This window comes from Malaclemys terrapin, chromosome 5 (genome assembly GCF_027887155.1).
Source record: "Malaclemys terrapin pileata isolate rMalTer1 chromosome 5, rMalTer1.hap1, whole genome shotgun sequence".
NCBI lineage: Eukaryota > Metazoa > Chordata > Testudines > Emydidae > Malaclemys > Malaclemys terrapin.
Window position 1 is genome coordinate 70,534,160 of NC_071509.1, and position 1,153,433 is coordinate 71,687,592.

At 41.2% G+C, this 1,153,433-nt stretch overlaps 1 protein-coding gene and 1 pseudogene across 1 annotated transcript; both read right to left on the reverse strand.

Moving 5' to 3' along the window:
• Positions 1-41,666: 41,666 nt before the first annotated feature.
• On the reverse strand, positions 41,667-952,738 carry GALNTL6 (polypeptide N-acetylgalactosaminyltransferase like 6). Its single transcript, XM_054028868.1, has 16 exons — positions 951,355-952,738; positions 950,447-950,757; positions 590,623-590,731; positions 532,518-532,656; positions 476,071-476,237; positions 444,426-444,434; positions 332,768-332,788; positions 283,543-283,563; positions 173,433-173,570; positions 166,227-166,410; positions 121,210-121,327; positions 108,209-108,316; positions 88,320-88,541; positions 71,529-71,645; positions 52,950-53,099; positions 41,667-42,036 (listed from the first exon to the last, which is right to left on the reverse strand). The coding sequence occupies exons 2-16, from the start codon at positions 950,597-950,599 to the stop codon at positions 41,869-41,871; spliced, it is 1,824 nt and encodes a 607-aa protein (XP_053884843.1). The 5' UTR covers positions 950,600-950,757; positions 951,355-952,738; the 3' UTR covers positions 41,667-41,868.
• Positions 422,897-423,101, reverse strand: LOC128838764 (U2 spliceosomal RNA; annotated as a pseudogene).
• Positions 952,739-1,153,433: the final 200,695 nt, after the last annotated feature.

The following is a 1,153,433-nucleotide window of genomic DNA, read 5'->3' on the forward strand; positions in this document are numbered from 1 at the left end:
TATCCTTAAATTACTGTAATGTAACTTCTCCTTAAAGATTTTGTCTGGGAATTTAATAATCTTAGTCATCTTTGATTTCATTTAAAAGACCTGCTGTACTCCAATATATCTGCTTCCTTATATTCACAAGGACTAGAGAATTTTGCAACATTGCACTGTTATATTCTCACAATCCAAATCCCCATCAGGTTTCTCTCATTTAATTCTCTTCAAATGCTGGGAAGCAGTCTTTGTTGCAAGATCTGAGAGTTCAGTAAATAGTTAAGTTACTTGGCACGTCCCTTTAACAGAGATGAGCCAGCAGGGACCTAGAAACATGCTTTTGTTCTTGTGAATAGTTCCATATTATAGTTCAATAAGCAAAGGTGTGTCTATTTGTTGTATGCGTAGAGCCTCTTGTATGTGTATTGACCTCAGCAATCTTAACACACCTCTCAGGAAAAAAAAATAGCATTCTCTCAAGAAAATGGAACTTAAGTTAGCATATGTTCAGAGGTAATTTCTACACTCTTAAAGCATATATGTACAGTATATTTCTTTAAATTATTATGGCTGTCCAGTACACCAACACCCTCGGATGTCAACAGGAATGCCAGGTGTACTGCAACTTGGAGACAAGCACAGTAGGTGCCTTATCAGGGTGGCCTTGTAGACACTAACCTTAGTGCATCCCCATAACCACTGAGACACATGGCTAAGGGAAAGGGTGTTTTCCTAGGGCTGGTAAGAAAAGGAAAAGTTGTAGATACTCTAGATACAGAGGCTAAGGGCATAAGCGCTGACTCCGTGGGTGGTCTGGGGCTGGAGCACCTACGGGGAAATATTAATGGGTGTTCTGCACCCACTGGCAGCCAAGCTCCCTGCCTCCCTCGCTCTGAGCATGCCGTGTCCTCGCTCCTCCGCCTACCTCCCAGCATTTCCTACCCAGCCACCACCAAACAGCTGTTCGGCAGCATTAGCACTCTCCTGAAGGGGAAGTGGGGAGGAGCGGGAACGTGGCGCATTCAGGGGAGGAGGTGGGGAAGAGGCGGGTCCGGGGCGGGGATTTGGGGAAGGAGTTGGAATGGGGGCAGAGAACAGGTGGGGCCTCATGGAAGGGGTGGAGTGGGGTCGAGCACCCACGGGAAAGAGGGGAAGTCGGCGCCTATGGCTAAGGGTATGTTTTCACTAGCAATGTTAAAGTACTGCTGCGGCAGTGCTTTAACATGGCTGTGTAGTCACGGCACCAGCGCTGGGAGAGCGCTCTCCCAGTGCTGTAAAAACCCACCCCCGTGAGAGGAGTAGCTCCCAGCGCTAGAAGCGTGTTTTTTCACACCCCTGAGCAAGAAAGGTTCAGTGCTGTAAAATGGCAGTGTAGACAAGGGCTAAGATAGTTACAGTTCAAAGTGAGTGATAGCAGTTATTGTTTGAGCTCCTGGCATTGTCCAAAGCAAGAGTCAGGGCTCGTCAGGCCTAGTGCCTGGGGCGCCCTCTGCAGTCCAGGCTCTATTTCAGCAAGTAGGCACTTGCAGTGTTCCAGGCCAGGCTCAGTTAGTGTCTCTCATTGAACTCCCTATCCAACTGTTGCTTCCCAATAAGTCCCATAATGACCTGTATCCAGCTGTATCATCTGACAGCCACAGCCTGCTCCACATGTGGCTCTGTCCAGTCCACGTCCTCAGGCTTCTCTCCAGCTTCTTGCTGCCATGAGGCTCCCACTCCACTCCCGTCCCAAATGCAGTCAGCCACGTCCTGTTTCAAGATCTGTCTACTTACCTGGCCAAGGGAACTGCAGTTAGGATGGGGCTGATGGGAACTGTAGTTCTCTGCTTTGTTGATTCATCACAATTCACAAAAGTGCCCAAGAATTTAACTTTTGTAATCATACAGCCCTCACCATTACAAGGGTTGTCATCAGCAGTCGCATATTTAAAGGCTTTATAACTAAGCAGGGGTTCCCTTCTTTGACCTCGGAGGCAGACTCAATTTGGAAAAAAATCTCTTTAAAACAGTGTAACACTAGCTTGCTCTCATTCTTCCCCTATACAATACACAACCCTAGCTTTTGTCTCTCAGTCTCTGCCATTCTTAAAGTCACCGCCGCGTGTCCTGTAGAGGGACATCACGTCACCTCTTTGCCTGGGCAGGTGTGCCAGTTTGTGGGCAGCAGTCCTCGGACATTAACCAGGAGACGTAGTTTTACTAGCCAGGAGGAGAAGTGTGGCACAAGAATAAAAAAAGAGATTCCTCCAACTCAGGAAACAACCTTCACCACATGAGCACAGCCTTTAGTCCTTAGCAGGCAAACCCAGCATAACCCACTTAACTAATGGGAGCAATGCCTGCAATCCAATGGGTCCATGAAGCACAGGATAGTAAAATCACAGAATGTGAACAGTCCACCCTGAATGGCTTCATTTAAACTAACAAGGGAGTAGAAAAGCTGAAAAGAGAGTCTGGTTAAATAACTCTACTGCAAACAGTCTAATACTATAAAATCCCACCATCAGACCTTTCCCACAGAGACCTCCCCTCCTTCATTCAAGGACTAATTTCTAACACACACGAGGTGGTGGGCTCATTGCAACAGGTTATGGACTCCAGTGATAGGATGGAACGGAGGGGCACAAAGCAGTGATAGGGTGCAGATACCTCTGCAATCATTAAGGCTGAGTGTGACGCTGAGGTAGTAGCACCTACTCTAACCCTGGCAGGCTACTTTCAAAACAGGTGAGCTCTTGTTGCTATGGCAATTGGAGCTAAAGCCTGTACTCCAATCAGAAGGCCTGGGGCCTGGGTAGTGGTCCAGGAGTCACTGTTGCAAGTTGGACTGCAATTATATGAACCCCTGAACTCTATAGGGCTCACAGAAATATGGTAAATCCCACCATGGTTATAGGACACAGAGCTCCCACTGTGAGTTTTGCTTATTGAGGTCATATAGAAATATTATATATAGCACTTTCTGTCATCTTTAATTTCCAGGTTCAGAAACTCAAGTAGTAATTTTCTCCATGCTTGTAATAGTATCCATGGCTTCCTTGCGAGACCTAATTCCTAGCGCTCCCCTATCCCTCATCCATTCACGGTTCTCTAGAAGCCCATGCTTCTACTCCACAAAGCTATTATTTACAGCTGTTTTAGACTAAAGTTTCTGATCCTAAATAGATGGTGCTTTTCTGCACTACAGTATGCCCACTCAGCATCCCCACCCCTTCATATTGCTTACATTTTATGCTAGACTATGAAATATCTCTCACTCGCTCTTACTTTAGCTGATGCTAAAATTGTCAGTAATTGATCTGTCTTTGTGTTTATGGTTTTCACAAACTTACATTGATCCTTGGTACTTGAATCTTCAAAGAAGTGAAATGTCAGCAGTAGAGCAGATGTCTCCATCTGTCAAGCTTAAGTATTTTGTTTTTACTCTTTGGCACCTTGGGAACTTTCTCTGCATGCCTTTTTTTATGCAGCCAGAGGAACTGAGGGCCTCTCCCAATTTGCCTGTAAAGTTACATATGTTTTAAATAAAAATCAATGCACTCTATTATGTTGTTTACCTGCACTTTGTATTTCCCTTGATATAGGAGCTCAACCAAGTAATTTCTATTCATTAGCAATAAAATCATATACTGTAGTTGATTAGTTTTGCCTTCACCTTACAGTAACCATGTGTGATAGGGAGAGAGCCTCCATTGCTCAGGCTCTGTTTCATGACCCTGCAAGCCACATGTGGCCTTTTTGTCACACTTTGCACAGCCTTCCATCCCTTTGTCCATATTGATGTTCTTCAGTAGCAATTATTGCTGATAAGCTGCTGCATAAAGGTGATTTTGTATCAGACTCTGGAGATATTCAGGCTAGGGTTCTTTCTGATCGCCTCTAGGTGGTGGTCAATAATAAAGACCTAGCTCCAAGAATGTCACATTCTGGTTCCTGAAAGTTTCACACTTAACAATGAAGGTTTCAAATATATCTTCAGTGAGACTTACCCAAAGGACCTAACTCCATCTCTGTCTCCAACTATACAAATTTGGTGAAACTTATACTTATCTATACATGTATTGGGTGGCCCCATCTAGACAGTAACAAAACCAAAACCAAAACCCATTAGTTTCACAAGATTTTGCATTCAGAGTATTTGTTAGCCTTAGCTTCATTTAATTGCATCTTGACTAGTTGGGCTAATGTTTCATTGTTTAAAAACCTCTTCTTGAGGTTTTGGTATTTGTGTCATGCATATAACAGATCGATAAGTGTGTTTTTGTGGATTTTTACAGTAATACTAAATGGAAAACAGGCGTAGAAAGGAATCTAAAGAAATTAAAATAACATGTTAACAGTTGTAATGACTGTGCAATTAGAGTCTAAATTCCTGGCCCAGATATGTTGTTATTCAAAGGCCCCTGGAGTAAGGTAACTATTATTCAGCGGCCAACCTGAATCCCCTAATTACACTGATATGTAACTACTGGAAATGTTCAGTTGTCTTCTGGTAGGGTATTTCTAGGGATTTTGCTAGTGTAAGGTTTAACTTCTGTAGAAAGCTTGGAAGATTATTATTTTTAATGAATGTGTGGCTCAGTTTACCTACCTATTTTTGTACAGGGACTCAAAGGGTTAACTCCTGCTCAGAGTTCTCCACCCAGGCGACTAGGAAGAGAGGCAATGATCTAAAGCAGAGCCTGCTTAACTAAGCATGGAGAAGCTAAAAAGTCAGGTAAGATTCATGTGTACAGCCTTAATTACTTCAACCCATATCTGACTCCTGTGTTCCTGTTGATACATCATACATTTTTTCTGAAAAGTCTGAAGTGTGTCACTCCATACATTTTCTGGGTACTAAGCTCCCAAATACTTAGTCCTGCCATGAGTGCAGGGGACTGGACTAGATGACCTCTCGAAATCCTTTCCAGTCCTACAATTCTGTGATTCTAAAGAAAGAAGACTTTCAGGGAACCAAACCTGTCCCTGCTGCAGGAGCCGCAGTGTGAAACAGGGATGCTGATGCCTAGGGACCCAGTCTGAGAGTGGCAGAGTCACAGGACTCCCCCTTTAATGAAGTAGAGGCCCAGGACTTATCACCAGGAAGGGTCCACTCAGGAGAGATTGCAGAAGAGTACAAAGAGTATTGTGTTCTGTGATCTGTGACCCTTTCTGATTGGAATTTCTCAAACAGGATTTGTTTTAACTCATGGTATCATATACTACTTGCATAATCTTTCTAACCCCTTTTCTTAGCTCTCCTGCAAGAATTATCACTGTTGATGGTGTGAAAAATACCTTATAATACTTTCAGAAAAGCTAAGATGCAACTCTGTTTAAAAAATTGCGAGACTGTTCTATTTTGCACATCATGCCAAAATCAGTAACGGTAGAAGTTAAGAGCCAATAAGTTTTTAGTTGCATCTTTCTTTTATTTTGTTTTAAAAAAATCCCAACAAATTGGATAAAATTTCTGTCCCACATACCCTGGTCTTGATTTCATTAAAGCCTGCATTTAAGCCTTTGTTTTCACTGATTAAAAATCATGTTCTGGCATTAACTAATAGCCAAGATATTGTTATAACTGGTGCTGGATGTAATAAAAACAGTGACGAGATAAAATTACTCTTGACTTTAGTAAAATAAACTGTAAAACATTACAAAACAAATTCAGTTGAAAAGTGGGTAGGGCATGAAATATAGATCACTTCCCCAACACTCAGCAGCAGTGTGCCAAGTTCAGAGAGAGACAAGGTGAGTGAGGTAATATCTTTTATTGGACCAGCTTTCAAGCCTACACAGAGCTCTTCCTCAGGTCTGGGAAATGTACTCAGAGTGTCACAGCTAAATACAATGTGGAACAGATTGTTTAGCATAAATAGTTAACACATATTTCAAGGGACCATTCAAGTTGAAGTGGCCTGTTAATACCCTTCCAGCCATGGAGCTTGGGAGGAGAGGGTGGGGAGGAAAGGAAGGAAAAAAAGGTTCAGAGAGTAATACTTTTCAGCTCCCTAGCAATTTTTGACCTCTTTTTAAACTAGTGATGCTCTACCTCTCCCACTTAGGCCATGGCTACACTCAAGAGACCTTACAGTGGCACAGCTGTACTGATGCAGCTGCGCCACTTTAAGATGTCCCATTTAGCTGCTCTGTGCTGACAGGAGAGACCTCTCCCATCAACATAATTAAACCATCCCCAACGAGCGACAGTAGCTATGTCAGCAGGAGAGCGTCTCTTATCAACATAGCGCTGTCCACACTGGTGTTTCTATTGGTGTAAATTATATCACTCAGGGTCGTTTTTTTCACACCCCTGAGTGACATAACTTAGTCTGACAAAAGTGCTAGCATAGATATAGCCTTAGATTTGAGAAACAAATACTGCCATTACACTTTAAAGCAGGGGTCGGCAACCTTTCAGAAGTGGTGTGCCGAGTCTTCATTTATTCACTTTAATTTAAGGTTTCACGTGCCAGTAATACATTTTAATGTTTTTAGAAGGTCTCATTCTATAAGTCTTTAATATATAACTAAACTATTGTTGTATGTAAAGTAAATAAGGTTTTTAAAAGGTTTAAGAAGCTTCATTTAAAATTAAATTAAAATGCAGAGTCCCCCGGACCGGTGGCCAGGACCCAGGCAGTGTGAGTGCCACGGAAAATCAGCTCGCGTGCCGTCGTTGGCACGCGTGCCATAGGTTGTCTACCCCTGCTTTAAAGCCTACCTGATGACAAGGTCCTGTTACTGGGTGTCTCTATATTGAACATGGAATATACTGCAGCTAATGATGTGTTTTGGAGACATTTTTTTAAAACATTGATCTCCTTGAAGAATTGAAATACAGATAAGTTTGTTACAATAGAATTTCCACCTAGCTTTTTTAGCTGCTTTGATTGGAGGATCATGGAGAATGTCACTCACATCTTCAGACCAGACCATGTTACTCTAAAGGATCACCAGGCTCTGTTTTTCAGTTTTCCCAATTTCTTCCTTATCAATTGAATCTAATGTCAATTAGACCTGTCCAAGAGCAGCAGCTATCTGGATTTCCTCCTCTCAGTGAAATACACCACTCATTAGTCCCTCTGTGGCCCTTTCACAGAATGCAATGCAATGTTTCTTGACCTGCCAAACAGAGAAAGGAGAATGCAAATCAGACTGCCTGTTGAATTGTGGACCCTGTTGTCTCATGACAGGCTACTTTGCCTTACTGTATAAGGGGCAAATAGTATGCACCAAGGCAATTCTATCAAATAACCTAGAACAGACTCTGACAAGTCCAAGCCAATATAGGCATGAGATACCTGTTGCTGACCTTAAACAATCTTAGTTAATTCAGTAAACATATTGTTTCATTACACACCAGAAGGGAAATCCAAGTGTTTAACAATTCTTTACTACTTTCTCTGATGAAAACAGTAGACTTGTAGTTTCTAAGGGCAAGTCTACAGTACAGTACAGTGCTACATTGCTGCAGCTGCACTGATGCAACTGTGCCGCTTTAGGGTGTCTGGTGAAGACACACTATGCCGACAGGAGAGTGCTCTCCCATTGGCTTAATTACTCCATCTCAGAGAGAAGTGGAAGCTATGTTGGCAGGAGAGCATCTGCAGTTGACATAGTGCTGGTGTAGACAGCACAAAATTGCCACATTCCTTTGTATAGTGTGTTATCGCTTCCTATTTCCCTTCCTCAATAGGTCCCACCTTTATTGAATGGAGGCCTTCTGTTAGTGGGTGTTGTCCTGTGAACTGATATTTGTTTTTTTAAAAAACAAATAAACCTTTCAGTTGTGTGAGCAGGTGCTGTTTTCAATCAGTTCTACAAACATAGTGCGTACGCTGCAAAGTCCAAGTTCCCTTGGTAGGTTTAGTGACCCTCTTCCCCCATAAAAGGCAACTTATACCTACTCCTAGGAGTCATAAAACTTTGAGATAGCAACCTTTGCGGTCAGACTTTGCCCAACTGCTGCCTCTTAACCTGAACCTTCCTATTCTCCCGTCCAGCTTTCCAGACACCTTTTCTCCCCTCAATCTCTGCTTGATGTCCCTTTCAGGTTCCCTACTTTTGACTCTTTGACCTTCACACTTGTCCTTGCTTTCTTTTTTGTTGTCCCCCATACTTATTTGAGTCCTGGGCTCAATGGCCCCTCCCCTTAGGCTGCGGAGGAGCCTTTAGCCGTGGGCAGGCTTGTGCCTGTCCATTTCCTGGAACCCAACAGGTCCTTTTCTCCCCTCAAACTGTGTTGATTGGGTTATCATCAGTTCATTCCATTCAATTTTCATAAACTTTCAGGTTTTGAACCTCAGATTCTTTGAAAATTTGAGCTAGATGCCTGAGGCATGGGCCTCCTGCTACGTTTAAGTATAGTTCCTAATCTGTAGGCATCTTTATAGCCTTTTCCTGCCCATATAATTCATAGCTTCAGTTTTGGTTTCATTCATTGTATGACTTCAGATAGTCCCTTTTGGGGCCAAGTAAACTTGGTATAGAGACAGTTGTTTGTAAAATAGGATAAAATATAACCTGTAGAGAGGGACTTTTTGTGTGTGTCATAAGTGATGCTAATGATGTCTTATTCTTTGTGAATTTTGTTAGCCAATAGTTATAAGGCCATGCAAATAACAAAGGTGAGAGACATTAGCCTACTCTTGTAGCATGCTGTAAACTGAAAACATGTGAGCTTGAGTTATTAATCCCTGACTTGACAGAAAGGAAAATAACAAAGAATCTGTTAATTGGAAACGCTTATAGTCTATGGTCTGTAAAAGACCATGCACCTTTACAGAATGGTATGCTTCAACTGCTCAATAATAGTTAGATATATCACATATTTTGTATATATCTAGTCTCATCCATCAACAGATATTATGAAATCTAATCACAGCTACACATTTGAAACTGCTCAAATGGTCAAAACCTAATCTGAGTCCTAAAAATGTTGTTTGGTGAGCGTATTAACAAAAAACTGCACTAAAATTTAGCTGAAAACTTTCAATATATGTATACAGCACAAACAAGGATCTCAAACTGTTGGAACACTGCTCATATTAATTGCTGCTCTTTTGGTACCAGTAATTATTGTTTGTGATTAATTGTAGTGGCTTGTTGCTTCACCATTTGAAAATGCAAACCCTGTTGCCATATTAATAATGTTGTTTAACCTAGCTCTGTTGCTTTTCTTTATAATTTAATTAGGTAGTTTTCTAAGACCTGAAAAATACTCCTACTGTGCATCAGCTTATGCATTTTTTCATTGGTTGTATGGTAGTCTCATTTCCATATGCACAACTGTGCAATCAAACACTACACTGATAAGTGCCATATAAGAATCTAAAAGAAACCTGTGTAGTTCACCTATGTAGTTCTGGATTTGTGATAGAAAATCAAATTATTGTACCATGTATCCCCACCTTGATGGTGTCTCCCAGGGTAACAGAGTGGATATTCTTAGCTTAAGCCAAGCCTGGACTTCCTCTTCTTGTTTCGTTTTCTCCTCCATCCATTTTTGACAATCCTGTATTTCCCATGAAGGAATTATTACATCTTCAATCCTTTGAAAAAGATCTTGGGGAGGAAAGTCTTGATAAATGGTCACATGAGTCACCAGTTCAGAAAGGAGAGGGTTTCTTGCAGGGAGCAGAGACTCAGCAGCAGCATCAGGGCATGGGGGAAGAGGATAATTGGACCCCAACCACATGTAGCCAGTACTTTAGGGACACATGGCCCAAGGAGCATCTCTGTCCCTTCCACGAGCACTATACTGTTGACTGGAGCCCTCTGTGGAACTCCTGGGAGTATGGCTCTTTAAGGATAAACTCATTTGTAGTAACAGCACGGGGATGGAGCTAGCTGAACATCTTCTTTCCACTACCCCACCTGCAGAGACAGAAATTTGGAGGCACATGGGGCTGGCATCTTTACAGCGTAGGAGTCCTGATGTCAGCAGTTCTGGGTTCTGTGTGCTGTCTTGCAGTGTTGGGAGACAGACTTTGGAGTGGTAAGGGATATAACTGAGAGGGGTTAGGTTATGGGCTGACCAAGGTGATATCTCCAACAGCCTTGATTGCCGTAACATCAGAGTACAGGTTCCAGGATCAATGTGCCCTCTTGTACCTGACACCGGCAAGGATCTACCCTTACCCCCTGGGTGGTGGAAGTGGCCTGGGAGAAACCTAAGGACAAGGTGGCTTTCCAGCCTCCCCGTGCAGGGCCGCCCAGAGGATTCAGGGGGTCTGGGGCAAAGCAATTTCAGGGGCCCCTTCCATAAAAACAAAGTTGCAATACTATAGTAACATGTATTTGGAAATGTAAAAAATAATTAGTGAAATACATTCAAAAATTAATTTGTAATACTTTGAAAATACACTAAATACATTATTTAAAAACAGTAAATGCTTTAATGGTATGTATACATTTGCAATTACATAATGGGCTGTTGCTGGGTGATGGTGATGGTCGCTGCCTGGGGGTGGTGCTGCTGTTGCCCAGGACTGGGTGGGGAGCTGGGCTCTGGGTTGGGGGGGTGCCCGGCTCACAGGGGCTGGACTCAGGGCTGTGGGGAGATGGGGTCAGGGGGGTGTCCAGCTCGGAGCTGGGGGTCAGGGCTGTGGGGGGGGATGGGGTCGGGGGGTGCCCGGCTCAGAGGGGCTGGGCTCGGAGCTGGGGGGGGGATGGGGTCGGGGGGATCCAGTTCAGAGGTGCTGGGCTTGGAGCTGGGGGTCTGGGCTGTGGGGGGGGATGGGGTTGGGGGGTGCCCAGCTCAGAGGGGCTTACCCGCCCCCTTACCATCTGAGACGCCGGGGGATAGGGGAAGACGGAGGCAGGGAGCCTCCGACATACTCGTGGGGGCCCCTGTGGGGCCCGGGGCCTGGGGCAAATTGCCCCCCCATCTGGGCAGCCCTGTCCCCGTGGAACCAGTATCTTAAGGGAGGGAGCCTAAGGCAGAGTGGGTGGGTGGGGGGACAACTGTGTCAGAGTGTTGTTGAGATAGGTTTTTTGTTAAAATAATCTAGACTATAAACTCTTCAGGCTAGAGGCTGCCTCATACAGTGTGTTTGTGAAATGCCCAGCACAATAGGGACCTGATTTGACTGGGGTTTCTGGCTTGCACTGTGATATGACTAGTAATCACTACTTGCTAGGTAAAGAAATGATTGGGGATAGTCTACATGGAAAAGAGAAAGCAACCAAATGCAACATTGTAATTGAGCCTACCTGGCGGGGATGCTGAGAGTATCATGGTGCACCAAACTCCTTCAGGTATGTGGTAGTATGCTGAGTGTACGAGGCGCTCAAATGCAAACATGGAGGCACTTCAGATGGTAGGCACTTGGAGGTCCTACACCTGGTGGGCCCCTCCCCACTACGCACTCACCTGCATTGCTAGAAGGAAACAGTAGATCAGTTCCTGGAGGGCACAAAAGGAGAAAAGGATAACTCTGCCCCATGGTAGCTCCTCAGGCCTAGTTCCTAGAGTGCATTCCCTAGCCTAGTTCATCCCTTTGTTGAGGACAACTTACTAGTGGGGTAGATTCCAGTACCAGGGTTCAGTTCCATTAGCTGTGCTTTCTTTGTGAGCTCCTCTGCATTGTCCTTCAGTTGTCTCTTCATGCTTCAGGCTTGCAGGTTGCTTCCCTGTATCCTCCTTCAGTGGCTGCTGGCCCTCTGCCAGAATGAAATGCAAACCTCATCTCTTTGTCTTGGTGTTCTCTCAGTCTAGACATACTTACACACAAAATAATTTCTGCAGCTTGTGAAGGAAGAGAGAGAGATTGTTGTTTGAATTTTTAGTGCAGAAAAGGTCCTCAGACATACTGCAACGATGGGAGCCATATAAGGATTGAGCTAGACATCTACAAATCTAAAACCAGCTGTTTCACCTCATCTCCAAACCAAAAAATAACTAACCAAAGACAAATAAACCCTGCTTCCCCCATGGACACCATCACTTATTGTATCCCTCGCTCCCTAAGAAGCTAGGCATTGCAGTCTGCCTTGAAGGATCATGATATTTCAGACCAAGGGGAGGAGTCCCTCCATGAGAATATCCTGGTGGCAGCATCCTCCCTTTTATCTGAAGGGGATTCCATTGTGAACTCCTCTGTTGACTAAAGCTGTGGTATTAGCAAACAGGACAGAGAAGGTGATCCCTCAAGAGAGATGACTCTCAGGTGGGAGTCTCCAACACATTTAGGGAATTATAGGTCAAAAATCAACCTGTCAGCCAATGCAGAGCATGGAGCAGTGGTTCCCTATGTACCTAGCGCCATATACTGTCTACCAAGTGGACTGTTGCCTTCTTGACCAGCTCAGTTTCTAGATTTGTTTAAGGCGCACACATTGAGCATGTGGACTCATAGACTTTAAAGTCAGAAGAGACCATCATGATCATCAGATTGCAGGTCATCTAGATGGGAGGTGCTAAAGAGAGATGATTGGAAATTTTTGGTCAAAAAACAAGGTTTTCAACTAAATCAAAACATTTTGGAAAATGTGTCTAATTTTGATGAATATTGCTGCAGGAAAAAATATTTTGAAATGAACGAATTTGTTTTGGAAAATTTTTATTTCAGAATTCCAAAGTCGCCTTTCAACTTTTTCTTAATTTTTATATTATATTTACATCATTTCATAATATACACTACTACTGACAAGTCATTATAGGACAAAATAATTATTTAAAAAATAATAGAGTATTTCAACTAAAGAGCAGCTGCTACTTAGTAATGATTTAAACATTTTGTCTTCTTTTCTAGACAAAGTGTCTCTAGTTCATGTTGCAATGGAACCATTTAATACATTGACACAAAAGTTTTGGAATTCTGAAATGAAATTTTTCTGGAACTGGAATTTTTCAGAAATTCTGTTTTGCAGGAAATTTTGAAAATAGTTGGTTTTGGGCTACACAATGTGGGATAAAAAGAAAATTTGAATTTCCAAGGGTCAATCAGTTGCATTGCTAACATAATGGATTACAGTAATAGGGTCCTCATTATAAAGACATGCTTGCAAACTCAGGAAACACAAATGCTCTCTGGCATACCATCTCTTGGTATGCTGCAGTTTGCTCCTACCATCTCCCATGGCCTGTCTCCCCTCAGCCCCTTTGGAGTGGATTCCACAACCAAAGATACCAGGAGCACAGAGACTATCCTGAGTGCGGAGACTATAGCTATCCTTAGTCCTTGTGGGGGAAGCCTGGTGATGGTAGTGGTAGTACTCTTTGAAACTCCCCACCATCATCACTAGCACCTGTGAAAGGGCTAGGAATAGTCTGGTCCACAGCATTTAATATTGTTGCTCCTTTTGACCCGAGTGGCTTGTCAATTTTCAGAACCCTGAGGATGTTGCAGCTGGAAGTAGAAATTGATGGAGTCAATTCTTTTTCTTTAATGCAGTTTTGTTTATTTACAAAGAATGTACAAAGTCCCGTGTCTCCGAATGCAGAAGGAACCAAGAACAAAAGGGAGAGTTTCTTAGCTTACAGCCCCAAACTTCTTTAGACAACAGGCCCAAAAGCTCTCTCCCTGCCTAGCTTTTTCCAGGGTCAAACTGTGCAGAGACTACTCCTAAGTTTTCTTGTTTTTTTTTCCCTCTGCCTCTCTCTCTGTTCTGTCTGTGTCCTCAGTTTTTGTATGTTCTTTTATCAACCCCGACCCAAAACAATAGTCAGCCCAAAAGCTCCTGGGCAGCTTCACTCATACCTTTTTGTCTTAGGTGGGGTTGTGACCAAAAGCACCCCTGTATTCATACCCTACACACCATTCTAATAATCTTTGTACAAAACATGCCTTGTGCGGTATCATTTGAAAACTAGTCACTCTCTGGTCAATAATATTATGGTGAAATGTATGTAGCAATACTATATATAAAGTTATGAATTCCCCCTCTGTGATGTTATTAGAACATGTTTAGCAACTTTTGCCTAGGCAGGACTATCTGGTTTTGAACAGGTCCTACCAAACACAGGAATGTGTGTTTATTTCAGTTTTCATATACATAGTAAACAGGTGTGATGTTCCCCTGGTGTTATCTGGACCGGTGATCTGATAGGTCACTCCAATCCTCGACTCTGGGAGCCTTACCCTGCTCTTCTGTGAGAACCCCCACTCCCGGGCAGTTCATGCACAGCCTCTAGCATGTAAGCTGCTCCCAGCTACGTGAGTGAGCACTTTTGGCCAGCCACTGCTTGGATTGTGCAACTGAATGACACTAGCCAATATCGCCAGTCCCAGACAGGACTCTAGGAACCTCCGTCTTGCAGCTGGATGCTGCAAGCTTATATGAGTTTGTCAATTTAACAAATAAATTGATATGTACCAGGCTTGTTATCACAAGGGGAGTCTCTGACATGCTTCAAACCAAATGCACTGCTTTGGGTAGAATAAACAAATACATTTATTAACTACAAAAGATAGATTTTAAGTCAAAGCACAATAAGTCAGATTGGGTCAAATTAAATAAAAGCAAAATGCATTCTAAGCTGATCTTAACACTGTCAATGCCCTTACAAACTTAGATGCTTCTCACCACAGGCAGGCTGGTTGCCCTTCAGCCAGGCTCTCCCCGTTGATCAGTACTTCAGTCGCTTGGGGATGGTGTCTGTAGATGGAAGTGGAAGGGAGAGAGCATAGCAAACGTCTCTCCCTTTTATCATGTTCTTTCTTCCCCCTTGGCTTTGCACCCTCCCCCCTTCAGAGTCAGGTGAGCATTACCTCATCGTAGTCCCAAACTGACTAAGGGAAGGGTGCTGACTGGGTAATTCACTCGAGAGTCCAACAGATCCTTTGTCGCTGCCTAGGCCAGTGTCCTTTGTTCCTGTGAGGCTGGACTGGATTTGTCCCATACATACCCTGATGAGGTGTGAACTCCACCTTTGCTCCTAGAGAGTTTTGCCTGGGCTTGTTTTAAGCCATGAGGACACATTTTCAGCCTCATAACTATATACATGAAATTACAACCTATAATGTTGCTATAACAACAATGCTCAGTGCATCATGAGCCTTCCAAAGACACCCGACATGACAAACTTCATATTGGATACCACACAATCATAATATAAAGCTGAACATGGGGGTGCAGGGTGTTCCCCTGAGGTACAGAGTGTCACAGAAGGGTCCTCAAGACTGCAAGGGGAGATGTCAGGAAAGAGAACAATTTGCATTTTAGCAAACACAAGTGGGGGAAGAAAGAACATGGATCTTCCTTCATCACTAGATGCCATATTGCCTTCCTCACTGTTTGGATAAACTTTATTTGGAGGGGTAACCTTAGGAAGAATCCACTTCACAGGGTCACTGGACTATAAAGGAAAGGGGCAGAAAACCCCAAGATCCATACGTGCTGGAACTAGGGGTGCTGGGGGTGCAGTAGCACCCCCTGGCTTGAAATGGTTTCCATCATATACACGGTTTACAGTTTGGTTCAATGGCTCTTAGCATCTCCACTATACAAATTGTTCCAGCACCCCTGCAACTATCTCCCCACAAACACTGATGAGGTCCAGCACCAGCATCATTAGGCCTCTAGGAGTGATCCTGACCACAGAAAGGGTCAGTCACCATCTTGCTGGAAGACTGTGGGCGAGAAAAGCCATATTAAACAAAGCTGTGCACGAAAGCTTTGTCAGAAGCTGGGAATGGGTGACGGGATGGATCACTTGATTACCTGTTCTGTTCATTCCCTCTGGGGCACCTGGCGTTGGACACTGTCAGAAGACAGGATACTGGGCTAGATGGACTTTTGGTCTGACCCAATATGGCCGTTCTTATTAAGTTTTAGACGTTGACAAGTGTTTTCACTTTTATTGTCTTAAACCATTTCTAACTTTTGTCTCTTATTCTTGAAGTCACTTAAAATCCTATCTTATTTTATTTTAATCTGAACCAATCCAGAGCTGTGTTTAAACTGAACTGTTTAGTAATTACAGTTAAAATAACTAACATACTGTTGAATATTGACTCCATACTGGGGCAACAAACCTTAATATATGAACTGACTGGGAGAGGGCTGGATGGTGCAGAACACACATTTTTGGGAAAACCTGGGTTTGGGAGTGTGTTGGAGTCACCCTGCAAGTAGTAACCATGTCAGGAGGAAGACTGTGTGTGACTTGGTGTATTGTTCGCAAGCTGCTGGACAAGGGCTGCAGTTATACACAGACACTCAAGGTGTGACCTTCATGCTGTAGGCTGTTTGTAAGTGGCCTATGGCAGCAAAGCATTACGAGGCACCCAGGATTACAGGGAAGCTGGTGACACAACCCCTCACTGGTCTGGACTGCACCCAAAGTGTGACGGGTTGATGTTTAATGTTATGTTAATTGAACAGTAAGATCACACCTACCAACCTCAAAGGTTTAACCAAACCCATGAAAAGGTTTCATCCAGCTCATAACAATAATATGTAATATTACTTTCAACATAGCTTATCTTAAAGCCACCAAGCTAGGCTAAAATAAAATGACATTGGAAACCTTTTTAATGTTCCTGTCCTACTGTCTATATTTACATTCTGCATCCTGACCTGATAACGAGATATAAGGTAACAAATAGAAAACCAAGAACTTTTGAATTATGTTAGTCAACTTACCCTTTAGTCTTACTGAAAATGACTCACTGCCTTCCAAAATTATAGCTGTATGAATTTTGGGCTATGCTTACACTTGGAGCTAGCGGTGTGATTCCTAACTCACATAGACATATCTGTGCTAACTCTTCTCAAGCTAGTGCATTAAAAGTAGTAGTGTAGCTGTGGTAGCATAGGCAGAGGCTAGCTGCCCCAAATACAAACCTGCTTGGAATCTGTGGCTAGGTTATTATTTTAGCATGCTAGTTTGATGAGAACTAGCAAGCGTGTCTACACAAGCTGGGAATTACACCCCTAGTTCCATTCATATTGCTAATAATGTTATAATGGAACGTTTACAGTATAGGGATTTCTAGCCCCGTATCTAATAAGATTCTTGTTGGGTTTTGGACCAGGTCCCATGCTACCTATATTTTGAGTGACCACATACTCACTTTGGGCATGGCTACACTTGCAAATGTAGAGCGCTTTGAGTTAAACCAGCCTTTGGAGAGCACAATAGGGAAAGCGCTGCAGTCTGTCCACACTGACAGCTGCAAGCACACTGGCATGGCCACATTTGCGGCACTTGCAGTGGCATGGGAGCAGTACATTATGGGCAGCTATCCCATAGAGCACCTCTTCCCATTCTGGCACTGTGGCTTGTGGGAAGGACACAGCGGGTGCAGGGCATTCTGGGTCCTGTCCCAATGCTCCGTGGTGCATTGGTTTGCATCCCAGCAATGCCTGTGCTTCCATCCACATTTGGTGCAATCTTTCAATGTTTTTTGTACTGCACACTCTGTCTTCCCTTTCGGTCTGCGGGTATGGCCCCCGAACTGCTGAAAAATATGTTGACAAGTCTCACCAGCACGTCACATTTGGCAGTCGAGTTACTCCTTAAGATCCAAACTGACAGTGAGGACTCTGACGATTATATCATACAACACGAGATTGCTTGTGGCATTCATGGGGTATGTCTACACTATGGGATTAATCCGAATTCGAATTTTGGAAACAGATTGTATAAAGTCGAATGTATGCGGCCACACTAAGCACATTGATTCGGCGGTGTGCGTCCATGTACCGGGGCTAGCGTCGCTTTCCGGAGCATTGCACTGTGGGTAGTTATCCCATAGCTATCCCATAGTTCCCGCAGTCTCCCCCGCCCATTGGCATTCTGGGTTGAGATCCCAGTGCCTGATGGGGCAAAAAACATTGTCGCAGGTGGTTCTGGGTACAGCCTCACCCCTCCCTCCATGAAAGCAATGGCAGACAACCATTTCACGCCTTTTTTCCTGGGTAAACACTGCAGACTCCATACCACGGCAAGCATGGAGCCCGCTCAGCTCAAGACAGCAGTCATGAACATTGTAAACACCTCGCATGTTCTCATGCAGTTTATGCTGAACCAGGACCAGAAAAACGAGGAGAGGAGGAGGCGGCGACGGCGGCGCAGCAACAAGAGTGATGAGGACATGGACATGGACACAGAATTCTCTCAAACCGCGGGCCCCGGTGCTTTGGAGATCATGTTGTTAATGGGGCAGGTTCTATCCGTGAAACAGCCGATTCTGGGCCTGGGAAACAAGCACAGACTGGTGGGACCGCATAGTGTTGCAGGTGTGGGACGATTCCCAGTGGCTGCGAAACTTTTGCATGCGTAAGGGCACTTTCATGGAACTTTGTGACTTGCTGTCCCCTACCCTGAAGCGCCAGAATACCAAGATGAGAGCAGCCCTCACAGTTGAGAAGTGAGTGGCGATAGCCCTGTGGAAGCTTGCAACGTCAGACAGCTACCGGTCAGTCGGGAATCAATTTGGAGTGGGCAAATCTACTATGGGGGCTTCTGTGATGCAAGTAGCCAAAGCAATCACTGAGCTGCTGCTACGAAAGGTAGTGACTCTGGGAAATGTGCAGGTCATAGTGGATGGCTTTGCTGCAATGGGATTCCCTAACTGTGGTGGGGCGATAGATGGAACCCATATCCCTATCTTGGCACCGGAGCACCAGGGTACCCAGTACATAAACTGCAAGGGGTACTTTTCAATGGTGCTGCAAGCACTTGCAGATCACAAGGGACATTTCACCAACATCAACGTGGGCTGGCCGGGAAGGGTTCATGACGCTCGCGTCTTCAGGAACACTAATCTGTTTAAACGGCTGTAGCAAGGGACTTACTTCCTGGACCAGAAAATAACCATTGGGGATGTTGAAATGCCAATAGTTATTCTTGGGGACCCAGCCTACCCCTTAATGCCATGGCTCATGAAGCCATACACAGGCAGCCTGGACAGGAGTCAGGAGCTGTTCAACTACAGGCTGAGCAAGTGCAGAATGGTGGTAGAATGTGCATTTGGCCATTTAAAAAGTCGCTGGCAATCGTTACTGATTCGCTCAGACCTCAGCCAAACCAATATCCCCATTGTTATTGCTGCTTGCTGTGTGCTCCACAATCTCTGTGAAAGTGAGGGGGAGACCTTTATGGCAGGATGGGAGGCTGAGGCAAATCACCTGGCTGCTGATTACGCGCAGCCAGACACCAGGAAGCGCTGCGCATCAGAGAAGCTTTGAAAACCAGTTTCATGACTGGCCAGGCTACAGTGTGAAATTTCTGTTTGTTTCTCCTTCATGAAAACCCACCCCCTTTATTGACTCATTCTCTGTAAGGAACCCACCCTCACCCTTCCCCCAGCTTGCTTTCAAAGGAAATAAAGTCACTATCGTTTAAAAATCATTTATTCTTTATTAATTGATTATAAAAAGAGGGAGAGAACCCGGGTGGGGTTTGGGAGGAGGATCAGCGGGAAGGAAAAGGCCACTAAAAAAAGGTTAAAAAAATGACAGCCTTTTACTTGGGTTGTCCACTGGGGTGGAATGGGAGGGTGTATGGAGCCTCCCCCCCCCCATTCTTACACGTCTTGGTGAGGAGGCTATGGAACATGGTGAGGGAAGAGGGGGGTTATACAGGGGCTGTAGCGGCACTGTTATCCTGCTGCCATTCCTGAAGCTCCACCAGACGCCGGACGGCATGTCTGTTTGCTCACGCAGCAGCCCCAGCGTTGCATCCTGCCTCCTCTGATCTTCCTGCTGCCACCTCTCATCTCGAGCGTCTCTCCTCTCCTCATGTTGGTCCCTCCTGTCCTCACGTTGGTCCCTCATGTCCTCACGTTCACTGGCATCTTTCCTATATTTTGAAACCGTGTCCTTCCACTCATTCAGATGAGCTCTTTCACTGCGGGTGGATTCCATGATTTCCGCGAACATCTCGTCTCCCGTCTTCTTTTTCCAACGCCTTATCTGAGATAGCCTTCAGGATGGAGGAGGGAGGCTTGAAAAATTTGCAGCTGCTGGAGGAAGAGAAAAAAGGAGAGAATTGTTTTGAAAGATACATTTTACAGAACAATGCTTATACTCTTTCACGGTGACCAACACTATTCACATTACATAGCACATGTGATTTCTGTGCAAGGTCGCATTTTGCCTCTTAATATTGAGTGCCTGTGGCTTTGCTGCTAGAGATCACAGACGCTGGTCTGGGCAACAGAATTCAGCTTGCATGCGGCCATGGTAAGCCATTGTCTTTCAGCTTCTGTGCCCTCCTTTCCCACATACCAAGCAAAGCCCGTTGAGTGCTGCGGTTTTCCTGTTAACCTTCAGCAGCAGAAAACAAACTAACCCCCCCCCCCCCCCCGCAAATCCAATTCTCTGGATGATCGCTTTCTCCCTCCCCCCACTGCGTGGCTGGTATCAGGGAAGATCCCTGCTAGCCAAACGTGAAAAGCTCAGGGCCAATTTCCCCCCCCCGCCCTGTGCTTGGCTAACTGCAGGGAAGGATTTCTTTTCAGCCACAGGCAAACAGCCCAGTAGGAATGGCCACCTCTGTCCCCTTAATTAAATTCCCATATTTCAACCAGGTTACCATAAGCGATATCACTCTCCTGAGGATTACACAGCGAGATAAAGAATGGATGTTGTTTGAATGCAGCAAACACCGGGACCATACGCTGCCAGGCTTTGTCATGCAATGATACCAGATTACTTGCTACTAGCATGGCGTGGTCAAGTGTCCTACCATGGAGAACGGAATAAGGCTGCACTGCCCAGAAACCTTGTGGCCAGGCTTTTGGAGTACCTCCAGGAGAGCTTCATGGAGATGTCCCTGGAGGATTTCCGCTCCATCCCCCAGACATGTTAGACTTTTCCAGTAGCTGTACTGGCCGCGAATGCATCCCAAGTCCTCAGGGCAAAGTAATCATTAAAAAACGCTTGCTTTTAAAACAAGTTTTATATTTTAAAAGGTAAACTCACCTGAGGTCCCTTCCATGGGGTCATGGTCTTGGATACTGGCTTGGGAGGGTTGGGAGGGTACTTCAGTCAGTCTGAGAAAAAGATCCTGGCTGTTGGGGAGAACGGAGTGCTGGGTGCTCTCCGCAAGCTCATCGTCCTTCTCCTCCTCTTCCCCATCCGCAGAATCCTCAGGTGTAGCTGATGAGATTACCCCCACCTCGGAATCCACGGTCAGAGGTGGGGTAGTGGTGGCATGCAGCTCGGCGTAGAAGCAGCATGTCCGCGGCTCTGACCTGGAGCGACCGTTTGCCTCCTTTATTTTTTGATAGGCTTGTCTGAGCTCCTTGACTTTCACGCGGCACTGATCTGAGTCCCTATTGTGGCCTCTCTCCATCATGCCCTTGGAGATTTTTTCAAAAGTTTTGGCATTTCGTCTTTTCGAACGAAGTTCTGCTAGCACTGAATCCTCTCCCCATATAGCGATCAGGTCCAGTACCTCCCGTACGGTCCATGCTGGTGCTCTTTTTCGATTATCGGCCTGCATAGTTACCTGTGCTGATGAGCTCTCTGTGGTCACCTGTGCTCTCCATGCTGGGCAAACAGGAAATGAAATTCAAATGTTCGCGGGGCTTTTCCTGTCTACCTGGCCAGTGCATCCAAGTTCAGATTGCTGTCCAGAGCTGTCACAATGGTGCACTGTGGGATAGCTCCCGGAGGCCAATACCATCGAATTGCGGTCACACTAACCCTAATTCGAAATGACAATATCGATTTTGGCGCTACGCCGCTCGTCTGGGTGGAGTACAGAAATCGATTTTAAGAGCCATTTCAAAATAAATGGCTTCATTGTGTGGACGGGTGCAGGGTTAATTCGATTTAACGCTGCTAAATCCGAATTAAAGTCATAGTGTAGACCAGGCCATGGACATGCTCACCACTGTGGAACGCAGCTTTTGGGCTCAGGAAACAAGCACTGAGTGGTGGGATCACATCGTCATGCAATTCTGGGATGACGACAGTGGCTGCAGAACTTTTGGATGAGAAAAGCCACTTTCATGGGACTGTGTGATGAGCTTGCACCCACCCTGCGGCGCAAGGACACGAGATTGAGAGCTGCCCTGACGGTGGAGAAGCAGGTGGCTATTGCAATCTGGAAGCTGGCAACTCCAGACAGCTACCGATCGGTCACTAACCAGTTTGGAATGGGAAAGTCGAATAATTGGAATCATGTTGATGCAAGTTTGCAGGGCCATTAATCGCATCCTGCTCAGAAGAACCGTGACTCTGGGTAACGTGCATGACATTGTGGCTGGCTTTGCACAAATGGGTTTCCCTAACTGCAGAGGGGTGATAGATGGGATGCATATTCCAATTATGGCACCAGCCCACCTAGCCTCCGAGTACGTTAATCAGAAGGGGTATTTCTCTGTGGTTCTCCAGGTGCTTGTGGATCACTGTGGGCGTTTCTTTGACATTAATGCAGACTGGCCCGGAAAGATGCATCTTTCGGAACACTGGCCTGTTCAGGAAGGTAAGCCAGGACTTTTTCCCCAGACCAGGAGATCACCATAGCGTAAGGGAAGTCGAAATGCCCATTGTGATCCTTGGAGACCCCACTTACCCTTTAATGCTGTGGCTCATGAAACCCTACCCAGGGAGCCTTGACAGCAGCAAGGAGCGGTTCAACTACAGGCTGAGACGGAGCAGAATGACTGTGGAGTGTGCTTTTGGCCGTTTAAAGGGCTGCTGGCACACTCTGTATGGGAAGCTGGACCTTGCCGATGACAACATCCCCGCAGTTATATCCGCATAACATTTGTGAAGGGAAGGATGAAAGATTCACTCAGGCATGGAACTCGGAGGTTCAACACCTGGAAGATGAATTTGAACATCCAGAGAGCAGGGCTATTAGAGGGGCCCAGCACAGCGCTGCAAGGATTAGGGATGCCTTGAGGGAGCAATTTGAGGCTGAAAACCACCAGTAATGTTTGGTGCCCTGCACGAGAGTGAAGTGCAGTGGTTCCAGTGTTAGTAGGAATCTGTGTTTGCTACCCTGTTTGCAGTGCCTATTGCTTTCCTGGGCTAAGGTATCTTATTCTTTATTATTGCATAAAGTAAGTTTTCAAAGCCAAAAAATCCATTTATTGAAAAGAAACATAACTGCTTGGGAAACAGAAAGGACAAGGGGGTGGGGTAGGGAACAGTACAATCACAGATTTGCATATGTCCTGTTATCATACTCAGCCTTCCTGTCTGGAGTGCTGTGCAATGAGTGCTGCACTTCAGGATGGCTATAATGCATGGTGATGGGGGTTGAGTGCAGTGGGTATGGGTCACAGTTTTCAGGGCTGGATGGTGAAGCTACAGGTGTTGGAGGCAGCTGGTGGTGATAAGAACCCAGATGTTGGGGAAAGTGGGTTGGAGGTGACATAGGGGCACAAGGGAAAGAGTTTTGGGACAAGGGCTGCAGTGCGGGGCAGACGCGGTAGTGCTCCGCCTGCATGGCTGTGAGGGCCTGGATCATGTCTGCTTGGCGCTCCGTGATGCTTATCAGCTGATCCATGCTTTGCTGCTGGAGCTCCGCGCTTTTGTGTCGGTGCTCCTCATTCTGCTGGGGGATCCTCCTTTCACTCTCCCTCCACTCCTGAGCTTTTAGAGTCTTGTTAAATGACTGCTGCATTACTTCATGCAGCATGTCTTCTTTGCTTCTACGTGGCCTCTTCCTAATTATTTGGAGTCTTTCGGCTGGTGATAACACGGACCACAGGCGCCAACTTTCTCCGCCTCCGGTGGGTGCTGGCGTGCCCCCGCCCCGACTCCACCCTTTCCCTGCCCCTGTCCCACCCCCATTTCAACCCCTTCCCCAAAGTTCCTGCCCCAACTCTGCCCCCTCCCCGCCCCTATTGGACCCCTTCCCCAAATCCCTGCCCCGGCCCTGCCTCTTCCCTGAGTGCGCTGCATTCTCTCTCCCCCCCGCTCCTTCCCAGCCCCATGAAACAGCTGTTTTGTGGCACAAGCGCTGGGAGCTAGGGGGAAAAAGCTGGCACGAGGTGCTCTCAAGGGAGGAGGCGGGGGTAGAGTGTAGGCAGAGGTTAGCTGGGCGGGGGGGCAGGGAGCTGCCGATGGGTGCTAAGCACCACCAGTTTTCCCCCGTGGGTGCTCCAGCCCGGAGCCCCCATGGAGTCGGCGCCTATGACACAGACGGCTCAGATCTTAAGGTTGCATCTGTAAAGGCAAAATGCAACACTTAACAGAGGCAGCATTGTTCACATCAGACAGAGCAATGATTCCCCCGTATTTAAGGGCAAGCACAGTCTACACAATAGCATAATTTGCCTGTCCCAAAGCGAGTGCACACAACCCACGGGAGCCCCAAAATGGTGAGTAAGCACAGGGTCAAGGGGGACTGATTGTTTCACGGCCGTACTGTCCTCTGAGTTTCTGTGCATTGGGGAGAGCCAACAGCTGCAGGGAGCTCCTATACTTAACACTGTCCCCACATTTTCCACAGGAGTTCGTTCTGGAAGATATCTCGCTGCTGAGGGTGACCTGGGAATCAAGGGAGGGTCTTCTACTACAATGCGGCTTCCGCCCTGGCCCACATGCAGCTTGCCAGTGTGCAGCAATGGTCCCCCCGCCTCACACAGCACAGTGGTGCGGACATGTTAGTCTGACTGGGACAAGGACCACAGTGGCTCTCCCAAGAAACCTGCGCAAGTGCATTGCCCAACTTCTGGATGAGACCTTTAAAGAGATTGAGGTCGCTTACCGCAATGTGAGAGAGCACATCAATGCCCTATTCTGCATCTAGGCATGCATGCAGCCCTAGCCCTCCTCGCCCCAAGAGCCTGGACCGAATAACTTCCTTCCCAAAATAAAAGCTGCTTATCAGGAACCTCCTCTGGTGCTTGTCCTTCCCCAAGCATTGGCAGCCGTGACTGGCTACCTTCCTCCTGGCTTGAGAACAGCTCCTGGCTGCATGCATCAAGGGATGCCAGGGTGTCTTCCTCCTCCTCAGCACCCTCACTCCCACTTTCCTCCTCCTGCCTTGTTGAGCTGAGCTCTGAAGTGTCCATGGTGGTCCTTGGAGTGGAGGTCAGGTCTCCCCCAAGTATCGTGTCCAGCTCTTTGTAGAAACAGCAGGTCTCGGGGGCACCACCAGAGTGGTGGTTTGCTTCGCGGGCTTTGCGGTAGGCATTCCACAGCTCCTTCACTTTAACTCTGCACTGCAATCATGGTCATGGCCCCTTTCAATCGTGTCCCTTGATTTCTGCCCGAAGGTATCGTAACAATGGAGCGCAGCTGGGACTGGACAGCTTCCTCCCCCTAAACACTGATGAGGTCCAGCACCTTGTCATTGCTCCATACTGGGGATTGCCTGGCCCGTGGAGGCATGGTCACCTGGAAAGATTCACTGAGAGCACTCCACACCTGGCTGAGCAGACAGGAAGGAGATTTTCAAAATTCCCAGAGAATTTAAAAGGTGGGTCTGACGGTTGGTCACTTGAGTACAGGGCAGTAGAGTTCAAAGTGATGACCAGAGAAGCTAGAACAGGCATTGTGGGACACTTCTGGAGGCCGATCAGAGCGCATTAACTGACCAGGGCGTCCACACTGGTGCTGAGGCCCTCCAGCGGGGGTGCATCAAACGTTATTCCACTCGCTGAGGTGGATTACCAGGAGTGTTCTAGCCATGGCATCTGGGTGCTCTACTTGCCTTGCCAGTGTGGACGCGTCGTGAGTTAGGGTGCCTGGGTCTGCTTTAATGCGATCTAACTCGCAAGTGTAGCCATGCCCTTTGTGTCTTACCGCACACTGATTTTTAGCCTATGAAGTTGTGCAAAGAGGGACTGACCAACTTCATTTCTCATATGATCCAGAAGTACGGTGAGAAGAGGGGCATGTATTCCTCTTCCCTCCATCTTCAGACAGGCATGTGTTCCCCTTCCCACTCCAAGTCTCATCACCTTCCCCAGACATACCCTTATCTGCAAAATGCTTTCAAAAGCCTTTTTCCTAGAGTGTCCGCATCTGATACAATGTTCAGATAAGCCTGTCTTGTATTTTATACAAATGCTTTCCTTGGGCTGTGAATTCCTGACAATACTGAGGATAGAAACTTTAGTTATCCTATGTTCTACTTCAGGCTATGTTGTTTATCTTAAAACTGATTTCTAATTGTTTGGTGGTGGTTGGTTATTTTAGGTATCTAAACTGGCTTATTGTTCTTTTAATAATAACTGTGCTTTGTTGCCAGTTGTTCTCGTGCCAAGCATACCTCCTCTGAGCTTAACAACTCCAGTGTCCTTTGGGATCCAGGGCTAATTTTTGCAGCTGTCTTGCTATTCAGGAATTCTCTTCATTTAAAGCAGTGATTCAGGGATATTTGTTAAGCACTACACAATTGAACTGTCTAAAGGCTTAGGCCTAGATAACGTAGTTATTGGATTGGCTAAAATGACAGTTAAGATAATCAATTTTTTCCTCCTCAGCTGGCTGCTAATATTTTTAGTTGGGTTTTGATTACAGGCACTTTTTGTGCCTGGTCGAGAAGAGGCAATCAGTTATTTTAATGGATGCTTGTAGTCATTCTTGTCACCTATTATTTTTAAAGGGCTTGAAAACCAAAGCTTGCTTAATTGAAGCTTCAGAAGAGTCCTGCAATAAACAAATGCTACCCAAAACAAATGTGCCAAATTAATTCCTGGTGAAACGCCACTGACTTCAGTGGAATGTCAGGTATTAATTTATTTAACCACATCGCTGTGCAAGTGAAATGTGTGTGAGGATATACATATAAAAGAATAAAAAAATGGTAAAGAAACAAAAAGTATCATCCCTTGCCTGCCTGAAAGAAAATGAACACGTTAGCAAAAAAATACCTTGAAAAGACGATTAACTGTTGTCATCTACACAGTATGAGCTATCAATTGTTGCATTGCATGTTCAGATTGGTTCAGTAGGCAAAAAATTCTATTCCCAACAGAGAATGGTTACAATTTCTATTTTATAGATAGAAGTTGGAACAATTTACTGTCTGTTGAGATGATTTCTGTTTTTATTCATCTTCAGTTGCAATGGAGTTGAATAAGCATCTTCCAACCCAACTAATGAAGCAAGGACATGACAAGAATCATCATCTCTGTACTTAAATCATCATCATCATGTACTTAAATAGCTAAGTCAAGCAAAAATAATAAAAACACTGGGTAAAATCCCAGCTCCGTTGAAATCAATGGGAGCTTTGCCATTGACTACAGAAGGGCCAGGAATTCACCTAGAGCCTGTCTCAGCTTTCACAGAGAATATACATAGGTGTGACACCATTACTAGATCAGAATCAGACCCGCACTATCATTTTCAGCTCCTTTCTTTCTACTTTATAATGTATGGGCTAGTGTGTATGTATACAACTGCCCTCTATAAAATGTCAGATATATTGAAGTGTGTATGTCCATATCTCATTCTAGTGGCTGAGCCATTGAGGATATCAGCCCTAACATTGCCATAGCTAACAGATTCTCTTTCAGTGATATAGGCTTGTGTTTTTTGGAGCAGAAGATTCTGTGTTTTGTCCCTGTTGATGATCACAAAGCCCATGGGGTCATGGTGTGTGGAACTGCAAACAGTTATGAAATCCTGTGAAGCCATATAATTGTTATACCTGCTTACTCATGAAAAACTTTTCACGTTCTTCATCCACTTGACATAGCAGGTAATACTAGTATACTTTCTCAAATGTGGCCACTGTGGCTGCATGCGGCCACCTGAGCCCTTTCTTGTGGTCACAGCCATCTGGGATGTGATGGGGGTACACAAAGCAGTGGCCCCTCTTCCAGGGCCTACAGAAGGGCTTGGGACCTGCCCCTCTCTGGAGACACAAACGCTGGAGGTGCAGGCACCTGGTGAATTCCCCACTTTCCCGGGGTAGAGGAGGCAGGCTTTGGCCACAGGGCTTCAGGCTCAGTCCACACGGTGGCAGGTTCTGGTTCCAGGCTCCGCTGGGCCCCACTGTCTCCCTGCCCACCTCCCCATCCAGGGCTTAATTTGTGTCAGGGCTTGCCAGGGTTGAGTAAGTCTGCTGTGAAAAGTGATATTAACAAACATACAAATACCGTATCACTTTTCAGAGCAGAAGACTTACCATCTAGCACAGGGGTGGGCAAACTTTTTGGCCCAAGGGCCACATCTGGGTATGGACATTTTATGACGGGCCATGAATGCTCATGAAATTGGGGTTTGGGGTGCAGGAGGGGGTGAGGGCTCTGGCTGGGGGAAACAGGCTGTGGGGTGGGGCTGGAGGTTTGGGGGTGCAGGAAGGTGCTCCGGGCTGGGATTGAGAGATTTGGAGGGCAGAAGGGGGATCAGTGCTGGGGCAGAGGGGTTGGGGCATGGGAGGAGGTCAGGGGTGCAGGCTCTGGGCAGCGCTTACCTCAAACAGCTCCTAGAAGCAACGGCACTTCCCCCTCCTACGCGGAGGTGCGGCCAGGCAGCTCTGCACCCTGTCCCATCCACAGGTGCTGCCCCTGCAGCTCCCATTGGCGGTGGTTCCTGGCCAATGGGAGCTGTAGGGGCAGCACTTGGGGCGGGGGCAGCGTGTGGAGCCCTCTGGCTGCCCCTTCATGTAGGACCTGGAGCGGGAATATGCTGCTGCTTCCGGGAGCCATGCAGAGCAGGGCAAACCCCCGACCTCACTGGAGCAGGACAAGCCCCAGACTCTCCTCTGCGGTGGGAGCTCGAGGGCCAGATTAAAACGTCTGAAGGGCCGGATGTGGCCCCTGGGCTATAGTTTGCCCACCCCAATCTAGCAAGTCTGGGGGGGGGGGAAGCGCAGCCAAAAAAAGCAAAAGAAACAACAATAAAAAGACAGGAACATGCAAAGCACCTTATTTGTGTTTCTGTTCTGTTTAGGTCCAGTAAAGAATAGAGACAACTGTAAATTATTTTTATTACTGAGTCTGAAAACCCCCCTACATAAATAAATTACAATGATTTGGATGTATAATGTGCATATTTATTTGTTTTTCCTAAAGTTAATTAAGTATTTTAGGAAAAATTGTCAGTGCGGCCACCAGCAATAGTTGGTGGCCACACTTCGAGGCCACCAAAAATTTTGTTGTGAGAACCCCTGTAGCAATGTATACAACGCAAATTGAAAAAATAAATACTGTGATTTCTGAGAGGTATTTATTAATTCAAATCAAGATAATTTTTTGGAGACGGTACTTTAACAATCTTTTCCTTTTGTGTCCTATAACTTAATACAATTGAATATAAAACAGAAGGACAGGTGAACAATTTTTATTCCATATTTCAAGATCTGCATTACAGTCTAGTAATTTACAGGCATGTGCTCTCTGTAAATCCTTTAGGGTTGACACTGAAATGTTATTTTAATGCATTAAGTTTATCAAAGCTTCTACAGCCATGATTAATTAAGATCTAAGCCAACTATTTTAGTCTAGTTAGCACAGAATGTATGCTTACATTTTATTCTTTATAAAGTATATATTATTGGTCAGAGTCCAGTATATAATACCTTAAATGCACACACCTGAAAAATAACATTTCCCACAACTTCAGAAAGATTTAACAAAATACAGTAATAGTTTATTGTACTGTCAACTCCCATGGAATTAGACAACTTTGTCTTACCTGTTAATTGGTCGTAATTGATGTAGACTGCCAGTGGCTAGCATTGCCTACTTGCTGACTGGAGTTGGAATATGCAGATTTCTCTCAAGATATCCCCTCTCCCTTAAAAGTCAACTGGATACTTAAATCTCCAGAGAATATCTGTTTTGGTGATGTGAAATAGTAAACCTTGTGGGTACACTGAGGAGCAGTGTGGTGTACAGTCCTAGAAGAATGGAAGAAAAGGATCCTTGCAGGAAAGTGTGTCTAACTCACTGATATGTCTGGAAGAGGAGATGGCTGTTACGTAGGTCATTTTGATTGTAATAAAGTAAATGAAGCTTTCAGAGGTTCAAAGAGGGCTTTAAACCCTACACTGAGGCTCCATTTTGTCACTAGATGCCTGGTAAACTCAGTGGAGGTGCTAGACTACTTTAAGTAATTAAGGAATGGGATTGCCAAATTATCCAGATATCTGGTTAAGAATAGAGCTTTGAGGGCTGACGTTTGTATCCACATGGAAATGTATCAGTCCAAAGATGAACCCATCCTAAAGGAAATAATGAAAGGAATTTATAGAATTTTTGAGAGGATAGAAACCCCTGGACTCGAACCACTGGAAGAAAACTCCCCACACCGATCAATAGGTTCATATGGTCAAAGCTTTACTGGATGTGAAGAGAATCTCTATAATATTGGGGAATAGCCAAAAGAATCCCAATTAAACTCTGCCAACCTCTCAGTTATAAAGACTACCTTGGCAGGTTACAGATGGAGAACTGGACCCTTGTGGAGATACCTAGCTATGACATGGAGGGTTACACGGTAAGAAGGCAAGAAACCAAGATCTTGGAGGCCAGCCTTTGAAATTAGTCTGTGAGATCTGAGAGATCTCTTAGATTCCCCACAGGAGGTTTTCTTTCTTGGCCATCCTATGAGTTCTTTCAGTGGACAAAGCTTCCGTTCATGTAGGACAATTAGACATAACACACTTCGTAGAAATGGCATTGTGAAGTTCCCTGATAGCTTTATTCCAGTGATTTAGCTGCCAGCTCTGCAAATTCAGCTTGAGTTCTGGGAGTCAAGCTGAGTTCTTTCTTTCCTGTGCATCTGCAACAGCCACCATCTTGGCAGACAACTTGGGACATCCAGAACTAAAATCACGAGCAGCTACATCTTGAGCTAAGGATCTGTAAGTGGGGTTGTGACAGATTCCTATCCTCTGAAGATCAGCATAGAGCGGTACTTATAACACGCTCTTCAGTGCGTTATACAGAGTAACTTCAGTTACACTTATATAACACTTCAACATATTTTCACAGGTGCGTCTTATTGGAATTTAATACAATTCTGTTTATAATACACAAGATGGAAAAACATCCAACTCAGTCTCTCATAACTCTGTTGACTCCGCAAGGTTAATTTTGTCACTAAATTAAGCAGATATGACTCTGAATACACATAAGCAGACCTGTTAAGATGCTCTTTTTTTTTTAAACACACAGTCCCTTTTCAGAATGTAACTGTATTTTATGGAGGCAAGAGCACATAGAATACCTGCTGCTAGATGGTGCTGGGTCTTCGCCCTCCCTTAGTGAAGATATAAAGGTACCTGTCCTGCTAGACTGGGAACTTTTTCTCTGTCAGAGACAGACTCTGCAGAAAGATTGAGTTTGAAGGATGGGAGCCCTGAGCTCAACTGCTGTGGTGGGTTACTGGCTAGTGCAGCAGGTGGCACCATGTGAAGTTACCCTGTGGGCATAGGCCTGTGGTCCATGAAGCTGATGGCAAGCTGCCAGAAGCTGATCCAGTCATAGAGAGATCAAAGTGACTTTAGTCATATTACCTTGAAGAAACTTTCCTTTATCCTGCCAAGAGAAGGAAGACGGGGGACCATAGTTCCTGGCAAGCAGGAAGTGTGAAGGCTGGGAGACAAAGAAGGCAAAGGCAAAGGCAAAGCAGGAAATAGGGGGAAAAAAAAAGAGAATAGTTGGTGGTGTGGGGGTGCAAATGGTGGAAGTTTTGATGCTGGAGAAGGAAGACTGGGGATGAAGACACCAGCTGACCTTTAAAGGGCTAAAGAGAATGCCTAGGGAGAAACTTGCATAATCTTGCCTCTGGATAGCAAGTGGCAGTGCTACTTGGTAGTGATCTGGATTGGCGGCTCCTGGAAGGCCTGGGTACTGTTTTTTCTCCATCTAGAAAAGCCTGCAATGCAAACTGCTTTCAGAGATAAACCTTTTATTTTAAGTTGAGATGAGAGCATTGACCCCAGTGTCCTGCTTCAGTCTATTTGATTTGCAACACATACCCACAAAGTCAAAACTCAGTGCTGGCTTGGTCACCCAACAAATCACCACTTTAGTTTTACTTTTGATACATTTTGTCATTAGTGTATTTTGGACTCTACACTTGTTCTCGTCATTCTAAAAATGAACCTGTTGGAAAATACTGGTTACCCATCTGTTCCTGCAGATTAGTGATGGACTAGTTATAAAAGGTTTGACATGAATAAGCACCCAAAGTTTCCAGTGGTTGACCTTTGAAATAAAGGGAGGTCCTTCTCCCTATATTTCAAAGGTTAGCCTATCTATAATGCATAGGAGGAAAAAGCTATGAGATTATGGTGGACTTCAATTTGAGGGACATATGCTGGAGGTTTCATGCTGCCAGTAGTAAAATATCCTTGGAATTTCTAAATATTATAGCTGACAATTTTCAAACTCAAAAAAGTGTTTCATCCAACACAGAGAAATTCTATACAAGACTTCTTCTTGAAGGATAAAGAGGAACTGATCACAGAACTTAAAATTAATGGTAACTTAGGTACAAGTGATCATGACTTGATCATATTTATAAAGAATAAAGTCTAGGCCAGTGAGAGAGAGATACTTGGTGCTTTAAAAGGAACCATTTCACAAAGTTGAAAATAATTATGAGGCACATCAGCTGGGAACAATTTAATCAGAAAAATGTGAGTGATAATTGGGAATTGTCTAAGAACTCGTTACTTGATGCCCCAAAAGCCACAATCAAGGAAGAAAGCCATAACTTATCTGGTTAGAGGGGAAGTGAAGGCATCTATAATAATAATAATAATATATAACAAATGGAAGAAAGGGGAAGTTGATATTATTGAATATAAATCAGAAGCTAGGAATTGTAGAAAATTGATAAGGGAAACAAAGGGACACAAAGAGAGATTAATGACCAGCAGAGTTAAGGACGGTAAGGAGGAGATTTTTCAGGATATTTGAAATTTGTCCATTACAAGATGGAAATAGTAGAATTATCAATAATGCAGAAAAGGCATTATTGTGTGTAATGAATATTTCTGTTCTGTATTTGAGAAAAAACAGATGATGTAGTCATATTTTATGATAAAACTCTTTCAATTCTACTAGTATCTCAGGCAGATGTTAAATAGCAGCTACCAAAGGTTAGACATTTTAAAATCAGCCACTCTAGATAACTTGCTTCCAAGAGTTTTAAAAGAGCTTGCTAAGGAGCTTGCTGGACCATTAATGTTGATTTTTCAATAAGTCTTGGAATATTGAGGACATTCCAGAAGACTGGAAGAAAGCTAATGTTATGTCAATATTTTTAAGAAGGGTAAACAGGATGACCCAGAAATTACAGGCCTGGGCAAACTAATAATAGATCCTGGGCAAGATAATGGAGTCGCAGATACAGAACTTGATTGATAAATATCATTAATGCCAATTAACGTGGGTTTATGAAAAATAGATCCTGTTAAATTAACTTGGTATTTTTTTCCCCATGATATTGCAAGTTTGGTTGATAAAGGTAATAGAGTTGATATAATAGACTTCTATAAAGCATTTGATTTGGTATTGCGTGACATTTTTATATAATAGACTTCTATAAAGCATTTGATTTGGTATTGCGTGACATTTTTATTAAAAACCTAGAAGGATATAAAATTAACGTGTCACACTTTAAATGGATTAAAAGCTGGCTAACTGATAGTGTCAAAATGTGTAACTGTAAACATGGAATCGTCATCAAATGGGTGTGTTTATAGTGGGGTCCCACAGAGACTGGTTCTTGGCCATACACTAGTGAACATTCTTATTCTGGAGCTGGAAGAAAACTTAAAATCATCACTGATAAAATTTGCAGATGACAAAAAAATGGGGGAGTGGTAGATAATGAAGAGGACAGGTCACTGATACAGAGTAATCCAGATCATTTGGTAAGCTGGATGCAAGGAAACTATGTCTTTAAATAGGGCTAAATGTAAATCTATACATCTAGGAACAAAGATTATAGACCATACTTACATGATGGGGGACTCTATCCTGGGAAGCAGTGACTCTGAAAAGATATGGAGCTTGTGGTGGATAATCAGCTGAACATGAGCTCCCAGTATAACCCTGTGGCCAAAAGACTGCAATCCTGGGATGCATAAATAGGGGAATCTCAAGTAGAAGTAGAGAAGTTATTTTACCTCTGTATTTGGCACTGATGTAACTGCTTCTGGAATACTCTGTCCATTTCTGGTGCCCACAATTCAAGAAGGATGTTGATAAATTGGAGAGGGTTCAGAGAAGAGCCACAAGAATGATTAAAGGATTAGAAAACATGCCTTACTATAATAGGCTCAAAGAGCTCAGTCTATTTAGTTTAACAAAGACAAGGTTATGGGTTGACTTGATTACAGTCCATAAGTGCCCAGATGGGGAACAATTATTTAATAATGGACTCTTCAATCTAGCAGAGAAAGATACAATATGATCCAGTGGCTGGAAGTTGAAGTTAGCCAAATTCAGACTGGAAATAAGATATACATTTTTAATAGTGAGAATAATTAACCACTGGAACAGTTTACCAAGGGCCTTCGTGGATTCTCCATCACTGACAATTTTTAAATTGTTTGGATGTTTTTCTAAAAAAGGCAGCTCTAGGAATTTTTGGGGGGGTGGGGGCAGGAGGGGAGTTCTATGACCAGTGTTATACAGGATGTCAAACTAGATGATGACAATGGTCCTTTCTGGCCTTGGAATCCATGAATTTACTCCCTTCACATTCAGGGAGTATACAGGGCTTATGTGATCCATAGTCCTTACCTGTTCCGAGCTATCCGCTTCCTCCCTCCTTTTCCAACTAAATCAGCAAGACATAACCTCCTCACCATCCAGCTTCGCAAATTCCTCTGTGTAGGCTTGCGACTCATGATCTTCCTAATCTAGGTTTATTCCTGTCAATCACTTCTCTAGGCTAGCAACCTCAGTTTTACTGAATGAATCATGGGCCTAGCAGATCTCTGCTCTCTCTTGTAGCCCAGACCATTGTTTTATTTTAGTTTTAGTGTCATTTGGGATTTCCAGGCAAATTGTATCCTATATTGTACTGTACAAATGGGGATGCCCAGGGTTCAGAAGCAGACAGACTGGACATTTGTCGTCTGTGATTCTTTCAGCTGGGGAGTCATGGGCTCAACTTTTTTAAAAAAGGTTCAGGAATAGGACTGAGGTTACTGAGAATCAAGTTTTGTGTCCAATTGCAAATGTCTCTTAGATACTGGCATCACTTATCTAACACTGACTCATCACACCTCGCTTTACACCTCCCCCCATTATGCCAGCCTCAGTACCCAGTCTGCCTCTGCTTCTCTAACAACCATCACTGTGCCCCTTTCCCATGTCACTTGCAACACTTGGAACATCCTTGGCTCGTCCACAAGGCCATTTTACTTCTCCCCCTTCACATTCCCCCCCCACCACCCCAAAAAGATCCACTTCTACCAGGATGCCTACAAGTAGTAAATCATTAAACACATTTATGTACATAATTGAAAAAAAATAACCTGTTTCACTGTGCTCTGCACATACCATCACTGAATCACCCCATAGTCCTAGTGCTTTAGCCTGTCCTTTCTTCACTACCCTCATTCTATTGTCTTCATTCCATCATTGTTTGAAATTAGATTGTAAGCTCTTTGGGGCTAGAACTATTTTCTTATCTGCACAGGGGGATGCCAAGTACACTATTGAGCACTGTAAAATAAATATAAATATCTAAGATAGCTAGACAGATGTCACCAAAGGTCTCTGGCATACCTAACCATCATGGCAGAAAGCTCTTTGTTAAAGTACCATCCATGGAAGGAGATACTTTCTCTATTAAAATCACTCTGTCAGCCAATCAGCATGCAGAGTGCTGCCACACAATATTTGGAAGTTTCACTTCACTGGTTGATAGTACTGGTATTAGTGATGCCTCGCAAGCTTACTGTATGGAAGTAGTGCCAAAATATACACCTTCAACAGTGTCCTCTGAACAACACTGAACTTTGGGAAACACCTGAAATGTTTTTCAATTTATCTCTAGCTAAAAGTTAGTATCAATTTAACATTTTGAATGACAAAGTTGCTTTTTCCTGCTTAAATCATTTTCTTGGGTATTGTGCACACACAACACTCACAGAGGTAATACCACAAGGTTACAAATACTCCTCTACCACTGTTACAAGGAGGACAGAGTTGATTAAAAATAATGCCATCAGCTAGAGAGGTACCAAACTCTGATTCAGATCCAGAGTACAAGTTGTAATTAGAAAATACTGCATAGGGTAGAACAACTAAGGTAGCCATATTACTTACTCATTCAAAGTTTTTCCAGGTGAGGACTTTTGTTTGGGAACAAGAAGTCTGATGAACCTTTGACTGCTGTTTGCAGAGGTGCCAGGTATTCTTCCTGTTAAACCTGCATCTCCAAAAGCAGCCACTACCTTAAATATTATTGCAACTCCTCATTGGCCTATACTGTGAGATCATTTATGGAAACTCATTCTTTGTTTCAGAGAAGATGAGCTCTCAAAAATGATGTACAAAACCAATTCTGGGGTTTTTGTGCTCTTTGAACCAACAGATACAGCACAGATTTGTGGGCCAGCTAGGCAAGTCAGGTTTCCTAGTCCAGTCCTAGCCAGCCTCTACTTTGTGAGCAGTTCATGAGCTGTATATGTCTAGTACCCATCACCAAATTGCCTCAGGTCAGTTTTGCAGTTTGAAGGCTTTGAAGTGGTTTTTATAGCCACCTTGACTAATATTAAAATATATTTTTTTCTTTTTAATTTTCTGATTTAATGAGGATTTTGTATGTTCACATAAAATGCTGGATGACAGAGATATAGCATGGGTGGTAGCAGCTGTGCAAACCTCCTAATACTGCCCTGCTAACATGCCTCAACCCTGATCTGACTGGATAAGATGAAAGGGTAATGAAAGTCTCCGTCTTATTTAGTCTTCAGCTTCTGCTGAGACTGCCAACAAGAATGCAAACTGGCATCAATTGTGATGGGAACACCTGTCCTTTGTGAAAAGGACTGAGACCACTAAATTCATTTCACTGGCCTAGTTTGAACCTTTTGCTACTGGTTTTCCATGGCCCCAGAATTTCACTTAGGTCAATGGAATGTAAGCACATACTGGGTTAAGAAATGCATGTCCATTTTCTTTTAAACTGAGATATCTATCATGATGAACTCTTCTGAAGACTAAACATTTATTTCAATATTTAAGGAGCATTTTGTCTATAAACTGACCTTATTCAGATATAGAAATATGCATTACGTTATGCTATTAAACACCCTTTCTCATTGTATCAGAGTGGGATTGCTGAAAGCATTGTCTCAAAACAACCTGACCTTTTTGAAATCAGATCACTACTAATAAGAAGTGAAATCTTGTCACAACGTCAGGACTTTTTCAGCAAGATTACTTCTCTGACATGTCAATCACTCTGACAGATTAAAGAGCTGCTGATGCCTCCTGGAAACATTTGAAAATAATTCTGTTTAGAAATAGCTGTGCTGACATGACTTTATTTCGCCTCCCACCCCACCTTTGTTATTTTATGACTTGCGATATTTGCAGGAAAACAAGACCTTGCTTTCTTAAGAGTTTTAGGTGGACCTGTTGCTTATTCCACTTTCTCTAGTTAAGGTCCTATCCTTTGTTACATTATAATTTCTGCAGCAATTACTTTTGATGTCACAAATAGATCTAATAACCTTAAGTGAAGAATGAATAGCAGGAGCTGACAAACTCTTATAAAATAAAGATTTTATTTTCAGGACCATGTAAGCAGAATCTCTCCTCCCAAAAAACCTATGTTTTTAGAAACAGAAAAAATGTAGGGACAGTTCATCAGTTGGTGTAAACTGGCGTAACTCCATTGAAATTCATTATATGTAGAACTAACTCTAAATAGTGCTTTTTAAGAATTTTGTATAAGATATGGAGAAATGCAACATTTGATGTGATTTCATTTTTTTTTTTTTTAAACAAATGACATGTTTAGTGGGAGTTCTCAAAGGACCAAAGTCTGCCATTTTGGAGAGATGCATGCTGACGCTGAACAATTCAGCAGGTTCCCTGCATGCAATAAAGGAGGCAGAATTTATTTTTCATTCTGCCCTTTGAGCTGTGCAGAGTTTTTGGGGGTGGTGGTGGTGGAGGGGATATGGCTGTGGGAAGACTTGTAGAATTTCTACACATAAAATCACCATGGAACTCTATTGAGATCCATGGGAGGCTTTTCTAGGTATTCAAGGCAGGATTTGACTCTCAGTTTAACTTCATGCCTCAAAATCTCTCAGCTGCAGATGACAATTTATGACTAACTTAAGCTTTTTGGTGAAGGAGCCATTGTTTTGGCAGCCATGTCCCATTCTGAAGACCTATTATCACAACTGTGATTGTCTGACCTACGTCTGAGCTACACTTTTTGAATGAATTTTAACTTAAGTGTGGAGCTAGCTGTAAGTCTGCCACACTCTTAGACCCTTTTCCCTGCTGCACCATAGATTTGCTCAGCATAGCAGTAGCCAATAATGGTGGTGGGGAGCTGGGTATGGCTGCCCGATTCTGTGCTGTGACCAGCTGGTGGAAAGGTCCCTAGAGTCTAGCATGCTCCAGCCACTCCTCATTCTCAATCCTCCCTGGCTTCAATATGTTTCTCCCCCTTCCACCACAGAGGATGGGAGAGAGGTGGTGATAGAGGAGCCAGCTATGTTAACTCTAGATCTGTTAGAATTCTCCAATACCAATGGAATCTTCAGCGGGGCGGATGGAGCCAGTTTCTGCCCCCTTTGCCCTGGTTCTGGATATGCAAAGAGGATAGAAAGAGGAAAAGAATCTGGCTTTCAACTTTCAGTTGTATTTGGTGGGGATATGTGGTAGAAGTTTTGTCCCTTAGGACCATGTGCCTGAAATCTGGTCATTGATTTAAGCACTTTTTTTTTTCATTTTAGGGTGCCTTGTTCAAGACACACCACACACAATGGGCTCCCTGATAATTTCTCTGTGTGAAGTTGCACTGACCCTTTTCTTATAGAAACTGAAAACATTATCTGGAGCACCATTATGTTTTGTTAAAAGATCTCAATTTCAATTATGTGGAAGTTTGTTCATTGATAAATGATGGATTTTAGAAAAACTGCCAGATTTCACAAATATTGTCTAATTGCAAATAATGGGAAATTTTCCTGTGGCAGAGGTTAGTTTAGAGCAGTGGTTCCCAAACCTGTTCCGCCGCTCGTGCAGGGAAAGCCCCTGGAGAGCCGGCCGGTTTGTGTACCTGCTGCGTCCGCAGGTTTGGCCGATTGCGGCTCCCAGTGGCTGCGGTTCACTGCTCCAGGCCGCTCCCATTGGCATGGAGCAGTGAACCATGGCCACTGGGAGCCGCGATCGGCCGAACCTACGGACACGGCAGGTACACAAACCGGCCCGGCCTGCCAGGGGCTTTCCCTGCACGAGCGGCGGAACAGGTTTGGGAACCACTGGTTTAGAGCCAGAACAATATTGAGCACCTGGAAGAGGTATAGAATGTCTTTGCCAAAACAGCAGTCTAGTGCCCTTTAAGTATTTTAAACATCAGATGATTAGGATGCATTCATACACTGAATGCTATAAACTGTGCAATGCATTGTTTAGCCAAGTGTGCTGGAGCATTTAGAGCAGTTCTCCTTTCCCCCTTCTACCTCAGATGTACACTATTGATACCATGGCTTTGAGGGGTTTGGGCAAGTCCAAATAGATATCCTGGGAATTTCATTTTCACCTTTACACTTTAGACATCAATTTTTCTTCTATTTTCAAATCCTCTTTTCTCATGCTCAAGATGCAAATGAATTGTGCTATGAGTCCTGCAGCTGAGAGGGCTGACAGTCTGTAATGACCAGTCGGGGTCTAACTACAGGTAGCTATATAAAAAAAACCCCCAAAAACAAAAAAACCCTTTCTGATGAAAACTCAGATCATCAACCACCTCTCCTGGGCTCAGGTGTAAAAGACCCTAAGATTAAAATCTGGGGTCTTGTCTTCCAATTAATTCCAATGAGTCTTCAAATTAAGTCTGAACAGTAACATATTTAAAGACATAATGGGAATAGTTTAACTCTACAGACAGATTGCTCCTTGAACATTTGAAATAGATCTTTACTCACTTGCTGCAATTCTGCTGTTGTAGTTCATACAATTGATTTTTCAGGACATGCATCCTGAAGGCTCCAGATCTGACATGCTCCTCCAAAATGTGCCTATGACCTAAGGTTTGGAAGCCATAGTCGCAAACAGCACACAAGTGTGGATAACAGTCATCATCACAGATACAGCTGAAAGAGCAATAAACAAAACAAAATCACCTTCAACTATCAGGCTGGAGAGTTTAAATATGAACATTTTGGTTAGTTGGCCACATTTCTAGCAACATAAGACAAAGTTTTCAGATTAATTTCATACATATTTTTGAAAGTGACAAGTGCTATTACAGCCATCTCTTGTAGGCTTTAATGTCTGCATTCATGTTGCTTTCATCTGTTGGTTCAGGTTTCAAGTAAAACCAGGCCATTTAAATGTGCTCTTAATTTTAGAAAATCCAGAACTCTCTACTATGGCCCACATTGGTACTCATTGATTTCCACTGAGGAAGAACAGGCCTCTCTAAACAAATTTTTAACCCACTAACTCTCCCCCGACCGTGCCAAAAATATGTAAGAGCTGATGGGCACTATATGCCACAACGATAGTCAGTGCAAGAAAATTTTGTGGTGGGTTGGATAGTTTTGTTTATGCTACTAAAAGGCAAAAATACTTAACTTTTTTTGAATTTTATACTTGCTTTCATTTCCTAACTGCCCCATCCAGAAATTTACAACGCCTTAGCTGAAAACTGTGGCACAGTCACGGTTTTTTAAATGATTTCATCAAGTTATCTGCAAAAGAGCTAACTAGTTTTACAGGACTCCCCACCTCCTTGCAAAAAACAAAAACACTCCCCTCCCTAAATTCCTGCAGGATCCTGTAAACTGCACTGCAGGGAGCCAACACTTTTTAGCTGATGCCAGTGTACCAATGCTTATTTGGCTATAAGTCTCTATGATTTACAATAAACAATTAGCCTGTTACTCATGATGCCTCTTATGTCTCTGAATATTTTGATTTGATTTAAAGCAATTTTAGTTTTAATAAAAATACTGGAAAAGTAAATATAGATTTCCAGGGGAAATTCTTTCTGCAAACCTTGCATTGTGCTGCTATTATTGGTGCATATACCTGCTATTGAATGTCTTAAAGATTTAGTAGCCTTGTTAATCTTTTGGCCTTTAATTTAGATGAAGGCTATATTTGAATCAAGTTGATGAGTGTTAGGTAGGTTGTATCATATATCGAAATCTGATTTAATTGCTTTGATGGATTTATTTTTTTTCAAATGCTGAGGAGAAATGGGACTTTTGAAACCTTAGAAGTCTATTTCATGCTTCATTACAACATAATTCTAAACCCTTATATTTCTACCATTCCTATTTCGGTAATGAAAGGAATGTAATGGGGAAGTGTTTAAAATCATCATCAGCAATCTGAGGGTTAATCCCGCTTAACCTAACCTTTATTAAGAGAATGGCACCAGATCATATAGTTTGTCTGGAGTGCTGGGGACTGTTAGCATTCCACCAGTGGGGGTTAGTTCTTAACCTGTGATTTCTGCAGGTTCACATAGTAGTCATGCACACCATATACCCACCCCCAACTAATAGCATCCATTCATAACTACTCACTACAGCAGGATTTGACCTGAGAAACTCTAGAATTTTGTTTCAATTTATTAACTCAGAATGTTTTGAAAAGTTTTTTAAATAAAGTTTTCCCTTGGCCAGCAAGGGAATTGTCAGCCTGAAGTTCTCAGCAGCATCTGGTGAGGCTCTCAGCCAAGTTCTTCAGATACTGTACATCCACAATGACAGCCCATTGGCCTTTGCTGTGGCATTTGCTTAATCCTCAGAAAAGACTTCCTGGATCTAGGAAATTTAATTCCTGACTCCTTCGACCCAGATGCTGGCCAAAATGTAGTTTGCAATCTGTATGTAATCTGTATTTTTCCCTAGGAACTGGCCTTGCTGTTAAATTTTTCTAAAACAGTCATATTAATATGTTCAAAAATCCACTGCTGAGTTTCAGATAAAGGATCACATCTGTTCATGAAAATCTTCTTCTCAGCTGGGTTGCAATCTATGCAGCTGTTGCTTACCGGATGGAACAAAGTTTTGTCCTACAGGAATGAGAAAAAAAAATAGAATTAAGTAGTAAATACCAAGTGATTAAAAGTGTTCTCATTTTCTAGAACTTGGATTAACACAACCTTAGTTGAGATTATTTAATTTTCTATAGATATTCTCTGAGCAATAATCTGGAGTGAAAAACAAAGCTGTTATTGGGGAGATATAGATAGCTGAGTGATTTCTTAGGACAAAAAGTGTTTGTCTTTTACCTCAGAGAATAAAAGCACAGAGACAAATGGCAACAAGCAATGATCTAATTTCCTATCTTTCCATCTTCATGAGATTCTAAGAAAAGTCTGATGTGCTTTCTGTATACGTCTGATACAGACTCCATGTGGCATTGGTTGGACAAGTCACTTAAATGCTCTCCCTCACTGTCCCCACTTGTAAAAAGAAGATGATAATATTTGTTTCCCTGCCTTATGGAAGTTTTCTGCGTATTAATATTTGTTAAGTTGCTTAGAAAACAAAAAATGGATATTTATTATTAACTGGGAGTTTTGGTTAGCTGGAGTTTGGTAAAATCAGGACTGCACTGTAAATAATGCAAGCACGGTCCCTTACAATTTGATTTACATCTGTCTAAATTCCAGCTGCACCGCTTGTTAGAGAACACTGAAGACTAACACATTGAATCTGAATCTTAGGTAAGGAAGAAAATATCCACTGGGTGCTAATATTTGAGGGTTGGAAAATTCTAATGTATTTGGATTTTGTGTGGTGTGTGGCTGGTTAGATAGCTGAAAAGTTTCCGTTTACTCTAGCTGTTGAAATAACATGTTACACTTACTCTAGCTGTTGAAATAACATTTCAGATAATCCCTGGTAAACATATCCAGGTTTTTCCCTCTGTGCCAGGCATGAGCCTGCCAACATTTAATACTAATCCAGGATGTGAACACTTGCACAGCCACAGAGTAGAAGGCAAGAAAGAGAAGAAGAGACAAACAAGAAAAGGTTCCTGTAATTTAGTCTGACCTATTTCTGGTTTCAGTACCTGCAACAGACAGACCAAATTCAAAAGTGCAAGGCCCAGTTCTGTCCTTCTTGAGGCTTCTCACCTCACATATCATCACTACCCAAAGCTGGCAGCTGAATACAACTTTTTTCGACATATTTAAAGTAAAAATAATTTACAGAGACTCTGTCATTGCTGACAGGGCTAAATTGGACCATAGGCTTTATTCAGATCACTCATATGCAGGCTCCCACTTTGCTTTCCTCACCTCTGCCTGTCCATTGCATTTGTGTGAGCTGGCAGAATGTTTCAATTTGCAAGAATCCTGGTCTTTCAGGGCTAGGCTGTGCTATTAAAGCAGTGCCCTAAGGAAGGACAGATGCAGAGCCATGCTGCCCAATGAGAACATGAGACTCCCTTGTGCAGGTGTGCCCTTCTTTTTGAGGCTGATCAGCTCTAGCGGTCAGGGCTAAAGGGGTGTGGAAATTGCCCCTCCTTGCCCCCTCTGTGGCAGCAAGTGCTAGTGCCAAGCAGTCCCTGCACCCAGGAGAGTGCTGTGACTGTAACTGGCCCATGCTCTGGGGGCTAGGGAGAGGAAGACTCCCTACGTCCTTCCTAACCTTTTGCACAAGGGCCAACCACATTCTGGTCCTCTGTGCTTTGAGACATCAGGCTCCTAGGAAACTGAAATACCCTGGTTGTACACAAGCAGAAAACAACCTGTTCCAGCAGGAGAAATGTGCTATTCAAGAGCACTACTGCCTTCCCAAAGAAAGCCTGTGCACTTCTGGGTTAGTACCTGTAGTGCAAATTTTTGGATTCATTATGGTTGCTGCTTTCCTTTTACAAGTTTTTGTAATTAGAAAGCAGACAGTGTCCCTTTAAGAACAGTTTTTTATTACTCTGAAAAACTTCTTGGTTTCTTAAACAAATGTTTATCCATTGTCATCTCTAGTTTTCTCTGGCCTGAGGTTTAATTATTACTGGGTCATGGATTTCAATGGAAATGGAATCAGGACCATAAAGGGTAACAGTAGTTTGTGCTCTAAAGCATAATTTTCCACTTGCAGCCAGAGGAGCATAGGCATAAATCGTCCTTCACAGACAGCATAAAAAGCCACAAGAAATCCTCCTGTAGATTTCAGTTCTGTCAGGAAAGAGAAATGAGATTTTTTTCTCTGCATGTGGGCAACTCTGAATATTATTTTAGAAAGAAAACCTTTTCCATAAGATAATGGACATACTAGCAGGCCTGGACTGCTCAAGTAATTGGTTTGATGTCTCATTACCTTTCACTTCTTCTTTAACTACAGCCAAGGTCAGTAGTGACTGAAAGTCATTATCCTTGGATGTCTGCAGTAGTTTATTTAACAGGAGGTGGTAGTCTCAGCACAGTTTCTCTCAGACAGGTGTCCTCATGATAAAAACCACCATAAGAATGATACACCCATTAACAGTCTCAGAGAAGCAGCTAAGGGCCTAATGTGCATGGTGAGAGAATTCCTCTGACAGTTTGTCCCTGCACCTCTGTCAGGCAGTCAGAGCAAAATGCTCTTTGTACCTGCTTTCTGGCTAGAGAACTTTAGTTTCTGATGTTGTAAATCTAGCACCTTTCCTAATCACTACATTTAGAGTAAAATTATAGTATAATTAAATTGGTCTTTCACAACTGGTTTGTTTTTTTAACATCTACTAAATCCGTCCCTACTTAGTGTGACAGACCCAGACCAGTGGGGTACAGGAGTCTGGTAGAGGGCAAATATACTGGTCACTGGAGGAGTAGTTTTCTGTTCTCTGAGTGACCAGAGGAGGGGCTACACTAGAGTATTCAGAAACCTGCTAGAACCAGTTAAGGCAGGCAGGCTAATTAGGACACCTGGAGCCAATTAAGAAGCAGCTTCTAGAATCAATTAAGGCAGGCCAATCAGGGCACCTGGGTTTGGATTCATTATGGTTACTGTCAGTTTGTGGGGGGAGTGTGAGGAGCTGGGAGCAAGAGGCACAAGGAGCTGAGAGTGAGAGGGTGTGCTGCTGGAGGACTGAGGAGCACAAGCGTTATCAGACACCAGGAGGAAGGACCTGTGGTGAGAATAAGGAAGGTGTTTGGAGGAGGCCATGGGGAAGTAGCCCAGGGAGTTGTAGCTGTCATGCAGCTGTTATAGGAGGCACTATAGACAGCTGCAGTCCACAGGGCCCTGGGCTGGAACCCGGAGTAGAGGGAGGGCCTGGGTTCCCCCCAAACCTCCCAATTGACCTGGACTGTGGGTTCTCCCAGAGGGGAAGGTCTCTGGGCTGTTCCCCAACCCACATGGTGAATCTCTGAGACAAGAAAATCCGCCAATAAGTGCAGGACCCACCAAGATAGAGGAGGAACTTTGTCACACTGGTGTCAGGGGTGGGATCTTGGGGTGCACAGCACGGCGGAAGAAGGAGGGTGATTTAAACAAAAAAGGGAGAGGGTTTATTTTTTTTCACCACAATGGATGATGTCGTGCGGGCACTGATACAAGCTATGGCGGCCCAGCAGGAGGCTACCCGTGTCCAGGCAGCCGCCCAACAGGAGGCAGTGTGGCTGCAGCAAGAGACTAATCGCCTGCTGATGGACCAGGCTGCTCAAGACCGAGCTATGTTGCGAGAACTGGTAAACCAGGTAAAGTCCCTTACAGAGCTGAATCGCGGCCATGATGGGACGCGGCTCATACAGGCCAGCCATTGGCTGCAGAAAATGACACTGGAGGATGATGTAGAGGCATACCTTCTGGCCTTTGAGAGGACAGCCCTACGGGAGGACTGGCCTCGAGATCAGTGGTCTGGCATCCTTGCCTCATTCCTGTGTGGGGTGGCCCAGAAGGCCTATCATGATCTGCCTGAAGAAGCTGCAGCAGACTACCCCCAGCTGAAAGCAGAGATCCTGGCCAGATCTGGTGTAACAACAGCAGTGCGGGCCCAGCAGTATCACGGTTGGAGGTACCAGGAAGACAAAACCCCCCGGTCCCAATTGTATGAGCTCATCTATCTTGCATGAAAGTGGTTGCAAACAGAGTCCCGGAGTCCGGAAGAGATACTAGCGATTCTGGTCATCAACCGATACATGAGGGGACTACCACCAGACCTTCGTGCCTGGGTAAGGCAGAACGAACTCTCCACCTATCACGAGGTTGTCGCCCTGGTAGAGAGGCGAAGGACAGCGAGGAACTGACCCGAGCAATTAAGGAAGAGGCACCCCGGGTTAAACTAGCAGCACCAAGCCCTAAAGTTCGGGTGACTGGGCCACCAGGAGGGCCCAGGTGGAAAAAGAGAGAGGCTGAAGGCCCATTAGAGGCCACAAAGGGTTGGAGCACTGAGGGAGAAGAGGAGTGTGATGTTAGACTACCCAAACCAAGAGACCGGGGAACGCCTAGGGCTCCATACAGATGTATGCCTGGGGGGAGTGGGGACACATAGCTGCACAGTGTCCCAATGCTGAGGAGCCTATGCATTGTAACCTGGGGAACTGGGCAGATCCATGCTCCCTAATCCACCTTGTGGGGGTCTCACTAACCCCACATATGTATACCAGACCAGTGAAACTAAATGGGGTAGAGACCACAGCACTGGTTGATTCGGGGACTACTATCACGCTTATCTCAGGGAAGCTCGTGAAGCGTAGTCAGCTGCTGCAGGCTAAACGTACGGGGATAACGTGTGTCCATGGGACAGTTAGTTACTACCCCACCATCCCAGTAAAAATTGAGATCCAAGGGAACACTACTGAGATAGCAGCAGGTGTAGTCCCTAAACTCCCATACCCAGTGCTCATAGGGAGGGACTTCCCAGGGTTTGGAAACTTACTCCCACCCAGTAGGGGGATTGGAGAAAGATGGGGACCCTAAAATTGATGAGGCATCCACAGCAGACTGTCAACCCCCAATCTTCTCTGAAATATCTCCAGATTTGTTCTCCACTCCCAGACAGGGTAGAAAGACAAAAAGGGAAAGAAGGGCAGCTAAGGCCTTGGGAACCCGAATACTGACCCAAAGCCAGAGGGTCGCTCTTGTAGGTAGGCGGACCCGCGCAGCTGAAAAGGAGGCCACGCAGGAGGGAGAAGCACCTGATTCTGACCCCCACCCTAATGCTTCTGAACCAGTAGAGGCAAAAGAGACTGGGCTCCTAGATCTGGGGCAGAAGACCCAAGGTATGACAACATTAGGAAGGAAGTGACTGAAATAGATGGGGTCCCCGTGGAAGGAAAAACCCAGGGACCAGGACCCTACTTCATAATGAAGAAGGATCTCTTAAACTGGGTTGCACCAATACAGGGGCAGAAGGTACAGCAGATCCTAGTACCTCAAAAACACCAGAATGCTGTATTAAGTCTTGCTCATAGTCATCTTTTTGGGGGGCATTTGGGGGTAGAGAAGACCCTGGCACGAGTCCTACGACGGTTCTTCTGGCCTGGAGTACATGAAGAAGTGCGGCGGTACTGTACCTCCTGCCCGGAGCGTCAGTTGCACAGTCCCCGTCCCCGTCCCCACTTGAGGGCACCTTTAGTACACCTTCCCATCACAGAGGTCTCCTTCGAGCGAATAGCCATGGACCTAGTGGGACCCCGGAGAAGACAGCTCGGGGCCACTAATATATACTTGTTGTTTTGGACTATGCTACTCGCTACCCAGAAGCCGTCCCCCTGCGGATCACGGCCTCTAAAACTATAGCCAAAGAGCTGGTGGGGATCTTTGCCCGAATGGGGCTACCGAAGGAGATATTAACCGACCAAGGAACCCCATTTATGTCGAAGCTAATGAAGGACCTCTGTACGCTGCTCCATATACCTACCCTGAGAACTTCGGTCTATCATCCACAGACTGATGGGTTGGTAGAAAGGTTTAACCGAACCCTCAAGGCTATGATAAGGAAGGTGGTAAGTTGGGATGGGAAGGATTGGGACACCCTACTACCCTACCTTATGTTCACTATCCGGGAGGTACCACAGGCCTCAACTGGGTTTTCCCCCTTCGAGTTATTATACGGGCGTCACCCCCGTGGCATACTAGATATCGCCAAAGAGATCTGGGAAGAGGAACCCAACGAGGGGAGAAATATAATAGAGCATGTAATGCAGATGCAAGACCGGATAGCCCGGGTTACCCCTATTTATGGGAACATTTGGAGAAGGCACAGGAGGCCCAGAGAACCCATTACAATCGCCAGGCAAAAGTGCGACAGTTCCAACCAGGGGATTGGGTTATGGTGTTGGTACCCACGGTAGAAAGCAAGCTTCTGGCCCAATGGCAGGGTCCCTATGAGGTGGTTGAACCCGTGGGGGAAGTAACCTACAAGGTGCGGCAGCCAGGACGCAGAAAACAAGAACAGATTTATCACGTTAACCTTCTGAAACCCTGGCATGCAGAAGAGGCATGCACAACGGTTCAAAAAGACCTAACCCAGGAAAACAAGCCTTCCAAACAGGTGAGAGTGTCTCCCGATTTAACACCATACCAGAAGAATGAGGTGTCTGAGATGATCTTCCGGAACCAAGATGTGTTCTCGACAAAACCGGGTTGAACAACTGAGACATATCACCACATCGTCACAAACCCTGGGGCCAGAGTAACAATGAGGCCCTATCGGGTGCCAGCGGCAAAAAGGGAGGAAATAAAAGCAGAAGTAAAAAAAAATGCTGGAGTTGGGGATCATCAAAGAATCCCACAGTCAGTGGTCCAGCCCAATCATGCTGGTGCCCAAACGTGATGGCACCACAAGATTTTGCAAGGACTTACGGCGTCTAAACGAAGTATCCCAGTTCGATGCGTACCCCATACCTCACATAGATGAGCTAGTGGACCGTCTGGGTAATGCCCAGTACTTGACTACCCTACACTTGACAAAGGGGTATTGGCAGATTCCCCTTGCAGAAGACGCAAAGGAAAAGACTGCGTTCTCTACACCAGAGAGTCTTTTTTTCAATATACTGTCCTCCCTTTTGGACTACATGGGGCCCCAGCTACCTTCCAGCGCCTCATGGACAAGCTATTATGCCCGCATAACAGTTATGCTGCTGCCTACTTGGACGATGTGTGGTCATTCATACCCCAGACTGGGAAACCCACCTGGAGAAGGTGGAGGCAGTCCTCAGTACCTTCAGGCAAGCTGGCCTTACAGCAAACCCTGCCAAGTGCGCTGTAGGGTTTACAGAGGCCAAATATCTTGGCTACATCGTGGGGAAAAGGTCTGGTAATACCCCAAGTGAACAAGTTAGATGTCATCCGAAATTGGCCCCGACCAAGTCGCAAGAAACAAGTCCGGGCGTTCCTAGGTGTGGTGGGGTATTACCGTCAATTTATCCCCCACTTTGCCACAAGGGCAAGACCACTGACAGACCTAGTGAAAGCCCGTGGACTGATCTGGTGAGATGGTCTGACGCAGCAGAGGAAGCATTCACAGACCTACGGACTGCCCTCTGCAATAACCCCGTACTGATAGCCCCTGATTTCACCAAGGAGTTTATCCTGCAGACGGATGCATCGGAAGTAGGGTTGGGGGCCTTTCTATCACAGATAGTTGGGGAGGAGGAACACCCAATTCTATACCTCAGTCGGAAACTCCTTCCAAGGGAACAAAAATATGCAGTTGTGGAGAGAGAATGCCTTGCTGTAAAATGGGCCATGAAAACATTGCGCTACTATCTGCTCGGGCGCAGATTTGTCCTTGTGACCGACCATGCCCCTCTTCAATGGATGCAGCGGAACAAGGCGAAGAACACAAGGGTGACCAGATAGTTCTTATCCCTCCAACCTTTCTAGATCCGTGTGCAACACAGAGCAGGGAGCCGTCATGGCAACGCCGATGGCTTGTCACGTGTGCACTGTCTGGCGTCCCAAGCTGCCCAACCCCTTGGCATTGAGCGGGGGGGGGGGGGGGGAGAGATATGTGACAGACCCAGACCAGTGGGGTACAGGAGTCTGGTAGAGGGCAAATATACTGGTCACTGGATGAGTAGTTTTCTGTTCTCTGAGTGACCAGAGCAGGGGTTGCACTAGAGTAATCAGAAATCTGCTAGAACCAGTTAAGGCAGGCAGGCTAATTAGGACACCTGTAGCCAATTAAGAAGAAGCTTCTAGAATCAATTAAGACAGGCTAATCAGGGCACCTGGGTTTTAAAAAGGAGCTCACTTCAGTTTGTGGGGGGGAGTGTGAGGAGCTGGGAGCAAGAGGCACAAGGAGCTGAGAGTGAGAGGGTGTGCTGCTGGAGGACTGAGGAGCACCAGTGTTATCAGACACCAGGAGGAAGGTCCTGTGGTGAGAATAAGGAAGGTGTTTGGAGGAGGCCATGGGGAAGTAGCCCAGGGAGTTGTAGCTGTCATGCAGCTGTTATAGGAGGCACTATAGACAGCTGCAGTCCACAGAGCCCTGGGCTGGAACTTGGAATAGAGGGAGGGCCTGGGTTCCCCCCAAACCTCCCAATTGACCTGGACTGTGGGTTCTCCCAGAGGGGAAGGTCTCTGGGCTGTTCCCCAACCTACATGGTGAATCTCTGAGGCAAGAAAATCCGCCAATAAGCACAGGACCCACCAAGATACAGGAGGAACTTTGTCACATTAGATACTCATAGAAGCTCTACAAATGGCAATTAAGGAGTTAGAGTGGATAAATTGAATCATGCTTTATCAGACTCAAACCATCTGGAGTGATGCTAAAATAAAAATTGAGGGCAGGTCCCTTTACTGGAAGAAATGGAAAATGAGAGGGATTGGCTAATATGGCAACATGGCAAAATTTGCTTCATCTGAGCATTTTATAAGATTAATGACAAAAACTAGAGTACTTCACGTGACATGAGACGAATTAAAAATAAGAATTCCATGTGATCACTAAGAAGGTGGGGGGGTAGGCATGGGGTGGAACAGATTAACAGATGTGGTCTTTGTTTATGAAAAGGGGCTGTTTGTTGCCTACCTATAGATTATTATTCTTATGGATACTTTTGCACCATTAGTTTAAAATTAATAGACACTTAAAAAACAAACAAACAAAAAAAAAAAACGTACAGCCAGACCATGTTAGGAACATTTGCCAGCATAGTAATGTTGGTTAGAGGTGTGCTTTTTTTGAGACATTTACATGTCAGCAGAAGCCCTAGTGCAGATACAGTTATACCAGCATAGAAGTGCTTTTGGTGGTCTAGCTTATTCCTTCGGGGAACTAGTGTAAGCACTTTTTGCTGGTATAATTTGCATCTACATTTGGAGGGGTTTTGCTGGTATACTTACATTGGCAAAAGTTTCTAGTGTAGACCTGGCCTATACCTGATGTGAGGCAATCAAAAACTATTTAATACACAGTCAAGCTCAGCTGAGAAATCAGCTTAGACCTGAGTAAGGGGAATATATTTAACCATTAGTTTTGCAATGTCAGCAGATCCTTGAAGTTATGTAGCCAAACCAGAGGCACTTGTGTAGCTCTGGCAATTAAGAAGATAGACTGCTACCAGGTTTGTATTATGGTTAAGACTGTGTCAGCGCTTTCATCATAAAAAAAACATTTTCAAGGAATTTCTAATTCTGATGTAAACTTTTGGCTTGTCCTTAGAATTTTTATGAGATCTCATCCCTCTAGATAACAAAAACAAAGCAGTACAGGGGACTTAATGGAATGTACACTATAGTGTTTTTGAAAGTGATACTATTTCATTGGCTGTCTACTGGAGTCTGTCCACATCAGAAGTGATGAACCAGGTACAGAAGACAGCTCCAGAGCTGCATTTTGTCACATGTAACTGGTACACTAAGCACTAATGAAGTGTTAAAGTTCTTAAAGCTTCTTTCTAGCAGCTTGGATAGGCACAAAGATCAATTAGAAGTGGATCTGAAGCAGGAAAGAACTATTCTAGGGGTACAAAGTGAGATATTCAGCTGGTGTCCATTGGCATAGCTCCACTGACTTCAATGGTGCTCTGCTGATTTACACCAGCTGAGGAGCTGGCTCAGATACTGTAGCTGGATTACAGATGCTACCTCAGTTTCAAAGATATCACATTTCTGGAAAACCCTTTGACACGTCTCTGCTTGCAATGTAAATACTGGATTAAAATGCGAAGGTCAATAACGAGACACCCAAGGAAAATGTCAGTAGCTAAACTATTTCTAATGGTTATAGTTCAGTTTACTAGAATACATCATCTCAAACTAGAAAGTGCTACTGAGATATGTGCTGTAAAATCCAAGCCCTTATGCTCAGCTTGAGTAAATGTGGGAGCACGGGGGATGATGGTTCTGTGGAGGGATCCCTCAGCATTTCAAAGAAAACTGCACAGATTGCAACAATGAAAGGGTTAATCAAAGTCAGTAACTTGTTAATCTTATTTGAAATCCTGTTAATATTACTATGGCACTGTTTGCTCTGAACACAGTTTCCAGCACAACCACATATTTTTAGTGCTTTATAAAAATGGGTTGAAACAGCAGATCAGAGGGACACCTAAACTGTTTACCCTTGATTTGTAAACTCCCTCTTTTTTGTGGGCTTACAACAATGCTTTTAATGTTAATTTTTGTGTGTGATGTATCTGCCAAATATACTCTTTAAAGTATAGTAAAATATTAATGTTTAACTCATGAGCAGCATTTCTTGCTGCTGTCACACAGAATAAAAATATTCCCTGTGGTGCCTTAGGTGTCAAAATGGTAAAGCATCTTTCAAGGAATAAGGGGCTCACCCTGTGTTGGATCAAATCTGTATTAATTTAACTTTGACTTAAGTAGCTGCAAATGCACACAATGTGCATAAATGCCTACTGCATATTAAAAGAAACATGCTCTACAGAGATTCTCATTTAAGCTAAACTGGAATAAACCATAATGGTTTTTAAAACCAATGTCTTTTGACTGGACAAACACATTGTTCTCCAAATTCAGTACAGACTCAAGATAGTATGAATATCTGAAAATGACCCAAGGTGACTCCAACCTTCCTATAGCTCCAATGCTGGTTACCCTTCATGCCATGACAGTCATACAGTGTGACAGGGCTACTGTGCGAAATGGCATCGAAGCAGAATTTTCTGGTGTGAAGAGGTTCCCCGGGGCGGATGTCTTCTCTCCAACCAAAGGTAAAGAGCTACAAAAAAAAAAAAAAAAAAGGCAAGATGATACTATATGGCTGTTGAAAGACATTTAAAAATAAAAACCAAACCAGTGTATATGCCCTTCCTTTGCATGTTATGGAAAAGTATTAATTAGACACCAGTTGATGATATAGTGATTCAAAGTTCTGTTGGTTAAATGTGTGCATTAACAACACCACAGAACAAACATCAGAATGGAACAACTGCTAGTTCTTGGCAGAAAAAAAAATTCAGATTACACAAATATTAGTTATTCTCCCAGTTCTAAGAAGAGGGGGAGAGTTCCAGAGTTACTGACAAAAGAAATTAGTAAACCTTTGGAATCTCATATGTAGGCAGCATTTCAGAGAACACAGGTGCAAAATAGGGAGTTTAGAAGATCATCCTAGCTTAGCCTCATGCACACAGCATTTTTCTGACCTTCACTTAGAAATCACTGGGGTAGTATCTCAGTCAATTACATAGATAGATCATTCCCCTGCCGAATTTTTGTCATGTTTAACCTACAGTTTCTTTTATTTATATGGTATAATATCATTTCCTCTCTTTTGCCCCCTTTTCCCAAGTCAGACATTAAGTTCTATCCATCTCCCTCCTCTACAACTTGTGATCTACATGCAAATCATCAAAGCCCTTCTTCACGTGGTTCTGAGAGAGATTCTGGAGGTTTACAGTCAGTAACAGTGTCCTGCTCAATCAGACATCAGCTGCCTGATGTTACTGTGCAGCACCACAAAACGTTCATTCATAAGATGCAGGAGACAGGCCGGGCATCATCACATTTAAAGATCTGGCATTTTCCTTTCACGCGAGCCAATGTGTAATACAGGTCACAAGTTTTAGGTTTAATATATTGGTATTAGTTCTGCAGTACTGTACTAGCAGAGTTAATTTGAAAGCTGGTATATTTTATGGTGCCAACTCTTAGCTCTTTGAATAGCTGTCAATTTCCAGGTAGTCTCAGTTACACCTATGTAAATCCAGGCCATTGCAGTCAAGGAGATCAGAACTTGGCCCTGAGTACCTCTGTCTTAGGGTGCATATTTTAACCCTTTCATTGTTCTAGTCATCCTCTGAATTCTTTCTGAAAGTGATGCTCTGTTTAAAATGAAGTGTCGCAAATGATGCACTGTGCTCCAAGTGTGGCTGTATAGAGATGGCAAAGAGAGGAATTATTACCTTCCTTGGCCTGCAGGCAATCCCACTATATGTACAGCACAGCTCCCCCTCCACACCACTGCATCTCATTGTGAGCTCATGTTCTCTTTGTAATCTGCTGTCATTCCCTATTTGTTTCTGCATTACATGTTCTCTAGCCAGCATTTTCCTTGTTCGGCCCTGTGCTGTGCTTATTATTTCCACCTTCCCTCAGAGTATTGTTTTACATTTATCTACAGTAAAGGACCGTGGACAGCTTTAACATGGTTTTTAAACCAATCCTTGCTTTGTAAAAGGTTACATCATTTTCTCCATTTCTTTGTGCTTCTTGAACAAAGACTCCCATATCCCCTGCTGAGGTACCTTTTTATGTCATCAGCAGTGGGAGAAGCAGGATTTGTCACTGCAGAAGCAAGGCTGCTGCTTCACAAAAGTATAAGCCTTAAAAAAATTATCACTGTTAGTCTGCAAGCCAAGTTACAGTCCTGAGCTCAAAATAACCAACAATAGACATCAATGCAAAGCTGGGAATCCCAGCTTCCCAATGGTGTGGAACAGAGGTTCTGAAACTCTCTCACTCTGTTGACTATTTTGTAAGAGACAGAGCCTCTCATGGGCCATATTCTAATCTCTCACTGCTTAATTCTCAAAATATTTCATTCTGCATACCAGCAGGAAGGGCGCTACAGACACTGGTGATCTATGGACCTTGAGAACCGCTGCCATACAGAATGCATTGATACTCAAATTACCAGCTTGTGTCCTCATCTCCCGCCATTTCAATTATTGCATGATTTCTCTAGATGATGGCTTGGGGACTGATAGAGATAAATGTTGTGAACCATATTGTGACATTGTGCAGTCTATATGGTTTTATAAAAACTTGATAATAAGTCAATATAATGTAACAGATAGTTTTAGAGAAAATACGGTAATAAGTGAATGTAACGTAACTGGGATATGCCTCATGCAAAAGGACTCTTGTAAGGTATCATTACAAAGCTTATAATCTACTGAGTATGATCATCTGATTTGTATAAATGTACCACTCTTGTATCTAAAACTAGAAATATAAAATGTAACTCTGAGGGCCTATTGTAATTGTGTAAAGTGTGGACCATTAATGATGGTTTGGAATCTTGATGACTCCCATTGTCTGCAGATGGCTGTATTTACCTGTGAGTCTTCCTGTATCTATGTGTGCTGGCAAGTGAGTAATGAAGTCTTGCAGTGACATGTGATCATGTCACCTGAACTGGAATCCATCTTTAACCTGGTGCTTTTCCAGGGGGGGTGGGGGTGGAAAACCAGAGAGACAAAGAGTTCCCGCCTTATGCAAAAGATATATAAAGTGGGGAAGAGAACAGAGAGGGAGAGGCGCCATCATGAAGAATCCCCTAGCTACCACCTGAGCTACAACAAGAGCTGTACCAGGGGAAAGAATTGTGCCCAGGCCTGGAAGATGTCCAGTCTGAGAAAAACTTACTGAAGCATCTCTGAGGGTGAGATTATCTGTATTCAGTTTGATTAGGCATAGATTTGCGCATTTTATTTTATTTTGCTTGGTGACTTACTTTGTTCTGTCTGTTACTACTTTGAACCACTTAAATCCTACTGTCTGTATTTAATAAAATCACTTTTTATTTAGTAATTTACTCAGAGTATGTATTAATACCTGGGGGAGCAAACAACTGTGCATATCTCTCTATCAGTGTTATAGAGGGCGAACAATTTATGAGTTTGCCCTGCATAAGCTTTATGCAGGGTAAAACGGATTTATCTGGGTTTAGACCCCATTGGGAGTTGGGCATCTGAGTGCTAAAGACAAGCACACTACTGTGAGCTGTTTTCAGGTAAACTTGCAGCTTTGGGACAAGTGATTCAGACCCTGGGTCTGTGTTGGATCAGATGAGAGTGTCTGGCTCAGCAAGACAGGGTGCTGGAGTCCTGAGCTGGCAGGGAAAACGGGAGCAGGGGTAGTCTTTGCACATCGGGTGGCAGCTCCCAGGGGGGTTTCTGTGATCCAACCCGTCACACATATCCTGTCTGAAACCTGAGAATTCTAATTTTTTAACATACAGCTTTCATTTCCAGCCCTAGTGGTCTGAGCAATAGTGGACCTCAAACCTCCAGACTATCCGGGCTTTTTTTTCCTTTGTCTTCTCAAATTGTTGCCTTTTGAAACAATATCTACTCTTCTTTCTGCAAGTGCTGCTTCTCCCTGGTGTTGCCATAATAAAAGCAAACTCAGCAGGGACTGGAACTCTCTCTTAGAACTTCGCAGAAAAGGAGAAAATTAGATTGGAGGGAGGAGCAACTGCCCCAACACAAATATTAAAATCCTGTATTTACAGAGACAGTTCACTGGCATCCATCACTCTTTCATTCTTATCACTTTACACTGGCTCATCATTTTGTGATTTCAGACTATCCTCCACTGTCCTGGGAATTCTGCTTAGTTTGATATCAAGTCTGGTATTTTATACTCCAGCTAATGTGTGAAGATATTACATGGTAACAGTCTCAGTGATGAGCTCCATGACACTCCACTTGTTACTTCCCTCATAATTTGATCAGGGCTGGCTCCAGGGTTTTTGCCGCCCCAAGCGGCGCAAAAAAAAAAAAAAGCCGCGATTGGCTCTTCTCTGCATTCACTAAAGCTGTAATAGTGTCAAGACAGCTAGAGTTTGTTTGACACAAATGTCCTTTATAAACTCATGTTGCTTATCACTCATTGCCTTTTTCCTAGGGCTTGATCGTGTGTGGTATAGGAAACCTCTGGTGAATGCTTTCAACTCTCACTGAAGTTGGTGGAAACAGAGCACATAACATCTGAGGGCTGTGACTTGGATTACATGCCTATGTAAGGGACTAAGAGCTCCCCCATCCCAGTTTAGGCTGCTTGGATGTTTTTTCTGGGTGTTTAGGAGAAAGGAGATGTTGAGTGCCCACCTTCTGCCTGTCCCTTCTTCCCCAGAGCATATGATCAGGGAGGGTCCAGAGCCATGACTTTACTCTGCTATTTGCTAACCAGTACAGCTGAGCTTGGGCAGACAGGTGTAATTGCTGCTGGCACATCCCAGTTTACTTATGTCTGATCCCTCGCCCAGGGCTCTGCCTGAAATCAGAATCTAGCCCTTAGAAGTAAGAGATGGAAAAGACTTATTTACTCATCCAGACTGGCTCACTGCCAGAACAAACTTGTTTCCTACAACATATTCTTTGTGTTCCCTTTGTTTTTCCTTTCTGTTGAAGTTTCCTGGATCTTCATTTTTAAAACTCTGAAACTACAGAGTTGTACATCTGCAGTCCGCTGATCCCTCACTCCTCACCAGGAATTTAAAAACGACCACAAGCCTTTTGTCTGCAGTTTTGTCTTTGGAACCTTGGTATAGAAGGTCATCTTTTAGACTACTGAAGGCTGCATAAAGGTGTGCCAGCTAGAAGTGCTGCCATCTTTATTTCTTGCCCCCAATTACACGATGTGAGCGAAGTCATACAAAATATTATATCACTGTCTCCAGGCAGGGTCAGCATACATTAACTCCTGTTATACAGGTCAGATCTTGCCACTGATTTTTCTACTGAACTCTCCAAAAATTTCTATAGCAAGTTATCAAACTGGATCAATAGCAAATATGCTATTAAAAAAAGACATAGGTACAGTAATAAAATACTCGATACCCTAATCAACATTTTTGATTTCTATCGGCAAATACAGAAATCAGGATAAAGAGCTAGCAAAAATTAGAATCGTGTATTTACAACTCTGCTGGAGCACCCTTTTAACCAGGCCCATTTTCATGGATTTCTGACAAATCTCAAGGGAAATTACACATTTACATTCTCATTCCTTGTGAGACATTTCACTTGGAATATTTAAACTAGAAAATGTACTTAAAGCCTATTGCAGGTACCATTACTGCACTGGCAGTAAGATGGGCTAATGATCTAGCAGGTCTATTTCATCTTACATTTCTGTGATTCTTGGATTTTTTTTTTATTTCTCTAACTGGCAGATTTGAAAAAATGAGTAAAATGATTCCTACCCGTGTCATGGGATGCAGCCCCCATTGCCAGACTGGTGCCTCCTCCTGATCATGCTGGGGATTAGCTTGAGGCAGATGCCCACGTCCGTGGTCTGCACACCATCACTCTGTCTCTGCTCCTGCCTACGGCTCCCATGGATGGTAGGTGAACCTTCCCTTTTTGAAGGCTAGCCCTCCAGCTCCACCCCTTCCGCCTGGGCCCCTTCCCCCCACCCACTGGAGACCTGAGCCTGCAGCCAGAGGACCCCCCCGGGCTAGCCAGAGCCACCCCAGCCCCGCCTAGAGCTGAGCCCCCACGGGCTTCAGGGAAGAGGGGGAGCAAGGGTGGAGCCTCAGGACGGAGCATGGGCAGGATCACAGCTGGGTTAGGGGAGACTAAACCCTAAGCTCCCAGAACTGCAGTGTCCTCTTCTCAACAGCCTTCCGGCTACGTCGCCTCTGTGTTTGCCCCTTCTGGGAGGGGTATCTCTGTCCAACAGTCCAGCCACTTCCCCAGTGGTGAGTAAGGGGACCTGGGCCTGCCCACTACTCTAGGACCCAACCAGGGACCCTGTAAATAGTAGCCTCCTGCTGCTCCCCTGTAATCTCTGTCAATGCTGCTCTATTTTCCTAGGCTACTTCCCATCAGGGCACTCAGCTGATCAGTCCTAGGAGCCAACCACTACTTTGTCCAAGGTGCTTATGTTCTCTCTGCCCTCCAGGTACAGAGTCTTTACTCCCTGGACTCCCAGCAGCAACTGACCCTGCTCTTCCCTGCAGCTCTTTTTATATGTGCCTACTGGGTCCTGACTGGTTGTTCTTCGCAGCCCTTCTCCTATTGGTTGCTTCCTGTGCAGCCTTCCCAGGGCTACATTAACCCCTTTTTGGCCAGTGTGGGATGAAAGCCCCATCACGCCTTGCCACAAACACCTTGCAGGGTGGATGACTTTCCGTCAAGATTCTGAAGATCTCTTAGAAAGTATTCGAATCTTTAGCTTCATATGGTGCCTAAAATAATCCAGAAACCAGTATAATGTAAAGAACCACTAAGAATAATCAAATAAAAAGCTGCTCACCATTGCAACAGTAAGCACTAAGCCCCCCCCTCCACTGCAAATATTTCTGCATAATGAATCTTCTTTGCTTCTTCAAAATTGATTTTTTTTAAGTTTAAGAAGAAGAGGTTACTCACCCTGTGCAGTAATGGTGGTTCTTCAAGACATGTGTCCTCACGGGTGCTCCACTTCAGGTGCACATACACCCCATGTGCTTTTGATTGCAGATTTTCATTAGCAGCATCAGTTTGGTCTGTGCATGTACCCTAGACATCATCGTGCCCCATACCGAGGGAATATAGGGCTATGTGCAGGGCCGGCTCCAGGCACCAGCCGATCAAACACGTGCTTGGGGTGGCACCTTAGAAGGGGCGGCCAATGTTGCGGTGGCGGGGGACGCTCGTGCTGTTTTTGTTTTTGTCTTTTTTGTTCGGCGGGGCAGCACTCGAGGGTTTTTTTTGTTTGTTTGTTTCGGCAAGGCAGCGCGGGGGGTGTTTCGGCGGCGCAGCGCTGGAAGGGGCGCGGCGCGGCACTCCGGGGGTTTGGGAGGCACGGCGCTCGAGGAGGGGCGGGGGTTTGCCCGGGGCACGGCGCTCGAGAGAGGGTGGGGGTTTGCCCGGCCCAGCATGGCGCTCCAGGCGGGCGGGGATTTGGGTGGCCCGGCGCAGTGCTCCGGGGGTTTGGGCAGCCCGGCGAGGCACTCGGGGGGGTGGGGGGGAGTTGGCCGGCGCAGCCCGGCGAGGCACTCCGGGGGTTTGGCCAGCCCAGCAAGGCGCTCGGGGGGCGGGAGTTTGGCCGGCACGGCGCTCGGAGGGAGGGAGGGGTTTGGGTGGCCCAGCGCAGTGCTGGGGAGGGGGGCTTTGGGCGGCCTGGTATGGCGCTGGGGGTGGGGTGTTATGGCGGGGCGGCGCTCTTCTTTTTTGCCTGGGGCAGCAAAAAAGTTAGAGCCGGCCCTGGCTAAATGGGTGAACTGCCCTCAGTTTCTTCTCCACTGCCTAGTCTCACAAGAAACTCCAAAGCGGAGGGGAAGGAGGGTGGGTAGTAGAGCACACATCGGGACCCACATCTCAAAGAACCACAGTTCTGCACAGGGGGAGTACATTCTTCTTCAAGTAGTGTCCTTATGGGTGCTCCAAGTGCAAGTGACTCCTGAGCAGAACCCCCGAACGGAAGGAGGAGCTTCAGAATCTAGAATTACATCACCAGCTGCCACATCCAATCTAGAGGCATCGATTAGGGTATAGTGTCTTGAGACAGTATGTACAGAGGACTGTGTAGCAGTGCTGCAGATCTCAGTTATGGGGACTGTGATGCTGTATGGAATATGTAGGACACTTTATGATATTGTTGATACCAATATTATAAAATTGCAAGGAATCTGACCAGATATACCGTGTAAGATATCTGCCAAAATGTTACAAATTGCCAAGTATGATAATCATATTTATATGTTTGTATCACATTTGTATAATGAATTATAGATATGTATGGTATATCTGTATTTCCAAACTTGTGCTGTGTTTTTGGGTGACACCCCCAGACAGATTGGCATCAGCACTGCCTAGCCTGTTTGATGGCCCATCAAGTGTCATCTATTGTATAATGAACCTACTGAAAAGAACTAGGGGATACACCTTATGCATCAGCAAGGCATGTGGTATGCCTGTGGACAGAGAACCTAAGGCTTCCATGCCATGTGCTGTGAAGTTTGTCTTTGGGACAAAGGAAGTACAAGCCACATGGCAAAGGCAGCTGCAGCATCTCCATTTTGTCTTCAGTCCTGCTTCTTACCTCTGAAGTAACTTTTCTACAAACTGAAGCTCTGAACAAAGGACTGAATGACCCATCCACACTGTGGATGTGTTCCAGAGGGACTTTTAAGCCAGCAAACTCACCAATACTGCTAAGAACCTGATATATAGACTTCGAAGTCTGTGTGTGTGTGTGTGTGTGTGTGTGTGTGTGTGTGTGTATATATATATGTGTATTTATATATATATATCTATATAAATCATATATATATATGGTTGCATTACCATTTAACAACTCTCTTGTTCTTTCTTTTTTCTTTATAATAAACCTTTAGTTTTAGACACTAAAGGATTGACTGGCAGCATGGTGTTTTGGGTAAGATCCAACCGAATATTGACCTGGCAATGTGGCTGGCGCTTTGGGGCCAGAAGAACATTTTGTATAGTGAGCAGAGTTTTAAAATAACTTCTCATTGTAACAGAGGGTCCTGTGGCATCTTTAAGACTAACAGAAGTATTGGGAGCATAAGCTTTCATGGGATCATTGTACAGGATGAATTGTAGATCAAAATCCCTCACTTTCACAGACCTTGGGAGGCAGGCCAGTCCTCGCCCACAGACAACCCGCCAACCTTAAGCATATTCTCACCAGCAACCACGCACCACACCATAACAACTCTTGTTATATATGCCATCATGTGCCAGCAATGCCCCTCTGCTATGTACATTGGCCAAACTGGACAGTCACTACGCAAGAGGATAAATGGACACAAGTCAGATATCAGGAATGGCAATATACAAAAACCTGTAGGAGAACACTTCAACCTCCCTGGCCACACAATAGCAGATGTAAAGGTAGCCATCTTACATCAAAAAAAACTTCAGGACCGGACTCCAAAGAGAAACTGCTGAGCTCCAGTTCATTTGCAAATTTGACACCATCAGATCAGGATTAAACAAAGACTGTGAATGGCTATCCAACTACAGAAGCAGTTTCTCCTCCCTTGGTGTTCACACCTCAACTGCTAGCAGAGCGCCTCACCCTCCCTGATTGAACTAACCTCATTATCTCCATACTTGATTTATACCCTCCTCTGGAGATTTCCATTACTTGTATCTGAAGTGAGGTTCTTACCCATGAAAGCTTATGCTCCCAATACTTCTGTTAGTCTTAAAGGTGCCACAGGACCCTCTGTTGCTTTTTACAGATTCAGACTAACACGGCTACCCCTCTGATACTTCTCATTGTACTGGACCTAGGTGCTGATTGGGGGCCAGAGAACTGGAATACAATAAGTGGGATGTGTGATTATTCTTTTTTGCTTCTTGATAACCAGTGTGGGGATCAGAAGCACGGTTTGTGACTGGTTGGGTAATTTAACTTCCTTGTTACTCACCAATCTTGGGAGTATCTGCTCTCCTTTTTGCAGTCTGCCCTGACCTTGGCATTTTCAGTGAGGGTTCCCCCTGGGTCACAGGGATATTTTTAAGTATGGCTGTAAATGTATACTGTGATGAGCTTGTAGAATGAGTTAACACTCTGGGAGGAGGTTGAATGCTAGCAGAACTATAATACACAATAATACATCTGGAGATCCATTTTGAGTGTCTCTGGGTAGAAATAGTAGATCCTTTAGATCTGACTGCAAATGGAATGAACAATATAGGAGATTTCCTGAATGATTTAGTTCTATCTAGGTAGAAAATTAGCGCTCTCCAGACACTAGAATGTGGAAAGCAGTCTACAAAATGGAATTTAGATGGTTTTGGAAAGAAAAATGGTAGATGAATAGTCTGATTCAAATGAAATTCAGATGATACTTTAGGGGAATCTGGGGTGTGGCACAGGAAACCTTGTCTTTGTAGAATTGTGAAATGAGGGTCTGCCATTAAGGCTCCAATTTTGTCCACTCTTTGGGCTGATGAAATAGCCACTAAAAAGGCGGTCTTGATAGATAAGGTCTATAATGAGCAGGTTGCCATTGGTTTCATGAGATTTCTAAGAACCAGATTGAGGTCCCAAACCGAAGTAGGGACTTTCACCTGTGGAAAAGTGTTTCCCAAGCCCTTCATGAACCTTATAATTGTAGGATGAGCAAAGAGCGAGAACATCTCAATTGTGGAATGAAAAGCTGCTAATGCAGCTAAGTGAACCTTGAGAGAGCTGTCAACCATGTTTTCTTTAAATGCAACAGGTAGTCCAGAACCAGTGGAAGAGTGGCAGATTCAGGAACAATTTTCTGGTGGTCACACCACTCACAAAATCTTTTCCACTTTTGAAGGTAAGTAATTCTGGTAGACTCTTTTCTACTTTTTAGTAATATCTGCTGTTCCTCTGCAGAACAGGCTGACTCTAACTCATTGAACCATTGAAGAAGGATGCCTTGAGGTGAAGAGTTCTCAGATTGGGATGCAGCAGTCAACCAGTGTCCTGCAAGAGGAGTGGAGGAATGATTGGAGGATTTATTTCTGGACAGAGAGCTAGGTGAAGCAGGTAAGGAAACCATGCTGCCTTGACAACGTCAGGCCACTAGGATAATTCTGGCTTTGTCCTGTCTGATCATCTTCACCATGTGAGAATCAGAGGTATTGGGGGAAACGAATAAAACACCTTCCTGTCCATGGGAGGAAGAAGGTACTCCACCAATGAATTGCAGTAAACCGTCCCTTGAGCAGAAGAGGTGGCATTTTTTGTTTAAGGCTGTGAAGAAGAGGTCCAACTTGTGGGAACCCCCAAGTTTGAAATATGTCAGTAAGTATCTGAGAGGCCAACTCCCAATCCTAGTCTTGGGGAAAAGATCTGCGGAGAGCATCAGCAGTGATATTTTGCCTGCCAGGAAGATTCACTGCAGAATTCTTATGCAATCCCATATACAGCAGTTCCATAACTTTATTGCTTTGGTACAGAGTGAAGGGGACCCCTTCCCACCTCCACCAGTTGATGTAAAATATGCAGGCCATATTGTATGTCATGACTCTGATAGACTTGTCTTTGATGAGAAGCAGAAAATGAAGGCAGGCATTTCTGACCACCCTTTGCTCCAACAGGGTGATGTGGAGGGTGGTTTATTGGGGTGATCATCTGCCCTGTACAGTATGAATAGCAAGGTCTGCCCTCCCTCTCCCTCCATCCTAACAGATTGCAGTTACCGTTGGCACCAGTCGGAGGAAGGGAACTTCCATACCTACACTGTGATGATTTCTCCACCAGTTTGGGGAGTGTTTTCTCCACTGTTGGGGGAACTGATACCTGTTGGTATAAGCTGTGTCTGCTTGGTGAGTAAATTGTTCTGAGCCATCCCTGGAGACACTGAAGGCATAATCGGATATGATCTGTCACAAAAGTGCAAGAACATTATGGGACTCCAAAGTTGAAGACAGTTGTTGACTGAGGTTTGAGGGCTCATCTGAACAGACCTGCCAAGGTTTGATAGCCCTCAGCATCTATCCATGGGAAGAAATTCACTGGCTACCAGGGAATCCAAAGATGTCCCTATAAACTGTATATTTTGTACTGGAGTCAGGGTGAATAGTCCCACATTCAATTGCAGGCCCAAGTCCAGGAAAAGGCAAGTGTCCTCTGCATAGCAGAGAGCACCTCCACGTAAGACCAACTGTTGGGATATGAAAACAATACCATTGCCTGTCAATGCAAGTAGGTGGCCATTACCCTATAACCTTTGAGAACACCCTCTGAGCCAAGGAAAGGCCAAACACAGGAGCACTCGATATTGCAAGTGGTCCTAACCTATAACAAAATGCACATATCTTTTGTGAGATAGGTGACTTGCTATGTGGAAGTCTTCGTCATTGGCACAAGGAAATATTTTGTGTAGAAACCTCTTCTCTTTGTGCTGAGCAGGAACAGGTTCTGTCACTCAGGTAGAAAGAAGGGAGTTTATTTTCTGTCTTAATAAGAGCTCATGACAGGGATTGCTGAAGAGGGATGGAGAAGAGAGGTAAAGTGAATGGTGTAGACCATTATTACTTCTAGTACTAATTTGAGGCGATATGTTCCCAAGCTGGTTGAAAATGGAAGAGAGGTCTCCAAATGGGCGGGGAGGTGGGCAAATGATTGTAGCTGACAGTCCAGAGAAAGGGGAGGGTTTAAACGCTTGACTATCCCGTAAAAACTGATCATTAGAAGAAGCAGCAGCCTGCTGTGAACTAGTGTCAGATGCATAGGCGCTGACTCCGTGGGTGCTCTGGAGCACCCATGGGGAAAAATTAGTGGGTGCTCTGCACCCATCAGCAGCCAAGCTCCCCGCGCTGCCTCCCCGCCCCACCCCACCCCACTTCCTCCTCCGTCTCCTCCCCTAAGCGTGCCGTGTCCCAGCTCCTCCACCTACCTCCCAGTAGTTGCTGCCACCAAACCGCTGTAGCAAGCTCCGGGAGGGAGGGGGGAAGAACGGGAATGTGGAATGCTCAGGGGAGGAGGCAGGGAAGAGGTGGGGCCAGGGTGGGGATTTGGGGAAGGAGATAAATAGGGGCAGGGAGGGGGCGAAGTTGGGGCGGAGACTTTGGGGAAGGGGTTGGAATGAGGGCAGGAGGGGGAAGGGCTAGGGGCGGAGAGGGGTCGAGCACCCACCAGCGCCATTAGAAGTTGTCACCTATGGTCAGATGGATTAGAGTATTTCTTTCTCTGGAAACTCTTTTTTTTGGAAGTTCCATAGGTCTCTGAAACCCAGAAAAACCCAGAGAATTGTATTGGGCTGTTTGGGATCTACTAAATTTCCTTTTGTTCCACAGGAGGGTAGGTACCCAATGAATCCAATGTGGCTCTAAAGTCTTTTAGAGCATGGAGTGATGCGTTAGTATTCTTTTTGAACAACTTCAGTCCATCAAATGGGAGATCCTCTATTGTATTCTGGACCTCTCTGGGGAACCCAGATAATTGCAACCATTTAATTGTCCTGTGCATCACTTCTGCAGTGGAGATAGAACGAACTGAGGTATCTGCAGCATTTAAGGTCCTTGAAGGGCTGTCCTGGCCAGTAACAGTCCCTCAGCAACAATAGCCTGGAATTGTTTCCTTTGGTCTGGAGGAATGTGTTAAATAAAAGAATTAAACCTCATATAATTTGTGAAGTTGTACCTTGGCTATTAACACCTGGTAATTTGCAATGCGGAATTTTAGGGTTGTATATGAGTAAGATTTTCACCTTAGAAGGTCCAGGTGCTTCTGCCCTCACTCATATGGGGTGCACTTATGTCAGTGGTGTTTACTTCATTCATTCACCACATCAAGCACCAAAGAGTTGGTGGAGGGTAGGAGAACAGGAACTCAGTCCTAGGAGGGAACATAATATTTTTATTGGCTCTCTTACACAGAGGTGATATTAAGGTTTACCAAATTGTTTTCGCAGGTTCCAGGAGAGCCTCATTCAGAGGGCAGATGACTCTGGATGGAGTTGCAGAGTGGAGAATATCCAACCATTTGGGTTGTGATTCTTTGATTTGTTGAGAGGTATCTGTAGGGAGTCTGTCACCTGTTTGACAAGTTCTTGGAATTGCTGAAAATCATCATCCATAGAAAGAGAAGGATACATTACCACCTCATCAGGTGATGAGAACAAGATGGTAGTCTGAGGGGTAACTTCTTTGCCTGCCGTAGCCTCTTGATCCACAAACATATCCTGTTGAATGATGTGTTGGGAAGGAAAATTTTGTGCCTCCCTATCATTCTGATGAGGCAGGGTTGGGGGCCTGGAGAATTGTTGGTGATAACTGCCCCTGGGTCCCAATATGGCCATTGAGGTTTATATGGGGGTGAGGGTGGCAGCTAAGGTTGCTGCCACCAAGCAATATGTGCTCAGCTGAAGTAATCCCTGTTTCCTCCATGGCTCTTGATACTGGCAAGCAATGGAGACTCTGGATCAGCAGTCACCGATAAGTTCATTAGGTACCTCAAGTGTTGCGGTACTGCATGTAGTTGTGGCGCTGACTATAGTCACGGAGCCGAGCGGACAGTGTGCTTCTCCCTGACAGATGGTACCGAAGGCTTTGCGCACTCTGAGGTAGCTACTGATGTAGACAGGGGCTTGGTCACATGTGGAACTGAAGAGCCTGTTACAGGAGATACAGGAAGAGTCATTATGTCCGATAGTACTGCTTTTCTATGCCCATCTCTTCCAGACGGCACAAGTGCCTTCTTGGAACTAGGTTTTCTGTTAGAGCTACAGGGTATCTCTAACCCACCAGTACTGGAGAAACCCTTAGCCTCTGTGGTACTATGCCTCAAGGTGGAGGCTTCCAAATCCATTGATTTGCTTGGAGAGCAAAGTCTTTTCAAGGTGGACTCATTAAAAGGTGCGTTAGAGCTTCTCTTCTTTGGACATTTAGAGGAGGTCTCTGAAGCCTTCCCCTTTCTAGGGGAGTGCTAGGCCAAGGTCAATGGGGCACTAGGTACCCCCGGAGACTGATGTACAGGGGGTTCTACTGACCTGGCTCCACACCAGGTTGAAGGGAATGCTCCATCATTAACAGTCGCAGCTTGATTTCCTGTTTCTTTCTTGTCCTGGATTTGAGGGCTAAACAGAAGTTACATTTCAGCAGAACACGGGCCTCTCCTAAACAGAGAACACACGTAGCATGTCCGTCGCTGAATGGGATGGCCTCATGTCATGTGAGGTAGCGTTTAAAACACAGTGTACTGGGCATGCCACTCTCTGGGAGGAAGGGCTCCCATGAAGTCCTCCAAATAAAAGTCAACAAACTAATTAACTAACTAGAACTAAATGAATCTAATCTAATCGGAACTAACTAAAATTACCAAAGGCAAAGTAGCTGACATGCACTTGCTGCAGTCTCACTAAGGGACATCTCAGGCACAGATAGCTGAGAAGGAACTGAGGGCAGTTTGCCTGTGCAGCCCTATATAGCCTCGGTGTGGGGCACGAGGATTTCTAGGGTACATGCATAGGCTGAATGGATATCGCTAATGAAAATCTCTGGTCAAAGGTGCGTGGGGCTCACGTGCACCTGAAATGGAGCACCCATAGGGACACTATCTGAAGATGAAAAATAAGTTCCTCTTCAGATGAAAATTAGTTTGCATTTATGTTGCTTTAATTTTCTTTTAGAGATGATAATCCTCATAGTATTTATACTTTGAAACATTTCTTATTTTATTTAAGACTTTATGTTGAAAGGTGGATAAATTAATCACAACTATGTTCCCCACAATTGAAAGAATAACTTTTGGTTACAGTGTAATCTCATCTTGAAAAGAAACCTCCAATTTGTTATTTCAAAATAAAATAGACTGTACCATTTTAACCTTAGAATCATATTTACTTTTCACCTGAATTTTAAAAGTGATCAACTTTCCCCCTCTTCTGTTGGCCTAGTTTAATCTCTGAAAAGCTCCATCTTTATTGGTTTGGAGGATTGAAAATCTCCTAGAGTTAAAAATTCATTAACCTTTCTATCTTCCTTCACCCTGTATGGTGCTCTGCTTGTCTAGAGCTGCCCTCTGCTGATAAATGTTTGAACTACATATTTCAAATTTCAGCCAACCTATTGAAAAGTCGAGTGAAATGAATACAAACAACTTAGAGCTTGATTCTATAGGGTGCCGACCGCCTTCAAAATCCAGGGAGTCCAAGAGAGTTGGAGGTGCTCAGCACCACCCAAAATAGCAATCTGCCGCTTGGAGGACTGACCCCTAAATTATTAAATAAAAATATTTGTCCTATATACTTTACTTGAATTTATACACATTAAATATCTGCACTAGAACTTGCCATTTTTTTCTGAAGTTGTTAATCACTTACACTTATCTGACTGCTAAAGTTAGGGCTTCAATAGTCCTTTCCCAATGAAACCACACTGTTATTTCCAAGGACATATTCTCTTGCATTGTTCTGCATAATATTCTGTTGTATAAATGCATATATGATTACGTGTCAGCCATACAGGAATAATTTAGATGGTCTGTGAAGCATAGATCAGTCAGTTTAAAGAGACACCATTGTTCTGATTCTCTTCTTACATTGGTTTAACTTCATTTCCTTTGATGGAATTACTACTGATCATTAATTTTGGGGAGACTAGAATCAAACTCATAGTATTTTCTTAAATTAAATCTGCTTATAGTCACTCTAATATTCAGAAAATCCTGCAGTCATTTATTTCCAACTATCGCCTCCCTCCAAAAATTCTCTCACCTTCCTATTACCTCCCTCCCTTTCGACACAGGAATTTTATTTCAATGGGAGTTAGGTGCCTAAGCACCTTTGAGGATCGGGGCCTAGTTGTCTTCTTCAAAGATCAGTTCCATTCTCCTTCTCCACTATTCTTTCCATAGGCACCCTCCCCATCCCCCTCTGCCCTCCCGCCTGCTGGTGGGCTCTGCCAGTCAGCTCCTCCACCTCTCGCCCAGTGGTGATCAGTTGTTCAGTGGCATGCAGGAGGCGCTGGGGGGGAGAGGGGAGGAGCGGGGTCAGGAAGAGGCGGGGCTGGAGTCCAACACCCCTGGGGAAATCACAAAGTCGGCACCTCTGACTCTTTCCTCCAACAAACTCTCTCCCCTGTCACCAAGGTTTCTTGTGCCTTCTCCTGCATCCCCTCTATCCATCCTCTCCTGCTTCCTAACCTGACCTCTGATTCATAGATTATAAAGCCAGAACAGACCGTTGTGATCAACTGGTCTGATCTCCTGCATAACACAGGCCATAGGACTTCCCTGCATTAATTTCTGTTTGAACAAGAGCATCTCTTTTAGAAAAACATCCAATCTTAATTTAAAAAATATCCAGTAATGGAGAATCCACCACAAACCTTGGTAAATTGTTCCAATGGTTAATTCCATCACTGTTAAAAATGTGCACCTTATTTCTGGTCAAAATTTATCTATTTCAACTTCCAGCAATTGGATTTCTTTTAATACCTTTGTCCGGTAGATTGAAGAGCCTTATCAAATTTCTGTTCTCCATGTAAGTACTTACAGACTGCACTCAAATCAATCCTTAACCTCCTAGCCTCACTCTCATGTCTCCACTGCTCTCAACCTTCTCTCTCCCCTCGTCTGCCCCCCCCATTCTCAAAAAGCTATCCCTTTACCCTTACTCATTCAAGTATCATCCCAGCACCCTGCTTTCCTTCACTTCCAAACAGTAGGAGCAGAAGCAGCCAAAGGAGGGTTGTTGCACTGGGATGGGAGACGACAAAATGGGGCTCTGGCCAGGCCCACCCACCCACCGTAACAGAATCTCCCTGGATTCAGGACTGTGCAGGGATTATGAGCCAGGTGGTGCCTCCCCTCTTCCCTTCCCCTCCCCTCCCCCTCAGCATATGGCCTTGGAGAAAAATAGCAGAGAGCAGCTAGCCAGTAGGTAATGGTTGTAGTAGAAGCAGTCAAACCAGGGATCTTTCAGTGTTCAGAGAACTTTCTACAATTTTGACTGCACTCTCTCTGCCCTGTGCTGATTGGCTGTTTGCTCCAACCCTCTGCCTCCCTCACAGTCTCTTCCCCTCATTCTTATTACACCTGCCCCTTTTACCTCTTTCTCCTCTGACCTGTCCCCCTCACCCTCTGGCCTTTCCTTTCCATTTAGCTTTTCCTCTCTTAAGTAAACCCCCTACACCTCCCAAAAATATTGGGAACTAACACAATGTTTGTTGCCATCACATCACAATGTTTGTTCACCCTCCTAGTGTATTAGATCCATTCTCATGCCCCATGTCTGTCCTGTCTATTGAGACTGTATACTCATCAGGCCAGGGACTATCTACTAGTATAGTGCCTAGCATAATTATTGGTTGGCTCTTAGGTACTGTCCTAATAAACATGATTGATAATAAATTAATTAATGTACTTTATTTTATTTCCATCTCTTCCTTTCTGGCCTCTCTGAATCCACATGGTTACTATTGGAAACACATATTGCTTCCTTCTACCCCAAATTCATTTAAAACATAACTGCTAAGATCATTTTCTTGGCCATTGACCTGACCAATCTTTGAATCCACCATATGTGAAATCTTTTTATCTCATTTCCAGTCATTAGGGTTATTCAGCTGAAGGGACAAGAAGGAGACATGTCTGGTAGGCTCCTCTGCTCTTTTATAATATAGATGTGGATGTTTCATGACAAACATGTCCGCTTTCAGAAATGCTAAGAGCTAAATGAATCAAAGTCAACATTTTTGTGTAACTAAGCAAAAATCGGAAGCCTAAAGAACTTCTGGGCATAACTCCTCTTTCCATAAATGAAGCTGGGGAAAATAGCAAAAGAGATGACTAGTGGAAAACCTAAGGTAATATTAAGGTTTGCTTTGTAAAAGCTATTAAGGCCAACAATAGATTTTTAAAAAGTCCACACCGTGTTTAGACTTAGGAGGAGGAGAAAACCTCAGAAAAGTCTTTAGAATCTGGGGAAGAGAAGCAACAATTTTACACTGCATTTTTCTTTATGTCGTTAAAATACCTGTTCATGCGACCACGTCCGTTCTGAGCCGTCCTTCACACAAACATCTAGCCTCAGCTCCGTCCCTGTGGCCCCATGTTTACTGTCCACACAGAGATTGGCTGCCACATTTCGAATCTGCAAAACCAAGCAGCAACATTTCACATTATAGAGCAGGCTGCAGAATAGGATTTGTGAGGAAGAGGATGTTGAAATTTGACTCTGTGTTGGTTCAGTCAGAAATTAGAGATATGGCTATAAGCACATTGCTTATGTATCACCAATGGGATTTTCTATGTGGCAGAGAGGCTGAAGAGATTGTATCCGGGAAGTGATCTATTCCTTCCTCTGCACCAGTATTTGAAAAATTCTGTGAAGAAATTTCAGAGTAACAGCCGTGTTAGTCTGTATCCGCAAAAAGAAGAACAGGAGTACTTGTGGCACCTTAGAGACTAACAAATTTATTAGAGCATAAGCTTTCGTGGACTACAGCCCACTTCTTCAGATGCATATAGAATGGAACATATATTGAGGAGATATATATACACACATTCTATATGCATCCGAAGAAGTGGGCTGTAGTCCACGAAAGCTTATGCTCTAATAAATTTGTTAGTCTCTAAGGTGCCACAAGTACTCCTGTTCTTCTTTTTGTAAAGAAATTGAGATTCCGTTTTGTATTAGAATAGTTTTGGGCATATGGACTGGAATAAAAAAAATCTTGGGAGGACAAAGTTTAGTTTGATTGTTCCTCTCCTGCCAACAAAGCAAGCCCCAGATCAAGTTCATTCAGAGGAAACTCCTTCTGTTTGAACCTCTATCAGAATCCAGGGTGATATTTTTCTAAAGCTCAGACACACACAGTTCCAGTGCTTGTTTTTATTTTGACATTAAAATTGCTGCAGATAAGGTCAAATACTGGCATTTCATATGCAGAAGCTTAAAGAGCACTTAAATTTGCATTGAAAACATGTTTGGAGCTTTGCGCGTCCCGAATCCTGTTTATATGGATCCAGGGCCGACTCGAGGCACCAGCCCAGCAAGCAGATGCTTGGGGCGGCCAAGGGGAAGGGGCAGCACGTCGGGCTCTTCGGCGGCAATTCGGCGGAGGGTCCCTGTCCTTCTTGGAGGGAAGGACCTGCCGCCGAATTGCCGCCAAAGAAGAAAGCGGCGCGGTGGAGCTGCCACCGGAGTGCTGCCAATCGCAATTGCGATTGTGGCTTTTTTTTTTTTTCGCTGCTTGGGGCGGCAAAAACCCTGGAGCTGGTCCTGTATGGATTCTGAGGGCAATATGCAGTAGAACTTATTCTGAAAAGGAAAGTAACCTTTTGAGACTTAAGGTAATTTATTGTCAAGCAATAATTAGTACTGCAACTTCAGGACCATACACCATATACGTGGCACTGGTTCTGTTCTTGGAAGACACAAATACTGAAAAGCAATGTGGAAACTGCCAGTGATAATGAGAGAAGGTGCCAAGTTTATTCGGCATTACATGCATGAGCCTCCTTGAGTTACTTAACTGCACTATTTAAAAATCTCTTGCACAACCAAAGTCTGGAGCTAAATCTTTAGCTTTCCTTGTCTGACATATATATGTAAATTGAGAAATTAACACAAGTGCTCAGAATATCACATACACATTACACATGTATATAATAATACACTTTAAATGGGTGTACAATTTGGCACTCCTTTCAAGAACATCAAAAATGGAGAGTGAATAGAGCAACAATTAAGATCACACATTTGCAATTTTCAGTGAAAACTTTTGTAGATAGCTATGATTATTGCCATTGAAAGTTATGCCAATGGAAGCACAGTCACTTTCAAATGTTACGTACAAGTAGCACAGCCTTTTAATACAGAATAAAGCATTATTATTGACTCTCTCATATTGGAGGCAATGTAGTCTAGCTGAATGAGCTAAGAACTTTTGAATTCTAATCCTGGCTTTACCACTCAATTACTGTGTGACCTTAAACTAGAGCAGTGATACAAAGACCTCAGTGGTTCAGGAGCCAAATTAGCGATCAACATTACCCCCCCCCCCAAAAGTCACAGTAGTGGGAATCCATTGTTTCATTTACAATAGTGCTATATATTCATATTTGAATAGTATGATGGGAAATATTTAGTTTGTTTTATATATGTGTGTGTGTGTGTGTGTGTGTGTGTGTGTGTGTATATATATATATATATATATATATATATATATATATATATATATATATATATATATATATATATATATATATATATAAAGGGCTGTCAAACTATTAAAAAATCAATCATGATTAATAAATAGTCGTGATTAATCACAGTTTTAATTGCACTGTTAAACAATAATAGAATACCATTTATTTAAATATTTTTTTGATGTTTTCTACATTTTAAAATATATTGATTTAAATTACAACATACCCTTACTTCTACACAGCTGCTATGGGCTTGTGGTGTCTGGCACTCGGCTCAAGGCGGGCTCCATGCTGTTGCCATCCCACAGCCCTCTGGCCACTCCTGGCTCACCAGGGATGCAGTTTCAGATTTTGGTTTGGTGTGAGTGTGTGTGTGTGTGTGTGTGTGTGTGTGTGTGTTGGACAGGTGTGGGAGGAGGAAGTGTGTGTGTGTGTGTGTGTGTGTGTGTGTGTGTGTGTGTGTGTTGGGGGAGCACTGTCTCTAAGCAGAGCACTCATGAGCCTGAACACTTTTTCAGCCAGCCGCATCTGCTCTCAGCAGCACTCACTCCTGAGTCAGCAGCAGACAGGATCCCCCTGTTCCCTGACCCCCAGCTCAGCGGTGACAGCGTACATGGGCAGCGGGAGAGGAACATCCCAACATCAGCCTCCGCCCCCCCGCCACCCCCACTCTGCGCAGCAGACAGGAGGCAGGCTCCTGGTCCTAAGCAGGTTGGCCAGGGGTGGCTCCATGTGGGGAGGGAGAAAGGGGGAGCAGCAGTGGAGCAAGGCGTCGGGAGGAGGGGCATCCCTGCCCCGGAGGCACGCAACGGTGCACCCCTAAGCAGGGCACCCTAGGTGGTGGCTCCCCTTGCCACCCCTAAGGCTGGCCCTGTCCAGGGGGAGGGGATGAGGCAGGCGAGGGGATGAGGCAGGCAACGGGATGCCTCTCTCCCCAACCAGCCGCTGCTGAGTCCCATCTCCAGAGATGTGTGATTAATGCTCGTTTAAAAAAATAACACATTAATTTGTTTTGAGTTAATCACATGCGTTAACTGCGATTGACAGCCCTAGTGTATATATATTATTCTCACAGCAAAATAGACTTTCAGACTTTAAGGTCAGAAGGGACCACTATGATCATCTAGTCTGACTTCCCGCACAACGCAGGCCACAGAATCTCACCCACCCACTCCTGTAACAAACCCCTGACCTATGCCTGAGTTATTGAAGTCCTCAAATCGTGGTTTAAAGACCTCAAGGTGCAGAGAATCCTCCAGCAAGTGACCCATGCCCCACGCTGCAGAGGAAGGCAAAAAACCTCCAGGGCCTCTGCCAATCTGCCCTGGAGGAAAATTCCTTACCGACCCCAAATATGGCGATCAGCTAAACCCTGAGCATGTGGACAAGACTCACCAGGCAGCACCCAGGAAAGAATTCTCTGTAGTAACTCAGATCCCACCCCATCTAACGTCCCATCACAGACCATTGACTGACCAAGTATTATTATTTTATCGACTGCAATTGGTTAATAACATAGTACAAGCATTCTGACTGGTTAATAACTTTGATTAATAATTAAATCACACAGTGTTTTAATATCATGTGCTGCAAAGAGCTGCAAGAAAGACATTAAAGAGCCACTTGTGGCTCCCGAGCCTCAGTCTGAGTATCTCTGAACTAGACACTTAATTTCTCTGTTTCTCCCTCTGTAAAAAGGGGATGATAGTAACTACCTAGCTACCTTAGAATGGTGTTCTGAAGGTTAATTAGTTATTGTTTGTACAGTGCTATATGAGTGCTATGTTCAATTATTATAATGTTAGTTTCTAAGATGTCTGCAAGGGAAATAGTTGTCTAGTGTTATGTAATTTGTGACCATATTGAGAATCTGCATTCAGGTTCTGAACACAATTGATGACTCCCAGTCAGGCAAGAGCTAAGCAGCATATTTAGCTCTCTAAGAGGATGGAGGAAATCTCTCTCTCTCAGTTCCTGCAGGCAGCTCCAGGAGTAGCATTGATAGACTCTAAAGGGAGTCATGTCTAACTTGGAAGGATGATTGAGACCTAGACAAATAATTTGAAAGGGATAAAGAAGAAAATGGGCAGAACTCATCCCTTTAGCCCTTCTGTGATTTAAATTAGCAGAAAACCTTTGAAAAGAATTTAAAGAGAGCAAGATGATACTGGAGGATCTTGATTTCTCCAGGTCCCTTCTTGTGGAGGAAAAGGAAGGTATTAAGGCAGATCGAATTTATGCCAACCCAGCTGGGATCAGGAGTTGTCAACAGAATGCTAGCCATTAGTCAGTCAGTCAGAATCCTGTCATGTGTCTGGCTTTATCTGGTGGTAGGTAACAATTGTGGAGACAGGGAAATTATTCTGCAGCATATGGGAAAGGGTAGCTTCAATAATCACACAGTAATAACCACAGTAAAAGGAGTTTACAAAAACAAATAACCTCCACTTATGAAAAATGCTGCTCAAGCTAAGTGCATGGGAGACAGAGTTCATGTCAAATTTCCTTGAAATTACAATACAGAATTAGAGCCTGTTTTTCAAAGGTTCTGAGCTGTTTTCTTAATGTTCCGCTCTTCATATTATATACTCAAAGCATAGACACCAACTAAAACAGAGAGGCTATGAAACTAGAGTTAACAATAAAATAAATACTTATTTCAATGTTTCACTTTTAAAACCTTATGGTATTAATAGGGTTTTCATATTTTTGTCCGGCGAGGGAATTTTCTTATTCTATTCTTCTACATTTAAGGGATAGATTCAATCTATCATATACTGTTCTAGAGAGAGTTTTCCTTTTTAAAGTTCCCTTTAGCTCACTTCCTATCTGCCCAGTTCTCCCTGTTTCCCCTCTCCTCTTTCTACTAATGAAATGCTCTTCAGCATTTGTTTCTCTGTTCTCTGCATTGTTGTGTGTGTCCATCCCCTTCCCATATCTCATCCTTTCTTTGCTTCTATCTACCCTTCCAGTCAGAGAGCATTATTTTATTTCAGGTGGGGAGAAGGGTTTGATAATAAAAGTATTTCAGTCGGGCTCATACTCCTGCTTTGTGGTACTTCTATGCGGCCTTTGCCATTGTTAGAAACTGAATGGAGCCATTCAAACTGCTGTCAGAACGGCAGGGAATATTCTACAGAGAATCAACACCATGCTGCCTGCAAATCCTACAAGATTCTCTTGTATAACAGGGTAAGGAAAGCAGAAAGTCTCAGACAGCATGTAGCTTTGTTGTTGTTTTTTCTTGATTAAGGAAGCATGCATCTGAGTTCCCCATTTCCAATAACAGGCTAATATGCATTTCTAAGTTATTGGGCTTTGATTTAAAACTACAGAAAAAATTGCAAGTCTAAATTTTCAAAAAGTTTTCCTCAATTGTACATATGCAATTATTGAGCAGCCTCCTAAATACACAGATCCTAATACTCATACATACTCTAATATTCATACAGGGGGGTGGGAGGGATAGCTCAGTGGTTTGAGCATTGGCCTACTAAACCCAGGGTTGTGAGTTCAATCCTTGAGGGGGCCATTTAGGAAACTGGGGTAAAAATCTGTCTGGGGATTGGTCCTGCTTTGAGCTCCTCCTGAGGTCCTTTCCAATCCTGATATTCTATGATACATACAAAAGATAGAATGGTTACAGGCAAAGCCCATTTGTTCACCCCCAATTTCTATTACCTGTACACACAGCTGAGTATGCTTAAAAAAAAAAAAAAAAAAAAAAGCACTCAAGGGTTTTGTCTGGGAAAAAATATAGACACAGAAACGAATGCCTGATTGAGGCCCCTTTAGAAATCTGGCCTTTAAAATCCTCCATGTTAGAATTTGATGCAGTTGGAAACAATGCTGTCATCCAGAAAACACTGCAAACTTTGTATTTATGCCTTAATGTGCATCAAGATTCTGAAACACCATCACAGTGTCCGCTGGGACAAAAACACTAGTGAAGAGGGCTTAAATAGAGTTTATGCAGCATAATCTCAGAATGGCTACCAATGCTAGAGGAATGAAGGGGAGGATACTAAGAGTCAGGAGACTTGCAGGCCCTGGCTCTCCCTGCTTTCCTTGCTGCTCCTTCACTTGGGAAAAAGAAGGTATTGACGGAGAGGAACTTATGCTGCTGTAGGCTCCAGCTCCTTGTGCTTAAAGGGTATATCTACCCAGCAATAGAAGACCTGCAGCATGGCTGTGGCTGGCCCGGGTCAGCTGACTCAGGCTCACAGGGCTTTGGCTGTGGGACTAAATACTGCAGTGTAGACATTTGAGCTGGAGCTTGGGCTCCAAGACCCATGGGGGCAGAGGGGTAGAGCCACAAAGCCTGAGCTCCAGCCCAAGCCTGAATATCTACACTGCAATTTTTAGACCTGCGAGCCAGAGTCAATTGACCCGGGCCCTGAGACTTGGTGATGCAGGTTTTTCATTGCAATATAGACATACCCTAAGTGTCCAGGTCATAAAGAGCAGGCACTGGCTCCTCATGGGCCTAGCAGGGGGTCAGGTTTTCCTTGACCAGCTAACATGTTAAAGCTACAACTTGTCTTGTCTATAGTAGGATTTTAACAATTGTTAGCTAATATAGGTTAACAAGACACCTCTTTCCTAGCGTAGACAATACTTAGGAAGAATTTCGCTGAGAAGAAAGGGACTTGGCACTCTGGATTGCGAGGTCATTCAGTACATAGAGGGAATCATGGAAGGAGGGGCATGCCATGAAACAGAATCTGAAACATGGGCCGAAGTGGGATTGTGGAAAGCCTTAGAGGCAAGACGTTTAAGCCATGCAGGCGTTAAAAGTGAGGATGAGGTGGCATCATCCCTTGCTAAATCTTCTGTACCATGACTGTCTGAAACTAGGGATATTAGTATGTTAGCTATGCAAAAAACAATATCCTCCACCATAACTGATAAATGTACTTGCTTCTTGGGCACCTCCATAAAATGGGGGAATTGTAAATACAAAATATTTTTGGCAGAAAGTGTCAAAACTGTCAGTTCCACAACAAACTACTATTAGGTTATTTATCAAATATTAGACTATTCAGTTTTACAATCTAGAGTTTTGAATGTTTAAGTATTTCCCTATTTCTCTTAATCAATGAGAGGAATTACAATTACACTTTTCACCAAATCTCTTGGGTAGAGATATTTATAAAAAAAACCCTGCACTGTGTAGAGAAAGCTGACTCATGGGATCTTAAGCACTGGTGGAAGCCTGTGATTTAAGTAAGCATTGTGCTAGTCCAGGCTTTGAATGATTAAGATACATAAAGACCTGGTTGATAAACTTTAGGTTGCTAAAAATGTCTAAATATGTTGTGAAAGGTAAAGGCATATTTACTTCCTGGCTGTTGGAACAAGCCCAAATCAGTTTTGTAGAAGACTGTTCAATATTAAGGACATTTAAAACGGTGTTTCCTTTATATTGCAACCCCTTTCTTATACTGAAGAAGATTAAATAAGAATTTTTTTTTTTATCCTGGTTTGGGTGGTGGTGTCCGGGTTGGAAATGAGTGGATGAGGCAGAGGATGGAAGCAAGCAGACATGTTTTTCTTACTACGCACATTTGGATGTGCCAGTTAAAACCATGCTGATTTGCAAAAATGCTATTTTTTAAAACAAATTCTTTCCAAGAAGATTTGTTATTAAGGAAACCAAAATCTTTATACATTTTAAAAATTTGTCGTCCCTTTCATGAAAACCATCTATGTTTTCTAACCATAATTTTCACAAAATATTTCTCTAAAAGAGGCGGTTTCTTTTTCTGCCACTTTGCAGACTCCTGTCAGTACTCTGCCATGATTTGATTCACAGTCCTCTCAGGTCCTAGTTGAGTAGTTTCTCTTTGTCACTCCTTACATTCATCAAAGCTTACGGGAGTTTTAAATGGCTTGTGCACTCTGATAGCAGCTCCTATCAAGAAGAGAACAGAAACCGGAAATCACTGTTCTCTGAATCCCTAGGACAGAACTGCAGCGATGAATTAAGTAGCATGCAGGAGTCTATGCAGAAATTTAACAGCAGTCTTCTAAACTAGAGTCGGGGAACTTATTTGGAGACTGGGACGAGGCACAGAGTCAGGGAGAGACGGATGAGACAGCATAGTTCCACTGCATAATGCAGACACTTTTAAAAAGTGATCAGGAGTGCAGAGAGGCCATTCCCACTGTGTATTTGCTACAACATCCAAACATGGACAACAGATTTGTTGAGTATTTTTGCTAACTGATTAGCTGTGAAGAAACTCATGTGATGTTATTCATGGAGGGTGAGAGTGACAACGCACTACTGATCAGTTTGACTGGGGACATTACAAGACAGAGTGCATCTTCTGTAACTGCTCATCATGAAGACTCCGGTTGCTCCAAAACACAGGTTGACAGCCAACAGCTGTAGCACATTGTGCTAATTGCTGTTGCCACTAAGTGGCATCAAATTTTCCTGACAAGACCAAAACTAAGGGAGAGATTTTTTTAAAAAAGTGACTAAGGGATTTAGAAGCACATAATACATAGAAAGCCAATGGGATTTGTGCTCCTAACCCCCCTAAGCAGTTTTGAAAATCTTTTCTTAAATGCTTTCCCCACACGTGGTAAATTTAGAATTGATAATGTACAAAGTCAGTGTCTCTTATGTTTTAAAAAAATAATTACAGCATAATGACAGGGTAGTTAGTCACACCTTAAATTCCTTTATCTATTTTAAAAACCAACATGAAATTTTTTTCCCCTTTGAGGAAATTTGCATTAATTTATGTCAAAAAAGATGCTACTGAGATAAACAGAACTTCCAGTGCTAACAGAGTGACAATTCCTGCCTTTGATTAGTTAACAATACAGACAACTATATTACTAAACTAATGTCCCTTTTAAACATTGCAAGCAATGCTTAGCTTTCAGCTCTCCCATCTCATTGAGACAGAGTGAAACCCTGGCTTCACTGAAGTCAGTGGCAAAGCTCCCAGTGACTTCAGTGGAGCCATGATTTTACCCAGAATGCTTAAGTGTTCCCAGAGCCGGCTCTAACTTTTTTGCCGCCCCAAGCAACAAAAAGTGCCGCCCCACCGTAACACCCCCTCCGAGCGCCATGCCGCCGAAACACCCCCGCCCCCCCCGAGCGCCACCCGGCTGAAACAAAAACAACAACAAAAAACTTCAAGCACTACCCCACCGAACCAAAAAAAACCCAAAACACCAAAACCAAGCGTCCCCCACCACCCGAAGATTGGCCGCCCCTTACAAGGTGCCGCCCCAACCATGTGCTTGGTCGGCTGGTGTCTGGAGCTGGCCCTGAGTGTTCCTGAGGAAGGCAAGTGGTGTGGTGAGTCAGAAAGGGAGAGGCAGTCTCTAAGGCAAGTTGGATCTCAGTTTTGTGCATTGAAGGTCATGACAACATCTACTGCAAAATAAATATCAGTGCTCTTCTGAATGTGTAACCTTAATCTAAAAACAACTTTATGTGGTACTATGGAATAATACCAGTTTAATGACATTTAATAACTGCAAATGCATGTCTAGGATTCAGGAAATGACTGAAAAAGAGTTCTAAAATGAGCTGTTCAAGTTATCTCCGGTACATGAAATGAATGGCAAATCGTGTCAGAACTACTGCTCAATTTAATAATCTGTTCAAATGATATATTGCCCTTGAATAGCAAAGATGGTGCCCTGACTCTGTTGTCAAGGTCACGGCAATTCAATACAGCATCATAAGAGGCTTCCAATTGCTACCAATTTACAGAGTGCTTTTCACACAATGTGGTTTAGTGCCCTGAATATCATAGTGTCTCTCCTGGAGAACATTAGCTGCATTCACATGGGTGCAAAAATTGGAATGCCCCTGTTCACCCTCTGCCTTTTAAGTAAGCAGTACTTACACTGGCTTTACTACACTTATTAGTGTGAGAGCACAATATGTCCTTAGATAATCTTTCAGACATCAGAATCTACAGACTGTATGCCAAGCAACGAGCCTCCTTTCATATTAACTGATATGCAGTAACTTAAAAGGTCCTGTTCTTTGTGTGAAACATAAAAAGGAAAAGGCCAGGTTAAAAGAAGTCAAGCACAGCCTGAATGAAACACCGAGAAAGCAGGGGACTGTGAATCACAGGTTGACACTAACCTTGATGAGAGAATTTGAGTGGTGCAGAAACTGTGCAGTATGCAATATGGGGCTGGGTGAATGTTATATTGCTTTTGTACAACGTAAATATGGCTGACTGATGGACTGAGATTGACTCAAAGTCATTAAGGATATGAAGCGGACACTTCTAAAAAGTCATCTGTCTCTCTTTCAGAGAGAAGAGAGTTAGTCAGTCCTAAAACTTTGATGATTTTTCATATATGCTATTTGGTTTAATTTCAGAGTGTTTCACTTCTGGGATTTCCCATCACTGTTGTAAAGTGGTTCTATCAAATCCATGAATTCTCAATGGGGGCCAGAAAGGGGTGGGTTCAGGCTTATCATGAGCGCAATCTCAGACAGACTCACTGAATATTAAATAAGCCCTATAGCAGAACAGAGCCAAACCTTAACATTTAAGTTTGGAATCAGGAAAAGGGATGATTTTCCTGTAGGATTTTGAAAGCAGGACCCATAAAGTCCAGAACAAATTTACTCATGGTCACCATTTTACATAAGAACATAAGAATGGCCATACTGGGTCAGATCGAAGGTCCATCCAGACCAGTATCCTGTTTACTGACAGTGACCAAAGCCAGGTGTCCCAGAGGGAGTGAATCTAACAGGTAATGATCAAGTGATCTCTCTCCTGCCATCCATCTCCACCCTCTGACAAACAGAGGCTAGGAACACAATTCCTTACCCATCCTGGCTAATAGCCATTAATGGACTTAACCTCCATCAATGTATCTAGTTCTCTTTTACACCCTGTTATAGTTCTAGCCTTCACAACCTCCTCAGGCAAGGAGTTCCACAGGTTGACTGTGTGCTGTGTGAAGAAGAACTTCCTTTTATTTGTTTTAAACCTGCTGCCTATTCATTTCATTTGGTGGCCCCTAGTTCTTATATTATGGGAACAAATAAATAACTTTTCCTTATTCACTTTCTCCACACCACTCATGATTTTATATACCTCTATCATATCCCTCCTTAGTCTCCTCTTTTCCAAGCTGAAAAGTCCTAGCATCTTTAATCGCTCCTCATATGGGACCCATTCCAAAGCCCTAATCATTTTAGTTGCCTTTCTCTGAAGCTTTTCTAATGCCACTATATCTTTTTTGAGATGAGAAGACCATATCTGTATGCGGTATTCAAGATGTGGGCGTACCATGGATTTATATAAGGGCAATAAGATATTCTCTATCCCTTTTTTAATGATTCCTTAACATCTTGTTTGCTTTTTTGACTGCCGCTGCATACTGCGTGGATGTCTTCAGAGAACTATCCACGATGACTCCAAGATCTCTTTCCTCATTAGTTGTAGCTAAATTAGCCCCCATCATATTGTATGTATAGTTGGAGTTATTTTTTCCAATGTGCATTACTTTACATTTATCCACATTAAATTTCTTTTGCCATTTTGTTGCCCAAACCCTTAGTTTTATGAGATCTTTTTGAAGTTCTTCACAGTCTGCTTTAGTCTTAACTATCTTGAGCAGTTTAGTATCATCGCAAAATTTGCCACCTCACTGTTTACCCCTTTCTACAGATCATTTATGAATAAGTTGAATAGGATTGGTCCTAGGACTGATCCTTGGGGAACACCACTAGTTACCCCCTCTCCATTCTGAAAATTTACTGTTTATTCCTACCCTTTGTTCCCTGTCTTTTAACCAGTTCTCAATCCATGAAAAGGTCTTCCCTCTTATCCCATGACAACTTAATTTATGTAAGAGCTTTTGGTGAGGGATCTTGTCAAAGGCTTTCTGGAAATCTAAGTACACTATGTCCACATGTTTATTGGCCCCTTCAAAGAACTCTAATAGATTAGTAAAACATTATTTCCCTTTACTGAAACCATGTTGATTTTTGCCCAACAATTTATGTTCTTTTATGTGTCTGACAATTTTATTCTTTACTATTGTTTCAACTAATTTGCCCGGTACTGACATTAGACTTACCAGTCTGTAATTGCCAGGATCACCTCTAGAGCCCTTTTAAAATATTGGCGTTAAATACGTTCCCACAGACAAAGTTAAAAGTTTGAAATGATTGTAAATACACATAAGTACTTTGAATCTAAGTTTTAAAACTATAAAATCATTCTCATGACAAATCTCACCCACCCCAGCACCATTTTTTACTTAATTGGACAAGACTTCAAGTACCAGCACTGCGTGAAATTAAATTTCTTTTAAGAAAAAGGAGTGTTTATGCCCCATTTAATGGATAGTAGACATACACTTCAACTGGTAGCACAGACTTGGCAATCCAGGACATAATCACAAGGATCGAACTAAGCTCTTTTAATTTGCATTTTTACCATGGTAGCAGTAAAAATGGTATTGTCCTCCTGCCCAGATACAAAACTAATAGTAATATACTCAGTATATACTAAGTCTCTGCCATGTCCAGTATATACTAAGTCTCATGCCATTTTGTATGCATTTCAGAGCACAATACCAGATGGAGCACATACATAGGACAGTGGCACAATTAATTCCCAAAGATCAGGCAACATCAAGGGTGATAAGGAGTTGGTTTAATTTACTTCTTTTCTATCATGAATAGAGTTTGCCAAGACATTTACCAGTCAAATTCCCAGCAGATGTGTTTGCAAAAAGAAGGCAGAAGTTGCAAAAAGAAGGCTGCCCCCAGCATTCACTAGTTAGGTAAGATGTTGGAGCCAGAGATTGTCTGAGGACTTCATTGTTTACCCTGTCTCACACTGGCACAGGCAAACAGCTGTAAATCCTTTCCAAGTGCAAGGGGAGAAGGCAGTGAATGACAGTCCATCTTGGCACAGATGTCCTGTAAAAGATTCTTGATGTGCACAGCCAGTGAGGTTTTTCTGGCTGCTCGATTCTTCTAAAGTAATAAGGAGCAGTCTGTTTTCCTCCTTCCAATTTCTAATTATAACAGCCGTTGGCCTTTAAGTTTGCTCAAAGTCTCTGAAAGTGCTGATGAATTAATTAAAACTTTACAGGAATGGGAAAGTTTCAAAAAATCTAGAGTAGCAGGGAAAAAAACTTCAGCTTAGGTTAGTTTACAGATGGAACATATTTTTAGGGGGATGGGAGAGCCTTTGGTTCTCAGTTCCATTCTTTGGTGTCTGGAGGTATTTTTAATAGAAAAAATAGATACATATAATACAGTCCTATGATTCATTTTAAAAACACCTTAATATCATTGTGACGCTGGCAGACCAGGTGCCAGCTAATGCCAAGGCCCTCACTGAATACTCACAAATGCATAGTTGGAATCCAGTCTTGCTTACTGTGTGTTAGTATTATCAAAATAGATATTAGATGTTAAGTTGATAAAGATGTGTTTAGATTTTATGAAATGCTGGTAGAATGCTGCACGTATTTATCTCACTTATAATCTCTACAGCCCATGGTATAAAGTTATACTGAGTGTTTGCACCATAATCCTCTGTAACTGTGTAACTCACCAAACAGGAAAAGAAGCATTGATTAAGGTAAAGTGCTTGTCCATGGCCTACTGAAGGCAAATGACGTATTGTATAGCATCAAAAGAAAAGAGACGTTGAGATTGCATTTCTTAAATCCTTCCAGGAAGGAGAGACCAATGCATAACTCAGCCCATAACTTTGGACTCTGGAGTGGAAAGGATAAAAATCCCTGACAGGAGAAACTGAATCTTATTTCCATGTCTGGACTCTGAGGGGCAAAGATTCCTCAACATAAGCAAAGAGTTCTCCATTCTGCTTGGCAAGAGTTAGCCCTGAAAGACATTTAGAATTTACAGATTACTATAACTGTCACCATTTGAAATGTAGACTGAAACTTATTTGCTTGCTGTAAACTATAAATAATTCTCATTTCTTTTTCCTAGTTAATAAATCCTTAGTTAGTTTACTCTAGAATTGGCTACCAGCATGGTCTTTGGTATGAGATCCAAGTTCCAAGATCTGGGGTAAGTGACTGGTCTCCTGGGACCTGGAGCAACCAGAATATTTTGTGATTTTTCATGTAAGTGACCATTTATCACTAAGTCCAGCATGCCTGGGTGGCAAGATAGACTAGAGAGCCCAAGGGGTCTGTCTGTAACTCCATGGTAAGACTGCTATAGTGATTCAGGAGTTGACATTAATTACTGGGTTGGCGAAATTTAATGATAGAACATACCACCAGTTTGGGGTGTCTACCCTGTTTTTTGACAATCTGCCCTGAGCTTGGCATGCACAGTCGTGAGCCACTCCAGACAGTGTATCATGTAAGATGTGTATTAATAATTCTGTGTAAAGCATGAATATCTGAATCTCAAAGGTCTGGATATGGTCCTTCTCTGGAGCATTGAGTGAGGATTGTACAATTGGGCAAGGTAGGTATATATCACATGTTCAAAGTCCTGCAGTTGCAGAGGTGTGTCTGAGTGTGGGTGTTGATGGAGGGACATGGAGGAGTTATTGATCTTTGGTCTTTCCTGACTTCTTCTGTTAATTTTCTATTGCCTCTGGGTATAACCAGTTCACATGAAGTTTATGAAACAAAATGAGAAAAAACAAAAATGAGGGAATTCACTGTGTCAGGAGTTTGCATATATCAAGGCACTGGCACCATGAAGTAGTTTGAGGTACTGTAGCTGGGGGCTAAAATAAGAGTGCAAAGGCCCAAGGGACTGTAATCCGAAAGGTTATTTTTAAAGTCCTGCTACAAGATGTAAAAAAATTGGTTTAGTTTAAAATGTTCTCAAGAGAAAGGGACCAAAAACTGTCTGGATCTCCCCTCCGGAGACTATCCTGGCATAACAGGCATCCTCACAAAAAATCTTTGTTCCAATTTAAACACCTTCATTCCTTCAATTCATGTGTAAAATCTTATAATCTGAGAGCCCCAAGAAGTCCTCTAGCAAAACCAGGGAAGACCAGAATTGACATTACTGATACTTCTAAAGTTATTAAAAAAGACAGAAAAATATGTTAAAAAGTCAACCCTTCTTTACAAATCATAATTAAAAAGAAAAATATCTTTTGCAGCTCTCCTTTAAGATGGAAGATGTAAAAGGCCAGTGCAATTTTTCCAAAAAGACACACAAATTATATGCCTTTTCTACAGCCTATGTGTATTTATTTATTTCTAATACAACCTGTCACCACAAGGTGTGCATTATTAGGCTATTGATATAAAAGGAATAAATCTGAAGGCAGAATGCATCTGAGAAGTGCACCAGCAACCTGCTGACACATACCCCAGCATGACATGATAATATTAGAGTATGACTCCTTATTTCCTTCTTGTTTAAATTCCAGCTGTGATACCACTAACCAAAGCCAACTTGCAATCAGATCACAGATTGAGGCAAGATGGAGCAATTTTTTTAGGAAAAGAACCCCACTCATTTTTGCATATTTATATTTGCATGTGCAAATCTGACCAGACAACACACTATAGGTACCTAACTAATAGCTAATTTATGCATACAATTTGTAATTACACATATAAAAATGTGCACTGACCTCAAGCCTCCCTTGCTAAAAATCAGATTCTCAAAGCCATCCTGTAATATGCTGTAATGACTATCTGTTCCTTCTGAATCTCATGTCCTTGTTGCGCATGCACATCATGGTGCACAGAAGATTATAAGGGATTATACCAGGAACAGCCATAGACATCACCAGACATGTCAGTTTCTTATTTTAGTGGCTGTTTCATAGATCATTCCAATCACTACAAGCTCCCTTAATGACACCACTAGTAATAGGGGCTAAATCTCATTTCATAAGGGCTTTGTTATAATGTAAAAAGTTTCAGTAACTTTATATGAAATTCAGTGTTATACCAAATTGCTTTGCAATCAAGATGGAACATGCTGTTAAATTTGGTCTAGCTTAGGGTTACCATACGTCCGGATTTTCCCGGACATGTCTGGCTTTTTGGGCTCCAAATCCCGGTCTGGGGGGAAAGCCCAAAAAGCCGGACATGTCCGGGAAAATCGGGACATGCCGGGCTGGCCGTGCGGGTGCTCGGGGGCCGGGCCGGCGGCTTGGGGGCCGGGACAGGGGAGAGGGGCCGGGCCGGGGGCTCCGGGGCCGGGCCGGCGGTGTGGTGCCGGGCCGGGGGCTCCGGCAGGGCCGGGCCGGGGGCCGGGCCGGCGGTGCCAGGCCGGGCCGGCGGTGCCGGGCCGGGGGTTCGGGCCGGCGGTGCCAGGCCGGGCCGGGCCGGGGGTTCGGGCCGGCGGTGCCAGGCCGGGCCGGGCGTTCGGGCCGGCGGTGCCAGGCCGGGCCGGGGGACGGGCTGGCGGTGCCGGGGGCCGGGCTGGGGACCGGCGGTGCGGTGCCGGGGGTGCTCCCTTACCTGCTTCAGGCTTCCTGTGAATCAAATGTTCGCGGGAAGCAGGGGAGGGGGCAGAGACTTTGGGGGAAGGGGCGGAGTTGGGGCGGGGCTAGGGGCGGGGCCCCGTGGAGTGTCCTCCTTTGGGAGGCACAAAATATGGTAACCCTAGTCTAGCTTGGGTATTCCTTACCTCCCCCCAGGCAGCAGGTGGGGGCTCCACAGGAGGGTAATATTTAGGGACATCCCATGCCACTGCAGCCATGAACCACTTGAAGTCCTTGCACTTAAGGTGCTTGCGTAGCTCCTTCTGGGCTGAGATATCTCCTGTTGAGAGATGCCTGTACTCAGGCCGCCGCTGGTAAACATACTCTGCAAACTCATCCATCCATGTCTCCGCCACACGCTTCAGGTTCTGTGAAGCAGAAAGGAGAGAGTCATTAACCTGTCCATGCTTTGACTAGATGATATAATTGACACTGGAAGTAAAATAACCAACCCTGACTTGTAATCTTATCATGTTTTGGATGGTAGTGTATTAAATAAATGGTAAACCTCTTTGGAATTAAACACTGTTAGGAACATGATTTAATTAGATGGATGGCTTCATGCAGTTTGTTTTTTTTAGTACTTCAGTGCAATTGCTGAATGGGGATTTAATTAACCAGATACAGTAAAAATTCAGCTAATTATTTCAACTAGAATCTCACTGTGAAGCTCCCATTTATTTTACTTGATTGCTAATGTTGTTTTTCCATAGTTTTGATGCAGCTGAATTTTGAAATTGGAGTTTTGCTTTGTATAGTAAAATATTATACACAATCCAATTTTTCAACAATGCATTTCCTTCAGGGCCCCAAAATATCCCCAACCTTTCAGAGTGACATATCTGCAAAGACAGGCTTAGTAACAAGTGTGTAGGCTCTCTAGATACACACAACTAACTGGGCATTATTAATATATTCAGAAGGTAGGATGAATTCTGAATACACAACATTACATAAACTACTAATGCCTGTAACTAGTAATGCTGCATAGAAAGATGAGCTTAGGATAGTCAACAGAGCAATGAAGCCACTTCCTTTTCCTAGCACGGGTGTTTGCTCAAGTAGCTTGGAGGGGGTTGAAGACTGCTATTAGTAAATATCTCCAGTGACTGGAGATGGGATACCAGCTGGGGAGGGCTCTGAATTACTACAGAGAATTATTTCCTAGGTGTCTGGCTGGTGAGTCTCATCTACACGTTCAGGGTCTATTTGGGATTGGAAGAATTTTTCTCCCAGGTCAGATTGGCAGAGTCCCTGGGGTTTTTCATCTTCCTCTGCAGCATGAGAGACGGATTACTTGCGGGTTTAAACTAGAGTAAATGGTGGATTCTCTGTAACTTGAAGTCTTTGAACCACGATTTGAGGACTTCAGTAACTCAGCCAGAGGTTATGGGCCTATTACAGGAATGGGTGGGTGAGATTCATTGGCCTGCCATGTGCAGGAGGTCAGACTAGATGATCAGGAGGGTCCCTTCTGGCCTTAAAGTCTCTGAGTAAGTTGCTTCCCATAAAACAGGGGTCTCAAACTCAATTTACCTTAGGGACATGGCCAGTCCTCAAATCTTCCCAGTGGGCCAATAATGTCACTGAAGATGGTGTTCAGAAAAGAAAATGTTTATATTGTATTTTTTATTTCAAATTTCTTGGAAATAATAAAACTGTCATACAACTTTATACAGTCTTCACCTTCCAGAGAGTTTTTAGTGTTTGCCAGACACCTGGCAATGCTTCAGTTCTGTCAGTTTGTTGATGTTTGGCCTCAGTGACTGAGCAGTTGAATCCTTCAGGATTGCAGCAAGGTGTGCATCAGATAGTTGTGTTTGGTATTTTGACTTGTTTATATTCATTGTGGAAAAAAGTGAGGCTGCCTCCGTGGCCGACTCTGCATGGCAACTAATGATGGTATCTCTGTCCCTCTCCCCCAGCCAATGGGAGCTGCAGGGGGCGGCGCCTGCAGCAGATAGATCTGGCAGCATGGCTGCATGCATCTCTCCTCAGTGGGGAGGTTCTTGGGCTGCAGATGATCCGCGGGCCGGGACTTTGAGACCCCTGCTGTAAAAGAGTTCTGTCACAACAAAAGCCTTCCAAGTTTAGGCTGCATTACCTTTTCTGGATAGTTTCCACAGAGCTGGTGAGAGGATGATGTGGCCCCTCTGGACCTACATGGACTCCAACCACTCCCTGGTTCCAAGCCTGCTACTCCCCTCCTCTTGTTGTGCATGGATCACAATTGTGAAATATGGTGCTGCCTAGGCAATTCACTAGGGCTAGAATGCCACTGCCTATGCAACTGACTCCCTCATCTGTGTGGGGCAAGGGAGATTTGCATGTGAATGAGGCTCAATCCAGATTTTAATCTTGACTGTCAAAAAGCAGGACATTCAGAGTAGAGGCTGACCCCTTCAATGTACAGAGACCCTGCAGTATGCATGGGTTTGTGAGAGATCTTTAAATGCTACTTTAAATATTTTGCATTTTTTTTCATAAAACCCTCTGATCATGTTGGTGCATGACACCACCTGCTCCAGTACATTTAGATAGCCCAGGGATTAAGTATGTACTATTACAGTTTGTTCTGTCAGGGTCTAAAAGAAATACTATACAGACTTGCTGTCTAACTTCGCATCCTAAAATGCATAATAAAAGCCATGGACAAAGACTGGTAAGTTGAGGGCCAAACCACTGAAATGTTGAACACTTTCTGTGAGACGCTGAGTGCCCTAAATACACTCCATGGGTGTGGGTCTTTTGCCTATTGAGCACCTTATTTTCCATCCTGTTCTTTCTGCAATTTAAACTTTGCTTTTCTGTGATTCCATGTTGAGCAGTAGTCTTCATTCAGCTATTCCCTATGATGCCCAGGTCTTTTCCTTTGTTAGTTAGTTTAGAACCCAGTAAACAGTATGAGTAGTTCAAAATATTCCTTCCAGTGTGCATTAACTTGCATTTGTCAGCATTCATCATGTTGCCTATTCATCTGTCTTTGTTACATACCTCTTAAGTTTCTCTCAGTTTTCTTTAATCTTGACTAACTGGAATAATTTTATCTTCTGCAATTTTCATACCTTTGCCTCCTTTTTCATATAATTAATAATGTTAAACACCAGCCCTAGCATGAAACCTTGTGGTAACCTGGTGCTAATCTCCCATGATGAAAGCTGACCATTTATTCCTAATTTTTGCTTTGTGTTTTAGCCAGTTTCTCAGCCTATGACTACGCAATTTTTTTAAAACAACTTTGAGTGACAGACTTTGACAAAGACTTTTGTGAAAGTCCAAATAAAATACGTTACCTGATTCTCCTTTATCAATTGTTTTGACAGATTCAGAAAGAGGTCTTCTAAATTAAGGAGGCAACAGATAATTGATACAACCAAACCCCACAGAGTTCATATTCTCTATTCAGCATTGGGTATGATCTCAGTACATTCATCCCCCTTACATGCTAATGTGCATCTTCACAGATGCCCCTTTTTCCAGAAGTTTCTCTAATTGTTTTTCATTATCTTTTCCTGTCAAGTTAAAATCTGCACTTCCACAGCTGTCCAACACAAAACAAAACCACCATACACACATCACATTGGGTGACATTCTGACACTAAAGGAATCTTATAGCCTTGCTTGTAAAAACAAGATCCTCAAACCGTGTAATGTTCGGTTTATAGAATGCTAGAGCTGCAAAATGCTGATATGTTCTGTAATAAGACAGAGGACAATATACATCTGAAAATCAGCAACAGAAGGTAATGTATCCTTTCAGAATGGTCTCTGCATATTTGTGAGCCTGATTCCTATTCTGATTTGCTTTCAAGATTCATTTGAAAACCACTCTCCTGAATTTTATTAATTTAGTTTGCTTCAAGCTTCTGCACAAACCTAGATATCTCAGAACTAATAAGGCTTATCTGAATACAAAGACAGCGAGATACAGCACAAATGAAGTACACTCGGCTGGTGCTGTAAGATAAGTTACTGTGTGCTTTGTCTCTGTGAAGCAAACACATTAAAACCTGAAGAATGGGGCATGTGCAATTAAGGCAGTTTAAGAAATCACAACACTGAAGTCCCTGTTCTGAATGACTTATGCCCCACACAAGGTTGACTTTTGTTGCTATTTCATTGGAAACAAAGCAACACAATTCTCCTGGGTAATTTACATTAAATTAGCTTTCAGTGGTAAGGGAATGGAGTGTTGCCATGACAAAAGGAAATATACATCTGATATAAGAATGACAGCTACAAAGGCAATATGACTCTCTTTGAGATAACATTGTGACATGGAAATCTCCCAGCCATGTGAGAATACTATTTGCCCTTGCCTGTGTGGACAGAGCCAAACTAGGTTTTAACCACATTAATCAGAAGAGGCAAAACCATGAGTACTAGTCTAACCTTTACAGTAGCACATCATCCCCTCATGTATTCTGTTTATCCCACATGTTTTAATGGAAAACTATTTCAGATGTTTTACAGTTTTAAAAGTAGTAGGATACTATTTTTTAAAAATTATTCCATTCGATCATTGACTTAGTACCATGAGTCCTACTGTACAGGACACCAAGCAAGAGGAAACTGGTAAATAACTGTAGCAGTGGCTTTCCTCTTCAGTAGCAAATGTAGCTACTACCTCGGTTTCCCCCTTCCTTTGTAGAGTAGTCTAGATTTCTGACTTAACTAAATATACTCCAGCCCTTCTGAAGCAACAAATGTCCAACAAAATAAAATTCCAAAAGAAGTCCTTTAAACCTCCACTACTTGGTGCAGGGGCTCACAAATGGTCCTTCACCAAGACAAATCACCACCCTTCCATGCACGGACTGCCAATCAACCTTTACTATTTGGCTTTTTCACAGTCTTTTGGTGGAAAACCACAAGCAGTGAATTTCTTAAGAGGATCACCTAATCTTTTAAGGTCTTTCTCTACCCTCCCACCGAGCCTCTGGCTTTCTAGCCCACAACACCAACCTTTCCTCAGGGTACTTTACCCAACTCTGATTTTTATAAGACTCTTTTCCAGCTCTTTCCACCCGGCACCTTGTCTGGACAGACCCAACAGCTTGCCCTATTACCTTCCATTCTCTCTCTGAAATGGCAAAATCATATATCTCTGTCATTCTTCCCAGTATGCATTGCTTCCCAACCTATCGTTGCCCTGCTATAACAATAAACCCCAGAATACCTTGATTTTGGACTGAACCTGAAACAGGGCCAGAGCTTGATCTTGAACACCACTTAAATGGCCAGACACACCAATACATTTTAGAAATCTCTAAAAGTGCCTAAAGTAGCCTTTCCTTACATAATAATGTCCAACATTGAGATGCTCAAAATACTGACTTGGCCCAAACTTTGTAGGAGTGTGCAGTGGGACATTGGGACTCTTTAGCTGAACAAGCAGGATGGCAAGCTCATCATACTCATGAAATCATAGAATCATAGAATCATAGAATATCAGAGTTGGAAGGGACCTCAAGAGGTCATCTAGTCCAACCCCCTGCTCAAAGCAGGACCAATTCCCAGCTAAATCATCCCAGCCAGGGCTTTGTCAAGCCGGGCCTTAAAAACCTCCAAGGAAGGAGACTCCACCACCTCCCTAGGTAACGCATTCCAGTGTTTCACCACCCTCCTAGTGAAATAGTTTTTCCTGATATCCAACCTGGACCTCCCCCACCGCAACTTGAGACCATTGCTCCTTGTTCTGTCATCTGCCACCACTGAGAACAGCCGAGCTCCATCCTCTTTGGAACTCCCCTTCAGGTAGTTGAAGGCTGCTATCAAATCCCCCCTCATTCTTCTCTTCTGGAGACTAAACAATCCCAGTTCCCTCAGCCTCTCCTCATAAGTCATGTGCTCCAGACCCCTAATCATTTTTGTTGCCCTCCGCTGGACTCTTTCCAATTTTTCCACATCCTTCTTGTAGTGTGGGGCCCAAAACTGGACACAGTATTCCAGATGAATATCTGTAGTAGAAATCTTTCTACTGCTCATCAGAACCCCCAAAGAGCCTATCTATTAGCTATTCATATCACCAACATATCTGAGGACATAACAGGAATTTTAACATTCCTTCTGACATTCCTTGTTTGGTACTTAATAACTTTTAATATATAGTTACACCCTCTCATATGTAACCAATAGACAATTTTTGCACCAACTCAAAGGTTTTCAGATATCTGTTTTAAAGATATAGCACATAGAAAATAGATGTTAATGCTTTCTTATTACATTTTAGTTATAACCTGGCTTATCCAAGAGATTTCAAATTATATTAACTGAGGGGAGAGATCTTTTAGTGGGGAAGAGGCAACACTGGGCTTACAACTGAAAGTAGAATGCAACCTTAGCCATGGACCAGTTGTTACGTCACAATATTTAAACCATTTCCATTTAAAATACACAAAATCTCACAAAATACTGACTAGCTAGCTACAAAGCTTCAAACTAAAGAGGGTCTAGACTTTTTAGAGTAAGTGTAAGGAACTTTATTCCCTAGACTGAGTTCTCAGTAGGAAGCTCTTTCTGAAGTAGTTAATTACAATGTTCAAATAATACCAACCAGCTTCCTCATAGTTTGACTGCTCTGAAGGAGGTTTGTTGAATCAAGTCATCTTGAGCTCGTTATCTCTACACATGCTGACAATACAGGCTTAATAATTACCACACCCCTTTTTGTTTAAAGGAGTAAAGTCCAGTGCTGAAAAACACATTCAAGAAGCAATCAATCTTAATACGTTGACTTGAATGCAGTAATGTATGTTTGCTCTTATGAAGACTAGAATAAGCTCCCACCATATATTAAAAAAGTAACACAAACAGTTTATGTGTAAATGTTTATTAGGGTCTTATTCAAGCAAAAATGCACGAGCTTTGGAAAATGGTAGATTCTGGTTCTGTGGTTGACTAATATATTGGAAGTAAATTGGTCACGTGGCAGCTCTAAAAAACAAAAACAAAAACAAAAACAAAAAAAAAAACAACCCAAAGCTTTTCTGCAGCGAAGAGCTTTTTACAGCAGCCCAGCAGGAGGAGAACATACATCAATCAGCACCCCACTTTCAGTGCTTCTCTGGACTTTCTGACCCTTTGCTTATCTCACCTACAATGTTAGGCAAGCAGGAAATAATCCAACTCTAGACCGAAGTAACCCACGAGCATGGCTGCTGGTGGGAAACCATGAGACTTGGTTAAATCAACCTTTAAAAAAAAAAAAAAAAAAAAGAGAGAGAGAAAGATAGAGAGAGGAGTTAATGGTGGGAGGACTGGCTGGAAAAGGGGAGGGCAATAGGTGTTTTCTCCTCCAATGTGTTGTAGGGCTGGATTACTTGGGAATCATTCCCAGCCAAATGCATCCATTAAAAATGGGGGTTTTAGGAAGTTACAATTTTAAGATAGGCTCTTTTTATTACAACATTAGCATTGTTTCATGTACCATATGCTGGGTATTAACATGAGAAGACTCCATGGTTCTAAAACTAAATTCGATATTTTATTAAGAGAACTATCCTAGCTAATTGCATACAAACTGACCACCTGGTACCTTCTTCCCTCCTGCAACCTGTGTTTCTCCCTCCATGTTCCATGCAGGTTTCTACAAGCACTGATCTGGGGTTCAGGGTTTTTGCTGACAGGGACAAAATTTGCTTGTTCTATACCAAATTAAACACTCATTTACTATTTGTTAGACACACAAAAATGTTAAAGTATTTAAAACAAAAAATAAATTCACATAAATCATTACATCTCCCTTAGTTCCTCTCTCTCTATTTATAGAGTCTTTTAAATGGAAACTCTGTGTGACAGTCTCTCAAATGGCATCAAATATCTTTGTCAAGAAGAAGTGGTGGCATGGTAGATCTCGGGTCCTCAATTTCTATTTTACTGTGTGATCCTGTCTCCTACCATACAGACCTAGGGGAGAGGGAGTAAAGAATAGCAAAAGAAAGGAAAACAAAGCTTTTGTTTCTGGCTTGTAGGTCAGCTACTGGAAAAACACAGATACAGCACACAGCATTATTTTCAGCATGCCAAACCGATCACAGCAAAGTGTTTCTAGGTTAGATTTGACCTGGCTGGTTAAGCCAGATTCAATAAAGAAAGCAAATATAGAAAGATTAAAAAAAAGACATAGGAGAAATAAAATGAGGTTGGGAATTGACACGTCAGGTAAGGAAGCGACAAGAATCTTAGGTTTACATCTCAGGGCACAGCCACAAAGATAATAATGTCATCTGGGTCTCTCTCCTTGTCATGTCTGGTCAGAACAACTTTCTGGATAAGGATGAAGAAAGCTCAGTGGTGTCATGGTACATGCATATGTGCTTGTGTGTGATGGAGACAGTTGTGATCATAAAGCTGACTGATGTCTCCAAAAGTGTTGGCAATCTCACTCCAATGAAATTGAGCAATCAAAACAAAGTATCCAGTTGTCCCAGGTATGAACCTCATCTTGTTTTAATTACACTTTACTTTGTTGCTACAACTCTGACCTCACTAGGAGCCTTGAAAACCCTTAATCACCAGTTCTTTTAATTTATGCAAACTCACTTCAAATTGTTCTGTGACTCTGTTCTATGCTTTTTTTAAACAATATTTTTACATATCGTGTTTGTTAAGTTAAAATTACTTTCCCCGTTTCACTTTCTTTGGACAATTCAGGACTTCAACACAAGGTAGAGTTCAACACAGCCGCAGAGAGAGATAAATGTGCACTTTCTTACTCAATTGCTATTCTTGGTGGAATCTTTGGGACATTTTCAGTTTCTGTTTTTTTTTCTTTTGTGGCTGACAGATTGCTCTCTCCCACCAAATGCCCTATACCTCTTCATTAAACATGTTCAGGGGAGTCCTGTGTGACATTACAATTATGGTGATTCAGGCAACTCAGCTGGGCAAAAGCAGAGACTTTATTCTTGGGAATGGAATGACTGCTTAACAGCTGGGGGCTGCATAGCACAACAGGCTGGTAAAGATTCCAGGGAAACAAAGTTTAAATGGATCTGTCCCTAACAGGAATATTATAGTTTCCTGTTTTAGAGACAGGGATGGCATGCCAGATTGGAATGACAATATTTATGAGCAAGACAAAGAACCCTCATGGCGCATGAAACTACATGGTTCTATCCTATGGATTTTTTTTCAATTGACTTTTTAGACAGTTGTTAAATTATCATAAAAATACTATTTCTGCTCCCAATTTCTCCAGCTGTTATTAGGCAGAAAATGTTTTTTTTCCCCCTGGCTGTAAAGCAGTACAATGCTTTTATTATTTGTGCCATTTCACCTTTGTAACCCATTTTTTCTCCTTTGTGCCTACCTCATTCTCTGCACATACATCAGCCTTGATCCCCAATCCATGCACTTTGGGTTTGTCAATATTAAACTATTGTATCATATTTGAGTCCTGTAACCAGTTCCTGTTGCTCTATTGGCAATCTGAACATTTTCCAGGAAGCTAGCAGTCACAAGCAGGACCTCTTAAGCTGATTGCGTATCTTACTTATTACAATAGGCTTTTCTCTCATTGGCTATTTATCCTAGACTCTAGTTTTAGATTATTGTGTCAACAGTGTCAATCACTACAGTACACAGGCACTCCTTCACTCAGGGATTCTCTGCAGCTCTGAAATCAGTGCCTTGGAATAGAGTTGGAAGCCACAGTGCAGAATGAGAGATGCCGTATTTCAGATGGGAAATAAAACAGAGGACCTGACTGTTACATTCATTAAAAATCTCATGGCACTTTTTGCAAGAAAACAGATATTAATCCCTCTTCCATCCTAAATACCGTAGTAGTGCTGCTGCTGCAAAGTAGATGCCGTGTTTCTCTCCGGAAATGTTTGCATTTCACTCAGATAGAATTAGTGATAGATATTATTTGCATTACTGGAAGAGTAAGGAATTAGAAACTCAAGCTGCTTTCTGTATGCTGGTGAAAGTCACTTTGCCATGTGGCTTTACTGCCACTGCTATTAATAGCCTCTGTTATTTTTATTCACCCTTAGTTGCATGCTGTAATCACATCTTGCAATGAAAATCATGCAAGCACTATGCAGTGCATGCAGAGTTTGGATACAGACTGTTATTTACCCCTTCTACTCCCCATGCCATGAAGCCCTGTGACTCCTTAAAATAGGCAAATATTTTGATGCCCATTTTACAGAAGTGCATAATGAGCCACAATGAGGCTAAATGACTTACCACAGGTCACAGTGTTTGGAGTGGCAGAACTAGGAATAGAATCCAGGAATCCAAACTCCCAATATGTTTCTCTAGCTACTAGACAATGTTTCTTTGATAATCCAACAAATAAATCCCAAAAATCCATCAAATAAATGCTATTGCAAACTAGTTATCCTTCTGGATATAATATATTTATCATTTTTCTTTTTTTCCCCCCAAATGGTTAATAGACCATAAACTACCTGCTTATTCCTTTCCCCCCTTTAAAAACAAAACATTTTTGTTAGATTGAAGAAACAATATAAAAATACTGAGATTTTGATTGTTTTGTTTTTCTTGCATTCAAAAATTATCATGCAGATATTTATTCAAACTTCCTTCTTAAAACAATTGGCTCCTGGGTTGAGACTTTGATTCAGCTACTAATTAATTTTGACTATGGACTTATAAACATGTCTAAATGTTATAAGAGGTGTTATAATGACTGAGAGGGGAACTTAAGAGGGAAAAGTGTATTCTTATGATGTATATAATTGTGTTACTGCAAGAGGATAATGCCCCAAATGACCTGCGCATTCCAAGCTGATGTTTCTGTCATTGATGGTGACTGCTGGGTCACAATTGAAGTCTATTGCTGCTTGCTGTGCTAAAGGACTGAGTGACTGCAAAGCTACCTGTGCTGTCACCTTACACAGGAGCTGCCTCAGTCTCTTTTGTGAAGCCTGCTTTAAAAAAATACAAAAGGAGCCATCTGTCAGTTTGCATTGAGGTCAATGGATAATGTAACTTTACGGACTTGCTTCGTCTAACTCACTGATTCTACTTTGTCCTATAACATGGTTGGAAACTGACAAAAATGTTCAAGTGCTGTTTTCAGCAAACCGCAAACATTGTTCACAGCTAGAAAAAAAAATCATCATGCCTAACGCTCTGTATTTGGGAATCACAGCACAAGATGGTATGCCTACAGTATCTTGGTCTATAGAGCCCTTGAAAGCCACAGAAAAAGGCTGAGCAAGTGGTTCAGCTGGGAATCTGAACCCACCTTAATTCCTGCCTCTTGAACTGAACCCAAACTCTTGCAAGTTCCAATTCAGCAACATAGTGTAATGAGGCAAATGACATCATGCTGTGCCTGCTGGGTCAGAGGATCACTGGGCTCTGGGATCTCAACTCCTAGAATGCAGGGTGGAATTCAAGTTAAGGTTAGGATTCACCACATTTTTGGGTTAACATCTAAAGTTGATATTCACTGGGTTTGCCAATCCCTAGTTCAGAAAGACCTACACTAGTCTAATTCTCTGGAGAAGGTGCTAAAAGTCTGATTTAAAATGTTTGCAAATGAAAAAGATTGCTGTAGGCATGTATTGAAATTCTAAGGTCATGGAACGGCGAGTTTTTATTGATAGAACTCTTATGTTGTTTAGGGAATTATGAAGAGAAAAATCTATTAATATGGAGTTTACAAAACCTGTCTAATAAACTGGAATGTACCTATAAGAAATTGCTGATCTTATTTTAAAATCTGTTTTACCAGATAACAGTCTAGGAGCTGATGGCTTAGCTAGAATGCATAAAAATGGAGCAACGGTCCTGAATACCAAAGTAGTTAAAATAATGCAGAATCCAGAACTTCTATTTTGGGGCAGTGTCTTGTACAAGGTTTCAAGACTTCTTTTACTGAAAATTATTTCACATAAAACAATCAGACAAAAATAGTTATTAGTAGCTGTGATTTTGTGCTAAGATAGTAGGGTTTGGAATGAATGATAATCAGTTTGTGCTTCCTTAGGAAGTGGAATCACAGTTAATATCTGTACACCCATTAATCTTGCTCTATGTGCAATTACCAGTAAATTGGGACCTGACTGTGTTTGGCAGGCGGCAGTATCCTGAGGCATCTACAAAAAAGTATTTTTGATTTAGTAGTTCTCTCTTATTTTATTTATCAGAGTCTGCTTTATAAATGTGGCATTTATTTTTCCAGTTTGTTTTGCTCACTTTTTGAAAACATTCAGTGCCACATTGGTAAAATATTTGTTACATGGACGTTTCCTAGTTTATAGACCATGATTCAGCAAAAAAAGTATGTCTAGGCCTTGCAGGGCTTGATTGATAGTGTCAGAATGTGTGAAATGTGATCCTAAGAAAGAAGACAAATGACACCGTGATACATACTAAGGTGTATAGTATGATACACTAGTGATTGTTTACAGTCCTTACTGCCCAGAATGGATGGGATTTTGATAGGCCTGTTGTTGTATAGTAGAGACTGTCATCCTCATGCCAGTTTTTGAAAGAACATAAGAATGGACCTGCTGGATCAGACCAATGGTCCTGCTAGCTCAGTATCTTGTCTTCTGACAGCAGCCAGATGTGTCAGAGCAATTATCAAGTGATTCTTCCCCTGTCATCCAGTCCCAGCTTCTGGTAGTTGGAGGTTTAGAAACACCCAGAGCATGAGGTTGCATTCATGACCAACTTGGCTAATAGCCATTGTTGGACCTATCCTCCATGAATTTATCTAATTATTTTTTTAACCCAATTATAGTTTTGGCCCTTACAACAGCTCCTGGCAATGAGTTTCACAGGTTGATTGTATGTTGTGTGAAGAAGTGCTTGCTTGTGTGTGTTTTAAACCTACTGCCTATTCATTTCATTGGGTGACCACTGGTGTAATATGAAGGCAGGGCTGGCTCTAGGCACCAGCAAACCAAGCATGTGCTTGAGGCGGCACAATTTCAGGTGTAGCACTCCTGACACTTCGACAGCTGCGCTCCCAGAGGTTTTTTTTTTTTTGGGGGGGGGCGGCAAAAAACCTAGAGCTGGCCCTGTATGAAGGGATAAATAATACTTCCTTATTCACTTTCTCCAGACCATCATGATTTTATAGACCTCTATCATATCCCTTTTAGTAATCTCTTTTCTAAAATGAAAAGTCCCAAAAGTTTTTAATCTCTCCTCATATGGAAGCTGTTCCATATCCCTAATAATTTCTGTTGCCCTTCTCTGTATCTTTTCCAATTCTAATATCTTTTTTGAGAGGGGCAACCAGAACTGCATACAGATTTCAAAGTGTGGGTGCACCATGGATTTATAGAGTGGCAATATGATATTTTCAATCTTCTTATCTATCCCTTTCCTAATGGTTCCTAACATTGTTAGCTTTTTTGATTGCCATTGCACACTTAGTAGATGTTTTCAGAGAACTATCCAAGATAATTCCAAAGTCTCTTGCTTGAGTAGTAACAGCCAATTTAGACTCAATCATTTTGTATGTATAGTTGGGATTATGTTTTCCAATGTGCATTACTTTGCACTTATCAACATTGAATTTTATCTGCCATTTTGTTGCCCAGTCACCCAGTTTTGTGAGATCCCTTTGTAACTCTTTGCAGTCAGCTTTGGACTTAACTATCTTGAGTAATTTTGTATTGTCTGCAAACTTTACCACCTTATTGTTTACCCCCTTTTCCAGATCATTTATGAATATGTGGAACAGCGCAGGTCCTAGTACAGATTATTGCAGGACCCCACTATTTACCTTTTTCCATTGTGAAAATTGACAGTTTATTCCTACCCTTTGTTTCCTATCTTTTAACCAGTTACTGATCCACGGGAGGACCCTCCCTCTTATCCCATGACTGCTTACTTTGCTTAACAGCCTTTTGGTGTGGCACCTTGTCAAAGGCTTTGTGAAAGTCCAAGTACATTATATCGACTGCATCATTCTTGTCCACGTGCTTGTTGACCCCCTCAAAGAATTCTAGTAGATTGGTGAGGCATGATTTCAATTACAAAAGCTGTGTTGACTCTTCTCCGACATACTGTGTTCATCTATGTGTCTGATAAGTCTGTTCTTTATTATAGTTTCAACCAGTTTGTCTGGTACTAAAGTTAGGCTTTACTGACCTGTAATTGCCAGGACTGCTTCTGGAACTTTTTTTAAAAATAGGCGTTACATTAGCTACCCTCCAATCATCTGATATAGAGGCTGGTTTTTAAGAGATGGGTTACATACCACAGTTAGTAGTTCTGCAGTTTCATAGCTGATTTCTTTCACAACTCTTGGGTGAACACCATCTGGTCGTGGTGAGTTATTACTGTTTAATTTATCAATTTGTTCCAAAATCTCCTCTACTAACTCCTCAATCTGGGACAGTTCCTGAGATCTGGCACCTAAAAATATATCTAAATTGGTCAGATATCAAGTACTAGCGTGAGATTGTGTGCTGCACCTTGCAGAGGTGAGGTGCACACAGGTATTGTCCCAGAGGAGGAGAGATGACAAAGATGACTTTAAACCACCATTGTGCCCTCAGGATTCTGGGCAGGATTCTTAGATAGACGAGGGAGTTGCGCCAAGTTATGAATAAAGCTGGCTGAAAATTTTTCAATAATTTTTTTTATGAAAATGCCATATTTGTTGAAATCCAAATATTTAGAAAAACATATCAATTTTAACAAACACCCTTAAGGGAAAATATTTTAAAAATTCATTTTGGAAAATATTTGTTTTGGGATGATTCTGCAATTTTATTTCAAATGTTTTGTTAATTTCGATATTATTTTTATATTATTTTGTAACATATCAGTAATAGTAGTACTGCATAGAAAAACACTACTACTACTGATATGTCTTAACTATAGCTTCAGAGATTCCAATGCCAGAAGGGACCATCTAGTTTGATCGCCTGCATAACACTGGCCAAACAACTTCCCCCTTCCCTCAAAAACATTTCCTAGAGAATGTCATTTAAAAAGCACAACAAATCTTGATTTAAAAATGGTCAATGATGGCGAATACACACAATCCTTGGTAAATTGTTCCAATGGTTAATTACACTCACTGACGAAAACTTATGCCTTATTGCCAGTATGCATTTGTCTAGCTTCAACTTTGAGACATTGGATTGCATTATATCTTTCTCTGTTAGACAGAAGAACCCGTTATCACATATTTGTTCTCCACGTAGGTATTTGAAACCTCTAATCAAGTCACCCCTTAATGTTTTCTTTATTAAGCTAAATAGATTGAGATCTTTGAGTCTATCAACATAAGGCATGATTTCTAATCCTTGAATCATTCTTGGGGCTCTTCTCTGAACTCTCGCCAATTTATCAACATCTTTCTTGAATTGTGGACACCAGAATTGCCACAGTATTCCACCAGCCAATTATGGAGGTAAAATAACCTCTCTACTCCTACTCGAGAGTCCCCTGCATATGCATCCCAGGATCACATTAGCAGTTTTGATCAAACGATCACATTGGAAGCTCCCGTTCAGCTGATTACCTGCCGTGACCCCCAAGGCTTTTTCACAGCCACTGCTTCCCAGGATAGAGTTCCCCATTCTTAAGTATGGCCTACATTCTTTGCTCCTACATGTATACATTTACATTTAGCTGTATTAACACACAAGTTGTTTGCTTTTGTCCAATTTACCAAATGATCCTGATCACTTTCAATCAGTGTCATGTCCTCTTCATTATTTACCCACTTCCCTAATTTTTTTTTTGTCATCTACTAACTTTATCAATGATGATTTTTTTGTTGTCTTCCAGGTCATTGATAAAAATGCCCAAAACTGTAGGGCCAAGAACCATTCTCTGTGGACCCCAAGGAAAACACACCTGCTTGATTATGATTCATTATTTACAATTATATTTTGAGACTTATCAGCCAGTTTTTAACCTATACAATGTGTGTCATGTTAATTTTATTTTGTTCTAGTTTTTAATCAAAATATCATGTGGTACCAAGTCAAATGCCTTATAGAATTCTAAGTCTATTATATCAACACTATTACCTTTATCAATCAAACTTGTAATCAAATCAAAAAATGATTTCAAGTTAGTTTGACAGGATCTGTTGATTTGCATTAATTACATTATCTTCCTTTAATTCTTTATTAATCAAGTCCTGTATCAGCCTCTCCATTATCTTGCTTCGGATCAGTGTCAGACTGGCTGGCCTATAATTACCAGATCATTCCATTTACCCTTTTTAAAACTAAGCAAAACATTAGCTTTCTTCCAGTTTTCTGGAACTTCCTCAGTGCTCCAAGACTTATTGAGAAATCAACATTAACGGTCCAGTGAGCTCCTCAGACAGCTCTTTTAAAACTCTTGGAGAACAGCTGATATTTTATTTTTAAAATCATTAGTGGCAACTGCTACTTAATACTGATTGAAACCTCTTATCTTATTTTCTAGAACAGTGTGTCATTTTTGTTTTTTTTAATGAACGGTTTGACAATTTGACATTTTCCAAAACCAATTTTTTTTGGAAATTTGGTTTCATGGGAAATTTAAAAAATTGTTTTCATTTTGATTTGGAAATGAAACAACTTTTGAAACATTGAAGCTTCCCATGAAATGGAAATTCTGAGTTTTGAGCAGCTTTATTTATGGCAGTGCTGCCTATACACCTGCCCAGAAGTCATGTAATAACATGCAACATGGTTCTGACAAGCCCCCTTTTCCCCTCAAGCTCCAGTCTGCATGTCCTCCATGCTGATGCTTGAGAGATGCTTTTGTTGGGAAGCCTATGGCTGTCCTATGCAATACTTGCACTGGGAGGCTTTCACAGCCTAGTGGGTCAAGGCTTTTCACTGCAGCATAGTGGGTCAGGGCTATGCCTGTGTGTACTGTGCCTCCAGCATCTGCCATCCAGGGAAAAACCCATCTAGGCAATAAGTCAATGAGTTCCCCTAGGTTGCCAGTCAGCACCCTAGTTACATCTACTTCTGTGGGAGGGAGATGTGACAAACTGATAATTTCCTACAATACCCTGAATGAACTTTATTGAATAAGTTAAACCTTATTGAATTAGTTTTAACATATTTGGAGTTTGTTGCATTGAAAACATTTTTGTATTTCCATGGAAAAGGTAAATAGGAGAGCTGGGGGAAGGGTGCTGGACGATGACTAGACCAATTCACTCAGGTTATAACATCTCCAGAGAAGCCACTGGTGCACACATACTAGTTCAGACTGGACTCTCCAGAGACTGACAGAGAAAGAAAGGGTTTTTTGATAAATAGTCTTGCTTTAAATTGGGCCAGGGCTTCTTTCTGAGCTAGCAAATGGACAGGACCTCTGGTCCACGGAGGGCCCAAGTCCTTAGGGTAGGATTGGAAAGACTGGGCCTGCTAGAATCCATGGGATTAATTCTACTAAGTTTATTAGAAACTGTGCAGGGTTTTTTAATTGTTTTTAATATGTTTTCTCTGTTATGCTTTTTACCTTAAGAATAAAGTAGGCTTGCATAGCAAGTGCTGCGAGGTAACTTATAACTATTGACAATCACTCTGTTATCACTCTCGGAAGAGAAAGGAAGCAGATATCCTTGGGCAACCTATCAGTGAATGCAGAGAACTGTGCACCCTGGTTAAAAGGTTAAGGGGCACAGGTCTCCATCCAGAAAGGCAATGGCTTGGGAGTGGGGAGCTGGGAGTGGGTGACCTTGCTCAACCACCGTGGGGAAAATACAGATGCAATTGCCATGAACTGTGAGAACGATCTCACATGATCTTGAGCAGTTTTAAATGAAGTGTCTGAAGGAAAAACAAAACACACACAAAAACACCTGCAGCATCCAGATCATCTAGGTGTGTGCCCACTTAGTTAATAACTTCATATGATGAAGTTGATTCAGAATCATAGGGAGACTAGCTCAGTAAGGTGGGGCTTCCTTGTTCATTAAAGGACTACATATGATCTTGATAACCGCTTTAGTTTTGGACTGCCTCTCCAAACCTTTGTTTATCTTTTGGACTTGGATCAGTCAATGGGGATAAACTTATGCCCATGCTGAAGTGCTTTGCTGGATCAGGGGCCGAATGCTCTTCCTTGATTGACAGATTATCTAATTATTTAGATTGATATGAATGCTAAAAAGGGAGTAGGCCTATCCATACGTTCTAGGTGTCCTTGACTCAACTTAACATTACATCCTAAGAGCCGCAGTACTTTTTAGGATAACCTACTACAAGTAAGCCTGGAAGCTTAATGACTCAAATTCCCCTTCAAACAAATGCCTACTGAGAAGTTCCCCTAAATATCAAGCAATGTATTAGGATCCATTAGTCAAACAGAAAGGATGGGATGTTCCCCATTAGGGCGCCAGCTCTTTCCCCACAACATGCTTATCAGTTCTGAATGATGCCAGACAATCATCCTGTGCATGGGCAGGGACTCCATTCTGCATGATATGGAGAACTTTAATGTAATATTTCATAGCTACCTTATTACAAACAGAAAGGCAGAGGAAAGCACTATTTTGCCTAATGAATCCAGATTAGCCACCATGGCTGCAGAGGTTTTGCAGAAGCTAATTAACTGTTGAAATGAGCCATATGATAATATCTCAGATAGAAAGGATGGCATTCCACCGCTACAATTAACGTAGAGTAGAGAGCATTCTAGCCATCCAAATATTCTATTCTGTTTTAGTGCAATAGGGAGGAAGGAAACTCATGTTCAAATCTCCTTTTTTAAGGTGTTTGTCTAACTTCTCGTTGGATTCCAATAGCAAGAGACAATGTGAAAAGGACTTCTGGAAAGTCACCTTCCTGGAAAAACTGAGAGAATGGACAAGACGGAATTATTCTTAGTGGAGGCATAGATTTAACAGCATTTCCTACAGTACGTTCAAAGCATTTACTCTAGATTACAGTGGCTCTGGCTTATTTGTACACTACTTTACCAACTCACTCATGTTCCTTATTGCATCATATATTACAGCTCCCACTTGCTGTGCTTACTGCCAGCACACGTGCTCTTCCAGGGCAGTGCTTTCTCTCACACTTTAACTAGCTGAAAGGCAACTTGACTGTATGCAGTTAGCAAATAAGGTAGAATTCATTTTCTTGTCTCTCTTATTAGGCTTATGGTCTGCTAGGCTGTGGAATCATTATAGTGAGTGTAGTCCTGCAGCACAGAAGTCAAGAGCTTCTCCTCCTCAAAGCAAGAGACATATTTTTGATTCATACATATTTTCACTATTAAGAAAAAATATGATTCATAAGATGTTTCCTATGGTGATGGGCAAACACCAATATTTATGCCATTTTATGTTCTAAAAAGGGAAATAAAAATTAACCATCTAGTAAGATTTAAAATGGAAAAGATTAAGATTAAGGATTAATAAATACTAATATTTTGCCTGGAAGTCACAGCCCTTAGTTTCCTATTTTTGACATTCCTTGAACAAGCTCCTCATTTCTCTCAAGAAACTTATAGTTTTCATAGGTCCATTTCCTCTAGAGAAGGAAAACCTCATGGATATAGAGATGTTTAATCTCTTTGAAAGAGTATTGTGATCTCACGGTTCCCTTCTCTCTCATGGTAAGAAGGTGGTCATATTCCTTAAAGAGGTTACAACCAGTCACTTAAATCACTGCTGATCAATTCTTTTGTTCCAAAGAATATTCCTTTCGCAAGATGTAGGCTGCTGGATTAATTTGCTGACTGATCAAAATCCTGCCAAAAAATCAACCATTCAAATTCCCAGTGACTTGTCAGATTTTGCTTATAAAACCAAGACTGACAATCACAGTGAGTGTGTAAAAGGCAATCCTGTGCGTCAGATAATTCATATATTCTTTTGAATGAATGAGAAAGTAATATGCCTCTGTTCTGAAGCCTCTAACTTTGTTTTTTTACTGAGCACTGTTTTGTTCTTGGAAGCCTTGCCTTTAGAAGGTCGCTGATACAAAAGTAATAGCACATTATATATTCAGTCAGAGAAATTGAGAATGTGTTTGTTTTATTCTAAATAAAGAAATTGACCCACAAGGAGTAAAGGGACTGACAACTTAAAGACGGAAAATTTCAATTAGCAGCTACTCACACGTGCCAGGCTGGTTCCAGATGGAACTTTATAAGGGACATACTTTCTGTAAATGTGTCCAACTCTAGAACATGGAACATCAAACATGCCACCTCCACACATCCAAACCTGAGAAGGAAACAAACAGTGACAACTGAATGCCAGCAGAGAAGATAAAATCCTAAATCATTCTGCACTGATCCCTCTTCGTGACAGTCCTATTTCATTCTGAATGGCTAGGAATGAAAGATGACGGAAAATCCATGTTTTGATATGTTGGGTCTCACTACAAAGAGATCACATTATAAAAGAACAGCACAAACGATAAAGAATAGTAGCTACTGCGTCTACCAACAATGCTTTTTACAACATAAACAAGATTTCTTTATCCAAGAATTTCCAAATTCTTAATATTCTTAATTAAATTTACTAATTACATTCTTAATTCCAATAGGGCCAATTTTCAAAAGTGGTCTCATATTGGCCATATATGGTTAAACGTACAAATCAGGTGATAATTTAGAAGTTAAACTCAGGACCCTTGGCCTACAATCTATAGGATATAATCAGTACAAGGCTTGGTTCTTTACTAGGATGTACTTTTCTAAAGAAAAAATTAAACAGAAATATCAAACTAGATTATCTACCCAAATTCATATATATCCAGAAAGTGGCATGAGTCACTTATGTGTCATCTTTAGTGCAAGCTTCTTATATTGAAAGAAAGTGTGTCAACTGGAATATTAATTTTCAGTGTTTAAGGGCCTGATTTACAAAAGTGCTGAGCAACCACAAGTCCAGTAGAAATTAGCGGAAGCGTAAGTGCACAGCATCTCTGAAAATCAGACCACAGATGCATGTGCTACAGGATGATGAGCGATGAGCAATTTCACTCTTCACAAGGGCTTCAATGTTGCTTGTTTTTAACAGATGTTTCTGTCAGAGAGGAAGACTGTGAATCATGCAATAGTCACAGTGGAAACCAGCCCAGCAACTCTGATAAGATGTGACCTTATGTACTTCGGTGACATGAGAACTGGTGTACTTCAGTTTGTCAGCTAAACAGACCGCTAAGATAGTAGGTTGGCAAAATGGATCAACACACTTGTAGGATAAACATACTGATTTTAAAGAGTGTATTTTGACTTTCTACTAATAAGTCAGTGGGAGCATCAAAGACAACAGTATATAGGATAGCAGAACATATAAATAGATTTTAAAACTAATCACACTCTAAGAGTTCAAAATGCACCTGTAGACCTTGTGCTGGGACTATCACAATCATGCAGTAGTCTGCTGAATATGTCAAGTAGGAAAATCACTTTGCTTTTCACAACCCTGGGAAAACAACTTTCTTAGCTCTCTGAGTCTGCAAATTGTTCTGTAAGCAGAACACCCACTATTCTACACTAGTTCTGTACAGAGCACTTGCAGTCTCAGCTTTTTCAGCTTCCAAACTGTGAGATCATCAGCAAGCAAACCACCCCCATGTGCAGAAAGAGAAAGAGGAAACCATTAGCAAGAAGAAAAACAGAGTCTTTCAGACAGAGAACAGCAGCCACAGAGTAATACTGATTTATTCAGTTCTTGGAGGCTTGAAGAGCAAAAGATTTGTGGGTAAGATTCTTTTGTTATCTAGGTTAGTTAGAAAAAACTGTTTCTATATAGTGCAAAATTTCCATTAACCCTCCCCCCACCCCGCACACACGCACACACGCGCACACACGCACACACACACACTTTCATGGTAGATTATTTTAGGGAAATAGTCAAACTTTTGGAAAAGTTCTAGAGTAGAAGAACTTGACCTTTTAAGAGTTCTCCTATTCCCTAAACACTACTCTGCAGCATCTGCATTCTGTAATCAACTAGGAAAATGTATAAAGACACCTAGCTTCACTGAGAAGTCAAGCATGGTCACTCTCACAGTATGGTCTGTATTGACACTGTGTGGAAGCTGCAACAGTATACTTCATCAACATCTGGAGGGATCTCGCTCTGCAGACAATGAAGAACTCAGTAAGGATGCGTGAAAGATAAGACATAATATAATTAATATCAGAGTAAAAATAAAGACATGAAGCAACATCTCCCAGAATCTTGTCAGAGCTCCCATGTTGCAAGGTTCAGTCTCTGCATATGCATATCCACATGCAAAGGGCCCAGTCTCTGCCATCAGTGTGTTCTATACACATGAGGCAGAGGGCAAAATGTGCTTGTGGTCTAGGGAAAAGTAGAACACAATACATAGACAACAGCAGTGAAATGCTGGCCCTACCAATGTTCATGGGAATTTTGTCATTGATTTTAGTAGAGTCAGGAATTTACCCCAGAGAGGTTATGTTTTCACTGAAAAAACAGTGTGGGATGTGTGGAAACCAGATGCTTAACAACGGGAATATGTAGTGTACACCATCAGAAAAGGTAGCATAGTTAAGACACCTGTTGTTATACCCTTTGACTACTCTATAGATTTCTCCCAGAGAGCAGATTGCAAAAGTGCTCAGAGGAAGTCTAAGTAAAACGTCCCCAGCCCTACAGTGCACACAACCGCATGCATTCAAATTCATACAAGACCAAAAGGTACAACAAATTAGTGCTGGCAGACTAATGAGACAAATAGAGAACCCAGCAATAGTGCATGCTGATCGTCTCAGCATCATGATCACCTTAAGTTAGGACAGTAACAGGAAAAGTGAAGGTCTATGTAGACATGTAGAGCCAAGGTATAGGATAATGGTGATTTTGCTGGGTAGGGTGAACTCTGCAATGGGGAACACAGATTGTGTACAGCAACTGAATAAGGGAATAGTTACCACCACAGTGCTGTCCCTGTATGGTGTTCAGGGGCATCATCTTCTCTACCAGCTTCCAGCTAGCATGTGCCTGATAAATGTGAAGCCCCACCCACTGAAAATAATTACTTTTAGAACAGAGAAGGAGCATTCCCTCTCTAGTCTCACCTCCTATCCTGTAGCCTCCCGGTTGCTATGAAGATGAGGGTTCTCTTTTACTCAGCTGCAGCTCTAGCTCTCTCTCTGCTATTCAACTCCTTTCTCAACTTTCTGGCTACTGAAATGGAAATATTTCCACTACTCTACAACTCCCCTGTTTGTCATGTCTGAATCCATCTCACCAAGCCTTTTTCATCTTCCAGATCTTCTCTACTGCCTGCTGGCTGTTGTGTCTGTTTTTTTCCAGCTACAGCAGAAAATAAAAAAAGTGACCTGATTCTTGTCAGCTTCATGACTGCTCACAAAAGTCTGAAAAAACAATAGTTAAAACTGACAGGTTTTCACTCTGAGGCGGCTCGCCAGTTCACCTTGCTTGCACTGTTCTCCTCCTACAAGCCCTTTCTTAAAACATCTTCATCAAGGCCCTTAAACCCTTGCCTACGCATTCTCAACTCTCCTAACTTACTGAAAAGCAGTGCACAAACACACAAAAATCCATAAAGAAATAATGAAACTAACAACATGTGGTTAACTTCACCACTCCTTCATGTTCCATTATTCTCCTTCCTGACAATCCTTTGGTTGTATGTCATCTTGTCAAACTGTAAGCTCTTTGGAGTAGGGACCGTAGCTGACTGCAAATAACCTAGCATACCGAAGGCACTGTACAAGTAAGTTTAATATTATTTATTACTGTAATAGAGTAGCTGGCCCATTAGATGAAACTGGGCTCAGCTCTCCTGTTTCAGTCCAGATGATCCCAGCTTGGTCAATTCAAAGTTTGGGGCAGCACCTGGGGGGTCTATAAAAGGTCAGTCAGGAGTCAAACCAGAACTGAATCAGATGGGAGAAGAGAGTGGCCAGAGACAGAAGGTGGCTCCTGGGAGATGACTGAAGGTAGGAGAGGAGCAAGAGGAGTTTGCCAGCTGGTGTCTCTGAGCCAGGGTTGGAGAGGGCTGAAGTTAGGGGGAGCAGCAGAGGGAGGTTCCTGCTGGGTCTAAGATGGAGACAAGGGCCAGAGAGGACTGGAGGAAGGGGGAACAGAGGAGGGGCTTACCCACTGACATCTCCTTGCTGGAGAGCTGGACCCAGAGAAACAGCGAGAGGGCCAGGGGAAGTGAGGGATGCTCCCCTGGTAAGGATGCTCCCAGCAGAGAGGCTGCAGGACTTCCCGCTGGGAAAGGCAGGCTTGTGCCCTAGAAGGAAGGGTTGGAGTGGTCGTCCTGGCAAAGGGATGGAAGAGGACAGATAGGAGCCTAATTTGTGATGGAAGACACTGGGGTACGGTGAGATCAAGGACCATGTGCATGGGGTGATATGAACTATGTTTTGGGACTTTTGTTAGACTATTTTCACAAGGTTTTTGTAATCAACTAGTTTCCAGGAGCAGTATTGGTTAAGTAAGAGCCTAAAGTGGAGTCTTTTGGGTTAACCAAGAGGGAAACTGAGGCGAGGCGCTGCCCTGAGGCCACAAGGTAGTGCCCGGGAGGAAACCACTCATTTACAATTACTGTTAATTTTTATTGTGACAATGTTTCTAGGGCATGGGAAGACAATAAAAGGATTAAGTCTGGCCCTTGGAAAAGATGACAGATAAACTCAGTGGAAGGTCAGCTCCCTTTCACAGAGCATGTACATAATGTGAGGAAGCAGAAACCTATCTAGGTGCTTTATTACTGTAACATATGTAATGAGTATTGAAGTACACATATATTGCATCTTCTTGATGCTGTAGGAGATCAATAAAAAAAGAAAATAAAAGAAAAAGAATTAGGAAAAGGCTATCAGATACACTGAGGCAATAACAATTGGGAGGAAATAACACTTCATGTTAAGTTTTATATCTATCAAATAAAAGCCTAATTTGAAAGTGCTGTGCTGCACCTGAGGTGCATTTTGTAGCATAATTGGAATGAATCTCAGGCTGGCGTGCAGGACATTTAGCAGCTGTTCCTGTTTATCTTTTAGCTTCAGAATGGCTAAAGGAATTTTTATATTTTCTTGGGAAGATGAGTGCTGAGAAACTTGTCTTTAGAATGTGCATTTTTATGTCACCTGTGCTAAATGCTGTGAGAAATTGGAGAAACAACTTGAAATCTTCTGTTAAATATTGCAGACCTCTAGTGCACCATAAAAGGAATTCTGATGGCGTGGCGCTCCCAAATGCTGTCACAATGTTGATGTCTCTGTTTGCCTAACTAGCAAACAATAAAATTCTCAAGATCTCTAATGTCTCTTATAATAGCAATGAATGTGATCCGTAGCCAAGATAACACCCTCTCCCCCACAACAAAACAAGTCAATTTAATTTAGAAAGCTCAGAACAGGAGTATTTTATGATGCAGTGGTTCCCAAACTTTTTACTAAGTTGACTCACCAACAGCATTGTCTCTTTTTGGCAACCTGCCATTATATATATGCACCCTCCACTCTGGCACTGCAACCCTAATCCAGGTTGATGCAGAGGGAAGCCCCTGGAAAGGCAGGGAGGGGAGTGTTCCAGCCAGGCCAAACCTGGTGCTGTGGTACTGTGACCCCATGCACCAGGTTGCAAGGCCTGGAATGGGAGCTAGGCCCAGTCCTGCAGGACAGGAGCTGCCACTGAGGACTGAACGTGGAATGGGCTCACTTTCAACCCTCCCCTGCACTCTGGTTGAAGTGTGTTTGCCTAGGGCCCAGTGATGGGTTACTCTGGACCTGGATGTGGCAACCCATCTCGAACCTTCCTACCATCCATGGGTGAGTTGGCTCCTACCATTTGGGAAACACCGCACTAAATTATAGTTTATCAGCTCCTTCCTATGGAACATCACAGAACACTTCATAGAGAGGGTCAAAGAGAAAGGCATAAAGGCAAGCTTGAAAAGAGAGGATGCAGTGGTCTAGTGGTTAAGGCACTGGTCTGGGCCTTAGTTATATGAGTTCATTTCCTGGCTCTACCATAGCCTTCGAGAGACTTGGGCAAGTCCCTTAACTTCCTTGTGTCTCACCTCCCACTCTTTATCTTGTCTATGTAGATTGTAAGCAATTCAGTACAGGGACTATCCACTATGTGTAAGTACAGTGCCTAGCACAATGGGGCCAGAGTTTTGGTTGGAGTCTCCAGGTGCTACTGTAGTACAAATACATATAAAGGAAGGGACTCAAGGGCTTGGAGATGTGAATTGGAAAATGCAAGAGAACGAGTTTGATAGATGTGGTAGCACAAATAAAAGAGCAATCCTTCCAACGGCAGAGTGTCGTGGAGAAGGGACAAGGAGGAGCCCAAGACTGGAAGAGCACAGAAGGACGGGCAGATAATGGATGTCAATTAAGGGTATGGTGGAGTGACCCCAGAGCGACTTTTGAACATTCAGGAGTGACCAGAATTCTTCCTTGCAGCGTATTTTCTATTGCTTTGTGCAGTCCTAATTTTTTTTTGCAAGAATCATGTTAATTTATGAAAATGGAACAAAGAAAACATGAGAGAAATCTAATAATATAAATTTAATAACAACAAGGTAGTACATCGTGGGCCTAAAGGTACATGATTTGCAGTTGATGGTGTGGAAAAGGGAAGCGAAATGGTTACGTTGTACGTTCCTGTCTGCATCATGGGTTCTGTTGGAGAGGAGAGGGCCTAGGCATAGCTCACTCCTGAAGAAGCAGCGCTGTGCCTACTGTGTGAGGTGGCTCTCTTTCCTGAGCTAACCTGCATCAACAAGATGCAGTGTTAACAACTCTCGTGATCTGACCATGAATCTCATTAAGCTTAATATTCTTCTTAAAAGCCCAGTTCCTGGAGTCCTCCGATTTTGAGAGAATCTGAGCTTTCATGTCAATAAAAGAAAGTTTTTACCCCTATTATGTGGCGAGAAGCTGGAAAACATGACCCCTTAAAGGCTCAAAACAAGGAAACCAAATAAAGAGACCCCAATTTTATTATTTTTAAGCCAATATCATGAATTTTTGGAGCCTGACTCATTATTTTTGAAAGCTCAGGGTTTGGAAATACTGCAGAAGGCTCCAGTAAACACCACATGGCTGGACACTGCTCTGTGTCTCGCCACCTGCAAAGGGCCCATTTAACACAAACATACACCCCATGGAAACCCCGTCAAGATAACTGCCTTCATTTTCAGTTCTTGGAGCAATTGAGACTTTACAGATTTGAGCAACAACTTAACTGTTGAGATGTGAGACTGGCATTTTAAGTTGTTTATTGCATCGTGTGTAGTGAAAATATATATTTGCATGGCATTTGTAATTTGCTTTTTATTAAATATCTAACTGGAGTGCTATGAAAGTGTTAATTGGTAGTTTCACATAGAACAGATTACACTGAAGAATTTTTCTATAGAAAGACCTACCTCCAGTTACATTTCTGAACATACGGTTTATTGGACAATAATGGTTCCAACATAATCCTAGCTGTCTTATTTGATCAATGTGGATTGTGGATATAGAAATATTCCTTGTATATTTTGCAGCATTTGTGTGCAGTAAAGCCACAGGCATTGAAAACTCTCCAAAATTAACTAATTAGTATCACTAATTGTGACTAATTAAGTGCTTCCCAGGTGATGGGTTTGATGCCATGGATCAGATGATAGCATGCAGACCACCTGGTTCTTGGCTTAAAAGACTAAGAAGCAGCTCAGAGAGAGAAAGCCCTGCGGAGAGCAAGTTGGTTCCTGCAGGTGAGCCTAGGTCAGGGGAAAGGATGTGGCTAGAGATCCTGCTGGAGCTATTTACAATGATGGGCAGAAGCCTTAAGAGAACCAGAAGCCTTAGGAGGAGGAGGATTGAGGAAATGCCAGGCAGCAGGACCTGGGATTTGTGAAAGAACTTCACAGTCCAGCAGGAGGCCAAGAAATTGTAGAGCTAGAGAAAGATTTTAGTTCAGTGACATTTGGACTGTGAAGTTTTAATAAAGCAGATTCCGGATTACGAGAGTCTCTATGCAATTTTTAAGAAGTCCAAGAAGGGGAAACTGAGGCAGCAGTGAGATTCAATGCTTTCATAGTGCTAGTCTGAGTTATACCTTAGTCTAAGCAGTGGTGTTAATTCTTTGCTTTCATGTGCACTAAATTTGCTCACAAACTAATAGTTCTAAAATAGTGAAGGTATAATCATGAAATGTTAGTTTTATGATGTGTTTCAAATAAAAATCGTTGAAAGGATTGTACATGTACTGTACATTTCCAAGGCTGATTCTGGCCTATTCCAGCTAGTAAGAGGAACAGCTTCCTGGAAGCCCATTCCTAGCTCTATCTATACTAACTAAGGAAACTTTGCAAAAATCCTCTGACTATTCCTAACATTATTTCAGGGGGGCCAGAATTGGGATCTCTGCTGTAAATGGCCACTGGCTGCTGCCAGCATTTTAAACACTAGGTTGAAAGCCTGGCCTTAATAAAATCAGTGGGAGTTTTGCCATTCGGTTCAACTGGAGCCGAAATTCAGCCAGGGTCAGTTAGATCTGCTCTTAGCAGGGTTCGAGAACACAGTCCTTAAAACATCAACATCAGCCAATGACCGGTGTACACAGGAGTTCCCAATGTTGCTTCTGGAGCTGAACCAGTGTTAACTATGTTGGGAAGTTATTGCAAAAATTCCCTAGAATATATGAGGCTCCTGAATGGCAGGACACTACAGTAAAGCAGGGGAAAAGAAAGTGAGACAGTATGATATAGTGTATTGAATGCAGGCTTGGGAACCAGGAATTCCAGAATTCCAATAGTGAATCTATCACCAACTCACTTCCCTTTATGGTATCATTTAATTACTCTGTGCCTATGGTTCATTTAAAATGAAATTATTAGTACTTATTAGCTCACAGGGACACTGTATGGATTAGTGACTGTTTTTTTGAAAAAACTCAAATCACTATGGAATAGATTGTGATAGTCTTACTCATTATGAGTAGGTTTCAGAGTAGCAGCCGTGTTAGTCTGTATCCGCAAAAAGAACAGGAGTACTTGTGGCACCTTAGTCTCTAAGGTGCCACAAGTACTCCTGTTCATTATGAGTAGCATCTTATTCCACAAGTGGTCCCACTGAAATGAATAAGACCATTAGTAAAGTGCTACTTAATATAAACAAGAATATCACAATCTGGTCTTATATACGTGCTAGTTACTATTATTGGGTCCCATTATTGAGTTAGGCTAAATATACAGGGAAAACAGACATGGCTCTTAAAAAGACTGAAAATTATTGGGGGAAACACTTTTAAAACACAAAACACTATGCTGCCACTCGGCAAACAATTTTATGATTGTCTATATCCACATGTAGTGAGAGTTTGAGCAATTCACAAAGCCCAAAATCCTGGCATCATTGAAGTCTGTGAGTGCTTTCAATGAGGCCAGTATTTCACCCTAAAAATTTCCTTCACTCTGTGATTTAGGATGTCCAGTCATAGCTTACAGTGTTTTTTGCAAACACAGGAAATGCATTTGTCTTTTCTCTTATGAAGATTTTGGACATTTATTTTGGAAATGACTACCTCAAGGCTCTGTTCTACTAACAGATGTAAATATAGGAAACACAGCACTTTCCTACTTGTTATTGAAAAGACGCATTGTTAATCTGTCTAATTCCAGCAGTTCGCTAGTTTGAAAAACTTTATCACATGATGAAGAGTATCAGCAGGAGTCTCTATATCTTTTTAATTCAAAAATGATCTTGGGTTTATACTGTCAGAAAAACAAAATATATTATTTTTTATTAAAAAAATTAATCTGGAGACTGTTTTCTGAAGAGTTAATATGTATAAGACATAAGAGGCATGGTTCCCTCTCCCCCCAGAACCACCAATTATGCTGGTACACTCTGATTCTGAAATGGTGGTTAATCAACATGATATCAGAGCTGTGATAACTTTCGCCATCTGTGATGGTGTTACACGGAGACTGACACTAACAAAAGGGAACCATGTTGCCTCCTGCAAACCAAGAAACAAGTGTCAGGCAAACTTCAAAAAATCTGAGTGATTACAAAGCCTTATTCAAATTGATTTATAAATAATACATAGGGATCACTTCATCTGTCACTGAAATTAGAGATGGGCCTGAACCAAACCTCCAGATCTGAACATCCCAAAATATGGGAAAATTCAAATTTGACTCCATATCTTCAACTTTGTGACCTTTAACTGACATGTAGTCAAGTTTGAGGTGAAACCTGACAGTTGTTTAACAACACACAGCAATATTACAGAGCAGTTTGGGACAGGAAGTGCAAAGAATGCTGTATCTAGTTGACACTTAAGGGGAAACTGTAGGTAGACTAAACATAATTACTCAAACTGGAATTTGGCCAGGATACTCTCTGTACTCTCATTAAAGATCCCACAGAACTTTTGACAATCACAAATTGTCAGAATGTCAGGCTTAAATCTCATGCAACAGTTGGCATCTGTGGGACACATCACTCCCAGTAACGTCATGTTTCGCAGCTATTAGTTCAATACTGACTTCTAGGGAAAAATATTCCTGACTAAGGACCTGATCCAGCAAAACGTCTGTGTGCTGAAGTCAATGAGACAGGTTCAGTACCAAACACATACATCATTGCAATACGCAAATCTTTTATCCACATGCTGACTGGTCTTGACACTGCTTAGCTGTGAGGAAATCATAACCCTGAGATCATAGATGTAATAGAGAGAGACAGCAAATCAAATTAGTATACCAAGTAGTTTTAGAATTTTTATTTTCACTTGTTGGAATGTTTGAGGTTTGTTTTGTAGAATTCTTATTTATTCCTGCCCATAGAATATTTGTGTTGTAATAAATTATCCAATAATGCTCAAAAACTGACCAACTCCAAGGCTGCTTTTTGCTTTCAAGATTAATTGGGGCTTATTTTCCAATGTTCCCAATCATGAGTACTAATATGTCTACTCTACTGCGGTAAGTCAACCTAAGTTATGCAACTCAAGCTACACGAATAATGTAGCTGGAGTCGACGTAGCTTAGGTAGACTTACTGTAGTGTCTACACTGTGCTGGGTCGATGGAAGAGTGTCTCCCGTTGACTTACCTTACTCTTCTCGTTCAGGGTGGAGTACCAGGGTTGACCAGAGAGCAATCTGCGGTTAATTTGGTTGGTCTTCACTAGACCCGCTAAATTGACCCCTGGTGCATCAATCGCCGGAGCGTCGATCCAGCGGTAGTGTAGACATAGCCTCAGTTAATGACCTATATATCAAAAAGTATTTCTCTGTTGCTTTCTCTCTCTCTACTGATCTTATTTTTCCTTTCACTATTCCATGGAAAGCAGGAACCTTTCTGCTTTTGTTGAACATCCACAAACAGAAAGTTGTTATTCCTTCTAGCCAAATGCTACAAAATCCTGTTTAAAGTGTTTTTTTAATGCTAATAAGGAGGGACAGGGAACCTAAGGTCAATATACAGTAATGAGATGAATGAGGAGAGATGACTGAAATAGGACCCAGTGTGACATAGCTGTTTCCAAAAAATCTGTCGCTCGAACAAAACAGTCTGGGTCAATTTAGTATCTGAACTTCCAGTGCCGTTACCATGGTTTCTACACAAAGAGGAATGGACTGCATTCCAATTTTATTCTTCACAATGACAAACAACAGGAACATGGGAAATGGTCAAATAAAATCTTATGTGAGCCTGACAGAGATGTGACAGATACTACTGGAGTTTACATTTGTTTCTGAAATAACCTGACTATACAGAATGCAGATTGATGTATCCGAACAACCTGTCCATCCATTTATCTTGTGAGTTTCTCTTGCCCTCCAATCTCATTTTGCTCTCATATAAAATTGATTCAAACTAACATGATAGCAACACAGTTATGCAAGTCATTTAGCTGTTCCTGAGAATACCCATTAAAAACAGCCTAGCAGTTGGGAGTACAGACTTGCTAGGTTATCTTCTGTGCATTTAATTCAAGACTTTACTCTCTCCAGAATTGAAACTCAGATGTAGCTAGGTGTACAATGTAGTCTATGACTTATTTACTATATTTCTTCTGTTGTAAATTGGGGGTATGCTTTCTGGAAGTTTAGAATTAGACTGGGAAAATCCTGAAGCTAAATGTAAACTGTAATGTTGATACAACGAGGAGTCCTTGTGGCACCTTAGAGACTAACAAATTTATTTGGGCGTAAGCTTTCGTGGGCTAAAACCCACTTCATCAGATGCACGGAGTGGAAAATATAGTATATTCTCAATGTAGAATAGCCCACTTCCACCTTAATTAAATTGGCTCGTTAGCACTGACCCCCCACTTGGTAAGGCAACTTCCATCTTTTTCATATGCTGTGTATTTATACCTCTCTACTGTATTTTCCACTCCATGCATCTGATGAAGTGGGTTTTAGCCCACGAAAGCTTATGCCCAAATAAATTTGTTAGTCTCTAAGGTGCCACAAGGACTCCTTGTTGTTTTTGTTGATACAGACTACCATGGCTACCACTCTAAAACCTGTAATGTTGATGTGTCATTTGACTATTCCCTGAAACTCTAGCTGCAAGTAGAAAGTTATTATGGTGAAGAGGCTAAAAGGCAAAGTCTTTAATTCCTTGGGTACCTTATCTTAGAACATAATGCATTAAATTTTCTAAATTAGGTACATTTGCATACACATACTTAATATATGCAAGTAACTGATGTGCTTGTGGAAGTTAATATGGCTGCCAACTAGACATGGGCAAATAAGTGACTTACGCACACACAAAAATGCATGCACACACTCCGAGGAGATGTGTGCACATAACCTAGGCATATGCAAAAGCAAATATACAAGTAGCGGATCATGGGATATTGAAAATCTGGCCTGAAATATGCAATTATTTGACTTTTGTATGGCCTCAGGGATCTATGGCATGCATTTTCCACTGAAAGTAGTGGAAACTCCTTATAAAACAAAGGAATATTGTAGAATATGAGATCTGACTATGGAGCAACAGGCAGCATGAATAAAGGCAATGTGACGATAACAAAGCGCATCGCAAATCCGGGTTCAGATAACTAAAACCCAAACCTTTAGAGTCATACCAAACAAAATAAGTAAGTATTAAATGGCAGTGACTTGATGACTTACCTTAAAGGAGATTTCATACTGCTCTCCTCCCCATATTTCTAAGCCTGGATCATAGCCACCGAGCTCCCAAAACCACTCTCGGTCAACAGCAAACAGACCTCCAGCCATAACAGGAGACCTGAGGAATAATTAAAACAAATTGTAAATGACAGGCACCATCATGTCATGCTTGAAAAACTGAGAAGATCAACAATGTAGATTGACAGATAATGATGAGGCTGCTAGCAACTGTCAGTATAGGTTTGTGTGTGTGGGAGGGTGGTGGGGTGGGGATAGATGTCAGGTTGTTTTAAATTGCTGGAGAAAGGTGGATCCTAAATCAAAGTTTAGTGACTAATCTCTCAGAAATCATCATCTAGAGCTACTTTATCCTATGATGCTTAGATACTGCTGCAGTTGAGAGCTATTTTATGAAGAAGAATATAGCGTGTTAGAACATGGCAGACATCTTTTACAAAGAAGTTTATTATTAATCAATTCAGCTATATTTGCTAAATCAAGATTTATTATATTTTTTTTTGTAGGAAAAGGACTCAGGAAACATGCAAAAGTGCTTCATGTAATTCCCAGATTCCATATGTAGTTATGCCCTTTTGAACCTTCCCATTCCCTCCCCCCATTAATATGTGAGAAAAACAGGTCAGTTCATTTCAGTTTCACAATTGCTCTCTTAAAGAGAACAGAACAGTGAAGGGGCCTGGCTACAGAGCAGTGACAGTAGTTAGGGGCAAAACATCTGCTTGAAATTTGTCCCACATTAATAATTTACCTCTCAGGCGAATACCTCATTTTTTTTTTTTGGTGAATATTCACATGAATAAATTAACTGAATTTTCTTTAACTGTTTTCTCACCCCTTTGTGTTCACTTTCCATAGATGATAAAGCAAATGAGTTTACAGGAAGGAAGTTTTAAGTTAATATTAGAGAATATTCATGGAAAAGTGAGTTTTAAATTCACAAACATGAGTATTTGTAATGGAAATCTGACAGTAAGAGTTAACTCATCCAGTCAAGGAGCAGAGTTCCTGATTCTCCAGTATGTCTGAATGCATAGGCAGTCACAGGAAATCAGCAACGGCTCCCAGATTCTGGCTACTGGGTCATCGTGGAAGTTAGAGTAGAAGGGGGCCTTACTCTTACTTCTGTTATATGTGCAAGCTCAGAGCATCACCCAGCAGGGCATCACGTATAGCGGAACTCTGATCCATCACAATCCCCTCTTACTTCATTTTTCCACAGAGCACTTTTCCTCCCTCTTATGCCACGGCAGGAAGAGCTTTACAGTGGCAGAGCATTCCCCTACAAATGGTATTCTGAAAGCATAATAGAAAATAATTCTCTCCTCTATGTTAGAGATAATGAACAAAGGGATGGATAGATGTTTTATCTTTTGCTTCCACTAATCAGTTTGGTTTTGTGCAGTGTTAAATTCTTAAGATTAAATTACATTGTGTATTAATTATTCTGTAAATTATAAGAAGTTGTAGTGGGAAGCCCTCTTTTTTAAAAGACAAAAAGTAAGGTATTTCCCCAGACAACACATTTTTCAAAGTAGTTAGTAGCTCTTTTTGAAAAAAAGATTCAATAGTTAGCTGGTGAAGCCACATCCTATAACATACTCTGAATATGAATGGGCTTTTTACTTTTATTGACATTTTGTACCTCAAATATTGACTGTCTTTCCCACAAATGAATAAATCCAGTAAAATCCTATTAGGAACCTTCCTCTGGGGTTTTTCACTACTATAATACATTTTCAACTCCAACCAATAGTAATTCTAATTACAACAGGTCCCTTGTGACTTCAGGTTCAAAATAATCAAAACACCATGTCCACTTACAAAGTGGAACTTGCACGAAGGAAGCTTATAACTCTATCTTTACTAGCATGTGAAACGAAGCCTCAGAAAACCCTGGAGGGCGGGGGCACACAGGCTCTTTATGCTTTTATTCAAGTATCTTTGATGACCATTCCTCTGGACACAGTGAAAAAGGCAGCCTCCCCCCTCATGATTCAAAGAAGCCAGTCAGATTTCATTTGTCTAATTAGGGACTTCAAGTTGGGAAATAATTGGCAGGCATTTACTGTACAAACGATACTGTGCAACAAGAGCTTATATACAGACTTTACAACTATAACATAGGATAAAATCTGCTTGTTTCATAGATGCTGGTTCATTAAAGTTCACAACGTTTATTATAATTAGGCAAACTACTAAGAAAGAGACTGGAACAGCATAATTTTTGGCATTTATTCTTTAAAAATCAATATTTGAAGGACCGTGTGCTGTGGCTGGCAGTTGGAAGCTGTGAGCTTCAAAGGAAGGTTTGAAAGCTAGAAGCCTCTGGTAAGTGGCTGAGCCTTAATCAGTGGGCGGGGCATTCATACAGGCCAGGGCTTTATAAAGCAGCGCACAAGCGACCAGGGAGTTTTTGCGAACAGGGGCTGCTAACAGGGAGTTTCGCAAGGGAGTTGGGAAGGGAGCAGGATGGGGGCGAGGGTCCCTTGCCGGTTCTATCTGTTTTCTCTTTATTCCCCTTTGAACCTATAACCAACTACATTCAAAACTTCTTGCTTAAACAACCCTTTCAGCGGACAGGGGGCTGCAGACGGGAGTTTGACAGAGGGAGGCTTACGATGGTTAGGAAGACCCGCAACACCTGTGCCAGCACTGCTTCTGTCTCCTCCACCTGTGCCTGTAGCCAGACAGAGCGCCTGAGCATGGATGCTTCTACCCAGATCCTGGTGTGGTTTTGCAGAGACTGTAACTTGCAATTTCCACTTACTGATATCCAGGCTGGGGGGACCATCCAATGTGAGAGGTGCCTGCTGGTGGAATCTCTCAGGCTGCAGGTGGGGGAGCTACAGGAGAAGGTGGCTAGGTTGAGGAGCATCCGAATCCACGAGCAATTCCTCGACAGTGTCCATGTGGAGACATCTGAGGTAGCTGTCCCAGTACACAGGACTGCTGATACACCACTGGTGGAGGAGGAGATGGCTCAGGGTAGACACTGGCAGCTGGTTACTTCTGGCAGCAGGCAGTGTTCCACCCTTGCTCCGGACCCTCCTGCCGTGGTAATAGGTAACCGTTATGCTCTTCTTGATACAGGAAAGAAGGAATCACTCCCTACAGTAAAGGAGGAGAAGCCTCATACCCCTAAGGCTGGGAGGTCTGCTGCCACCACTGCGATAGGAAACGTAGGATAGTGGTGGTCGGAGACTCTCTGCTGAGGGGGACGGAGGCGCCCATCTGTCGCCCTGACATTTCATCTCGGAAGGTATGCTGCCTGCCCGGAGCCCGTATCCAAGACATTACGGAGGCATTGTCGAGGATTATCCAGCCCTCTGACTACTACCCCATGCTACTCATCCACGTGGGCACAAATGATACTGCGCGGTGTGACACTGAGCAGATCAAGAGTGACTACAGGGCTCTGGGAGTACGGATGAAGGAGTTTTGTGTGCTGGTGGTATTCTCTTCGATTCTTCCTGTCAAAGGTAGGGGCCCGGGCAGAGACAGATGCATCATGGAGGTGAATGCCTGGCTGCGAAGATGGTGTCGCCAGGAGGGCTTTGGCTTCCTAGACCACGGGATGCTATTTGAGGAAGGACTGCTAGGTAGAGATGGTGTTCACCTTTTGAGGAGAGGAAAGACCCTATTTGGACACAGACTGGCTAACCTAGTGAGGAGGGCTTTAAACTAGGTTCGACGGGGACAGGTGAGCAAAGCCCACAGGTAAGTGGGGAACATGGAGACCAGGGAGATGGGTTGGAAACGAGTGTGGGCTATATTGTCAGAGAGAAAGGAGGGTCAGGACAAAACTGGGAGGAAAGATCAAACCAGTATCTTAGATGCCTATATACAAATGCGAGAAGTATGGGGAATAAGCAGGAAGAATTGGAAGTGCTAATAAATAAATACAACTATGACATTGTTGGCATCACTGAAACTTGGTGGGATAATACACATGATTGGAATGTTGGTGTGGATGGGTACAGCTTGCTCAGGAAGGATAGACAGGGGAAAAAGGGAGGAGGTGTTGCCTTATATATTAAAAATGTACACACTTGGACTGAGGTAGAGATGGACATAGGAGACGGAAGTGTTGAGAGTCTCTGGGTTAGGCTAAAAGGGGTAAAAAACAAGGGAGATGTCATGCTAGGAGTCTACTACAGGCCACCTAACCAGGTGGAAGAGGTGGATGAGGCTTTTTTTAAGCAACTAACAAAATCATCCAAAGCCCAAGATTTGGTGGTGATGGGGGAGTTCAACTATCCGGATATATGTTGGGAAAATAACACAGCGGGGCACAGACTATCCAACAAATTCTTGGACTGCATTGGAGACAACTTTTTATTTCAGAAGGTTGAAAAAGCTACTGGGGGGAAGCTGTTCTAGACTTGATTTTAACAAATAGGGAGGAACTCGTTGAGAATTTGAAAGTAGAAGGCAGCCTGGGTGAAAGTGATCATGAAATCATAGAGTTTGCAATTCTAAGGATGGGTAGAAGGGAGAACAGCAAAATAGAGACAATGGATTTCAGGAAGGCAGATTTTGGTAAGCTCAGATAGCTGATAGGTAAGGTCCCATGGGAATCAAGACTGAGGGGAAAAACAACTGAGGAGAGTTGGCAGTTTTTCAAAGGGACACTATTAAGGGCCCAAAAGCAAGCTATTCCGCTGGTTAGGAAAGATAGAAAATGTGGCAAAAGACCACCTTGGCTTAACCATGAGATCTTGCATGATCTAAAAAATAAAAAGGAGTCATATAAAAAATGGAAACTAGGACAGATTACAAAGGATGAATATAGGCAAACAATACAGGAATGCAGGGGCAAGATTAGAAAGACAAAGGCACAAAATGAGCTCAAACTAGCTACGGGAATAAAGGGAAACAAGAAGACTTTTTATCAATACATTAGAAGCAAGAGGAAGACCAAAGACAGGGTAGGCCCACTGCTTAGTGAAGAGGGAGAAACAGTAACAGGAAACTTGGAAATGGCAGAGATGCTTAATGACTTCTTTGTTTCGGTCTTCACCGAGAAGTCTGAAGGAATGCCTAACATAGTGAATGCTAATGGGAAGGGGGTAGGTTTAGTAGATAAAATAAAAATCACTTAGAAAAGTTAGATGCCTGCAAGTCACCAGGGCCTGATGAAATGCATCCTAGAATACTCAAGGAGCTAATAGAGGAGGTATCTGAGCCTCTAGCTATTATCTTTGGAAAATCATGGGAGACGGGAGAGATTCCAGAAGACTGGAAAAGGGCAAATATAGTGCCCATCTATAAAAAGGGAAATAAAAACAACCCAGGAAACTACAGACCAGTTAGTTTAACTTCTGTGCCAGGGAAGATAATGGAGCAAGTAATTAAGGAAATCATCTGCAAACACTTGGAAGGTGGTAAGGTGATAGGGAACAGCCAGCATGGATTTGTGAAGAACAAATCATGTCAAACCAATCTGATAGCTTTCTTTGATAGGATAACGAGCCTTGTGGATAAGGGTGAAGCTGTGGATGTGGTATACCTAGACTTTAGTAAGGCATTTGATACAGTCTCGCATGATATTCTTATCGATAAACTAGGCAAATACAATTTAGATGGGGCTACTATAAGGTGGGTGCATAACTGGCTGGATAACCGTACTCAGAGAGTTGTTATTAATGGTTCCCAATCCTGCTGGAAAGGCATAACGAGTGGGGTACCGCAAGGGTCTGTTTTGGGACCGGCGCTGTTCAATATCTTCATCAACGACTTAGATATTGGCATAGAAAGTACGCTTATTAAGTTTGCGGATGATACCAAACTGGGAGGGATTGCAACTGCTTTGGAGGACAGGGTCATAATTCAAAATGATCTGGACAAATTGGAGAAATGGGCTGAGGTAAACAGGATGAAGTTTAACAAAGACAAATGCAAAGTGCTCCACCTAGGAAGGAAAAATCAGTTTCACACATACAGAATGGGAAGAGACTGCCTAGGAAGGAGTACGGCAGAAAGGGATCTAGGGGTTATAGTGGACCACAAGCTAAATATGAATCAACAGTGTGATGCTGTTGCAAAAAAAGCAAACATGATTCTGGGATGTATTAACAGGTGTGTTGTGAGCAAGACACGAGAAGTCATTCTTCCGCTCTACTCTGCTCTGGTTAGGCCTCAGCTGGAGTATTGTGTCCAGTTCTGGGCACCGCATTTTAAAAAAGTTGTGGAGAAATTGGAGAGGGTCCAGAGAAGAGCAACAAGAATGATTAAAGGTGTTGAGAAAATGACCTATGAAGGAAGGCTGAAAGAATTGGGTTTGTTTAGTTTGGAAAAGAGAAGACTGAGAGGGGACATGATAGCAGTTTTCAGGTATTTAAAAGGGTATCATAAGGAGGAGGGAGAAAACTTGTTCACCTTAGCCTCTAAGGATAGAACCAGAAGCAATGGGTTTAAACTGCAGCAAGGGAGGTCTAGGTTGGACATTAGGAAAAAGTTCCTAACTGTCAGGGTGGTTAAACACTGGAATAAATTGCCTAGGGAGGTTGTGGAATCTCCATCTCTGGAGATATTTAAGAGTAGGTTAGATAAATGTCTATCAGGGATGATCTAGACAGTATTTGGTCCTGCCATGCGGGCAGGGGACTGGACTCGATGACCTCTCGAGGTCCCTTCCAGTCCTAGAATCTAGGAATCTATAAATCTATGAATATTTCATGCCATTTGCTCTCTGATCATTACTCCACAGCATATCTTGATATTTGCTGCCTTGCAAAAAGATTTGATGGAAGAGGCCCGATAAGGACAGCTCTCTAGTTTTCACTGGAGTGGGACCAGCAATGTAGCAGTTAGAACATGATCACTTGGTACAGTGTGTGCCCCATTTCAGCAAGCAACTGCTAAAGAATGAGCTCTAAATTGTCTCCAGAATTGTCTCCTGAAGACAAAAGAGCCTGATCCCACAGCCCTTACTAATATGAAAAGTCCCTTTTGTAATCAGTAGGGTTACTCAGATGGTTAAAGGTGGCAGTATTGGACCGAGGAAAAGAGAATCTCTTGTCAACTGAAATTTTTCAGGCAGGACTGTCAGCTATGAAACTACATGTGTCTGTAGAATAAAGCTATTTAAATTAAATGTTTAATGAAACATTTCAAACAAATATAGTCCATATGCATCTGTGTTTGACAGGATTTTTTTAAAAACTGGCAGACACCTGGTGGACAGGAAGCAGAAACCTTACGGGGTCACTTGCAGGCATGAGATTAATTCCAGCCTGGCTTCCCCTTCCCCCCTTGAACAGATTTTCACAGAACATAGCGAGGCAGGGTTGTGGACTGTAAGCCTTTCTAATTCCTCAGGAGCAAGACAACAAACTCTATAAGAGTAGCTTCTTAGGAAACAGAAGAAGGGCAACCTTGCACACTCAGTCATTAGAGGGCTGAAGTTATAATCTGGACAATTTTTTTCCCTTCAACTGTAATTCCTGGAGTTTAAGCCAATTGGTATGGTTTCCTCTTACTGATTCCAATCATGACCCCTGGATGGACAGCGTTCATATGCAGTGGTGGGCTTGGTATAAACATCTAGATAGCTTAGTGTGCTAACTAATTTCACTATCAATGTGGGCATCTTTGCGGGACATCCCTAACATCATGCATTAGGCTTTCTTTTGTCTCCCATCTCTTCTGGGAGTAATTGTGATAATCTACACCCCAGGGGAGCGATCTGCTGAAACCCACTGTTCCATCTAAATATGTATATCATTAATGCATATGAAGTTATGAGAATTGTGTTGTATGATTGTCACTAAAATATGCTGTGGGTTTGGGAAGTGCCCAGAAACTAGCTCCCTAAAGACAATAACCAGGGGGATAATCAATGCCCGGGCAGGTGTCGAACCATCATCAACAGCCATTGTCCAGCAAGGGAGTTACAATTCAATGACTCACTTGCACAAGGCCACACTAGGAGAATTGCTCAACCTTGCCCGGTAATTCAGCAATGCCCACCAGACATGCCTGAACTTGTGTTCTCTGAGCACATAGACCAGGGATGGGCAAAATATGGCCCGTAGGCCGGATCCAGCCCGTCTAACATTTCTGTCTGGCCTGCCATGACTAACATTTCTGTCTGGCCTCCTCTGCCCCCTTGCAATTTCCGAGTCCGGGCTGCTAAAAGTCCTGCGGCACAGCAGGCTGCCTGCCAGCCGTGGCCCCACACCGCTCCCAGAAGCTGCTGCAGCGCTGCTGCTGGCAGGTCTCTGCGTGCCCCTGGCGGGGGGGAGGGAGACGGCTCCGCGCACTGCCCCCACCCCCAGCACCATCCTCACAGCTCCCATTGGCCAGAAACCAGCCAATGGGAGCTGCGGGGGTGGTGCTTGTGTGTTGGGCAGTACACGGAGACCCTCTGACCCTCTCCCCCCAAGGGGCGTGCAGAGACATGCCAGCAGCAGCTGGCCGCAGCCACTTCCAGGAGAGGCGTGGGGCCACAGCATGAAGGCAGCCTGCCTGATCTCTGCTGTGCCGCTGGCCGGGAGCCACCTGTGGTAAGCACCTCCCAGCCACAGCCTGCACCCATCACCCTCTCCTGCACCCCAACACTCTGCACCAGCCCCAAGCTCCCTCCTGCACCCAAACTCCCTCCCAGACCCTGCACCCCTCCATTAATATAGTAGAAATGTGCGGCTCGTGACTACTTACCAAAATTTGTGGAGTGGCCCCCAGTGAAAATGATTGCCCACCCCTAACAGACTAAGCGTATAAAACAGAACACAATGGCCATATGCTTGGCCTTCTCTCCTCCCCTGACCTATGCTGCAAACAACAAGAATGCTCGGAAGACTGAAGACTCCAACAGAGGAAACTGGCTCAAGTTTAAGAGACAAACCTGTATATTAAGGACTGTAAGATCCAGTGGGGTGAGAACATTGCTTGATCTTAATTCTGTCTAAGGTTTAGACTGCATGCTTAGATTTTCTTTTCTTTTGGTAACCACTCTGACTTTTTGCCTATCACTTAAAATCTTTCTTTTGTAATCATTACACTTGTTTTACTGTTTATCTTTAAAAAAATCTGCCTCTGGCATCATTCTATGCATTAAGTACCTGTAAAAAAATTATGTTTCATTGTGATTAGAATGGAACATAGGGCATTAATATAATATCACATGCCATATAGCACAGATGCTGGAGTCCAAGATTAGCAATGAAGTGGTTAACTTTCTTTCCAGGCCTCTTTCTGAAGCCTGGTATGTTTATAATTGTATCACATTGCATTCATTTAGAACACTTATTTTTTTCTGAGAGATGTTCACCAGTACCAGACATCTAACCAGAGCCTAACATCTCTTATTTTTTAAATCATATTTTTATACAAAAAAATCCTGCTCACTACTTTTGCTGATTTAATTTGGTTCTCACTACCATCAGAGACTTTTGTACAGTAATTCTTATATCCTCACTATGAATTGTTGCTTTAATGTTCATTCTCCCATTCTCTCCCTATTTGTGCATTAACAGTATTTGTAATTTATTAGTGAAAGTATTTTAGAGCCACTGTCAGACTTAGACAAACTTTAAAACAATTTATATTTTGTATAAAGCCTATTAAACAATCGTATACTACTTCATTATTTTATCCCCTCCCCCTTCCATTGCTAATCAGCCAAATTCTAGAGTACAAACAGGAACTCTTTTCTGATCAGTGACCTGACTGTGTGTGTGTGTGTGTCTAGCTATTGCATTAATATATCCTATCACCAGACATAACTAAGACTTGCATTTTATTTAGTCCCTAGTAAACCCAAATTGACTACCCAGAATTCTGCTGCTTACGGTCTCAATTCTGCACTGGGATCTCAAAGTTTAAGCATGTGCTTGCTGAATTGAGGCCCTAAAGAGGATCCACACACTTTTGCAGTGTCAGGGCCTATTTATTTTTCCTGGCTGTTTCATTCATGGATAACGTATCTGCCGCCTGTGACCATTCGTCACTATGGGAGAAATTCTCATGTCACACTTTGGATTGTGACATCACTGAACACAGTTTTCAGGATGCAAACTATAAAGGAGAGATCTTACTTATATAAACTTACTATTTGTAATTATAGATGATGGAAATATGATGATAATGTAACATGATTTAAAAATGTAACAATGAATTTTTATATTATCTAACAGTTTCTGTAACATACTAGTGTCTTCCATTATTTATAGCTCCACTCAGTCTAACCACCTTGCAATTTTCTTTCTCATACCATTATCTCAATAATTTGGGTAAATGCATTTTTTAAAGCTGCAGCTGTAACATTATGCCCATTTCAAGGGTATTCCCTATGTTTCAACCTGTAGCAAATTTTCAGTCCAATGAACTCTCTTGCCTCTTATTTCTTGACTTTGTACATTTCACAACAATAAGTTCCAGAGTGGAACATAACAAATATATTCTGAAAGTCAAGGCATAAATGGTGTCAGTGTCTGTTATATCTCCTGAGTGTATTTTGGAAACAATAACCTCAAAGAATTCTACAAGTTAATAGACTGTCACAAAGCATGTCAACTGTGCAAGGTAAGAAGCTGCCATAAATTCAGTGTGCTGCCAAGTCCCATAAATGAGGTTGGAAGATGCAATTTTGAGGAATTTAAGCAGCCTAAAACCTCCCATACTGACTCCCCATTTTTGATATTACATATAAATCACCTTTCTGTACATGGATGCAATTAGATAAGAAACACAAGGTCTGATTCTTATCACACTGACCTTACACTAGTGTAATTCCATCAACCGCAATGGAGTTACTGTCATGCCTAGCACTGCTTAATTCTAATTTGGCTCTTTCTATGCATCCTCATTATTGTTTCCTTCTCCTTCAATTTAATAGTTGAGTTCCATTCATTCTCACTCTAAAATAATGTTTATTTGTGAATTTCAACAGAAAAGATGCTGCTATAATAGCCTTGAAGAATGGATACCTCTAGGAACAGGATCTGGAAGGGATAGGCAGCAGCCACACAAACTTTCCTATAGTGCCCTTGCCACTGTGCCTCAGACTTGACCTGAAAGATACACCGCTAAGAGTGGGAAGGTAGCTCAGTTTCCATACCCATGTAATCAACGGCATCTCTACTAAGACTGCCAACACGAACTCATATTGGTGCCAGTTATGCCATAAACTTGCCTACTAGGAACAGAACTGAATAAACATGATAAAACTCTGCATTTATACAGTGACTTTCATCTAAGACTATTAAAGTACTTTAAAAACATCAATTAATTTAACCCATGATAGCTTTGTGAGCTGTTATTTCAAACTCACTGTACTTAATATTAAGTAAACATTAAATAAACATTGTGGTTACTTTGGCATTTCAATAAATACTTTGGAATTATAAATACTAAGAAACCAGGAATTCTCTTACATAACCTGTCACTTATATTCAGTAGAACACTGCTGCAATGTGTAAAAGTCAAGCTTAGGTTTCTTTAATTAGAATTTAATGAAAAACTAATTATACATATATATACAAACTCATGTATACACACACACACACAGTAAAAGCAATCAAAAAGCAAGCTTAAATATATGTACTCATATTCATATGCACGTGTATATATCCATATTTTTAAGGAACTGTAAAAGCAATAACTCAAAAAACTGTAACTGATCTAATATGAATGTCAGTCCATCCTCCTGCTCCACCAAAGGCAGAGAGTGTAAAGAAGAGAAGAAAGTCCTTGAGGTGTGAGTTATAAATATTTTAAAGCCTCGTTTTAACAAGGCTTCTTTGTATATTTTTCCTAGCATGGAGCCCACAGTGGATAAACTTTTAAGTTATGCTTTGAGTTGGTGTAAAAGATTCCTGACAAAGTCATACCTTGCAGTTGAACCACAATGAGAAATCTAAATACAAAGTATGGGGCATTAAAAAAAAAAATTAACAGAAATAGTCCTCTAAGTGAAAACTGTACCTGGACTTGGATCCTGGTTCTTCTTAATTTACAATATTTTTTTTTTAATCAAATGAAATCATTTGTCAAGGTTGTTCTCTGTGAAAATATCAACTTTGAAAATTAAAGAAAATTCCATTCGAGGCAAAATATTACACGCTGTCCAAAACTGAGAACGTACATTTAGGCCTCTTTTTGAAAGAGTTCAGTGTGAGACACGTCTGAAACTAAACAGCTATTTTTGGAAAAGATACAATCTTCCCCATCTTCTCAGAAGGAAAAATTATGTTAGATTTTGCTTAAAAAGCTGACTCAAGGTCAAAAAACCAGCAGAGAGATTCTGTGTATGCATTCTTCATAGCCACAGAATCTCAGAAACCTGGCAAGTTGCCCTTCTTTGTTCTTGTAAAAATCCAATTATTTACATTATGAAAGGGGACTCCATAGGTCAAATAGGAGGCACAAATGAGGGACATGGTGCAACTGTAAGTCTCTTCTCTATTCCCCGAGGGGTACATTGAGCTGGAATTTTAAAGCTAGGCCAATGTTCTGCTTCAGTACACATCTTGGTTTTTTTTAACAGGAATAAAGCTGTTCTAGCTAACAAGGGAGTCTATACGTATAACAAGTGATACTTTGTGCCAAACTGACATCTTAATTGAGATTAAACTTCTATCTTCAAATGAAAAGTAAGGCCAGCTATATATACTCTAGGTTATCCATACAGGTTGTACAGTAGCTCTAACACCACCTAACAAGTCCTAAGGAATAACGATAGTTCAATATATTCCATCAATATTTTCAAGCAAATGCACTAAGAATATATAGGGATAGTAGGGCAACAGAATTAATAAATATCTATCCTCTTTGTAGACTGTACATGAATAAACCAAAGAACTATCGTCCTTGTCCAAGGCCTACTTTTGTTTATGTTATCAGTAGTTTCATAAGCAAAGCAAAGAAACATTTTGAGATTCTCTGTTAAAGATGGCTGTAGTGGGCTAGCTTCGTATGACTTTTCTCAATTCCCAAGGACTCCATACTTAGTGTTCTTCTCCTTTGTTTCCCTAAAATGTTCGAAGATAAATTATTATAACAGGTTCAATCAGCATGGAGAGTTTATTATTGAGTCATTCTTAATTATCGGTTTATTCCTTTAAAAAATTCTAATACTACAAATGTAATACAGTAACTCCTCACTTAACGTTGTAGTTATGTTCCTGAAAAATGCGACTTTAAGTGAAACAATGTTAAGCGAATCCAATTTCCCCATAAGAATAAATGTAAATAAGGGGGTTAGGTTCCAGGGAAATTTTTTTCACCAGACAAAAGACTATATTTTATTTATTTATTCACACACACACACACACACACACACACACACACACACACACACACAGTATAAGTTTTAAACAAACAATTTAATACTGGTACACAGTGATGATGATTGTGAAATTTGGTTGAGGTGGAGGAGTCAGAGGGTGGGATATTTCCCTTACGGCTAAATGATGAACTAGCAATTGGCTGAGCCCTCAAGAGTTAACTCTCTCACTCTAAGTAAGGAGTTACTATATGTTATGAATTTATCCTTCAGATAAATACATGGACCAGATTCTGAGCTATGCCTCTCAGGAGGTGCAGCACAAGGGGAACAGCCCAAAAAAGTGACTTTACATTTTTATGTAAATGTGACTTTTCACCCCCAGAATTCTAGGCTGCTCCAGGGGCAAGCATGTCTTCTCCCAACATCTGTCAATGGGCTTCTCCATAGACCAAAAGACTATGAGCATAAAATATTCCAGGCACACCCCGTCCCACTGTGGCATACACCTTGCTGCTTCATAGACCAAAAGAATATGAGCACAAAGGGATCCAGCCATGCCCCCTCCTACTCCTGGCATATCCCTGTGCTGCAGACAGGCCAGCATAATGTTGCCTAAGCAAGATCTACATGACTCCAGTACTGAACGTATTCCCAGAGAGTTGTTTAAGATAGCTTGAAGGATCCTTTAGGGCAGTTAAAGCCACTGTAAAGGAGAGGCAGTGAAGCTAGGAATTTGGCCCTATTATTTTTCAGAGTACTGTCCATCCTTGATACTCTATTAGAAGAAATTCTCTGAAAGACAAACATTGAAGAGATTTGAATGACAAAACTCAAATATTCAATGAAATAGAAACACTTTCCCCTCCCCAACCTCCTCCTTCCCACAGTTTTCAGACCTAGCATCTCATTGCAAACCAAAGTTTTATGTGTGTGACAGTGAATATTATAGGGTGCAAACTTGTAAAGTCTATACTTAGTTGACCAAAGCAGAACAATGACAAGGGTTTTATTCCCGCCCACAATCATCTTGAATAATGAAGATTTTTAAAAAGTAGCCACACAGTTACAATATCATGCTCCTTTTCTTTAGAGAAATCCTTTTTAATGCTGCTGCTTGGCACACACTCTTGGATGGAATCAGCTTTTTCTTCAGGATCTCTTGAACATGCACACAGTGATACTGATTCAAGCAGACAGGGGCGTTACACTTTGCTAAGCAGATGAGACACACAGTTAATGATATGGCCTGTGATCTACCACGGAGGATGTCGATGAATATTATTCCTTTGATCAACCCATCCACAGTACTGTCAGCAACTGCACCCTCACTCCCCTTATATACACCTACTGCCCTAATGCAGGCTTCAGGGGAATGGGCATAAAAGGTAATTTTAATATTTTATTTACTCTAGTCTTTGGGGATTAATATGGAAGTCTGAAGCAGTTACATGGTGGCAAGGATGAAGACCAAAGCCTACCTAGCTTCATGTCTGTGCTACATAAAGGTGGTCATCCAGTTACCAGTGGATAGCAAGTTCCAGAGAATGCTGTAATTAGGTTGTGAAAAGGCAGCAAATATGATGAACTGAAGAGGCAGAAATGTGGCCAAAAGTAATTTGGGTTCCTGAAATGTGCTCTTGGCCTTATCCTTGCTATTTATTAAATCTCTATAATATACTATGTTACACTATAATGGAGGGTAATGGGGAAGCAGGCATACCCTATTATGGAGGGTAATGGGGAGGCAGGCACTTAACTATAATGAAATTAGATTCCTCCTTGCCTGCACCAGAAGCACAATGACATTTTCTTGTAAAAGCTGTGAAAGCAGTTTCTCAAAAATGGAATTGACAGAAAAACACTGGAATCCACTTCACAGTAAAGGATGAAGGAGCTGAAAGCTGATGAGATTGAGCACTTTGTTGTCCCATAGTAGTGTCTGCTTTTAATTCGATGTTGTAAAGATGGGCAGGCACTGCTGTGGAAACCAAAGGAAATGAACTTTCCTTTTTATCACTCCAGAAAAAGGGGAATTGCTTTCTCGTTCCTAGTGAATCAAAAGGAAACAAACACCCCCCCCCCCGATAATAAAAATAAAATGAAAGCCAGGCATAGGGACATCTCTCTACACTTGCATAGGCTCATTTGTCATATATTAAGAACCCAGGAAAATTTGTCTTAGCAATATTATATGTTAGAGAGACAGAATCCATATTTTGATCTATGTATAACACCACCTCTGAGAGTTAACTTCAGGATCCTGAGGTATTTCTGAAAGGCTTCCATTACCTTATTTTGTTCCTTCACTTAAATAATGATATCAAGTGTCTGATTTTTAGAATTTCGATGTGAATTTGTCATTCACTATAATAATATACAGTAACTGGTAACAAAACGTTCTGATGGCAAAAGAAAATCAAACAGCAGTTGCCATTAGAAAGTAAAAATTTACCAGCGGAGATACCACAGCTATCTCCTATTCTAAGTGTAGGGAAATAACACAGTGGTAGAGATACAATTGCTGCATTATTTATTGGTAACTGCTCACTTTTTAAATGTGACTGTGATGCTGTCTCACAGGTTGCCAGCAGGCTAATTCACTCACATGGTAATAGAAATCAAAGGAACATTAAAAGGTCATGGTGTGTTCAAACTAATTCACTTGTAAGTTATAACTGTAGTGTGAAACTTGGCTATCTCCTCTTGTTTATTTGCTCTTAGGCATGCCCGGTAGTAAATAACCCTAGATAAAAAAAGATATGTTAGTCTGAGAATGAGAATTTACTTAGGGTGTAGAACTTCATGAATACTAATGAAGGATACTTGAATTGTTTCCACTTAACCATCCCTATTATAATGAATGGTCAGCAATTACATTATATATATATATATATATATATATATATATATATATATATATATATATATATGAGAGAGAGAGAGATATGTATTATTATATATATATATAGATATAATCACTGTAACTGGATTACTTGTGTATGCATATGAAGTAGAATGTTAATTTCAAAGCAAGGTTTGTTTCGTGTTCAACACTGGACATTCACAGCTCAATTGGCTGCTGTTACTCATTAAAACCCACTTGGGTGGAGATACCTGTCAGCTTGTTTGCTGTGGGCAAGATCTATAAATACTGGTTTAAGGTAATAATCCTTCATCTCGGAACTGCTTGGATTCTGAGGGGGGAACCCATAGCAATTGACAGAGGTCCCCAAAACCATTGTGGGAAGCCCTGGGAGACTTATGGAAAACTAGCAGTTTACTACATCGCTGCTTACAAACTTTAATTGCTAGGACACTGTGACAGTGACTACTATAGATCTAAAATTCAGAATATAGTGATTCTGATTCCAAACCAAAAGATCTTGGGAAGTTGGGACTAGACCTTCAGATGGTGTGTGTGGTACACACGGACACACATGCTCTCTCCCTCTCTCTAGTGTGTACACACACACACACACACACTGCAATTGCATCTACATAGTTAAGTCAAGTGTGTTGGTCTAAGTGTCTTTTCAGATGGTAGAATCTAATGTAGCAAAGTAAAATAAGCAGGGTTATACTATGGATCTGGCCCCTGAAGACCAGATAATGATTAAGAGGAGTCTGCAATAATTTTCTGGCATGCTGGATAGCTCTGGCACAGGCTACTATGAAAATGAACTGAAATGAAGCATGTCAGTCTAAGAAATGACAAGAATAGCACCTATATGCTATATCATAACTGCCCTATATGTAGTGGAATATCTACAGCACATCCATAGTGAAATCTCTGCAAGGAATGTTGGGAACCGTAAACAATAATTAAGAAACCATACTACAAAATTATTATAGCTTATTAAACCTCAAAGCTCCATGTGTGTTCCTGTGTAGGAGCACAATGCAATGCTAGAATGCTATATAAATTCAGTAGTATTTGCAGAAAATATAATCTTTTTTATGATTTAGCTAGACAAATAATATATAGCTAAAATAAATATAGATTTCTTTTAGCAAATGTTTGAAGAGCAGGGAAAATTGTGGGCAACCTGTTATCCTGATTCATTTCCAACTAATCCATTAGTGAAAGCCCCATTACTTTTAAATGTAGACTTTAAAAAAAGACATTTAAAACTAGACTTTAAAAAAAAGCACTGACAAACATCCTGTACAAAGCAATCAAGCATTGGCAGGGAAATGGACTGGATGATAATAGGTCTTTTAAAACGGGCTTACAGGTTCTATAACTATTAGGAGATACAAAAAGAACAAGAAGAGAAAATGATTGTGTCGTAACAAATTGGCCAAGGAAACTCCAGTTTCCATCACTGTTAGAACTGGCTTTACAGTCACCAGTGCACTATAGGCTATACACCAGGTCTCCTCCTTCAAGGTCAAATCCTACATTATAACTGAGTGGCCCTCAATTTGAGTGCACAGTTGTTGAAAGGTAGGGCTCCGTAAGGGAGGGATACTCAGAGACAGCAGTTAAGAATGTTATTTTATAGATAACTCCAAATATGGTAGGTGTTTCTAACAGGGCACCGTAAGGAAATCTTTCTGATACTGGTGCAAAGATAGTAGTAATAGCTCTTGTAAAGTCCAGGGATCAATTAAAGCTGCACACACTTAAACCAAGTCTGAATGTAACTCCAGCTCTTTCTAATGCTTAGACTTCATGCAAGGCTTCAATCTGAGCCTCAGTTAGTTCAAAGTCGAAGTTTGGTACCAAGCCATCACACAGCATAAATGCAGGAAGTACAGATTGGCTTCATAGCTCAGAGTTTAACTCTTCTAGGCAGTCAAACTGCTCAGGCTACCCGACCCAATGATCATGGAACCTCAATTTAATCCTCCAGGCACTCACACCATCACCATTTTTACTTTTCAGCACCACATCCTTAGTGTTCCTATTGGTCAAAGTGTAGTAGGTTCTATAGTGACAACTGCATGGGTCAGAAGGTGTTGGAGTTAGGGGCTATTAGCTGAGGAAAAACTATGTTCCAGAAGGGCAAAATCCTTCTTCAGGACCCTAAAGGACTTCCTCTCTAAGGGGAACATTAAGTTCCAGGAGCTCATTCTACCCTTGTTAAGTTCCATTCCCAAACACCTATGGAATGGCAGTGGTGCAAGTAGATCTTTTTAACTTCTGGATTTTGGGAGGGGAGTTCTACCTTTCTGCACTTTTCCCTATACTTCTGAGGGCCGCAGACGCCTCTTGCTTTTTTGATTAGCTGCTAAAGTTTGCATATTTTTGCCTGCCACTGGAGACATCTATCTTTCTTTGTCTGGACAGGAGGCAGCTGGCTGAAAGACTTAGTCTCTCTCTTCCTTGATTGGGCAATACTGCAGGAAGTGAGTGCAGCAAACAACATATTAAGTTGCCCCACTCAGGAATCTCAAGACCTGGCTGAGGGGGCGGCGGAAGGGTTGCAACAGGAGAAAGGAGAGCAAGAGCTGTAAGAGGTTTTCAGTAAGTGAAAAATGTCAATAACCATTTTGGGGAAAAACTGAAAATGGTAAATTTGAACACATTAAAATTAAATCCTATACATTTATTTATTTATTTAAATCCTATTTATATTTTTTCACAAAATACATTTTTATTTTTGACCAGCTCTAGTATTGATTTGTAAATACTGGCTGATTGTTTTTAAATTTTCAGCTTCCTTGTTTGCAAATGTTTTACACATTGCTCACTAGTTAAGATTTGTTGGATCACATGGTTATGGTTTTGCTCCCTGAAGCTTATTAAGAAAGAGAGCACAGAATGTTGAATGCTAAAAAATGCATGTCAGGTACAAATTCATGCCATTTTTGGAATTAGCAGACATTTTCAAGAATACTTGGTGGATGTCTATATACTGTAAAGAACAAATGGCATGACCCCACAAATAGCAGCAGATTGAATTTAAGTAATTTATTCATTAACATATTTGCAAAACATTTATTTCAATATTCAATCAGCTATATGCATGCACATGCACACACACACACACACACATATATATATATTCAAGAAAACAAAATCAATGGAGGATTTAAAAAAAATTACACACACACAAAACTAAATGCAATGAAACCAATTGAAACGTGAAAAACAAAAGACAAATGTTGTGATAAGCTTTGACAGCATCCCTTTAAAATCTTTTCTAGGGTTGTGAAGTTATAAAGAAAAAGCTCTTATAATTAAATAAATCAAATAAGATACCCCCCCCCCCCGGAAAAAAAATCCTCCAACCCCCTGAACATGTTCACTAGCTAGTTTTTTCCCCTCAGAGCTGTAATTTACAAGGCAACCTCATAGTACTGCTGCAATTACAGAAGATGCTATTCCATTAACAACTAGTGTTGGGAGAAAGCAGAAAAAAAATAAACTAAAGAAGAAACAAAAAAAAATCCTGTGTATCATTAAACAACCCCATTCATAATGGTGTTTGCTGTTTCAGTGATGAGGTGTTCTCTCTTATTGGAGGCAGAAAAGCTATACAGTCAAAACGAAGTTGTCTTTTGCGGTCAACTGAAGTGGACTCTTGACAAGGCCATTCAATCACTTATGGATGTACCTATTCCTGGAGGGCAAGACCTCCATTGGCAGTAAGATACAATTGCTTGGCAATGAATAAGAGAGAAAGAGAGCCTGAGTGCATTTCCTTAGAAAAAGGATGAGTCTAGCAGAGGTCAGCATTTTGTCTCTGTTCTGTTCCCAGAACACAGACAACAACTTCAGGCAAATCTGACACAGCATGCTCTGTACTAGTAATTCGCTTCCCTTGTACATCATCCTTTCTGTACTTATACCCTTTAGATACCCTCCTCTTAGTCTGAGAATGGTTCACATACCTGCATTTCCCAAGGTGACAACTTGACACAGTCCAACTCCCCATGTAGAAAAAAAATATGAAATAACCTCTCTCTCCCTTTTCCACTATTGAGAAATTCACCTTGAGACTTGATTTCACTTCCTGCCAGATTTAATAGATTAGAAAGCAATGAACCAAAGGGAGCACCTCCTGTTTAGGTTCAGTTGCAGAGAGAATGCTGTAGGATAAGATTATAGTAAATGCAGAACACACTGATATCTACAGTAGAAACTTCTTCTGAAGCAATTATTGAAGAATAATGAAGGAACAGTGAAAATTGCCATCCTATTTTGGCTGCCCTAACTTCAGGAACACTGCAAGCACAAGATAAATGCCACTAGAGATCCACTTTTACAATAGTAAAAAGCTGATATGCTGCAGCAGTAGGTCTGTAGCTTGTGTGAGCGCATGAGAATTATTATTTGTTATGTGCACAAACAATAAGCTGTACATTACTCCAGGATATATAAATGCAACACCTACAATCTCTTGCTGCCATGAACACTGGCATCCCCACAATGAACATTACACAAATAAACCAATAATGATAATTTAATAGGCTCTCCAAAGCTCTTCAGACTAAAGTTCACCACACTATGTTGATGTATTCACATACGTGTGTGTATGTGCGTATTCAGACAAAAGACAAATAATGCAGTAATGAGTATGAATCATGTGCTTGACAAATAATGTATGTGAACGAGAAGCTGGTGTTTCTTAGGAAGTAGCAGTGTCAATTTATTTCATTTCCCCACACCTCTCTTTTCTGTATGAATAGTTGTCTTTAGCTTTGAAAGTACAGAAAAGTGGTTCATTGATGCAGCATAAACAATGCATACTCTAGGTGGAGATTAATGTAATATCTTTCTAATGTAATATATTTTGCTAAATAAAAAGTAATTATTCACTCCATTGTAGCACTTTTTGGATAGAAAAATAATATATTTTCAGGAAGATCACAGCTAGATTTGCCAATTCAAAGGATTACTTGAATGTAATTTCCCACACATTAGGCTTGAAAACATTTTGCTTAATATTCTAGAACAGTATTTTAATTCTTAATCTTTAAAAATAACATTTTAAAATAAAATGTTTCAAATTATGGCCATCTTGGTAGACTAACTGCAACACAGAAGGTGTAATTGCTATGCTGGGTTTTTCCCCCCTAGGAGACACATACTTGAGTGATTAAATGATTCAGGAAGATTCTTCCCCCACATATCATCTACTAAATTATATTCCTTGATCATGTTAAAGAGTTTAACAAATTGCTGAAGACTGTTCTTGATTCAGGAAAAGGCAATAAGAACAATAAACTGAAGCCCAGCGTGAATGGATCACAATATTAAATAAATCAAACTTCCTGTGTAAATTTTCAAAATACTACACACAAGGACAGGACTGGTACTTACATGCATACCAACATATCAAATGTTATCTTTTGATCAGTCCCTATTCAGTCAAACCTTCACCAAAAATATTTTTGGGACATTATCCATCAAAGTTTTATATTGCTAGTTCCTCCTCTCTTCTCTTCCCCTGCCCCACAAAGAGAAAAAAATATTTATTCAGGATAATGTAGCAGATGCCTCTTTCCCTTACTGAGGAGCCTTCTGGATTAAGTATCCTTCACCGTAACCCATTGCCAATAGGAAGGCTGAAGCATTTCTAGGGCTGGGTCCAGAGAGTAGTTTCTAGACTATAGGACCATTTCCAAGAAGCACAAGTTGTATGTTAGACACCCCACTGCTGCCTTACTCCCTACAGAACTGAAGAAATTTGGAGCATCCCCTTATGCGTTTACAGTTTCCATAGAAGTTAATGCAGAGATTGTTGATTTTGCGGGGCTGCCATAGAGTTTACAATCACTATGTTAGTAGTAAACTCCACATAACCTGAGGTAGCTGTGGAACATCAGGTTCCCTCAAAACTCTTACAGGGGTGTGTTGTAAGATCACTTTATGCACTCCTCCCACACAATCATTGAAAACAAACCTCACTCCATCCCCACCACACACTTCTTCCAAGAGACCACCACACTCTAAAATGAAGAATGTAAACTATCTGTAGAGTTTACATATTCTGAACTGACCACTATGGGACTGTAAGTTGTACAGGGATGGGGACTGAAGAAGATGCAGAGCTTCTACATTCTGTCCCGGTTCCGTGGGAGCTTATACTCCATACAGAGATCAGTGCAGAGATTAAACTCTGCAGGTGCTAGGATGGATCGTAGAACTTCTGCAAGTAAACAGAAAATCAAGACATGTCATGTGTACAACTGTGTCCATTATGTGACACTGCCATCTTAATAAAAACAGCAGATTTCCCCATTGAACAAAATTAGGCATATGGCATACTGGCACCCATACTTGTTAACTGCAGCTTGACTGAGTGAGTTGTGTAGTATGTCTAAGATTTTGTGAAGTCAACAGCCATCTCCCTGTTTATCATGTACCTGAAACTGAGATGCCTTTTCTGCAGTTGTTGCACTGACTTCTAGCACCTGACATTATATTTCACAGAAAGGGTCTAAACTATTGTAAGTATTATAGTCGTACCCAAGCACCCGATTGAGGATTATGGCCCATTATTCTAGGTTCTGTACATGCTCCCTGCCCTTAAAAAGCAACAGACAAAGGAAAGGACAGGAGTGGCTTTCACAACCAAAAAAAAAGATACAGTGCCCTTCCACCACTGCCAAAACCCCACCAGTGTGAGGAACACCCTTCCGTCTATGCTATGAATTACACAACATTAGCACCCCCAAATGAATATCATGACACAAATTCCACAAATAGGAAGAATGCTCAACTGCCACTGTTCATTCTTGAAAGTTCAGCGAATGCTGCCAAATATCAGAGCATCTAAAATTAAAATCTTAACCACCCCCAAAGGCCAAAGAGTGGAAGAGCCGATGAAACATTATGAAGTTCCATTGGCTGCTACCATTAACACATTAGCTCCTATATACTTCCTTCTTCTCACCGCCCGTACAGATCACCAGGATTCTCTGATGCTCTGTACTGGATGAAACATGATTCCATCTAAATTACCTCCAACACAAAGATTTCCTGAAATCGTACTGAATAATACAATGATCACCTTACAATAGACCACAGTGAATGTAGAATCCTGCAGCATTTACTGTGTACCTTATGAGATGTGCTGTAAGGACCTGTCCAAAGCCCACTGAAGTCAATGCAAGTCTTTACATTGTCTTCAATGGACTTTGGATCAGGTCTCTAAACTAGGCAAGGACTTCTGTTGAATCCCACTTCATTCACTGTGCACGTTCACTACATATTTTCACTGCACTATTAAGTTAGGAATGTACACATACACAGCCTATCTTTGTTCAAAACACTGCTCCCGAGTGTTAAAAATCAATATGCTGTACCTGCACAAAGTGTGATTTTCAAAGGATCGCTACTTGATCAAATCAAAAACAATTTTCACCAGAAGACTCCAGGACATTTCTCCTCAATGAGAGATACTTCCTTATCCAACTTCAGATTTCTTTCCCAGACACTTTGGCACCAGAATTATTAAAAAAACTCACAAAAATTAATACAGTTAAAGCTTTCAGTTATAAGGCCCAAAACAGAGTGAGAGAGGAATTGGGAGGCAAAGGAAAGGAGGAAAACATACAGTTTAAGAGGAGATTTGAACATAAAGGGAGTCAATGAGGCACAGGTAGGTTGATCAAGATGGGAATAGTTTCAGAAGGGCAGGCTTTTGATCCTAGCAGGGATAGAGAGGAATTGAGTACTCGAGGAATGGAGGAAGAGAGACTGGGTCTGTGAAGTGGGCAAGGATAAGTCAATGCAGAGGTTTAAAAATACACCTCTACCTCGATATAACGCTGTCCTCGGGAGCCAAAAAATCTTACTGCATTAGAGGTGAAACCGCGTTACATTGAACTTGCTTTGATCCGCCGGAGCGCGCAATCCCGCCCCTCCCGGAGCGCTGCTTTACCGCGTTATAGCCGAATTCGTGTTATATCGGGTCGCGTTATATCGGGGTAGAGGTGTAACTAAATGTTCAGATTATAGTATAGTTGGTTGGAACTAAAAGTTAGAGGCCACATCTCTGTAAATTAAGGTCTGACATAACTAATGTTACTCTTAATGGGTTAAAGTGGAGCACTTTCACCTTGACTTGCACTCAGCTATTTGCTGATATTACAAACAGTAAAAGTACATGAAATGGAAAGCAAGGACACAGCCATACAACCTTTTAAAAAAGGTCTCTCTCCCCAGCTCAGTTTTAATGAATTCAATTCATTACATATTGGTTCTGGAGAAAATTACACTGATCCAAGAAACAGTTTTACTCAGGAAATGAATAAGTCAATGCCAGAGTTATAACAAAAATCCATCCAAAATCTCTGCCACTAAATTTTAAAAAGATGAATTAATTCATACGCTGTTTTCCTACGTATATTGTACAAGAGACCAATTGGCTGAGATTTACAGAGGTACTATAGTTACTTCAGGGTTTTTTTTTTTTAATAGCCATAAAGACTTCATAACAAGGGAGTATTTCAGAAGCAAATGGGTTTTCTTATAATGACATAAAGCACGAAAGAATTAGTAAGAACATATATATAATACACCACTGCAGTAAGTCAGTATCAGGGATCATGAGGTCAGTGCTGCTAGAAGGCACAGTATAACTGCCCTCCTGACATTTTACAGTAGTTTATACAGGTGGTGAATGTTGAGATAAATATAAGAATATCTGCATTTAACTTTTATGCAAGTAATAATAAATGTAAGTAACAGGGATGATGCCTGGTGTTCTTGTGGCATTATTCTGACCTTCTGTATAGAAGATGATTATTTTTAATGAAAACTCAATTATGTGCTTTAAGGCTTGATTATAGAGTGAAGTTTTTTTGGTTATGGGAAAATGAGGGGAGACTCTGAAGTATTACTTTGATAGATTTTCAATCAAAAGCTTTAATTAAGATGGTTGAGGTAAGCGTCCCATGTTTGCCACATTTTAATTACTGTTGGAATAGTAATATGCTAGGGTTGCAACATATAGCACCAAAAGTTGTGTGTTTCTGTGCAAATGTGGGACAGTATACTTATTCGCAGAGGTGCTATAACCATGAATTATATTAGCCCAATATTAACAAAGAGCCAGGATCCTACAATTCACTGCATGAGGGTGCACTGGAGAGCTCCACTAACTTCAAAGTAGTCCTGCACCAGCGCAGCAATGTGCTCAAAGGTGGCGAATTGCAAGATGACTGCCAAAGAATGTAACATATAAAAAGAACAATGTGTGCAATTCATAATGTTTAATTTGTTTGTCAAACCAAGTATATCTGAGTGTCTTTGTTATTTCAAATTATTCAATTAATATTATTTTAAAATTTGTCTCTATGGACTAATAAGGCATATTAAAAATGTGAGTTGTGTGGCTTGTCATTGGTCAAATAAGTCACATGGTACAGCACTATTTCTGCTCCCCAACTGGATGAGCATGCACATAGGCATGAGAAGAAGGGGTGCAGGGGGTGCTGCAGCACCCCCAAATTTTACATGGTGTCCCAGCCGCTGGTCCCACACCTGGGGTTCTGGCTGCCAACCCCGCGCCTGGAGTCGTGGCTGCTGGTCCTGAGCCCGCCCCCAGCTGTGGCCCCAGCCTCGGCCTCCTTACCCCGGTCTGGGTCCCCCCTCCCGGAGACAGGGCCCTGCTTCTGGCCCCAATTCGGGGGAAGAGGGCACGGACAGGAGTAAGGGGGATGGCTTTCAGCATCTCCACTATTAAAAATGTTCCAGTGCCACCGAGCATGCATGCATTCCAGTGTGAATATTGACATGCATACATTTAAAATGTGTTTTCTGGGAATGCCCATGCAAGCACATTGAAATATGACTTCCATAAATATTTGGGCAATAAAATTAAACTGCTTGGACATCACTAAAAGTGAACACAAAAGAGGAGGTTGGAGTATTTTCCCTTTAAAAGTTTAATCCAAATGTTTGGGAAATTTTTTATATTATATATCTATTTACAACTAACTGATGGAAAATATTTTGGGTGATGCTTAATATTTTGTATGCCAAAAAGGCAACTTACTGTAGTGCACTGATTAATTAACAAAATGAGTTAAGAAGATATACTCTAGAAATATCATTGCTAGAAAAGATTGGGGCAAGGAGGCCTGGGAGGTGGGGTTTTAAATGGGAGTGGAAGTTGACTTCCGCCATGTGATTTCACGTGCATTAGAATTTAGCATACTATTGTATTATGCATTATGAAGTTTTATCTGAGATGCTTCATAACAAATATCATGGTGGCATGCCTAACAAACACAAATGGCAGCAAACCGCAGAAAGATAGTATGTTGAAGGCCCAGTGTTTATGGAACTAGCATCACCAGATAATCACAACATGAATGGCTGTAGTACTTTCAACTCCTTATCTGAAGGGAGAAATTTCCTTCCTGCAGGCCCCAGAGGTGATGTTGGGAGATACAGCAGAAGCCATAACTGCCCAAATCCAGTAGCCAGAAAGGGAGGATGTTTTTGTGGTTATCAGGAGCGCCGCCAGCTTTTCTGCCGCCCTAGGCGGCAGAAGGTCCTGCCCTGAAATGCCGCCCCCCACAGGGGCAGCAGAAGGTCCCGCCGCGGTCACTGACCCCCAAATTGTAGTGCCCTAGGCGACTGCCTAGGTCGCCTAATGGGTTGCGCCAACCCTGGTGGTTATAGCATTGGGCTGGGGCTTATGGGCTCCATTACTAGCTCTGCCACACACTTGCTGAGTCACACTGGGCAAGTTACTTACTCTGTGCCTCAGTTTCACACCCAAAATACAAATAATATTATTTCCCTACTTCCAAAGGAATAGGAATACATTCACTAATGTAGGAGAAGTAAAGAAAAAGTTTTAAATAAGACCACACTTAAGAGTTCCTTATGAGAAGTCAAACAAACAAACAAAAAGACATGCCCATGGAATTAATAAACAAAAGAACATTTCCTTGCTTAGGGATTTATTTCAATCTAGAGGAAAAATTGCAGCAAAGCATGTCCACGTTCTCTCAGAGTTTGGCTCAGATGCTCATCATAGCTATCATCCACAAAACCATTACAAAAACAAAAGTATTACAGAATAATCAAAGAAAAACTGTTTACTTGCTATGTTTTAGGAGACACCATCAGCAAACTCTGCTTCCTTCCAGGTCTCTCTCAGGTGTGGAGGAGGAAGATTTTATATATTCCCTGACCTTCCAACATGTCTTGCAAAAGGCTAGGGCTACAATATGACCATGAAGAAAGACTGTATTTCTCAGAAAACCTATTGTCTCCTGGATGTCAGAAAGAGACCAACTGTAAACTACTCTGAGTTGGCCTTGTCCCTCACTACTGAGGGAAGAAGGAAGTTCCAGCCCACTCACTTCACAGAGCTCAGACCCTGGACACTAAAAGTGGAATGGTATCTTCTTTAAAAATCCAGACCACTCCCTAAGACCACTTCTCCCCCAATGACCACATTCCCTGTCCCAATGGTACTTTTCAGGAGCAAATCTGGAACAGACTAGAGCTAGCTCCGAAGAACTCCCCCACAAGTATTAAAGGGCCTGCACATGCAATTAGCCCAACTCTGGATCAATTTCCAATTCCAAAATCTCAGTCCTAACTATTGATGCAATCATACTTACACCTGAAAGTGTATAAACTTGGAGTATAACCATGTTAAAAAAAAAAAGTTGAAGACGACCAGGAGCACACGGAGGCACCTCTCTCTTCTGCTCCCCACTCCTACTCAACTGGTTGCAGCTATTGTACCAACAAAGATCAACCAGGCACCAGGACACAGAATCCTTAATTCATCCCTCATAGGAAAAGACTGAGGATATTCAACTCCAATTCCAAGCAACAATGATAGGTAGAAAAAATAACTGAAGAATTTAGCCAATCCACAGAAGTGAGAAGCTTTTGAAATACCTTCAAGAATGAGATGTGAGACACAAATGCTAGTTTAGTCTGTGCCTCTCTGTTCTTACATCTGTTGGGGTGAAATCTTTGTTCAACTGAAGTCAATGGGAATTTTGTCATGAACTTCAATGACTTATCACTAGAGTTTTCTAATCCTGCCTTACAGTTTCCTCCACTGGCAATTTAAACAACAGTTCCAAGTATTCACCAAAATAATTAATAGATAATTGGGACATTTTTTTCTTCCTGATTTTAACTGTTGTTTGGCTAATTACCATCCCTAGAGACTCTTTGATTTAGCAGCAGCAGCAACACTGAATAATTTAAGCATATGGAAAAATCAAATGTGCAGAAAGGAAAGCGGTCATGAAATTCCCCTGATGTTCTCTTTTGGCCAACCAGTCTGCCAAACTGTCAGTCACGAATACTGCTTCGTCACAGTGATGAGCTGTCACAGCTGTTCACAACCACAGATTAACTCTTTCTTTCTCTGTCCCAACAAGAGTATCTCTAAAAGAATATGTTATTAGGATTAATTATCCATGTTGGAAAAACAGATAAAAGATGCCCCAAAGCCCTCTCTCTCTCTCATCCTCTTCTTTAAGTCAGAAGTATAAATAAATCAATTATCTATCTGGCACATTACAAGAAATCAATGCTTGAAGACAATACAAATAATAGACTGAGGGAGATGAATTCACTATTTAATATAAATGGACTTTGACCTTCTAGATAACACTAAAGTTTACTTAAAATGTACTTTATTTACTTAAACATATATCAAATTGACAATGAGGTCAGAAATCTCATAGCATGGCTTCAATATCAAAATCACTTTCACCAGTACCACTCTCCCTAACGTTTTTCCAGTTGCAAGATATTTTCACTGCAGTGTATTCACTGTCTTCAAAATGACCACCATGTTATATTTACAAAGCACATTTTTAGGATTTGTTTACTTACATTTCTTAATAATACAACATCTCTACTAAACGGTGGATTCTCTGTAACATGAAGTCTTTAAACCATGATTTCAGGACTTCAGTAACGCAGCCAGAGGCTAGGGGTCTGTTTCAGGAGAGGCTGAGGTTCTGTGGCCAGCAATGTGCAGGACATAAGACTAGGATGATCACGGTGGTCCTTTCTGACCTTAAACTTTATGAGGTTAAATGGGAACGATCAACTAGTTTAGGTTAAAAGTTTGCTCTTTCTTAAAAATGTGTATGGAGAATATGCTCTGAATTCTAAATATCCTTCTAAATGTAGTGCTGCAAGGCATTGAAATTAAATGTTAGATACTTCAGAAAGTTTCAAATAGTTAAGAAAACAAAACATTTGGTTAGATCGGATCTACCTAAAAATAGTTTGAGCTCCCATCTAGTAGCTAGACAAATGCTCTTCCCACAGCGGTGCTAATATTATCAATGTTGTTGTAAACAAGGAAGCAAACAAAAAGCTGTGTTAATTTCAAGCTTCATTAGAAACAGAAGGGAAAAAAATCAATGTTTGCTGAATGGAAATGGACACAATCATAGCAGAAGAAATGTTATTTTTAATCTTCTACAACAACATTTCAAAGGCATGGTGCTGAATATCTTGACTCACACTGTATATACTGCACTTACATTTCAGCAAGTATAGCCCACTATCATGGGTAGCATATTGATACACACAGCACTACAGTGATATGTAATAAATGTAATTGCTAAGGAGCAATCAGGATATCTTGCCTACCTTCCTTTTGTCCCCACTGGAAACCAACATCAGTACGATTCTATGGATTATCTGGCTGGACATTTTGTTAGAGCAGTTGTTTTTTATCATTCTCCTGGAACCTAATTATCATAGAATCGTAGGACTGGAAGGGACCTCAAGAGGTTATCTAGTCCAGTCCCCTGCACAGGGCCGGCTCCAGGCACCAGCTTACCAAGCAGGTGCTTGGGGTGGCCACTTCGGAGAGGGGCGGCACGTCCAGCTGTTCGGCGGCAATTCAGCGGACGGTCCCTCACTCCCGCTCGGAGTGAAGGACCTCCCGCCGAATTGCCACCGCAGATCGCGACTTTTTTGTTTTGTTTTGTTTTTTTGTTTGCTTGGGGCGGCCAAAACCCTGGAGCCGGCCCTGCCCCTGCACTCATGGCATGATTAAGTATTATCTTAATTATGTCACCTTTGTGACGTTGCTAAGTTCCACTGACCAATATAGAAAGAAGCCTTTTGAGACCTCCTCTATCTGGTTCTCTGACATGTCAGTGCATTGCTGCTGACAAGATTCCCAGGCTGACTCTAAATAGAAACTTCCACTTTTTTGGATTAGAATATTTATACCTTTTTCTATATTAAGCTATGACTAGTCAGTATAGATCAATGAATTTAAGGTCATTGGCTTAATCAGTCTGAATAAAGTCCCACTGAATAACCTATCTAGAGATGATTTGCACTTAAAATCTTTTCTTGCACTGTGCTTTGATTTTTTAAAAGTAGCATTTGAATTGAGACATTATTCCTTTTACCAGTAGATGGAGATATAAGTCCAGCAATTTCTCCAGAAAGCTGTTTTTTGGTGGTCTTTGCCATATTCCAACATTTGTACATATTATTTAACTAAGAGATTAGATTTCTCAAAAATAATTATCTAATAATAATAATAATCATTAGATGAGACAGATGACATTTGTCTACAATTGAAGACAATCAATCATTTTACCGGGCACAGCCATTTTTATATACTAGTCAAGTATCCCAGCTTTACCTTGGAATTTTTAAAGAAACTTTCATATTCAGAAAAATATTAATGAACTTCAAATAGTGCCAAGTTAAATAGGGGAAAGAAAAGTAGTTTTGAAAAAACTGGACCTTATGCCATCAAATTTCTTAAATGTGTGATCAATATTCTATTCATTTACAGAATTGTGATTAATGAAGGAATCACAGCATTATAGGATATATGACACCCACTGTCCTCAGCACCGTACTGTTAACAAGTTTCTGGTCTCTGTGCCATTAGGGGAAATGGGTAAAATTTTCAGAAGCGCATAATTCACTTAGGAGCCTGATGTTGACTGCAAATGGGAGGTAGGTTTTGAAATGACTTAGGTGATTTTGAAAATGTTACCCAATGCCATCAAGATGATCACAATGGTCCATTAATCTAGGAAAATGTTAATATTGGGATTAATATAAAAACAGCTATTGTAACAATAATATGTTGCATTTATAGCACCTTCAATTGGGAATCTCAAATCACTTTACAAACGTTAATTTAGCTTCCCGTGTGGTAGCTTAATATTATTATCCCTATGTGTCAAACTCAGGGTTTGTCTACATGGGAAAGTTCTAAAGGTATAAGATAAGGTGTGAATTTAAGACAGTGCAGATAACCCGGTATAACCCCCCATAAGGATGCTCTTATTCTGGTACAAGAAGGCTTTTTTTGGTTCAGCTTGTGGCTTAAGAAGGGGTTTAAGTGAAACCAAAAAAAGGACACTTTTATATTGGAATTAGAGCATTCTTATGGGGGATTATAGTGGTATAACTATATTGGTGTAACGATACCAGTATAACTGATAAAACTTTCCTGTGTGAACAAGCTCTTGAAGACAAAAGACTGTTCTTTCTCCCCTGAATTTGCTTTAAAAAGTCATGTAAAACATACTCAAATTCACTTCAAGCAGCTCTGCCACTGAAATCTGTTATTATCTGAGAGATAATCATCACAGAATTCTGCATCACTTAATACCCCCTTCCTCTCCCCCAAAAAAATCACATTGCCTGAGTTTTGTCCTGCTTTCCAGCTTTTTTAATCTTTTCTTTGGGTACCCAGTAAAGCTACTAAATGGCTTTTTATATATTCTAAATGGTTCAAGTGGAAGGATGTAGGCCACTGTTAAAATCTTCTGAGTCTTCTGCTCTCTCCCTCTGTTGCAGGTTTGTCACTGACCCTTCAGCCCCTAATTCACTGCACATCTCCATGTGTTTGTACTCACAGGAAAACAAAATTGCTATTTGCACTTGCACAAAAACGTCTTGAGCTGGTCTGCAAAATCAGCTAAATTGTCTGCTGTGTGGAGCCAAGAGAAAGGTGGGCGATGTGCTTTGCTCATTATTTGCTAGCTCTATCGGTGGCTAATTAACTTTGGGAACTAAAAACAAACAATGCCTTGCCAACATTGGAAGTAACAGTTACAACAATTAGACGATGAAAAAACACCAAAGATACTGATCTCAAAAAAAGATAATGGTAGCATTTTGTAAATGAAATAACACTCTCCAGTGAATGTGGGGGGCTTTCATGATAATTGGCATTTCACAGGTGCTTGAGGCACCTGGTCTTTGACTCTTGCATCACAATGCGTCTGAAATGTGCAGTTATCTTACAGCCACTATAACTATATCCTCAGAAATCTCACCTTATATGAAAGGAAAACACATCGCGGGGATGCTTACACTGCACATTAGGCCTGTGCTTGAGTGTCCACGCTGCATTGTAAACCTGGGTTTACAATTGGTGGACCTAGGTCTCACAGCCATGCGAAAGCAGCCATACCATGCTATGGAGACCTTCTGGCTCGGATCAGTGGCTTGACCTGTGGCTGTCTTCACACTGCAAAAGTCACTGAGTCACAGCAGGATATGGGCTCTGACCCACTCCTTAGCTTGTTGATCTGAATCAGACTAATTTGTGTGTGAATGGAAGGGGGACTTGGGCTCAAATCTGAGTCACAGTCTGGGTTTAGTGTGCAGTATAGACATACCCACTGTGTCTACGGATACATCAGAAGGTGATCTTGTCTATCCGTCCATTTTATTTCTAAGACATCTATCACATTGATATCCAACTGATATTCTCCAGATATTTTTAATAAAAGATTTTCATAAGCTTTCTTTTCTGTAGCCTGAGATAAAATCTTGGTCCTGGGGATAGCTTCAGGCGTTAAAGAAAAGGAGAGTAAAGCGGGCACAGCTCTCCTGCTAATGCTAAAAGCAGAAGGAGAGATCTCCTGGTTGGATAAAGAGTGTTTCTCTACAGCTCCCACTTCTTCACTCACGTGGTGAGAGCTTTCCCTTCCCATTTCCATTTACTGTAGCTGCTGGATACACATGCTTGTAGAGTGAAATAATGAAGGACTATGGATTGGAATCTAACTATAGCTCACACTCCCCCAAACCCCTTAACCCACTGAAAACATTCTTTGCAGGAGGCACACACGCATAAATGAAGAACACTGTTGCACTAACAATTAGATTATTTTACCACACCCATCAACCACATTGCATTAGTTGGTCCCCTTGCCACTCTCTCATCTTGTTTGATAGGTTATGTAACTAGATTGTAAGCTACTGGGACAGGGACCTTGTCTTCATATCTGTCTATAAAGTGCCAATCACAAAAGAAATACTAATATGCATTTAAACAAATAACCACATGGTTTATCTCAGTCATAGGTAAGAGAGCAGGCAACACTACTTGGCAGTATTAAGCTTTGTACTTTGCTAGAAATGTTTATACTTTCTCCTTGAATAATATACTGACTGTATGTGTGTATATTACAGGTCTGTCGCATCTTACGCGCATTTAACATGCGCAAATTCAGCTTTACGCAGTCGGCAAAAAAAAAAAAAAAGAGAAAAATAACAATTTAAATACTGTTCCTGTAGTGCAGGTGATTCCGCCTGCCATTACACTCAATGTAATTTTGACTATACGCGGTTTTCGCTTTACACGCTGACTGCAGAACGTAACCCCAGAGTAAGATGAGACAGACCAGTATATACACATTAGCTATCTAATTGATAGGCTCTATCTTCATAATCCATCTACTCACCTATAAAATTATATTGCACCCCATCAATATGTAATACAGGGTTTGATTTCTGTGTACAAGATTTGAGAAGTATTTTAAAAATACCTGACTTTAGAAGGAATTTGTATGCCCCAACAGTAAAATATTTGTTGTTCAGAAATACAGTATGTTTACTAGTCATTTCTGGCCTGGACATCTCTAACTTTGTTTATAAATCATCATCAGGAGAGACAAGGTGGGAAATTCATCTCTCTCACTAACAGATGTTGGTCCAATAAAAGATATTACCTTACCCACCATGTCTTTCTAATATCCTGGAACCAACACAGCTACACCACCTCTGCATACAGGAAGAAGTCATCTATATGTGGTATATAGAAATGAACTCAATGTAAGTTCACGCCAACACTTTCTTCTATTCTATTCTTTCATGTTCTTTTCTTATATTGCCCTCATCATCTTAGTATGTGAATGCCTTCTAGTATTGTGTTAAGCAATGTGACTACCATCTGTCACATGTGGTTCATTCCATCTCTCTACCTTTTCCCAAGAAAACGATATGTGCAGTCATAGAATCATAGAAGATCAGGTTTGGAAGAGACCTCAGGAGGTCATCTAGTCCAACCTCTACTCAAAGCAGGACCAACCCCACCGAAATCATCCCAGGCAGGGCTTTGTCAAGCCAGGTCTTAAAAACCTCTAAGGATGGAAATTCCACCTCCCTGTGTAACCCATTCCAGTGCTTCACCACGCTCCTCGTGAAATAGTTTTTCCTAGTATCCAACCTAGACCTTCCCCACTGCAACTTGAGACCACTGCTCCTTGTTCTGTCATCTGCCACCACTGGAACAGTCTAGTGCCATATTCTTTGGAATCCCCCTTCAGGTTGTTGAAGGCTGCTATCGAATCCCCCCCCGCCACGCTTCTCTTCTGCAGACTAACTAAGTCCAGTTCCCTCAGCCTCTCTTCGTAAGTCATGTGCCTCAGTTCCCTAATCATTTTCGTTGCCCTCCGTTGGACTCTCTCCAATTTGTCCACATCCTTTCTGTAGTGGGGGGCCCAAAACTGGATGCAATACTCCAGATGTGGCCTGACCAGTGTTGAATAAAGGGGAATAATCACTTCCCTTGATCTGCTCCTACTAACTCAGTCCAATATGCTGTGTAGGGTTTGGTCTGGTTTTGTTTATTTTTGTTGTTGGGCTTTTTGGTATTATTTTAATTTAATTAATTTTAGCCAAATATGTTCTGATATTGGATTGAGCAAACTTGAAGTAGTATACCTTGTAGCTGTAGTGGGAAGATGGTGTGGTTTGTGATGATCTTTAATTCCTATGGGAGTTCATTCCACAGTCTTGGACTGGCTTCCAAAAAGGCACTGCCTCCTGCACAAACGAGCTTGAGCCTTATGGTAGAGAATTTTTTCGCTTTAAGGTCCCAGAAGCAAAGACAAGGTTTTCATCTCAAGGCCAAAAGATCAAAAACATCAAGACACTTGATAACGGCATTGGCTAGACCAAGAGACTTCCTACACTAGACCAGAGCTCGGAGACCCGGGAAGCGTATTCAATTTGTTAGTGGAATTTTAGCAAGCGGCTCCTGCTTATCCCCTCCAGCACATGACTGATGTAAGCAAGATGTAAATCAGATATATGTTATCAGTTCAGAGTTCAGCATTGTAGAAATAAAATGATAATATAGCCAGAGAATAGGTTAGATCTACATCATGTTTGTAGATAATGGAAGAAATGATGACTTTTAGGAAATATGGAAGGCTAGGAGATTTACAAAGCACAGACTGATAAGCAACCTCTAGTGACAACATGTTGTGTAGACTCTAAGGAATATACGCTCACTCCGGCCAATACTGGCATTAATTTGCAACTATAAAACTTGCTAAACAATCTGGTTTGGAGGCTATCTATGCCTTAGTGGGGGTTCAGGCTGACATTGGCTCACACCACTTCTCCTTTGGGAGCTTCTACAGCACAAACACGAATGAGATGAAGATCTGTAAATCTGTAATTTTTTAAGAATGGCATTTTACCTGCACAGCTGGAATTTGGTGCAGAAACCGCTCCTAGGCTCTTATAAAGATAAACACCACTAAAAGCGAGAGATCTGTAATGAAGTTGTGATATTATCCTATGGCCCTTAAGAACCACAGGACTTGCTGACCATCATATTCTGGGCCAAAATTCTTGTGTCCCTTGAAAAGTATTTTAAGGGGAAAAAATAGCTCATCTTTTCTCTTAAACTGATAGTAAGCTTAATTTTCTTCACTGGAATTTTTTCAATGGGATTTCTTTTTTAATGATTTTGAAAGCAAAGTCATTTAAATCAATAGGATATTGACTGATTCAAATGGTTCACCCTAAGGTAGTAAGTAACCTGCTCTCTTACCGATTTTTTTTCTTTTAGAAGGAAATTCGGGTCCTTAAGAATTTTCCTCTGGACTTCTCCAATTTAAATGTGTTTATGATGGTCTAAGTAACCCATTCTATAAATATGCTGCTGTGTATAAGAGGAGCTGTGTAGTGTGGTACTTTGTAAATTAATGCAATACTTGTGGGAGGCAGCAGGTTGACAAATGTAGAAATTGGTGATTTCATTTGAGATATCCTTTGAATTTTTGTGTTAAAAATCCAAAACCCAAAGTGAAAGTGATATTTGGAGAATGTCAACTCCCATATATTGAAACCAAAGAAAATGTTTGCACAGCTCTAGTCATCTGAGACAGGCCATCAAGTAGCTGTGAGCAAGTTTTATAAGTACTGTTTTGGGAGGGATATGAACTACTTATTGGTGGTGTATTGAAAACTGCGTCAAAATTGTAGACTCTCTAAAAATTTCAGGGATTTTTCCTGGTCCTGCTTATAGGCCAAGGGGCTCTGTAGGGAAGCATCTGATCTGAGCCTAGCAGCAATTGGTCAGCACACAGCTGGCCTCGCATAAGGTGGGGTGAGTTGTGCTTCTATGATTTCGGGAGCAGCCTGATTTGTCTGTTTCTGTTTTGGGAGGCTTGTGTGTTATTCTGACTTCTAAGAAGTCAAGTAGTGTTACATTTCAACCTTCCAACAAGAGTATTTTATGTTTTTATCTAACTTCTCTGTGTATATGCCGTGAAACATAACGTGACCTAGAAGTGTTACCATCCAGTTCCCCTGGACTCTGAGGCCCAAATTGTTTGTTGGGGGTAACTCTAGAAAAGTCAGTGAAGTCACACCAGCAGAAGGTTTGGCCTTGATTAATTAATGCTGTGTTAATCTGAGGTGTAAAGTTCAACACATGCATCTGTCTCTTAGTCACTTATTTTTGGTGAAAATTTATTGGGTTATACAGAAACATTGTTCTGCACTCCCACAGGAGGTAGTGTCACATTACAGGGGGAGGGAATATGGGTGTGACATGGGTGTGCCAGTTTTTCCCTATGGGTGTGTCAGTTTTTCCATTTTTCATTACACAAATCTTATGATCTTCATAGCACCACAGGATTAGGAGAACACAAAAAGTTTTCAAAGTTATTGTTGACTGTCTTTGGTCTGCTGCCAACCACAGCTTAACTAAACCAGAAAATCTGGCCCTTAGTCTCATGGTCTGGAGGCTGTCTTTATGCAGTATACCCTGTGAATACCCAAGCATGGACTAAAACACAACAGAACTATGCTCAGATAGAAAAAGAAATATTGGCAATTGTTCCTGGTTGTGAGAGGCTTTATGAATATGTTTATGGGCAGAGATCAGTCATAGAAGACACAGACTATAAAGCAGCGGAAGCCATATTATAGAAATCATTGTCCAAAAGCACTGCCTAAACTTCAGAAAATGATCATAAAATTGCAAAAAGCATTTGTTAAATGTGAAATACAGGCCCGGTAAGGAGTTTCTGTGAGCTGACATGCTTTCAAGAAAACGTATAAATAGTGAAAGCAAGGAGCTTCAGGAAAAGGGTTGTGAAGTAAATATGACTCTATTTCTAAAATAAAATGTGTCAAGTTCAGACAAGACACTAACCTTACAATAGCTTGCAAGAGTAATTCTAGATGTAATTCAAAGAGAAGGTGACTGGCAATCTGCCAGACTCTCAGCTATGCCATCCACTCCAAGGTCGTATGTCATAACCAATCTGAAGGTCAGTCCCACAAGAGGAACCAAAGACATCAACACAAAGTCAAGGAAGTTACTGGTTTCCTTTCCTTGTGAACATCCAGAATGCAAATGAAATTATCTCTCTATATAGATGCCTCACCGCCCCAATAGTATCTGAGTGTCTCACAGTCTTTAATGTATTTAGCCTCATAACACACCTGTGAGGTATGGAAGTCTTAATATGCCTATTTTATAGATGGGGAACTGAGGCACAGAGAGGCTAAATGACCTGCCCAAGGAAGTCTGTAGTGGACTCACACTAAGATCTCCTAAGTCATAAGCTAATAACCTAACCACTGAACCATTCTTCTCTCTTATGATCTGAAAAATAACACTCTCATCCCATCCAGTAAAAAATTCCAGGAGCAAACAACCTGTTTGAAGGTGGCAGATCTACTTCAGCAGCTGATCAGGCCACTTCAGAAAGAACTACACTGAGGGCAATATGTAGTTCTAGGGCCACACAGGCATGGAGTTTCACAGGTGGCAGTCAGCAGTTCAGAGATCATAGCTATTGACAGATGTCCATTAAGGAGCAGAATAATCCTCTCAGCTGTCAGGACATGCAGATAATGTATTATTATTTATTATAACTTATTTGTATTCCAATAGCTTCTAGTAACACCCCTTTCACCTCCTCAATCATGGCTGAAGGCCCTGTTGTGCTAGGTGCTGTACAAATATATAGCAAAGAGTACCTGCTCTGAACAGCTACCCTGTCCTTCCTCCTATATATCTCTATATGTTTAATTTATTGGTTTTATTAGTTTGTGATTGCTAAGTGGTTGTTTTGAGTTGATATCGTAATTTATTGGATAGGACAAAAAATTAATTGTAACAGTAGCCACTGGTATCGATGGTTACTAATGCCTGCCAGGGGTAGGAACATTTTTAACACTAATCAATGTCATGTGATGGGTGCCAGGGAATAAAGAGCAGTCTCTTCCCAGCACTCTTGTGTGTCAAACCACTATTATATTTAGCAGATCCATTTATCTTAGCACAGAAGAGTTGGGAAGCCTGCATAAACAATGTTAGGAGTATAGAATGATCCCTAAGGATCACCATATATATGTTAGAGATGAGATTTTAAATTTCATTGGACAAACTGCTTTTTGGAGATGTACACTGGAGCTTCGATGGAAGAATTTAGCTTTTAGGGCTAAATCCTGGTCCAATGAAACCATGGAAGTTTTGCCATTGCCTTCAATGGGCGTGTAACGGAGCCCTCCTGGCTCCTCCACAAAACTCAGTTGGAGACCACTCAAAGTGTATGCACCAGTGCTCTTTTATTCTTGTGCCAGTTCCCACCACCTGCTATATACACTTTATACACTGTATTCAGGCCAACACCCTGGGGGACTGCTAGCTTCCCCAGCTAACAGGGATCTAGAGCCACACACTCCTCCCCTTCCTGTGTGTCCTCCCCTCTCCCCCCACGGCTTCCTCCCTGCCAGCTTTATACAGCCGGCTGGCTAATCAGGTCCGCAGGTGCTGAATGCTGAAGTAATCAGGGTGCGGTCTCCCCTGCCAGTCCCAACTAATTCCCCTTAATTGGAACAGGCCAACAGGGACCTGGCCAGGATCTCCTGGCCAGCACCCTGTTACAGGGCTGCACATTCAGGGTACATACACTGGCATCATAAAATCAACATAGTTTGGGGGATGGCCTCCTGGGTCACCCTCACATTTCCAAAGTCATAACCTTTATGCAAGTTTTAGTCAAAAGCCAATTTGTGATGAGCAAGTTACAAAGGAATGAAAGTGGGGGTGCCTGATCAAAAAGCTGAGAGATGCACTGCAGCTATGCTCCCAGTTCCTCTGTAATTAGGAAGGAAGCTGCTGCTTGAATGACAATGTGGATGCATGTACAGTAAGACATGCCCACACTTTTGTTTCAAATGGCTAGAAGAGTCCAGATTCTTCCCAGTCAGGTGGATTTTATACAGAAATACAGTGTCCAGTACGAAAATGCAACTGCCATATGTAATCAACTGCCAAATTGGATGATAGTAAAAACAAAAACAAAAAAAAGTAATTTAATTCCAAAGTTACCAGCTCAGCCGGCTATGGAGTTCAGCAAGCTGCCAAATACTGTCACAGCAAAAGCCTACCTGACAACAGTTCTGATTGTTAGTGTAGGGGCTACGCACACAATTTTCTCTGCTTGTGTCCACTGCAGCAATATTTTGATTGTGTGCAGTCAGAATGCAAGTCTCTTGTTCAAATAATATAGTGGCTGTGCTTTAGTTTTCAGTATTGTGGTCTGCTTTCTAACGTGCATCATGTCTTAGGCTGATGTGACCTTCTGTGCTAAGACACGCACTGTGCCAGCATCTTCAATGGGGGGAAAAAACAAACCAAAACAAAAAAGAAAAAAACACTACCACCACCACCACTATTTTTGAATCACATAGCTATTAACTGCTGGTATCTCACTAAAAAAGTTGGCAGTTTCTCAGTTCATTAAGAATCTGCCCAGATCGGAAACTGTTGGCAAGAAGTACACCTATTAGAATACCAATGGCAAAATATTTAGCCTAACAAAAAATAAAATCCCTACTGCTTACAAAATAGTAGCATGTTGTTGGTTGAATCTGCCTCTAATGTCAGTACATACATACCTAAAGGGAAACGGTTCAACTTCACTGCTACAAAGACTGTCTAGGTCAATTAACTTTCTGAAGGTCTAGGCATGAGGTTTGTAATGTTTACCTTATTTGTCATATGCTATGTATTAAAAGCATCAGATATTTTTAAGCCTGTGAAAATAAGTGGAGCAGAAGTTGTATTTTTTCTGCATAAAGAAAAGTAGTGCTGGCTTTGAAAGACAAAATAATAATCGCTAGCCAAAGCCAAACCACACTGCTTTTTAGGAATGGTTTGGTCCATTTTGTTCTCTGAAAGAAAGTACTTCTAAATGGAAGAACTGACCTAGCACAAAATGCCCAGGGTTGCCACCTGCCTAGGTTTTCACAGGGTTGTCCCTTTTTTGAGGTAGCTGTTCCAAGAAATCTAGAAGTCTTTCCAGGACATTAAAAGTCCTGTTTTTTGTCAGTAGAGTCACCTCTTGAGCACCTGCTAGTGGGATCCCTTCTTCCTTTTCCTCCTCTGTGGTGCTGCTGCTGCTCACCTCCGTCCTGGCTGCTCCTTAGCTTTCTGTCAGGAGCCATTAAGCAGCCATTGCTTCCTACCTGACTAATAAGCTGATGAAGAGAGCAAAAAGCGCTCATGTCAGCAGCTTCAGAGTGCCCTGCTCCTCACCATGGGGTGGCTGCTTCTGCTCAGCTGGGCCCTGCTCTGCCTCCTGGAGCCATCTCCTGTCTCCCACACCGCTGCCCCCTTCTATACTCCCCTTTCCTAGCTCAGAATGGCCCCTATTTTGTACCTCAGAGGTGGCAGCTCTATGGCACCTCATATTCTGCCTCCCAGTTTGTGATGTAAAGTAGTGGTCCCAGGTTCAATACCATTTTATAGCTACCATAGGTCTGATCCAATCCTCGGGAAATTAATAGAAAGACTCCCATTGCCTTCGGTAAACACTGGATCAAACCCGATATTGTCTACTGCAACCAAGAGAATTCAAATCACATCAGAGGTGCAAGTACTTTCTTGCACCTTGTGTAGTCATTTACATCTGTGATGAATGAAGGCAGTTAGTGTCATGCTACCATTCTGATTTAGTAACATTTTATGCAAACTTTGCACAGAGCTGTATAACTACACAAGATGTAAGACCTTGTTTGCACTGGAAAGTTGAACCACTTTAAATATACTGGTACAGCATAATCCCCTAGTGTGGACACAGCTGTATTGATTTAAAGGTGTTTATACTGGTATAGCTATTTCAATATGGGAAGGGGAATAAGATGTACTGTTATAAGACACTTTGTACCCATATAACTGTGTCCATACTTGGGCTTGTACCAATATAACTATATTTGCAAAAAACACACACGCCCCTCCTCCCCAACCAGGGCCGGCTCCAGGGTTTTGGTCGCCCCAAGCAGCCCAAAAAAAAAAAAAAAGAAGCCGCGATTGCCATCTGTGATGGCAATTCGGCGGAAGGTCCTTCGCTTCGAGTGGGAGTGAGGGACCGTCCGCCGAATTGCCGCCGAATAGCTGGACCTGCCACCCCCCTCCGGAGTGGCCGCCCCAAGCACCTGCTTGCCAAGCTGGTGCCTGGAGCCGGCCCTGTCCCCAACCATCATGTCTACACTTCAATACTGTGTAGAGTACACACAGCACAGGTATAAATAGCAATGTAGATGGTGAGGCACTACTTAGGCAAGTAAAGATACACATGAACACTAGGGCTACATCCTCACTACGGGGGTTGAGGGGGTCGATTTAAGATACGCAAATTCAGCTATGCGAATAGCGTAGCTGAATTCGACGTATCCGAGCCGACTTACCCCGCTGTGGGGACGGCGGCAAATCGACCTCTGCGGCTCCGCCGTCGACGGCGCTTATTCCTACCTGCGCTGGTGGAGTACAAGCATCAATTCGAGGATCGATTGGCGCGTCCCGACGAGACGCGATAATTCGATCCCCGAGAGATTGATTTCTACCCGCCGATTTAGGCGGGTAGTGAAGACGCAGCCTAGGATATGTACCCTACAGAGGCTGTCTACATACCCAAGATGTGCCTCCCATGTCTACACTGCAATTTTTAACATTGTAGTGTTCTGCCGACAGACAGATCCTTTCCCTCACCACAGTAAAAGGCTCTGGCAGTAGGTAAAGGTTCTGGCAGCTCTACAGATTACAGTATCTAAAGAAGATGCCTGCATAAAATATATGAATGATATTGTATTTTACTTGTCCTGTGCCTTTGTTACAGATTGTTTTGACATTACTAGACTACATATACCATGTAGGCTGTCCTTGTTTATGATGCCTCTTTATAAAAGACATTATACAAATATAATATTTTTAAAGATAGTGAATAAAAACAAGAGCTGTTTTCCACCCAATGCATTTTCTTTTAGTCTTAAATGCACACACCATTTCTCATCTTTCTTCAGTTACCAGATTTTAGCATTGTTTCGGATATAAACTTAAAAAACACATTAACTTTTGCTGAAGCAGACCGCATGTTGTTTAAATGGTATATTTACCCATGGAGAACTTTATTCTAACCCATCCCTTTGGAATCCAAAAAAAGTTCAAAAGTTTATACAAGACATCTAGGTGCCATTATTCTAAGGGTAATTTCTGCTATGCCATATTGTAGTGCTTATTTTTGCCATTTTATTGACTAGAGGAAAACAGTGAAAACCTGCCTATGACTTGCTGGTATAAAAGCTAGGGCTGCCTGGGGATGCATTAATTATTTCTTTGTTTTGAATGGAACACACAGATTTTAATGTCTCCCTTTTAATTCTCTTTTTTCCTCTCCTCTGAGAGTTGAGTACTGCAAAGCATTAGAAAAATGCAAGTGTTACAAAAAATAGCTCTGAACCAGAGCTGGAGGACTGCAATTGTTGGTGGTGGAAGCCATGTGTAAAGGTGGGGCTCAAAAGCTAAACTAGACTATTCGAAGTGCTAGGTGACTTGGGTCTGGAAGCAGGGAATAGGTATTTGGCAAGAAAAGATGACTGTTCAAGGGACATAGGAGGAATTGTGGGAAGGCATCAGAGGACTAGTGGCTTTTGAGCATTGTGTTGCAGCACTAGCCTACGTCCCCATTACAGAGTCATGGTCATGTTAGTAGCTAATAAATTGTGCTCGCTTTGACACTGTTGCACATGAGTGAGGGGACTTTGTGTGCAGACAGGATCAAGATAACTGGAACAATCTAGCTATAACACAAGTTAACTTTGCAGTGAAGATAAGCCCAAGGAATCAGCATCTTTTCCCCCAGGGACAGAACCTGTTAAATCCATGGAAACGGTGCTGCATTCTGCACGAACCAGACCCATTTTTTCAGGTAGCGCCAGGCTTTGAGACCAGAGAAAGATTTTTTTGACGTCTTTAAACTGTGAAAATCTGAATGGCGGCTCTAGATACAATGCTGAGTTTCAGTAATGGACAATGAGAGCATCAGAGTAAATCTCATTGCCAGCCCTGCTGGGTTGTGAACTGCATGAGTGATTCTGAAAGTTTAATGAACTAAGTCAGGTTTCTCTCTCTTCTCTCTCTGCTGATGAGGATAAATCCCATGTTGTCCTTACATGACAAGAATAAAATAAAATAAAAATAGATCCAGCTTTGTGGAGACTAGTAGGTCATTATTATGAATTATTTGATCCATATAGGGTGACCAGATGTCCCGATTTTATAGGGACAGTCCCGGTTTTTGGGTTTTTTTTCTTATATAGGATTCTATTACCCCCCACCCCCATCCCGATTTTTCACACTTGCTGTCTGGGCACCCTAGATCCATACAATACCAGGATCTGACACTGTTTTATCAGAGATTATTTACAAATCAGCTTGATACTGTTCTGCTTTGATAGGACTGTGTTTAAATTATAGCAATACATAGACAGTAGCAATACCATCCATCATAAATAGAGCCTTTGCTAGCAGAATGTGGACTCAGCTATTGGTGCAGCTATTGCATCAATCTTCAGCAAAGGAATCAAACTAAAAGTATGTTCAGAAAATATTCTGAGGAATAAGAAGAGAATAACTATAGTCACATTTATTTCTTGTCCTCTCCCAACTCTTCTTTTCTGTTAACTACAAGTATGTGTTTCTGCCTTGGTCTCTCTCTTACACACAAAGTCCTCTTCCCTGCCCTCCTCCCCCCATCCTGCCGACACATGCCAGAGGCAAGGAAGCTCTGTGCATCCAAGCACAACCTCTGCTATTTCATCACTTGTTACATTGACCTTTTCTCACTGTTCTGCCGTTTGTGGCTGTTTGCTTTTATTACCTTTAATTAGGACTAATTGGTCTAGAAAGCCCTGGGCTTGGTGTTTCTGTTATCACAGTTACCTTATTTGCTCTCTCTGGCTCTTGTTCCAACTCTTTCCTTTACTGCTACTTACTCAAAGGGGTCACTGGGATCAGACCTCTGGAGCTCTGGAGGAATCGGTATTCTTTTGTAGTACATTTCCCAGTCGAAGGCTCCTCGCATGGCATCCCCCGCCTGTGCCTCATAGCCAAAGTGATTGTGGTCAATGACATCGATCATGGGACACACAATGGTTTTGCGGTTTAGTGCAATCTGGTCTGAAAGATGAAAGCAGAAAATAGGAAATGGCATGTCTAGTCAAGCCATCTATCATATTACTGCAAAGCAAATCCCCCAGGTTTTTTGAAGTTTGAAGATTGCCTGCTTAGTTCCCTACGGCCCCCAAATCATTTCACTTTTCAAATCTGCATCAGGCCTTTATCTAAAGTGGACTTAATGCAGTTGGGCATTGATTAGAAGCAATTATAATTCTTTAAAGTGAGTCACATCCCAGTGAGACCCAGAGAAGTCCAGTCTGTCACTTTGCTACTCTGGGCTGTCCCCAATCTGTCAACAAAGGAACTAGCCAGCAAGTAAAATATAAAAACACTACTTGTTTAGTGTGAGGTCTGTACAGCAGGAACTTGAAGAGGAAATGATTTCCCATTTATTTGTGTTTCAGTGTATGACTACTGGACTTTGCAGTAATTCTGCATCTGCTGTTGTGGCATTTTAGTGTGAACCAGTTTCTAATTCAAATACTGAAAATTAAAGGTGAACTCCAAAGCCAGAAACAATAACATGCAAAGAAGTATTGCTCATTTCTATGAGGAATGAAGAAGACCCCAGTGTATTCTTTTCTCTCCCTCTCTCTTTTGAGAAATGTCAGTATGAGACTCAACTTCCCACCTTTCCTCATTTGAGGTTTGGAAAAGGGGCAGCTCTGAGATGACCAGTAGTGTGAAATGGTTACGTTTGGAAGTTTAGTAGTCTTTTCAAACTTATACCTCTAATGGTAAAAAACATGTTAATTATCTCACAAAAATCTGCAGGCCTCCTCTAGAAATCGGTAATGAGGTTTCCTGTTATTAGGATATAATTACTAAAAATAACAACATTGACTAGTGCGCCAGGTAGTAATATATTTAATTACCATCACCATGCCAGTTTTAATACCATCTCTTTTCAATGGCAGTCCTGGCAACAATCAACATGGGATTATGACCCTTTGGCCCTGATGCTCTCCTCTAGTTTCACAGATGGAAGGAAGCTAAAGCGTATGGGTTTGGGGGCATTGGGCAGATAGAGAGGTGGCTTACTAGCATGAGCCTATCCCTTCCAGGAACCTGCAGAAGCCTCTCCTTGTGAACAGATGGCAGGATTGGAACCCTCTGAGTCAGAAAAGGGCACAGATAGGCATGAAGAGAACTGGGTTAGAGTGGTGCTCACTCACCATGACATCATCTTCCTTCAAATCTGCAATACTGCCAAGTGTTGCACTGATCTATGGAACCCATTCCTCCTTCAAGAGCATTGTAGTGAGGTAGCCTGTCCCTCTAAAGCCTAGTGGCCTGCCCTATACATGTAGCCCTGTCTACCACACCTGGAATGAGGTGTACAGTTTAATTAGTAGAACCAGTTGGATAAGGAGGAGCTGATTCTCCTATAAAGAGGAACAGAACACTTCAGAGAATAGAGAAAGAAACATTACAGAGACTGCTAAGAGTGAGTAGGAAACCCTGAATCTTCAGGAAAAAAGACTCAAGGGAGGGGAGACCTCAGTGTGAAAGACAGAGTGAATGAGAAAGAGTTGCTGAAGATTTGAGGACTTGTGTTTTGGGATTAATTTTGTTATGTTAATAAACTCTGCTCCAAGGAGGGGTGTGTTGCACCAGAGAAAAGTTTGTCTCGTAGTTTCAGAGGCCCTGAGCTGAAGAAAAGTGGGGAAACTGAGGCAGGACTGCTGAAGAGTGATCTCAAGCCACAAGGACATGCTCAGGAGGCAGCCAGCCAGCCCATTTACAAGGCTCTTTCATGGCAGTATGGAACCATGTTATTCTATGTGCATGTGTCAGGAAGTACCGATTCTCCATTCAAATTCATCAGCCTTCTGCACTCTCTCTCTCTCTCTCTCTCTCACACACACACACACACACACACACACACACACACACTTGAAGAGGTACTGTAATGACTGCTGAGCTAAGATTGAAATCTAGTATAACTCCCTTTCCAACTGTTCATAATTCTCTCAAATTCCTTTTGGTCTGAAAATGTCTATATTCAGCTTTTGCCCAGAGGCCATTTCTTTTCGAAAGTTTCAACAAAATCTGTTCATTTTTAAATTGTGCATTTAAAAAAATGCACACAAAAAAAACCCAAACCAAAAAGTGTATGTGCCAATAATCAGAACATTTCATTGTTGCTATACTGCTGCTGTGGTGAGAGAGAAGGCCTGGTCTACATGAGAACATTGCACTGCTTTAACTAAAGGTACAAGGTGGGTCTCTTTCTCTCTCTAATATTCTGGGACCGACACCGCTACAACTACACTGTGTTAACTAAAGGTGTGACTTTGAACCGATCTGATTAAACCACAGCAAACAAATCCCGTGTGGACACTCATTTCAGTGTAAGAGTGGCTTATTTCTGATTACTGTAAATCAATTAGGAATCAGTTTAAGCTAACCCCAAATAAGCCACTCTTATTTTGTATTAAACGTTTCCATACATGGGCTTGCACCAGTTAAAACACAATTTGATGAGAAAGTTGCAACATTTTAAATGTCATAAAACCCTAAGTGATCATTCTTTTTTCAGCCCTAGTATTTGTGAGGTCTCAACCAGAGGAACTGTTCAGAAATAGGGTTAGGGCAGGCTGATAAACACAGAAAGCCTTCACACTAAAACACAGTTGAGTTTGTCTCACTGTGAGGACTTTTCAACATGCTTTGCAGATCCAATCAGACATAATAAGGGCAGCCTAGCTCGCCCTGTGGATGCAGCATCAGAGCAGTAAGTGCCAAATGTGCCATCTGCTTCACTAGAGGTTCATCTAGTGTCATTCAAAAAATGCAGGATGTGTTGAAAGAGCTACGAGGTGGATCCTTCAGTTAAAACTTACAAATAGGTATTTAGATCCACTATCAGATGCTGCTCCCATTTAAGCAACTAGAAATTTTTCATTTACTTTAAACGGAGTAAGACTGGTCCTGAAATGGTTTATTCCTCCTTTTAGGACGACATAGTGCAGGCTGCCCTTGAAACTTTTGTTGTTGTTGTTGTTGTTGTTGATCTTGTGTTTGCCTTGCTTTATTTTCAGTTTCAAGTTCCAGGTCTAATGGGTGATTCTTGGGTAGGGTTGCCAGGCATCCGTTTTTTGACCAGAATGCCCGGTTGAAAAGGGGCCCTGTTGGCTCTGCTGACCAGGCCATTAAAAGTCCGGTTGGCCGCCTGCAGCGGGGCAGATGGGGTGCCTGCGTGGCTCCCAGAAAGCTGCTGGCATCTTCCTCTGGCTCCTAGGCTTAGGGGTGGGCATGGGGGCTCCACGTGCTGCTTTTCTCCTCCAGTACTGGCTTTGCAGTTCCCATTGTCCGGGAACTACAGCCAATGGGAGCTGCGGGGGCAGCGCCTGCTGCAGACAGGGGTGGCCCCTGCACCTAGGACACAGAGGGAGATGCCGGCAGCTTCCTGGAAGTCACCTGAGGTAAGTGCTGCCCAGAGCCCCTCCTCCCCCCACACACAAACTGACTGCCCCAACCCAAAGCCTCCTCCTACACCCCAAACCCCTCATTTCTAGCCCCAACCCAGAGCCTGCACCCCAACCCCCTGCCCCAGCCTGGAGCCCCCTACCACACTCCAAACCCCTTGGTCCCAGCCCAGAGCCCGCTCCGGCACCCCAAGCCCCTCATCTCCAGCCCCAACCCAGAGCCCGCACCCCCAGCTGATGAAAATGAGCGAGTGTGGGGGGAGAGCGAGTGACAGAGGGAGGGGGATGGAATGAGCAAGGGGGGACCTCAGAGAAGGAGCGAGGCAAGGGGTGCAGCAAGGGTGTTTAGTTTTCTGGAAATAGAAAGTTGGCAACCCTATCCTTGGGTAGGGTTGCCAACTTTGTAATATTTAAAAACCAGACACACCAGCAGTAGTTCTTGAACCTCCCCTTCCCTTCTCTGTCTCTCCAAAGCCCAGCCCCTGCCCCATCCCTTCCCTGCCCCTTCCCCTTTAGGCCCCGCCCCATTCACTCCTCTTTCCCCCTCCCTCCATTGCTTATTGCTTTTCCCCTTTCCTGCTCTCCCTGCATGGGTTGGGAGGGTCTCACTGCAGAGCCAGAGCTGGGAGCTGCAGCCACCCGATGCAGGTAGGAGGTGGCCCTGGCTGAGTAGGGGCTGGCGCGGGTGGTGACTCGGCGCCTCCCTCCTTCCCTCCCCCCCACAGTAACTGGACTTTGGGTGTCCGGACCGGTCAGATCTACACCGTCAACTTGACTTTCTGGTCGAAAACTGGACACATGGCCAGCCTAGCCTTGGGCCTCAGTTTATCTCAATCCTAAGTTTTAGAATGCTCCTTGTTGACTCACTGGATGTTATTTCCATTGGACTTGACACCTAAGGAGAGGGGGACTCAATTCCAGGACTTGCTTCCTGTTTCAGTTTACCTTAGAAAGGAGCCAACTGTGGCCAGAAGATGACAGCTATCACCCCACTCCCCATAACACCAGAGTATAACCCAGACCGTCTCATTTGTCTGTATATTTGCCTGAGGAAACTGAGTTTGTGATTAAGCTGGGAATGTTTGGAGGAAAACCCAGTTAAAAGTTTTTCTCCCCTCAGAAGAGGGTTAAGAAGAAAAGCTGGGTTTGTAACTTTTGATTTTCCAGCTTACTGAAGTTAGCAAAGTAGAAGGTTTACATCACACATCTGCGGTTATTAAAAAATTAGGTCAGAAGCCTAAAGATTTTTGCACTAGTTGAGGGATGCACTGAGCAACATCCAGTTAACCCTTAAACCCCAACAACAGACAGAAGCAGTGCCGGCTCCAGACACCAGTGAAGGAAGCAGGTGCTTGGGGCAGCCAATACAAAGGGGTGGCACTCCATCCGGTGTCGGGGTGGCACTCCGTCCGGTATCGGGGAGGCACCTCCGGGTCTTCGGCGACGGGTCCCTCAGTCCCTCTCTTCTTCTTTGAGCTGCCGCCGAAGTGCCGCCGAAGAGGAAGAGAGGGAGTGAAGAACCCACCGCCAAATTGCCGCCAAAGAATGAAGCAGCGCGATTGGGCTACCGCCGATTGGCTTTTTTCTTTTCTGCTGGGGGCGGCAGAAAAGCTGGAGCTGGCCCTGGGCAGAAGACTTCCATCTGTGCTAGATAAGATGAGCACATCCAGCAGTTTCAGCAGTGACCTGACAGTGTAGCTTGTGGAAGTCTACTGGTCTCTCTGCTCCTTCATACGACCAGCAGCTTGAATTTTACATGAAGATGGTGGTGCTATTTAATAAAAGGTTAATGCTGATGCCGTGAATAAGGAAAAGTGATAACTAGGGAATAGACTGGATGCATAATTTGGGTACCCTAACAGGGGCACCATTTCAGATTTTGGTGAGGAGGGGGCAACTTGAACCGTGATTCCAGGGACTATATAGGCACCTGAAAGCTGTTTTTTTTCCAGATAATAGGGGGGATGCAATCAAAAATTATAACTCAAAGGGTGTGTGTATCAACTCAAAAAGTTTGAAAAGTGCACAGGGTGCAGGCAGGGGTGTGGTCCAGGGAGAGAGGTAGCTAGGGGCTGTGTGCAAAGAGTGGGTAGCTCAGGGTGCAGGCAGGGGGTAGCTAGGCACTGGGAGGGGTATAGCTCAGGGTACAGGGAGGGGCTGTGTCCGAGGAGGTGCTGCTGTGGGGCTGGCTATACACTCAGTCCCTAGTTGGCACAGTGGCAGCAACTCCGCAAAGCAGGAGCTGTGGTGAGGGGCACGCTTTGCTTGTTTAGCTACACAATGGGTGAGGGGGACACCCCAACATCAGGCCCCGCTGGCTCTGCGCAGGAGATCAGGATTCAGGCTCCCGGTCCCAAGCAGCGTTGCTAGCAGCCGCTCCATGTCAGGGACAAGGGGCAATGCTGTGGCTGCAGATGGCAACGGAGCAGGGCAGTGGGAGGAGAAGGGGCTGCATCTTTCCCCCCGCTGGGAACTTCACCCAAATATGGTAAAAAACTCGGGGTGGGGGAAGTGAGGGCAGATGCCTCCTCCTTCCTTCCCTAAATGGTGCCCCTGTAACCGTAGTCAGAAAGGATATGGTCTTCAATACCAACATAATCCACAAAATTTATCTGACAGTGATATTTAGGGAGACTGGTTATTGGCCTTCTGGGTTATGTTCCATAGTTTGGAAACAGAACTAGGTGTTTTGCTTCTTGAATATGTTTAATTAGCATGTTTTGCCACTAAACCAGTTCCAGCAGCAAAACTCAAGACATAATGACCATTCACTGGGGAAAGGGGAAACTGCCATCCTTATGAGAGATTCTTTTAATGAAAAAAAGAAAAAGGTTTCTTGTCTGTACTAAAGGAAGGAAGCACTCACCTTTGTCTGGCGGGGTGAGTAGTCAGGTGTGTAGGGAAGGGAGCATTGTTTCCTGACTTAAATCCTAGACTACTTACAACTGTTTCTCCCCAAGCCTTTGAGTAATGGAACTTCGCTGGTTCCAGCTAAAATCCAGCACAGCAGTCAATAGCAAATCATCCTTTCTGAGCTTCCTATTGTGAATGCAGTTATTGGATTTAACTCCAAAATCTGGGATATATTTACAACAAAAGCTGATTTAGTGGACCGTGGAAGACTAAGGAGTACAATAGCTGCATACCAAACATTCCTTAATGCTCTTAGGTTTACAGTACATTCCGTACCTAGTACTAGACTTAGAGGTCTCTTATTAAAAAAAATAAATTAAACTAGAGAAGAGCAGAACTATATTGCAGAAGTTATACTAGTCATCTCTGGAATAAAGAAGCACAGATTCCTGTGTTTTGCCAGACAAACAAGCTCTTTCTTATACTGACTTTTCAATTTCAAGGTAACCAGCATATATATATATATCTGTCCAATTATTCCAGCAAAAATCTGTGGCGTATTGTATACGAAGGTCTAGAAATCTCATGCTGTGCGTGGGATATCAGAATGGTCACAAGCCACCTGCAATACAATACTAATTAGTGCAAGGATCTGCTTATTTGGGGGGCACAAGTTTAATTCTTGTAAATATACTATGTGTTCTGACTTTAATGGCCAATTAATGTTCAAGCACTTACTAAGCAATGGAGGCAGCCAATTCACGTTGACTTCACAATGGGAGTCCAGGAACGTCAAGACTTCTCCTTTAGCCATCGAGGCTCCTAGCAATCTGGTCCGAATCAGCCCTTCTCGTTTCTTGGTGCGCACAATCCTCACTTTGGTAAAACGGGCCATGTACTCCTCCAACTTCTCTTTCAAGTGTTCTGGAAAGGAGGGGAAAAGGGTAGAGGTGTCAGCTATGGAGGGCCAAACTAAGAACGGACATGTGTGAAAACATGCAAACAGATACCACTATAAGCATTCAGTGCCCTTTTATTTCTTGTAATTTCAAATCCTTCAGTATCTGCCATAAACCCTTTCTGAGATGGTTCATAAATTGTAAATGATCTTTGTTTTAATACACAGAGGAAACCACTGACATTCTAGACCTTTTACTGCTACTTAGCTGCTTCTGGCAAGTTGCCATGCACCATATAATCATGGCCAAAACAACTGCAGAATGTTCACCCATTCTCTGGTTCCTGCAGCCCAAGGCCAGATGATCATCCTGACATATGGTTTTACAAACGATGCCCTTTCCAAGCGGGCTTTCTACTTGTATTAATTATGCAACATGATGCATGGAAAGCAATTTTTAAAAATTAAGTGTTAAATCAGCATGACTAAATTGTTTTTTATGAGCATGGGAGGGCAAATAAACTTGCAAGTGGCAACTGGCTAGGAGCTTGAAGAAAATGGATGGCTGACTTGCAAATAAAATTAAGCTGTAGAAGTTCAGCAATTGATATATTCTGTACTATTTTGTCTGTTTAGCCTGACTGTGTATGCATCACATAACAGCACATTTGGAATATATTTTCTTCTAATTAAAAATAAACAATAGAAGTGAAATCACCTCCTACAGTTTTGCCTCACCGTAAATAAATTACTGAAAATACTACAATAGGAAAAATAATTCACTGCCTATGATGAAACACTTCTGTTTGTCATGTTCATTCCTGCTCTGAATAAATTCAGTAACTATTTGGCAGGGAAAGGAGGAGGGAAAAGCTTGGCCTCCAATACTTAGCACTTTTGACGTGTTGTACTCAGGGCCATCCCTAGGAGGGTGTGGGGCCTGGACAAATCAGCCCCCGCTGGCTTGGGGTCTCCATTCTGCATCAATGGCTGGGCCGTCAGGACAGATTGGGCCCAGTGCTGGGCTGCCTGCTGCTGCTGGCAGTTGCCGGTGCTTACCACGGGGCTATTGTTGGCCATTGCACCATGGCGGCTCAGGGCTCCAGCTGGGTTGGGGGACTTGCTGCACTGAAACGCAGGCGGCCAAGCCGGGTGCTGTCTCCACTAACTGCCAATAAGAGGGCAGGCCCTGTGGAAGTGACAGATTCGTCTTCCAGGACCAACCGCACCGGCCAATCACCCCAGACAGCAGGGCCCCTCAAAGCGCGGGGCCTGGAGCGGTTGCTACGATTCGCCCTTCCCAAGAGACAGCTCTGGCTGTATTTACTGATGCTAGTGGATACAAGCTAGTGCGCATCAAAAATGACTCTATAAGGTTCTGATTGTTTGTCTTTGTTATGCTGTGAAATTTGGAATTCCTTTGGAATGTTGTTGTTCCCAATAGTTTCCATGGACTTTGGATCAGGCTCTATATTATTATAGATTGTAGGAAATTTGTTGTCAACTACAATCTCTTTGTTTTGGACTTATGCAGGTATTAAAGGCCTATTATTCAGCAGTGACCTCAAAATCTGAGGATGCTTCCTATTGTTTGAAGAAGCCTACATTGGCCATGTACAGGCTGGGTAATTGCATGCACAATGGAGTACTTAGATACACAGTCATCTTCTTTAAGTTCCATTAGCAAGGGAGTAAAATTTGCAGAAGCACATTCTCCAGTACATATCTCCTTTAAGCAATCCCTCACCTGGCTTCTATAACAAAGGATCTATGGATATAGTCTTTAGAGTTTGCTTTGGGCATGTAGGATTTTAATCTGAAGAATAATGCTTTACCAGATGTGGTATAAAAAGAGCATTTTTTCTTTATTCCTTATGCTCTAGGGGAAAAAAAAAACTAGGGACTTTTTCAGGTGTCTTTTTCCTTTGAACCACTGTTTCTTGGTAACTTAGGCAGCTGAATTAACATTAGAATATCAGCTACAACAAGTCTTGATCTTTTTATTTTACCTATTTTTATGGCGGAGAATGCCCTTAGCATTTAACAGCATTACTAGCTCAGTTCTGTAACCAGACAGCATTCAGATGTCTATCTTGTTCTTCAGCAAGTGTATTTTGTAGCACAGCTACAGCAATAGCAGAAGCATTAACAGCAAAAGCCTGTCCTTTCCACTGAGCTTCGGTTTGATATAAACATCATTCCTGGCTTTTAGGCACTAAACCCCACCAGTATTGTCACAATTCAGTGTGGCAAATATGCAGTACCACTAGGAGACTCTAGGTGAACTCTGGAAGTTGCAATACACCTGACAACACCAGAGTCCTTCCTATCCTACAGCACAAGCAGCAGGTGAGAGACAGAGCAGGAAATACAGGTGTGTGGCACTAGCCCCACTTAAGCAGAGTAAACAGCTGTCTGCACATGCTCCCTGCTGTCTCTGTTTCTGCTTTTGCAGACCCACAGGTTGGGGCTGGGGACATCTGAGCCTCAATGTCAGGAAGGAAGAATTGTGACTCTGGGGATGAGATGTCTAACCTGGAGGGGTAGGAGTCGGGGTGTGTATATTCTGAGCTTGAGACCATTCAGGTTTAGGGGGTAGCTCTGAGCTATGAAGAGGTTAGATAGGAAGAGGAAAGGCATTGGTTTGTAGGTGTTTCTGAGCAGGTGGAGGTTGAGATGGAGTGGTGCTGAACTAGCAGGAGAATGGACTGAGTGCAGGAGGTAACAGAGTCAATAGTGAATGAGGATGTGGGCAAACTGGTTGTGTGTGTGTATGTGGGTGGGTGGAGATGGTGGGATAAGATCTAGATTGGAGAAAGAGAGGCTGGTGCTAGGAGAGGATAATAAAAGGGATGGAAGAAGGATACATGCTGTTTTCTCCCACCCGGTCCTTGACTTTAAAGTGCCCCAGTTTTTCATTCTGAAAGAGGAGGAAAGAAGCTGCCTCCTTCCCCCTCACTTTGCAGATTGTCCCAATTTTTCACTTTGAAAGTATGATCAGCTTCCATTCAAAGGAGCAGGGATGTGTGCAGATTACTACCTACATCCCTAATACTTATCTTGGGCACCAGCTGCCACTAATCACACCTCTGGCAATACTCTCTTTACCTGCTCAAGAAGTACACGCTTATGATTTGTCAGCAAACCACCTAGATTCAGCATCATGACTCCTAAATTCAAAGTTATCCTTGAATCATTTTGTTTCCACTTGTAAGACCCTTTAAAGTGTATATTTACCCAACTCCTTGCTTGGCTTTTAGGAGCTCTTTTCATAGTTATTCTTTGAGCATAAGAATACAGAAAAAGGAAATAATACCTAAGAACAAAGGCACAGACATGCCTTACAGCAGGGTAAGAGAATTCTTTAAAGGGTTCTGAGCCAGAGTTTTCTATGTGGTAATTTTAATCACCCTATAGCATTAAGAAATGAAACAGCTTTAATGCTGTTGAGAATTGCAAATTTCCATGGTAAATCAAGCCAAAGTTAGTTGGTATAGTGCTTCTGTGAAATTCTGAAAATTTACCACAACTCAACGGTCATTTCACCCCCCACTTCCACCTAGAAGTCTAGTTAAACTTATTGTTATTTTTTTGTATGATACTATTGTTTAGGAATCCCAGTCTAGGATCTGGGTCCCATTGTTAGGTACTGTACAGACAAGTAGTAAGATGACAGCCCTGGCCCCAGGGTGCCCACAACCTACATGTCAGACAGGATGAAGTAGACACATGGTGAGGCTAATATTAAAGATGAGGTAACAATAAGATAAACAGAATAGCTGTTAGACTCATCTTACTCCTAGGTGGACTAACAATTTCTATTTGAGGACAATGTAGAATGAACACCTTCTCTTTAATTGACACAACTGCACTAGTAAGCAGCACAAGCAAATAAATCATTCATGAGTCTGACCATCACAGGGGAGAAAGGAAAAGACAGAAAGGGCAGTTGGGATTTGGAATAAGAGAGGAAGAACAAGGCATTCTTCCTTGTCCTCTGCAGGATCCTGGTTTAAATCCTCCGAGATTAAACAAAATTTCTTCTTTTGATTAACCCTGAAATTGTCTCTTGCCTTGGTTAAGTACAAATAGACACCCAGTACAAAGGACTTCATTCATGTTTTGGTAAACCAGAGTTTACCAAGCTTTTAAGAGGTGCCCCTCCCTTCAGGAAAATGAAACCAAATCACATCCTCTCTGCAGTGCTGCCATGCATTGGCAGTGGCCTAGCATCGTAATTTATACACTTTCCATCCCCATTCCCCCACATCCTCCAAAAAACCAAAACACCGCCTCAACCAAACCAAACCCAAACACTTTGGGAAATGCTGATGCAGCTCTTCATATTATGCAGTGCTTCAGTGTAGGCACTATTTACGCTGACAGGGGGGGTTCTCCCATCAGCATAGGCAATCCGCGTCCCAGAAGCAGTAGTTAGGTCAATGGAAGAATTCTTCTGTTGACCTAGTGCTGTCTTCATGGGGACTTAGGTTGGCTTAATTATGCCACTCGGGTGTAGATTTTTCACCCCCCCGAGCAACATAATTACGCTGACCTAATTTTTTAGTGTAGACCAGGCCTAGGTCAACAGAAGAATTCTTTTGACAATCTAGCACTGTCTACACCAGGGTTAGGTTGGCACAGCTATGTCTCTCAATCCTCACCCTTGCCAACCTAAGTTCCTAGTATAGATCAGCCGTATAGTACTTCTCCTTTCTTACCTCATTTGCTAAGCAATGAAAATGTTGGTGTTTATAGTATCTCCATTGACATCCGAGTTAGCAACCATTGAAATGAAACCTCAGAGCTAGGGTTTTAGGCTCCCTGCAAACTCATTCAAGCATCTCTGCATCAGTTGTGCTCTTCATATTTTGAAGGTTTTTTCCCCCACAAACATAACAGCCTGAGTGAAAGTGAAAGCTGAGACTGGAGAGATCTCCATGGAGAAGTCCCCATTCTCCCAACTAGCCCTTCATGCCTAGCAGGGACCACATCCCACACTTCGGGAAACATTGTGTTAAATAACTCAGCACACCTTTGAATATCAGGATCCAGTCTTCCTAAGTTAGTTTTATCCTTTTGAATAAGCCCATTTTTTGTCCTGTGACTTAGTAGTTTTATTAGGTTTTTAGAATGGCACAAAGAACACAAAAGAGTCAACTATACAAACAACATTTGTACTATTTACATAGTATTCTAAGTATGGCTTCACTTAGATTTGTACCTACAAAGTCATCCTACTTACTCAGAAAGTGAAAGTACTGAATGTCAGCGAATACTCATTTTTAAAGAGATCAGTTTGACTGATGCCATCAAAACACCAGAGCTCTTTCAAAAATTCGAGAAAATTATTGATTACTAAAGACATGTAAAGTGTCTAGACTGAGTAACCCCTGAGCAAATTAGGAAATTAAATCCATGTAAGCAATATTCTAATCCTAAACTTTGATACAGAAGAGAGTATCAATAACTACATCTAATACATGTCTAATTTTGAAATTTTACAAAGATGAAATATTTAGTATGTAATCCATAATCTCTTTACTACAAAAGCTGCATGCAGAACCCAGTTTCAACAATCTACTATAATATGGTTCAGAGAATGAAGATTTCTCAAAACAAAAAAAATCGGGTTCACAGATAATAATGCTCCTCAAGTTAAATCAGTATGAAAGTGCTTCCATACTGCATTTCCATTTTAAATGTATGTCTCAGGACACTCAGTTCCAGTCCTGCCAATCTCAGACACAATGAGACCTAACACAACAGATGGCCCTCACTGGGCCACTGCCCCAATATTTTCTAAGGTTATATAAATGCTAAATATAAAACCTTGATGGTCAGTCACCGACATATAAGTAACCAATGCACTTCTCAGAATGTTGGCAAGACAGTTGAGAAATCATGCTGCTGTTTCTGCAAGAGCCGCACTTAGTGGTTTGTTTTCAAGAATTGCCCCCACATAAAACACCTCACAACCTAGTGGTCATGAAGGTCAGTTCCTAGAAGAAAGGCAAAACTGTGAAAGCCCCTGTGTCTAAGGATCATTGAAAACTAGATAGTACAAGCATTTGAGAATATACTGTAGGGAATAACCCTGTTTTAGCAAAATCTCATCTAGTAGGTCTTTTCTGTTACTAATTTCTAGGAGTTTTGGCTTTTAACATCACATTTCTCCAGAATATCAAAATAAACTGCCCCTTTACCACAGAACTCCAGTTTGAGTTTCCCTTCATAGCAAAAGGGCAGGGGGAAATCTGATTTTTACCACACACATCTCAATTTAATTTTTATCACCAGCCTGATAGACTATTCGATTGCTGTAGATATCATCTTCCAAGAAAACCTCCTGTATACACATGCCCTCTGCATTATCCATATACATCGAGAAGCCAGTAAGCTGCATCTCCAAATACACACACACACGCTTCAGTGTCAAGGCAAAACCATAATTTCAGGAGAAATTCTCTAAAGAAATTCCAATGTGATGTGCAAAATAGAAAACAAAATGAAATGAAAGGCCTTTAAATCTCCGAGACAACACATTCAGGCCATTTATTGCCAGCAGAATCAGTTCAAGCAAGCTTGCCATGACAATAAAACACTGAGGTAGGATGGCTTCATTTATATGCAGCAATATTACATAAATTTCACTTTCAGAGGCAGGCATGAGAGAGACGCGAATATTTAAATTCTTCACTGAGCAATAAATGGGGCACCTCAGATGTAAAAAAAAGAGTCAGCACTCCTGTCACTAAAAATAGGGGGAAGATGCCTAATTCGTAATTTAAAAAGAAAAGATATAATTCTCTCTTTCTTTCACAGTGTTGATTAAATGAGGTAATAAATCATATGTCTGATACATGCCAGGCATCTGCCAGGGCAGGAGTTGGCGCAGAAGGTGACAAATAAAGAGTCATGCAGGAGCAAGAGTTTTATAGGCTGTCACTAGTATGACAAGTGATGATAAAGGGCAGCATTATGTCTCCACTGTTGATAGTCTATAAACAAATTCTCTATTGTAATTCTTTTGTGTGGGCTCTTTATCTTCATTTAAAACCTGGAGGAGTTTTTCTAAAAGAGCAGCGAAGAGAAAATTGTTTTGTCCTAGTAATTAAAGGTCTGCTCAAGCAGAATACCCAATTGCTAATTCAGTGTCCAAAAGTATACACTTTGAATTGATAGGGATGACAGAGGAGGATTTTTTTTTTTTTTTAAACGGACTTGTTGTTCTTCCCTCTTTGTGTGGCTAAAAGGTGTATGCTTTTTATTGATTCCTCCTGGTGGCAGATGTGCTAGGTGAGCAGAACCTTCTTCACCAAGACCCCCTACATTTCCCAGGAAAAGCATGGAGAGATTTTAGAAAAGACACCAAAGCTACAGATCTTACAGTACATTCTTCTTTCCCAGATTTAGGGACTAGTGTGGCTACAGTGCAGACACATGATGAGGCCAAGAAAAGAGGAAGTTACTCACCTTGTGGACTAGATGTGCTTGTGTCCCTGTGCTTCTGATCAGAGAACTTTGGTAACACTGTCTGTTTGGCCTGCACGTGCGCTGTCCCCCCACCTTGTGCTCTACCATGAGGCTAACTAGCACTGCACCAGTTAACCACCCTCGGTTCCTTCTCTACTGCAGAGTCATTGACAAGAACTCCAAAGTAGAGGGGAGGAGGGTGGGTTGTGGAGCACCCATAGGGACACACGTCTCAAAGAACCATTGTTACTGCACAAAGTAACTCCCTCTTTTTCTTTGAGTAGTGCCCCTATGGGTGCTCCACTGTAGATAACTTCCAAGCAGTGTTCCCAATGGAGGGCTGAGGCTTTGGAGTCAAGTCTGTTATGGATGATAATACTGAAGTGCCAAAGTTGGCGTTGGACGCAGAGTCGCCTGTAACCACAGTGTTCTGTGAAAGTATGTACAGATGCCCAGATGGCTGCTCTGCAGATTTCCAAAATAGGGATATTCTTGAGGAAGGCAACTGAAGCAGAAATTGACCTTGTGGCGTGTGTACGGATTTCAGATGGAAGAATGACCCTGAAAATCTCGTTGAATTGTTTAATGCAGCTCAAGAGTCTCTGTGCAGACATTGCTGTACCTTTTGATCTGTCCGCAATGGAAAGGAAATGCTTAGGAGAGTTTCTAAAGGTCTTTGTCCTGTCCAGGTAAAAGGCCAGAGCCCTTCAAACATCTAATGTGTATAGAATAGCCTCCCTGTTATATCAGTGAGGCTTAGGGTAAAAAGTTTATTATACCCTCGAGGAGTTGCTTTGTAGTTGCGTGCAAGAACACTGAGTATCCCTCTATTTGTTGATGGAAGGATGTTATGGCTGCTAGTGTACTTTGAATAAATTAAGATATAGTCCTGATTTCTTGATAATCAGCCTATAGTCTAGGACAGAGATGGGCAAACCACGGCCCGCAGGCCACATCTGGCCCGCGGGACCCTCCTGCCTGGCCCCTGAGCTCCTGCCCTGGGAGACTAGCCCCCGGCCCCTCCCCCCCAGCTCTCCCTTCCCTGCATCCTCAGTTCGCTCCGCCACCGGGGTTGTGAGCTCCTGGGGCAGCGCAGCTGCAGAGCCCAGCCTGACCCGGTGCTCTGTGCTGCGCAGTGGCGTGGCTGGCTCCAGCTGGGTGGTGCGGCTGCCTGTCCTGGTGCTTTGGGCAGTGCGGCTGTAGCGCCACCAGCGCTCCAGGCAATGTGGGAAGGGGGCAGAGAGGGGGGGGGGTTGGATAGAGGGCAGGGGAGTTCGGGGTGGTGGTCAGGGGGCAGGGGTGTGGATAGGGGGTGGTGTGGTCAGAGGGTGGGGAGCAGGGGGGTTGAATGTGGACAGGGGTTCCAGGGGGCAGTCAGGAATGACTAGGGGTTGGATGGGGCAGTGGGGGGCAGTCAGGGAGAAAGTGTGGTTGGATGGGGCAGGGGTCCCAGATTTGGGGGGGGGGGGGAGGTCAGGGGGTGAGAAGCAGGAGGGGTCGGATAGGGGGTGGGCCACGCCTGGCTGTTTGAGGAGGCACAGCCTCCGCTAACCTGCCCTCTGTACAATTTTGGAAACTCGATGCAGTTCTCAGGCTAAAAGTTTGGCCGGCCCTGGTCTATGATCATTGGGAGAGTAGCAGATGTCAGGGAAATTTGTCTAGAATTACACCAACCCTGAAACCTGGTCCACTTCTGCGGGTAAGTATGACTTTACTACACAGTGGGAAATTGGCTACAAACTTTCTGTACCTCCTCAGAGCAGGATCTTTCTGTGTTGGAACCATGAAGGAACCAGGCCTTGAGCCACAGTAGCCACAGGTTATGGTTGTGGCTGAGTGCGCGTCCTTGGTTGTGCAAGAGGAGGTTGTGAAGAAGGATCAGTGGACACTTCGCCAGCCATGACAGGTAAGGTTACTATGTCTGTCTCGGCCAGGTGGGAGCAATCAGTATGATGTTTGCGCTCTCTCTTTTTATTTTTAAACAGGACTTTTGATAATAGAGGGATTGGGAGAAAGGCATATAGCAGGCCCTTGTCCCACAAGAGAAGGAGAGTGTCCCCTAAGGAGTGTAGTCCGAGGCCTGCCCAGGAGCAGTAGAATGGACATTTCTTGTTCAGGTAAGTGGTGAATAAGTCTATAATTGGTGTCCCCCACCATCTGAATATCTCATGAAGTACTGCTGAGTTCATCTCCCATTTGTGGTCATGTGGAACTTGTGGCTGAGACTGTCCACTGTCGTGTTCTATACTCCTGGAAGGTAGGGTGCTGATATTGTGGCTCTGTGGGAAATGCACCAGTTCCACAGCTCTAGTGCTTCTGCACAGAGGGAGTGCGATCTGCCCCCCTCCCCAACGATATATGTAGTACATGCACCCTATGTTGTCTGTGATGACTCTTGTGTGTGTACACTTCTGATTAGCGGAAGTGAGCACAAGCATTCCTGACCGCTCTGAGTTTGAGGTTGATGTGAAGAGACATCTCCATGAGGTTGTTGAGATGTGCACCCCAATCTCTGAGGGATGCACCGGTGGTGAGAAATAACAATGGGAAAGGTTGGGAGAAGGGGATCACCATGCAGACATTTGATGGGTCCTTCACCAGTCCAGGGAGTGTTTGACTTTGGTGGACTATGAGAGGTTTGTCTAGACTGTCTCTGTTTGGCCTGTCAACCGAGCCGAACCATGTCTGGAGCCACCTCATGTAAAGCTTGGCATGAGTTATCATGAACATGCCCACAACCATGTGCCCCAGAAGTTAAAGACAGTGCTATTTGGAGGGCTGGTTTGTACTGACTCTGAGCATGGACAATTTGTGGAACCTGTGCTGTGGAAGGAGCACCCTTGCCTGTAATGAGTCAAGATCAGCTCCTATGATCTGTAGGTGGCATACAGGGGTTAACATCAATTTTTGGATGTTGATCTGTAGGCCCAGCTCCATGAACAAGTCTATAGTTGTTTGGTTGACTCGAAGGACATCAATGAATGAGCGGGCTCTGAGGAGACAATCATCCGGGGGGGGGGGGGGGGGGATCATGATCCCCTGCAGGGCCGGCTCCAGGAACCAGCTAAGGAAGCAGGTGCTTGGGGCAGCCAATACAAAGGGGCGGCATGTCCGGGTCTTTGGCGGCGGGTCCCTCAGTCCCTCTCTTCCTCTTTGAGCTGCTGCCGAAGTGCCGCCGAAGAGGAAGAGAGGGAGTGAAGGCCCTGCCGCTGAACTGCCACTGAAGAATGGAGCGACGCGATTGAGCTGCCGCCGAAGTGCTGCCGATCTGCTTCCCACCCCTCCCCCGCCGCTTGGGACGGCAGAAAACCTGGAGCCGGCCCTGCTCCCCTAGGAGCATGTTAGAGAGGACCTTGGAGAATACTCTCAGAACGGAGGAGATGCCAAAGGGGAGTACTCTATACTAGTAAGTGTCCTGGCCCAGGGTAAATCTGGGGAGTTGTCCATGGGAGTAAGCATCCTGCAGGTCAAGGGCTGAGAACCAATCTCCCTATTCCAAAGATGGAATAATCATTGCTAGTGTGACCATTTTGAATTTTTGACCTTTGACAAATTTATTCAGTGCTCAGAGGTCCAGTATGGATCTTCAACTTCCCTTCTTCTTGGGTATCAGGAAATAATGAGAGTAAAAACCTATCCCTCATAGATGGTGAGGATCAGGTCTATAGCTCCTAAGCAAAGAAGGTGATCTATTTCTTGTTGCAACACACTCTCATGAGAAGTGTCCCTGAAGAGGGAAGGGGAAGGGTGTTGAGGGGGAGGGAGGTGAAGTGGATGGAGTACCCATTGCAGAGGATTTCCAGAATCTATTTGTTGGATGTTATTCATTCCCAGATGATGTGGAATGAAGCAAAGCAGCACCCAAATGGATACAATGGGTTGATCAGTTGCAGTTAGTGTTGAGAGGAGTGGTCACTTGGTGCCCCAACCAAGATGTCAAAACTGATGTTTTGAGGTGAATGGTTGCGAAGAGGAAGACTGCGGGCCTGGTGGTTTGCATTTTGAAAACCTTGATTTTTTTTCCTTTGAGGCTTATAATAGCACTGAATTAGAGTGTGTGGCATGCAGGATTTATGCTGAGATTGAGGACTAAATTTTCTGTTTTGTCCAGGTATATAAATCCCTGATGACTGAAGAGTAGCTCTGGAATCTTTGAGTGTATAGAGGGATGCATCAGTCTTCTTGGCAAACAATTCGGCGTCCTTGAATGTTTCTTCACTTCCTTTAGGGAAGCTGGACAGGTGCAACCATGCCACTCACTGCATAACAGCTGTGGAGATGGATAGGGCTGCTGCGTCGACTGCATCAAGTGCTGACTGGAGTGCTGTCTTGGCCACCAGTTGTCCTTCATTAACAATGGCACGAAACTGTTCTCAGTGTGACTTTGGGAGCTGATCAATAAATGCGTTGAGCTTAGAGTAACTGATGTACAGTAGCTGTATTTTGCTGACAGAGCCTGAGAATTTCCAATTCTAAATTGCAGTGAGGCAGATGAATAGGTCTTTTTCCCACATAAGTCAAGGTGCTTCCAACCCCTGTCCCCATGGGTGGACTTCACCCAGTGTTGGCAACCTCAGGAGTTCAGTGCATCCATAACTATCAAATTAGGGAGGGGATGGGAAAAAAGAAATTCCATATCCTTGGCCGGGACATAATATTTCTTATTGATCCATTTTAAGGAAGGTGTGACTGATGCTGGAGTTGGCTTGGTTGGGTCCAGAAGGGCCTATTTGCTGGGAAGAGCTCTTCTGGAGGAAAAGGAGTACAAGATGTCCATGAGTTAATGATAGGGGTCTTACCTCTCAATAGGTATCTGCAAAGTGTCTGCCACCCATTTTGCCAAATCTTGAAATACCCTGAAGTTGTCTGCTGAAGACAGCAGAGAAGGCATCACTGCCTTGTCTGGAGAGGAGGAAGAAATGCTGGTCTATGGTGGGACCTCCTCCTCAAATCCGATTAGTGGTGCTAGAACTAGGGGTGCTCCTGCACCCCTTGGCTTGAAGCAACAATGACCACCACCAAATACATGGTTTCCATCATCAGCATGGCCCCTGTAAAAATTGTTCCACCACCCCTGAATCTGACCTCATGTTCTTCCATGATCTTTTTGAGAGGTTCAGAGGCTCTGGATACCGTGGCTGAGGGAGAGCACCTAAATGGCTCATGGTGGGCCACACTAGATGTTCGGTGTGGAGTCTGTACACTGCCCAGGATCCCAGTAGGGCCACTGGGGTGGTGGACGGGGTCATGGTGGTTGGGCTCATGGCTGGCCATACCACGATGGTTGAGGAGCAGAGGAAGGGTATGACTGAGGGGACCCAGATTGGTAGTGGGCACTATAAGGGATGGGAGACAACCTTCTCTTGTTTGCTCTCCAATTCTCCACTAGCAGAGATTCCTGTGTCCAACATAAACTCGGTACGAGGGCCGCAGTACCGAGCAGGGGAGACTCTGGTATCTCAACTATCGCGAGGTCCCTTGAGTGTCTGAACCCTTGTGCTGCTGTCATACTCGGTACCAATGGCGGTTGTTGGTGCTAGCTCAATGGTATTGAGGGGATCAGATCTGGTACATGCTGAGCGCTCTGAGGCTGGAGGGCATGTTGTTGATGGTGCTGATGTTAATGCCCGTACTGGCAGCATCTTCCCAGAGGTGGTGCAGTCTCTATCCTTACCTTTCCTTGTCGGTACTGTTGCTTCGGTACCTATGTCCATCACGTCCTTAGGTGCATCAATGGTACCTGTGCACCAGAACCTCGTGAGCTATGGGTGCCATGTTTGGATGGCCTTAGTGCCCTTGGAGCTCATGACACTGAATGTGCCGGAGATATTTTTGACTAGCCTGGAGCCCACTCTAAGGACTCATGGCTCTCTTTTTTAAAGCTTTACATGAGGCTGTTTTCTTCGACTCATAAACCTTAGATGTTGACCTTAGATGTGGGAAGATTCACACCATCTGGGTGACTCCTGGCCTGGGTCCAGGGGCAGCTGGAGGGCTATCTCCATGAGGAGGAGTTTTAGTCTCAATCCTTCTGAGATCTGGACTTTAATAGTTGGCAAAGACCACACTTTTGGAAAATGCATTTTTCCCTGAGACAACAGATGTAGCAGGAACATCTGCCTGCTACTGGGATGGCCTCTTTGCATGAGAGGCACCTCTTACATCCCAGTGAAGCGGGCATACTTTGCACTAGGGCAAACCCCAGACAAAGGGAAAAAAGGTTCTTTTTTTTTTTTTTTAAGAAAAAAACTAGAGGAACTCCAAGGCTATGTCTACACTACAGCTTGTCAGCAGAACTTATGCCATTCAGGGATGTGAATAAACCATAAGTTACAATGATGTAAGTGCTGGTGTGAACAGTGCTATGTTGGTGGGAGACCTCCCACCACCATAGCTTCTGCTGCTTGTGGAGGTGCTTTTATTATGCCGAAGGGAGAGGTCCCATCAGCCATAGAGTGTCTTCACAGACATGCTGCAACATTGTATGTTTAGACATGTCCTCAGACTAAGAAAGTTATTAACTATTTGAATTCCAGTAGGAATAACGATCCGATGAACAGACTGCTAATGGCTCCGTCTCTCGCTGGGGCGGTTGAGAAGGAACTGAGGTGGGCTCACCAGCGCAGCACTGGTTAGCCTCGTGGCAGAGCATGAGTGGGGGGCAGTGCATGTGCGAGCCTAACAGACACTGCTACCAAAGTTCTCTAATCAGCAGCGCAGGGATGCAAGCACACCTACAGTGGAGCAGCAACAGGGGCACTACTTGAAGAAGTAAAGGCGCTAGAGAGATGCCCGAGAAATTAAGTCCCCTGGCTCTGCCAGTCATACACATGGCATATTGTCTGTGATCTACTCAGCTTCTCCCCCACCAAACCTCTCTCCAAGACAGCACAGCCAGCTCCCACATTTCCTGTCATGGTATTATTGACAACTGGGTCACCAGCAGTGTTCATCTCACCTGAGGGCAACCATCGTGCTGGGAGGATTATTTAATGCTTCTCTGCACAACATTAGCTAACTCTGTTAATATGTTGATTTTATTTTAGTTAGAGAAGTATAATTTGAACTGATTTGACATTCATTGGGTGTGTTAAATGCAGGTTGAGCCAGGGAACCCCACTGTGTTGTAAAGTCTATGTTGGCCTATATACACCACCTGCTCCCCCTCTAAACAGAGGAGCATGTTGGGGGGCACATAGGGACATGACTGTGTGTGTGGTGCTCTGCTGATTTTGAGTCAGAAAATTAATCCCTAGGGGACTGTTCCAGTAGGTGCAAGTTAGAGCAGTCCTATGGCTGCTCTAACTTGAATTGAGGACTGTTTCAGCCCTTGACCAACCCTAGGATCAGGGAGGCAGAAAGGTGCCTTGAAGACCCCTTTTTCCTCTTCCATTAGCTGCAAAGTTTGTGAGCTCAGAGCAGTTAAAGACAGAGTTCAATACACACAATAAGGATTGTATACATTTACATAATTTATTGAGCTCCCGTTACTGAAAAGAGAATTGGAATACTATGAAAAACATAATATAACAGCTAAAATCCTGTTTTGCAAGCCGAAGTTAAATACAGAAATCAACAACTGTTCATTACATTTTAAACCCTTTTAGAAAGGTTACAAAGGGAATGTAAGCCGTTCTTCACTGAAAGTTTATTTCATGTCATACCTGTAATGAGAAACCTTGCCATTTTGTACTACCCATTTCTGCTCATTGTGCTGACTGGCAGTCTTATTTCATTGGTGTTCATGACTGACAGCAAATATGTCCCCAAAAAGAAAGACAGCGATGGGAAGAGAAATACTTGGAAAAATTGATTTAGCTTGTACTTTGTTACAATAACTTAGCAACATTCAAGCATATTATCCTTTAGTATAAACCCTTAGCCCTGTTTGTATCTATGCTTAGGGAAAGTCTTTGAGAATGACTGGGAAAATCCTCTCACCTTCTTTACTTTAAGCTTGCCTCTACCTTTCGCTGTGTATTTCCTGTTATGTATAGCAAACTACAAGCTATCTTTCTGAAGAGAGATAGTATATAAATATAAAATACTCTTCTAGTTCTGTTCATCCAGAAAGATCCAAAATTCCCTAACTACTGGTATACAAAGGAATCATTTTTCTCACAATAGCAATGGTAAATTGTGAAAAGCAGCCACCTCTACTCAGAATGAGGCACACAGCAACACTGCAAAACCACCTAGAACAGGACGTTGAGAATAAACTAACTGACAATTTTCTTTGCAATTAAGCATAACAATTACCTTAATTAGATTATGGGCAGGAGACCAGGACTAACCAGTGGTTGAAGCAGATCGGAACAGGATGTGGAGTTCTCACCACATAAGCCAGGGGGAAAGGAGAAGTGTGCTCCACTCTGTTCCAGTGGTGCTAGAACAATTTTTATAGTATGGGTAATGAAGGCAGGAAACCATGTATTTGGGTTACTACTACTACTTCAAGCCAGAGGGTGTGGTAGCACCCCTAGTTCTAGCACCTATGCTCTGTGTCCCTCCATGTTTTAACTTCTGGGGCTAATACCCCCTGTGACACAGGCAAAACAGGCACCAGCTCTGGCTAAGGCTGTAGGAGTCAGTTGAGCACTGACAGATGCATAGCTGGAAGCCAGACCTGTTCACCTGTATATTAGTATTGTTCAAGATAGGTCTGAGACTTGTAAGAATGTGTTTAGGGTTTAGATTCTATAAAATGCTTGTAAATTGCTGCACGCAATATTACTTGTACTGTCTGAACCCCATGCTATAAAGGTAATATGAAAATTTTGCATTATAGTTGTAAAAATGCCTGCAGTGAACTCAGACTGGAGGAGTGGTTCCCCCACCCATCAAGAAGGACTATCAAAACTAAATTGGCCATTGTAGGACAAAAACTTTGTTGATTGCTCCATCCACCCCTGAAGAAGTTACATGCAGGTGCAATCGTCACACAGGTTTGAATTCTGAGGGAAGGACATATAAAGATGCTCACAAGAAGAAATAGTTCTTTCTTTGTTGTTTGGACTCTTAGCTGCAGCCCTTGTAAGAAACAAGCAGGGTCAACCTGGGTTATCCTGAAAAGACATTCAGTGGACAGATTACTACAGCTTTGTCACCTTTTGGAACCTAGGATTGTAACTCATTTGTGCATATATGTTGCCTGCTTTAACCTGTAAATAATTCATTTCTTTTCTTAATTAATAAATCCTTAGTTAGTTTACTATAAGATTGGTTACCAGCATTGTCTTTGATGTGAGATCGAAGGTACAAATTGACCTGGAGTAAGAGACAGTCTCTTGGGACTGTGAGCAACCTGAATATTTTGTGATCTTTGGCTTAAGTGGCCATTTATCACTAAGTCCAGCTTGCCTCAGTGGCAGTATAGACTGGAGCGCCCAAGGGGACTGTCTGACTCCATAGTAAGATTGGTACAGTGATCCAGGAGTTCACATTGGTTACTGGGTTGGTGAAATCTAATTCTAGAATGTACCACCAGTTTGGGGTATCTGTTCTGCTCTTTGACACTGTGCCCTGAGGTTGGCACTCTCAGCATGACACCCCCAACAGGTGTAAGAATAGTACTGAAGACAAATGTATGGAAGCCCATTCAGCAATCATGGGTCTGCTGTGTGAGTGGCTGGTCCCCTAATTTACATGGGCTGCTAATTGCTTCAAAAGCCCTTGTGTCAGCTGGGAATCAGCAGGGCTTACAGAAACTCTGGCTGTTTGCCTTGTCCCGTGGCCATGACCCTTATGCCGCCACAAGGAGGGAAGTAGAATAGAAGGTGTTATGTTGGCTTTGTGTTGCTAAAGGATCCCCCTGTACCAGGAAATCATTCCAGGGCAGACTGCACTGGCTTTCAGATTTCCTTACACTAGTAGTGCAACAAAAGTGTCCCCCTAAGTCAGTGGAGGATCTGGGCTAATATACGGTTACAAGGAAAACTATATGTTAAGTGTGCCGTAACAAATAAATCTAAGGCTGCCCTACAGATAGTTCTTCTGGGCATAATTATACAGTACAAACCTGTCAAATAGATGACCTTGTTGCATTAAAATTTCATTCTTTTAACAATTCTGTTCATTACACAGGTATTTATACAGTAAACTGTCTCCAAGGAATGTAAGTCTGAGGTTTCTCCTAGGATACAACTAAATGAGGATACTGAGGACTGAAATAGAGAAAGCATCATTTTCTTTGATAGCAGTAAATTAGTCATAAATGCCATCCTTGTATTATCAGTGTAACATGACTGACTAAACTGCATCATGACAGCATTAATTGTTAACAATTATAAACTATACTTGACAATAACATGTCAACAAGGACAATTTCTACATATTTATAACACAGTGAAAAGTCTTGAAGATTTGAGACCTGTCATTACACTGACATTTTCTCTGTGTTGCCTGAAACTATCTGACATATTTTTAGTTCTTCCTCCAAAATATACCACTGGCTTCTATACTAGGCACTGTCATCTTAGAAAATTGTTTTCTCCAGCATTGCTCTTTTTAACCCCTCAAAAGCCCTAGACACAGTATGCAGGAGAACTTTTGCATGAAGGATAGGAACACAGGTACTTTCAAGGGTGAAAGGAGGTAATGCAGTTTATGTAATCCCTGCACCCTTTTTTTAAAAATTAGGGCTAGATTCGGATTCCTTTACTCTCACTGAACAACACCCTAGGTGCTACTAAACATGGATAAAGGTATCAGAATTCAGCTCTTAATATTCCACCTTGCAATGTATTCTGCTAACTTTCTGCCTAACAATAGACACATATGCTGCCATTTTTGTTGTCCATTCTATATACTAATCATAGTGAGGCAAAACCTTAAGTCCTTATTCAGCCTTTAGTCCTTTTACTCAGGCAACATTTCAGTAGAAGTTTTTCCTGAGTAAGGATTGGCTGTCTATGAGCAAAGAAATTCCTTATATGTTCTCTTTGAGCCCAGAACTGCCTGAGGTTCAGTTTAACCCTCCCCACCTGTCAATCCTTGTTCTAGAGCAGGGATACTCAGACTGAGGCTCAGGAGCCACAAGTGACTCTTTAATAAGTCTCTTGCAGCTCTTTGCAGCACATATTAAAACACTGTGTGATTTAATTATTAATCAAAGTTATTAACCAGTCAGGATGCTTTTACTATGTTATTAACCAATTGTAGAATACTTGGTCAGGCATTTTGCTGTGAGTATATATATGAATTCACATTACTGTGGCTCTTTTGGGTAATGCTGATCGCTAATTTGGCTCCTGAACCACTGACATCGAAGTATCACTGTTCTAGAGTTTGACATCAGGTCAAGAAGTTGCTTTGGCTTTACAATGACATAACAAAATGTGTTTCCTTCTAAGGTAGTTTCTAATGTAGGGTCCAATGCTGCATGGAGCTGAGCCCCTGCTCAAGATACTGTATAACTTCAACAGATCACAATCTGAGGATGCATAATACCTTGCAGCATGGACTCACCACCGCACTGCACGGCACCCTGAATTTCTAACCAATATAAATCCTAGAACTAAACACCAATTTTCAAGGATATTTAAGTTTACGGATATGTTGTATCTTTCTTATTTCTTCAATATCTTTCCTAAAATATAGCTCCCACATTTGGGAACAACACTTTGGTGGCCAGAAGGGGCACAAGCTTTGAGAAATTGTGCTCATTTCTTTTATTTCTGAATCCAAGCACCTCGTTAACTTTCTAGATTGCTTCCTGCTACTGTCCTGACTTTCTCTCTCTCATTTGTTGGTGTTCTAAGCCTTTCTTGATTAACTTTTTGCCATATGGGATTGTTCAGGGAAGGTGCATTCCCTCTTCTGATACTTGGACTCAGTTCTCATCAGCTAATGTTCTTACAATGTTGTGAGTGCATTAGCTAGTTGTTTGCTTGCGCACCCAGTCTGTAGTCATATTTCCATATCCTGTCACTTTTTTTGTGATGGCTGAACTTCCCACCATCCTGATTTCTCCCCCCTAAGCTTTCCCCTGCTTCTTCCCTGCAATTTGAAAATGTTAACTCTGCTTTAGGTATTGCCTTTCAAGTTACTGCTATATAATGAACCACAATGAAAGTAGCAGAGGCATGGGACACAGTGGGTTAATGTTCCTGAGAAAGTCTTTAGAAATCCACAACTGATGGCATTCCTCTAAAAACCTGCTCTAACTGTAACACAGGAAAATGATCTGCTCAAGATTAATTCAAGCAATCTTTCTTTGGTCATTTGCAGTGAAGAATTTGCCTTCTAGGCTGGGTATTTACAGGGGTTATATAGCTACAGAGCTAAACTGTTGTTCAAGATCAATGCTCTATTTGAGAAGAGGGAAAGGAAGCAAATAGCTATATAAAAGTATCTGTCTCTCAATTCACAAACTAATCTGCCATGATGTTGCTTCATGACATAATGAGGCAAACAAGGATGCATAATTAGGCATCAAGTAATGACAGTACGAGCAGTTAATCAAACAATAATTCCATAGTTTTTCCATGGATGGATGCTCAGCTCTTTTTTGAGAAAACAAGTGAGCTGCTGGGTAAATCAAGCTTGGGAAAAAAGAGACATTAAGTATTTTTTGTCTTTAGGATCTTTTCTTTCTTGTTTATCCAGCTGAACCAACCTGTCTTTTCATAATTCTCAGTTGCTAATATTGTTTTGGAGTGTCACTGATGTTCTTCATTCCTCCCATTAGTCTGGCGGGGACCCTCATTAAGGATAGGAATTTGAGAAGCAGAAAAACATTGAATTTTAAATTAACAGCTGAGGTCTGAAGTTTAAAAAAAAATTAACTACAGGGTCCAGTTCTGCTCCAAGTGAAGTAAACAGAAGTTTGCTGCTGACAACGAGAAACAAGATCAGACCCACAGTCATAATTTTCTAAATTTGTATATAACTTTTTAAAAATAAAAAGCCCCAGGAGATTGCATCAGGCTTTAGTCTTCGTCTTTTTTGCCATGTCCAAGAGCATAAAGCGTTAGAGTACTATCCTCTGGTTTTTATTTTATTTGGTGCAAAGGAAATTTTACTTTTAAATAGATTTACTAAAGAGCTTAGGCACTGAAAGCAGGGAGTAAGACTAGCATAGAAGCTTATTTTAAATTCCTATGGGTAGCTGTCTGTACCCTCCCTCTAGAATAGGTCTAAAAAAATGGATGGCTTCGGCCAAACCAAAACCCTACTTCCAAACACCACAAACATTTCTCAGGTCTGACCTTTGCTCTGAACTTTGTACTACCCCAGACTTTTCAAAAACTTCCACTAATAAAAGTTTCAGGGAGCTGTGCTGGGAATTGATTGTTAAAGGGCAATGCAGCTTCAACACAAATGTGGATGCTTGGCTAAACAGCAACCAGCAGAGCATGGCTAGCATGGACATGTTGCACTATTGGTTCTTACACTAGTACTGAGCCACTGGCTTCAATTACCCAAACTAGGAACAGCTCATGTTCCCAGGACTATACAATAAATACTGCACCTTTGTGAGAATCTTGTACTCACCTGTATATAGCCCCATAAATCACAAAAAGATATTTACAATCTTATGTTACTGAACCTCCATAAAGCAATCCTATGCACCTCAATACTAAAAGAGTACGGACAAACTGGAGAGTTCAGAGAACATCCACAAAAATGATTGGGGCCTGAAAGGATTGACTTAAGAGAAAATGTTAAAAGAGGCAAATGTGGTATTGTTTGGTAACTGACTGCAAAGGGAGGACATGATAATTGTTTACAAACATTTGAAGGATGTAAAACATGGAAACCAAAATGGAGAGAAATTATTTATGATGGTACCTGGCAGCATAAGTAGAAATGAAAAGATGACATTAACAAAGGGGAAAAACAAAGGAAAGACCTCTGGACCCATTAGACTACATAACCTGTCAAAATATTAGAAAAATGTTGGAAACACCATCACTTGGGATATTTGAAACTAAACTTAACAAAACACTAGCAAATGTGCCAGAGAACAATCCTTCATGGCCAGAGGGATGGACTAGATGATAAACATCTCTTCTTTTAATGATTCTATGAACTTTTAAAGGTTAAGTGATATGCAGTAAGTATCAGCATTTACCACCTTTCCTTCCTGAAGGCCTGGACTGGGTCATAAAAGATTCAAATATATAATCGCAGTTTAATTTCTGCTGGAGATTTGTCCACAAAACATGGCATTTTAAAAATCTTTGCTCAGAACTGGGCCAGCCTGGGTTAGTATGGATAACACATTGAGAGAACTGAAAGGGGTAGCACACATCATGCCTGTTTCTGGATACTAGAGCTAAAGTCCTTCATAGATTCTAAGGCCAGAAGGGACCATAGTGATCATCTAGTCTGACCTATTGCATAGCACAGGCCATAGAACTTCCCCAAAATAATTCCTAGCAGAGTTTTTAGAAAAATAGCCAATCGTAATTTAAAAATTGTCAGTGATGGAGAATCCACCGTGCCCCTTTGTAAATTGTTCCAATGGTTAATTATTCTCACCATTAAAAATGTACACTTTATTTCCCATCTGAATTTTTACAGCTTCAGCTTCCAGCTATTGGATTGTATTATACCTTTTTCTGCTAGAGTGAAGAACCTATTAAATATTTGTTCCCCATGTAGGTACTTATAGACTAGGGGTTTTCAAACTTCATTGCACTGCGACCCCCTTCTGACAAGAAAAATTACTACACGACCCCAGGAGAGGGGACAGAAGCCTGAGCCCCACTACTCCAGGTGTGGGGCCCAATGCCAAAGCCCAAGCCCCACCGCTCTGGGCGAGAAGGCCAAAGCCGAAGCCCAAAGGGTTCAGCCCCAGACAGGGGGCCTGTAACCTGAGCCTCACTGCCCAGGGCTGAAGCCCTTAGGTTTCGACCCCGGGCAGTGGTGCTCAAGCTTCAGCCCTGGGCCCCAGCAAGTCCAAGCCAGCCCTGGCAACCCCATTAAAATGAGGTCTTGACCCACAGTTTGAGAACCTCTGTTATAGACTAATCAAGTCACCCCTTAATCTTCTAGATTGAACTTCTTGAATCTATCATTATAGGGCATGTTTTCTAGTCCTTTAATCATTCTTTTGGCTCTTCTCTGAACCCTCTCCAGCTTATCAACATCCTTCTTGAATTGTGAGCACCAGAACTGGACACAGTATCCTGGCAGCGGTCACACCAGTACCAAATACAGAGGTAAAATAAGCTCTCTGCTCCTACTCAAGATTCCCCGGTTTATGCATTCCAGGATCGCATTCACCTTTTTTGGCCACAGCGTCACACTGGGTGCTCACATTTAGCTGAATATCCACTATGACCCCCAAATCTTTGGGGCCTGCAACACGGCCTGCATTCTTTGTTGCCAAATGTATACTGTTACATTAAGCCACATTAAAAAGCATATTTCCCTTGTTCCCAGTTTAACAACTGATCCAGATTGCTCTGAATTAGTGACCTGTGGTCTTCATTATTTACCATTCCCCCAACTTGTGTGTGATCATCAAACTTTATCAATGGTATTTTTATGATTTCTTCCAGGTCACTAATTAGAAAAAATGCTGAATAGTGTAGGTCGAAGAACCAATGCCTGTGGGACTCCACTGGAATCAATGACAATTCCCCATTTACAGTTACATTTTGAGACCTATCAGTTAGCCAGCTTGTAATCCATTAAATGTGTGCCATGTAAATTCTATATTGTTATAGCTTTTTAAATCAAATGTGATGCTGGGTGATCTCCTCAGCCAGCTCTTTTAAAACTCTTGAACGCAAGTTATCTGGACCTGCTGATTTAAAAATGTGCAACTTTAGTAGCTTCTGTTCAACATCCTCCAGAGATATTGGTGGAATGGAAAGAGTTATCTCTGGCTGATGAGACTGCATCACCTGTTTTTTCTCTTAAATATATAACAGAAATATTACTAAGAACCTCTGTCTTTACTGCATTATTATTTATAATACTACCATTTCTATGTATTAATGAACTATTGCCAGGATTCTTTTGCTTCTAATATATTTAAAAAACTTATTGTCCTTAACCCTGCTGGCCATAGAGCTCTCCTTCTGTCCCTTGGCTTCCCTTATCAATTTTCTACAATTTCTAACTTCTGGTTTATATTAATTACTATCAGCTTCCCCTCTCTTCCATATTTGTTGTATATTATTTTTTACAGCTGCCTTCACTTTCCCTCTAAACCGGGTTAGTTTAACTAGCGCAGCCTTTTTCATGGGATTGTGGCTTTTGAGGCATCTAGTAAAGCGTTCTTAAATGATCCCCAATTATCATTCAGATTTTTATGATTAATGTCTTTCTCCCAGCTGATTTGGCTCAGAATTCTTCTCAGCTTTGTGAAATTGGCCCTTTTAAAGCAAATATATATATTTATATTGCTTTAAAAGGTCCAAATTTTATTTCTCTCTCTCTCACTAGTCATGATCACTTGTATTTAAGTTACCATTAGTTTTAGTTCTATGATCACTTCCTGTTTATCTGTCAAGATGAGGTCTAATATATAACTCCCCCATGGGCTGCAACACCGAGTTAGGAAATTGTCATCTATAATGTATAGAAATTCTAAGGATGTCTTACTATTGGCAGTGAGAGACCTCCAGTATATGTATCACTCAAATTGAAATCCCCAATCCTGAAAACAGGCTTTCCCTCCCTGCTGTTCTATAAATTGTAGATAGGTGCACAAGGAAATGGTCATCCTATTCCCTAGTGTAATTTGGTGGTCTATAGCAGACATGAGGTGGTACCCCATTTTATGCTTTAATTGTTAGGACTTTGATCCACAAGGATTCCAGATTCTGAGTCACGAATAACTCAGAAGAAAATAAACAGCTAATGCCATTATTGACAAAGTGTCATTTCCCCTCCCCTTCTGCCCACTCAATCAGTCCTAAATAGGTTATAATTGATTTTTTAACATTCCAATTGTGGGAATTATCCGACCAGGTTTTAGTAATACCAATTAGATAGAATTTATGCTCAGAAATGAGCAATTCCAATTCCTCTTGTTTGTTACCCAGGCTCCTAGCATTAGGCCGTTCAAGAATTTCTTCTCTTCATATCCTTTGATTCCTTGATTAATTTTGTTCTCAACATCTCAAATTTGTGCTGAGTGCTCCCATCATCCCTATTTTTACCCTCTCCTTTTGTTGTTAGTTTTACCCTCTATCCAGCCTGTCCCCAAAGAGATTGGTCCCCCTTCTACCAAGGTGGAAGCCATCCAAATTATACAGATCCTTCTCCCCATAGAAGATGGGCCAATGTTTCACAACACCTAAGCCCTGCACCTTACACCACTTAGCCAGTGATTCACTTCCAGAATCTTCTGCCTTCCGTCTTCCTTTGCTTGTGGACAGGAAGGATCTCAGAGGAGTGCTTGGATATTCTTCTTCAGCATGCTTCCGAGTTCCCTGATAGCCCACAACACAGTGTCATTAGTGCCAACATGAGCTATCACCAATGGATCCTTGCCAGTAGAACTTCAGACGCCTATCCAATCTTAGAGTGACATCTCTTGTCCCTGCTCTGGGAAGACAGCACACTGTCCTGTTGTCCGCCTGTCCCTTGCAGAATGTTCTTTGAATTCTTCTGAATATTGACTCTCTACTAAGTATCATCTGTCTACCGTGACAATTGGAGAACTCTTTGCATGTAAGCTTGATTTTAGACTCAGACTCATAGACTTTAAGGTCAGAAGGGACCATTATGATCATCTGGTCTGACCCCCTTCATGATGCAGGCCACAAAGCCGTCCCTACCCTTTCCCTTGACTCTGCTGTTGAAATCCCCAAATCCTGTGGCTTAGAGACTTCAATTGGCAGAGAATCCTCCTGCCAGCGATCCCTGCCCCATGCTGCGGAGGAAGGCGAAAAACCTCCAGGGCCTCTGCCAATCTACCCTGGAGGAAAATTCCTTCCCGACCCCAAATATGGCGATCAGTAAAACCCCGAGCATGTAGGCAAGAGTCTCCAGCCTGCCCCTTGTTCGTCATTATACTATTTACCTGCCATGGCACGGTATTCCTTTGACTAAAATCATGTTTTTCCATTAAACCATTCCCTCCATAAACTTATCTAACTTAATCTTAAAACCAGACAGGTCCTTCGCCCCCACCGTTTCCCTCGGAAGGCTGTTCCAATATTTCACCCCTCTGACGGTCAGAAACCTTCGTCTAATTTCAAGCCTAAACTTCCCCACGGCCAGTTTATATCCATTCGTTCTCGTATCCACATTAGTACTAAGCTGGAATAGTTCCTCTCCCTCCCTGGTATTTATCCCTCTGATATATTTAAAGAGAGCAATCATATCCCCCCCCAGCCTTCGTTTGGTCAGGCTAAACAACCCGAGCTCCTCTAGTCTCCTTTCATACGACAGGTTTTCCATTCCTCTGATCATCCTAGTGGCCCTTCTCTGTACCCGTTCCAGTTTGAGTTCATCTTTTTAAACATGGGAGACCAGAACTGCACACAGTACTCCAAATGAGGTCTCCCCAGCGCCTTATACAACGGAAGCAGCACCTCTTTATATCTACTAGATATACCTCGCCTAATGCATCCCAAGACCGCATTGGCTTTTTTCACCGCCACGTCACATTGTCGACTCAGTCATCCTGCGGTCTACAAGGACCCCGAGGTCTTTCTCCTCCTCGGTTACTTCTAACCGATGCGTCCCCAGCTTGTAACTAAAATTGTTGTTAGTCATCCCTAAATGCATCACCTTACACTTTTCACTATTAAATTTCATCCTATTTCTGATACTCCAATTCACAAGGTCATTCAAGTCTTCCTGCAGAATATCCCTATCCTCCTCCGAATTGGCAATACCACCCAGCTTTGTGTCATCCGCAAACTTTATCAGCCCACTCCTACAATCGATTCCGAGGTCAGTAATAAATAGATTAAATAAAATGGGTCCCAAAACTGAACCTTGAGGAACCCCACTGGTGACCTCCCTCCAACCTGACAGTTCACCCTTCAATACGACCCGCTGCATTCTCCCCATTAACCAGTTCCTTATCCACCTCTGGATTTTCATATCGATCCCCATCTTTTTCAGTTTAACCAACAATTTCTTACAGGTTGGTCTAAGCTGTCGTCCACATGTGTCCTGTACATCTCAAGATCCAACAGGGCCAAGGGAAAGGAGAAAGGTATCTTCCATAGCTTTCACCCTGAGGACCTGATATCAATTTCAAACTTCTAGCTATGTGGAATTCCTGTTAGTTCTCCTTTCTATGATGACCACAGTATGCCTATCATCATATGTCTCCAGCCATGTAGAATACTGCCATGACCTCTTGCTTCTGATGGTTATGAAGTGCCAGACCTCCTCTCCGATTTCCTTTCTCACAGATTTATTTGTGATCAGCTCCATTCTTACTTGAACCTAAGGTACAGATAACTTCCCGAACCTGGATTTCTAGAAACTCCTCAGCTTCTCTGAGTCTTAGCAGAATCTCAACTTGCCCCTCCAGTCCAAGAATCTTTTCTTTCAGTACAGCCACCAACATGCACTTCGTACAGAGAAAGTCCCTTCTGACTTCAGGCAGGAAAGAACATGTGGCATCCAGTGCAGGTCACCACTTCTGTTCCACCTCTGCCCATCTTGATATCACATGTAGTGCAGAACATGGAAAGGAAGCCTCTCACATTCCCTCTCTCAACTCCCTCTGAAACTCCCATTAGCTGCTTTTGTTCACTCCTCCCATTTGCTTAGCAAGTGACTTTTTATACTAAGTCTTCGCTACTTAGCTCAGCTCAGGTCTGCCCCTCACCACCAGGCAGTGATTAACCACTCAGACTTTAACTATTTGGTCCTGCCATGAGGGCAGGGGACTGGACTCTATGACCTCTCAAGGTCCCTTCCAGTCCTAAAATCTACGAATCTATAAACAGCTGGGTAATCGAAGGCTAGTGCTTTGTGGCTGATAGAAAGGCACTGATCAAAGTTACAAGGACTAGAGCCTTGTAATCTTTAACAAGGCAAGGCACTGATCAAAGGTCCAAGGGCTTTTTCAGGACAGTGTCATGGAGGGCCACCCCTGTTGGCCCAGTGCAGGGTTGGTACCTCTGTCACTGTCTTCGGGACTCCCTATGGAGTCAGGTAATTGCAACAAGGAGGGCCCAGGACCCCTGGTGGGGCTGAACAAACAATCAGTCCATAGCCTCTAAGTGGGGCAGAACAAACAAACAATAGTCACACCTAGTGGCAAATGGGGGGTAGGAGAACCTGGGACCACCCTACTCCACCGGGTTCTGATCCAGGGCCCTATGAAGCTGGGAAACAACCCGTTAAGGATTTAAACATCGGCTTCTACTACATTCCCTGGGTTACTTCCTACCATAAGGCCCATCTAGGGAATCTCCATGGTTGTTATGCTCTCTACAGTGCAATGGTGTCACACCCAAACCTATAGTAGTGTCCAAAATGTAACACTAGATCCTCCTCTCCCAATTTTTTGGGAAATCTGGACTTGGATTTCACCCTGATGTAAACAGCACAGCTTCAGCCCATTTGTTTTTTTAAAAAAGGGGTTAAGAGTCTCATAGGAGTAGAAACTGAGAAAGCACATTTATTAAGTTCATGTTGTCACTCATTATTACTATTTCAGAGAAGAAAGTATGGTAAAATTGGACCAATGGCTCTTTAAAAGGTCTGGTTATATATGAAGTGAAAAATACAAACATCTGAAAGAACAGTGTCAGAGAATAAGCTGCACACTCCATCAAAGTGACCAGCTGATGTATATATTGCTAGTGTGACACTATCTTATTTTGAACATCTCACATGTTTCATGGTTCTTGAAGAGTAATCAAAGCCATTTCAAAATCAGACTGGTCATGTCTGCTTTAAAGTAACTCAGATGTCCTCTGAGATAGGTAAAATTGCATAATTTTAAAGGATAATCCATATACCTTTATTAATATAAGGACATATAAATTAAATTAAGGATATAGATCATAATTTACATTTACAATTAACAATCTTATAGTATGAAATATACCCTATCCAAGACTACATGTTTTAAGTAGCTATAGGGGATGTACATTTATTTTCTTGAAATTTTATTAGGTAACTCCATCAGGGTGTCAATGTGCCTGAAATGCCAGTCTTCACTGATCCAGGGGCTCCTAGTCTAGGGAAACTCAGCCCATCCCACAGGTCCTTGACCTAACATACGTCTGAAGCCTGATTACTCTCTCCCACCTTGTTCCAATCTTGCAGGGAATGGAATTTGTAACATTCAAAGCCCATTTATAACATACAATTTATAACCCTTCTTGCATTAGTCCAGTGTGCAGTTTTCCAGCCACCAGAGGCTAATCAACAGATGAGGAAGGAAAATAAAATAAAATAAAGGGAAGATGATCTTCAGTGCAAGTTATATACCTTTGGTTTTTACTTTTTGACTTCAAGCTAGTTGGTTTTAGTGCATCAAGGATTATTTGACCTCAGCAAGCTCCTGTCCTGATCACAAACTATGTGAGCATGTGTGGCTACTCTTATTAATGCCTTCTGAGGTACTTGTATTTGATGTCCTCCTGGCAAAAGTGGATCTGTTCATAGTGTTGAATAAGAACAAACATTAGCTAAACTCCCAGGACAGCCTTCACTGTTTCAAGACAGTTCCTTACAGCAGCCATTCTAATTTTGGATAGGGAATTACTGGGGGAGGAGGGAGAGGGGAGGAGTGAACCCAAAATAACAATTTTTAAAAAGTCACATTGATATTTGCATGGGAGTTTGAATGACCAAACTATGTGTAGCCATCACCATACTAACTGAAAGATCATATGAATACATATGATCAGTGGAGCAGCATTGGTTCCTTTTATTTTGTCTGGGAGTGCTTGAGTGCACTTTAGAACAAAGCCACTTGTACTGACAATACAAAATAGGCATAATGACACGGTAGAGCTTATTTCAGTAAATATAGTACTTCTACAGGGAACAAGTCCCTTAAGCGAATAGACTTTCTGAATCAACAGGACCGATCCCTTTCCAAGGAATAAAACACGAAGAGGAATACGTTTTGTTTCAATGCCAAAGCATGACACGTTGAAACAAATATTCTAAGAATTTTTTCCCCCAAAGAATAAAGCTGGCAAAAGATTTTCTCTGCCCTGTGCTTTTAACGGGTGCCCAGTCCAATCATTAGAGTGAACAGCAAGAGAAAGATCTGTAGCATTAAGGACTTAAATATGAAAGCAGAAAATATTCTCCAGATGAAGTTTTTTCCCCCCAACTGAGACACGTATGAATAGACAGATTTTATGCATGACCTCTCTTACCATTCACAATCGCACAGGCAACTTCCCCTTCCCATTTCCAATCATGTAACATCCCTGTGGCAACTATAGCAATTGCTTGCCTGAAAAAAGTAATAGGAAAATTTTTCGCTATTTTATATGTCAATCTGACAAGTGTTTTGTCCTGTCTGAAAATCTCAATCACACTCTGTTTTTTTGCCTTTTTTCCGTCTCCTCATCCCATTTGATCTGTTCCCCTCATGCGCCCCTCCCCCAACCCCCCGCCACAGGCATTTCATTTTGGCAGTGAAAAACCTGGATGCCTATAGAAGCATCTGTTAGCAAGGAGGAAGAACCAGTACATTGTGATCCACCAGCTCTTCCACATCAGCTGGAAGTGTTTTGCTGGTACCAATGGTCTATGGACCACAGTTTTAGAACTGCTGCTATATTGTAGATTTGTTCAAAAAACAAACAAAATCCCTTAGAGTCCAATTTTTAGAAGTGCTAAAACACTCAGATTCCATTATCTTTCATGAGAGCTTTAAGTGCTCAGCACCTTTGAAAACCAACTCGTTTTCTTACTACATTATTTATGGATCAATTTGTTTTTGCCAATTTCAAACCTTGCTTAACACAGCAGCTTGGAAGTCTGACTCAAGCTCAAATGCTTTTGAGTTCACATTTTGCTTAGGAGGCAGAAGGGGGAAAAAACAGTGAAGAGAGGACAAAAGAAGATAATAAGGTGAACAGTGGAGGATGTAGTGGTTAGAACTAAATAAGAGAAACTGAAAAAGAACAGAAGGGTGTAGAGAGAAAATGTTTAATAAAAAACACATACAATGTACTGTATGCCATAAATAGGGCCCACCTACTCTTACTGGACTCACATTTTACTGGAGAAAATGGAATTAAAAGGGGGCTTTTCTCTCAACTATATAGTTCGGATTTCGCTTAGCGGTGTGTTTTTTTAACTGGTTCTGTTTTGAGGGGGAAAACACCAGCAACTCATGATATTAAAATACAGGATAAACGAGTTTTCAAATGAACTAGGTTTGCAAAATCAAAATAAACAAAAAACCCAAACAAAAAACAAAAAAACAGTTTGAGAAGTTCAGAACAAGGAATGAATACATTTCCTACTGATGCATGGGGAATTAATCTGCCCAACTTGCTTTATACTAACAGGAATTACTTGTATAAATCCTTTACCCATTAAGAGGAAAGGACTCCCTTAGGGTGAAATTAATCCCAGCACAGAGAGCCACTAATGTGTATTATTCAAGACCTCTTTAAGCCAAGGTCTTTGCACAGGCATGAATTTTACCTTTGGGGAGTTGCAGTTGTTCATTCATATAGGAGGAATACTGTGTCACAATATTACTTCAGAAGGACGGCTGCATATTTGGGAAAGCTAGAAATTGGTAGCATATAACCTTTAAGTCTATTTCAATTTCCTTAGAACATGTTTATTTTTGAGTTTTCAAAATTGCTTATTCCAATAATCCTACAGTGTTTTTACTGTCTCTGCTATTGTAGCAAAGCTCTGCAGAATATTATGAAAACAACGAAGTCAGCAAGACAGTATTTTACCTAGTCCATCAATGTCAACATTAGCTCCACTCTAAGAACCTCTGTACACCAGTGCTATCTGTTTCATTAGACAACTGTGTGGGATGGGACCAAGGTGCTTGTTAGTATCATGTCATAAGACTAGGGTAGGTTTATCAAAACAGTTTATATATATATAAAACTCTGAAAATTTACTTTTGTTTCAAACAAATGCCTTTTTCAAGGACATTTTCGTGCTTTAATTCAGTGCAGATAATTTGTGGGAAAATCTGAACACCCAGAGCTAGATGGTGGCATTTATGTCCCTTCCTTGGGGTAGGGGCAGCTTTTTATTTATGAGGGTGGTAGACAGATAAGCAGCATTAGGATGGAGCAGATCACTCTTCCGGTGTGTTGGCCCTGCTACTTGGGTTGGTGAGGGAGCAGGCCCATTTCTTTTGGTCTCACCCTCACTCCCTTTTTCTGGGACTCGCTCCACCAGCAGAGCAGGGAGCACAAGGGCTGCTGCTGTGGGAAGCCTTGCATACTTTATTGATAGGTGGGGAGGAAGGATCTTCTTGCATTGCCCCTCAAGGGCTATTCTAACCCACAGAGTATAGTAGTAAGTGTTGGACATGTAACGAAAAACAATGCCTGCAAATAATTGCTTGAATTAAAAATGGAACCTGCTTTACCTGTGTTCATACCCCTCATATGTTCCTTTTTCATGAATAATCTACTAACAATTTACTTTGCAGAAAAAGCAAATTTTAAGCAAAAATTAGAGAATATTCAGAAAGAGAGAATGTTGAACTAGCAATTGCAAGTACGTGCACCTGACTAAGTTACATAACACGTGAACAGAAACAATACCCTCACATCTACATCTTCAGTCAAAACCAATCAATACAACTCGACTATCCAGTATTGAGTATTTGCAATCAACTTGCTCATAAACACATCAGACACAAAAACTGTTAATAAATATTGTTTGGTAAATGATTTTGAATAAGAAATAAATTTGAAAAAAAATTGGTCATATACACAATACACAAACCAAAAACGAAGGCACATTCATTGAACACATTATTTGTTCAGTTCTAATAGTGACATGTTGCTGAAAACATCAGCTGTACAAGAATAAATGAGCAAAGACATTGGTGGGATTAATGTAGCAAATAGTTTGACTAAATAATACAGGTCATATTGGATGACCTGAGCAGTCTTTTCTGGTCCTGCTAATTAGAACAGGTTTTTAAGCTTTCACTAAATCAGTTTGAAGGCTGTGGATGTATTTGTTTACACATGCAATTAAACGCTGGTTTTATCATCCCTAGATTTGATCTATACATGTTTAGAATGTACACATGCAGAATAAGTGCAACAGACTTTAAATAAGGATGCGCCAACAAAAGTTATTTGTTTCAATTTATTTTTCTAAGAGTTCATGTCAATCTGCCTATTTGTTTGAGGTCTCTGTACTTCTTTTCATCGTCTCAATCAAAATTTCAGTTCTTTCTGGACACAGGTATGCTCTAAAATCTGCCAAAGGGTTTTAGAAATCATTTAGAAATTCAGACATACTCTGCATATTCACACACACAGCAATACTCTACTTAAAACACATTTATGCAACATTGAAGGGATGTAACTAGAGATTGGCCAATATTAAAAAAGCATTTTACATTATTTAATATTATAAATGATTAAAAGCTGGTCTCAGGCTACTTTTCACCCTTTCACATCATGCCTCTAAAAGAAAAGCTGATTACTTACATGAAAATGGAGAATAGTTACTATTGGCAAGTATGGAAAATAGTGATGTTTATTCTAGGTTGTCTTTCATCACACATTTGACCTTGGGTCAAAAGTCCCTAAGTAAGTAAGGAGGCTACAGGCCAAATTTTTAAAGGTGTTTAGGTACCCACAAATCAGTTAATAGTGGGATTTTCAGAAATGACTAACTCCCATTGAAGTCAAAGCAATGGGAGTTAAGCACTTAAATATCTTTAAAAATCTGGCCCTCAGGCACTTTTGAAAATTTTACCTCTTGTGTAAATTTGTGAATTCTCTGGATAAGCAGGTAAAAGTGGGTAAAGCATTGGTACATGGTCTTGGCCACTCATCTTACATACTTTTCTATTGTCACTGTCATGGGGCAGCTGGTCTCTGTGGATAGGCTGAGCCCAGCTACCCTGGAGAGCCTAATCCAGCTAATTAAAAAGGACTGAGCTACATCTAGGTCTATAAAGGGCTGCTAGCAGGCAGCTGGAAGGACTGAGGCAGGCTGAGCCCAGGGAGGAAACGCCACACTGGAATGGAGCTAACCCCTGTGGTGGGTTCCTGGAGCAAGGGGCTCAGAGAAGCAGCACTGCAGCTGCTGCTCCAAAAGGGGAGCAGAGCTGACTGAGGCTGGGAGGCAGCCAGGAGCTGGAGTGCCAGACAGCTCTGGGTGGGGTAGCCCTGAAGCCTGGGGGCCAACAACTGAATTAAGACTAGTTTCTGTTTGGTTCATAATCCCTGGATACAAAATAAACCACCTTGACTGAGACTGGTTGTGGCAGCATATGATTTGGAACCAGGGAGAAGCAATGGCCATAGTGACAGTCACTTATGATGACAGCATATAAAGAACAACTCATTTCTTTATATAAATATTATAGCCTTCCAATATTCAATATCATTTAGCATTTTAAACCATTAGTATGAACTGAATCTATGTTTTGAGGAGTTATATTTTCTCTGAGACATTGTATTTGATATTTACTTACTTTTCATGTCATCTGAATGACTTGCCTCCTACTTGTTCATTGCATTTTTCCTTTAGTTGCCATATTAACACCTGCTGTGGAATCAGAACTGTCCACCAGGTAATATACAGTTGAAAACTACAGCTGCTGTTTCCACAAATCAAGGCTCAAGGGAACTATGTAGCACTTCATCCTCTGGTAGCAATTAAACTACTGTCCTAGAGACTAGAAAAATTCTCTAAACATAATCCAGAGCCTGAAAATGTTCTCACTGAAGCTAAAGTGTGAAGACTGTTTTTTAAAAAGACCTTCCTGATAGACTTATGAACTTTTCCCTGGCACAGTTCACCCCTGCAAGAATATCTTATGAAAGGCTGGTTTAGCTGCAGTTCCTTACATTAACAACTGCAGCCAAATGTAAACTACACCCTAGGCAGAAATGTTTTTCTAAATAATCTAAAATATTCTTTCACAGTTCATTCACATTTTGCAGAACATTCAGGGGTGAAAGTAACTCTTTAGACTTACCGGTTTGGGAGCTGGCTCCAGCACCCCCGGAAGGGGCAGGGCCTTGAGGTTCAGCAACCCCCAGCCAGCCCATCCATGCTCCCTGGCCCATGCTGTCCAGGGCTCCAGCGGCGGTTTAAAAGGCCCAGGGCTCCAGCCACCGCTGCCGGGCCCTTTTAAATCGTCAGCCCAGGGGCAGCTGCTCCTTTTGCCCGCCCCCTTTGGTGGCCGGGCGGGGGTGGGGGAGGAGGGGAATGATGTTAAAGTGCTTTAAGCAGGGTCCTTTGCCGCCATAGTGCTTTAACGTCGCTGCCCCTTTTGCGTCCCACCCCCCATTGGCAGCCCTGCCAGTAGGGACCCTACCAGCAGGGTTGCCAATGGGGGTGTGTTTGGCAGCAACGTTAAAGTGCTGCCACGGCAAAGGACCCTCCTTAAAGCGCTGCCTCTTTTGCCTCCCCTGTTGGTGGCCCTGCCGGTAGGGTCCGTACCAGCAGGGTTGCCAACTGGGAAAGGGCAGTGCGGCAGCGCTTTAATGTCACTGTCCCTTCCCCATTGGCTGCCCTGCTGGTACAAACCCTACCAGCAGGGCCATTTCTTAAGAATAAAAAAGCAACTTTGAGTCACTTGTAGAGAAGCTTTTATTTTCCCCACACCCACTACAGATTCCCTCTCTCTGTAAAGCAAGAAGCCTGAGTGTTACAAAAGTAGTCTCAATATTTTTTTAAACTTGAAAACTACCACACTGACTAATATTGCCTCATTGTTGACTTGTATTCCTATCAGTCTCTATCCATCTGTTGTCTCTTGTCTGATGCTTAGATTGTAAGCTCCTTTGGGGCAGGGATTATTCTTTTGTTCTGTGTTCAGAGAGCACCCAATGGGGTCCTGTCCCATGACTGGGGCTCCTGGGCACATAAAAAGTGATCAACATTCCTGAAGTAACTTTTCTATAACCTATACAAAATACATGATGGTGTGGTGTAGGCTAAAGATTATACTGACACTCATTTGGGATGACCTACATGATTCAGTAGTGGCTTTGTCTGTTGTGAGCAATACAGACATCCAAAATGGAAGCTGGTTAAAATCTTTATACCTGATTAGACTACTGTCTACTCCATATTGTGTCTCTTTATATGCAGATACATATGTAACATCCATGTGTTGCAACTCTGCTTCATCTAAAAGAACTTCTTCAAAACCAGGGATGAATCAAACAACGTCTGACTCAGACTAAACAAAGGAGTACTGATAATCTTGTAAGACATCCAGACTTGAGTAAAAATGTATTGTGAATGTGGTTTGAATCAGAAACACAGGATTTAGACACCACTAAACATTAGAAAAATTCAGTCCCAAATATAGATTTGGGCTTTGCAGCTCACATCCATCTCTAGCTCAGGAATGTTTAGAGCTAAATCTCCACACCTTTGGAGGTTCATCGCTTGTGAATCAAACAATTACAAATCAGTGCCCTGATCCTCAAAATGCTTATGCAAGTGCTTAACTTTAAGCACATGGCTAGTCTCACTGAAGTAAATAGAATTGCTTATATGTTTAAAGTTAAGTAGGTGTGTAGGTGGTTGTAGGAGTAAAATAAATGCATTATCACTGCTAGAAGAAAGCATTAAATCAAACTGCTGGTGTTAAGTTTTCAGAGATGTCTTTAAACAATTCTTTCCTCTGGTGAGAGCTGTATTATTTCATACTCTGCTACTCAGGCAAGTTTTAGATTAGAGAATTGGGTGAAAGACATGAGTCAGGTATCGATTCAACTTCACAGAGAAAAACCAGGACTCTCGAAAGCTCCCACAATGTCTGTAAAACAATTTGTAATGTAGTGTCTGTATTATTGCACTTAAATAGATGTAAGACACATACAGGGACGTGGATTGCTAATGCTTCTCAAAAGAAAAGAAATCAGATTTAAGTTCTTACAATAAGTAGAGTGCAAAGTGGTGCTATTGAGTAATAGAAAAATAAAATGTGACCACGAGAAATAGTTCTTTCAATCCACACAAGTTATTGTTATATAGTCAACATGTGGAATTCCTGATTAGACTGTCAACATCAGGAACTCATGTATAGTATTTAATTAAATACTAGAAGCTTCAATTTTATGACATTCAACTTCAAGCACCAAGGAGTGAGATAGCTGCCCTTTGACTCTATGCTTCCACTGAACATACACATTTCTTCCTTAATAAAGTAATTACATTTTGCCCACTAAGAAGAATTACTTTGCAGTGTAAGGAGAATGGTCAAAAGAAGAGATCTCAGAAAATAAGTACTTTCTCAGGCAAGATCCCAATGGAATTCATTAGCAGTTTTATCCAAGAATGGAAATCTCCACTGTGTAAAGTTTTGGTTCTTCAGGTTTGCTTCAGTTGAGGGTACCATCTACTTCTGATTCATGCAGAGACCCGCCTGCTGTTAATACTTCCAAGAATTATAATTGCAATAGTAGCAATAGGAGAATGGAACTGCAAATATGCAAGAAGAGTGTGGATATGGGATATAATAGTGCCAAAAAAGGCCCTAGTTTTCATCTCAAAGAGAATGAAAATTTGGATCAAACTACATGTGCACTAATGAACAACAAAACACTGTTTATTGCACCAGTTAATACAGTTACCCTTTTAACTGATAAAAGGTATGGATGGTAGTTGAGAATGTCTATGTTTTTTACATTATGAGATGTGCTGAGAAAATAGGTTCAAGGCATAATACATTATTTTTTCCTAATATGGCAGATGGCTGAAGATATAAGCCATAGATGACAAATAAAATCCAGGAGAGGTCAAAATGGTAGATGATAGTAAGATACATATCATCACTCCCATGCTCTGAGAATAACTTCCTTTCCTAAAACAATAATATACTCTCATAATTCAATTCATGCCAAATGACCCCCAAGTGTTAAAAAAAGGTCTGTATGAGAATCCTTTAACCATCTTCAAAATCTCTCTCTCTCTCTGTGGGAGGTAAAGGTGGAGCACTGCACAGCAGCTTAGAGCATAAAATGGAAAAGAATATTGACTCTGATACTGCAGGGTAATTTCAATAGGCAGGATGTGGTGAAATTTGACTGGAGCATATTAACAGTCCCAATCTTGTAAAAGTGCTATGGATCTTTAATGAGAATGAGTTGTTGGGATGTCAATTTTACTTATCTGAGAGAAGGCATTTTCAACAGAAGACTGACCCTATGCATCCAGTCTTTCTGAATGTTTGTGACTGCCATTTGCATCTCTCTATTTTGGAAAAATAAGCTGAATTGAAACAGTAATTTGGAAGTTACCTTTATGAAGAGAGATTTTAGATTTATTACTGTTTGTTCCAGATTTATCCAGTGTTTTACAAGGAGGAAAAGGGAAGCTAACTACACTTGAACTTAGTCTTCAGCCCTCTTCAAGTGTTCATTTTCCTTTAGTAGCTTTGTATAATTTTCCAAGCAATGTCAGATCTAACACTTTCTTGTCTTTTGATGATCATGCTCTAAGCAGCTTCCATTCTTCTGTAAAATGAATGTCTGAGTCTTTTGTTAACATCTATTCATCTTCCCCCTTCACTCTGGGGCCTAGCACTCCTTGCAGACAAGAGTTGTATTCTGAAATGTATTCACATTGGTTTCCGTTTGCATTTTCGTAAGCCCTATTGAAGTAATGTAGATTTTAGTGCCTTAGCACCAATACACTTTCTGAAGAATAAGATGAAATGAATTATTTTTAAATGCTGCAGAAAATACTGAAGAAAATACACCTTAAGTTACTAATAAATATAATTATTCTAAAAAAAAAAAATCACAGCAGCACCAGGAATTTTTAAAGGTAGAGGTTCGTATGAGAAACGTGCATATAATTGGGTTTTTTGTTATGATATCAAGATCAAATTTGTTTCTTTTCTGTTTTTCATATATGTTAAGTAAATTACAGATCAGCGCAGAACTCTATAAATATCCTGTCACTGTTGATGGTAATCGGTACTGTTTATCTCTATTTAAAATATTGTTGTAATAAGGTAGCTTTAAGGCTTTGATGGTCTTGAGCAAGTCCAGTCTCCAGCCAGAGACATGTTTCTGAACCTCCTACCTAGTAACAGTGCAGTGTTAGGACTACATCACTCTCAGTGTAATGGTGTAAAGTACATGTTGTGTAGATAAGGGGTTACATTATGGCACTGCATTCTAGCATTTAATTCCTGATTCTGTACTCTGATTATTACACAATTTCTCTCAGTCTCTGTTGGGTTTGAAAACAAATTAGGAGCTGTCTGTATCTTGCCTCAGTTGGCAGAGCAGCTCAGTCAATGTTTCTGCTCTATGAAACTCAAAGACAATTCAGAGAAGCATTAAGAAATATAAGCTACAGTGGCTCTGTAAACATTTTCCATAGTACTAGGTCAATTAAGAAATAAATAAATTTAACTCCCCCGTGACAGAATATACCCCTGTGTTTGCATCCTACAGACTATTGTAATAATATTCATACAAGGTATGCTTTCTGAAGTATCATTTAAAAACTAAATTTCCTGATAAATATTATCATGGCAAAATGCACGTAGCAGCATTATATGAAGTTAGAAACAAACTGAAATCATGACTAAAATTAGATTTTCCAGATAAATCTGGGGAGTGGGTCAAACCAGTTCCTCAGAGACAAAGGACAAGTTGACACCTCAGCTAGGCATATGGACCCAGGGCTGCCGAGAGCGGGTTCGGGCCCTGGTGAAAAAGTTTTTTTAGGCCCTCCAGCAAGGGTGGACTGGCTAAACAGGGCCAACGAGGGTGGGGGGGAAAGCCGGGCCCTGGGCCCCCTTCCGGACTGCCAGGCCCCAGTAATTTGTACCGGCTTCCCCCCACTCTCATCGGCCCTGTATGGACCATTACCTGCTAAATGGCTATTCCTCAGCAGGAAAGAGAGCAGAGGCAAAAAAAAAAAAAAAATCTAAATTTTTAGCAAAGAAACAGCATGGAGTTTCCTTCCACACAGACTGCCTGTCACCTTGCTCATAACTGGAAATGCTTCTCAAAGGGGGACCAGGACTATAAAATGAAGGGGCAGACACTCAAGACACCCCCTTCTGTCTGCCAATTACATTATCTGCACCCAGGGCTGGCTCCAGGGTTTTGGCTGCCCCAAGCAGCCAAAACAAAAAAAACAAACAGCCGTGATCGCAATCTGCGGCGGCAATTTGGAGGGAGGTCCTTTGCTCCCAAGCGGAGTGAGGGACCGTCCGCTGAATTGCCACCAAATACCTGGACGTGCCGCCCCTCTCCGGAGCGGGCACCCCAAGCACCTGCTTGACAAGCTGGTGCATGCAGCTGGCCCTGTCTGCACCTGAGAAGAAAACAGCCGTTGGACTTTGGAGGAGACCCAACCTGAGAGTTTGATCAGTAATCTGCTGGAGCATGTGGTGAGAAAGTTTTCTTTGCAACTAAAATAGTTTAAGATACTAGTAAACAGTTTCTTTATTTTTCTTATAACCATTTCTGACTTTTATGCCTCATTACTTGTACTCACTTAAAATCTATTTCTGTGTAGTTAAAAAACTTGTTTTACTGTTTTATGTAATCCAGTGTGTTAAACTTGGAGCATGTAGGTACTCTATTTAAAGTAATAAAATGGCATATTAGTCCCTTAAAGGAATAGTGGACTTAATATATTTGTACAGTCCAGGAGAGGGCTGGGTAGTAAGGACATACAATTCTGGAGAAGATCTGGGACTGGGGGTGTGTTGGTGTCACCAGGGCCGGCTCCAGGCACCAGCCGAGCAAGCTGGTGGTTGGGGTGGCAGCTTGTAGGAGGCAGCATTCCGCCCAATCCTAGGGTGGCCCGGCTGCTTTTTTTTTTTTTGTTCTGCTCCGGCCGCCCTGTAGGGGCGGCGGCGCGGAGGACGGGAGTTCCCTGCAGCAAGCCTGGCAGGGCAGCCCACGTCCTTCCCTCCCCGCCGACTGGAGCGGCGCGGAGCCCTCCCGGCAGGCAGCGCGGCGGGAGGGGCCGCATGGCAGCGCCCTGCTGAAGCCCTGGCCGCCCCCCTTCTCTCTCTCCCCCGCCCACTCCCTCCCCCCCGCTAGCTGGGGCACATCTGCAGCGCAGAGAGTCTCCCTGCACCTGCGCCGCAGGGGTTTTTTTTTTTTTTTTTTTTTTTTTTTCTTTGCCATTCTGGCCGCCCAGTTTTTTTGTTTTTTTTGTTTTTTTTGGCTTGGGGCAGCCAAAAAGCCAGAGCCTGCCCTGAGTGTCACCCTGCAGCATAACCAAGATTGGTAAAATTCAAGGTGTGGCTGAGTGGCTGCAGCACACACAGCCATAGCTGGGTGTGATTTACATGCTGGAGACTGTTTGTGAGCAGTCCAAGTTGGAGGATACAGCAGCAAGGCATTGTAAAGGTACAATAGAGAAGCTTTTGGGGTCAAACTCATCTTGGAGAGACTTATCAGAACCAATCCAAGTGTTAAAAAGGGTTCACGATTAGTTTGGTTTCATCTGAAGTTTGAGCCAATTCTTCTTTCCCCCTTTAAAAACATTACAAATGAACAATTTTGCCAATCTTTTATTATTTATCTTCAAAAGGTATTTAGGGACCTAACTCCTGTTGATTTCAGTGGCAGATAAGAGCCTAAGGCTTTGTCTACACTACAAAGTTAGAGTGATGTAAGCTGCCTGGCATCTGCCTAGTTGTGTACAAGTCTACACTTAAATTTGTCTCTGACCCATGTAAGTGTCCCATTATGGTGACCTAGTAACAACACCCCCGAGTGGCACTGAGTCATGGTCAATGTACAGAGGTTAACAAAGTGCAAATGTAGGCACAGCGTTACCTATGTCAACCTCAACAGTCCTCCAGGAGATACCCCACAATTCCTGACACTGATCGCTCTGGTCACCATTATGAACTCCACTGCCCAATGGTCACGTAGACCAGAAACCCCCGCCTTCCCCTTTAAAGTCCCATAGATTTATGAAGTTCCTGGCTTGGCAAACACACCTAGCAGCTCACCATCCTTGAGTGCAACTACCCAGCTAACCACGTTGGCTGCACACTTTAGACACTCCTGCCTGGAGTAGACGAGATATTGGATCTCCTGGGCTTGTAGGGAGAAGAGGCTGTGCAGGCACAGCTCTGAACCATCCAAAGAAATGTGGACATCTATGAGCAGGTTGTTTGGGGGATGCAGGAGAAAAGATATGACAGGGACCAGCAGCTGTGTCATGTGAAATCCAGGCCAGGCATATCAGAAGGCCAGGGAGCTGAGCTGCAAACTTGCTGTTTTTATAAAGAGCTGTAGGCCATACTCAGTGGAGACCCCACCACCACCCCTAAACCACTGTGGATAACTCTGAGGAGCCTGAGTCACAAGCCCCCTTCTCTGAACAGCAAGGAGGAGGAGAAATAGGAATACGACAGGCAAAGGTGACAAGGGGTCCACCTGTGTAGTGAGACAGGACCTGTTTTTGTATCCACCACAGTCCAGAATGGGCGAGCCTGATGCAGGGGAAGGAAGCTCAGGTAAGTGTGTAGATTAATTTTCATTACCGGGAAGGTACCCCCAAATTAACAGGACAGAGCTTTTAATTAATTTACCCATGTTAGAAGAGGAGGTAGAGGTACAACCAAGGGAGATAGAGTTGCCATCTGCTTTTCAGTCACCTCTAGATTTAGGTGGGCAGGTGGTGGTGGGGACTGCGGCACGTGGAGCAGTTTATGTACACAGTGAGGTCCCTTGAAAGATCTTGCTCTCCCCAAGGTTTCTAGGGATGGCTGCCTTATTTCATCCTCTGTGATAGGACACTTTCCCATGACATTCAGTGATAACTTAGACAGGCACCATTGCAGTAAACAGGCTAACAGCATACAGGCCCGGCTGGCTTCAAGACACCAGCACCAGCTTGTGCTCTCTGCCTTTGTTGCCCTCAGGAGACAGATATCAGCTAAAATCACTGCTTGTTGGATACAGTGCAAGTATTCAGTGCCATTGCCTTATACTGGAAGATTCATACAACTGAACAATTCTTTCCTTACTTCCCCTAACCTCCAAAGGGCTATACTCACCATGTCTGGTGCCATGACTGGCATATTGCACAAGCAATCCCAAGCAAAAATAATTGTATAGTGTTTAAAACTTTAGGGGATCAAGGGGAGTGATTTCTGCATCTTAAGTTTTGCTTTCCATAGTGAATAGGCTGACAATGATACCTCTATGTGTTCTATCTGCAGCTGCTGCCATTGTGGTCTTCAGGGTCTCCCCGTTCACACTCCCAGAGCACCTGAGTCCGATGAGAAGGAGAAATAAGAGGACTTGGGATGACATGTCCAATAAGATCCTGCAAGCATTGGACCATGAACACAGGGCCTGGAGGATGAACATAGACAGCCTGGACAAAGAAAGAATGGAGATGAGAAGGGCCCAGGAGTCCCAGCGTTAAAAGGAGAGGGAGATGCATCAGGATATAATGGGGCTTCTCAGGTAGCAAAGAGATGCTCAGACTCTGGTGGACCTGCAGGTTCTGCAAACCCAGGCTCACCTCCCTCTGCAGCCCATTGAGAACTGAATACCAGACCTCCCTAAACCACCTCCTCATCATTCCACATGGCATCAGGGATCGTTGCCCTACCTCTACCGCTTCACCCACTGAGTTCAAACTCAGAAGACAGCCGATCCACCTCCACCCACGTGGAACTATTCCCTCTTGCTTCACATACATTATACAGGGCACAGAGACAGCTATAACCATTGGATATTTTTCTCAGTGAGATCCAATGTTTTGAGTAAACAATGCCAATGTTGACCAAAAGCACATTCAACTATCATTCTGCACCTGCTGATCCTGTAATTGAATTGTTTCTTGATGCTGTTGAGGTGGCTGGTGTATGGCTTCATAAGGGAAGGAGAAGGGGTAGTCTGGGTCACCCAGGATCACTATTGGCATTTCAACTTTCCCAATGGTAATTTGCTAGTCCGGAAAGTTCTTTCTTGCAGCTTTCTGAAAAGTCCTATGTTCTTAAAGATGTGAGCATCATGCACCATTCCTGACCAGCCCACATTGATGTTGGTGAAATATCCTCAGCGGTCCACCAGCATTTGCATAACCATAGAAAAGTATCCCTTTCTGTTGATATACTCTGGGGCAAAGTGGTCTGGTGCCAAAACAGGGATATGCATGCTGTCTGTTGCCCCATCGCAGTTCAGGAGCCCCATTACTGCGAATCCATTCACTATTTCTTTCACTTTGCTGAGAATCACAGTCCTGCATAGCAGGAAATGATTAATAGCCCTGAACACTTCATTGACAACAGCCCCTGTTGTGGATTTCCCAACACCAAATTGATTTCCCACTAACTGGGAGTTTCCACAGTTCACTCACCACTTGCTTCTTCACTGTTAGTACAGCTCTCATTTTGGTGTCCCTGTGCTGGAGGGCTGAGGTGAGCTTGGCACACAGATTCAGGAATGTGGTCTTGCACATCTGAAAGTTCTGCAGCTACTACTTGTCATCTCAAGCGTGCATTATGATGCAATCCCACCAGTCAGTGCTCATTTCTTGGGCCCAGAAGCAGCCTTCCACCATCAGCAGCTACTTTATGAACACCACCAATAATTTTGAATCGGTTCTTGCTAAGTCCCATAGCAATCTGCCCTCCAAGAAATTGTCATGCTCACCACTGATTTGGTTCTTCTTATGGGTCTACATACATTGCAGGATCACGTGCCCTCTGCTTGCAGTGCTCATGACATTAGTGCCCGTCAGATACGGCAGACAGCAAGGAGACCTGTGCGGGTTTGTGGGATTTTGAAAAAAGGCACGAAAATTATGGGAGGACATTACGAGATAGAGAAGTTGCAAACTGGGAACTTCACCCCTTGCTCCCAGTCACCCCAAGAGACTTATTTCAGGGCCATCATCTATTGCCAAAACTTCCCAAATGACAGTGTGCTGGATGGAGGTGAGTTGCACACTGGGATACCTACCCATCATGCATAGCACTGTGCATCAATACAAGCACTTCTGGTGAGTACAGACAGCACTGACACAAGGAGACAAGTATGCACATGTATGTACAAGCAAAGGACTAACTGCAGTGGCTCTATGCAGACAAGTTATGTTGGCGTAAGTTTGTAATGTACAAATGGTCTAAATATCTTTGACGATCAGGGTCTTAATTTTTTTTTAACAGTCTGTGGGTGAAAACCTGTAATCCTTACTTAGGCAAAACTCCCATTGACTTCAAAGGGGGCTTTAACTCAGTAAAGGCTGCAATTTTTGGCATTAAATGGTAGGTAAGCATAAATATTATTCTACTCTTTTTAATCTAATGACCCTGCAATTCTGGTTACGTCTTACTAAAACCTCAAGATTCACAATGCAACTGAATATTTATTGCCACTTGCTCTTTATATGGTCACTTGCCATGACAAACCTATGGGATAAATCTATACTACTTTGTCCAGAAGGTACCAATATTCTATTTAAGAGTACAGAAACTGCCTTTCATGGGAATTCTCCTTGGGTGAGGGAGCCATGAGGCAAGGTACTGGAAGAGTCAGTTAAAGCAATGGCGATAAACTCAAATCCATTTAAAGTCCTAAATATGGAATTGTGTAGGTTAAACTGAGTGTGGATTACAAACTTTTATACAAACACAAAATCTGTGTCAATTATTGGAACCATTGCTATCTAAAAAATTATTGGCACCATTCTGAAGCTACTGCAATATTTCTGATAATATAGGCCCCAATTCAGCAATGAGATGCTTGTGTTTGCACCACTGGACCCACACAGTTCTCCAGGCTTCACTGGGGCCTGGGCACATCCCATTGCAGGATTGCGGGTCAAAAATACCATCTCCTGATTAGGAGTAAATTACTTAGTGTTTCTCATTCCAGCATATTATGATCCCCACTTTGAAGACAGAAAAACAGAAGCCCAGCCTGACTTACCTAAGGTCACAAATGAGTAAGAAACAGAATCCTGATCCTGCCAAAACCGATTATAGATCTTATTAAAAACCTTAAGATTCACAATAAAGTTCTCCATGTCCACTGACTGCAGGACAAGTAATAACTGGCTTAATTTTCAGTGAGAGATTTAGATAGAAACTTTTTCCTAATATGCTAACTATAAGGGTAGTTAACTATGGTCACAGGTTACCTATGGAGGCTGTTGAATTCCCATCATTGGGGTTTTTTAAGAACAGGTTAGACAAACACTTGTCACAGATGGCTAGTTATATTTGGTCCTAACATAATGGGGAAGATATACTAGATGACCTATTGAGGTCCCTTCCAGCCCTACATTTCTATAATTCTATGAGCTTAATTTAATTCACTCTGGTAGTCCCAATGACTTCAATGCAGCTACTAACAATGCATAAAGTTAAGCACGTTCATAAGTTTTTGCTAGATCAGATTTTTCTCTGCTCCGGTGTCACAAACTAACCATTGTATTTGTCACCTACCTAGTGTAACAAAATACTAGTAATTTTTTAAAAACTCTCATCTGGTACTGCTTTATAGCCAGGAGAATCCATTCAAAATACATTTTTTTAAATTTAAAATCAAATGCAGGTGCAAGTGAAAGAATCACTAAGCCTCCTGGGGTGAGTGGAATTTGCCACTTATTCCTAGAGTTTAATGAATGGAGTATGTAAATCCCATCTAAAATGAAGTGGTATAACAGAACGGGAGGTTGTTTTTTTTCCATTTGTGGATCTACCGAGGACTCAAAAGCTCAGCACACTATGTTGTCAAAAGTGTGCAGTAACATTAATCACAATTCTGTAAATATGCAGGATATGTAGAACAGTAAACTTCTCTAAATAAAGAAATATACTGCATCCAGCCTGCTTTCCTAGGCACTCCAACTGCAATATTTTTGTTACCAAGCAACAAAAGTATCCCAGTATACAAAACCCTAATGCTACTGGCAGAGTACACTTGTAGTAAGGCTTAATTCAACTTTTATTATCTCAGTTGCTGCATTAGCCGAGCATGTTCAACAGCAGATCAGGGATAATTAGAAGGGGAGTGGATGATTCTACAGAGCAATCGAATCCTGAAAAACAAATAAAGTATTGATTTTGAGGATTCCACTGACAGCCATTTAATAGGCATAGCTAATATCTGAATTGATATGAGTGTAATATAAATCATTGCTGAATGTGTCCGGGATATTGGCTGAGCAACTGATATTCAGCCTTCATGACAGTGCATCATACATGGTTATGAAACAAAATTAAACGAACAATGTGAAGGAAAATATTATGGTTGATACATATCTCACAAGCATGTAATTTTAGGTGTCAAAGGTACTGAAATACCTGGGAACTAATGTGGCAAATGAAGGAGACTATGGCCAGTTCATGTCAGAATGTCTTATATTAGGATTATTTATTGATTTAATAGAGCACTAGTCACATGCATTATGGTGTTTTAATGAAGGTTACAAATGGCTTTTTAAAGTTACTACACAGACAAACAAACATACATATAGGATGAAATTCTGCTCTCAGTTACACCAGTGCAAATACAGAGCAACTCCATTGAATGTAGTGGAGTTATTCTGGATTTACATTGTTTGTAAGTGAGTGAAGAATGTGTCTCATTCTGTAGAAATTGCTTCACTCAAGACTAAATACAGCTCTCTCTCTCTCTCTCTCTCTCAAGTGAAACATGGCAAAAGTTTAACAGCACATTACTCAACAGTTCAGAAAAGGATGCAAAGACTACCACGTCTAGTTTAAAGTACAGAGATGATTTTTAGTTAAGTAGAGCAGAATTACTGGAGATGGAATTTGTCCAAAATAGTAAATTGAATGCCCTTATTATTATAAATCTTAAAGAAATGGACCAGATTTTGAACCGATTTACACTGGTATAAATCCAGATTAATTCCACTGACTTCACGTCCTGAAGCCACATAGTTCCTTTGACTTCAGACAAGAAGTTACTTACACTGGTGTCAATAAGAGGAGATTCTGGTCCCATGAGCGCTCAGGACGTCACTCTTTTGCCTTTTCGGTATGGAGTGAAGAGAAAAACAACATCCAAGCACTTGTCAGTCTGTTCCTCAATATTAAGATTATGTAAACTTTTTTTCGTCTTACAGAATTCCTTCATTTCCTTTGCACTCCCATTCCCAACGAAACTATCTGTATTTTATTAACTCTTCCTCTAGACAAAGGGGACTAGACACAACTCCCTTTAGAGGTCTTATATCAACACATCACGCAATATTCTAAATAGCAATAGTGTAAAATAGTTTTAGAAAGGCCCTTTTCTCTGTTACTTATTTTGGGAATATATGATTATTTGGTAATGCTGACAGTGAAGAATAAAATACACTTGCACAAATGACCAAATTACAGTGACTTTGTCCTCACCCACAACTATTTCAGATTTGGGGACAATTTATACCTTCAAGTCAGTGGGACTGCTATAGGACATACTATGGCCCTTCAGTATGCCAACATTTTTATGGCTGACTTAGAACAACACTTCCTCAGCTCTCGTCCCCTTATGCCCCTACTCTACTTGCACTACATTGATGACATCATCTTCATCTGGACCCATGGGAAGGAGGCCCTTGAGGAATTCCACCAAGATTTCAACAATTTCCACCCTCCCATCAACCTCAGCCTGGACCAGTCCACACAAGAGGTCCACTTTCTAGACACTACAGTGCTAATAAGAGATGGTCACAAACACCACCCTATACTGGAAACCTACTGACCGCAATATTTACCTACATGCCTCCAGCTTTCATCCAGACCACATCACACGATCCATTGTCTATAGCCAGGCTCTAAGATACAACCCCATTTGCTCCGATCCCTCAGACAGAGACAAACACCTACAGAATTTCTATCAAGTGTTCTTAAAACTGCAATACCCACCTGGTGAAGTGAACAGATTGACAAAGTCAGTACGTGACCGAGAAGTCACCTACTACAAGACAGGCTCAACAAAGAAAGTAACAGAATGCCACTAGCCATCACCTACAGCCTTCAACTAAAACCTCTCCAGCACATCATCAAGGATCTATAACCTACCCTGAAAGACAATCCCCTCACTCTCACAGACCTTGGGAGACAGGCCAGTCCTCGCCTACAGACAGCCCCCCAACCTGAAGCAAATACTCACCAGCAACTACACACCACATAACAAAAACACCAACCCAGGAACCAAACCCTGCTACAAACCCCAGTGCCAACTCTGTCCACATATCTATTCAAGGGACACCATCAACCACACCATCCAGGGCTCGTTCAACTGCACATCTACCAATGTGATATATGCCATCATGTGCCAGCAATGCCCCTCTGCCATGTACATTGGACAAACCGGACAGTCTCTATGGAAAAGAATAAATGGACACAAATCTGACATCAGGAATCATAACATTCAAAAACTGGTAGGAGAACACTTCAGTCTCTCCGGTCACTCAGTAACAAACCTAAAAGTGGCAATTCTTCAACCAAAAAACCCTTCAAAAACAAACAGACTCCAACGTGAAGCTGCAGAACTGGAATTAATTTGCAAACTGGATCAGATTAGGCCTGAATAAAGACTGGGAGTGGTTGGGTCATTACAAAACCTAAACTTAATTTCCCCAATACTAATTTCTCCCTATTGTTACTCACACCTTCTTGTCAACTGTCTGTAATGGGCCACTCTCTTACCACTTCAAAAGTTATTTTTCCCTCGATATCCTGCTGTTAATTGATTTATCTTGTTAGACTGACCTCACACTTGGTAAAGCATCCCCCATCCTTTCATGTATTTATACCTGCTCCTGTATTTTTCACTTTATGCGTCTGATGAAGTGGGTTCTAGCCCACAAAAGCTTATGCCCAAATAAATTTGTTAGTCTCTAAGGTGCCACAAGGACTCCTCATTGTTTTTGCTGATACAGACTAACACGGCTACCACTCTGAAACAAATTACAGTGGTATACCTACAGAAAGTCTCGTATAGGCAGGATGTATTACTGGCTCCAAATAATGCTTACCCAGGATTACATATTGGATTACTGAAGGGGTGGGAGAGATACTTCTGTATGCACCCTTTCAGATAACACACACCATGCTATAATGTTTCTATTTTACGCCATACATAAATCTAGAGGTATTATTATGGACATTAGAAACTAATTTTTCCATCACTGCAATAGAAACAGAGAGTAAACAAAAATGAACAGAAAGGCTATATATGTTCAAACAAAGTGGATCCTGTAGTTCATGACAAGAACTCCATGTATACAAAACAATGAAAATCCATTGTGGTATAGAATCCAAGGCCAGAAGGAACCATTGTGATCATTTAGTGGGACCACACACCATAGCACTTTCCCCAAAATGGTTCCTAGAATAAGTCTTTTAGGGGAAAAAAATTAATCTTGATTTAAAAATGACCAGTGATGGAGAATCCACCACATCCCTGGGTAAATTGTTTCTATGGGTCCTTGCTGTTAAAGATGTATGCCTTATTTCCAGTCTCAATTTGTCTAGTTTTAACTTCCAGCCATTGGATTGTGTTATGCCTTTGCCTGCTACATTGAAGAGCCTGTTATCAAACATTTGTTCCCCATGTAGGTATACGTAAAACTGAGATCAAGTTACTATTTAAACTTCTCTTTAAGATAAATATATTGAGCTCCTCGAGTCTATCCCTATAAACATGTTTTCTAATCCTTTTATCATTTTCATGGCTCTTTCCCTATCCCTGTCACAATTTATCATCAACATCCTTCCTGAATTGTGGACACCAAAACCGGACAATGTATTCCAATAGTTGTCACTCCAATGCCAAATACAGAGGTAAAATAACCTCTCTACTCAGATTCAAGATTTCCCTATTTACACATGGTCTGTAGATTTTACCCCAGTGATTCTTGTACAACCCATTGTCTTCTGCAGGCTTGCAACTATAACTCATTGGAACTTAGTGAAACAATTATGTTGATACACAAGGAATAGATTCTAGTTCATTCACTCGAAGCTGTGTTGGCTCTCTAGGGCAAACAGGAGTAAGTAGATATGTGGCCACACAGGAAGCCATTTTTGTTTAGTAACATTTTAGACTACAACTGAAATTTAAGTTCTGCTTTTAAAACTATGTTATAAAGCATTGCTTACATTAGGCTGTTAACATCCAATGTCACAAGAAATAATAGTGCAATATAGGAAGTACCAAATTAATCCTGGCAACTGTTGTCTTGCAATATCCTTCTGTAGAAGCCAATGTTTCATACCAGTAATTTAATAAAGTCTATAAAGATTTGTTGTTTTTAATCCTTTGAGTCATAACCAAATTAAGTCATGTTGAATAGTTCAGTTTAGATAGCATTTCACAAAGAAGGGATCATTCCCTTATGCATTTCTCCTCATCCAGCCTAGTTTCTTATTTCTGTTTTAATGCCTGTTCTTTAGCTGCACTCTAATATTCACTTTTGTGATTAAAATTGGTGCTTTTCGGGACACTTTGAGACTCAAAAGACAGACAGTGGGTGCTGCTGAGTATCAGCTGCTGAGGATCTTGGCATAAAGGCAACGATAAATAACTGAGTCAGCTGATGCCTCATGGTTTATAGTGTTTTACATTGCTTGACATTTAATTTGGGTCATTCTTTTTATATATACACAACTAGGGCTGTCAAGTGATTAAAAAATCGTGACTAATCGCACTGTTAAACAATAATAGAATATCATTTATTTAAATTTTTTTGGATGTTTTCTACATTTTCAAATATATTGATTTCAATTACAACACAGAATACAAAGTGCACAGTGCTCACTTTATATTTATTTTTGATTACAAGCATTTGCACTGTAAAAAACAAAAGGAGCATTTTTCAATTCATCTACAAGTGCTGTAGAACAATCTCTTTATCATGAAAGTTGAACTTACAAATGTGAATTATGTAAAAACATGCATTCAAAAATAAAACAATGTAAAATTTTAGAGCCTGCAAGTCTATTCAGTCCTACTTCTTGTTCAGCTAATCGCTCAGACAAACAAGTTTGTTTACATTTGCAGGCAATAATGCGGCCCACTTTTTGTTTACAATGTCACATGAAAGTGAGAACAGGCACTCTCATTGCACGGTTGTAGCTAGCATCGCAAGATATTTACATGCCAGATGCACTAAAGATTCATATGTTCCTTCATGCTTCAACCACCATTCCAGGTGGTTATTGGTGTTATACCAATAGAATCTTATTAAGAGGGATAAGGCAAAGATGGGACATTTATTGTAAATATAATGATAAAGCAAAAGATAAAAGTAAACAACGTTGTTTTGACTACTTATTCCTATCACTACTTATTCCTTATATATATATATACACACACACACACACACACACACACACACACACACAATCATTCAGGTTCTGTATAGGTGTTATAGTTACCAGCCTAGAAGTTGCTCATGCCAAGTTACTGGCCAGGTTTCTTGGTCATGAGGATGGAGCAGAGTCTGTGTCAGGTGCACCTGATGCTCCTGGAGGTTGGCAGCAGAACCAGAGACTCAACATCCTCAGTCTTAGGAATTAATTCCTATAAGAATGAACTCTCATGTTAGTCTATGGGAGCTGTTTCATTTTGCTGTTGCTGACTCAATCAGCAGATGGCACATTCCTGGACACATTCCTAGGCACATTCCTGGTGGCTCCAAACTGTCCAAAGTTTGTGTTTCTCATCCTTCCAGGTGATGGGGTGGATCCCAGTTTACCCTCCGGGGATTGTCTGGTCATCCACTTGACACATTCTTCGGCCGATGGATACTCCCTTTCTAGGCTGGCACCTCCCTAACCATTCATGTACATCAAGCATTCATCAACATACATTCTATATCTTAAGCATATTTTAATTTACTGTCTCCACCACTTTCAGGGTGTGTGCTAATTAATTTGAGACTCCTGGCCCTTTAATCACAGAGGGTGGGGGTCTGTCCTAGGGGCCATTGCTGTTACAATGAAGTGAAAGTCACTTAACGGCTTATAGTGTTTGTTTACATTGTATCAATTACTTCAAGAACGAAGTCAATTAACTTGTTTGTAAGTTTTACACAGTAATAAAGTATCTTTCACAGGATAGATATAATCAATGGTTTCTACAGACAGTAGCTTACAAGTTTTAACAGAAGACCCAAGAGATTTTTGTACTTGGTGAAACTGTTAGATTTTAAAGTGTGGGGGACAAATTATGAGGGGGTCACTGTCACTTGGGGGAATCACTATTAGTACCTTCTTTAATATCCCTAAAAGGGGACAGGTGTACATGCTGATGACGGGTTCTATTCAATAACAATCCAAAGCAGCGTGGGACTGACGCATATTCATTGTCATTATCTGAGTCATATACCAACAGCAGAAGGTTGATTTTCTTTTTTGGTGGTTCAGGTTCTGTAGTTTTTGTATCGGAACGTTGCTTTTTTAAGACTTCTGAAAGGATGCTCCACATCTCGTCCCTGTCAGATTTTGGAAGGCACTTCAGATTCTTCAACCTTGGGTCGAGTACTGTAACTACTTAGTGTTTTGTAAATTCACACTAAAACTAAATGGCAGACATAATTGTGAGTATATGAAGTATTTGCAATGAAATCCAAACCTACCCTATTTTGGTATCATTACTAATTTGAACCTCTGACCAACAATGTCAAAAGCTTTGCTAAGGGATTTGGGAATGTGGCCCAATTTACAGATTTACATCAGTATGAGGTGAAATACAGTTGCAGTTTGAGATTCTTGTTCCATACTGTTCCTAAAAACCCAAAAGCAAAACTCAGGTTATGGGGGAAAGGAGATGAACCTGCATGGGTTGAAAGACTAAAACTGAAGAAATCATTCAGGTCAAATTGCAGAGTTTTGTGCAACTCCTGTAAGGATACACTCCTTTGAAACACCACAGTGAATCAATAATACAGCTTAAAGAATAAACAGCTCCTTAACTGTAGCTAGACGTTTGTGAAGTATCTCTCAAAATTTACTACTTTGGTAGAATTTCTCTGTATTCACTTATGCTTCTCCTAATCAGAAGTTTTGGGGAAAGAATATTAAGAAGTAAGGTGATGGAGCAAAGTGATTCAGAAATATTAATTATTTCATTAGGGTAAAATTGTTGAAATACTAATGACATTTATCATCTTACAATCATTCAATGCCATTTCTATGCTTTATCTGACCATTTCTTATATTGACTGGGCATTAAATGATACAAGATATTTTGACTTGGAAAAGGACTGCTAGATATATTTTCCCTGATGGTTTCAGATACTGTTACAGTTTCTCTAGCACTGACCGTTTTAACTGCTGCCTGTGGCACTGGAGTTTCATTTGTAATCTGTGAGCACTGGCAGCTGACATCACAGATTCAGTGACAACAAATACATCAAAAACAGAGCTTAAGCAACTCTTGCTTCTGAGTTATTCACTTTGCCAGAACTGGGCTATGCCCTATCCATTTTTGTTTTGTGCATTCTATGTTGTGTGCCTCATTAAAGAAGAAAAAAAACATAATGCATTCTAGGAGTTAAAAGATGTCTCAGTCTGTGAAGAGAACACTTGCAATAAGAAGAAATAGGAAAATCACTGATGTATTCTGTTTGGGTTATAAGGTTCTAGAAAAAGAATGAATCAGTTACTCAATAGTCATTTCACTCACCATTAGCTGGGCATGAATGTATAATAAGAGCCATACTATCCCTAAAAGGTACTGGAGCTACCAAGTAGCCTACATCATGGGAATAGTGCACTGCCAGGAGGGAGACCCATCCTGAATTCCTACTCTTATTTTCCTAAGGTTGGAAGTTTATGCTATTGCAGTATGTTTATCTGGGGGAAAGAATGATTATATGAATTACAAGAATTATTATGACTATAATTTGGTTTTCTTGCACATATAGGGGAGCAGATCATAAGCCATTGTAAATGGGCAGAGCTCTGTTGACTCCAATGGAGCCAACATCAGTTTACACCAGCTGAGGATCAAACCCTATAGCATTTTGAATTAATGTATGTGATAATGACTTATATATGTAAGAGCTTACCTACACAGGAAAATTGACTAGAATAGCTATTCTGAAACAGCTTCCCATGTGGAAACATTTATTCTAGAATACGAGTGTTCTCACACAGAGCTATTCCAGAATAGCTATTGCACTTTAAATTCATACCATTCTTTATTCTAGAGTAACTTCCCCATGTAAAGAAGACCCATTAGTTATTGTGGAAATCTTTTTAAATCTCTCCTCAAATGGAAGTCTTTCCATGCCTAGGTTCAGTTTGGTTGCCTCTCTCTGAGCCTTTCTACTATGTCCTTTTTTCAGACGGTGTGACCAAAAATGATAACCAAGATGAGGACTGCCATTGGTTTAGATAAAGCCCATATAATACTGGCAGCATTACTCTATCCCAATGGTTCTCAAACTGTGGGTCCGGATCCCAAAGTGGGTCATGATCCCATTTTGATGGAGTTGCCAGGGCCAGCATTAGACTTGCTGGGACTTGGGGCTGAAGCCGAAGCCGAAGCCTGAGTGCTTTCGCACAGGCAGCGGGGCTCAGGCTCTACCTCCCCTCCCCAAGGGTCATGTAGTAATTTTTGTTTTCAGAAGAGGCTGCGGTGCAACAAAGTTTGAGAACTGCTTCTCTATCCTTTTCTCAATCCAGACTATCATCAGTTTGCTTTTTTGATGGCCGCTATTCACTAAGCAAAGTTTTTCCTTAGGTCTTCTTCTTAAGTTACTGTTAATTTAGAACCTATGTGTACGAGTATGATTGAGGTCTATAAAATCATGGCTGGTGTGCAGAAAGTAAATAAGGAAGTGTTCTTTACTCTTTCTCATAACACAGCCCAAATGAAATTAATAGGCTGCACGTTTACAACAAAAGGAAGTATTTCTTCCCACAACGCACAGTCAAACTCTAGAACTCTTTGCCAGAGGATGTTGTGAAGGCTAAGACTATAACAGGGTTCAAAAAGAACTAGCTTAATTCATGGAGGATAGATCCATTAATGGCTATTAGCTAAGATGGGCAGGTCCCTAGCCTCCCAGAAGCTGGGAATGGGCAACAGGGGATGGATCACTGGATGATTAGAATCATAGAAGATTAGGGTTGGAAGAGACCTCAGGAGGCCATCTAGTCCATCCCCATGCTCAAAGCAGGACCACGACCAACTAAATCATCCCAGCCAGGGTTTTGTCAAGACAGGTTTTGTAAAAACTTCCAAAGATGGAGATTCCACCACCTCCCTAGATAACCCATTCCAGTGCTTCACCACCCTCCTAGTGAAGGAGTGTTTCCTAATATCCAACCTAGACCTCCCTCACTACAATTTGAGACCATTGCTCCTTGTTCTGTCATTTGCCGCCACTGAGAACAGCCTAGCTCCATCCTCTTTGGAACCACTGTTGAGGTATTTGAAGGCTGCTATCAAATCCCCCTTCACTCTTTTCTTCTGCAGACTAAACAAGCCCAGTTCCCTCAACCTCTCCTCGTAAGTCATGTGCCCCAACCCCCTGATCATTTTTGTTGCCCTCCGCTGGACTCTCCAATTTGTCCACATCCTTTCTGTAGTGGGGGACCCAAAACTGGACACAATACTCCAGATGTGGCCTCACCAGTGCCGAATAGAGGGGAATAATCACTTCCCTTGATCTGCTGGCAATGCTCCTACTAACGCAGCCCAATATACCGTTAGCCTTCTTGGCAACAAGGGCACACTGACTCATATCCAGCTTCTCATCCACTGTAATCCCCAGGTACTTTTTCTGCAGAACTGCTGCTTAGCCAGTCGGTCCCCAGCCTGTAACGGTGCATGGGATTCTTCCGTCCTAAGTGCAGGACTCTGCACTTGTCCTTGTTGAACCTCATCAGATTTCTTTTGGCCCAATCCTCCAATTTGTCTAGGTCACTCTGGAGCCTATCCCTACCCCCCAGTGTATCTACTCTCCCCCCAGCTTTGTGCCATCTGCGAACTTGCAGAGGGTGCAATCCACCCCATCATCCAGGTCATTAAAGATGTTGAACAGAACAGGTAATGGGTCTGGTTTTGTTCATTTCCTCTGAAGCACCTGGCATTGGCCACTGTTGGAAGACAGGATACTGGGCTAGATGGATCTTTGGTCTGACCCAGTATGGCCATTCTTATGAGTAGTTCACATTGTTCCTTCCAATGCATATTACCAGTGCTTGTTTACATGTAATTTTATTAGAAATCATGCTGCCCAATTACCTAGCTTTCTTAGCTTCTTTTAAAGAGCTTTATAGTACCCTAGATTTGAGTAACCTAAATAAATTTGTTCCCTCTGGAAAGTTTGCTGTCTTGCAGTTCAACCATCTTCCAGATCATTAATATATTAAATGATACCACTTCTACTTTGCTGGATTTAATTTCTACATATTACTTGAAAAGTGGAAAAGAAAAATCAAAACGAGTAACAAAACTGCATTTGCAAGGAAAAAGTAAAGCTGTCATATTTTAAAATAGATTTTTATAGAAGTTCCATATCCCTCATCAGAATGTTTTGTACTATGAAAACAATTTTCTTCTCTGGAAGAAGATACGACCCGTTTCATAGAGCTGTTAACATGACCTACACAGAGAGTTGTGCTGACATTTAGATTGAGATATAGCAGAGCTTCCATGGTGACATTGCTGAAGGTTGAACTTGGCATGTTAGATGATATATGTCTATATACTATAGTATTTGAAATGTCTTCTTGTAATAGAAATATCACCTTTAGCATCAGTGACAATTAAGGAACTGTTACTTTAATATGACCCACACATAATTATTTGGATATGATTTTTTTTCTATACTTTATCATGACATTTTGTATTTGCTAATATCTGGTATATGTCTGAGAGCAGTTAAAGGACTTTGATAGCATCTTTAATCCAGGGATTTCAAAACTTTTACCTCCTTCACAGGTTTAATTGGAATTTGTTAATCTTCTGAAATGCAGCTGCTTATAGGATGAAACAAACCAAACTACCATACAACAGTAGCTGAAAACAGAAAGCACCGGAAAAATCGAACAGTGATACATCCAGTTGATATAAATTGTGGTACGTACATTGGTAATTATCTGAACTGAAATTTGACAATGGAGTTAATGTACTTATTTTTAGAAAAAAAAGTTTCATGGGATATTTAATGGCCCCAAGCGTAAGACTCCTGGTTTTCAATATTACCCCAAAAATTTCACCATAAACACCACAATGCCTGCACCACCATACTGGTGCATTACTTGAATAGTGATGCATAGGGAAAAGTCATCCACTGAATCTCAATACCTCTTCTTGTATTGACTGTTTTTTGTAGGTCTCCCTTGTAAATATGGTCTTAGTCCAACCCAGGAATCTGCATGAGAAATGATGGCACCATAGCACAAGGTGGTGCAGATGTTAACCAAAATCTCAAATAAATTGATTCTTGTTATAAATTCTGAATAAACTTTTATGTTACCAATGTGACCCTGTAAATTGCTGCTCGAACACCATATAGTGCTTATGACAGGTACTTCCGAAGTTTTTGGCAGTATTCACTGCCATATGTGCCACAATATCTCGGTATAAGAACATGAGCCAAGGATGGATTGGCAGCACTTTGAATTATTTTTGTTGGTACAAGTTACAAATTTAATGTCAGTTTAACATAGCTCACTTTACCGTAACAGATATGACAACGCAAGCATTTTTCAAAATCAAAGCAAAAATTCAAGGCAAGGCAGACTAAGTCAATTCCAAGCAGTCTGACCCTGCGAAAGTCTCCAAAGATATGCTCATTAAAGGAATGAGAAGCATTTTGAGTGCTGTGATATATGGGTTATTTTTCAAGCAGTTTGTTTATCTCTAGCATACAAGTTAAGGTTGTTTGAAGATTAAAGCATGGCTCAGAGTACTGTCAGTTCTGCCCCAGCTAGTTAGATCATTGTATAACCATGTTTTCCTACTTTCCCAGGATCTCATAACAAGCCCTTATTTTTGAAGAAAAAGATTCTTCTCTGGTGGTGGGGTGAGCCTCATGATTGTTCTCCTTGTTGTGAATTTTGCCTCTTTTACCAAGAGAAGCTCAAATGCAAAGCAATATTAAGGGAGCTCGTTTGCAGTGTTTTTTATCTTCAGAACAGAAAAGGAGACTTATTTACTTTGACCTGTGCTAAAATGAAAAAGAAAATGACCTCCATGTCTCTGCTGCACACCTGTTTTTGGGTTCTTTTTGCTCGTTTAGTTCATGGGCAGAGGTTCATATGCAGACAAAGAGCCTTCAGAGTACACCACAGTGTCCGTCAGTGCTCCAATAAGCAGAATTTCTTATTCAAAACATTGTTGGATTAAAATCAGGAGAGACCTTATTAAAAAAAAAAACCCATACATTGAAAGAGAAATCAGCAACAACTCTTACTGGGAAGGGAATATAATTGTCTTTTCAGAAATTTCCTTTTGCAGTGACTTTATGTTCACTCCTCGTTCAAATTTGGCACTTCACACTCAAAGGCCAATGTTTCCCTACATGAATATGGACTGAAAAACTCCACACATTTCCACTGAGAGTTTCTTTCCAATTCTTCTTTTAAGGTGGGGGTGAGGGACAAATTTGCCCTTAAAAATGGCAAGAGGTTCAGCCCCTGAAAGATGTTTGTCTTCCAAGATCTACATAGATTATGACGGAGTCTCATGATACAAGGACCTACCATTTGAAAGGACTGTGCCACCACACTGCCACAAAGTATCTCTCATTCTCCCAAAAGAAGGATTCAATGGTTAAGGCCCAAGACAATGGAGCTCAATTCCCTGCTCTCCCATGCACTTCTTGTGTGATCTTGAGCAAGTCACTTAGTCTCTCTATGCCTCAGTTCCCCATCTGTAAAATGGAGACTGTAGTTCTTCCCTACATCACAAGGGTGTTGGGAGGATAAATACATTAAAAAGATTGTGAAGCACTGAGATTTACTGATGAAACTGCCATGTACATAATAGGCATTATTAACAATTCCACTGTAGCACGAAGATGTAGCATGTAGATGTGGTGTTTAGATGTTGCTTGTAATTATTAGAACTGGGAGCACTGGCTGTTGGGAGTCTGAAAGGACAGGAAACAGGAAGGAGGGGGAAGGAGTTGAGGAGGCTGAGTGACAGTTACAGAGGGTGCAGCAGCAGCTTAGTAAAGAGGTTTCTACTTTATTTTTAAAGTCCTGTGGAAGTTTGTTAGTACCTTGCCTGGTTGTTACAACAGTAGATAGGAAAAATGAGGTACAGGAAGGTGCCCACGGTACACATGCAGTGAACCAGCTGTGACATTGGCAGACCAGGTGCCAGTTCTTGCCAAGGCTTTAGACCTCAGCTGAGTCTGACAAATTCATTGCTGAAAAGAGTGTTTCATCTTGTGCCAGATTTATGTTACTAATTTACCTAGGGCATTAGGTGATTAGGCTGAGGCTGCAGGATTTTTAGGGGAGGAGATAACAGAGCACACCAAGTGTTTATTATTTTACTAATAAAGCTTTAAAATTTAAAGTAACAGTATTTAGTATGGTTAAGATGGGCATTGAGCTAACAATGTGTTTAGTCTTTATGAAATGCTTCTAAGTTACTGCATGAATTAATCTCACTTATAATTTCATCATCATATGCTATAAGGTAATATTTAAGTTTATGCTTTCTAAATGGAAAAAATGTTTGCTTTGAAACTGAATCCAAGCAGGAGGGATTGTCTCCTGCCCACCAAGAAGGCTCATCAAAACTAAATGAGCCATTTTGGGACATCATCATACAAAGACTTTGTTAATTGCCCCTTACACTCATGAAGAGGCCAGGGTCTGGTCTACACTATAGACCTATATCAATATAACTACGTTGCTCGGGTGTGAAAAATCCGCACCCCCGACTGATGCAGTTATACTGACTTAACCCTCCATATAGGACATGCTATGTTGGCGGGGGAGCTTCTCCTGTCAATTTAGCTACTGCCTCTCAGGGACGTGAATTAACAAAACCAACGGAAGAATTCTCCCCCATCAGTGAAGAGCATCTTCTCTAAAGCGCTACAGTGGCACAACTGCATCGGTGCAGCTGTGTTGATGCAGCAGTTTAAGGGTAGATATGCCCTACGTGGAAAAAAGCCTCATCCCATCAGCTTGAAGGAGGAAATAGCAGCTGATAAGAAACTTAAATCTTTTTTGCTGTTTGGACTCTCACAGGGTTGCAACTATGAAACAGAGGCAGAGATCTCCAGGGTCAACCTGGTTTAGCATTAAAAGACATTCAGAGCTGACAGATTACTACAACTCTATCACCTTTAGAAACCATAGACTAACTCATAGGTTTATGTAGGTTTGCTTGCTTTAGCCTTATAACAATTCACTTCTTGTCTTGGCTAATAAATCCTTAGGTGGTTCACTATAGGACTGTCTAGAACCTTTGCCTATGGCGAGAGATGTAAGGTACAAATTGACCTGAGGTAAGTGACCCGTCTCTTGGGACTGGGAGCAACCTGAATATTTTGTGATCTTTACTGTATAGCAACCATCTATCATTAAGTTCATCTTGCTGGGTGGCAATACGGACTGGAATGTCCAAGGGGATTGTCTGTAACTCCCTCCGCAATAAAACTGTTATAGTGCTTTAGGAGTTGACACTTGTTACTGGTGTGATGGTTGGAACCCCATTCTGGGGTCCCACTGACCCCACCATCTTGGGTTCCCCTTACTCTGTGCTGCTGTGACAGGCTCTTAAGCCCCCTTCTAGCGCGTGCACACACACACACACACTTACTTAGGGACACACCCAGCTATAGAATCACACAGAGTCTGCAATCAGCTCTGTGTGGGAGGACTCAGCTTGGAGATTGCCCAGCACTCAAGTGCACCCACCCTCTGAAGCGTAAACCCAAAATTATATTGTCTTGGGTTGTATAGAGATCTATACAGTGTAAGCTCATGACATTTGCCCTTCTCCCTCACTGTGAAGGAAGATATGCGCAGATTTTTGCTCCCCCCCAGCCAGTTATGAATTGCACAAACTGGGTTTTAGAACAAAAAACAAACAAAAAAAAAAACAAGTTTACAAAAGGTAAATTTTAAGTGATTATAAGGGATAGCAAACAGAACAAAGCAAATTACTCAGCAAATAAAAAAACCACACACACACAAACTAGGCTTAATACATTAAAGAAATTTGTTTCAAATAGTAATTTCTCAGCCTAAATGTTGTTTTATGCAGGTTACAGAGTTTCTTGAAGGTAAACTGCACCACTTGCAGCTTAAATCTCTAGGTAAACCCTTCACAAGCTGACCTTTCTTGCCTGGGCTCAACCCCTGCCTCCCCCAGCTTAGTTTCTTTGTTTCTTCAGGTGTTTTCAGCAGTCTTCTTTCTTGGGTGTGGAGGCATGGAGAAGAGCCATGATTAACTCATTCCACAGCCTTAAACAGGATTTACATATGGCAGGAATCCTTTGTTTCCTGGTTTGACCCACATCCCCTTCCAATGGAAAAATACCAGAAGTCCAAAATGATGTCCAGTACCAGGTGACAGGATCACTTGACCCTGCAGTGTCAAAGCAGCATACCAGGAAACTTCTCAGGAGAGAGGGAGGGAGGGAGATTAGTTTCTTCAAATTCCTATTGTCCTTCCTTATGGCCCATGCAAGCTGTTTGCCTGCTATCTGGTGGGTGTTCCCCAGCTGCAAGCACTTTTGTAATCGATACATAGTCCTAGGGTGACCAGATGTCCCGATTTTATAGGGACAGTCCCGATATTTGGGTTTTTTCTTATATTGGCTCCTATTACCTCCCATCCCCGTCCCGATTTTTCATACTTGCTATCTGGTCACCCTACATGCCCATATTCCTAACTTTAGATACAGAAATGATACATGTATAGAAACAGGATAATCACATTCAGTAAATCATAACCTTTCTAATGATCTCACATGACCCATCTTGCATAAAACATTAGTTATGCCATATTCACATCATAACAATATTTCTATGAAGCCTATGGGGTATAATGTCACAAATGCATTGGTGAAATTTAATTATAGAACATACCACCAGTTTGGTGTGTCTGACCTGCTTCTTGATAGTCTACCTTGAGATTGGCACTCATGGTCATGAGCCAATCCAGACCGCATGACACCAGCCACATCACTGAAAAGGTACACAGTATGCCCACTACAATATAGCAAAACTACAAGTGGCAGGGAAATTTCCAAAAATTTGGAATTATCTGAAATTTATTACTCTGGAGAATTCCATCAGGTCCCTGTGGCCCTGAGAGAGACCTTCCAGTTCACATCTGATTATCATTACCTTTTGACACACGGTTATGCCTTGTCCCAACTGTGTTAGTAATTCTATCACCATCTCTTTTCCGCCACAACACACACACAGTATGCGTCTAGCGTGATATGCATCAAAATTAGTCCTCAGGGTTCCCAATACCAATCTCTAAAAGAAAGCTTAGATTTCCAGCAAAATGTTATAGCATAGAGGGATCAGACAACACCTGAGGAATTATTCTACTTTAACTGGTGCTAAGTGCCAGAACCCTCAAACTACAGCCACATTTTCTCAGTGCAAAATTTAGTCATTTTGTCCATTCATACAGCAAGTGTTTGAGAGTAAGAGAAGGAAGGAGAAAGATGCCTAGGGTTATTAGGAAAAATATAGTTTGGAAACTATGACTTCCTTTGAGGTTACAAGATTTTTTAAAAATATATCTAGAGCAAGCGAGAGGGCAAGAGCAAAAGCGCATGAGTGCGCACACACTAATTTTTGCAGCTAGGATATGGAACACTTTAAAATACACCCCACACTTTACATATCTTCTTCACAAATCAATCCTAGGATCCCCCTTCCCTCAGCTTCCTCCCTCAACACACTGGGTACAGAGAACTGGGGATAGGCTCTCTGCAAAGCCTTTCGTCACTGTGAACACCAACCAGAGGAGATTAGTAGAACGAGAGAACACAGGACAGAATTTTTTTTCTTGGATTCATGTTATCCCAAGAATACAATTTAGTACAATTTTAATTGTTATAAATACACTTTACTAAATTGCACGAAGTGGGCTGAATTATTGCTGTGGCGAGGAGAACATACTTTTTATAAGCTTCACTAAAGAAGTTCAGAATATGCGGTTGCTGCTGAGTTTAACTTCAGTGAGGAAGAGACTGTAAACATTAAATCTGGGGGGTGACTGGATTAACACGAAGAGCAATTTGAAAGAGAAGGAGGTGACAAGAAACAGTATTAATATTGATTTATTTCACTCTGTATATCAATGAGGTGGAAGGAGGACTGGCAATAAAGTGATAAAATATGCTGGCAATACAACATGGGAGGGACGGTCAATGCAAACAAGAGTCAATAAAATAAATAAAATAATTGCAAACTGATTCTGCAACCCTTATTCATGCAGCAAGACATACTCAACCAAGTAGTCTCATTGACGTCCGTGAGTAAGTGCTGCTCAACAGGAGTAAGGTTTGGAGAATATGTTCCATAATGACTTGGATATAAATGAGGATGGTCAGATAAGTGGCTTATGCAGTTCAGTATATTGAAAACTAAAGTGATGTTTCAGTTGTAACAAAGCATGAGGGGGAAGGATAGCTCAGTGCTTTGAGCACTGACCTGCTAAACCCAGGATTGTGAGTTCAATCCTTGAGGGGGCCACTTAGGGATCTGGGGCAAAAATCAGTACTTGGTCCGGTTAGTGAAGGCAGGGGGCTGTGCTCGATGATCTTTCAGGGTCCCTTCCAGTTCTGAGATATTTATTATTAGAAGAACGTACTCTCAATGGTTATAGAATGTGAATAGGAGAAGAAGCAAGATTGAGGAGAAGCAAAACTCAAACAGTATGTAATAGCAGCAAAAAATAAAAATTCCAGGAGTGCAACGAGTTAACGAGACTTGGAAAAAAATGTTTAATATTGTATAAAGGATTCATGTGTGGAGATAGGAAGCATAAAATAACCAATGCATCAAGATCTTCCAACAACTGATTTACATGGGGGTACCCTAAACTCCAGGAAGTGATTAAGTCACTTCAAGAAGAACAGCCTTAACAAAAAAAACAAAAAACAAAAAAAAAAAAAACAGTACCTCTGATAGGGGAATTAATAGAATCAACAAGTTGTACCAGCCCCGTATTAAAGGCACTCCTGGAAACACTGTACTTATTTATTTCAATGTTTTTGCATCTAGTCCAAGCTCTAGGCAATTTATAACATTTAAAACTGAATGTTTCATACAAAAATTAAAAGACCTATAACTCAAAGACATAATCCAACCTAGGGATAGTAAGCAGCAATTTGAAATTAAGTCAAGTATTCAGGAATCTACGAAGACCTCTACATTTGCCTCTTGATGTCTCAGATCACCCCAGCTTTAGTGAGGCCACATTCTAACTTCTTGTGAACTGATCTTTTTCAATAATAAAAGAATATCTTAGAAATGGGGAAGATGCAGAAAGGGATAATTAAAATAAACTAAAAGGGTGAAAGACCTTTAGTCCAAAGAGTTGGAAAAGATGGGTCTGTATTCCAGGGGGAAGGGGGAGAGAGAAGGAGATCATGAGGGATCCAGATTAATAAGAAAATAGCTAGTGTAGATATCACTGCACAGAGCTATCTGAGCTAGGGTCTAATACAAGAACAGAAGGGCATGAATTTCAGATAAGAAAGGCCTGACCTAAAAGGAAAGTATGCAGAATTTATTTACACCAAGACATTAATATATGGAATAAACCACCACAGGCAGCAATAAAAGTATCTATTGTAAAATAATGTGCTTAAGGAAGAAGTCTGAAAACAACTGCCAGGTCAAAGGAGAGAAAAAGACCTAGATAGGCTTCCTGGCCTGATTCTGTCCTATGTTCTTACAATCTGTATAGGAAACATGGAGATTTTATTCAAAATAATAGCAGGTGTATAAAGCTAACTCTCAATAAATAATTAGGATTATACATTTCTTTATAAAAAACAACAAGGAGTCTGGTGGCACCTTAAAGACTAACAGATTTATTTGGGCATAAGCTTTCGTGAGTAAAAACCTCACTTCTTCGGATGCATCCGAAGAAGTGAGGTTTTTACTCACGAAAGCTTATGCCCAAATAAATCTGTTAGTCTTTAAGGTGCCACCAGACTCCTTGTTGTTTTTGTAGATACAGACTAACACGGCTACCCCCTGATACTTGACATTTCTTTATGACCCTGAAATATCTGAAATGGTGCATAAGCTGAAATGATTAATATCTTTAATACATTGCATTCCCAGACTGATAAATGCAACCCCCTCACTACTATCTAGATTCTGGGTAGGTGAACCAGCCCTCACAAAAACTGGTTCATTCCATACAGGAATAAAACTATTCCTGAATTAAACCTGAATCCTTTTAAAGGGTTGGATGAGGGACACTCTCCCCTGATAGACATTCCTGCCCTTCTCTAGATGAAGTATCTAGTCAGTTTTCCTTCCAACAGACTTCTTTTTCCATGAGGTGCCTCTTCCGCTTGCTTTTCCACAGCATTACTCTCCTTCTTTATATGATTCCTCCCATCTTCTCTACAGCAATCTCTTCTATGTTAAGCGCTCTGTGTGGTCATGAGCATCAAGCTATGATTTTGTTAGCACTGAGTTAACTATTGCGTGTTTTAGGTAGATGAGTTTGTCTGCATGAGTGTGTTTTACTGGCTAGACATAATTATACTGGTGAACCCCCTCATATGTACAGTGGGGGAGGCGCCTGGCTCTACTTCCAGCTGTGAGGAAATAGGGAAAGATCAGGGCTTCAAACTTCCTTGATGTAGGAATTGCACTGCTGAGCTGGCTCTGTATAAGGTGGAATGACCTTGTTTTACTCCCTTCCACGACAGCAGTATTCCTTCACTTGCTGCTGCTTTCTTATTGGTGAAGAGGCTTGATGTGTCCCTTTCTTCCCTTCACCCATCTGTCACTAGTTATGTGGGAAAGGTACAGTATATGGACATGTTTTTAGCAAGCTGAATTTACCACCTCTGAGGCACAAGCTTGGCAAAAGCTTCATCATATATCCAAGGTTTATGAATTGCACTAGCAAAAAAACTGATTAATGGTAACCTCACCATATTGCTTTTTTGCTGACCAAAAGATTGTTACAATTAGTTTAATATAAAGCATGGTTCAAAGCAAACAGTATAGGACCTTCCAAGAAACTAGGAAATTCATGATGTATATTACTTATTTCATCAGTCTTCTCAGAGTACTCTGGGCATGATTCTGGTATGTTTTACCCGGGTGCATAATGGAAGTAACTTCACAGTTGTCAAAGGAGTTACACATATGTAAAACTGGGGTGAGGTTTGAATCAGGCTGCTGTTCTTTCAGTTCTATCTGATTGCATTACATTTAAGCAAGAACTCTTCATAGCCAGTTGGCTGAGTGAAAATATCAGATGCAGAGAAAACAATGGTAGGGTGTTCTGCCCTTATGCGAGCCATTTCAAAATTCTATCTAAATATTAATATCAAACAGCATTTTAATTACCACCATTTAATGCCAGATCCTAATGGCTCCCCTCCCCAGATTTGTGCTAAGGAAGGCAATCAGATAAAGCTCCTGCTGTGTGTACTCACAGCTCTGTTCATGGGCCTGAAAAATACATATTTGCTGACTTTACAGAGGAAATCAGGGATTTTAATATTTATGATGCTGTGAATATACCACAGATTATTGCTATCCTCAAGTGCCTTCACACAACCTTAAAGAAATATATTCTCTTAGTATCAGGCAAATGCTGTAATACACTTTTTTGTATCTTAGCATTCCCACTCTCTCAAGTAGGTTGTACAGCCTGGAGGAGCAACCATTGAATTACAAGCTCAACGAGTTATCAACGGAATGTCTGAACCCCTTCTGTGCCTGCCACAAACCTGACACATACACGACAAATGAGCATTTAAGCCTTAAAGGTGACCTGAGTGGGGAGGGAAAAGAGGGGAAAAAATAGCTTGAGCCTTTGTTTTGCTTCCTTTGATGTTAAAGGTGGCCTGACCATGGTTGTTTTATTTTAACTTTTATTTAAAAGTTATGGTTATGCTGATTTTGTCGTCTTTCTGGCCATGAAAAATTCTATGATGGTGGCAGAACTAGTGAAATAATGTCATAACAAAAGTCAGAAGAGTGGAAGATGAGTGTCTGAGAGGAGAAGGGATTTGTAATCAGATTGATTAATGTTCTTCAGGTCAAATCCTTGGCCCCATTCTAGCCCCTTTATACTACTCTAAAATTTGCCAGGGACCAGGCTGGTTCCTAGCTGACCCCAAATTCCAGGGGCCACAAAGGTGACATACAATCCTTGACTTTTCCCACTGAGGGCCTCAGCCTCCACCAGCATAGAGAACAGAATGGGATCAAGAATAGAAGCATGGATCCTGTTAGGCAAGGCAGATCACCACTAATTTGGGCCACCAAGAAAAGCCTGTAAACTACATTTTAAAAATCAAGAATTCCCAGTGAGTTTGGACTGCGTGTGAATGTTTAACCAAGAAATAGGAGATGTGATTTGAAAATCACTTCTTTTGGCCAGGCATCCACCACTGATTCTCACCTTACCCTTCAAACTCCAATACAATACACACAGTCACACATTTTAATTCAAGGAGGTTGAACAAGTGCTAACAGACTGCATATACAACATAAATCTTTCACTACTGTATCCCTCATCAGCCCATACCCTCTCCTTAGTTTGTAATCCCACGCTGAATTAAATCTAATGTAGCTTCTATGGGCCAAATTCAGCTCTCAGCTATATTTATGTAAATTTTGGATAATTCCTTTGAGCCCCTCAGGGAACAGACATTTTATTTGACTATCAAGCTCCATAGCACTGTATAAATACAGCTAATGAAGATAGGGATTCACTATAGTAATTAAGAGGTTAGCCAGCATTCTATCTGTAATAATAAATAATAATAAGTCAATAGGTAATTACTAATAGTCTGTTGGAGTGGACATTTGGTTTATAGTAATGGCACTGTATTGGGATTCAGGAGTTCTATTTCTGGCTATGCCAGACTTCATATATGACCTTCAGCAAGTCACAGGTTCTCCGTGCCTCAATTCCCCAGCTCAAAAACAGGAATAATGATATTTTGCTACCCACAGGGATGTTGTGTGTATAAATTCATTAATGTCTGAGGTATTCAGATACAAAAGTGAAGAGGCCATAGAAAGCCTGTAAACAAATAAAATTCAGATTTTTAAAGGCCAGAAAGGAAAAAATACAATCATCTAGTCTGATCTCCTGCATAACACAGCCTATATAATTTCACTTAGTAATTCCTGCACTGAGCCCAAATAAGGGTAAGAATATCCTCTTTCCAAGAATTTGTAGACAAACCAATTTGGGATATCAGGCTTTGTAATAATATAAACTTCTTGCTATTTCCTTTTACTTTCATTATCTTAAATTCTAATCTAGTTCAGTTGAATTTAATGGTAAACTGAGTTCAACTGGCAATGGTTCAGACTTAGGCCTGGTCTACACTAACCCAATTCGAACTAAGGTACGCAACTTCAGCTACGTGAATAACATAGCTGAAGTCGACGTACCTTAGTACGAACTTACCGCGGTCCAGACGTAGCAGGCAGGCTCCCCCGTCGACTCCATGTACTCCTTGTGCCGAGCAGGATTACCGGAGTCGACGGGGAGCACTTCTGGGTTCGATGTATCGTGTCCAGACAAGACGCGATACATCGAACCCAGAAGTTCGATTGCCTGCCGCTGAACCAGCGCGTAAGTATAGACAAGCCCTGAGAGACTAAAGACCAAGTGGAGCAGAGTAAGCAGAAGAACAAATCTCCCCAAGGTTTCACCAATCTGTATCAACTGAGTTGTGGCATCCACATCTAGGGGGTCTCTCGGTCTATTCAGCCTAGTACCCTTGGCACCAACAAATGGTCATCTGACTTTTATGATGTGGACATCTGGAGTGAAATCCTAGCCCCAGTGGGAAATCCCCTCCCAATGAGAGTTTAGCCATTGACTTTAATGAGGTCAGGATTTCAGACATGTTCACTAGGAACCGGATTGAGAACACCAACTCATATCTGTTAGGCTAGCAAACTGCCATATCATAGTAACAGCTTTCAGTTGAAAAGTTCCATGTCCCATTATTTCTCAGGAAACACTGAGCATACATGAATGCAAGATGGCCTTCAAAGTTTTAAATGTCAGACTAGATGATCAACTATATACCACAGTCTATTAAATTTCACCCCAAAACAACAAGGAGTACTTGTGGCACCTTAGACTAACAAATGTATTTGGGCATCAGTTTTCGTGGGCTAAGGCCCACTTCATCAGATGCATGGAGTGAAAAATACAGTAAGCAGTATATAGATCACAGCACATGAAAATGCTGCGATCTATATACTGCTTACTGTATTTTTCACTCCATGCATCTGATGAAGTGGGTTTTAGCACATCAAAGCTTATGCCCAAATACATTTGTTAGTCTAAGGTGCCACAAGTACTCCTTGTTGTTTTTGCTGATAACACAGACAATGTGCCATAATACACTTTAGCTCTTGGAGCTGCATACACATCCAAAGAGTGTGTGGTATGACTAGACATCATTTTTCACCCAGTAAAAATAAATATTTAATGTATATGACCCAAATGTAAAGCTATGTAGATATTACAGCGATGGGGTACAGTACAAATGATTTAGCCAGACAAAAGTGTGCTTTGTTAATCTCTTGCAGCATTCTGATCAGCTCAGTCATCCCTCACCTTACCCAGGCCCTCTCCCCACATCTAGGCTTTCCCTTGCAGGTATTAAGCGTATAGACACGAGTCCCAATCCAACAGATTTCTTCAGTTCTATCAGTTTAGTCCTCCTCCTTAGGTAGTTGCAGGATGTATTACAGAGAGCAGCGGTCTCCAGAGCAGAGTTATTAGCTTTTCTTGTGAGGCATCTGGAAGTCACACATCCTGCCATGGCCTATTAGGGCATAGGCTGGAGGCAGAGAGAGAAGCAAACTTGCAGGTCAAGATGTTTCAAGGAGCAGAACTCTGCTCTAGAGGCAGCTTCTCCATAAGGTTAGCTTCTTGTGGATTGTCAGAACAGAGTACCTGTCTGAGGGACCTAAGGGGGCCTTGTCAGGCTTGAAGTCCTACTAGGAAAGGTTAAAACTCCCAGGAAACCTTGGAGGCATGATTGACATTCCCTCAATCCCCCATTTTCTCCCACTTCACTGCTCACCCCATATATAACTGGTCACTGTCTCTCTCGCTCTGACACTTACACAATTTTTTCCCCTTTCCCCTTGCACCTCCTACGGCTCCCTTCTCTTCCCTCATTACCCACTGCCTAAGAGGAGAAAAAGTCTAGATACTCCTCCACGACAAACCTATAGTTCATCAGAAAAATGTATGGTGTATACTTGCGTTACACTAGAAAGTTTTACCTTAAATATCTAGAATTAATTTTGAGTCAATACAATTAAGAGTGTTGAGACTGGAAAATTCATTGTGCTATAGCAGGAAACTATAAATTATAACTTCTAAAGGAAACTGATCTTACTTGCATGGAAAAAAAGCAAAGCAGGTCCAGAGCAAATAGGAGTTAGCAACTATTTTCAGATAACACATGATCTATGACAACATATGAGACTGAAAGCTTCTAAGGCAAGAGACAGAATCTTGGATTATTAAAAACATATGATAAATAAACTAAATATTAAACCACTAGTAAATTACTATAAAATTTTAAGTATTAGGTTTGCAGGTGGTTATACCTATTGTGAATTACAAGAGAAATCAGAAGCAGTTTTGAATTACCAACTATATACCCTGGGTTGGTGAGAGACATTTGTATTTGTGGGATAAAGAAAAAGGCTTAACTGTGAATTATTGTCTTTTGAATCACACTGATATTTCAGTAATTAAGTAATTGTTTAAGTTTATAACTTTAGAATTATTTTTGGCTTAACGTTTACTGACAGTCATGTAATTTTGAGTTGACTGATGCATTGATAAGGATGTGTTAAGGATCCATAGAGCCATACTAGTATGTAAATCACTTCCTTAGAGTAGTAAGTTGACAAATTTGTGATAAGAATTTATTATGATTGAACCTATTACTTCTTAGTAAAGTTTTAACAACCTGTTAAATTCCTTCATTTAAATTTTGTACTCCGTAACATGTATCCAACTTTTATTTCACTTTCCGTAAATTCCTAATTACATTTACATTCTATTTTGATTAAGAAACTGATACATTTATAAGAATTCTCAATTCGGTACATTAACAAAACCCAAAATTCAATCAACTTATGAGAAGCCTGATTAATTACAATTACTTAACTATTTCAGACTGTATCTTAATTGTCTCACTTTACAATACTGCACATTCTAGTATGGTGATTTTATAGTAGTATTTAAAATAAACATTCTTCTAGTGCACAGATAACCACTCTGGTACTGTTGCTTACAGATGATGTATGCGGTCAGTGAAATAAATAGTTTAGCAATGAATGGAGTGAAGCAAGACCTAGTTTTCATGAATACCACATTGCAATATCTTTATAGGTTACAACCTGCAAGCAACAAGCAAGGCTGGAAACAGCAGTATGTTATAGGGATGAGTTAGACTTTGTGCAAAGGATCCAAGGAACTGAACAGCTGCATTTCATTTAAGTGATTTTTAAGATTCAAATCTCTCTCAAACAGCATTTGTGCAATAGAACAGAAAACATTTCTACTTCATTATTTGTCAGAAATTTAAATGTGATTAGTTATGCTTGAGTACCAGCCATCACTTCTCAGAGAAGAGCCCCAAGAGCATCAGTAGCAGGCTCAAAGGTAGTTTACCGGTACTGGGAAAAGGCCACCTAAGGCTCTCTTCAATCAGAATGGTAACCCTGCTGAGTTGGCGGTTACTTGCATGTCTACTCCAATAACAAGAAAATTTATTGTCATTCTCTCTCTCTTCCTCCCCCCCCCTTCTTCTGCTATATTTTTAAGTGCTTTTCAAAAAAAAGTCTAGGAGTTGCGGATTGCAATTCTGGAGTGAAATATTTACTCATTTCAAAGAATCATTCTGCCAATTGATTATTGTTTTATAATCACTGAATTATACTAATTTCTGATGCATTCTTCCCAGGTTGAGTCTCTAGATGGATTAGAGCTGGCTATGCTGGCTTTCTGCCACCCCTCTTCCCCCTGCAGAAACCCTCAATGCAAGGGAAATGTGGGCAGCATGCCCCAGAAAAAGAGATGTGACGTGCTCCTCACTGGCAATTCCCAGCAGCCTGACCTATTCCTGGGGGGTGTAGTCGGGTGGGTCCAAATTAGGGTCGCCCTCAGAAAGTAAGGGGTGTGAGAGGAAATAGAGGGGCTGAGGCAGGAGGAGAGGATGCAGAAAGGAAAGAAGAGACTAAAAATGTTAAGAGCAGTTGTACAGAGTCTGTAGAGCACTAAACATTCCCAAGCTTGAGATAAGTAGCCTTTGTAGAGTACAGCTAGTCAGCTTCTTTCAAGTGGGGCAAATCCTTGGTTGCACCAAATTCAACGTGAGCTTTCCTGTTGATTTCAATGGGACCAGAAAGTGGTCCTGTGTGTTCAAAAAGATTTTCTTGTTCTCCAAGCCTGTTCTATCAATTCAAATATTCCCTGAGTTCATGCTAAAGGTGGTTGCGGCAACACATACATGCACCCAAAGAAAAGGAAAAATATATTTCCAAATATGTATATTTAGTAATTGATGTTAAGTTTAGTAAATAATTTTCACCATCTACAAGTAAAATTAGTAATGTTTATTCCTCTAAATCATATTTGAGACACCTATAGCAATTTCTGAGGATCTCATAGTGATTTATGAGCATTAGTAAATTAAGACTGAACACCTCATGAGGTACAGAAGAATTGTTTTATAGATGAGGAAACTAAGGCACAGAGAGGCACCATGGTCCCAAATATTAGATCATAAACTTATGACAGAGTCAAGAACAGAACCAAGATCTCCTGACTCCCACTCCTGTGCTTTAATCACAAGACCACCCTTTCCTCCCGGTTAGTAATAGCAGCCTTTTGTTTATATTAAACTAAACAATTCAAGTATCAGAGGGGTAGCCGTGTTAGTCTGAATCTGTAAAAAGCAACAGAGGGTCCTGTGGCACCTTTGAGACTAACAGAAGTACGGGGAGCATAAGCTTTCGTGGGTAAGAACCTCACTTCTTCAAGACATCTGAAGACATCTGAAGAAGTGAGGTTCTTACCCACGAAAGCTTATGCTCCCAGTACTTCTGTTAGTCTCAAAGGTGCCACAGGACCCTCTGTTGCTTTTTACAGATTCAGTTACCCATTAATGTATTTTCTTATAGTTTTATTGATTAAAATTTACTAAGTAATTTCCTGAAATATTACTTCTTAATAAAGTAGTAATTGTTTTACTGAGAATTTTTTTTTCTGTTAGTATAAGCCTGATGTTCTTTACTGACTTATGCCTGAGAGGCAGTATATAACTGGATTGGTTTGGGTTGAGAGTTCACCTCAGGAGTCTGTGAGGAGAGCAGATATGATGATATAAGCATTTTTAGTTTAGAATCTTTAAGGAAGACTTTTTTTTTAAAAATCAAAGAAAGTTTTTATCCAACATTCAATTTTCAGTGTTTTTTAATCTGTTTTTACTTTTTTCTAATACTTAATTTTTGGGCAAGTGGCAAAAATGAAAACATTCATTTTAAGGAGGTATTAATTCTGACACCCTAATAGCAATCATTTAAATGTCAACATACTTATTGTTTTGCTAATCAAGCACATGAGAAAGGAAAGGCATGATCTCATACTGAAGATTATGCATAATTGACTGAGTTTCATTTCATTTTGGCATCATGTGTAGGTGGAGCTTGGGATAGTACCACCATTTTTCTCTACAATGTGCTCCTATCCCTCGTCATCATCACTACTACTCCCCACTCTCAGGATTATTGTTCAGTGTCTTGTTTCATGTTCATTTGTTTTATCTTATTTAGATAGTAAACTCTTTCAAAAAGAGGCAACATACCTCATCTATGCGTGATCATTCAAATTCTTATTCTCAGGGGACCTAACTTTAGCTGAAGGGAATTGTGCATTGATTGCAATAGGAAGTGGTTTCAGCCAATGTGAGGTAACACAGACGTCAATAGGACGACTCACGTGAATAAGAATTTCTAGGATTGGGCCAACTGGCTGCTATGTAAATTAACTGACTACATTAATGTAAATAAATATATATATTTAAATAAAGTGAAAAACTTAAGGGAAAATTTGATCCCTAAAAGACAGTATTAAGGACAACTGCATCAAAGAACCCTACCTTGGTGTATCCGGTCAGCTCAAAGTGCCAGTGGCTAACCACAGATTTTATTTTAGATGTATTTCTTTATGTCACCAAATATGAACAATTTAGTGTGGACACAGATGGGTGGAAGACAGCAGAGAAGAAGAAAGTAGTGATAGCTGCAATTGGTACACAATCCCACGCAGTATTGTTAATGGGCCCGATTGTCCACTGCGCTATGCTAGTTTTATGTTGATGTAATTTCTTGGATTTCAGTGAGTTACAGTGTCATGATGTACAGATGAGTCAGACATCATCATTCGAGTCGGGGCCCTTCTCTTTGTTTCTTCTATAGCCTTCCTTCTCCTCTCAATCTGAGGTTTGTGCAGACCACTGAAAAGCAGGACAGGTTCTGCCTACTCTGGACCAGCTATCTTTGACAAACAGGACCCACCAAAGTCCACCTGACAGTCACAATAAATGTCTACTGTGTAATAAGCACACCTGAGATGTTGACTGTTTGCATGGAGTTAGAAAAATATTTGTATTGTACAATTTTCTTTGAAAAAAAAAAAAAGTGGGGATTTTTTTTTTTGCCCAAAGTTCCAAAATATTTTAAGAAACTGCTCTGGGCGTTATCCACTTTTTATGAGTTTTAAAACTAATTGTCCAGTTGTGTTTTATGACTAAAATGCCCGGACACAGGTAAATGCAAAATCATTAACAAATGCAAACTGAAAGTCAGTGACGGTGGTTGAGGCTCAGGTAGATGAACTATATTAAGTACCCACTTCCTCACTGGTTCCCAAAACCTAGGATCTAGTGCTCAACTGGATTTTCACTAAAGTACAAAACAGATTTTTTTCGCTCACCAGCAAATCTGAAAAAAAAAAAAATCATATTAGGTCGAACTAATTTTATCTTGACAAAAACAAATTCAATTAACGGAAGTGTTGAAATAGTCATTTTGAATTCATTTTTTTTAAATTGGAATTTGTTTTTAACCAAAACAATTCACTAAAATCTACAAATTGCTGAAACATTTTGGTGTTGTCTAATCTGCATTTTTCACCTAAAAAAGTTTTCTATGAAAATTTTCACCCAGCTCTAGTTAGACAGAAAGATGTTATGTACTTAAAGTACATTACACATTGATCAACGTATTCAATGCTTGGTTCATCTGAAATTGCCATAGTATAGAGTGTAATTTGATTTATTCAGTCACTTGTGCTGCTGAATGGTTTAGGTACTATGGAGAAAATGAACACAAAATCATATATGCCTCTTTAAACGGAGGAGGGCAGTCACATGTTTTTCTGCTCTTGGATCACTGCTGTGCAACATCTAATATGTACTGCCAGTACCATCCATATAATGCCTCTAAAATTCAGGTTAGTTTATAAAAGGGTGAATATGCCTTCTGGAGAGGAATAACAGTGGAAAATCTGAAATTTAGTGTTCAACCAAATAAGCATCAAGTTAGCACTGAGTTAATGAAGATTTCACAAAAACACTTTTAGATCAATGACTATGATGATCTTCAGTTTGACACTTGTCTGTGCTCCTTGTGCACCTATTTCACTTTATAATGGTCCTTGGGAGACTTTCGTTAATTATTTGATTATAAAGTCATTTAAAAAATAAAATATGCTCACATGGCTAAGTAGTAAAAGTTTAATTTAAAAGCAGCAGACCATGACATAATTTTAGTTTAAAATTAACCTCCTGGGCTGAGGCTAATTAAACTAACTTCTGGGTCACAATGTACACACTTCACTACTTAAAAATACTACTGAAAATTATAAATAGCTTAACACATTTTGCCTCTAGGCGGTTATATTTTATATACAAGAGCTCTGTTTATCAGAAGAGATTCACAGCATTCTGTGGTCTATTTGTCAGACAAGGTCCCTAAGAGTGGCTAATCTAATCTTTCAGTAACTGTTAGTCTCTGGAAGCCACCTTCTCCTATGGACTCTGAGCCACAGGGCAGAATGGAGGTGGGGAAATAAGGGGCCCGATTCTCCATGATCTTGCATGTTGTGTAATCATTAACACCAGCACAAAGTGAATGCCAAGTGGGTGTAAAATGCTACAAAATTAGAATGCTAATGTTTTACGTCTGCTTTGCACAGGTATCAGTGATTACACAAGGCACACGCGCACACACACAGAAAGGCCATCAGGCCCAGTGTCTCTATTTTTGTTGTCCTTTCCACTGGATTCAACAGGGCCCTTGCATGACTGGGAAAGGAAATTAAAAAAAACAAACAAACAAACCACAGAGCCAAATTAAGTGATATAGAGCAACACTAAAATACATGGTGGTGCAACAGTGAAGTGTATAGAGTATTATTTTTCTATGGCCAAAAAGGAGGCTGAAATTACAATTTTTGCCCTGTAGTGCACGAATGAGGCCTATCTATTGTGTTGTACACATTGCAGATGCATGGTAATTATGGAGTTGCTTGGTCATGACTCCATAATTAAAGTTCTGTTCTGAAATGTGTTTCAAGTAGGGCACACATTTCTGCTTCTCTATATGCATATCGCCTTTTAATATGAAATAAATGAATTGTTAGTTTCTATGCCCTTCACATTTTCTCTGCAGTTTATGTTTGCTTTCTTTCATACATTTTTGGTGTAAAGCATTTCAGACTGACCTGTGTCCAAAGTTTATACTTGGAAATTATCACTTTTGTTGACATATCTTTCAAAACATTTTTTCTGCACAAAAATTATTCCTCCCCCATTTTACCAATATCACAACAGCCATACCTCTGACTCCCCCTTTACCAAATTACCTTCTACAACCATGCCAAACTCCCACACAAACTTACTGGACCGGGAGCACACCCATACGCAAAACTCCAGCAGATATCTAATGTATATAAAATTTTTAGAAAAAATTAAATGTATAAATTTAAATATCTAAATCTAGAAATAAAAAAGACAAAGCAAAAGGAGGAGAGGGCAGTGGAGGGAGTGGGAGACTCCAGCATTTCATTTTCTTTCCCAAAGTATTTCATTATTTTTCCATCCTAGAATCAGCAGTTCATTCCAACCTACCCTGCTTACAAATCCATTTCTTGCCTACTCCCACTTCATTGCAAAAAAGAGAAATATCCAGCCAACATCTTGGTTGGGATAGAAAGCACTGTATATTTTTGCAGTGACATTATTAAAAATCTACAGTAGTGATGTAGTTAAAGGGGAGGAAGGACTACAATCAGGAGGTAAGGGGCAGTTTAAGGTTCTATTTTTCTCCTCCAGCCCCCACTTTGCTCTCCTCTCCCCTAACTTCTTAAGAAACTGACTTAAGTTCTTATATCCAAAAATGTAAGAGCCTACACCAAAATTTAGATTCAAAGCTGCTCTTCCCGAGTACCAGCTGGGTTTGGAGGTGAAATATGAATCCGCCATTTCCAAGTCCTACTCTTAGCATCCCAAACCTTCAGAAATACACCCATTTTTCCCTTCTTCTCCAATCCCTCTCCTGAAAAACCACCCTCCTCAGCCCATATCACTGAAGGAAACATCTGCAACATCCTAGGAGGTCCTGAGTTTTTCCCTCTACCACCCAGTCCCCATTATTCAGTTCATCCCCTCCTCCGCACACCATTCCAGTTTTCCCAGGAACAAAAACCTAAATCTCTCCTCAAAGGTTGCTTTGCTCCCCAACTCCTTCTGAGAAAGCTACAGGTATTAGGGAACACGTTTTATAATAAAATACCAACAACTTTTCTTTGTACTATAATTGCCATAATTATGAGCCCCAAGGGCCACAGGCTGGACACCCTTGCTCTATAGCATATAGAGTAGTAAAATAATGATCATTTTAACCCTAACCAAATATATTTTCTCCTCCGGAGGTTTTTAAGGGCTGGCTTGACAAAGCCCTGGCTGGGATGATTTAGTTGGGGTTGGCCCTGCTTTGAGCAAGGGGTTGGACTAGATGACCTCCTGACGTCTCTTCCAATCCTAATCTTCTATGATTCTATGGTATCTTGAAAAGATGATACAATAGAATATAATTAATGAGAACGTTCCTTGTCCCCTGACTGCCCCCTCCTGGGACCCCTGCCCCTAACTGCCCCCCAGGACTCCACCCCCATCTAAGCCTCCCTGCCTCTTTACCCCTGACTGCCCCAACCCTTATCCACACCCCCACCCCCAGACAGACCCCTGGGACTCCCACACCCCATCCAACCACTCCCCACCCCCTGACAGCCCCCCCCAGAACTCCCAACCCATCTAAACCCCTCTGCTCCCTGTCCCGACTGCTCCGATCCCTCTCCCCACTCCTGCCCCCTGACAGCTCCCCCCCAGAACTCCCAGCCCCCCACCCCCCCGCTCCTTGTCCCCTGACTGCCCCCTCCTGGGACCCCTGCTCCTAACTGCCCTCCAGAACCCCACCCCCTACCTAAGACTCCCTGTTCCTTGTCCCCTAACTGCCCCCTCCTAAGACCCCCCCCAACTGCCCCCCAGGACCCTACCCCCTACCTGTATCCTGACTGCCCAAAACTTTCTCCACTCCCCCCAAAAAGCCCCCCCCGTTTCTTGACTGCCCCCTCCAGAACCTCCCTGCCCCTTCTCCTGCCCCCCTTACCCTGCTGCTCAGAACATGGTGCTGGTCTCTGTGCGAGCCGGACACGTGGCTGCACTCCCCAGCACAACACACAACCCGGTCCCTGGCCCTGCACAGTGCTGCCGGACCGGGACACTGGGCTGCAGGGGAGGAGGAGCTGCCGGCTCAGAATGCAGGGAGGGGGGAGGGGGAGGAGGAGCTCCTCTACAGCTGCTCCGGAGTCCAGCCCGTGACTTTCCTGCAGCCCTCCCAGCCGCTCGCTCTGCTCTGCCGGGGAGGGGGGAAATCCCGGACATTTTGAGTGATTTACAAATTCCCCCCGGACGCTATTTTTAGCACAAAAAGGAGGACATGTCCGGGTAAATCCGGACAAATGGTAACCCTATATGAGAGAGCAATGCTGCTTGCTGCCTGGAAGTCAATGGCTCCACAAGAACCATAGAGAAGTCATGTAACTACGAAGTAGCTGCAAGTGCTCTAGTGGGTTCAACTTCCACTGCTGCCTGTAGCCAGTTGCAACTCCAAAGGTCTTGGAGTCTCCATCCTCGTTGACAGGGACAGCTCCAGGCACCAGCTTAACAAGCAGGTGCTTGGGGCGGCCAAGGAAGAGGGGCGGCACCTGCGGCAATTTGGGGGTGGCAGGTCCCTCTAGGAGCGAAGGACCTGCCGCCGATTGCGGCTTTTTTTTTTTTTTTTGCGCTTGGGGCGGCAGAAATGCCGGCCCTGCTTGTTGAGGATAGTGCATTCAATGTCTCACTGTGGATGAAATACTGGGGTATCAATTGTCCTTGGATACATTGAAAAAGTATGGGGGCAGGTGTTTGTGTATATATCTGTCACATTATCCACTACTTGAAATTTCTCCCTAGGCAAACAGTATGTTTAATACCAATAGCACATATGAAATATGCTAGGATGTTAATTTTAATCTCCAAGTAGCCCTTTGACTCCAGAAAAATCATTGGAATTAATAGTGGCTGGCAAGGATCGCACTCTCACAATCACTTGTCTAGCAACTTATCATGAATGAACACCAATCATTAACATACCTGACTGCCTAAGAATGAGAAGCAGCAGTCCAACAATGAGGCCAGTTTCCAAAAAGGGAGGCAACTGCATTGAACATTTCAAGATGCATGTACCTTACGCAACTGTGTATTTAACCTCAAATATAATAAGCTGAGATCCAACCTGGAGCTTCATCATGATGGAAGACAAAAAGGTAAAATCTTCAGTAAAGTAGTGCTGGGGACCAGAGGCAGATTAAGGTTTCCTGGGACTAGAGCAAGTGGGGGCCCCCTCCTCATCCCTTCTGCCTCCATCCCTACTCCCGCAGCCCTGCCCACAGCCACTTCCCTGCCTTTCTGCCCCTTCCCCGGGGCCTGCCCCTGTTCCACCCAGGGTGTCCCCCATTCTGCCCCCCCACTGCAGCCCCACAACCCCCTTTGCTTTCTGTTGCCCTGCACTGCGGCCCCAAGACCTAAGAAGCTCAGTCCCCGCACCAAGGCCCTGGGACCGCAGTGGGCAGTGAGCGCTCCTCCAATCCCATGGCCACAGCAGAGATCCGGGTGCTGGGACTTCCCTGCGCCTCCCCACGTTTCTATAGAGAACCAGGTTTGGGGTGCTGGGGCTTCTCCTGCTCTGTCCAGCGCATCTACGGGGATGGGGTCGGGGGCCACAGGGAGGATAGGGCTTCTCTCACCCTGCCCGCCCAGTGGCGGGGTCCCAAGCTTCCACTGCCTGGAGGTGAATTTTTTCCCTGGGGCCCCCACTTGGCTAGGACCTCTAGGCACATATGAAAGATGTCCTGTTGGCCCAATGGCTAATCCGTCATTGCTGGGAACTATCCACGGAACTGGAAGAGGCGGCCAATATTCATTAGGCCTAAGGTCTTATCCGTACCACAGCACTATGCCATATGATCCAGGACCTAAACGGTCCTGAAAATTTTAGGGGCAGCTTTCATATACCTTGCAAGGCAATCACTTCCACGAGACTACTGCTTTTTGACTATGGCAAGCGGTATTTGGCTCTTATGTTCAGCCCTAGTAAGGTGCCACAAGTACTCCTTGTTGTTTTTGCTGATACAGACTAACACGGCTCCCACTCTGAGCCCTAGTATTATTTCCTTTCTCCGCCACCCCAGAACTATTTGAACTAGCTATCACTTTAATTGTACAGGATCCAATTCTTACCTTCCATTCCATACTAAAAAGGAATGTATTAATAATTAAGAGTACTAAGAGAGCTCTTCAAATGTTTTTTTCCTGCACCCTGATCCATTATCAATTCTGTGAATGATTTCACTAAGCTCTGTATATGATTTTAAAAGGAAAAAAAATGGAAAGATTGATTGGTAAACAAGAGCTATCATCTATAGACTCATTATTCCTCATGCTCCAACCCTGCACTGCCCTTTAGAAGATAAATTTTCTCTCTGCTGTATAACTGCTGCTCCATGATTAATTACCAGCAGCCACATGCAAAATCCACCATGATGGATTGTCTGCAGGCATCAGCATAATTACCCACTATAACCATTGACAGTTCTTGTCACTTGAGCAGCCAACCATCAGGACACAGAACTGAAAAAATGCCTTGTAAAAGTGGGTAAAGAGAGGCAATTAGAAAAAAGCAAGACCCATCCAAAGTAGTTGGCATGGTCTCTTTGCTGTAGGGATCAACTCTTAGCTGACAGCTAAAGCTGTGCGAGTAATTCATAATGAATAATTTTCTCAAACGTAGTTTATTTTTCAGCTTGCAGACTGCACGAGCAGGCTGAAGTTTCTGCAGCTGTATTAATTTTTGATAGTTACACAACCATATTTTACAAGACTTTTAATTCTGTGATTTGCTCATGAACAGATAGTATCATAACTGACATACTTGAAATTTCAGTTAATGATCACAAAAAAGACTACATGGTATTGTTTCTGTTCCTTAATTGAATGAACAATTGTAATCTAATGGAGAGTTTGAATAAGTGCCTGGGCTTTGGCGCTTTCAGAGTGAGCAAGGATAGCAGTCTAAAGAGACGCAGAGTTCATAATTCTCTTTATCTTCTAACAAATTGTAAACCCTTTGACTTTGAGTCATACAGGCTTTAAGGCTTCATTCCTTGAAAAATTAGGCTGCAGTAGATTTAGGGTCTAAATCAATGCCCACTGAAATTAATGGAAAGACTCCTAGTGACTTGGTTTGGATTCTGTTTACTTTCCCCTTACTATTCCCATCACACTCCCACAAACAGAATGTACGTGTAGTCCTAGTGTCAGATTTTTTGCTTGCCTTGTTTAATTGCCTCTCTGCTGGACCCCTTACAAGGCATTTTGGGTATTCTGTTCCCTTGCTATGTCAAATGGTGTGCCATCCCATCTACAATATGCCATTTCCACTGTGAACAGTAATATATGCAGGCTTTTACTTCCCATGAACATTCATGGGAGTAAAATGCAATCACTTGAGTATTTGCAGAAAGTGAAGTCAAAAGGGCACAAACATAGCTGAAGGGAATTCTGGGGGGGGGGGGGGGGGAAGACCCTAGTATTACATTCTCCTATCCCTACTGACAACAATCCTCATAAATTATGGCAATGGTCAGAACAATTCTCTCTTCCATAGAGTTCAGTTTTCCAAAATATGGCCTATTATTTCCACTTCTAATTTTGGTTTGAAAATTGTAAAACAAAATTCTGGTTCCTGGTTTGAGACTGGAATGCAAGCAAAACAGAATATACAAATAGAGAGAGAGAGAGAGATTGCTAGAGAGAAAGTTAGTTGTATGCTTTCTATTTTTGACACAATACAATGTACCATATTCAATATTATATTGGCTGTGTGCCATGAGTCACAGACTGAGACTTAACCACAAAACTGTGCAAGGCTAAAATGAGACAGATGTTAAGGAAACAACAATGGAGTGCTTTTGGGTGCTTTTCTGTTAATCAAGGCCAGCCACAGAATGAAAAACTGTAACACAGGAATCACCTATTTAAAACAGTGTGAGTGATGACATTAGCCATCAAAATGTCTCCTGGTTTTTCTACAACTGTGGATGCAAAATTTCATCATACATAACACATTTATATCACAACATATGGATGTACCTCATCCAGTGCATCAAGTGCCCCTACAACAACTATGGGTGCATAGGCACTGATTTCTGCTCCCGTCAGTGGATGCTCGACCCCCCCCCCTGCCCTCGCCCCAACTCCACCCCTTCCATGAGGCCCCACCCTTGTCCCCATTCCAACCCCTTCCCCAAAGTCCCCACCCCAACTCCACCCCCTCCCTGTCCCTATTCCAACTCCTTCCCCTGTTTGGCAGCGGCTGGGGATGGGAAGTGCTGGGAGGTAAACAGAGGAACAGGGATGCAGCATGCTCGGGGGGGGGGGGGGGGGGGAGGGGAGGAGGGAGCTTGGCTGCCAGGAGGTGCAGAGCACTCAATTTTTCACCATGGGTGCTCCAGCCCCAGAGCACCCACAGAGTCGGAGCCTATGTATGCGTGGAACCAGACAATCACTATGCTCGAGTGAACTTTCACAGAAAAATAAGAAAAGACAAAAAGCACCTGTGGGCAAACACTTTTCACAAAGGGATCACTCAATATCTGACTGCTCAGTACTCACCTTCAAAGAAAACCAACACAACACCTTCAAAAGACAAGCCTAGGTACTTACATTAAAAACTCTGCTGGACATTAAAAACCATGGACTTAACAGAGACACTGGTGTTATAGCTCATTACAACAATTTGTAACACACCCTACCGCCTGCTAACCTGTAATTACCCACTTAAAATGAAGTGGTATCCTACAGCAGTGGTTCTCAGCCAGGGGTCCAGGGCCCATTGCAGGGTCACACGTAGGTTTCAGGGGGGCCGCCAAGCAGGGCCAGCATTAGATTTGCTGGGGCCCAGGGCAGAAAGCTTAAGCCCCATGGCATGGGGCTGAAGCCCAGGGCCCTAAGCCCCACCACCAGGGCTGAAGCCTGACAAGTTAGCTTCACAGGGCCCCATGTAGCATGGAGCCTGGGCAGTTTCCATTTGCTACCCCCTAGCTTTGGCCCTAGTTTTTACATGCAGAAAAACAGTTGTGGCAGAGGGAGGCTGTGGAATTTTTAATAGTATGTTGGGGATGGGGCTCAGAGAAAAAGATTGAGAACCCCTGTCCTACAGCATGTGTGAACCCCTTATGCCTACCAGTCTGTCTATCATGGGGTGCTCTACTCACTGCTGAAGTGCCTCCTTCTGGCCACATCTCGGGATTAGCTCTGCCAGGTTGATGGTCCTTCCTGCAGGGTCTTCCTCTTCCCAGGGTCTCCCTCTAGGATTCAAGGAGCTCCTTCAGGCCTCAGCCCTCCAGCCATGTCTCTATACTCCTCCCTTTCTAGGGTTCTGAAATCCCACTAGACAACCATCCTAGGGAGTCTATGCTCCATTGTCTCATCTATGCCACTTCCCCAGTGATTGTTAGGGGAACCTCAGCCCACCCACCCTTTTTTTGGTTCCAGTCCAGGGACCCTTTATGTGCAATTGTGTCTGCTTTCCTTCAGACCCTGTTGCTCTTTTCCCTGGACTCCTTTTTACAGCTTCTAGGTCCCCGCCCCTCTGGGTGTACCAGCTCAAACTCCCTCCTCCCAGGGAGTAACTGCAAAGTACTGACCGCCATAGCCTCAAACACCCTGTTCCTACTCCCAAAGAGTTGACTGCAGCCTACTTCCTCTACAGCCCCTTTCTTCTGGCTTTATGCCAGCTCCTCCTGTTCCTCCCCAGCTGGGCTCCATCTTCAATTAGTGCTTCAGGCCCTTGGTCTTCCCCAGGTGCAGTCTATCAAGTTAATCATCCTAATTTACCATCTCTGCCTTGTATGGGGTGAAACACTCCATCATGCTGTCTCACTTTGTATTTCGCTCAGACACTCTAGTTACTTTCTCTAGACTTAGGAAAAGCTTCATGAAGCTCAAGAGCATGTCCTTTCCACCAACAGAATTCGGTCCAATAAAAGATAGTACCTCACCAGGGCCAGCCTTAGGGAAAATGCTGCCCTGGGTGAACTTCCATTTGGAATCCCTGGATGGACACAGTATCCCCCATGGCCCATGTGGGCTCCCCACCTCCCTGCTCCCCTAACCCCTGCACTGTTCCCCCTTGTGCCCCAACCCCTGCACTGTGACCCCTTCACCCATAACATGCTGTGTCCCCTTTGCCCCTAACCCCTGCAACTCCCTTGTGCACCCCTAATCCCTATACTCCTGTTCTGAGCCTCTAACCCCTGCACTGTGTCCCTTTTGCCCCAACTCCTGCACTCCTAATCCCTGCCCCCCATTCCCCTAACCCCTGCACCCCACTCCTGTGCCCATGCAGGGAAACTGACCTGGATGTACAGAGCAGCTGGCATTGCTGCTTGCTCCCCCCGTTGAATGCTGCTCCCCATTGTGCACCCCTAGAGGGCTATGATGGAAGGAGCAATGTAAGGGCTCCCGGCATCCTGGTTACTTTCCCCACCTGGGCTGCATAAGGGCAGGGCAGGAGAGCAGCAGCTCCTGATGCTCACCTCACACCGCAGCCCAGGTGGGGAAAGTGTCCTGGACGCATGGAGCATTTGGCGTTGCTCATTATTCCTCCCCCACACACACACAACCTGAGGGGGACACAGAGCAACCGGTACGGGTGGGGGTGACAGCAGTATCTGTACATCACCGCTTCCCACCTCCACCCCAAGTTCCTCTGCCAGGAGGAAGCAACGATAAATCTGGGTGCCCTCCCAACATGGTGCTCCCCTGCCAGCCTGGAGCAGTTTCTGAGTCTACGATCTACACAATGGAAGAAGCCTTTTCTTTTTCTTTTTTTAAAACAAGCATTATTGAAGGGTTTTTCCTTTCCCCCCTAAAATAAATGACATCACTGCCTGACATAGTTGGCTAATCAGCACAGTAAGGCTGCAGCACTGAGCCAGTGACAGCTTGAAATTGCTAGGAATTCAGAAAGCAGTTCAGAATACTTTATCACACAAAGGCTAGCAGACATCTGATGAAGTTTCAAACCGAACTCTGGGACTTTTACTAAGAAAATGCCAACATTTATTAATCAATATCAAGTGTTTTTATTGCCATTCAATAGGGATATCCTAAACAAGAACAATTTTGAAGTATAATTATTCTGCTGACACAATAGATGAGGAAAGATTAAAATATTTAGATCACTGTAGCATGGCTCAGCAGTCAGGGTCAGGACTTGTCAAGACAGTATCATAATGCGACAATAACTAGGCTGCATAAAGCAGCCTAATTTTTATCTGAATGATACTGTTTCTCTACAAACCTTTGATCAAGCACAAAAATTGAAAATACTCATATCTGATTATATTTACCTACCAAATCATAAGCTTGCGTAATAATATGGAAAAGATTAGGCAGTGCAAGGAATTCTTCCTCCATTAAGTTAAATTTGTGTTTATGGAGGTTCTTGTATATTTGTGATGGAAGGTCTGATGACTGGTCCATAATTTTAAGCAAAGGAAAAATTGCTTGGAAGAGAAATTGATTTAAAAAAGAAAAATACCACAAAGACCTGAATATATTGGGTTCCAACCAGATACAAAAAAAATCGGTGCAATGAGGTCTTTAAATAAAGTAGAGAGGCATTAATCACCATTAAGAGTCATCTCTTAATAAATGTGATGCTGCCCAAACTCTCCTGTGTGCAGGTAGCTGGAAAAAACTTGTTTGGAGAGCAGGGGGAGCTACTCAAGATATTTGGATACTCAAGGTGTCCCAGTCATAGGGACTTAAGAGAGATCTCTGGCCACAGCAAGGAGTTGCTATTTAGACAGCAGCGTGATGCTGACTGGCAGACGAGGGGGTTTCTCATAGAGAGATAAGATTGTTTTCAAGGAATATGTAGGCAAATTTAGGCAATTCACTTTTCTTTTTTTCTCTCTGTAACAGAGATGAGACTCTATTATATAGTTTAGCTTATGAGAAGTGTAAATCTAGGTATGTTAAGCAAATTGTTTCTTTTGATGTAAATATTGTTGTCCCCTTTGAGCCAAGCAGCTAGACAAATATTTGGGATCCAATGGATTGTTCCAGTTAGGAGGAGAAATTGATGACAATCAGGTATTTCTCTGATGCAGTTTTGTTTATTTATGAATAATGTCCCATGCCTTTGCACGCAGAAGGAATCAATAGCAGGAAACAGCTTTTTTTGCTCTCAGCACCAAGAGCACTTTTCAGCTTGCCAAAAGCCTCTCCCCAGGTTTCTTCCAGCTACCATGTTTTCAACTGCTTCTTCAGGCTCTCTCTCTCTCTCTATCTTTCCCAGTTTTTTTTGGTCTGTTCTGCCTCCCCCCATGGCTACCCAAAAACAATACTTCACAAAAAGTGGGGGAGGTCCAGGTTGGATATTAGGAAACACTATTTCACTAGGAGGGTGGTGAAGCACTGGAATGCGTTACCTAGGGAGGTGGTGGAGTCTCCTTCCTTGGAGGTTTTTAAGGCCCGGCTTGACAAAGCCCTGGCTGGGATGATTTAGTTGGGAATTGGTCCTGCTTTGAGCAGGGGGTTGGACTAGATGACCTCTTGAGGTCCCTTCCAACCCTCATATTCTATGAAAAGCTCCTGGTTGGGTTCATATACTCCTTTTGTCTCAGGTGGGGGCTTATAGTTACAGTTATGTTATCTGAAAAGTGAGTTCACACTTGTCAATCTCAAGGGGGGTTTAACTCCACTCACCCGGCTCATATCAATATTCTCTGTTTTTAGACTTCTGGATGATATTATACAATTGTATCATGAAATTACTATGCCATGGAAAGCCTCTATGTATGTGAATCCAGCGTTGCGGACAGGACATGCACAAGGCACACTCCAGACTGAGGACAACAGGAAGGTGCTTCAGGTTAATTACAGTGTTTTGACCATTGACAACTTGCAAAAGAGTAACTGCATTCCAAGGGAAAAGAGATTTCCTCTTCTGTATGAGGGAGGGATTGTTTGGAACAGTAGAGGTACCAGGGACAGAATAAAGAAAGGTAGGCATTAGAAGCTAGGGAGTGTCACTGTGCCTCAGTGGATCGCAGCTGAGAATGTCAAATTCAGGACAAATTGCTGAGAAACAGGGCAGACTCGCCCCAAACTGGTGGTTATTCTATCCTTAGATATACCAAGCCAGTAACCAAAGTAAACTTCTGTATCACCACATTGGTTAACAAGAAATCAAAAATGCAGTCTCCTTAGGCATTCCAGCCCTTGGATCACCACTCAGCCACTGGACTTTATGGTGAGTGGTTACAGAAAACCAATTTCATCAGATATAGGGGCCTTCCAATCCTAAGGGATCAGCCACTTAGCCAGGTCAATATATAAATCTCAGATCATACCAAATGATCACACTGATGCCAATACTTTAATAACTAAAAACCAAAGTTTTAAATAATAAAAGCAGAGAAGAGAGTCAAAAATGGTTAATAGATCTTATACATACAAGTGATTTTCAGTGTTCATAGATCAGGATCATAGCAGTGATGGAATAAACTGCTAGCTTTCAAAAGTCGCTCTGGAATCACCCAAACAGATTGGGGGTCATCAGTCCTTGTTTATAGCTTCCTTGTTAGAAATCCAGTCCAGAGAAAAGAAGCGAGAAATGAAGACAAAATGGACATGTCTCAGGTGCCTTTTTATATCCTCTCCCATGTGCGTGGAAATTTACTGTCCCAAATGAAGTCCATAGCCCCTGTTTATGGAAAGTTACTGGCTCAAGATGGAGTCCAGCTTCATATGAGCATATCACATACCCTGGCGTGTTTTGCTGAATCACAAGGGATGGCCATTGGCCCCTCAGAGTCGAGATATGTGCAGGAAGACCTACTGATCAGGATGAGTTTCTTCAATGGCCCATTGTTAGAGTAAAGTGTTCTTAATTGGCCATCAACACATAGCAGTCTAGCCTCCACGTGAATTTATTTGGGAGGTGTCACCCAGGAATACAACCCATGCGTAAAATACAAGTACCTAGTCAATATTCATAACTTTAGATGCAAAGATGGTACATGCATATAAACTTAGCAAATCACAACTTTTCCATTGACACCTTATATAACATACTTTGTACAAGATCTGTTGCAATTGTATAATGGTGGTAGCAACAATGATACAAACAGTCATCTTTCTTATATACAGCATCACCAGGAGAAACACAGAAAGAGAAAGCACTGTGAAGAAGAGAGCAAGGTCACACATTTGAGGAAGAGACCTGCATGAGGGAGAATCATCCTAGAATGCAGAAGTTTGATGAGGCAAAGGACCCTGCCTGTCTTTCTGGACAAAGATGTTTCCCCTGCTCCTTAAGGGAGGAGTGAGTTCATAAGGAGCCATTGCAGTTAGCATGTTTATTATTTTATAGGATCTTTATTCTTTATATGATTTAGTAAAAGAGCAATAATATGTTAGACTTGTGCAAAGTGTCTTGTGTGTTTCATATACTTCACAACCACCACATTGCCTCCCAGAGAGAGTTTAAAAGTAAACCAGAAGGTTCACACCTTGTGGTGGGATTGGTGTGTTTAAGAGATGGGGGAGTCTGAAGGGTCAGTGCTGCACCCAGAGGGCTAGGTAGCTGGACTGAGAGTTCTAGATTTCAGAACAGAGTGTTAGGGCTAATCTACACTACCCGCTGGGATCGAGGGGTAGAAATCGATCTCTCGGGGATGGATTTATCGTGTCTCATCTAGACGGATAAATCAATCCCCGAATCAACGCGCTTGCTCCCACCTCGTCAGGAGGAGTAAGCGCCGTCGACGGGGGGATTTGCCACCGTCCTCACAGCGGGGTAAAATCGAAAAGGATATGCCAAATTCAGCTACGCTATTCACGTAGCTGAATTTGCGTATCTTAAATCGACTCCCCCCCCTTAGTGTAGACCTAGCCTTAGACACAGGTGCTCTGGGAGTGTGCCTAGGGACCCCAAGATTGAGGCACTAGGATCTGGACCCTGTTCAGGCCCTGAAACACTTGGGATCTAAGTATCCAGAGGCTTGGATTAACCTCACAGTAGTCTGGTGGCCAGCAGGGGATGTCTGACTAGATCAGTGACATATGGGTTTTACACAGATGTCACAAAGAGAAGATTACCCTGTAACAATGAGAGGAGTTGAAGAGTAAAGCATTTCTGAACCCTACATCCCCATCTCAGTTTCAATCAAAGGGCATGGGCAAAGGAAGTTGTTCAGCAGGGTGGTGGTAGTGGTGGGGGACAGAAGTAAGAAAATGACCCAAAAGACTATGAAGAGAGAATTGGCAGTGATATTGATTATAATGATGCTAATAAAAGTTCAAACACACATCACCCTGCAGATTTAGGGCCTGATCCTACAAATCCTCTCTCAGGCAAGTAGTCCCATTGATACTAAATATACACAAGGCCCATATGTTACATTCATACCAGCCAGATTGTAATTCCTTGAGCCTTAGTTGAAGAGACTATTACACTGTATATTATTACTTTAATAGTGGATACAAATTATTGAAGGTTATTTATGATGAAAGGTGCACAGTCCCTGGAGATACTGCGATAACATGATATGTGGGGCTGTACTGTGAACAGTAGAATACATTTCATAGTAATACACAGCATCTGTCTATTTGTACTTAAAGGTATTTAAAGTGGGAACAATTTGGGGAAGGTTGATGATTTACTTATTAACCTATTATATATGTATAATTAGAGTTCAGGAAAACATAAAAAGCACCTGGCCAAAGACTTTGGGAAATCTTGGCCTCAGTGAAGTGAATGGCAAAACTCAATTGACTTCACTATAGCGAGAATTTCACATTTGATGCCTTTGGCATAAATAAAAAAATACAAATGAACAAAAGCAAACAAAGCAATTTCCCCATATCAGAAAAGAGAATAAGGTTACCTCACCTCCCCCCCCCAACACTTGTGGTACTCTTCTCAGCATACAATATACCCACACAGATTTCAGTTCCCCCTAACATCTCCCAAATTTGGGCAAAGACATTTACAATTGAAGGGGTTGGAACGGATTAAAGCAATCATGTCAGACTGGTGGATTTAGGCTTTTGGCTGTAAGAACAATGATGACTATTTCTGGTGTGGCTTACTACAAATCTATTCTGATCACATACAAAAACGAAGACTCCTAGGATCTTCATTTCTATATTCTGTATCTTCATTTCTATATTCAGGCTACATCCACGGAGCAATCAGGAGTGTAATTTATAGCCTGTGTACCTAGCTATATTTAATCTAATTAACTAAAACAGCAGTGAGGATGGGGTAGAATGGGCTTCAGTGTGGGTTAGCAGTAGGAGTATGTACCCAAGGGGGGATTGTGTAGCCCACACTGAAAACTACACTGCTGCTCCCTCATTGCTATTTTTGGCGAGCCTAGCTAGATTAAAGCTAGTGCGGGTATATCTATGAGCTGTAAATTACACCCTCCCAGCTATAGTGTAGACATAGCTTAATACGGACATACAAACAGAGGTTAGGGGAGAAGAGCGCTATGCCCTTTTATTCTTATTTTATATGCATGTAAAAGAACTGAAAGGTTCTTCATTTTGTTTATTAAAACGTTGTCCTTGGTTTTTACACTGGAAATTCAAAAATCTTATGTGCAGTTTACTTTTCTGGAAGATTCTATGGATGACTTGAAAATCAGTAGGATTATATCACATCACACACATCATGCAGACATAACCCGATTAATAGAGAAGGAAAGTGACTTTTATTCAGATTGTCTAAAACTTTTTTGTTATTCAACTTTTCAATCTTTTTTACTCTTAGCTATTCAACTCAAACACCCTGTAAACAGATGAAAGAAAAGAGCAGCTTGTTAAAGATTCAACAATGTGACTCCTTGATTATGGTCAGAGAAAGCTCACAGTACACATCCAAGACTTCCAATGAGTTCTCCAGCAAAAACAGGGAAGAACAAACATCATTAGAGATATTTCTAAGGTAAGAAAACAAGAACACTAATAAATTATTATTATTAATAATACATATCCTGTCTGCCTATACTTCATGAAGAAGCAAGCAGGAGCGGCTCTATGTATTTTGCTACCCCAAGCACGGCAGTGAGGCAGCCTTTGGCGGCATGTCTGCGGGCGGTCCGCTGATAACGCAGATTCGGCGGCATGCCTGTGGGAGGTCCGCCGGTCCCGCGCCTTCAGTGTACCCACCGCCAAATTGCCGCCAAAGCCACGGGACCGGCGGACCTCCCGCAGGCATGCCACCGAAGGCAGCCTGACTGCCGCCCTCATGGCGACCGGCAGGCTGCCCCCCGTGGCTTGCCGTCCAGTCACGCGCTTGGTGCGCTGGTGCCTGGAGCCGCCCCTGGAAGCAAAAGAAGTTTCCTTTTTCCACAAGACTGAAAACTAAAGTGCATAATCAATACACTCAGGGAAATGAGATGTCTACCGCTTAACTACATTCAAAGACAAATATGTAGATTACAAAATTAGAGAGAATGCCAAATATAAAAAAATAAGTTCTCATATTCTGTACTGTACTAGCCCAATAAGAATTTCTACACACAGCTCTGCAGAGCATACAAACCCAGATCTTTTATCACTTAAAATGATCGTCCTGGGCAATTGAGTGTCATATTTTTAAGAATCTATTCTTAATGCAATTATTTCCTTAAGATAGTCAAATATATTAAATTCAACTTTAGTAGAAACTACTGAGCAGATTGTAAAATTTAATGATTAAATTTACTATTATTAAATTAAGAAGTGGTTTTAAATACTTCACAAGTCTTTACCTACCACACTAAACCTCCCTGCCATCTCTTCACAAATTGTCACTGTGATAAATGAGGGGGGGGGGGGGAAGAAGAGCTTCCTTTGATGGACAGCCAGCCAGCTGTAAAATCCCTCTTGGTAGCTGTTCTCTGCTTGCTTTACCTGTAAAGGGTTAAAAGTCCACCAGGTAAAGAAAAGGAAGTGGGCACCTGACCAAAAGAGCCAATGGGAAGGTAAAACTTTTTAAAAATTGGAAAAACTTTCCCTTTGTCTATTGTTCTCCAGAGAAGGAGACATGGAACAGAGGGATTCTTTGTATTTTGAGTTTCAGGCTCCTTTATACTCCCAGCCCATGGCTTTCTTCTGTTGGATCAAGGTTGCTATTTCTCTGGGTTTGTGGAATGTATGTGCCACGTCATCCTCTAGACCTTTTAGCACTGCTGGATGCAGGAGGGCACAATTAAAGCCTTTACCCATCAGGGAGTTTTTGACTTCAGCACATGCCATCCTTTCTTTCCACAACTGCGGAGAAAAATCTTGAACACCAATGTACGGGGCTTACTACTCACCACTGACATGCCTCCTCATAGCTCATCTGGGGATTAGCTCAACAGTTTAATGCCTGTTCCTGTCATCACTCAGCCATTATCTCAGTCTCACACTCCAGGACTCAGGATAGTCGTCTTCTTTGTGACTCGGCCTCCGGCCTCCTTCTGGGGTCTGTCAATGGTTATCTGGATAAGCTGTCTCTCTGCCATTCCAGGCAGTCCTCCATTCTATATCCAAGGTTGTGCCACTTCCCTAGTGGCTGGTAGAAAACCTGGTCTTACCATCTACTCCGGTTTCCAGCCCAGGGACCTTATGCTCCACAACTATGGTTTACTTGCTCCCAGACCTGGTTGTTATCTTCTTGGGCTCTGTCCTACTCCCTCCTTCTATCCTCTGGCACCTCTGGGTTTACCACCCATCCAGGCTTCCTCTGCTCCCTGTGGTTACTTTGCCCTTTGGGTTCTTACCAGAACCTGTCATCTCTAACAAACCTCCTTTCTGTCAGGAAATGACTAAAGACTATTTTCCCCTGCTATTCTCAGCTTTATCAAAGCCCCCCACCAGTTCCTACCCAGGTGAGCTTCATGCTTAATTAAGCATTTTTGAGCTCTGGGCTCCACTCCAGGTGCAGCCTATGAGGTTAACTGGCCCATCTAGCCAATGCTAACCCCTTCAGGACTGGTGTGGTGTGAACACCTCAGCACAACCAAAAACAAACAAGCAAACCAATTTTATTCTTGTGTTCTCACAGCTCTTGTATCCATGATGCTGCTAGGATTTTCACCTGATCTGTGAAGTTGTGAAGCCACAATACAACAGCTCTTGGCCAGTGCATGATGACACTGGTTGATTTTAATGATGTGATGGGTGTATTTGCATTCCAGATTTAAAATCTCAGGAAGTCATTTATCCAAAGCAGATTGTAGGTTGGGGCCTCCTGGAGACCGACAGGAGGTCTATGGAAGGAGCTATGTTCCTTCCATAGCTGTTTTTCTGTCACCTAGGCACTTTACCATTTTCACAACCTCTTGCTGGAATTGGGGCAAATTCAGATGAAGTTATAGCCTCCCACTCTCTAGATTAGAGATACTTTTCTCTGCCCCCTCCATTTTCTCCATTCATTCGTTAATTTTGCTTGCTATCTTTTCTACAAACTAACTGCAGTAACTAGAGGCAGTGCATCTGAGAATATTCTGCTGCTGCTGTCTGTTGTGAAGCAGGTCAAGGAGCACAAGAAGATGGTGGATCTTGCTGTGGAGAAGCAGCTGGGGGGTGTCCACATTCTATGCTTGAGATGCTTCTGCTAGCAGAGTACTGATTTAAGGCATTTGGAGTCTGGCCAGAGTGGAAAACAAAGTCATTTGAAAAAAAAACTTTGCTTTTAAAAAAAAACCCTTGACTCTATAAATGATATTGGTTTCATCATTCTATAACACTATCCATAAGGATTTGATGTAATGGAGTCCAAAACACAAGTTACACAATAGCCTAAAAGAAATTGATATTTCAACCTGGGTAAGCACATAAAGGAAACTTAGTATATCCTGATTCTACAGGTGAAAAATTCTGATTTTGTGGAGCTCAATATAAAAGTACAGAAGACAAATCAGCAGGTGCTGCTGCTCCAGGATCAGACCACAGCCAGATATAGAGCAACAAAACATGTGATCAGCATCTTGTAATCTTTGCTGATTGACTGCATTGGCAACTGTAAGCCAGAGTGTTTGCCTCTAAGAGGTCATTCCGTTGCGAGGGTGATGTGAAGACGGGGACCGAGCATGCTTTGTTGTACATCATCAGCATTTGACAACTTCTTTTCATGAGGATGAATAAATTGCAACTTTGTGATTTGTACTAATTTGGTTTGGGAAAGTAGCCAAAGTCAGATTTTTGCTTTCAATGGATTGCATAGAAAACCTCACTTTGTGAATTAAAGTTTATGACAGTTCCTTTGCAAATGCTAATGGAGTCTCTAACTAAAAAGTCAGACTGTCTTCTGAATTCAATCTTATAACAGAATCATATCAGGTGAAATAAGCAATGCCTCCCATCCTGCAAAAATAATTTTTTGTACTTAAAACTTTTGTTTTAATCTTTCATTTGGAACCCTGACTGTTTAAACCATATTAAAATGTCTATCTTGTTTGTTTTCTATATTGCTGAGTGATAAGAGCTAGTGTTCTCAATAAATGGAACAAATTACTAGAGAGCAAGACTGCTACAAATCTTCAGTAGCAATCTTTAAAAATCTGTTATAAAAAGCTTAACAAGGGGAAAAATTATTTGAGTATGACTTATGTACCTGCTGAGTTATCTGAAGCTGCTGGTCTTTCTGATAGCACTGGCTCATTAACAGATCCCTATACACAGAAGATAGTTTATAATGCGTTTTTTATTGAGCAAGAATTGACATGTAGGAATGGGAATTTACAAGGGTTCTTACTGACTGCATTAGCTGGATGTAACATTTTAATGGTAATACCAGGTACTGCATGGTTTCTTTTGTTTATGATGGAATTACAGCATAGTCATTGCAAAATTCTGAGCCTATTTACACCAGCATAAAACTGGAGAAACACAGATTGGTGGGAGAGACAAATGTGAGGGGGTGATGCTCACTGATAGATCAAAAATACCTAGAGAAACTAATTGTATGCCAACATAGTAATACACAGTTTTGGATTGGATTCCATAAGTGCTTGAGATTTTGTTAAGGCATGGTTCTGTTCTCAAAAATAACTGTATTGTGTCTCAGTCATTTTGACATCATATTTTCTCAGTTTAAAAGTTTAAGGAATTTTTGTTTAACTGATAGTCACCCTGAGAGCTGGACGTTAAGCTCTATTCTTTCATCTTCAAGAATCTGCACACAAAATTATGCTCTTAGTGGACCCCAGTATCTTTAATAGGGTTGTGCAGGTGTAAATTTAGATAGCATTTGATCCTGCATGTGGAATGTAGGGAGCAACTGCTGATGGCTCATGAGCCAGACTAGAATCCAATCTCACTCCAAGAGCTATGCTGGCTCAGCGGCGCTCAGAGGAATAATAATAATAAAAAAACACATTTTTTTTTTCTCTAAAGCAAGAAGTTGTGGCTTAGAATACACTCAGGGTAGATTTTGCTAATAGCACTTAACCCACAGCAAGGGATAGCAAGAAGCTGGACAACCCTATGAAGACCACCACAGGCATTTTGCCTCAGAGTACTCAAGGAGGCAGAATACTTCCCAGGGCTCTCTGGGGTAACTCATTCTGTGACAGCTCTTTTAGGAGTGTGTCATACTGCCACTCACTCCTCACATGTCTGGCCAATGATTGGAGGTTTCATATATTCCTTATCTCCTTTCAGGAGCATCTCAGTTGCAGTGCCTGTGCTTCTCCTTACTCCTGTCCCTGCTCCCATCCCATGGTGCAGACCTAGCCCACAATGCCATATTTCCCCAATAGCTGTACACAAAAGAACTGCATTTTGGGCAGACCTTGTAGTCCTTACTCAAGCAAACCACTATTGATTTTAGTGAATGTTTTGTCCAATTGTAACTCCTGCTTCACTAAGAACTTAGAAAGGACTTCAGGTTCTTTAACTGTAGACAACAACTGATCTTTTTTTTAGGCTATAACTAGTGTGTGACACTGGTAAACCAAGTTAAGCCAAGGCTGTAGGTGTTAGCTAAGAACTGGCACTCATACCTGGAAACTAAACCAGCTCATTTGTATGTTAGTTTTGTTCAAAATACGTATTAGTCTTATAAGAATGTATTTAGGGTTTAGACTCTATGCAAATGCTTGTAAATTGCTGCATGCATTAATCTTACTAGTAATGTCTGTATTCTATGCTACAAGGTAAAAGATAAGTTTGTTTTATAATTGTAAAAATGCCTACTCTGAACCTGTGAACTCAGATGGGAAGAGTGGCTCTCCCCACTCATCTAGGAGGGCTATCAAAAATGAAGAGGACCATCACAGGACAGAAGCTTTATTAATTGCCCCATCCATCCATGGAGAAGTCAGGTCAAGGCCTTCTGCACAATCAGTTTGAATGCTGAAAGAGGGAAATAGAAATAGCTAACATGATTTTTCATACCTTTGCTGTTTGGACTCTCAGGGGCTGGAGCTAAGAAACAAAAAGCAGAGATCTCTAGGGTCAACCTGGGTTAAGCCCTAAAAAAACATTCAATGCTGACAGATTACAACATCTCTGCCACCTTTTGAATCACAGACTGAATCTCATTTGTGCATATATGCTTGTTTTAACATGTAAATAACTCATTTCTTTTTTCCTAGATCATATATCTTTAGTAAGTTTATTATAGGGTGGGCTTCCTGCGTTGTCTTTTGTATGAGTTGTAAGGTATACATTGAACCGGGAGTAAGTGTCTGGTCTCTTGGGACTGGGAGCAACCTGAATATTTTGTGATTTCTGGTTTAAGTGACCATTTATCACCAAATTCGGCTTGCCTGGGTGGCAAGATAGACTGGACAGCCCACAGGGACTGTCTATGACTCAGTGATAAGACAGTTACAATGATCTTGGGGATCACATTTGTTACTGGTAGGGTGACCAGATGTCCTGATTTTATAGGGACAGTCCCGATATCTGGGGCTTTTTCTTATGTAGGCTCCTATTACCCCCGACCCCCTGTCCCGATTTTTCACACTTGCTATCTGTCAGCCTAGTTACTGGATTGGTGAAATCTAATTGTCAAACGTACCACTAGTTTGGGATGTGTGCCCTGCTTTTGACAGTCTGCCCTGAGCAGGGCCGGCTCCAGGCACCAGCCGACCAAGCATGTGCTTGGGGCGGCACCTTATAAGGGGTGGCCAATGTTGAGGTGGTGGTGGGCGCTCGCGGTGTTTTTGTTTTTGTTTGCGGGGCGGCGCTTGAGGGTTTTTTTTTTTGTTTCGGTGGTATGGCGTGGTGCTGGGGAGGGCGGGGGCTTCGGCAGTGCGGTGCTGGGGGGGGCAGGGGTTTGGGTGGGATGGCTCGGCGTGGCGCTCTGGGGGTTTGAGCGGCCCGGCGTGGCACGGTGCTCTGGGGGGGGCGGAGGTTTGGCTGGCCTGATGCGGCGCTCTGGGGGTTTGGGTGGCCCGGCGCAGCGCTCCAGGGGTTTGGGCGGCCCGGTGTGGCACTTGGGGGGTTGGCCGGCCTGGCCCGGCGCTCGGGAGGTTGGCCGGCCCGGCGTGGCGCTCCGAGGGTTTGGGCAGCCCGGCGAGGCGCTCGGGTGGGGGCGGGGGTTTGGGCGGCCTGGCGAGGCGCTCGGATGGGGGCGGGAGTTTTGGCGGCCCAGCGTGGCGCTCGGGGGTTTGAGTGGCCTGGCGCTCTGGGGGTTTTGGGCGACCCGGTGCTGGTGGGAGGGGAGCGGGGGTTTGGGCGGCCCAGAGTGGCAATTGGGGCGGGGGTTTGGGTGGCCCGGCGCAGCGCTGGGGGCGGGGGGTTGTCAGCGGTGCGGCACTCGGGGGGGGGGGTGTTACGGCGGGGCGGCGCTCTTCTTTTTTGTCTGGGGCGACAAAAAAGTTAGAGGCAGCCCTGGCCCTGAGGTTAGCACTCTTGCTCCTGAGCCACTCCAGACAATGTGACAGGTGAACGAACAGCATTCAAAGAGATGATTAGACCAAAATTAGAAATGTAAACAAAGAAAACCTTATAAAACCTTAGACCAACAGAACTGTTACCACAAACATATATAATCTAATGAAAGCAGCAACAAACATTGTCTGAACCCCACAAATTGTAGCATTAGGAACCTGAAAATGCAGCGGAATATAAACTAAAGTGCAAATGACTATTGATTTCCAGTGTCTAAGCTGACAGAAATGCAAAAAGTAAAAAGATTAGGCAAGAATATAGGTAAATTAATGTGTTTGTTTACAACATACTAAGTTGACAGTTTCTCATTCATTTTACATTGTTATGATGTGCATGGAAAACAAATTCTAGTCAGCTACTCCATTTTCTTTTGTTTACTATATTTATTTACTGATTTATAAAATACCCCCAATTAATAAACAGGAAAACAAGCCGCAGAAGAAATGGAAACTACATATGGGTTTAATTTTAACACGTATACTTTGAGAAGTTTAAGACATACTGCTCCTATATACAATATTTTCCATACTATTATAATCTCAAATTCATATTGCAGCATTTTGTCTGCCAGTAATTTATAATAAGAAAGAGAGAACTCCAGGCTTGTGCAGAATAGAAGATAAATTTGGAGTTAAGTGGTGTGCTTTATACCTAGGTACCATAGCGACTGTAAATTTCTGACAGGCCCAGATTAACCAAGGTGCACTTGGTGAACTTGCACAAGAACCCCATTTTAGTGGGGATTCTGACCACTGGGCAGCAAACAAAAAACTGAGTGGTTCTACGAGCCTGTGTGCCAATTCACAATGCCACCCACTCAAATTTGACCTGGCAGCCCATCTTCAGGTCCATGCCTTGCAACAACAGGAGCACATGAATGCGGGGCAGGCAATAGGAGTCAGTGGAGTTGGGCATCTGGGATTGGGAGGGGCAGCCTGGGATGGGAGTGGAACACTGAGCTTGGAGCAAGGAAAAGGGAGGGGGATGGGGTCATGCTGATAAGTGGCCAGGAAGCTCCTGGGACAGTGGGTGAAGGGCTAGGAGTGAGTGTGGAGTGTAGGAGGGCAGAGGCTGGGGGTCAGTGGAGGGGATGTTGGGGCTTGTGGTGAGTGGGATGTATGTCGGGCTGCAAGGATATGTGTGCGGACTGTCAGACTAAGTGGGGGCTAGTGGAAGGTTGTTAGGGTATATGTGAGGTGGGTGGGGCATTTGGGAGCATCTGTCGGTTGGTGCATTTGTGGCTGGGGTGTTTTGCTGAGTGGCTGTGCAGGAGCTCAGCGTACTGTTCATGCCACGCAGGCCTGGCAGCCAGTAGAGCAGAGCTATAGTTTAAGGAAGATGGGGTGGGTCCCCCAAATTCCATAGCACACAAGGCCCCACAATTCTTTAACCAGGGCCTGCCCTCTGACTATTATTTCACCTTCACTTACAGGTAAAGTGATAAAAAAAAAAAAGGAAGTGTTAGAGGCAGCAGGCTCCACTTGAGCTGCAACAGGAAAAGATGCAACAGCAGGAGCTGGGCCTGAAAGTCAACCTGCAGTTTCTGATGTAGCAGATGTTTTTTCCATGGTCTGTAATTTGCAGACTATTAAAGGGTGTCAGGTTTAGCATGTATATTTTGCACGAAATAATATTCTAGAGGACAGAACTGCATAAATTGGCCATAAGAAAATAAAATATTGCATGTATAGACGAGAATCTTTCTACCTACCTAAGAACTCGGATAGAAGTTTAAAGTGAAATTAGAGCACATTAAAATGCAATACATGGCTACGTAAATAAACATGATAAATGTGTGGAATCTACATTGTAACTAACAAATATTTTGTATGTATGCAACCCTACTGTGGAGAGAAAATAGGTCTAAATTTTTCCAGCATCAATACATTGCAAATGCCTTTAAGAAAAAGATAAAGAAAAAAAGAAAAAGTATGGAAAGCCACATTGCTCCTGGAACAAAGAGAGATAATAAGCTATGTGTTATGTTTGAATGAAACATAAATGCTTTTAAATTCAGCTCTTCAAGCTCTAACACTCAGGTACCAATCTGGACAATGGACTGTATGTTCTATTCAAAATGCAAATACAGCTTGTAAGCAATCTATATACAAAATCTTTACCTTGCTCAGTCCCTGCTTCTGCGCATATAAAACAATTGCTGAAGATGCCTATCACTAATAAATTAACAGTGCAAGTATGTTGAACAAGTTAAGTCTGAAGAAGCAGAAGGCTGCAAACTATTGCCAAAATGAGGTGTTTGTATTAAACATATTATTTGGCTTTGCTCTTACAAAGTGCTGCTATTGTCTTCCTTTTTTAACCTAATTTTTGCTGAAGTAACTTTTGATGCTATTTTCATGCAGGCCTCAGTCAGCTGGAAAGTAATAAATTTATTTCACTACAATATCTGAGTCTCCACAAGCAAGTTTTATAAATTGTAGCTCACCCTACACAAAGAAAATGAAACTTGGATAATAAAAGCTCTCATGTTAAAATATGCCATTGATAAAATTCTTATTTTTTCTAGCAAAGATGTAATTGGGGCCTTTATTTCTGGTCATTATCAGGACGTGACTATCACATGGAAAAATGCACTATAATGTGCATGTTACTTAAATAATGTTACAATAATTCGGGTAGCACTTGAGATGTGATGTGTTCTACAATTCTTGGCTGAAGCTGAAAAGATAAAGCCTTGCATGGATATTAGAATTAGTGTATATAATCACTTATTCTTTTTATTGAGTAACTACTTTGACTGTAGTGAGGTTCCAGGCAGGCACAGGGAATCCCCTGGGCAGATCTGATTGCATGACTGAGGTCTTTATCTAATCTATCTATTGGTTTTATACTGCTGCACATAATCATAGTATCTGAGCATCTTCAATGAAAATCAAAAGCAATAGTGAAGTCCCTATTGTACTTCATGGAGTCTCTGGCGTGTCTTCCTTTTTGGGCTCAAAACTCTGCTTTAGATAGGGTATTTTGTTCATTGGAGGGTTTTTTTGGTGGGGGATGGGGAAGGTTGTTAGGGATGCGAAATAGAAAGGGATGTTATATTGTGAGATTTCTCAAATTAAACAGCCATGACTTGGAAGAACTTACATAAATCTATAAATGTGCTAAAGATATAGGATTGTTTATATTTATCTAGTCATAGTTAAACTAATATATTTGAATACGTAAACTAGAAAAGATTAGAGAATAACCAAGACTGTCTCCAGAAGCAACAAGGAGTCTGGTGGCACCTTAAAGACTAACAGATTTATTTGGGCATAAGCTTTTGTGAGTAAAAACCTCACTTCTTCAGATGCATCCGAAGAAGTGAGGTTTTTACTGACGAAAGCTTATGCCCAAATAAATCTGTTAGTCTTTAAGGTGCCACCAGACTCCTTGTTGTTTTTGTAGATACAGACTAACACGGCTACCCCCTGATACTTGTCTCCAGAAGGTTATACCTCACCAGCTGCTGGTTCTTATTGAGGATACTGGGCCAGATCTTCACCTGGTATAAACCAACATAGGTCCATTGACTTCAATGGCATTATACTGATTTATACCAGCTGAGGATCTGGCCCATCAAACTCTAGTGGTAGACTAAGATTTTTGACAACTATCTGATAAAGTTGCATACCAGTGATTCACAACAAAGCCATATAGGAAAGGTTATATAGAATAAAAGTATCATTAGCTCACTGGACCGAAAAATGACTAAAAGACAAGAAGCCAATTGTACTTGTAAATACCACCTTAGTTCATGGCTGCGATAAAACGCTTCTTTTTACTGTTTCTAGAAATAGCTGGGCATTGTAAGAATCCCATTAGTGCAGCTACATTGGTCATCCTTAAAACTTGCCAATTCCTTTAATGAACAGTGGCTGAGATCACCTCTTGCCCTATAGATTGGCCATAGTAAGGGCAGTATAGGGAGTATAAACCCCCATCTTATTCCCAAACAGATTATTTGCCTCTTGGAAATAATTTTACTAAGTTTTAATTTAAAATAATTCATAAATCTTGTAGCATTCAATGAATCCAAATAGTAAGTATTCTGTAGAGAAGTATAAGGCCATATTGAAGATACTGAGATAAACTTATACATTAATGGAAGGTAAAATTGGCAAATTTTAAGGGTGGCCACTGCTATTAAACTGTAAGGAAAAGCAAATATGATTTTCAATAAAGTAGTTATATCGCCAAAATACTGTAAGTAACCTCCATTGCTCCAGGTCTAAAAGTAAGAGAATCTTTACTGTACTTATTCCTCCATGTTGAAGATTTAGCTTTAAGTCCAGCCTAAGAGGGAATGTCTCAGATTCTCCCCATCTTGTAATTTTCAATAATAGTTTTTAATGAGCAAATTCCTGCTTAAAAAAGTAAACCGGCAGAAATTAATGCTCTTGGGTATTATTGTTGGATAATAGGATTTCATGTGGGGATATTAAACCAAAATGGTATAAATAATTAATAATTAGGATAGTGATGGTAAAATCCAACTTTAAATTCAGACAGCATGTTGCTCAGTGGCTGGGAGAATAGGATTAATATAGGAAAAGCATATTATAGTAAGAAAGATAAGTCATGCTGTATTTCCATCTTCTTTCAGGTGATTCATTACAGTCATCAGACAACTAAGAGTTATAGATTGGATTTAAAACACATGGACATACTTGCCATATATCATAAAACTAATTGTTAATAGCTGGGCAATAAATGCGATGAAACTCATTTCTTTTACTTCAGAGACAAAAATAGCATTTTTGGTTTATAAAACATGATGAATCTGCACAGAGCAGCAGACTCTAGAGAGAAAGAAAAGAATGCAACATTAAGAAATAAGTGCGCTACACAGATTAAAAAAAAAGAAAGACACAGAACTGCCCATGTGACTTGTACTTGTCCTCCCTCCTAAAGTTGAGGAAGTTGGGAGATACATTGGACAAAGTGAGGAAAGTGGGCCAGGGTAAACATTTTCCATATTTTGCATAACTGTTATATGAAAACACCTCAAAATTTATAACCGTTATCTCCAGTGACTGGCACCATTCTTCAGCATAGGCCGGGCAAGAGCATGAAAATAATTTAGTGTGACATTGTGGTAAGCTTCTTTTGTGCAAAAATAAACTAAAGCTAAAATAAACTTTCTATAGTACTGTCTGTAGAAAAATCCCTCAGTTCTTTTAGATTCCATTTGTTTTACCACCTCTTTTCTATATCAAGCTGCAAAGATTTGTACTCTCTACTATGAGGTGATTTACTAAACAGTGCAATGCACTGGAACTTTGTTGTAGTTTTACTGTTTATTAGCATGCACATTAAACCCATTTATGTAGCAAGTACTGTATCTCTTAAAACTGCAGTGTAACTTAGGCCTGGTCTACATTAGAAAATTAAGTTGGCTTCACTACGTCACTCAGGGGTGTGAAAAATTCTTCCGTCGACCTAGCTACCACCTCCTAGGGAGGTGGATTACCTATGCCAACGGGAGAACCCCTTCCATCGGGATATGTACAGCCTACACTGAAGTGCAGTGCAGCTGTGCTGCTGAAGCATTTCAAGCGTAGACAATCTGCCATGTTGATGCTATGGGCACGAACTAAGAGATTACTGGTTTGCATTAATGTAGTCCTGTTTGAAGAGGACTACTTTAATGAGAACCAGAAACCTTTTAGTTCACCCCAGGCATCCATATGGGGGAGTTTTGTGTGCAGTGCTATTCATCCCCCGATAATCTGAACTGCATGGCACTGTAGACAAGCCCTTAAACTTGCCATAGGCACACTATAGGCTCTTATGGGTCGTCACTGAGATAATACATTGCTAAATCAATTAGAACCAAGAGCGAATGAATTTACATTCATTAGTAATTTGGAAAGTTCCCCTGGAATACACATTTTTCATAATTTTGGATCACACTTGACCTCACTAATTTTGTTTAACCAAGCCCATTAATCAAATACATCCAAGAGGCAGCTCACGATCTTTCAGAATTCAGAATTCAAATAGAAGCAGAAAGTCAAGGGCAGCACAAATTGATCCACATCACCTACCTTATTAAGGTTACAATGCTGACAATGCTTCCCTCATCTTACTCAGAATTGCGCCCCATCTGGCTACCATTGGCCTGCTATTTTAACAATTTAAAACAATTTACCATACTAATTCCCAACAAATTGCATAATAGTTTTTGTCTTTGCACAAAGATAATATATAGTACACTACACTCCCTATAAGATATGTTGGAGCTTTTTCTTCTTATGCAAAGTTATCATACTAAGGTTTTCTCTTTTAAGCACCTCTGAAAAAGGCAAAGGGCCAAATTCTTCCTGGGAGTATGTGGACTACAATTGTGTTACCCCAAGATGAGATGATCCAAACTGTTCACTTAACAATTTCTTAGCAATTTCTCTTTCTGTAGAAAGTTTCAGGTCATTAGACTACCGCTTACAGACTATATATTGATAACTCTTCATTCTCCATGTATCCTTGTAGAATTCTTTTCTCATATGATCAATAAGTTGAAAGTACAAATGGTGAACAGAAGAGATGAACAAAATATGAATCAAGAGAGGATGACTGTGACCAGTACAGCTGTTCTCCATGGACCTTACAAAGCAGCACACCCTGAAGCTTTTTAGTATTAGGGTTGGCAACATAGGGAAGTAGGACACAATTTTCAAAGTGATGCTTCTTAAGAAGGAAATCCCAGGAGGGGATGAAATAGATTCATTGCTACAACTTTTGTAGGAGTTTAGAGTTAATAGATGCTGAAGTATTGCTGTAGTGAAAAATATGCTGATTATATTTTAACAGTAAAATAAGGAAAAGAAAGACAATAAAATATAAAACAAGAACATTGCTCTGTGCATCACAGGAATAAGAGAAATGGATGACAGCACAATTTAGGGGCCTACCATATGCTATATAATATTGGTTGTGTGGCAAGGAATGATTAGCAGAGCAAGACAAAATACAAAGAGAACATGAGAAGGAGAGAATTAAAAAGCATTACTTAAAGAAAATAACACTGGTGAGACATCTTAACTTAAATTGAAAGCATAAAAAGTAATATAAAAGCAAACCTCAAGAAGATTAAGTTTGAAACAAATCCAGATTAAAGCAAGAAATTTATGAAGCCATCACAAGTCATCCCATTGTTCCTTAGCACAGTAGCTTGCACTGCAATGCCTATTCCAAAAAAACAGATAGGGAACTACATGTGTTATATAATACAATGTTATTTGTATACATTACGCAAGACATAGAAGTCTCAACTCACAATATGCTTTATTTTATTAGTCTCCACCTTGCCATTATTTTAATAGTGTTTTTGCTTTTCATTTCCTTGGTGGTTGTTTTTTTATTCTGACTTCCATTCAACTAAATGTTATCTTTGCATACAGTACTTCTAGCACTGCTATTGCTATAGTAAAAGGTGAAAGTTAACTGCCATGCATGCTCAGTGACTAATTTTCAAGCTAAAATAAACTAGCAGTTTAATATACATAAGAAACCGAGAGGCTATGTTGCAGACCTTGCACTGGGGCAGCATATTGTTGTGTTACCACAGGGCCACCTATGACTCCATCTCAATCTACCTCTTAGTCCTCTTGCTGCTCTGGGAAGGAGATATGCTGCACCAGGTCTCTCTCCAGTGCAGCAAATGCTCCTCAAGCAGCAGGACAGCTGCTTTGCTGAATGTTTTGTGGGCAGATGCAAGGCTCTGTTTGCTCCCTGCTCTTCCTCCCTCTCCTCTCCTGCTCTCATGCTGCTGCCACTGATGTGGATAGCAGGCACAGGATCATAAGGGAGTACCTTGTCTTCAAACACCAGTTTTTCTCATGCACAGCAAAACGTTTAAAATCCTTCTTCTATAATACTTAATGGTCTGCTTAAGGATGCAGTTTTGAACTTCAAATTTATAGCCTCTGAACTGATTTTCTTTGAACATTGCTTGATTTTTAATCTCAACAAGACCTACATGACAAGAAAAGTTTAAAGAATACAGATTGAGTAGACTTAAGTAGTGACATTTGGAAGAGGTACATGTATACTGATCTAGGAGGTTCTCACAGATTCATCCAAAACTTTTCAACATGGTCCATAATTTCTAATGGCCCAGTATTTGAGACGTCTGCAGCTTTAGTATGGCCCAGAACTTGAGGTTTAGTCAGAGTGAAAGTAAAATAAAAGACTTAGCGATACAGGGGTCCGACTCCAGGCCCCCGGAGGGGCGGGGCCTCGGGCGGAAGGGGCGGGGCTGCGGGGGGGTCAGCCTCCCTCAGCCGGCCCTTCTATGCTGACTAGCCTGTGCCATCTGGTGCTCCGGTGGCGATTTAAAGGGCCCAGGGCGTTTGCCCCCTTCTTCCCCCATCAGCGGCCGCCCCAAGCAAAAAAAAAAAAAAAAAAAAACCTGCGGCGCGGCTGGAGCCAGGGTGTGGGGGGAGAGGGAGGGAGCGGGCGGGAGAGAGACAGAAGGGGGGCGTCCAGGGCTTCAGCGGGGCGCTGCCACGTGGCTCCTCCCACTGCGCTGCCTGCCGGGAGGGCTCCGCACCTGCTGGGCTTGCTGCAGGGCGCTCCCATCCTCCACGCTACTGCCCCTTACCGGGAGGCTGGAGCGGAACAACAACAACAACAACAAAAAGCGGCTGTGCCGCCCTAGGATTGGTCGGAATGCCGCCTCCTACAAGCTGCCGCTCCAAGCACCAGCTTCTTCGGCTGGTGCCTGGAGCCGGCCCTGTCAGCGGCCCTGCCAGTAGGGTCCCTACGAGAAGGGGTGCTGACAAGGGAGAAGGGAAAAAGGGGCAGCAACGTTAAAGCGCTGCCGCTGCAGCACATTAACGGCAGCTGCATATGGGCCGGTATCAGTAGCCACTTTGTACCGGCCCACTTTCACCTCTGGGTTTAGTTAAGGCGGGCTGCATTTATGAAGCCTGAATTAGAGAAATCCCACATCAAGCAAATTGGATTGCGGGTGGGTGGGAAGAAGCTAGTATTTGTCCAATAGTAAGGTTGAGAAATCAAGCTCTCAAAATCAGGAAATTCCAAAAATTAATGTTTAAAGGTGCAGCCTTATCTTTTTCCTCTTTTGCATTTCCCTTAATATAAGCTCCTGTTGTAATACCGTATGGTACTTGTCAGATAATTCTAGGCCAAAGCTCGCATCGGTGCAGGTAGACACAATCCCACTGGCTCCATTTTAAATATCAGACTGCAAGCTCCTTGGGGTAAGGATCTGTCTTTGTATGCGTTTGCACAGCACTTACTGCCACGGTGACCAGATCCGGATTGAGGCCTCTATCTAAATTATTTTGTGTTTGGGATCTTGAATATGGCAATAAAACAAAGCAATCCCAAACAATATTTTTAAAGAGTTAGAATGAAAAAGATATTGCATAATATATTTAAACTTTTTTGTAAATAAAAGGAACAGCATATGGAATTACAATTTATGTGCCAAAGTGTATAGTCTCCTCCTAATATGTACACACAAAGTATTTTAACTCCCGTTAGTAATCACAGAAGAGCAAATTATGGACCCTATTTAAGTCTAATAGGATTTTAAAAGTATTAAACTAGTGTGATAGACCCAGACCAGTTGGGAACACCAGAGTAGCAGAAGGGAGATATACTGGTCACTGGATAAGTAGTTTTCTGTTCGCTGAGTGACTAGAGCAGGGGCTGCTCCAGGCTAATAGACCACCTGACTCCAATTAACCTGCTAAGAGTCAGGTGAGGCAGTTAAGCACCTGACTCTAAGGCCTGGTCTACACTACGAGTTTAGGTCAACTTTAGCAGTGTTAAATCGAATTAAGCCTGGACACGTTCACACGATGAAGCCCTTTCTTTCGCCTTAAAGGGCCCTTTAAACCAGTTTCTTTACTCCACCTCCGACGAGGGGATTAGTGATAAAATCGGCCTTAGTGGGTCGGAATTGGGGTAGTGTGGACGGAATTCGATGTTATTGGCCTCCGGGAGCTATCCCACAGTGCTTCATTGTGACCACTCTGGACAGCACTCTCAACTCAGATGCACTGACCAGGTAGACAGGAAAAGGCCCGCGAACGTTTGAATTTCATTTCCTGTTTGCTCATCGTGGAGAGCACAGGTGACCACGCAGAGCTCATCAGCACAGGTAACCGTGATGGAGTCCCAGGATCGCAAAAGAGCTCCATCATGGACCGAACGGGAGGTACGGGATCTGCTTGCCATATGGGGAGATGAATCAGTGCTAGCTGAACTCCAAAGCAGTAAACGAAATGGCAAAATATTAGAAAAGGTCTCAAAGGCCATGAAGGACAGAGGCCATAACAGGGAGCACAGCAGTGCCGCGTGAAAATTAAGGAGCTACGGCAAGCCTACCACAAAGCCAGAGAAGCAAACGGAAGGTCCGGGGCAGAGCCACAAACTTGCAGCTTCTATGCGGAGCTGCATGCCATTCTAGGGGGTGCAGCCACCACAACCCCAACCGTGTGCTATGACTACCTCACTGGAGAAACACACAGGGAAGCGGGTTCGGGGTTCGAGGAAGATGAGGATGGAGATAATGTAGATAGCTCACAGCAGCAAGGAAGCGGAGAAACCGGTTTCCCTAACAGCCAGGATATGTTTATCACCCTGGACCTGGAACCAGTAACCCCCGAACTCACCCAAGGCGTGCTCCCAGACCCTGAGGGCACACAGGGGACCTCTGGTGAGTGTACCTTTGTAAATATTACACATGGTTTAAAAGCAAGCGTGTTTAATGATTAATGATTAATTTGCCCTGGCAATCGCGGCTAGTACAGCTACTGGAAAAGTCTGTTAACGTGTATGGGGATGGAGCGGAAATCCTCCAGGGACATCTCCAGAAAGCTCTCCTTCATGTACTCCCAAAGCCTTTGCAAAAGGTTTCTGCGGAGGGCTGCCTTATCCCGTCCGCCATGGTAGGACACTTTACCATGCCAGGCCAGTAGCACGTAGTCTGGAATCATTGCATAACAAAGCATGGCAGCGTATGGTCCCGGTGTTTGCTGGCACGCAGACAACATCCATTCCTTATCTCTCTTTGTTATCCTCAGGAGCGTGATATCATTCACAGTCACCTGGTTGAAATGGGGCGATTTTATTAAGGGGACATTCAGAGGTGCCCGTTCCTGCTCTGCTGAACAGAAATGTTCCCCGCTGTTAGCCATGCGGTGAGGGGAGGGGTGAAGTGATCATCCCAGAGAATTGGGTGTGGGGGGTGAGTGAGGGGGGTTAGTTGGGTTTGTGCTGCATGTTAACCCGGAAACCGCAGCCCCTCCTTTTACATTGCAAACCCATTTTAAATGGCCAACCCAATTCATGCTTGATATGGGAAATGAGGGCGCTGCTGTTTGAAACCATTCCCACATGTTAAGAAGGTTTAAAAAGCCAAAAGACTGTGGCTTACCATGACTGCCTGCAAGCCGAAATCTGTTGCCTGGCACTGCGTGAGTGAGCTCTCACACCAAACCGGCAGGCCCTCACTATAAGAGGAAAAATGCGACCTTGTAACGAAAGCACGTGCTGTGTAATGTGAACAGCAAAATTTAACGTGAAAGAGTGTACCCATTGTTCTCTAAAATGTGTCTTTTTTAACCACCTCTCCCTTCTCCTCCACCAGCTGCAAATGTTTCTCCTTCACAGAGGCTAGTGAAGATTAGAAAGAGAAAATGGAGGACGCGGGACGATATGTTCACGGAGATCCAGATGTCCTCCCACGCTGACAGAGCACAGTAGAATGCGTGGAGGCAGTCAGTGTCAGACTACAGAAAAGCACAATATGAATGAGAGGAGAGGTGGTGGGCTGAATCGCGGTATGAACAGAGCAAGTTGCGGGCTGAAGATGATAGGTGGCGTCAGCCTGCAGACAGAAGGCAAGAGTCGATGCTCCGGCTGCTGGAGCATCAAACTGATATGCTCCAGCGTATGGCTGAGCTGCAGGAAAGGCAGCAGGAGCAGAGACCGCCGCTACAGCCCCTGTGTAACCAACAGTCCTCCTCCCCAAGTTCCATTGCCTCCTCACCCAGACGCCCAAGAACACGGTGCGGGGGCCTCCAGCCACCTAGTCACTCCACCCCAGATGATTGCCCGAGCATCGGAAGGCTGGCCTTCAATAAGTGTTAAAGTTTTAAAGTTTTAAACTGCAGTGTGTCTTTTTCCTTCCCTCCTCCCATACCCATCCCGGGCTACCTTGGCAATTATCCCCCTAGTTGTGTGATGAATTAATAAAGAATGCATGAATGTGAAGTAACAATGACTTTATTGCCTCTGCAAGTGGTGCTCGAAGTGGGGAGAGGAGGGTGTTGTGGTTGGTTTACAGGGAAGTAGAGTGAACCGGGTGGAGGGGGGGGGGCGGAGGGTTCATCAAGGAGAAACAAACAGAAGTTTCACACCGTAGCCTGGCCAGTCACAAAACTCGTTTTCAAAGCTTCTCTGATGCGCACCGCGCCCTGCTGTGCTCCTCTAACCGCCCTGGTGTCTGGCTGCGCGTAATCAGCGGCCAGGCGATTTGCCTCAACCTCCCACCCTGCCATAAATGTCTCCCCCTTACTCTCACAGATATTGTGGAGCGCACAGCAAGCAGCAATAACAATGGGCATATTCTTTTCGCTGAGGTCTGAGCGAGTCAGTAAGCTGCGCCAGCGCGCTTTTAAACATCCAAATGCACATTCCACCACCATTCGGCACTTGCTCAGCCTGTAGTTGAACAGGTCCTGACTCCTGTCCAGGCTGCCTGTGTATGGCTTCATAAGCCATGGCATTAAGGGGTAGGCTGGGTCCCCAAGGATCACGATAGGTATTTCAACATCCCCAACGGTTACTTTCTGGTCCGGGAAGAAAGTCCCTTCCTCCAGCTTTCGAAACAGAGCAGAGTTCCTGAAGACGCGAGCATCATGTACCTTTCCCGGCCATCCCACGTTGATGTTGGTGAAACGTCCCTTGTGATCCACCAGGTGCAGCAGCATTGAAAAGTACCCCTTGCGGTTTATGTATTAAGTGGCTTGGTGCTCCGGTGCCAAGATAGGGTTATGGGTTCCGTCTATGGCCCCACCACAGTTTGGGAATCCCATTGCAGCAAAGCCATCCACTATGGCCTGCACGTTTCCCAGAGTCACTACCCTTGATATCACCAGGTCTTTCATTGCCTTGGCAACTTGGATCACAGCAGCCCCCACAGTAGATTTGCCCAATCCAAATTGATTCCCAACTGACTGGTAGCTGTCTGGCATTGCAAGCTTCCACAGGGCTATTGCCACTCGCTTCTCAACTGTGAGGGCTGCTCTCATCCTGGTATTCTGGCGCTTCAGGGCAGGGGAAAGCAAGTCACAAAGTTCCATTAAAGTGCCCTTACGCATGCGAAAGTTTTGCAGCCACTGGGAATCGTCCCACACCTGCAGCACGATGCGGTCCCACCAGTCTGTGCTTGTTTCGTGGGCCCAGAATCGGCGTTCCACGGCATGAACCTGCCCCAGTATCGCCATGATTTCCACATTGCTGGGTCCTGTGCCTTGTGAGAGGTCTATGTCCATGTCAATTTCCTCATCACTCTCGTCGCCGCGCTGCAATCGCCTCCTCGTCTGGTCCTGGTTTTGCTTTGGCATGTCCTGGCTCTGCATATACTCCAGGACAATGCGCGTGGTGTTCATAGTGTTCATAATTGCCGCGGTGATCTGAGCGGGCTCCATGATCCCAGTGCTAGCTATGGCGCCTGGTCTGAAAAAAGGCGCGAAACTAGTATCTGACGGACCAGGGGAAGGAGGGAGGTAGGGGCGAGTGACGACATGGCGTACAGGTACAGGGAATTAAAATCAAGAAAGGTGGCTGTGCATCAGCGAGAAACACAAACAACTGTCACACAGAATGCCCCCCACCAAAGATTGAACTCAAAACCCTGGGTTTAGCAGGCCGTTGATTTCACGGAGGGAGGAGGAAGCTAATGAATACAGAACAAATCTATTTTTTACATCTTAAGCTGGCAGCCGACGGTGCAGCATGACTGATAGCCACTGCAGTACGATGACGACAGATACCAGTCATAATATACCATCTTCTAACAAAAGGCAAGGGGCTGCTGCTGTGTAGCAATGCAGCCCCAGGTCTGCCAGCACCCAGATCGCCCTCGGCCTCTTCTGAGTGCTTAGCAGAAAATACTGGGCGATTGGCAGAAAATAGCATACTACGACTGATAGCCATCATCATCAAGACAGTTTGATAGGACTGAGCATGTCTGCCCAGGTGCCTATGAGTGACAGCCACTGCAGTACGATCACGATGGATACAAGTCAGAATATACCATCTTCTACCAAAAGGCAAGGGGCTGGTGCAATGCAGCCCTACGGCTGCCAGCCCCACGGCTACCAGTCATGCTGCACCGTCTACCGCCAAAAGGCAGTTAGCTGCTGCTGCTGTGTAGCAATGCAGTACCATGTCTGCCGGCACTCAGATGACATATGGTGACGGTGAGCTGATCTGAGCGGGCTCCATGCTTGCCGTGTTATGTTGTCTGCACAGGTAACCCAGGTAAAAAGGCGCGAATCTATTGTCTGCCGGTGCTCTGATGGAGGGAGAGGGGCCTGACGACATGTACCCAGAACCCCCCGCGACACTGTTTTGCATCATTCAGGCATTGGGATCTCAACCCAGAATTCCAATGGGCGGCGGAGACTGCGGGAACTGTGGGATAGCTACCCATAGTGCAATGCTCCGGAGGTTGATGCTAGCCTCGGTCCTGTGGATGCAGTCCGCCGACTAGAGCACTTAGAGCATTTTATGTGGGGACACACACAATCGGCTGTATACAACCGATTTCTATAAAACCGTCTTCTATAAATTCGACCTAATTTCGTAGTGTAGACATACCCTAATTAAGGCCCCTCTGATGCTATAAAAGGGCTCACTCCAGTCAAGCCAGGGGGAGCTAGAGGAGAGGAAGTGAGTGTGAGGAGCTGGGAGCAAGAAGCACAAGGAGCTGAGAGTGAGAGGGTGTGCTGCTGGAGGACTGAGGAGCACAAGCGTTGTTAGATATCAGGAGGAAGGTCCAGTGGTGAGGACAAAGAAGGTGTTGGGACGAGGTCATGGGGAAGTAGCCCAGGGAGTTGTAGCTGTCATGCAGCTGTTACAGGAGGCACTATAGACAGCTGCAGTCCACAGGGCCCTGGGCTGGAACCCGGAGTAGAGGGTGGGCCCAGGTTCCCCCCATACCTCCCAACTCCTGATCAAACACAGGAGGAATTGACCTGGACTATAGCTTCTACCAGAGGGGAAGGTCTCTGGACTGTTTCCTGACCCACAGGGTGGATCTGTGAAGCGAGCAAATTCGCCAATAAGCGCAGGACCCACCAAGGTAGAGGAGGAACTTTGTCACACTAGAGAAATGGCTTTAAAGGGGTAATGTCCGTTTAACTTAAACTATAGCTGCCAGTACCACTAGAATTGCTCACTCTCTCTATATTGTCACATATAGACAAATAAATTTAATATTTGTTTTAACGTAATCTTATCATATGCTATAATATAAACATAGCCAATTCTAATTTAAAGAAACTAGAGTTTGTCACAATACCACCTGCTTTAGTAAGAAGGCAATTGATGTATCTTGAAAATATATCCATTAAAGCCAAGTGTACAGTACCTGAAATCACCCAAAATTTTCAAGATTATGTTAAAACAAGTAGTTTCTTTATAGAACATTGTTGGCACATTTTTGATTTCTTCATCCATTGTCAGGAATTCCCCACTACAAGAGACTATCTGTTCCAGGTTTCTTCCAGAGCTCTCTAAAGTAAGATTATACTGCAGCAAATGGAAAATATGGCATATATTTTTAGTGCAATGAGCATGGAATTATTTTAAGTAAACAACTCATAAACATCTTTAAGACAGATTAAGCAATGATCAAATTACTTTCAGCATGTTTCTTGAATCAAATGAAAACAAATTAAACCAAATGGAAGATAGAGAAGGTAAGTAATAATAGTAGTAATGCAGGGAGAAAGGATGCTCCGGAATAGTACTATTCTGGGACTTGGGAAACCTGGGTTCAATTTCCACAAACTTCCTGTATAACCTCAGACATGCCATTTACTTTCTCTGTGCTCCAATGCTCTATCTACAAAATAGGGATAGAAGTACTTCCCTCCCTCATAGGGGTGTGTGAGGATAAATACATTAAATACTGCTCAAATATTACAGTATTGGGTGTGTGTGTCACAAAAGTACTTAACGTAGATAGAGTGAAATGTACTGTCCTACCTGTAGAAGAGTATCTCAGGATTTTCTATAGTCAAAGTGCCTGTCACCATCTAAGTGCTTACCAAGTAAATGGAATCTGCCTAAGAATGCCCTTAATGGACTAAGCTGAATGTCCTACTCTTCTCCCTCCTTCTCTGGTTATAGGCAGCTCTGCTTGGTGGGTGGGGGTGTTATTCCTATTATGATACAAAAGCTTTATCAATGAGGAAGGTATTGCAGCATGCTTTAAACTTCTTCAGAATAAGAAACACTGATCAGACTAAGTTTTTTGTGGAAGCTTGTTTCAAGGCCAATCATAAACCAAGAATGTCTTATCTCTATCTCTCACATGGTTCATCCTTGGCCTGGTGAGCTGCATTTGTCCCTGAAGATATCAATTATATGGCAGGGTTATGGATGGAGAAGCAGTTGCTGATGTAGCTGAGCCTAGTCCTACTGATGTCTTTGAAGATCATCATCATTTTTCTGGATGGAATGTTGACAGCAGGATAGATTTTGCATGCAGTGAAGGGGTGGAGTTGTTGGGGAGGGGGAGTGTGACTGTGAGTGTATGTGTGCACCTTTAAGAAACAGCCATTTAGCCAAGAGTAGTCTACCTCACAGGAGTCTTTCAAGATTTATTGCTTGTAAAACAATTTGAGTCCCAAGAATGAACAGAGCTAAATGCAAACACATTTATTACCATTAAAATAAATAAGGATGTGATCCTAGAAAGTCACTGAGTTTTTTACCTAAATAAGGTCTTGCAAGATTAATTAAAAATATTAAGGCTGATTTCTGTTAACCCAAAACACTGAATATTAATAGGATTCCTCCAAACCTAGTTCCATGTAGCCTGCCAAGTGAATACTTCCAAATTGAATGGAACTATTTGTTTAAAACTATTTGTCAATATTTTATTCTAACAGCTGGATGGTTCATTCCCGAACAAGGTAGTGTAGCCTCTCTCTGTATTCCACATGGCAAAAATAACTATTATTTAATGGTACTAGTAGGCCATTGGTTATTCCTGAAGCATTTCTCAAGGATTAGTAAAATACAATATGATTAATAATCTACATTAACACAAGTATAGAGATAGCAAGTATTTATGTTAGTGAGAGAATCATATCAGAGGCTGCACTGTAGCGATTTGGTATAATGTAATTTCTGGAATTGAATGAAAAGAAATCAAGTTACAGTAAAGACAAGTGAATAGGGATGTGTGCAGAACCGAAGCAGTGTCAAGTCCAAGTAATGTCTCCTGCTAGCAAATCCATTAGTTTCATAACTAGAGCCCATGAGGATGCATATTAATATGGTGGTGGGAACATTAATTATGCGTGGCAATATTTATATAGCTAATATACTCATTTATATCACCAAACAACAACGTTCTGTTAGCTATTCATTTTGACTTAAGGCTAAAAGAAAAAGCTTTAGCAAAATAATATGCTTCAGAAAATCAGTTAGACATCACGGAATTTTGTGAAACTATCAGAAAGAGCTGACTCAGCTTCAGAACTGTAGGTTGCTTCATAACTGCAAAAGTTTTGCAGCCCTCTTTTCTTATAATGAACACCACCTCATTAACCAAATAACAAATACAGCCTAATTACAGGCACAGGCTTACATTATGAACTTCTCTGAGTCAGTTAATTGAAAACTTAATCTTCTGCGGGATGATCTTCCTTTACAAAGCCGATATGAGGAGGCATTTCACATGGTTTTATTATCTGAATCTTTTGTATCACCAGGGTAATTCAAAATTATCCTTCTTAGTTCATCAAATTACTTCTCTTTTATGAGTTAATATTTATTGAGGAAAACGAAACAAAAACAGTCTAAGAGTCAAATCCTGAGGAGTTACTGAGGGCTCTACTCTATAACCTCTTCTCATGGTGAACAGCAATTACTTGCACCAACAGTCCCATTGAAGTCCACTGGACAACAGGCCTAAGTGATACTTGACATCAGTAAGGGTTCTAGAATTGGACATTCAGTTTTCATTCAGACCTTACTGGGACACATTTCCAGGTGTATGGCACAAGTGTATAGCCCGATGTGAAAAAAATGGTTACTTCTGCTCTCTCCTGAAATAATTTTGTCTATTCATTTCAAGTAGAATCACACCCTTAGGGGTGTGCAGAGAAATTTAACTTTGACCCATTTGGGGGGGCATGTTCTGTGCCCCCACCCCAGCCCCGGAGGAGCTCTCTCTTCCCTTCCCCACACCCTGAGCAGGAGCTCACTCTTCCTTTCCCCGCCTCACAGGGACTGGAGGAGTTCTGTGCCCCGACTATTATTGGGAGGGCCCGTGCCCCTGCTTGCCATTCCTTGCACACGCCCCTGCACACACACCCTGATTTTCATGGAAGGCTTTATAAACCATGTGAGCCAAGCTGAAACTAAGAAGCTGAAGGCTTGGGAGACTACCAGCAGAAAGAGAATAGCTCTGAAGTGTTGGCATTAGTATGTACTTTTTTATCTCCTTAAATAGGAAATAAAAATTGTTGTTGACGCAGAAAAAAATAAAATGCAGCTGTGGGTAATGGTCAATTCCTAAATATGAAACCCATTCATATTCCCTGCATACCCCCTTTCTCCGTCAGCAGACAGCTGCTGGTCTTTGTGGTACAGCTGGAGGAAAGGGAATATTTTGATAAAAACATCCCCAGTGATTAAAAAAAGTTACAAAGGACAAGCATCTGTCCCTTCCTCCCTCCAATGTTTGTACCTACACGTATCCATGTTTTGAAGTGAAAGGCTTTTTCTCTTATCACCCTCTCATACTAGCCAGTCCCTGAAGACAGATAGGTATCATACAGGTCTTGCAACCTGTTTTATAGCTTCCGGAAAAGGAATAATATGTGCATTGATGGAAGACTTTAAAGCAGGAACAAGAAGAGAGAAAGATGGTGGAACATGACAACAATTCATGTCAAAGCCCAATCATCCTCCACTGAAGAGAGAGAGAAGCACAAACAACAGAAACAGAATATAGGCCACTCTATCTGATACTGAAGGCTCTTCTATGTATAGACTCTTTGTTAATTAGGAAAAATCTCATGATTTGCAGGGAGTACTAACATGGGATGAGATATAGTTAGAAGCTTTTAAGCACTTAACTCTCCAATCTATAGAAGCAGATTTTAAATTAGCTACTTCAAAACAAAATTCTGTGCATTAGTGAGGCTAAAAGAGGCAGGGGACTTATTTTTCTTCAGTGGGAATCACTTTCTAAAGCACTTTGCTAATCTTGACTTTAAAACATCATTACATCCTAGCCTATTTGTATTTAATTTTATTACATATTACTTGATTTCAGGCTTTCTGAAGTGACTCAACACTCAATGCATCAGATGTTGAGTCTTCATTTTAATTCTAATAAGTGGCTTTTGTTTGTAGCATTACATATATATAAACAATCTTTAAAATGCAAGTTCAAAATTGTACTTAATGGGCTAAGCTCTGTGCTGAATATTCTGGCCCATTGAACTCTAGGCAGAATTTGTCTCAATGACTAACAGTCTAATTCCTGGATTCTGAGCTCTCTGGGGCAGCAATCATCTTTGTGTTGTTTGCCTGTATAATGCCTAGTACAAAGGAATCCTGATCTCTGACTGAGGTTCTTCGGTGCTATTGGTACAGAATTAATAAATAACAGTCATTGCTAACAACTCTAAACAGTTATTTGTTGATATAACCCTCTCTTTGGTAACGGATCAAAAGCAGTCGAAAAGAGCTTGAGACAAGCTCTTGAAAACAAAATGCTTTTCTTGTTTTAAAAAAATTGTACTTTGGAAAAGAAATGGCACCGATCATTTTTATATTAATTCTCATGGCAAACTATGTGAACTTTCACAGCATGTATTTCTGATTTAGAGCTGTACAAATATTCTGGAAATTCTATATCTGCTTATTCAAAAAGTGTTGTGCTCATTCTGATCTCTTATCTGTCTGTACATTCAGTAATTGCTTGATGGTGCTCAAGGCAGATACTGCATACTTTCCACAATGTGCACCATGCACCACTGCATTACACACCATTTATGATCTTATTAGCTTCTATAGAAGCTATTATTTCTCTCATTTGTAAGAATAGTACTGAATTTTCCCAAGCAGAAACAAGTCTTGTAGCTCTTCATTTGCATTTCAGAGGCCTCATTTCTAGGCATTTACTGTACGTAAGTAAACAGAGATTTTAAATATTAAAAATACATTTGGTATTACATGACTGAAAACTTAAACACCTACAGTCCCCCATTACAGAATCTTTGAGTGTGAAATTAAAAAGTAAATTATAATATTCTGTCAGAATGAAGTTTGTCCAACACTGTCTTTGTTAAACTGTAAAGAACCTTATTTAAAAATGCAATCTTAAAAAGAAACACACTATGTACGTACTAAATTTCCCCTTCCTGTCCTTGTCCAAATAAATTAGATAAAAGTATGATTTCATCAGGTAAAATGTAAATCAAAGCAATTTTTTAATTAATAAAGAGGCAGCAACTAGAGGTGGTCAGAAATTTTCTGACAGAAAATGGCCTGTGAGAAAAATCAAACTTTTCCATGGGAAGATTCAAGATTGCCCCCCCCCCCCCCCCCAAAAAAAAAATCATTTTGAAATGACGGCTGGCTTGCAGGGACAAAGCAGAATTGAGGAGAGCCTTCTCGATGGGCAGCCAGGAAGCTGTAGCCAGGCGGGGGGAAAGCAGAGAAGCTGAGGCCTCTCCAGCAGCTGGGCGGTTGCGGGTGGGAGAGGTGGGAGGGTGCTGAATATTTAGATCTCTGGCAGCCTGCCTGGAAGCCTCTTGTTAATTTTGCTTTCTGCTTGCAGGGAGAAAGTGAAATTGACAAGCGCCTTCCAGGTGGGCAGCAGGGAAACTGAAAACATCAGTTTCAGTTCTCCGGAAATATAGTTTATTTGAAAATCCATTCCCATAAAAAAAATTCACATTTTTGACTTTTTGTCTCAATTTGGGACCAAAAAAAAAAAAAAGTGTACAAAATTGCATTTCCTACCCCCGGGAATGAATTTCAATTTTCTAGCCAGCTCCAACAGGAACATGTTCTTTACATCAAGTTAGTGTGTTGGGAGTTTATATTAAAGGATCCATATTCCCTCTTCCCTCATGTTTCCATAAATGTTAACATCTGACTTAGTCTAAACACAAGTCAATTCAGAATACGGTATGCTGAATTCATTCTACAATGCCTTCATCTCAGAATATATTTGGAATGTTAGATCACTAGGTATTTGAAAACCCAAACACAGACATATATAATCAACACATAGATTAATTGGTGCTCTGTAAAAACCTTAGATACAAAGTAAGAGTTGAGAATGGATCTTAACTTAAAGAGGAATACATTACAACTTAAGGTATTAAAACAGACACTTAAGGTCATACATGTCAATGCAAGCCATCTACATGGACTGAGGACAATATAGCTCTTTATTCACAAACATTCATTCCATTTTTAATTTTTTAAAAATTTGCTTTGACAGTGTTTGTGTTCCGTGTGTGAAGATATCCTAGCAAATAAGTATACTGGCAGGATGCCCGCCAAAGCAGTGAATTTGAACTGAATGTTTTCTATTAATATTCCAAAACATCAAGTTCAAACTCATAATCATAAGTATTTACATTGGAAATCTTATTCTAAGAGTTACCGTATATTTGCCTAATCAGGAAATAAAAAGTATACCATGTGACCTATGTCTCTATTCAAAACAACTTGAACATTGAATTTGGAATATTGACTACTCAAAGCAATACTCATATAAAGCAGTTTGTGAACAATTTTCAAGGGCAAAATTTGTTGGCATAAAGCATTCATGAAATAATTTTGAATAGTGAACAAATGATACAACTCAATCATCAGTGAAAAGGAGTTTATGCTAAATTTTCCAAATACACTGTTTGCAGCCAATTGTTTGTTCAGTTCTTTATTTCCCTATACATTATTTTAATTTAGGGTGGTTTTTTTTTTTTTTTGCATTTAGATTTAATTTTCCTGGTTCTGTAGTGTAATAATAAAAAGGAAAAAATAAGGAACTTTCCAATAATGTATACCTTTAAGCAGTATGTACTGTAAATTCTGTAAAAAAAACAAAACAAAACAAAAAACAAAAATGAAACAAACAAACAAACAAAAACAAAACAAAAAAAGCCAGTATGGTCTTCCATGTATAACCGTACACAAAACCATTCCACAAAAAGTTATTACTTGTTGAGATAGATCATAAAGCCTTTTAGTCATTACATTGAATTGTCTGTATCTCGAAATATATTCTAGCAGTACACTGTGCTGAAGCCTCAGAATGTGCCCAGTAGTGAAAACCTTGCTCTGTCAAAACTCCATTTGAGTTCATAGAAAAAGGAGAGCATGACTTGACCCAACACAAATAACAAAATACACATTAAAACATTACAAAAAGGTGGGGAGGGGCACACTGAGCCTTCAGTATACATTGCTGAAGGCTTGAGGCTGATGCACTTGCCCAAAAAGCTGCACTGTCATCTTAATCCAAACTTTCTGTATTGCAGAATAGAGCCCAACGTTGCAGAAATCTTCTTGCACACTCAGGTAAATGTTTTAAGCTGTTTTTGTTCAGATTTCTGGGAGGTGCTGCTGACCTTTGTAATTTTGCAGGAGAAAAATGAATCTTGATCTCTCAGACTCATGAAACAATAAGAACAAGACCATTTCTTGGTTATTTCAATGATACACTGTCAAAAACAAGGCTTATGAGTTTGAGGAATGTGCATTCATGCAGAATAGGGAAAAGGCCACATTTGCATTAAAATTAAAATTTTAATTGTTTTTTTTTATTGATGCTTGGTGGATCTGTAAAGAGCCATATTTAAGTAGAATGAAATTTCACAAATAATGTAGCTGTGTAAACAGTTTTAGTAATTACACACTGCTCCATCTCTCAGTAACATAAAGAAGAAAAGAAAGTGAGACTAGATTCATTTTAGAAACCCTGGAGAGTTCATCGTATCACGAAGGCCAAAGAAACTTATGTACCAAAATCTGTGCAAGGTAGGTTTGGTAGAGGTAAATAATCATAATCCATGTCATCAGTGTTTAAAAGGAAATAGGGAAACTGGCTTTCTTAGGGCAATCTACAGAAACTAATTGGTTTAGCATCTGGAGTATTGCTGTCCACCCAATTAATATTTGTTTTTTAAACAAAGGTGAAAAAAAATTCTGCAGTCACAACATATTCTCAGTGTTCTTATTTTCTACAATCATAGAGTTACTATACTTTTTTTTTTTTTTTTTTGGAACATCGGTCACTCTTCATGTTGGCCATGGAGGACCCCACAGGCATTCAAGGTATGTTTACCTTATTTGTCTTATCAGACAGAAGGTCAAGAGTTGATCATGCTCTGTAATTACCTATATGAGGAGATGATTTCTCCTCCACAATCAAGCAAAGGCATAACAGAACCTAAAGGCTAGAATTTGAAGCTAAACAAATTCTGTCAGTTTGAAAGTTTAACAGTGAGGGTAATTAATTATTAGAACAACTTACTTAAGCATATGGTGGATTCTCCATCAGTTGGAGTGTTTACATCAGATTGAATGCCAAGATTGGATTTTAAAATATATGCTCTAGCTCAACCATAAATTATGGGCTAAATGCAGGAATTACTAGGTGAAATGCTATGTTAAGGTCTGTGCTATGCAGGTCAGACTAAAATAGAACAATGATCCTTTCTTGTCTTAAAATCTATGAATAATTCATTATCCAAAGTTTAACCACTCTGGCCCAACAGACCCCCCACTTTCCTCTCTCTTGCTCTCACTAACATAGGATTGGGCTCACTGGGAGTCATGCTATACCATGTCCATGGAAGATGATGAGCTCTGAGGATGCCAAGTGAACTCCACAACAGACATGGGAGCTTTTAATCCAACCAATTTAAAGGAAGACAAAATGACAACCACTCCCCAAGATGCCTAAAGTTCATCCCACCCACTACAATAAAATGAATAAATAAAAAAATGATATATTTAAAAAACAAAGCAATGGCTCCTTCTGATACTTGGAGACAGCAATAGGAAAAAAAAAGGTCTCTGATACCACAAAGTCTTGTTCAATCTATTACAGAGGGGAAGTTGCATTAAGTCACTACACTTCTTGTAGCTTTCTGAAACTTGGAGCCACCCAATGTGAAGAAAAGCAAATTTCCGTGACCTGACCATTGTTAGGGGGCTTATTCCTTCACCCTCTCACTTCCCTGGTCCTTCTCGCATGAACAGAGAGCAACAATACCCAACGTCCAAAGACGCAAACGATTTGATGTTTATTGGGGTGAACTTCCAGCAAGCATGATTCCAGTTTCCTTCCTCAGTGTCCCCCTTCCCATCTCTGACACCACAGAGCCATCCCAGTTCCCATTACCCCCTTAGCAAAACATGATTCCAATTTCCCCACCCCCATTCCCTGTTCCCATTCCCCCCCTTACTTCCTGATTGACTGCAGACAATATAGTAAAACTTGAGTTCTGCTTAGCTATACCTTAACCAATCATTTTACTGAAATGTAACTAATCAATCCTAACATACTGTAACATGGTTATTTAACCAATATATTCCACCACCTTAATTAGTTTACATCCAGCAAAATTAATTATACAGCAGACAGAAACAATTACAGAACCAGCCAGAGACCATGCAAATAAACATACAAAACAATACAGAAGCGAGGATTTCACATCCCAGCTATTGATAAGTGAGTTCTTGCCAGACAGGATGCTATTAAACTAAGTTTCCTTTTACATCTTCTAGGTTCTTTCCTTTCTCTGGAGGTGATAGGAATATCAGGACAGGATTGTATTCCTAACAGCCCAATAGCACCTTATTTCCATGTGACTAGTTTGGAATGTGAGGATGTGACCGTTCACTTCTCAGCTTATGGTTGCCTCTGCTGCTTAGCCAAAGGCCTTACTTAGCCTAAGAACAAAGCCTCAGATTGTCCCTTACACATACAGAGAGTGATTTTGATTCTCTCTTTTATACCTCTATAACTAGCTAAGTAATAAGAATACATGTAAATTCTTAAAGTATAGGCCTTTACAGACAGGCCTGAATATCTATATCCTAACAACCATTCTGAAGATCCTAGAATACTCAAGGAGCTAATAGAGGAGGTATCTGAGCCTCTAGCTATTATCTTTGGAAAGTCATGGGAGATGGGAGAGATTCCAGAAGACTGGAAAAGGGCAAATATAGTGCCCATCTATAAAAAGGGAAATAAAAACAACCCAGGTAACTACAGACCAGTTAGTTTAACTTCTGTGCCAGGGAAGATAATGGAGCAAGTAATTAAGGAAATCGTCTGCCAACACTTGGAAGGTGGTAAGGTGATAGGGAATAGCCAGCATGGATTTGTGAAGAACAAATCATGTCAAACCAATCTGATAGCTTTCTTTGATAGGATAACGAGCCTTGTGGATAAGGGTGAAGCGGTGGATGTGGTATACCTAGACTTTAGTAAGGCATTTGATACGGTCTCGCATGATATTCTTATCGATAAACTAGGCAAATACAAATTAGATGGGGCTACTATAAGGTGGGTGCATAACTGGCTGGATAATCGTACTCAGAGAGTTGTTATTAATGGTTCCCAATCCTGCTGGAAAGGCGTAACGAGTGGGGTACCGCAGGGGTCTGTTTTGGGACCGGCTCTGTTCAATATCTTCATCAACGACTTAGATATTGGCATAGAAAGTACGCTTATTAAGTTTGCGGATGATACCAAACTGGGAGGGATTGCAACTACTTTGGAGGACAGGGTCATAATTCAAAATGATCTGGACAAATTGGAGAAATGGTCTGAGTTAAACAGGATGAAATTTAACAAAGACAAATGCAAAGTGCTCCACTTAGGAAGGAAAAATCAATTTCACACATACAGAATGGGAAAAGACTGTCTAGGAAGGAGTACGGCAGAAAGGGATCTAGGGGTTATAGTGGACCACAAGCTAAATATGAGTCAACAGTGTGATGCTGTTGCAAAAAAAGCAAACATGATTCTGGGATGCATTAACAGGTGTGTTGTGAGCAAGACACGAGAAGTCATTCCTCCGCTCTACTCTGCTCTGGTTAGGCCTCAGCTGGAGTATTGTGTCCAGTTCTGGGCGCCGCATTTTAAAAAAGATGTGGAGAAACTGGAAAGGGTCCAAAGAAGAGCAACAAGAATGATTAAAGGTCTTGAGAACATGACCTATGAAGGAAGGCTGAAAGAATTGGGTTTGTTTAGTTTGGAAAAGAGAAGACTGAGAGGGGACATGATAGCAGTTTTCAGGTATATAAAAGGGTGTCATAAGGAGGAGGGAGAGAACTTGTTCACCTTAGCCTCTAAGGATAGAACCAGAAACAATGGGTTTAAACTGCAGCAAGGGAGGTCTAGATTGGACATTAGGAAAAAGTTCCTAACTGTCAGGGTGGTTAAACACTGGAACAAATTGCCTAGGGAGGTTGTGGAATCTCCGTCTCTGGAGATATTTAAGAGTAGGTTAGATAAATGTCTATTAGGGATGGTCTAGGCAGTATTTGGTCCTGCCATGCGGGCAGGGGACTGGACTCGATGACCTCTCGAGGTCCCTTCCAGTCCTAGAATCTATGAATCTATGAATCTATAAGATATAGTGGGCGGTTGGACGGGAAAGGCCACAGATATCACTTACCACATACAATCAACCCTCAGTCATTGCACTTCCTCTCAAACAATACAGAAGATTTTAACAGTGCTTATTGTACAAATTCCTTTACTTATTTGTGTAAATAACATGTGCCAAATTCTGCTTTCACTTACATGGGTTCAACCCCACTGACATCAATAGGAGTTACACCTGTGTAACACAGATATATGGCCACTTATCTCTAAATAATTAAGAGCCAGATGATGCCTTTAAAGGCATAGATAGCTTCACTGGGGGTTGTGCTGGGCAGGGCACAATGCCTCCTTAAGATTATGGTGCACAGGAAAAAGGACAACTAGCATGAGCCCTTATGAAGGTGTAGTGTATACTCATCACTTCAGCCAAACAGGTTTGCTGACACAGCTGGGAAGGGAGTGGGGCCATCGCCTCACTTCCGTCCCTTCTTTAGGGAGTCCCATGAGGTGCAGATAAGAAACAGTCAGTAAGAAGAAGAGAACACAACGACTGCAATAGGGCCTGACTCATGCAGAGGAAGACTGGGGGGTGCCCCCTCTGTTGTTATTACTGATGTCCCAATCAAGGATCGGGCTCCACTGCACTAAGCACTCTACACCAGTGCTTCTCAAAGTCGGGCCGCCGCTTGTTCAGGGAAAGCCCCTGGTGGTCCGGGCCGGTTTGTTTACCTGCCGCCTCAGCAGCTTCGGCTGATCACAGCCCCCACTGGCCATGGTTCGCCGCTCAAGGCCAATGGGGGCTGCGGGAAGGGCGGCCAGCACGTCCCTCGGCCCGTGCCGCTTCCCACAGCCCCCATTGGCCTGGAGCGGTGAACTGCGGCCAGTGGAAGCCATGATCGGCCGAACCTGCGGACGCGGCAGGTAAACAAACCGGCCCAGACCGCCAGGGGCTTTCCCTGAACAAGCGGCGGCCCGACTTTGAGAAGCACTGATCTACACCACATATAATGAAAAGATGATCTCTGCCCCAAAGAACTTACAATCTAAGCATAAAACAAGAGCCAATAGGTGGATACAACAAACAGATGGGAAGAGCACAAGGGACTATTACACCAACTTCCCAACCACCACCAGCAAGTGCTTTGTAGGCATCACAACACGGGTGGGTTTCAAGGAGAGATTTAAAGGAATATCAGTTTAATGGCAAGATACCTAGTGCTCACTCACTATGGAGAATAATTATTAAATTCCATACCATGACTTGATGGGATATGTTATCAAGTGCACAGCTGTGAAAACATAGATCAGAACAAATGAGCAACTTACTCAGAAAACAGAAGACTCTCCCTATTTAGTGTGGAACAGCTGACAAATCAGTTGCTTTTCTATTCACTCTGGAGATTCCTCCTTTTTGTTTTCCTTCATACTGCTGAACTCCTTTCAATTCCTAGAGTGTAGCAGACCCACTTTCACTTCATGGACAAGCAGCCTTCTCTGAGATAGATGCCAGCTCTGCCCCCATTAAATCAGTCAGCAGGAGGTACCCATAAAGCAGATGGTTGTCACCTTCCTCCTCAGAGTTCAACCACACCCCGTCTGTGATATAGAGCTCCTGGACACTACCCCGCTGGCAGATGAAAGCACCTTACCTTTATACTTTCATGTTATTAATTACCTTCCTAGATTAGCAATGAAGATGTGTTTAATTAGCACATATAAGTGGGGACTACTTCAAGAGTAAAACCTTTGAGGGTTGATGCATTAGACAGTCTAATGGTGGAAAGTAAAGCTTAATGAAGCACAGTTAATCATAAGGGAATATTAATATTATCAGAGAATAACAAATAGAATGTAATATTAAGAATGAGTCTAATTACTTACACTTTTGCATTTTGAATATTAAAATTGTCAGGAAATCAATCCACGCTCCTTCTTCCTAGCATAAACATAGGATTTCCTTCTTTCATTCATATTTAATTTATTTATTTATTATTCCTTCCTTCTTCCTCCCTCATCCTCCTTTTTAAAAAAGGTCAGCAGACCTAATTAACTATGTTGTATTTATTTTCTAAATATAAGATTCTCTGCATCTTGTTCATGGCCACACTTTATACACCTTCTCTCACAATTTCATTACATTTGTCATTTTTATCATGTCATTTTATTCTCCACCCGCCAATCTGCCACAGCATACTCTCTCTAAAGGTCTAAATATAAACACGGAATATTCCTAATTCCTCCTGTGCCCCACCCTCAATCACATTTTGTTCAACTGTATGCTCATATAAGACTCTTTTGTAGTTTTCTGGCAGCACACCTTGTTTCTAAGACTCATACTTTCAAATCAAGATTTTTATTCCTCATATGACATTTACAAAAAAGTGTCCTTCACCATTTGTTTGGCAGTCAGATGCATTAATTATAATTTACTATCTACAGCCTTATTTTTACATTCTTAACGGTGTAAAATATAAATGCAAACTAAGTGACAAACACAGCTAAGCAAACAGCAGGGAACGTTCTCTGATAGTTATAATTTCTCTTATTAGCACTAAGATGTTAATGATTAGTTCATTTAATTCATCCAGCCAGTGATCTCAAGAACTAAGTCTTCTGGTTTCTAGTTTCAAATACTAATTTAAATGTAGTTAACTAAGGTTAGAAGCAGTATGGATGACTGGTAGGATTGGTAGTGCGGTACACAGACAGCTACAGCTAAGTCAAGGCCTGGAGGGATGTTGCAGAACACAAATTAACCCATCACAGAACTGAGGGGCTGCAATGTTTAATAGTAATTAAATGCTTGATTCTGTGAGCTACTGAGTACTCTGTAGGGTTGGGCTCTAAGAGTCTGAAGGCAAGTTAGAAAAAACAACTGCTTTTTAGGCGTTTAACTGAACTTCATGGAACTCAATCCTCCAAACTCTCCAGCAAGCAATCAAGTGACAACATATTCAAATAATGCCATATGAAGTTATAATTATTCCGTCTCACAAAACCACAAACTTTCTTTGAGCTCAGACATTGCAAGAATTACAAAGTAAAGACTTCACATAACTATTCTCACTTAATGCCAGAACAAAAAGCAGTTTTGACCTGGTAAAAAATCCATGTATCAAGAGCAAATATTGGGGTCAAAAACAACAAACCTGCATAGTTGTGATACCAGTTTCATCAGGAATATAGAATATAAGCTCTTTAGGGCATTAACTGTCCACACTACATGCTTGTACAGTACTTAGCAACTGATCCTCAACTGGGTCAAAGTAATGCTATCCAGGTTGCAAAGTCAAGCATTTAAAAGTTAAGAAACACTACTAAATTATAGTTTAATTCTGCTGCTTTGTGCATCCAACCTGTGCACTGAGTGAGACAGAGATCCTATGGAAATAATCATAATCCTAGCTTTTTTTAAGGTTAAAAGGTAAAAAAAACAATTCTATGTCTACAACCGCAGTGAATATCATATCATCTGCAGAGTGTGGACTCTGAGCCTTACGCACTGTAGCACAGACTGCTACCACTTGGGTTACTGGCAGCATGAGAAGGCTGTTATCAGTGATGGGGACGGGAGGAGGATAGGGGGATAGAGAGAATGGGCTTTTGGCACCATGTGCTGGGTCAGGATGAGTCCAACCTGACTCTCTTTCTTTCCCATCCTGGGAGGTGAGGGTCTCTTGTCCCTATGGGCTACTGGGTCCATGTGCTGAGTCCGGGTGGTTTATGAGTGCAGCCTGGCTCAGTTCTTTCCCCCATCACCCTGGGGAGAGGTGCCCCTGGGAAGGAGAGGGGAGGATACAAACCTGGGGCCTTATGCTTTGGAGGGGGATGAGTACAAAAGGCACTTGTCTCTTTCTCTTGAGCTCCTAGGGGTTGGTGAAGATCATGCCCCATGTAGTGGCCCCGGAGGGGGAATGGGAGGCTGGGCTCGTGTGCTGGTTGGGGATGGTGATGAAAGGATTGTGGGGGGCGAGAAACCTGTTTCTTTCCTCCCCCTTGCACTATAGCTGCTCTTGCAGATAACAGGTGTTCTGAGTGCAATGGCAGCTGCCCCAGCCTTGGAATGGTAATTTCAAAAAGTTGAAAAAATGTTTTGTCTCAATTTCAAGCATTTAAAATAAAATTAAAGGAAAGTTTGAAACAAAGTTGCCTCAAACAAAAAAAATATCATAAGGGGTCAAAGAAAAATGGGAATTTTTACACTGTATTTCTAAGGCAAATCTGAATGAAATTTCACAAGACAAAAGGAATGACTCTGCTCTACCTTGAGAGGATTCTCAGGGACAAATGTCAGAGGTCTGCTGTAAACAATAGACACACTCCTGCCCCCTAACAGCCCCCCCAGAACCCCAGACCCATCTAACCCCCCCTGCTCCCTGTCCCTGACTGTCCCAACCCCTCTCCACACCCCTGCCCCCGACAGCCCCGCCCCAAACTCCCGACCCATCCAACACCCCCCTCCCTGTCACCTGACCAGAGCCAGCTTTAAAGAGCCCAGGAATCGGGCTGCACTCCGGCCGGGGTTGCGGGGCTTGGGGCCGGGCTGGAGCCGGGGCTGGCGCTGCTGGGGCCCAGGCTGGGCTGGGCTGGGGGTGCTCGGCCGGCACCAGGCTGGCACCCTGGGGCCGGAACTGGGGCTGCTGCCCTGGGGCCCGAGCCAGGCCGGAGCCACTGGGGCTGCCGGGCGCCGCTCGGCCTGGGCCCGAGGGTGCCGATCGGCCAGGGCCGCGCCGCCCCAGAACTCTCCTCCTCGCGCCCCCCCGCCCCAGCTTACCTGCTGCTGCCTCCCGCTTGCCCCTGCTTCTTTTCAGACTTCCCGCGAAGATCTGATTCGCGGGAAGCAGGGGAGGGGGGAGGAGCAGGTGGGTGGAGCGTTCAGGGGAGTGGAGGAGGGGGAAGACAACTGCGGGGCTGGACAGCGTGGTAAGGCTGCAGGGGATGGGGGGAGCCGGGAAGGGGCTTTGGGTGCCCAGCGGCGCTTGGCCGCCGCTTTTCTGTCTATAAATAGCTGACTGGGGGGAAATCCTGGACATTTTTAGATTTTTAAAAATCCCCCCGGACGGCTATTTATAGACCAAAAAGCCGGACATGTCCGGGGAAATCCAGACATATGGTAGCCCTATTCTCCAGCAGAAAAGCCCCTCCATCAGTTAGGCTGTGTCTACAGTATGGAGTTATACAATAATAGCTATAGTGATGTATCTATGTTGGTATAGTCCCCACAGCATAGACATACCCTGAATGTATGAGATTCTAATCCAATATGAATGAACCAAGCAAGTCTACTGTGAAAAGTGATAGCTAGCTGGGAGGCTGTGAAAAGTAACAAACATTCAAATCTCACTTTTCACAGCAGACTTTCTAGTGCCTCAATCCACCCTTACTTCTGCGTTGCTCCTGACAGTAGGCGTTGCCTTAAGAGCTGGGCGGTGGAGAGCAGCGGCTAGCTGAGCCTCCAGCTCTGAAGGCAGCACCACTGCCAGCAGCAGCACAGAACTGTAGAAGTAAGTGTGGCAATGCCAGACCATGCCACCCTTTTGACATTTGACTTTGTGCTGGGAAAGTTTGAGAATTCCTGCCTTAACGGGTGCTACTAATATCTGCTCATGTTACGTCACTTGTTAATATCTCTGAAGAGTTTCGAAGGTAACAACTTAATTTGTACAACACCCCTGTGAGACTAGGATACATTGATGGTGAACAGCAACCATTGGCCCAGGGCCTATGCACAGGTCCACATACCAAAACAAGACACCTCATACAATCCACACATTTTGGAGTAAAGAGTTTCCATACAGTAGTTATGACAGAGTGGCATTTGAGCTCATAATATGCCAATGAGAAACTATGAGGGTGAGGTAGAGGAGCTGCTGATCCACTGCAGATCCAGAAGCATACAAAGGGAGGGTGCAGAAGGGTGTCTGGCACTATTCTCTTTTCTTCTTTAAATAGCTTCTCTTCTGTATGGTACTTGAGGATATTTTGATGTCTTATTCAAGAGCAAAACCAGGATAATACCTGAAAAACGTCCCTTATTATTGTAATTAAGTGTTCAAAACCCCACAAAAGTTTGAATATCTTACATTTTTTAAATTGCACATCACGATATTCAGAAACATGTCTTTCTTCTGTTGTATATAATGCACCTTTCTCTGAAGCATCTGCTGCTGGCCATTATTGAGGCAGGAAACTGGGCTAAATGGCCCCCTGCTGTGATCAGACATTGCATTTCCTGTGTTCCTATGTATCCATGAAGATTACACCCCTCAAACTGTATGTTATTCAGAGACTTATCCTGAGTGTGATGATTTTTTGGGGGGAAGGGAGGAATGACTACTTGGACTTCTGCTCCTAGGGAAACGCAATTAGCCATACTCATACTGCACTAGGTTATCCTGGTGTGAAGAATGCAGAAACTAATTACTGTATTGTAGGTCATCAAGTCCCCGCTGAGAAATTACTACACAGTTACCCGTGGAAGCTGCTGCTGAGATTTTTTTAAAACTCTTATGTATATCAACAGAATTGCAATTCTGGCAGTTATCCAGCAGGCTAATATAGCATTTTATTGACAGCATTTAGAATACAACAGGTTCTAATACTGTTGTGTCATAATCTTGTTTACTTATCTATAATATAATGGAAGCATCACATGGACTTTTTTGTCAGAAACAATGTCTTTTCATAAATCTAGTTATAAGTTGTGTAGTGCCACAAAATATCTAGCTGTTCCTTTGGATTCAGATTAAAACAGTATTATTGTCTCACATTAAATGGAGAGAACTGATTTGGAAGAAATCAGTCATAGACCACACTCATAATATGTAGGATTCAACTGAAGTAGACGGTTTTGGGCCTGTCTTCATCCAAACGCTATCTAAGCAATCTTTGTGTAGTAAATATATGCTTTCAGTGTTGTAGCCGTGCTGGTCCCAGGATATTAGAGATACAAGGTGGATGAGGCAATATCATTTATTGGATCAACTTGTGTTGGTAAAAGAGACAACATGTAAGATTGAAAGCTTGTGTCTTTCATCAACAGAAGTTGGTCCAATAAAAGACATTACCTCATCCACTTTGACTCTATAGTAAATACTAGTACTCAAATTATAAACAACGGAAACAAAATCTAATATAAAATTTGCTTTGGGGTTATGATCAGGAGCGCCGGCAGCCTTTTTGGCACCCTAGGCGGCGGAAGGTCCCGCCCCCAAAATGGCACCCCCGACAGTGGCAGCGGAAGGTCCCGCCCCCCAAAATACCGACGACGACCATGGTGGCCGGATGTTCGGCCGCCGCCGTCGCTGCCCCCAAATATCAGTGCCCTAAACGACCGCCTAGGTCGCCTAATGGGTTGCGCCAGCCCTGGTTATGATGAATATAAACAGTGATTATTGGTATTGGTAATATCTCCAATTAATTAGCTTTGTTTTAAAAAAATTCAGATAGAAAACAAAAAGGGGATATTTCACCTGCAAACCAAGATTAAGTGTGTTTACAGCATCCGGACCCAAAGGTTCAATCCAATGCCCAGGGACATCAATGGATTGGATTGGTCCCTCAACGACTTGTGCTATGAATAAGTGAGAGAGAGAGATTGCAATAGAGGCCGTTATTCTCTCTATTCTGATTGTACATTCAAATCCTGTATGTGTCCCATTACAGTTCTGTTAGGTAGCCTGAGGTATGACTGGTTTCAGAGTAGCAGCCGTGTTAGTCTGTATCCACAAAAAGAACAGGAGTACTTGTGGCACCTTAGAGACTAACAAATGTATTAGAACATAAGCTTTCGTGGGCTACAGCCCACTTCTTCGGATGCATATAGAATGGAACATATATTGAGGAGATATATATGTGTATATATATGTGTGTATATATATATCTCCTCAATATATGTTCCATTCTATATGCATCCAAAGAAGTGGGCTGTAGCCCACGAAAGCTTATGCTGTAATACATTTGTTAGTCTCTAAGGTGCCACAAGTACTCCTGTTCTTTTTGAGGTATGACTGTGCTCCCTCCCACTCCTATAATGAGTGCAATATTCACCAGCATATAGAAGCTGTTGTTCAAAATATAAAAACAAGAATTGGATAGTTTATTAACTTGCATTACTTATTTGGCTTTTCATAGGTCTTTTACAAAATACAATTTACCAGCAGTGAGGGTTTTCAGTGTTGTTTGCCTGACTGCAGCTTGATTCTCCTTGACTTTGTTAAGGAATGTAAAAAACAAAGAAGAAAATCTCCTTTCATTTTCATCATGCATTTGGAGTCATTTCTTCTGAGTATTCATTTCTAGGAATGCACAAAAATCTTCATAATGACAAAGTAAAAACATGACTCCAATGCATTTGAATTTCAAAGTTGCATACACTCTCCAGTCTTCCAGGTAAGTGAGTATGCCCATCTCAGAAACAAATAGCTTGTTAAATATGGCTGAGCAGCTGCCTGATTACCAATAGGAAACATCTAATTAATGTGCAGGAGAATCAAAAGGCAATTTATCTTACTCATTGCTCTTCCTGATAGTCATTCATACTATTTAAGGGCCTGATCCAGCAAGGTGCTGAGCATCCTCAACTCTCAAATGAGCACTTGCAATTGCAGTTGTGACCTTACAGGACACAGCCCTAGTTGGTACTATAACATGTGAAATTCAGTGTTTCTTTAGCATTAGGGGAGGATTTAAAGAGACAAAGCAAATCACTTTGAAGTCCAGGCCAACATTAATTGAGATCTCTGTAGAAAAGCACAGAACATGATTGTCTCAGTTAAGAGTGGTGTGCCAGCTTTGTCTGCATAAAGAAAATCCTTAGTGTCACTTAATGCCATCGTTACATACTTAGTTGCATTAAACACATTTGAGAAAAAAATCATGAAATGTTATAAAAATATATATTTCTCGGGAGACTAAACAACCCCTATGTACAGTATTTAGGCTTTTATTTTATTATGTATCTGAGACTGTAATGCTTCTTTATGAGTCAATCTAGCGAGTGTGGTAAATAGGCTTTATAGCTATTTTTAAAATACCTGCATCATGTATTTGAGGTATGTGAGCCAGGGGGCCATTTCACCCTAATAAGTTAATATGTGTTTCAGCACTTAAAAAAATTATTACGGACTGAACATATTAAAATACTATAAGGTAAAAGGGGCACTGCCAAATACCTTAGACCAAATGCTGCAACATTTTTTATCATTTTTATGTATTTTAAAAAATTAAGGATTTGAAGTATTTTAAAAACGGAGTTCATATTTCTGAGACATTAGCCACTTAACATAATAGTTGTAACATGGGTGCTACCCAGTGATTGTGTGTGTACATGAGCATGGGGGAGAGCATGTTTATATAAGATGGCTGGACCGACACAGTGAAATATAGCATGTGTAAGACAGGGGATCTTCTTGCATGAGTTCTTTCCCACCCCAGATATCTTTGTCTCTCTCTGGCATTGACCTGAAGAATTTGATTTTGATTTCTGCTCTTGCATAAATACCTTTAGCATACATTGTTCTCTGGCATTTGCTGCTCCAGAATATCAGTATATTTTATATAACATTTATATATTAATTCATCTACAGTATATAAGGAATGTATAATTGGTTATTAATTATTTAATCCTTAGTACTCTTTACTAAGGGACTGACGCAGAATAATTAAAACAAACCCTTTTCCAGTTCCAGTCTCTCTCTCGGCAGCTGTTGTAATTTATGGCAGCTTCTTCACAGCTGTCTATGGGCTACTCTGCAACCAAGACGAGCTCAGGGCACTCTAGCCATTCCCTCCGCCACCTGGAACAGATGAGCTGCAGCCATCTCCAATTCAGTTGGCAATGTAACCTGTCCATCATTCCCTTTCCCACAGCATTTGAAAGCTTATTATGTCTACTTTAAAATGAGGTTTGATATGGAGCTGTCATAAAAACAGGGATAAACAATGACACCATCAACATGTTAAAATGATCACTTTGAAATATCTGAATTTGTTTCTGTTAGTTTAATGGCTCTATGTATTATTTCAAAACATAAAATTGGATTTCTTTGTGAGCTCAAAGTGTCACAGTAACAATGTAAAGGGTAAAACAATGTCTAATACATTTGTACAGGTATCAATGAAATGTAATAGTGCTGGTGAAATTTCTAGTCAATCATCATCTTGTTCACTATTATGATCTTTGTTGGGTGTCCATGGGTAACCAGAGTCTTCATTGCTGTGGCATGTACACAGTTTTGTGCAGGGATGATTGTTTGGACTACAGACAGTTGATTGTGCAGTGACTCTTACTGGTACAGACACGAATAAGATCTTGCAGAAACTCAGGTGCCATTTGACCATTGAAGAATACAGGAAGTAGTTCATCAACATTTTTCTGTCCATGTTTCAATGGTGATCCAATATCTGGTTTACTTATGTGTGAAGACATCCAAATCTTTGTTTGTTAAAATGCTCTTTTGACATGTTCTTCAAAACTGTCCTGACAGGTGGAAGTTTGGTCAGTGACTTGTCCTTTCTGATGCCTAGACTGAGGTGCAAACTATTCTGGTTTCTGAGAGTCTTCTTTTCTTTCTCATTCTGGTCATACATCAATGCTAACCAACATTCTTGCAGCTGAAATTTCAGCTTGTCCATCATTCTCTCACAATTTGGCAAGCTCTCTTAAGTGGTAATCTCCCTTGGTTTTAACAACATTAAATACAGATCCCCCCTCCTCCCAATATCTAAGGAAGACACAGTCTGTTGATACATGTACAGCAGGAACTATGTTGCAGAAGTCAGGAATGAGTGCATCACAAATTGCATCCGCAGATACAAAGTGACACTTGTCAATTGTGCAGGTAATGATGCTTATTTCAATCCACATTACCTGTGTGTTTCGTTTTTGGAAAGTAATAAACAGAAAGGACCATAACATCTATATCAAGTGACCTAATTACTATGTATTCTTTGACACACAGAAACCCAGAGGAATTTTACAACTGATTGCTTGTTGGTTCCACATTTAGAGACTTTTTCCATAGAGGCACAGGGTGTCCACCAATCACCGGCTATTTCTTGCATCTAACCTTAGATTCTGCCCAGCAGTCTTTCTGAAGTTTTCACAGTTACTGCCATCATATCTGTCAAAATCTTTGATTACAGAATTAGCTTTGTCAAATTCTTTTAGGATCTGCATTAAGTACTCAGCAGCCAATTCATCAAATGTGTTGAATTTATCTCCGGACATCATTTGTATGGCATCTCTGATGTACACTGTGAATTCTTTCTTAGCTTATGGATTCTTTCAGTTTGAGCTTCCACCTGATGCCTTAATCCAGTTTTGTCTGTTCTTTTCATGGTTCCATCAGCATGGAAGAGGAACATAGTTACACCCAGTAGGACTTGAGCCTAAGAACAGTTGCCATTGAATCATCTTTGCATCTTTCTAAAGACAGGGATCTGTGGGAAACAATTTCTGGACTGGTAGCTGCTGTGATTGTCTCTTCCTTGCCAGACTTACATTTGGTCTTCTTGGTCATGTCAGCAAAATGTTTTGATGCCAGATTTCTTTACTGGGCTGAAGAGGCTACATGTCCCATCTCACAAATCTCTCCATTTGTTCTTCACCAACATCTGTTATTTTCAATAGTGACTCTTGCACATCTGATGATACATGCAGTCCAGTAGATACATCGATCAGCACCTCTGCATGTGATTCAGGGTCAAATGGGTTTGTCATATGGTTGCTGACATGATTGGTAAGAGCTGTAACTTGCTCTTCATCCCACTTAGTGCAGGCAAGGACTTGTTCTTCGACTTTGTCATCATTACTTCTTGTTAGGCCACTTTTTTCTCTCATAAATTTGCATATTCATAATATAAAGCTATGTATTGTCATGTCTAGCACCAATACCTACCTATGTGTTAGTGAATTAAAAAGCTAGTTTCTAGAATATTTCAAAGGCTAATAGTGCATGCACAAGCAACCACAAATTAAAACCTTCTACCCACAGACTAAATGCTACATTGTATGTACAAAAGCTTAAAAATGGAGAAGCATTACAGTAGGAATTCTAGTACATATATATCTACCCACTATGCAGTACAAACTATGAGTATGGTTCACAACCTTAAGTATGAGACTGTTCTGGTTCGCAAGTTTCAATTGACAATATAGGTAACTATTATAATCACTTGATATACTTTGACAATTCTTATATGCACCATGAAAACATTTCATGTTAGCATATTGCAAAATGTTGCTAGTTGCCTTTTGCCACATACTAAGCAACTTCTTTATTTCTGAAAAAAAAATCTTGCCCATGCAAATCCAATAAAAAATGTTTTAATACATTGTCATTTGGTAGCTTTGACCAATAAACACCATCATTAAGAGGTTGAAATTAACTTCAACTGTAGTCTGTCATGTTGCAGTGTTCCTGGAACTGTACAAAAAATGACACACACACTCATTTTGGATACCATTGTTTCACCCTCTTACAGCACCACTTGCCAGCTCCACATCATACCTCACCCAAGCGTACCTAAAATAAGCTTTCAAGTACTATACAATGCGGGTGTATGTAGTGTGGGCGCAAAAGCTCCAAAAATATGACCCTTTTTAGAAAATTGCTGCACATTTACAATATGCACCAGTACCCAGGGGACTGAGGAAGGTTGTATCCTGTGCTGGGGCAGCTCCCCCAGAAGCCCTGTTGGCCCCTTTATGGACCCCACACTCTATTAGAGCAGTGTGCTGGAGCTGGGACCAGAATTTGGCTCGGATGTTGGAAGTTCAGCTGGGAGAAGCCAGAGGCACACATGGCAGTGTGGAACTGGGTTCTCCATATGCTCCATCTCCCAGGAGCTAGAAACAATCCATCTTTAGCACAGTGCTCTCCAGTGGTCTGGCTCAAACATCAGAAAACTGTCCAGTCTCCAGTGTGGCTAATCGCTGTCCCCACCTGGGTATTCTCAAAAGTTATAAGGGTTAAATTGTTTTGTGTTGTTTTCTGTATTTGAGCAACATACTCTGATGATATTAAGGACTGTGTTCTGGCTTTGATTGCCAAAGACCATGTGGAAAAAGAACAGGAGTACTTGTGGCACCTTAGAGACTAACAAATTTATTTGAGCATAAGCTTTCGTGGGCTACATCCCACTTCTACGGATGCATAGAATGGAACATATATTGAAGAGATATATATACACACACACATACAGAGAGCATGAACAGGTGGGAGTAGTCTTACCAACTCTGAGAGGCCAATTAAGTAAGAGGAAAATAAAACCTTTTCAAGTGATAATCAAGATAGCCCAGTACAGATAGGTTGATAAGAAGTGCGAGAGTACTTACATAAGGAGATAGATTCAATGTTTGTAATGGCTCAGCCATTCCCAGTCTTTATTCAAACCTAAATTGATTGTATCTAATTTGCATATCAATTCGAGTTCTTTTCCATGGGTCCAGATGAAGATTTCATCAATGTAGCGCAAGTAGAGTAGGGGCGTTAGGGGATGATAGCTAAGGAAGCCTTGTTGTAAGTCAGCCATAAAAATGTTGGCATACTGTGGGGCCATGCGGGTACCCATTCAACATAACATTCAAAAACCAGTAGGAGAACACTTTAACCTGTCTGGTCACTCAATTGCAGACCTGCGGGTGGCAATTTTGCAATAGAAAAGCTTCAAAAACAGACTCCAACGAGAAACTGCTGAACTCGAATTGATATGCAAATTAGACACAATCAATTTAGGTTTGAATAAAGACTGGGAATGGCTGAGCCATTACAAACATTGAATCTATCTCCCTATGTAAGTACTCTTGCACTTCTTATCAACCTGTCTGTACTGGGCTATCTTGATTATCACTTCAAAAGATTGTTTTTTTTTCTCTTACTTAATTGGCCTCTCAGAGTTGGTAAGACAACTCCCACCTGTTCATGCTCTCTGTATGTGTGTGTGTATACATATATATATATCTCCTCAATATATGTTCCATTCTATGCATCCGAAGAATTGGGATGTAGCCCATGAAAGCTTATGCTCAAATAAATTTGTTAGTCTCTAAGGTGCCACAAGTACTCCTGTTCTTTTTGCGGATTTTCATAGATTCATAGATTATAGGACTGGAAGGGACCTCGAGAGGTCATCGAGTCCAGTCCCCTGCCCGCATGGCAGGACCAAATACTGTCTAGACCATCCCTGATAGACATTTATCTAACCTACTCTTAAATATCTCCAGAGACGGAGATTCCACAACCTCCCTAGGCAATTTGTTCCAGTGTTTAACCACCCCGACAGTTAGGAACTTTTTCCTAATGTCCAACCTAGACCTCCCTTGCTGCAGTTTAAACCCATTGTTTCTGGTTCTATCCTTAGAGGCTAAGGTGAACAAGTTCTCTCCCTCCTCCTTATGACACCCTTTCGGATACCTGAAAACTGCTATCATGTCCCCTCTCAGTCTTCTCTTTTCCAAACTAAACAAACCCAGTTCTTTCAGCCTTCCTTCATAGGTCATGTTCTCAAGACCTTTAATCATTCTTGTTGCTCTTCTTTGGACCCTTTCCAATTTCTCCACATCTTTTTTAAAATGCGGTGCCCGGAACTGGACACAATACTCCAGCTGAGGCCTAACCAGAGCAGAGTAGAGCGGAAGAATGACTTCTCGTGTCTTGCTCACAACACACCTGTTAATGCATCCCAGAATCAGGTTTGCTTTTTTTGCAACAGCATCACACTGTTGACTCATATTTAGCTTGTGGTCCACTATAACCCCTAGATCCCTTTCTGCTGTACTCCTTCCTAGACGGTCTTTTCCCATTCTGTATGTGTGAAATTGATTTTTCCTTCCTAAGTGGAGCACTTTGCATTTGTCTTTGTTAAACTTCATCCTGTTTAACTTAGACCATTTCTCCAATTTGTCCAGATCATTTTGAATTATGACCCTGTCCTCCAAAGTAGTTGCAATCCCTCCCAGTTTGGTATCATCCGCAAACTTAATAAGCGTACTTTCTATGCCAATATCTAAGTCGTTGATGAAGATATTGAACAGAGCCGGTCCCAAAACAGACCCCTGCGGAACCCCACTCGTTACGCCTTTCCAGCAGGATTGGGAACCATTAATAACAACTCTCTGAGTACGGTTATCCAGCCAGTTATGCACCCACCTTGTAGTAGCCCCATCTAATTTGTATTTGCCTAGTTTATCGATAAGAATATCATGCGAGACCGTATCAAATGCCTTACTAAAGTCTAGGTATACCACATCCACCGCTTCACCCTTATCCACAAGGCTCGTTATCCTATCAAAGAAAGCTATCAGATTGGTTTGACATGATTTGTTCTTCACAAATCCATGCTGGCTGTTCCCTATCACCTTACCACCTTCCAAGTGTTTGCAGATGATTTCCTTAATTACTTGCTCCATTATCTTCCCTGGCACAGAAGTTAAACTAACTGGTCTGTAGTTACCTGGGTTGTTTTTATTTCCCTTTTTATAGATGGGCACTATATTTGCCCTTTTCCAGTCTTCTGGAATCTCTCCCGTCTCCCATGACTTTCCAAAGATAATAGCTAGAGGCTCAGATACCTCCTCTATTAGCTCCTTGAGTATTCTAGGATGCATTTCATCAGGCCCGGGTGACTTGCAGGCATCTAACTTTTCTAAGTGATTTTTAACTTGTTCGTTTTTTATTTTATCCGCTAAACCTACCCCCTTCCCATTAGCATTCACTATGTTAGGCATTCCTTCAGACTTCTCGGTGAAGACCGAAACAAAGAAGTCATTAAGCATCTCTGCCATTTCCAAGTTTCCTGTTACTGTTTCTCCCTCTTCACTAAGCAGTGGGCCTACCCTGTCTTTGGTCTTCCTCTTGCTTCTAATGTATTGATAAAAAGTCTTCTTGTTTCCTTTTATTCCCGTAGCTAGTTTGAGCTCATTTTGTGCCTTTGCCTTTCTAATCTTGCCCCTGCATTCCTGTGTTGTTTGCCTATATTCATCCTTGGTAATCTGTCCTAGTTTCCATTTTTTATATGACTCCTTTTTATTTTTTAGATAGTGCAAGATCTCGTGGTTAAGCCAAGGTGGTCTTTTGCCACATTTTCTATCTTTCCTAACCAGCGGAATAGCTTGCTTTTGGGCCCTTAATAGTGTCCCTTTGAAAAACTGCCAACTCTCCTCAGTTGTTTTTCCCCTCAGTCTTGATTCCCATGGGACCTTACCTATCAGCTCTCTGAGCTTCCCAAAATCTGCCTTCCTGAAATCCATTGTCTCTATTTTGCTGTTCTCCCTTCTACCCTTCGTTAGAATTGCAAACTCTATGATTTCATGATCACTTTCACCCAGGCTGCCTTCTACTTTCACATTCTCAACAAGTTCCTCCCTATTTGTTAAAATCAAGTCTAGAACAGCTTCCCCCCAGTAGCTTTTTCAACCTTCTGAAATAAAAAGTTGTCTCCAATGCAGTCCAAGAATTTGTTGGATAGTCTGTGCCCCGCTGTGTTATTTTCCCAACATATATCCGGATAGTTGAAGTCCCCCATCACCACCAAATCTTGGGCTTTGGATGATTTTGTTAGTTGTTTGAAAAAAGCCTCATCCACCTCTTCCACCTGGTTAGGTGGCCTGTAGTAGACTCCTAGCATGACATCTCCCTTGTTTTTTGCCCCTTTAAGCCTAACCCAGAGACTCTCAACACTTCCGTCTCCTATGTCCATCTCTACCTCAGTCCAAGTGTGTACATTTTTAATATATAAGGCAACACCTCCTCCCTTTTTCCCCTGTCTATCCTTCCTGAGCAAGCTGTACCCATCCACACCAACATTCCAATCATGTGTATTATCCCACCAAGTTTCAGTGATGCCAACAATGTCATAGTTGTATTTATTTATTAGCACTTCCAGTTCTTCCTGCTTATTCCCCATACTTCTCGCATTTGTATATAGGCATCTAAGATACTGGTTTGATCTTTCCTCCCAGTTTTGTCCTGACCCTCCTTTCTCTCTGCCAATATAGCCCACACTCCCTCTTGTTTCCGACCCATCTCCCCGGTCTCCATGTTCCCCACTTACCTGTGGGCTTTGCTCACCTGTCCCCTACAGACTAACACGGCTGCTACTCTGAAAAAAGTCCATGTGGGTGGCTGGGTGTATGCACAGGCAATCTGACCGAGCAGCAGATCTTAAAGACATGCTGGTCAATTCAATGTCACTCAGCATGCTAGAGTGAAAGCTACAATACCCTCTGAAAGGCTTGGAAACCTGGAATGCTGGACTGAGATTATGGCTGCCAATTGGCCTTGTAGGTACAGAAGAAAGATGCAGGGAGCCTTCCACCATACAAAGAGAAGAACAGGAGTACTTGTGGCACCTTAGAGACTAACAGATTTATTAGAGCATAAGCTTTCGTGGACTACAGCCCACTTCTTCGGAAGTGGGCTGTAGTCCACGAAAGCTTATGCTCTAATAAATCTGTTAGTCTCTAAGGTGCCACAAGTACTCCTGTTCTTCTTTTTGCGGATACAGACTAACACGGCTGTTACTCTGAAACTTTCCACCATACATATATTTGGCATATGCACAGATCATAAATTGAGATCAAATCCAGAGATTTTTTTAGCTGTGAAAACTCCAGCCTTAGTTAAGAATATAAAAATTGTCATATCTCTTTCTATTGAAGATACTAACTCAGACAAGAGGGAATAAGAATTTTAGTTCTAATTACAGACTGTGAAATAAAAGGTATAGTAATATGAAGTAGGTTGTGAGTAAAGCTATGACAAGTTATTTTTAATTGTCCTGTTAACATATCATTGCTGTTGATGGTGTGGGTATAGTTGGATCATATCCAAGTACAATTGACATAGAATGTCATTAACTATTTTAATTAGAATCATTTTTATGTGGCAAGTCTAAAGTGCTTGAATGCACAGTAATCAGACTCCTCAAATAATAACTCTTGATAAGTCCTAAAGATTCAAGAACAGGGTGTATATTCTTTAAACTGTGTGTACATTCAAACTTTTATTAAGGAACCATAAAAAACAAATCACCAGGAATGCATTCACTCAATAATATTTACAAAATATGGAAAGTAATTGGTCCTTGCTACAATCAACATTGCTATAAAACATTGCTTATACTTCATTATAAGTGTATCTATTCCACTGAAGCTGGTGCTTTTCTCTCTCTTGACATTAATCAGGATTTAGTAATCTTTATTTTGGTGCTTCATTATCAAACACTATGACCTGTGAGTGTTAAGTTATACAAACTTCTTAATGAAGACACTGTAGCTTTCTCTTTAGACTGACTTTCATTCATCAACAAATGTTACTAAGGTTTTTTAAAAATACCTTGCGTTTATCAAGTGGACTTGTACAAAAGTAAAGAGTACTGTGTTATATTACCATGTTGTTATGACTGTTAAAATAAAATACAGCACAGTTACCTATGCAAAAGAAGCAAACTGGAAACAAACTGAATTAAAGCCCACAAGGTGCTGAAAAGTTAAAAAAAGAGAAAGGCACTTCAATAAGGAATTTATTTTTAAACCTTTCTTTCAATGTTACCGTGACTACTGAAATTGAATTGTTAGGCACTGAACAGTCTCTCAGTACGAATATTTGAGGAGGAATGTATACAGCAGTTGATTTCAAGAAAGCAGGATTACAAAATGTGACTCATCATAATCCTGTAATTTTCCTGCTAGCTAACAAGCAGCAGTTAAAATTTTGCAAAATTGCAGTGCAGTGTTTCTGGGAATAAAATGATGATGAGAGGATAAGAAAAAAATCTGACAAAAAATTGTGGTTAGCTTTCATTTGCTTGTTGGATGTAAAATATAGATGGTTATTACAAATCAAATGCAAAATAATAATAATAAAAAAAAAATGCTACAGCCTCTGCTATATCAGCTTTCAAGCTCTGGTCGTTAAAAATGAATCTCATGATTTTTGGCCGTGTTGTTTTGATGCATGAGATCTCATCATCATAACAATGAGAGCTTTAGTCTCTGAAAAGATTACTGACATTTCCTCATGGGTCAATTGCATTTTATTGCAAAGACATGAAATTAAAAGACTCTGATACACACATTATATGAGAGGATGTGGATATGTTAAACGATATCCATGTTTCAAAAGATAGCCCACACTTTCCATGTACAGAACTCAAAGGACAATGTTTTTCTTTAGGAAAAAAGAAAGAAGAATGAAAAACATTTAGGATGTTAAAATGGGTATATGACCCGAGAGGCTCTTTTGATGTTTACAAAAACAACAAGGAGTCTGGGGGCACCTTAAAGACTAACAGATTTATTTGGGCATAAGCATTCGTGGGTAAAAACCTCACTTCTTCAGATGCATAGAGTGAAAGTTACAGATGCAGGCATTATATACTGACACATGGAGAGCAGGGAGTTACTTCGCAAGTGGAGAACCAGTGTTGACAGGGCCAATTCAATCAGGGTGGATGTAGTCCACTCCCAATAATAGCTGAAGAAGTGTCAATTCCAGGAGAGGAAAAGCTGCTTCTGTAATGAGCCAGCCACTGCCAGTCCCTATTCAAACCCAGATTAATGATGTTAAATTTGCAAATGAATTTTAGTTCTGCTGTTTCTCTTTGAAGTCACCCACAACCACTTCAGATTTGGGGACAACTAATACCTTCAAGTCAGTGGCACTGCTATGGGTACCTGCATAGCCCCACAGTATGCCAACATTTTTATGGTTGACTTAGAACAACGCTTCCTCGGCTCTCGTCCCCTAGTGCCCCTCCTCTACTTGCGCTACATTGATGACATCTTCATCATACGGACCCATGCAAAGGAGGCCCTTGAAGAATTACACCTGGACTTCAACAATTTCCACCCCACTGTCAACCTCAGCCTGGACCAGTCCACACAAGAGATCCACTTCCTGGACACTACAGTGCAAATAAGTGATAGTCACATAAGCACCACCCTATACCGGAAACCTACTGACCGCTATACGTACCTACATGCCTCCAGCTTCCATCCAAGACACATCACACGATCCATTGTCTACAGCCAAGCCCTAAGATACAACCGAATTTGCTCCAACCCCTCAGACAGAGGCAAACACCTACAAGATCTTTATCAAGCATTCGTAAAACTACAATACCCACCTGGGAAGTGAGGAAACAGATTGACAGAGCAAGACGGGTACCCAGAAATCACCTACTACAGGACAGTCCCAACAAGGACAATAACAGAACACCACTGGTGATCACATACAGCCCCCAGCTAAAACCTCTCCAGCGCATTATCCATGATCTACAACCTATCCTGGAAAATGATCCCTGACTCTGACAGACCTTGGGAGGCAGGTCAGTCTTCGCTTACAGACAACCCCCCAACCTGAAACAAATACTCACCAGCAACTACACACCACACCACAGAAACACCAACCCAGGAATCAATCCCTGTAGCAAACCTCGTTGCCTACTCTGTCCCCATATCTACTCTGGCGACACCATCAGAGGACCCAACCACATCAAGGGCTCATTCACCTGCACATCTACTAATGTTATATATGCCATCATGTGCCAGCAATGCCCCTCTTCCATGTACATTGGCCAAACCGGACAGTCCCTCCGCAAAAGAATAAATGGATACAAATCGGACATCAGAAATGGTAACATACAAAAGCCAGTAAGTGAACATTTCAATCTCCCTGGTCATTCTATTACAGATTTAAAAGTCACTATCATTGAACAAAAAAACTTCAGAAACAGACTTCAAAGAGAAACAGCAGAACTAAAATTCATTTGCAAATTTAACACCATTAATCTGGGCTTGAATAGGGACTGGGAGTGGCTGGCTCATTACAGAAGCAGCTTTTCCTCTCCTGGAATTGACACCTCCTCATCTATTATTGGGAGTGGACTACATCCACCCTGATTGAATTGGCCCTGTCAACACTGGTTCTCCACTTGCGAAGTAACTCCCTGCTCTCCATGTGTCAGTATATAATGCCTGCATCTGTAACTTTCACTCTATGCATCTGAAGAAGTGAGGTTTTTACCCACGAAAGCTTATGCCCAAATAAATCTGTTAGTCTTTATGGTGCTACCAGACTCCTTGTTGTTTTTGTAGATACAGACTAACACGGCTACCCCCTGATCTTTTGATGTTTGGGGTAGTAGTAATATTGGTCTACAGATATGGGCCACATAGCACTGATAAAATATGCTTTGATAACTAGTTAACTAAGATTCTTTCCTTCTCTCTTCTGCTTTTCTTAGTGGCCAGCAACAGTAAAATAGGGATAGCTGAGGGTATATCTACACTACGAAATTAGGTCGAATTTATAGAAGCCGGTTTTATAGAAATCGGTTGTATACAGCTGATTGTGTGTGTCCCCACACAAAATGCTCTAAGTGCATTAAGTCGGCAGACTGCGTCCACAGTACTGAGGCTAGTGTCGACTTCCAGAGCGTTGCACTATGGGTAGCTATCCCACAGTTCCTGCAGTCTCCGCCGCCCATTGGAATTCTGGGTTGAGATCCCAATGCCTGAATGATGCAAAACTGTCACGGGGGGTTCTGGGTACATGTTGTCAGGCACCTCCCCCTCTGTCAGAGCAATGGCAGACAATCGATTCGTGCCTTTTTATCTGGGTTACCTGTGCAGACAACATACTACGGCAAGCATGGAGCCCGCTCAGCTCACCGTCACCATATGTCATCTGGGTGCCGGCAGACGTGGTACTGCATTGCTACACAGCAGCAACTAATTGCCTTTTGGCAGTAGACGGTGCAGTATGACTGGTAGCCTTCATTGGCGATCTGGGTGCTGGCAGATGTGGGGCTGGCAGACGTGGGGCTGCATTGCTACACAGCAGCAGCCCCTTGCTTTTTGGTAGAAGATGATATATTATGACTGGTATCCGTCGTCGTTGTACTGCCTTCTCAATGACGATGATGGCTCTCAGTTGTAGTATGCTATTTTCTGCCAAGCGCCCAGTATTTTCTGCCAAGCACCCAGAAGATGCCGAGGGCTATCAGTCATGCTGCACCGTCGGCTGCCAGCTTAAGATGTAAAAAAAAGATTTGTTCTATATTCATTTCCATCCCCCCACCCCTATGAAATCAACGGCCCGCTAAACCCAGGGTTTTCAGTTCAATCTTTGGGGGGGGCCATTCTGTGTGACAGTTGTTTGTGTTTCTCCCTGATGCACAGCCACCTTTGTTGATTTTAATTCCCTGTACCTGTACGCCATGTCGTCACTTGCCCCTCCCTCCGTCCATCAGATACTAGTTTCGCGCCTTTTTTCAGACCAGACGCCATAGCACTGGAATCATGGAGCCCGCTCAGATCACCGCGGCAATTATGAACAGTAAGAACACCACGCGCATTGTCCTGGAGTATATGCAGAGCTAGGACATGCCAAAGCAAAACCAGGACCAGCCGAGGAGGCGATTGCAGCGCGGCGATGAGAGTGATGAGGAAATTGACATGGACATAGACCTCTCACAAGGCACAGGCCCCAGCAATGTGCAAATCATGGTGTCACTGGGGCAGGTTCATGTCGTGGAACGCCGATTCTGGGCCCGCGAAACAAGCACAGACTGGTGGGACCGCATCGTGTTGCAGGTGTGGGACGATTCCCAGTGGCTGCGAAACTTTCGCATGCGTAAGGGCAATTTCATGGAACTTTGTGACTTGCTTTCCCCTGCCCTGAAGCGCCAGAATACCAGGATGAGAGCAGCCCTCACAGTTGAGAAGCGAGTGGTGATAGTCCTGTGGAAGCTTGCAACGCCAGACAGCTACTGGTCAGTCGGGAATCAATTTGGAGTGGGCAAATCTATTGTGGGGGCTGCTGTGATCCAAGTTGCCAGGGCAATCAAAGACCTGGTGAAATCAAGGGCAGCGACTCTGGGAAACGTGCAGGCCATAGTGGATGGCTTTGCTGCAATGGGATTCCCAAACTGTGGTGGGGCGATAGACGGAACCCATATCCCTATCTTGTCACCGGAGCACCAAGCAACTGAGTACATAAACCGCAAGGGGTACTTTTCAATGCTGCTGCAAGCCCTGGTGGATCACAAGGGACGTTTCACCAACATCAACGTGGAATAGCCGGGAAAGGTACATGATGCTCACGTCTTCAGGCACTCTGGTCTGTTTCGAAAGCTGGAGGAAGGGACTTTCTTCCCGGACCAGAAAATAACCGTTGGGGATGTTGAAATGCCTATCGTGATCCTTGGGGACCCAGCCTACCCCTTAATGCCATGGCTCATGAAGCCGTACACAGGCAGCCTGGACAGTAGTCAGGACCTGTTCAACTACAGGCTGAGCAAGTGCCGAATGGTGGTGGAATGTGCATTTGGACGTTTAAAAGCGTGCTGGCGCAGCTTACTGACTCGCTCACACCTCAGCGAAAAGAATATCCGCATTGTTATTGCTGCTTGCTGTGTGCTCCACAATATCTGTGAGAGTAAGGGGGAGACATTTACGGCAGGGTGGGAGGTTGAGGCAAATTGCCTGGCCGCTGATTACGCGCAGCTGGACATCAGGGTGGTCAGAAGAGCACAGCATGGCGCGGTGCGCATCAGAGAAACTTTGAAAACGAGTTTTGTGACTGGCCAGGCTATGGTGTGAAACTTCTGTTTGTTTATCCTTGATGAACCCTCCGCTCTCCCCGCCTCCCCGCCCCGGTTCACTCTACTTCCCTGTAAACCAACCCTCCTGCCCCCCGCTTGCAGAGGCAATAAAGTCATTGTTACTTCACATTCATGCATTCTTTATTAATTCATCACACAGCTTGGGGGATAATTGCCAAGGTAGCGCGGGATGGGTGGGGGGGGGGAAGGAAAAGGACACACTGCAGTTTAAAACTCTTATTGAAGGCCAGCCTTCTGATGCTCGGGCAATCATCTGGGGTGGAGTGACTGGGTGGCCAGAGGCCCCCCCACCGTGTTCTTGGGCGTCTGGGTGAGGAGGCAATGGGACTTGGGGAGGAGGGCTGTTGGTTACACAGGGGCTGTAGCGGAGGTCTCTGCTTCTGCTGCCTTTCCTGCAGCTCAACCATACCCTGGAGCATATCAGTTTGATGCTCCAGCAGCCGGAGCATCGACTCTTGCCTTCTGTCTGCAAGCTGACGCCACCTATCATCTTTAGCCCGCCACTTGCCCTGTTCATTCCGCGATTCAGCCCGCCACCTCTTTTCTCGTTCATATTGTGCTTTTCTGTAGTCTGACATTGACTGCCTCCATGTATTCTGCTGTGTTCTGTCAGCGTGGGAGGACATCTGGAGCTCCGAGAACATATCATCCCGAGTCCGCCGTTTTCTCCTTCTAATCTTCACTAGCCTCTGTGAAGGAGAAACATTTGCAGCTGGTGGAGGAGAAGGGAGAGGAGGTTAAAAAAAGACACATTTTAGAGAACAATGGATACACTCTTTCACGTTAAATTTTGCTATTCACATTACACAGCACATGTGCTTTCGTTACAAGGTTGCATTTTTCCTCTTATATTGATGGCCTGCCAGTTTGGTGTGAGAGATCACTCACGCAGTGCCAGGCAACAGATTTTGGCTTGCAGGCAGCCATGGTAAGCCACAGTCTTTTGGCTTTTTTAACCTTCTTAACATGTGGGAATGGTTTCAAACAGTAGCGCCCTCATTTCCCATACCAAGCACCCATTGGGTTGGCCATTTAAAATGGGTTTGCAATGTAAAAGGAGGGGCTGAGGTTTCCGGGTTAACATGCAGCGCAAACCCAACTAAATCCCCTCCCCCCCACCACACCCAATTCTTGGGGATGATCACTTCACCCCTCCCCCGCACCGCGTGGCTAACAGCGGGGAACATTTCTGTTCAGCCGAGCAGGAACGGGCACCTCTGAATGTCCCCTTAATAAAATCGCCCCATTTCAACCAGGTGACCATGAATGATATCACTCTCCTGAGGATAACAAAGAGTGATAAGGAATGGATGTTGTCTGCATGCCAGCAAACAGCAGGACCATATGCTGCCATGCTTTGTTATGCAATGATTCCAGACTACGTGCTACTGGCCTGGCGTGGTAAAGTGTCCTACCATGGCGGATGGGACAAGGCAGCCCTCCCCAGAAACCTTTTGCAAAGGCTTTGGGAGTACATGAAGGAGAGCTTTCTGGAGATGTCCCTGGAGGATTTCCGCTCCATCCCCATACACGTTAACAGACTTTTCCAGTAGCTGTACTGGCCGCGATTGCCAGGGCAAATTAATCATTAATCATTAAACACGCTTGCTTTTAAACCATGTGTAATATTTACAAAGGTACACTCACCAGAGGTCCCCTGTGTGCACTCAGGGTCTGGGAGCACGCCTTGGGTGAGTACGGGGGTTACTGGTTCCAGGTCCAGGGTGATAAACATATCCTGGCTGTTGGGGAAACTGGTTTCTCTGCTTCCTTGCTGCTGTGAGCTATCTACATTATCTTCATCCTCATCTTCCTCGTACCCCGAACCCGCTTCCCTGTGTGTTTCTCCATTGAAAGAGTCAAAGCATACGTTTGGGGTAGTGGTGGCTGCACCCCCTAGCATGGCATGCAGCTCCACGTAGAAGCGGCATGTTTGTGGCTCTGCCCCGGACCTTCCATTTGCCTCTCTGGCTTTGTGGTAGGCTTGCCTTAGCTCCTTAATTTTCACGCGGCACTGCTGTGCGTCCCTGTTATGGCCTCTGTCCTTCATGGCCTTGGAGACCTTTTCTAATATTTTGCCATTTTGTTTACTGCTGCGGAGTCCAGCTAGCACTGATTCATCTCCTCATATGGCAAGCAGATCCCGTACCTCCCGTTCGGTCCATGATGGAGCTCTTTTGTGATCCTGGGACTCCATCACGGTTACCTGTGCTGATGAGCTCTGCGTGGTCACCTGTGCTCTCCACGCTGGACAAACAGGAAATGAAATTCAAACGTTCGCGGGGCTTTTTCTGTCTACCTGGTCAGTGCACCTGAGTTGAGAGTGCTGTCCAGAGCGGTCACAATGAAGCACTGTAGGATAGCTCCCGGAGGCCAATAATGTCGAATTCCATTCACACTACCCTAGTTCCGACCCGCTAAGGCTGATTTTATCGCTAATCCTGCCGTTGGAGGTGGAGTAAAGAAACCGGTTTAAACCGGTTTAAAGGGCCCTTTAAGTCGAAAAAAGGGACTTAGCCGTGTGAACGTGTCCAGTCTTAATTCAATTTAACGCTGCTAAATTCGACCTAAACTCGTAGTGTAGACCAGGCCTCAGATTCAGTATTTGATAACTATGAATTTAAGAGGTGGGGTAGCTGGATTTCAGGCTGTGTTCATGCAGTTGATGCACAGCGTACTGCAGACCAAAGCTCTGTCTAAGAAGGGTGCATCATACCTGATGCCTGAAGGGCTGCACTCAGAGAGACTGGAGTGGGGACAGAGGTGCAGTTAGTTCTGTAACCGTAACAGTCTCTATGACAGAAAATTAAGTATAGAGCAGTCACTGTAAAAGAGTGAAATTTCAGTCATGTCAGCAATTTCTAAAACTCCTACAGTAAGTTGTTTATATTTGATATGGAAATACTTTTGTTTACCATACCAATAATATTACAAATGTGCATTTACATTCATGGTTTTATGAAGTGTAAACTTTAGCTTAGTCACCCTATTCAGATATGCTTCAGTCTATAGAGCTGAAGAAACAGCTCTGAAGAAACAAAGTCACTAAAGGTAGCAACTGAAAACCCAAGGAGCTGAAGAAGTGATGTTTTTTACCCATGAAAGCTTATGCCCAAATAAATCTATCTTTAAGGTGCTACCGGACTCCTTGTTGTTTTTGTGGATACAGACTAACATGACTACCCCTTGATACTTGACACCCTGCCAAGCTCTTTCAACAACTAACAATTAAACTTAGGAGAAAATAGATATCAGGTAACTGAATTGAACTGAAGAGCTCGGTAATAATTTGTGACCCCACAGCTGTCTAAAGACAAAAGCTCTGTGGTTGTTTAGGGCCAAACAATTAATGAAAATCTAAAGGAAATGCCGATTTATAATTCCAAGCATGTCGCCCCCAGGTCTTTTTCATAGATTCATAGATTATAGGACTGGAAGGGACCTCGAGAGGTCATCGAGTCCAGTCCCCTGCCCGCATGGCAGGACCAAATACTGTCTAGACCATCCCTGATAGACGTTTATCTAACCTACTCTTAAATATCTCCAGAGATGGAGATTCCACAACCTCCCTAGGCAATTTATTCCAGTGTTTAACCACCCTGACAGTTAGGAACTTTTTCCTAATGTCCAACCTAGACCTCCCTTGCTGCAGTTTAAACCCATTGCTTCTGGTTCTATCCTTAGAGGCTAAGGTGAACAAGTTTTCTCCCTCCTCCTTATGACACCCTTTTAAATACCTGAAAACTGCTATCATGTCCCCTCTCAGTCTTCTCTTTTCCAAACTAAACAAACCCAATTCTTTCAGCCTTCCTTCATAGGTCATGTTCTAAAGACCTTTAATCATTCTTGTTGCTCTTCTCTGGACCCTTTCCAATTTCTCCACATCTTTTTTAAAATGCGGTGCCCAGAACTGGACACAATACTCCAGCTGAGGCCTAACCAGAGCAGAGTAGAGCGGAAGAATGACTTCTCGTGTCTTGCTCACAACACACCTGTTAATACATCCCAGAATCATGTTTGCTTTTTTTGCAACAGCATCACACTGTTGATTCATATTTAGCTTGTGGTCCACTATAACCCCTAGATCCCTTTCTGCCATACTCCTTCCTAGACAGTCTCTTCCCATTCTGTATGTGTGAAACTGATTTTTTCTTCCTAAGTGGAGCACTTTGCATTTGTCTTTGTTAAACTTCATCCTGTTTAACTCAGACCATTTTTCCAATTTGTCCAGATCATTTTGAATTATGACCCTGTCCTCCAAAGCAGTTGCAATCCCTCCCAGTTTGGTATCATCCGCAAACTTAATAAGCGTACTTTCTATGCCAATATCTAAGTCGTTGATGAAGATATTGAACAGCGCCGGTCCCAAAACAGACCCCTGTGGTACCCCACTCGTTATGCCTTTCCAGCAGGATTGGGAACCATTAATAACAACTCTCTGAGTACGGTTATCCAGCCAGTTATGCACCCACCTTATAGTAGCCCCATCTAAATTGTATTTGCCTAGTTTATCGATAAGAATATCATGCGAGACTGTATCAAATGCCTTACTAAAGTCTAGGTATACCACATCCACAGCTTCACCCTTATCCACAAGGCTTGTTATCCTATCAAAGAAAGCTATCAGATTGGTTTGACATGATTTGTTCTTCACAAATCCATGCTGGCTGTTCCCTATCACCTTACCACCTTCCAAGTGTTTGCAGATGATTTCCTTAATTACTTGCTCCATTATCTTCCCTTGCACAGAAGTTAAACTAACTGGTCTGTAGTTTCCTGGGTTGTTTTTATTTCCCTTTTTATAGATGGGCACTATATTTGCTCTTTTCCAGTCTTCTGGAATCTCTCCCGTCTCCCATGATTTTCCAAAGATAATAGCTAGAGGCTCAGATACCTCCTCTATTAGCTCCTTGAGTATTCTAGGATGCATTCCATCAGGCCCTGGTGACTTGCAGGCATCTAACTTTTCTAAGTGATTTTTAACTTGTTCTTTTTTTATTTTATCTGCTAAACCTACCCCCTTCCCATTAGCATTCACTATGTTAGGCATTCCTTCAGACTTCTCGGTGAAGACCGAAACAAAGAAGTCATTAAGCATCTCTGCCATTTCCAAGTTTCCTGTTACTGTTTCTCCCTCTTCACTAAGCAGTGGGCCTACCCTGTCTTTGGTCTTCCTCTTGCTTCTAATGTATTGATAAAAAGTCTTGTTTCCCTTTATTCCCGTAGCTAGTTTGAGCTCATTTTGTGCCTTTGCCTTTCTAATCTTGCCCCTGCATTTCTGTGTTGTTTGCCTATATTCATCCTTTGTAATCTGTCCTAGTTTCCATTTTTTATATGACTCCTTTTTATTTTTTAGATCATGCAAGATCTCGTGGTTAAGCCAAGGTGGTCTTTTGTCACATTTTCTATCTTTCCTAACCAGCGGAATAGCTTGCTTTTGGGCCCTTAATAGTGTCCCTTTGAAAAACTGCGAGACAGTCCACACAGATTGTTTTAAGCCTTTTCATTTACTCCTGCATAACCACTTTTGCCAAGTTCTATAGCTCCTTGCTAGCATGAAGAACACGTTAGCCACAGATGATTACAATAAGTATTTTTCCTAAGAAACATTTAGAACTCTGACTGAAATATAATAGACTTTCTAAAAACCCATCAGGATCCTTCAGCTCTTCCAATCTGCGAAGTGATGATAACTTTGGCTGCTATGCTGTCACCTTATGTTGTCCAATTTAACTTGCTTCGCAAACTGGCAAAGACCTTCCTATATTCAGTCTTCGGTGATGTACAGTTGTTACACATTAGTTTTCTTGTTCAAAACAAACATTGTTGGATTCATCTCTATGTTCATCTAAAGTACATTTTCCATAAAAGAAAAATATTTATCTTTATAAGTAAGTGCTAGTTGCTTGGCCTTTGAAAGTTTTTTTCCCCAACCAGTTCACAAAATCATTTTTCTTATATTGATAAAATGCATCCAGACAATCACCTCTATTCTCTCGGGTTTGTTTAGATTATTTGACCTAGCAGGAGAGATTAACAGTGCACAGAAATTAAAGAACTGTCCATTACACAAGAGTAAGAGGTTCAAAGGACTTTAAAGTTCACTAAACTAATTGAGCCTGGCTTTCATTTATTTTCATGGACATTTGGATTATATGAAGTGGCATTTAGTAGTTCACTCCGAATAGAAAAGACGTTATTACACTTGTGCATTCTTCATTTATAACCACCTTGTCCAAATGCATTATCTAGTCTACTTAACATACTTTTTATCACTATTAAAAGCATGTCAGAAAAACATTAAAACCTTAAATACTATAGTGATTCAGCATAATATCTTTCAAGGAAGCCAGTTATTGTTTGTTTCAGGGATGTGGCATAATTACAACTCCCATAAAAACCATAATATCATAATTAAAAAGCCAGGCAGAAGGAATGCAAATCATAATCTTTCAGGAACAATTTAAATCGTTCTAATTCTCACTTTGCTAATCTGCAAACCCACGTCTCACAAAAATTCTGCAAGAGTCTCTATCAGAAAATGATTTTCTCAGGAACTAAAGAAAAGATAGTCATTCCAGGAAAACTGTGGGTGAAATGAAACAAAGCTTAGCACTACAATTGTCTTTGCCTTTCAAATGGCAGATTAAAGAAAAATGAAAGTCAAAATTAAAAGATTTTTCCATTCTCTCAAAAATCGCATGATCCAGTGGTAACAAGAACTAGAGCCTCAACTCAGTAGATACCTGTCTTTAAGGTATAATCACTTTATAAAAAGGATGAGTTCAGGACAATGATTTTGTACTTTTTATGTTTGTTTCTATCTAGTGACATTAGAGAAAGAGGTGCTTATTGACAAGTACACTCCTAACTAGATCATAAATTAGTGGAGACGGGAATATATACACTTATATAGTGTCATAAAAACAATAATATAAATGAAGTTTTATCCTATGCCCACTGCAACATGATAGTCCTGCAAATAAGGCCTAGGACTGGGAACTAGGCAATTTGGATTGTGTTCCTGGTTCTTCTACAAAATCCCTGTGGTCTTGAGCAAGTCACAAAACCTTTCTAGATACCAGTTTTTCTAGGGATAACATAACATAATACCAGGGCCGGCTCCAGCATTTCTGCCGCCCCAAGCAAAAAAAAAAAAAAAAAAAAGCCGCGATCGCAATTGCGATCGGCAGCGGCAATTGCAAAAAAAAAAAAGCCGCAATCGGCAGCAGCAGTTCAGCGGCAGGTCCTTTGCTCCTAGAGGGAGTGAGGGACCTGCCACCCACGAATTGCTGCAGGTGCTGCCCCTCTCTCTTGGCTGCCCCAAGCACCTGCTTGTTAAGCTGGTGCCTGGAGCCGGCCCTGCATAATACTACAGACCTACCTTGTTGTGTGGCTAATTCACTAATGTTGGGAGATGCTCAGACAGTACAGGACAAGCACGTTAGAAATGCCAACAAATTAAGATAGTATAGGTGGACTAGTTGCACCATCTATTAAGTGGCCTGACATGTCCCATTATAAGACCATGTTTTCAGTTACTTATAACTTTGCCAAACTTTTAAACACCTCGGCTGAAATTTTCCATGCTGGGTGTCTGCCTCTTATTTTATTTAATTTATTTTAGATTTAAAATAAAATTTCAGCTCAGATGGTTCAGTTATTTCTGAGAACAAGAGTAGGGGAAAATGCACTCTTTTCCCCACGTTAAAGAATTCTGGAGACCTTTTCCTTGAAAATCTCTACTGTCCCCATGCTTTGCAATAGACACTTGAATTTTGGCAGGAAGGGGGCTTTTATGCCTGTGATATGTCTATTGCTGTCCCAATGAAAATCCACCTAAATTTGACTAAATTATAAACCTTTGAAAATATCACAGTTCACACATGATGATATTAGAGAATTTGGTAGCTAAAAATCTAAGAAGATTGCGTCCTCACTGGGCACTGCACATTCCCTGCAATTGCAGCTCTGTGCTGTGCTAGATCCACCTGGACTGAGATCAGGAAGACATTCTCTTCTGTGTGCTCAATGCCCTGCATAGGACCCACACAAAATGGAGAAGGAAGTTTCCTGATCTGAATGCAGATGCGACAAAAATAAAGTATCAGAACAAGGAGCCTGGGGGGAAGATGCAAGGAGACACTGACAGTGAGGGTGAGAGGGAAAGTGGGAGTGGGAAACAGGGGGGACTGGATGGTTGGGCAAGGAGACTGGCAATGGCCACCAGGGAGGCACTGGGAGCAAGTAGATGGTGGGAAGAGGCTGGATAAGAAGCCAGGGGAAGACTAGGACTGATTGGGTAAGGAGATTGTTACAAGAAGTCATGAATGTGTGTGTGTGTGGGGGGGGGCGGGGGGGGGGTTAACACTGAAATTGGCTAAGGAACCTCAGAAGGGAGACAAGGTCTGGAATCTGAGTGGGGACAGTCAGCTGAAGTCCTGTGAGGGGGAGAATAATCGATTGGGGAAGGAGCAGTGAACACCTGCAAAACTAACTAATTTTCCTCCTTCAAATCCTCCTTTGCTATGAAGCCTACAAAAAGCTCAACAATGATTTAGGCTGCTGGTGTGTTGAGACCACTGCCTATATCATGCTGACCAATACTGTCTCGTTTCCTTGTACTCTGTTGTCTGTCTAAATCCATCAGTTGTCTCTTGTTCAGTACTTAGATTGTAAATGCCTTGGGTTAGAGACTCTGTTCTGTGTTTGTACAGCACCTAGAACATGGGGGTCCCGGTTTATGACTAGGGCTCATAGGTGCTATGGTAATATAGCCAACCGATGACAGCAGGATAGTAACTAAATAGACAGAGATGCATTACTTTAAAAAAAACCACACACAGCTATGTCCCATGTTCTTTGCATCAACATTTCCTAACTTTTAAGTGGTTGATTATGCCACCATAATGTTCTTTTAGGGGTTTTGGGGTGTAATTATTTATGATCTGAAGCAATGAGAGACATTGATTACTGTGACACAGTAAGCCTACTTCCTTTATAGCACTCATAGCAGATCTCCAAAACCCATGATTTTTATTATGTTTTATCCTAAAAACTACCTTGTGACTGGCTAGTTGGGACTATTTGGTGATGTTAACCAAAGCTGTGTAACGAAACTGGCACATGGCTCTATATAACTGTGACGTGCAGTCTATATGGTTTTATAAAAATATGGTAATGAGTGAATATAATGTAACTGGAATATGCTTTATACAAAAGGTCTCTTGTAAGGTATCATTACAAAGCTTATAATCTACTGAGTGTGATCATCCTATTTGTATAAATGTACCACTCTTGTATCTGGGACTAGAAATATGAAATATAACTCTGAGGGCCTACTGTAATTATGCAAAGTGAGGGCTATTAATGGGGGTTTGGAATTTTAATGGCTCCCATCAACAAAGACAATTGACTGGGGCTCTGTTTGCAAGCAAGCCTTCCTGTGAGTCAGGCTGGGAGGAATGAAGGCTTGGGGTCTTACATTGACATGTGATCATGTCACATGAACTGGAATCCATTTTTAACCTGGTGCTTTTCCAGTGGGGCGGGGAGGGTGGAAACCCAGAGAGAGACAAAGAATTCCCGTCTTATGCAAAAGATATATAAAGGGGTGGAACAGAACAAAGGGAGAGAGGAGCCATCATGAAGAATCCCCTAGCTACCACCTGAGCTGGTACAAGAGCTGTACCAGGGGAAAGAATTGTGCCCAGGCCTGGAAGGTGTCCAGTCTGAGGAAAAAACTTACTGAAGCATCTCTGAGGGTGAGATTATCTGTATTCAGTTTGATTAGACATAGATTTGAGCATTTTATTTTATTTTGCTTGGTGATTTACTTTGTTCTGTCTGTTACTACTTGGAACCACTTAAATCCTACTTTCTGTATTTCATAAAATCACTTTTTACTTATTAATGAGCTTAGAGTATGTATTAATACCTGGGGGAGCAAACAACTGTGTATATCTCTCTATCAGTGTTATAGAGGGCGAACAATTTATGTGTTTACCCTGCATAAGCTTTATACAGGGTAAAACGGATTTATTTGGGTTTAGACCCCATTGGGAGTTGGGCATCTGGGTGCTAAAGACAAGCACATTTCTGTGGGCTGTTTTCAGGTAAACCTGCAGCTTTGGGGCAAGTAATTCAGATCCTGGGTCTTTGTTGAAGAAGACGGGAGTGTCTGGCTCAGCAAGACAGGGTGCTGGAGTCCTGAGCTGGCAGGGAAAACAGGAGCAGAGGTAGTCTGGCACATCAGGTGGCAGCTCTCAGGGGGTTTCTGTGATCCAACCCTTCATGATAACATTATCAAAAAGACTAACGTGGCTCTATGATTATTATGCTCACCAGCCAGGAAGGAAGTAAAACAAGTAAAAAGGTTTCTCTCTTTTTCCAGCCAAAGTCAGGAATCCCTCTCCTTTCCTTGTCTCTTAACTCTTGTCTCTTCTTTTTGATCCCTGGTCCTGCTCACTGCTTTATTAAAGATAACATTTGTCAGAAACTGAATTAGGAAACCTAAACCATTTCTTGCATAGCTAGAAGCACTTTGTATTCCTCTAAAAACATTCTGGAGAGCCATGTCTGGCTTTGCAGAGGGGAGCAGGGATTTTCCTTTGAAGTCCTGTAGACACCTAGCATATTCTAATACCCTCTCAAGCCACCAATTGTGTAGTCAAAACCCATGACAGAATCAAACCCAGAGTGTTTTGGAATTAAACAGGATACTAAACACCAAGAGTGGATCATCTGTACAAGTTCTCTGCCACATCAGGAGATCAGTAAGGCCTTGAATGTGGTGCTGACTGCACCACAACAAAAGCATGTTCCCTATTCCCGATAGTGATAGCCAGGCCAAAGATCAGATCTGGAGAGAAATTACAATGAGTTAAACTCATGGTTGACATGAAGGTCATGGGAGCCTGGGTCATCATTAGAAATGTCATCTGCATAGACCATAAAGTTCCCCAGAATAATTAGCCATGGTGTTTATATTACTGGCATCGAACTAGCTCAGGTTATAAGCCTGTGGAGCAGCCAGGTGGCTTATACATGATCAGGATTCACATACTGGGTTTATCCCAGGATTCACATATCAAATGCATGAGCTCAAAGGAAGTCATTCTTGAAAGAGATCACCTTTTGCATCTGAGATCAAATGCAAAAAGGAAGGGCCAGTCACCCTCCCTAGGTGGGTTTTATGCTCATGATCTGAACTATCAATTAGCCAGCTGGAGTTAGTTGTATCCTCACAAAGCACAGATGAGACATCGAATCCAGTCTTGGTTATACAAGCAAAAACTTATGTCTAATCAGATCATGGATGTTGCTAGCATTATTTTTTACTAGTTTTGCATTAATTATATTTACCAGTGACTAAAACCACCTCATGATGATAAAAGCTTGTTAATTTTAGAGATCATAAACTAAGTGAGCATTTTACAGCTCTCTACTGTACATGTGCTAAATTATGTCATTCTGGAATCAAACAACCTTACTCTCTACTTAGTTATTAAAGCAATGAATGATCATTTTATGAGAGATAAGGTCACAAAAAGGGCTGCCAGAATGTCAGAGAGTCATGGAATCACTCAAGGATTATCTAAAAAACAAAACAAAAACAGTTTCTCTGGCAAATGCTCCCAATCACGAATTAGGATTTGCAATACAATACAGTATAGCAAATGGAGCATCTGGTTGGATTAGCCTTTGACATCTATTCTGTAGAGTGTGGTCAGATGCTTTCCATTCATGGGCCACCAGTTAAAAAGGCATCACAAAATAGATAATTGAATTGTTTTTAAAAAGTAGTATGATAAGGGGGTAAGAGAAAGAAACTGGATAGAATACTTTGAAGGAGATGAATAGCTATTTTTGTTTACTGCAGAAAAACTAAAGAGCAAATAATCAACTCTCAAGGCTTGTCTACATAGGGCAAAAGTCCTCAATAGCTGAAGTGCACTAGCTACTCTGCACTACTTCCCCATGTAGACACACCTACAGCACACTAAGGCCTGGTCTACACTAAAACGTTAGGTCAAAGGAAGCCACCTTAAGTCGACCTATTAATGTATGTGTCTACACTACCGGGTCCTTTATGCCAACCTGTAGCCTCTAATGTTGACATCTATAATCCACCTCTGAGAGAGGCGTAGCACTTAATTCAATTTTCATGGGTCGACTGTGAGGTACTACAGACACAGCATTATGTAATTCAACTTAATTGGCCTCCAGGTGGTGTCCCACAATGCTCATCTGTGACCGCTCTGGGACATCATTCTCAACTCTGCTGCACTGCAGCCAGGTACACAGGAAACAGCCCCTCCACTGCTAATGTTCCAGGAATTTTTGATTTCCGATTTCCCGTTTGATCAGCATTGGGAGCATGACAGTTTAAGCACTGCTGATCATGGAGACTACATGCCCCAAACGCGTTCCAGTCTGGTCTGCACAGGAGGTGGTGAATCTCATCGCTACGTGGGGAGAAGAGTCTGTGCAGACAGAGCTCCAATCCAGCAGACGAAATGCTGACATCTATGCAACAATTGCTCGTGGAATAGGGGAGAAGGGCTACATGAGGGGGACACAGTAGTGCCGTGTGAAAATAAAAGAACTTCACCAAGCGTACCAGAAGGCAAGGGAGGTAAACAGTTGTTCTGGTGCTGAACCCCACACATGCCTGTTCTACAACGAGCTGCATGCGATTCTTGGGGATGACCCTACCAGCACCCCCACAAGCAATATGGACACCTCACAGGTGTATGACTCTAGGGACAACAAGAATGATGATATGGTGGATGAGGAAGAGAATGGGAGACAAGTGAACGGTGGATCCATTCTCCCCAAGAGCCAGGACATATTTTTAACCCTGGAGCCCTGTGGGTTGCAGGACATTACGGTGGCCGACTGCGATGCCAGGGAAGGCAACTCTGGTGAGTATAGAGTTACAATCAAAGTCCAGTTAAACTTTAGTGGGCACACATGTTCAGTGGTATTGCACGTTTACTGTGAAGAAAAAGTGAGGTGCTGTGGTTCTCTGCTTACAAGAGACTGCTCCACCTACGCAGAGGGTGGTCCCCAGAAAAGACTCTTTATGTGGACTGGGATAGTCCAGGAATCCTCCATGGCTAGTTTCCTAGAGATACTCTGCAATCCTTTGCAGAAGGCTTCTGGGCAGGGCAGTCTTATTTCTTCCACCATGGTAGGACAATTTCCCATGCAACTCCTGAATTAATTCTGCTGGCATCATTGCAGTATACAGCACAGCAGGATAAGGACTGGGTCTATACCCAGACACTTGCAGCATCTCCTTCCTTTCCACCTCTGTTACCCACAGGAAACTGATATCACGTAGGGTCGTCTAGGGGGCACAGGGGAAGTTCTCATTAAAAGTTCTCTTACAAGAAAGAAAGAAAGAAAGAAAGAAAGAAAGAAAAAAAAAAAAAAAGGACACGTAGACCCACCTCACCCCCACACATTCCGGATCGCCAAACCACGCGGCCGCTAATGTGCCTTTATTGTGATTGGCATGGGTTGTCAAGTAATTTAAAGTGGCTGATAGAGAACTGGGAACCCATATGAAAGATTCCATAATTTGGGAATGAAAACGTTCCCCTTTGCCCCGTTCGTAAACAACTTCCCGTGATGCTATGGGGAATGGCCATTGTTCGACTAGCTATCTCTGCTCCCAACATTAGCCTGCCATAAACTTCATTAAAAGTGCAGTCACCCATGACCTGAGGGGTGGGGGGTACTCACCAGGGCTGAAGCAGCAAAACGGCACAGTGAACGGTTACAGATTCTGATTATGTTATCGCTTGCACCTAGTGTAATGAGGGTTTTTTATGGAAACATTTATTCATGTACAATGGCTCCTTTATTTTTTCCCATGACTGACAGCTGGAAATGTGTCCTTCGGTGTGTCATCAATACCTGAAAGCAGACTTTCGCTGATTAGAAGGAAGTGAGGACATGTTCACTAAGATAATGAAAGCCTCCAGGAGGAGCTGACACAGAGCTGAGAGCATGGGGGATTTCACTATCCGAGAAGTTAGACATGGATATGGAGAGCAGGAAAGCTTCCAATAAGCAAGCGCGTGCAGCACAGGATGAGATGCTTTGGATTATGAGGGACCAAGCAGATATATTGAGGCGTCTGGTTGAACTGCAGGAACAGAAGCAGGAGGGTAGAGTCCCTCTGCAGACCCTGGTGCACAGCCAGCCAGCATCGCCTGGCGCAGAATCACCCTCACACAAGCGTTCCCTGAGGTATGGGTGAAAAGTCCATTATCCCTTTCATTAACTCAGGGGAAGGGTACAAGGAACAGAAGGCGCCCATTCACAGACCTTTGATGGTCTGGAATGCGGTATTATGTTACACAGATGAAAATGTTTCTCCCTGTTCCAACTTTACAACCCCTTTTCCCCAAGGTTACCTTTTTTCTGTTCTCCCTCTTTACTTATGTTTGTTAAATAAAGTAAATGGATTCAAGAAATAAATGTTCTTTATTGAGTAAAAGCAGTGGGTTTGGGAAAGCACAGTGCAGACAAGCAGCTCACGTTGCTGTGACCCATTATTGAAACGGCTTTTCAAAGCCTTGCGGATATGCAGCGCCCCTTGCTGTGCTCTTCTTATTGTCCTGGTGTCTGGCTACTCAAAAATGGCTGCCCTGTGATCAGTCTCACCTGCCCACCCCTGGGAAAATTCCCCCCTTTTTTCACAGATATTATGGAGCACACAGCAGGCAGCTATAACCATGAGGATGTTCTCTTTGCTAAGGTCCAATCTTGTTAGTAAACTTCTCCGGCGCCTTTTGAAATGACCAAAGCACATTCAACCACCATTCTGTACTTGCTGAGCCTATAGTTGAACTGTTCCTTACTGTTGTCCAGATGGCCAGTGTATGGCTTCATAAGCCATGGGAGCAAGGGGTAGAGTGGGTCCCCCAGCATAACTATAGGTATCTCAACATCGTCGCCAGGTTCATTTTGTGGTCTGGAAAGAGTCCTGGATTTCAGTTGTTTGAACAGACCTGAGTTCCTAAAGATGCACGTATCATGAACCTTTCCTGACCATCCTATGCTGATGTAGTGAAATGCCCTGTGGTCCACCAGCGCTTGCAACACCATTGAAAAGTATCCGTTTCGATTTATGTACTCTTTGGTGAGGTGTTCTGGTGCCAAGATGGGGATAGGCATGCCATCTATTGCCCCACTGCAATTAGGAAACTCCATCATGGCAAAACCATCCACTATGTCCTGCACATTTCGCAGACTCGATTCATAGCAGAAGTCAATTAATGGCCCTGCACACTTGGAGCACAGCAGCTCCAAATTGATTCCCCACTGACTGGTAATTGTCTGGCGTTGCAAGCTTCTCCACTGTCAGAGCAGCTCTCATTTTTGTGTTGCTGAACTTCAAGGCAGGGGAAAGCTCTGCACAAAGTTCCTGGAAGGAATTCAAAAGTTCTGCACCCACTGCTCGTCATCCCATACCTGCAAAACGATGCGGTCCCACCAGTCAGTGCTTGTTTCACAGGACCAGAAACGGCACTGAACACAGTGCAGCTGCTCTGTGACTGCCAGCAACAACTGTGAATTGTTTTTTTCAATGGCTTGCAGCAGGGCTGCTTGCAGGACATCGCTATGTTCCATGTGGCAGACCCTACTTCGGCTCTGGAAATACTGCAGGAGAAGGCACGAGGTGTTTGAGTGCACAACTGAGCAGGGTCCATGCTTCTAGGGTTATGGCATATATGCGGAGATTTTAAGGCGCTAAATCCACTGGGTTGTTTGCTGTTGAGCACAGTGCATCATGGGATGCCGACGCACTGTCCCCATTCTCCCCTGTGACAATGTTTTGGTCCCATGAGGCATTGCACAAACTTCCCAAAACACACTATGGCAAGTTGACTTTGGGATAGCTACCCATGATGCACTGCTTTGTGCATCGATGCAGGCACTGCTAGTGAGGACGCACTCCATCGACACAATGAGCATGGTGTGGCCATGCACAACCAACTTAATTAATTCGGAGGCTCGAGGTCGAATTAGATAAAGTGGACTTAATTTTTATGGTAGATAAGCCCTAAGAGTGCCTTAGTGTGCACTATCTTAATGCACTTCAGAAGTGTATTAAGCTAAACCACCAGAGGGCACTTTTAGTGCACAGTAAGAGTGTCCACCGGGGAAGTTAGTGAGGAGTAGCTAGTGTGCTGTAAATTTACATCCTAGCTTATTGTGCACTAACTTCCCCATGCAGGCAAGCCTTCAGTTAAGCCAACCACCTGCCACAGCTTTAACCTCAGATCACTGCACCGTGGAAATTAATATTACCCTTAATCCTTTACAAACAGATGCCAGATATAAAGGAAAGATGCCAGCCCCAAATGAACAATTTGAAGGTAGTCTGCAAAAAACTTTAAAAACTATTTCTGAAGTAACATTTAAAATCTTTCAGAGAAATGCTGTCTGTTTTCCTGCCCTCCCCCTTCATACATACATGCATCCCTGCAAATACACCACTATATTCTGCTCTCAGTTACACCAATGTAAATGCTCTACAGACATTACAACTACTTCAGATTTTCTCCAGCATAAGTAGGAGCAGAATTAGGCTCACGTTCCTGGAACAGGTGGGAAGTTAGGAGAGGCCAGTTAGTGAAATAGTTCTGCTAAAGATTACTAAATAATATTTATTGAAAAATTTACACTGTTATAACATGCGGGAAAAACACCACACAACAGCCACTCACACGGTCATGTTCTCTTGTTATCATAATTTGATTTTGGAACAGCACCACAAAAGTCAATGTGCAACCATATTACAAGCTTTGTCATACTTCCTGTAATTCTGATTTCAGGCACCTGATTATACCATCATTGAAAAGTGAATTCAGGGTCCTGAGTTTAAAATACTCTTCATTTTGTATAAGGCTAGCACTGTATTATCAATCTCTTCTGTGGAAAGAATGAAAAATGTAGCTGGAAGCCCTACCCACATCTGTATGATAGCCAAGAACTCAGCTCCAAACTGCAAACTCTCACGGATACTCACAAGTACATATTAGCACTACTGCATTCCTGCTGCTGCAGGAAACACTGCTGAAATTCCAGAAAACCTCATAATTGCCTGCAAGTTAGATGTCTTGCTTGGTCTTACAAATGAATTCATTTGCAGAGCAGACACTGGTTTAAATTGTATTCAGTGAACTTAATAAGCTTAAACTGGAATTCTTTTCATGTTGTGCTGAAAGTCAATTTGCATAATTCATTCACATATTCTCAGCAACAATTTGCACTTTAAATAATACTAACTAGTAAATTAATTACATCATTTTAGAATCAACTGAAATGTAAACATACAGTTTACAGAATAAAGTGAATATCTGAACAGCATGAGAAATAATATATGAATGCCAACTTTAATTAATAAATGTTTATCCTTTGTCTATACTTAGACTTTGGAACAAGTCAGACTTTTATGAACCAGAGTGTTAAGATGAGCAGCAAGTTACAACAGTACAGCAATGTTCTACACTGAAGGTGATTTAGAGACTCAACAAAGCACAATCTCCAAAACACTATATTATATGAATACTAAATTGGAAGGATAACATTAATCTGAAGATTACTCTACAAATTACGTTCTGCTTCAGACTTCTTCCCTCACATTGGAGAATCACAGTGACCTGTGAAGCCAAATAACTACACAAAATGAAGTAGGCAGGCTGGAACCCCTATGGTGCAAGATTTGCTCAGCCAGAACCAACAAATAGCTCATGGCCTACATAGAAACAACCATAAAGCGAAAAAGCATTCCTCTTGGACACAACTGCATCAGCCAAATGACAGAATGGTGGTGATAAAGCAGTGAATCAACCCAGAATATCTACACATTTTTCCTGATCCAAGTGTGACCTCACACAGTTACCCCCTCAAGCTTACTTCACTGATAAAAAAAAAAAATCACTAAAATTATAGTGTACCTACCTATTTCTTTGCTAAACACAGACAACTGGGAACTTCTCCCAGGCCATTTGACTTGATGGAATTTTAATTTTCTCATCCTTCATGACACTCCAAGATAGCTGCATTCCACAGGAACACTGCAGCTGGAAAGACCTAGCTTAGAGAAAGCCTTATGTTTGACTGTGTTCATGCCCAAATGTACATCTTTTGAAAAAGTTTTTTATTGGTATAGTGCATGAGACATCACCACCTCCATCTAACTACTGAACATTTAAATGAACACACTTCTAGTCATGGTGGAATGGAGAATGGAAAGAAATAATATAAATTGTGTTACAGATGTTAACATATCTTTTTCATTTTTTACAACACTAGGCTAGAACATGAGCCTTAGAAATATGATGGCTAAAGAGAAGTTTATGAATGCTCGTTATATTATGAACATATGTAGAAATCTCAGGCTGCCAGAGAAAATTTACTCACTATTATCTGCTGATTGGACCAAATAAATGGAAACCTAAACCACATTGTTCCGGCTGGCTCCATCCTTTGACTAAGCCTCACTGTGTATCTCATTAAGTTACAGTATTATTTAAAAAATGGCACCATTCAGAAAGAATGATTGAAGAACTAATCCATTAAATGATGAGGGTTAGTCCCATTATATAGGGAAAGCATATTTTTAAAATGGTATTTGGCATTATGATGGTGTTTTGTGCTAAAACTGTAATGCCAGACAAAAAGAAAATGTATCTATCTGGAAACAAAGTGTTTGCCTTTCATGAACTGTGTGATGGAATTATCTGCTGTTAGATCAGCATATTAACATGAGGCAGTTAAGAACTGACTTGAAATCAAAAGATTGTGTGAAACCACCCTGAAAAGTGCAAATACAGGTGAATGAACTAATTAACTCCAATTCTCTATTCTGTGGTTTAAGTAGTACATTTTTTTTTTATTCTTTATGGGCCTGATCCAAAACTGATTGAAGTCAGTGGAAAGACTCCCCATTATTTCACCGGGTTTTGAACTGGCTATTTGCCCTTTGGTCTATTTACGATCATTAGAAGTATTATCAGCACTATCTTCTGTCATTTATAAAAGCTGATCTATGCCTACCCCATCATACGTCTTAAATAGTATTTAACTGAGTACAATTGCCGTATCTACTGTAACTAAAGAAGTTAAATTAAAATTACTGGGATCAAACACAGAATGAGAGAATTTTTTTTGGCGTACCTTTATAGCTGAAAAAAAAACAAACAAACGTGTCACTTAGGATAAGCAAGCTTCAGTGAAAAATGGAATTTTGATGAAATAATTGCATATGGGTTTGCTTAAAATAATTTTATTTTTGCTTTAGTGAAGAAGGCTTTAGAGCAGATTTCTTTATTATTAAACCTGTCTTTCTTTAAGAAGCTTAATTTGATCTTCCAACTACCTGCATTTGCTCAGCTGTTTTAGGTATTTTCTGTGTTGAATTTGTAGCTTTTTGCATAGAAGGCACATCCCATTTCCTCTTTATTATCTAGGTATATTTTTTTAAAATTAAAGTAATAATGGCACATTACGTTTTGTAATGATTCTTGCTAGTTCTCTTTCAAAATTAATGCACTTAAATGCCAGTCTAAAAATCTGGTAATACAGCACAGAATATAATTGCTTCCTTATAGCACCGTAATGCATAGAATCAAATAGAAAGAATTCCAATGAATGGTAGCCATCTACTTTACCTTATATTACAATGACTGCTTCATATAATTTCATTTCAACATAAAATAGAGAATTCTATTGTCTACTCTGCTGCCATTTCTCTTGATATTTGAAATATATTTAATTATACAAGGTCACATCTGAATAGGTAAGGCTCTCTGGAGAGAATGAAATTGAACTTTTCCATATCAGATCACTTCTCTCTCCAGAAATGAATTCTTTATTACCCTAAAATTACATGATATTATCCTGAAATGACATGATATGTCTTATTTCTCGTCTAGCACATTCCTGGAATTAGGCTGGAGTATAAAAGAAAACTAATGGTTCTGAGAATTGGCTGCTCCAAAGGGTGCACTCTTTCATTACTTACTCTTAATAACTGGCAGTCCACAGCAGGAAAAGCTGTAAGGAATAAGCCAGTTGCATTTAGAGATGGGAGTTATGGCCTTTTCTTTATGATGTAGCATAAAAAATTATGGCAAATTATAACAGCTGTTACGGATGTGTTAAACCTGCCAAAGTTCTGTTTGTGCTAAAAGGTTCCATTCCAAATTGTAAATTAAGAGAATTCTCCAATTGTTCACATACTGAAAGGCTTAGAAACACTGTTTGCAGAGAGATGTCACAATTAAAACAAATCATTATGGTGCAGAGAAATGGCACTAAAAAGCAATGCAGGCTTTTTTCCAAAATTTCCTTTAGACAGTAAACTTTTGTTCACTGCAACTGAGTAGATGAAGGTTTCAGAGTAGCAGCCGTGTTAGTCTGTATCCGCAAAAAGAACAGGAGTACTTGTGGCACCTTAGAGACTAACACATTTATTAGAGCATAAGCTTTCGAGGACTACAGCCCATGAAGAAGTGGGCTGTAGTCCACGAAAGCTTATGCTCTAATAAATTTGTTAGTCTCTAAGGTGCCACAAGTACTCCTGTTCTTTTTGAGTAGATGAAGTAAAATTTAAAGCATCAAGGATTTATAGCTGTAAATATTAGGAATTTGATGCATTTTCATCAGGAAGCCCTCATTTTCTTGTCTAATTATGCAAAATGAGTGCATGAATGTATGTCTGAATAAAATAAATGGCTATTCCCTTTTTTGCCATTGGAATTCATTGTTAGATAGTATTTATTATAATTCTATCAGGAAACAATTATATTGGTTCTGTATTACCAGATTTTTAGAACCAGAAGGGTAGCCGTGTTAGTCTGGATCTGTAAAAAGCAACAAAGTAAAAAGGTGCCACAGGACTCTTTGTTGCTTTTTACAGATTTTTAGATTGGCACTTAATTGTATTAAGTCTGAAAGAGAACTAGTAAGAATCAATACAGAATATAATTTATTATTACTGCTTCAGTTTTCCAAATTTATCTGTTGGGTCTTCCAGATTATGTGGAGAGGGTTTTTTTGTTTTGTTTTGTATTTGTTTTTTGTTTATTGGGGAGGGGGGGCGGGTTTGCATAGAAAGAAAAGAAGTTTCAAAACAAGAAATACCTAAAAAAGCTGCATATACACCCCCATCCTCAACAGGTGTATGCAGGCATGTATATGCCTGCAGGCACATCTATAGTGAAATCCCATTATAAGATTAATTTTGGAACCCCAGCTATGGTCATATATCTAAATGGTTACTGCATCCATATCCATAAAACAACCTTCCAAATCAATACATAAGTAAAATCTCCACCTTGCAAAGACAACTCAAATTCTAATAGGCATTTTTATGCCCCGAAAGGTCAAATGGTTTATAACTCTCTGTTTGACAGTCTCATCTTTTGTAAATTCATTGAGTGAAATGTTGGCCCCATTGAAATCAATAGGAATTTTAATGTTGACTTCAGTAGGGCCAGGATTTCATCCCATCCCTGCAGATAGGTGGCACATTAGAAAATACTTTTGTATCTTCTGTTGTACCTCTCATAGTAGGAAAGAAAATTAAAGTATCATTTCCAATTCTAACCTCACCACGCAATGCCTCATGAAGTAATATGAAAGAAGACAAAAAACGGAACCAACAGGCAGTATCTATCTATATTTCCAATTCAATTCATCACTAAAACCAAGATGCTAACATTTACAAACCAATTTTTATAATTATAAATAAATGGAATCTGGAAGAATTAACTGGGGAGATTTTTAGGCATACTGGAGGAAGTGGGTCTTGAGGGGAGATTTGAAAAGGTAATGACATCACTGATCTATTTAGGAAAGATGTTCCATGTGTAAGAGGCAGCATGGAAGAAGGCACAGAGGTGTTTGTATGAGAAGCAGATAGGTGGGCAAATGGTGCTAGTACCATTTTGTAAGCATGAAGAGCTGCAAAAACTGTAAATACTAACTACAGAAGCATAGGTTCTGTCTATTTTGTATGTTTGAAGATCGTTTTTGCGTACACTACTGTGATTAACTTGTTAGCTGACACTACAGCTGGTCACAAAATCAAGATTTTTCTCCATGGAAAATTGAGAGTTTCCAAAAGTAGTTTTCATCCACAAGGAGATAGGACAAGCAGAAATCTATAGCCAGCAGAGTTAAGAATACTTAGAAGGACTTTGTGAATATATTAGGAACAAAAAGAATTCTAACAAAGGTATTGGTCCAATATTAAATGGAAACAGTAGAATTGTCAATAACAATGCCAAAAAGGCAGACGTGTTCAATACATATTTCTGTTCTGTATTTGGGAAAAGCCAGGTGACGTAATCATATCATGGATAAAGATTAAATACTTTCTATTTCAACATTAACTCAGGAGGATATGAAACAGCAGCTAATAAAATTAGATATTTTAAAATCAGCAGGTCAGGATAACTTGTGTCTAAGAGTTTTAAGGAAGCAAACCCAAGAGCTCTCTGGATCATTAATGTTGATTTTCAATAAGTCTTGGAACACTGGAGAAGTTCCAGAGAACTGGAAGAGAGCTAATATTGTGCCAATATATTAAAAGGTTAAACGGGTGACCCAGGTAATTATAGGCCTGTCAGCCTGACATTGATCCCAGGCAAAATAATGGAGCAGATTATATGGAACTCAATTAATAAAGAATTAAAGGATGGTAATATAATTAATACCAATCAATTTGGGTTTATGGAAAATAGATCTTATCAAACTAACTTGATAACTTTTTTGATGAGCTTATAAGTTTCACTGATAAAGGTAATAGTGTGGATATAATATACTTAGACTTCTGTATGCCATTTCACTTGGTATCAAACATTTTGATCAAGAAACTAGAAAGATATAAAATAAACACAGCACACATTAAATGGTTTAAAGGCTGGTTGATAGATCTCAAAATGTCATTGTAAGCAGAGAATCATCATTCGGCGGGTGTGTTTCTGGGGTCCTGCAGGGATCAGTTGTTTGGCCTACAATACCTAACATTTTTATCGATGACCTGGAAGAGAATATAAAATCAATACTGATAAAGTTTACAGATGACACAACATTTGGGGGACATGGTAGATAATAGAGAACAGATCACTGATACAGAGCAAGCAAGATTGTTTGGTAAGCTGGGCATGAGTAAACCATGTGTGTTTTAATATAGCCAAATACAAAGTCATATAACTAGGAACATACTTACAGGTTTGGGGACCTTATTCTGGGAAGAATCTGAAAAAAGATTTGGGGGACCATGGTGGATAATCAGCTGAGCTTGTGCGCCTAGTGCAAAGCCATGGCCAAAAGGCCAATGTGATCATTGGATGTATAAAAAGGGGAATCTCGAGTAGGAATAGGGAGGTTATATTACCTCTGAAATTGCCACTGGTGCAACAGCTACTGGAACACTGTGTCTAGTTTTGGTGTCTACCCTTCAAGAAGGATATTTAACTGGAGAAGGTTCAGAGAAGAGCTACAAGGAGGATTGGATTGAAGGATGGTTAAAGAATTGGAAAACATGCCTTATAGACTGAGCTCCTTTAGCCTTTCATTATCAGCTTATCAAAGGGAAGGTTAAGGAGCAACTTATTCAGTGTCAATAAGCACCTTCATGGGGAATAAATATTTGATAATAGAGGGCTCCTCAACCTAACAGAGAAAGGTACAAAAAGATCCAAAGGCTGGATGTTGAAGCTAGGATGTCTATAATCATGGGGAGAGTTTTGAGAGACACTCTCAACTGCAGTGCCATAAGCAGAACAGGGCAGTCCCAGGGGTGACTCTAAACCCCCACACCTGCTCTTCTCCCCCCAAACACCCACCAAAGGCCCTGCCCCCTGTCCAGATCAGAGGCCAGAAATCTGAGCCAGGCAGCATGGGACGTCTGCTGCTCTGGCTAGTGCCATGGAGCAGACAGCCTTGGTGTTCTCTCAGCTCCTCCTCCTGATGCTGGTGCCCAGGGCTGAAGATACTTCTCAGCTCCCTATCTCCTTTGACTACTAGCACAGCTGGTAAGAGCCACACAGGCGGGGAGACCTGGTTCCAGAGCTGGCAGAGTCCTTGGAGAGTAGTGACCACAGTGGGAGACCATCCCGCCATTCAACCCCTAGCTACCCCCTGCCTGCACCCTGATCAGTTTTCAAACTTTGAGCTGACTTCCCCCCCTCCACCCCCCTTGAGTTATAATTTTTGGTTGTGCCCCTCCCCCAACCCAGACAGGCTGGGTAGCCTGCTGAGGTGAATCAGAAGGGGAGGTGGCACTCCCTCCCCAGACCCCACCATGAAGAACTTGTCTGAGCCCCACTGGGCCCTACCCCTCCCACCCCCGCAATATAGAAGTTAAACTATGCCTATGTCTATAATGCAATCACAGGGTGTGTGGTTGCAGCTTGAGTAGACATACCTGAGCTAACTTTAATTTAGCTAGTTCAGGTTCTGGAGCTGTCAAGTAGTGGCATGCAAGCACCAGTGTGGACTGTACAAGAGCACCAAGAACCTAGGGTTACTACTCATGGTGCTCACACACATTAAATGTGCACTGCTGCAGCTTCACTGTTCCAGATCTTGAATTAGCTCAGGTATGACTGAGCTGTAATTAAAGTCCTGTTATTTGAAATAAAGTGCAATTGCTTTTTTTAAACAGTGAAGGTAATTAACAATTGGAACAACTTGATAAGAGTTGCAGTGGGTTTGCTATCATTGGAAATTTTAAAATCAAGATTAGATGTTTTTCCTAAATGAATTGCTCTAACTCAAATAGGGATTAATTCAGTTAGTCCCATGGCCCGTGTTATGCAAGACATCAGATGAGATGATCACAATGATCCCTTTGGCATTATAATACATGAATTTTGAAATAAAATTTCTCACTTTGTTTCTAGAAATGACATTTTCAAATGAAAATACGTTGAAAAAGCAGTTCAAACATTAAAAGTTTTTTCCTCCTAGATTTTCACATACAAACATTTTCCTCCTTCTTCTGCAGGAAGGGGGAGGGGGGGGGGGGCTGGAATTAAAAGACAGAAGGAAAACATTTCCAAATTCAAAAACTGAAAGGAGATCCCCTCCACCCACTCCACCCCCCCTACCCCAAAACTGAAACAAAATTACATGTTCAATCAAAATGATAAAAAAATTGTATCTACAAGTGTCAGTACAAAGTCATAGGGCTGGAAGGAACTTTGAGAAGTCATGTAGTCCTGTGCTTGAGCAGGACCAAGTAAACCTAGAACATCCATGACAGGTGTTTGTCTGAAATCACCTGTTCTTTAAGTCTCTAGTGACAGGCATTCCACAACCACCCTGGAAGCTTGTTCCAGTGCTTACCTATCCTTATAGTTAGCAAGTTTTTCCTAATATCTAACCTAAATTTCCCTTGCTGCAGATTAAGCCCATTACTTCTTCTCCTACCATCAGTGGACATAAAAGACACGGATCTCTGTCCTCTTTGTAACAGTCCTTAAAATATTTGAAAATGTATCAGGTACCCCCCTCAGTCATCTTTTCCAAAGAATAAAAATGCCCAGCATTTTTAAAAGCTTTCCTTGTAGGTCAGGTTTTCTAAACCTTTCATCATTTTTGTTGTTGTCCTCTGGACTCTCTCCAATTTGTCCATATCTTTCTTAAAGTGTGGGGCTCCAAACTGGACACAGGCCTAATCAGTGTTGAGTAGAACAGGACAGTTGCCTCCTTTTCTTACATACAACACTCCTGTCAATACCTCCCAGAATGATATCAGCCTTTTCAGCAACTGCATCACATTGACTACTCATTCAATTTGTGCTGAAATAGATCTTGAGTTAATAGAGGGATAGCTTCCAAATCCACTTCAGCAGTCTACTGCCTAGCCAGCTATTCCCCATTTTGTAGTTGTGCATTTCATTTTTCCTTCCTAACTATAGTACTTTGCTCTTCTCATTACTGAATTTCATCTTTTTGATTTTATCCCAATTCTCCAATTTGGCAAGGTCATTTTGAATTCTAATCCTGTTCTCCAAAGAGTTAGCAACCTCTCCTATCTTGGTGTCATCTGCAAATTTTATAAGCACACTCTCCCTTCCATTATCCAAGTCATTAATGAAAATATTGACTAGTACCTGAACCAGGACAGGCCCCTGCAGAACCCCCCTAGATACATCCTTCCAGTTTGACAGCAAACTATTGATCACTACTGATTGAATTTTTTTCATTTTGAAGTTTCCAGTCAGAGAATCAGACTGGCTCAATGCAACTGACATCTTCCTACTGAAAAAGTCAATTTGAATGAAATCTCATTTTCTACAGGGAATATTTTTCATTCAAAAAATTTCAACCAGCTCCAGCTGAAACCTTTCCATCATATTATTACACTAGAGACTATTCTACTTCCTTTGGATAATGAGGACCAAATTCTGCTCTCATTTACATTCATACAAAACCAAAATAAATCCATTAAAGAATGAGGCAAGTATTATTATTTGCCTTTTAGTAGCACCCAAAGACACTAATAATTAGGGCCTCATCATGCTAGAAGCTTTAGGTAGCAAGCTCTTGAGGCAAGGACAGTGTATTCCTATATGTGTCTGTTGTGCCTTGGACATTTGAGGCATGACTGTAAACTAATAATACAAATAATGCCTGAATCTGTATGAGTTTGTAAGCCAATGAGAGTGCCTGAGTAGTCAAAGTATTTGCAGACTCCTAGTGCTGAGGAAATGCTGTACATTTTTTATATTAACAAATTTCTTGACAATACAAGGAATCATCTTATATATGTAGAAAGGGCATCAATTATACAAGATGAGAATACAGCAGAATTGAGTTAATAAAAATTATGAGTTATAGTAAGTGTATGCTGTAAAAGTTAGATCAGTTATTTGCTTTTAATTAGTTCACCCCAATTTCTCCTCTCTTCAATTTTTAATTTCTCTGATAACACCTTCTGTGCTTTTGCTATACAGTAGATTTTCTTGATCCTTTATCTAACTTTGAGCCCCGTCAGGCAACTGAATTCAATTTCAAATCTCAGTTAAGCCTAGTTCATGATATCTTTTGACATGTTATTCCATTTCAGCAGATCCAGAGCAAAGGCAAAAATGAACAAGTAAAGCCCAACACAACTGCCACTGCTTCGTAGAAATAAAAAGGGAGAAGACTTTTGAGGAATAGCTTGCCAATAATTTCTACTGTGGCAAAAGAGGGAGATGGTGAAGGGTGAAATACATACCATTCTGAAAAGTGCAATGTATGTTCTAAGCTTTCCTGGAGCTTTGAAAGAGAAACTGCTTTGGTTTAGTCTAATCTACCTAATTACAAACAGGAACAAGGTTCAATTTCTTCTCTTTAATAAAGCAAGGGTAAAACTGGAATAATCCCAGAGATGTATGTGGAGTGACTACAGATTCACACCTGTGAACAAGAGCAGAATTGGTCCAGAATCACTAAAATTTACAAAAGGGTTTCTTAAACTTAGTGCATTGACCATTTTATGGGAAATTATCATCATGACAGTCTGATGACATGGTTGGAGACACAAGAAATGTTGAACTACTCTTAAATTTAACCTCTTAATTTCCTTAAATAATATAATTTATCTTGCAAGACTTGCTCTTTTCCTGTTACATATTCAAATACTGATCACCCTTCCTGTGTCTCAAACTATATCACAAGACTGGATTTCCTGTTGGGAAGTTATAGTAAAGTGATAACTCGCTGAACTGGACTTGACCTTGCAGTCATGATGTTGGAAAAATTCCAATTAACATCAAAGGGAGTTAATACACACCAGTGCTTTAGGACTCAGCTATATTCCCAGATGAGAGAAACCAGCACTATTAATAGGGAAAGACATTGAAACTAGTATTTCTAAAGCTGGTTTTAAAATTCATTTTTAACGTATACATTGTGGGCCTCTATTCTGACATCAGTGGGACTCAGAGCAAGGGCCCATGTAGGAGTAGGCCCTAGAGTGTGATCCTTACCCAATAAAGTTACTGAAAGTTTTCAGTGGGAACAGTATTGAGCCCTTAATTAGTAAAGGCAAACTTCTGCTCCTAGTTCCACACAGCAGATCTCACCTCGACATTCTGCTCTTCCTTCTTGTATGAATCTCCCATCAACATGATTAATAGTTCCACAAACACACAGAGAGTAGACTATCCAAGTTGAGAACAAACACTGCAGATGTGAGAGCAGAATGTAATGGGTTTACCAACCCCATACTGAGCACAGGTAGAAGGAAGAAGAGAGTGAGCTTTCACTTCACAACTTTAGTTAGTTCATCATAACTTTCCTGAGTGTAGACAAGCCATTAGATACCCTAGTGATGAACACAGTATAGGAACCAAGACAAGTAGATTGTGGAGATAACACCAACTCTCTCAACCTTCCCTTCTTTTACTACATCACTGCTTCTTTCAAGTCTCTCCCTCTTTCTTACTTTTTAACTATGTCCCCAATTTGATATCAGAGTTAAATTAAATGTCTCGTTGGAGTTAATCTCTTAAAAATTAAAAAGGTAAGTAAAATGCAAGGAATTAAATGAAAGGTTTTTATCACAGAGAATGTGATCTGTGGGGTAAATATAATGTCGAAGGGATAGTGGATAAAAGAGTAATATTTGCCACAATGCTCCAGGCATTGTAAAAAAATTCTACAAGGAATTTTTTTTAGTTATCCTAGAATCATTTTTTAGTCAGCAAAATATCAGAGTGCATTTTTAAATTGCTAACTATTTCTGCAGCCAGTTTGCTCTTGCTGATCTATGAGATAATCTCTCTTTGAAGAAGTTCTCAACATACTAAGAGTATCTATACTATGGCTATTATATCAGCATATATACAGCACTGTAGCTATGCCAGCATAACCCATAATGTAGATGCAGCCTACACTGATGGAAGGGATTTTTCTATCAACGTAGAGATATCACGCCCCACCCCCTCCGAGCAACAGTAACTAGCTCAATGGAAGCATTCTTCCATTGACCTAGTTGCATCTACACAGGAGGTTAGACTGGCACAGATACATCATTTAGGGTGTGGATTTTTCACACCCCTGACCGACGTAGCTACGTCAACCTAAATTGTAAGTGTAGACCAGGTCATTATGAACCAGACCCTAAAAACAACTGCTAGAACAATAACAACCATTTAGCCAAAAGTGTGTATTTCCCTCTGAGAGAAATCTCACAGCACCATGCTCAATTCAGCCATTAATGTACCACTTTTATACATGGGGAAGGTGAATGGCTGTTAGTCCATCACCACACCACAGCCCATACTTATTTCTGTTGTTTTCTCCCACAGCCAGAGCTCTGATACTGTCCGAGTCTGTTCTCACAGTCCATCCTACTCGCTCCTCCTAGCTGGAACTCAGCCTTCTGGAACCAGCCTCCAGTGATGGCCAGCTTGTGTCGCTTCCCGCAGCTCCCATTGGCTGGAAACAGTGAACCGCGGACACTGGGAGCTGTGGGTGGCCATGCCTGCAGACGGTAATGTAAACACTGTCTCATGGCCCACCAGTGGAGCACCCTGACGGGCCACATGCAGGCTGCAGGTTGTCCACCACTGCTCTGGATCCCCCAAACATCTTAGGTTCAAACTCCATCCGAGTTTCCCCACAGGAGCTTCCTGCTCCCTGGACTTCTCTCTGTCACAGCTTACTTGGTCTTAGTCTTCCCTGCAAGAGCCCTTCTCGCTCCCTGCAGTCTCTCTCCACTTTCCTGCTCTGGGCTTTTCCATTCAGACTCAGGGCTGTTCAGGAGCTTTCTTGCTCCCTACCTGGCTCTTTCAACAACTGGGGCCTGTCAGCACTTAAACCTGTCTTCTTTTATCAACTGATTGGTCTCAGATGGTGCTTATCCTGTAATCAGGGCTGCCTTAGCTCCATGATCTCTAGTTCACAGTGCAAGCCACTCTGTTACACATGGGGATAAGTCTTGGAGACTTAGGCCCAGATACTGATAGCCTTACATTGTGTAACACCTTATTTCATGTGTTAATAAAAATAAATAAATAAGTATATGCTTTACTCTGTTTATATCCATCTGTTGTCTCTTGTCTGATACAGTACTTACATTGGAAGTTCTTTGGGGCAGGGACTTGCTTTGTACAACACCTAGCACAATGGGATCTTCATCTGTGACTAGGACTCCTAGGTGCTACAATAATACAAATAAATACATAAATAAATAATAATTAAGGCTAAGATCTAGTCATGGGTATTTTTAGTAAAATCATGGACTGGTCATGGGAAATAAACAAAAATTCACGGCCCGTGACCTGTCTATTACTTTTACTATAAACCCCCCTGATTAAATCTTAGCAGCTCCTGCGGCTCTGGGGCGCTGCTGCTCTGGATGGCCCTGGGACACCATTGCTCTGTGGGGCCCCAGGGATCAACAGCTGGTCCCTGCTACAGCAGTAGGGGCTGACTGCCCCCCTCCCCCCACCCATTACTCCAAGGCCCCTGGGGATCGCTGCTGCTTCAGTGGCCCCTGGGGCTAGTGGCACTGGCCACTGCTTGGGTGACTCCGAGGCCAGCTGCTCGGGCAGCCCTGGGGTCAACCGCACTGGCAGCTGCAGAAGTCATAGAGGTCCCAGAAAGTCAGGAAACTGTGACTTCTGTGACAGACTCGCAGCCTTAATCATAAAATAATAATTACTTCATTTGTAGAATTAGGTAGTATTCAATCTGAGTAAAGATATTAAAATCGGGCCATTATTGGGTTGGTAAGAGGCTGAGGTCTGCAGCAAGGTATCAAAATAACTCTGGGTACAAACGTCTATCTGTGATCTGCAGCAGGAGTGAACATTTGCAAATTGGAGCTAGAAGAACTACTGCCATGCTGTGACAAACTTTAAAAATGGTAATTCCTTCTTAATTTCTTTCTCTTTATAGAACAGTTACCAGGATATGTGTGTGCAAATAGTTGATTTTTCCTTTAACATCAGTCTGCTTTAACTGCCCAGTTCCCTCAGCGATGTTGCATTGTGATGTTTATGGCATCACAATTCAAACAGTGGAAGTGACTGAGCTGTCAAAATACCAGGCTACTGAAACGGTAAATGAGTCAGACAAAGGAACAGGTTGGTTTGAAAGACGACAATTTCTGTTCCTGCACATCTTGTCACAGTCATCATCAGCAATAAGAAAGTAACATGACAATTTAATGGAGGTTTAAATAAAATATTACATTTTGTAAAGTTTGCCAGAGCATAGTTGTGTTTTATTAAGAGAACAATGATATATAATTAGCTGATAAGTTGCAAGTACTTCCTTCTTCCCTAAGGGGGGAAAGGGTGGGGAGTCAAACCAACTTAAAATGTCTAAACAAGCCTTGAGAACATAAAGGTGTTGCACATCCTATGTCACAAGCACTATAAAATATTTTTAAAGTATCCAATACAAGTAAATCATTTTGCATTAAAGAGCTGTTTAATTCTCATTGTTTAACACTACATTGGAACTGACACTGCTACACAGAAAGGAAAGAGTGAAAGTAAGAACTTTTCTTCATTCTAGTTATCTAGAAAAACCAAGAAAACAAAAACAAATGCCCAACCCCAAACAGATTTTAGTTAGATTATTACAAAGAGGGTCTTCTAGTAATCCTACAGAAAGCAGAAATAACTGACTAAAACAATGCCCAATATTGCATGGGATTCCATTTGGGGAAAGGAAGGGAGAGAAGAGATATTCTGAGATCCATAGTTAAAGACACTCTGGTTTGCTGAGTTTTTACAGACAGAAGTGGCCTGAAAATAATTCCTCAGACCACCAAGTTTAGAGAAATTCTTGGAAAAGTGATGTGTTTGTAATATGTATAGAGGTGTTGCATCTCCAGTATCTCTGACTCAGAAATACTAGGAGAGAGATTTTTAATATTTCATGAAACTTTAAAGAGACCAGTGTCCGGGGTTGAAGTGGCAGGGAAACGAAAATCAGAGTCTTGACTGCATGCTTAGAATCATAGGCTACGGGCATATAATAAGGATGTCACTGAAACAATGCGCCTCTCAGGAAGGTATTAAAGCATGCGTTCACTCTGAAAAAACACCGGCAAAAACGATATTGTCGGGATCCATATATACTTTCCTCAATTGACTCCAATATCTAATTTGCTCAATTTACAAATGAAACATTTTCCATAATATTGCATATTCCATAATATTTCCAACATTGACCATAATATAATTAGATTTAACATCCCGATCGTGGGGAAAACACCACAGCAGCCCACCACAGTAGCAGTTAATTTCAGAAAAGGGAACTACACAAAAATGAGGAAGTTAAACAGAAATTAAAAGGTACAGGGCCAAAAGTGAAATCCCTGCAAGCTGCATGGAGGCTTTTTAAAGACATCATAATAGAGGCTCAACTTAAATGTATACCCCCAAATAAAAAAACATAGTAAGAGAACCAAAAAAGTGCCACTGTGGCTAAACAACAAAGTGAAAGAAGCAGTGAGAGGCAAAAAGTCATCTTTTAAAAAGTGGAAGTCAAATCTTATTGAGGAAAATAGAAAGGAGCATAAACTCTGGCAAATGAAATGTAAAAATATAATTAGGAAGGCTAAAAAAGAATTTGAAGAACAGCTAGCCAAAGACTCAAAAAGTAATAGCAAAAAATTTTTTAAGTAAGCCTGCTAAACAACCAGTGGGTCCACTGGACAATTGAGATGCTAAAGGAGCACTCAAGGATGATAAGACCATTGAGAAGAAACTAAATGAATTCTTTGCATTGGTCTTACAGCTGAGGATATGAGAGTGATTCCCAAACCTGAGCCATTCTTTTTAGGTGACAAATCTGGGAAATTGTTCCAGATTCAGATGTTTATAGAGGTGGTTTTGGAACAAACTGATAAATTAAACAGTAATAAGTCAGCAGGACCAGATGGCATTTATCCAAAAGTTCAGAAGAAACGAAATGTGAAATGGCAGAACTACTAACTGTGGTATGTAACCTATCATTTAAATCAGCTTCTGTATTAGATGACTGGCAGATAGCTAATGTGACACCAATTTTTTAAAATAGTTCCAGAGGTGATCCTGGCAATTACAGGCCAGTAAGCCTAACTTCAATACCAGGCAAACTGATTGAAACTATGATAAAGAACAGAGTTATCAGACACATTAACATGATTTGTTGGGGGAAGAGTCAACATGTTTTTTGTAAAGGGAAATCATGCCTCACCAATCTACTAGAATTTTTTGAGGGGGTCAACAAGCATGTGGACAAGCGTGATCCAGTGGATATAGTGAACGTAGATTTTCAGAAAGCCTTTGACATAGTCCCTCACCAAATGCTCTTAAGTAAAGTAAGATGTCATGGGATAAGAGGGAAGGCCCTCTCATGGAGCAGTAACTGCTTAAAAGATAGGAAACAAAGGGTAGGAATAAATGCTCCGTTTTCAGAATGGAGAGAGGTAAATAGTGGTGTACCCCAGGGGGCTGTACTGGGACCAGTACTATTTCCCATATTCATAAATGATCTGGAAAAAAGGGGTAAACAGTGAGGTGGCAACATTTGCAGATAACACAAAATTACTTGAGATAATTAAGTCCCAAGCAGACTGCGAAGAGTTACAAAGGGATCTCACAGACTGGGTGACTGGGCAACAAAATAGCAGATGAAATTCAATGTTGAGAAATGCAAAGTAATGCGCATTGGAAAACATAATCCAACTATACATATGAAATGATAGGGTCTAATTAGCTGTTACCACTCAAGAAATATCTTGGAGTCATTGTGGATGGTTCTCTGAAAACATCCATACATATACATTACATATGAAAACACAAAACTGCTTCCATTTAGATTGTGTGCTGTTATTTCATTTTCAGTTCAACCTCTAAAAGGCTTATTTCCTTCTGATGCTGTTCCAGTCACTCTCAGTGGGAAACAATAGAGTTTATATATTACTCATTCATTTAAAAACCCTGAGGCAGGACCCCTGTGGAGTTTCTTCAGTAATTGGTCTCCAGATGCTGGTGATGTATAGTGCTCTGAAAGTTCTTGAACATCATGAGAACACAATTCCATTGGCTTCAAAAGTTGCATGTGTTTAAAGAAACAGCAGATTGCTCATGCATGTTTTACAGTGCTCTTACAGTATCTAATTATTCAATATCTTACAAGTAGTGTGCTACAATTTACTAGTCTAACACAACAGTGTAACAGTTTGCAAACTAGGTAATTAGTCTATTATTGACTAAAAAGATATAGCATAACTGAGTACTCCATCCAGAAAAATCAGTATGTGTTAGAAATAAATGGTCAGGCGCCAGAATAAACATATTCTTAAATCTCATTTAATTCAGTGGGCTATTAGCATGTACCGAAGTGATCTGTTGAATCAGGGCTTTTAAGCAGGACAAAAAATCTTTTATTTAAGACTATAATGATTACATTCAATCTCCATTTTCACAAAATAATTTTGCAGAAGATAACTGAATTCTTTGTAGTATTTGTTTGATAAGATATTTACCAACATTTGTAGAGTTAACATTTTAAAATTTCCTTTTTATAAATTTTCCCTGAGTCTGACATATTTTTGTGTTCCTGTAATTAAACCATCCCTGTCACCAAAACATCAAATTTCACACAGTCTCATAACATCTCAAACATAGGCCATATTTTATACTTAAACATGGAAAGAGTTATTCCCTAACTTGAACTGAGATCTGCAAAGCAGAGCTGACATCTCTCCAGAATCACCAGCCACTCAGCTCTCCAACAGAATGGCTCTACTTGCTGTACTAGCCATTCTGACCTACCTCACTCCCGGGTTCCCAGCAACAGCCCGGGAACTCACTCCCGGGTTCCCACGTCAGCGACCTCCCTGCAATGTGACAACCTTCAACAGCAAGAGTCCCCGTCTGACAGACCCATTAAACCCTGTAGGGACGGAGCTGTCCTTTGGCAAACAACAGGATGTTCACTAGACTGAGAAGCTGTTGAAATAAAAGAGCTGCAATTCCAGAAAGCTTTAGCTGCAAGTCTCCCGTCTCTGCATTAGTCTGTCTCCTCAGTGCTCCCTCTTTGTAATGCAGGCCAGAAATGGTGCAGGGGAGTTGTAGACAAATTTGCCTGAAAAACACAGCTTACAAGTCACCGTGGTGGCAGCTTCTCTCTTTGGTAAGCCTGTTACCTGTTCTGACCAACCTCAGTAGGGCTTTTAGGCTCGGAGTACTAATATAGTCAATGGAGACTTGGTTAGAGGGCTACTCACATGAGCAAAGTTTAATGGGTGTTTGTATTTGATGGCATTTACTTTGGAGTTAACTATCCTGAGTAGTTTTGTATCATCTGCAAATTTTGCCATCTCACAGTTTACCCCTTTTTCCAGGTAATTTATGAATATGTTGAACAATAGTGGTCCTAGTACAGACCCCTGGGGGACAAGGTTCCAGATGTACTGGGGAAACTTCATTTCACCATTTGCACTAGAACTTTGCTGCTTATACATGGTAGAAACCAACAGATATGAGAATTGTTAATATCTCTGAGAGAGGCCGGTATGCCACTAATAAAAATGTGGTCATTAAACTCTCCCTTAAGAAATTATCTTTTAACATTAATATTTTTCATAATCACCACCCAGTCTTTAACCTTTCTTTTCAGAGAAAATGGTGTTTCAAGAGCTTCAGTTGTATCTAAATTCTATTGTTATTCTTGATCCCCATCTGTCTGATTTCAGACATGGCTGTTGTACCAAGCCAGTGATAGTATCTTATTGACAATCGGTTGTTAGTGAGGAATACAACAGAGGTAAGGTATCTGTGCTGATTATAAGACTGGCCATACTTGGTCAGACCAAAGGTCCATCCAGCCCAGTATCCTGTCTACTGACAGTGACCAATGCCAGGTGCCCCAGAGGCAGTGAACCTAACAGGTAATGATCAAATGATCTCTCTCCTGCCATCAATTATGTTACACCTAAGAGCAGTTTTTGCATCCACTGACCATATGGTTTTGCTGATTCACTTGTGGGCCTAAGTAGGGATGGTTGGGAAGTCTTATAATATTCCAGGGGTGGCCAAACTGCGGCTCTTGAGCCACGCGATTCTTTTACAGTTAAAGTGCAGCTTGCAGAGCCCCTCCCCACATTCACCACCTGCCAGATGGGGGTGGAGGGGGAAGCTCAGGACCTCTGCCTTGCAGTGGGGTGGTGCGGTAGGGGCTTCTGCCCAGAGGGGAAGGGGGTCTTGGGGCTTCAGCCCCATGGGGCATGTATGCCAGGGTTCAGGGGTTCAGCAGGAGCGGGGCTCTTGAACTTCTGAAGATTGTTGTATGTGGCTCGGAGGGTCAGTAAGTTTGGCCACCCCTGTACTATTCACTTTGTCTCTGAAAGGACTTAGGAGGGCAGTTATTTTCCTTAACAATAAGCTTCGACATATGGAAACCCATGTGGTTCCATTATGTCAATCTTCTTCTTCAAAGCAGACAGTCTCACAAGAGAAGATTGCAAGATGAAGTGGCACCAATGTATGGCTGATTCCCAACTGTGGAACTTCTCGTTGTCAAACTTGCCTACTGTGATATTTCTGCTATCCTAGTTCCTGACAGAGATGGAACATAGATAAGGCCTGGTCTACTCTAGAAAATTAAGTCATCTTAACTACATCACTCAGGGGTGAGGATTTTCCCCAGACCGGCATAGATAAACTGAATTCTTCCATCAACCTAGTTATTGCCTCCCATCAGCGTAGGTAATGTCTACACTGATGTGCTACAATGGTGCAGCTGTGCTACTGTAGTGTTTTAAATGTAGATCTATCCTAAGGATGCTGAAGCTCAATCCAGGTAAAATGATCCTGGCCCATATGGAAAAATGTATGGGGATTATGCCTATTCTCACTAGTGTGTACAAGTTCACCATTTGTTGGCACAGTTTGAAGCCAAGTAGTCACACTCAGTTCTTTAATGCTTCTGGATTCTCACCTAATAATGATGACTCGAGTGGTTTTGTTTTTGGAATTTTTGGTCATTTATAGTTTGCCAGGAAATTGAAGCAAATTGCTCTGAACCTTCACTAACATTTCTGCAAAAGAAATGTTAATTTTTCATGTTTAAATTGTAACTTCCCCAAATGGGAAGAGTCAAGAAATGGGTATTTTACCACCTATGAGAGGGATCTGAAACAATTTAATGGAATATGTGACATTCAGATTTCCTCAGATGTGGCATATATAGTAGAAACTTAAATCTGTTAAGCCATTCACTGTTTTAGTCTTTTGCAGCCTCTGCACTGCAAGTGAACATGGCCATATTTTCTGTTATATGTTACCACTTTAAGGCTCTGAATAGCTCTTAGATGTTCCTAACAGCACTTTATGCTCCATATCCACAGAGTTATTAGATCCGCCAAATTGGATATAGGAGATGGGAGGCTGTACCTTCTGCATTTACATCTATGAAAGTGTTTGGTAATTCAGATCATGATTTTAAATAAAAATTGAAGTTATTCCTTTAATCTTTCCTCTGCTTGCTTTGGAATGACACTCAGAAACTTTCTGCCGGGGGTCACAAAAATAACATTTATTTATTATTATGTGCCAGTACCCCACACAGATAGTGGCACTTCACTAAAATATACAACTTACATGGACAGCACTAGAAGTGAATTGCCCTACAATATCTGGTATATTAGATAGCACATAAGTTATTAAAACCTGAACTATAACTCACAAAAGTGAAGTTTGAAGAGATTATATTTATTTTTCTAGAGTAAGTCACTGTAGTACTATGAATCACCAATTTCAAATTTACAATTTAAGAGAAATGAACAAGTGAAAAATCCTAGGAGGACTGGAAACATGAAACAATTATTGCTATACGCAGCTTTACGGATTTCTGCTTTACAGACATTCTATCTCAAATTGCAGTGAATAAGGAGAATTTCCAAACGTATTGGCCAGAAAATGGATGTAAAGAGACAAAATATTGAACTATATGAAAAAAATGTGATCTATAACAGGGGTTCTCAATTTTTTTCTTTCTGAGCCCCCGCCCCCAACATGCTATAAAAACTCCATGGCCCACCTATGCCACAGTAACTGGTTTTCTGCATATAAAAGCCAGGGCCAGCATTAGGGACTAGCAAGTAGGGCAATGGTCTGGTGCCCCATGCCACAGGGGCCCCCACGAAGCTACATTGCTCAGGCTTTGGCTTCGGCTGCAGGTAATGGGGCTCAGGGCCCCAGGCTTCAGCCCGATGCAGTGAGGCTTCGGCTTTGTGCCCTGGGCCCCAGTGAGTCTAATGCTGACCATGCTTGGAGGACCCCCTCAAACTTACTCACGGCCCCACAGGGGGCGCCGAACCCCTGGTTGAGAACCACTGATATATGCTACATTTTTACATTAAGTGAGTTTAAACAGCATGGTGACTTTTGCATTAGAGGTTAATGGGGATTAATATTAGCTAGGAGAGTGACACTAGTTCATATTTTCCACAAATGAGGAAACTTTCATTGGAAAACAACAACATGGGGTGAAGTTTAGAGATCTCCTTATCTTTTTCAGTTATTTTGTGGGCTAAATGTTAATCACTTATTATGTGATTTTGATTTAATTTGGGTGTGATATTTTCGTACATTTTATGCTTTATTTTCTTTACATGAGAGACTCCTGCAAGTAATTACTGTAATAGAAGAGTGAGTTACAGAAAATTCATTCATATGGCTTGATCACAGAAGCTAACTGAGTATATAGGTATGTAGTGTTTATATTTCTTTCTCTTGCTCTAAGATGGAGAAAGTGTTAATCAAAGATACCAGAATGACTGAAATGGAAATAAAAGTCCTCACTACCTACAGGTCCTGTGTAGCTATAAGTAATGACAAACTTTTCCACACTGCACTTACAAAGTACATTACTCCTGATTTGTATGAACTTCCTTCAGCGATAAGAAAATAGTTTAGTACTCATGGACCATTCATTCCTTTAGTTCCCTGTTGAGAAGGCCAATCTGGGTGCAACCTGCAATTAGATGTAGTGGTGATGGTGGTATTTGGGATGTGGATTCTTTCCACTTGGATAAGAACTGAGACCACCAGCTTGTGCTGCATGACTTTTAGTAAAGGACTAAGCAATTGATGTTGATGAGAGAGTAGACTGAAGGAGTCAATCTCTTCATATCTTTTGTACAGTGATGATGTCAATATTTCACTAGTGGAAACCATGTGTCTTATAAGGGAATGAAAATATATAATGATATAATCCCTCAAGGAGGTAGATATTGCCAAAATATAGGTCAATGGGCATTTAAATTCCCGGTAAATATAGATTTAAAATACATGAACAATTTATGAGCAGCTCTGTTTAGGAATAGGAATCAACATGATGGCTATGCCGGAGTTCACAAATAAGTTTTAACATTTTGGTTTAACTGTTTCCCTCTACACAATGGACCAGATTCTAAGATGGTGTAAACTGGCATAGCTCCATTTAAGTTAGTTGAAGCAGTGTGGTCAAGTGGATTAGGCACTGGACTGGGATCAGGAGGCCTAGCATTTATTCTCTCTGTGCTACTTACTTATTGCGTGACTTTGGATAAGTCACTTCACTTCTCTGCCCCTCTCCTTCCCTTCTCATAGTTTGTCTGTCTGGTCCATTTAGACAATTAGATCCCTGGGGCAGGGGCAGTCTCTTACTGTGTGTATGTAACAGTGTCTAGCACAATGGGGCCCCTATCTTGGTTGAGGGCATCTATGCACTACAATAATACTAATAATTATGTACAAAAATACATTAAAAGAACGTAGAGTACAGGAGAGAGAGTCTCCCTGCTTTGCGTTCCTGGGGTTGGCTATCTGAAATGTCTCTTCCCAGCAAGTGCTGATCATCCACTGCATCCCTGGGGTGGAGCATGCTCAGTATAGATAGAATCTTGAGAGACTTTAGCTGCCTAATTATAGCAAGTGTCTACTGAGCATGTGTGAGCTGCAATTTTTGCATAGGCTCATAACATTGCCAAATTTGAGCACATTTTCAAAGGCACAACCCTAATACCAGCGCAATATCCCTGACAAATATCAAGCTTCTACTCCAAAGCATGGAGATGATAGATGAAACGGTGGTAAGATTTTTTTTAAATGGACAAAGTAATGAATTTTTTCCCTAATCTGATTCTCAGAAAAGGTTGAGCCACTTTTGCTGAAGATTTCCATACAAAATTCAGCATGAGACAGATATCAAGTGTGGGAAATTTTAGCTCAAGCAATTAAAGTCTGACAAAGCTACAAGCAACTGAAAATAGGGTCTTATAATGGAAAGTATGAGGCAGCTTTAAATATAGACAGCACCTGTAACAACTACAAAAACTTCATGTGAATGTAGCAAAAGGAAATGAATGTTAAGTTTGCCTCCAATCTTGCCTACTATTTTTGTTTTGTTTTTTGTTTTTGATGTCTCAGGTTTGGCCTGACTCAAATGGCCCAGAAAGGAAACTGTTTCAAAGGCCCTAAAAAATTTGAACCCTGATCATAGAACTGTTAACTCCACAAAGTTCTTCCACTCTCCTGGAGTCAATCAAAGGCCACATAACTTGTTTTTGGCCTCTCCTTTATCGCAACTGTGCTCATCAAATTAGGAAAGAGACATAAAACCATGAGACTAAGCGGATCATTCACAGAGTGGTAATAATCAATAATCAATAAATACATGCGGTGAATATAGTTCACAAGCAATACATAGGCTAAAGTGTACATGCAAGAAACACTGCAAAAAGTTTCAAATGATCAAATAAAAATAAAACAAAATAAAAGGAGTATGTCTGAAAAAAGATTTGTCTTATTTTGGGTGGTTGTTTTTTTTAACTATGAACAACATGGCCAGCTCTGCTAACAACAATAAATTATTTAAATCAAAAGCAGTCCACGTCTTCTTTTTAAATTCAATGCACAGTAATGATCATTGTGTACATAATTTCACAAACTAACTACTGAAAATGCACTCATGGGAAATAAAGTAGTAAAATAAATTCTGTGGGCCTATTAGGAGGTATTTGAAGCTTTTGAGAGCACTTCACTCCTATTGACAAAACCGGTTTTGAAAATAAGAATCTATATTATGTTTCATTCATATATTTCTCAAGGTTTGCAAAGATTGACTGAGGAAATAAAGTATAAGATAACTAATTTATTAATCTAATATCCACACATTGGCACTTAAAAGCAATGCAAAGCTATTTAATGACAAAATATATATTCACAAACACTCATCCTGTCTCACATGTAAGCTCATTAGCCATCACTTGGTTGTTAGAGTCAAGTGCTTATATTGGCAATGCTAATTTATTCTGTATTTTGAATTCCCATATGTTAAATAGGATAAAAAAATCTAGTACCACTGTAAGTGGACAGAAAAAACAATGGTTGGATTGAATGATTTAAGTCTGAATTAATTTATGTCCAATTTGGAAGGCAATATGTCTATGATTTAGTAATCCATTGTTACCTTCTTAAAAAAAGAAAAGAAAAATTAAAAAGACATATATGAAGTCTCAACATGGTACAATTAGTTAATATGCAATTTTGTTTTTCTAGTATTTGTCACTCATCTTCCCCTCTATTGTGGTCTTCTCCCACCTATTTCTATTGTGATCTCTATGGCATAACGCCTATCTTTTAATTTGTTTGTTCAGTACACAACATAAAAGAGTCACAATCCTGACAGGGTCTAGTGTAATGCAAATAATAAATATTACAACAGCAGCAACTATTTGCCTAGGGAGGTTATGGAATCTCCATAATTAGAGATTTTTAAGAGCAGGTTAGACAAACACCTGTCGGGAATGCTCTAGATCAGGGGTAGGCAATCTATGGCACATGTTCCGGAGGTGGCACACAAGCTGATTTTCACACTGCCAAGGTCCTGGCCATTGGTCCGGGGGGGCTCTTGCTTTTAATCTAATTTTAAATTAAGCTTCTTAAGTATTTTAAAAACCTTCTTTACTTTACATACAACAACAGTTTAGTTATATATTACAGACTTATAGAAAGTCTGTAATATATAAACATTAAAATGTATTGCTGGCAGGTGAAACCTTAAATTAGAGTGAATAAATGCAGACTCGGCACACCACTTCTGAAAGGTTGCTGACCCCTGCTCTAGATAATACGGAGTCCTTCCATAAGTGCAGGAGACTGGCCTAGATAACCTCTTAAGGTTCCTTCCAGTCCTACAAATCTATGATTCCATGAATTTTAAATTGTAATGGTAATTAAAATGTTAAATAGAATGTTTAACTACATAAATGTAATTAAATTTTGTAATCCCTGTGTAATTGTAAACAGGGAATAGGTTGTATTGAACGGCTGTATTTCCAGTGGGGTCCCACAGGGATCATTTATTGGTCCTATACTATTTTTGTCAATGAGCTGGAAGAAAATATAAAACCATCACTGATAAAGTTAGCAGATGACATAAAAACTGGAGGAATGGTAATTAATGAAGAGGACAGGTCACTGATTCAGAGCAATCTGGATTTCTGGGTACAAGCAAACCATATGCATTTTAATATGGCTAAACGTAAACGTATATATGTAGGAACAAAGAAGGCAGGCTATATTTACAGGATGAGGGACTCTATCCTGGGAAGCTGTAACTCTGAAAAAGTTTTGGGGGTTGAGGTGGATAGTATTCGTACAGTAGATTTCTTTTTGTACAAATCAGTGGAAAACATCTTACTGAATCAGAGGTCAGAGAGAGAAAAACTATAAAAATCGACAATTTCCAATTGTAGAAGCACTCATCTTTTATCACTGAACTTTAATTGAAAGATCTGGTTGGGTTGTGACCCTATAAGTAGATGGAATTTTTTCCCCTTCCCATTCCAGAGGATCAAAACAGAATCTAGAGTCAAACAGGAGATACTTGGTCAAATCCCAAAGTGATGACAATATGTAGTGAATGTATTACAGACATGCTTGATAAAGACATTCAGCCAGAACACTACTCCTGTCCCACAGAGAATCCACCAGAGAATAAACATAGAACCATCCCTGTCATTCCCAAAGTATGGCAAATCTACCTGACCCCAACAAAATCTTTCCTTTTCTGGAAAGTTGTTAAGTGAATCCAATTTCCCCATAAGAATTAATGTAAATAGGGGGGGATTAGGTTCCAGCGAATTGTTTTTCACCAGACAGAACACTAAGACAAATATTCCATCCTCTGACTTCACCACCTCAACCAAGCTTCACAATCATCATTGCTATGTACCAGTATTAAATTGTTTGTTTAAAACTTATAGTGTGTGTGTGTGTGTATTATATATATAAAATACACACACACACACACACACACACACACACACACACACACACACACACAGCAATGGTACAGAGCAATGATGATTGTGAAGCTTGGTTGAGGTAGCCATCCTGCAGCAAAAAATCTTCAGGACCAGACTTCAAAGAGAAACTGCTGAGCTTCACTTCATCTGCAAATTTGACACCATCAGCTCAGGATTAAACAAAGACTGTGAATGGCTAGCCAACTACAAAAGCAGTTTCTCCTCCCTTGGTGTTCACATCTCTACTGCTAGAAAAGGGCCTCATCCTCCTTGATTGAACTAACCTTGTTATCTCTCGCCTGACTCACTCTTGCTTGCATATTTATACCTGCCTCTGGAAATTTCCACTATATGCATTCGACGAAGTGGGTATTCACCCACGAAAGCTCATGCTCCAATACGTCTGTTAGTCTATAACGTGCCACAGGACTCTTTGCTGCTTTTACAGATCCAGACTAACATGGCTACCCCTCTGATACTTGGTTGAGGTGGTGAAGTCAGAGGATAGAATATTTCCCATGGAATGCCTTAGTGCTGAATCATGAACTAGCACTCATCTGAGCCCTCAAGGGTTAACACATTGTTGTTAATGTAGCCTCACATTCTACAAGGCAACACATGGAGGGAGGGGAGACAGCATGGCAGACAGAGACAGAGACACACACCCTGTGTGTGTGTGTGTGTGTGTGTGTGTGTGTGTGTTTGTGAGAGAGAGAGATGCACATTGCCCCTTTAAGTATGCTGACCCCACTCTAAGAACATTGCCTTTTTAAGTAGTTCAGCAATTTGAGACAGCAGCTGTTGCTAGCAAGCTCTCTCCATCCGATGGGGTAAGCAGGGGGCAGGAGCAGGGGGAAGAGGGACACCCTACCATTAGCACCCCTCTATCCCCCCTCACTCCCACATAGCAAGCTCCCAGGAGCAGCTCCAAGGCAGACAGCAGGAGCAGCACATGGCAGTGGGAGGGAGGGACAGCTGAACTGCTGGTAACTGGTAGCCTTCTGGGCGGCTGCCTTACAGGGAACTTAGGGAAGTGGGGAGCTGATGGGGGGGCTGCTGGTCCACCCTGTTTCCAAGCCCCCACCAGCCAGCTGCAACGGGCTGCTCTTTCTGCAAGTGGTGGACAAAGCGACGTTAGAAGGGAGCATTGCACAACTTTAAACGAGCATGTTCCCTAATTGATCAGCAACGTAACAATGAAACAATGTTAACTGGGACGACTTTAAGTGAGGAGTTACTGTACCTACTTTTTGACCACTACATATGTGGAAGGAACCAAAACTAGAATCAGAGGCAGATTTTCTTGAATGCAAATACCTTATAGTTTGGAGGGAAATCGGGGTTAGTGGGATGAGCAGAGCGAATAAATCACTTGATGCCTTAAAAATGTTTCAGAGCTTCCTTCGTCAACACCTTCAGGCCTGACTTGCTGTAAACTGGTGGCTCATTTTATTTTCAAATATATCTTCTTTGTAGCTTGGCCAAATCCCATATTTTCAGGACCTACAACATCACCTTCCACTCCCAACAGTTTGGCTGAAATTATTTTCTAATTGATCCTCAATAGTGTCCAATCAGGGTCTTACTCCCACAGTATTTGATACACTAAATCGTAACTGATTGCTGACTAATTCTTGCAGACTTTACTCTCCAACCAGTGTCCCGTGGTGAAAAGATGTGCTGTTGCATTTTGAGATTCAGACCCTCTGTGGTTTAATCAAAAGTGACCTTGGATACATGGTAAAAAAGACTATCTTTAGGCACTTTCAAATATCTGTTGTTGCTAGAACTACTGCAGACTACACGAGTGTGCTGATGTTATCAGAAAGCCAACCTCATGAGGTTCAAACACAAAGCAAAAGGAGCAGGCAGGCTGGCAGAGTTCAACAAACTGGTTTCTCCCCTGCCTTTGCGTGCATGTAATTCTCCCTCCCCATCCCAGATGTTTTTTGTGTCAATTAAATCATTTTGTGTCTGTTAAATCATTGAATTCACCGAAGAAAACTCCTTGTAGGACACAAAGGAATTTTAAAGGGTTAGGATTATAGTGTGTAAAATTACTTTATTCAGATTAAACTTTTGACAGTGAAGTAAATAATTATCTATTGTCTCACTGTCAGACAGATATCCTGTAAAAGTTTCTGGGCACTCTCAGCCCCCATGAGGTGAGTGTATGAGATGAAATACATGCTCTGCAGGAACTGAGTGTACTCAACACTTCTGAAAATCAGGCCAGCCATTTAGATGCCAAAATATGGACTTCTTAAATATCTAACTTTAGGCACTCACTTCTGAAAATGTTGACCTCAACTTAGATATTGTATAAACTAATACAGAATATTAGAAAGTTAAAACAATTCAGATGGAATCATGCAACTGTAAATTACTTTAATCTGATATGTCCAGTATAACATGGTTATTAGGAACAACAATAATAGAAAGATATGCTGAACAGGATCAGAGAGAAACAGAAATAAAATGAATAAATAAGGCACAAGTAAGACAACTTAGAAGAAGGGAGATGTAACTGTTTTAAACCTTTCAACTTGCACTATTATCCAGTTCCTTCCTTCCTTGAAAGCACATCGTCTCAAAGACAAAGTGCTATCAGAAAGGATCAAGAAAATGAACAAAAAAACAGCCCAATGCTTAGAGGAAAAACCAAAAATGATCAACAATGTAAAAAAGACAGGGCTATGCAAATCAGGAAAAGACAAAATATGTTTGAAGTACAATAAAAGACTTAAAAAATTCCAGGAAAAAAGACTTGCTAGAAATGCAAACACAACTGATAGTTTTTTTTCCCCAAAGTTTCTAAAGGACTGGAGTATACTAAGTAACGAAAGAGGAAATGGAAATTTTATAGGAAATAAAGTCCAAAATAATCACATTACTTAAAATATAATTTCAAAACTGAATTTTAAAAATGCTTTACAGATATTGACTGCTTTTCTAATCTTCCTAAATCCTTTCCAGGTCAGTCAGGGATGGTTGATATGTACATTTTGGCAATGAAATATCAATGCAAATTTAGCTTCTATCAGCCTACTTGCCAAGTGCCCCAAATTTGGCAGCGCTCTCCCTATTTTTAGCAGGAAGTTCTATTCTGTACCTGTAAATGAAATGTTCCAGTGCCCTATCCAAATCTGAATATTCATCTGTTGATGCTGTCACATTTCCTTAATAGGCAACAGCAGCTGCACATATGAGGTACTCTTGGTTGCATGAGGGAATGTGCTCCCTCCACTCCTAAGGCATTTGGCAGCATATACACCAGCAGATCCTGAACAATGACAGGAAATCCAGTAACAAATCCAGCCACTATTAGCTCTTTGCTAATCCCTCTTCTGCTGATACAGCTGTCATGAGCCTCCATCTTTGCTTCCTTACCATGCAATTCCTTCTCTGTCCCAACCAATCCTTTAATATAATACTTTATTGTTCATCTGTCTGCATTCATTAGCCCTCTTCTCTCCCCCAAAATCTGAAAGCCTCATAATGTGCTTGCAAGATAGATATTTTTGTCCCTATTTTACAGCTGGGAAAATGAAGGCACATACTGTAATTTAAAATTATTTGTTCAAGGTCAACACAAGGAATGAACAGAAGATAAGAACTCAGGGATCATGGCTCACGGGCCACTGCATAAACTGCTTACCATGCTTTTTTATCCTTAGCATTCACCTGGAGTTCCTCTTGAATGTACCCTTAGATTCCTTTGTGCTGGCTGCTATACGGTTATCAAAGAAGGGCATCAGGAATGTACTGAAACACCTAGTGCAAAAGATCCTGGAGCAGATTTAGGAGTATCTGAGAATGTGAGACAGGGAATTGAGTGGGTTGCTGATCTGGATGTGGGTAGGAATTAAGAAAAGATGAACAGCATTGAGGGAAAACAATGAGGAGTCCTTGTGGCACCTTAGAGAGTAACAAATTTATTTGGGCATAAGCTTTCATGGGCTAGAACCCACTTCATTGGATGCATGGAGTGGAAAATACAGTAGCAAGTGTATATATATATACACACACACACACACACACACACACAGAGAGGACATGAAAAGATGGGAGTTGCAGACTTGTGTTGTGAAAGAGAGAAAGGGCTAATGTGTTGGGTAGGAGAAAAGGAGGAAAATAACAGACATGGAATAAAGGAAAAGGCTCATATGAACTGAGAAATAAGAAGGAATTTAATGACTTCAATATTTTCAGGGCATTGCATACAGGCTTTTCTAAATACATTTTCGCCATCTGGATAAGTGGCCCCATTTCTGGATTAAGTTTTGGAAAGTATGAAATGGTGTCCAGCCAAAGTGGCTGTTAGGTAGTTGGAAGAAGATCTGGGTGAATATTGCAGGGAGGGGAATATTTGTGAACATGTTCTGTAAATCTGACTCACAATTTGTATTTGATTTTCAGCAAACATTCACATGAGCAGTTTTTGTTTTCACAAATGTTTGGGGAAGAGTGACAAGAGCAAACTGCATGTAAACTCTGCTATACACTTCTACTTTTATATCTTTTCTCTCCCTTAGTCAAGAAGGAACACATCCTAAAATCTGGGGCCCTTATACATAGTCAAGTATAATGTCCTTTCTTATGCAGTAGAGGAAAGGCATTAATGCCTGTCCCTCCACTCACAGCAGAACATAACCTTCTGGTGCATAGGGGAAAGAGGAGCAGGGTATGAGCTCCTGTGGCGGGGGTGGGGGCAGAGTCAACAAAATTATGTAAAAGAGCAAAAGAGAATACAAGAGGCAGAAAAAAAAAACAGCCAGAAAAATTAGTGTGTAAGTGGGGGAATAGACAGAAAGATAAAGATACTATGGCATCTGTGTCAGGTGTGAGGGGGTTTGCCCAGGGAGGGGTGGTTGCACTAATCCATTAAGCCACCTCATGAAGGTACGGCAACAAAAGTAGTTTGGGAAATGCTGATTAAAGAACTAGAAACAAGAAACACATGAAAAACAAAGACAAACAACTTTTCCTTTCTTCTTATAGTCTAGGTTAATTCATACTACAGCTACTAAGGACAGAGTCTGCGTTGTTAGATTTTACATAGTAGAGGCCAATTCCTTCGTTTTCTCACGCCCTGCTGACAAACCCGGATTTGTATATTAGCCTTCTATAATTATTTTTGAGGACTGATGGAAAAGGGAGTGGGGTTAAAGTTATGGTATGAAGTTTAATCGTGTCCAGACAAGTTAAGACATAACCCCTGTATCCCCCAAATCAGGAGATAAAACAATAATAAAATCATTGAAACCAAGTGGCCCATTACCAAAAATAACAGCACTCATCTCCTGGGTCATTGCTCTTGCAGACTAGGCAGGAATCCTCTGCAATTGGTTTATCTGCTTTGACACTAGAGTGTTTGTCTTAACAGGATGCCTTCTAAAACAAAGAAAATATTGGGCAATATGGTAATGGATTCCACTGAGAGAACAGTGTCTATTTACCTTAGAAAAAACATGCACACTCATTCTAAAGGGGAAGCCCGATAGAATAATAGCAGGACGGCTGTCAGCTGTGACCAGAAGGGTCACAAAAAGCTCTTTTGCATATAGGATCCTGAATGTAAGGTGGTTCTTCATTTTCTGCAACTGAAACAGAGAATAGCCTACTCTGGGTAGCCTTTGGGGAAATGCAAGCCTTCAGTATGCTGAGATGTGTGATTGCTAAGTTAGTGGTTTGCTATTTTTCTCTATACTTTAAATCTCTAAATAAAACTTTTAAGAAAGAATTACTGACTTGCTCCATCCCAGTGAAAAGTGAGCAGCAAAAGCCCCCTTACCGCGAGTGACTCAGAGAGGTACAAGTGGTACAGAAAATGTGACTATGTTCACTTGCAGTGCAGAGGCTCCAAAAGACTAAAAGAATATACTGTTTACTAAAAAGTATACGGATTTTATCTTGCTCTTAGCAAAAGCAGATGTCAATGCTATCATTCACATTTTGTGATATGATGACTTTGCCCTGAATATATTTGCATGCCAATATAATTGCTTCCTTTTTACTTCTACCTGGCTGGGTTCATTTGTGGCTTTCAAATGGTTCTTTTTTAGGTGTGGTAAAAAAGGCATGCACTTACTGTTGGAGTGGGTTCTAGCTAAACAATCCCCACGCATCTTACTTTGGAGAAGGTGTTGGATTCCCATATTGTGTGGTCTCTCGGGCTGAGACTAACTACAGGCTTTTGGTCTCAAGTACATATTGAGGAGAAGGCATGTGGATAAGAACACTAAAAATTATAACTATGTACTTGTTACACTGGTACTCAGAGTAATCTCCTTCCATCCTGAACGGGTCTGCTCACTGCTCTCTATTATTTGTACTGTGTGGTTTTGGAGCCCCAAAGATGGACCAGAACTCATTGGGCTAGGCACTGTACAAATATAGGGTAAGGCGGCTGCTGCCCTGTCCCAAGAAGTTTGCAATTTAAGTATAAGTCTAAACTATGCTTCTCCTGTTTCTAAAAAATCTGTTAAATATATTTCTTGAATTCATCCATCACTTTTGACACTCACAAAGTTACAGAAAAGATGTTTTCTTGCCCGGAATTTCTGTCAGGATGCAAATGGTGTTTCTAGATCACCACATTTTCATGTGAACTTGATTTCTTTCAATATATCTTCTTCGTGTTCTGTAAGTTTCTGGCATCCATCTCTATCAATCTTTATATATACTGAGGCAAAGAGAATGTATACAACATCATTTTAATAAAGACTACATTTTAAATCAATGACCAACATTTAGAATCATTTTGTTTCCTTTACATACAATCTTTTGTCTCCTTTACTGACCTCATCTTCTTTATTGATTTGAACCATTTTTCTTTATCTTAACCTCTTGCACAACCAGGGAGGATAAATAATGAGAAAGGCTTCAAGCAGATAAAGAAAAAGAGGTCAATGAAGGAGACAAAAGGGCTTAAAAGGACTGTAAATGTACTTTATTAATTAAAACACATAGCTCTTCCTCCATCTTTTTTTTAAAGAAACCAATGAGGAGCAACTCACACTTATGTACATTCCATCTTGTGGTGTGCATGATGCTGTCAGACCTCACAAACTAAGAAAGAGCAAACCTGGATATATGTGGATGGGAGACCTACAACGACCACCTGGAGTAGGTGCAGCAGGATGTGATGCAAATGATTTAGTATATTATTCTTTTCCCTTTGAGTCACTACATAACCAATGCCCCAGCACAGCATTTGAAGAGATAGGGTGCACAACGTCCATGGAAAGACCCCATGGATTTAATCGGATTTGGATCAACCCCATACTGCTTCCAGGGGTGCCATCATTTGATGTTGTACAAGACTAATGCCTTGCCCTCATGTGGTGTCTGAAGATCCTTTGACATTTTCAAAGCATGGGGGTGAATTCCTGGCATCTTAGTAATTACATTCTGTCTACAAAAACAACAAGGAGTCCGGTGGCATGTTGTTTTTGTGGCTAAAGACTAACACAGCTACTCCTCTGATATTTGATTCCATCTACAGAAAGCCTCCCTGCAGTTTATTTGCATATGGTACTCTTTACTTCCTGTCTTAAACTATTGTGAAGTGCTGCTGTTAAAGAGCTATCAGCCAGTAGGTGTGACATGATCCCCATATATCATTAGACTACCAGGTGTTCTGAGGAAGAACTATTTAATATTTGTTGTGCTTGGATGACAAGCTCTATAAATCTGCAAAAGTGTGTTACTTGTATATTTTTTTCCAGTAGTGCAGAGACTGGATATCATCTGCAAAGATCTAAAATATGTTGCAATTAGTGCGAGTTTATTTCCCTTGTAAATCTGCCTATTTACAACATCATTCTATTTTTTTTTAATAAAAAGCTGCACTTATACCACATCAACATTAAAAAGCATAGCTCTTCCTTATTGCATGGATGTTAGATACTTATTTTCCCCCCCCCCTTCTTAGGTATTTTCACATGCAGGGACTAAAGCATGTCTTCATTAGCTGTATTAACATTCATAGGCTGTAGTAAAATCTAACAGTGAAAAGGTCTCCCTACCCTACCTTCAGTTACACAATATAATACCCCAAGAATTTATATCTGTTAATGTCTTAATTATTACTAGTTTTCTTTCTTGTGGATATTGGAGTCATGTCAGTAAGAGAAGACAAAAAAACCCTGAATATAGGTATGTGAGAAATTTCCCCCTCCCCCAAACATTGGGCCAAAATCTAAGCTGGTGCAAATTGATGCAGCTCCATTGAAGTCAATAGATCCACATTAATTTACATCAAGTAAGGAGCAGGCCCTGTTGTTACAGAACATGGAGAATGCCATGCATTATTTTCCCATTATCCCTGTGTGCACACACTTGCCCAAGCCACAGGTAGGGCCAAATTCTGCTCTGAGTTACGCCAGGCTAAATCCAGGGAAAAAACTCCCACTGTGGAGTTATTTCACTGTTATATCTGGAAGCAGAAACTATGCAGCATATTGCTATGTTATATCTGACTTTGTTTCTTACAGTTTAATCTATTAAACGTTGTAAATGATTTATTAATAAAGCAATGTTTCACACGGTGCCCCATCTGAAGACTGCCAGGACTCATAAGATTATGTAATTACACAATTAGAGGTGTGTTTTTTTTAAATGTAAACAATTAATGGTTCAGAATTGGCTATTGTAGCCTATCAACTTTATATATATATATCGAGAGACTTGTTATAGTGAGAGACTTGGGTGAAACAGTAAAAGAGGGGAAAAAGCTTCTGAAACTGTGTATTCCCCCTTCCTTCTCCCCACCTACTCTCTCGCACCTATTAAAAAACAAAAATAAAAAAAACCCATAAATGCCTTAGTCCATATTTAAGCATCTACATAACTGGCCTGATTTTCAGAAGGGCTGAGGACCCATCAGCTCCTATTGACTTATTTATTAGAACAGCTGGATCACTGGTCCGATCCACTGTGCCTTTAGAATTCAGAATTTTTACTAATGTAATTGCCTCCTTCATGAGGACTCCACCCACTGCCCTCTGGGTAAGGGTGCCATATTCTGTGTAGTGGTCTTCAAACTTTAAGCAGGAGACAACGGTTTTAGTACTCTAGTGCAAACTCTATAAGAGGATAAGTCTGGTACCGGATTTAGAAATGCAATGTGCTTCCACTTGGAAAGAAGTCTCCACATACTAAGTGTGAGGCTTGTTTCCCTTGAAAATATTATGGGAAACACAAAGTAAAGGAAAATATTACTCTTTCTGACTTGAGTCAGAAAAAGCAAATTTAGATGATGAAAACAAAGATGATGAGCAATCTACCTTGAGAAGTTCTATGTAGGGATTTAGAGACTGAAAATTTTAAGTAAGACTTGATAAGCAAATGAAATGAACTTAAACTACTAAGCCAATTGCTTCGAGCATTTACTCAAAATAACTCCCAACACACTATTATAGGTTATCTAAGATATTTAAAGAAAGTCCTCAGTAGCCAAAAACCATTAAAACACTTAACAGTGCACAAACATTGGTCAGCTAGTAGTAGTAATAAGGATGAGAAAGGGCAGGTCCTCATCTGGTATATAGTATCACCATGACTCCATTGATTTCAGAATCTCAGTGTGTGTAAATATTAGTCTCATACAAAAACTACATTGAAAGAATGTTAAGGTTGCAAAGTGAAGCACTCAAAAGTTTGGAAATAACTAAGTTTGTCTTCTGTCCAAGCCTTTCGTCCCCTCAGGGAGGGTGCGCTCTCTCCTTGGAAAGGGTTAGGCAATTGCAACTATAAGCATTGCTCCAAGCTCTGCCTATAAAATATATTTACATTTCCACTCACCCATCTCCCTTCTTCATGTTTACATTAGGCTACCTGCGCTAAATATACCCCTGCTATAGCACCATTGATTTCAGCAGACTTACATTAAGAACAATATAGGTCCCTATAATACGTTTAACTGATTGCATTGGGGAAGCTGTCTGGAAGATCTCATAAGTCAGCAAGTTTCTCTGTCAACTTTATCAGGAGTAAGTCAGTTGGCTTGATGTTAAAAATGTGCTAATGGATTCTCAGAAGACAAGCTCTGCTCCTCCTCACAGAAGAAAAACAAAGTTTGTCTGGTGTGACTGATGTGCCAAAGGACAGCCCGAAACAGACCGATTGGCTATAGCAGCAGAACTATGCTTCTGGATTCAGCTAGTGGATAACATGTTATATCCATTATCTCTAGGATGAGTGTATGTTCTGTGCAGAATTTAATTAGTATCTGGGTAGCAGCTTAGAGGGGATGGACCAAAGATACTAGATCTTTTAGTTGGACTAGATGCCTCTTTCTCATGGCAACACTGTTCAATACATGCAATTTGGTGCATGGCAATGACCCGACATTTTTTGTTGATATTTAAGTTGTGCATAGCTTTGCAGTAGAAGGAAAGATAGAATAAAGAGGTTTAATTAGGTCTGATCCCTCATAGACTCATAGACTTTAAGGTCAGAAGGGACCATTATGATCATCTGGTCTGACCCCCTGCATGCTGCAGGCCACAAAACCCGTCCCTACCCTTTCCTTGACTCTGCTGATGAAGTCCCCAAATCCTGTGTCTTAGTGACTTCAATTGGCAGAGAACCCTCCTGCTAGAGATCCCTGCCCCATGCTGCGGAGGAAGGCGAAAAACCTCCAGGGCCTCAGCCAATCTACCCTGGAGGAAAATTCCTTCCCGACCCCAAATATGGTGATCAGTAAGACCCCGAGCATGTAGGCAAGAGTCTCCAGCCTAACCCTTGTTAGCCATTATACTGTTTGCCTACCATTGCTCGATATTCCTCAGCTAATATGTTTTACCATTATACCATTCCCTCCATAAACTTGTCTAACTTAATCTTAAAACCAGACAGGTCCCTCGCCCCCACCGTTTCCCTCGGAAGGCCATTCCAATATTTCACCCCTCTGACGGTCAGAAACCTAGTTTCCCTATTTACTGAAAACTAATTTGGGGCAAAACTGAAAATAGCAGTGGAGTTCAATTAGTTAATTTATTTGTTCAAGAAAGAATAAGAGTTGTTTTTCCTTCTATTCAGAATTTCTGTCCCAGAAAAGTACATTGATTATCCTAGCAAGGAAAACAGGGAATTGGGAAATGAAACTCAGCTGTTGAGGAACAGCAGGATAAAAATGACAAAGGGGCAGTGAAAGAAGAGTAGAGCATTTTCTGAGAGAGAGAGAGAGAGAGAGAGAGAGAGAGAGATTTAAATATGTCTTTGTTTCAATTTTTTAGTGTGTCTGGCTGAAAAAAGAATATAAAAGATTTAAAAATAAATAAATAAAATAAAAAAATCAGTAAAAGAAGGCTCTTGCTGAGGGAAGTTCTGCCTTTGGCTGCAGGCATCTCTGAAGCTACACTGAGCAGCTGGGAGAGAACTGCAGGCTAGCACTTTGATCCCTCACTGGAAACTGCTGCTTAGTTGGACAGGCCTGGGGCAGATTCGGATGTAGAATAGAACAGCCCCACAGAGTGCTATCATACCCAGAGTGCGTTCAGCCTCCCTCTCTTTGGAGCTGCTGCTCCTACGGCCAAAAACGGAGGAGAAAATAAAACATTGATGGAAAAGCACTGAAAATTACAAGTATTAAAACTGCCAAAATGGGAAGGGTTGCCTCTTCTGCTCTGCCCTCTAGAAAGTTCATTGGAGAGATAAAGAAGAGGGCATAGCCTAGGTAGCTAGACGATTCCAACATTTTGGAGATTCTGCTTAGATGTTATTTTTGGCTGCAGATTTGACACAGAAATTGCCATATAAGGTAAGAGCAGGGCTCTCTCTCAACAGAGAGTGTTCCACACAATTAAATGTTTTCTGCCATTCAAGCTGGAAAATGGCTACTAGTGCTACTGCCTACTACATTAATTTTATTGAGGAACTAGACAGTTGACAGGGGCTGACAGCCCATCTGATATTCTTCTAGCAGTATCTCAGTGGAACAGCTGATCTATGGTGAGCTGCTCTTTCTTACCTCAGATGTGATGACTCTCTTGTGCCAAAATTTTGGTACTTGTGGATACTGTTCCAGTAAAACAGTATTTCTACAACCACTGGGATCATTACTATGACTGAAAACATCTTGGGTCTTGTTTTTATCATCATAATTATTTTGTTGAGACAAAGATTTTTTTTTTAAAAAGTGCTGAAAATAATTGTATACTTTAAGTTTGTTTGGTGAACATTTTGTCATTTCTGTAAGGGCAATAGCACACTCCTGGTCACTTGAAGTTTTTCCATTGATTTAAATGAGCTGTGGATCAGAGGGCATTTTAGAGGATGCTAAGGTTCAGGCTGTTGAATTTGCTTAAATAAATGTACACTAGCAAAATATTTCAATCTTCAAGTTGTTTAATATGAGTGTCCCCCTTTACTATGGCAAGATGGAATATAATACCAACCAGGGAAGTGACAATCCTCAATTTGTCTCGCAAACTCAAATATTTATCTTAATCAATACAAATATCTGTTTAAAGTGTTAGAAGCTTGATTCATTCAGGTCTAATGAAAGAAAAATGGTTCAGTTCCCCTATGGCCCTGATAGTACAAGCTGGTACATCACTAGTAGTACGGACTCCATTGTAAGAGGACTAACCTGAATACAGCTTTCCTGATTAAGCAAATGGACAAAAAGACCAAAAGTTATATAGTCAATTCTACATGGTTTTTATCATTACTTTTGCCAGGAAGTTTGTACAGTATTAATACATTAAACCACAGACATGTAATATTTAGAATGCAGAATTGACACCCTTATTGATTAACTGATGATCAAGAGTTGCATGATTATTGAGTAGGAATGGTTTTCAAAGTCATCACAGTTCATTATTTAAATAGTAAAGGCCTAATCCTGAAAGATGCCCAGCCCTTTCTGAGTAGTGCTGAACATCTATTATTCCCAATGACTTAAAAATGAGTCAACATGCTCAGTAATGCTCAAGATCACATTCTTAGGGTCTAATCCTTCACCCATTGTAGTCAATTTCACTTTTGCCATTAACTTTAACATATGAAGGATCATATCAGAAGCAATACCCTGGTCCTGCTAACTCTTGTACATCTATAATGCCTCTGCTTCAATGGGAGTCAGCAGTGCTAAATACCTCACAGAATTGGGTCCTACTTATGAACATTTTAGAGGTAACATACTTGCAAGTGCAGTCCAGAAAGTACTTGAAAAAGCAGTCAGTGTCACTTGCTTTATAGGTCTCTCTTGGTCTAAAAGAGGAAAATATGCGTTCCAAGGAGAAAAGGACTACACTTTAATTGGATGACTAAATTTATTCAGAAGTTCTATGGAAGTCCCAGATTCTTCTCTGTGCCACAGAATTATTAGTCTTGAAGGACTCAAAGCATTCCTGAGTACTGCCCAAAAAACATCTGTAAAATGGTCTGTAATATGCAGAAAGAAATTACTGACATGAAAAACACTCAAAGAAAGAAGTACCCTTAAAGTATACACTGTTTTTTAAGTCCTTTTTTCTAAAAATTTAGTTCACAAATTTGTTTGATAAGATTATCTCTTTTGGTATGTTAATGGGAGAGGTATTTTTTTACAGAGGAATACAGAGCTAAGACAAATGGACTTAGAACATTCTGCCAGCAATGAATAACGGAAACTCAGCTGCCCAGAGGTTGAGCAGCTAATTGTTTATCTTCTCTTATTTATTGTTATAATTTTTCTTGTTCAGATTACACATTTGAGCCTGAAAAAGGCAACATATGAGGTACACCAAAGTAGTAATTTAAGACTGCTCTTCAAACACCACACTGTTATATGATGAGTTTACTGCACCTCTGATTGAGAGACAAAAAGCACTGACCAAAGTTCAGGCAACTCTAGGATTTTCCTCTTACTAAAACGAAGTGTTCATCACTAGTAAAGTACACTTTATATGTTGTATATCTTTAGACACTCTCCCGCACACATCGGTAATGTAATACACACAATTCAATGAACTTTCTACTGTATTTAGCCATCATATAAAAGCATTACACAACATTTCAATCACTGTCTACAACACAGGTTAATTACATAGGCTACGTTGCATATAGAATTAGCACTGGTGGCAAAAAGATCACCAGTGATGGACACAGAACATCCCAGCCAGACTGTCTAATGGATCTAGCTAGAGATCAATCCATGATGTGCCTGATCTGCAAGGAAACTACATCCCTCTGGGATTTGCCTTGAAGATGAGGAGGAGGAGCAGGGCAGGGATGAAGGGAGATGATGTGACAGATGAAATAACCTGAACTGTGAAATAACCAAGTTTCAAAGGAATGTGAAGAAGGGGCCCCCCCTCTCACAGTCTATTCCAAGTTCCCATCCCTTGCTTTGGGGTGGAAAACCCTCTCACAACCTTCTGGGAGGCAACAACGACAATCACTCAAACACAGAGCTCTACTCCAAAACTTTTAGCAGCATGGAGAGAAGAACCACAGTGCCATTAAATGGAATAGTTAATGAGAATATAATGAAATAAGAACATAAGAACGGCCATATTGGGTCAGACCAAAGGTCAATCTAGCCCAGTATCCTGTCTTCTGACAGTGGCCAATGCCAGGTGCCCCAGAAGGAATGAACAGAACAGGTAATCATCAAGTGATCCCATCCCCTGTCACACATTCCCAGCTTCTGGCAATAAATCCACAATGCTTAACATAAGAGCTCTTATTCCATCCAAATGACTCCAGGAGCTCCAGGTTAGGGCTTCTTTGGTCGGGGGCCAATTGATGCATGTCACACAATGAGAGCTTGTGGAAGCCATTCACACCCAGGCTGCTCCCTAAGTCCGTATCCTAATCCACAAGCTCAGCGTCAGAGTCTGCTTCATCCCTGCAAATGCAAAACATGTCTCTGTGCAAGATCCTTTCTAGAGTGACATTCCCATCCTTCAGTGGGAGGGGAGCTGGCAGAAGGTAGTAAGGGCGGCATTTCTGGTCAGTTCTGTAGCCAGCTAGGGCTTTGTGGGAAGGTTAGGAGGGACCTACTCTTTCTTCTCCTGCCCATTCCATAACCAATCAGAGCTCTAATTACAGGGTTGCCTTTAACAACGTTGCTGAAATATGGAGTGGGCAGGAGTTTCACAATATTTTTTTCTTTCTCTGTGCAACAGCTCTATGATCCCCCCCCTCTTAAACCAATGTGTTTAAATACACTTGATACTGTGTATACAAAACATTTAGATCTTCTCTCTTTGCCTCCCACCCCCAATGAATTTGTAGTGCTTTCTTTTTGTATATAGCTATATAACACAGAGACTAGACTATACCATGAATATTCAGCTCACCTGCATTTCAGGCAATGTAATGTTTATATTTCACAATTACAGAGTATTTTAGTTGCTGTCTTAGTACAGTCATTAGCAAAAATTATTCAAGCAACAGTCTGAAAACAGTAGAAAGAAAGAACTTCACCCCTGAAACCTCTCTCTTTTTTTTAAAAAAAGTAGAATATGATAGACAAATGTTTTTAATTACACAACAAGCTTCTTGTCTAAGTAGAAATATATAACATTTTCATGTTCTGAATACTAACAGCGCTTCTATTTTAATTAATTTCAATCAAATGATATACATAGAATAATAAAATCCTAGTGAAGAGAGGGAAATGAACAAAATTAGGAGAAAAATTAAAACAATGATGGGCAAAATCCTTAACTCCTTAATAATTTCTTTGGCCCAGACCCAGCATGTACTTTATTTCAAGCATGTGAGTAATCCTACTGAAACCAGCAGGGCTAATGCTGAAGGGCTTTGCTAGATCAGGGCCTTAGTCCTCACACGTACAAAACTCCTATTCAAGTTAATGGAAATTTTGCCTGAGTAAGAACAAAGTAAACACAGAATAAGTTTTTCAGGTTTTGGCCAAGTAGTTATTTGTGCAGGGGGAGGGGGAGATTTTCTTCACTCCTTTCTCAAAACCATATTTGTAAACCCAGATACATTGCCTGAACACACGTCTGGAAGACAGGAATTCCTGAGTTCTTATTCTAACCCTGACACTGACTATCCATGGCTACAGGGATGTGCCATGTGCCCAATTGCTAACTGCATGCCAACGTGTACTTAATTTAGAAGATTTGTACCTGTTAACCTAGAGATAGGTATATATCGGTATTAAATATGTACATGCATGTGCAAAACAGGTATTTATTTGCACACGGACAAATGTGAACTTTTCTGGGAACTAAAAGTTAGTTCAGCCACCTCTTCACTCTAATTTCAATATCTATAAAATGCAGATAATACTTACATTAGTGTAGGGTGGTTGTAGCTAGTGCTTGTACCTTGCTTTGAAGATTAAAAGATTGGCTGGGCACAAGTACACTTTTTACCTGGTGATGCCACCTACACACAAAGATGGTAGCAGTAGAGGTACCATAATAGCCATCAGAGTGGCATGTATTAAGGAAGAATCTTTACAGGGACAGTGACAGTGACAATGAGTTTACAGCTGCTTTGTTCTGGTACAACCAGACAGCCCATGATTTTTAATATTTAGGAGGTGATAAAGTTATTATATTTAAAAATCAGAATTGCTATATAAAGTTATACATTTAATTTCAAATTCTGTCTATAAACATTAAGAATTAATTTATCTAATATTTTAAAATGGAATTTAAATGTTAACATGCACCAGAAGAAAAACGGTCAGTTACGACTAATGGAATCTGTCCTTAACTTTTAACGGACTTTAATAAATTCCTGTAACTCTGGCCATTAAATGATAAATTAAAGCTTGGACTTTACATGATCGGTATGCACTGATACACACAAAGCAGCATGTACTTTCCCTACTCTTAATCATGAAAAATCTATACAGTTACCTACAACATGACCTCAAACTCAAGAAGATACCATGCATAGAATCTTTATTCTTTTGACCCCTTCATAAGTCATAAAAGCTTACTCTGACTTAATAAAACTATCATTTCATTTATTAGCTGTAGCAGAATCTATTTATTATAATAAATTGTGTGTTCGCTCTGATCTGTTTAAACCAGAAAAACTGACATCCAGTTTTTATACCTTATTCTTTTTATACTGTTCATCCTTAAAATAAGAATTTATGGAGATGTACATTCTACATTCTGTGGGTTTAATTTTGGTTTTCCTAATGAAAAGATACTGTTGAGGTACTTTTAACAATGTATTTTAAAAAGTGTGTATACATATTTTCTCACACTGCTTTTTTAAAAAAACTCTTCTTAGAAGCTTGAAATAGAAATCTGGTTTCTTTTTTCCTGGACCAATCCTGTGAAGTACTCTGCATCTTGCTGAACCAGGCCACAAATAATGAAATTATTTTCCTCCATCACACATACACACTATGGTTTGTGTTTTGTTCTGGTAGTTTCTAATGAGTACTGAGTTGCTGGCTTTTTTTTTAAATAAGTTTAAACAAAAACAAATTACCAGGTTCATAACTATGGCTGAGCAGAATTGCTTAGCTTTAGAGTATCCATATAAAAGACCCGTAAGAGCTTTTATACCGATAGCACTCCTGTTGAAAATGAGGACTGATCTCTCTTCAGCTCCCAGCCATGTATATTACTTTATGAAATTGAGGTTTATGCATTCTCAGAGCCTTTAAAAACTATTACATGTTAGCAGACAGCAGAATATCTGAGGCAAATGCAGTGCTCTTTGGCCTCTGCTTTGGTTTTAAATATACAACAAGCAGAGATCAACTTTCAAGGAGGGGATATAAAAATCAATGTGAAGAAGTAGTAGAAATGTTGTCTGGAATGATTTAATCTGAACAAATAAGGACACTTCAGAACATAATTCTAGGAGTTAGTTCAGAATTAGGGCTGTCAAGTGATTAAAAAAATTAATTGCATGATTATGTTAAACAATAATAGAATGCCATTAAATAAATATTTGTTGATGTTTTCCACATTTTCAAATATATTAATTTCAATTACAACACAGAATACAAAGTGTACAGTGCTCACTTTATTTTTTATTATAAATACTTGCACTGTAAAAAATAAAAAATAGTATTTTTCAATTCACCTCATAGAAGTACTGTAGTGCAATCTCTTTATCATGAAAATTTTGTAGCTGGCATGTAAATATCTTGCAATGCCAGCTACAAAACTGCCATACGAATGCCTGTTCTCACTTTCAGGTGACACTGTAAATAAGATGCGGGCAGCATTATCTCCCGTAAATGTAAACAAACTTGTTTCTCTTAGCAATCAGTTGCGCAAGAAGTTGGACTGAGTGGACTTGTAGGCTCTAAAGTTTTACATTGTTTTGTTTTTGAGTTCAGTTATGTAACCAAAAAAATTCTACATTTGTAAATTATGCTTTCACGATAAAAAGATTGCACTACAGTACTTGTATGAGGTGAATTGAAAAATACTATCATCATTTTTACAGTGCAAATATTTGTAATAAAAATAGCATAAAGTGAACACTGTACACTTTGTATTTTGTGTTGTAACTGAAATCAATATATTTGAAAATGCATAAAAACATCCAAAAGATTTATTTAATAGTATTCTATTATTGTTTAACAGTGGGATTAATCATGATTAATTTTAATTGTGATTAATTTTTTTGAGTTAATCACGTAGTTAACCAATTATTTGACAGCCCTATTCAGAATCAAATCATACCAAGCAATATTTCTATTTGGGGTGTGTGTTGGGAGGAAATTTTTAATAACTTTTTGCCACATATTTAATAAATCAGATGAACTAAATATATGTGGAGAATATGAAGCCAGGATGATTATGGGAGAATGGTACATTACCTATATGTCAGTTTCGTGTGTGTGTGTGAGAGAGAGAGAGAGAGAAAGAGACGGAAGAAAGGACCATCTCTGTCATTAACTATTCTATAGTGAGGATTGCAGCTTCACTTTTTAATGGAAAAAAAACAATCAATATTTAAAATATTTGCATTATAGTCATCAATAGCCTTTAAAAGAAATATTCCTCATTCTGTTTCTTCTCAGAGTTTTTCCTCTGTTGCACATTAAAATCCACAATGGAACTGTATATCTAAATATATGGGTACCATACTTGGTGTCTGTATTTTTTCACGTGTGCTGCAGTAATATTTACATATCTGCCAATATCACTGTGTGAGTTCTCTCCTAACAGGGACACATCTGAAGAAAGTTCAATGTTTCCAGCATGGTGGCACTGTTCCTAGAAGAACTGTCTTTGGGACAAGTTTTCCAGGTACAGTGGTCACAAAAGTCTCTTATACTTCGGGACACATTATTGGGGCAGCAGTGTCCCCCATTTTAATTTAGAGAATCTCTCTGAAACCAGCAGAATCTTTTAAAATGAAAGAAACTTAGTGTGACCGAAGCATGATGGAGAATGATGTTGTGAATATCAAAACACTCATCCTAACCACATATATCTCATTTAACATACTTGGAAGTTTTCAAACAGGAATCTAAAGCATCTTTAATTTTATATTATTTGGTTTACACATGCAGAGTTTACTCAGCACTGAATGCCAGCTTGAAAGTACACTATATCAAAGAGGTTCCCGGTAGAGATAGTGCTCTGGAATACACATTCATAGATTCAAGGCCAAAAGAGACCATTGTGATCATCTCATCTGACCTCCTATATAACAGGCCATACAACTTCCCCCAAAACAATTCCTAGAGCATATCTTTTAGACAAAAGATCCAATCTTGATTTAAAAATTGCAAGTGATGGAGAATCCACCATGTCCCCTCGTAAACTGTTCCAGTGGTTAGTTATTCTCTTTGTTAAACATTTACTACTCATTTAGCTTCAACTTCCAGCCTTTGCCTTGTATTATACCTTTCTCTGCTATGTTGAAGAGCCATTATTAAATATTTGTTCCCCATGTACGTACAGACTAATCATGTCACCCCTAACCTCTTTGTTAAGCCAAATTAATTTAACTCCTTGAATCTATCACTATGAGGTATGTTTTCTACTCCTTTAATCACTTTTATGTGTCTTCCCTGAACCCTATCCATTTTATCAACATATTCTTGCACTATGGACACCAGAACTTGACACAGTATTTCAGCAGCCATATCAGTAGTGCCAGAAGTAAAATAACCTCTCTGTTCCTACTTGAGATTCCCCTGTTTATGCATCAAATATCACATCAGCCCTTTTGGCCACAGTGTTGCCCTGGGAGCTCACGTTCATCTGAATATTCACCATGACACCCAAATCATTTCAGAGTCACTGCTTCCCAGGATACAGTCCCCCACCCTGTAAGCACGGCCCACATTTTTTGTTCCTGGGGGTATACATTTACTTTTAGCTGTATTAAAATACATATTGTTTGATTGTGCCCAGCTTAGCTAGTGATCCAGATCACTCTATATCAGAGACCTGTCCTCTTCGCTATTTACCTTTCCCTCAATTTCTGTGTCACTTGCAAACTTTAGTGATGATTTTATGTTTTCTTCCAGGTCTTTAGTAAAAACATTGAATAGGGTAAGAACTGATCCCCATGGAACTTCACTAGAAACACACTCACTTGATGATGATTATCCACTTACAATTGCATTTTGAGACCTATCAGTTAGTAAATTTTAAATCTATGTAAAGTGTGCTATGTTAATTTTATATTGTTCTGGGTTTTTTACTCAAAATGTAGTGTGGTGCCCAGTCAAATGTCTGACAGTGGTCTAAGTATCTGATATCAACACTATTACCTTTACCAATCAAACCTGTAATCTCATTAAAAAAATGATGTCAAACTAGTTGAACAGGATCCATTTTCCATAACCAATTTTGACTGGCATTAACCCTCCATCCCACACCACTTACCTAGCCAGAGGTTTACTTCCAGAATCTTCAGCCTGCTATTTTTCTTTGCTCATGGGATAGGAAGGATCTCAGAAAACATCACTTGGACATTCTTCTTCAGCATGCTTCTGAGTTGTCAGGATCCCAACAGGGGCAATTGGGACCACCGATCAGAGCAAGGGCAAACCTGAGCCTGGGAATAGCGGAGGACTTCATAGTCAGGTTCCAGGTCAGGGCCAATACCAAAAGTCAGAGTCTGAATAAGGAGGCAAAGTCCAAATCAAGCTGAGGTCAAAGCCAGGAATTCAGAAGCAAGGAGCAGGAATGGTTGTGACAGTTACAGTAGATCCACCCTGATGCCTGGATACTTCCTGAAATGCCTCTTGGATTTATATAGGGTGGGGAGCCAAGGAGGAGCCATGAGGATGCTGCCTGTGAGATTCCTTGAGGTGGGATTTCCCATGGTCTGTGTCCACAGTGGCTTGGGGGCAGTGGAGAGCAAGCTGGCTACAGCTGCTGCTCCTGGGTGCCAACCTGGAGATGTCAGCTGCCTGCTTGTTCTGAAGGCCTGGATTTTGACCTGGAAGGTCTTACATGAGTTCCCTGAAGTAAGCTATTATCTGCAAGATATCCAGCAGTACATTGTCATTAGTACAGATATGAACCATCACTAATGTATCCCTGTCCATCAACTTCAGAAACTATCCAATCTCAGAGTGACATCTTGTGTCTTGGCTCTGGGAATGCAGCACATTATAATGTTTTCCATCTTTCCCTTTCAGAATGTTCTTCCAATTCTTTTGAAGAGTGAATCCCCAACAAGGATTGTCTATCTTCCTTGGATTGTCACAGGACATTTGTTGGCAAGCTTGATTTTCTTACAGGTTGGGCTGAGCTGCCATCTACAGGTATGTTCTGTATATCTTTCTTTTCTCTTTCACTGGCTGAATCTTGAGAGGTATCTTCCACAGTTTCCACACTGAGGACCTGATATTGATTTGAATCTTCTAGCTGTATGGAATTCCTCCTGGTCCTCTTCACTCTTGTGGCTGCATGCTGCCCATCCTCATCTGTCTCCACCATGTAGAATGCTGCCATGATCTCTGGTGATCTTCCAGGCCTCCTGTCTGACTTCCTCTTCCCATAACTCCCTGGTGGCCAGCTGCATTCTTCCACAAACCTGGGGTACTTCTGTTTCCTGAACCTGGCGGTCTAGAAACACCTCAGCTTCCCTGACTCTCAGTAGTGTCACAACTTTCCCCTCCAACCCAAGAATACTTTCCTCCAGCACAGCTATTACCTTGCACTTCATGCACAAGAAGTCCCTTCTGGCTTCAGACAAGAGAGAAAAAATGGGGCATTCATGGAAGGCCATCTTGAAATTGCATATACTTGCTCAACTCCCTTCAAAACTCTTATCTTAGCTGCCTTTCTCTGTGAGTTTTGAGTTCTCCTAGCAAGTGACATTTTATACCAAATCCCCCTGCTTAGCTCAGCTCCACCCCTCACCATTGGGGAGCGAATAACTACTCAAAATTCAAATTAGCTGCCTGCACATTTCCAAGTACAGTTTAAGATGTTGTTTTTGACTTATGAAGACCTATATGTCACGAGACCTGCCTTAGAGACCACCTCTTTTATTGTGCCATATTGCTATGATGGATGCACGTAAGTTGGTTCTAAGCCTCTACTTGCAATTTGCTGCTCCATTGGTCTGAAAAGGCCTGAATCTGTTGACATTTAGGGTGCGCTGAGTATTCATGACATTCTGGGCCAGAATTGAGGGAGGCTGCAGTGCGGGTAGGAGTACTGATTTTTATTTCTTTATCTGCATGTTTAGTTCTGTATAATTTGGGCAAAGGTATTTGTAAAGGGGTATACAACACCAGTACCACCTATTGGTCAGGCTGGGGACAGCAGGTTGTCTCCCTTCTTGGCGTTCCCCCCCTTTACAGTCATAGTTCTGCTTTGTGGGGGTCTGTCCCTTCTTTTGTGGCTCAGTCCCTCCCCTTGCCAAGTCACATGTTCCAGTTCACACCTGTTTGGATGTACCAAGAGAAAGTCTGATCATGGAGAAGTCTTTCAGTTCTCACAAAGATTTTTGGGCGTTTACCCTAATCCAGGGACTTTGGAGTCTGGGCCCTTGAATAGCCAGGATCTTTCCCAGCTGGATTCTCCACTGAGGTAAAGACTCCCATTGTTTTAGCTGCCTACCACTGGGCCTTGGATCAGAGTTTTGGCCCAACTTCTCCACCAGGCTCCGATCCAGGGCCCAATGGTAGGCATCTAAGCTCTGCACCTGGGGGTGCTAAGCAGATGCCTCCCTTGGTCACTTCATACCTATAACCCATCCCCCTGCCCCAGAGTAAATTAAAGAACTGCAAATAAAGTTTCTGACCTTCACAATCAGTCACCAGTCTCTCCTTTGCAGTCCTCCTTTATCAGGTCAGTGTTGCCATGTGTCAGGCAATGAGAATTCTCGGGCAGTACATCCTCAGAGCAGAGGTCTGCTCCCTTCCACTGCCTGCCTCTCTCTGCACTGCTCTGCCCCTTTTAAACTCTGTCTCCAGCTTGTGCAGGCTTTGCAGGTGTGGCAGGACAAGGCCACCTTGGCCCAGAGCTACTCCTTAACCCCTTGACCTCTGGGGCGGGGCATATCCCATCACTGGGTTGAAGTTTAATTTTTGTGAATGAGCTCTTCTTATGAGGAGGAGGACTGCTATTTGCTGCTGCCGCTTTTGCCTTAGTCCAATTTTGTTATCTGATAGGGTGCCTAAAGAGCTTGAGAAAGGTTTTATTGTTATTTTTATTTCTATTTCTATTTCAACATACCAAAATAAACGATGCAGGTACTAAATTGTGTCCTTGGTAGCAATTTAGAACACCATCAATGGCAATATTAGAATATGAAACAAAGAATAATTCACTTGTACATTACATTGTAGGTGTTCGTTTGCCATGGCAGCATTAGAGCTGACAAACAGTATTTTCCTCTGTTAGAATTTAGCCTTCTCAGCTATTCACAAGACTTGGATTTAGATCGTATATGGAATCAAGATTGATTGAACTGAAAAGCCGCAAACTGATTATCCAAAACCTTACAAAGGAAACGTAGGCACACTGATAAATTTGTCATTCTTAAGCACTTCCATTATTATAAACAATAAAACCTGCTCTGATACGAGGCATTCACACTGATTCATCAAATGAATACATTGTCATGCACTGAGAAATGCATATTTGGCTCTTTTCAGGTTTATGTTAACAACAGACTTGTCACGAAAAGTCATTTGGGACACAAGCTCTCAGCTGTAGTTATTCCCACAACTGGGGACTTTTATGCTGCTCACAAATAATTATTCTAATGTACCTCAGTTTGTTCTTCTTTTGAAAGAGATAAGAGCTTTAAAACAATGTTTTTGGAAATGCCTCAGATATTTCAATAAAAAGTGGTCCTTACATAGAGAAAGATCATATTACATTGCAAGTCTGGGCTCTTTGTGTATGCATGTAAGGGACTACATACACGTATGTAAAAAAAAAAAAAAAAAAACAGGAGTACTTGTGGCACCTTAGAGACTAACAAATTTATTTGAGCATAAGCTTTCGTGGGCTACTTTTGCTCAAATAAATTTGTTAGTCTTTAAGGTGCCACAAGTACTCCTGGTTTGTCTTTTTTTTTTTTTTTTTTTGCGGATACAGACTAACACGGCTGCTACTCTGATACACATATGTAGTAGGCACACTAGCAGCTCCCTCTATCACAGCCTCCCTGGATTCAGAAATGTACCTGATAAACAACTGGAATGGGAAGAAATAATTGGTAGGAAGATCCCCCCAGTTCTAGCAATACAGCCAAGTGATCAGCTGTTCAGCTAATGTTTCTGTTAACTCAAGCCTGCAGGGAACCTTCAATCCACACAAAAAAGAATAATCCTCATGCCAAACCTGAACTGCAAATTAAGAGTTTGGTGCCATTTTAATTCTGTTTGACACAAATCAATCTACAGTCTCTCAGAAGGAGGGGGGAAAAAAAGGATCCATGTTTTATTTGCTGAGTTTTAGGGCAGGTCTACACAATGAGTTTAGGTTGACTTATTGCGATATCTACACCATGCTGGATCGACGGGAGAAACTCTACCACTGACTTACCTTATGCTTATCGTTCTAGTGGAGTACCAGAGTTGACGGGAGAGCGATCTGCAGTCAGTCAATTTAGCAGGTCTTCACTAGACCTACTAAATCGACCCCCGGTGAATCGATTGCTGTAGCATCTATCCATGATAAGTGTAGACATACTCTTAGGCCTGGTTTACACTACGAGTTTAGGTCAACCTTAGCAGCGTTAAATCGAATTAAGCCTGGACACGTCCACACGACGAAGCCCTTTTTTTTTTACTTAAAGGGCCCTTTAAACCAGTTTCTTTACTCCACCTCCGAGGAGGGGATTAGCGCTAAAATCGGCCTTTGCGGGTTGGATTTGGGGTAGTGTGGATGGAATTCGACGTTATTGGCCTCCGGGAGCTATCCCACAGTGCTTCATTGTGACCACTTTGGACAGCACTCTCAACTCAGATGCACTGACCAGGTAGAGAGGAAAAGCCCCGCAAACTTTTGAATTTCATTTCCTGTTTGCCCAGCGTGGAGAGCACAGGTGACCACGCAGAGCTCATCACCACAGGTAGCCATGATGGAGTCCCAGGATCGCAAAAGAGCTCCATCATGGACCGAACGGGAGGTACGGGATCTGCTCGCCATATGGGGAGATGAATCGGTGCTAGCTGAATTCCGTAGCAGTAAACGAAATGGCAAAATATTAGAAAAGGTCTCAAAGGCCATGAAGGACAGAGGCCATAACAGGGATGCACAGCAGTGCTGCGTGAAAATTAAGGAGCTAAGGCAAGCCTACCACAAAGCCAAAGAGGCAAACGGAAGGTCCGGGGCAGAACCGCAAACATGCCGCTTCTACGCAGAGCTGCATGAGATGCTAGGAGGTGCAGCCACCACTACCCCAACCGTGTGCTTTGACTCCATCAATGGAGAAACACGCAACAGGGAAGTGGGTTCGGGGTACGAGGAAGATGATGATGAAGACAATGAAGACAGCTCACAGCAAAGAAGCGGAGAAATCGGTTTCCCCAACAGCCAGGATATGTTTATCGCCCTGGACCTGGAACCAGTAACCCCTGAACTCACATGTTAAGAAGGTTAAAAAAGCCAAAAGACTGTGGCTTACCATGGCTGCCTGCAAGCCGAAATCTGTTGCCTGGCACTGCGTGAGTGATCTCTCACACCAAATCGGCAGGCCCTCAATATAAGAGGAAAAATGTGACCTTGTAACGAAAGCACGTGTGCTGTGTAATGTGAACAGCAAAATTTAACGTGAAAGAGTGTACCCATTGTTCTCTAAAATGTGTCTTTTTTAACTACCTCTCCCTTGTCCTCCACTAGCTGCAAATGTTTCTCCTTCACAGAGGCTAGTGAAGATTAGAAGGAGAAAACGGCAGACTCAGGATGATATGTTCTCGGAGCTCCAGATGTCCTCCCATGCTGACAGAGCACAGCAGAATGCGTGGAGGCAGTCAATGTCAGAGTGCAAAAAAGCACAATATGAACGAGAGGAGAAGTGGCGGGCTGAATCACTGGCTGAAGAGGATAGGTGGTGTCAGCTTGCTGACAGAAGGCAAGAGATGATGCTCTGGCTGCTGGAGCATCAAACTGATATGCTCCAGCGTATGGTTGAGCTGCAGGAAAGGCAGCAGAAGCAGAGACCACCGCTACAGCCCCTGTGTAACCAACAGCCCTCCTCCCCAAGTCCCATTGCCTCCTCACCCAGACGCCCAAGAACACGGTGGGGGGGCCTCCGGCCACCCAGTCACTCCACCCCAGATGATTGCCCGAGCATCAGAAGGCTGGCCTTCAATAAGTGTTAAAGTTTTAAACTGCAGTGTGTCCTTTTCCTTCCCTCCTCCCACACCCATCCTGGGCTACCTTGGCAATTATCCCTAGTTGTATGTAAACATGCAGTAAAGAATATGGCAGCCAAATAATAAACATACTTTGTACTTCTGATGTGCATAATGGCACTATAGGTAGGTAGGAGTAGAAACTAGAATCTGGCTCAAGACCCACAATTCACACCCATGTCTTATCATTAAAAGTGGTAGCTGCTGACAGTGACCTTGATTCTATATGCTTTGACACTGGTTCAGTGTCAACTCTGACGGACGAGCGCATGGGAGACTTATGCTACCCAAAAATGAGTAAACATTAAAGGAATACTAAAGTCAAAACAGAAAACGCAAAGCCTTCTCTGAAGTGCCTCCACTGGAAGAGTGCCATCTTTTAAATCACTAACCCCACTTTTCTGTAGCATTCTGGAACTAAATTAAATGCAGCTATGACAATTTACACTAAGCTGAGGTCCTGCCCAATGGTGTTTATTGGAAATACATTAGTGCAATGCTGATGTTAATCCAAAACTAAAGGATAGCACTTCTTATGGTATTCAGGAATTAAGATACCTGACTCACATCAATGTTACTGGGAAACAAGAAATTAAAGCATTGCACATGACATTGAAAATACATCTCTCTATGGGCCATTTTTTCTCATCTGAAGCCTGAGCCTCAATCATCAAGTTTCCTCCTCCCCAACAAGAAATAATTAAAACACTTTAATTTTTATTTTCTTGCTCTATACAAGCATGTTTATTATCATTAAGTGACAGTTCCTGAAACGTATTGCTGAGTCTAATATTGCCAGTCCTGTAGTGAAATCACTAAGTTAAATTGTTTATTGAAAACTAGCTTTTAAAAATTATCACATTATAATCTAAATATGAGTCAATTAATCCTATTTCAGTAATCCATTATGATTCTGCAAGGCCATCAAAATTCAATTAGACTTTACATCCATACACATTCAATAGATGTGTCAACCTAAAGTTCATAATTAGTAAGAGATGGAAATTGCCATCCTTTGTCTAGCCATAAAGATACTTATTGGATGCAGAGTCATCAAAAGCAGAAACCAACTGTTTAAAAGAGTCAATTATTTTGATTAATTCAAGTAGTCAGTGACTTCAAATTGAAAACCCAGAAGCCCTTTCATTACATTTCATTTAGGATTAGCAACATTTATGTTTGGGATACTTTATAAATGATGGCTGTTCATTACTCATTGGTATAATTAGACTGTATATAATTGTTCAAGTCAGATTTGACTAGTGCTATTTTAGGAAAGCTAAAACCTGCAGAGTAAATCTGAAAATGTTCAGCTATGACCTGTGACAGACCCAGACCAGTGGGGTACAGGAGTCTGGTAGAGGGCAAATATACTGGTCACTGGATGAGTAGTTTTCTGTTCCCTGAGTGACCAGAGCAGGGGCTGCACTAGAGTAATCAGGAACCGGCTAGAACCAGTTAAGGCAGGCAGGCTAATTAGGACATCTGGAGCCAATTAAGAAGAAGCTGCTAGAATCAATTAAGGCAGGCTAATCAGGGCACCTGGGTTTTAAAAGGAGCTCACTTCAGTTTATGGTGTGAGTGTGAGGAGCTGGGAGCAAGAGGCACAAGGAGCAGAGACTGAGAGGGTATGCTGCTGGAGGACTGAGGAGCACAAGTGTTATCAGACACCAGGAGAAAGGTCCTGTGGTGAGAATAAGGAAGGTGTTTGGAGGAGGCCATGGGGAAGTAGCCCAGGGAGTTGTAGCTGTCATGCAGCTGTTACACTATAGACAGCTGCAGTCCACAGGGCCCTGGGCTGGAAAGTGGAGTAGAGGGCGGGTTCCCTCCCAATTGACCCGGACTGTGGGTTCTTCCAGAGGGGAAGGTCTCTGGGCTGTTCCCCAACCCACATGGTAAATCTCTGAGGCAAGAAAATCCGCCAATTAGCACAGGACCCACCAAGATAGAGGAGGAACTTTGTCACAGACCACAAAGAAGAATATTAAATGACATGATTTGGAGCTCTATTACCTGTGACTTTTTTTCAGTTCATATTTTAAACTATAATAAAGGTATGGTACATAAAAGAAAAACACATAGCAATTGAAATACACCTTAAGACAAAGAGGACCATATTCTCTGCTTGTGAACACTGGCATAGCTCTGCTGTAGTCACTGAAGAGATATACAATCCAGTGTCTCACAAGTATGAAAACTAACCTTATTCTCTTGGGAACTTAATAGCGTGGAAGTGATATAAATAATCACATATGTTTGGAGATAGAACAGACTCTACTTGCAATGAGAACAGAGCCCGCACAAATCTTGTTTTGCTATTTCTCCTTGATTTACCTTCCGAACAAAAACAGAAAAACTGATTACTGTTATATTCAGAAGTTCAGATTTGATTCATGAGAAAATGTGGAATATGGCTTAGAACCATTGCTTAAAAAATAAATAACCATGACAAGGTGTGAAAAATCAAATAAATTAATGTAGCAACTAACACTTACAGTGGGATTACAAAAAAGTTATGAAAATACCTAGATTTCCTGCATCTTATTTTCACCTGTTATGAAATTTGTTTTAAATTAAAACACAAAGTAACAAGTTAACATTATCTATGGCCTTCAGAAAAAGTGATGAACATAGGCTCTTGTGACAGATATTGCAATCTCATGAAATATCTTTGGGTACCATATTGTATTAACTTATGTATCACTGTGGGCCAGGGATTGTATGCAATTCCAGTGGAGAGAGTTACCATGACTCCTCCAGGAACCAAAAATAATGGGAGAGATTAAGATGAACCACTCAAGATGTAAATGCCTCCAGAGAGGTACCATCCCCTGAGGAGGTTTGCATATACTGGTTCAGCAGGATTTTCCAGAGACCAACAGATAAAGAAAGGCTTTTGGCATAAAAAGGCTGTGTTTAAATTGACTCAGACCCTTCTTTATGATTCAACAAATGGACAAGATTGTCCAGTGGGACTTTGGCCTACAAGGGTCCCCATAAAACTGATAGGTGACTTTTTAGTGTGTGTGTAAATCTGTGTGTTTATTTAAAGATGTCTTGTAATTCTTTTACTTTAAAAATAAATGTCTGCTTAGAAAGAGCAGTGTGGTAACTTGTAACTGCAGGATCGGAGCTCTCAAAGAGAAAGTAAAGCACAGGTGCTGTTTCTTATGCAGACTGTGTAAGGGACCAGGGTGTAGTTGGTCTGGCCCAGCTGTCATAGCTGGGCTGAAGCCCATATGTCAAGGATGGTAATCAGTGAGCCAGAGTCAGAGGAATTGCTAGAGTCAAGTTCAATAAGCAAGACTCAGGGTCAAAGTCACACCAGGGTTGGAGACTGGAGATCAAAGGTAGTACCAGGCTAGATCAGGAGACAAGAGTCAGTGTCAGAGTCATGCTGAGATCAGAGGCTGGAGATCAGGGGAGGAGGTGAGGTCTGGAGTCAGAGCAGGGCCAAGGTCTGTGCAGTTGCCCCACATAACTTTCTGGGGGACCCTACAGAGTTAAATGGTGTGGTGAGCCAATCAGAGGGCCATGGAATACTCTGGGTCCCTTGGGCAGTACTGCCTGTGGGACCTGTACTCTACAGTGCTCCTTGGCTATGGCTCTGCATGGTCTCCTGATGGCACTGTGAGAACGACAGCCATCCCATGCACTGCAGACTTGGGTTGTAGTCATGGCATCCTTACTGACTGGCTTGCTAGGGACATCACAGTGTAAAGCAGGGGGCTGTCCAGCCTTAAAATCCCTGCTCTGAAGGGAGTGGGACAAGAGTCCCTGCCCAGAAACAGGTAATGGCTAGAGACCTGACTGGGCACTCCTGGACTAAACCATGTTGGGGGAGGAGGGAATACAGGTGCAGTTACCATGAAATTGTGACAACCCTGATTTTGAAAGGTACTTAGTGAGGCACAGGCACCCATCCACACTCTGCACCCTCCAGGATCAGCACCTACTACTTTCCTTCACATCTCATAACGAAACATAAATCACAAATACCATATGTGATTCACTGTTAACAATGAAAACTTTAGAGAATGAGGAAATAGATACTTGCTGTATATAATGGAATTTACTGGGGGGTGGGAGGGGCTGGGAAGAAGGAAGTGCTTTTTAAAAAGTGGGATTCCAGTAGTATCATTCACATCATAGCAGGGATATAACATACTGTTAAGACTAAAAATTTTATCCTGGATGCTTATTAGATGAATAGTCCTTACTGAATCCAGTGCCATACCATAAGTAATAACTCCTCACACGAGTAAGGGGTTCCAGAATCAGACACTACCATTTTAAAATGGTACTCAGCCTAGCCCATAATTTTTGCAGGCACAATCTTTCCTGTCTTTAACTGTGCCCACAATCAACTGCAGGCAAAAATGATAGGATTTAATCACAATCAGGTAAATACTATCATTTGTTCCCGCAATCAATTGCAGTTGCAAAATTAGAGGCACTCTTTCAAAATCAGACCATTTTAATGGTCTGTGATTGACATAACCAGGGCCCAGGTGTGATTTATCATAAGGCTGCTTGGGAAATGTGAAAGATGTACATTTTCTAGACTGTAATATTAATATTTTTCTTTTAAAAAATAGTTTTGGACTACCAAAACTGGGTTGGACAGATATATGAACACATTGGATATAACAAGGTAAAATCTTATTAGATATCTATAAGTATTTACTTGTAGTTAATATAATTTTCTTATTCCTACAGATAACAGATGGCAATTGCTGACAATTCAGCACTCATAGCCAATCATGCTCATTATACAAACACTTTCAGCAAAAATCTTGGGACTTATGTAAAACTAAATTAAATTTAAAAAGCAATTAGATGATAGCCATACAGAAATGGGTATATTAGTTTCTGCTACAAAAGTGCTAACTAAAGTCTCAAGCCATAAAATCCATATCTGGGCTCAGGTTTGTATTTCAATTCCCAGATCTCCAAAGATCAGGGTAGTTCATAAATGAAGCTTTGGTTCAGCCCAATTCTGGGAAAAACTTTAATTGTGAAATTTGGATATGAACTCAGTTCTGGATTTCAGACGCCCTCACAGTTCAGCCTTTGGTGCCAACTGGATCCTTTTTCACTTTATACCTGATAAAATGAAAGAATTGACTCCTTTTCCAAACGTCTTGTTGATTGCTGATTGCTGACTGCTAACTAGCTCAGCTCTAATGGTCTGGATTTCTGACTACACTGACAGAAAGGGATCAATCTAACACCTTTAGACTTTTGATGAGTTTTATCACATCATTTTTGATGTGTGAGTAAACTGGAAAAATAAATGAAAAAGTTGTTGGGTAAACCACTCAAATGCTGCTCTGCTTGGGAACCCATTGACATTACTTGCTTTAGAGGGTCTGAAATATGTTCAATGGCTTGTTTTAACCAATAATCCCCATTCAGTTCACCAGTTTGCCCTCCATCATAACTCCTAAGGGAGAGCTCACAAGATGGTTTTAGTGGGTCTTGACTAAAAAAATTTTTTCCAAAATGTTTTTGCAGGTTTTATTTAGAAGTTCAAATTAAATTTGGAGATGGCAATTATAGTTTTCTCCTATTTACACACATGCACACTGTAAAGAACACAGGCCGTCTCTGGTGTGAGTGACTTTGTTTGACCAAATGAATAACAGAAGTGAGTATTGCTGAGAGATACTTAAAGATACTTTTTAATTGTAGGCAAAGTGTTACTAGCATAAAGGCTATATACTTGTCCTAGCCATTACCCCACATCTTAATTATGACATTGGGAAAATATCCTAACTCATGGTCATGAGAACGTGTGGAAACATGTGAATGCATACCCTTGAATAAGTCATGAATGTTTAAACAATCAAAACTTATCACATGACTACTGCTGTTCTGTTTTCAAGAGACATCTATTTGCAGTTAGTAATGAATTGGGTTACAACATATACAGCCTAGCCTGGAAACTTTGATGCAACTCCAAGACCAAAGTGTCAAGTCATTGGTCTCTGATGACCTACACCGACATGCTGGGACCCCTACCTGGACAAGAGTATGCCTGAGACGGAGCAGAGGAATTACTGATCTCCAAAACAGATGCCAAGCATGTGGAGAAAAAGAGGGTGGGGGGCTCTCTTGCACCAACAAGATACCAGAAGCTGTATCCTGTTCTGTTCCCTAGACTGGCCACATGGTGGAGAAGTGAAGAGCTCTGACACTGATTAAGTCGAGCCAGAGGTGTAACCAAGAGAGAGGTAAAGCTCAAAATCCCAGTGCATACGAAAATGCAGATCATGTCTTATCAAAGATACTGGTCAATATCAATTTAAAGCCAAACTCGGACCAATCATGTGAGTTGGAGACATTAAAAAGAAGGTGGTCTGAAGAACCTTCTGTAGAGCAATTTGAGGATGCTCAAATCGCTCCAAAACCACTAATGTGTTTGTGCATGTATGTATCTGTGTGTGTGTGTGTTACTAACTGTTCCCCAAAGTACACACTAAACCTGTAAGTCTGTTTATTGAAACAATGAGGGATCCCTGGGTTAAATCAATGACATGTTAAAGCTTTTCTAAGGCTGGAGTTTAATAAATCATTTTGTGTTTTTGCCAGACTATCAGAGACCTATAGGCATTGTGTAACATGGGAAGAGAAATATATTAGACAAACCAAGTTTAATAGAACACTGGTCTACAATTTTTGAGAAGTCATCTGCTTCGGAGATAAAATGTGCTATTTATTATGTATTTTGATGTGCTGAATTCAAATATGACAATTAAAACAACTGGCTACTGTTTCTAAGATATTTAAGTTTTTACATTTTATGTCTATGTATATTATGTAAATAATAGAGTTTTAATCATAAATTGTAAACCTAGGTCTTTTCATGTGTTTATGGTTCCTTTACATGATAATATTTCACCTGTCCTATTTATGTAACACTTTAAAAATCAGCAAAAGGGTTATATAAATAAAATTTATTATGAAACAAAAGGCAAAAACCTATTCTGTACATAGTTTAGTCTTCTTTAGTGTCTACTCGGCGCTTCTTGGCTTGTCTCTTGTATTCATTAAATGGAGCATCTCTTGTCACTGTCCAGCAACAGTCTGCAAGCATTGATGGGCTCCATTTGCCCTGATAGCGTTTCTCCATTGTTGCAATGTCCTGGTGAAATCGCTCGCCATGCTCGTCACTCACTGCTCCGCAGTTCGGTGGAAAAAAATCTAGATGAGAGTGCAAAAAATGTATCTTTAGTGACATGTTGCAACCGAGGCTTTTGTATGCCTTGAGGAGGTTTTCCACCAACAACCTGTAGCTGTCTGCCTTGTTGTTTCCAAGAAAATTTATTGCCACTAACTGGAAGGCTTTCCATGCCGCGTCTTTTCCTTGCCATGCAGTGCATGGTCAAATGCATCATCTCGAAGTTCACGAATCTGAGGACCAAGAAAGACACCTTCCTTTATCCTAGCTTCACTTAACCTTGGAAATTTTCCACGGAGGTACTTGAAAGCTGCTTGTGTTTTGTCAATGGTCTTGACAAAGTTCTTCATCAGACCCAGCTTGATGTGTAAGGGTGGTAACAAAATCTTCCTTGATTCAACAAGTGGTGGATGCTAAAACTTTTCCTCCCAGGCTCCAATGACTGTCGGAGTGGCCAATCTTTCTTGATGTAGTGGGAATCTCTTGCACGACTATCCCATTCGTAGAAAAAACAGCAGTACTTTGTGTATCCAGTCTGCAGACCAAGCAAGAGAGCAACAACCTTCAAATCGCCACCAAGCTGCCACTGATGTTGGTCATAGTTTATACACCTCAAAAGTTGTTTCACGTTGTCATAGGTTTCCTTCATATGGATTGCATGACCAACTGGAATTGATGGCAAAACATTGCCATTATGCAGTAAAACAGCTTTAAGACTCGTCTTCGATGAATCAATGAACAGTCTCCACTCATCTGGATCGTGAACGATGTTGAGGGCTGCCATCACACCATCGATGTTGTTGCAGGCTACAAGGTCACCTTCTATGAAGAAGAATGGGACAAGATCCTTTTGACGGTCACGGAACATGGAAACCCTAACATCACCTGCCAGGAGATTCCACTGCTGTAGTCTGGAGCCCAACAGCTCTGCCTTACTCTTGGGTAGTTCCAAATCCCTGATAAGGTCATTCAGTTCCCCTTGTGTTATGAGGTGTGGTTCAGAGGAGGAGGATGGGAGAAAATGTGGGTCCTGTGACATTGATGGTTCAGGACCAGAAGTTTCATCCTCTTCCTCTTCCTCGTCTGACTCAAGTGAGAATGATTGATTCTGGTGCATCAGGAACCAGCAGTCCTTCTCCGTGGGGTACTGGGCATATAGCTGATGGAATGTTTGGATAATGCACCGTCCACTTTTTCTTCTTTGACACACCTTTCCCAACTGGAGGCACCATGCAGAAGTAACAATTGCTGGTATGATCTGTTGGCTTTCTCCAAATCATTGGCACTGCAAAAGGCATAGATTTCCTTTTCCTGTTCAACCACTGGCGAAGATTTGTTGCGCAAGTGTTGCAGCATATGTGTGGGGCCCACATCTTGTCCTGATCTCCAATTTTGCAGCCAAAATAAAGGGGATAGGCTTTCTTAACCATCGTGGTTATACTGCACTTTTGTGATGCAAAAGTCACTTCACCACAAACATAGCAGAAGTTATCTGCACTGTTGACAAAAGTACGAGGCACCTCTGCTCACTTTGTCTAAACAGAAATGTGTCCCTTTGCAAAAATCAAACACTGACAAATAAGAGCACGACACTGTATGATTTCTAGAGCTGATATAGGACAATTTGTTCAGCAGAGTGATGTAAGCTTCGTTATGATTGCATCATCCATGACTTCTAGGAATAACATGATGCAATTCATATCATGTATGATGCAATACCAGCTTCAGATTGCATCATTCATTGTTTTGCCTAAAAAGCAAGTACTGTCCAAACCCAGTCATAGATTTATTCATAGATCCAGTCAAAGATGTATTTTAGTCATTTCTGGTTTAAATTGAGATCCCTTCCCTTTATAACTCACTCATCCTCTGCCATTCCCAAGTCAAGGGTCGTATAGACTGACCCAATAGCATATCTTGAAAACTAGAGCCAATCAACAATTTTAACCATAATTTTCATTCTCAGTGACCCAGAATTAGTAAAGTTTGACTACATTTATTTCAGAAGCATTTTGGCTGTAGAGCAGTGTAATCTTTATGGTCAGCCAAGCTTAATGGGAGAGATGTAGCCAAAAGGAAGCTACCAGGAAAGCATTGTTCTTCCTTAAAATCAAGGTGAAGTAACAACTGCTGCTTTCAGCAAATTGAGTTAAATTAAATCTAACAATTTGATTGTGTTCCAGCTGCAATATCAAACTGACCATTGTAATGTATTTCTTGTAAATTAAGTCAGGAGAACTAAGTTCACCTTGCTAGTAAAATATTTCACTGAAACTTATGTTTGTTTTATAATTGCCAGCCTAATCTTTTAATTTTATACAATACACACTGAACTGGTTCATTTTCTAAATATTCAACGCAGACAAAGTTACCTATATTGGAGAAAAGATATAATCCTTTACAGTAATTCCTGAGTCCATTCTATATTTCAGTAATTTAAAATACAGCCCTATTATTCCAACAATGCACATAAACATATACATACATGTCTAAGAAACAGTATCAGCTAAAGTTATTTTGGATGCTGATTTTCATTTATTTAGCTATCTAATACACCTCTGGCATGGTTTATTCTCCATTGTCTAAAAGCCAAATGTTCAGTATTGCCTGAAATGTAAAATGGTGGAAAAGCTTTTACCTTTTCAATTTTGATAAATTGACTTTTTACTGATTTTGAATCCAATGGTTCTTCAGCAATTGAAGCCATCAGATCCTAAATGATGATGTATGTTTAAGTAATGCACCATGAAGCTTTGGCCTGAAGTAGTTCTCTAAAATTCTTCAACAGGCTCCTGCCAAGTTTTGATAAGACACTAAATAAGTATTGCTAGGTAAAAGCCTTGCTCATTAAACCCTAATGCTGTGGATTTTGAAGTGGAATTTCATTTTTTTTAAATGACCAATATGGCTTTTGGAATCTTTGTTGTACATTTTCCCTTCCAAGGAAATAATACACAATGTTTTCAAAGTGTGTGTAAAGCTAAACACTGCATTGTCAAAAGAGCATCTCTGTGCCATGGCTGCAGGTAGAACTCCTGAACATTTTTCTAATGGGCATCTGACTCAAGAGTGAAGGTTTTTCAAAGTAGCTGAAAGTCTTACTTCCTAATAGGCTGCTCTCTCTTCACAGCTGCTCTAATATCTTCATTAGACTCAGTGTATCGATTAAGTCGGAAAAGTTTAAAATTATAACCTGCCATCCGGGTGGCAATTTAAAGATTTGTGTGCATAGAATCCAATGGGGATGACAGCATAAAATGCCTCTTTTATTACAATGTCACAGTATTGCCAATGCCAAATATTTGAAAATCATGAGCTAGGCCTAAAAACTCATGTATTAAACTTGATGAGATTTTTATAAATATCAGAAATTTGGAAGTCTTTTCCTTGGCATCCTGGTTTCTGAACTTTTTGGGTATATTCATGTTATGTTTACACATTATTCTCTGCAACCATCAAGGCTAGAAGCTTACTTTTTTAAAATGAAAGCTGAGTTTCTCATGAATAACTTGACTCCAGGAGCTGCGGCGTTAAGAAAAAATACCCAACATCTACATACTCAGTATTTTTTAAACACTGAGGTCATGAATATAATTCTTTTCTCAGGGAGTGGGGGGATGGTATGGGGTATGATAAGGTGAACTTAGTAATGGCTTGAATCAAACAGTTGCAATGAAATAGTGTTGTGAATTAAGAGTCTATTGCTGTCTCCTAATATATGTAGAAGTCACTCATGTGCATGGAAATTAAATGTGTGCCTAGAGAAAACAGAACCCACTAAGACTTTAAAAAGGCATTGCTAGATCCTTTTTTTTTTTTTTTTTTTTGCTAAAAAGCACAGGGGAAAAAACAACAGTTTAGCAACTGAATACTGGAGGAAGAGAGGAGAGAACACAACAACGTTATTTAAATTTGCTTTCTTTTCCATCAAGAAATACCTAGAAGTAGTATTTTTCTATTTTGGAATTATCAGGATCATCAAACTTATCAATGTTTTGAACTACCACTTGCATGAAATTTTCTCTATTGACGGATACATTTGCTCATGAAGAAATCCATATCCTGCAATTTTAGATAAGTATGAAATCTCACAACCTCACTGTTCACTTTTGTTTCCAGATCATTAATAAATACATTAAACAACATGGGACTTACTTATTACTGAACCTTGAGGCACCTCAATGTTAACCTTTTGCCACGATGAAAATCGACATAAAATCCCATCTATTTTCTTCCTCCTAGCCAATTTTTGATCTAAGAGAGTAAGTTCCCCCGCACCCTATGAAAACTTAACTTCTTTAGTAGCTTCTTGTGCTAGACTTTGTAAAGGCCTTTCAGAACTCTACATAAATTATGCAAACTGGTTTTCTTTTATCTTCGTTCAGTAACTGATCTTGCATACCCTTATGCTTTAAGTATATCATTGCGAGTAGCCTTATTGATTTCAGTAGATAAGTTAAGCATGTGGGTATTTGCAGGATTGTATCAGCATAGGGATCTAGTTTTTTGATTGGCTCTTAATAATCATAATAAGAATTAGTGTTCTAATCACTTCCTTTTTAACTTCAAGTTTTTATTCAGATTGAAATCAGAGCCTAATGTTTTTAGCATCAAAACAACAAAAACAAAACTTTCAACTATACATTATGTTCATGCAAAAACTTCAGAATTCCAGAAAGGTTAAATACCACTCTCTCTTTCTCTCAAAAATAAACAAATATATATGTTGTTACCCAGAGCAACATATATGAGTGAAACAAGCCACTTGTTCCTTACAGACTTTTTTTCACTATATATAAAAACAATACAATTTTTGTATAAGCTATTCACATACACTAAGTGAACCTTAACTACCAACAGCGAACTTTGCACTTTTGCCTACTGATCCCCACTTTTGATACCAGATGCTGTAGTAATGCGTGTGGTTTCATTAATGAAGACAGTTACCTAATTCTATATTTGATGTTGAAAGTTAAGCTGCATTAGTAGTAAGTGTGAAAAACTTATCTAAAACAGGCAAGATATTTCAAGGGAAATAATATATACCAAATGAGAAAAACCTAGTTAATCAACTTTTTGGAATAAGAGGCAATGTACCTTAAATTGAGCTGTACAAGAAATGATAGTTATGCTCGAAGACAGAGGTTTTCAATCTGTTGTCTGCGGACCACCAGTGGTCCACGAGCTCCATTCAGATGGTCTGCGGATAGTTCCCTGTAAGGTGCGTGCCTGGGCAGCCACACACAAGAGAATGAAGGGCCACCCACCTAGTGGAGCCGCAAAGGCGTGGCTCCAATAATTAGGTGCCTGGACCTGGAGAAGATGCACATGTAAGGTGAGGTGGTGGGTTTGGGGGGGAATAGGAGGTAGGTGATAGGGGAAGTGGGGGCAGAAGAGGGGGTGGGAGGAATTTGGGATGTGGAGGGCTATGGTGGCCAGAGACAGAGGTGACGTTCCCCAGTTCCACGGCTGGGGCTGCCGGGGAGAGACAGCCCTCCTTCCCAGCGTCAGCTCTGTGGCTGCTGTGGCAGGGGAGAGACCCCTCTCCTTCCCAGCCCCAGCTCAGGGGCTGCTGTGGTATGGGAGAGAGGGCACATCCATCACATTAGAAAGGTAAGACTACCAATATTAAAAAAAAAAAAAAAAAGAGTTGTGTGCTTTTATTTGTAGAAAAAAAAGTTAATAATAAAATTTTTTATATAGTGCTTTTATCCAAAACACTTTACACTAGTTAGTTAACGGTACAAACAACATTTGGAAAGATCATTAAGTGGTCTGCTGAGACCTTCAGCAATTTTCAATTGGTCCACGAAAAAAAAAAAAGTTTGAGAACCACCACTCTAAGAAACATAACTTGTGGGAAAATATCTGAAGGGCTATACAAACATTAACACTTTTAAATTTAACAGATGCTCATGAAGGTAGCTCAAGATGTTTCAGATAATTTTTAAAAGGACAATGTCAAGCTGACAGAGCCAATATTTAGCCTACTCTAAATATAACATCATTAAAAACTTTGCGTGGGCCCGAAAAATCTATCATCCCTTCTAAGAGCTGCAATGATTACAGATTTACTGTATTAGATAAGGCCATTTTTCCAACCTGTCCTGTTACTTGCTTTCCTCACTGTCCAAAGCAATCTGATTCTAGAGAGGAAGATTAAAAATACACAATGCGTCTATTCAACGTGCAATGCTTTACATGGGAGAACAAATCTCTCTGGATCTTTGCAGTAATCAGCTTATACCCTGAAGTGGGATTTTTAATTTACCCTTTCCATTACCTTGGTTTGCATAGCTTTGAACATTATTAATGCCAAATACTATGGCTAATTTTATGACTATGACTTCTTGTGGTACTGATGCCAACTATGCTGCTGTTGGGCTTATCACTAATAAGTTTAATGACTAGATTTGTTTGCAATGTATTAATCAGAGCAAAGAAATACACAACACTTCACTCAACCCTGCCTGCTCCCTAAGAGAAAATTTATATTTGAATAACTTATTTCTCCAATTGTGTGGCAGTATAAGATTGAAAAATTACTGATACTGGGGTAATTTCAGGCTAACCAGCAGCTGGCTAGAATATTGCCAGCGAAGGTCCAGTTCTGGGCAGTGATGAGCACCTCACTACCTCCCACTAACTTTGCTGGAACTGTGTGCACTAAGTGCTTTGTAGGGTTGGGTCTTTAGTAAGTATCTAATTCTGTCAACACTTAAACCTCTTTTTCACACTCTCGGGGTTTTTAGCCTGTGGGCCAACAGCTCTATACAGATGAATAATTTGTACATAAGGCCCTAATCAAGCAAAATGCATAAAGTTAAAGCATGTGCATAGTCCCATTTAAGTCAAGGGGAAGTGACAACAGTCTGCAATGCCTACAAGTCATGCCTACAATCATACAAAATCCACAAGCTTACAAAATTAATTCTGACAAGCCTAAATTCTATTAAAATTGGGGATGGGAAAACCCACTGGTGCTTTGGGCTTTGCAAAACCTATGATTTCTGAAACTTTTTAAAAAAATGTGTTTTGAATTTTACAAAATAATTCCTACCTTTAATTTAAACCCTTGGTTTCGGAGGAAAAATTTAATGAAAAACAAATAGAAAATCATGTTTTCCTTTAAAAAGAATGGAGTAACTTAAGGGCAGGAAATGTTTTGTAAAACTCTAAAGGCTCAGCAAAACCCCAAACTATATATTCTAAACATTTAACTGAATTAATTAGAAACTTGTTCTATGCAAATAATAGAGCTTCATGCTTGAAATGAACTCTTTCTTAGGTTTCTTTTGTGGACCTAACAGAGAATAAAATAAACTTACAAAAATGTACAGGATTCTTATTTTGCCAGAAACAATGTAAACTCAAAACCTCAAAAAATTCAATTTATCATAATCGAGAATCCACCTAAATGAAAACTGCCTAGCAATTAATTGTGATTACACAATCCTTTTATAGAGGAGAATATTTGTATGTACAAATACTGAAAAATAGAACAATTGTATTTTAAAAATGATGCTATACACAATTATTGCTTTCCAGAGCACTTCTCAATTCATGAGTGACATTTGAATAGAAATATCAGAAAGCAGATAAGTCTCCCTCAAGTTAGTTAGATGCTATGGTTTGCTGAATGGAGAAGGCAATGGAAGACATTTGTACAACTTGCTAGCTATCCATTTGAATTAAGCAACTAAGAATGGACTGCTGCACATGAAAATTATTTCATTCATGTCTGAGGACAGTAGCACATAAGACACAAGAAAGCACTGATCTCCCCTAGCTTTTCAGGATTTAAATGTCAAGCATAGTAATTTGTTCTCCATTACCATTTGCAAAGAGTTTTTGAATAAATTTCTTTATTAAATACTTCATCAGTTAATGTTTATCTGTTTATTTGCTTAAATATATTTATGTTGAGAAATTCCATATCAAAGATATCTATTCTAAAGATTCTTCACAGCACATCCCAACATTCTGACCGTCCTTTCTATATTTTGTTGGCTTGCAAAACACAGAAAATATGGGGACGCTGGGCTGCAATTATTATAGCTATGTCTACACTACAGGGCCTACGCAAGCATAGCCTTCAATGTAGATGCAGTTCAGGTGTGCCACAGAAGGAGTTCTGCTGGTGCATGAACACCACTTCCCTGAATGACATTAGCTACATTGACAGAAGCACACTTCTGTCAGCATAGTTGTGTCCACACTGGAGGGTTTTGTTGGCAGGGTGTGTACGTTTTTTTTTTATTTCACAGCCCTGACTGAAAAAAGCTCTGTCAGTATAAATTTTTAAGTATAGACCAAGCCTATGAAATACTGGTGAGAAGTGAGCTGGAGAAACATAATATCTGCTTGCAGTGAATGACCAAATGATTTTGTTTTTAATTTTGAGAAACGGAATGGTAGATAGACATCCACCTTCTGATGCTAAAAACTAAAGCCTCTAGCAAGCATTAAAGCATACACTTTCACTGAATTGGGGCAAAAATATATTCCTAAATTACCTGCACAAAATATTTAATTCCATATGAAAAGCAGGTAATTGCATGTTAATTTGAAATTTCCATTCATGCAAGTGCATCTTTCATGCATAACAGTATGTGTTTTCATGCTAAACTGAGGGATGCAATTATGAAAAAACAGTCCCCAAATGTGTACGTCTTCAGAGTTCATGAACATAGTGGCACTGTCAAGTTGTGCAGCAAATTTAAGAACTCCAGCCAGAGTAGTAAATGTTCTACTAAATAAATTGTTCGGTATCTTCTGAGATATTTGTCTGCTGCTGTGTATGTATCTGGGGAAACAATTAAAAAAGAAAACTGACAAATGTTGTCAAAAGAATACTCATGGAACAGATACTATGATAAGTGCAAAGCCCTTATCAACACATCTGTTATTTGAAGATTTCACTCACCAACAACTTCAAAGATGATCACTGGGTTTTTTTGGTTATAAAAAGCAGCTTTTGTTTCTTCTATTTGAATCAAACATACTTTAAAGTATTTCAGAGAAAATTTTAAAGCAGAAACCCATTGCCAAAATATTGTAAACAGCAGCCACCACCAGGTATCACCACAGTCTTCTAAGGTCTTGGAGTGGGAGCCAACAGTCAGCCTTGGGAAGACAAGCTGTGTTGTTAGTTTTCATTACACAAGGTTCTCTGTAGAGGCAGTGCTCGCTGGACAGTTTGATCTGTGTTTTGGTCTCTGATTAGAGTCAATTCCTTGCTTTGTGGGAATCAGAACTGGAAGGGACCTCGAGAGGTCATCTAGTCCAGTCCCCTGCACTCATGGCAGGATTAAGTATTATCTGACTATGCCTGACAGGTGTTTATCTAACCTGCTCTTAAAAATCTCCAATGATGGAAATTCCACAACTTCCCTAGGCAATTTATTCCAGTGCTTAAACACCCTGACAGGAAGTTTTTCCTAATGTTCAGCCTAAACTGCCCTTGCTGCATTTTAAGCCCATTGCTTCTTGTCCTATCCTCAGATAAAGAGAAATATGTTTCTCCCTACTCCTTGTAGCAACCTTTTATGGACTTGAAAACGTATTATATACCCTCTCAATCTTCTCTTCTCCAGACTAAACAAATCCAATGTTTTTCAATGTTCCCTCATAGGTCATGTTTTCTAGACCTTTAATCATTTTTGTTGCTCTTCTTTGGACTTCCTCCAAGTTGTCCACATCTTTCCTGAAACGTGGGGGCCCAGACCAGGACACAATACTCCAGCTGAGGCCTTATCAGCGTGGAGTAGATTGGAAGAATTACTTCTCATGTCTTGCTTACAACACTCCTGCTAATATATCCCAAAATGCTGTTTGCTTTTTTAGCAACAGTTACACTGTTGACATATATTTAGCTGTAATCCACTATGACCCCCATTTCCCATTCTGCAGTACTCCTTCCTAGGCAATCATTTCCCATTTTCTTTGTGTGCGCAACTGATTGTTCCTTCCTAAGTGGTGTACTGTGTATTAGTCCTTATTGTATTTTATCCTATGGGGCACTGGTGTTAGGCTGAGACTCCTGAATGAACGGATGCCCTACGAGCTCTTTGACCATCTTCATTTCAGGGCTGGTTTTGTGTGTGAATAAAACAAGTTACATGTAGAATATACCTAGACTCTGCATCACTGATTTTTAACTCAGCTGGGAAGCCAACCTTCCAGATACCCACCACCCTTTGACAGAGGCAATGCTGATGTTGAAATAGAACACTGGTGTCAGAAGGAGCAACAGAAGCAAAACATAGTATAAAGTATTTCAGACAATTTAGAAGCAGAATTCCATTGGCAAAACATTATAAACATTCAGCTGCCCAGTTTTTAAAACATGAAATGATGTAAAACTTTCTAATCAAGTAAATTAAAACACTATGGAAATTTGCAGGCACACTTTTAAGCATAAGTGCATTCCTAATCATTAATGTAATTTTTAGTACCTTTTCAAATCATTACAGCATTGGTCATAGGTGTGGTAAAAGGGTTTACATATTTTTTTCTTTAAAAAAAAAATCACCAGTTGTACAGTACTTAAGCATACAATCCTCCCCACCCTCAAATGGACTGGTAGGTTACTGTTGGGTAAAACTGCGCTGTTGTGCCATGAAGGAACATATGTAGAATATAACAGCTTACAACTGAAGGTTTGAGGATGCTATTAGTTTTTGCAAGATGTACTGTACTTTATGTTCTTCGGAAGGAAACTGACTTTTTTTTAAAATGACGTATATAAAGAGTCTTGTTGCTGATGACTTACCGTCAAGCTTGTCTATGATGATCCATCTGATGGGAATGTTCATAAAATGTAGCTTCCCTTCATAAGGGAAATCTCTCTTATGATATTCAAAATCTCTTTCAAACTAAAATCAAAATTACATACTGATTTGTTTAAGAGAAATGGGCATTACTTAAGTAATAATTCATAATTCAAAGTATAGCAGCATTGTTAGTGTCATTATATATTAAAAAGTTGCTGATGCTTCATGGAAAAATTTGGAAAAAATCATCATGTTTAGGAAAACAAGTTATACTTAGAATATACCCAGACTCTGTGTCATATTTTGTGAATTTCTTCATTGACCTTTATTACTTTTGGTAAGGAATTATGTATCCTAATTGGGGCCTCTGAATATGGGATTTTTGCATGAAAACAAAATCTGATTTTTACAAACAGTTGAACTCTTATGAACTGTTTCTGCTCCTGTTTTTTATTCCGCACATGAAGTAAAATTATTTTCATGTTGTCATTTCCATAGCAACTACTTGTAAAGTCAAAGAAGATTATTTTTTCAGGTGGGGAATAAAGAGAAGAAGATAAACTCTTACCAGTACAGATCTCCTGCATCTGATTTTACCCTTGGCAGCTTTAATCTACCTAGCACAGGTAAGAATAGTAGTCACAGTGGCACTCAAACTAACTGCCAGGGACCCTGGATCCACACTCAGGTTGCTAGCCCATGCTGAAGCCCCTGCTACCATATCTTCATTACTATTGTTGCACAATGTTTTAGATTGCTAGCTATTTCAAAGAAAGCATGGTTATGCCAAGGGACGGCTCTATGTTTTTTGCTGCCCCAAACACAGCAGTCAGGCAGCCTTCGGCGGCATGCCTGCAGGCGGTCAGCAGTCACGTGGATTCGGCCGCGTTTCTGTGGGTGATCTGCCAGTCCCGTGCCTTCAGCATACCTTCCGCCGAATTGCCACCGAAACCGTGGGACCGGTGGACCTCCCGCAGGCACGCCGCCGAAGACCGCCTGACTGCCACCCTCCCAGTGACCGGGAGGCCGCCCCCTGTGGCTTGCCGCCCCAGGCACGCTCTTGCTGCGCTGGTGCCTGGAGCCACCCCTGGTTATGCCCAATAGTGCTAAAAATCATACCCTCACTTTGTAGTAAAGACATACCCTTGAGCTGGAGGTATAATTTCCGGCTTGGTTAGATGTTTATGCGCTAGCTCAATAGTTAAAAACAGAACCGCAGTCTTGGATGGGCTAACTGCCCCAAATTTAATGGTTTTTATCTTTATCTAATTTGTGTGTTATTCTTTCATTCCAACATCAATGCATCACCTGCACCTAAAATGTAATTACTAAACATTTAGCTTCCTGGCATTACCAGCACATTGTCATATACTGATGAGCTAATCCCTTCTCTAAACAGTCAAAATGTATAATGCAAGCATATCTTAGACAAACGTTAAACAAAGTAAAGGCAGACCAATTGGTGCAGAAAGTAGTCAGATGATCAGGCAGGTTGGCTAGCACCAATCAGCTTTGTCGCTGCATTTTTTGTTGAACATGACCTTGCCTTTTACTTTTTCCTTGAAACTGAGATCGCATCCCTATCTTAGCATATAGTCTTGTCAGAATACAAAGTGCAGATGATCTGTATCTCAATCAAATTTGCATGTCATGAATACATGTATAGAAATGTTCCAAATCTGAGGACTGATGTCATTTTTATGTTTTTAATAACCATAATTCAATTTTATTGGATTATTCATTTGGAAGGAAACTAATTAACTTTAAATGTAGTGTGTCTTTGAAAAAAATGTGTTTTATAGGTTGGGAAGGATATGAGGATATGATCCAGAGCTCTAAGTCATTATGGGGTAGTGAAGAATTTAATGCAAGTGAAGAGACATGGCAGCAATGGTAAATTAAATTCTGTATTTATTCTGATCACACACATTGGAGAGATCCTAAGGGGGCTACCTAACAGTCTCTTGTACGACTTTAACCCTGTTTTGGAAGGACAGGCATAGTATGTCCAGGTTAAATCTTTACTCCTTCTTGGAGGACTTAGAATGAAGAATGAGGACTTCATCAAATAGCATATGTTGTAAACTGTGGACTAATATTTAGAGACTAAGTATGCTGGTACTAGAAAGTACCTGTTGCATGCATGCATATATGATTACAATGACTATCATCATTTCAGTTACTCTAGTATTAGAGGCCTCACATGGGGATCAGGGCCCTGTTCTGCTACGAACTACGTGGGGCAACAGCCCATTTCGAAAGATGATGGTGCAAGCACCAAAGAAATTCAGTTACTATGTATCATGCTGCAGCATCACGAGTGGTTAAAAAATCCAATTCTTTAGCAAGAGTCCTTGCCACAGATAATGCTGGCATAAAGTGCAGGACAGATGAAGTTGGTGCATTACTAGTGCTTAAGGCTTGCTGCATTTTTCTCTTTGCGTTCCTTTCTCTCAGCCACCGGCTCCCTGGACAGCCCTCCACTGTGGCCACATCTTCCCAGCTTGAAGTGTCAATGTTGGACATTTTTAGCTAGGAACTATAGATGTATATAATTAAAATGATTGGCAAACTGTAGATAAACATATAACTGGAGCAAGGGGGGCAGGAGGATGAGGAAACCAGTAAAACAATCCCATTTAGATAAATAATAGTGTCAAAACAATAAACTGAATAAGGTCCTAATTCAGCAAAGCACTTAAGCATATGCTTATATTCCATGCCTACAGTACTTTGCTGGATCAGGGCCTAAATTGCTATTGGTAAAAATTACTTTTAATCTCTCTCTATATATTCTATTTGATGTTCAGGGAAATACGATATTTAATTTCAATTTATGGGAGAGATGAGATTATTTGTCAAACGAATCTGAAAAAGATGCACTGCTTTTAAAAAAAAAAGACTACAGTATCTCATCATTATAGACTTGGAAACACATTTTCGCAAGTGCACATCTCCTACTGTGGTTATTCATCAAGTGACATTTAGTTGCGATCATGTTGCTTCCAAAGTCCTTGTCTTACACATTCAGGTACTTGGATTTATTGTTTCTATGTCCAGGCTAACAGGCAATATTGTGGGTGAAATAACAATGACTAAACATTATTCTACATGTAAGGAGATGTGATGTTGATACAACTAGATACGGTTGACAACAAGTCAATGATGGGAGGGTGTGCAACTGCTGAAGAAAATTCTAATTTTAACATTAAAGTTTCAAATGTTCCACTAAAATCATTGTAGAATCACTATCTGAGGAAAAAAAGTGGAGCTGGAATAACTCATAACCACAAGGGTGTGCAGGCTTGTGTTTTAGTGGCTATGTTCTTGATTAGAAATGTCCAGATTCTCTCAAAGGATTCAAAAGGAGATGCTTGAGAGTTCATGAAGGGCCAGCTACAGCATTTTGGAGAGGAAATAATTTTTGTCCCATGTGCTTCTTAAACCCAGGATCATAACATATCCATGAGGCATGGATAAAAAGAACAGTGAGAGAGGCTGAAAGGGAAAGAATTTTGCTAACTTTTTGACTGTGTGTAACTGGAATGTCAACACAAAGTGTTTAGCAAACTTACAAAAATAGTTGGATTGTTTATTTATGAAACATGAACAACAAATAAAAAATATGTTTAATTTTAGTCCACGCCAGAAGGAACTGATGTTGCTTCTACCTTGTCTCAATTTATCCTTAACCTTGGCAATCAAATTATATGCACATTGAACTAGTAATAATATATGAATTATTTTATAGAAAGGCTCCACACTCCCTGCCAACCAACTCTCCTGCTACATATGCACTTACTATGTATTTTGAAATGTCTGTTTGTGTTGTAGCCTACTTTCTTTTCTTTTAAAAGCTTAGATGAATGAAGATCATTCTGCTAGCAAAGTATAATTTATCAATATTTTTCTGGACTAGAAGTCACAGATGATTATCACTAACTTTCCATTTCAGGGGACCTGGACTGAAATATAGATAAGGCCACAAATGGAAATAAAGCTGGAGGACAGCTGTTGCTTATCCCTAGTGGCTTTGTAGCCCATATAACCATTTCGCACAATCATGCCCAGGAGATACCTAGGGATGGAATAGTGAAGGGTTTATGCCCAAGGGGCACTGACAGAGCAGAGAAGAGAAATGTAAGCTACATTATGTTATAGATGTAAGCCTTTAAATATGGAGTGATGTGTGTTTTCACTGTACTCAAGCCCCCACCCAACCAATCATAATGTAAAAGGGGAAACTCAAAGGTATCAGCAAGTGGCTCAGAAGAAAAAAAAAATTAGCATCAGGAGGCAATAGGGATTCAGAAAGAGAGGGCAAGTGGTAATTATGTGAGAAACAGCATTTGCTTGTCGCATCTTTGGCTCTAGAGTCAGTCTGGCTCCCTTTTCATTAGCATTAAGATTTAATAGGTGTGATGTTATATGATTGAATATGACCATTTATATCATTGATATTGCCACTGTTATACAATTGCAACAGCTCTTGTACAAAATATGTCACATAAGGTATCAATGGAAAAGTTATGAATTGCTAAGTATGATTATCCTGTTTATATGCACGTATCATTTTTTGTATCAGAAGTTATAAATATTGGCCATATACAGGCATCATATATATGTGCAGTATTCCTGGGTGACACCTACTAAGTAAAATGTACATTGAGGCCAGACAGCTGTACTGATGACCCATCAAAGACACTTAGCTCTCACAATGAGCAACAGAAGAAACCCATTTCACCCAGATAGCTCTTCCTGTGGGAGTCTCAGCAAAAGTATGGGCAATGGCTACCCCCTGTGAGTGATCAAGCCATGTAAGGATATGTGATATGCTCATGTGACCCTGGACTCCATCTTGAGCCAGTAAACTTTCTACAAACTGGGATATGAGCTTTGTTTTGAGACAGTACATTTCCAGGCGCATGGCAGAGGACATAAAGGACCCCTGAGATATCTCCATTTTGCCTTTTTTCAGCCCTGATTCTCTGGACTGTGGATTTACAACTAAAAGGAGCATTTTGAACTATGGACTGAGGAACTTCCAATCTCTTGGAAGTTACCAGACATACTTTATAAGACAGCAATCTATTCCATCACTGCTAAAAACCTGATATAAGGACTTTGCAATTATTTCTATGCATTTGATCTGTTAACCATTATTAACTCTCTTCTTTTCTTTGATTATTAAACCTTTAGTTTCTAGTTACTAAAGGATTGACTTCTGCATGATTATTGGGTAAAATCTGGGCTATATATTGACCTGGCTAAGTGGCTGATGTCTTGGGATTAGAAGACCCTATAGTTGATTATATTGGTTTTCAGTAACCACACATGATATAGTCCGGTATCTGGGTGGTGAGACAAGGGCTAGAATTCCTAGGGAGACTGCATTTTTGACTTCCTGTTTACCAGTGTGGTAAGACAGAAGTTTACTGTTGTTACTTACTTGTTAGTTGTATAATATAATGAGAAAACAACCCGTTTGGGGTGAGTCTGCCCTATTTCTCAGCAGTTTGTCCTGAATTTGGCTTTCTGAGCTGTGACCCACTGAAGCATGGTGACAATGGGTGAGGGAAAAATATCTTGATTATCCACAGCAATTAAAGGTAGAATCTCCAAAATCAGTTTAACTGTCCAATTTAACATGTGTTGCCACAGCAGCTCACATGAAAAACAAGAATTATATCCTTTATTCTTTGCTGTTTGTGCCTGACATGAGTGAATCAATACTGTCCTTGCATTATTTTTGAGAATGCATTATGCTATATAGGCCAAGAATAGACAACCTACTCAAAGAAAATTCAACAGAGAATCAATAGAGAGTATATGAAATTAATTACTGATGAATGATTGGTTATAGTTAGAGCTGGGTGAAATTTTTTCAGTCAAAACTTATTTTTATTTATTTAAACCCCTCCCCGCCCCAAATGTAGATTCAGTGAGTTTGTTTCAACAGGATTTAAATGAAACATTTCAATTTCTCATTTCAAAATGCCCATTTCAAAATTTCCTTTCATCTTATTAAAAACAATAAAAATATGGTCAAAATAAAAACAAAACATTTCAGTTTTGTTGAAACAAAATGTGTTTTTCAAACCGAAAGACAATTTTCTCAACATTTTGATTCACTGAAAATTTCAAAAAAATTCATTTTGACCCCAAATATTTTTTTTGAATTGCCAGTAAACTGAAAAGTACATTATTTTTGCAGCTCTCATATATACCGTCAGCACCTTATATATACACACACTATTCCCATATTGCATCTGTCAAAAAATTAAAGATTAACAAATATGGAATTAGGGTGAATAAAAAAAATAAATAAAAAGAAGTGTAGCAATAACTCCCGTGGAATAGCACATTTAAAATTATGAATGAGAGGGCCCCACACATGGGGAGTAATTGGGCTGAATCAAAAATACTACATTTAATTAAAGTTCATTATTAATACTATGAATTATATTATGGTAGTACCTAGAGGTCCAGAGTAAGAGAGAGTAGAGTCCCTGACCCAAATAGTTTACATCCCAAACAGATAAAATGGACTAAGGATGAGACAAATACAAATATTATTATCCCCATACTTTACAAATGAGAAAAAGATTCAGAAAGATTAAGCCACTTGCCACACGTCGTACAGGAATTGTATGGAAGAGTCTGGAACTGAACCAAGGTTTCTTGAATCCTAGTCCAGTGCCATAACCACATATCCTCTCTATATTGTTCACCATTCCTCATAAATTAATCTGCTAAAAAAAAAAAAAAAAAAAAAAGTCCCCAACAGACCTAGTTTTAACCCTTTGTCCTTTCCCATGTCAGACTTGGATACTCCATTTAATGTATGCTATCCACAGTACTTCCTTGAGCCAAAATTCCAATAAATCTATGTTATGCACAACATAAAAAATCATAGCCCAGGGCAAATAAGACAACCATTTTGTATGTGTCACTAAAGGTAACACCTGATCTCCAGTTGCATACCAATGTGGAAATTCAATTATAGACTCCTTCTGATATTTATATTTAGCTCAAACTGTGCACTTGCAGTTTATGACATCAGCATTACTACCTGAATTATAGTCTTGTATTCAAATCAGAGATCACATATCACACTTGATAATAAGGGCAGATCTTACAGTGTTTGTACAAATCTCTTCACACTACAAAGAGAGGGCTTATATTCAGTTCAGCACTGTTATCAGGGCATAAATATTCAGGAATGTTGAATCAGTTCATATATCTTCATACTTTAAATATGCAGATATACATTTCATTAGTCAGTAAACTGAACCACGTCAGAACAAAATACATTTCACTTCCATTTTTCCTCTTGAAACATCTTTTTTTAATTAAATTTTTGCATTTAAGTTAGAATTATTTGCACAAGCTGAATTTGAATTTACTTCTTCTAGCCACCTTTGCTTTTTTCTGAATATTCTCATTCAGTTTAGAACACAGAAGTTATATAAGTGACTCCTTTCTTTGCTTTATAATAAAGTGTCAAACACACAAATGTTCTGGGGAGTACTACAGCCATAACAAGATTATTTGAATTTCTATGGACTTTGTTGTGTGCATGCGAACAGAAAGAATCAAAGTGTCACATCATTCCTACAAAATGACCTCTTTACAACAGAGAAGAAAATAAAATGAAAAGGAGCAAATAAAGTTCTCAACAGGCATGAATAACCATGCTAATCTTACACACAGATCAACTGGAGTGCTTCAGTGTAATTTCACTTAAGATTTATTCTGGGGCCAAAACAAGGATGGATTTTAATTAAGATCACTGATATGAGATGGTTATGAAATAATTTCCTCTGGAGAGTTCTCCAGACAAGAGATGTCTCACTGAGATTTGAAGGCTGTTTATCAAGCACATTTGTCTGTAAATCTATTGCATGCCAATAACTATAATTTCCACTGGTCATCCAGTCACAACAGGCTTCTTGTCAATTCAGATGAAACTTTGTAAGAAAAAAAATCTCTCTTTTGAGATACCTAATATTTCCAGAGGCACCTTAGGAGATAAAAGACAGCTTGCATTTTTAAACTTTCTATTTTCATCAATATACTAGAGCAATATAACCGAGAATTAATGTATACAAGAATGACAAGACTTTTTTTTATAAATATTAAATGAAACTTACAAATTTCATTACTTCAGAAATCTATGATAACTGAATCCAATTCAGAAAATTTCAGACCAACTAGAACTTTGTGGATCAGAAATTTCTCACAGGGAGTGATGTTTCTGAGCTTTGCACTCCATTATTAATGGTCTATTTTAGACTAAGAAAAAATAACAGGTAGGGAAAAACTGGTGGACATAAATGTTTTGTTGCAGTTTAGTCAACTCTTTGTACTATACTAGCTATGCGCGTTTGTGTACCACTCCACTCCACTAAACAGAATGTCAGACTCTTTAAGTGTCACCATGTAGTGACTGGCCTACAGAGAATGTATGGACCTAATACTACTAACAACCAATATTCCTTGACCTCAAAAGGCGTCTTTTTGGGGGGCTGGAGTTGCTGGGTTTTATCTCCACTTCTGCATATTAGTAGTTTCAGTAGTGTTCATGGTAATTTGTGGGTATAGCTTTTGTACAACCTCCCTCCAGCCAATCAGATAGTACTCAAACAGCAGAGGCATTAGCAAGTGATAAGGAAAAGAGATCAGGTGGGGATAATGCCAGAGAAAATATACCGGAATCACAAAAGCACAAGAAAAGTTGTGTTACTAGGTGCCAGATCATAACCCATGTTCCATTGTATTGTTCTGTAACTACAGAGGTCTACACAGAGCTGAATTGGGTGGGACAGTCCTGAAATGCAGAATGACTCTGGGACAGTATTTGTCCTGGAGTTCCTGTGGTGCTCCTCTGCGCCTGCCTGGGGCTCAGGGGTGGGGCCAGCCTCTTCCGGGTGGGCAGGGTGAAGTGGGCCTTAGCCCCTCTTGCCACAAGGCCCTCCTCCAGCTCTTCCTGTTTCCTCTGAGCCCCCACCCCCTGGGCAGGACAGAAGCCAGAGTCAGGCAGTAGTAAGAGCCACTCAGGCAGCCCAGGCCACTGTGGGGAGCTCAACCCTAGCCCCTCCACCTGCCCTAGGCAGTGTGCCCCAGGGGACAGGGACACGGGTGCTCCTAGGCACCCTGGCCTGGTGTGGCCAAGGGGCAGAGCTTTGGGGAAGAGAAGGAGCAGAGACAGGGCCCTGCATGTGTCCCACTTTTGCCGTCTAAATAGGTGGTCACCTTAACACAACCTGAGGGGGGGAAATTCTGTGTTCCATGACTGCCTACCTTTTCCCATCTCTCCAGAGTCAGACATATACTTGCAGGGCGAGCTGAGAGCTGGAGGACAAGTTGGGCCATATATCTAAACAACTGTTTGCTGAGTTGTACAGGGACAGCAGGTTATCAGTGCCACATGTTGTGGATTTTCCATCCATTAAAATCTTTAAATGAAATTGGATGTATTTCTAAATGATATGCTGTAGCTCAGCCAGAAGTTATGGGCTAGATGCAGGGATTGCTTGGTGAAGGGCTATGGTTTGTGCAATCCAAGAGGTCAAATGAGGTCCCTTCTAGCCTTATAATCTTTGAATCTCCCCCACTAAAACCAGTAAAATATTATATGTTGTTTTCTTCAACTATAGAAGACCCTTTCCAACCCCTCTCTCCTCCAGGAATATAATTCAGTGCCTATGCAGAGAGAGTGGGAGCAGGCATGGTTGAGAGATGCTTAGAGAGCAGTGCACTTGCATGGGATCTCTGCTTGCTCAGGCTTCTTTGAGAGTCCAGACTATGAGTTCATACTTCTGGGAGCTTAGTTTATCCACGACAGGAGGAGGAAACGGTGAGTTGACTCTCACCCAATTCTACTGATCATAGACCAGGGGTCGGCAACATTTCAGAAGTGTTGTGCCGAGTCTTCATTTATTCACTCTAATTTGAGTGAATATTAACTCTAAATGCCAGTCATACATTTGAACGTTTTTAGAAGGTCTCTAAGTCTATAATATATAACTAAACTATTATTGTATGTAAAGTAAATAAGGTTTTTAAAATGTTTAAGAAGCTTCATTTAAAATTAAATTAAACTGCAGAGCCCCCCCGGACCAGTGGCCAGGACCTGGGCAGTGTGAGTGCCACTAAAAATCAGCTTGCATGCCGCCTTCAGCACATGTGCCATAGGTTGCCGACCCCGTCATAGACATTTTAAATCTGACGCTTAAACCTTTCAGTCATCTCCCCTCTCCTGATAAACCAGTCTAGTACTAAGATTATTGTATTTATTAAATAAAGAAAAAGTGTAAAATATACTATTCTGTCATTTGGGGCTCTGAGCAATTTTTCTGCCTTTCTATTGTTGCACTACTTGTCTCCCTTCAATTCATGTGGCTTGCTTCCAGTGATATTCTCCCTATTTCTATTTTCTTTGGCTTCAGACCTTGCACACAGTTAAATCTTGCACAGTACTTATACTAGAATCAGTGCCATAAATGTTCCAAATAAACGAAAAGCCATGGTCCCTGCCTTAAAAATCCCACAATCTAATACATGGTGGACATAATACAGTTGAGTAATTTCGTGCATGAAGGTTCTCTAGAAGAAATGCATGTTAAGGAAAGATCTACTGGTGGGAAGGGAGAGAGACCAGTTGGTGGATGTGAAAGAGGAGGCTGTTCTAAGTATAAGGTTTGGGGTGGTGGGGAGAGGGAGATTAAAGGGACATAGTGACAACATGCAGTAAGAGGCTAATATTTATTATTGTATTGCAGTAGCTCCTACAGTCCCCGGCTCCTTTGTGCTAGGTGATATACACATGTAACTAAAACATGATACATGCCCTGGAGAGTTTATAATTAAGAATAAGATGGGACACAACAGATGAATTAAAAAAAAGCAAAACAGAAACATAAGATACCAGGGAGAGGAGTATAATCAGCATGATAGGCAGGAGTCACAACGCACCAAAAATTGCTGAGCATTTAGTAGTCAACCAAGAGAAGTGAGTTTTAAAGGAGGACAAAGTAGTGAATTTGTGGATTTTTATACCAAAATCCTTTATTAAGCCATTTTCATTAGCAAAAAAGACAAAATATTTGTCTGGCCCAGGTGTGTAGCATTGCTCAAAAATCTGTTTTATTTTCCTCTCTGTGACTGGGTGCTGGGCAAGAAATGCTTAATCAGCCCCCCGCCACACCCGTTCCAATGAAGAGGAGTAGATTGGAGCTGGCTGAATAGGCCTGTGCCTGCCTGGCAACTAGAACAGCTACCAGCCTAATCAGCCAGGAGCTATAAAAGGGCAGGGGGGCAGGGTAAAAGGAGAGGCCAGAGGCTGAGAGGGACTAGTGGCTCTGGTTTTCTGCTTGTGAAGCCTGGCTCCAAAATCCTGTATATAGATAGTAAGGTGATGGTGGGAAATAGATCCAGTAACTCCTCACTTAACGTTGTAGTTATGTTCCTGAAAAATGTGACTTTAAGCAAAACAATGTTAAGCGAATCCAATTTCCCCATAAGAATTAATGTAAATGGGGGGGAGGGCGTTAGGTTCAAATAAAGGATATATCAGATATTAAACTGATAAGAACAGATACTACACTTGACCAGAGCTCAGAGAGCCGAGAAGTGATCCAGGGAAATTTTTTTTGCTAGACAAAAGGCATTATACATTTAAAACAAGCAATTTAATACAGGTATTAAACAGGCTGGCAGCCCCCCATCAGCTCCCCTACGTGCCACCACAGCGCCTCCCGCGAGGCTGCGCGCAGCATCCTTGCTCCTCCCCCCATCCTCCTGAATGCCGCAAGACAGCCGATTGCCACAGGCAGGGGGAACAGGGGGAAGGTGCTGATCCGCGGGGTCCACCGGTGGGCGGGAGGCGCTGGGATGAGGTGTAGGGGAGCTGATAGGAGGGCTGTCAGTCATGGACAAAGCAGGTGGCCAAACGACATTATAGGAGAGCATGTTTGTTATGTCCCTTCTCCATTACAGAAGAAACAACGTTAAGCAAGAGGTTGTTAATTGGGGACTTACTGTATAAATAAAATACACTGGTGATTGCATCAATCTGAGGCATCCCTGACTGGTTTGTAAGGGCAGTAGGGGCCCAGCTGCACCTCGCTAGACTCTTCAAGGTGATTCTTACAATACATCTTGCTTCGTGGCCAGGTACAGGTGTCTCCTTTACTTTTGCTATTCAAATATCCCTTCTCGGTACATAAATATAAAAAAGTATCATGATAGACACATTTGTCAGCACTGTCAAAACAGATGACTGTTCTGTAGCAGAGATGGTATTTGCAGCAATATGCAGGATTCCTCTCTAAAAACGTTGATTTGGCACCTATTGGAAATGGGCCACATGCCATCTTCACAGAGAAGTACAAGTGTACACCACCAAATTATCATGTTACATACCAGTTGTGAGTCAAGAACAGGATTCTTAAGTGAGAACATGCACGTGCTGTCAAATTTCTATTTATACACTTCTGGTTAAAGCAATCTGCCACTGCTAATTCTGCTCGGAGCCAAATTAACCTTCCAGGTGTGAAAAGTTAATTCTGTAGAGACACAAAGGAATATTTTACCTTATTTCAGTTACAAATAATGATGTATGGAGAAGGAACAAGAATTATATTATCCTTAGCAGTGCTGTAAAGAGTTCCTTTGTCCTCAAAGTGAGCTGCAAATAAATGTTATTTGTAAAATGGGGAAAATGAGGCAGATAGTAAGTGACTTTTCAAAACCACTGAGGGAATACACTTTGAGGATAGGAGCTAGAAAGGAGGAGTTTTTAACTCCCACTTCTGTGCTCATAATATACAAACTATCTTTCTCTCATTCTATATCGTGGATGGTTGTGGTTGCTAAAATTAGAGATGCCAGGTTCCATTGCAACACCTTGTGGCATGCATGTATATGTACGGTTGCAGAAAAAATGGAATTAAGCTTAATTGATTTTTACCTTAAAAGTAATAGCTCAGATTATCAGAGTTTAGTCATGCCATTAGGTGTTGAAAATGCTCCTGCAATTACACACCCAATGTGCATGCACAGTTATTGTGATTGTGCATGCACACTTACTCAGAGTAAGTGAATTAACTAAAAGCAATAAGAAGAGGTTCATAAACACATTAGGAACAAGAGAAAGATGAAGGAAAGTGTGGGTCATCTACTTAATGGGGGAAGAGAGCTAATAATGGATGGTATCAAGAGAGCTGAGGTGTTTAATGCCTATTTTGTGTCAGTCTTCACTAAAAGACAAATTGTGACCAGATACTTAACAAGTAATACCAACAGCAAGGGTGAAGGAACATAAGCCAAAATAGGGAAAGAATGGGTTATAGAATATTTAGATAGGTTAGATGTATTCAAATGAGCCAGGCCTGATGAAACGCACCACAGGGACATGTCTATACTGCAACTAGACACCCATAGCTAGCCCATGCCATCCGACTCATGCCAGGCTCGAGGGGCTGTTTCATTGCTGTGTACATGTCTGGGCTTGGGTTAGAGCCCTGGATATAGGACGCTGTGAGGTGGGAGGGTCTCAGAGCCTGGCAGTCTACACAGCAATGAAACAGCCCTGCAGCTCAACCCCGAGTCAGCTGACATTGGCCAGCCACGGGTTTTTCTTTGCTGTGTCAACATACTCTAGGGTGCTGCTTAAGAAACAAGCTGAAACAATCTCAGAACTGTTAGTGGTTATCTTTGATAACTTATGGAGGAAATCCCAGAGGACTGGAGAAGGGCAAATATATAGCTATCTTTACAGAGGGGAATAAAGATGACCCAGGGAATTCTAGATCAGTCAGCCTTATTTAGATATCTGGAAAGATACAGGAACAAATGATTAAACAATTAATTTGTAAGCATCTAGAAGATCATAAGTAATAGCTAGCATTGATTTGTCAAGAAGAAATTATGCCAAGCCAACCTAATTTCCTCCTTTAATAGGATTACTGGCCTAGCTAATAGGGGAAGCTGTAGACATGATGCATCTTGATTTTAGTAAGGCTTTTGACACAGTGCCATATGACATTCTCATAGGGAAATATAGTCTAGATAAAGCTACAAAAGTGGGTGCAAAACTGTACTCAAAGGGTAGTTATCAATGGTTCGCTATCAAACTGAGAAGACAGATTTAGTGGGATTCAGCAGGGACCTGGCCTGAGTCCATTACTAGTCAATATTTGCCAATAATGACTTGGATAATGGAATGCAGAGTGTGCTTATAAAATTTATAGATGATGCTAAATTGGGAGGGTTTGCTAGCACTTGAGGACAGGATTAGGATTCAAAATAACCTTGACAAATTAGAAATAAAATTGATTGATTACACAGAAACAAGGTGTGTTTTAGATCCCTGACTGGGTGAGCATGACTCCTACAATTCTCACATTTAAAATTTGAAAAATTAACTTTTGTAAATATTTAATATTTTCTTAAAAGTTCACCATCTCTATGAAGATGCTTGCCAGTTAACTTTTTTGCTAGAAAATTCAGAGAGCAAACACAAAGAGGTGCATGAACATAATCCTCACAACATTGGAATAAATATTAATTTTTATAGTATTTGTCCAGCTCATTTGTAGAGCTGGGTTAGTACTAAACTGAGCTATGGAAAGGCTGTAAAGCTAAAGTCAGAAGCTTTAAGAGTTTAGGCATAATCTGTTCTTTACTACCTGGAACTCATCATACTCTTTATCATCATCAAAGTATGGTACCTTAATCCAAATCCTTAATCCATTTTGCCATTTAAACTGAAGAAAGCAGATAACTGTAGTCACAATAGTTTCTATTAAATATTTTAGCACAAATTTGCCATAAATTATGTAGTCTACATTTGCCTACTTACAAAAATATGAGAACTTGGTATGAGATGACTATTCTGCTTAAGGTATTAAGAGAAAGATACACTAGATACTAACACAAAGTTCAATTCCTATTTTTTTCAGAAGCATAACATATGGCACGAGCACACAGCTTCACACTTAGCTCCAGTGCAAGGTATCCTTAGGTTTCCTCACACATGCGCTCCTTCTACTCCTCTAGCAGCAGATGATCTTCTCTGAATAGTAGGACTGAGTAGTCTTTCCATTGGGTCTCACTGCTGTAGTTCACTTCAATTTTAATTTTGTTCCTAGGTACTTACACACAATGATCTCTGTGACAAGTAATATGTGCCAGTAATGTGGAGTACTCCAAGAAATAGGAAGTTCAGGCAAAAAAGCGGTCACCCAGCTGTTGCACCAAAGAGGAAGAATGGGTCACCTCACTCCCTTACTCACAAGAGAATCTACAAACCAAGAACGACACAATAAGGTAGCTATCTGACTCCCCTTGAATATCTGATTATGAAAAAACAGATTGTCAAAAATAGAAGCAACAGCTAACACAAGGTGACAGTGGGAGTTAGAGTCATTATGGAAGAGGAAGAAAGCCACAGTAGTCCTAGAGGAATTAATATAAGCAAGAAGGGCCAATTAGCCAGAAGCTGCACCTGGAGGGAAGCTAGGCATCTATGAGACTTAATTAGGATGAAGATCACCTGGGCAGAAACAGGCAGGGCTTCTATAAAGCCAGGGAGCTGGCAACAGAGCTCTAGGGCTGCAATGAGAAAGTCTGCAGTCATATTCTCGGATACAAGGGTGGAGAGTAGGAGCCTGTAATAGGAGTGTAGGAAGCAATCTAAGGAAGGAACAGTAAAGGCTGAGAGAACAGACCATAATTGTTGATTCGAGGACCCCTGGATTGGAACCTGGTGTAGAGGGTGGGCCAGGGTTCCCTACAAGCCACTTTGGAAGTGGCACAGTCGACATGGCGACTGTGTGGAGAGACATTGGTGGGAACCCTGAATGGGAGAATGATTGCGACTTGGCTGGAGGACTAAGCCATGAAGAAGAGGCACTGCAGCTTCTGAACAGTGAGTGGGGGGCCACAGAGCAAGTGATTGAGGCAACAGACAATGACTGCTGGACAGGGCATGGGCAGTGGCGAGCTAATTCCCCATATGAGCCAAGATGAGGGGCCATCAGAGCTGTGTAGAGAGTGGTGCCCTGCCACAGGCCTGCTTATCTCAAATGTTGTACAAGTTCAGAAAAGCTTCAGATGAGGATACTTTTTTATACTTATCTGAATTGAACCTCCCAAGCTTCTGGACTTTGCCTATTACTAATATAATTGTTTACAATTTGCAATCATTTTATGGCCAAAATTTAAAGTGTCCATTAATTTTGTATTTGGTATCGGTTTTTGAAGTCCATTTTGAGATATGGGGGGATGATTTTCAGAAGTGCTGAGCAAAACCATTCTAACTGAAATCAATGGAGCCACTGAAAATCAGGCCCTAGATTTCTAAAGTTGGACACCTGAATCTGAGATACCCCAAATTACTGGACACTTACAAACAATTAGGTCCATATCTCTACTTCATAAATCACTAGCAGAGCACTTAAAGCATTATCTGTGATTTACTCCTTTTAGTGGTCAGTGTCCATGGCTTCTTTCCAAGATTTATGCTTCATTTTCCATCAAAACTGCATTTGAGAGTAAGCAATCTCAAACGGCTTTTGCAATTGAAAACAAAAGTTCTAAAACTTAATAGTGCTCAGGAGAATTCACTGCTCAGTAGAATTAACACAAGATGGTAACCAGGATATCAGTTCCCACATATAACCTTGGTTCCACAGGGCACAACTCTTAAAGCAACAATAATGTAATTATATTTTTATATTGCAGTAGTTATGGTATAATGGCAATGACCTATATAATTAAAGTTGACATGCAAATTCCATCATAATTTTTCCTTTTTCTATCTCTTGTGTTTGGGGGGGGAAATCTTTTTGGGAATTTTCCCCCGGCAGCAATCTCAACCCAGAAATGATTATTTTTTTAAGTTTCAACCAAAATCAGTCACTTGAGTTGTGAATGTGTGTAAAATTTCCAAATTGGAAATGTGTACATATCACTCCGTGTAACAGCTGACATCTTGCTCAAATATAACTTGTTTCTAGGTATAAATCAGATGAAAGGTACAAGCCAAATTCATAGGATTTGTCAGACCACTTATTATTATGTGTAAGTGCATCCATTTAGGCATCTTTTGGGAAGGCAACTTTAACAGGGAAAAAGGGCATTAGTACTAAAGTGATATTTAGAAAGGTACCATACTGTGCATTTTAGTTTTCAAAAATCTCATAAGTTATGTAGTCTGTTGCACAAACAGATATGTTAGTGAAGTAACTGACCTGTTCCTCTCGCTCTTCCCCTTGGTTTTGTGGCTTCTGACAATGGGACCAATGCAATGGGTTTTAATATGAAGATGCTCAGAGTTTAAAATGACTTGTCTAATGGGCAAGGAAATCTATTGGGAGTGAATCAGAAGAGCAGGGTTCTCTTATCTTACTTCTGAGACTGACTTCTGTGACCTTGGCTAAGTCATTTACCCTTTCTGTGCCTCCGTCTTCCCAGCTATGAAAAGGGAATAAAAGCACCCTCTTATCTCTATAATAGGAGGATTGTGAGGGTTAGCTATATACTATTTAAACTGATATTTGAAAACATAAATCACTATCTTAATAGTATTAATAATTTCCTCCTACAGCACCAGAGTTTACTCAGTCCATTGTTTACAGAGACAAATACAAGCATATATAGTTTATTATAAAGACTTTTCAGACAAGTTCCTAAAAACTTAAGCTCTGACTACACCGAGCCGAAGTTAAAGAGCCTGTGCTGCATATTGTAAAAATGTGTTTGCCCCAATGTTATTGTTCAAAATTTCCCCTTTCCCCATAAACTGCAGTTTCTTAGGTGCCAGTTAGCAGCTGCCCTCTACCACAGAGGCAGTTGTAGTCCAGTAGTTCTATATATATAATCATCATGAACCACTTCATGAGAAGTGCTGTGTAAGTGTAATATTCTATTACCAAATACTCTGCTTAATTGAAACATGCTGAATTGGGACAGTCACTTTACTAAGATATCCCCCAGGAAACTGATTTAGCTAATGATACTGAATGGCAATAACCATTGCTTAAACAGGACACTATTAGCACAAATTCAACATAATGGGGATGAATTTAGATAGTGTTAAGTGGTGTTTAACCAACTGATAAATTGGTATGAATGTGTAATCTCTTGTCTTTTAATACACAAGTTGCCAAATAAATTTTAAGGGATATATATTCCTGCAGAGAAGGTGTTAATCAAAGACAACTGGATTCATAAGGCTTTAACCAAGTATCTAGAAAAGAAAGGGAAAAAAACAACAACTAAGGAAGCTTCCAGATGACTTTCTCTGTTGCCAAAAACAACAGACAAGACATCTAGTAAAGACTACTGCATGTATGGCAACATGAGAAGAGAGAGAGAGAGAGAGAGACACCAGTTGCTGACATCTCTCCTCTCCTCAAATGTTTTATGCCTATTTAAAAAAAAAAACCAAAACACTTGACATACGAACTGGAGATTTTAGACCACACGGGAAACTTTTAAGGGGAATGATAAATCTACTTTATATTTTATAAGGAAAACCTTAACTGTATGTCTCATGGTTTAGCATTTTTATATATATTTACCACATGTAATAATTCTCTGCTAGCAAAGATGGGAGCTTTGTCTCTCTTTGTTCCTCCAATGCCTTATATGAAGTTACTCATCCACACAGCTCAAAAAAATCAGTCCCCTAGAATAGATACTGGAAACTGAATATAATTAAAATGGTGAGGCACTAAAATATGAAATGACAGTAATGCTCATAAAAGAAATGCCACATTTACACATATTAAACATTAATATAAAAATTCTATGGCATTGTTGTCATAGAACCTGTCAAGCGCATGAATAATCCTGCATTCTCGTGTATCCGTTTATCATCTTCAGCCTTCTGAGTCACCATGACTTTAGAATAAATGGTGCTTTCTATATGGACCAAAGCATTTATCACTTGTGTAGTGTCATTCCACATATTTTTACAGCTGCAAACAGAACTATAGGTATTGATTTTGTAAAGTTCACACTAGATGTAATCATAAGCATGGAAATTAAAAGACTGATAAAATCTAAGCAGTGTAAAGTAATGAATAAAAATATAGTGCAACTGTAGCCTATAGAAACCAGATGAAATAATGGGTAGATGACCTTGAACTGTATTGTCATATTAACTTCTGTAGGCTGAGGAAGTTTATATGGTCCTCTCCAACGAGGACCTCTCACAGAGAGCCAAATCAGAGTGATTAATTACAATCTAGGTTTTTGTCATGTCAACAAATGAGGGTAATAAATACACATGTCATGAGGAGAGAGGTGGAGAATCTGGGGAAAGGGGTGAAACAGGATAAAGGTTCCAAATAAGAAAGTCATGCACTTAATTCAGGAATGTGTACATCTTGATGGTTCGTTTTTTCCCCTAAGGGATGGGTGTTTTCTTGTTTAATTCAATTCTAGTAGGGAACACACTTTCTTTAAGGAGGGATATGAATGAGAGGGTGGTAGCTTGGTGAAGAGATAGTAAAGACATGCATTGTTTAAAAGAGGGCACAGGGGCAAGAAAATGAACGTGAGATGGAGGTTGGTATCACTGGAAGAGTGGGGGATGGTGAGGAGACTCGGATGAAGATGTAGACGAGAGCTACATGTAAGATAAGAATAGAAAGCTATGAGTCCTTCCAGCTGAGAAACGTTCCTTCAACCAACCTATCCTTTTTCTGATTGCTTTGATACCTGGGCCAATGGAAGCCTGCTGAATATCCTCGATTCTATTTCCACTGACTTCAATAGGATTAAGATAGGGCCCTTTGGTGACAAATGCTCTGTCACAGGGCAGACATATCTCATCAAGATGGTTAAAATAGATTGGCTACAAAATTCTGCCAGCATTTTTTTGGGTGGGAGGGAAGGGAGAGGACTCTGTCTTCTGTTGAGGAAGGCACATGACATTTCATTTGATTGCATCAATTGACACTTGTAAGACGATAAATCAGCTATCATGAAATTCCAGTACCTTTTCTTTCTGCTCCTCTGATGTATAGTCTAGTGTGGAAAAACTACTTCGCTTAAAAAAGTGTTTTTCACCTCCATGCCCATAGTCTTGGGAAGTGACAAATGGAACATTTTAAATGAATGAAACAGATAGAAATATGAAAACTGTCTTGTTTGATTTCATAAAGATGTAAAAGTAGAAATAATGGCCCCCTCTATAGTGCTACAGCCAGAGGTGAAAGGAAGCCAGTACAGCGTACTGGTAAGAAAGTGGCTGCCGGTATGGGCCAATACACAGCCGACATTAAAGGGCTGCCCGGCAGTGCTTTAAGGACCCTACCAGAAGGGCTGCCGACCGGGGGGGGAAAGGGGCAGCTGTCCTGGGTCCCAGCCACCGACCTCTCTGCAGTCGCCGGCCCCGGACTCCCGGGGCTCCGCAGCTGCTCCCAGCTGTGGTCCCAGCCAGGGGCGGTGAGGGGCGCAGACAGGAGCAAGGGGAGGCATGCAGCTCAGCACCACAACCCTAAAAATTGTTCCAGCAACACTGGCCTGCCCCTTCCACCCAAGGTCCCGCCCCTTCTGGGGGCCCGGAGCACCCTCCCACACACACCTTGCCCGGGAGCCCTGCATACCAGTAAGAGATTTAAGTTACTTTCACCCCTGATTACAGCAGATGTGGGCACATTACTTCCAAGAGGAAGATCTAAGCAATAACCCTAACAATGCTCCAGGTTTTAGGTTACAACCTGGTGCTAAAGACGAGAACAATATACAGTATCTTTTCTATTTTAAAATACTCCTCTTGTAAACTATTTTTCATAGTGTGTGTGTGTATATATATATATATATATATATATATATATAAAGGGTCTGGATCTAAAAGGTGCAGAGTTGAATGGGAGATGTACTTATGACTTCTTGGGACCAGGCCTGTGACCCATAAGAAATATATATTTGAAATGCAGCTATACAAAACCAAAAGCACCCTAGAATAGAGGTATTTATGGAATTGGGGCACAAATTCAGAAGACAGTCTAAAAACACAGAATCAGGAATTAGAACACTGATCTGATTTAGCACAGCAAAATGTGTCTTTCTGGAATGCTGGAGTTAAATCTCAGAAATCTCTCAAAAAAGTCTGAGTTGTATGACTATGCCCATTTCTGCAGATCTGATAAGCATGTGCATGGTGATCTGTATTTTGGGTTCTTACTCAAATCAAACCAAGGTTTACCTATTGCTAAGTGGGTTTATAAGGTAAATAAGACGATACTGCAGGTTCACAAGGAAGAAATTGTATTTAGTGCTACTGTGCCAGGTTAGAAAGCATATCAGGCAATTTCACAGGAAGTCAGGCCCAATGCACCATTTAACTGATGACAAGATATCAAAGCCTTTGTGTAAAGCTAATATATGGTCTACTGTGGATGCCAGGCTTAAAAAAATAATCAGTCAATGGCATGCATCTATTCAGAAATAAAGTATTCTGGTAGTTTGAAGCTACCTCTAAGAAGGCACACTTCATAGAACTCAAAGAAATTATTTTAAAAAACTGATTAATCAAGACTTTGGAATAGTCAGAAAACAGAACCCAGACATGCATCAGCCCAATGACTGGTTCAGATCACCAACCCATCCAGCTAATCAAGGCAATTAACAAAATTCAGCTTAAGTGCTACAGCTATTGCACCAGCACACTACCATTTCCAACTTAATTGGAAGAAAGAAAATATCCACATCCAAGCTAGAATCTCTCAGATAGTATCGGGCTGACACAAACATGAGAATGGCAGCAGTCAGCTGTTGGTCTTGTGACTTCCCATTTGACATGTGACATCACAGCAATGGAAAAAAAAATATTTTAGAGGGCAGAGCATTTGGAAACTGACATACCAGACTTCAGTTGTCACCAATGGCATGGCACCTAAAACAGCTTCTAGTCAAATTTCATTTCCAGAGCACACCTGGCATAAAGTAGAGACATGAAAGGCTGACAAGAAGGCTTTTCAAATAATTTCTAAAAATGTCATTTAGTTTTTTTCAAAAAAAGTGGCAAAACTAAATCAGACACCATTTTCTTAGTAATTACATGGGGAAGCATGTAATCACCGTAGCCTCCTGAAACGGAGAGAATGGTAGGCTTGCTCTGGGCAGTGTTCCACTGTTGCTTTTGTTAATGTACTAATGAGCCATTTTCACACTAGAGCCAACCTGGCATCAACAGTTACAATAAATTTACTGCAAGAACACTGCTGTTTGTAATTAGCTCTTCATTACACAATCAGGCTGATGTAGAGAAACTGTCTTATGATTTGCTCAGCAAGTGAAGCAATATAATTACACCTCACTTGAAATCAACAAATTAGACTGCTATTTGCAATTGACTATATTATGTATTATTAGCACTCCAGCAATTGCAGGCCTGTTTCAGCCTTTAGCACTTAAATAAAGTAAGCCTAATTAAAGTACAGAATATTTTTGAATTTGCAATATCAGCTGCATAATAGTCACTATTTTTGCAATTAAAGAAGGAGCCAAGATTTATGTGTCGCATATTCTTCACAAGTTTAAGTCTTGGTCATGCTAATATCTAATGATACATGTAGGAATCACACAGATTAACATTTTATTACATATTATGAATGAGAAAAGGGAAAACGTTTACTTTGTAGCAATTTATTGTCTAGCCAGACACAGAGGACTTCAATAAATTCAGATTAAGAGGAAAAGGCATCTGTGAACTATCTGTTCAATTTCATTTTTCCTGACAGAAAGATGCTTTACTAATCTTTAACCATTGTGACATTTCCCAGGTATTTTCCTTTTGTTTTGGATTTCTGGCTTTGTGCCAGGATTTCTGCCTTAAAGTAAGGTCAATGAGGAGACAAATGAGCTATTTGAAAGTTACAAAAGCGTTTTGAACAAAACAAAAATAGTGAACAGCAATGGTCCAAGAAAGAATTAATCCACATACATGAGCACTCACCTTCTTCTCATGGCACAATTACTGGGAAATTGGAGAGATGCTGTTATATGATACACCTCTACCCCGATATAACATGACCCAATATAACACAAATTTGGATATAACGTGGTAAAGCAGTGCTCTGCGGGGAGGGAGAGGCGGGGCTGCGCACTCCAGTGGATCAAAGCAAGTTTGATATAACGCGGTTTCACCTATAACGCAGTAAGATTTTTTGGCTCCAGAGGACAGCGTTATATCAGGGTAGAGGTATATTAGTAAGTTGAATGCCACAGAAAATATTTTACTGAAGGGGTGACTTTTTTTTTAAATTGTGTATGTAAAATTATGAGAGACTTAAAATGAACATGGGGGGGGAGAGAGAGAGAGAGAAAATACAATGATGGTTACAAAGATCTTCATATAAAAATTCATGGTTGAAAGGGCAAAAAATATAAACATCCACATAATGCTGCTGGAAAGTTCACTCACTCATGTTGCTTCATATACTCTTCATTCTTTTTAATTCAGCACAGAAGAGAATATTGAATTTTAACAAATTAATCTGGAAGGAAAAGCCTTGAAGCATAAAACAAAAGGCTAACTTTCTTCTGAAGTAAAAAGATTAGATAAAACGTAAGGATATGAAATTATACAATGAATGATGTGAGGAAACAATAGGTGTTCACAGATAAAATGATTCCCCTATATTTGGCAGATCATTACCAGAGTCTACCCAGCAGATAAAATCAGGTGTCAGGACCCCAACAAGGGCAGTAAGGGCCAAGTGTCAAAGCAGAGGCAAACTTGAGGCTAGGAGTAGCCGAGCAGTTTGTAGTCAGTTCCAGGCCAGGGTCAATACTGAGGGTCAGAGTCCAAGTCAGGAGGCAATGTCCAAAAACAAGCAGTGCTCAAGCTAGGAGTTCAAAAGCATAGAATAGAATAGTTGTGGCAGCCGCAGATTGTATTGCCTGGATACTTCCTGAAAGCAGTGCTTAATTTGTGCTGGGGCTCAAGCAATTTTTTTTACTTTCAGAACTGACACAGCAAGCCCTTGGGTTTATATAGTGCACAGAGCCAATCAGGAGCCCTGGGGGCTGCTGCCTTCAAACCCTTGAGGTAGCACTTGCCATGGTCTGTGTCCACAGCAGGTCATGGGAAATGCAGCATGCATTGGTTATAGCTGCAACTTCATGGTAGCCTGGAGATGTTAACTGTCTGGTAGGTCTACAGGCCTCGATTCTAGAACCATGGGGCTTTGCATCAGGTATAATTCGGCATATTGCATTACATTAATGTAAGAGATATAAATCTTGAGGATGTTAAGAATTATGTTGGCTAACAATAAAATGGCAACCACACAGTAACAAATCTGACATTTGCTCATTAGGCAGCAATAATTTTTTTATGAAAAGTATAAAACCATAATCTGCTGGTCCATTCAGTTTAGGTAGGAGCTGTATTTCTCTTCCAGGATCTGGCCAGTAGATTCTGTACATCAAGGATGAGATGTTTACAAATTTATCTCAGCTCATTGTCAGGAACTGACACAATATACCCCACAAAATGAAAGGAGATTAAGATAAACAGCCCAATAATTTGCAAGATCATGTTTTTAATCAAGCCTAGCATGTGTAATAAAAGAACTCTTCCAACATACAATTTCACCACAGCTCTTCCAGCAGACATACAAGAAGAAGGTATCCATTTAAAGTTGTTTCTTCAAGGTAGCAATATAGATATTATAAGTTAGTTTTAGTTTCCTTAATGATATAGGAGACACAAAAATTATAAAGGTACTTCCACATCACAGTGCAGTAGCTGGATGTATTTCTGACTGTAAACTATATATAATGTCCTGAGTGCATTGTATATTTAAAGATGATGACTTGCATGTATGTTTTCATAAAATCTTAAAGAAATCTAGTACTTTGCTGCTGATTGTGAATATAATTAATGGCAAAATATCAAAGTTGAAGACAGACACGTTTCTTCTCAGGTCCTATAAAGACCTAAGCTGACCTTCCATGAAAAGTTGGAACAGAATTGTAATATTCTTAGTGCTAAAAGAATGACCAATCTTTAGCACGGTTATTGTCCTTACTGCTAGTGAGATCTCTGAGAAAATATTGTGTTATTTGCTAATGGAAATTGTCAATCTCTCTCTTGAGGCTGATAGGTTACAGCTTGTTTAAAGGAAGTATATATTCGGCCTCTGCTCAGTGATTGCAAATGATGCTGACAATCTATCCAGTTATTGACCAGCACTGAATCTTCCATTTTTGGTTAAGATTAGAGAAAAGATGGCAAAACAATTCCCAATGTGGCTAGAAGTTTCCAATTACCTTGATCCTTGCAATCTAGATTCCAACACAGAGAGACTCCTTTTGTCGCATTGGTTAATGACTTTTTGGCAATGGATAAAGAGCCGGTGCCCATGCTGATATTAGATCTATCAGCTACCTTCATGCTGTTGATGCACTTGTGGTCTCTGGAAGGAGAGGCTGTTCTTCAGTGACTTTGTTTCTTTTAAAAGGGAGATTCCAGAGGGCACTAATAGGCAATTGTTTTCAGGCCCAAGGATTTGTTTTATCACACCCTTATGAGCTGTATATAAGAAGTTGTTACAAAAAGTCAGAGGAGATATGCATCAGAAAGGTCTGAGACTATCATGGTGGGTTCGGAGTGGCAAGCAGAGAGCTTGTAGAGGTTATAGTATTTTCCAGACTTCTGGAAGATGCATGTCCATGATTTGTAACCAATATGAATAACCTAGGGGTCTGGTTAGCTATCCAGCTGCTTCTGAATGACTACAGAGATGCATTGACCAAGACTACTTTTTGCTATGCACAAATCTGGTCGGCTACTTTCTTCTTGGGTATGGACCTTGCTCTTGTGATTCACGTCTGTCACCTTTAGATTGGATAACGGTAATAAGGTGAGCATGCACATTGAGGCTAATGCAAAAGAAAGTATCTCATTTTTTAAGTGGGGTTTCTCACCATGAGTAGATGACAGTGTCCTGAGATCCATCACTGGCTGCCTGTTGGCTTCTGAGGAGAGCTTAAGGTGTTGCTTTTAACATGTAAAGCCCCAGATGACTGGGACATTCCTACAAGAAGTACACTCTCTCTTTTCCTGTCATACTGCTGCGATTGTGATCAGACCTGCTCAGGCTAAAATCCCCTGTATCAGGGATGAGGCTGCAAAATGTTCTCCGCAAGTGTCCCTTGAATTTGGAACATGTTCCACAACTTGGCCCAAAGTATACAGAATCTATTGAGTTTTGCAGCAGGCCTGGAAGGTCATCTATCTGAAGGGGAATTTGGGATCTGAGAGGCTGGTGAGGATAGCTCTTTAGTATGAAAATGTGATGGTTGGGAGCTTTGATGGTTAATAATTGTGCTTACAGGTGACTTATGTGGTGGGTGGATGGGAGAGAACTGTGCTGATGTTTTAGTTGTGCAGTTATTTTGGTATTGTACTTTTAGTTAATTTTAAAGGTCACCCAGACCCCTAGGTAGGAATTTATGTTGTGTTTTACATTTATTTATACTATTTATATTCACTGCTTTTCTAACATTATTATTGCCATGATAAATCCTACCTAATTACAATGAACTAAATATGTCATTACTTCCCTCAGACAGGAAGTCAACGTTTTAGTAAATATGTTAAAATCTGTATTCTGAAGAGGAATACTGCAGAGAAGGATATGGAGGTATCACTGTAGCCATGTCAGTCCCAGAATATTGGAGAGACAAGGTGGGTGAAGTAATATTCTTTATTGGACCAAGCTTATCTCTTCACTCTTCAATAAAATATATTACCTCACCAACCTTGTCTCTATTATCCTTCTGACAATTTGTTCTCTTTAAAACATAATTGTAAGGTAAGAGTGGTTTCATACAAGGATTCAGCCCTTTTATGGATCATTAATGGTTCATTTAAGAGTGGGCCAATATAGGTGCTATAGTATAAGCCTGATCTGTACAGCATTCTGGAAGAAACCCATCAGGAATTCTATGAAGAGATTCAATTAGATTGATTATTTCCTAGGGTAAAGTATCAGAATTTAGACTGTTCAGAAGTAATTTTTGGTAATCGAATCCCACCTAGCATATTGTAGATCTGTCCATTAGACTGATCATAGATGTAAAGTGTTATGGAAAGAATTCAGATTTATGTTTTTATTAACTGATATTGAAGTAGAAGAAGCTTCTGTGACTTCAGTGGAGGTGATTCAATTGTTACTTTAAAACAAAAACAAAAAAAACAGTCATGCTGAAACTTATTATCTTTGTTATCTCCCCCCACCCAATAAAATCTTTCTAAAAAACCTCTCATGTGTGTCTCTAAGGCATCAGTTTCACCACAAAGATTAATACATTTTCTATCCAGGTATATGGATTTTTTTTTTTTAGGTAAACTTTACGTACTTTCAAAAGAATGCAGTTTGCTGTAGAACTGTGCTAGCTTTTCATTTTTTTAGAATATGTAGACATTGACATTTCACTCCTATTGCTATTTTTGAGGCTTGCTAATAAAGAGACACACTAACTTTCTGTGTATCATTATGTGACACAAAATCTTCAAAAGTTGAATTTAGCTCTTGTATGGCTGTTCTGTCATGCAATTTTTTTCCCCAATGGCACGTGAAAAAAAAAATTACAGGTCATGGATTACCTAACCAAAACAAACAAAACAAAACAGTAAACATACAGCCATGATCACAAAGGGAGATTCTGTTCCCACAGCGTGCTTAATCCAAAAATCTCAGTCTGCTATACTGGACAAAATTAAGCCTATTCTCAAAAATAAAAGTGATTTGCCTTAAGGGAGAAAGAATAGTTCTTAGTGTTGATGGGCAGCTCGTCCCCATACATATGAAAGATGCATGTCAGTAATACAATCTTTGCGTAATTTAGAGTTTGGTGAGAGAGGTAGTGGGAAAGCCAATCATAGAACACAATTAAGGTGATCTGAAAAGGTTCTGATAAAGTTCCTGTTTAGTGCATATAAACAAAATATAGTAATTATAGCTAATATAGTAATTTGACTACATCTGGTCAAAAAGTTTGCAATTCAAAATGTTCAGATAAAAAAATGGGCAACATTTTTCACAAAAAAAAAAAAAAAAAGTTTCCCATTTCTCAGCAGCTCAAATCTAGACCAGACACGAAGACCCAATCTCCTAGTATCTTCAGTGATGGTTTTCGTATGTTTAAAAGGAATATAACATTCAACAACTCTAGCCATTCTTCCAGTATTTTTGTAAGATGAGTAGGAACCCCTGCTAATCCATGTGCTCTGTAATTGTTCACAATCACCTGGAGAACAGTGAGTTTCTTGTAAAACATTTAAACCAGATTTCTTTGAATTTAAGCAAGAGAATCCTTTTCTTCTTAATTAGATGGTTTGGCTCATTGACATTTACAGAGACAAACTCATCTATGAGAGTTAAGCACATCACTGCCATTTATATGTTTAAAAACATCTCCCGCTACCCCATCCATTTTGAAGTTACATTAGTTAAATGTGTGTGATTGTGACAAAATGGCCGATGTTGGTATGGTGGATCCCATACTTTCCTTGGCGAAGGGCGTGGGGCTAGGACGCCACCCCATGCCCTTGCTACTCTTGGAGCACCGAGGACCCTGCTAGTGACCCAGGAAGGTGGTAGAGGAGGGAAGCAGGGAAGGGGTGTGCTCTTCACTCTGAGCTCCAGCCCCTCTCACCCCGGTGAGTTTCTTCCCCTCTTCCCCCTTGGGTAGTGTTACCCTCAGTCCTTGACACTGGGGGAGGGAGTCTCCTTGCTCTGCTGGGGCAGGGTCTCCCTTCCTCCAGTTCTCTGGTCTTTCAATTCTCAACAACACACCTCCAAACTCCAGTCCTCTATTCTTCCTCGCTCCAACCTGTCTGCCTGAAGCAGGGTTTTTTGTATTAGTTTCCTGATGAGGCCTTAATTGGCTACAGATGCTCCAATTAACCTATGGTAACATTCCTAGTGAACCACATCATAATTAGCTTAGGGCTTACGCCCTCCCACTTCCCAGCACCCAATAAGACTACTCTCCCACTGCTCCCTGACCCTGTTATATCACAGATGTTATTGTCATATTCTGGGGTCCAGTCCAGATCAGGGAGGGGCTGTGCTACTGCCTGCCTTGCAACCATGGGTGCCTTACAATACTTTGCTGTTGTAGCTTACAAACAGGCTACCAATATGCAGGTCACACCTTGAGTGTATAGCTGCAGCCATGGTCCAGCATTTCTGACCCAGCAGCCTCTTTGCAACTCCAGAGTTATTAGTGAGTTACTAGTTTTCAAACAATACCTCAATAAGACATATTTTATACAAAGATTATTACAATAGTGTGGAGGGTGAGCATATAGAGGTGCTTTCAGTCACAGTTATGACCAGATGGCATTCTGTACCTAGCAGACGAAAGCTTAACAATACCAAAGTCTGGAAATTTAAGACAGAAAATTTCAAATTGGAAATAAGATGCTTTTTAAAAAAACAACAACACAGAACCATTGGAACAAGATTACAGAGGGGTGCAGTAAATGTTCCATCACTTTAAATCAAGATTGGAAGTCTTTACAAGAGACATGTTCTGCTTCAAGCACAAAGTACATGATGCAGAAATTATTATTTGGAATTCTATAGCCTGTTCTATGCAAGAAGTCAGAACTGGTGGTCAAACAGTTGTTTTGTTTTGTTTTTTAAATGAAAAGGGTATTAGAAAACCTTACGGCATATCTATACTTATGGCTAGATTGGCGCTGCTGTGATTGATGCAGTGGTGTCAATTTAGTGGGTCTGGTGAAAAGCCAGTTGACTCCTGTACTCCAGCTCCCCGGGATGAGTAAAGTAAGTCGATGGGAGAGCATCTCCCGTCAACACAGCGTGGTGTAGACTTTACATCAACTTTAGTTACGTTACTTACGTAACTGAAATAGCAGAACTTAGGTCGATTTACAGCTGTAGTGTATATATATTTTCTCTTATATTCAGAGAAAATAAGCAAGGACCTGTTCAAACAATCCCTGTCAAAGTCAAGTAATATTTAATAGCAAAACAATATTTAGTAAAACATACTTGTGGGATTTTCAAAAATGCTCAAAGGATTGAAGTCACTCTCATTGAGGAAAAGAGAGGCCAACACTGAGTGCTTTTAGAAATCAAACCCACCACATTCAAGTAGGACAATGATCAAAATAGGAGGGGGGTAATCACCATCAAGATTTCCATGCTCAAATCCAAGTACATTAAATTCTACTTCCCTTGAAATTTTGAAATTTCAGGCATTTCAGTTTCTTGCTCTTACCTGGAATCTCAGGAATACTGGGAACAAAAAGTCTCTGTATGTTTGGGTCTTGCACCCTGGTGAGCTTTAAATATTTTCAAATTATTGGCTATTTTAAGTTTTGGTACAAATTTTCAAAGGCTTAGACAAAAGAAATGGCTTCATCAACTTGTGTGGCTCTCCTTCCTTTTCATCCAATAGTCAGGCTATGCCTGTCCTTATGTTTTTTCATCTAATTTTCTGCCCTTGCTTCCCTATCTTCAGTGACAACTGTTCTTGTTCTGCTCTTTTAATTCTTATGCAGCTTGACATTTCTATTGGAGACAGAATCTTTAATATTTCCCCCCCTTTAATAATGATGATACCTTTGGACTTTAACATCCCTGAACATTTCAGCAGAAGAAGTACAGTAGCATTCCCCTTTAATACTTAGGGCAGGTCTACACTACAGCCTGGATCGACACTCTGAGATCGATCCAGTGCCGGTCGATTTAGTGGGTCTAGTAAAGACCCACCAAATCAACTGCAGATCGCTCTCCAGTTGACCTCTGTTCTCTACCCCTGATGAGAAGAGTAAGGTAACCCCTGCGGTAACTCGACCCAAGGTTGTCAACTCCAGCTACGTTATTCATGTAGCTGGAGTTGTGTAGCGTAGGCCGACTTACTGCGGTAGTGTAGACATAGCCCTAGAAAAAAAGCTACAGTTGCCACATTCTCCACAGAGTCAATGGAGCGCCTGCTAAAGTATGTCAAAATTCCCAAATGGTTTACCAGTGTAAAAATCCTTGACTGATCTTTTAGGAATTTGTTATGCAATCCTTCTACTTTTCATTTCGATTGTTTGTGCCTCAATAAATAAATTAAAAAGAAGCAGGCTAAACTGGGATTTGAAACTGTACCTGAGAAGAGCAATAGTATAAATGAATCTACTCACTCCAAAATCCAGGCCAGGACATGCACCCCTTTTTATAAATAGATACAGTTTACTATTGGTTATTCTGAGATTTTAAAATGTAGCCACACTGTAGAAAGTGGAAAATTAAATGTAAGTTGAAGCTTCCAATGTCCTGGGTTAAGAGAACAACAATATTGGTTCAGTTCTGTTACCCTTACTCTCGATGAACGGTATCTTAATCTGAAGGTAGTCACACTGAAGGTAGTCAACATGGAAAGAGTTGCAGAACTGGGTAGATACTATGTTTTCTTACTTCAGGCAACTTCAATCTTCTACTTTATGCTTTCATCCATTTTTCCACTTTCCACAGTGTGTTTTCAACAACTATTCAAACAACATTATATTCAATGTGCCAACTCACAATTGTTTTGAATTAATGCAGGCACACATGGAAGGAACACACTTGCAGCACAGGACCTCATAGTATGTAACTCATACAATATTTGTTCATATTTAATGAGGAAGTAGAAATTATGGAGCAGAACCCATCTTACAGATTCTATTCTCTTCTGATGCGCACAGGTAATTAACATTATTGGGAGTTAAACACACATTGGGAGAAAGAGAGACTTATTTAGTTTAAAGTATATGTACAATGCTTTGGAAACATGGAATATTCAAAGACTACTGAATCTACTTTAAAAGTGTTATATGTATCTTTATGGAGAAGCTAACTGTAGGAACTAAAATCACTTTAGGGTAATTAATGCAAATCCCTAATGCAGGTAACAAGTCTGTTACTGTGACAATCTGGTCATCCACGTACATAAACTGCCTTTTAAAAAAATGTTATCTTTGTAATGATTTGTTTAGAATAAGTAATACTTTGCTTTATGAAAGCTGGTGGTCACTAGTTAACTCTGTCATTGCCCCTGAGAGAATACGACTGCCGGTGCTGAACTAAGATCAGACCTCCTGAGATAATCGCAATGGTTGCAGGAGCCTGCCACCTAATTCCCACCTCTTGGGGGAGAGAATTGCAGAGCTCCACCCCAAGAAAGGAGTTAGGCTTGAGACCTAAGTGAGGTACCCTCAAGGAGGTGACAAAGTGGTCAGCTTGAGACCTAAGTGACGTACCTTCAAGGATGCGACAAAGTGGTCAGAAGTACATAGAGGCCACGGAAGGTTCAGTTATCTTGGGAACTTGACTAGAACCTAAATTTTGGAAACCAATAGGACTACTTGCAGAATAGGTTACTGGTCAACATAAGGGAGGTTGAATCAGGGCGTAGGTATTTCTAATACAGGTTACTGGTCACTTTCCTCAGTAAGCAGAACTCAGAAGAAGATGATGAAATCAAGAGGTTTTGAACTGAGAATTTAAAGGCATGGTTGCAATTGTAATGATCATTGTTCTGCAAGATTTTTTGCCTTATAGGAAGAATAGCTCTATTTGTGACTTGCCACCTGTTCCATAAAAACAAAAAAATAATTTCTCAGTGTACATCTGTGCATTTTAGAGCCAAGGATTCAAAGGTATATTCTATTTGTTGAGTCACATATTCTTGAGGGCTAAATCAGTATCCACATCCTAAAGAGCCTACAACTTGTACCTGGGAAAGCTTGGAGAGCAAACGAGTCTGAGGGTTGAGAAACACCTTTGAGAGAAACACCATCTGTACTTTCATTTTGTCTGTGTATTTTGCAATTGTAAGGAAAATTAGTTATTTTTTTGAGAGAACAAGAATCAGAGAAGTATCGAGAGTTCAACTCAAATAAATTGGAAGACAAGGAAGGAAACAAAGGAAATCTACAAGGGACAAGATAATGCCATACAATGTTTTGGAATATACTGCCCTAAAAATTACATTTCTGTAAGATTTTATATTTGGGAGTAGTGGATGGGACTTGGTGAGCATTCTCTTGGGGCATATTAATTTGCAGTTTTTCATATTCAGTTTAAATTGTTTCAGAGACTCCTAATGCTAATAATCACTAAAGTTACCAACAACATATTTTGGGAGGGAGGGGGAAATGAAAAATAAATAAATAAAATCAAACACCACCCCTTCCCCTGGGCACACATTTTCTGGATGGTTTCATAGCTGTCTGGCACCTGAACAGTATTTGAGATACCTGCTGCTAATTTCATGTTATATGCGTGTGTATGTGCGTGCATGCATGCATCCACAGAGGAGGTGCATTCTTTTGCTTCAGTTTCATTATGTGTGGAGATGGGGGTGTAAAAGGTGGAGGGAAGCACACATAATTGGTCCTGAGGGAGGGCTATGGTTTCCCTTTCCAACTTTCTCCTTTGTGTGGTAAACAAGAAAACAAAAAGGGGCCACGGTTTGTTCTGCTCAGGTGTGATAGCTCCTGTGTCTGTAAGTGGTTTGTTTTTGTTTTGTGGGTTTGTTTGTGTTGTTTACCTTCTCCTTTTTTGATGTACCATAGACCACTCACAAATAAGACCAACAGTCAACCACCCACTCTTTTCTATACACTAAAAACAAACAAAAAAAAGCTAAACTGTCTCTTTCTTACTTCATTTACAGAAAATTGTTCAAGGCAGATGAAAATACTTTGTAAAATTTCACAAATTTGCTGCCACTTTTCTTTAGGTTTCACATTTCGTGTCATAAGTAAAATAATTCAGATGAAATCCAGCTTTGTGTCACCCTCTCTAGTTGAGAAATACCATGCAGGAGAGCTAGGTGGCAGAATGGCTTAATACTAGGTTTTCTTCTCGAAAGATTTAGCTTTAATCTGGCTCCAAAAGTGAAATGAATTTGGTGGCCTTATTCATTTATCCACATGTCAAAACCATCACCGTGTGTGACAATTCAATACGATTGACAACCTCTGCTCTGGAGAGGCCAAGAACTATAATTGCAGGGGTTCTGCACTATACAACTGAGAAGCATTAACTGAAATGCAGTAAAATTTGCAAAGCACTTTCTGGTTATAACCACTGCTTTCTTGAGCAATACAATTTCTCTCACCCAGACAGACATAGCCACATACCCTAATTAACAGGACATTAAAAAGATGATAATGACAGAGGGTCAATAATGCACATTAGCACAGAAAGAAGATTATCAAGTGCTTAAGATAGCTATTATCTAGGACTTTAGAAAGCCTTTTAGGAGACTTTTTGGTGATTTGCATTGTTCTCCACAGATAAAGTATGGAGAAGTTTTCTACCATGGTCTATTCTAAAGATGCTGGGAGCACATGGCACATAAAGATAGGAAAGTCATCCCAATCTGGAAAGCAGAAAAGCAAGCATCCCATTACTCATGGCTGGGGAAACTATCACCCTTGCGTTAAGTGGCCTGAAGATAAAAAATTATTGTAATCCATTAGAAAGCAATCCTAGTACAAAACAAACAATTCCAGCACTGCGAACGCCCAATTTTAAAAAATCATGTCAGACCTCCTGCCCCCAAAATCATGAGATTGACTTAAAATCATAAAATTTAAACAAAATTACATATTTTGGGTTCTTTTAATTTGCCTTCTGTGTTTTGAGGCTGGTCCTATTTTAAAGCTCTCTCTACAAACACAAGGACTAGAAATTTACTTATTTTAAACAAAAGCCACAACTCTCAATCATTTCTCTCCAGAAGCAGGGGCTTTAAGTAAAACACCAAATATTATGAGACTGCACTAATTCAGGACTCTAATATTCCATTAATACTCAGATGAGCAATCTCATTGGGTAACAGACGTAAACCTCAATTTTAACGGGACTGAGGAATGGCTGGAAAATCAGGCCTCAATTTAATAAATTATTGTGAAAAACAAGAATCAGGATGTGACTCCCCATGGAAGTTTTTGGAGAATGTTGGGGACAACTTCCTGGTGCAAGTGCGAGAGGAATCAACAAAGGGCCATGCTCTTCTTGACCTCCTGCTCACAAACAGGAAAGAATTGGTAGGGGAAATAGAAGTGGGTGGCAACCTGGGCAGCAGTACCAAAATATGGACCCTGAACTTCAGAAAAGCAGACTTAGACTCCCTTAGGGAACTGATGGGCAGGATCCTCTGGGAGGATAATATGATGGTGAAAGGAGTCCAGGAGAGCTGGCTGTATTTTAAAGAAGCCTTATTGAGGACGCAGGAATAAACTATCCTGATGGGCAGAAAAAATAGCAAATATAGCAGGCGACCAACTTGGCTTAACAGAAAAATCTTCAGTGAGTTTAAACACAAAAAGGAAGCTTACAAGAAGTGGAAACTTGGACAGATGACAAGGGAGGAGTACAAATATATTGCTCGAGCATGCAGGGGTGTAATCAGGAAGGGTGTAATCAAAGCACAATTGGAGTTGCAGCTAGCAAGGGATGTGAAGGGTAACAAGAAGGGTTTCTACAGGTATGTTAGCAAGAAGAAGGTGGTCAGGGAAAGAGTGGGACACTTACTGAATGGGGGAGGCAACCTAGTGATAGATAATGTGGAAAAAACTGAAGTAAGCAATGCTTTTTTTTTGTCTCAGTCTTCACAGACAGCTCCCAGACAGCTGACCTGTGCAACATAGTATGGGGAGGAGGTGAGCAGCCTTCAGTGATGAAAGAACAGGTTAAAAACTATTTAGAAAAACTGGACATGCACAAGTCAATAGGGCCAGATCTAATGCATCCGAGGGTGCTGAGGGAGTTGGCTGATGTGATTGCAGAGCCATTGGCCATTATCTTTGAAAACTCGTGGCAATCAGGGGAGGTCCCAGATGATTGGAAAAAGGCAAATATAGTGTCCATCTTTAAAAAAGGATAGAAGGAGAATCTGAGGAACTACAGACCGGTCAGCCTCATCTCAGTCCCTGGAAAAATCATAGTACAAACTGGGAATCAAAAATAATTTATAGATCTGCCACATTAGGCAGCAGTCTTCAAAGACATTTAGATGTAACAAATACAAGACAAGGAAAGAAAGATGGTATTGATCAGAGGTAAGATGGCACTGTTACCAGGATTACTGCAATATAAAAGCCTACTATGATAGAACAGGCAGATAGGATAATAGGACAAGCCTTTATAAAATATACTGTAAACTCTTTAATGTTAACATTCCCAAACACTGTAGTCCCACAAAAGTCTGAGTAGTAGAGTACCATAGTGGTAGAAAAATAGCAATATTTCTCTCTTATATAGAGCTTTCATCTATAGAACTCTGAATACTATTAGCTATTCTGGGATGGAGGCACTAGCTCTCTTGTGCTTTGACGAGAAATTCCATACTGGGTCCTTTCCCGATATATACCAGTTTTGATGCAAATTTTAACTGCAAAAGGTTTCAGTTTTGACAAATCGGTATTTCCCAGTGAGAAACCATTTAATAAATTTATGACCAGCTCTAGTCAAACCCTTCAGTGTTTAATTTTTACAATCTATAAAATGGTAATAACAGGACATATTCACTTTTGGGGAGCACAGAGATTCTGGGATGAAAGAGCTCATTGGTGGCAAAGCCTAGTAGTTAGAGCACTCTACTCGCCCCGCCTCCAATGTTTCTCACTGGCCATTCACACTTGTGGCAATCTGCCTTTTGGTGTGTATTGACTCCAGGCCCCTTCTGACTTGTTTGGCTCCCTTTTTAAGCTCCACCTCCAGCTGGAGCATGCCCTCCAGCAGGCCACTAATTAGTTTAATCTCTCTCCAAGACGATATTGGATCCTACACCCTCACCATTGGTGGGGAGGACTTTCAGTCTGTCTATTGAGCCCGGCAGGTGTCCAGTCCCAGCTAGAGTTTTCAAGTCTTTACCCTCCCCTTGCTTCCCCAAGGGGGAGCCTGGAAGTGAGGGTTTTCATGCTTTTTGTAACAAGGGTAATTGGTAAGGAGCCCGCTCTAGCCCAGGGCCTTGTAAAGAGGCAACAATGGAGTGCCTTAAGGCTGCCTACTTGGGCCACTTCCCACCATCCACTTTCCTACCACAGTCTTACAGTTTGACACAAAACAGCAAAGAAAAAAGAGTAACTGAACCTTTGGCCCCTCGGGGCTCAGCAGGCAGGCTCATTCTCCCAGGGAAAGGCTTCTGCAGCACCTTTCTTCAGGAGATCTGTCTCTGCCCTGTCAGGCCCCTTCTGACTTGTTTGACTCCCTTTTTAAGCTCCACCTCCAGCTGGAGCATGCCCTTCAGTTGCGGTCAGCTGAGCCCAGAGTTGCTCTCCTTAACCCCTTTGCTTCCAGTGTAGGGTTTATACACCCAATCACAGTGGCAGAAGGAACATATTTTGGTCTCAGTTCCTTTCCTGACCGCACAGTACTATAATGCCAGATGAGCAAGAATCAAGGTTCAGCTCTTGAGGTATGTGGATAATGATATTTCTAGCACCATGGTCCAAGATGTGTGAGCCAATCTAAGAGAGAAATTCAGATTTACATGTAATCTAAAGAGCAGGTATACTCCAGATGTACAATGCATATTTTATAATATATTTCTTTCAACTTGTCTCCAGTGTTTTAATCATTTGTTTGAATAGCAATAATTTATATATATAAAATAATGTTTTTAAAAGCTATCTTTTATATACATTAAAATATAATGTACTGCTTTTAAAACAAGTGTTTTAAATGTTAAAATAGATGTCTGAAGTAACCACAATCTTCTTGATTGAAATTTAAGTAATTGTCAAGAATGTTATAATTCCTTTTTGTCCCTCTTTTTGTCCCTTTTCTTTTTTCAGTCATGTCTTATGGTCAGCTTAAATCACATCTGCCAGGCTGTTGAGAGAGCTGTAAAAGCACCAATTAGAAGTACTGAAACTACCCAAATAATTTATTGACACCAAGGGATCAATTTGTGTCAGCTAGTGAAAAATGTTGTAGTCCATCGCCTCAAGACAGCCCTGGACCAAGTCATCTTTCAAAGTCAAGAAAGAAAAAGGAGGATATGGTGATGGGTTGGGAAGGAAAGAGGGAAAGAGTTTAGCAGGGACTCAGGGCTGTGCAGAATTGTGCACAATACTGGAAATAGATTGCTGTGTGTTTATGCATCCCATCTGCTTTCTTTTCTCTAACAAAACAAAACCTAGGAATTACAAGAACTTTGTTTATATTAGAAACCGCTCATTGCTCAGAAGAAAAATAGAATATGATGTTTGTGTAATCCTAAATGAAGTATGAAAAAGTCAATTCTAGAAAACTCAAGGTAAGGGATAGCAGTATCAATCTAGTCCAGGGGTCAGCAACCTTTCAGAAGTGGTTGCCGAGTCTTCATTTATTCACTCTAATTTAATGTTTCACCTGCCAGTAATACATTTTAACATTTTTAGAAGGTCTCTTTCTCTAAGTCTATAATATATAACTAAACTACTGTTGTATGTAAAGTAAATAAGGCTTTAAAAATGTTTAAGAAGCTTCATTTAAAATTAAATTAAAATGCAGAGCCCCCTGGACCGGTTGCCAGGACCCAGGCAATGTGAGTGCCACTTAAAATCAGCTCACGTGCCGCCTTCAGCACGCGTGCCCTAGGTTGCCTACTCCGATCTAGTCTATTTGACTGTGCAGTATTAAATGACTTAATCTGCTGTAAAAAATTTAGGTAACTTTTGCAAAATCCTTCCATTCAACCCTGTGTCAAGCAAAATTATGAGTGGGTGTGGGTCTGGGTGTGGGTGGGTGAGGGAAATAGAAAAGGGAAGGAGTCGTCTCCTTTGGCAGAGGCTACATAGCAGCTGCATCTCCTTTGCATCTTTGCTCTGCAGGGAACAGAGATAGCAGATCTGAGTGGCCAGGTCCCCACTGCTCTTTCCTATAGCTCTACTGTGATCCTGCACACAGAAAGTCACGAAGAACTGGGCTCCAGAGAATGCCACAGGTGTGTATTTTGTGGAGGATTTCTGTAGCCCAAACATGTTCAAACACCTTGAGTGCAATGGAAGGCATGAAGTTAAAACTACTGAGAAGCCTGTTTGGAAAAATGTATCCTTATAACTGCCACTATATCAGGCAATGTATTACTCAGCTCTAGAAACTTTGCACTTAATGTTTCAAAATAATGCATTTTGCATATCTAACATTTATATAGCCTTCATATTTTCAACAAGTTAACTATGTATTTTATTAGTTGTACAAATAGGTTAATCTCTTACTGGCAGTCACTGTTTCTAATTGTTCCATGTAATAGTTAAAAAATGAACAGTCTATTGCCAGTTCTGAAATGTAGGGTTACCATATTTCCACAAATAAAAAAGAGGACACTGGGGGCGGGCGGGGGGGGGGGGGGAAGGAGGCCCGCTCTAGCCCCGCCCCTGCCCTGCCCCCATCCACTCCCTCCCACTTCCCACCCCCTGATTGGCCCCCTCAGAATCCCCAAACCCCCCCATTCCTTGTCTCCTGATTGCTCCCTCCTGGGACCCCTGCCACTAACTGCCCCCTAGGACCTCACCCCCTATCTAAGCCACCCTGCTTCCTGTCCCCTGACTGCCCCCTCCTGAGAACCCCCCACCCTCACTGCCCCCCTACGACCCTACCTGTCCCCAGACTGCCCCGACCCTTATCCACAGCCCCACCCCATATTCATACCCCCACCCCCAGACAGACCCCTGGGGACTCCCATGCCCTATCCAACTGGGGCCCGGGCCGGGCCGGAGCCGCTCGGCCGGCGCTGCGGGGGGCTGGGCCGGGGGTGCTCGGCTGGTGCCGGGCTGGCACCAGGGCCGCCGCCCTGGGGCCGGAGCCGCTGGGGCCCGAGCTGGGCCAAAGCGGCTGGGGCCGCCGCTCGGCCTGGGCCCGAGGGAGCCGCTCGGCCAGGGCCGTGCCTCCCTGGAGCTCTCCTCCTCGTGCCCCCCCGCCCCAGCTTACCTGCTGCTGCCTCCCACCTGCCCCTGCTTCTTTTCAGACTTCCCACGAAGATCTGATTCTCGGGAAGCAGGGGAGGGGGAGGAGCAGGTGGGTGGAGCGTTCAGGGGAGTGGAGGAGGGGGAAGACCGCTGCGGGGGCCAGACAGCGTGGTAAGGCTGCAGGGGATGGGGGGAGCCGGGAAGGGGCTTTGGGTGCTCAGCAGCGCTTGGCCGCTGCTTTTCTATATATAAATAGCCGACCGGGGGGAAATCCCAGACATTTTTAGATTTTTAAAAATCCCCCCCCGGATGGCTATTCACAGACCGAAAAGCTGGACATGCCCAGGGAAATCCGGACATATGGTAGCCCTACTGAAATGTTCTTATCCTGAATCAGTGTAAATTTGGGCTTACAGCTCAAGAGGAACATTTGGTTAGATCGTTTTAGCATTCAGGAAGTAATTTGTTTCTAATAATTGATGCATGTAATGAACTAAGCAATTCTTGCATGTACTTGCAATAGTTGTTTGTTTGCTGTCATTAAAACCAAAATAGAACTCTGGACATAAGATATACATTTTAGATTATTGTATGCCAAGTTACCTCAAACCACATGACAAAACAGACTTGAAAACGACACCCAATCCAAAAATTGCCTTATAGATTTAATCAAAAGCCTATTTTTCTCTTTTCATGTTTCACTTAATTGCAAGTTGTCTGGGAACATATGTACCTGTTGGTATGTGAAATTACCTCTAGGAAGTTTTGTAAATTTTGCCTTGTGCTCACTTCAGGTTAGCTGTGGATTACATTGGTGTAATGTACTAGCATAATATGACAGATGCTTTTAATTCAGTGTTTATCATGCATCTAACATTTTAACATTCAAGACTCTAGATTACCAGATAGAAACGAATATGCACAATTTGAATAGTAAGCTGTCTGTAGGTCATGTGAGAATCAAATTTTCAAAAAAATTGAGAAGCCCTTAATTGAATCTGCAAGTAGTCATTTGCAACGGCAAATTGGTTAACTGTAAGCATATCAAACTACTCATTTAGTGCTTTCAAATGGTTTGAATTTTTGCCTTGCATATCAAAATCAAGACATTTACCCAGTGTATGATATATTACCAGTAAATGAAAGTTCTTGGGGGGAGGGGGGGAACGACAATGTAAATGGGAGTGTGTATTCACCACACCCTTAAAAAAATGGACCAAATTCTCTGCTGGCATAATCTGGCACAGCTCCATTGACTTTGATGGAGTTAAATCAATTTAAATCAGCAGAGAATTCAGTTCAGTAACTCACAGTTTTAATATCCTATTTTCACTCAATATTTAGGTCCCTGATCCTGCAAATACATCTACATATGCATAACTATGCACTTGAGTAATCCCACTGAAATAAATTCAATAGGACTACTCATGTGCATGCAAAAAAAGCATCTAAGTGAGTTAAGCTCCTAAAATCCAATTTTCAGAAGTGACTTAGGCACTTTTGAAAATGGGACTTAGGCCTTTTCTACACACAAAAGTTGTACCCCTTTAACCATAGCAATATCAAGAGGTAAGATCTTCCTAATATGGACACAATTCTGCCGACGTTAAAGTGCTTATACTGGCATATCTCGTTCTCATACAGAAGAGCGATATGTATACCAGTATAAGGCAACTTTATACGGGTACAATTGCGTCCGTGCTGGTGGTTGTACCAGTATAACTGTATCAGTATAAATATCATATCCCCAACTGAAAGAGTTATACGGGTACAAAATCTATGTGTAGAGCATGCCTTAATCTCCTAAATCATTTAGGCATTTTGAAAATTGTACCCCAGGAAGGAAAATGGCTACAACAGGACTTAACTACAGAACTCAACTGAATTTAACAGAAACAAATCCAATAGTGGCCAGTAAAACAAAAAATAGCAGCAGTAACTGAGAATTATACAGTCATTCTAGTAATAGTCATATTCCCATGATGGGGAGGGAGGATGCTTTGATAGGTATAACATACTTTAATAGGAAATGAAGAAAAAACATTTTCCCACACATTGTTCAAATCAATATAAACGTTGCTTATTATTCACTGTTTACACAGGGCCACTAGGGTACAAGCACTTTACACACATCTTGTTTTCATTGTCTCCCACAGCCAGTACACTTTTTTAATCTTATTTTACACTGTTCAAATGTGGAGTCATTAACATGTGCTTTGAGACACCACGAACAGAATATTTTCCATTGCTGTGCTGTAATCTGCTGGTAGGGCAGGAGATCTGATTAGAGAGCCAGGGGAACACTTCAAAAGTTTAAAATGTAAAACAAGCATAAACATATGTTAATCCTGGGGCTCACCTGAGAGCCTTTCCACAAAGTATCTTCTGCTGTTCTATTCCTATTATGTTAACAATAAGATGCTCCCCTGAGTCTTTACAATATCACTTGTAGAACAACAACAGTATCTCTTCAGCATAAAGTTCAAATGCATAATCGTATCTGCCAGGTTACTATTCCAGTGGGCTAGAGATATTTTCAGGCAAATCAATGAATCAGATATTCTTCTGGGAATGAGACAGTTTATTATAATAAACAGGAGTTTTAGGGAGCTAATTTAATTCTGCTCCATTAGGTAAGATATTGTTGGTGTCCCAATTGGAATAGCTAATAAAACACACCTGTGAAACATGTTTAGTGCACAATCTCAAAATACCATAAAATATCATAACAAGGAAAGACAGACCTCATGCAGCTTGCAATCCATAATGTTAAAGAAATTAAAGACAGGGCTTGTATTAAAGCTTAAATCTGCAGTGTGAGCCAAATCTCACCCACCAGGAGAATCTCCAGTTCAAGAGAGAGCTCCCTAAAGCCATGAAACTCAGCTGTAGTAACAATGTAGAGTGCCTAATGAGAAATTCTGAAGTGTTTGCCAAAAGCTCAGTGCATTTCATCTTTCTCTACCTTTTATTTTTTTTTCTTTTAAGCTTTCTGTAGCACAGAGGATAGCTACCCACATGCAACTTGCCTGCACTAAGATTGTTGCTAAAAAGCGCTACAAATCATAACAGTTGTACTGCTCATGCAGGAAGTACAATTTTTAAAGCATCCACCACAGCCCATCTCAAAAAGTAAGATACACTGCTCCTAAACCAGGGTGGATAAAAATCAATGAAAAAAAATGGATTTTTTTATTTAAATCAGATTTTTTTGATAAAATGCTTTTTGAGGGGAAAAAACCCATCTAAAGATCATTTTAATTAAGATACATTATAGCTCATGGAATAGGGATTATAAATTCTAATTCTATAGTATGAGACAATATATTCATGTAATGTGTAAGAAAAGTTTTGTAAATGCTTTCCAATAGTTCATGGATTCGGGACCCAATCTTATGGGGTTCTACAGGCTTCTGTATAGATTATTTAGGTTAAACTTTCGATCTACCCAATGGTAGAAGATGCCATCAGACATGCTTAGTTTTGCAGTTCTCAAACTGTGGATTTGTGTCTCCAGAGGTAACATACTTGTTTACAACAAAAATGTTTTAAAATAAATAAATAATATATAGAGGTGAGAAATAACGGACCTCAACTCTATTGTCTCTCTGCAAATTTATATACACAGAGTCAATCCCATACCCCTCTTTAAAAGTGCAAAGTTTCAAGAAATTCAATGAATAGAAGATTGTTGGGGCGGAATAGATCTGGACAAGGAGAAGAAGTCTGGAGATAAATGTGAGAAGCAAGGGACATATGCTTGTTTTGTTAAAATATTATATGTTTGCTGTTGAAGAAAAAAAATCCAGAATACTTAACATTGTTGTTTTAGTTAAATAAAACCATTTAGATGTCTGTCTGGTGATGTTCTCCTCCTAATACAGTATGGCAAGAAAATCCTCCAAATATTAATGATTAACCTGTTGAATTGCAGATAGTTCATCTCCCAATGACTTCATAAGTATCTGCTTCAATTACCTTTGGTAAATGAAATAACCAATCATTTTCTGATATAGCTGTAAAACTAATCTGAAAAGTTTTCAAAATAAATCACTGTTTAAAAATGTATAGTGTGTACCTTCTAAAAATGAAACCTATATCTATCTCTGCGTTGTGAAGAATATGTATTAAGGTTATAATAACTAACAAGAATGCACTTTTATGTAGAAAACCATGATTAATTTGAGTCTTCCTGATTTAAATCAAATCCACCCTGTCCTAAACTTCAGTGAAGATAGGCTCTCTTGTTTGAACTTCCTGAGGGTGTAGTAGAGGACTCCCTCCTTCAGATCACAAAAACTGTGTGTGATTTCATGTTCCAGTGATGTCTAGGCAAATAGTTCCACATAGAGTCCAATGCTGTCCCCTTTTTGAGCATGCTGAGTAACACCTTATTCATGTGGAAACACTGTTCTACGTGTTCCATTCCATCATTGTAAATGGCAATGCCTATGGACTAAAATACTACTCAACATTTATCATAGCACAGCACCTAGGAACTCTAGTCATGGACCAGGGCCCCACTGTGCTAGGCACTGTACAAACACAGAAGAAAAAGATAGCCCCCTCCCCAAATTGCTTATAAGGTAAGAGACAACAGATGGATACAGACAGACTCACAAGGAGTACAAAAACCAACAACAAAAAAACAGTAGGATGGTTGTAGCACCCCAGTAGCTTTTTGTAGGCTTCAGGGCAGAGGAGAATTTTAAGGAGAGATCTGAAGGAAGATAAGGAGTAAGATGTTCAGAAAGAGCTTCTCCCAAATTAGGGGGCAGCATACAAGAAAGTACAAAGGTGTTTGTTTGAAAATCTAACAAATGGGCAATGGAGGCTGACATCATGGGCTGATCAGAAATGGGAGTTGACCTTTCCATATAGAATGAAAGATAACAGGTAGGGTAGGGATAGGTCTGGAATGACCTTGAAAGTGAAGACAAGTAGCTTATGTTTGATAGGGTAGAGAAAAGGGAGCCAGCGGACAGATGCAAACATGAATGTATGAATAGGGAGGGAAAGTGGAATATTTTTTTTTTACTTTAAAAGGGAAGTAAATTATAGTGATAGAAGATTAAGGTTGCCTTTGCCTAGCAGTCAAAAGTCAGGAAATGTACAACTTTAATTCTGCCTCTCCATTAGGAAAACTTTGTATATCCATTACAATACATGTTACTTAGTTCACATATGAATCATAAGTCTAACATATAAAACATGTTACATGGTATTCACAGACATTATATATAGTTTTGCTGCAAGTTAGTGACACACTAATTCAGGGCTTTTTGAAGATCTGCTCTGCAGGAAACATCAAATCTGCTGCCATTTTGGTTGACTTGACAGTATACCTCTACTCCAATATAATGCTGTCCTTGGGAGCCAAAAAATCTTACCGCGTTATAGGTGAAACTACGTTATATCGAACTTGCTTTGATCCGCCACAACGCACAGCCCCGCCCCTCTGGAGCACTGCTTTACCGCATTATATTCAAATTCGTGTTATATCAGGTAGCATTATATTGGGGTAGAGGTGTATATTCAAGTGACAAGCAGTAACATGGATCCATATCCAGTTGGAAAAAAATTGTTCCTGTTGCAATAAATGAATTTTCTATGCTACAAAATGAATATAAAAGATGGTTTACTCCTTGTTGTTTCATACAATAAATCTCTCAATTATGCTCTACCCTAAGGTTGTTTGGGTTTCATTATCATCACTTCTATAGATTTTTGGCTCTGTTTATAAAGGAAACCGTCTGGATGAATACTGTATTATCTTGGTTAATTCTTCTATCTTACTCTACCTCATACATAATCAATCTACTTTAAGCCTTCCCTTGTAAAACAACTTATGTACTAAGAAACAAGATGCCTTCTGGGAGGAAGATTACATCACCTACTTTTTACCTTATCACATCAATCACTCTATTTCAGTTCTCCTTGACAACTACTAGTTCCCTGAAGCCATGCAGAAAAACAGCAAAAAATGTCTTTTTATAGTCACAATGCTTCCTCATCAGAGAAACAAAAATGAGCTGTTTTGCCTCTCTCTGATTTACCATGACTTAATCTAAGTCTTTTAATTAGCATCTGTACTCTTGTTGAGGCTTCTTCCCCACTCTGAACTTTAGCGTACAGATGTGGGGGCCTGCATGAAAACATCTAAGCTTAACTACCAGCTTAGATCTGGTCTGCTGCCACCACTCCCAAATGGGCTAACTCCCTCCTCTGGGTACTCTTCCACCAACTCCCTGGTGAACACAGATCCAACCCCTTGGATCCTAAAACAAGGAGAAATTAACCATCGCCCCTCCTTTCTCCCACCAACTCCTGGTGGATCCAGATCCAACCCCTTTGGATCTAAAAACAAGGAAAAATCAATCAGGTTCTTAAAAAGAAGGCTTTTAATTAAAGAAAAAGGTAAAAATCATCTCTGTAAAATCAGGATGGAAAATAACTTTACAGGGTAATCAAACTTAAAGAGCCCAGAGGAACCCCCTTCTAGCCTTAGGTTCAAAGTTACAGCAAACAGAGGTAAACACCCTAGCAAAAGGTACATTTACAAGTTGAGTAAACAAAGATAAAACTAACACGCCTTGCCGGGCTGTACTTATAAGTTTGAAATATGAGAGACTTGTTCAGAAAGATTTGGAGCGCATGGATTGATGTCTGGTCCCTCTTAGTCCCAAGAGCGAACTCCTACCAAAACAAAGAGCACAAACAAAAGCCTTCCCCCCACCAAGATTTGAAAGTATCTTGTCCTCTTATTGGTCCATTGGGTCAGCCAGGTTATCTGAGCTTCTTAACCCTTTACAGGTAAAAGGATTTTGGAGTCTCTGGCCAAGAGGGATTTTATAGTATTGTACACAGGAGGGCTGTTGCCATTCCCTTTATAGTTATGACAACTCTCCAACTCTTACACGGCAGAAAAAAATCAGATTTGCAGGTCATTATTATTAGTTAAGCTAATTCATTTTCATCTACATATTTAAACACTTACAATATTCATAAAACTTGACTGTATTTGGGCAACGTCGCAAGGCCATCTACAGATAAGTCACTTTCCAGAGAAACAGTGAAATAGCTGTTAAAGACTGTTACCAGGAGCTGACCTTAGTCTTGAAGCAGCACAGTTCTGTTTAAAACAAAACAAAGTGCTTTCCTCAACAGTTTTCAGCAATAGCACCCACACTCAAGTTCTGAGGAAGCAAGTTCACAGCCCATGGATGCATCAGTGTAATCCTTCATGCAGTGCATTTCTGTAACTAAATTAAAGGCAGTAAAATGGGATAGTGTAGGAGAGCCACAGCTCTCTTTTGTCCTTTCAAAAACAGGATGATGATGTTTAGCTTCTTTCACATTTTTTACAACACCAAACCAATAAATGAATAAACCAATTTCCAAAGAAAAAGAACTGTAGTACAGCCAAATTAAGTTTGAAGGCACATTATCGGTCTATTACCAAGAATGTTAGCGTTAAAAAATCCAAAAGACAACAATTAAATAAAGAGGAAATATTAGAAACCCAGGAAATTAAGAGCACTTCTGCAACAAGTTACATGCACACAACAATCAGAACCTTAATTCTGCCCCACCCAAGTGGATGCCCTCCTTTTCATATTGAGTCAGTAAGTATTGCATAATGTTTTTTCCCCACAGTATGGATAAAATATTTGTTCAGTTGGATGTCTTGAAGTAGTTATTGAGAGCAATGGTGCAACCGTCAGCTTGGTTTATGGACAAACTAACTCTTGTTTATGATCTTCTGACGTAGAGGGTTATTTGAAATTATTTTCTGTTGGTAAATATTCAATTTATTAGATTTAATATTTATATTATGCTAATGTCCAGGGATTCCAATCAGGTTTGGAATCCTATTACACCATGAGCTGTACAAACAAGGGTCATTCTCCCGGAAGTTTTATACTTCAGTTTGCAGAATTTAATTTTCTAAATTTGACACAAAGTCTATGTTTATTTTTAAGATTTAAATTTTCACAGTTGCGGGAAATTATGAAACAATTACTTAATAATAGTAACAATTGATTTTCAAAAAGTTAAAGCTTTATAACTTAAAATACATATTTTCAACATGACTTGTCAAAATATACAAAGTAAATATCCTTAAATCAAGTCGAGATTTCAAGCAGCATTTTTCATAATTTACCTATCTGTAAATTTCAATTATATATATATATATATATATATATATAATTTCCATTGAAGATCATTGAAATTTACAGATAGGTGTATATATAGTTTCAATGATCTTTGTATATATATATATGTAGTTGGTCTGTGTGTATGTGTATGGTAAAATTGACATTTAATGACAATACCAATAAAACTCATACTTCCAAGCTTATTTATACTCCACACACCAATCACAAGAACCAGTGCACCTCCACACTGCAGGGACATGCTGAGCTGCTCAACACATAGCAAAGGGAAATCATAGCCACATCATGGCAGCTAGAAAATCTGCATCTACTGTCCTACTATATGGACACGGGCAGCAAGCAACACTGTGCTGTGGAAACATGTAAGCAAAACGTTCATAGAAGATCAACATATTTCCTGACATCCAGTTGTCAGACAGATACCTATCCCGATATTCTCGAGTGACAAATACACAAAAAGAGCCTCACGTTTTTCTACTAAAGAAACATTTTGCTATTCACAAAAGGTGAAATACAGCCATGTGCAGAAGGCCAGCACAACTAATAGAATGGCAATTAAAAAAAAGGTAAGAGAAAGTTATTTCATATAGGCTGGTACAAGTACAGTAATATGAAAATCAGTAACTTATGCAAATCATTGTGAGCAAGAATATATGCAATAAGCTAGTGTTCTATAGGTTAATATTCTCTCATCACAAAAACAATGCACAGTTGATGTTATAAAGCACAGAGGTTCTTTCCTGTGGGCCTCCTTAACAGGCTATTACAGTAAAAATGATCATCATAAAGGAAAAGAATAGCGATATTAAACTCTTTTCTCCCAATTCCAGTTATTTTCAGAGTTCATAATAGAGTATACTGATTCTTTTTTGTAGTGCAATTTAAGCATGATCAAATCGAGTTTTTTCCCATAAGCAGGTTACTAAAACTCAATCCAGTGTGTGCAAAATTAATTAGATGTCCTACATGAGTTGCAAGCCATTTCATCATAGATTTTTCTGTCAACATAACTGTTTTATTACCAGGACAAGCACATTCCTTCTAATGGGCTTTGCATGAATTCTAAAAGTATTCAAATAGAGAAAGCAAAAACCACTATAGCAGACTGTAATGCAAGGGGAGGGATAGCTTAGTGGTTTGAGCATTGGCCTACTAAACCCGGGGTTGCAAGTTCAATCCTTGAGGGGGCAACTTAGGGATCTATGGCAAAAACAGTACTTGGTGCTGCTAGTAAAAGCAGGGGGCTGGACTCAATGACCTTTCAAGGTCCCTTCCAGTTCTAGGAGATATGATACTCCATTAATTTAAGTTATTATCTATGTTAAGTGAGGAAATGAAAGTGTGAAACCACTTTGGACTAAAACAGTTCATTATTTGACTGACTATTTACATACTGCATATTGTTTTGTTTATAAAGTATATATTCCCCACTTGAAAGGGTTTTAAATTGTGAGATACAATCTCTTCACAGATGTTCTGGTTTTAGGTAACAAATAAAACCCAAATTTTGACACTGTTGGATTCCATTTTATAAAACATTATTTTGTGACTATCTATGGTTAAATCACTTTTTTTTTACATGATAATGATAATTACCCCTTCTTAATATAGCTTGCATAGCAAAAAACTTGACAATTACATGAAAAGAAATTATCCACCATAGGAAGGAGGCAAGGTACAACAAAATAAAGAGAGTACAGTAGTCTAAGAATAGTATAGGTGGTGGCGGGAGAAGGAGAAATCAGTCTACTTTTCCTGCAGCAGGAGTTCAGATCCTAACCTCAACTAGGCTGACAGGGACTAGGAATTCAACTGCTTACCCCCAAAAGCTTACAATCTACAGCTGGCAATTTGATTGGCACTGATAGGTTTGAGAAGGAACAGTATCCAGCCTTACTTCCGTGGATCGCCCAAGGAAGAAGCTCAAGAAGAAAATAGGGAATGAAATATCAAAAATCTTGGGAACATTCCATCCATTCAAATAATATATATTTTAAATAGCACTTTCAACAACCTACGCATCACAGATAACCAATGATGGCCATTTACAATAATGATGCAACTGCCAATGCAAAAAACAAGATGAAAAGGGTTATGGAAAAAATGAGTGCATCAATTATAGTTTTCAACTGCATACAAATAAGTCAATTGTTTTAAGCATTCAAACATGGTTTCTTTGTTTGCATACACTATTTTTGCTTTCTTTATTGCTGTAGGCATGAAATAATTTTTTTTTAAAAGGAACAACAGTCAATAAAAGGACTAAAATCAGTTCTGAATTATTCTGTAAAGATTAAAGGATACTAATTTTCATTACATGATTACTTCACTTCCTTGCTTTCTTTCAATCCCTGTCTCTCTCACACTCACTGATTTGAATGGAACATACTGCACAGATTATAATTAAATATATTAAAAAGTTTAAATTTTTTTTAAAGTTTCATTTAAATAGATCAAAAGTATTAACTGAAGTATGTTATAAAACACCAATTCTTTCAGAATTGGATTAAATTTTTCAAAAAAAGAAAATCATTAAAAATGACCATATCAAAAATAAAATTTGTGAACAATTGTTCACACTGTCAAATATATTACAAAAAACTAGTTTTTTATTTTTTAATTTTTTTAAATCAAAATTATAATAGAAATGGTTATAGACAGATTGTTTATTCAAACAAGGCTTATTAAAGCAGAAAAAAAATTCTATATGATATACACAAATGGAAAGTTACATTTCTGTACTGAGCTCTCACCCTGTGAGCATTGCACTATGCTTTTTGGAACTGGAAAGGAAATTTTCCCTTATTGCCAGATTGGCGGGGCCAGGGAGGGGTTTTTCTTCTTTCCTACACCTGGTGGGGTAGATTGGGAAATGAGATGTTATTGTCTAGAAACAGTATGGCCAATAAATGACCATTTACTCCATGGCCCTATCCCTCTCTAAACCCTTGAAAATTTGCCATAGAAGAGGTGGTTTGTTTGTGGCCACAGTCAGTGGTTTCCATTATAGCCTGGATTCTAAGGGACCTATTAGCTTCAATGGACACACAGGTGTTTCTGGAAGATCAAGAGAGTGGTGGACATTGGGAGGACCAGTCAATGCCTGCATCTCTACCAGCAGCTTCATGGAGTGGTGGTCCCAGGAGCAAACAGTGCTGTCATTCTCTCTCTAAATTAAGTTTTTGTGGCCACACCAGAATCTTCTGTCAGCTGTGGTGAAAAAGGCCAATCACCGTCCCTCAATGAGATAAGTAGCTGGGAACTCCACAAGATTCAATTTAAGGATTCATTAGTCCCTTGAACGTGTTTTTTTTTTTTTTTTTTTTTTTTTACACACTCACACACACACACAAGATAATTTGGTCCCAGGTAAATAATGCACATTTTGGCCCAGAGTTAACATTACAGGTTGTCTGTTTACTCTTTTCAAAGCTAAAAAATGACATGGAAAAGTGCACAGGAATATAATTAAGTATAATTAAATAATACTTCAAAAATCCTGACTATTAAATCATTGATGTTTTGAAAATGGATATAACCACAGGCTACAAGGAACCAACATCACCTTAAAGAGTGTAAATATTGGAAGCAGATGTTGGACGTAATTAGCAATTCATATTGTGTCATGTCTGATCTGACCTTGCAATAAAAAAAGCCCTAGTGATCACAGATGTTGAAAGGTGGAAGTTTTCTACACTATGTAGAATACACTCAGTTTGCATTTGTTGACAGAAAGCATGAGGCAGGCTTTTATTTCTGTTGGGTGGCTATGCATTTTCAGGTTAACTGTGTCACCTTGCTAAGTGACAATGCTGGCTCGATTTCTCCCCCCCCAACAAGGTTTTAAATGACATATCCACAGGTTTTCATTAAGGGTGAAATATATTTTTGGAGATGGACACATTCTGTTCTGCACCACCTCAGTTTCAGATCACAATCCTTTTCTTTAAATTTAAGTTCTTGAATACTGAATTTGGCACATTTCTTTTTTTGTAGTTGCTGTTGAATGAAGGTCACCCTTTACTATCAGACAGAATAGTACAGCGTAAGTGCACAGACTGTATCCTCAGGAAAATTCATAAAAAACATTTTATGCGGGACAAAATATTCAGCCCCAATATGCAGTAACCAGAATACCAGCAGGAATATGCCACTATTTAAGGGCAAAGGGGTTTTTTCCCTCCTAACTACAAGGTGTTTTGTCTCCAAAGGCCCGCAGCGTGCATTAGCCACAATCTGGCCCACTTCTATTCCTCCATGCTTGCTCTCCCTTCTCCATAGACTTTCCACTATGTCTGGAGCTGCACACAGGTTTGGAAACCTGATTTAACCCAGTCCTATTAAAATAAATCATGTACAATTTCTAGCAGCGAGTTACTTTTTTTTTTTTTTTGCACAAATCAGCAACATTTTAAAAACGAGACAAACTATGTTTGACAGATTGCTAAAGCATGCACATATTTATAAACTTCCTAAATTGCCCATCTGCAGCAGCAAGATACTTGGGCATAGTTTGAAGAAGAAAAAAAGCTGACCAAAATAATTTCTTAAAATCTTGAGAGCCATAAAATATTTCTCTCCCCCTGAATCCTAACAAAATGATAATATTGGATAATATATGGGATGACTTGTAAATAGGATAACTTCATACATCGTTAGTGTCTCTTATAGTACATCTAAGCAGCACATAGCAGTAAATAAACATGCACAAGTAATTTTTTGGTCTTTGTCTGCACAAATACAATCTATCTGCATAAACACATATAGATGCCAAAGAAAAAGAGATGCTGATGGCAACATGACCTTCATTTATGCAAAGACAGAAATATGGTGGAACTATCTATTAGTCAGGGAAGAGTCATCCAAAACAAATGCTGTCCAATTATCTATTGCATTGCTCTCCACAGGCATACAAGATTAAATGAATGTAGATGAATTACAGCTTTTTTCATAGTAAAATATAAAAAATACGCTCGGTTTTTTTTGTTTGCTTTTTTTGACAGGATCAGTACATAACAAAGCCCTAATGGAATCAGAAATTGTCTTCAGAAAGCAAGGTCATTTTAGCTTTTTAAGCTCTTAAAATGTTTCAGATTGTCAGGGTTACCAAATTAATTTGACAGAACAAACCTTTTGTCCCTGTTAAATGTAAAATCTTGGAGGCATGCATTTACTACACTCATTACCACCCCCCTCCCCTTTAGATTTTGCAGTAGGTTAGTGATGAAACATACAAGTTTAAGAAACAGCCTGCAAAAGGCTTGAACAATAAATTGAGAGAGACATTTCTGAAAGTTTATGCACTTTGCAGAAAATTCAATCTTCTTATATGCACATGCATTGCCAAATGAAGTGAACAAGAGCTTTTATTTGAAGACTTATCAGATCTCCCCTAAGTTTTCTTTTCTTAAGGCTAAATATGCCCACAGTAATATTTTTTAAACCTTTTGTTATTTTTTGTTGCTCTCCTTTGAACTCTCTCCAGTTTGTCTACATCTTTCCTGTATATTTTACAAATGTAGAACAAGGTGCATTCTAAACATCACCATTTGCTTCTTTGCATATTGGTGCTTTCCCTTACATCCTATCCTTTCCAAATCTATACTGCTTCTAGTTTGGTCTATTGGAGAGAAAGGATGATCCCGTGGCAAGGGCTAGTCGAACTCTGGAAACCTGTGGTCAGGTCTCTGCTCTGTCCAGAGTTCCTGTGTGACCATGGGAAAGTCAGTTAGTCTTTCTATGCCCCAGTACTCTACTTCTCAGGGATGTTGTTAGGATAAATACATTATAAATTGTGAGGTACTCAGATATTACAGAAATAGTAGGTATATGCAAATTTGAGGTAGATTGTAGTCTCTCTGGGGCAGGAATCTTTTCATCTTTCTGTAAAGTACCTATCACTTTCTTTGTTGGTGCTGAGTAAATAGACATAAATATAACACCATGCTATTTAATATTAGTGGAAATGTATACCCAGGACTAGAATAGCAGGATTATCACAGTTTACAAAGAATGTATATTCACAGATGGGTCTACAAAGTGTACTAAGAACAAATTTTAACTTAAGCGATTATTTACTCAAGACATTTAGCATTAGTTGCTATACTTAGTTTATTATTCAGTTTAAAAATTTTCATTCATGCCATCAGAGAACAGAAACAATACCATGTGACTTAGGTGACCAGTCATACACCTCAGTTACCAGCCAGCAAATAGCCAGAGTGAACAGATCCAGGAAGAAGGATGAAAATTGTTCATCCAAACTGTTTGCCAAATACTTACGAAAAATTAATACATTTGCAGAAATTGGTATCCATTCACAATGATAGTCAACAGAAAAATCTGATAATCAGTTGAATAATTTATTCACAGCATATAAATTGTACCAGTTCTATGAACGGTGTCACCCATTTTTAAGTAACGAATTTACCCAGAAATGCAGAATAATTAATTCTGAGTTATACAGTGCTGTTGTCTGTTCTATTACTAAATTCACTGTGATATTTGTGGGGAGTGGAGTGTTTGTTCTGTCTGTTTTTCAGGGCCTATATCTCAGGTTTCAGTTGGTGCGGTGTGCGCGGGGGGAGGAAAGAAGAAGCAGACAAAGAGAGATGCTCAGTAACTTCAAACACTATAATTGATGAGGCCCAGATCAACATGTTAGTAACCAAGAAGAAAAATCAAATCAGAAACTTAATCTGAAAATTGCAAGACAGGGAATACATCTGGAAGCTGCCAAAAGCCCGTTTATAAGTAAAAATGAACAGATAGGGTATTGCCCCACATGACCAGGGACAAGTTTCTTATGCATAACATGGCAGTTCTGGTGATGAATCGAGACTGATCTAGCCCAAGGCTTATTGGATTGGTCACCACTCTGCTCACAGTAATTGCAGGTGTTAACAGATTTTTTAGTCTCTGATAGCTCCCATCGAAAGCTTCTGTGATTTCCAAGATCAGATATTCACAGCCTCAGCTAAAGCCGACTAAAACGTCACCTTTTTATTGTATTTTACTGGTTGAAGACAAATTTAACATAAATCCTAAATGAAAATATACAAAAATATTGAGAGCTTTGTTATAAATACCCTAGGTTTTCTAGCTTTTGGACTATGTATGACTTCTTATTTCAGCAATGATGAAAGCTGAAGACGGTAACCATAAGTTAATTGTTCAAGCCCATGGATTGTTTGATGTTTCAGTGTACTGTCATCATCATTTTCTTTGGAGTGTAAAGCAAACAGCTGATGCTGAAGAGAGAGAAACTAATGTAGAAATTAATGTTCACCCAGGGTTAGCAATTTTCTCTGCTGTTTATGAAATCCAAGTCTAAATATTTCACATGGAGAATTGGGGGATAAAATAAGATTAACTAAAGAGTTAACTCCATAACACCTATACAAGAGCATTTCAGGATCCATAACTGGGGGGGGGGGGGGGAAGATAGAAAGAAGTAGGGTGAATATAGTTTACTACATGAGAAAAGAGTTAAATATACTTTCACAGTACCTTTAGGGGAGATTTCATAACCACGAATTTGATTTACATTATAAAATAGTCATACAAGCTTTGTTCAGAATCCTCACTTAAGTCTTTAGCAGATATCTCAAAAGTCAGAATGAGATCATGTGCAACTAATGTGTGTGTATGCATTTTTGGAAGCGGACACAAAGAATCCCCAGTAGGCAGCATGTTAACAACACCTTGTTCACGCTCTCCTTAAAATCCTTATGTTCAAACTGGGGAGAAATGCAGCCTGAAGTCACCAGCAGAAATGTATCCTTCACACATTTCAGAGGGTTGGGCAATGGAACTTCTCTAGACACTATCAGATCCAAAGATCATGGAAACAAAACCTCCATAATTGTGATTCTACAAATTCTTGAAGTATTATAATCTCTGTTATTTGCAACATGCATGGGACTGTGCAAGGAATAAGGATGAGTCTTTTCATAGCACAGGTGAGTTGGGCTTGAGATACCTAATATAAAGGCTACTTTTGCTTTTTCTTCCCCTTTAAAATTCCATCTCCCATGCCAGCCACACACTCAGCCAGTTCAAAGCAACTGGACTATGTGATTTCAATTATTGGAAATTGCTTCTTTCCTCCCTCCCAACATGACAATATTCTTCTCCTGTAGGGAATGAAATCCATTTTGAGACTGGCTGCAGATGTTCAAGATGACCATCAGTCTCATGAGTGCAACTACTGTCGTCGGGAAAACGCTCCTGTTCCCCAGAGGTACACTAAGTCATTCTGCCAAGCAGTAATGCCTTGGTAATGAAACGGATATGGGTGGGTTCACTTACTTGCTGAAGACAAAAGTCTGTAAGCTTCATTTCAGGGAAAAAAAACCCAACAACAGAAGAATATAATATTAAATAATCAAAATGGGGGGGGGGGGTGAGGAGGGAGGGGAGAAGAGAGAGAAGAGTAATGGGGAACCTTGGAATGGAAATCAAAAGCATTTTGTTCCTACTCCTGCTTACATGTCCTTTTATGACACACTTATGCAATGCAGCATTAGCAGAAATAACCTACGTACGGTATTTAGACTAGAGATGGGCCTAAGAGCAAAATTAGATTTGTAATCTAATTGAAATCAGAATATCCCCAGATTTGGGGGCTTGGCCCGAGAGATAATCCCAAACTTTGGGGTGATTTGGACCCCATGTCCTGTGTCGGGCTATCAAACCTCTAGGAATTAGTTCTCAGCATTTCCTGTTATTTTCCTCTTTTATTCTCTTCCCATGAATTTGTGTCAGGAAGACTACATCATTTTGGCTTAAAAGAACTGTGTATGCCCTTCTTCTAGAGTCAGTCAATATGATCCCTTGGATGGGTCTAGAGGTCTCTGCTGCAAAAGTGAAATCAAGTGCTTCCATCCGCAGGGATATAGTGCCTCATTCCTGTTAGGCAGCATCTCCTGCCATTCTAAGGTGCCAAACACGGATCTTCCAAGTAGTAATATGCTACTACTATCAGAGGGATAGCCGTGTTAGTCTGAATCTATAAAAAGCAACAGAGGATCCTGTAGCACCTTTAAGACTAACAGAAGTATTGGAGCATAAGCAAACTTGCGTCTGATGAAGTGGGCATTCACCCACAAAAGCTTATGCTCCAATACTTCTGTTAGTCTTAAAGGTGCCACAGGACCCTCTGTTGCTGCATGCTACTACTAGATCACTGGGCTAAACAGCTTGAAGGCCCACCTGCCACTAAGGAATTCATATAAGAAAGTATTTTTCAACACACCATACAAAATGTGTAGTAATATTACATGGTTTCAGATTATATAAAATAGTACTTTAACATTTTGAAATCCTTTGCAGGACCGCGGCAGGGACTGTTATTCAGTGTATATCTGTTGTATATGTAGTTGTATGCTTAGCATAATGGGGCCCATACCAGACTAAAACCTCAAGATGCTTTCCCATACAAAGAAGACAAACACATGGCTATAACACAATAGAAATTTGCATTCAAATACTGTCTTGCGCATCAAATCCAAATGATTTGGCTCTGGTAGCTGGAGTAAGTAGCAGCATTGTGTTTATTGAGAGATTTGTCAATTTGATTTGGGGAGCTTGCAGGGGACTAGTCCGTTCAATCCTACAGAGCCTAAGGGTCTAAAGTTGGCACTCCTATTATGGCAATCTCTCCATCTATGTAGCTGCACTGGTATCCTCCGTTCCCAAATAGCATGCCTCCTACAAGAGGCAGATTATTATTAGTAAGGTCCCTCTATGGCCTATTAATCGCAACTACAGAGGCAACAGAGATGAACTAAAACTGTTCCAAGTTGCATTAACTTCTGCCTAGATTTTTGGGCAGAAACACAATACATTTGCAGGGAACAGACCCCTAAGTGGCATGTCCCCTCCACTGCTCACCTCTTTCCTACTCTGCTCACTGCATACCTTAGAGCCATTTGCTCTCCTTGCCAGAGGTTTCCAGAGGGTTAAGGAGCAAACGCATTCAATGCCAGAGAGGCAGCACCCCCCAGCCCCCGCACTTATACATGGGCAGGGGGAGAATAGCACTAGCCTTTTTTTAAAGCAATAGGTTCAGAGTCATCTTCTTTGGAAATCAATATGAAATTTCTCCACCTCATGTACTTCAGGATCTGGCCCAATGTTTGTACTGGTTGCAAACTATTGTTCTAATTGACATTACAGTGCTCTCCATGGCACTGTCTCAACTTGGCTAGACTCATGGAAAAGAAATAAGTGCCATGTGTGAAAAGGAGTCATTGCTTAAATGTCAGCTCTAGCCACAGCTCACAATATACAGGTTGTCCCTCACTAAGAAGGAGACAACCATTTCAATCATTTCAGAAATTAAATGAAATAAAGGGCCAAAAGATTAAGATGAAGTGCCAGCTTTCATCCAGGAATTCTTAATCCTTCCTTTGCTGCCCTTGGCTAGCAGTTCATTTGGAGCGAGTTACAAGATGCTATCGGGATTTTGGCCTCTCTGCTTGGAAAATATAGCTTTATTAAAGCACTTACCAAAGAAAACAAAAACAAACCCTTCCAAATTATTTTTGGGCAAATGAAACAAAGATACAAAAGAGGTGGGGCAAAAGTGATAGTTGAAGACAGAAGTAGTGAAACTAGGACTCAGAGAGAGGGACCAGTGCTGTGAATCTGTTACTTTTAATATGCCTCAGGTATTCCACATATTGCTTAGTTCACCCTTACTTATTCTATGACCCTTTCCTTTTTAAAAGAGAAGTTATGTATTTTGACATAGGAGAACACCTATTGTGAAAAGCTAACATCCACAAAATCAGAAAACCTCCTTCTACTGCAAAGTTTTCCTGTGGCAAGATAGATAAACATGCAACGTAACCTTAATTCAGTCACTAAAAATTATGCTTGCCCAACATCTGAAGCCACGCTTTACAAACTGGTGTCACAAGTGACATCCTCCTCAAAAAGCTTCTGCAAGTAAAATAAATGGGATTTAATTTGCCGTAAAACAGATTGAATTTATTATTCTTGAGAAAAGCATACAGTTCTGACGTTGAATTACAACTGCTTTGCTTTTAAAACAGGCAGCCCTCAACCTTGCCAAATCACTATTTGCAATCTTGCATGAAGCAATAAAGTCAGATATGAGCTATATGGCCAAACTACCTGCAGCTGGATATTATTATCTGAACATTGATGGTGCTCTGGGTTCTCTACAGACACTGAGGAAGATACGTTCCCTGTCCAAGGAAAGTTAGAATCTAAACAAAATAGCCAACAACTAAATAAACTAGGCAAGAAACCCCTGGCAAACTGGGCATGGAGCTACATGAATGAATAATGTGTGAAGTATTCCCCAAGGGGAATACAATTAAGAGCCAGTGAGATGCTAAACCTCACCTTCTACCAATTTTTATCACTGGTGAGCACTGCATATAGCAGCGGTGGGCAACCTGCGGCCCGTCAGGGGAATCCACTGGTGGGCTGTGAGACAGTTTGTTTACATTGACCGTCTGCAGGCACAGGCTCCCGCAGCTCCCAGTGGCTGCAGTTCGCCATTCCCAGCCAATGGGAGCTGCAGGAAGTGGTGGGGACGGTCAATGTAAACAAAATGTCTTGAGGCCTGCCAGCGGATTACTCTGACGGGCTGCACGCAGCCCACCAGTGATCTAGACTGTTTTTAAATGTCCTGGATGTATAACTTGAAGAGGCTTACATGCACTATATGCAAAAAGAGGGCTTGCTGTAATATATTACTATCAGCTCCCAAGTCAATGTCTTTTCAGACAAATCATGTCATAGAAGTAACACATTTGTCTCTTTTATAGAACTTGTTAAATGACAATACACCTCTACCCTGATATAACACGAATTCTGATATAACGCGGTAAAGCAGTGCCCTGGGGGGGCAGGGCTGCGCACTCCAGCAGATCAAAGCAAGTTCGATATAACACGGTTTCACCTATAACGCGGTAAGATTTTTTGGCTCCTGAGGACAGCGTTATATCGAGGTAGAGGTATTCTTTTTCATGTTTTAGATTTGTATTTTGAATTTCTCTCCCCCTCCCCCTCACCCCTTTACTTACGTTCTTTAAGCCTCAGGCTCATTTCTCTTTGACCTTGACAACACACTAGTGTTTTGCATTCTTGTTTATGATCATATAAAACACTATGGCTCACTTAAAGTTTCACATCCCTTTTTTACCCCATTGTTGTTAAAAAAAAGGGGGAGGGAGCGGGCGGGAGAGATAGAGAAGGGGGCGGCCAGGTCTACAGCAGGGGTGCTGCCACGCGGCCCCTCCCGCTGCGCCGCCTCCTGCCGCGAGGGCTCTGCTCCGGTCAGTGGGGAGGGAAGGAAGAGGACTGCCCTGCAGGGCGCTCTGGTTCTCCGCGCCGCTGCCCCCTACAGGGCGGCCGGAGTGGAACAAAAAAAAAAAGCGTCCGTAAAAGGAAAAGTTATTTACTTATTCCCATAATACAAGAACTAGGGGTCATGAAATGAAATTAATAGGCAGCAGGTTTAAAACAAATAAAAGGAAGTTCTTCTTCACGCAGCGCACAGTCAACTTGTGGAACTCCTTACCTGAGGAGATTGTGAAGGCTAGGACTATAACAGAGTTTAAAAGAGAACTGGATAAATTCATGGTGGTTAAGTCCATTAATGGCTATTAGCCAGGACGGGTAAGGAATGGTGTCCCTAGCCTGTCTGTCTGTCAGAAGGTGGAGATGGATGGCAGGAGAGAGATCACTGGATCATTGCCTGTTAGGTTCACTCCCTCTGGGGCACCTGGCATTGGCCACTGTCGGTAGACAGGATACAGGGCTAGATGGACCTTTGGTCTGACCCAGTACGGCCTTTCTTATGTTCTTATGTGCAGCCCTAGGATTGGGCAGAATGCCGCCTCGAACAATCTGCCGCCCCAAGCACCAGCTTGCGCAGCTGGTGCCTGGAGATGGGCCTGGTTAAGACAACCAGAAAAAAGAACCATTTCTACTAAATACATCAATAAATTTTTCTTTGATTTCTTCAGATGTGATAGGAAACATATGAAAAAAAGACTTTTTAAGACACTGTGCCTTCTGAGATATACCAAAATGTAGATTTCTACCTCAGGATTGTGAGAGCTTCTTTCATTCACACAGTCATCAAACACTGAATTTCTTCATAAATAAATATTGCACAGACAAATTTTATAACATTTGTTTAGCTTCCTTTTTTTATATCAGCTCTTTAGTTTCGGGTTATATCAAGATTTAAAAAATGTAGTTGTTCTTCTAGTTTTAGAATACCTAAATGTCATAATTTATTGCTAATGTTATGCATGAACAAGCCAAAGGTTTTGGTATTGACAGCTAAAGCTGAAGGAATAAAATCAAGGCACACAAATAACTTTTCATAAATAATCTAGCCAAATGCTCAGTGGTATGCTATGCACTAAAACATTTTTGTTGTCTGTTATCTAAGACTCTTTATATGCACTTCAGTGTTAACATTAGGTAAAAATATAAAATAGGAAAAGAACTGACATTCCTTCATCTATTTTTACAATCCTTTGAAGTTGTTAAGTGTTCTCCACCTTTCTAAATAATTGTATTTCCAACTAATTCGTTGGTCTCTTAGTTATCACTCCGCAATAGTGTTCTGAAGAAGAGTTTGATTAATAAAGGACCTTGGAGGGAATGCTAGACACCTATCATCAGTTTTAAAATAATTTGGAAGGGATAAGTACAGTTTAAATGAATCCTGAACCATATAAAAACTTTAATGGCAGAGTGCACTAATTCACACTTTTCAGTTGAATACCATGGCAAAAATGTAACATTATTTAAACGATATAACTGGCTTCAGAACAATAGGAACCAGACTAAATCAGGCACTTACAATATGGTACTTATTAGGAAAAAGGACAATGACACTAATGGATACACATTCATCACTAGCACATGTGAAAACATCTCCAGCACAGAGGTGATAGAGTACAACAATTTGCTCTCTATTCCCATGGATTTCAATAACAGTTACACAGATTAATTAGCCATAGGCTGTTTTAGATATGCCTTCTTTGCTTCCTCTTCTAGTCTTTCAAAAAGAGATCCCGTACAGGATGTAGAATGGATTTTACTAATTACAGATAAGGTATTTCACAAATCACTGTGATTGGATCATTCCATGAACTGAAAAGTCATCTTGCACCAGAAGTACAAATCAAACTAATCCATCTGTATTACACAAGCTTGGAGGACTATTATGGAGCTGGTGAGCCCCCACAGCAATTCAAGTTTCTATGAAATGTTTAGATACTATTGAATCTGCATTTTCCACTACAGGTTTTTTTTTTACACTATTTTAGCATTAATCATCTGGGGGGAGGGATAGCTCAGTGGTTTGAGCATTGGCCTGCTAAACCCAGGGTTGTAAGTTCAATCCTTGAGGGGACCATTTAGGGATCTGGGGCAAAAATCTGTCTGGGGATTGGACTAAATGACCTTCTGAGGTCCCTTCCAACCCTGATATTCTATGATATTTGAGGTAGGAACAGTGTTTTGCAAAGTAATTTCTTTAAACTAGTATTCATTTTTCAGTGGGACACAGTCTTGTACTGTCTCTTTCAGAAGCCTTATCTTCATCCCTGTATTAACAACAAATGTCTTGGTCTAAAAGGTTCAGACTTTCTCTAAGCTGAATACAATTTTGAACTATGTGACTCCCACAGTTTTAACCAAACTCTATGTACAACGTTTGAAAATGTACTCCAAAGGTGGAAATGTGGTGACATTTATTCATACAAAATATTTTCACCCTGCTAAGAGAGGTCTTGCTTAGCAGACAGAGGGCGCTCACTAGAAACAAACCAACACACTGAGAACTGCTAAAAGAGAGACAAGATTATTTGATTAATTGTAACTGATTCTCTCTAGTAACCGGGAGGTAGATTTAAACCTTCTAGACCAATAATATTTAATATTATAAAAGCTACTTTTATTGTCAGTAAAACCTTCATAAAACACTACTACTATACCACCATATTCTGAACGCATATATGGTCACGAGTGCTTATGAGAGAACAGGGTCTCAGTAACAGTGTTCTCTTGAAGTAAAATTATTCTTTTTAAAACTTCTAGTATGTTTTCAGATAACCAATAAGACTTCTCCTTACAAATGTCTCTACAGCTTGTTTACTACTGGAAAATCACTTGCCTGTCGAAAAATTGCAACACTACCTTACGATTCTTGTCCCAGAAAACTCTGGTCATAGTATAGAATCTATGAAGCAGGGAGCAGCCAGCTTTACACTTGCTTACTTCATGATTACAGTTAAACTACATTATATGTAGAAGGACAGTTCATCAAAATTCATATGGCAATAGAGATGACAGTGATGAGAAGCCAAGATAGATTCATGTGTCACACCCCCCCCTCTTCAAATATCATTGTCAAATAAAAATCTTGCTGAGAAATGCTCTGTCACAGCAATGGTACACAAACATTTTTCTCAGACACCTAAAGGCTTCCTGCCATAATAGTTGTAGGTCAGAAATTTGCTCTGATAAATTCCATATTGAGACAAAAGTTAATTATCTAGAAAACTACCCAAGAATGCAGTTTCCCCTTTACACCACATATCAATCCACTTGGAGATGAGCAACAGCTTTGGTGGATTGCAGTTCAGAGAAAGGTTCACCTTCTTCAAGTATCCACTGACAGTTTTAAAATTCAAAGTTGTTTACAAGATTTAAGGTCAGAAAAATAAAGTACATTTGAAAAGAAATAATTATTTGATTTTTTTAATCAATACCTCAAACTGCCATTGTTGGATTTTACCAAGAAGAAAGGGGACTTATTGACATTGAATTCAAGAACTAATGATGGAGGATGACTAACACTTGCAGCAATTCAGAGGCTAAGGCTTCAAAACAAAAACAAAACAAAAAAGAAGATTTTTTAGTTTTACTTTATCCAGATTTCTAGAAATTTCAATGTTCAAAACTCATGTTCTGAAGCAATGTTCCCTTTTTAGTCAAAAGGCTATAATGTGAAAAAATTATAATATTGTCATTCTTCGGTATGGCCATTTTGTACAGTTAAATGGCGCTGCCTCATGCAATAAAACACAAGTTAAGAAATCTGTCAAGTCACATCCAAAAGGTGAAAGTTAATAGGTTTTTACTGGGGAGAATAAAGCCTACAGAAAAAAATATGTTTTCAACATTACTAATTTGCAGCATTTCAGAAAGATGCACCAATTCAAACATTTTATTAGTGGAAAAGCATGAGAGAGATTTTACCTTTTTCTTCTTCTTAATATAAAATATATTTCACCCTTCATCTATAGTAACACACAAGCTAACCACAAAACCTAACTAAACAAGCAGTGCTCAATGCATGAGCAAACTATAACAACTAAACTGATCTTTTCTGGGTACAACTGGTCAAACAGGTTTTGTTTCTTTATATTTTCCTCTCATTTAATTTCTACATAGTCACAATCTTAAACCACTGGATCTTACCTCTGTCACTGAAGTCATCCACAAGAATGATTTCAGCTATGAGGATGTCTGGAGTCCGGTTGATAATGCTGTATATGGTTCGCAAGAGTGAAGTCCATCCTTCGTTATGAAATGGGATAATTATGCTAGTATTTGGCAACTTTTCCAAGTATACCTTGTGCTTACAGCTGAGAAGGGGGGAAAAAAAAGGAGGTGTATAAGAACACAGAAGAGTAGAATGGATTCAGTATATACAACTCAACTGTTTGCTCTGTTCAGCCATCACATTTTGTGATGTGAAATGACTCAGTATATCCAAACAGTGTCTTTAACTCTATAATCAATCACATCATTAATTAAATTATGTATTTAATTAAATAGCATTAACTACCGACACAGTACCTGCCATGAAACAAATATTCAATAACTACTGGGTCCTTTTTTATTCAAGTACTCAATAGCAAGGATTTTACAAATGTAACACCTTAAATTAGAAAAAATGAAGGTACAATAGTGTAATGCTGATGTAAACTCAGAAGTAGATTATGTGGCTTCAGTGGGAATTCTTCCTGAGTAACTAGTAGAGGATGTGCATTCTAAATACTATTTCTCTTTATAAGGATATATTTACTCAAAATATTTTTGAAATATCATATTAAAAGAAGAATTTGAATGATCGTTTTATTATCCAAAGCAAAGAAGAATTGTAAAATTAGTTCTTTACTCAAAAAGGCAAAACTGGTAGACAACGAAAAGTTATTTTACTAGATAGTATATATTCAAACAAAGACTTACGCAAGTACAACTTCAGCTCTACTTCTAAATATTCAATACAATGGATGCCATTAAATGAAAAGTGTTAAAAAAAACATGTCTCTGGATATCAACATTAATCTTTTGCTCACTGCAAAGGCAACAGTATTTCAGAACTGTTAATCAACAACTGCATTTATATAATGTCAGCCAGTAAAATACATACTTAAAAGCTTATCATTTTGCAACAATGTCTAAAAGCCCCTTAATTCTGAGATAAACTTTCAAACCACATAATGTCTGGAGTGGATAGTTACACTACATTTAGTGGGCTATAGAGCCTTTTATCTAGAGGTCAGTGTTTCAAATTCAGCTCCAGTCAACAGTGATGCAAAGTCATTATGATCCAATATCTTTTTAGTAATCTGTGGGAAATAGTTGGAGACCTCAGCCCAGCCCCTAATAGATGTTCAGATCATAATTGGCATGCCTTCTTATCCATTGCAGCAAAGAAGCCAAAGATTGAATAAGTGTGGTGCCTGATTCATCCTCTCACACAGAACTCTTGGGTGAATACCCCCTGGTCCCGGTGAATTATTACTGTTTAATTTAATCAATTTGTTCCAAAAACATCCTCTATTGACACCTCAGTCTGGGGCAGTTCCTCAGATTTATCACATAAAAAGAATGCCTCAGATATGAGAATCTCCCTCACATTCTTTGTCAGGGCCTCCCAGCGCGGCAGGGGAGGGCGGCCGGAGCCCCGGGAGGAGGGCGGCGAGCCCGCCCGGGGCTCCACTGTCCCCGGCGGCCAGAGCGCCGGGGGGAGGGCAGCGAGCCCGCCCGGGGCTCTGCTGTCCCCGGCGGCCAGAGCGCCGGGGGGAGGGCAGCGAGCCCGCCCGGGGCTCTGCTGTCCCCGGCGGCCAGAGCGCCGGGGGGAGGGCAGCGAGCCCCGGCCATGGCCCCGCTCTCCCCGGTCGCTGGAGCCGGAGCACCGCGCCGTCCCCCTTCAGGTGCCGCCCCAAGCACAAGCTTGGTGGGCTGGTGCCTGGAGCCGGCCCTGTTCAATGTAGTGAAGAGAGAGGCAGAGAAGCTAAATATATTCTTTGCAACAGCCTTATTTTCCTTGAGTGCTCTGTTAGCACCTCAATTGTCCAGTGGCCCCACGGATTGTTTGGCAGGCTTCCTGCTTCTGATGTAGTTCACAAAATTTTGCTGTAGGTTTTTGCCTTCTGTTTGTTGCTCTTCAAATTCTTTTTGGCCTGCCTAATTACACTTTTATACTTGACTTACCAGAGTTGATGTGCCTTTCTATTTTCCTCAGTAGGATTTGACTTCCAATTTTTGAAAGATGTCTTTTTGTCTCTAATGGCCTCTTTTACTCTGCTGTTTAGCTATGGTGGTATTGTTTTGGTACTCTTACTTTTTTAAAAAAATTGGCACACACAATTAGTTTGAGCTTCTATTATGGTATTTTTTTTAAAGTTGCCATGCAGCTTGCCAGCACGTCACTCTTGTGACTGTTCCTTTTGATTTCTGTTTAGCCTTATCCTTACATCAGTAGTAATTGCAGAAGAGAGTCTATTAGTGTTCTTTGAACAATACAATGAAACTTGGTTTGGGCCTTATATTTTCCAGAAAACATTAATTAAAAACCCCAACAGTCTTGGGAACAGATTCAAGACAACTTTCATTATCACATTCTCCTCACAAGTATCAGTGACATGGAAAAGCACTCTTAACTGTTAGTTCAGGTACAGCCAGCTCTTAATTTTTTCATTGCCATATAAACAAACAAGTACTCTTTCTTCTGCAAACCCCCCATAACTTCACTGGAGGAGAAAGAAATTGGGATGGAGTGGCAGTAGTTGCTATAGCTACAGATACTATTGTGAAGAACACAAATAATAAATACAAATATCAATGCCATTGAGAAGCTTAATCCTCAGAACAGGTGGTGTGATAAATGACGCAGGGGTAGCTCCCTTTTATGGATACCCAGCCAGCCAGTTAGCTGTAAAATCCCTCTTGGTGTCTGTTCTATGCTTGCTTTACCTACAGAGGGTTAACAAGTCCACAGGTAAAAGAAAAGGAATAGGCACCTGACCAAAAGAGCCAAAGGGAAGGCTAGAACTTTTTAAAATTGGGAAAGAAGCTTTTCCTTTGTTTCTGTTGTCTCTCTCTGGAAAAGAGGGGAACAGAGGGCAGCAGGAATGCTGTGTAAAGCTTTAAGCCAGGTATGAGAAATCATCAGCTCATAACTAGAATTACTTATTTGAAACCCCCCCCCAAATATGTAAGTAAATTAGGAATCAGAGGGGTAACCATGTTAGTCTGGATCTGTAAAAAGCGACAAAGAGTCCTGTGGCAAAGAGTCCTTTGTCGCTTTTTAAATTAGGAATGTTTAGATAGATGCGATCAGGTTTATTTCTTATTTTGGCATGTGGATCTCCTCCGTGCTAACCCCAGATGCTTTTGTTTGTTTGTAACCTTAAAGCTGAACCCCGCCAAGAAAGCTATTTTGGGTGCTTAATTTTTGGAATCGCTCTTTTAAAATCTAGCAAAAGCCTAAATTCCAGATGTATTTTTTTTCCTTTTTGTGTTTAATAAAATTTACCTTTTTTAAGAACAGGATTGGAGTTTTGGTGTCCCAGAGGTTTGTGCATGTTGTTTGACTAGCTGGGGACAACAGCTGATTTCCTTTGCTTTCTTTCTCAGTTCTTCCCCAGAGGGGAGTGTGTGTGAAAGGGCTTAAGGGTACCCCTCAGGGAGGAATTCCCAAGTGCTCCTTCCTGGGTCCAAGGGCGGGGGTGGGGGGGTTGCATTTGGATGGTGGCAGCGTTTACCAAGCCAAGGTCAGAGAAAAGCTGTAACCTTGAGAGTTTAATACAAGTCTGGAGTGGCAAGTATAAATTTTTAAAATCCTTGTGGGCCCCACCTTCCATACTCAAAGTCCCAGTGTGGGGATTCAGCCTTGACAGGTGGCCTGTCACTGGCATTAGTTTTTGTTCATGAAAACAAGAGGTTATAGTAACTAATCATGATATAAAGAAAATATACTTAAAGCTTTACATTCAGAGAGTTTTTAGAAAAATGTGTGTTATCTTCTAATCTGAAAGAGAAAATCTGAAGTTTCATACGTTTAGTGTCCATCATTAAAAGTTTCCGGCCCCTAATAGTTTGCTTTTCTTCATGTCTATGTAATCTAGTTATTTTTAAAAAGCTAAATTACCTGTAATTCTACTTATCTGAAGATATCAGGGCAGATCGTCAGCTGGTAAGAATTGTCATAGCTCCACGTGCTTCTGTGGACCTATGAAAATTTACATCCTGATGCAAAAGGCTTAATCCTGGGTCTCATGCCTCCAGCATAAATCATATAGGAAGCTCTCCTACCTCTTAAGATTTTTGATCTTCAGACATCTGTAGGTTGCTTCAGGGGTCTGCCCTGTTGATCACGTTTCAGCTTCAGGATGAAAGAACCTCCTAATCTTTAATTACATATAAAAATACAGGGCCAGAGTTTATTTGAAATGGATACAAGAGCATCAAATCACTCCTGAACAAGGACTAGATGCAGGACAAATGAGTGCTCCTTCGATGACTCCACTACATATCATTTCATCATTCAAGCCCCACACTCTGCAGAGAGAAGGGTGAATGAATGAGTGAGAATCCTGGAAGTTGTTGTCCAGAGGGAAGCAGAGTTACATATCTAGACCAGGCTCTTTCACTGTATGGGTCTAACCAGTATCTTGGTGGGACTTGGAACTTTCACTTAGTTATAAGTGATACTGTACTTAAGGTTGCCCAATACTTCCCATTTTAAGACCTGGCTTACAACTGCTTATAATTTTGCTAATCTTTAACAGTTTGAGCTGAAAGTTTCCATGCTAGGTGTCTGCCTCCAACTGATCTTACTCCCGAGGGAATTCTGTGCCAAATAATTAAAAATTCTGCAAACAATATTTTAAAATTCTGAACATTTTATTTGTCAAAATAACACTACATAATCATGCCAGCTTCAGTTATTTTGGTAGTTTATTTCAAAACACCTGTCAGCAAGTATATCTGTAACAATACAGACACACACACAAATTCCCCCGGACTACAGCGTTAAAGAACCCAGTTCCTGTTTCTCTGCCTTCTCCCCTCCACCCCCCAAGATCCCAGCTGGGGTGGGGGCAGTTACCCACAAACCCTCCCCCCCAAAGCCACCTTCAGGAGCCCCCAGCCAATGCACCCAAACCTCCTCCTCCCCAGAGCTCAGCTGCGCCCCCCAGCCCAGATACCTGCATCCCATCTCCCCCCAATCCTAGCTGTGCCCCCCCCTTTCCCAGACACCCGTCCTTCTCCACCCCCAGAGCCCAGGGATCCAGAGGGAGAAACTGCCTGATGCTCAGTCCCAGGCTTGCACAGAGTTCCCTGCATGCTGCCCTCTCCTTCCCTCAGGGCATGCTGGGAACTCCAGCTGCCAGGAACCATCTAGCTTCCTCTCCCTCCTTCCAGGAGTGTCTTCTATGTGCAAACTAGGCTCTGCTGGGTCCAGCAGACCCTAGTGGTGGCTAGCAGCACTGCAGCTCATTTCTGTGGGGGGAAAGGAAATTCTGAGCGCACATTAATTTCTGTAAAATTCCGCATTGTGCAGTGGTGCAAAATTCCCCCAGGAGTATGATATATATCTATGTATAAAGTAGCATCTAAAGTGATTCAACTATTTCTGAGAATTGGATAAGGGAAAATATTAAACTGTTTGGAAATTTTCTAACAGAAAATTTTTCCATTGGAAGATGCCAATTAATCCAAAACTAAATGTTATGTGAAAACAATGTAAATTTCAATTAAATGTCATTTACAAAAAACAGGACATTTCAATTTTCCATTTTGCAATGACTTTTCATTTCAATTTTTTATTTTATAGATATAAAATAAGTCAGAATAGGAACATTTTGATTTTATTGATCAAGATATCAAAATGTTTCACTCAACCTGAAACTATTTTTTGGGGAGAGAGAGGAATTTTGTTTTGTGAGAAATTTTGAATTTTTTTGGTTTTGTTCTGTTTTGGAGTAGGAAAAAAATGAAATCATGGAATTTCTCACAAAAATCCAGTTCCGGGCCAGCTATATTTAAGTTTTATCCAGGTTAAAAAATTATTACAACTTTTTGTTGGGCAGCTTTAATGCCTCCATACTTTGGAGCAGGGCCTTGACATTTGTCAGAGGGGTCTTCTTGCTATCTGGAATGTACCTTTTGCCATCTCTGTGAAAATTCACCCAAATTTGGCCAAGTTATGAGTTTCTGGAAAAAAAAATCACAGTTCATATGTGCTCAATACAGACTTTTTACAGTTTGTCAGTTACAGTATCTGAAGACTCTGACTGACCTAAGATGGACCTAAGATGGACTTTCCCTGAAACTGCTGCATCTGGCAACTAGGAGCCATCTAGATACAGGGTCAGAAGGGTATATAACCAGTAAATCACAGAGCATACACACACAATGTCTTTGTGTATCAATATATTTAATTATCCTAGTATTTCATTCAATGCACCCACATATGAGTAGTCTCTAGAGCACAGGAAGGCGGGGCCTGAGCTCATTTTATTTCATAAAAAATATTTGGGAAGTACTGCTGCCCGGATTGTCCCTTTAGAGGAGTCTCACTCACGAATGGTAAATGTAATTCAAGGGATGTATAAAAGAGATAAAGAAGAACACTGCCTTAAGCACTATAAGCAAGATCAGTGTTAAACCACAAAGAAATGGGAGAATATGAGCTCCTCTTCCTTGGAAATATGTTTTGTAAGACTGAGGAACCAAAACAAGGTTCCTCCCTATGATCTGAATGTAAGCAGAAGAGATTTACTAAGTACAAGTGAAGACATGCAGCTGCTTTTGCCTAAAATCCAGATTGAAAATTTCATAAGTTAGGACAGTACAAACTGCTCTGCCTCAGATAATATAAGCCTTGGCATGACCTAACTGTCAGCCAGCCAGGTCATAGCAGTGAAAAATGCAGTTAGACAGCCCTTTAGGTATGGCTTTAACAAGAGCATTTCTCAATGAATTAGCATCAAAGAGACAAAAGTTGAATGGACTTTCTCAGGCCTTTACTTCTGCTTCAAGTAGAACCTCAAGGAGCTTTTAAAGCTTAGACTGTGGTGAGGGGTCTCCTTGGGATGGGCATGGAAAGAACATGGAGCTCTATTTTACAAAAGAACGTCAGACTAGACTGAAGCACCAACTTATCCATTCAAAGGTTATGTCATCAGCCTGTAACTAATTAAGTGCCTCCTAAACCCATAAGAGCTTTTGTGAGTTTAGTGTCTTTCTCTTGTGAAATCTGTGCTATATTTTGATCCAGGTTCCCTTTGGACTTAGTGCAAATATAAGAACAGCCATACTGGGTCAGCCCAGTATCCTGTCTTCCAATAGTGGCCAATTCCAGGTGCCCCAGAGGGAATGAACAGAACAGATCATCATCAAGTGATCCATCTCCTGTGGCCCATTCCCAGCTTCTGGCAAACAGAGCATAGTGACACCATCCCTGCCCATCTTGGCTAATAGCCATTGATTGACTCATCCTCCATGAATTTATATAGTTCTTTTTTGAACCCTGTTATAGTCTTTGCCTTCACAACATCCCCTGGCAAAGAGTTCCACAACTCCATAACCGCAATGGTTGACTGTATGTTGTGTGAAGAAATACTTCCTTCTGTTTGTTTTAAACCTGCTGCCTCTTAATTTCATTTGGTGACCCCTAGTTCGTGTGTTATGAAAAAGAGTAAACATTTCCTTATTTACTTTTTCCACACCAGTTATGATTTAATAGATTTCAATCATCTCTTTTCCAAGCTAAGTACCAGTCTTATTAATCCTCCTCATATGGAAGCTGTTCCAGACCCCTGATCATTTATGTTGCCATTTTCTGCACCTTTTCCCATTCCAATACATCTCTTTTAAGAAGGGTGACCACATATGCACACAGTATTCAAGATGTGGGCGTACCATAGATTTATATAGAGGCAATATAATATTCTCTGTCTTATCTATCCCTTTCTTAATGATTCCTAACATTGTTAGCTTTTTTGACAGGTGCTGCACATTGAGTGGATGTTTTCAGAGAACTATCCACAATGACTCCAAGATCTCTTTCTTGAGTGGTAACAGCTAATTTAGACCCCATCGTTTCATATGTATATTTGGGATTGTTTTTTCCATTGTGCATTTACTTTGCATTTATCAACATTGAATTTCATCTACCATTTTTTTTTTGCCCAGTCACCCAGTTTTGTGAGATCCCTTTGTAACTCTTCACTTTGGACTTAACTATCTTGTGTAGTTTTGTATCAGCAGCAAATTTTTCCACCTCACTGTTTACCCCTTTTTCCAGATAATTTATGAATATGCTGAATAGTACTGGTCTCAGTACAGACCGTTGGGGGACACCACTACGTTACCTCTCTCCATTCTGAAAACTGACTATTTATTCCTACCCTTTGTTTCCTATCTTTTAACCAGCTACTGATCCATGAGAAGACTTTCTCTCTTATCCCATGATTTACTGAACTGCCTTTGGTGAGGGACCATGTCAAAGGCTTTCTGGAAATCTAAGTACACTGTATCCATTGGATCACCCTGGTCCACATGCTTGTTGACCCTCTCAATTAATTCTAGTAGATTGGAGAGGCATGATTTACCTTTACAAAAAACATGTTTACTCTTCCCCTACAAATCATGTTCATCTATGTGTCTGATAATTCTGTTCTTCACTATAGTTTCAAATAGTTTGCCTGATACTGATGGTAGGCTTACTGGCCTGTAATTGCCAGGATCATTTCTGGAGACTTTTAAAAAAATGGCGTCACATTAGCTATCCTCCAGTCATCTGATACAGAAGCTGATTTAAACGATAGGTTATATACCACCGTTGTTAGTTCAGCAATTTCACATTTGAGTTCCTTCACAACTCTTGAGTGAATATCATCTGGTCCTAGTGACATATTACTGTTTAATTTATCAATTTGTTCCCAAACTTCCTCTAATGACACCTCAATCTGGAACAGTTCCTCAGATTTGTCACCTAAAAAGAATGGCTCAGATTAGGGAATCTTCCTCACATCCTCAGCCGTGAAGACCGATGCAAATAATTTATTTTGTTCCTCTGTAATGGCCTTCTCATCCTTGAGAAGTCTCCAGAAATTTAGCATTTCAGTTGTCCAATGGGCCCTCGGTTGTTTAGCAGGCTTCCTGCTTCTGATGTACTTAAAAAAGTATAGAGACAAGCTGCTAAGTGTTCCTTTGAATGTTATTGGGAATCTCTCTGTCTCCTATGTTTTATATGGCTGCCCACCACTGTAGTAGTTAAGCAACTTCCATGTAAAATAGATTTAACTCCCTAAAGAACTAAATGGAGTCTCTAGCTCTTCTCCCTTTTCTAGTTATGGAAAGATATAAAACTATCCCGAGTATTTATTTTTAAAGGGTTGTGGGAGAGGCGGCGATGTTTGATGTTGCAAATGTCTTTCTGTTTATGATGGAAAAGCTGAGCCACCAATCCTTTCTCTTTTTTTAAAAAAGAACCCAACAACTAAGTATGAGGCCGATCATGATTGTAGAATAATATTTTATCTTCTACAACTTACTTTAGGACTGTGTTGAGTATTTGTTCTTTCTCAAGGAGGATTAAATAATGTGAGGAACACTCAGAGAAGTTTAGGATGATTACATCTGAGTGGTTCTCATCTTTTCCATTTGTTTTAGTCGTCTGAGCAGAAGGCAAAGAACTACTTTTCTCTATTTCTGGATGGCATACTCAGCAACTTGGACAAAATATTCTGCATTATTGTTTGCTCACCCCAGATTGAAATCCTGTAAAAATACATGACATTACTGATTACAAGTCAAAATAAAAATCAATACAATTTAGGTTAGGACTCAGAACTTCCAGGAATGAGAATTTCAAATGGATTTGTTTTCTTACATCATCTCTTGACACAAGTGTCAATGTTTATTTTATTGAGAGGACTACTATGAATATCAAATATTACTTTAGGTTAGAACATTGATTTACAAACATTTTCAGTTCAGTTTGTGTTTTTCTTTAAATGTCATTCAATAGAATCCATTTAGAAGTCAATAGTTGCTGACTTACCACACAGCTGCTATAGTTATCTTGTGTTCTAAATAGAGTGGAAACTGTTGCTTTTAAACTGCTTTAAATGGCTACCAGTGAATATGCAAGGTTTTTCAAGTTGTTTTAGCAATAAGAAACTGATCTGAGTAACTACTTTTTGCCTCACTCATTTGTTCCTAAAACATGGTAACAAAGCTGCCAATTTAACACCAATCAGTTTGTATTAGTGACCCCTTAATATTACTTTAATCCTCCAGTAGAAAACGTTTTAACTTAGATACAAACCATTTAATAAACACATTTTATAAAATGGTTACTTAAAGATTCCAAGGAATTGAGAAAATATTTTTTATGTTCTGGGGGAAAAAAAACAAAACAGATTGAACAGATTTTTTTAAATGAAAAATTATCTTTTTTCCAGAATGTAAGCCCTTAAAAAAACAAACAAAAAAAAACAATGCATCAACATTTATGTAGCACAGCAAGAGGACTGAATGTAAGTGACTTTTCATTTGTACTGATCTATAAAAGCATCTTATAAATTGATTTTCTGTTCTAGTAGCAGAAAGTATTTCAATTTGCAAACAAAGGAAAGTGAACATGGAGCACTCATTGAACTAGGGTCCAAGTTTTGTTGATTGTACGCATACAGTTATATTTCCTGGATAAGCATAATTGCATTTCGCTCATTGCATTTCTAAAAGCAAGCTTTTAGTTTAGCAGTTATCTAAGACTCTTATAGCTAAAAACTGTGTTCTTCACAACTAACCATTTCAAAAAAGGAAAACAGCATGATCAACAAAGGGTAACTTTTAATTGAGCAGAATAATAATAGTAATGAGAGTGACCATATGGTGGACAGTTTGCCAGCATAGGACTTAATCCAGTTTCTACTGAAATCAATGAAAATAGTTCTATTGACTTTAAAGGGAGATTGATCAGGGCTACATAGAGGTGGCTTGGGTTGGGTTGGATGAGGGGCTAGAATACCCAGAATGAATGGCCACGACAGCCTGTATAGAATTTGCATAGTGGTAGCTACTGTTATGCCAGTTTATGGAAATATAATAGCAACATGGAAGGATTAAGTTTACAGTGCTGCATTCCTCCTAGTTTGGGAGGAAAATTCCTTTCTGCCCACAATCCTTTCATAATGCCCTCTATGAAACACCATTGCTTAGAATGTGAGGGTGGAATTTCACCCTCAATGTTTCTACTCTCTTTCTTTCAAATATTCTGTACTCATGTTTGCTGCCCCCCCACTTCTCCTTACCACTATCTTGCCTTTTGATAAGTATTTGCACAGGCTTTACCGGGTGATATCTTGCCACATATGAACCAACACCAAAGAGCACAACACTAAGACTATGGCTATATTGAGACTGGGGGTGTAATTTACAGTTCACATAGACATATCCATGCTAGCTTTAATCTAGCTAGCTCATTAAAAATAGTAGTGAGCGCACAGTTGCACAGTCTTCAGCACCACCTGTAAAGCTCATCTGGATCCCGGCTATGAACTCATTTCTAATCCACGTTGAAATCCATGCTATTGCAACTTTACTGCTATTTTTAGAGAGCTGACTAGCTTAAAACTAGCACAGAAACATCTAAATGAGCTGAGAACTACAGCCCTGGTTGCAGTATAAGTGTAGGCACCTTTTAAATATTTTTTTTCTTCTAAGTTGGGTTAGTCAGGTTTCCCCCATCCTCCAGGATAGGTAAAAGTTAGGAGTGCTTATACCTTAACTTTCACACTCTTTCATATATGCACACCAGTTAGACTATGAATTAGTGGCTGAACCTTGCAGTCCTTATTCAAGGTCAAACGCTGGAGCAGCATGTAGGTTATATTGTGGTTAGAGGACCAAAAGAATGTCCACGGTATCCATAGGCCTGACACTCTGGGTAGGCCAAGGCCTCTCTAACAGCTAGTAGGTTGACATAGGAGAGGAGGAGGAGGAGAACTTCTTAGAACCTCTGCTTAGAGCCATTACATACCCTCGACTCTCTTCCTTAAAACCTTTCACTATTGCTACCACTCCACCAATGGTAGCAAATTCCCACAAGCTTAGAAAGAGCAATGTCATTTTGTACCTCCGTGTTCTTTAACCATGCTCAGAGCAGGTCTGGATGAAAGAATAATAAGAATGTGGTCAGATATCAGCACTCCCACTCTTGTTACTACTAATGGAATGACACCAGTGGTAGCAATGGTGGGAAAAGTGTCTTACGAGACAAGGGCTAAGACAAGGGCTTGAATAGCCGGAAAGGGTGACGGGGAAAGAAAGGAGGACAGCATTTGGCCTTCAGTCTTGAAACTGAAATGACTGTGAGGTTTGTCTGATTTCAGTGTAGTTATAGCTGTGTGGGTCCCAGGACATTAGAGACACAAAGTGGGTAATATCTTTTATTGGACAAACTTCTTTTCTTGAAAGAGAAGCTCATCAGGTCTGGGAAAGGTAGTCAGAGTATCACAGCTAAATCCAAATGGAACAGATTAGCATAGGTAATTCACACATTTTGTAAGAAACCATTCAAAGTGAAGTGGTCAATTAACACCACTGCAGTCACAAGACAAAGAAGTCCCTGAAATCCATCCATCCGACAGCAATCAAACAAGCAGACAAAGGGGGTGCCATCATAATTCTCAACCAGGATGTCTATGTTAACAAGGCAAATCAACAACTTTCTACTATAAAGAACTCAAACATAACCCCACACCACAATTCACCCAGGAATTTAAGTATACCATCAAATCTTTTCCCAAACAACCCCAAAACCTCATTCCTCACAAACCCATCCCAGATATCTTCTACATGCCTCCAAGGGTACACAAACAAGGGAACCCAGGCATCCCCATCATATCTGGCCATTGCACTCCTAACTGAAGGAATATCAGGGTTCATAGAAACCATCCTCAAGCCACTCATCACACAAAAAGTCCAGCTTATTCCAGAACACAACCGATTTTCTCCAGAAACTCTGCAACATTAACAACCTTCCTCAGAACACTATCATTCCCACCATAGACATCACCTCCCTCTGCAACAACTTCCCTCACTAGGACGACATAGCTGTCTGCAACAAATATCTGCAAGACAATGGACAACACTCAGATATCCACCCTAAACACATTGCCAACCTCATCCATTTCATCTTCATTCATAACAATTTTATATTCAACAACACACACTTTTTCCAAACCACAGGAACAGCCATGGCTCCCCAGGATGGCTCCCCAAAATGCCAATTTCTTCACTTAGAGGTAGACTTTCCAGAGAGAGGCACAACAAACCCAATGATATACCTGGGATATATCAATGATATTTTCATCCTCTGGACAGACTTCCTAAACTTCTTCAGAGATTTCCATCACAACGTCAATGACTGCCACCCTTCCATCAAACTCTCTCTAGAATACTCCTGCATCAGTATCAACTTCATGGACACCATGATCAGCTACAACAATTGAACCCTGCAGACAACTACATACAAGAAACCAATGGATCACCACACTTACCTACCAGTAAGGTCACTTACCAGTAACCATACAAAACATACCAAGAAATCGGTTATCTACAGCTAGGCATTCAGATTCACTGAATATGCTCCCAGGAGAAAGTATGAGATATACACCTTAGGACACTTAAAACCACCTTCACCAAACAAGAGAAGTAGATTGCATCATGGAATGAGCCTCCCAAATACCTGTTTCAATACAGAAACCCTGCCCTCCAACTATATGCTCCTACTTGTCACCTATTGCCTCACACTGGAACCCATACAAGGTACCAACAAACAATTACAATCCGTACTTAAAGGGGACCACATCCTGAAAGAAATCTTTCCCAACCCGCCTCTTCAAACACCCAACCTTGCCAAACTCACTATCAGAAGCAAGCTCCGCAGAACAAGACATACCAACTCAAAGCGGCACCTGACCCTGCCAGAACAATAGATGCAAAACCTGCAGACGTATCTCCACTGCTACAATGATCAATGCCCGCCCCTACAACACACCTTTCAAAATCCTTGGGTCTTACATATGCCTATCACAACATGTGGTATACCTCATTCAGTGTACTAAATGACCCAATAACAACTACATTTGTTGAAACCAGTCACTACACACTTGAATGAACTCATGCAGAAAAATGATAGAAGACAAAAACATGCTATAATTCATAGGTGAACACTTTTCACAAAGTGATCACTCCATATCTGATTTCTCAGTCCTCATCTTCAAAAGAAACCTGCACAACACAAAAGAGAAGCCTGGGAGGCTAAATTCGTAATTTTGCTAGACTTTAAAAATCATGGTCTTAAAACAGACACTGGATTTGTGGTTTATAACAATAATCTGGAATCTGCTAACCCTGTTTTTTGTCCTATGACTGCAGAGGTGTTAATTGGCCACTTCACCTTGAATGGTCTCTTACAATATGTATTAACTACTTATGCTAAACAATACGTCCCATGTTGTATTTAGCTGTGATACTCTGAGCACTTTTCCCAAACTCTGAAGAAAAGCTTTCGAGCTACTCAGAGCTTGTCTCTTTCCAGAGAAGTTAATCCAATAAGAGATATTACCTCAACCACCTTGCCTCTCTAGTTTCGTCTGAGTAAGAATTGCAGGGTGTGGCCCCAAAGTCTGGAACCCCTGAAAAATTTAAATGGGAGTCAATCTGTCAGTGCCCTGTTGCTCTTTACTTTCTGCATTTTAGAAGAGATGTCTAATAAAAGGTGGACTGAAATGATTCTGTTCAACACTACGTAACACCATGAATTTTGGAATTTCTAAATATTATAGATGACAATTTCCTAACTCAAGAAGGGTTGTATTCAACAGGGGGAATTCTATATTATACCTCACCTTGACAGATAAAAGGAGACCGACCACAGAACTAAACATTTATAGTAGCTTAGGTGCAAGTACTCATGACTTGATCACATTTTTTATGGGCAAACAGAAGAAAGTCCAAATGAGTAGCACATATACTTGGTCTTTTAAAATGACCAGTTTCACAAAACTGAAAACAACTGTGAGCCAAATCAGCTCTGAGGAAGAAAGTAATCAGGTAAAACTGTGCATGATGATTGGGAATTGGTTAAGAACATTTTTTACTTGATACCCCAAAAGCCATAATACCACAACTAAGGAAGAAGATTATATGGTTTATAGGGGAAGTCAAAGCAGATAGCTATATAAAACAAATGGAAGAAAGGGGAAGTCAATAGTAACGGATATAAGTCAGAAGCTGGGAATTATAGAAAATTCATACGGAAAGGAGAGACAGAGAAATCTATAGCCAGGAGAGTTAAGGACAATAAGGAGTTTTTAAAGTATCTTAGGAACAAAAAGAATTTTAAGAATGGTATTGGTCCATTACTAGATGAATATGGTAGATTTATCACTAATAATGCAGAAAGGGCAGAAGTGTACGATTTTTTTCTATAGTTGGAAAAAAAGAGATGTCACATGATGACACTTTCCATGGAAGAGGTGCTTAATGACTTCTTTGTTTCAATTTCTCACCAAGAAGGTTTGTGGCAAGTGGACATCTAACATAGTGAATGCCAGTGAAAATGATATACGATCAGAGTCTAAAATAGGGAAAGAACAAGCCAAAAATTACTTAGAGAAGTTAGAGGTTTTTAAATCACCAGTGCCTCATGAAATGCATCCTAGAATACTCAAGGAGCTGACTGAGAAGATATAGGAGCCATGAGCAATTATCTTTGAAAAGTCACGGAAGACGGGAAACATTCCAGAAGACTGGAAAAGGAGTGCTGATCTATAAAAAGTGAAGTAAGGACAACCCAGGGAATTACAGTCCAGTCAGCTTAACTTTTGCACCCGGAAACAGGTGCGCCCGGGGGGGGGGGGAGGGGGGGTCAAGTGGGCCAGTCTGCCCCAGGCCCCGAGCCCCGCAGGGGCCCTGCGAGCCCTGACCCGGTGGCTATCTGGGTCTTCGGCGGCATTTTGGTGGCGGGGGCCCCTTCAGTGCTGCCGAAGATGCGGAGCGACTGAAGGGCCCCCCGCCGCCGAAATGCCACCAAAGACCCAGACCGCCGCCGGGTGAGTACAAGCGCCGCACTTCCCCCACTTTGCCTCAGGCCTCCTGAATCCTCTGGGCGGCCCTGCCCAGAAACATAATGGAGCAAATAATTAAGCAATCAATTTGCAAGCACCTAGAAGATAAGGTGATAAATAACAGTCAGCATGGATTTGTCAAGAGCAAATCTTGTCAAACCAACCTGATAGCTTTCTTTCACATGGTAACAAGCCTTATGGGTGTGGGGGAAGCAGTAGATGTGGTATATCTTGATTTTAGTAATGTTTTTGATACTGTCTCGCATGACCTTCTCATAAACCAACGAGGGAAATATAACCTAGATGGAGCTACTATAAGGTGGGTGCATAACTGGTTGGAAAATCATTCCCAGAGAGTAGTTATCAGTAGTTCACATGCCGCTGATAGGGCATAACGAATGGGGACCCGCAGGGATCGGTTCTGGGTCTGATTCTGTTCAATATCTTCATCAATGTTTTAGATAACGGCATAGAATACACTTATAAAGTTTGCGGATGATACCACGCTGGGAGGGGTTGCAAGTGCTTTGGAGGATAGGATTAAAATTCAAAATGATCTGGACAAACTGGAGAAATAATCTGAAATAAACAGGATGAAATTCAGTAAGGACAAATGCACAGTACTTCACTTAGGAAGGAACCATCAGTTGCACACATACAAAATGGGAAATGACTGCCTAGGAAGGAGTACTACGGAAAGGGATCTGAGGGTCATGGTGGACCACAAGCTAAATATGAGTCAACAGTGTAACACTGTTGCAAAAAAAGCAAACATCATTCTGGGATGTATTAGTAGGAGTATTGTAAGCAAGACATGAGAAGTAATTCTTCTGCTCTACTCCACACTGATTAGGCCTCAATTGGAGTATGGTGTCCAGTTCTGGGCACCACATATCAGGAAAGATTTGGACAAATTGGAGAAAGTCCAGAGAAGAGTAACAAAAATGATTAAAGGTCTAGAAAACATGACCTATGAGGGAAGATTGAATACATTGTGTTTGTTTATTCTGGAGAAGAGAAGATGGAGAGGGGACATGATAACAGTTTTCAAGTACTGTTACAAGAAGGAGGGAGAAAAACTGTTCATAACCTCTGAGGATAGGACAAGAAGCAAAGGGCTTAAATTGTAGTAAGGGCGGTTTAGGTTGGACATTAGGAAAAACTTCCTAACTGTCAGAGTGGTTAAACACTGGAATAAATTGCCTAGGGAGGTTGTGGAATCTCCATCATTGGGGATTTTTAAGACCAGATTGGACAAACATACATAAGGGATAGTCTAGATAATACTTAGTCCTTCCTTGAGTGCAGAGGACTGGACTAGATGACCTCTCAAGGTCCCTTTCAGTTCTATGATTCCACTAGTATCTCAGAGCGATGTTAAAGAGTAGCTACTTAAGTTAGACATATAAAATCAGAAGGTCCAGATAACTACTTGCATCCCAGAGTTTTAAGAGAACTGGCTGATGATCTCATTGAAACATTAATTTTGATTTTCAATAAGTCTTGGAACCCTGGAGAAGTTCCAGAAGACTGCAAACAAACTAATGTTGTGTCAATATATAAAAAAGGATAAACAGGATGACCTGGGTAATTATAGGCTCATCAGCCTGATATCGACCCTGGGCAAGATAATGAAGCAGCTGATATGGGACTCAATTAATGAAGAATTAAAGGAAGATAATATAATTAATGTCAATAACATGGATTTATGGAAAGTAGATCCTGCCAAACTAACCTGAAGTTTTTATGATATTATAAGTTTGGTTGATTAAGTGTATTACATCAACACTGTTACCTTTGACTTCTGTAAGGCATTTGATTTGTTACCGCATGACATTTTGATTAAAAAACTAGAATTAAAAATTCACATGGCACACATTAAATATATAACTAAATGGGGAATCATAATTGATTGGGTGTTGTTTCTTGGGGGGGATCTCAGAGGGATCAGTCTGTGATCCTATGCTATTTAATATCATCATCAATAACCCAGTAGAAGACAAAAAAATCATAACTGATACAGTTTGCAGATGACTCAGACATTGGGGGGAATGGTAGATAATGAAAAGATAGCTCAAAGATCTGAGCTATCTTGCTTGTTTGGTAAGCTGGACAAGAAAACAATATGCATTTTTAATATAGCCAAATATAAGCATATACATTTAGGAAAAAAGACGGTCAGCCATACATACAGAATGGAGGACTCTATCCTGGAAGCAGTGACTCTGAAAGAGATTTTGGGGTCATGGTGGATAATCAGCTGAACATGAGCTCCTAGTGTGACACTGTGGCCAAAAGGGCTAATGAGATCTTTGATGCACAAACAGGGGGTTAGGAGTAGGAATAGAGAAGTTATTTTACCTCCCTATTTGGCATTGTTTCAACCGTTACTGGACTTCTGCACAACTGTGTCTAGTTATGAGGTCCACAATTCAAGAAAGATGTTGATAAATTGGGAAGGGTTCAGAGAAGAGACAAGAATGATAACAGGATTAGAAAATATGCCACATAGGGTATGTCAATACTGCAGCTGGGATGCTCCCAGCTCAGGGAGACAGACTCATGTTAGCGGGGCTTGAGATAGTACAGTGAAAATAAAGTGTGAATATTGTGGCTCTCTCTGAAGTTCAGGCTCTCAAGTGTAGGGGGTCATGTGAGCTTAAGAGCCTAAGCCACAACATTCACACTGCTATCTATAGTGCATTAGCTCAAACACCGCTAGCATGAGTCTGTATACCCAGGCTGAAAGCTTGCTCCCAGTTGCAGTGTAGACATACCCATTTTCATGCTGGCAGACCAGGTGCCAGTTCATTCCAAGTTCTGATGCCTCACTGAATGCTTACAAATGCACAGCTGGAAACCAGTCTTGTTTACCTGTGTGTTAGCATTATCAAAATAAATATGCTGCATGTATTATTCTCACTCAGCTATACCCTATGTTATACTGTAACAGCAAACATTCACACTGTATATACCCCTGTAATTAAATAACCCATCAAATGAGAAAGATGCCTTGTGTAATGCAAATGATGGTCTCTTACAAGATTATGTTAAATCCTGTTTATTAAATGCAAATGAGCCATTGTGTGAGATCAAGGTTCAAAACTTTGTTCAGTGCATTCCTCTCCCTCCTCCAGCACTTAATGAAGAAGAGGCCAGTGTGGAAACTGTTGTGGTCACTTGGTTTATCTGAGAAGAAGCTATAAATATGGACACAAGGAATAATTCTTCATCTCTGGACTGTTTGGATTCTAACAGGGCAGAATAACTGAATAAGATGGAGATCCTCAGAGTTACTCTGGGTAGCCTTAAAAGACATTTGGGAAACTGGCAGATTACTACATCTCTGCTACGTTTTGAAATTATAGACTTTACATACATTTTACCTGCTTTAACCACTCAATAACTCATTCAATTTTCTTAGCTAATAAGCCTTTGTTAGTTAGCCAATTCTATAGTTATCAGCATTTCCTTTAGTGTGAGATCTAGGATGCAAATCAACCTGCGTGATTGACTGGTCTCTTGGGACTGGTGTAACTTGAAAATATTGTGATTTTTGGTGTAAGTGATCATTTATCACATAGTCCAGCTTGCCTGGGTGGCACGACAGACTGGAGTGTCTCAGGGAACTTTCTGTGACTCCATTATAAGACTATTGTAGTACTTTGGGAGTTCACTTTGGTAAACTTTGGTTTGGTGAAATCTAATTAACATACCACCAATTTGGGGTGTCTGCCCTGCTTTTGACAGTCTGCCCTGAGGTAGGCACTCATGGACATGAACCACTCCAGACAGTGACAGACCCCTAGTGAACAAGTCCAGGATCACAATTTATTAAGTTTAACAAAGAGAAGGTTAAGGGCTGACTTTATTACAGTCTATATGTACCTACTCAGGGGAACAAACGTTTGATAATGGGCTCTCCACTCTAGCAGAGAAAGGTATAACATGATCCAAATGCTGAAAGTTGAAGCTAGACAAATTCAGACTAGAAATACGGTGTAAATTTTTAATAGTGAGGGTAATTAACCACTGGAACCATTTACCATTGATCATTATGGATTCTCCATCACTGGTAATTTTTACATTGAGGTTGGATTTTGTTTTTGAAAGATATGTTGCAGGTCTTGAAAAAAATTCTTTTGGATTATTTATTCTCCCTCTCTCTGGTTTACTGATAGGAATCAGATAAAAAAATAAATTCTTATTTACAGAGATTGTCTTTTACTGCATGTCATATTGTCACTACTTACTGAATAATTTTTAACCTATTCTTACATTTATTCAAAGGATGAGGAGACAAAATATCAGCTCAGAATTTTTAGGATCCAGCTTTAGTACTACTAAAATGTATTTTGAAGTGTACTTATTTTCTCCTCAGCATTAAGCAATCAAAGGATTTTGGAATTAGCAATGTTAGTTATTTCAACATTTATTAATTCATTTTCAAGAGTTTTGGAGTGTATATTTTGAGTGCTGCTGTACTAAAACTACTTTGCATTATAACCTTGAAATAACCTTGTTTAAATTCAAAGAAAGCTTCAAATTGGAACACTTTCTGGCAAGTGCTTTATTATATTCATAACTGCCTATTTTATTTTTCAGCTCACATGTAGTAATGGTTTTAAATCCAGAGGCATTATGCTCTTAAAGACTGTCATGATTAGAGAATTTTAATTATTTGATTTATCTGAAGTATTTATTCATTGAGTAGATATATGCCCTGTTTCAGCAAATTTTTAAGCATATGTGTACCATATTAAGCTCAGTGGGACTACTCACATCCTTAAAGTTAGGCATGTAGCTAACTACCTTGTAGAATCATGATCTAAAAAAGAGAGTTCTTTGTTGTTCTGAAGGAGCAGGGTTCTTTCTCTCAAGAATACCTGATATTTACTAGAGTGGGCTCAGGAATTGCCCATCAATATCAACCAGAAACTAACAACATAAAATAATCAGGGTCACTTTATGGTAGGATGGGAGAAGAAAAGAATGTTTTTAATAAAGTTCTATGTAGCGAGAGATTGTCTTTCTTGACCTTTCAAACCCATATGGTGTGCCTCACAGAGCACTACATATCAATTCCAAGATGCCAAAATAATTGACATCTCATGTGCTCTGTGAAAGTTACTTGAATATTATCACAAATACGTTCCATCATTATTCTATGATGCACAATGTGGGCTTTTTGAAACCATCTACACTTCAACACAGGGAACTCTGCCAGACTTTCATACTTATCTGGAAAATGATAATACTCATATATATTGGCCTCAATGTAAAGTGAATAGTAACAGTTCCTCCTTGTCATGAACAGACTGCAGTGCTTTGCAAATGCACACCGTAAGTGACTATGGGCATTCAGGGAATTGAATTCAGAGAGAGTGCATACATGGTAACAAGGTTATTTGAGTACATAGAGGCTAATAGTTGCCAGAGTATTTGCACAATTGACCATGTTACAACAGAAGTTTCTAAAAGTACTTTTTGTGAATATAGAAGAGATTGCAGCCACAGGCTATTCTAAATTTTCTACATATAGACCTGAAAGTGAGTATCAATCTTTTGAAACCTTTAAGAAATAGTGCAGAATGAGGAGTTAGACTCTGGAGCTATCAAAAAGCGTCCCTCACCTCACTAATTTCTTATAAAGCCAAATAGTACCACCAATCTTTTTATCATTCATTAACACATTCACAATATCAGTAAGATACAATATAGTGAGGTATACAGTTTTTACATGGCTCAGTTGTATTTTTATATATTTTTACATGTGTTTAATTTAACAAGACAGCCAGTTGAAACTAAGCTGAAGTAAACTGTCAAAGCCTTGTACAGTGTTCTGAGCTGCCCAACTGACTACAAACGGACTCAAAATTTACCCAAATACAGGTGATATCCCTTGCAAGTCTCAGAAACACAGCATTGATTAGTGCTCCTTAATTCTTCTGTTTTATTTTGCAAATGAATAAAATTTACTTTCCAATATTAACACTATTTCCTAAATGCCTGCAGGCAGCATACAGAATATCTGATGAATACTGTAAATGTTTGCACAAAAATTGAGTGAGAGTTATAATTAAAATATGTTTTAGGCTCTGTGACCATCATGGATTATATAAAACATTCTTCAAAGCCACCCTTATTTTAGTAAAGACACTATATATTGTTATTATGACCAGGAAATTCACGTTGTCAATATGATACATAATAAGCCATTCCTGTACTGATGTGACAGAGCTATCTACATGTCAAAATTCTTGGGAACATTTCCATTCCCAGGCACAGCAATGAAAAACTGAATGGAGTAGCTTCACTGATGATAATGGAGTTACTCTGTTTTTATACTATTATAATGGGCCCTAATTCATGAACTCATTTAAGCATGTACTTAAGTCCGTCCCTATTCAGGAAGGATGCTGAAGCACATTAACTTTACACATACACTTTAATCACATTGAAGTTAAGCATGTGCTTAATATTCCTCCTGAATAGGGATGTTTTCCCAAACTCTGTTCCCCAAGTCCCCTCCACTTATACATATAGTAGCTTGGAGAGATTTGCATAATCCTGGATGAAAGCCACATTAGCTACAATACTACTAGATTGTAATTAGCACTATAAGATGAATATTTATACAGGAATAAGGAAATTTACAATTGGGAATTGTAGATGTGTAGTTTTGTTTAGGAAGTACAATACAGATGTAAAATGTAGAGTGGAGTGATTTAAACTGCGGCCACTGGGAGCTGCGGGGTGCCGTGCATGTAGATGGTCAGCAAAATGTCTTGCGGCCTGCAATCAGGTTGCCCATCACTGCTCTAAAGTTTTACATTGTTTTATTTTCAAATGCAGTTATTTTTTGTGCATAATTCTATAGTTGTAAGTTCAACTTTCATGATAAAGAGACTGCCCTACAGTACTTGTATTAAGTTAATTGAAAAATACTATTTTATTTTTACAGTGCAAATAATTATAATAAAAAAATATAAATTGAGCACTGTACACTTTGTATTCTGCGTTGAAATTGAAATCAGTATATTTGAAAATGTGGAAAACACCCAAAAATATTTAAATAAATGGTGGGCTATTATTGTTTAACAGTGCGACTAATGGCAATTAATATTTTTAATTGCTTGTCAGCCCTGATAAATTTTAATCTAAAATTGCAACAAAACAAATTTTCAATAAACTACATTATAAGGGCTGGTTTCTAAAAGATTTAAATACAATGGCACTACGAGAAGAGTTTCTTATTTGAATTTTACTAAGCTGCAGTAGACAAAAAAATGTGTAAATGTACTCATGTTAGTAATCTCATTAACTGCAATAAGGCACATTCTTAAAGATACATACATATATAAGCATTTGCAGGATTAGGTAATTGCTGTATTTTTATTCAAAATATTTTTCTTACAACTCAAACATCTTTCTCACTACAAAACAAAATTACTTAATGTTAGTACTAAAAAGTTGTCTAGAGTTTCAATAAATTAAAGTACTAAAATATAAACTTTTTAATACACTAATCACAGATTTTGTGTTAACACATCAATATTAAATTTCCTTATGCAACATTTTAAATATAATAATTATAATCCATGATCAAAACTCAAGTCAATTACCACTGAGTGCACTTACAAGACCTTCAAAATTAAAATACTTGAGAAATAAAACAAACCTTGAAGTTCTATCTGCTCCTGTGGTTTCTAATCTTTGAGTCCACTAGTCAAATGATGAAAATTCTCATTCAACATCAGCAGAAGTAGTTGTGGCAATTAACATTTGAGGCACAACTTTCATAATCACCTTGTTTTGTCCCAGAGCATTTACTTGAGCTGTTACGTTGCTCAATATTCCATTGGAGACCACAACCGTGAGGCAAACTCGCAGCCAAACCAGGGCTGGTCACTTAGCTGCTGCAGTGAGTCAGCACTCAGGCATGCAGCAGCTACCTATCACGGAGCAGAGCCTGGGTCAAATGACCCCCAGCTCAGGTATCTCCATAATCCCAGCAGAGCTGCAGATCAGTCTGACCAATAGCGCTACCCAGCCAGGAACCATCCTGCTTCCTCACAGTACACCAGACTCCAGTGACTCACAGCCTGTTCATGCACTAGCCTTGCCTGAACCTTGTCCTTGTCCTGCACTAGCCTCACTCCAGCCTCGTCACTGAGCCACTCCAGTCTTGCCTCCACCTCCTGATCCCCCACTAAACCTCAGACTCCGACAATCTGGTTTTCAACCTTTGGCACATATCTGGACTCTGGGTTCAGTACTGACTTGGCTTATTGTTCAACTCTGACCACCTGGCTTCATCCTCTGGCCTGCACCTGGACTCTGGCTATGGTTCATGTACAGACTCTGATTTCAGTGTTGACCCTGGCCTGTCCCTGGATCTCAATTCTAAGACTACCCTTGGCTCAGGCCCAACCCCTATGCCTAGCTGGGATCCATGCGCCAACCACTAGGCTTGATTATCAGAGGCAGTGCCTAACAGTTTGCTCAGGCTCCATTACAATTGGACCCCAGGGCCTTGATGGAGAATCTGAGTGCTGTAGCCCTGGAGGCAGAGTCCATTCTCCAGAACCAAATTACCCAGCTGCAGAACACCTCCCTCCAGGCTCAGGTCCAGAGCCCTCCAGGACCCTTGGACATAGCCATGGCAGCCATCCTAGAGCATGGCCTGAAAATCCCCTTGCCAGAAAGGCTAAATGAGTTCATCAACCAATGCCTGGAGCAGGCAGACCCAATATTGGGCTGCTTTGAAGAATTCATTTGATTAGATGATCCCAACTGAGCCTGTGCCACTGAGGCAGCCCTACAATTCCTCACCTAGGGATCACAACCCATCTCCATAGCCCACTTCCAGCTCCTGGCCATGGATTCAACCTGGAATGAGGTGGCTCAAGTATACCATTTTCATCAGGGATTGAAGTACACCATAAAGGATGAGTTGGCCTGGGTCAACTCCTCTGCAAAGTTACTACCCCACGTAGAGCTCTGCATTAAGATCAAGAACCGGCTACTTGAGCATCACTTAGAGAGGAAACAGGTTGCTACATGTCCCCAGCCTAGTCTTGAGGGCCCCCATGTGCACCAATTGCTTAGTCCTGGGTTCAAACTGACAGCAGCAAGAGGCGCCTTGACCTGTATTGTGGAGAAAGTGGCCACTTTGCCTCAAGGTGCCCCCACAAGCCCAGACCTACTACGGTACTGGGAATCCACCCCATCCAGCCTCGATAGAGGGGTCACAGCTGGACATGACCCAGACAGCAAGGTTTACAACCAGATCACAACAACCACACCTGCAGGTCCTCTTCCAGATCTATCCTCCTGCCACACCCAAAGCAAGTTGTACCCCACTCGCACTAACAGATGCTGGAGCATCCAGCTATTTTATGGACCATGTCTGGCTGGTGAGTCTTGCCCACATGCTCAGGGTTTAGCTGATCGCCATATTTGGGGTCGAGTAGGAATTTTCCTCCAGGGCAGATTGGCAGGAGGCCCTGGGGTTTTTCACCTTCCTCTGCAGCGTGGGGCCTGGGTCACTTGCTGGAGAACCACAAGTTGAGGACTTCAGTAGCTCAGACATAGGTCAGGGGTTTGTTACAGGAGTGGGTGGGTGAGAATCTGTGGCCTGCGTTGTGCAGGAGGTCAGACTAGAAGATCATAATGGTCCCTTCTGATCTTAAAGTCTATGAGTCTATGAGACCTGGCCTTTGCCCAGGACAACCATTAACGCACCCAGAAGCAGCATATTATGGAGCATGCAAAGACTATCAATGGCAGTATGCTGACCTTTGGGCCAATTGCCTACAAGATGGCCCCTCTCCGGTCAGGATTGGGGACCATAGAGAAATTATAAATTTGACCTAATCCTGTCGCTGCACTTTTGGGTTATAGTGTGCCTCCCCTGGCTCTCCACATACAACCTGAACATTTTATGGGCTGCATGGCAGGTATACTTAACTCTGGATTCTGTCACAGCTGCAATGCCTCAAATGACCCTCCCAGAGAAAGGCATCACAAGTTCAAATGGCTGGAAGATGAAGCCAGACAAATTCAGATTGGAAATAAGATGCACATTTTTAATATTAAACATTGAAGCAGCCTACAAAGTGAAATTTTAAGTTCTCCATCACATGCATTCTTTAAATCAAGATAGGATGTTTTTCTAAAATATATGGTCTAGCTCAACCAAAAGTTAGGGGTTTAATGCAGGAATTACTGGGTAAAATTCTAAGTCCTTTATTATGCAGATCCGACTAGATTATCCTAACAGTCCAATCTGGCCATCAAAGATATGAGTTAGAATTACCCTAAAATCCCAATTCTGTCAGTGCTGAATAGAGGGAAGTCAGCAGCCCACAACGACAGGCACTAAGGCCCCAGTCTTGCAAGTTCTACACAGGCAAAACTGTATACCCAAGAAAAACCCCACTGATGTCAAACAGGATTCCGGAGGGGTGCAGAGATCCAACAGTGGAGAACAAGTTCTAAGATAAAGCCTGAGTTGGCATAGTTAAGTACTGAAAACAAATCAGGAAATGCCAAAGTTAAGATTGTACTAACTCGGTCACCTTCTCCATATGCATGACAATAGGATTTTTAATTATATAATTACATATTATCCTCCAGCTTTGATAAGATCAGAATTATTTTTTACAGCCATGGATACGTGTACTGTCTTTGTATTTTCAATTCTTTCACATACAGAAATGGAAATTACCACATCCAAGGTGGAAACAAAGTTCAGAGTTGAATGTCCTCAAGCTAGGAGGAACAGGTAATCTCCATCCCAGAATACTGTAAGAACCAACACATGAAATTGCAATTCTGGTAACGATTTTTAATAAATCTCTCAAATTGGGGATGGTACCATATGACTAGAGAATAGCAAATGTAGTATCTATATTTAAGAAGGGGGAAAAGTGATCTGGGCAACTTTAGACTCATGAGTCTGAACTCAAATATGCCAGGTTTAAGAATAATTATTCTTAAAAAGTTGAAGACACAGAGGTAAATGGAAATTGGGATAAAATGCAATATGGGTTTACCAAAGTAGATAGTGCCAGATATTTTAATCAAAGAAAGATTAATCTAACTGACTTCTTAGACAAGGAAAATGTTGTAGATCTAATCTGGATTTCAGTAAAACTTGACACAGCACCACATGGGAAATTATTAGGGAAAATGCAGAAGATGGAGATTAGTACAGAAATTGTAAGGTGGGTAAGGAACTGGCTAAAGGCAAGATGACAATGAATTGTGCTGAAAGGAGAACTGTCAGGCCGGAGGGAGATTACTAGGGCTATGCAGACACTACATCTTAAGTTGCCATAAGTTAGATCACTCAGTGGTGTGAAAAAACCACCCACAAGTGACAAATTACACTGACCTAAGTGCCAGTGTGGACAGAGCTACATTGGTGGGAAAGCTTCTCCTGCCAACGTAGCTACTGCTGCTTGCGGGGGCTGGAGTAATTAAGTCAACAGGAGAGCTCTCTCCTGGCAGTGTAGAGCATCTGCACTAGCAGAACTACTGCAGTGCAGCTGCACCATTGTAAGCTCTGTAATGTAGCCATAGTCTAGTAGAGTTCCTCAAGGATCAGTCTTGTGACAGATTTTTATTAGTGACTTTGGCACAAGTAAGATTGTACTAATGAAATTTGCTGATGACACAAAGTTGGGAGACAATACAGAGGTGGATTGGAATATTATACAGGAACAATTGGATGACTTGAGGACTGGAGTGATAGAAGTAGAATGAAATTGAATATTACAAACTGCAAGGTCATGTATTTAGCTCTAACAACAAGAATTTCTGCTATAAACTGGGGGGCGGTTGAATGGTGTAATTTGGTTTACCTTATTTCACTCTGACAAACCCTTAAATTAGAGCTACACATAGTGGTGTGAAGTATGTGTAGCTACATGCTACTGTGAAAAGCAGGCTGCATCCATACTGCAATGCATATCTTCACGTGTTAGCGAAAGGCTCTTGCAGAGGGAAGACTTGCGGAAAGACTTCACAGCTCCCTTCTGCCAGAAACTTTCATTGTAGTGAGGGAAAGGCTCTGGCAGGGGGGAGGCAGCAGGGAAAGGCTGAACCCCCTGCCACTGAGTTTTTCCCTGAAGCGGCAGAAAGACTTCAGGAGTTGGGAGCCAGCAGAGCCTTTCCCCGTTATCAGATTCTTTCTCTGCAGCAGAGAAAGGGTCAGGAAGTGGGCAGGCAGTGGGGAAAGGCTAGTCTTTCCCAACTGCTTAAGACTTCTCCTGGGAGAAAAATTCAGTAGTGGGGTGGAAACAGGACACTACACTGCTAATACCAGCGAAGTAGAGAGGGACAGGACTTGGGATAGTAGAGAGCCATGCAGGGTATGCACTCTGGAACATACCCACAACCTTCAGGCATGTCTTCACTTGTCTAAACCATGCCTCACTAGCTACACTGCTGTTTATACAAGCCACTGAAAGAAGAGTACATTGTAGAGGTACCCTAAGTAAGAAAATCCTGTGAAAAATCTATTGCACATGCAATATGATTTTCAAAAGGTTCATAACTGTTAAATCAAAATCAATATTACCAGAATACTCAAAGCACTTCAGAATTATTTTAATGCCAAATTGCAACTTTTTATACTGAGCCATTTCAACTGTAGATCTATTTTTTAAAAACAAAACCAAACAAATGTAAGGATTTCTTGGTAATTTATTAAAAAAAAATTCCCCCCCCCCATTCTTCTCTTCAATTTTTTTAAAAAAGAAACAAACAACCTTCAGATGGTGACCAACTCTGGAAAATTTTCAGTCCAAGAGGTGAATTTCAAGGCATTAGAATGATAAACATGATTCAACCCAACTCCAGTGGTTGCTGTTGCTTGTGGTACAATGAGAAATGTACAGTAAATGTTTTTTCCATAGACAAGATCCACCTCAGGCAAGAAATGAGAAACTGAGGGCTATTGAATGCTGTGAGTTTCCACAGTGAATGAGCACTAAGTAATTTAACAGGTATTTACACCCATAATATGCATGAGAAAATTCAGTCCAACAAACCTTAAATTTCCATTTATGTTCCATAATGATCTAGTGTTATATGATGGGAATTATCATCAGACATGCACGATTTTTGACTGGTCAAATAGTTATGATAGGTTGGATAGAATAGGCTCTCCAAAGATACAGCGCAGCAGAAACTGTGGAAGCACAATCCAAAGAGCTGAATTCACGAGAAGGAGTTATCCATCTACTAAAGTGGAAAAGAATATAGCTGGAATAGATCAAATGAAAGAGTGGAACCACTCACTATGAAAACCATTGCTAGGGGGAAGACTGGGTACAGACAGCCATGTAGAAGGTGTGAATCAGAGCATGGCCCCAAACAATGTGTTGCCTTTGGGAAACAGTCATAAATGGGGAGAAAATCATTTTGCAAAATGTTGCAGATCCCAAATGCAGAAAAATCTAATGTATTCAATTAAAGACAATCTGGTTGAGGAGTATTTCATAGACGTGAGATCTAGCAAGCCTGATGAGAGGGACTGGATACTGCCTATCACAGTGAATTGAATGATTATTCCACTGAAACTGGACACAGGAGTTCAGGTTAATATTACGCTACTAGTACTCCCAGCTATCTTTGAGACACCACCGACTTCTTCCTGAGGAAACTACAATGCATTGGTGATCTTCCTGAAAACTCCATCCTGACCACCATGGATGTAGAAGAGCTTTACACCAGTATTCCACAGGAGGATGAACTACAAGCTGTCAGGAACAGTATCCCTGATGAGGCCACAGCACGCCTGGTGGCTGAGCTTTGTGACTTTGTCCTCACCCACAACCATTTCAGATTTGGGGACAACTTATATCTTCAAGTCAGCAGCACTGCTATGGGTACCCACATGGCCCCACAGTATGCCAACATCTTTATGGCTGACTTAGAACAACGCTTCCTCAGCTCTTGTCCCTTACCGCCCCTCCTCTACTTGTGCTACATTGACGACATCTTCATCATATGGACCCACGGAAAAGAGGCCCTGGAAGAATTCCACCTGGATTTCAACAATTTCCACCCCACCATCAACCTCAGCCTGGACCAGTCCACACAAGAGATCCACTTCCTGGACACTACAGTGCAAATAAGTGACGGTCACATAAACACCACCTTATACCGGAAACCGACTGACCGCTATACTTCTCTACATGCCTCCAGCTTCCATCCAGGACACATCATACAATCCATTGTCTACAGCCAAGCCCTAAGATATAACCAAATTTGCTCCAATCCCTCAGAGACAAACACCTACAAGATCTTTATCAAGCATTCTTAAAACTACAATACCCACCTGGGGAAGTGAGGAAACAGATTGACAGAGTGAGACGGGTACCCAGAAATCACCTATTACAGGACAGGCCCAACAAGGAAAATAACAGAACACCACGGGCCATCATGGACCTCCCAGCTAAAACCTCTCCAGCGCATTATCAGTGATCTACAACCTATCCTGGAAAACGATTCCTCATTCTCACAGACCTTGGGAGGCAGGCCAGTCCTCGCTTACAGACAACCCCCCAACCTGAAGCAAATACTCACCAGCACACCACAGAAACACCAACCCAGGAACCAATCCCTGTAGCAAACCTCATTGCCTACTCTGTCCCCATATCTACTCTAGAAACACCATCAGAGGACCCAACCACATCAGCCACACCATCAAGGGTTCATTCACCTGCACGTCTACTATTGTTATATATGCCATCATGTGCCAGCAATACCCCTCTGCCATGTATATTGGCCAAACCGGACAGTTCCTACGTAAAAGAATAAATAGACACAAATCGGATATCAGGAATGGTAACATACAAAAGCCAGTAGGTGAACACTTCAATCTCCCTAGACATTCTATAACAGATTTAAAAGTAACTATTCTTGAACAAAAAAAACTTCAGAAACAGACTTCAAAGAGAAACAGCAGAACTAAAATTCATTTGCAAATTTAACACCATTAATTTGGGCTTGAATAGGGACTGGGAGTGTCTGGCTCATTACAAAAGCAGCTTTGCCTCTCCTGGAATTGACACCTCCTCATCTAGTATTGGGAGTGAACTCCATGCACCCTGATCGAATTGGCCCTGTCAACACTGGTTCTCCACTTATGAGGTAACTCCCTTCTCTTCATGTGTCATTATATAATGCCTGCATCTGTAATTTTCACTCCATGCATCTGAAGAATTGAGGTTTTTTTACTCACAAAAGCTAATGCCCAAATAAATCGGTTAGTCTTTAAGGTGCCACTGGACTCCTTGTGTCGTCCCCCCCCCCCCAGTTAATATTCTGTCTGAACCAGATTATGAGAGACTGAAAATAAAACCAAAACTGGAATTTTGTCATGACTTTCTTGAGTCAGAGCATATCAGATTCAGGTTGTTGGGGCAGAAAAGCAACAAGGGAAAATAGTGCTGTAAACTCCTGTGCAAAGTATCCATTTTATGTGTTTCACCTCTCACATGCCCCCTTGAATAGATAAACCAAAAGGCTCACACCTTTGGGTAGAGTTCTGGGAAAGAATGTATTAGCTCTGGGTGTAGTCTGACTGCTCAGCACTAGTTTCAGGGACTGGGCAGTGGGCGATGCAGCTGCAACTCTCAGGATGGGGTGATAGAAGATCTTCACCCTCAGAATATGCTAAGATGCCTTAAAATAGGGATAGTGCCTGGTCTCTGTTCAGACTCTCGAGTCTTAAAATACACAATGTCCGGTGATTGGAACACCTCACAGCAGCTGGTGAAAAGCCAAGAGAAGATACAATATTGTTAAATGTAACCTTATCTTGCAAACGTACAGCTAATGGTCCCAGAAAAGTTGTTTCCCATCCTGGAAGTTTTGCAGTTTGGAGTGCTCTTTAATCAAAGCACAGTCAATCACTGGAGTGTCTTGTGCTTTGAAGAGGAGAGTGTAGGTTAGGCTTTGTCCTTAAGGCTTAGGCCCATGGCTTTTGGGGAAATCTAGTTTATTGACTGTGTGTCCATTTAGTTGCTGTTTATGATTGGTCAGTTTAAATAGTGTGCTTTTACTACAAGAATGTGTGCATTAAAGGAGAGGACTTACCTATCTGGTCTGTTTGCACCATGCAAGTTAACCAGGGGAAGCAGAGATGCAAGGATTCATGATCTACATTTAACTGTCAGAGACTTTATGGTGCAGACTCTACATTTTCATTTAACATCCTTATTGAATTTTAAAAGATAATACAAATGACATAATAGGCATAAAAAGAGATATCTAATATAAAGCATTAATAAAATAAAATCTCAGCTGATGTAAAATGGGGTTGTATTAATCAATCCTACATTATGGAAGCCTTCTGTTTAAGACAAATTAATTCAAAGTCAGTTACTGTATTCCAAATGTTCAGAAATCTCTCATTGTGTTTAAATGCATGTCTTTTGTATACATAAATCTAAAATAGGTGATAAAATCATTGATCAATTTTGCAGCTGCATTGCCTGCATCTTTACAATGTTGAATAATAGGTTCACTAGTTGAGGTTAACAGAATGTCAATTTCTTAGTCAAAATTTTAATACATTCTGTTAAACTTATTGATTCAAATATAATTAAATATAAGCTCAAAGTAAATTTTGCCTTTGTTATTTTTATGTGATATAACTGAAATCCAAAATGCCTTGGTAGAGACATTGAAGGAGGAGATAGGCAAGAACACCAATTGTAACATACTATGATAGTCAGGAATTATGGGATAGTTCATATACATAGCTTACTAAAACTGTATGTAAGCCTTGTACAGTAGAAAAGGGAAAGATAAAGAGTACAAATATAACAAGATGCATTCTGCATGTTGCCTGCACACTTTGCACCAGTTTTCATAGAACAGTGAAATATTAGTAGCGGTTTCCTGTGTTAAATATAGCCCTATTTATTAACACAAGAAAATCTAAGACAAAATCTTCAACTGTTGTAAATCAACATAGTTCCATTGACACCAATTGAGTATTTGGCTGATGAACTGGTGTAGTTTTCTTGTCGAAGCAGAGAATTCGAGATATCAAGACTCCCCCAAATCCCAGTTTCAAAATTTTGTCAGGATTGAATAATTTTTTCAACCTTCTGGATAGATTAATTGAATTCCACACTATTAATGTGGGGATGGGGAGGGCAGGAGTAAAGGGACTTTAAGATAAGACTTTGGAAACAGAGGTCCTGTCTGCTTTTCATGTGCATTAGACATTTCATAGCAGTAAGATTCTTCCCTGGTATCCTTAGTAAAAAATTCTTTTTTCTATGATTAGTATGCAAAGTGTTGAGCATCAATCAGTTATGATCCTGTCATTTCAGATGTGGCTGCATTTCAGTGACCTCATATATACAAAGTGTAGTTTATCAAGTGTTTTTGGAAACTTTGTCAATATCAAACTGTTCTATATTGGAGAGGCACAAAAAAGATTATAGTTTTGTTTTGAGAACTTTATTGAATGCATAAGACTTGGAAAAGTCTATGAATTTGTTTTCAAGTGTTTTAATCTCTCAGCCAAAATGTCCTATTGTATTAATTTAAATGGAACAAAGGGCCCAAAGAATCAAAGATGTTAGCCCAGTCATTCTCCAACACTAAATAGTGTTAAACAGGGTCTGGGATTTGGTATACATAGACCTTGGCCTGCTTAGTACATCATTAAAATCCTTTAAACTGTTTACTGAAGATGCAGAAGAGAAGGCAAAACTGTTAAGGAATTTGGCATGTAAAGTATTAAATAAGACTTTCATTTTAAACATCCCTTGTTCCCTTTCCTTTTAGTTGAAGGGAGTTTTTAAGAAGGAGAAACCTCATTGTTTGACAGTCTGATAATTGCCCTTTTCGGTAAAAGAGAAAAAGTTAGTTGAGATGAGCTGGACCTGTTGTCATTACTGCTACTGGTAAAGTCTGATCCCATTTCCTAGAAGACAAAACAATACAAATGCACACAACAGGAGAAGAAAAGAACAGCAAAGAAGAAACTACAGCTTCTGTCCTTGGTGTTGATTCTAGGGTGACCAGACAGCAAGTATAAAAAATCATGGCACTTTTTTTTGGGAGGGCGGGGGATATGGGGGGGAGGCGGGTGAGGGAGGGGAATTATTGCCTATATAAGACAAAGCCTCTAATATTGGGACCTTTCATCACCCTCAGCCCAGGGCTCCCTAACACAGCTCATCTAACTAAAGTCCCACTAACCCTGCGCTTAAAAACTGTGGTGCAGACTCACCCAAAGTGGCCACTGACTCTACCATCTGGCTTTATAACCACCCCCACCCCCCGCTGCGGGAGATAGTTGGGGAGGCACACGGGAAACTGCCCCACATCGAGGCACCACCTGCCCCTGCTCTCTGCCGCGAACCCCTTAGTGCCCTCCCTGCCTCTAGGCACTGCAGGCCGCAATCCCCGGCCAAACGCCCTCGTTGGGTCACAGCTGTTGGCGTGGGGGTGGTGTGGCAGGGGCCGGGGAGCTATTTACCCTGCTGGCGCGCGCGGCAGTCAACACTGAATGGAGCCCGCGCGCTGCAGGGTGCTGTCCACACAGTAACTGAGGAGCGGAGCTACGTGGTCGGTGGGGCAGGGCGGTGCCGGGGCCCCCTCCAGTCGCTCGGAGCCAGGCGGCTCCCCCAGTGGCACTGCGCTGCCACTTCGGGGCAGGCTTCTCCCCCAGCTCACAACCATGCCTGCTCACTGCGCTTCCCGGGATGGCGGGAGCCCGGGGCGGCGCTCTCTGGTACTCTGCACCATGCATGGGGCCCCAACCCTAAGAGCCAGAGGGACCTGCCAGGGGGGCGAGGTGGGGAGTCCCAGCAGTGCTTACCTGGGGTGGCTCCCGGGAAGCATCCGGCAGGTCCCTCTGGCTCCTAGGATCGGGTCAGGTGGGGGGGCGGAGGGCTCTCTCCCCACTGCCGGTGCCTGCAAGCCCCATCCCCTCAGTTCTGATTGGGCAGGAGGGAGCCGGTGCAACACGCGGACACCCCCTCTGTCTCTGTGCCTAGGGGCCACCAGAACTGCAGGCTCCTGCTGACAGGGCGGGCACGCCGCTGGGAGCTGCCCCAGGAAGCGCTGCCACACCAGCTCCAGGACTTTGGCGGTGATGGGGAGCGGTCCCCGATATCAGGACAAAGGGTGTCCGACCGATGTGCGGTCAGGACAGGATAAATGTGTTAATATCAGGACATCTGTTCACCCTAGTTGATTCTCACTTGCAACCTCACTGCTGGAGAAACACAGGCACAGCACATGGTCTTATCAACCACATCAAATCTGGGAAACTTGTACCAGCATCAGGCTGCTTAGGACATTGCTATTAATTGCCTCTTTCTGGCCACAGGCTTACAGCAGTTTAGCTAAATATATAGTCTTGTCCAGCTAAACAAGACTCATAGAATTAGAAGGGACCACAAGGGTCATCTTATCTAACCCCTATATTAGACAGAAGGAAAAAAGGAAAAGGATAGCAAAGTAAAGAAATAAGGTAGAGAAGGATAAGGACATATTTGGAAAGGGAGACAAAGTCTCACATCCCAGATTTTTAAAAATCTAGCCAGAACTTGTAGAGGTAGCAGTGTCATCTGGGTCTCTTTTTCTCTGTTCCATTACGATCAGGACATCTCTCAGGATTAGGATGAAGGTGGTCTGGGGTCCCAGGAGACGGTGGGGTGACAGCAATGATGGTGAAGCTGGCTCCGGTAGCCAATTTTTCTCCCCCAAACCTCTTTCTTTGAGGAATCAAAAAGGGAGTGGTGGACAGAATAACCCATTCTCCCAAGATTTTGTCCATTAATCAGGCCTAGTTTCCAACATACTAATTTTGTCTCATTGATATCTGGTGCCACACTTGTCTTGTTTACTAAGCATGATCTTAACAGTCCTTGAGTTATATTCTCATTATATATGTAAGCCCCTTTTGTTTGCACTAATTCAGACTGTCTCCCTTTTGCAACTTTTCCCATCAACACTTAATATTACAGGTTATTGTGACACTTTCACTCACTTTTTACAGTTGATCTTATAATTAAGTTAAATTTGTAAGCTCAGTTATTACAACAGTCATCTGTGAAGATAAGAGGAAACTTCATGGGCCAGATACCCAGTTGGTGAGTGTGTTTTTCTCCCTTTTGCTAGTTGAACAGAGCATTTGACCCTAGATATTTTCATAAGACTTTACTGGGCATATCACATGTGGTCAGAAGATCTTTAAGGGATTATAACCTCCCATTGCAAATGCAATCTAGCCCAGTAAAGAGTTGTGTCACCACCTGTTCTGCAACCTTGGGTGCCTCACAATGCTTTGCTATTTTAGGTCCCAACATGGGCCGCTCACAGACAGCTAACCAGCATGCACGTCAAACCCTGAGCATCTGTGTATAGCTGAAGCCCGGCCCAGCAACTGTGGCCCCAGCAGCCTGTGAGTAACACCAGCCACATCCGGATCTACAACAGCATCACAGGGTGACCCCAACATATCCCCAGTCCCAAATTTTCCCAAAATGAGTGTTTTATACTTTCCAGCCCTCTCCTGGACAGTTCAGATATAAAGGTCCATTTCCCCTGTAAAAGGTCTATATTCAACCGTTTACTACTTTTAACTGGAATTACCATAGAGTTTGGTTTAAATACAGCATTGGTTTAGTTTAGATTAGATTAAAAATAAAATACAATTATAAAGTATTAAAGTCAAAAATGGTTACAAGGAAAAGACAAAATGTTTCATAGTAGCTAAAACTTAACAAGCTAGACTTGATTCAAGATAAAATCCTTACCACTGGTTCCCAGCAACATGGCTGACCAAATTCTCAGCTCAGGATCTGTCCCCAGAGTCAAGGGGCTGGTTCCTTTGTTCTCTAAGGTGGGTGAGAGCATGAGTGCCCACACTTTTGAGGTGTTTTGTCCCTCACTTTTATATAGTTCAGTCACCCTTTAAAATGCATTTTCCTGAGGGATACCCCTAGGTAAAGTTCATTCTAGCTCTGAGGACAGAGACATGGAGTCTCATGGTGAAAGAGGTTCTATGCAGTTTGCTAAAATGCAGATTGATCTGTTCTTGCCCCCACTTCGCTGCCCAAAAATGGCCACTTGCCAGGTGATTGCCAATCAACTTTGAGGACACTTGGCTAGAGACATCAGCTTGTCCTTTGTCTTTGAGAAATCGGTTTACCCCCTCCCCAGACTTGTCTGGTAAACATATTGTAGTCATAATTTCAGCTTTTGTTCATAACTCAATGTGCATTTTGTACATGCATAACACTGATCATGAATATTCTTGTGTCATTTGTTTTAAATGATACCTCACGAGGCATATTTTGCCTAAAGATTATTACAATAATGTGTAGGTTATGAATATAGGGGGTGCTTTCATTCACAGACATCACATCCTTACCTAAACTCCCTAGATACTTAATACCATGAGTTAAACTTGTTTACAATGAATGGTTATTTCCTATGTTTGAGTGAGGATTGAGAATCAAGGAGTTTGTTTATAACAGAATCTTTTGAAATCAAGTTAGCTGCCTAAAAGACTTAACAGTTGCAGAGACAGGGTGGGACTTTCCTGCATACCCACCTGACAAGGAAAACATTAATTCTAAAAAATGGTGTCCACAAAACCTTTTAGCAATTTAAAATGTCTCTCAGATAGAGCTTCTGAAAGGAGGGGTGAGCTCAGCCAGCTCACTCAGCTGCACAGGAGTCTTCCTCCTGCTCCCCTCCCCATATGCACATGGAAATCATGCCAAGGTAGGCAGGGATAAGAGGAGAGGTTCCACTGCCTTTCCTTGCTGCCATTGGCTAGTTTATGGAGAGGAAAGGGAAGGGCTGATTGTTTCTTGTAGTCCCTTCCTTGCTGTATCTGAAGCCCTCAGAGCATCCAACAATCATTCTGCCGTGGATGACATCCCACTCTCTCTGCCCTGTAATGGACGTATACCGTATTTTCCGGCGTATAAGATGACTGGGCGTATAAGACGACCCCCAACTTTTCCAGTTAAAATATAGAGTTTGGGATATACTCGCTGTATAAGACTACCCCTCTTCCAACGCACACCAAATAAAAATTAAAAAAACATCAGATTTGATTTCAATATGGTAATTTTAATTCAAATGCTTATGACATGCAGGTACTTAGCAGGAAAACTGTCACTTATAAACATAAGGCTGTTTGTCATCAAACATGTAAACATAAAACAGTGCAAGTGGATTAAACTTTTCCTAATTCACTCTAAAGCTGAAAGGAAGGATAAGACAATAAACCCATGGGAGCTGCCATGCTGTTTGTTTTCTAAGCTGTCAACCAAACTGGAACTGATGATGATAGGAGGAAGATAACAAACAATAGAGAGAGAGCAAGTGCCGGGCAAGTCCCTGGCGAGTTAGCAATGCCCATCATAACTGCAAGCTACGGTATTTTTACAGGTTTTGCTGGCATGACAGTTTCCCTTTAAAAGCCTTCAAAATCCTCCTGTTCGTCATCTGATATCATAAGTACATCAATGACATCTTGTGATACATTTGTAAGGCAGTCATCGTATGGATCGAATTCCGTATCAGATGGTGTGGTCTCAGCTTCGGCTTCCTCTTCATCTTGCCACAAGTAGTCGTCCTCCATACCATCTAATGAATTTGATATGCCACACTTCTTGAAAGACTTGATTACTGTTTCTGCATCAATATCATTCCAGGCTTTTATGACAAACTTGCACAAAACATCCAACTGTGGAGCACGCATGTTTCCTCCTTTTGTGAATGACTTTTCGCCGCTAACCATCCATTCATTCCACTGTTCTTGAATGCGATCTTTAAATGGCTTGTTTAGGCACACATCCAGTGGCTGTACCAACGATGTCAACCCTGCAGGAATAACTGCCGCATCTGTGTTTAGTCTTGCAAGCCTTTGCTTGGTGCTGGGAGTTAAATGAGCCCTGAACATATCCCACACCAGTAGACTACATTTTTGAATAAGTCCACCTGGTCGCCTGCTCCATACATTATCAAGCCATAGCTTTACCCCTTCTTCATCCATCCAGCCTTTTTCATTCACATGTACAAAACAACCAACAGGGAACTTGAATTTCGGCATTGTTTTTCTTTTAAAAATAATCATCGGTCTCAGTTTGGCACCATCAGCTGTGCATCCTAGTACCACTGTAAAACTGGACTTCTCATGTCCTGTTGTTTTAATTAAAATTGTTTTTTCACCTTTTTGATGGACAGTTTTATTTCCAACCATATCAAAATTCATTGGAGTTTCATCCATATTTCCAATACTACTTAACGCATAGCCATGTTTAGTGCGCTGTTGTATTATGTATCGATGGAAACTATTTACTTTGCTATCAAGATCTGCAGGTAATTTTTGGGCAATTTTTGTCTTTTGCCTCAGTACCATATTATGCCTTCCCATGAATCTAGTACACCAGGATACAGTGGCCTTAAATCTGTTGCTGTGATCTGGGTTAGATTTGGCCCACTGAAGTGCAAACAAATGTATTTTATTTCGTGTCACTACCTAACCGTTTTGGCGATGCTCATTCACCATGTCTGCTACATGTTTTTCGAGTTCTGGCCACTGTGGGGTGCCTCTTCTTAATGCACACTTACCCCTTGGCATACTCTTTAATGCTTTTTCATTTGCTTTCCAGTCCCGAACCATCTTTTCTGTTACTCCATATTGTCTTGCAGCAGCGCAGTTATTATGTTCCATGGCAAAGTTTACAACTTTAAGTTTGAAACTGGCTTCATATTTCTTTCTTCTTGATGGTGGAGCCATGATGGGGTTTTGACTGTTGGACATTTGTATACTGTACTGTATGTACTGGTGCTATACTGTATGAACAGGTACAGATACTGGTGCTGTACTGTATGTGGTACCCAGTATACAACAACCAGCCAATCACGGCAAGCGATGTACCTTACCGGTGATTGGCTGGTTGTTGTATACAAAGCCTGCTTGGATTGGTCAGCTCTCCCTGCCTGCCCAGCCCTCCCTGTCTCCAAGACTATCAGAGCGGTAGCGCAAACATGCCTCTTTCACCCGTCTGGCCCGCCCTTGTATCCTATTACCTCCTTCTCTGCCTCTCAGATCTCACACATGCGCGCCTGCGCTGCTTCACTGCAGTCCTCAGGAGTGAGATGTGAGAGGCAGAGAAGGAGGTACGGTAATAGGATACAAGGGCGGGCCAGACGGGTGCAAGAGGCGTGTTTTTCTGGGCACAGCGCCGCTCTCTCTCTTTTTTCCATACCCCGGGCGTCACGGACACCTGCAGCTTGCTCCGCCCTTCACTTACACCTTCCCGGTGAGGCGCCCCCTCACCTCGTCATCGGGCGGGGATGCGGCCGCGGCCGTTTTTGAGCTCCCCCCACCATATGCGGCGACCGCAGATTCTCCAGTCCGGCTCGGAAGTTTCAGCACCCGCCCTATAAGACGACACCCGGCGTATAAGACGACCCTCGACCTTTGAGAAGATTTTCCTGGGTTAAAAAGTCGTCTTATACGCGGGAAAATACGGTACTTTGAAGTGTGTTTCCAGGATGCTGCAGTTCTGACCAATTACTAGACTTGAGAATCAAGAAGGAATTTTTCTGTCAGGGCAAAACTGATGAAGGTGCCTGGTGTTTTTTCCCTCACCTTCCTCACAGCATTCTGTAGGTCTGTTTCTAGGTTAATAAGAAGTAAGGAAGGGAATTTAAGAAGCTGTATGTTTGTAAGTGGAATCTGTAATATCAGAACTCACTGTTCTGGTGTCTAGTGTAGGTGAGAGAATCAAAAGAGGCTGCTCCCAGAGCTATGATGAGGCCTGGGAGATAATCAGTGGCCTCTATTAGGCCTGGGGGAAAAAAGGGAGTCTTAAATCTTTGCAAGCTGACTTACCTTTCACATGTACCCTTTATCGTCTGACGGGTATGGGGAAGATAAAGAAGAGGATTCAGATTCAGAATTGGACTGGAGGTTAGGCTGAATGGGGCCAATTCTGAATATTAGTTATTTGGCATAGAGCATATTTAACACTATACAGGGTCCTAATAAATGCTTGGTATTTTGGGGGACAGAGAGAAGGAAGTTAATCCTCCTCGCTTAAAGTTACAAGTTAACTTCTGCTTTAAAATCCATCCCTATATCTGTTTTTCATTCTCCTGAATTTCCTGACTATAGGATCGTATTTCATACAAATATTAGAGGTAAAAATGATCATTAATAAAATCTCCATGTGTAATAAAATCTTTGAAAATGTGCAACTTCAAAACTATGACCGTTAGTATCGCTAAGAGACCTAACAAAACTCTGTAGAAAAGCACTGAAAGAAAATGAGTTTCTAAAATGATGAGAAAGGAGGGCAGTGCAAGCATAATTTCAGTCAGTTTATAGCAAAAGTCAATTAATAAAAGCTGCAATTTGTTTAACCCTGTGGTTATAACAACAAATAACAACATTTTATACACATTAAGGGAAACCAGTGGCAGTACATTGGCCAGCTACCAGGTTTTACACCTTCTAGACTTATCAACTGCCTTGTAAAACTGCCCTTTCTGGTGGATAATGGCACAGGAAAAGTTAAGTGCAGCAAAGGTTGTCTGCAAAACATTTTAGGAAGCAACCTGCTATAGCAGCTAAGAGATCATAAAAGTAGGCTACACACAATATTCTCTCTTTTAATTCTTATAAAAGCATGCCAGACTAAGTAAGAGCAAAGAAGAAAAATAGTTTCAATTTTCTTTTGAGTTTTTGTCTATACATTCTTTCCTAGCTGAAATCATATTTCAGAGAATACAGTGCCCGCCTGGCATCAGGCTAATGACAAGCCCGCAACAAACAAAAACAAAACAAAACCCCTAAAACAAAAACACCTTGTACAAAACATTTTTCTAGTGAAAATTTACATAATAATTGTCTCAGAGTGTTAAAGTATTCAATTTACAGTGGCCAGCTTCAGTTATACTGTGTTTCTGTCTAGCCTTGTCAGTTGGACTTGATAAAGTAATGATAAGTGGTAATTTCTATTTCCATTTGACAAGTCTGTAAAGTTACTTTGGATGCAAGCAGAGGGAAGGGGAAGAAAAATCTTTATTTTCACTGTAGCTCTCAGCTGGGCAGTGAGCAAGTATTAGTGAGTGAAACCTGACTGAATTTCAGAAATTTCTGCCAACATGATACTAAATTTAAACACTCATTCAGAGCTTTACCACCATTTTCTGAATGGATACTGACCTGTACAACATAAGTGCCCAGTGAGGACAGCATATTTGTTATTAAAGCACTATAAATTCACAGACTCAGTCCCTGATTGAGTTTAGACTTTACATGTGCCTAAATGGTGTTCTAGGCACTAGTTCAGCACAAATATAATATGCAAATATATTTATATTTTTAATAATCTCACAACTGTTCTATATATTTATCTTCCTTGATTCACAGAAGTTGCTTAATTACCTTTTATTAATCTGTAATGGACGTGTCACTCACTACCACGGCGCCTCCTGCTGGCCATCCTGGGAATTAGTTCTGGTTTGCAGGTGGGCCTTCACCTAGTGGTGTCTTGCTGCCATCGCTGCTGCCATCAGGACCCATGTCACTCTCAGGATCACGGTGTCATTTGCTGGACACAGCCCTCCTGCTGTGCCAGCCACTTGCTTCAATGGCAGGCTGCAGTCCAGGGTCTAGCCACGTGTGTCAGTGGCAACTAAGGCCAAAGGGGGAGAGGGGCGAACCAGCAGTCCCGTGTAGGGTGACCAGATAGCAACTGTGAAAAATCGGGATGGGGTGGGGGGGTAATAGGCGCCTACATAAGAAAAAGTCCCCCAAAACAGGACTGTCCCTATAAAAATAGGACATCTGGTCACCCTAGTCCCACGCTGCATCACCTCCAGCCCCTGCCGTCTGTTTCCTTTGGCTACTTCCCTACAGCCCTAGCACCTTCTCCGCCGTTCTATCAGGGCCACAGTCTGGCAGCAGTCAGCTGGGAGCTCACTCACGCTTCCCACCATAGCTTGTCCTACTCCCATGTGGGTCCCCCTGTTTCTCTGGGTCCTTTCTGCCCCACTCATCTTACCCATCCCCTCCCTACCCCCCCACCCCCGCTGGGTGTGGGAGATGGCTGTCTATCAGGGCCTCGGTTCTCACTGCCCCCTCGCTCTGAGCAGTCTCTGACCGAGCCTGGCACTCAGGCATCCCCCCCCTTCTCCTCTGGGAGCAATGCCTTTTTATATGGTCCTTTTCATGGCACTGGAAGCATGTCCTTTGTCTCCTCTTGGCCATGGCCCTCTCATTGTCCTTCTCCTTTTGCTTGGCCTCTTCCTCTGGGTTAACCTTACCCCTACAGCCCAGAGGGCACTTCCTCTGTACATGTCCCTGTTGCCCACAGGTCCAACATGCCCAGTGCCTCCCTGTTCTCCTCAAAAGGGGGTCTCTCTTGGACTCTTGCTTTCCTGTTCTCCATATGAGGCCTCTGTTCCTCGCTCCCGTAGGGGCACTCTCTCTTAAAGTGTTCCTGCCACCTACAGATGAAACATTCTCCCGGCCTCCTGGTCCTGGGGCCTGAATTCCCCTCTTGCTTCCTGCGATTGTTACAGATCTCCCCCCGCAGTAACTTAAACAGGTACAGCTGCTGCTTTGCTAGTCCAAACACTGAAGTCTTCAAATACTCCTTTGCCTCCCATTGTCTCTGCTGGGCTGTAAGCACCTGCTGTAGCAGGATCTGAAGCTGCCCTTGCTGCTTGTTGGCCCCTTTCCACAGGGGCACTGACTTTGGAGTCCAGTTCAGGAAGGCCCCAGAGCCCTCCACAAAGAAGGCTTTTGACTCCATTTTCTCCACCTTACCTGTACCTTAGTCTCTCAAACGTCTATATCAGGCAATAGTCCCCACCATCCTCTATCTTCCCTGTGTATCAGGGATGACCGTATGTCTGCATTCTCTACCACATGTAATGGGGCGTGTCACTCATCACAGCAGCGCCTTCTGCTGGCCATCCTGGGAATTATCTCGGGTTTGCTGGTGCACCTTCATCTAGTGGCATCTCGCCGCCATAGCTTCTGCCATCAGGACCTGTGTCACTCTCAGGACTGTGGTGTCCTCTTCTAGACACAGCCCTCCAGCTGTGCTCCACTTGGTTCGCTCCCCCCCACCTTCTGGGGGAGCTAACAGTGGCAGGCTGCAGTACAGGGTCAAGCCACCAGCGTCAGTAGCAATTCGGTCACCGCCGATCTCTGCCGTCTGTTTCCCTGGGCCACTTCCCCGCAGCTCTAGCGCCTTCTCTGGTCTTGTATCAGGGCCTCAGTCTGGTAGCGGTCAGCTGGGAGCTGACTCATACACTTCTGGTCCCGCCCAGCAGTACTCAGACCATGGTGCTCTCTCTTCTCCCTCCTCCAGGGCAGCCAGTCCTCCCTCTTCAAACTCCAGGGAGAGACTGCCTCTGCTTTGCTCAGCAGCCCCTTCTTACATGGGCCAGCCTGGCCCTGATTGGCTTCTCCAATAAACTTTCCCCTAATTGGCTGGCACTACAAGCCTTTGCCTTATTGGCTGGCTCCCACGCAGCCTCCCCAGGGTTGCTTGAACTCCTTATATACCAGTGAGGGGCAGCCCTTTTTTGTTTAAAAAACCTTCATAGAATTATTAGAGTAACAACAGACTTGGGCTTTGACCTGAGTAACTCATTACAAATGTCTGTGGCCTGTTCCCAGGCATCTCTAAGTTATAATGAACAAGGGGTTATACAACTGGGTCTTTGGCCACATTTCAGATGTTGTTGCCATAGAATCAGAGTTAAAACAACTAGAACATGGAGGAGCTCTAATATCCTGGGACCAAACGCAGTTACAACAACAATGCATTATTTCAGGTTGTTTATTAGATTAAATACTTAGTTGGTATGGATAAAACTAAAAGTTTCTCTCTCTCCTCCTCCCCACCCCTTTGTTTGGCAAGGCAACAAGACTATTACTATTTACAAACTATTTCTGGTCCTTTCCAAGAAGTTGCAGATTGAATGGAAGTGGCCTGAAATGACTGAAATGTCCAGTAAGACATCACCACATCCACCTTGTCTCTCTGCTCCTTAATATCAGCTGAAACTCAAACATTATGGATAACATCTCCATTTCCAAATCGTTCACTTAGAGTTCCACAAAGTCCATGTTCTCCATCATATTATTCAGCAACTTCATAAAGCAGTTGGAAAAGCCAGTAAGAAAATTTGGGTGCAAGTGCCAGCAGTGCAAGGATGACATCTGGACCTACATTCCCTTTACATCAAATGTACTCAGTATTATCTCCCCAGCTTTCTCAATGCCTACTCCAAAGCAAGACCTGGATGAAGAGTGACTGGCTGAATCCAGGCAAGACTAAGGTAATGTCAATAAGAAGAAAGTGCTTCTAACATACCTCAAAATCAGTTGGCATTTTCCCTCCAATTGTCAGTCAAACTTCAGTGCTACTTGAAAACTAAAATAGCTATGGCAGCAAAACAATTCTATTTTCAGCTGTGATTATCCAAAGATTTGTGACCCAGCCTGTCAGTTACAAACCTAATCATAGAGATCAATGCACAAATGACTTTCAGATTTTATTATTGCAACCTATGAAATCTAGAAAAGCCCTAAAAAAGTTCCCAGTAGTACAAAATGCAGCATGTTCTTGCTGTCTAACAACAAAGTCACTGCAAAAACATCATCCACATGTTTAATTCTCTGCATTTGCTCCCCACTGATTATAGCATCCTGTTCAAGTCTGTGTCCCAACCTGAGAGGCTGTCTCTAATTACCTGAGAGAATGCCTCTTTCTCTGCAACCATGACATTCTATGGTGGCTATTTCCACTGAAACTTTGATACTGTGAGCCAATAGGAGAGGACTTGTGAGTACGAGACACAGAAGTTTCACAGGAGCTGGACCTAGACTACGGAACTCACTCATACAAGAGTTAATGACCACCATGGAACGGACCACTTTCAGAAGTAAATGTAAGACTCATTTTCTCAACAGTCTTCATACCAACACACTCACCTACTCTCACAAACACGAGCAAGCAAGCAAACAACCTATAAACCAATCATCCTATTTCTCTTACAGGCAGGGAAAACAGAAAGCAAGAGACAGATCGCTATTATTCCTATTTTTAAATACTTGGAAGGCACTCTGGTACTACAGAAATGGGGACCATATAAGTAGTTAAAGATGTAATTATTATTTCAAGTTACATATGAACTGTTACAAAATAAATCTCCATTTGTCCCTATACCAATTCTGTGGTGAGGTGTATCTGGAGTAAAACTGGGTGAACACAGTAAAATTAGTTATCTACTCTTGCAACTAAAACCTAGCAATTTACAATTTATTGCTTTAAAATATGTATTTATAAACTTTCAAATGAGGGAGACTTCTGCCTCATCCCCTCCACCAGAATTTTCACAGAAAGCAAAGGCATCACAAATACTGATAGAAATAAATATTTGTGTCTGAGTATTCTGGTGACCATTTTGTAAAGATGTGTTTATTAGTTTTCCAGTAGATTGAAATAATTACAGACTATTTGCAAGCAGTAAAAAAACCCTCCTGTTAATAAATATTAGGTTATCCAACCAGAAGCAATACTATGGGAATTTGCCATTGACTTCAGTGGGACCAAGATTTTACTCCTTGTGCTTTAGGTGACCAGAGAATAGATAAGGAACATCAACTATTCAGAGTGACCTGTTTTTGAATGAACCATAGGCTACAGTTTGCTCATAGTTTATTATTTGAATAATAATGTCAAATTTGAAAAAAATGCCCTATTTGCAGATAATTTGAAAACAGAAAAAAGGGCTGAGTTTGTAAGAGAAGTTATTCACAAGTATTTCAATCAGCTCTTACCTTGAGTCACCTGCAAAATACCTAAAAACATATATACCCCCTCTACCATCTCCATACCTAACGTGGTCTAGAATAACCTAATCTCTACCCTGTTGTGGTGGACATAATCGGATGGATTCATATCAGACTGAATTGCACTGGGGGGGGGGAGGGGAAGTATAGTTGTTTTTTTCCCTCTGCTTACCTAGAAACTGCTGCTCATGCATATCCTTAAACTTTGTCATTCCAAGAAATACCATCCATGAAACTATACTTCCAGGAGGCATGTCACAATGTCAACTTTGTCAGTCAATTGCTTAGTGAAGTAGGAATCATGAGCTTCTTCCTAGAGCTTGTTGTATTGTATAGTGCAGTCAGCAATCCCTTTCATGACTGCTTAAATTTTGCCTAAGGTGGCTAATCTGGGATCATTATAGGCATTTCTTCATGGCCAATATCTCAATAAAGAGCTGCATTCACTGCAACAGATCTTGCCTCTTTCTCCACCATGAACACCACAAACCTCATATATTGACAAATCGTTCCCCATTATTTTGCGAATGTTACACAATATTGTTTCAGTCCTTACTCAAGCAAAAACCTCTACTGGGGGCTAAAAGATTATATATATTTTTATTAGTTATGGCAACTTTAAAAAAAAAAAACTGATTAGCTTCCCAACAATATCCTTTCCTCTACCCTACCACCTTTTATTTAAGAGAGACACCTAAAATATTCAGGTCATGAATCTGGTTCCACTGAAGCTAGTGACTAAACACCTCAGTGTCTCATGGCAGAGGAGAAATAGGTCTCTGTTGCAGTGAATTTCAAAGGGATTGCTTTACTTAAGTTACTAGAACCAAACAAAATCACGTTGCTGTCCATGGCTCTAATTCCCAGGCTACCTAACCAGCCTGTGCTGACTAATGTCACTTTGGGGGGGGGGAGGAGGGATCAAATAGCAACTGTGAAAAATTGGGACACTTTTTTTCAGGGGTGGGGAGCGGTAATAGTTGCATACATAAGACAAAGCCACTAATATCAGGATGTCTGGTCACCCTAATGTAACTGCACGAAGTCTTTTTAAATCTTAGCTTCAACTCCCTGATTGACCCTAATAGGAGTTTTGCCTGAGAAAAGAACAGAATAAAAATGGGGGGGGGGTGCGGGGAGGGTCTGGTTTTGACCCATTATTGATTTTCCGCCCCCAGCTTTTTAGCTGTTATACTAAAAATGGAAATTATAATTGATTTTTCTCTTTTTGAAGGGGAAGTAGACACAGTTTTCTTATCCAATTAATAAAATGTGAACATACACAGAATGCCAAAATAAATAAGAATTAGAATAAATTCTTATGCTATTTAAGTAGCTTTTATCTTCACATCAAAATGTAATTGAAAAAGAAATCTACTTTAAGAATTCATTACATCCAAGAGTCTCATTAAATACAGTTAAGTTTAGCACATGTATATTAGGCAAATTTATTTCCTCTTAAGTATCTTGGAGTTCTAGCACTAATCTGCCATGAGGTATGCAAACCTAGATTGTCCGTAGATCAAGTGAGACTCAAGGAGCTCAATCTATTTATCTTAAAGTGAAGATTAAGGGGTAACTTGATTGCAATCTACAAGTATCTACATGGGGAACAAAGATTGAATAACGGACTTTTCAATCTAGCAGAGAGAGGTATAACACAGTCCAATGGCTGGAAGCTGCAGCTAGACAAATTCAGACTGGGAATCAGGCGTACATTTTAACTTAGAGTAATTAACCATTGGAACAACTTACCAAAGGTCTTGGTAAATTCTTCATCACTGAATTTTAAATCAAGATTGGATGTTTTTCTAAAAGGTATGTTCTAGAAATTATTTTGGGTGAAGTTCTAGGACCTGTGTTATACAGGAAGTCAGACTAGATGATCACAATGGTCCACTCTGGCCTTGGAACCAATCAATCACAGATTTCTGTGGGAATTTACTCTGAAGGAAACACATATTTAGCAGCATTTCTAGTGATTTGAAGTATCAACCTCAAATCATTTTTAAAAATTGAAATTTATGACCAGATTCATCAGGATGCTGTGGCTGCTTTTTGGCACTCTAGAGCAAAGCAAAACATGCATAAGATACTAGCTAGCTAAACTCTGCTTACTGCCTCTGTTTTGCCAGAGTAGAGGAAAATTGATGGCATGTACTCTCTCAGGTCCTTCTGTTTCCTGTGCTCCAAGTTGTTCCTGCTTCTTGCACCTACATACATTTTCCTAGATTCACACATCCTAGTTTGCCTTTCCATCCTACATTCCACATTTCTCTGTACATCATATTCTCCATGTTGAGTAGATCTAATGCAACACACAGCTTTTGAAAATTCATGTTTAGGATTATGGTCCTTTTTGCGGTTATTTTCATAATAGAAAGTTTAACTGTCCATAAAAGGCCAGTGTATAAAATCTACATCTTCTGAAGAACTCAATTAATTGCCTTATTTTTAAAATACCTATTTTCCTCAGGGGGACTGAGGACACAGGCTTATGCCCGCTTTCAAAATGGCCACCACTTCTCATTTTCAGTTTTAGGTATTCTCTGTAGAAGATTATTATTTGTTAGTTTCTGCTGAAAAAGAAACTTTCACTTAGGCAGAATAGGTTAAAAAATTACCATTAATTTTAAAACATGCCTTCATCTGTAGTTTGAAGCTTGAAACATCTGCATTATTCTGTTAAGATTCATGTGTATATTTGTCAGTGCCAAATGTAAAGTAATAAAAAAAGGAACAAAGAATGAGGGTCACAGGATGACAAACTGTATTTTGAAAAGCAGTGACTCTGAAAGGAATGTAAGGATTATGGTGGTCAAGTAACTGAACCTGAACTCTCATAACACTGCATGACAGGGATAACAGTCCTGCAAGTGGCACACTGCTTAAGGGTATTTTTTCCATGACAAAATCCAGACTGACTACCTAAAAATATCACCAACTCTACTAATGCTAACTAATTATGCGAACTACATATACTAAAGGTTTAAAGTTGGTTAACTGAAGGAAAAGCTCCAACTCTGACCATTGGAAGCAAGAAGGAACTGAGAGGGAGAGGTGGCAGACACTCTTCTTTTTATGTCCTCGGCTCAGATCATGACGAGACTGGAGGTAGGAGTGGGCAGCCTAGTGGCAAAGGCCTCTGACTTGAGTGCATTGGGTGCACATACATTCCACTTCAGGTGTATATGTGCACAGACACTCAAAGGAATACAGATCTATATTTTTTCAGGAGAGTTCAGATTTTCAAGCTTTTATAACAAACACTAAGCCATTGTGCTTCAAGCTTAGCTTGATTTTTCTTCAAGAAAGAATATTACTTTGCCAAGTTTGAGCTGAATTGCTATAGCTTTATCGGAGTTATAGGAGACAGAGAAAGGAAAGAATTTAGAATAGGAAAATGGGCTTGGGTTTTGACATCTTTACATACCTCACAAATAGTGGAACAATTTATCTTAATAGTTGAGGCAGGGAAAATTCATCTTTGGACTGAGACCAAAGATGGAAATTACCAGCTTGAAAGGAACATTTTGGGGATAATGTGAGAAGCTGAAAAACTCTTCTCAACTTTAATTGTAGTGCTCACTATCCATTAATTCAATAATAAAGGATTAATTTTTAAGTGTATTTCTTGAAGTATCCCTGCCAAAAGCACAAAAGTGAAGACAATTCCATCATGGCTCTTTCAAACTAACCCCTCCCTCACCACCTGCAAATACAATGATAATGAGTCTTTTCAGACGGAGGTGAAAACCATATTGACCCCCTCCAAAAACACAATGATAATAAGTTTTTTCAGAGGTGAGAACAAAATTGATTTGGAAATGAAGTTTTAGCCCATGTAGAGAAAAGAAGAGCCAGACACTAGAAACAGCTGTCTGATGTTTCAGGTATTAAAATGCCTTTACAGTGTGAATATTAGATATTTTTGTAGTAGTTTTGCTGAATAGTTTCCAGTTGTCAGCTAGTCTTTGGAGCAGAGCAACGAGTCTGTGGGTCTACTGTTGGTATTCCTGATAAAAACACTAGAGACCAGATGCCATCATCTAATGAAGTCTTCAGGCATTTCCATAAGGACCTTGCTTTTATAGCTCTGAAGTTAACCCAGTGCTCCCGTGCACAAAGTGGGTCACTGGCACAGCAGCCACTCTCAAGGAAGAGTTCTACCTATTTAATCACCACTTATTGCCACACATAGAGTTAGGGCTTGTTTACAAAACAACATTTACTAGCATAACCATATTCTAAAATGATATGTCTATGGTTATAATTTTGAAGCTCCCTGTGTGGAGACATTTATGCTAAACCAGAGAGAGACCACAATATCACTTAGAAAGCAGTACAAACTAATCCAGAAAAGGTTGTACACACAGGGAGCTGCACAGTTATAACTATAGAGGCACAATTATACTACTATAGTTCTGTCAGTAAACTTCCCTGTGTAGACAAGCCTTCCATTAATCTCCCAGCCCCCCCTACCCCGCCCCCCTGCTGACCACACCCAAGTCTGCTTAATTTGCGAGATCTGACAAAACAGGCCAACATGGTATATATATTTAGGATATCGCTCTCAAATTGTAGCATGTAATCTATTAATGGGTATAAGCACTATGTTTACTTGGCATAGAGTTTTAGTTTACAAAAATAAATCTATTTGTAAACAAGCATATTACTTACATTCCTCAAATATAATAAAATAGCCAGCAATGAGGATGAAATACAGCTTTCAAATTTCTAAAAGACCAGCTTATTCCATGTTAAAGACTTCTATTTTAGTAATCATGTAAATCATCACAAGTATAGTGCTATAAACACATACCGTGCTGTACAACACCACGTTGGTACCAGTTAAGTTCCTTCCCTGTTTATTATCTCAAAGCACAAGGGAAGACAATTCATACAGGGACTGATTCAAGAACCACTGAAGTCAATGGAAGTCTTCCCATTTACTACAGTGAGCTTTGGATCATGCCTTCAAGGCCTGATGTGGTGTTTAGATGCTGCTTGTATTGTTAGAACTGGGAGCACTGGCTGTTGGGAGTCTGAAAGGACAGGAAACAGGAAGGAAGGGGGAAGAGTTGAGGAGGCTGAGTGATAGTTACAGAGGGGGCAGCTGCAACTTGGTAAAGAGGTTTCCACTGTAAAAATAAAGTCCAGTTGAAGCTTGTTAGTACCTTGCTTGGTTGATACAACACCTGAACAGTGGACATTAGAGCTTGAGTGTCTGATTCTGCCACCCCAATTCACGTGTATCTTACTGCACAAGTAGTTTCACAGGAAATCATTTCTCTCCTTTAGACTAAGCTATTTGGGGCAGTCAGTTTTCTAATGGACGACTTGTGTAACAAGGTACTATATAACGTGAGTAAGGCTGTCAGGGTTAAGCCTTGTTTGCTTTTGCAAATCAATTCATACAGATATTACCAAGCCTAATCAATCGTACAGGGCTACACTGAATAGTATAATAATATGGTTGAATCAGAACAGGAGAATAATTTGGGTGCCTGAGGATTGTGGTTTTCCAAATGAGGCAGTTGGGGTGAAAGTCACTTATTAAGACAAAGAAAAATCAGTCACTATAGTGCTGACTGGTTCCTAATAAGTCACTGCTGACAATGCCTTGCTTCTGGGGAGATTCTGAGAAATGTCATGCCCCATGTGACTAGTAGTGGGTGAAAAACAAAATTACTAGCAGATATACTGGCAAAAACAGGGGAAATGGACACTTTAACTTCCTTTTGTCTCTAATGATTTTCTGCATTGTTTCCATTCACACTCTTTTGAACACCAACACAAATTAAGATAATTCTGTTGGGGAAAGGAGGTTCCTTTATGAGAATATTTATCATGCCAACAATGCAATTTAATGGGACTTTGATGCTGTGCAATTATGTATTAAAATGCCATCTTACTGGAAACATTCTTGGCCAGTGGGAATTGCTGAAGATAATTTCCGGCAACCTGGGGATAATTTGGCCAGCCACAAGGCATAAACAAAATATTTAAAATGTACAGTTTAGGAAAAGAGGGTTAGTTCTTTGCATTAATCCTATGCAAATCAACACTGGGATATGGAAATTAATATACAGTCCTACAAGGACACTGTTTGCTTTTTAAAATACATACAAACAATATGGTATTTAGATAGAAAAACAATAAAATACATTCTTTTCGGAATTCTCCTTAGGTTAATTCCTCCTCCATACATTTTGAAATTCTTTATTCACCTGATTGTGTTGGCATTTATGTAGTCTGTGTCCTTGTTTTTGAATTTCAAGGTTGTTATAAAGAAATTCTCAGTTTTTGTGATTTCCTCTCACCTCCCACCCCACCATTTTCCATCCAGCGTTATTAATTCAATTCAGTTCTCTGAAAATTTCAAAACAGATGATTACCTCATATGATGCACACCAGTCCTGAGGAGTTTATACACCTTCAAGACTGACCATTTTCCTTGGGTTTGATGCATCATGAGGTGGTGAAGTAAGGATAGAGCTGGTCTGTCCCACAGTGGGTGTAAGAGTTACTAAAGAAGAGTAGGGGGAAAGGAAAGTAGTAGATTGAGGTAAAGATTTCCTGGCATGAAAACCAGAAATGATTCCATGTTGAAGAGGTAACTGATGGAGAAAGGAAAAACAGAGGGGGAGTTTAAGGCTGCCATCGAACAGGGATGAAGGGGAAATTTTTAGCAATTGTGAGTTGAAGACAACATGGGAAAAAATATCACTTACATTTTAGTTTTTAAGTAGGTTTTTGGGTTTGCCCCCACATTCACAATACTTGTCAATATTATGAGAGCTGGTTAAAAAATGTGCCCTTTTGGTCAAACAAATCAGCATTTGAAAGTTTCTGCTAGATCTAATTATTATTTAGCATCACCACTGATGTGTTTGGTTCTTTGCAATTAAATAAGATAGGTTCCCTGGTACAAGTTGCTTATGATCTTTCAGACACTTGCAAAGCCAATCAGACACAAATAATATATGATGTACTGGCAGCGGTGATGCATGAAGGTATAGGAGTGGTCAGTTTTAAAGTTTTATTTTATTAGAGATAGTTCTGTGTAAAATGTGACAGATAGTGTCCTAATAGTGAGTTGTAAGTGGTAAACTTTCTAATGAAAAGGAAACATTTATTAACTTTTCTGATATTTTCTTTCCACCCAGCCAAAAGTGAGCCGATAATCTGCCAGAGGTAAATGACTGCAAAAAAGTGGGAATGGGGCCTTTTAGGGGTTGTAGTGAGGCACAGTGGCCTCCCTCTGAACTTGAGAGCGAGGGAGGACTACCCTCCCGCTGATGGGTGGAGCCAAACCCTCACCAGAAGTACCAGGGCAGGGCAGCAAATATAAAGAGAGTGTCCTGCAGCTCAGTGGTGGCTGCACCACAGAAGGAGATGGAGTCTCTTCTAGAGAGCTGAGACTTCTGAGAGACCCTTGACCAGCAGCCAAGCAAACCAGTGCCCTACTGAGTGAAGAGACAGAGGACCCCAACGAGTGGTTGAAGTTGCAACTGCCTAATGGTGAGGCGATGAGACAGAGCCCCAGCTCGATGGAGCAACACCGACTAAGTGAGGTAGGAAGTAGACCAGGATAACAAGACTTTGGTCAGGTTGTGCTGCTGAGAAACCAGGCAGCAGATTTCAGTTTCCCCGCCGACACAGTGGCAGGACCACCCACCAGTAATAGGGCCCTGGGCTGGGATCTGGTGGAGTAAGCTGGGCCCAGGTCTCCCTATCTCCACACTTGAGGACTGACAGCACACTCACCCTTGGTCCGAAAGCCTGTACCCTGATTGTTGGTTGTGGGCTCCAGACTGTTAACTGCTGTCTTCCTTAGCCAGGAGGCTCGAGTCTAAAGACTGTTTATTTCTCTGCCCCATCCAGAGGGCCAGGGCCCTAGATTGTAGATTGCTGTCTGCCTTTTGTCGGTCAGGAGTATGAAAAAACCACATACACCCCTGACTGACATAAAATGATTGACAAAAGCGCTGGTCGGCAGGAGAGCTCTCTCCAGCTGGAATAGCTGTGCTACTGTAAGGTCTGTACTGTAAATATAAGCCTAGAGTCTCCTGGCTAAGGCTAAACCCAGAGGGCCAGAGCCCAGACTGTTGATTGCTGTCAGCCCTAGTCAGGAGGCTCAGCGCTAAGACTGCTTGTTGCTCTGCCCGAGGATCAGGCCAGAGCCCCAGATTTAACTGTTTGCCCCAGCCAGGAGACTGCAAGCTGTAGTTTGCTTTTTGCTCGGCCCTGACCAGTGGGGCCCAAGTCAGACTACTGTTGCCTGATGGAGGGAGATGGAGTGACCTCCCTCCCCATTGAGAGTGAGGGACCACTACAGGTTAAAAAGTTATTTAGTCATCCATTCTTGTTCTGAACTTTTCCCCTTACATAGTATCCTAAACTGTTGCTGGTTGCATCAAATTTTCCCTACCGCAGTCTATCATTACTTCTGTTGATGGGACTTATCACCCTTCCCCACTAAAGACTGTCTGGGATTCTTCAAACTCATTTAACAATAGCAGCAGGAGGCTCTATGAGACTATGACATTTATCTCTGTCTAATAAAATACTGCCTGATAACTCAGGGTGAAATCATTCTGTAAATAGAAAAGCATTCTGAGCAAAAATGAAATCCTGGAGAATCATTTAAAAAAAATTTACAGATGCATTATTATTTCAAAGATATGCAAATTTATCTTAAAGGAAGCTTTTTAGATAAATTGAAAAAAAATATTTTACAATTCTTACCTCTTTCTGATCAGAAATTATCAGATTTTGATTTCAAGTTCCTTAATTTTTCTAAATGATTCACTATTTTCTTCAAATATTCCTTGTAATGTAGATTGTAAACCATTTGTTGTGAAGAGTCAGCATTTGAAATTTGAATTGTCTTGATTAATTTGGATTGGTTATATGAGTATATTTCTGTTCCCTGGCTAGATGACTGGAACAATTATAATCAGGTTTCTAGCACAATTATGTGTGTTTATGGGGTCAAATTTTACTCTCTGAATATTCTGCATTATTTGCTTAAAAACTTACAGAACAGAACTATTAGAATCAGATTCCTAGTGAACATAATCAAACAAACTCATAAGTTGATGGATATTCAGAATATTCACTATTCACTTAAAATTTATAGTTTCTGTCATGGACAGAACATTTCTGCCATGGAACACAAGTAGAATATTCAGGGAAATGGGATATGGGCACAATCACAGTGAAAGCTTGTTTAAAAATACAAGTTAATATTCACTAAAATTGTTTGCAGGATTCACCCAGATCCAGCTTACAGTATTTATTGTGAGATCAAATCAGATTCAGACAAAAACCTCATAAAAGCTACAAACCAAAAACCTCTCAACCCCTCAACATAAGGCTGCCAAACTAGTGCACTGCTTGCCCATTTAACTCCAGCAAATAGTTTTCTATCTACTTTTGGCCAACCTAGACAAAATACCTAAAATCACACAGCACCATAGCTACATAGTCATATTTCCTGTTAGACTGGGGGGTACTTCATCAGAAAGGCACAAGTGAATACATAGAGTGAAATCTTTGATCAAATATAGTGTACTTACTTTGGATGTCGAATGTCTGGCAGTGATCGTTCCAGGGCTATGTTGTTACTAACAAGTATGTTGAAGCCATTCTCCCTATAAGCAGAATCATCTCGGTCATCCTCCATTAGAGGATATGGCTTTCCATGCTCACCTTTCCCTGTAACAAAACGAAATAGTTACCAGTCTCTATTATTTGACATCATAGGGAAGGTTCAAAATTGGTACAGTAGACAAGAAGAAATGGAACAGGAATAATCATAGCAGGATATTAAAGAACAAGGTAGTGGCTTCCAAATGAAGTGAGATTGGCTGATGAAAGAATAGCACTGAACAGAGAACAAATATTTAATGTTGTATGTAGGTAAACCACAGGCTGGTTGTAAAATAGAGGAGAATGAAGGATTCCAGATAGTGTTGGGTAAGTGATTAGTGAAGTGCCGCAAGCTGAGCACTTGATTATTGGAGCAGATCTCATAGATATGTGGGAAAATACATGTCTATGATGAGGACTATGATGATTGTGATAGAGGACAAAGCTTTGGAACCAGAAATGAAGCTGATGAGGATATCTTAGTGTAACCAGAGCCCATGGTCTCATTGTTGCCAAGATGTACTTTGTATAGAGGGAGAAGTATATTTAATTATATAAAGAGCGGTAGCAACAAGTCTCAGATCAATTATTTCCTAACAATAGGAAGAGATTTAAACAAACAGGAGAGTCTGTAAAGTAACCTCAGGAGAGCAGATTGCAGACCAACATAGATTGCTTGTAATGGATGTAAGGATGAAAAGTCTAGTGGAGGACAAAAGAAAAGTTGTTGAACAAAGGATAAAATGGCAGAGAGGCATGGGTAGAGAAGTTAGTCTGAGATTTAAAGATGAGGGCCTATGGAAGCTGCACAATGACCAAGCCAACACTCAGATACCAATGAGTTTTGGAGGAAGATATCCAAAATTACAGAAAGTGCACGAGCTGCCTGTGGCCAAATGAAAGGAGAGAAATTTAATGAGAAGGAGATGTGGTGCAGGAGGCAATGAAAAAGGAGGAAAGGTGGCAAAAAATAAGATTGGTGGAAAGTTTATGAGGAATACAAGCTGGTAAGGAAAACAGCAAAATGCTGTGGTGAAAGCTAAAGATCAGGCATTTAAAACCTTACATGCAGGACTAGCAGTGAAGGGGAGGGGGATAATATATAAACTAGGCACAGAAGCATAAAGGACTTGGGACCTCTAAAGATGAAAATGGAAGAGTACTGGTGGAAGACAGCGAAACCATTAGGAGGTAGTAGAGGTTTTATGAGAAACAGGTCAATGAAGAGGAAGTGAAGAAACTGTTGAAGGAAATATGTGCAAGCAACAACCTCACATGATGGGGAAAAGCAGTGGGATTGGACAGTGTACCAGTTGAAGTTTATAAAGTATTAGGTCATGAGGGAATGGTGGTAATGACAAACTCTCCATATTTGTAAGGATCGGCAGGACTTGAACCTGGGCTCTCAGAGATGCCAGGCAATCAAGATTTCCACGTATTGGCAGCTGTAACCTGGCCACTCCATGACCCACAATCCACAGAAATTACACACCACAGGAAGCTAACCTCTTGTGCGATCTGATTGACAGTTGCCTTAGTGATCCCTGATTGAATCATTGATTCTCTATAAGATATTGCAGCATACCAGAAATTGTCCAGGGAACAACACGTATCTCTAGCTAGCTGCCACAACTGCCTTGCTTCTCTGTTCTGAATTCCCAGTATCTGATATTGACTCTTAGCCTGCTTCCTAACTCTGTCTCTGGTTCTGACCCTCATCTTGACTCAGATACTTTCTCTGACTCTTGGCTTCAGTTCCTAGCTCCCAAGCTCCTGATAATAGCCCTGCCTATCTTTGCTCAAAATCCTGACAGTACTGGAAAAATGCTGGATGAGTGGAGGAAGAGCACATTGGTCCCCATCTTCAAATGTAAAGGAGATGTACAAGAATGTAGTAATTACTGACCCATCAAGCTAATGAGTCACATGATGAACTGGCTGGAAAGAATTATCAAGAAAATACTTTGGATGGAATTGCAGCATCAAGTAAGTGACAGCCCATTTGGTCAGCAATGGCTACAGTATCTGCTCCCCAGATATTGCTGGAGAAGTACCAAGAGAAACACTGTGAATTGCACTTAGTTTTGGTGGATTTAGAGAAAACTTAGACAGGATTCCTAGAGAACTGTTAGAGTAAAGCATGAGGTCGTGCAATCTGCCAGAGACACATGCTCAGTCTATCATGAACATGAACAAAGGTAGTACAACAGTAGCGAGAAGCAGCTGCAACTACAGTGAGTCATTCACAGAAAGGATAGGTTTACATGAAGGATCAGCATGAAGCCCATATATGTGATTGTAAATGAGCACCAAGACACAGGATATAAGGAGAGAGGCTCAATGGAGCATGCTTTTTGCTGATGACATGCAGGAAGATAAATATAAACTGGAAAGGGACCTAGAACTATAGAGAGCTGCATTAGAAGAAAGTGGCTTACAAATTAGCCAAAAAACAGAATACATGCAATGCTTCATTGGGAGGGACTACGAGAAGCCGTAAAACTGGATGGTATAGAGTTAAAGACTATGCAACACTTTAAATAGTTCATTTGACAGATGGCAATTTCCTGGACAAATGTATTGAATTAAGTTTAATTCCTTTTCGGTTATTGTATTAAAAAGGTAATTGTTTGTAAGTTACTGTGAAATTGTAGGTAACTTCTCTTAGAGGAGGGGATTTGCTAATATACTTCATCTGGTTATCAGCCTTTTGAAGCTTCATACTGGGGAGAGGACCCATTGTCTGAATGCTTACAAAATATTTGCCATTGTCTGGCTCATTACCTATTCATGGTCTCTTCACAAATTCAGACTGGATTCTCTCGGAACCAACAGACAAAGAAAGAATTTTTGAATACATAAGCTCAGTTTAAACTGACTCAGGGCCTTTGTTTTGATCAAGAAAATGGATAGGACCCATGGAAAGCCCCAATCCTTAGGGAAGGCTTGGAACAACTGACTCCAGCCAGAGCCTTTATAGAGTTGACGGTGATCTCTGGCAAGCTTATTAGCATGTGTGTAGGTTCTTTTATTGTTTTTAAATGTGTTTTCTCTGTAGTGCTTTTACCTTAAGAATAAAATATGCTTGTTTAGGAAGAACACTGTGGTAACTGTTAACTGGGGCAATGACACTGTTTACGGTCTCTGAGGGGAGAAGCAAAGCAGGCCTGCTGGGAATAACAGTGAAGTCAGGGAACTCTTGAGCATAGAAATACCTGATTAGGAAGGAGAAACAGGTGGCTCTCCACTTGTGAAGGCAAAGTCTAGGGGACTAGAAGTATGTGCCTTCATAGACCACTAAGGGGAAATACAGATACAGCTGCCCTGAACTTTGACACCTTGTTTCAGTGTTTAACCATAAGGGGAACATGGATGTGAATGTTAGCCACATGAAGAGCAGTTAGTGTAAATGGAGGGAGGTGATGGGAATTCTTGATGATAAGAATATGCCAAGTATCCTAAAAAACAAAGTGTGTAAGATCATGATTAGGCCAAAGATCTATGGGTCAGAACAAAGAGAAGAACTACTTCATACTGCTGAAATGAGAAAGCTTAGGTAGATGCTAAGTAAGATGAGAGCTGATAGGCTATGCAATGAAATGGTATGAGCCCTTGAGCCAATGAAAAGGTAGCACCGATCACAGAAAAGCGGAGAGAGTATCCACTCAGATGGCAAGGTCATGAGACGTGGAATATGTAGGTCAGGGAGCACAAGGACTAGCAGTCACAGGGCAAAGACCACGAGGAAGACCTAGGAAAGGATGGTTTGAGACGATACGAAGAAGTATGGTGTCAGCTTGAAGATGCACTTAAAAATGTTTGAAGCTGAAAAACAAGAGCCACTAACCCTGATGGATGGGAAAAGGAGAAGGCAAGGACGACAAGGATATAGCAGAGATGGACTCAAACCAGAACCACACACCTAAACACTTCTAAGGAAATTTATGATCTAGATACGCATGCTGATATAAACATCATGATTCAGGTCTAGTGAATATAATGGACTGAAAACCAAATCAGAACTAATCTGAATTTCCCCAAAGTTCTGGGGTAGTTTAGATTAAGATCCACTTCTGGATCCACTTAACTTTAAAGTGTGTTTTTATGTCTTGTTTTCAAATTTATATTAAAACAGACATTTCAAAAGTGTTTCACATTTGTTTCAACATCGTTATTGTCCTTGATACTGCTTACACTTAAATGATGGTGTCATTTCGAGTTGGTGGGAAAAATTCAGACAGAATATTTGTTGTCAGAATTTGCCATTTCATCTAAATAGAAATGTTTAATGGAGGCTGTTAGACTCCAATGACTTTGCATTAGAATCTTGGCTGGTTTCCTCCCAGATCATCTGCTTTGCTCCACTGCCAGGAAGCTGAAAGCCATGGAAGTCCCGGCACCCAAGTTTGTGGCTCCTTGGCAGCCTGGGTTCCCAAGACTTCCAGGTTCATGACACCTTGGCAGCCTGCCAGCCCTGGAAAGTGATCTGGCACCCAACTTCCCAGGCTAATGGTTCCTCAAGAGCCCAGGTTCCCAGAGCTTCTCAGGCCCTTGGCTTTGGGGCAGCCCATCATGCAGACTATGCCAAACCCAGGGTTCCATTTCCCTTCATGAAGAATTGCGAAATGTTTCATTTTTGTTCTGAAATACAGTGAAATCAAATTTTGAAAAAAATCTAAATTCTCCCGTGAAACTACCTTTCTTTGCTCAGCTCTGGTGTCATCTTCTTTAGTTATAAAATATCATTACAAAAATATAAGGGCGAAGGCAATCATTATGTATAAAAAGTAGTAGCTAGAGTAGATTGAAACAAGAGGGAAACCCCTCAATGAACCAGCCAAGGAAGAGAGGGAGCTGTAAGGAAGTACCAATAGGATGACTAGATGTCCCGATTTTATAGGGACAGCCCCGATTTTTGGGTCTTTTTCTCACATAGGCACCTATTACCTCCCCCAACCACTGGGAAAGAATAATTTCCTACAAGGGATGTTATAACAATCTTGCATTACATTGCATTATTTAGTATGTGCATGAGGGTAAACAGCTGCAGTACAACTTTGACTCGTGGAAAGACAAAAACTCCTGTACAATGTAGACAAGGCAGCAAGAAAAGAAAAAAAGCAATCTATGACTTTAAAAGACAGATGATCTAAGGTCTAGCTCACCACTCCTCTGAACCTTGTGGGCCTGATCCCCCACTGCCTCACACTTTGAGTAGTGTGGCATATCTTGCTATATTCCTTTTTTAAAGGGGCAAGGATATTTTGTCTTTGGCATTACAAGACATTCACAAAGTGGGATAAGGTGTACTTGTCAGAAAAGTATGAAAAAATCTGATTTTTTTCTCCTGTCGTTGAGAAGAATATAACTTGATTTATTTCAAATGCTTCTTTCACATCTGTATTGTCAACGTAAAAGAAAGTTTTATATTTCTGGAAACTTAATTTATATTTTTTATTATATTAGGAGAAAAGTAAAGGATTGTACTCCTTTATTTAAAACCAAAGTTCTGTTGGCAAAATGCATGAAAAGTTCCCTTTGGTTCCACAGAATTCTAGTATTTGTATCCATAATTCTACAGAGAGGACCCTGCTTTCATGCGAGTGAGAGATAGATTTGCTAACAATGTGAAGATAGCCTCCAAATAAACTGTACTAGGAATTTATTCACACAGTAATATCACCAAACTTTTCTTTAAGTTATTCCTTAAATCCAATGCCAGTGATTCTAAATGTTAGGCCTAATCTTGTAAACACTTATGCATGTGCTTACCTTACACAAGGGTTCAACCAAAATTTTTCAAAGGAGGGGGCCCATGGAGAGGAGCCATCTGCAATTGGGCACTTGTCCCAGGGTAAAGACAGTAGGGCACAGAGTGACCTGTAGGCACAGCTTAGCTGGGCACACAGCTTGCAGAGGGCACAGCCTGTCACAGGCAGGTTTGCAGGGCTGCATCCAGGGAAGAAAGTGATGGAACGTGCGAAGACAGGGTTCTGAATGTCAAGGAAGGTGCAGTGCGAAAAGCACAGTGGGAGGTACCATGCAACCCAGTGAGCCCCCAGCACTTCTGCTTCCTATGGAAAGTGCCAGAATCTGGGCTGCCCAGGACAGGGGACTCGGGGAAGTGCTGGGGCCTCCCCTCCCAGCCCACAGCTGCACGACTCGGGCAGCTGTTCTCCAGCCTGTTACCTCCTGTCAGCTGTCCTGCACTTCTGTTTCAGGCAAGGTTAGGAGTGCAGAGAGCAGCTGCTGGGTCTCTGCTCAGAGCTGGCCAAAGTCTCCCTAGCTGTGCCCCAATTTTACACTAGTAGTCCTAATGAACATAAGCATAGTTTTTTGCAGGATTGGGGCCTTCTATATTAAATTGTACACCACCAGTTTCTTATATGTCCATCTCAGAGCTTTCGATATCCGCACAGCACTCACTCTCTCTGAGACCCTTCCCCTTCACCAGGTTTTAGAGCCCTGGTTCCCACCTGTGCAGCAACATCCACACTGTTATTTTCTGCTCCACAGTGTGTCTCCAAATCAGTTGACGCTGGTTCTGAGACTCGCTGCTGCTAGTGTTGTGGTGGTGTTTTTTCGGTTGTGTGTGCACACGCACGCACAACACAGACTTACCTGGACTCTTTCCATTAATTTCAGTGGGCTTGTTGGCTTTGAATCAGGCCCAAAGGGTGAGAAAACCCATGTTACTCTTTCTGAGCCACATAGCTTTCTCTAAATCTCCCACTTCTCACTCATTCCTGATACTTACAGGCTGTAACCATTTTTAGAGGGGAAATTCTTGAACCTTTAAGGAAAAATATATTTAGTATGGTGACAACAGTTAATGTTGCCAGCTCAATCTCTTTGCATTGACACCAAATACTTAACTTTGCAAGTAAAAAATGTGAGATGCCCTAAGTATTTTCATTATTTACTCTGGCTTCATTTGTAATTTTGCCTATAAATGATTTTCAGATTTGGAGATTACTGACATTTAATCAAGTATGCATTTTAAGGTTTTGTTATTCACAGTTAACGTATTATTTCTATTCAAAAGAAAAATTATTCTTTAAAATGGAAATATCAAAATGCCTAAAGTTAATATGGACACAAAATCCCTGAAATTATGATTCTATGTGAATCTTCATGAAATTCACAAAATAGTTGTGAGACAAGTAATCATAACAAAAGCTGCTCATTTATTGATTACATTACCCAGCTCTAAAACAGAGCACTACCAAAGTCTACCAGTGGATTTATATTAGATCTGAATGATAAAAAATAAGCTATATGCTGTCATATTTCAGTCCAACAAGGCATTATATAGACGTCAATGTGTATAAATCTCTCAGCATATATCCTAAGTAGACCCCAAACAGTTTTTATTTGGTTGAAATTATTCACAATTTGGATAGTACTACTGAGGAAATCCCAGACAGACAGCTTGTATAATTAAACCAGGCTGTGGCTCACACATCCTTTTTGCTAATTAATATCCTTTATAATTCCGCTGCTTGCTCTCTTTCAAGCCAGGTGTTTTTTTCTTTAAAGGAGACTATTTCCTCTGAAGTTTTCCTCTAACTAGGAGAGAGACACCGTTCACAAGACATTATACCTTTCTTGAAAGACCAGTCACAAAAGGTGATGAATCACTCTTCTACCAAGGAAGTGTGAACTATTGTACTTTGCATGGGGGAGCTCTGTGAGGATAGAAGGGATGGGATGCTCCCCAGTCCTTTGCCTCTGTAGCTCTGTTCCAATGTATAGTTTGAAACAACAACTTCTGTTCCCCATATACTTTGTGGTGATTTTGGGGCACTAGAACAGTACAAAGACATCAGTTTAGCTGGGCATCCTAGTTAGCGTAAAACAACATTGTCAGCCTGTGAGGGGGTTGGGACTCACCCCTGCGGCACCTCCCGCTGGTCGCTCTGGGAATTAGCTCAGTCCATGGGGAGTGCCCTCTCCTGGTGGTGTCCCATCCGTCTCTTGCCCTCCGTTGGTGCCTGGACCCGCGTTGCTCCCTTCCACTCATGGCGTCCCCTTCAGGACACTGCCCTCTGGCACCGCACCCTAGTCCGTTCTCACCCGCTTCAGGGGAGATGGGGGAGGCTAACAGCAGTCTTTCACGTGCTGCAGTGGCCAGCCACTCCCAAAGTCTAACCCCTTCCTTCAGGGGTATGGTGCAGTCCAATATGGCCACTTCCCACGGCCAGTTGCAATATAAGGGGGAAGGGGGAGACCCAGGCCTGCCCGCTACTCTGGGTCCCAACCCAGGGACCATCTAGCGGCAGCCTTCCTGCCCTCCTTCTCTTCCCTCGCTTGCTGTCTGCTCTCCCTGGGTCACTTCCCCTCTGACCCTTTGCACCCTTTAGGCCCATCCCTCAGGGCCTGCAGCCTGGCAGGTAGCGGGCTGGAGTTCCCTTCGGCTCCCCCGAGCCTGTCCAGCACTGTGCTGTCCCAGGGGCTGTGGTCTCCTAGCTCAGGAGACAGACCTTCCCTGTTGGAGGTCTGGGAGAATCTCCTGCTCCTCTCATGAGCAGCCTTTATATAGGGCTGAGCCTGGCCCTGGTTGGCCACGTCCTGCCCAGCCCTGATTGGCTGCCTCTCGGCACAGCCACTCTGGCCTGCCCTAGCCCAATCTCTCATAGGAGTGGGGCAGCCACCCCACCACATATGACTTTGAAAATGTGGGGTTAAGTCAGATCTGCAAAACTCACACAAATTGGCTTGAAAATCATGAGCTGTTAGAAACAAGTTTTGACGGGTTTTATTTGTTTTCTAGTTTTTGAGCCTTTTGGGTTCACATTTTCAAGAATTCCTCTGCCACCATCAGAGCTAGAAACTTAGTTTATTAAGGAACCATGAAAGCTGAGATTCTCAGATACTGGGAGATTTGTGATAAAATGGCAACACTTGATATAAGCGTATAGTATAGAGCAGCAGTGGCCCACTCTTTGGTCTTCCCCCACTTCCTCTCCATGTTGAAGTATTTGGGGGATATTTTTAGTAGCTTTGCTCATTGCTAGCACAAACCTTCCATGACACAGAATGCCTATTACAAACCCTTTATTGTAGGGCTGTGGAAGTGTGAATTTCATCCTCTGGACCAAAGACACTTGGAAAAAACACTTCTGAGTTCCATGCCTTTGAAGTACGACACAGTCAGAGAAAGCTGTGAAAAGTAAACTTTTGAGGGATTCAGTGACATTACATGGTGCATTTACAAAAAGTGTAAACTTTTTAAAATGTACGTTCTAAATTAGATAATGGAATTCAAATGTGAAGTTAACACTGTCTTTATCTCAGTTCTAGACCTGAACTCAAGGCAGAATAGGAACAGTAATTTTTTTTTAAAAAGAGAATAAAAAAACATTGATTTGAAATTTGATATTTTTCTTCCTGTAGGTTCAAACCTAGAGCCCTTTCCCGCATAATTTATACTTCTATTTCCCTCTTGGGTAGGGTTCAGTTACATTTTCTCTGATAGAAGCTGTGGCAGAGAAATATATAGCAGCTCTGAGACGACACAGCTTTCCTTTTAAATGCTGTCCTGCTACTCTGATTTCACATGTTATTTGGTTTAAGTGAACGTATTTCAGTCAATGAATGGCTTACAAAATATTTGCCATGACTACAACTTCAAATATTCATTATTCATAATGTCACATGTTATTGGTCACATAAGTCAGTGTCATATTTCTATTCCCAAACAGGGAAGAGACAATTGAAGAGAGACACATTAACACTTTCAGTGCAACTACATATCCACACAAATATCTACAATACTTTCACTTTTCATAAGCTTTCTTGGGGGGAAAAACCTCTCATATAGATGCTGATAAAAAGTACAAGAGGTTCATACCACAAAGTTTGGATCACCATCTATATAAGTATCAGAGGGGTAGCCGTGTTAGTCTGAATCTGTAAAAAGCAACAGAGGGTCCTGTGGCACCTTTAAGACTAACAGAAGTATTGGGAGCATAAGCTTTCGTGGGTAAGAACCTCACTTCTTCAGATGCAAGAAATGAGGTTCTTACCCACGAAAGCTTATGCTCCCAATACTTCTGTTAGTCTTAAATGTGCTACAGGACCCTCTGTTGCATCTATATCACTGTCATTTTATTCCATAAATTAGAATGGAATAATGCTGTTCACCTGCAGCAAAAATGATGGCTATTGACAGGGGCGGCTCTATGGTTTTTGCCACCCCAAGCATGGCAGTCAGATGGCTTTCAGCTGGTCACGCAGATTCGGTGGCAAGCCTGTGGGAGGTCTGCCCGTGCTGCGCCTTCAGCGTACCTGCCGCCGAAGCCGCGAAACCGCGGACCTCCCGCAGGCATGCCGCTGCAGGCCAGCCTGACTGCTGCCCTCACAGCGACCGGCAGGCCACCCCCCGCGGCTTGCCGCCCCAAGCACGCGCTTGCTGCACTGGTGCCTGGAGCCACCCCTGGCTACTGATCAAGAAGAGAGTCATTAATAAACTCTATCACTGCCTGGATCAGAATGTGGTGCAGGACTGCAGTCTTGACATGTTTCTAGGACACAGCCCAGATATAAAACTCAAATGTTGTTTAATTATTACCTTTTAGATCAGACTTCTCAAGTCACTACTCAGGTCTAAACAATCTGCAAATAGAATTTTCTTATCACCTAGGGGGCATTATATTTCCTAAAATAGTGTGAGGTATTTTTTTTGGGGGGGGTGGGAAATATGGCACTTCTATGTTAGTTAGCAGAATGCTATTGTAAGTATATCAATGCACATGGAACTTAGAATAATAGACACTTTCTAAAAGTTATCAAAACCCTCAGATAAGCTGATTGTAAAAGAGAATTACAGAAATTCTCCAGAAATCACTGCTTTTGTCAGAGTGACACATATACAATAGGGCTTCTTCAGTCCCAATGGAATGGTTCCGATGTCTCCTTGGAATGGGCATGTACTCCAGGAGTTTGAGCTCTTACACTCAGTTTGTGATGCTGGTAGCCGGAAGTGCCTGAACCAAAGTATCTCCTGCATATGATGAAGATGTCAGATACAGCAGAGAGAGGGAAGTACAGTAGACAGCATGACAGGGGATTGTGTGAGACAAGGAAAGGAACATTATTCTCTGCAGTAAGTACAAATGCACAACACTGTAAAAATGGCATTGTATCAGCCAGAATGGCACAGTTGCTAGATATGCCAATTATTAAGAGAACAAGAGCAAATCAAACTGTACACTTAAAAAAGCAGCAGTTCTGTGCAATTGTAATGTGCACTGGATAAAAGTCCTGTTGATTAAAAAACACTGACAAGTTCTGTATTTTAAATTTGATGTTATTTATGTTTCCATAGACACAGCAGAAAAACGTTGGCTTTGCTATTGAAAATAACCAAGGTTCATCAGCTGCAAACTTGGCATTCTAGCACATGAGCTAGTGGAAGCTAAGTGGATAAGGGATATAATCCACTCAATCTCCATGGAGACTATATACAAACCTCATTGTTTTCTTATCTTCAATCCACTGCTACAATATTCACTCACACTGTATATCCAGTCCAATGCACACCAAACCCAGGCCTTGATTCACTGAAACACTTCACCACATGCATGTGTCCCATTCACTAAGGGCAAGTCATGCCTGACTAACCTGATTGCCTTCTATGATGAGATAACTGGCTGTGTGGATATGGGGAAAGTGGTGGACGTAATATATCTTCACTTGCAAACCTTTTGATACGGTCTCCCACAGTATTCTTGCCAGCAAGTTAAAAAAGTATGGATTGGATGAATGGACTATAAGGTGGATAGAAAGCTGTCTAGATTGTCGGGCTCAATGGGTAGTGATCAACAGCTTGATATCTAGTTGGCAACCGGTATCAAGCGGAGTGCCCCAAGGGTCTGTCCTGGGGCCGGTTTTGTTCAACATCTTCATTACAGATCTGGATGATGGGATGGATTGCACCCTCAGCAAGTTTGCAGATGACACTAAGCTGGCGGGAGAGGTAGATATGCTGGAGGGTAGGGATAGGGGTCCAAAGTGTCCTAAACAAATTTTAGGATTGGGCTAAAAGAAATCTGATGAGATTCAACAAGGACAAGTGCAGAGTCCTGCACTTAGGAAGGAAGAATCCCATGCACCGCTACAGATTGGGGACCTACTGGCTAAGCAGCAGTTCTGCAGAAAAGGACCTGGGGATTACAGTGGATGAGAAGCTGGATATGAGTCAACAGAGTGCCCTAGTTGCCAAGAAGGCTAACGGCATATTGGGCTGCATTAGTAGGAGCACTGCCAGCAGATTGAGGGAAGTGATTATTCCCCTCTATTTGGCACTGGTGAGGCCACATCTGAAGTACTGCATCCCATTTTGGGCCTCCCACTATATATGTGCAGAAATTGGAGAGAGTCCAGTGGAGGGCAATGAACATAGGGGGCTGGGCACACGACTTATGAGGTGAGGGTGGGTGAACTGGTCTTATTTAGTCTGCAGAAGAGAAGAGTGAGGGGGGATTTGATAGCAGCCTTCAACTATCTGAAGGGGGGGTTCCAAAGACAATGGAGCTAGGCTGTTTTCAGTGGTGACAGATGACATAACAAGGAGCAATGGTCTCAAGTTGTAGTGGGGGAGATCTAGATTGGATATTAAGAAAAACTATTTCACTAGGAGGGTGGTGAAACACTGCAATGGGTTACCTAGGGAAGTGGTGGAATCTCCATCCTTAGAGGTTTTTAAGGCCTGGCTTGACAAAGCCCTGGCTGGGATGATTTAGTTGGGGTTGGTCCTTCTTTGAGCAGGGGTTTGGACTAGATGACCTCCTAAGGTCTCTTCCAACCCTAATCTTCTATGATTGTATGACTTCAAGAGGACTTAAGCATGTGCTTCAATTTAATCACATGCCTGAGTACTTTGTTGAACAGGGCTGGGCTTATGATGTGCTGAAGTGCTTTACTAAATCCATGTCTTAATGAATGTGTGCTATTTTCATCAAGTCACCTATTCCTGTGGTTCCTGGTACTTTTAGAAAAAAAATCTTAAAATACACAAAATGTAAGAAAGATGGGGTATAAAACAAACCTTAGCTAAGCAAACTGCTTAACCTATTACCCATACTGCCTTTTAAGGGTTTGCTTAATTTTGATGGCTAAAGATAAAAGCCTTGAGAGTTTAACTTTATAGTTTATTAACTATTCTTATAAACAGCAACGGATGCAAGACTGCAAAAATAATATTGGACTATGATTTTGATAAACTAGAAAATTGGTCGATACACTAGCCATCCACGTTTTCAGAATCAAACAACACAACCACAAAAGAAAGTAACACTTATGTTCAATCACTGTCCTGGGAAGGTGACCTTGTTTATACTTTTGACTAAGAGTCCTTCAGAATAGGGCCTCACTTGTGCCAAGTGGTTATCAACTCTGGTGTTGCTACCACAGAGGGAGGACAATCCAAAGCTAAAGCAGAAGACAACTGGGTGAATTATTTACATGCCAATTCATCAAGGTCTCCTTCTGAATTAACATATAATAGCTGATCCTTTTAGCCTATTTCCCCACAAATTATATTAGCCCCAGGGTTTATTAGATAGTTAAGAATTGTAATTAAACTCTTACATTTTTATGACAAACTACATAGACTGGGTGCAGGTCAAGAGGCTTGCACACTTGGTCTCGTTTTAGGTCTGTATATACTTAGAACTTGAAAGCCTTTATGAAACCCTTAACTAGGGAGACGCATGCAGTGTTCCACAGCCTTAGTTAACAACAGTAAATTGTTCAGTTTCAAAGCCACATTACAACCACTATGATGGGAACGTGTTACAAAACAACACGCACTATAACTCTGACAATCTTTAAAGCACACAAACAAAGATTTACACTTCCTTACTACTTAGGTACCCAGTTCGAGGAAGTTGTCAATTGAATGACTGGGGTCTTTACACAAGAGAACGTGTGTGTGCTACTTTTCACCAGATCTTTACTCAGCCCTCACTCAGTTACTGTTCACAGCAGGAGCTGACATAGCAAACGCACGTGGATCAAAGGATGGACACAACTATAGTCTTTTCTCTGTGAACTAGTGGGCAAACCAAATTGCTGGAAAATAGAAAGAGAGTTAAATGTGCCTACCAGAGTTGCGTACTTGATATCACCAGGATGACTCCCAGGTGGCTGGCCCAGGACCTCAGTCATCTTCATTCCAGGAATCTATGGTGTGGGGAAGTGATATGCTGAAGAAAAAAAGCATTTGTGCTGGGTAGTCCAACTTAGATTCTCTTCTTGGTCCATACCAGCATCTCCAGTCAGATGGTGACCCATATTGATGCTAAAAATTCAAAGTGTCCAGCCAAAATGAAAGTTGTCCTCTCACCAGGGAACAAGGCATGTCTTTTGAGTTCTTGCAATTGGGGCTGAAATTTTCCAGTATCTTGGTGCATATCAGCTTGTGCAAGGCCATTTAGGCCATAGCTGTTCATACAACCATCTTGAGACATACATTGAACACTAGCTGGATTGCTCCAAAAGCAACTTACCTCTGCAAGTCACTTTCCGAGGGCCTCTCTACAGTGCACCCCTTGGCCAACTTTGCACACCATGCTTGCTCAAATTGCAGTTTCTCTATTGCCACTCTGTCAGCTGCTGAAATCACCAGTTTAAAATTCATGTAGTATATACAAGTCTCTCCACATTTTTGATGCCCTTTAAACTTGTTTTAACAGTTCATTGTACAGCACAAAGTCAAGAATTGTTCTCCAGCAGGCCAGAAGAGCTGCATAAGTCTTTCATTTCCAATATCCTTGTTTTAACAACAGTGGTGGACATTTGGTATGTATGCCTGAGCTGTGACTGTGCCTTGTTGATCAATTACATTTCTGATTATTGTACTCTGTGATCAAGTATCCTTATTGCATACTGTGACGGGTTTGGTCACAGAGACCCCCTTGGGACTGTCACCTGATATGCTGAAATTACCTCTGGGCCCATTTTCCCTGCCAGTGTAGGCCTCCAGAACCCTGCCTTGTTGAACCAGATCCGCTAGCCAGATGCAACACAGACTCGGGGTCTGGACCACGCCCCCTAATAAATTCGTTTTACTCTGTATAAAGGTTATACGGGGTAAATTCATAAATTGTTCACCCTCTATAACAATGATAGAGAGATATGCACAGCTGTTTACTCCCCAGGTATTAATCACTTACTCTGGGTTTATTAATAAACAAAAATGATTTTATTAAATATAAAAAGTAGGATTTAAGTGGTTTCAAGTAATAACAGACAGAACAAAGTAAGTCACCAAGCAAAATAAAGCAAAAACACGCAAGTCTAAGCCTAATACGTTAAGAAAACTGATTACAGGTAATATCTCACCCTCAGAGACGTTCCAATAAGCTTCTTTCACAGACTTGACTCCTTCTTAGTCTGAGCCCAATCCTTTCCCTGGTACAGTCCTTCTTAGTTCCAGCAGGGGTTTTCTCATGACTGGCAGCCCCTTTTGTCCTGCTCTACCCCCTTTTATAGCTTTGGCACAAGGCAAGAATCTTTTGTCTCTCTGAGTCCCCACCCCTCTTTCTAAATGGAAAAGTACCAGATTTAAGATGGATTTCATTATCAGGTGACATGGTCACATGTCACTGTAATACCCCTAGTCTCCATGGGCTGGCCCACACATATACAGGAAGGCTTTCAAGTAACTAAGGCCATTTACAATGGATTGTTTCTGGAGCACCTTTAATGGCCTCCACTTAATATGTTTACATCAGTGATACAAGTTTATATCTTATTGTCCTAACTCCAGACGTAGAAATAATACATGCAAACAAATAGGATGAACACACACAGTAGATTATAAGCTTTGTAATGATACCTTACAAGAGACCTTTTGCATAAAGCATATTTCAGTTACATCATTCAAATTCATAAGCATATTTTCATAAAGCATATGGAGTGCAAGGTCACACATATTATTTGATTCCAGTCCCTTTTAGTTACTGTCTTTCAGCATAGGTGAATTTCACTAACTTGATAGCATAAGAGTGCTTGATTCCAAATATTAGCCTTAGTTCTTCACTTCCATCACTAAACTAAAATAAATTAATATGAACCACTTCTTTCCTTAACAGGTTTGCCCAAGTTAAACCCTGTCATTAAAGTTTACAATATTTTGCCCAAAGCTGTATCACTTCCCTTTTACACATTTAATCAGAATAGTTATTCTAGTTCCCTGTTTTTCTCACTATTGTGTCTGGCACATAATACCCTGTATTGATATCTATATTTTAATTCATTAATTCACAAACATGGAAGAAAGGGAAGTTTCCTCAGCTGCAACAGCAGCACACTCTGGTGAAAGGCTGCAGACTATTTGGAAAGTTTGAAGAAGCCTTGCCGTTAGACTTTTTTATTATTATACTTTTAGCCCTCAGCCCTGTCTTTTCTTAAAAGCTTTGATGTCCAGGCAATTCTTAAATAGTAAATCAATCATAATTTTAGGGCCTCTAGTCATTACAAAAAACAAATGCCAAAAAAATCCAGAAGTCCAAATGAAGAGCCCAGTCCAAACCAGATCACATTCCAAAATAGCCAACTACTATATCCAACACATCCTGCCTGAACCTACTCCCTAACCAAAAGTTAGAAAACAGGTGACCCTTGTAGCATGCAAAGCTGGAAGAACAAAAAACCTTAACTTCGGTGGGCCAAAGCAGCAAGCAAGTTCTAGAGCTGAGGACCTCTCACCGAGAATGGTCTGCCACTATTCCCTCCTTTTCATCAAGGGATCTGTTAGTGCAAGAGCTTAGAAACTAATAGACAGTGCAGACTGCAGCACACCAAGCAGCGTGATGTCTACACACAGCACCATTTGTAACTGGACAGCCACATTATGACTTCTGAAAGTTCTTCTCCCCATTGTGCTTTACAGTAATTTTGCCGCAAGGAGAAGATTGGCATGTAAAGTTGTAGTGAGTTCCACATTTGAAAGATAAAGTTCAACTCTTCTCACCAGGGACAAACAGGGGGGGGGGGGGGAAATGCCCTTGGCCACAAGCTTCTACATTAATGCAAATCACACAACTGTCCAGAAAAGAGGCATGTAGTCAGAAAAACAGCAAACAGGAGGTCGGAACTTGAACAAGACATCCTCTTATTTAATTTACACATTTTCCAGCTCCTTGCATACGAGAACCTTTTACACTCACTCCCACATGAGTGAGTGTATGGATGTAAGTGGGTCCAAGAGTGTCAGAATGCAAGAGTCTAGTTAATGTAAGAGACTCTACAGTACTTTCCTCCTCATCTCTGAAATTCCCTAGTGAAACTTGGTGGTTTAATCTTTTGAAATAGATTCTGTGCACTAAAATGAATCACAGAGTCAGAACTCTGTTAAAGTAAACACTTCAGTGTCACAGCTGGCCTCAAATCTGCCATCTTGTGCAGTTGAGATCAAGTGTTGGCTATTTCCTTGATTAATAATCTACAATCTGTTAGACTCTTTCCCACCATCAGTGCAGAGTGCCACCATCGTCAGAGATTTGGAAATGTAATTTCTTCTTTGAGGACCAACAAACCAAATTAAATTATTTATGTATTTATTTATTTAATCAGAGGCTTTTCTACATCAGTCATAACCATAATGGAAGAAAAAAAGTTTTCTGCTGAGAATGGTTGGCCAGTTATCTGTGTGGATGGAAGGATCTTTTTCTAAATACACAGTATAGGATTTGGTTTATAGGACATATGTCTTGCATGTTCAATGGGCCTCAAAATGTGTTACAATATAAGGGATAAATAAGTAATGCAATGACCGTGTGGGTAAGAAGTCTTTATTAAGATCAATATTAGCTGAAATACAGCCTTAGAAAATAATGGCGCTGAATAAAATCAGCTCTAATAACCCGGCCTCAAGAATTATCATGTGAACTTTCAAAAGTGAGATAGAATCTTTTATTTTCATCTTCACGGTTGGATGAGACTTCAGTTTAGCATCTCAGGAGTACAGTGTCATGCAAATATATAATGCTATATAAATATATTTAAAATTTAGGTTCTTACTGTATAAGGTCAACTGCAATCAGCAACCTTAGTAAAATCTGGGTGAGAGCATCTGGATTTGGCCTAATAGAAAATAAAATAGTTTCCATTTTGGACAGCAGAAACAAGGAGATAATTTTGGAAACCACTATTTAAGTTAGTTCACCATCACTGACTGGCTGAACATATGATTTTTTTTCTGATTTAAACCCTGCCGCACATATTGGTGCTGCCAGCTACCTACTGGAAAAAGTTAAATAAATGTAAGACATAAGGGAGAACACATCCTGAAAATTTCAAAGGGATAACCCATATTGAAAGATTGCTGTCTTTTTAAAAGATACGTCGGGATATTCTATACAGTACTTGTGTAATTTAAAACCTCATAAGCTTTTTATGATTAGTAACCAAGTGAACCTTTCTATTATCAGAGACTTGTGCAGTTTTCCCCCTGAATTTTTGAGTGTAAACGGGGTTTGTGAGTCAACTTTGTTCCTTTCTACTTTACACAAGGATGTATTGATCAAAAATATACTATGATAGAATCAGAAAAGGTTTTAACAAATATAATGTTGTATTGGTTTCCCGTGGGAGGCAAAATCATTGATGTACAATCTGGGTATTCTCTAGGTGTAACTTGTTTCGATTTATAATATATACAGCAGTTTTTGAACGGAGGTGGTCAAAAACAGCTTGCAGACAATCTCCTCTTTAATGAATATCAGCCAAAACACCAATGTCCAGTTCCCAAGGAGCAACTCTGCCTCAAAAACTGACTCTAGATAGAAACACGAAGGCAGCGAGTTAAGTTTTCTGCTGCTCGCAACTGCTGTCCCCCCAAAAATTGCACCACAAAACGCACATTATCTTCAAAGACAAAGCAGTGCTTGTACAATACAAAAATATATACAATGATGTACAACAGCTCCATCCCATGACTTCAATGATCACTATGTATTTTGAAACATTTGTATTTCATTATCTAATATTACTTTCCAATACCTTCCTTGATTTAATTCAGTCCAGGAGATAGCATTGGGGAATAGATTGGGGAGGCACTGAATACTGCATTGCCTCCCCAATGTCTCTGCAGGGGTTGGATACTTTCCCTGGCTGGCTGATGGTCAACAGGAAAGAACATGAAATAGGTAACTTAGTTGAAAGCTCTGGATGGAAATCAGTCAGCAAAAGATGGAGGAACCATTGAATTGAAGATGCCAGAGCCATCAAGGGAGGGGACAATCTACCCAACACCTGGCTGTGACATTAAGCCAGAAAGGGTTAAGCAACTAGCAGGCTAAATGACCCAAATTCAGCCTTTAGAGATTTGTTAGAAAAAATATGTAAATGGAAATTAGGGCCATTTAATGTTAGACAGACTAGAGCTTTGAAATGCAAACCTGTCTTGTTGGAGGATTAGAAGTAATAAGTAAACACATACAATTAATATATCTTGTTAGATGTTAACCAGGGAAACAGACAGTTCCTGTCTGTTACTGTATGTATTGATACAGAGCTCAAAAGGGAATATTAACTTTTAGATGAAACTTGGGTGCAATAATTTCATTGTCTATATTTCTCTTTTAAGTTTGTAGTAAACCGTCTATGAACTGTTTAAAAGGATAATGACCTTATGCAGATGAATGTAACTAGTTACCTATGTATACATAGGAAATAGGTAATTCTACTTCAAAGCCACTATTCTTCACCCAAGGAATACCTGCTGTCAAGAAGCTATCATAACCTGCCAGTGAACTATATAAAGAACTCTTGGGCCCTGATCCTGTTATCTCAGATCTGCTTAAGCTTCATCAGGGAAAGTTTGAATTGCAAGACTGAGGTCCCCAGCTCCCGTCTGGATCACCCGGATATTGGACATTGGACTATGACCTATGGAACTAATTCTGAAATAACTCTTTGCAACACTAAAGCTCACCATCACTACTACGAAACTGACCTAAGAACTCTACTCCTCTCTGTATGTATAATGATTTTTTAACCAACACACGCTCTTTTCTTCTTTAATAAATCTTAGTTTAGCTAATAAGAATTGATTGTAAGCGTGTATTTGGGTAAGATATGAAATATTCATTAAGTTGGTGGGTAATGTGTCCAATCCTTTGGAATTGGTAGAACTTTTTAAATGATGAACAAGATTTTCAATAATCCTTGTTATATTTGACTTGGCTGTCTGGGTAAAAGCCAAGGCTGGGTTGCTTTAAGGGAACTGTGTTTTTGGCTTCTGGGTAACCAGTAAGGTACTGTAGAAGCTGTTTCATTGCTGGCTTGGTAAATAACCACCAACTTTGGGGACTGTCTGCCCCATTCTTTCCATTTTGCACTAACTGAACAATCTCAGCATGGCCCCCCTGGGACCCTGGTTACACTGGCATTTGTACAACTTTAAATCTGAGAAGTACCCCTGTCCTTACCCTTCTGCTCCCTACCCCTTTTTCAAATTGGAACCAGTGGTGATTACTTCAGCCCAGTGGGGGAAGGGAATCTGGATACATATACAGATACCTGAATGGTCAGAAGTCATTTACATGAATTTGCCATTCTTGGCAGCTCTGCAAGAACCCAACCACAGAGTGGATGGAGGTCCCTTCTGTTACCTATCAGTTCTATGTCCTTGGGGAACCAGGGCACAGTATCCAGCCTGTCTGTCTCACGAAGGACATCTCCCGCCCCCAAGCTCTGCTTGAACCAAAACCGATCAGAAGAAAGACTTACAAAAAGCAATAAAAAGGCAGTGGGAGACACATCTAAATCCCTCCGGACAAGGGTGACAGGATTAAGGCAACTCCCCTAGCCTCACTGCACTGAAGCTGGGACAGGGAGGCATCTCCATTAGCATACAGAATGGAGAACAGAGATTCCAAGGCAAGAACCACACTGAGCTCTGGGACCAGAAAAGCAGGGAAGAACTGCATGATGGGGGAATCTCTGCTCCAGATGTTAATGAACCCACGCCTGCACACACCCAGCTCAGTAGTTAAAAGACCAATTCTAGTAATAAATCTCTTATTGGTATCCAAAATACTGAAGCTGCCTAATTGCATTATGAGCTCCCTCGAAGGAATACTGCCCATAGCCAGAAATGATCAGTTCCTATTGTCTAGCCTGAACAAAGCAACTTTGGTTTATTCCCTTGAGCCATCAGTTTATCCATAAACAAATCTAGTGTTCTCCCTTGAACCATTATTGTTTCCCTACAAAAACCCCTACCCACACTCAAGTAAGTGCTCTGATGCCCGGATCCAAAAATCTGCGTCAGTTCCATTGGGACTTCATCTTCTCCTGACTGATCATGCTGGGGGTTCTGCCTTTCTCAAGCACTTCAGACCCTCAGCTACCACCACCACCTTGGAACCCCGACCGGTTCAAGCTTCACGGAATGGTGAGAACCCAATACTCTCTCTCTCTTTTTTTTCTACTCTAGGTATAGCTTTCTAACCCTGATTTGTGTGATCAGGTATAGTTTTCTAAACCTGACTTTTGTAATCAAATTTAAGCTAGATTTAATATGTTTTGTTTGTTTGGCTCTCCTTGTATTGTTATTACTTGGCAATAAATAACTTATGGTTAAGCTGGTTGCTTTACTCCCTCCCTCGTGTGTTTTTGGCTTCCACACTTGCTCTGCAGCAATGCTCCTCTTACCTAAGCTAAAGATCCCCGTAGCGCCCCCAAATCCTGTGGGATTTGCTCATCATTTGGGTTACTACGAGAACAATTGTACTGCGAAAGTGGGGATAGGGACATGCTGAACCTGTAGCATAGGAGGGTGGCAGCTTGAAAGTGCTGCTCGACCCAGCCGCTCAGGCGTACTCTATTACGGTGCGGTTCCCGTGGCATATGAGGGCGGCAGCTTGGAAGTGCTGTTCAACCCAGCCTGCTTAGTCCAAGGGCATATAAGGGTGACAGCTTGGAAGTGCTGCTTGACCCAGCCTGCTGAGTCCAGGGACATATAAGGGGTCAACTTGGGAGTGCTGATTGACCCAGTCCACTCAGACTTGCTCTGTTAATGTGTGTATTCTGGGGCTGGAGAAACCCAGCCCTGGGGAACCTAGGTCCTGCAGGATAGCTCCACTGGGAGGAAACTTGCAGCAGGGAGAAGTAGAGCTCCATATGAAAACAAAAGTGACACAAGCAGTACATTGATAGAAGTACAGAACCCCCCCCAGAAGAGTAACCCTAATAAATGAGTGTACCCCAAAGTAACAGGCAAATCTGGTAACACTTCCTCCATGCCTTTTACATCAGACTGTTGTCAGGATAGGTCAGCCCGGTACCTAGTAGTTCACATGGCAGGTTGAGACTTACAACACACCTTCTATTGCAACATAAAACAGCACTGAGATTCTTCCTTCCTAAGAATACGTAGTCCCAAATCACGTTCACTTTCCTTGCAGTTTATGAAGGACCCAGAAAGAAAGTATTCACCAGAAAACAAAAGCTTAAAGCTGGCTTTAAAAAAGGGACAGACCAGGAAGGAATAGAGCTGAAAGCTGAAGTTCTCACCCACAAAACCTTCTCCCCCTCAGAAACTCAATGTCTATCACATTTTAACTGCTAGCTGTGGTGGTAATTAAACATACAGATTCTGAAAGTTTAGCACATATGGATACAAGTCAAATTCTCAAACAAAATATGCATTTATCATATTTAGAAAGGGTTTGTTAAAGTACTTAACAAAAACAATAGGAATGTAATCTTTCCTTTAACAACCAGTAAGTTTTCTAGCAATAGATATAAGAGTTAAAGAAGAAAAGAATTAAGGGGCCTGGACCTTCTGCTCTCCTCTGTTCACCAGTCAAATTTGTACTCTTTTAATCTTGCTGTAGCTCTCTATGTTGACTAGGCTAACAATCCTCTCTGTAACTAAGAAACCAACCCTATCATTGTGACAGACTATCGTATGCATTCTAAGTTGTCCGTAAATCACGTACAACCCTCATGCTGATTTTGAGCTAACAAAGGCAAAGACAATAAATGCCAATACTGTAAACTGAGATGTCTACAAGCTATTGGGCAATAACTAGTGATAGACGAATCTCAAGTGGTTCTGCATCTGGGTTCAGAGAAGCTTTCAAATGTGAATATTTTCAAACTTCCAAAAAGAAGTTTAATTTAGTTCAAGGGTCAGGGGTATATGTGATGCAGGGCAGGTTTTCACCAAGTCATTTTGCCCTTCCTTACTAAGTAAGCAAATATTTGTCTGAACTATCCCTTTAATATATCTATTTATGGTCTTATATTTATTTTTCATTAAAAACACTAATGTTCAGATTTTAGATCTACAAATATATCATGCAAAGCCCCTGGATAAATTATCAGAATGTTAAATTGCTGCAGGTAAAGGTTTGATCCTTTAAGATGTTGAGCACCCTGGCCCCAATCCAACAAAGCATTTAAGCATGTGCTTAACATTAAACACTTAGTAAATTTCAGTGGGATTATTCACATGATTAAGTGCTTTCCTGGTTCAAGGCCCAAGAGACTGGATATATGGAAATTCCATATTCTAATCGATTAAGAATCTTTCTATATCTCCTGTTGCCTTTTTCAACAAAAGCATTTTTTAACTCGGACTATTTTCAGGAAAAAACAGTGATGTATTTAGATGATGAAACCCTTCCCCCCCGAATTGTGTTGGTAGTGGTTCAATGGCACCTAGCTGTAGTAGATGATCTACTTCTAGCCTTAGGAGGTGCTCATGAGAGGAGTCCCTGAAGAGGGACAGGGAAGGAGGTAGGGTAGGGGGGCAAGAAGTAAAGGGGATGGAATAGCCCACGTATATGTGTTCTAGAACCCAACGATCTTGTGTGATGTGTTCCCAATCCTGGTAGAAATGTCTCAGGCAGTGGCCAAATGGACAAGTTGGCTCTGGTGTTACAGGTAGGTCATTCAGACTGGTCCACACCAGGCTCTAGCCTTCAAGTTGTTACAATGAATGCACTTCTGTGGTATGCGTGTTTCTCCGAGGCATCTCAAACAGAGCGTGAGCCGTTGGACCATGGCATTGGTTCTCAGTAGGAGCCGCATCTCAAAGCCAGGGTAGCCTGGCATGTTTGGGGTAGTGCCCCTACAGAATGGGGAAATGGAGAAACTTACGGTTGGTGCTCCAAATGGAGCAGGGAATCAGAGAAGAAACTATTTTTTTGAACTACTAACTAACAAACTATCTAAAAACTATATTTCTATTTTGTCTATAGGGGAGAAGCTGTCACAGTCCCCTGAGCTCTGTCTTCAACCAAGGATAGTTGAGAAGGAACTGAGCGGGTCGGGCTGTGTGCATGCTAAACGAGACTCCAATGGGATAGTGAGATAGCTACTGAACACATGCGGCCCAACTGAGCACTGCTACCGAAAATTTCCGATCGACAGCACCAGGACGCATTGTTACCTGAAGTGGAGCACCCACCGGGACAGCACTTAAAGAAGAAAAATCAACTTTTTTATTCCTATCTGCACAGTTAGCATTTTTAGGGGAAATTTTTAGGGAAATAGCATTTTTTAAGATAAATTCAGACTGAATAAATTTTCATTCAGGAATTTGTGTGATGGTTTTGGTGGTTTAAGATGATGTCTTAAAATTTCCTGAGTGAGAAATTAACTCAAGATGTGAGAAAGATGGTTGGCAGTTCAGTTCAAGTCAGTGTGATCTTTGGTGGAATTAACGATGCAGTTTCATTAACAAATGTATATTAACTTTTAAAATGACTTGTAACATCAAATTATGCATACAGATAGCCTATGTAAGCCACTGTTCTTATGATCTGTATGGTTGTCAGCCTTCCCTCCCTCTTCCTGTTACTGTTTGTTACTCTCCCTTGTCTCTTTTCTTACATTATATTGTAAGCTCTTGGGGCAAAGACCGTTTCTTCCTAGATGTTTGTACAGTATGTACTATAACAGGTCCAATCCTGATTACAATCTTTGGGTTCTACCATAATACAAATAATAATGGGCTTCATGCTCTTCATATTACAGCTCTAAGTAAAAGTTCACTTGATGATGACCTGAAAAACTGATAGTCAGATACACTATATAAACACACAAGGCCTTTGCATTTCTTAAGTATCAATTAAGTCCCACAGATTAAGTGGGACAGAGGGAGTGTATAGACCTTTTGCTGGTCTGCAATACAGGGGCAAAATGTCACTATTTTCATTGTTCCCAATACCTAGTACTAAGGAATACTGCAAATACTCAGATAACATTATGTAGTTATCCAAGGGTTACCAATGGATTTTCACCATCTGTTTACTGCTGGGGAACTTGTCACTTGAGCACACCAGCCATCCAGAAACTTATTTCCCCTCATTTTCATCATTCAAAACATCTTGATTAGACACCTCCTCACAGCTTCTATTTTTAGCTGAATAGATTGAAGGTAGGATGGGAGAGTGCAGGTGGTTGCTAGAATAATTTCTTATTTGTAAATCAATAGATCTTGTACTTGAGACAGATGTTTAGCACAATTCCCCACTGTCTTTCCCAGAGTTCTCAAAGGATCCCGCTATTTACACAACTTTCTGAACGTAATTCTGATCTCTCATTACACAGAAATCTAGCTCCACTGACTTTACACTGGTGTAAGTGGGATCAGAATCAGGCCCATTGTTTTGATTTTTCACTACTTTAGTCCAGTAACATGTTGGGAGTCTCTGCCAATAAAAGATTCAGAATGCTTTCTAAAATATTTATTATGTACCTCTGTCAAGTCCTGGGGCAGCCAAAGGCTTTTTCTTGGCACAATATCTACTACTGTTGAATTCAAAAGTTGTTTATATTATTGGAAAGGCACATTCTTGCTCAGGAGTTCCTTGACACAATTTCTGTAAGTGTTTTTTGTAATAATTAAAAAATCATAATAGTATTGCTAAGCCCAAGAAGAAAATACCCTGGGGGTCTGATCCAGTAAAATATCAGTGGTCTCCTGGACTATAAATCTTACAAAGTCACAAATGCAGACTCTGTATCTAAATGGCCTTGGCCAATTTGTTCTGCTGCAGATGCCAAAACAACCAGAAATTCACTCTAGTTAACTGGTGGGAAGAGTTTCTGTGCAAATGAATTTCCCCATCACTGAGGGGAGTGGTGATGAACCTTGCTCCTTTCATGACTGCTGCTCTAGGAGCAGGAGTAACATGAATCCTGTTGGCTTTCTTTCTTGCTGAGCAGGTGTGTACCTGAGGTCTATGTCTAGGCTTCATGACCTCTCCTATCTGCCTGGTTCATCACCAGTACAAAAGTAATCAAGCAAGAAGAGATAGCTGCCCCTTTTAAAACTCTTGAAGAACACATCTCCCTCAGTATACGGGGATCTACTCTGTGTTGTCTAGGTGTCATTCCATGAGCCTGCTGATCTAATATGTAGATCATGTGGGCAGTAGCACAGACTCTGCCACGCCTAGGAAGCAGGTAGTTGTGGATAGCTTTGAGCGGATAATCCCCAGTTGTTAATTAAGAGGTGGGAGCAGCCTCTGTGGATGTGCAGTTTCCAGGCCAGTTATATTCTGTCAGCAGTCACGGGTACTCATTTGGGCTGGGTAGGGCCTGTAGCATTAAAACTAAAGCATGAGACCTTCTTCCCCAGTACACTTCCTATAACAAAAGGGTGAAGAGAGAGAGAGAGAGAGAGACACTTCATTGCTTTAAAGTGTACCATGGAATAGAGTCTGTATTTTTCCACATTTTATTTCTGTACACAGGACACATGTATTGCAATAAATGAGTGCTGCAAGCTCATATTTGAAAATGTATATGAAAACTTTGTAAAATACCCAAATCTGAGTGCTTGGAACAACCACTCCAACTAGTACAAAGGAATTACAAGGAAAAGAAATACTGAATCTAGACCCTTACCTACCATCATAAGCCTAGATTCCAAAACAACTGCTATACAGTGTATTTGAAATACCATAGTGTATGATGCATGATAATGAGCAAAACATGCTGTTCTCATAGGAGTTGACTCGCTGTCACCATACTGGACAAGGTATGTCCCCAGCAGCATGCTACAGTCTGAGCTAAAACTAATCACAATGCTGTAGCCAGGGGGTGCACAGTGCATCTTCTATTTAGTTCAGCTACTTATTACCAAGTGTCAAACAGCAGAATGCTTTTTTTCCCCATTTAACTTCAGAACAGATTGGCAGTTGACCATTATGCAGAGCCAAGCATTGTAAACAGTGAGTGAGCAAGCATGTGAAAAATACCACGTATCTCCACCATAAGGCTTTGCAATTTGGTTCACTCACTGGCTGACCTGTATGGATAAAATGAACTAGATCATCTGAATAAATCTAAATATGGATCTAGATCATCTGAAGAAATTCAGCTACCACTCTGAAACTTGAGCAGTTTAGTATCATCTGCCAACTTTGTCACCTCACTGCTTACCCCTTTCTCCAGATCATTTATGAATAAGTTGAATAGGATTGGTCCTAGAACTGACCCGTGGGGAATATCACTAGTTACCCCCTCTCCATTCTGAAAATTTAGCATTTATTCCTACCCTTTGTTCCCTGTCTTTTAACCAGTTCTCAATCCATTAAAGGATCTTCCCTCTTATCCCATGACAACTTAATTTACGTAAGAGCCTTTGGTGAGGGACCTTGTCAAAGGCTTTCTGGAAATCTAAGTACACTATGTCCACTGGATCCCTCTGGTCCACATGTTTGTTGATCCCTTTAAAGAACTCTAATAGATTAGTAAGACATCATTTCCCTTTACGGAAACCATGTTGACACTTGCCCAACAATTTATGTTCTTCTATGTGTCTGACAATTTTATTCTTTACTATTGGTTCAACTAAATTTCCCGGTACAGACATTAGACTTACCGGTCTGTAATTGCCAGGATCACCTCTAGAGCCCTTTTTAAATATTGGTGTTACATTAGCTATCTTCCAGTCACTGTGTACAGAAGCCAATTTAAAGGACAGGTTACAAACCATAGTTAATAGTTTCCCAATTTCACATTTGAGTTCTTTGAGAACTCTTGGGTGAATGCCATCTGGTCCCGGTGACTTGTTACTAATAAGTTTATCAATTAATTCCAAAACCTCCTCTAATGACACTTCAGTCTGTGACAATTCCTCAGATTTGTCACCTACAAAAGGACAGCTCAGGTTTGGGAATCTCCCTAACAGCCTCAGCTGTGAAGACTTAAGTGAAGAATTCATTTAGTTTTTTCACAATGACTATCATCTTTAAGTGTTCCTTTTGTATCTCGATGGTCCAGCGGCCCCACTGGTTGTTTAGCAGGCTTCCTGCTTCTGATATACTTAAAAAACATTTTGTTATTACCTTTTGATTTTTTTGCTAGCTGTTTTTCAAACTCCTTTTTGGCTTTTCTTATTACATTTTTACACTTAATGTGGCAGTGTTTATGCTCCTTTCTATTTACTTCACTAGGATTGGACTTCTACTTCTTAAGAGATGCCTTTTTATCTCTCACTGCTTCTTTTACATGGTTGTTAAGCCACAGTGGCTCCTTTTTAGTTCTTTTACTGTGTTTTTTAATTTGGGGTATACATTTAAGTTGGGCCTCTATTATGGTGTCTTTGAAAAAAGTGTCCATGCAGCTTGCAGGGATTTCACTCTAGTCACTGTACCTTTTAATTTCTGTTTAACTAACCTCATTTTTGCATAGTTCCCCTTTCTGAAATTAAATGCCACAGTGTTGGGCCGTTGAGGTGTTCTGCCCACCACAGGAATGTTAAATATTGTTATATTATGGTCACTGTTTCCAAGTGGTTATAGATACCTCTTGGACTAGATCCTGTTCTCCGCTCAGGACTAAATCGAGAATTGCCTCTCCCCTTGTGGTTCCTGTACCACCTGCTCCAAGAAGCAATCATTTAAAGTAGGGAGAAATTTTGTCTCTGCATTTCATCCTGAGGTGACACGTCAATATGGGGATAACTGAAGTCCCCCACTATTATTGAGTTCTCAATTTTGATAGCCTCTCTAATCTCCCTTAGCATTTCAAATTCACTATCACTGTCCTGGTCAGGTGGTCGATAATAGAGCCCTACTGTTATATTCTTATTAGAGCATGGAATTACTATCCATAGAGATTCTATGGAACATGTAGATTCATTTGAGATTTTTACTTCATTTGATTCTACATTTTCTTTCAAATATAGTGCCACTCCAACCCCCTGCATGACCTGTTTTGTCCTTCCAATATATTTTGTACCCCAGAAATATGAGGACTACTCAAATGAAAGGAATTTGCAGACAGGGTCTTAGCTAGTAAATTCTTCTGCATAGCGTGTATGTATTTCATTTTCCATTTATCACCAAGCATATTTATAGCACAATAAAAATACATTGGAATGTATTTTGGGCTTTAGTAAACAAAAATTACGCTAATACGGAGTTTAATTTATATGTACCTTCAACTTTACCTAGGATAAAAACAATACAGAGGTGTTGTAATTATGCTAAAAAAACCAAACATTATAAACCAAGGAAATTCAGAGTTAAGATTTGGCGATACATATTTATGGCACCGAAGCACTTAACTCAGCACTGTAATGATATCATGCAATAACCATACTTTTATGATTAAAATGGTTTTTGAAGACATTAGATTCTTCCCTCCACTCCAGAGTGTAACACTGAATCACAATGTTCTTTTCCCATGGCTCCTTGTTTTTCCACATTTTCTTCCAAGTCATTTACTCCCTCTGCTAGTGGCATGTGTACAGTACTATTAGCACACTTACATCAGTAAATCAGAACTTTCAATAATCTTTTGTTCCATCGTCTCACAAATTACTACTATTGCAGTAGTCATCAGTACTTTTCTACCTCATTTCCTTTTTGTTATTGAAAACAAATTCTTTATCTGGGAAAAAAAAAAGTTTAGTAAATATGCTCCATGCACTTACTTTCTCTGTCCTGTTGTGGAAACAGCAAAACATATTGATTGAACTACCAGGAACACACACAGCTGCTGTTTCCCATGCCAAACCTTTCTTCCATTATTTCACCTTTTTCTGACTACCTGAAGACTAACCATTCCATAACTATTTTCACTTCACCTGGAGCAACAGTTAAATTCAGTCCTCTTGCTGGTAAGAGAATTAAGCAGGGGCAGATCTTGCGGACTCATGAATCACTCCCTACCACCATATACTGAACAGTTTGCCACCTACTTTATAAAATATACTTTATATCAGGAGCAGAATTCAGCATCTACAGCAAGTGACTAAACTTTGCTAAAGCCCAAATCTCTGCAGAAACTTAATATGCCCTGACATGCATGTAGCAACTTTTTCAGGAAACTGCTGCATTTTTAACTCCGAGAAGTCTGAATACATCACTTTCCTATACATAGATGCATGCTGCAATTACATATCCCATGATAAGTTCTCAATAGGACTTCTCTAAAAGAGGAGAGAGACCAGGCTGAACCCTTTATCTTTTCTCTGGAAGGGGAAATCCATGAAATGGCAAGTTGAGAATCTTCAGTGAGTAAGAAAACAACTCCTATCTTCATGACTACAGAGAAGGCTAAGGATTCTCTAATCCATGCCCTACACTTCAAAGAGTTTCCTGAAATTATTTAACAAGGTGTGAGGCACTTGGAAACACACGGAGGAAGATAAAGAAAGGGAGAGGCAGGCCCCATGCATTTTTAGTAAATATGGATTATAAAATACAGTCCAAAGTAGTACTAAATCAATTTAGTGCTTTGGCACCATTTCTAATGCTGTTGAGATAGAAATACATCTATACAGAATTGAACCACTGACACTAATTGCTAATTAGCATTAGACTGATATCACTCATTACTATGGGTGAACATTTATTTTTCCCCTCTTAAAAAAACCTTTCATTTACATAAAAAAAGCAGCTTGGTGCCATGGGCTCTTCTCTGTTCCCAACCTTAAACTATACAAAACGGCCTACTTTTTTTTTTTAATGTCAGATACTTAAATGTTCTTTTATGCTGGACTACATATCTGAAAGTAAGTAAGTTTGGTGCATGGAAGAATGAATACTCTAGTTCAGGAGACTCACATGAGACAATAGTACTTGTCGCTCTCAGGGTACGTACATTAAAACAATGTCTTCATTCTTTCTGGAATGTACTTTAAATACACTTTTGCTGACTACAAAAAAAACTTTGTTTAAAAAAAAATATTAACAGAACTTTCAGTTTTGCTCAGAAGCCAAACATGGTGCATATTTTTCTCTATGAATCAGTTAACCAATGAATTTAGATTTTTTGTTCATAAAATGATCTTTAATTGACCCTCATTAGTGAGAATTTTAAATGTGCACCAAATTATTTAGATATGAACATTTGTTCATTAGTTATTCATGGGCTGTTCATCGATAAATCATGATGAATGAAGGTTAATAGTGGGGAGGAGGAATAAAGAAGGATAATACTTTAAGCAATATGATCTCTTGGTGACAGTTTGAGCACATGCACATCTTGATGGTTTTATTTTATTATATATAAAAATATTACGATTACCGACTCACTTCTTGTGGGATCAGAAGACATGAGTGTTAAAGAGGTATTCACATTACAAGAGTAGATTGTCTTACTGACCAAAACTTGAGAGAGCATTTATAGTAAGTGCCATAAAAAAAAATATACCGAGACAGGTGTGAGAAAAGCTGACGAAGGAGGCCTGCCAACTATTGTGAAGCAGAGCAGGGGGAGAAGGGGGAGAAAGAGAAAGAACACATTAGGTTAAGCTAGAACAATAAAGCCTTCAAGCAAGGACAAAAAGTTTTAACTTGAGGTAGTTGAGACAAGGGAGGCACTGGAGAGATTCTAAGGAGGAGTGATGATATGGCAACACCAAGGGATAAGAAGCTCAGTTTTAACAGCTGCACTTTGAATGGACTGGATGGGAGTGATGTGTGGATCAACTTGGAAGAGCTGAAGTAACTGAGATGGAAGATGAACAATGCATGGACTTACAAGTGAATAATTGAAACAGGAGAGGTTGCGAAGGAAGAAACCGCAAAGTACCGACACAACCTTGTTGAATTCGGAGAGAGAGAAAAGAATCAAATAGAATAAAACAAGATATAAATACCATAGTTCTTAGTCTTTGAGATAGAGTCCAGTGTCTCTCTCTGAAGTGCCATTTCTCTTCAAAAATCAGGATTTATTATCCACATGGCCCTGCGGTAAAAGTGTGTTTTGGTCAACATCTAATACGCTAAGGAGCATGAAATGGTTAATAGTTCATGCTATTAGTACAAGTGTTTCATTAAATCATTTACAAAGTAGCTACGTTAGAGGAAACTATTTGAATTTCCAATAAGGGGAAGGGGGAGAATTCACCAAAATTGCTTTGACTTTGTCATTGGCAGTTGCAGGGAAAACCAGGCTTATAATTACAAACCACTACCTTCAGTTTAGAAATTTAACCAGCATGCTGAAAATATTTGATAATATATTTAATATTAAAGCTGTGTTATGTGATAGTCACACCTAAGTCATATAGTGCGGAATTTGTTATATGATTGGAAAAGCATAACTTTTATGCAGAGGAAGCGACTTTAAAGGCAGTACTAATGCTCTGAATCTCCTGGAAAAAAGAACAGTAAACAATTTAGGGAGATGGAAAGCCAGGCCACTATAAGCCATTGTGATCCCTTCTACCTACTTTGTCAAGCAATGTCCCATCCCACATAAAACATTCCATGTGTAATGACAATGTTTGTATGTACAGGTTTTATATTGTACTGTGAGTATTAGAGCAGGTAAGCTTAAATTTTGTTTTGCATCTACAGCTGTGCAATTAAAATACGATCAAGATTGTTGTGGAAAGTGATGACAAGAGGTCTGAGCACACTAGAAGCAAGATCACTTGTAATTTCAAGCAGATGCTTAGACTATTTTATTTTAGCACATTACTGGAAAATATCAAAACAAAACATGCACTATAATTTTATAATATTCCATAGAATAATCAGCCCTTTCCCTCAGTGTGGGGACCCAGGACTAAATTAGTAATAGGAGGTCTTGCAGATCAAGGTAAAATGTGAGTTAAAAGAGCTGTGCTGACACCCCGCCCCTCAGGCTTCAGATAGTTCTTTTAGACACTTATGATCAAATTCATACCAAGAGGACAAAGGGATGGGGAAGTGGTTGGATGCGGGAGAAGAAAAACCATGATTTTCTCCAGGGGAGGAGGGAGCCGAAAGGTATTTTTTCCAAACAGTGGTGTTCTCATCATGCCTTCTCCCCAGAGCCGGCTTTAGGCACTACGGGGCCCAATTTGAAAGAGCTGCCGCCGAAGACAGCGGCGGGACTTCAGCAGCAGCTCTATTGGCTGCCGGGGACTTCGGTGGCACGTCGGCGGAGGTTCCTTAGGGATGTTGCGGGGCCCTCTTAGGGGCACGGGGCCTGATTCAGGGGAATTGCCCTAAAGCCGGCTCTGCTCCTTACCCTCTGGAGGCTGCTGCTGAGCTGGGAGTGTCACCTACTATTCACTGTCCTGGAAACCAATCCCCACTATTCTGGCATGTTAGGGCTGCCTTCCAGATCACATTTTGCCTCTGGGATAATAGCATAAAGAATGACTGAAAGAAAAAAAGTGTTTTTATATGCATTCTACAATAATTTGGTTAAAAGCAATAATTTGGGAGTTATCTATGCAAAACAGTATTACTTGTTCAAAGAGTTAAAGTTGTTTTAGTGACTTGAAATGATGTTAGGAAACTTAAAAAAATCTTAAATGAGGTTAACCCACCCTTACAAAATAAATTAAAGTTATTAAATATATTCAGAATTTATTGATGGGAGACGGTGGTAATCACTTTTTAAAATGTTTTGGACAATGTACCTTCAAAGTAATTGTTTTTGAAAAAAGTTTAAATCTGATTGTTGTAGTCAATTCTATTTTTCACCAGTCAACTTGTTAACAGACCTTATGATTTGTACTGCAATAGCACAAAAAGCCTCTGTATAGTAGTCTGGCCTCACTGTGATACTGTGTCTGAACAGCACTTAAGTAACAACACTTTTGTTTCAGAGTTCTGCAGAACTTAAAAAAAGATGGGTGGAAGAAGTTCCACTCCCTAAGAATGTGTTTTCTCTTTTTACATCATTTTGGTGGTAAAGAGGACAAATTCCTTTACAAGGATACTGCCACATGGGTAGCTTGGGAGTACATTTAATGGGTAGCCAGGCTCTGCACACAGGCAGTGATGACAGGAGCTTTAACAAGCTAAAGCTTATAAAATAAATTATAGCATAGCAGCACATACCCACTCCCTCACATATATAGGTCACATGTCAGACAGCAGAATCACATAGGAAAATTGCAAGGCTGGTGTAACAAAATATATTTTTTTGCAAACTTAGACCCATAGACCCTATTATAGACCTCCCTCACAAGCTGCAGCAGTAACAGAGACACAGCCTCTTTACCATGTACACAAGGTGTTACAACCCACTCTGCCCCCAGAGTTGATGGCACCTTCATGTCCACAGCCTATTTGCCTTTTCACATAACAGACTGGTTTATGCGGAGGGCAGTCACTGGATCATACCTACATGCATGCAATTTATGAATAATGTGACTAATTAGTGGTAACACAATATAAAATACAGATTAGTAAATTAAATGTGTCCACTCAGGAATGTATATCATATTTCTGTCACGTAGATCTCATAGGGTATAGAATTTATAGTAAGTCTCTAAACACCTTTGGCCAGAACTCTGCTCCTCAGACATTTAAATTGACAAGAGCAACTACACCCTTCATAAACAGAACTGTGCAATACTCTTGCTTACTACAGCTGATCGAAAATTTTCTTCAGCATTTGGGCATTTTCCCAAAAATCTTAGAGCAGATAATAGTATTTGCAAATTTGAAATTTTGTTGGTGACATTTTTTTTTGACAGTTCGGCTGTTTATACAACCATGAAACAAATATCATGCTATTTGGGTGATCAAATAGCTAATATCAAAGTAACAAGTAAGAAATATGGACTAGAATAATTTGTAACAGTTCAAGAGCAACTTTAATGGCACAAAATCCCTGGTGGCAAGGTCTTTGGGCAAGGGTCCCATATGCCATTGCCAGAGGAATGACAACTGAGTGAACTCTGGTGGGGACATAGATTCGGCATGGTGGCGGAGACAAATGCAGAGATGGTGGCATACAAGTGTCCCTACCCACCACCATTGTAATCCCTATAGCTAGATTAGGTGGTAGAGCTTGAGACTCTGCATTGAGATGAGAGATTGTGAGAGGTTACACAGAGAAGACGGTGGCCAGCTGTCCCTAACGCACACCACTAAAACTGTAATCCTTATAGCTGGGTCGGGTGGCAGAGCCTCTGGACTGGACAGCATTACATTAAGAGATGACACAGAGGCAGCAGTCAGGCATCTCTTCTTGGAAGACAAGTAGCACTTCCTCCTAGAGATGAACCTGAGTGTGAACTAACTACTGGCAACAAACTATGAGCAGGGTGCAAAGAAAAGGATGGAAGTGGCATTGATCCATTGAACATTCACATTGGAAAGTAAGGAACCCGAGGCAAAGGAACTACTTCTGAAGAAACTGTATGTACGTGTGTATGTGGGGGGAGTGGGTTAGTTACTAAGTGTTTAAACATCCTGTTATTTATTGTGTTTCCCAAAATAAACGCTGTCCCCTTTCCTCCTTTATATCATTTGCTTGGTTGTATACACTGATCCAGTACTTGCAAGAGGGCAAATATTGCTTATTAAGGGCATCTAGGCAAGGTATTTCATTTTTCCATTTCCTGAGGTGGGAGCTCAAGCCAGAGATGTTGGCAAATTTGTAGAGGAACCCCTAGATATTTGAGGCCAGCCTTCCTGCTGCAGGCAGAAAGGTTACACCTGTTTCAAAAGTAATATAAACATTTAAAAAGGGCCCTATTCACAAAGTATTCATGGCAAATTGTTTGCTCAACTCTACCATTTCAATTTCAGAGATTATTCCAATATATTTGAGAAATATAGCCATAGACATTTGGCAAAGTATTTAAATTGAAGCTATTATGCTAGGTTTTTTGAAATATCTCCATGCCCTTACAACAAATAGTCTTTAAAGTTAATCGACAATAGCTTCTTCTGAGATACAAAGTTTTCTCAGACACTAGTAGTTGGGGGAAAATCTCTTTTTGTAATGATTGTGAGATAAAAATATGATCTAGATTGGCTATAATTGCTGTCAAGTTTTTGTACTATTCCTTTGCCAATATTTATTACTGAGGCATTCTCTTTTCTTTTAAAATTCGACTTCTCATATGAATACGAAGAAGATCACTGACTTTTTCTTTGTTGTGCTGGGCCAACTCACTACCTGTTCTTAACTGACAGGTTTGGTAATTTTTACAAATACTAGCAAAGACAAGTCAACCCCATTTAATTGGCCTACAAATAGTGTCCCCCTTCTTATACCAAGTTAGGCATTTTATTTTTAGGAGCTTTCAAAAATTTGCTTGCTTCTTCAACAGGGAGAGTTTGAAATGGAGAGGCATGAATGCTCCAGAGGAAGTCCATTCAGTGGTTCACAGTCATGCTGGAAGGGCATAATGAGTGGGGTCCTGCAGGGTTCTGTTCAATATCTTCATCAATGATTTAGATAATGACAGAGAGTACACTTATAAAGTTTGTGGATGATACCAAGTGGGGAGGGGTTGCAAGTGCTTTGGAAGATATGTTCTGGACAAACTGGAGAAACGGTCTGAAGTAAATAGGATGAAATTCAAGAAGGACAAATGCAAAGTACTCCACTTAAGAAGGAACAATCAGTTGCACACATACAAAATGGGAAATGACTGCCTAGGGAGGAGTACTGCGGAAAGGGATCTGAGGGTCATGGTGGACCACAAGCTAAACAGGAGTCAACGGTGTCACGCTGTTGCAAAAAAAGCAAACATCATTCTGGGATGTATTAGCAGGAGTATTGTAAGCAAGACACAAGAAGTAATTCTTCTGCTCTATTCCATGCTGATTAGGCCTCAGCTGGAGTATGGTGTCCAGTTCCGGGCACCACATATCAGGAAAGATGTGGACAAATTGGAGGAAGTCTAGAGAAGAGCAACAAAAATGAGCAAAGTTCTAGAAAACAAGAAGGAGAGGGGACACGATAGCTGTTTTCAAATACATAAAAGGTTGTTACAAGGAGGAGGGAGAAAAATTGTTGTTCTTAATCTCTGAGGATAGGACAAGAAGCAAAGGGCTTAAATTGCAGCACTTTAAGGTTGGACATTAGGAAAAACTTCCTACTGTCAGAGTGATTCTCCATTATTGGGAATTTTTAAGAGCAGGTTGGACAAACACCTGTCAGGGATGGTCTAGATAATACTCTTGAGGTCCCTTCCAGTTCTATGAGGTTCATTTATTGTCAGATGACTCACACTTGGGGAGTGGGGAGGAGAAGAGGTCTAAAAAACCCTCCACAATGATTTATTAGTGTATAGTTTTTATCAAATTAGATTTAATTTACTTAGCGGATACAGAAAGTGGCCTAGACAAAATGAGCAGGACAATAGGGTAATTACCAGATAATTTTAGCAATACCAGATTGATACAGACTCACGACCATGCCAAAATATCAGTGATTAAAAAAATAAAAATAAAAAAATTAAAGGGGGTGGAAGCTTTGAGGGGTGAAAGGTCCACCTCCCCTCTCATCGCCTCACTCCAATTACCCATACCACAGCACATTACATTCAAATTAAAAGAAGCTATTGAGTACCAGCTCTCAGTAATTTTAAAGTTTTCTGGCAGTACCTCACCACTGTAGAGAAGTCATGATGTTCAGCAACACTCTTGTGACTGCAAATAATCAATCAGTTCATTGGACACCAATGTGTTCCTTATTTTTTCAAAAACTAAATAAACTACATGGATCTTGAAATTCAGTAAGTAAAAGGTACTGGAGGGAAGTCCTCGGAACAACTGTTGCTCTACAAAAGCTTCTGGCCACAAGAGGTCCTTTTGTGTGTGTAGAAAATAGATTTGTCCTCTCTAAATATATAGGAAATCTAGGATGCCTGGAATATTTGAGCAACTTTGAAGATTTCCTCACAGAGCACTAATAGAAATTTAGAAATGCAGGTAAGGGATATTGCAAATTGTGAGCCATCATTGGTTAATGATGAAGTAATTTGGAAGTATTATTAGGGGTCGAAATTTTCGGTGCAAAGATCATGCTAAAAGTCAATCTCTCAATGCCCATCATAAATGTACATGCTAAAGCTTTCAAGACTGTATAAGCCAAAATGAAACCACAAGAACGGCCATATTTGGTCAAACCAATGGTCCATCTAGCCTAGCATCCTGTCTTCTGACAGTGACCAATGCCAGATGCTTCAGAGGGAATAAACAGAACAGGTCAATTTTAAAAGTGCTCTACCCCCATTGTCCAGTCTCAGCTTCTGGCAGTTGGTTTAGCAACTCCCAGAACATGAGATTGTGACCCTCATCATCTTGGCCAATAGCCATTGATGGACCAATTCTCCATGAATTTATTTATTTTTTAACCCAGTTAAACATCCCAATCAAGGAGTTTCACAGGTTGACTGCTGACTCTTAAATTAATTGGGTGACGCCTGGTTCTTGTGTTATGTGAAAGGGTCCTTCCCTATTCACTTTCTTTATAGACCTCTATCATATACCCTCCTAGTCCTCTCTTTTCTAGGCTAAATAGTCCCAATCTTTTAAATCTCTCCTCATATGGAAACTGTTCCATACCCCTAACCATATTTGTTGCCTTTCTGTATATCTTTTCTAGTTCTAATGCATCTTTTTTGGGGTGGGGCGATCAGAAGTGTACTGGGCATACCATTAATGTATATAGTGGCATCACGATATTTTCTGTCTTAGTTTCTGTCCCTTTCCTAATGATTTCTAACATTGACTGCTGCTGCACATTGGGCAGATGTTTTCTGAGAACTATCCACAAGGACTCCAAGATAGTCTTTTTTGAGTGGCAACAGCTAATTTAGATCCATCATTTTGCATGTAGAATTGCGATTATGTTTTCCAATGTGGATATTCTGGGTCCTTTCCCAAAAAAGACACCCAGAAACAGTACATACTGACTTTCATAGATTTTGCCACCCGATGGCTGGAAGCAGTAGCTCTAAGCAATACCAGGGCTAAAAGTGTGTGCCAGGCATTAACAGATATTTTGGCCAGGGTAGGTTGGCCCTCCAACATCCTTACAGATTCGGGAACTAATTTCCTGGCAAGGAGCATGAAAAGCCTGTGGGAAGCTCATGGGGTGAACCACTTGGTTGCCACCCCTCACCACCATCAAACAAATGGCCTGGTGGAGAAGTTTAATGGAACTTTGGGGGCCATGATACGTAAATTAGTAAATGAGCACGCCAACGATTGGGACCTAGTGTTGCAGCAGTTGCTCTTTGCCTACAGCGCTGTACCACATCCCAGTTTAGGGTTTTCACCATTTGAACTTGTGTATGGCCATGAGGTTAAGGGGCAATTACAGTTGGTGAAGCAGCAAGAGTGTCAAAAGGCCTTTAATTAGCTTAAAGCAACACTCATGTCTGAGCCTGTGCTAATGGCCCCAGTCTTTGACAAACCGTTCCTAATAACCACAGATGTATCCGAGCGTGGTGTGGAAACAGTTTTAATGCAGGAAGGACCAGATCAGGAATTCCATCCTGTCGTGTTTCTCAGCAAAAAACTGTCCGAGGGGGAAAGCCACTGGTCAATCAGTGAAAAGGAATGTTATGCCATTGTATATGCACTGGAAAAGCTACGCTCATATGTTTGGGGATGGCGTTTCCACCTGCAAACCTACTATGCTGCGCTGAAGTGGCTTCATACTTTCAAGGACAAGAACAAAAAACTTCTTCGGTGGAGTTTAGCTCTCCAAGATTGTGATTTTAAAATACAACACATTTCAGGAGCTTCTAACAAAGTGGCTGATGCACTCTCCTGTGAAAGTTTCCCAAAATCAACTGGTTAAAATCATCCTTGAAATTTGGAAAATAGTTAATTTTTACATAATCAGGAGTATATCTAACGGTGCTTGTGTCTTATTAATTCTGTTTTCTTCTAGAGTTCCAGGAAGAAATCACAGACAGTGTGGAGTAGGCTGTCCAGCACTGTCTATGATTTGGGGCGGTGTGTCATAAACATACAGCTAAGGGTATCATAACATCCCTCTTTACCCTGTCAGGGGTTAATTCCTCTTTTACCTGTAAAGGATTAAGAAGCTCAGGTAACCTAGCTGACACCTGACCAAAAAGACCAATAAGGGGACAAGATACTTTCAAATTGGAGTGGGGGGGGGGGAAGGGGGAGAAAGGCTTTGTCTGTCTGTTCTGTTTGCTTGCCAGACACAGATCAAGGAAGCAAGCAATCCAACTCCTATAGAGTTAGTAAGTATTTGGCAAGGAAATGTGTTAGTTTACTTTCATTTTGGCTTGTGTTTTCCTTTGTGTAAGAGGGAGGTTTATGCCTGGTTTTGTAACTTTAGGGTTTTGCCTAGAGGGGAGATCCTCTGTGTTCTTGAGTCTTCTGCTATTCTGTAAAGTACTTACTATCTACTTACTTACTAGTATTTTACAGAGGTAATTCTTTTATCTTTTCTTTAATTAAAATTCTTCTTTTAAGAACCTGATTGATTTTTCATTGTTTTAAGATCCAAGGGTTTGGATCTGTGTTCCCCTGTACCAATTAATGAGGATATTATTCTCAAGCCTCCCCAGAAAAGGGGTTGTAGGGGCGTGGGGGGATATTTGGGGAAGGTAGGGCTCCAGTTGGCCCTCTCTAAATGTTTGTTTAAATCACTTGGTGGTGGCAGCATTACTTAATTCAAAGTATAAGAGAGAAATTGTGCCTTGGGGAGTTTTTAACCTAAGCTGGTAGAAATAAGCTTAGGGGGTCTTCATGCGGGTCCCCACGTCTGTACCCTAAAGTTCAGAGTGGGGACGGAACCCTGACAACACCCTAAGGAGAGATGTCCCAAATCACAAGTTTGACTGTAAGCTGTCCAAACAGCTACACTATGTAAGCAGGCAATCCTCTCTTATATGACCCAATGGGAAACACACAACCTCGTTGTCTTATCTCACAGTTCTGTTTCCTTTTTTTTTTTTTTTAAAGCAATAAGCAAGTTGATACTTCCACCAGTTTTCTAATTTTACAACTGTCCAAGAATTAGTCTTTCCGTATGTCCCCTTTGCCACACAGGGTTATTTCCTTCAACATGATTCTCTCAATCTAACCCCTTGTTTGGGTGGCTCAGTGTCATCAGCTTCCATATATGCTGTAGGCCTCTGTTCTCACTACAGCCTTGTTAGCGGAAGCGAGCCGAAATCTTTGGACCCAGCTTTGGCTCCAGCTGGCAGAATCATTAGAAATTGTTCTAACACTTTAGAAGTCCACAGCTTACCCAATAACCACTGGCCTGGTATACTCTGTTAAAAATTTAAACTTTACCTAGCTTGCAAGTGTTTTGTAAGATGCAGCATCTTTTCATGGGGGAAGAGGGTGTACGGTACCTAGCTGTTCTATTTATATATTACATAGCTCATGCTGGTAGGATTTTATGCTGTAAAACCCACCTGAAATGCTATTAAGTATTTGAACTTTTCATTTTTACTGCTGTTAGTGAAGAACTACAGGAGTAACTCATTTCATACAGTACACAACTTTTAGATTGTAAACATAACTGCTACATAACAAATATTGCCTTTTCATAACCCATTGGGAATTACATTTAACTCTGCTATCGCAGTGGTGCAGCATTGTAATACTTCTAGAGGCTTTTTAATACTAAGCTTTGCTTTGGCAAAGTTCCTCCACATTTGTAAACAAGCACCATTCTAAAACAAAAAGGATTAGCCAAAGACTTGTGAGGGAATGCTTCTATTGCTCTTCACTCTGAAACACTCTGTGGGAGTGCTGATGAATCCTCTCAGAACAATAGAAAGTAGGTCATCTAACAAGTCAAATTCCTGTGCACTCTAGTTTAGTCAGAGCTGTACATGAATGATCCTGGCACGTTTTAACTCAGTAATCTGAACAAATGATAGTGTTGCACTCTTGGATATTAATCACAAATCTTGTGATATTTGGGGTTGTTTTGTTACATAAGAATCTTAGCTTAATTTGAAAGAGAAGTTTGCAGTCTTCATGGTTGCAGAGAAAAGCTTGGAAACCATGAACCTTTTTTCATGTATTGTACACTAGATAACATAGGATTCGTATTCTGAGGGCTTGGTGAGTCGAGCGAGGCATCCCCCATTGGTCCAGTGTGGGTTGATATACCCCAACACGGTTGTTGGGATTCCCTGCTGAGTCAAATGATTGCGATTAGGAAACTCAGGACCCTGGATGGGACTGAGCAACCAAGCAGTCTGTAGCCCCTGAGCTGGGGCAGAGAAAACTTTCAGGTCTATTGCTTCCCGAGCCTCCTGGCTAGGGCAAACAAAAGCGACTGAGGGCTCCGACAGTGGGGCAGGGCAGTCTATAGTCTCCGGAGTGGGGCAGGACAAATGCTCAGTCTATAGTGCACAGTGATTGGTCATCCCTTGTTGGCCCAGTATGGGGTCCGTCACAATTGCATATTTCTAAAACTAAAATGGCTCTTTAATAAGAGAACTATTTTACAGAGATGCTGCAGCTAAAAGCCCAGTTATGTGAACAGACCAAATTCCTGCTTCCTCCCTCTGGCAATCTGTGCTGCTTTCTTGAAGTTCCATGAAGGTGACTACAAACCTTAAAGGCTCAAAAACTGGAAGGCAAGTAAAAGGGACCCCCTAAAAATATTAAATTTTTGACTTTTAGGATAACCTCATGATTCTTTGGGGTCTACACTGGAATTGACAGTACTGTCAAGAGAAAAAGGATACTGCTCCCCGTTCTACCCACTGTTTGTTTTGAATTTGTTCTTTGTTTTCTTCAACAATGCCATTTTAAATGTTTATAGTCTCCTTTTAAAAATGAAAATGGCTATCCTAAAACATTTTTTTTTAATTTTGGCTGAAAATAATGGTCTCTATTTTTAGATTTTGTTTCCTAACAATTCATATAAAAAACAGGCACTACTTCATTAGTAATCTGCAATTATAGAAGTAACTGACAGAGATCGGAATAAGATTTGTACACAAAGTCTTGATCTTTCCTAAACTCCTTTTGTGAATTTTAATGATTAATAAATTAACAATTCATAAGTATCACCTGAACACTAAACTACCTTTAAAAATCAGGCCCTTAAAATGCAGCTAGGTGCCTAATGTGATTTTTAAAAGGTGCCTATGTACTTTTGAAAACTCCACTAGGCACCTAACCATATTTGGTGGCTAAATAGCTTTAAAAATCTGGTCCTAGCACATTTAGCCTCATTACAGTAACTAGAACATGCTAGTCACTAGAGCAGAGGGGTGTTGGAACTAGGGTTGGAACTAGCAGCACCCCCAGTCTTGAAGTAGTTTCTATTATATACAGGGTTTACAGTTTTGTTCAATGGCTTTCAGCACCTCTGCTATAAAAGTTGTTCCAACGTCGCTGCTAGAGTTGAAGAAATAATTTGTACTTAAGAGGTGATCATGAGATGTACGGGGGAAAAGGGGGCACACCTCACAGTTACACTGACACCAGCAGTCAGGATTGCTTGTGTACTGCTTGCAATTTTTAAGATACGATTTTTATCTCCAGCATTGGACTGAATACATAGGAGAAGCAGAGTTTTAATTCATTCCCCCCTTCCAACGGCTACTTCCCTTAAAAAAATAAAATAAATAAAAAAATTGAAAGCAGCCACTATAATAGCTCTCACAGCCAAAGAAACAGAGAATGGTACAATAGCTGCCAAGTTAACAACTGGGAGATTGAAAATGTTTTAAATCTCTCTTCCTGAGGGAGCATATTTGTACACAAGAGCAAAAGAGTCAATGTTCAAACACAAACTATCTTTGAAAAAGGCATTTTAAAATCACTCGAGTTTTAACCAACCTCCTTTGAAAGCTAAATCTGTCTTTAAATTATGTTCAATGCTGCAGCACAGATGTTTAGCAGTTAGCATCCTTTTCCCACAAATTAACTATCTTCCCATTATACTGAATTTTCTGTGGCAGCCATTTAAGAACACAATGGGGACAGTAAAAAACCTGGTAAAATATGCATCTCCAAAATTATGAGACAAAGAACAAAGAATATTGCCGCAAAATATTCATTCAGTAACAATCTGATACTCATGTTTTTAAAATACAAAGACTTCAGTGAAACTTCAGGGTGTGAGTTTTCCAAAGACACTTCAATTGCCTTTAATTTTAAGGGGACAGCTCTAAATCAGAGCGAAAGCGAATTGGGTACATCTTTAAAAGTCAGATTTTTGGTTTCCACCAGTTCTGCTTGACTGGAAAAATTCATCAATTTTCCTGTCCCTTAGTTCCCCAGTATTTCACAATGCAGAAAGCTTGGCAATCAGAAATGGCTCTCCCACATTTGAATCACTAATTCTGTGGCACAAATGTTACTTGGAATCTGTTTGCATTTGTAGTAGCCCACTGAGGGTAAGAGCCTGTATAGCCTAGAGCACCTGATGGACTCTAATTGGAGTTTGTAATGCACAGAATATGCTTGCCAGCAACCATCTTTTTAGTTGCTTGTAACTGTGGCAAACTTTATATATTTGGTCTGTAATTTTCCACGCCAGGCATCTGCCTCAGGCTGCTTTTTTTAGTTTTAGCCAAAAAAGATTCAACTGTTTCAGAGATCAAAGCTAATGCAAATATGATAAAAGAACTCAATCCGATAAGGAGATGTATTATTTAGGGTGGATTCAGGGTGAATGCACTGCCAGTGTTCTCTGGAGAAGAGAAAGCTCTTCCCTTCAGTGGAAGGGAACAGTCTGTGAGCAAACAGAGAAACAGGATTGGAGAGGAGGGGGCAGCCAGAGGGATGGAGGGAAACCATGACAAAGAAACAGAGTAAGTGGAGAGGCTGAGGCAGAGCAGGACAGAGACAGGAAGGAGAAGGTCCCTTTAGTTTAAAACTGGCTGGTCAGGTCAGTCCATGCACGATGGGGTGTTCCTGAGCATCGGATTTGCTCGTCCCCCATCACTCGATCCATGTTATCCTGGATATCCAGAATGGAGAACCAAAGGTCCTTCAGATCTCATGGATCTGGTCTGATGTGCACCCTCCCACCCCAGCAAGCAGCACTGCAATCAAGTCTATCTCTTCAGGAAGAGATGAGATGCCTGAGACTCAAAGACTGACATGGGCATTAAAAAGCACCTAGTAAGATATTTAGGGAAAGGGGAGCCGGAAAGGGGAGCCTAAAACTAATAACCCATAATAGCCTGTACAAAGAGGTATAGATTTTTTTAAAATCTAGATTAGGTTTACTGTAGTATGCATAGTAGTAAGTTTAGTATGTGTGTATTCACTTTTTTATGTATATTCTTCGTATATTTAGCATTATTGTAGATATGTGGAATCCACTTCTGTTTGTTTTGGTTTAAATAAAATCCCCGCTTATGGAATATTGGTTCTTGACCTTATTCAATTTAGCAGTTTTATCGGTAGGGTTGCCAACTCTCCAGGATTCTCCTTGAGTCTCCAGGAATTATTAATCTTTAATTAGGGGTTATGTTATGTGATGAATCCTCCAGGAGTACTTCTAACTAAAATTGGCAACCCTATTGATCAGTGATCTGGAGGAAAACACCACCACAAAATCAGGGGTAGGGAGGGCAGTAAATAATAAGAAGGATAGGTCAGTGATACAGAGCAATATAGATTGTTTGGTAAGCTGGGTGCCAGCAAGCAGAGAGAGAGAGAGAGTCTATCCCATAGTTTCTGCTTACAGGATGGGAGACTCTATCCCAGGAAGTGTGGCCTACATTCCTAGGGAGAGAGAGAGAGTCTCTCCCTAGGAATGTAGGCCACACTTCCTGGGATAGAGTCTCCCATCCTTTAAGCAGAAACTATGAAAAATATTTGTGTGTGGAGCTAGACAATCAACTGAACATGAGCTTTCAGTGCAACACTATGGCCAACAGGATTAACTTCTCCCACCAGAATGGACACCCCTCACACAGTTATAACAGGGAGGAGCGGATTGAGCTCACAGGCTCTCATTAACTCCTTCCAGGCAATCACAGGGTTTGTATACTCCAAAACAGTGTCATTATTATACTTCATAATCAAATTTGTTCCCTTCCACCCCCAAGTTTTTTTTTTTTTTTAAAGCAAAGAAAATACCACAGAGAACTACTTTAGAAAATCATAACTAAGGTCGCAAAGTGAAGCACTTAAAAGTTAGGAAATGCCAGAATTAATGTCTGTGCAACCTTAATTCAGCCCTTGTGTGTATGCATTATGATACTGTCTGTAATTGCATGATCACACTTTTTCCCCTACAGGACTGCTGCATCCTTCAGTGTACACATAACGAGCAATTAATATTTTGTCTTCCTCCTATTTCTCAATGTGTGATCCTACACTTTATTTGCTGCATCCTTTTCAAACACGGTTTTAAATATAAATTTATCAATTTCCTCCTGGGGTTTTCTCTAACCCAGTAGTAGACAACCGCTTCCCGCAGCTCCCATTGGCCGGGAACAGCAACCACAGCCACTGGGAGCTGCGGGCAGCTGTGCCTGCGGACGGTCAACGTAAAACTGTCTCATGGCATGCCAGCGGATTACCCTGATGGGTCATGTGTGGCCCACGGGCTGCAGGTTGCCCACCACTGCTCTAACCTCTGCCGGATTCACAAACATCAATTTGTAGTCTAACAACATGCCTGTGAGGTGAGGAGATGGTATTATCCCCTTTTCACAGATAAGGAACTGAGGCTCAGAAAGATTAATGTCAAAGTATTCACCAATTTCGTATGCCCATACTGATGCCTACTACCTGATTTTTCAGGATTTCTTTGCATTATATAGCACTTCCTACGTTCAAAGCACATCACGTCCACTTCAGTTGCAGATCTGAATGCTCAGCACTTCTGCAAACCAAATCTCAGTGTCTCAAATAGGGCTCCCAGAAAATGAGCAACAATTAGAGACCATCAGGGCCGACCCTAGGGTGGTGTGGGGCCCGGAGCATAGGCGCTGAGTTTCTAACCTGCCGGGGGGTGTTCCCCCTCCAGCTCCGCCCAGGCCCTGACCCGACGCCACCGTTTTCCCCCAGGGTCTGACTCCTCCCCTGCATCTTCCCGCCCTTGCCCCAGCTCTTCCCTGCTCAGTTCCGCCCCCTCCCTCTGAGCATGCTGCACTCTCGCTCCTCTATCTTCCCCCCCCAGCGCCTCTTGATGCCATGAAACATTGGATCTGTGGTACGCACTGAGAGGTGCTGATTGGCGGGGCCTGCTGGCAGACAGGAGGTGCTGGGGCGTGGGGGGAATCCTCCTTGCCCCACTGCCCGTATGCACTCACCTCCCTGTTTGCCTCCTCACCTTGATTGCCCGCCTCATGATTTTATCAAGTGCGGGGCCTGGGGCGGTGGCCCCAATTCGCCCTATCCAAGGAATGGCTTTGGCGACCATCACTGAGAAGTTTGGTTTATGTGACTTGCCCAGCACCACAGAGGAACTGGCAGAGGCAGGATAGAATCTAGTTCTCCAGGGCAACATTCTACTGCTTTAATGGCAAGATTGTCCTTCCACTTCCTTCAACCCCCTGCTTCATTCACTGCACGCTTTCCAACTTCTGTAACAAATGAGGCAATAGTCTACACAAGCCTGATTCATCCAATCAGTCCTGTGCAGTGAGAGAGAGATCCCCCAGAAAACAAACTGTGATCATGCAATTAAAGACTATCATAATGCATATGCACAAGGGGGCTGAATTAAGGTTGCACATTTCTTAGCCTTTGATGTTAATGTACTCATGTTGCCACTCACCTGGATCACCTGCAGTGTTGGAACTTTTGGATGCACCACAGAGACCTTTGCCATGTGAGCTAATAGAGTGACTGATAACAGTAGTATGTTGTCATCCATTATGTGCAGCAGTACTAGAAAGGCATGGGACACTTGGCCAGTGCCTTCCACAAATATTTGCTGACCGAAATGGTGAGACACAGAAACTGTTAATTTCATTCTAGGCTCTGGAGAGGGCCATGCTCAAGTGGTTAGAGATTCTTCTGCCCTGTTCCCACCAATCTGTTCCAGTCCCAGACATCTCTCCCCACTCTTGGTTTCTCATCCAGTCTCAGCATGCTGCCTCCACTAGCCAGTTCTGATCTCCACTTATCAGGAGTCTCATACTTGTTCCAGTTCTCCCCCTTCCTGACTCCTCATCCAAACAGTCTTTCTCCATCCTTTGTCCTTCAGTTCCCCCCCATCCCCACTGGCTTCCAGTCTCGCTCCTCAGGCTCTTTGTCCAATTCCAGTGTCTCCCCTCCCTTACCTTGTCTCTTGGTCTCAGAGCCTTTGCCCAGCCTGTTAATTTCTCCCTCCCACTCCTTATCTCTCTCTCTCTCTCTCTCTCTCACACACACACACACACACACACACACACACACACACACACACACACCCCACCCTGATCCAGCTCTTGTCCCCTCTACATTTGAATCAGACAGCTTTTTCCTCTATGTTGCCTAGGCTCAAAAAACAATCAACCTATGAGTTATTCGGCATGGAAAATATAAGCCCAAACAGTTTGTTTGGCAGTGTTATAAGCAACTGAAAACAGGAACTTGTAAAGGGAAGTGTTGGGACAACCTTAATTATAGGTGGCAATACCTGCCCTGCCTAGAATACACCTCATATAATTTCACACCCCTGCACTCCACTAAATCGAATAGTAAAAATCAAATTTTTTTTTTTGGCAGAGCCAAACTGAGAATTTAGGTAAGCAAATTCGATACTGAGCAACTGCAACAGCCATTGACTTTAATGGGAGTCAAAAATACACAGCCCCTTTCATGAGGCATATGATATCTTGCAGGATTGGGATCAGTGTAAAAAACAAGATGAATTTTGCTAACAGGAAGATTAACATCCCTACTTAGAGGGTAATATTTCCAGTTTGATTCAGAAATGCCGATGTGGCATACTGATTACTACTCATCTGAACAGAACTATGCCATTGTACATTTTGTGCCTTTCACTGTTTGCTTTTTTAATGTAAATTAAGCAGGTTCCTCATCAAGACATGTCATCTGTTTCTTAGTTGAATTCCCAAAAGAGTTTAAATTAATAGGAACTATTCTTAGCTTAATGCTGATTTCTTATCGGAAATAAGTCATGACACCAGCTGCACTAAAATCAGTTTCTCTGATTAACCTTTTTTAGCAATTGTAATCTTTTGACTGCTTTGCTGAACTGCTTAGCAAAAAGGCAACAAAATTAGGCAGGAAAAAATTAGAAACTGTTAAAATGTCTATCAAAGATATTTATGTTTTGTTAAGTTTATCAGCAGGACTAACTTATCTCTGAACATACACCCTCCAATGCCATTCACAGGTATTTCAATTACAGGTATTAAAGTGCAAAAACAGAGATCCATGCCTTTCTCTGAATAGAAGTACTTGGCACAACTAGATGAAATAACACTGGTTTCACTAGGGCTGAACTCCGATAGCCACCATATTTTATTCAAAACATTGTTTTTCACCTTCCATCCTTTGCACAGCCCGGGCTTAGATCACTAGCAGCAACTGGCTACTTGGCCACTGCTGCTTTTATAGTCTTTAGCAGCAACAAGTTATTGGGGGAAAGTGTTTCCCCAACCATGTCAGACTCATCCCTCCCAGTTATCTGGACCAATATTCTTACTGTGCACTGCTTAGCTAGTCTATGAGCTGCCAGAACTTCATGCAGGCAAGGTCAGCCAGCTATAGTATTTCATACTTGCCACACAAGCCTAGGTATTTACTCCCTGGTGATCTGAGAAACACCTGTAGCAGAACCAGAAGAAGGGTTTCTTTCCAGGGATCAGCATTGGGGCAGGGTACTAATGGCCAACAATGGTTTATTCCTTGAATACCAGAGGGCTAGTACAAATGCAGTATGATGGTCTACCCTGAACATAAGTATGATCTGCCAATTCCTATTGTCATATATTCACTTCATATGCTCCACTCCTATTTCCTAGAACACTACAGGTGAATTAGAGCACAATTTTTGGCAAGTGGTGTTGCACCTCTCCAGTGGAACAGGTATCTGTGAGACATACACCTGGCCACCCAGGTACCCCAATTCCATAGTCAAGGGTGCAGCAGCGAGTGAAGCAGCAAGATGCTGGAGGGAGGCACACTCCCTGAGGTTTGGGAAATAAAAGGGAGTTCTGTGCCACTGCTTTTTTGCAGAGGGGAAGTTGTCTTCAGGATCATTTAAATCAGTGAATGTAAGTGATAGAACCCAACGTCTCTTAAAAGGGCAATAATTAACTGTATACTTTCTGCTTTAACTAACTGAATTAGACAGATTTACAAGAATACTTTGCAACAAAATAAAAGCCAGGGCATACCCAACGATCTTGAAAAAGAAGAAAATCTCCTAATACTGTCTCGCAACCCCATCTCTACCATCTCTTCAGTCATGTCTTCTATAAATTAGGCTTGCCAGGAAATACCCAAGGAGAATAGTTGAGTTACCTTCTGGCCAACAATATGGGTTCTGAAAGATGAGGGAAGAAAGCCAGTTCCAAACCCTTGCTGAGAATGCCCTGCCACCAGCCCACCTCATTGTGCCAGGAAATGCTTTTAGCTTAAGTGCTTTACAGGACCTCAAATGCCACAATCACTACAGTGCCAGAGAAAGGTGGTCTCTGAAACAGCTGGGACCCACACCATTCAAAGATTACAATCAAAACCTTAAACTTCAACAGGAAGTTGATCGATTGCTATCTGATCAGTGTTCTGAACAGTGCTCTGCAAGAAACTCCACTTAATAAGCAGGACATCATATTCGACACTACCTCCAACTTCCAAATGGCTTGATGACAGCCTACTATAGAATACACTCTAGTAATCTAACTTCAAGTTCACAAAAGGCACAGATAATACAGTAAGGCCTGTCTCTGAAAGGAAAGGCAGCAACCTCCTTTCTGGATGCCTAAGAACGATATCACTGAACCACCAGAAATCACGGGTAGGGCTTCGTGTTTGTCACAGAGGTCACGGATTCCATGACTTTCCGTGATTTCTTCAGTGGCCAATGTGGCTGACCCCAAGGCCAGGTGCTCAGGTATCCTTGGGGACAGCCACACCGGTTGCGGCTGGAGCGGCTCTGCAGCCAGATGTTCAGGCAGCCCGCACCCAACTGCACCGGCCGCTGCTGGCCCCAAGGATCACCCAAGCAGTGGTGGCCAGTGCTGATGCCTCCCCTTCCCTGCAGTAGTGGCTCCCTGCCCCAGTAGGCGCCCCAAGACAGGAACAGGTTATGGGGGTGTGATTTTTTATTTATTGCCCATGACCTGTCAAGGACTTACTAAAAATACCCATGACTAAATAATAGCCTTAATCATGGGAAAAGAACACAGAAAAATGCTTTTTTAAAAATCATGAATATCCATACCTGGGAAGCAATATGGAAAAATAAACATTTCACATACAGTTTAAGCCATTTGATATTTGCTGCTACCTGTAAATCCAGAGCCAACTAGATATCCAAGAATACCACACGGTAAACCACCTTCGCTTCTGTTTATATTTATAGGTCATGTGCCAGGAAATTTCAGTCACTATGTTGAGAATGGTGAACCATACACCATATTGTTTCAGAATTATACTTTTCCTGTCTGATTTAAATAGGATACTTATGTGGACTAACTTTCCAAGTGCACTTGGTTAACCAACAGCTATCAGCACAACCAGGCATCAGAAGTTATTATTCAGCTGGCATTGTCAAAACTCTGGCAGCTGATGAAAACACATTTAATTAGGACCAAGGCGGCCGAGACATTTGCTTATTCAGGGCATCATAGCCCAAGCCTTGGCTGTATTGAACTCTGCTTTGTTGCACTGATTGAAATAAGTTAAACCTACAACTGGTCTAGCCCCAGAGAAAAAGTAGCTCTGAAAAACCACACAAATACAGCACTAAATGAACAAAGTAGGACTCAAAGGAAAAGCCTGCTCAATGTCACGACTGGCCTGATATTTCTCAACACCAATCTCCGTACTTCCAGTATAGGACTTTCTCCAATTACATTGATACTCAACTCAAATACATGTAGTCACCTGAAACAAAGAACTAGATCCCTTGTTCTCCCAAAAGGGCCACATTCTGCTACGTCCTCAGAACCTGACCCTAGAACCTTTGAAAAGCAGCAGTTCTATTTAATATTTTACTTAATGTTGGTGCTGTAGATAAATTTTAGCAGAAAGAAGATCAAAAAGTGTTGTGAATCAACTTCTACGTTGATCACAGATGGAGAACTGTAGGCAGAAAAAGATGTAGTTCGGGGTCAGCAACCTTTCAGAAGTGGTGTGCCGAGTCTTCATTTAGTCACTCTAATTTAAGGTTTTGCGTGCCAGTAATACATTTAACATTTTTAGAAGGTCTCTTTCTATAAGTCTATAATATATAACTAAACTATTGTTGTATGTAAAGTAAATAAGGTTTTTAAAAAGCTTCATTTAAAATTAAATTAAAATGCAGAACCCCCCGGACCGGTGGCCAGGACCTGGGCAGTGTGAATGCCCCTGAAAAATCAGCTTGTGTGCCACCTTTGGTGTAGTTTCTTTTAAAAAAAAACACTATACATTTTGTAAGGTACAGTACAGGAGGAAGTTTTGGGTCAAGAACAGCATTATTCTTGTTGGAACGGAACTGTCCACTGGCAAGATCAATGGGACATTTTGCTGTTTCACAGAAGTGCGTTCAAGTTTTTAAATGACCATGTTGAATATAAGTGTAAATAGTGATGTGGGTTAATTATTGTTTACATATCATCTTTCATCCCAAAGATTCTCAAAGCATTTGTACAAACTATAGCCTTGATCCTGCAAGGAAAACCACTTAAGTGGATCCTAAACCCTAAGCTGAGCCCTCATTGGGGATTTTATAACCCTTGGATGAATGAGCCGGAGACAAATTAACTCTGACAACCCTTCTGCCTCTGCCAGGTACAAGGGATGGTGTCATGCACCTGGGCTCATCCTTGAGGTGGTGCTCCTTTCTGTTGATATAACATAGTGGAGAACGAATGGGGCCTTTGAGTGGATGTCTCCCTGGAGCTGAGGATGGAACAACAGCTCACTGGTGCACCAAGAGAAACTAACCCAATGGCTGAGGCCTTTCGTAGCCTTCCTCTTCACAGTGAGTATTCTAGAAAAGAGCAACAGACTGAATACTATTCTGGGACATGTCCTTCAAGAGAAAGCAGACACTGGAAATGCAGTCATTGATAGATGTTGATATGTTTCAGGAAGGAAAGGTCTTAAATCTTGGTGTCTTGGCTTCCGTTATAGTGCCAATACCTTGTATGTGGGGGTGGGTTCTAGACTAACATATTATATATATATATATATATATTTTAAATAAACTGCACCATGGGAAGAGCAAGCCAACACTGTAGGGGATTCAGGTCTGCTGCCATAAGTAATAAGGAGGAGTGGAGGCATCGTTGGGCCTGCTTTGCCCTTTATGTTTTCAGGTAAGTGGATACAAGGGGACATAGAATGCAGGCAACACCCCCAATAGACACTGCTGGCCAAAAGAATCCAATCTTGTGCTGCATATGGGTCACATGCGTGCAAAGAGTGGAATCTGTGTGGATAATCACTCAAAGAAGAAAGGTTAGTTTCTGAGGGGCTCAATCTCTGCAGGAGCCCTCAACTAACAGTATGTCTACATATCAGAGGGGTAGCCGTGTTAGTCTGAATCTGTAAAAAGCAACAGAGGGTCCTGTGGCACCTTTAAGACTAACAGAAGTGTTGGGAGCATAAGCTTTCGTGGATAAGAACCTCACTTCTTCAGATGCAAGACATTGCATCTGAAGAAGTGAGGTTCTTACCCACGAAAGCTTATGCTCCCAACACTTCTGTTAGTCTTAAAGGTGTCACAGGACCCTCTGCTAGTATGTCTACACTGCATTTTAAAACCTGTGGCAGCGAGTCTCAGATCCCAAGTCTACAGACTTGGGTTCGCGCTGTCGCTAAAAGCAGCAGTGTAAACATTGCAGCCTGCACTGCAGGTCAGGCTCTGAAACCCATCCCTCTCCATAGGCCCCACCTCCACCTCAGGCTGCAATGTTTACACTGCTGATTTTAGCACTGTAGTGCAAGCCCAAGTCTGTAGATCTGGGCTTAGACCGGGTAGATGTACCCCAGTTCTCACTAGAGTCCACTGCTCATCAAGACCTCATCACATCAGAGCCTGTCTCTTTTTCCTCCAGCTCAGAGCCATCCCACACCGGCACCCTTCTTGGATATTATCCCTGCTCACAGATGTGACCTTGGAATATGGTAATGAGACCTTGAGAATGTGAGCATACCACAAATGGACCCCAGCAGCTCAAAGAGGCCCCACTGATTTTAAAGGGGCAGTCCTGTTGAGGAATCGAACCAAATTCAGAATTTATAGGCCAAGGCATTTAAAAGATAGGACGCCAAAAAGATGGGCTAGAATATTGTATATCAATTTATATACATCGGTCATGTCTTGCAAATGTCTTGTCTATTTAACCCCAAATTATCCCAGTTTTCCTCCTGGATAGAGAGCCACAAGTGCATAATTACAGGCACATTGGTTTTGTTTCAGTGAAACTAGAAGAGGGTCAAAATTTGGCTTTAGAACAAAACTTGTAACAATAACTTTAATCACAGCTAGACTAGCATCTCTCCATAATTAGATTTATGAAATTAACATCCCCCATACCTTGGAAACTGTGAGCTTTAGAGATAAACAGTGAAGCTGAATTTTAAAAAGACTTCATTTATGTTTTTCAATGTAGTGAGCTGTGACTGACATTTCTGAAATCTCAGGAGAAGTCTTTTCATTGCTGCTATTTTCATGTCTTCAGATTGAGAGGATTATTCCCTAGATAATTTTAACCAGAAGTAGATTTCAGATAAATTTTGTTCTGGTAGTAAGAAGAAAAATAATACAGTATGTCCCAAAAGAGTGCATTCAGAGTGTCTTGCACTCCAACTTTTCACCTGCTTTATTATATTGTGACTGTCAAAGGAAAGATTTCATTAAAAGTTAATTTTAATCTAATGAATAATAATGAACTCTGTTTAGACAGTGCCTGCCAAAGATGACTGTCTAAGAAATCTTGCAGTGATTGCTACAGCAAGGAAGCTAAAGCCATAAACACATCAATATATTTTAATTAATTATTATTGACAATAAGAAAAGATATTAGAATTTTATTTAACTGCTACTGACATTCTCCTGGAGTTAAGCATGAAGATTAGGATGATGACTCTTGGATGGTACAATTACATTACAGTTTCATAATTTCTCAGTTGACATTATACTACAGACTATTATGATTATTAGTATTCATGCGATGCCACAGTTGTGCATGGCTCTTTACAGACAGTTTAGTACTCCAGTTCCTTGGATAGGAATTGGTAATATTGTAATTAGTCATAATACACCAACGGATCAGTGACATGCTGCCAAAATATCAAGTGGGTTGTTAAAAAAAATTTCCACCTCAGTTAGCAAACACATGACATTCCTCAGGAAGATACAGCCCCACCAACAAAAACCCCACAAAAATAAAAATACTTTTAATTGCATTGATTTTTTTGCACTTTTCTTTGAAGCATCTGGTACTCTGTCACTGTCAGAGATTGAATACTGGATGAGAATGAACACTTGTCCAACCTGGTATGTCAATTGCATATTTTCCTGTAACAACTTTACATGCTCCACTCCTATTCACTTAAAACATACATGGGGAGATTAGAGGATATATTTTTTTAGAAGCAGTGTTGCATTTGATAAAAAAAAGTCAGTGGAATTATAAAATTAAGCATGTTTAAATGCTTTACTGGATTGCAGTGAGTGCTCAGAACCTTGCAAGATCAGTTACTGAGCCCAACAACACTGTCAATTAGAGTAAGCTGTAATGGTACTTTCTGGGACATGGACACTGAACACTAGCAACTTGATTCAGACAACAAAACTAATTTCACAGAAGTCAAACTGCCACAGCATACCAACTTTCAATCACTGTTCTGATAAGTGCAGGATTTGACTATTGCTCCTCACCTTTTGATAGGGTTACTGACCTAGTAGATATAGGGGAAGCAGTGGAAGAGATCTCGATTTTAATAAGGTTTTTGTCACAGTCCCACATGACACTCTTATAAGCCAACTAGAGAAATGCGGCCTAGATGAAATTACTATAAGTGGGTGCACAATTGGTTGACAGACCATACTCAGAGTAGTTCATTATCAATGGTTCACTTTCAAACTGGGATGGTGTATCTAATAGGGATTCACAGGTGTCAGTCCTGGGTCTGGTACTATTACATATTTTCATTGATGAGTTGGATAAAATGCTTATCAAATTTCAAAATTTGCAGAGGACACCAAACTGGGAAGAATTGCAAGCACTTTGGAGGACAGGATTAGAATTCAAAACCTTGACAAAATTGGAGAATTGATCTAAAAAATCAACAAGATGAAATTCAATAAAGACAAGTACAAAGTAACATATTTAGGAAGGAAAAAAACAAATGCACACCTACAAGATGGGGAATAACTGGCTAGGTGGTACTATTGCTGAGAAGTATCTTGGGGTTAGATTCACAAATTGCATGAATCAAAAACAACATGATGTAGTTCCAAAATAAATAAATGTCTAATATTCTGGGCTGTATTAACAAGAATGTTGTAAATAAGACATGGGATGGAATTATTCCATTCCACTTGGCTCTGGTGAGGCCTCAGCTGGAGTATTGTGTCCAATCCTGTATACAAGACTTTAGGAAAGATGTGAACAAATTGGAGATTGTCCAGAGGAGAGCAACAAAAATGTTTTAAAAACCTGACCTATGAGGAAAGGTTAAAAAACTGGGCATATTTAGTCTTGAGTAAAGCGGTGAGACTTGATAGCCTTCAAAATATGTTAAGGGCTGTTATAAAGAGAATGCTGATCAACCATACTCCATGTCCACTGAAAGTAGGGCAAGTAGTAATGGCTTAATCTGCAACAAGGGAGATTTAGGTAAACTATTAGGACAAAACTTTCTAACACTAAGAGCAGTTAAGCTTTGGAATAGACCTCCAAAAGAGAGGCTGTGCAATCCCTGTCTTTGGAGGTTTTTAAGAACAGGTTGGACAAAACACCTGTTGGAGATGGACTAGATTTACTTGGTCTTGCCTTATCACAGGGAGCTGGACATGACTTGGAGAACCTGTCCAGTCTTAAATTTCTGTGATTCTAGTACTCCTTTTAATGTAATCCCTTTCATATAGGGTAGTTATAACTTATATTAAGCAACAAAAAAGTGGTAAATTGAAGCATATTCCTGTGTTTATGAATGGGAGGAGCACTTCAAGGAATAACACTGATATTTTTCCTCCATTTGTGGCATATAGCCATATGAAGAGGGATATCACACTATTAGATCTCTTTGTGACCTGAAGGCCAGAGTAAATGAGACAGACTAACATAGTAGGCTTAGAATTTATTTGGATTCATTTGTGCCCAATATAACCTTGAGGTTCTTGATACTGGGTGAGAACTGACCTTCCAACAACAATGATTTTGGAACAGTCTAAGTAAAGCATCATCTTCTTTTTGGGGGAAACCATAGCTTCTAGTCTATTTAGTTATGATATCAAGACTGGTTTCAAAAAAAGAACAGAATAAATTATTTTCACTTATAGCTAGCATGATAAAGACGCAACTACTATATAAGGGCTAGTAAAACTTGTTTTTCTTTTCACCTACCTATTCTGCCAATCAAGGTTTTATTTCTACTTGGTTGATCATCTCAACTTGAAATCTCACGTCCTGATGAGATAGTGCAGTTAGATCTGAGCAAACCTCAGAAAGCTAGCATCAGCAAATGGAAAAATGCCTCATTGGAAAAACAAGTGAGAGATTTACATTTACTTTGAGCACCATACCTGTACGCATAGCATCTTTCTGAATACTTTCATAGTTATGCCAGTCCTTTCTTTTCAAGCCATCCGTCCAGGCATAGAGCTGTCCATCTCCCAGGCCCAGTGGAAATGTCTGTAGACAAGGAGGAGCATGATTTTTATTATTAAAGCATAGAGGCATTTATGATCTAATACAGGAATTGCGGCATCCTTTCAACTGAAAGGAAATATAAAATTGGTTTCTAACAAGTTTAATTCTGTACCAGGTATTGTACAACAATGCATCTGTAAAGGAGATTAAATATTTTGTAGTGCTGATTTTTGAGTCTGCCATTCTTGTCTGCAAGGTATTTGGCTAATACAAGGCACATATTGAACCCCACATGCAGTATATCAAGTCTAGCTGGACCTGAAAATTCAGCAAGAAAGCGACAATTTCTTTCTTGACTAAATGACTAATAGCCACAGAACAACAGTAAAACTGTACCACTGCTTCAACCTTGTATTTCTCACTCCCATGGATTTTTCATAGCAAGAGGGTATTGTAAAGGGAAGGAGGATGATTCACTGAAAGCGAGCAGTTTACAAAACACCCAGGATACACACAACACCTCCCAACCCCGTAAACTCAAGAGCTGTCCAGCAATTTAATCATTGCTCACAACGGGAGATGTAAGTGCTCAGCACACCTCAATGGGGCTCTTAAACGCAAACTATTGGTACACAGAAAAGGATCACATTCTTGGGTCTATTCCAGCCCCTTTGCTTTGCTCCACTAATGCAAAAGGCAGGTAAAGCCAGTAGATCTGGCCCTGGTATAGTGGGAACAAGAGACGGGGCAAGAGGCACTGCTGGCATATTGGCCTTACATAGTCCAGCCCCCAGTTTGTTGGGAGAGGATATTTCTATGCTATGGCTATTCTCAGCTGTCAGGCCAGTGCCTTGGGACCATAGGAAGCTAGGTGTATTTTAAATTAGAACAATTTAGGGCTCCTTTAATTTATGCTGGAGGTCAGTTGGCCAGCCTCAGAATTGTGAAGCTTCAAAAAAGGTGGCATAAAGTCTCCTTTTCACTGCCTCAGGACCCTGCCCAAGCACAGTTAATTGGCCCCACTTTCAGGGCCAATATATTTAACAGTAGCAAATGCTATAACCTTTCAAGTTAGTCATTAGAAATAGTTATGAGTTAAGTTGTCACCACAGGACACAATTGTGCCATTGGTTACAAACATGCTATTCCTATTGATTGCAGAGAGTGACATAGCTAAAGGGCAGAATTTGTCTCAGAATGTACACTGGTTAGCAGCACATTTCCACTGCGTTTAATCACATGCACACAAAACCTTGATCCTTTTTTCAGTTTTGAATATTATTTCACCCACATAGTAAAACTTTTTTTTTTTTTTTTTTTTGCTTTAAAAGGATCAAATGGTAAACTGACAGGAAATGCTTCCAAAATCTTCAGAAAAAGATTTTAGTACCCCCACTAGGCCTGACTTGTAACTGACACACCCAGGGCAGGTCTACACTACGGGGCTAAATCGACTTAAGTTACACAAGTCCAGCTATGTGAATAACGTAGCTGACTTATTGCAGTGTCTACAACGTGCTGGGTTTATGGGAGAAACTCTCCTGTCGACTTCACCGGAATGAGCAGCAAAAGGTGAGTATCAGGGTTGATGGGAAAGCGACTGGCGGTTGATTTAGTGGGTCTAGTGAAGACACACTAAAAAAATCAACTCCCAGTGGATCAATCGCTGTGCATCGATACCTCAGTAAGTGGAGACAAACCCCCAGAGACAGGTCTCATCTGGAATAGGTAGATCGCGCATGACAGTTTCCACAGGGACTATATAAAATCTAGTCATAAGATTACCATCCTGCATCTTAACCCCTGGACCATACTGCCTTGTCCACTATGCGATCTCCTACCCATTGAACCATAACATACTCCCCATCCTCTCTTCCTTGGATAACAGAGCTGGAATTTCTATATAGCCCTTTCCACTTTCAGTTAGAAGCCAAGTTTCCACCTTACTTCCCCCCTGCCCCCAGATTACTGAGGTCCTTAGGCTCAGCCACACCCCCTCTGCCTGAGGGAACAGAACGGTTAACAGTTTTCATGCTCTCTGCCTAAATACAGTCAGAGAGAATAGAACACCAGTCAGCACATGATGTGGAAACTAGCCCGAGCAATGTTCCCTGCCACTGTCAAGGTTCTCTTGCAGGTAATAAGTGTGGAAGCGGTACAGATAAATGGTGCCAACATGCATGAGCCAGTTTTGAGCCCTGCTTCCACAATATATTTCACCTGCCTCAAACAGTAAAATATTTTTTTTGTCTATGACTCTTTTTGGAAAAGGCTCTTAAAAATGAAATGATAAAGTATCATTAAATAAAAGTAGTAGACCGTAAATAAAATCCAAATCTGACAGACTGTATGGCACTGAAAAGGCAATTTTAAATGCTACTGGAGAATTTTTCCAAACCCTTAATTTAAGAAAAACTTGCTCAGAAATTATGAAGACATGGAAATGCAAGCAAGGTGGAATATTATATGTGTTTACTGCTATCTACCAGATATGAAAACTGCCACTTAAATTGTATGTAAAAAGTGGGTCTGTTCTGTTAATTGCAGCTTCAAGCCAAAAAGTTATGCAAAATGGAAAGCATATTCATATTTATGCACCTTACAAATGTTTTCAAGTGTGCAGCAATGGAAACAAAGATCTGCTTGAAAGGCAACCCTAGGGAAGCAACATTTGATCAGCATTTCACTGAACAACACTGCAACCATTCCAAAATCTTATATTGCACTAAAAATGATTATTAATCTCATCTGTTTAAAGTATATGAACTGAATGAACACAGGACTCAGTCCTCTTCCATTAATGATGTAGACACTTAGTGTTACTGGCAGCGCAAACATGGGTGATACTCAATGGTTTTGCAGTACAAGACTACAGCAATTCCAGCTTCTTACATATAACAGGGGGGTGGAAGGAAAAAAAGTAGGACAGCTGCATGCATTAGCTCAGTGATGTTTGATTGCTTTGTTTTTATGTCAGAAATGTGCATAAACATTTTGGCAATCAGATTTAGATCTGTCAGTCATGCTTATTTGATTTTCCTTGATTGTTTGAAATACTGTATTTTCTGACGACAGGAAACTAATACTCAAATTCATAGAGTATCAACTATCTCTAAATACTGCAGTAGTTTCAACTGTCCCAAGAGTACCTATTAATAGACTGAAAACTGAGTCGAGGAGGGTAAGGAAAATCTCTGCCACAGAAGGAATTCACTACTTTATCCACATTTCTATTATGTATCAGAGGGGTAGCCGTGTTAGTCTGAATCTGTAAAAAGCAACAGAGGGTCCTGTGGCACCTTTGAGACTAACAGAAGTACTGGGAGCATAAGCTTTCGTGGGTAAGAACCTCACTTCTTCAGATGCAAGTAATGGAAATCTCCAGAGGCAGGTATATATCAGTGTGGAGATAACGAGGTTAGTTCAATCAGGGAGGGTGAGGTGCTCTGCTAGCAGTTGAGGTGTGAACACCAAGGGAGGAGAAACTGTTTCTGTAGTTGGATAGCCATTCACAGTCTTTGTTTAATCCTGATCTGATGGTGTCAAATTTGCAAATGAACTGGAAGCCTCCTGCTACAAGACAGGCCCAGAAGAGAAACCAACAGAACTCCACTGGCCATCACCTACAGTCCTCAGCTTAAACCTCTCCAACGCATCATCAGTGATCTACAACCCATCCTGGACAATGATCCCTCACTTTCACAGACCTTGGGAGGCAGGCCAGTCCTCGCCCACAGACAACCTGCCAACCTTAAGCATATTCTCACCAGCAACCACGCACCGCACCATAACAACTCTAACTCAGGAACCAACCCATGCAACAAACCTCGATGCCAACTCTGCCCACATATCTACACCAGCAACACCATCACTGGACCTAACCAGATCAGCTACAACATCACCGGCTCATTCACCTGCACGTCCACCAATGTTATATATGCCATCATATGCCAGCAATGCCCCTCTGCTATGTACATTGGCCAAACTGGACAGTCACTGCGCAAGAAGATAAATGGACACAAGTCAGATATCAGGAATGGCAATATACAAAAACCTGTAGGAGAACACTTCAACCTCCCTGGCCACACAATAGCAGATGTAAAGGTTGCCATCTTACAGCAAAAAAACTTCAGGACCAGACTCCAAAGAGAAACTGCTGAGCTCCAGTTCATTTGCAAATTTGACACCATCAGATCAGGATTAAACAAAGACTGTGAATGGCTATCCAACTACAGAAACAGTTTCTCCTCCCTTGGTGTTCACACCTCAACTGCTAGCAGAGCACCTCACCCTCCCTGATTGAACTAAACTCGTTATCTCCACACTGATATATACCTGCCTCTGGAGATTTCCATTACTTGCATCTGAAGAAGTGAGGTTCTTACCCACGAAAGCTTATGCTCCCAGTACTTCTGTTAGTCTCAAAGGTGCCACAGGACCCTCTGTTGCTTTTTATTTCTATTATGATGATTTTAAATTCTAATATGACCTAATATAGGTCATTGCTTAATTCTAACAGTAGGGGCAAGTAACTTACAAACCTATCACTGGAAATGCAATCCAGTCTGTATTACTGAGGTCAGAAAAGCAGTCATTCCATTATCTTTTAATAATAATAATAAAAAAAGTATATTCTTAGAAACTACAGAGCTAGAGGTAGCGTTTAAACTATTTTTAGCAAAAACAAAAACCCAAGGTGTTTATTTAGAATCCATACCTTCCCACATATGTTCTCTACTCTTAAGGAGAATTGTGAAATTCATTGCAGACCTCCCTTTTATAGAAACCATTTGCTCCTTCACATAAAATTCGCATTGCAACTGATTTTTGACGAACGCCAAGAGCAATTTGATGGAGAGGAGGTTTGCTTACTTTAGTATTTTCACCAAAATAATAGATTCTAGTGTTCTGGTAAGAGACAGTTTCTACTTGTTAACATAATACAGAGAAAATTGGTTAACAACTGAGAAAAATACTGAACAAAATTATTGCTTGATAAACTGTCACTTCTGTAAGTGAAAATGTTCCTACTCGAGTACTGAACTCACTGATATGCATTCTAATAATTGCACGTTACTGATTCAGTTTACAGTCCATGAGTGTTGAACTAAGAATTTAAAAGTTCATTTTCAAAAGAACATGGTGTCCATACTGGATATTACCCTGACAAAATTAAGTACAACTCTGCTCTCTGATCATACCTTCCTGCGAAACCCTACACCTGGGGTCATTCTCGCTCATTAAATAAAATTTAAATAAGATTCCCACACCACATTGAGAGCATTTAGTGTCGCAGCCTACAGCTAACTTGCATTTAGACATACTCTTGTTAATTATTTGTATTTACTTTACTTGATAGCATTTACAATTCTAATGTACTATGGATCTTTCTTGCAACCACAACGTAGTTTAATAAATACATTTACTAAAATTAAATTTAGGAAAAAGGGTAAATATAAATCCAAATACAATGCAACAAACAAGCTGGAGCCCCAGCTCATTAATCCAATGCATGAGTAAATATGGTCGTTATCTATATCCATCAGAAGTCCTGTTCCAGATTTTTGATAGGCCTAGGTGACCCTTCAAAAATAGCTAACAGGAAAGGAAAACAAAACAAAAACAAAACCTCTCTCTCTACATACATACATACATACATACATACATACACACACACAGAGTTGATGCTATCAAAAGAATAATTGGAATCTGTGTGTATAGATCCCCCACCTCCCTTATATCAAGTTAAATACAGTTAAGGGGGAGGGGAGAAATATACCATGGTGATTTTTTTGAGGTTTTGTCTTACATGCCTTCATTCATTCTAGAGGAGAATTAAATACAGTGATCTTGCAAGCCATTTCCTAACAGTTGCATTCAGACAGCATAATTTCTCTAACGAAACCTGTTAGAGGACTTAACATGAGAAGCGGTTAGGGGATTAGATTAAATGAATTGTACGTGTACACCCTCCCTCACCCCACACACCAGTGTTTTGTTTATGAACATGAAGCAGGGGTTTTGCAATTTTGTACTATTTCAGAGCCAAATTCTGTGGAAAAGGAGTGAAGGAATTTTGCAATAGGACAGAGTCTATGGCTGTGAAAACTTGAGTTGAAGGAAGGTAGACATCGCCAAGATTTCCCTTGTCAACAGCTAAAGAAAGCTTTTTCTTTTGTTGTTTCTATACTGCTTAACAAGTTTTTAAAACCATTTGAAAAAACTGTTTCCTGGACTTGGCTTCTTTTATTTCTAAAAGATGCCAGTTACGCACAAATTAATGGAATATGATTTTAAGACTGATGAAAACTGACTTTTAACCTCATGTCCAGGAAAAATTCTAAGAGGTCACTATTGCTCCAACAGCTCTTTAATGACTTTAAACAAAAATTTTATCCTACAAAAAACAAACATGGATAATTTGTTAATGTTCATGTGACAGATATAGTAGTTTCCTGAAATATTCTTGGAAAACCTTCATGAATTAAGTTGAAGTATCCTTGAAATCCATTGTATTAAATGCAAAGGTTATTATTATGGGTCCAGATGATCAAAGAACTGTATTGAAGAATGTGGCGACAAGAAGAGTCTTTTAGGACAATACATGTGAACTATTTCCTGGGCAATATTTAGGGAGAGCTGAATACAAATTCTCCGTTCCCAGTTATGTAAAAACCTAGCCTTTGGAAGGTACACCCTGAAGAGTGGGCCTTTGTCTGATGCTCACATGTTGCATGAGGCCAAGATCAAAGGCACAAGCTGTATAAATGACAAACTGCACTATTCATGGTTGTTCTGGTTCTGAGCGAAGGCTTTTATGAACTTGTAACCACAGAAAAACCCATGATGGGATTTGAAAGATTGTCTCCCACAGGAATCCCTGTTGGAGTTTGCCGGGGCGTGGGGGGAAGGGTGTGATCTCTGGATCTCTGATAAGTTTATTAGCATGTGTGTAGATTCTTTTATTGTTTTTAATATGTTTTCTCTTTAATGCTTTCACCATAAGAATAAACATGCTTTTTAGAAAGAGCTGTGTAGTAACTTGTAACTGCTAGCAATTACAGATGTTCATAGCGTTCAAAGAGAAAGCAAAGCACAGACACTGACCTATTTAGGCAGGCCAGGTCAAGAGTGAAAGAGAGACAGATCTCCTCCTAAGAATGGTGAGGGCTGAGGAACTGGGAGTTTCAAGTGGATACTCTCAAGGGATCACAGAACAGGTGCACTTGCTCTGAATTATGATACAAGTACAAACATGTAGGGACAAAATCAGAAAGGTTAAGGCACAAAATGGCTTACACCTAGCAAGGGACATATAAAGGCAGTAAGTGGAGGTTCTATAAACAGGAGCAGGAGAAAGACAAAGGAAAGTGTAGATCCTCTACTTAGTGGGGAAGGAGAGCTAACAGAGGACATCAAGGACGCTGAGGTGTTTAATGCTGATTTTGCTTCTGTTATCACTAAAAAGGTAAATTGTCAACAGACACACAGTAAATATTAACAAGAGGGAAGAAACATGAGCCAACATAGGGAAATTAAAGAATATTTAGCTATGTTGGATGTATTCAAGCAGACAGAGCCTGATGAAATTCACCCTAAGACAGGGGTGGCCAACCTGTGCCTGAGAAGGAGCCAGAATTTGCCAATGTACATTGCCAAAGAGCCACAGTATAATGTCAGCAGCCCTCCCCCGCATCAGCTCCCCCACTCTGCCTGCCAGCTGCCCCACCGATCAGCACCTCCCTTCCATCCCTGTGCCCAACGCAGCAGGCTCTGGGGGGCAAAGAGAAGAGTGAGGGCAAGGCAGGCTCGGGGAAAGGGGTGGGAAGGGACAGGGCCTGTGGCAGAGGCAGGGGTTGAACAGTGAGCATTGGAAAGTTGGCGCCTATAACTCCAGCCCTGGAGTCGGTGCTTATGCAAGGAGCCGCATATTAAACTTCTGAAGAGCCGCATGTGGCTCCAGAGCCACAGGTTGGCTACCCCTGCCCTAAGGTAAAGAACTAGCTGAAGCAATCTTGGAACTGTAAATTATATTTGAGAATTCATGAAGGACAAGAGGTCCAAGGAGACTGGAGAAGGGAAAACATAGTACCTATATCTAAAAAAAGGGAAATAAAGAGGATCCAGGGGATTATAGACCAGTCAGTCCAACTTCAAAACCTAGAAAGACATTGGAACAAATCCTTAAGCAATCGATTTGTAAGAATCTAGAGGATAATCATGTGATAAACAGCAGCCAACATGCATTTGTCAAGAACAAGTCACACCAAGCCAACCTAATTTCCTTTTTTTAATGAGGTTACTGGCCTGATGGTTAGATGCGACACAGTATATGTGATATCATGATTTTAGTAAGGCTTTTGACACAATCCCACATAGCATTCTTAAACAAAATAGTGAAATGTGTTCTAGATGAAGTTACAAGGAAGGTGCACAACTGGTTGAAAGACTATACTTAGAGTATTTATCAATGGCTCCCTGTCAAACTGGGAGCGGGTAGTTAGTGGGGTCCCATGGGGGTCAGTCTAGGTCTGGTATGAGTCAATATTTTAACTAATGACTTGGATAAGGAGGCAGAGAATATGCTTATAACATTTTCCCGACAACAGCAAGCTGGGAGGAGTCACAAGTACTTCGAAGGACAGGGTTAGAATTCAAAACTACTGTCAAACTGGGGAATTTCTCTGAAATCAACAAAATGAAATTCAAAAAAGTCAAGTGCAAAGCAATTTACTTAGGAAGGAAAAAAAAATCAAACGCACAACTACAAAATGAGGAATAACTGGCAGGGTGGTAGTACTACTGAAGAGTATCTGGGGCTTATAGTGGATCACACTGTGATGCATTTGCTAAAAGTTTAATATTCTAGGGTGTATTAATAGGAGAGTTGTAAGTAAGACACAGGAATTAAGTATCCCACTTTATCCAGTGCTGTTGAGGCCTCAGCTGGAGTACTGTGTCCAATTCTGGGCTCCCTACTTTAGGAAAGAAGTAAACAACCTGGAGAGAGTCCAGAAGGGAACAAAAATGATAAAAGGTTTTTTGGGGGGGGGAGAAGAATAAATAAATATATCAGACTTTCCCCACAGTTCTACTGAAGATCTTCTCATCTAATCATTTAACTATTCATGATCGCTTAATATGAGCAAGGATTTAGTAGATCCCATGTATCAACATTGCAGCATAAGGAGTGTTCCTCAGCCTGCAAACAGAACCTCCAGTTAAGAGTTGGGATCTGATTTTCTGCTCCATCTGTAGTTTGGCGTGAAGTTCTCCCACATGGCAGAGAGCTAGCAGAATGGATCCACACACCCATCCCTTCACACACATACACTTGTGGCCCCTAGTGTGTGTGTGTGGCGGGAGGGGGGGGGAGAGGGGAGAATGGCCAAATGCTGGGAAGAGGGTCTAGGCTATGGCTATTCTCAGCTGCCCACAGTTCCTAGGAGACCAGGGGCAGTCCATGTAAGGGTACTCTACCTCATTCTGAGGACTAGGTAGACCCCAAAGTGGCTTGAAGTCATTTGCCCTTCCCCATTCCCTAGGGAAGATATTCATAGATTTTAAGAGACTTATGAAAATATATACACACCAATGAAGGAAAGAATTGCCCACCACTAATGTGATACTATAAGCGGTTCTAAAGAAGGATCAGTGAGATTTCAAAAGTTAATGCTATATGCCTTGCCAGTCTCCGTTTTCACTCTGAACTTTTCAACTAGGCCTTTTCAGATGCCAAACAAATAAATAAGTAACATCACCAGTTTCTGTAACACCTTCTTTTAAACGCTGTAGGACAAGACACCTGCCCAGAAGAATGTGGCATTCTTTGTCAATGTGTAACTGAAATACTGTAATGCACATGTCAATGAATGTTTTCTGCACATTCTGAAGTCTGTATGCAGCTCTTATATGTTGGTGTTCTTATTTTATAAATCAAGAACATATGATCCTGTTAGCTACCCTGGATATTAATGAGCTTGAGTATTAGCTTGGGAATTAATGATATAAGGCTTGTTTTGTTTTAACCTACCTGGAGTGAAATTTATGAGCCATGAGTACTTATAAATCAGTATTTTAAGCCTGATCTGGCGCACACATATACATTCATAGACCTATGGACTTCAATATGACTACTAATGTGCTTAGAGGTTAACAGGTGTATAATTCTTTGCAGGATTGGTGCCTTAGGCTATTATCCTTTCAGCTAAAACTTTGAAAAAAGTGTACCTAAAGTTAAGCTGCTACTGTAATAGGTCTAAATCTCTTTCTGCATGTGAATCTGATTTTTGACTGACTGTCAAAGATTCCAGAATATTTTATGCTCCAGCTGTTTGTTACACCTAGTCAGTATCTATAAGCTGCAAATTTTTAAGTGGTTTGGTCCAGGAGGAATTGTCAACACACAGCAGCATTACATGCAGTATCTACCTCACCATTTGATTTTGATATTAACCTCAAACCCTATGGAATGCCAGCCTGACAAAACACTACATGGATTCAGAAGATCCATCTCCTCTAGAGAAGATTTAGCATCTGGTTCAATTAGAGACTATGATGAACCAAAAAAGGAGTGTGGATAAGAAAATCTGAATGCTTTGTTTCTTTGAGGAATCTAACTCATTTTTAATTTCACTGTATGGAGGTTCACAATTAGAATGAACTTCTTAGGCTAAAGTGGATAATATCATAGAAATACAAATTCCTTTAAAAAAAAGTTATGTATCAAACTTTCAGGCGCCGTTTGACCCTCATTTAAAAAATATTTTACTGAGCTCCAATGCAAATAGAGATACTGCCATAAGCAGGAACTAAAATTCAATGTAGAACTGTTTAAAAAAAAAAAAGTTAAGTGTTTGGGTAAGTTTCACCTGTCTAAAGATATTCTATGCTTACTGTAGCTGGGTGAATATTGCAAAGTTTTCAGTGACTTTGTTCAACCTGAAAATGAATTTGCTTTAAATGTGCTTTTGTTGCTTTGCTATTTGTCTAACATTAACATCTCAATGATCATGGATAAGAAACATGATATCACTCATGTGATTATTTAGTTATAGGAGATGGGGCACTAGCCGATACAACAGAGTTAAGATAGAATAGATTTTCCCAAAACCACTTACCAAAGCACTGACACAAAGGCAGTTAAAGGAGTCAGATGAAGATCCGATTGCACCTTTCACAGCCAGGTCCACATAATATTTTTATCACATTTATATAAATTAATTGTAAATTTAAACTCTGTGCCCAGTCAATGTTACAATAATTTTCTTTTTAGCAATTATATCTTGTGTGGCTCAAAAAGAAATATAGATTGGGCAGAAAAAAACCTGATGAGGTTCAACAAGGACAAGTGCAGAGTCCTGCACTTAGGACGGAAGAATCCCATGCACTGCTACAGACTAGGGACCGAGTGGCTAGGCAGCAGTTCTGCAGAAAAGGACCTAGGTGTTACGGTGGATGAGAAGCTTGATATGAGTCAACAGTGTGCCCTTGTTGCCAAGAAGGCTAACGGCATTTTGGGCTGTATAAGTAGGGGCATTGCCAGCAGATTGAGGAACGTGATCGTTCCCCTTTATTCGACATTGGTGAGGCCTCATCTGGAATACTGTGTCCAGTTTTGGGCCCCACACTACAAGAAGGATGTGGAAAAATTGGAAAGAGTCCAGCGGAGGGCAACAAAAATGATTAGGGGTCTGGAGCACATGACTTATGAGGAGAGGCTGAGGGAACTGGGATTGTTTAGTCTCCAGAAGAGAAGAATGAGGGGGGATTTGATAGCAGCCTTCAACTACCTGAAGGGGAGTTCCAAAGAGGATGGAGCTCGGCTGTTCTCAGTGGTGGCAGATGACAGAACAAGGAGCAATGGTCTCAAGTTGCGGTGGGGGAGGTCCAGGTTGGATATCAGGAAAAACTATTTCACTAGGAGGGTGGTGAAACACTGGAATGCGTTACCTAGGGAGGTGGTGGAGTCTCCTTCCTTGGAGGTTTTTAAGGCCCGGCTTGACAAAGCCCTGGCTGGGATGATTTAGCTGGGAATTGGTCCTGCTTTGAGCAGGGGGTTGGACTAGATGACCTCTTGAGGTCCCTTCCAACTCTGATATTCTATGATTCTATGATTCTATAGATTTAAACTTCTTCTAGAATCCCCTCATCTTATTTATCTACTCTCTCTCAACTGCTACCTCTGATTGAGAGATTCAGAGCCCCATTTCCTTCAAGAGTTCCTCCTGATTATAAAAGTTACAATCGTCCAATCAGGAATGGGCTTTATATGACCAACAACAATTAAAGAACAGAGCTAAAAATTTCAAATGCTTACAATTACCTGCTCATAATCAATCCACAGAAAAAATTTCAAAATTGAGCATTCCACAAGAAGAGACACAGAAGAAATTCATTAAGTGAATAATTTGCTCAGCTCTAAGTCATACACGTTAGCTCTTATTCATATTGCAGTCAAAGACCAAAACCAGCACTTAAAATTCAATCCATTGAAATTTCTGGACAGCTTCAGTGTTGAACTCAAATCCTTGGCTCCACAAATACCTCCCTAGTTTTGATTCCTGGTCAAATCGAATATTGTAAGAAGCCTATTTTACTTTTTCAGTGCAGATATGGCTGCAACCTTATGAGAAGAGACATTCCTGTAACAGTACAGTGAAACTATTTATTTCACAAAGTTCTACTGATCAGGACGGGGAAGCTATCTTAACATCAACATTATCTTTCTGCATATTTTGGCTAAATTCTCATACAAAACCATCACATTAAACGTCAGCACAATCACATCTAATTTTGAAATCTAGCCCCAAACTCAAGCCTGGTCCCAATCCTTATCTAGTTCCACATACAAACTCCATCTGTTATGACAAGATAGCTTGTCAATCATGGGACTATAGTATGATTATGTACAGGACGCGTATTTTACATTCTGAAAGTGCTGGATGAGAAAACCACATCTATGGAGAAAGATGAAGCCTAACTGGCATGTTCTCACTCACTCTCTCTCCCTTCATGTTTGATCACTAAACACTGTCATGTAGGCTTATCACTACTTAAATGTCTTTCAATGTAGCCTGACAAGTAGAACCAAAAGGTTATATCTGAATTGCCAGCTAACTGAGTGGTCCATCTCTCTTCTTAAGTACTAGATTAAGAAGAGTGAAGCAGATATCTGTTAGATAATGGGCACCCTACAGATACATAAGTGTTAGATTTAGTGATCTGGATCCACACAACATTTGGTATATAGGCCATAGGCTTTTTTGAAATCTCAAACAGTTGCATACAAGGTTATTCTTCTGAGTGGCCAGTAGCTTTCTGTCTAGGAGGGCATATATTTGGTGACTACACCATCCCTCCCCACCCATCTGCACTTTTAGTCACCAAGCAATAATAAGTATTACTTGATTCAACAACACTTTGAATTAACATACAGTATATAGAGGTTACCTAATTTTCCAGGGGAAAATAGGAAGTTTGTGGTAGAGATGCAAAAACAAAGATCTTTAATTCACAGTCTGGTAAGCATAAGACTGTTCTCTTTCCCCTCAGGATATCAGGAGTACGTTCTCACCCCATTAGGCATTCCTATAGTACCTATCCACATTAAACACAAGATGTGTACAAAAATCAACAGTGAGCAAGTTGCCTGTCTGCAAGCAACTACATTTCTTTCAAATTTAGATACAGTTCCCTATTCTTTTAAATAGATATTGAGGATACTCAAACACAAGCAGGAGTTGCTCAAAATGTTGTGACATCAGGCTCATAATTGCAACCCATTACCAGCAGGCAGCAGTATGGGAACTGATCTTTGGAACCTTAGAAAAGAAAAGTCATCCAGAAAATAAAAATAATACTAAATGGCATCAAGTAGTCCCTCTTAAACACTCTTAAAACACTGTAAAAAGAAATAATGAAAGGTTGCCAAAACACACACAATGCTTGACTATTTGTAGCCAGTTTATTTAATATCAAATTTCTTCCCCCCCCACCAGATTTTCTGTCCCATATATTCATTGTGCTACAATATAAAGTTACTGTTTATTGCACTGACATTTACATTAGTAGAAACAAAAACAAAAAGGGAAGCATTTGATTTCAAATCAGAATGACTCAAGGTTATTTAATTTTTGCAAACACTTAAATCAATGACTTCTGTGTTTTTAGTTTCAAATATTATGGGCACCACTGCAGGAACAACATGTCACCATATGTAAATGAAAAGAAAAACCTTTAAAAGCCATTTAGGAAATACCAAGCTCCATGTCATTTCATTACCGTGAAGTTTTCTAAAGACACACACATATTATATTAGGTCTATTACTGCAACATTACAGTCGCACTGTTTTAAAGTCAGAAAAGCAAAAGTAAAGGTTCCAGCAGCAATGTTAACTCAATCATGCTGTGTTTTTCATGGTATGGATTTTATTACTATATTACTGTTTGTAACTTACATAATTAACAAGGAAAAACTCAGAAATTGAAAATACCGTGTGAAAAATATAGTTGTGTTAAACTTAACTTTTGCATTTCCTGATTTATAGGGATATGGAAAGAGGAACTGGTTTGTAACCTTACTTTAGTGTTTACTTCCAAACAACTTACTGCCATATCAATACTATTGACCATGTTGGAAGAAGGCATTCAGTTAAAGAGTATCCTCAGTACATTGAACTGACATGTCAGAATGCATCACTGGCATTTTTCTAACAAATTAACTAAAGCATCTCCTTACTTTCCACCCAAACAACTCTCTCTTCTTTTCCTTAACTCACCTCTTTAGTAAACCTCAACCATACTTTACTGTTCTCTAACACTCTCTTCTTAACACTTAGTAATTGGTGTTCTGAGGTTAGGGGCAAGTTTCCTGAACATTAGAGTTTGTCAGGTATTTTATAATCACACAACCAATTTAACCAGGTATCTGAGAGCTCCATCTTATCCAGAATGGAAAATTGGGTCAGCAGTTTCCATGGACTACATTTTAGGGTATGTTGTAGAGCTGATGAAAAATATTTTGTTTTTTTGCATTGAATATTATTTTGTTAAAACAAAAAATGTTATGTAGAAATGTATTGTTTTGACAAAAAAGTTTAATCAGGAAGCTCTCTCAGGTCCAGATTCAAATGTAAAGTTTGTGGTTTCAGATGCACTTCCGTTCTCTTGTAACTCAATTATGGCTTTGATGCAACACAGGAAAATCCGGCACGCCGACCCCACTCCAACCATGCCGTGGCTCCGCATAGCTCCCGGAAGCAGTGGCATGTTCCCCCTCTGGCTCCTACACTGCCTTCACCCCAATTGCGGCCCCCACAACTCCCATTGGTTGGGAACTGTGGCCAATGGGAGCTACAGGGGTGACACCTGCGGATGGGGCAGTGCGCAGAAGCGCCTGGTTGCGCCTCCGCATAAGAGCCGGAAGGGGGGACATGCCACTCCTTCTAGGAGCTGCTTGAGGTAAGCATTGCCTGCAGCCTTTGACCCCCCACCAGCAGCACAGTATCTGAGCACCTCACAATCTTTAATGTATTAATCTTCACAACAGTGGGGCTCGAATCCCAGGCTAGCACCCTCACCACTGGACCATCATTTCTCTGAAGTAGTATTGAAGTGTATTGTAACTGCTATACCTAAGTGAGCCCCCCACACCTGCTTCTGTCAGCTGTACAGGTCTCCAACTCAGGTATTACATCTCCCTACTGAAAAAAACCCTGTCCCGTGGTGAAGCCAATAGAAGGGCGGGGGAGGGTGGAGGGCAAGTGCCTCCCTGACAGCCTTTAGGTCTATGTCACTTTTCACATGAGCCCTCTCCACCCTCATCTGGCAGAAGTGGCTCCTGTCATGCAGGACTGGACTCATCGGTCACGATGGAGGGGAATGTGGCAGAACCAAACCTGAATGTGGTAAGACCTTGTGTGCCAGGTTGCAATGCCTGGAGTGGTGAGCTGGGTCTAGCCCCAGAGGACAGGAGCTGCTGCTGCTGCTGCTGCCACCCACTGAGTGCAGGGTGAGCTTAGTTGCTCTCCAGCCCACCACCTATGACCCACTGACTTCTGGTTGACTCCACCACTGATCGTCTTTCGAAGCCTGAAGAGAGATCTATTCTTATAAATCCAAATGAAAACAGTAAGAAATTAAACAAAGCTATTTTAAAATAACTTATGATTGTCTAACAAACCCAGAGGTGCTAGAGAACACATAAATTAAGGCTTTTTATACTGTCTCATAACATTGCACATGCCTCTTCTTGGACTTGATGATAGTGTAGAGATACAATTGCATGAGCTAAGGGAAAGTCCACAGAGTGAATTTTCTAACTTCATAAAGTTTAGAATTGAAACTCTAATGTTATTTTAATATTTCATGATGTTGTTAATAGCTATTTGATTCAGTAATTATTTTTAAAGCAGAAAAATATGGGGGTTAAAGGGGAATTCAGTGGCATTGTTGCTATTGTGTTTATTGGCAGCAAGTTCCATTTCTCACAGTAGCTGCGCTTAGAACATTTACATATCAAAGTTTTTCTCCCTCCACACTTTTCAGCATACTCTAGTGAGATTCTCAATGAACATTATCAAAATGTTTTTATGAAAATCTGAGTGATTCTTGGACGTGCAGATGAGTAATGTGTTGTTTATGTGGTGGGTGATGATTGAATATTAATTTTTTTTCACCATGCTGTATTTCTATAACAAATTTTAAATAATAGTTTTATATAAGACAGCATTTCACCTCTCTCTTGAAAAAGTTCTCAACATCAACAGTATAGGACAAAAACAAACATTATCTAATCACACTGCCAAGAACAAGCATTATACTGATTGGACCTCCGCAGTTCACATCACTGATTGTTTAAATAGCACTAGAAGAGTATGGAAACTACTTGAATTTCCTTATGATGTTTTCTTAATCACATTTTTAAAAATGTATCATTTATTTTTACAAATTGCAAGTGATTAATTTATTAAACTTTCATATCACAGAGGAATGAAAATTCAAATTCAGGCTGCAGTATGATTTATGACAAGTCCAGTAAGTATATAATTTGGCACAGTTTGTGTGCTAGGTATTTTGAAAATCAGGCCACTTATTTTGGTGTCCAAAGAAGAATTAAAATGTGTATAAGCCTGGCAGGATCAGGAGAGTAAGATGGAGATAGGAAAGAAGGAATCTGGGCCTTGGGAGACCAGGGTTCAGTTCAGTGTTCAATGGCAGACAACCCATGTGACTTTAGGCAAACTTAGTCTCTCTGCCTGAGTTTTGCATCCATAAAAATGGACATGAGTGTACTTCACAAGGATGTTATGAGGATAAACACACAAAAGATTGTGAGGTGCTCTGAGGATAGTGATTGGGGCCAGGGCTTTGGAGCAGAGCACAGACCAGTAGGTTTTACGCCCAGAGCTGGAGCGGAGCCAGAGTGGAGCAATTCAAAAATTTGATTGCTCCAAATCTCTGATTAGGGCCATATAAGTAGTTTACACATAGAAAAGCATCAAACAGAAAACAAAAGAAAGGAAGAAACCAAAATAGGAGTCAAGATTTCCTCCAGCATACCAAGCAAGTTTCTCCTCAAGCCTGTAGCTGAAATCAGGCCTCTCTCCCCTGCTGACAGAATTTGTAGCAAGAATTCAAAGTAAGAATATTTGTTTTTATTTAAAGCCCCAGCTTCTGGAGTCAGGTGACTGCATGAGAATCTCAGCTTTCCTTTTCGAATAAAAGTAATTTTATACCATTCATGATTATGGAGAAAAGCTTGAGAAGGTGACCCCTAAATGTTCAGGAAACAAGGCAAATAAAGAACCCCAAAAGTATTAATTTAAAATATTTTACATCCAATTTAATATACAAGGCCCAACTCAAGTCCTGACCACTTGGAGTTGGCAATGATGCAAGAAGGAAGCACTTACCTTGAATTGTAAGAGCACTATATCCTAAGCATTTAAAATATGATAATTAAACTATATCAAAAACAAGTATTATGCTTTGTGGAGGTCTAACAAGGACTTGATTTAATTTGGGAGACACTCTGCATGGATACTGACAAAAGTTTTGTTTGCTACATTGCACTGTAGTCTATAAAAAGAAAACAGAAGTCAGATTTGAACATATAAAGTTATTTGCATGTATGGCCATCCTCCATGTTTTTCAAATAAAAATGAAAGCAATGTTACATGAATTAATTTCCTGCCACATGTTGCAAATTAAATTTGTCCCTCAGTGGGTATACATGTGCCGACTGAAACTTAGCTTTTACATTTTCAGTTTTTTACAGTGAAATCAATAGATCATTAAAAAACGCTTTTGTCAGTGTGATGGTCCATTCCTTTAGGGTCAGGGCAGTGTGGCCTATCAGTCACCGTCTACAAAGCCACCCTTCAGTGCATGGCAGCGTGGCCTAGTGGCCAGAGTCTGTAGCGCCAACCTTTAGTGCAGGACAGCATGGCCTAGTGGCCAGAGTCTATAAAGTTGGGGCACCCACTAAGGGATGTGACAACCACCCAACTCCACCGGGCCCCAACCCAGCACCCTAACAGTGGCGTAGCGGCTTGCCACTGACTCAGCAGGGGGTCCTACCAAAACAAGCTGAGGTTTCCCTGGCGTGAGGTACTACACCGTCACCTTCCCTGGGTCACTTCCCTACCAGAGTCTGTGCTGGTCTTTCCCATGCAATGTGGGGTTCTCTGTGTTCAGCGGGGCCAGTCGTCTCCAGGGGCTCCTCCAGTCACCGGGGTGCAGGCGGGCCACAAAAGGCTTCGATTCTCGGTGCAGTCAATGGCTGTGGCTGGCCCTCCGCAGGAACTTCCCAGGCAGGTCCTTCCCCTGCCGCCTCCAGCGCAGAATGAGCTGGGCTCCCTCCCTTTATACTGCTATAGCACTTGGAGCATGCCCAGTCTTGCCAGGGAGGCGGGACTTCCACTGTCCATAATATGGGCTTAACCCTGTCCGGGCTAGTGTGGGGTAAACAGACCCCGTCACACACCCTCCCCCTTAAGAAGGACCTCTGGGGGCGGTCCGTCTCCTCTTTCTCCCCTCCCTGGCTAGAAAAGAAATCCGCGTTAGCATGAATCTTACCTGGACGATGAAACACGAGGAAGTCGTAGGGTTGGAGTGAAAGGTACCAGCGCATAATCCGGGGGTTCACATCCTTCATGCTGTGCATCCACCTGAGGGGGGCATGGTCAGTGATCAATTTGAAGGTGTTCCCCAGCAGGTAATAGCGCAGGGTGTCAATAGCCAGGGCCTCTTTCTCTATTGTTGAATAGTGTCGTTCTCGAGGAAATAATTTGGGACTCAGGTACAGTACTGGGTGTTCTTCCCCCTCCAGTTCTTGGGAGAGTACGGCCCGTAAGCCTACCTTTGAGGCATCTGTTTGGAGCATTTGTAAAATCGGGGTGTCGCAGGACCGGTTCCTGTGTGAGCTGTTCTTTCAGTGTCCTGAAGGCCTCGTCACACAGGTCAGACCACTGCACCTGTCGCGGCTGAGAGTTCTTCATCAGGTCTGAGAGGGGGGCAGCTATGGACATGAAGTCCAGTACAAAACGGTGATAGTACCTGGCCAGTCCCAAAAACTGGCGTACCGGTTTCTTTGTCTTGGGCGTATCCATAAGGGCTTGTACCTTATTAATTAGGGGGCACAATTTCCCTCCCCCTACCATGTACCCAAGGTAGGTCACCTCTTCCTGTCCAAGATGGCATTTCACCGGGTTGGCCATGAGGCCGGCTGCTCTAAAGGGCCTGGAATACCCCAGCAAGGTGTAAGAGGTGGTCCTTCCAGTTGTAACTATATACCACAATGTCGTCTATATACACCGCTGCATATAGATCATGAGGCAGCAAGATCTTATTCATCAGCCTCTGAAAAGTTGCTGCAGCTCCATGTAGCCCGAACGGCATGGTTAGAAAGTGGAAGAGGCCGAATGGTGTCGGGAAGGTGATATTTTTCCCGGGAGTTTGGTGTTAGCGGGATTTGTCTTTGGTTAAATCTAGGGTTGACAAATACCTCGCTCCCCCGAGTCGTTCTATGAGTTCTTCCACCCGGGCATTGGGTACGTGTCAAACCGAGAGATGGTGTTGACCTTCTGAAAACTGATACAGAATTTCGTGGTCCTGTCAGGTTTTGGGACCAGAATGATTGGGCTGCACCATTCGCTCTTCGACTCCTCGACCACCCCCATCTCAAGCATCGTATCCAGTTCCTGTCATACAGTGGCCCACATCTTTCGAGGCAGCAGTCGGTGGTTGTCTCTCACTCTCTGACCTGGTGTCATTGCGATATGATGGCTCATAAGGTTGGTTCATCCCGGGCAGGTTGATAGGATGTCAGGGAAATCCTTTATGAGCTTCCATATTTGCTCCTGCTGTGCCGTGGTGAGGCCGGTCCCGAGCATAGCCGGCCTTGGGTCTAGAGGTTCCCCTGCTAGTGGTCCAAGTTCTGGGGGCGATTGGGTGATGAACAAGGCCTCCCTAGCCTTCCAGGCCTTCAAAAGATTCACGTGGTAGGTCTGGGTGTCCCTCCATCATCCAGCAACCGGACCTCGTAATCTACTGGCCCGACATGTCGGGTCACCTTGTAAGACCCCTGCCACTTGGCCAGGAACTTTGATTTGGCCGAGGGCAACAAGAGCAACATCTGGTCCCCAGGGTCGAAACTCCGTACCTTAGCCCCTTGGATATAGATCCATTCTTGCGTCTCTTGGGCCCGTAGTAGGTTCTCCCGGGCAAAAGCCTCCAAGGCTTGGAGCCGTTCTCAGAGGTGTAGCACATACGGGGTGGTCCCGAGTACTCATGTCTCCTGCGCCTCCCAGTCTTCCCTCAGGAGGTCCAGGATCCCTCGGGGCTGCCTGCCATATAAGAGTTCAAAGGGCGAGAACCCGGTCGACGCTTGGGGCACCTCCCTTACGGCGAACAGCAGGGCTGGCAATAGTGTATCCCAATGGCTGGGGTCTTCCTCCACGAACTTCCTCAACATGCACTTCAGGGTACTATTGAAATGCTCCACTAAACCGTCTGTTTGTGGATGGTAAACTGACGTTCAGAGTGACCGAATATTCAGGAGGCGGCACAGCTCTGCTATTAGTTTAGAGGATACGTTAGTACTCTGATCAGTCAGGATTTCTGCGGGTAACCCGACCCTAGCGAAGACCTTCATGAGTTCAGCGGCAATCACCGGCATGCTCGGAGGAGAACAGCCTCAGGATAACATGTTGCGTAGTCCATGATTGCTAAAATAAATCGATTTCCTATCTTACTTCTTTCTAAGGGTCCTACCAAATCCATTCCGATGCATTCAAAGGGTACACCGACCACAGGCAGGGGTATTAATGGTGCTCGGGATACACCCTTCAGTCCGGCCTGCTGGCATTCTGGCCAAGACACGCAATAATCCCAGACCTCTTCGTGAATGGTGGGCCAAAAAAACCGGCGGGCCACTATCTGAAGGGTCTTTTCCCGCCCCAGTTGTCCTGCCCAGGGGTTTGCATGTGCTAACTGTAGGAGGCCTCGTCGCAACCTCTGGGGAACCAACAGCTGATGGAGTGGCTTGGGGGTCTGTGGTTTCTGTACCAGCCGATATAGGCGATCCCATCGGATCTCAAACCGGGGCCACTGCAGAGGTCTCGGAGGTGTGTCCTCTCCGGAGCCAGGGCCAGTGGCCTGCTCCCAGGCCCTACTCAGGGTCAGGTCTTCTGTCTGCGCCTGCAGAAAATCAATGTCTCGCTCCAGCTCTGCCTGCGCGTCTTCCATGGATGGCTGTTGGCCGTTGGCGGGTGCCTTCCCCGCAGTAGATGTCCCTTCCCCGGTGTCTGACTCGGGTGTGTCCCGAAGCAGACCCCTCCCTGGAGACGTAGCTCCTTCCATTTGTGGAGCCGGTGGTTGATACTGCTGGAGGACCTCCCTAAATTCTGGCCAGTCTTGCCCCAGCACTATGGGGTAGGCCAATCTGGGGGCCACGCCCACAAGGAGGACTTCCTCCCACTAGCCAATCTCAATCCTCACACAGGCTGTGGGGTAAGGGCAGATGTCCCCATGTACACACTGTAGGTGTATCTGTTCCCCCGAGAGTCTAAGATCAGGAACCAGCCTCTCCCGTAAGAGAGTCTGACTGCATCCCGAGTCCATGAGGGCATTCGTGGAGGTCCCTTCAACCCACACAGGGACCACTAACTTTCACAGCCCCCTTTTCCGGGCTCTTTGGCCAGCAACCCAGACTTGCCTATAGTTGTAATACATGAATGGGCATTCCCGCCAAAAATGTCCCTCTTGTCTGCACTCCCATCAGCAATTCCAGCCTTCCGAAAGTCCAGGGCCTTCCCTTGGTGGGCTTCGCTCCCCTTGTGGGAGATGATCCCTTCGAATTGGAGCCCGAGTGACCCTATGCCTGGGTTCGGTGCTGGGAGGCTTAGTTGGTGTAGAGCGGGTGTTGCACGGAGGTTCCCGAGCCTCCGCTCCCCGAGGGCTTCCCTTGCCTGGCCTTTCCCTCCGGCTCGGGTTTCCGGATCCCTGTGGAGGTACCTCGGCTCCCTCGGCTGCCAAGTAGTCCTCCATCAGGCTCACAGCCGCTGACAAGGTCGCCAGTCGGTGGCATTGCACCCATGCTTTTCCTCCTGCCGGGAGGATCTGGGTGAACTGTTCAAGTGCTACCATCTCCACCACCTGGGGCCTGGTCAAGCCTTCTGGGTCCAACCATCTCCAACAGATATCCCATACCCATTAGGCCACAGCCCGAGGTCGAGCCCCAGGGGGGGTACTGTTCTTTACGGAGGCACTGGCTAATGCCGGTCTGGTCTAATACGGCCGCTTTCACCCGGGGGTACTCCAAGGCCTCCCGGGAATCAAGGTTGCAGTAGGCAGTCTGCGCCTGTTCCGTCAAATAAGGAGCTAGCATGGTGGTCCAGTGTTCTGGGGGCCACCGAGCAGCAGTGACAACCCGCTCGAACGTGACCAGGAATGCCTCGGGTTGTCACCTGGTCCCATCTTAGTGAGGCGAATTGGTAGCCCCACTGAAGCCTCTCCAGCTCCACTCCCATGGGTGCGGGGGCTGGGGCTCCCAGTGTGCGCAGTAGAGTTGCCACTTGTTTGACTAGGCGTTCCCATTGTAATTGTTACTGGGCAGCCAACTCTCGAAGGAACTGCTGCTTTTGTTCCTGGTGCTGTGTCATCTGCAGCTGCTGCTGGCTGGCCATCTGCTGCATCATGTGAGACTGTTGTTGACACTGTTGAGCTGCCTGCTCTTGTTGATTCTCCAGCATCCACTTTAGAAACTTCTCTGTATCCATCCTGCACGGTGGTGGGGCTCCTGTTGTCTAGATTCCCTCCCTTGGACCTTTCAGCAGGTTCTGGGCGCTGCCCACATTCTCCACCACGTGTGATGGTCCATGCCCCTAGGGTCAGGGCAGTGTGGCCTATCAGTCACCATCTACAAAGTAGCCCTTTGGTGCAGGGCAGCGTGGCCTAGCGGTCAGAGTCTATAAAGTTTGGGCACACACTAAGGGGTGTGACAACCCTGGTAAGGGGGCCCAGGCCCACCCAACTCCACCGGGCCCCAACCCAGGGCCCTAACAGTGGCGAAGCAGCTTGCCACTGAGTCAGCAGGGGAGTCCTACTGAAACACGCTGAGATTTCCTGGACATGAGGTACCAGTCCATCACCCTCCCTGAGTCACTTCCTACCAGAGTCTGTGCTGGTGTTTCCCATGCAGTGTCGGGTTCTCTGTGTTCAGCGGGGCCGGTCGTCTCCGGGGGCTCCTCCAGCCGCCGGCATGCGGGCGGGCCGCAAAAGGCTTCGATTCCCAGTGCAGTCAATGGCTGTGGCTGGCCCTCCACTGGAGCTTCCCAGGCAGGTCCTTCCCCTGCCGCTCCAGCGCAGAATGAGCTGGGCTCCCTCCCTTTATACTGCTATAGCACTTGGAGCATGCCCAGTCTCGCCAGGGAGGTGGGACTTCCACTGTCCATAATATGGGCTTAGTCCTGTCTGGGCTAGTACGGGGTAAGCAGACCCCGTCACAGTCAGCTTTAACACCAAATCTTTGTATACATTCTACCATACTGTCAAGTTATCTATGCACCATGGTGAAACATGATATCCCTGTTCCATTTCATATCATATTTCAAGGTTTTTGATAAATACTTCAACACAGTAAGAAGCAGACAGTTTAAAAGTGTATTTTGGGCTGTTTTGTTGATTTGTGATGGAATACAATAGAACTACATATTCCCTGGACATTATGCAAATCAATCCTGAAGTTGCTTTCTGCAATGCCAAAACCTCTGATGCTTTAATAAAATAACCCAAATTTACAAAGAAAGCGTGGCATTAGAATATTTTCCTGAGTATCTGAGTGTTGGTTCGGCAATGGACACTCTAAATTAGCCATTCTACAAAGTAATCTTTTACAATGGAGAAAATTGAACATAGAGTACTGTTCCCATCAGATGTCTTTCTTCCTGCAAAAACATCAACTGGGCATAGGAATTAATTAAATGGCATACAAAATTGGCATGTTTCAGCACTTAATTTTGGGGCCTGTGGCAGTCATATGGCTTACATTATATTGGAATAAAAATGACAAAAAATTAAAACCAAAATCTCATCTCTGAACTACTAATATTAAATTACATCTTAAAATAGTCCTTCTTAAGTCGAGCTAGTCTCTTGCTAAACCCCAAGTGCTGACTCTACTCAGCATGCTACCAATGTTCCAATTTCTGTGTCATTACTAGATTTCTCAATGTATTCTGTTCCTGCCTTTGCATCAGGCAGCAGTTTCCATTCACTAATAGACTCTTAAAACACCTTCAACTGCTGAAGAAAATAAGTTAAATTAACGTAATTGGCAGGTTTACATTGTAATTCAGTCTTGTTAAAGCCTCAGATAGAAAGTGGCTTGATAAGGAGACCTCTTCTAAGCTCACTGGCAAATGTTATCATGCAAACTGTTTCGTTTTGCATAGGCATTTTTGTGAAATTTCCAAAAGTGGGAGATTACTGGCCTGATCTTGGACCACTGAAATCAACAGTCATTTTGCCATTGATCCCAGCATGATATGGGTTGGTCCCAGAAAAGTCCAAGAAGTTCCTGCAGCTCCCATTGGCCAGGAATGGCAAACCGTGGCCACTGGGAGCTGTAGAGGGCCGTTCCTGCGGATGGTCAACGTCAGCAAAATGCCTCACGGCTTGCAATCAGATTACCTTGATGGGCCACATGAGACCTGTGGGACCCAGGTTGCCCACCACTGTATTAGGATGATTAGAGGAATGGAGAACCTGCCTTATGAGGGAATACTTAAGGAGCTTTGCTTGTTTAGTTTAACAAAATGAAGGCTGAGGATTAAACACCATGGAGGGAGAGGAGTTACTTAAATTAAGGGCTAATGTTCATCAACAAATTTAGGCTTGAAATTAGATGAAGGTTTCTAGCCAACAAAAGGAGTGAAGTTCTGGAACAGCCTTCCAAGGGGAGTAGTGAAGGCAAAGAACCCAACTTTTTTCAAGATTGAGAGCAATATGTTTATGGAAGGGAAAGTATGTGAGGTTGCCTACAATGGGATATGGCCCATCCATATCTGCTATTACCAAATATCTCCAATGGCCAGTGATGGGACACTAAATAGGGAAGGCTCTGCATTATTACAGAGAATTCTTTCCCAGCTGCCTGGCTGGCGGACCTCACTTATATTCTCAGGGTCTAACTGATCACCATATTTTGAGTTGGGAAGGAATTTTTCTTTAGGTCAGATTACCAGAGATTCTGGGGGGTTTTGTTTTGTTTTGTTTTTTGCCTTCCTTTGCAGATTAGGGCATGGGTCACTTGCTGGTTTGAACTAGAGTAAATGGTGGATTCTCTGTAACTTGAAGGCTTTAAAACAAGCTTTGAGGGTGGTAGGGGGAAGTGTTAGTAAGTATTAGCCTTTTTTCTGTATGTTAACTCATAATTTTTGTGTTACACAACATAATCTAAATTCTTTTTATCTATATATTCAGTGTCTTATACTGACATTGAAAATGTCCTTCAGTTTAACCCAGTGGGTGAAGGGAAAATGATGTCAATGGAATGTGTGTCATCTTTTACCCTGACCTTACTAAAAAAGCCCAGATATCCAGGGAAGGGATCCCTTGAAACTAATGAAGGGACCCTACAGAAATATGTCATAATAAACATGACTGGGCAATAGATGAGGGGTTGCAATCCAATTATGTTCTGTAATTGATAAAGAGATATTTATCAAATGTTTTCTGTCATTTATGAAATGATCCATTCCCAGATGTTTTAAACTCATTAGGAAGTGTTTATTACAACAGGTGTTCTTAATTAAATTAGAAATTCTTTTAGCTTGTAAAGCTATGCATGCAGGATCCATAATAAATTCCATAAATAGGTAAAACAAGGAACTAAAAAACACAGTGAAATTAATTGTGGGAAAATAATTTTCCCTACAAAAAAGAAATTTGTCTGAAACACTGTAAAAGGAAAGAGGTTTTGGGAGTTAGTTTGGGAATGAAAAGAGTCAGCATTCCACTGATTACAGAGGGAGGGAAAAGAGACCAACTCTTCAACATATAAAGACTGGTAACATAGGTTCTTTTTCTGTATTCAGTATAGTGCTGTATTAATCTTTGATAGGCTCAAATGGAATTATTTAATCAAAGGTTTTTATTTGATGGTCTCAAATTGTTATTAAATGCAACAGAAATATCCAGTTCATCTCAGGAACATGTCAATCTACAATACTCTGGAAGTACTCTGATGACTCGCAGTATTAAGAACATACTTCATCACCAAAAACCCCAATTTGACTCATGAGGGAGAATGGGACATACTGTATGTCAGTACCAAACAAAGCTTTCTCCGGTAAATTAGCTCACCTCTAGTACTTCCACTGGCAAAATCATGGGTAGTAAATTATATAACTTTTCTTGGAATGCTGAGTGTGCACATTGACTACTTGGAGATCTACAGTGGACTCAGAAATTGATGAGTCAGAGATAAGCATAGAGATAATGAAGAAGTGATTAATTTATGTATGGGTCTTGTAAAAAGATAATGCAATACATAGTGTGTAAGTGCACAGAATGGCCTGTTTGGACATCATAGGTGTAATCCCTCAAAGGAGAAATGCAAGAGGATGATTAAAACTAATGGAATTGGATCAAGAAACAGTAAGGCTCTCCAAGTGGTCCCTTCCTTCGGGTCTCCACAGATGTACTTCAATCTTCTGATTCAATCAGTTTTATTTTCATTTCAGATGAGGTAGTCCCACTTATCCTAAGGCATCCCAATGGATTTTACACCAATGCTGCATTCTGTATGATGTAAAGACCATTGGCCAGATCTTTGCATGCAGTGCAGTGCTTTGATCATAAAGGTGTACCTGCCTACAAAAATGGCTTAAGTGGTTCAAGGAGGAGATAAGATGATCCTTTTCTGGCATAGAACCAGTGCAGAGAGACTAACACGATATACCCTTCCTGCTTTCAGCAGAAAAAGAGGGATCGTAGGGACATCCCTATACCATGCCAGTCCTTGAGCTGATCTCAGCCTCTTGTGGCTATCCCAGCTTATCAAAAATTAGGATAGTGTTCACCATGGTGTAACAGTAGAAACAGGATGGCATGCACAAAGCAGCACCATAATTAATGCACTGCTACAGTGAGCTTTAAGCCATCTGTGAACACTATACTCTTACACTGTTCAATCTGCCTGTAAACCACGGATGTGGTCAAATACATGGAAAGGCATTATTTTGGTAGGTGCATGAGGTAGGGCAGAAGAGAGTAAAAATTAGATGAAGTAGAGCAAGGGAAAATGTATTAGGCTGTCTATTAGAAAAATCTTTCTGACAGAAATACAGTAGGCTGTGCAATAGTCTCATAGGGGAAGTACTGGCACTGGACAAACAACTAGAAAATGTACCATCAGTAATAAAGCATGCCCTGGCAACAGGATGGATTAAATTACCTACTGTAATAGGTCTTTTCAGTCTAACTTCGATGATGCCTCCAACATTTAAACCTACATTAAAATAACCTCAGATACTAACAAACCACTAGTTCAGCCAACTACTTGCACATTGAATGAGCTAGAAAGAAACCTCTCTAAAATTATTTTAAAATGGCCTCCATGTAAAGTGGACATACCATTGAAAGGGTTTTTTAAAGACAGATTATCTTAATCACCTAAAAAATTGTGTTACTACCCTGGAATGATCTCTGTGTTAAAAGTTTAATACCTGGCTAAGGGTATTTAAAGTAGACCTGACAAAGTACTAGAAATGGTGGATTTATGATCTAACAGGTCTCTTCCATCTCCAACTTCTGATATGTGGTGATTCAAAATATCAATGAATAGGTGAAAGATATCTGATTTTTCTTTAATATTGAGACTATTAAAATAATCCAGGGCTGCATTAAAGCTCTTCCATTTGTGCCAGAGGGTGAGAGAAGGGGACTACTGGGGGGCAGAGGGAAAAGATTTAGATTTGAAGCAATTCATTCAAAGTATGGCCTGGCTGTAATTTTAAACCAAAAACTTTAAGACTCAACAAGTAGATATTCTCTCTTTTGTCTTATGCCATTTAAACTGACCTTTCCATTTTATGCTGATATTTTTCAATTACAGAAGCAATCATGGTATATTTCACTAAACAGAGTACTGTGATTAATTAATCTAATTGTATAAACAGCCAGACTGTGACTAGCATATTAACATAGGATGAAAGAACAGCTTTGATTGAAACTCAGTGTATCAATTTATATTTCCTTGTCTCCCACACTTTTTGTGGGAATTGAAGGTTACACCTCATTGAACACTCTAAGCTACTGTAACTCAAATGGAGCTTTAGATATTTAACCTTCAGCTTTTGTCTGACTTTCCCCCCAGCACATAAGCACCAAACTTAGGTTTGAAGCTCTTTCAATTGCTTATGTCACAACATGCACAGTGCTTGCACCAAAATAATCTTTAAAAGTAATTATCATAGTCTTTGTGGCACAGGTGCTATGAGTTAGGAAATCTGAGTTTGATTCTCAGTTTTGCTACAGATTTCTTGTGTGAGTTGAGACAAGACACTTACACCAAAATTTTAAAATCCCCAAAGCTCGGCACCTAAATCCATATTTATTAAACTATATAAACATGGCCTGATTTGCAGACAGTCCCGCCATGGACTGAATTTCAATTGAACTTGAAACCACTGGCCGTGGTATCCCCATCTGTAAACTAGTATATTTCATTTCCACACTGAGTTATTGCAAACATTAATTCATTAATGTTTGTAATGCATTTTGAGAACCTATGAGCTAGTATCTAGATACTGTAGTGATAAGTGTTTTAAAATTGTGATTAACCACAGACAAAATGGGACTGTAGCAGGGGTATACCCAGCCAGGTTTTTGGTGCCTACACTGCCTTAGTTTCCACTCTCTCTCAGGGAAAGAAGTTTTGTACTGCAGGTGTTTTCCTAAAAACCCTCTCTTTGGGAGAGGCTGGGTTGTTAAAGTTTAAGGCCATTCTGGGTCACATTCCTTGGTGCACGGCTTAACCTTGTTCCTACTAAGGCTTTCCTCTCAACAGGCTAGCATTCCCCCAGCCTTCCTAGTTGGCTCCTATTCCCAGGCTTGCTCTCTCCAGGTTCTCTTAAGAAGAGCCTCTGCTCTGTTTTCTCCAAGCCTGACTCTATATAGCAGCTTATAGAATCCTCCTACTCCTCTGAATCTCTCCCTAGCCCTACCTAACGGTCAAGCTGGCCTTATATCCTCATCAGGTCTAATTCCTAATCACATACTCTACTGGCTGAGAGGTTCAATCCAAGGCTCCCTTAAAGGGCCAGATCACCCTGCAATAAGCACAATTACCACCATTATAAAATCAACATTTGCCACAGGGGAAAAAATATGTTCTCAAATACCATTGTGCAGAAATTGTTTCAAATGCTAACTTTTTATTGATGACCACTGTCAGAGCAGAGGATTAGTATTATTAGCCCCCTTTTTCCTGTTTGCTGACTATTACAACTTCAAAATCGAGCTAAGATGAACTTTTAAAATGTCCTGGGTCTGGGAGAGGAATCAAAAGGGGAAATGGATTAAATTGTCAGTTTAACATATCTTAGAATACACAGGCTTTTTTTTACTAAATTTCACTTTCCATTTGTAGATATGAAGATGGAGATCTCAGGTACAAAGACATTTAAGTAGCATCAGACAAATTTGACAGCATGAGTGAGTGAGAGAACACACACACACACACACACACTTGCCATAAAGTCCAAGCATAGAAAAGGTAAAATGTGATTAAAACTGGTTTAAAAACCAACATTTATACATTTCCACACTTGGAGCTCACATGTGAAATAAAGAAACATGAAATACTGAAAATATTAGAGCTATTACATACCAGTATACAATGCTACTCACAAGGATTTCTAATTAATTAATATTTAGGCTGATAGGCTTACAGCCAGACTTCTTGTATTTGGTTACTTTGGAGGAGCACTTGCAAAGAAAAGGAGAACATTAGCTGGAAGAGTTTATAACACAAACTTTTTTTCCCTTTAACTGTCAGTTCTAACACCTCAACCACAGATCTGTAGTTCAGTCTTGACTCTATGATTCTCTCACTTCCACCTCCAGTAACTGGGATTCTGCAGGTGAAATTATGTGTTTAATTAAACCTGTACAACCCCCACTGTTCTCCACTTTAGTCTCTCAGAAACACCTATGGAAAGTCATGCCTTTTCACAGGTGTAACTAATTGATACTATAATTTCAATTTAGTAACAACTCTGCTCCCAATGCACAATAAGGAATAGAATGCAATTCACAGTCTTAGCTGCCTTAGCTCTGCAGTGTTAACAGTAACAGCACAAAGTAGTAAGAACTTACTTTAGACACAAAGTTAAGCAGCCATGACTAAATCCACAGAGAGCAGATCAGTTAAGTAGGAAGGTACAATTTTTAAAGACACGTTTCAGAGTAGAATTATAAACTTTTGCAATAGAGAGGGTTTCAGGCATTCCATGAGCCCAGTAGTTATTTATTAGCATTATCATTGTGCCTAGGAGCCCTGGTCATGGACCAGAGTCTCCGCTGTGCTAGGTGCTGTACAAATACAGAAGAAAGACAGTCCCTACCCCAAAGAGCTTTTAAGTAGAAGAAACAGTAGATGGATACAGACAAGTGCAAAGGGAGTACAAGAAAACAGTAATACTATATTGCTCAGGTCAATAGGTACTGATACGAGAACACCAGTGACCTAACCATTGTCATGTTTTTTGTAGGCATTATGGCAAAGAGAATTAGGAAAGGATTTGAAGGTGGATAATGAGATAGCTTGAGGAAGTTTATGGGCATCTCCTCTCAAGCATGAGGGGCAGCACTGGAGAAAAGCAGAAAGGTGCTCTTTTGAAAATTTAATGAGTGGGTGATGGAGACTGGCATCATGGGTTATCTCAGGTGGGAGGTGACATTTCAGTAGTGAATGATTATAGATCATAAAGGGCCTTGAAAAAAAGTGAAGACAAGGAGCTGATAAAGTGATAAAGAAGGGGGAGCCAGTGGAGGGATTCAAAGAGGGGTGTGACTCGAATGTAGCCTGCATTCACAGCCCTACACACTAATGTAATATTTTTTGCATCAAGTATGACTTGTAAGATGCCATTTGAAAACTCATAATTCCCTGGTCAATATTATGGTGAAGTGTGTGTGGCACCTTTATATGTAAAGTTATGAATTCTCCCTGAATGATGTGGGCGGGGCATGTTCAAACTCAGATAGCAACATAGGGTGACCAGATGTCCCGATTTTATAGGGACAGTCCCGATTTTTGGGTCTTTTTCTTATATAGGCTCCTATTACCCCCCACCCCCGTCCCGATTTTTCACGTTTGCTGTCTGGTCACCCTATAGCAACAATTAGGCAAATTGAGTCAAGCAGGTCTTAAAGGGATGTGTGTTTACCTAAATTCACATACAACAGAGTCCTCAGACAATGTAAGGAGGAAAGCAGGGGACAAAGGAGATCTGCATTTCAGTAAACAAGGATTAGAAGAAAAAAACAGCGTGAGAGACTCTTCACCAGGAGACTTCATGCTTCCAGGCTCTCTGCTGAAAAGAATTTTTACCTAGAAATCATTCTCAAGAGCTTACGCTTTAAAGGGAGATCTGAACTATAAAAATAAGAGGCAAACACCCTAAGACTCTGTCGCTCTCTTTTTGCACCTAAGAAGACAAAAGAAACAGCCATTTGACTTCGACCTTTTTGGTCAGGACCTCTCGCCCAGTCAGTAAGGCTGATCAGAGCATGTGGATATGAACTTTGCTTTAAATCAAGCCTAATTTGTTAAATTTTAGCATCAGAAAGTTTCTTTATTTTTCTTGTAACCATTTCTAACTGTAAAGCCTATACATGAATTCACTTTAAATCCTATCTTTTTTTCTTAATAAGCTTGAGTTTAATTTAATTTTAAATTGTGTGTTTAATTTAAACTGTTTGGGTAATGCTTTAAGGTGGTAAACTGTTGTGTTGTACCCTTAGAGGGATAATGGACCTAATATATCTGAACTATCCAGGAGGGGGCTGGATGGAGCAGAATGCACATCTATGGGGAATTTGGGATTGGGAGTATGTTGGGGTCACTCTGAAAACAGCAGCTAAGACAAGCAGGAGCCAGAGTGTGGCTGGTGTTTGCTGACAGGTTGCTAGAATCAGAGGTGCTGGACCAGGGCTATGGCTGCACACAGACCCTGGGGGAGTAAACGCCATGATGGCAGGCAGTTTTAAGCAACTCTGGGGAAAGCTACAACAGCAAGGCATTGTAAGGCACCCAAGGTTGCAGGGTAAGTGGTGACACAGCATCTCACTGGTCTGGATTGCACCCAGGAGGGTAACAAAGGGTGACATGATCAAAGTGACATGCTAGGAGAATGACCTATGATCTTTGCAGCAGCAGTCTGAGTGGATATGAGTGAAGCAAGATTGCATTTGTCAGGCCAGAGTAAAAGATGTTGCAGTAACTAAGATGCAACATGGGGAAAGTGTCCACAAGAGATTTAGCTATATAGATGGATAGGAGAGACTGTATTTAGCGATGTTATGCAAGAATCTGCAAGACTTAGGCCTGGTCTACACTACGGGTTTAGGTCGACTTTAGCAGCGTTAAATCGAATTAAGCCTGGACACGTCCACACGACGAAGCCCTTTCTTTCGACTTAAAGGGTCCTTTAAACCGGTTTCTTTACACCACCTCCGACGAGGGGATTAGCGATAAAACCGGCCTTTGTGGGTCGGAATTGGGGTAGCGTGGACGGAATTCGACGTTATTGGCCTCCGGGAGCTATCCCACAGTGCTTCATTGTGACCGCTCTGGACAGCACTCTCAACTCAGATGCACTGACCAGGTAGACAGGAAAAGACCCGCGAATGTTTGAATTTCATTTCCTGTTTGCTCAGCGTGGAGAGCACAGGTGACCATGCAGAGCTCATCAGCACAGGTAACCGTGATGGAGTCCCAGGATCGCAAAAGAGCTCCAGCATGGACCGAACGGGAGGTACGGGATCTGCTCGCCATATGGGGAGATGAATCAGTGCTAGCTGAACTCCGTAGCAGTAAAAGAAATGGCAAAGTATTAGAAAAGGTCTCCAAGGCCATGAAGGACAGAGGCCATAACAGGGACACACAGCAGTGCCGCGTGAAAATTAAGGAGCTACGGCAAGCTTACCACAAAGCCAGAGAAGCAAACGGAAGGTCCGGGGCAGAGCCGCAAACTTGCAGCTTCTACGCGGAGCTGCATGCCATTCTAGGGGGTGCAGCCACCACTACCCCAACCGTCTGCTATGACTCCGTCAATGGAGAAACACACAGGGAAGACAGTTCGGGGAATGAGGAAGATGAGGATGGAGGTACTGTAGGTAGCTCACAGCAGCAAGGAAGCGGAGAAACCGGTTTCCCCAACAGCCAGGATCTGTTTGTTACCCTGGACCTGGAACCAGTAACCCCCGAACTCACCCAAGACCCTCAGGGCACACAGGACACCTCTGGTGAGTGTACCTTTGTAAATATTTGTAAACATTACACATGGTTTAAAAGCAAGCGTGTTTAATGATTAATTTGCCCTGGCAATCGCGGCCAGTACATCTACTGGAAAAGTCTGTTAACATGTATGAGGATGGAGCGGAAATCCTCCAGGGACATCTCCAGAAAGCTCTCCTTTATGTACTCCCAAAGCCTTTGCAAAAGGTTTCTGGGGAGGGCTGCCTTATCCCGTCCGCCATGGTCGGACACTTTACCACGCCAGGCCAGTAGCATGTAGTCTGGAATCATTGCATAACAAAGCATGGCAGCGTATGGTCCTGGTGTTTGCTGGCATGCAGACAATATCCATTCCTTATCTCTCTTTGTTATCCTTAGGAGAGTGATATCATTCACGGTCACCTGGTTGAAATGGGGTGATTTTATTAAGGGGACATTCAGAGGCGCCCGTTCCTGCTCTTCTGAACAGAAATGTTCCCCGCTGTTAACCACGTGGTGGAGGGGAGGGGTGAAGTGATCATCCCAGAGAATCGTGTGTGTGTGTGGGGGGGGTGGTTTACTTGGGTTTGTGCCGCATGTTAACCGGGAAACCGCAGCACCTCCTTTTACATTGAAAACCCATTTTAAATGGACAACCCAATTCATCCTTGATATGGGAAATGCGCTGCTGTTTGAAACCTTTCCCGCATGTTAAGAAGGTTAAAAAAGCCAAAACACTGTGGCCTACCATGGCTGCCTGCAAGCCGAAATATGCGACCTTGTAATGAAAGAGTGTACCCATTGTTCTCTAAAATGTGTCTTTTTTTAACCACCTCTCCCTTCTCCTCCACCAGCTGCAAATGTTTCTCCTTCGCAGAGGCTAGTGAACATTAGAAAGAGAAAACGTAGGACGAGGGACGATATGTTCACGGAGCTGCAGATGTCCTCCCACGCTGATAGAGCACAGCAGAATGCGTGGAGGCAGTCAATGTCGGACATGAGAAAAGCACAATATGAACGAGAGGAGAGGTGGCGGGCTGAATGGCGGGATGAAAAGAGCAAGTGGTGGGCTGAAGACGATAGGTGGCGTCAGCTTGCAGACAGACGGCAAGAGTCAATGCTCCGTCTGCTGGAGCATCAAACTGATATGCTCGAGCGTATGGTTGAGCTGCAGGAAATGCAGCAGGAGCAGAGACCACCGCTACAGCCCCTGTTTAACCAACAGCCCTCCTCCCCAAGTTCCATAGCCTCCTCACCCAGACACCCAAGAACACGGTGGGGGGGCCTCCGTCCACCCAGTCACTCCACCCCAGATGATCGCCCAAGCATCAGAAGGCTGGCCTTCAATAAGAGTTAAAGTTTTAAAATGCAGTGTGTCCTTTTCCATCCCTCCTCCCCCACCCATCCCAGGCTACCTTGGCAATTATCCCCCTACTTCTGTGAGGAACTAATAAAGAATGCGTGAATGTGAAAAAACAGTGACTTTATTGTCTCTGCAAGCGGTGCTCGAATTGGGGAGGGGAGGGTGGGGTGGGGTGGTTGGTTTACAGGGAAGTAGAGTGAACTGGGCCGGGGGGGGGGGTTTGGAGGGTTCATCAAGGAGAAACAAACAGAAGTTTCACACAGTAGCCTGGCCAGTCACAAAACTCGTTTTCAAAGCTTCTCTGATGCGCACCGCGCCCTGCTGTGCTCCTCTAACCGCCCTGGTGTCTGGCTGCGCGTAATCAGCGGCCAGGCGAGTTGCCTCAACCTCCCACCCCGCCATAAAGGTCTCCCCCTTACTCTCACAGATATTGTGGAGCGCACAGCAAGCAGCAATAACAATGGGGATATTCTTTTCGCTGAGGTCTGAGCGAGTCAGTAAGCTGCGCCAGCGCGCTTTTAAACGTCCAAATGCACATTCCACTACCATTCGGCACTTGCTCAGCCTGTAGTTGAACAGGTCCTGACTCCTGTCCAGGCTGCCTGTGTACGGCTTCATGAGCCATGGCATTAAGGGGTAGGCTGGGTCCCCAAGGATCACGATAGGCATTTCAACATCCCCAACGGTTACTTTCTGGTCCGGGAAGAAAGTCCCTTCCTCCAGCTTTCGAAACAGACCAGAGTTCCTGAAGACACGAGCATCATGTACCTTTCCCGGCCATCCCACGTTGATGTTGGTGAAACGTCCCTTGTGATCCACCAGGGCTTGCAGCAGCATTGAAAAGTACCCCTTGCGGTTTACGTAGTCGGTGGCTTGGTGCTCCGGTGACAAGATAGGGATAGGGGTTTCGTCTATGGCCCCGCCACAGTTTGGGAATCCCATTTCAGCAAAACCATCCACTATTGACTGCACGTTGCCCAGAGTCACTACCTTTGATATCACCAGGTCTTTCATTGCCCTGGCAAATTGGATCACAGCAGCCCCCACCGTAGATTTGCCCACTCCAAATTGATTCCCGACTGACCGGTAGCTGTCTGGCGTTGCAAGCTTCCACAGGGCTATCGCCACTCGCTTCTCAACTGTGAGGGCTGCTCTCATCTTGGTATCCTGGCGTTTCAGGGCAGGGGAAAGCAAGTCACAAAGTTCCATGAAAGTGGCTTTACGCATGCGAAAGTTTCGCAGCCACTGGGAATCGTCCCATACCTGCAGCACGATGCGGTCCCACCAGTCTGTGCTTGTTTCCCGGGCCCAGAATCGGCGTTCCACGGCATGAACCTGCCCCAGTGACACCATGATTTCCACATTGCTGGGGCCTGTGCCTTGTGAGAGGTCTATGTCCATGTCAATTTCCTCATCACTCTCTTCGCCGCGCTGCAATCGCCTCCTCGGCTGGTCCGGGTTTCGCCTTGGCATGTCCTGGCTCTGCATATACTCCAGCACAATGCGCGTGGTGTTCATAGTGCTCATAATTGCCGCGGTGATCTGAGCTGGCTCCATGATCCCAGTGCTAGCTATGGCGCCTGGTCAGAAAAAAGGCGCGAAACTAGTATCTGATGGACCAGGAGAAGGAGGGAGGGCGGGAGGGAGGGAGGGCCAAGTGACGATATGGCGTACAGGTACAGGAACAGGGAATTAAAATCAAGAAAGGTGGCTGTGCATCAGGGAGAAACACAAACAACTGTCACACAGAATGGTCCCCCCAAAGATTAAACTGAAAACCCTGGGCTTAGCAGGCCGTTGATTTCACGGAGGAAGGGGAAGCAAATGAATACAGAACAAATCTATTTTTTACATCTTAAGCTGGCAGCCGACGGTGCAGCATGAGTGATAGCCTCTGCAGTACGATGACGACGGTTACCAATCGTAATATACCATCGTCTACCAAAAGGCAAGGGGCTGCTGCTGTGTAGCAATGCAGCCCCACGTCTGCCAGCCCCACGTCCGCCAGCACCCAGCATCGCCCTCGGCCTCTTCTGGGTGCTTAGCAGACAATACTGGGCAATTGGCAGAAAATAGTATACTACGACTGGTAGCCATCATCATCGAGACAGTAGCATATCTGCCCAGGTGCCCATGATTGACAGCCACTCCAGTACGATGACGACGGATACCAGTCATAATATACCATCGCCTACCAAAGGGCAAGGGGCTGGTGCAATGCAGCCCCATGGCTATTACTCATGCTACACCGTCTACCGCCAAAAGGCAGTTAGCAGCTGCTGCTGTGTAGCAATGCAGTCCCACATCTGCCGGCACCCAGAGGACATATGGTGACGGTGAGCTCAGCTGAGCTGAGCGGGCTCCATGCTTGCTGTGGTATGTTGTCTGCACAGGTAACCCAGGTAAAAAGGCGCGAATCTATTGTCTGCCGTTGCTTTGACGGGGGGGAGGGGAGGGGCCTGACGACAGGTACCCAGAACCTCCCGCGACACTGTTTTGCATCATCCGGGCATTGGGATCTCAACCCAGAATTAAAAAAAAAGGCGCGAAAGTAGTATCTGACGGACTAGGGGAAGGAGGGAGGGCGGGCCGAGTGACGACATGGCGTACAGGTACAGGGAATTAAAATCAAGAAAGGTGGCTGTGCATCAGGGAGAAACACAAACAACTGTCACACAAAATGGTCCCCCCAAAGATTAAACTGAAAACCCTGGGTTTAGCAGGCCGTTGATTTGACAGAGGGAGGGGGAAGCAAATGAATACAGAGCAAATCTATTTTTTACATCTTAAGATGACGGTGCAGCGTGACTGATAGCCCTCGGCATCTTTCTGGGTGCTTGGCAGCAAATACTGGGCGCTTGGCAGTTAGTGTATTACGATGGCCTTCAGGCCTATTGCACGATCTGCTGCTCAGGGAAGACTCTGCTAATGTGCGATGAGCCAACTTGTAATAGGACGCTTACCAGTCGTAATACACCATCTACTGCCAAAAGGCAAGAGGCTGGTGCAATGCAGCCCCACGGCTGCCGACACCCAGATCGCCGATGAAGGCTACCAGTCTACTGCACCGTCTACCGCCAAAAGGCAGTTAGCAGCAGCTGCTGCTGTGTAGCAATGCAGTCCCACGTCTGCCGGCACCCAGAGGACATATGGTGACGGTGAGCTCAGCTGAGCTGAGCGGGCTCCATGCTTGACGTGGTATGTTGTCTGCACAGGTAACCCAGGTAAAAAAGCCCGAACCTATTGTCTGCTGTTGCTGTGACGGGGGGGGAGGGGCCTGACGACATGTACCCAGAACCTCCCGCGACACTGTTTTGCATCATCCAGGCATTGGGATCTCAACCCAGAATTCCAAGGGGCGGCGGAGACTGCGGGAACTGTGGGATAGCTGTGGGATAGCTACCCATAGTGCAATGCTAGCCTCGTACTGTGGATGCGGTCCGCCGACTAGAGCACTTAGAGCATTTTATGTGGGGACACACACAATCGGCTGTATACAACCGATTTCTATAAAACCGGCTTCTATAAATTCGAACTAATTTCGTAGTGTAGACATACCCCTAGATGTAGCCTGGATGTGAGGACCTAATGAGATATCTGAATTAAGGATCATACTTATGGGCCTGAGTGACAGGCATGATGGTGGCATTGTCCACAGTGAATGAGAAGGGGCAGGGGGAGAGTTCTGTTTTAGCCATGTTGAGTTTGAGCTAATGACCAGATAGCCACAAGGAGATGTCAGAGAGACAGGCAGATACTTCCTTTTGGACAGAAGGAGACCCGTCCAGCGTGCGCACATGTGCACACACAGCAAGAGAGCACAAGATTGAGGAGTTGTCAGCATGGAGATAGTGGTTGAATTTGTGTTTGTGGAAGAGATTATCCAGCAATAAGGTGTAGTGAGGGGAAGAGAAGAGGCCCAAGGACAGAACTCTGGGGTTGCTCTGTGGAACCCCAACGGAAAGCTGGAGAAGAGCTGAAGATCATCTTCGGAAGGACAGGCTGATGAAGTGATTAGAGAGGTATAAGGAGAACCAGGAGAGGACAGAGTCATGGAAGTGAAGGGAGGACAAGATTTCAAGAAGAGCATGACTGACTGTGTCAACAATGGCCAACAGATTGAGGAGGATGAGGATTGAATACTAGTTCTGAGCTTTGTCTAGGAAGCACTAATTAGAGACCTTGGCAAGAGCAGTTTCAGTGATTGGAGAGGAACTTCAGACTGATCACAAACTACTTAATCACTGAACTTGGGTGAAATGGAGAAGGGAGATGGGATAGTAGCTGGAAGAGGCAAGTGGGGTCAAGAGTAGTTTTTTTTTTTTTTTTTTAAGATGGGAGAGGTTAAAACATGCTTATATTGTGAGGGGAAAAAAGCCACTGGAAAGTGTCAGGCTAAGGAAAAAAAGAGTATGAGAGGGAATGGGAGTGGGTGTATTGTACAGAGATAGGATGGCATCACTAGAGCAGATGGAGGGGGGTAGAGGAGGAGAGCCAATGAGAAACTTCTCCCTCTGTAACACAGGAGAAGAAGAGAGTTGGAGAAAGAGAAGGTGAGCCACTGGGAAAAGGAAGGTCACATTATATTTTTCAGTTCTCTTGGGGTAAAAAAACCTGAGATCCTATGCAGTGAGAGTTGGGGAAGCAAGAGGAGGGACAGTTTGAAAGTAAATCAAGGGTGGAGAAAACACAGCTGGGACTAAAAGCATGGGATTAAATTAAATTGGAGAAGTAGAGTAATTTAGGTGGGAAGACGGCAGAACTGAAGCAGCAGAGGATGAATTTGTAGAGAACGAAGTCAGCCTGGTCAGGGGTTAATCGAACAGCAAGTAAGGAAAGGAGCCCAGTTAAAAAACAAAAAGCAAGAAAATAAACAGCTAAATGTCTGATCTGTTCAAGCATCCTGGATTGAGCACAGCATCTATTTCATTAGCCAGCATCAATCAGGGATCCTCCAAGAGACATTTGGGAACTGCTAGACTGATAGTGGGATAATCAGAAAGTGGATCAGTCATCCCTAAGAACTGGCATAAAAACCCATCACTAATGCACATTCAAACAGGAATGTGGGCAGTAGCGAGTTAGCCGAACATGAAAACTGAGGGTGGAATCCACAAAACTAACTGGGGTGCCTCAACCCAGATTAAGGCACCTAAATCTCCCACTACAACCCACAATTGCAGATCTTGTTGAACCCTTTAGGTGCCTAACCACACTTGGCAGCTAAATTTTTCAAAGCAAATATTTCCTAGGCACTTAAGTTTTTGCCTGTCAGCAAGCACGCTGCTGTATCACTCTAGGTGTCCAGACACCTGTCTCCTGCCTAAGCCCAAGAGACCAAGTGAAGACAGGCATTCGGCAACCTAACTCTCCCAAGGGGCCCAATCTAGTAGGTGCCCTCTGAGCACACCTACTTGATCATGTCCCATTCAAAATCCAGCCAGAGGATGTGATGGTGGTATGACTTTTAGCCTAGTGCTTAGGGTACTCACCTAGGATGTAGGAGACCCAGCCACAACTCCCCTGTCCTGGCAGAGGGGGAGAAGGGAGACCCCTGTTCAAAACCTCTCTCTCAGAGACTGCTGTAACCACTGAGCCACAGGATATTGTGATGTGGGCGCCCTCCTGTTGAGTGTCCCACTGCGGATAAATAAATAAATAAATAAGAGAGAGACAGAGAATGACTCTGCCCTTAGTGGTTACAGCATCCAACTGAGGTGCAGGAGACCCTGGGTCAAGTTCCCCTGCTCCAATCTCTTTATTTATCCACAATAGAACAGTTTCAAGAGGAGAGACTGAGACAGACAGATACAAGTATCCCATAGCTCAGTGGTTAGATCACTTTCCTGAGACATGGGAGTCTCCCTCTCTGCCAGGGAGGAGGGAATTGTACCTGGGTCTCAAATGTCCCAGATGAGTTCTCTAACTACTAGGCTAAAAGTTATAAGATGGGCATTACCGCCTCTTCCTCCTTTGGCTGCTTTTTTGTGAAGCAGGACAGGTGCCTAATTCATTTCAGCAAGAAACTACATAGGCACCTAAGCCAGGAGAGGGGATCCCATGGATTGCTAGCAGAGGAAAGTGCCTCCCTGCAGTCTGGATTTAGACTATCTCTGAGACAAATATGGAGCACATCTCCCATTGGCTAGCTTAGGTGGGAGATCTCCCTACCTCCATTCATTGTCTAGGCACCTAAAAATCACATGATTTTAGGTGCCTAGGTACCATGATGCTCACTGTTGCAATGCCCGAGTCCCTTTGAGGATTCCACCCAGAGTAGTCAGCAGACCATGGTGATACCATCAGACAAGAGACAAAGCACAGCAGCTATGAGACTGAGATAGATGAAGCTCAATGTGCTTAATTCTGGGCACCGGCGCAACTGCATCTGGAATACATATGCACTTCTAGTCAACAGTGCAAGACAGAGGTTAATAAATTGGAGAGAGTTCAGAGAAGAGCCATGAAGATGATCAAAGGATTAGAAAACGTGCCTTATAGTGAAAGATTCAAGGAGCTCAATATATTTAGCTTAACAAAGAAGGTTAAGGGGTGATGATTACTGTCTAAGTACTTGCCATGGGGAACAGATATTTGAGAATGGGCTTGTCAATCTAGCACAGAAAGATATAACATAATCCAATGGCTGGAAGCTGAAGATAGACAAATTCAGACTGGAAATAAGGCATACATTGTAGTTAATCATTGGAACAATTTGCCAAGGACCGGGGAGGATTCTCCATCACTGATCATTTTAAAATTAAGATTGGATGTTTTTCTAAAAGCTCTGCTGTAGGCATTATTTGGGGGAAGTTCTATGGCCTGTGCTATAGAGGAGGTTAGACTAGATGGTCAGAATGGTCCCTTCTGGCCTTAGATTTTATGACTTTCTCTTCAGACAAACTTTTGCACAATAACTTGAAGCTAACTAGACCTCTCACCACATCATGAATTGTAAAATTGCTCTGAAAGTTTAAGAAAAGAGGTGTCATGAGATGTCTTGTGTGTTGGCTCACAGCTGCAAATGAAATAATAGTGGAGTGGGTTTTGGGCACCTCAGATTCTGGTCTCACTCACATCTAGAATCCAGAAGTGCAAAATATGTGCCAGTTAAACAAAATACTACTCTCTTAGGCTTGGTCTATATTCAATAATTATGTCAACCCACCTATGTTGCTCAGATGTATGAAAAATCCACATCCTGGAGAGACATAATTAAGCCAACTTAACCCCCATTTTAGACAATGCTAGGTTGACCAAAAAAAATAAATAAAAAATCTTCTATCAACCTAGCTAGTGCCTCTCAGGGAGGTGGATTACCTATGCTGATGGGAGAACCCCTTCCATCCACGTAGGTAGTGTCTACCCTGAAGTGCCACAGCTATGCTGCTGTAGCATTTCATGTGTAGACAAGTCATAACAAAGGCAAAGTTGGGTGGGGGGATGGTTGCATTGCCACTGCATGTGATGTTCCTAAGCTGTGGTAAAAGGATGACTTTTAGGCACCACGGCTGTAAACTCAAGACCCTTTTCACAGCACTAATTTCACAATAAAATAACTAAAAATGATTAGTTTGATTTCAGTCCTAGAAATGGGTTATAAGGTGGTGTTATTTGTCTGAATGCTTTTCCTCATCTCTTGAAATAGTCAGAAAAATCTGTCAAGTGGGTCTCATTTCAGGGTTAAAAGCAATCTTTATATAAGAACTACATATTACTAGTACTATTTATTAAAACATGTTAACAACAGACACTGAGGCTATTCTGGGCCCCGGTATAATCTGTAAAAACAGATCTGGAGAGAGGATTAAAAGACTTCCCCCCCAAGAGAACTACTTTAAAATAATATTTTTTTTTAAATCAATTCTATCCAGAATAGAAATTTGAGTGAAGTGCTGCTGAAGCCAATGACATCTGTGTTGTAATAAAAAGATGCAATTAAAAACAGGCAAAATGCTTTTTCTGGTAGCTCTAAATAAAGCAAAATCTGCCATTGCTTTGTTGTCTGAATTCATGAAAACAGATAGCATGGAAGCAATCTGGGATAAAAAAAAAAAAGTGTGCTGTTTTTGTTCTTTAATCCTGTAAATATCAAAATTTCTAATGCACATTGTTTCTAATGCTCCAAGGCTAGTACCAAAAGTATTTCTGAACAGGTAAGGAACAATTTAGGATACAAGAATTCAATCGTTTTAATTCCTAATTTCAAAGAGCCAGCCTTAAAAATGAACTAATAATCTTTCCTGGAAGGAAGACTTTCACCATTGTTTTATTTAAGTCCAATAGAAATTTTAAATGAATGTTCTCTTATTCAATTCCTGCAGAAAATAGCTGCAATTTATTTTTGACATGTTAACATTTATTACATCTGTTTAAAGGATGGGATCATTAGCACAGCAAAGACTGTGTGCTTGATTAATTGCCTGGCTTCTGTTGCTAACGTACATGATGAAAAGAAAGGCCCAGAATTAATCCTTGCTGAACAATCTGATGAATAAGTGTAACGTTTTTTATTATAAAAGATATTTTGCTTTCTTTCAATAAACTATTGTTCTAGTTTTGAGATTATGATTATCAAAAGGAAATTTAGCTAACCATAATATCAAAGTTATGATCCACTATGCCAAAAGATTTTTTACAGATCTATTGTACACTCAATTCACATCTAAAATTAGAGTAAAAGTGAACCTTGAAGATAAGCAAGCCCTTCTTAGCAATCCTTAAAGTAGTATTTTAATGCTCCGGCTTTTTAAACAGAAAACACCACGTTAGCTACAACGAATAACTTACTACTTAAATTATTGACTCTCCCTATGTTGCAAACATTTTAAGATTTTTCCTCTTTCAAAAAGATTAAAAGAGGGTTTGAACTTTTTTAGGAATCCACAGTAATATCTACGTATAAGAATGACTAGGAATTTCAAACCATTGGCATCTTCTATAGAAATTTAAATTAGAAATTGTTAAAATATTGAAATAAATTATCCCACAAGGCAAAATAAGAATATACAGTCAATGTAGAGGATCAACTATACGTTCAGAGCTTCACTTGTGAAATCCAGACAACAGACTTGTGAATTGCAAACTAAGATAAGGATTAACATCCAGGAAGATCAAAGGTTAAAGACATTGCACTGTATCTTCCAGAAATTTGCTCTGGAGGACTAAAAGTAGTCCAAATGATTATTTGAACTGCTTCAACAAAATTACCTGCAGAGGTCCATCTGCTCAAGTTATTTGTTAAATGCCTTGTAAGGTGTATGGTAAGCCTGAGGTGAATTGATTCTGCCCAACAACAGATGGAGGTCAATTTTCTATTATCTTCAAAATTCTCTTGGTGAGCCTGGGTTTACTGTGAATGGCCTAGGGCCTTCTTCAGTCTGCTTCTGGTGAAGCTACACTATTCATTGAGGTCTGGACTCAGCACAAATTATTTACAAGAAAAACATCATACTGCAAAGGTCATAAAATGCTCAATTATATTAACGTACCTGAGAACACAAGCTACAAACATCAGTCTGTCTTTGTGGAAAAAATATGATGCTGCAAACATATTGTACTACTTGTTAAAGAGGAGCAGTACATGTAGGCTGATAAATAGAAACAAAGGAAAGGAAAATAATTGACAACAGTTTCCACTCTTAGTAGGTCATATCAGTTTCTAAACAAATTTATTCTATCAGGATACCATATAAATTAGTAACATTATAAAACCAGGGATTATATGAAAGGGCAGAGAATGGATATATTTTATTACTGTAAAAATATAAATCTGACAGAGCTGATTGATGCTTCCAATTCACTGCAGAAAGGAGTAGATTGGCACAAGGATAGAATTTCTGTTTTTTTCAGTTTGCTTTAAAAAAAAAAACCAACAACAACAAACAAAACCCCCCCTAAAAGTTACACACAAAAGCCATGTCACCAAAGCATCAAGTTTGCAAAGTCAAGCACTCAAAATTTAGAAAATGTGTAACATTAATTTGACTTCTTGTATGTATGTATGCAATATGATTAGGGCCCTACCATATTTACGGCCATGAAAAATGCATCACGGACCATGAAATCTGGTCTTCCACTGTGAAATCTGGTCTTTTGCGTGCTTTTACTCTATGCTATACAGATTTCATGGGTAAGACAAGGGTTTCTCAAATTGGGGGTCCTGCCCCAAAAAGGAGTTGCGGGGGGGAGGGGTTACAAATTTATTTTAGGGGGGGTCACGGTATTGCCACCTTTACCTCTGCGCTGGTGCTTTCAGAGCTGGGCTCCTGGCCAGCAACTGCCATTCTCTGGCTGCCCAGCTCAGAAGGCAGCACCGCCGCCGCCAGCAGCGGAGAAGTAATGGTGGCAATACCATATCATGCCACTCTTACTTCTGTGCTGCTGCCTTCAGAGCTGGGTGACTGGAGAGTGGCGGCTGATGGCCCAGCTCTGCAGGCAGCAGCACAGAAATAAGGGTGGAAATACCATACACCATGCCATCCTTAAGTCTGCTCTGCTGCTGGTGTAACCCACACACCTTCTGGATGTGATGTTCTGTTCCATTTAGTGGCACCAAAACCACTTAGAGTTAAATGAATTTCTCTTAGCTAAGGCTGTAGATCACAGTTGGCTTTTAGCTCATGCGGTAGAAGCTCATGCACTAAGCTCCAGAGATCCCCAGTTCGATCCTGCCCACTGATGAACTGGGTCTGTTGGTGTTACACAGGCATCAACTCTCCCTTCAGAGCTGGGCTCCTGGCCAGCAGCCATCACTCTCCGGCTGCCCAGATCTGAAGGCAGCACTGGCAGAAGCGCAGAAGTAAGGATAACAATATCACAACCCACCTTACAATAACCTTGCGACCCCCCACAACTCCTTACAATTACAGCACTGTGAAATTTCAGATTTAAATAGCTGAAATCATAAAATCCCATATAGAGCTGATCTATTAAAATACAAAGATTCTTTGCTGTAACTGCAACGTAAGATATGTAAAGGAATTTGTTCAGTGATGTAACCTTCTTCAGGTATTTTTAATTCTTTTAAATATTAATAAAAATAAAACTTAAACATTTAAATCTTGAATTGTATAAGCATAACAAAATGCTAACATGTTAACAAACTTCGATTCTAACCAAAGAAATTAATCAGCTTGATAAAGTAATTATCAAAGCATAAAACTTGAATGCTTCCAACACCTGTTTTTAATTTGTCGAGTGTCAAAGTAATTCTTGAAATGTCTGCTGAAAAGGTTGCAGGCACTGCTAGTAAGGGGTAGTATGCTGAGGAATACACAAATGTACTTTGATGATAGTGGTTAATTCACACGGTCACTCAGTATTCTTAGGGGATTTTCATCATCATTTGCTACATTTGAATTCAGATAATGTGAATGTCTGACAGGGTAACCAGATGTTTAATATTCTGTAAGATTTTAAAAGATCACAAAACACATTAATCTTTTTGTCTATAAAACAATGTCTGCTGATAAAGAAATAAAGCCTCCAGTAATGTTACATACCATGCAGTGGTTATCTTTAAAAAGTGGGCATTTGCAATTTGAAAGTAAATAGCATTACTAGAGTATTACAGATATTCTCTATATTCCTATGATTTAATACCTTTACTATTATACCACTGCTAATAGTTTTCAAATGGTAAATGAGAACAGCAAATACTGTAGTAATAAATGCATCAAATGTAGTAATGTATGTGCCAACCTATTAAATAAATAGTTAAAACAAATGAGATGTGTGGGAGGGGGCTCAGGGCTGAGACAGGACTTTGAGGTGTGGGAGGGAGAATGGGCTCTGGGCTGAAGTGTGGGCTCCAGGTTGGGGCCAAAAATGAGGGGTTCAGGGTGCAGGAGGGGGCTCCAGGCTGGGGCAGGGGGGTGGGGTGCAGGGAGGGGGTAAGGGTTCTGCTTGGGGGTGTGGGATCTGTGGTGGGGCCAGGGATGAGGAGCTTGGTGTACAGGAGGGAGAACCGGGCTGGGGCCAAGGGGTTCAGAGAGTGTGGGAGGAGGCTCAGGGCTGAGGCAGGGAGTTGGAGTGTGGGAGGAGGCTTGGGCTCCAGGGAGTGCTGACCTCAGGTGGCTCCTGGGAAAAGGCTACATGTTTCTCTGGCTCCTAGATGGAAGTGCAGCCAGGAGGCTCCACCCATTGCCCCTGCCTGCAGGTGCCACCCTCACAGCTCCCATTGGCTGTGGTTCCCAGCCAAAGGGAGCTGTGGAGCTGGCGCTCAGGGTGGGGGCAACTCCTATGGCCACCTCCCCAAGTTAGAGAGACATGCCGTCCACTTCCCAGGAGCTGTGCAGAGCTGTGCAGGGAGCCTGCCACCCCCGCTGTGCTGCTAACCAGACTTTTAACGGGTGAGGCAGCGGACCTGACAGAAGTTGCCAGGGTCTCTTTTCGACGGGGTTTTCTGGTCAAAAACTGGACACCTGGCAATCCTAGATGAAAGGCACTATATCAGTACTAAGAATTATTATCCTGAAATTATATTTTTATTGTTTTTGACATTTTGCCTTTTACTTGCTCTCACCATTACTTTCTCCATTAGATGACAAATACAATAGTTTAGTTATTTGTTTTTCAAACACAAATAATGAATATTTAAAAATAGGACTCAATCATTCCCTTAAAGCTGTGTATAGGTGTCCCCTAGCTTGTTGGGAGAAGAGGTTCAGATGTGTCCTTGGCACCAGACCCTCCATTTCTTAGTCTGAATTCTATACTTAGGCCTGGTCCACACTAACCCCCCACTTCGGACTAAGGTACACAAATTCAGCTACATTAATAACGTAGCTGAATTCGAAGTACCTTAGTCCGAACTTACTGCGGGTCCAGATGCGGCAGGCAGGCTCCCCCGTCGATGCCGCGTACTCCTCTTGCTGAGCTGGAGTACCGGCATCGACGGCGAGCACTTCCGGGATTGATCCGGGATCGATTTATCGCGTCTAGACAAGACGCGATAAATCGATCCCAGAAGATCGATCGCTTACATCCGGACCAGGAAATAAGTATAGACGTACCCTTAGGGCAGGTCTTCACTACAGGGGGGGGGTCAATTTAATATACGCAAATTCAGCTACGCGAATACCGTAGCTGAATTCGACCTATCGGAGCTGACTTACCCCGCTGTGAGGACGGCGGCAAAATCGACCTCCGGGGCTCTCCGTCGACGGCGCTTATTCCCACCTCCGCTGGTGGAGTAAGAGCGTCGATTCGGGGATCGATTGTCGCGTCCCGACGAGACGCGATAATTCGATCCCCGAGAGATTGATTTCTACCCGCCGATTCAGGCAGGTAGTGTAGACCTAGCCATAGATAAGAAGCAAGGTTGAAGGAGGAGCATATATAATCAGAATACCCCTCTTCCAAAAACTTTCAGGGAATTCAGGAAAATCAAATCTAGTAGTCCAGTCCATGGTCACCTGCCCTAAAGATAGTTTTTAGCGGCAGATGTACTCAGGATTCCCTGTTTCTTCATTGAAGCAGTGGAGTCCAGGAAGAAGAGGTTTCATATAACATTGTAAAGAATCAGTTATCTTCTTCTCTACACTGAACAAAGAACTTTAGTTTAGTGAAGAGAACAGTACTATCCTTATAACTACTCTGTCTCTGCTTTACTATAGATCTGTTCATCTGGCGACTGGACATGGATTTTCAGAAACAGTATGCTCAGTAAAATCATACTTTAGAAATGGAAAAATAAGTATAATTGTTAGCCCAATTATGCGCTTCAGTGAAATGAGGATCAGTTCAGGAAAAAAGTGTTTCTGTTAGGCATCAAAAGACGTTGCTGCAGGACACTTATTGTTTGTTTTGAAGGAAAGAAAAGAGAATGAACATAACTATCAGAACATGTGCCTCATCCAACCACCTCTGGCATTTCCCAGTTTGCTGGGCAAGCTATCTATATGCTCAGGACTAGAATAAGCAGCAGTTAGCACTTAGTTTGTAAGCTACTACAAGTCCCTAAGTCCCTGATCTCCTGCTGATAATTTAGGGTCCTTTGAGTATTGCCATCTGTGCAACTGAGTACTGCTTGGCAAACAGATGGATGTAAAGGCATAACATTTCCATACAAGGTTATCCCATGGGTGCATTGGAGAACCACAGAATAAGGCTCTTTCCTACTTTTTGTTCTGTCTGTTAATTAGATCATTCCAATTAACAGGGAAATTAAACAGATTATACATTAGAATAATTAATATAGAAGCTCACGTTATTTACCTCTGAACATATTCTGAATTTACTACTGGTAATTTACTGTTTGCAAAGCCATTAACCCAGGATCTCACAGGATTATTCTGTACTTTATAAAGGTATTTCAGTAAAATATCACATAGGAATACACGTGAATCTTGACTGAAAGAAAATATATATATATATGTGCTACAAAAATAATTTATATACAAGCCAAATTCATCACAGTTTCAGAAGTTAATTTCAGGTTATTCTATTTCAGCCAGTAGATGGAGAAGGTTAGGATTTTTTTTCTGTTGGGGTGGGGGGAAGAGAATGTGTACCTAAGGGCTGTTTAACTCATCCATAGGCTAAACCCCTTTATGTTCATCCTGCTAGAGAAACATGGAGAATGGTATGAGAGACAGGGTGCCAGGGCCAGGAGTCCTGTGGCAGAATGCAGGGCTTGCTATGCCTGCGGATGCCATGGACATTTGAAGCGGGACTGTCTCTACTGGGATGGGGGCAGGGAGCCTCGCCCAGAATGGGGGAAGGTACAAGCCCCCGCAAGAAACCACCCAACAAGGGAAGTCGGGAGGCAGGAAAGGTGTTGGGCCTGTGGGCGACAGGGGCACTTATGGAGAGAGTGCCCGGCCTCAAGGAGCCTGACCCAGGGCAGTCCAGGAAGGGCTGTCACAGAAAAGGACCAATGGCAGGAGCCGGGGTCCAAGGCAGCGAAGAGACAGGGACTCTGCTGGGGCGGCCGTACCCTGGGCCACATTAAAAGGCACTGCCCCCTCCGGAGAGCTGAGGGGCGGTTGAAGGAGGTGCCTGGGGGCCCAGAAGGGGTGAAATTAGACCAGGTGGAAGCGGCTGGACTGACGGATGGCCGGCCCGAAGGCCACCTGCGGGAAGTGGTGGAGGTAGCAACCGGGACGGAGGGAACCCAGCGGGAAGTTGGGACCCAGACTGTCGCCGGGCAGGTCTCATACCAAGGGATAGAGACCAAGAGGGCCCAGAAAGAGGCTGGGACCCAAGTGGTCCATGATCAGGCCACCAAATGGACCCAGACCCTGAGGGTGGAGGGTCAGGGGGAGGCTGACCTGAGGGCGCGGTTGGAAGCTGTGGAGCAGGCCCGCCGGAAGGCAGAGGCCCAGTTCCGGGAGGTAGCCCGCAGCCGGGAGGCTGCCGAGAGAAGGTGTGAGAGCTAGGGGTGACCCTGGAGGGCCAACTTTGGGGAGCCAAGGTCATGAGTCCCCCCTAGCCCCTGGGGTTTTGAGGGTGTGTGTGTGTAGCAGGGTGGTTACCCGCTACAGCCCTGACAGGGTTAAGGCCAACCCTGGGAGAGGGCTGGGGCTGTAAGGAAAAGCTCAGGGTGCTTAGGAAAGCAGGCACAGCTGGGGCCATGCCCCAAACAAAGCACAGCAGGTCCTTATAAAAGGCTGCTAGCTTTGCGCTAGAGTAGCTCTCTCTGGTCTTGGAGGGAGCAGGGCCCGGCTGCTGGTAGCAAAGGTACTGAGAGTGAAGCAGGGCTGGGGAAAGGCCAGAGGAGCAGGGGAGCTCCAGCCTGGTGACTCCCGAGGCTGCAGGGCCTGGTCCTAGGCCGACCCCTGAGGTACTGGGTGGTAGAGGAAGACAGCAGGTCCTACCCCCTTGCCTGTGATGACTGGCTCTTATACTGCAGTCTGCTCTAGGGAGCAGGGGCTCATTGCTGACTGGCAGTAGCCACCGGCTGAGGCAAGGTGGGACTAGGGGGTTGAGGGTCCCTGGGGAGGGGAGACCCTGAGAGTGAGGGGTTACTGCCAGGGGGCAGCACCCCAGATAACGGGGCACCGGAGTCTGGGAGAGACACGGGGGCCAAGCAGTAGCAGGATACCAGCCTGCAGAGGGCGCTCCAACGGCTGGAGAGCTAATTCCCTGAGACGATCAGCAGGAGGCGCCGCAAGGGTGAGTCCCATGTGCTTACACAATGCCACACCACCAGATACAATGGGGCTCTCTGGACCCCCCCAGCTCCCACTCTCTGTTGTTTACCCTCTCTTCTTCCCCAGTTGGCAGCCCTTGTTGGAGCTTTCTGAGAGCAATCACCCACAGACAGGGGATTGTGGCACCTTTAAGACTAACAGAAGGTGCCACAGGACCCTCTGTTACTTTTTACAGATTCAGACTAACATGGCTACCCCTCTGATACAAGACAGGGGATTGACTCCTCTTCTTCCCTTCCCCTTGCAAGAAAGGAGGATTTGGCTGACACAAGGATCAGAATCTTCATCAGCACCAGAGATTCAGCTCTAAGGGCTCAGTCTCAAGTCTATTGCACCTTCACAAGGTTTACCTTCCACCTCTTCCTGGGGTGAATTGCTTTGTCACCAGTGAGGGCAGCTTCAGGCATGGTGTATCTCATGGCCCTCTCCTCAGCTGGACTACATGTGTGTTACCAGCAGTCTGTGGATGGAACAGCCTTCTTCCTGTTCGACCCCTTTCTGTGGGGATTTCCCACTCTTTTAAACTCTTCCCCCTCCAGACTGAATAAGCCTTGCAGGTGCATCTCATTAGCATGGAATAGGCCCAAAGGAACTCATTAGCCTCCTTCATACCAGTTTGAGGGCATGTCCTTTCACAGTAACGCAAAAATTATTAATCCTAATTTCATAAGATTTGCTCAAAATATTATCAGTCTGGCACTCACGAGTGCTGCTCATTGCCACATGGAAGCAAGATTTGCAGGAGGGACTCCACCCAGCCTGGAAGGCTGACAAACCTGACTTACAGAAGGGTTAGATCAGACTAGGGGAAGGTTTCAGGACTTCAATTATTTTCAAATTTCTATAACTCTTGAGTGCTTAAGAGTAAAGTGACTGTGGGTAAGAAATTCCTTTACTAAGCTTGTGTTCCTTGCTCTTCTGCCACATTGTCCCCAAAGGGATTAAACTAGAAGCCCAGAGAGCCCACAGCCAAGATGGAGCATTCATAGGCCACTCAGAAGATCTGAGGCACTGGTTTCAGGGTCTAGGATACAGAGCATGTGGAGTCTGATGTCTCAAAGAAGGGTCTCAGCCAAGAGGTCTCAGTCTGGGAGTGTGCTTGATAGTTCCAGAGCTAGAAACAGTGACTGGACTCTTCCCAGACCCAGCTAGTTTAGATGCATGTGGGAGACCCAGTGGACTGGGTCCTCTCTCAGACTGGTGACTGTACAATGGGGTACTGGGACAGGTTGTGACACGTACACAGGTTGAAGTTGTATATAGAAAGCTGCCCTTCTAAATCGCTAAATGTTATGTTTTACCTCTGCTAGCACTACAAAGCCAATACAACTTTGGCAGAGAAGGTAGAGATGACTTATCACTCAACAGGAAGACTAAATTTTACTTACAGGATTCATTTTTCCCCTCCATAACCCTTCATTGAAAACTAAACCTTATGGGTGCTGATTTTAACCCTAATCCTGCTCTTTTTGCTGCAACTAGACTAGAGCTGGAGGAGGAGACTAGAGACCACTTGTAGGTGAGAGAGGTTAATGAGGAAATGCGGTGAGATGAAGTTTTTAAAAGCAAGCAGTGTGAATAGGCAGCACATATGTTGTACACCAAAATATACCCACTGGTCAACAAAGTGTCTTCCTTCATGATCTTTAGATGGCAGCTGAAGTCCACTTAGGACTGGAGCAGTAGGGACTTTGGACCCCTGCTCCCAGCACTTCATTCTCGCTGAAGCATTTTGTCGGTATCCTGGCCTATTACTTCACAAGCTCCCTGTGGGAATGGGAGAGCAACTTAAAAAAATCCTCTCCCCACATTTGCACAACAAAGGTCAGGTACAGCAATATGTAAAGACAAAGCATAAACTTAAGTGGATGTGCACTGAAATGTGATAGTTAGGCATGTGCTGCTTTGAACGCAAAGCAGATCAGACAAATGAACTGTACTTAACCAAGAAAAAGTATACAAAAAAATAGCATTTTTTTCATGTTAATTATCTTTGAATAACATGAAAGCAGGCAAAGGATGTGCTAGTAATCAAGCTCTATGTATAATAGAGTATTTCAAATACTAGTATTTCTGTACTTAATTTGGCAGTTATATTTATAGAATCTTGGTACATTTAGTTATAACTAACTAAAACAATCTACCGTTCAGGTAAGTAGATTGATATCCATGGCTGTAGCTGCTTGAATACACACTAGTTCTGCAAGAGTAGCTGATGAAACCTTTGCACTTTTAAAATTAGTTGTAGTTGCAATGTCCTGATTGCAATCAAAATATAAGTTAGTTATAGGGAATGGTGACTTGTGATTATTAAAGCCATAAAATAGACAGGGAAGAAAGACCAAGATATAGATTGATGTAGACATAGAACTGTTTAGGGATGGTAGAACATTAGAATTTAACTTCATTAAAAATTTCACAGTTTTGATCTATATCAGGACAAAACTAAGACTTCTCAAAGTGTCATGTTAAAAAAAAAAAAGAAAAAGAAAAAAAAGGACACATTTAACCCTGAATAGTCATTAGTCTAGTGCTTAAGGCACTCGTGTGGGAAACCCAGCTTCAAGTTCCTGCTCTGCTTGATTCTGACCAGGCCTTAGCATATTCAGGGTGGGACGGAGGGGTGGGGGAAGGGGAAGAGAGAAACTGTGGTCTCTCTCTGACAAGAGATACCATTGTGAACTTCAGAAACCAGATACAATTCTAAAAGGGCTTTGATGGCCCTGATGAACTATAAACTCGGGGTGATTGTGAATGCCACCTCCCATTTACATCATCATCAGGCCTGCCATGGGACCCTGACTGGAAGCCAGAGTCCCATCCACTCCCCTCCTCCACACCATAAGCAGGAGAGAGAAAAGGAGTCATAAGCTGTAAAAGAAATAGAAGCAGCCCCCTCATCAGGCATTGCAGTGCCCAGGACTAATACCCAGCAGTCTACTAGTTTACAGGGACCTCGATCAGACCCTTTCTAACCCATCAACTGCCTTGGAACCCACTGCATTTGTAATACTTATAATTTAACCCACCAAAACCAGGTCTTTTGGGTGGTGGATTGCAGGTGAAAAAAAAAATCTCACAGCAGTTTGTCATTTTGCCATGTGGGAAAAATCTGTTCCAGACCCCAAAACTGGCAATCAGCCTTGCACCTGGTATTACCAGAGGTCCTACAAATAGAGGAAAGGTGGGACTGAAACAGGGAGCCTGCAATGACTACCTGGCCTAAACAGCAAACTGCATCAGCCCCTTCAGACTGCACCCCCAGCTCCCAATGGTATCAGCAACAGTGGGCAAGATGGGTCATAGAGTCTGGGCCCTAGATACAGCATATGATACCCCATTCCATGATCTTCAGCATAAGAAAAGAAGGAAGAGGGGTTAAGGGGAAAAAGTCAAGTAGCCCCCATATGCTGAAAGCAAAGGTATGAGAAGGGGGAGAGATAAAAAGGAAAGGAAAGGGGCCACACAGAACATTGCTTCAACTGCTCTGAGATTTCTCCCCAACTACCCCAGAAGATCTCTCCACTGCTCCCAGCCCCATCAAAGCTTCACCCCAGCTAGCAAGATGAGCAACTGCAGACAACTGTGAATTAGAGAGAGTTATGTAGATCATTCTGCTAATGTCATTACATGCATAGTAACAGTAGTGATTTGGGTAATCACAAGGGTCCTGAAATAGAATTGTAACTCAAGTCATATAAAATGTAACAGTTTAATTTTATTTCAAGCAATACTTGGATTTGACCCTCTCTTCAAAATATGATTGATTTTCCAAAAGTTTCCTCCTAAATAAATTAAAGCTTAATTTAAAAGATTTCTTTGGATGTCCTGTTAACACAGTTAGAAGTTAATCAGATTTAAATCAGTCAATCTCTACTAAATTTTTAAAATAAAACCTCGTCAATCTGCAGATAACATAAAAGTTATTACTATTTACACTCACATTAGTATTGACATCATGCACTATTAATGCTAACAAGAACTTTTGGAGTATAAAATTCATAGATAAATATGGTACCAATATTCTATTGTAAAAATGACATTAACAAATAGCAGTGTATTATGATGATTCAGTCTTGAGTTTCTGGGTTGAGTGTTCACATCTCTGGAGATAGTGCTGAGGTTGGCGTGTATAATAGAGATAGGGTGACCATATTTCCCAAAGAGAAAATGAGACGTCACCACATGGGGCTGTCCCGAGCTGCTCACTCGAGTCCCCCTCCCCATGCGGGGCTGTCATCACTGCTCACTGGATCCCTGCCTGAACCCCACGCAAGGCTGGCATCGTTCCTTGCTCAATCCCTGCCTTCCCCTTCCCCGCACGAGGCTGACAATGGCATCACTGCTTGCTTGGGCCCTGTCTTCTCCCCCTTCCTCCCACCCTGTGAGGGGCTGGCTTCACAGCTCACCCCCTGTACCCCACTTTTTTGACAAAACTGGGCATTTGGCCCATTTGCTTTTGCCAACTGATCAAGTTGGCAAGAGGAAACGAGACAAATACTCACTTTTGCCAAAAATGTTGGGACAGCCGGGACAGGGCTTAAAAAAAGGACTGTCCTGGTGAAAACAAGACATATGGTCACCCTAAATAGAGAATATATTGGTGACCCCTATTTTTTAAAACTGCTTCTAAAGGAGACAGAACTAAATAAGCCAATATAGTAAAGGTCATGATCAAAACATATTTGGATAATAGTCTGTGTTACTTTAGCAACACTATAGATAGAATGATTAAACAAGGCTTTCCCCATCAACAAAATATTGCTAAGACATTTCATAATCTTTGTTAGAATGCTGCTGCTGCTTTTTTCCCCTTCCTCTGTGATAGTATCACTTAACTATTTTGAGTAAACACTTCGTGAGTTGTCACACTCTCCACATAACATGGGCTGTGTCCCCTCCCCCATTCCCACCTACCCCACCCAATTATTATTTTATACTAATCAGAGGGCAGGGGCTTTGGTCCCCTCTTTTCTCCCCTGAAAAATCAATATTGTTCTGGCCTAGAACAGTCCCTGAAATTTTAGAATTGATCAGATGTGCTGTGGAAAGTTATTGCATTACATAGACAGAGAAATGCTGTCATGTAGAGTGTAAGGTCTTCACAAGATCAAGATGTGGCCCTGTGTGAATAAGAACCCCTTAAGACAAAAGTGCTAGAGTTACCAAACCTAATGCTTCAAGATATAAACTGACCTCCAATGAACACCAAGAAGCAATTACCTCCAGAAGCATTAGAATTTCTCTATTTAGGTGCATTATAGGCCATTTATGCCCTCCATCAAGCATATACATGGGTCATGGTGGAGACAGGATACTGGATTAGCTAGATCATGGGTGGTAATTCTTACGTTTAATTCCTGTAAGTGGAGCATCTTAAAACCCTATCTATCAAGTATCTATCAATACATTGCATTAATGGCTGAAGAAAAATTACTAGAATCATAAAGCCACTAAACACTATTGAGTGCACTAACGTAGAAAACAGTCTTATCAAATTCATGAATTTGACCAAAAAAGCATCAAGCACTGATGAAATTGCTGATCATTCTGAACTTAAAAGTGGTATCAAAATTATGGAAAAAGCCTCCTCCTTCAAAACACACACTTATACTCCTACACCACAGGCTGGGGTGTGATTCCCACCTCACATACACATACTCACACTACCTCTCATTGATAAGTAGTATAGCCAGGGTAGCATGAGCAGCAAACTGCTTAGTTGTGCAGAGTATAAATCTGCCTGAATCCCATGAGTATGTGTAACGCCAACAGACCCCATTTGTCCATGGGTGGGACTGAACCTGGGACCTCTGGAGCTTAGTGCATGAGCCTCTACCACATGAGCAAAAAGCCAACTGGTTGTTAGCTAAGGCTGTAGAGCAGATTCATTTTCTCTCTCTCTAAATGGTCTCAGTGCCACTGGATGGGACAGAACACCACACCCAGGAAATGTGTGGGTTACATATGCACTCAGCATGACTTAACCACGCTGCTAGTACCGTGTGCTACCATGGCTACACTATTATTTATACTCACACTAGCTGAGCTGGGAATCATACCCCTAGCTCATAGTGTAGAGAAAGTCTTTGGGTGAAATCCTGACCCCAGGGAAGTCAATGAGAGTTTTGCCATTGCCTCTGGTAGGTTCAGGATTTCACTCATATTCTTCACGGTAAAATACAATCAGCATCAGAGACAAAACCATTCAGGTGTCAAAATGTGATTCTACTCTCAAATGTTTCTATTTGAAAATGACACTTTTATACTATAAATGGTTATTTGCTGTATATATTCAGTGCCCTATCTGCCTATTTTAATGCTAAAATAAGTGTTTACTGCTTTTAATTCTTGTTTCCACAACAGAGCCAATATAGCTGAAGAAGTGAATTGGGTTCAGTTCCTTTTTTGCATCATTAAACATTGTAGCGGAGTGGACATCCGCTCCTGCCCTGAGGGGTTTAAAGACAGCCCTGGGAGAGGGATGTTGCAGAGGGAAGCAGCTACATCTCTACCCTGATATAACGCGATCTGATATAACATGAATTCGGCTATAACGCGGTAAAGCAGTGCTCGGGGGGGGGGGGGGGGGGGGAGAGACACTGCGCACTCCAGTGGATCAAAGCAAGTTCGATATAACGCGGTTTCACCTATAATGTGGTAAGATTTTTTGGCTCACAAGGACAGCGTTATATCGAGGTAGAGGTGCACTAGACTGATTGGGGAAGCAGCCGCTGCTGGGCCATGCCCCAATCAGACCTCAGCTGGCCCTATATAAGAGGCTGGGAGCTAGGAGCTCAGCAGTCTCCCTCTGCATTCAGGGAGAGAAGGGCCTGGCTGCAGGGAGTTTAACCAAGTGCCTAGAGTGGAGCAGGGCTGGGGAAAGGCCAAGGGAGCCAGGGAGCTCTGGCCTAGGAAAGCCCCAGGCTGCAGGTCTGTGTAAGGCCAAAGGGGCACTTGGGTTGCAGGAGGCAGCCCATGGGTAGGCAGAGGCAGCAGGTCCAAACTCCTTTGCCTATGATGAGTGGCTTATACTGCAGTCTGCCCCAGGGAATGGGGGCTAGATAGAGACTGGGCAGTAGCCTAACACTGAGGCGAAGTGGGGATAGTGGGTGGGGGTTTCTCTGGGAGGGGGAGACCCAGAGCTGTGAGGGGTTACTGCCGGGGGCAGCACCCCAGCCAACTGGGCACTGGGTCTGGGAGGGACATGGGGGCCAAGCAGCAGCGGCACACCAGCCTGCAGAGGGCGATCCAAGGCTGGGAATGAGCTAATTCCCGAGAACTCCAGCAGGAGGTGCCGCAGGGGTGAGTCCCGCTCTTCTACAAACATAAATGTTTGATTTCAGAGTAGCAGCCGTGTTAGTCTGTATCCGCAAAAAGAACAGGAGTACTTGTGGCACCTTAGAGACTAACAAATTTATTAGAGCATAAGCTTTCGTGGGCTACCGCCCACTTCTTCGGATGCATATGCCCACGAAAGCTTATGCTCTAATAAATTTGTTAGTCTCTAAGGTGCTATAAATGTTTGAATTCCATTAGTTGCACATTGGCCAACAAACTGAAAACAATGGGTTATAAATGTATCACCTTCATAGACCATCTGAAAACAATGGGATTACATAGATGTAGCAAAGGGCATAATTTGGGTTGGAGCAACTTTATTACAGAGGCTGCAAAAGGAAGAAAACTAAGCATTACTCAGAGTCCAAATTGAGTTTGCAGGGCTAGCTGTTATGAAAATACATAGTTTTAATTTGTAAACAGAAAATATTTATTTGGAAATTAAACTCTCAACTCATCCAATTAGAAAAAACAAACAACTCATGTAATTTATTTCTCCAAATAAAACCAAACAGCTTGATTTTCAAATACTTATAGACCAGTCAGCTGAACTTTAGTACCTGTAAAATTACTGAAACAAATTATTAAGCACTAAGAGGATAATAGGAGGATATGCAATAGCCAACAATGTCAATATGTCAAGGGCGGGGGTGTCATAGGGTCCATCCTGGATCCACTACTATTCAATTTTTTCCACTAATGACTTGGATAATGAAGTGGCTAGGCAGCTGTACTGCTGAGAAGGATTTAGGGATTATAGAGGATCACAAATTGAATATGGGCCTATAAAGTGATACAGTTGTGAAAAAGGCTTGTATTCTGGTGTCCATTTCTGGGTGCCATACTTTAAGAATGATGTGGATAAACTGCAAAGACTCCTGTTGCTCTCCCCTGAAGTTATAAAAAAAAGTTTAGAAAACCTGACCTATGAGGAAAGGTTAAAAATGGGCATGTTTAGTCTTGAGAAAAGAAGATTTTTTGTGGGGGGAGGAGAGGAAACTAATAAGTCTTCAAATATGTTAAGGGCTGTTCAGAGAGGATGGTGATCAATGGTTCTCCATGTCCACTGAAGATAGGACAAGAAATAACAGACAATCTGCAGCAAGGGAGATTTGTGCTAAATATTAGAAAAATCTTTCTAATTATAAGGGTAGTTAAGCTCTGGAATCGGCTTCCAAGAGAGGTTATGGAATCCCCATCATTAGAGGTTTTTAAAAACAACTTAGGCAAATACCTGTCAGGGATGGTCTAGGTATACTTGGTTCTGCCTCTCAAGGACCATTCTAACCCTACCTTTCTATGATTTCACAGGGGTTGACTGAAAAAAAATCATACACAAAAGAAAAAAGTTGCTCATGCACCCCCCCCACCCATTCAATATGGATGGCTCTCCATTTCAATTAATTTACTCTTCAAATAAAAACAGGAATGCAAGGACAGAGTAAACAAATTCATTCTAGAAAAGAACTAATAGAAATAGACAGTCATATATAAATGTCCAGTTTAGAGCAGCATTTAGCTTTTTTATTAAAATGACTGCAGCTTGATCAAGAATCATTCCAATTCTGAAGCACATACTGTATCATTCATATGCAGCTATCAACTTAGATATTATTTCCAATGAGTGGGATGAGCTCACAGAAATGCCATATTTATCAACACATTTGCTTTGAGAGCAATACTTTGTGACTCTTTCTGCATTATATATATTTTTATTGTGTAACCTGCCACCACAGGAATAGCTTTAAGGTCATTTCCTACACATAAATAGTGTCAGTTGTCTAACTTACTGTGTAGCAAACTAGAATACTACATTTTTTTCCCCACTGCTCTGGGTCTAGGGCTTATCTTGAATTGGATATATAAATATATACCAAACGCACACTGATTTATTTTGTAAAGCACCAAGTCTCAGAAATTCTTATGGACTCAGCAAAGATCTACAAAATCTACTACCTTTTTCTGCATCACATGAAGTAGAAATTCATGTTTAGAACTATAAGGCTTGACTTCTGATTTCCTTGGTAGGGGAAAATGCAAATATTCATTAGTACAGGTTTATTCCATGTACCTCCAATTTGTGAATATGCATATAGTGGAGTGAGCAAATTCAAAGACATTCATTTTCAGGATTTAGCTCCAATGAGCAATTCTATGCTTAACATGATTTTTATAGCACTATTTCAATGCAAAACAAACATCAAGTAAATCTCATAAAGAAGCGGCACCTAGTACATAATGCATAATCCCATTTACTGATAAGTCAGAGAACACCTATTACACTAGCTCTCCAGATGCAACACTTCACAATTCAGTACTGGATCCACATCCAGACTCCTGAAGCCCACGAGAGCAACAGGCTGGCACTCTGCAATGACTAAGCCCAGGTTTAAACATGAAGGAGTGGAACAAAAGCCTTTAGCAACAAGTTCTATATCACCCTTCTGATGAAGCTCAGGAAGATTCCACTTTCAAAAAATATTCTCCTTATCAAAAACAAAACAGAAGAAAACCTTGGGTGTTCAATCACATCTTTAATGCATAAAACACAGTAAATTCATTATAAAATTGAATAATTTAGTGACTATTTTATTTCCCAAGTAGCTGAGCCCATATAGTTTTTGTTTTGGTATAGACTTGCATGTAACCAGAGGGAGGAGATGCAGAGGTGGATTTCTGTCATCTGTTGCCAAGGTAGCAGCATCACAGAAATGCAGATGTTTGGCATAATAGATGAGGACAAAATGGAAGAGAGATGGAGAAGACATGCAGTGACTGAGTGTTGCCATGGTAATGGCAGCCCACCATGGTGGAAGGTTGTAGGGGAAGGTACAGAGCTGATAAGCCTACAGCTGGACACTCACCATACATTCTTTTCAGCAGAATATACAATCTGTGAAAATATATTTGTAGAAAAAAATCTCCAGTTCTGCGCTATGTTCTCTTTTTTTAAGTTTGCATATATGAGTATAAGAAAAAGATGCTCCCAGATTAAAAAAAAAAAAATCTTGTGCAGCTCCTAGACTGTGTATCCCACCAGTGCAAACCACAAACAAAGGAAATAAGCAACTGACTTATTCAAGGTGCATTCTATAATCTAGTCATCAGTTCCTCTTCTAAACATCTGTCAAGGTTCCCTCCCCACTCTGACCTTTAAGGTACAGATGTGGGGACCTGCATGAAAGACGCCCCCAAGCTTATTTACCAGCTTAGGTTAACAGTAAGCTGCCACCACCAAGTGTGTTCCAAATCTTAGGGGAGAGCCACTTGGAACTCTGCCTTTCCCCAAATATTTCCCAAGTCCCTAACCTCCCCTTTCCTGGGCAGATTTGAGACTAATTTGAGTATACCCTCACCAGTTAGTCCTGGGGAACACAGATCCAAAACCCTTGGATCTTAAAACAATGAAAAATCAATCAGGTTCTTAAAAGAAGAATTTTAATTAAAGAAAAAGGTGAAAAGAACACCTCTGCGAGATTAGAATGCAAGATAATCTCACAGACAAACATTTAAAACACTGAGGGTTTCCCTCTGGGCAAAATTTTAAAGTTACACAAAGAACCCAATTTTATCCTCCCTCTATTTTGCAAAAGAAATCACAAATAGAAAATAAAAGTAATCTAATACATTCCTTCTCTAAATACTCACTACCCTATAGGAGTGGGATGGCTCCTTCTTTCTCTGTGTTCGGCAAAAAGCACACACAGAGGACACACAAAAGACTTTTTTCCCCTTCCAGATTTTAAAGGATCTTGTCCCCATATTGGTCCTTCTGGTCAAGTGTCAGCTAGGTTATGTGAGCTTCTTAACCCTTTACAGGTCAAAGAGGAATTAACCCTTAACTGTATGTTTATGACAACATCAGATATTTCCTTTCCACCCTCCAGAGACCATTTTGTTGCACTGGAACTTCTGCCAGGGAATCTTGGGGAACAAAGAGGGAGGAATGGTTAAGAGGATGAGGCAGTGAGGGTAGGGATTATAGACTGGAAATAGGGTTGAGTAGAGAAACTCCCATTGACTTCCTGGGCCCTGCTCTGCCCAGCCCAGCATAGTATACAGAGTAATAACTGATTGTTAGCCTGTTTGGAGATGGAGTGCAGCCCTGTAGATATTCATTTATGGAATCAGGCCAATGCAATTAACATTCTCAGGTGTATCTTGTTCTCAAAAAGTCTAGTTGCTGGCATTGTATTATTATTTTGTTATTTTGCTTAACAGTCCACTGAGTGCACAATGTAGAGGCCCTAGAACGCAGACCGCAATTGCTGCAGGATAAGGGACAATGTGCACTCAAAAAAGGATGGTATGGTAATTGGCTTCAAGATCAAGTCTCTCTCCCTGAGTTTAGCCACTCATTTGCAATTCTGAATGGAAACTGTGTGGGCCGCCTCATTATTTCCACACACACACACACGGATGAATTTAAAGGTTGACTAAGTAACTATTGGCAATATATATGTGAGTAAATGAAGTTAAGGAAGCCTCTAATCCTTTATTTTATAGCTGTTAAAAAAGTCTTCTCTGGATGTAGATTAAGATAAAGAGGATGCTTATGAGTATCAGAAGGCAATATCCCGCAGGAGACAAATTTATAGGAACAGATTTCCCTCTTGGACCTCAAGGAAGAATATATTTCTAGTGATACACAGAGATGATAAACAGACCATTCTAGATGTCTGTTAAGAACTTAAATGTGATTTGTAAAGTCAAACACACAGAGGTCATTTTTTCCTTTCAGTGGTAGCAATAACTTTAGTCTCCTTAGCATCCAACTTCTACAGAGAAGTAACCAGTAGGGGAATATGCCAATAAACACAGGGGGAAGTAATACTTGTAACCCCCATTACCATTAACTGTAATAACCACATGCATTGGAAAAGAAATAAAAACAGGGCGACAGAGTGCTCAATCAGTGAAGCTATCTGATCAGCTGGACAGTCGGCTTTTCAGGATGACCACACAAACAACTGGTTTGAGCTATGCAATTGTGCAAATTCAGATGCTTAGAAACATTAATAATCCTAAACTATTAAAAACTTCCAGCACTTTATTTCCATTGTTTTTATTAAATTGTTCTTTGTTTCTTTGTGCAGATCAATACAAGCAGAAATCCAGTGCTATCTTAAAAAACCCATGCTTACAACCTCAAAAACAAATAAAACCATCCTCTTCTCCTTTCTCACAAGCAATATGAATTCATATTCTATAATGAGCACATTCAAAGTGAGTTGTGTTTATGGGTTTCAAAATGTAGCTCTAAGTTTTTTGACTGTTATTTAGGTAATTAAAGATCCTTTATTTGTCCACTATTGTATTTTCATAGGATTTAATATTTTACTATACTCCCTTTTGTTAGTGTCTCATGTTACAAACCAAGGAAAGTGTTTAAGCTTATATTTCCAATGTTTATACCCATCAAAATGAAATGATTTGGGTGCCAATAATAACCTGATTATGAGCGTTTTAATATCTGAATGGTGCTGCAATTTACTATTAGCAATATTTTGCTGATTCTTGATTATTTACTATTAGCAATTCATATTCTAAACAGCTCATCTTACTATTCAGTCACCTTCAACTACACTGCAAAATTAAAGTACATTATAACTGTAATGCCCCAGTGCATGACATGCTACATCTGTGTGGAACTATTTTCTGGAAAGTAAGTCAAGGTTAAATTCCCACAAGAGGGACATTCATGTAAGAAAGGACAGACTTATTAAGCTTTTGAGCCCCATGCACCCTCCATAAAAAAAAAAAACTGACTGAGACAAACTAACAATTCCTGGCCTACATCACTGGTGGAAAAACAAGAGAAGAATTAATCCTCTATTAAGCCTAAGCTGGCACAGAAGCTTAGATGCTACAAATATAGACTGTCATAAATGAACATTTGTATTATAGCGATTATATTACATCCCTGCATTATTAGTTTTAGTGGCAAAGGGATAGGTCAAAAGCAAAGTTGTCTCAGTCTTGAGAGCTGTAAAGTAAAGTGACATCTTTAATTTCCTTTTTCATGCCATATCTCCATATAATCAAGTATAATCTGGTAAGGGGCAGGGAGGAATCACTGGCTAAATTTAAATCTGTCCAAATTCTGCAGTATTCATTATCCTTGCTTTCATTTTTTTGGAGGGAAAAAATGAAGTGAAGGTGAGATGATTTAGACCACATGTACAAAGTTTAGGAGCCTGTGAAGAGAGAAGGTAGGAGACTATGTAGCTAGGAGGGATATTTGGATATGCATTTGAGCCATCATGTTTTCCTCATTTCTGGAAACTGTCCCAGAAAGCATTGCCAAAAACAACTCTCTCTCAACCCCCCCCCAAAAAAAATCCCAAATCCCACAATTCCTCACCCCACAAATACCTAAGGAAAACACACTGCTAAGAATAGTGTCAGCCTGTCAGTATCTGACACTGTTGATTTTCTTTATGTATTTGAAGGAGTTTTCCTTTTTAGGTACTGTGTTTCTAGGACTAAGGGCTACATTTTCATAGTGGCTTTGCTTTGGAGGTGAAGTATTTCCAGTCATGTTTTGGAGGCAACAATAGATATTCTAAAACAAATATTTTGTGCCACTTCATTTCTGCATTCTACTGTGTCTACTTCCAGTGAAAGCATCCATATTGCACACGTTACATTGGTGCATGTGTTACAGAAACCTGGTTGAACAACACAGCTGAACTCGTTTTGGTAGAGTTTATTTCAGCTAGGAATTTAATGTAGCATGAATTGAAAAGTATGAGTGTGTGTGGCTGTGCTGTCTGCATTCAACCTGAAATGCAGGTAGCTTCCTACTACAGAACTGGATTGAAAGCAGATTGCCCAATGTGTGAGAACTAAGTTAATACTGGTGGTTGTGTACTGATAACCCCACTCTAAAATCCTTAAGTGAGCAGCTAGCATTTATGGTCTGTAGTCCTGTGATTCACACATTTTTCAGGATTGTGATAAATTATGTACAAAGTATGCCTTGTGAGGTATCTTTGGAAACTAAATTTGCTAACCATTATTGTCCTGGTAAAATATGCTTGGCAACATTGTATGTAAAGTAAAGATTCTTCTGTATGATATTACTCGGACATGTTCCAAGTCTGGCAAGCGACCACAGATCAGTTCCCCAGAGACAAAAGGCAAACTGACGAATCAGCCAGGTGTCAGCAGAATCAAATGGACCATCACTTGGTTAAGTGGCCATTCTTTGGCAGGAGAGGGGTGTAGTAGGAAAAGCGCCTGAGACATAAGCCCTTGAATTAGAGGGCTTGGTATGAGGCAGGACCTGCTTACAGAATTTGGTGAGAACAGGGCTGATATTGCAAACATACACGTTCCTGAGAAGTGCTAGTCACAGAATACTCACTCAAACCATATCAAGTGGTACCAGAACATTCCAATATTAAGAATGGTACAAAAACATTCCCTAAGGATAACAGGGAACACACTGACCCCTCCTAAAAGAAAAGGTCAGAATGACGGTATGCAATACAGATGTTTTAATTGAACCAATATATACAAAATGATGGGTGATAACTACCGACATCAGGGGCAGTAACTATCTATGACAAAGGGGCAGTATTAACTTGTTTGTATTGGGGTATCTCAGAGGGAGTGTCTTTGGCCAACCTAGGGAGCAGTGGAAAGTCCTGCCACTGACTGAGCTGCGTCCATTGTCACGAGCATACATGTCTTAATATCCTTGTAGAGTCTGCCAGATGCTATTACCATGCTTTGTCGACAATAAACCTCGCTGGGTGCCTTCACTAGAAACCAAATCTGTGGATTTATTGGGCAGTTTAATTGAGGTCTGCTATCTGTTAAGAACTGGGACAGCACATCGAATGAACACACACACACACAGCCAACATCTAACCACAACCACAAGGGGGTGTAGGTGAAAAATCCCCATCTTGACAGAGAAACAGCTTGGGGTTCCCAACCACAGACTTTCTCCTGAACTTCAGCTGGAGATGCTTCTCAAAGAAGAGAAAGAACAACAAGAAGGGAGAATAAACTCCCCAAATTATTCCTCCCTTTCTCTCTGCCATGGAACCCACAACATTTGAAGGACAAAGGAAGGGGCATTGGATTGGGGAAGGGATCCTAACTGAAAGATTCAGCCAGTAAGACTGCTGAAACATGGTGAGAGATACCTTTACTTTGAATTTACTCTAGTTTGTTAAGTTAGACATTAGTTGCATTTTACTTTTATTTTTCTTGTAACCAATTCTGATTTATGCCTCATTACTTATAATCTATCCTTTTGTAATTAATAAATGTGTTTTATTGTTTTATCTAAACTAGTGTGTTTAGATTGAAGTGTTTGGGAAACCCCATGTGGGATAACAGCATTTGTGCACATCATTTTCTATTAATGAAATGACGGATTTTATATGAGCTTGTATTGTCCAGGAGGGGCTGGGCAGTACAAGTCTCACATTTTTGGGGAAAGTCTCAGACTGGAAGTTTGCTGGTGTTGCTCTGCGGTGTAATTCAAGAGTGGCTGGCCAGAGCATTCATATATAACTATGAGTCATTTACATGCTGGAAGCGATGCATGATCGGAGTAGGAGTGGTAGCTCTCACAGCAAAGCAGTGGAAAAGGCACCCCAGGTTAGAGAACTGAGGTGTCACAGCTGTTCATCAGTCCAGATTGTACCTGGGTATGTCTCAGCATTCCTCAATGAGATGGCACTCTAGGTGTATTAAGGCTGTTACACTATGTGTGTAATAATATCCACAGATGTCCATTCTGCTAAGACAGCTCAAAATATAAAAGAAATCCACAGTTAAATGAACACACTTTATATAGTGACATAATAATATGGTTCTTACAAACCAAAGTCCCTGTTAACATTCCTTGCATCCTTTATTTGTTACTAGCTAAACTAATCTCCATATAACATGCTCATAGCCATGATATTTGAGCACAAACATAACAGCTCTAAGGCTGAATGTCAGAAAATTTTACAATAAAGCACTGTAGTATCAATTCATATTACAACTCAAAGAGGCACAATAGAGACCTCTTTGCACTCCCCACTTAGCTAATGATTAATCTGGAGTTGATTCTTTTTTCCAAATTTGTGACTTCTGTTAAGGTCAGGTTTCCATTTTTTCCACAAAGAGCTTGAGTAGTCCAACTCATAAAATCCATTCTCGTGCCCTTGCAGTAAAGGTTTCTGCTAGTTAAAAAGCTTTTATTATTGCACTGAACTTTCTTGACTTCTCTTTTAAAGTTAGATGCCTGCAAGTCACCCGGGCCTGATGAAATGCATCCTAGAATACTCAAGGAGCTAATAGAGGAGGTATCTGAGCCTCTAGCTATTATCTTTGGAAAGTCATGGGAGACGGGAGAGATTCCAGAAGACTGGAAAAGGGCAAATATAGTGCCCATCTATAAAAAGGGAACTAAAAACAACCCAGGTAACTACAGACCAGTTAGTTTAACTTCTGTGCCAGGGAAGATAATGGAGCAAGTAATTAAGGAAATCATCTGCCAACACTTGGAAGGTGGTAAGGTGATAGGGAATAGCCAGCATGGATTTGTGAAGAACAAATCATGTCAAACCAATCTGATAGCTTTCTTTGATAGGATAACGAGCCTTGTGGATAAGGGTGAAGCGGTGGATGTGGTATACCTAGACTTTAGTAAGGCATTTGATACGGTCTCGCATGATATTCTTATCGATAAACTAGGCAAATACAAATTAGATGGGGCTACTATAAGGTGGGTGCATAACTGGCTGGATAATCGTACTCAGAGAGTTGTTATTAATGGTTCCCAATCCTGCTGGAAAGGCGTAACGAGTGGGGTACCGCAGGGGTCTGTTTTGGGACCGGCTCTGTTCAATATCTTCATCAACGACTTAGATATTGGCATAGAAAGTACGCTTATTAAGTTTGCGGATGATACCAAACTGGGAGGGATTGCAACTACTTTGGAGGACAGGGTCATAATTCAAAATGATCTGGACAAATTGGAGAAATGGTCTGAGGTAAACAGGATGAAGTTTAACAAAGACAAATGCAAAGTGCTCCACTTAGGAAGGAAAAATCAATTTCACACATACAGAATGGGAAAAGACTGTCTAGGAAGGAGTACGGCAGAAAGGGATCTAGGGGTTATAGTGGACCACAAGCTAAATATGAGTCAACAGTGTGATGCTGTTGCAAAAAAAGCAAACATGATTCTGGGATGCATTAACAGGTGTGTTGTGAGCAAGACACGAGAAGTCCTTCTTCCGCTCTACTCTGCTCTGGTTAGGCCTCAGCTGGAGTATTGTGTCCAGTTCTGGGCGCCGCATTTTAAAAAAGATGTGGAGAAACTGGAAAGGGTCCAAAGAAGAGCAACAAGAATGATTAAAGGTCTTGAGAACATGACCTATGAAGGAAGGCTGAAAGAATTGGGTTTGTTTAGTTTGGAAAAGAGAAGACTGAGAGGGGACATGATAGCAGTTTTCAGGTATATAAAAGGGTGTCATAAGGAGGAGGGAGAGAACTTGTTCACCTTAGCCTCTAAGGATAGAACCAGAAACAATGGGTTTAAACTGCAGCAAGGGAGGTCTAGATTGGACATTAGGAAAAAGTTCCTAACTGTCAGGGTGGTTAAACACTGGAACAAATTGCCTAGGGAGGTTGTGGAATCTCCGTCTCTGGAGATATTTAAGGGTAGGTTAGATAAATGTCTACTAGGGATGGTCTAGGCAGTATTTGGTCCTGCCATGCGGGCAGGGGACTGGACTCGATGACCTCTCGAGGTCCCTTCCAGTCCTAGAATCTATGAATCTATGAATCTATGAATCTTAACTTCTTTCATTAGACCTGTGATAACGTACTTGCAATCCTGGCAACACATGTCAATGTAATGTTTTAGAATGCTACAGCTTAAAACTTGGAGAATACAGCATGCAGAGCAATGACTAATTCAGGAAACCTCAAAAATATTTTTGTCAATTATTTGTTATCAAATTAACAGTGCACATCCAGTCTTCTGTCTAGATCATTTCTGCTCTGAGCCTGCTCTTAAAATTACACACAAAGTCTAGCACATTTGATGTATTTAAAATTATTTATCCTAAATAGCAATTTTGGTAGGATATGCAAATAAGCAAATTCACTACAGTCACGATCCATGGTTATTGTAAATTAACAAATACCCAGTTGCGAGCTGGTGGAGTCCCTCCCAAGCTCTAAACAACAAACACAATCTGCACATTTTGCAGAGTCAAAAAATGATCCCTTTTGGGGTCTCATTTTATTAACAAGGTGTTTCCAATATAGTGTGACATGAACCTCAGCCTTCTCTCTGACAGCTGTTGTACGTAAGGGTTCCTTCCCTCAGGTGTAGGAAGTTTCTCCCAGACCCTAGCTCCTGCTTCCAGAGGGCTACTCCCACCTCCTTTATATTGCTATACTGAAGGCTGCCAACAAGCAGGTCTTTGATCCACAGGCAAATACAGACCTTGTTGAAATTGATGGGTGTGCTAGCCAGTGGCAGTGAGTGCAGAGCCCAGGTGACAACTGGGCTCCCAGCAGGGACCTTCACACAGAGCTGAGAGCCCAGACTCTTAGCCCCCCCACACTGCCTCTCTTAAGTCAGTGCTCCTGGTGAGGATGTGCACATCCAACAGAAGGAGGGTAGTGTGGACAAGGAAAAAAACGTGGTTATTACTGTGGTGGCTGTAAGTTGACCTAACATAGGTCGACTTAAGTTTGTACTATTGACATACCTGAGCAAGGAAAAACGGACTCTAAACCAACTAAAGCACAAAAAATTAGGAAATACAAATGAAAGGATTAAAAAGTATATTAAAAAGTTGCAATGTTAAGCACTCTGAGGTAAGGAAATTCCAGAATGAACACTGCTATGCCACCTTAATGCATACGAACAAATTACGATACAGCCTTTAACATCCAGAAGTGACAACCTTTGAAAAGTTTGATGTAAGTGACCTGCCTGATATCACATAGCAACTAAGTGGCAGCAACAGTCTCCAAGATAGCATTCAAATTCACAAGATCATTCTCTCTTCCTGCAGTCCCATGCCTCATTCATGACAAACCTTTCAGCATATGCAACAAAGGAGACAGGGGTCTTCACTACACAACCTTGACTATCCTCAGAGCACATCCATCCTGTGCATTGACTGAAACAGGGGTTCTGTGGATAAAATAATATGGGGACCATCTAACAACAACTAAGATTGCACCAATCCAATCATATCATCCATTTCTCCCACTAACAGAAACAATCTGGCTAGGTCCAAATATTAGCTAACCACTCAGGCCAAGGGGAAACAATATTCAGAGTAGAGTCTAATCAGCCATATTTGCCCAATACATCAGCCATAATTAACAGCATCTACTCACAGTGGTTCAGCATCTGCTTACCACTTGGGGCAAGAGTAAAATCTTACCTTCTTGTTACACATACTTCAAAGCAAAACTGCAATTCATAAGATATGACTTGCAGAAGTTAAGCATTCCTGTTCTAGAAACAGAAGATACTGATAGGGTACACAGCTAACAGTATGTGTATTTATGATATTATAGAGTGGGTCAAAAATGGAGGGGAAAATTGTAAATGTTTTTGAAAAAAAATCATTTTTTGGTTTCAAAAATTTCCAACCAGTTCTACTGCTCTCTATAAATGGTAGAATATGGGAGGAATTTTACATAAGCATTTGTTGAAAATTCCTTCTTTCATCAACATTTGTAATTTCAACCAAAAGTTTGGTATATATATATATACCAGTTCTGTGGAATTAGTTTCACTAAATGTTAGTGTTTTTATTCAAAGTGTCAAATTTTGTATGCATACATTATGAAAACTACTCTTTTCATTGCTATAACTGATCAAAATTGTGCATTTCTGTTCACAGGCTTTTCTACACATTGCATTAGTCCACAGCAGAGGGATGTAAATCCTATTGTGCACTAGCACATTGCCTACCTGCACACATTGAAAGATTCCTAGGGCATATTGATATTGTGTTATTTAAAATGAGACTACATTGATGCATACTTAGGAACCTTTACTGCATGTCAGCAGGGTCAACATGGGCCAGTTAGTGCACAACACAAATAGTGGGCTTTAGAATTTACACTCCTCTGCTGTGGACTAATGCAGTGTGTAGTTAAGCCCTTGAACTGCTGTGGAAGTGCCATACTTCTGTTGTGTAGAGTGTACTTATATCTGAGCTGGGAGAGTGGGGTGAGGGAGGAGGATGGAGACAGGCAATGCATGGGGGCACTGCAGCCTTTAGCATGCTACAAACTCTATTTTACAGTTGCTCTATCCATAGGAGTGTGTAGGAAGAGTTCATAAAAAGGCTGGAGGAAGAGTTCATGGACAGGCTGGAGAAGTTGCAGAGACTTGGTTAGGAAGGGCTGTCATAAGCACAGAGAGGCATTTCATACACTAGTTTCTAGTAGAGGTGGAGGATAATTTTCCCCCCAGACTCTCCAGGTAAGACTCCCATATGAATCCCATTTACTCAGACTTTGTGCTGATAAAATGAATTTCACCATTCATATTCTTGATTGAATAATAATTGCTACTACCTCAAGTCCTACCAAAGTTTGAAGTTGTGATAAAACTCCAAGCTGTAACTGTGAGAGAGTCAGTAAAATTCTTCAGAGCATCATGGCAAAAATCTAGACTTTTTTTGGTCCCAAATGGTCTTAACTTAAATGGTTATATTCTGAAATGCTTTTTCTGGGAAGGGAAAAACCCCTACGCCTCACAAATCAATAAAATGTGTGTTTACTTAAAATTGCCAAATAATATATTTTTAAATTAAAATGTTTTTAAGGTGAATTTATTTCTTTTAATAAAAAAGTTACACAAACAACAACTGTTTAAGATCTAAAACCATTAAAAGATCACATACTGTGCCTTAAAATTAATACCAAATGTGCTGGTAAGAAGGGTTAGTACCCTCAACAAGTTTTAGCTTGAGAGCCATGGAGATAAACACTTCTGTTTATATACAGTTATAGCATAGGCAGAGTCAGACTTACCCAAACTGCCCTGCCAGTGTGCTTCTTCTCTAAACTAGACTGACTAACGGAAAAGGCAAAGGCTGATCATTTGTTTCTTTACTTTTCTGCTGATGGTTTTCGGCAGTGAATACCATTGACTTCTGTGAACTGGACTGAGACCAAACTTCTTACATGTAGCTATCCACTGGACTAGTAGAGATCAAGATCTTTTAATTACAAGGGATGTCAACTGCATTTAAACTGGCATCCTAACCTCTCTTACCACCATTCCCTTCACCCACACAGTCTTTCCAAATAAATACATTTTGAAGTAATCTGATTATTTTTATAAAAATAGAAAACAAAAGAACTGTTAAGGTCTAAATTCAGTGATTTTTGTTTCTTCTGGAAGCTGCTGACATAAACAAACCTCATCAATCAGGGCAGAGAACTGCATTAGATTTGATTATGCATTTGACTCTTGCAAAAGGAAAAAAAAATGAATGCCAGTTTAGACATGTAAAAGGAAATGATTTTTACCTATGGTGAGTCTAAAAAACATTTATTTGCCACTGAAGTTTATGCACATATTGTGTTAACTACCTAGAATTAAACACTAGCCCGTGTTTAATGTGTAACCTATATCAAGTAATACAACATCTGGTTATTTGGGTTTTTTTTTGTTTGAAATATATTTTTGCTTCACCTCTAAGATCATTTTCTCCTTTACTGTTCTGCTAAGAACTGTGTTCATGCCCCTAGAGTATATTTCTCTCCGAAATGTTATACTGGCAGGTAAGAAGCCTTTTTTCACTTTTACAATAGATATGTAATTTGTAAGGTGACACGTGGACTATGTTAATTATTAGTTTGTTTTTTCAATTAATTTTTTTTTTAAATAAAGCATTTCATTTCAACTTTAATAGCTCTTCCTACAAAAGAAATGTGGTTTTTCTTTGTTTTCAAGCATATTTTCAAAGCATGAGAAAAAACAGTATGTTTGATAACTGTGCACCCACAAATAATGCAACATTATCACAATGTTTCTATTACCACATATCTTTAGGTTAATAATCTATCATATTTTATAATTACAACAGCCCAGGAATATAGATCATCAATACAAGGTGCCCCAGTTACAACCTGTGGCTTCACAAATCAGAGGGGGTGGAGAGATTAAAAAACTGCAGCAGTACCCTGAAGCAGTTCTCAGAATTAATCAAACACATAAGGTACAACCAGATAACATAGGTAGTAAATAATATCCAGGGTTGGGCCTGAAATTCAGTTTGCAAAAGTAGAAAATACTGAAAATTCAGATTGTTGGCACAAAACAGGATGTGAAGAGAAGGAATAACTCCTGCGGTGGTTCTGAATTTTGGTAAAAGCCCCTGTTTAGCCTAGATTCAAAGCACAATGCATTAGGCCCTGATTCACCAAAGTATTTAAACATATGCTTTGCTTAAAGTACATGAGCAGTCTCATGACTTCATCAGAACTGCTCACATACTTTCATGTAAGCATGTTTTGATGGATTGGGATTTGAGTCCATTTATACATACATTTACTGAGTAATATCTTTTTCATTTGCAATTCTCTCAAAGTATTCGTGTGTGTATGCACACACACCACCACCGTCTAGTGGATGGGAAGTCAGTCAATCTAGTTTCTATGAATATGTTCCCTCTCTCATTGTTGGCCTAAAGAGAATGGAAACATAGTCATTGGAAATTTCTCCTTTCACTCAACTAAGAGACAGAGGCTTTTTGTACCAGATTGTCTCCCTATGTGATTTAGCTCATGAGTGTAATGACTAAATAACATATTAACATTCAAAAACCAGTAGGAGAACACTTCAATCTCTCTGGTCACTCAATAACAGACCTAAAATTCTTCAACAAAAAAAATTCCAAAACAGACTCCAACGTGAAACTGCAGAACTGGAATTAATTTGCAAACTGGACACCATCAAATGAGGCCTGAATAAAGACTGGGAGTGGTTCAGTCATTACAAAACCTAAACCTAATTTCCCCCATACTAATTTCCCCCATTGTTACTCACACCTTCTTGTCAACTATTTGAAATGGGCCACTCTCATTACCACTACAAAAGTTATTTTTCTTCCCTTGGTATCCTACTGTTAATTGAATTGTCTTGTTAGACTGACCTCACACTTGGTAAGGCAATTCCCATCTTTCCATATATTTATACCTGCTCCTGTATTTTCCACTCCATGCATCTGATGAAATGGGTTCTAGCCCACAAAAGCTTATGCCCAAATAAATCTGTTAGTCTCTAAGGTACCACAAGGACTCCTCATTGTTTTTGTTAATATTTATTCATGGTACCAAACCAATAAAGCCAGTCATTAAAATGTCAGTGATAAAAGTCTTTCCTGCAATTAAGAATCAATATTAGAGCAAAAAAGTAAGATTTTTTTTAAAGAGTAGGGTGGTAGACCCTCAGAACAGCAACATATGTTAGGAAAGATATGAAAAATATACCAATCTGTATTAGCTCTAGGTACATATATAAATATGGCACACACCCACACAAATCAATGCTAACTAGATACAATTAGATTCAATCTGTAAATAAGATGTAATGCAGGCACTTTTAATCCATGAAAAAATTAAGGCTCCTCATAGCAAGAAACATTCAACTCTGCTGCCAGGTGAGAGCAGCCTGCATTCATCAAGCTATCATTCAATGTCTCCTGGATGAAACTTTGTGAATGATCTTGTTGAGAAGAAAAACATCTTCTCCTCCTCCTCCACAGTGACAACATAGAATTTTAATAAATGTCTAGCTTTAATTGGTTTAGTTTGCATTGCAATAAACTCCCACATACTCTAATTTCTGTCTCACATATTTAGTTTGTGGCAGGTCCTCTGTATTCCAGGGAAGCCTCTGTCCACCTAGTCACAGAATAGGAAACCAGCAGAATAGGAAACAAGCTAACTATCTCCATGGTTGACAGAGTACGCATAACATTATGAGTCAGCTTAGTAGAGCTTCTCATCTGACAGACACTGAAGTCTCCCAAATCAGTGTATTTAGGCAACTCTACATCTAAATTGGATAAAAAGTCAGACAGTTCAACTGGATCTTGTGTACCTCAACCATTGCCACTGTAAACCAAAATTTAGGATTTACATAACAGGGAGTTAACATTAATCTCCACTACCATCTGAAAATTCATGCTGCGCCTATTATCTATTTGGAGTAAGTTCCATGATAGAAAGCCTGCTATATCTTGTATTGACATCTCAGCTATACAAGAAAATATGGCAGACTAATCCATCATTAAATCAACCAGCAAACTAATCACGTGTTGTATAGTCATTTTTTTGACCACATTTTGGTTCATTACAAAATATACTCAGCAGACCAGATAAACCTCACTGATATTGGTTATTGCTAAAATTCAAAAGTATAATACAGGAAAAAAGGTTCATATGATACCAGTTTCTGGGAAGCCATCTCAGCAGAGTTTTTAAATTCACCTTCCATAGAAGATGCACTTCTAAAGTTATACCCAACCTGCATACAGTTATCTTTTACTTGTAAATATTATCTGGGGCTAGATTTAACTGGTCATCTTTCTACCTTGTTTCTCTGGTACGATAGTGTACCGCTTATCTTTTTTTTCTAAACATGTGTTCTGGGTGCCAAGATCGTGGAGACATGTCCTAGGCCTGTACCACAGTAGAACACTCATCTTGATCCTGACAGTTTTCCTGTCTACTTCAGCCCAAACTTACTTTATCTTATTCATGGTGTTATGGGATACTTAGCATAAATGAACAGCATTATAAATTGACACAGACCAATTCAGGCCATGTAATTGATGCAATATGTTTACACAATATCATGTCATATGGATATATTAATGTGTTAAGCACATATATAAGTCCATCATATGTTAGTCAACACATGCAAGAAATCATAATACAAATATTAACGTCCCTGTCATCCAATGCCCTTTGCTCCAGAAATGAGAGCCTAGCAAGACCAGTGGGACTGATGATAAATTTCATACACTTAAGAAAGTTTCTCTTCCAATTTTGTCTTCCCATGCCCATTATAGCCCTATTTAGGAAGCAATACCTATTCAGAGCAGCATTTCCTATTGAAGCCAACGGAACTTCAGCACATGCTTGTCTGAATGGGGTCCCATGACAGGGAGAAAAGAGCCCATACTTCTCAGTGACTGCCACACCCAGTCTTTCACTTTTGAGGGTGCTTCCTGGCTCCACTGAACTCAATTGTACAACTCTCATTAACTTATATGGGACAAGGATTTCACCCTTAAGCCAGAGTAATATTGCTCAACATTTTCAGCCATTTTACAATGACTATTGAAAATGTTCAGGGAGTTGATTATACACATGCATGCACATGTACACCCCTATGTTAAAAGAACATTATTAAGTTTGCAAAGTCAAGCATGTCAAAGCTAGGAAATGTCAGAATTAAGGTTATTTGTGCAACCTTAATACATCCATTTATATGTATGCATTATGATACAATCTTTAGTTGTATGGTCACATACTAACACCTCTCTTCACTGCTTAGGATGGACAGTGCTCTGGAGATGAATCAGGACTCTATAGTGAAGGAGGCTATTGTCTGTAGAACAACAAACCTCATTTGTTGCAAGTTTCCTAACTTGAGTGGGAAGACATTTTGCTAGTCAATTTCACAGATATTTTCTGACAGCAGAAAAATAGTGAAATTCAATAATCTTGGGTTCCATTCCAAGATGTGGAAAGTGTTTTCTAATGAAAACTTTCTTTTGCCTGTCTCCCACAATCTTGTCCTTTTCTGCCCCATCCCCTCTAAACTGTCTTTGTCCCAAGTCTTGTCTCTTCCCCATATTTTGCTCCATGTTCCAATCTCTCAGCCTACCCATCCATTCTCCATGCCTCAGGATTCTCATCCCAGTCCCATCTCCTTGTCCAACCAGCCCTACTGGGTTTGCTGTCTGAATCCCCCATCTCCTCCCCACCGCCATACCTAGTTCCAGTCTCCTTACTCAGCCAGTCTTATTTCCCCACTCCTGGCTCCTCGTGAATCTGCCTGTCCCAGCTCTCAGACCAAGTATCCTTCCCCAGGGCCCTCATCCAATCTGTTTTCCCCACGTCCCTCCCCAGTGCCTTTTCCCAGCCCCTCCCCTCCAGTGCTCCCTGTCCCAATCTTTGTTGACCCACTCCCTATTTTCCCCTCATATGCCAGCTCTTAGTTTTATTTGTTTTCACACCTCCCCATCCCCATTCCCCACAAACTTGTTCTAGTCCCAGTCTTTGTCCAGCCAGTCCCACTCCTCCCCACCTCCTCATCCAATCTGTTTCCTCCTCAAAATTTCCAACACTGGCTCTCAGTCCCAGTCTCTTCACCCAGCCAGCCCTAGTTCCTCTCTGAATCTCACTAGACTGTATCACAATCTACTCATTTCCTACCTCTCTGCAGTCAAGTCATATGGCTTCTTTCTCCACACTGCCAGGGGCATGGAGGGCATTGAGACCATACAGTAGCCTGCTTTCAGCTCCAGGGCCTGGCCACACCCCACCCTTGGAGCAACTGGAAGCTGTCATTATAGGGAAAGCCAGACTTTCCCCCTGCAGCTGTAGGATAGGGAGACCATGCTCAGTTGCTCTGAGGTGGTGGCATACGTGTAGTCTGGTTAGACATAGGAAATAGCAGGGGAAGGAGAATGTTCAGTTGCTCAGTGGAATGGTGCATACACAGTCTGGTCACCACTAGGAGCTGTGAGAATCTGGATCATGCTTAGTGACGACACTAAGGCTACTTCGGTGGCCCCCGGCAGCCGTCCCTGGGTGCAACTGGAGCAGCTGCTGCTCGCCTCCCACCCCTCCGGCAGCAGCAGCCCTCCGGGTCCCCGACCTGCAGCAGCAGGCACCCCAAGATTTAGTCAGCGGTGTTTATATTACAAGTCATGGACAGGTCACAGGCATGTATTTTTGTTTATTGTCCATGACCTGTCCATGACTTTTACCATGACTAAATAGTAGCCTTAGTTACCAAACAACAACCCAGAACAGTATCTGATAATAGTTTGTGTGGTGGATCTAAAAGCTCCAAGTCTACTAATGACTCACGTGGGTGTCAACATGATGGATTTTTTTTTTCAAATCTAGGAAATTGCACACAAAAAACATTAGAAGACCACTATTAAAGTTGCAAAGTTAAGCACACTGAAATTAGGAAATGCCAGAATTAAGGTTGCCCATGCAAACTCTGCAACAATTGATATAGAGCATCCTACAGACAACCCCACTTAATAATTCTAACTACAAAAATCTATGATAAATATCTTGCGGACAGAGTCCGGATTATTAGAGTTCTATCACAGAGATTGCTAGGTTGCTCTATTACAGTATTAATTGTTAAAGATCACAAAAGCAGCTGTCTCAAAAATATTTAAAAAAAACATCAGATTAGAGATTTAAAATGATTTGACATGAGAACTGCAATTATTTTTACAAAGCAGTGTGCACTTAAGCACAAAAAACACTTACAAATTGTACATTGCTTCACTTACCTAATTTTTCAATTCCAACAGAGGAAAAGATATAATACATGAAGCTTTTGTTTTGTTAAATTTTTATATAGACTCCATATTTTGAAATAATTTACTTATATTGTTTTAAACTATTTTACACAACACAAATAGAGTCAGCTTCAATTTTTATATATCTATAGAACCATGACATGTTTGCCTCTTAAATAGAATCAGTACAATAAAGCCTTAAAATAGAGAGCACTTTATTTTTATGTGCATTCCATGCACATCCAACAATTCCACTAATGTTAACGGAAGCATTGGGTGCATAGTGAATGCAGAACAGAGTACAGAGAGAACACAAATACTTTGAGATTTGCATATACAGTCAATAGGTATGCTAGCAAATTTTGGGGAATTAATACTTCAAAAAGGAATAGGATTAGGTTTAATATCAATTCCAAAAATGAAAGACTTCATCTCAAAAACCCAACAAAGGTTGCTATGTGGCATCTATCACACCATTCACAAAACCAAGACACTGAAAAGCAAGGACATATATTATTTGTGTTTGTTATCTTATCCTATATAAAGAAATACATATTTCATCACAACACCACAGCTTTAACTCTGACCATCAGTTCAACAACAGGAGGGTTTTTTGGGGAAAGCACTTAAACTGATGTTTCTTGAGAACAATGATACTGTATTGTATAATTAGTTCAATAGGAAAAGTTTTTAACAGTATTGTTTGGGGGAAATTATGTTTGCATATGGACTTGCATTTGAAGAGGAATAATCTGTGTGATTTTTTCCAACTGTTTAGTGTTTACATATTTTGAAATGGCTGATTTTTTTTTTTTACAGTGTTAAGGTTCACCAAACTGAAAACACCTCATGACAACAGAGCAAAGAGGACTCTAGACCACTTTTCCCAGACACAAAAGAGTTTCAACATCTGAATGAACTATGCAGACTGGATAACTTGTATTTTCACACATACCTCCTGCTGTGACACACATTTAACCTTATTCCTGATTGGGGAAATACTGATCAGCTTATGACCAAATTTGAAACTGAATTGAGAAATCCTGCAGAAAGCAGGAAAATTGGAGAACTATAGCCACACTTAATGCAGTCCTAAATGATGCAGAAGCATACAAGTAACTGCATATAAAACAGAAAAGAATGAGACTTCCAGACTTTCATAGAAGGCTGCACTTGGGCAGATGCACTCATTACAGCACCACCTCACAATCTTAGAGAGGACTGCAAGAGGAAATATCATATGTATCTTCTAGACTCAAGTTATTAACAACAAATGAATATGAAGACCATGTGATGGGATGCTCCATTCACTGCTAGGATAGCACCCTCTCCTAGTCATTCTGGGGAATAGCTTGTGAGGCCAACGCCCCTTCCCATGGTTGCACATCATCTCTCCACCCCTCTCTTGCTTCACAAGCTACTGCTGCCTCTTCATGACAGTCCTCTGGCCAGGTCACTGTTAGTTTTCCCCTTCCAAGGTAACAAAGGGTTTCTAAGGCCTGGTCTACACTACGACTTTAATTCGGATTTAGCAGCGTTAATTCGAATTAACCCTGCACCCGTCCACACAACGACGCCATTTAATTCAAAAGAAAGGGCTCTTTAAATCGATTTCTGTACTCCACCTCGATGAGCGGAGTAGCACCAAAATTGATTTTAGCATTTCGAATTAGGGTTAGTGTGGCCGCAATTCGATGGTATTGGCCTCCAGGAGCTATCCCACAGTGCACCATTGTGACCGTTCTGGACAGCAATCTGAACTCGGATGCACTGGCCAGGTAGACAGGAAAAGCCCCATGAATAATTGAATTTCATTTCCTGTTTTCCCAGCGTGGAGAGCACAGGTGACCACAGATAGCTCATCAGCACAGGTAACCATGCAGGCCGATAATCGAAAAAGAGCACCAGCATGGACTGTACGGGAGGTACTGGATCTGATCGCTATATGGGGAGAGGATTCAGTGCTAGCAGAACTTCGTTCTAAAAGACGAAATGCCAAAACTTTTGAAAAAATCTCCAAGGGCATGATGGAGAGAGGCCACAATAGGGACTCGGATCAGTGCCGCGTGAAAGTCAAGGAGCTCAGACAAGCCTATCAAAAAACAAAGGAGGCAAATGGTCGCTCCAGGTCAGAGCCGCAGACATGCCGCTTCTACGCTGAGCTGCATGCAATTTTAGGGGGGGCCGCCACCACTACCCCACCTGTGACCGTGGATTCCGGGTCTGGGATAGTCTTATCAGCTACACCTGAGGATTCTGCGGATGGGGAAGAGGAGGAGGAGGAGGAGGACGAGCTTGCAGAGAGCACCCAGCACTCCGTTCTCCCCAACAGCCAGGATCTTTTTCTCAGCCTGACTGAAGTACCCTCCCAACCCTCCCAAGCCAGTATCCAAGACCATGACCCCATGGAAGGGACCTCAGGTGAGTTTACCTTTTAAAATATAAAACTTGTTTTAAAAGCAAGCGTTTTTTAATGATTACTTTGCCCTGAGGACTTGGGATGCATTTGCGGCCAGTACAGCTACTGGAAAAGTCTGTTAACGTGTCTGGGGATGGAGCGGAAATCCTCCAGGGACATCTCCATGAAGCTCTCCTGGAGGTACTCCAAAAGCCTTGCCACAAGGTTTCTGGGCAGTGCAGCCTTATTCCGTCCTCCATGGTAGGACACTTGACCACGCCATGCTTGCAGCAAGTAATCTGGTATCATTGCCTGACAAAGCCTGGCAGCGTATGGTCCCGGTGTTTGCTGGCATTCAAGCAACATCTGTTCTTTATCTTGCTGTGTAATCCTCAGGAGAGTGATATCGCTCCTGGTAACCTGGTTGAAATACGGGAACTTAATTAAGGGGACAGAGGTGGCCGTTTGCCTGTGGCTGAAAAGAAATCCTTCCCTGCAGTTAGCCAAGCGCAGGGGGGGGAATTGGCCCTGAGCTTTTCACGTTTGGCTAGCAGGGATCTTCCCTGTTACCAGCCACACGGTGGGGGGAGGGGTACAGCGATCATCCCAGAGAATTCATGGCAGGAGGGAGGGCGGGGGGGTTAGTTTGGTTCCTGCAGGGATCTTCCCTGATACCAGCCACGCGGTGGGGGGAGGGATAAAGCGATTATCCAGAGAATTGGATGGGGGGGGGTGGTTAGTTTGTTTTCTGCTGCTGCTGAATGTTAACAGGAAAACCACAGCACTCAACGGGCTTTGCTTGGTATGTGGGAAAGGAGGGCGCAGAAGCCGAAAGACAATGGCTTACCATGGCCACATGCAAGCCGAATTCTGTTGCCGGACCTGTGATCTCTAGCAGCAAAGCCACAGGCACTCAATATTAAGAGGCAAAATGCAACCTTGCACAGAAATCACATGTGCTATGTCATGTGAATAGTGTTGGTCACCGTGAAAGAGTATAAGCATTGTTCTGCAAAATGTATCTTTTTAAAAAATTCTCTCTTTTTTTCCCTCCCTATAGCAGCTGCAAATTCTTCAAGCCTCCCTCCTCCGTCCCGAAGGCTATCACAGATAAGGCGTCGGAAAAAGAAGACGCGAGACGAGATGTTTGCAGAAATCATGGAATCCACCCGCAGTGACAGAGCTCATCTGAATGAGTGGAAGGACACGGTTTCAAAGTATAGGAAAGAAGCCAGTGAACGTGAGGACAGGAGGGACCAAAGTGAGGACATGAGGGACCAACGTGAGGACAGGAGGGACCAACATGAGGAGAGGAGAGACGCTCGAGATGAGAGGTGGCGGCAGGAAGATCAGAGGAGGCAGGATGCAATGCTGGGGCTGCTGCGTGAGCAAACAGACATGCTCCGGCGTCTGGTGGAGCTTCAGGAACGGCAGCAGGAAAACAGAGTGCCGCTACAGCCCCGGTATAACCCCCCTCCCCATGTTCCATATCCTCCTCACCCAGACGTGTAAGAATGCGGGGGGGGGGGGGGGGGCTCCGTATACCTTCCCATTCCACCCCAGTGGACAGCCCAAGCATAAGGCTGTCATTTTTTTAACCTTTTTTTAGTGGCCTTTTCCTTCCCACCGATCCTCCTCCCAAACCCCACCCGGGTTCCCTCCCTCTTTTTATAATCTATTAATAAAGAATAAATGATTTTTAAACAATAGTGACTTTATTTGGTTTGAAAGCAAGCTGGGGGAAGGGGGAGGGTGGGTTCCTTACAGAGAATGAGTCAATAAAGGGGGCGGGTTTTCATGGAGGAGAAACAAACAGATATTTCACACTGTAGTCTGGCCAGTCATGAAACTGGTTTTCAAAGCTTGTCTGATGCACAGCGCTTCCTGGTGTGCTCTTCTAATCGCCCGGGTGTCTGGCTGCGCGTAATCAGCAGCCAGGCGATTTGCCTCAGCCTCCCACCCCGCCATAAAGGTCTCGCCCTTACTTCCACAGAGATTGTGGAGCACACAGCAAGCAGAAATAACAATGGGGAGATTGGTTTGGCTGAGGTCTGAGCGAGTCAGTAACGATCGCCAGCGACCTTTTAAACGGCCAAATGCACATTCTACCACCAATCTGCACTTGCTCAGCCTGTAGTTGAACAGCTCCTGACTCCTGTCCAGGCTGCCTGTGTATGGCTTCATGAGCCATGGCATTAAGGGGTAGGCTGGGTCCCCAAGAATAACTATTGGCATTTCAACATCCCCAACGGTTATTTTCTGGTCTAGAAAGTAAGTCCCTTGCTGCAGTCCTTTAAACAGAGTAGTGTTCCTGAAGACGTGAGCGTCATGAACCCTTCCCAGCCAGCCCACGTTGATGTTGGTGAAACGTCCCTTGTGATCCACAAGTGCTTGCAGCATCATTGAAAAGTACCCCTTACGGTTTATGTACTGGGTACCCTGGTGCTCCGGTGCCAAGATAGGGATATGGGTTCCATCTATCGCCCCACCACAGTTAGGGAATCCCATTGCAGCAAAGCCATCCACTATGACCTGCACATTTCCCACTACCTTTCGTAGCAGCACCTTAGTGATTGCTTTGGCTACTTGCATCACAGCAGCCCCCACAGTAGATTTGCCCACTCCAAATTGATTCCCGACTGACCGGTAGCTGTCTGGCGTTACAAGCTTCCACAGGGCTATCGCCACTCCTCAACTGTGAGGGCTGCTCTCATCTTGGTATTCTGGCGTTTCAGGGCAGGGGACAGCAAGTCACAAAGTTCCATGAAAGTGCCCTTACGCATGCGAAAGTTCCGCAGCCACTGGGAATCATCCCACACCTGCAACACTATGCGGTCCCACCAGTCTGTGCTTGTTTCCCTTGCCCAGAATTGGCGTTCCACGGATAGAACCTGCCCCATTAACAACATGATCTCCAAAGCACCGGGGCCCGCGGTTTGACAGAATTCTGTGTCCGTGTCCGTGTCCATGTCCTCATCATGCTTGTCGCTGCGCTGCCGCCGCCGCTGCCTCCTCGCCTCGTTTTTCTGGTCCTGGCTTAGCATAAAGTCCACGAGAATGCCTGAGGTGTTTACAATGTTCATGACTGCTGTCTTGAGCTGAGCGGGCTCCATGCTTGCCGTGGTATGGAGTCTGCAGTGTTCACCCACCCAGGAAAAAAAGGCGCGAAATGGTGGTCTGCTGTCCGTTGCTTTCATGAAGGTAGGGAGGGAGGGGTGAGGCTGTACCCAGAACCACCTGCGACAATGTTTTTTGTCCCATCAGGCACTGGGATCTCAACCCAGAATTCCAATGGGCGCGGGAGACTGCGGGAACTATGGGATAGCTATGGGATAGCTACCCACAGTGCAACGCTCCAGAAATCGACGCTAGCCCCGGTACTTGGACGTACACCTCTGAATTAATGTGCTTAGTGTGGCCGCATACATTCGACTTTATACAATCTGTTTCCCAAATTCAAATTATATAAATTCGGATTAATCCCGTAGACATACCCTAAGACTTTCTCAACACTAGCAGTCTCAGATAGTCTTCCCCTTCACTGCCCCACGGTGCCACTCCCTCACTCGCTGGTAGAAGAACCCAGGCCCACCCTCTATGCCGGATTCCGACTCTGGGACCTTCTAGCCAGAAGTCAAGGTCTGTTCCCTCCTGGACCATACTGCCTTTCCCTGAGCCCTCTCCTATCCCATCTGGCACTCCCCGCTCTCTGGGGTTTGCCAGCCTCCAAACTCCCCCTCTCTCCCAGGGAGTAACTATGGGCTGTTATGGCTGTTGCCTCCAAACTCTCCTCCTAACAAGTGACTTTCCCAGCCATCCCCTTCTATTTCCAATTTCCTGTCTTTATACTCTCAGCCCAGCTTGTTCCTCCTCAGCTGAGCTCCCTCTTTCAATCAGGGGATTGCTTAGCCACTAGATACCCCTCAGCTGTTGCCTGTTGGGTTAGTTAGCCCCCTTGTCAGTTTGCCTTAACCCTCTCAGGGCAAGTGGGGGGTGAACACCCCATCACAGACCCCTGATTCTCTTCTAAAGAGATGTGTGCAGATAAATTACCTCAATCATATATTTTTCTGGAACTGGTCTCAAATACAAAATTTATGGTCACACAAACAGTAGTCTGCAAAATGTCTTTAAATCTGTTCACATTCTTTATCATAACACAGAACAACATTTGCACACAATTGTAACAGTAGCTGGCAGGGTGTGTCACCATTCTGTAGCATAAAAAGAGAGCCCTTCACATAAGATGTGGCTAGACAAGATACAAGGAATGCAAGACATGGAACAAATTATAGCCTGAATCTGACAATAATGGGACTGGCTTGAGTAAAGATGGGCCTTAGCAGGCTACTTCTCACAGCATCTAAGAGAACTAATGTGCCCCCCCCCACCTCAAAAGACACACAAACTCAAAACAAAAATATTACAATAAAGTATTAACTCAAATTAATCTGGGCAATATGACAGAGCCATGCCAAACGTATTAAAAACTGATCCATATACATCTCTACCCTGATATAACGTGACCCGATATAACACGAATTCAAATATAACGCAGTAAAACAGTGCTCCGGGGGCTAGGGGGGAGAGGGTGGGCGGGGCTGTGCACTCTGGCGGATCAAAGCAAGTTCGATATAACGCGGTTTCACCTATAACGCGGTAAGATTTTTTGGCTCCCGAGGACAGTGTTATATCGGGGTAGAGGTGTACAATGAAACTACACTAAGGATATGTCTACACACCAGTTGGGAAGTGTGATTCCCAGCTCATGTAGACGTACACGCATGCTAAAAATAGCAGTGTGGCTGTGTTAGCATGGGTTGATGCTCAGGCGAGCTGCCCAACTACAATCTCACACAATCCCCTGAGTACATACTGGAGTGGCTAGCCTGAGTCACTGCTATTTTTACGTGCTAGTTTGAGCAGAGCTAGTGTGTAGGTCTACCTAAAATGGGAATTACACATCCCAGCTGCTGTGTCGACATTCCCTAAACTTTGCATATAGACTGGTTAATCTGCAAATGTGTCTACTATTTGTGTTCAAACTGACCTATTGCACCTAATATTGGTTTGACTTCTTACTACTAGTGTAAAAAATGGATTGTTCATATTCCTGTTACTTTCTGTCAACATAATTTTCTTATGAAAACATGCATATTCTCTGTAAATGTTTACATTATTTATCTTAGATATGTTCTCTCTGCATTCCTAAAATGATGACTTTGAATCAGAAACAAATGGCTGTAAAAGAAGCAAAAAACACTCTCCACCCTCATGCAACCCTCCAAATACATCTCACTGTTTGCCAGTTGCCTCTGGAAACTGGTGTATTAATATTACTTATGATGATGAATATTAGATTTGTGTTGGTGGTGGAGGTATGCGTCAATTGGAAGGAAGGATTTCCTATTGCCATTTTACAAACAGGAGTTCTGTTTGAACAATAGCTCTAAGGCTTGGTCTGATATATATATCAGCTTTATTTCACTTTAATTTTACTTATTATGAAAACTTTAAAGACAAGTACATGAGTGCATCAGAAGCCAGTGAGGATTGTATGTGAGAGCAGCATAATTTTAAAAGCACCAGAAAACATTCCTCTCTTCATTTCAGAATCATTTACACTGGAGTCAGTAGGTCAGTTTAAAACGTCTGGTAGAATAGCTGATACTAGCTTCTAATCCTTCCCACTAAGACTTTGCATGCAGAGGTACTGAAAAATTGCTTTATTACTGATTGCCATTACATAGTCAATAGATTTTAGGAACAAACAGGCTCCTAAGATCTGTAGCATTTTATCATTAAAATAATCTGCTTCTCACTCTTTCTTAAGAGAGTGGATTTTAAGGGTGATAATAAAGTTAATGAGTCCGAATTCCTGAAAGAGCACTGTGGTATCCAAATAGCTTGGAATCCTCATTGGCCTGTTCTACTTTTATCATTCTAGCCTATACCCTAATAAGAGATAACTTATAATAGTCTTGACGCTACTTTGGGAACTTAACTTTCTGACACTACTAATGCTTTGGTGAGATTTTCTTAATTTAGATGACTTTAAAATATACATGGGCATGTTCTCCTCTCTGTGTGGGAAGTGCCATGTGTATATTTATACGCATCAAAAGGAGCTTATGCACATCCCCTGAGCTGCAAACAGAGACAAATGTTCTGCTATGAAATTATTCTAAATATTAAAGGAGGCTTTTTCATTGGAAAATAAACCTTTACAAGTGAACAAACACAGACTTCTTTGTGACTTGCAATACTGTAGCAAGTATCTTCCTCAGTTTTATTAAGGCTAAGGCCAATCTCAAAGGTTAACAAATTATTACTTTCATTGTTTGGCCTTACTAGATCTCCCAAGGCAGGTCATCCATTAAAGAAAGCCAGCAGAGAGAATAATGACTTTACCTGACATAAACTCAAGCTATAATAAACAGAAACACTTCTTTAGCATAACAACAAAGATTAATCAGTATTGCATTCAATAGTAGCATGTACTATACTGTGAGGGGTAGGGAAGGGACATATCAAGGGAGAGAAGAGAAAGCTTAGAAATGTGTGTCTTGTGAATGTTTGGGTAACAAATAAAGCCACGCCGCAGGAAAGGAATCAATTTGGACCGGTTACTCTAGAGCAGAGCTGGAACTGCACCTCCTTACAAGGCCCAATTCTACCCACTAGGGAGATTCTTTTTAAAATCAATGAGTGTTGTGTGGGGACTGACTGCAGCATCAGGCATAAAACCTTTCTTAACATTGCTGAGCAGTTAAACAATGAATAGGAGTACTTGTGGCACCTTAGAGACTAACAAATTTATACGAGTTTTTTCATGAAGTTGATGGATTTCCACTCCATACGGCTAAATGCAGTGCCTTGCATAATGACAGGTACTCCTGTTCTTTTTGAGGATACAGACTAACACGGCTGCTACTCTGTAAACAATGAATATAACTCAGAGAAAAATACGATCATATTGGTCCGTTAAGCTTACATGAACTCTCTACTATTGGAAAGTACAAATTAAAATATTTGTTAAGCATATGGCAATATAAGCAGATACTGCTGAGATGCAAACCTTTTTTACATTCATGTTCTTAGGATGAATATAATCCCTGAACAAAGGAGATGATAGAAAATAGCTTGTACTGTATACACGTTCCCTCTATGGATTTCATGTGGAGATTTGACTTCTGCATTGCAGATTAGACATAATCTATTATGCAGAGGAATGTATAAATGTGAGAGGTACATACTATATGGGCTAGATTGGGAAAACCTTACACAAGTGAGATCTTATCAAATAAGTATTTCCATTGATGTCAAGTCATTGGCAGCTGCTGGAACAGCAATCCAACATTTTGGAAAAGCAACTGTCTAATTTAGGCACTTCAATATGGATTTAGGATTATAACTTTAGGAATCCATTTTTAGTAGTCTTGATCTATAAGCATTCATTTCTTCTTAAGGTGTAACATCTGTAGTAGGAAGAGAGCCTGAGACATAAGCCCTTGTATCAGAGGCCTGAGGCCTGGGATAAAGTAGCGGTCAAAGCTTTGCTAATATAAGGTTTCAGAGTAGCAGCCGTGTTAGTCTGTATCCGCAAAAAGAAGAACAGGAGTACCTGTGGCACCTTAGAGACTAACAAATTTGTTAGTCTCTAAGGTGCCACAAGTACTCCTGTTCTTCTTTTTGCTAATATAAAGCAAAGTTGGGCTGTGAACTAGATGCAGGCCCTGCTCACAGAATCTGGCAAGAACAGGGCTGATATTGCAGAAATATACATGCCTAAGTAGTGTTAGGCACTCACGTAAACATATTTCAGAAGAGTGGTAGCAGAACATCTCCCAAAAGACAATAGGACATGCCGCACCATCTTAAAGATATGGTCAGGATGACAGCATGATGGATAGAGATGTTTTTATCGAACCAACATGTACAAGGCAAGGGGCGGTCCCTGGATACGTCAGAGGGTGGCACCAAGTACGTCAGAGGATGGCACCTGGCCATGTCAGAGGGGCAATATGTAACTTGTTTGTATCCATGTATAAAGAAGTATCTCAGAGGGGGTGTCTTTGGCTAGCCTAGAGGATAATGGAAACTCAGCCTTCTTTCACCAGTACGCCCTGTTCACACATACACGCACGTTTATTCCACCAACACCACAGTTGCTGAAATGTACAAGCACTTCTCCCTTTTATAACCCATTCTCTCTCATCCACAGAATTTTTATCTAACACTACCCTTGGCGAGCTAAATTATTAGGATTATGTAGGAGCAATAATCATTGAATAATAGAAATGTAGGACTGGAAGAGACCTCAAGAGGTCTTCTAGTCCAGTCCCTTGCACTGAAAGTAGGACTAAGTTTTAGATAGACCATCCATAATAGGTGTTTATCTAACCTGCTCTTAAAAACTTCCAATGACAGAGATTCCATAACCTCCTTAGACAATTTATTCCTAATAAATAATGATCAGGCCTGAGCCTGCTTAAGGTCAAAGTGTGACAATATTTAATGATATTGCTAAAATAACTTGTTTATGTTTAGGCTTGGCAGAATTTAATTTTATTTTGTACTTTTGATATTTATTTTTAAGCATTTTTTGGAACTGTATTGATTTAAATTTGAATAGTGCAAAATAATGGGTTATATGCTTTCTTATTTTTATCTATTTAAATATTCACAGTTGTGGGAAAATATGGAGAGAGGACAGACAATTATGTAACGACAGCAGATGTTGAGATTCAAAAAGTTAAAGCTTTATAACTGTTAAAACACAAATAGTCAACATCACATGTCAAAAAAAGAAAGTAAACATCCTTAAATTAAACTTCTCAAGCAGCATTTTTCTTACTCTGCCTATCATAAATGTTGATTATCATCAATGGAAATATTTTTTCATTGGTTTGTGCATGTTTGATGAAATCAACATTTACCAATAAAAGTCTAATCCTTCCAAGCCTATTAATGTTCGAGGTCAGAAAATTTCTGTAAAAACTGCAGAAGTACTCAAGCATACGTCATTTGTTTGTTTTTTTTAAGTGCTTATCGTTGTGTTCCCAACCAGGTCAGTGACCACAACAAACAGGGAAGTTGGGTTAAAACAGAAATATATCACTGAGGAAAGTACTAATGGGCTAAGTAGTCAATAAATGGTGTGGCTATCATATATGGCTTATGTATAATTGATAATAAATCAATGAAATGGCTAATATTGTGTGTCTGATTTAATTGGAAGGTAGCTGTTCATTATCTTTTTCTGTATATCTGTTATTGCTTTAATAGTAATTGTTAATCACAGGGTATGATTTGGTTCAAATAAAGGTTTACATTAATAAACCTAAGTGTTTCAACCCAAATGGGTTAATGGAGTTGGCGGTAGCCAGTGCAAATTATTTGTGTACACTCCAGATGCAGTCAGTGTGTTAAGTGTACCTACGCTAAATGGCAGAGGTAATAGTTGGCCTGCTTGGTAAAAGCATGTGTGTGATATAAGGATGTGTGGATTACTTTGAGGTGCATGACAGAGCTGTGATTATGATATGAAATCTATGTTTTCCACCCTCTGATGTGTGTGAGGAAAGGGAAGAGGTGCATGTGTACCTTCAGAATGCAGTATACATCAGTTCAATACAGAATTGTGTAGATGATGTTGGTAGCACTGCCTAGGGCTTTTATGACAAATGATATTAATAGCAGTGAAGTGGAACATGAGCGAATTCTAATGCTTTAATAAAAGTGAAAGTGTAGGTTGAGATAGTATCTTATAAGTGTAAGGGAGCTATAAAAGAGTGACAGGTGGTTTGTAAATTGCAGACATGTGGTATTTTTCTGGGGAGTGAGAGTGTATGCCAGGATCTGGAACCTCCTGAATCTTAAGGGCCAGTGAACGCGTTATGTGCATATCGAGGCATATTTAAAAGGGGTAGAGGGAAGATAACATGCGCAACCTTCCACCCACCCCATTTTTGTCCTATTATAGTGTTAGATGGAATCTTGTGAGCGAGAATGAATGAGTTGTAAAAGAAGGTGAAGAACTTGTGCATTACAGCTCCTATGGTGTTAGCAGAGTAAAAGTTTATGCATTAACAGAGCCTATTGGAGTACTGCTGAAGGATGGTGGAGTCAAGGTTCCACAGGATATCTCAGACATTTGAATTTTGCTCAACTCAGCTTTCTAGCAGGGATGACATTCCACCACATAACCTTAGCTCTGCATTGCTGTAGGTTTTTGCCATTGAATTTCTGAGTCTGTTGAACAGGAGAAGATGTTATAGGCAAGAGTTAATTGTCATTTAGGCAGTTTTATATACCATGTCTTGCAATTGCCATACACAGCCAAATCAGCCTGCAGGCAGAAGTCCCCAAGTCACGGTGTACTCCTTGCGGTCTTGCAAATTTCTGCAACTCATGATTGTGGAATTACTCAGAATCCACATATTGGCAACCCTGGCCATACACATTTATTTTCCCTCAGCTGGTAAAGGTAGCTGTAGTGTCAGTTCAAACCTCCGCACTGTGTGTCTTGTGTCTTAATCTGCCCCAAGATCAGGAAATAACCATTTTCTCCCCATCTTCCCCCTGGGGCTAGTAAAAATACAGATTTTCCTCAAACACCCAATCCAAGGCTTGCCTACCACCACCAGTCCTCATTGTTCAATCCTCCACAACTGCAACCCCTCTCCCCATCCCCTATCTTCTCCCCATCACCACAAAGTCCTCTGTCTCTGGCTCCTCCCTACCTGATATAACAAAAACCACCTTCTGACTATACTGCTGTATTCACAGCAAATAAAAACTTTTAACAGAGAACTCTTGCTGCTTGCCACAAGTCTTTATTGCATACGTGTACAAAGATTCTGACTAGAAACATCAGAGATGTGTTCACTAAGCATAATGGCATCAGCACATTCCCTCAAATTACTCAGGTAACCATGAAGTGGCTGCCTAAAATCCTCTTGCAATTTATTTTCTTTATTGATGCATGCATATTGTAGTTCTTCCAGACTGCAAATCTACACAAGCAAAGGAGTGAACATGTTCTTAAATGCCATTCACAATTTGGGTCCCTGTAACAGGCTCCTTCCTCCACCCTTTTGGGCCAATGCAGGCTGGACACTTCCAAGCTTATAAGTGCCAGTGTGTTATGTATTGGGTCCCCTCCACTAGGTCACCAGTGCAACCCTGTACAGCAACATACAATTGGAAGTAAACTTCCCCAGTAGTCCACTCTCTGGGGATGGAGAGGGCAAGCTCTCACCATCCAGAGATCTCATATCCCTCTACCTCCTGCCAACCTCCCCTGCTCCCCCCATTTTCTTTTTCATAGTGAAGTAAACTTGACTGGATAATCCATAGTGGCCACCAACTATAACTCCTAAATACCTAATGGAATATATATTTTTTGTTCTGATCTGTTTGTTTTAGGTAATGTGGCAATATACCTTTCTAATACTATCCCATTTCCCCAATATTTTCATTAAATAATGTAATGTAGCTTCTTTTCCCTTTTTTTTATCAAAGTCCTTACATACCCATAAAGTTAGGTCCAGTAGTTTCATTCATAGTGGAACAACAGTTCACTAGCAGCTATCTGTAGTGCACATATGGGTGCTGTAAGAAAAGCACTCCACACAACATGTAATGCCTGTGCTTTTACTAAATCTAATTTTTTAAGTTTTGATTTTGATGCTGAACCAAACGCTTGGCAGCTATATTAAATAATTGGTCTGATTAAGGCTTGGTATACCATCAGCACTGTTTTCTTATCCACTCCCTAATTAGTCCTTGCAACAACTTTTAAGTAGGTTGATCCTTCTTTGCATTTATCTCTAACATGGCCTATATGATCTTTTCAAAGTAATTTAATATAAAATATTGCCTGTAGGAATGTAAACCTTTTAACTATATCTATTTGTTCTCCATACAGATACCATTTGCATTCCATTGTAGCTTTCCTTTTTGTAAAGATCAATCCTTTGGTTTTAACAATGGAGAACTTCAAACCCCATGCATTTCCTCAGCCTTCCCCTTGCTGCTCCAGCGCTACATCGAAGACATTACTATGCAGACGGGAGAGAGTCTCCTGTCAGTGTGGTTAATCCACCTCCCCAAGAGCCGTAATTGTGTCGGTAGGAGAAGCTCTGCTATTGACATAGCACTGTCTACATGGGGGGTTAGGTCAGTATAGCTGCGCCACTCAGGGCTGTGGATTTTTCATACCCCTGAGTAATGTCATTATACCCATATATGTCTATAGTGTAGACCTGGCCTGAGAAAGATCAACCTTTAAACAGATGTCATGATGCAACCTTAACTGTAGTGATACTGCTGTGCCATTATAACATGTCTTTATAGTGACCACTTGCTTCAACTATTAGTGGAGTTTGAACCTGGGACCTTCAGAAGTAGAGTCTTTTCTCGTATGTGAACTAATGAGAGCTAACCCATACATTTGTAAAGCAGTGTTTGTCTCTTTAAATAAAAGGTTTATTCTCAGTTTGGTTAAAAACACAGAATTCATAACAATAAACATTACAGATATGAAGAGAATATTTTGTAAATGCAGACTTTGCCCCCACCCTGATATGCTCACCTGACTATCCTTTGTGCTTTACTATATTGACATCTATTTCAAAGCAGTTTGGAGTGAATCCAAAGAGCTTCCAGATGCTGTTTCCCAGAGATAACCACAGATTGTCTCATGATAGCAGACTGCAGATCAAGATTAAAAAATGATACATCAAACTCATATAGGGGCTCCATTTGGTTTTCATTTTATTTATTTAATGTGTGTCTATTTCTATAGGGATATTTTTCACAGTTGGATTCCTTGGCTACCATATATTCTGCCCAAAATACGGCCAAAATATTCTACCCCATGCCAGATTCTGTAACATTATTACCTGCTGGCATATTTGAACCTAGATTTCTCCATGCCAGTATCTGAACTGTGAAGAGCTGCTGCCTCCATATTGTGTTCGAAGTGCCAATGAGCACACAGGGAATATGACACTGGACACATATCCAGGATTTTCACAAAACAAAATGAAGATAATTAATCTCAATCCCTTCCCAAAACATAACAGTTTGAAGGGAAGAACATTACCAGCAGAACTGGAGTGTTAAATAAGACAATTCTTGAACTCCCACTATAATGCTATGAAAATGCTGAGGAGGAAATCTGAATAAAAATAATATTCTGTATTTCTATAACACTGTCCTTCCATGGATCTACAGATATTAAGGTACAAAATCTCACAATGCCTGTGTAGGGTAGCCGAATACATTACCCATTTTACAAATATATTAGTGACTAAATTTTCCAAACTGTCTAATTTGGGGGCCCCAAAACAAGGTACTTGGCGCTTGAGTTTCTAATGTGCTGAGCAGAGCTAGCTGAAACTTTTCACATAAAATGGACTTTGTTTCAAATATGATTTTTTCATGAACTGTCAATAAATATTTTCTGAATTTTAACAAATTGTCAATGATATTTTTATTGAAATCATTTTCAAAATTATTATACAAATTTTACACTTACCAAAAATAATGTTTTCTCGCTAAAAAAAAACCTCTGTGGATGGACAAAAAAAATTCTAAGATAATTTTGATAACCATTTTCAAAATGATTCAAGTAACAATTTAGATTAAGAATGTGGTAGAAAATGGATCTATTTTGAACCTGTGAAATGGAAAGAATGTCACATTTTCATTTCCCCACTGTTTCACCAGCTTTGGTGCTGAGTACATGAAACTGCAAGCGGCAGATGCTTAGTAAATTTGAAAATCAGACCCTCCGTGTTTCAATGGAGGCACCTAAAATTAGTGAACACTTCTGAAAACCTAGGCCTAAAGTGACTTGCCTCAGGTTATAAAGGAAGTTTGCAGCAGATGTCAGAAGAGAATGCAGATCTTCTCACATCCAGCTAGGGTGACCAGATGTCCCAATTTTATTGGGACAGTCCCGATATTTGGGTCTTTTTCTTATATAGATTCCTATTATCCCCCACCCCCGTCCTGATTTTTCACATTTGCTGTCTGGTCACCCTACATTCAGTGTGGTTCTTGGCCTTATCCATCCTCCATGATTTATGCCATTCATGCCTGGGGCAGTTTTAACTTGAATGGATTCCAGTGGAGTTGCACTGCCAGGGAGTCAAAAGAGCTTACAGGGCACTGAGCAGTGTGGAGACACAAGGCCTCTTTGCAGATAGCCCAGGTTACCATGCAGCCTTGAGGAGCTTCAGGTTTGTGGGTAGGTGCCACAGCCACTATTGTACAGTAGGGCAAATCCTGTGTCCCTCATGATATGATAGGGGGAAAATCTTTGTGGAGAGAGCCTCACAGAGCCCCTCCCACATTATGGGATTTTGCCTCAGAGAAGGAAATGTGTGGGTCTGCTGGCAAATGTTGATCTTTTGAACAAGTCGGTCTAAGTTGCGCAAAATAGCGAAAATAGCGAAGCTGAAGTCCACGTACTTAGAGCTAGTTACCGCAGTGTCTTCACTGCAGTAGGTTGACTGCTGACGCTCCCCCATCGACTCCACGTACACTTCTCGCTCCGGGGGAGTACCGGAGTTGACGGGAGAGCGCTCAGCAGTTGATTTATTGCGTCTTCACTAGCCACGATAAATCGACCCCCAGTGGATCGATAGCTCTAGAGTAGACATGCCCATAGTGTGAGATTCTTTCTCACCAACAAGTGACACACACTAGGCTGTATAAAATGTACTCTCTGGCTGCTAGCGATATCCCTGCTACTGGAGAAGACAGCACATATTTCCATGTTGATCTAGTGATGAATGGAATTTTCTCTCTGCTATTTTCCATTCACTAAATCAGCTTATGTGTAATGAGTGGTACAGAGCTTTGGAGGCTTATTTATTAATTTTGATTTATAAACAATTTTGTAAAAGGTGTCTGTCTGAGATGCGAGTCAAATCTGACATAAGTTACTAACCCCAAATGAATAGCATCTAGCCCCACAACAATTCATACAACTTGACCTCCCAAACTCTTGCAAACTCCCCAACCTTCCCATAGACCTCAACCCTCAGCAAACCTTATTTCTACAAAGCTAAAAGAAGTAGGTGTGCTTTGCAGCACAAATGATGGATAATGGACATGGGCTATTTCAGACAAAGGTGGAGAACTCGTTCCCAAATTAAAGGCTCTTCATGGAGAATACTCAGCCACCAGGACTGTCTCTTAAATCAAGAGGGATACAGCTCAAGATCCTATTATTAGGGAGTCTCTCCTGAGGCAATAAGAACTTATTCCAGAATAGACTCTAAAATATCTGTGCATCATTGAAGGGCAAGAATTAGTCTCAGGGGAAAAGTCTAAGGTTTATAAAGCCGTGTGGGCTGATCCTGGCTTCAGATCCTGAGGCCAGCTATTATATAAGTGGCTGGGACTCCCCAATTCCTTCAGTAGTTAAGGATCAGGCTGGCTGTTGTTGGTTTCAGTCAGTCTCTCTTTATGAGAACCAAAAATACAGGGCAGGATGGACAATGCAATAACTTCTGACAAGGCAGGACGGAAAAAAAGGGGAGGATATAAACAGGGCTGGCTCCAGGCACCAGCCCAGCAAGCAGGTGCTTGGGGCGGCCAAGGGGAAGGGGCAGCACATCCGTCCCTTCGGCGGCAATTCGACGGCGGATCCCTCGGTCCCTCTCGGAGGGAAGGACCTGCCACTGAATTGCCGCCGAAGAAGAAAGCAGCGCAGTGGAGCTGCTGCCGATCGCGGCTTCTTTTTTTTTTTCCGCTGCTTGAGGCGGCAAAAACCCTGGAGCCGGCCCTGCATATAAACTGTTCACCTTTCCACAAGACAGAGAGCTATCTGGAGGTGTGGTGTTGGACCTTCCTGTAATGTGTGGGACAAAAAAAGCCACTCACTTATACTCTTTTAAATTTTGTAATCTTTTGCTTTATGATGTTTTTGGAGTAGACATCTTTGAAGAACATCTGAAACAGCCTATGAGACTGTTGGTGAATTTTGCTGTCTACTTGGGTAACTGAAATAATGAACCCACTTACTCCATGGAGGGGAACTTTCTATTCACAAATTACAATGGATGTGGGTTTTCTGTTGTTGGTCCTGTGATACCCCGCCTTGCAGAAAACATACCACAAACTCTATTGCTTCCAGTTTTGTTCAACATCTCTGTTCTCAGAACACAATCTACATAATTAGCAAATAGCATGGCTTTTGCATCTAGCACACCACGAGGGTAGAGATATTGTACTCTTGCCATCATTTCATATGCCAACTTCTAAAACATTGATGTGATAATAACATACTTTCAATTTAATAATGGTAATAGGTGTGCTGAATTCCCTGTGCTGTAAAATCAAATGAAACAAAGGAATGCTATGAATTTATTAAGACAAGTGAAGCCTCACATTTAACTTAAATGTCAAGTAAAATTTTTGAAAATTTTAATACTTCAAGACAATCACAATAGCTATTCTGTCACCAAGAGTAAATGGGACACACAGCAAACTTCTTATAAAACAGTCCATAGAGTATTCAAAGAATTATTTGTGCTGAAATCATAGCCCCTTCCCCCCACACATTAGAATAGCATTTCTTTTATCTGGAAATTAATATTTCCCTTTTCCGTACCTTTGTCATTTCATGTATTAACTACTGAAGCCTCCCCCTTCTTAGCCTCCCTACTTCTCCTGTCTCTGCTCTCCAATTGATCCAACATGGCACTGCAAATGTTACCTTCCTCTATTGTTGCAGTTATCCTTTTGTTGTGTTCTGACTAGCTTCCATTCCTATTGATTTCCATCTCACAACCTCTGCCTTCACCTTCAAGGTTCTCTGCCCCGCCAAATCTAGTCCTGCCAACATCTCTTCACTTGCTCATTACTACCATGCCTCTGCCCACTCAACTCACCTTGACCACTGCCATTTTATGCTTTCTTGTAACCACTGGGGACTCCCTTTCCTTTTGTACATCATGCAACCTCCTCATAACCCATTTCCTTTTCCAACAATAATATTTTCTTGAGAACTCCTTATTGCGTAGCCTGTGCTGCCAATAAAACAAAAAATGCATTTGTTTTACAAGAATAAAAAAGATATTTAACTTGACCGCTCAAATGATATATGCATTCAGTCAACCCTTCTCAACATATTGATTATTTCCAAGTTACTTGTATGTACTATTTCCAAAAATGTCGTGTTTTATAGTCCAAACTGATGACTCACTGGCAATGAAATGGCCTCTTTGAAAATTATGTTATCTCTGAGATACTGCAGCTAATTCTTGATCAACCATTAAATTGGAGGAGTAACATAATGCTACCAGAATGGGTGTAGTAGAGGAGATATATATATATTGGAAGTGAGACTCTGCTCATCTTTGGCAGGTGAAAGTTTTGCAATATGCTGGGGGGAAATATGATGTACATTTCAACTGTCTGGTTTTACTATAACTGTAGTTACTTTCTTAAAACTCAGAAACTAATGCATAATCCTGGAAAGTTAGAACCTTCATCTGGTCCTTCTGGGCCTTTGCTTTGGAAATATGTTGCAACTGACTCCTGGTAGCCCTGACATTATCCAAGAGGCAAAACATTTTGCTGAGATGAGTTCTTATTTATTGATTGGCTTTTGGCAGTTGTTATTTACTGCCAACTAATAAATTAGAAAAGTTCACTGACATTGCTCACATCAAACTTGTAAGTTAGACCATCTTTATTGGGAATCTGAGTTCAGCAACTATGAGTCTAAGTGTTAATGAATAGAAAACCTTTGATTTTCAGTTCAAGATGAGTAAGACTTCATACACCTTAATTCCATGCTATAAAATTTGTTAACAAATATTCATGCTTCTAGTACTATTAAGAGTTACAATTTTGGTATCCCCAATTGTTCTCACACCAGAAATGCATTGAAAATCAGAAGTTGCAATGCTGGCACTCTTAAAATGGATCACAGGCCCCACAAAGTTCACAATCTATATGATACACAATAGGCGCACTTCTGAAATTGCTTTTATGCTATTGGTCACTACTTCCTCCGCTGCAGATCTGTCACTGCATGCAAAATAATAAACCCATTTTTGAATTTACATCTCTATCTTGTATAAATGTTTCAGAACCAATTTAATGGCATGTGTGATTTACTGCCTCAAGATAATATAAGTTACATTTAATTAAGTAACATATATTACTACTTTGTTAGGACCAAATGATGCCACTGTACTCCCACTAAGTAGTACCTTACTCCACTGAAATCAGTGGGAATAACTTCAGAGTAAACTATTATTCTTTGTGAGTGATGATGGTATAATTTAGCCACAAGTGAGCAAAGTTTTGTAAAAAGTATACATTTTGGCTTTCACTGTCAATATACTTGACAAATAAAATGGTTTATATTAAAGATGCAATCATAAAAGCTTATAAAAGAAAGAAATCACCTTTCAGGCATATAAAGGCAAAGATCTGTTGTATTATGTTTTATTGGTTTCTGGTAATTCCCACAAAGTGCTAAGTGCTGTACAAAAACAAAAAATATATGGTCCCTGCCCTTACAATTTAAAATGACAAAATGTCAGGAGGTGGGAGGGAAAGGTGCAGCATACAAGTAAAATGGTCAAGCAGGAATTGGCCACATCTTGACAGTACAATATTATAACAACATAACTTGTATTTGTTTGTTTCCTTTCTCTCTTTTAATTTGGAAAATAAATAGTTCAAAAGCATGCTATATCCTGTTCCCCCCCATAAGATCATCGTACATTCTACCAGATCACATCAATCAATTAGTGGGCACAACAACTTTATCCCCTGTGTGAAGAAATAATGCAAGCTTGCAACTTACTCTCTCTATGCACACATAAACTAGGTTTTTAAACAGAGACATCCAATCATAATCTCAAGCCACATTCAGCAAGAAAATGTTACATGCTGTGCTTTTTGTACACAACTGATGAAAAAATCAGAAAATATTCAATTTTGCTGGGTTACTTATTGCTTGTAACATCCCAATATAAGTTTAGTTAGATGTGAAAATAATGAATAATTGAACACTTGTTTTTCCTGATTCTTCTGTCAGTGATTCATGTTCAGTGAGGATATCATAGCTACAGAAATTATCTCTGTAAGAGGTTAAAATCCCTCTCCATCTCTATAGTACTAACAACTGAAATATGTCATTGATTGCTAGTCTAAGAACACAAGTGTTACTCTTGAACAGCATCAAGAGCTCCCTCACCAAGAGGAAGAGCTGCTGAAGAGTGCTAATTAGGTATCTTGAAACAGGGGGTAACACCTCCATGCATCTAAATGTAGTCCAAATCCACACTGAAGCTGAATAGAAGAGCACACAACCAGAAGGCAACACTGATTCAATGTCAAGTGTCAAGGGGGGGAGTGAAAGTAGTGGTTCTAATTTAAGCACTGAGCCTATAAATTAGGCCGATGATTATTGCTTCTTGGCACAACTCATTGATTAAAAGAACTGAATCTACACGCTTTGGGTTACTAGCACAATCACTCTCAATTGATTAGCTCCTTTTTCCTCTGCTAATGCCTGCCACACCCACCAACTACATTATATATTTGTATGTTTATAACATATTAGGTGAGGATACACTAGAGAAAGAGGTAGACCTTCAGCTGGCATAAATTGTCAACACTTCATTGTAGTTAATGGAGCTCTAACAACAATTTACACTATCAGCTGAGTATCTACCCTAAGATGGCTAGAGTACAACAAGCACTTTGGGGTACTTGGGTCAAAGGGGATGAACAAGAAAGAGAGCAAATTAATATATACTTAATACATCTAGCCATAATATTAAGTGCTGTAATATTTAGATATGCAGTGCATCATGGCAGTATGGAATCAGAGAACTGCTGTTTATGGCCCATTTCAGAAAAGTACTTCAGCACATGTTTAAATCCATCCATATTAAAGGAGGGTGATTAAGCACATGTTTAATAGGATATGCTTAATAGTAAGCATTAGCTCATGTTCCATTGATTTAAATATGACATATTCACATGTTTCGTGCCCTTCCCAAATTTAGATGTTTTCCTGAATTGGAACCTTTAAAGAGATACATCTCCTCAGTTTTGAGAAGAGGAGAATGAATATTTTTGTATTGAAGGGATGGACTATCTCCCTTGGTCCCAAAGGCCATAGGTGCTGGTGTGATCAGGGACATAGCCATGTGTATAAATAATTAATACTCTTTATATTATGGTATCGTAGTGCCTAATATGTGCAATGGGAAGGCAGTCCCTGCCCTAAATCTGAAGGAAAATGACTTGAAGAGTTATGAGGAGAATTACTGAAAGATGCATAAAACTGGCTCAAAGATTACAAACAAAGATTAATTACCAGTGCTCTGTCAAATAGGAAAGAGATACAAGAACAAGAGTCAGGTTTAGTCTTAATATAATTAAATATCTTCAGAAGTCTTTTAGCACTAGGAGCAGAAGTCATGTTGTAAACATTTGCTTACAGTGTGAAGATAGAAGACATGGCTAACACTATGGACCTGGGATTTTAAACAGATGGAAAAATAAGTAAAAACCACTTAAATGAGCTTTTATCAGAACACATTAAGAGGACATTCATTTGGAGAGGAAAGAATCTAAGGCACAAGTATAAAGAAATGAAAATATTGATTAGGGAACTGTATTACAGTAAGTAACCTCAGAGGAATTGGAGACAACATATTGAACATGAAATACAATGTTGCCACAAAAAGGCAGTGCTACAGCATGCTGGATATATCCAAAGAGAGGTGTTACGTCCAGCATCAGGGATAATTATTTCTCTCTGCACAATATTAGTGAAGCAATAGATAGAATCCTGTGTGCAGTTTTGGGACACATATTTTTATTTAAAAAAAAAACTACTACTAAGCTGAAGAGCATCAAAAGAACAATTTTTAAAAAAAGGTTAGAAAACATAAAAAAAAGTAGATAGTTAGTAGACACTAGAGAAAAAAAAACAGTGAAACAAAACATGATAATTCTCTATAAATAACAGCAAGGAATTAATAAAATGGAAGGAGTTTCAGTAGTTACTGAGGGTGCAATATGCAATGGCATAAAATTAAGGGGAAAATGCAGTCTAAATAATGGGATGCATTTTTAGTGAAGATAATTAATAGTATAACCTGCCAAGGCAGGCAGTGGGATCATCATCCTGGGAAGCATTCAAGGCAAAAGCTAAAAAAGGGAGAGAAGTAATGAGGAGTCCATAGAAACCCACAGATTACTAAAGCCTTGGGATGGAGGAGCTGACCAGCAAGCTCATTACCAACCTTATAATCAATGAATGTAAGTATTCAATTGGACAGTAAGTTTTAATTAACAATAAAGGGCTCTCCAAAGATATGTTCAGTCAGCCAAAACATAAAAAAAAGGTTAGAAAAACTGACACACTGAAAAGAACAATAGAGAGTTTGTGATACAGGGTCAGATCCCACTCCCATTAAATTCAATGGGAGTTTTTACCACTGACTTCAACACCATAAGAAAATGATAGGCCAGTAAAAGGGAAACAGAACATAATGCCAGTAAATGTGAAGTCAGTCTAATTAGCAGGAACCAAACAGAAGAGTACTTTTATATATTACAAGTAGGTAATGTAGTTATGGTACATTTACTAATGTGAATGCTTGCTTCAATCCTTTTCAAATATGTTACAGTGATCTGCAGAGGGAAGTATGTGGCCATGTCAGAAGGATGAATGGTGCAGTGGTTAGAGTGCTGATCTGGTATTGGATAGATTTGAAGTAAATTCCTTCCTCTGACACAGACTTCTTGTATAATCTTGGGCAAGTCACTTATGCTCTCTGGAATAGGTCCACTTAGGGGCTCAATTGCCTCTTTAGGCACCACAGACCTAAAACCACTATTTGGCTGCCACCTAACTTTGTAGGTGCCTAAAGTCCTCTAAGCTCCTAAGTTTCTGCCGGTAGGCATGCGCAAAGCCACTTAAGTCAAGGGCACCAGAACCTTTGTTGAAGTGTGGGGTGGGGAGGCGACACATAACTGTGACTAGCAGCACGGAAGGAGAAACAGTCCCATGGGGGGAGGAGCTCAGCTGGCACCTGGCAGCCAGCCGCCCTGCTGCTTCCTTTCTCCCTGTGCTGCACGCACATAGAGAGAGTGCATAGCTGGGGAGCACGGCCTCCTTGCTGTTGCTGGGCATCCCATCCAGAGGGGTCCTGAGAAATCGTGGGGGAGGGGAGGAATGTGACCCTGCATGCTCCCCATGCATCACCTCTGCCACAGCCAAGGCCAAAGTGGATTCCTGTGCCCCTTCTCCCCAACCCCTGCATTCCCTAATAGACCTAGCCCCCCACCCCCTCAAGCACTTGGTACAACCAGTCTCCTATCTCCAGTGACTGCACTTACATCACCAGGAACAAGCCGTGTAGCGCATCTTCCTCCTGCCCTTCCCACCAGCTGCCATCCAGCACCCGAGGCACTGTGATCAGCTCCCTCGCTGCGGAGCGCAGTCTCTGCTGGCGCCACTCTGTGCCTGCCTGAGGCTTGAAATGCTCCCCCAAACTACAACCATGTTAAAAAGTGTGAGGCATTGCCTCCTGCCCCCCCTCACTTCCCCGTTCCAGTGCTGGAGGCCTAAGTCCTAACACTGCCCCACAGCTAACAAGCTGCTCAGAGCTCTAGCTCATATCTAAACCCTGGCAGGCTGGGTGTGTTGGGGGAGTGGTGGGGTAGAGGGTGTTACCCTCATCTATCTCCCTAATGGAGCCCAATCCAGAAGGTATCCTCAAAGCAACACGTATAGGATGGGGCCTTGCACAAAAGAAAGCCAGGGCAAATATGTGAGTGTACATTACCCAATAGCCCAGTGGTTAGTGCAATCAGCTGGGATATAAGAGACCTGTTTTCATATCCCCACTGTGCCTGAATTGGAGCAGGAACTTGACCCAAGTCTCCCACATCCCAGGTGAGTGCCCTGACCACTTGGGTATTCTGAGGTGGGTCTCAATCTCTCCTGTTGGAGCTGCTCCAATTTGTTTAAATACATATTTATTGGAGCAGGGACTCAAATCTGATTTTCCCACATCCCAGTTATGTACCAGAACCACTGAGGAATAGGTTCTCTTTCTCTGTCTGAACCAAGGAATATTTTTAATTATTTATACCAAATGGCACAGCTCCAATAGGAGGCAAGTGCACCCCAGAATACCAGAGCCTAGTTGGTTGGGCACTCACCCTGGAATGTGGGCAATCCTGGTTTAAGTCCCTGCAATAAATCAGGCAGAGTGGAGATTTGAAAACAGGTCTCTCACATCTCATGTCCTATCCACTGGGCTACTGGCTATAATAAAAGAGGCCTCTCTGATGCTGTTCACAAGAAAAGGCTGATCTGGTTTAGGTAAGAAGATCAACTCATTCCAAAGTAAATGCCTGTAGAAGTTCTTCAGAGCCCATTGGAAAGAGTTTCTTGCAACATCAGAAATTCTAAGGACCAATCTCTACCATCAAACATGGAAACAAAAAGATGGATATATTTGGGATACACTTTAAGGATGACACCAACACAACTTCCACATCAACTGATAATATGGATTTCACTCAGAAACAGAAGAAGGGGGAGACCTAGAGAAAAATTACACAGAACAATAAAGAAAGAAGCTAAATCCATCAATGTGACACTCAGTAACCAGAACAGACCAGCCCAAGACCCAAATAAATGTTGGAACTGGTGGATGCCCTTCTGTACCTGAGGGCACAAGATGGTGAAGAAGACAACTCTTATCAACAAGAGCTCTTTGGCTCAGGGACCCTCTTTCTGTTATGCATCTACAGTGCCTAGAACAATGGGGCCCTGAAGAAGGACTGAGTGCCCTATGTGCTACCACAGTACTACTGCTACTGCTACAAAGAAGTAACGATGTTCACATCCTTCTCTGAGGCAAAAGGACTGCATAATATTGGCTAAAAATATCAGAAATGCAGGTACACTGGTCAACATTTTCAAAAATGACTAGTGATTTTAGGTGCCTCAATTTCTGAATATCCAGTTTAAGAAACATTAAGGAGGATTGATTTGCAGAAGGTAGGTTCTCAGCACTTTCTGAAAATCAGGCCCCTTTTAGTCTCAAGCTGGACACCCAACACCACTAGTCACTTTAGGACACTGAATGCAATATCATCTTAGAGAAGACTGGATATTCTCGTCCTTGAGCATCAAGTTCAGGCGCCATTGCCCTCCTTTTCATTATTCAAAGGAACTTGTCAATCCTATGTAATCCATGGTCTGAACAATAATCAGCAATAGTGGACAGGAGTGGCTTGATGTTACAACACAAGCCAGGAAAAGTACTTCACCACAATATACTAATATCAATGTGGATACATCTGCCTCTGTATTTCCTCTGCTGTTAGAACTTCTGTTCATTCTTGGGCAATGGGGTAGTGCGACAGGGTTAGGTCCACACCACTCAGCAGCACTTCTTTGTGGCTCATCTGGGGAATTAGCTTTCCTACCTTGTCTGATGCCCCTTCCTACAGACACTCAGTCCATTCTTCCCCTCAGTTACTCCATGTCATCTCATTTGCTGGGAGTAGTAGCACTGTCCTCTTCATAGCTTAACCCCCTGGCTAAGTCACATTAAAGTTCTCCCTCCTTCCGGGTTATCACAAGCCCTTTGAGGCAAACTGTCCCAGGCAGTCTGCTCCCCACTGCCTGGTTTGTGCCACTCCGCAGTGGCTGGTCGGGGACCATGGGCCCACCCTCTACACAGGGTTCCAGTCCAGGGACCCTCAACCCAGAAGCTCTGGGCCCTTAACTGCTCCTTCTCTGGATGGCTTCCTATTCTGTTCTATCACCTTCCTGATATTCCCCCTTGTATCAGGGAGTGCAACTGCAGGTTTCCTCTCCCAGCATGCCAACTTTCTCTCTTTATAGATCCTGCACTGTTCCTTTACCCAGCTGGACTTCATCTGCAATTAAGCCCTAGCACTTTCTAGGTTTCCTCCAGGTATAGCCTAAGTCAACATTAATTGGCCTAAGTACCCCTTCAGGCCTTGCGTGGGGTGGACAAAACATCACAGGAAGGTATAACACATTTCATCTGCGCAGGACATCTATTAATATTGTGTATAAAGTTGTGTATAAAACAAGAACATTTAGGGTTTGGACGTGAGTTAGAAAATTGATTTTTTCAGGAAAGATTAATTCATCCTAACTTACTTAAATCCACCTGAGCAAGGTGAAACAGGAAATTTCTAGTTCCATCTTTATACTCTACCAATAGGTTGTAGATGCACACAGCCAGTGAAATGCAGTCTACTGTATATTAATATAGGTCAAATATCATTATATTTCATGACTCCTGAACCAGACCATTGTATCCCACAATAATAGAACTTTGTGCTCAAATTCTGAACTTGGCCAAGAACTTCAGGCTATAGAAACCGGGGGTGGGGGGAATGGAGAGAGTGATTTTCATGTACTGGGCACAACAAATCTTTGTTTTATTCCTAACAAGCAAAAAACTCAAGAGAACCTCCTAATCTTAGAGAGAGAGGGAAATGTGCTAACTTGCAATCCAGCATACAATCCAAACAACTTCTGCACTTTACAGATTTACAAGTAGCAACAAAGATACAGGTTTGAACCTCATAAATTCCCTGCAGCAAGTCAGTTTGCCAAACAAGACAACGGTTTGAATGGATTTATAAGACATAAAATGTGTCATTATTGTACTCATAGGGCTAGAACCATGAAGAATCTGCACATCCCAGTTTTAGAAAGGTGATTTTAGAATACCTAGAATTTGGTCCATATAACTTACTCAGGATTTTGCCTGCATACAGTATTAATGGGATCTCTTATCATTAGTTACAGCTCTTTCATAAAATATTTGAACATCGGTGCCCTGTTAATTACTTTTCAAAACTAAATATCAAATTTGAAAATGGAAACATAGCAGGTGTTCAAAACAGCAAGTATTGTTTATGTACAACTGAAGTACAGACAAGTAGCTTGAAAAGTAAGTCCATCCCAGAGAAGTCTAAGAGCTACTTCTATCACTCTGTCCAAGAGTCTTGCTAAAGGACATCCTGAATGTCTAACCTTTTTACATCTCTCTTACAAAAACTAGAAACCTGCATTGTGTCTTTAAAGGTGAGAACCATAAGTTTAAACACATAGTGCCTTATTTTCTCATTTAGACCATCCATACAAACCCATTAATACTAGCCTACTATTCCCAAAATAAGATGGGCTAAGATTATAAGTTGATGAGTACCCTCAGCCCTTAGCAGGCACATCCTTTCCATATTTTTTTACCCTCTGAAAAGGAGCAACACTACTTTGAAAGCATCAGTTTTGTGTATATATTGTGTAAATTAGTTTGCTTTCCTGCTATCAGAAAGAATAAAGCACACTGCTTTGAATCAGTATAGATATCACTATGTTCAACTCATATTTGTTGCTTTGAAGCATCAACTAGCAGAATTTTTTTAATAGTTTAGTATCAGAAAAAAACTGCTATTATTCTCTCACCCTATTGTAACTATTCTCTTGCATACTGAAGCTCTACTCAGTAGGATTTTTAATATGTAATGATTTCAGAAGTCATAATAAATAACAGTACTACACAATTATCCTACAACAATTATGTATAATAAACCTTTTCAGTAATATTTAAGGCTGCTAAATACCTTGGGGTAGAAAGACCACACAGCTAAAAAAAAAAATCTTAATTAATCCAATGCTAAATTGAAGGATCCTCTGTTATCAGAGAGCTTCAGAATAAGTAAGGAAAAAAAGCCCCAGATACGTTACTCTCATGACAGCAACACTGTAATATAGACTATGTTACCATTCCAAGTTTCTTGCAAAATCATCAGAAAAAGGCTCTTCATTATTAATTTTAATTATCAGAAATGCCTTATATTAACCATAATCAGAGAAAAAACATTTTAATTGTCTTTAGACAAATCTAGCTTAGTGCAAGAAACACTTAAAGCAAGTAATAACTTCTGCCTTCTAGCCTATGATCTTAGAAAGACTGCAAAAAAAGAAAAAAAAAAAGAAAATGGAGAAATCTGTAATCATTTTATAAGCTCATTCCTTTTCTTACCCATACTTGTTACATAATTCTCTCTAATTGAAACTGACGTAGTTACAGTGGAGGAAGTACTTGATCTGGAAGAATTATATATGGATAATTAAAAAATTCAGAGTTGTATTACTAAGGATTAAAAAAAGAAATGTTTGGAAGGGATATTAGCCTTTATGCTTCTGGACATACACCAACCTGTAAATGATGAGTGTCTGAAACAAATTTCCCTAGTAGGTTATTCTGTTACCACCTATTGTGGGAATCTGGCCCTAGCTACTGTTAGAGGCAGAAAAGCGGACTTCATAGACCCCTGGTCTTATTCACCATGTCAGTTCCTATGCTTCTAGTGAGGCTTTATTTGATTTCCTAAATACAAGTAGCATCAAAACACACCTATAGAATTTAAAAAGGCAGATGTTAGATCAGAAATGTTCTCCCAGCCGAATGGGTCAGTGGAAATCCCACTATACTGATTCAAAGATCTGAATGCCAGGAGGGACCATTGTGATCATCTAGTCCGACTGCCCATGTAATATAGTCTATAAAGTTTCACCACTTCATTTTTTAATATAATTTTTAGAAATATTTATCTTCTCACGTATCTGGAATTAATCTTCAGTCATTTACCTGGAAGAGGTTTTGAACTATGTTGTTCAAAATTTCAGTTCACTGTAAGTGTTCTGTGAGTTTTCAAAATTCTTTTCAATTACTTCTCCCTCATTTTCCCTGAAAAAAAAAATGATTAGAGTCTAATTTAGGGTCAACCACATCAAACCGTGCCTCTAGTCCCTGAATTACAAGAATGATAGTTTCAAAAGAAACCTTAGTGGTAACGGCAGCAGTAGTCTTAGTGAATTCAGAAGCCTTGTTGGTGAGTTCTGTAGTAACAGCCTGAGATGATGTAGACAATCTGAATATAAGAGAATGTCTCATTGACATTTTCTATGGGTCTTTACAGCAAATTCAACTGTAACCCCATTTCCCTCCATCTGCTTCCTTATGGAGAACTTTTAAATGTAATACTATGATGGGGAAATATATCCTCAGCATAGCATTGTATGAGTTAATAAAGGAGACACATTTCTCTAAAGCCCGAGCTTGGCTGTGTTAGAGGTAGCTGCACAGTGTTGACAGTCAGAATAAGAGTAATAACAATAATAGTAATAAAAGGATTATAAGAAATAGGAACTTTACAAAATACCCCCAATCTTTCCTAACATGGTTTAAATACAACAGGAAAAAAGGGAGTGATATATCCCTGATAAAGTGGCAGAAAGAGCAACGGAGAGGGAAAGTAAGTAACCCTTTCTCCCTGATGTTAGCTTCAAAGCTTAAGACAATCTTGGCATTTTGAAGGGGCCTTCAGCATCTCTGGCAGTCTTAGAAGTCCTTCTGACAATGTCATTTATTTATGAAGGGATCTTCCTCTTACTCCTGGGAAACACCAGAAGTGAGGAGACAACGTTTATTCCCCCCATTCCTCCTCAGTGATACTACTGCTTGCAGAGGCTGAGAGAAGAGGGTCCCTCTGATTTCTAGTCAGAGCCAGTCTCTACTTAGCAGTTTGTAATCTTCTCTACAGCATCTTATTTCTCAACACTAGTGCAAGCTTTGGAAGTAGGCCTGCAATGGTAATTTTCCAGGAAGGTGAGGGCTATAACAGATTTGCACCGAGTTTACATACAAATTATTAAAATGAAATGTTCACAGCCATGATACTTGATTGTACTTGTATCCTTCTTAATATATAAATAGAAACTGCTTCTTGTTCAACTTCACCAGTAACAAAAACCTTCAGACCAGCTTTATTCTAATTTTCATTTATAAGTAGGGGATTGGGAAGCCCTGTTGCTTGAGTTCACCCAAATTTAGGTATGCCTTACAGAAGGAGCCAATTCACTTCCTTCAGTTTTGCTTTCCATTTGAACTTAAAAACTCAAAATGCAACCGTACAAACTCACATGAGTTTCTGATTAAACCAGTTTTATCCACCTAGATGCCACTACATCCCAGATAATTTATTTTCAGGATGGCCTGAGGCATGCATGCCTACTGCTCCCCACAAACTAGATAACTGCATGCACAGAAAGATACAGTAGTCTATTTAAAAATGTAAATAAACAGTAGTTGCCAGTAGCAGTATTGTCAACCCCAACTCTACAAAATAAATCAAGAGTCAGGCCCAAAATTCATGAGGTTGTGGTTTTTTTAAAAGACATTTTGGATTATTTTTATTTGCATTCTGTTTTTAAGCCTTTCAGCAGGTTAATATTCTGAAGCTTTTCTCCATGATGGCTAAAAACTTCCACCTTATTATAAATGAAACCTGGGATTCTCACATCAAAACAAGATTTCACGAGCTTTAAGAAAAAAATAAAATTGCAAAAGGTGGCAATATTTCAATAGTTACCAAACAGGAGAGCCAGGGATGGGGAGACATCTGTGGGAACTGTGAGACAACAGTTGGCAATACTGTCTTTTGGATGGTTTCTACAGTAGATTAGCATACACTAACCTTAACTTCCATACACCAGTGCCTGTTTGCAAAAAACAAACAAATAAAAAACAAACCAAAAATCCTTACCCCCTATTTCCATATCTCTAGACAAAGGGAGACTAACATACACAGCAGTATAGGAATAGAATAGAAATATATTTTTGTGGGTGTAGTAGAGTCTTCCTTAGTGAAAAATAGCCCCTTTTGTCAGCTTGATCTATAATATTTATAAAGGTCATAAGAATAACCATACTGGGTCGATCTAGTCCAGTATCCTGTCTTCCAACAGTGACCAGTGCCAGGTGCTTCAGAGAGAATGAACCGAACAGGTAATCATCAAGTGATCCATCCCATAATGTATAATCTACTATAAACACTTGTATTAGTGGTGCCTAGGTGGTATGGTGACTGATGCTCTATAAACAATAGAAAGTTTAATTTATTGTCCCAAGGACTGAAATACTTTGGTCTACTTAAAGTCATTGGGCTCCGTATAGGGATATGTGGATGAAATGTAATAACCTATTATACACAGGAGGTCAGATTAGATGATATAATGGTTCCTTCTGGCTGTAATCTATTAGATTTTAAATGAGCATTTAGAGAGATTAATATAGGAACAACACATTCTGACTCGGGGCTTTGGGAACTGCTTGAAGAACAACAAATAAAGAATAATTACTAAAGATTAAGCTCTTAATATGTATTATGCATTTCCTTTCTTTTCACATATTCACCACATTGTTGTGTGACTATTTCAACGAGAATGATACTTAATTGTTAATTGTTAGTACTGCAAGTTTTAATTAGAGATTTTCTGCCCACTAAGTCCAGTATAATCAGCACTCAAGCCAATAAAAGCTCAAAGACTTGCTCAAGATATGAGTACCTGATCTCTGACTCAAGATCTGTGGATAAGGATGGTTCTGATAACTGGTCTTACAACTGGTGCATGGAAGTTAAGGTTAGTGTGTGTAATCTACTGTAGAAAACATCCAAAAGACAGTATTGCCAACTGTTGTCTCACAGTTGGTCTTACAAATTTACATTAATGGTAAGATTAACTGTAAAAATATGAACATTCATAAGATGTTTGTTACAATAACCTATAAGAAATGTTGATGGAAAGTAGGTCAAGTTGTTTTTAATAATGAATGTTATAAACAGGTGCCAAAGAACCAGAGACACTAAATTAGGGCAAACAAGAAAGGCCATATGATTCAAGGACTATGTTGAAATCAAGTTTGGTAAAATCAGAAAATGTGGAGCTGGAAATTTATGAGCCAAAATTGGTGTGTTGAATAACTGGTGCACAAAATAATGAGGGGATGGGCTATTCCATACATTACTCCCTTTATGGGTTCTTAAAGAACAGGCAGAAGAAAATTGGAAGTACAGATAAAGCTTTGATGATCATGGCTGACATACCATCTCCTGGGACTCAGCCTCTCTTTGTGCTAATCCTGAGGTTTTGGACTTAAACAGTACCAGCAACAATAGCTGCAGCTCATAACAATTCACTTAAAAAAAATACCCAAAGGGCAGCTATTACCATCTTTAATACCATTTAAGAGATGGTCAAACAAGTGGCTTTTTCTTCAGCAAACTCTCCAGCAAAAGGACAGACCAAAATATGGTGTTAAAATAAAAGCCTGACTTAATACTTTACATTTCAAATGCTTTCCCTGTTTTCCTTCTATTCTGTACCTTTAATAAAAGGTTAAAAGGATTTTTAATGGTGTGTTAGCCAAGGTACTAAGTAGGCTAAGGTTTCTGTATACCAAATCCGGGAACTTGTTTAACACTGTTTAATGTTGGACAGTGACCGGGTTATATTAACACCCTTATCTCATATATTCCATTAAAATTATTAAAACAGACCTCAAATGACCTTATATGTAGAGCAACATTTCATATGTACTATATATGTATGCATATTTTTAATCTGTAATATTAGATTCAGTGATTCCACTTGGCTCTCACCTTAACAATACTTTAAAATCTATAACAGAATATAAGAATATAATTTGGGATGGAGAAATGAGCTGTCCTTTCTATTCCACAGCCACCTAAATTTTCTGGTCAAGCAAATAGCTCAGATGCCCAAGTTGTCCAGGAAGTAGAAACAGAACATAAATCCCAGCCTGCATTCTAACTAAAAAAGTTGGCAAGGCCATAAAAGGGGGTTATTTACAACAGTACTGACAAATATTATAGGTACCTAAACTTCTACACCATGCGATGTAGTAAGTAAATCAAGCATATTAGTCTCTGGATTCTGAAGATGATGTTCTTCCACTAGGAGGATTTGTTCTTCTCAGAGGCTAAAGCAACACATTTACCTAAGGTGACTGGACTTGGTCGACAGTTTCATTATTTTGTTTATTTTTTATGGGTCAAATAAATGGAGGTAGACATGAGATCCTGGCAGTCTCATTTGCATTAATTAATTCAATTATATTTTTGTATAATCAATTAATCCAAAGTAATACATTAATTAAATTAACTATGCAATTTAAACAAGCCTCATGTGGATTTAGACCTTTCAATACTTACATGATTTAATGTCACAATTGTGCAACCCCCCTGCTGAAATTTTTGCAATAGGTTAGTTACCTGATCACTATACTATGATTTTTACCCTGTGGCAGATCATTGGGTTACAGAAGTCATTAGTTGCCTTTAAAGGGCCACTTCTCGTTCTAGATCTGAGACACAACCCAAACCATGGAGGCAGGTTTGATTCTCTCCTTCAAAATGTGATGGGGTTATGTAATTGGATGTTGCCCATGAGCACAGTCCCTTGTGTCCCCCTCATGGTCCTTCAGGCACATTGCCCTCAGCATCCATTCCAGTTCTTTCCATTACCTAGCGCAAATTAATTCAAAGCAAATACCCGCTTCATGGGGTTTGGTTTATCATCTGTTTCTACAGCATGTAACTTGCTTCTTTAGTTGCTCATGTTAATGCACATGGTCCATATAAGACTCCTGGAAGGTTTTCTTGCCCCTGCTCAGGAGGCCTCAGCCCTCCTCCTATGGCTGGGTGCTACTTCAAGCAGTCATTCTGTCTTAAGACAGGAGTCCCCAGCTTGCATTCTTTGAGCTGACTTGTCCTTCCAGCAGTCTCTCTCCTTACCACAGGAGTCTCCAGTTCTCTTCCTTGGAGTTGGAGTAGTAAATTAGGCCTGCTATGTGACCTCAGACAGCTTGACCCCTTTTCCTCAATCAGTCTTCAAGCTCAAAAGGTTCAGGCAGACCTTCTGCTCTGAAGGAGGTGGCAGCATATATGCTAGTCCCCTTCCCCTAGCTCATCCAAATTGTATATATAACTGTTAAAACCAGATCAAGAAAATATTTTCTTATTAATTTCGTTAGCCTTGCAATATTCAGTCCAATGGCTTTTCTTATTCAACTGCACTCCCACTGTAATCAAAATAGGATGGTGACATCTGCAAATTCCTACTTTATTTTCTTCATTCAACTAGTCTTGTTTTAAAGTGTTGAGCCAATCTCAAAACATTATCATATATTACATAGTCATTCATGTACTAAATAAATATGCATGTTTGACAGGGTAGCATCACAGTTGCAAATAGAGAATGTAATAGGTGAGCAAGCAGAAGCTTAAAAGCCTTGATGCCTGAAAAACTTAGTCTGCTTGGGGTTAGGGAAAAACAACAAAACAAAAACTCCTTTCTAAATTATAGTTGATCCAAAAAGAAATATTACAAAAGCAGAGTCAAAAGTAGCAGCCCCCTGAAAGCTCCATCTCAGAGTGCCTGCAGAATTGGAAGAAGCAATTCATCGCTGCTCTGAATTGTTTTCCAAGAATTTGCTAAGCAGACAGTAATATGGAACCCTGGCAGGGAAACAAGAGGCTCAAGAGAGGCTCAGCAAAAGTCTAAAAATTGACAGCTGTGTGCATTATGTTAATATATAAAATAAAATTTTATCTGAGTTTCCAGCCAATGGAGAACAGATTCTGTAACAATCACAGGCAAGCATCATACCCATCTCTTCCAGCAACAAAGATGTTAAAGACAGATTACTCTCCTCATCCTACCGCTTTCTGCTTTTTGTTCTTTTCCACTATACACCTGCCAGAAAGATTGAAAAAGATTGGATGATGCTGGAATATAGTGCAATTGAAATTTTTAGTATAATTATCCTAGTGTTACCATGCTAGAGTGGAAGTCTAGTAGTCCCATCTAGTCCCAAGTCTGGCACTGACTCTGTGTGACCCAGGACAACTGATTTATCCTTTATAACTAGGGCTACCATATGTCCGGATTTCCCCGGACATGTCCGGCTTTTCGGTCTATAAATAGCCATCCGGGGGGGATTTTTAAAAATCTAAAAATGTCCGGGATTTCCCCCTGGTCGGCTATTTATAGATAGAAAAGCGGCTGCCAAGCGCCGCTGGGCACCCAAAGTCCCTTCCCGGCTCCCCCCATCCCCTGGCAGCCTTACCACGCTGTCCAGCCCCCGCAGCAGTCTTCCCCCTCCTCCCCTCCCCTGAATGCTCCACCCACCTGCTCCTCCCCCTCCCCTGCTTCCCGCGAATCAGATCTTCGCGGGAAGTCTGAAAAGAAGCAGGGGCAGGTGGGAGGCAGCAGCAGGTAAGCTGGGGTGAGGGGGGGCGCGAGGAGGAGAGCTCAGGGGAGGCGCGGCCCTGGCCGAGCGGCTCCCTCGGGCCGAGGCCAAGCAGCGGCCCCAGCAGCTCTGGCCCAGCTCGGGCCCCAACGGCTCCGGCCCCAGGGCAGCGGCCCCGGTTCCAGCCAAGCGTGCCAGCCCGGCACTGGCTGAGCACCCCAGGCCCAGCCCCCAGCAGCGCCGGCCGAGCGGCTCCGGCCGGAGTGCAGCCTGATTCCTGGGCTCTTTAAAGCCGGCCCTGGTCAGGGGACAGGGAGGGGGGTTGGATGGGTCGGGAGTTGGGGGGGGCTGTCAGGGGGGCAGGGATGTGGAGAGGGGTTGGGACAGTCAGGGACAGGGAGCGGGGGAGGGTTAGATGGGTCTGGGGTTCTGGGGGGGCTGTCAGGGGGTAGGGGTGTGGAGAGGGGTCGAGGCAGGCAGGTAGCAGAGGGGCTTGTATGGGTCGGGAATTCTGGGGGTCCTGTCAGGGGGCGGGGAGCAGTTGGATAGGACATGGGAGTCCCCGGGGGTCTGTCTGGGGGTGGGGGTATGAATATGGGGTGGGGGTGTGGATAAGGGTCGGGGCAGTCAGGGGACAGGTAGGGTTGTAGGGGGACAGTGAGGGTGGTGGGTTCTCAGGAGGGAGCAGTCAGGGGACAAGAAGTAGGGCGGCTTAGATAGGGGGTGGGGTCCTAGGGGGCAGTTAGTGGCAGGGGTCCCAGGTAGGGTGACCAGCTGTCCCCATTTTATAGGGACAGTCCCGATTTTGGGGTCTTTTTCTTATATAGGTTCCTATTACCCCCGACTCCCTGTCCCGATTTTTCACATTTGCTGTCTGGTCACCCTAGTCCCAGGAGGGGGCAGTCAGGGGACAAGGAATGGGGGGGGGTTGGGAGTTCTGAGGGGGGCAATCAGGAGGTGGGAAGTGGGAGGGAGTGGATGGGGGCAGGGCAGGGGTGGGGCTAGAGCAGGGCTCCTCCCCCCCTCAGTGTCCTCTTTTTTGTTTGTGGAAATATGGTAACCTTATTTATAACATAAGGCTCATGATACTTAAAAACACAGTGTGTTATAAGAGGCTTAGCTAAAGTGCTTTGAAAACCTTATAACGCTAGCTCTTTGGGACAGCAACTGTCTCTTATAATGTGTTTGAACAGCCCCCTGCACAATGGAGCCTCAGTCCGACTGGAGCTTCTGAGTACTACCATATTACAAATAAGTATAAATAAAATTAACATATATGCAAGCACAGATTTTATATATCTTCAGTTTTCTTTGTGTACAAATGTCTTTCCTATAATTCTTTTTTCTTGTACTCATTTTTTCAAAAGTAATCAAGTACATTTTTAAAAGTGATCTGACAATCTGCCTGAATATTGATCCTGAGCCCTGAGGAGTAAGTAAAATAACAGCTTTGGTCTAGATTGTGATCATACTGAGTGGTACTTTATTCCACAAGTTGATTGCTTGACTTCAGTGGGACAATGTGTGATGCACGCTATTATTTAATGTGAGTAAGTATATTACAGTCTGGCCCTTAAACAAAAGGGAGAGAAAGGTAGATGAGGCACAAAATTTACAATGTACCAAATTAATCAGCAAGAGGTTGCAAGGACCTCACAATTCCCATGGACATCATGACACTGAAATGAACAAAAAGGGATGACAATGAGATAAAAAAGCTGTGAGTAGAGCTGGTTGGAAAATGGGATATTTTCCGTGGAAAATTTTGACTTCTTTATGAAAAATTGAAACCCAAAATAGTTCTGCTGAAAACTGAAATACGGTAGAACCCTGTTTATCTGAGCCTCCATTATCCGGCTTCCCGTATTAACCAAACCACCAACGCACACAAAGGAACATGCGAGGTTGACACTTCAGCCCTGGGGCTCCGACTCTCACATCCTCCTCTCTTCCCCCAGGTGGCAGGGCTCCAGCTCTCAGCCCGTCCCCTCCCCTCTCCTCCTTCACCCATGTTTTTTAATATCACCTTAGCTTAGTTATTAAAACAATAAGCTTTATAAAAATAAAATATATTTTGCACCTGGATGCAGTTTGTTTACTTTTTGCTCTTCACTCAGCTTGGACAATGAAACTAACCAGCTGCACTGAACTTAAGGTATATCTACACAGCAGTTGGAGGGTGCTTCTCAGAGTAGGCAGACAGACATGCGCTAGCTCTGTTTGAGTTAGCATGCTAAAAATAGCAGTGTGGCCATGTGGCATAGGTGGCAGCCATGAGCTAGCTGCCCAAGTACATATGCAGGGGATTGGGTGGGACCGAGCTGCTGCCTGTTCCACCATTGCCACACTGCTATTTTTAGCACATCTAGCACATCTGTCAACCTAGGCTGGGAAGCACCCTCCCAGACAATGTGTGGACATACCCTTATTGTATTTCACTTTCTGGAGCACAGATTTTGAATGAGTATCCAAGAAAAAGTACTCCCTCTTAAAATTTGAGTTTGAAATAATGCGGGAATGCGGACAGAGAAGTTTGGGGAAGGATAGTTTTCTCAGTGAAAAATAAATCCTTTCTAGCAGGTCAACAGGAGGACCTGCGTGATTTTCAGAGATGGTGCCAAACATCCTTCAATTATTCTTATTGAGGTAATAGATCCAAACGAGGGAGTTTTAGACCAGCTGCTAAGGCAGAATGAAGAACCACCTTTCACTTTACACCCACATCCTCTTACACGGGGAATGCTGCCATTTAACTAAGTTGGATAGCAACTTTCAGACAAACTTCTAACCATGCCTGTGTGAACCCGCTACAAAGTAAATAGAAATCTCTTCACCTACCACTAAAGTATTGCTACTTGCAGAATGGAACTGTTGAAAAGCACATGACAACATAAGCTCATAAAAAGTGAAAAAAATAAAATTATAGGGCAAGTTTTGGTAGGCAGCACAGACATAGCCCAGATGAACAGTGTCTAGGGGACCATGTTTAATGCCAGTTTTCTAAATGTTGTTCCCAAGATTCCAGAAATTGATTTTTGCCTTATTTTTCTTGGAAAACAGTGTCTGGACTGTTGGAATGGCTGTACTGTAAAGCAGTGCTCACCACACTAGCTGAGGTGCAGCTTTGTTGGGTACAGGAGCAGAGGAGACACCTTCCAGGGCTGAGGGGAGAGAATTTAAGAGGAAGCAGCAGAGATGGTGTTTCATGCAGCCCCCTAATTTCCTTTGCCCCTCCCCCACTTTGCTCTTGACACGTGGGACTGCTTTCTTTTCCTTTGCCCCTTTCCTTACCTATGCTGCAGAGCATGGGGTGGGGAGTGTCACATGCTGCATGTGGGCCAACGCTCTGGAGCTTGTCCCAACAACTGCTGCTGCCATTGGGATGAGGGTGGTATGGGGGTCAGGTGATAGGCCCCCATTTGGGGGTGGGGAAGCATAAAGGGGGTTGCTATAGTTTGTTGCCAAGGCAGCCGCACCCATCCCACCCTTAATGTAGTTTTGGGCTCTCTAGTGATGGAGGGAACTAGGCTGATAGCCAGTTTGGGGGCGTTGAAAGGATTTTCCCACATGGTAAAGTTGGCAAATTGCTATGTGGGTTTTTTCCACCTTCCACCCAGCATCCAGGAGACCCGAGTTTGGGGGTTAAATTACAAGTATTGCAGATTTGGCTGATTCTAGTATACTTGGTGGGCTAGAAAGGGCCCAACTGAGGTCCTTATAACCCAGTGGGCTTCCTGGGCATTTGTCCTGGGCACTGCAATGCCTGGTGTGGGGATATGCCTGTATGACTCATGCAGCTTGTGGCTTCCCTCATCTTATTGCTCTTACCTCTGGTATGGAGGAGGGAGAGATTTGAGACTCTGGCTTTCAATCAAGGTCACTTGGCAAGCCTCAGGGTGTAAAGGGGGCCTGGTCTTCCCACTTACCCAGAGGTTTATAGTTCACCAGGGCCATTGGTACCAGTTGAGATACAAATTGGAACAATCCTGCTGGGTAATTTGGGATGCTTACCCCAAGGCAAACTAATGGTTTAAAATAAAATTGCAGCCTCCTCATTTAACCACATTATGGTATCTGTGTCTCTTTGTTTCCATGTCTGCACCAATAAATATATCCTGCCATTTTTTGTCACAAATTTTACTTTTAACTAAATCTTATCAACCACATTATACAATCAAGTTACCATGTAAACAGCCTTGACACCATCCTAAGCCAGTTATAAAGTGTTACTAAAGAGAGAATGATATTTATTACAAACATAAGTTTCCCACTACATCTAGGCATTTGAGCTTCAGTAAGGAAGTTGATCTAACACATTCAGTCAGGAAAGAAAGTAATATCCACAGAGAGACATGTTTTAGCCTCAGTTCTGGTTTCCCTCACTTTTTATTCAGACCCTACATCAGCTTAGCTATGATGGGATAGGGTCTATGCTTTAATCCAGCCCTGTTTATCCTGATTTTCTAGTGGCAGTAGTGTTAATAAGCTCTTTATTATATCACTGAATTTAATGCAGTGAATAACATCTGACATGTATTATTTTAATTTTGTGTTGTATAAAATATTTAATGATCAGACAGAGAAATATATTGGGCATAATTCTCTTCATCAAGAGGTTTGAAAGTACATGAAAATCCACTTCTGAAATTTCCTACAATACGAACTTCCACTTGCTATTTTGTACTTCAACTGTTCATATCAATCTGTTTTCTTATCTGTTGATAATGGTATTGGATTAAAAATAAAAAACAAACAAACAAAAAAACAATAAATGAGAAAATGATTTCTAACAATTCACTCTTATCAGATTGGTAGCTTGCTTTTGATATCATTTACTCCGCAACTCAGTCTCCATCTCTAATATTTCTCTAACCACAGTTTTCTTATTCTCAGGTAAAAAGGGGCAGAAAAAAAGCTGAGGAAAATTCAACTAATGCATCATTTTGACACATTTGTTGTTTAGCCAGTGGTGTGCAGTCTGCTATTTCTCATATAATAAATGTTTACTGTATTTCAAATGTAATGAGTGCTCTAGGCTACAGCAATTGTTTAATATACTTCTATGGTATATATATATATATATATATATATATATATATATATATATATATATATATATATATATATAATCTCCGTTCTGGGAGAATACCACAAGCTGTCTGTTTAAACTAATAAAAAGCAAGGTTGAATGGAAAAAATAAGATTCAAGTGCATTGGTCTCAATGAACATTTTCAAAAGAGTCAAGAGAGAGCTGCAGAGAATGCAGCAATAGAAAAGTGGCAGTTGATGGGTCAGTCAATTACTGTGGTGGCAGTGAGCAGGAGGAGGAAGATGGCAGGAACCATTTTTTCAAGGGTTAGACTCTATGTAATGATGTCTGGGAAGCATTTTATTCTCTTATGGACCCCGGTTACAATCAGACTCTGATTATAAGGCTGATCTTGAGTATAATCGGAGTTTAACCTGATTAATCATAGAATATCAGGGTTGGAAGGGACCTCAGGAGGTCATCTAGTCCAACACCCTGCTCAAAGCAGGACCAATTCCCAAATAAATCATCCCAGCCAGGGCTTTGTCAAGCCTGATCTTAAAAACCTCTAAGGAAGGAGATCCCACCACCTCCCTAGGTAACCCATTACAGTGCTTCACCACCCTCCGAGTGAAAAAGTTTTTCCTAATATCCAACCTAACCCCCAACCCCCCACTGCAACTTGAGACCATTACTCCTAGTTCTGTTGTCTGGTACCACTGAGAACAGTCTAGATCCATCTTCTTTGGAACTCTCTTTCAGGTAGTTGAAAGCAGCTAGCAAATCCCCCCTCATTCTTCTCTTCTGCAGACTAAACAATCCCTCTTACCTCAGCCTCTCCTCATAAGTCATGTGCTCCAGCGCCCTAATCATTTTTGTTGCCCTCCGCTGGACTCTTTCTAATTTTTCCGCATCCTTCCTGTAGTGTGGGGCCCAAAACTGGACACAGTACTCCAGATGAGGCCTCACCAATGTCAAATAGAGGGGAATGATCACGCCCCTCCATCAGTTGGCAATGCCCCTACTTATAAAGCCCAAAATGCCGGTAGACTTCTTGGCAACAAGGGCACACTGTTGGCTCATATCCAGCTTCTTGTCCACTGTAACCCCTGGGTCCTTTTCTGCAGAACTGCTGCCTAGCCATTCGGTCCCTAGTCTGTAGCAGTGCATGGGATTCTTCCGTCCTAAGTGCAGGACTCTGCACTTGTCCTTGTTGAACCTCATCAGGTTTCTTTTGGCCCAATCCTCTAATTTGTCTAGGTCCCTCTGTATCCTATCCCTACCCTCCAGCATATCAACCCTCCTCCCAGTTTGGTGTCATCTGCAAACTTGCTGAGGGTGCAATCCATGCCATCCTCCAGATCATTAATGAAGATATTGAACAAAACCGGCCCCAGGGCCGACCTTTGGGGCATTCCGCTTGATACTGGCTGCCAACTAGACATGGAGCCATTGATCACTACCCATTGAGCCCGATGATCTAGCAGCTTTCTATCCACCATATAGTCCATTCATCCAGCCCATATTCTTTAACTTGCTGGCAAGAATACTGTGGGAGACTGTATCAAATGCTTTGCTAAAGTCAAGGAATTACACATCCACTGCTTTCCCCTCATCCACAGAGCCAGTTATCTCATCATAGAAGGCAATTAGGTTAGTCAGGCATGACTTGCCCTTGGTGAATCTATGCTGACTGTTCCAGATCACTTTCCTCTCCTCTAAGTGCTTCAGAATTAATTCCTTGAGGAGCTACTCCATGATTTTTCCAGGGACTGAGATGAGGCTGACTGGCCTGTAGTTCTCCGGATCCTCCTTCTTCCCTTGTTTAAAGATGGGCACTACATTAGCCTTTTTCCAGTCATCTGGGAACTCCCCCGATCACTATGAGTTTTCAAAGATAATGGCCAATGACTCTGCAATCACATCTACCAACTCCTTTAGCACCCTTGGATGCAGTGCATCCGGCCCCATGGACTTGTGCTCATCCAGCTTTTCTAAATAGTCCTGAACCACTTCTTTCTCCAAGGGGGCTGGTCACCTCCTCCCCATGCTGTGCTGCCCAGTGCAGTAGTCTGGGAGCTGACTTTGTTTGTGAAGACAGAGGCAAAAAAAGCATTGAGTACATTAGCTTTTTCCACATCCTCTGTCACTAGATTGCCTCCCTCATTCAGTAAGGGGCCTACACCTTCCTTGACTTTCTTCTTGTTGTTAACATACCTAAAGAAACCCTTCTTGTTACTCTTAACATCTCTTGCTAGGAATTGCAAGGTCGGGCCCTAAAGTGATAGCTTCTGCTCACAGATGAAGACAAAGAAGTACTGACTTACAGAGTCCTTAAAAAGTTTGGAGTGCATTCATATATAGCTTCCTACAAAACAAACAAACAAATACATTATTGTTAACTTGGAGGTAAGGTTTCTCAAGTTCAAATTCTACCAAAGTCACCTCTAAAAATCTAGATTTGTGAAATTCCTCTCTCTTTTCCCCATTCCACAATAATAACAGTAATAAAATCTCTCCTTGTATTCACCCACAATGCATGTACCACCTCCATCACACTCTGAAGAAATGTGCAACCTTCATTCTCATCCCAACTGCCTCCATCAGCCCAAAAACCATTCCACTTTAAAGCACATTTCCTAAACACATACACAAAAAAAACCCTCTATATACTTTTCTATGTAGATACTCCAATTACACAGGCACATCTTAAAAATTCATTATATCCTGTTATTCCGTTCCTCCTCCACACTAACACAGTTCTAATGCAACAAAAAATGACACTGAAAAATTAAAGAATGACAGGGAGAGATGATGCATTTTATAAAGAGAGGATTTCCTAGATTTTTAGAGATTACATAATTCTATGAAGTGGAGTTTGCACTTGAGCAACCTTATCACCAAATTAACAATGTTTTTTGTTCTGTTTGCACTTTGTTTTGGGGGGAGGAAGAGGGGGAGGTATTAGAAGTATATATCAGTAGTTCTCAAAAATGTATTTGATCGTTCCCCCCTTCTTTGTGTCTGTAGTAGTTTACGCCCTTCCCCCGCCTCGCCCAGACAGCAGCCATCAGTCTCTGGCCGCCCAGCTCTAAAGACAGAGTGGAGGTTGCTGGCTGATGTAGGGAACAAGCAGGCATGTTGAATGACAGGGCTATAGGGATGTGTGTAGGGAACAAGGATGTTTGAAGAGGAGATTAGAACATTGGGTCAGTAAATTGGGAGGCATTGGGGGCTTAAGGGGAAGGGAGAAACTTTGTTGCAAAGCTGTTGGAGGACTTGGGGACCATTTTGAGAGGAACATATGTATGTAGGGGTGATTTGTGCTATGTGTAGATACATAATGGGTGTGTGGCCTATAGGTGGGAACAGTGGGCAGAAGTGGGATTTGAGTTACGCCATGTTCTCTGATCTGTTAAGACCAACTTGCACCACACAGGCAAAAATGGTATAGCACAGTAAATATTTGCTTGGCTCAGGAAGGTCTTCGGGGTGAGAGATCTAACTCAAATCCCAAACTCCTCCCAAAACAACAACATGCATCCACATGTACTAAAATAATACGTTCTGTAACTTCGGAAATGGCCAGAGAGTAGCCCAAGTCTAAGAGATCAAAATCTAAGCATCACCTACAGTGTTCATCTTAGGTCATGTCCACACTAGCTCCTATGTCAGCAAAACTTTTGTTGATCATGGGTGTGAAAAAACACACCCCGAGCAATATAAATTTTGCCAGCTTAAGCTCTCATGTGCACAGCACTATGTTGGCAGGAGACACTCTCCTGCTGACATAGCTACCACTACTTTTTTAGCTGGTTTTATTATGTCGACCGGAGGGCTCTTTCCTGTTGGCATAATACGGCTACATGAGTTCTCTTACAGCAGCACGGCTGTATTGGTACAGCTGTGCCGCCGTAAGCTGGGAATTGTAGACATGGTCTTAGTAACTAACATTTCCTTAGTCATTTTTATGAGGCAAAAGGAAATCATAATGTGTTGGTCCTCCCAATTAAACTATTGAAATAAATAGAGTACCAAGCCTGTATGATTAAATATCTAACTAAAACTTTCATGAACCAGACATTTTTCTTTTTTATCCCAAATTTCTTCTTTACATCTCTTTTCCTCCATTGATCAGGCCTCAATCCTGCAAATGGTTAGAGACACCCTCTTAACTTGACACTGGGAGTATTCTTGTTGACTTCAAGGGGACTTCAAGGGGACTGTATAAAGTTAAGCACATGTGTAACCCTATGCAGAATCAGGGCTTAATTTGGTAACATTTTTATTAAACTGTCTAGTGTTTTAGGACACAGTTTGTATGAAAGATGCTATACAAAATGAAGTTACAATAATTGTTTTCAAATGGCGACAGTCCAGAACACTTAGCAACAGACCAACTGGGATGTTTGGACAAGAAAAAGGGTGTGTTGTGTGATGACAGTAGACTGCAGAATTTGGTTTTGTTTAAAATAATTAATTGTGGGGTAGGGCTATTAGGGTGGGTGCAGTTATTTGGTCTGAAGCTCTTAACTCTCTTTTGCTCACTCTGCATGTGTGCGATCTTTATGGAATGAATACAGTTTACTGGAGAGTGTTGAATTTATTCCTCATTCTTGTGCCACCCATCTGCTTGTAAACATTTTGAACTCAGATAGTTTAGGGCAGCCAGGGATAGTGTTCACATCTTTATGAAAAGATACCAAAACTTGGTTTCCCTTAACATTTATTACAAACTCTGTATTATTACAATTGATACAGTAAATGAATGGTTGAATTTGCTATATGGTAAATTCTCTGGATTCCATCAGTTGAAGGAGTGCTATTGATACAAATCAATTTACTTCTTGTAAATACTTTTAAAAGGAGATGTGCCTTAGCCACAAGCACTGTGCAGACATTGATGAAATTCTGGACTGATAAAAACATTGAGTTTGGTGCCAAAGTGAAAATGTATCAAACAAGTATACTAGCAGTATTATTCTCTGGTCTGAAGCAGCTGCACTTAAATGAAATTGATATCAGAAGGCTAGAGGCAGTAGGGATGACAGGTGTAAAGTGGAATGAATTTTAAGACAAATGAAAGTCAGAAGGAAAGTAGGATGTGAAATCAGAGTACAGATTGATTATAATTAAAACAATTATAATAGTGGAGACACTGCAGAAGACAAAAAAAATTGATGATAGGATGCAAAAGAAAATAATATAAACACACAACTAAGGTCAGTCCAACCCAGAGGCAGGCCACTTACTACATGGTGAGACATCATGCATAAGGATATGACCAGACGGGGCTTAATGGAGGAACAAGCCACATATAGGAATGCATGGTGACACTGTACTGCTCCCCGTGGCTGCAAAGACGATTTGGGATGACAACAAAAGAAATGCTTTGTGGGTGAAATTCACCTTTGTGCAGAAGACGCATGGAGGATTATGCAACTGTGAACTCCTAGCTAAATCAAGCAAATTTACTTTGTATGAATGATCCCTAAGTGTGCTTAACACAGAGGGCAGCATATAAACACAAGAACATAAAAAACAGCCATAACTGGGTCAGACCAATGGTCCATCTCGCCTAGTATCCTGTCTTCTTACAGTAGCCGCTGCCAGGTGCTTCAGAGGGAATGAACAGAACAGATAATCATCAAGTGATCCAAGTCCTGTTGCCCATTCCCAGCTTCTGGCAAACAGAAGCTAGGGACACTTCAGAGCATGATTTTGCATCCCTACCCATCCTGGTTAATAGCCATTGATGGACCTATCTTCCATGAACTTATCTAGTTCTTTTTTGAACCCTGTTATAGTCTTGGCCTTCACAGCATCCTCTGGCAAAGAGTTCCGCAGGTTGACTGTGCATTGGGTGAAAAATACTTCCTTTTGTTCATTTTAAACCTGCTGCCTATTAATTTTATTTGGTGACCCCTAGTTCTTGTATTATGAGAAGAAGTAGATAAATAACACTTATGGTAAGAAAAGCAGAGGAGTCTGTGACAACAGGTAGCTATGTTTAAATTTGATTTTTTAGAGCTTTGCTTCTGCAAATCAGCTCACTGAATTAGTGATCAAGTGGGGCTTTGTCACTAAAAAAAAGTATCTCCCTTTTGTATGGGTGGATGAACCCGGACATGTTTGGGTCTGTTTTTTTTTTTTTTTAAGTCGGGAAACTGAACTTGATTCTAGATTTCTTCCTGCTCTCCATTCTGCCATTAATATATAATAAATATAAGTACATGTCAAGTATCAGAGGGGTAGCCGTGTTAGTCTGAATCTGTAAAAAGCAGCAGAGGGTACTGTGGCACCTTTAAGACTAACAGAAGTATTGGGAGCATAAGCTTTCGTGGGTAAGAACCTCACTTCTTGCATCTGAAGAAGTGAGGTTCTTACCCACGAAAGCTTATGCTCCCAATACTTCTGTTAGTCTTAAAGGTGCCACAGGACCCTCTGTTGATAAGTACATGTGTTACACATGATGATATAATAAATCATAAAAGATACTAATGGGCACTTGAATAACACTATCTTCAAGATGCTTTGCAAATAATGATCCTCACAACAACTTTGCGAGTTAGGTAAGTGTGTATTTCAAAGACAGAGAGCCAGAGCCAGAGAGATGAAGTGACTTATACTGGGTCAAAGTGGTAATCAGAAACAAATTTAGAATTCAGACTCTTCCAGTTCTTGTTCAGAGCTGCTCTCTCACATGTCACAAACATGATGACTTGAGTCATGCTGATATGTCTCCCAAGCTCAAACTCACAAAAGTTCAGGCTGGAAGGTGATGGTTGAAATGCAAATCTGAACCTATTTGCCAAGAATGCCCTTTTGTTTCTACTAACCTCCAGGGCTTTTAACATTTGAAACGTTTTCTGGCAAATTTACCTGCTGTCTCCATGAAATATGAAGAGCTACAATACACAATGCAGTTGCCTCTTCTCCCAATTTGTGTTCTCATGTCCATTCAATATTAACAAATCTCCTCAGTAATAAGACTTCATGGGGGTGGGAGGGAGAAAGGTCAAAAACTGCCACTGGCAAAGAGTAAACTCTACTGGATGACTTATCCCACAGTAAGTTAAGTACCTCATCTATCTACCAGCATGATTAATGACTTATTATTGATTACTAATATGCAAGTTCACTAAATTTAAACAAATTACCTTGTGGGTTTTTTTTTTTTTTTTTTTTTATAACCTAAAAAGGTCTTATGGATTAAATGCATCTGTCTGATCTGGTAACCTCCTCCCACTTTTTTATTTTGTCTGATGTGTGTTTTATTAACCCCTTTCCAATAGAATTGGTGTAAGCAGGTTAAGATGAAAAGCTCAGCAATTTAAGATAACATCAGAGTGGCCAGACTATTAGCACACGGAATGTCCTGATCTTATTTTAGCTGTCTGTAAATGAAAACTGAAACTGCCTGCTTTTGTGTGCTATAATGCATCATCAAAAAAAGTCTTAAAATGCTAAGCATTTTTTTAATAGATCCTATTTCCTCAGCCTTCAGCAGGTTTATAATGAATGTTCTACTGAGAGATGTTGAGGCCTGAAAGGACATAATTTACTCTTGAAAGTTTATATTAATCTAATGAATTTACTTTCCTGAGCAATTGCTCTGGAAGCATGTGCGCATATGTGTACATTTTGAGATTTTTGGTTTTGTTTTAAAATAAGAACAACCTGTTGCAGATTATCTCTGTACCAAGAGCCCCGCACTATGATCAGCAATACTAATTCTATATAAGATGGAATATACTTATAGTGAACTGAAGTTGAGTGAAAGTCAGTGCATATCAGTGGACTTTTATTCCTTCTATAGTGAGTATCAGCATTACAGACTGCTGTGTTTGACATCAGATGTTAAACATGGCAACCTTCCTTCCTCTCAAGTCAGTGTGGGTGCTATGTCCTGTACCTGCAATCAATACGGTAAGCTCTGTATAGAATCTGTCATGGTATATGCTGTATATAGAAGCCAAAATTCCCTACTGAAATTCTTCCACTTCTTATTTTCACAATTGACTTGTAATTTGCTAACATCTGGCCAGATTCTGCTAAACATATGCATATACTGAACTGTATTAATGTAAGTAATCCCACTGACTTCTTACATGAATGTCAAGGGGATTACTTGTGTGAATAAAGTTCAATATATGCATACATTTTTATGAGGTCAGGTCCATGGTTTAAATACAGATTTTGACATTTGGCTACCATTTTCCTCAGCAAAAACCACCAGGTTCTCTTAATTCTTTGACTTTTATTTTAAAGTGTAGTGTAAAGGTGAAATAATCTGAAGTTTAGTCAGTGAATATTATAAAGAATGTAATTGCTGACATCAGTGGAAGGGTAACTATTACTGACATAACTGTTAAGTGGGAGCCAGATTTACCAGAGCTGCAGGATTACAATAAATTTGACTGTAGCCTTGTGCAAATCATGGTGAGAAATACTGCCATGTCACAGAATTTCTCCAATATGGTTCTCTTTGCATAATGGCATGTCACAAGAGAATATTATATTCTTTAATCATCCATTCCTCATTCAAATGATAAAAGGACCTGATTAACTATGGAATACTAAACCGGCATATTTTTGGAAAATGTGCTGATTGCGTAAGACACATAACTCTGCACAGTTGCAAAAGTTTTCATTCGAAAAACAAACCCATCACTCTAACAAATTTTAAAAGAGGCAAAATTATACAAGGGTAAAATAAGAAGACAGTATTATTATTATTTATACAGCACCATAAATGTGCCCAATGCTTTATACTGAAAAACATACCTATTTTTCTCCCACAGATTGATAACATTTCTTCACTATTAATTACTATTCCCTTTGACCTTCCCTATACAGTTATTGACTAACTGCAATTTTTTGGGAATTAGTGAGTTTTTAAGTACCCACAATGCAGGGGGAAAGTGAGGGGGGGAGGAGGGGGAGCAGATCCTCAGCTGGTGTTAGTTGTTTTAGTGTCATTGAAATCAATAGATATATGTTAATTTACATCAGGAGAAGATCTATCCTGTGGTGAGTCTTCCTGGAAAATTTTACAATCTAAAGCTCCAGTAATACCAATATTTATGCCCATGTGTCCTTTTATGAGCAGTCCATTGTAGTCAATGGGAGCATTCATTTGAATATACTTACACATGAGTATTACAGAGTCAGAGTATAAATCCAATTACTAAATGGAAACAACAAGCCAAGTAAAGTGGGAATAGAATTACAAAAATAAGAAATTGTGGCTGCTTTGCTTTTTACGTATGGATCTTGATGGTTACTTAAAACAAATTGCTGTACTATTTCTAACGATGTTTATTAGCTGTAATAGGATCATATTCATTTTGTGGTCATTACAGCTGTGTGCAACAAGAATTACCTTTTTTGGTGAATGATATCCTGTGGCAACTCAAATTTCATATGGCATTATCTATTCAAGAACTTAATGTTCTCCTCAAAAAACACTTAATTCTCAAATTGGAAAATGCCCATTTATAAAAAAATAAAAAATGAATTAAAAAGCCAGATATTTTCAGTTGATATAAAATCTCACACACACTGAAAACTTTAAGTAAACAACACCTAAGTTACTGCTATTATTCTGACTGCAGTAACAGGAGGCTCAGCATCACTGATGTGGAGGGACTCACACAGGCACTTAATTTCTGGTTATTGGGGCACATGATTGACAATTAGCACAAAATTCACTGTATATACATGGGCTTGGCAGAATTCAATTTTTATTTTTTATGTAATTTCTACAGATATCAAAGTTTATTCTTATACATGTTTATTATTGATCGTTTCACAGTTGCACAAAATTATGGATTTTGAGATTTTTTTATCAATGTAAATTTTCACAGTTTGGGAAATTATGGGGAGTCAGGCAAAAGGAGGGCAGGACAGAAAATTATTTAATGATAGTAGATTCAAAAAGTTAAAGATTTATAACATTAAAACACAAACTTTCATTTCACGTGTCAAAATATATGAAATATATACATAATATAATAATATATGTGACATATATATTCATAATATACCTATATGAATATATTTTTAAACCAAACTAAGTTCTCGAGCCATATTTTTCTTACTTTGGCTATATGTAAATTGTGATCATCATCAATAGAAATATACTCATCAGTTTGTGTAAGTAGGGTGAAATCATCATTTACTGATAAAAATCTAATCTTTCCAAGCCTATTTATACATTATGGGTGAAATTGTGCCTGATGCTATGCAGACGTGCAATATGAGAAGCAAGTTCAAGGGGACTTCCCTCTGTGTCCTCTGTGCTAGGCACAAGTGCAATTCTGGTGCTCACAGAATGCAAGGACTATGGCCCAAATTCAACAGTCCATCATTTAAGCTAATGTTAAGCACATGCTTAATTCCAATTCAGTGGGTATATAAGTACTTTGTTGAATAGAGATGGATTTAAGCACACACTTATATGTTTTCCTGACTTGTTGCTTATGATTCTAGCTTCCATAAAAGGCCGTTCTGGGCTCCGTGACCACAAATGCTTAAGCAGCTCCTTTGGGGACATCCCCCTCACCAGAGACCACCTAGTCTTCTTGCTTCATGTTAGCAATCAGGGCAGGAGGGAAGAATGATGTCAGGAAAGACAACAATTCCTCAATGTTTCAAGAGATGAGGGGATGCTCGTTTCTTCTGGAAAGTGTGGCACCTAGGGAGATGGGAAGGGTGGAAGGGTTGAAGATAGTTGTCAGCCAGGGAAGTTTTCACCCATTTGGGGGAACTCCACTTTCCCAATATGGATGGACCTCCAAGTCATTCTCAACTACCCAATGGCTCCTCCTAAAACACCTGAAGATACAAATGGTCTCCTTTCCCCTTCCCTAGTTTAGAGTGTACAGTCCTGGTCCTACTCTTCTGCTGTTGTGCACGTTCTAAAAGTCATGGAAGCTCTAAGGCTGCAATAAACTCTGCAGCCCTGAGTGCAGGGTAGAGAGAAGCTCAAGATCTATAATGGGCTGTTCGTTCACATGAGCGCTTCTCCTTCCCCCAGGCAGCTCCAGAGTTTGACTACAGAATGAACATGGAGCCCATATGTTGTAATACCTGTGGGAAAACAGGTATTGAATTCTTCATTGCTGAAGTTGTAGGTCATTACTATTTGCATATTATGACTGAAATTTTAAAGTTGTTGAGGAAGATTTTCTTTACCACTTACTCAGTCTCATTCACACAAGTCAACTACAGCTGAAAGAACTCATGACTTAACAGTGTCCAGATGAATGAACATTTTCCCATATGGAATAACAAAAATCATTATTAACTTTAATAAGCTTCTTCATCAGAGGAAATATTGTAACTTTCCCCCCCTGTTTGTGTGTTCCTGTTGGCTGGAGGAAAAGTGCTGAACTTTTTTCAGCATTGGTTTGATGGCAATGCCTGGTATCTCATTCCTTCCTAGGGCTAGTATGAAATATACTTTAGGAAGGTGAGGTTCCACTTTCTGCAAATATCTTCAATGGACCACATCTGTACTTCTGAGGTTGATTCTACTGAGATAAAAAGTACAGTGGCATTCTTATTTATTTCATAAAAGATAAGGAGGGATTACTTACCTTGTACAATACCTTGAATTCTTTGATGTGTGTCCCCCTATGGGTGCTCCATATTAGGTGACTTGAGCAATATCCCCAGAAGGAAGAGGAAGCTTCAGAGCCAGATCTAAGATTGATGAGAGGACTGCCATGTATCTGATCTGGTGGCATGTATCATGGTGCAGTGTTTGGAAAAGGTGTGCACTGATGTTCAAATTCCAGCTTTGCAAATTTCTGCAATCAGTAATTTTTTAATAGTACCATGGAGGTAGATTGGGATCTACTACAATGATCTTTAATTCTTGAAAGGGGCTGAACATTGGCAGTAACAAGAAAAAATAAACCTGGGAACCCACTTTGAGAGTCTGTGTGTGGGTGGACATTGTGGATCTTTTGGATCAGGATGTAATTAAAACAAACAGCCTGTGAGACTTTCTAAATGATTTGGTTATTTCCAGATGAAGTCTAACAACCTTCTAAAAGCCAAGGTATGGAAGCAACTTCCTCCCTGGTCAGGTATGGCTTTGAGAAAAAAGACATAGGAAGGTGGATAACCGGGTTAATGTGGCAATCTGAGAATATTTTAGATAGAAACTTGGGATGTGGATGTAATAATACTTTTTCCTTGAAGAAAACTGTGAAGGGGAGAAGGGAATCTGCCATTCATACTTCTAATTCCGTGATTCTCCAAGCAGAAGTGAGGGCCACTAAGAATTCATCTTGATAGATAAATGTAGCAGGGGACACTTAGCTAGGGTCTCAAAGGGAGATTTCAGCAGATCATTCAGGACCAAGCTTAAGTCTCATACGGGGGTAGGTTCTCTAATCTACAGGAAAGGGTTAATCAACCCCTTCAGGAATCTTGCCATTGTGGGGTGGGGAAATACTAAGAATCCCTGCACAAGAGAATGAAAGGCTGTGATAGCTGCCAAATGAACTCTGATGGAACTCACAGAAAGACCTGGCTTTTACAACCAGCAGCTAACCAAGAACAGCAGAGGGATGAATGAACAGGTGTCAACTGTCATTGCTTACCCCAGTGATGAAATTGCTTCCTCCTTTGAAGGTAAATATTTCTAGGGGAAAGCCTTCTTCTTTTTAATAGGACCTATCGTACCACTGCTGAGCAGGAAACCTCTATCCTGGAGAACCACTGAGGAGGCAAACTCTGAATCGAAGAATGCCCAGCTTGGGATGGAGAATCTGAATGGAGTCCTTAGATAGAATATAGAGAAGGTCAGAGGCTGTACCTCTGGACAGGAGTGGAAGCAAATTGGGTAAGAATACCAGACTTGTCTCAGCTAAGTTGACACACTTAGAGTGAATCTGGCTTTGTCCTGTTTGATCTTGTTCAACATCAATAGTGTCAGAGGATATACATAGAGAAGGTTTTTGTTCAAGAAATGAGAAAGGCACCCCTGATAACCCATGTCTCCACTCAAACAGAAATTTCTTGCACTTTCTATGGCAGCAGTCACAGAAGAGGCTCACTTCTGGAAACCCCCAGGTCAGGAAAATCTGTTAAAGAAGCTGAGAATCCAGTTCCCACTCAATCAGATCTTCATCCATGGTGTTTTGAAAGCCTCAGAGATAAGAGGCTGAGACAAGGATGTGATTGGCTATACACAAGTTACATATTTTTATTGCCTTGGCACAAAGGGGAGGAGGAATCTTGCTTCCCCCCTGACAATTTATGTAGAATATGCAGCCTACGTTAGCAGGTAAGTATGTAAGCAGGGTTCAGAGGTCGACAGGGTACTATGTTCACTCAGAGGCCAATGTACAGGAGGGTATCTGAGCCTGGATCCGAGGCTGGTTGAAAGCAGCGGTCCATCCTAAATTTAAATCGTCCAGTTTTTCCAAGATCTGCTCTTAAAAGCTGAGCAGATCTTGCACTTAGCTGGAATGTGGGTGTTTTCCAGACAGCAGATGCACCAGGAATATCTGCTGCTGACCAGGATAGATTCCCAGCAAGTGAGGGAGTGCTGGAGTCCTGGGGAGCCTGTAACACCATGTCAACAACAACCCCCTAGAAGAGCCCCTCAAAAAGTGGGGAAGGAAAAGCGGTGTTAAACAGAACCACCCCAAAATTAAACTAAAGCAATTATAAATACATAGATAAATAAGAAACTAAATCAACTAAATGAAGACAAATAATGCTAAGGCTAAGCTATGCTAGATGCTCCATTTCAGGCTGAAAGGCAGTTGAGAATGGACTGAGGGTGGTATATCCTTGGTACAGGGCACAAAGCGGCTTAGAGAGCATGTGTCAGCTGAACAGGCACTGCTAGTGAAAATAACTGATCCAAAGTCCGTGGGGTACATGCACAGCTGACGTGAAGCACCTATAGGTGAAGAATAGAGGTTTCATTTCTGCGTTGTTTCAAACAATGATCATTTGACCTACTACTCAACTGCAGCCACTTAGAGGGTGTAAAATATTAACTCATTAACAGCTCTTTTGGATACTGAATTATGCAGTATACCTGAAAGTGTAAGACAACCAGCTCTATGTATCACTGAACAAGCAAAACACAAAAACACAATCATCTTCTTTCTTATCTATTGTCTATCTCTTACCACAGTTAAAACTACAGTTGGGCTGAAACTGCAACCTTGAATCTGAACTCTTTTGAACTGTGTGTGAATGTAGGGATTAGATTTGAATCTTCAGACTTGTACCTGTCCTTCCAGTTTTAATTCAAGATTGGACCCAAAACTGAAAGAGCCATATTTTTCCAATTCCTGATCAGATGCAGAAAAGAATTAAATGAGACCACAATAAATGCACTAGATAGCCACCATCTATCATGAAACCTTGGTGCCATGAAATCCAAACCCTCCTTGAAACGTAAACATTAATCAAAACCAAATCCATTTCCAATTACAAATACTGCCTCCTCAAATATATTTATAGTTTCTGTAGAACCATAGCTTGCACAGCAACAAAAGCATATGTAGAATTTGAATATGGAGTTTTGCCTTCACACTTGAGACAGACTATAGGGATTCACACTACCATATTGAGAATCAGACTTATAACACTTCAAACCATCATAAACCAGACAGCAAAATGTCTATAGCCAGGAATTTTAATGGTCAACAGCTGAGGCCTTCATTCATAAATGCACACTATTTAAGACAGAAGTAAATTGGATTTTGCATATAAAGTTCAAGTTCTTAGCCTGGATGCAGGAGAAAACAGCCTTTGTGTTTTCTGGCCCTTAGAAACTCCATTAGGTTCATGAGGTTTCTGAGCTCCACACAGGGCCGGCTCCAGGGTTTTGGCCATCCCAAGCAGCCAAAACAAAACAAAACAAACAAACAAACAAAAAAATCCGCGATCGCGATCTAAAAAAAGCCGTGATCGCGATCTGCAGTGGCAATTCGGTGGGAGGTCCTTCACTCCCAGGCAGAGTGAGGGACCCTCCGCCAAATTGCCGCCAAATACCTGGACCTGCCGCCCCTCTCCGGAGCGGCCGCCCCAAGCACCTGCTTGAGAAGCTGGTGCCTGGAGCCAGCCCTGGCTCCACAAATATGAGGGTGACTGAATGAATGACACTCTGAGTTGAAAGTACCCCTTCTCTGGCAATCACAGTATGAAAATTACACACTTGCTATGTTGGGCTGCCTAGATGAACAGTTAGGCTCCAGAGTTTTTCACAGCTGAAAAGGACACATACATACTACTTGTTGAAATGGATCTATTTTCAGATGATAGTTGAAGGATTGTTGTGGATTCACAATTTAGAAAGAAGCAGTGCACAAATTTCAGGTAAATACTGGTGTTTATTATGATATTCACATTATAGTATCTTTTTATTCCTTAGAACATGAAGAATATTAGCTCCCAGGCTGATTTTCTGTGTGTGATATGAAAGTCCATCTTCTATTATAAGGAGCTGGCTTCGTCCAGCCCCTCCCTCTGGAATTTTCCTTGAGCTCCGGAGCTACAGAACTGGCCGCAACCATCCCTGCCCCCAAAGCTGCACTCTTTACTGCTGCAGAGGAATCTAAGAGACACCGTTCTATTCCCCGAGTAGTCCATGTGACTTCACCCCCCCCCCCCGGGGCTTTTAGCACAAGATTCCTTCTCACTGCTAACCAGCCCTGGGACAGATTCTGCCACACTAAAGAAATCATTCCCCAGTAGAAAAGGTGCAAAATTGTGTGCCACCGTTACAACAGTCAGTTCAGCCTGCAAATCCTGAGTTTGCATGTGTACTTTAGTTAAAGGTGCAAAGACTTTGTAACTCCCTACCAGCTCTAATTCTGCCATTTTATCTGGCAACAAATCCTTCTCCTGGATCAGGTCCCTCCTGGCCACAAAAATCTCAGCACCTGTGTCCCTCAATCCAAGAAGCACTTCATCATTAATTTTAACAGCATGCATATGCTCACTGCTTGGTTGTGTAGAAGCAAGCTTTACAAATCCCGTGTGGAAAGAGGCCACAGCCTGGCTCTGAGCTTCATGTGTTACATGTTGCCTGTTTCCACTCAGCAAGGGACACTTATTCCTCGGGTGCTCAGTGGACTTACAATGATAGCACTTCTTGGGCTCCTCTGCTTGCACAGGAAATTTGGGATGAGAACTAGGACATGTAGAGCTAAAAAGGTGAGAGCAGCCACGTGTAATGGACAAATATTTCAGTTACATATTAAAATATTTTAAAAAAAGAAATGTGGAGATAGTACGTTTCAAAGAGATTGCTAGCGTAAGCATGTTTGTATATGTGGGTGAGTGAGTGGCAGAAATCAAGTCAGATTCCTTCCTCATAAAGCCATTTCTCTAGTTGACAACTGTCAAAAACATCGCAGAAACCCATGAATATTGAAGTGCTGTTCACTGGCACATTTGGCATTCTGAAGCCAGGCAAATAGAACTCATGAAATATGAAAAGAGTGCTTCATGTCGCTTTGTAGAAAATGTTGCCATTAAGATGATGTATGGGGTTCACACCTTCATCTTCTGGGAGTGCTATACTGTATTTTCAATCAGCTGTATGACTTTGCTTTGAAAGTATTACTGTTGGCCTATATTCCTTCTCTCCTGGCTGCAGGATCTCTATGAAACTAGAGCTACAGTCAGGGTTTTAAATGCCTGTTAATACTGATATATGTACTTATCTAAAACAAATGCATATTTTACATAAAATATCATGAAACTTCCTGCTGAGAGCAGCTTTCTAAACCAGGTGTTTTCATACTTACTAATAGCCACCATGTGGCAGTTACTTCTAAAGCCAGTTTTACCTCCTCAACTTTTATGATTAAAAACCTTATCAGAAAACAGAAATAAGAGGTGTTGTTTTTCTTCATCTAGACAAGTTCAGAATCAATTTTATCTATGCTTCTTCTCACCCTTCTCTTGTTACTAAACGGCATGGACCAGTTCCTCAACTGGTGTAAACTGCCATAGCTGCCACCAGCTGAGGATTTGGCCACTTATTAAGGAGATGCAGTAGTGCCTCTACATATTTATTATGGTTGGTCTCAGTTTTTCACTTAATGAATGGATCCAAGCTTTCTGTTTTGTGTGAAGGATGCAGTGTGTTATCCCCAATTTCACAGCACAATCTGGGCGAGGGGTGAGGGTAAAGATTAAATTTATCTAGTTTGAGTTAAATTTCACTTAAAATGTAACTTTTAAGACATTTTTCAATGTCTCACCTTTTATTTGAAGCTTTTTACAAAAAAATCATTCACACATTCAAACACATTGCCAGCACTTCTCAAATGTATGGATAAAGAAATTAAGCTGTAATTAAGCAAAGTAATAAATAATTGTTCTCTTTCTTTTCCACTGGGTTTACAATTTTCCATTATTCATAGTGACTGCACCACACCTGAAGTGGGGGGAACATTGTCCAGGCTTGCTGAAAGAATAGAGCCGTGCTTTATGGCGGGGGTGGGGGAAGGAGGTCAGAAACTGCTGCAAAAGGTGAGCTGTGGTCATCTTTGCAGCACTGACTCACTCCCCAGGGAATGTGAAGGCTATAAAGGTGCAAGCCCTGGGTGTTGAAAGCCTTTTCTTCACGCAGAAGGACTTAAAAGGCGGTGCTGGATAAAAGACAGAATGGGGTACGGCAGGGAGCCAACCAACCCTTCCCCCTCCCACCCCCCGCTTCTGTTCCTATAGCTCATTTTAACCCCTCTACAAAGGGGATGGATAGTAAGGTCCAAGCCATGGGTTGGCTGGGGGACCTGGATGGAAAATGAATGGGGGCTGATGGAAGCCCCGGGTAGTGATATGAATAAACATGGATTTGCCTGCACTGTACTCTTTATCTGCTGGGTAGTCACAGACATCTACATAATAAAGTTGCAGCCTGATTAAATCCATATCAATGCCTACTGCCTCCTCTTCTTTCAGTATAGCTGGACAATGTCCACCATTTCCCATAACTTAATGGTATGGAAGCTACCAATTTCCTCACAATGTAATGCAAAACACTATGAACTCATACCTCCCCCACAACCACATCATTTAAATAGAATCATAGCATCATATAACCATAGAGACCACAACATCATTTAGTCTAACCTTGCCAAGATGCAAGACTTGTTGTGTCTAAACTATCCAAGACAGATGGCTATCCAACCTCCTTTTGAAAACATCCAGGAAAGGATGTTCATGACCTCCCTGGGCAGTCTGTTCCATTATCCTACTGTTCTTAGAGTTAGGAAGTTTTTCCTAAGACTTAATACTCCTAAGGGAATTCGGTGCCAAAAATTAATAATTCTGTGCAAAAAAAATAAAAATTATGCGCACACTATTTTAAAATTCTGCAAAATTCTGCAAATTTTATTTGTCAATAAATAAATGCGACTCCAGCATGGCAGTGGGGAGCACAGGCCATGGGAGATCACCCTGAAGCCCCCAGCTCCCTGCTACCGGGACTCGTCAGTGAGGCTGCACCTGACCCTGACACAATGCAAGGGCTGAGCCTGCCCCTCTGCGCCAGGTGCATCAGATTTGGGTGGGCAGGCTCAGCCCAGCAGGGAGGGACTTAGTGTGTGGAGATCCAGGTTTGGGGTGAGAGGTTTCTGTGGGGAGCAGTCTGGGTGCAGGCGGCTCAGTGGGAGAGCTGGATGTACAGGGGCTTCTTGGGGGGTTCTCAGTGCAGGGGCAATGGGACTCTGCAGGGGGTCCACATGAAAGTGGTCTGGGTGTGGAGGGCTCAGTGAGGAGAGGGGTCCGGGTGCTGGGGGAGTGGGGCTTGATGGTGTGGGGGTCCAGGTTCACCTGGTTGGGAACCAGTGGAGTGGGGGGCTCAGAGGGGTCTAGGTGTAGGGGGGTGGGCTTGTCAGGATGAGGGTTTGATGGTCCTGCTTAATGGGGGAACCCCAGTTTCTGCCGAGATGACGCTGCATTCCAGGCCCCCCTTCTCCGCTCCTCCCCCCACGATTCCCGTAACCCCTTTTCTTCTCCATTCCCCTCCCCCACTCCCTTGCCCCCACCCCTCATTTCCTCCACCCCCCTTACCCAGCCCCACCGCAGGCACTCACTGTTGCACAGAAAACAGGAAGGCTCTCAGCACACTGAAGGTGAGCATGACTGGCACTAGAACAAAGGAGGTGGTGTTCAGCTGCAGAGTCAGGGGAGTAAAGAGGCAGCTTCCTTCAGCTGGGCAGCTCTGCACTTCTGGACATGAGGGAGGGCAGTGGCACGTAACTCCATGTGCCCCCCCATGCCTCACCTCTTTTTTGGGGGGTAATTTCCAAGATAGTCCTAGCATGGCTTCCCTTCCGTTTTCTGTAGGGAAGCACAGGAATTCTGCAGGGGTGGGGGGAGAGAGGGTTTCTGTGGGCACACAGAACCCCCCCAGGAGTAATTTATCTAAATATGCTATATGGTAGTTTGAATCTATTACCTCTTGTCCCGCTCTCTGTGGCAAGAGAGAACAATTTTTCTCCATCTTTTTTATGGCAGTCTTTCAATATTTAAACACCACTATCATGTCCTCCCCTTCTTAATCGCCTCTTTTCTAAACTAAAATACCCAATTCCTCAGCCTTTACTCATATGGCTTGCATTCCATCCCTTTGATCAATTTGTCACTCGCCTCCGGATCTTTTCCAGTTTCTCTACAACTTTTCAATACATTGGTGACCAAAACTGGACACAGTACTCCAGCTGAGGCCTAACCAATAGTGAGTAGAGTAATACTATCACCTCCCTTGACTTGCATGCTATGCCTCTGTTAATGCAACCTAAAATTGCATTTGCCTTTTTTTTTTTGCAACTGCATTGCATTGTTGACTCATGTTGAGGTTGTGATCCACCACAATTCTCAGATTCTTTTGAGCCGTTATGTTGCCAAGCCAGTTATCCCCCTTTCTGTATCTGTGAATTTGATTTTCCTTCCCTAAGTGTAGCACCTTACGTTTGTCTTTGTTGAATTTCATTTTCTTGTCTATAGTACAGTTCTCCATTTTATCAAAATCCCTTTGAATTTTAGTTCTATCCTCCAAAGTGTTGCAACGCCTCTCCCCCCAGCTTTGTGTCATCTGCAAATTTGATGAGTATACTCCCTATTCCTACATCCAGGTAACTAATAAAGATGATAAATAACACCGAACACAGAGCAGATCCCTGTGGAACATCACTTGAGACCTCTTTCCAACCTGACATCATTCCATTTATAGTTACTCTTTGTTTGTGCTTGTTTAACCAGTTGAATGTCCACTTAATGGTAGTTCCACCACGCCCACATTTCTTCAGCTTACTTATCAGAATGTCATGTGGGGCTGTGTCAAAAACCTTGCTGAATCCAGGTATAAAATCATAGAATATTAGGGTTGGACGAGACCTCAGGAGGTCATCTAGTCCAGTCCCCTGCTCAAAGCAGGACCAACACCAACGAAATCATCCCAGCCAGGGCTTTGTCAAGCCGGGCCTTAAAAACTTCTAAGGATGGAGATTCCACCACCTTCCTAGGTAAACCATTCCAGTGCTTCACCACCCTCCGAGTGAAATAGTGTTTCCTGGTATCCAACCTAGACCTCCCCCACTGCAACTTGAGACCATTGCTTCTTGTTCTGTCATCTGCCACTACTGAGAACAGCCAAGCTCCATCCTCTTTGGAACTCCACTTCAGGTAGTTAAAGATTGCTATCAAATCCCCCCTCACTCTTCTCTTCTCCAGACTAAATAACCCCAGTTCCCTCAGCCTCTCCTCGTAAATCATGTGCCCCAGCCCCCTAATAATTTCCGTTGCCCTCCGCTGGACTCTCTCCAATTTGTCCACATCCCTTCTGTAGTGTGGGGACCAAAACTGGATGCAATACTCCAGGTGTGGCCTCACCAGTGCTGAATAGAGGGGAATAATGACTTCCCTCAATCTGCTGGCAATGCTCCTACTAATACAGCCCAATATACCATTGGCCTTCTTGGCAACGAGGGCACACTGCTGACTCATATCCAACTTCTTGTCCACTGTAATCCCCAGTTCCTTTTCTGGAGAACTGCTGCTTAGCCAGTCGGTCCCAAGCCTGTAGCGGTGCATGGGATTCTTCCTTCCTAAGTGCAGAATTCTGCACTTGTCCTTGTTGAACGTCATCAGATTTCTTTTGGCCCAATCCTCCAATTTGTCTAGGTCACTGTGGACCCTATCTCTACCTTCCAGCATATCTACCTCTCCCGCCAGCTTAGTGTCATCTACGAACTTGCTGAGGGTGTAATCCATCCCATCATCCAGATCATTAATAAAGATCATCCAGATCATAAATAAATAAAAACTGCCCCCAGGACCGACCCCTGGGGTACTCTGCTTGATACCAGCTGCCAACTGGACATTGAGCTGTTGATCACTACCCGCTGAACCCGACAATCTAGACAGCTTTCCATCCACCTTATAGTCCATTCATCCAATCCATACTTTTTTTAACTCGTTGGCAAGAATACTGTGGGAGACCGTATCAAAAGCTTTGCTAAACTCATATAATGAACTAGGTATATTATGTTCACCACATTCCCCCTATCCTGCCAAAGAAGGAAATCAAGCTGGTTTGGCATGATATGGTCTTAGTAAATCCATGCTGGCTGCTAGTAATTATCCCTTCATCCTCCAGGTGCTGGCAAACTGAACGTTTCATATATTGCTCTAATAGCTTCCCAGGCATCGAAGTCAGGCCTGAAGTAAACCATTAAAATCCATGCTAAGTCACTGACCAGCCAGTACTTGTGACATGCAAGCCTTCACAATTTCTTAGTCGTTCATATGTACTCACAAAACAAGATCAGATAACTCTCTCACATCAAAACAAGAGTAAAATTCACTAATAGATCCAACCAGCAATATTTTGTCAAAATTGAGGCTTTTTTCACCCTATTTTTTCCTATTATAGTAGAGGCTTGATCTTTAACTGCTTATTAAAGTCAAAATATCAAGGCTACCTCAAGACAGAAGCACCAGATTTGTACCATTCATTTTTTTGCATATCTCTATCATGTTCCCCTTTATTCATCTCTTCTCTAAACTAAAGATCTCTATTCTATTTGGTCTCTTCTCAAACAGTCTCTCTCTCTGTCTCTAATTATTTTTAGTTGCTTTTTTTAAAATATGGTGAACAACATTTAATGTAGGTGCACCATTTATTTATGTAATGGCATAAAATATTCACTATTCTGTCCCATTTTTGACACATCATAACATTTTGCCTATTTTTTATGTGGTGGGATGCCTTGTTAAAAGTTTTACCTTGAGCTTTCCACAAGGACATTCAAGTCTTTTTCTTGAATGTTTACAGTTGATTTAGAACCCAACTTTCTGGCTTTAAATCCAAAATTCTCGTTTTCCTCCCACTCCATTTACTTGTGTCCTCATTACAAGTCAGGATTCAGAGACAGTATACAATATTAAAGCTTAAAATATTAAATAACAGCTGAGCTTTTATTTATTTATTTTAAACTAAAACACATATTTTGAGTGATTGTTAACTTTTTCGCAGGGACTGCATTGTCTCACTTCAGTACTTTGTTCTAGATTTGAGTAAGTGATGTCCTTGACTTCTGTGTCTGAGAATTAAAAGGTGAGCATGGTTGTGGTAACATTTAAGTCATGGTTACCCTGTAAAGGTTAAGTTTGTGTGAGTTTATCCTTAAGTGGGTTTAAGATTGTATCTTCCAAGCCTTAATTTGGTTTCCAGTTAAAATAATTCTACCAATTATATCAAATCTAAATATCTATCTACCTATGGAACTGTGCATAAGTTATTTTGAAAAGAATGGGGATTAAGATTTCAATTTTCTTGAACACAATCTCATTTCCTTAAAATACAGTACAAGCTGTGTTTAAAAGAAATGAGTTTCATCTTCACATTGAGACAGGAAACTGGAAACTTCACAAGTTAGCCAAATACCAGATGGGGGAGATTAGAGAGACACAAGGTGGGTGAGGTTATATCTTCTATAGGACCAACTTCTGTTGGTAAGAGAGACAAGCTTTCAAGCCACACAGAGCTCTGCTGCAGGTCTGGGAAACTAACACAGACTGTTACTGCTAAATATAAAGTGGAACAGATTGTTTAGCACAAGTATTTAAGGGACCACTCAAGGTTAAGTGACCCGTTAACACCCCACCAGTCATAGGGAAGAAAAGAAGGTGTGGAAGTTGTTGCAGGAGGGGGGCTAATGTGTTACAGATTGTTGTAATAAACCATACACCCAGTGTCTCTATTCAGTCCATGATTTTTAGTGTCTAACAAAGTTATGAATTTAAGCTCCCAGGCTCATGTTTTGAAAGTGTTGTGCAGGTTTCCCTTGAGAATTAGGAGTGATAGGTCAGACAGAGTGATCACTTTTGAAAAAAGTGTTCACTCACACAATAGGGTGTTTTTTTTGCCTTTTTATCATTTTTCTGTGTGCCTTCATTAGAGAGAGTAGTGATTGTCTGGTTTCAACCACATAGTTGTTATTGGGGCATTTAGTGCACTGGATGAGGTACACCACATGTGATAGGTACGTGTAGGACTCATGGATCTTGAAGTGTGTTGTGGGGAGGCAGGTGTTGATCACTGTAGCAGTGGAGATATGGTTGCATGTTTTGCATCTGCTTTTCTGCTAGGATCTGGTGCCACTTTGCGTTGGTGTGTGTTGGTCTGTAGGCCACTTGCTTCTGATGATGAGCTGGGAGAGACTGGGGGGTTGTATGAAAGCCAGAAGAGGGGGTTCAGGAAAGATTTTTTTTCAGGATTGGTTACCCATTGAGTATGGGCTATAGTTGTTTGATGATACCCAGTATGGGTTCCAGTGTGGAGTGGTAGATGACAACTAGGGTGTGCGATCAGAAGGTGTTTATTTCAGTACTGAAGCAGGTTCTCTCAGGGCATTTGGGTGGCCCATTCCATGATTTGATCTACTTCTCTTGTGGAGTGTTCTTGTTTGGCGATGATGGTTTTAAGTGTATGAATGTGTTTATCCCAGACTTTCCCCTCAGAGCATTTTCTGTGCTGAGTGCCTATCTAACCATACGTGCTGGAACTCGAGATGCAGGGGGTGCTGCAGCACCCTTGACTTGAAGTGGTTTCCATTATATACAGGGTTTACAGTTTGGTTCAATGGCTCTTAGCACCCCCACTATAAAAATTGTTTGAGCACCTCTGCGCCTAGCAGTAGAGAATAGATGTCTTGCTGTGTTTGGGGTAGTTATTGGATCTCTCAAGGTAGGTGTGGTGATCCATGGGTTTCTTGTATAAAGTTGTTTGTAGGGTTCCACTGTTGAAGGTGATCATGGTGTCCAGGAAGCTGATGCTAGTGTGGGAGTGTTCCAGAGATAGTTTAATGGATGGGTGGTGGTTGCTGAAATTGTGGTGGAAATCTATGAGGAAGTTTAAGCTGTTTGTCCAGAGGATGAGAATATCCATATATCTTGGGTTTATCATTAGTAGGGTGACCAGCTGTCCTGATTTTATAGGTACAGTCCCGATTTTTGGGTCTTTTTCTTATATAGGCTCCTATTACCCCCCATCCCCTGTCCTTATTTTTCATATTTGCTGTCTGGTCACCCTAATTTGTCCAGAAATTCTTCAAGGTGTCCCACCAAAAAGGTTGTATATTAGGGATCCATTCTAGTACCCAGGCTTGTTCTTATGGTGTGGACAAAGTGTTTGTTGTTAAATGTAAAATTGTTATGGGTGAGGATGAAATGGATGAGTTTGGTGATGTGTTTGGAGTGGATATCTGAGGATTGTCTATTGTCTTGTAAATATTTGAGGCAGGCAGCTATGCCTTCATTGTGTGGGTGTATAGGTAGGTGACATCCATGGTGAGATGTGAACTTGAGTGAATTAAAATGGTGCTGGGTGAATACCACATAAAAAAATCTACAAAAATGCATTTGACTTTTTAAATGAATTCATTTTGGTCATGCCCACATACTTTTTTTTTATTTTAACATTCTATGAATAGCTATGGAACTGATGTTACTAGCATGAATGCTCAAAGACACAAATTTTAAGTTGCCACAATCAAACCCTTGCTAAAAGTACATTTTAAATGCACTTCAGGGAGCATTAGCACCAGAAATCTGATCATAAGAATTGCATTCATGCAGACATCGAACAGAAACAATATTATCTGACTTATGGGACTGATTTCACCTAAACAACATATCGTTAATACCATAGTTTTAATTTTAAATAGCAAGAAATATAGTAAATTCAATGCACAGAAAAAATCTACATAATATGTAGTGTATCGCATAGTATGTTTTTACATATTCTGAGAGCCCTCTGGAACCACTCACTGTGTTCTGTGTGTTGGAAAGTACCCAGAAATGAGTTAGAGAAGCAGTATGTAGATAGGTCTTGCATGTTTTCATAGAATTACTGTAAACAGTTATTTGGAACCCAACTGCATTCATGCAGCTTCTTCATATTGTCGTTTACAGAGCAAGAGAACACAATAATGAATATATTTCAGAAATGTAGTATGTTCTCTCAGATATTTTGCCAACAGAAAGAGATGCAATATGTTTTATAAGTTATTCATCACAAAATACTCGCTCTGGAGAAGAGACCACTCACACTTTTTACCTTACTGTCAAAAGTTGCTAGTTTTTCTACGTACTGTAGAATCTAATTTGAAATACACAAAATATGAACCCTAAGAATTAATGAAGTACTGTATAGTATTTCAGGACAATACTGTTCCCTTCATAGTGGACTGTTTGTTTTTCCTTACAATTACATCCCTATAAAAGCCTTACTTTTCTTGTAGCTGTGCCTCATTTAACAGTGCTGGTTCCTTCTTTGAACTGTGTGTAAACCAGTATTTCTTCTACTTGAGAATTAATTTTGACAGATACCTTCAAAGGCTGGAGCTCAACAGCAGGGTAACACCAGGTTGTATCTACCAAAGCAATGATAGTACATATAGTATCCTTATATACAGAGACACCATGAATTCTCCTTAGATAAACAAGTCCATTCCTGCCTTGTGCTGTGAAAGTGAGATGGAGAAGGAAAATGGCATTGAAAGCCCCTTTGCCTCTAGTTCAGCAGCAGCAGAGTACAGTTCCAAAGCCATTTAAAGTCAATGAGAGAACTCCCATTGACTTAAAGTGCTTTGGATCAGGCCCCTAGTGATTGCTAAAGGGATTGCTGCTACCTTGCCAGTTAGTATATCACTGCAATGACATGGTGTGGTTTGTTGTATACTGCAATCTCCATCACACAATAATGAAGGGTGCACACTATTCCTTTATGGAGCAGAACTAAATTGGAGCCCACCAAGTAACTTATCTCCTGGCTGCCCTGATCATAATAAATGACCAACTATGCAGTTGCATTGGGCCCTATTCAAAAAACCCTACTATCAAAGGAGAATATGATCCTAAAAATATCTTCAGACATATTTTAGATGTGCTGTTGTTTTTTTAATGATACCTTGATTGGAAGCTAATCTTTATCATGAACGTGGTAGGAGACACCACTCTCATTAAGGAATTACTCCTTGAAGATGCAAGTCACAAGACTCCTTTTCCAGCTATACCTATTTGTTATGTAAACTATATTGTTCTTATGTTTTGGATCAAGTTCACTAGAGTTACTGTGGTGAGTAGAGAGAATGAATGTGTATAACTCCAATTAGTAGCAATAACAGTTAGTCAAGCCATTCACCATACTGAAAATTCAGCACTCCTATAGGACTATTTGTTTTTCACTCTTGTTCTGAAATCTACCAAAGGTGTTTTTGTTGTTGTTGTTTTTTTTAAGTAGTGTTATCTTAGTTTCATTTTGATGTAAAAACAACTGTTTTGGGTCTCAAATTCCATACTCTCAGCATGTGTATTAGCTACAAATCAATATACCATTTTAGCAATGAGGATTTAATTAAGATAAACAGGCTGCTAAATATTTGTTTCTTTATTTAACTGATACCCCTTTGAAGATTTGTAATGCCTTCCTGCATGTTTCTGCAAATATGCAGAAATACAAGAATAAAAAGCTGCTTAGATATGCAGTGAAGTATCAGCTGATGTTACTTTGCATGAATCAGGATAATTGACTCCAAAGATGTCTTTGTGAACAAAGACACTAATATTTAGCAGCTGGTTTATTAAATCCTTATTGCTTGAACAGTATATGATTTTGAGATGACATGCTGAAAGCACAAAATTTACAGACCTACTGTAAATGCAGATAAAAAAACCCTCCATCTGTAGTCTGTACAAAATGACTCCTGCCCTTTCAGTATGATAAAATGATCTTCAATAAATACTTCTCATGTTCCTGTAACTTTTAATAATTCACTTTGAAAAGCCAACAATAGCTGTAGGCACAGTCTATTTTGATTAATGACAAAAGCAATGGCCTTTGTGTAACAATGCTGTACTCGTACAAGGAGTTTTCAAGGTCATTATTTCTTTCTGAAAAGTTCAACTCAAGTTAAATATTCATAAAACACAACCTGGTTTTATGCAGGGTGCCATATTTGTTGTCTTGGTCAGTGTGTTACAAGAGATCTCCCAGAAAGCTTAAGATTAATAAAATTCACATGCACTTCAAAAGCAGGATGCAATTGAAAGGTTTTGTTATTGTCCTCCATTAAGTGTTGGGGAATGAACCAAGACATGGAAGTTTTAAGGAAGCCTCTCTTCATGGTATCATTTGTCACTGCACTGATGTTATCCTTAAAAGCCAGAAGCTACATTAAACTACCTTTGGTATATTCTGTTATGAAAGTGAAATGCTAATAAAAAAATCAGGCTGTAAAGAATTTTAAAGAATGCCTCATTTCCTAGATTCGCTTTAACAAAAGCCACTGACAACCTTTAGAATGTAAGAGCTGCCATACTGGGTCAGACCATGGTCTATCTTGCCCAGTATCCCATCTCCAAAAGTGGTCCACACAATGTACAGAATAGGGCAATTATGGAATGATTCACTCATCTTCCACTGCTGGCTTTTGATAGTCAGAGGTTTAGGGTCACCCCAAGCATAGGATTGTGGCTAATAGCCACTGTTGGACTTATCTGCCGTGAATTTATCCAGTTCTTTTTTTAACCCAGTTATACTTTTGACCATCACAACATCCCATGTCAATGTGTTCCACAGGTTAGTTTATGTGTAAAAGTACTTCCTATTGTTTGTATTAAACCTGCTGCCTATTAATTTCATCAGATAATCCCTGATTTTTGTATTATGTGAAAGGGGTAAACACACTTCTCTATTCACTTTTCCAAAACCATTTATGATTCTACAGACCTCTATCACATCTCCCCTTAATTGTCTGTTTCCAAGATGAGCAGCCCTAATTTTTTTTAGTCTCGCTTTGTATGGAAACCATTCTGTAGCCTTGGTCATTTTTGTTACTCTTCTCTGAACGAACCTTTTCCAGTTCCACTATATCATTTTGAGATGGGACAATACTGAACACAATATTCAAGATGTTGGCACACCATGGATTTATATAATGGCATTCTGATATTTTTGGTCTCATTTTGTTTCCTTTCCTAATAGTTCCCAACAGACTCTTAGTCTGTTTGATCACTGCTGCATATTGAGGAGAAGTTTTCAAAGAACTATCCACAGTGACTCCAAGATATCTTTCTTGGTTGGTAATAGCTAATTTCGACCCTATTATTGTATATGTCTACTCAGGATTATTTTTTCCAATGTGCATTACTTTGCACTTATCAATAAGGAATTTCATCTGTCATTTTGTTGCCCAGTCACCGAGTTTTGTCAGATCCCGCTGTAACTCATCACTGTCAGGTTTGGACTTAACTACCTTGAGTAATTTTCTATCATCCGCAAACTTTGCCTCTTCACTGTTCACCCCCTTTTCTAGATCATTAACGAATATGTTGAACAGCACAGGCCCTAGATTCTTGGGGGATGCCGCTGTTAACCTATCTCCATTGTGAAAATGGACCATTTATTCCTAGCCCTTTTTTCCCTGACAACCAAATACTGATCAATGAGAAGAACGTCCCTCTTATCCCATGACTACTTAGTTTCCTTAAGCAGCCTTTGACAAGGTCCCTCAGCAAAGACTTCTGAAAATCCAACTACACTATATCGACTGGATTACCCTTCTTCACATGCTTGTTGACTCCCTCAAAGAATTCTATTAGATTGGTGAGGCATGATTTCCCTTTACAAAAGCTGTGTTGACTCTTCCCCCAACATATCGTGTTCATCTATCTGTCTAAGTCTGTTCTTTACTATAGTTTCAACCAATTTGCCTGGTGCTGAAGTTAGGCTGATCAGCCTGTAAATTGCCAGGATCTTCTCTGGAGCCCTTTTTATAAATAAAAGGGTGTAACATTAGCTACCCTCTAGTCATCTGGTACTGAGGCTGGTTTCAGTGAGTTTATGTACCACAGTTAGTATTTCGGCAATTTCATATTTGAGTTCCTTCAAAACGCTTAGGTGAATACCATTTGGTCCTGGTGACTTATTGCTGTTTAGTTTATCAATCTGTTCTAAAACCTCTTTTATTGACATAAATTTGAGACAGTACCCCCCTCCAAAATAAATAGCTCTCAGGTGGGTACCTCTTCTTAGCCTCTGCAGTGAAGACCTATGCAAAGAATTCATGTAGCTTCTGTTCAATGGTTGTGACTTCCTTGAGTGCTCCTTTAACACCATTTTTGTGTGTTGTGTAGTGGCCCCATTTCCTATTTAGCCATAGTGGCATTCCTTTGGCCCTTCTCCTGTATTTTTGATTTGGTGTATACATTTAGTCTGAGCATCTACTATAGTCATGCTTGCAGGGATTTCATTCTAGTGACTATTCTTTTTAATTTCCTTCCAACTAGCATCCTCATTTTTGTGAAGTTCCCCTTTTTAAATTGTGTTGGTGGATTTATTTTATTTTTGTATTTTCTCCCATAAAAGGATGTCACATTTCACTATATTATGATCACTATTACCAAGCAGATCAGTTATAGTTATCTCTTGGACCAGATCCTGCACTCCACTTAGATCCAAGTCAAGAATTGCTTCTGCTTTTGTGGGTCCCAGAACGAACTGCTACAAGAATCAGTTATTGATGGTGTCTAAAAATTTTCTCTCTGCATCATGCCCCGAGCTGACATTTACTCAGGCAATGAGGATAGTTTCAATCACCCACTATTATTGTGTTTTCTGGTTTTGTAGCCTCCCTAACCTCCCTTAACATTTCACAATCACTGTAACCAGCCTGGTCAGGTGGCTGGTAATAGGTTACTGCTGCTATACTTTTATTGTTCAAGCATGGAATTTCTACCCACACAAATTTTATGGTACAGTTTGATTCATTTAATTTTTTTTTTTACTATATTTGATTCTATGCTTTCCTTCATATATAGTGCCACCTACCCCACTAGCTCAACCTACGCTGTCATTCCTATCTATTTTGTAACCTGATATTACAGTGTCCCTTTATGTATCCTCATTCCACCAAGTTTCTGTGATGCCTATTATATCAATATCCTCATTTAATGCCAAGTAGCCTAGTTAACACATCTTAGTATTGAGACTTCTAGTATTTGTCTATAAGGACTTGTACATTTGGTCAATATTTAATTACTTGCTTTCATGTTATGTGTAAGTAGGACCTTTACATGGGACTGTTCCTCACTAGTTCCAACCTGTACTTTACCAACTTCTTTGCTATCATCTATGCTAAGATATTGAGTTCCCCCTTAAATAAATTCATTCCTAGGGTTGTCTCTGCCCAAACTGTGTGCTTCTCCACACCTGTTGGCTTTTCCCCAGCCCTTAAAGCATTTTAAAAAACAACAACCCAATAACCTTTTGATTTTAAATGCCAGCAGTATGGCTTCATTTTGGTTAAGGTGGAACCCATCCCTCCTGTATAGGCTATTCCTTCCCCAAAAGGTTCCCCAGTTCCTCATAAACCTAAATCCCTCCATTGTGCACCATCATGTCATCCATGCATTTAGACCATGCCTATCTTACTGGCCCTGCACATGGATCCGGAAGCATTTCAGAGAACATTACCATGGATGTCCTGAACTTTAATTTCTTACCTAGCAGCCTAAATTTACCCTCCGTGACCTTTCTCATACTTTCCCTATAGCAAATTCTATATATAGAAATAATCTATGGTATATCACCTGGAAATCACTACCACTTATATACTTCAGTGTATGTGGTCCAACATGAAAGAAGTTCAGCAACACTGCACTTTCCACCATAAAACATATATTTCTGTTGATTTCTGCTCCTCTATAATTTTGTACTAATTATTACACACAGAAGCCATTTAATATGGTTATCAGCAGGCTTTTGCAATCTTAAATACAATACCACTTTATTTCGTATAATGTCTTTCATAAAAAGCACATCAAATTAAGAAATACAAGACAACAGGAAGCATATATAAGTAACAGAAAACAGTACAGTTAAAGGCCACTGTGATTGGGTTTAACCCTCATCACCTGCAAGGATAGGAAATGCACCAAATTAGTCCTGCTTTGCATCTGGGGAGGTGAGTAGCTAATTGGCTTAGCTCTGCCTCCTCTGGCTGATAGCCATAATAGGTAGATTGAAGGAGCTCAGTTGAGGGAGGGAGGGAGAGAGAGCAGAGGAGACAGGTCTCACTGGCTGAGAAAAATTTAGGATTAAGATACATAGAGAAAAGGGGGCAATGTAGGCTCCTGCAAGAGAAGTCCTGAGATTGTAAGTATAGAAGAAATGACTTCAGCAGCCCAAGAGGTTTGGTTTGGACTTGTTTATGATAACCTAACTTAAGTAACTTGGCCTGAGATCTGAGCTGCAGAAGACTTGAGGCCAGAGGTCGGGGGCTGTCAGGAGATGTTGGAGCTGAAGATAGCAGCAACAGCCTGCAGTGTTGCAAAGGGATTCATACTGAGGGCAAATGAGCTCTGCCACAGCAGTGTATAGCAAATAAATTAAAGCCTGCTGTCATACATACAATATATGGAGGAAGATATGACTACGTAAAGAAGGAGGAGGTTTAGACATAGATAAGGAATGGCTTAGGTACACACAACAAAAGCTGTTCTAGATGACAGGAGCTGCAGAGGAAAAGGTTCTCATCTCCACAGTGGAGAGATCAGATAGGAAGAAGCTATTCAATATGCAGTGGGAGCAGATCAAAAGATGCTCTGTGAGATTAAGACTGGTACATGGAGTGCTTCTAACAATGAAGGATGTTTTGAACAGCCTCTGGAAATAAATAGGAAGCCAAGTAAATAGTATCACCAACTCTCATGCTGTTTGCGGTTTTTTTCTTAAAGCCCCAACTCTATCCCTGATGTGAAAAAATGCTTGAGAACATGACTCGTGTACCCTAAAGGCTTGAAAACCAAAAGGCAAATAAAAATAACCAGGCTTTTTTTAAAAAAACCCAGGTTTTTAAACTGATCTCCTGGTTTTAGGGCTTGAGTCAGGAGTTTTGACTGTTTGGGATTGGCATTGCTGCCAGGGTGTTGGGGATGGGGATGATGTGGTCATGCTTTTTGATATGTCTGTACAGGTGACTAGAATGCTGCTCCTTATCTGATGAGCTAGCTGACTCCTTTTATGGCCCCTTGGCCCCAGCTCCCTCTTCAGCTCCAGGAAACCCTGGCTGATAGGCCATTTTTGTGTTCTGCTTAATTCACACAGTCCACTAGGTACCTCCAACAAGGCTCTTTATTACTGTTTATGCTCCAGATATATCCACAACATAGCAGCAGTTATGGGGAAGCCCCCTATCTTGTTCCCTGGCCATGCCTTTTATACTGCCTGCTTTCTTCTCAGAGCTATAAGCTGGTGAGCTAGTTACCATCATGCTCTGTACTGGTGCAAAGGATCCCTTCTACCCTTCCAAATCCAGACTAAGTCCCTCCTACACTAAACTACATCCAGTGCCCTGGGTGTTCTACATGACCAGGGTGCTGGCTTCCAATTTATAGCTGCTAAGAGCACCCTGCCACACCCATTTCCACAATATCTCAGCACCTCATAATCTTTAATGTATTTATCTTCATAATTTACAGATGGGCAACTAAGGAAGAGACTTAGTTGTTTGCCCAAGGACACATGGGAAGTCTGTGGTGCAGCAGAGAATTAAACCCGAATCTCCAGAATCCCAAGGTAGTGCCCTCACCTTCCTTCTTAAAATGGACCTTAGAGGGGCTATACAGGAGGGAGTTACAATTCTTAAGACTAGAAGATGTATTAAGCTTTCAGGAGAAGTTGAATCAAAGCAATACTGGTCATGGGCAATGTCACTGAGACAATGAAAATAAGATTGAAGACTTCAGAAATATGGGAGGAGGAATGTTCACAGTCAAAAATATGTTCCAGGTTATAGATAATGAAAAATAATGGGAAGTAAATTGAGGAAGAAGACCAAGGACATGGATTTATATGGGGTTACCAGTCTTGTCTAACAAAAGCACTTGTGGTAGTTATAGTTAAATAATTCTACTCTGAAAAATTACAAAAAAGCAGTAACTTCTTATTTCACAGACCTGTTCTCTTCAGGTATATTAAGTCAAGTCTGCTTATACTACAATAAAAATAAACTGTTACTGCATTTTACTCCTGTTACTATTGCAGGTCAGCTGAGAGTCTGTTATAGATCATTTATCAGCAGAACTGTTAAGTTCCAGTTGCAGATTTTTTTTAACCTTGTTGGTGCCTTTTTTAACCTTCTTGGTGCTAGAAAGAAGCTAGCTTGATTTTGAGTTTCTAAATGGAGTTTGCAGTGCTTGAAGTTTACAAGCAAGAAGCAGCTTTTAAACTGAGCAGATTCAATGTGGAGATTCTGAAAGAATGAGTTTCCATATTTATTATTTTGAGTAAGTTACACTTTAACCAAGTCTGAAGTTTACGTGAACAAGTTAGACAGAAACGTTGTGCAGAGTTATGATGAAATTTCAAGCATCCCAAAACTGTAATAGGATTATGAGATAAAAAGCCAAATAAAATGTGATTATGGGCCACTGTGATAAAATGAGATTTTAAAAAATGCAACTACTTCCAACATTTCAGAATACAAATTAGAGATAGCAGTTAGATGTAGAAAAAAATGAATGCCCTGGATCCTTGGTAAAATGATATAAATCAACTGAACTCATGCTGATGATCTGGTCCAATACATCATCCAGTGTACCTCAATTGAACATCTGCAAAATCCTCCTGTAAGTCGGTACTATTTTTGTCTTGTAGTTTAACAGCTGAATCATGTAGTTCTGAAGCAGAAAGTAGATGAAGATTGTTCATCAATCCGAAGTAGCCGAATACCTCTTTGTATGCTTCATACCTGCGATGCAACTCTGCAACAAGTTTACCAATAACAACATTGAAAACCTCCACGCAAAATTTCTCTCAGCCTGACAACTTGCAGTCTAGCTCCCCAGACTCATCCTGTTGTTTTTTTACACTTCAGCTCATGGTGCTTTTCCGGTTTATACTGTTGAGAAACTTGAGGTGTCATTTGTTTAGTGGACCTCTCAAAGCTGTCCAACTGAACATGTAGACCAGCCACAAAATCCTTTAAAGAGCCTACCAACTTTACAGCATTAGGCAAGTCAAGGTCAACAGCCTGAAGTGCAGTGCTTGTTGCTTGAAATCTGCAGAACTGTGTTCCAGAGGTTGTAAAGAAAAGCAATTTCCAGCTTGTCCATTTTCATGACTAGTGATCAAGCATCGTTGTGTGTATTTGGGTTCTGATTTGGATCGTCTGCTAGTTTTCGGAAATATTTCTGAATATTTTCATAATTCAGCCACAGGGCTTTTGTAGCCTGAGCCTGTGCAGACCACCTTGTATCTGAAAGAGCTTTCAGCATCTCAATTCCCTTATTGTCATTTGGCTCTAATCCTGCAGTAACAATTTGACAGCGAGTGGTTGATTTTGATCAGAAATTAAAAAGTGACTGAACAAAGGAAAAAACCATGTTTGCCTCCAAGCAGCACTTGCTCATAACCCCAACTAAATTGAGTGTGAGAGCTGCACAAGGTACCCACTCTACTAAAGGGCTTATCTCCCGAATTCATGATTGCCGACCTTTGTATGCCCCAACATGTTACTAGCAGTGTCATAATAGTCAAAATAGCAATTTGCTATGTCAATGTCCATCTTCTGCAAACCGAATTACAAAGCGATTCTCCAGTATGACTTGTTGTTATGAGAAATTTAAGAAAACGCTCTTGAATCTGCCCCTCTTGCAACACATAGTGGACAATGAACGTAAGTTGATCTATGTGGGATATATCAGGAATGGAATCTACAGTAATTGAAAAGTACTTTGCAATCTGCAACTTATTGTTTATTTCTGAAAGCACCTTATGTCCCATTAAAAAGTTATAAATTCTTCACAATCGACACACAAAAAAATCCAGATCTTGTCGATGGAAAATAAAGAACCCAATCACGAGGTATAGATACCCCATTTTGAAGAGTACACGTGAAGAGGGTTTTCGATAAACACCTTTTCTGATGTTTGTATTCTTTTTCCAGATGCTGAAAAATCACAATTTTTGCTTCGACATAGTGTTGGTCTTTTTGTGATCCAATAAAATTGCACCATTTCATTTATTGGGCCCCAGCGTGCGTCAGTACTGTATAGGTTAAAGTTAGCTGCGTTTTTACCTTCATCACATACAGCTATTTCAATCTTGTCCGAAACTGGCTGGCTGACTGTGTCTGAACAGTCTATTGGGGTTGCTGTCATTCCCTCGCACGGATTTATGATGCTCATTTACTTATTTTCCAAATCACTAATAACTGGCATATTTATTGGTGGTTTACTGAAATAGCCTGTCAATTTTAGTATTTTGTTTAACAATTGTTTCTCATGAATCGTTTTTAACTTCTGCACTTTCCTCTTTTGAGCTCCGTTGTCATATTTTCTAGGTGCACGCAGGGCCACTGAGAGCGGGTTCGGGCCATGGTGGAAAAAAAATTGTTGGGCCTTCCAGGAAGGGCTAAACAGGGCCAATGGGGGGGGGGGGGGGCGGGGCGGGGCAACCGGGCCCGGAATTTTTTCAGGCCCCCCAGCAAGGGCGGATGGGCTAAACAGGGCCGACGAGATGGGGGGGGGGGAATCCGGGCCCCGGACCCCCTTCCGGACCGCCGAGCCCTGGTAATTTGTACCGGCTTCCCCCCACCCTCTCGTCGGCCCTGGGTGCACGTGCACCATCATCCAACATTTTTATGAAACCCCTGCACAGGCGCACAGATCCAAGCAATAAGAAATAGCACGTGATAGGATTTTATCACATGATAATTATGATCAGGAAGGAAGTTGTTTTAATGATATGCTGGTAAAATAGATTTGTTCTATGCTCTTGTTTCTTTGGCTTTTTGCACGTGTAATTGCAATAATTGCCCATGTAAATTGGGTATGCAAGGACACATGCTTCCCACAGCTCCTATTGGCTGGGGACAGCGAACTACGGCCACTGGGAGCTGCCTGCTGGGGGCTGTGCCTGCAGACGCTGATGCTTAATGTAAATAAACGGTCTTGCAGCCCGCTAATGGATTACCCTGATGGGCCGCGTGCCAAAGGTTGTTACCGACCCCATTTTTTCATATACATAATTGGATTTATTTTGCGGGGCTGGGGTCCCCCTTAGTCTGAGGCCCTGGGCTACAGCACCTAAAGCCCCTGCATTAATCCAGCCCTGGTAATATCCAGGAAATGGGTCAGTGGGCAAAGAGAAAGTGAATATGATAAATGCAATTTAATCACAGTGTGTTTTATTATTTCACATATACAAGTATATATCCCATAAATGTACCTAGATTAAGGCAGTAGGCCAGTTTTTAAAAACAGGCAAATTAAACTTCAGTTGCAAATGGGCAAGTGATTGAACAATTATTGAATCTGCATGTGTTAATTCTGCATTTGTAAATACACATGTAAAAATTTGGCCCTGTATATGGATTTCATATCTCTGAGGTTAATGAAATCAATCAAAATTAGCCACCATCAGCACTGTGTCTGTACATTGTGGGGTATATAACAAACTGCAGCATAAGAAAAGCAGAGCTGCAAATGGTAAGTTTGCTTTTATACGTTTAAGGCTCAAGAGAAGCATCCGCCCCCATAAGAACCAATCAATAATGCTTGAGGGTTTTTTTTTTTTTTGAGAAAATATTTAATGTGACCTTTGATTCACCAGTTATTAAGATCTCACTTATGTATCATTTACATTTTTAGCAGTCTGTGGGGTTAAAGCAAAATATCAATCTTAATGAATACCTTTCAGACCAAGTATTTCTCAAAGTATTCATTTTCCAATACTACTCCTCACAGACACAGTTGGTGCTTTTATTACAGTATAAAACATCTCAGGCTGGTGTTGCAATAAAAAATTCAGAAGTTCCCACTGCTCCATTTGTGGGCAAGGAGAGTTGTAAAAATGCCATTTTGTAAACTGCATACTTTTTACTTAATAAAACACATTTTTGTATGAAGTGACTGAAAGGGGCCAAAAGTTTACTTTGCATCCAGCACTGCCTGAAAAGGAGGAAGAACAATAGAGTTTTTGGATATATTCTGCATTCATATTAAAAAATAAAAAAACAGCCTGCACATGATAGATCAAGATCTATATTTGACACACTGAATTTTTCATTTTTTTTGTACTATCTTCATTTTGATTCCATGCCTCTTTCAAAGGCCTCTCATACCAGCAACTGTATTAGTTGTAGTTGATATTTAGTTGAGCAGGAGACTGCTCCTAATGCAAGAATATATTGGCACAGAAATGCTCTTTTCTTCCGTGGGAAAGGCAGTAATCAGCAAGTTTCCATGGAGATCTTAGAGTTTACTTCACCTCCACCAACGTGCTTATAATTTACACTAGAGAGATATACAGCTTTCTCAACATTTCAGAATGTGGAGTTCTCCTGCGGGAACTACCCATTTTAATGCTAATAAAATGACAGAATAAGCTTGAACATCACATGTCTACCTGACATGTGTGCTTTTATAGTTCAAGTCATACCTAGGAGATTACTATAAGGGTAAGATGTCAACTATAGTCTGTATTTTTTTGGTTAGTTTACTTTGTGATTTTGAGAGTACATAGTGGGTAGTCAGTGTTACTATTTCCTTCTACATTCACTGGTTTCTCCTTTGCTGTAGAAAAGCCTAACGAACATCAGCAAGGAATCAGAAAAAGAATCTTATATGCAATTTTAAGGATTAAAACAATTGATATGGACAGATTCAAAGGACGCTTATCAAAAAAAAAAAAAACTGGCATTCAATCTGGAGAGGAAAAATCAAGTTGACAGTGCCCCAGTGACAAAGCCGAGGGCTTTGCAGGATCAAGACATTTGGCCATAAGAGCAGGAGTTTACATCCACTGTAGATTCAAATGCACTCAAGGACATAACTATCAGTTAAGATAGTTTCTCTGATGAGGAAAGGAGAGCAGGAGCATCACAATTTATCTGGTTTCCTGGAGGTTTAATTTTACAACCATAGGAAAGTGAAATGAGGATTGTAGTTGAGTAAAAAGTGGTTGCACAACAGCCAGATGGATAAATGTCTAAAAAGCAACCAATACAAACGATCAGACTGATGTATCCACAGAAAATCCTGCTATGCTGAAGGATGGCAACAACGAAAGCCTTGCTCTTGCCATATGAGATGGGGAGTCATTAAGAGCATTTAATTATCTATATTTGATCACCTAGATAGAGGTTTCACTAGATTGGTGTTGCACTGGAATTTTAATTGACTAATTGGTATAAATTCTAAACTGGGAACTTAAACGATTATCTAATTTAAAAAGAATAACTAAGGTCATCATATGACTTAATTAAGGTAATTGCTTTCTCTTGAATCCTTTGAATGATTGCATACATTGAGTGCCAAATTTATTATTGCCAACACCAGTTCCACATACAGTAGCAGCAATGTGAAGTGCAATATCTTTTAGCATAAATCACTGTTGGTATTTTTAAAATTATATTTCCTACTTTTGTTGCACTGCTCCTGGTTATCATGGCCTATTACGTTACAGTTCAATTTTGTCAAGAACTTAATTTAGACTGATCATTCCCACTGTGTGCGCTTTAACTTGTAATAATTTCAGAAACTGGCAATATAACCATAAAATTAGCAATCTTTTACCATTGTCAAAATATGAAAAGTTCATTTTGTGAAAATTATGCAAGACAAGCTACCTTAAACTGTAATAATTGATACAGAAATGCTGATTTTTGTCTGGCCATATTTTGTAGCTCCATTTTCAGGGTGCCCTAGTCTCCAGGCAACAGACCTTTAATTGTCTATGTTGTTTTGCTCAAAGTGACATGGGAAAAATAGCTGACTGGTTTTCCACAAAACTGCTCTTAGTTGTCCTTCAAAAGATACCTGGTTAGTTTATTGACAACACTTTTTTTTACTACTAACAGCAACGCAAAGTTAGTATAACTAGGGTTACCATATTTAAAAAAATAAAAAAGAGGACACTCCACGGGCCCTAGCCCCGCCACTTTCCCACCCCTGCCCCCGCCCCAACTCCGCCCTTTCCCCGCCCCTTCCCCAAAGTCTCCGCCCTAACTCCCTCTCCTCCCTCCCAGCCACGCGAAAAGGGCTGCCCAAGCGCTACCGGCTTTATGGTTTGCCGGGCAGCCTCCAGACCCTGCGCCCCCGGCCGGGCACTTCTCCTCCTCGGCTCCAGCTGCTCTGCTCCTCCCCGGACTCAGACTTTGGCTCTGTTTAAGAGCCAAGCTGCCCGAGCCAGCGCTACCGGCTTTGGGCAGCCCCCTTGACTCTGGACCCCAGCTGCCGGCTGGGCACTTCTCCTCCCCGGCTCCAGCTGCTCTGCTCCAGCAGCACAGGGTCCGGAGGCACGGGGGCTGCCCGATGCTGGTAGCGCTGGCTCAGGCAGCTTGGCTCTTAAACAGAGCCAAAGTCTGAGTCCGGGGAGGAGCAGAGAAGCTGGAGCCGGGGAGGAGAAGTGCCCGGCCGGCGGCTGGGGTCCAGAGGCACAGGGGCTGCCCGAAGCCGGTAGTGCTGGCTCGGGCAGCTTGGCTCTTAAACAGAGCCGAAGTCTGAGTCCGGGGAGGAGCAGAGCAGCCGTGGGAGAGGAAGTGCCCGGCTGGTATTTTTCCCGGACATGTTCGGCTTTTTGGCAATTCCCCCCTGGACGGGGGTTTGATTGCCGAAAAGCCGGACATGTCCGGGAAAAACCGGACGTATGGTAACCCTAGTATAACACTCCACTTTCTGCATCATCGAGAACTTTACAAACACAACTAATTCTAAAATCTTTACTGTGGGTAAAGGTTTGATTATTAGGGCTCGAACATTTTTTTTTATAATGGGAAAGTCTGAAAAAAATTGTAAAGATTCCCTTCCTTTTTTTTCCTGGAAATTCCCCAATTATTAAGGGATACAGTTAGTAATAATAATTACACTTCTATTGAGCCTTTCCTATTGGCGTCTCAGAATAATTTATAAACACAAACCCAACTTATTTTAGATGTGTGTAAACTGAGGCACAAACCATCAGTATGGTGGTTTGGCACAGATACAGATGTATAGGGGAAAGTGGAGAGCAGGACCCACACATCTGAATAGAAAGAACCACTTCTTACAACTCCACTGTTATTAGAGTTGACAGAACATTCCAATGGATGTTTTTGAACAGTTATTGCTAGATATTATTCAAGTATATTGAAAATGATACATCTGCTCTAGACTACTAATGAAGTTATTGATAAAGCAAATGTCATCTGTACCATTATAAAACTTAAGAAACTGCTAAAGATGACAAGTCTCAATTTATTAGTTTACGTAAAATTGGCATTTCTATGGGCTAACCTCTCTGCTTCCCCATTGTTCAGAAAGCAGAATGTTGGCAGGAAAAATATCCATGCTGGCATATTTTACAAACAATGTCAAAAAAAAAACAACCCCACAACTCATTATTCCTTTAGAAGAATGCAGATCTTGTTGGTCAATTGTGAACAAGCTAAAAGAAGCATAAAAATGTGCATAAACCCCTTAAAAGGGTCCTTTCTTAAGCATGCATTTGTCTGCCTTAATTTTATTTTATTCTTTCAAGGTTTCTTGCTGTATTGAAAACTCTATTTTTTCTTCCTTCATCTCTCCCAGTGTCTGTCACAAGTCTCATAATTTGAGTACTTGAGTCCTGTGATTTTGTGAAAATTTCAGCATATTCTTTTAAAAAGGTATGTCTCTAGCTCTCACAGTTGCAGAGAAAAGCTTGAAACTGTGACCCAAATGCTCCCTAAAGGCTGAGAACCCAGAAGACAAAACAAAAGCCCCAAATTTTATTTTTAAAAATGATCCTGATTTTTTTTTTTTAAGCCTTGATTTTAGGGAGCCCTGATTCGTGATTTTTGAACATTTGGGATTGTCAGTAACACAGATGCTGGAATCAATTTTCAGACTATAACTACCACTACTACTGCAAAATAATATCTGAAAATAAGAACACACTAGAGTTCTGTAAAACTGTAATTTTTCTACAAGCCAAAATTTCTGTTCCTTCTTCTGAAATTCCTCAGGACTCAAGTTCCAGATGAAACACTATACATGTGGAGCCAAGAAACTCTGCAAGAGTGAAAATTCTTATGGAACTCCCCAAATTCTGCAAGATGAGAGCTCCTCTGTTATTTTTTAATGTAGCTAGAAACTATAAAAATAGAGAAGGCATGCACTTATTACATTTTTCATCTTATAATGATTTCATAAATAAATCTTATAAATCTTATCTGCTCTTGTCTTGTGGAGTTCAAAAGTTATGCTTATGCAATTGGCAAAGTTAGTTAATTAGTCAAATAAAGTCTTTGCTAGAAGTATTTTAAGAAATATCATGGAGTAAATAAAGAGTATGAAGCATGTGAGCTTTTAGTTTGTTAATTTGGATTTATTTCTTTGGAGATTAAGGCTCGGCATGAGCAACAAAATACAGGTCAGTACATGTTTCGAGTTTTTCGTGCTCTCTCTCTTGATGGACAGAAAATCTTTTTTGTTCAAGGTGACCTGTCCAATTCAGAGGCAAGGGATGGGTTGATTTGGGGATCAAAAAAAGTGGGGGAGTTTGACAAGCCCAGTAATTAAGAAGCTGGGGGCAGCAGGGACCCCAACACAGCCAGAGTTCCCTTGTTCTCCCAAACAAGTGGATCCCCTGTAGGTATACTTCTCTGTTAGTAAATATTAACCCTTTTAGTCCTTTATTTTCCTGTATATTTGATTCATTTATATATCAACGATTTTTTAGAATCTTAATGATATTAACAAAGTATGTCTGAGTTTTAAGGCCCAGAACACTGGACCTTGACAGATAAGTAACACTTCAGGAATTGTATGCATTAGGATGTATTTAATATGTGGTGCACTCATGATTATAATACTCTATATATTCTTGGAAACTATATATATATATATATGCTTACATAAGCATTATATAAGCTTAGAAAACTAATAAGGTATGATTGTTATAGCACAGTTTTCTGTTGGGCAATTAAGAGGGAAGAATGATTATGGGGGTAAGAAGGACCCACAGAGAGATTATTTTGCTGAATTGTTAGTCCTCGCAGCTGTAAATAATCATGCCTTCATACATAAATCAGGTAAATTGAGAATGTACAGAAATGACATCAAAACATATGTTTCTTTGGCAAAGAGGTTTTCTTTGTCTGAAACTCTACATCAGAGGCAGATTACTCTTTTGTGGGGCCCTGGGCCAGAGCAAATGTGGGTCCCTCCCTAACCCTTTCACCTGCAGTCACACCCCTACTCCCCCCAGCTCCTGCTGGGGAAATGGGGTCAGGGCATGGGGGGGCTTGACTCTGCTCCCCAGCAGAAGTGCTGAGGAGGCGTGCAGAGCGGGTCAGGGCGTGCCCATTTTTCAGGGCCCCCGCAATTGGCCTGGGCCCCTAGACTGATCCGCCACTAATCTATATAATGCCCCTACTATGTAGTGCTACCATATGTCCGGATTTCCCTGGACATGTCTGGCTTTTTGGTCTATAAATAGCCGTCCGGGAGGGATTTTTAAAAATCTAAAAGTGTCCGGGATTTCCCCCCGGCCTGGGCCCCAGCAACGCCGGCCCTGGCTCCGGCCGAGCGCGCTGACCCAGCCCCGGCCGAGCACCCCTGGCCGGCCCGGCTCGGGCCCCAGCAGCGCCGTCCCTAGCTCTGGCCGAGCGCACCGGCCCAGACTTGGCTGAGCACCCCTGGCCCGGCCCGGCTCGAGCCCCAGCCCGGCTCGGGCCCCAGCAGCGCTGGCTCCGGCGGCTCGGGCCCCAGCAGCGCCGGCCCTGGTTCCGGCCGAGCACGCTGGCCCAGCCCCGGCCGAGCACCGCCGGCCCGGCCCCAAGCCCCGCAACCCTGGCTGGAGTGCAGCCCGATTCCTGGGCTCTTTAAAGCCGGTCCTGGTCAGGGGACAGGGAGGGGGCGTTGGATGGGTCGGGAGTTTGGGGGGGGGAGCTATCAGGGGGGGCTGTCAGGGGGGCAGGGGTGTGGAGAGGGGTTGGGACAGTCAGGGACAGGGAGCGGGGGGGTTAGATAGGTCAGGGATTCTGGGGGGGGCTGTCAGGGGGGGCAGGGGTGTGGAGAGGGGTTGGGACAGTCAGGGACAGGGAGCAGGGAGGGTTAGATGGGTCTGGGGTTCTGGGGGGGCTGTCAGGGGGGTAGGGGTGTGGAGAGGGGTTGAGGCAGGCAGGCAGGTAGCAGAGGGGGTTAGATGGGTCAGGAGTTCTGGGGGTCCTGTCAAGGGGCAGAGAGCAGTTGGATAGGGCATGAGAGTCCCCGGGGGTCTGTCTGGGGGTGGGGGTGTGAATATGGGGAGGGGGTGTGGATAAAGGTCGGGGCAGTCAGGGAACAGGTAGGGTCGTAGGGGGTTCTCAGGAGGGGGCAGTCAGGGAACAAGAAGCAGGGCGGCTTAGATAGGGGGTGGGGTCCTAGGGGGCAGTTAGTGGCAGGGGTCCCAGGAGGGGACAGTCAGGGGACAAGGAGTGGGGGGGTTGGGAGTTCTGAGGGGGGCAATCAGGGGGTGGGAAGTTGGAGGGAGTGGATGGGGGCGGGGCAGGAGCGGAGCTAGAGTGGGGCTCCTCCCCCCCATGTCCTCTTTTTTGCTTGTGGAAATATGGTAACTCTACTACTATGGGAACTTAATTGGCAAATGAAACTGTGCATTCTTCCAGATACAGTGAAGGAGCGACAGAACCAGCCTTGATCTGACAACAAAGTGTGGTAACATTTCTATTCTTTCTGTATAGCGCTGTACTAATCTCTGATCGATAATCTGTTTAAATAATTCCAGTTGAGCCTGTGATTTGGCAATCTTGAGTTGTCATTAACTCAGACATGCAACAAATTCACCTCTCTTGTGTACCATGCCCCCAGGATCTCCCCGAGCCCTATGGACAAGAAAGAGGAAGAATCAGGATCAGATCCAGCTCCCAGGAACAGAAACCTGCAAGTAGCCACAGGGCACACACAGTGTTTGAGGTTGAAGTGATCCCATGCTACAGGTTAAAGGAATTCTGGAAAATGTATTTGAGTAATTAAGGGTGATTTAATTTTGTCCATTGTTTGTAATTGGCTGGATTCAAAGATCTGATTTTAAGAGATTGTGGGGTTTTATTTTTGTTATGTTTTTAATTTAAAGTGTATAATAAGTTACCTGTTTTCAAGTGCATTTGCGGATTTAATGATGTAATTTTCACAGCAAGAAAGGTTTTGTTAACACTGGAGGAGAGGGTATATTGATTCTAATATAAAGAATAGTATGGGCAAACAGCTATAGGAGGCTATTTTATTAAATCCCATGCCTTGCTGTGGCAAAAATGAAGTCAGACAAATCTGGTTCCAGAAGGGTGTCCTGAGTTGTAGATTTTATGTTTATATGAGCTACATTCGAACAGGACCTCTTTAAGTGAATACCTTCTATGGTATCATATCTGGATAGTCCTCTCTACTTTTAACTTTTTCAATATACCTTCCCAGTCTATTTAGTGAGATAGCCCAGGCTTTCACATGGGGTATGAAAGACTCTTTGAAGCTGGAGTTGCAGCCTTTCCCCCCTCCATGTCTCTGGCCACTAGGGAGTTCCTTGATGGTAGAATGGGAGAAGTTAGCACGGGAACACTGGCAATTTAAAATGAGCATATATGAAGCCTGAACAGCAGCATATCTTGCATCAAATATCTACTACAATATTTTTCAATCAAATGATGCTTATAGAAACTCAACAAAAGTGGAAGAAAGGGTGGTAGCATTACAGCTTACCCACAGAAGTTGGGTTACAAGCTCATGGAGGAAGGCAGAGTGACAGAGTAGTGAGCACAACTAATACTTTCAGGGACTGGCAGTAACTTATTTCTCTCTGAAACAGTTGTTTTGCCACAGTTTTTCAAGGCTACAATAGCCATAGGAAAGAATCCACCCACCCTACCCTGCCCTATCCCCACACACCTGTGTGCCACCCGAACTCTTATCCATTATGTATCTTTGCATCTATGGGAGAATACCAACCTTTGCAACCTGGACACACACAACTACATACTGCAGGTTATATAATATTTCCAGTATGAATGTTTCTTTTTTTCTAAGACAGATAATACACTTAGAATGTAAGCTCTTTAGGACATGGCCAAGTTTTCCCCTGTGTTTGGAACAACAACGTCATTGGTCAGCATTCAACAAATAATAAATCTCACATGTCAGCACTGTAATTGTGATTTAAAATACATACTATGAAAGTGAACTCTCATTACAGATAAAGTAACAAACAAGCAGAACAGATCACTTCCTTCAAATGCAGAATATAATTCCAGATACAACAGCAGTATCTGAGTCAATCTTAGCTAACTATGAAGGACATATGACCTATGATGTGAAAATCTTAGAACTTGCATAAATATCAACAAGGAAAAGGAAACTATGAAAATTTATTCCCGTTGAAAGTTAAAGGGACTTATATTTGAGTATGATCCCATTTAATTAGTCTACTTTGCATCTTGTATAAACCTAAGAGATAGACCATGTGACCGAGTTCCACCAATATTATAGTTCTTTTTGATCTTTCCCAGCTTTCTTTCCAATTATTTTACTTGAATTTAGCCTTGCAAATATCTTAGCTAAAACAGCATTCCCAATTATCTTAGCCACAGTACACAAAACATACATTCTAAAATTGCACAGAACACATTTATTCTTCCGGAAGGTAACATAAGAAGCTAATAAGTTGCAAACTAAATTTATTATTAGAAAAGATATGTAGTCACCTATTAAAGGTGTGATAGCAAACATTGATGGTAGGTGTTAGCTGTAGCAGATGTATAGATAAAAGTCACTACTGATTTTTCACCACTGCATGTTGAGTTCCAAAGATTCTCTAACTCAGTATGTATACGCCATCTTCAATATAAAGAAGTGCAAGACTGGTATCGCACAGCAGTACTGTACTGGTTAGAAGGGAGAAAAAGACATAGGACGTATATATGTTGTTATTGCTCCATGGTCAACATTTAATTGTAGACTGTTCTTAAAATTATCTATATACAAAAAGAAATTCCTGGAAGTGCTGAAACTTGATTTGATAGCCAGCAATCTCTGTTTAGGTCTGAATTTTGATCTGCAGCCCCTCAAAATCTCGTGGGACAAATTCGGTCTTCAGATACATTTGTGTCCTTTCCCTTGAAGTCATCAGAAGTTGTGCATTTGAGGGAAGACTTTTGCCTTATTTTAGAGGCTAGCAAAGACACTCCATTGCACTCTATTGAAAAATGTGTTTCTATCAAAGAGAGACATTTGAATCAAAGTGCACTGTGCTCAAGCTTGTAGCATTTTAAGTAATTGAAAAATCAACTTCATGTTATGGTAAAATTCATAACAATATATCTGGTATCTCTGTCCTCAACTTAACTGCCATCATTTGCTCCAGTGTCTGTAAACTTGGCATCACAGATTCTCTTTCTCCTGTAACTGAAACTTGCCTAGTGTCCCCTTCACAACATGATCCATGAATCACCCCGACTCCACCTCTGCAGAAATCCTTCACCTGAAACACTGTAGCCTTTCTGCTCTCTCTACATTCCAGCTCTCTTGCCTCCAGTATTCTCTCCCATTTGAATAAGCAAACACACATTAACCCATACATACATGAACTCTTCAGCTGCCTAAACAACATATAAGTATCTAGTTCAGAAGGCTGGTGTGGGTATATGTGTGTTTTAAACAACATGGTGTGGGTATATGTGTGTTTTAAACTTGGACTTCATCCCTCATTATCCTTGTGATTTTAAAGCTACCATGGACTATGTTACTCTGTCCTGATCACCTACTATCAGTTTCTTCTCTCTTCCTTTACACAACAGTCTCATCACGGTTGGTGCAAGATCTTTCACTCCGATTCTTTACAAATCAAACAGACTTCAATAGCTCTTTTCCTCATCAGAAATCCATCATACTCTATGCAGCAGATCCTCAGCTGGTATAAATTGTCAGACCTCTGACAATTTACAATAGTCGAGGACCTGTTCCAAAAATCTCAGCAAAAAACAAAAACAAAACACACATTTTCCCTTGCCTCTTAATTTCTCTTTTGTCATTCAGCATACAAGGCATCTAAACTACCATTTTCTGTGATGATCATTATGGTTAAACAATAAAACATATTAGTTGTGGGTCTTTTGCAAATTAAGTCATATTTCTATGTTTCACTGTCTGTTTAGGGTGTTTTGTTGTTTTACCTTCCCACTATCCTTGGCACTGATTTAAGAACTATTCTTGGCTCAGAGTAATTGCAAAATAATCAAATTCCATCTGTTTCTGCCAAAAGATGAAAGGGGAATGACAAAATAAAAAGTAACTCCTCTTACTAAATACCACTTGCATGCCATCTCTGTCTCTGCTAATGAAATTTATACTCTGGTGACTTGCTCAAATTAAACAAATTGCCTTCAGTCAGAAACCCACAAACTGTCAATTGATCTAGTTCATTACTTGTTGGCAAATGGGAGAACCAAAGCCAATTCTGACATGTACGGATCATAAATTTATTACTATGTCTGTCATGTCAGGCTTGGGGGGGGGGGGGAAGGAAGTCAATAGGAAAAGTGTAGCAGGAGTTTTGGGTTTTATAGTTATTTGTTTATTTTAAGAACTGCTTGTTCAAAGAATAGTTTCTTGTATTATTCAGTTCTCTAGAGCATTTTGGGATCAAGTTCCTATGAAAGATGATATACAAAGCAAGGTTATATAAAGCTGTACCATTTAATACAGGTTTTTTTTTACATGGTTTCTAACTTTTTAAAAGTTTGCTTTCTTAGATTACCTCAGGAGATACACATCTATCCTCATCTGGTGTGAACTGCCATAGATAGCTCCATTGTCATGATGCCATTCAAGTTATAACAAAGTATCCCAGCTGAGGATCTTCTAGTTTCCTTCCAGTCATATTACTACAGCATTCTTCACTACAGTTCAAAAATATAATTTTCATAAGAGCTACTCAAGGAAAAAAATGCAAGTGTTTAAGTAATCAATTTATATGATAGGAATTATTTATACTATTATACTGGACTTTTATTTTTACTGTAATACTGTCTAAGTGGAATGCTTAATTTTAATTACTATAATTGTCAAGAAACTAGTATATCATTTCTATAGAGAAAATTAAAATCTCCAAAGCAAATATCAACTTGAAGTGACCTTCAGTCAGAAGAGTGATTATGTAAATTGGCACTTTTTGGTTCCACCGAGACGCTGCATTTCCCCCCCCATACCAATGCTGTTTACTTCACTGGCAAGAAAAGGAAAAAAAAACACAGAACCCCCAAAACAAATGAAAAAACAAACCCACACAAAAACTTCTAGCCTCATTTTACTTTTGGAGCAATACAGTGATGGAAGAGTAGCTGAATTCTATTCTGGTTCACACATCCCCAAACTTAACCAAGTTCTAATGACGAAATTCTTATTACTGGAAATAGGGTAAGAGCCAGAAACACAACTTGATTTTCAGACCTCAGGCTGAGTTTTTAGGGCTCGAAGTGTAGGCCTAAATTCATAGGCTGTTCCAACCTATGTGGAGCTAGAGCCATAGTCATTTGACTTTTTCAAGGAACCTCATGGTCATCTCCCTTTCTTGTGCCAAGTGGATCTTAGTACAGGAGTGAATGTAACCCAATGCCTTCATATATTTTGAGGTGACAATGTGAAAAAAATCAGATAAATATAATTTATTGAATTACAATAAAAGAATAGTCCATTCAATGCTCTGGGCATCCCTGACAATGCTTGAGAAATACACTAACAAACAGATCCGTCAATTACCTCAGACCAAATCAAGCAACCTAAATACAATAGATACCACCTGGCCACCACATACAATTCCTAAAGTTACCCTTCCTACCACCCATCTCCTCATAGGCAAGGGAGAAGAGGTAGGCTTTGTAGTATGCTCTGGAGGGTTGTTACAGGCCTGAGCGGGGAGTGAGTTCAAGGCCCAGGGCCCTAATGGAAAACTCCCTGCCAGCCGCCCCATTTCTCATTCTGATTTGGTTTCAGTTCAGATGCTTCCATCTGAGTTTCATAAAACCTTTCTGAATAAGCATCTAATCTTCACTTATGTATCACATTTTTATAATTGTATTGCAAATCTCACCTTCATCATTTTAGAAATAGATTAATCAATCTGTTCAACTCAATAAACTAAAGACACCAATGTTTTTAAAAAGTGCTTTTTTCAGTCAGAACAGTCAGGAAACGATGACAGCAGATTTTTTTTTTCTCCCTCAGCTTAATGAAACAAACATGAATCAGGGTAGTGAAAGGTTAACAAAATCCCTACAGAAAACAATAATGTTTTGGTGGCCTGTACAATTTTGATGTGTTTTTATCCAGTAGCAAATTCAAAGTGGTGCTGTTGTTATCCCTACAGCTGATCAATCTTCCCAGTTTCCGAGGGGGAATCCTGTAGCCCTTCTTCTTTCTGCACATCCATCAGGTAGGCAAAACAAAAGGTAAACTTGGCAAACACTGCCTGCCCAAGGTAAGCATTAATCTTAATAGCTGGCTGTAATTAGGAACAAGATATATGAACAGACACAAAGCAATAAATAACTTTAAACCAGAAAGGCGATAAGATTAAACGCAGAGACTGAAATTGGTCTGCATCAGTGCCTTTCCTGGTATGCCTCTCTCTAGTGGTGTCTAAATTGCCCAGATTAATTGTTCTGGATTATTTCAATTTTTGGATACCAGCCACTGTGAATCATCTCAGGATTTTGTGGACTCCATGACAACCAAGGCACTGGCCCACGTGTGTTTTGACTCAACTCATGCATGGAGCACTCTGGATCTTGGAGGCCCATTCCATTCCCTTAGTAACATTCAGGAAATAAGTGTGGTTGCAACCCCCATCTGGGGATTCCACTGCAGCATAACCAGCTCCTACACTATCCTGGCCACTTGGTGGGGGGCGGGGAGGCGCAGTACGGCTGTAGCACACTGCTCTCTAGCTACATTCTGCTGACAGATAGTCTTTGGAGGACTGTTGCCAGTTGTTGAATGCTTGAACAGCCAGCAGCCTGCTGCCCTGCCCATAGTGCTCCACTGCTGCACTCTGCAGTAACTGACCCTATGGCTTGGTGACTGTAGTAGAGGAAAGACAGATTGAAATTGTACCTTTGCTTGACCATTACCTCTCCTGTCCTAGCTTCAGTATGATGACACACACTATTTCTCTTCTGATACCGCCATTGTAGTAGACTGACTCACCCAGCATCTAACAGAAACTGGGGCAGGGTGAGAGTGAGTTGGCTGAGTACAATGCTAGAAAAGCATGAGATCATGGTGACAGGATGGAAGAAAAGAAGTTGAGGGAATTAGATCAATGTCTTTGACTAGTGGGATGTCTCTGTAGTTTGTTTCCCCAGTTACTTCTGGAAACACCAGCATAAGTAATTGTCAAAAATAGTTCTTATCTGGGTTTGACAAGAAATTATATGTGCCTTACTGTGGAAGCAGAGAAAGAACTGTCAGGAAGGGGATGCAATGCATGACAGTTCTTTCTCTGCTTCCACATTACCCACCTCTAGGTTGGATTAATGTAATACATTCTACATGGAACAACATCTTCAAATCATCTAGAAACTGAAGCTAATGCACAATGAAGAGGCCTTTCATGCAGGAAGCACCTTACTCCTATACTTAATAATTTGCATCTGGCTACTGTTCAGTTTCCAAGTGAAGGTTAATCTGCTAGTTTTGATCTCCAAATCCCCAATGGTTGGGGTTATGTCTATTTGACATTCTTTCTCTGCCTTTATCTGATATCAGAATAGTTGTGATTGTTGTGACGTTGCACTCCATATGTTTTATGGAAATATGTTTGTAAGTGTGAATATGATGTAACTGGAATATGTTTCATGCAAAAGGTCTCTTGTAAGGTATCATTACAAAGTTTATAATCTACTCAGTGTGTTCATCCTATTTGTATGAATGTATCATTCTTGTATCTGAAGCTAGAAATCTGAAGTCCTATTCTAACTATGCAAAGTGTGGGCCATTAATGGTGGCTTGGAATCTTGATGGCTCCCATTAACTAGGACAATTGGTTGTAAATGGCACTATTTACTTGTAAGTCTTCCTGTATACCTGGGTGCCAGCCAGTGAGTAATGAAGTCTCATGGGACATGTGAACATGTCAGATGATACTGGAATCCATAATAAACCTGGTGCTTTTCCATTTAGAAGGAAGGGTGGGAACCCAGAGAGAGACAAAGGATTCCCGCCTTATGCCAAAGATATAAAAGGGGATGGAACAGAACAAAGGGGGCTGCAGTCATGAGAAATCCCCTAGTTGCCACCTGAGCTGGAACTAACAAGAACTGTACCAGGGGAAAGGATTGGGCCCAGACTAGGAAGGAGCCAAGTCTGTGAAAGAAACTTATTGGAACATCTCTGAAGGTGAGATTTACCTGTATTCAGTTTCTTAAATGTATTAGGCTTAGACTTATGTGTTTTGTTTTATTTTGGTTGGTAACTTACTTTGTTCTGTCTGTTATTACTTGAAACCACTTAAATACTACTTTTTATACTTAATAAAATCACTTTTGTTTATTAATTAACCCACAGTAAGTGATTAATACCTAGGGGAACAAACAGCTGTGCATATCTCTCTATCAGTGTTATAGAGGGCGGACAATTTATGAATTTACACTATATAAGCTTTTATACAGAGTAAAATGAATTTATTTGGGGTTTGGATCCCACTGGGAGCTGGGTGTCTGGGTATTGGAGACAAGTGACCTGCTGAGCAGTTTTTGGTTAAAGCCTGCAGCTTTGGGGGAGTGGTTCAGACCTCAGTCTGTGTTGCAGCAGACTAGCGTGTCTGGCTCAAAAAGGCAGGGTTCTGGAGTCCCAAGCCATCAGGGAAAAGGGGCTCAGAGGTAATTTCAGCACATCAGGTGACAGTCCCAAAGGGATCTCTGTGACCAAATCTGTCACAATTGTCTGATGTGCTCCTGGTTTAATTTGTAGGATGTTGGTGAGTATTTGATTTTGGAAATTTTCCTGTATTGCTTTACCAGAACCTGAATTTGGTGACCTTCAGAAGATGCTTTGAGACTCATCTGTTTTCAAAGGTATTTCATGAAGGGGGGGAATTATTATGGTGTCTGCATTAGCTGCCATGTTGATAGGCTTGAACATTTGTAAGACAGTAACCAATGTCCATATCGGTTTTACACTGCTTGTATTGGAAAAGCTTGCACAACAGATTGCTGTGATTCATTAAAGTCAGATAACTTGATTAAGATACAACCTGGCCGTTAGGCATCAGTGGTTATTTATCTAAGCCCAGAAAAGGCACATTAGGGAACTAAATACATTTCAGAGCTGTTGTCTGAGTCTTGATGGCTCTCGGTCTTCAGGGATTGCTCGATTGCTTTGTGAAAGTACTATATCCTGGCACACAGGAGATCTCTGTTTGGCTGCAATTTCAGGAATCATTTCATAGCCTGACTGAAAAGAATCTTGTTGGGATCAGGTGGTCTTTCCCATAATCATACACCAGATCACAGAGAACTATTATGCTTTCACATGAGATACCTTGTCTTCCAAGAGGCTGGATGTGATTGTAGAGGAGAAAGGAGAAACACTATCAATATGGGATTAAAAGGAAAAAATTAGCCCAGGGAGAGAGAGAAAAAAATCCAGGGCTAAATTAGACTAGCTCTTAGTTTCCTTGGGAAGGTATAAGCTTCCTTATAAACTACATACAGCATTTAAGGGAACGTCAAAGATCAGATAACTGAAAAACAGGCAACAGACTCCAAATGTAATGGTCAATTTGGTGGAGTTATAAGACCTAAGGAGACAGTTTGCGCTTTCTGGAATTGCATTAAAAAACCCCGAAGAACACTTTTAAAAATGTCTTTTTTATTTTTTTTACTTGCACATTAAAGGGTAGGTCATTGGAGAGATTGCTGGCATACACATATGAATCATTTGGACTATGACCATTAAAAACAAATGCTTTTTATTCATTTTCTTATTGAATATATTATTGTGAATCTGCTTAATTCATGTCCTCTGCTCTTTATGCTTACATAGCCTATTCTTCTAAAAAGATTTTACCATGTTGGCTTTTAGACATTATTATTATGTAATATTATGGCTAACATATATAACAAGGGAGACTATTTCCTGCCAAATCTCCAACAAGCTTTCGGTGTGATGAATGCTTTTCCTAAAGAAATGTATAAACAAGAAAAGAAAAATATACTACTGCTTGTGAACTGTTCTATTGAGTGAAGTATTGTTATGTACTTATTATGCAAGTTACCAAGGGAACTGACACTCTTAGTTGCTGTTTGCAGGATCGCCTCTGTAGGTGAGGGAATCCATTCCACTGAACCTAAAATCCAAAAGCCTTGGGAGAGAGCCACTGAGTGAGAAGTAGAGGAAACAAACAGGCCGTAAAGTCCCAGGCTGTCTATTTATTCCGTATTGTGTCACCAAAAAAAAAGATCATGCCTATGTTGAAACCAAAGGGAAGAACCTAGTTTGATGTGATTCTGAAGAAAGTACCACCACATAGGTAAGATGTGAAATAGAGAATATGTTTCCAGTTGCTGAGAACACTGGAGAATTAGGGTACGTCCAGACTACCCGCCGTATCGGCGGGTAGCGATCGATTTATCGGGGATTGTTAAGACGCGATATATCGATCCCCGAAAACGCTCCCAGTCAACTCCGGAACTTCACCGAAGTGAGCGGCAGTAGCGGAGTCGACGGGGGAGCCGCGGCTGTCGATCCCACGCCATGAGGATGGGAGGTAAGTCAGAATAAGATATGTCGACTTCAGCTACGGTATTCACATAGCTGAAGTTGCGTATCTTACATTGACACCCCCCCACCTCCAGTGTAGACCAGACCTTAGTGGAGCATGGCCCAGATTTTTAAAGATATTCTGGTGTTGCTCCACTCAGTGTTACAAGACCCAAGGCCCAGATTTTTAAATGTATTTAGGTGTTGCAAGGTGTAATCCTTTAATGGTATTCAGCATTGCAAGGTGTAAGTGACTTAGGAATGCCTTTGTGCCAAAGTCACTTCTGAAAATGGGACTTGGCTCTCTAAATAACCTAGCAACGCTGAGTGGAGAAATGCATAAATAAATTTAAAAAACTGGGATTACAGCCCTTGTATGAGACTGCATGTGAAAAACTGAAGGCTGGAAAGAATCAGAGCATTTACTTGTTTTGCTTGAAACAGAATGAAAGAAAAAGTATTTTGAAAACAAAACAGTCTTGCTAGAGTGTCATGGGAACAGAGAAACCTAGGAGGATGTCATAGGATATATTGAAGGACACAAATGTGATGCTTTCAGGGAATTTGCTTGGGCTAATAAAACATCATTAGAAAAGTTTCCCCCTTCTCTGAGTGCTAATAAAAATATAATCCTCCAAGAACTGTTGAAATCCTAGAGAGTCTGATAGGGTCATTAGGAGAGCAGGTGGCAGGGCTTATAAAAATAAGTTAGAATGACAATGAAAAACCATCCGAAGCCACAAGATCGAACAAAAAAAAAGGTGAATAGGCAGTTTGTGAAGAGCATGAAGCCAACAACTCCAAAACCAAAAAACGTTAGATTTTTCTGGAAAAAAATGTATGTGTAACGTAAATTAGCGCTAATTGAAAAATTTCTTCTCTTGATAAAGGAATAACTAAATAATGCTTCTGAGATGAAGTCCCACATTAATTCAAATGAATTTATTCCCTCTTCCTTCCTCTTCACATTTCCCTTATTGGTGTGAGAAATCTGGGGACATAAATAGGAGGAGCAAATTAAAAATTGGTTCATACAAAATGATAGTCAAGAAACTTGTCGGACTGATGAGTTATCCTGATGGAATGAAGTGCTAGATGTTTGTTTTGTTAAACTAAATGTCATCAGAAAAAGCTATAAATTTAAGCATGAAATGTTAGTTTCTCTATTTAGTTGGCAAAGCTAGTGTGACAGGCATTAGCGTTCTCATTCTGACAGGCAAAACTCTCTCTCCAAGATAAAAGAATATTTTTCTGCTTTTCTTTCTAGGTGTGTTCATTCTTTCTGACCATGAAGGGTAGGAAGGCAATTTCATGTTGATCAGGTAGAATCATTGAAGAGGTGGCCCACTCTTCTTCCTTTCTGTCTCAGTGCTTCAAGTCCCTGATGGGCCAACCAGCAAGGGATGGTCTCAGAATCTGGATGCCTATTCTCCATCTTGCAACTAATATGTACCGATAGTAGCATATAAAGACTTTGAAAGATTTACCATGTTCAATGTTTACTGAAAAATCAATTTACCTGAAGGCATGCTATCCTAAAACAAAGTGTTTAATGGTGGTGTACAGTTTTTAAGACTCAAATGGGCATATTCTCTTGTCAGCCACTGGAACTGAATGGATGTAAGTAAAGACAGTATTTGGCCTCATTTTTAATACCTTTCTGTTTGAGAAGATTACTTTAAGAGAAAGCTTAATTAAAATATACATTATTGTGACACTGCTGAGGTCAGAGAGAACCTCTTCCTACAGTATAATGGGGGTTAGACTTCAGATTGTAATCAGCTTTTAGAGCTTAAAAATAAATATAACTCAGACATTAACAGTTCAGTTCCAGTTTAACATTAAAGACTGTGCTCACAAATTATCTGGCTCAGGTCTATTTTTTCCACTTCCAAGAGCAGTCTTTACAGACATCTATACTGTAGGAGAAATTTCATAAGCTATATTAAGAGTCTTCCAAGCAGACTCCTTAACCATTGTTATTTTGAAATAAGAAGACACATGCAAGCTTTTCTAAGGGGTGGGGGGGAGAGGTTTCCTTTCAGGCAGGATTATGGAAATAATATTTAACTGCTATTTTTATATTTGATTTCCTTAAGATGACTTTCTTCTATTTTTGTAAATATGTATGACCCCAAAAGTTCTTCAATAAGATAATGGAGAGTGGCTTGCTAGCTGTCATACTGAGGGGAGCTAGTAATGCAGTTCTAAAAGCTGCTACTGCCAGCTGTGGCAAAACATTTACAAAAGTGCCACAATCTGCACTCTATTATGCTTTAAAATAACTCAGAAATAAACTAAGTAAAGCATGATAATAGTTAAAACTTTATTATAGTAATAATGTCAAAAGTAATAATTATGGTGTTATTTGTTTAAAACTGCAATGCAGTAACACAAAGCTGTGAATACTGAAAAAAAGACAAAACAAGCCCCCTATTTTTTTTTTTAAGTGCAGATGGATGAGGAGCCTGAATTTCACAGTGGTCTAACACTGATTTTTCACTGGAGAAAACCCATTTATTTCAAAAGAGCTGTAAGTTAGATCAGAATCAGGAATGCTTTGCCTGCTAATGGTGGAAATGGGACCAAACCATAATCTTGAACTTTAACACACAAATTTCAAAATACTACTCCCAATCTCTGCACCCCTTGTCAAATTTATTATTTTACAGGACAGCTATAAACAGCAAAACCCAGACTATAGGTTGGAGACATCCTACGGCCAGACCTTTGTAAAATGTGTGATAATACAAAAATGGCTGTATAGCCACATGTCTTGAGAGCAGGACACCGAGACTTACTTGCGACTCTCTAGCTACCAAGTAATAGAACGGATGACCAGCATCAAAAGATACTGCATAGAATGACCCCACAGTACACCACTCAGAAGGTTTTCAAAGAAGTTTTAATAGTCCAAACTTTGAGTACTATTTCTATGCCAGGGTGAAGCAGTCAGTAAAACTCTTGGTTTTGTTCAAACAAGGAGAAAATTGTAGCATGAAGGAGCTATTGCCAAAACCAGTCTGCCTACCCTGCTTGTGCTGCCTCTCACCTACTATTCAAAAGTTATGAACAGAGCTCTCAAAGGAGGATAACAGCAATACCCATGACATATATTCAACTAAAAGAGCTTTTCAGAAGGTCGTAGTACAACAATGACAAACCCTGTAAAATATGGACACTACCCCATCGTGAAGGGGATCTCACCAGCAGTGCTGCCTTGTCGTCAGGCCAGCGTGTAACACGAAGTTTTCCTCTCAAACATTCCCCTTTCTCACTGTAGATTCACTGTGTGGGGTTCTGTCCTTTTAGTATTGCAGCCCTCCAGTTGGGTTACACATTCGAATCCACCCCTTTTGGGATACACAGAGTACAATGATGTGGAAGTCTGTTGAACTCAGCAAAGGGCTTCCCCCTGGAGTCAGGGTCTTAGGGTCTGGAGTCCTGCAGCTTTAGGATCTTCCCCAACTTGGGTCCCCACAGAAGGGTAGACTTCTGTCATTGTTCCTAGTTTAGGGAATGGGAGGGGAACCCAGGCCCACCCTTTCCACTTTCCACCTTTTCCGATCACTTCTTACCAGTGTCCCCTCTTCCTGAAGGGTAAAATAAAGAACCAAACACAAAATTAAAATTTCTAACCTTCAAAAGTCACCTGTCCCTCCTCTACAGGCTTGGACAGGTCAGCATTTCCAAGTCTCAGGCAACAAGAGCTCCTGGGACACTTTTTCACAAGAGCTTAGGTCTGCTCCCTTCCACTGCCTGCCTCCCTCGAAGCTCCTCTGCTTCCCTTTTAAGCTCTGCCTCCTGCTTGTGCAGGCTTTGCAGGTGCAGCAGGACAGGGCTACCTGTGCCCAGAATTGCTCCTTAACCCCTCCTTCTTCAGTGTGGGGTTTGTATATCCCATCACACCCCCTAAACAGCAGTAGTTGCTATGTATTCAGCAGGGTTTATAGAACCATAGCACTACAGATGCATCTCCAAAACACTATAGAATAAATCTGTCATAAAATAGTGTAGGTACTTTCAGAGCCATTAATGTATAATGCAAATCTGTACACAAAGTATCCTGCTACACATTCATACAAATCTCTGAACAAAAAGGTACTGTACAAAGTATACTACACACATTCATATACAAATTTTTGAAGAAAAAAAATCAAATTGACTACTTTAGAGCCATTAAGATATATTTGTGTCTATTTATGCAATGGAGATACTAATATAGACATCTTTTACAAAATATAGAGCTCTTCAATTGTTAGCTTTTAACATGGCCATTAAATGGTTAATAGAGGGAAACAAATTAGGGAAAGTTACTGTACACACAGAATTTGATTTTTTCAAAAGTGAACAGTGTGGCTGTTTCACTTTAGCATACATCAGAGGGCTCTAGAATATGTTATGAATTATTATGATCTGTGACTATCATTGGGAGAAAAAGAAAAAAAAAGGTGTATATAGCAAGCCCAAAGCAAATTCTGCTGTGTCATCTTATAAACCTTTAAAAGGCAGTGTCCAAAGCACTGAAGAAGCTACCTGAAGTAAAATGCCACAGCAGTTGAGGCTAGTACCACTGTACCTGATGAAGCACCATCATGATGATCCAACCTCAAGATATATTGTCCCAGGGATGGATACAAATAACCACTGTTCCAATTCTGTACTGACTTTTTCACTTCTAAAACATAGGGACTGCTAATTGTTCTTGTAAGAAAGCTAGTTAAGCAACTTGAAGAGGTATTGGTAAATTTAAAGAGCATAAATTAAATGAGTATTAACAAGCTAAAATAAGGATGCCCTGGAGCATAAGAGTGAAGAATGGGAATTTAGCAGTAGTGAACTAGAGTGAAATTGAAGACTTATTCAGTTTACAGCTGAATAAGCCTGGAGTGCTGTAAAGCAGCCCTAAATTATCACATTATCTGTCAGCAGTTTGAATATTACAGTACCACAGGCTTCTGAATAATTGGACAGCAGTAGAATTCTGTTAACTGGTTGCCTAACAGCAACAGTTCAAGTTATATGAAGAATGAAGCAGGCACTGTGAAGCTCAAGAAGGGGAACCTTCAAAAGGAATTACCACAGCTAAGCCACACAAAGCATCAAAAGAATGAAGAACGAATTTTCACCTTACATCCCAGTCACAACAAATCCCATTTTGACTTCTTGATTTTTTTTCAAATTTTACTAAAAGATTTATTTCTCATTTTAAAGCAGATACTGTCAGTATGAAAGCAGTATTAATAAAGTCATTTCCCATGCTAAGAGCACCACAGGTTACTAAAAGAGAGAATTTTTAACATGAAATATACTTTTCTCTTAGACTTTTTACTTTTTCTTGTTGTTCATTTGATTCATTCAGCCTGGAAAATGAAATTACATTGAGTTGCTATGAGGATGTGCGGGGGGGACATATGGGAATATGGGGTACGCCAGGGTTCCTGGGATTGCTGTGGAGCTGCCTGAATCATTGGGTATGTCTACACTACGAAATTAGGTCGAATTTATAGAAGCCGGTTTTATAGAAATCGGTTGTATACAGTGATGAAGAAATTGACATGGACATAGACCTCTAACAAAGTACAGGCCCCAGCAATGTGCACATCATGGTGTTACTAGGGCAGGTTCATGCCTTGGAACGCCGATTCTGGGCCCGGGAAACAAGCACAGACTGGTGGGACTGCATGGTGTTGCAGGTGTGGGACAATTCCCAGTGGCTGCGAAACTTTCGCATGCGTAAGGGCACTTTCATGGAACTTTGTGACTTGTTTTCCCCTGCCCTGAAGCGGGCAGAATTCCAGGATGAGAGCAGCCCTCACAGTTGAGAAGCAAGTGGCAATAGCCCTGTGGAAGCTTGCAACGCCAGACAGCTACCGGTCAGTGGGCAAATCTACTGTGGGGGCTGCTGTGATCCAAGTAGCCAACGTAATCAAAGACCTGCTGATATCAAGGGTAGTGACTCTGGGAAACGTGCAGGTCATAGTGGATGGCTTTGCTGCAATGGGATTCCCTAACTGTGGTGGGGCAATAGATGGAACCCATATCCTATCTTGTCACCGGAGCACCAAGCCACCAAGTACATAAACCGAAAAGGGTACTTTTCAATGCTGCTGCAAGCCCTGGTGGATCACAAGGGACATTTCACTAACATCAACGTGGGATGGCTGGAAAAGGTACATGATGCTCGCGTCTTCAGGAACTCTGGTCTGTTTCAAAAGCTGGAGGAAGGGACTTTCTTCCTGGACCAGAAAATAACCGTTGCGGATGTTGAAATGCCTATAGTTATCCTTGGGGACCCAGCCTACCCCTTAATGCCATGGCTCATGAAGCCGTACACAGGCAGCATGGACAGTAGTCAGGACCTGTTCAACTATAGGCTGAGCAGGTGCAGAATGGTGGTAAAATGTGCATTTGGTCATCTGGCTGGAGTGCTGCTCCTGCCTAAGTCTTCCCATGTGCAAGTGTAACCCACATACCTTCTGGGTGTGGAGTTCTGTCCCATCTAGTGGCACTGAGACCACTTAGAGAGAGAAATAAAATGAGTCTGCTCTACAGCCTTAGCTAACAGTCAGTTGTTTTTTACCTCATGTGGTAGAGGCTCATGCACTAACGTCCAGAGGTCCCTGGTTTGATCCCACCCGACAACAGCTGGAGTCTGTCAGTGTTATATGAGTAACTAGCAAGATAAATCAGAATACATAAAATAAGAGGGAGAATAATTTATTGAGGATAGATAATTATGTTTAAATATAAGAATGTAAAACATACTGGTTCAAGATGACAAAATCATGGTGATGGGAACAGGGAACCATGGAGATGAAAAACTGCAGTGGAGAAGCAGAGAAATGGTGAAAAAGTATGTGGTGTTGCAGGAGGGTTCAAAGATTGTGCCAGTCTCTCACTCTCCTGAGCATAGTCCTGCACTGGTTGGTCGGTTTCATTTTCTGGTTCTCAAACAGAGAGTTATTGTAGCATCAACAATGCAGAATAATAGTTTTAAAGCCTTCCCCCCGACACACACACACCTACACACTTTTGTGTTTGTTTCATGACAACCTTCCTGTTCAGATTAGGTTTTGTAAAGCTCCAGTATTTTTTTTTTAAATAAAAAAATAATTTTGGGACAGTTAATTGTGTCAATTTTAATAGCTCATAAAACACTGGAATATTTATGAAAGAATGGGAAGTTTGGTGAATGAAATGGATTAATTTTTCACACCACAAAAATGTTCAGTAAAATTAGATATTTATGTTTAATCAGAAAATGTGTTCCATCGCTAATCTTTCATAATGTACCACTGACTGGGCACAGGTATAAACTATTTCACTTTAAGCAAATGAAGGTGGCCTACCCCATCCCTTGAAGTCCACCCGCCCCCCAAAAAATAAAGTAGGCATCATGACAATGATGTCTACACTGTGCAACTCGCATTATGTCAGACTTTTCATTATAAACCCTAAGAGTTCTCTCACTTGATTGTAAAATTTCCCTTTAGGTTGGGCCGGCTAAAGTGGACTTTAACTTCTGTGTTTGGTGTTGTTGTTTTAAATAATAATGTGCTGTTAGGTGTACTCAATTTTGAATTTTCTTTCATTTGGGTCACATTCTTAACATTGTTTATAGGAAACAATACATACTTACAAGATAGAAATGTGTGTATGGCATAGATTGTAGACTCAGGCGAATAGCTGGTTCAGTTAATCTAGAAAGATTAATGTTTTCCAGAAAATATTGAATCACTTACTAAGTACACTGTCCAAAAGGGTTCTAGTTTGGATACAATACCATGTGGTACATTCCCTCACGTTTTGTCATATTACTTCTTCACATATCCCCCTTATCTCACAGCATTGCATAACATTACAGAAATCAACAAAGCAAAATTATTTAATTCTCATGGCTTTTAGAGGTAGTATATTGCTAGTTTAGATATTTGAAGACAAATTATGGTACCCTTACTCCTGTTGAGTAATACTTACTCAAGCAGTCCCATTGATTTCAATTAGGAGTAAGTACTGCTCAAGACAAGTAAGGATATCACAATCCAGCTATTGAAATGCTGATTAATTTTTACAGTGGAACATGGAAGTAGATAATGGATGTAAATAAGTAAGCTTCTTGCATCCTTATCAGTATAAAGAAAAGAAGATAAAAGTAATTGTTGAATTTCTATTATCTGAAATAAGCTTCAGGAATAATAATAGGAAGATGCCTCTGTGACGGGTTGCCCCCCCCCTTCCAGGGTGCCACCTGATGTACTGGGGTTTCACTGAGCCCACCTGCTCCACCAACCTGAGCTCCCTTACACTGTTTTGCTGAGCCAGACTCTCCAGCCTCTTCCAGCGCACACACACAGGTAAGGACACACCCAGCTGTAGAACCACACCTAGTCTGCAATCAGCTCTGCATGGGAAGACTCAGCTAGGAACTTGCCCAGCACTCAAGTGCACCCCCCCCACCCCCCCGTGGAGAGTAAACCCAAAAATGTATGGTCTTGCACCGCATGGAAATCTATAGTGTAAGCTCATGAAATCTGCCCCCTCCCTCAATGTGGAGGAAGATATGCACAGCTTTTTGCCCCCTCCCCAGTTATGAATTACACAAACTGGTTTTAGAATAAACAAAAACAAGTTTATTAACTACAAAAGATAGATTTTAAGTGATAAGGGATAGCAAACAGATCAAAAAAATTACTGAGTAAATACAACAAAACACAAAAACTAAGCTTAATACACTAAATAAACTGGTTAATGGTAGCAAATTCTCATCCCTAAATGTTGTTTTATGCAGGTTGCAGAGTTTCTTGAAGGTAAACTGCACTGTTTGCAGCTTAAATCTCCAGGTATTCCTTTCACAGGCTAAACCTTTCTTGCCTGGACTCAGCCCCCCTGCTTAGTTCCTTTGTTTCTTCAGGTGTTTTCAGCACTCTTCCTTCTTGGGTGGGGAGGCAGTGGAGAAGAGCCCTGATTATCTCACTTCCCTGCCTTAAATAGGATTTACATATGGCAGGAATCCTTTGTCTCTCAGTGCAGTCCCCCCAGTGGAAAAATACCAGAAGCCCAAGATGGAATCCAGTACCAGGTGACATGATCACATGACCCTGCAGTGTCAAAGCAGCATCCCAAGAAGCTTCTAGGGAAGGTAGGAGATTAGCATCTTCAAAGTTCTACTGTCCTCCTTAATGGCCCCTTGACTAATCGGTCAGACTGATTGCATTTTGTCTGGTGGGCGTTCTGGTGCAAACACTTTTATAATTGATACATAATCCATATTCCTAACTTCAGCTACAGAACTGAGACATGCATACAAATAGGATAAATCATAACCTTTCCAATGACACTTCACATGACCTATCTTACATAAAACATATTAGTTATGCCATATTCATATCATAAGCATAGTTATGAAGAATATGGGACGTAGCATCACAGCCACCAACTAGGTATTGATATTAAATCAGAATTTTACTATAAATAATTTACTTCTGTAGTTACCATGCTGTGAGTTAACCTTTCTGGTTTAAAGCTGACTGAAAAGTTCTTGCCTTTCCATATCTATATTGTACACTGAGAATCTTGTATTCTCAATTGTCAAAAATATTTAAAACTTCTAAGGCCCTTGTCTTTTTCTCCTTCCAACTTGCACTTCCTCAGTAATTGTTGATCCACATTTTTGTCCTCATGACTTAGAGATATAAGACCAGATTAAGGCTTTGCTGTGTCTTGACATAAGAGCAATAGGGAACCAAGACATCAAAAAAGAGGATGGTTCTGACTAACAACATTTCACTGTTCTTTGGATTAACACTAAACCCAAGGAACAGGGATTTATTCCCCAGTATCTAAGATTGAAAGTAAACTTCCTTAGTGTAGCCATAACCCTGACAGAGCTACCATCCTTTTTTATTCCCTGAGAACTAATTTAGATTCTGAAGCTCAAAGTCCTCAACAGCATTAATGCATCAGGCTTTCAGTATTCTAATACACCCTGACTTCTCTGCACAGTTGTTCTCAGAACAGAGGTATTAGAAAGATGTATCATATTAGCAGTGTGCTTATCAAAGGGTCTTTATATTAAGGAACTGAAAAACTTAGGGGTCAAGGATCCAAAGTAAGTTGAATTCAAACTTCTCCTCAAAGACAACCATTTCTTAGAATGCAAACTTGAAAGTGGCACATGGGTTTTGTTCAGTTTAAGTCAAATTAAACAGAAGCCATCTCACACATCTCTCATAAATAAAGTTATGCTGCAGGAGGCAGGCGTATCAGTTTACAACTGGTTCTGCAAGGAGCATAGTGCCGTTAACTCTCAAGGATTTCAAGGGCCACTCAGGAACTTCCAAAATTGAGCCCAGATTGTATGTTAATCTGCTGAAGATCTTCCTGGTTCCATACACCTATGTCACTTGTACACAAATGATGCAAGACACGCACTAGTGGAATGAAAAGAAGAAAAAATAACTGGAAAGCAGGTTCTTTTGTCAGTATAAGCTGAATTCTGAATTGAGTTGTTTTAAAATTAAATCCATCTTGTGTGTAAATTGAAAGAGCATAACTTTAATTGGCAGCCAATTCATGGCCTTCCATTAGATTACAATTCATAATGCAGATAGCTATGGCATCTTCAGGCATCTTTTGGACGCTGGTGGCATCTTGTCTAAAAAGCTATAGCAGGTAAAAGAAAAGTTGCACACAAAATGCTTTATATTAAGGAGAGGAATACTTTCTCATAATTGTTGGTTAGTCACAGTTTTCAACTACTTAAAAGCTTCACTTACAATCATTAAGAATAATGGATTTTTTTATTGACATTTTTTCCCAAATAGCAGTGAAGCTGTTTATCAGTATAAGAAAGAACACTATTTTTCTTGCTTTTGCCATTTCCCCTTATATACACTTACAGTACGATTGCTGTGTCCATTCAACAATTCCAAAGAGCTAAAACACAAAATAACAAAAACCCTTTGTAGGAAACAAAAACAAGGATTTTGTTCAGGCATGAAATTCAGTGCACAAGTAATCAGATTTACTGAGAATTCAAGAATATATTACTCCTCTAAGTAGAAGTATGTTCCTTTGGAGAGATTTAGGCTTGTTCTACACTGCATGGTTAGGTCAACACAAGGCAGGTTACAATGACCTAGTTGTGGAAGCATCTTCACTTAAACTTGGCTCCCACCAACGTAAATGCCCCACTACACTGACTTAATAACACCACCTCCCCAAGCGGACTCGCCTCCCTCTGTATCCGATAGAGGACTCCATATTGAGATCTCCCTATACCCCACCTCAACATGCCACATGGCATCAGTGGTCAATGCACTACCCTGACCATTCTACCCAGGGAGACACTGACCTGTGAAAGACACAGTTGGTGTATGTATACCTGAAATGGAAATGACTTTTCTTTCCCCTTCGTAAGTTCTGATCCCTTAATTTATTGTTTTATTAAGTTCTAATTTTTTTTTTATTTTCCTGGTTTATGTTACAGAATAAAATTATGTTTTTTTGGAACATAATTCATCTTTGTTAGTTCACAACATATGGTGGCTGGTGATGAGCAGGTCTGACAGCAATCAATTTCTTGTTTCTGCACTGTGACACTGAACCCATAACATCATTCACAAACAATATCAATAGGTGCATTGACAATGTTAGATTCCTACATACAGAGCAATGAGTAGAAGATTCATTCCATACCACAAAAGAGAGGCGCCCAGTGGAGCATACTACAACACCACATCACTCTGGCTTACTATTAGAATGGTCTTTCAAAGCCTCCCTGTACACTTGTATAGCTCTGTTTTGAGCTCTTCTTATAGCTCTTGTATCTGGCCACTCAGACTGCCTCTACACCTCCACCCTAGCGGAAAATTTTCTCCCTTTGTTTCACAGATATTATGCAGGACACAGCAGGTAGCTATAGCCCCTTTGGGATATTTTTTATCACTGAGATCCAATCTCATAAATAAATAATGCCAGTGATCCTTCAGATGACCAAAGGAACATTCACAACATTCACTTTGTGAAAAGTGCTCATCCACAGGTATTGTGGGTTTTTTTGTCTTTTTTTTTTTCTTTTAATCATTTTCCTATGTAAATCCATTCAAGAGGGCCCTGGATGGGATATAGCACATGTTGTGATAATCATGTGTAGAATCCATGGATCTTGAAAGGTGTGTTGTGGAAGGCGTTGATCATTGTGCAGTGGAGATATGGCTGCAGGTTTTGTATTTGTGTTTTTGGCAGGATCTGAGGCCACTTGGAGTTGGAATGTCCTAGGCTGTGGGCAGCTTGCTTCCAATGGTGAGCTTGGAGAGGTTGGGGGTGTGTTTGAAGACCAGAAGTGGTGGTTCAGGGAAGATTTCTTTCAGGAAGGTGTCCCCTTTGAGTATGGGGTGTAGTTGTTTGATGATACCCCATTTGGGTGCCTGTGTGGGGTGGTACCGGTGGCTGTGACATTCTATACCTTGAGGGTATACCCTGTAACCCCCATATTTCTCATTTACATATAATTGTGATATTGGATATAAAACATGCCATGTGAGGTATCATGGGAAAGGTTATCATCTGCTAAAAGCCATTGTTCCATCTAAATATGTGTACCATTAATGCATATAAAATTATAAGAATTGTGTTGTATGGTTTTCACTCAAATATGCTGTTGGTTTGGGAAGTGCCCAGATACTAGCTCTCCAGAGACAATAAGAGGTAACCAATTCCCAGGTGGGTGTGAACAGACATCACCAGCCATTGTCCAGCAGAGGAGTTACAATTCAATGACTCACTCACAGCAGATACACCGGGGGTATTGCTTCTCCTTCTGACTCAGCAATGCCCATCAGACATGCCTGGACTAGTGTTCTCCAAGCACATGGACTAAGGGTATAAAACAGAACACAGTGGCCCCATGCTTAGTCTTATCTCCTCCCCCACCTATGCTTCAAGCAACAAGGACACTCAGAAGACTGAAGACTCCAACAGAGGAGACTGGCCCAGGTTTCAAGGTGAAACCTGTGTACTATGAACTGCAATATCCAGTGGGGTGAGAAAAACTGCTTAATCTAGATTTGCCCAGTCTAATAGGGTTGAGAGTTTAGATTGTGTGCTTATATTTTATTTTCTTTCGGTAACCACTCTGACTTTTTGCCTATCACTTATAATCACTCAAAATCTCGTTTGTAATTAATAAACTTGTTTTTACTGTTTATCTTTAAAAGCGAGTTTGCCTGAAGTGTTCGGTAAATCTGCTCAGGTTTACAAAGGCTGGTGTATATCCACTTTCCATTGATGAAATGGTGAACCAATAAACAAACGTGCAAGGTCAAGAAAGGGTCTTGAGCAGTGCAAGACGATATATTCCTGAGGTACAAAGCTGGGGAGATTTGGCTGGTGCCTTTCTCTGAGATTCATGAGTGGCTTTGGGAAGCATTCATGCATCTAGCTGGGTGTAGGGCTTCACATGCGGTTGTGCTGAGTGATGACAGCGCCTGGAGGGGTTTTCTCCTTGTCACTAGCAAAGCATTGAGAGAGACAGCCTAGGCTGGAAAGATAAGGGGGCACAGTGGTCCCACGGTCCCAGGTGGCACCCAGGGATCCCGTCACAATGGTAACTAGGGGTGTGAAGTCAGAGGGGTTTTATTCTGTATTGAACGAGATCCTCTTGGGGTATTTGAGTGGCCCATTCTATGATGCAATCTACTCCTCTTGTGGGGTGTCCTTGGTTTATGAAGGTGCTTTTGAATGTCTTAAGGTGTATATCCCAGACTTTCTCCTTGGAACATATTCTGGTATCTGAGTGCCTGGCAGTAGATAAACAGATTCTTGGTGTGTCTGGGATGGTTATTGGATATATGAAGATAGGTATGGTGATTCATTGGTTCCTTGTATATAGTTGTCCATAGAGTTCCATTGTTGAAGCTGACTGTGGTGCCCAGGAAGTTGATTTTAGTGTAGGCTGGGGGGAGGGAAGGTTACAGAGAGAGTTTCATGGATGAGTGGTGGTTATGGTTACCATAAGTCCTGGTTTTCCTGGACATGACCTCATTTTTGGTCTGCCCATCTCCGTCCAGGTGGATTTTTAAAATATCAGCAACTTTCTGGGATTTTTCCGCACCCACGAGGGGGCTGACAGCTGGAGTCGCAGCCTCCACATCAAATACCACCTTCTTTCCTTTCCCTCTGCAACCAACCTTTCCCTTCCTCCTCTCTGGCACGTCTTCTTTTTGCGAACCTGAAATACGGTAACCCTAACAGTGGTTGTTGAAGTTGTGGTGGAAATCTATGAGGGAGTTTAAGCTGCCTCTTCAGAGTCTGGAAATATCATCCATGTATCTCAGGCTTATCATTGGTTTCATAGTGCACTTGTCCAGTCGTTCTTCTTCAAGGTGTCCCATGAAAAGTGTGGCATGTTGGAGAATGGAATCCTACAGACAATCATATATAAGAAACCTGCAGCCATATCTCCACTGCTACAATGATTGACACCCCTCCACAACACACCTTTCAAGCTCCATAGAGCCTACACCTGACTATTGAAATAACTTTGTGGGTGAAACCAGACAATCACTGTGCTCTTGAATGAACTCATGCAGGAAAATGATAAAAGTCAAAAAAACCACATCACCTGTGGGTAAACACTCTTCACAAAGTGATCATTCTATATCTCTATCAGTCCTCATCCTCAAAGGAAACCTGCAGAACACTTTCAAAAGCTGAGCCTGGAAGCTTAAATTCATTACTCTGCTAGACTCTAAAAATCCTGAACTGAACAAGGACACTGAATTTATGGCAATCTGTAACCAACCCCTCTTTTTGTCCTGCGTCTGCAGAGGTGTTAATGGGCCACTCTACCTTGAGTGGTCCCTTACAATATGCACTAACTACTTATGCTAAATCTGATCCACCTTGCATTTTGTTGTGAGGGTAGGAATGCCTTGCCCAGAACTGAAGAAGGGCTCTGTGTGGCTCTCTCCCCAACAAAAGTTGGTCCAATAAAACACATTACCTCACCCATATTGCCTCTGTCATCATGGGACCCCCACAGGCTGAATATATTCATAGCAGAGAAAATTATAGTGACAGTAGTGTTCCTTTTTAATGCCATGAGGTTTCCATTATAAAACTCATGCACTTAGTCATGACTACACTGAAATCCATTATAACCTCACTTTTATGATTATATACCCTACATATTATTAGAGATGGTCAAATAATTCATGATTAACAATTTACCAGTCAAACTGAACATGTCACAATTTTTACAAATGCATCTGTGATGGACGGTCTAGGGTCTGTTGCGAAGACCCTGCTTTCACTTAAAAAGTTTTGCTGCTTTATTTATGCCTGCATAGTCAAAGTGGCAACTCCCACACCTACACCCACCCTCCTATCTTAGTGCGGATGCAATTATACTGGTTTAAAAGTGCTCATACTGGAATGGCTTATTTCTGTTCAAAATAACCAAAATAAACTATTCTGGTGTAACTGCACTAGGACTTTTACCAGAATAAACTTTGTCAGAAAGAAAAACAACATCCCAGCCAACATAGTTATGGTAGGATAACTTTTTAAGTATAGATCAACTGATATTTTATCCTAAGGGAAAACGTGAAAGAGGGCTGGCTATGGGGGAAAATACATTCTGCCTGTTTGAGCGACCTGGATTAACCAGATAATCTTTGAATTACTGTATTTGAGCCAGGTGGTTAAGCATTTCAAAAGGTAGCTATTTAATACTGCTAATTGGCCTTCTTTCCTGCCTTTATAATCTCCTGGAGGACAGGGGAATCCAAATGATTACCAATTCCTACTGTGTGTACTTCAGAAAAATATTTGTGAAAATGGGAGCCTGTCTGAGATGGTGCCTGATCTAGTGCCTATTGACGTTAATGCTCCCATTTAGCTCAAGAGTGTAGGATCGAACCCTAGTTGACTCTAGGAGCTGCTTAGATTGAAAGACTTCAGGAGGAAGTCCTGATCAGGAAAATTTTTAGATACAGCATCAGAGGGCTGTCAGGCACAGGGAGGGATTGGATTTCAAGAGAAGTAAGATTTTCTTGTACTCTCTAACTAAGCTAAGGGCAAACATCCACACTAGTCTTTGTAGAGTATTCAATTGAAGTAAATGTTACACAAATTGTCTCTTGTTTTACTATCATTTTCTCTCAATTCAAAATAAAGCTTATTTTTAAACACATGGACTGTTAGCTGGGAACTTTCAGACAGACAGCCCTGAGGGAAGAGATGTTTAACCTCTGAGGAGAGGTAGACAATATGGTTGATCAAAGATTTTTCTGTCAAAATTGGGTTTCAGTGGAAAATTGGGTTTTGTGACAATTTTTTAAAAAGTGTGTATGTTTTCCAAAAAGATTGACTTTTCACTGAAAAAAAACTGAATTTCAAACAGTTTTCTGGTTTCAGCCAAAAAAAATACACATTTCAGCCCAAAATTGGGGGAAAATAATAAAGATTTGAAAATACCATTACAGTGCCTCAAGGGGGTTGTTGTCCAGTTGCTTCATGTGCCTATTTTCTACTCTGAGCCAGGTTCACAGCTGGACTGCATTTCCCATGATGCACCACAGTGGCTCAGCAAGAGAGCGAAACCATAGAGCATCATGGGGGAAGTCATCTGACCATGGATTCTAGTCCATAGAGGAGAATGGGAGCATGAGGCACAGTGGCAGCATTTCCAAATCAAAAGATTGTCCAAAAACTTTTGGTTAGGAGTTCTCAGTTTTTATTTTTTTTTCCTGAAAGATTAAATTTTTCTGTGGAAAAAAAAATCCCATCAGCTCTAGCTGAGAAAACAAAACGGGCTTCTGAAACCTAATACTCCCCTCAGTCTTAGTTTTGGTCAAATGAGTCATAGAGAGGCTCTCCTCTCCTATGAAAGTGTAATGCAAGGGGCTGTGGAAGGTGAATACAAGGAAGAAACTCAGAAACCAAAAGAAGGAGAGAGCTGGCAAGGGTGCAGAAGACAGTACTCATGATTCAAGATAGTTTACTGGATGCTTTATGCAAATAATAATCACCCCATGGATATTCTTCTATTTTGCTGCAATAATTGTAGTATTTGGAATTTGCTGCTTGAACCATGTGACTGGTTACCTAACTTAGTTGTCCCCCCCCACCCCATGACTGGATGACCTAACCTTTATAAAGACAAGGAGTACATGAAGAAAACATTGTGGCTTTGAACCTGCCAGGTAAAAGGCAGTAAGGCGATACAGCACCTTTGGAAGAAATTGCAGGAGATCCAACTAAGTAAGTGATATAAAAAAAATGTCTTAGGGACTGGTCCAACACCCACTGAAATAAATGGAAAGGCTCCCATTGACTTCAAAATGAGCAATGGCTCAAGCCATTATTGAATATAGTGGTCTCCCATTTTCTATCACCACCTACCACCATTTACTACGTTCAGTTACACACACTCACACATGATGACTGCGTTTAGGTGTGTGCATGCATGTACATGCCTGCTCCTTGGGAAAAGCATAGCCAGATCCAGGAAACACTCTCTTTGTTAGGACTCTGTATAAAGATTTGGGGAAATATCACGAGTCTGCCCTCCTGCAGTGGTAACTAAAGCAATGTCTCATTCCCATTTGTAACTGTCATTACTTATCATCAGCACATACAATATACTCAAAGTACTCAGAGTGGTAATGAAAGAAAGGTTTGAAGGGAGGAATCTGCTAAAAGGGCCAGGTTAGATCAGTGATAGAAATTGGGAGTCAGTGTTACATGGTCACCGCCAGCACAGGTTTATTCTCACAGCTAAGCACTTCTGCTGGTGGAAGACAATGGTGATTTACTGCAAAGAAACAGCATTTGTTTTTTATTGAACAAAGATTAGGAAAAGCAGGAAGTTAGAGGCCAAAGGTAACTGCTTAAGAGCAGTACAAGCTGTTGTCCAGTCTTCAGAAGAGAAGAAATATCTGTGGCAAAGCAGAATGACAAGGTTTCAAGTGAGCTGGTGATAAGCAGTGATCCTAATTTTCCATGATAAACACCCCCCCCCCCCCAACATTTTCCCTGGGAAAAAAAAAATCTGCACTGAACTTTAGTTTTCCTAGACACAATATATACATGTTTTATTGATATATTCAAAATTTTTAAGCAAGCTGGAAGCTTACCAGGGCCCTTATAATAAAATAAAATTAATAGAATGATCCATTAACAGTGCATTATTTCTTTACTGTTGTCTATGGCCCTGCTGTTTCAGTCTTGTTTTCATTCAGTTTACGTTTAGCGCTTTCCATGTGTTCTACAGTTGTCTGCCTTTGAATGTAACCTACACCCTTGCTACCTATAGTAGAGAACAGCACATTACCATAAATGTGAAGTTTGTCCTTGCCAAAACCTCAGTGATGGTCTTTAGGGGTGATTTTTAAAGTTTTCTGCCTCTTTTAAGCTTTAATTACTCTCATCTGGAGACTAAAGTGAAATTTCAGATGCATTAACACATGAACTCCTATACACCATTCAATAACCTCTATACACTGGAAGCAGTATATTTAGCTATGTAAATTTAAAGAACATTCAAAAATCAAACCACAAGAGGGGGACGTTGTACACATTGAATAAATGACATTGGTACTTTCAGTAAAATGTAGTTAATAGTGAATATATGTTTTTATTTTTTCATAAAATATACAAGATTCTCTGTAAAAAGGCAAATTCTGCATTTTTCCATGGCAAATGGATTTCTAGGATTCCTGGTGATAGAGGTTTATTTATGACCAAGCTAACGCAGTGGAAATTATTCCAGGATAGCTCAGTGGTTTGAACATTGGCCTGCTAAACCCAGGGTTGCAAGTTCAATCCTTGAGGGGATCACTTAGGGATCGGGGGCAAAATCAGTACTTGGTCCTGCTAGTGAAGGCAGGGGGCTGGACTCTATGACCTTTCAAGGTCCCTTCCAGTTCTTGGAGATAAGAATATGCAAATACAAGAAGGATTGTAACAGTCATCTTGCTGAGTGCAAGTACTAAAAGCAGGCTGGGAGGAAGAGCTCCCCATAATAAGCTGCTGAAATTTTACTTGCTCAGTTTCCTGAGAGGGAGAGAGAAAAGAACACCCAGGGAGGAGTAAGAAGGTAGAGAATGATCCTGCACCGTTGAAGTCAATGGAAGTTTTACCTTTGACTTCAGTAGGGCTAGGGTCAGGCAGTTAGTGGATCAATGGAGACTGCAGAAAGTGTAAAACTAGATTCTCCAATAATTCAGAAAAGACCCCATCCATACAACCATAGGCTGAGTGAAGATAATTGTGATACTTATTCTGCTTGCACAATGATGCTTGCTCTATCAAAGCATTATTTATTTCAATTTAAGCAACATTTTCCTGATGTCACTGCTTAAATGAAAACAACATTACTTGGATGGTGATGCTTGCACAATGAAAGCACAAGCTATAGTCATTAAACAGTAGTCATTATGATCTAACTGCTAAAAACAACATTGGTTCCTTCACCAATGATTTAACTATACGTTAAATAAAATAAAACATTCCTACTCTAGTAATCAAATAATTATATCTACATTTTCTGGATGTGGATAAATAAAAATCACATTTTCTTGCATCCATTGCCCCTCCCCTCCCTTAAATAGAATTTGTTGAATATTTATAAACATTATACAATTAAAAATACCTTTTTTCAACTTTATTATTTTAAAAAACAATTAAGGCTCTGACCCTGCACTGATCTCTGTGTGGGTACAGGCATCTGCCTCTGTGGTAGCCAGTGAAGCACCAGGGCCTACATAACTGCAAAAATCAAACAAGCAGAAACTTGTGGACACTTCTGAACTCTGAAGAGGCTGGCTTGTTCGGCAGAGAGTAACTGTTGTAGGAACAATAGGAGTCTGGAACACTAGAGGCATCCCTTCATGGTAGTTACATGAACAGAAGTGTCTTCCTAGCCAGCATCAGGAGGAGCAGCATCCACTACATTCATCAGAACAGGAGGGGCAAGTAGAGAATTGTAAGAAGCCTTTGTTCAGGGCTTCATTTCATGAGTAACTTGTACACAAAGGTTAGACATTTTAGATTGCTACAGGACATTAACCAATCAACAGGCAGTGGTTTGGTTCAACTTTTATTTATTAGCTGTCAGTTTAAATATTTTAAAATGTTTTCTTCCTAGTGTACCACCCACACTACAGATTAGAGTCAGGTAAGAGCTAGTATACAAGATATTATTAGGATGTTAAGCTTTTGCTTGTTTCTGACCCAAATGCAGTTTATGTTGGAATAAGACTCTCCTGTTGATTGTTTAAGAGTTAGTCTTAATTTATTAACAAAACTTCTGTTTTTTTCAGGATCAGCACACTTATCTAGGAGAAGCAATACTTAGCACAGCGGTGTGACTTAAAATTTGGATTCTGCAGATGGGAACTGAGTAATGAGTGATTTTATTTCAAATTGTTGTTTAGGTTAGTCAAGTTTTTCTTAGAATTTTTGAAAGTGGATTTGCATTTATATAAAACTAAAAAACAATCATTCATTCTCTCTCATTTTCTTTGACACTTCCCACTCCCTCAACTCCTACTGAAGACACAAAATTTACCAGGGTCATTCAGGAAGTTGTCAAGAAAAACTTATAAATTATACCTTTGAGTTCCTTTCCTTCCATCTTGGGATCTCGGGGGGGGGGGACGGGGACGGGGGGAAATGCTTACATAGTCATAGCTACAACAAAGACCAGCAATTAACTTTGCCTTTGATAAACAGCAAATGGCAGCTTGATGGCTAAAATGGTAGAAATGTTTCCAATTGGAATATAAATCTCATGCTGATTTCAAAATAGATTTATTTATTATTTGTGCGTGGTAGTGCTAATGAGTTGCTAGGTTCTTTCCATAGATGAGGAAGGGATGATCCTTGTCCCAGAGGTCTAAGGACAGACAAATAAGCAGACAGAGGTTAGGTGAAGGGGAACAACAAATAGAGATTTGTACAAGTCAGCTAGATTCATAGGAGGCAGCACATCAGAAGTGGGTTCCTTATCAGGGATTTAAATGTGGACAGGGAAGAGATCATGCAGATGAGGCAAGAAGATTGTATTATGGATGTGGTATGGGTTGAACTAGACTGTAAAATAAAAATAATAAAAAAAAGACTGATGCAATGGTGTTGCAAGCTGGCAAATGGTCGGTCAAGTGTGAGAACAATGGCAGAGCAGAGGTGGTGATGTAGGTAGTGCACACAGTTTGATATGGTATAAGTAGAGTTATATAGGGCTTTGAAAGTGCTAAACTTGGATTTGATGCAATAGCAAATGATGAGCCAGTGGACATATTCAAGGATCAAAATCACATGATCAAGTTAATGGGCAAGGATGACTACTGAATTTTGTATGGATTGATGTGGGAGTGTGTGTTTGGGAAGCCAGAGAGTAGGATATTACAGTTGTCAAGGTGAGAAATATCCTTGATGAATCAAAGTATTTAAGCATGAGAGTCAAAGGTGGAGAGAGTACAACAGAGGGAGTGAACAACTGACTGTACTGATCTCAAGCAGGGGACAGTTTGGAGGAGGGAGATGAGGGTGTCTGAGAAGTCAAGCATATTGAAGTATGGTAGATCATGGTAGGTCGAAGTGGAGAGAAAGACAGGGCACGAGTGACTGATGTTGAATGGGATGAGTTGTTGGCCAGAAAAAAGAACTCTGAAATAGAGAAAGACCTGTGTTTAGTGTAAATAAGGTTGAATAAGTGGCCATTTTGGTGTGTGGAAGAGTAATCCATGGCTGAAAAAATGGGAGAAGGGGAGGATGCAGGTGGCTAATGTGTTGCAAGGGATGTCAATATGGAAACTGCAGTCAGCAAGGGTGATGGCAGGAGACTGAGATCAGAGAGAGAAAGGGAGAGTCAGGAGTCAAAATCAGAGAGGAAGTTGATTGGCAATGGGATGAAGGGTAGGTGACAGCTATTTGGAAGGGTAGATGAGAATACAGTCTGATGGGTGTTGGTCAAAGGAGAAGTAGTGGGAGGGGTTAAATGTTACCATGTATAGACAATGGCTCTGAAGTTAACATGCTTTCTGGAAAAAACAAAAAATAGGTTTTACTAACAAAGAATGCATGAAATTGAAGTGGCCAGTGAGGAGAGAAACTGGACACACTATACTGGCAAAGATAATGAATTTGTGCTGTGCCATTATAGCATTAGCAAAGCATACAATTGCTATTTTATCCTGTGCTAGTGGAACATACAACTTTGCTCGTTATTACACCAGGCATTCAGTAATACCTCAAAGGGCTAGATAATAGCTTTTAAGCCTCAGTTTTGGGTGTGGAGTGGTCCCAACTCGGGACGAAAACCCAAAAAATGGTTCCTCAGACAGTCACAAATCACTCAGAAGCGGTCTTTGAGCATGGGATGCTGCTCTATCCATTTGGATAGGGAAGATTGCTCCCTCTGATGAGCTGGCTCCACTCTGCATTATTGGAGGAGAGAACAAAAGCATGGTCCAACTTTGCCCATTCTCACTCCCTTTTTGGCATTCTTCTCCCTGGGGTTCATTGTGGGGACAAGCAATCCTTAAATTCCCCAGGGCATAGGGACTGTCACTGTGAGTGATCTTTACATAGCTGTGCAAGGATCTTTTTGGAAGCTTTTTGTCCATCACTTGGCCCTTGCACAGCCATACAAAGTGTGTTCATGATCCAGCCTGAAATATATTGTTCTGTCTCCTTAATCATAGCATCATAAAAGTGGAGGGCTGCAAGAGGCCTTGAGAGGCATCTAGTGCAATATGTTTCTCAACTACTGGTCTGTGAACTGCCGGTCCCTGAAATCTCCCTGACACAATTTAGGAGGACAGCAAGCCAATCCCTGGTATCAAAAACGTCTGAGAAACACTGATTTATAGTGTCTCTCCCCACTCTGGGACAAGACCAAGCATACATAGGCCATGCTCTAATGAACGTGTGTATAATCCTGTAGCAAGACAAACAATTACTGAGATGTTTAACTTGTCTTATTTTACTGATATACTGCCTGATACAATGTCAATGCACAGTGAGTATACTGGATCCAGAAAACTGAAATAGTCCATGGGCAGTGCTAAACTAAGCACTAAAATACAGCAATATATGTTGACACTAGCATTTGGGGAAGTAAAGCTAGTCTATTTTCTTTGTTCATACTTCCTCTCTCTTTTAAGGTATCTAAAATCGCTGAGTGTCATCTACACACTCAGTGAAGACTGCACTGTTACTAAAAAAAAAAAAAAAACCCAACCCTAAACTTCTGACAGACTGCTGAAACATGAAAGAGAGTAGAAAGAACGTGAAAATTTAAAACAAGTCACCCAACAGCCATTATATTCAGCAACAACACACTGCAAATTATAGCAACAGACCTGCTGCTGTTTCCAAACGTGTAAGCCTTCAGTAAGGTCTTTAGTGCTGCAGACTTACATTACCATTTCTAAAATACAAGTGCTAATGACATACCCAGTTTTAATAGTAAAACTGTAGTGATCTCCTCTGCAGTTATAGACTGTGATTACTGACAGTTAGCTGTATTGATGCACCAACCAAGCTACAACTCTGGTAAAAAAAGGCTCATTGTTCTTAATGTTCTTGAGGGAATATGAAAGTAGATACAAGATGACAGAAATTAGAAGGGGGTGAGAGGTGCCTATATGTTTTCAGATAATTGACTCCATAGCATGAAAACAATTTGTAAAAAACATTCCCTGACTGTTGCCTCACTCACTCTCTTCTTACAGACAAAAGCATTCAATTTCCTAGATGTGTGTGAACATCTAAATTGTACTACATTGTGTGTCATCTGTCTTTCACATTTCACTGCAAGTCTCACTATCTGCTGAGTTTACAAGTAAAAGTAGACTTTCCCCCCCTTAACAGCCAATGCTGCAAACTTATACTGGGCTCAGAAAAATCAAGATGCGTTGTCACCAAAAACATAGGTTCCGTAATCCAAGTGACACCTGTGTGGCACCATTGAAGAGAAAAACTGCACAGGTGTGACTGATTAGGTTTTAGTTAATCATTCTGTTGATGATGCACAAGATGGAATAGAATCCACCTCATTCAGTCAAAACCTAGATTAATTGTGTAGATGTAACATGAATTGAAACCCTAACAATATTTTGTAAAATACCATTGTCATTAAAGTTAGCAGATATGACAGCATACACACAAAAAAAAGGCAAATCTGTTAAATTGGTATAATTTTTTACATGGTTATTCTTTGAAGTAGAGCAGTGGTGGGCAACCTGTGGCCCATCAGAGTAATCTGATTGCTGGCCGCAAGACATTTTGCTGATGTAATGGCCGCTGCTTCACGCAGCTCCTATTGGCTGGGAACAGCAAACCGTGGCCACTTGGAACTGCGGGGGGCCGTGCCTGTGGACGGTCAATGTCAGCAAAATGTCTCGTTGCCTACAATCAGATTACCCTGATGGGCTCCCTGTGGCCCACGGGCTGCAGGTTGCCCACCACTGAAATAGAGCCACCCTTTGAGAATGACCCAAAACCCATTGAAATCAATGACAGTCTTTTCGTTGATTTCAGTGGGCTTTTGATGAGGCCCTTCAAAGATTAGTCCAAATCAAATTCTTCCTTTTGCATGATCTTTGGCCATTTTAACAGTGTGTGCTAGGGCAAAGCCAAGTGGCACTGATGAAAAAAAACCAAACTATGTGATTCATTTTACACGATACAGCTACTTAAGATGTGCCACCTTGAGCTCTGCATATTCCCCCTCATTAAAAAAATCACTTAGTGCTGATACATTCACAGTTTGGGCAAATGAACAGCACATATGGTGTTTTGTTCTTGGTAGCACGAATACCAGAAAATAGCAAATTCAGCCACATGTTGTAGTCAAAGTTTTATATTTCTGAGACCAATTCTTGCTGGATGTTTTGCCTTATTTCAAAACTTTTCAAGATCCTGACATTTTTGAATCTCAATGACATTACCCAAACAAACTCAGTGTCCCTGGGTTATGACAAACATGTTCCGGAAGAAATACTCATTCCTTCCCCAATCATGGACATTGCTGGGGGCCAAATCACCTGCCAGCACTGTAGAACAATTTTAGGACTGCTCTAACTTGGGCCAGTGGATAGCGTTTCCCTAAAAGCCATGCCACTGGCTAGGGCTGCTGAATCATATTGCATTTCTGCCCTTTCCTTGATGTCCCCTCCCCATCTCAGAACACAATGTAATAAGAACAGAGAACATAAGAATGGCCATAGTGGCTTAGATCAATGGTCCATCTAGTCCAGTATCCTGTCTTCTGACAGCAGCTAATGCCAGGTGCTTTAAAGGGAATGAAAAGAACAGGGCAATCATCCAGTGACCCATCTGTTGTCGTTCAGTCCCAGTATCTGGCAGTCAGAGGCTTAGGGACACGCAGAGCATGGGGATGCATCCCTGACCATCTTGGCTAATAGCCATTGATGAACCCATCCTCCATGAACTTACTAGTTCCTTTTGAACATCCCCGGCAAGGAGTTCCACACATTGACTCTGTGCTGTGTGAAGAAGTGCTTCCTTTTGATTGTTTTAAACCTGATGACAATTAGTTTCGCTGGATGACCTCTGGTTCTGGTTATGTGAAGGGGTAAATAACACTTTGTTATCCACTTTCTCTACACCATTCATGATTCTGTAGACCCTATCATATACCCCTTCAGTCTTTTCCAAGCTGAATAGTCCCATTATTTTTAATCTCGCCTCATATGGAAGCTGTTGCATACTTAGTCATTTTTCTTGCCTTTCTCTGTACCTTTTCCAATTCTAATATATCTTTTTTGAGATGGGGTAGCCAGAACTGCATGGAGTATTCAAGATGTGGACATACTATGAATTTATATAACATCTCCTCTTTCCTAATGGTTCTTAACATTTGTGTTAGCTTTTTTGACTGCTACTTCACACCGAGTGGATTTTTTCACAGAACTATCTATGATGACTCAAAGATCTCTTCCTTGAATAGTAATAGCTAATTTACACCCCATTTTTTTGTACGTAGAGTCAGGATTATGTTTTCCTATATGCATTATTTTGCATTTATCAACACTGAATTTCATCTGGAATCATGTTGCCCAGTCACCCAGTTTTGTGAGATCCCTTTGTAATTCTTTGCAGTCTGCTTTGGACTTAACTATCTTGAGTAATTTTGTATCATCTGCAAACAGCAGTTGCCACCAAAGTGTGAGCAGCCAGATACTGAAGTATTAACAGCCTTCAGTGGCAAGAAGCTGGAGGATGAGAAATGCCATCTTGGCAGGAGTAGTCTTCATGGAGGCCTCCATGGAAGGAAGGGGGACTGTCTTGCTCTGGATGCTGGTGTGAGAGAGCCCAGGGAAAGGACTGTAATGGACACTGCTTTACTAGGATGCATTGTGAGAACTTTTGGACTCAGACTCACGTGTCCCAAGGGCAGGTGAAAACTGAGGGGCAACATACCCCCCACCAGGCCAGAGGTCCAGACTGAGCGGCTACAAGCAAAATGGAATGCCTCACCAGGCTACTGCATCTCAACTTTATGTGCACCACCAGTAGGGTTGGAGACCTTAGGTAGGGGCTAAAGGTTTTAGACAAGGAAGGGATTGTGCTACTGTTTCACTGTTGTCAAATTACCTTCAGTTCTCTATTGACTTTCAGCCCATTGGCCCATATCCATTCCCTTACTTAATATTCTTTTATGTAAATGGTTTCAGAAATCTTCTGTGTTCAATTGAGTCTGTGTGTCAGGAGTCATAGATGCAGTGGGGACCAATGCCTGACGTGAAGAGGAATAGGGGGAGGAGGCTCTTTACCTTAGGACATCTACCAGAACCTGTGACCAGTATGGAGAAGGAGTGGGGATGATATTACTCTTATGCTTGCTGAAGATTCCTCTATATGCAGGGCAATTCTTCCTTACTGTTGTGAGGCATTTTTATGGGATTGGATGCAAGAACGAGATGATGTTTTTATGATTTATGAGCTGCAGGAGATTAAACTAGATCTTAATTGTTAATAGATTAATCAATTTTTAAGGACAGAATTAACTCCCCTTGGGCTGCTGCAGTAACTAGAGAAAAATCCCTGAAGAGTAGAGGCAGAAAGTGAAGGAATGGCAAGAAAAAACCTGTCTTAAAATGAGATGACCCATGAAATATGGGAAATTTGAGAGTTCTAGGTTATATTCTTAGTTGCCAGCAGCCACTTGAGTCTGAAGATCAGGAACTTGTTCTGTGACAGCAAGGTTTTGGATCAGGCTCACAAATGTTAAGGCAGCTGACTGGTGCCAGGCAATAAAGTTCAGTCGTCTCATTCCAGCATGCCACATTTTTATCATAGGTAGATGAACAATGAATGAAAAAGAAAGGCAAAAGAAAATTCTACGTCCAATTTCCAAAACACCAGGATAACACATCCTGAAAATCTGGCACATTTCCTTTGGGCCTATTCAATAGCAACAACCACAGATCTTCTGTATTCAAGGTCAGATCGTTAAAGGTATTTAGGTGCTAAAAAGATGTAGATGGGAACCTCCCGGGATTTTCAAAAGCACGTAGGCACCGCACTCCTACTGAAATCCATGGAAATGAGGCGCCAATGCCCATCTGATAATCTCACTGGATATCTATCTGCATCTGCGGGTATCTAAATACCTTTAAAATTTTGACCTTAAGTGTTGAATATGATGATGCACTGACTCATTCTGAGCTCATCATTTGAAAAATCTTCAGGTGCTCAGGTTTTGTTATTCACCAAATGGTCAGCACCAAAATCATACCACAGTATTAGGTGTTAAGGAAATACTGTAGAACAATGCTTCAGTCTTGGTATACAAGCCCTTTTACATTCTATAAAATGGTTTCAACTAGGGTCTATTCTTTGAAAAAAATTACAATAAAAACCTAAAATTGTGTGTATTATCCGTTATATCAGGGTAGGGATATACACACACACACCCCTCCCTCTACCCCAATATAACACGAATTCGGATATAACACGGTAAAGCAGCGCTCCAGAGGGGCTGGGCTGCGTGCTCTGGTGGATCAAAGCAAGTTCAATATAATGCGGTAAGATTCTTTGGCTCCCCGAGGACAGCGTTATATCGGGGTCGAGGGTGTGTGTGTGTGTGTGTGTGTGTGTGTGTGTGTGTGTGTGTGTGTGTGTATAAAAAAATACACACACACACACACACACAGAAATTACTACACATCCCATCAACAGTATTACTGACTTTGTTGGAAAAAGCAGTTTGTAATTAAGATTATTGATCATCTCTCAAAGCATGTCTCATTCACTTCACAATTTAGCCACAAGTAAATATTAGCAATGAAGATTTTAATAGCCTCTAGTCGTGAAGTACGATGGCCTTATATTCTTAAATATTTCTTTTATCAGCTATTATATTTCTGGAGATACAATGTAGCTCAAAAACAAAAGTGCAAAATGTATTAGGTTAGATTTGACAAGGGACTAGTTGTGGTAATGTGGTAATTAAGACCTGAACAGATGTCAGCATTAGTAAGACTCAAATGAGGTGTAAGGAGATAAATGTACTGCTTTAGCTGTGCTGACGGGCCAGACATCATTGGTAGCAGTGGATGGCATAGATTCAACAATTCTTTGATTAAAAAAGCTTTCGGCAGCATCTTTGGTAAGCAGGAGCTCTGCTACTACTAGCTACTGTACATGCAGTGACTACACACACAAAAATCAGGATATGACCAGATGTGAGGACTTTCAGACTATCTGGTATTTATGCTCATAATTTTCTCCATGGACATACAGTAACTCCCCACTTATCGTCCTCTCGCTTAACGTTGTTTCAATCTTACATCCCTGCTCAAATTACAGAACATGCTCCATTTAAAGTTGTTATAGTGAAGCATTGCAAATCATTTAGCTGCCTGCTTTGTCCACAGCTGGCAGCCTCTCCCCCCCCCCCCCCCATCAGCTCCCCTATGTCCCCCCACAGCACCTCCCACCCTCCAGCAGACCCTTTCCCCTCCTCCTCCTGCGGCAATCAGCTGGCTTGCAGCGTTCAGGAGGTAGAGGGGAGGAGCGAGGACTCAGCACGCAGGATCCCCCTCCCTCCCCTAAGCCGCAAGCCAGCTGATTGCCATGGGAGGGAGGGGGGAGCCTGAGCGCCGAGTCCTCCCTCCTCCCTCCTGCTCCCTGAACATCACAAGCCAGCTGATTGCCATGGGTAGGAGGAAGGAACGAGGACACGGAACACCTGCCCCCTCCCTCCCCTGCCTCCTGCCTGCAGCAATCAGCTGGCTTGCAATGTTCAGGAAACAGGAGGGAGTGGGGAGGCGAGAGGACATGGTGGTCAGGCTCCCCCTCCCTCCCCTGCCTCCTGAACACTGCAAGCCAGCTGATTGCCGTGGGCAGGAGACAGGGGAGGAGTGAGGACACAGCGTGCGGAGTTAAGGGGGGAGGAGAAGAGGCTGGTTAAGGGGGGGGGAAAGGGGTAGCATGGGTTGGCTGAGGGTTGAGTTCCCTCCCCCCCCCCCACCTCTGGTGTTTGCAGAGTAGGGAAAGTTGCTGCTGCTGCTGCTGCGCAATGTGCTTCTCCTAGTCTACAGCACCTTCAGCCTCCTTGCCCGCCTCATTGTCTCCAGTGTCAGTGGGCTGTGCCTGTGTGGGGTAAGGCACGGGCACCTCCCAACTATACTACTGTACAGCAAAAAAAAAAAAAAAAAAAAAAAAAAAAAAAAAAAAAAAAATCATCCCTGGAACCTAACCCCCCCATTTACATTCATTCTTATGGGGAAATTGGATTCGCTTAACATCATTTCACTTAAAGTTGCATTTTTCAGGAACATAAGTACGTTAAGTGAGGAGTTACTGTCTATAAAACTACTGATACATCAATATTTATAGAAATCACAGAAATTTGGTTCTTATATCAGCCAATGCCTCATTATAAAGATATTATGGAATTAAATTGCCCTTTGTTTTAAGACTATCTTGATTTCAAACATTTTATAGGATGCTTTCCATACAGTCAGTCATTCTTGATGTAACACCAACCATAAATAATTGTTAAAATGCCTCCATCACCACATTTTTAGATGAGTGTCAGTAACCATTCAAAATAATATGTACCTTATTTCCACTTTTTTAAAATTCAAGGATAAAATGTACTTTGATTTCAAGGTTGGGTTGTTGGTTATCATTTATTTGGAAACGATGAAACTAGGAAGTTCTAGGCCTATACACAAGTTCCAACACTAAAATCCCCATGTGCTCATTCAAACCCAGACCCATGCTGAAGCACATTTAGATATCCAAAGCAGTAGCTGAAAGCTACCCTAAAGTCCAATCAATTGCTGTGAATATTGAGGGAAATATTTTTATATAAAATAAAGTACATGCAGTTTACTGGTGTGAGATTATCCTGCTGGGCTTCATAGAGTTAAAAATCAAAGGAGGCTGTAAAGGATTAACCAACAGGAAACAAAACAATTGCAAAGGTGAGGTAATATCACAGAAAATGCCAATTGTCCTTGGGGAAACAGGGAAGCTATTAATCAGGGAATATGCGGATACTGGCTTCAACTCGATTGGCATAGTTTAATCTTCCCAGGCTGAACCCCAGAACAATGGGATACTAAAACCTGAAAGATGCTAGGCTCACACCCCTGAGCAAACTAGTTTTACAGATGTAAGTTTATAGTGTAGGCCTGGCCTCAGACTTCCAGGTTTATGGCCAAAGGAGACATGGTGCCTATTACACCATCTTGGAGCAGCTGTTCCTGGAACCCACCAGAGGAGACGCAATTCTTGATTTAGTCTTAAGTGGAGCACAGAATCTGGTCCAAGACGTAAATATAGGTGGACCACTTGGTAATAATGACCATAATACAGTTAAATTTAATATCCCTGTGGCAGGAAAAACACCACAGTAGCCCAACACTGGGGCATTTAATATAAGATAATAAGACAGAAAATATCATATTGCCTCTATACAAATCCATGGCACGTCCACATCTTGAATACTGTGTGCAGATGCGTGAGCCCCATCTCAAAAAAGATATATTGGAATAGGTTCAGAAAAGGGAAACAAAAATTATTAGGATTATGGAACAGCTTCCGTGCAAGGAGAGATTAATAAGACTAGGACTTTTCAGCTTGGAAAAGAGACTGCTAAGGGGAGATATGATTGAGGTCTATAAAATCATGACTGATGTAGAGAAAGTAGATAAGGAAGTGTTTACTACTTCTCATAACAAGAACTAGGGGTCACCAAATGAAGTTAATAGGCAGCAGGTTTAAAACAAATGAAGTATTTCTTCACACAATGCACAGTCAACCTGTGGAACTCCTTGCCAGAGGATGTTGTGAAGGCCAAGACCATAACAGGGTTCAAAAAAGAACTAGATAAATTCATGGAGGATAGGTCCATCAATGGTTATTAGCCAAGATTGGCAGGTGTGGTGTCCCTAGTCTCTGTTTGCCAGAAGTTGGGAATGAGTGACAGGGGATGGATCACTTGATAATTACCTGTTCCGACAGGTGCTCCAGAGGGAATGAACAGAAGACAGCACACGGCTAGATGGACCTTTGGTCTGACCCAGTAGGGCCATTCTTATGTTCTAGGGAAGGAGGAGGATTGAGTGGGTTGTCCCCAGGTGTCTTGGAGGAGACATTGACAAAGACACACTGAGGCTATGTCCACATTACACAGCTTTTAGCAACATGGCTGTGTTGCTACAGCCATGTCACTAAAAGTCATGCAGTGTAACCACTGTTTGTCGGCTCTCCTGCCAACAAAATACTTCTACTCCCAACGAGTGGTGTTTGCATTGTTGGCAGGAGCGCTCTCCTGCCGACAACACACTGTTCCTACTGGCACTTGTTGCAGCAAAACTTTTGTCTTTCACGGGGTGTGGGGGGTTTAACACCTCTGAAAGACAAAAAAGTTGTCGTTCAATTGCTAGTGTAAACATAGCCTGAGAAAGAGAAACTGCAGAAAGAAAACTGTCTCTCCCAGACAGACATAGGGGTAAATGGGTGAGGAAACTTAAAAAAGCTTGCAAGTAAAGACAATATAGGTAAAACTCAGGCATATCACCTTTTATTGTTTTAACCCTTTGCTTTGTATACTACTTATCTTTGGGGTGAATACATTATGCTTTGTTTTGAAAAATGTTTTTGAACTCACTTTAATCAGCTGCTGTCTCAGACTCCTGGAGGAAAACTGCTTTAAGGTGCCAAACACTCATATTTACATGGTTGGTAAATGGGACTGCAGCCCACAGATCCAGTTCCAAAGCAGTTGAACTGTATGGATCCACCCTTGAAAGAGGTGAATGAACCTAGACCTATAAGACTGCTCTACAGCCAAAATGCTTCTGAAATAAATGTAGTCAAACTTTACTAATTCTGGGTCACTGAGAACTAAAGTGATGCTTAAAATTGTTGATTGGCTTGAGTTTTCAAGATATGCTATTGGGTCAGTATATACGACCCTTGACTTGGGAATGGCGGAGGATAAGTGAGTTATAAAGGGAAGGGATCTCAATTTAAACCAGAAATGACTAAAATACATCTTTGACTGGATCTATGAATAAATCTATGACTGGGTTTGGACAGGACTTGCTTTTTAGGCAAAACAATGAATGATGCAATCTGAAGCTGATATTGCGTCATACATGATATGAATTGCATCATGTTATTCCTAGAAGTCATGGATGATGCCATCATAACGAAGCTTACATCACTGTGCTGAACAAATTGCCCTAGATCAGCTCTAGAAATCATACAGTGTCGTGCTCTCTTATTTGTCAGTGTTTGATTTTGCAAAGGGACACATTTCTGTTTAGCCAAAGTGAGAAGAGATGCCTCGTACTTGTGCGAACAGTGCAGATCACCATAAACATAGCAGAAGTTAAGTGACTTTTGCATCACAAAAGCGCAGTATAACCACTATGGTTAAGAAAGCCTATCACCTTTATTTTGGCTGCAAAATTGGAGATCAGGACAAGAGGTGGGCCCCACACATATGCTGCAACAATTGCGCAACAAATCTTCGCCAGGAGATTTCCTGAACAGGAAAAGGAAAAGGAAATCTATGCCTTTTGCAGTGCCAATGATTTGGAGAGAGCCAACAGATCATACCAGCAACTGTTACTTCTGCATGGTGCCTCCAGTTGGGAAAGGTGTGTCAAAAGAAGAAAAAGTGGACTGTGCATTATCCAAACATTCCATCAGCTATACGCCCAGTACCCCACGGAGAAGGACTGCCAGTTCCTGATGCACCAGAATCATTCTCACTTGAGCCTGCGAGGAAGAGGAAGAGGATGAAACTTCTGGTCCTGAACCATCAATGTCGCAGGACCCACATTTTCTCTCATCCTCCTCCTCTGAACCACACCTCATAACACAAGGTGAACTGAATGACCTTGTCAAGGATTTGGAACTACCCAAGAGTAAGGCAGAGCTGTTGGGCTCCAGACTACAGCAGTGGAATCTCCTGGCAGGTGATGTTAGGGTTTCCATGTTCCGTGACCGTCAAAAGGATCTTGTCCCATTCTTCTTCATGGAAGGTGATCTTGTAGCCTGCAACAACATCGATGGTGTGATGGCAGCCCTCAACATCGTTCACAATCCAGATGAGTGGAGACTGTTCATTGATTCATCGAAGACGAGTCTTAAAGCTGTTTTACTGCATAATGGCAATGTTTTGCCATCAATTCCAGTTGGTCATGCAGTCCATATGAAGGAAACCTATGGCAACATGAAACAACTTTTGAGGTGCATAAACTATGACCAACATCAGTGGCAGCTTTGTGGCGATTTGAAGGTTGTTACTCTCTTGCTTGGTCTGCAGACTGGATACACAAAGTACTGCTGTTTTCTCTGCGAATGGGATAGTCGTGCAAGAGATTCCCACTACATCAAGAAAGATTGGCCACTCCGACAGTCATTGGAGCCTGGGCGGAAAAGTGTTCAGCATCCACCACTTGTTGAATCAAGGAAGATTTTGTTACCACCCTTACACATCAAGCTGGGTCTGATGAAGAACTTTGTCAAGGCCATTGACAAAACACAAGCAGCTTTCAAGTACCTCCGTGGAAAATTTCCAAGGTTAAGTGAAGCTAAGATAAAGGAAGGTGTCTTTGTTGGTCCTCACATTCGTGAACTTCTTCGAGATGATGCATTTGACCATGCACTGCGTGGCAAGGAAAAGACGGCATGGAAAGCCTTCCAGTTAGTGGCAATAAATGTTCTCGGAATCAACAAGGCAGACAACTACAGGTTGTTGGTGGAAAACCTCCTCAAGGCATACAAAAGCCTAGTTGCAACATGTCACTAAAGATCCATTTTTTGCACTCTCATCTAGATTTTTTTCCACCGAATTGCGGAGCAGTGAGCGACGAGCACGGCGAGCGATTTCACCAGGACATTGCAACAATGGAGAAACGCTATCAGGGCAAATGGAGCCCATCAATGCTTGCAGACTATTGCTGGACAGTGACAAGAGATGCTCCATTTAATGAATACAAGAGACAAGCCAAGAAGCGCTGAGTAGACACTGAATAGGGACTAAACTATGTACATAATAGTTTTTTGCCTTTTGTTCCATAATAAATTTTATTTATATAACCCTTTTGCTGGTTTTTAAAGTGTTACATAAACAGGACAGGTGAAATATTATCATGTAAAGCAATTATAAACACATGAAGAGACCTAGGTTTACAATTTATGATTAAAAAACTCTACTATCTACACAATATACATAGACATAAAATGTAAAAACTTACATATCTTAGAAACAGTAGCCAATCAGTTGTTTTAATTGTCATATTTGAATTCAGCACATCAAAATACATAATAAATAGCACATTTTATCTCTGAAGCAGACAACTTCTCAAAAATTGTAGACCAGTGTAATCTGAGTGATGCACTTTGGAGGACTAAAAAAGGAGCTAAAACAGCTTGCCCTAATTCTGACAGTTGCCTTGCCATATACATTTTTTATTTTACTTGAGAGAAATTATATATTACTAAACTTCATATTTGGTAGAGGATAACTAACACTAAATGTACCGAAATAAATGGAAGTAACATGGCTGTGTCTAGCTGCAATACAATATTTCTAGAAAGCATCAAAAATACTAGACTTCTGATTGTATATTCTGTTATAGAAATTCAAGGTACAGCTCACTGCCAGCAGACAGTTTAACTATTCTTGGAAGAGCCCTAAATCAATGGAGAAGTATCAGTTTTCCAGCACCATTGCATGAATTCAGTTCTACCTATTCATAGTAGATATTTTGAAATAGATGCACACAATCTGTATAATAGTGATTTGTAGGTGTCCCTCTAGTGCAGTGTAATTTACACTTCCCAGTCAGGAAACAGATTAAGCTAAATTAACCTGGAAATTAATTTGTTGCAAGATGTTAGATAAGTAACTGACATCTCTGGTATTGTGTATTTGCACAACTTCAGGCTTGGACCATAAACCTATTTTGAATGTTCAAATTACACTGTCTACACTTGATTCTGGCCCTGATCTTGTGCTCCCTGGACAATTTTATGTACACTATGAATGCAAGATGGGACCCTTAGATAATAAACTTTTTGGGCCAAGAAGAGTGGGCCAGATTCTACACTGCTTTGCATCATGCAGCATCCTTTCCACCTATACAGAGTGAGTGCAAAGTGTGTGTACAATACTGCCATTCAGATACGATAGCATTTCACATCCTAGGTTTTCATACTTTACACAAGGTGTAAGACAGGGCAGAGTCAGGCCCCATGTCTTCCTTTCCTTTATGTTTTCTCATAGCACAGTGCTCTGATGAGATTCAGGAAGTGAAAAAATAAAACATTTGTATAATTTTTTTTTTAACCAAATTAGCCTCTCACAGAATAAGCTTCCCACTCACTAGCTTGGTAGACTCTTTTCTCAGTGGGCCATACACTTGGTCCTGTGAAGCACTGGCATCTTGATCTGCCATCTGAAAAGCAGGATGATGGCAGACTCAGACCAGGTCTACACTTAGGGCATAGCTACACTTGTGAGTTAGAGCGTATTAAAGCAGCCCTGTGCGCTCTAACTCACGATGTGTCCACACTGGCAAGGCACATTGAGTGCCCAGACTCCGTGGCTAGAGCACTCCTGGTACTCCACCTCAGCGAGTGGAACAACATTTGATGCGCCCCCACTGGACACACTGGCCTGTTAATGCGCTCTGAGCAGCCTCCAGAAGTGTCCCACAATGCCTATTCTAGCAACTCTGGTCATCACTTTGAACTCTACTGCCCTGCCCTCAGATGACCAACCATCAGACCCGCCCTTTAAATTCTCTGGGAATTTTGAAAATCCCCTTCCTGATTGCTCATCCAGGCGTGTAGTGCTCTCAGCAAATCTTTCCAGGTGACTGTGCCTCCATGCGCCAGGCAATCCCCAGTATGGAGCAATGACGAGGTGATGGACCTCATCAGTGTTAGGGGAGGAAGCTGTCCAGTCCCAGCTGTGCTCCAGCCGTAGGAATTACGATACCTTCGGGCAGATATCAAGGGGCATGATGGAAAGGGGCCATGACCAGGATGCACTACAGTGCAGGGTTAAAAAGTGAAGGAGCTGCAGAATGCCTACCGCAAAGCCCACAAGACAAGCCGCCGCCCCGGTGGTGCCCCCGAGACCTGCCGTTTCTACAAAGAGCTGGACATGATACTTGGGGGCGAACCCACTTCCACTCCAAGGACCACCATGGACACTTCAGAGCCCAGTTCAACAAAGGAGGAGGAGGAGGAAAGCGGGAGTGAGGGTGCTGAGGAGGAGGAAGACACCCCAGCATCCCTAGATATATGCAGCCCGGAGCTGTTCTCAAGCCAGGAGGAAGATAGCCAGTCATGGCAGCCGATGCTTGGGGAAGGACAAACAGCAGAGGAGGCTCCCGGTAAGCAACTTTTATTTTGGGATGGAAGTTATTCGGTGCGGGCTCTTGGGATGAGGAGGGTTAAGGCTGCATGCATGCCTACATGCGGAATAGGGTGTTGATGTGCTCTCTTACATTGTGGTAAATCTGCCACAGTGATCTCTTCAAAGGATGCGCTTGCGCAGGTTTCTTGGGAGAGCCACTGTGGTCCCTGACCCAGTCAGGCTAACATGTCCACTCCACTGTGCCGTGAGGGGTGTGGGAACCATTGCTGCACACAGGCAAGCTGCATATGGGCCAGGGTGGAAGCTGCATTGCAGTAGAAGACCCTCCCTTGCTTCCTAAGGCACAGAAACCCAGAGGACAGTATGGCTGTGAAACAATCGGCCCCTCTTGACCCTGTGCTTACTCACTATTTTGGAGCTCCCATGGGTTATGTGCGCTTGCTTTGGGATGGCAAAATATGCTAGTGTGTAGACTGTAGTTGCCCTTAAGTGGGGGGAAATCATTGCTCTGTCTGGTGTGAACAATGCTGCCTCTGTTAAGTGTTGCATTTTGCCTTTACAGATGCAACCTTGAGATCTCAGCCATCCATGTTATCACCAGCTTAAAGACTGCAAAGAGCTAGGAAGAGGCTACATAGAAGCAAAGAAGACATGCTGCATGAAGTAATGCAGCAGTCATTTAACGAGACTCTGAAAGCACAGGAGTGGAAGGAGAGTGAAAAGAGGATCCGCCAGCAGAATGAGGAGCTCCAGCAGCAAAGCATGGATCAGCTGAAAAGCATCACGGAGCGCCAAGCGGACTCGATCCAGGTGCTTGTAGCTATGCAGGCAGAGCACTACCGCACCTGCCCCCCCTGCAGCCCTTGTCCCAGAACTCTTTCCCTTGTGCCCCCATGTCACCTCCAACCCACTTTCCCCAACATCTGGGTTCTTATTACCACCAGCTGCCTCCAACACCTGTAGCTTCACTACCCAGCCCTGAAAACTATGACCTTTATCCTTACAACTGCACTCAACCCCCATCACCATGCATTATACCCATACTGAAGTGCAGCACTCATTGCACAGCACTCCAGACAGGAAGGCTGAGTATGACAACAGGACATATGCAAATCTGTGATTGTACTGTTCCCCACCCCACCCCCTTGCCCTGTTTCCGAAACAGTTGTGTTTCTTTTCAATAAATGGATTTTTTGGCTTTGAAAAGATTCTTTATTATTGCATAAAGTAAAAAAAAAAAAAAAAAAAAAAGATACCTTAGACCAGGAAAGCAACAGGCACTGCAAGTCAGTGTAGCAAACACAGATTCCTACCTACATTGGAACTGCTGCACTTCACTCCTGTGCAGGGCACCAGACATTACTGGTGGCTTTCAACCGCAAATTGCTTCCTCAAGGAATCCCTAATACTTGCAGCCCCATGCTGGGCCCCTCAAATAGCCCTGCGCTCTGGCTGTTCAAATTCAGCCTCCAGGTGTTGAACCTCTAAGTTCCATGCCTGAGTGAATCTTTCACCCTTCCCGTCACATATGTTATGGAGGGTACAGCCCACAGATATAATGACGGGGATATTGTCATCGGCCAGGTCCAGCTTCCCCATACAGAGAGCACCAGTGGCCCCTTAAACGGCCAAAAGCACACTCCACAGTCATTCTGCACCGGCTCAGCCTGTTGTGGAACCGTTCCTTGCTGCTGTCAAGGCTCCCTATGTAGGGTTTCATGAGCCAAGGCATTAAAGGGTAAGCGGCATCTCCAAGGCTCACAATGGGCATTTCGACTTCCTCTACAGTGATCTTCTGGTCTGGGAAGAAAATCCCGGCTTGCAGCTTCCTGAACAGGCCAGTGTTCCGAAAGATGCTTGCGTCATGCACCTTTCCGGGCCAGGCCGCGTTAATGTCAATGAAATGCCTACAGTGATCCACAAGCACCTGGAGAATCATAGAGAAATACCCCTTCCTATTAACATACTCGGAGGCTAGATGGGCTGGTGCCAGAATTGGAATATGCATCCCATCTATCACCCCTCTGCAGTTAGGGAAACCATTTGTGCAAAGCCAGCCACAATGTCATGCATGTTACCCAGAGTCACGGTTCTTCTGAGCAGGATGCAATTAATGGCCCTGCAAACTTGCATCAAAATAATTCCAGTGGTCAACTTTCCCACTCCAAACTGGTTAGTGGTTGAACAGTAGCTGTCTGGAGTTGCCAGCTTCCAAATTGCAATAGCCACCCACTTCTCCACCATCAGGGCAGCTCTCAATCTCATGTCTTTGTGCCGTAGGATGGAGGCGAGCTCCTCACACAGTCCCATGAAAGTGACTTCTCTCATCTGAAAGTTCTGCAGCCACTCTCGTCATCCCAGACTTGCAGGACGATGTGATCCCACCACTCAGTGCTTGTTTCCCAAGCCCAGAAGTGGCGTTCCACAGTGATGAACATGTCCGTGAATGCCACAAGCGATCTCATGTTGTATGCGTTACTCAAGTCAAAATAATTGTCAGAGTCCTCACTGTCAGTTTGGATCTTAAGGAGTAATTTGACTGCCAAATCTGATGTGCTGCGAGACTCGTCAGAGTATTCCTCAGCAGTTCGGGCTCCATACCCACAGACCAAAATGGAAGACAGAGCGCACAGTACAAAAAACATTGAAAGATGGCGTCAAATGTGGATTGAAGCACAGGGATTACTGGGACATGAACCAATGCATCACAGGGTGTTGCGCACCCCTCGCATCCTTCCCACAAGCCACAGCACCAGAATGGGAATGGGTGCTTTGTGGGATAGCTGCCCATAATGCACCGCTCCCAATGCTGCTGCAAGTGCCGCAAATGTGGCCACGCCAGTGCACTTGCAGCTGCCAGTGTGGACAGACTGCAGCGTTTTCCCTACTGCACTCTCCAAAGGCTGGTTTAACTCAAAGCGCTCTACATTTGCAAGTATAGCAATGCCCTTAGAAAGCTTCACTGGTGCCGCTGTGCTGCTGTAGCGCTTTAGCAAAGACACTACTGCAACAACAGGGAGCTCTCCCATTGGCATAGTTAATTCACCTCCATGAGAAGCAGTAGCTACATCAACAAGAGAAGCTCTCCCATCAACCTTGTACTGCCTACACTGGGGTTAAGTCAATATAACTTCACTTCTCTTGGGTGTGGATTTTTCACACCCCTGAGCAACCTAGTTTTACCAATGCAAGTTTAGTGTAGACCTAGCCTCAGACTTCCAGGCTTATGGCCAAAGGAGACATGGTGCCCATTGCATAATAATTTTAATGTAGTCAGTAGATAAGGGTGGTCAGGAGGACCACTGGCTGAAATGCCATTACACAATATATCTTGCGTTCTGGCAGATCTGAGGGCCAGATATGCAGGCTTGTGTACATGAGGAAAAAGTCCAGGATAGCTAGTGCAAAATAGCCACTGTTGAACAGATATGCTGCTCTAGCTCCCTGTGCGGACACCCTTATTCTGCATTAAGAGTGTGTCTGTGGTTAGGTTAATCCACTTTGAAATTTTGTATTAATTTCCCTGTGAATTCTGCACATAGACAAGCCCTTCGTATGAGCCCTGTCTGCAGCCATGGCCCCAAATAGAGGTGAATGCATATGAAAAAATGTTTACGGCATTTCGATAGAATGACACCAGATGAAAGCCCACAACCCTGAAAACTTTGCTACCAGTTCGTAAATAGGACCTTCTCTCCATGATGGTGCATAAAACAGCATTCAGAACTAAAGGGCTATGTTCACAAACATGGGAAAGCCCTACTGGACATTTCTAAAAATCCAAGTCACACATCTGTAATTCATATATCACGTTTTGAACTTTGGTAAATGTTCAAATTGATCATTAACTGACAAAGATTAAATAAAAAGTTGATAATTTCATTTGCAATTGATGATTTGGGGTTCAGCAAGAAGTCCTGTCCTTTTGCCCAGAGTAATGTATATATCTTTTTAAAAGATTTAAAAAGATATTTCATGGTGTGCCCGATCACATGACTCCGAGCTGCCAAAAAACTAGACTTATTTTTCTACTTTTATTTTCTACCTACTCTTAACAGGAGTCATTGTTCTCTTTTGGAGCAGAGTGCAGGAAAACTGGAGCTTTTAAATAGAGTAATTTAATAGACTACTTTTTTCACTTCGTAAATTAATAAAAAATAGAAACAGCATCTTTTCCTCATTACATAGGGTTACCATATTTTGTGCCTCCCAAAGGAGGACACTCCACGGGGCCCCGCCCCCAGCCCCGCCCCCGTCCCAAAGTCTCCACCCCCTCCCCCGCTTCCTACGAATATTTGAGTTGCGGGAACCCTGAAGCAGGTAAGGGGGAGTGTGGGGGGAGGAGGCGCGGCCCAGGCTGGCCCCGGCCCGCCCAGCACTGCGGTCCCCGGCCCGGCCCCCGGCCGAGCACCCCCGGCCCGCCCAGCACTGCGGTCCCCGGCCCCGGAGCCCAAGCCCCCGAGCCCCCGGCCAGGCACCGCACCGCCGGCCCGGCCCCGGAGCCCAAGCCCCCGGCCCGGCCGGTCCCAATTTTCCCGGACATGTCCAGCTTTTTGGGCTTTCCCCCCGGACGGGGATTTGGAGCCCAAAAAGCCGGACATGTCCGGGAAAATCCGGACGTATGGTAACCCTATCATTACAAGTTCATGATGTGCTTATACCCTTAGGTAGGGCCTGTTGCAAAGAAACATTGAATACAATGGGAGTCTTTCCATTACTTCAACATGCTTTAAATCAAGCCTATAGACAAGTGGTAAAAGGAGTTCCCTTAGTAGGAAGCATTTTTTATTAAATTACCTTTGGGGGGAAAAAAACCCAATGCATTTACCATTACAGTTCAATTTTGTGATGAAACATTTCACAATTTTATCTGCTTCATTTCCTTAATATTAGAGCTGTATAAGGCTTACATTATACCATTAAGAGCCTCTTTCAACTAAAAGATTACAAGTTTCATTACAAACTCAAAATGCAAGTAAGATCCATGAATCTTGGTCCTCTTTTAAAGAAACCAGGATGGAGTTAGGGTTTTACACTGAACTGGTTGATTTTTTTGGGGGGGTGGGGATGGCATGACTGTAAGGCACTGCTCATTGATTTTACTTATTTCTTCTGATTGTGAACGATTCACAAGCTTAATTTGATGTTTATAAATCTATTAAAATTTATTTGCATGAACTAATTAAGAATAATTATGGAGTTTTCATAAAGCTTTTTTAACAGAATAATGAAGAATAGTGAACAATTAACAGATAATTTTGTTCTCATGTAAATAGTGGCATGTATCTACAGAACAATCTTTCTGCAAACATCATTGCAAACAAAAAGCAGTCTGTGCAAATGTCCATGGTATCCAATTATAAGGACCATGAAGATGGTTGGATCAAACAGCTGTTGAGAATTTGCAAAAAAGTTTGCAAACTTTATTTTAGATTACTCTATCAACTGTGGTGCAAAAGCAGATATTATCTCAGTTGTTCTACATCTGTGTGACTCCACTCACTTCAGAGCTATGTTGATTTACATCAAGGATCTGGCCCCAAATATTAAATACAGCTGGTCAGAATATGGAGGAAGGGGATTATGGAGTTTTAAAAAGAGGTTTTATATTTATTGAAATTTTCTGACCAGCTCTGATATTAAATACCAGTAATCAATTATATTAACAAAAAAACTCAAAGAAAAAGTTCAGCTGGATGTAGATACATGCAATTTAAAAAATGAAGGAAAAAAATTTTACAGGCAACTCTGGAAAATGAAATTTCTGAATAAGCCAGAGAGCAGCTTAACATCTCTTAAGTTTTGGACAATGACAACAGGTGCTTTATATTTAGAAGCTTGAGTCACCTGCAGATTGCATATGGTCAAAACATTCTATTGAAATCTTTTTTGTCACTGTTCTATAGTTTGTCGCCTACATCACCATGTCTGTCTCTCCTTTAAAAAACTGAATCAAAATGACAACATTCAAATACCGTTAGTCACACATAGGTCCTTGAGAAATAGTGCTATTTCTTGCTCAGGGAGGAATATTCCAAATTCCAAAACAACAAGAGAGTGTGAAACAATTTTTAAAACTCTTTGAGAAAACAGAAAGGGGGCCTGTCACAGGGTGCTTCACTCACCGCTAATGTGGTCCCTCCTGGTCACTCTGAGGATTAGCTGTTAAGGTCAACACCCCCTTCCTCAGCTTGCATGCCATTGCACAGCCTCTCTCACAGGTCTGCAGCTCCTCTCTCATCCCAAGAACTGCAGTATCCTCCAGTTGGGTCAGTCAGTGTTTCCCCACTTCCAGAGTAACAAAGTCCCTTTTCCCCAGCAGTTCTAGGTAGTCTTCCCTTCCCCTGCATTGGTGCCACTCCTTCAGTGGCTGGTAGGCTCAACTCAGCAGTTTTAGGCTTTTCTCTCTTAGCCCTCACTGCTCCTTCTCTAGACTACTTCTTACCTCACACTGTTCCCCTGCTCTCTCTGGGTTTACCAGCTCCAACCTCCCCCTACTACCCTCTTCCCAGGAAGTAACTTGCCTGCTTTCCTGCAGCCTTCCCCAGCAGCCTCCATCTGTTGCCAGCTACCTGTTGCTGCACAGCTGAACCTGCTTCCAATTAGTTCCTTGCTCCCTGGCTCTTTCTCTAGGTGCAGCCTGTGGAATTAATTGGCCTGCCTGGCCACCTTAACCCATTTCAGTTCTGTGTGGGGTGGTTACCCCACAACAAGGCCCTGCATGAAACTCATGTAACAAGAGAAATATTACAGTCTGTCCTGTTACATAAGGAATCGTAATCATTTAAAAATCACAGTATTTTCCACTTTTATAGTTCTTTCAGTCTCAAGATCTCAACCAACAATAGAAACAGGAATGAATTTAACCTTATTACACCCTTACGGAGTTTTAGTTGCATTAGCCCCAGATTGCAGATGAGGAAACTAATGCATAATAATTTTGAGTAACTTTCCCAGGTCATGCTTTGAATCTGTGGCAGACCTGGGAATGAAACCAGTGTTCTTGGTTCCTAATCCTGTGAGCTACCTAATGAATGTTCTGATTTATATAAATATGTGTTAATTTTGAGCTGTCTGTGATTGCTATTTGACCATACTCAAAATAAATAAATATATATCTGTCAGCAAATTGATCAGTCATTTGACTAGCTAATCTAAATTGAAATAATAACCCTAGAGAGGATTTCATGCAGCTGAAAACTCTCAAAAGGAAAAAAAAGGTCATTACAAACAATTCTCAAAAACTGAAAGAAAATATTAGAAATAAATCAGAATATCTGCTGGCAATTAATATTGTAACTCAGAAGACTATTTGATTTTGCTTCCCTAGAACCAATGGGCTACATAAGCATAAAATCTTTTACTGCAGTGTTTATGTTTCTATTTTTATAATGCACTTGCTCTCAGACTATTTTATTCAGGTTCTTGTATGTTTTATATTCTCAGGGTACAGTTCTCATGATTATATTTTATAGCTACTTTTATTTAAATTTTAAACTAAGTTAAAGAAAAACAAAAGCAAAAACACAAAGGGGAAAACAGGCTTTGTTTTGAATATTGCCTACTTTAATGTGGATTGGTTTGTGAACGACAAAACAATAAAGGTGGTCAAACTAAACATGGTGGTGTCAATAGTAAAAGTTATTTTATAAGCAGGTTTATAAAAGTACAAAAAAAGTTATAAGCATTCAAAAGATGGTAACATGACACTACATTCCGATGGACCACAACATTTTCTCTCATGTATTGCTCTTTGGGGGCTAGTTTTGAGGTGGATGAGAGGTTTCTGTGGAAAAGCACTTAAGGAGTTGCCTAGCAGCACAAACATATCTCCCCTAAAAGTGGCAATTCTAGTTGTTAAGGGCCAAAAGAATAATGGCCCAGCTGGGAAAACAGATGATCTGCAAGCTAAGAACCTACAGATTCTTTTCTCCTGAGGCTATGATCCAGAGCACCATATATTGCAATGCCAAGCTACAAAAGTGGTGCACCTGTTGACATTCAGCACAGCATTCTATACTCGGGCGTATTTTAGATAAGCTAGCAGCCATTTATCAAACTGGACTAAATGTGATACAAAAAGACATCACACTACCAAATCTTAGCAATGCTTGAAAGAGTAACTGAAAAATGTAAGCTTTATGGGATTATTGGTGTTATAACACATTTTGAGGGTTTTTTTGAACTACCACCTATTATTGTTCATGCCCATAAGAGTTTTTAGACTCCAAGCAGCAGATTATTGTTGTAACATCTGTTTCAATAGAGTTCTTTTACACTGCCGTCCTGCTAGGTTATTATTCTAACAACTCTTATCTTTTCGGCAAATTAGAGGATTGTTTTAGGAGATGATTCTTATTTCTCAGGCCTCCATTGTGTACTGACAACCCATCTCACTTGACAAAGGTGATGTTTATATGCATTTATATCTTTTATTTTCTCTCATTAAATTCAACATGGTCATCAGAGTAGGATTTCTATTCAACTTAATCTTGTGCTCTGTGTTCAGACACAAAGAACAAGCAAACTGTAACTCATGCTAATCCCCTTCTCCTATTTGCTTGATCTATCTTCCTCTTTTGCACCCTTTTTAATATTAATAATAATTATAGCTGTTTTCCTCTTCGGACATTCTTCTAAGCCTCCTCTAGCAATGATTGTAGTAGGCTGGAGTCTAGCTTGTTTTGATACAAGCTAGACTCCAGCTTGAGTAAGAGCTAGGAGTACATCCATTTACAATATGATGCTGCAATGTCAAGACATTCTCAGTCTCCCAACCACATTTTTGACATAGTCTCATAAAGTACCCCATGTTTAAAAACTGTCGTTTTTGTTTCTGAACTGTTTAGAATAAAGCACATTGGGATGTGTTACAGTCTACCACTGATGTCCAGGGTTGGTTTCCCCTTCCTCCCACTACCTGTAAACGTCAACAAAATCATCCTCATTCAATTATTTTAATATATAAAAAGGGAGAAAAGAGAACCTCCATTCCCCACCCTTTTGTTGTGAACAGTTTTTTAGGATCTATGTCTATAAGTGGACTGAAAGTTGTACTCCTGGGTTATGTTTCCAGTTCTGCCACTGACTCACTGTATCAACTTGGGTAAGTCAGTTAACGTCACCTTGTTACCTTGAGGAAATCAACTAATGTCTCTGTGGTACAGTTAACCATATGGGGCTACTAATTCTTACCAGTCTCTCTGGGGTATAGAGAGACTCAATAAATTAGGGCCAAATTCTGTTCTGAGATCTTCTCTAATTATCTATTTTGCATATTCACCATTATGGCCATGAGAAAATTCCCAGTGATTCTAGTGGTAGCTAGTGCTGGGAGTATGCAGTATGCCACAGCTAGATAGTTATAGGGACTCTCAGCACCTCTCAGGTTTAGGACCACTGAGCCAGATTTTCAGCGAGTGTAAATAGGTGTGGTGCCACTGTGAGCTTAAACAATTTACATCAGCTGAGAAACTGGCCCCCTTTGTTTGCACAGCCTGTTGACATGCTTGGAAGCTAAGTGTTATGTGAGTGCAAATTTTTTTGGCAGCAAGAAATGCATAACCAGAAAGATCATGTGTGACATTTCATGAAGAAGAGAATGTACTTTGAGTTATGCTATATGACTTCACTTATGGAAATGCAGTAACAGTAAACAGTGCCCCTTAACTACATGTTATCATTCCATATACAATACCCCAGTGTGCAAGGCAAGTGACTGATATGTTCCGAAGCAAAAAATACAGATGAAAATGGTGTTCAGAAATTCTGGAAAATACAGAGCCATGTTGGGAAGTTTATTGTATTTTCTTTTTAAATGATAATGTTTTACTCTTTCTTTTGCAATAACTGTTTGTGTGATTCAGGCAAGCTTCCCCAGCTTGTGTTGGCTTCACAGCATAGAAACTAGCTATATTTTTGGCTGAATCTGGCCTTAAGTGATTAAGCATTCAGACCATCTGTATATAAAAATACTTTCACACAAATGCAGCATATGGGGGGGGGCGGTTATTTTGACCATTTTGTGGCATTTAAAATCATGATTTGAAAGAGGTATTTCCAAATATATTCACCAAATGGTCTTTTTTTATACAAGTTTCCCTTAATATGGGAGCAAGTGATAAAGCAGAGGATGCAACAAAACAGGAAATACCCCTGATTTATATTATGTGCATACTCATGTTGCTATATAATAATAATAATTAATAAAGACATGATAACTGTATATGCTTAGAGTTATGGCCCCGGCCCTAACAGTTAACAGATTGTATTTAGTCATTAAAGCAAAATATAGTACACAAACAGATGAAAGAATTATGCTGAGCACACGGGGAGGAGAGAGATTAAAAGCCTTTAGAAAAGTCATTGTATCACTGTTTACAAATGACCAGATGCAGAGAAAATGCCTTCTTATATCAGAAATGATTATACAGCAGCCTTATTTTTTATGTCATCATAAAGAAAATTCTGATATTTGATTGGATTTATGGGGCAAAAGTAACTCTTTAAAGGCTGACTCTGCCATGCTTTATGCTCTATTCCTAAAGCATTTTGCAATCTCTAAAACACCAATTAAAAGTTTGCTTTTATTTTTCTGTTGCCCATACTACTTTCTCTCAGGAGCCATGCTTTTTGATTTTTTTTTTTAATGTTCATAAGTTTGTCATATCCCTTAACAGAATAGCTTTGTGGTCCTAAGAGAACTCACCTGACTGTCATTTTAATCCTACATAATACTTTCTACTAAGGAGGGACCCTTGTATATTACCACAGTGCTTGTAGTTATAGAATGTTTCTTTCCACGCTTCCAGTTTTAGCTCGAGCCTGCTAGTGACTCATGGGTGAGCAAGTGAAAGGTGTTATTTGTATTTTAAGTTTTACTGCTCTCCTGTACAAGTTTCATCTGTTTATCCCCGTCTTTGTTATTTTTTGTCTCTCCTAAAGTTCTCTCTTTGGTTCATTTATATTGCAAGGTCCTCAGGGTAGAGATCATGGGGCAGAGCATGCAATTATGTCCATCATCTACACTGGTTGAGGACCTGGCACTATAGATCCCTCTACAATGCCAGATAGTGTTATAATTCTATATTACAATTTATTCATAACAAAGTATAACAACAACAACAACAGGATAGCCAAGGGCTTAGTTCCTACCAGTCTGCTATGAAAGGGCTAATCTCATTATTTTTGGGTAGAGACTTAGATTTTTTTTAAAGAAATATAAAGAGAGAACAGAACAAAAAAAAAAGTAAAGAAATAGGAAGGGAAGATTTAAGATTTTTAAGATTTAAGAGAGTGAACTCCAAATAAACATAACATAAATTTAATTACTCCTATAGTAAGAATTAATAGGCAGAATAAGTTTTTTTCCCCTTTGTAACTATGCTAATAAAAGCTAGCAAAACAGTTTGTCCTTTCAAGTTTAATAGATTGGTTGGATACCTGGTCAGTTTACATAACATACTTTTTAGGCTGATTAGTTGTGAGAGTCTATTAGTCAGCATTAAACTATTTATAGCTTGGGATGATTATGTCACTACAGACGTAGTCTGCACAGGATGCTGATGGAAGAAAAGAATTCACAGCAGTTCTTCTTCAAAAGTCTCCGGTCATGCTGCTGTTCGTTAAGTGATTAGAAGGACACGTGTTGCAATGACTCTCTTCCATAAGGGGGACTTCTTGGAAATCAATATGTACTAATCACTCTATGTTCTCCAAAGGGCTACAGGAAAGGTTTGGTAATTTCCTTTTACACAAAATTACAGATTGAAATGGTTTATTCAGGAAACATTTCATCCCAAAAAATATTTTACATGAACATAGGAGTTCTTAAGGCAACCACTGTATTATTTGCACTTTGATGGCTAGCAAAGTCACTCTTCCTGAAGTGCTTCTATTGACTCTAATTCAGATTTTTAGTGGATTTTTTTTTTTTTTTTTTTTTTTTTTTTGCAAAGACTGCAACTGAAGAATAGGCAAGAGATGGTTTGTGCCAACACATTTAGCTTTGATAGCTACAGTTAGCTCTGGATAGGTTTATGGGAATCCCTACCTCCCTAAGTTGAGCATACTGAGGAATAAGAACTACCTACACTTAGTTAAGGCAAATAGGAAGCATGCTGGGGTATTTAATAAGGTCACACGCTCTCTAAATTCAAAAGGACTTTAATGCAGCAGGAAGTTCCCTCACTGCCATACTAAGGATTGTCTGACTATCTCCTTGTGGAGCCTCGGAAGGAACATGATCCTGCAGAAACATCTATTCCCCTGTCATAGGCATTGTCAAGGTGAGCCTCCAGATTTGTCCCAGATAATACTGAGGCTAAGTCAAACAACCCCCACAACCAAGACTCCAGAGCAGGAGATTGGTTATATCTTCTGGGTCCCAGGGACCTCTATTGGATCCCTCCAATATAGTAAGGACACTGTAGAAGAGAGAGGTGCATCAGCACTCAAGGACCCATACTGGCCATAAAGGAGTGAGTCTAAGAGTCAGAATGACCAGTATTAGTGGAGCAGCTGGAAGTGCTTTCAGAACTGAATAAGATGGAATAGAGACGATAGACCCAACCATGTGCTCCCAAATCCATGGTAATGTTTCTTATTCTTAGAGCTGGTCAGGAATCATTAGAATGATTTTCTGACAGAAAATCCAGTTTCCAGAGGAAAATTTCAATTTTGCCACAAAAAAAAAAAAAATTCTTATGCAAAAATCAAAACAAAATATTTTGGTTTGGGTCAGTTCAACCCAAATTGGAATATTTTGTTTTATTGAACTGATTCAATATGTTTTGTTTGAAAACAATTCAACAAAACAACAACACGCTGTTTCATGAGAGTTGTCTCCTATGGTCACTGTAGAGGATACATCTCCTACAATGCAACATGTATTCCTCTCTGATCAAGTTGTGTGGTGCATCAAAGGAGATGTAGTCTGCCCAAGGAGCCTGGCTATTGGGGGAAAATAGGAGCATTAGGATCCCACACAATTTCCATAAGGCAACATGTCCCCATGAGAAAAGAGAATTTAATGTTGAGGTGATTCAAATCAGTGTTTGGGTCAGTTCTGCAAACCAAAATGAAACATTTCAATTTTGGAATGTCAAAATGCTTTGTTTCATTCAAAAATGTTTCAACATTTCTAATTAGAATTTTGTTGGCATATTTCATTATGGAAAAGTTTTTGATAATTCAACTCTTTTTCCTGATTTGGGACAAAATTAAAATTTTCAAAAATCAGAATTTCACATGGGATGAACATTCTGAACTGCACAGAGTTCTACTTATTCCTTCCCTTGGGAGGCACCAAATTCACCATTTTTAAGATCTACTTCTGTCATTATGCTTGAGGACAAAGGACAGTGGAACTGATGCCACTACAGATGTGACCCCAGATCCAAGGGAAACTCAGCACTAAAACAAATGTGACACCATCACCCCCTAGCTGGGAGGAGGCACAATTAATTTTCCCTGGCAACTACATTTACCTATCTATAAAGTCTAAAATACAAATTAACAGATTATTTGGGGTTAAAACAAAGAGAAATCTCTCTTGAGGTGAAACTGCTACCTTTGCAGCTAACAACCTAAAGTAAAAAAAAAGGGGGGAGGCAATTACTTGGCCTCTTATAACCTCAACTACAAACACTCAGTGCCACAAGACCTCAATCCACATTACTTTTCTAGCAGGCTATCAAAGCTCATTGTTGCTAGGCAGAATTGGGGATACATCTGAATAATGGGAATATGTAACGGCCACCTTGAGGAAAACTGAATTTTCCTAATTTCTATGTGATAGACATATTCACTCAAGAAGTGTTTGTCTCAGGCTTGGTTCTGATTGAAAACTGCACCAATTTCCCATGAATAGAGCCCTGTTTTTGTTTAAAGTATTTATGTACCTTGGAAAAAATTCTGCAGAAATGTCTCATGTTCAAGTCCATAATGAAACGTGATGAATCATAATTTATGTAGTTTGACTTTGTCCTTATAAATTTGTCACACCTCTGGGTAGGGAGATCTTGGTGGTGAGGGGAAAGGGGGTCCACTTAGAGGGGTGTGTTTGTAAAAAAAAACCCTCAACCTTCAAGCACACATGTAAGTGTTAATTCATTTCTAAACCTAGTTCACTTAACCTTGCAAAACTCTAAGTATATTCCTCAATTTTTTTTGATAAAAAGTAAACAAATTATCCTTTTAAAGGTTTGGACATTCTTCAGTTTTTCAGAATAAAAAAATAAAGTGTGTAATGTTTATGGTTTGTCACTACACTAAAAAATGGTAAATATACAAAAATATCAGTATCACAATGTAAAAATATCTTTGGTTAGGCAAACAAGAGAGATTCTTCCTCTGTTACAGCTCAAAGCTTGTTACAATCACTTGTAAGACTATGAAGTGAGATAAGGGATATACTGCACATTTTTTTTGATGAGATCAACCCATTAGTAACTCCAGTTTGAACAGTGCTGAGTATGGGTGAATTCAGGTTAGTGAGTGACTGCCTCTGCGGGACAGTAATTTGAACTAGTGATTGATTTCCACCGCAGCAATGATGGCACTGATTGAGCTGACAGCAGAGAAGACCATTTTGACCTACAGCCTTGAAAATTTCCATCAGAGAAATAAATCTGGAAACTGAATCACTACAACAGGATTTGACACTGATGCCTAAGACATCAGCTGCACTGGCCCTGTGTTGACAAGGCACAATAGTAACAAAAGATTTAAGGTAGTTTCCTATACAAGGAAACAAGACAAAAGAGAAAATAGCTCAATATTCTGTAAAGAATCCCACCAAAATACATATAGCCAGGAATTTTTGTCTATGATCACTTATATTACAGGATAAAACCAAAAGATTTACCATCTTCTTAAAATTGGCAGAGTAGCTTTTATTTTGCAAAACCAGAAGTCATGTGTGTACAGGCGTTGTGCTATTATGTATTTTAGTTAGGTCAGTTAGAAGAAGGATTCATTTACATGATAACGAGGTTTTCGGGCTTTTAGTTAGAGCATACAGCTGAATTTATACTTTAGAAGGACAACAAAGGATGGTTGACAAAAAATTTTACCTACCTTCTCTTTTTTTTTAATCTATTTATAAAATCCATAAAACTCTTTTTGTGTGTCAAAAAGATTTCTATAGGTTAATTAATTAATAAATTCAATGGCAACAGGAAAACACTTCTGACTATGCCTTCAGTATCAAAACAGTGCACACCTTGGAACAAATCACATTTCAGTAAGAAATAGATATCAATTTCAAGTTTCCAATGGGTTATTATAAATCAACGGTAACAAACAAATTTCATTTAAAAATAGGTCAAATACCTTCACATAATCCTTTGAATCAAGAATTAATTTGGCAATACTCTCCTCTCTCCCAGTTAGTAACTGGGATCTCATAGAGGAATCAATCTTGTAAGGTATTTGATACCTTCTGAGGTGCTAAACTCTCTGAACTATTATTGATGGACAAGGGTTTAGTACCTTGCAGGTCCAAGCTTCCAAAGATAAGTAACATGTCCCTTTATCACTTAACAGAGTGACAAATTCTGCAAAGGCATTTAAGCACATAATTTTAAGCAGGGGAGTAGTTCTATTGAAGTCTATACTTGAAGTTAAGCAAGCATTTAAGTGTTTTGCGGAATCAGGGCCTAAGTGATACTTAAATAGTATGTTTCATTTGAAATCCCAGCATTCGAAGGAGTGTAGGCTCTTGTATGTGGACCACCTTTCCTGCCCAGGAGTTCTGGCAGCGGCGAACAGAGATGTTAGAAACAGATATTTAAAACTATTCAGTGCCTGTCCCTGCCAAATTCACACAACCAAAATTGTCACTGAAGTCAAATTAATTCCTTCTTCAATTGTGTATAATGAACTTCAAATCTGAGTGCCAAATTTTCAAATTAGATGTGCACTCACTCAAAATTAACTCCTTTCCACACATCCCCACCCCCTCCCCCACCCCCCGGTGTAGTTATTACTACAGTTAGGTAATTGTTAACTGGGTGGAAATTGGGCATTCAGTTGTGCACCTAATTTGTTTGAAAAGGTCCCCCATGAAGTTTTGATTACTACTAGGACACCTTTTTAAAAAGTTTAACCAAATGAATAACCAACCATCTATTGTACGCTCATGTAAGAGTTTAACCACTGTTAAACTTACCCCAAATATTTCTGCAATCACAATTTAAATTCATTTGCAGTGCTCAATTCACTGGCACATGCAAATTACTATATATGCTACTTGTTACAGTTTAAAATTGAAGCCTCCCATGCTGTCAGAGCTAATAAAACATTCTGTAAAGACTTTTTATTCCTTACGACAAGTACCACAGGCTAACACAAAGCAGTGCCTTTTTTTTTTTGGTTCGTGGCTCCTACTGGTTCAAAAGATATAAACAAAATATCTGTCCTATTCACTGTCATTTTTGCAGGAAATTATAACTTTATTTTTAACTTGATTCTCTTTGGGAAGCCTTCACAAACAAAGAGGAATAAAATGCTATAAAATTCATCATCACCTGTAGAGAAACTTCATTTTTTCCTTCAGAAAATTAAACAGCTTTAAAAAAATACCAAACAAACAAACAAAAAAACAACAACAACATACTTTTCATTTTCCTTGAAAAATGCTGTGTAAAAATGTAAAGCTGGACCTGAAACACAAAATTTAAATCTGGACCCAAATGGCCTCACATTTCAGAGAGGTTTGGATTCAGAGCCTTAGTTGGCCCTTGCATACATATGGGTCAATCATAAAGTTCAGATCTAGCCCTGGCTAAAATCAGAGGATGCCTGGATGAAGGATTTTGGTTTAGGCCCATCTCCAGTACAAAGACTTTGCGTTGCGATTGTGTTGGGCTGCCTCCTAATATTTCATATTATATGGAAGTTCATGAAACTCTTTTTATGCATCAAAAAGATGTAATAAATAAATAAATAAAGTAATAAATAAAAGGGTAAATAAATAAAAAAAATCAGTGGCAACAGGACCACATTTCTGACTATTCCTTAATCCTTAGATGGAAACATGGAAGAATTATGAAAGAATGCTTTGAGTTTTTGTGCTGTAACCTCTCTACACTATTCAATGGTAGCATTGTCAGTCACATCCTATCTTCAGACTTGGAGGACAACAGTCATAAGGGGGCCCAGAGTAGCAAAAACAGAAGAAAACCTCAGGGATCTAGAAGGTTTGCAAAAGAGCCCCATAGAGGGGAAGGAAAGGCTTCTGTACTTCCACGCTGCAGTCTCTACATAGGTTTCAAGCTAATGTTAGTTTTATTTCAGATATTCTGGATCACTCAGAAAGCATTCATTGTAGCATCTTTCTCCTTAGAAACTTATGAAGTCTTAGATTTAAGAAAATAAAACAAATATTAAGCAATTTCCAACATTTTTCCTTCAAGATTTTGTCCTAACTCTTTTTAGTTGGAGTAAATTGTACAGTATCTGGGTTTTCTTCATTCATAACATGTTAACCAGAAAATCAGATTAATCATATGTATAGACCCATAGGATTTGACCATTTTCACAGTGGTCGGTGCTGATGTTCTAGTAACTACACATGACCAGATGCAGCAACTGTGATGGTAGCACAGGGTGCTGGTATCACAATAGTCATACACATGGCCTCTTCCCACACAGATACAGCATGAAATTCGAGCTAGCATCACTGTGGTCCACTGACCCTTCTGTGGTAATGCCACAGGATGGTGAATATTGCAGTGATGCCAGTGATATATGTGGCAGTTTTCTTACTTTCACAACTTTTTGCTTGTCAGCTTTCCAACAGCTACAACTAAAACCAACCAAAATGAAGAGGGGAAGAAGAACACACACATGTAAAGACAGAATAGTGAGGAAGAAGGAGGAACTAATAACCAATGACCCATGTTGCCAGGGATGCTGGAACAATTTTTATAGTGGGGGTGCTGAGAAATCCTGTAAGCCCTGTATATAATAGAATCCATTTTATGCCAGGGCGTTCTACAGTACCAATGCATATTGACCATGGGGAAAAAGAGAAGAAAATCAGAACACTGGCCTATTGTGATATCTTTCTGGAGATGTTCTAATAGTACAGTGATGGGCATCGTTACATAAAACTATTGTAGATATATAGAGAGAGTTTTAAGTATAATCTAGAAATCTGACTAAAATTTAATGGTAATTTTACCTTTTAATTCTCACCCCCTCAAAAGAAAGTAGAATAACTGCAATTCACCAGAAAAGGGATCAAGGTTTCAGGCAGTGAGTTGTCTGAGATGCTAACAGCTATTGTCAGCAAGCGATCAAGATCCTTACCCAATGCCAGGCTTGGAAAACTCACTCATCCAGTTGCCAGTGGTGAGTGAAAAGCTTTTCCTGGTGAACATGGGGTCTTGAGCCACAAATTTCTACAGAATGTTCACTTTCATTAAAAAATATTTTTATCCCTGATGGTTATGAAGATATCAGATATGAATTAATACACTATTGTCTGATTCTACACTCAGATAGCCCCAGTGCTCATAGCTTTGCCAAATGGCACCAAAGTTTAAGACTCTAGTCATTCCCACTGCTGCAATTCAGAACTCTGCAGACAGTACTGAAGCTGTCAGGAATCACGTTGTAACTTGGGATGACAACGGGAAGGCACTCAAATTACTTTACATGCATCTTCCCTAAGGAAGGAATAAAGAGGAAGGAAGAGGCAAAATAGCAGAACTCTTGGAAATTCTAGGGCACAAATAAAGTGGCAGAGACCTCCCACAAGCAGAGCTCACAGATCCCAGAGAGACTGTCCTTTCTCTTGTAAAAGCTTCACATTTATCAGCTATCTGTTAAACCAGAGGCCAATACAAAACAGAATCCTTAACATGTCAAAGGGACAGCAACCTGGTAGAAATGCCAACATATTTCCCCTTACCCATCATCTACTGGTGGCTGGTGTAATGGCTATCTCACTGCTGGAGCTGCCCTACTCTCACCTGTCCCATTCATCACAGCTAGTAGGTGTTAGTAAATTTTTCAAGACCTGTACAGTGAGATGTGTCATGTGTTCCAGATGCTGTTAGCAGGCAACTTTTGGAATCTAGTCTTGTACATGGATACATTTCAGATCAAATGTAAAAGCCTAAAATAGAATACAGCCATTGTTACTAGTTGTCTTGTATCCTTATATCTTCTTTTCCCAGTGAATCCTTGCAGCTCACCACATAAAATGAATTGTCTGAGGAATCATTTAACACTCATTTTTGTTGCCTATATTGATCTGGAAGGGAGTGCAGTAGGCTACACAAAAAAATTGGGTGTTAAGAAGTGCATTATGTAAAAGTATCCTTGATATTTCATGGAGATTCAAGATGGCAGTGTCACTCATTGCTCAGGGGGCAAAAACAGAGGTCTAGCATACGTGGAAGATCTAAGAGTCCACCACAGAAAGACAGGTCCACATAGCAGCATTTACTTCTTCAGGCAGAACAAACAGTTTAGAAACTTAACTGACAGCCTTAGAAGCAAAGGTAGAAAATGAGAAACAAGAGGAAATCAGATTATCAAACCTATTTTGTAATGGACAAGTAATGGTAATAATGAAAAGTTAGCCTCATCTGTGAATGAGGAAATAGAATACAAGGGGAACCTGTGGAAGAAAATAGTGTAACCAATTTGGATCTTCCTTGGAAATCAGTAGTAGTTCAGTTAAAGTCAATGGAGTCATTTCCAGTGTAAAGGAAATCAGAATCTGGTGTATAGTTTATATTGTTCCTTTTTGAATTTATTGTGAAAATGTATTTACTGAAAAAAATAAAGTCATTTACTTTCCTGCTGATGATGGACACTAGCACAGACAATTGCTAGTATAGTATGATTCAGAGGAGGGAACTTTTATATGCATTACAATATAATAGGTGAAACAGATTTTGGTTATGTAACAAGAGCCATGTATAGAAGCCTATACATTTCTATATATTGTGCATAATTCCTATTATTTTTATATGTTTTTCATTTGTCTGTTGAACACAATGTAACCTTCAGGATGAAGCGATATACAGAAAGCAAAGAGGGAATCTAAATCTGTGCAATCGTGATTTAGAAGTTTGCAAGTTGTTAGTGACTTCCACTATATACAGAAAGCAAGATACATAAAGTAACAGCCAGTTAAAATTGAATATCAGAGCTAATAGAAAAATAAGATCTCTGACTCACAGAAAATTCTGGTATTTTGACATTTGTTTTCATCCCAAATTGGAACAAAATGTCAAATATCAAAGCTTTTCACAAAACAAAAGTTCAAAATAATTGCAATTCAGAAATGTTGAAACTGTTCATTTTCATGGTTTTGGCCAAAACGAAACATTTCTACATTCCTGTTGAATGTTAACATTAATCTCTGCAACTGCCTGAGCTACATAATGTCTTATGGGAGGCCCCTCATGCCTCTGTTCTCCACATTTTGACATGGGCTATACTCCCCAGCCAGATTACATCTCCCATGATGCCCAAAGGTCTTTTCCCGAGGTAGAGCTGCACTGGTTCATCATGGGAGTCCTGAGGAAAAAATTCAGAACATAATGTTGCAGCTTCAATCATATTTTAAATGAGGTCTTAATTTCTGAGGCACATTTTTGTTCTTAAACATTTAGTAGTATAATATTTAATTAAGAATTAATACACACATGTATGCCACTATCAGACCTCTCTGAAACCTACATTTTGAAATACAGAATTTACTTTAATATTTAATTAAACCAATCTAATCTTAGTCACTAGTTTTTCCATTTGTAAGTGCACTCTACATCTATTTTGAATGTCATATACTGTACAAAATAAGACAGAAGCTGATAGTGCTCTAGATATCCCCAGTAGAAATGTTGCTTGGGGATCAGGAACAATGGATTCTTTACATGCAGAGTGATGTTATCCTTAAACTTTACCTTTTCCTTAAACTTTAATTAAGTTTTTCATTTTTTTCCCCTATAGAATATTTTCCCAATTTCTACGGGTGTACAACAAAACTTGCATTCACTTTCAAAATGTTCAGCTTTGTTTTTAACAACTCCGTTATCATCATTTCCTAATTACTACTTGCGACCTGTCATTGATGTTGGGAAATGAGCTGAGCTGTCCTTTTTAAAAGAGCTAGAAAGCTGCATATTTTTGGCTCAGCAATGGAGAAGTGTGGGATTAAGGCAGAGGCATTCCAAAGTCATTTCTCTGTCACTCATTTTCTTGAAAGCAGGAATGATAATATTCAGTTCAGACAAGAAGACTGCCACAAAATCTTTTGGAATTATAGGGTAATTAAAATATCAAGGAGAACGATCCACAGATCTCGGCTGGATTCAGCAAATCTGTATTTCCCACATTCCCAAATAATATTTTTATTTGTTGAGTAGCTGAAATGCTTGATCTGAACTACTGAAATTTGACAATTCACAAATAAAATGGTAGTAAGCAAAAGTGTAAAATATCATGACAGGAATATTCAAAATACCTAAGGGCCACATGCTGAAACTTTTCTAAATCTGTTTCTCTTAAGACAACACTATAGGAAAATTCTGCTCTTACTGTCTCTTCCAGCAGTTAGCTTTTACATTTTCAGTCAATTATTATTTTTTTTTTAAAGTATCCAAACTGCATATTCAGGAACATCACCAGATAAGAAGAGTGACATAGGTGGTGGAACAAAAGGTTCAGGGGGTGCTTCAGCACCCCCTGGCTTGAAGTGGTTTCCATTCTATACAGGGTTTACAGTTTGGTTCAATGGCTCTCAGCACCCCCACTAGAAAAATTGTTCCAGCACCTTTGAAGACTGACAGTTAATAATGCTTGATTAATCAATACAAAGGGATTAAAATGCTATTTTTTCCCTCTTAAAGAGGAGACAAAAGAGTTTGGGGATGATGTGGTGTTCAACGTTAACAAATTTTCACCACTTCAGTGGGGATGAAATTCATCACCCAAAAAACAGATTAAAAATACTAAATAGAAATCTCAAAAATAACACAACATATAATCTATTTAGGGATTTATGTGGTCAGATTCTGCTTTTCACCAACATCAGTGCAAAGCAAAACTTCGATGAATCCAGTGGTGTTCTTTCAGATTTAAACCAGGTAACTGAGCAGAACTGGCCCAAAATCTTCAAGATCCATCTATGACATAATGTAACTTTTTTTAAACACATACAAACCCACATGGTGTAGTCTAGATAAAATTAATAACTTTTCCTCAAGTTACTAATTCCAGCCTACACCTATTTATAAACTGGATTATCACTGGTATTTAATTTCTTCCTCCTTTTCCTTTTGTTGAAAATAAATGTATCTGTCTGCTTAAAACACTGAAAAGCTTTATATTACACAATATCATGGGATGATATTTTGCAGAAATCTGGGATATTATCATAATTTCAGAATGACATCCATTCCATATTTCTTCAAATAGAAAGGGGTGGGGGGGTTCTCTCCTCTTCATTTTAGGAACTCACAATGAACACCTTTCTGGGGTGTTTAGAAGATTGAGCCTGAAAAATAATGAGTGGGTTTCTAGACATGTGGCATTAAAAAGGAAGAACTTTGGAGAAGAAGATTTACTGACATCTTAGAGGAAAACTGTCAGTGTAAAGTCAATGAAATAATAATAATAAAATGTATCCATACTGAATATCTAGTGGCATCACTATATAAGAAGGGTGACAGTTATTAATGCCTGCTTAATCAATACAAAACTTATTAAATGTTATTTTTTGTTCTGAGATATTCATCTTCTATTGTGTAGGACTTGATACAAAGAAGGCACACTGAAGTGATTTAAGTGAAAATAGAATAAACCCACATGCTCATATTTATGTGAAACTGGAAAATTGTTCTTCTGGAGAATTGCCAGATTGTTACCCGTGAAAGTATCAATTTAAAATAGACTGCTATATACCAAATTTGCACCTCAACAGCTGGGATAAAGGGGAGTGGTGGCCACTCTCAGCTTTTAAATGTCCCTGTGACTGTCATTCTCAGGATTTGCAAAAACCTCAAAATATTTGCTGTGCATGTTATGGGTCCTAGAATTTATACCAGATTTTACCCTTTGATGTTTGTGATTACATGCATGTGGCTCTGCATGTTGAAAGGCTTATCTGTTCTTAAGTCACCATCTAATATGCAGTCAGGGCCACTTAAAAGTAGTATAAGTATACATCCATAACTCCAGGATGGTCTTTGTTTCTACTGCTAGACACCAAACTGGATCCCTGTTCATTTCACCACTTCACCTACAGTGATACAGATCAGGCCCTGAGGTGAGAACTGATTATATTGTTATAGGCAGGACTGATACTATTAAAGTTGCCTAACATTTCCCATTATAAGATCATATTTTCAGTTGCTTATAACTTTTCCAAACTTTAACTGTTTGGACTGAAATTTTCCATGCTGCATATCTGCGTCAGGCTGATTTCCCTCCCCTCCACATTCAACAAAGTTATAAGCCTTTGGGGGGGGGGGGGAAAATCACAATTTGCACATTCTTCATTTTTAAGAGATAAAACCTCCCAAGATTCCATGTTCACTGAGAGCACCTCAACCCCACCCAGTTTCTAGTGCTGACCAGATTTCACATGTGCCATCTCCACACAGTGAATAAGCATGGTCCAGACAAAAGCTACAGGACTTTCCCTCTAATGGCCTTCTCAGGGATGAGCACTGGGATGGAGAGCAGGGAGCCTGTCTCTCCTGTGCACTCAATGTCTCACGCCACCCCGGTGGTGCCCAAGCAGCATAGAGAGGGAAGCCATCCATCTTGAATGCATAAGGGACAAAAAACAGTTGAGTGGGACAGAAAGGAATAGATTGGGACAAGAAATCTGGTTAGACTGGGACTAGAGAGGATTGGGGGAGAGAAACTGGGATTGAAATTGGTTGGGCAAAAGTCTGGGACCTAGACATGAGCGGTATCAGATGGCTGGGAATGCTTGGGTCAGGAGACTGGGCCTGGGAGTTGGGGGGAGGTGGGTATGAAGAGAGGAAGCTAGAACTGGTTGGTCAAGGAGTCAGAGAGGTCGTACGTGGGAGACTGAAATTAGATAAGGAGTCCAGAGAGGGAATCTAGGACTGGGAGTCACTGGGGAGTTGGAGAGAAAGAGGCACAGCGAATGGACAAGAATCTGGGAGGGGGAACTGGGATTGGCTGTGCAGAGGTTGGAGCTGGATGTGGAGAGGGGGAGACAGGAGTTCAGACAGCAAGCTCCGAAGGGAGACCAGGACTTTCTGGACAAGGAATCTGGGACTGGGATCAGAACCCTGAGGAATGGAGACTGGGGCTGGATAGGTGAGCAGACTGGGACTGGAACAAGGAACTATGTGTGGATAAGAGATAAGACTGGGACCAGGACTGCTTGGAGGAGATCGGGCGGAACAGGTCAAGCTTGGTGGGAATGGGCAAAAAGAATGTCTCCATTGCATCACACTCCCCTCCAGAGATTCCCAAATCTCACCATTCCTCTGCTGTCAGAAAATATCTGCGAAACCCACTAGCAAAATGTGTGACACATCCCCCTCTAAGTGCTGCTCCACATGGAGTATGACAACCTGAAACTGCTACCAGTAACTTCCTTAGCTCAAATGGCAGAGGTTTGTACAGGGTGTCTAAAGGGTCCAGCACTGCAGAAAATCCATATAGATATGTAGATAGCACATGATGGAATTTCTGATTTTTCAATTTTCTTTTTAAAAACCTAGGAATTATACACTGACAACCACATTAAAAGGAATGATATTAATGTTGCAAGGTCAAACACTCAAAAGTTAGAAAATGTCAGAATTAAGGTTGCTCGTGTAACCTTTATTTGACTCTGTTGTGCATATTCATTGCGATACAGTCTTTATGGTCACATACTTTTTTTTTTCCAGAGAACCCCTGCCTTAATGTATAAAACAGACCTGCTTCGGGGACGAATAAGAGTTGTACAGAAGAAAGGATAAAAAGCAATTATTTTTAAAATAAATTCATTGGATATTTTATTTGAATTAAATATATTTTTGCAAGATAAACTGAATTTTAATTTTGAAATTATGCCAACCTACATTAAAGCCTAAATTCACTATAATCTATTAAAATTAATAAAAATATAGTGAATCAAGGCCTTCACAAATTTTAATAAGTTAAAGGATGCTGTTTTTTTAAATAATATACAAAATCGGGGGAACATTTAACTTTAGAAATCAACTCAAGTTTTATAAATATGTCACAATATTATGTACTGCATTAAGTATTTTATTATCAATCTTTACAATGGAGCCAATGCTGGTATTTACATTTTTCCAAATGAAAGTACTTTCAGTTTTTGTTGTGCTGAAAAGCTTTTGCCTTTACTTTTGGCTTTAGTTTCATTAGTAGGTGCATAGATAATATTTTCTTAATTTAGACTAGTTAATTCAAAGTTGAGAAACAGATTGGGAGTTGAAAAGGGATGAATCTGTCAATAAAAGCCAGGGAGAAAACAATCAGATCTACTCATTCTAAAAACTTGAAGGACATGGGGACAGATGTTTGAAGATATTTAGGCAACCAAATATGCAAATAGGTACCTAGCAGGACTTTCAAAAGCACCTTTACATATTAGGTGGCTAACTCTCATTGATTAAGCCTGCCATTAATTCCAATGGGAGTTATGCAGATTAGATGCATAGGCACTTTTGAAAATCTCACTAGGCATATCTGTATTGTTAAACACATAAATACCTTTGAAAATCTGGCCCATGATGACCAGAAACAATCCATGAATTCACTAACTACAGTTAATGCTTTCTTTATGTAATATATCCAGCATGTATAAGTAATTTCATTTAACTAATAAAAAAATTTAAAATGCTATTTCGTGCATTTCAATTGAATTCTAATTTCCATTCAAATGCAGCTTGACACAGATCATGAATAAAATATAATCTAGTAAAGAGGAAATGTAATTCACCAGTTTGTTACATAATAAAAAATGTGAAAAAATAAGGATCTGGATAAATGTATGTTGAGATGTATAATAGTTTAAATAAATGTGTATAAATATAGCATTTTCTCCTGGTTAGCAAAAAGAAATAACAAATTTAGTGTAAAGGTTATGTTTCGTTGTGAATCACCAGGTTATAATGGTTATACCAACCAACATACCTTTCTTTAGGAAAATAACCTATATTAGGGTTACCATATTTAAAAAATAAAAATAGAGGACACTCCACGGGGCCCTGGCCCCGCCCCTTTCCCACCCCAGCCCCGCCCCAACTCCACCCCTTCCCTGCCCAACTCCACCCATTCCCCGCCCATTCCCCAAAGTCCACGCCCTAACTCCCCCCTCCTCCCTCCCAGTCACGCGAAAAGGGCTGCCCAAGCGCTACCGGCTTCACGGTTTGCCGGGCAGCCTCCAGACCCTGCGCCCCTGGCCGTCGCTTCCCCAGCACAGCTGGAGCCCGGGAGGAGAGCGCCCAGCCAGGGGCACAGGGTCTGGAGGCTGCCTGGCAAACCATGAAGCCGGTAGCACTCGGGCTTCGGGCAGCCCCTATGCCTCCGGACCCCAGCCGTTGGCCGGGCACTTCTCCTCCCCGGCTCCAGCTGCTCTGCTCCTCCCCAGACTCAGACTTCGGCTCTGTTTAAGAGCCAAGCTGCCCGAGCCAGCGCTACCGGCTTCGGGCAGCCCCCGTGCCTCCGGACCCTGCGCCGCCGGAGCAGAGCAGCTGGAGCCGGGGAGGAGAAGTGCCCGGCCGGCAGCTGGGGTCCGGAGGCACGGGGGCTGCCCGAAGCCGGTAGCACTGGCTCGGGCAGCTTGGCTCTTAAACAGAGCCGAAGTCTGAGTCCGGGGAGGAGCAGAGCATCCGTGGGAGAGGAAGTGCCCGGCCAGTATTTTTCCCCGGAAATGTTCAGCTTTTTGGCAATTCCCCCCGGACGGGGGTTTGATTGCCGAAAAGCCGGACATGTCCGGGAAAAACCGGACGTATGGTAACCCTACCTATATAAATACAAAACAGTTTTTTAATCAAGGTTTACTGTTTGATTTAAATAGGTATTTTAAATCGCCAATCCACCCTGTTGTATATAACAGGAGACTGTTGAATGTAGGACCTCTACCTTATTTGTTGTAAATGTTGGAAGGTGTCCGGTGAATGCAGCAGGGGATTGCAGGAAGGAAAAGAATGGTCTCATGGTTAAGGCACTTGAATGCTGCCCTGCAGAACTGAATTCCATCTCTGCCTTTGATACAGGGTTCCTACATGATGCTAATGAAGTTACTTAAACTGATTATTTCACAGATGGTCACCAATTGTATGTTCTTCATTTTCTTGCTTCCCAATTTGATACCCTGGGGTTGGAGGGAACAGCTTAGGGCATCCACTCCACTGCCTTTAAAGACAAAATGTACGAAGCCCTTCTTCACGCAAATCTGATAGTGATGTGGGTAAAGGTATCAATTAAGTTATTTATCATTATTAAGTTTTAGTTGGATTCAAAGAGCTTAATAATTTTAGCATCTCTACATCAGAAATCAAATCAATATGGTTTCTTTGCCTCAACTGAGCACATGGGGTAGCCTCAGCCCATCAGAAAACTAAAATAAACACTATAGAAACTCATTCATCACTATTATTAATGTGTATTGCCATAGAGGCCAGGAGCTCCAGTCATGCACCAGGACTCAATTGTGCTAGGCACTGTCCAAATAGAAAAGAAAGAAATTCATTATGACAGATTATAAAAAAAAGAGAGTATGAGTGGATACAGACAGGGAGCACAAGGTAACAATGCTATTGAGCAGCATGATAGGCAGTGATCTCAAAACACCAGCAGCTTAACAGATCTCCATTTTTTTAAGCATTATATCAAAAGAGTTTTAAGGAAGGACTTGAAAGTGGAGAAAGAAGTAGCTTTGTGGATGTTAATGGATCCCATCTTTCTTTGGAAAACTCTGCTTCTTTTCCTTTAACTTGTAAATATGGGGGTTGGGAGGACTGGATGTCTCAAGGCAGATCTCAGAAGTGTCCTGCATTTCACAATACATTGGGCTTTGAGACTATGTTCCACCATACTACAAGCACTCGGTCTGTTCTTCATCTAATTACTCCTCCTCTCCCATGTCTGTATATTATGAAAGGATACACAAGTAGCCCTGACTCAAAAAAATCTCCTTAAATTGGCTTGTGCTTCAGACTAGAGAATAAAGTGCATATTTTAAAACACTGTAGTGATTAACCATTGGAACAACTCACCATGGGATGTGCTGGATTCTCCATCATCTGAAGTATCTAAATCAATACTGGATGTCTTTCTAAAAGAAACTCACTAAGTCAAGCAGACGATATAGGATTGATGCAGGACTCACTGGGTGAGGTTTTCTGGCCTGTGTTATAGAAGAGGTCAGACTAGATGATCATAATGGTCCCTTCTGGCTTTAACAATCTATTTAATCTATGTGACCAATCCCAGTTCAAAATTCCAAGCACACTGCAAACAAGGACCTAGGAAAATCTTTGCTTCATGTCAGTGAACTTTTGCAGCCCCTCCTGGTTGGCAATGGCATATAGCAGGCTTTCCTTACCTGCAGCCCCTTGTCAACAGCTGCTTTGGCCCTGTGGTGGGCTGCCTCTTTTTTTAGAACTCAGCACTTTGACCTGATTACATCTAATCCCACCTCTTCCAGTGTTAACAGAGAATCCAACACAGAGAAGTCCGATGGCTTCATGTTAAATCTTTGATCTGAGTTCAGAGTCACTAGTCCTTCCTTCTCAGGGCCTTTGTATCACCTTTGTTGGTGGCTTGCAGGATCCCCCTCTCCTCTGCGTTCCAGCCCAAGCACCTTGTACTAAGCAGGCAAAGTCTGTCTATTGAGCCCTCCTGTTCCTTCCTTCCTCCATAGGCTTTTTCCTACCTCAGCCTATTTGCAGGCCTTTACCCCTGAACCCACTGTGTATCTGTGTTCTTCCCATGCTTCAAAACCTCTCAAAGTTCACCCTTCTTTCAAGAGAGAGGTTCACAAAGGTCCCTCCGGGAGTCCTGCAACAAATTCCAAATGAAAATATACACTTTAACAACTTCTGCTCCCCTCAAGCTTGAATTTTCAACAGTCTTACATTTCCCCTGTTCTCCAGTCCTCAGCTGAGCACCAACTCCCACGGCTTGCTCCTACTTCTAAACCCACCACAGGAACTAACTCCACTCCTGTGGCTTTCCCCAGTTCTCTTTCCACCTCACCCTCAGGTCCTTCCCCAAGAGAGGGAATTGTCAACCTCCTCTCTCCTGCATCTTCCTCTTTCTCACCAGCTCTCTCTCTTGTAGGCTTCCCTCATCCTTTCCCAGGTGTGTCCAATAATTGTAGTTAAGCCACACAGTCAAGATCAGCTGGAGTATAGTTGCTGTGAAACAGATGAATCTGGGCCCAATTCTCTTCAAGGGCCAACCAACCTGTGACCCCGAGGTAGAAAGATATCCTCTCCCCAAGTCCACAGAAGCTACTGTAGCTGATAGTTGTAGTAGCCCATGCAACTGGAGCCCAGTTGGAGGATAAAGACTGGATCCAGATGGTAGTGGTGGATTATCCAGACCTGATCTGAACACATGCTACACATGCTGTGCACTGTTGCACAGGGAGCCCTAGTAGAGATGGGCTTCTATGCACCTCCCTGCAATGCACTTTCATATCTGGCTTTCCAGCAGCAGCCAAACTGAATCAGTTCCAGTCAGGGACAGGATACATACATCTCATAAAACACAGTATCAACAGAGAGTTTGCAGAATACGCTTTTGTGATACAAGAAACTCTTAAAAAGTGAAAGCAAATTCTTTATTTTTGTCTTATCTGTAAGTATGAATCTTCTAAAACATTTTCTAAAAATGTCACTGAAAATATTAATTACCAAGTCACAGTAGCTCTAACTTAATGCCAATTCATCATACTTCATTTGATTACAACATGACAGGTAGTATATTTACCTTATAGCCCTGAATCAGGAACCAGGGGCACGGGGAGCAGGAAGAATAAAAGAGAAAAAACACAAGCAAAAAAATAAAGGTGGGGTAAAAATAAAGCACAATCAGCAGTATTTTATTGAAAGAATATGCCCTTTGAAAATAAAATACAAAAAACAAATCTGCCTTACTAAAATAGTGCACTTGCTACCAACAACTTTACACATTTGTGAAGGTAAATGGAGACCATATGTTAGATGCTTCTGTAAACATTATAAAATGCAAGTCCCATTGAGGAATCAAATGATTTTTAGTAAATGTCAAGGATTTCAGAACATTTCAGTAATTTTTTTGTAATAGTTCCAGCTGTCCAATAGTTTTAGAACATAACAGCATTTAACAGCCACTGTCTTATGTTCAGGAAGACACTGTTAAGATCTGTTCCCAGATGTAACATTTATTGATTTAGGCAAAGAAAATGACTTGAAAACTATTTCTATCAAAATAGCAAGAATTTTTTTCCCAAGCAAAGAAATATGTGCTGTGTCAATACATATACTGGTAACGCCCACTTGGAGTTTGTCACTCCAGCTCCTGGAACTCTGGACTGGCCTATTGGAGGAGAGAGGCGTGATCTGACGCCATGAACTACACTAATAATGGCTAGTAGAGCCCTCTGACATCATTTCCCAGAATGCTTGGAGTCAGGGCGAGGATAGAATGGACTACAAACTCCTTTTAAGGACAGTATACTAGGGTGACCAGATGAGAGGAAAAAAATATCGGGACACATGGGGGGAGCTTGGGAGCTGAGACAAGCAGAACAGCTCAGAGAATCTCTGATTAACTTTCCTCCCCACAAAGGGAGTCTTTGAACTGTTGTGAGAGTCAGGTGCATGGGTGTCAGGTAGTTCCAAACCTGTTAAGGTACAGCTACTGAGAGCCAACTGAAACCACCACAGGACTCCAGACGAGGGAGCCTGAGGAGGACCTTGCCCCTCCCAGGGCTGAAGACACTTTAAGAAGACCCCCCCTTTTTTTTGTTTAAGCCAGCTAACATTCATTCACAGTGCTGCAGCAGTCATCTCTGGACTCATCCTCAGCAAACCATCTGCCTCAGAAGGTGCCAGCCAGGTAGCAGGGAGTTTGGAAAAATTAAGTGTTGGGAAATGAGAAATTTGTTGATGTGTTAGTATTTATTAGTTAATCCTAACCCTTTCCTTCCCCAGATGCTATTTTGCTGTTATCAATAAAGTCCCCCTTCCTTACAGTGTTATTTTGGGTGGGTCATTTCTTTGCTGGGGTTTGTGTCGATGCACTTTATTGTTTCTTATGTACTGGGTTTTATACTTCTTGCCCACAATGGTAGCATTATTTGTTTTCCCAAGAGTCAGCACCCTTGTGTTTCAAGCACAGTGAGAAGTCACCTTTGGTGGAGGCCCCAGGCATTACAAAAGAACCCAGGACCCAACCCATGTAAGAAGAAGAGGAAAACCACTCTTAGCAGCAAGCACCCTGGAGGATTCTTGTGCCACAACTCAGAGCAGGAGCTATATACTTACACAATTCTTGGTTCACCAGAATTTCACATTTGTTTAGCTAACTGATTTATAGATCAAAATAGAATGAAAACAGCAGGAAGAGAATTGTACTGAAAGACTAAATACCAGGAGAATTCAATTAAAACATAACCAAGGGGATCTTAGTCTGAGTAGTTTCTCACAATCTCTATTTGGAAATGTTCAATGTTGAAAACAGCTCTGTACCCATCTGGTTTATTTATACTAAACATGTCTTATTTATACTAAACTGCCTATTTAAAAGGAGACTTTGAGATGGAAGGAAATGTAGACATCATGACACTCTCTAGCCCAATCCTATAGGTTAATCCTCTTCAATGGTGTCAAAGCGTGTTGCTTATATAGCCTGAGCCTCAGGATGTTCTGTACTCAAACACTCACTGACTTTAAAGTGAGTTCCATGTATGGAGCAATTTGCAGTGCCCTGTCTGCGTAATGCAAACAATGCACATATACACTATGTTGTCTTATTGTTTGCCTTCACTCATGCCCATATGTTTGGATGGGATGTTGCTTTCACACAGTTGGACTTTTTGAGTAGTCCAGGTAAAAAGCTTTGAGGTTCAGCAGGAATGAATTACAGGATAGACATAATAAGAGCATACCACTGGCCTCAGCTCACAGAGTCATGTGATGACAAAAGAATTTAAGCTCTCCTGTTGAAAAAAATATGTTTCTAGCCGGGGCACTGACTTCCCCAGTTCCTGGGGAGTGCTCAACCCCTGCTCCACCCCAGGCCCCACCCCTTCCCCCAAGCCTTCACCCTCACTCCTTCCCGCCCCTCCCCTGCATGCCTGCTTCCTGTCCCCCAGCACCTCCTGCATGTGGCTGAACAGCTGATTTCAGCAGGTGGAAGGTGCTGGGGGTGGGGGAGGAACTGATCCATGGGACTGCTGGTAGGTGCTGAGCACCCACTATTTTTTTCTGTGGGTGCTCTAGCCCCGGAGCACCCACAGAGTCAGCGCCTTTGTTTCTAGCCCTTATGGTTGTAAAGAAAATTTTAAAAGACATGACCTGAGCGTAACTATTTCAGAGATATCTTCCCGAGTCTGCAAACAGCTTTCAGGGTGGGGGAGGAGGATGGGAGGGACAGCAGCAGTCTCTTTGGCCAGAGAGGTAGCCCCCAAAGACACCTGGCTCTGTTTTGTGGGGTGCGGGGCTGTTACTGGTTTGGGCAGCAGGAAAGTTGCTCTGTGTGTCTGGTTTTTGGTGTGGGGCGATTTAATGTGAAGTTTTGCCTGTGTAACATTAATTTTGGCATTTCCTAACTTCTGAGTGTTTTATTTTGCAACCTTAATAATGTTCTTTTAACATATTTTTTGTGTGTATAATAGCAAATTCATACGATATAGAGAACATTTTATGCCCAAATGCAGATATTATGGATTTTTAATTTTTAAAATTATATATAATTTTTTTTAAAAAAAATATATACACACACACATAGGCAAAATTTCACATTAAAGGCCTCCCCTACTGAAAACCAGACACTTTGAAAATATCCATAAAATATGCATTTGGTGGTAGATGCTCTACAGTTTTCCTTTAAAGAAAATACTATGGTAGCTACTGTAATAAACATTTAAGTAGGAAAAAAAATGATTGATTGAAAAACATTTTTTACAAAACATTCCCAAAAGGTCCAAAGCTCACATGGCATACTGTTCAATGTTTTACTTTAAGGTGTTTGTATCTTAAAGATAACTGAAAAATTATAGTGTGTGATATGGCAGTTGTTATGGAAACCATTGCCATTGAATAGAAGAGCAAGAAGTCATATAAAAATCAGAATATTGGGTAGGCAAACAGAACTCTTGTTTACAAGGATATGTTAATTTTCTCTTGCTATTAATTAGATGCAAAAATTCTGTAGGTTGGCATATTACTTAACATATCATTTATCCTCCCCACCTGCAAAAAAACCCCAACCACTTATCAGATGGGCCTACGAAGATTGGACCAAATACTGTATAACCAGACTTCAACATTACTGCCATAAGATGAGATAAAAACAAGAAATAAGAGGAAAAAGAAACATACTTTTGAACTTTTATTGAGACATCCCTGCTCTTGTTAAAACACACACACTACAGTATTTTATGGTAATATCCCAAAACATTGTGGTATCACTAAAGTAAATGGAACATGCACTATAGAAAACTGTTATATTTAAACAAATTACAATGGTGTTCTTGTCAGTCATTGTGTTATAACTCAATTTCCCCATGATAAACAATGTCCAGTAAATGGCTCCTTCTACTCTTCATATTTAGACCAGTTTAAGCAGGGTCTGTTGGACGTTGATAATGAATGTCAGAATATTTTCTACAGTTTTGACTGGACATTCTGTCCTGTGTGCTGATTTTCTCTTTGTTTCAACCTCCTCTCAGGTCCTCCCTCACAGTCTCTTCACCTTGGCCTCATTTTACACCTGCCTTTCACATGCTTCTTGTTCCTCCGCTGCTCTGTTTCTCCACCTCCCTGCCTCCAATGTCCCCACTCACTTTCCAAGTCTTTCCATTCAGTTTGTCCCTTCCCAATTGAATCCCACTACCCAAATAAAACTTGTGGAAATAGTGTGACATTTGACAGCATCACATTGTTCTCTCTTCTTGTGTGTCATACTCCTCCTCCTTGTCTTTCCTCTATCCTGTCTAATTAGATTGTAAGCTCTTCGGGGCAGGGACTGTCTGCTACTCTGTGTTTGTACAATTCCAAGTACATTGGGAACCCATTCTTTGTTAGTCCCTAAGCACTACCAAAATAAACATGATTACTAATAATATTAAATGTTACACTCATTTACATATTAGATTTCTTGTATTGAATGTTGCGCTACTATTTCACATATTACATTTAGTATCTATTTATTAAATCCTCATTTTTACTTTTAACTTTTATGGAATTTCTCCATCTCCTCACACACAAGGGTCACAGTAATATTTTTAATAAATTATGCCAAGAATTCCACAAGGGCATTCTGCTTGCAAATCATTTCCTTTGAACCCCTATTGCATAGACAAGGCACCTCATCTACCAATTGGTTCCTACACAGGACAGAATTATTCTCAGAAAGGTGCTGCAGGCCCACTGACTTTGAGCTCTCTAGTACAGCTGCTCACCATTGATAATGAACGGTGCCAGCATTCTCTGCACACAATGCCAGTCTTTCACCAATGACAGTCCCCCACTGGCTGCCACACAGAGAACTAGGGCAAATCTACTGACAAATGCAGCTCCTCATGCAAAACTCCAAGTAAATCATTCAGATCTTATTTCATTGGTGACAATTCCAGAAAGGCTTCCTTGTGACTAGTATGATAAACTGAGAGCATAAATGTGCACATTTGAGTGAGACAAACTCATATTAAACAAAGAAACATATTTACAATTCCAAATATATTTTTACTGTGTTTTATTTGAAGGGTACTCAGTGACTTCAATGATAGTGCAATCAGGAACTACATGCAGGGCCGACGAGGGGGGGGGAGGGGGAAGCCTGTACAAATTACTGGGGCCCAGCGGTCCGGAAGGGGGCCCGGGACTATGCTTCCCCCCCTCTCGTTGGCCCTGTTTAGCTAGTCCGCCCTTGCTGGGGAGCACGAAAAATTTTTTTCACCAGGGCCCGAACCCGCTCTCGGCGACCCCGACTACATGTGGACTATTAAAGCAATTCTCATCCCTACTTGGCTATATATAGAAACATAGAACTAGAAGGGACCTTGAGAGGTCATCTAATCCAGTCCCCTGCACTCATGGCATCTAGACCATTCCTGACAGGTGTTTGTCTAACCTGCTCTTAAAAATTTCCTATTTCCACAACCTCCCTAGGCAATTTATTCCGGTGCTTACCCATCCTGACAGTTAGGAAGTTTTCCCCTAATGTCCAACCTAACCCTCCTTTGCTGCAATTTTAGCCCATTGCTTCTTGTCCGATCCTCAGAGGTTAGGAAGAACAATTCTTCTCCCCCTTCCTTTTTTGTGTGTTTGAAAACTGTTATCATGTCCCCTCTCGGTCGTCTCTTTTCCAGACTAAACAAACTCAATTTTTTTCAATCTTCCCTCATAGGTCATGTTTTCTAGACCTTTACTCATTTTTGTTGCTCTTCTCTGGACTTCTTCTATGTGGGTATTCAACTGCTTTGCATTGCAACAACTCTATTAGAAGAGCAAACAGCTGAAAGATCCAAATGAAAGATAGCGAAAGAAGAAATTAAAACAATGACTATGTGTAAAAAAGATCTGAATTAAATCTTATTCAGTCTGGAAAACTCAGTCTTCAGAGCAACTATCCATTTGTATTTAATGATAATAGTCACTGATTCACAAGAACTGTAATTTGTCTTTTCTACCATGGGTTAGTCTGGAAACAAGTATTCACTAGGAAAATAAAAACACATGACTGAATTTTTCAACTTCATTCACTAACGGTATATTTATGCTCAATTATTCTTCTGTGCACTGTACAGAAGTCATATTCAGAATATCATACATATATGGTAGAAATTATAGCTGGAAATGGATAAAGTACAGCTATCCTCATACATTTTGATAGGTATTTCATGTCATCCAACTGAGACACCAAACCGAATTGTATTAAAAAAGCTGAGAATATTGTCACCGGTCTTTAATGTGAAAAGAACTGCTAATGGTGTTTGTAATGTTAATCCAATTAATGCAGAGGGGAAAAAAGTGCTAAATTTAAAAGGTTATAAATACATATTCCAAGTTTAGGCCCTGATTCGTGAAACTAAAAGAAAATAAGATTTGCCTGGACAGTCTCTGCTTAATTTTAAATGGAGTTATGGACATGAATTTGGTCAATGTAAATCAATCCAAATTTATTCACTTTCTGTAACTCCAGTTCCCTGCTCTCAGCACGCTAAGCATTTCTGTAGTTTCTATACATCACTAGGATCTCTGCTCTGGGCTTCTCATAATACACGCTAACCAGATCAAATACAGGATCCTTTCTGTCCTTTTATATTTTAGAGATTCAGATCCTTAAACTGCATGGCCAAGAAAAGGTTCATTCATGTCCTCAACATGTGAAATATGTTTTTTGCTTTCTTTACTTCTCTTACAATAGCCTCCTTTATTCTGTCCCTGAAGACTTCACTTCACACACATGTACACTACTTACACTTCCATCCGCCTATGTGGAGTACAATAATTCAATTGTATTACTTCATTTCTCCATTTTAGCAGAACAGTATGCTGAAACCTATAATACTCATGGGAGGGAAGTATTAAAAAGTTTTGCTAAATTTTATAGAGCTTTGCTAAGCCCTTTTCTAAAGTGTCTCATTAAAAATCTCCTATCTAATGGAAAAATCCAGCCATCAACAAAGGCTCCACAGCACTGATATTCAGGTGCCTTCACATTTTTACAGTCTCCTTACTAGTATCTTTAGATATACAAAAACCTTAGGAACAGTAGGCCTGAAATCCTTAAATCCACATTCAGAGCCAGATTCTGCCATCCTTACTCATACTAAGTGGTTCTTTACTTCATGAATAATACCATTAATTTCAATGGTGTAACTGCAGAGTAACTGTCATGAATAAATGTGACAAAATTGTGCCTTCAGTTTTCACTCAGCTATAATTCAAGCAAAACACATATGCCCCACTCCACAAAACACCATTAAACATGAACACAGGCCCAAGGTCTGCCGGGCCCTTTACATGAGATCTGTCTTTGCCCAACCACTCACTGCTCCTTCCCAGTCTACCCAATTGCCAATCTCTACCCAATTCAGATCTCCAAACCTCTTGACTTCTTGGTTCCCAGAGGGAGGAAGGGCATGGTGCCTTAGAAGTAGCTGAGCTTTCCCTTCCAAGCTGTACAAAGATAAATTAGGATGGAAGGGGCATCATCTGTGTTTTGTGTGAAGCTGTATAGTATTGCATGATGTGTATTTCTTTCTGTTTGCTCTGCAGCAACACTAATGAGGAGCTTAGGGATAATGGTAGGATGACAAATGGGAATGAGGATATGGAGATAGATATTACTACATCTGAGGTAGAAGCCAAACTCAAACAGCTTAATGGGACTAAATCTGGGGGCCCAGATAATCTTCATCCAAGAATATTAAAGGAACTGGCACATGAAATTGCAAGCCCATTAGCAAGATTTTTTAATGATTCTGTAAACTCAGGGGTTGTACCGTATGACTGGAGAATTGCTAACATAGCTCCTATTTTTAAGAAAGGAAAAAAAGTGATCCGTGTAACTACAGATGTCATACTACATCTGTTTGCATACTACAGATGTCAAACTAAATCTTGGAAAAAATTTGGAAGGAGAAAGTAGTTAAGGATATTGAGGTCAATGGTAATTGGGACAAAATACAACATGGTTTTACAAAAGGTAGATTGTGCCAAACCAACCTGCTCTCCTTCTTTGAGAAGGTAACAGATTTTTTAGACAAAAGAAATGATGTGGATCTAATTTACCTCGATTTCAGTAAGGCATTTGATACGGTTCCACATGGGGAATTATTAGCTAAATTGGAAAAGATGGGGATCAATATGAAAATTGAAAGGTGGATAAGGAACTGGTTAAAAGGGAGACTACAACGGATCGTACTGAAAGGTGAACTGTCAGGCTGGAAGGAGGTTACTAGTGGAGTTACTCAGGGATCAGTTTTGGGACCAATCTTATTTAATCTTTTTATTACTGACCTTGGCACAAAAAGTGGGAATGTGCTAATAAAGTTTGTGGATGACACAAAGCTCGGAGGTATTGCCAATACGGAGAAGGACCGGGATATCATACAGGAAGATCTGGATGAACTTGTAAACTGGAGTAATACTAATATAATAGTGAAAAGTGCAAGGTCATGCATTTAAGGATTAATAACAAGAATTTTTGTTAAGTTGGGGATGCATCAGTTGGAAGTAACAGAGGAGGAGAAGGACCTCGGAGTATTGGTTGATCACAGGATGACTATGAGCCGCCAATGTGATATGGCCGTGAAAAAAGCTAATGCAGTCTTGGGATGCATCAGGTGAGGTATTTCCAGTAGAGATAATGAGGTGTTAGTACCTTTATACAAGGCACTGGTGAGACCTCATCTGGAATAGTGTGTGCAGTTCTGGTCTCCCATGTTTAAGAAGGATGAATTCAAACTGGAACAGGTACAGAGAAGGGTTACTAGGATGAGCTGAGGAATGGAAAACCTGTCTCATGAAAGGAGACTCAAAGAGCTTGGCTTGTTTAGCCTAACCAAAAGAAGGCTGAGGGGAGATATGATTGCTCTCTATAAATATATCTGAGGAATAAATACCAGGGAGGGAGAAGAATTATTTAATCTCAGTAACAATGTGGACACAAGAACAAATGGATATAAACTGGCCATCAGGAAGTTTGGACTTGAAATTAGACGAAGGTTTCTAACAATCAGAGGAGTGAAGTTCTGGAACAGCCTTCCAAGGGGAGCAGTGGGGGCAAAAGACATATCTGGCTTCAAAACTAAGCTTGATAACTTTATGGAGGGGGGATGGTTTGATGGGATAGCCTAATTTTGGCCATTAATTGGTCTTTGACTATAAGCGGTAAATATGCCCAATGGCCTGTGATGGGATGTTAGATGGGGTGGGATCTGAATTACTACAGAGAATTCTTCCCTGGGTGTCTGCCTGGTGAGTCTTGCTCACATACTCAGGGTTTAGCTGATCGCCATATTTGGGGTCAGGAAGGAATTTTCCTCCAGGGAAGATTAGCAGAGGCCCTGGGGTTTTTTTGCCTTCCTCTTCAGCGTGGGGCACAGGTCACTTGCTGGTGGATTCTCTGCACCTTGAAGTCTTTAAACCATGATTTGAGGATTTCAATAGCTCAGACATAGGTTAGGGGTTTGATACGTGAGTGGGTGGGTGAGATTCTGTGGCCTGCATTGTTCAGGAGGTCAGACTAGATGATCATAGTAGTCCCTTCTGTCCTTAAAGTCTATGATAATGCTGGCTGATTCAATATCTCAGTCAATAGGAAGGTAGCGACATCCAGACCTAATGGTTCAAAACTAAAATGTACAGAACCAGACAGCAGTAATCTAACCTAACCTCAGTACAGTACGTAAAGATATCACAAGATCTCAGAATTAATTTAATTCAAAATCATTAGATAATGAGTAGAAATATGTTCAATTCATTCTTCGTTGTTCACAATTCAAAATGGATTTCCATTGCAATTAAAATTAGTATTGCTATAATATTGCAACTAATATGGTATCAAATTTTAATTCATATTATTTTATCTATCAGTGTTGGTATACCTTTTTCCCCAAGTGTCCTATAGGAGATGGTTTTTTTTTTTCCTGACAGATTTTATTTCCCTGACATGTAACAGGGAAAGAATAGATAAGTCCTTTCAAAAGATTCCTAGAAATAAAATAAAAAAAAAATGCCTGAAGATTCATTAGGGAATTCTTTGACATGACAACTTAAAATGAATATATTTTGGAGTGTGCGGTTGCAGACAAATGTGCATGCAAAAAGTTGCATGAAGGAATTTATGAAAGTGATATGTAGATTGATTAGCTATCCCAAGTTACCCTATTAAGTGTGCTCCATCTGTTTAGGACATAGCGTCCTTATCTCAATGCTGTCTATTTTGAAAGTTATTTACAAAAAAAGAAAAAAGTCACATGAGACTGGATGAAAGTGGAACTTTCCCTGCATAGTAAAAGTTTAGCAATGAGATTAAAAAAAAAAATCTTTAGAGGGAGCATCTTTCTGAAAAGAAACATAGAAACTAATGTATTCTTTATGGGTGAAATTCACCCCTGGTCAGAACACCAACACAAAGCCTATGCACACTGTGAATCACTTATATCTTATCTTGAAAACTAAGACTTCAGTCTTGCAAGCTGCTCCATACAGGCAGACCTCAATGACCCTGCAGAGCCTCACTGACTTCAGTAGATCTGCCTGCATGAAACAGCTAGCAGGATTCAGGCTGAAAACAGGACTTAAGTGGCACATAGCTGGTGCCCTACAAAGGGGTGAAATTCACCCTAATGGAACATACTTTGTCCTTCTATAAAGAGAGAATTCTCTGAGCATTTTGTGGTGTAATAAAATTTATTTTCAATGTGAATCAAAGGACACATTACTCAAGAGTAGCTAATCCCTTGTTAGTTATGCAGGTCACCCAGTAAAGCAGCAATACAATTTTTATGCATCACTATCATGTACTCTGTATATGCCTCAATTTTTACAAGCAAACCTATTTTTAAGTTATTAGAGTTATTAGTTTTGTTTTTGTAATTAATTTAATGTATATATAATTTTAGGGTTACCATATTTTGTGCCTCCAAATGGAGGACACTCCCCGGGGCCCCGGCCCCGCCCCAGCCCCGCCCACGCCCACGCCCCAACTCCGCCCCCTCCCAAAGTCTCCGCCCCCTCCCCTGCTTCCTGCGAACATTTGAGTTGTGGGAAGCCTGTAGCAGGTAACGGGGAGCGTGGGGGGAGGAGGCGCGGCCCAGGCTGGCCCCCGGCGGCTCCAGCCTGGGTCGGCTCGGGCCCTGGGGTGCCGGCCCCGGCCGACCACCCCCGGCGGCCCGGCGCACCCCCCCGGCTCCCGGCCCCGCGACCCCGGACTGGCTCCCGGCCCTGGCTCCCCGACCCCGGCCCCGGCCCGGCTCCCCGACCCCGGCCCGGCTCCCGGCCCCGCGGGCCCGGCTCCCTGACCCCGGCCCGGCTCCCGGCCCCGCGGGCCCGGCCCGGCTCCCCGGGCACGGACCGGCTCCCGGCCCCGCAGGCCCTGCCCCCCGGCTCCCCGCCCGGCCCCGCGCCCAGCCCGGCCCGGCCCCGCGACCCCGGCCCCGCACCGCCAACCCCAGACAAAGAGGCCCCGGCCGAGCCCTCCCGATTTTCCCGGACATGCCCGGCTTTTGGGGATTTCCCCCCGGACGGGGATTTGAGCCCCCAAAAGCCGGACATGTCCGGGAAAATCCGGACGTATGGTAACCCTATATAATTTAGACTGAATGTTCTTCCAGGCAGGGAAGTGTATCTTACTGTATTTTCTAAAGCCTGTTTTGGGGGCTTGTTCTTGTAACCTCTCTTCCAGTAAAGCCAGGTGTGTTAGTTTTACAAGTCCAACTGTTCAGAATTCTGAAGAAGGGGGGAAAAAAACCACATAGTTAATAGTGTAGGCGACCCTAAACTTCTGACTGCCAGATGTCAGGAGAGAAAGACATGGATGGATGTCTCCAAAATTGCACTATTCTGTACAGTTCCCAAAAAGCCCCGGTACTGGCCACTGTTGGAAGACAGGATACTGGGCTAGTTGGACCATTGGTCTGATTAAGTATGGCCGTTCTTACGTTTTTACTTTAAAATCTTTAAAATGCACCCAAAAATAGCTTTTCTATATATAAATATGTCAACACTTTGATGTCATATTTTTCAGGCTATTCCAGGGATAGAAGCTTGTGCTTCTTACCCTTCGAAGATGGGAAGCCTCCTTTTTCAATGGCATAAACCTCTAATTTTTCACTGTGAAAGTTCATAATATATCAGACCTTCAATCGGTCACTGGTCCAAGTACTGAATATTGCAAATCCTGCACAAATGTAATTTTTTAGGGGAAATTCCACATTTGGAAAAGGAGGAAACATTTCTCAGGCAGGTTGATTTTTCTTTGAAAATGGTAGCTGATCGAAGCTACTCAGAGATATGTGGTGAAATGGCTCGGATGACAAAACTTGCCTTGATTTCAGTGGGGTAGAATTTCACCCATGGAATATTGTACGTAATCCTGGTGGAGATGCTTTAGTGGGAAGAGAGCTAACCAGACACTCAATGGGGGTGATTTATGGCATGGCTCTGTAATATCACATAGATACAAGGCCGCTCAGAGGGGCTGGGCGGGGGGCAAGTGGGGCAATTTGCCCCAGACCCCGGGCCCCGCAGAGGGCCCCACGAGAATATACCTGCCTCTGGAAATTTCCATTACTTGCATCTGAAGAAGTGAGGTTCTTACCCACGAAAGCTTATGCTCCCAATACTTCTGTTAGTCTTAAAGGTGCCACAGGACCCTCTGTTGCTTTTCACGAGAATATAGTATTCTATAGTATTACAACTTTTTTTTATGGAAGGGGCCCCCGAAATTGCTTTGCCCCAGACCCCCTGAATCCTCTGGGTGGCCCTGCATAGATATCACCAACATGTATGTAGTATACATACACACACTCTGTTTTTCTCTCTCTCTCTCACACATGCACCTGTGAACCACAGACCATAGTGGTCAAATGGCTCACCAAGAAAAGCCATCAGGCTTCCTAGGGCCTTTTAAGCAGCATCAAGGCTTCAAAGAAAATGACCCTGCTCAGCTGAGCTTCAAATGAAAAGAGCTGAAATCCATAGTTTTTAACACCACAAAATCACCTGAACAAAACTGTTTCATCAACATTTTCTCTGAAGCTTCACAACCTCTTGGAAAGGCAGAAGGAAGGCCTTTAATTTTCAGTCTGGAAGATAAGAGATAGCTAAGCCCAGATTTCATATAAACCCTGTTAGTAGGCTCTGAATACCTACAATTCTGCTTTCATACTGTGACTGACATATGGTACATTCTTCCAAAGATGCAGATATGTAAGTACAGAGGTTAAGTGACTTGCCCAAAAGCCATGACCCAGTTTGGCTCAGTAAGTCAATGTCAGAGCCAGGATAAAAATTCAGGAGCTCTTCCCTTAGTGCTAGCTGCCTTTCTGAATTGCAAAGACAGGTTGCTATCTACTGAAAGGAGGAACTTCCCCTTCTGAAGCAGCCACATAATGGCTAAACCAACATAATATCTAAACCTATCCACACCTGCCTCCTTTACAGGAGTAGAGAGATGTGGCAACCACGCTCATAGGAGTGACATCAGGGAATGCATAGTGCAATCACAGACCTAATGCAAAGAACCGCCCAGTGGCTGACAGCTCTGAAATGCACATTTTATTTCAGAAATAAAAATCAATTAAAAAAAGGGAAAGAGTATTATCTAGTGTGGTACAATGGTGTTATCTATGGCTATCAGTAGATTTGTGAAATTAGGTAAAATGGACAATTTAAAGTAAAAATAACTGGAACTGAAAGCCTAACTTTATAAAGGATCAATTACCTATTAAGGAAAATGCATGTTATGAGAAAATACTACCCACATTTATCTTTTTCATTCTGGTTTTACTAACTGGAATAAAATCTATTCCCCATCTATTTTTTTTTCTCTTCTGTGACATCTGGAATTTCCCAGGGAACTACATTAGGTCTTTTAAAATTTCCATTTTACATGTCAGCTGTAGGCAAGATTATGGTTAGTTATGCCCTCCAATTTCATTGTTATGCTGATGATACTCAGATCTATTGCTCTAATGATCATTTCTTTTCAAATGTATTTCTGGTAGTAGAAAATTCAAATATCAGTGCCTATTAATTCTTTATGTCTTAATGCCTGGAATACAAAATTACTCACAAATAAATCTTCTAAAAGGCTTTATTCTATAATACTTTTGTTAACCACTTGAAAACAAAATAATTTCTATATTTGATGACAATATTGCAAACTTCTTTTTCCTTTAATAGTCATCCTATGGTACCTGTTAGAGACACACAGAGGTATCTGCTCCCACAGTAACCCTGAGGCCCAAGAGCAGTACATTCAACTGTATTTTAATGATCAAACACTCAAAAGTTGCAGAGATTTGTTTCTTTTTTATTAAAAAAAAATGATTAATAGTAGTAATATCTTGCTTCACTAAAGTGCCTTTCTTGTGAATCTCCAACACTTTACTAATAATTATTTGTGATGGGGGTATTGTTTTGCTCATTATACAAAGAAATAAACTGAGACACAGAGAAGCTAAATGTCTTGCCTATAATTACACAAAAAGAGTCAGAGACAGAGCTGGGATTACAGAAAAGAAATCTTGATTCCCAGTCCACTGGACCACATTTCCTCCCTATTTGGTTGTCAAATAGTTCAGGGATTGGTCGTGCTCCATGTCCAACCTTGCCAATTCCTCAACCTCAGCAGCATATCAGTTTGCCTAGTCTCTTCAGTAATCTTTCATAAAATGTCAACTGCAAATACTTTTTTGGCTCCATCCTGCTCCCATTGGCAATACTCTTATTGAAGTTAATGGTGCAGGATCAGGCACTTAATCTCGGCCTCCTTATCGGGCAATCCAGGATTCCCCAAAATTCAGCAGCACTCTTATTTTCTTAAGAGTATCATTTCATGTCACCATCAGACAACCGAGGAATCCTCATTGATTGGTAAGTTAAAGAAACATTATTCCTTTCCAGAAAAACAAGCATACAAACAAACCTGAAATAGTATATGTTAATTCAGATAAATATTTCCATTGATTTATCATTAGGTACTAAGAATAACAGAAACAAGTTTTTTTTTTCAGAATCTGGCAAGGCTGAAAGTATGGAAGGGGGTTGCATTACAGTTCATCTACAAATGCTTAAAAAGAACTTGACTATTCAAATAATTTCTCATAATGCCCTGGATCTGGTTTGCTTTCCAGTTTCCATAACAATATCATAGTTTCCCTCTGCACAATTTCACACTTATTGGGTTTGTTTCTCATTTACATTAACATCCCTTTACACTACTCTGAAAGAGGGAGCTTAATATTGATGCAACTTACAATTATGCTCATTTTAAGGCCACTTTATGCAGCCAGAGTGTTGTGAAGAGGCCTTGGTGTTACTGAGAAATCAGGCCATTTTCTTTTATGACAATATTCATTGCACTTGAGATTTGGCATTCCCTGGTGGCAGAGAAAGACACTGTCTGCTCAAGTAAGGATACTGCCATCCTTACACTGACTAATACCGTCCTCCATGAGTAGTCCAATTCATTTTAATGTAACCATTTGTGGAGTAAAGTACTACTCAACTTGAGTAACAATGGCAAAATGTGGCCTACAATGTTCTTCTCTTGTGTTTGTTGTATATGTTTTTAAAAAAAAAAAAAAAAAATTCTTTTGGGGGTAAGAAGAGTTCAGTTACTGTCAGTTAGCCCTGATTTCTGCCAAGCAAATGAATACATACTATCTCTATATATCTTAGAATATGAGTGCCAGTGGCTGCAGTTCTCTCATCCACTCATTACACAAACATCTAATGCCACATTTACTTCAAAATTGATAGTATGTAGTATTCTAGTCTCCTGTTTACTTCAAGCATTCATCATACCTATTTGTTTTTAGCTAAAATAATATGTATTACATGTTCTTCTGGTCTTGCTCTACATTTCAGCACTCACATACAGCTCTTAACCAGAAAGTCTGTAGTATTTTGCTTCACAATCTGATAGATAAAACTGCACTTCAGGCACTTTGGTTTCTGTCTTCTAGTAGTTTAATTCAAACTCTGAAGCACGTGTGTCTCTTTGTCCACAGTACAGTATACTGATCTTAAGAATGTGAGTTGTATACTTATAAAAACCCAGAGGCAAAATCTGCTCTCAGGTGTCTGTATACCTAGTGGCCATTGACTTCATTTGGAGATGTGCTAGTGTATATCCAAGAACAAAATCTGGCCCCAAGCAGCTTTTGTTTCCTCTGTTTTTATTTACTCTCCCAGGTTTTTGTCCCCACTTCAGTAAGATCAAGATATCGTACTACCTTAGGGTTACATTTTAATTTTTAAAAAGGAGGACAGTCCATGGGGTCCCAACTCCGCCCCTTCCCCGCCCCAACTCTGCCCCCTCCCCTCAATGCTCCGCCCCCTGCTCCTCCCCCTCTCCTGCTTCCTGCGAATCAAATGTTCACGGGAAGCCTGAAACAGGGAGGCAGCAGGTAAGCTGGGGCTGTGGCTGGGGCTGGGGCTGGGTGCAGCGCGGCCCAGTCCGGCCCCCCTGGCCGAGCGGCTCCCTCCGGTGGCCAGCTGGCCCAGGCCAAGAGACTCTGGCCCCGGCGTCTCCCACCCGGCTCGGCTTGGGCCCTGGGGCACCGGCCCCCGGCCAAGTGCCCGCGCCCCTGGCCGAGCACCGCACCCACGCCCACGCCCCCGCACCGCGCCCCCGGCCCCCGGCCAAGTGCCCGCGCCCCCAGTCCCCGGCCGAGCACCGCGCCCGCGCCCCTGGCCGAGCACCGCGCCCCCGGCCGAGCACCCCCGGCCCCTGCCCCAGCAGCCCCGGCCGAGCACCGCCAGGCCCTCCCTCCCTATTTTCCTGGACATGTCCGGCTTTTTGGGATTTCCCCCCGGACGGGGATTTGAGGCCCAAAAAGCCGGACATGTCCGGGAAAATCCTGACGTATGATAACCTTATATTACTTACTAAAAAAACTGAGACACAAGGATCCACTTACTGCCTCTATTAGATAAACATCTGAATTATATTAGAAACAATTCTAACCTGATATATAAACAACAAAATCTATACTTACTGTGACCATAATTTATATTACCTTGACTGCTGAACTTCCTTATCATGTCTATCTAGCATGCTCTTTTCTGTTATGAAAACAGTTGAAGACATGCTATACCCACAACTCTGTTTTGCTATTATTTTCTCAACAAATAGGACTGTTTGGAGACTTTCCAATTTGTAACAATCCTGCTTGCAATATACTTCCAAGGTAACAGCAATGGGCAAACAGCAAACAAGTATAGAAGAAATCTACTTACATGAAGCAGTGGCAATATTCTGGAAGAACAGCTGATCCAAGTGGCATTTAAGGTTCCTATGAAATTCATTGTGAGGACCCATCAATTTAAGAAAATTAGAAATTTAAGGATTAATTGGCAATAAAGCATCATTTTAGCAATAATTGTCAATCAGCTGATGAAGTTCATACTTAAAGTTGTTCTGGCTGCAAATTGCTGCAGTTTTACCCAGAATACCATTTATAGGATGATGATATCTTAGCATGTTTCATTAACCAGTATAATGGTAATCTTCCATATAGCCTATTACTTTGTGGCCTATATAACTTAACTAAGTTTTCATAAATTTGAAAGAAAATACATTGCAAAAGGTTTGTGTGGAAGATGAGGGAGTAAATGTGTTGTTTTTAATAAGTATCATTAAGGATAAAATTTTGTCAGAGGTTACAGCTTCCATGACTTTCAGAGACCTCTGTGACATTTTCTGCTTCAGCTTTGAACCCATGCCCTGGGGTGGCAGGGGTCCTGTAGCTCTGAGCTGCTGGGGGCAGCAGGGGCTCCCAAGCACCGAGTCACTAGCCCTTGGAGTGCTGAACCACCACGGGTGGTGGAGGCTCTTGGAGCACAAAGCCCGCCCATTATTTTTAGTCAAAGTCACAGACAGGTCACGGGCTTCTGTTTATTGCCCATGACCTCTGTGACTTTTACTAAAAATAACCATGACAAAAATCTTAACTTTATGTATCATGTACGTCTTAGTTTACCTCTGTAATGTTATCCTGCCAAAATGAATAGAGTTAAATCAAAGAAGGTGTAAGAGGGACAACAACAAAAAAGGTGACAATGGCAAAGATATCATAAGGAATATCGGGGGTCCATGAGGAAATGATGGGGAAGCGATTAAGTGGAAAATACCCCCAGCCTGGTACCCACTAGGCTGGCAAAGTTCACTCTTCCAACGGCAAATCTAAGATCAAAGGGCATATTAAAACCTTAAAGATGCTGAGCTACGCAGAAAGGGTAGTTGAGTGGGTTGTCAGAAGCAGCTGGAGCTGGGTCTCTGACAGAGAGTGTCACAGGCTGCTCCTACCAGCCTAGATATTGAGGTGAATGGAATTTACCAGAGTTTACCAGGAAATAATAATTTGTTGGGAAAAAGAAATATGAATATAGGCCTTTAATTGTTTTTACCCATTGCTATGCACGTTTGGGTGAATACATAATATGTTGTTTTGAAGAAGCAGTTTTTATGTCCCTTCAAACTCATTCTGGTCATAGACACAAAAGCCAGTTGAGACTGTTGAATTAATATGGTAAACAGGATGGCTGCAGCCCAGGGATCCAGTCTAAGAGTGGTAGGACTGCATGGTTCCCCCTTGAGAAAGGTGCAGGAAGCCAGACCTGTCACTAAAGAGTGCACTTCAGAGGGACTAAAAGGATTCTAAAGCACAGCTCCCCATGTAACCATGAAAGTTTGTTGGTAAACAAGGGACAAGTAAAGGTTTATGAACTAAATGAAAGTCCAAGTCAATTACTTGTATTTGGCATATATCTTTAATCATTATTACAGACACATTTTCTTCAAATGCTAATCAGTTACTAAGATTAGTTGAGACTTAACAAATACTCCTTTTTAACTAACTGGTGAATCAGCTCTCCCTAATTTTCTCTAAATCTTAGGCACAAATTAAACATCTCCAGCAGATTGTCATAGGAGGACTAAAAAAGACAAAATATACAAAAATATTGTTTTTATTTTACCATACCACCTAGGAGCTCTGAGTCATGGACATGGATCCCCACTGTGCTAGGAGCTGTACAAACTGGAATAAAAGGGTAGAGATAGCAAGAATGTGATGAACTCTTAGCTGAAGCTGCTTTTGAAAGTGTATTCTCTCTCGTCTTCTCTGGGGAAGGTATTAAAATGTGAGCATGTTAAAATAGTACAAAAGATAAATTATATACTTTTATATCTTTAGAATTAGGGTAAAATTGTCCAAAGAATTAAGTGATATGGAGGTCCCGTTTTGAAAAAAAGCCTTAGGAGTCCAAGTCCCACTGACTCTCTGTAAAAGAGACTCCAAAGTGCCTCAGTAACTTTTGAAAATGGGACATAGATGCCTTTTGTAAATGTCTTATACAATAGTGTCTGACACGCAATTGATACTTATCTCATGCTCCAGGTGCCCAATTAACTTTGCTATCTCACATAAAAAAAACATAATAAACTACTCATCCCACCACGAAAACCTAACACTCCAATTATCAATATAAAAGCTCCCCAACACCAGACAATCTCCACCCTGATGCTTAGGAGGAAAAATGGGCCTGAATCTGTGTGAAAAGTTAACAAATCTGGGCTCTGGCATTCTAGAACAGAGAGGCCTTCACAGAGAATGAGCTTCTGTTATCTCTGTTTAGCTCCCTACAACTACAGCTTTCATTCCTCAGCTGATCAAAACTTGAACAGTATAGAACAAGGCAGAAAGTCTCTCAGGTAACATGATCTCAAGCCATTTAGGGTATTAAAGGCTAAAACCAACACCTCGAATTCCACCTGGAAACTGAAAGGCAGCCTAAACAGCCTCCAGAGCATTGGTGTTATGTGCTTTTAATGTGGTTGAAGTGCTCTGAAACTGTACAGTAGGAGAATTGCCATGTTCTGAATGAGCATCATTCTCAAAGAAGTATCAAGATATAGCCCTATGTAGGAGCTCATTCCAGAAGTCTAATCTTGAAGGGGCAAAAGTAAGCATAGCAAGATCCTCATCCAGAACCAACTTTTCATCTCATCCAATGAAGATGAAAGAGCCTTATTGACTAAATCTGCTGCTTGAGTATCTAATAGGAGCCTGGAGTCTATCAAACCCAGAAACTGTGAAACCAACACACAAATATCAGAAGTGCTGATATGATATTTATTATTTCATGTAACTGCTTCCCCCATTATTAATTATTATTATTATTAACCAACAATAACTCTATCACATATAGATTGAATCTCAGCCAGTTACCTTTATCTAGATCCCATGATCCTGCATATTCTAAGTCATTTGTTCCACTGAATCAACAGGATCAGTTGAAATAGAGATGTAGAGCTGAGTATCATCAGTGATCTGAAGATATCTCACAACTGTCTCTCAGATGCCGGATATAAAAGTTGAGCAGAAAGGAGGCAGAATAGTATTCTATGACACCAGCATTAGAGTACCCTCAGGTCAATTGACCTATACTCCATGATTATCCTGAGTTCTCTCAGCTGCAAAGGAATGAGCCACTCTAAAGCAATCCCAGCTATGGTCTATGGATCACATATGTGACAAGGGAGCAATGGTATCAAAGACTGATCTGACAAAATCAATTGACACATCACCTATTATTAGGAAGAAGTCATCAACCAGTATGCCTAATGATGGTTAGTTGTATCCAAAGCCATATCTAAAACTGGATTGACCAGCATTAAAGAAATGAGGATTCCAGATATTACCAGAAAAGCTTTGCCAGAACTCCATCTCAGTAAACTTTCCCAAAAAGAGAGAGATTTGGCATAGCTAACATAGTCAACAAGATTATGAAGATCAGATTATAGTTTACCAAGTGAAAACCTCACCAGTGTTTGAGAGCACCTGGCACTCTACACTCATAAAGGGAGGTGTTGATAATCTCATTCAACAAATGTCTTCTCACTGGATTTAGTCAGCTAGGATGGGCACGTGTCCAAAACCCATGTAATGGCCCTAAAGAGCTCCCACTAGTTAGCAAAGACACTGACCTTAAGCAGAGAAGCCTTTGTGTTTGTCCAATCAATATAAACACAGAAACACATCTGAGCAATTTGTGAAGTTAATAGAAAATTTCCCACAGCAAGAAAAACTTCATTTTGTAATCAAGGCAGCCTGGGTTAACTTGGCTCTTCTCCCAAAAGTTCTGCTGTGGATAATTTTGAAGATGATCTGGTAAAGGCAAAGAACACTTTCTTCTACACAGCTTTGCACATTACTTAAAAAATACTTTATTCTAAAAATCAGACTCAGCACTAGCCTTCGCTTACCAGGATTCCAGCCATCTCCCTTCTCACTTCTTCGATAGCTCTGCTTTATAACTTTTTGTTCTAGACATCTGCTAGCTGTTTAAGAACATGCCTATGACAGTAAGAACATGAGCCAAAGGGTAGATGATGTGCATCATTTTTTCTCACAGTGAAAATGTCATGACTGCTCTTTGTCATGCCTCCTCAAATTGTTTGACATCTTATGTGATCATGGATCAAATGCTCTTCTTGCCCTCAAAGCTGTCCTTGGTTGCAAGCACATCTCTGAAAGAGGCATGCAGTGCAATATGACAGTCCACTGCATTGCTTAATAAGAAGTGCCAGCATTTATCCTATCTCTAGGTTGAGTAGAGCTGGTCAGAAAATGTTTTTCCACACAGAAAAGGTTGGGGTTTTTTGTGGAAAATTGAAAACCAGGACATTTTGGTTGAAATGGAAATGCCATTATGATCTCTTATGAGAGTTGGAGTTAGGATGACTCATGCCTCCATTGTCTTGTGTGGGCTGGGCTTCCTGGCCAAACTACTTCTCCTGTGATGAATTATGGTCTTCCCTTTTGGTGTGTGCTGAAGTGCATCATGGGAGCCCCTGCCCATGGTGCATAAGGCACCTGTATCCCAACTCCTATCAAGCACTGTGGCAGCATTTCCAAATCAAAATGTTTCAATTTTTAGCTAACGTAACCCTTCTGCCAGGTGGAGTCAGCAGCAATAAGGGCCAGGTTCAATATCGAGGGATTCCTCTTAACATTACAAAACAGGATCGGCTTGAGCCTCCACCCAGTAATCTAGGAAAATTCACCACCACCCCAGGCACCTCTAAGAGGCAATACTTCCCCTCTCACAAGCACTGAATCTGTGTATAGCAAAGAAAACTTTTAATAAAGAGGGTGAAGGTGGGAAACAGAACCACGAATCAGCCAAACATCCACCTTAGTTCATTGGGCAGCATCCTTTGCCTCAGCTTCTCACCATATGGAGTGAAAATTTGACAAACAAATGTTCCTTTAACATGCCACTCCCCTCTCTTTCCACTGCACCCCACTCACAGTTGCTGTCCTTGGTCAGTGAAGACCAAGAATTCAGAGGTGCATTTACATGAGTTCACCTCCCACCCTGGATTGCATTTAGCAACACCTCAGCTGCTGCGGCCACTGCTGCAACTGGCTCACAGTTGCCACCATTCACTCTGCCACTGCTGTCCACTGTCCCACTGCCACCGTTCCTCTATCATCACGATCTCTTTGCTGCAATGTCACGTTCTGAGATTCCATCACTTGACCCAGCTCTCAGTAATTTCAGCAGGTAGTGGGGAACCTCACAGCCAGTGCAGACTGTGCAGTCTCTCTCCAGGCTCAGCACCTGATTATCAGTGATTTCACTCTAATGATCACTGAACAAAGCAAGGACTCTCATTTCAGTCTAATCGGCCCTATCTTTAAACAGTGAAGAGGGGAGGTTCAAACGGTGTCTAGGATTGCATAGACAGAGCCCACACCACCACATAGGAACACGGTTCCCATCCTCTCTCTCCTTCTCTGGGATTTGGCATCCCTACTTCCTGCCTAGCAAGTGAGATTCAGTTTAGGGTGACCATCTCAATCAGCGCAGCCTGAGTACAGTTCTGTTGCCTTCTACTCATACAAAGACTATAACATCTCTTTATCCCCACACTCAATACTAAAGTGATTTGCAACTCAACAGCCAAAATTGATCACTTTGGCAAAGCAGCTACATCATGCTATGCACCTAGGCAGAGTAGGTCTGTTTATGCAAATATAGTCTGTTCCTGAAGTCTTCCCCTCCCAGCTCATCACTAGATGTAAGGAGGAACTCATTTAGACCCTCCTTACACTAAGAACTCTTTTCCAGTTTTTGGATGTTTGGTTTTTAAATGAAAGGTTGATATTTTCTGCAGAACACAGACATGTTTCATGAAAAAAATGTATTTAGTTGAAAACCTATATTTAAAAAAAAAAAAAAAAGTTTATCAAAGGAAAAATTTCAATAGGCCCAAATTTTTCTGTCTGTCAAGCGAGAAGTAATTCTATCTACAATCATTTAACAGAGCAAACAAAATATATGAAATAGCACTTAGTGGAAGGAGTGGCCATTTTAAATCAATAAATACTACTGGTTTAACTCAATCTCTACCCTAAACCCAGCTGTTGTACTTAAGAAGGACAAGTGGTAAGCACCCACTTACTGTTACTGTTGAATAATATATGTATACAATTGGAAAGTATGATAGAGCTTGACTCCTACAAAATATATGGTGTACTGCTTTACAAAAAGATTAAAACCTTTTCATGCATTGTGCTTTTAGACCAAGCGGTTATAAACATTAAAGCTGTATCACAAATAACTTTAAAGGTTTGTATTTTAAAAACACTGCAAAGACTTAAACAGATCAAATTGAGGACACAAATCTGTTCTTGTGTTTCAAAGCCAATGTGTTTTTGATGCTTCAAATATTCAAGATGGATGGCTAATGCCAATGCACTTTCACCAGTTTAGATCAAAGTTAACAAAATCCTTTGAAGTTGTCTAGCAATAAAAACAGCATTTCTAAGAGAGGCTGACAGTTATTCTATCCTATGTCAGGAGAGGGAACTATTTTCAAGAGGTTATATGTTATATTGGGGAAAAAATGGTGTGTTCTGTCTGACAGGGGAAGAAGTGGAAAGGTCAGTGGGAGCCTGCTTATACTGCAACAAGTACATATGAATCTCTCCTATAAGATGTCAAAACTCCAAGGATAAATATTTTTGCATAGTTGTCCTCAGCATATTTAAAATTTCCACAAGGGATTAAAAAAAAATTATTTAAAATCCTAAACCTCTGATTTGGAAAATTTAGAGAAAAATTTCTTAAAAATTAGAATGAGCTCTCAACGTTCTATTGCTACTTTCTTTGTTTATAGTAGGTTTCTGTGCTATGCATATGCAAAACATGAACTTTTGCAATAAAAAATTGGAAGCGTTTAATTATCTCATCTGGAAGCTGCCTACAGAGTTGGATAATGGGTAGGGCAGGGAGAAGAGTCACCGTGCATAGTTGAGTATAGGGAACCACTAGCAGCAAGACACATGAGCACACTATGCTGTCAGGGAGCAATGGGACTGGTAGGTGCATGGAAGGTCTACAGCTTCATGTACCTGCTTGGGGATCCATGGTCTTTGGATAGCCTTGCAGGCCTCTCTATCCTACATGGAGATTACAGGCACCAGCTCCTGCCTTCTAGAGGCCTTCAAACCCGCCTCACTAATGATATAATGTAGCAAAAAAATCATTACTAGCACCTCATGGATTGTTTCAAATCAGTTTTACTCTCTCAAGAAATGGGAAGTAACTAGAAATTAAGGGTCATATTTAATTTTGTTCTACACACAGCACTTTAAAACAGAACGTTAGATGTCTTCTAGAGGCCTGGTCTACATTTAAAAAAGCCCACTGGCATACTATGTTGGTAAGGGATGTAATATTTTTTACACATATAGTGTGCCAGTAAAATGCCTAGAGTAGAGGCAATTATACAAATATATGGTGCTTTATACTGGTGTAGCTTATTGCGCTTTGCTGAGCTGCAATACGCTATATTGGCATAAGTGTGTCTATGGCTTGGTCTACACTAAACCCCCAAATCAAACTAAGGTACGCAACTTCAGCTACGTGAATAACATAGCTGAAGTTCGAAGTACCTTAGTTCGAACTTACCTCGGTCCACACGCGGCAGGCAGGCTCCCCCGTCGACTCCGCGGTACTCCTCTCGTCTAGCTGGAGTACCGCAGTCGACGGCGAGCACTTCCTGGTTCGACTTAACGCGTCCAGACAAGACGCGATAAGTCGAACCCAGAACTTCGATTGCCAGCTGCCGAACTAGCGGCTGGGTGTAGACATACCCTATACTAGGAGAACTGCATCTACACTAAGGAAGTTTTGCTGCTTTAAATATGCTGGAAAAATCGTTAGTGGCAAAATTTAAGTGCAGACGAGGCCTCACTTTCACTAGTCACACCATTTGTTTACTTTGTACAGTTTGTGGACATTGAAAATAAACAAGTTACTGTTCCTTTTTTCCTGAGTCTATTTCATTTTCAAATTCTCAAGAACTGGTCAATATCTGAAGTGCTTGCATTCTAACACTTTGGGTAAATATTTGTGAAAAACTGCTTTCATCTTATGTTCTGATTAGATCTTGGTGAATAGTTGATTTTTTGTTTTTTGTTGAAGGCCAAATAGGGTAGCTAATTCTTTTTGGTTTCTCACCAAAATGAAAAAGAAAAAAAAATGGTTTTCAACTAAAAAAATAACCAAACAAAAACAAAAGAAAAAATATTTTCATTTAATTTCCAGCTAAATTTGCAAATGAAGTGTTCTGACTTTTTAAAAAAAATTGCAAATACTTTCCTGAAAATGCATTTTTCCTGTGAATTTACTATTCATCCAAAAACGTCACCTACCTCTGGTTCTGATATGCAGACACTAACAAACTTCTGTTACTTCATTCTCTTGAGTAGAGCCATGGACTTCAATGAATAAAGTGTATAAAGTTCACATGAATAAAACTACTCATTTGTGTGTCTGCAGGCTCAGACGCCTAGATTATTATAAGATTCTCAAGATAGAGAGTTTGTCTTGCTTGGTATATGAATAATGTCAAGCATATTGAAGTCAATGAGTTTTAAACACCTTCTTAAAGTTACAAACATATTTAAGATAGACTAGATGACCCTTGTGTTCCCTTTTAACCCTATAATTCGAAATGCTGTGTTGAATGTGGATCTTTGAATTCTCCTGCTTACAAATCATACCCATTAGGGGCCCAATCCTGCATTACACAATGACAATGGGACTTCTGCCTGAATGGAAGAATGCAGGACCAGGCCCTTTTACTCAAAAACTACCATGGAAAATGTTTTGTTAGAAGTGAGACAAAATGTTCTAGCTTTTACTAAGAAGACTTGATGTTATAATTATGATGTCAAAGTAATCAGCACATCACTGAAATATTTCAGATGGCAAAACATTATTCTTCATCTTCATGTTTCACACTGCATTTTAACCATTGCTGGTTAAAGCAGAGATTACAGCTTGTAATAATTTTCTATCTTCCCTCTGAATTATTCAGGAAAGGGCAGAGGCCTCCATTGCAATTTTGTTGAAGAAAAACTGATGATGTCTAGAAGATAGGCAGTGTGTCCCATCATTAGTCCTTGAATGCACAGAATGCATACCTTTTCAAATATAACATTTGGTACTTAATTAACAAAAGTAGATAAGCCAAAAATGTGGAATGTAGTTTTATTACTGTTAGAGATCTATAATGATAGAACTGCATTGGCATGCACTATGAATGTATTCACAGCAAGCAAAGCCCACCTACTCCATTGGGACACAGATTACAATTTGCAGAGATATTTTCTCTTTTCAAAACATGAAGGTTATATCTCTAATTTCATTCAAATCACACTGAAATTATCTTTCCACTCTCTGAATACCTATAAAATATTAGTCATTATAAATAGGAATTAGTCATTGTGGCCTATGTCATTTATCTCAATGACCCTCAGATCTAATTAGTTAGGAGTTTCAAGACAATTTTGACAAATTAAGAGAACATCATTATGTATTACAATTTTAGAGCTCTATTCCCCTATTATAAATCCTGTGGAGTATTGTCAGATTTTTGTGTAATCTGAACAAAAAAATGGCATTAGGCTGGCTCTCATTCAAATGATGTAAGATCAGTATATTTACATATAGAATTTATGAAGCATTCCCAGGCAGATGTGTGTGGGTGTGTACGTGCAAGTGAGAGAGCATGCACACACACATGCATATGATTTCATGAAAGGGAAGAAAAAACAATCCTTTTAAAATTAGTAAACTTGAAAAAGTATACCATCTTCTACAACTTTTTTCAAAAATCAACATTCTGCCCTCCACATTAATTTGTGAAATAAGCACATTTTACTCAAAAGATCACAATAGACGTCACCAATTTTCAAGTTAGCATTCTGCCCCATGCACATACTGCATTTCCATTAATAGGATGAAAAGAGGTGGGCCTGCAGGGCCAGACAGTACAGTGCTGTGAAAAGCAGGGTTGAGAGACAATGTAAATTGTTCAAATCTCTCTCAAAAAAAGTTAATATGTCCCAAATCCTGAGCTGGGAATTGGAGAGATGTGCCAAGGGATGAATGTTCTTCTCTTGGACATAGAGCTACTCTGTGGAGACAGCGCCAGCCCAATGGCTGGAGTAGGCTCTGCAGTCCTTAACACACCTACGTGAGTCAACTTCACAGCTGTAATTCACTACCAGTGGTACCAATGTCAGAAACCACACTGTAGAAACGATTTGGGTGTTTTTACCACTGTGACATATAACCTGCTCATATCCAGGACATTCATATTTGGATTAGCCCAGTGATAAAAACTGCTAAGCCACATCTACACAGCAGCTTCTGCCCTAGCTACGGTTGTTATTGCTGCTGGTAGATTCAGCTACTCTGTCATTCATGCAGCATGGCCTCCTGCATGTGCCTACTTCTCCATCTCAAGCTTCCCAACAGCCTGCAAGAGCAACATGACCCTGGGAAGGAGGAAGGGAGAAAGAGTAGCCAAAGTGCCAAGCTCTCAATAGAAGCAATCTTGGGACCTCTGCCACCAAACTGTAAGGAGCAGCTTTAAAATTCAAATTGTTCAGGTAACTCAGATGGTATTTTGACGCTAAGAAGCCTAGGCCTCGACCCTCAGCTGCACCACTACTGCCTCCAACAGCAGCCACTAATCAGGGGTACTTGTAGCAAAAATGCAGTGCTTATTTTCCTCTGTCCTATCTTGAATGACCCAGAATACAAGACAGGATATAACTGTCTTCCTGCTTATTCTTTTACTGTTGTACTGTAAATGTGCACCCAGATTTCCTCCCACAGCAGTTCTATTTTTCCTTTTTGTTTGCAATTGGGTCTTTGCTTAAAGTCAGTCGTGGCATGTCTTAATGCCTCTTTACCCCTCTCCTTTGTAGAGCCATGAAGGACTTTCTGTGTAACTTTAGCACCCCCGTGGCCAAGATGGAGTCTGCTCTGCAGGCAGCTCTGGCCAAGAGAAGGCATGCGCAGGAATGCAGCAGGAGAAATCCCTTGCACCCCAGGGGCACCTGTTCCAACCCCCCCAGAGTGAACACACACCCCCACAGGAAAAGTACAGTGGATATAACAAGGGAAATATTTATTTACAGAGGGATGAGAAGAGAAAAACAACAAGGGGAAATATAGGGGGAGCAGTAGAACAGGGCTGCATCCAAGCCAAAGCCCCACAGGCCCAGTGGTAGCACAGTCTGGAAGGGCAGACACTGAGCAATGTGTCTGCACACAGAGTTCAGAAGTCCTGAGCAAAGTTCCAGTCCAGTGGTGAGTCTTGGGTGCTCCTGGTCGTCTTCGGTGCCAGTGAACTTTCCCCCAACAAACCCCTCCGGTGCTCTCTTCTGCCGCTCTCTGCAAAGCCATTCAGAGTGACCACCTCCCCACTTAACTAGCCAGCAACCTCACTCCTTGTCCCCAGTGCAGTCATAAGCCCCAGTACTCAGAGCCCCATGCAGCTCTGGGCAGCAGTGATACTGGGTCCAGCTCCAGCCTGTCCTTCTGGGGCGATTCCTCCCTGGCACAGTGCTCCTCCTGGCTCCTGTCCTGGGGTGTCCCCGATCGGCCCTGTCCTTCCCAGGCTTCAGGCAGGTTCTCTGCTGCTTCACTTTTCCAGGGCCTGCAGGGTGCCTCTCCCTCTCCTTGGAGCTCCAGCGCTGCCCCCTGGAGTTTCCCTCCTTTTTTCTTACTCTGCTCCTCCCCCTTAGGAAAAAGATTTAAAGGGCCATGCTCTCTAAACCCCAAAGGGATTACATCTGTATCAGTACCTTCCTTAAATTCTTTTTGAAGCACTTTTCCACCAGTCTGCAGTTTAAGTCCTGATTCTCCTTTGTAACAGCCTTTGCCTGTATCTTCACTTGGGCTTACAATTTCCTCTTAATAGCATCACTTTTTCTGCCTTATTCTTTCACTTGGGCATATTCCATGTAACACTGGTCTACAATTTTTGAGAAGTCGTCTGCTTCAGAGATAAAATGTGCTATTTATTATGTATTTTGATGTGCTGGATTCAAATATGACAATTAAAACAACTGACTGACTACTGTTTCTAATATATTTAAGTTTTTACATTTTAGGTCTATGGACATTGTGTAGATAGTAGAGTTTTAATCATAAATTGTAAACCTAGGTCTTTTCATGTGTTTATAATTGCTTTACATGATAATATTTCACCTGTCCTGTTTATGTAACACTTTAAAAACCAGCAAAAGGATTATATAAATAAAATTTATTATGAAACATAAGGCAAAAAACTATTATGTACATAGTTTAGTCCTATTCAGTGTCTACTCCAATCCCTCGGCTTGTCTCTATCCGAGGGATTGGAGCAAATGCGGTTATAGACCTACAAGATCTCTATCAAGCATTCTTAAAACTACAATAACCACCTGCTGAAGTGAAAAAACAGATTGACAGAGCCAGACGAGTACCCAGAAGTCACCTCCTACAAGACAGGCCCAACAAAGAAAATAACAGAACACCACTAGCTGTCACCTTCAGCCCCCAACTAAAACCTCTCCAGCGCATCATCAGAGATCTACAACCTATCCTGAAAGATGATCCTTTACTCTCACAGATCATGGGAGACAGACCTGTCCTCGCTTACAGACAACCCCCCAACCTAAAGCAAATACTCACCAGCAACCACACATCACTGAACATCAGTGAACAAAACCACTAACCCAGGAACCTATCCTTGTAACAAACCCCGATGCCAACTCTGTCCACATATCTATTCAAGTGACATCATCATAGGACCTAATCACATCAGCCATACCATCAGGGGCTCGTTCACCTGCACATCTACCAATGTGATATATGCCATCATGTGCCAGCAATGCCCCTCTGCCATGTACATTGGCCAAACAGGACAGTCTCTACGCAAAAGAATTAATGGACACAAATCTGACATCAGGAATCAAAATACTCAAAAACCAGTGGGAGAACACTTTAACCTGTCTGGTCATTCAGTGACAGACCTGCGGGTGGCTATATTACAACAGAAAAACTTCAAAAACAGACTCCAAAGAGAGACTGCTGAGCTAGAGTTGATATGCAAACTAGACACAATCAACTCCGGTTTGAATAAGGACTGGGAATGGCTGAGCCATTACAAACATTGACTCTATCTCCCCTTGTAAGTATTCTCACACTTATTATCAAACTGTCTGTACTGGGCTAGCTTGATTATCACTTCAAAAGTTTTTTTTTTTTCTCTTACTTAATTGGCCTCTCAGAGTTGGTAAGACAACTCCCACCTGTTTATGCTCTCTGTATGTGTGTATATATATCTCCTCAATATATGTTGCATTCTATATGCATCCGAAGAAGTGGGCTGTAGTCCACGAAAGCTTATGCTCTAATAAATTTGTTAGTCTCTAAGGTGCCACAAGTACTCCTGTTCTTCTTTTTTTGAGAAAATTTATTGCCACTAACTGGAAGGCTTTCCATGCCATCTTTTCCTTGCCACACAGTGCATGGTCAAATGCATCATCTTGAAGAAGTTCACGAATCTGAGGACCAACAAAGACACCTTCCTTTATCTTAGCTTCACTTATCCTTGGAAATTTTCCACGGAGGTACTTGAAAGCTGCTTGTGTTTTGTCAATGCCCTTGACAAAGTTCTTCATCATACCCAGCTTGATGTGTAAGAGTGGTACAAAATCTTCCTTGATTCAACAAGTGGTGGATGCTAACACTTTTCCTCCCAGGCTCCAATGACTGTCGGAGTGGCCAATCTTTCTTGATGTAGTGGGAATCTCTTGCACGACTATCCCATTCGCAGAGAAAACAGCAGTACTTTGTGTATCCAGTCTGCAGACCAAGCAAGAGAGCAACAACCTTCAAATCGCCACCAAGCTGCCACTGATGTTGGTCATAGTTTATACACCTCAAAAGTTGTTTCATGTTGTCATAGGTTTCCTTCATATGGACCGCATGACCAACTGGAATTGATGGCAAAACATTGCCATTATGCAGTAAAACAGCTTTAAGACTCGTCTTCGATGAATAAATGAACAGTCTCTACTCATCTGGATCGTGAACGATGTTGAGGGCTGCCATCACACCATCGATGTTGTTGCAGGCTACAAGATCACTTTCCATGAAGAAGAATGGGACAAGATCCTTTTGACGGTCACGGAACATGGAAACCCTAACATCACCTGCCAGGAGATTCCACTGCTGTAGTCTGGAGCCCAACAGCTCTGCCTTACTCTTGGGTAGTTCCAAATCCCTGACAAGGTCATTCAGTTCACCTTGTATTATGAGGTGTGGTTCAGAGGAGGAGGATGAGAGAAAATGTGGGTCTTGCGACATTGATGGTTCAGGACCAGAAGTTTCATCCTCTTCCTCGTCTGACTCAAGTGAGAATGATTGATTCTGGTGCATCAGGAACCGGCAGTCCTTCTCCGTGGGGTACTGGGCGTATAGCTGATGGAACGTTTGGATAATGCACAGTCCACTTTTTCTTCTTTGACACACCTTTCCCAACTGGAGGCACCATGCAGAAGTAACAGTTGCTGGTATGATCTGTTGGCTCTCTCCAAATCATTGGCACTGCAAAAGGCATAGATTTCCTTTTCCTGTTCAGGAAATCTCCTGGCGAAGATTTGTTGCGCAAGTGTTGCAGCATATGTGTGGGGCCCACCTCTTGTCCTGATCTCCAATTTTGCAGCCAAAATAAAGGGGATAGGCTTTCTTAACCATAGTGGTTATACTGCGCTTTTGTGATGCAAAAGTCACTTTACCACAAACATAGCAGAAGTTATCTGCACTGTTCACACAAGTACGAGGCATCTCTGCTCACTTTGGACACAGAAATGTGTCCCTTTGCAAAATCAAACACTGACAAATAAGAGAGCACGACACTGTATGATTTCTAGAGCTGATATAGGGCAATTTGTTCAGCACAGTGATGTAAGCTTCGTTATGATGGCATCATCCATGACTTCTAGGAATAACATGATGCAATTCATATCATGGATGACGCAATACCAGCTTCAGATTGCATCATTCATTGTTTTGCCTAAAAAGCAAGTACTGTCCAAACCCAGTCATAGATTTATTCATAGATCCAGTCAAAGATGTATTTTAGTCATTTCTGGTTTAAATTGAGATCCCTTCCCTTTATAACTCACTTATCCTTCGCCATTCCCAAGTCAAGGATCGTATATACTGACCCAATACCATATCTTGAAAACTAGAGCCAATCAACAATTTTAAGCATCATTTTCGTTCTCAGTGACCCAGAATTAGTAAAGTTTGACTACATTTATTTCAGAAGCATTTTGGCTGCAGAGCAGTGTAGTAGACTCACCGAGAAGAGGGACCCAGTCCCCCTGTGCCAATGACTTTTTAATAATATTCATCCACAGTGGACCAGCTTCAATAGTAAAGAATGAGGGAGCCCCACATCAGCATATCCTCTAATTCAGTGGTTAAGGCACTCTCTTGGTAGGAAAACCCTGTTCAAATCCCATCTCCCCCAGTAAGAGGGGGGACTTGAACAGGGGTTTCCCAATTCCCATGTAAGTGCTCTAACCACTAGGTTATGAAAAACCACCACCTCCTCTTCTTTCCCCTGCTATTTTGTGTAAGCGTCTCTACAGTGACCCAATCTAGTAGGCAAGCTCTGAAAATGCTTATCAGGTCGGGCCCAGCAGGTAAGTTAGGGGGGAAGAACACCTATCTTCCCCCAGTTCATGGGTCTTAGGTGTCCAGATGCCTGTAATGGCACTGTAGTATGCATGCACCCAGGTAGAGAAACAGGCTCCTAGGGAACTTTTACTGTAAAAATTTAGGCACCAAGAGAATTTAGTTGCCTGTAGAGTTTGGAAGCAGCTGAGTGAGGGCTTTGTGAATCCCCGTGGGGCCTGATTCTTGTATTTATTGACCTATAGTGGCAATTAGGTGCCCAAATGTTTGTGAATCTATCCTTACACAGAAATAAAATCAACTGAGGAGAGGATGGGAGAAAGAAGGAAAGAACCACCCATGACAGTTGCTAGTCACATAACTTAATGCTGTACTGGAAGGCACTCAGATACCACAGTGATGGGTACAGTCTAAGATCCTAATCAGAACTTTAAACTAGTCCGAGTCCTGCCTTCAGGCCATATCCTCAGGGCTTCCTCTCTGGAGGCAATGGTTTTGCCCTCTTAGTCTGTTTTGGCCCTAGTCTTCAGCTGGGACTCCAGACATTTCAGTCCACTTCTGGGGGTTTACTGATGTCCAATTATAGGCCCTTCCCCAGCAGCCTATGAGGGTAACCCAGGCGAGCCCACTACTCCAGGCCCTGGCCTTCACCAATGTCTTATGCTTAGCTCAGGGCTCTTCTAAGCTCAAATCCAGTAGTCAGCCAGGAGCTCTTCCTTGCTCCCCTGGTCCCAACTACCACTGGGCTGTCCATTGTGCTGCAGTTCCCTCAACCATCCACACTCCTCCAGCCCTTTTCTCCTTTCGGCCTAAACCACCCAGCACAAATCCCTTAAAAATAATTCTAAAAAAATCTCTTAAAAGTATAATATTTTAATTTTATATTTATATTCATATAGGATATAAACTACATGAGGATTTCAGATTCACATAAAGAGGGTTTCTCAGATTTTACTATTTTGAGCTCATCTTGGTGTCTTTCTGCATTTTGCTACAGCAGCAGCTTTCCCTGTTTTAAAAACAGGAACTAGCCCCCTTGTGGCAAAACATTAACAGCACAGTCAGACAAAGAACCACACACTTAAATATGGCATTTTGTCCCCTTTTGCTCCTATAGCAATTACTAGTGCACTCCAGAACAGAAAAGATTAAATTTGGTGCTCCATTTTACAAAGTAATGATCCAGCTCTCAGGTGGATAAACTATGAAGCCAAAGGCCAGATAGTTCATTGCCATGACAGAAGTGGATTACTGCTGAATGCATACCTCTTTATATCATGGTTAAACTGAAAATATAACATTAGACATTTATTAATGGAAATAAATTTCTCATTTACCTGAGTACCCAATTGCGTTTTAAACACCATCTCGTAAAGACTTTTACTAATGTATATAAAATATCCAGCCATTCCCTTTAGTTCAGTAGTTCTATGTTCAAGACTAATTTAACAAAATGTAAAAAAAATTAAATCTTGCCCCATTTTCTTTTGTCTGCAGCTCTACTGTGCTAAGTATCTTAAATGCCTTTATAGCATCCTTCATTCAATCATGTATAAAACAGATTTTAAGAATAACTATTTAGACAATATAAAATAATTAAGTTTATAGAAACCAATGAAAGCTCCTGAAATAAATATACAAACATCTAATTTGTTCATGTTTCTAGAATTTAAAAATAGCCTAATATTTTTTATTTAGAAAATCAGAAATCTACATACTGCACATGGCCTGCTTTCAGGCTAAAAGAGACCAACTTGAGATCTATTTAATTAAAGAAAAGAGTTAAAGTAGTTTCAGGAACTTTGCCTACCGTCTGAGTCTGTTTTTGCAATTGCATTTTTTTATATATACTTCTCTGTTCTGTTGCTTTGTGAAATTGACTAGTCAGGAAAAAAAAACAGCAAAGATTTTTTCCCTTTAATTTATTTAATTTATAATTATCTTTGGTGCCACTTGTAAAACAAAGGGTAAAAAGTTTTCAGACATGATTTTTATGTTGATGGTAAACAAATGAAAGTCAATTCAGAGAGAGCGTTGTTTCAGTTACATTCTCCTTGCTCTCCAACTCTCCTGTTTTGTCTATATTCCCGGGACAGTAGTCCTGGAATAGACTCTGTCTCAGAGAGCTCTGTGGAATAATGATTTTGTTTCTTTTCCAATCTTTCCCTAGTTCCCCATACTTCTCCTTTAAAGTTGTAGGTGAAAAGGTTTTTCCTTCTAGTGTGCCTTCTTTCCCATCATTTGCTTTTTCATCCCTTCAAGCCCTTATCCCCACCTTCTATCTGTTTGTTCCTTTCTACTAGCTTTTTCTCTTTCACTTGTTTAGCCTGCTACTGGTAGCTTCATTACACCAGGAGCTGGGTTTGGGCTAAGCAAAGGATCCCCAGTGGATGATGGGAAATTTATAGAATCAACCAAAACCACAGAAAGCATTGTGTAAGTAAGAAGTATAGTCTTATGTTAATAGTTCTGGCCTTTGTAGAAAGTAGCTTGCATTAGATCTGAAAAGAAGAAATAAAACCTAGAAATACCTAAGCTGCTGCTTCTATTGCACCGGTTAAATACTATGCATATAGTATTTATTTTATTTTATTCTGATCAATACAGTACTCAATACCACATTTGTCAGTGGTGCTTCTCTGACACTGGCAGACTAGGATATGTCAGAGTGTATTCAGGCCAATTCACTTGTGTATTAGATCAAAGCGATTGTTAAATATACAAATGTTTCGGGTGTTTAAACTTCATAAAACTAATGGAATGTTGCATGCATTGTTTTTACTTATCTGTATCCTGTCATAATGTAATGGCAAACATTTACATTGTAAATACTCCTGTAACTAAATAACTCATCAGATATCAAAGAAGTCTTATGGAATGCTAATGAAGGACTTTATCAGAAAAGGTGCTAATTCCAAGGCAAATGGCCATTGTGTGTGATGACCTGAGGTCAGAGACTCAAAGTGCATTCTTCACTCAACATCATCAAAGGAAAAGCCCATGTGGGTACAGATACTGTCAGCTTGTCTTCTGTCAGAAGAAGACATAAGAATGGATTCAAAGAAAGATCCTTCATCTCTGAATGGTTTGGACTCTTATAGGGAAGTGTACCAGATGCAAAGCAGAGATTCCCAGAGACAATCTGGGTACCTCAAAAAGGCTTTTGGGAAACTGGCAGTTCATTACATCACTGCCAGCATCTGGACTTACAAACTGTGACTCACGTGTACATATATTGTACCTGCTTTAACCTCTCAATAATTCATTCTTTTTTCTTAGCTAATAAATCTTTAGTTAGTTTACTATAGAATTGGCTGCCAGCATTGTCTTTGGTGTAAGATTCAGAGTACCAACTGATCTGGGGTAAGTGACTGGTCTCTTGGGACTGGGAGAAATCTGATGCAGTGTGATTTTTGGTTTACCTGACTATTATCACAAAGTCCAGTTTGTCTGGTGACAAGATAGGCTGGAGAGTCTAAGGGGACTGTCTGTGACTCCATGGTAAAACTTGTATAGTGATCCAGGAGTCCACATTTGTTATCGACTTGGTGAAAACTTATTACAGAACATACCACCAGTTTGGGGTGTCTGCCCTTGTTTTCTGACAGTCTGCCCTGAGGTTGGCACTCATGGTCGTGAGTACTCCAGAGAGCATGACAGCTTCATAAACCATGTGTGTTGCATAAAAAAAACCCTTGAACACAGGATTCTTAATTATCCCTTTTTGTTCCTCATTCATGATTCACTGTGATAGTGTCTCTTCCCTTATTTTCTATTCTACCCTTACTCTGCCTCTTCACATATATTCATGATGGCAGCTTCATTACATGATCACATTATCCTGGGAATGGGACAGACAACTAAATAAATATTTATTTTACAATCTTGGTTGCACAGGACGGAGGTGTGGAAATATTTCATACATAAACCAATAATCCAATGTAATCAGTTTAGATAGATAAACTGACACTGGAGAGGTTCTCTATAATGTTATCCTATATCATGCATGGAATTAGAGAGAGAGCGAGAGAGACAGACCAAGGTGAGAAAAGGATCAAAGGGAATACAGAAGAGGAAGATAGATGAAACAACATTATCTCCTTAAATTAAACATGGAAAAACCCCAGGTCTGGCTGCCTTTCAAGTTGAGTTTATAAACTGATGACATCAAACTTGGGTCTCAAAAATATTTATAAATCTTTTGAAAGAAGGACTTTGCCATTCCTTCTAACACAGCATGTATCTTTTTAAATATTAAAACCAGATGAGGATGAGGTTTAATCCATTTTGTTTGTTAATACAGATGTTACTTTCCTTCACAAAAATACTGACTAGCCATTTGGATTCATTGCTCTCTTTTGTTTGTTTGGTCCAATCAGGTAAACTTAGTGAAGCTGCACCACTTACTTTTACTATTCGGCATCTCTTAACATATATTAATTAGGCTGTCCACATCCAAGGGGTAAACTGATTTTGATTATATACCTAGAGACAGCGTAAGCCTTTGACAGGTATTACTAGAAATCAGAGAAGAGCAACCAATTGAAAATGGGTACTTGTTTTATGTGTTTCCTAGGGGTCAAAATGTGCGAATGATTTTGTTGCTCTTTGTTAGGTGGGACAAAGGAAATTGGCAGCATTGTTCTCTCTGCAGTTGGGAAGGGCTGCTTCCTCTCCCTGAGTTATTGTATGGCAAGTTGGACTTCAAAGACATCTGGATCAGGGTGTACAGGAGAAGAGAAGAAGAGAAGAACTGTCAGGGACATTTAGGGGCATATTTTCAAAAGTGACCTCTGATTTTGGGTGCCCAATTTGAGTGCGATAAGTGTCTCAAGTTGGGCACCCAAAAAGTGGGGCATTCAAGTCACCTGCTTGTGGTCTGAGAATTGAGAAACTTTATTGACATTTTGAGGCCTTAAAATGTGACCTTTCCTGAAAGGAGGACAAATTATTCAGTAGAATTCACCCTGCAAGAAGTTTCCTACAGGACCCATGGAAATTTAAGTCTCTAAGACAGTAGTGTTGTCTTATTGTATGCATACAAATACAATACATAGATAGGTTTTGTGTTTATTCTGCGTACATACTCCTACAATTAAATCTCCTTTTTATTCTAACTAGTGAGGTACCCTAGTCAGATACAGTCTTCTCCTTAAAAACAGATTTGGTATAAAGGTTATAGATCTCTGTAAAACTGATGGGAGCCACTGTCTATATCTTTTAGCCCCAAATCATGCAATCAGGATTTTTGCAAACAAAAAAATATTGCAGCTTTGGTAATGAATAGCTGTACAGACTTGATTTTACTCAGCCACTCACATACATTTCTTGTTTTTCAGCAAGGTGAATCCTTGTCAGAAACACTTAGGTCCATAGATTAGATCACAGGTACTACTTTGTGTAATTTATAGTAGCGTTGCATGTTAATGATTGTGATAGGGCCTTCAGTGACTGGGCAGCCTAGTGGCTAGATCATTGGTTAAGGGGGTGTAGGGGGACCTGATCCCTCCTCCACCCTCAGGTCCTGGCCCAGAGTCACTCAACCCCCTAAACGGGAGAGATGGCTCTTTCTCCCAGCCAGGGCTAGGGGGTTCAGGTTTTCCTGGGCTGGTCCCTATGCAAGTCCTTTTAGTTTGGGGCATGTCCCCACTAGTCCAGATTCCCTGCAGTTGAGGCTTATATGCAGGCTTCCCTTGGCAGGGGAAGACTTGCTGCCTCCTGTGGCTGCGTTGGCAGACAGGTTGCCAGTCCCTACCTTCAGGCAGATATACAGAGAGCTCCTGCCTCTTCACTAGTCAGCCTCTGACTGAGCCAGGCTCCCTTCTTTTCTCCCCCCTCCAGGCCTGGCATTGGCTGCAGATATAAGGAGATGAGACTAGCTGAACTCACAGGTTTTCTTTAACTTCTGCTGTGCCCGGCCATAGTCTCTCCGCTCCTTCACAATGATATTTTTTTTTCTTAAACTTTAGAAAAAGTACCTTATAGGATGAAATTTAATTTCTTTACAAGTTTTATAATTAATTTTATAATATAGAAGATGCTATAGATTTGTGGTAGTGGACACAGATCAGAGTCTAGCATTTTATTAGTTATCTTCTTATCCAGGATACGAATCTTAGACATAACAGTGTTACCAAAAAGACACTAAATTTGTTGCAATATCTCTATCGTTTTACATTTTGGAGAACGCATATGCTAAAGATAGTAATATTGCCATGTCTACTTTATTATTTGCAAATGCTTCCCATAGGGCTGAAGAATAATGAAATTAGAAAAAAAATAAAAAGAAAAAAAATCCCTCCCAGTTTATCTAGTGAGAAAAGGAGCTAACACCTATGTATATTTAGAATAGAAACTTCTTGAGGCAAGGAATGTCTCTTTGTTCTGGGTTCATACAGTGCCTGGCACATAAGGAGGATTGCTACGCATTGTCACAAACAATAAATAATAATAATCTCGGCTCATCTCCTCCTACCCTGCTCACGCAACTGATCATGTTTAACTATTCACCCACAGCTCCAGGTCTTCTATGATGATGCCTCTGTAACAGCTTCCTTTTCCCTGTTTGCTACCTCTCCTCCAAATTCGTGCTGAAAGTTGATTTGCCATGAGTTACTTACCATTGCTAACTGTCACTCTGGTGCTCTTCTCTCCCTCGCTCCTGCCTATTCTATTAAAATTAAATGCAGCCAAACCAACCACAACAGAAACATGCAAAAAGAAACAGTCTGTGATGAATTCCTATATAGAGTGCCCTCCCTACAGCACTTTCCTTTCCCCTCATTTCCTAACATCTTCTCTCTCACTGGGTTCAGTTCTCCATTATGACTGACTAGTGCTCAGGTTTAAGGGAGAGAAGGAGGAGCCCACCACATCTCCTTGGAACTCAGTTATCCAGCCACAATGTAAATTAAAACTATAGGGCATAGCTTTAACTTATGCTGCCGGAGGAAGACCTTCAACCAGCAGAGAGTTAGGCAAAGCAGAGCTTTCTTTTGCCATGCCCCCTCCCAAACTAAATAATCCCTCTTCCCTCCCTGCATCATGCCCCTCCCCACAACAAGCCCCTTCCTCAGCCTTATGAGGGGTGCATATCTGGAAGGGCTGGCATAGGAGGTGACAGAACTGCTTCTGCCACCTTTATACTGGCCAGAGACGACTCCTGCATGGTGGATTTGTCCTAGGGGAAGTCTCCTGGTGGCATCAGTTCATGGAGAATCTTGCCCAATATATTTATCTGTCTTGCTTTGGGCTAGAACCTGCAACTGAGGTATATGGCTTTTTATATGTCTGCCCCCATTGACTTCAACAGGGCTCAACATGTGCTAGGGCTACCCCAGGCAGATCCAACTCTAGAATCTAGCACTTAGACTCCAAACTCCCTAGGGCAGGGAACTTATTGTATTTATCTGTAAATATAATCTGTTATATAATCATTGTCATTAATAATAATGGCACATCATTAATATTGGACAGCAGCCACATTTTAGAATTTTAGCTAGGTTTTACTCTCTCTCTTACACAGACTACTAGGGCCTGTTGACAAACATTTTTGGAAGAAGTAAAGCAATGTTTTGCCTCAACAGAGAGTGAGTCTCTCCCAGATTCTATTTTAAAGACAACTTTTAACAGCCACATATTCAGTCAGAAATCACAACTAATATTATATATCATTGTCCAAATCATCTCTGCACACAAATCTCCTGCCTCCTGAATGGAAAGGATGCTTAGAGGCCTGCACAGCATTTTCCCCCTCATCCCCAGTACTTTTCCCCTGTCCATTTTCTGGAGGCTATAAATGACTCTCCATTGGCCCAGAGGTAGGACAGACAATGGCCAGACTGGGATGGAGAGGATCATGTATGTGTCATTCCCTTCCATCTGGCTATGCAAAACTTACCCTTAAAAAGGGAGCATATTATATTGTATTGTATTGCCTCTTTCTTTGGTGGTGGTGGTAGCTTCCCCGACCGTGATGGGGGAGGTCGTAGGGCCAGCCATGGTCAGGGACTGCTAAGTGACTGCAGTGGGGCTGCACTATCATAGAACTGACATGGGGTGGAGGTACTACTTGTAACCAGAGAAGATTGAGGTGCATAGGCCTTTGTGTGGTCTCCTGTAACTATCCTAAGGATGGGAGGGATAGCTCAGTGGTTTGAGCATTGGACTGTTAAACCCAGGGTGGAGAGTTCAATCCTTGAGGGGACCACATAGGGATCTAGGGCAAAAATCAGCATTTGGTTCTGGTAGTGAAGGCAGGGGGCTGGACTCAATGACCTTTCAAGGTCCCTTCCAGTTCTAGGAGATAGGATATCTCCATTTATTTAATGCCATATTTGGGAGAAGGCTCCATGGCCTTTTTCACATGTGCGCCTATTGTTCCAACAAGGTAAGAATCTTCATAAGCGGATCCTCACACAAAATTCCCCATTTCCTGAGGATTTTAACATAGAAGGGAATGATCTGGCAATATATATATAAACCTTACCTCTTCAAAGCACTGCATATACATTCATTCATTACTCCAGACATACCTGTGACTTGGTATTATCCTCCCTCTTATATAGATTGGAAAACTAAGACCAAAAAGAGGGAAGTCATGGCATACATATGAAGAAGTGAGACAAAAAACTTCAGAAGGTTGCAAGGCAACACTACTTTATTTCTTAGAATTCAGAACCATAACACACAGTAACCAAAAACATAGAGACAAAGCAGGCTGCTCCCTAAGGCACAGAGGCATATCCCACCTGGTTCTAGGTTAGTTCCTTCCAGACTGATTCTCATCACACGCTTTACTACAGAACCTACCCCACTCCATGTTCTTAAAGTGAAAATTTGCAATTCCAACACAGTCCCCAATGTACCACAGGACAGTTCAGGGATCATACCAGTGAGTCAATGACTGAAATGTGAAGAAAATTCAGGAGCTTTTTCCTTCCAGCACCTTGCTCATTCTTTTAGGCCACCCTGCCAAGTAACTCCCTTGGAGTTTGGCAAAAGTTTTTGGATTCACTTTTTTTCTGAGGGGTGGGGGGGGGGGCGAGGAATGCAGATTTGGGTTGATTGAAACATTTTGTGAACTTGTGACAATTTGACTCAATTGTTTTAACTCTGAAAAAAAAACATTTCATCTGATCTTTTCTAATTCAAAATTATTTTTAGTTTTGAATTTTATTTCAATTTTATTAGAGAAAAGGTTAAAAAAAAACTCACAAAGAAAACATTTTCCTTTAGGTCAAATGAAACATTGTTCAACTCAAATACACACACACACACACACACACACACACACTAGATAGCTAGATAGCTAGATAGATACAACATATATATAAAATCATTTTTCTGGTCAACATTTTTTTTTTAAATTCAGTGAACCAAAAAAGTTTGTTTATATATATAAAAACAAACTTTTTTGGTTCACTGAATTTATATATATATATATATATTTATATATATATACACACACACACACATACACACACACACACACACACAACACAAACTTTTTTGGTTCACTGAATTAAAAAAAAAAAAAAAATGTTGACCAGAAATGATTTTTTTAAATTTTTTTTGGTTTGACCAGTGAACCAAAAATTGGTTACTTTCACAGCTCTAGTCTCTCTCTAAACAGAGTTAGCAAAATACTATTTTATTGTAATTCACGTTTGAAGGATAATGTCAATGCTTATTATCACTTTAGATTTTATTTATGTAAATATACATTAATACCCAGGGCCAGGGAAATGTCTTAGATAGTTATTTTGAGTGAAGAATGCAAGCTACTACTTCTGTGCTGTAGGAAACAAGCACATACCCTCAGACTCTTGCTGCAGTGTAATGTGTCACCACTTATATCCAAATGCAGGATCGGGGCCGCCTCAGTTTCAAACCTAGCTTGTCTTCACATACATTACACTTATTTTTAGGCTTATGTAAATGATCAAAACATTTTTGTTGCTTTGCATTTTTATTACTGAAATTGATTGCCATCAGTTTCTGTTGCATTTATGAATGGAAATCAAATCCTACCTACAGACCAGTTTTCCCTATGAACAAAAACTCCACTCTTGCGTCTACATATAGGCATTGTTCTCATTTACATTCAGGCCACTTTATATTGCTCTGGCAGTGCAAAATCGGTGCAGATTACATTACATTTTAGCCCATTTTAGGTCCCCTTTTCACTGCCAAAATGATGCAAAATGGCTTCACTGTAAATGAGAATCGGGACCTATTATAATATACAATTATATATATATATTATTTTTTTTTAAAAAGAGTTTTTTTCTCTACATGGGTCTGATCTGAAGTCCATAGAAGGGAACTGGACTCTTTCCATTGACTTCAATGATCTAGGTCCACAGGTCCACTGTGCTCAAGCTTCAGTTACTCTCTGTGAAACACCTATATTTTAGCTGACAAGAATACATCAATAGTGGAGCTCCATCATGAGTCATCTAAGGTAAATGCAAGAATAGACAGATCATTTCCCACACATTTTACAGCTTTTCTTCTCTCTTTTACTTTAAAATCTTGGTCTCCATGTGATAACATCTTACCCTTGTGAGTATTCATAATAATTCCATTATGGCTACTCCTATGTGTAAGATTTTGCAGGATAAGTCTTCTTAGGTGTATTCCAACTGTGTTACTTTTTTGGAGCATGTTTGCTTTTTTTTTTTTTTTTTTAAGTCTTTTTAATACTACAAAATATTTATTTGCTAAGACTTTGGATAGCAAGTTTCAGCCAAAAATAAATATTTATAGCTGAGTTACTATTCTTTGGAAAATAGGATTTATAATGAAAGAAGTAAGGCCGCCTTATTTATCTCGCTTCTATTACGCCCTGCTGCATCCATGAAAGGATTTCCCTGCTGCTAGGAAAATACCACACAGTGCTGACATTTTCCCCTCTTTTATTAGTTTTCTAATCTTGTGCCCATGCTCTCCAAAGACAATTTGACAGGGAGTTGATTCTCAGATTCCTTGATGTGAGAGTCTGTAAATAAGCAAAGCAATATTACAGAGTAATCAAATGCTTGAGGTTCTCTTCTTATTAAAGTAATGAAAATTTTTAAAACCCTTTCATTTCCCTAAAATTAACAAGTTTGGAAGTCTAAAGCTACACCATTTCTGCTCAGCCTATAACTCCCTAGCTCTAACAAAACTGAATTAATTTCCCAGTTAATTTAAATCTTTTGAAAGTTTTTCATATCGTTTGGAATTATGTAAAATTTCAATCAGCTAAATGGTGAATTGCTTTCCAAATGTAGTTTGTGTAAATATTTAACGTAAGTGAAACAAAGAAGTAATTTTAAAGTTAAAATTCACTTTAACAATTTCAGAAAACATCCCTATTCAAGACAGTACTTAAACTTAGTTTTAAGTGTGTGAGAGACAGATAGGGCAATTTCATGCAATAGTCTTGGGAGATCTTATGAATTAAGTTTAAATATGTCTGGGGTCCATTGCATTAAATGCTTAGTTTATGAATTCTTATGGTTCAGGATTGTATGTAGCTTCTCTTAAGGGAGCTGAATGCAAATTCCCACCTCTGTTTCTGCAAAAAACAGGCTTCTGAAGCTATGCCCAGAGGAGGGGACCATTGTCTACTGATTACTTTCTCCTAGAATCTGAGAATCAAAAGATCTAAGCTGAATAAAGGAAAGATTGAACTATTCATGGGTATGAACTGTTATGAACTTTTGAACATAGAAAAACCCACTGGTTAGGATCCTTGTTGGAGTTTGGTAAGTTTATTAGCATTTCTGAATGCTTTTATTTTTTTAATATGTTTTCTCTGTAATGCTTTCACCTTAAGAATAAATATGCTAGTTTGTAATGGGCTGTGTGATAATTCATAACTGCTGGCAATTATGCTGTTCAGGCCTTTCAAAGAAAAAGCAAAGTGCAGATGCTGGCCTGTTTAGTCTCAGCAAGCCAGGCTGCCTATCACAGCATAGGCGGGGAACTGTGCAGTCTGGAAAAACCCCGGTCAAGTGGGAGCGAGATATCTGAGGGGGCAGCTGAGGAGACAGGAGCCCATGGGTGGTGGGTATCATAGGACGGGGAGGCTAAGCCTCACCTATCCAAGGCCTCTGGCCCTGCCCTTGCTCCCCCCTCACCTGAAGCTAGCAGGAGCTCTGCTCCAGCCAGTGGCAGGGACTGGGGTGACCTGGGGCACTTCAGGTTGGCCAGCAGCCCAGAGAAACTTGGACCGGTGCTCAGGCCTGCCAGCATGGCTGGAGCAGTTACGGTGGGCCGTCTGGGGCTCCTCTGGCAGTGAGGGGAGGGGGTACCAAGGGAGGAAGGGGAGGGGCTGGGGAGCTAGCCTCCCCAAAGGGGGTGTTCGCCCACTGCCCATGCTGAGAAGCCTAGAGTTGGTGCCCTTGCTGAACCAGGGAATACAGGTGCCATTGCCTTGAACTTTGACAAAGTGTATAAGTCCCATTGACATAAGGGGGTCTTAAATGCACAAAAAAGGGAAAAAAAAGAGAAAAACCACCAAACCAATGACAAATAACGGTACTGAAGGAAGATTTGTTGTTAGGATGGTCACAAATAAAAACAGTTGGGACAAAATTCTCTTATCTCCTTGGGGTAGATTGATGGCAGACATTCTGACTTCTTATTTGTAACATGCACACGTTGCTATGGTTTAAAAGTAGAATATTGGAATAGAAATAGCCCTCAGTGAGGAGTAATCCACAGCCTGGTTCCAGGGGAAACTGGTTTTCATAGGAGTTACAAGTTTTTGAAAATAACCTATCAAATGATTTTTTTTTCCACCAAGCAAAGTTTGGATCAGGCCCTTTAAGTGCACCAAGCCTGTATTGTGTATCTATGAACAAAATGAAGGGGCAAATCAAATGGATGAAATCAATAGGATAATCTAGTGTTGAAGGAATAGGACCTTGTAAGGCATTGTGGCAAAAGCTCCACAGCCCTTGTGGATTTTGTGAAGTATGAATGAGGTGAGGAAAGGTTGCTGTTGCTGTGAAATGTATATGGTATGTAGGAAGGAGCCCAGCTCTCATGTACCTCAGGAGACTTGCATTTTGGAAAGCTGAAAAGTGCAACCTTCATTTTGGCATTCCCTGACTTTTGAGTGCTTATCTGCATAACCTTAACTTTCCAGTCAAGTTATGGGTATTTTGTATGGTGTCCTTACACATTATGACCATTCAGAAACTAAAGCAAGTGCAGAATGTACTATGACTATTGAGTAGAGTTTCGTACCTGAAGCACATCAACCCTGCAGGATCTGCACTGGCTATCAAAAGATCTGTGTGGTAAATCACTGTATTGTTTTTATCTTATGGCCACTTATTATTATTTTTATTATCATAGCGCCCAGGAGCCCTAATCATAGATCAGTAGCTCAGTGTGCTAGGCACTGTAGAAATAGAACATGATTCAAGGTCCATCTTCTATGCCTTACATAGGTTCTGGGCTAAGAGTGGGAGAAACACAATGTGCTAAAGAGGCATTTAAAAAAAAAAAAAAAAGTCTCACACTGCATATTTGTACATATGTCCATAGTTTTACTGTTTTACTGTAAAAGTATGTTAATGTGCCTACAACTTTGGGTGGGTGCCCATCTATATGTTATAAACTGAAAAATGTACAGTAGTTTCTTTTAAAACCTCCTTCAATCAGTTATCAATTATTAAGTGAACAATACCATGTGCATTTTGCGAAACCAGCAATTATATTGTTATTCTAAAATCTGAGAGAACATCAGATGGGCCTTTACAGCCAACCCAGAAATTATATGCAAATCAAACTGTACATAATTACTTAATTATTCTACAGCTAGGTATACTGTTGTATTGAGGGGCATGTTATAATACTTATATACACATATTCAAAGATGATATAAGCTATACTCATGGTCCTGCATTACATTACAAATTCGGATTTTATTGATTGATTGATAGATTGCTGCTATAGGTTTAAATCAGACCGGGGTTTAGCTTGTTGTTTTACATTTTCCCTGCTGTGTTTTTGGATAAATGTTTTCAAAACAAAATCTGTTTGGATGTTTTTCAAGGATGGTGGAGAGTGATATTTTAATGAGACAATGAAAGCATGGCTCCAACACCACCACCACCAACAACAAAAACCCTCTGGTTTGTGCCCTTCCTGAGGCAGACAAACAAAAGGAGTGGAGAAAAAGTGTTTGTATGTTACTGAAGTGCTGGATTCTATCGTCAGACAGAGATTTGCTTGACCATCTTGCAAGCACAGAAACTGGTTTGGCAAAGTACCAAACCATGGTTTGTTTAATTAATTATTCTGACTGATTAACTGTATTCCCATAGAAGTTGGACCAATGATGAAAAAGAACACCTCCCATCCCATCACTCAACCAAACCAGGATTCTATTGGGTTGGGGGAAGGAAAGGGAGCACACTTCAGAGTAAAAGAACCCACTCAGGAAAAGTGTCCCATCCCTAGGCCCATCCTTTTTAAATTATGGAGCTATTAGCTCAAGTGACTGCACCTATCACAACTGTCATGGCATCACATGGACAGAGAAGTAGTCTCTCAAGTAGCCAGGCTCAAAACAAATTAAGCTGGGTTTACTGCTGTTTTGAGTCACTGGAGCAGAGCAAAGCATCCAGAGGGTACTGCTGAATCTAACCCCATATCTCTTAGCTATCTCTGGGGAAGCTATCGTAACTATTTGTTACAAAGGAGAATGAAAGGATCCTCCAAAGAAAATTGCACACTTATATTTCTTTTGTAACATAAATCTTCCCTAAATTATACCGTGCCATTATACTATTATTACATAACATTATTATGTTTACAGTAAAAATGAAAGACAAGGAAAAATGGAAGCCTTGTAAAAATGACAGTGAATGATATTCCAAAATAATAACCTAGTCAATGTTTTCTTTACATCTTTGGCAGCATTAAGAAACTCTGTTGCAACTACATTCACTGTAATGATGTTTCAGCCATCCCATCTTTGGTAAATTTGATTTAACAACATTGATCCTGACATTTTTCATATTTTGACCTTTCCATCCCCCTAATTGTTGACTTTGGCTGTGAACATATGAAATGGTAACTGGATTTCTCTTTTTTCCTTACCATGAAAACCATTTCTCAGGAGCTAAAACTAGCCTTTGGTTCACAAAAACACTAAGAATTATCAATCTCTTTCTCTGTCTGACCTGAATATTTCTGTGTGATTATAGAAAGCTGTGATAGTCTATTGGTCTACATTCTATAAAGCAAAATTATTAATCGCTACTTCAGTAGCACGCACCAACTATCTTTCAAGTCTGCTATCACATGGGAAATGAATGCATTCTTTACTGAAACCACTGTCTTGCTCTGTTGGGGCTGTTTGTCAGTTCCTTCAGAGTGACACTAAATCAAGTTGCAAACTACTGTAATGTAAATCTCAGTCTAATTTACTTGTCACTGTGTTGTGACACTTGGTTAAAAATGCTTTTTAATTGGGACTATAAATTATACATTAACAATTCTTAGTGGCAGTCTTAATACTGCATCAGGTTATTTCACTCGGGAAAAAAAATTGAACAACAACGGCAAGTTATGATAGAATATTTTTAAATTGTAATTTTGTATGGATCCATGGTGATGACGATGATGAGTTCTGTCCCTGCACAACCCCGACACCCCCCCAAAAAAAGAATAACCAGAGTTTTTTACATTCTATAACCCATAAAGGAAAATTATTGTCTTCTTGAACCCTTCAGATCACTCCATCCAGCTTCTCACTTGTGGCTTATTAGTCAGAATACCTAAAGTAATATGAAGTGGTTCTCAGTCATGTTGAGAAATCAGCCTTTTCTTTCTTCCATAATCTAGGGCAGGAAAATGATTGCAGATAGAAAAAACAATTTTAAAAAACCTGATTAATATTTTGTGCTTTTAAAAGTTGCCAGTACTGGGATTGGAGGTCTCTCTTCACAAATACGTACAGCACCAGCAATGAGAAATCATACTTCTGTATATGTATGCCTCAAAATTTGATACCCAAAATGGGGTTGACCTTTGTCTATTAGGAACTGGACTACAACCTGCAATTCATTTTACTCAACATCCATCAAGCAATAACCTTTGCTTGATTTATACTAGTGACCTAAAGTGAAAGGTTATGCATTGCATTACTAAGCCTCTGAGTTAATACAGGGAGGAGGAGAAGCAAAATCTTGCCCCTAAGAGTAATTTTCCTATGAGATACCCTTCCCCCCGGGACCATAGGACCATTCCAGCCACTTCCAGGAGTGGCGCGCAGCAAGGCCGGGCAGGAACGGGGCGGCTCCAGGCATCAGTGCAGCCTGGGTGGCAGTCAGGCTGCCTTCGGCGGCAAGCCTGCGGGAGGTCCGCCGGTCCCGTGGTTTCGGTGGCCGGTACACCAAAGGCACGGGACTGGTGGACCTCCCGCAGGCATGCCGCCAAATCCATGTTACCAGGGGACCTCCCGCAGGCGCGCTGCCGAAGGCTGCCTGACTGCCGTGCTTGGAGCGGCAAAATACATAGAGCCGCCCCTGGGCAGGAAGCCGCCTTAGCCTTGCTGTGCTGCTGGTGGTGGCAGTGGTGCATGGGGGCCCCAGGCCCTTTTAAATCACCCGGGGGCAGCAGATGTGTCTGGGAGATGCTCCAGGGGAGGCACGAGACCTAGCCCCAAACATTGGTAGAGCTGGGCCCAGATAACTTGCCGCCTCTGTAATTGATAGTCATATCATATAATGATGATGAAACACTTTCCATTCCAATACTAACTCAGAATTATGTTAAACAGCAAATGCTAACATGAGACATTTTTAAATCAGCATGTACTGAAAACTTATGAATGCAAGTTATCTAAGAGCTGGGAGAGGAGCTCACTGGACCATTAATGTTGATTTTCAATAAGTCTTAGAACACTGGAGAAGTTCCATAAGACTGGAAGAAAGTTAATGTTGTGTTAGTATTTAAAATGGGTAAACGGATGAACCGGGTGATAACCGGCCTGTTGGTTTGACATTGAACCTGGGCAAAGTAATGCAATGGCTGATATGAGACTCAATTAATAAAAAAAAATAAAGGAGTGTAATATTATTAATCCAATCAAAATGGATTTATGGGAAAATAGATCCTGTCAAACTACCTTGATATATATTTTTGATGAGATTACAAGTTTGGTTGATAAAGGCAATAGTGCTGATGTAATATACTCAGAGTCCTGTAAGGCATATGACTTGGTACTGCATGACATTTTGATTAAAAAACTAGAGCAATATAAAACAAACATGGCACACATTAAATGGATTAAAAGCTGGATAACTGATAGGTGTCAAAATACAATTGTAAATGGGGAATCATCAGTAAGCAGGTGTATTTTTAGAGGGAGCCTGCAGGGATCAGTTCTTGGCACTGTGCTATTTAATATTTTTGTCGATGCCAGGAAGAAAAAGTAATCACAGATGAAGTTTGCAAATGACACAAAGATTGGAGGAGTGGTAAATAAAGAAAAGGACAAATCACTGTCTATCCAGCTATCTGGATCACTTGGTAAACTGGACACAAACAAACAATATGATTTTTAAATGGCTGAATGTAAAGTCATACATCTAAGAACATGAAATATAGGCCATACGTACAGGATGTGGCATTCTATCATAGGAAGCAGTGACTCTGAAAAAGATCTGAGGGTCATGGAGGATAAACAGCTGAACATGAGCTCCAATTGCATTGCTGTGTCCAAAAGGGCTAATGCAATCCTTGGACACATAAGACAAGAGAGTCTCAAGTGGGAGAAAGAGATTATTTTACCCCATAGTTGGCACTGCTGCTACCACTGCTGGAATAGTGTGTCCAGTTTTGGTGTTCACAATTCAAGAGAGATGTTGATAAATTGCAGAGTGTTCAAAGAAGAGCACTGAGAGTGATTAAAGGATTAGAAAACATTCCTTATAGTGGTAAACTTAAGGAGCTCATTTTACTTTAACAAAGAGGTTAAGTGCCGAGATTACAATCCATAAATACCCAAAGGGGAACAAATATTTAATAATGAGCTCTTGAATCTAGCAGAGAAAGGTATAATATGATCCACAGGTTGGAAATTGAAGCTGGACATTTCAGACCTGAAATAAGGCATACATTTTTAACAGTGAGGTTAATTAGCCATTGGAACAACATATTAAAGGTCATGGTGGATTCTCCAGTGGCAATTTTTAAATCAAGAAAGGATGTTTTTTTCTGAATATATTCTAGAAATTATTTTGAGGAAGTTCTATGACCTATGTTATACAGCAAGTCAGACTAGATAATCACAGTGGTCCCTTCTGGCCTTGGAATCTAAGAATTTTCTTGCAGGGAACAATTTTATGGCAGTAAGTGACATAATGTCACTTCCTAGGAAGGAAACAGGGATTTCTTCCCCAGAAGCTGGAGGAGGGGAAGATTATTTGGAACCATGCCCAACAAAAGGGGCAAGGAGTCACGGGAAGGAAAGGGAAAGAAGAATTTTCCTCACTCCTCCTACACTAAGAGCTTTGAATCCTCCCTTTCAAGCAAGAACAATCTAAATTTTCTTTCCAACTGCATCTGGTCTGCTTCTGTGCAATGCTCCTGGATTTCTGTGTTGCTTCAATCACTGGAATTGAAATGCATACAGTCACAAAGCTATCGCCATGCATTTCATACTACTTCACAAATTTCAGATTTATGCAGAATTCAAAAGGCTCTTGCTGCAGGATAGTTCTAGTGTTCCATAGACTACAAAGAACCCTGTCAATATTTCAGTGGCTAATAGAATTAATGAGCAAAAATGACTTGGTGACCTTTTAAATACATGACTGAGTTAGTGCTCATAACTGAGAAATATATAGATTGTAAACCTTTAAAGTGTATATTGTAATCCAACATTCACTCTATATGATCAGGCATATCTCATGGTGCTTCAGATTATGAACACTGGGTTTTTTTTGGGGGGGGAGAGAAGGGGGGGTTGCCACTCTTTTTTCCTGTAATTTGAACATTTCATCTTCCTCTCTCTCCTTCTCCCCATACTGGGTAAGGAATTTCCAACTGAAGCAGAATAGCAAACTGACACACTGTGTACCCTATATGCACACACCATATTTGTTTCTTGCTTCTCCTGCATCCCAACTCTCCCCTCTACATTCACATTCCCTCTTTGCTGAATATGAAACCAATAATGTTTGACTCAAATTTGGGGGACAATATGATTTAAAAGGCTTACAAATTAGGCAAAGCAGGTTAGGTCATCTTTCATGTGACTGGCAAGAATATACACACAGGACAATATGCTTTATTAACACCTCACCTATATTGGGGCATATCAAAGTATCAGGATAATGAGCAGACGTGTGACTAACACCAAGGGATATGAGTGCAGTTCATTCCAAGGGAGTTTCAGTTCAAAAGGAGAGGGGTGCATAATTGTATCTGAAATTAAAGCCTATGCTTGTATCCCCCAACCACCACAGGCTCCATGCAGTTATACCAGAGATGGATTTGTTCCCTTTATTAGTGGAGGGGACCTAGAGATCAAGCCTGAGATACAAAGAATGTTGTGCCAACCTAATGAGAGTACTTTGGCCTTGTCCCACTGCCAGAGCAGCACTTGCCAAACCAGTGGGCAATGTCACTGGGCCAGGTGGGGCCTCACTAACCCACCTTGAATCACTCAGGGCACAATATGGCCCTATGAATCTGAGCTGCTTCCTCAGACCAGCATCTCAGTTCCACACTCAGAAAAGAAGGTTAAGGGGGACTTGAATATAGTCTATATATACCTACATGGGGAGCAAAAAATAAATAATGGGCTCTTCACTCTACCAGACCAAAATATAGTAAGATCCAATGACTAGAAGTTGAAGCTAGACAAATTCAGATGGGAAATACGATGAAAAACTTTAAGGGTAATTAACCATCAGAACAACTTACCAAGGGTCATGGTGGATTCTTCATCACTGTCTTTTTCAATCAAGATTTGGTGTTTTTATAAAAGAGATAGTCTAGTTAAAATGGGAATTAATTTAGGGAAGTTCTATGGCCTGCCTTATGCAGAAGATCAGACTATATGCTCATAGTGGTCCCTTCTGGCCTTGTAATCTATATTATTCCTTACAGTTATTAATATTGCATAGTTCAGCATGCTAATTGAGAGCATGTTTACTCATCATCCCAGAAAAAAATTTACTATAATTTAAACCTAAATCATTACAATCATGTAATTTCAGAGTAAGACACTTCCCAGGTTTTATCCCAGTTATGACAGGATCTAAAATAGACCCAACTGTAATTGTTAAAAAATTAAAGTTTCTCTCTCTGGAGATTTTTATTGCAATTTCCACCTTATACTCACTGAAGATTTCAGTTTATTTGGGAAATTATTTACTGTAGCTTGGTGTAAACTGTATTATAAAATAATTAAATAAATCCAATTTGTGACATGTAGATTGTCCTTTACAACAACAACACAATCAATACAAGACATTCATTTTATATACCTTTTGTCTGAGAAAGCATTTTTTTTGCTGTTTGAGTCCAAAGACCTTAAATATACTTCTAAGCTAAGCTGCTCTGCTATGCAGAAACAAAAGGGGTTATATCAGCAGTTACCAGTTTTGAAAGATTTATGCTTATTTTAAAGTAACTAAGGCACATACTGTACCTTTTTCCTGTACTGATTCTCAGACTCCATTTGGTATACATACCAGTGAGTCAATGAACATTGATAACCTACACTATTACAAAAACTCAATACTTCTCTAGATTTCCACACGTCTCATCCTTCTATTCACAGACTTTTTACAGCAGGTCTGGAAGAATGTTCCTTTTCTCACTCAGAAATCATTATTGCCAAAGAAAAATGCATAGGGGAATTGGATGGCTCGGGGAGCTGGTAATACAATACAGATATAAATAAGCTTCTGGGTTTCTAGGGACCTTCCTGGTAAATGGAAAGAATCTCATCAGCTTCAGTGGAAGCTGGATCATGCCCTACGTCAGTGGTTCTCAACCAGGGTTCAGGGGCCACCTGGGGAGCCGCAGACAGGTTTCAGAGCATCTGCCAAGCATGGCCAGTGTTAGACTTGCTAAGGCCCAGGGCAGAAAGCCAAAGCCCCGCTGCGCAGGACTGAAGCCAGGGACCCCAAGCCCCACCACCTGAGGCTGAATCCAAGCCTGAGCAACTTAGCTTTGTGGTCTCCCCTGTGCTGTGGGGCCCCGGGCAATTGCCCTGCTTGCTACTCCATAACTCCGGCCCTGGCTTTTATATGCAAAAAAACAGTTGTGGCACAGCTGGGCCATGGAGTTTTGATAGCATGTTGGGAGGGACCTCAGAAAGAAAAAGGTTGAGAACCCCTGCCCTAGGTGAACTGTTCCCACAGACAGGGCCGGCTCCAGGCACCAGCGAAGGAAGCAGGTCCTTGGGGCGGACAATGAAAAGGGGCGGCACGTCCGGGTCTTCGGCGGCAATTCGGCGGCGGGTCCCTCAGTCCCTCTCTTCCTCTTTGAGATGTCGCTGAAGAGGAAGAGAGGGAGTGAAGGACCCGCCGCCAAATTGCTGCAGAAGAATGAAGCGGCGTGATTGAGCTGCCACCAAAGTGCTGCCGATCGGCTTTATCTTTTTTTTTTTTTTCGCTTCGCCTCTTGGGGCGGCAAAAAAGCTGGATCTGGCCCTGCCCACATACCTAAAGACTGAGAATCCTGCCTGATTTGGATGTGACTGAAAATCTGTGCTAACTGTTTGGTAGCCTATGTGGAGTAAGGTTCCAGGGGAATGTTAACATCAAAAAAGCACAATCAAATTTTGAATTAATCGGCACTGTTGTCATTCTCAACTCTGGAAGTGATCCTTCCAGATCTAGTTTGAGGCACATTGGCCAGGTGGTATGGGGAAGCTGGCACTATCATTCTCTTTACTGTACTTGTAAATGCCAAATTAGCTCTGAGGGAGCTCCCCCAACTCCCTTGCAGTCACTAGAATTTTGCCCTAATTTTTTTTTTGGTTTAAATTATGGGGCAAAGCCTGGTGTGAACTGCCATAGCTTCATTGAAGTCAATGGAGCTATGACAAAACTTCATGGCAGATATCTGCCCTCATATCTTTTATAGCTAAATTGGCAGAGTTACGTTCAAAGAAGGGAAGGGAAGCAATAAGACCAATGCAAGTGGCTTTCCTTTCCCTAGCACGGTTCTTCAGCTTTCAGCACTTAGGTCTGGTCTACACAAGGAGCGGGGAATCAATCTAAGTTAGGCAACTTCAGTCACATGAATAACGTAGCTGAAGTTGACATACTTAGATCTACTTACCACGGTATCTTCACAGTGGTGAGTCGACTGCTGCCGCTCCCCTGTTGACTGTGCCTGTTGATCCGGCCGGGTAGTAAAGACATACCCCTAGATGCCTAGCTCTAGGCACACAATTTTGAATACTTGGTCTTAAGTTTCTTTAATTAACCTATCACCACTTTAATTGATCTATTCTGGTTTCAGACACAGTCCAAGTCCAGATAGAAAGATCAACCATACTTTCTCTCACTTGCTCTTTAGTTATGTCTTAAAAAATGTACGACACTTGGGAGGACATATCCAGTTTCTGAGGGTCAAAAGAGGAGTTTGATTGAAACAAAAAGGGGGAAGTAATATCTCAGCAATGCTTACTCAAATAAAAATTTGCATGGATGTTGCCCTCAAAATAGAACGATTCTCCAAGGCCACATTCCAGAAAGAGGGAGAACACCACCACCAAATTCCTTGTTAACTGCTTGTAAACTTAGAGAGAATGCTTTTCTCAGTGACTCTTCAAGAAGCATTTGCAAGTTTGTGTTGCTTAACCCTAAAAATATCTGCTTAAAATTAGAAATGGGAGCACCTCTATTTCTGTACATAATTTGCATTCAAAAGCTTTGAGCCATTTAGAGCCCACTTCAGCCAAGCACTTGAGAGCTGAGTGAAAATCATTTTCTGTCTTCCCAGCCTATAGAATATCCATAGCATGTTGGAGGAATCTGTTGCAAGCCAAAGGGTGTCATTTGTTTTCCTTTGTGAACAAAAGTCTTCTTTGCAGGGTAAAGCTATATTAACACATGCTCCACCTAATCACGCAGGGATAAATATTTAAAGCATGGCTTCTAGTTCTGCATACATTCTCATTAATCCACACAAATGAAAGAAGTTCCATGAACACCTGAGGATTGTGCACAAGCACAAGCATTGTCATTTAGGTGTTCACTTTCTATCCTTTGGACATACAAATGATAAAATGGTAGTGCATGTAATTTCGCAGGCAGAAATGTTTTGCTTCACAGAATTAGGGGCCATGTTGAGGTCATACAAAAATGTAGCTCAAATAGTTTGTAGGTATGTCACAAAAAATATGCCCTTAACTAAAACTTGACAGTAGCTAAAGCTACAAAGGTCTTAGCCAGGGAGAATAATTTTAAAATCCTAACCAGATTTGCCTTTTTAAAATGAACTATTTAAGTTACTGCATTAGGGTTTTATACTGTAATACACTAAGTGAATTCAGCTCCTCAGTTCAATGGAAGTTGAGCACACTCAGCATCTCACAAGACTAGGCCTTCTTTAACCCTTTATTTGGTTTATTGATTTGGTGCCAAGCTATTCCATGTGGTAAAACAGGTCACCACACATGGACAGTAAAATTTTTCATAAATATTTACAAAATTAAAACACAGACTTACTGTGCATGCCAGGCAACCACATCATTAGCCCAATTGTTCAGGCCTTTGGATCTGGGCTTCAGTAAGTGAGTTAGGCACCTTTTAATGGGAGTAAGTCATTTAACCTAGTTAGATGCTTTTGTAAATCCCACCAGGTGTCTCTCGATTTCTTTAGATTAATAGTTTTGCAAATATTCCATCACAAAAAACAAAAACAAAAAAAAACCCCAACACTAGGGAAATGAGAAGAGCATGATGCTACCGGTACAGCCACTAAATGAATTTCTAAGAGAAAAATATTCCAATTGCTCTTTATGATAAAAGATTCATATCATGATATAAAGCTGTACATTTTTCTGCAGCTTATGGAGCCAAACTGAAAGATCTTCTCATAAAAGGATTACAATCTATGTTCTCAGAAAGGATACATACAGTTGTGCAAATTTTAGATATTTTATACTGAGCCAGAAAAGGCTCTGAAAAATAGTGTTTTTATTTTGTGTCAAAAGGGGGACCAATTACAACTGCATATGTGACAATTAACTTTAACAGAGCAGTCTGCAACTTCATTATTGTACCAGCATATTATCGTTTGGATAAGATGCCAACTGGGTAGGGATATTATACAGATCCCAAGGTACTTCTCACAAATGCAGTATGTAGGGCTGTAGCTGTACCTGCTTAATCTAGGGTTGATTTTGGTCTGTTAACTCCAAAGTCCTAACCAAATCCCAACCTGGATATCTACCTACCTATCTAAATAAAATCATAATAATTTGTACTGGATATAATATTCCTAATTTCCTGTTCTAAAACTATAATTTAGTCATACTAGAGATGATACAAGAGGTGCCATATCCCCAAATCTGTGTAGAAAGGATATATAAATCAAATACAATATATTAATAAATAACAATTACTTATATTCATAGTACTGTCCAGAAGCCTCAATCAGAATCAGGACTCAATTGTACTTGATGCTGTAGAAATACTTAGACATAGTCCCTGCTCTAGTGAGCTTTCAACAGAAGAAATAATATCAGTACTAGTAAACAAAATCTCACCAGCACATAGACAGTGTCAGAACAAAAGTGCATGGGAAGAACTGGAAGGGACAGGGAAAAGGAGATTTGGACTGAGAATGGCCCCAAATAGCACAAAAGACATTGAAAACAACCTAGGGGAGTGAAAGGCCTGGGAAAGTTAAGAGAAAGTGACTGAACTGACACGGGGAGTACATAGAATGGGTCTGAGCGAGTAGGTTGAAGTAGTCAGTATAGCACAGAATAGCATCAAAAAGGCCTGATTAATTATATACCAATTTTACACTGGTGTAATTCCATTGCTCCTAATTTACAGTGGTGGAATTAAGGGAACAATCAGGTCTAAAGTGTCCAGGAAAGCAGTGAGAGAAAAGGACATATAGTAAAATCCGAGTAGCTTTCACAAGCTCAATGAGCACTGAAGGGACCAGGACCCAAAACAAACAAACAAACAAAATATTTGAGGACAGCCATGAGAAGTGGAGACAGCATGTGCAATGTCATTTCTGCTCACAGGAAAGGAGAAAGGGGTTGGGAGGAGGGAGGAAGAGAATCAGAGTAGTTAAGATGGCATCTAACAGAAAGACAAAACAGCCCAAGGGGAGTCGAGTTTTGTAGTAGCCCAGGAAAATGCATAGAAAGCATTGAAACAGATAAGGGTGCACAACAAGGGTATGAAAGCAGGCAGGAAGTTCAATCGAGGAGAAAAGAGAAACTCAGAGCTAGGTGGGAAGCACAAAGATTAAAAAAAAAAATCAAAATTATAGTGCGGACTTGCTGCTTAAACTGAGAAAAATCAGAGCTTGTTTGAAAGAAATTACGTTAAACACAACTTCTCCACAGCTTCAGTCTCCTGCATAGTGAGGACTGTAGAAAGAGAGAAATAAGGGGAAGGAGAAATAGATTACACCATATGTGCAAGCCATTTCCTGTGACTACATTCAAATATACAAACAAAATGTAATTTCTTGAACACTTTTCTTTTCTTTTCTCCCCTCTAGAGGTTAATATAACATGTGTGGGTGCATGCGGACCTGTGTAAGCTTACTTCTAAATTAGACAACACTGTGCTTTTTCCTTTGAAAATGAATTGGCCGCTTTGTCTTTAGATGCCCTAATTTAGACCCAAGTTAATTAATAATCATTCTTGTACAGCTGGACACTTAATGCTACAGTAAGAAAAAGAGACTGAACAGCCAAGTCACAAGTGAATTAATCAGGCAGGTTTTAGATACACTGGACCAGATTCTCATCTACTGTATATTGTTTAAGTCAACGGAACTGTGCAATTTACAAAGGCTGAAGATCTGGCCCATTATTTTGCTTTAAGCTACCTGTTCATCCTCCAGACTGAGCTACACTGTTTCAACAGTCAGTGATCACCAACGCACAGGCCCTCTCCATGGTAGACATTCCCCTTGCACCGGGGCAGGCAGAGGGCATGATGCAAGAGCCACATCAGTGGATCTATCCCACCTAAGGATTTGCCAGTGCAACAAAAGGTTCTCAAGGGACTAGTTAAGATGGTTTTAATGCTTCTTTGCACTGCCATTATGGTATAAGGCAGCCAGAGCAGGGTCAAAGACCTGATCTACAGTCTGCAAAATATGCTATTTCAGGAAGAAAGGTTCTATTTAAATGTAAGCTAGTGCAGAGAAAGTGACAGTAATATGAAAAATACACTTCTTGCTATGTCATATATAAAACAGATGGGAGGGACAGCCACTGCAGATTCACTCAACTCATTACAAAGTTCAGTTAATGTCATACTTAAATGGGAATAATTATGCTTTCAAACAAGAAGTATGGACATGAGTCCTCACTTTTAATGGTGTGTTTACACTATACACTTCTTTCAACGGCATGTAGTATACATACCCATGTAGCACTCCTAGCATAGATATAGATAGAATGAGCCATGGCTTAGGCAAATAGAGCAAAGACACACCAGAAGGGCATGGGTTGGTACTCAAGTACATACTGTACATGCCTCTCTACTCGCCCCAGCCATGCCTCCCTATCTACACTGCTATTTTTAAGCAGTATAGCCAGGGCCGGTGCTACCATTATTGCAAACTAGGCGGTTGCCTAGGGTGCCAAGATTTGGGGGCGCCAAAAAGCGGTGCCCCCAATTTTTTTTTAGTGTTCCTACGCCCCCTCCCTGAGTGCGTGATCGCATCTCCACTTCTCCCGCCTCCCAGGCTTGCAGCGCCAATCAGAGGTGAGCTGGGGTGGGGAGCTGCTGCACGGCTCCCCGAGAGGGGAAGCTGCCTGGGGGGGGGGGGGGCTCAGAGCGGGGGGGGGGAGTTGCTGTAGGCGGGGAGCTGCCGCAGGGCTGGGGGGGGCACAAGGTGGAAGTTTTGCCTAAGGCGCGAAACTTCCTTGCACCGGCCCTGAGTATAGTGTCCCCCTGCTGGAGTCTTTTCCCAGAAAAGACTCTTGCTGCAGGGAAAGGCTGTGGTGGGGGAGGCAGCAAAGAAAGGCTCAGCCTTTCCCCACTATGTCCCACCACCAGAGCCTTTCCTTGTCACAATGAAATCCTCACCGCTGCCACAAATACACCAGCATGGGGGAGCTGCTGAAACCTTTCCCTGCTGCTTTGCCTCCGCCACAGCCTTATGCTGACAAAGGTAGCTGCATAGCATAGTCTGGACGTGGAGTGTTTTTCATGTATATGCTGCTGTCAGTGGTGTTTAGTGCAGATGTAGCCTAAGAGAAATGGTTTTTGCTTTCAAGTGGGGTTTTTGTTCTGCCAGGCAGCTATCAGCAAGAAAGGCAACACACCTGCCCAACCCATTGACTATTCCACATGCATTAGTACCACTGTGGCTTTGTACAACATTTGCAGCACTATGAGTGTATGATCACTTGTTTTTTGACAGATCAGGAACATGCTTATTACTATATGGTCCAAATATATGTCACTGGAAGGAGATGCATGTGGTGTAGACCTTGTTTGGCACATCTGGTGGCACAGAGTTGACATACTACCTACCTTCCCACAGAGAAGTCACTGAATGTCAAGGAATGGAACCAGAAGGGGACAAGATGCATCCAGAATATTTCCAGTACATTTCACTGGTAGCAGGCAGCTGGCTATTAATAATCAGCTGACAAATATGGGAGTTCCTCGCCAGAAGACAGTCCACATCTTAGCGTATTTTACTACTCTATCCATCTAATACATTTCCAGGCCATAAATAGTGAGCTAACATGGATAAGGGGCAGAATTAAAATTGGGGCAGAAAAATAACAGCTAAATTTCTACAGCCTTTAGACTTTACAGTAAAAAGAAAAATAATCTAAATTATAACAATATTCTCTTAACATTATTTCAGGGAGCAACATAATAATCAACCTTAGCTCTGTCTTAAAGATTTTTGTCTTGGACTATTCTGTTGAAACAAGCTACTCGTTCAGCCCTGCATCAAACAAGAAGCCTAATTCTTAATTATTCAAAGAGTTACCAAACACAGATCTAGTTACAACGGATTGCTAGCTTAACAGAAAAAAAAAGTCTATTAAAAAGCTAGCATTCATAGCTAGTGAATCACTTTATTAAAATCTTGACAGCTCTGAAGAGAACAGTGGAGATTATGAAATGGTAAAGGGATGCACCTTTGTGGATTAAACCAAATTCCTCTGCTCTTGCAAACTCTGCAGAATGTCGTCAATGGAAATTAAAAGGAAGTATTATTGCTAAGAGATTTGTTCTTAGAGATGAGCATGAAGTCTTCTGAACAATTAAACAAAAAACAAAACAAAAAAAACCAATTCACTCCAAACATGATTTATCAATATTTATGCATTAGGCATTGAATTTCTTCTGCACTGGGGAAACCAGAAATAGAACTTGGTACATGAGAAAAATATTAACACTGAGAAATTCATATCTAAAGGTTCATAATGTTTCTAGTACTATTTCAACAAAAAATCCTTTCCAAACAAAACTGGACATTAACTGAAATTCACAAAAGGAATTGGAAGGCTGATAATAGATGTGTGTCTTGACAAATACAATTACAATTAACACAAAGAACAGAATGTACTATATACGATCTGTAGAGCTGATTGAAACTTTCATTGAAACTTTCACAAGATAATTGAAACACAACTAATTTCAGTTTGTGTTACAAACTCCCTCTACTGTCCATGTTGAGAAGGTTGCCATGTTTCACCAACCCCTTGGGTGAACTTGGGCTGAGTTTCAAATAAATGTGGACCTACCTAGTATCAAGCACATTTTGGCTGAGCTTTGTGAAAATTTCTGAAATTTTTTGAAATATATGTAACTGAAACTATGTGGGACTGGATGGTTTGGGCACAATTGACTTTCAATATGACTTAGACTCCTAAGTGCCCAAATCACTTATGACAATGGGACTTCGGTTATTAAGACACTTGGGTGCTTTTGAAAACTTTACCCAGTATCTCAAATTCTGGTCTTTCACACAGTTATGTATGTGCTTAATTGAGTGATCCTACTGCAACCAGATTTACTTTTAAATACAGTAATACATGTGCTTACATGCTGGCAGTATCTAGACTTGGTAGCTCATTTTCAATGGGAACGGATATGGATATTTCTTGAATTTGAATCAGTATTATGACCAATTTTTACATATTGTAATATGTCTGTGTATGCAAAAAATTGTATAATTCAAAAATGGAAATCCATCAACTTACAAAATATAAAGAGCACCAGGAATGCTCAGGGAGAGCCAAGGCCGCCCAGGGTGGGGGCAAGTGGGGCAATTTGCCCCAGGCCCCGCAGGGGTCCCCACGAGAATATAGTATTCTATAGTATTGCAACTTTTTTTTATGGAAGGGGCCCCCGAAATTGCTTTGCCCCAGACCCCCTGAATCCTCTGGGTGGCCCTGGGGAGAGCAGAGACTGTTAAAAGTGAGGGGCTCCACTTGGGACTTAGTGTATGTCTACACTGCAATTAGACACCTGTGGCTGGCCCCTGCAGGTTGACTCAGGCTTGTGGAGCTCGGGATAAGGGACTGTTTAATTATAATGTGATGTTTGGGCTTGAGCTGCAGCCTAAGCTAGAGACCCTCCCACCTTGCAGAGTCCTGGAGCCCAGGCTCCAGCCTGAGCCCAAATGTATTTACACTGCAATTAAACAACCCCTTAGCCCAAGCACTGGGAGCCCAAGTCAGCTGGCATGGGTCAGCCAGTGGATTTTAACTGCAGTGTAGACATACCATAAGATTCTAGCCAGGAAGGGCTGGGAGTAGTCTGTTAAGGCAGGAGAGATGCTGAGTAAACAGTGGAAAGACTGCAGAGCTCCCCAGGCAGAAAGGACAGGGTTTATGGACTTTATTTTGGGACTTTGAGATTTCTTCAGGGGTTATTTTCTGTGAATAACACAGACCCAAAGAGGGATATTTTGACCAAAGAGAAAAATGCGTGGAGACTGTACAAGGGGCCCTCAAGAGGGGGAAACAGAGGTAGGACACTGCAGAGTGACTCCGGGCTATGACGGGGTGCTCAGAAGGCAGCTGCCAGTATTACAGATATAGAAACAAGTAACTTATTTTCTTAAATGTATCAACTAGACAGTTAATAAAAACACTTAAATAGGAACATAGGACTGGAAGGGACCTTCTGAGTCATTGAATCCAGAGGCCTGCAATCACAGACAACCCCATCATATAATCCTGTTCATAAACATATCAAGCTCCATATTAAAACTAGTTGGAAGGCTAGTTAAAACCTGTTGAGAGGCTGTTTCAGAACTGCCCACCTCTGAATGGTAGATACCTTCTTCTAATTTCCAATCTAAATGTATTCATATTCAGTTTATATCCATTTGTTCTTGTGCCAACATTGTTCTTTAGTTTAAATAGATCTCTCCCTGGTGTTTACCCCAGGATGTATTTATAGAGATCAATAATAACCCTTCTCAGCCTTTGTTTTGTTAGTTTAAACAACCCAAGGGTCTTTTAGTCTCCTCTCATAAAACAGGCTCTCCATTCCCTTGATCACCCTAGTGCCATTCTCTGTATCTATTTTAATTTGAATTAATATTTCTTGAACATGGGTAACCTGAATTATATACAGTATTTGCAGGAGTGATCAACAGCTCCATGTCTAGTTGGCAGCCAGTTTCAAGCGGAGTGCCCCAAGGGTCGGTCCTGGGGCCAGTTTTGTTCAATATCTTCATTAATGATCTGGAGGATGGCATGGATTGCACCCTCAGCAAATTTGCAGATGACATTAAACTGGGAGGAGCGGTAGATACGCTAGAGGGTAGGGATAGGATACAGAGGGACCTAGACAAATTAGAGGATTGGGCCAAAAAAAACCTGATGAGGTTCAAGAAGGACAAGTGCAGAGTCCTGCACTTTGGACGGAAGAATCCCATTCACTGTTACAGACTAGGGACCGAATGGCTAGGAAGCAGTTCTGCAGAAAAGGACCCAGGGGTTACAGTGGACAAGAAGCTGGATATGAGTCAACAGTGTGCCCTTGTTGCCAAGAAGGCTAATGGCATTTTGGGCTGTATAAGTAGGGGCATTGCCAGCAGATCGAAAGATGTGATCATTCCCCTCTATTTGACATTGGTGAGGCCTCATATGAAGTACTGTGTCCAGTTTTGGGCCCCACACTACAAGGAGGATGTGAAAAAATTGGAAAGAGTCCAGCGGAGGGCAACAAAAATGATTAGGGGGCTGGAGCACATGACTTATGAGGAGAGGCTGAGGGAACTGGGATTGTTTAGTCTGCAGAAGAGAAGGATGAGGGGGGATTTGATAGCTGCTTTCAACTAGCTGAAAGGAGGTACCAAAGACGATGGATCTAGACTGTTCTCAGTGATACCTGATGACAGAACAAGGAGTAATGGTCTCAAGTTGCAGTGGGGGAGGTTTAGGTTGGATATTAGGAAAAACTTTTTCACTAGGAGGGTGCTAAAGCACTGGAAGGGTTACCTAGGGAGGTGATGGAATCTCCTTCCTTAGAGGTTTTTAAGGTCAGGCTTGACAAAGCCCTGGCTGGAATGATTTAGTTGGGAATTGGTCCTGCTTTGAGCAGGGGGTTGGACTAGATGACCTCCTGAGGTCCCTTCCAACCCTGATATTCTATGATTCTATGATTTCAGCTGAGGTCTTGCAGTGCCTTGTACAATGGCATTAATACTTCCCAATCTCTACTCAACATGCCTCATCTGATAAATTCGATCCTGGGATGTCTCTTTCACCACCACACCACACTGTTGGTTCACAGTCATTGTATGATTGACTAATATACCTAGGTATTTCTCCTCCTTTGTTGCTTCCAACTGTTGCCCCAGTTTATAGCAAACATTCTTGTTATTAACACTTTCACGTTGTACAATTAAATTTTATCCTATTTCTATTACTTATTTCTATTACTTCAGTCCTCTATGTCATCCATTTCTTCCTGCATAGTATTCCAATTCACCTCTGTATTGATAGTGCTTCCTAGCTTTGTACCATCAGAACATTTCATCAGAACACTCCTACTTCTTGTGCCAGTGTTATTAATGAAAATATTAAATAAGATGGGCCACAAGGACAGATCCTTGAGGAACTCCAATAGTAAGAGTCCTCCAGCCCGATAATTCACCTTTGAGCACAACCGGTTGTCTTCCTTTTAGCCAGGTCCTTACCCACCCTGTAATTCCTGTACTAATCCTCATTTTCTCAAATTTAACTAATAATTTCTCATGTGGTACTGTGTCAAATGCTTTACTGAAGTCCATCTAGATTACATCTATTGCATTTCCCTTATGTAAATAATCAGTTATTTTATCAAAGAAAGGCATCTACCTTTGGTAACATCATGTTGCATTTCATCCAGTGTTCCATTTACCTACATGTCTTTAATTATTCCTTCCTGTGTGTAGTCAGACAGAAAGGAAAAAGTACAAAGGGTCCTTCATGATTGGCATACACAGCAGTTAAAAAATTCCATTTGTAATGAACTGTATCTAAATTTTATATCCAAGCATGCAGTTTTGAAAATAAATGAGACTGCTGCATTCCTTTTCGTTTAATGTCATACCAGGCTGAACAAGTATTCAGTTACTATTCTTGTCATTTTGTGACAACCTAGCATCACACAAACTGCCTGGGAAAAGCCAAATTAACTTGAGAAAATAATTTTTAAAAATAAGTTTGGGTCTCAGAGTTGGCCTAGGATTATTTTGATTAGTTCATTATCTTTTACTGCATGCCAAAACAGGAGGCCTGGGATAACACTCTATATTCTCTTTACAGTATTTCTACTAAATCATCAATAACTATGAATGTGGCACAAGAGAATTCATGTAGGTTTTGCTGAAATATTTTGATTACTGCCTCTGCATGTTTGATGTTCCTTAAGGATCAATTGTTGCCAGTTAGAAGAGAAAATATAGCTTATGATGGGGGATCTCTGTGCAGTTTTAGGACAGCAGGATGGCTACCAGATTATGCTCATAAATGCAGAGCTCAGTGTGGATCTGACCATGGAAATGGGAGCAGCCACTGGGGAGTGCAGTGGGACTTGTCCCTCCAATTTCCCTCCTCCTGGCAATGCAACTGAGTCAGACAACACAATTTGAAGGGTGGCAGAAAGTAGGGTTACCATAGGTCCTCTTTTTCCTGGACATGTCCGGCTTTTCGGCACTCAAACCCCCATCCAGGGGAAATTGCCAAAAAGCCGAACATGTCCGGGAAAATGGCGGCTCTGCTCCTCCCCTGACTCTTCGGCTCTGTTTAAGAGCCGAGCTGCCCGAGCGCTATGGGCTTCAGGCAGCCCCGTTGCCTCTGGACCCTGCGCCCCCGGCCGGGCACTTCCCCTCCCGGGCTCTGGCGGTGCAGGGTCCGGAGGCATGGGGGCTGCCCGAAGCTGGTAGCGCTGGGGCAGCTCGGCTCTTAAACAGAGCCGAAGAGTCAGGGGAGGAGCAGAGCCTCCGGCCGCGGTGGCTCTGCTCCTCCCCGACTCTTCGGCTCTGTTTAAGAGCCGAGTGCTACGGGCTTTGGGCAGCCCCCATACCTCTGGACCCTGCGCCGCCGGAGCCTGGGAGGGGAAGTGCCCGGCTGGGGGCGCAGGGTCCAGAGGCAACGGGGCTGCCCGAAGCCAGTAGCGCTCGGGCAGCCCGGCCGCGGTGGCTCTGCTCCTCCCCTGACTCTTCGGCTCTGTTTAAGAGCCGGGCTGCCCGAGCGCTACCGGCTTCGGGCAGCCCCCATGCCTCCGGACCCTGCGCCGCTGGAGCCCGGGAGGGGAAGTGCCCGGCTTGGGGCGCAAGGTCCGGAGGCAAGGGGACTGCCCAAAGCCCAAGTGCTACCGGCTTCACGGTTTGCCGGGCAGCCTCCAGACCCTGCGCCCCCGGCTGGGCGCTTCCCCTCCCGGTCTCCAGCTGCGCTGGGGAAGCGCCGGCCGGGGGCGCAGGGTCTGGGGGCTGCCCGGCAAACCGTGAAGCCGGTAGCGCTCGGGCAGCCCTTTCCGTGTGGCTGGGAGTGGGAGGGAGGAGGGGGCGGAGTTGGGGCGGGGCTGGGGGGTGGGGAAATGGGCGGGGCCAGGGCCCGTGGAGGGTCCTCTTTTTTTATTTGCTAGATATGGTAACCCTAGCAGAATGTAAAATTTGACTTCCTCTTCCAATGTCTCCGCTTATCCCATTCTCCCCCATCCCCAACCCCCAGTGCCCCTTTCATGCTGCCTCTAGGTCCTGCTGAAAGTTATAGCCACCATTCCTTTTCTCCATTCCTCAGGCCAGTACAATGTCAGAAAATGCTTCTTTATCACATTTTGTTCCTCTAACATGTCAGTAGCTTGTTCCTCTATATCTTAGACTCAAAGACTCATAGATTTTAAGGTCAGAAGGGGCTATATTGATCATCTAGTCTGATCTCCTGAACTTTTCAGGCTACAGAACCTCCCCCATGCACTCAAGTAATAGATCCCTAACCTCTGGCTGAGTTACTGAAGTTCTTTAATCATGGTTTAAAGACTTCAAGTTACACAGAATCCACCATTCACACTAGTTTAAACCTGCAAGTGATCTGTGCCCCATGCTGCAGAGGAAGGCGAACCCTGACTACCAAGGTCTCTGCCAATCTGACCCAGGAGAAAATTCCTTCCCAACCCCAAAAATGGTGATTTAGACCCTGAGCTCGTAGGTGAGACTCACCAGGCAGACACCTGGGAAAGAATTCTCAGTAGTAACTCAGAGCTCTCCATATCTAGTGTTCCATCACTGGCCGTTGGAGATATCTGCTGCTAGCAGTCTCAGATTGGCAGTCTCGTCATACCATCACCTCCATAAATTTATCAAGCTCAGTCTTGAAGTCAGTTAGGATTTTTGCCACCACTGCTCCTCTTGGAAGACTCTTCTAGACCTTCATTCCTCTGATGGTTAGAAACCTTCATCTATTTTAAAGCCTAAATTTGTTGATGGCCAGTTTATATCCATTTGTTTGTGTGTCCACATTAGTGCTTAATTTAAATAACTACTATCCCTTCCTAGTATTCATCTCTCTGAAGTTTTTATAGAGAGCACTGTCACTTCCAACTGATGAGTCCCCAGTTTGGAGCAAAAAATGTTGGTGTTAGCCCTTAAGTGCATGACCTTGCACTTTGCACTATTAAATTTTATCCCATTTCTATTACTCCAGTTTTCAAGGTTGTCCAGATCTTCTTGTACAATATTCCAGTCCTCTTCCGTATTGGCAATACCTCCCAACTTTGTGTCATCCACAAATTTTTTTGTGCCAAGGTCAGTAATAAAAATGTTAAATAAGATTGGTCCCATGACAGATCCCTGAGGAACAACACTAATACCCTCCCTACACCTTTCAGTATGACCCTTTGTAGTCTCCGCTTTAACCAGTTCCTTATTCACCTCTCAGTTCTCATATCAGTCCTCATCTTCTCTAATTTAACTAATAATTTCCCTTTTGGATCTGTATCAAATGTCTTACTTTAATCCTGGTAGATTAGATCTGCTGCATTTCCTTTGTCAAAAAAATCAGTTATCTTCTCCTCCCTAGGACCCGAACTACATCTTCTCATTTCTGCACAAAGGATCACCACCACCAATGGCTAAACAGACACCTATCTCTGTATCAGAGCTGAAAATTGCTAAACTAACCAAGTCTGATATGGACCAGTGGTGTCTGTATGGATGCAATGGGTACTCCAATCTGTCATGACAGTGACACAGCCTACAAGGGAGAAGGAAGTACCAGGTATTTCCTTCCATAAAAGAACACAATGGGCAGCCTGGGTGGCTGGATCTAACCAGATATAATAGCAATACTATAAATACTATGAGGTTATTTTTTATTTTTGTCCTCTTAAATCACCAAGCAATGAAAAAAAGTAAATTAATTACAATAATCCTAGCACAACTCCAAGACCCTGTTTCCTTAGTACTACTTTCCTTAGTAAGTGGCAATGAGTTCTAGTTATTAAATATGGTTTCTACAAAGAAGGATTTCCTTTAATCAGTTCTAGATTTGCTGTTATTTAATATAATCATACATCCTCCTTTTCTTGTATTATGGAATAAGAGAGAAAGGTGATGTGTGATTTAGGACTGAGTGCACTGAGTGCACTGCGGTGTCATATTGTTTGCTCAGATATAAAAACTCCCAACATGAGAACATTTACATGTAGATTAGATAGGATTTTATATATTTTCGAACGACTCAAGCCAAATACTAAGGACTTGTCCATGAGGAAAAAAGGTAGTTATTAAAAAAAAAACTGAGCTAATTCTATGGGGGAGTCTTGAGATTCACTTTCATCAGTAAAGTTAACGTGTTAAGATACAACCTGTCCTATCCACACTAAAGTTTCAAACATCTTAAAGCCTGTTCATAAACAATCCACCTTTCACTCTAAAATGGACAGGCCTTAACTGAAGAGGGTTAGGAAGAAATTTCCCACATAGACAGGCTATTCCATAATGGTCTACTATAGACATCTTGCAGCATCTTCCAAATCATCTTGTTCTGGCCACAGGCAGAGACAGGATACTGAACTAAATAGGTAATTCCTCTGCAAAAAAGATGGCATTGCCACTCTATCAAGCTATTGTTAATGTCTAGGATCTTGCAGGTCACTTTTCCAGTGAAGGAGAAATTAGTGCTACAACGCCTGGATATATTTTAAGTGTAACTTGTTTTATTCACATATAAATACCAGTCCTGGAACAAAGGTGGTCAAAGAGCCTGCAGGACAAATCTTTTTTGAATAAGTTTCAGCCCAACATCAATGCTTGGGTCCCAGAAAGCATCTGTGCCTTAAGAAGTGATGCTAGTCAAAGACCACGGCAGAGCAAACTCTCCTGTGACTCATACAGTTCCCTCTACCGAGAACCCCTGGCATAACCAAAACTGACACCAAAGCACATATGCCCAAAATTGCACAGTTGTTTGAATGCTAAGAAAAAGAACTTGGAAGAGTAGATGTAACACTGCCACATATTAACACCTTCCATAACAACATATATTCTCTGAAACGAAGGAATTTGCAATTTATTGTTGTATTCTATCTCTTGGTCTAATAATGGATGAATCATGAGACTGGGTGCTAATCCTGGCTCTGCCACTAGCCTGCTGTGTGACCTTTGGACAAGTCACTTCACCCCTTTGTGCCTTGATTTCCCCTCACACTTTTTATATGTATTGTCTAAATAGACTGTAAGCACTTTGGGCCAGGATGATCCCACACAATATTTACAGACTGCAATTGTAATACAAATATCAAATAATTATTATTCTCACATACAGATGTAAAGAAGTTCTTCCCAACCAACTCATTTTGTTATCGTTCCCATTTCTGCTAGGAAATAACTGCACAGGTGAAAATGTTTAAGTGTGTATATTATACCAGACAAAGTCAGCTTTAATGTATGCTCCAAATTTTCTTCACAGCTTCGATTCAGCTTTGAGTCAATTTCTGCAGATTCCATTCATATTTAATCAAATCTTGCTCCCTTTTGTAAGACATGGGGAAATGGAGGTCCATTATTTTTGGTGGACAGAGCAGACATGCACTAGTGAACAGTGCAGAGTCTAATGTTGGTCCACTGAATATTTATATAAACTCAGATTTTGCATATCCTCAATGTGGATCTGATGGTATCATATAATCCTAAATGGGTTTTTTTACACACATTCTGCAGGCCCTTTTCACAGCACCTTACTTGCCCTTTACTCATATAAAACTCCCCTAAAAGGGGGCCCTACATTATTAAAACACCATTTAAGCTGATTTGTTTTTCTTAAAAAAGAAAATCTGATACAAGTGTCTTTGAAATGCATGGGCTTGATTTCCCACAGCTTTGCACCTTGTGATGGTAAAGCAAGAATAAAGTGGGTATAAAACATCACCATATGGTAGCATTTTTATTACCACTACACAGTTGTAATATGACTACACAAGGTGCAAGGGGAGGAACAAGCCTCTTGTGTTTAGGTGGCATAAAAAAAACCCATTGGATTAATGCTGGTCTTGAGAAATGTGTGGAGTAACATATATAATGTGATAACACTGAAAATATAAATACTCCTGTATCTGGCAATACTCCAATATCTAACTAAACATAAAAACATGTCCCAGTCACCTTCCCTTGTATACCTTGATCATCATCTGCTGACTAAATCAGATGTTTCATTGTCAAAAATTATTTTCCAAATAATTGCATTGCTTTATTGCATGTTGCCCAAACTTAGCCAGTAAACAGTATGCTTGGCAAGACATTAGCTTTTCAGTTAGAACCTACAGATCTGAAATTTTATTACATTTCAGGATATATTTTTATAGGAATTATAATGACATTTCAGCAAGGTTGTTCTCTCAAGTACTTTAACTACCAAAAACAATTATGCGAAAGATGTGAATCACTCTATTCCATTTCCTAAAATATTCAAATTGTAGGTTGATGTCTTATGCAATAATGATCGAGGCACAGAACACTTCCTAGAGATTAACTTGCAACTAGGAGGCAAAGACAACCTGAGGTGTACTCAAGAGCCACTAACCTACAACTGGTCATTAATCCTATGAAATGCCCTGTGCCAAAGTCAGTATTACTAGCATCAACTGAAAATGATAAACATAGAAATATGGATTTTTAGTAGGTGATGCTGTTTCAATTGCTTTTTATAGGGTGATTCTAGGGAATCAGGACCATCTATATTAACCAAGCAGGTTTCTTGAATCATCTCTCGACATTCCACTTCTTATTTTACTCCCACCATATTATTGATTAGACTTGTCAAATTGTGCATTGCACATAAATTATATAACAATTTAGTCCTTTTTCCTGTCGGCAAATCATTCACAAACTGATCCTGCTTTGAAAGAATGCATGCTAGTCATCAGAATCTGAGACACAATTTGGACAAATAAATTTCAACCTATGTGGTTTTATGTCAGCTATCACTTTGACTCTTATTCATGAGAGAGAACTGGTCATCTTAAGAAACATGTTTTTACTCCTGATTGGATAAATATTTTTTTTAAAAACAGAAGAAGAATGAACAAGGAGGAGAGAAAATATTTGCTGTCTAATGGCAATATCATTAAGACCCCAATCCTTCAAATTATTCTGCTGGGGCATGGAATAAGTTCCAGGAAATATGTTTTTTTAATACCTATCCTTAATTGGGAAAAAAATCATCCTAATGGGCAAATCCTTGCTGCTCCATTCCTTTTTGTGGGGGAAGGGGGTTGTGGTGGAGAGCTGATCATATGGGGAAATCGTGGGTCCACTGTTTTTGCTGGATTGGAAAATATCAGTAAATGGTGCAGATATGTATGAGCAGAGGTGAAAGTAAGCCGGTACGGCGCACTGGTAAGAAAGTGGCTGCCTACACAGCCAGTACACAGCCGACTGTAACGGCAGGGCTGCTGATGGGGGGAAGGGGCAGCTGGCCCTGGGCCCACCGATTTAAAAGGGCCCAGGGCTCCCAGCTGGTGCCACCACTACCCCAGGCTCCAGCAGAAATTAAAGGGCCCAGGGCTCCAGCTGCTGCCCCAGCCCTGCCCCTTCCGCCCGAGACCCTGCCCCTTCTGGGGGCCCAGAGCCGTTCCCCTCCCCCCACCTTGCCCAGGACCCCCATCCATTCTGCATACCGATAAGTCCTTTAAGTTACTTTCACCCATGTGTATGAGTGAACAGTGCAGAGGCTAATGTTAGCCTATCAGATGCCTACATGAAGCCAAATAATGGACATCTGCAAATGCAAGGGAGCCTGCAGAGCAGACTCTTTGGGGAAAGGGCAGGGTGAGAGACAGTGCCATAGAGTTTAAGGCCAGAAGGTCCTACTTGATCATTTAATCTGAGCTCCTGTATAGCACAGACCTCCAACAGCACCCAGCACTCACCAATACAAATGAAACCACAGGAGACTAGACTATTATGTGCCACAAGCGGAGAATAAAAGGGACCAAGGTGCATCGGTGCCCGAGGCCTCTGCAATAGCAATGGATAGCCCATTACCGTTCGGAGCGGGGGGGTAGGGGGAAGAAGGGCAGAGTGTCAAGGACTACCATGGAAGTGGCCATGGAACATTTATGTTGGAATTTTATAGCTCAGGGGTCGGCAACCTTTCAGAAGTGGGGTGCCAAGTCTTCATTTATTCACTCTAATTTAAGGTCTCGCGTGCCAGTAATACATTTTAACGTTTTTAGAAGGTCTCTTTCTATAAGTCTATAACATATAACTAAACTATTGTCGTATGTAAAATAAATAAGGTTTTTAAAATGTTTAAGAAGCTTCATTTAAAATTAAATTAAAATGCAGAGCCCCCCGGACCGGTGGCCAGGACCCGGGCAGTGAGAGTGCCACTGAAAATCAGCTCGCGTGACGCCTTCGGCACGCTTGCCATAGGTTGCCTACCCCTGCTATAGCCTGTTTGAGATGATCCCTTCCCCCACAGCATCCTCCTCCACCAATCCCAGTGATTCAGGATCACTTCAGGTTGACAGGATTTAGCTTTAAGAGAGTAGTTAGGTTATAGGGCCCATAACACCACATCCCTGAACGTCTCTCTCATTTTTATTTGCCTGTTTACGCCACACATATATCCTCCTTCATTTAGAAACTCAATTGATTTTCTGTTGAACTCATTGAAGCTCATTGCCTCTGTTGCCCTCTTTGGTAATTTATTCTGTACCCTTTATTACCTTTTAGTTTAAACTACCTTTTTCACTCTCACATTCCTAATTTTAAGATCATGTCATCTTGGCTTCGTATTTGCGTATTCTTGGCAAGCACCCAGAGTTTGCTTCAATCAATACTATTGATCCTTTCCATCCCTTTTACAACTTCAGTAATGTCACCATGATGCTTTTTGTTTTCTAACAAAAAAAAGGCAAAAATCTCTCAAACTTTGCCCCCAACCCCAGATGAAATGTGAGAGATAGGACATTTTTCTAGTTACTCCTCACTGCTGGTTCCCCGTTCTGCTCTGCATCAAACCACTATTGTTTCAGGCTTTTATGACTAGCATTATAAAACATACCCGCCCTACCTTGGATCTAGAGACTTTGAGGTACTAAGTGTCCTCAACTCTCATTCACTTCACTGGGGAGACAAGGACAGTCAGTAACTTTTAGTGCCAGTCTGTGTGAGGCAGCACTGGGCCTCTAACAAGTCTCTAGGCCTTGGAGCATCACTGCTGACCACCTCCCACTCATGCTCCAAACCTCAACAGAATTAGAGCTGTTCCAAACCCTAGTATGCACCAAAGTCCAGCAACCACAGGACTCACTGCTGGTGAGAGCAAACCCAAACGAAAAGGGGGTGGCAAGTATTGCCTGGTGCAGACAATGTCAGTTCCTTGATAATGCTGCGAAGCCACTGGTCTGTACTGCCATCCACTCTCACCTGACACCATCATGTTCTTTCCCTTTTTAAGAGAAGGTCTAGTACATTATACACTATAGGGCTCTAAGGTTTAAAGAGGACTTCAGTCAGAGTAACACTAGTTTTCATTTTCATAGAGTTCCTTTGGCAAAATAAAAGAGAAGCTTGTTTTTCTTCAGTACCGATGCATGTTGGATGTAAGGCTTTAGAGCATTTTTCTCTCATGAAATGTGTCTCTCTTTAAAAAAATGAAATCCTGTTTTAATCGGATACTACAAATTGTTCTGACAAATAATTTAACACCAGAGCCCAGCTCTTTACTATAGCCTGTAACCACCTTTAGATATTTTCATAATCTAATAAACAACTTTTTGCACATTCTGTACATACAGCATTAGTTTGATATTGAACGTATGCACATACTTTTCTTTTAATCCTGAGTATATGATGCTCATCAACAAGGAAGAAACTGACTTTATTGTTGGGAAGTGAGTTGACCACCAAGATGTCATGAACTCCCAATTTCTGGAGGAGAGACGTTTCCTTCCTCTAACTAGCAACAACTCCAGCCCCCCTCAAGGCTTTCCTCCAGGACTTCTCCCAAAACGTATTCCTGTTCACTCGTGCAAGATCTGATACACCCCTTTCCTGAATCAAAAACTCACTGATAATCACATGAATTCCCAACTGATTACTTCCCCTTCCCCCTCAACCCCTCATCCCTTCCCCACACACCCTTTACTCCAGATCTCTAGTCTACGCTTTCTTCCTTGGTCTCCAGCAACTTTGAAACCCTGGTCCCAATTCTTCAGGAGCCAGAGGTTATGTCTTTTGTGGGAAAGCCACCATCACGGCTCCTCCCAGGAGAAACAGGGATTTTCTTTTGGAGAATGCCCAGGCCTGGAATTGTTCCAACACCAGTATGCTGGGAAGGCTGACTAGAAGCAGCTCTTCTCTCCCTGAAAGACGTAGAGAGACATGTCAGACTCAACAGATCATCTTCTCCCTCTGCAGGGAAGGACAGGTAGGCTTGAAATGGCTGTCTCATTTGTTCTAGAGCCCAGGCTCCCTCCACTCCTTCACATGTCTTAGTCACAGATTAGAGATAGAAAAGATCTATTACTGTAGGTCGTTTATTCCACCCCTTCATCAGCACAGGAAGGCTGCCAGAGGTGGAGCAGAGGATCCAGACACAGCATAAGTGAGAACCATCATTTGGATCACCAGCTTTGAGAGGACATTCCTGGTATGGAGTCCTTTATGTTTTCAGGTGTAAAGTGTGAAAGACTTAAAATCTCTATAAACACTAACAATTATTGATGAAATAATAACAATAAAGAATCTCACCATCAAATGGAAACAATTTCCTCAAGAAGTTAAGTAAATTCAGTGCTCATTAAAGTTCTTCAGCTGACAGATCAGAAGACAATGTTTCTACCTGTCCACAGGATAAATATTGCATGGGAAGTGCAAGCTGTATTCAGGCCAAACAGGACTTTCTGTTGTGTTTGATTGTGAATTATTTATACCATGTTCCTGAGATGGTAAGAAAATTTTGGATAAAAGCAGGGAAGTGAAATCAGTAAGGCACAAACCAGTTAGTGTCTCAGTTTCAGGGCTGTTCTAAAGAGAACCAATATTGCTCAGGCTTAGTTTAGATCACTTGCACTTACCATCTGAAAGTGAGTTTGAATTTTTAACCCCCCCCCCCGCTACTAGAAACTTTATTTGGGGGGGGGAGCACTTCTGTGAGGCACTGAACTGCTTCGTTATCCACTGAAAAAAATGGCAATTTAGCACATCCAGCACTTCACAGGATGAGGGCCAGATTCATCTAACCAACAATTAAGTGAATTGCCACAGTTGCTGTTAAATCTAATAATCTAATCATGCTGAACCTAGAACTGCTCAGAGACTACTGGGAATGCAAACGGGTTACATGATGTTGGTCTAAGGTGTTAAAAAAAAGAGAGTAAATTGAAACACATATGTCTGGAATATTCTCTCTACATGTTTGCCTGATGTTTTCGAAACTACATTAAAAAGGATCCCTAATGTATCATCACAGTTTGGTAACTACTAAAAGTATAATTCTCCATCACTAGGATAAGGCAGCATACGCTAGCTGGAATTGCACAATGCTCCTTTTTAAATGAGCATCTTGCAACCAGCATGCCCCTCTTTGCTCAGTAGGATTTGCAGAGCAGAGGATGCATCAGGCAGTGTCTCTGCTTGACAGAACAGGATTTGGATAATAGTTGGGAATGTTTGCTGTACAGCAAGAGGCACCTGCTGAAAGCATAAGCTAGGGAACAGACTATAGATTGACTAATGACTGTCTATATTCACAGGTATTGTTTCTATTCTAACCAGAATATATTAAAAGTAGATATTACTTCCAAAACACTACATTAAAAAATAAAATGTTGCAAAGTGAAGCACACATAAATTAGTAAATGCCAGAATTAATGCTGCCTGAGCAACTTTAATTCAGCCCCCTTATAGGTTATGCATCATGATACAACCCTTAATTACACAATCATATCATATTTTTTCCCACAGGACCTCTGCCTCATTCACTGCACAGGATGGTTGGTGCTCACATAATAGATATTCAATATTTTGTTTTACCCTCATTGTTCAATGTGGCCCCATGAATTATTTACTGCACACTATTCAACACCTGCTCAATGTGCCGACCCCTCAGTTATTAACTTCCTCATGGCTTTTCTAAGGTGCTCATCGCTATAGTATCTGAGTGCTTCCCAGATATTAAGGGATTTCTTTTCACAACACCCCTGTGAGGTGAAGGGCATTATTATCCTTTTTTTTACATATGGGGAACCGAGGCATAGAAATTAAGCATTCTGCATAAACTTTCTATGTTCGAAAAACATTGACTTCAGTCCCAGCTCTGAGTTCTCAGCACTTCTACAAATCAGACCCCAGGGTCTCAAGACAGGCACCTAGGAAATGAGGAAAACACAATTAGTGATGACCTGTGAAGAGTTGGTTTAAGTGACTTGCCCAATATTCCATAGGGACTATGTAGCAGAGGAAGAGGTAGAATCCAGTTCTTCAGGGCAGCATTCAACTGTCAACCCTGAGGCCATTCTTTCATTTCCTGAAACCCCCTGCTTCATTCACTATCCATCTTAAATTTCTGCAACAAACGAAGCAGAGTTCCCACAAACAACAATCTCCTTTACTACCCAACCCTGATTTATTCTCTGAACATTGTCCATCACATATATTGACTGAAGCAGGAATCCTGTCCAAAAGATATTATTTGATCATTTAACGACTGCAGCATAATGCATATGGCCTAGGGATCATATTAAGATTGCAAAGGTGACCTTAATTTTGTCATTTCCTAGTTTGAGAGTCCAGGACTTTGCAACCTTTATGTCCTTTTTACATAGTTTTTTTATGTGTAATTCCTACTTAAAAAAAAAGGGGGGGGGTAGACTTAAAAAAACAGACAGTGCAGTACGTGGACCCATATTGACCCACAATTTGAGTCATCAGCATAGTTGGAACTAGAGTGGGCAGAACACTAGTGGGGGCTGAAACACACACATTTTGTCAATGGATTTCATAGCTACTTGCTGACAGCAGAGAAATAGAGTGATTTAGGACTCCAGGATTCAATTTCAGGTTCTGGAAGGTTATGTGTCAAGTGGTTATAAACCATTTTACCCCTGGACCCCAAGCTTGTGTCCCCTTCTGCTACTATCCACCCCCCCAGCTCCTGATTCCTTCCCCCTCTGCTCCTATCCACTTTCATCCTGGATCCTGGTCCTATTCCTCTATACTCCTATCCAACCCCTCCCCCACCTTATCCTGACTCCAGACCTGTGCCCCCGTCTACTCTACACCTATATAACCCACTAGGCCCTCTGCTTTTATCCATCCCCACCTTCTTCCTCCTTCTCCCTTTTGCAGTCCTTCCCCTTCTTTATTCCCCTCTGCATTTAAGTCAGGCTCTCTCTCTTTAATGGCTTCTTCTCCTTGCTGCATGGGCACCAGCAGGTGCATTGAGAGCACAAGACTGTCTCCTTGGTCCCAGTTGCAGTACTTGGTGCCACAGCAGCTCCTTGCAGGTGGGGACAACAATTGCAGGGAAACACCTGTCCAGAGCCTACAGTTGCTGGCTGCACATGCTCAGTCACTCTGAGGGGATGGCACAAATACAGTCTGGTTGATACATAGCTCTGAGGAAGAGGAGCATGCTCAGTATAGATGGACTCATTGGAGAATTTAGCTACTAAATGCTAACATGTCTCTACTGAGCTTGTCTCAACTGAAATTTTTCTAAAGCTTATAACTTGGCCAAATGTGAGCACTCTTTCACCAGAACAGCAAAATGAACATTCCTGGCTCCACAACGATACTCCTACTCCTACCACCCCACCTCTCATGTCCCAACAAATTTCTAATCCCTGACCCAGAGGCATAGATGTGCTAGAGTTTCTCTACAAATCAATGAAACAGTTGATCCATTTTTTATTATTTTTTTCAAAAAGCCTGACAGACAGCCAACATGGAAAAATGCAGCGCAAACAGTCTAGCAAAGTTATAAGCAACTGAAAACAGGCTCTTATAATGGGAAGTTTTGGGCAACCTTGAATGTAGGTGGCACTACTAGCTCCACCCATAACATTTTACCTCTAAATACAAGTATCAGGTATTTATGCTACTCCTGATGGTCATCATCTCACTAGCAGAATTGTCCAGCATTGTGGAGTTTCCACAACTGTTTGGTTCTTTGAACCAACAAAAAACAAAAAAAAAGAAATCTGTGTCAGATTCCAGTATTTATATTTTTTTGCTAGTCAATACATATATGTTAGGCAGCGTATACACCACATTAATGGGCATTACGTGCACAATATTAATAATAATATACATTATATAACTGTTGGGAATGTTAACAAAGTATTATGCTCTCCAACAATTCTGTTCAAGTTTCTCACAACACTTTGAAAAACTGAAGTCAGCTTCGACATTAGAAAACAAGAAGCCTGTCAAAACCAACATACATGAATGCTGTGTCCTGGCACAAGTTGGGATGTACCTCTATGCCCAACTGGTCTGGAATGTAGTTTCCAAAACAGAGATAAGAAAAAAGTAAAGAGCAAAACAAGTTAAGGAATGTTTAGGTGATGGTTAGTTGGATTTTAGTGATGGGTAAAGAGTTTTGTAACTTGTAAACATCACACTATAAATACGACTAGCTGAAATGTGTTATCTTTGAAATACATTTTCTGTGAAAGGTGAACATGCTGAAAGATAAGAATTGCTTCCTGGAAGGAGGCCATGCAGCTGTTCTTTCCATATTGTACTGCTTTGTCTTTAGACAATACATTTGGCTCAGTTTAGTCTTGAACATTTTTAAGAATGACCCGTGAGTGTAGTCAAACAATTGACTACATCTTTTAGTTTATATTACATTTTTTATTTTAAAAAGGATCTTCTATGATGGTTCATTCCAGTCAGGCCACTTCTACATATAGTGCATCAAATTATTTTCTCAATCACAGTGGCACAACTTTATTGATATCAGGGGGATTACACAGATGTAAATGATAGCACACTTTGCCCCCATTATGGATATACAATACTTATTTGACAGAATATAACAGGCTATTGTAGAGACTGGCTGTTCCTCAGACAGTGACTTAATAATTACAAAATTTGATTCTCTTTCTAAAACTATGATGATAAGTTTGACAAGCACCATTTTGTTAATGGATTAGACAAAGGAATCTGACAAAATACATTCTAGGAACAGAACAAACTGGGAGCTTTGACACAATGAGTTTTTTTTACGGCATCCACTAAGGCCTTCACAATGCAGATTTTGTTGATACATCTAGTTTGATAGGCTGGGAGAAATTCATTTGGTTGTTGCCAAACAGACAAAGAAGTCTGACATCTATTTCTTCAGAATCAATAATATTTTGGCATAGTGAATGCTCAGTAGTGTCTAGATCCTGTTTCTACTGAAGCCAATTGGCGATTTACCCACACTAGAAGCCCAGACTTTTCTCAACCACTCTGAAGTTGGGACAATAATTCACACACACACACACACACACACACACACACACACACACACACACACACACACACACACACACACACACACTATCCAAAACCACTTTAATGGCCTGATTTTCAGAGTTGCTGAACACCCACGTCTCCTGTTGCCATCAACTAGAAGCGGTGCATGCTAAGCACTTCTGAAAAGTCAGGCCATCTATATACAGCACCACTTAAATGAAGTTATGCCCTTACAGCAGAGAGTAGCAACCAACTAATGCACAGTGTGTGTCACAATAGGAGTGAAAAGGTAAATTAAGCCAACGACATTGAGCAATGCAATGTTCTTATACAAAGTTCCATGGACTCTTTAATATTCATACAGAAAGGAAAGGATCCCTGGGTTGAAGGTCTCATCCAAAAGATCTCAACACCATTAGGTTTCATGATACTCAGCCAACTTGTACTCTTCTATTGACTTCAATGGGAGTTGGATAAAGCTGTGTATCTACCTCTGAAGGATGAAGGGCTATGTCAGGATGTGAATCTGTAGCTCCTAAGTGGACAAAGCTGCCATTCACTTCAATGGAGTCAGGATTTCATCTGAGGAATCCAGATTGGCCTATTCATCAGGTTTATCCTCTAAGATATTCCTCTCATCATGAGGTCCAAGACACAAAATACTAGGATTTCACATTTTGAGAAATAATTGGACCACTTTACTCAGCATAATTCAGTGTCACAGATTAAGCCTCAAGGTTTTTTCCAGAGGATTATCAGAAGTAACTGGATGAGAAGCATCCTGCCTTGACTTTTCTAACACATTTCTTTAAGAAGCTTTTCTTTAGAGGAGTCCATTGTGTGTGTGTGTTATAATCATACACATTGTTTCAGGTAAATTTACAAATAGAATTAACATAGACCAGAGATGAAATACTGTATCCTTCTGCAACAGGTTATTACAAGAAGTTTTTAAAGCTTAGATATGGAATTAAAAAGGAAGAAGAAATCACAGAAGACTTCATTTCAGGGAAGCAAGAGACCTGAAGTGCTTAAAAAAACCTGATGGGTTAATATGGTCAAAATGAGAAAAACATAAAAAGCCAGTAGAGTTAGCTTACTACTTTTACCAATAAGCATTCCTTTGGCAACCTGGTCACTTTTCTAAGTAGTTATTAAACATAGTTTCTTCAAAGCCTATTTTTGAAATTGTAGATTTCTGACAACAGTCTATCATTACTATATCCAAAATCAGCCCAGGATCCCTTCTGAATGTGCACCTCTACGTCACCCTTACACTTCTGTTCAAAAATCCTATATTGGCTCGTAAGAGGTGTTAATCACAACTCCACAATGGTGTGTACAGATCTTTGTATTTTTAGCTGCTGCTTATAGGAAACCTGACAGCTGTTATAATACATTAGTTGCTTTGGCAAAGTAGAATATACAATAATGACAGCTTTATTTTCTGAATTTTTTTACTTAGTCATGCATCTCTTTTCCCTACAGACATTCTGTCAAAGGACAGGTTAATTTGATGCATGGTATTCTGCTGTCAGAACATATCATCCTGAGTGAAGTATGGCTCAGCCACACCGTAATATCTGGCCTACAAACCACCGACTAAAACAGATACAAACCACGTATCTGTTTTAGTCGGTGGTTTGTAGGCCAGATATTATGGTGTGGCTGAGCCATACTTCACTCAGGATTGAAAGAGGAATTTGCAAAGGTGGCTTTAAGTTACCTTGCAGCTCCTGGATCCTGGGACCAATCTGGCCAAATGAGACTCTTGGTACAATTAAGAGCAGCCTGTAGGCTACTCTAACTTATGGTAGTTGCCTTCAGCCCCGAAGGATGTGGGGTTAGCTAGGGTATAGGAATGACTTGACCACAACCCCTTCTCCCTAGCTACACTATCACACCGTGGCCAGAAGGGGTGGTACAGGAGTTGGTATGGTGTTTTTATACCACCCCAGGATTCACCTAAGCAGGATTTCTGATCTGCCAGCTTTAATGTTGCTTTTTGCCCATGGATAAGAGGGTATGAAATTCATTTGGAAGCCAGTGGGAGTTGCATATATACATCCAAGAACAGAATTTGGCCCTCATGTATTAACATTTTCAAAATTAGAGTAGTTCAGAAAAAGACAGCACATGTAACTCACCCTTTTCTATTTTCTCTGCTATTTGCATATCCTACACTGACAGATCCGACCCGATGCCCCTCCACACCAGCCAACCTATTACTCCTGACATTTTCTGAAGTATACATCAAATTCTAGGAGGGAAACCAGTGACTTCATATTGTTTGAAAAAAGCAATTCCCAGAACCAAATGTTCAGGATATAAAAGTAAAGATGGTTCAGAGTTTCATGGATTCAGAATTCTTAAAGGTTCTGGACTGCATTCCATTTTGCATTTCCATTTATGTTTACTGTAGTATGTGACATGAACCTAAATGATGCTAGTAAGGAGAAAGCATATCACAGCAATAAAATAAAATGACTGGCAGTTGGAACATAGAAGATGACAATTCAACCAAACAGAAATATCCAATGTCACTTTCTGAATCTAATTTGACCATCTCAGTATAGTTCCTATTAGAATTTATACTCTAAGAAACATCTGCTTATTAATATCCAAGGTACTGGTGTACTGATATTCCTTAAGACTATCTGTAACTTTGGTTTTGTGGTTCGGTTGAAATCCATATAAGCAGGGGCAGCTCTATGTATTTTGCCACCCCAAGCATGGTAGTCAGGCAGCTTTCGGCGGTACGCCTGCGGGAGGTCCGCTGGTAACGCGGATTCAGCGGCATGCCTGCAAGAGGTCCGCTGGTCCCATGGCTTCAGCGTACCCACCGCCGAATTGCCGCCGAAGCCGCGGGACCGGCGGACCTCCCGCAGGCATGCCGCCGAAGGCAGCCGGACTGCTGCCCCCACAGTGAACGGCAGGCCTCCCCCCACGGCTTGCCACCCCAGGTACATGCTTGGTACACTGGTGCCTGGAGCCGCCCCTGCATATAAGTTTTCCCCTCACTTTTCTGTGAATTAGAACAGTTATAGCAATCTGAGTGTACTCTTAGTTCTGATCTATGTTAAAAACAAAAAAGTACTCATCTTCTATAGTTCTCTGTTACTTGTATTAAGAGCAATTCAAAGACACTAATTAAATAACTTGATCTTCTAACCATTTAGCTTTGAAAAGTACATTTGTCTTTTCAAGCTTATCACTGTGGAACTAGCCTAGTTCCTCAGAACTTCGCATTTGAGTAGGAAGTGGAGTGGCAGAGTAGGTCAATCTCAGTAAAATAAATTTCTGAAATTAAATGAAAGTGATTTTTCTTTTTAAGCACTTCAAAGCAAATCATTAGAAAACAGGGCAAGTAACATTATAGACCTGGCTCATACATGTCATTAAAGTCTTATTAAAAGATACTGAAAACCTCTGTATGTGCGCCCTCAAGCAGCCAGTGATTCTTGTTATAGTTTTTCCTTCCCTCCAAAAGCCAAAATGTTATTTCTGAAGTGATCTTTCAGCTCACAATCACTTACAACAAGAGAACTATACAATATTTTTCCCCCCTAAATTTAAGCACTGTTGGGAAGCTTTATTGCTTTCTTCATGCTGCAGACTAAGTTTAAACAGAACAATAGGTTCTAAAAATAAACATAATATATAACAGTCTTTCAGGCAATGTCAAATGCAATGGAAAAAGAGTGATGAGAGTTCTTCAACATGAGTTTTAATGAACCTTCTCCCTTGATTCAGTGCAAGTATCATTTATTTTTAAAGCAATCGGTCACAGCTTTCTGTTAGAATGATGGCCTCTTGACTGAATCTGCCAAAGTGCAGAACAATAAGGAATAATAATATTCCCAAGCTGGGAATCAGTAATAAACAAAATTTGATGTCAGCTAAAATGAAGTACTGGATGAACTTAGTTGTACAATATACGGGCTATAAATCCTCATGCTTCAGGATATAAGCCAACCACTAAATGATAGGGGGTTAGGAAGAAACTTCCTCTGTGTGCAGGTTATTCCATAATTGTCTATTATGGGAATTCATAAAGCACCTTGTACTGGTCAGTATGGGAGACAGAATACTGGTCTAGATAGACCAGTCATTTGTTCTGATTTAGCAGTTCTTATGTCCCCTAATTGAGAATTCTCATTCCTTGTGGAATGGCGTAAATGTAAATGGTGAATAAATACCAATTGTAAAACACAAAAAACAAAACAACAGTAATAAGTTAACTTCTATCTTTCTATTTTTTACATAATTTTTACTTCTATTTTTGCCCTATTGCTACAATGATATCTCGCTCTCTGTGATAGGGTATACAAACCCCACACAAGGCCTGAAGTGGTTAAAAGGCAATACTGGGGCCAGGTAGCTCCACCGCCACAGGCCTGTCGAGCATACGCTAGCTGGAGAAACGAGTTGAAAGGAGCTCACATGCCCAGGCAAGGAGTGATGGACAGGCTGCAGGGGAGAAGAATCTTTCTCCAGGAAGCCAGACAGAATGTGAAGCCTCAGAGGGGACCACATATGGGGTAAGGCCCCCAGAAGTGCCTTCTCCAGCCACCACCCACTTCAAGATGCTAGTGTTACTTCCTACAGAGTCCTTGGCTGGGACCCCATGGAGAGGGTAGAGTGAGGTCCTAGGTCCCTCTTCCATGGCTTCCTTGAGGACAAAGGCCCTAGACACAGTGGAGAGATCCAAACACTCTTGGTCTGGGGTTATGGACCAGACATTGCTACCAACTCTCCCCCCATTTTCTCCCCCAACAGCAAGACAAGGGGTTGGAGGTCAGGTGCACTAACCACTAGGCCACCAGGCCCTCCAAGCACCCTATCACATTCAAATAGCACTTTTTAATCAGTAAAACACAAAATACTTTACCTGTGTTACAGATAGGGAAACTGAAGCACAGTTATTCTAACATCATCCAGCAGCAGAACCAAGAATGGAACCCAGGTCTCCTGAATCTGCCTCCGGTATTCTTCTGCTAGGCCTTGCTGCCTCCCAATAGATAACTGAGTTATTTAATGGTCATAGTAAAACCAGTAGCTAAAAAATGCCATGTCAAAGCTCCAAAATATAAAGATTTTCTTATAATAAGTACTGCTTGAAACTGCTTACAGTATTTATCCATCATTTCTTATGAAAGCTGAATTTTTGTAAGATAAAACCAATGTTTTCCTTACATCCAATCTTTCCCAAGAGATATTAGAACTTTTTAAAGCTTTTCAATTTTTTTATGTATTAGTACTTACTCAAATAAGATAAAGCCTTTTCAAATCTGCACATTAATCAGGGACTGTAGAGTAAATACAAGCAGTAAATTGTAATCTGAACATCTTGTAAAGAACTGTCTTAGATTTTGGAACTAATCTGTTTTTCTTTAATTCCTGTGTCCACTGGAACTGAGTGACCTGGAAACAACAGATGTGCTTGGATGTCAGCATGCCATCTCCAGTCTACATGTTTGGTATTTAGGACGCCTGTATTTACTTATAATACATTTAATGGCAAACAATACATTTGCCCAGTGCCCCAGTTCTCAAAATGCATCCATAAGCATCTTACTCCTCTGTGGGGAGACTCACAGAATCAAACCAATGGGTCACTAGCTTGGGAGGAAACTTACTAAAGATTGTTAAAGGTTACCACTATTATTATCCAGTTTTTGTTGTTGTTGTTGTTTTTTAAACTATCCTATGCACTTTTCTAGGCTCCATTACTGTAGCAGCTAAGTGTCTCACAGTCTTTAGTGTATTCATCCTCCCATTATCCTGTGATTACGTCACTTGCCAAAGATCTTTCTGTGCCTTGGCTCCCCATCTCTGCAATGGGGATAATAGTATTTCCCTATATCAAGACAGAGAGAGTCTTAGGCTACGTCTACACCGCCTTGCAGTTTGAACTAGGAGACGTGAATAACAGTGCACACCAAAGTGCTGCTCTGTAACTGCTCCGTGTGGATACTGAAGGCATGAACTAAAAGGTTCCTAGAAGACTATGTGAACACAAACTAGGAAACTATTAGTTCGCATCCACAACATACACCTGGGGGGATTACAGTGCAGAACTTTGGTGCACAGTGCTAGTCACGCCCCTGTAGTCTGAACTGCGGGGCAGTGTAGACAAGCACTAAGTGATTAGCTCAAGATCACAGAGAATCTCTCTGATAGAGTAACAATTGAATCCTGCTCTGCCAGAGCCCAGCTAATACTCTAATCACTGGACCATCCTGTGCCAGGTTTAGAGCTGCTCTGTAATAATTTATGAATACCGTATGTTGTCCTGGTTATTGGGATGTATACTGTATAATATTTTTGTTTAGTTTAATAGGGAGCTGTCAGGAAAAACAGGTAGGAAGTGGAAAAAAAGGCTCACAAGAAGCCATTTTTCAGCGCACACTTGACGGTTGCTACAAAACAATGCCAGAACCATTGGACCTGAGGATTGTGCCTTGATCTCCTGGTTAGCCTACAGGAGGGCCAAACCCCAGGAACAAAAAGAAACGTAGCAGGACTTAAAAATGGTGTCTATCTCTAGACTGCATGATGTTGTTCAGGTAAACCAAACTGAGGCACATGTACCTGAGTAAGTTAGGACTGCCTATGTTACCATCAGGGGATGGTAAAACTTAAGGTGAGATAGATATGTGTGTAGACTGTTTTAAAATCCTTTTTCATGCAATAATTTTTTTCTACTGTTAAAGAAACAATAGCATGTTTTAAGAAGGCAGCCTGGTCAATTCATAAATCACTAGTTACAGATTCCTGAAGGAAAATACAAACTCAGTCAGACCTGCTGATACTATAGCCCAGGGCCCAGTCTAGGAGTTGGACAGTTGTAGAGTTCTGACCCTGGATAAGTAAAGGCATGAGGTCTGACACCTGGGGGCTGCACTTGGAAAGATTAGAAAGGGGACTGAGGTACAGCTTGCCCTGCAACCATAAGACAAACTCGCTCTCTCAAACTCTAGTTCCTTACTCTGAAAACATATTACTCTGTTTGTTTAGTTTTAAGCGACAGCAGCCAACATTTTAATTTTACAGTGGTTGCTGTGTGACAAAATCCTGTATTTGAACAGGTCCACCTTACCTACAAGATAGCATCACAAACTAACTGGCCAATCAGAGAAGTAGCAACACAAAAAACAATTAAAGTGTACGGAGCAAGGCATTTAGGTAGCAACATAAAAGGTATCATAAGAATGATTGCTGCTCTGTTTAATTTCTGTCAAGAGCAGAGGAGCTGAATCAGAGAAAGGGGTGAGTGAAACAGATAGAAAGAAGCCAAACTGAAGTGCTGACAGGCTTCACTGTGTTAGAGTTGAATCTGAGTCTTCACAGAGCTGCTGAAAGTTGACACCATAGGACCAGATTCTACCACCCTTATCCATGCTAGATAGCATAGCACTCTGTGAGCAATACCCCTGGTTTCACAGTGAACAGGCTGTAAAGAGATCGGATATTCTCTCGTGTGTATCTGCCTGTGAAAAATGATAGTTTTCTGCCAGTGGAAATTGCTGGTTCTTGTTTGGGTGGGAGAGGTGGAGAGATTTAACTTGAGAATGAAACATGTTTTGTTGTGTCACTAGCCTGCAAGAACAATATCTCACTGGTTTTCCTGGAAACAATAATTTCTTTATTCAGCGCTGAAGATGGAGAAGTAGAGTAAAAGTCAGCCACGGGGTCAGCCCACAGAGAAGAGGGTCATGATAACCACAGCCACCTTCAGCCAGGAAAGGAAAAGAAACACAACTCCCAGAAGTGGCTAGTACAGCGAGCCCCTTGCAACAACAACTAGAAGACAGCAGGGTTGTCAGCCCTCTAGCAGCAACCACAAGGGAGAGGCCTCCTTAGCAGTGTCAGTCATAATAAATAAATAATACATAATAATAATAATTAATAAATAAATAAAATAATATCCAGCTCTTCTATAGCATTTTTCATCTGTAGTTTTAAATACTTTACAAAAGAGGTCTGTATCATCCTCATTTTACATACAGGGAAACTGAGTCAGAGAGCAGTGAAGAAACTTACCCAAGGTCACCTAACAAGATAGTGGCAGCCATAAAAAACAACCAAGATTGGCCCACACTGCTCAACAAGAAAGGAGAGAAAGATCCCAGCAGCAACAGAACAGAGGAGAGAACCTTTCCCCCAGAATGCAGATATTAAATAGAAAAATGTATGTTCTGTTCGGCCTCTGAACAACTTTATTTGTTTTATTTGTATCTTAAATACAGCTAGACAAATTAAGTAAGGGCTTCACAATCAGTATGTATTCATTTTTAATTGTTCAGCAATTAAGGTGTACCTTTCTGTGTTGCACTCTTGCTGTTAGTAGTTATTTCACATAAAAATTAGCAGATCTGTGGTTTTATTGGGAAGTTGTTACCAATATGCAATTTATATTTTAATACTCTGTGGTAAGATTGCTCTTTGTCACACTTCTCAATATTTTTAAAAGAAAAGACGGATGTCCTAAGTTGTATTAGGATGTTCTTTCCCATGGTTATTCATTTCCAGGGTCAGTATGTTAATATGTACATTTTATATATTTACATCTACATGCTTGGTGTCTGGCAGCATTCTGCATGTACAATTTTTAATCCTCCAAAATACAGTTCCGTAAAAGTTATTGTCTGTATGTATTGTTCAGCTCAAATTACGAGCAATCCCAAATCATTCTTGGTTAGAGATCAGATCATATTCATGAGCAGACAATGGTCTGCTCAAATTTTGTTTGGATGAACCGTTCACAGAAGCCTATTGGAAACATGTCTGCTCTATCTAGATTTCGAGGTGTCAGATTTGGTGCATTTGGGGCCAGTTTTGTTCAATATCTTCATTAATGATCTGGAGGATGGCGTGGATTGCACCCTCAGCAAGTTTGCAGATGACACTAAGCTGGAGGAGTGGTAGATACGCTGGAGGGTAGGGATAGGACACAGAGGCACCTAGACAAATTGGAGGATTGGGCCAAAATAGGGTTACCATACGTCCGGATTTTCCCGGACATGTGCGGCTTTTGGGGGCTCAAATCCCCATCCGGGGGAAAATCCCCAAAAGCCGGGCATGTCCAGGAAAATCGGGAGGGCTCGGTGGTGCTCGGCCGGGGCCTATTTGGCTGGTGTCGGGGCCGGTGCGGGGCCGGGGGCATGGTGCCGGGCCGGGCGCGCGGTGTCGGGCCGGGGTCCAGGGGCGCAGGGCCGGGCCGGGCACGGGGCCGGGCGGGGAGCCGGGGGCCTGGTGCTGGGCCCGCAGGGCCGGGAAGCTAGTCCGGGCCCGCGGGGCCGGGGAGCCGGTCCGGGCCCGCGGGGCCGGGGTCGCTGGGCCGGGGAGCCGGGGTTGCCGGGCCGGGCCCGCGGGGCCGGGAGCCGGTCACGGGGCCGGGAGCCGGGCCCGCGGGGCCGGGAGCTGGTCCAGGGTCGCGGGGCCGGGGTTGCCAGGCCGGGAGTCGGGGTTGCCGGGTCGGGGGCCGGGAGCCGGGGTCGTGGGGCCGGGAGCCGGGGGGTGCGCCGGGCCGCCGGGGACCGGCAGTGCTGGGCGGGCCGGGGGTGCTCGGCCGGGGCCGGCACCCCAGGGCCCGAGCTGACCCAGGCTGGAGCTGCCGGGGGGCCAGCCTGGGCCGCGCCTCCTCCCCCCACACTCCCCTCTACCTGCTTCAGGCTTCCCGCGAATCAAATGTTCGTGGGAAGCAGGGGAGGGGGCGGAGACTTTGGGGAGGGGGCGGAGTTGGGATAGGGGCGTGGGCAGGGCTGGGGGCGGGGCCGGGGCCCCGTGGAGTGTCCTCCATTTGGAGGCACAAAATATGGTAACCCTAGCCAAAAGAAATCTGATGAGGTTCAACAAGGACAAGTGCAGAGTCCTGCACTTAGGACGGAAGAATCCCATGCACTGCTACAGGCTGGGGACTGACTGGCTAAGCAGCAATTCTGCAGAAAAGGACCTGGGGATTACAGTGGATGAGAAGCTGGATATGAGTCAACAGTGTGCCTTTGTTGCCAAGAAGGCTAATGGCATTTTGGGCTGTATAAGTAGGGGCATTGCCAGCAGATCGAGGGACGTGATCATTCCCCTCTATTCGGCATTAGTGAGGCCTCAGCTGGAGTATTGTGCCCAGTTTTGGACCCCACACTACAAGGAGGATGTGGAAAAATTGTAAAGAGTCCAGTGGAGGGCAACAAAAATGATTAGGGGGCTGGAGCACATGAATTATGATGAGAGGCTGGGATTATTTATGAGGGGAACTGGGATTATTTAGTTTGCAGAAGAGAAGAATGAGGGGGGATTTGATGGCTGCTTTCAACTAGCTGAAAGCGGGTTCCAAAGAGGATGGATCTAGACTGTTCTCAGTTGTAGCAGATGACAGAACAAGGAATAATGGTCTCAAGTTGCAGTGGGGGAGACTTAGGTTGAACATTAGGAAAGACTTTTTCACTAGGAGGGTAGTGAAGCACTGGAATGGGTTACATAGAGAGGTGGTGGAATCTCCTTCCTTAGCAGTTTTTAAAGTCAGGCTTGACAAAGCCCTGGCTGGGATGATTTAGTTGGGGATTAGGACCTGCTTTGAGTAGGGGGTTGGACTACATGACCTCCTGAGGTTCCTTCTAACCCTGATATTCTATGATTCTAATTAGGTTTAGAAATAGGTTACACAGGGGAAGCAATATGCTGAAAGTAAATTATTGTTTAAATCATCAAGATATCCTTTTTCTAGTTTAACTCAGTTTTACACATACTTTTAAAAGTTATTTTCAGATGCTTTTCCCCTCCTTCTATAATTCAAAACCACTTAATTAGCCAACAATGCAGTTTCTTTGTTCTCTTTCTTCTGAATTCACTAGTGTATCTCATCTCCTGTGTGTCTGTCTTTTAAGCTCTAAGGTCATTATGTCCAGATCCCAAATTCATATAGTCTAAATTCCTTATGTCAAAGAGCATTTTAACATTTATTTACTGTTCTGAGTGCTACAAGACTCCCATGTCTAATCCACCAGAAATAAAACCACTATGCTCTGCTCAAAACAAAGCTACAACAAAATAAAAAATAGTAAAAAAATTTGCAGGATAATAAAATATTGTATGTTTAGTTCCAGTAGTGCTGTTCAAAAGAGGAACTCCACCAAACAAGTTAGAGGTCCCTTAGAAACTCTTTTATAGTGTAGAATAACAATACAACACAAGACAACAAAAACCAAGCACAATATGGATTGGACTTATTATAGCTAGAGTGCTTCATGGAGTAGATGAATTTTTAGAATTTATTTGAAAGAAAGAGGCATAGTTTTGGAAGACTGTTTCAGGCATAGGAGAAAGCATGAGAGAAGGTACAATGAAAGGAGTTGGGAAGGAGTCAAATCAAGTAGTCAAACAGATGCTACCCAAGAAAAGAAGAATTCTGTATTGGGGAACGAGAGGGAAAGTCAGCCCAAGATGGTGAGAATAATAATTATAAGTGTTCCTATTGAAATCAATGGACATTTTACCAATTATTTCAGTAAGTGCAGAGTGAGGCCAATAATGAGTACTTTTGAAAACTCCACACCCAATTGTTTTGGCAAGAAATAGACTGAAAAACACTAAATGACTAAGTAGTACAAAACTCAAAAGTCTGGCAATTCTAAAAACAACTGCAAGGCAGGCACAGTGTTATACTGTGAATCATTTACATGTGAGCAAGAACTGTGAACTACATGCATGTTTAAAAACGAAACAGGACCATTTTTGTCCTGTATGTAAAGCTTGATTTTTCTAGTGTATATGTAGGTTTTAGCAAATGAGCATTCAAACTTAAAATTCTAAAACAGAACTTAGGAAATACCTTTTTGTCTTATGAATTAGATACGCTCTTTTGTGATTAGCAACTGCACACTATTGTTATTCACTGGAAAAATATCAGCTTTTATTTCCACCAGTTACTGTCAGCAAACTCTAAGTAGTATTCTGGTAAGCACCTGGCAAATCCCTGACTAGCACATCCCATATAGAATTCTAATGAAAAGGTTTCCAGTAAGTAAAACATGTACTTAAGGGAAAAGATGTTTTCCTTTATTTGTGGACAGTTGAGTTGCATACACTTCTGGGGTAGATTCCATTCTACTGGCATCCAGTATAAATTCCTGGATATCAAACAAAGTTTGGAGCTGAACAACAAACATGCATAAGGCAGAAGTAACAGAACATCATTCATATTGCATAGAGTTCTAACTATAGAGTCACGCATGTACAACTCTGCCCCACAGCATAGTCTAAAAATTTTTTTTTGAGATCCTGAACTCACCCCCATACAATTATGTATGGATGCAGAAAGACTTTTCCCTATACAGGAAGAATCAAACCACTGTTTCACACGTACCATGCTAAAGCAAGACAACAACTTGACCTCTGGTTGCTGCCTGGCCATCAGCCCTATCCAAGATTTCTCTACTTTACTCTGGGAAGGGAGGAGGTGGGGGAAATGACATTGCACTAATATTAAGTTGGTTTGTACATATTCCCTCCAGTTTTGATGTCTTTTCTAATTAAGCATGCATGTAGATTTTGGGGGAGATATTGCTAATGCCCAGCAGAAAATGGGGAAGATTTTCAAAAGCAATAATGATAGTTAGGTGATGATCAATTTCTATAGACTCTCAAAGGAAATTATCTGCCTACCTGCCATTTGTTCCTTTGAAAATCACCCCCAACCACTTCTGTACTTCAATTTTCTGCTGCTGAGCTTTGTCTCCCTCTCTGAAGCAGTTTGGCACACATAAATGCTTTTTTAAATATAAAAATGCATATAATTACAGATATGTTCAGTCCAACGTAGTTGTTCCACATCTTCTCTCAATTTGCTACACCTCAAATTCACTAAGAAACTGCAGCACTATGAATCTTATGCCAACTTTTACCTTCCTTTCTGGCATACCAAGATATTTTCAAACATCCAGTAATTAATGTAAAATCTTTTTACTCTGTGTGGCTTGATCTCCCAACAACACCCACTACACGTAATCTGAAGTTACATGTTACTAAGTTTAATGCAAATTATTCACCCTGAGGGCCAGAGTTAATGATAAGTGCCAACGAGTTCCACAACTTTAAGTTTCTTGTAGGTTCTGCTTCTGCTCCGAAGACCCAATCTGTACACATTATATAAATGTGATCGATGAGAGCATGCTTGCTGCAGTTAGTGCACTAACCATAGGGTTCAATATTTGGTAAAAATAGAAAAACAGGTGGACAGGATTCCAAGTACAACTTAAAAGTGAGGACCCTATCCTACACAACTTTCTGTCCCATACTCTGTCCCTTCCTCATGTATGGAAAGAGTTCACCCTAGTGACCCTCCACAATTGGCTATTGGTTTCCCCATTGATTGTTTACCTATCCAGGTGTTTCCACCACACATATCATTGTAATGTCTGAGCACCTCACAAAAGAGTTCATACCCAAAAAAACAAATACAAAACAGCAGCAGCAACAAAAGACAGTTGTCTACTTTCCCCTCCCTCCTTCTTCTGTGGCAGTTGGGATTAAGCTTTTTTTAAAAATAATTTATTCATTTTTTTCCTCCACTGACTGGGCTCCTATAGTGACTCTCCCGGTTGGCCTCTCATGGGCCTCAGTCACCAACAAACTCCCTGCTACCTGAACTAGCAAACTGGGTTCCTGGCCTCATAACTGGCTACCTTACCCTTTCCTCATAGTCTGGCTGCTCCAAGTTGATGGAAAAGGCTAACATTTCTCTTCCTCTTCCACTGAGATGGAGGGTGGGATTATTATAGATCTGCTTGGCAAACCTCCAGACTTACTGGGGCATCATTCTCCCTTCTTTTTACAGGAAACTGCCCTGTTTGTTGTTTGTAGGTCACTTTTTATGTGCAGCAGTAGTAGGGGTAGAGTTTTGTGGTGGTGGTGGTAAGAGGTTATCACTTCTCCTCCAAGGACTGCTGCTCTTCTAGATATTCAATAAGAAGAAACCACCACCACTGTTAAAAGTATGTGGATCATATTGACTCTCCAAGACCCAGAGATGACCCGGGCCTGTCGATACTGTGGGGTCCAGAATGAGGGCAGCCGGCTTCAGCAATATTAATGAGCATGCTCAGTCCATGTGAACATGCTCAATACAAGCCAACAAGCAAATCTGGGGGGAGGGGAGCACATGACTCTGCATGCCCCTCCCCCCATGTGTCTCCTCTGGCAAGACCCTTGAGTCCCCAAAGCATATAGGACTTGCAGAAAACAGAGTTATGTTGCGGGGACTACCTGATTATCAAGTATAAGTGGACAAACCCAATGTCATTGGAGGGTCGGCTTTGCTGTCATGAAATGCTGCCATTGAGATGATTTTCTATCTGTAATATAGCTAATCAGAAGACCTGAAAGGGAGATGAATGCTCACAGGAGGAACAGCAGTACATCTCTATATTAAAAAGCAGAATCACTTGAAACATGGGGGAATTTACTGAAAACAAATAAATTGATTGTGAAAAATGTGTCCCTTTCTTCAATCAAAATTATTTAAAAAATGTAATTTTTCAACCAGCTCCACTCAAAAGCAAATGGAAGTGACTCCTTTTCAAAGGAAGAAAGGGAGCCATGTGTTATGCACATAATTACCTATATAATCACTAATGTGAACTTCACCACAAGAAATTAGATGTACTGTTTTTGTGAATGAAGCTGGGGGGGGGGGGAGAGTTCTCTGATGCTCTGTTGTTGCACAATAGTCTCACAGTGCTAGGAATTATCCTTACTTCCCAATGAAGTGCCAGCACATGATCATAATTCAACTTCATAGTATCTCTTATGATTTCCTGTTTAGTGCACCTCATAGACCATCTCAATGGCAATATGACTAAGCATTTAAATTTGTTCGCCACTGAGTCAATTTGCCCAAGACAGATCTGGGCTGTGTTTTTTTCGTTGCACTGCCCTGCACTGTGTGATTGTGGAACACATAATTCCATGTTTCTCTCCACACACAGTCACAGATTCTTTTGCCATTTAAGAGGAATTGAAGGCCTGCTTCTAGCCATGTGCTTAAGAACAATCTGATGATTCTCCATTTTTTACATCATCATCTGCAAATCTGTAGCTGGCTGCTGCTGTCTGAAAGGGCACAGAATGTCAGAAACATAATAAAAAGTCATTCAGAATCCCTGCTTTGCCTTTGACTTGGTTTTAGTAGGAGCCTAAGGAGTTATTACCAACAGTATATTAAAAATTTGGGAATCTTACCTTTACCGCAAGTTACATCCACTACCAAAAAAAAAAAAAAAAAAAAACCAACCCAGTCTACTCAAGCTATTTCTCCCATAGGCTGGAAAGGAAGAATGAGATTATATCTATTTTTAAATACTTGGGAGGCACTGTAATATTACTGAGCTGGGGGCTATGGAATTGGAAAGAAAATGAAGCATTACCTAATTGACCATAAGCAGCACCTGTGCCTCAGTAAATTCTGCCTTTTTATCACAAAGGTCAGACAAGCCTGCTCTACTCAGAATCAGCACAAAAACAGTGACCACACATATACCAGAATAGAATGAGACTAGAGTCAGCTTTCTGAATGCCAAATCTGAGCAGAGATTTCAGTTTTCCATTAAAAAAAAGAGAGAGAGAGAGAGAGTTTGAAATATGCTATCTTCTCACATTTTGAATTCAGTACAACATTAAAACCTCGCAGGTCATGTTTGTATGATGTGGTTAACATAAAACTAAGAGCTTACTGCAATCAAAATAAAATATTCCTCACTGGCACTATTTCAATAATTGACCTCACCGAGGGTCATTTTAAAGCAGTTTAAATGCATCATTAATCCATGGCATTCCAAAACAGCTTTACTAATATACTTTAAGAAATTACAGTGGAGAATTAAGGTGGCGCTGAGCTGTGCACACACATTAAAAAGTCATAAAAATGATATGGAAAATAGAAATGTGAAAGAAAGTTAAACAAGACGTGACGATTTCGGAACATATTACCCAAGGGAAATATGTCCCCCATCCCTGACACTGCTTTTCCTCCTCCTCCCTGTTACTTTTATGTCTACACTGCTCCCCCTTTCTGTGTATTTCCTCTTATTTTCCTTTCACTCCCACCAGCAGCTTCCCTCTCACTTTCCAGCATCACTAAACAGAGCAGTTTAGCTCTCCCAAAGAGCAGGTCAATAAATTACAGATCGGCCTGTGTCCTGAAAGAGGTAACTAAGCTGAGAAGATCAAGTCAATTGATTTTGTTAGACCAAGCACATTAGGAGGAGAGAAGGGTGGCAGACAAGAACTTTGAAACCTTTTCTTCATGACCAAACTGGAGATAGGCTTCAAGGGAGAAATGAAAGGAAGAGTCCATGTGCAAAAAGAGTAAAGATAACTAAATGTCAGAAAGCAATGAGTAAGATTTTGTCATTGTTATTTTTAGTGAAAGTCACACACGGGTCGTGGGCAATAAACAAAAGTTCTCAGAAGCCAGTGACATATGACTAAAAATAATACTTTTACTAAAAAATAATAGGGGTGGGGAGGCTGACTGCCAGTGGGGGGTAGAACTGAGAGCTCCTGAACCGCCGCGGTGGCTGATAGCTCCCAGGCACCCGCTGTCCCGGTGCATGGGGCTACAGCTGAAGCAGAAAATATCACGAAGCTCTCTGAAAGTACGGAGTCCATTACCTCCATGACAAAATCCTATTCTTAGTCATGAGGGTGAATGTGAAGAGCAAACAGGTCCTCTCGGAGATGATTCAATAGCTCCATATCCTACAGAACACCAAGATCATCAGAGAGCTGATGCATTCATTAATAGCAAAGACTCACAAATGCATAGTCATATAAAAAATGGAATCTAGGACAGATTACAAAGGATGAATATAGGCAAACAACACAGGAATGCAGGGGCAAGATTAGAAAGGCAAAGGCACAAAATGAGCTCAAACTAGCTACGGGAATAAAAGGAAACAAGAAGACTTTTTATCAATACATTAGAAGCAAGAGGAAGACCAAAGACAGGGTAGGCCCACTGCTTAGTGAAGAGGGAGAAAGAGTAACAGGAAACTTGGAAATGGCAGAGATGCTTAATGACTTTTGTTTCGGTCTTCACCGAGAAGTCTGAAGGAATGCCTAACATAGTGAATACTAATGGAAAGGGGGTAGGTTTAGCGGATAAAATAAAAAAAGAACAAGTTAAAAATCACTTAGAAAAGTTAGATGCCTGCAAGTCACCCGGGCCTGATGAAATGCATCCTAGAATACTCAAGGAACTAATAGAGGAGGTATCTGAGCCTCTAGCTATTATCTTTGGAAAGTCATGGGAGACGGGAGAGATTCCAGAAGACTGGAAAAGGGCAAATATAGTGCCCATCTATAAAAAGGGAAATAAAAACAACCCAGGTAACTACAGACCAGTTAGTTTAACTTCTGTGCCAGGGAAGATAATGGAGCAAGTAATTAAGGAAATCATCTGCAAACACTTGGAAGGTGGTAAGGTGATAGGGAACAGCCAGCATGGATTTGTGAAGAACAAATCATGTCAAACCAATCTGATAGCTTTCTTTGATAGGATAACGAGCCTTGTGGATAAGAGTGAAGCGGTGGATGTGGTATACCTAGACTTTAGTAAGGCATTTGATACGGTCTCGCATGATATTCTTATCGATAAACTAGGCAAATACAAATTAGATGGGGCTACTATAAGGTGGGTGCATAACTGGCTGGATAACCGTACTCAGAGAGTTGTTATTAATGGTTCCCAATCCTGCTGGAAAGGCGTAACGAGTGGGGTACCGCAGGGGTCTGTTTTGGGACCGGCTCTGTTCAATATCTTCATCAACGACTTAGATATTGGCATAGAAAGTACGCTTATTAAGTTTGCAGATGATACCAAACTGGGAGGGATTGCAACTACTTTGGAGGACAGGGTCATAATTCAAAATGATCTGGACAAATTGGAGAAATGGTCTGTGTTAAACAGGATGAAGTTTAACAAAGACAAATGCAAAGTGCTCCACTTAGGAAGGAAAAATCAATTTCACACATACAGAATGGGAAAAGACTGTCTAGGAAGGAGTACGGCAGAAAGGGATCTAGGGGTTATAGTGGACCACAAGCTAAATATGAGTCAACAGTGTGATGCTGTTGCAAAAAAAGCAAACATGATTCTGGGATGCATTAACAGGTGTGTTGTGAGCAAGACACGAGAAGTCATTCTTCCGCTCTACTCTGCTCTGGTTAGGCCTCAGCTGGAGTATTGTGTCCAGTTCTGGGCGCCGCATTTTAAAAAAGATGTGGAGAAATTGGAAAGGGTCCAAAGAAGAGCAACAAGAATGATTAAAGGTCTTGAGAACATGACCTATGAAGGAAGGCTGAAAGAATTGGGTTTGTTTAGTTTGGAAAAGAGAAGACTGAGAGGGGACATGATAGCAGTTTTCAGGTATCTAAAAGGGTGTCATAAGGAGGAGGGAGAGAACTTGTTCACCTTAGCCTCTAAGGATAGAACCAGAAACAATGGGTTTAAACTGCAGCAAGGGAGGTCTAGGTTGGACATTAGGAAAAAATTCCTAACTGTCAGGGTGGTTAAACACTGGAACAAATTGCCTAGGGAGGTTGTGGAATCTCCGTCTCTGGAGATATTTAAGAGTAGGTTAGATAAATGTCTATCAGGGATGGTCTAGACAGTATTTGGTCCTGCCATGCGGGCAGGGGACTGGACTCGATGACCTCTCGAGGTCCCTTCCAGTCCTATAATCTATGAATCTATAGTAAAAAATCCATGATGATCCCTAAGGTAAATCATCGTATAGAGCAGTGGTGCTCAACCAGGAGTCCGAGGCCCCTGAGGGGCTGTGAGCAGGTTTCAGGGGGTCCATCAAAATAAACCAGAGAGCAGGACCCGTGTTAGACTCACTGGGGCCTGAGACAGAAGCCAAAGCCTGAGCAGGGATGAGGCTGAAGCCTGAGTAACTTAGCTTCCCGGGGCACCCGGTGGCATGAAGCCCCAGGCTGTTGCCCTACTTACAACCCGCTAACAAAAAGAACAGGAGTACTTGTGGCACCTTAGAGACTAACAAATTTATTTGAGCATAAGCTTTCGTGGGCTACAGCCCACTTGCCCTGGTTTTTAATCTACTGGATACGTAGAAAAAGAATTATTGTGGCACAGGTGGGCCATGGAGTTTTTTATAGCATGTTGGAGGAGCCTCAGAAAGAAAAAGGTTGAAAATCCCTGGTATAGAGCTACCTTTGCCAAAGGAGATGTGTATAAATAGTCTGTGGAGGAGCAGGCAACAAAAAAACATTATGTAACACTATGTGAGCAGAAAGACCCATTGGCAAAGGGTCCCCTTGCTCTTTGCAAGCAGCTCTCACCTCACATCTGACAAACTCATTACACCAAACACATATCTGGCAGGGTATTTATCCATAAAGGATATCATGTGCAGTGTCTAAAAAATGCTTGTAATTTGTCAATGTATGGGTAATATTTAAGAAATTATGTATGTATATTGAAACCACGCTTTATGGACTTGGAATAGAAATTGGTCTCCAGAAGATAATGTGTCTGGGTGATGACCCATTCAGGCAAGGGGAAGGGTTACGCCCCTCCCTAATCAGCTGGTGAGGTAATACAAGGCTCAACTGAACAGCCTTGCTCCTTCCTAAAACTATCAATGGAAAACCATGAGAGGCACCACCAAACAATCAAAACCTCTGAAGAGGTGAAAAAGGAACATTACAAAAAACAGCATTGCCCTGGCTGTGAATAGAAACAAAAGATTGTTTTCAGTGTAACAGAGCATAGGAAAAGACACACAGTCTATTCACTGAGGAAAACCACTGGCTGAGAGGAAGTTTATTTCATGAATGTTTTGGATCCCAGTTCTTGAGAAATCAGCCAACCTTGTAAGAGACTGATTTTTGGGGGGAGGGGGAAAGAAGAGGGGGTGAAAATCTACTTTACTGGAAAGGAAAGTAACTATTGATAAGTGTAGCCCCAGGTTTTGTGATTCTGTGTTGTATTGTAATAAATTGTTTCCACCACTCACTCTTGTTTCTAGTTAAATACCCTTTCTTAAATCAACCTACTTTTGGTTGGTTGTAAGTGCTCACCTGAGTGCTATGTGGTTTACAGGAGCAATGGTTTAAGGTAAAACTTGTTAACTGGGCTACCCTGAACCTTTGGGTGCAGCCAGTGTCAGGGGTGGCTATCACAGGGGAACAATTCAAGGGGGCTCAGGGATTGGGGTGCACCTATTGTTAACCTGCAAGGCAAAGTTAGGGCTGGCATAGCCCAAAGAAAAGTGCTGGAATGGCTAAAAGCTGGTGGTGTTAGGGAGCTCACACCCAGCTACTCCAAGATTCCTCCTCACTGGAATAACATGATGACTCACAGTCCTGGGTACCCCAAGAATCATCACACATGGATAAAAAGGTAACACTAAAGAATGCCAGAAATAGGAAATAGCATTTTGGATGTTACTAAAATTAGTTTGCAAGCTCTTTGAGGGCAGGGACAATGTTTTCCCTATGCATTTGTACAGTGTCTAGCACAATGGGGCTCCATTCCTGTTGGGGCCTTTGGGCACTCAATACAATAATAAATAAGAATAGCATGGAGGACTAATAAGTATTTCTGTAGAGTCCACTCTTCTAGTGGATCAAACAAGGCTGAAACAAACGAGAGCTTCAACACACAGAGTAACAGAGGTGCCACAGGACCCTCTGTTGCTTTTTACAGATTCAGACCAACACGGTTACCCCTCTGATACTTAACAAACAGAATCCTATTCTGTTTTCAATTCAATAAGACTTTACTGGTATGAATAGAGTGGAAGAAAACCACAGGCCCATCAGCTACATTTCCAAAGGCAGGTATAATGCACTCAGAATAGGACTATACACTCTGTTTGGGTTCTGCTCCCCCCCCACATGTTCATTTGTCATTGCTGACCACTGCTGATTTAGCGCCAGGTTGCTATGTAGCACAGTGACATCTGCGCCATCTCTCTCTGCGAGGACCAGACAGTTTTTCCTCATCACTTTTGGATGAGATGTCCTAAGGTTCCAGATCATTTGAGGAAATATTTGGCTCACTTCCTCATATTTGAGATATTGGAACAGAAAGTGTCTGTCTATCTTAATGTGTCCTCTGTTACACTGGCCATGCAGTCACACCTCTCTGGGTTTAGACTGTGCTTTGTACATCCTCATTTCCACCTCTAGTTTCTGGTCACTGATTTGGTGAGAATCTGTCTTAGTTTTGCATATTTCATTGTAATGAAGTGGTCTCCTAGTATGATAGCTCTGTGCAGGGATCTGTAGCAGGCCAGCTTGCTGCTGTTTATGATTTATCCCTCCCAGTAATTTATCTATTGGTGGCTTAGGTGTTGGCCTAACACTTTGAGCATCTTTCGGTTTTGATTGTTTGCTCTGCTGGTCATGAGTTTGCATTTGCTGAGCCCAGAGGGTGATGACAAATAACCGGATTGTGTTTTCATTTGGATATAGCTTTTGATCCTCAAGTGTTTTGTGGTGAAGAGAGTGTTTGCTGCTTTGGTTGAGGTGATACCAGAGATTGAATATTCTTTTCTTCTTTTATTAGCATGGGGCATCAGCCCCATCATGCTCTGCAGCTGTTGTAGCTGGAGTTCCTGTACACCTGCAGTGTTTGCAGAACTGCAGTTGTTGGGTTACTATTGGGGTTTTATCCTAGTTAGTGCAAGCTATTGTTAGAGTTAGATCCAGATTTCACTCTCATATAATAGAATTGGCTGGATTATGCTGATGAATGTTTTGGCAGTACTTTTATTGGGGGCTCTCTCTCTTTATGGGCCTTCTATGCCATAAGGAAGATTCTAAAGCTTTTTCTTTTTGGACTTTGATAAACCAAGAAGGAAAATAAGATTTGACCATTATAGGATGGAGCTTCTTGACATACTTAGAGAAAATTTCCTACCACTCAACATCTGTTGGCAAAATGTATCTGACAGTTTCAATTATTTTTTCAGGATGCCCTTACTATTGTTGGGGGATCTACTATGCTGAACAAACTAATTCTGTATGCAACACAAGTTAAAAAAGTTAAAAAAAATATTCGGTATTTTGCTGTGATGCTTTCATACATCAATTTTGTGTGGGTTTCAGGTAATTCTTGTAACTATCCCAACTCCTTTTTATATCCCTTTCCTTGTTGTGCTTTGTGACCATTATTTTAATAGAGCACTCTTGACTTTACTTAATGTCAAAAGTTCTAGATTTACATTTTTATATTGATGTTATAATTGTAAAATTTGATCAGCAATTTGATTGTCACTTTAGTTTATATTGAAGCATTCTGGATAAACAACATCCATTCAAGCTTGTCATTCATTTTGTGTACATATCAAAGACAACTTAAAATGTGGTCATTTATCAGAGCCTGTAAGATAGCAATATACTTCTTGTAATGTGGCATTAATGTGTGTTCTTCATGCACGCTCCATGCAAATGTGTCACAATCACTCCTTAGAAAAGCAATCTAAAAAGTTCCAAGATTTAAGGAACCAAATATAATAATTTTCACAGCACTCAAATGAGAAATCCAAACAATAATTAATACCTTGAAATGTATTTCTTTTTAGAGAGAGAGTGTGGTATGCTTAGAGACTGAATAGGGGAGATCTTTCCCCATTACATGACCATTGTGTGTTTGTTTAACCTTTCTTGGAAATCTTTAGTACACGTTTAAATTGCCATAAAAATGGTTAATAAAATCAACAAGTGTGTTAAGCTGTAACTTTAAGAACTATCCTGAGCTGGAAGACAATGTAAAGTAGCTGAGTCACAGCTGGAGCCCCAGGAAAAAAAACCTTCTGAGGCATTCATAGGTGCAGATTGCATTCACCTCTCTGGCTGACTAGTTTTCCTATCTGATCCGTGAGCTGAGATAGTTTCAGGGTATGGTGGCAGGACTGTGCAAAAGGTAAAGCTTTTCTGTGCAAGAGACAGAGCTTTTTGTGGGGTCACTACCAGACTGTGGAACAAACTCCTCCAGGAACTAAGGACCATAACAAACCTTCCAGTTGCATGGTGCACTTTGACCTTGTCTTCTTTAATAGAAACACAAAATAGCAGTACACACACACACACACACACACACCAGTGCTTCATTTGTGCCATGGCTTGCTGGGGCTGACCCCAGACACCTCTAGGCTTGGCATTTCAAAGACCTCTGGGCTCCCGGTCAGCAGCTGCCACTCTCTGGCTTCCAGCAGCAGTGCAGAAGTAAGGGTAACAATGCACCATACCACGCCACCTACCTGTGGCTGCTGCTGGCAGAGGCATTGCCTTCAAAGCTGAGCACCCAGCCAGCAGCCGCCATTCTCCAGCCACCTACCTTGAGCCTTGACACCTCTTTCATTACAAATTAAGCACTGACACACACATATTTAAACAACCACTACCAAAACCAAACACTGAACACAATTTTCTCCTTAGGGAGAGGTTGAGAGAACCACACAACAGATGTTAGTCACACCACCTAGTGGAGGGTGCTGGGATCGTCCACTGATGAGAGTAGTGTAAAAACATTTAGAATAGAATACCCTCATCTCATCCATCCCACCCCTTCTTGGGAGATTAGCACTGCTGACAAGGATACCTGGGCAGTGTCTGCACTCCCCAGCCACACTGTCATTAGATCCAAAGCTGGTACACAAAGAGTTGGAAATGCTCCTTGCTTCTTCCCTACCTTGTGTAACCAGTCAGGGGCCTGTCACAATCTGGCTATAAGGTTTAAGTACACATGCTATCGCTAACCACCTGTTTTCATACTCTTATTTCTCAAAATAAACTCTTATAATGCTCTTTTGTGGGGTGGGGGAGGAGGAGGAATGGGTCATACAAACAGATTAACCCATCTTATTTTAAATAGAGCTGTGAAACCTACGATAAATTCCTACTGTAGTTTCCTGTTCTGTCCTAAACTTTTGTGCGGTGTTGACATAGGTTGTTAAATGGTCACTATGTTTTAGCCCAGAACTGGATGTTTTTCAGTGGTGGATGAAGTAATGTGTGAACTGCATGGGCCAGATTCTTTGGTCCACTAAAACTAATTTGCACTGCATAAGCAGTATGAAGGGGCCTTAAATTCAGCCAAAGATGGCTAATGGGGAACCTATATATGGGAACTCCCTGCTGCTATAAATCTGGTAGAGGTGGCTCTACTATCCTGTATGAGAGCTAGTCATTCCTTCCCAGTGTAATGATAAGGGGAGAGCATGTTGGAGACATTCCAGAAACAGGGTGTGCGGAGGAGAGGAAGGGGAGGGGGCGTTGCAGGAGAAAGTTCTACTCTGCCCAGTTCTCCACTGGTATAAAGTCCTATGAGGAACCTTACACCAGTTGCATAAGTTTGGGCTGCCCACATACATCCCTAACTTGCACTGGGACCAGGTAGCTCTGATTCAGGGAGTTGCAAACAACTCTTGGACAGCGTGGACGATCAAGGGCCTATATATCTTGTATATTAGTTCAAGCTTATAGACCATTTGGAATCCTTCAGTGGGAAAGGCATTATGGAAATGTAAGTTCATAATTCGTATAGAACCAGTTTGTACAGTTCACTTTATATTTCTTTTTCACACAGTGCAATTGTAGAGGGCTTGGCAGCTAACATGATTGTCAAATCAGATATTTGTCATTGGAGAAATCAGGAGGTCAGGTCAGTGGTTGAGAAACTAGATATGAATAAGTTTGGAGTCCATTATCTAATCCATTAATTCAGTATTTTTAATAAGAGTAAGAAAAAACTCAATTTAAGATCTGTTGATGCCATGTTAGAGAACTTATGAATGAGAAAGACAGACAATTCTCAGTTAAATTCCTACCTACGCTAAGTTTGCCTCCTGCCCCCTCCTAATATGGTATAGCTACATCTGTTGAGCAAGCTTTCTCCTCCCCTTCAGAATACTATTCTATAAGTAATGCTTGACAAGCTGTACAAATGTCCCCAGAAGAAAGTTCATTCCCTCCTCCATAATTGCAGAACTATTTTGAGGAAGGTTCCAGCAGAAGAACCTTCTCCAAAAAATGGCAGCACAAGGTCCTGTACATCATGTCTAGCAAGCCATGAATCATAAGAGACTTGGGCTTGCCAGTACACCATGTACTCTGAGGTATTAAAACATTTTCAGACCGGAGTTGGTATAATAGGCTGAGATCATGTCAACTAAAGACAAGGGAAAGAGTTTACTGGACTGGTTCCATCCGCCCCTCTCCTGCATTGCCCCCTGCCCAAAAAAAAGCTTTCCATTAATTTTGAGGGACGGGCAAAGATGTATGCTGCATCTTATTTTAGTCAGCCTAGTCTGCTTCACCTGACTGGCTGAGGGTCAGGTAGGGTAGGTGTGGGAATCTTAATTAAGAATTTCACAAGTTGCTTTGTGATTAAATGATCAACCTTCAAATTCACATGTTTCTGCAATGTGTTTTACCTTGTTTAATGTGACCATTCAAACATGCCCCTCTCCTAGGCCCCAATCGAGCAAAGCATTTAAAGGTGTGCTTAACTTTATGAAGATAGAGTTATATCACTGAAGTCAATACAGGCCTAAGTGTTTGGCTGGATCAGGGCCATAAATGTAGCTATTTTTTGACATGTTTAATATAGCTGAGCTGTTCTTCTTCTAACTTATGTCCCGATTCTGTACCGTGCTCCCTGTGGACAGACACCTGAGCCCACAATAGCTCACTGACTTCAATGGATCTCTGTACGGATGCAGGGGTCCACCTGCTCTGAGTTCAGTGCAGGATCAGGGCCTTAGATTCCTCATAGGGGAAATGTTTTGGATTATTTTTAGATTTTTTTCCTAGAAAAAATTATCAAGAATTAATTAATCTAAAATAGACAGGGGGAAAATGTTAACAGGGGTTGTATAATAAACATAGATAAAATTAAAATTGGGCTGAAGTTTAGATATAGAAAATAGTCATTTCATCTTCAAAATTATACCCTTTTGGGTAATATCCCTGCAAATAGATAGGTACCAAATTAGCCACAGGAGTACTTCCTCTGGTATACTGAATTAAACATAAAATTATTGTTAGGTGCCAAAAGTAAAAGTAATAAAAGTTCCATCATTTTAAAATGAGACTTTTTAAGATCACACCAAGATGTACAGGCACGCAAAAGTAGATATAACACATTTTACTCCTTTAACTGCATTTTTAACTATTTATACTGCAGGTGAAATTCACCCATGTACAGACAGCCAGTAGACAGCACTTTATAGCATTTAAGCTCTGCATTGTGACTGCCAGGCAGGCTAGGAGTCACTGGATCTGCATTTATACACTTTCAAGGTTCATCTGCATTAACATTCTCTCTCTCACTCACTATCAAGATACTGACTCCTGACTCCAATCAGTCCATGATGCCAACTTCCACTACCCATTCGTTAAATTATCAAACAAGCACCTTTGTGCTTTCTCCAATGATACCTCGCAGGCTGGGGCGCAGCTCCCCATAAACATTGCCAAAACTACCTAATTATCCTGCTTCAAAACTTTCCTTTGCCATGATGCCTGCAAAAACCTGACAATGGTTAGGCCACTGGTATACTGAGATCACAGCCTATCATGTGGACCAATATTGTCTCATTGTTTCCTTGTATTTCCCCATCTGTTTCCATCTTTTATCTCTTGTCTTATACTTACAGTAAATTGTAAGCGCTTCGGGGCAGGAACTGTCTTTTTGTTCTGTATTTGTACAGTGTCGAGCACAATGACTGGAGGTCCTAGGTGCTTTGATACTACAAATCAATAAATAATAATTTTGAAGGGATGTTCCATACGAAAAAGGCTAAAAGTTTTTAATATGCAAATAGCTGAATATTCTATCACACTTCGAGAGGAAAAACTATTATTTCATTAACAGACAATCAACACTTCTCTTAGTAGGCCACAGGGTCAAAGAACATCAAAAGTTACTCCATTCTCTATAGGGCCCCTTGCAGGTCAGTAGACGGAGAAAATGAATTGCTAAATAGTAGTGGAATGTGCTATCCAGCTTCCACTATACCAGTAGTAAAAAGGAATATAAGATGGCTCTTTTGAGATGTTTGCTATGGGCCACCAAAAAAAATAAAAAAAAAAAAATAAAAAATAGGGCATAAAATGTTTTTTTCATTCAACTTACTGGTTCCCTGTGATGCAGGCAAGACTACTTTGGAAAAACTCTGTAAAGCTTGTTCCTGTTTTCACTTGTGGCTTACAATAGTATCTCATATTAGAATATAAACAACAAATCCAAGCACAGTAGCAAATAGATTACTGCAAACATTCTGGACATTTGGGGAAATCCTCACTAATTTTTCTACAAATTTGTGAAAAACCATCCCAGCATATTTTTCCAAACGCCCTGTAGTTTTCTATTTTCCCTGGCTATTGCTGAGTTCTCAACAGCTGCCACATTTGCCTGTACAGCCCCTGAGTTATCATTATCTCACCTGGAGCTTTACAAAATACTTGGGGATAAAAAGTGGCTAGAGAAAGGGGAAGCCTAGACTTATCTAAATGTAACTAAAGGTGTGACTTAAAACTGTATGTGCATACTCTTACATTGCTTATATCCTATATCTTAGAAAGAAAGGACAAACTAGAGAGGAAGACTATTCGTGTTGGACTTCAGAGAGACAGACTCACTTCTTTGCTCTGCCACAGAGTTCCTGTGTGCCCTTGGGCAAGTCAATTAGCCTATGCCTCAGTTGTGCATCTGAGAAGTTGGGACAGTAGTAATTCTCTATCTCACAGAGGTGTTGTGAGCATAAATACCCTAAAGTGATTGTGATGTGCTCAGATACTATGATGATGGGGATTATATAAGTACCATAGACAGACATATCAGTTCAGCCTGCCCAAGCTAAACTGATATAATCAATTTGAAACCAACCTAAGTATGTCTAGCCTGATCTCTGTATACATTATCTATAGTTGTACCAGGCCATATTAACAACATTCAGTAGAAAGGAGAAGACTGGCAGTCTCTTCTTTAAGTTTCTAGTAGAAAAAGGAAAAGCAGTTCCTAGCAGGCAAAGAGCAAATGGCTCTTCTCCTGCTAGGAGCAGATATGTAACCTAGGAGAATAAGACTGAATGGATTGATGTCTGTGGGCTCAGCTGATGTTAAGTGACAAGTTCTTTATAGATTGGAATCCATCCTGAGGAAGGTATGCCTTGGCACTGATCGAGTCCAATGTTGCCCCAACAAAATCTACAGTCTGTCTATAATCTAAAATGGACTTTTTTATGCAAAAAATTTTATGCAGATTCCCAGTGAACTCAGAAGATTGACCAAAGTTGAGGTTGCTGTCAGTTCCTTTTGATGAGATCGCCCCCTCAGTAATCAGTCATTAGAAATGAGCTGCCTCGACTGAAACTACTTTTGTAAATATCCTTGGCATAGTTGCAGGGCTGAAGGAAAGCGTGTATATTGATAATGGTACAGTGAACCTTAGGCATCTTCTGTGGGAGGAATGGATGTCTATATAGAAGTAGGCATCTTCCATACAGAGAGCTGTGAATCAGTAGTATTTGTTCAGTGAGGGAATTACTGAACCTTAGTCTGCAGATACAATCATGGAGCTGTCTGAGATCCAAGATGAGACTCCATCCTACCTTCTTTTTGGGGATGAGGAAATATTTTGAGTAAAAATTCCTTTCCCCAGTATTACAACAGTACTGCCTCTATTGCTCACAGATGAAGCAGAGCATCTAGTTCTTGACTGTGCATCCTTTGGCAAGAGGGGTCCCTGAAGAGGAATAGGGAAAGGAACTCTATAGTATAGGCAGTATGAATCATGTCAAGAACCCATTTGACTGTTGTTATCTGACAAGCTTGGAAGAAAAGAGACAGATGGCTACCAAAACTGGGTATCATAAGTTTGGGTAGATGGACATCGTATCTGGAGTGGTTCACAGCTCTCGGAAGTCCAAAAGTGTTTCTTAGTGGCAGGTTAGGGTTGGAAGGACGAAGAAGGGGAAATGTGTTTACTGCAACCTCTGTCATTTCCTGGTGATTCATAACCCCTTTATCATTAAAGCATTGAGGTGCCAGTCATTGCTTATATGGTTCTGGCCTGTGGAATTTCCTCCTTGGTGTTGGAGTATAGATCCCTAGTGAGTAGAGGGTTGCCCTTGAGTCTTTCAATAAGTGTAATGAATCAGTTGTCTTCCCACTGAATAAATTGTTCCCTTCACAAACAAATCCTCCACAGTAGGTTGGACTTCCCTGGAAAATCCTGAGGACTAAAGCCACAATGTCCTACTCATGACAATAGCTGTTGCCATCAAACAGGAGGCTGTGTCTGCTGCATTGACTGAGGCTTGAAGAGATGGCAGGTTGCCTTCCTCAATGGCAGCTTGGAACTGTGCTCTGTCCTCCTGAAGGACCTTGTTAATTATTCCAAGTTTGCAGAATTTACTAACAAAGTTGTATTTAGATATTAATGCCCCTGACAGAATGTTATGTGGAACTATAGGTTGGGTGAAGTAAAAGCTTTCCTCATGAACAGGTCCAAGCCTTCAGCTCCCTTATTGGAAGGGATGGATTTGGGCTGATATTGCCGGTTTCTTTCAGAGACTGCTTGGCCTACTAAGGAGTTCAGAGCAGAGTGTGTAAATAAAAATTCTGCTCCCTTGGCTGGTACAAAGTATTTATTTTCTGTCCTCTTTGGAGTGGGACTACATATGGCTGGAGTATGCCAGACCACCCTGCCAGATTCTGAAATAGCTTCATTAACAGGCAGTGCCTTGCTAGGTCCCAAGTGCTACAGAATGTCGAGGAGTTTGAGATGTCTCCTGCATTTCCTCCAGGGTAATGAGGAGCATGTCAATGACCAACCTTAATAGGTCTTGGAATTGCCCGTAATCAGGTGGAGAAAGTGAGGCCAGCACAACCGCCTTATCGGGGGATGATGATGATGATAACCCCATCGGTTCCGATTCATCTTCCTCTTCCATTAGTTCCTCAGCAGGTTCAGATTCCTCTCTCTAAGGAGAGGACTATTGTGATTTCCAATAGGTTGTTCTGACACAGGACAGCATATGTATAGGTCACATGGTCCTCACTACAGCCATTAAGAAGGGTCAAATGGTGGTTGAGGTAGCCCCCATAGAATAGATCTCACACCATTGGTCCCAACATGTGTGCATTGTATTATAAGAATGGAAAGGAGTCCAAGAGAGAATCTAAATCTTATATCTGGACTAACCTCCTGACTCCTCCTTACTGGAGGCAGTGATGATCTCTTGCCCATGTTCGATGCACCTGAGGAGAAAAAGATAGATCCCAATTCCATGGGTGGCGTTATTGGAACCACGGAACTTGTGAGATCCGGGAGCAACTCTCTCTTTTGTGCCATGCTCCTGGTATAGTAGTATCGATCCTTGTGAGGATCGGATGGGGGATCACAATATCCTGGAGGATGACAATATCCTCATTGGTACTGTATCTGCAGGTGTGTGGTGGCAAGGAGGACTCCTGTCTCTCTGTCTGGCAGAGTCGGCATTGTAAGAACTTTCAGCGCCAACAAATCCTTATTACAGTGTGACTATGCAATAGTTGATGAAAGAGAAGTATCAAGCTCCTCCCCCTTCAATACCATGGATGATTCCATTCCAGCAGTCTCAAATTACTCTTGCTCTTTAGAGCCAGGAGATTGGTACTGTGTCTGTTGTGAGTACCTGAGCTTCCTTTTACCAAGGACACAGAATCTCACCCAACTTTGATGGCATTGAAAAAGGGGTCATATCTTCTTGAAAGTGGATCTGGAGGAGGATTTCTTTAATCGTTCAGGAGTGTGTTTTCTACCCTCCTAAAGTTCCTGTGTGAAAGAGAGTCTTTAGGTCTACTCCTCTCGGACCTGGAATCTCAGTGCCTCCACCTGCTGTATGACCCAGGTCAAACTGGGGCCTCAGAGCACGATCCATAAGAGATCTTCAAAGTCTACACTCATGGACTTGTTGAGTTCTGCTGTGGAAGGATCAGCAAACGCTGCACTTCAAGAGGATGAGAGTTTCCCCAAGATAGTAAGAGGTACTTCAGATGGTTGCTGACAGGGAAGGCCTGGGCACAGGAGAAACAGTTCTTGAATCCCAGGCATTCGGGTCACCTTGTTCAGAAGGGGGTGGGGGGGAAACCAGAGGGAACACCCAAGCCCTAAACTTATGCAAATTAAGTACTAAGAAATAGCTAAAGCTATCTAAAAGTATTAAAGGAACTTTTTTACAATTTTAACTGTAAATAAGCTGAAGAAAGTATCAAGTGCTGCAGACACTGAATGGTTCCATCTCAGACCATGGGCAGCAGAATGGAACTGGAGAGTCAGTTGGTCTGCATCACCCCTTATGTCCTTGGTTCGGAGCAGTAGGGCGCAGGCATTACTAACAAAAATCTTCCAATCTCAGGCACATGAGCACGCACAATGGAATACACAAAGATCATCACTTGAAGGTGCGGTTTTAATTTACCATGTTACCCTTCTCCACCCCACCTCTCCCTCCCTCCGCCCCCCAAAAAACCCACAACCAACAATAAAAAATAACAGTAATTTTCAACACGTATCTATCTTTGGGATACCTTGACTATGAAAGGCATTACAGGAAAGTCTATCCCATGGAATCCTTTTTCCTACATTAAAGAATAGTTTAATAGAATAGAATAGAATAGAATAGAATAGAATAGAATAGAATAGAATAAAGATGGATAAAACTTTATTACAGGTTCATAAAACTGTGTTACAAAGATACCATTTGTGACAGGTTGTCCCCCACTGACGGTGTGCCACCTGATGTACTGGAGTCCCACTAAGCCCTCCCATTCCACCAGCCTGGGCTCTTTCACCCTGTGCTTTGCCAGGTCCTCAAGCCTCCTCTAGCACACAAACAAAGTAGGGACACGCCCATCTGCAGAAAGACACAGACATTGAAATCAGCTCTGCATGGGAAGAATCAACTAGGGGATTGCCCGGCACTCAAGTGCACTCCCCCTCTGGGGTGCAAACCCAAAATTGTATTGTCTTGCGCTGCACAGAAAACTGTACACCATAAGCTCATGAAATTTGCTCCCTCCCTTGAAGATATACACAGCTTTTTGCCTCCAGTTATTTCACAAACTGGTTTAGAGAGAACAAAAAAAAATGTATTAACTACAAAGGAAAGATTCTCAGTGATTATAGGGGATACCAAACAGATCAAAGCAGATTATCTTAGTAAATAAAAACCGCAAACTGAGCTTAACACACTAGATAGGTAGGTTATAAATTAGCAAATTCTCACCCTAAGTGCTAAACAGGCTGGCAGATTCTTAAGGCACAAATTGCCTTGGGTTTCCCAGGTTTTCATACATAGGCTAAAGATCCTTCTAGTCTGGGACCATCACTTCCCACAGTTCAGTCCTCACTCCTCAGATGTTTCCAGGTGTGTTGTTGCAAAGAGAGTGAGGTACCCTCATGAAGTCATTGTCCTCCTTTTATATCTTCTTCACACTTGCTGGAAAGCTCTTTTGCTGTGACCTGGGTCAAACAGTTCCCATTGTTTAGTGCTATCTCTGAGCGGTCTCTATTGTACACAGTTCCTGAGGTAATCCTTGTGCTTGTGTGCATTTCCTCAATAAGCCATTAACATTGTATGGCCTTTTTAACTGTTGTACCTGACCGTCTTCTTGTGGGTGTTTTCAACCTCACAACATGTTTCAGTAACACATACGTAGCCAAACTTCATAACTTCACATACAACAATAAACACATACAATCCAACGATTTATTAATGTATACCAGATCAAGACTTCTAGAATGATACCTCACAAGCTATACTTTCTATAAAACATACACTAATTACATGGCAGTGGTGAATACTGGGTGTCACACTATCCAAATTAACTAGCTCTGTATTAGCACTATATCATAGTGGCTACAGGAGTAAGCAACAACCAGCACTCCAATAAGAGAAAATGAGAAGTGAAATTAAAAGAGTGAATCAGAGTAATTTAATATCCAAACTCCTTTCCTTAGGCAGGTGACAAGAAAAGATCAGACAAGATATTTAAAATCATGTATATGAATATTTCGGTGACAAACAATATGAAGGGACAGAATGAATGAGTTACAGTAAAGTAAAGCCAACTGTAAAAACTGTAAATAGAACTCAAATACACGATGATGTGTTAAGGAATTAACAAGGCTATTAAAAAAAGAGAGAGAGAGACAACATGGTCTATTAAATGTATCTTGTTTCCATGGAATAAAAAGGAAGACTGATTTATAGAGAGTAAAAGAGAAATTCAATTTTATTTTTGAGATTCATATTTAGGGTTTCTTAACTGCCATTTAATTGTTAAACAGGATTTTTAGGGGGGATTTAATACTCTTTCCTGTCATTTCAGAGCCCTTGGTCTGTGCCACTGTGCCTTTGGAGTCTTTGTTTAAATCCTGTACTTGTGATGATAATTGCTCAATGTGTGTTTACCAGCAAAGTGATAAATCTACCAAAATGTAAATAATCACTTCAGAAAACTACAAGAGACCAGAGAAATAAAACTGTATGAAACACTCAAGGATTAGTACTGCATATAAAATTAATGCACAATGACTAAAGTGATGATATACTCTGAATCAGTGTTGCCAGTATCGTATTTCCAACCTGATTTTGCATTTCCCTCTCATAAGAGCAAGCTTCGGTGTTAGCAATAGCTATGCAAGACTTCCATGATACAAGACTTTCACAATGTGATCTGATTAAGTTTAAGAGTGGCCTATTGAAATTCTATTACTAATTATTATTACTAGGAACTGTAAAATCATCATTTCACTGTAACATAGTCTATCAGCTCAGGTATATAAATAGCATAGATTTTCCCCACTTGCAACCATACCATACAGTAGGGCCTCTTTCCCATATATGGATAAAAAGAGACACCTCATTAACCATGTGATCCATTTTGACTAGCTTTGTTGCCTGCTATTGTCATGATGTCAATGCTTCAGTCAGCCCACTATCACTCCTCGCACCCTATTCTGTCACTTGCAGATTCATGAGGTAATAATGGTTGACAGAACCTTCATTCAGCAAGTAAGTTGGAGGATGTCTGCTTTAAAAATTCATTGGTAATTTTTATGCAATATATAGAGTCAAAACACCATAAAACTATGCCGTTCCTCCAGTGAAGGACAGCTGATGCTTATTCCACATAATGTTAGCCAAATTTAACAAAGTAAGATATCAGCTCTAAAACTAGTACAGCCAATGTCAAAATATACTATAAAAATGTTGGACACATATTTTATTCTTGACAGCAAGAGTCACTCCTGATTCAGCCAATTGCTAACCTATTATTTTAAAGTCATAATTCCCTCTTCTTTTCCCCTCTTCCCAATCATATCCATATTATATAGTAACAGTCTAAATTTTTCCAAGTTATACATGCTTTCTCTGACATCACAACTAAAATAAATCGCAGTTAACGTTTTCGATATCCTACTTAATTAAGCTTAAAATTAACTTGCAGCATTCATACTCATTATTGATCAGTTTAGAATGTTAATGTAAAAAGACTGTAAGAAATTTAGTTTCACAGCTAAACAGTTATTCTCTCTGTATAATTAATAGAAAAATGGGTCAGCAGATTGTTGACATTCTTTTACTAAAACTCTCCCCTGAGATTACATTATAATCCTCTTTTTTGCTTTATATTTTAAGTATTTAAGTTCTTTGGTTCAAAACTATTTGAATCCTTTGTTCCTTTTGTGCACCTTTGTCTATAATATAGCATACATTAAATCATGACATCAACTGGACGAGTTAAATGTATGGTAGTAACATTACTCACCTCCACCTCAACCTGCTGTTCTCATTTGTTATGACATCTTCAACAATGAACTTCACTTAGGACAATGATATTAGACTGCAGGCAATTGAACAGATCCAGATAGTTTTGTAAAGTTGAAGTCAGGGCTGAAAGTTTCATTGCCACGTTTTATTGTTTTTACCGCAGTCACGTTGCTGTTCAATTAGCATTAGAAATAAAACTTAATTTTAAAGTTGCTAAAATCTTGAGTATTAGTAAGACTCATTAGCTCTTCATACATTCCACCAGCTGATCTCTCAGAGGTGGCGAGTTCATTCTTGAAGTGTTTGTTTGTTTTAATTGTTTCCTTTTTTTGCTTATACATGTTGCTCTACTTAGGCTGTAATTTTTAAAACTAGAAAATATATCATATTTATAGCCATAATTATTTAGAAAACAGAAACTGTTTTTGTGTGTCAGTCATTGAAAGGTGGATTTCACATAGAACACCTTACCTTCCTTAAATCACCAGCTGAAGAAGAAACTGAAAAGATTTTAAAGTGTTTTTTTTCTTGTAAACTACTGATAGCCACCAATCAATATTTTGGACTGTCTTTAGAAAAAAAAATATTTCTAGCCCCTATAATCTGAGATCCAATGTATTTTAAAAAACCTATAAAGACAAAGGATTCTTAAAATAGAGGAACTGACATTGATTTCCTATTGTTATAAAGTAGTATCTTCATTCAGAGCATTTTACAACTATACATAATAGGTATGGTTATGTGAAGAGCAAACTTTAGTAGTAGCAAAACTGATTGTTAGTGATATATGTCATTGTTCAACTGACTAGGATGACAAATACATTCAATATGTGCAAATTGTACGATCTATATGGGTGATGACCCTTGAAATTAAGAATATTAATATACTAAGATGATACATGATGCTGTCTAATAAACTCATATCAAGGCTGTGGAAATGGTAAACAAGCTAAAAGATCAAATTAAACTTTTTTTTTTTTTTTAAATAACCATCCTTAAAACATACCAAAGATTACACAGTGGAAACACAGCAGTGTTATGCAAAACAAGTGATTATGGAATTTAAGAGCAGATAGTGATTAAAAAGATTGCATTATAACAAACTCTCAATATATGTAATTTAATGGAAGTCTTACTGAGATTTATGAGCAATATATAAACCTAATGAGCTGAATTATATTAAGAAAAAACAGGTTATAACAACTGCTACTAATAATAACTGATGACTGAAGGACTGTAAATTTGAAATATTTAAGTGCATATTATGACATCAAACACACAGCCTGATTCTCTGTATACATTATCTATAGTTGTACCAGGCCATATTAACAACATTCAGTAGAAAGGAGAAGACTGACAGTCTCTTCTTTAAGTTTCTAGTAGAAAAAAGAAAAGCAGTTCCTAGCAGGAGAAGCGCAAATGGCAGTTAACTTGATTGGATGATGAGCAATTTTAATAGACACACTGCTGTATTTCCCTCTAGGAGGCATTACTGATTGCATGCTGGCTAGATGGAAGTTCTGATAATGTCTGCACTTTTTGTTTGCCCCTAATGAATATTACAGACTTTGGGGGCCAAGTTTAGCCCAGATATAGCCACTGGACTGTGCCTGTCTACACCAGAGTGTGCATCTGGTCCCAGATTTTCATCATTGCATTCTGTAACTATCCATGCAAGTGTTCTTCTGAGAAACTTAAATCCATAGATTAATTTACCTTCTACAACATCCTCGTTTAAGTTTTCTTGTATGATACATGCTTTCCTTTTCTCCACATTATATTTACCATTGGGATATCAAAGACATCTTCAAACTATTAAATATCGTGTGGCATTCAAGCAATCCTCAAGTTAAAAATGACACATGAGCATCATTAAGTGCAAACTAGCTTTTTATAGCAGCCACGGATCAAGTTAAATGATGCTTTTAAATCTTAATGGTTGGTTACTTAGCAAACAAAACTATATCTCCCCCCCCCACACACACACACATCTCACTCACCTGCTGCTCTCCTGGCTCTGGGGATTTCACCAGGTGTTTATCCTTGTACAAAGACCACAGACCAATATTAGGCAGGAAAATTAAAGCCACCATGAACAACAACGTCATTTGCAAAAATCTCTTCTGTTTTCTCTTCATGGCAAATGGCAGCATATATAGAAGAAGATGAGCTATTCCTTGCTCCCAGGGCCAATTTCCTTTCCCCTCAGTCTCTCCGCGTCACCCCCAAACTGGGAGTCGGTTAGAAGAAACTTTTGTTACAAGCCTCGAGTCACCACCAATCCTCACAGTTCACAGGGGGAGTTTGTAACCTGCGGAACAAACGGAAACACAGATTCACTTAATTCCCCCACAAATGCGACTGAAATCATCGCCCATCGACTGAGGCTTTCCCGGGGAAACTGTGAAGCACATGATCGATCCACGTTAATATAAAACAGAATAAATATGCTCGGGTACTAGACTGATCAGAAGTTATTGAGAAATTGATACGACAACAAATGGTTTGTGGGAAATTGGGTGGGAGCTGGGGGCCACGCGCGGTTAAAGCACGCAATTCCGCAACCCACTGATCAGAGTGGGACTGCCAGGGAACAATTTGCAAGCTCTTCCTTTGCGAGATGAAATGCTACCTCTGCCTCTAGCAGGAAGAGACCATCTCCCCCATCAGAACAGCTGCTTCCCACCACGGGAGAAATCCGGAGCTACAAGGTGCAGCTCCAGCTGGGACCGAAGGAGGGAACAGGAACTCCAGTTTGAAAGGCGAGCTCTAAACTCCTTGATCCAAACACACACCCCTCCAGAGACAGCCTCGGTTTCCCCTCCTCTCCCTCAAGTCTCAACTACATCAAGTGCACTTCGTGACAGAGGGAAAGAGCTCCCTTAAAGGATACAGCTGACATCATTACCAGCAAAATACCAACTAGTCTGAGACATATCCTCCTCCCTTCTAGGCACTGTCATCGTATCGCAAAGTGCATTCACCACCGCTCGGTTCCTCTCCCTCCCGGACAATATTTTCACACTCTGATGCTGTTCGTGTTACCATTCTTCTCCTGGGACTGATCAAGCAGAGACGAAAGGAAAACACCATGAGCTCACCAATTTATTACATAAAAAATGCGCAAAGATACAAAGCTCTAAGTGTGCAGGAGGGACTGGCAAGGGGGTAACCAAGGGGGATGAACAGCTCCCTCCCAGTCACCACCTCCTCCTCTAGCTCTGTCTCTCTCTCTGATGGCTTTCAGCTGAGATGTTAGCTGGTGTACAACATGTGCACGGGATCTAATCGGGGGGAGGGGGAAATCTCTCCCAGCTCCAGTTCAAACAAAGCTGGAGGAGGCGCAGGGTAAAACCATGGATCTCTGCGCTCCCGGACTCGACCCACATCGCCCTCACCTCAACCCAACGGTTCCGGGCCACAAAGAAGGAGCTAAAGGCCAGAAGTAGCGGTTGTTTCCTGGGCTCTTTCTCGTCGCCTCCTTCATGATGAGTTCCCGGGGAGCAGCAGCTGCGAGCTGGCTTCGCCGGCGAGGAGACCAGGAGGAGGGTGGGAGGAGGCGGGGGGGATAAGAGGGTTACTTGGCACAGAAAGCGGCTCTGCCTGTTCCCGACGTCTTATTAGTAGGAGCAATTCCAGAGCCGGCCGAGGCAGGTAAAGCGTCCGGCTCCCAATCTGCTTCGTCCGGCTCCGCTCCTGGCCACAGAAGCCGGGGGCGGCTGGTGCTTCTTGTCTCCCCGTGCTGGAGGCAGCAGCGGGCCCGGCCGGGCGGGTCCCGTGCAGCCCCTGGATGCTGGCGAGGCTGTTCTGTAAGGAGACTCGCGGTGCTTCCCCGCGCAGCAGCCCGAGCGTTCGCGTGGTGTTAGCTGCGGAGCCGCGCCGCCCAGGAGCCAGGGAGAATCCACCCCTCTGCGCCCCACCGGCCTCCAGGGGGCCGACATGCTGGGCTGGGGCGGCAGCCCAAGTCCCGCGGGCTACACTGCGCCCCGCATGCCCGCAGCGGGGTTGGCAGAGGGCCCCGCTGGCTCGGCCAATGCCAAAGGGGCACCTGGGAGAAGCCGAGAGGCTGTCTCGAGGGTGGCATCACAGCCTTGGGCTCTCAGGCGCCGTCCAGTAATAAAGGGGCCCGATCCATCCCTGGGGTGAGCGCAGGGACCCTGCGGGGGCCGGGCCCTAAAGCGTGGACTTTAATTTCAGTCCCCTTCTGCACCTCCCCGGAATGACCTGCGCTCGTGGTGTCAGTCATCTTCCCGGAGTATCCTCTGCCTAGCCCACCCCCGCTCGTTAGCCTGATGCCCCCCCCCCCCCCCCCCGCGAATCGGGGGAGACCCTGCTCCTAAAGCACGTTGTCCTTGGTGTATATTTATGCCAGCCACCCAAAACGTGAGCAAACCTGCTTTGCCTACGTTGTAAGCTTTTGAAATACCACAAACCTCTAATCTGAATCAAACATTCTCGGGTTCAAGCTCTGCTTAGGAAGGAATGTAGATAGAGACTTTTTAAATATGGCTCTGTGCATAGGGCATACAGTGTGCCGGTCTGCTCTTGGTAGGTTGACTGTTAGAAATTCCTCCCCCTAGGTGAGGAGGGTGAGTCTTTAAATTTAAATTACATGAAAAGAGGTGCCAGCTCTCTTCCCCCCTAAAGGATGTTCATAATCTCAAGGACCATGAGTTATGCCGGATTGTGCATAGGGTGAATGTTGGATTACAAGCTATGCTTGACAGGCACACAATCTGTATATTTCTGTGTAAAGAGCACTAGCTCAGTCATGTATTAAAAAGGTCACCAAGTCGTTGTTGCTCATTATTTCTATTAGCCACTGAAATATTGACAGGGTTCTCTGGAGTCTGTGGAGCACTGGAGCTATCCTGCAGCAAAACCCTATGCATACATCTGAAAATTGTGAGGTGGTATGAAATGCATGGCAGTACATTTGTGACTAGCTGTTCTGTGCATTTCAACTTGAAGAATTTCAGTGGGTGGAGCAACACAGAAATCCAGGAGCATTACACAGAAGTAGGGAATATACAGTTGGAAGGGGTCCAAGTTGTGCTTACTTGACGAAGTGGGGTTCAAGGCTCTTAAGTATAAGAGTAGTGAGGAAATTATTCTTTTGCTTCCCTCTCCCATATCCTCTAGCTTCTGGAGAAGAAATCCCCTAGTGTCATTCCTGGAAGATGATATGTCACTTACTGCTATAGAATTGCCCCTGCAGAAATAGGCTAGATGGGACCACTGTGATCATTTAGTCTGACCTGCTGTATAAAATATACTATCAAATCTCTCCAAACTAGAGCCTATCTTTCGGGGAGAAAAAACATCCAATCTTGATTTAAAAGTTGCTAGTGATGGAGAAATCACTAAAGCCCCTTTCATAAATTGTTCCAATAGAGTTAATAACCCTCACTGTTAAAATTGTACACCTCAATTTATCTAGCTTCAACTTCCACCCATTGGCTCATGTCATACCTTCCTCTGCTAGATTCAAGAGTTCATTATGAAATATTTGTTCCTCTGGAGGTACTTACATACTGTAATCAAGTCATCCTTTACTGGTCTCTTTGTTAAGCTAAATAGAGTGAGCTCCTTGTGTGTCACTATAAGACATGTTTTCTATCCTGTAATCTTTCTTAGAAGTCTTCTCTCAACCCTAATTGTGGACACCAGAACTGGACAGAGTATTCCAGCAGTGGTCACACAAGTGACAAATAGAGGGGTTAGAATAACTTCTCTACTCCTACTTGAGATTCCCCTATTTATGCATCCAAAGATTAGCTCTTTTGATTTAGGATTGCTCAGGAAGTTCATGTTCAGTTGAATATTTACCACAATACCCAAACAGTTTTCAAAGTCACTGCTTCCCAGTAGTGTCCCCCATACTCTGAGTAGTCTCTACATTCTTTGTTCTTAGATTTATATACTTAGCCATCTTAAATGACTGTTTGCTTGGGTCCAGTTTACCCAGCAATCCATTTATTGTTTCTCCAATTTTGTGTCATCTGCAAACTTTAGTAGTGATTTGTTTTCTTCCATGTCATTGATTAAAAAAATGTTATAGGTCAGGCTAACAACCCATCCCTATAAGACCCCACTGAAAATGTGCCTTGTTGATAATTCTCCCTTTACAATTCCATTTTGAGATCTCGCAATTAGCCAGCTTTAAATCCATTTAATGTGTACCATATTAATTTTGTACCTTTCTAGTTTTTTAATCATAGTCTTGTGCAATAATAATGCAAATATCTTACAAAAGTCTAAGTATATTACATCACACCATTAATTTTATCAACCAAATTTTTAATCTCATCCAAAGAAATCAAAGTTTCACTTTATCTATTTTCCATAAACCTATTTTGACTGGCATTAATTTATTATTCTTCATTAATTGAGTCCAATATCTGCTGCTCCACTATCTTGCCAGGGATCGATGTCAGACTGGCAAGCCTGTAATTACCCAGGTCATTCTGTTTACCCTTTTTAAATATTGGCACACCATTAGCTTTCTTCCAGGCTTCTGGAACTTCCCTGTTTTGAAACTGTATGTAAGGCAACTCAGGGTCAAAATGGAAGTCAAGTGCATGAAGTCTTGTGGGGCATCTGAGCCTAGTCAGGGGAAGACTATCAAACCTCATGGATTTTCTGGATCCCCAGTTTGGGGAAGCTGAACCTTGAGAGCACATGGTAATAATGTGAACTTTCTGATGTGGTTGGAAGAGCACCACCTTTTCCTCTCCTAAATCCCTGGATGTTGTTTCTGTATTATTTTCTCTCCCTCACTTCATAGACCATGGTGGTGTGCAGTTTCCATCCCGTATGGACACAGGGACAGAAAGTCTAGCAGCTATAGTGGTAGCAGACATTGGCACTTGTGGCAGCATGTATTGATCCTTTTGATCATGACTTTACCAACATGTTAGTCTCCAGACAGTACTGATCAGCCCTGACTTGGTGGTGGCTTTCTCTTTGGGAATCCACTTTCCAGGGGATATATTCTATGGCAAGAGTCCAATGCTTGCAGAGATGAAGCCACAGAAGACGTAGTACTCAGTAATAAGGCACATTATTATAGTCTGCAAAAAGGAACTTGCTCTAGATCATGAATGAACCCTGTGGAGTTAAGATTAATAACCTGTAACTTTCCAATGTAAAAATGTAACTAAGGCTGGGTCTACACTACCCGCCTGAATCGGCGGGTAGAAATCGACCTCTCGGGGATCGATTTATCACGTCCCGTTGGAATGCGACAATCGATCCCCGAATAGACGCTCTTACTACACCAGCGGAGGTGGGAGTAAGCGCCGTCAACGGGAAGCTGCAGAAGTCGATTTTGCCGCCGTCCCTACAGCGGGGTAAGTTGGCTGCGATACGTTGAATTCAGCTACGCTATTCGCGTATCTTAAAATCGACCCCCCCCACCCTGTAGTGTAGATGTAGCCTAAGTTAATGGAAATAGAACAATGATTGTGGTATCTAACACCAGTTGATACGTTAAGTCAAGAGAAAGTGAAATGATCAGACTTCCAGCCTGTTGACATATTGCTTCAGGCTGCCTAGCTCTAAAAAAAGAGGGGAATGCTATGACTTTCAGGAGGGTTTTTCTGTGACCATTACTACCTAGGTCTGAAGTAGGGTTGTTAGCCAATAGTGATACAGATACTTCTGGGACTGACTTGCCTTTAAAAGGATGCTTCCTCATTGTTCAAGTACTTGTGGGTCCCTCTCAGCTCACCTCATAGGTGTTTGTCATGATCTCTCATCACTTGTCCTAAGTCAGGCTAATATGAGAGCAAGGACACTTGTGGTGTTGTATTGGTAATAAAGAAGGGGAAACCAGCAATATAAAAACAGAGGGAACCACTTATTGTAAATCACCTATACTTGCACACACAAAACATAAGAATGGCCATACTGGGTCAGACCAATGGTTCATCTAGCCCTGTCTCCTGACAGTATCTGGTGCCAGAGGCTTCACAGGGAATGAACAGAACATCTTCTGGCAAAGAGTTCCACAGGTTGACTGTGTGTTGGAAGAAAAAGTACTTCCTTATGTGTGTGTTAAACCTGCTGCTTATTAATTTCATTGGGTGACCCCTAGTTCTTGCGGTGACTTTACCCTGAGTACAATGAACAGCTCTTTCTCCTCACTTCTCCAGCCTGGGCTGCCTTTTACACTGCTTTGCTATGAGAGCTACCACTTGTGGTCTACTTCGACAGCTGAAGCATGTAAGCTACTCCCAGATATATTGTATGAGTGCTATGCCACTCAAAATTACTGGATCCCGTGCTTCACATAGGTCTAAAGCAAGAACTGTCTCTTCCCTTGTAGGTTCTAGGACTAGCTGCTACAAGAAACAGTCATTAATGGTGTCTAGAAATTTTCTCTCTGCATCCCATCCTGAGGTGACATGTTCTCATTCAATATGGGGATACTTGAAATCCCCCATTATTATTACATTTTCTGTTTTTGTAGTCTCTGTAATCTCTGAGTACTGACCACAATGGTGATTGTGAAATAGTATATTCCTACTGCTATACTCTTACTGTTCAAGCATGGCATTTTTATCCATAGAGATTCTATGGTACAGTTTAACTCATTTAAGGTTATTACAACATTTGATTCTATGCTTTCTTTCACATAGAGTACCACTCCCTCAGCAGTGCAACCTAATCTGTCATTCCTATATATTTTGTATCCCTGCTATTACCATGTCCCACTGATCATCTACTAAGGTTCTCTGCTACCTATTATATCAATATCCTCATTTAATATCAAGCACTGTAGTTCATCCTGCTTAGTATTTAGACTTCTAGTATTTGTTTACAAGCATTTATAAAATGTGTCAATACTTAGTTGTTTGCCTTCATATGATGTAATTGAATGGGATTCTTGTTTGACTGTTTCTCCAATTCCTACGTGTACTTCAGCAACTTCTATCATCCCCTCTTTACTAGAATACAGAGTATGTCTTGAATAAATCCTCCCTAAGGGATGTCTTTGTCCAAACTGTATGTTCTCCATATGTGTCAGCTTGGCCCCAGCACTCAGTGTAGACTCCTCTATGCTCTTTTTAATGTTATATGCTACCCACCTGGTTCCATTTTGATTGGTGCCATCCTTCCTGTATAGTATCCTGTTTTCCCAAAAGTTCCCCCCCGTTCCTAATAAACCTAAATCCTCCTTCCAACACCATCATCTCAGCCACACATTTAGATCCTCTAGTTCTGCCTGTCTAACTGGCCCTGTGTGCAGAGCTGGAAATATTTCAGAGAGTACTACCACAGAGCTCCTGGATTTTAATCTCTTACCTGACAGCCTAAATTTGGCCTTCGGAATCACCCTCCTCTTTTTCCCTATGTCACTGGTACTTGCATTTACCACAAACACTAATGCCTCCTCAGCACTGAATCCAAGTCTATCTAGAGGTCTCAAGAGGTCTGAAATCATCATATTAGGCAGGCAATTCACCATGCAATTATCCCAGTCATCACAAACCCAACTACCTATATTTTTAATGATTGAATCCCCCATTCCTATTGTCTGTCTCTTCCTAATAACTGGGAGGAGAGAGAATACCATGACATCATCTAGATGGAGGGATTGGTTTCCTCCACTCCAGCAAAATGTTTGCCTTTCCCAAGACTTTCCATTCTCCTCAATAGCATGGAGGCTGTCAGACAGGGAATGGGACCATTGCACTGTGTCACTGGAAGTCTCCTCTAGGTACCTGTCTGTCTGTCTTCCTTAGCTCCTCCAGTTCAATCACTCTGGCATCAAGAGTCCATACTCTGTCTCAGAGAGCCATGAGCTGCTTGCACCAAATGCACACTTATGGCACTTGCCCACAAGGCACATAATTATACATGCTGAATTCAGTGCAACGAACTGGATAGCCCCTACCTTGCTGCTGGAATTCTGCATGCATTTTTTTTTATTATTCTTGCAGGGTCTTTTTTGTGGGGGAGAGGTGGTATTGGCTTAAGTTTACAGTATGTTAGGTATAATTAGCCTTTCATACTCCCTCACAAAACTCCCATGGTTGTTGCTCCTGTTCACTTAAGAGCTGTTTCATTGAGATACATCTCATATTAGACATATTTACCTGCATGCTAAGATCAACTCTTACTGCTCTATTGGTTTTTAAAAATTGAAATGCTTAAATTTGTATATAAACTCTGAGTTAAACGGCGCCCTGTTTGAAGCAGACTTAACTCCAAAAGGTATACCCACTTACACCAGGCGTGAATTTGGCCTATAGTTTCCACATCATTTTAGGCTTCCTTTGATACAGTTTTGACGTCATGTTTTAAAACCAGCATTACATCTTTACAGTATTGTCAACTCTACCAACTTTCTCACAAATGTCATATTTGGAGGTGAGGGAGGAGACTTATAGCCCCAGCTGCTGGAATTACGTAGCTGAGATTTGTTTTTTTTAGGAAATGAAAGTTACTAGACCTCAGTGGAAGAATACAAAGAAATTGAACACTAAAAATTCAACTCAGAAGGCAAATAAAAGAACCAAATGTTTTTTTTATGTGATGACTTGGAAGCTAGTCTCATGATTGTGGAAACCTGACTCAGTTTTTCAATCCTTGGGGTTAGTGATATTACAGGGGTGGCCAAAGTTACAGGCCCTCTGAGCTGCATACAATAATTTTCAGAAGTTTGAGCGCCACAAGATACACACACTGCACTGTGGGGTGACTCCCACCGGGGCTAAGGGCTTCATCCCTGCAGGGCAGTGCCTGGTTGAAGCCCCAAGCCCCAGCATCTCCTCCCACCCATGCAGGACTAAAGCCCCCAGACTCCCCTTCCATGCAGGGAAGAAGCCCCTAGTCCCACCAGTCTGCCACAGGACAGAAGCCCCAAGCTCCCTCCACCAGTCTGGTAGGTGGAGAATGGGGTGAGGGGGCTCAGCAAGCCGCACTTTAACTGTGAAAGAGCCGCATGCGGCTCACAAGCCAGTTTGGCCACACCTGCAATACGTTTGGGCCACTGAAGATTTGTTGGAAACTATGTCTCAACACATATTAAAACCTTTAGCAGGAATAGACCTAAAATATTTCTTCTTTCCCAAACCAGTAACCTATGCCTCTTTCACTTTGTGTCTATAGTAAAATATCAAGGGAAGACGTTGGAAATCTAGGACCTTAAAAGCTTTAGATAATTTAAGAGACATGAAAATAAGATTTTATAAAATCTCCTCTGAAAACCTATAGAATTTAGAAACAAATGTTATCCATATTAGAGAATGCTACAGGTTGGTTTAAAAAAAAAAAATCTCATAGAAAACTTCTATAGGACTCTTATATGAGTAATGCTAAAGCCATGGATTATTTCCACTTTCAAATCTTTATTTTGTCTGACAAGCCAGGTGATAGATGGTTGCTGTGCCACACTACAGGCTCAAAGAAGAAAAAAAAACAAAAAAACCCTGATTCTTTGCTAGTTACCTCACACACTGCAGAAAAATCATTGAAAATGTGGTAGTAATCAGATAGAAAAGTTGATTGTGAGAACATGAGTAAAATGTCAAATAATTAAGTAGCTTTCAATTCAGCAAAGTGCTGATCTCTGGAAAAAAATCTCACTTTTTCCTCTGACATTGAAAGTCTACATAAATCTTGAACCTAAGCATGGAGCATGAGCACTCTATTTTCAAGAGGAGAGTTTAAAAAGAAAATATAAATTACAAGAAGAAAAATGAAAACAAAATGGCTTTGGAAAAAAATAAGAACAAATGCACAAAACCCCAGGCTGGAATGCAAACTCGCTTCTGTATTAACCAGGAATTGTATTAGACTTTCTCCCAGACCTAACCCCTTTGTAGGTCTCTACTACATTCATCAGCACATACTGAATTTCAAAGAATATACCTGAAGCAAACAGTAATGTTTATTCTATCCTATAAATATGATTGTTTTTAGACTGTTGTCATATGGCTGATTTCATAGTTCCCAGTTATCTTTTGAGGTTAATTGGGCACTTGGCTCTTTATCATTACTTTTTGTACATCTGGGTGAATTAGCTCCCTGTGTGCTGGTATGCAGGCCTGGTCTGTGGACCCTGACATACTCAACCAGCTTGAGTCACTGGAAATAATAGGATAATAAAGCATCCTATTCGTAATGTTTCCACATAAAACTGAAAATATCATTAATCTTAAAATATGAATATGTTTGTGCATTATTTAGACAGTACAGCATATCTGAAAGGAAACAGATGTGAACAATGTTACCACAGATCCTTTACCAGGGACATTGTGAAGAAACTTGATTTTGGGGGGGGGGGGGGGAGGGGACCAAAATATCTCCCTCACAAGTTTATACAATAATAGATTTCAAGGCCATGCAGACCATTATGAACATCTAGTCTGATCTGCTTCATAATACAGGCAACTGAATTTCAACCATTAATTTCTTCAGCCAGCATTTAACTGCTGGTTGAGTTAGAAAATCTTTTAGAAAAATACATATGTAAAAAATTTCAGTTGTGCATTTTAACACCCCCAAAAACATTTTTGTGGTCTGGGACAGTTCTTACCTCTATCTGTCACAAGTTCATACTTTAGTGTGAGTGTGCAATGGGGAAATGAACAGCCCACACAGAGAATGAGGTATTTGGATGGTGGAAAGAGTTTTGTATAACCCAGAGAGTTCTAAAAGAAAGAAAACACCCACACCTTCTTGGAAGCTGTCTCTAAAGATAAAAAGACAATGTCAGCAAAAAAAAAAAAAAAAAAAAAAAAAAAATCAAATCTAAGATAACTTGTTCTGAAAAGTTTTCTAACAAACTGGCACAAGGACAACCTGCTTTTTTGAAAAAGCAATTGCTGTTTATTGACCACTGTATGCCTCAAACTTTCATATGGTAATGTGGTTGCCCTTCCGCAAAGAGTTAGGAATCTTACAAAGTGAATGATAACTCAGATGTAGGGGTTAATGTGCTTGGGGAAGCTGTGTTTATGAAATATTACTGAATAGTCTAACTTCTCTGCTCTGAACTGTTGCAAGAAATCAAGCCCTGAACTGGAGGACTGCAGCATTTTAATGGCAGAAACTCAACTCAAATGATTTTTTTCTAGATGCGTTGTCTGGGGACAAAATGGGATGTTTAATCACTCTGATTGTACAGATAAGTATTGGTATCTGAACAATTTTAGAAATTTGTGTTTTAATTAAGTGAAATAAGGTTTTTTGACTCTTTACTGGAATATAATTATTCCAGGTTTAAAAAAAACACAGTGAAGGCATATTAATTGTCTGCAGTTTATTTTAATCATTTTTTTAAGATATCAACTTGATCAGGTAAAAATGTTGGTTCACATATTACCAAGCACTTTACTGTTAATAACATTTAGCCTTTATATAGCACTTACTCTTAACAGAAATTAATCCTTTTAGCAACCTGTGAGGTAGGAAAATATTATCCTGCATTTAACAATGGGTGAACAGAAGCAGAGAGGTTAAGTGAAGGCCATGGAAGAAGTCTTTGAGAGAGACATGGTTACAACTCAGGAGTTTGTGTCTCTATGTCCTGTGGTGACATCATGCTACTTTCTAGTGATGTGTAGTTACATGAAAGGCAAAGTAAATAGAAGTATCCTCTTCATATCACAGCATTACATGATAGCACTTATATTAGCAATAAACAGGCTCCCATATTTGACAGAAAGGCAACATAGAAGCCAGGGTATCTATATTTTATTTTTACCTTTGCTACTTAATGCCTGACAATTAGAAGGTAGGTTCTTCTACCTAGATTTTGGAATGTGCTACTTCATCATGAAGGGGAATAAAACAAGGCATTCCATCCTGTTTTATATTAGGATGAGCAGCTTTAATGATTTGCAATCAACTGTATAAATATAACTTCCAATATTTCCTTATTTGACTATAATGGAAACAAGTTTAAAAATGTGGAATAAGTTAGATCACAATATTTTCTTATTAGGAAGCAGGGGCATATATTAATTATTTAACTGGTGTTAGTAAGCTGTTAATTATTAAATGGCAGACATCAGTTCAGTTCTATAATGAATGTTTTATAATTGCCATATTGTTTTTCCCTTAGAACATGTATATTTAAGTTCAAAGGATTTTCTTTTATTTACACAACAAAGTAAGAGCAAAAAAGGCATATGGGAACATACTGTATTCAGGTTCAATCCTGCAGCCTTTCCTCATATTAGTCATTTTGCTTATGGAAGTAGTCCCATAAAATTTAACGAGACTATTTGGGTGAGTGGGAGCTACTAATGTAAGAATCACAGAACTGTGATCTTACTGCATGAACCCTACTACACCTTACATTCTACAGGAAATATGATAAAAGTTAGTCTGTAATGTGTAAGACACCAAGCTGGCAGCACTACAGGCTGAAGTCTACTACCCACAAAACTACAGTATAAGGCTTGATTCTTCCAAAAAAACCTAAGCCCCTGCTACTCTCATTGGAGTCCCTGGTAGCTGTAGGTTATCAGCACTTTGAAGAATCTGGCCCAGAGAAAGTGGAGGGCCTAATCTGAGCACAGGACTGGAGCCAGAAACTCATGAGTTCTACTAGTAAGTCTGACTCTTAAGCCTTGAGCAAATGACTTAGCCCTAAGTCCTGATCCTAATGAAGTCAACTGCAAAACTATCTGCTGCCATATCCATACAATAGGAATAATACTCCTTATCCAGACACATAGCTGCTTGAAAGTTTTTCCAGTGGAACAGTTTTTCCACCAGAAAATGCAGTTTGACCAAAATCAAAACATTGTCATGTATTGTGAAAACTGTTATATTCGTGGTACTGCTTACCCTTAGTGCACATGCAGCTGCAATCTCCATTCTGCCCCAGGAATCTATACCATACCCCTGTTGCTGAGGTAATTCCCTGGTAGCTAGTTCCAGCAAGTTTGTTGTCCATTTGTGACAGCATACCTGGAATAAACTGCCAATGATGCATCAGGCCTTAAGTTCCTGTAGTTGAGCTTCCACATATCAAGATCTCCAAAATTAGAGGCCATTTTTGTAAATGTGCCCCAAATGTGTTACTTCTAAGGTTAGGTCTACACCAGCAAGTGAAAGACAAAACTTTTGTCATTCAGAGGCGTTAAAAAAACCATCCCCCTGAAAGACAAAAGTTTTGCTGACAACAAGTGCTTCTGTCAACAACGCTAATGGCGCTCATTGGGGGGGGAGGGGGGGGGAGATTTTTTTGTCAGCAGGAGAACCGACAAACACTGGCTACACTGCGCACCATTTAGCAGCACAGCTGTGTTGCTAAAAGCTGCGTAGTGTAGACATAACCTAAGTCACACAGGAAACCTATTGCAGAGCCAGGCAAAGTTCAGCCACAGAACTCTTTCCCCTTTTAAGCTTCTTTGGCTCCAGGCATTCTCCCCTGTTCCAGTCTCATTCTAGAATTGGGGCTCTTAAGAAAACAATGGCTTGATTTTCCTCTTACTTGTCTTGGGATAAGCCATTGAAGTCAATGATGTTAACTGGTGTAAGTAAGAGGAAAATCATGCCCTGAAGGTTTAAAAGCTGCATTTGCCACATACAAAGAAAAGCAACTTTCTGCATTATGCGTTGAATTAGAAAATACATACTGCAACTGATTTTTGTTAAATATGTTTTAATGAGCTAGCACTGAGTGTTTAATTTTAGTAAACAAATTAGATTTCTGCTTTTTATATATTATGTAGGAGGAGGAAACGTGATTGGACCTAGGAAATATTGAGGATTTCTCACTTTCTGAGGGAGTACCAGGTGATAAAATTAGAAGTATTCAAAAGGGAATGCTCCATGTCAGAGGATAACAATAGCGGAGAGCAGAGCCACAAGCCTTTTCTGAAAGCTTTTAGTATACCATTTAATGATCACTTTAGAATAAGTGCTGTTAAGGTCACCTCAGGTCAGTGACTAACTGGTTAGTCAAGTAGTAAATGCAGATTTCTCTGGAGCCCTCTCTCAGATGCATGCTTTCTCCTTGAAAATATGTATTTGTTAGAAAGTGCTACAGTTCTTGGTTAAGATATTTATTCATTCAGACAAACAGCAAGCACTACATTCCCTTTTGCTCCTTCTCTGTTTAAATATAACTTGTATTGAGAAGTCATTAACACTTTTTGAGTTTGCATGTATAATGTTACATTAGAGTTAAACCTGGTCCCTCATAACAAGTTCAGGGCCTAATCATGCTCTTGCTGAAGTTGGTGGGAATTTTTGTAGATTCCAAGGCCAGAAAGGACCATTGTGATCTAGTCAGACTTCCTGCATAACACAAGACCTAGAACTTGCAAAAAATAGTTTTTAGAACATAGCTTAGACATTCTATCTTGATTTAAAAGTTGTCAGTAATAGAAAATCCACAATTCTTGGTAATTTGTTCCAATGGTTAATTACACTCACTGTTAAAAATGTACACCTTATTTCCAGTCTGAATTTGTCTAGCTTAAACTTCCAGCCATTGGAGAAGTTATACCTTTCTGTGTTAGACTGAAGAGCTCATTATCAAGTGTTTGTTCTCCACATAGGTACTTCTAATTTAATCAAGTCATCCCGTAGTTTTGCCATTGACTTCCAGTTGGAAGGGGATCGTATATCTATTAAATGGTATAGTGATTTCCTGATAAACTAAGTATTTTGCTGAAAATTACTTCCCTAGAGATAGAATTAAATAAAAGCAATTCATAGCTGAATATGCATGTAATCTCAATGGATGATTTCGTGCAGGTTTCCAGAAGGGTAGAGTTATGGCTCAGTTCCAGTGTCACTTAGGCCACCTCATTGAGTGGAATATTGTGTTGGATACATGATCATTGGACTCATGATTGAATGGATTCAGTGCTCCAAGCAGCCTGTGTAGCTGATGGGAAGTAAAAATTGTATTTTTGCTTAATGGATTTGGTACAGGTTATCATAATCTTGTGTTGATTTAAGTTTTATGCAGCCACTCTAATAGAATACTAAAATGTAACTAAAAGTGAAAAGGAAAATATAAAATGGTAACATTGGCAGATATTATAAAGTGGCTATTTGCAGAACAGAGAATTTGTCAGATTATTTTGTAGTTAAACCACTTAAAACTAATGTCATAATTTAATTTTCCATGTAGTTTACATATTACTACTCAGCGTGATACTGAATTTGATATTTGTCTTCTAAAATTCTAGTGTTCCAATCCTCAGTGATTAGAGTACTTCCTTTGAAATTTGGCATGTAAACCCCCATTGTATCAATGGGAAAGCAGTCCCATAAATTTGCAAAAGCATCGTTCAAATAAAGGATTCTCTATTCATCAGAAAATATTTGCTGATTACCCATACTTGATCAACAGAAAAATGGATGTCTGCAGTTGGATAAGTAACACTGCATAAATTTCACCAGTTGTCATTAAGAAAGCTGCACTTCCCATGATTCTGAGGAACTGTCTATAGAGCAGTGATACTTAATTCAATCTACCCATGGGCTGATTTGAGAATCTTATGACAAGAGGCAGGTCATTTGCACAGAAGGCTGACAAAATTAAAAAGAAACCTTCAGCTGTCAATAAAGAAAGACCTTGATTGCAACGTAAGTATTAGTGTTTCTATCTTTTAAAAAAGTTTATAAGTCAACATGATTACCTGTGTTTGTGGATTCTCTAATGGGAGAGGTGTCATAGATGATTTCTGGCAAGCTTTGTGAAGAGTGGCTTGTAGGATGTTAGGGCAAGACACATGCACTGGTTAAGATGCTCATCTGTCAAGTGATTGTGGTGGTGTTTTTTTAAAAACATTTATGGTAGAAAACCCAGATTCGCAGAGATAAGTTGATCCAAATATGTTTAAAAGATAGATGGCTAGATTTGGCTCTTCTGAAACTAGTGAGCATATTGAGTCCAGAAACCATCAAGTCCCACTTCTCTGAATTTTGCCTTCAAGACATTGGATCTCTGGAGCCTTACAATTTCTAATTGTAAGGTACCTTCGTCAGTTGAATCAAGAAAGGACTTTGCTTCAAAAGGGCAAGGTCTATTGGTAGAGACAAAGGAATCAGTAACAAATAAAAGCAAATCCTTTGAAATTTTAAAATTCTCAAATTGTATTTTAAAAGTTTTCAGTCAGATTGCAAGAATTTCCGAACAGTTTTCATCAAAGTTTGGTCTGTAGCAACAACATGCAATGTAAGAAAATGCAACATCTTTCCTGTTAAGTCTGTCTGAAAGATTACAGGATTCCTCTGAAAGGCACACACTTTTTCAAAACAGATCCCCAACACTGCTTGCTTGGCCTTGGAGCTGCAAGTTGAGGGAATTCAAGCAACCAGTAATATCACACAGAAAAGCTACCTGTGATATACAGGGGACATACATAAATTCCAGGAACTCGCAAGCCTTGTTGTTAGAAAGAAATGTTTTGAAGCACACATGACCACTCTAACCCATGCCCCCTACTTAACCAGTGATCATCATTTTGCTGCTACAGGTCACTGTATTAATCTGAAATGTCTTGTAAAAGAGCTTTAAAAAGGCAATATGGTAAGCTAGACATTGAGCGCATGTCACTAATCTCATCACAATACCCCTTTTTTAAATTTTTTACAAGTCCCCAGACAACTGACGACACAGGACAGTCTGGTAAATGATGCAGTGAAGGGTGTATCACTGCCCAATATGAAGCAAAGCATTTCTCTTTCTCTATCGTAGAGGGACCTCCATCTGTAACAAGTAAGTTCACTTTCTGCAGATCTAAACCTTTTATTTTTTTTTTCCACCAAAAAAGCCTTTTACCTTTTCAAAAATGTTCTCTCCTGTGGTGTAGGTTAGTGGTATTAAGCACAAAAATTCTTCCTTGAAAATTTCACCATCATAAGATCTAACAAACAGATATATCTGGGTAGTGGCACTTAAATCGCTTGTTTCATCCACTACAAGAGAGATATCTGGTGTTTTTTTTTTAAATTGGAAAGCAGTGCTGTCAAAATCCTCGTAAATTACCTCCAATCTTCACACTGCCCTGGAATTAGAAGGGGAACTTGCTTGATATGGTTCACAATGTCATCTTTGTTTTTATCTCTAGCAAAAAAGCTCCTCCTGCATTTCCAACATGCTCAGCATTCAGGAAAGGCTTTTCCTTTTAGCTAATACAAACATTTTCCAAAGAAGCAGCTGTTGCTTTTTCCCATACATTTGCTGAGGTTGTGAAAATGACATTTGAAGTGTGATACGAAGACTTCAGATTTTCAATTCTGTCACGTCTTGAAACACTGCCAGGAAGATCGGCTGTGTTGAAGTTACTGTGCTTTAATTCAAAAAGTGGCGCCTCCCGTTGACTACCTTACAGACTAATGTTGTGGCTTGGCATATTAAACACAAAGGCTTTGCGTTTAAATGGCGTGGCATAATAAAAAAGTCTACTGTCCAGTTTGGGTAACAGCTCAGTTTTTGCTGTGAACTTTAATGTTTACTCCCCCTTGCATTCATTTTTTGCTCCATTTCCATCACTAATCGAAAAATGGGTGGTGTTCTAGCTCAGTCATAGCTAATGCTATCAGGAGAACTTAAGATCCGGTAAGTAATGCTTAATTTGTCTGGGGCTGAGCCCCGACACCTCTAGGCTTCACCGTTCATAGCTCTAGCACCACTGGGCTCCTGGCCAGCAGCCACTATTCTCCAGCCATCCAACTCTAAAGGCAGCACCGCCACCAGAAGCAGGGCAGAAGTAAGGGTGGCAATACCCCATACCATGCCACCCTTACTTCTGATCTGCTGCTGGTGGCAGCACTGCATGCAGAGCCAGGCACCAACCAGCAGCTGCCCCTTTATGGCTGCCCCACCAGTTCTTCATTTGTGCCAGGGCTGAGCCATGGCACCTCTTTCATTACAAGTCAAGCACTGCCAGTAGGTTACTTACTAAGGAAGTCATAGGCAAATGATGAACAGTGATGCACTGCCTATGAATTTAATTATAAGCATTATTTAGGGTGATACTGTATTTGTATATTCACAATAGGAGTTGAGTGCCAAACAGATAAGTTTCCTCCCCCAAAGATCTAACAATATACCTGAAAGCAAACAGTACAAAAATACACATCAAGATGGGGGACTGGCCCTTAGAATCTGAATGGTTTAGAGAATAGGTAGAGGTTTCTTATAAGCCTTCAGAAGCACATTCACATAGTTAAATATAATCTGACTCAACTGAATTAAATGCTTTTAAAGCGTTAGGCAGACCACCAGAGCAGTATTGGTATTGCAATTATTAGGAGTAAATGAGAGGATTTAAGCCCTGTAGTTCTTGCCCTTTCTATAGTCAACTCATAGAGCAAATAGGTCATTAATTCCAAAATGGAAGGAGTTAACCATTACTTCTCTGTGTCAACAACATACCATGGCATCACAGGCCACTTTACAATAAAGAAAGAGCTATACTTTGTGTAAAAAGTTAAATAGTATTCTTAAGCTTTGTTCTCCCACTGTGCCCCCAATTTCAGATTCTCTTTTTGCTTGGCTGTCTGCTAATGGAGATCTTCCTTGCCAAGATTGGGGTCCCCATCTGTCATTCACCTTTCATGTTTCTTAAAGGAGGTAAGGAACCTGACAGTTTCCATGAATAACAATGACACATACTCCAATATGTCTCACAAAAAGGCAATTATATTGATGAAAAAGGGAAAAAGCCACAATTAACAACATTTTTTTTCTGGCTATTATTCATGTCTGGGTTTGAGTAAAGGTGAGGTTGTCCGCATGCATGAATCACTGTCCTGTCTATATCAGAGTACATCTGCTGACTTAGGCTACTGCAATTCAGGCCTTATCTACCCTATAAAGAGTACACATTTATTGTAACCAGGACATGATAGCTCCATCTGAGACATTTTGCAACAAACGAGGTTGACAGATAGTCAGAAAATAACTACATATTGACCATGTTTATGCTTCTGTACCTATCAAGTTGCTTAACTGCGTTTGCATGAATGAATTCTCTGAAGTTATCCTGTAAGTCTCAGCAGGAGACAGAGTATCTGGAGGACATGAACACAGAGCAGCACATAGGAAAATGTACTCTGGGATCATTTACTGGGCTGTAAGCTGGAGGTGATGGAAGGATCACAGAATCTGGTTACACAGATGCAGTTACAGGGTGACATCTACGCTGCAAAATGAAGTTTTCAGGAAGATGGCACCCTCGCAAGGACAACATATGGTTTGATGCTATGTCTACTGTGTGGACACAAATGTGGGGGATGGGAGAGGTGGAATCACCGAGTACTGTAAAGCTGAGGTAGCCAAAACCTACACCAACTACCCCTGGTTTTCCCTGTGATTGGTACACTGCTTCTTTCTCACTATCTCTGGACAACAATAGTCCTAGCACATTATATATTCCTAGTTCAGCTTCAGCTAACTTGCACTGGAGACTTGGGGTGGCAGAACAATGCCAGGATAGATAACACAGCCCCCTTTCCTCCAAGCTACTTGGTTTCTGCACTGAGTGTGAACAACTTTTTGTATTATTAATTATTACTGTGGGAAAGCTGTAGCTGAGAGAGAAGTCTTGCATTTAGAGAAGGAAGGGTTTTCATTTCTCTCATTTCTTGCCTGGTTCAATATTCAATTTTCCTCAGCCACATTTTTGAACTTTACACTCTGGGTCAATCAGGTTGGATTGTGATGTGTGAGCAGTTGGGGGTATGTGATGCTTCAGATCAGGTACTTTTTCTCTTCTGAAGCCTCTCTATTTACTGTATACAGACTGTCATCTCTCTGACCTGAACTACTTCAATGCTCCAGTGATAGCACACTAAACATGAGCAGTAAGTGATATAAAAGATCCCTGCATTCATTCATTTTACTCCCCTCCAAGAGCTAAGAAACCACCTCCTCCCAACATTTTCTATCTGACTCAGGCTTGCAGGAATGAATCAGCTTTTCTTGTTCTTAGCCCTTGACGCGCAGCTTTTGATAACTTAACTGTTTGGCTGATACTGCTAAATTAAGTTACAATCTGTGAGGAAAAAAAGTAGCTAAAGTGGAATTAGCACAGGGAGAAATGTTTCCCTTGATCAAAACCCTATCAGAAATATTAGTGTCAATTATACATACAATGCAATGTTTTCAGGCTCAGACTGGGCCAAAGTTAGATTTCAGGGAGAGAACATAGCTTCCCCCATGTAGTAGGTGACATGAACATTTAGCCTCTTCTCAGATCAAGTCCCCAAAAAGGAGAAATAAGTGCTATGAGACATGATTTGGCAGTAGCATGTAGTCTAATCCTTGAAGATAATCTGTGCTACTACTTTCAACTTTGATTGTTCCTCTTTATGGGACAGTGTGTGTAGAGACACAAGTATACCAAAAGAGGGAAGCTACTGAGGCACAATCAACCTACACTCACATACCTCATCGTGTCATACAAGGGTCTCTTTTTGTGACAAAGACCATTAAGTCAGACATTTAACTAACTCCTATAAACATGTCCACAGAACCTTACATTTATAGCTGCCATTAACATATTTTCAAATTAGGATGTCAGCCCTAGAGGGCTTCATTTGGGAAAAAGCCTAATTACGCTTTTGGATTCATTCAAATTGCTCATCCAACAGCCCCCGTACTGTGAAAACACACAGTAATGTGAAAGTTTATATATACACCTAAACACACCCCTACATTTTTTAGAGTCTTTAAATACAGGTTGGGAGTGTTCTAAAATATCCCACCATTCTAAAAGAGAAACAGACCAAGAATAGTCTCCACAGCCACACAAACTTTTTGAACAAAACTAGATCAAATTCAATTTGTTGGGCAGTTTGTTACTAGCTGAAAATGTAGTTCTGCTTTCCCAAACTAGATAAGTCTTTCAGATGAAATTTGGCCTAGTTTCAGACAAACCTTTCTCCACAAAGTCTCCATGAGAGACTCCCCAGTTTGGGCTGTGTTTCTTTGAATTTTCTAGTTTGGTCAAACTTAAACAATAGTCACAGCAAAACTCACATGTTCACCCAAACCCAGGGCCTGATCTTGCCAGGTGAATGCCCTCATCTTCCACTGGAGGACTATCTGCACCTAACAGGATCTAGCCTCAAAATAAATTTAGCTGAATCAATGCAAAATGAGATTTAAGAATGTCACACAGTTCTATATCCTCATCTATAAGTGGGGTCACACTATTGTGAAACAGAGCAGAATTTTTCCCTGCACATTTAGTTTTGGTATTAGTATTGCATGCTTTATTATTCAAAAAGAAGTCAAAGGTCCTTAAAATTGGAAGTGACACAGAAAACAGCTGCCAGGATCTGTGAATATTGGAAACCATTTCATTATGGCAGAGACCTTGTAATGCTGGATTAACTGTCCATCACTGTTGTACTTAAAGTACTGCACAGGATCTTTTCAGGGGGAATAAGACAAAACGCCACATTTATTAGTAATACATGTATTCATTAACACTGTATTATATGCATATAATATATTACACTTACACTCACACACACACACACAAACACACTCCGTCTTGTTGTTACCAATTAGTTGCTCCCCTTAACTTCACTGGCCAGGTGAGTTAGATGGGGGAGGGGGTGGAGCCGGGCTTCTGCCGATCCGGATCGATGCTCCCATGTTGACAAGACGAGACCCGGGGTCCTCTGCAAGACACCTCACTTTTATAGCAGCTTTCCTCTTATCCAAATCTAGACCAGATTCAAACTCTGTGTCTGTGTCCATTGGTCCTTTGTGCTGCTTTCTTTTGAGTGTTGTCCCAATGCTGCAAAGAGGGTGTTTTCAAAAGAAGGTGCTTGCTTCTAACCCCCGAGGCCGTCGGTATGTCTGCTTGTCTTTAATGAGCCCACTCAGGGCCGGCTTTAGGCCGATTCAGCCGATTCGGCTGAATTGGGCCCCGCGCCAAGAGGGCCCCGCGCTGCAGCTGTTCACCCCGCCCCCAGCTCACTTCCCCCTCCTCCCCTGCCCTGCACGCCCCGCCCCCTCCCCTCTCTGATTCGCGGGAAGTCTGAGACTAAGCAGCAGGGGCGGGCCGGCCGGCAGCACGAGGTAAGCTGGGGTGGGGGCGGGAGAAGGGCTCCGGGGAGGCGCGGCCCGTTCCCGCAGGCCCCAGCACGGCCCCCGTGGCCCGGCTCCGGCCTGGTCCCCGCGGCTCGGGCCCCCCCCGTCCCTCCCCGCGGTGCAGCTCGGGTCCCCTGCGGCGCGGCTCGGGGCCCCCCCGGCCCCCCTGCGGCGCGGCGCGGCTCGGGGCCCCCCCGGACCCCCCAGTCCCCGGCGGCGTGGCTCGGGTCCTGGGGGCGGGGCTTGCAGCAAGCCCCGCCCCCAGGAATCGGGCCCCGCTCTTGCTAAAGCCGGCCCTGAGCCCACTTGACAGGTTTTATTGTCCTTGGGTCTGGCTCCCAGCCCCTCTCCAACAGTTGAGGCTGTCTGGAGGTGCTGCCTTCCATGCCTTGCTCATCCACACCTCATTCATTCAACAGGGCAATTGATTAAGAGTGTGGGGGGGAGAGCTCTTGTTCTACTGCTAGCAAAAAGAAATTTTTCTTCTATCTTATTCTATCCTTAGGGGCTATAATATTGCAAAGTTTCTAAATGAGGCTTTGATACAAAGTTCCATGAAAACAGAGGTCACATGTGGGTAGACCCACCACAAGGTTATATGAAGAGGCACAATGTAAAGTCATATGAAAATTATTAGAGATTGATCTACATCACGAGATCGTTCTAGTTGACCACAGTCCTTGGCGCATCCAGAAATAAAATTCTCTGTCAAAAAGGAAGATAGTTGTAGGAAGATTTAACGCAAGATAATATGCTTTTCAAGTCATGTTGTCCTTCATTACAAGCACGATGGCTAAAACAAGCCATAGAGAATGGACCCAGCAGTGTGACTTGCTAGTGTGTTATGTTAATATGTGATGAAGTGACATGTGATAGGGTACTATGCTGATAGATGGTGTGATGCATTATTCAATCCAAAGCTGTGTTATGCTTTGTCTCCTTTTCTTCTTTGTCTGCTTAAGAAGGTGGTCATCCCCGTTTGTGGCAGACAGTAACGGAACTTAAAAAAATACAGATTCATGTGGAAAAAAGGAACAGGTGTTACCCAACGCTGGAAATTATGGGCAAGTGTTGTGGAACTGTTGCTTCTGAAACAGTCTTAGGTGCTGTGGTTTAAGGCTTCACAGTCACGCAAGATGTCATCAGTAAGAAATCCCATTTTGTGATGACTGAAGTCTATAAATGAGGAAGAACACCGCTGAACTGAAACTGACAATTGGAGGAGGGGCTGGGCGGGGCAGGCAAACAAGGGAAGGAAAATCAGAGATGACTATTAGACAAATGCAAATGTCAAAGCAGCTCCTGCTTTAAGCAAAAATTTCAAAGAAGTTATCCTAGTGAAAGGCTGCATATGGATTCATTTTTCCATCGAGTTTGGGTTTTAAATTAAGACAAACACACATTAACTTTCAATTGACATTTATACCATTATTTAAACATCCTTCCACTGTTTTTAAACTATCTTAGTATAACACTTGCATGCTTGAAAGAGTTCTAATGCCTGTCTGTTCTTATAACATACTACAAATAGGCTAGGCAAGGCAGAGGAAAAAAAGTATTGAGATTTAAGCTTGAAACCAAGCAGCTGCTTCAAATAAGATTCATGTTATGTGGTAAGTGGCAACATTGAACTTGCAGTTACACTTGACAGCTCCATGGTGGAGCCAAAAGCATAATCTTTACATTTATTTTTCAGAGTGGAGCAGAAAATTGAGAGTTACAGAATACAGTTGTCTACAAATGCCAAATATTTTATATAGAATACTTGTAAATAACATGCAATGTTTTCTGTAGATCCATTTGTAGTTAAATGTTTTAGACAGTGTTTCATTAACTGAAATAGGTAATCATTTATGTAGAATTCCAGTTTACTGCATTCTATTAGTGTTGAATGTAGACAATATCACAGATCTACCTCTGCTAAAGGACATATCAAAGGTCTAGATGACAAACAATCCAAACTAAGCCATTCCTCCACATTTTTAGATTAAAAATACTATGTGTCAAGAATAGTCAATATTGATTTTATTTTGCTTTTTTAGAATGACTGTTATAACAACAATGGAAAAAAATCTGAAAATAGAAACATTTTCAACAGTGGTGTTTTAGGAAAAGAAAAACAGTGTTTTGTATATTAAACCTTCAAGAGCCTAGTTTGAACAGAGTTTAAAAATTGGATCCCCAGTTAAGACAATGTTAAAAGTTTTATATGTAAAGCAAAGATGGAGACTGTCATTCTCCCTAACCCTACCCCATATTTGGGAACATGGCCCAAGAAATCCAGTTTTCAGTGGTGCATTTTCAATCACTGTTATAAGTGAAAATTACTCTCCACTTAACTATGAAATATCTGCAATGGGGAGCAGGAACACCCTTTGAGACACTGCTACACCAACTGTTCATGTTCAAGCCATATCTTAAGGCCTTGTTTAGGTCACACATTTGTAATGGATACATTAGTGTCTCACTGGATCACCTAGGAATAATTGTTGGCAAGAGTTACAATTCAGGGATTTTGTAACAAACTCGAAAATAAAACATAACCAAATGAATTTGTAAAATTAAAGACGGGATAATGCTACTGAGGCCAGTAGAATTTACTCCCCTACCCATACATCAAACTGCAACCTTAAACTGAGCCCCAAGCCACTCCCCACATCCTGTCAGTTCAGGTTTCTTTCAGAAAAGAGGGGTGGGGAAAAAAGTGTGGAACTCTGCCACATTTATAGAGGCGTGGATGGGGACTGAGTTGCTGGATATAATCAGGAACAATCCTTAGATGTTGCTTGATGGCTGTCTCCCTGACTGATGGAATTATCCTATCCTCCCTCCATTACTATTTATGGGGACCTCTCTGAAGTTCAAGTAGGAGTCACTTTTAAAAGGTCTGGATGACCCAAAGCTCTGTCTATTGGTGGCTAACCTCAGTCCTCTAAGAATCACCCTTCCATCACATGTTGGGACATCAGGAGACATGTGGAAGTTGGTAATGGGAGTAGCCTCCAGGACTGTGTTTGGGACCCCCAGAGGTAAATTTCAGCTGGATAAATAGAAACTATATTATGCCAAAGAGTTCATACACACCAGGTAAGAGATAGCAATTAGGGCCTGATCAAACTCCACATCATCTCTGGGGCTGGCAAGCAGATTCTGTACTCTATTTCAAAGGCATGCTTCCTACTCAGAAGTGGATACATAATGCCAATTTGCACAACATAAGCCTGCCTGTCTCCATCACAGGTTACATCCACATTCACTGATATATATGGTAGTGACATGCTCAGCAGTGCACCCCAGGTTTCCTAATGTTAGGTTAACTAAGCTCTGAGATAGAGCTCATTCAGGAGAAGAGAAGAGTTATTTAGGCCCAGGGCCGGCTCTAACTTTTTTGCCGCCCCAGGCAAAAAAAAAATAAAAATAAAAGAAGAGCGCCGCCCCGGCCGTAACCCTCCCTCTCCAGTCCCCCCCCCCCGCCCCGAGCACTGGGTCAGGCCGCCCAAACCCCCGGGTACTGAAAATCAGAGTTGCTGATTAAAACCCCCCTTGGTGCCTGAAGAATGCAGTATACAAGTTTGTGTACATTGGTGGTTTTAAGAGAAATAATGGTCTTGTAGTCAAGGTCCAGATCTGGGTGCATATACAGTATAAAAAAACCCCACATAAAATGTACACAACACTGCTTTCTCTGATTCAGATCTGGAAACACATTGTAATAACAGGTTTATTAACACTTCCATTCATAAGTTAACAGCAAGATTTATTTGTTTGCAAAACTATGTATTATAATTTCAGCTATTTGTATGTTTCTATGTAAAATGACTAATTTACATACCCAACAAACTTTATTTTTATGCAATGCTTAAGGTCAGAAAGCAGTCATTGGATATTTTTAGTCTCCATTCAAATTTAAACTCCCCTTCAGGCTCTCAGTTTTGCTGGCCATAAAAAAAGTTCAGCAGAGCTCAAAATACAGCCCTAAATAGCAGGCAGCTGAAAAGATGCTTTATTGTCACTAGCTCTAGCACATGGCTAAGATACATTTATTGGCTTTCCAGGCACTTAGTTCATTCTCGCTCTAAACTGAAGCCTCAGGCATGCTCCTAATAATTTATAATTCAATTCTCTTCAAAACTCTAGGCTTCAGCTACCTAGAGCTTTTCACACGCGCACAACGATTCAGCCAAAACATCTGCCCAAAACTATATTCTCAGCAGATCTGCATCCCCATTATCATTCATTTTCTCAATAATTCACCAATCTCTTTTTGCTGGATAGCAGGTAGTGAAACCTCTTTCTAAAAGAAACTTCTCCTGTCATGAAAGAAAATGGTACGAGCTAAGAGCTCATTGTGATTAGAGGGTAGCCAAAGAGGCTATTTCTATGTGTATAACTATTAATCTACTGGTTAACTCAAGAACATTTACCCTTTTGCATAATCTAGAAGCCACATCATAATTTTTAAAAAAAAAGTGTTACATTTTCATTCCCACAACAAAATCCATGTGACACTGAACATATGTATTTCTGCTCACACCCCAATATATAAAATGCTGCCTCAGAGTGCTAGAAAACTGGATAATCATCATTCTAGGTTTGACTGGGTATTAAGATGTCTTGCGAGAATCAGGTCAATTAAAGTTCTCTCCGATGCCTCCATTGATGGCTGCCTTGTGTTGGAATATATGGAAATTCAAACATGTATCACTTCTGTCTAAACTATGCAAAATAAAGAATTGCAAAACAAGGTAAAAATATTTTACTAATAAGTGATTGTTTAGACTGAATTTTAACTAGCATTCATGACATAAGGGAATATTTACACAAGGAATCTGTGGCAAGGCTCTCCTTATGGGAAATCATTAGGGAGCAGGGTATTCAGCATTCCTATCTAAAGTGCCCAAGATTATTGCAATTACTTATTATACAAAATATCAAATTGAAGATTAAATGGGTTCTTAATATAAAAACAAATTTGTTGTAGTTATTAAAATATGGTTACCCATTCATCTAAGGCCATTTGGAAAAATATGGACCAACTTTAAAATAAATTGGAAAAAAATGTCAGTGAAATAGACTCCTGAATTCAATAACTAGAGATTTATGGTAAAATAAAGAGATTAACCTTTTATTAAAAAAATCAACATGGGTTTGGTGGATACATGACCTTCATGGTGCACTACTATAGATTAGGCTATTATAGATCAGGATTTTGGATCTGATGACTTATGTGGGTAAGCAATATAGGGTCTTTTGAAGTTACCTCTTAATTAGATTGAATTATAAATTTGATAAAATAAAATAAAAAAATTGACCCAAACCTTTGCTCACAACCTGCACAAAATCTGAATCTTTCTTTGAAAACTGAATTAGCCAAATGGAAAGATTCCAGTACCTGCATGCAGTTCTATCCAATGTGCCTTGGGATTTGGAGAAGAAAGTCACGGGCTCTTGGGAGTATCTACTGCCAAAGTATGGGGTGAAATTTCAGGAGAAAGCATTAATTTACATGGAGAATTGTCAGTCCTGATGTTACTAGATATAAAGCTGCTTCATGTACTGTAAGCAAGTCATTGTCAGAATCCCCAGATCATTTTAAGTGTTGTATTATTGTACTGGTAATTCACCGAGCAAGCTTTACACTAGTTCCATGGTACCTCTCATGTTGTATTTAATAATGTTAGAGTATGATTAAAAGAGGTGATGTGACACCCATTGAGCAAGTGTTATTTTTACCTCACATAATGTACATAGGAACTGCTTATTTGTCCCTACTAACACATTGCACTTATCAAGTATTTCTCATCTGAAGATATCAAAGCATTTTTGCAAATGAACTGAGTCTCAGAAAAGCCCTGAGAGGTACAGTATTGTTATAACGAGTAGACTGGAGACAGAAACTAAGGGACAAAGAAATTAACCCTTAAAATCATGAGGACATGAATCTGCATCCTGAGAATTCCAAACTAAGGGACAGGGCTAAGCAACCTCAGCTACTGTCTCTCTCCTGATTTTCTACCCAAACAGGTTCCCTGCCTTCTTCCTCTCTTCTGCTCCTTCCCTCCCATTCACCTAGAGGTAAGGTGACCACATCTATCTCCCCAGTTTACGCCTCTGGAAATAAATTACTGGTGGCATCATCTGGACTGAGTGTTCACCATATAAACTGGATATATTTTTATCCTGTAACTTCATCCCAATATTTAGAATACTCTAATGGATAGTGTGGTTTATTGATAAAGATGATATAAAATGCATCTGAAATGTGTCAGCAGGAAAACCACTGCAATAACATTGTGAAATATTTAGTACATTTCCTTTAAACACAAAAGTAGATAACCAAGCATTAAAGAACTGTATGCTAACTTTCTTCTTAAATGACTGGCAGTCTAAGTATTGCCAAGTTTAGTACATCACTTAGGTATTGAGCCAATTGCCTGGATGACAATGTTTCCAAATAGAAGTAATTCATAAGGATGTTTTATAACAGATTTACCAGTAGCAGCATATTTTCATTAATGAGAATGCAAGACTCACACAAGTGTAAATGGCATATAAGCACCATTTGTGTCAAAGGAACATGCCTAGGTTGCTTAATATGTTCATGCCAGTATCAAGTTATATTTTAAAAATGCCCCTCACACCAAGGTGTCCCTGAATGTTGTGCCAATGCATTTTAAACTTCCAAAGTCAATATAAGTAATAAAAAATACCTGAAACATCCTTTGAAGAAAACATTCTGCTCTGCCTTCCCCCCAACCCCCCATACACACTGGTAAAACTCTGTTTAAGACACAATTAAACTTCGCCTTCTCAACTAGGAGCCAATCCTGCAACCATGTATGTTTAACTTTACTCGTATGAGTGGTCCCACTGGCTTCATCTACGTGTGTTTGCAGGATTGGGTCCCAAGTGACTTAATCATACCTTACAACTTGGTTTAAACTAGTGGAATATGAAAGAAAAAGAATGTTGAATAGTACCACAACATAAGCAATTGTTAAATTAAAAGTAAAAGGAGCTTCCTAGATTCCTAGGCTAGAAGGGACCACTGTGATCATCTAGTCGGACCTACTGTGTAACACAGGCTACAGAAGACCCCAAATCTCGATTTAAATATTGCCAGTAATTAAGAATCCACCACAACCCTTGGTAAACTGTTCTAATGGTTATTACCCTCACTGATAAGTGTACTCCTTATTTACAATCTGAATTTGTCTAGCTTCAACTTCAGCCATTGAATTATATTATATCTTTCTCTACTAAATTTAAAGAGCCCATTATCAAATATTTGTTTCCCTTGTAGGTACTGTGAATGACTAAATTGTGACCAAGTAATCCCCTTAACCTTCCCTTTGTTAAGCTAAACAGATTGAATTCTATCACTATAACATACGTTTTCCAGTAATTTAATCATCGTAATGGCTCTTCGCTGAAACCTCTACAATTTATCAATATCCTCCTTGAATTGTGGATATCAGACCCAGATACATTCCATCAGTGGTCTCACCAGTGCCAAATACAGAGGTGAGATTCTTCCTACTGGAGATTCCTGTTTATGCATTCGTGCATTGCATTAGCCCTTTTGGCCACTGGAAGCTCATGTTCAGCTGATTACCTATCACAACTCCCAATTCTTGTTTGGGGGTCACTGTTTCTCACAAAAGAGTCCCCACTGCTGTAAAGTATATTTAGCCGTATTGCAATGCATAATTTGCTTGCACCTAGCATACTCAAGGCACACTAGAGTATGTCAAGGTTATTACCTGACAATATAGTCACTCCAAAGTCAGAGTGAAAGTTCAAGGATCATTTAAAATTGTCCATAGCACTAGCAAGTTTTTTTTGCCCTTCAGTAGAAGGTTAATGTTGGGATCCCAAATCCCAGCAAAGTGTTTGAAGTGCTTATATATAGGTTGCAATAAAAAGGGGGGGGGGGAAAGACACCCAAAGGCATATACTACACTTCAGTCTTCATTTTTTCTAATGAAGCAAGTTCCTAAATATATAGCAAAAATATTCCAGTGCATGAGCTGAGCCTAGACAACACATACATCCAAAGCTACATCTAGGTCTTTAAATGTAAATGGAACAGAGCTCAAGAGTTGTAAAGACATAGAACACAGTCCCATAGACCTCTCTTTGTACTTCAACTTTAATATTGTATTTCTGAAGATTGCTGGCAGAAACTTGACCAATTTGCTCACTAGCTACCTTTTTTGTCCTGCCAGATCCCTGTGTCTCCTTTGTCTGGGACAGGAGGGAATCTTCCCAAGTGCTCTATGATCTTTTACTGATACTTACAGCCATAGTATTGACACCTGACAGGTTAACCTTTTCCTTCCTACCTCCCAGCAGGCATTCTGTGTCTAGCATAGCAAAGATATGATAGGGCTCAAGAGTGTGGGAGTAATCAACTATTTAATCTTTTAAAGTCAGCTCAGAAAGAGCTTTTACCTGAATGTGACAGGGTACTCAACTCACCACTAGGATGGCACCTCCTCCTGGTTAGTCTGGAGAATAGTTCATAAGATCAGTACCCCTTCCCCAGTTGTGTGCGGTCTCTTTGTCTTTCTCTTTGGGTTTGCAACCCCTCTCTCACTCCACAAGCTGCAGATTCTTCTTCATGACTTGGCCCTCTGACCAGGTTGCCCTATGCATTTTACCCTTTCAGATAAGGAAGTCTTCCTTCCAAAATCCAGGGCAGTCTTCCCATTCACTGCCACTCCTTCAGTATCTGACAGGAGAACCCAGGACACACTCTGTTCAGGGTCCCTCTAGCCAGCAACCAATGTCCATTCCCTCCTGGACCTTACTGCCTCGCCCTGAGTCCTTTCATTACTATCTGACACTCCTGCCTCCCTGGGTTTGCCAGCTTCACCACTACCTCCTCCTAGGGAAACAACTGCAAGCTATAGGTCTCTACTACCTCTAAACACACTTCTATCTCCCAGATAGTGACTATAGCTTATTTCCCAACAGCTTCCCTTCTAGTGCCTGTCTTTATAAGTCCAGTCCAGCCCAGCTCAGCGCCTTCTTTCTGAGCTGGGTTCCCTCACTCAATCAGGGGATTGCTTAGCCACCTGATTCTACTCAGCTGTGGCCTTCTGGGTTAATTAGCCCCCTTCTCAATCTGCCTTAGCCCTTTCAAGGCAAGTGTGGGAGAGAACATCCCATCACACTGATATTATCTAAAAGATATAGGAGGTAAACCATTTGTCAGCGATAATGTAGTATTCGTCCCTGACTCATAAAGAAGAGGAACAGAAATGCTGAGGAAAGACAACAGTAAGATGTTGGAGAATAAATAAGATCCACAGAATACGAAAGGTAGGAACATTTTTAATTCTACCAAGCATTATTAACTGGAAGAACATATGTTTTCTATATTGTTTTCATGCTCTCTGGACAGAGAGGTTTTGTTGGTTTTAGAACTAATGACAATCATTGCCCAAGCTCAGCTCCTAGTAAATGGGTGAGAATGTTTTGGGTTCCCTCATTCCTGCCTAAAGAGTCAAAACCCAAGGCAGACTCAACTATCCCAATTTGTCAGCTGTTTAACTGCCTAGATCTACATGTTTTGACAACATTTTTCAGTAAAATGTCCAATAAATATATGGCCAGAAGAATACACTCTCCTAAATAAATTCAGCTTTGCTTGCTTGGGCTACATGATATGTTGATACGCAATAAAGCATTGGCATAGGGTAGCACCAAAGTGTCACCATATTCAGTAACTCTTCAGATCCATGTACCCAAGGTTTAAAATTCCATTTAGGTAAACATAGGAAGGGTTGTTTGGTTGCTGTTATTGTTACATCTTAGCTGCAGAGTCTACAAGAGAGAAGAGCATATGTGAAAGCTATCTCCACAACTACACAGGCCAGAATCTCACTTATTACAACAATCTGTAACCCACTAACAACCTACCGCATCTGCTTCTGCCCTCCCTATGACTGGAGGGGTGTTAACAGATCACTGCACCTTGAATGGTCCCTTGAAATGTGTTAACTACTTATGCAACATGATCTATTCAACTCTTATATTTAGCTGTGACACTTTGAGTTAGTTTCTCAGACCTTAAGAAGACCTCTGCATGGTTCAAAAGCTTGTCTATCTCTCTCACCAACAAAAGTTGGTCCAATAAAAGATATTATCCACTTTGTATCTCTAGAATCTCACTTGGCATAAATCAGTAAAACTTCATAACTTTAAAGGAGTTTCATAACTGACTTAAATGGGATCAGAGTTGGGGCTTTTGGGCCTCATACAAAGCCAATTTTAATTAGTCCAAGTCTTCAAGGGCCTCAGAAGCCAAAATATTCTTTAACTGTCAATATTTGAATGAAAGGCTTGTAGTAAAAGTTTTGTCCATAGATCACTATGCCATCAATCATAATAGTACACAATTTCAAGGAAAAATGAAAATAAAAAGTCTCATAGATCTGCAATATGTTAGATCAACTGAACTTCACACAGTAAAAACAAACAACAATTAATGTGTTCTGTTTTGCAGTAAATCATTCGGGAGTGTTTGCTACTTTTATTTTGCCAGAGTTTTGCTCTTCTACAAATCAAATTAGCAATCATGTATCTTGTTAGGCAGAATTTCAAGGAAACTGCAATTCATGGACAGTTAGGCAGCAATGCCCTAAGCTTTTTGTTGCTGCCCGGGGTCTGCTGCTTGCTAACAAGATTCAAACGCAAGATGAGAGTGCCTAAGGGTTCTGATGTAACAAAAGTGAGAATTACAGAGTCCATGAAGCTCATTGAGCATTCATATTCTGTGCTTTATGAGCATATTTGAATCTCAGCCATATAGTTTTATTCTTTTGATTGTTTTTCATTATGCAGCTGTACTAAAATATCAGTAACATTAAAAACTTTTTATATGTGGATTATAAAGCAACTATGCTGATATTAATAATTAACAACTTAGAACGTAAGCTTCTCTGAACAGAGAGACCTTGTCTTATTTTATAGGACTGATTCTGTAAATCCTTACTTACCTCAGTAGTTCTTACATGATTAAGGCTCACTCATACATGTAAAAATGGTAAGATACGGCCCTGGGTTTGTTAGCACCATTAGAACAATGGATCTGTTATGATAATTGGGCCTACAAATTTACCCTAGTTGTGATCTCAACTGTTAGAAGTATGTGAAAGGTTAGATGGTATCACAGTAACTTATAATAAATGTTAATGGAAAAGATACAAAAGGGAGGCAGAGACTGAATTTGTAAAAAACAACAACAACCCTACTGATATAATTCAAAGACTATTAAGATCATGCTTGGTAAACAAGAACAGTGTAGAATGAGAAATCAGAGAACCAAAGTTGGTGGGTCAGAAACTAGAATTAATTGGTGGACAAAATAAATGGGAAGGGCTATTCTGCCCACCATTCCCTTGTGTGTCCTTAAAGGAAAGACTTATGGAGAAAAATTGGCTAATAAATAAAGCTTCACTATCATGGCTGACATCCCACAATCTCCTGGGACTGGGAGCCTTCATTATCATGATCCTTACAGATATTCAGACCAGGCCAGAGAGAGGGACCCAGATGACTTTGCCTCCTCTACCAGGTGCAGCTAAATCCCAAACTTCACCCAGGATGAAACAAGATCGGACTTTAGCAACAAATATCAACAACAACAGCTCCAGTCCATCTCAACTAACTTCTTCTCTTGTCCCAAAAGAACAGTTATTTCCATCTTTGATACCATCTAACAGAGTGTCAAACAAGGTGTATTTTCCATCTAAAAACTCTCTGCAGCTAAAGGGAAAGGAAACAAGCAATGTTAAAATGAAAGCCTTATTTAATACTTTACATTTCAAATGCTTTAACTCTTTTTTCCTGCTTTTATCGCTAATAAAAGATTAAAAGAATATTTAATAAAGTGTTAGCCATGGTACTAAGCAGGCCGAGGGCTCTGTATATTAAAACTCAGATGTTGCTTAATATTATTTAGTGTTGGACAGTGAGTGGATTACATTAACACCTTAGTCCATATATTCCATCTAAATTAATATAACAGCCCAACTGCAATATACACATTAGATAATATTTTTTCCTTTAATGAGGCCTCCTGACCTGCAAGTACGTTAATATCCACATAAGAGTAATCTTCAAAATAAAACAGATGTATTTCTAAAGGGTTTTCATAGAGCAAGGTCTACTAAACTTGCCAGGCACTGTATGCACTCATGTTGTATAATTGAGAATAGACACCAAAACTGAATGACATGTCAAAATTCTCATTTCTCCTCCATTAAGTTATTCTGTGCAAATTCCTGAACTAAAACTATTAATTTCAAAGTTGCTATAGGCCAAAAAGGGAGGGCATATCTACTAACCAATGACAAAAAATCATATTGATCCATAATTCTTGTACACTTTTTTTGACCTAGTCTGTCGAGGGTTTGATCCTGCAAACCTTACCCAGACAAAACTTTCATTAACTTTAACAAAGTTTTCATCTGAGTAACAGTATGCAGGATTCTATATGTGTATGAAAGCGTATACAAAGCTGAAGCATTTTTAATAGGTATGACAAATATCATAGCTACATTTTAAAAATGCAGGAGGATTCCCTTTTTAGATGACCATAATGCACTTAAAATTAGAGCCCTGCAAATCTGTGCACACCACATTATATCCGCAGACCATGCTTTGTGGCTCATAGATAAGATGCGGATGCAAATTTTGTATCCGTGCAGGGCTCTACTTAATTTTTGTAACTGGTACATTCCCTTTAAGCTGAAGCAGTGGTTAGTGCTACATTTGTTATGACACTTGTGTGCAGGACGTTTACTAGGAGAATTCCAGTACAAGATACACATCTGGCATTGTCTCTCAAAGTAAATTTAGAGTTATGGTGTGGTGGGGCCTACCTAATTGCTCTGGGACCAAGTTTTCCTTGGCAACCTGGTTTATCTGTCCAGCCAAACTACAAACTCCACCTGATCAAGGATGAAAAAATTCCAAGTAAGCAAAAGTCTGGACAAAAGCAAATTCTCCAGCTGTTCTCTCAAAGCCAAAGGGGAGCTCCCACTCTGTCTTCTGAGAACCACAGCCTTGGGTTCTGGGTGACCCTGAATTTCTTTTCCCTCTAGATTACTTCCTTTGGCTCAGATAGTCCATGGCAGGTCTTTCCTCCCCTAGTCTTTCATAAACAGAGGAAAGGGAGCTGTTTATATATAGCCTCTCTTCCTAGCATTTTTTGCTCTGAGGATTACAGTTCCCATGTGTCCCGCTAGACTAAATATGTCAGGCTAGCGCTGGACCCTTGGCCAGCCTTAAATGCTGTTATGTATATTTAGATTCAATCTTGTGTCAGAAATTTGATTGACCAATGGTTCTGTAGTCCAAGGGTTAGATACCTTCAAGTATCCTCCACAGTGTTCAATTAGGCAGTCAGGTAAAGCATAACTACCACCATCACTTGTCTAATGATGCAAAGTTTTAACACAGGAGGACTTTAGGGTAATCAATTTAATCTCCAAAGGAAGCATGAGAATTGATCGTTCTGGTCATGTTGTTGTACTAGAATGACTGATTGAACTTGTGAGGTGCTAAATACCTATGAGGCTCATGGCCCACATTTGGTCCACACTAGAGAACTAAATTAATTAACATCAAATTGTTATCAATCCAGTTGTGAATATGATTTTTAAAGGTATTTTTACAAGCTGATTGCTATTTACATACAGTGTTTGAGCGGAGTTCTATTTTTGTTTCAGCAAACACATGAAGAAAAGGAATTGTAGAAACTAATCTGGAAAGTTGTTGAGCTGGAAAGGATGACATAATATATAGAATAGGCACAAAGGTTTATGGGGCTGCATGCATATCACTGACTTCGCCCTGAAATAATATGTGTTTAAGGCTAGGTCTACACTACCCGCCTGAATCGGCGGGTAGAAATCGATTTCTCGGGGATCGAATTATCGCGTCTCATCAGGACGCGACAATCGATCCCTGAATCGACGCGCTTACTCCACCAGCAGAGGTAGGAGTAAGCGCCGTCGACGGGGAGCCGCGGAGGGCCATTTTGCCACCATCCTCACAGCAGGGTAAGTCGGCTCTGATACGTCGAATTCAGCTACATGAATAGCATAGCTGAATTTGCGTATCTTAAATTGACCCCCCCCCCCGTAGTGAAGACCTGCCCATAGATTTTGAATTTGCACATGATAAAACAAATTATTTCATATAAAGACATCAGGGTGCCATGCAGGACTGTTACCTACTTAGGAATACAGTTGTATGCATACTTAGTATTCATGTTACTCATTTTTTCCCTCTGACATTCTTTTGCCTCCAGGTAGACTTTGATGTTATATATTTCAGCAATATGCTCATAATGCATTCACATCTTATTTGAAATGAGATGTTATATAAGATTGGAGTTATGTGCATATGCCCGTTGTGTTTGATTATTAAAAGGTTGTGAATATAATTTTGATTAATATTATATTTAATTTAATAGATATTAATATATTTTAATTTTTAAAAGTGATACATTTGTTATTGATAGTGTGGGTGTGTTTATGGAGGAAGAGGGACAAATAAAAAGATGTCTACCCTTTTGAGAAAGTCCTATGGAATGTAATAGAAAATTATAATCTTTCCATAGGTTTTAATATTTAATAGAGAATTATATAGCAGATAGAATTCTATAGCATGGTTTAAATAAAACATATAGAAATGGTATTTATTCTCTATTAAATGCAATAGGTATTTCAGAATGAATTCTAAAGAACCTTACCAGTGCTTATAAGACTATTCCAGATGGGTATAGGTATAATTAGGTAGGTCCAACACTGTACATGGACTCAAAGCATACGTCTAACTGCAATTTGACACCTGTGGCTGGTCCATGCCAGCTGACTCGGGCTCGCAGGGTTCAGGCTAAAGGGCTGTTTAATTGTGGTGTAGATGTTCCGGCTCGGGCTGGAGCCCGAGCTCTAGGACCCTCCCACCTCACAGGGTTCTATAGCCCAGTCTCCAGCCTGAGTCCAGACCTCTACATTGCAATTAAACGGACCCTTAGCCCAAGCCCCGGACTGCTGGCATAGGCCAGCCATGGGTTTTTAATTGCAGTATGTACATACCCACAGAGACAAGTGCACTAATGCAAAGTATCAGGTCTCTAGAAGTCTGGCTTGTTAAATCTGTACCTGGTTTCAAGAAGTTGTATTCTAACAATATCTATTCCACACGTTTTTCTGCCTTCCTATATATATTTATAGTTTCAGCTTTTCCTTGGGGCAACTGCCACAGTGTCACTAAGACATCATGCAATGCCTTCGACCCGAGAAAGGAACTCCACGCAGATAGACAGAGCCACAGGTGACTTAAGTGCCTCAGGTTATGTATCATTGTGTTAAAAGAACTAAGCAAAGAAAAAGCCTCAGGCAATAGAAGCCAAGAGCCATCTTTCCATTGCCTTCAATGAGCATTTGTCAGGCCTTTATCATGAAACATTAACCATGAAAAGTTGTGATGACAAACATTGCTTTTCTATCTTTCCTTAAAAATATTCTTTTGCAACCTTTCTTCATAAGATCTCTGGATCACAAATCCTCCTTAAGAAATTTAAAGTGTTCTTACATAGCACATCCTAATTTAATTTCATGTTGTTACCCAAATAATCTTTTCAACCTCATATGGCAGTGGTCCCCAGACTTTTTTGTCTGTGCCCTTCTCTGGGAGGCATGGTCAGGAGCCCTGGCCAGGAGTGGGGCTGCGGTTGGGAGCGATGGTTCAGAGAGGAGTCAGCACAACAACTGGGGCCTCGGCTGAGAGCAGGCCTGCAGTCGAGGCAGGGAGCCAGGGGCCGCAGTCAGGAATGAAACCAGGAGCCGGTGGCTGAGCCAGGGCTGGACCTGGGGGTGGGGGTAAGGCCGGAGTGGAGATGGGGGCACAGCTGGGCTGCCCTGCCATCTCCCCCCCAAACATTCCTCTGCACCCCCTGTGTGTGCCCCTCAGTTTGGGGATCACTGATGTATGGGGTATAAATAATTTGGTTTCCTCGGTGGTTATGCTGATATGAAGAAAACAATTCTAGGCTAAAAATGCATACTTTAAAGAATTCTTAATAGCATCTGCTATATTGTTGAATTTTTCACCTGTTTGTATCTTCACAAAATGCTCACCTTTGGGGCTGGAATTTTTCATACTTATCTGTGCCCAAAGTTGATTTGAAAGTCTGGGAAAAATCCTTTAAGCCATATTTTATACTGGCACTAGAAAAAGTTCAGAAAAGGGCAACTAAAATGATTAGGGGTTTGGAATGGGTCCCATATGAGGAGAGATTAAAGAGGCTAGGACTTTTCAGCTTGGAAAAGAGGAGACTAAGGGGGGATATGATAGAGGTATATAAAATCATGAGTGATGTGGAGAAAGTGGATAAGGAAAAGTTATTTACTTATTCCCATAATATAAGAACTAGGGGTCACCAAATGAAATTAAAGGCAGGTTTAAAACAAATAAAAGGAAGTTCTTCTTCACGCAGCGCACAGTCAACTTGTGGAACTCCTTACCTGAGGAGGTTGTGAAGGCTAGGACTATAACAGCATTTAAAAGAGAACTGGATAAATTCATGGTGGTTAAGTCCATTAATGGCTATTAGCCAGGATGGGTAAGGAATGGTGTCCCTAGCCTCTGTTTGTCAGAGGATGGAGATGGATGGCAGGAGAGAGATCACTTGATCATTGCCTGCTAGGTTCACTCTCTCTGGGGCACTGACATTGGCCACTGTCGGTAGACAAGATACAGGGATAGATGGACCTTTGGTCTGACCCGGTACGGCCGTTCTTATGTTCTTATTATTTGAGTTCAGTAAGGATGGAAAATCTGCACCTTGCAGTACTACAGTAAGTCTTTCATAGTGGCACAGAATATGTTTGTGTAGTTTCTAGCGGCATATGATTCGCCGGACAAAATCCTAATTTTTCTTCTCAAGCGTTATCTGAATATGTTATCCAAATAAAAAAATTGCATATGCTTTCAAAATACTGCAGTCAAAATGTATTGTCTATGCAATGGAGACTGCTGCCCTTTAAGGAAATAATTTTAGTTTCTTCCTCTCATAGTACTTTGAACAATGTCCTGCTGCCCGTTCCTCTCAAAATGTTGCTTCATCTTCTTTCTTTGTTGTATATTGATGACCTCCTGTGGTGGCATCTTTCCTATTCACTGCATTATGCAGCCTGCAGCACATCAGGCTCTGCATATTTTCCTAAATATTTTGTTGAAGGTCACCACTGTCATCTGGAAGAAAACAAAACACAAAGAACTTATGCTGAGCTTCACTTGCAAAGTCTGGGAATGAAAAAATTACTTTTCTGGTGATGGTGTTAATTTGCAACCCTGGGAAATTCTAACCTTTGGTTTTGGGGGGCTGCCAAAAATAAGAGCAGGAGATGGATTCTAGCATATTTCGCTTGGGTTGCAAACTAACACAAAACAAACCTGGAGATAAGCCACGGCTGAAGGCAGTGCTACATGCCTATATCTGACAACTTGTGGTGGGATTGTATTTGGAAAGCTGGGGTGAAATTTAGGCAAAACTCCTGTTGATTTCAGTGGCGTCAGGATTTCACCCCTGCAATTCAGATGGAGCTTCTTGGACTAAGGAGCGGAGGCCTAGTATCCCAGAGAAATGGATGCTCCCCACATAAAAAACAGGAGGAGAGGAAGTATGAGCAGGATAAGGACTAGTTAAAGTAGGTTATTTGGTTATCATAGAATCAGAGAATATCAGGGTTGGAAGGGACCTCAGGATGTCATGTAGTCAAACTCCCTGCTCAAGGCAGGATCAATCCCCAACTAAATCATCCCAGCCCAGGGCTTTGTCAAGCCTGACCTGAAAAACCTCTAAGAAAGGAGATTCCATCACCTCCCTAGGTAACCCATTCCAGTGCTTCACCACCCTCCTAGTGAGAGACTTTTTTCTAATATCCAACCTAAACCTCCCCCACTGCAACTTGAGACCATTACTCCTTGTTCTGTCATCTAGACCACTGAGAACAATCTAGATCCATCTTCTTTGGAACCCCCTTTCAGGTAGTTGAAAGCAGCTATCAAATCCCTGCTCATTCTTCTCTTCTGCAGACTAAACAATCCCAGTTCCCTCAGCCTCTCCTCATAAGTCATGTGCTCCAGCTCCCTAATCATTTTTGTTGCCTTCCTCTGGACTCTTATATGTAAGGTAATGTAAATATGGTCAAAGTGAGTTTATTTCCTTCATTATTATTTAGATAAGAATGAATCCTAATCCCATCTCTGTACATCTGAAAAGCCCAATTGACAGTAGAACTTGTGCATTTTCACTATCTTTGGTGTGTCCGCACACACACACACATATATTTCTTAGCACAGAGGATTCAGCATTACCTACAGTTCTGAGACTTAGCCGTGATTACTCCGTAGATTCTTTGCAGTAGAAGAAGTGGATTCAAGCTCTCATGTGTCAAGTCATTTTACACAGGGCACAGATTTGGCCCACAATAGTGTAGCTGCATTTTTGTATATGTTAATAAGTGTCAATGCTTTCATATATATCACATATATGGTTGTTCTAGCCATACTTTTCAGACACCAGACTCCTCCACCTGCAGGCTATCCATTATCACCCCCTCCCACACACAAACACACACAGGATTACATCTAACCATCCCAAAACTCTGAACACATTCAAACAGCAGCCATTGCTTAAAAGAAGGTGAAAAAATTACCAGGAAAAAAGGCTTTTATTTTTTCCCTTGTTATGTAGAATTTCCCTTCTATGCTACACAGGCATGTTGCTTGAAGAAGCAATATTTAGTCCTGGACCTGGGACAAATTTAGGGTGTGGAGTATCACTACCCACCAATGGGAGCCAAAAAAACCCTTCCATACTTGTGGTGTAAAGTGTTTGTTTCTAGCAGATCATGAACCTGTGGCTCCTGGCAGTAAAATGTATACAGTATACAAGCTATTTTAGAACCCTCCAGAATTGCCTAAAACATTTGTCATAATATTTCTCTCCTGAGCCCTGTATTTTCAGACTCATGATAATGAAAGCATCTGGTTTTACCTGTATAAACATCAAAAATAGTACCCATCTATTTTTAAACAGCTCTCCCAAACATTGATAAAATAGCTCTTCTATAAAACATGTGGCATGTGCAGAATACATAATGACTTGGTGCACTATAGAGGTTATTGGCACGTTTTTGGGGATGATCCTATATAACGTATCATTTTTAAAGTTACTTTGTAGCTATCCCAAGCTCAGGACAATAAAATCTGTATACCATACCATCATGGTATTTTCTTTGCCTGTGCACTGCGTTTATACACTGGAGTTCTTTGTTTTATGCAAATTGTGCTCCTAGGGTTTTTCTTTGCTCCTTTGATTGTGTTAATATTTATAAATAAATACATCTTTTGTTTCTCCCCACGCTTGTAATCTGTCTCCTGACATTAAAAGGGAACATAAAAAGAAATAGCCTAATTTTCATCCACCCTTACATTGCCCTGGGTGAGGGCTCTGGGCTGGGAGGGTGCAGGCTCTGGGTGGGGCTGGGTATGAGGAGTTTGGGGTGCAGGAAGGGGCTCCAGGTTTGCGGGGGGCTCAGGTCTGGGGCAGGGAATTGGGGTATGGGGTTGGGGCACGGGCTTACCTGGGGCAGCTCCCGGTCAGCGGTGCAACGGGGGTGCTACATCAGGCTTCGCCCCCCCCCTCCAGCTCCCATTGGCTGGTTCCTGGCCAATGGAAGTGCAGAGCTGGTGCTTGAGGTGGGGGAAGCGTGCAAAGCCCCCCTGCCTAGGAGCCAGACCTGCTGCTGGCCACTTTGTGGTGTCAGAACAAGTAGGAATTAGCCTGCCTTAGCTGGGCAGCACTGCCAATGGGACTTTTAACAGCCCAGTCAGCTTTGCTGACCAGAGTTACCGCGACCCAGTGCTTTCCATTCCGCAAACCAGTACTGGGTCGCAACCCACAGTTTGAAAACCACTGAGTTAGAGTATGAATTTAATGCATGACAGCTCCCTGTATTCCTCCCTAACTCCCCAGGGGACACTTCCAAAGTGTTAAGGAAAACCTCACAAAGGAACTCACCCTGGAATAAGTGTGTCCATAGGGGGAGCTAGTGAAGAATAGCTATTAAGGGAACAGCTATTTTCACACCAGCTCCCCGTGTAGACAAGCCTTGATATGTACTAGCTGTGCTCAGTGCTATACAAATCAAAAGAGTCCCTGACCTGAGAAACATCACCAGAAAGATAAGAGAAAGGGAGGTACTAAGATGATGTTGACAGACTTTTTTGTTTTGTTTTCTTTTAATTTCACTATCACTTTTCTCCCACACAGAGTTGGGCATGAACAAGACATATGACTGGTATGAGTAAGTGTGGTGGGCCTGACTCCTAATCATCATCATCATCATTGTCACTGGATTCATGGCAGTAAATGTTTTTTTGGTGTCACATAGAATGGACTTCCACCTTGAACATTCCCTTGCAAGTCTTCTTCCTTTCTCAAGAATTAGTAGGGGAGGATTTATGTCTCTGAAATCCCTCAAAATCGAGTTTTCTAACCTCATTCCTGGCTGACACCATGCTTTATGTCCTTCAACCCCAGCTCTATAAATCCTCTGTTTTTCTGTACTTTGGACGTGAGCCCACCATTGCAGTCATCTTGTTCTCAGCTGGTGTAAGATTGCAACTTACCAGGATCATCCAAGTATCTCCTCAGTTGTGACAAATCAAATCAACAGACGTTAAGAATACACCATAACCATAATAGCCTATGTTCTTAAGAGTTTGAATAAACTATGCAAACTAGACACAATCAACTCAGGATTAAATAAGGACTGGGAATGGCTGAGCCATTACAAACATTGAATCTATCTCCCCTTGTAAGTATTCTCACACTTCTTATCAACCTGTCTGTACTGGGCTAGCTTGATTATCACTTCAAAAGTTTTTTTTCTCTTACTTAATTGGCCTCTCAGAGTTGGTAAGACAACTCCCACCTGTTCATGCTCTCTGTATGTGTGTATATATATCTCCTCAATATATGTTCCATTCTATATGCATCCGAAGAAGTGGGCTGTAGTCCACGAAAGCTTATGCTCTAATAAATTTGTTAGTCTCTAAGGTGCCACAAGTACTCCTGTTCTTTTTGCGGATACAGACTAACACGGCTGCTACTCTGATACCATAACTTTTGACATTGAATATTGTTTAATTTTCTCTCCTCAGCTGTTTTTAAAGGCTATTTTTCTGCTCCAGATAACATATGATTCCTAACCAAAGGATTAAAACACAAAATTGATCAATCCACCATTCTGACCCTGCTGGTAAAATTGGGTGAAATTAATCCATATTCCACTACAGCCATATTTTGTGAATTTAAGTGGGACTTTCATGGAGCATAGTCCTTATACTGAGCCTCTGCATACCAGTGAATTATACCCAGTGTGATTAGTTATGTGATGTAAGATTTACAGATCACATTTATTGTGACTTCAAGATCACATCATTTTTTTTTCATGTTTGTGTTAGGATGGCTCTATCATTTTATATATACCTTTTGTAGACACATCTGAAATAGCTGCACTTGGTGATATGAAGCCTATTTATAGAACTAGAACTTGAGAAAAATTGCCCTGATTTCAGAGTATTCAAAAGACAACTTCTAAAGTGAAAGTTGCTTTTCCAAAGAATATTTTCAGTAGGACAGACTCATTTCTCTCATAGGAACTTATATGGCAAAGCCCTCATCTGTCCAGTATCTGACTGGCTCAATGTCTTTAATATATTTATCCTTACCACAACTCTGTAAGATAGGGAAGTACTATTATTCCCATTTTACAGATGGGGAAACTAACTCCCAGGAAGGCTAAATGACTTGCCCAAGGTCACACAGGAAGTCTGTGGCAGAACAGGAAATTGGACACAGGTCTCCGAAGTCCCAGGCTAGTGCCTGAATGAGTGGACCATCCTTCTCCTTTTAAAATTTTTCTGACAATATATGTTCATTTTGATTAAATCCTACCTTGAATTTGTGGTTGTCTATCCAAGAAAATCAGACACGTTAGTGGTAATGCATTTATGTGTGGCAATACATTCTGATTCAGTCTAGATTAGTATCTGCTTTAATCTCAATTACATATACAACAAATACATTTATTAACCTCATTATATGCTTTCGCTGAAATTTAGAAGTTAACAAAAGACAACTTAATTGGTTTAAGAAATTTACTGTTACTATTTTGAGAGTTATAAGCTAAATATTATGCTTATCAGTCACTGCAAGTATAACTCACAATTTTAATAACACTAAATGCAGATTACCTTTAATTAAATAGCAAAAGGCACTGAAAAGAGAGGTTTAATTTTAATGTCATCATATTTTCATTTCTGTGAAATATCACACACAGTATGATACATATGAAACAATCAGAGTACACAGTAGTTATGAGCTAAATGTATGTGTGTAATTTTTTTATTAATTATTCCACTAATCAGTTTGTATGGGAAAACCATAACAAAATAAACCTAATAGTTTCATAAATATCCTAAGGGCATTACATGTTGTCCCCAGACTCAAGTTAAAGAATGAATCAGGGGATCTCACATATTACTTTCCATTTTGTGATATAACATATCATACAACTATTCAAGTAGGTACCAGTTTTTTTCTTGTGTGCTTTCTTGCTGTCTAATGATATGCCTTTGAAAGATTAGGACTAGCTATTCAAAATTAAGGGCACACAATTGAAAATACAATAATGTTTACATATAGTTACCACAAGTTTGATAATTAAATAGATAACTGTCCATTTGGATTTGCAAATACCTGATTTGTGTCTGTGGTAATGACATGTACCTAATTTTGAAATTCAGGTCTTATGCTAAATTTGAGCTGTGCACCTTTAGCCTTCCATAATTCTCGGACCAGCTGGGAACTGGATTGGTTCCTGATATAATTCAGACCATCTGCAGGACCATGGTCATATAAGACCAGAACCATAGGGCCCCTCGGAGCTGTTCTGGAAGGCGAGGATTGCTGCAGTTGAAGTGAGGTAACATAGGAGCTATAGTGGAGTTGGAGGGATCCTCTATCAGCTGGTTAAACTTGCATTATTTCTGCTTTGTACCTCTAGAGAGTAGAGAGGGTGAGAAAAATGGTTAGATACTATCTCAATACTTTAGTCTCTAAAATGATCAAAATATATACTTTGTGTATCCCTGGGTATGAAACATTCAGTCAAAGTTTATGGCTGCTTGTAAGAAAAACATTAGAAAGAATCAGACTGCCAGTTGCTGCATGTACAGTAGATTTTCAGTTCACATAGATAAGGTCTAACAAAGGAATATTAGGGTGGGCTGTATTTGTTTCAATGCATCTGAATTTTTCTGTCCCAGCCTCTTCACTTTTAGATTTACCAGAAAATGACTTCGGGAAAATGTTGGTTAAAAGGTAAATTCACTTTGATTGATAATGCAGTCAAAATTACAGAAGATATTAAATCTCAATAGGAAAGATATTATAATTTGGTGATTACTCTCTTGGGACATTCTAAAGCATGACAAGCAGCCAAGAGTTTCATATACTACAGAACTGGGAATATCTCATGACAACAATAGACCCTGGAGATCACTTCAGACCTATTTTAAAGAGATTGTGGAGAAAAAAGTGTGTATATGTTGTGCTAGAGGAAGATGGAGGTGGCACTTTAGAATCACAAAAAGTAGTTTTAGCTGACTGTGAGGTACACAATGATTAATGTGAAGTGTTATCAGCCAATTGAACAACTCTTCAGTTGAAGCATATTTATAATACAGTGTAGTACAGTTAATCACACTTTGAAACTGTAACATAAAGAGGCAGTTTCAGGGTAATTCCATTTTGATTGCAGTTATTTATCCTAATTCAAAGCACTTTCGCTCTATTTGTGCCTTTAAAGAACTTTTTTTAAAATGTAAGGCTGTTCTCCTATTTCTTAAAAATTACTTTAAACTTTGGCTGTTGGCCTACTTATGGAATACTGCTGAAGAGGGATAGTTAGGAAGGGTGCGAGTAAGCAGGTTTGAGTCCTGTGGAATTCCAATGACTGACCTAACTGAACTCTATTTACCGCTTTCACAAATAAGATCTTCCTATCTTTCCCATATGTATAGAATAATTCCAATATTCCAAATATGCATCTGCTTACATGGTTCTATTAGTTACACATTTCAGTATCCCTGGAAACATGCAAATCATTCCCTCTACCTCCAATATTTAAACAACAAACAACAACAATATTTCTCTTTAGCCTGCAAGTTTTTCAAACAGCCCATGCATTCAATTACCATTTCTGTCAAAACAAACTATGAAATGAAGGAAGGGTGTGGGTTTCTTCTGAACTCTTTGTGTTGCCTTTGAAAAACAACCTTAAAGAAGTGCATAGAAAATTGAATTCTTACATGTGAGAATATTTCATGTAAAAATCACCATGTGGGTTAAGGAATTAGCAAGCAAAATGTTATAAGGCAAGGATTTTGATAGAGCTGGGTTCAGTTTTATAACAGTCAGTTCTGTAACGTGAGCCTTAGAAAATCATTTGGTGCTACTTTCATAGCTTTCTGCGTGATTATACTGGATATATTCTTTAATTTAATCAAGCCCTCTGAGGACAAGGTTAGCACCAAATGATTTGTGGATGCATAACATCCTTCTTATAATTAGTAAAGAATCAAGAGAGAATACAAGGAACTATAGTTCAGTAATCCTCAATACAGTTATGCATAAGAGAAGAAATAGAAAAATGGTAATAAGAACATATTTTTATTTTTATTATTTTTTTAATTTGTCCCAGTAATGAATATTGGTGCAATTGAAACAGAATAGCAACAAGCAGCTAAGATGATTCTAAGGGTGAGTTATGAATAAAGGTTATCCAGATTTAGTCTATATTGTGGCTCATCTTTTTTACTATGAAATCTTGTGGAGATATAAGAAAGGAAATAAACAGCTTGTCAGTGCTCTGAGACAATATTTAATAAGAGACTGAAGCTTGTACCCATTACTACCTGGTGCTGGGAATCTTCAAAATGGGAGGTGAGTGCACTAAGCATCTCACAAACCTATGAAGAGGGAACCAAACTATGAGAAATTTATGCAGACTTTCTATATGCAGAAGGGGTGAAATTCATCCCTGGGCAAAGGGCCAGCACAAAGTTTATGCCCCACTTAAGTTTTATGCTGAGGGCTTAAGTGACCTTGTGCTGGCCATCTGCTTGGGATGAATTTCATGTGTGGTGATTAGAATAAGGAACAGATTGCCAGACAACATGGTAGTGTTCCTGGATAGAATATGAACTATATCCCTTTTGAGAAAAGGGATGAATCTAGAGGTACTATTAGTCACCAGCCATAGTTCGGAGATTCAAATGAGCCATCAGTTGTTTTGTGTTTCCTGAATTTAATAGAGAAGGAGCTAATTAATGGGCCATGTGATCTCTCTTGGCTTATTATTTCTCTCTTGCAATTTACTCTTAAACACTCTAACACACTATGTAAGAAATTATGCAGTATTCCCTTTACAACACATCCCCTGTGCCCTTGCTAAAAAAAACCTTACTTACTGTCACAGTTCAGAGCAACTGTACTTGTATTTTCTCTCTGTGGTCCAGCAAGGGCACCCGCTCTCAGATTTCCAGTTCCCTAGCTGTTGCCTTTCTGGATGGAAACCCACGTTTGTCTTCCTTCTGATTGGAGGTATTTCTAGGCTACACAGATCCTTGACTACATCATGTTATTCCCGGCACAGACAGGTTATCCAAGGATACCTGCTTGTTTTCTCTTCAGAGATGGTTAACAGGTGTAATTGCTACAGTTATAAGGTACTACACAGCATTTCCTACTTTATTGTTAAGATAAAAAGTATTCCAGAGAAAACACACTGAAAACAATAAAAGAACCTACATGCCTGCTAATAAGCATAGCAGAGCTAATGCCAGGCCTAACATGGATTCCGGCAGGACCAGTCTGTCAACCCCCTCCCAAGGGAGATTCCTTGTGTTTACAAGTTCATTGCAGCTTCAACTCAGAATCAGCACTCAGTCCTACCAGCACATCAGTATCAGATAAACTGATTATCCTGGGGGACTTTACCAGATTACTTTCAACCCCTGCATTAATCTGGCAGCCTGACATCAAACAGCATAGGACTGTGTAAGAGAATAGCAATGGAACTCTGTTACTAGTGTGTCTAGCAGCAATAAGTAATGATGAATTCCTTTTTCCACCTATCAGACAAAAACAAAACATTGTGGATGCCCCCAAGTTCTAAACAATGGCATTTTATCGACTACATCTTCAATCTGTCAGCTAGATCTACAGAAATCACCGCAGCCATGCACAGGGCAGTCTACTGGACAGACCATCACATGAGCCGCTGCAAACTGTTATTAGTAATTCAACCAGTGCATCTCCAGTCCTCATCTAAACCCAATCATACAGCTCAACGTAAAATGATTACAAGATGAAGTTACATGATGGCAGCTCTGTAAAAACTTTACACCAGCTTTGTTTGACCCCACTCGCTTGACAACTAGTGTTAATGTAAACAGTGAGGTTGACATACTGTATCAAGCTGCTCTTGCCACACTGAGTGCAGCAAAATGACATCATCGAGACTGGCTTGATGAGAATGATCCAGAAATTCAACAGCTACTCACTAAAAACAGGAGATGAATTATCAAATTTGCGTATCCCATGTCTCTGTAGGTACAACTTTAACATACAGGAATCTGTGTCTTGAAATCCAATGCTCAATGATGCTACAAGAGACCTGAATGCCAGTCTCAGGATACATACTTCATTGTCTGGAAAATTATTTAATCTGAACAGGTTGCATTCTTTCACAAAAATCTTTGAGGCAGTTTTTCATGAGCTTCAATAAGCCAATGACCGGGCTCTCCAGGCACATACTCTAGAAGACAGACAACTGATTACGGACAGATTTGCAGAGTCTGCAGAAAGGTTCAGGCTGAAAATCAATCTGAAATTGACAGAGGTCATGTATCAACCTGTGCCAGGGAAACCCCTACACAAAACCAAAAGTCACCATCAGCAACAAACAGCTGAATGCTGTTACAGACTTCTGCTATTTTGGTAGTATATTGAATGATGTTACTATAGACAAGGAGATGACAAGTGGTATCAACAATGCCAGTTCATTATATGGTAGGCTATCAGGCAGAATCTGGCAGCAACATGGCATTAAGCTTCGAACCAAGCTAAAAGTTGATAAAGCAGTTGTGCTGTCTGACTTCTTGTATGAATGTGAGACCTGGACCTGCTACAAGCATCACATTAAGCTTCTTGGTAAGTTCCATTTATGACATCTCATACCATACTCCGCAGCAAATGGCAGGATAAAGTTAAATAATGAGATTCGGGAATGTAGTCACTCCACAGGGATTGAAGCCAGGCTCATTGCATCACAGTTGCACTGGGCTGGTCATGTATGGAGGATGGGCAACACCAGAATGTCAAAGCAGTTCCTGGATGGCAAACAAAGTGGGCATCTGTGTAGGACGCAGCCAGAAGAAACTCTTCAAAGATAAACTGAAGTATAACTTGAAACAGTGCAACATTGATGCTGACAGCTGGGAGTCCTCAGCAACAGACAAATAATACCAGCAAGCAGTAGCCCACTGTGAGGTTGCCCAGTTCAAGACTAACCAGCATATAGAATTCAGGGGTCGGCAACCTTTCAGAAGTGGTGTGCCGAATCATCATTTATTCGCTCTAATTTAAGGCTTCGCGTGCCAGTCATACATTTTAACGTTTTTAGAAGGTCTCTTTCTATAAGTCTATAATATATAACTAAACTATTGTTGTATGTAAAGTAAATAAGGTTTTTAAAATATTTAAGAAGCTTCATTTAAAATTAAATTAAAATGCAGAGCCCCCCGGACCGGTGGCCAGGACCCGGGCAGTATGAGTGCCACTGAAAATCAGCTCGTGTGCCGCCTTCAGCATGTGTGCCATAGGTTGCCTACCCTGATACAGATCTTGAGGCACAGAAGCTGAGCCATAAACAGCAGCAGGCACAGATTGTAATCCCTTCCTTGCCATCAAGCTGTCTATGCACTTCATGCGACAAGGACTGCAACTCATGCATTGGTCTTTTTACCTACAACTGTTCTCACAAGACATAAAACTGTCATCAGTGTCATCTTTGATCATGAAGGACAAGGACAACAACTTGTTTTCAGTACCTTACCTGCTTCCCTCAGTGACCAGGCTCTTTCTTCAGAACAGTGCTTCAAAGACCTCCTGGTGCATCAAACACCTCCTGCAAAGCATTAGAACACCCAACTCTAACAAGGGCCCACTACTTACTGCCTGTTGCCTGTCAGCATCTTGCCCTAACTCCCAGGAGCCAACAGTCATAATGTGATCTCTCTCCCATTCAGCTAATTTCTTTCCTGAGACTGGGGTAAAGGACTGGTTGGTCACATAGAGAGCTTAGGCCAGGGGAAGAGTAAAGGTGGATTCTTAGTAGAAGGAAGAAGGAATTTGTTCCACAAACCTTGACCTATCCCACCTCTAAGAATCTCTTCCTCTTTACTGCTCAGTGCTCCATCTTATATCCTGAGCTCTTAACCATACAAAGTTAGTGAGTTCCCAAATAGTAGCTACTTGAGAATTAGACAGTTTCCTAAAGGATAACAGACTATGGCATTTGTCTCCAAATTTTTCAGGGTTGCACCTGCCCTTAGCCCTGTCCTCATCCCTGACCCTGGGAGCCAGGGCAAGGAGCAGTGCTGCGGCTCCTGAGGTGGGGGTAGGGCCACAGCTGGGGGTGGGGATGGAGCTGGGGGCTAGGAGCTGGGGCCATGGTTGGAGCAGAGCTGGGGGTGGGGCAGGGCTGGGCTGCACTCCCACCCTGTCCCTGTGAGGGCTGGCCTGTGCCCTGCCACATTCACCGAATGTCCCTCTGTGACCCCAAAGGGGGGGGGGTCATCCCAGAGTTTGGGGACCTCTGGAATATGGCATAAATAGGGTCCTACTAAATTCACAGTCCATTTTGGTCAATTTCAGAGTCATAAGATGTAAAAAAAATTCATGATTTCAGCTATTTAAATCTGAAATGTCACAGTGTTGTAATTGTAGGAGTCTTGGCCCAAAAAGGAGTTGGGGGGGGGGGGTTTGCAAGGTTATTGTAGGGGGTACTGCAACCCTTACTTCTGTGCTGCTGCTGCTGCTGGTAGCGGCGCTGCCTGCAGACCTGGGCAGCAGCAGCTGCTGGCCAGAGCCAATGCTAGCAGCAGCGCAGAAGTAAGGAAAGCATGGTATGGTATTTCCACCTTTATTTCTGCGTTGCTGTCTGTAGAGCTGGGCCCTCAGTCAGCAGCCACCCCTGTCTGGCCCCCCAGCTCTGAAGGCAGAAGTAAGGTTGGCATGGTATGGTATTGCCACCTTTAGTTCTGTGGTGCTGCTGGAGCAGTGCTGCCTTCAGAGCTGGGCACCTGGCCAACAGCTGCCGCTCTCCAGCCAACCAGCTCTGAAGGCATCATAGAAGTAAGGGTGGCAATATTGAGACCCCCCCCTAAAATAGCCTTGTGACCCCCTGCAACTCCCTTTTGGGTCAGGACCCCCAATTTGAGAAACGCTGGTCTCCCCCATGAAATCTGTATAGTATAGGGTAAAAGCACACAAAAGACCAGATTTCATTGGGGGGGTGGGGAGAAGGCACACACCAGATTTCACGATCCGTGATGCATTTTGCATGGCCATAAATTTGGTAGGGCCCTAGGCATAATACAACATGTTACAAATATTTAGAAAACATTAAAAGTGCTTGAGGCTGAATATGTGCTGCCAAAAGAAAATGGCTAATCCCAAGGAAGTATTAGCTTGGGGAATAGTTTATTCTTATCTATTTTTTGCCTTCAGTGTTATAGTTTCCTGCTGGTCTCAATCCACTATAATAGAGGCTGCACAACAGCTTTCTTTATAATTGGGACAGACACTTGACCCTAGCTCCTTTTATAGCAGCACAAAGCAGGAAAGCTGTCCCAAAGGAGCAGCCAAGGATTATCACATAGGGATCATGCTGGAGGCAGGAAAGGGTGAGGAGGAGCTATTCAGTGTATAGGGATGAGCACATATATCCTTGATGCCTGCAACAGTCTTTGTGGAACAGCTGCATTCATCCTAACTAAGGCCTAAGCCTACTGTAAATTATGCTGGGGGCTATTTCAGCCCCTAGTTGCCCTGGAACCAAAAAACGATGTAGAGCCCCATTTCATCCCTACTCTCCTCTCTTGTACCAGGTAAGTTTAGCATAGTTGAGGACCTGGCTCTATGCATTTGTACTGCACCATCTTGGTGGATCTGAGATAGCACAAAGAATTTTTTTTAAACCAGGTTGCACAGAACAGAACAGTGAAGTACAATTTACTGTGCACAACATCAGTATAACACTTTTTATGGACTCTCAATATGTCAGAGTCCAGTACTGAATAAGGAAGAGATAGTCAATCTTATCTTTTTCTGAAAAATGTGTAGCACTGATATCCATTTATCCTCAAACATTTCTGCTCACTGAGTAGTTTGATAGGTATAATATTCAATCAGTAGGTGGTCTTTTATGGAACGGAACCAATTGTCATAGCATGGGAATGTGTCAAATGCCCAGTAGTTTGAGATATATATGGTTTGTCAATGCAAATAAAAACTGATACACTTCACCTATGGTTTCCTTAATTGCTTTCTTGATTTTATTTCCAACAAGCAAACTTCAGAACTGGAGGGAAAAGTATATTGATAGTTTTGTCCTAATACCAACTGGATCTCTTTGCAGAAATTCTGAATTATGAGATGGGGACGATACGGAACAAAAAAAGGAGATGATGATTATTATGTCTGTGATCATGGATAATATTAACATATAAAATATTTTGTTAACATTAAATTAAGGTAAGTACTATATATACTAGTAAGTTTTAAAAAAACGCACAGCTGTTAAGAGAAACTAATATTCAAATACACTCACAGTTCATGCAGTATCCTAAATAAATGCACACATGTAAAATTTCATTTCATTTCCCCTAAACCAACAATAACTCTGTACACTATAGTAGCCCTCTACCCAGCTAGCAGAGGTACCCTTTTATCAGAGCAACTACAACTCTAGATATTTTTGCAGTCATTGACTACAAGTGAAAATGTAACTTTGTCTCAGTGTACTGTATTGAAGAAGTAATGTAAGTGAAAAAAGAATTTGGCTCTTTGAACCAGATTTTTAAAACCCATCCACTCCTTTTTCCCCTTGCAATTGATGCCAGTTAGTCATTCAAATGGTTTACATATTACAAAATTAGATAGTTAGACATTGGGATAACATGAACTTCTCTGCATATAATAGGCAGCATTTACAAAAAGGGACACCACACTGAGGCCCTGTCCCAAATGAGGCCCTTTGTATCTCATTCCCATTGTCATCACCAGTCTATATTGAAAACCCCCATTCAAGGCAACAGGATTTCTGTGCTTGGGTGGCTGCAGTATTGAATTAAATTCAATAATCTCTTCTTTCTCTTAACAAAATGTGTGAAAATGGTTTTCAGCTGAACAGCAATCATGAACACCCATAACGCAGCTGACCATTACTTGGCACATGTAGCTTCTGTCTCTACTTCTCTGCTACATTTTTCATTGTAAGTAAGTACATATAACAGAAAATTATTATAAATAATACTTTTTTTTTGTGGAGAGGGACAGTAAAATACATCAGTGCCCACTGCTTTCATATCTATCTTTTCTCTACCTATTCTATCTGCAAAATATACCATTTTGTCAGTTGCTTCACAAAGTTTCATTATCAAAAACATTCAGAGAGCATTTCCAGACAGAAAAATTTCCAGAAGGTCATGGGTGTCAACAATACAGTCAAAATCCAGAATCACATTCACAGCCATTTGGCAATTTAGCCTAAAGTGATGAGTGACCCAAAATCTGTCACAAACTCTGTTCAGCTATTTAGTAAAATGGCACTTTCTTTGTGATGTGACACCTGTCTAGACAGTGGACAGTGATCACAAGTAGCTGAATAGCTATCTGATAACATCAGTCACTACAAACTAGGCTCAAAATCTAATAATTGATAAAGGAATAGAACTGTGCTAAGCTCAACAATTTTCCTTTTCAGTTTTATACATGTATTTTATGCTTGGCTGCCATTAGACATGTGCCTGAGTCACAAAGCTCTGAGGTATTCTGGGTCAGCTGATGATAAAATGGAAGATCAAGGTCAGAAAACTTTTATCTACAGCTGAAGCCTGACTCAAAATTCTTCAAAGTTAAGGGGGATGATTTGGAGTGAGATTCAGTGACCCAGTTCAGACTTTTGTGTATATGTGTATTGCCTCTTTATATTGCTGCAGGAAGCCAAAATGGTGGGGGAGAGGGTGGGTTCTGAGCACAAAGTTCTGCAGGCAGAGAAGATTTAGGAATATTTTTTTTTCTCATTCCAATATATTTCCTTGTTCATTATTAGAAGAAAGTATTTCTATTTGAGAGTCTTTAGTAGTGCTGGTTGGAATATTTCACAGCAAATGAAACAAAAGACAAAAATAAAAAAAGTTTTGTGAAATTTTTCATAATATTTCCCCTATTTTACCATCTGCTCTATTCTTTATCATGTTTCCTTTCCCCCTAGCTTCAATACCAACTATATAAAATGATAAAAATTGTCAGGTTTAATATAGTTTTACATCAAGGGTTCTGGGGGAGGAAATCTCCAGCAGGATACCTCTGTGAGATACCTCTCCCGTGTCCCATTGGGGATGGGATTTGTTCACAAACATGGTAAATTTAGGAGAAGCATTATGCTTCTGGGCTAAGGTTGTTTCCTAGTGGTGCATCTCTGTTGGAGTCACATTACCACAGAGGCTTCCTGCATCCAGATGTATTCTCTTTTCCACTTAGCTTCTTCAGGGTTTTGAAGAAGTGGGGATGGGAGGGAGGGAATTGTCTGTGTTCCTATTGACACTGTCCTTGGTCTGCCCACTCTTCCCCATGCCTACACCCCAGACTCATGGAGCAGGCTCTTCAGAATCTGAAAAAGGGTAGGAAAATGCTGCTAATCCCCCACCTTTATCATGAATGTGAGAGGAAAATATATGTGTTAGCAGTGTTAGTAATGATGTAGGTTTCAGGCCTGTATCTTCACCTGAGATAGAATTTTTGATCTTCTTTGCCTATTTGAGTCTTAATACACTTCAACCTGGCCTACACTAGTCAGTTATTTCAGAATTAGCTGAGTTAATTTAAAAAAAAAAAAATTCCGTCCACACGACCAAACCGGTTGTTTCAATTTAAAGGGCTCTTTAATCCAATTTCTGTACTCCACCTTGGCAAGTGGAGTAGTGCTTAAATCGAGATTGCAATCCCGGGTTAAAGGTATTATGGACACAATTCAACGTCATTGGCCTCTGGGAGCTATCCCAGAATGATTCCTTGTGACCGCTCTGGACAACACTCTGAACTCTTATGCACTAGCCAGGTGGGCAGGAAAAGCCCCAGGAACCTTTGAATTTCATTTCCTGTTTGGTGACCATCAGCACAGTTCACCATCACAGGCAACCGTGCAGAGTCCACTATCACAAGAGCTCACGCAGTCCCAGATTCGCAGATGAGCTCCAGCATGGTTCAAATGGGAAGTACTGGATCTCATCGCATCTTGGGGAGATGAATCTGTTATGACAGAACTACGTTCCAAAAAAAAGGAACGCAAATATATACGCTAAAGTCTCCAGGGCCATGATAGAAAGAGGCTACTCCAGGGACACAGAGCAGTGTCGTACAAAAATCAAGGCGCTCAGGAAAGCGTACCAAAATAGGTGCTCTGCAGGAACTGTGGGATAGCTACCCACAGTGCACCACTCTGACATTCGATGCTAGCCTCAGTACTGTGGATGCACTCCACCGAATTTACACACTTTAGTGGGGACACACAACACCGAATGTATAAAATCGCTTCCGAAAATTCGAATAGAATAATTTCGAATTAATTTTGTACTGTAGACGTGCCCTTAGATTCTTAACTATCTCAGCCGAAAATACAGGTCTGAATCCTACATTGTTACAAACACTGCTAACAATATGTACTGAAGGGCTATATCGCTGACAATCAGTTCTACAAATTTTTGACTTTTCTGGTTCAGTTTTTGCTGAATTTCAATAGCCCATAAACTTTTAACATAATGCTGTATCAACTTATTTGGAGTTAGGATAGCTTTAATGAATCTGACCCTTTTATTCTCAACTCCAAGAAAAACAAAAATGGTGTAATGAACTGACACATTGTTTAGCATACATTCTTTTTAATCTCATTTAATTTTATTGCACTTTTTTTTTTGTCTTAAATCCTTAAAAGTTTATTGAGCAATTAAACTATGTTCTCTGTCGGGGAAAAAAAATGCCCATAAAAAAGCAATAAGCTAAGCAGTAATTTCTAGATAGAAGTCACATTTTTATTTCTTCCTGTCCAAGTATGAATGAGTATTTGCTCTGTAAAATAAGAAGCAGAGCCTGCTGAAAATGACAATTGATTTTTAGTGAGATGAAGTTTAGGACTCTTGGAGTAACAGACTGTTTCTGCTATACTGGCTTCATCAGATCAATCAATAGAACGAAATAAGCAATAGTTGATGGGATCCTTTTCTACAACCTTTTTGCTGACTTATTGCTATTTTCATAGCACTGCACATTGAATTTGCTTCCAGAAAGCATCCCTGCGTTAACATGAAGTTTTTATTGGCAACCTTGTTCCCACTAAGAAAACTAATGAAATCCTGTACTTGTTAAAAGAAATTGATCTGCTGCTCAAAGAAAAAAGACTGAAGAGACATCTTAATGATGTTTCTGTGATTACTAAAGGGCTATAAAGATGATGCTTAGAAATGTAAGATGCTACTTATGGTACATAAACATGACCTCAACTGTAGCACCTATGAAGATCAGAATAATTTTCATAGGTAGGAATCGTATGGACATTTAAAATATATATTTTAAAAGTTATAATAAGTCAATATGAATGTACCCTACTAAGGGTCAGATTCTGCCATCTTTATTTACAGTGAGCAATACCTTACTTTAGGAGTTGTCCCTTTGATTTTGACTGGATGAACCATGGAGTAAGGCACCACTCAAGCTGAGTAGAGATGGAAAAATCTATCCCTCCCAAAATATACAAAAATGCTAAAAATTGGTAAAAATGCAGATGTATTAACCCTGTGAAAAATTAAACATTTAACTCCTGAGGCATCCTGAGATAATCTAACACAGAGTAAATTTCTTTTCTTCTGTCTACTGCTAAAATATCATTGAGAAAGTGGATACAAATTCATTAGGTTTCCCAGAAAATACTTCGCTAAAGCAGTTAAAAAATATACAACTAGAAATATACATGTAACCACTTATTAACTATACTCTTTATTTAAGTAAATATGAAAAATGATAAGAAGATACCAGCAGGGAACAATAACTTGGGAAGAGATAACACATACAGCTTGATCTTCATAGAACTGTAGAAAAGTAGGACTGGAAGGGATTCAAGAGATCAGCTAGTCCAGTCCCCTGTGCTGAGGCTGTGCCAAGTATACCTAGACCATCTCTGACAGGTGTTTGCCTAACCTGTAATAAAAGCCTCCAATGATGGAGATTCCACAATCTCCCCTGGAAGCCTATTCCGGAGCTTAATCCTTGTAGTTAGGATTTTCCTGAAATCTACCCTAAATATCTCTTGCAACAGATTAAGTTGATTACTTATTATTCTACCCTCAGTGGCCATAGCGAACAATTATTCATAGTCCTCTTTGTAACAGCCCTTTACACATTTGAAGGCTATCAGTCCTCCCTCAATCTTCTTTTTTTAAGACTGAACATGCCCAGTTTTTTTTTTAATCTTTCTTCATAGATCAGATTTCCTAACCTTTTATCATTTTTATTGCTCTTCTCAGGACCCACTCCAGTTTGTTCATATCTTTCCCAAAGCGTTGTGCCCAGAATTGGACACAGTACTCCAGCTGAGGCCTCATCAGTGCCAAGCAGAGTGGTACAATTACTTCCCATGTATTACATCTGACACTCCTCCTAATACATCCAGAATGATATTAGCCTTTTTAACAACTACATCACATTGTTGATTCATTAAATTTGTGATCCACTAGAATCCCTAGGTCCTTATCAGCAGTACTACTGCCTACCCAGTTATTCCCTATTTTGTATTTGTGCATTTGATTTTTCCTGCCTAAGTGAAGTACTTTGCACTCATCTTTATTGAATTTCATCTTGTTGCTTTCAAACCAATTTTCCTATTTGTCAAGGTAATTTTAATTTCTAATCCTGTCCTCCAAAGTGCTTACAAATCTTCCCAGCTTGGTGTCATCTGCAAATTTTGTAAGCTTACTCTCCACTTCACTGTCTAAATCATTAATGAAAATATTAACCAGTACTGGACCAAGGACAGACCCCTGCAGGACTTCATTAGATACATCCTCCCAGTTTTACCGCAAACCATTGATACTCTTTCAACCACTTATGCAACCCTCCTTATTCTAATTTCATCTAGACCCCATTTCCCTTATTTACTTATGAGACTGTCATGTGGGACTATGTCAAAATGATTACTAAAATCAAGATACATCCCAGAGGGGTTCATAATGGGGGGGGGAGGGCACATGACTGTCCCATGTGTTGCCTCTGGATGCAGGAATCTTCTAGCCCACCTCCCTAGGCCCAGCCAGCCAATCCCACTGGCTACTGGGGTGCTGGGGCCACAGGAGTGGGGAGCATGTGCTGACAGGCCAACCCCGGCCTGGGTGAGGAACTCACAGCAACAAAGTTTCTCCCTGGAGCTCCCGCACCCTCGCGGACAACTCAATGTGGGAGGAGCACAGACAATGCCCATAACTCAGGATGAGCACAGGGAACCTGCTTTCAACGCCTTCCCCACGCTCCACTGCCGGGGGAGGGGCCAAGCAAGCTGGAAACATGCCGAGGGAAAAGACAGAGCCCCCCACTCCCCTGGCAGGCCAAGCTGAATGAGACTAGGAGTGGCCCACTGAGCTGTGTGGTGAAGGCTGGGAGCTGAAGAGGGAGCAGCATTGGGCCCACGCAGCATGTCACACAATGCCCGGCCATGGCTCTTCGTGGGGCCACAGGGTCAGTTCGGTCTGAGCCCTGCAAGGGCAGCTCAGGACTTGCAGAAATCTGAGGGGGGAGTTGTGACCCCATGTCCTCCCCCACATGTCACGTCTGATACATCATGCCTACAGCTTTCTCCCTATCCACTAGACCTGTAACCTTATCAAAGAAGGAAATTAGGTGGGCTTGGCATGATTTGTTTTTGTTCTTCTTATCTCATATTATTCAAATATATAGAGCGGAAAATGAAATGATAGTCTCATTAACAAGTATAAAGAAGCAACATTGCTCCTGGTTCATAATGTACTGTGGCCCTAATTCAGCAGCGTACCTCAACAGGACTACTCACATGCTTAATGATAGGCACATGCTTAAGTACCTTGATGAATCGTGGCCCTAGGTAAATAATAATGATCCATATCCTGCTGTCCTTACTTAGACCTTGATTGAATGGATGGGACTATTCACAATGCACAAAGTTAAACATGTATGTAACTCTTTGCAATTCATCCAGCATTGTCCTGTAGTTAGAGCTGTTTGATAATTATTATTATAACACAATTTATAATATTATATAAAAGTAAAAATGTAAATTGAAATGAATCACCTTGGCCATATGGAACTGAAATTTCATAAAGTTAGAATTTCCCACAGAATAGAAATTCTGAATTTCAACCAACTCTCTGTAATCATGTTTGCTTTCATTTCTTTTGCAGTGGACTAAACAGTATGGAATGGCAAACAGCAGAGTTATACTACTGAAATGTAGTGGTTGTTAGATCAATAAAGTCATTGTGACATGCTGTACTCCCAGGTGAAAGGAAAATTGAGCCGGAAATTGACATCTTGTAGCTGCCAGCTCCTTACAGTCACAGGGACATTATTATTTAGCTCTGTTGAAGGCAATATTCAAATACAACCAAAGGTCAGGACTGAGTAATAAATCTGAAACTGGAGTCTTTTTATCATAATATTATAGTCTAAATGTCACAATGCATAGGTAAAGGTCATTTTCAGCAAGTCATGTTTAAGTGTTTTTCCTTTGGGATAAGGCAAAACATCTTTAACACTATTCTGGAAGTAAATATCTCAAGCGCTAATGACCCATAAATATCAAATTACAGATTATCTGTTAATCCAAATGGTGACATACTCGTTGCATGCTATTTCCAAATGTATCTTATTTCCACAGAACTGCAAAATCTGTCTAGTGGAATCTTTTAATCTTTCAGCACAACACCAAGTTAACCTTATGACACAATGCTCCTCAGCTGAAAAATACAAGGCTCATTATACCACAGACATTTAAATGGCCCTCCAAAGTTTCATTACTTTTTGTATTCTACCTGAGGCACTAGGGGTTTACAATGCCTTTGAGGTAAAACATGGAAAAGCCTATAGAATCAAAACAGTGCAAAGAGTTATGTGGATCAGGTTGCTTTGCTGTACTTCTTTTTCCAAAGTTGTAAACTGAGCTATGCTGTCACGCTAATGACCAGCAGCACCGTATTAGTAGGTTAGCTGGGAATACTAATGCTTTTATACACTAGCACCATTCTCCTTAAGGGCAATGCATTTGAGCTGAATGTATGCTTCACAAATCAAGATCAGCTACCCAAAACTGAAACAGTTTTTTAAAACAACAAAAAAGTCCATTAAGGGATGCTGCTTTACATTGAGAGCCTTAGTGACAGAGCATTATACCTTGTTAGTTACTCAAAGTGATGTGATATAACAAAAAGTAACATAATACAACCCTATTCTGTGCAAGGCAATACAATCAAAACATTTTATTCTTTCAGGTCCAGTAACCATTATAAGTTCAGAAAGCAGATAAGGCTTGACATTTGTGGATAATTTATGAGTAAGGCACTGGTGGAAAACTTCTTTTTTAAAATACTTGTAAGTCAAAGGTAATAGTCAATATCCATTACAAATGATTTCATGCTTCCAGACAGAAAAATAAAATACTATGTATGGCTTTCTGGTAGATTGATGTCTCCTCCCTGAGGGAACACACAAAGTAGATCTGTATGTGAAATTCACTGAGCGATCCTTGTCACTTACATTTTCAATACGAGTTCCCTAGAGATTTTCAGATCATGTAGGTGTTTATACCATGTACAGAACCAGGAAGGCCATTGTCTTTATGACAATCTCCAAAACATTACTGTTTCCTCCTCCATTACCTGTTCCTTCCTGTAATGTTCAAAGGATATAACCTGGACATTAAGGAATATATTCTACACTTTTGGAGCTCTTCCCCTCCATTCAAATATGTTAGCATCTTTCCTGAACAGCATACACCAGGCAGCATATTTTGCCTAATCCATAGCATGATTTCCATATCTAGCAATGGGAGCTGAGCTTAGGGGGACTGAGGACTCCACATGGTTCTATAATAAGTAGACCACTTCCAGATTCTGCACTTTGACTGACCTTGCTGTGGTAATGACTTCTTTGTCCTCAGGTTTGCACTGGGCAGCAAACTAAATCCAAAATCTATAGAAAGATCCCTGGATTCTGCATTATTCTGGTGCCCAGACTAAATAATTAATGGATTAATATATTTATGAACCCTAATGAAGATTTTAGTATTAATGATGCATACCTGCATCATAAATGTTGCCAGGGAGGATAAGATAAGAGGGAATGGAGAAAGCGGGAAGCTTAAAGCTGGTGTGTTTGGTAGCTATGTAGGGGATAATTTTCCCCTGAGAAAGATATGGGAAGTGTTTTGGGACAGTAGGGTAAGTATATAAATTGGATATTTCTGATAAAAGAAAATCAATGTATATCAACATTTATATTGTAATCATTAGGTTTAAGAGAAAACACCTAGTTGAAATGAACAGGGCAGTTCACATCTCTCAGCACTAGAGCTATTTTAGGATGCATGTAGATGCAGGAAGGCAACAATGCATTATTTTATATACTATTTATATTTTCAAAATTATCTTCTCATCTATAAAGGTTAGAAACATTTTCCCACCAGTGATAGCTTAAGGTCTGGAGCACGGTTTCCTCGGGAAGAGATGGATTCCTTGGTATTTCTGCAACTAGGTGTATCATGGAATACAAAAAAGATAATTTCTGCATCCATAGGATAGGATGTACACACAAAACTCCCATTAAAGCCTGTGGGAATTATGGACATTTATCATATGGTAGTATCAGGCCCCATATACACATTACCTGATTGTGGTAACAGTCTTTAAAAAACAAACAAACAAAACCATGTAGCCTAGTACTATTTACTTCGTCTATACTAATCACATTTTTTGCAGCAGAAGTTTTCCTTCTGTTATATTTTCTCATGCATCACATTCTGAAAGTAAAATGATGAATATTTTTCACTCCTGTGTGTTAGAATTAGTGTTGGTAGCTAAATTATTCACAAAGATTAATAAATACACAGAACAACAGTGTAATTGTTCTGCTATTTTAAGAAGGTATCTACATAGATTCATTGCGGATAAACCTCTCAAGCTGGGACTTCATATTAAGTTTGCACAGACATCAAATGTTTGGATGCTTATTAATAATGTATTTGAACAATCTAAATCTATTATCCCCACCACTAGGTAGTATGATCCACTCTCTCCACACAGCCTAATGCTCTCCTATCAAGCTACACTCTTACCTTACCAGCCATTGTTATCTTGGAGAAAGACCATTTTTACAGAATCACTTTTTCAGAGTAGAACCACACTACAACATTCTTTAGATGTGATGTATCAAATTGCTACATTCCGCTTTTTGTTATTTCAGTGTCTTGGACCAAGCAAGTTCCAGAGTCTTGGATAGAAAGTAGGTTGTAGAAGTGGTGGACAGAAAGTCTGAACTGATTGGTGTTCTCCCCCAACCCCCTGCTTTGCAAAATTATAACTTACAAGCCCAATGTTGGATTCCCAGCACAGCCTAAAATTCCCATGATTTTTCCCCAGAAGATAGGGGAGATATATAGGAAGTAAAGGCCTGGTTTCAAATAGCCAGGAAGAGGCCAGCTGGGTACTTCTAGAAGACGAGGGAAAAGTCAGGATCAGTGGAGAGAAAGATCTATTCTAGGAGTCTTTCGTTAGTTTTGCAATAAAACCAATGTAAGGTAGAAAGTTTCACTTTGAATTCTAATATGTGCATAAACTCATGAAAAATTCAAGAGAACTCAGCAGCCACGAACCCATTCAAATGCAAAACCCACCAGTGCAGTTCTCTGAAAATCATGAATTGCACACAATTGTAGTAATGATTTCTAGCACAATTATGGACAGGTCATCCCAAGCTTAGTCATAAGTAACTCTCAACATTAGTACTACACAACCTTAGCAGGTTGAATCTGGGGAATGAGGAAGTTATTAAATATTATTAGTATTGCTATTAGATCATACATATCACAATTATTGGATATTAGTATTACTATTTATTTATTATTTAGATTTCAGTAGTACCCACAATCTAAGTCAGTACTTTCCAGTACATTATATGAGATAATCCCTACCCCAAAGAACTTACACTCTAAAAAGACAAAATCAGATGAGTAGGGAAAAGAAGGGAAACTTACAGGCATAAGTTATTATTCTGCTATCCTTACTCTTTTTTTTTAGTAGTACCTTATCAAAACCAATTTAGTGGCATCACTGAAGAGTTCTGTTTTAAAAGTGATGTCTTCCTGTTTCTTCATTTCTCAATCCCTATGAACAATAATGCCATCCTGCCTGTCACTCGGACCTGTAACCTGGGCATCATTCATCATTGACTTCAAACTCTCTCTAGCTCCTCACCACCAGACTATGTCTAAGTGCTGCAGATACTTTCTGTATCATCTCTCTAAAATCTGGTCTTTTCTTTATGCAGATAGAACTCTTGTCCAAGCTAACGTTATCTTATGTCTTGATTACTGGAACATCCTTTTTCTCTGGCCTTTGGAAATGCAATCTTACCCTGATGATACCCATTCAGAATGCTGCTGCAAAGATCATTTTCCCAGCCAGCTGCTTTGACTGTCACCCCTCTTTCTCCCTCTTCCTGATCACATAAGACAAGCTACTTGTCTCTACTTTCAAGACCATTCACAGCCTATCCCTACCTTTCCTATCATCTCTCTCATTCAGTGTCAAAAGGTCGACTCCTGCCTCTGACCATTCCATGCTGCCATCCTCCATCACCCACTTGTCAAACTTTCAAACAAGCACTTTTGTGTTTTTACCCATGCTGGCCTTCATGCTTGGGAGAAATCCCATAAACATCTACAAAACCAATTCTTTGTTCTCCTTCAAATCCCTCCTTAAAACTCTCCTATGCTCTGATGCCTACAAAAAACTTGACAAAGGTTAGACAGCTGGTGTTCTGAGACCACTGCCTGTCACACTGACTAATACAATCTAATTTTTCTCCTTGTACTCCACCATCTGTCTGTATCCTCTGTTACCTCTTGTCTTAGAGTGTAAACTCTTTGAGACTAGGAATCTCGTTTGTTCTGGTGTTTGTACAGCACCTAGCACAGAGCTCAGATGTCTTATGATAATACAAATAATAAAAATATATAAGATAGCTCAAAGCATTTCAAATCATGGAACCACTGGCACATGTGCTTGCCTAAGCACAGCTGCCATAGATTTTATGTAGTTGGGATGTAATGCTTTACTTTTCTTCCCACAAGTAGGAGAGAAGGCTGTAGAAGATAATGAGGTAATAACAATATCTTGGAGTTTTAGGGGTGGGACCAGAAAAGCAAGACCATAGTAAAGTATCAGCCCTAACGACAGGTACTTAAAAGGTAATGGAGGTTGTAGAGGTTTGTATGGCAACAAGCTAGAGCTAAATCCCTAGACACAAAGTAGCATGGCGCTTTATGAGCAGGAGATAGCCTCATCAATCATCTTATAATTTATGGCTAGTCAGAGCTACACACTTCTCATTTAATCATAACACTCAGAAAACTCAAACAGCCTGAGTCTTGGACCAAGCAAGTTCCAGAGTCTTGGATAGAAAGTAGGTTGTAGAAGTGGAGCTCTTAGTTTGGTGACCTTCTAAGCATGCTGCAAAAGACATCTATTCAACAAGGTTTTTGGAGCGAGTTGAAGGTATGCTTCCCACAACACCGAAGGGGTAAAGAGAAGGGTTTTTTTTTGTAGATAGTGGTCTAATTGAGTTCATGTTTGCCATAACCAAGGTGTGGACAGTCTGACCTCTAGTGGTCAGAGTCGGCATCAGGCTGAGTCAGATATCAGAAAGTAAGAGATCAAGATAGGCCAGGAGCAAGGCAGGGTCAGGTTACCGGGAGCAGGCATCACTGGGGATGCAGTCCAAAGCAGGGAGATCCCAACTGAATGGACTACTTCCTGTTCCTGTGCGCGGTTTATATAGAAGTTGTGAACCAATCAGGACCCACAGCTTTCTGCTAATCAGATTTGAGGCCTGGAGGCCTCTGTCAGGATTCAGCTTCTGTTATAACAGTTAGCAGGTCAGTGGGTGGTTGGTGGGTTGGAAATTACCAACTTGTAAGAGCTCTGTGGACCCAGCCTTCAAGACCTGTGGTCCCTGACAGTGGTTGAAATGATTTTAATGCTATTGGGATTTTATTGTATTACACGTTTGGGTGCCTATAACCTTGGATAGACATCTTTTATTCATTATTTAAATCTAAATAAATAAAATAGCACAATGTTGACTTGCTGAGACCAAATTCATTGTGAAAAAGGAATACTTTGGATCATATTGTTCACTAATTCATGCTGATGTAAGTTCAGAATAACTTAACTGGTTCAGTGAAGTTAGCCAGAATTTATACTGTAGTAGATGAGAGGATATTTTGTCCCAAATTCAGCCTAGCATAAAAGGTAGATATTCTGATAGTCTGACTGAGATACTGTTATATAAATTATAACAAGCAGTCAATAAATAAGAATTCTCTCAACATTAATTTCCAGAGGGTCCATCAGTAAGAGGCAATATAATCAAGATGAGTTTTAGTATACTTGAAATGTCTTGATTTTGAGCTAATTATGGTGTTACTTCTGTGTTAATTAATTAATTTTCCCTTGTATTTCCTAGTCCTGTAGGAATAGAGGGATTAATGGGATGGTGAGGGTTATATTGTATTTCCCCCCCAATATTCTATAGATTAAGCTAGTTGTAGTGCTAGAGATTGGCTGAATAGATTTAACTGGGAAGGTTGCCTTGGAGAACATTTACATAAAAAGTCGACATTTTCCCAAACCTTTCATTTGTTACCTGCATTGTGGCGGTTTTGGCTGTTGATATTACTTCAGCATTACCAAAAATATATCCAGCCTCCTTTCACTGAAAGCAGGTGATACTTAGGAATGATATTACAGAGCTAGAGACTAGTCTCAGTCAGCAAATGTAATTAAAATCAGAGACTCTCACTAAAGAGTGTAGAGGTCGATAGGTACTTTGTAAAAGATGAGAAATGGAGGGACTGTACAATACTTACATTGAAAAACATTTACTCTTGTCAGTATTTCCATTGAGGTCAGTAAGGCAACTTGTGTTTCTATGGTCTTGCTAAAAAGCTCATTCAAATTAATGGGAGTCTTTCAATAGATTTCCAGAGGCTTTGCTACTCAGAGTAAGTTGAGCTTGTTTAAAAATATTGATTCCCAAAATTTTCCAGGGAAAAAATGGACACTTTTTTTTGCAAGTTTTTGACCACCTCTAAGTGTGAGGCAGTGTTACAGAATAGGACTTAAAATGATTAGAGGAACTGAGCATCCAGTAACAGGTCTGAGTGATTTGTCCAGTATAACTTGAAGTGCCTGGATAATAAGGCTTCCCTCTAGCTGCCCTTCAAATCTTGTTTGTTTAAAAAAAAAATCACGAGTTAGCTCGATGTTGGGAATATATATAATTGAGGAATTCTGTCTATTGTGACCATTTCTGCTTATTTAGTTTAATGTTCACAGAACAAATATGGCACTGATAGGGACAAGTATTCCAGTTAGATTGTCATAAGGCGTAGAGAATTGATGGATGTTGCATATTATTATTTCAGTACTGTATTTTTATAACAAATCATTCATGTGAAATATGATCCTTTACTCATTTTACTTCATCCTTGGTGGTAGGTAGGTTACAGTATGTAAGTATTTGAAGTATGAAAAAAAGGTTGAGGGAAAAATTATCCTGATGTCACCAAGGCAGAAATGTGGAAATCAGTGTATATAAACCTCTACCCCAATATAACGTGACACAATATGACACGAATTCAGATATAACTCAGTGAAGCAGTGCTCGGGGGGGATGGGGAGGGAGGGGCTGCGCACTCCGGTGCATCAAAGCAAGTTTGATATAACGCAGTAAGATTTTTTGGCTCCCGAGGAAAGCGTTATATGGTGTATTTCAATTATTTCAAAGACCATAAACTCTCCTGAATGGCCAAATAAAGGTCTAAATTGCATACAACTTAGCCTAAGGAGTGATGTTGAATTGCACCACCCCACTGGAAGTATTTGTAGGCATTCTACAACCCCAAGCTCATTAGTGGCAGAAACTGCACACCATGGCTGTCCTGCTTCATGGATTACTGCACTGCTGGTTGGTACAATGGGGTGAGTGGAGACATGGCCCTGTCTCATCCCAGTCCCTTTTAGGACACTGTGTCCCTATTATTGTAGGGCCAATGCATCCGTTACATTCTGCACCATGCAAGGTCCTGCATTTCTGTCTGCCCCTTCATGGATTCTCACATGGTGACACACTTTTCCTGCAATATATACCCATAAAAGGGCCAGGCTGAATGTGAACCATAAGACTGGCAGGTTCTAAATAAGTAGCCATCTTTATCCCCACATAAATGGGTTTCAGAAAAAATTAATTGCAACATTATTGCACCACAAGGCTGCGTGGGCCTGATCTAAAACCAACTGAAATTACAGATCAGGCTTCATATACTGTAGTGCAGGAAAAACTAACACCTGAAGGGAAACTCTTGTTCAATGTCAATTTGTCTTGATTCCTCATGGGATGTCACCAATTCTCCAACTTCCTTACTGCAAATGTAACCCATGCTAACAATGGTCCTCCTCTAGTGGCTGTACCATGTATAGAGGTTTGAGTTTGTTGCTGCCTCTAGGCTACTGGGTCTATTAGGCTCAAGCAGTTGAATTTCATTCTTTTAGATTCAGTAGTCCATGAAGACAGTTTGAGGGGAAGTGGATACTTGGAACCTGGATCTGAGTTTAGTGGCTTGAATCAACTGCTAATTCTAATATTATTGAACTGATACAAAGATGGGTTGATATATATGTTACTACAGAATCGATTAATTTGAGGTGTAATGGTCTGGTTTCATTACCGGACACCAGAATAATTTTGAAAAATCCCAGAGTTATAATTACCTTGAAAGTCCCTCATGGCTCCATATCATTCTCTTCACACTTAAATTAACCTAATCAATAGTTAAGTCATGCAAACATGCTGATAGCTGGTATATTCATAATAGCCATATGAATGGGTGCAATAAGGAAGCAAAATAAAACCCAGAAAGTTCCTTTATTGGATTTAGAAGACAAACAATGTACGCAAAATATGGCTCAACTAACCCTGCAAGCATAACCTCATTACTAAGATATTTTGTTTGTAAAATATCTATGACAATATAAGTAAGGTATGCTCATGCAGATTTTTTTAAATGAAAAGAGGGGATTGAATTGAAACCTGATTCATGAGTATTCTGAAGCAGCATTTTAGCTGTCTCAGCAGAGAGGCCAAAGACAGAACGAACACAGAAGCTGCATTACCCCGTCATCTTCTGAGTGGGCTCTCCAGGACATGGCTGAGACACAGGAAGCAGGACAGGCAATGCAGAGAAGCTTGCATTGTCACTCCCTGTGCCAGACTTGTTCAGGGATAAATAGAGTTTCCTGTGCTGGCAAGCAGGCATATTTCATGAGGACTGCATTTACTTAAAAGCTCCAGCAACTCATAAGTTCCTCTACACACATGGATTTGGGAAATTTAGGATCTGATCTCACACCTTTTTAAACACTCCAATTAGGTAGTTAGAAATCAGATGTGTATTGACATAATTGAGGGTAAAAAAATTGTGTGCTGTGTCTTGCCCATAGATATCTGAAGGTTAGAATTCATAATGTCAGTCATTCCATAGGAACATAAGAATGGCCTTACTGGCTCCATCAAGCCAGTACCAGCTGTTTCAGAGGGAATGAACAGAATAGGGCAATTTCAAATGATCCATCCCATGGCACCCAGGACTAGCTTCTAGCAATTTGAGGTTTAGGGATAACCAGAGCATGGGGTTGCATCCTTGCCCATCTTGGCTGATAGGCATTCATTGATCTAATCTCCATGAATTTATCCAATTAATTTTTAAACCTATTTATACTTTTAGCCTTCAACACTTCCCAAGGGAACAAGTTCCACTGGCCGACTGTGCACTGGGTGAAGACCTTTGTTTTAAACCTGCTGCCTATTGAACACAAGATCTAGGGGTCACCTCAGGAAATTATGTGAAGAGGTAAATAAATACCATTTATGATTTTATAGACCTTTATCACATTCTCCCCTTAGGGGTCTCATTTCTAAGCTCAACAGTCCCAGCCTTTTTAACCTCTCCTCATAGGTAAGCTGTTCCATACTCATTATCATTTTTATTTTCATGCTTTGTACCTTCTCCAATTCTGCTATATATTTCTGAGAGGGAGCTACTAGAACTGCACATAGTATTCAAGGTGTCTGTATACCATGGGTTTATATAGTGGTAGTAGGATATTTTATGTATTAAAACCTATACCTTTCCTAATGGTTCCTAACATTGTTAGTTTTTTTTTTTTTAACTGCCACTGCACATTGATTGGATGTTTTCAGAGAACTATTTATGATGACTCCAAGTTCATTGGCTTGATATTCATTTTCATTAAGATGGGTACCATCATATGCAATGTTAAATGAATAGTGTTAGACATAAGACAGAGTTAGAAATAAGAAATACTAAAGCTAACATGAAAGGTTTGCAATTTTCTGTTTCTGTCTTTAGAAATATCTAAAAAAGATAGTCAGCATACTTAATATATCCAGCTATGTTATTATGGACTGAGAAGAGACCGGAGGAGAGGATAGAGGAATCCCAGAAATTTAGCTATCACAGAGGAGAGGAATGTATTTGATTTGCAACTTGACAGTGAAGAATACGGCCCTAGGTAAACCAAATAGGATGGTGTCCATCCTGGGTACTAGGACAAGAGATGTGATGACAAGGAAAAAGTACACACTAAAAAATAAAGAGGAATCCCCATTTCTTGTAACCCATATGAGAACCAGAAACTTGAATGAGTGAAGGTTTGATGGAATTAAGAATAAATTTAGGGAAAAGAAAAGACGACTGAGCCTGTGCAAGTTGTCCTCTGAGAGACATTTACAGTAGCTAGTGCTACTGAAGAAAGGTAATCAATGACACAATCAAAACTGGTATACAGATTGTACAGAAAAAATACTGGATATGTGAAACAGCAATGAAATGCCTCCTTCTGACTTTTTGGGTAAGATGCCAATATATCCAGAAAACACAAAATACCACCAATATAAATATATAAGCATATTAACAAATGAGAAAGATGAAGTCGACCATTAGCCAATATGTGCTATTGGCTATGTCAGTGCAACTCTATTGATGTCCTCTGGTCAGTGGAGTTCCACCAGTCTGAGTAAAAATTAGCAGGACTTTTAAAAGAGTGACTGTTCTACTGAACTGCTTTGTAAAAATTGTTTTCAGGAATGAAAACAAATTGCACAAATAATTATGAAATAATGAAGACCTCAATAGCTGTTAGTATAGGTGTTGAATTGAAAAAAAAACTGACTACTTTGAAAAACTAAATATACAACAGTAAATAATAAAATACATCTCAAGATCTGAAAGAAATTAGTAAGTGCACTTACTGAACGACTGGCAATTATTTCTGAAGAGTCATAAAATGCAAAGGTGGCCAGAGAATTGGAAAAAGGCAAATGGTAGCACAAATCTTTCAAGTGCCACTCTAAGAAGAGATTATGTAAAAAAAATAACACATTCTCAATCCATAGATCTGCTCTGTATGTGTATTCAAGATCACAGTTGCTTGCTTGAGTGACAAAAATAACTTCCTTCTGCTTTTTACTTCTGTTAGCATGGCAGATTCAACAAACAGACTGAGATAGAGTCTTATTTGTACAGTAAAACCTCAGAATTACAAACACCAGAGTTACAAACTGACTGGTCAACCACACAATTCATTTGGAACCGGAAGTATGCAATCAGGCAGTATCAGAAACAAAAACCAAAAACAAACAAAAAACCCCACACCACAAATACAGTACAGTACTCTGTTTGAACGTAAACTACTAAAACTAAAGCAAAAATTTTAAAAAAAGATTTGACAAGGGAAGGAAACTGTTTCTGTGCATATTTCATTTAAATTAAGATGGTAAAAAGCAGTATTTTTCTTCTGCATAGTAAAGTTTAAAACTGTATTAAGTCAATGTTCAGTATTAAACTATTGAAAGAGAACCATAGCATTTTGTTCAGAGTTACGAACATTTCGGAATTACAAACAACTTCCACTCCCGAGATGCTTTTAACTCTGAGGTTCTACTGTACATCACAGGATTGGCCACATAATTGTAATAGTAGACAATCAGTTATAACTGGGCAAACCTATTGACAGAAACTTGGTTGCATAAGATTTACAGAGAGCATAATTTGAAGATTATGGGGTTCCACAGGTGTAATTAACAGAATAATTTGGCCTGCAGAACTTTAATTACTAGTGATGATGGATGAGAAGAAAACAAACATACCTGAATATGAAAGCATGGGTAAAATATGCAGGGATGTCAGTTAGAAAAAAAATACCACTTACAAACAGTGTGCATTTGATATGGAAACATTAAGAGATAATAAACTTGGAACCACACAATGGCACTTTCAGAGTCACTTTTCAGAACAGGAAAGGGAAAAAGAACAACCTTGGAAATGACTCATCATTATTAGCGCTGGTCAAACTTTCTCAAATTTTGATGAAAAAGCTGGGGGAATTTATGTTACATTTTAATTTTCTACCATTTTTAAACTAGCTTATTCCATCTCACTTTGATAATTTGTTCCTTATTTGACAAGGCAACAAATATTAAGAAATGTTGTAAGCTTTTACAGGATAATGGAAACAGTAAAAGCAGCATAAGTCTATAGGCACAAGTTTCCCAGACACTTGCCCTTAAAAAAATTAAATTATAATTCATGCTTTATGCCTTTGGATCTGTGGCTTCTGAGGGCAGGGCAGTTGTCCGTTCTACTCGGTGTAGAAAACATCGCCCCCTACAGAACTATTTAGAGAAAATTTCACAAGAATAGTCTCATGGAGTTTTCTACTCCCTGAAATCTTTTCCCAGAGGTATATTCAGGGACTGATCCCCTGCTGCGGAAATGTTATGCAAACTGGACACATTTTCCTCTTAGTTTCCCCTGCTCAGAGTATGCAGTAGGGTTCAATTGATGTAACAGGAGAATTTAGCTCTCTCTACACAAGGCTGACTTAATAAAACTGGTAAGTTTTAGGCACAAAAATTATATTAAGATTTACATTACTATTGTGTGTATGGAAAGATTAAGAGAGCTCTTATTTCAATGTGTAGTTCATTACCAACATTTAATCTAGAGAACTGCATTTAAATTATCATTAACAAATAATTTTGCATCATATAAAGAGTTTGCAGTATAGCTTAAAAAGAAGCAGAGCATATTCAGTTCTAGTAGAACCTGGGAAAATACATTGGTTATTGAAATTATCAAACAAACCTTTTGTGAGGGACCAGGTCCTGAAAAATATAACATTGTACATATTCAAGCACTCAGTGTTATCAGCTGACCCTTTACCAGATAAGTGGAGTAAAACCATAAGATCTGGCTTACTTGTGTATAAGCATGTGAAAAATGTCAGATTGACAGCCTTGGATATGGAAGTCTTCTCTTGACACACAGAGCAGGTACATCACAGACTGTGATGTCACAAACGTTTCCTTGACAATATAATTTCTCTCTGCCCTGGAAGAAACATGTAGGGCTCAGAATCTCTCCATACTAAGGGTACATCTACACTACAGGGGGGAGTCGATTTAAGATACGCAAATTCAGCTACGTGAATAGCGTAGCTGAATTCGACGTATCACAGCCGACTTACCCCATTGTGAGGACGGCGGCAAAATCGACTTCTGCGGCTTTTTGTCGGCGGCGCTTACTACCACCTCCGCTGGTGGAGTTAGAGCGCCGATTCAGGCGGGTAGTATAGACCAGACCTAAGTCAACCCGGCTTGCCGGGACTGTGAATTCGTGGCAGTTTGGGTGGTGGTTTCTGGAATGTGAACACCTGTTCATTAGGAACTACCCATTTTTCAAAAGTAGCCAGAGGCTTCAGATGGTGTAAGCATTCCATTGCTTAAAAATGTGAGCCAGAATTGTACCAGTAAATGAAAGCCTGATTGATCTCCTCCTGTGAAACAGTGGTGATTTGCAGTTTGTGTAACTAAAAGGTCGAGTACCACCAAAACTACTTACACACACACACACACACAAACATGCAAAATCCCCACCAAGATCATATTGTAGAGTTCTTCGTAAATCATTTTGTTGAATTGTAGGGTTTGTTGTCTCCCCACCCCTGCTTCCAGAGTAGGCCATAGTTCTGTCTGTAACACCTTCAGATGCTAAAAATGCATGAGACCAGGGCATTCTGTACAGAGTCCCAGTGACTCTTTGCTGGCCCCGGAACTCTGAGGCAGCATGGTCCCAAGGGCCCACAAAAAGAGTATAATTGCTATAGATTATTACTATTTCAGGCCTAATCTCAGAGGCAGAAGCCTTCTTAGCCTACTCCCACCCAATGCAGAGTAAGGGGTGACAATGGTGTAGAACTATTTGGTCTTTGCCCCGATACCTAGAAATGGAGAGATGTATGGGAGTATTCGCCACAAAAGAATGGATTTCAGGAATACACTGTGCCCTATAGAGATGGAAGAGATCTTAAATCTGGTTACCAGATGCCTAATCCTCCAGTCTCCCATCTGTTTATGTTTAACAGACATTAGAATTCTAGTAGCCTTGGCTACACTTGCGAGTTACAGCGCTGTAAAGCCGCCCCCAGCACTGTAACTCACTCCTCGTCCACACTGGCAAGGCATTTGCAGCGCTGTATGTCTGTGGTTGAAGCACTGCATGTACTGCACCTCCCCGAGAGGAATAGCAAGTATTGCACTGCCGCTGCAATGCTGCAGCGCCAGTGTGGCTGCCCAATGCACTGTGAATGGCCTCCAGAATTATTCGGCAGTATCACAAAATGCCTGTTCTAGCCACTCTGGTCATCAGTTCAAACTCTACTGCCCTGGCCTCAGGTAACCAACCATGTGACCCACCCTTTACGTTCCCGGGGAATTTTAAAAATCCCCTTCCTGTTTGCTCAGCCCGGCATGGCGTGGAGTGCTATCAGCGAATCTTTCCAGGTGCCTCCACACGCCAAGCAAGCCCCAGCATGGAGCAATGCCGAGTTGCTGGACCTCATCAGTGTTTGCGGGGAGGAAGCTGTACATTCCCAACTGCGCTCCAGCCGTAGGAATTACGATACCTTCGGGAAGGTATCAAAGGACATGATGGAAAGGGGCCATGACCGGGATGCCCTGCAGTGCAGGATTAAAGTGAAGGAGCTGCGGAGTGCCTACCGCAAAGCCTGCGACGCAAACGGCCGCTCGGGTGCTTCCCCCGTGACCTGCCGATTCTACAAAGAGCTGGATGTGATCCCTGGGGTTAACCCCACCACCACTCCGAGCACCACCATGGACACTTCAGAGCCGGTGTGGGGGGCAGGGAGGAGGATGATGATGATGAGGAGGAAAACGGGAGTGAGGGTGGTGGGCCAGATGGAGACACCCCGGAATCCCTGGAGCCATGCAGCCAGGAGCTCTTCTCGAGCCAGGAGGAAGGTAGCCAGTCGCAGCAGCTGGTACTTGGTGGAGGACAAACTGAAGAGCAGGCTCCCGGTAAGCAGGTTTTTTTTTGTGAAGGAATTTTTTCGGTGCGGGCTCTTTGGGAGAGAAGGGTTAGGCATGCATGCCTAGATGCGGAATAGTGCATTGATATGGTTTATCGCATCACGGTAATTGGCCTCGGTAAGCTCCTCGAATGTCTCATCCAGAATGACAGGTTTCAGAGTAGCAGCCGTGTTAGTCTGTATCCGCAAAAAGAACAGGAGTACTTGTGGCACCTTAGAGACTAAGAAATTTATTAGAGCATAAGCTTTCGTGGACTACAGCCCACTTCTTCGGACTAACTAAATTTGTTAGTCTCGAAGGTGCCACAAGTACTCCTGTTCTTAATCCAAAATGTGTGCAATGCACTTGCACAGGTTTATAGGGAGAGCCACTGTGGTCCTTGTCCCAGCCAGGCTAACGTGTCTGCGCCACTGTGCCGCGAGGGGCGGGGGGACCATTGCTGCACACAGGCAAGCTGCACATGGGCCAGGGCAGAAGCCGCATTGCAGTAGAAGACCCTCCCTTGCTTCCCAGCTCACCCTCAGCAGCGAGATATCGTCCAGGATGAACTCCTGTGGAAAATGTTGGGACCGTGTTCAGTGTAGGTGCCCCCTGAAGCTGTTGGCGCTCCCCAAGGCACAGAAACCCAGAGGACAGTGCAGCCCTGAAACAATCAGTCCCCCTTACTCACCATTTTGAGGCTCCCGTAGGATGTGTGCTCTGTTTCGGACGGGAAAATTATGCTATTGTGTAGATCCTGTGTGTTTTCTACTCCTTAAGTGTAGGGGGAATCATTACTCTGTCTGGTATAAACAGTGCTGCCTCTGTTAAATGTTGCATTTTGCCTATACAACAGCATCAGCCTTGAGACCTCAGCCGTCCCTCTTATCGCCTGCTCAGAGACTGCAAAGACTCAGGAAGAGACCGCGAAAAAGCAAAGAAGACATTCTGCAAGAAGTGATGCAGCAATCTATTAAAGAGAATGAGAAAGCACAGAACTGGAGGGAGAGAGAAAGCAGGATCCACCAGGAAAATGCAGCGCACCGGCGGCAAAGCACGGATCGGCTCATAAGCATCCTGGAGCGCTAAGCAGACGCTATCCAGGAGCTGGTAGCCATGCAGAAAGAGGAGCAGTACCGCAAATGCAAATGCCACCCCCCCACAGCCCTTGTCCCAAAACTCTTTCCGTTGTGCCCCACTGTCACCTCCAACCCACTTTCCCCAACTTCCGTGTTCTTCACGCCCCCCGCTGCCTCCAACACCAGTATCTTCACCACCCAGCCCTGAAAACCATGACCCTTACCCTCTGCACTCAACCCCCATCACCATGCAGTATACCTATCCTGAAGTGCAGCATTCACTGCACAGCACACCAGACAGGACATATGCGAATCTGTGATTGTACCATTCCTCACTCCACCCCCTTGTTTCTTTTCAATAAATATTTTTTTTTCTTTTCAATAAATGGATTTTTGGCTTTGAAAACATTCTTTATTATTGCATAAAGTAAAAGACTCCTTAGCCCAGGAAATAAACAGGCACTGCAAGTCTGCTTAGCAGACACGGATTCCTAAAGATTGGAACTACTGCACTTCACTCCCGTGCAGAGCACCAGATATCACTGCTGGTTTTAAGCCTCAAATTGCTCCCTCAAGGCATCCTTAATCCTTGCAGCCCCGCGCTGGGCCCCTGTAATAGCCCTGCTCTCTGGCTGTGCAAATTCAGCCTCCAGGTGTTGAACCTCGGAGGTCCATGCCTGAGTGAAGCTTTCACCCTTCCCTTCACAAATATTATGGAGGGCACAGCACGCGAATATAACTGCGGGGATGCTGTTTTCGGCCAAGTCCAGCTTCCCATACAGAGATCGCCAGCGGCCCTTTAAATGGCCAAAGGCACACTCCACAGTCATTCGGCACCGGCTCAGCCTGTAGTTGAACCGTTCCTTGCTGCTGTCAAGGCTCCCTGTGTAGGGTTTCATGAGCCACGGCATTAATGGGTAAGCGGGATCTCCAAGGATCACAATGAGCATTTCAACTTCCTCTACCGTGATCTTCCACTCTGGGAAAAAAGTCCCGGCCTGCATCTTCCTGAACAGCCAAATGTTCCGAAAGATGCATGCGTCATGCACTTTTCCAGGACAGCCTGTGTTAACGTCAATGAAATGCCCACGGTGATCCACAAGCGCCTGGAGAACCATAGAGAAATACCCCTTCCGATTAACGTACCCGGATCCTAGGTGGGGTGGTGCCAGAATAAGAATGTGCGTCCCATCTATCGCCCCTCCACAGTTAGGGAACCCCATTTGTGCAAAGCCATCCACTATTTCCTGCACGTTACCCAGAGTCATGGTTCTTCTGAGTAGGATGCAATTAATGGCCTTTCAAACTTGCATCAACACGATTCCAACGGTCGACTTTCCCACTCCAAACTGGTTTGCGACCGACTGGTAGCTGTCTGGAGTTGCCAGCTTCCAGATTGCAATAGCCACCCGCTTCTCCACTGGCAGGGCAGCTCTCAATCTCGTGTCCTTGCACCGCAGGGTGGGGGCGACTCCTCACACAGTCCCATGAAAGTGGCTTTTCTCATCCGAAAGTTCTGCAGCCACTGCTCGTCATCCCAGACTTCCACGACGATGTGATCCCACCACTCGGTGCTTGTTTCCTGAGCCCAAAAGCGGCGTTCCACGGTGCTGAGCATGTCCATGAATGCCACAAGCAATTTCGTGTCGTACATGTTACGCGGCTTGATAGTATCGTCGGACTCCTCACTCTCACTTGGGATCTTAAGGAATAGTTCGACAGCCAAACGTGACGTGCTGGTGAGGTAAGTCAGCATACGCCTCAGCAGTTTGGGTTCCATTTCCTGCAGACAGATCACGCTGCACAGAAACCATTGAAAGATGGCGCCAAAGGTGAACGGAAACAAAGGGATTTCTGGGATGCAAAGCGATGCATCATGGGGCGTTGGGCCAGGACCCAGAATGCCCTGCACCCACGCCCCCTTCCCACAACCCACGGCGCCAGAATGGGAAGAGGTGCTCTGTTGGATAGCTGCCCATAATGCACCGCTCCCAATAAAGCTGCAATTGCTGCAAATGTGGCCACGACAGTGCTCTGGGCAGCTGTCAGAGTGGACAGACTGCAGCACTTTCCCTACTCAACTGCACGAAGTCAGGTTTAACTCACAGCACTGTACATCTGCAAGTGTAGCCAAGGTCTTAGTTGCTTTAGAAAAACACCTCTTTTTTTGCTGTAGCATCTTTCTGAGAACCTTCAATCCTGCTGCTCTCAGAAGCAATCTTTTGTTCCTATCTCTAGAGAGGCCCACCCTTAACTACTTTGGTTTCTTTGAAAAGTCTTCTTTTAGAATGCATTATAGGGCCCTATTATCTTCTGTCCTTGGAAACACACAGTAGATACTGGGAGCCAAACTCTAATTAGAGGTTTTTTTAAAAAAGCAAATAGTTACAATGGAGGAAGCAAGTAGGAAAATGAAATGGTTGAAGTTAATTGAAATATACAGGTGCTTATAATGACCTGGGGAAATGCATCAATTTATTGATGAAGCTGATAATCTCTTCAGCAAAATGTTTGTATAAGAAGGGCAACCTAGTTGTTTTTTAATGTTTTTTGTATGAAACTGCAGCTGTTTCCTGAAAATGCTGCTTCATGCTCACTTTATTCCTTTTTTGGAGTTTCAGGCTCTTCGATGTTTAAATAGGAACCATGAGTTTTCAAGCAGGTATGAAAAAAGAAAACAGATGTGCTTTACTTCTAATCATCTTACATTCGCTTAGGAAAAGTAGAGGATGTATTAGCAGTATCTGAATATAGGGTGGAAAGCTAAACAGCTTTTTAACTTCAAGATGCAAGATTTCAGATATTTGTAATGGGGCTCTTTCTAAAACTGAATTTTTTTGTGTGAAAGATTTTTTTAACTTTTTATTCTGAAGATCAAAGTGTTCATTAAGGTAGTAGTTATATGAAAAATATTCTTCTTCATCTTGTCCCATCAGTTGGTGTCGTAGGCTCTCGTTCTTACTGTTCAAGAGAATCTTCCAAGCTGACACCAACCTTTTTCATGTCCTCCAGCATCTGGAACCACCTTTTTTCTAGATCTTCTTCATAGTCTTTGGCCCGTAATTACTAGCTTTCCGTGATGAGGGCTACCTGAATCATAGCTTGTACTATTTCATTGCATAGCCTATCAGCATTTGGCTTACCCAGCATCCATCTGAACATTCTTATTTCAGCAGTGTGACATAGTAGTCCTTCCTGATTGGCCAACATTCCAACCCATGTATCATAGCTGGTGTAGCCATGATCTTATACTCTTGCTCTTTAGGTTACTTTGCATATTCTTATCACAGAGAATTCCTGTTGACTCTCTCCATTTACACTAAGCACTCTTCATGTGGTTCCTAGCATCCTCATCTACATTCCCATCATGGATGAACACTGAACTGAAGTATTTATATTGTTGCAGACTAACTCTGTATCACCTGGTTTTACTGGCTTCTTGTTGTTCCTCTGGAAGCATATATATTCTGTCATTTGTCAGCTGATTCATAAGTCATTTTCTTCAAATGCAGGCATCTATAGTTCTTGGTTTCTTTCCAGTTTTCATTTATGTTCACAGCACATCATATCATCACTGGCTTGAAACATGGTCTATGGCACCTCTTTCCTAATCTGTAATGGACACCTTGATGCAATCTCAAATAGAAATGGGTTTAAGGCTGATTCTTTCTTTAGACCTATCCTCATGGCGAGTCACTCACTGTATCCACAGCTGCTTTTCATGCCTGCTGTGGCTACCCTTGCACAAGTCCATGAGAGTCTGAACATATGTCTATCTTTAGTATGGGAAAATCCTATGTTTTATAATTAAAATATTATTACTAGAGAAATAAAGTTGTTATGGTAATGGAACTTTGAAAGGATAAATGAGTTTAGAAGATATTTAGCCCTCCCTACCCCCCAAATATTTTTAGTATTTAAAGCTTTTATAAACAAATTATTTTTAAAAGATTTTAGATGATGAAAACATGGAACAAAGTAACAAGAGGAAAATAAAAAAAAATATTACACACAATGGGTACTGAATAGATAACATTCCTATGCTCTAAATAAAGGCAATACAAGGTAAAGTAGGAATCAGATTGATCTAGATATTGATATCTCACATAATCAAAATTCTAAGACATAATACAAACCAATGAACTCCCCAACAAACCAAAAAACACATTCTGGTGAGATGTAGAGTGATTATTGGTTTGATTTAGAAATCTCAGAATAATCAAATTCCAATTGTATTATATTCTGTTACTAACTACTATTAATTGTTGTATACACACCATAGATGTAGGTAGATTTATATCCATCTAATGCTATTTGGTGGTTGGGACTGTTTTATGCACTGATGCTGCACATCTACTTGCATACAGCCTCATTATCTGCACTGATGTAGAGGTCCACTTGTATGCAACAAGTTGCAGAATCAGGACCTAGGCTAGCAGAAGGGCCAGAGAACCAAAGGAAATAATTTATGGTGGCTGATAACTCCTAAAGTGTACTGTACTGCTCAATATAAGGGAGGCAGACTCAGGTCTATACAAGGCTTGTTCCTATGCAACTGCCTCTACATAGGGGGTGTTTCTGTGCAGGGAAGGGGTGTGACTGGAGTGTATTGCACTTTGACTGTCCCTTTCTTATGGATTACTAGCTGGCAGATGCTTGGCAGATCTCAACTCAGTTGGGGCCCAGTATGTAATTGGCCTCACTATCAGGGAGCTATAACTGGGCACAGTAGGGATGTGTGTCTTTTTTTTTTTTTTTTTTTTTTGAGGTGTAAAAAGTTACAATTCAAGAATGAGTGAACTGATTTTCCTCAAGCCATCCAGATTTTTTCCCCTAACCTGAGAATCAACCTACTTACAATGTATAATGTTATAAGCATCTGAAATGCCTTAGAAAGGAAACACTATTTAAACTTTAACTATAGGAGTCACTTAAGTGCCAATACATATTAAGGGGGTGAAGAAGAGAAGGTTCAGAGTGCAACTAGATTATGTGTAGATATTATCCCTTTTGACATGAGTGATTCAAGGTCTTTCAGGTTGTTTCCTTTAGGAGGAGAAATTTATGATGGAGTCAGATATTCTTTTGATGCAATCCTGTTTATTTACAAAGAATGTACCAAAGTCCATGCATCAAGGTAGCTGCATCACGGCACCCCCTTATGACCAGAGGTGGTTTTACAGCACCCAACCTGTTCCTCATCTTCAGGGCCCCTTAAGAATGCCATACAGTCATTCTTGTAATTAATAGCACTCCCGCCCAACAATAGACTGTAAATCCAAAGATGAAAGTAAATCCAAAGACATCCAATTAGAATTATTAGGCTTGCAATGAGCAAAGGACAACTTTCTCTGATTTGAAAGAAAATGTTCCTAATAAGAAAGTCTACTGAATTGTGGAATAACTTCCCAAGGAATCCCAGCATGTGAGTCATTTATAACTGTACAATACTGGATAAAGCACTAGAAAATATAACATTGTGTGAATATTAACTATTCAACATTTGAGCTATTTCTAGTGGCCACAGAGGTCATATGTTATGTTTCTGCTTCCTGATTGGTAAGTGTAGCCTTAGAATAAAGTTTCCATTGCGAATAACTTCATTTAACAAAATCACAATTTTCCTTCCATCTCTATTTTCCAATATTTGCTTAAAATTTGCTGTTACAGAAAATATTTCTGCCAGTAAACTAATATAAACTAGAATAGTAAAAGGGATCAAACATGAAACATCAACTATAACTGAATGAATAATGTATGCAATATATGCTGCCCATCACTATTACTCAGTAAGATAGTCACTAGCCTTTGAAAAATGAATGTTATTTGCTGCATTCATTGACACTGCACCAGGTTTTAGTCTTCTCCAATGATACTGAGAAACTTCTACTATACCTCATCTGTCTGTAATTAATGTTTTGGAACATATCTAGTGTTGGAACAATCCAAATTGGCCCAGTGTGTTGAGCGCTTTTTTAGAACATTCCTTTTCCTTTCCCAAATGGATAGGCTACTTATTCATTTATTTGGGGTGAAATTCACCTGAAGTTCAAAAGGCCTATTCAGGATACTATGTCCCACTTAAATCCTACTTATTCTCTGTTGCCCTGAATTTAACCCCAGGGCCAAATCCTGTTGCTACTCAAAGTCTTGTTCCAGCAAATCACTTTAATACATGTGTAACTTTAAGCATCCGCTGATGTGCTTTGTTGGATTAGAGACCAAGTCTGTTACAATACTCCTGTTTACTCAATGGAAGCCTTATCTGGTTATTAAAGAATTGTTTATCAAATAATGTGACAAGACTTTTGCCAAAGTTTTATGTCGAGGCCAAATTATGCCATCTTACTCACAGTGAGTACGCTTACTCCTAAGAAGAGCAGGGTGAAATATTTTTGTGACACCAAAACATTTCATGATTTTTAATTGAATTATTTTTGGTCAAAAAACCTAAAAGCGCCTCTCCCCCCCCCAAAAAAGGAAGGCTTTTTCAATTTTTTTTTAAGGGTTTTTGACCAAAAACAATTCAATCAAAATGAGAAAGAATTTTTGATTTTCCAATTCCAGATAAAGTTTTGATTTTTCAGTTCCAAACAACTATTCATTTCAATTTTCCTTTTATTTTGTTTTTACTTTTTTTATGTTAAATCTTAAAAATGTTTAATGCTGGGCTAAATATAATATTTTGTTCAAACCAAACAGTTTTTCCACATGATTATTTTTTGTAATTGCAGTGAACAACAAAAAAATGTGTTATTCACCCAACTCTACTCCTGAGTAATTCCTAGCAGAACCTATCCTTTACTGAGTTTGCCATATACATGAGAGAAAGAACTGAGTTTGCAAATTTCCTTCTGTTTTTATATATTTTGCTCCACTGAAGTCAATGACTCCTATTGACTTATTCATCTCAATGGGCTTCAGATGAGGCCTTTGGACTTCCGTTAAAGGGATACAAATCAGTAAGTTATGAACAAGTTACAAACTCTTTATTGTAGAGCAATGATTTTCTCTTGCATGATATCAAAAAATATTTGGTTCACAAAAAGTCATGACTGTAGTCAGTAAATTTTTAAGAGATAAATAATGGGAAAATGCAAGGCAAGTGTGAGTACTTTCCTGCAGGTTTTATGGACTAATACACTCAAATTGAATGACACTTCAAACTGAAAAATGAATACAGAATCAGGCCCAAGAACAGAACAGAAAGTTATTCACATTTGACATTGATTTTTCTATTAGCAAAAGTGGAAATTCCAATTCTCTTCAAACAATTCTGTTTCACTTTGCAAGTAGAGGATCTTCACACGATATATTTTAATCTGACCATCCACATGATTATAGTAATTTATGTGGTCAATCCCATCTTCCACAAATTGAACTCAAATATACTATAGTGGAGTTTAAGATGTACTGCTATTGTGTATGGAGGTAATAGTCAACATACATAAAGACATCAGAATCTTGTCCGTTTAAAAGAATTTTTGGGTCCCTCGAAAGACATTTATATTATGTTTTATTTGATGAAGCAAACTATGTTTTGTAGCCTGTAAAATAGCTAAGTAGTCAGATTATTTGGAATCTGTATTATTCATTGCCCATTTCTATTTTTATGTATACACAGAATACCTCAGCTCAAAAATGCAAATATATGCAGTGCTATTTTACAGTTCTGAAAACTGCTGTTTATATATTCTAGCTATTTGGAACATTTTCAACAACCTTCATTATTTTAGACATTTTGAGAATATATTGAAAGCTTGAGTAAATTGCCTAACCACTGAATGCCTAGAGCAGCTAAGCACTGTCTGAAGACTCAGTGACTTAAGACTTTAAATGAGTGACTTAAATTAGAAATTTGCATGGTTATTTTTAATTAATTACCATAGAAAATGTAATTAGTATGCACCACTTATCGTTTGAATAGCAGTTGGCAATTTTTTTTATTTATTTAGGTAAATTCTTCTTACAGCATGCAATTCACAAGGAAAAAGGAATCCCAGGGGCTGATGTCAGGAACAATCAGGAGTGATTTAACTGGCTGTTTCTCAAGATACAGCAAGTAGTTTTTCACTCTCCGTTGGTTAGCTTTTTGGCTTAGACGTACAGAATTGTTGACGCTCATCTTTCAGTACTGTTTCTGAGTGCCAAATGCTTGGCTAAGAGGATGATGAAGAAATAAATGTAAGAACTCTGTGGGAGCAAACCTGCTGCCATTAAAGTCAATGACAAAATTCCCATTGACTTCAATGGGTAAAAGTTTGTGCTCGTATGAAGGAAAAATGTCTAAAATGGCTGCAAATCATCTGCAGAAACACAGAGGAATAAATAAATGCTGATGCATTCACAGGCTCAGACAAAGAACCCTGTCATACTCGTTAGGATATTATACTCACTACAGCTGTATTAAATGTCACACTGAGCTAAATTCTGTACCTGATGCTGCAGAATGCTCAGGGCCTATGCTGAGATGCTGATTATTCCCAACTCCCATTGATTCAGTAGCTTGCAAAAGATGCTCAATAATTTACAGTATTGGGTCCTTCACTCTCAGTAAAACTGCTGAAGATCTGGAGTAACTCAAATGAAGCTCTGACAAAGATGGTTCTAATTTTAACTCCATAAAGCAACTACACTGCACTCAAGAATGTGGCCTTGACTTTCCATAGAAAATAATTTGGTTCAGAGGGAGGATTTAAAAATGACCTAATCTAAAGGTACATTAATTACTCTCTTACTTGCACATATTGGCCCAAATTCACAGCCACGCTGCAGTTGCTGATATGCCTGAACCAGCCATCACTTACCCTTGGGGGTAAAGAGCTGAACAGCTGCCTGCAGGATTGGAGGTGGCATCCTACTTTCCTGACTATCAGGTGCATCCTACAATAAGATCCTATTTTTCCTCTCTTTCTTCTCCCAGACTGAACATTAAGAAACAGGGCTTGAATACTTGTCTACTGAAATATCATTTTTATTACCTCAGTATCTGGCAATAAAACCATTTCCTCCTGTGGAGACCTTTTTACATGCTATTTGTTTTAAGCTGTCTATATGCTTGTAAGCAGTTCCAGAGTGCTGTAAATTGATCTACCAACACCCCTCTTCCTGGTGTGGATAGTTGGGATAAAGAGGGAGAGGTTAATTACAAAGAAGATGTGTTAATGGTGTAATTAACATGTTTCACAGAAGCAGACAGAAAGGAGGAGGAAGATAACTGAGGAATTGAGTGAAGTATAGTAGAGAACAGTTTACAGAGCACAGAAAGCAAGGGACTAGGCTTGACAAGACACCACACCTGTATGTAATGCCCCTAGTAAGCAAGTCAGCCCAGACATTAATTTCCCCTTTCATTCAAGCCAACCTAAAATAGTGATGAGTTTGCCTTCTTGTCTATGGGCTTGACTGTGTATGGCTCCTGCTCATGGGGCAAGTGGGAAGGACTGGGTAGAAGGACACCTCTCTTAGTGCCCATACACAGGGGCCAGGAACTCCACTGAATTCAAGTGCTACTGGAACCTGGCACCAGTAATGGTGCTAGACATTTTGAAGTGGGAGCGGGGCTGGGAACACAGCCCCCACTCTCAGCCCCTGCTCTGGGGGAGTGCAAAATGCATACTTCCCCCTGCATCCCAAACAGTCACACTCCAGGAGCTCCCATAGGGTAGGCTAGCTCCTCACCACTTGCATTTGAAGGCTGTAGCTCAATACCACTAGGGGTATGTGCAGTGATGAGCTGCCAGAATCTTAATAACTGGTTCCCTACCGGGTCTTTGGCGGCACTTCAGCGGCAGGCCCTTCAGTGCCGCTGAAGACCCGGAGCGAGTGAAGGACCCGCCGCCGAAGTGCTGCCGAAGACCTGGTAGGGAACCGGTTATTAAGCGCTGCCCGGTGAGTACAAGCCTGAGACCCCCCACCCTAACTGCCCCCCAGGACCCCACCCACTATCCAACTCGCCCCACTCCCTGTCCCCTGACTGCCCCGAGCCCATCCACCACTACCCGACAGACCCCCGGAACTCCCACGCCTACCCAATGCCCCCCGTCCCCTGACTGCCCCCCCACAACCTCCGCCCCCTCTAACCTCTCCCTGCCCCTTATCCAACCCCTCCTCCCAGTCCCAGCCTAGCCCCCTTACCATGCTGCTCAGGGCAGCATGTATGGATACCGCACAGCCCGCTGGAGCTTGCAGCCCAACCCCCTTACCATACCGCTCAAAGCGGCAGGAGCTGCACAGCTGTCCAGGAGCGATTCAAGGCGCTGGTGCCGGGCTCTGCGAGGGGGGGAGGGGCTGGGGGAGCCTCCCCAGCTGGGAGTTCAGGCGGGCCGGATAGGATGGTCCTGAGGGCCGGATGTGGCCCGTGGGTCGGAGTTTGCCCACCCCTTTAACAACCGGTTCTAAACCGGCTTATAAATTTAACAACCTGTTCACACAAACTGGTGCGAACCAGATCCAGCTCACCACTGGGTATGTGTATACTGCAGTTAGACATCCATGGATGGCCAGTGCATCTGATTAGAACTTGGGCTAAAAGGCTATTTAATTACCATGTAGATATTCAGGCTTGGGCTGCAACTTGAGCTCTGGGACCCTCCCATCTTGTAGGGCCCTAGAGCTTAGGCTCCTGCAAGGTGGGAGGGTCACCTTGAGCCTGAACATCTACACAGCAATTAAACAGCCCCTTAGCCCAAGCCCCATGAGGCCAAGTCCATTGGCATGGGCCAGCCACAAATTTTTTCTTGCAATGTAGATATACCCGGCCTAAGTGTTTTAGGTCTTCAGTGCTTGGGGTCTTGTTTTAAGACTGTATAAGGTAGAGTTGTAGATAAAAGGTTGTTACAAAGGAGAAAAATTGTTCTCGTTAACCTCTGAGGATAGGACAAGAGGCAATGGGCTTAAATTGCAGCAAGGGCAATATAGGAATAACTTCCTAACTGTCAGGGTGGGTAAGCACTGAAATAAATTGCCTAGGGAGGTTGTGGAATCTCCGTCATTGGAGATTTTTAAGAGCGGGTTAACAATCACCTGTCAGGGATGGTCTAGATAATACTTAGTCCTGCCTTGAGTGCAGGGGACTGGACTAGAAGGCCTCTCGAGAGGCCTACACTTCTATGATTCTATGGATTAGTGGAATGTACTCATTTGTTTATGTAAAATGAATTTGGTGGTCTCAATCCAATCCTTGAAATATAGTTGTTCACACCATAAAATCCCCCACCGCAACCTTTTTGGCCACCTCAGCAAAAAGACTCAGAATTGAACTAGCAAGAAGGCTGAACTATCCTCCAACCTCTACAGATCATACCACCAGTTTATGTTTGGGGCATATTTCTGGAACACAGTGAAACATCTGTACTTTTCCTACCCATGCTGTATCTGTTATGTGTTTTTCCCCAAATAACTTCAATTACGGGGCTACCCCGCCAGCATTTTCATGAAAATTAAATTCACAAAAAAACATTTAAAAAAACATTTAAGAAGAGAAAAAAGTCCCTATTTTAGTGGTAGCTGCACTGTTCAGTGAAGTCACTGAGTTACTGATAAATGTTTTGTTTTAAACAGTTTTTACATTTTGAATATCAATAACTCCATGCTATTTGTTGTTTCAAAGTCTTAATTTTCCATGATACAAACATGGAAATTTGGAAATAAAACAAGAATAAGTCATAACCTCAGTGAATAAAACATTACACACAGCAATTTTGTTTAGATATCTAACATTAAATCAAAATATTACTAGTATTGCAATTGCATTCTGATTTATTTCTAAATAACAAAATAACTAATTAAACTATATGTATGATGTCTATCAAGTTAATTCTATGCCCCTAAACATTTTATCTCCAAGGGCAGGGGCGGCGAGTTATATGGGCCTGTGGTACCCGTGCTCCAAGAATATTCAGGGCCCGGGGGCCCAGCTCCACCAATGTTCGGGGTGGTTATCTGGCGGGGGGGAGAGAGGGAAGCTCCCTGGAAGGGCGACAGCAACTCAACCTCCCTCAGCTTCTAACTCCACATGCTGACTCCACCTTTTTTCATCCTCCCAATCCTGTGATTTACTGGGGGCTGGAGAGAGGGCCCCACTGTAACTCACACAGTCTTGGGGGCTTGTCGAAGTTACAGCAGCCTGGAATCTCTGCAGTAATGTGGACTGCGGCCTTGCCAACATGCCCCCCAACCACACTACGTTTCTTGAGCTAGGGCATGTGGAAAGATACTTGAAAGCATATTTATGTTTGTCTTCCTCAGTGACTGCAGTGAGTGAAAACTCCCCTAGAACCAGAGCTTTTTGGGTTCTTTATGAAGGGCCCAGTGGTGAATGACAAAACCAGGTAGCTGCCCCCCCAAGTACAAACCCTGGGTGTTTTAGAGGTGGCTAGCGCAGGCCACTGCTGCCTATGCTACCATGGCTACACTACTATTTTTAGCATACTAGCTCAATGAAAGCTAGGACGAGTATGGCTACATGAACCAGGAATCACACCCCCAGCTTCAGGTGTTGACGTAGCCGTAGATATAAGCTTTCAAAGTTTGGGACACTTTCTGTATGGTATTGGAGACTCAACTCCCACTGGAATCAAAGGGAGCTGTGTAGACTCATCATCAGACCACTTCTTCAGGTGCCTAGATGTGGCTTTAAGTAACTTTAGGCACCACAGTTTGGAAAATGTGGTCTATGTTTATGCACCATTATTATCTGTTTGTATTATGGTAGCACCCGTAATCCACAACCGAAATTGGGAGCCCATTGTGCTAGCCACTGTACAAACTCACAGTAAAATACAGTCCATATTCTGAAGCACTTTCAATCTAAAACGCAAGACAGACAAAGGGATGGGAGAAAGTGTAACAGGCTTGGGGAAAAGTACTATGTTAATGTTAGATATAATATTTCCCACCCCCCATCCTGTACCTCAACTTACCTCTCTGCTAAAGTACAGACCACAGTTTAGTCTTTTAAGGACTTTGAGATTGTAGGTAGGTAGATAGGTAGGTAGATTTTAGGGGGAGTAGCTCCATGAGACAGAGAGGGAGGGAGGGAGAGAGAGAGAGATCTCTATGTTATATAGAGTGAAATCTGTCAGGGAAGAAAAGAGATGCCAAATGTCTAAAGGAAAAACATTTACTAAATCTCTCTTTATGTACTGTACAGAACAATTGTGAATAGTGTCAATAACAATTTTTTAGAGATAACACTTTCAGGGCATTTTCCAAAAATTGTAGTACTTATTACTACCACAAGTTCAAATGCAAGATGCAAGTATGCATGTGCACATTTACATACCTGCCCATAGGCTGGTCCATGGCTGCCGGGGGGAGGGGGGGGAGTGGGGCAATTTGCCCCAGGCCCCTATGAGAATTTTTTGGGGCTCCTGGAACGGGGTCCTTCACTCACTCTGGGGGCCACAGAAAACTCTTGTGGGGCCTGGGGCCCTGGAGCTTCTTCCGCTCCAGGTCTTCGGGGGCAATTCGGCAACAGGGGGTCCTTCCGCCCTGGGACCCGCCACCACAGTGCCCTGAAGACCCGCGGCAGGGGATCTTTACGCCCGGGACTCGCCACCGAACTGCCGGGTCTTCGGCGGCAATTCGGCAGCGGGGGCCCCCACCGCCGAAGACCCCAGGCCCCCTGAATCCTCTGGGAGGCCCTGCTCTGGTCAGATTTACCCTTCTCAGTCTCCATGGAATGGTGTCCGAACCTTCTGTAGAGCATACCGGCTCCTTAATGTTAAGAAACAAACAATAGTCCCATAGTCTCCTTCAAACACCCCTTCAGTTTTTGCAATGTCAGTCTACAATTTGGAGAACCTGCATCAAATTCTAGTCCTCTTCTTCTCAAGTAGGGTGAGGGAGCCAACAGTCCAAATCCAACAAAACCAGCGAAGTCCCTAGAATTCACTCCTTTCAGTAGACATTGCTGCTCTACCACTGAGTTCTCCAGTTTAGCTCCCACTCTTTTTATGTATAAATTCTCCCCTTTGAACTCCCATTGGTTCCACTCTCCGAGAGTGACTGCGGGTGTGTCCTGCCAGGCTGCCTACTCATAATGGAAATGGAAATCACGCAACTAGCATCAAATAACTAGTGAAATTGCCTATTACTTGCCACACCCAGTTTCTGGATGATTCTGACCCATCCAGCAGGATCACACTCTGGCAAGTGTCAAGGCACACAAAGAATCCCAAACAAATCCAAGAACTATGTATCCTTCCCACTATTTCTCCCTTCTCTCCCTATTTACACCACTAAATGCTGCATCTGGGTTAAAAAGGAAATACTATTATTCTCATTTTGCAAATAGGCCCCTGGTGCATAGAGATTAAGGCTCCAATCCTGCAAACAATTATGCTATGTTATGTCTAACTTTAAGCATAAAAGAGTATTCTCAAGTAAGTCAATGAAAGTTAAAGTTAAGTAGGAACATGTGTATTTTCAGGATCCTAACTGATTTTCCCATAGTATCTCTCTCTCACAGACACAGACACACACACACACCAAAAAAAACCCCAACCCTTCATGGGAAAGCCAAGAGCTGAACCAACATGTCTTGAGTCCTAGCCCAGTGCATTAACTGTAAAGCCATCTCTCCTCTGTGTGTGTGTGTGTTTGTTTTATTTGCTGTTACTAAAGAATTGTGGGGGCCTTTATCGAGGATCTAAAATGGGTTCCTGTATTGCATGCTTTGCTAGAAAATGTCTAATAATGCAGTACGTCTTTAAAATACCCCATAAGCCAGCAGCTTCAGACCCTGTTTAAAACATCCATATATGTGAATTGGCAATCTCACACTGCTCATATGCTATTAGCACTGTTGTCAGTGATCAGAAATCCAGGAAAAAGACCTTGGGAGGTAAGCAAGCTATGATTTGTACTTGAAGCTCTGATCGTACTATATATTGGCTGCTGCATGATCTTTGTGAAAGCAGGAATTGTAAGTCCCTGCCAGCGATGGAAACCAAACATTTCTGTAGTGACACAGTGGATCCAATCCTGCTCTCAGTGATGTCAAAGGCAAAATCTGGGAGCACAATGGAGTCCACAATCAGCAGTGACATTAATGCAGTCAACTATGTCCTTTTGTCTGTGATACTTTTGTGATTTGTTTGTTACATGTCTCCAGGCTTTCTTTGTTAGGTATAAGCCACTGATTTGGTTCAAAATGTTCCCTGTACCTCAGTACTTCCATATATGGCTTTTTTTTTTTTTTTTTTTTTAAACAATTCTGTGCCACTGTTCCCATTTTCTTTATGCTCACTGAACATTGTTCAGCTTGTCCACTACAAAATAAGAAAAAGTAAGTTATCTGAATGCTTCTGCACATCAGCATATCATTTGCTTATGAGAGGCATTTGAAACTTGATTTAATAAAACTGTCCTGTTAACTTTACATCTGTACTCACCAACCTAAAAACATAGACGGTCAAATTTATCCCTGGGATAACTTCTATTGACTTCCTAAATGGTCATAGATAGTAAATTATACAACTGACTTTCATCATTGTCCAGTGACAAGGTATAACTACATGGCTAATTATCCACTGCCATTTCAATTTTAACCAAGGATGTAATTTTGTCATGATAAACTTGTAAGGAAATTATAAAAAATATATCCTCTATATTAGCAGAGAGCTTAGGCTTTAATTTAAACATGTTAAAAGATCAACTTCAGTCATCCATTCCAAATACCTGTATCCTTACTGGACAGTTTCCATATTTTTTCCCCCATGTAACTATTATTTCTAACTTAAAAGATATTTTCCATAGTTAGGTTCACAGGATAATATAGCTGCATATACAAAGTAGACAGACAGACAAGGTGGGACTTTTAAAGTCACCTAAAAGATTTAAACAAAACTCATTAATTGCAATGTGAATTATGCCGCTAAATCCCCAAGAGACCTTTGGGGAAAAAATCCACCCATAAATGTTATACGTGATAATAGTGTTTCATTCGATACAGTGCTGCTACATTCAGTTTGGTATATAGGCAATTACAGCAACATTTTTATGTCCCATGAAAAAAGCAGCATTTTTGTGGGGTAGCATATTTATCTATTTTTTCTTAATTTGTGGCTGCACTATGTTTGTCAATTAATCCTTTAGATCTGTCCATTTGAGGTAAATCTACCCTTCACCAGTCTGATCTGTAATGGCAGTAATGTGGGCAGAGGAGGAATTTGTAAAAATTGAAATTGGAGATTTTATATTGTTTTAATTGTTCAAATGATTTCAGATCTGAGATCCCAAAAAGCTAATCTAAATGAGTCAAATTATCCTGTTCCCTTCATAGAGTTTATAAAGCATACTGATCTCATGGGAACAATATGAAAGGACAATAACTCCACTCATAACGATGTTGTATATGGGTATCAAAATGCAGGCAATTAAATATTTCTGGTAGTCTGCCTGAGAGCATATGGTGAAATTGAGGAGAATGATTTCCCAGGATTCTATAGTATGCTACAGACATTTATCTTTATTCTGCTAATTTAAATTCCTTCAGTAAATCTGGAAATATATGTAGCCAGAGATTAAAAAAAAAGCTTTCTGGAAGTTTTAAGGGTCAGATATTAGGATAAGATTAGGAATCTTATGTGGGCACTCTTTTTAATTATTTCAGCTTTGTCTGCAAAAATAAGATGCTATGTGGAACATCTTTTTTTTTTTAATTTGGTCAAATAATTTGTAAATAATTGTGTCACATAATGACTTTGTGTCTGGTTGTACTATTACTCTTAACTAGGGCCCTACCGATTTCACGGCTGTGAAAAATGCATCATGGACCATGAAATAAGCCCTTCCCAGTGAAATCCGATCTTCCCCTGCTGCTAGGAGTGCCCCAGCCGGGAGAGGGGGGCTCCTAGCTCTGGCTGGGCTAAGGAGAGACAGGACTTGTCCATCCCGTGCAAAGCCATTCTCGGGGGGAGCTCAGACCCATCTCCACCTCTGGGAATCTCCTGCGGCTGCAGGAAGCTCTGCAGTTGCTTCCTTCAGAGTTCAGGTCTGAAGGCAGCACAGAAATGAGGGTGGCAACCCCGTGACCCCTCTACAACAGGTTTGCAACACCCCCAATCCCCTTTTGGGTCAGGACCCCCACGGTTACATCATGAAATTTCAAATTTAAACATCTGAAAACGTAAAATTTACCAATTTTCAAATCCAAATCCAAATCCAAATTGACTATAATGGATGGGAATTTGGTAGGGCCCTACTCTTATCACATTAAAAGTAATCTGTGTTCTATTTACAGGAACTGTAAAGAAGATGAATGTTATAGCCTCAATTTTGGAGTTGTCTACTTTATAATGAGCAACTAAGCTGAATTTCTGTTTTAAAGAACTGGAGTGGCTGCCTGGATTTGTGGTATAAAACACATCATCTCCATATAGAGATTTTTTTTCTTGTCCCCTCTCTTTGCCCCCCTCTCCATAGTATTGCCTTTTTTTTTTATGTGTTATTGAGCATTACACTAAGCACTGGGATTGAGCATGGACTAAAATTCTTGATTGCTTTTTTTATCCAATTATTCTTTGTCCCAGCATTGCTGTCTACGTCCTCTTTGGGGTGAAAGGCTTCACATTTAAGTTATTCATCCACATTATTGAGGAGTCAGGTGAAAATAGTGCTTTAATCCAATATATATTTCCCCCCAGTCCCATAGGGTGTAATACTGCAAACAAGAATGTTCAAGGTTTTCTCTCAATCTGATGATAGTGAGATAGGGGAGAATGTCTGTTGAGTTCATGAGTTACATGAAAACGTTTAAAACTCTTCTCAGATTGTCTGAGGCTTGTCTCCATTTTTGAAACCTATCTGGTCTAGGAGAATGAGGTTTTTCTGCTTTGTTGGTTATTTTTTCTAGGCTGGGTGGAAAATTTGTGGGATTATCCTGGAGGATGGTTATTTCAACAGATGGAATGGTTACAGATTGTTTGATCTCTTCCCAGGTTGAGAAGAGTTTAGATTTTCATAGCCAGTTTTTTTTATTTATTTTTATTTATTTTATTTATTTTTCTAACTATACCCAGACTACACAACGGAAGTCCCTTTTGCTTTTTACTTATTTATTTTTGTTCTTACTAGATTACAGCAATTGTGAGCATTTCACAGCAGGCACTAGCACTTTCTTTATACAGGAAAAGTTTTTTTATCCGGCATGCTGGGGAAATGTGGGAGGGGTGCCGGTAAGTGACAAATTCCAGTTAAATAAGAGGGAGTGAGTTTGGGTGTGGGAGGTGGTGCGGGGCAGGAGGTTGGGGCACGGAAGGAGGTGCGGGGTGCGGGCTCTGGGAGGGAGTTTGGATGTGGAGGGGGTGTGGGGCAAGAGGATGGGCATGGGAGGGGTTTCAGGGTGCCGGATCTGGGGGGAAACTCATCTTGGGCGGCTCCCCGCAAGCGGTGACTTGTCCCTGCTACTCCTAGGCAGAGGAGCAGCTAGGCGGCTCTGCTCACTGCCCCCACCCTGCCCCGACCTGAACGCTGGCTCCACAGCTCTAATTGGCCAGGAACCCCTCCCAGAGCCCACACCCCTCCTGCACTCTGAACCCCTCATGGCCGTTCCTCCACCTAAGAGCAGTAGGGACATGTTGCCGCTTCAGGGGAGCCACCTGGAGCCAGGTAGGGAGCCTGCCAGCCGCGTACCAACTGGCCTATACACCAGACTTTCAATTAAGATCAGAAATGCTGGTTTATAGAGCTTTCTGGTTGGTAAAGTGCCGAATAACACAGCTTTTACTGTATCTTCTATTGGGCCAAATACATTCTGCCAATAAGAAGTAAGAAAGAAAGAAGAGAAAATCCTCTGAAGTATTTCTGGACTTGTACAACTGACACGTACAGTGGCAATTAATCTGTACAAATACTGTTTTTCTCGGGATTACAGTAGTAATATTTTCAAAAGAAGAAACTATTTTTTAATTTTTTTGTCTAAAACTTTTGGCACAAATTTATCTTTTCGGTGTCAAAGGTACCAGTGCTCAATACAACTGTGAAGATGAACATGGTATAAATGCCAAGGGAGTTTAGGTAAAATAGACAGATGTTACTTTTGATTCACTTAATTGGTCTAAAATGAAACTCCTAAAACATCAAATGTCTATCATTACCCTAATAAGGAGTATAGCCAATGGCAGAGCGATGTTCTACATTTCTACCTTTTTGCAGGCTCTATTTGAAGATTTTAATGAGATAGGAACATTAGTTTTAGGGCTGTCCTTGTATATTCTACCTTTTTAAAACTGTCACTGACACATCCCTGGCTCCATTGACTAAAAGTCAGCAGACACTCACTAACAGCAGAAGATAGAGGAACAGCAATTTTGAGGATAATCAGTACAATAGCAGGAAGGTAAAGCAGTATGGATTGGACCGAGATGCTCAGATACTGCAGAGTTTGGTTACTAATGGGTTTCATGCACTAACTCCTGCTTTTTCATTTGAAAGAAATTGGAAGTGAACTGAATCCTTCAGATTTGCTTTGAGACTGTGACTGGTGAAATTTTATCCCTGTTTTTTTCCATTGAAATTAGGTCAAAATTGTGACTGGTCAAAAAGTTTCTACCTAGTCTATTAATTGGGGAGGGAAGAATAAGAGAGAGTGAAACCGAAGATGTGTAACCTAAGATGTGTAAGGCACTTGTTAAATGTTTAACAATTTGTAAAGCATTCAAATACCATGAGTGGGCTATAAATGAATGGATCAGTGGACGGATGGATGGATAGATCAGGGCCGTAGCAACAAAGAACGTGGCCCCCGCTGAACGGTGGCCCCCTCCGAACATATGTCCGGGCGGGGCCCCTTACAATGCAGAAACTGGAATGTGGTATTTAATTTTGCCACTTTTAGAGGCCCCCTTCCTTGCGGGGCCCCCTCCGGTCGGAAGGGCGCTCGCTACGCCTCTGGGATAGATAGTGGAATAAAAGCAGAGTTCTTTTATGGTATCCCTCTTACACTGTGCACTCAGTCTCCTTGTAGGAGTATGAACCAGTTTGGGCATATGGATGGGGGGCAGTATCCCTGTCAAAGAACTTGCAATCTAAATATAAGACAAGAGACATCAGATGCATACAGACAGTCAGATGAGGGAGTACAGGGAAACAATAATACAATATTCATCAGCATGATAAGCAGAGGTTTCAGTACACAAGCAGCCTATACCTGTAAGCATCATGGCAAAGTATGTAATACTAAGCATGCCACTAAGAATTATGTGAGAGATGCTACATGGTAACAAGGGATAATGCTAGCACTGTGATGATAGATACAGTCTTCTAGATGCCGTAAAATTAAATCACACTCTCCCTTCTCCTGTTTGGCATAATATCAAGGTTTCAATAAGCTTAAGAAGTGACAGTTTACTTTTGGCAAGGAAAAGGAATATTTTATACTTAAGATTTGTTTTATAACACTAGTTATTACTTTTGCACAACTGTAAGAGATTTGATCTGCCTCTTCAAAACATATTTCCATATATACAAAGAGAAAATGGCTTAAAGCCCACTTTGGAATCTGATACACCAGTGACTGTTTTAAATCGGTTACAATACATCCTCTGAGGCATAATATTGCTGATGTTTATCAATTGCTTTAGCAACAAGGAAAGGCTTCTAATAATACTTCCCATTTGCCTTGGGATACAAAGTTACATACACATTATTCTTCTAAAGATATTAGACCCAATTCTATTCATGTGCTTATACCATGTTCATCACAGTGGTATCTGAGCACATTCTAGCAATGCATTAAGCTATGTGACTAGCATTCATCAGATGTGGCTGTTTCCTTCTTCCTATTTCTTGGACAAAATCCTAAGAGATGATGAGCTCCCTCGCTGATCTCAATGGAAGCTACAGGAGCACTATATGTCTTAGGGTTTTGTCCCAAAAGGAAGATTTTTCCTGTGACTAGATTTACTTTTATTATATCCCTGCATTGCTTATCATGTGAGGTTCTTTGGATAACAAGCTGACTGCTAGGCCACAGGACTCTGGTTCTGCAGTTCGAGTGGCATTTGGGACAAGCCAAAGGAAGAGCGACCATTTTACATCATGCATTCCTACAGCTGAGTGCAGTTATTCTAGTGGATGCTTATACATAGTACCTGTCTGAATGTGGCAGCAAGGTTTGGAAGAACAACCTATTCTTCTACTACTGTGGTGGGCAACCTGCGGCCCATCAAGGTAATCTGCTGGCAGGCCGTGAGAAAGTTTGTTCACATTTGCACAGCCGCCCACAGCTCCCAGTGGCTATGCTTTGCGGTTCCCAGCCAATGGGAGCTGCAGGAAATGGCGGCCAGCACTGTTATTCCATCCCTGTTCTACTACATCAAAACATGTCATGATCCTCAGTTTGTGAAATCTCATTGGTTGCTGTGGAAATCATTAAAAGTAGTAGTTAAGTGAACATCAGGCGTAGTCATAATCTGTCCGAAGTGCAGACTCCCACATTCATGCTCTTAGGTAATTATAAATGCATTCATATTGCCTGTGAGTTCATATGCAGCTAAAGTATTGCTGAATTTGGCTTGTGGCCCCACCGTCAGACAGTCATTGGACTGAAAATGAGCATATAGAAGCTGAAGCAAGTAATATAATCTGGTGGCAACAGCAGGCTCCAAAACTGCCATCCACAACAAACTGTTCTCAGTGTGTAGCCATAAAAGAGACATTATTTAATCTTACTTTTGCACTGCACAGCGATACCCAACCCTCTTGAAAAGGCACATACAACATTTTATAATATTTTGGATTCTGTAACACTTTACCACTGTTTTCCTGTCTAGTTTAGAAAAATTCAATGGATTAATTCACTCTGAAACATAGCAACCTTTGCACATGTAGGCAGCACACCCAGAGTTTTCATTGTAACTGTAATTTAGCAGCATTTCCTGCTGCACATGCATTCAGGCAGATTTTCAGATAACATAACTGGTGTTTTACAACAAAGTTTCCCAAATTTTAAGAAGTTTTTCCTTTTTAAGTACTGGGGCTGAAAGTGTACACCAATATTTAAATGAGGAACACTGTTGGAACTGGTTCTTTCTCTCAGACTGAAGGAAACTTGAAGTACATCCCCTGTAGTACACAATGAGCTGACTAATTTGAAGCCCACTGAAGCATGTGGTGAGAGAGACCTTTTGCTTTGAATTCACTTAGCTTGTTAAGTCAGGTATTAGTTGCATTTTACCTTTTATTTTGTCTTAACCAATTCTGCCTTTTATCATAGAATATCAGGGTTGGAAGGGACCTCAAGAGGTCATCTAGTCCAACCCCCTGCTCAAAGCAGGACCAATTCCCAACTAAATCATCCCAGCCAGGGCTTTGTCAAGCCAGGCCTTAAAAACCTCCAAGGAAGGAGACTCCACCACCTCCCTAGGTAATGCATTCCAGTGCTTCACTACCCTCCTAGTGAAATAGTGTTTCCTAATATCCAACCTGGACCTCCCCCACTGCAACTTGAGACCATTGCTCCTTGTTCTGTCATCTGCCACCACTGAGAACAGCCGAGCTCCATCCTCTTTTATGCCTCGTTACTTGTAATCACTTAAAATCTATCTTTCTGAAGTTAGTAAAATTGTTTTATTTAAACTAGTGTACTTGGATTGAAGTGTTTGGGAAACTCCATTTGAGGTAACAGGATTTATGGATATAATTGTCTATGAATAAAATGACTTTATATGAGCTTGTGTTGTCCAGGAGAGGTCTGGGTAGTACAAGACACATATATCTGGGGAAAAAATCTGGGAATGCGAATTTGCTGGCATTGCTCTTCAGTGTAATTCAAGAGTGGCTGGCCAGAGCACTCATACAGTATAGCTAGGAATAATTTACATGCTGGAGGCTGCGTATTAGCAGATCAGAAGTGGTTATGTTCACACTGAAGCAGTGTGAAAGGTACCACAGGTTGAAGAATTGTGAGGAAACACAGCTGTTCAACAATCCAGACTCTACTGTGGGGAATATTAGTCATATTCACATTTATTGACATGGGACTAATATTTATTGTTTATATTACAATAATTCTCATGTCAGTAGTCCCATTGAAATGATAGTTTTTGACTATATTTCATGTTTAAAATCATAATGGACCTACTCAAGTGAGTAAAAATATATACATGCTCACATGTTTACAGGACTGGGACCCATGTTTATTATTTCAATAACTTGCAGATTGTATTTGTTCAACTTGCATCTAAAAATATATTTCTCCCATCTGGCGGCCCTAGCAACATAGACTAGGACATGAATGTAATCGGTGTTCTTTTCTGCTTGTGCATCACTTAACCAGCTGAGGTTGACTTAAAGTGGAATTGAAGAGTATAAGTCACACGGTATTGTTACACTTCCTTGTTTGGTTAAGCATATGAACAAAGATTTTTCCAGGGACGTTAGATCAACTGAATGTTCACTGAAAGCAAACTGAAATGAGGTCACCTGGCTATAGCCAAAGCTAGGTAATTTTAAAATGAACACATGTTCACTATTTTTTTCTTTCCATTTTTCAATATGCAATACTTAAGTTTCAACAAGTTAAACTTGTTAGAGTACATCAAGAAATTTATATCATTTTGGAGCAGACTCTGATCTCCCTACTCATGTTTAATTGTATTTTAGCCCACAAGTGGTCCACTGAAGTCAGTGGGACCAGTGGTGGAGTAAGGTGCTAATACATCTCAGAATCCAACTCTTTATTTGGAACCGAGTAGATGTTATCTGACATTACTGAATCTCAATAAACATGGAGATCCACAATGTTATTTTGATATTCATTCTTCTAATTCGAGCCATTTTAAGTTGCAATGGCAATAACTTTTATGACCAAAGAGAAGCACCTACCTTGAGAGAGAACCTGTGCTCCAGTGATTAGAGCATGGGGCTTGCAGCCAGGAAATGGGGGTATTCTAATCCTGATCCTAGTCCTGCAAGTGCAAGTAATATTACACAGTGTCACTGATAATTCCAACTCATCAACCTGTTAGTGGCAAGCAGGTGGTAAAACAGAGAAGAGAATAAGCTCTCTGCCATACCCATCGGCCTCCACACATCCACAGCATCCTAGCTATGATAACTTTACCTTTTATAGAGTCAGTAACAACAATTAGTTTATTTTTCTATCAGGCTGAAAAAATGAGCTTGAAATTGTATACATTGTGATAAATCCTAAAGCAATTAAAGACATCAGCAGTGATCTCAGGAGAGTTATTAACTGTCTATTTTATTCCAATATTCCTCCTCTGCCTCAGAGCAATTGACCTACAGTGTGAAGGGAGTTCCAGATAAAAGATACTGTACTACCACAGCTTTTCAGATGATGGATTACCTATGCTTGAAAATTGACAGTGACTCATGAATTTGCTGTGTAAAACCAACAGCCGTATATCTTCACAAGCTGGAATTCAAGTTTTAAAACAAAACTACAAGATCTTCTTAGTTAGGTCACCAACTAACATTCCACGATACTTAGTGAGAAAATGAGGAAAATTAAGTCCACTCCCAAAGATATAAGATATACAAAATCTCCCTTGAGCAAAATGAATACCCTAATTGGGTTCATGGATGTTCTTTTCCAGGCTCTATAGTGTTATGCAGCAAAATCTTTGAGAGATTGATTTTAGCCCCCAAACTTTTGACTGCATGTGACCTTTTGGGCATTACAACATAGAGGGAACTTATCTGAATGAATCTTAGATAGTTATTACAGAGAATGACCCCATGTCAGGTCAGTGCAAATAAGGAAAAGCTTGGCTGGTCTTAACCTAGAGAGCTATAAAATATGTCAAATGGATGTCTCTCAAGTGTGTGATAAAAGTGCATCTTCACTGCCTCCAGCAATATTGTATCTGACCTTAGAGCATTAGTGAAGAGAGACCATACTGAATGCTTTCATTTCCACATAAAATGCTGATCCTAATAGTTCAGACATGCCAGATGGCAGTAATAGTGATAAATGGTGTTGATGCCTCAGGAGAAATGAGCTAGTAAAGTTATATTATATTCAGTTGGGATTTAAAACATGTAATATAGTCAAAAGTGTTATTCTCCAACAAAATCTTACACCTCATATTTCAACAATGTGTCATATGTGGAGAAAAAATGCTCATCCTCATGTGCCATGCAAGATGGGTTTTACTCTTTCCATGTTATAACAGAGCAACTGTGCGTCTGCAACCTTACACACATAAAAATTAGCTATTTGTGTAGGAAAATTCAACCGTTATTTCTCTTCTACCTGCTGTGCTGAGGGGGCAATATTTTTTTCTGCCTGGGTAACTCTGTGGCTCCTGTGAAATAAGGACATATCATTAAACTAAGTGGCACTATTGCCATAACATACATATGTGATGTGTCCATCCATTCTCTGAATTGTTTAGGATGTCTGAGGTTAACCAGAGTTAGAGAGATGCTTTTAGAAATGTAACTGATCTAGGCTGATCCTGCAAAGTTCCTTTGGGAGTAAGGTTGTTTCTCGCCTCCTGTGGAAGAATGGGTTTGGCCCCAAAACTCTACAGACTTTGTAAGATTGGAGAAAGCCATCCACACAGAGGCTCTAAGCATCCTTTGTGCTCCCGAGACTCTCTCGCTTGCCTCAGCTCCCTGGCAACATGGTTCCATTAAAGCCTTGTTCCTAGTGTATTTTCCACTATTGGCTGTCCCTTTTGTCCACCCATAAAAGAGGTTCCAGCATCCAGAGGAGGGGTGGTGGAAAGGAAGGCTATACGAACAGGGTCTGTATTATTTGTAGGCTTGGATTTTATTTTGTAGAGTTCTGAGCTAGGGTCCCTTCTCCCTGAAAACTTGCCCTTGGGCTCCCATGTCTTCATGCACAGAGCCCCAGGTTCCTCTGTGGAATATGGGTCAGGGAGGAGATAGTGCCAAGAAAGTGTCTGATCTACTTCTTCCATGTAAGAAGGGTGTGATCTGCTCATGGAGAGAACCGTTCACATGCAGATCTCTGGGGAATGATCTCAAAGCCTTTATTTTAGTAACCAAAAACAACTGATGCAGTCAGAGGCCTGGATTGTATCTAATAACATCATTGAATGAAATACATAGTTTAAATTATTGGCAAGAGCCAGCCAAAAATTAAACAAAAACAACAATAGCCCCCCCCCACCCCGGTCAATTTATCCATATCTGTCAAAGTCACCATGTGTATAATGATCATTTTATCTATGTGACACATAACAATACATAATAGTCATAACCTGAATTAACCTTGATTCTTTTTTGAACAATTAGACTTCCCGAGAACAATTAAGAATAACAGGTTAATGAAAAATCAGTGTAGTGTGAAACAGAAAATGAGCATGAATGGTAAGGATCTGTCACTTTAAATTTAGAGAAATGAGAATAACCAGGAGTCCGGTGGCACCTGAAAGACTAACAGATTTATTTGGGCATAAGCTTTCATGGGTTAAAAAAAAAAAAAAAATTCTTCAGATGCAAGTGGTTCTTTTTACCCATGAAAGCTTATGCCCAAATAAATCTGTGCCACCGGACTCCTTGTTGTTTTTGTGGATGCAGACTAACACGGCTACCCCTCTGAGAAGTGAGAATGAAGGCTAAAACTCAACCCACTTCTGATCCTAATAAGGTTTATCAGCCCCTTAGTGTCACATGCACATACATATTTTGCACACGGCAGGGAAGAATTCAGAGTGGGGAAGCATTATACAGAAACTGTGCACTTTAAATGTACCAGTTCCTAAGTGATGTAAGTCAGGAGCATGAACACTGGAATTGTAGGCATACAGGAGATGCTGTTAACAATTGTACCTGGGCAACCCCTAAAGAATGGGGGGCTTCATGGTACTGTATCACTCAGGTACTGTCACAATAGAAGTAAATATTGCACTTTCCATTTTTTGCCTTCTGTGGTACAACTGACACTTACACCAAGCTGTTTTACTCCTGTCTTTATTTCAAGCCCAAGGCTTACAACATTTTTCTCAGATCTGGTCTCAGTAAGAGCTGAGTTGCCCTCAGTTACACGGCTGCAATTCCCATTGATAACAATAGTGGATTAGATGCTGATCTCTGTTACATCGGTATAAATCCGGAGTAACTCCATTAGCTTCTATGCCCCTCATGCAATATTTACAATGACCTACATTAAACTGAGCACTACATTAGCACAAAGATCCCAAGAGCTATGGTCTTTATTTTTTGCTTGTTTGTTTGCCTGCTTTTGGTAAAGACAGACTCAGAGAAAGGAAAGAGATATGCTATTTCTCCAAATGTGCTTTTACCTGAACTGTTGTTGTTCTCTCTCTTGTCTTTGTTCATCTTGTCACTTTTGAGATTACAAAATCTTCAGGGAAGGAATATGTCTTACTCTGTTTGAACAAGGCTGTATAATTCCATACCACCACACACGTGATTACTTTTATTGAGCATGGTGATAAAAACAACACTTCTCGTCTCTTTTAAAGGGACAATCCCACTTTGGGCCAGACTGTATAATTTACAGCCTGGCCCACACTGGGTGTGGTGTGCAACTGCATTACCTCAGGAGTCACTGCAGGAAAGACTGTGCTCAGAAGGTACAATCCCTTCCCCAGCTCTGTGGGGCCCTATAACATTAGTTTGAGTTCACATTGGTGCTATTAGCCTACTCTGTATGATGATGCAGGGGGGAGGGCGATCCTCGTCCCTGTACCACCTCCCCAGCACACATACACCTCCTTCGGTGGGATTTGTGCTTATGCATGCACTAGAAGGGACTGCTATTGTGTCTAATCCTTCTTGGGATCCCTCTCCTGTGTGGTTTCAGAGTAGCAGCCGTGTTAGTCTATATCCGCGAAAAGAACAGGAGTACTTAGACTAACAAATTTATTAGAGCCTGTGTGGCTCTTCCTCGTTATGAACCCAGGCTAGGGCCAAATATATCCCTCTATTTGCTAATGCATTCATTGGTGTTTCTAGAAAATTGAAAATTCCAAATCAAATAGGATATAATTTGGATATATTCAGCAGAAGTTACACTGCTTACCATAGTGAGGCCCTTGCACTAAGATGGTACAATGGGAGCCTTAACTCTGAATTTTCATATTTTTGTGAATATAAATCAAACGCTTTACAATTTTGTAACTGAGAGATTTAGTTTCATTTGCCTTACTTTTCTTAATTTATTTGAGTAAATCTTACCCCTTTTAATACTCTTTTTCTCGTATATTAAATTAATTTACATATGACTGATTCTCCCAAAATCTTTATGGCAGTAGTGAAGGGCATGTTTGGATTCTAAGGCTCAGAGCATTGGTTCTTAACCTGTGAGTGACCATATTGAGGAATTTTATATGATTGACTGATGGACTGTATATAATTATCCCCAGCATCTTCAGGTCTGTGGGAATCCACATGTCCAGGGAAAGGACCTCCTCTAATTACTAAAAGTGTCTATAGAACTATGTTATACAGAAAACTGAGCCACTGATAAGGGATACTTGCTATGGCAGATGTTTTCTGTAATGGATTGGGTGATGGATAACAAATAATTGTTATTACAGTTGCGTTATATAATGGATGAAACAATGACCCATTGAAAGATGTATTTAACTCATTGAGAACTGTTGGTTTCCACAGCCATTACTAATAATGACTGGAGTAGAGATTCCTTTTTACTCATCAGTCAGGTAAACTTAGCTCTGTAAAACAAACTCCATCAATAATTAGGAAAACAAAACACATGGTAAATTTAACCATAGGAAAGTATTTTTCCCTCCAAAAAGGAGTTTCTTTGTCTCATACACTATAAAAGACAGAAGATTTGAAAGTTAGGTTGGGAAGTGCAAACTACCAATATCTCACCAGTTACACAAGAGAGAGAGACAGAGGCCAGCTCTTTACCTTGCACCAAGGGTGGTAATGTATCCATTCTTTCTGTGTTTTGCATTGTGGTGTATTCATCTCTCATTAAATAATTCTATTTGAGCCTGTTATTTGACAATCTCAAATTGTTATTAAATTCAAACTCAACAAATTTTACTAATCAGAAGAAAGCTGAATACAGAAGAAATACATCATAAAAGTATATAAGAATTGAAACAGTAGATGAGTCTATCATGTAAAGATTAGTTTAGACAATTTCAAAAAGTATATTACAGTATTTTATAGCAGACAAGTGATCCTGGGCAGACGGTCGTTACAATTTATCACTGCAGGAAGCTGTTAAAATGTCAATGTGGATATGTGTAAAATGTAATGAAAAAAAATTACAGGAGATAATTTTCAAATGTTAATAACTTGTCCTTTTTAAATTAAAAAAATCATCGGAAGAGCTTATTTCAAAAGTCAATTTTAATTTTAAAGCATGGCAATGGATATGTTATAGGAACACAGACATACCATCTACAACTGGCAAATTTCTACTTTCATTTCAGATATACTGCTAAACCTTCCCTTCAATATAAATGATTTTTTTAAAGTGACTTTTCTTTCTCATTTGTTTTTAATGGGGAGATTTGCAAAGACACAAAGGGAGTTAGGTGTACACCTAATTGATGCCTTTGAAAAATCTCCCCCTCATTTTTCTTTTGCAATCCTATAGTTTATAAATAGCAGCCAAATGTATTATTTTGAGGTTTAAAAGAAATGTTCTCAGGCACTGATCAGCTATATTGAATTGCTATGGCAGAGTTATAAACTTCCGAATACCAGGGTTTATAATGGAACTGCTTAAAATACTCTAACTCTTGTGTGCTAACTTGCACTACTAGACACTGCTGAATGGATTCTCATTATAAACTAAAGAAAGGATTTTGAAATTCTCTCTTTATTGCTGCTAGCAGCCAGTTGTTGCCTCTTGTCAACAGCAGCCTGGGGGACATTAAGGATGCTTGCTTTATTTATGTATGTATGTAAACATCTTTGGAATCTTTGGGGAATTTTTGTTTTAAAGATCTGTCTGTGGCAGCTAAAACTTTAATTAATATACATATATAATTAAAACATTATATATGTTTGTAGTATGGTGTTTTCTGTTTATTCTTGAGTGGAAGGAGGTATGTTGTCAGTGTTGGGATGCAACAAAGACAGTATTTCTGCAACCGTGGAAAGATTCAGGGATGATGGCAGGAAAGAAGAGTAGAGGGACCTCTGAGGATGGGGAATGTTCAGCAGAGCACAGCAGGAGGTAGCAGGAAGATTGTAAACATTTTGAGGCACGGACTACCTTTTTGCTATATATTTGTACAGTGCCTAGCACAATAAGACTAAGGTCTGTAGATATTACCAAAATACAAACGAACACCAACACAGAGCTGGTCTATACTAGAAAGTTAAGTTGGCTTAACTACATTAGTCAGGGCTGTGAAAAATGTAATTAAGCTGACCTAAGCCCCGTGTAGACACTGTTAGGTCAACAGATGCATTCTTCTTTCGACCTAGCTACTGCCTCTAGGAGAAGTGTTTACACTACAGAGACAGAAGAACCTCTTCCATTGCTATAGTACGTGTCTACACTACAGTGGCACAGTAGCAAAACTGAAGCTGTGCTACTGTAGTGTTGTAATGTAGATATACCCAAAGAAGAGGCCCTTTGTGGCAAAGGAAAACTTCAGAAGAGTGGGGAGCTCTAGGATAGGGGCAGGGCCGGCTCCAGGGTTTTGGCCGCCCCAAGCAGCCAAAAAAAAAAAAAGTCGTGATCTGAGGCAGCAATTCGGCGGAAGGTCCTTCGCTCCGAGCAGGAGTGAGGGACTGTCCGCCGAATTGCTGCCGAATAGCTGGACGTGCTGCCCCTCTCCGGAGCGGCCGCCCCAAGCACCTGCTTGCCAGGCTGGTGCCTGGAGCCAGCCCTGGACAGGGGAAAGGTCACATGAGACAGGCTGGGCAGTGGATGGGAACAGAAAGGGGACCAGACTATATTTAAAATGGCCACTGGTACGAATAGCTGCAGCCATATAAAATATTTTTTTGGACATTTACATTCATCCAAAAGCATTTAAAAACAGACTCCAGATCACAGGAGCACCACAGACAGCTCAGTGCTGGGAGGGACTGGGGGGAATGAGAAAGAGCTCCTGGCTGGCTGCTGGCCCTGAACATAGACGAGCCCTGAGGTAAGGGTGAAGCTGTGCTGAAAGCTGGGGAAGTGCCCCAGGGAACTGAAAACAGTTTTCTTAAAGGGACACGCTGGTGCATGGCTGCTATTTTTAGGGTCCCGGAGTTGGGACCTGGAGTAGTGGGTGGGCCTGGGTCTCCCTCATAGGCCACTGGGGAAGTGGCCTACAATTGGACAGTGATTAAACCCCCAGAAGAGGATATTAACTACTTTGTGGAAAGCTGGGCTCAGAAGGGCCCAGAGAGGGCAAAACCACTGCCTCCAGGGACGAAGCCTTTGGGCTACGGCCCAATATCAGGGCAGGGAATATTTAAAGATCGCAGTCACACTCCCCAAGAAGGGGGCACTCATAAGAGGAGGCTGTGATGCCATTACAATTGCTGAGCAAAAAAACTCAATACACTTTTCCCCTATACATTTTTTGTTTCACTCTTTGGGGCAAAAGAAGCTTACAATAAACACATCCTGTTAATTGTGTCTGTCAAAACTTATTTTAAAAAAGAGTCACTTAAATTTGTCATTGCTTGTAAAAATATTTTTCCATAAAAGATATTTTAAACGCTTGATACAACTATACAATGAAGTATAAAATGCCATTGAAGATGTCACTCTCCAGTATGGGGTATCAGAATATATATATATAATTCATTTAAAAAATAATTACTGCTCAATTACATTCATTTTGACTACATGAAATTAAACATTTCTTGAAGCCATGTAGCGATATAAGAGTGCCTGTCTTATTCCAACATGTTGTTGTGAGTAATAGGTTTTTGAACTGATTACTAAGCAATGCAGTCATGCTATGCAGACACTGACAATCACTGATAATTAGTCCAGTGGCAGGAGATACATGGATGCGTATTCATTAACTTTATTTAAATATTATTGGAATTAGATCCCAGTGCTTTATTCATATTGGATGCTGATATTTAAAGCTGTTTTAAGAACAACACTATTGCCTTAGTAAAATGATTAAGTGTTTTTGTGTGTCCTGAATAGCCATGCATGACGTTCATATCCATATGTATAAGCTTACTACATTTTCTCCTGTCATTTTCATACATTTTTGAACTGAACAAAACTCAAAACACAGACTCCCCAGGTCACTTTTTGACATCAGTTTATGCTTTGTACAGGCTCTCTTTGCTAATTGAGTGCATATTTTATTTGAACAGGCCACAAAATTTAAAGAGATACCATCAATTTGAAAATTGCATTTGTCTGAAAATTCGGTGCCTGCTATATAATTTCAATACCTAATGGCCTTAATCAATCCTACTCTGAGACACACCTGGACAGTTCTATCTGCTCAGGGCTTTCCCATTGCAGCACCATCCTCTCCCCTCTTTTCCCCCAGGCCACACAGAAAGAGGTTTAGGGTCCATACAGGGAAGAGGGTAGTAACTGAGTTGGACAGAGAGAGGAGGCTGGGAAGCAGTGGGGCCAAAAGGGGACACACATCATTCCCCGCTGATCCTAAAGACCTCAGGTGATCTCAGGCTGTATTATCTATTATCTATTATTGGAATAACAGAGACTTGGTGGGATAACTCACATGACTGGAGTACTGTCATGGATGGATATAAACTGTTCAGGAAGGACAGGCAGGGCAGAAAAGGTGGGGGAGTTGCGTTGTATGTAAGAGAGGAGTATGACTGCTCAGAGCTCCGGTATGAAACTGCAGAAAAACCTGAGAGTCTCTGGATAAAGTTGAGAAGTGTGAGCAACAAGGGTGATGTCGTGGTTGGAGTCTGCTATAGACCACCAGACCAGGGGGATGAGGTGGACGAGGCTTTCTTCTGGCAACTAGCAGAAGTTGCTAGATCGCAGGCCCTGGTTCTCATGGGAGACTTTAATCACCCTGATATCTGCTGGGAGAGCAATACAGCGGTGCACAGGCAATCCAGGAAATTTTTGGATAGTGTAGGGGACAATTTCCTGGTGCAAGTGCTGGAGGAACCAACTAGGGGCAAAGCTTTTCTTGACCTGCTACTCACAAACAGAGAAGAACTAGTAGGGGAAGCAAAAGTGGATGGGAACCTGAGAGGCAGTGACCATGAGATGGTCGAGTTCAGGATCCTGACACAAGGAAGAAAGGAGAGCAGCAGAATACGGACCCTGGACTTCAGAAAAGCAGACTTTGACTCCCTCAGGGAACAGATGGGCAGGATCCCCTGGGAGAATAACATGAAGGGCAAAGGGGTCCAGGAGAGCTGGCTGTATTTTAAAGAATCCTTATTGAGGTTGCAGGAACAAACCATCCCGATGTGTAGAAAGAATAGTAAATATGGCAGGCGACCAGCTTGGCTAAACAGTGAAATCCTTGCTGATCTTAAACGCAAAAAAGAAGCTTACAAGAAGTGGAAGATTGGACAAATGACCAGGGAGGAGTATAAAAATATTGCTCAGGCGTGCAGGAGTGAAATCAGGAAGGCCAAATCACACTTGGAGTTGCAGTTAGCAAGAGATGTTAAGAGTAACAAGAAGGGTTTCTTCAGGTATGTTAGTAACAAGAAGAAAATCAAGGAAAGTGTGGGCCCCTTACTGAATGAGGGAGGCAACCTAGTGACCGAGGATGTGGAAAAAGCTAATGTACTCAATGATTTTTTTGCCTCTGTCTTCACGAACAAGGTCAGCTCCCAGACTGCTGCACTGGGCAGTACAGCATGGGGAGAAGGTGACCAACCCTCTGTGGAGAAAGAAGTGGTTCGGGACTATTTAGAAAAACTGGACGTGCACAAGTCCATGGGGCCGGATGCGCTGCATCCGAGGGTGCTAAAGGAGTTGGCGGGTGAGATTGCAGAGCCATTAGCCATTATTTTTGAAAACTCATGGAGATCGGGGGAGGTCCCAGATGACTGGAAAAAGGCTAATGTAGTGCCCATCTTTAAAAAAGGGAAGAAGGAGGATCCGGGGAACTACAAGCCAGTCAGCCTCACCTCAGTCCCTGGAAAAATCATGGAGCAGGTTCTCAAGGAATCAATTAGGAAACATTTAGAGGAGAGGAAAGTGATCAGGAACAGTCAGCATGGATTCACGAAGGGGAAGTCGTGCCTGACTAACCTAATTGCCTTCTATGATGAGATAACTGGCTCTGTGGATGAGGGGAAAGCAGTGGATGTGTTATTCCTTGACTTTAGCAAAGCTTTTGATACGGTCTCCCACAGCATTCTTGCCGCCAAGTTAAAGACGTATGGGCTGGATGAATGGACTGTAAGGTGGATAGAAAGCTGGCTAGATCGTCGGGCTCAACGGGTAGTGATCAATGGCTCCATGTCTAGTTGGAAGCCGGTTTCAAGCGGAGTGCCCCAAGGGTCAGTCCTGGGGCCGGTTTTGTTTAATATCTTTATTAATGATCTGGAGGATGGTGTGGACTGCACTCTCAGCAAGTTTGCAGATGACACTAAACTAGGAAGCGTGGTAGATACACTAGAGGGTAGGGATCGGATACAGAGGGACCTAGACAAATTAGAAGATTGGGCCAAAAAAAACCTGATGAGGTTCAACAAGGACAAGTGCAGAGTCCTGCACTTAGGACGGAAGAATCCCATGCACTGCTACAGACTAGGGACTGAATGGCTAGGTAGCAGTTCTGCAGAAAAGGACCTAGGGGTCACAGTGGACGAGAAGCTGGATATGAGTCAACAGTGTGCTCTTGTTGCCAAGAAGGCTAACGGCATTTTGGGCTGTATAAGTAGGGGCATTGCCAGCAGATCGAGGGACGTGATCGTTCCCCTTTATTCGACATTGGTGAGGCCTCATCTGGAATACTGTGTCCAGTTTTGGGCCCCACACTACAAGAAGGATGTGGAAAAATTGGAAAGAGTCCAGCGGAGGGCAACAAAAATGATTAGGGGTCTGGAGCACATGACTTATGAGGAGAGGCTGAGGGAACTGGGATTGTTTAGTCTCCAGAAGAGAAGAATGAGGGGGGATTTGATAGCAGCCTTCAACTACCTGAAGGGGGGTTCCAAAGAGGATGGAGCTCGGCTGTTCTCAGTGGTGGCAGACGACAGAACAAGGAGCAATGGTCTCAAGTTGCAGTGGGGGAGGTCCAGGTTGGATATCAGGAAAAACTATTTCACTAGGAGGGTGGTGAAACACTGGAATGCGTTACCTAGGGAGGTGGTGGAGTCTCCTTCCTTGGAGGTTTTTAAGGCCCGGCTTGACAAAGCCCTGGATGGGATGATTTAGCTGGGAATTGGTCCTGCTTTGAGCAGGGGGTTGGACTAGATGACCTCTTGAGGTCCCTTCCAACTCTGATATTCTATGATTCTATGATTCTATGATCTTTTTCAGTTATGCTCACCACTAGAGAGGTCAGCCACAGATAGGGGAGTCTCTGAGTGTGGAAGGGAACAAGGACACTGTGGAGGCACAAAGCCTCTTTGCAGATGCTCCAGGCCTCCCATAGATCCATTTCTTTAAATTGGCCTCACAAAGTCAGACAGCAAGGCACTGGGGAAGGTTCCAGGCAGAAGCTCTGCAATGAAGCAAAGACAGACAGAATAGCTTTAGGGATAATATTGTTTTCCTTATTTTAATAAAGCTCTTTGTTCAGTAGAGCCAGTCAAAATCTTTTGAATGAAAAGATTTTAATAAAAAGGCCTCTATCAAAAGCAGCTTCCATGAAAAGCTTAAGACTTTTGTTCCCCACCCCAATGCAGTTTTTATCATTTAAAAAAACATTATTGAAAAACTGTTGTGGAAATGTTTCTATTTACCCCAAACTGGGGAGTTGATAAATGAAATTTTTTTTTGTTTTAAATTGGTTTGGGGGGGGGGGGAGGGGGAAAGGTTTGTTCATGTTTTCAAACAAATATGTTGCAAAACAAATTCCAAGTAGCATAGAAGATCTGAAGGACCATAAAATATTTTGGGTCTTGTCCACTCAGTGTGATTACAGATGGCTGTTTTTAGAGAGCAGATAGTGCCAAAGACAATCCAATTTTGTGATTACACACAGTATTCTATACTGGCAAACATCTGCTTGGAGGGACTCAGAGCAGACTGAAAAATTATACATCAACAACAAAAACAACCAGCCCCTGGAAAAAAAACAGTATTCTAAATTAATAATGCTGAGCATAAAACTCACCATAAACTATCAGAAATTGCTTTTTGAGTGAGTTGACAATCTAATAGAAATCAATTGATCTTTGTACTATGAGAAAGAAAACATTTTTGCTGGAGATTACTTTTTATTTGAGAGTTTTACTAGTTAATTAACACTGTTCCCCATTGCCTTTTGTGCTGAAGAGATTTGCTGGCACTGATTGCTTAGAGGTTTTAATACTTTCAGTTGAACAAGGGGGGAAAATGTGGTTGAACTCCACCTCAAGCATTTAAACGCCTAGTCACAGCATTCTCCAATAGCTGTTAATCAACAGGCTCTAATTTTTACCTGCCTGATCCAGAACAGTGAGAGGATCTGCATTACTTAGTGCTTACATCATTCCTTGGAGAAATGACCCTCATTTATTGTAATTTCCAGTTGGAAGTTTACCAAATTGGTTCTGAACTTAAGTATCCCTGTGGGTGCACAGTCATTTACTGCTGTCTTATATGAAGCACACTGATTAGTCTTTTGTAATTTGAAGCAATCTTTGTTATTAACTTACATGTATTATTAAATATATTCCAAAAAACCCTAAATATTTACTACTATCTTGCATTTATACACTGTAGCACCTTGCATTCCAAGTTTCACCAAAGAATTTTACAAATGGAAATAGATGTAAAATACAGAATGTATCTCAATATCTCTATATACATAGAGATCATTTTGCCCATCGCTAAAATGCAGCCATTTCTGGGGTGAAGAACATTGGCTGTTTAACCAACTGTTTAGGTTAGAAAGAGAATAACTTCTTTACTTGAAACGGAGATGATGTTAAGAAAGCAAAATATACCAAGTTATTTTTTCTTTATCACCGATAGCTTATGAGGAACCGTACAAGGCACTAAGGAAGTCCTTGCTCTGAAGAGTTTAAATCTAACTAGAGAAGAATTGTAAAAAGCAACGGAGGGTCCTGTGGCACCTTTAAGACTAACAGATGTATTGGAACATAAGCTTTCGTGGGTGAATGCCCACTTTGTTAGACGCATGTGTGGGCATTCACCCACGAAAGCTTATGCTCCAATACATCTGTTAGTCTTAAAGGTGCCACAGGACCCTCTGTTGCTTTTTACAGATTCAGACTAACACGGCTACCCCTCTGATACTAGAGAAGAATTGAACACCCACTTTTGGAGACCCACAGGATGTTGCTAACTTGGAGTATTTTTAAAAAGTCTCTTTTGTTTCATAATTGACAGAATTTTACTGACATGGGTTAATGTTCATGGGCTTCACAGAAGTGAGTTTTAAGGAGACTTCAGGAAGACTAGAGGTGTGAGAAATAAAAGCAGAGATGCTGGCAGGATCAACAGTATGCAGAGATTTGAAGGCTGGGATGAGATGCTTAAACTTCATTCAGAAGATGAGTTGAAATTTGGAGACCTGTGCTGTATTTTGGACACAACTACTCTTACAAGAAGTGTCAGGTAATCTTTAGTAGTAATAAATGATCAGGAGCTTGGTCTTATATCCCATGTGAAAGATGATAGTCTTGTTAAAGGTTCCCAAATGCAGTGAAGCCATCTGATGGCAGATTTCTAGTGCTTCAAGAGCACTCTTCAATACCAGAAAAAGAAAGTCACAATATTGTTGGTTATAAATAATGGTGGAGTCTATATAAAACAACATCACAGAAGCAAAAGGGCTTAGAGGCAAGGACAATAGAGGTCTCAATCCTGATAGGGAACCAGAGATGCTACCATACTACTACTACTTCTAATAACAAATAACCACCAATGAAGAGGTTCAGCAAACTGAAACATATTAAAATCTGTGAAAGAGTCCTACAACATTTATGATTTCTGATGGATATCTTAGATGTCACTGTACTGGACACACTCACCAGCTTTCACAGTATACTCATGTGATTTGAAAACTTCTGGGATCAGTGTAGACCTGATTTATTAATCTCACTGGTAACAAATTATTCCCAGTGATTTTTTTTCTGTCCCCACAGAATCTTTATCACAACCCTAAAGGTCCCTCACTTTTCTTCATATTACCTCCTTCCCTCAGTTCTCTAGGAAGCCTTGCATCTGGCTACTATTTTCCTGGTTGAGGAGGGTTAGACATGATTCACTTCAGAGCCCATGAACAACTTTTGATCATTCACCAGTGCTTTCTCTTGTGGGAATTTTTGCTGCCAACAAATATCTTCATTTTTCACTTTGTTGCACTGGGCTCAAGGTTTTCTGATTGCAGCTGCTTGATCCATCCTATAGGGACTGTATAATAAACATCCCACAGGAGGTCCTGATAAAAGCTTAATACTGGGTAGATTCTCCGTGAAGAATTCTCACCACAGGAAACTCCAGAACAATTAAGAATTCTTCAACCGATGAAGAAGGGTCTTTTCTCAGTAGAATTTGAATTGGATGCTTTTGCTGCTCTTTTCTTTCTCTTTCTCCCTTCAACTTTTTAAAAATATATGGACTGTCTGTATCTCATATTTCCATCAGTGAGCAATGTTAGGGAATTAGAATTCCAGTGGCAGTGCATGCAAAAGGATCCTTAAAAACTCAGAACTGGCTCCTGCTTAAATTGGAGCATTTGTCATTCCTATTCTGGTGATGTCATAATCTGTGCATAAAATGATAAAACCTTGCCTAAGCACACCTGACTGCAGTAATCTCTTATAGCATTAAACACAGTTCAAACACAGCTTATACTTTCTCTGTGGTCTGAATGCCTACTAGGTTTCTCTTCACTTCCCTGACTCTATTTTTATACTAAAAACTCACAAGAAATTCATGTTTGTCACTAATAATCATAACCTTATCTGTCATTAGAGCAAACTGAAATAAAAATAACCCAGGTTAAGGTCATAGGGATTCTTTGTGGATACAAAAGCCAAGGTGAAGTATTTGTTTTAGGATTCTCCCCTCCCCCGTTTCTTGATATGAATTTTCTTATCTTGTTATAAGATGTATCTATATAGATCTAGTCCTTTGATTTGCTGAGCAAATGGATCAAACTGGAGGTTTACAAAATATTCTTCATTGGTTTTAAACAATTTCAGAAATATTATCTGCATTTAATAAACTTTAGGGATATGCTGCCCAATTTTTTAAAAAATAAGTAAATTATACACTTGAATATCTGCCCTGTTTTGGGAATCCAAAAATGTCCTGAATAGTAATTGGAGGGAAGGGGAGACCAGGTTTTTGAGCACTCCCTCCCTTTTCTTGAGGTCTGCACTATCACTTCTCCTTCAGAGCTCTCGGGTCCCCTCAAGGTCATATTAATCAGCAATTAGAACTTAGTGCACAGGAATCATGGGTTGCCATTTTGGAAAGGAAGTCATTGCGGGCAGGCTGAGAAGCAGCAGCTGTGAGGAGAGTGTATGAATAGGGGAATCCCCAAGGTGTGTCTGACCAGCCATCATGAATTTAGAAGCCATACATATACTGGGCTAGAGGAGGAACTGAAGTCATGAAAACATGATAGCAACAGAACTGATGAGGCAGCCTGGGGCTGGGGAATAAGAGAGCGGAGGCAGGGAAGGAGCTGCAAAGCCAGTTGAGCAGCTAGTTCTATACTATTCGTTCCTGAGTAGGAAATTCTGGGAACACTGCAACCCTTTGATCTCCGAGCCAGAGCACTTGGGACAAAGTGGTTTTGAATACGCAGAGGACTGCACAAAGTTTTTATGCCTATGGGCAGTCACTGGGTTGGTCAGACTTTGAGACTATCTCATTACTGAGAGCTCAGAGATCTTCAATGCCCCTCCTAGCTCTTCAATGACATTCACTGCACTCTCTTCAGGATGGCTGGCTGCTTCCCCAGCAGCCATTTCCGGGGCTGCCTGCTGTAGACACTTGTTTGCCAAGTTCAAAAACGGAGAAGATGTGGAGACTGTAATCTATCAGACAGGCAATTATCTGGGTTGACTGCTATACTGGATTACTGACTTCCTGGGGCGGAATATGTCCCATGTTCTTTTGTGGCAGTTGATAGCTAGGAAACTCTTAGGTTTAATTAATGCCAGTTAGATCTGCATGACTGTCTATATGGTAGTCTATCAAAGAATATACTATAAGGTTAACAATTAAAATGACAAACACCAGTGCGTCAAAATTATCTTTCCAAGAATTTGAGGATTTGTTTTGTTTCCATCACTAATCATTTTGTGACTTACCCATCTGCCAAAATCTGCGTGTAGAGTTCCCACTCTGTATAGAGTAGTTTGAGATAACTATTCATTTATATACATTAATACTGATTTCATCCTGCTGACATTTAAACAAGGATTAGTCAGTTCATATGTGCACTCAGTCACTTGACTCGTTACTGATAAATTGCTTTTCATTTCCTTTTACCCTATTTGAGTGGGTTTGACATAATAGTAACTTGCAGCTTTACCATGCTGTGTTTTACTACTAACCAGTAGTTTAAAGCCCCTTCTTAATCCATAGTTTTAACAAAAATGTCTCATGGAGTTCTTTTAATGCTAATATGTGTAGTTAAAAGAATAGTTACATGGTTTCACTAGCCAATACTGCATAGTCTGAAAGCAGTGCTTCAGAATACCTGGCATTCCTCGAATTCTAATGGGCGAAGATGTACCATTTAGGACCTAGTCCATGCTGGGAGCAATGCAGGGCTGTCCCCTCTTCCAGGGATCTCAGACCTGGATTATGGTACCGTACAATCCCTCCTCAAGCACTTTGATGCACATAGAGTTTACACAGGTTGCATCATATTTTCTGTTTCACAGACTCAGATTTTAAGGCCAGAAGGGATCACTAGATCATCCAGTCTGACCTCCTGTATATCACAGGCCATTAAAATCCACTCAGTTACCTCTGTATTAAGCCCAATAATTTGTTTGGCTAAAGAGTATCTTCCAGAAAAGCATTTAATATTGATTTAAGTACATCAGGAAATGAAGACTCTACCGCCCTTGGTAGTTTGTTCCAATGATTAATCACCCTCACTTTTGAAAATGTGAGCCTTGTTTCTAGTTTGAATGTGTCTGGCTTCAGCTTCCAGCCACCAGTTAGGCCTCTATCCACCAGATTACAAAGCCCTTTAACAGGTGCACCAACTTCCCCGGTTCTGGGGGGATACTCGACCCCTGCTCTGCCCCAGGCCCCACCTCCACTCCATCCCTTCCTCCAAACCCCCACCTTGCCCCGCCTCTTCCCACCCCCACCTCTTCCTGCCCCCACTCCTCCCCCGCCCCCCCCCAGTGCCTCCTGAATGTTGCTGAACAGCTGATCATGACAGGCAGGAGGCACTGGGGGAGGGGAGAGCGGGGAGCTGATCCACAGGGCTGCTGATAGGTGCTGAGCATCAACTATTTTGTTTCCATGGGTGCACCAGCCTCAGGGCATCCACAGAGTTGATGCCTAGGCCCTTTAGTATCTGGTAGGGTTACCATATCTCATAAATAAAAAAAAGAGGACCCTCCACGGGCCCTGGCCCTCCCATTTCCCCACCCCAGCCCCGCCCCAACTTCGCCCCTTCCCCACCCTAACTCCGCCCCCTCCTCCCTTCCACTCCCAGCCAGGGGGAAAGGGCTGCCCCAGTGCTACGGGCTTCAGGGTTTGCCGGGCAGCCCCCAGACCCTGCGCCCCCAGCCGGCGCTTCCCAAGCGCAGCTGGAGCCCGGGAGGGGAAGCGCCCAGCCGGGGGCGCAGGATCTGGAGGCTGCCCGGCAAACCGTGAAGCCGGTAAGTTACGCAGAGCCGCCACGGCTGGAGGCTCTGCTCCTCTTCGGCTCTGTTTAAGAGCCAGGCTGCCCGAGCGCTACCGGCTTCGGGCAGCCCCCGTGCCTCCGGACCCTGCGCCGCCGGAGCCCGGGAGGGGAAGTGCCCGGCTGGGGGCGCAGGGTCTGGAGGCACGGGGCTGCCCGAAGCCGGTAGCACTCGGGCAGCCCGTCTCTTAAACAGAGCCGAAGAGTCGGGGAAGAGCAGAGCCGCCATTTTCCCGGACATGTTCGGCTTTTTGGCAATTCCCCCCAGACGGGGGTTTGACTGCTGAAAAGCCGGACATGTCCGTGAAAAAGAGGACGTATGGTAACCCTAGTATCTGGTATTGTCTCCCCAGTGAAAGTACTCATACACAAGTTGTGTAGCCTCCATGTCATAGTGCATTTACTCCATTGCATGGGGTGAAGCACAACGGGTGAGTTTGTGTGTCCATCACCTCCCTATTCCGTTCAGACTAATGTGTGCCCCTGTGCATGCACAGATAGAAACAGTAGCATTATTCTCCCGAACACAGCATCTGAAATTATGACTAGCTTGTGTGGGGGGTGACAGGCAGACATCCCTTGTGCTCATTTCCTACACTCCCCCAGAAGGAACACTCATCACCTGGCCCAAAATATCCCTTGTCCTTATTGTAAGGATTTAATAAACATTAATAAATTCTGTAACTTTTTTTTTTGGGGGGGGGGGTTAAGATTAAGAGTATGCAGCCAAACTAGAGACATTTACAGAGTCACATCTGTTCGCAGCTAGCAAAGCTATTCTTACCAAGACGGTGTGAAGCCCCTGAGCTCCATTTTCAACTGGACTCTGCTCATAAGCACCTCCTACCTGAACCTGCATTTCTCGGTGTTACCACTTGAAAGAAAAACTGCTCTTGAAAGCATCTTCAAAATTACTTCCTTACTCTAGTTTATTCAGTAATATTTCTGAATTACTGCAACTGACATTTCATCTATAGAAATATTTGCCTATTAAGGATGCAATTATCAGAATATATTAGAACTCAGTTAGATGTTAAATACATAAAATTAATAATAATAATTACAATAATGTAATAATGTAACATTTATATAAAGTGTCACAATATTTTACATAAAACATCTCTGTCGCTAGGGGTTGACAATCCAGGAGCCCGATCCAAAGTCCATTGAAGTTAATGAAAATAATCCCCTGGATCAATGGGTTTTGGATCAGGCGTGAGGGAGGCTACAAGTTGTCATGACAGAGGATATCATGCAAGGAAAAGGAAGGGAACCGAGTTTATTTAATTTCACAATGTATATATCATGTTTCTTTTTAAAAAGTACATTATTGACCCATTAGTTGACTCTGGAACTTGTGTAGGTGCGTGGAGTTCAGGTGGTGGGGAGGTCAGTAATTGAAAGTTTGCACAATGATCAGGGACCAGTGCAATTCCTGCACTCAAGAGGAGCACAGGGCTATTCTGTCCTAGCTTCTACTCCTGGCTGGAAGGAAGCAGAGCATCAGTACCATGCATTAGTCTCATGCACTGTATGCCCCATGCCTCCCAAACTCCAGAGGAGAGAGACAATCCTTGTCCAAGCTCCCTTTAGTGCAGTGCAGCCCCCCAGTAAGGGTAGATGTAGATGTTATTAGGTTGGCATGCAAACATGGGTTAATGTTCAGGACATTTTAACAATAAATTTGTATTATAGTAATTATGGATTACAAATCTTTACTATTGCTCTGAATTGCTTTTCTCATCATTATTAATTTCTATTTTTATGGGGGTCACACAGGGTTAGATGTTGGAGGGGCATGGACTATTACAATAGAATCAGAGGAGCAATATGAGGGAAATCAGTGGGGGAATCTGCTCAACATCTTAGAGGTCTATACACAAATGGAAGGAGTATGTGGAATAAATAGGAAGAACTGAAAATAATAATACATAAGTTAAATTATGACTTAATTGGCACCACAAAGCCTTGGTGGGATAAGTCTCATGCCTGGAATATTGGGTTAGAGGAGGGTAGCTTTTTCAGGAAGGACAGATGTTGTAAAAAGGGAGGAAGTGTTGCATTACATATCAAGAATATATACATGTGTTCTGAGGTCCAGAAGGAGGTGGGAGGCAGACCACTTGAAAGTCTCTGGGTAAAGATCAAAGGGGTAAAAATGTGTGTTAAATTTTGGTAGGGATCTATTATAGACCATCAAATCAGGAAGTGAAGTGGATGAAGCATTTCTAGAACAAATAACAGAAATATCCAAAACACAAGACCTGGTAGTATTTCCAATAAATTCTTGGAATGTACTGGGACAACTTTTTGTTCCAGAAAGTGGAGGAAGTAACCAGAGAGAAAGACATTTTATATTTTAAAGGAACGAGGAGGAATTGGTAGAGAATTTAAAGGTGGAAGGCAATTCGGGTGAGAGAGATCATGAAATGATAGATATCATAATTCTAAGGAAAGGAAATTGGTGATAGTCAGGTATTTATTTGATGTAGTTTTATTTACAAAGAATATACAAAAGTCCTATATCTAAATGCAAAAGGAATTAAATAGCAAGAAACAACTCCTTTGCTCACAGCACCAGCAGCACTCTTTTCAGACTGCACCCTAACCCAAAAACCTCTCCCCAAGTTTCTTCCAGAGCTAGTCACTATGCACTCAGCTACTCCTTCAACTAGGAAAATCTACTCCCAAGCGATGCAGTTATACTGACCAGACTCCTGGTGTAGATAACGCTGTGTCACCAGGAGAGCTTCTCCCATTGACATAGCTAATGCCTCTCAGGGAGGTGGAGTACCTACACTGAAGGGAGAAGCTCTCCCATCGGCATAGGTAGTGTCTTCACTGAGCACAACAGCAGCACAGCTGCATCAGTACAGTGCTGTATGTGTAGACAAGCCCTCAGTCTTCCTGAAGTTTTTGTTTTGTTTTTGTCTATTGAGCTTTTTCCCCACACACTTTCCTACCCAAAATAATACTTAGCAAAAGCTCCCTCTACTATACCCCATCTTATTTGCTTGCTGCTTGTATCAAAAGAGGCAATAGTATGCACCAGAGTGCACCGACTACAATTTCCAAATGATCAAAGCATCATGCCGTTGGCTGCAGTGAAGCACAATACCAAGTCAAATCAAAACAAAGACAAACATTTCATGAAAAAATCACCCTAGGATCCTTTTCATAAGGCTTTGAGCCCTTCTGTTCCAAAGGTGAATGTGTCACTGACTTGTTTGTTACTACCATACTTTTTCTGACAGTCTGGTAAAAATCCCATTTACTGGTTCCCTGAACTGGGGTTTTGTCAATATAACATACCAGCCTGTCATCCTGATGTAGTCTGTTGGCCTTTCAATCGAAACTCCGTGTGGTATGAGGCCCCTGGAGAAGGGCACAAATACATTGCTCTGGATGGGGCTCAGTACCAAATATACTGTATTATGGGAGACCATCCCAAAGCAGTGGAAGACCAGTGCCAGCCAAAAGATGCAGTACTCTAGCAAGGCAGCCAGTCCAAGAGCAGCTGGAGCAGCTGTTAATATGAAAGGGGATATTTTGTTGAGAGGCAGTCAGCTGCAAACATCAGAGGCAAGTATTTTATAGGATTCTTAACTTTCTGTAATACTATTAATAAGGTTTTTCTAATTATCAATGGGACTTAAATCTAGCTGTGAACAGAGTAAACATTTCCTTCTTTGAACTAGTTGGCACTTAATTAGTTTACAGTGTGTGTGTTCACTTCAATTTTAATTTACTGTGTAATAAATCATGCTGAAGATTGCTCACATCAGCACATTTCTGTGCTAAGCTGTTCTTTATAATAATTCTGAATTATGTTTCATTTTTGTTCTTTCAATTTAAGATGTGGCCTCTATACAAAAATTAATCTTGCAGTCATTTCAATTTTTGCTCTTATTTCTGGCACAAATTCAAAGTAACTATTTATAAAAACACACTAAAGCAATTACATATTTTAACTTAGATAAATAAAACTAAGGAAATATAATTATCTACACTAAGTGTCCATTTGCTCACAAAATCCATTTGTCACAATTTGTCACTATTGGAAAGCTCTCTTCATGGGCTCAGTCCTTTCCCTCATTGAAATCATTAGGAGTTTTGCCTTAGATTTCAATGAGTGCAGGATTAGGTCTTTTTGTGAAGCAAAGATCTGGGTTAAGAATAGTGCTGAAAGTCAGGACTGAAGAACATTAGCACAGCGGTCTAGGAGGACGGACTCATTAAGCCTGGGGTCCTCTTCAAAACCGTTTGAATGAAACTCTTTTTCTGCAAGGCTTAAGATTCAGTGTGTGACCCTCTCATCTCACCACACCTCCACAAAATGTTTTTACCTCAGTTTGGGGTAGGAAAAGTTAGTCCCAGGGGTATGTCCACAACTGCTGTGTTTGTGGATGTTTCTGGAGAGAGTTAAGGGATAATAGTGGAAGAAGTTTCATGTTAAACAGGAAGAAGAGGAATCTGTGGTGTGGGAAAGGAGAGAGAGATACTGGCTCCAATGGAGTCAGAGTTTCAGTCAGTCTTATTCCTCATGGCACTAATGCTATTGTCCCAGACCTTGCAGTTAGCACAAAGCAGCTTATACTCCATATCAAGTGGCACTTGGAGCAACAACATCATACTCGAATTTGAACCATTCTATGGTGGGGTTGTAGATGTAAGGCAGCTGGCTGCCTAAGTATTAACCAAGTGACAGAAGTTAGCCTTACCCAACCTTAGTGTGGGAAAGAAATGAATAATGAGGATGATGATAGTGGTGGGATGGAGTCACTGTGAACTGGGCTTTCTGTACCTGCAGGCTTGGTAGCATTAGCTCTGTGCATGAAGAATCTTCCATTGCCCCAGTTCACATTATATTTGACAGAAATCAATGCTCCCGAGCCTGAGTCAAAGCCTATTGAAATAAATGGAAAGTCTTCAACTAACTAATGGGTTTAGATCAGGCCCTCACACTCTCACTAACACCATCATTGAAAGTGATGTTCAGGATGCTAAAAAAAGAAAGGAATTTTGTACACAAAAATCAATTTAGCCATAAGGTTTGCCTAAAATCTTTAGTTTCTTTACCTTTAGTTGGGTCTACAGTTCTGTGCACTGTAAGTAAAGGATGAATGGAGGATAATTGTCATTGGTAGCTAATGCAAAATTTACAAAATCCTCTTGTATTTTACATTATAAATGGAGCCAGTGGTTCAGAGAGCCTGTTGTGTGGCTGGCTCATTTTGTCATTCTAGATATTATTTTCATGTTGAAAGAGATAATTTGGATTTATAAATGTCAAAATCTCTTAGCTCTGAATTAGCTTAGATCTGTTATTGCCAGATGTTTTCCTCCTTCATTGGCTAGGGAACAGGGTTGTGCTATTTTGTGATTCTGAACAATGAATCACACTCATGTTCAGAGCAGACATGCCATTTTGGGGGAGTACAATACTTTGACTGACACATTAATAGATAGCTCTACATGTTGGCTCTGTTGGCCACTAAGGCACAATTTAAAACAAGGCAATCAGAGTGAGATTTTCTTTCTTTCTGAACGGATTATAAATAGACACAAGATAAGCATGAATGCTAACTGGATTTTTTTCAGTAACATTTAGGTTTCTAAGCTGCAGGATTAGACATTTGGGGGGTGTGTGTTAGTAAACTTTTGCTAGAATGCCATAATTAATCAGTATTCAAAGGCATGATGAAAACCAAGCAGAGTTTCTGATAGTGGCTACTTAAAGCAGACTTAAACAAGCTTTTCATTTTGTGCTGTAAATTTGCAGAACATGAAAACAACAACAACTTGATTTCAACCTGATCTAGAGTTTGATGTCTATCGTGACCTGGGGCAAATCTAGAACCCTGTCCTAGACTAATATAAGAGGGCAGGCTCCTCTCTTGACCTGAGATCCTTCATAAACAGCCCTGGATACCTATGATTGGTTACTACATCTGTGGATTTTTTTTAATTACTACTACTTTCACCAAACCACCTTCACAATCCTGTGCAGCTAACCTATTTACAGCTTTTCCTAATCCTCAGACCTTTCTCCAGGAAGAGGAAGCAAAGGAGATCTTAGAAACCTTTCTTCTTCTGGGCTCTGCTAGCCTTCCCCTTTTGTACTTCCTTTCCATGCTTTTAACTAGCCTCCCCAGATGGTGGAATAATTAGCTTCTTAGCTCATCAACCCTCTGCTTAGGCAATTAATAACTTCTTCCTCCATCAGGCCTTCTCTGGTGGAACTAATTAATGCTTAAGTGATCAGAATGCTGGGTCAGCTACCAGCTCTCAGCATTGTCACAACTGGACAGATGCCCGAGGATTAGGAAAAAACAGTCCCATTCCCCCAGGCCGGGATGTCTGTGGAGCCATTCCATGGAGGCTGCTGAAGCCCAATGGATTGAAAGGTCCTGATGGGCACATATATGGTTGCCACCTTGGGGAGAAGTTAGGGACATTTTAATAGCTTGTCCTACAGTTCCACCTACAGCCTATGTCCATCCCACACCAAAAGCCTGCATGCTGATGTGCCATGAAGTTGGTGCACACCTTCTCTGGAACCCCTAAAGGCATAGTCTCCCATACTGCCAGGGTCCCTCTGTGACCATGAAGGCACAGGCAGTATTTCCCCCCTTAGAGATTAGATTAGAATAGGACAACCTAAACAGATTATGGACTAAAGATTCAAATTCTCTGCTCAGTTACCCTCAATTGACTGGACATCAGGCATAAATTATCAAAGCATATATTAGAGCTGGCCTTAGTCCTTCTGGTAACTTGGAACCACTGAGCAGGCACACCTTCTTCCTCCAGCCATGCTCTATCCACCAGCGGGTTCTAAAGGAGGGGGCTTAGAAAAACCTGGAGGGTGGGTCTGCTCCACCTGGGTAACCAATTAGTCATAGCAAGACAGAGGATGTGGCCCACAACATGGATGGACAAGTCCAGTGGAAAATAATACTTACTGGCCTAGAGTTTTCCAGTTAAAATAGAGTTCCCTGTACATGGCATTACTTTTTGCTGTCCCAGAAGCAACATCAGCCATACTATATGCAGCTTGCCAATGAATTGGAACGAGCTGATTTATGTGGAAAAAAAGAGTACACAGACAATTTACCACTCCAGATGAAACCCAACCAAAAGCTAAAGGGTAGAATTGTAGGATGCTAGAACACAGGAAGTAGAAACTAGAATTATGATTGCATGACAGCTGTTAGATCACTTGAGGAACAATGAACCAATGAGGACATCTGTGTACTTAGTGGATAGCCAGTAAGGCTACCAGAATTCAGAAAAGCAAGAGAGTAAAGAACCACCAGCTGATCATTTTCATAAATGATCTGGAGAAAGGGGTAAAAAGTGAGGTGGCAAAGTTTGCAGATGATACTAAACTGCTGAAGATAGTTAAGACCAAAGCAGACTGTGAAGAACTTCAAAAAGATCTCACAAAATTAAGTGATTGGGCAACAAAATGGCAAATGAAATTTAATGTGGATAAATGTAAAGTAATGCACATTGGGAAAAATAACCCCAACTATACATACAATATGATGGGGGCTAATTTAGCTACAACAAATCAGGAAAAAGATCTTGGAGTCATCATGGATAGTTCTCTAAAAATGTCCACGCAGTGTGCAGAGGCAGTCAAAAAAGCAAACAGGATGTTAGGAATCATTAAAAAGGGGATAGAGAATAAGACGGAGAAAATATTATTGCCCTTATATAAATCGATAGTACGCCCACATCTTGAATACTGCATACAGATGTGGTCTCCTCATCTCAAAAAAAGATATATTGGCACCAGAAAAGGTTCAGAGAAGGGCAACTAAAATGATTAGGGGTTTGGAACGGGTCCCATATGAGGAGAGATTAAAGAGGCTAGGACTTTTCAGCTTGGAAAAGAGGAGACTAAGGGGGGATATGATAGAGGTATATAAAATCATGAGTGATGTGGAGAAAGTAGATATGGAAAAGTTATTTACTTATTCCAATAATACAAGAACTAAGGGTCACCAAATGAAATCAATAGGCAGCAGGTTTAAAACAAATAACTTCCTTTTATTCTTCACGGGGCGCACAGTCAACTTGTGGAACTCCTTACCTGAGGAGGTTGTGCAGGCTAGGACTATAACAGCGTTTAAAAGAGAACTGGATAAATGCATGGTGGTTAAGTCCATTAATGGCTATTAGCCAGGATGGGTAAGGAATGGTGTCCCTAGACTCTGTTTATCAGAGGGTGGAGATAGATGGCAGGAGAGAGATCACTTGATCATTACCTGTTAGGTTCACTCCCTCTGGGGCACATGGCATTGGCCACTGTCGGTAGACAGTATACTGGGCTAGATGGACCTTTGGTCTGACCCAGTACGGCCGTTCTTATGTTCTTATGTATGGGAACAAGCTGGAAACACAAGAAGTATGAGACATCCATCACTTAACCAGTATCAGATAAAATCAGAATTTAAGTGGCTAGGAGGACCAGAGTCAAGGAAAAAACTTGAGTCTAATAAATAATTGAGCCAAAAATTGGAAGGACCAATTAATGAGTAGAAGGCCAGAAAAATGCTCCAGATATAGAAGCTGCAGAAAAAAAAGGAGAGATAGCAGATGAAAATGCCACACAACCGCTTCAACCAGTGGGTGAACTTGATGGGACCAATGGTGAAAAGGGGACAGTCCTAGTAGCCAGGGAGGGAGATATTTGCCAAGGGACAATAGATAGCTCCTCCCCCCGGAGTTCTCTGGTACCCATTGGGCAGATGGGAGAGAGGGTGCTGATTTGCCAGCATTCCCAGCGCCCAAGATTTATCCCAGTACAGGAGCCCACTGGAGACTCTTTCAGGTCTGTTCCAGCATCCCACCCTACCCACCTGAGCTAGGAATGGGAATCTAGCCGGACAGATGCTACAGGTCTAACAGATTGCTTGTTCGGGGGTCAGGAAGGATTTTTTTCTCCCACGGGGCCAATTGGCACAGGACCAGGGAGTTTTTTGCCTGTCTTGCAGCACCTTCAAGCCACAGTGGGTTAACTAGGAATAGGGTGACCAGATGTCCCGATTTTATAGGGACAATCCTGATATTCAGGGCTTTGTCTTATATAGGCGCCTATTACCCCCAAATCCCCTGTCCTGATTTTTCATACTTGCTGTCTGGTCACCCTAACTAGGAATATGCTTAGTACCTAAACGAGGTACTGGGATGGTGTTAGGGCTGTATCCCCACTTTGAACTGTAGGGAACAAATGTAGGGGCCTGCATGAAAACTTCTAAGCTTAACTACCAGCTTAGCTCTGGTCCGCTGCCACCATCCCAAGAATTCCCATCCCTGGGAAGCCTTGAGAAACCTTCACCAATTCCCTGGTGAATACAGATCCAAACCCCTTGGATCTAAAAACAAGGAAAAATAATCAGGTTCTAAAAAGAAGGTTTTTAATTAAAGAAAAAGGTAAAAATCATCTCTGTAAAATCAGTATGGAAATTAACCTTACAGGGTATTCAAACTAAAAGAGCTCAGAGGACTCCCCTCTAGTCTTAGGTTTAAAGTACAGCAAACAAAGATAAACACTCTAGTAAAAGGTACATTTACAAGTTGAGAAAACAAAGTAAAACTAAGACGCCTTGCCTGGCTATTTACTTACAAGTTTGAAATAGATTCATAGATTCATAGATTCATAGATTCATAGATTCTAGGACTGGAAGGGACCTCGAGAGGTCATCGAGTCCAGTCCCCTGCCCGCATGGCAGGACCAAATACTGCCTAGACCATCCCTAGTAGACATTTATCTAACCTACCCTTAAATATCTCCAGAGACGGAGATTCCACAACCTCCCTAGGCAATTTGTTCCAGTGTTTAACCACCCTGACAGTTAGGAACTTTTTCCTAATGTCCAATCTAGACCTCCCTTGCTGCAGTTTAAACCCATTGTTTCTGGTTCTATCCTTAGAGGCTAAGGTGAACAAGTTCTCTCCCTCCTCCTTATGACACCCTTTTATATACCTGAAAACTGCTATCATGTCCCCTCTCAGTCTTCTCTTTTCCAAACTAAACAAACCCAATTCTTTCAGCCTTCCTTCATAGGTCATGTTCTCAAGACCTTTAATCATTCTTGTTGCTCTTCTTTGGACCCTTTCCAGTTTCTCCACATCTTTTTTAAAATGCGGCGCCCAGAACTGGACACAATACTCCAGCTGAGGCCTAACCAGAGCAGAGTAGAGCGGAAGAATGACTTCTCGTGTCTTGCTCACAACACACCTGTTAATGCATCCCAGAATCATGTTTGCTTTTTTTGCAACAGCATCACACTGTTGACTCATATTTAGCTTGTGGTCCACTATAACCCCTAGATCCCTTTCTGCCGTACTCCTTCCTAGACAGTCTTTTCCCATTCTGTATGTGTGAAATTGATTTTTCCTTCCTAAGTGGAGCACTTTGCATTTGTCTTTGTTAAACTTCATCCTGTTTAACTCAGACCATTTCTCCAATTTGTCCAGATCATTTTGAATTATGACCCTGTCCTCCAAAGTAGTTGCAATCCCTCCCAGTTTGGTATCATCCGCAAACTTAATAAGCGTACTTTCTATGCCAATATCTAAGTCGTTGATGAAGATATTGAACAGAGCCGGTCCCAAAACAGACCCCTGCGGTACCCCACTCGTTACGCCTTTCCAGCAGGATTGGGAACCATTAATAACAACTCTCTGAGTACGATTATCCAGCCAGTTATGCACCCACCTTATAGTAGCCCCATCTAATTTGTATTTGCCTAGTTTATCGATAAGAATATCATGCGAGACCGTATCAAATGCCTTACTAAAGTCTAGGTATACCACATCCACCGCTTCACCCTTATCCACAAGGCTCGTTATCCTATCAAAGAAAGCTATCAGATTGGTTTGACATGATTTGTTCTTCACAAATCCATGCTGGCTATTCCCTATCACCTTACCACCTTCCAAGTGTTGGCAGATGATTTCCTTAATTACTTGCTCCATTATCTTCCCTGGCACAGAAGTTAAACTAACTGGTCTGTAGTTACCTGGGTTGTTTTTAGTTCCCTTTTTATAGATGGGCACTATATTTGCCCTTTTCCAGTCTTCTGGAATCTCTCCCGTCTCCCATGACTTTCCAAAGATAATAGCTAGAGGCTCAGATACCTCCTCTATTAGCTCCTTGAGTATTCTAGGATGCATTTCATCAGGCCCAGGTGACTTGCAGGCATCTAACTTTTCTAAGTGATTTTTAACTTGTTCTTTTTTTATTTTATCCGCTAAACCTACCCCCTTCCCATTAGCATTCACTATGTTAGGCATTCCTTCAGACTTCTCGGTGAAGACCGAAACAAAGAAGTCATTAAGCATCTCTGCCATTTCCAAGTTTCCTGTTACTGTTTCTCCCTCTTCACTAAGCAGTGGGCCTACCCTGTCTTTGGTCTTCCTCTTGCTTCTAATGTATTGATAAAAAGTCTTCTTGTTTCCTTTTATTCCCGTAGCTAGTTTGAGCTCATTTTGTGCCTTTGCCTTTCTAATCTTGCCCCTGCATTCCTGTGTTGTTTGCCTATATTCATCCTTTGTAATCTGTCCTAGTTTCCATTTTTTATATGACTCCTTTTTATTTTTTAGATCGTGCAAGATCTCGTGGTTAAGCCAAGGTGGTCTTTTGCCACATTTTCTATCTTTCCTAACCAGCGGAATAGCTTGCTTTTGGGCCCTTAATAGTGTCCCTTTGAAAAACTGCCAACTCTCCTCAGTTGTTTTTCCCCTCAGTCTTGATTCCCATGGGACCTTACCTATCAGCTCTCTGAGCTTCCCAAAATCTGCCTTCCTGAAATCCATTGTCTCTATTTTGCTGTTCTCCCTTCTACCCTTCCTTAGAATTGCAAAGTCTATGATTTCATGATCACTTTCACCCAGGCTGCCTTCTACTTTCACATTCTCAACGAGTTCCTCCCTATTTGTTAAAATCAAGTCTAGAACAGCTTCCCCCCTAGTAGCTTTTTCAACCTTCTGAAATAAAAAGTTGTCTCCAATGCAGTCCAAGAATTTGTTGGATAGTCTGTTCCCCGCTGTGTTATTTTCCCAACATATATCCGGATAGTTGAAGTCCCCCATCACCACCAAGTCTTGGGCTTTGGATGATTTTGTTAGTTGCTTGAAAAAAAATAGGAGAGACTTGTTTAGAAAGATGTGGAGAACCTGGATTGATGTCTGGTCCCTCTCCGTCCCGAGAGCGAACGCACTCCCAAACAAAGAACACAAACAAAAGCCTTCCCCCAAGATTTGAAAGTATCTTGTCCCCTTATTGGTCCTTTAGGTCAGATGCCAGCCAGGTTACCTGAGCTTCTTAACCCTTTACAGGGAAAAGGATTTTGGAGTCTCTGGCCAGGAGGGATTTTATAGTACAGTACACAGGACAGCTGTTACCCTTCCCTTTATAGTTATGACAGATGGTGTGGTTTATTTGTCACAACTTGTGGCCAGTTTCCAGTGTGGGTAAGAGAACAAAATGAATGGTTCCCAGAGGTCAAAGACTTGGGCTCTTGGTGATGGACCTTGGGCTCATGTGAGGAGTGAGACCATGTGGCCCTCGTGGGGCAAAGTCCCCACGCTGCTACACCTTCTGTCTCCTTCATGTGGGGGAAAGATGCTAGGACTCAGAGAGAGCTGAGTCCTATGGGTAGGCTCAGGAGAGCCTACCCCATGTTATGGGTTATAAAGTAAAGAGCTTTGTAACCCTGGCACCAGTTAACAAGTTATATAAGGAGCCCTGTAACTCCTGCACTGGAACCAATTAAATGCCTGGTATTGGCACGTATGGGTGATGGGTGGGTAGTGGCCCTCTAATGTTAAAGTTTAATAAAAGTTGCAGCCGGCCACTTAATTTCATGCATCTGTCCTCATTTTGCCACTGTATCCACCTAAATTCCTCTTGTCCAATAAAAGTCCTACATTGTGCTCAAAATCTTTTAAACAACTATCTTAAATTAAATCCTACCTCTTATGAAACGGCATGTTATAATTCCAGTCCACAGTTTGGAAAAAGTGTTTAACAAATTAATTTGAAGAAAAACAGTAAACAAACCATATGGCCTGAGAAGATATATAATCTGTATAATGGATACATGTAAATAAGCTTCATTATGTTTTAAGATAAATTAAGGTCTGTGGCAAATAATTGCTTTTCCTGAGACTGCAGTTCACACAAAGGAGGAAATATTTGAAAAATACATCTCCACATACCTTTATATATTTTGATTTTCACATCCTAGTCAGGTCAAAAGGAACAGAGTATTCTAATGAGAATGTGATTGGGTTGCTCTATGAACATTTGTAACTTTGAAACTGTAATGCTTTACTAAGAAATTGTTTCAAGGAAAATTCTGAAGAGAGAAAATTGGAAGGAGTTTTGAAGGACAAGAAAGAGACTTGCTTATTGCATAACTTGTTGAAAAGAAAACAAAGTTAAGAACTTACTTACAGTCTACATACTCAGATGAGGAATTTGGTGAGATATGATTACCCTCCAGAAACATCAAGAAAGGGTGAACACCAGAAAGGAGAGAAATGGTCAAGGGGATTTCTAAAGGAATAATGTGATGAATTTATGAAGACACTTTTGGCTGACTACAAGGAAAAAATTCCTTATGGTGAAAACTTTCAGATTGTGAAATGGTCTCCTGTAGGAAGTAGTAGCACAGTTGATTGAGTTATTCATAACTGGAGTGGATAACAACACTGACACATATACTTATGGGGGAAACTAGCGAACGGATGAACTATATGACCAAATTGATCTCTTTTCTCTCTACTTTGTAGTATTACATAATCTGTGGAGATTTTAAAGCTAGAATGAGCAGGAAAAGAGAGAGGCTTATGGTTCTGATTGAGCAAAGCACTTAAGCCCATACTTAATAATAAATAAATAAATTAAATTTATAATTTGTAATCACATACTTAAGTCCCATTGACTTCAGATAATTAGTTATTACTGAAGTCAGTGGGTCTTAAACACATGCTTAATTGGGGCCTCTGTGGGTTGTTTTGCTAGGGAGGAAGTAAAAGGTGTTGGTTGCTGGCATGTGAGATGTATTTGGAACTGCTGAAAGGAATGAATCCTGCCATATCCTGCTTCCCATCTATCAAAACACCTTTCACCACTCAGCATGTGCTTCTGAAAAAACTCAAATAGTGCTGGCTACCACACAATTCCTTGAGTTAGGAGCCAGGAGGAAGAAGGCAAGTCACACTGACTGGGGAGTCACAGCAGAGGTAAGGCATAACTGGCCTGAAATTCAAGTGGTTAAGAGAGAAAGTAGTGACGATGACAGAGATGATAGCAGGGAGTTTGATGCTATAAACCTGTTGGATCCGACACATCCTCTAGAGCCCATTAGGATTATGGTGCAGCACTCAACAAGAGACAGATTTTCCTAGTTCAACCATTGGTTACAGTTTTGGCTGCTTGAATTATACCTTGGGAAGGCTGAAGGTTGAGAGGTATGTCTCCAAGCATATTTGCACTCAAATGTTTGCAACCCATTTTATTTCCAAGCATCACTGAAATTAATTGATGTATATTAAATTCAAGAATATTTTGAAATACATTGGGCCTTGCTCTATTAAAATAAAATTAATGAAAAACATTAATAAAATTTCCTACATTATTAAAAACATCTCCAATCTTCAGAAATGAATAAAAAATTCAATATACATTTGACTATTTAAACTATGTTATTTTCATTTCACTCAGCTTGCATAGTGACAATGAGACAATTTTCTCTCTCTTTCAATCATTTCCACTACGAGATTCTCAATGGTACAGTGATTTGGGTTGCAAACACTGCAAGGAAATTATTTGCTAACAACAAATATTGCCAGTGGAAAATAAAGAAAGAAATGTCACCATGATTTTTTTCTATCTCAAGCTTATAACACAAAAAAGCAATGCTTTGTTGTGATCTACTCTCCATACTATATATAATGTTGAATACGCACATTCATGAAACAGGTTGATATTTACACTGACAAATCTGACTGTAATATTATATATGCTTGAAGCCACTTGAATTCAATCCCTAAGGATGAAAAAAAAACCCCACATTATTTTCCAGTCTGAAATTCAAGTCTGAATTTTATTACATTTCTTAATTTCTACTACAAGACTTCTATCAAAAATAACCATTTCTAATTAAGCTCTGGAAGAAATTGAGTTTAGCTGGTGGAGTGTTATGGATATTTTACATGGTTCTTGGTTCCTCCGGGCTATGGCTTTTTATAAATGCATTGCATTTCTTTTCCAAGTGATCATTGCTAACTGCTGTTCCTACATGCCATAATGATGTATGCTTGTAATGGTATAATTTCAAAGGTTATACTCTGCAAAATATAAATATGACCATTAGAAACTGTGCAATTTAATGCAAAACACAGCTAAAACATTCTCATTTTCAGCTTTTTCTCTCTATTTAACACTTCTGTTCATTAAGTAATTAGTTACCTGATACAAAGTGCTCTTGAACAATATTTTTTTTCTTTAGAAAAACTAACAATACATACTAAGAGATTCATTATATCCTATGACCCTGCAATACTTGAAACCTCTTTCATTGCTAGCCATTAATGAAAAGATTTGTTTACCTGTCCTGGGTTGATTACTTTTTTACATTTATTATCACAATATAATCCATCTGCTGTATTTTTAGGGTTGCTATTGCAGCTGAATGCTATTATGATCTGGCATTGACTGTGTTTACTACAGTTGGAAAAACAGTTTCAGAGGCAAATGCAAAGTTATCTATTCAACGGGATTCTAAATGGACACATTTTTGCAAATACTGCTGACATTTTAAATGTTTTTATTAATATACTTTCTTTTTGAGATTGTGTTTGAAATAGCTATAAGAACAGTTGCATTTACCAAGAATCCTGGTCAAACTTGGAATCATTTTGGACACAATATGGATAAAAATAATTCAATAAAAATCTAAATTATTGTGACAATTTTTTTCCAGAAATGAAAATGGAAAACTTTTTCCAATAAAAAATATTCTTTTTTCAAATATGGATTTTTTTTCACAAAACACCACACTGCAACATTTTTGACCAGTTCTAGTATTTATATTTTTATCATTGTGATTGTTAGGGGGCTTATTCCTTCACCCTCTCACTTCCCTGGTCCTTCTCGCATGAACAGAGAGCAACAATACCCGAAATCCAAAGGCGCAAACAATTCGATGTTTATTGGGGTGAACTTCCTGACACCACAGAGCCATCCCTGTTCCCATTCCCCCCCTTAGCAAAACATGATTCCAATTTCCCCACCCCTATTCCCTGTTCCCATTCTTCCCTTCCCCCCCCCCCAACTTCCTGATTGACTGCAGACTATGTAGTAAAACTTGAGTTCTGCTTAGCTATACCGTAACCAATCATTTTACTGAAATGTAACTAACCAATCCTAACATACTGTAACATGGTTATTTAACCAATTATATTCCACCACCTTAATTAGTTTACACCCAGCAAAATTAATTATACAGCAGACAGAAACAATTACAGAACCAGACAGAGACCATGCAAATAAACATACCAAAACAATACAGAAGTGAGGATTTCACAACTACATCTATACAGACATAAGGGTTTTCCAGCTGTGTCTATTGATAGTTTTCTCTCTTGTAAGAACTCACTTATCAAACTAAATATCCTTTTACATGTTCTAGGCTTTCCCGTTATCTGGAGGTGATAGATCAGATCACCTCCCTAACAGTCCCAGATTGCCTTATTTTAATGTGACTAGTTTGGAATGTGAGGATGTGACCGTTCACTTTTCAGCTTATGACTGTCTTTGCTGCTTAGCCAAAGGCCTTACTTAGCCTAAGAACAGAGCTTCAGACTGTCACAGTACGAGAAGGCCCTTTCACAGACAGACCGTGATTTTGATGCTTTCTTTTATACCTCTATAACTAGCTAAGTGATAAGAATACACCTAAATTCTTAAAGTATAGGCCTTTACAGACAGGCCTGAATATCTATATCCTAACAGTGATAGTCACACGTTATGAGGCCAGAAGGGACCATTGTGACAATGTAATCTGATCTCCTGTATTGATATGCAATATCTTTTTTTAAAAATGGGGAAAATGACAAAAATAATGAAGTTTGTCACTAGTTTGCAAAGGAATAACATGTGTAGCTGTAAGTAAGGAATTTAAAAGATAATATCAAACCTTAATGCTTCCCTCCCCGCCCCAAATATTAATGATTCGTAAGACCCCTATGTGACATCCTGAGGTTATTCAAGGACGTCACAAAGCTGATAGCTTTAGTATTAGCAAGGTAAATTCACTTATTTACCTACTGGAAAAAGGAAAACAAAACAGAAACAAAAAATCATGTTTATGATCCAGCAGTAAGAACTTATGTGATGAGTCCACTATGGTACATACTGCATACAACACAGTGTTCACAATGCAGACATTTATAATGGCTGTTTTTCTGCCTGAAGCTGGGGGAGACAGAGGGAGACATGGGTGCCTATATAAGAAAAAGACCCCAAAATCAGGACTGTCCCTATAAAATCGGGACATCTGGTACCCTATTGCTTGCACACTTTAAAAAAAACAAAACAAAAAAAAACCTCTTGACAGCAATATCAGGCCAAGAGTATAGATAAACTGTGTGCTTGATGCCCACTCACAAAACCTCAAACCACTGTTACAGTAGCTCAGTAACAAGTATGCCATCTCTTGAATCACCAATACCACATCTTGCAGCATGTGTCTTTCTGAGCACTCCAGTGCTAAATACTGATTCACCCCAAACCAGCTTAGTTTGAGTAAGGACAGCTGCACAATACACTGCAGAATGTCCCCCTTTATCTCATGCCTATTTCAATTAAGGTGATGATCAAGCTTGCCATTGAGTTGTTTTGTTTTTCTGTCTCATAGTGAGTTTGCTTTCCTAAAGCACGAAAAAGTGGTTTTTGGTTTGTTTGTTTGTTTGTTTGTTTGCTTTTTAGATTGCCCCCACCACGAGAATTGAAGCAAATATATGACAACCGTGCAGTTGGGAAAAAGACTATAGGGAATATGAAGCCCACAGATGTGTTTAAGACTTTTTAAAGTAAACATTGATGACAAATCCAAATAAAGTAAGTGATGTACAATATCCTAGTGACACGAACCAATATTTTTTAAAGATATGTGGCATAAGCTAATATGACACAAATGATAATAAGATCTAAAGAAAAATTCTTTCCTATAGTGTGCAATACATTTCACAGTGCAATAAATTGAAACATGTCAATATCCACTCTTTTTCCCAACATGTGTGAAATGCTGTATTATTTCAGGGTAGTGCAATTTTCTCCAGCCTGCTCCAGATAAAATGTTGAAATTTACATCTATGCTGTAAATAAAGTAATGCAGCAAAGTATTTTCCCAGTTATGTTGTGTAGGGAAACAGTTCCGGTTTGTGCTATCTTTCACTAAAAAAAAAAAAAAAATCAGTATGCAATACAATATTCATGTTGGCAATCAACATTCAGGTAAATAACACCACAATGTATATTCTAGCTATGTTTGCTTTCAGTTCAATGTTGGAGTTGCAGATATAATTGTTCCTATACGTGGTGTAATTATTTGTTAGATTAGCTAAATATAAACAAATTCAAGAAATATAATTGAAACTACACCTTTCAGCTGGAAACAGAAGATTTGAAGCAAACCTCAGACTTTTTCAATATTCTCATAAAAGAACAGCTCATAATATTTACAGTTAACCTGGGAGTTTTTTATTCTGTTTGTACATCACTTATCACAATGGGGAAGTCCAATTTTGATTGGGGCTTCCAAGTGCCATTCAACTATAATTAATACTAATAATCACATTAATTTTCACTTTACTAATCCATGAACACATTAATTCTCAACAAAATAGCTAGTGTTTTACCTCACTTCTGAGCAAAATATTAATGGTAGAGTGATGTACTGAGGTCTGGTGATATTAAAACACTAGTATGTTTACAAAATGTATGATTGTGCTTATACTGCAATCCAAAATATTTAATAAATAACTATACCCCACAAAATCACAAACACAGGGCCGTTTATGATGTATGGGGTCAAACAGCAGATAATTGTACTTTGTTCACTACTAATTCTGCAAATTTGATGCTAGATTGAAGATAACTATCTGCCCTGAGTAAGGAGCAGAAAACTGCTGCATTGCTCCTGGAGTAGCTAAGAAGGCTCCACCCATTTCCCTTCCACTCCTTCTGCCCACCAAGAGGGATAAGAAGGAGCTCTGCAGAGCTTGCTTCCACTGCCTTACTGCTAGTTGTGATGTGGGTTACACAGGTAGCCAATGTCCCTTTTTCATCCCTGCATGACTGTGCAAGCTGGGCAACAATTTGGCCCCTGAGATGTCACCATAGGTTTCTACAGTTATTAGTATGATTAGCAAGTTTCTTCTCCCATGGACTATTTCACCCCAATGATTCTAAAGGAAAATTGTTCCTGCCTACATCTGGGGGTGGAGAGGCTCCAGGAGATGATTTTTATGTTCTTCTTGTTTCTCCTGTTGTTTAAACTATAAAATATAAATGCTATTTTTTCTGAGCTACTAATCAATAAGAATCCTTCCCATCTGGAAATTTCACATCAGGACTATTACTCTATAAATTTCTATCTGTTCTCCCATCAGGCTTTTTCATAAACCCTTTCAGAGGTCTGCTGTTCATCATTGGATTCTCAGTAGGAAGGTTTTCCCATTTAGAGGGTTTTTTTTTCTTTTTCTGAAAGCATAGGAGTTTGTGTCAACTGAATGAAAACCATTTTTTTTTAAACCTTGACTGACAGAACTGCTGATATGAGAAAAGGACTTTCTTCTTGTTCCTGTCTAGTAACCAAAACCTAAGAAATACCAAAATTGACTCAAATGACCCTTATAGGTAATACACCCTAATTATTTCAAAAATTGCAAACAAGTTAGCCTTAGGTAGTTGGAGTCAAGGTTATAAAATTGCTGCTAAAGTCACTGAGCCAGATCTTTTGCTATGAGCAATAAGGGTCTAGGCCAAAGAGGGTGCATGAAGATTGTGAGAAGCTGCCCTTTAAAAGCTCTCAAATTCTGGAGCTGCTATGGTCCAGTCTGGTCCCCAAACATACATGACATCAGCCTGAGAGCAAGGGGCTAAAACAATAGCAAGGCAGGGATCAACATCATAAAGGGATACCCTTGTTATATGCCTTTTCTCCAGTCATTCACCAACTCCAGTGGTGAACACAGAGACTCTACATCATTGGAGGATTCTTTTCCCACTGAACTGATTCTCCTGATCAGATATGCTGGTTCTACAGCCAGATTCTGCTTCTCTTTGGAGAAGAGGTGCAAGGCAGCACCACCAAACTATAATATCTCATTGACTGAATCTGCAGCTTGTCCTCTGAGAGATTTCAGGTGAACAGCAAAGCTCTTATTATAAAACATCATGTCTGCCATTTAAAATACCAACTTGCTAACTCTATGGGCCAGACTGTGCCATCAGGACTCACACTGGAAAAAATCGGAACACATGGGTGAGCCACTATCTGGAGTTGACAGAACATAACTTCCTGAAACCTCCTCCAAAGAGAAGAAACCGAATCCCCTTTTGGATGAAGTTAGACCTATAGTCACATGACTAGAGAACAGATGACGCTAAGACCATTTGAAAGAAAGCTGAGTTCAATAAATTTGCAACAGTCAATACTTTTTATTGCTGCCTGTCTAGGTTAATTTCACATTACAGTTGTCTCCAGGGTATGCCAGCCATTTGCCAAGAGGCTTGGAAGAACTAAATTTCTATTGGCAAATGTTGATTTCACTATACACGGAAAAAATATTTCCATTGATAAAAATAGAAATGTACAGATAAACAAAGTAAAAAAAAAATGCGACTTGAGAACTTCTTACAATTTGATTTAAGGATAACAACTTTGTATATTTTGGCATGTCATACTGAAAATTTGTAGGGCTGTCGATTAATCACAGTTAACTCACACGATTAACTTAAAAAAATTAATCACAATTAAAAAATAATCATGATTAATTACAGTTTTAATCACACTGTCAAATAATAGAATACCAATTGAAATTTATTAAATATTTTGGATGTTTTCTAAATTTTCAAATATATTGATTTCAATTACAACACAGAATGCAAAGTGTACAGTGCTCACTTTATATTCTTATTACAAATATTTGTACTGAAAAATGATAAAAAAGAAATAGTATTTTTCAATTTATTTCATACAAGTACGGTAGTGCAAATTACAAATGTAGATTTGTTTTGTTTTTGAGTGCAGTTATGTAACAATATAAAACTTTAAAGCCGACAAATCCACTCAGTCCTACTTCTTGTTCAGCCAATTGCTAAGAGAAACAAGTTTGTTTACATTTACAGTAGATATGCTGCCTGCTTTATTTACAATGCCACCAGAAAGTGAGAACAGGTGTTCGCATGACACTTTTATAGCCAGCATTGCAAGATATTTACATGCCAAATATTCTAAACATTCATATGCTCCTTCATGCTTCAGGCACCATTCCTGAGGTCATGCTTCCATGCTGATGACACTCATTAAAAAATAATACATTAAATAATTTGTGACTGAACTCCTTGGACAAGAATTGTATGTCTCCGACTCTGTTTTACCCGCATTCTGCCATATATTTCATGTTATAGCAGTCTCAGATGATGATACAGCACACATTGTTCATTTTAAAAACATTTTCATTACAGATTTGACAAAATGCAAGGAAGGTACCAATGTGAGATTTCTAAAGATAGCTACAGTACTCAACACAATGTTTAAGAATCTGAAGTGCCTTCCAAAATTTGAGAGGGATGAGGTGTGGAACATGGTTTCAGAATTCTTTTTAAAAAAACAATATTCTGATGCAGAAACTATAGAACCCGAACTACCAAAAAAGAAAATCACCCGTCTGCTGGTGGCATCTGACTCAGATGATGAAAATGAACATGCATTGGGCCACACTGCTTTGAATCATTAATGAGCGGAACTCATCATCAGAATGGATGCATGTCTTCTGGAATGGTGGTTGAAGCATGAAGGGACACATGAATCTTTAGAGCATCTGGCACATAAATATCTTGCAGTGCCGGCTATAACAGTGCCATGAGAACGATTGTTCTCACTTTCAGGTGACACTGTAAACAAGAAGAAGGTGGCATTATATCCTGCATATGTAAACAAACACATGTAAACAAACTTGTTTGTCTTAGCAATTGCCTGAACAAGAAGTGGACGGAGAACAAGAAGGACGGAGTGGACTTGTAGGCTCTAAAGTTTTACATTGTTTTGTTTTTGAATGCACTTAGGCCTGGTCTACACTAGGCGTTTATGTCGAAGTTAGCGCCGTTACATCGAATTAACCCTGCACCCGTCCACACCGCGAAGGTATTTAGTTCGACATAGAGGTCTCTTTAATTCGACTTCTGTACTCCTCCCCGACGAGGGGAGTAGCGCTAAATTCGACATGGCCATGTCGAATTAGGCTAGGTGTGGATGGAAATCGACGCTAATAGCTCCGGGAGCTATCCCACAGTGCACCACTCTGTTGACGCTCTGGACAGCAGTACGAGCTCGGATGCTCTGAACTGCCACACAGGAAAAGCCCCGGGAAAATTTGAATTTGAATTCCTTTTCCTGTCTGGCCAGTTTGAATCTCATTTCCTGTCTGGACATCGTGGCGAGCTCAGCAGCACTGGCAACGATGCAGAGCTCTCCAGCAGTGATGGCCGTGCAATCTCAGAATAGAAAGAGGGCCCCAGCATGGACTGATCGGGAAGTCTTGGATCTCATCGCTGTGTGGGGCGATGAGTCCGTGCTTTCCGAGCTGCGATCCAAAAGACGGAATGCAAAGATCTACGAGAAGATCTCTAAAGACATGGCAGAGAGAGGATACAGCCGGGATGTAACGCAGTGCCGCGTGAAAATCAAGGAGCTGAGACAAGGCTACCAGAAGACCAAAGAGGCAAACGGACGCTCCGGATCCCATCCCCAGACATCCCGTTTCTACGAGGCACTGCATTCCATCCTCGGTGCGGCCGCCACCACTACCCCACCAGTGACCGTGGACTCTGAGGATGGGATAGTGTCCACGGCTGGATCCTCGGACATGTTAGCGGACGGGGAAGATGAGGAAGGAGATGAGGAGGACGAGGCAGTCGACAGCGCTCACAACGCTGATTTCCCCGACAGCCAGGATCTCTTCATCACCCTTACAGAGATCCCCTACCAACCCTCCCCAGCCGTTACCCCGGACACAGAATCTGGGGAAGGATCAGCCAGTAAGTGTTGTAAAAATCTAAACATTTATTTGTAACAGAACAGGAATATTAACAATTTAAAAAATGGGTTTCTCATGATTAGTTTGATTAGCTTAACGGTTCAGTCATGGGCAGTGCAACTATTGAAAAAAAATCTAGCAATGTCCGGTTTTGCATGATTGTCCTGCCCAAGCCGCTCTACTGGTTAGTCACTGCTACAGCAGCTACAGTAAAATGCGGTCTATATGTCCGGGGATGGAGCAGAAATCCTCCTGTGACATCTCGAGGAAGCTCTCCTGGAGGTAATTGGAAATCCGCTGCATTAGGTTCTTGGGGAGAGCGGCCTTATTGGGTCCTCCGTAGTAGGACACGTTGCCACGCCACGAGACTATCAAGTACTCTGGAATCATTGCTCTGCACAGCATGGCGGCATACGGCCCTGGTCTTTGCAGGCTTTCCCGGAGCATTCTCTCTTTCTCGCTGTCAGAGATCCTCATGAGGGTGATGTCGCTCATGATGACCTGCTTTGAATGAGGTAGGGGAATGTTAGTGTTGGGACTGCTTTGCCGTTCCTTTACAGAACTGTAACCGCTGGTTTGCAGCCACGCGGTGGAGGCGGGAGAGGGGCAGCCGAAAGGGATCGTTCCCGGGGACAGCCGCGAGGGTGTGGGACAGGAGCAGACTTCCTGCTTGCCGAATTGCTGGCAGCAGGGACCGACATTGATTTCAATGTGAAATGAGGCCATTGCTAATATTAAAGTTTTAAGCTGCCACAAGTCTACGGCTTACCATGTCTGCCTGCAACAGAAATTCCGTTCTCCTGAGAGGCTTCTCAAATGTGCTGTAGAAGACCCCAGGCACTGAATGCGAAGGCCGAGAATTCGACCTTGTGCTGAGTGCGCATGTGATAGGTGCTGTGCATGGTCTTGTTCACAGAGAAAGACTATGTTCTTTGTTCACAACTACATTTATCTTTCTGAGGAATTCACTCCCTTTTTCCCATTCCCACAGCCCCATCTGCGACTGTCTCACAACCTAGCCTGTCATCACACTCCCAGAGGCTAGCGCGGATTAGGCATAAGAAGAAGAGGACACGGGAGGACATGTTCTCGGAGCTTATAGCCTGCTCCAGAGCCCAGGCAGCACAGCAGACCCAGTGGCGGGAGAACTTGACCCGAATGCACCAAGCCAACATGGATCGGGAGGAGAGGTGGCGTCAGGAAGACCAGCAGGCGACTCAAACCCTGCTTGGACTAATGAGGGAGCAAACGGACACGCTCCGGCGCCTTGTGGATGTTCTGCAGGAACGGAGGCAGGAGGACAGAGCCCCGCTGCAGTCCATCTCTAACCGCCCTCCCCCGCCACCAAGTCCCATACTCCCCTCACCCAAAGTGCACAGAAGGAGAGGCGGCAGAGTCCCTGCTAACTCTCACTCCACCCCTGCAGAGAGCTCGAGCAGCAGAAGGCTCTCATTCCCCAAAATTTGACAAGTTCTTTCCTTCCCGCCTGACACAAGCCCCCGTCCAAGTTTCACTTTCCCAGTTCCATGTTTGGTTGATAATAAAAAATACGTTTCTGTTAACTACTGTTTCCATCATGTTCTTTTGGAGGAGGGGGGGATAGGGGGTTGGTAATTCGACAGGACAGTCACCTTTGGCAGGGTATATAGTCGGGGGCAGGCACAGCAGCAGGGCACATACATAGTGCAGTGATGCAGTGACTAGTTACCCTGGTTAGTCTGGGAGGTTGTTTTCACGTTATGTGGTGGGGGGTGGGTTGCTCTGTGACTTTGTGGCAGGGGAGGGCAGTTACAGATCTTAAGCGGCGGTCCTTAGGCAGGATCACAGAGCCACACAGCAGGGGATCTATAACCGTCCTCCCCCTGCCACAAAGTCACATAGACCCCCCCATACACACAGTCCCTATCAGGAGGGGTGACAGGCTCCGTTGAAACAACCATCCCACCGCAGCGGAGCCTGTCAATCCTTGAGTTTAGAAGCTGCATTCGCGCCACTACAGTACACCCGCTCCGCACCACAGTCTGCGTCCCAGTTTTAAAAAATTCCCGCGAATACAGTATTAAAGAAAACGGTGTGCTTTAACAAAGTAGAACTATTTTTATTTTGAAACGTGTGTTGGAAGTGGGGTGAAGGGGGTATGTAACTGGATAGGATAGTCAACATTAACTGGGTAAAGAAACGGGGGCAGGTTTAGCTTCTCAATACACAAACTTTAAAGTCACAGGTTACCCTGCTCACTCAGGAACTTTGCTTTCAAAGCCTTCCGGATGCACAGCGCTTCCCGCTGGTCTCTTCTAATCGCCCGGCTGTCTGGCTGTGAGTAATCAGCAGCCAGGCTATTTTCCTCAACCTCCCACCCCGCCATAAAGGTCTCCCCCTTGCTCTCACAGAGATTGTGGAGCACACAGCAAGCTGCAATAACAATGGGGATATTGGTTTCGCTGAGATCACAGCGAGTCAGTAAGCTTCTCCATCTCCCCTTGAGACGTCCAAAAGCACACTCCACCACCATTCTGCACTTGCTCAGCCGGTAGTTGAAGAGTTCTTTTTCAGTGTCCAGGGCGCCAGTATAGGGCTTCATGAGCCAGGGCATTAGCGGGTAGGCTGGGTCCCCGAGGATGACTATAGGCATCTCCACATCCCCAAGAGTTATTTTGTGGTCCGGGAAGTAAATACCTTGCTGCAGCCGTCTAAACAGACCAGAGTTCCTGAAAACACGAGCGTCATGAACCTTGCCCGGCCATCCCACGTAGATGTTGGTAAAACGTCCCCTGTGGTCCACCAGTGCTTGCAGCACCATGGAAAAGTAGCCCTTTCTGTTAATGTACTGGCTGGCCTGGTGTTCCGGTGCCAGGATAGGGATGTGAGTTCCATCTATGGCCCCACCGCAGTTTGGGAATCCCATCGCTGCGAAGCCATCTATGATGGCCTCCACGTTTCCCAGGGTCACTACCTTTGGCAGCAGTACATCAACGATTGCCTTGGCTACTTGCATCACAACAACCCCCACGGTAGATTTGCCCACCCCAAACTGGTTTGCGACTGACCGGTAGCTGTCTGGCGTTGCAAGCTTCCACAGGGCTATGGCCACTCGCTTCTGGACAGTCAGGGCTGCTCGCATCCGGGTGTCATTGCGCTTCAGGGCAGGGGACAGCAACTCACAAAGTTCCAGGAAAGTTCCCTTCCGCATGCGAAAGTTTCGCAGCCACTGGGATTCATCCCAGACCTGCAGCACTATGCGGTCCCACCACTCAGTGCTTGTTTCCCGTGCCCAGAATCTCCTTTCCACGGCATCAACATGACCCATTGCCACCGTGATGTTCTCGGCGCTGGGTTCCCTGCTTTCTGAGAGGTCTGTGCTACTCTCAGACTTCAGGACATCACCGCGTTGACGTAGCCTCCTCGCCTGACTTTTCTGCATCTGCCTCAGGGAAAGGTGTATGATAAGTTGCGAGGCGTTGAGAGCGGCCACAACTGCAGTGATGGTTGCAGCAGGCTCCATGCTCGCAGTGCTGTGGCGTCCGCGCTGTCACTGACTAGAAAAGTGCGCGAACTGATTTCCCGCCGGCGCTTTCAGGGAGGGAGGGCGGGAGTGATGGACGGATGACGACAGTTACCCAAAAGCACCCTGGACACATTTTTTTTACCCAGAAGGCATTTGCGGCTCCACCCAGAATTCCAATGGGCAGTGGGGACTCCGGGAACTGTGGGATAGCTGACCACAGTGCACCACTTCCAATGTCGACGCTTTCCCCGTTAGTGTGGACTCACAAAGTCGAATTACTGTCCTTAGTGTGGACACACACGTTCGACTTTGCAATATCGATTCCAAAAATTCGATTTAAGTAAAATCGAACTACTCTCGTAGTGTAGACAAGGCCTTATTTTTTGTACATAATTCTACATTTCATGAAAAAGAGATTGCACTACAGTACTTGCATTAGGTGAATTGAAAAATACTATTTCTTTTGTTTTTTTACAGTGTAAATATTAGCAATCAAAATATAAGGTGAGCTCTGTAACTTTGTATTCTGTGTTGTAATTGAAATCAATATATTTGAAAATTTAGAAAACATCCAAAAATATTTAAATAAATGGTATTCTGTTATTAACAGCACTATTAATCGTGTGATTAAAAAAAATTCTCATGATTAATCACAATCACAATTAATTTTTCAAATCGCTTGACAACCCTAATCATTTGTTTTTTAACAGCACCTGCACACAATACTCAACAACTCAAATTAGACCAAAGTGGGTCAGTCATCCTGGGATTTACCCACATGCCCCCCATGTTCTGTTTCCTCCTGTCACTTCCAACTGATGAGCCCCCAGCTTATAGAAGAAATTCTTATTATTAGACCCCATGTGCATCACCTTGCACTTTATACTATTGAATTTCATCCCATTTCTGTCCATCCCATCTTCAAAGTCATCCAGATTTTCCTATATAATATTACAATCCGCCTCTGTATTGATGATGCCTCTCAACTTTTTATCATCAGTTGTTTCATTAGCACATTCCTACATTCTGTGCCAAGGTCATTAATAAAAATATTGACTAAGATCGGTCCCAAGACTGATATTTGTGAAATCCACTAGTAACCTCCCTCCAGTCAATAATTTACCTTTCAACACAACCTGTTGCCTTCTCCTCTTTAGCTAGTTTCTGATCAATCTTACAATTCTTGCACTGATTCCCCATCTTGCCTAATTTAACTGAATTTCCCATGTGGTACCATGTCAAATCCCCCCTGCATTGGCTGGGAGCCAAAGGCTGCTAGGGTACCGAACAGCTCCCTGCAGTGCGGGAACCTGCAGCTCTCGACTGCTGCAAGCTGAAGTCATGGATTCCATGACTAAATCATAGCCTTACATATAATTAAACAAACACATATATGCATGTAAGAACCATAACTACCATAAGTATGAAAGTGATGATGAATATATCCTAAGCTTCAATAAAGGCACAGGCCAGTTTAATAACATTTAAAAAGTTATAATATTGTTAATATTACTGTTGTATTAATACTGAGGTGTCTCCCCTACAAGTATGATCACTGGGTGTTAGGCGCCTAAATACCTTTAAGGAGCTAGGTCTTCTTGGTTTGTTTGTTTATTTTGCCAACCTGAACTCTCACACAAAAGCAACAAAACTCACCCTATTGTGTATTGCATTTATAATCATACAAGTTATTGAAGTTCTACATAGTGTACAAAAATGAGCAACTAACTTAAAAAAACCCACTTAACTCAAAGTCTTTCAAAAGAGATTTAAAAGTGAGATGTTTGATACTCCTATTTTTATTTAAAATCAAAGCTAAAAGCTGTTCAAAGCCCAATGTTTATTTCAACCTGTCAAGCTTAGAGGTTCTTCAGGGAAAGTTAGTGAATATTGTTAACAGCTGGATCCAATTTATAAAGAGCTAGGAGGAAACAATCAAGAGGAAAGGAGATTAAAAAGAAATTAAAGATGAGTTGTGACAAAATTTATAATATTATGCTCTGGAAGTATTTTGCCCACTGCTGGATTGCAAGGTGGTGGAGTTCTTTAATTAAAAAATTATCCTGAATTATAACATTTAATTATTTGTAAGGATTCCTTGCTAATTGGAGTATGTAAAATTGCTCCCAACTCCACTTGTGCATTGTATTTAAAATATTTCATATGTTTATTGGCAGTGGCATATGTTTTTCAGAATTCTTTTTGGAGCAACAATGTGCCCCAGGATACGTGCTGCAATACTTCAAGCCGGACATGGCATCCACTGCTGCTTCTGGGATCAAGAGAAAGGTATACCCCAGAATTAACTTCACAAATACAAGATGTGCTTCAAAGGAGGTGCTGTGTGTACTGGTGTCTTTAGGGCTCTTATGCATCCCAGGTTCTTCTCTAAAGTCTGTCACTTAAGCCTGACTGAAGAGATCATAGAGTTTAATCTGAACAAGATAGTTTGTACCTATTAAACCATCATCCTTATAGGGGCTGGAGGTCCACTTTCCCCCTAGGCTTTATGTTTTGATAAGGATCTTCAGAGTTACTCCTCTTTGAAGTCCTCTTGACCAAATTGTATTTACCAGTTGCAGTTTTTCAATTAAAATTCCTATCACACCAACCACAGCTTACATCCATTTTTGAAAACCTACTATAAAAGAAATTGACACAGAAAGTTAAAGCAAGATAGCGTTTAAAATGCAGTGTTTCTGAATTGGTATCAACATTCCTACGCGTGAGAAACATGGTTTTATGGCTGAGGAGCAGTTATTTTTCAGAATGTTGAGTAAATGAGGTAGCAATATAGACTGAGGTGTACTGTACTTCAAAACTGAATTTTTGGATACATTTGTCATTAGAAACATTGCAAATGACAAGAGGACGAGTAAAGCAGCAGTTGTGCAAATACTGGTTCCGATCTTGCAAAAAGTTTCACTCACTTCTCAATCTGAATTCATGTAGCTAATCTCTTTGAAGACAATGGGACTGGACATAGGATTTTTGCAGGACTGGGCTCATTGTCTTATTCCACTGAATTATATAACCATTAAATTTAACGCATCAGCAGCAACTGAATATTAGCCATTGTTTTTAGTTGGCTTCATTGGGCCTTATCTGAATAGGACTCTGTTTTGCATGGCTAAAAAGAGAATCAAACTGATGAAGAAGATATTGAAAAGTCCTCTTAGGTTCTTATTTTGTGTATGTGTGTGGTTTTTTTAAGGGACAGATTTGATCACAGAAATTCTTTTCAGATGACTGAATAGCATCTACCTCTGGCATCACCAGAGGCAGAAACTGACTATTAATGCTCAGTAAACCTTTCTTCATGATCATTAATTTTATACAGCAGCCCTCTGAGTTCTATTCCAATTCAAAACTTTTACTGTGGAAGTTTGTGCCCACTGAAATGAGGTTCATTGTTAATTTTAGATTATTTATATCCTACCCATGGAGTACTATATTCATATGACTGGTTAGCTTTAGTCATATGAGAATATATTTTTCTCCAGGAGATTACCCTGTTTTGCATTTTGAGGAAGTTTAATAAAAATTAGGCTGAACCATTCATACAAGGAGTATTGAATGTCATAGCATCATTGATTATACATTAAGGGTGGCATGTTAAATTCTTGGCTGAGGCTAGAGTCACTCCAATTTTCCAATAAAGATAGGCATATACATAATGCAATCATTTATCACAAAGATGCTGAACAGCATTTTTAATAAGAAAGATTTTTCTATGGTCATTCTACAGTGTATACAGTATTTAAATAGAGAATACATTAAAATGTGTACCTTAAATTGACTAAGTGACAAATGAATAAGCCCCAGTGTCCTAGTTAGCATTTAATACAATGTTGTTATTCCATATAAATCAAATAATCAGACACGCAAAGACAGTTTACCATTTACAAAGCCAAGAAGTAATGATAGAAAAGCCTTCCAAACAGTTATGACTATACCTGGGGAGATAGCAACAGCTCTAATAGAGGTGACATGACCATTTCCATTTTAACCCTTTAAGTCACTAATAACTCTTTAAAACTTTCATCTACTGGGCTGAAAATTTCCAGGCACAGTGCCTGCTCATGGATTTTTTTTTTTTTTTTTGGTCTGAGCCAAAATATTGGAACAGTTTGGGGACCTACACTTATTTTTATAGCAGCATTAACAGAGAAGTGACTGGGGTTAGAAAGTTGAGATTTGGCAATGAAATAGCCCTCATCACTATGTAAAAACATCTGTAAGGGTTCTGGTTTTGTTTCTGAGAAGTTATTAGGGATTGAAAGCACAATTTCGGCACCTATAATACTTTAGGTATGACTTTTTTTTTTAATCACTCTTGCCAATATTCTAGATGCTAGAAGTTGGTTTCATTGCACACAATATTAATTTAGGTGGACAGTAAATATATGTCTGTAATGCTGGCAGACCATATGCAAGCTCATGCCAAGGGCAATTCATAAGAATGGACATACTGGGTCAGATCAAAGGTCCATCTAGCCCAGTATCCTATCTTCCGACAGTGGCCAATGCCAGGTGCCCCAGAGGGAATGAATAGAACAGATAATTGTCAAGTGATCTCCTCCCCTGTTGCCCATTCCCAGCATCTGGCAAACAGAGGCTAGTATTCAAGATGTGGGTATACCATGGATTTATATAGAGGCAATAGTATATTTTCTCTCTTGTTATCTATCCCTTTCTTAATGATTCCCAACATTCTGTTTGCTTTTTTGACTGCTGCTGCAGTGGATGTTTTCAGAGACCTATCCACAATGACTCCAAGATCTCTTTCTTGAGTGGTAATTCACTTCAGTATTAGTATAGATAAAAGTGATTGCTATATGTATAAGAATATATTTGGTGGTTAAACTAATGGGATGTTACCAATGCATTATTTTCAGTTATCTATATCCAGTTATAAAGTAATAGCAAACATTTATCTTTTATGTACCCATCATGTCCCCTCTATGACCTCCAGATCCCTTTCTACAGTATTCCTTCCTAGGCAGTCATTTCCCATTTTGTATATGTACAAGTGATTGTTCCTTCCTAAGTGGAGTACTTAGCATTTATCCTTATTGAATTTCATCCTATTTACTTCAGACAATTTCTCTTGTTTGTCCAGATCATTTTGAATTTTACTCCTAGCCTCCAAAGCAACTCCTGCCAGCTTGGTATCGTCCACAAACTTTATAAGTGTACTCTCTATGCCATTATCAAAATCATTGATGAAGATACTGAACAGAACTGGACCTAGAACTGATCCCTGTGGGGTCCCACTCGATATGCATTTCCATCTTGACTGTGAACCACTGATAACTACTCTCTGGGAATGGTTGTCCAACCAGTTATGCATCCATCATATAGTAGCTCCATCTAGGTTTTATTTCCCTAGTTTGTTTATCAGAAGGTCATGCAAGAGTACCAAAAGCCTCACTAAAGTTAAGATATACCACATCTATCGATTTCCCCCCATCCACACAGCTTGCTACCCTGTCAAAGAAAGCTATCAGGTTGGTTTGACAGAGTTTGTTTTTGACAAATCCATGTGAACGGTTTCTTATCACCTTATCTTCGAGGTATCTACAAATGCGCTCCTCTTTCTGTCCATCAATCAAAGAAAGAGCCCACATGGGTGGTGACCTTGTTAGCTTGTTTTCTGTGAGAAAAAGCTATAAATATGGATTCAGGGAGAGATCCTGTACTTCTGGACTGTTTGAATTCTAACAGATGAAAATAACTGAATGAGAACATAGAGATCCCCTAAGTTATTCTTGGTAGCCCAGAGAGTCTTTTGCCAAACTGGCATATTACTACATCTCTGCTACAATTTGGAAATATAGACAGTGTCTCACACGTGTGTGTGTATATATTTTACCTGCTTTAATCTTTCAATAACTTTCATTCCCCTTTTCTTAGTTAATAACCCTTTAGTTACCCATGGAATTGGCTACCAGCATTGTCTTTGGTATGAGAACTAGGATGAAACTTGACCTGGGTAAGTGATTGGTCTCTTGGGGTTGGGAGTAACTGGCAATATTTGTGGGTTTTTTTGTGTGTGTAAGTGACCATTTTTCCAGTTTGCCTAGATGGGAAGATAGATTGGAGTGTCTACGTGGACTGTCTGTGAACATAAGAACATATAACAACATAAAAAGAACTAGATACATTCATGGAGAATAGGTCCATCAATGGCTATTAGCCAGGATGAGCAGGGATGGTAACCCTAGCCTCTGTTTGCCAGAAACTGGGAATGGGCAACAGGGGATGGATCACTTGATGATTACCTGTTCTTTTCATTCCCTCTGGGCCACCTGGCATTGACCACTGTTGGAAGCTGGGCTAGATGGACCTTTGGTCTGACTCAGTATAGCCATTCAGGTCATTCTTCTGGCAGCTTTCTCACCTTCACCAGCTCTATTCCCATTGTGGAGTCACAGCTGTAGGCTGCTTCTTGGAATCACTGGCCCCTTACTTCTAGGACCAACCCCCCCCAGTGTGGACTCAGGATTCACCCTGTCTTAGTCCTTTTTGTCCCCAGCTGCCTACTAGCAGCCCTTTATAGGCCCAGGTGTAGCCCAGCCTTCTTTAATTAATTGGATTGGGATCACCTTCTCTAGTCCAAGGGAGCTGGGCTCAGTCTAGCCACAGAGACCAGCTACCCTGTGACATCCACTTCAAAAAGGTAATTATTAGTAAGCAAAAAAGCTTATATGGAATGGGGAAAGGGACTGATCAGCAAAGAAAGCTGTATCTTGGAGGTCAGAACTTGTAGGAAAAAAGTGAGACTTGCTAAAAGTCAAACTGAATTATCCCTTGTCAAGGAAAATAAAATAAATAGGTGGATTTTTGTAAATTATATAAATAAACTTTTTTATAAGTATATAAAAGAATAAAGTTGGGCTGCTCTGCAATATGGATGGGGAGGAGATTAAAAATAATCTAGGTATGGCCCAAAACTAATTGGCTACTTTGCTTCTGTTTTCAATAAGGCTGATGAAGGCAATACAGCTGATGAAAATTAATATAGAATTAGCTATTACCACATCTGAATTTAAAGAGTTTAATCAAGAGAGTGTCCCATTAGACAGTTGACAAGATGGTGTGAGTAGCAGTAGGGAGTAATTAGTATTGGGGAAATTGGTTTAGGTTTTATAATGACCCCACTCCTAGTCTTTATTCAGACCTAATCTGATGGTTTCTAGTTTGCAGCTTCACACTGGAGTCCATTTTTGAAGTTTTTTGTTGTTGTTGACGAATTGCCACTTTGAGGTCTGTTACTGAGTGACCAGAGAGATTGAAGTGTTCTCCTACCAGTTTTTGAGTGTTATGATTCCTGATGTCAGATTTGTGTCTGTTTATTCTTTTTCATAGAGACTATCTGGTTTGGCCAATGTACATGGCAGAGGGGCATTGCTAGCACATATCACATTGGTAGATGTGCAGGTGAACGAGCCACACCATCTAATTTCTCCTTATTGTTACTCCTTCTTGTCAACTGTCTGTAATGGACCACTCATTACCTCTTCAAAAGTTATTTTTCCTCCCTTAGTAGCCTGCTGTTAATTGATTTCTCGTTAGACTGACCTCACACTTGGTAAGGCAACTATGTATTTATACCTGCTCCTGTATTTTCCACTCCATGCATCTGATGAAATGGGTTCTAGCCCACAAAAGCTTATGCCCAAATACATTTGTTAGTCTCTAAGGTACCACAAGGACTCCTCATTGTTTATGCTGATACAGATTAACCACTCTGAAACCTAACACTGTACCTATATTTATAGAAAGGGGGGAGAGGGGGGGGGGAGAACGAGCCAGGCAATTACAGACCTGTTTGTCTGACTTTAGTAGTATGTAAGACTAAGACAAATTTTGAAGTAAAGAATAATTAAAAAGCCCATTCTAGAGAGCAGTGATTGTCTGTTTTCACCCACATAGTAGTTATAGGGGTATAGAGTGCACTGGATGAGGTACACTACATATTGTAATAGGCATGTGTAAGCCCCATGGATTTTGAAAGATGTGTTGTGGGGTGGGTTACTGCTCATCATAGCAGTGGAGATGTGTCTTCAGGTTTTGCATCTGTTGTTCCAGAATGGTCTGATGCAGCTTTGTGATGATGTGTCCTGGTCTGTGGGGAGCTTACTTCTGATTGTGAACTTGTGGGGATTGTTTGAAGGTCAGAAGAGGGCATCTGGGAAAGATTTATTTCAGGATGTGGTCCCCATTAAGTGTGGGTTGTAATTGTTTAATGATAGCCCATGTGCATTCCAGTTTGGGGTGGTTTTGTCCTATGACTGCAGAGATGTTAACTGGCCACTTCACCTTGAATGGTCTCTTACAATGTGTTTTAATTATTAATGCTAAACAATCTGTTCCAGTTTGTATTTAGGTGTGATACCAAGTACCTTTCCCCGACCTAAAAAGAGCTCTGTGTAAGCTTGAAAGTTGTCTTTTTCGCCAACAGAAGTTGATCCAATAAAAGATATTGCCTCACTGTGACTGTGGTGCCAGGAGGGGCTAAACTGAGAATGCTTATTCAGAGCAATCTGCAAAGAATAGGGCAGATGATTCCCCAAAACTTGTGGTTTATTTTTCATTAGATTCACTGAGCCAGTAAGAAAACAGCTTCTGTGTTACCACACTGGTTACTAAGAAGCCATATTACCGTTCCCTTTAAATAATCCAGCCTTTGGCTCCCACCAAGACAGCCATATCTAATATAGCAAGAGGTTACTAAAAACCTTGTTCACCATATATAAAGCTTTACCAATCCCAAGAGACTGGACTCATTGCCCACCAGGTCAATGAATATTTCACATCTCACCAAAATACACACGTACAACCAATCCTTATTAACTAAATTTAAAATTAATGAAAATTAAAAAGAAAGTGTTGTAATGGTTAAAAGATCAATATACATACAGAGACGAGTAAAGTTTCTTAGGTCAGTTTCATAGCAGAGATGCGAGGTTGCGGATTTGTAAATGTCTTTTGAGAATCAGTTCAGTAGGTCATAGTCCAATAGGCAGTCCATGTGCAGAGTTTGTTCAAATTCGTCCATGAGAATTCCAGGGTTAATCCAGAGTAGACCTGGAGACGGGTTTAGACTTTTCCCCGTCAAAGTTTAAGCGGATCTAAGATAAAAAGGATCAGGCCTGAAGCTCCTCTTATAATTAAGCTAGCCTGTCCCAGCAAGGCCTTTCTTGGATTAAGAATAGGTAATGCATATTGTTGCTCTGCAGCTAGTCTGTTTCCTACATATATATCAGTAAATAGTTGTATTCATTAGCATAAGGCAATTAACCATTCAAATTGTTCACGGGTAGTTTACCATGTTGAGTTACAAATTTCAAAGAGAAATGAGGCCAATAATATTATTACACCACAAGTTTAATCTAAATGATTTCTGAATCAATAGAATACAGTAATGAATCATTAAAGATAGGGACAGAATTTTGGCATCTGAAAACTAACTAGATCATGTTGCTAAACTTCTAAAAAGATATTGGTAAACACGGCCAAATACAAATACTTTTGATTTTCTAACAATAAAGGCCTACAGTTTCTAGCCAACTTAACATCGCTTTGATAACTATCTACAAGGAATGGCCCTGTTTATCATTTCAATACCTCCTGTTAAGTTGTTATGGATCACACACAAGTTGACCAAGTCTGTCAGTGTCACACTCACCCATAAAAATAATAAGGAGTCCGGTGGCACCTTAAAGACTAACAGATTTGGGTATAATCTTACGAGGGTAAAAAACCTCACTTCTTCAGATGCACTCACTCACTCACTCATGCCCGTCACCCCAGTCGGGGTATGGGCCGCCAACCACAGATCTCCAGAGTCCTTTATCCTGGGCCATTTGCTCTAGCTGGTTCCAGGTATAGCCCATTTTTTTGCTATCAGCCTGAAGGTCGCGTTGCCAGGTGTTTCTTGGATGGCCTCTTTTCCGCTTGCCTTGGGGGTTCCACCGCAATGCCTGTCTAGTGATGTTGCTTGGCTGCTTGCGTAGTGTGTGTCCTATCCAACCCCACCTTCTCCTTCTAATTTCTTCCTCTGCTGGAAGTTGATGGGTCCTCTCCAAGAGGTAGATGTTGCTGATGGTGTCTGGCCAGCGGATCTGGAGAATCCTTCTAAGGCAACTATTTATGAAGGTCTGGATCCTCCTGGTGGTTGTTTTAATTATCCTCCAGGTTTCAGCTCCATACAATAAGACTGATTTCACGTTGGAATTGAACAGTCTAATCTTTGTTGCCAAAGACAGCTCTCTAGAGCTCCAGATGTTCTTGAGCTGTAAGAAATCTGCTCTTGCCTTACCAATCCTTGCTTTGATGTCTGCGTCCGTGCCACCCTGTTGGTCGATGATACTGCCTAGGTAGGTGAAGGACTGCACTTCTTCCAGAGGGATTCCATTCAGTGTGACTGGGTCATTACTGATGGAGTTAATCTTGAGGATCTTGGTCTTGTCCTTGTGGATGTTGAGGCCAACCTGTGATGACATGGCTGCCACTACGTTGGTCTTCTCTTGCATCTGCTGTTTGCGATGCGAAAGGAGTGCAAGGTCATCGGCAAAATCCAGGTCATCAAGCTGGGTCCACAACGTCCACTGGATTCCGTTCCTACGCTCATAAGTGGATGTCTTCATAATCCAATCAATGACAAGGAGAAAGAGAAATGGTGACAACAAGCATCCTTGTCTGACTCCGGTTCGCACCTGGAAGCTGTTTGTAAGCTGCCCTCCATGGATCACTCTACAGTGTATGCCATCATATAAGTTCTTAATCAGGTTGACCACCTTTGCTGGGATGCCATAGTGCCGAAGGAGCTTCCAGAGAGTCTCTCGATCCACGCTATCGAATGCTTTTTCATAGTCAACAAAGTTGATGTACAATGAGGAGTTCCACTCCATAGACTGCTCGACTATGATGCGAAGCGTTGCTATCTGGTCCGTGCATGATCTATTTTGCCGGAAACCTGCTTGCTCATCTCGTAGCTGTGGGTCAACGGCATCCTTCATTCTCTCTAAGAGAACTCGGTTGAAGACCTTCCCTGGCACCGACAGAAGTGTGATTCCTCTGTAGTTGGCACAATTGCTGAGGTCTCCTTTCTTGGGGATTTTAATAAGATATCCCTCTTTCCAGTCTGCTGGAATCACTTCTTCTTCCCATATCTTCTCAAAGAGGGGGTACAGCATTTCCACTGAAACATCCAGATCTACTTTCAGGGCCTCTGCTGGAATATCGTCAGGTCCAGCCGCCTTCCTATTCTTCATCATAGTGATGGCTTTTCTGATCTCATCTCTGGTTGGTCTATCACAATTGATTGGAAGGTCTTCGTTGGCTGGGTCAATGTCTGGTGGATTTAATGGTGCTGGTCTATTCAGGAGTTCCTCAAAGTGCTCCGCCCATCTATTCATCTGTTGTTCTATTTCTGTTATAGACTTTCCCTGCTTGTCTTTGACGGGACGCTCTGGTTTGCTGAACTTTCCAGACAGTCGCTTGGTGATGTCATACAGCTGTTTCATATTACCGTTGTATGCTGCCTGCTCCGCTTCTGCTGCCAGTCCATCCACATAATCTCTCTTATCCTTCCTAATATTCCTCTTCACTGCTCTATGGGCTTCAGCATACTCTTTTTGCGCTTTAGCCTTTGCTGCTCTAGTCCTGCTGTTATTAACTACTGCCTTCTTCTTCTTTCTATCTTCTATCTTAGTCAAGGTCTCTGCTGTGATCCACTCTTTCTGCTGATATTTCTTAATTCCAAGCACTTCCTGGCATGCTGACCTAAGTGTCTCTCTCACTTTCTGCCATCTGTTGGATACACTGTCTTCCTCTTCCTCAGACCGATCCTGTAGTACTGAAAACTTATTCTTCAGCGTCAGTCCAAAATCTTCCTTGATCTTATGATCCTTCAAAAGGCTAACATTGAACTTCACTCTTCTATCTGACGCGTCTATCCAGTTCTTCTTCAGCTTCAATCTGGCCACCACTAAGTGATGGTCGGACGCTACGTCTGCTCCTCTTCTAACTCTAACGTCCTGCAAAGATCTTCTGAACTTCTTGCTAATACAGACATGATCGATCTGGTTTTCTATCATGCCTGCTGGCGATACCCAGGTACTCTTGTGGATCCGCTTGTGAGGAAAGATGCTACCTCCTATGACCAAGTTGTTAAGTGCACACAGATCCACAAATCTCTCTCCATTCTCACTCATCTCTCCCAGAGCGTGGGTCCCCATGACTTGTTCATATCCTGTGTTGTCAGGTCCAATTTTGGCATTAAAATCTCCCATAAGGATGGTAATGTCTTTGTCTGGGAGAATCTCTAATATTTTCTGAAGTCTATTGTAAAAATAGTCTTTGTCCCCCTCTTCACTGTCATTGGTTGGAGCATAGCACTGTACAACATTCATCTTAATCCTCTTCATTTTAGTTCTGAAGGATGCTGTGATGATCCTGGAACCATGTGCCTCCCAACCAATCAGTGCCCTCTGTGCCTGCTTGGACAACATGAAGCCTACTCCCTGTGTGTGGGGTGCGTCACTCTCTTCATGTCCGGAATACAACAACAGCTCTCCTGTCAACAGTCGTCTTTGTCCAGCTTGCGTCCATCTTGTCTCGCTAATGCCTAGTAGGGTCAAGTTGTTGCTCCTCATCTCTGCTGCGACCTGTGCCATCTTTCTTGACTCGTACATGGTCCTCACGTTCCATGTACCAATGGTAATCCTCCTGGTTGCAAGAAGGGTAATCAGCTTAGTGGCTTCCTCACGACTTTCACCACCCAGCGTCATGCGTCTTCGAGTCGAAGACCCTTCTTTTTCCAGGCTAAAAGTCTCTGTTATCTCTATTGTTGGCGTTTCTATAGCAGGTTGATTTTTTACGGGGTGGAGTTGCTAGCCCCACGCCCAACCCTCCTCCTTTATCCTGACTTGGGACAGGCAGATGGCCCCAAAGGACCTCTCTGGTGGAGTTTTCTTCAGATGCATGGAGTGAAAATTACAGATGCAGGCATTATATAATGACACATGAAGAGAAGGGAGTACCTCAAGTGGAGAACCAGTGTTGACAGAGCCAATTCAATCAGAGTGGATGTAGTCCACTCCCAATAATAGATGAGGAGGTGTCAATTCCAGGAGAGGCACAGCTGCTTTTGTAATGAGCCAGCAACTCCCAGTCCCTATTCAAGTCCAAATTAATAGTGTTAAATTTGCAAATGAATTTTAGTTCTGCTTTTTCTCTTTGAAATCTGTTTTTGAAGTTTTTTTTGTTCAAGAATAGTTACTTTTAAATCTGTTATAGAATGTCCAGGGAGATTGAAGTAACACTCACCCATAGTGTCTCTCAAATAATTTAGATATTTTGACTTTTTTCAGGACAAAAAATAAGTTTAAATATTGGGATTTCCTTAGGGAGGAAAATTCTGATATTTAAGGAACTCTAAAGAAACACGTTTCCACATCCTACACTTCATGGGAATTATTCAAATAATTTCCTTTCCATCAACTCAAAAATGCACCCTAAACTGTTCAAATGCTTTTCTAGTACTATTCCCTATCCAAGCTAAAATCTCCATTATTAAAACTAAAGACTTTTACCAGCCATTTCATTCTGATTGTAATTTCCCTCCCCACCATTTCATCCTATGCTATGTGCTATTATTGAAGATTGAGGCCCTCTGGTGCAATATAGTGGACACACAAAAAAGCACTAATGCATTTGTTCTAGCAGGCAAAGGTTTCCAATGATTTATCCACCAAGATTAGGAAGCATCTTTAATTACATTACTATATAGTTGCTGTATGAATATTGTATACATCTGGGATGCTTCCAATGTACTGTGTATTTCAGTGATGGCCTAGTAAAATGAAATATTTTTAAAAGGAAGTCATTTGAAAAAGAAAGTTAGTGAATTTTCACATTTTCTCTTCTTACAAAAATACTAATTTGCCATAAGTGGAAAAATCCATGCTAGGAAAATTGAAGAACCTACTATTCAATTTCACTCTTGCATTGTGAGTAATGGACTTGTACAGGCTACTCAACTATATTTGAATTTAACAGTTTCAGAGTTGGAGAGAATGAAGTCTATTCATTAGATCAGTACAGTTCCCTTTAATACCTCTTTTGGTAGGAAGGATCGTGCGGGGTTTGTTCGCCCTCCTTTTCACTAGTGATGAGAATCTAAGGCCCAATTGCATATTCATTTAACATACTATAGAATAATTCATGCTTGAAAGACTGAAGCGCAAGGAGAAAACCTCTGCTATATAAAGAAAGCTATTAGTCATTTCTTTCCGGTTTTTGGCATTTGAAATGCTTATGTTTCGCAAATCATCATAACCAAAGTCATAAAATTAATGTAGCAGGTTAAGAAAACAACCCAAACTGGATTTTAAAGTCCAAATGTGTCGTTAGTTTGGTCAGCCTGGTTCATCTCACCAAATGCTGCTTTCACTCTCCTAGGTTAGAACTGTAGGGCTGGAAGGGACCTCAAGAGGTCATGTAGTCCAGCTCCCTGCACTGAGACAGGACAAAGTATACCTAGGCCATCCCTAACAGGTGTTCGTCTCATCTGTTCTTAAAACTCACCAGTGATAGGTATTCCACAATCTCTTGAGAATCTATTGCAATACTTAACTATCCTTATAGTTAGAAAGTTTTTCCTAATATCCAACCTAAATCTCACTTGCCTTAGATTAAGTGGATTACTTCTTGTCCTACTTACAGTGAACAGGGAGAACAATTGATCACTATTCTCTTTATAACAGCCCTTAATATATTGGAAGACTTATCAGGTTCTCCTTCAGTCTTCTTTCTATTATTAATACTGCAAATAAAGTATAATTTACTTAGCTCCATATATTTACAATGAACTTTGCAAACAAGATGACTAAAGAGGAGTATAAAAATATTGCTCGAGCATGCAGGGGTGTAACAGCATATTGGGTTGCATTAGTAGGAGCATTGCCAGCAGATTGGTGGAAGTGATTATTCTCCTCTATTCGGCACTGGTGAGGCCACACATGGAGTAATGTGTCCAGTTTTGGGTCCCCCACTATAGAAAGGATGTGGACAAATTGGAGAGAGTCCAGCAGAGGGCAACAAAAATGATCAGGGGGCTGGGGCACATGACTTACGAGGAGAGGCTGAGAGAACTGGGCTTGTTTAGTCTGCATAAGAGAAGAGTGAGGGGGGATTTGATAGCAGCCTTCAACTACCTGAAGAGGGGTTCCAAAGAAGATTAAGCTCAGCTGTTCTCAGTAGTGGCAGATGACAGAACAAGGAGCAATGGTCTCAAGTTGCAGTGGGGGAAGTCCAGGTTGGATATTAGGAAAAACTATTTCACTAGGTGGATGGTGAAGCACTGGAATGGCTTACCTAGGGAGGTGGTGGAATTTCCATCCTTAGAGGGTTTTGAGGCCTGGCTTGACAAAGCCCTGCCTGAGATGATTTAGTTGGGGTTTGTCCTGCTTTGAGCAGGGGGTTGGACTAGATGACCTACTGAGGTCCCTTCCAACCCTAATCTTCTATTAGTCTAAGGTAGACCGTAAAATCCTTGGGGGTCGGAATCACCTCTAAGGGGTCAATGAGATGTGTCAGGCAGAAGTACTAAGCTTAACATTTTGTAACTCATAGTCCAATAAAGGGAAGTGAATTGAAGAGATGGTGCTGTAGGCTGGTGGGCAGACTAAAACACTGTGCTTAACATGTATCATGAAAGTGTTCGCCCTCCTCCCAGAGCTCTCTGGCTCCCCGTTACCTCTGTTCTCACTTTTTTCTAAGATCAATTTTTAAGCACATTCACAAATTTCTCTATCACTGGTTGACAGAAAGAAGAACGGAAAATCCTAAGCACAGCCACTACGTGTACTGGACTAACTTATCTGCTGGCATAACTATTGATATCAGGGGAGTTATGCCAGCCAGGAATTTGGATCACTGCTGGCATTTACACACCTATCTCCTGGCCACATCCTGTCTCCAGGCCCCATCATGCACCCTGTGCACCAGTGCTCAGTTTAGGGCAGGAACAAAGATTTACTCGTATTGCTAATCATGGTGTGCATTTCTCTACAGCATGCAGATTCTTGGCTGCACAGATCAGGAGCATTAGAATTTTGGTTTGCCATGCTTCTTTCAGCAGTGCTCAGCAGCCTTTAATATCAAGCCTTAATTTAGGCAAGAATCACACACAACATAAAGACACATACAGGGAAAGTGAAAGTTGTGGAGGTGAAGAGGAGGTGGTAGGAAGTATCCATGGAGAAGCTTTCCTTTTTGGAAGGATTTGAGGAAGGCTATTTCAGACACTGAGAACTGCATGATTGACAGTGTGAAACAATGTGAAAAAACTTGTCACAGTTCAGAATAAATACAACTGTATTACCCCTCTATGGTTCAGCAAGGGTGACCACTCTCAGCTTCTGGCTTCCCAGCCATTGGCTCTCTTGGCTGGATATATGCATCTCTCACTCATCTGTCAGGGATATTTGCAGGCTGCACACTCCCCTGGCTACATGGAGATCTCCAGCAAATGACAGGCTGCTTAAATGAGCGTCTTTTGCCTTCTCTTCAGAAACTAATAATAGATTAATTTTGTCAACAGTTATAAGTTACCACACGTAGTTCTTTCTATGCAAGCATGTTGATTTTTGAGGTATAAAGCATTACAGAGACCTTGCAGACCGAGCCTGAATGTCTACACAATGATTTTTTTTCTAGACATGGAGCCTGAGCCCTGCAAGCCCTAGTCAGATGATGTGGGGCAGCTGCATTTTTTTCATCCCTGTGTAGACAGCCTGAGTCACTCATTTATCCATGGGCCTTTGAAGAGACAAGGAATAGGTAATCAGCCAGCAGGGCCGGCTCTGGCTTTTTTGCTGCCCCAAGCAAAAAACAAAACAAACACACACCGTGGGGGGACCGGAGCAGCAAAGCACACACGCGCACACACACACAAAACACCTGCGGGGCGGCCAGAGCGGCAAAGCAGGGGGAAAAACAAAAAAACAAAAACTGCAGGGCGGCCGGAGCCAGGGGGACTCCCTGTGCTGCAGATGTGCAGCAGAGTACGCGCCCAGTCTAGCAGGGGGAGAGGGGGAAAGAGAGAGAAGGGGGGAAGCCAGGACTTCAGCGGGGCGCTCGCCATGCGGCCCCTCCCGCTGCGCCACCTGCCGGGAGGCTCTGCCCCGCTCCGGTTGGCTGAGAGTGAAGGACGCAGACTGCCCTGCAGAGTTTGCTGCAGGGCGCTCCCCTCCTCTGCGCCGCCGCCCCCTACAGGGCGGTCAGAGTGGCAAACCAAAAAGAAAAAGAAAAAAAAAAAGGTCGGCCAGAATGCCGCCCCTTGGAATCTGCTGCCCCAAGCACGTGCTTCCTTGGCTAGTGCCTGGAGCCAGCCCTGTCAGCTAGACAATGGGTTTTCTGCTCAAGGCACAGCTTCGAATGGATGGATTCGGAAGTGGGGCATTTGCATTCCCCCAACCTCAAGTGTTTCCTAGGAAATCCTTTTCACATATATTGTCCCCAAAAGTTCCTAATCCTTCCAAGAGATTGCATTAATCCTGACTCCCTCCTAAATAAATTGTGCACAATCCCCCAAAAGTACATGCATTTCTAATACAATGCACTCCCGAATACTTAAATTTAATTCCATAAGGTTTGTCTTGGATATTGCAGGATATAGTCTTATCTGTCAAGAAGTGAGAGGCTGTTAGTCATTGGGGACAACATTACTGACAGTTTGAAAACCCCACTAACAGAGCAGTAAGGAAAAAAGACAGAGAGGAATATAAGTGGAAGAGTAGTAGGACATTAGATCAGACATGTAGATATTAGATCAGATAAAATGTGGTTGGTGAGCTTGAATTCAATGCAGTAAGAGACAGGAACCCAATGAAGAAAGTTGTCGAGGAGGAAACATGGATGCAGTTGAAGATAAATTAAGCAGCAGCATTCTTAATAAAGGGAAAGGGTGACAGGTCAGAATAAGGAAATTTCAGTGTTATGAAGAGGAATGATCAAAGTGTGAACAAGGGGTTAAGTAGAAGAGATGGGGGGGAGTGGATTTTGGTGATAAAAGAGGCTAGGCTTACTGAAAGACTGGGTGAGGAGAGAAGGAAAGTAAGTAAAAAATTATACTAGTATTGTCATCCTGGGAGACAGAGGGGTAGAGGGGTTCCTAATAGTGATAAAAAAATGCAATAGCCACACATTTACTCCTACACTAAAAACACAGATAATCATCCTTCAAGCACAACAACAAATCTGCAGCTTTGCCTTTTTTTGTTATTATAGTCTTTGTTTTATTGTATTTTCAACAGCATGCACTGAAAGGAAGTGCTTGCTAAGACTATCCTCACAGTGGACTGGAGCTGAAAACTTAGTAGCTCAGCTTTTTTTCTCTGTCAACTGAAGACTGATGTTTGCAATGGGATTTTTACAGAATGACCTCCATCCCACTGGAATGGAGATGTTACTGAATAATGCTACATTTATTTCTCCATACTTAGGGGATGTGTACCTATGAGCTTTAGAACCAAACAAATAATTCTTGATGAGTTTTGTGGATCCTCCAGTATCTCTTTTGATGATTCATTGTTTGTATTAGAATGCATAGTCTCATCTCTAAACTAACACAGAATTCGAAAGATAAATGTCATCCTTTCCTAAAGGTCAAACATCCAAGCGCAAAGAGATTGTTGTTAGAGATAGATATTGAAAAAACATTATTGCTTTATATATCACAAGCACAGCCTGTACTAAGAAATGCCAAATTTTGGGAATAGCCTCATATTATGATGCAGCATTGTGGAGATGTTGTTTGGCTAATGTAATCAGACAACCTGGAATTTCTGATATACAATATCTTGTAGTATAAATTTACTTGTTAGTCTATTCAGGACACACATTGCTCTCATAGGAGCACAATTCCTATTGTCCTTTTCCAGATAAATTTTAGTGTAAAATAATGTTTTTTACTAAGTATTAAAAAGGGATATAAAAATAAGTAAGCGAGTTTGTTAACATCCAATTCATAGCATTCAAGTTGGATTAATGTGTTTAGCTATTAATAGGCAGTAGACATGTTCTCTCAGCAGTATAAAAATGTGATCATTGGGTTTTCCAAACAGGATTTTTTTAAAATTTCGATTCAAGTTTTCACCATTTGCATTATCACTCAGGGTGAAATTCATTCCTATACATAGGGCCAGTAGAAGATCTATATACCACTTTGAAAGTTTAAGGTGGGATTTAAGTGGAATATTGGTTTGTGCTAGTACTCTGCAGAGTGATAGATTTCACCCTCAGGTACCATGTTGTCCTCCATCTAAACTAACAAACATGTTGCAGTAACTTTCTTCATAGGATCAAATGCATGTGAAAATAGTCCCCAAATCTCTGTCAGAATTATTTGATATGAGCATGCTACAGACTCTAGGTGAACTGAGAAACTGCTAAGGAAATGATTTGTTGCAGTCACATTTTCCTATATGGAAATGGTAAGGAAGCAATTTACCTGCTGTTTGGTCTATTCGCAAATAGTCAAATGCTGGCAGGAGAACTACTCTGAGGATACCAAAAAAAAAAGTTGTGCCTGCATGAGACAGATAACATTTTCCATGCATTGATTTAATCCCGCTTCCACAGAACTGCTCCAATTTAAACACCACCACCACCACCACCACCAGGAAACAAATTTATTTCTTACTTTAAGTCAACTTGGATGATGACTGGGCGCAAAAGATGTCTCCTTTGCAGCCCAGTCTGGACTTTCTATCCCCCTCTATTCAATATTGCTTTCATATTTGCAGTCTCTGGTTGTGGAACCTATGGCAATAACAAGGAGTCCTGAGGGCCTTAGAGACAAGCACCTACAAGATCTCTATCAAGCATTCTTAAAACTACAATACCCACCTGCTGAAGTGAAAAAACAGATTGACAGAGCCAGACGAGTACCCAGAAGTCATCTCCCACAAGACAGGCCCAACAAAGAAAATAACAGAACACCACTAGCTGTCACCTTCAGCCCCAACTAAAACCTCTCCAGCACATCAGAGATCTACAACCCATCCTGAAAGATGATCCTTTACTCTCACAGATCTTGGGAGACAGACCTGTCCTCGCTTACAGACAACCCCCCAACCTAAAGCAAATACTCACCAGCAACCACACATCACTGAACAAAACCACTGACCCAGGAACCTACCCTTGTAACAAAGCCCGATGCCAACTCTGTCCACATATCTATTCACGTGACATCATCATAGGACCTAATCACATCAGCCATACCATCAGGGGCTCATTCACCTGCACATCTACCAATGTGATATATGCCATCATGTGCCAGCAATGCCCCTCTGCCATGTACATTGGCCAAACCAGACAGTCTCTACGGAAAAGAATTAATGGACACAAATCTGACATCAGGAATCATAATACTCAAAAACCAGTGGGAGAACATTTTAACCTGTCTGGCCATTCAATGTCAGACCAGCGGGTGGCTATCTTACAACAGAAAAACTTCAAAAACAGACTCCAACGAGAGACTGCTGAGCTGGAATTGATATGCAAACTACACACAATCAACTCAGGATTGAATAAGGATTGGGAATGGCTGAGCCATTACAAACATTGAATCTATCTCCCCTTGTAAGTATTCTCACACTTCTTGTCAAGCTGTCTGTACTGGGCTATCTTGATTATCACTTCAAAAGTTTTTTTTTTTTCCCCCTCTTACTTAATTGGCCTCTCAGAGTTGGTAAGACAACTCATAGACTCATAGACTTTAAGGTCAGAAGGGACCATTATGATCATCTGGTCTGACCCCCTGCATGCTGCAGGCCACAAAACCGTCCCTACCCTTCCCTTGACTCTGCTGATGAAGTCCCCATATCCTGTGTTTTAGTGACTTCAAATGGCAGAGAACCCTCCTGCTAGCGATCTCTGCCCCATGCTGCGGAGGAAGGCGAAAAACCTCCAGGGCCTCAGCCAATCTACCCTGGAGGAAAATTCCTTCCCGACCCCAAATATGGCAATCAGCAAGACCCCGAGCATGTAGGCAAGAGTCACCAGCCTGACCCTTGTTAGCCATTATACTATTTACCTTCCATTACTCTTATTCCTCAGCTAATATGTTTTACCATTAGACCATTCCCTCCATAAACTTATCTAACTTAATCTTAAAACCAGACAGGTCCCTCGCCCCCACCGTTTCCCTCGGAAGGCCGTTCCAATATTTCACCCCTCTGACGGTCAGAAACCTTCGTCTAATTTCAAGCCTAAACTTCCCCACGGCCAGTTTATATCCATTCGTTCTCGTGTCCACATTAGTACTAAGCTGGAATAATTCCTCTCCCTCCCTTGTATTTATCCCTCTGATATATTTAAAGAGAGCAATCATATCCCCCCTCAGCCTTCGTTTCTCAGACTAAACAACCCGAGCTCCTCTAGTCTCTTTTCATACAACAGGTTTTCCATTCCTCTGATCATCCTAGTGGCCCTTCTCTGCACCCGTTCCAATTTGAGTTCATCTTTTTTAAACATGGGAGACCAAAACTGCACACAGTACTCCAAATGAGGTCTCACCAGTGCCTTATACAACGGAAGCAGCACCTCCTTATCCCTACTAGATATCCCTCGCCTAATGCATCCCAAGACCGCATTGGCTTTTTTCACCGCCACGTCACATTGTCGACTCATAGTCATCCTCCGGTCTACAAGAACCCCTAGGTCCTTCTCCTCTTCCGTTACTTCTAACCAATGCGTCCCCAGCTTGTAGCTAAAATTGTTGTTAGTCATCCCTAAATGCATCACCTTACACTTTTCACTATTAAATTTCATCCTATTTCTGATACTCCAATTCTCAAGCTCATTCAAGTCTCCCTGCAGAATATCCCTATCCTCCTCTGAATTGGCAACGCCTCCCACCTTCGTATCATCCGCAAACTTTATCAGTCCACTCCTGCAATTGGCTCCAAGGTCAGTTATAAATAGATTAAATAAAATGGGTCCCAAAACCGAACCTTGAGGAACTCCACTGGTAACCTCCCTCCAACCTGACAGTTCACCCTTCAATACGACCCGCTGCATTCTCCCCATTAACCAATTCCTTATCCACCTCTGGATTTTCATATCGATCCCCATCTTTTCCAGTTTAACCAATAATTCCTTATGGGGTACAGTATCAAATGCTTTACTGAAATCCAGGTATATTAGGTCCACCGCATTTCCCTTATCTAGTAAGTCTGTTACTTTCTCGAAGAAGGAGATCAGATTAGTCTGGCACGATCTGCCCTTCGTAAAACCATGTTGTAATTTATCACCCTTGCCATTAACCTCAAGGTCCTCAACTACTTTCTCTTTCAGAATTTTCTCCAGCACCTTGCATACTACAGATGTTAAGCTAACAGGCCTGTAGTTACCCAGATCACTTTTTTTCCCTTTCTTGAAAATAGGAACCACATTAGCTATTCTCCAGTCTAACGGAACCACCCCCGAGTTTACAGATTCATTAAATATTATTGCTAATGGGCCTGCTATTTCCCGCGCCAGTTCCTTCAATATTCTTGGATGAAGATCGTCCGGTCCTCCCGACTTAGCCCCATTAAGGCATTCTAGTTTTGTTTCTACCTCGGATACGGTAATCCCCCATTCTGTATGCCCCTCTGTCACGGTGCTAGTATCCCTAATCCCTTCATTGGCCTCATTAAACACTGATGCAAAATATTCGTTGAGATATTGCGCCATGCCTACATTATCTTTAATCTCCTCTCCGCCTGTAGTCTTCAGCGGTCCCACTTCTTTCTTTGCTTTCTTCCTATTTATATGGCTGTAAAACCTCTTACTATTGCTTTTAATTCCCCTCGCTAGGTCCAACTCTACATGGCTTTTGGCCTCTCTCACTCTATCTCTACATTCTCTAACTTCACTAAGGTAAGTTTCCTTACTGATCCCTCCCCTCTTCCACTCTTTGTACGCTTTCTGTTTTTTCCTAATTGCCCCTTTAAGATGGTCGCTCATCCAGCTTGGTCTAAATCTCTTGCTTAGTAATCTTTTTCCCTTTTTTGGGATACAGGCCTCTGACAGCTCATGCATCTTTAACTTAAAGTAATCCCGGGCTTTATCTGCCTTAAGATTCATTAATATGTTTGCCCAATCCACTTCCCTTACCAGTCCCCTTAATTTGTTAAAATTGGCCTTTTTAAAATTATAAACTTTAGTCTTTGATTTAATTTTGTTACTCCTTCCATTTAGTTTAAACCGGATTAGCTCATGATCACTGGAGCCCAAGTTGTCCCCTACTACCACTTCCTCAACGAGGTCCTCACTACTCACCAAAATCAAATCTAAAATGGCCTCCCCCCTCGTCGGTTCAGTTACCACTTGATGAAGGAATTGATCAGCAAGCACATCTAGGAACATCTGAGCCTTATTATTGCTACTAGCATTTGTTTCCCACTCTATATCCGGGAAGTTAAAGTCCCCCATAATTACACAGTTTCTATTAGTATTTACTTCCCTAAACACATTAAATAGTTCTTTATCCATATCCTGGGTCGATCCCGGCGGTCTATAGCACACCCCAAGCACTATCCCTGGGGAGGCTCTAGTAGTCCTTTTACCCAGTGTGAGTATTGCCCAGACGGATTCTGTGTTATCTATTCCATCAACTATTATTTCTTTACAGCTTATCTCACTATTGATATACAATGCCACCCCGCCACCTTTACCTTTGTTCCGGTCTTTCTTAAACAGCGCATACCCCTCCATACCTGTATTCCAGTCGTGACTGCCGTTCCCCCATGTTTCAGTTATTCCTACGATATCTGGTTGCAATTCTTGGACCAAGAGCTCCAATTCCTCCATTTTATTACCTAGGCTTCTCGCATTGGTGTATAAGCACCCTAATGTATCCTGTGTAGCCTGTCTCCCTTTAGTAACACTATATGTTACAGGCCTCTTTGTGTCCTTCTCCCCTCTCCTTCTTATGTCCAATCTCATCTCCCTGGCTATTTCTCCTCTTATCTCACTCACCTTTTCAATGTTGGAATCTGGCGTGAAGATTAACTGTACATCTCCCAACCGTCTCCCCAAACTGCCTAGTTTAAAGCTCTTTTGATAAGATGAGCCAGCCTCCCTCCCAGAAGTCTATTTCCTTCCCTATTCAGGTGAAGTCCATCCCGCGAGAACAGCTGTCTGTCCCCGAAGGCCTCCCAGTGGCCATACATCCCAAAGCCCTCCTTATAGCACCACTCCCTTAGCCAACTATTTATTCTCAGAATTCTATCAGCCCTTTGCTGCCCTTCCCTAGGAACAGGCAGAATGCCACTAAAGATAATCTGAGCCTCTATCTCCTTAAGCGTCTTCCCCAGCCTGGCAAAGTCTCCCTTGATTCTCTCTAACGAGAACCTACCTGTGTCATTTGTTCCTACATGAAGGATTATCAAGGGGTTCTTACCTGCTCCTTTTAGGATCCTTTTCAACCGCAGGTCCACATCGCGTATCTTTGCGCCCGGTAGACAGCACACCCTTCTGTTCTCCGGGTCCGCCCTGGTCCTCCTACCTGTTCATGCTCTCTGTATGTGTGTATATATATCTCCTCAATATTTATTCCACTCTATATGCATCCGAAGAAGTGGGCTGTAGTCCACGAAAGCTTATGCTCTAATAAATTTGTTAGTCTCTAAGGTGCCACAAGTACTCCTGTTCTTTTTGCGGATACAGACTAACATGGCTGCTACTCTGAAACCTGAGGGCCTTAGTTTTTCCTCAGGAGCTTGCGCTGAGGTAGGTGTGGCAGTGACTTGCTTTAGAGAAAGGAGTTTCCTAGACTTCCAAATCCATGTGAGTAGTGACATAGCATAGGTAAACTATTATTATTTAGTTATACTTAGGGGACAGGGCAAGGAAGTTATTGGCTTTTGGAATTAATTCTAGCCTTTTCCTGTGACATTCTCAGGTGCAAAGTGTTTTCATTACTTTAGTGAGGCAGCCTGCCTTCCCAGTCTCTTCAATTATTTATTATGCGTGTTTTCTCTCTCTCTCTCTCTCTCTGTGGTTTGGGCCAAATACTGAAGTTCTTATTAAGGCAAAACTAAAGTCAGTGGGAAATGTGCCCTGAATAAGGACATGAGGATCAAAAAATATATGTCACACACTGATGGTCAGTTTCACTCCATATTCTTGATGAAAACATGCTTATGATATGAACATGACATAACTGATATATACTTTATACAAGATGGGTCTTGTAAGGTATCATTGGAAAGGTTATAATGTACTGAATATGTTTATCTAATTTGTATGCCTGTATCATCTCTGTATCTCAAGTTAGGAATATTGACTATTTCAACTATGCTACTTTGGGTGACTCCTACTGCTAACACTTCAAGTACAACAATGGAAAAGCCAGACAGGGCTAATGGCCCATTAGCAAGGACGATGGACTGTGAAAAGGCTTGGTCTTCCTGCGGATGCTCCATACTGCCACTGACTCGTGGACTGTGATACTACACAGAGTCAGGTGGTCTTGTGACCCGATACTAAACTGGGATATTTTGTAACCAGTTTCTTTAGTATATTGAGTATAGCTTACATATTTTGCTTTATTTGGTCAGTAATCTCTTATATTCACTTAAAAGTCACCTTATGTAGTTAATAATAATAATAAAATATAACTCAGTTTATGTAATTTCTAACTGGGGGGGAGTGGTAGAAGTTGTGCATCCCTCTCTGCACATTGAGGGAGCGGGCACATTTCATAAAAACCTTTGGGTTTGTACCCCTAAAGAGAGAGAGAGAGGGCATCAGAGTGTTGGGGCAAGCCCATAAGGCTGAATCTTTCCTGAGCGGATCTCGGTCTCTCTGTGCAGCTGGGTACAGCCCTGCCTGTGTGCTTGGCTGGAAGAGGCTTGTGAGGCCAGGTATAAGGAACCCAGGCTGGCATAATAGACAAGCTCAGTGATATCTCAGCACATCAAGTGACACCCCAAAGGGCTCAAACCCGACACAGAGTGTTCTATTAAAAAAAAAATCCCAAACCTAAAACTACAGGCATTTGCTGCTATTTACTTTGATTTTAACACTGATAAATACCTGCCTGAGCCTCCATCACTCTATGATGAGAAACTATTAATGATTTCTATAATTGATTACCTAACACTTTCCATTATAAAGGATTCTTGCAAATATTTTTTAGAAGCTGTAACATCTCCTTTGTATGTACTATGGCACAGTATCTAACATGATCACATGGTATTTTTCCAAGGAATTGTGCCTCATTCAATGCAGAGGTTGGATGCAAATGGGGACAGAATTAATATTGCTGGGCAACCATAAAACTGGCAATTCTTAACTTTTAGATACTTGACATTGCAAACTAACTCATTTTCATTTAAAACTTAGTATTTTGGAATAAAATATGCAAATATCAGTATTTTAGGCTATAGTTGTCACAGTGAATCAGCAGAAGCATGAGAAATATTTCAGTCTTCAGCTCTAATCACTGGACTCTGAGTTTTAGTAACCTCTTTTGTGTTTCAAGTTTACATAAAGGAACATTGCACATCCCATCTAGTATAAGTTCTGAGGTGCAATCTAGATCAGGGAGGGCCTGTTTTACTGCCTACCTCGGAACCTTGGGTGCTTCACAATGCTTTGCTGTTGTAGCTCCCAACCTGCCCTCTCACAGCATGCAAGACACGCACTCTGAGTGTCTGTGTATAATTATAGACCTGGTCCAGCAGCTCTGACCCCAGCAGCCTGTCAACAACACTCCAGTCACACTCTGGCTTCCACCAGCTATGGTTATTTGCAGGGTGACCCCAACACACTCAGAGTCTGAAATTTTCCAAAAAAACATGTGTTTTACACTGTCCAGCCCTCTCTTGGACAGTTCAGATATAATGGTCTGTTGCCCCTGTACAGGATTAATATTCATCAGTTTGCTACTTTAATTGGAGTTAAACACAATGCTCAATTGGTTTAGATTAAAAAATAAAACAAGTATTTAAAAAAAAACCCTACAAATTGATTTTAAATGAGTACAAGTATAAGGTATTGAAGTCAGAAATGGTTACAAGACAAAAAGATAAGTTTCAGCTATTAGAAAGTGTTTTAACAAGCTTGACTTGGTTCAAGGAAAATTCCTTACATGTTTCCAGAAACATGGCTGACCAAATTCTTAGCTCAGGATCTCCCCCTAAAGTCAAAGGGCTGATTCCTTTGTCTTCTTTAGGTGAAAGAGAGAGCGCGCGCAAGCAAGCGCACACGAACTGTTGGGGTATTTTTGTTTCTCAGTTTTATGGTCTAGTCACCCTTTGAAATGCATCGTCTTGAGGGTTACCACTAGGTAAAGTTCATTCCAGCTGTGAGTCTCATGGTGAAAGTTTCCATGATATTATTTGCTAAAATGCAGATTGATCTGTTCCTGCCCCGCTTCATTGCCCCAAAATGGCCACTTGCCAGATGATTGCCAATCAACTTTGATGAAACCTAGGTAGAGGCATGAGCTTGTCCTTTGTCTTTGAGAAACCAGTTTATCTCCTCCCCAGACTTGTCTGGTAAACACATTGTAATCATAATTTCAGCTTTTGTTCATAACTCTTAATATGCATTGTGTGCATATATTACACAAGAATATTGATAAGTGTGTTATTCATTTTTAAAATGATACCTCAGAAGGCATATTTTGCACAAAGATATTACAATAATATGTAGGGAGTGAATACAGGGGTGCTTTCGGTCACAGAATGTTGCATGAGTAGGAAAATAACTAACTACTTACTTGATTCATTATTCTATATTGGAGCCTTTGAAAATTGAGAGATGGTGTTGGGAATTCAATTTCACATTCTAGTCTGAAAAGCTCAGTACCAATAGGACCCAATTGGGAACCAGGAGAGATAGTTGCTTCCTCCCATTTCAAAGAAGCCTTTGTTGCTCCTCAACCGATAAAGAATAGAAATTTGAGAAGGAGAAAACATTTTAGGTCATCTAGTCCATTTTCTTGACAATGCAAGTTATATGCAATAATGGTGTAATGTTAAAGTAAAAAAAAAAATTGGGTAGAATATCCAGATTTTTCCTAATGTCCTTATTGACTGAATCCCAACAGTTTAGTAGGGATTAAATGAAGAGGGTTCTTTAATACAGAAGGATATTATTCTCTAGTTGTATGAACAATTCTATATAGTTTTATAGAACACATTAATCTATTAGATTCTGGAGAAGTATCCCAAAATGTATAGAAAAATTACCTTTTTTTCTATTAAATTCTAATCGAATTTATATTGTGAAATAGCCTCCCAAAAGTAGTGGTGGAAGCTGAAAATAATGGTTTAATTTAAACCTGGACTTGATAAGGAACTATACTGCGTACTGTAGTCCTAGGCACACGCTCTTTTTGCATCCTAAACAGTCCCTCTGAATCCAGTGTTAACACCCTGCAATGCAAGCACACAGTTATTAGATCTCCCTTTAGTCATTGTCTGGGCAAGCTATATCTATATAATATAGATATACCTTTTCACTTTTAATGTAAAATAACTATAGGTGAGGATAAGGGAACCTCAGTGAGCAAGCTCTGAAACTCCTGACAGTGTATCTTAGTGTGAAGATGACAAAGGAAAGAGAGAGGAGAGGTTAAGTCTTTTACAGGAAGGCTGGCAACAAGCCAGCAACTAAATGATGCCGGTTGTCTTCTTGAACTCTCTGCAATAAAAATGTCAAAAACCAGCAAAATTTTGATTCAAGGTCATATATCCGATTCAAAGGGAAAGAGAGAGAACTTGATTGAACCAATCTATGTTTTACATAAATAAATGAGAGTTCATATTTACCAGATGGAGTCCACAAGAACCTCAGCTGGTGCTGAGGCTTTTGGCTGGCATAATTTCCCTAACATTTCTAAACGAACTGATTTGAAGTATGGATTGATGACCAGGGGAGTAAGAAATAAAAATAAATAAAAAATTTAATGTCATTGAGAGTGGTGCAGTATTTTGTGACTCTGACCTAAGTAAAGCAAATGAAATTGGAGGTCTCCTATTTTTATAAGAATTAAGTGGAACCTATTTTATTACTTCACTATAGGCCTGATCCAAAGCCCACTGAAATCAGGGGGAATCTTTCCATTTAGAAGAGAGTCAAAGACACAAACCCATAACTGTTTTGCATTAATTGCGATCTATTATCTTTCTGTGGAGAGGTGTCTATTGGAGGCCAGGTTGGGGAAGAGACAAATCAGATGAGGAGTCAAAAGTAGGAACTGGGATTTGCTGTGCAAGGATACTGGCACTTGTATGATGTGCATAACAGTGGAGACTGAAATAAGGTATGTTAGGAGACAGGGATAGAGAAGAGACTGGACTAGAACAAAGACAAGTTGGAGGGGATTGGGCAGGCGGCATAAAGCTTAGTGGGGATGGGCAGAAGAGTGTGTGTCCATTACAGCACACTCCCCTCCAGAATCTGGAATGGAACCCAAGATTACGGAGTCTCACCATTCCTCTGCTGTGAGCAAATTCTGTGAAACCTCCTAGCAAAGCATCCGTCCCATCTCCTCTAGTACTGGTCCACAAAGACGATAATAAGCTATGGTTGTGTGTGCCTGTTAGCTCAAATGGCAGAGGTTGGAATATGAATCTAAAGGTTCCAACCCTGCTGATGATCCATGTGGGTGTCAACATGATGGGATTTCAGGTGTTTTGTTTTCTTTCCCAGTTGGAATTTTATAAAGCTAGGAAATAACACACACTACTATATTACAGTTAATGTATTAATGTTCCTAAGTTAAACTCTCAGAAGTTAGAAAATGGCAACCTAAATTTGGTCCCCTGGTGTGTAAGCATTATGTCCTTTTACACAAGACCCCGCCTCATTCAATGAGCAGGACAGACTGCGTTCAGGGAATGAATCAAGGTTGGACAGTGAAAGAGGCTTTCTGTGGGACCTTGGCTTCATTTGTGGCTGAAGTTGAAAGATGGGTTGAGGTAGGGGATTGCTGGAAGTGAAAAGAATGTCTCAAGGTTAGGAGAGTTGAATGTTGCTCTGGAGAAATGTATTCGCTCTCTCTCTCTCTCTCTCTCTCTCTCTACCACAAAGCTCCTATGGAATGCTGGGCAAGTCACTTAAACCAGATTTTCACAGCTGGTCTAATTGTGAGTTCTCATTTTCTGGATGCCTGTCTTGAGACCTAGGAGTCTGATTTGCAGAAATTCTGAGCACTCTCAGCTTCAATAGAAATAAACAGTAGGTCTGCTTTGAACATTGATAGAGCTAGGTATTCTGAAAAAATCCAGCTCCTAGGGATCTCAGACTGGACACCCAAAATTATTGTACACTTGTGACCTCAATCTCTCTGAGCCTCAGTTCTCTGTCTATAAAATGAGGATATCACACAGTTCACAGGGGTGTAGGGAAAATAAGATATTAATGGTTGGTGAAGAACTTTGATACTGTAGTGCAGAGCACCATAGTAAAAGCCAGAAAAAATTCTGTGTTCAGAGCAGGGTTTGAATAGTGTGTCACAAATAAGGCCTAGGGGCACATGCAAACAATGAGAAGAAAACAAAATATCGAATAGTGGCTCATTAAGTGAACACCATCCACCCAGTGCAATGAATGAATCTGGAGTCCTATAGAAAAAATAGTGTGATTATGTAATTAAAGACTGTCATATAATAGATATGTACAAGTGGTCAAATTAAGGTTGCACTGGTAACCTTAATTCTGACATTTCCTAGTTTTGGAGTGCTTGACTTTACAACTCTAATAATGTTCTTTTAACATAGTTTGCGTGTAATTAACTACAGATTAAATCTTACCCATGCAAAGTAACTTAAAAATTGAACACTAATAATTGATACTAATATATACATTCTAAGCTCCTTTCAGACAAGAATCTCAATGTACTTTACATCCCAATGAGGCACATACGTGTTTTTATATCTTTTTACAGAGTGTTAAACTGAAACACAGACATTACATGTTTTGTTCATGGTCACAGAGAGAGAGTCAATGGCAGATCTGTAAAAGATAGCCCAGGACTTCTAGCTTTCATTCCCTTACTCTAGCCCCTGGTTCCTGCTCCCACTCAAATCTCACTGACTTCAGTGGGGTAGAATCTTGGTCTAAAATAATACACAATGGAAGTATAAAAGTAATGAAATACAAATACCAGCCACCTCACATTCATTGCAAGAAGAATCTAACATGCACCTGGATCCAAGGCTATCACAACAACATTTAATCACAAAGACCACCCTTCCCTTACATAACCATATTACATGATTATTTTATAAGGGGGGATGACTTTCCCATCCTTCTTTCTTATCCTCCCATTTAATATGAACCCTGCACAGAATGCATCACCACTCCCCTCTCATCCACACTTTCATCTCTTGAATCCAACTGCATCTTCACCTACAACCCCCTGTAGGCACAATGACAAAGTAAGATGGTTTCAATGACTAAAAAAGTAAAGTCTACGCAGCTGAAGCACAAGTAACAGAATTCATTTCCAAATATATGAAGATCTGAAAGAATTGATTTTTACTTTTACAGTTTATCTCCAATGGTGTATTTTTAACAATTGCTTAGTCATTTATATTGTAAGGCAATATAAATGACAGATATGTTTAATAAGAATGCAATCCCTGTGTCTTAGTTAACTAATATTACTTTTTGTTGTGGTTGTAACTTGTTAAATATTCAGAATTAAATGTGCTATTTAAGAATGAACAATATTACTACAATTAATACAGTATGATTAATTCACTTCAATTACCTTCAAGAATGAAATCAACATTAAATGGTCAGTTCAGATTAGGTTTTATGCACACTTTCTCCAACTGTTTTCTTTGTTTTTAAATGATAAGAAATTTGATACATTCCCCAGGTTCTCTCTCACACACAGAGGTCTCTTCTCAAGCAACTCTTTTTGTACCTGTCTCTTCATCCACATGTGATAATCACTATGGCACCTTACATCTTTCTTCCAGGAAATGAATACAGTCCTTAAGGAGTCTGCATGTCCCAAGGCTATTTCTTGAATCAGATGGTCAAGGACCTTGAACTAGCAGTGTGGCAGCTGTGCGGTGTGCAACTGACAAGCTCCTGGGTCAAAAACTGGTTATTTTGGAAAGCCAAACTAGTGATTCATTACAAATGAACTATCCCATTAGTAAAAAGCAACAGAGGGTCCTGTGCACCTTTAAGACTAACAGAAGTATTGGGAGCATAAGCTTTCGTGGGTAAGAACCTCACTTCTTCAGATGCAAGTCATCTGAAGAAGTGAGGTTCTTACCCACGAAAGCTTATGCTCCCAATACTTCTGTTAGTCTTAAAGGTGCACAGGACCCTCTGTTGCTTTTTACAGATTCAGACTAACATGGCTACCCCTCCGATACTATCCCATCAGTATTTCTGATAGTAGAATGAACATTTGTTTGGACACTTCCCATACTTACAGCTAAATCCAAGACACCGGCCCATCCAACCCTCCTTGAACCCAGCATTGGCTTCCAGTCATTTCCAATGTCACATTCTGATGCCTTATTCTTGATTTGAAGGCCCTGCAGATGCTCAGAATGAACTTGGCCCTTTATCTCTAAGTGTCCTCTGATCTCCTGTTCATGGCCAGTAGTTACTTTAGCTCATATTGATGTTACCTTTATTTCCTTCTGCTACCAGTGACTTGAAACTTCTCTCGTGCCACCTACTGTGCTCTCTAAACCTGGGTGTCAGAGTTTCACTCTCCTCCTTTCAGTCCCCTCTTCCTCCAGACTCATTTTCTGTGGCTAGCCATCAGTGCTGACCTCCATTCTAGATAGTATTTTGTATTTTCAATTCTCTCTCTAGGAAGCACTCAAGTCATCATTATAACACCACAATCAATATTTGTAGCAAGTGTAGTTAGGCTTTGGTGCCTACAGTTTTGGTGCCTATAGTTAGGCATCTATACTCATTTACTATATATATTTAAATTAGTGGTTTGATTTTTAGAGGTTCTGTGCACTCAATTTCTATGGGAAAAAATATGCACAGGAGCAGTTAAATGCTGAAAGTTAAATACAGGTTTACATACCTAATTTTATACAATGCAGTTTGAAAATGTTCACCACAGTACATTTCAGATATGCTAAGGTTTAACCATTTATTTTGGATAGTATATGAACTGCAGTGGTCTCACAGACCTTATGTGCAAAAGGGATCTAGGTTGCATTACATGTAGTGCTATAGAAGTGTTTTGAATGTGTGTGTCAGTGCTATGATTTGTATTTTATTGTATTGAAAATTAAAAAAATAATAGGGAGAAAGAAAAAAACAGGGTAGTTTGCTTCAACCTTAGATGAGATGTTATGAAATAATCAAGCTGTAACCCATTTGAACATTTCTGCTTAAATCAACATAGGAATGTAATGTGTTTTAGCAGCGATAAGGCAAGAACATACAGCCTCTCTGTCTGGGCTCCAGGCAGAAGGCACAGGTTGAAGTGTAATCAAAAATTGTCTCCTGGTTTGCTGTGTATAGTCTCCCACATTTCCCCCCCACCCCTTCTCTGAGAAGCATCAGTCGATGGTCTCAGCGCTTCAGATTATCTATCAAACTGAGAAAAGCTGTCTCAGGCAGCTTGGACCTCTAATCAAATATTGACAGATGAGATTCTTTTGGTGATAAAAATAGATTTAAAACTCAGAGTGACATTACTTGATGAGTATCATAGCCTGCTTGTTAAAGTCATGATAAGGTGTATGATGCAGTCTAAGCCTACGGACGAATGTACAGTATTACCTTTCCTAAGTATAATAAGATATGACATTCTTATTTAAAGCCAGGGTCAAGCCCCCACAATTTAGCTTAGCCACATTGTTTGCATTGTTCCCCTGATTGATAAAGAGAGACAAATTAATGACAAAAACCACTTAAAGTTTCTACTGATTCAAAACATTTTACTCATTTGAAAAATATTTCCTGTAATGAGGAATACTGGTGGAACTGGGAAAAATCTTTCGAACCAAGTTAGTATTTAATAGCAGGTGAGTATTTATTGTCTATACAGAAGATTAGTAGGTATGCATATCTGACACTTGTTTTTCCACAGTAGGAATGGTATTTCCATGTTTCTAAAGTGGCACTTAATGAAGTGATATGTTCAAAGATAGAGAGTAAAATTATATTATGTTGAGGTACTTACACTGCACCCATCCCCCTGGCATCTGAGAGATTGAATGCTGCCTATGAAATACCTTGAAGTACATTTTTTATAGTTACATAAGGATAAAGATAAAAATAATAAAATAATAGAGCCATTACTACTGCTCTAGGTCTTTCATCTCATGGCTCATGTTTTTATGAGCTGTGCCCGTGAATCAGTTTTTAGTTGATTTGTGTCTTTCACTTAGGGCTCAGTCCTATTCCTTTTGAAGTCAGTGGCAAAATTCCTATTTGCTTCAATGAGAGCAGAATCAGCTCTTTACTCTATTGTAAATCTGTTATAAATTCATTGAAATGTCTAGTGTTGCTCTGGACATGCATTGATGTAGCTTGCAAGAGAATATTACTCCTCTTATCTGAAGAATTCTATTTCATATGGATAGTTAAGTGACAATGATATATTAGAATGGCCCAGTTATTTATTATTATTATGACTTTCATGTTCTCTAAATTTATTAAATGACCTATTCATACACTGAATCACATTGTACAAAGGATCATTTTTGGTAGAGAAGGAGAGACATAAATTGATAAACAGCTTGCCAGCCAAAAACAAAAATCTTACCCAACCCAGTTTTTATATATAAATGGAGTTGAAAGGAACATAGGGGGTTATACCATATTACAGCTAGGTGCTGCTACGGAGGGAGCCAAACAAATTGGGGGCACTGGAGATTGGGAAAAGGAGGAAAAAAAACCGAGAAATCTTTTAGTCTATGATGTTTGAGCACTGTATTGGATTAGAGGGGTTTTAAATGAATATCAAGATCTATTGGCTAATCTTGGTTTTGTTTTGTTATCAGTATTGTAGAAGTCTATAGTAACCTGTTACAATCAATCATGGTCCAATGAACTTTTCGCAATAATGGTTTTCAGAGCCTACAAATTATTCTAGAAAATAACTTACATAAATTGGACTTCATCTCAATGAAGGTCAATAGTTATAAAAAAAAAAGTCACACATTGCCATTTTAAATAGAGCTGGGTTCTTTCACTCTCACCATTGCTGGATTGGCTTTAATAAAAATGTTTCTTGGGATTACTGTAGAAAAATAGTTGAGAATAAAGGACATTTTCATACACACAGTAGCACATTCTTCTAAAAAGAATATTACAAAAAGCAGAGTTATTAGCACTCGAAGTCGGATACTGTGGTAACTGAGGAATTGTCAGCATTTATCAAGGGGTATCTTATCGTTATCTATTCCCAGAATAATAAATAACTGGTAAATTTTAACTCTTTAAATGGTAACCACTCTGTCTGCTCTCAGTGCAGAATACAGAGTGTTTGGTTCTGCAGAAGCCCATGAATAGTTTGGACAGATGGTGCCTCAAATACATATGCACATTGCAGTTATTCTAGCTGAGGAATGTAGCATACCATTTGTTTCTTCACATTGTGTGCCTTTCACCCACATAACTATTCAAATAGCATGTTTAAAGCAAGATTAATTTTTAAGTTTTTACTGTCAATATACTTTTCACATATAGACAAAACTATATTTTGAGAGAGGTGTCACACTGAAGGTCATTACTAGAAACCAAAAAATTTTACAACATGGCATAGCTATATATTTTTGGAGAGGAGCATTTTTGGTATGCCCTCACTAATATACATACAAATAAATAAATAAAACCAGGAGAGTAAAACTTGCTCCTGTTAACAGTGGATGAAATTCATCTCTTGCAACGGGCCAGCCATAAAAAAAAAAAAAGAGCTAAAGTGTATATGTCTTAAGTGTTGCATAGTTAAAAAGAAGATCCTTTAGCAGCATGATGGGGTTGTATTTTTGATGGGGTTTTAAAAATATATTTAATTTTTGAATGATTTTAAACATTTTTCTTTAGTTGAAGACTTCAGTGAAGAGTGACTGTCGCCTTGGGACTGCCAAATTAACCACATTGATATGAAGGAGTTTTTCATGGCACTTTATGAAATATGGTACCAATTTAGATTATATCTAGATATGCCATCCTAGTAGACCCCCTCAAAACACAGAACATTAATTACACTGGGAGCAGTGAACAGTCAGTATCTTAAGGCAGGGGCTCACGAGTAGAGCTGGTAAGGATTTTTTTTTTTTTTTTTAAACAAAAAAGAGTTTGTCATTAGAAAATGCATATTTGTCACCAACTGTCTGTGGTAATCTCAAGTTCCGAGGGGTAGCCGTGTTAGTCTGAATCTGTAAAAAGCAACAGAGGGTCCTGTGGCACCTTTAAGACTAACAGAAGTATTGGAGCATAAGCTTTCGTGGGTGAATGCCCACTTCATCAGATGCAAGCCGATACATCTGATGAAGTGGGCATTCACCCACGAAAGCTTATGCTCCAATACTTCTGTTAGTCTTAAAGGTGCCACAGGACCCTCTGTGGGAATCTCAGTTTCAGATCCAGTAAGAAGATCTCTCAGGTTCATGATGGATTTCTTGTTTCTCACAAAAATCTTCAAAAAGCATCTGCTTCATTCCCATGCAGAATGGGAAATGTTTTTTGAAATTTCAAACTTTTCATGTGACAGGAACCTCCCAACCCCTGCAGTTTTTGTAATGAGACACTTTGCGCAGAGCTCTCTAGCAAGGGAAGGAGTTGAGGGAGTGTCCAGAGCTGCTTTTTGGGTAGCAAATTGTGAGGGGTGCACTGCTGGGGTTTCTCACTTTTCACAGAAGCATCTGATATTAACCATTGCTAGAGGTAGGATACCAGACTTGATAGATCAATAATCTGATGTAGTATTGCATACACTAAAATTACAAATATGCATTATTTCATGAGTGGTTTCTAGCTCTTGACTTCTTAAAAGTGTGGCCCGTCACCCAAACTATTGGCCTGAAGTTTCCTTTGCAGTTATATTATACAGAACACAACACTCTCAAAAGAATTATTGAACTCTTAAGGATGTATTCTCTCCGTATGTGAAAACCGGTGAGGCAATTACACTGTACTTCGTTAGACCTTAGATAAAATACTGAATTCCATTACATTTTGGGCATCAGACTCTAAAACAAAAGACAAATTGGAGACAGGTCAGAGGAGAGGAACAAAGAGTAAATGGTTTGGAAAATAAGAGCTATGAAGCAAGGTTAAGAGAACTGGTCTTGTTCAGACTGGAGAAAAGAGTGAGAGGAAACAAGTTGTTTAATACATATAGGAATGTCATAAAGACATTAGTAAACAAGGACACAGCAAGCAGTAATGTGCTTAAATTGAAAGGAAAAAATAAATTAGTAGATTAAATATCAAAGAATCTTTATAGCTATTAGAATAGGAAATGGAACACGCTGCCAAGGGAAGTTATGTAATTTGTCAGTGGAGATTTCTACCTTTGCCATTGATAGCGCTCAGCCTTTAATGCTTAGCACACAAGGCATGAATTAATAAACACGACCTGTTCTCTCACATATCTGTTTTCTCACAGTCCAACGTTTAAGGGGAAAAAAAACTTGTGGTGTAACAGACTGACCAGGGCCAACTCCAGGCACCAGCCTGGCAAGCAGGTGCTTGGGGCGGCCGCTCCGGAGAGGGGCGGCCTGTCCAGGTATTCGGCGGCAATTCAGCGGACGGTCCCTCACTCCTGCTGGGAGCAAAGGACCTCCCGCCAAATTGCCGCCGCAGATCGCGACTTTTTTTTTTTGTTTTTTTTGGGCTGCTTGGGGTGGCCAAAACCCTGGAGCCGGCCCTGAGACTGACAATGAGCTACTCTTCTTTTATCGGTATTTTGAGTGTCTGGACAGTAAATTGAGTTGATTACAGTTACAATCTAGAATTTACCAGTCACTAGATTTTTCTGGTGCATTTTCTAATTCACTTTATTAATAAAGTAGAAGCATCATTACCAGACATTTAAGAGGCAGTAATACAAACATTTTAGGGGACTAATGTAGAGGAAAATCCCTGTTCCATACAGTAGATTGAACAAGGTAAACCAGAAGATAGTCTTTCCCAGCCCTACAGTCTATTGTTCTCTTTCTATTTTACCCACTAATCTCACTTCCTGTATCAGATCAAGCATAGCCTATATTTTGTAAAGATTCCTACAGGATTCCCACTCCTGGGTCTTTTGCTCTCTAGCATGAGACAGGTGGATCTTTGCAGACTATAAAGTTTTGGTCCCCAAGGGCAGCAGTAATGGGTTCAAGGCATGAACTAGTGGTCACACACAAACCACCCAGGATTATAACTCCTAAACCTGGAACCTTCCAAGCAGATTCTTCTTGACCAGTTAGTGAAGAAAATTCCCCTGAGGAACTTCACGTCTCCAGTGGCCGCTCCTACTCTTCTTCATGCTCTGCAGCTTTGGCTGCTCTGTATGATTTCTGCTGTATTTTCTGAGTCGTTAAAGATATTGGCTCAGATTCTAAGCTGCACAGCAGTCACTTTACACCACACCACTGGCATAGTCAGCCACAGGAGAATCTTCCCAGACTAGTGAGGATTCTTTGGTGGTGCAGATCCAACCTATTGTTTTCTATTTCACTTCCCGTCCAATGCCCCACATATAGGGCATAGCTACCTCAGGCCCCTATTTCCCTTGGGACTGTTGGTAGGTAGATCAAGTTGCAGCTAACTTTGAAATCTCTTTCCTGACCTATACTGTGAACTCCTTGGTCAAGGGTCTAGGCTGTATGGTTTTTAAATATATAAATTCATAAATCCAAAATTCAGGCAGCTAGAACTAGGAGAAGAGAAAAGCAGTGAAATTTAAAAAAAAGTAAAAGTGTATTAAAATGTTTTAATCTGAAATTAAATTCTGACCCCATTTTCTCCTTTCCCGTTGAATTATTTGACTGGTTTAGACTGTTACATTAAATGGCTGGTGTTTAGTGAGCATGAGAGTGTTTCAAACAGCACTAGGTCAACGTGCACTAGGGAACTTTTAGTGTGCAACAGCAGGGTCCACATGGCCAGTTAGTGCCCAACACACCGGAGTATTTTAGATTCACAGTCCAGCTTGTCATGCACTTGTTCATTGCAGAGAGAAGCCCTCAGGAAATTTCCTGTCAGCTGTACGTCTCCCCTTTGTGAAAGATGTTGTAATCTTTCAGGCGAACGTATGAGGGTCCTACTAGTATAATGGGAGGGAATAAAAATGTAATAATTCGCTTAATACCAGCATGTGTGCAGAAGAATATTTGGTTTCATTGTCATTAAATGCTGTATATTAAATTTACTGTGAAATTCTGTTATTATGGAGTTGAAATGTAGTCTTATCAAGAAGCCAATCTCATCCTTATTTTCATCTTACTTTAAGTATTAAATTAGTGACTTTAATAAGGTGAGCTGTGCTTCGCCAGTTCACCTTTAGTTCAAGACCTGCTTCTGTTCCCGAAATGTAATGAAAAATATTCTGAGGTAATAGCTACCAGTAAGATAATATTACATTCCTGTTACTAACAGTAACATTTGAAACACGTGCATTTTTTTTTTTAAATAACTTACCAAGGTTCTCTCATGTTAATAGACTTAAAGCGCTTGTGGGAGCAGGACATGGCTTTTGAGATTTACACACTTTGGGGTCTGAACCACTGCTGTATACTGCAGAGTCTTGTTAACTTGTATAAGTGCATGATAGGTTTGAGGTCTAATTAGGTGAGGCACCAACATAAGAACCTGAACAGAACAGAACTGTTGGTAAGAAGAAACAGGAAACTTGTACATAATATACAAAAACCCTCTTCTTGGGACAAAAATCTGAATACAGGTTTAAAAACAGATTACTTTGGGTTTAAGGCACAGGAAGTTTCAACTGTCTGAAGGAAATGGACATTTTCGGTTTACCTGTCCATTTAAATAATGTTGTCATGGGAGATTTAAAGCTCAAACCCTAAAGTTTGCAATGTGCTTTCCTGTACATTGGGTTCACATGACTGTCTCACAGCTTCTGAAACCGATGTGAAGATAAAATAGCACCAAGACATACATCAAACAAAATAAGACTAACCTTCTATACAGGGAAGCTTTAGAAATCTACAAACATGGTAAAAGGTAAGATGGAGATTTTGTGATAAATAAAAATTAGAAACTGCAGAAACTGCCAGGCCATAGAAGGCATAATCCAATAAAGTTACACCTTATTAAGGAAGCTGGGGGGCCTACTCTCCCTTGCATAGAAGTGGAAAACTGGGGCTAATTGCCTATTACCATGAACCTATTTAAACCAGTGCAAAGTGGGTATAAAATGTGTTTCATGACCATTTTGAACTGTTGTAACAAAAGGTGCAGAGTTTCAGGCCCTCAGAGCATTCACTTGCAGAGAATCTGTAGACTTCTGTGATGGGATTGCTCACTTGCATGTTAGAGCAAGGGTTCTTCTCTCTTACACATATACAGCCCTGAAGATATATTTGGACCTTGGAGAACCCTGGACTCCATACTTCTGCCCAGTTCCCAAGGTTTGCAGCTTATAAAAGGTGAAGTTAGCCTTGCCTCCTGCCTCTCTTGCTTTCCTTGAGTGGGTCCTGCAGGAGGGTGCTCCCTGCCTATCCCTCCGGAACTCATCATCAGGCCCCTGCCCTGTGAGCCTCCCCAGCTGTGAGCAACATCCAGCCAGTCCACCTCTGAACCAAACAACATCTTTATGTACTCGTGCTTCATGCCATCCACTTCCTTGCCCATCCTGACACCAAGTGGTGGAACTTACTGCCACCTGAGGAGGTGAGGAACCACAGAGGGCCAGCCTGTAGTCACCAGTATGGTTCCACAGCCTGCCAGGGATATTAGTTGGCAATTCCTCCGGTGAGTTGTGAGCATGGGTATGTTCCTGGTGCAGTTGATAAACTCTCTCAACACCAGTCCCTTTTGCAACAAGAGGGAGACCTTGGTACACATCTTCATAGGGTGTGTCAGGTTGCAGACCCTCTTCGAGCTCTTTTAGAACCTATTACTGAGGTTCTAGTTGCACTTTTCCCTGCATATCCTAATTTATGCACACCTAAATCTGTGGCACCACAAATTGGTGGAATCTCCATATCAACCTCCTCCTGGCACTGGCTAAGATGGTCATCCATCACTCAGGAGGAGGCTGGGTGGGTTTGCTTTGTGACAGTGGGGCCTATTTATAATCCCTTATCCAATGACACCTCCAGGCAAAATTCCTCTGGGTGATGTCCACTGATTCCTTAGATGCCTTTGAAGAGGAATGGGTACTGTTGGCGATTCTCTGCTTAGTGTTTCCTTCCAGTTACATGAGATTTATCCTGTGATCTTTACTCCTGTTTTTCCATTTGTTGTCCCCAATATTTACTTGTGGGATGGGTTCAATGGCTCCTCCCCAGTTGAGAGGGAGGACCTTTAGTTTGGGGCAGGCTTAGGCCTATGATCTCCTGGCAACTGCAATAGGTAGGCTTGCAGTTTATGGGCTCTCCCAAACACTGAATGCCCACAAGAATTTCTCCTCACCCCCCCCAAAAAAGGGAGTCCACAGCACAGAGAATGAAGCAGCACAAGTGAATGTAAACCCTGTATTAGAGCCTTCACTTGACATCAGGATTAAAAAGGGACAAAAATACCCAAATTTATGGGAGTAATGTGGTATTATCACATGCTATATAAAGAGACAGACATGCAAACTTCATTCTGCTGTGAACAGTGAAGACTTATGTTTTGTTTCCACATACAGTTACTCAGTGGTAGCATTACCCACGGTTTTCAGCACCCACAACAGCAGTAATTTAACTATTCCACTCCAGGCAGTGTCAGGAATAAATCAATAGGAACACAGCAATTCTGTCTGATCAAGGATTAAATGCAAATAAGCATGCTCTTGTCTAACACTGCAGTTTATTAGTTTTAAGCACACACAGACATACGCAAATCCAGAGCAGGGATTTGAACCTGGGATCCCTGGCAATGCAGCTTCAGTGGAGCCACACTGCCAAGCAAAAGGATGTGAAACCGGGGCATAGAGCAGTTGTAGATAGAAGGTCTTATGCACATCTACCAGGTTTGTGAGCAGATTTTCTTCAAATGGGCATCCCCACTTCCCAACAAGATGCTGACAGAGAAACTCCACTAGGTAACTCCTGGTAAAAATCTCCTCCCATGCATTTTATCTGGGGAAAGGATCATAGGGCTCAGAGAGGAATTTTGCAGATGTGAGATCAAAACATTTTGAGTTGGTACTTAGGCTAAAGTCTAACCATGTTTCAATGAAGTTAATGTGTAAGGCTTCATTCCATTATGATGAATGGTGAGGAACATAGGGCTTTCTAGATGATTTTGGTTCCCCCCTGCTGGTGGTTTTGATTTTGAAACATTTATTTTAAATAGTATAGTCTGACTACCCATGAAGAGTCCAAGAATCCAATTCTTTCAGTGTTATTCTTTTGGGATGACATTCCATACAGGATCACACAGGTCTGATGAGTGTGAATGTCATATTTTGTTGTAAATCTTAGAATTTGTTCATTATCTTATACTTGTCCACTGACATACTGTAAATTTAGCTCTTTTCCTCAACTTTTTAAAATCAACCAACATAAAACCATGTAGAATTCAAATCTTGTCAAAACAGCTGGAAATAAATCTGATCTAAATTTGGAAGTTCAGTAGCAGACTAACTGAATCCTTTTCCTGAGATTAAAACGTTGACGCTATGTAAATACACTGGGTATATGTCTGGGAGTAGCACTCATCACCATGTATTCTTTGACAGGTTTCCTCACCCCATTTCCAGTCATGTACAGGTTTGGTGCCATCATCCATGTTGATTTTTTTTGGGGGGGGGGGAAAGGGGTGAGAGAAGGAGAACAGGAAATGTTGTGTGCTTGTGTTTCAACAAGTTTGACTGGGTTTTGAGAGAGAATTTAAAGAAAGGAGTTTAAAAAATAAAGAAAGATTGTTTTGTTAGGTTAAGTAAGCAGAGAGGTTGGTTATTAAAGAAAAGATTTTTGGTTAGGTTTATTAAGGAGGGAGGGCTTTAAAGAAAAAAATTTAAAGATTATAGAATAGAAAAAAAATTGAAAAGAGGAAAATATAAAGGTAAAAAAAATTAGATTGACAGAAAGCACATCACAGAAAAAAAAAAGGGAATTTTAAAAGTTAGCTAGAGAGCCTGTGTGAAATAAGTAAAGTATAGAAGACACCAAGAGAGAGAAAGATACTTCTTTGTTAGTGAGCAAAACATGACTAGTGAGAGGGGTACAGCGAGAGAGAGAGACAGACAGACAGAGACAGAGACAGAGACAGACAAAGCAGCAAGCTTACCCAGCAGCTGTCCCTAGTGAAATTATAACTCTACTGGGGGTTGCGAGCCTTGGCAGCAAACTCCGTTGGACCAATCAGAAGATTTTCTACAGTCCATTGCCACCTCCTTCCTCCCACCCCTCCCTTCACCATCTCTCCTGAGATAAGCCCTGCAGGAAGCATATTTCCACAGCCTTTTTCCATTTACTTAAATTAAAAGTCAATTTTCAGTAAAACTAAGTTTTGTAAAGGAATAAACACTTAAAAGACAAGTCTATTTGAAGGAAAATTTCTTCATCACCTTTTCCCTAATTTAGCACGTTGACATATGTGTTTCAATAAAAAGAAATAGCATGCAGAAACACCCCCAGGGTTAAAACTACAAACCCTTAGTAACAGCTAGTTTATAAAAACGATAAAAAGTTTTTCCCTAGGTTTTTACTAACACTGGTTATTTTTTAGTGAGTACAATTTGAGCAAAAGCACAGTTACAAAAAGCAACGTTTGTAAGAGATAAGATGACGGTTAGATGACCAGAGCATATTATGAAACCCCTAGGCTTGCTTTTAAAAGATTTTCCTAAAGGAAAACTTTTTATGAAGAAATTATACACAGCACAACTTTAAAAAAATAAATAAATAAATAAAGAGAGTTAACCCTTTTTACCAGAGGTAAGAATTTTGTTTTCTTTAGCTTTGTAAAGGCTGAATGTTATTTACAATATAAAAAAATATTTTTATTAGAAGTAATGCTATGTAAAATACAAAAAAAAAGTATAATTGCTTTATATATTACTTTAACTGCAGGGCATGCTAACATAATCTAAAGTTATGTTAACATAACCAAGAAAGCCCGCTTATGTGAAAAAGTTAACAGAGATAAGGAGTCTGTCCCCCGCCCCACCATACACACATTTCTTTAATTTTTTTTTCAAATGTAAACCAAGTACAAACAAACTTTCTTTAGGAATGCAATATTCAAGAACTTCATAAAACAGTGAGCTAAACATCCTTCCTTGTTATTTGAAGGAGCCGCTGCTTTGTGACTGCATGAAGCTCGGTTTATAAAAGTGATAAAAAAAAGTTTTCCCCTATGTTTTTACTTACATTAAACTGTTCTTACTAAAAAATGACCAAAATTGCAGCAAAAGTGCAGTTACCAAAAACAGTTTGTTACAGATAAGATGATTGCTTCTCTTCCATACACCCTCACCCCGACTCCCCCAATTTCTAACTTTTTAATAAATAAAGTGAAGTTATATTAAGCTTTCATTTACTTAGGGATTTTAGTATGTTTTTTGTTGAATTATCCAAAAGATGGGCTGCAAACATTTGCTCTATGTGCTGAGACACAGGTACCAGCTCCTGTGTTTGTTTTGGGTTTAGAAATTTTATTAAAATGATACATCACAGACTGGAGCTGTGGCTCTCTACATTTTAAAAACAGAAGACTAATTAGACTAGCCAGGGACCCATGCACGGATGCTGTGTAAAATACAAGAGACTTGTATAGTTGCTTTACATATTACTTTGAATAAATGAAACAAACCTGTAGGTTTTAAAACCCACAGCATTATGCTTTTAAAAGTGCTGTCTAAAGAGAGACCCTTTAAAACTTATTAATGTAAAATAAGGAGAAAAAAAATCTCAGGGTTAAAACCACAGGACCTTAGTTTAAAACAAACAAAACAAACAAACCAAAAAAAAAAAAACCACACACCACACACTAGTCATTTTTGAATGAGGCCTATTTGAACCAGCAAGCTTGTTTTAAAAATCTGTTTAGTTACCAATAAACAAAAGCCATGGTCATTAAATTAATTAAAAGGAATAGGTGTGTAGATGTCAAAGCCTTCAGAGTACAAAAATGTTAGTGGTAAAACAACAATATTACCATTTAAAAAAAGTTTTTTAACCATTTAAACAGACAATATAAAAATGTTTTACAATTTTATGCTAGGAAAGATAGGTGCTTTTTTTTAAAATATTTGTAAAAGGTCTGACACAAAAATGTGTAAGCTACACCAGCATATCCTTTCAAAAATAATGTTTTTAAAGTATCAAAACAGTAAAATATGAAAACTGTCAATAATAAGTTGCTGTAAGCCTAAAGGGCTGCCAAGTTTTACTAAACACACAAAGATTTTAATTTAGTAAGCTCAACCCCTGTTTACAGACATGTCAATAATAAAGAAACAACAATATTAGCCTTTATAATGTATTTGGTACGGTTTTACATATAAAATAAGTGCTTAAAAAGTTGTTTTACAATAAAGGAGAAAAATTATGTAGCAACACACCCCCCCCCCCCCAATCCATATAGACATGTTAATTGTGAATCCCTTTTGTAACCTTATTCTTAGCTTCTAAAATCCCCCCCTTCCCCCCCCACACACGCACACACCCTGGATCCCAAAAGGATTTATTAAGCTTGCTTTGTGAAACCTATTAACTGTATATTGCATAATTATGGTACTGAGAGCTTTGAATCAGTTTACAGTAATTTTTCTATAGGAATTTATATATTCCTCCACAACAGAATTGTCAGTAAATGAAAAGGTTTACTCAATTTACCTAATAGTTATTAGTATTTAACGAACATCAGGAGACCACTACTTGCAGAAGCACTGAACAGCAATAAAAAGGATACTTTTCTGAAAGGAGACAAAAAGATGAAAACCAATTGAACTTGTCTTTCATGTACACAAGGTTGACCTGAGTTACTTTCTTTCTTGCCTAGTTTGCAATGTGTTTTGTCTATAACAATATTGATTATGTTTCTTTATTCAGTGTATCCGCAGGATCTGATTTTCCACCTCTAGATAGGTGTGCATATGCCCGCACGCATTTCCCCTTTAATACTGCCTTGTACAAATCAGGCTTGAGAGACTTAAAAATCAGGCCTATAGTTTGTAAAGAAGAAGAATGTGGCCCAGAACAACCATGATTAAGCCAATGCCAACGACTCAGCAATACCATTGTTCTTTGCGCATTGCTGTAGTTTCACATAATTGTTTTAGAACACCTTATGCCATTAGTAGTTCTATTTACTGGTAGCATATGGAGACAAGAAACAGCCTTCTGACTAGCAAAACTTGTTTTCCAGCCCATGGTGATCAGTCTGCCTGCATGCAATTTTGGAAGACCTCCCTTTCCTGGCTTTTTTTGTGCATTTAACACTTAAACATAGAGAGGTTTTTTTTTGTTTTTTTTAAATAAACACACTTTGATATGATAAACTTTAAACACAATCAAATGTTATTTTAATAAAAATTAAACTTATTTTAAGCAGGCCCTTCTGCTTTTAATTTTTTTTCCCCCAGCAAAAGCAGAGGATTAAAATTAAATAATGTAAACTTAAAGAGCTGTCAAGTTTTACTGAACACAAAGATTTTAATTTAGTAAGATCAACATCTGTTTACAGGTATGTCAATGGTAAATAAATAGCAATATTACCATTCACAATATATTTAACTTTTTTAAACTGTTTAAATGGACTTAATTGTTTTGTAGTGAAATAAAGAGGCCCTTTTTAACAATAACCATTTTAAGCTGTTATACACAGGCCTTCTTTACAGTTTATAATATAAAAATCCTTGATTAAGGAGGATTTAAATGTTATTTTAATAAAAATTAGCATTCAATGAAACCTATTTGAAGCAGCATGTGAATTGCTCAGAATACAAAAAGCTAACCAGACAAAAACCACTCTACTTGTAAATTGTAAAGAAAGCTTTAGAAGTATAGGGTGCAGTTTAAACCCCCATCACAGATGATGGTTTTACAATAAAATAAATAAAAAATATAAAAAAAGACTAAAGGCACAGCCATAGAGACCAGGACATGGGGATAAGAGGGCTGTCTTGGGTTTTAGGGGGGAATAACTTATTTAGTTAAAACAGTTTTGTAGGCAGCCATTCTTTGTTTCTTGTTGTGCTTTAGCACAGGCAAGCGTTTGTCATTCAGAATCACTTTCCCAATTTCTGAGATATTATCTCTTCCATCCAACAGACTATCAGAAATAACAACAAAACCATACTTGAATATACTTAAGGAGGAAGACTAAAGTAAGGAGGAGCTTCTATTTAAAAGAAGTTAGTAAGGGTTTATATTTTGCTTAGATTGTAAAATTGTACAGACATGGTTTACCAGAAAATGATCATATGATGGAAAGGTTTGCAAAAGGGAGAAAAAACAAAATCAGGTGTGTCCAGACTTGTCCCAAACATGTTTCAACATGTCCAGATTTGCTTGTCTTTTCAGGAGTTTAAAATGCACAGCAATAAAGCATACATTGATTTTTGTTCAAGTCTTGTATTTTAGCCACTTTGTACCTTTAACCACCCAGGCCTTTTTTTTTTTTTTAAAAGCAGGTACATTAAAAAAAATTAAAAAGTGATTACCATTATTTATTTTCTTGCTTTGCAGGCCCAGCTACAAAGTATCTTCAAGTATTTTTTTACCTTTATATTTCTCTCTCATTTCAAAATAACTCACTCTTTTTAAATACTCCTGTCTCAACCCACCTTTATATTTTCCTCATTTATTTAATAAACCTTTGATTTTTAAAATTAGCTCCTCTCTACACCTACCTTTATATTTTTCTCTTATTTTAATTTTTTTTATTCTATAACCACCTCTTTACGCAAAAATATATATATCTCCTTAATATATGTTCCACTCTATATGCATCCGAAGAAGTGGGCTGTAGCCCACGAAAGCTTATGTTCTAATAAATTTGTTAGTCTCTAAGGTGCCACAAGTACTCCTGTTCTTTTTGCGGATACAGACTAACACGGCTGCTACTCTGAAACACCTCTTTACGGTCTTCAAACTTTTTTCTTTAAAATGCTCTCCTTAATAAACCTAACCAAAAATCTCTTTAATCATCACTCTTTCCTTACTAAATGTAACCAATTTTTTTTAAGTTCTCTTACGAAACCCAGCCAAACATTTCAAAACACAAGCACACATTTCCAGTCCAAAAAAAAAAAAAAAAAAAAAAAAAAAAAAAAAGGCCGACAGCAAACCTGTAAACAACCAAAAACTGAAATGGAGAAGGGGACAGAACCCTGAACTGGGCATGGAAACCTGTCAAAGAATACATGGTGATTAGTGCTATAGAGGGGTTAAGTTCTTTTGTGTTTATAAAACTCAGTCCAACATTTTGATGCAAACTCCATGAGATCCCATCTGATCTGCAACTTAACAGTGGCTGTTCACCTAATGTGGCAGGATAAGGCTGATGTACTCAGTTACATCAAGAAAAGCCATTGGCAATAATACCAACATTTCGCAGGCAAACTGTACATTTACCTTTATAAACAAATATCATTTATAAACACTCATACACTATCTTTTAAAGTATATAACTGAGAATGCAACTAGAGAGAAACACTTATTTCAACATTAGCTCTTGTCTTTCATTCTTAACAAAAAGTCAAAAGATATGAGCAACAGAAAACTAAAAGAGCAAGTTTTATTTTGCACTATAATTATGACAACATATCTGATTGCAGATCAGCAGAATAGGTTATTACTGCAGAGGCAGCTGATTTCCCTTCCCCTACCTCATGTACACACAATGAAAAGAGAAATTCTCAGTGGGAGGAAAACTTCCCAATATGATGTAGGAGAAGGATTCCTTGTACATTTGTAATAATTCTTTGGCTGAGATTTTACAAGGATTCTCCAATAGCTTTAAAGAATCACTTTAGGCTAAGATGGGACAATGTTCAAAGGAAACTGATGCGCTATGCATATGGCAGGACACATTTTTCATGTCTAAAAGTAGTGCATATTCAATGACATTTAAATGTATTTAAAGATGCTGTCTGAGGTATCTCTTTCACAACTCATTAAGATTTTATAACACTTTGCATTCTTTATCGCACCTCTCATCTGAAGATCTCACCATCCTTTATAAACTTTAAAGAATTTAGCCTCAGAACATCCATATCAGACAGAGAAGCACTAGCCTCACATTACAGGTGGGGAAACTGATGTGCACATGGACATCAAGTAATGCGAGTAAGGTCATATATAGAGCCTTGCAAATCCGCAGATATCCACCTCGCGAATGGATGTAGATCCAAATTTTGTAGCCGTGCATGGCTCTGATCATATAGTAACTCAGCTGGAAAACTAGATTAAAATCTACGGCTGAAATCCTGGCCCCACTGAAGTTAGTGAGAATTTTGCCTTTGAAATCGGGGAGACAGAATTTCACCCCTTAACCCCAGATACATAGACCCATGCTTTAACCTCTAGATAAGATTCTTCTCTCTAACAATTGGCTACCAAACATCCAGGTAAAATGTTCAGCAGTACACAACAGTGATGTTGCTGAATATTAGAAATATGCCATACTATTTAACGATGAAACAGCAACATCACAGCAAGTGACCCAGAGAACTAGCAACAAAGGGGTTAAAACAAGCTATTAAGATTCTGATCAGAGCAGTCCCAAGAGCATTGTTGCTCTGACAACTGCCTCCACCCACTGCTCACAGATCTATTCCAGTACATCTCTCTGCTTTTCAGTGTTCCTCTGCACATCCTTACCTCTACCATATTCTTCCACAAATTGCAGGCTCACTGGGATGGGTGAGATGCAGAGCTGTCACCAAACACACATATTTCTATTCAGCATTCATAGGAAGTGTTAATAGAACACAAGCTGGGGGGGGGGGGGGGAATAGCTATTCTAAACCCATTAAATTGTTTCCTAAAGGTATGTTATAGAGGCACTGAGGTGGCAGTGTTGTTGGGCAACCAGAAAGTGTGTATTGATGAAGTTTACTCATCTTCCCCCCCATTTATAATTAACAAAAACAAAGTAAATATAAGAATTAGGTTGATATATTGAGGCTCAGTCTTAAAATAAAAAGAAATCAGGGAATGCAAGGGTTAAAGTTCATACTGCAACAATAACTAAACTCTAACACATATGTATTATTTTCTCTCCTTGATTTCTTTGTTACACGTTTAACAAATGTTTATGTATAACAAACAGCGTGGAGTGGGACAAAGGTAGTACTGGTGTAGGAGCCTTATTTTTTTGTATTTCCTGATTCTCTTGTATTTTAACTGCACCTGTATGTAGAGAGTTCCTCTCTCCCCCACTATACGTACACAAACAGGTAAGCAAGTATGCACACTGAAAATACAGTTACACATTTATATGCATATGTCTAACCATATGGCGTCAGCTCATTAACATTCTTTGCCATCATTTTGTTAATGGAACTGATACCACATGAATTGTGTGCTTTTAAATTTCCTTTCCTTTGCAGGCCAATGGTTATTGCATTTCTTGGAATATTAGAAACAATTTCTTGATGTTCTGTGGCTGTTTTTACGGACGGATCAGCATGTATGTTTACTGTTATCTTTATCCTTTCCTGTGATTACAATTGTTTCAGTCTTGTTTGTTTTCTTTTAAATCATACATCTAAGTTCAAGGATATAGCATAAACACAATAGAACAGGACCAAAACAGCAGTATTTTTCATCTTATATATAAGAAATGTTAACAGGTCTTTTCCATGCACATACAAATTCTGACAGCTTTTCCATCACTGGTTCCAATTCACTGGCTTTGATATTCTTCTTAACATCTGAGTTTATTAGGAGCGATGCAAGTAAACGTCTCAGCTGTTACCTCCAGTTCCCTTTAAAATGTTAGACGTTGCTAGTACACACTGCTTCTTTACCAGGGTTCTTTTTATGAAGGCCTGTATCTCCAGATGAATCTTCAGAATCTTCATTCCTACATTACTTTGAATCTGTCCATACATTGGGCCAAATTCATAGGTGAATTCTAGGGCTCCTAATTAATAGGTGGAGTGAACAGCTGTATAAGTTACCTAGTGATAAGCAAGTGCGACTAACTGAGGTCTAGGAGAATTTGTGGTGAGAGGGTCTACGTTGGTGTTTGCATTTTTCCAGTTTCTTTATGTTAAGTTACACACCAGCTTAGTCCCTCTTAAATTCACAACTATTTAGGCCAGGTCTATACTACATTCAGGGCCAGCTCTGGCTTTTTGGCCGCCCCAAGCCCTGAGGCGCGGGGGGAGGGGGAGGGAGAGGGAGAAAGAGAAGCGGGGCAGCCAGGGCTTCAGTGGGGCGCTGCCACGCAACCCCTCCCGCCATGCCCCCTGCTGGGAGGGCTCCACGCTGCTCCAGTTGGCTGGGAGGGAAGGATGCAGGCTGCCCTGCCGGGTTTGCTGCAGGGTGCTCCCGTCCTCCACACCGCTGCCCCCTACAAGGCGGTCGCAGCGGAACAACAACAACAAAAAAGCGGCTGTGCCGCCCTAGGATTGGGCGGAATGCCGCCTCCTACAAGCTCCCGCCCCAAGCACCAGCTTGCTCGGCTGGTGCCTGGAGCCGGCCCTGACTACATAGTTAGGTTGACACAAAGCAGCTTACATCAACCTAACTCTGTAAATATCTACACTACACCATTGCTCCCACCAATACAAGTCCCCCACTACACTGACCTAACAACTCCACCTCTATGAGAAGCATGTGCTTAGGTTGATGTAGTTAGGACAGCACAATGTCTGTGTAGACACTGTTACATACATTGCCTGTCAGGAGCCCCATGTGGTGCTCCCAGCTGAGAGACCCGCATGGAGCTGACAGCCTGGGCTCTCAGGCCTCTCCACCTCCACCCCACTTAAGTCAATGCAAGCACTCCTGGTGAGGACACACAACTGGCAGAAGGAGTGTAGTGTGAAAACTGGCAGAAATTACAGTGGTGGCTGTATGTTGACCTAAATAGGTCAACTTAATCACAGAGTGCATGAGTCAGTGGCAGTATGGAGCGCCCACAGGAAGGCCAAGCCTTTTCACAGTCCATTGTCCTCACTAATGGGCCATCAACCCTGTCTGGCTTTTTCATTGTTGTAGCTGAAGTGTTAGCAGTGGGTGTCACCCAAAGTACTATAGTTGAAATACAGATACATAGTCAATATTCCTAACTTCAGATACAGAAATGATACAGGCATACACATTAGATAATCACATTCAGTAAATCATAACCTTTCCAATGATATCACATGAGCCATCTTGCATAAAGTATCTCAGTTATGTCATATTCATATCATAAGCATATGTTCATAAAGAATATGGAGTGAAACGTTACAAGGGGACAGACCAAAACAATTTGGTGAAATGCTTTAGTGGTGTTGGGGTTACTAGGCCTGCCTGAGCCAAAGTTCTTCCATGTTTAAACTCTGTCCTTCCATGTTTAACTCTAATCGGCCTCAAAAACCAAGGACAGGAATTGGAATGTGTAAACAGCCAGTTAGCAATTACGACCTTGCTCATACCAGGTACCAAGTGATAATGATGAGGTTTGCATGTTTCTAGCTGGGGAAGGGGTAATAAAACAAGGGTAAACAGGACCAAATAACTGTTTAGAGGAGTGTTACTAACAAGCTAGATTTATAGCCCTAGAATGATTTAATTGCTTAAATGTATAAACATGCCTTCGGTAGAGAGGGGAGAGGGAGTAGAGGGGGGTGATAGAGAGGGGGAAAGAGGGGGGGCTTAGTAGTAAAATGTATAAAGAAGAGAGAAACTGTTTTTGCTGGTGTGCTTGATTTGAGACTTGCCTGTCTCCTTGCACGACTTTGAGATCTCAAATAAACTTTGATTGTTTCTCCACCCCGGTATGTTTATTGACGCGAAGCACACCGGGCAACGAACCCCACTGTTGATGTCCTCGGGCCTCTGTGCCGGCAACAGTGGCTCCAAATCTGCATTTTTAAAGAGGTTGCGGCTTTAAAAAAAAAAAGTTTCCAGCTCTAGCCAGGATTATACTCTTCAACAGGATTTAGAAGTATTATTTGTCTCTTCTTGTTAGACAGTATGAATATCTGGAATTTCCTCAGTCACAATGGGGAGATTTCTGCTGCAGAGAGAGACTGCTTGTCTTACCTTACAAGGGTTCATTTCCTGGCATTGAGGCAAAAAGCTATACTTTTGAACGGTGATACAGGCAGGTTACAAACATCTAAGTTAATGTGTGTCACTGGGTGTATTTTTTTTTTAAATAGAATGAGGGTGTTGTGAGCAAAGCTGTGAGGTTCAGCTGTGAGCACCTAATCACTGATCATATTAACCAATTATTCTTGGTCTTCCGTTTTTTCTTCTTGTATTTTGAAGTGAGATCAGTCTAAAGTAAAATATTCTGCATAGACACAAAGCAAACTAAAGCAAACTAGAACAAACCAAACCATCTCCATAATTTTGCAGTATTTGGATAGTTAAAGAAAATTACATTCATGACAATTAAAAGGGCTCCAGAACACTAGGTATTCAGACTTCTGACTAGCTAACAAAACAAGGTAATGATTTGTAATGAGCAATATCTTTGCCTTGGTAGATTTGCTGGGCAGTGCAATGCTGGAGGCCTGTGCTATAGCACATGCATATCAGAATTAATGGAGCAGCAGCTCATGCTGCTGGGAACAGCTGGGGGTGCTTAGCTTGTTTTTCCCTCTGAAGAACTTTTGGATTTAGTTTGTTGTTGGCATTTACGTAAAGCAGTAAAGGAGAGGAGAGAGAGATGGTGAATGAATGGAAATAGACCTACGGAAAGTAAATCAAGAAAATAGAGGGTGGTTTGTTCCGTGGCTGGAGAAAAGAAATTACTTTTAAATCTCTCAATGTCTAGCCCTGGTTCATGATCTCCCAAATTACAATACTCAACTAAAATAAATAAAACAACTAAAATAAAACAAAACAGGAGCACCTCTGTCTCATACACACCATGATACCACTCAGATCATAGTTCCAACAAGATTTTACATCATATTTACTGTATATGGCTTTTCAGCCCTGCTGCATTATTTTTTGGTCTGGTATATTCTCTTTATATGTTCTTGAAAGAAGCACACACAAAAACAAAACCCCAAAACACTGCATACCCTAATTGCATTAACTTGTTACTGTTGCATCAGCGTGCTGCAGATGGTGCAAAATATTCTGGATCTGCTACTGTAGAGCTGTCAGTAGGAAGGAGAGGAAAAAGGGAGAACACTGAGGATTTCAGCAGCTTGGAGGAGGTTTTGGAAGGAAGCTGCAGAAGTTTGACCCTATAGGACACTTCCTTTTTCTTGTGTATATTCCTTTAGCCACTGCATCTCCTCCAGAGTGGTTGAAAATGCCACATTACAGGATCCTGTCTAGTATTCTTCAGGGTCTAACTTGTTATTGGGTTTCAAGTCAGCCAAAGCAGTGAAATGCTCATTGCTAGGGTGCATTTTGATTGTTTTCTTGTCTTCTTTAGGCTAGAAAAAGAAAGGCAGCTGCTACATTTTGCCTTTCACAATCCCATATGCCTGAAGGCTCATGTTCACTGTCACAACAGTTTAATCTTACATCACCAATATGCTTTTATATGGCTTTCCTTCTAGTAATCACCTACTGATCCATCCTTTCATCTAGTGAATTTCCTCCCCACTTACCTAACAGTTCATACCTTGAATTATTGTTCATTTACAACATAAATATACACAGGGATGCACAGTAGTAGTTCAGTATCAGATTAAAAGACCTACTATCTAAGGGCCTGAAGTACTACAAAGTGTCATCGATGGTTACTGAAAACAATTTGAATTGAATGCTTTCAGCATCTCACAAGAAAAATACATAGAATTAGCGTCATACATTTTCTGTGGTCAGTATGTTGTACCATTAGGACCCAAATTTAAAAGGAAAAGTAGAAAAGATGAAACATTCACCGATAAAGTGGGGTGTTGCCATTATAGTTTGAAGGCTTCATGGAGTGGATGTTTTTAATACAGAATTGCTTTTGAAGGAGACTGCAATAATTGATGTTCAGTAGCTGTTAATAATAGCTGGTGGCTCTTCGTGGACTCAGCACTGGACTGGAACTCAAGGGACCAGGTTCTATTCCAGGCTTTGCCACTGGCCTGCTGGGTGATCTTGGGCAAATCAATTCACTGTCACTTGCCTCAGTTTCCCCATTTGTAAAATACTGGCCTCCTTTGTAAAGCACTTTAAGGTTTATGGAGGAAAAGTGCTATATAATAACTGGATAACTTTAGTAATTGTCCATTTTTAGCTTTTGCAGGGATTTTTCAAACTAAATTGTTCCATAAATAGGAACCTCACACTGAGTAGGGATTGGTAGGGAAGGGAAGGACAACTTAGAGCTATACTATAAGACACTTAAATATAAATCCATTTTGACATGCTTTCCTAACTTTCTTTGATGCTTTTCCAAAAGATCAAAGTCAGGTGTGTGCACATGAAAGCTTCCTCCATCACATCCCAGCTTGTGGGTCTTGATTCTGCTACAAAGCCCTAATGCTAAATTTCTAATATTATAGTCACCACTATTGCAACACACTAGGATATCATACATTTGGCATCATAGCTTTATTCCAGGATTAGCCCAAGCAGAAGCTGATTTTGAAGGAAGAAGGCTCCTTTTTTTAAAAAAAGTATTTAAAAATTAGCAGAAATTGCAAGGAAAATACAGACAATGGTTGTCATGGGGTCCACTCACCTCTAGGGCACCTGCTCCTGGCTATTCAGGGGATTAGTTCCTTCCAGGTACTGCACCCTCCTCTGGTGGTCTCTCCATCCACCATCGTCTCTTACCCTGAAGCCCCTCTTGCTACAGGAACTGCAGCTTCCTGACTAGACTCTCCAGCCAGGTCTCTATGGTCCTCCTCTTCTAGGGTATCAAAGTCTTCAGGGACTAATTCCACTACCTGGTCTGTGTCACTTCCTCAGTGGCTGGTTGGGGACCCTGGGCCCACTCTCTACTCCAGGTTTCAGTTCAGAGGCCCTCTCAGCCACCCAGGCCTGCACTATCCTATGCCTTACTGCTTTTCCCCTGAGCTTTTCCTACTTTTCTAGCTCTTCCCCTCTCTGGGTTATCCAGCTACACAACTCCCTCCTGTAGGCTACCTGCCTCCATAGTCCCAAACACAGCACTCTTCTCTCAGGAAGTGGCTGCAAACTACTTTCTTGCAGCCCCCAGTTGTCCTCAGCTACTAGTCTTTATACCAGCCCTTCCTGTTCCTATCCAGCTGAGCCTCTTCTCTAATTAATCCCTGCTCCCTGGCTCCTCATCCAGGTGCAGCCTGGGCAGTTAATTGCCCGCCACCCCTCCCCCACACACACACACCCTTTTAACCCCACCACAATGGCTTTCAACATACTATAAATTGGTCTTTAATCAAAGTTCTTGCTCTTCAAATCTGGCAGAGGACAAAAGGTCTTATTTGGTCTACTTATATTTGTTACCACATATTCCCAGCAGCCCCTGAACACCAGGTAGTAAACACAGTATCATTAATTTCAGGCACTAACAAAAAGTGTTACTCACTGATTTCACAAACAATGCCAGATTCTGCCCTCAGTTACACACCATTCAATCCACAGGGTAGAATGTGCCCCTGTGTTTCTGCAGTAATAAATTACAGGATTCCTCAAAAATATGGAATGGAAGGCTGAAAAAGAGTGCAGCTTCTTTGTTTTAAGCAAAGAAAGTAATATATTAGGAGGAATGCACATCGTGTTGGCAGAATTCTGACATGGCTTGCGATGTATAAAGCCCAGGGACAAATGTCCTCCTGGTGTCATTTTCTGGCTGGAATTCTAGGTAAAATTGTAAAAGGCGTATAATACTGCCAAGCCAGGGTATACTGACTGTGTTGCCATATGCTTGCTAATTTTCTTTGCAAGTGACTCAGTGGATCAGAAGTTAGGCCTGGTCTACACTGGGGTAGAGGGGTGGGGAGGGGAATCAATCTGTTACACAACTTCAGCTATGCGAATAATATAGCAGAAGTCGATGTACTTAGATCTACTCACCATGGTGTCCTCACTGCGGTGAGTGGACTACTGCCACTCCCCCGTAGACTCTGCCTGCACCTCGCGTGCTGGTGGAGTACAGGAGTCGACAGGAGAGTGTTCAGGGGTCGATTTATTGCGTCTAGTCTAGATGCGATAAACCGACCCCCGCTGGATCAATTGCTGCCCGCTGATCCGGATGGGTATTATAGACATTAGTGATGTTATTCTAGATTTGACTGGGAAAATATATATTAACTTCTGTTTGACTAGAAATTTTTACTGACAACAGGTAAGTTTGGAGGGGAAGGGGAATAATTTTCACTGTTCCAGCAAAACAGGATTCACAAATATTAATTCATTAAAGTCTCACAGTGAGTCTTCATTTTATACATGGGGAAACTAAGGCACACTCAAGGTCACACAGGCAGTCTGTGACAGAATGGTGCATACAATCTGGATCTCCCAGCTCCCAGGCTTGTACAAACCCCATAAGTCTCCTCTTCCCTGCACTTTAGGGCTAGACTGTGGCTTTTAAGCAACACTCCTGAGTAGGGGGTGATAAAAAGCTGGAACATTGTAAGATGACAACCAGAGAGATTGTGCCTTAGACAGTTTATTTCATGTAGAGGGAAAGCAGTTAGCTACTCAGAG

Bases quoted from the DNA above. Each gene is read 5' to 3' on its own strand.
- GALNTL6 (XM_054028868.1), bottom strand. From the start codon at position 950,599: ATGCTGCCATTTGCCATGAAGAGAAAACAGAAGAGATTTTTGCAAATG. The intron at 532,657-590,622 runs GTATGGTGCTCA...GTTTTGTTACAG, and splicing joins GAAAGATGCTATGCGTACAG to GGAAAGGTGAGCATGGAAAG. The intron at 53,100-71,528 runs GTATTTTAACGA...TTTTTTTTGTAG, and splicing joins GGACGTGGTCGCATGAACAG to CTCTTTACCTTTGGTTGGAG.